Raw genomic sequence first — 1153433 nt, forward strand, 5'->3', positions numbered from 1 at the left:
AAAAATTTTTATCAGTAAAGTTCGATACGTTAGTTAACGTCAAAATTTATTATATGTTGAGATGGACCAATCAGAAGCAAGTAGGAGAAGACAGGCACGAAACTGTAGTTAAGCGTCTGCAGGAGCCGCAATCGGGACTGAAAGGCGAAAAGAAGTGTGTCGTAAGTGATAGGATACTGAGTGACACTGTAATGTTTCGTGCGATATTACCGGCAGATATATAAACTAAATCTTAAAGCATACTGCGTGTGTTGAGACTGTTATACCTGGTGTTCAGGAAGCATTTCAAGTTTCAAAATTTGTCACTGGCTCTGTGCGTCGGCAGTCCGTTCACGGCAATTTCTGAATGAATCTGGAGAGCCATTAGTGGCATCCTTAACCAGTGCCTGCTCCTTTATTGCGGCTGGGTCGTAATTTGGAATGTTATTTTGCCCCACTGTTCGTCCTTGCACCATTCAATATAGGAGCAACGAGCTCGTGAACTGCTGAGAATCCGAAAAGAAGAACGCAGTGGAGACGTTACTATCTGCAAACAGCATCCACGAGACATCCATAGAAGACGCCAGATGAGCTAAATATAACACCTCCTGCTAATCAGTCAAGAAACAGGACGCAAATTCAGAACAGGGTTAGAGATTTTAATTTCATAGAAACCGTCAAAACGATGAAATTCCGTGACGGCTGATGTAATGTGTCGAAGTGGAAGGCTGCTTACTAATTTTCGGCAGTATTTTGTAGGCACCGAACATACGCCTTGGAAATCACCGTTGAGTTGATAAAACGGCTTAATAATCTGTAGTGCACATCGCTTTGCACAGTTTTGTTTTCATTTCGCTATGTTTAATCGTATTTTTCTTATAAGGTCCGCAGTAATATGACTGTGTGGTAGTGTATACGAAAAATAACGTATATTCAAGGCAGGACAAGGCGCACTTGATTCAGATAATGGTGTTAGCGCGTTTCAAGAATGTTCGATGCTATTTACAGGATGTGCATGTTAGTGACCTACTACGTTACTTACATCTAACTGAGGGCGAAAGAGATTTCAGTAATTTCAAGGAAACAATGGATGGTTGCACAACTTAAAACTGTGCTATAGAATTGGAAGACGTAGGATAACGAAATTTCCAACGAAGTAACAACTTGAAGATACTCAACAAACTGCGGAACCAGCCCCAAAATTTGTCGATGAGGTAAACAAACTATCCAGTTGTTTAGTAAGGAACTGGTTTTCAGTTCCGACCTATCGGGAAATCAAGAGGAAACGCATGTGAAAGGAACCCTGGATATTAGAGGTACATAGAGAGTTATATTAAGATCAAATGATATCAATGTTTTAACTCATTCATACAGAATGACTGTTAATGTGGATGGTAAATTGGCTGTACAGTTATTTATTGTCCTGCGAGAAGTTGGAGGTGCTCTGCCCAATACGATTCTTTCTCGTGAGCGTGATCCTTAAGACTGTAAGCAATATTTACGTCACAGCAAGAAAAAGTGGGAAAATGAGCGTAAGAAAACTACAACTAGGATATGATCGCTGCTTTTGGCCAATGGCTGCTTCTGTTTCATTCCTGGTCTGCACATAAAAATCATACTCCCTTAAAGCAAACTACCCCACCTATAAAGTGAGTGACATTGCATTTCATACGATCTGTAACCACTGGAGAAATTCAGCCTCTGGACGTTTGTTTTCTCCGTACCTACAAAATAAATTACCGCTCTATCTGCAGCTGTGGCTTAAAGGATGGCTAGTTTCACTATGACCTCCAAGACAGACTGTTTCGCTTTCGGTTGCATGGCAACATATTCCATCAGCTATCATGGCACAGTTTCAGCAATGTCATTCTGATAGCTGTTACCCACGGATGCGCTCGCTTATTACTAGTTTTGTCATGACGGGTGACGGTGGGTAATCAAGCTAGTAATTTATAGATATCTGTGTATATTGTGGGGTAGAGGCATATGTACTAAAAATATATCCAGTGCCGGTATTAGGTGCATAATGAAAGTGCTTCTGTGGTTTTAGAGTATGTCAAATCTGAAAGCATGCATTGCATTTTGAAATTATATTTAAAAGAGGCCTCAATGTATAGCATTCTTTCAGAAGTAGAGTTTTTAGCAGTTCCTCTGTCTCACCTAGTACTGGATGTGAGATTTTACAATCAGAGCAATACGTACCAAGGTTTTTTCCTTCCCTTTTAAGGCACTGTAGTACCTGAAACCCTCTAAGATGACAAATTTATGATTAACATAGTCAGTTAATAAACCAAAATCAAATTCAGCCTTAGCAAAAGCCTCCCATGTTCTACACGTAAAGGTACGAAGTCTCGATGTTTTTCGTACCGTCTTTAAATGCCTCCGTCATTGTGAGACTTCGTCTCGGAAGCTATATAAAAGGCGTGATACCCAGCGTCTAAAATGCGACGACTCTGTGATTGGTCTTCTGTCTCTGTAGCTGTTAAGGCCACCTGAGGTTCTGCATGCAAGTTGCGGGGGACCTGAGTTTGGTCCGGGCTATGTTGCATTCGAGCAACTTCCGCAGCTCGAGCTTTCTTAGAATCCTGTAATCGATAATTCAGACTTGGTTCGCGACGCTTTTTGTAAGTGTTTCACTGGCTTACCGTCGCTTTTTATTACTCCTCAAAAATTCTCAAGCTATGCCAGGTGATACATTAACTCAAAATCATAAACAGCTAGCACATTAACACTAGACTTGCGCTATCGTCTGCCTGCATTTACATATACTGTATTTACAAATGTTACAAATCAAAAAGATAATATTACTTTCTAAGGCAGCCTGTGGTATTCTTCAGGGTAACGGATAGAGGTACTTTCACATTTAATAATACTGGTATTAATATTGAAGTATGGATGAAACAAGTTGAGACTTGAATAAGCATTCCATCGATTACTTTGAATAATATTACGCTGAATACATAAATCAATAAATGTGTTTTCACAGATGTGATAAAGTTAAAAAGTTAAAGAATAAATAGCTGTTTGGAAGAGGAAATATTGTTTTTTTTTTAATTCACGTAATGTTCTTCAAACATAAACCTGTTGTACTACACACATTGTTAAGTAGTTTATTCCCTCCACTGAAGTCAAGCTATCTCATACCAAATTTTGTGGATATCGGTTCAGCGGTTTAATCGTGAAAACGTAACAGAGAGAGGTACTTTCGAATTTATAATATTAGTATAGAAGTAGGGACTGGTACGGTTCAAACATTTTCAGTATTGTATAAATATTGTATGCTAGCTACCTGTTACCCGCGGCTGCGTTCTCGTATCAGTAAAATGAAATGGAAATGTGGTTTAACTGTACTGGTCGTGGGGCTGCGGGCGGGATATTCGAAAGCTTCGTGCCAGTCCTATTATCTGATGCCATTTCGGTGACTTGCACTTCGATGAGGATAAAATAATGATAAGGCCAACGCACACATCCATTCGGGAGTGGGAAAAGTCCGAGCCACACGTGAATCGAACCTGTGATTCCAGGATCTAAAGTCTACACGTGACAGCTATCCGTTATCGTGAATCGGGCCGCGTTTTAGACGCTGTGACGGACCTCTGATGCTCTGCGGCTAAAATGCGACAGCTTTCTACCATATATTATTATGGAAGTATGGATTGAACGCGTAGAAGGTTGTAGAAGCATTGTATTCACTACATTTAATCGTATTGCATAGAACATGTAACATCCACGAGATAAATTTTAGCTACTGTGCGACGAGAGGAAATTATGCCTCTAACAGTTACAAACATTATCTATCCGACATATGGAAAAACAGTGAAATAAAACAAAACGATTATAAATATTAATATTTAATAAATATTGCAGACATAAATACCGAAGGTGATTAAAATGTGTAAAAATAAATGAGCACCGGTGGTCCCGTACTCATTGTAATGAAAATAATTCGAATAAGGAAAAGAGTGCTCATAGCACGATCCATATAACAAACTTTCTCTTGCTGATGTATGGAGTCGAAATTAATTACGCACGAGTTGCGAAGAATATTGTTTCAGGTAACATACGTCAGTGTTGCGCGCGGCTCATATTCGGTGGTTTTAATGACCATTTTTCTGAAGATAACTGTTTCCATCATAATCAATAGTTGTGTAGAATCGGTTGTAGGAACAGTGATTTAGTGACACACAACTTACAGACAACACTTCAACAGAATGTCAACTTGGATTTCTTTAGCAGCTTCACCAAATATTTTCCCGGGAGAAAAAATTATTTTTGTAATTACTCACTGTAATGAAATAACATTATCATTTTCACTTACAGATTAGTTAAATACCAGACCTCCGAATAACACAGCGAACGCCACAAACATATCAACCAATAAAAGCATTTTAAGAAATATGATAAAGTTCAAAAATTTAAGCGAAAATAGTTTTTTCGAAGGTTAATTATTGTTGTATATTTCTCGTTATGTTCTTCAAATGAATAAATAGGTTGTAATACACATTTTCTAAAGCAGCCTACGTTCTTGCCCGGCGTTATAGCTACCTTCATACGAAATTTCATCAAAATCGGCTTAGCGGTATAGTCGCGAACGTGCTATTATAATATTATGAACATGCATTATTTACCAATGGATAGCTAGCTGAACGTCCTAGACGGTTAGTAACTCACAAGGAGGTCGCATTGGATTTTGATGAGGCGCCCAATTTTTCATTCGGTGCGATTGTGCAAGTTAATGGTTTGTCTTGAACATTTCATGACTGTCGGCGATGTCCATTTGTTGAGGTGTAATAAATATATCCCATAGAAGATTCATCTCTGCGCTTCCCGGACACACATTTTCTGTCACCCTCCTGATGAACTTGGTGTGTTTTAAGCAGATAATATTTTTCCTGTCATAGCTATAAACGCAACACTTGCGACCTCGCATTCAAGTGGATCCTTGTCAGGATACACTGAGCGTGGAGAAAGGAAAATGTTTAACGCCTCGCCGACCCCGAGTCGGTTTAAATCGTAAGTTAGAAGTTAATCGACCATATCCGTTTCAAAGGAAGTATTGCGATATTTGCTAGAGCAATTATGGAAAACGAAGACTAGCTAAATCGTGGTAGTCCGGCTGGATTTTGACACGGGTCTTCTAATACCTTACATATTGTGCAGTTCCTCTCAGTGTATTTAAAAATGCTGCTGAGCTAACAAATCGGCATAGCAGCCGTCTGTTCATTGATTCGATTTGCGGTGTTGCGACTGAATTACTTTCTGAAATAGAGAAGGACGTTGACTACTACAGCCTAGTGAAGCACACGACTCTGAAGTCTTCAGCTCTACTGATGATCGGAAAGACTGTCGGCTTTACAATGGTGTAGATGCAAGGTACCAGTACTGTTAATTACAGGCAGCACCTGGGCAACCGTGTTTGAGTAAAACGATGTCCGAAGCCTGCCATCAGTTTTTTTTTTTCTTTTGCTACCGAGCTTTCGTGTCAGGTTTATTGATGCGAGTCGAGGCAAAGCACCACTACCAGAGTGAAATCTCATGGAAAACACTGTGCTGATGACAGGTCGCTGTCGCATTCATCGACCGTACTACGGAAAATAAGATGCAAGTTAAGGGTCGGTCGGGAATGTTCCTGAATCGTTTACTCGCTGACTACTTTGTACACCTTTGTTCGTAGCGCTTAAAATGTTACAGGGATTAAAATTATTTAAATATCTTTTTTTAGTATGACACATTTTTCAAACGGACTAAAGAATATAGAATAATTGCTGCTACCCGCATACAAATTCCTAGCCTCACACTGACGGTAGAGAAAATTGGTACTTTTGAATATTTAATAACTACGACATTACTTGTAAAATTTGAAACGAAAACCGCCGGGCACATGCAATGGATAATCGTTCCATTCTTAGTTGACCTAAGTCACTAACAATTTTATTACACTGCAAATGATAGGTACTTTTGTGTGATTTTTCTCAAAGGCAGCAACTCTACTGACTCCTTACTGTTATCTACTGCATGGGTCTTTCGTATTTTGTTTTTAAGTTTAAAAAGATTGTCGCAGCTACTATCATTTCACAAGCACAAATTCTTAGGACTCTTTGCATGGGGAGAGGAATCTGTAAGGGGCCAGCAGAAATTATTTTATACCTTTAGTCTGTTTTAAAAACGTGTAACAATAAAAAAAAGTTTCTTCTAAATAATTCTTTTCTCATTTTTAGGCTTCTGTGAACGAAATTACAACAGAATCATGTGGTAAATTTCAGAAGTCTTTTAATTTCTCTTCACCTTAGCCAACAAATATATAGCTTTCTCCTATGTGTATCTTGAGAAAAGACCGTGACGGTAAAATTTAAGAGATTGGAGCTGACACGTAACCTTACCAGCAATCGTTGTTACTGCGAAACATTGGCGATTGAAACAGGAAAAGGGAGAAGTAGTAGCGGTACGTAAACTACCCTTCGCCACACACTAGACAAGAAAGTGAATGAGCATTGCATTGCCATCTAGTTCTCAGCTATGATTAAAGTTTCAAGTCTCTAGCTCATCGGGAAGTTAGTTTAAAATCAACTGCGAAATTTGTACCGAACAGACAGACAATAAAGTGAACTAATAAAAACGTGTTAAGAAAACCAATGTAGAGCAACAATGGTACTCGAATCATGGAGAAAGCTCAGGAGGACTCATAATTAGCGGCTCTCTATGTTGTATGTTGATGGTACCTTCAGCTACAACAAAAATCGTACGAGGCACTTGCCCACTGGACCATCTACGTGCAGGGTAATTAATTACATTCGTGTCGGATGCTTATCAGTGATAAAATGATAGCTGTGTCACGTTTGCCACCATTTCATACAGAGCAGCGATATACCAACTAACAGATCGATCAGGAACGTCCTTACATTCTCCCATTAGATCCCCTACGGAGCCTGCAATTTCACCGAAACAATGAATTGTCACACAGTGATGACACAAAACATTATGGCCACTGTCCGCCTGGTTTTATTGCCGGAGCATAGCTGGCAAGGAAACTACATAAACGGAGCCGAGATGAATGTGGGGTCATTCTACCAAAGGTAATGCCCGTAAATGGGGAATTCCACTGAAGTAAGAGACTTTGACGAAAGGCGGATGTTACGACGCTGCCTCCGGGAAAGACCATCTTGGAAGCGGGGAGGCTGGACAGCACTTCGCGTGCTGCTGTTTTGAGCACCAATCGAAAGTGGATGAAGCACGGCGTAACTACAAATCGCCAACAAGGTGCTGGGCGTCCCTGCCTCGTCACAGATCGTGAACGTCGGCCACTTACCCGCTCTGTAACGCAGTATTAGGTGGCGATGTGTGCCACATCTGACTACAGAGTTCAGTGCTGTCGCACGCACAAGTGTTTCGGCGAACATTGTAGGACGGGGTGCCCCTTTTTTGCTCCCAGATTGACCCCACGACAGCATCAGTTATGATTTCAGTGTGTACTGGATCATCGAGAATGGATGGAAACGTGTCGCCTCGTCGGATAGTCACGTTTTTTTTTTTTTTTTCATGTCGACGGCCGTGTCCGGATACATAGTCAACCAGGCGTTTATGTAATTTTCTTATTTAGTGATTCATTATAGAGAGGATTACGTATCTGGTAAGAAGATATGAGGCGTTTTATAATCATTATTTTGATGTTTTTTCTTTCGACAGATTTTTAATTATATCTCGAGTTCGATTAGAATTTTATTAGGGTGAGGTGGTTTGGCTTTGGTTTCTTATTGTTTAGTTATTATCAGAATGCAGAGTCTTAAACTGCTGCTCGGAAATTGTACCACGCAACTAACGCAGGCCAGGGGGGCAGTATTGTGGTATGCAGGATGATCACCTGGTCTTACACGGGATCTATGGTAGTAATAGAGGGCACCGTGTCATCTGCCGACTGCGTGAAACTTACTGCGAACCACCTGGATCCCTTCATACGATATTTCCCGTAGAAGCACGATGTCAATGTCACAAGACCAGAATTGTGTTACAGTGTTTTGAGGACTCACCTTGATGTTCTGGGCACCAAATTCGCCTGACAGAATCCGACGGAACAGATTTGTGACGATATCGGGCACCAGCTCTGCATTCATAAACCACCGCCCCGCAACTTAAGAGAAGTCCGCGGGCTGTGCATAATCATCTAGTGTCACATACCTCTGGAAACCTCCCAAGCAATTGTCGAATTCATACCATACAGGATCTCATAATGTTGTTGGCTCAGTAGTGTATTTCTTCGACACTGTCTTAAATGATTTGAGGAGACACTATTGACCAATAGGTGCTTACTTGGCTTCGCCCCATCAAATCACCTAACTAATATTGAGCACATCTGAAATGCAGGGAACTAATGCTAAGTACATGTACATTTTTATCTACATTCGTAATAGGGAAACAATGGTAAAGAGAGTGGCAGGGGATTTTTCCCAGCCTATCGGCTATTAAGCATTCTTCCCGTTCTTCACCTGTGGAATGTAGATGTGAAATTGAGTAAATGCCCTTGTGCCCTTTTCTAATAGTCCGGTTTGTGTACGTAGGAGACTGGTAAATTCCTCGATTGTTCATTCCTCGATTCTTCATATAATACTGGTCGTCTAAAAGATTGTAAGTAGGCTTCAGGCGTCTGAACACCTCACGGTGTTCAGCATTTTTAATGCGAGCTTTGGTGAGTCAAACAATCCTGTAATCATTCATGCTGCCGTTATTTAAGTATGTTCTTCATCCTTGTCAGTCCTGTTCTATATAGGACTCAGAAGCTAGGGTTAAATTCTACAATGGATCACGTGATTGTTATGGATACTATCTTCCTGGTAAGCTGAATGCACTTTCTCCATTCTCCTAACAATGAAAAGGCCCATCATTTGCAGCCGGCCGGTGTGGCCGTGCGGTTCTAAGCGCTTCAGTTTAGAACAGTGTCACCGCTACGGTCGCAGGTTCGAATCCTGCCTCGGGCATGGATGTGTGTGATGTCATTAGGTTAGTTAGGTTTAAGTAGTTCTAAGTTCTAGGGGACTGATGATCTCAACTGTTAAGTCCCATAGTGCTCAGAGCCATTTGAACCACCCATCATTTGCTGTACCTATGACTGAGAGTGCATAATGTATCGCTACAAACTGTTTCATCCGTCTGTGTGAGTTGATGGAGGCCAATTGTGATTCTCTGGTACTTTAATTATAGAATACTGTATAATGAAGCGAATCGGAAAGTTAAGCATTCATGAATTTTAAAGAAAGTTGCCAATCTGTGGATCAGCTTGAAATCAGACGTGGACACTTGTGCAATTTTTAAGATACTTCATTATTGACAACAGGATCACCTGCAGTAAGTTGTTATTAATATTTTATGTCAGGTCACTAATATACAGTATGAAAAGTTAGGATCTCTGAAATGCATGCAGGTAATTTCTTGTAAAAATCACACACCAAAAAGTATTTAATGTAAGGTAATGAAAGCTCCAGAATGTATTTGTCTAGGTACCATATTTAATTGATTAAAATTTCAACATCGCAGCTTAGTGTAAGCACAAGATAAACCATTGCAAATGTGAAATGATGATACTTTAATAACTGGTGAATTCGCCAGAATGTTCACTTCAAGTATGCAAACGTGCATACAATGTATTGTACAGGTGCCAAATGTCAGTTTGTGGGGTGGATTTCCATCCCTGTGGCATTTGGTCGGTCAATACAGGCACGGTTAGTGCTGTTTATGGATGAAACTGGAGTTGTCATTCGATGGGATCCCATATGTGCTCTATTTGAAACAGATCTGGTGATCGAGCAGGGCAAGGTAACATGTCACCACTCTGCAGAGAATACTGATTTACAAAAGTGTTATATGGGCGAGCGTTATCCTGTTGGAACACATCCGCTGTAATGCAGTTCATTAGTGACAGTACAACAGGTCGAATCACGAGACTGACATAAAATCTGCAGTCAGGATACCTGGGATAAGCACGAGTGTTCTTGCTGTCATACGAAATCGCACTTAAGTTCATAACTTCAGGTTAAGGTCCATTGTGTCTGGCAAGCAGGTAGGTTGGTTGCAGACCATCATCTGGTCTGATTCTCACCAACACATGGCCATCAATGACACAGGGGCAGAACGAGTTTTCATCAGAGAACTCAACAGACCTCCACTCTGCCCTCTAATGAGCTCTCACTTGACGCCACTAAAGTCGCAAATGGTAGTGTTTTGGGATCAGTGGAATGCTGGCTCGGTGCTGTCCTGAATGTAACCTATTTGTAATAGCTCACTCTATCACTGCTCATATTGTTGCTGTTCATACTGCTGCTGCTCGTGTTGCTCCTGCAGATGCAATACCATATACCAGAGCCCTACCCCGAACACGATGGTCTTTCCTCTAGGGAGTGCCACGTGACCGTGCGGAGCCCGGTCTTCCTGCGACCGTACATTTTCATTCAAACTCAAGTCTTTGCTTCCTTAAAGGCATTCTTGACTACCGTCAACTCATCACGTCCATTCCCAAAGGTAACTAACATTCATGATTGTTACAGCGTATATTTAAAGCAAGCCTTATTTGCATCTTTATAGTGGCGCTACTAGCGGTACTCTTATGCGATTAACGTGAAATTTAGTGGAAATCATCATTCATACGTAGAAATGTGCCTGTCAACTTTCTCTTATGTTGCATAACACTTTCTTGTTCTTTCAATTTTTTCCATCAGCATGTGTGGACTGTATAAGTAACTGTTATCACCTGCATTTGCACGGGAACATTTCGAGCATCACACAACTTCGCGACTGCATTCTTATGCCACTTTGCCAGTGGTATACATGAATGTAGCAGTGTAGTAACCACTGTATACTTGTTTTACACTTTGCAGTTGAGGGCTTTCCACGGTTCACAACATTATTCTGCTGCATATCAAAGTGAGGGCCCTTTTCCAACTCATATTCAACATAGTATCTAAGAGGCACTCTTTCAGATCCTGTGGCTATACTCTGATGTAGAGATTTAACACCGTTTTTTAAAATTCGTTGTACAATTATACACTAAAGAGTCAAAAAAATGGTACATCAGCCTAATATTGTGTAGGATGCCCTCGAGCACGCAGAAGTGCCGCACCACGACGTGGCTTTGACTCGACTAATGTCTTAAGTAATTCTGGAGGGAACTGACACCATGAATCCTGCAGTGCTGTTCATAAATCCGTAAGAGTACAAGGGGATGGAGATCTCTTCTGAGAGGATATCTCTTCTGAGCAGCACGTGGAAAGGTATCCGAGATATGCTCAATAGTGTTCATGTTTGGGGAGTTGGGTGGCCAGAGCAAGTGATAAACTCAGAAGAGAGTTCCTGGAGCCACTCTGTAGCAATTATTGACGTGTGGGGTGTCACATTGTCCTGCTGGAATTGCCCAAGTCCGTCGGAATGCACAGTGGGCATGAATGGATGTGGGTGATCAGACAGGACGCTTAGTACGTGTCACCTATCACAGTCGTATCTGGACGTATCAGGTGTCCCAACTGCACGCGCCTCACACTATTACAGAGCCTCCACAAGCTTGAACAGTCCCCTGCTGACATGCAGTGTCCATGGATTCATGAGGTCGTCTCCATATCCGCACACGTCCATTAGCTCAATAGAATTTGAAACGAGACCCGTCCGGCCAGGCAACATTTTTCCAGTCATTAACAGTCCAATGTCGGTGTTGATGGGCCCAGGCGAGGCGTAAAGCTTTGTGTCGTGCAGTCATCAAGAGTACAGGAGTGGGCATTCGGCTCTGAAAGCCCATATTGACTATTCTTCGTAGAGTGGTTCCCAAGCTGACACTTATTGATGGCCCAGCATTGAAACCTGTAGCAATTTGCGGAAGGATTGCACTTCTGTCACGTTGAAAGATTCTCTTCAGTCGTCGTTGGTCCAGTTCTTGCAGGATCTTCCTGCGGCGGCAGCGATGTTGAAAATTTAATGTTCTGCCGGTTCTTTATATTTGCGGTACACTCGTTAAATGGTCGTATGGTAAAATATCCACTTCATTGCTATCTCGGAGATGCCGTGTCCCACCGCTCGTGCGGTGACTTCAATGTTGGTAACATAGCATTGCAGCAGCATTAATCGATCTAACAACTGCGCCAGACACTTGTCGTATTATAAAGGTGTTGCCGACCGGAGCGCCGTATTCTGCCTGTTTACATATCTCTGCATTTGAATACGCATACCTATACACATTTCGTTGGTGCTTCAGTGTATTTAGGTCCGTGATTTTTGTACCCACGTATTTGTATTTCTGCTTTCATTTTATTATCTACCGTTTCGATGCCATCGTGGTCAACGAGAAACCTTACTGACTAACATTTTTTTGGTCGGCCTAAATGGCCGAGCGGTTCTAGGCGCTTCAGTATGGAACTGCACGACCGCTACGGTCGCAGGTTCGAATCCTGCCTCGGGCATGGATGTGTGTAATGTCCTTAGGTTAGTTAGGTTTAAGTTGTTCTAAGTTCTAGGGGCCTGATAACCTCAGCCCATAGTTGCACTAAGTTTTGTTTATTTTAAACATTGACCATGGTTTCTACTATAATAATATAGCCTTCTTCAGAAGTCATACATTCTAATAAATGAAAAATGTCTTAGCCCAGCGGCTGCGTCAAGACCAATTAAATAACTTCAACAGACATAAGCCTGTTTCGAATATAAGTAAAATTTCATATGGCACCGTATGTCCTCCGCCACTACCACTGTTATACTGGCTAGTATCTGGATTGTGGTATCAAAGGGATGCGACACCTATTAGGCTTAATGTATCGGTTGTATGTCGTTGCCTTCATTAGTTGTCGGTGGAGCATTCCGACACTTATAACTCCTGGTTGTGGACATCTGCGTAGTAGAGACGTACGCCATGACTGAAGCATTATGCGAGCAGCGGTGGCTGACCGAACACCATCCAGGGGCGACATCCGGGCACATGTTACACCTGCTGTTTCGTCAGGGACCATTAGGAGCCGTCTGACTGCAGCAGGATTAGGACTCGTGTGCCTCTGAACAGGCTACCACTGTCACCTCGACACCGCTACGCATGCCTGCCCTGGTGTTTTGAGTAAGTTTACTGTAGAGTGGAACGTCGCTCATTTGTCCACGGTGGAAAAAGTAGGTTCTGTCCGCTTGCGAGAGATAGACGTACACATGTATAGTGTAGACCTGGTGACGACTATTCCTGATAGCTTTCGCCCACGACACACAAATCCCATCCCTGACTTTTAGGTGTAGGGGATTATCTGTTACAAATCGCTGTAATATTTCGTGCTCCTGAAGCGTAAAGTAACCAGTTCCCGCTACATGCGATAGGTTGTTATCCCCATGCTGCCAGCAGTTCTTCGACAAAAAGGTGATGTGATGTTTCAAAACACAATTGCATTGACGCAACTAGTTCTTCGTGGTGTACAACTGCCCTGGGCAGCAAGATCACCTGATATCTCGCCAATTGAACGTATATGGGACATGATGAAGTGGGAACTAATCGTTCTCCAGGATCTGCAGGAACCATAACAACAAATGGAACAAATGGAGCAAGAAGTGGGGAACAACACATCGCAGGATGCCATTTGGTATCTTTATGATTATTTACATTCATGGATACACGCATACATTGCCGTCAGAGGGGTGTGCGCTGAGTGTTGATACGACTGCTGGAGAACATTTTGCTGTGACATGTTTGTTTCACTGTGTGTTAATTTGCTATCGTATACTTCTACAATGGTGACATAACCTCAATTGTCAAAATAATGACATTTTCCTCGAGGGTGCTGAATTATTTTCCGTCACTGTACCTTGGGGTTCGAGTTTGTAGAGATAGGAAATGCAGATAGGAAACTTCTGCTAATTGCTAGCACACAACGGAAGTGCAGTCACTTTACAAAGACGACTGCTTGCAAAGCATTTGAACCTCACATCTCACATCTTAAATTGTTGCTAAAGTGTGAGCGGTCTACACCATAGTGAACTAACAGGGTACATAGAACACATGCAAACAAGGGCGGCACAACTTTTTTACACACACACACACACACACACACACACAGGAGAGCGTCAAAGGCAGACGTTTGAAAACAGACATCAATTACTCCATGAAAAGCCTCCTTACAAAATTGATAGAACCAGCATTAAATGAAGAACGTAAATATATTACTCACACCCTTACCTATAACTGTTGTAGGAAAGTGAAGAGAACATTAAACTACAGCGTATCCAGCAGCATTTGAGCAGTCATTCTTCTCGAGCTCTATACGCGACTTGGAGGGGAAGAATTCCTGATGTGTGATACCACGTTTTGTACGCCCTGCCGTGCACTTGTGCTTTGTGGAGTATGTATACTAACTGCAACAAAAGTATACGATTTCTACGTTAGGTGATATGTTAAAAGGACGATGCACAAGGCCCGGCTTAATCTTTGCTGCTAACTGAATCTGTGATAGGACTGTGATCCCAGACTGCTATCTCTGTGGCCACTTAGTCAAAGGCTTCTGATCTTGTTCGTTTATTGCAGGGTTAATGCGTTTTCACGGAACGTGGGCTGCTCCATCAGCTGCACTAAATTAATCCTCACCCTGTCGCCAGAGCCGTCGCCAGGTGGTCTCCCCGATGTGGCCTGTACCCGCCCCACACCATCACCATCCAAGGCAGAACAATTCAATTCACCCATTATATCCTTAATTATTAAACAAAGGCTAGCAGACGTCCTTATTTTCTGGAGGCAGACCTCAATTTTCATTATTTGTTAGTTTCTCTAAAACTCATTGAGAACAACGAATGTTCACTGTTTCTTATTATTGTTCCCAATTTTTGAAATTTCATGAAAGCATTGGAATACGAAGACTGTGCTGAACCTGTTAAACTAGAACTCAAGAGAATATAATAGTGAAACCAAATTCGGTATCAATTACTTTTTTTCTACTTAATTGCAAGGAAATGGACTATTAAAGGTATGGAACTACTTTCTGTTGCAAATGAATTTTTCCTTGAATTTATAAATTATGCTATATTGATGGACGATACTTAGAACCATCGAGCTCGGCCATCTGGATGATTGTGGTGTTATTTCGTATCTGTTTCGATTCAAATATTTTTAGAAAGAGGAATAAATCTCATCTATTTCTAACATCCACTTGCTTGTCATCAAATAAATGAATGAGGCCTTGCTTGTAATTTCTGTTGAGAGTTCCTAGGTGATTGTCTTCTGGCCGTTCGTCCGACATGAGTCAGTAGTCGAAACCCAGTGAGGCATGGAATTTGTGTTTGCCTAAAGGCACTGCCTCTATCCTTTTCCTGGAGTCAGCGTCCATAAATTAGGGACTGGAGGCTGATTACATGCTTACAGCCCATTGTGTGGCTTACGGTGATCGTTAAACCCAAAGCGAAAATTTCAGTAGCAGCCGCTTCAGTTTTGATGTATGAGGCGTGTTTCTTAAGTAAGTACCGTTTTGAAATTAAAAAAGACTTGCTAAGACATCACAATAATTCTATTTTTACATGAAAGCCTGTACCTTAATCTACTTTTCTACATAATTTCCGTCAATATTGAGGCACTTGTCATAACATTGTACCAGGTTTTTATACCCTCGTCGTAGAAGTCTGCCGCCTGACTAGTTAACCACTGCATCACCTCTGTTTCGACTTCGTCTGACCGCCCAGGTGTTTCTTCAAGTGCAAGAACAGATGGTAGCCACTAGGCGCAAGATCGGGCTGTACAGAGGATGATCTAGAGTTTCCCATAGAAAAGATGTGATGAGATCTTTGGTCTGATTCGCCACATGCGGACGGGCATTGTCTTACAGAAAAACGATGCGCTTGCTCAACTTCCATGGACTGTTGCTTTGATTCTGGTGTGACGTAAGCCACCCATGTTTCATCGCCCGTAACAATTTAGATTAAGAAATCATTACCGTTGTCGTGGTACTGCTCAAGGAAAGTCAATGCACTGTCTAAACGTTTGGTTTTGTGCACATCCGTCAACCTTTTCGGTACCCAACGTGTACACAATTTTCTGTAATTCAAGTGCTCCGTCACAAGGCCATATAAAACGCTACGAGAAACATTAGGAAAGTCATCCCGCAAAGAGGAAATCGTAAAGCGTCTGTTTTCTCTCACCATATTGTCCACTTCCTGCACCAACCTTTCATTAACGACCGAAGGACGCCCACTCCGTTGTTCATCATGCACATTTGTGCGGCCATCTTTAAATGTTCTCACCCACTTTCTTACCATTCCATCACTCATAATGTTTTTTCCGTAAACTGCACAGATTCCACGATGAATATCGATCGATTTTAGGCCTTTAGCACTAAGAAATCTTATAACAGCCCGTACTTCACAGTCGGCGGGACTCACGATTATCGGAAGCATCTTATACACTCAGTACACAACGTAAACAAGGAAAAATTAGACTGTAATGGCGTCAGGGCGTAGATTAAGGTACAAGCTTTCATATAAAAATAAAATTATTGAGATGTCTTAGCACGTCTTTTTTAATTTCAAAGCGGTACTTACTTATAAAACACGCCTCGTAGGTACAGACTATGTGTCTAATTTCGTCAGAATCAGTATATACTTATTAAGTAACAGTTAGATATGCTTTTTAAAACAGATCAGTGTTTTAATTTATCCTCACTTCTATTTTGCCTCTTTGCCTGCTCAAGGTTTCGGTGTTTGAGTCGAAATTAATTTTATTCTCCCTTTGCCACCCCTAAAATTTTGCAGTCCTAGGCCGCTGCCTAGTCTTGCTTAATGGTAGACAAGGATCTCCTTTCCGCTGTAGACGCCCACAGCCTCTATAAATACCATATGGTGAAATGACTGACATAATATACCAAACTACGTCATGGAAAATTTCAGTAGCGGTGATGTCGTAGATTATGCATATGAAACGGGCCTTTTTGTTGGTGACAGAAGGGATTAAGCTAAACACGCCAGCACGTTTCCTTGCTAACGTTCGCAGCCGGGGCCGGACCCATCTGGCGGGCGCGCGCAGCAAGTGTTGGCCGCCTCTCCTGGGGCCGGCGCCCGCCCGCCTCCACGGGATTAGCCGGGATCTGCGGCCGCAAACAGGGCTGCCCGCCGCCGCTTCACGGCCACTGCCCGCTTATACCAAGTGCTGCCGTTTCGGGCGTAATGCGAAAGTTGCGTCTGTTCCGTAGCCGTTTCGCTGGCAAGTGAGGGCTTTATGTTACAAGCTCACAAGTAAGTCTTTTGTGTTTTCTCACCCGCCAGGATAAAGAGCAATGAGAAGTCTTCAACAGATATAAAAGCTTTATCATATCGGAAGACCTTGTAGTGTTACTTTAAATTTACATGCATTGATACTCAGTTAATTTTTGTCTCTCCGATTTCTCAATTTATTTGAGTCTCGTACAGATTACCCTATGGAGGGCATAGTGATAAACGTCTCTGGGGTTGTAAAGCAGCTGAATAGGTTGAAAATAAATAACTCGCTAGGTCCTGATGGGATTCCAATTCGGTTTTACAGAGAGTACCCTGCTGCTTTGGCTCCTTACTTAGCTTGCATTTATCGCGAATCTCTTGCTCAGCGTAAAGTCCCGAGCGACTGGAAAAAAGCGCTGGTGACGCCCGTATATAAGAAGGGTAGAAGGATGGATCCTCAAAATTACAGACCAATATCCTTAACATAGGTTTATTGCTGCATTCTCGAACATATTCTCAGTTCGAATATAATGAATTTCCTTGAGACAGAGAAATTGCTGTCCATGTATCAGTGCGGCTTTAGAGAGTATCGCTCCTGCGAAACGCAACTCGCCCTTTTTTCACATGATATCTGCCAAACCATGGATGACGGGTATCAGACGGATGCCATATTCCTTGACTTCCGGAAAGCTTTTGACTCGGTGCCCCACTGCAGACTCCTAACGAAGGTACGTGCCTATGGGATTGGTTCTCAAATATGTGAGTGGCTCGAAGACTTCTTAAGTAATAGAACCCAGTACGTTGTCCTCGACGGTGAGTGTTCATCGGAGGTGAGGGTATCATCTGGAGTGCCCCAGGGAAGTGTGGTAGGTCCACTGTTGTCTTCTACCTACATAAATGATCTTTTGGATAGGGTGGATAGCAATGTGCGGCTGTTTGCTGATGATGCTGTGGTGTACAGGAAGGTGTTGTCGTTGAGTGACTGTAGGAGGATACAAGACGACTTGGACAGGAATTGTGATTGGTGTAAGGAATGGCAGCTAACTCAAAATATAGATAAATGTAAATTAATGCAGATGAATAGGAAAAAGAATCCTGTAATGTTTCAATACTGCATTGGTAGTGTAGCGCTTGACACAGTCACGTCGATTAAATATTTGGGCGTAACATTGCAGAGCGATATGAAGTGGGACAAGCATGTAATGCCAGTTGTGGGAAGGCAGACAGTCGTCTTTGGTTCATTGGTAGAATTTTGGAAAGATGTGGTTCATCTGCAAAGGAGACCGCTTATAAAACACTAATACGACCTATTTTTGAGTGCTGCTCGAGCTCTTGGGATCCCTATCAGGTCGGATTGAGGGAGGACATAGAGGCTAATCAGAGGCGGCCTGCTAGATTTGTTACTGGTAGGTTTGACCATCACGTGAGTGTTACGGAAATGCTTCAGGAACTCGGGTGGGAGTCTCTGTAAAAAAGGAGGCGTTCTTTTCGTGAATCGCTGCTGAGGAAATTTAGAGAACCAGCATTTGAGGCTGACTGCAGAACAGTTTTATTGCCGCCAACTTATATTTCGCGGGAAGACCACAAAGATAAGGTAAGAGAGGTTAGGGCTCGTACAGAGGCATATAGGCAGTCATTTTTCCCTCGTTCTGTTTGGGAGTGGAACAGGGAGAGAAGATGCTAGTTGTGGTACGAGGTACCCTCCGCCACGTACCGTATGGTGAATCGCGGAGTATGTATGTAGAAGTAGATACAGATGTATTATATAATTTCCTTCCAAATATCGCCATATATATGTTCAAATATCGCAATATATACTCTAGTGTGCTATAAATGTAACAACAAGATACGCTTATGATCGTGCGCAAATATTTCAAAAATTTTTATTGGCAGTACAAAACTATAATTTCATTTTTTTTGTTATCAATCCATGATACATTTTCAATTGTTTTATTAGAGATTTACACAATTTGCAGTTAGCACGATAAGTAGTAAAGGCGATAGTATTCATTAGTAAACATTTTGTTGACACTTGAGACAGAACTGCATTACGTAGATCAGACACAATTCGTTTTGGAAAAGGAGGCAGTCATTTATTGAGCGGTTGGCTTTCTGTAAACGACTGTGTGCGCAGTAATGGTGTCCAGCAGAAGAAATGATTAATGTTCAGTGGACTGAGAAAGCCGTTTAATAGCATGCAATATTAGCTAAGATAATAATGTGGGTGCTCTGCGAGACACAGGAAAATTCCTGTCCGTCACTAAAGGTATGGCATTTACTTCGACAATGTTTCCAGCAATACAGATAAGTGGTTCAAATCTGACAAATAACAGCTCTCGATATTTCGGAAATTTCCAAAATTTGTGATAGAATTTTACCCATCACCATAAAAATGTAACTGGACCAAAGGTTGTAGCAGTGATTAACACAAATAACTATGTCACTGACTTGAAAACGTAACAATAAATAGAATAATTTACATCCTTTAATTCTATTTGTCTCATATAATTTATTTTAAAAGGTTATACTGTTACTTTTCTAAATAGTTTGAGAGCATTACATATCGAAATATTATTGGAGTTGTTTCTTACCGCTGTACTAGTTACGCAGAACTTTCGGTTGTAAGTTGTTTTCGAAATCTGCTTAGTTTTTACTATGCATATTTAATAACAAAATAGTGTGCATGAGTGTGTGTGTGACAGGCTCTCTGTGGCTATGTTATTTTGTACAAAAATGTGATGTTGGGTGGCCGAGCGGTTCTAGGCGCTTCAGTCCGTAACCGCGCCGCTGCAAGGTAGCAGGTTCGCACCCTGCGTCGAGAATGGATGTGTATGATGTTATTAGGTTACTTAGGTTTAAGTAGTTCTCAGTCTAGGGGACTGATGACCTCAGTTGTAAAGTCCCATAGAGATTAGGGCCATTTGAACAATTTGCGATGTTGATAGTTCTTCTTACAAATCGTTAACTAAACCAAATAAGCCTTCTATCTTTTGTTTACTGTTCTTGGTAAATGAATATTTGTCCTCAGGAATACACCCTGAATGAATGCATCATGCCACATAAAGCTTTGACCCAATAAATGACTTCTAACGCAGTCTTACTCTATGATTACAGCTTTAATGTATGATTAAATGATGATGGCGTCCTCTTGGGTAAAATATTCCGGAGGTAAAATAGTCCCCCATTTGGATCTCCGGGAGGGGACTACCCAAGAGGACATCGTTATTAGGAGAAAGAAAACTGGCATTCTACTGATCGGAGCGTGGAATGTCAGATCCCTTAATCGGGTAGCAAGGTTAGTAAATTTAAAAAGGGAAATGGATAGGTTAAAGTTAGATATAGTGGGAATTAGAGAAGTTCGGTGGCAGAAGGAACAAGGCTTTTGATCAGGTGAGTACAGGGTTATAAGTACAAAATAAAATAGGGGTAATGCAGGAGTAGGTTCCATAATAAATAAGAAAATAAGGGTGCGGGTAAGCTACTACAAACAGCATAGTGAACGCATTATTGAGGCCAAGATAGACACGAAGGCCACGCCTACTACAGTAGTACAAGTTTATATGGCAACCAGCTCTGCAGATGATGAAGATGTTGATAAAATGTATGATGAGATGAAAGAAATTATTCAGGTAGTGAAGGGATATGAAAATTTAATAGTCATGGGTGACTGGAATTCGACAGTAGGAAAAGGAAGAGAAGGAATCGTAGTAGATGAATATGGATTGGGGCTAAGAAATGAAACAGGAGGCCGCCTTGTAGAATTTTGCACAGAGCATAACTTAATCATAGCTAACACTTGGTTCAAGAATCATGAAAGAAGGTTGTATACATGGAAGAACCCTGAAGATACTAAAAGGTTTCGGATAGGTCATATAATAGTAAGACAGAGATTTAGGAACCAGATTTTAAATTGTAAGACATTTCCTGGGGAAGATGTGGACTCTGACCACAATCTATTGGTTGTGAACTATAGATTAAAACCGAAGAAACTCCAAAAACGTGGGAATTTATGTAGGTGGGGCCTGGATAAACTGACTAGAGGTTGTACAGAGTTTCAGGGGGAGCATAAGATAACAATTGCCTGGAATGGGGGAAAGAAATACTTTAGAAGAAGAATTGGTGGCTTTGAGGGATGAAATAGTGAAGACAGCAGAGGATCAAGTAGGTAAAAAGACGAGGGATAGTGGAAATCCTTGGGTAACAGAAGTAATATTGAATTTAATTGATGAAAGGAGAAAATATAAAAATACAGTAAATGAAGCATGCAAAAAGGATTAGAAGCGTCTCAAAAATGAGATCGACAGCAAGTGCAAAATGGCAAAGCACGGATGGCTAGAGGACAAATGTAAGGATGTAGAGGTTTATCTCACTAGGGGTAAGATAGATACTGCCTACAGGAAAACTAAAGAGACGTTTGGATAAAAGAGAATCTCTTGCATGAACATCAAGAGCTCAGATGGAAACCCAGTTCTAAGCAAAGAAGGGAAAGCAGACAGGTGGAAGGAGAATATAGAGGGTCTATACAGGGGCGCTGTTCTTGAGGACAATATTATGGAAATGGAACAGGGGGTACATGAAGATTAAATTGGAGATATGATACTGCGTGAAGAGTTTGACAGAGCACTGAAAGACTTAATTCGAAACAAGGCCCCGGGAGTAGACAACATTCCATTAGAACTACTGACGGCTTTGGGAGAGCCAGTCCTGACAAAAACCCTACCATCTGGTGAGCAAGATGTATGAGACAGGCGAAATACCCTCAGACTTCAAGAAAAATATAATAATTCCAATCCCAAACAAAGAAGGTGTTGACAGATGTGAAAATTACCGAATTATCAGTTTAATAAGTCACAGCTGCAATAAACTAACGCAAATTCTTTACAGACGAATGGAAAAACTGGTAGAAGCGGACCTCGGGGAAGATCAGTTTGGGTTCCGTAGAAATGTGGGAACACGTGAGGCAATACTGACCCTATGACTTATCTTAGAAGAAAGATTCAGGAAAAGCAAACCTACGTTTCTAGCATTTGTAGACATAGAGAAAGCTTTTGACAATGTTGACTGGAATGCAATCTTTCAAATTCTGAAGGTGACAGGGGTAAATACAGGGAGCGAAAGGCTATTTACAATTTGTAGAGAAAACAGATGGCAGTTATAAGAGTCGAGGGACATGAAAGGGAAGCAGTGGTTGGGGAGGGAGTGAGACAGGGTTGTAGCCTCTCCCCGATGTTATTCAATCTGTATATTGAGCAAGCAGTAAAGGAAACGAAAGAAAAGTTCGGAGTAAGTATTAAAATCCATGGAGAAGAAATAAACATTGACATTGTAATTTTGTCAGAGACAGCAAAGGACTTGGAAGAGCAGTTGAACAGAATGGACTGTGTCTTAAAAGGAGGGTATTAGATGAACATCAACAAAAGCAAAACGAGGATAATGGAATGTAGTCGAATTAAGTCGGGTGATGCTGCAGGAATTATATTAGGAAACGAGACACTTTAAGTAGTAAAGGAGTTTTGCTATTTGGGGAGCAAAATAACTGATGATGCTCGAAGTAGAGAGGATATAAAATGTAGACTGGCGATGGCAAGGAAAGCGTTTTGTGAAGAAGAGAAATTTGTTAACATCGAGTATTGATTTAAGTGTCAGGAAGTCGTTTCTCAGAGTATTAGTATGGCGTGTAGCCATTTATGGAAGTGAAACATGGCCTATACATAGTTTAGAGAAGAAGAGAATAGAAGCTTTCGAAATGTGGTGCTACAGAAGAATCCTGAAGTTTAGATGGGAATTCACATAACTAATGAGGAGGTATTGAATAGAATTGGGTAGAAGAGGAGTTTGTGGCACAACTTGAGTAGAATAAGGGATCGGTTGATAGGACACGTTCTGAGGCATCAACGGATCACCAATTTAGTATTGGAGGGCAGCGTGGAGGGTAAAAATCGCAGAGGGAGACCAAGAGATGAATACTCTAAGCAGATTCAGAAGGATGTAGGCTGCAGTAGGAACTGGGAGATGAAGAGGCTTGCACAGGATAGAGTAGCATGGAGAGCGCCATCAAACCAGTCTCAGGACTGAAGACCACAACAACAACAACAACGGAGTCTTACTGTACAGAGTGTCTGCACCGAAATCCTATCTTTCTTTGAGCCAGTTTGAAAACAATAAATCTTCCTTCGTTTCAAAGTCTGCTTGTTCGTGGGGTGCAGAATCACCTAAAGATCCTGTATAATTTTTGACAATGTTAGGCTCCGCTTCACAGTTTCAATGTTGTCCGTCCAAGCGAAAATGGCGTAATTTCAAGCACAAACTGAGATTTGGTACGCACAGTTTAAAACCACTATTATGTGCAAAAGCTGTTTCGTTCTGTTTAAAGAAAGCAGCAGCGGATGAAAAGAGGATGAAAGCGGGGCATAGGCAGTATCGGGGCAGTGGCAACATTCTGAATAGGTACGCTGGTAGTCGGTGTTTCTCTGAAAAACACGTTAAGAATGTCCGCCATGTGTTTCAACGAATTCCACGCAAATCAGTTGATCAGCATTCACAGGAACTTCAGATGTCATCTGCAACTACACACAAGGTTCCCAAAAACCAGGTACGTCTGTATACAGATCGATGACAAGCATCAGCTACATGAATATGCATGTGAAATGCCTAAACTAGTCGATAATGAACCCACTCTCTTGCCAACGTAGTTTTCTGATGAGGCCACATTACATTTCACTGGATCTGTGAATAAACATGACGTTCGTATCGGCGCGTCACAGAATCAAAAAAATGGTTCAAATGGCTCTGAGCACTATGGGACTTAACTTCTAAGGTCATCTGTCACCTAGAACTTAGAACTACTTAAACCTAACTAACCTAAGGACATCACACACATACATGCCCGAGGCAGGATTCGAACCTGCGACCGTGGCGGTGCGCGGTTCCAGACTGTAGTGCCTAGAACCGCTCGGCCAAACCGGCCGGCAGGTTACAGAATCCTCACTGTAACAGGGCAAAGTTGCGAGATATCCCGAAAGTGAACGTTTGGTGTGGGCTCCTGTACGAGAAGGTAACTGGATCGTTCTTCTTTGCTGAGGAAATTCTCACAGCAACGAGATGCTTAGTGATTTTGACAGTATTTATTTTCTCCCTTGATTGAAGACCTGTAACCATACCTTTGGTTTCACCACGATGCTGCTCCACCTCACTAATAGTAGCGTGTTCGGACAGCTCAGAAACGAACATTCCCAGTGAGTTGAAGTGGGCGGGATTACTCATGAACTGCCTCCACGTTCTCCTGAAGTCACACATTTCGATTTTTTTCTCTGGGTCTACATGAAGGACGGGGTGCTCGCCACTGCAGTTCGGCACCGTGAAGACCTCCGTACGCTGATTGTGGTAGTCATCCGTACCATGCCTCCGGAGATGTTGCAGGGGACCTGGATGAAAACTGAATACAGACCAGATATTCTTCGTGACACCGTGGGGGCTCAAGTGAAAGTGTTTTGATTTGATGTATTTTTTTGAAACTTGACTTACAACTTATTTTTGAGAAGGAAATGAATTTGTTTTCTCTAATTCTGTATTGGGAGTAAATTGAGAATGTGACATTTCGGTGGAGATGCCTTGTGTTTCCTAATCAAATTCAAGAGTAGTTAGTGCTTACTTTGAGTACGAGAGAACTATGGGGATAAATTATTTGAATGCGCTTTAATGATATTAACTTCAAGCAACTTCATAATCTGATTAGAAGAACATACGTACGATCCCCCCTTAAAGGCAAAGCATATGCAATTAGCGTGTGTAGCGTTAGCATGTGTAGCGCCATTTGATAACCTAACACCTTTCTCTACAAAAACTGATAAATAAAGATCCAAAGCAATCAAATCAAATGTTATATTATATTTTCAGGAGCAAGTAGCCTCGGAATTTTTCCCCACTGGGTAAACACTAAAATAGTCATATTTCGTTACGCACTACACGAATATGCAATAAAAATGGGTGTTCCTATTTAAAAAAATATCCCTTTGACCTATGACAGCGCCATCTAGCGGGACAACCATAGCGCCATCTGGTTTCCCTTTGAAGCTAGACAAGTTTCGTTCTTTGTAGTTTTTTCCCAAGTAGAATGCCTCGGTAACATCTAACACGGATTACGAAAATTTCGGTCATGCAATAACCTGCTGCCGGCCGGAGTGACCGAGCGGTTATAGGCCCTTCAGTCTGCAACCGCGCTGCTGCTACGGTCGCAGGTTCAAATCCTGCCTCCGGCACGGATGTGTGTGATGTCCTTAGGTTTAAGTAGTTCTAAGTCTAGGGGACTGATGACCTCAGATGTTAAGTCCCATAGTGCTTATAGCCATTTGCACCATTTTGAACCAATAACCTGCTCTGGATTCTGTCACATATCCTGAGAACAATAGATCAAGAGAGAGAAATCGATCCGTATTATTGTTCTTCGGAAAGCATTTCATTCGTTGCACTACAATGTTTATTATGAAAAATACTATCATACGGGGTAGCGAATGAAATTTATGACTAGACTCAAAATTTCTTGGTAGGGAGGACGGAATATCTTGGATAGAGAGTCATCGAAAGATGTAGAAGTAACTTCCTGCCGGCTGTCCATGTTGTATAGCGCGACAGCCAAAATTAACAGTAATGTCAGACTTTTTCCTGGTGCTGTAGTTACCTATAACGAATTACTGTCTGAAAATAGCTGCTAAAATATTTATATTTTGACACCATTTCAACAACGCCCAGATATTGACGTCTAGCTTTAAATGTTCACAAATGTCAAAATGTGCACTTCACACAACCCCAGAGCATAGCATTCTATGTTTACTATACCGGTGAATCACAATATGATTCAGTCAAGTACCTGGTTATAGTACCTTCTCAGGCAAGGCAAGTGAATGACTTGGAACTATTAGCCGGATACTGAGGGAATTCAGTTAGTCTACAAAAGGGATTACCAACACAGTACCTGCGATCCCTGATTATGGCTCAAGTGTGTGGGAAACTTAAAAATGAGAACTCTCACAAGTTAGTACACGTGTACAGAGAGTCACAAAACGTAAGATCACATGTTTGTTTGACCTGTGGTGAAACCTCACAGAAATATGAAGAAAATTGGTGGAAATGGCTCTAAGTACTATGAGACTTAACATGTGAGGTCATCAGACCCTAGACATAGAACTAATTAAACGTAACTAACCTAAGGACATCACACACATCCGTACCCGAGGCAGGATTCGACCCTGCGATCGTAGCAGTAGCGCGGTTCCGGACTGAAGTGCCTAGAACCGCTCGGCCACAGAATACAGAAAAGCCTGAACTGATAGGTATCGAAAACAGTTGTCAAATATCACGCGAAGCAGGTTCTAACGTTTCAAGAATGAACATAAGGCGACTAATTGAGGAACATACCACAATCTCCTGTGAATTACACTCGTAGTGTCTGCGATCACCGAGTTAGACTAAATAAAACAAGCATAGAGGCATTTAAGCAATCATTTTTCCCTCACTTCATGTGTGAATGGAACTGATGGAAACCTGCAGTATGTGGTGCAGTGTAGTACCGTCCGCCACCCACTTCACAGTGGTTTGCTGAGTACATATTTAGATACAAAAATAAAGTTAAATGGATTTCTTAGCCGGAAGACGCCAAGGTCAGGTTCAACCACCTAATTGGAAAGACTTTAGATGCGTGTTTAAGTGTGTGTGTTAGGTGCAAGTGACTGTAATTGGTGCGTGTAGAGTGATGTTATGTATGTGTTGGATGATGATGACCGAAGGGGAAGAATGATACCTAGAGCCGGCGTATAGCTTACTCTTCTCGAACTACACCAAAGGGCCGCCGAGCTGAACGTCCACATCCGAGGAACGGATCACTAGCAACACATTACACACGCCTATCATTTCATGAGATACTGCAGAGGTTTGGAATTTTATCGAAGACATTTTCGTAAAGTCCGATGACCAGAAATTTTACGCCAGTAGCCGGTCGTTGTGGCCGAGCGGTCCTAGGCGCTTCCGTCGGTAACCGCGCTGCTGCTACGGTCGCAGTTTCGAATCCTGCCTCCGGCATAAATGTGTGTGATGTCCTTAGGTTATCTAGGTTTAAGTAGTTATAAGTCTAGGGGACTATTGACCTCAGATGGTTACTCCCATAGTGCTCAGACCCATTTGAACCATTTTTTACGCCAATACCCCTTCTCTGGTTTACTGTAGTGGCCAAGGGGAAGAATTACAATGAAATGAATACCCTTAGCTGCATACAGGCGCTGATATAAGTGAACGGGGACAGTTGAAAATGTGTGCCCGACCGGGACTCGAACCCGGGATTTCCCGCTTTCATGGCAGACGCTGTATCCATCTGAGCCACCAACGACACAGAGGATAGTGCGATTGCAGGGACTGAAAGGGAAAACAGTCAACAGCATGCGGCGTACTCGTGCGGTTACTCTTCTCGGTACCGACCACTCTCGATGTTGCTTAACTTCGGTGATCTGACGAGAACCGGTGTGTTGTATGGGAAAAGAGGCTGGAGGCGTTGATGTAGATGCAGAGAAAAGTTCATGAAATGATGAAAACAGAGTGTAAGCAACTAAAAAATAAGGAATATAAAGAAATTCAATACTTTATTGTCATTCACCGACTACCGTGCGTATTATTCAGCAATATGTGAACACAACGGTCGAGCTTTGGATTCCTCTCGCAGGTGAACCACCACAGGCCGTAAGCCATACTGCAGTCAGTACTCTTTGTAATATAAGTATAAATATAAAGTATTCTTTGTAATGTAAATACCGATATCTGGCAGACAGTCAACGAAGCTGGAATATTTTTTAATACCCAACGTATTTGTTGGATGGAAGTTCTTCACGTTCACCACCTCGACTATCTTGAGCTCTACTATATACTACCACTGTGTAGAATACGTATGTTTCATCAGCTATTTCATTTTCAACAGTCCCATGGATGAAAATCAAGAAGAACATACACTCCTGGAAATGGAAAAAAGAACACATTGACACCGGTGTGTCAGACCCACCATACTTGCTCCGGACACTGCGAGAGGGCTGTACAAGCAATGATCACACGCACGGCACAGCGGACACACCAGGAACCGCGGTGTTGGCCGTCGCATGACGCTAGCTGCGCAGCATTTGTGCACCGCCGCCGTCAGTGTCAGCCAGTTTGCCGTGGCATACGGAGCTCCATCGCAGTCTTTAACACTGGTAGCATGCCGCGACAGTGTGGACGTGAACCGTATGTGCAGTTGACGGACTTTGAGCGAGGGCGTTTAGTGGGCATGCGGGAGGCCGGGTGGACGTACCGCCGAATTGCTCAACACGTGGGGCGTGAGGTCTCCACAGTACATCGATGTTGTCGCCAGTGGTCGGCGGAAGGTGCATGTGCCCGTCGACCTGGGACCGGACCGCAGCGACGCACGGATGCACGACAAGACCGTAGGATCCTACGCAGTGCCGTAGGGGACCGCACCGCCACTTCCCAGCAAATTAGGGACACTGTTGCTCCTGGGGTATCGGCGAGGACCATTCGCAACCGTCTCCATGAAGCTGGGCTACGGTCCCGCACACCGTTAGGCCGTCTTCCGCTCACGCCCCAACATCGTGCAGCCCGCCTCCAGTGGTGTCGCGACAGGCGTGAATGGAGGGACGAATGGAGACGTGTCGTCTTCAGCGATGAGAGTCGCTTCTGCCTTGGTGCCAATGATGGTCGTATGCGTGTTTGGCGCCGTGCAGGTGAGCGCCACAATCAGGACTGCACACGACCGAGGCACACAGGGCCAACACCCGGCATCATGGTGTGGGGAGCGATCTCCTACACTGGCCGTACACCACTGGTGATCGTCGAGGGGACACTGAATAGTGCACGGTACATCCAAACCGTCATCGAACCCATCGTTCTACCATTCCTAGACCGGCAAGGGAACTTGCTGTTCCAACAGGACAATGCACGTCCGCATGTATCCCGTGCCACCCAACGTGCTCTAGAAGGTGTAAGTCAACTACCCTGGCCAGCAAGATCTCCGGATCTGTCCCCCATTGAGCATGTTTGGGACTGGATGAAGCGTCGTCTCACGCGGTCTGCACGTCCAGCACGAACGCTGGTCCAACTGAGGCGCCAGGTGGAAATGGCATGGCAAGCCGTTCCACAGGACTACATCCAGCATCTCTACGATCGTCTCCATGGGAGAATAGCAGCCTGCATTGCTGCGAAAGGTGGATATACACTGTACTAGTGCCGACATTGTGCATGCTCTGTGGCTTGTGTCTATGTGCCTGTGGTTCTGTCAGTGTGATCATGTGATGTATCTGACCCCAGGAATGTGTGAATAAAGTTTACCCTTCCTGGGACAATGAATTCACGGTGTTCTTATTTCAATTTCCAGGAGTGTATATTAGTTAGTGACATCAGCTTGTAAAAAGAAGTAAAATTTTCATACCGGAAAGTACAGATGAGACATCAGGTGTTAATAGACACTAATATATGTGGAAGAGGGGCTGTGGTAAAGTGCCATCATCGGACAATAAACAGTCACCCCCATGAGACATCATAATAATGCTGCGTGACACTGCCTCTTGCCTTGATATTGACCTAAAGCCGGTGATGAAGAGAGTCCGTAAGTTTCTTCAGGTGTACAGTATCTAGCTGAAGCCAGAGATGATGACAAACTGCTGATTAAATCCCTTGGCTCTACCACATTGCAGGGAATGTTTTAACTTCTGTTCTAAATAGCTCAAAACATTTTCTACAGAACTGAGATACAGTGGTGTAGCGGGTAAATATGTGCAATAAGTTGACTGACTGCCCATCAAACGAGAAAAGCTAGTTTGCAACCTTGTGAACACTGCTGTTGTCCTCTTCGAAGATGCGAGTGATCACAGCATACCTATAATGAAGAGCTAGAAGATACGATGACACTTGATTGCCTACAATGTTGAAATTAACACTCACGATCATGTGAATGAAGTAATGGTGCGACAAAGATCCTCCGAACTTCGCATAATCACACTCTTCTGAATTACGCTCTCAACCACTACGGGCTAGAAGCCTCTTGGACTGTCGGTTCATTTGACACGTTGATGATTCACAAAGAGACAGAATAAAGTCTCTAAACTCAACACTCTGGTCAACTAGGCTGCAATTAATGTGCTCTTTGGCTCAGTGATGAACTGCAGCTTTATGTACAGCCAGGAGCAAACGAGTTTTTCTAAGTAATTAACTTCATAGATCCATTGCATGCAGCTCCGTTCGTAGTGTTCGGCAGGAAACTGATTGAAATGAACATACGTCCTTTGACACGAGGAATTCCTGTAGTGTTTTAAACATATGATCAGTGTAGGATGACAAGATGTAGCGTCTGTCATCGATCTGACTACTGTTCTTGCAGCGTGTGATATGGATGATAGTGGTACCCTTATTGGGCAGTCTACGTCGATGCATCTGAGACGGTCAATGATCGATTGTGAAAGGCCTCGGGTGGCGCTCGAGTCCGCGCTACTCTGCCGCCTCTCTAGCAGGCGATAGAGTCGGGCGACTGTGCAAAATAAAGGAGCACGTACGGCCGTGCTAAGTGCGCTCCGTCCTGTCTGCGAGCAGTGTTGTACGTGACGCCGGACACATACCGTCCCCGGCGGCTAGCCTGTTGTTGTTGTTGCGGTTTGAGGGAAGATCGTGCGGGCGTTGTGCGATGGCAGTCTCACATCTAGATGTAGGTTGTTCAAATGGCTCTGAGCACTATGGGACTTAACTTCTGAGGTAGTCAGTCCCCTACAACTTTGAACTACTTAAACATAACTAACCTATGGATATCACACACATCCACGCCCGCGGCAGGATTAGAACCTGCGACCGTAGCGTTCGCGCGGTTCCAGACTGTAGTGCCTAGAACCGCTCGGCCACTCCGGCCGGCGTATGTTGTTCTTCCTTTGATTACGTAGTGCACATAGATGTGCAGTAACCAAGCTAACTATAGCGAATGGTTGCCATATATGGCCTATGAATGGTGGTTTTAAGAACAGAAGTTAAATTGTAAATTTTATTATGCGTTTGTTGACCCTGTACCTTTAAAACGTTCTTATTTTGCGGGTCCACTTATTTTAGTGCGTTGTTGATTCTTTAGTTCTGTTGAACTTTTTATGGTTATGATGCTGAAAGTGAGTCACTAAAGATTAAGGATAACTTGTACAGCACCGAGCGGGGTGGCGCAGTGGTTAGACACTGGACTCGCATTCGGGAGGACGACGGTTCAATCCCGCGTCCGGCCATCCTGATTTAGGTTTTCCGTGATTTCCCTAAATCACTCCAGGCAAATGCCGGGATGGTTCCTCTGAAAGGGCACGGTCGACTTCCTTCCCAATCCTTCTCTAATCCGATGAGACCGATGACCACGCTGTCTGGTCTCCTTCCCCAAACCAACCAACCAACCTTGTACAGCCTTGTGGCTCTCTGCTACGTGGTTCTACTGACCCTACATAGGTTTTACACAAGTTTCAACCGTTAAAATTGTGACTTAAATCGAAGTGTATTTTCTGTTAAAAATTTTCCTTGGCTCTCCTGGCAATAATCGTTTTAGCGAATGTTACTGTTACTTGAAATAATCAAATGTATAGTTTTTACCCCAAGTTAGGCTACTTAAGTTTCAAGATGGTTTCCTTTAATTATGTTGAATGATAACTTGCCAGTATATGATTTGAAATTTCTTAATATATGTGTATTTCAGATTTTGCCAGTACCTGACATGTGTTGATGTATTCTATAAATGCAGATGTCCATAGAGTCTGGAGGCTACGCCGTTAGTTGCGTACTATAGTCACTGTTATTTGAAAATTACTTTTAGCTATTCAAGTTGTTATTTTGTTGATAATTTATTGTTGAATTCATGTACATAATTTATGTGTGTTTCTCTGGGTTTCTATCCACAGATCTTCTACTACAGAATTGAGCCTGCTTACGTTTTAGTCCAGCAGTACTACTGGGACTGCTCTGAATTTAATTTAAGATGTGGTCGTGCACACATCCAAATACGTTAGCTCCTTTCTGCTACGTCGGCCAATCGTACTGAGCTGAATCCGTACAACCGACTGGTGCATGCACACTATCCCACTACCAGGTTTTACGCTAGCGGTGGAGGGCCTGGTGGCCTCCTGGTAAGAGCTGTGCACATTTACAGACCTCCAATTTGTCCAGTCTACTCATTTACAGGAGTGACTGATGTTTTCTGTTGAGCCTATAGTAGACAATTCTTTAACTGCAGGAGATGGACATAGATCAAATCGGACTGGTATGCGCTTCTTTGTATGTAGCGAAGACGAGCGTATTGTAGATGTCGAGTATTTCAAAATTTAAAATACTGAGTCCATAGATCGTCAACGCCATTTCGATTCTGGTTCTTCGATAAAATAAAAAATAAATTAATACAGCCTATCTATTAAAGACAAAAAATTTTCTCTGGACGAATCCGGTAAGTGAAAGAATCACTAACAGATTGCCGTTGTGAATACTAGAGAAGATTATGGAAAGGGAATTTGAAGATGTTCCGTCACAGCTTCACGCATTCGCCGCCATATTTTGGTTCCCAGTTGTCAATCCATCTTGAAAATTTTGCGTGATAAATGCCGACACATCTTCATCACAATGATCGACGTTAAACGAAAATTACTGTGAGGTGTTGAAAAGCATTGCCTATGTGAAAATAATTAAAGCTTTTTAAATAAAACAAACGTCGTTAGCATTCTGAATATTTATTCTTCGTGCGTGAATATTTGCAACCATGTGCCACTATCGGGCTCCGAATTGTAGCGTGTAACATGGGGATGTCTACCTCAGTACGGGAGAAAGAGCCTGTTGTAATAGAGTTTCGAATTCGAGGAGTTCGTCCCCACGTGGAGCACCCTCTCCTTCAGCGTGAGAGCGCCACACCACACACGAGAGCTGCAACATCTGCAACAGGCCGACGCCTTAGGTCCACGGTCTCGATCACTCCCGATTTTCCCCTACGCGACTTTCTTCCTTTCCAAAACTTAAGCAATTCCTTCAAGGACTTTACTTTGATAGTGATGAGGCTATGCAAGCAGAGATGTCAAAAAACTAAACGTTCTACGATGACGGCATCAACAAACTAGTCTGTCGGAAGAAACGTGTTCGTAACCAGGATGACTACGTTAACAAAGAGATGTATAGACATGAAGAATATAGAGGTATAATGTTAATAAAGTTTGTTTCATTAGAAAGCCTTAAGAGTTTTCTCATAAATTCGAATGCATTACTTTCTAGCATTTCGTGGTAGTCGCCTGTGGGTGGTGTATCATAAAGGACGTATAATTCACACCTGCTCAACGAGAAAGAAGTAACAATGCAAGGGATTAGGTGTCAGTTACGACACAGACAGATATTCAGCTCAAAATCAAAGCCAAACTCAAACTGACTACTAACCTGTGGTATTGAAACTTCGAATTAATGTAATGTTGAGAATGTCTTACCTAATTGTTAGTGCTTACTTATCGGAAGCACCCCCAAGTGCAGGGTTTATCTTGATCACCTAGTTTTGCAGGGTTTATCTTTATCACCTAGTTTAGATCCAAATTATGATAAATAAATCTTTTTCACAATGTCTGTATTGTTTCTTTGGTGTTCAGATTCACCAAAAATGTAACAAAATCTATCAGCAGAGTTTTCACAACCATGAGTAGACATTGTACTTAGCACATTTGCAGGAAACAGGAAAGTGAGTTTAGGTTGACAGTAAGCAAAACACCATCTGTTAATCGACATTTTCAGCCAGCAAATGTTTTTTAGCTGTGTTACCAACGTCATACACATTCATTACACCTCCTTTGTCAATTATTTTAACTACATAAAAGCTGTTAAATTATTTAAAATGTTGCTTAATTTAATAAATTTAACTGTAAAATGTGATGATGTGGTGGGTGATACAGTGTTTTAAGTATCACATTTGGATTCCCCACCCTAAAAACATACGAACAAGGTATTTTCAGCAAAAAAGTTTTTCCATCGTTAGCCTGTTTTATTAGCGAATGAAAGTGCCCTCTTAGTTCTTACCAAGTCTCGGCATTTTTGTACGTCAAATATATCTCCGGAAAACGTAATGTTCACTAATGGGCATGTAGCCTGTAATGTTTCAAAAATTTCTGTGTAATCTTCCGGATAAAAAATTATTCAGCTTTCACATACTGTGCCCTATCATTAAATAAAAGCAGTTAACTTAGCCTCGTGATGCCAATTCAGGAGCTACTCGACCGAATAGTAGCGGCTTCGGTCAAGAATACCATCTTACGACCGGGAGAGCGGTGTGCTGACCCCATGCCCCTCCTATCCGCATCCTCCTCCGAGGAAGACACGGCTGTCAGATGGTCCCGGTAGGCCACTCGTGGCCTGAAGACGGAATGCTTTTTTGAAATTATGAAACCAGAAAAACGTTCGTTGGTTTACACGTTAGATGTATAAAGGGAGAAAACGAAGAAACCGGCATTTCTTCCATCCTCACTTCCACTTAAACTTCTCATGGCTTTGTACGATACTTTGTAAGTGTTGAAACAGTTGGCCAATAGGTATACGTAGCGACGCTGCGTGCGGGACTTCTTGACATATTCCTTTGTGTGTGTTAGGCGGAAAAACTATGACCACTGTCCACGCCGACATACTGCACAGTGCCATGTGGCCGCGTTGCGGACACGTGACGCACTAAGAAAATTACGTAAGCAGAGCAGAGACGAATGGGGATTAATTCTAACTACAACACGAGTCGTAACCGGGGAAATCAACATCTGTGGGTGACTTCAAGAAAGGACTGTTTCTTAAGGCGTCTGAGAACGAGGATATCCGAACGGCGAAGATGGTCAGTTGGTAGCGTGCTACTTAAATGAGCAACTATGGAACGTGGTTGAGTCACGGTAAGATCAACAGCAGTTGACAAGGAATCGTCCGTACACGCCACGTAACAGACGGTGGAGGTCGAAGGCTTGGCTACGTTTAACACCGAAATAAGCGACGATCTGTGGCACATGAGGCTACACAGTACAATGCTGGTGCTGTTACATGTGTCATGGAACACGCCGTTCAGTGCACAAGACTGAATGTGGGGCTCTGCAGCAGACGTCCCCTGCGTGTTCCCCTATTGACCGAATAACATCTTCAATAATGACTGCAGTGGCACGAGAAAATCGAAATTCGACAGTATATAAAAGGAAATGTGACACCGGGTCAGATTTATGACGTTTGCTGTGACGCGAGGTCGATCAGCATGTCCAGATATGACGACATCCATGCGGATAGCTGCTCAAATATACACCACCCCATGGACGTAGGACGCTGGAGACAATAGTCTCCCTTCAAAGTCTGTGAACGTGTTAACTAGTCGTGCTGCACGGCTCCCCAAGATGCTGAGGACGTGTTTAATCACGGCCCCTGGATTTTTCCTGCAGCCTCTACAGTGCGCGGATGGGTTTAATGCAATATTTCGCTCAACAAAAAAGTTTTCAGTATCTATCATACAATGTATATGCCCCTATTTTTGCGCTGTCATTTGCAAAAGAACATGGTTTAAATATTTTGAGTCGTTTAAAAAATATAACGATTTTTATGATCACATGATTTGCAATGCACAGGGACGAAACTGAACACGATACGAGACTGTCCGTCGCATATGAAAACCAGTAAATCGAGAACGAAATAAGATATCGTTCTGCTGTCAACTTTACTTAAGACTTCTATATATTATCTACATTCCATACACGGCAATGTTTGAGCTAAAATCAAACGTACGCAAAGTCTACGCAATGCGTTTTTACCTCTGCAAACTCTTTAAATTGCCCTCAGTGTTTTACTTGATGAAGAAATTCAGTCCTTTATCGATCTAAGATACGAGATTGTCAAATTGGAAAAAAATCAGAATTTTTCACCTAATTGTTTCTCAGGAGCGGATGATAAATAATTGATTCAAATGGCTCTAAGCAGTATGGGACTTAACATCTGAGGTCATCAGTCCCCTACACCTAGAACTACTTAAACCTAACTAATCTAAGGACATCACACACATCCATGTACGAGGCAGGATTCGAACCTTCGACAGTAGCAGCAGCGCTGTTCCTGACTGAAGCGCCTAGCACAGCTCGGCCACAGCGCCCGGAGGCATGTATTTGATAGTGGCCAGAACGCCAGCTGTCAGTACCAGAAGCAGCATTTGGAGATCAGTACAGCCACAACAAAGCCACGCTCAGCACGGAATGTCTGTAGTTACGGAAGCGGTACGACAAGGTAGTGCTGCGCCTGGGCTGCCGGCGGTAGTAACCAAACGCACCATGACACCTGCGGACTACGTAAGCATTACTGCAGAACATCAACTTCCATTAACGCTTGATGTCTTCCCTGACGATGAAGACGACTTGCAGGAAGATAGCTGTCGGTGTCCCAACGAGAGAATCACGACATTGTGGGTCTGGGAACGTAATGATTTACTCATCACTGGCCTCTAATTTATGTGAACTTCGTAACCTGTGCTTGAACATGTGGTGCCTCAGATCTACAGAAATCAACTAGACATTGGCCACGATGAATCGCGTCTCAGGAGCTACTCTACGGTATAGAAAAGATTACGAAGATGCCACTTTACAGTTCTAAATTATTTCTGCTGCTTAGATAGATTATTAAGGAATTTTTTAACTATTGAACCTTTGTGTGTCAAATTTAGATTCACTAGAGGGAAGTGCGGAAGATCTAGCTTTCTTAAACAGCATTTTTCATGTACGATATCTTTCTATAGCCCTAAAACTGAAATGGGTTGTTGACAACATATCGCATTAGTGAATAAATAATTTGTAACAGTGTAATTAATGTTCCTCACAGATTCATTCCAATACTTCTTGATTTCTTACTGTATTGATTTTCATATGCTTCGCTACTACCAAGTTTCTATCTCCAAATCAAAGTATTAACTGTGTAGAGAACTGTATGTTGGGAGATACTTTTTGACAGGTAAAAACTTTTGAAACACCGGAAGCGACGTAAACGACGCCATGTCTCTAACTACTTCACTGTTGTGACTCATTAAAAATAACCTCAGTAACACAAGCGCTGGACAAAAATGCGCAATCACCAACAACATGCCGGCCGCTGTGGCCGTGCAATTCTAGGCGCCTCAGTCCGGAACCTCGTTGCTGCTACGGTCGCAAGTTGGAATCCTGCCTCGGGCATGGATGTGTGTGATGTTCTTCGGTTAGTTAGGTTTAAGTAGTTCTTAGTTCTAGGGGACTGATGTCCTCAGAAGTTAAGTTGGTTGGTTGGTTGGTTGGTTGGTTGGTTTGGGGAAGGAGACCAGACAAGATGGTCATCGGTCTCATCGGATTAGGGAAGGATTGGGAAGGAAGTCGGCCGTGCCCTTTCAGAGGAACCATCCCGGCATTTGCGTGGAGTGATCAGAAGTTAAGTCCCATAGTGCTCAGAGACATTTGAACTATTTTTGAACCAACAACATAACATTTTAACATGTCTAATACAGTTTAGGAAACCAGTTAGCATTCAAAAGATATTCCAGTAGCCTCGAAAAGACCAAATATAGGGTATCTTTTACCGTTCTTCTTGCAAAACAGTAGCAAGTTCTGATAACGATGATGGAGATGGATAGTGATCACGCACCCTTCTCTCCAAAGTAGACCAAAAAGGCTCATAATATTAAGATCTGGAGATCTGACGTCTATGGTGGCAAGGAAACACCCGACAAGTCATCCTCGTGCTCACAAAATCATTCCCGCAAGATGCGAGCTGCGAGAAAAGGGCCCTATCGGCTTTAAACACAGCATGACCGTAGAATGATCGTAATCAGCTAAAATGGTCACATAATCCTAGGTGGTAATGTGACCTTGCGGTGCAACAATGATTAGCATGGAATGCCACGACGTGGCTCCCCAAATCTTCAACGAAAACGCTCCATGTTTCACTCTTCGTATCAACTAGTCTGCATCGTAGGCTTGGAGCGAGTTACGTCAGGTGTAAACTACGCCAGAAGGCGAAAACAGTGTGAAGCAAGACTTATCTGACCGTATGAATTCCTTACATTGCTATGTGGTTCAAGTTGTATTGCGTCGACAACAAATTTTTCCGTGGCGGAAATTTTCATTGCTGATGTGTTGTTTTGGAATTCCAATTCACCCTACAGTTCCACGCTTATGGAGTTCCTTTCCTGTTGTTTTGCTCCACGACAGAGTTCACAAGGGTCAACTTTTTTCAGTAAATTATACTGCTTTCATCCTCTGATCTTTCGTCGCGATTCTCTATAATGACTGCGCGTTACAATCACTAAACATACGGTTCTGACCGCGTTGTGATAAAGCGAATTTTGCTTCTCCATTTGCCCTTCATGTGGTGTAAATCTCCGATACAATGGCTCTTGGAACACCAAATACATCGGCTGCGTTGGTTACCTAAGCGTCCACCATGCGAGCACCGTCAATTTGCCCACTTCGTTCAGTTCCTACATAATGCCCACACAATACTACACAGAAAACTATTCGGACCCCAACTGATGCTTGCGACGTACTGAGGGCTTTGCTCAGGTGCCGTTCGTGACCAAATACAACGTCTCAACTTTCTGGCTTGGACAGCATCTCCGTTTATAATCAACTACAAACTCCTCGCGGTTTTTACATATTTTTTGCCCAATCACTGTATGCTCCCCCTTCAGAACGATGTATATAATTAGCTCTTTAAATGTATCTGGTTGCTTCAGAAAAACTGCTCCATTGTGAGGCCTCTTTAAGACAAACTTCCATTAATCTGTTCATTCCATCCAAAACTTGCAGTACGTAAACGGTTGAATACGTGGGGACTTTAATTTTGCTATCCCAGTGGAGGCGGCATGGTTTGAGTAAGAGATGCAGACCATCAAAGAAAACTGTCACATAATCATACTACCGAAATTACCTGACGATGTTGCAGGTGGCTCTCGAGACGAAGGGTCGTAGCAAGCTGTGCAAGTACGAGTTAGTGCTGTTAGACAACGTCCCAGCTCATTGTCTAACGGAATAATTTTTTGTTCTGGATATAGAACGAAACCAACCTTTATACTCACTGTAACGAAGCAAAGATTTGCGGCCGCTGTGGGCGAGTGATTCTAGGGGCCTCAATCGGGAACCGCGATGCTGCTACGGTCGCAGGTTCGAAGCGTGCCTGGGGAATGTATGTGTGTGATGTCCTTAGGTCAGTTAGGTTTAAGTAGTTCTAAGTCTATAAGACTGATGACCTCAGATGTGAAGTCCCATGGTGCTTAGAGCCATTTGAAGCATTTTTGAAGCAAAGATCTCTTACCTGAGGGAGACTCGATCACGGAAGCGTTCGTCACTGGTGACTAGGAATAAGGGCATGAAATAGCGAAGATTTCAGCAGTATCAGTTGGCGAACCTGCACTTGAAAATTTTTATGAACTGTTTGGAATCCTGTCAAGACCCTTACCTTCTTGCTAATGAACCACGGGAATCGTTTAATGTAATTCCAAGTGACAAAGTTTGCACGAGTTGAAGCGTCATGATGTGCAAATTTTTGTGACAGGGCCTCGGACCCAGATTGTTAACTAAGTATAATGAAATATTATATATCGACCTTTTTCACCAGCAGCGAGATGTTTGATTTTGAAATGTGCATATAATCCTTTTGGCTGGTCAAGAATCGAACACGGCACCTGCTGTCGTTGTTTTCTATCCGTGAATCGTTTGCTGACCAGTGGTGAGATCTGTGCTCGTTAGAGCAGAAATAACGCTACCTATCGTTATTGCCGACAGCACTCCAAGAGACATTAAAATGGAAATTATTTATCATTAGTATTGCGGTGTGCATATGCTGGGGCATAAAATGAAACCATGAACATTTTTGCGCTGATCCTGGATATGGAACCAATATGTGAGTTCGAATCTTGGTCAGTGAAGCAAAAACCGCCGACCAAGACACATCAGCAATAGGGATGTCATTGATATTATGATGTTTTACGATTTCCTTACCAGGAGTGAACTTTGGTAGTTCAGTTTTTGGATTTCTGCTTGTTAATTTAATATTTAATTGACACTGTTGTCGTGGTTTCGTTTATTTCAGAAAGTAAATCGATTTTGTCACATACTACAAGTTCCTAATCAGAGCGGATTATATAGTCCCACCAGTGTGCTTTGTTAGTTTAATATCTGAATATCTGAGTGTTATTGATATTTATTACACATACGTCTTGCGTTCTCCTCAGTAGAAATCAGTAGCGCGTGTCGATAGTCCATTGTAGTGTAGTTTGGTATTGCTAGGGACCGTGATTGCTGTGTGCGTATGCGAGCCGAGTTAGTGACACTTCTCTCAGCTCCACGCTGTGATGGCTTCTATTACACAGCTCGAGGCGGCAGTGGGAGGGTATCACTGTTGCGGGCCTGCTGTAGGGATCCAACAGACGTCCAACACCACCCACGAGTCCACCAATACGTCCGCACCGGTGGGTAGTCCAGTTACTGCTCGCATTGTGGTTGACCCGTCACCCACAGTCGACTGGGAGGGCGCCTCGGGGCGTGGTAGGTTGCGAAAGAGTTGCCCAGGGACGAAAGTAAGGGCTTCCCAGTTAGTATGACCAACAGGTTTCAGGTGCTGCCTCTGGTTAACACTGTCCCTCAGCCAAATGCAGCCGCTTGTCCTGTCTCAGAGGAATCGTCTCCGGTCAGTCACAGATTATTGGTAGTTGAGAGTTCCAATGTTAGGCGCATTATGGGGCCTCTAAGGGACAAAGCTGTCCAGGAGGAGAAGGAAGGCAATGTGCCATCTGTGTGCATACCGGGTGGAGTCATTCCAGACGTGGAACTGATCTTTCTGGATGCCATGGAGAGCAATGGGTGCAGCCAACTGTAGATGTTGGTTTATGTCAGTACCAAGGATGTGTGTAACTTTGGGTCTGAAGAGACACTCTCTCGCTTCGAGTGGCTATCAGAACGATAAAGGCTGCCACTCTTGCTTGCGAAATAAAAGCAGAGCTCACCATTGGCAGAAAGGACCGCTTGCAGAAGACTAGTACAAGGCCTAGTGCTGGGTGCGAATCAGAGGCTCAGACAGTTGTGTGAGAGTGTAGGCTGAAAATTCCACGACTAGTGCTATAGGGTGGTGGGGCTTCAGGTTCCGATGAATAGGTCAGGAGTCAATTGTACGCAGCAGGCGACTACCCGTGTAGCGGTGGCTGTGTGGCGTGGACTGGACGGTTAGATGCTCTCGAGTAACCACAAAAAAACTCAGCCTCAAAGGGTGCAGGTCGAACTCAGGAAGAATACAGATCTAGGGACCATTGCTATAGCAGTTCTAAACTGTAGTGGCTGTGTTGGGAAAGAGCCAGTGCTCCAAGCGCTAGTACAAAGCACTGATGCACACATCGTCAGAGGCACTGAAATCTAGCTAAACCGGAGATAAGTTCAGCTGAAATTTTTGCAATGATACCAACGGTATTCAGAAAGGAGAGTCTAAATGCAGCTGGCGGTGGTGTGTGTTTGCTGCTGTTAGAACTAGTTTATCTTGTAGAGAAAATGGGGTAGATAATTCCCGTGAGATATTATGGGTAGAAGTCATTCTTGGGAACTGGAATAAAAAAATATTTGGATCCTTTAACAGACCTCCAAACTCAGATGATACAGTTGCTGAAAGGTTCAAAGAAAACTTTAAGGGCCGGCCGCGGTGGTCTAGCGGTTCTAGGCGCTCAGTCCGGAACCGCGCGACTGCTACGGTCGCAGGTTCGAATCCTGCCTCGGGCATGGATGTGTGTGATGTCCTTACGTTAGTTAGGTTTAAGTAGTTCTAAGTTCTAGGGGACTGATGACCACAGATGTTAAGTCCCATAGTGCTCAGAGCCATTTGAACCATTTGAAAACTTTAATTTCATTTACTCACCTCAAACAATTATAGTTCGTGGTGACTTGAATTTACCCTCCATATGTTGGCGAAAATACATGTTTAAATTCCGAGGTACGCGTAAAACATCATCTGAAAGTTTGCTAAACACGTTCTCTCAATATTATTTCGAGTAATTATTTCAAGAGCCCATGCGAATAGACAATGGATGTGAAAACCGACTTGAATCCTTGGCAACAAACAAGCCTGAGCTAATAATGAGCTTCAAAAAGGATACAAGGATTAGTGAAGACAGGTTTATCGTAGCGAGACCTAAATCCTCCAATAATAAATTAAAGAAATATATACCTAAAATCGGATATAAAAATTCACTTGACGCCTGCCTGAAAGACTATTTCCACTCCTTCCAAATTGGAAATGTAAATGTGAAGGAAATGTGGTTTGAATTCAGAGAAATATTATCGTCGGCAATTGAGAGATTTATGCCCAATAAATTAAAAAACAATGGAGCTAATCACGCAGGATACACAAAACAGGTCAGAACACTGTTGCAGAAACAACAAAAAAATCATGCCACATTTAAATGAACACAAAATCGCTAAGCCTGGCCATATTTTGCATAAGCCCAAAATGTAACGCGGAATTAAATTAGAGCTGCTTATAATAGTTCACACAACGAAACTTTAAAACTGCAGAAAATCCAAAGTGATTCTAGTCATATCTGAAGTATGCTAGCGGCAAGGCATAACCGGAGCCTTCTCTGTGCGACAGAAACAGATATACTCTACATAACTGTGCTGCTGAAGCAGATTTACTAAACAAAGTCTTCCGAAATTCCTCCACCAAAAAAGACGAAGTAAACATCCGAGAATTCGAATGAAGGACAGCGGTCAACATTAGTAACTTAAAAGTAAATGTCATTTAATGAAACCAAGTCTTCCGGTCCACATTATGTACCAGTTAGATTCCTTTTAGAGTATGCTGATGCAACAGCTCCATACGTCATCATATACAACCGAAACATCAGTACCGAAAGACTGGAAATTTGCACAGATCACAACAACATTTAAGAAAGGCTAAAGCAGTAACCCACTATATTACAGGCCCATATCATTAACGTCAATAAGCAGCAGGGTTTTCATCACATATTGTGTTCGGACATTAAGAATTGCCTCGAAGAGAACCGTCTATAGATTGTGAACGCGGATTTCAAAACATCATTCTTGCAAAGCACAACTAGCCGTTTATACTCACGCATGGTGTTGAGTGCTAGTGGCAAATGATTTTAAAGGATTCCGTGTTTCTGGACTTCCAGAACTCTTTTGACACTATACCTCACAAGCGGATTTAATCAACTTGTGTACATATGTAATATTATCTCAGTTTCGCGACTGGATTCTTGATTTCGTATCATAAAGGTATCAGTTCGTAGTACCTGACGGAAAGTCATCGAGTAAATCAGAAGTTACTTTTGGCGTTCCATAAGGTATTGTCATAGGCCCTCTACTGTTCCTCATCTGTATAAACGAAGTAGGAGGAAATATAAGTGGCAATCTTAGGTTGTTTGCAGATGATGGTGTCGTTTAATGTCTAGTAAAGGCATGAGAAGACCAAAAGCAACTGGAAAACGATTTAGAAATGACAGCTCTATGGTGAAAAAGTTGGCAATAGAGCCTAAATAATGAAAAATGTGATTTCATCCACATGGGTGTTACAATGAAACCATTAAATTTCGGTTTCACGATAAATCAATCAAATCTAAATACCTAGAAATTACAATTACGAACAAATTGATTATAAAGAACACGCACAAGATCTTGTGGGGAAGACGAACCAAAGACTGCGATTTGATGCCAGCACACTTAGAAGATGCAACAGATGTACTAAAGAGGGTGCCTACACTACGCTTGTCCGTTCACTGCGCTTGCCCGTCCTCTTTCTACGCATAGTGTAATAGGATTATCGGAGTACACCGAGAAAGTTCAAAGATAAGCAGCACGTTTTGTATTGCCGAGAAAATTGGGGGGGGGGGGGGGGGAGTGTGTCACGGACGTGATACAAGGTTTGGGCTGATATTAAAACAATGGCGTTCTCGTTGCGGCGGGAGCGTCTCACGAATTTCCAATCATCAGATTTCTCCTCAGAATGCGAAAATATGTTGTTGACGCCGATCTACGTAGGGAGAAATTATCATCATAATAAAATAAGAGAAATCAGAGTTCGGACGGGAAGATATAGGTGTTTGTTTCTTACACGCGCTTTTCGAGAGTGGAGTAAAACAGGATCATCAAGAAGGTGGTTCGATGACCCATCTGTTACCCACTTAAGTGCTATTTGCAGAGCATCCATGTAGACGTAGGTATGAGCCTTTCGAGGAGACCTGGAAGACATTGCAGTCTTGGGGAAAATAACGAAATGGTGGTACCGTATTTTTCTCTGTGGGTCAGATACCACGAAAGAGTAAATCTGAGTTCGAATCCCAGTCCATCATCAACTTTTTCTACGTCTGAAGTAGAGGTAAAACAAGAGCTATATGACCTAAAGTAACCATTGGCTCAATAAATAAAATAAAGTTTACAGCTTGTAACCTCCCCCTCACTTATCAACCTTAATGACAGTGAAAAATTAAACCGCCTGTACCTAATGGAAATTTGGGAAAAGCAATCGTCATCGAAGTCAATTTGTCAGTAAAGAGGGAGGAAAGGGTTACATCTAAATGAAAGGAAAAATGCAAACGAAACTGGTGGAAATTAATTTTGAAAAGGGGTAAAGTTAATAAAGAAAGTAAATGTGTGGCCGTTAGGTTAACAATTAACTAGCGGTAATTAGATATTTGAAATTTGGGGGAAATTACAGTCGCCAGTCCTAAGGACAATTACTATATTAACTGAAAAAGAAAGGTTATTACACATCTAATTAGCACTTGAAGCGTGGCAACTGAAGGTTGACACGTGCAGTGTGAAAACTGAAAGTTTGTCAGAAGTAATAAATTTCGCTACGCTCTGACTTAATTTAGCAAAAGAATTAATAAAACAGGAAAATCGGAAGTTAATTTAGTGACTGAAGTTAATAGTGAGCTTTCTTTCTGAAGCACATCGAAATTCAGAAAAATATGGTTAGTCTTGGGCTACCTCAACAATCATTTCAAAAGCTACTTGAATCTACGCAATTTAGAAATAAGAGATTTAACTTTGAACTTGAATTAAATGATTCTGAACAATTAACAATAGTAAAATTTAGTGTGTACCAAGCTGAGCTGCAGTCACAGGTAAGCTAAAGTATGGTAACAAAACTAGAACTCTTAATTTGTGCTTGTGTAATCTAAATATTGTAGCCAGCTATGAATACTTTAACTGAACTTTGAAATCTAAGCAGTGGAATGCTATAACATTACTTTAATGCTGGCGTTTGAATTTCAACGACACTCGGGTTCATTCCAGAAAAGGAAGGGACCCTGCTTGGTAATGCAATTGGGACAATGAGCAACAAATGTTCATACTAAGTTGCTGTAATTATAGTTACGAAATTGGTGCAGTTTCAAAAGCTGAGATCTGCCATACAGTTCTAAACTTTACGTGCTTCCAGTCTTCCTTGTTGGTTGATTGAAGGTTTGAAGCCGTCGATCGAGGAGGTGGCGACAGTCACTCATTGTCGGCCGTCGCTGTTGCAGAAGCTGGATGTTGGCGCGCCTTCTTCTCGACACGGTCACCAGGCGAAACGGGCTCTTGATGTGCGCCAGCTAATGCTTCCCGTCCGCGACACCATGTCAGAAACTATCATCGCAAGTCGAGCTCAATTACATGCTGCGAAATCCCGAAAGCGCGGCAACTCGCGGGAGCTTCACACAACACACTTGCTCCACTGCACCACTCCAGCCAGACTCTCTCTCTCTGCTCTGCCCACGCTCCACGCGGCAGAGTTCACACTACCAAAGATCCTAAACACTCTGGTTCTCCACACGACCTATCGACGTATTCGTTCGATAGCATAGCTTTCCCTAAGCAAGACCAGCGTAAAAATACTAATAATATTTACAAAACAACAAATTATACATCGACATAAATGCATAAATATAAATATATAAATATATATATATATATATATATATATATATATATATATATATATATATATATATATATATATATATATATATATATATATATATACAAACAGTAAAACAATTACAATATATAAAGAGACAGAAATGTCATATCTTGAGGTAACAAAACAAGGAAAAAAATTATAGTACAATACATGGAAATAGGAGGATATGCATTTCCGGCGTTACACGTGCCCCACATTGTCTGAGGGTGTTCGTGTAACGTAAACAGATTCAGAAAATGTCCCCAAAAAGAAACAGCGGAAATGCATATGCTCAAAACATCAACAAAATTTAGCATTCGTCTAATTAACCATAAATCAATTTTTAGACCATAATAATTGAGTGGAGACACTCCTAATCTTATTCCACTCTGTTATCTTGCACAAAATAAAACAGGTTGACAACATATTAAAATTCATAGAAAATATAGAAAATGGTTTAGCTATTCCAAAATCGTCAAAATTCGTAACATTATCAAGAAATGGAATACTATTTACAAAATTAATCAGAGTACATGGTCATAAAAAACAGGTATATCAAAATACGCAAATTAGTAATTAATTACATAGAATACACATTTTATATAACCTTTTCATAATTAATACTCTCGCCATGATAGTCCACTTAATGCTAAACAAGAAAATAATATACAGCAGATCGACAAAAACATAGATATTGACAGCAGAATTCTTTCACATCCGCTGTCCGGGAAGAGAAACAACTCCGCCTTCTGTACTCGCAAGTACAAAGAATGCCGACAGCGGCACAAGACCGACAGCGACACAAGAGCCGACAGCGGTTCCGCCTCGCCAGTATTGTTGCGCCAGCCCGTGCGGCACGCTTGATCTCACTCGCCTGTGTAACGGCATTTCCAGAACGTCCGTTTCACTGAATTCTTTAGGAAAAACTCACTCCCGAGTAATCTCAAGGATTCCCTTAATACTATCACAGTGGATAACTCAACACTGTCCATCATCACATGCATGTACTAGCCTGAAACTTAAAACAGCGTTTAAGTACATCGGCAATGACTAGTAAAACACACATTCATGAAATCTGACAGCTGGTTACAAAAGCATATTTACAATCCTTAATCTACTGTGACTCAGCTGAAAACTTAAACTAGCAGCTTGGATTTTTCAGATGATTACTAATCAGTTACTCTTAAATCATTTAGTCAAAATTAATTTCTTATTAACTACAACTTCTTTAATGTCCTCTTGGTCAGGCAAAAGCATGGAAATCTAGCAAATCGTGAAATATTACACTCTATATTTACATACTGTACAAATTTCTCATTCTGTGGTATTAATCAATCCTAGGTTGGCACAATTTCAGGTCTACAATGTTCCGTATACCTAATAGTTTTCCAGAGCTTGGATACTCTAAGCAATAAGCATTTGTGTGAGGTGTACCAATGACTTTATATGGTCCATTATAAACAAAATTAAATTTAGAGATTTCATGGTCTATCTCGCTCGATTTCTCATGAACTTTTACAAGTACTAAGTCTCTGATTGCAAACTTAGCAAAACGCGCTTTAGAGTCATGACGACGTATGCGAGCATCGGCTTTTAGCTTCATTACTTCTCGCAAACGATCTTTTTTCACAACAATACTAATGTCAATCCGTGGAGGGAATTTTATTATCTCTTCCACTTAACTTTTACTTTCTACACTATTGTCATTGCCGAGATTCCTCACATTACAGTAGTTCAAATTCATACCTACGTCAATACCATCCGGCCAGTTAACAATGTGTATAGGCTGGTATTGCCTATGCACACCGTCTCCTGCCTCGTCAAAGCTAACTACTATTGTTTTATCTTATGAGGTACATGTCAAAGTTTTGCTTTCGCAATTAATCACTGCATGGTACTTTAATAGCCAATCTAGCCCGATAATTACTTCCGTAGTCACGTCTGGCACGACGACCAACTCTTGTTCAAATCGTGCCCCACATATCTCGAAGTTGACAAATATCTGTTTTGTGACCGGTTTACTGGCCTTCCCAGTAGCACCGATAATTTTCACTCCTGTTACTGGCATAACTACTTCTGCCTTTCAGTAACTCAAATATTTTCCCAGATATAGCACTCCATTCTGCACCGGTGTCAATCAACACGTTTAGTTGTAGGTCGTGCATATTAACAGACACTACTATCTGTCTACACTTGTCCTCGACTGTTTCTTTATTTTCCCACAGTAAATCCTCATCTATATCCACGTCATTCCAGAAAAAACCATCCGGCTTTGATCTTAATCCTGCTTATCTGGCGGCTTTTTCAGCATCTGTTCACATACAGTTTTAATTTCAACACGTTTGTCCTGAGGCTTAGTCTGTAGCTTCGCCTCCAATACCGAAACCTTTTCCTGTAACTCGTCAACTAGTGAGTGTTGCTTTGCTATAAATTCACTAATTGTCACCTTTGTTGATTCCACTTTGGTCAGATTGATCTCATCTGCCAATCTACCTGGAGGAATGTGCCCAGTAGTATCTGCAATTACTTCCTCTGGATCTGCGCAACCCACACTGCCACCGTCTGACCGTATAACGTCAGCTCTAACCTCATACACGCTGTAATCTACGTGCTTTTCTACCAATCGTGTCCGGCTATCACTAAAATTTTCGTAATTTTTCTCATTAATACTCTCGCAATGTTTAAACTGGAGGTTTGCGTCGGATGGGTCGGCTACTTCTACCACTACAACTTTCGGTAAGGTCTGCCGATTAGGGCCAGAACTTTCCGTTACTACTTCAACATCTAACTCCTGAGGGACGAAACACGACGAATCTTGCTCGTGCTCCCCATTAACATCAACTGTTTCTGGTAAAGTCTGCCGGTTAGGGCCAGAACTTTCTATCATTTCACAAACACTATCTTCCTGCGGGACGAGAAGCGGCAAATCCTGCCCGCGCTCCCCATAAACGCTTCTCCCATACAGACCCCTATAATCTCTTAGTTCGTCGTATAAGCGACCGAACTGCCTTAACCAGACCTCATCCCTCTCTGCATCCCCTCGCTCGATTACGGACGTTTTATCCGACATCTGATCTTCTCTCAACACTTGCGAATCATTGTTAAACTCAATCTCCAGTTCCGCTGTGGGTATTACAGCTGCCACTTTATAATCGATTTCCGGAACACTACTTAAATTGTTCTCACTGACAGTGAATGTACTTCCTACTGCCGTGTATACAGCTGATCTACTTGTGGGCGCACTCCTTTCTTTTAACACTGGCACACTCTCCCGCCGTTGATTATTCCATACGGAATTTTCATAACGACGACACCTGGGTTTTCTACTGTTATTGGGCCGCCAAAATTTCTCCACGCCCGGTCGGCCCCTCATCGGCGCGGCTAATGGTTTCCCTGTCTCGCCCCAGCAGATAGGCTCCCCGGATGCTGCTGAGGCGGCTGATCACACCCTCTGGCGTTATTACTATTCTGCGAAGCCCGTATCACGCTAGTGTGATACTGGTTTTCGTCATTCCTATTATTATTTGCATTGTACCGATTGTCATTACGGCCCGAACCACTATTGTTATTGCTGCCAAGATTGCGGTATGCATTATTCCCATAGTTATCATTGTTGTGGTTGCTGTGGTACCCGTTGTTGTTACCACGGCCTCTACCACTGTCGCGATTATTGCGCCAATTGTCCTCGTCCTCAACTCTTTCCAGGAAATCATTGATTGTCCTGTGATTGCTTCCTACGTAGCGTTTTGTGTCATCTGGAAGCTTCATGTAGAGTTCCCAGACTATTTCGGATTCCGTGCGGCGATCACGCAAATATTCCAACTTGCGGATCCAGCCCTCACAAAACTCCTTCATCGGGCCGCGCGAACTCGCATCGAAAGGCCTCGATACGACAAATTCGCGCCAGACACTTTGCTGTTTTTGCTCTGACCAGTATACAGCCAGAAACAAATTTTTAAACTCGTCAAAAGTCAGGTTCATAATGTTGAGGTTTAAGCCCCAACGCTTGGCATCACCAGCCAGCACATCAATAACCGCATTAATTTTTCTCTCATTAGTCCATGATCTGGGTAAAACTCTTTCACAATTCTTAATGAAATCCCTCGCGTGTATACCGCCTTTTTTCAAGGGGTCGAACCGCTCCTCTTTCGTCAACAATTCCGAACTATGTGCATAGATTGGCACATAGCTCTGTTTTTCGTCAAGTTTCTTTTCTACTTCCGACACTCTCGTAATTACTTGGTAAGTGGTTGTCGCAAGCGTTTCTACTTGCCTTTTTTTCTCTTCGCAGGTATTAGCCTGCTTCGTCACTTTGGTATCTACTTCGGATACTAAAGCCTTCAAAGTTTCCACCTTCTTTTGATCCTCTTTTTTCACTAATTGAATTTGTTCCGTCACCTTATTCTCGATGATCGGAGCAACTGCTTCTCCTACACTTTTCTCGATTCTGCTAATTTCGGAATAAAAACAGTATTTATGCTCGCAATATCCGCCTGAACGCCTATCATTTCCTGTTTAAGATTACCGATTTCGGTATTAATTACAACAATATCTTCTTTGATTTTATCAACTTTTGTGTTAACAACTCCAACATTGTTGTTAACAACGTTACTAGCTTTGTTCTGATTGTCTAGCATCCGTTCAATTTTTTCAGATTGAGCTTCTTGCTTGGCAGCCTGAGCTTCTTGCTTGGCAGCCTAAGCTTCTTGCTTGGCAGCCTGAGCTTCTTGCTTGGCAACCTGATCTTCTTGCTTGGCCGATTGACTCTTGATTTCGTTAATCAAAACATTCAATAAATCAGTTAAATTCCCGGAAACTACCGGTTTCACTTCCGTAGCGGCTTCCTCTTTAATTGTCCATCAAGGGATTCAGATTTGATTTTCACTTCCGATTCCGAAACATTTGCTAAAGTTTGGAATTTCATTTCTGCTCTTTGTTGCGTTTCGGCGATCGCGTCTTTCATGCTAGCCGCCTGCCCCTGAACAATGGGTACCGCGGTGCGCTTTTCCCACTGTTCGACCGATTGTTCCGTATCCAAGTCTACCAAATTTTGGCAGTTGTTGCCTTCACTCATTTTAATAATTTTCAATATAAATGCCAAATCTCAAATATAATTAGGATTACTCCCACTACTTATTTTCGCTGACGTAACGGCCTGTACGTACCCAGTACTATGTTACGAGATTTGCACAATGCAAAATTAGTGTCCAGAACAACCTCAAATCTGAAGATGATCCTGTCACCAGGTCGCCACGTGTAACCTCCCCCTCACTTATCGACCTTAATGACAGTGAAAAATTAAACCGTGTGTACCTAATGGAAATTTGGGAAAAGCAATCGTCACCAAAGTCAATTTGTCGGTAAAGAGGGAGGAAAGGGTTACATCTAAATGAAAGGAAAAATGCAAACGAAACTGGTGGAAATTAATTTTGAAAAGGGATAAATTTAATAAAGAAAGTAAATGTGCGGCCATTTCGTTAACAATTAACTAGCGGTAATTAGATATTTGAGATTTGGGGGAAATTACGGTCGCCAGTCCTAAGGACAATTACTATATTAACTGAAAAAGAAAGGTTATTACACATCTAATTAGCACTAGAAGCGTGGCTACTGAAGGTTGACACGTGCAGTGTGAAAACTGAAAGTTTGACTTAATTTAGCAAAAGAATTAATAAAACAGGAAAATCGGAAGTTAATTTAGTGACTGAAGTTAATAGTGAGCTTTCTTTCTGAAGCACATCGAAATTCAGTGAAATACGGTTAGTCTTGGGCTACCTCAACAATCATTTCAAAAGCTACTTGAATCTACGCAATTTAGAAATAAGAGATTAAACTTTGAACTTGAATTAAATAATTCTGAACAATTAACAATAGTAAAATTTAGTGTGTACCAAGCTGAGCTGCAGTCACAGGTAAGCTAAAGAATGGTAATAAAACTAGCACTCTTAATTTGTGCTTGTGTAACCTAAATATTGTAGCCAGCTATGAATACTTTAACTGAACTTTGAAATCTAAGCAGTGGAATGCTATAACATTACTCTAATGCTGGCGTTTGAATTTCAACGACACTCGGGTTCATTCCGGAAAAGGAAGGGACCCTGCTTGTTAATGCAATTGGGACAATGAGCAACAAATGTTCATACTAAGTTGCTGCAATTATAGTTACGTAAATGGTGCAGTTTGAAAAGCTGAGGTCTGCCCTACAGTTCTAAACTTTACGTGCTTCCAGTCTTCCTTGTTGGTTGATTGAAGGTTTGAAGCCGTCGATCGAGGAGGTGGCGGCAGTCACCCATTGTCGGCCGTCGCTGTTGCAGAAGCTGGATGTTGGCACACCTTCTTCTCGACACAGTCACCAGGCGAAACGGGCTCTTGATGTGCGCCAGCTAATGCTTCCCGTCCGCGACACCATGTCAGAAACTATCATCGCAAGTCAAGCGCAATTACATGCTGCCAAACCCCGAAAGCGCGGCAACTCGCAGGAGCTTCACACAACACACCTGTTCCACTGCACCACTCCAGCCAGACTCTCTCTCTCTGCTCTGCCCGCGCTCCACGCGGCAGAGTTCACACTACCAAAGATCCTAAACACTCTGGTTCTCCACACGACCTATCGACGTATTCGTTCGATAGCATAGCTTTCCCTAGGCAAGACCCAGCGTAAAAATACTAATAACATTTACAAAACAACCAATTATACATCGACATAAATGCATAAATATATATATACAAACAGTAAAACAATTACAATATATAAAGAGACAGAAATGTCATATCTTGAGATAACAAAACAAGGAAAAAAATTATATTACAATAGGTGGAAATAGGAGGATATGAATTTCCGGCGTTACAAGCTCAATGACGACAGAGTGTCTGTTTGCCGCCGCTTTTGCTGCTGCTATGGTGCAACCTACGCCCCAGCTGGTAGCGAAGGTGTACGATATCTATAATGAGGATTCTGAACTACGGTGGAATCTGACGCTCTTTACTGGCTTTTAGAGGCGAGGAGATCTGTTCGTGCTGGTTTAAAACACATAAAGGAAGTAAGAATCGAACTCAGACGTAGCAGCCAAAAAAGTAGGATCAATCCACGAAACCACTTTTTCTTTCCTTTTGTTCGTTATTGTTCGTGGCGTTTCGTCGGGGTGGACGTCACATATGACCCGTTCAAGTTAGTCTTTGATCCTTTCACTAATATTGAGTCAGATTTTTGACCGAACACGCTGAGCTACCGTGCCAGCAATCTACAGTTGAAGCCCACACAGGCTACATTCATTATTGTGTCGTAGAGTATGAAGCGCTTATCTTACAAAGTCGACATGGTTTAAAAAAAATCAATTCTCTAGTAACTGATTAATAATCAGTAGGCTTGTGAAACCGAAATTATGGCAGTCTCGTGTCAGTGGGATACAAGCACGCTATTAGCCACTGTAGCCCAGATTCTCGATTCGAAACCAGTCAGAAATTTTGACTATTTCAAGAAATTTCTTAGATTGATAAATATCATTGCAGAATATGAACTCATCAAATTCTTTGATTATTACTGCCGTTATCACAATTAACTTCCTCAATCTGCTGCTGCATGAAGGAAGCAGTTATTTGTTGTTGTACAATTTTAGAAGCAGTTGCCCGAAAACCGATAATTTTGAGTTCGATACTAAGGGTTGCGCCGTTCTGTAACAGGTCGACCGTTACAAGTATTTATTTAGTTCTTTCCATGTCTAGGGAATACTTTTCAAGTCAATAATGGACATCTGCAATTATTCGTATATTACATTAAACGTAAATTAACTAATGAAGATGTTACCTTATTACAAATATTGCGTTGCACTGCTTCTTTTGCTTGCGCACAGAAACGACGCTTGCAGAATACCAAAAATGTCGGCAAACATCTCTTTCAAAGGATGTCAATCGCATCTGTTAAATGTCACGATCATTGTATCTAGATGACTTGGTCGACGTCACCTATTTCAAGTAAGAAAAGGAACAAAATATTCCGTTGCAATTAACACATTTTACGTAGTCCGAGTTCACATCTTCACGGAATTACTCTAACTGCTGTATCCCCTTCAACAATGTAGAAAAATATTTGAACGTTGCAAAACTTAGAACGGACTCAGAAGCCTTACACTAGTCATCAATCCGAAATCGTAACTCTGTGGGACAGCAGTTCTTCTAACTCTGTGGAACACCAGTTGCAGTAAACTGAGGTAGCGAATACTGTTTACCCCCGCTCTTTCTCACCGGATAATACGCCGGTGACTTACATTTCCTTATGACTATAATGCAACAGTAATTTCGTTGTGCAAGCAATGCATAGGAATTGCAGAATTTAGTAGTGCCGTGGCTTGCAGTTTGTATATTTCTCACCTAAACTGGATGTACGTCATTTCAAGACCCAGATACTGCAGCGTCATACTGATACCAACAGTGTGCTCGTACTGACAGCTTCGTTGTTCGTTTCACCTGATTTTGTAATCACTGAAATAAAAGTCGCATAACCTCCCAACATGAGAGGTTTCTTTTCATTTCTCCTTTCCTTCTGGGACATTAATTTTCTGGTCAGTAAACTTTTTCCCATCTAACCAGCGATATGCGGCAAAGTGCAGCCAGTAATCTCTTCACAAATCGCCATTGCTGTTAAGATTTGTTGCACGTAGTCATAGGTGAACGGTTCAAATGGCTCTGAGCACTATGGGACTCAACATCTTAGGTCATAAGTCCCCTAGAACTTAGAACTACTTAAACCTAACTAACCTAAGGACAGCACACACACCCATGCCCGAGGCAGGATTCGAACCTGCGACCGTAGCAGTCCCGCGGTTCCGGACTGCAGCGCCAGACCGCACGGCCACAGCGGCCGGCTCATAGGTGAACGAATTTGATCTTAAAACATCTTTAGTAAGAACGTTCACAAATTCAACATATAAGAAATTCTTACTGACCAGGCAGGATAAAGTTTAAAAACAAAGTCTGCACAGTCTGGGCCAAGTCGATGTTTTCGGTTGATAGCAATGGATTATAGTTTGCCTCAGAAGTACCACACGTGGCTGTGCAAACCGTGAGTTGAAATTGACATCTGAGGCTATGCTAGCGCAAAAAATATAAAACGACTAACAACCCTAGGCTGAGTTCATCCTCAAATTGACGTATTTATAATAGGGAAACCATGGGAGACCGTTTGTTCTCTCCATCCTCCAATGAGACGTGAAAGCCATGTACAGAAACGTTTACAATACAAGTATTTTGACCGTTACAATTGCCGTTGGCCTTCTACACTAACAATTCTTTGTTTACAGAGAACTAAAATTCGTATAAGTGGCAGAGCACGAACTCGATAACAAGAGATTACTATCTCACCGCTTTACTAGCTCCACTATCCTCCCACTTGTATGAAGCGCTGTTACTGACTTATGTGGTGTAATATGTGAGGTAACACAGTTGATCAAAAAACGAAAGCCGGAGCAGCAAGACATGCATCACAATGTGAATCTAAATTTTGTTTAGTCTCTGAAAACGGTGTCATTATTGTTACTACATATAATGTTTAGAGATGGAATACATTTACACGAATCTCTAAACAATACTCACAAAGAATTAATTTTATTACATATTTTTTCAAAACATGTAATCGGGAATGATTTTGGATTCTGAGGTGCAAGAAGTGCTCTCCGCCTTTTACCGCCCTTCGTTTCCTCCTGCATGGTCAATATGTCAACTTGAGAAATGTCACAGCTCAAGGAATTTCATAAAGGTGGCATTCTTGCACTTTATGAATACTCATACCGCACTAGCTCCTCTTACCATGCCCTAGCGCACAGACAATCTCCGAGACATCTCTAGGTCAAGGGGATGATGGAGGAAGGCCACGTCAAAAGTCGTCGTTTTCCTGGAAATCCACGGGCTACCACAGAGGACCAAGACAACCATAGTGATTGTACTGATGAAGACCGTTTCAGGTCTAGCGTAGAAGTTAGGATCATCCTCCAGGTAAATGTTAGCAGTTCGACCAACCGTCGTCGTCTCAACGAGAAAGTAAGATATGGACGAAAGTCAGTGGTTAAGGAAATGTCGAGGGAGCAACATAAGGCAGCCAGATTAAACCACTTACGTACGGGGAAAAGCTATATTTACGGGGGAGAAGGTGTTTTCTACTGCACCAAGTACTTCACTCCACGTACATCGATCAAGTGGAGGTAGATTCGACTGCAAATACGTCCCTCAGAGGCAAAGGCGTGGCCGAAATGTAGTCGCAGTTTGGGGATGGATATAGGCAAGAGGTTGCGGCCTTCTGTGGCAACTGGATCGTCCATTTTCTAGTCATTACTACTGCCAAACATGGATAACGTAATGTTTCCTTACATTCGTCTGAGATTTTTTAGTCAGAGTAACGTTCAAACATGACCGTTCTCCTATCCACACAGCGAAGCGTGTAAAACATTGCTTTCAAACCGAGATTTGACCATTGGGAACGACTGATCTCCAATGTCGCATGCTGAGTAATCTGCATTAGAAATATCGACTTAACAATAAAACTTGTACCATAGCAATGCCATGTTGGCTTAGCGGTGGCATGCTCGATTTCCATTGCGTTAGTTCACAATGAAAGTCGTTTCAGGTATCGCTGGAGAAATACTACAGTTTGGAATCTTTCGTTATTCCATCTGCAAACGGTCGGAACGAATTTCAGTGAGCAAATAATAAGACGAGCTCTGCATCATAAGAAGTCTCACTGTCTCCATTCGGTACATTGTTGGAGTGAGCAGAAGTGTCTATTTTGGATGTACTGAGTTACTTAACAAGCATGGCTTATTAAAGGCTCAACCAAAGGGACCGTTAATGACATTAATTTGCGCGTTGCTTGTCATTTAGGGAATCGCCATGCGGGACGAACGTTACAGAAGTAATTAACATACTGAGGCAAATCTGGAGGTGAAAGATGTATGGAATAGCAGAACTGCATGCTTTTTCATAACTTCCTTTTGGTATCTGCATCAGAAGAGATACATTTTCCTTGTAAATATACATTCTGATTTCTGTGTGATATACTTGAATCATTTCACAACTGTGATTGAAACATACAGTTTTCTTTCATTCGATCAAATTTTCGTAGTAGGATAGATATGACACGAAAACAATTCAACTGCATTTTCTGATACATTCCAGTCATGGTGATAGAGCACGAGCTACTGTCACATGAGCAACTTCGCTATCACTGTGCCGAAATTTTGTGACACTTGCGTTAACAGCTACTAAGTCCTCACACGCTCACTAACACAGCATCTCCAAAACAAGCAGATGTGATAAAACCTGGCAGTATACCTACGATTTCACTACAAACATTATTTTATTTAATGACCCAATCGTCACTTCAGATTGAGAAGTTGAAAAAATTGACGCTGTCCCGGCTTCGAATTCGGAACTACTCTCTTGCGATTCCTGACTCTCACAGAGCACTATAGTTCGATAATTTCTTTGTTTTCCCCAACAATGCTAACACTTGTATATCTCCACGAAAGGCGCATATGTGGTCCGAATCCAGATCCGGCAGAAAAATATGGATGGCTTCATTTGAAGCCGTAGCATATTCACACCGAATTGCTAGTGACAAAAAATTTTCATTTTCTGTGTCTCTTCGTGTATTGCCAATATCCACTTATTTGTAGTCAAACACGCACACATCTCACTTTGGCTGCACAAATAATCCTCGGGTGGAAACTAACGGCGGTAGGTCGTGGGTTCCATACCAGTCAGGAAAAAAAATTATATCCACATTTCATATAGAGACACGTCGTTGATGGTGAAAAACTTCGATCTCCAACATCTGATTTTTCTTAGTTATTAACCTGATATCATGCTGGTTTCGAGTACCCGTCACAAAACTTAACGTCTCAAGCCGCTTCGTTTTAAACACGTGCAAACTTAGTTACTTGAAATTACGTAAAAGGTTCTTCGTTGTTATTTAACTGGGAGTTAGGCAGAATTTCAGCAGGCAGAACACAAAAGATTTCAAGCTCACATTTGCTAACTGACACTGGTGAAAATTTCGATACTTCACGACTTATGACAAATCTCTCGTTTCAGGAAAGAGGTTTCATGGATATGGGAAAACCTTTTAAATGGAAAAAAAACACTTCAAATTGTCAAAGTCCACATAATGTCTCAAAATATCACTTTCATAAAAATGGTTAATTTTTCCTAAAGTTTTCTGGATTGACTTATATGTTGGAGTTAGTTAACTCAAATTCCAATACTTGTGGTCGTGATCTTGAAATGTCACTTACCGTAATAAAATTGAGTTTACAAGCGTTACGGACTGTCCCATCTCTGATGACATGTTTCCTAGTATTTGCAACTTCGTGTTTTGATTTACATCTTATTACCTTAAAAAAAAAGTGTGCTCTACTGATCCCTTGTGGTATTCATCTTGTACAGTCGAATGATATACTGCAAAGGGATTAGAGGTCCTGTAAAACAGCTAAGTTATGTGGGCTGCATGCAAATCAGGCGACATGCATTTCAGTTCTTTTGGATAATTTTGGGTATGTTGGTACGCATCTGTCATTACAAACTCAGTGAGAGAATTATAGAAATAGTAGTATTATATTTTTATTGGTGTCGGTAGTTTATTAATGTATAAAATTAGTACAATGTGTTTTCCTTTTGAGACATCAGTCTTACGACGGTTTGGTGCAGCCACGTACCCCTCTCCTGTGCCGCTCTTCAGAGTACCACTTGCAGCCTACGTCCTTAATTATTTGCTGGATGTATCTCAGTCTGTGTCGTCGTCTACAGTTTTTATCCTCTACAGCTCCCTCTGGCACCGTGAAAGTTATTACGTGATGTCTTACAGCTTTCCCACCATTTTGTCCCTTCTTCTTGTCTGTGTTTTCCGTATATTCCATTCACCTCAAGATTCTACGAAGGACTGCCTCATTCCATACGCTGTCATTCCACCTAATTTTCAACATCCTTCTTAAGTATTACATCTCAAATTCTTCTATTCTTTTCCGGTTTTCTCACAGTCAGTTTTTCACTAGCATATGGACCTGTGTCCCAGGGGTACATTCTCAGGAATTTCTTCCTCAAATTGAAGCTTATGTTTGACACTAGTAGACTTCTCTTGGCCAGGAATACCCTTTTTGTCAGTATCAATCTACTTTTCGTGTCCTAATTGCCCCACACGTCATGGGTTACTTTGGTGAAATTCCTTACCTGAATCCGCCTTGTGACCATCAATCATGATGTTAAGTTTCTCCTGATCTCTTTTCTGCTACTTTTCATTAAATTTCGTCTATATTCGATTTTCTCTAAATAAATATTCCGTATTTATTAGAGTGCTCATTCCATTTAGAAAAACCAATAAGTCTTCTTTGTTTTCACTGAGGATAGCAATTTCATCAGGGAATTTCATCACTGATATCCTTTCGCTATGAATTTTATTTCCACTCTCGAACCTTTTTTTATTTCTGTTATTGCTTCTTCGATACATAAGTTGAACACTATGTGCGAATACATCCCTGTCTTACGTCTTCTTTAATCCGAGAACTTCCTTCTAGGTTTCCCAGTCTTATTGTTCTCTCTTGGCTTTTGTACATACTGTATATTACTCGCCTTTCCCTAAGGCTTACCTCCATTTTTCTATGAATTTCGTACATCGTGGACGATTTGAGACTGTCGAACGGTTTCTCCAGGTCTACAGAACCCATGAGCGCGTCTTGATTTTTCTTTAATATTGCATCTGTTATCAACCGCAACCTCATAATTGCCTCTCCGGTGCCTTTACTTTCCCTTATGCCAACCTGATCTTCGTCTAATAGATCGTCTGTTTTCTTTTCCATTGTTATGTATATGATTCTTGTCAGCAACTTGAATGCATAAGCTGTTAAGCAGATTGTACGGTAATTATCGCACTTGTTGGCTGTTTTGACCTTCAGAATATATTGCCACACTCATTCATTCTGCTCACCATTCTGAATAGTTGCTTTATTGCCACTTCCGCCAATGTTTTTAGGAATGATGATTGTATGTTATCTATACCCACGGCCTTATTTGATCCTAAGGCTTCCAGAGCTCGTTTAAATTCTGATTCTAATACTGGATCCCCTATCTCTTCTATATGAAGAAGGCTTCTATGAGTGGGCAATGTGATAAATAATAGTAAATAATTCATTACATTTTACTTGCGTTTCAAATTCAATTATTAATAAAGGCTTAGGGATAATTTTTTGTGTTTACTATTTGAGGGGGGGGGGGGGTCGAGGAACTAATGAGGTAAACAATCGCGGCTTTAGTGTATGTCATTAAATTTAGTATCATCTCCCATAATTTACTGACATGGCAACAAGAGCGTTTTGCTGTTTCCTCGGATTAACATACAGCTGTATGGCGGAAAAAGCGAGCAAGCCTACCGCTAGTTTTCGAGGTGGGATGCACCCTGAACAATCAAAATGCAGCACTCTACAACGAAGGCTTGCGCCTCGCCATCCATGCTTGGGTGAAATATATCGTGTTCATGGATGAGGATGTGAAGAACCACTTACACCATGTTTCATGATTAACTTCATTTTGTTGCGGTGATAATTGAAACTCGTCATGCCGGCCGCAGTGGACGAATGGTTCTAGGCGCTTCAGTCCGAAACCACGCTGCTCCTACTGTCACAGGTTCGAATCCTCCCTCGGGTATGGATGTGTGTGATGTCCTTAGGTTAGTTAGATTTAAGTACTTCTAAGTCTATTAGACTGATGACCTCAGATGTTGTCCCATAGTGCTTAGAGCCATTTGAACCATTTGAAAACTCGTGATAAATAATCTCCATAGATTCCCCCTCAAAAGAATAGGGATGGAAAAATTCGACCGGTTAAAACTGCTACCGGTATTTTGGTTTTCCATGATCGGCATTTTTCGGTATTCGCTCTGTGTTATAATAGGTGTTTTTTTTTTATTTCTTACTAATAACCTCGTAAAAAACTGAAATATATTATCCACAGCAGCAGTGCAAAAATTTTTGCTTTTTAACTAAATCTTTCTTTTAAAAATGTGTAATTTTTTCATAAAATTTCCATTTCTTTGAAATATTACGTCATAATACGAAATTGGAAAAGCGCTCAGGGCTATTTTTATAACAATGCTGACAGAAGAACACATTGTGTAAGAATTAGTGCAATTCAGCTGAGATAATTATATCCCTGCTGCTGTGTTTCGTGGCCTAAGGTACGAGTGTAGGGCGATGTGCAAGACTTGCCCCTTACGGTCTATACGGCTGTGTCCCTCTGTCGTCTCCGGACACCCGTTGTATTGGGGAATGGTACCAACCGTAACCTGGAAGTATTTTTAGGAACTGACGTAGCAGTGTAGTACTTTGCTTCATCTGCTTTAGAGATTAAAGATTTTTCTGCCATTTCCATGAAATAATAAAAGAAGCGGGAAGTTACGGTCGCAGTAATACACTCAAAGCTAACAAAATTCATTCGTAATATAGAATAAAAATGGAAAGTAGCTGTCCTGCTGCAAGCGTCTACAAAATATACCATTATCTCCTCGTAACCCTTGAAAATGGGTAGTTTAGCACGAAAAATAGAATTATTCAACCTCACTTTTCGCACATTGGCACTGACTATTCGTAACGCCCAAATAGTGGTATGTTGCCCAATTTCAGTATTATTTTTAGTAGTTTCAAAATCATTGACTCCACAGAAGAAAACTGATGAGTGTTTTTGTGGTTTTCAACCACTTGTCGTTATTCGACAAAGGCAGAAAATGATGACTACGTTTTCTTTTATTGACCTATTTAATTTCATATTTTCATCTACATCTACATCCATATTCCGCAAGCCACCTGACGGTGTGTGGCGGAGGGTACATTGAGTACCAATATCGGTTCTCCCTTCTATTCCAGTCTCGTATTGTTCGTGGAAAGAAAGATTGTCGGTATGCCTCTGTGTGGGCTCTAATCTCTCTGATTTTATCCTCATGGTCTCTTCGCGAGATATACGTAGGAGGGAGCAATATACTGCTTGATTCCTCGGTGAAGGTATGTTCTCGAAACTTCAACAAAAGCCCATACCGAGCTACTGAGCGTCTCTCATGCAGAGTCTTCCACTGGAGTTTATTTATCATCTCCGTAAAGCTTTCGCGATTACTAAATGATCCTGTAATGAAGCGCGCTGCTCTCCGTTGGATCTTCTCTATCTCTTCTATCAACCATATCTAGTACGGATATCACAAGGGTGAGCAATATTCAAGCAGTGGGCGAACAAGTGTACTGTACCCTACTTCCTTTGTTTTCGGATTGCATTTCCTTAGGATTATTCCAATGAATCCCAGTCTGGCATCTGCTTTACCGACGATCAACTTCATATGATCATTCCATGTTGAATCACTCCTAATGCCTACTCCCAGACAATTTATGGAATTAACTGCTTCCAGTTGCTGACCTGCTATATTGTAGCTAAATGATAAAGGATCTTTCTTTCTATGTATTCGCAGCACATTACACTTGTCTACATTGAGACTCAGTTGCCATTCCCTGCACCGTCAATTCGTTACAGATCCTCCTGAATTTCAGTACAATTTGCCATTGTTACAACCTGTCGATATACTACAGCATCATCCGCAAAAAGCCTCAGTGAACTTCCGATGTTACCCACAAAGTCATTTATGTAAATTGTGAATAGAAACGGTCCTACGACATTCCCCTGCGGCACACCTGAAATCACTCTTATTTCGGAATACTTCTTTCAATTGAGAATGACATTCTACGTTGTTATTTAGGAACTCTTCAACCCAATCACACAATTGGTCTGATAGTCCATATGCTCTTACTTTGTTCATTAAACGACTATGGGGAACTCTATCGAACGCCTTGCGGAAGTCAAGAAACACGGCATCTACCTCGGAACCCAAGTGTCTATGGCCCTCTGAGTCTCGTGGAAGAAAAGCGCGAGCTGAGTTTCACACGATCGTCTTTTCCGAAACCCATGCTGATTCCTACAGAGTAGATTTCTAGTCTACAGTAAAGCCATTATACTCGAACATAATACGTCTTCCAAAATTCTACAACTGATCGACGTTAGAGATATAGGTCTATAGTTCTGCACATCTGTTCGACGTCCCTTCTTGAAAACGGGGATGACCTGTGCCCTTTTCCAATCTTTTGGAACGCTACGCTCTTCTAGAGACCTACGGTACACCGCTGCAACAAGGGGGGCAAGTTCCTTCGCGTACTCTGTGTCAGATCGAACTGGTATCGAATCAGGTCCAGCGGCCTTTCCTCTTTTGAGCGATTTTAATTGTTTCTCTAGCCCTCTGTCGTCTTTTTCGATATCTACCATTTTGTCATCTGTGCGACAATCTAGAGAAGGAATTACAGTGCAGTCTTCCTCTGTGAAACAGCTTTGGAAGAAGACATTTAGTATTTCGGCCTTTAGTCTGTCATCCTCTATTTCAGTACCATTTTTGTCACAGAGTGTCTGGACATTTTGTTTTGATCCACCTACCACTTTGATATAAGACAAAAATTTCTTACGATTTTCAGCCAAGTCAGTACGTAGAAATTTATTTTCGAATTCATTGAACGCCTCTCGCATAGCCCTCCTCGCACTACATTTCGCTTCACGTAATTTTTGTTTGTCTGCAAGGCTTTGGATATGCTTATGTTTCCTGTGAAGTTCCCTTTGCTTCCGCAGCACTTTTTTAACTCGTTTGTTGTACCACGGTGGCTATTTTCCATAATCTTGAAACTGAGTCAAATTTGTGAACCCTTCTCCGACTTCTACGTTTATTACCGGAAATAACTGGAATAAAAGCCGGAAATCGGCTATTTCTGAAATTGGATATTTTGAGCGGTGTTAACAATCAGGTTAAACTAGCGTGAGAGAAAACCGATATAATGAAAAACGGTTGTCTCAACGATAAGCGCCATCACTATTTCCGAACTATTAGCTCATCAAGTGTGAGCGCTTCATTCAGAAACACTGGTGCAGAGTATCGCCTCTCAGAGGATCTGCCTTACTTACTGGAACACTGCGTTCGTTTCGCCCAAAACGAGCAGTGAGACTCTTGAATAAGGAACCCCTGCGCTTTTGTAGCGCTTTTCGTTTGAAACCTCACCAGAAGGCTTTGTCCGATATTAGGAGCGCTGCGCATTCAGGAGTCGTAAAAGCCTTAAACGGCTTTCCCAGTGGAGGCGTAACGGTTTAAGTAAGAGATGCAGAACGCGAAAGCGGCGCCGCGCGCCGACGCCGGCAGGGAGGAACCAGGTGGCAGCAGCGTCGGCGTCGGGACGCGTCGGTGGACGGCGGGCGAACGGAGGCGGCGAACCGTGGCCACGGCGTCGCGACGCGCACCGCTGCTCTCAAAACACGCGCCGTCGCACGCGAGCACGACGCCCGTTCGCCGGGCCCGGCTGCAACAGCCGTCCTACTACTGGCACACCCACACACACGCACACCCACACACACACACACACACAACAGTCTATACAGTAGTCTACTGTTGCAGTGCCATCACCGCCGCCGCTATGCGTCGCTTCCGATACGGTTCAGCTACTACAAATGGTTTATTTTTGCTCATTGCCGCAATGTCGCACACAAAGCGGTAATTACACGCAGTTTAATTATGGTGAAATGTGCGCTGAATGTGAATCCGCGAGGGAGGCGCTCGCTTGCGCGAGTGCCGCCCCCACGTTGGAGTTGGTTGCGCTCGTGGTGGTGGTGATGATGGTGGTGGTGGCTGCGAAACGGCGGGTTTGTGGATTTATAATTTCGCGGCAACCGTAACTACCGCGCAATTTTTCATGACGGGCGGCGCCGCTGCTGTTAAAATTAAAGAAGCGGCTGGCCGCTTGCGCTACGTGATTATGCGTTATTTCATTTTAACGATGGGGCGGAATTCACGGATCATTTCCTCGAATGTTGAGGTTACTGGGCCGAGTGACGTCGTTTATTGGACAAAAAGTTTTGCAGTTTGCAGACCTCATAATTTCTAACATAAATTGATTTCCTTTTTAATGTTGACCTGAATAATACCTTGGCAGCATTGAGTCTACAGAGAGTAAGAGCTCTCAGAAATGACATAATTTTTCCAAAAATCTTTACATCACCTATACTACGTTATACCTATATCGCTGTAATGACATTATCATACGTAAGTTGTTAATCTTACTAATATTCTTCCTTATCGTCCTTACCATCCTTTACTAGTTACGTTAAGCGATGATGATGAAAATTATTCTGAATATCCTTACGCGATTATCTTGCGAAGTTACATGCAGTACTCTGATTCCAAGCCAATGCCAACGCATTTCATCCATTGCTTTTGAAATCAGATATAAAAGATTGTACTTACCTTTGTCCCACAGCCTAGTAGTGGAAGCTCTACAGCTTGCGGCATTAAGGCAACATATTTAATATTTTACACGATAAACATCTTCCAGCATTCAGCTTTCATGTGTAAACAGAAGTCTGACAGATTACCGTCATTGTTTCTAATGCATGCTTCAAAAACGCTGCTAATTTTAGTCCGGTTTGGCCAATATAGCAATTGTTGCTATCGCCGTACATGATTTTGTGAATTACAGAAGTGACATGTTCGGAAGTTTTGGTTGTTCTTGAACATAATGTCGTTATAAGATTGCTATCTGTATGGGAAGATAGTTGTATGTCTGTGGATTCGAATAGTGCATTTATCCTATTTGGTATTCGTCCTAGGTAAATTGTAGGTATAACATACACGTTACAAGAAAAACGTTAGCAAAATATGAAACAACTTACATACATATAATTATACTTATCATGACTTGACAACAAAAGTTGACTGTAGATGCAATACAGTTGTCATTACCAGCTAGACGTAAGTGCCAATGCAAATATAAACATAAAACAGCCAGAATTTTCGTTTATACAAACGTATCAATGATATTCGTATTTTCTCAGTTAACTTGATAATAGCAGTTAAGCCGAAGCAGGCCTGTCGTATAAAATATTAAATACATTACTTTATGCGGCTTGTTTTGGAGCTGTCATTTCCATTAATTTAAAATACGTATTTCTGCAAAAGAAAACCACATGTATCATAATGGAATTCCTAGCTGCTTGTGAGTATCTTACATTTGGCAGTACAGACATATAGTGTTTTCAGAAACAGCCTGATAAACTTGTAACGATGTTGTAGAGTAGGTTGTGCCGTTACGGAGGTAATTAGCATTGGAAGTAGCCAATCAGGCAGTAGAAATCGCAAATTCAAGCGGCCCGCTAGATACATTGAGTGTCAGCTATTGTCACAAGACAGATGATAGCGCACGAGAGAGATCGGCTTTTGGCTATCTTGTACTATCTTGTTTGGTTTTAGGAAACCGAAAAAAGAACACATCCGGTGACAGCGTCTCTGGCAGACTGATTGAATATGCGAGCGTGGCCGACTGTTGGCTAGCTTCAGTGCTAATTAAACCAGAAACAGCGCGACGCGTCGAAATGTTTTCTTGACACTTGTTTCTCAGCGCAATCTACTCTGAAGCACTCTTACAACTTTTTCAGAGTGTCTCTAACATCCTGCGCATCACTTCAAATAAATAATAGTTCTACCAGACAGCTATAGAATCATTATCCACCGGTGTTCCTGATTTGATGGATCGCAAGCCTACGACCATGTGGGCTCAACAGCAGCAACAAAAATCTGCTCCTGATGTTAGAAATCAAGACGCAGTGGAATGCAAGTAAGGCCAAGAGTAAGATTTTGTATGATGCGTTCCCCCTGTGTTATCTATAACGACACCAAACAGGGCCCGTGTTTGCTGTAACGATGTAAACGGTACAGGCTGACATTAAACGATGTATAACATTATTACAAGAGAACCGCTGATTAACAGGGACGACAGATGAAAGGCGAGTAATAGCTTCTGTCACGGGCATAATATCGTGTTACTTCTGACGAATAACACAATACGGCCAACACCATGTCACAGAGATAACATAACTGGGAAGTCCTGTTACTTAACAAAGGCCTACACATACTAGATATTACTTCGTGATCTGTCTACCACGCAATGCGGATCTACCGATCTTTGTGGAATATTAGAATTCATCTTCGCACACTGATCTTATTCTACAGCAGACACATTTTGAGGTTCTCAGTGACCGCAGCCCACTGTCCTGTCATACTTTCGGTTCAGGTCGAAGCTGACAAGAGCCGAAGAACTGAGGCTGCCTGCCATCACTATTACTGCGAAACTCTCATTTCTTCATGCGGTGAGACACCACACTGTTCTGTCCAGTTAGCACTTGTAAGGAATGCATGCAACTGCAAGGACCCACACAGGATGATCAAACTGGATTAACCTTCCACCGAGACAAATTTCTTGAGCTGTGCTGGACTATTGTTCAGTATATTCTCTTTTTAGTTCAAAATAGGATGCATTTTCTCCATAACAAAAAATTCCGTTCCAGTTGACAACATTCTTATTACTCAAGTCTCACACATTGCAGTTTCGGGGTCTCAGCTCCATCTTCGTGTGCAACTAAAATCAGTATAAAGTGTAAGTGTTGTCATATTTTGACAATTTAATGACTTGTCCATTGTTAAACTTAAGGCACTCCAAAATAAGAAATCCGAGACACAATGCAGACAGCAGGCAAAAGTGGTTAATTTAGATTACTAGGGTACTGAACTGCGGTATACGACGAATAGGCGAATAGCTGTTGGACGTCCACACCTAATCACAAAACGGAGGTCGTAGAATTATCTCTTCTATAAAGCAGGATAGATGACGATCTCTGGCCCGCATCTCGTGGTCGTGCGGTAGCGTTCTCGCTTCCCACGCCCGGGTTCCCGGGTTCGATTCCCGGCGGGGTCAGGGATTTTCTCTGCCTCGTGATGGCTGGGTGTTGTGTGCTGTCCTTAGGTTAGTTAGGTTTAAGTAGTTCTAAGTTCTAGGGGACTGATGACCATTGATGTTAAGTCCCATAGTGCTCAGAGCCATTTGAACCATGACGATCTCTGGCAGATTTGATGACAGAGTAAACGATGGTGCAAGTAAAAGTGTTCCGGAGCACATTGTTTCAATGCACATTGTAGAATATGGGGCTCGGCAGCTGACGACCTCTATGTGTTCCTATGTCGACTCAACGCCCTGGTCAGTTACAACTCCGCGGATACCGGATTGTGGAGATTGCATCCTGGATCAATAGGAATTGTGTGCTGTGAAATACTTGAAAATTACTGGGAAACACCTGGATCCCTTCATGCTTCATATCCCTTCCGAAGGCAATGGAGTTACCTATCAGCATAACTATGGGTGTCACCTTGGACTAGAGGAAACGTGTCACCTCGTCTTATAAATCACGTTCCTTGTTACAGCAGGTCGCTGGCCGTATCCAGATATGCCATCGTCCTGGAGAACGAGTGTTCGAATCATGTACCGTGTGCTCCTGGCTCGGTCAGAGGGGTAGTATTGTGCTATGGGGATATTCACAAGGGCTGTTATCCGATTTCGGTAGTAATCGAAGGCACCATGACTTCAATGAACTACGTGAAAATTATTGTGGGCCACATGCATCTCTTCACGTCTGATATTATTCCCGAAGGCTACAGCATCATCCAGTAGCATAACTGTCCGTGCACGTACGCTAGAATCATGGTGGAGTGGTTTGAAAAGTATTGTAGTGAATCCACATCGTTATTTAGGCCATCATACCGATCAAAATTGGATTCGATGGTAACTTATTTATGTAATTCCTTCACGTGTAAATGGGAGAACGGGACTGCGGTTGTTCGATGACTTGCACGAAATATATATCCAACAGCCGTAAATTTATGGAATGATTTTATTAAGCTACCAGTTTCGGTGCCTGATTGGTACCGTCTTCAGTCCTCTATACACGAATCGAGATATGCCTTCCAATCGTTTGTTATTAGAGAAGGAATCAGTCTGAAATAGTGGTTCCTTTAGTAAGCACGAACATATCCTCTTTTTGATTTGCAGCTCCTTGTATTGGCCGTGTTTGCAGTTAAAATTTTTTTTGGATTTGAGGTCCGCCGGTTATGCTAAACACCGTTTTTCTCAGTACCCAAACATGGTTCGGCACCACTGTGCCATCATAAGTGGGTTTTCGTTTTTGTTTATTCTGAAATGTTAACGTTTTTGTTAAATGATTATAAAATTATGTGCGTTTTTAGTTCATGTTTAGGTACTGAGAAAAACGGTGTTTTGCATAACTGGCGGACCTCGCATCCAAATAAGTTTTAATGACGAACAACTGGATGGCTTATCTCGATTCGTGTATGAGGCACCGAAACAGCGAAATAAAGTTATTGCACAAATTTACGGCTGTTTAATAAGTATTTTCTGCAAGCGATAAAACATGTCGGGCGCTACATGGTGCCAGCTCTGCCCCCGGAATACACAGGCCCATAATTTGTTTGATTCCATAACCTGTGTGTAGGTATCTGGTGCCATTTACCTCCGAAAAATCTTCCAAGAACTAGTCGAATATATGCCACACATAATCACTGCTCTATTTTGTTTAAAAGGTGGACCAACACACTGTTAAGTAAGTGCTCATAAGGTTTCAGATGATCAACGTATTCTACTTCATCAACAGTTAGTTGAAGATGGGAATCATGGACATAAACTTCTTTTGTCTGTGAATCGCGGAAGTGTTGTTCCTTGTTTTAACTCTTAATGGTTTATCTTTATTAGGTGGTGGCTAAAAACGTTCGAAGTTACACGTGACAAGTACAATACAGTAGCCAGTCGGTCGTGTGGATTGAGCCCGGCTTGAATCTCACAACGACATGTTCCAGACTATCATAAGGCGCACTGCGGTGTACAAGTGCCAAAGCTAGAATCGATCTGCACACAGAACCTGAGAGAGAGAATTATTGGTAGGAAACGAAGACGCTTAGTCTAGATGCCAGTCGCTGCACTTGATGCTAACACTTATTCGAGAGAGCTATGTACAACCTGTTGAAGTAGAATAGCAGAAAATGAAGTATAGCTGGTCACACAGTACGGCGGACGGTGACATTTTTTGGGAGGGTGTGGGGGGGGGGGAGGCAGAAGCTGTGATCGCAGGGGACTGGGGAGGGGGGGGGGGGCGTAGATTTAGGGGGCGCTCATTATCCACGCTACGAAATGTGTAACTGTACATAGATGAATACGGTTGCGCCCAGTAATGGCTCGTTCTTCTAGCCAAATTTTGCTTCTTACATTTAATGCTTACCAAACCAAATATGCGCAGAACCGAACTTCTTCAAAAGTTTAGCGTTGCTGAATATTTATCTTAGACTCCTATTACTTTGTTCATTTGTATGCTTGCAATTTCAGAAATATATATTTCTATTTGTACCATTCCATATGTATTCATAGCTTTTCATGCTAACACCCTGCCCCTTGCCTTACGTAAATTCTTTGTTAAAATAATATACAAATATATATATGTACAATATGTCTATGAGAGTTGCTGAGGTTAGCCTTCACATACATGCACACAAAAAAAAAAAAAAAAAAAACGCGGTGGGCGACTTATAATATCTGTCAACTACAATAAACATTCTTACATTTTTCTGAAATTTAAGTGTGTACTGTAGTAATTACTTTCGTTGTTGTCAATGATTATTGTAACGTTTGCTAGCTATACAAACAAATGGAAACATCTTTTCCAATAGCTCCAGTTGGTTTATATTTTCTTATACTCCGCAACTGATTTCCGCTCTGTGGTACGTGACAGGAATTCATTTCAGACTGTCGCTCTGTCGAGTAAGACAAAAGACAGAAAACCAAACACAAAAAGCAAAACACTGGCGCAATATCAGTTGTTCTGTGACTGATTAAGCTTAGAAAGGACTTTCAGTTAGCCGTTACTCTGAGAAAAAGTTGTAACATTGTCATATGAGTGACGACAGAAAACGTCAAAAAATTTTATTGTGTGAACAGCGACTTCCTTTGATACGGTAATATGATTTTAGCGAATCTCTCGACATGAATAAAGTAAATATACTCCAGCAGCGGATGCTTACCACTTGAAGAGTACTGGAAGCTCATGCTGGAACTCACCTCCGGAGACGAGGCAGGCCAGTCGAAGTTCGGAGCCCTCTTCGTACGGCCCGGCCACGTCCTTGATAGGTCCCCGCGGGTCGTGGATGACAGGCGGTTGCGGTGGAACTGCAACAGGTGCACACACATTCACTGTACTTAGCTCTCTGCAGACCTCGTATGCTTACAGCATGTTGTTATAGCTGCTCGATCATACACTGTGGCTCGTTCAAGACAACATCGCTTAGCTTCGATAATGTGAAGCGGTGCCGGCCGGGGTGACCGAGCGGCTCTAGGCGCTACAGTCTGGAACTGCGCGACCGCTACGGTCGCAGGTTTGAGTCCTGCCTCGGGCATGGATGTGTGTGATGTACTTAGGTTAGTTAGATTTAAGTAGTTCTAAGTTCTATGGGACTGATGACCTCAGAAGTTAAGTCCCGTAGTGCCCAGAGCCATTTTTTGTGCAGCGGTATTTAGACGAATTAATCACTTACAAATTTGGGATATGTTTGCGTATTTCCCACCCTACATCTCTATTTGTGACTATATTATTAATGATATGGCTGTAAGCTGTCACTGTCTTAAGAAATGATACAAAATACTAATTAATGTAAAACACTAGGTAAGTTAAAGAAAAATAGAGAACGATTTTATTGTAAACGGTAATTTTATTCTTATAATACGTCGAGGCAGTCCCCTTCCAAATGGTTGCCTTCACCAGTTAAACAGAGTCCGTGGTGATGCTTTCAGTCTTCGAAACTGTTCTAGAAGACTTTCAGCTCGTCTACCGGAATTTTACTTAAGTAAACAAATAGCTCTGTTTCAATGGTTCTTGAAATGCAGAAATAAGTCGCAGGGAGATCTCGCAACAGTATTACCATACAATGGAAGGATTAACTGCTTTTAAATCATGGAAATTAATACACACATCTCCATCAACGTAAGCCTAGTACTGAATGACCAGACACTGTTCCCTTACTCACCAGTTCTAACTGCAAATACTACTCATAATCCTATCTAGACCATGTAGTAAATTACCCCTCCTACTCACATGCTCCATTTGCTTTATTTCAGTGACTATAATTTCTATTGTGGTGTAAAAAAAAATTATTTTTTATAATCACGGCTGCATCACTCACCTGCTTAATAAAACAATTATATCTCATCTGTACTTTATGAATTGTTAAAGACAAGATTGTTTTGTTCAGCCATATCTTTGGAATATTTTACCAAAGCTCATTGTTCAGATATGTTCTTCTACCTACAACTGTTGTAATTTATTTATAGTTCATTAGGTTATGAGTCACACGTTTCATCGTAATTAAGTAATCTTACATCGCACTTATACTGAAGTTACCTTTCTTGTTTTACTCATATTCTAACGTTAACGTTTTCGTCTCTGGAAATGGAGATACTCTGTACATGTACTACACTCCTGGAAATGGAAAAAAGAACACATTGACACCGGTGTGTCAGACCCACCATACTTGCTCCGGACACTGCGAGAGGGCTGTACAAGCAATGATCACACGCACGGCACAGCGGACACACCAGGAACCGCGGTGTTGGCCGTCGAATGGCGCTAGCTGCGCAGCATTTGTGCACCGCCGCCGTCAGTGTCAGCCAGTTTGCCATGGCATACGGAGCTCCATCGCAGTCTTTAACACTGGTAGCATGCCGCGACAGCGTGGACGTGAACCGTATGTGCAGTTGACGGACTTTGAGCGAGGGCGTATAGCGGGCATGCGGGAGGCCGGGTGGACGTACCGCCGAATTGCTCAACACGTGGGGCGTGAGGTCTCCACAGTACATCGATGTTGTCGCCAGTGGTCGGCGGAAGGTGCACGTGCCCGTCGACCTGGGACCGGACCGCAGCGACGCACGGATGCACGCCAAGACCGTAGGATCCTACGCAGTGCCGTAGGGGACCGCACCGCCACTTCCCAGCAAATTAGGGACACTGTTGCTCCTGGGGTATCGGCGAGGACCATTCGCAACCGTCTCCATGAAGCTGGGCTACGGTCCCGCACACCGTTAGGCCGTCTACCGCTCACGTCCCAACATCGTGCAGCCCGCCTCCAGTGGTGTCGCGACAGGCGTGAATGGTGGGACGAATGGAGACGTGTCGTCTTCAGCGATGAGAGTCGCTTCTGCCTTGGTGCCAATGATGGTCGTATGCGTGTTTGGCGCCGTGCAGGTGAGCGCCACAATCAGGACTGCATACGACCGAGGCACACAGGGCCAACACCCGGCATCATGGTGTGGGGAGCGATCTCCTACACTGGCCGTACACCACTGGTGATCGTCGAGGGGACACTGAATAGTGCACGGTACATCCAAACCGTCATCGAACCCATCGTTCTACCATTCCTAGACCGGCAAGGGAACTTGCTGTTCCAACAGGACAATGCGCGTCCGCATGTATCCCGTGCCACCCAACGTGCTCTAGAAGGTGTAAGTCAACTACCCTGGCCAGCAAGATCTCCGGATCTGTCCCCCATTGAGCATGTTTGGGACTGGATGAAGCGTCGTCTCACGCGGTCTGCACGTCCAGCACGAACGCTGGTCCAACTGAGGCGACTGGGGGAAATGGCATGGCAAGCCGTTCCACAGGACTACATCAAGCATCTCTACGATCATCTCCATGGGCGAATAGCAGCCTGCATTGCTGCGAAAGGTGGATATACACTGTACTAGTGCCGACATTGTGCATGCTCTGTTGCCTGTGTCTATGTGCCTGTGGTTCTGTCAGTGTGATCATGTGATGTATCTGACCCCAGGAATGTGTCAATAAAGTTTCGCCTTCCTGGGACAATGAATTCACGGTGTTCTTATTTCAATTTCCAGGAGTGTATTTTAAAATCTTTGATCCAACAAAGGTTCGCTGCACCACAAACTTATCTTTGTACCTGATGATGGCGTAACAACAGGAAACTGGTTCGTGTAACGAGCAACACATATTGTAGAATATTAAACTAGTGCTGTCAGTGTTTCATTTATAAAGTATTACTTTCCACCAAAAACTCATTATCCGACTTTGCCGTATGGGGGAGATAGTTGTCATGGTGTGTGAACTGACTGGCCGCACGTTTGCCATACTTCTTCTAAGTTTTTCAAGGACTTTTCCGATAAAACGGTTCGTTAACAATTAGTCCAGGAACCATGAACAGCCCTCCCCCCCACCTTGCCGGCAGCTAAAAATATTATTTTGGATTTTCTCGTTCCTGCTTCGTTTGCAGTTTTCCGTTTCCTACTTCGGCATTTATGTCTCACTTATTTTTTTTTTTTTTTTTTGCTTTGAGGCTCTGGGGACATGATTTAAAAGATATAATAAGAGATATAACAAGAAGGGATTAATAACTGGCAGAACTGGCACAATTGAAGCTGTGAGGACGGGTCGTGAGTCATGCTTGGGTAGCACAGTGGACAGTTCTTGGGACACGACAGCGACCGGACGTGCCGCTACTTCCGCGTAGTCATAGCGCCGCAAGCCGTATTTATAGAAATTCTTAGACTGTGACCTGTGACATTATCAGTGCTTCTTCACTACCGTCATACACACGCTTATTAATTAACTCACAGCGGTCTCGGCCGCTCATATAGTACAGTTATGGCTCGGTGAGTACAGTTTCAATTACTAACGCTGACATCGAATATAAACAAGTGCGAGTGTTCAATTTGCCATCTGATGTTGAGAATTGTTTTCTTAGAGATGTCCTTGCCAAATACGGTGACATCCGACCGATTAGAAACGAAAAATGGTCGAGCAGTCACAAACTCGAATGTTATACTGGGGTTCGCTCAGTTGACATGGCCGTTAAAGTCAATATCCCATCCTAAATGATAGTTTCTGGTTATAAGGCTCATGTCATTTACGATGGACAAGTAGGTACTGGTTTTATCTTTAACACGAGTGGCCATTTACGAGATGATTGCCCACGGCGCGTTTTCTTACTTCGAAACAATCTGCAACAATGACAGAGATGAACATTGGCTGATGTCCTAACTCTAAATCAGGCGCTTTCTGTGATTGACTCCCAACCAAGTGCGTCTGCGTCAGAGGACAACGATCTCGATAAAGGCACCTTCTCACCCTCACCTCACAAAACCGTGGCGAGTCACGCCTTAAACGTCGGTGTTGCATTTTTTGTCGGTAACAAACGACGCCGTACTAGTGACGGTAGCAACTCCGGTGACCAAGTCGTAAAAAATCAAACCGATGACGCGGATTAACGGGCCTCCACACAGGACATGCATATGTCGGGCGGCTCAGTTACGACAGCCAAATTCACATTGAAACTACCGGCGCAGAATCTGTCAATACGAGTGCAGTCGAGTGTTTACAGCAATCCGTTGCGATACCGCTTCTCGATTCCCCACAGGTGGTCGACATACAAGAGGCGGAAGCCAGTCAACTGCTAAACGTAAACACAGAGGATGATACACGCGGTATAGAGATAACATAAACACCCGCCACCTGGGAATTACTCCGATGCATCGTGAGGAACCGGAAAGCTGTATACAAACAGCCAGTGAGGCTCCAATCAAACACATTGAGCCTACTGAAGACGCGTCTTCGTATTTGCCGTCACCCGTTCCGAAGCAAGGACTTTCACATACTGCTTACAGCCATGTCTCAACAACTCCGCCGTCTTCTGTGACACTTTGGACAACTGTACGACGGCAAAATAAAGTTAAAACATATGACTCCGTGGCTGGAAGTAAGACAAAAAGTAAATTCAGTGCAAAAACTGTTAGAAAACCTGCGGATGTATGTTCGAAGTCCGACGGTGAGATTAACTGGGCTTCCAACGCTTCTCAACACCCACATGTCTCTGACGATCATGAGTCAAGTTTATAAGTTTTTTTCCCTGAACATTAATAGAGTAAGGACAGATTTAAAATTAGCAGTGCTACGGCAGTTTATCTATGAGTCCAAAGCTGCTATAGTTCTGTTACAGGAAGTGTCTATCCTAAGTTTTCATATATCAGAATTTACAACAATCGTAAACACCGTGGCGGATGCGGGTACAGGTACAGACATTCTATCACGAGACGGAATCCCACTGAGAAATATCGAAATATTGGACTCCGGTACAGGCATAGCTTGCCAAATTCTTGACGTCACCGTCGTCAATATATACGCTCCATCTGGAACGACTCTCAAATCAGAAAGAGCTAACTTCTTCAAACAAGACATCATCTACTTCTTACGCCGCAACCCAACCCAGTTCATAATTAGTGGTGATTTTACCTGTATGATCCACAGGAAAGTTCAATCGGCAAACTTTAGTTACTGTAGGGAACTACATTATCTAGTGCGTCACCTGCAGCTGAAGAATGCGTGGGAATTAAAATTTCCTACCCTAGTAAAGTCCACGTACCTGACCTCCATTGCATGTAGGCGTCTAGACCGTTTGTACATCTCTGAGAACATTTGCCAACATGTTCTGGACACCGATGTCATTCCGGCTAGTTTCTCCGACCACTTCACCCTCTGTGTAACGATAAATCTGGCCAAACAGCATACTAAATGGCATAGGATTCTGTGGAGCCTAAACGTTTCTGTTCTCGGAGAAGCCGTGCTACGAGATGTCATCTCCATGGCATAGGCGGATTGTCTCAAGTAATGCTGCAGATATCCTAGGAATGTTGTGGTCAAACGGAAAATGCGATTATCCTTAAATATCTACAGTTGGCAACGGGCGCAAGATGTCAAACGCACGATTGATTTTTACCAGACAGTTCTGCGAGAGTTGTATGCGACTACGTCACCAACCAACGCGCAGCTGACGACCATCAAACAAATAAAGGCGAAGCTTATAGGCATAAAGCGAACGCATTTTGAAGGAGTGAAGATGAGATATAAAGCAAAATCGCTTCAAGAGGACGAACTTGCATCGTCGTATCACCTCATAAAAATCTTGCCAATCGCAAGCGAGCTTTTATCGGGCACCTGGACGCAGATGATGGACTCCGTTTGGCCCGACAGAGTGATATTCATACTGCATTCTACCGGTTCTTTACGGATCTGTACTCGCAATGTAATACATATGGTGTGACGGCGGCGAGATCGTGAGTGCTATGCCCCCGTAGTCACGCCTGCGGAGAACTCGGCGGCCGTACAAGATTTTGCTCAAGACGAACTTATTGAACTGATTCCTGGCTCCCCATGGAATAAATCCCCTGGCCAAAATGGATTGCCACGGGAATTTTATGTGCGCTTCTGGCCCAAAATCGGACACGCATTTACAGATGTTCTCAATAAAGTGATGCGAGGGAGTGACGTGCCGGCCGAAATGAAGGAAGGTCGCATTGTATTGATACAAATAAGCAAACACCGAAAAACCTTAGATACCTTCCGACCGACTACTTTACCCAATTTTGGTTACAAAACTGCACTAACAGCAGATTGCCTCCATTAATGAAGCAAGTGATTCACAACAATCATGCTGCCCTGGCCGCACTATTATGACGCCCCTCTTGGAATATAGAGATGTAATAGCCATAGCGTCAGGCACTAACGTGAATCTCGCATTGCTGTTTATCGAATTTTGCAAGGCATTTGATCGCATCCGCCACGAGTACCTCCTACAGCTACTGCAGCGGTGTGGTTTTGATCAACAGGTTAATAATGTCGTGCAACATTTCGTCACGGGCCTTACAAACAAAGTCAGCGTAAATGGACAGCTTACTCAGCCCATCGAGGTCCAAAGAGGGCTGCCGCAGTGGAGCCCTCTCTCCATGATACTGTTTGTTTTATCGCTGGAGCCAATCTTACGCTCCATGCATGACAAACATGCAGGTCTGTCGATCGCCGGGACGTCCTTCGTGGTTCGTGCTTACGCCGACGACGTTAGAGTGTTACTGCGCAACGGCGGAGACGTATCAACCCTCAAGACCGCGGTAGACGAGTACTGTCGGGCTTCCGGTGCAAAAATTAACACCCATAAATGCACCTTTGTCTGGGATACGACGCAGTTATTGTACCTTGGGCGAAGCGTGTCGAAGCCCACTACACTCTGAGGATGATTATCGACAAATTCCCGCTAAAAATGAATGTAAAAAATTTGATGCAGTGCACAAATAAAATGCAAGGTGCCATCTATGACAACAATTGGCTGTCCGTTGACATTCTCCAACGCATACGACTCCTCACCAGTTATATATTCAGTAAAGCGTACTATACGGTCCAATTATCTGGCAAGGGCATGTGTTTAAAGTGAAATACACCACGCTGACGTCTTCAGACGGGCCGGCGGACTCAACATGCCTGACATTAACCAAAAGTGAACGGCGTTTTACATTAAACGAACCACCCACTTGTTGGACAAGGAACCTCTGAGCATAACAAGTTGGCTCTTCGGAACCTTACAACCCACCGATATGCACCCACGCATTGATGTAGGTAAACAGTTCCATTGCTTCATTATTTTGTTTTCGTGCTTATGTTCTTTAGATGGTTGTTTAATAAAAAAATGTGGTAGAGCACTTGCCCGCGAAAGGCAAAGGTCCCGAGTTCGAGTCTCGGTCCGGCACACAGTTTTAATCTGCCAGGAAGTTTCATATCAGCGCACACTCCGCTGCAGAGTGAATATCTCAGTCTCCTAATCCATGATTGTGGACAATGATGACCATTGTTCTCTAAGTAGAAAATGTTCTCATTAATCCCTGCCTAGGATTTCGTGAGGCACAGTAGCGATTTCTCTAAGCTCCAGCCAGAGAAAATGGCACAGAATTACACATCCTTTTCTAGAGAATATAAGTAATCAACACAAGCTAAGACGCATTCTACGTATGTATAACACTTGCACCAAATATAAAATGGTAACGAGTAAACGTCACAATTCAATCCGACTGCCATATGGAGGAACATAAGATTTGTTGTTCGTTCATGCAAAGTGTGGCCAATCTCAATACTTGTCTTAACAACAAAACGAGGCTTTAGCGGCAGGTAGCTTCCCATACGTTCCATACAGTAAATATCACCAAAATAATTTAGCAATGGGGTTGTAGAAACAGCATCCGCTACCAGTCACAATAAAACTGTGACTGGTAGGGGATACTTTTTGTACAACCCCATAAAGAAACGGTCGCCGAGTTCGACAGCATCCACTATGGATAACATTCTTTTAATTTAGCAATGCAGAAAACCCTGTATTCACTTCAGCCATAGTGATGCTTTATCCTCTGATGTAGATGGATCAATGTTACAATTTATACCTAAGGTATTACTGTTGCAATCCTGACATGAATATGATATTTCGATACGTATTGCGTCAGACAAGCTGCGAACAAGCGAACAAAATCATTACCTTCTAGTACAGCCACGTTCTGAAACAAGAAATGAATCCATAGAAACATAATTAGATTAAAACAGAGAACCTGACGTTTTGTCTGCGAGATCCGCGATACAGTGAGGCAACGGTCCGAATCTACCTCGAGAGCGAAAGCCTACAGCTGCAGCGCCCCCGCAATCCAATCTACCCAGACAAGGTACGCGGTCAGATGTAAATCTGCGGGCTGCCGGGGTTAATAACTAGGTGGATGTACAATCACTGCCTGTAGTGCTTGTTACTGCAGATGAGAGTATTTAACTGAGCGAATATATGGACGTTGTGTTTGAAACGAGGTACATAACAATGACAACAGGTCCGTGCCTATTGCAGCTTACAGTTAATAAATTAAGAAACAAAAAGACATAATGAAGGTTAAATTACATTTGTAATTATTTTGATTTGAATAATTTCATTGTTGTAACATTGTAGGGAATTGTTTCCTGATCAGTGATGCTAAAGGCAGGGTACATCACAATAGCTGCAACATATAAAGGAAACATGTCTTTTGTTTTAACATTACCGTCTCTAAGTGAATACTGGTTTCGTACCCGAAACTGACTGCTGTACGTACAGATGCTACAGCAATGAGGTCAACGTTAAATGAATTCATCAACGGTATCGAGTGTTGATAAAATTAGAAAGTACTACACTTATCATGAGCCTGCCTAGACTCGTCAAATCTATTAACTAATAGAAAATATAACAGTTTTACATGTCCACAGTAAACCAGACGCACTTGTTTCTCATGTACGATGAAGCTACATACTTTAAACTTAATTTCTCAGTAATTTTGGTTAAATTTTGCGTTAGAACAATGAAATAATTTCTTTTAAATCGCTGTGGATTAATTATTGGCCTAATTATAATGATTATTACTATTATTACTGTATATATGATACCTTTATGTGCAACAGTCCATTGTTTCAGTACTTCCATCGATATTTTCACGTCACACGCTATTTTTCATTCACGTAGCAGAATGTTTTATCGTTCCTGTATGAAATGACATCTGCACGGGATTAGATGCTGAATTATTAATGATGTTTCTTTATTTTAATTCCTACAAATTTTTCCCATCCTGTGGACAGCATGATATTTCGTTATTATATTCGGGAATGCTTTGTTACGTTAAAAATGTGATGTATGCCTCAGGAAGTAATATTTTGCTTGAATCTTTCTGCGACGTACATTCACGGTATTATGACAGTAAACTTCATAAACTTCACTGTGATGCACAACGCCTCTCCCGTAACGTATGAAGATGACAGCTGCCTGTGACGCAAAGTATCGCGCTGCCCTTCTTTCGATACTCTCCATACCCTCTATCGCTCTAACAAGTTAAGCACGAGATTGTTCATCAACTGGTTGAATGAGGATTTTGCAATTTATTTCTTTCGTGGCTCAGTTACATTTTCTTAAGTTTCTTCCACAGAGTCTTTGTCTGACGCTCGAGCTATTTCTATTTTTATGTGATCGTTCCGTTATACATCACTTTGGATGCATACTCTTAGCAATAGATACAGAACGAAGCAGTCACTCAGGAAGCGTAATTACACTTCCTTTACGAAATCCCTCTTATTCTTTGAATTTAAGAATCTGTTGACTGCAATGTAATAGAAATATTTGACCAAAAGTATGTCAGAGTAGTCGACAACCAGTCAGTGATTCTATGAAAATCTTCAGGAAAACGTTCTTGTACACTATTTATGCAGTAATAGTTGGTTTGGCAATTGGTACACATAGTGAAACAAAACTGAAAGTAGCTTTGGATCCAGCTCTATTGCTTCAGAATTTCTAAATATTTAAAATGAGGATTCTAAGTTATATACGTAACCAAAATCTCGTATGACTAAAACGCATGTTACCATGGCTTGATGGCCAAGGAAGTTTGCCAGATCCGAACTTTACCAGCACGCTGGACTGATAGTTGGAATACGAATAATCACCGCACTAATGTTGCACGACTTAGAGATAAATGCCAAACAGTCTTCTCCTCCCTTAGGGCGACTGGCGCTCTTCAATTAAAATAGTTTCAGATTGGTACGACAGTAGATATGAAGGACATTAAGGAAGTCTCACTCATATGTTTCAGGATAACAGATTAGTAGAAGAGTGGCGTTGTTGTCAGTAAACCCGTTCGGAAATTTCAGAAAAAAAAAAATGAAATGGCTGCCTCCATCTTGTATCCTGCGACGAGACCATAAAAACGCATATATCATAACAACAAATGAGTATGCTTAGTGAGGCGTATAATATGATAATGTAGAACAGTATTAATGGAACGGTGAATCATCAAGAAAGTATTTCAGATTTCGGTGCTTCCTGGGCATTTTATATATGCCAAACGAGAATGAGCGACTTGAAGTCATAACACCGTGGAAAAACTGATGGCTTTATGTGGAGCGTATTCCTAGCACAACTAGACTTGCGCAGAAGTCTACCGACTCACACCGAGAGGCGTCTCTTGGGTTGAGCTACAGCAGCGCATATCATTTCGCCATTTTTATTACTCTACAAAAGCGGGTCACTACCTTCAGTAGTCCGTACTTTATCAACATATTATAAGGAAACTGTTGTTTTGGTTTCCGCGCCGTAAGACTTAATTAGGGCACAAAGAGAGATCAGCAGCCTTTCGTGTTTACAACAGTGAATTTGAACTTTATTTCTTTTCCCAGTGTATGGCATCACTTTCCTGACGTCCACAGGTCTGAACATGATCAAACAGGCCGGAACCGGTAATCTCGTAAATGACGTGCAACATTGACGGAAAATAAAAAATCAATCTTGGAGTGGAAAACTCTGTTAAACAAAGACTGCCGGACGACTAGAGAAAGTATAACTAATATTGTCTGTCCGACAAAAACTGTAGGTCGGTTTTGATCCTAGACACGTCTTTGTACACAAGAATAAAATAACGTTAGAGCGTGTTGCAGCCGGGTAGAGGTCTGTTTCTCCCACTTACCTCGTACTCAATACAATCAGTGTTACAGTACACAATAAATATCTGTTAATAGAACATAAAAAAATTAAAAAGGAAAGGTATAACTTCATCATCATTCAACAAAGTAATCATAAATTAGGAATCTACATGGTGTTATGAACTGAAGGTAACCCTTGTGTTCTGTTCTTTTGTTTGTGAACACGTTATTTAAGCTTTGACTTGCTATATTTGTGTACCATAGAATTAGCCACAGTGGTGGTGGCCTGTGACTCTCACTGGTACATGTTACTGTACAGTAGATGCAACCACGTCGGATTGGTACGATTGAAGAAACCAAACACTGTTTCTGAAGAGTGAAAGCGGGATTTTTTGTAGTTAACAAGGGCAACTGTTTATGTGCTCTTCTACGGTTAACCTCCGTGGCCGTGCTGTTTTGAAACTTCACCATGACTGAAGGAATTGGATTTTTAGAGGACATCCAGCTCTGCTTTATTCTTTAACGACGCTGGCAGCTTTCTCGATGAAATATGCACAGGTAAAATAGCTCCTCTTCCGATCTCTGAATGGGTGCAACTTCGAATGATGTCATTAGAAAGAAACTACCCGTGTAATGAAAGAGTAAACTGCAAACTGACAATATGAAAAACATATTTGGCGAACGGGAGCAATTGTTGACATCGAACAGACTTTTAGCTGCTGGGAAGCCTTTTGTGAAATTATTTGTCTCGACCGTAGCCTTATACGGAGAAACCTCGAAAAAACGTATAAGATAAGACGATAATTTAAGCTTTTGTAACCTGCTGCTACAGAAGAATGCTGAATGTCAGGTGGGTAGATCGAATAAGATGTAATGAAAAGCCGGCCGCGGTGGTCTAGCGGTTTTGGCGCTGCCGTCCGGAACCGCGGGACTGCTACGGTCGCAGGTTAGAATCCTGCCTCTAAGTTCTAGGGGACTTATGACCTAAGATGTTGAGTCCCATAGTACTCAGAGCCATTTGAACCATGTAATGAAAAGAAATTAACCATATCGGGTAAGAAGGAATTTGTGGGACAACTACTTAAAAAGGAGTGGTAGATTGACGGCTCATATCCTGAGATATCAAGTAATCATTGTTCGGAAAAATGGGATTGATACACAGGGGTTAAAAGTAGTAGGAGGCCGGCGCTTGTTCACAGAAGGCAGATTCACGCCTGTATGGGTTGCATTAGCTACCCATGATGAACTCATCAGATTAGCGTGAAGAGCTGCATGAAACCAGTGTTTGGACTGAACGCCCGTACTGGTTTACATATCCGAATCTGTCTCAAATACTTTTTGTCTGTTACACTCATATAATGAGAAATAAAGTGGACAAATATTCAAACTCAGAAAAGTATTACCATGAAATACAAATGCATAGCTTGAGTTTAGAACAGTACTTTCGAGCTTAGAAAATTTTTGTGTCTATGTTCTCATTTTGGTTATATGATATTTCAGAGCTACCCATCGACCTCATGATTACCATACTCAGTTGTATACAGTTCTGTAGCAGCATCCAGCTCTCTATGTATTATTAGTATTTTATGAAGAAAGGAAGACGGAACAAGTATGCAAATACTTCTATAGGACCTTTCTACCTTGAAAAAGCGATAAAATGCAATATTCACCCATAAGTTCGAAATCCTTTGGAACAGGGGTGTAAGCAATTGAGAAAGGCGAGTACTATACAAGATACAGAAGAAACAGTGGAAAGACAGCGAAGCAAGAGATTCTTCTTTGAAATGTTCATAAGTTGAGGGTACATACTTTTTCCTCCACTGTTAAACCTCTCTAATGCAGAATCAGTTATATTAATAGCATGCAATTCTCTAAGAGTTTTTGTGAGCTCATAAGGCTGTGCAGCAGGTGTTCGTGTGTGAACTTACGTTTACGTTTTCAAATGGTGGCCCACTAAATATGTTTATCAAGATACGATTATCCACAACGGTTTCTTTGGTAAGTAGACGCCGTAACCTCTATCGGTGCATAGCGGAATTTGAACGGCGGTCCGTCATTGCACGCTAATTGGAGCGGCTGTGTACTCTGGCGCAGACCAATGGCGGGGAACACTTCAGCCTATAACTTGCCGCAGTAATTACACAGTGTGGATTCCCAGCTATCAGCGCAGCCGACATACCTCTTCATTGGCGCAGTCGGGTTCTCCGTATCCAAATTGATTCCGCCATCCAGGCAAATCCAGCTTGATACCCTCCCACAGACATTAACGTGAGCTGACACTCGCTAAACCCATACGAGACGTGGGTTCGCTAATAGTTTCTCACTGCAGCAGCATTCAGCAGCGTGTGTAAAATCTGGCTGTCATTGGACTGAACTATGGGAGTATTTAAGTTAAATCATGGACAAGGCCCTAAAAACATAGTGCTAAATAATATGCGACTGTTAACAATTCTATGTTGTCTTTACACAAATAGCAGTGGATACAAATTCGCATACAATTAAATAAATTTATCTGCCTACATCTACATCACTAGTTGCCAATTTACAATTAAGTGTCTTGCAGAGGGTTCTTTAAATCATCTTCAGACTATTTCTCTACCGTTCCACTCTGTAACAGCACGTGGGAAAAATGAACACCTAAATCTTTCTATACGAGTTCTGATGTCCCTTATTTTATTACTGTGATCATTTCTGCCTATGTAGGTTACCAACAAAAGATTTTAAAATTCCAAGGAGAAAGTTGGTGATTAAAATTTCGTGAAAAGATTTCTGCGTGACGAGAAACGCCTTTGCTATAGTGACAGCAGCCCCGACTTGGTTATCATATCCATGACACTCGCTCCCCTATTTGGCGATAATACTAAACGAGCTGTCCTAATCTGGATTTTTTCGATGTCGTCCGTCAGTCCTCTCTGGTAAGTATCCCATCCCAATTTTGAGGAAATATGGTACCGAAAGAATGTGTACTGCATTCAGAATATGCTGATACCTTTATTCCCGCGAAAAAAATTTACAAGATGTATCCGTCACTCGGTAGTGGACTGCGCGCTGTTACGTGTTAGAGAAAAATGGTATGGCAGAGCGGAAATGGAACATTGGCTCTTATCTTAGTCCAGTGATGCTCTTACCAATAATTAATGAACCAACTAGACAACGTTTGCTGTTCCCCCCACAGCTTCCACCTACAGCTACGTCTCTCCTTCATTTCAGCTTTACGAGTACCTTTCGTACCTGGAGTACCTGGAGGAGGTCGTATAGAGTGTGTGGACAGCCTCGTTGATAAGAATCACAGTGGGTTTTCTAGACTGTGTGGAATTTTATTAACATAAATGCTAACATACAGAACAATTTTTCAGTTGTGTAACGCAATTATACACTCATATTCAGAAAAAAGAACAACTTGAGCGACTAGAGACAGGACGTTCATATTCACATGACATGCACATTAGTATGTTGCGCACAAATAATTGATGTTTGAACCATGTCGCCCCTCGGGTTCGAGGTCGGCGCCACCATCGCGATGCAGCGCAACTGCCAGTAAAGTGGGTCTGCTGTAACCTAAAGTTACAATAGTATTAGATTCGTTAATTTTATTCGTGTAGCTTAAACCATAATTCACAACCGACAAGTAATTTATATACCTGAAAGACTCCTTTGACTGCGACAGACAGATTATCTCTGACTCTTGATATAAAGGCTCTTTGGATATAATGCGGAAGATTACGTGTAGAATGGTCTGATTACCTCCAATTTAGAATCGCGGAGGATAGGATAGCCGTCGAATTGTAATTAGCGGCATTGTCGTAAGCTGCAGTTCTGAATTTCTGCATTTCACCTCATACAAGATGATAATGTATACTGGAATGTAGCTAAAAAGGTTATTTATGGAAAAATATAATTTCATGAATTGAAAAGGTACGTTCAATTCTTTTGTTATTTCAACTTCTCCCTCGTCTGCGGTTCGGAACATTATTTTGTGTGTCGTAACTCTTACCGAACTTCGTGACGTGGGAAATCAGTAGAGCCTGCACCACTGTCGTTTATGCTCTATTTTAGGAGAATAAATTCTGGACTTCATAGATATTGATACAAAACTTGGACACTGATTCCCATGCTGCAGAGTGAGTACGTCAAAACACCCAAGATGGCTTCACCATGACATACTAATGTGCCTCTGATTATATTATGGGTTTTCAGCGTCGATTCGAGAACGTGCGTCAGATAGAGTATGATTATGAACTGTAACTTCTATTTTGTTTTATAGACTTTAGAATTGAACTAATAATTAATTTTATACCAGGAAGTGTGGGAGATAATTGTGTAAAAGTATTGGAGAAGTGGCTTCTCTCGCCAAAAATTTCCATTAACGCAACTAGATAATGTTCAGCCATAATAATTTAATGTCAAATTTCAGTGCTGCAGAAGTTAAACTGGCGATCATTTATGCAAGGACTCTGTGTATAATAATTGTGTGTATCTCTTTCGTGCCACAACGGAACGAATACTACTGCGACGACATTGGGAGCAGACTACGTAGGTCCGTCACATGCGAATTTCAGACCAGAAACTGGACGGAGAAAACATATACAGGCAGGACTTCTTTATTTTTGGGGGGGGGGGGTCTTGTAGTGTGTGGAAGTGGCAAGGACTCTCTTGCTGTTCTATGTAATGGATGGTTTTCCATTTTCGCTATCATTCTGTAGACAAACTTCTGTGGCGGTAGTTTAGAAGTGAAGCGCTACGACGTTTTAATTGCGTTTGAAATAGTGCATTAATTTATTGCGTGTGTTAATCAGAAAATAGAGGTTACGGCATTGTTGTCAGAAGTCAACCGCACAGCAGCGGCGCAGCATATAGTTACGTTCTCAGCACCCGTGATTGATCCCTTCATCGTAACTACGCAAAAGCTTTCTTTGCTGTCTGATAATACCTGTCATAAAGTGCAAGCGCAGTCAACCACGGCACAACCGTAGTCAAACTTCAGACAACAGCAAGAAGATATAAAAATTCAAGTCAATCAGATGGCACATGCGTAGTCTTAAATCCAGACACAGGTTGACTTAATTCCTCTCATCGTGCCAAAACAAAACGAAATCCAAGAGACGATACCTGATCTTATCAGAAAGCAAGAAGCCTTGTCGAATGAGTTACAAGAATAGCGACTGGCTGACGACGACTTTTCCGATCGAGATTCCAGTCACTGTAACATTAGACACGGGAACTTCGGTTAATGTGACATCAAGCGCTTTGTTCCAAAAGTTATCTCTAAAAGCCAAACTACTAGTTTTGCCAGTGGAGAACTGAATAATTATAGGAGCACTAAGCACAAGATACACAAGTGTCAGGATGCAGACTCAATTAAAATTGAATTTGCGAACTGCAGCAATTACTTGCACATTTCTAATTGTTGAAAAATTGATCGTGTCTCATACACTGGGCATTAGTAACATACGAGAGAAGGACGGAGGTATCGACTTCTCAGGGGGGAAAGCAAAATTTTGGATCGACGATGCTTCAGTGAATGTTGATTTAATACAGAAAGGAGTACATGAGTGATATTGCCGTGCGGCCCTTATAAGCTTGATCATTACAAATAATAAACGCTGAACAAATTCTTCCAGGCACACAATGAAAATATCCGTATTTTCTAATCACGTAATTGAGAAACAAAAGGTATCTATGCACCTAACTGATGAACAGAAGTAGCACATATCAAACCTATTATCCTATTCCGTTGATTTTTAAAAAAACCTAGAGTCATCAAAGTATATGTGTATCATCTTGATATTATGCCACATACGACCTACCCCCCCCCCCCCTACCCCCAATAGCTTGTATCCGGTTCCCTGGTGTCTCAACAAACCTGTAGAAGACAAAATTATGTACAAATTTTATCACGCCTCAACCAAAATTACGCCTGCTGAACTGATGTTTAGAAGAAAGGAAAGAAATGAATAGGTAGATAAAATTCCGAAAACAGAAAGTACTGACATACCTTGGGATGAGAATATTGGACAACCTCTCGTTAAGCTCACCGAGAAGGCCAGGATCAGTAAAAGGGATTATAACAGTTGACTCAAATGGGTGCCGACATTTAGGATCTGCGAAAAGTAGTGCTGCGAGCACATACGCGAACCTCATTACTTTCCAAAAAGAATAGGAAACGTCTACTATTATACACTGCACCTTTCGTAATTGTGAAAACACCACCATGATGCGTATTTATTGGCGTATCCAGAAAGTTTACGAACCTAACGACTGTATCCCCGTCAAGATATTAAGAAATACCATCTGAAATTAACCGTATGAAAAGGACCGTGATGATTAAATTCATAGCGTTTACATAGGGAAGAGTGATGTACTGTGATTAAATTTTTATTAACTGTATTTGGTGCTAGACTATGATACACTCATAGTGAGATCGGAGCTACTAATAAGAGACTATGCAACACAAATTGAGTACTTTAGAGAAGTAATGATAGTGTGTCTAGTAAGTAACTAATTAATTATTTTAACTTAGGACCAGGATTATTCATTATTTTTTTATTTTTTGGAAGATTTGGTTGTATGCTTATCAATATTAATTATTGATAGTTTTTAAGTTTTGAATTAGGATGTGCCTGTGAAGTTTGTCCAATCATGTTCATGTATCGTAAGTTAGTCTTTAGTGTGAGAGAAAATGTACCTGAATTGACTGAACTTACCCGAAGGAGGTATTCTGATTTAAAATGGTGACATTTTAGGGACTTTCAGATATCATCGATAATGGAAAGTTTAATTTTGCAACATTTTTGCCACTTAGCGCAGTTGTAAATTGGTTGGTAAATAGGGTGTAGATTTAGATTGGTATGGTGTTTCCTGGATTGGTATGGTGTTTTCTGGTCCTAAGAAAATTTTGCTTTCGGGAAGATGAAATCCTTTATGTATGTTTGTATGATTTATTTTATTTCAAATTATCCTGAATGTAAGAGGAATTTATTTATCTATCTGCTCTAAAGTGAATTCAAATTGGCCTGAAAAGAAATTAAGGAGGTATAGCTGTTTAGGAGAGAAATTCATAATGAAAGCATAGAAGTGGTGCGAAGGCAAGGCGATTTATTGTCTTCGTCGGAAGCATTTCCCTGGTGATACATTCACTTTGGGTACACAATAAATTTTTATTGTCTTGCTATAAAGGATGATAATGTGATACCGAGGCACAGAGAGAAGGATTCCAGAAATGAAGGATGATCTTTCTTGAATATCGGCTCATACGAACAATTCTTATATCTCGAGCTATGTGGTATAAGTCAGAAAAAGTATTGCATGGTATGCCGACTTCGTATAATACAGGAAAACCTGAATGTATTAAATTGATTATGAGCAGTGATTTACTTTTGGAAGACTTACTTAAAGTAGATAAAATCGATTGCTATGCAGTGGACACTGCGGTGGATCATACCTCTTCCGAATCTACTGAATTCATGAAGGATCCGATGGAGAAATGTGCTACTAACCCCTTCTTTTGCATTGTGTGAAGTAAAGATCTCCAACTGATCCAATGTTTGGAATTGTTTCATGTCCTCTTCTTCCGGACTGGTGCCGTGAGGATCGAGATCATCCCATTCTCCTACAGCCTGGTTCCCCCTTCCAACAAGATTCGTTGTACGTCAAACTCCTGCAGTTCCAGTGAGCCTCCAGCATCCAGCCATCCATCTGTCAACCAGCTCCATGAACCTTTGTCGAATCCGTCTATTCAAGAAAAAAGATAGTTATCGTCGTTCACTGAACTGGTTTAAACACACAAATTGTCCTTTATTCCCTATTAGTAATCTGAAGATCCAACACGTTACCAGACGAACATGGTTAACGTTTAAAACATCCAAGCTGATTTGTACGTGATATTTTAGTTTTCTCTTTTCTGTGTGTAATTTTCAAAATTTTAATATCCATCTTATTATACACTCCTGGAAATGGAAAAAAGAACACATTGACACCGGTGTGTCAGACCCACCATACTTGCTCCGGACACTGCGAGAGGGCTGTACAAGCAATGATCACACGCACGGCACAGCGGACACACCAGGAACCGCGGTGTTGGCCGTCGAATGGCGCTAGCTGCGCAGCATTTGTGCACCGCCGCCGTCAGTGTCAGCCAGTTTGCCATGGCATACGGAGCTCCATCGCAGTCTTTAACACTGGTAGCATGCCGCGACAGCGTGGACGTGAACCGTATGTGCAGTTGACGGACTTTGAGCGAGGGCGTATAGCGGGCATGCGGGAGGCCGGGTGGACGTACCGCCGAATTGCTCAACACGTGGGGCGTGAGGTCTCCACAGTACATCGATGTTGTCGCCAGTGGTCGGCGGAAGGTGCACGTGCCCGTCGACCTGGGACCGGACCGCAGCGACGCACGGATGCACGCCAAGACCGTAGGATCCTACGCAGTGCCGTAGGGGACCGCACCGCCACTTCCCAGCAAATTAGGGACACTGTTGCTCCTGGGGTATCGGCGAGGACCATTCGCAACCGTCTCCATGAAGCTGGGCTACGGTCCCGCACACCGTTAGGCCGTCTTCCGCTCACGCCCCAACATCGTGCAGCCCGCCTCCAGTGGTGTCGCGACAGGCGTGAATGGAGGGACGAATGGAGACGTGTCGTCTTCAGCGATGAAAGTCGCTTCTGCCTTGGTGCCAGTGATGGTCGTATGCGTGTTTGGCGCCGTGCAGGTGAGCGCCACAATCAGGACTGCATACGACCGAGGCACACAGGGCCAACACCCGGCATCATGGTGTGGGGAGTGATCTCCTACACTGGCCGTACACCACTGGTGATCGTCGAGGGGACACTGAATAGCGCACGGTACATCCAAACCGTCATCGAACCCATCGTTCTACCATTCCTAGACCGGCAAGGGAACTTGCTGTTCCAACAGGACAATGCACGTCCGCATGTATCCCGTGCCACCCAACGTGCTCTAGAAGGTGTAAGTCAACTACCCTGGCCAGCAAGATCTCCGGGTCTGTCCCCCATTGATCATATTTGGGACTGGATGATGCGTCGTCTCACGCGGTCTGCACGTCCAGCACGAACGCTGGTCCGACTGAGGCGCCAGGTGCAAATGGCATGGCAAGCCGTTCCACAGGACTACATCCAGCATCTCTACGATCGTCTCCATGGGAGAATAGCAGCCTGCATTGCTGCGAAAGGTGGATATACACTGTGCTAGTGCCGACATTGTGCATGCTCTGTTGCCTGTGTCTATGTGCCTGTGGTTCTGTCAGTGTGATCATGTGATGTATCTGACCCCAGGAATGTGTCAATAAAGTTTCCCCTTCCTGGGACAATGAATTCACGGTGTTCTTATTTCAATTTCCAGGAGTGTATATCGTGAATAGATTAATGTTGCGGGTCTATATTCCGGAGTCTTACATAGTTTTCCTCTGGAACACCACTTTTTGATGTGTAGACCTGAATTTATTGTTATCTTCCACGGTTGTGTGGTAGAATGAGATGTACACCTCCCCACATATGAAAGTCAGAACCTTGTACGAAATGCGGTGGTTTTGTAAAACTATGTTAAGATAAATGGAATGGTTATAAATTTTATAAAAAAAATTTTAAGGTACCAAATATTAGTCTGTTTGCAAATAAGCATGATTAATAGTCATTCATTCTCAGTAAATTAACAATCTTTTATCAATTGGTAATAACAAAATTTAATTGGTATTTCAAGTTTATTGCTACCAACATGACATTTGTAGTATCATTAACGTTCTATTACATTCATTCATGTAATACAAACGCTTATGCTAAACTGAGCAAGTGATTTGTAGGCTCAAAGACTCCTTAGACTGCGAGATAATGATTATCTCTGACTCGTGATATAAAGACTCTGTTCATACAATGTGGAACATTACGTGTACAATAGTCAGCCGTACTTCTGATTTAGAATTGCGGAGAATAAGGCCTCAGTCGAATTGTAATTAGGGGCATTGTCGGAAGCTCCAGATTTAAATACTGAATGTAATTGTGATAACATTTTATCTAATACAAGAGGATGATGTATACTGGAATGTAGCTAGAAAGGTCACTTATGGAAAAATATAATGTCATGAATGGAAAAGGTATGTTCAGTTCTTTGGTTACTTCAGCTTCTCCCTTGTCTGCGGCTCGCAACATTATTTGGTGTGGCGAACTGGTAGGGAACTTTGTATCCTGAGAAATGAGCCTTCCCCACGGTCGTTTGTGCTCCATTTTAGGAGATTAAATTCTGGACTTCGTCGAACCTGATACAAGTAATTGATTCCCATTCAGCAGAGTGAGTATGTCATAGCACCCAAGATGGCTTCCCCATGGTGTACGAGTGTGCCTCTGATTACTTTAAGAATTTTCTGGGTCGACGATCGCCGGAATTCTGCAGAGCCACAGATACTTTCTTCCATGAGCTGCCTTCGAGAACGAGCGTCAGACAGAGTGTGATTACGAACTGGAACTTCTAAAAAAAAATGGCTCTGAGCACTATGCGACTTAACTTCTGAGGTCATCAGTCGCCTAGAACTTAGAACTAATTAAACCTAACTAACCTAAGGACATCACACACATCTATGCCCGAGGCAGGAGTCGAACCTGCAACCGTAGCGGTCGCCTGTCTCCAGACTGCAGCGCCTAGACCCGCACGGCCACTCCGGAACTTCTAACCATTTTGTTTTATAGACTTGAGAATTCAACTAATAATTCATTTTAAACCTGGAAGTGTGTGAGATGATGTGTGAAAATATTGGGAAGCGACTTCTCTCGCCATAAATTTTCCATTCAAGCAACTAGATATTGTTCAGTTACAATAATCTAACTTCAAATTTCAGGGGGAAAGAAGTTAAATGGAACAGTGAGAACTGAGTTGACGTGCAAGATGCCTCGAAGACGTATGCTAGAACCATACCGTCAAATCAGTGAGTTTCAAAGGTGGCGCAATAATGACGTGAGAGAATGTGTTGCATCCATCTGAGAAATTGCGGCTCGTGTGTGAAGAAGCGTTTCGGCAGTGGAACGAGTATGTGCAGACTGGTTAACGGGAGGCCGCAGAGCACGACGAGATGGACCGGGTCGCACCACGTATACCACCTCCCGAGAAGATCAACACCTCATCCGAATGGCACTACAGGACTGATCTACGTCTCTCTCTGTGTTGTCGTAACAGTGGAATAGATTATCAGGGGTGACAACCGGTCGCCGTTTATTACGGCATAGATTACGCGAGCATTTTCCATTTCTCTGCCTGTGTTTGATGAATGTGCAGAAACATCCTAGACGGCATTGGTATATGGAAGGATGTCAATGGGGCAGAAATGGAGTCAGGTAATGTTTTCGGTCGAAGGAGGCCTATGTTTTTTTGAAAACGATATCTATATTTTGGTTCGGTGCAGATGGGGGGAGCGGTATCACAGCGACTGCACTCGCGGAAGACATACAGCACCAACTCAAGGCCCTATGATGTGGGTTGCTATTGGATACAACCGCAACCACAAATCACAGTTGGTTCGTGTCCAGGTAACTGTGACCAGTATGACGTTTGTGAATGACACCCTGTGACCCGTAGCCATATCCTTTCTGCGCAAGACATTGCACAACCACATGTAGCTCCACGGACACGTGCGTTCTTGGTGTCAGTGGATGACGGGCGTTTGCCCTCATCCGCCAGATGACCATGGTGAAACGACGGGTGCAGCGCTGTGTCCCAGTGTCACCCAACATAGATGAACTTTGCAACCAGGTGAACGCGGCATGGATGGTTATACCACAGGACGCGATTCTAACCTTCTACACGTCGATATCATGACGCATGCAACAAGTTATCTCGGCCCATTGCGGACGCAGTGCCTACTCAGCAACAGGACACGTGCTACACCAAGGTGACTGAAGTACTAGCCGTTTCTGCAGAACATACTAATGTACACATCCTGTGAATCTGAACGTCCTATCTCTATACTGAGGACGGCGAATAGAGCCCGCATTGATTACAGATATACTAAATTAATTAGCCACGATTACTAGAATGCCACTCTACCCGTGAAAACAAACTAAATCTCTGGATAGTTTCCCGTGGGAAACAGTATCAGACAAGCAGAAATAGTTCCATCTGAGTTATTCATCTTCGCTCTGGAGGATATGTTGAAGTATCTATACTCTGAAAATAAAGGTGTCAAAAAGGACAACCTCTAGACCTGTTTAGTTTTTCAGATGACATCATCCGCTCTTTAGAGGTGATACAAACGAACGTCGAAAATTATCTGAGAACTCAAAGATGCTACCCAATCTGTAGGCCTCAGGATTAACCTTCAAAAGATGAAACTCATGACCTCTGTCAGTATTAAAGCGTCTATCGAAAGCCATGCTCTGGAAGAAATAAATGAATAAATTAACTAGAGGCATAAAATACAACTTGCGAGCGATAACTAGACATCAGAGGTCACCCGGTGATCTGGACTAACGAGGATGGAAATTGGGAAACTTGATTCCATTCACTGTAAGCCGTATATCCCCAAATTTATAAAAATGAGGGTTTACGACACACGCATCCTGCCAGCAACAACATACGGGCTCGAAACTATGACATTTCAACAAGTAGTGCAGATGTACTCTGTGTCTGTCAAAGAGCAATTAAGAGAGAAGTGCTAAAGGTGAGTTTGAAAGACAGTATCAAGACCTAAGAAATAGTGAGAAAAACGGGAGCTCTACAACATTGTCGAGTGGATAGCGAGAATAAATTTGTGTCGGGTAGGAGACGTGGCCAGTAACAAATTCTAATGGACCACAATACTGGTACAGTAGCGCCGGAGGAGTCAAGGAGATGTATCGGATGTAGTTTGACTATACGGAGTAATGACATGCAATGACAAGCAGAAAAAACTTTGACCCGGAAAACCTAGAAAAGATCGACATGGAAACCTTTGGAAGACGACGATGCCCAGCAGTGGGTACCTAGTGATTGAAGAAGTAAAAGAATGCCACGGCACACAGGGCCAGAAGGTTCTAGAATTTGCAGAGGCCCTCAAGAGAAGAATATAGATAAAAGACTAATAGTCCTGTAATTCTCGATGTTCGTATTGTCATTTTTTTTTTCACCGTGACTCTAGAAACTTCCTTCCTCGAGAAATTTATTTAGCAGAATTAGGAATGCTACCCTCAAGACTCACTTCTCTAATTTTAACCATCTTGCTCGTGATATGACCTTTCTTGGAGCTTCACAGTTCTTGAGTTGTTTTCAGAGATGTTTCCATTACATTTTTATTGATAGGTTCCAGTTCTTCACATCCCACTTTCATAAAGAACCTTCACGATTCGTTATGCAGGCTCTGATTTGATAATGATAGGCTGTAGAACTTTCGGTGAGAGTTCTCGAGAGTATTTTAATTTTCTCTCTTTCAGTAACATCATCTGCTCTGCCGTTCCGATTGTTGCCTTTTCATTTATTGGAAGGGATTTTGATGACCACCTCGATCCGCCTTGTGTTTTGCGTTCGCTGATTTCTTCTAATTTCCTTCTTTACATTTTCTTCAAGTTCTCTGTATTTAGGTGCGTCTCTGTCAGTGTTTCCCCATTCTTCTACAAGCTGGTCCCTTTCTAGGATGACCCTCGGATATGTCTGTGTCTTGAGTGCCCTGACTTTCGTTACCGCTTCATCAGTATCAGACAAAACAGCAAAGATATTCTTGCTTTTCTCTTATTCTGTAGTTTAATCTGATAAGTATTTCCTACACACCCTCCACCCTCCACATCACCCAGCTTCCCATCTTATCACCCAAATTTAAGAGACAGACTGGTGTTTTAGTGCAAGATTACTAGCCTCCAGCTCTACGTGGGTAGTGTGTGCTTGTTTTAAAGTTCGACGGAGCAGTTTGGGCCATATCTTTTCATTCTGATTCAATGTGGATCTAAAAGAAGTGAAGCGTTTGTACGCTTACTGACTGTGTTGGAAGCTGGAACTCAATGGTTCATGTTAGGATATACTGTCTTAATCTGTGTTTTTTACATAATTGAGACTCTTTATTTGGGATTACTCCAGTATATTTTTCTTTTTTTTTTTGCGTGATCTTTCTTGCGTCTGGTCTGATGCGGCCCGCCACGAATTCACCTCCTGTGCCAACCTTTTCATTTCAGAATAGCGCTAGCAACCTACGACTTCAGTTGTTCCCATCTCTGACTTCCTGTACAGTTTTTACCCTCTGCAGCTGCTAGTCGTTCCCTCATGACTTCACGCAAGCCCTATCAACCTGATTCTTCTTGTTGGTGTTTTCCGTGTGTACCTCTCCTCGCCCACTCTGCAGAGAACCTCCTCGTTCCTCATCTTAAGTCCACCTAATTTTCAACGAAGTTACGTAACACAACCTCTCAAATGCACCCATTTTCTCATCCGTTGATTCACTACCATACAATGCTATGCTCCAAACGAACATTCTCAAAATTTCTATGCTGAATGAAAGGATATATTTGTCACTAATAGAGTTCCCTTAGTCAGGAATGCCCTTTTTACAGGTGCTTTTTACATTCTGCTTGCTCCATTGATCATGGATATTTTACGGTCTGTGTGCAGAGTTCCCTAAGTCCAATTTCCGTGTTAAGTTTCTCGCTGTTCTCATTTCTGCTGCTTCTCATAATTATCATCTTACTTCGATTTAATCTGACAAGAGAACCTTCCAGTCTCGGAAATCCAATTCGGGAAGAGACTTGTAGATAGGTATTGCACCTCAAGTGTATCCATTCATAGAAGTCTTCAGCACACTATTCAGAAACTTCTGAGAAAAAGGACCCTGCAGCTTTACGCGGAGCTCATACGCACCTCATCTACGATAAGAAGTAGCAGTCTGGCATGTAGGTACAGTAGCTCAGTCAGTTGCTTGCTGCAATGCAATACGGCCGATCCGGGTCTGATCCTAGCCTACAGGCTCGATTTTATTCTGTTTTGTCACTTGTTTAAAAAATTATAGCAACTTTTAAATAAACTTAATAACCTAGAATATTGTCAGTTAAATTATAAATAACTTTATTTCATTTATGAAACGGCTGTCACAGACTACATAAAATGTGGGCTACACTTGTAATTATTTTCTTTTTAAAAAGTTGAATAATGTCAAATGCATTTTAATGGAGGTAAATTAAAGCGTTCATTACTGTTATTACAAAGTTTTGCGGTATTGTAAGCCGTGGAAAGGTTATAAATACTTGTTGGCTGGCCGCTGTGGCCGAGCGGTCTTAGGCGCTTCTGTGCGGATCCACGGGGCTGCTACGGCAGCTGGTTCGAATCCTGCCTCAGGCATGGATGTGTGTGATGTCCTTGGGTTAGTTAGATTTAAGCAGTTCTAAGTCTAGGGAACTGATGACCTCAGATGTTAAATCCCATTCTGCTTAGAGCCATTTGAACCACCCGAATATTCCTTGTAAATTCAACGAACCGGTGTCTTCCTGCAATACAGTGTATACAAACAGGCAGGTGGTCAGGAAGTGTGAAGGCCCACACGAAACTAATCGAACAATGGACCTTACCTGCTACAGTGCCAGTTTATTCCTGACTTCCACAAAGATTAAAGCCATCTGTACTGTAAAATATTATCGCAGTTTTTATATTATTGTGAATTAAAAACGTCTATGAAGACATCGCGAAAGTACAGAGAGCTCTTTTCGTTTGCTTGTGCCTTGTCCCGCATTTTTCGCAGGGGCGGCATTGTTACAATCGGATTTGGCACGGTTAATTTGTGGGGGTGCCCGGATGCCCTTCCTGCCACCACCCCTCACCCTTGGGACGGAATCAGCTTACCCCATCTGTCTGTGGCTAGTGTAAATCATGAAATAACGTGAACGTGTTTCAAATGTCTGCGAGTCGCGTAACTGGGGCGGGACGTGGGGACCAGACCAGTATTCACCTAGTGGGATGTAGAAAACCGCCTTAAAACCACATCTAGGCTAGCCGGCACACCGGCACTTTGCAGGGTGGATTCGATCCGGGGCCAGCACGCCTACCCAACTCGAGGAAGGAGCGCATTAGTGCTCTCAAATAACCGGGCGGGTGCAAAAGTATCAAGAGCTACAGATCCACTATACAGTGACGTGTCGAAGGTGATTTTAAAAGTTGTGGTTCTTTATTACGAAAGCTTGCTTGCTGAACATAATTTGATTGCATCAGAATCTTCAATCACAATTTGTCGTGAAACAATGTTGTCGGGGAAAGAAATTTCGCAAGTTCGAATCCTGCCTCGGGCATGGATGTGTGTGACGACCTTAGGTTAGTTAGGTTCAAGTAGTTCTAAGTCTAGGGGACTGATGACCTCAGATGTCATAGTGCTTAGAGGCATCTGAACTATTTTTATAAACACATTGGCTGAAAAAATATTTGTGACACGAAAATTAAAGCTGTGAGGTGAACCTTTCGAAATGAACGATGACCTCCGCTCATCGGATGAATATGAACAACAAGAAAAGGAGGCCAGAGAACCATACCGTCTGTCTTTGGATTACGAAATTAATGCTGTTAATATCGCAAAGGCTCACACAACGTGAAAACTACAGAAAAAAAAGAAGAAGAAGAAGTAGAAGAAGGATGCCACCGGTTAAGAAAGAAAGTATATTTATCTCAAAGAGAAGAGAAATAAAAATTCATGCAATGAATCTGATTGGTACGCAAGTATCAGTTCCTGGACATATGAACGTTTTGTTGAAGCCCGAGAAAATTATCAGCAAGTTACTACACGGAATTTGCGACAGCAGGCCTTACCAGGAGCACCACAGTTTAAAGATTTTGAATTTAAAGCTGCTGACAGCTGCGTTCATAGATTAAAGAATAAGCACGGAATTCGTCAGTGATAAGTGACAAGATTTGTTTTAAAAAAAAGGAAAAGCGACGATAGAAGGAAACTTGTCTGCTGCAGACACATTTCGAACCCAGACGCTAATATTGATATCTAATTTCAACAAAGATGTTGTTACCAACACTGACCTGACGGGTATTTACTGCACGGTATTTACGATTCTCTGGCAAAGTACTTCAATTTTCATTGTTTTTTCTTTCCTGTATGTCCGTATCAGTCGAAATACAACAGCGTTCTGGCCGTCTAAGGAACCAAGATTATTTTCGTCTAAAGAAACGACGTTAATACGTGACACATACATACACCACTCAATATTCACTCACTCTGTCTGGAAATATCCTACGTCAAGTGTTTGTTTGTTTACAAGAGGCAACCGGTAACTTTCGTCACCGAGGTAAAAAAAAAGAGGAAATGAATACGAGCAACATTATCAAAAATTTGTACTAACGTCTTCCAAACCTGTGCAGCTAAAGGCAGAAACGTATAATGGCTTTCTCAACCGGTGTGTAACGTCTTATGTAGGTCAAGAAGGGTTTCCGTTAATTATTGACTCTTGGGGTGGCCTAGCAGAGCCTGCCTGATTTATGCGGTGAAATCTTGCAGGATGACGAGAAATCACCAACATGTACAGTTAAAGTGATTCCTCCGAAATGTATTCCACTTGTTCAGCTATGTGACGTCTATTTTTAAAGACAAGGAAATATCTGATAAATCGAATACAAAATTGCTCTTATCTTATTGAAAAAATAAAGAAATAAGTTCTCGCGAATACTGTATAAAAATGCAATCAATAATCCAGCATCACCTGCCGTCGCCTATTTTTAAAGGAATGACCCGATATGCGTGGCATGCTTCCAGATTTTCTGATGAAAGAGAAGACTTCAGGAATGTCAACTGCGTATGTTTTACAACAGATCTTCTTGAGGGTACTAGTAATCTGCGAAGTCTCATCCCGAATTGAATTTCCGAGACATGAAGGTACCTTTGTTAGTCCATATTCCATTAGACTGTATATCCCACTCAAATGATTCTGTAATTCTTATTCACTTTCACTACAGACAACAATTTCATCAGCGAATCATTCAATTGATAGCCTTTCTTTTATATCCGTCATTGTTTCATCTATGTGCAGCTTAAACAGTAGAAGCGAAAGATTACATCCCTGTGTTACAGCCTTTTTAATTATAGCACGTCGTTCTGGGTCTTCCACTACTGTAGCTCCCTCCTTAATTCTTATACATATTGGGTGTCATCTGTGCCCTGTAGCTTACACGTATCTTCCTGAGAATGCGAATATCCTGCACCACTTGACAATGTTGAACGGTTTCTCCAGGTCGAAAAATCGTAAGATCGTGCCTTGATTTTTCTTCACCATTGCTTCCATTATCAACCGCAAAGTCAGAACTGCCTCTCTGGTGCCTTTACCTTTCCTAAAGTCCAAGGAAGTACAAAAATGTTCAGGGTAGCACAGGAATACAGAAATATAAGTCGTTGAGGAATGAAATACATAGGAAGTGCAGAGAAGCTAAGACGCAATGGCTGGAAGGAAAATGTGAAGACATCAAAAAGGGAATGACTGTCGGAAGGACAGACGCAGCACAGAGGAAAGTTAAAACAACCTCCGGTGACATTAAAAGCAAGGGTAGTAGCATTAAGAGTCCAACGGGAATTCCACTGTTAAAGGCAGAGGAGAGGACGAACAGGTGTAAAGAACACATTGGAAGAACTTCTGAGGGGAAAGATTTGTCTGATGTGATAGAAGAAGAAACGTGAGTCGATTTAGAAGGGATAGGGGATCCAGTATTAGAATCAGAATTTAAAATAGCTTTGGAGGACTTAAGGTCAATTAAGGCAGAAGGGATAGATAACATTCCATCAGAATTACTAAAATCGTTGGGGGATGTGGTAACAAAACGACTATTCACGTTGGTGTGTAGAATGTATGAGTCTGGCAACATACCATCTGACTTCCGGAAAAGCATCATCCACACAATTCCAAAGACGGCAAGAGCTGACAAGTACGAGAATTATCGCACAATCAGCTTAACAGCTCATGCATCCAAGTTGCTTACAAAAATAATATACATAAGAATGGAAAAGAAAATTGTGGATACGATAGATGACGATCAGTTTGGCTTTAGGAAACGTAAAGGCACGAGAGAGGCAATTTTGACATTGCGGTTAGTAATGTAAGCAAGATTAAGTAAAAAATGAAGATACTTTCATAAGATTTGTCGACCAGGAAAAAGCGTTCGACAATGTAAAATAGTGGAGGCTGCTCGAAATTTTGAGAAAAGTAGCGGTAAGCTATAGAGAGAGACAACAGCCAAGAGGGAATAGTAAGAGTGGACGACCAAGAATGAAGTGCTCGTATTAAAATGGGTGTAAGACAAGGATGTAGCCTTTCACCCCTACTGTTCAATCTGTATATCGAGGAAGCAATGATGGAAATAAAAGTTCAGGAGTGAAATTAAAATTCAAGGTGAAAGGATATCAGTGAAACGATCTGCAGATGACGTTGCTATCCTGCGTGGAGAAGAATTACATGATCTGCTGAACGGAATGAATAGTGTACTGAATACAGAGTATGGATTGAGAGTAAATCGATGAAAGACGAAGCTAATGAGTAGTAGTAGAAATGAGAACAGCGAGAAACTTAACATCAGGACTGATGGTCAGGAAGTAAATGAAATTAAGGAATTCTGCTACCTAGGCAGTAAAATAACAAATGACGAACGGGGCAATGAGTAAATCAAAATCAGACTACCTATGGCAAAAAAGGCATTTCTGCCCAAGTGGAGTCAACTTATTTCTAAAAATCGGCCTTAGTTTGAGGAAGAAATTTCTGAGAACTTGCGCCTGGAGTACAGCATTGCATGATAGTGAAAAGAATCGAAAGCATTTGAGATGTGGTGTTACAGACGGATATTGAAAATTAGGTGGACTGATAAGGTAAGGAATGGGGAAGCTCTACGCAAAGTCGGAGAGGAAAGGAATATGTGGAAACACTGATAAGTAGAAGGGACAGGATGATAGAACATATGTTAAGACGCGACGGAATGAGTTCCATGGTACTAGAGGAATCTGTAGAGGGCAAAAACTGTATAGGAAGACAGAGATTCGAATACAGCCAGTGACTTTGCATTAATTCTTTCAGCTGTCAGCCCTTGCAGTCTTCGGAACTTTGTGGATAACGTTATTAGGGAAGTATTTGGTGTATCGTCAGTCTCATACATTCTGCACACCAACGTGAATAGTCTTTTTGTTGCGACTTCATCCAATGATTTTAAAAATTACGGTAGAATGTTATCTATCTATTCTGTCGTATCTGATCTTAAGTATTCCAATACTCTTCCAATTTCTGATTCTAATACCTGATCCCCTATCTCATCTATATGGGGAAGGCGTCTATGAGGGGGCAGTGTGATAACATTAAATGCACTCGACCTCCTACCTGTTACCAATCGACTGCAGTTTCTTATTCTATAACTTCATCAGTCAAGTATTCCCCCTCATAGAGGGTTGCAATGTACTCCTCCCACCTATTCGCTCTTTCCTCAGGATTTAACAGAGGAATTCCTGCTACACTCTTGATGTTAGTGCTGTTGCTTTTAATTTCTCCGGAGACTGTTTCGATTTCTTTTGTGTGTCGATTCGGTGCTTGCGACAAACATCTCTCTTACGATTCTTTCTCATTTTTGATGTAGCCATTACAGCTTAGATTCCTTGCACTTCCCACTTTTTTCACTCGTAAGTGATTTATGTTTCTGTATTTCTGAATTTCCCCGAACCTTTTCATAATTCCTTCTATCATCAATCAAATCAATTAATTCTTCTGTTATCTGTGGTTTCTGCGGTGTTAACTTCCTAGTACATAGGTTTCACTTCCGATTTCTGTAATTGCCTTTTTTAGAGATGTCCGTTTCTCTTCAGCTGAACTGCTTTCAGATCTATTCCTTGTCGTAGTATCGTTAGCGCCTGAGAACTTCAAGAGAATCTCTGCATTCCTAAGTGCTTCCACATCTCATTTTTTTGCGCAATGATTTTTGCTGATTAGTCTCCTAAACTTGAGCCTACTGTTCATCATTACTAAATTTTGATTTAAATCTGTATCTGCTGCTGGGTACGCCTTACAAGCCAATATCTGATTTTGGGACATCTGCCTGATCATGACGTATTATAACTGAAGCATTACCGTATCTTGTGGCCTTTCCCAAGTATACCTCCTCCTCTAGCGATTCCTAAACAGAGTAATCGCTATTACTTGGTGAAATTAATTAATATCAATTTTAATGATATTTACGGTTTCTACGTGGAACTTGAAAGCTAATGAATTTAACAACGCAGCGGATACCGCAACTTGAGCCTCTAACCAGTACAGAGGGCGGTAACCGTTTGTGTCATTACAGGTAATGCAAATATGACAGTGATTCTATGAATGGTAATTACGTATGCACTAATGACAAGAGTTATGAATTTTACATTGTTATAACGACTACATTTATGAATTTTATGTTGGTTGGTCTCCCATATAGGAAAAGGGATCTCCCGTCACACAATAATACATTGTGTTTCCACGTAGCAGTATGCATCATCACAATCACACAAAAGCAATTAAAACTATAGATTAGAGTTAGGGTATGCATGTGGTAGATATTACGGCTACTTGAGCCACACTGCTTTGTATGAAAGCGAAACAAAACAGATTCCTGACGAGCTTCGTACACAAGTTATATTACACTACGGGTATAGTCATTGTATTTGATATAGTTTAGCAAAGTAAATTGGTGTGCATAGCAACAAAGTCCATCACAAAATTTGAAATTTGAGATAAATTAAAGAATCTAGCTTTTACAGTGTATTTTTAAATATCAAGGGATTGAAACAAAAGGCTTGCGCGGAGAAGGCGAACGAATTCACGGTGGTGGGAACACATGGAGTCCATTAGGTTTCGCAAAAGCAACTCATAGACATATACTAAATTATCATGTACGACATGGCTCATGGCCAACAGAATCATTATATCGTACTGCAGGAAATTAAATAAAATCTGAACCAACGTCAACATGTTAACATGTTAACTAACATGTTAACTAAAATGCACCCATGGCAAAATCTTATGCATGAAGAACAAGTTGAAATCGAAAATAAATTTACACAAAACTGGGTATCACACTTCACAGAATCGTTTTTGGAAAACATTAGTACATTTTAGCCGACTCCCAGAACTCAAGTGGTCTCAGAATAATTTCCACGCAACCACGCAACGAACACAGCAGCTGTATTACAAGTCACAAAGAAAACTGCCTAAAATTGATAAGTCAGTGAAAACACTGAGGCCTGGCTTCTGTTCTCTTCAGCAAGCATTTAAGGTACTTAAACACCCACGAAACCTTCGCTATCTAGTTGTTAATCTGCACTAACAAAATTGGAGTGAATGGGTGCTCTTGACCACATCACAAAGAAAACTAGTATAAAATGTAACTTTACCCCACAACAATTTACTACTTAAGCAATAACGTAACACATTCACTCAAATGAATTAATTTTACTCACAGTTATTTTACAAACAGACAGCACAGGTGTCGTGCAACACTTATACGTAACGCTCACTACCTCAATATAAAGTTACTTTATACCAGAAAATTTACAAATCGTCTTCTGACACTCCTCTGACTCGAAACTACGCATTACGTACGCTAACAACGATATTGTAACTCGTATTTGTACCTTTTACGCAACATCAGCAGGAGCTCCGAAACATCAGCATCTGCACTTGACGGGCGCCCATATGACAGTGTCCTAGCACAGCGGACTTCAGTAGACAATCTCTCCGTTCAGACCGCAGGTGAACCTCTCTCATTGGTTGTTGCCTTGTATTGTGACCAAGACCACTACACTATAAATCTCTATTGCTATTCCGTCACTTTTCGGTGGCCCATCACACACAAACTTCACACAGTTATACAGGGTGGTTCATTGATAGTGACCGGGCCAAATATCGCACGAAATAAGCATCAAACGAAAAAACTACAATGAACGAAACTCGTCTAGCTTGAAGGGGTAAACCAGATAGCCCTATGGCTGGCCCGCTCGATGGCGCTGCAATAGGTCAAACGGATATAACCTGCGTTTTTTAAATAAGAACCCCCATTTTTTATTACATATTAGTGTTGTACGTAAATAAACATGAATGTTTTAGTTGGACCACTTTTTTCGCTTTGTGGTAGATGGCGCTATAATAGTCACAAACGTATAAGTACGTGGTATCACGTAACATTCCGCCAGTGCGAACGGTATTTGCTTCGTGATACATTACCCGTGTTAAAATGGACCGTTTACCAATTGCGGAAAAGGTCGATATCGTGTTGATGTATGGCTATTGCGATCAAAATGCCCAACGGGCGTGAGCTATGTATGCTGCTCGGTATCCAGGACGACATCATCCAAGTGTCCGGACCGTTCGCCAGATAGTTACGTTTTTCTAAAGAAACAGGAAGTGTTCAGCCACATGTGAAACGTCAACCACGACCTGCAACAAATGATGATGCCCAAGTAGGTGTTTTAGCTGCTGCCGCGACTAATCCGAGCATCAGTAGTAGAAAAATTGCGGGAATCGGGAATCTCAAAAACGTCGGTGTTCAGAATGCTACATCAACATCGATTGCATCCGTTCCATATTTCTATGCACCAGGAATTGCATGACGACGACTTTGAACGTCGTGTACAGTTCTGCCACTGGGCACAAGAGAAATTACGGTATGATGACTGCTTTTTTGCACGCTTTCTATTTAGCGACGAAGCGTCATTCACTAGCGGCGGTAACGTAAATCGGTATAATAGGCGCTATTGGGCAACGGAAAATCCACGATGGCTGCGACAAGTGGAACATCAGTGACCTTCGCGGGTTAATGTATGGTGTGGCATTATGGGAGGAGGGATAATTGGACCCCATTTTATCGATGACAATCTAAATGATGCAATGTATGCTAATTTCCTACGTAATGTTCTACTGATGTTACTACAAGATGTTTCACTGCATGACAGAATGGCGATGTACTTCTAATATGATGGATGTCCGGCACATAGCTCGCGTGCGGTTGAAGCGCTATTGAATAGCGTATTTCATGACAAGTGGATTGGTCGTCGAAGCACCATACCATGGCCCGCACGTTCACTGGATCTGACGTCCCCGGATTTCTTTCTGTGGGGAAAGTTGAAGGATATTTGCTATCGTGATCCAACCATAACGCCTGACAACATCCACTGTCAATGCATGTGCGAAAATTACGGAAGGCGAACTACTCGCTGTCGAGAGGAATGTCGTTACACGTATTGCCAAATGCGTTGAGGTTGACGGACATCATTTTGAGAATTAATTGTATTCATGTGGTTTTTACAGGTAATAACGTTGTAACAGCATGCGTTCTCAGAAATGAGAAGTTCACAAAAGTACATGTATCACATTGGAACAACCGAAATAAAATGTTGAAATTTACCTACGTTCTGTATTTTAATTTAAAAACGTACCTGTTACCTACTGTTCGTCTAAAATTGTGATCCATATGTTTGTGACTATTACAGTGCCATCATCACAAAGCGAGAAAAGTGGTCCAACTAAAACACTCATATTTATTTACGTACTACACGAGTATGTAATAAAAATGGGGGTTCCTAATTTTAAAAACGCAGTTGATATCCGTTGACCTATGGCAGCGCCACCTAGCGGGTCAACCATACCACCATCTGGTTTCCCCCTTGAAGCTAGACAAGTTTCGTTCTTTGTAGTTTTTTCGTTTGACTCTTATTTCGTGAGATATTTGGCCCGGTCACGATCAATGGACCACCCTGTATACTCGTGAAGGGTTACCGATAGGAACTGGGATGAGTGACACATGAAAATAAAACACAGAATATTCCATGAGTATAAGACTGGAAAAAATTTGTTATGCCCTAGACTACCATGACAATCAATTTGGTGACGTTCTAACGTTATTGGTGTACAAATTGTTTACATGAAACGTACTAGCAGTACCATTTCATGTCTTATAGGGGGTTAAGAGGTATTTGGTTGGATAAGGGTGTTACGGCATGTTGCCTACAGGTACTGCAGGTGAATAGGGACAGGTGCTCCTATACGGCAGCGTTGTCACTCACTGAGATGATCCTGATCCCAACCTCTCGTCAGTGTGAATCACTTACTACCACAGCCATCGCACTGCAGTTCCATTATTCTCATATGAATATTGTGGCACCCTAAGGGAGTCGTACGTGTAAACCTTGGAAGAACAATATTTACAACACTTTGTGCAGACCGTGAAGTGCTACATAAAAAATTTGCCCACTCTCATCTTGGATCTGTCTGTTTTAAGTGTACTGTACGTGGAAGAGCTATTCAAAATAGAACATTTTCGACTTTATTGAATAAGCATAAGAGGCCGTATAATTTTAACAATTAGATGATTTTTCTCATGCTTTCAATATTTATATATTGAGTGACAGTTTTGGTTAAGGGTAGTTCTAGTCCCTACTGTCAGTGTCTGCATTTATTGTTCCAAGTTATGGTGACTGCTGCGTCTCCTTTCATATTAGCTGGTTTGATTTCCTCCGCTTTTCTTTGGGTCTTCATTTTTGCTCGCGGAGTATGGAACTCTGTGCAGCGTAACCTTGCTTGATATGAAACTTTACATTATTCCTAGATTAACAACTCTCTCTGTGGATGTTCATGTTTTGTAATTACACTTCGGTGTTGTCTGTTCTTTTGTGTTCCTAAGTTTTGGAGATTGTACAAATGACAATGTTCTTAAGAATAATATTTTGAAAGTTTAGCCGGTCGAACTGGCCGTGCGGTTCTAGGCGCTGCAGTCTGGAACCGCGAGACCGCTACGGTCGCAGGTTCGAATCCTGCCTTGGGCATGGATGTGTGTGGTGTCCTTAGGTTAGTTAGGTTTAACTAGTTCACAGTGCTAGGGGACTAATGACCTGAGAAGTTGAGTCCCATAGTGCTCAGAGCCATTTGAACCATTTGATTTGAAAGTTTATAATGATAAAAAAATGTGTGGTCCACTCCTAGTGTTTACACTATAACCACTGGAACGTTCCAAAATGGGAATCCTATATGGTGAATGAGCTTTTAAGTTTTTCATATACTTAAGACAGAAAAACATAAATAATCAAAACAGTTATTGATTTATGCTGTTTATTACGCATTCAGTGCATCTCACTGTTATTAGTGATAATGCTCTAGTCCCTAAATCAGGTTACAGCAATACAAATAAGACTAACTGATACATAATTCTAGTAATCTGATTCTCGACAGCTGCGTCTTTGGGACGTAAGGTGTAGTGACTTCCTGTTCCTTTCAACGAAGTCAACAGCTGCTGTTCTCCCCGGTAGTATTATAGCTGAATATTGGTAACAATGCAGAACATGATATGCCACTTTGTGATCAACTATTTACTTCCTGGTTACCCTGAACTAACCTGCTAATTTCGCCTGATTTGTTGTGCTTTTCCATTAAATAATCAGAGATATTTGCACTTAATGTACGACGTACGGTTCTCAAATTATGGTTTTAAGTCCAGGAGGGTCGTTCCCCACGTAAACTACATCTCATATCGTCTTTCACTTTGACTTTCGCCACAATTGCAGCGCTTTGCTAGTCATGACGTAACATGGTAGCCTGTAAAGTAAAGACTTCTGCGACAGGCAGTTCTGGACTCGTTAAGGCTAGATTTCCAGTCTGTCTGTGGCAAAGTTGCAAGCAGCTACATCGAAAATACATAAGGAAATCTTAAGAAATCTTCTTCGTCACAGGTAGTCTCCCTACATTCAGCACCACGTAGTGTGAGCTTAAAAAAACTCACAATACTTTAGAACTGATAATGCCTGTTTCCACGTCTGCCTACCTAATATTATGGTAACAGTAAAGGCAGTTTTATTTACTAAGTACCACATTTCCCATCTACTTGAGTATGACTTATGACAGCAAGTAAACATAGATCGTTTAGAAGTCTGTATTGCGTAACAGTTTGCAAATTTTTTGGCTATAGATGCGCTCATGTTACAAATACCTCATGTCTACTAATACATACTTTCGTCATGACGTTATCATTTTAAGATTTATTTCATTTATATTAATATAGTGTTTAATTTATGAGAGTTTTCCAACTGCAAATATCAGAGAGAAATTATCAATAGTAAAGGCTGTCATGTGAGGAATGGTCAGTAATCATGGCTGTGACGGGAACCATTATTCTAAAGGAAAGGCCTAGTTATCATGGGCTCTAAAATTGATACCATAAGACCAGTGAGCACATTTTCATCTTCGGTACTGCGAAACAAATCTCTTCTGCTGGAAGCTCTTTGCTTACATATTTTGGAATGTGATAGTGTGCATGAAAACCAGAAGAAAATGTCCACTAAACATGACCTCTAAAGTAAAAATGTTAGGAGCTTTGATCAGTTGTTTATCTTCTCTACTGTAGAACACTTATCTTCTATCTGTTTCTGTAGCTCTTAAGGTATGCATTTTAGAGCCCAATTTTACAATACCATTTTTTTCTAATTTTGGGCCATGCTACCTCCACTCAGAACATGGAAAGCAAAGAGCCTGGACTAGAAGAAGTTTGCTTCACACAGTTGAAGGTTAATTTGTGCTCATAGCCCTTAACCCTAGTTTACTAAACCCTCGTAAAATCTGCTATTGCAGGAGAGTATAAAACAAGATATTCTGTAATTAATTTGGTGTGTAAAATACCATTGCAGATTTAATAATTGTAATTAAATAATGCATTACTTCCAAATTATGATTTATTTTGAATAAAATGTTGAGTAGTAAAATTTACGGTGGTTTAGTAGTAAAATAAAATATTCGCGCCGCAGATGTTCTAGGATTTATGTATGCATGTTAGATCTCACGTTTATTAGACTTTTTAGCTGTGGTTGATCGTTCCTGACTTATTTCTAAATAGTAGCCATTCCTTGTGGTTCACCCTGTATATTTTTTTCACGTTATTTAGAACGTGTCTCACTGCTGAGGTGAAATTTTCATTCTTCTGGAGAGTGCGCCCAGTATGAAACTTCCTATCCGATTAATAATATGTATTGAACCGAGTCTCGAACTCGGGACCTTCGTCTTTTGTGGGCAGGTGCTCTACCGGCTGTGCTATTCAAGCACGACACACAACCAGTCCTCACAGCATTACACCCCCCGGTACCTCTTCTACATCTACATCTACATCCATACTCCGCAAGCCACCTGACGGTGTGTGGCGGAGGGTACCTTCAGTACCTCTATCGGTTCTCCCTTCTATTCCAGTCTCGTATTGTTCGTGGAAAGAAGGATTGTCGGTATGCCTCTGTGTGGGCTCTAATCTCTCTGATTTTATACTCATGGTCTCTTCGCGAAATATACGTAGGAGGGAGCAATATACTGCTTGATTCTTCGGTGAAGGTATGTTCTCGAAACTTTGACAAAAGCCCGTACCGAGCTACTGAGCGTCTCTCCTGCAGAGTCTTCCACTGGAGTTTATCTATCATCTCCGTAACGCTTTCGCGATTACTAAATGATCCTGTAACGAAGCGCGCTGCTCTCCGTTGGATCTTCCCTATGTCTTGTATCAACCCTATCTGGTACGGATCCCACACTGCTGAGCAGTATTCAAGCAGTGGGCGAACAAGCGTACTGTAACCTACTTCCTTTGTTTTCGGATTGCATTTCCTTAGGATTCTTCCAATGAATCTCAGTCTGGCATCTGCTTTACCGACTATCAACATTATGTGATCATTCCATTTTAAATCACTCCTAATGCGTACTCCCAGATAATTTATGGTATTAACTGCATCCAGTTGCTGACCTGCTATTTTGTAGCTAAATGATAAAGGATCTATCTTTCTGTGTATTCGCAGCACATTACACTTGTCTACATTGAGATTCAATTTGCCATTCCCTGCACCATGCGTCAATTCGCTGCAGATCCTCCTGCATTTCAGTACAATTTTCCATTGTTACAACCTCTCGATACACCACAGCATCATCTGCAAAAAGCCTCAGTGAACTTCCGATGTCATCCACCAGGTCATTTATGTATATTGTGAATAGCAACGGTCCTATGGCACTCCCCTGCGGCACACCCGAAATCACTCTTACTTCGGAAGACTTCTCTCCATTGAGAATAACATGCTGCGTCCTGTTATCTAGGAACTCTTGAATCCAATCACACAATTGGTCTGATAGTCCATATGCTCTTACTTTGTTTATTAAACGACTGTGGGGAACTGTATCGAACGCCTTGCGGAAGTCAAGAAACACGGCATCTACCTGTGAACCCGTGTCTATGGCCCTCTGAGTCTCGTGGACGAATAGCGCGAGCTGGGTTTCACATGACCGTCTTTTTCTAAACCCATGCTGATTCCTACAGATTAGATTTCTCGTCTCCAGAAAAGTCATTATACTCGAACACAATACGTGTTCCAAAATTCTACAACTGATCGACGTTAGAGATATAGGTCTATAGTTCTGCACATCTGTTCGACGTCCCTTCTTGAAAACGGGGATGACCTGTGCCCTTTTCCAATCTTTTGGAACGCTACGCTCTTCTAGAGACCTACGGTACACCGCTGCAAGAAGGCGGGCAAGTTCCTTCGCGTACTCTGTGTAAAATTGAACTGGTATCCCATCAGGTCCAGAGGCCTTTCCTCTTTTGAGGGATATTAATTGTTTCTCTATCCCTCTGTCGTCTATTTCGATATCTACCATTTTGTCATTTGTGCGACAATCTAGAGAAGGAACTACAGTGCAATCTTTCTGTGAAACAACTTTGGAAAAAGACATTTAGTATTTCGGCCTTTAGTGTGTCATCCTCTGTTTCAGTACCATTTTGGTCACAGAGTGTCTGGACATTTTGGTTTGCTCCACCTACCGCTTTGACATAAGACCAAAATTTCTTAGGATTTTCTGCCAGGTCAGTACATAGAACTTTACTTTGGAATTCACTGAACGCCTCTCGCATAGCCCTCCTCACACTACATTTCGCTTCGCGTAATTTTTGTTTGTCTGCAAGGCTTTGGCTATGATTATGTTTGCTGTGAAGTTCCCTTTGCTTCCGCAGCAGTTTTCTAACTCGGTTGTTGTACCACGGTGGCTCTTTTCCATCTCTTACGATCTTGCTCGGCACATACTCATCTAACGCATAATGTACGACTGTTTTGAACTTTGTCCACTGATCCTCAACACTATCTGTACTTGAGACAAAACTTTTGTGTTGAGCTAACAGGTACTCTGAAATCAGCTTTTTGTCACTTTTTCTGAACAGAAAAATCTTCCTACCCTTTTTAATATTCCTATTTACGGCTGAAATTATCGATGCCGTAACCGCTTTATGATCGCTGATTCCCTGTTCTGCGTTAACTTTTTCAAATAGTTCGGGTCTGTTTGTCACCAGAAGGTCTAATATGTTATCGCCACGAGTCGGTTATCTGTTTAACTGCTCAAGGTAGTTTTCAGATAAAGCACTTAAAAAAATTCACTGGATTCTTTGTCCCTGCCACCCGTTATGAACGTTTGTGTCTCCCAGTCTATATCCGGCAAATTAAAATCTCCACCCAGAACTATAACATGGTGGGGAAATCTACTCGAAATATTTTACAAATTATCCTTCAGGTGCTCAGCCACAACAGCTGCTGAGCCAGGGGGCCTATAGAGACATCCAATTACCATGTCTGAGCCTGCTTTAACCGCGACCTTCACCCAAATCATTTCACATTTCGGATCTCCGTCAATTTCCTTCGATAGTATTGCACTTCTGATCGCTATAAACACGCCTCCTCCTTCACTGTTCAGCCTGTCTCTGCGGTATACATTCCAATCTGAGTTTAGGATTTCATTACTGTTTACGTCTGGTTTCAGCCAACTTTCTGTCCCTAGGACTATATGGGCGTTGTGATCGTTTATTAATGAGAGCAGTTCTGGGACCTTTCTATAGACGCTCCTGCAGTTTACTATTAGCACATTAATATTGTTATTCCCTGTTGCATTTTGCCTACTCCTACCTTGCCACGTCTCAGGAGGCGTCTTGTCGGGCCTAAGGAGGGGTTTCTCTAACCTAAAAAAACCCCATGTGCACTCCACACGTACTCCGCTACCCTTGTAGCCGCTTCCGGCGTGTAGTGCACGCCTGACCTATTCCGGGGGACCCTACATTTCTCCACCCGATAGCGGAGGTCGAGAAATTTGCACCCCAGATCTCCGCAGAATCGTCTGAGCCTCTGGTTTAAGCCTTCCACTCGGCTCCAAACCAGAGGACCGCGATCGGTTCTGGGAACGATACTACAAATAGTTAGCTCTGATTCCACCCCGCGAGCGAGGCTTTCCGCCTTCACCAATTCCGCCTGTACGAACTGAGGATGACCTCTGAACCCAGACGGCATGAGTCATTGGTGCCGACATGAGCAACAATTTGCAATCGGGTGCACCCAGTGCTCTCTATCGCCGCCGGTAGGGCCTCCTCCACATCTCGGATGAGACCCCCCGGCAAGCAGACAGAGTGAACACTGGCCTTCTTCCCCGACCTTCCCGCTATTTCCCTAAGGGGCTCCATCACCCGCCTAACGTTGGAGCTCCCAATAACTAATAAACCCCTCCCCCCGTGTGCCTGCTCGGACCTTGCTGAAGGAGCAGCCACATGTCCACTCACAGGCGGAGCGGGCGATGCCACACGGCCAGCCTCCACATTGACCCTCCGCCTCGTGCGCCGCGAACGCCGCTGAACCCGCCACTCCCCTTGGGGAGAGGGTGGCCCAACCGCGCCCGGTACCCGCGAAGATGTCTCGACAGCAGGGACAGTGGGTGAAGCATGTAACACCTGGGGTGTACCCTGCGACGCACCAGACTCCCCACTGCCGCTACACTCCGAGGCAGCAGCCTGAAGACGGCTGACCGCGGCCATCAACACGCTCAGCTGTTCGCGAACAGTGGCCAGCTCCTCCTGCGTCCGTACACAGCAGTCACACATCCTATCCATCCTAAGGAATCAATTTACTGAAGAGAGTTAATCAACCTTTCACTAGACTGCTAATTCTCTAAAGGCGGCTGCTTACTCACTAAACTGTGGTTGCTAGCCACTTCTTGTAGAAAACAATGAAAATAGCACTACCTGTCTCTGGACTGTATTGAAAACAAACACTAGCACTACTGGCACTCTGGTTGACTACAGGGACTCTCTCTAACTGTATTCAAAACAAACACGAAATCTATGGAACAGTATTACTAGCACTCGAAAATTAATGATTCCTAAAAGCAAATTCACACGGAAGAAGAAGTGACAAGTAAGAAAAATACAGTTAATACTTAAATTAAGGTAGCTCGCTGCACAGCAGACGTGAAGCAGGCGGCAGTTACGACGACACTTGTAGCTTCTTGTAGCTTCGTAGGCGACGGTCCCAAGATCGAGTCTCGGTCTGGCACACATTTTCATTCTGTAACATCTTCTAGGCTATGGCCAAGCCGTGTCTCCGTAATCACCTTTCTTGAAAGAGCGCTAGTCTTGTTGCAAGTTTCGCAGTAGATATTCTGTGAGATTTGGAAAGTAGGAGACGAGCTACTGGGGGAAATAAATCTGCGAGGACGCGTCGTGAATTATGCTAGGGTGGATCAGTCATGCTGGCACGGTAGCTCAGCGTGTTTAGTGAGAGGGTTGGCTGCCTTCTATAACTAAAACACCAAGTGAATTAACCAAGCATGAACTTCAACGGGTCGTCAAGAGATGTCCATCCAGACCAGATGCCACGAACAATAAATAACAAAATGAAAAGTAAAAAACGAGTCGATAGAGCAATTGTTTGCGAAAGGCAAGGGTTCCGAGTTCGAGGTTCTGTTGGCACACAGTTTTAATCTACCAGGAGATTTCAATGCTGAGGGGGTTACCTATTCCACACCTGAACAAACCTATGGGTTCTGGGTTAAAATGTCGTATGTCTAGCCTTGGACTACATTTTCGTCTGAATGAAATTTTCTTGGAGGTTGTTCGACAAGGAACAGGAAAGGCAAAAGTTTGAGCGTTTAAGACCAAAAGATTTTCAAGAGTCGTAGAATGTTTATTCGTAACGTTACCAGAGTGCTTTATGTCTAGTAGGAACTTGTGATGCAGTTTTGTCAATCGTTTTTCTTACGCTGCAACCGAAAGGTGTTTCAGTTGTTGGAATCTAATACCATTTCTGATGGGCATAACCCTCGGGAACAGTTCACATGAAAAATATTATGTTCACACTTCCCTTTGCTCCGGTATACGTCTTTTGTTACTAATCAGCCGTTAGTTTCTTCGTAAGAAGTTAACATAAACGCACCAGAAACAATATTGCTTAGGGATGCCCAACGAGCGAACTGATTACGTTCAAGCAATGACTTCCTAACCTCTCTCAGTTTAACTCCAATGTCATGCTACGCGGAAAGTCAGATTCAAACTGGCACTCCGCAACTAGAGGAAGGGTTAACGAAAACACACTGTAAATGATTTGTGAAAAACGTACAGTACCTCGGCGTGCATTCAAAAGTGTTGTGAGCGTTTTGCATGTAACACCAGTAGTCAGGCTTTACTTTCTCCCCTTCGCCGAAGATACAGTCGATGTTCATTCCCTTGAGCCACGTAATCGCATGGTTTTTGAGACGGGGGTCGTAATAGTCATCCGGACAGAGGAGTATCCGAGACCAGTAACGTCAGGCGTGATGCGGACGTAACAAGCTAAGATCTTCCGTGTCAGTCGCCAAACGCCCGACGACGACACGCATGTGAAGCGTTGTTCATCGGGCCCAGGAGGTAACTGTTGGGGCAAAGAGGGAGTTAATTAATTCGACAGCTTGGAGCCGGTGTCTCGTCGAATATTTTTTATTCATAACTTCATACCACATTACGCGCGTGGTGGTGGTCTGAAAGTGATGGTGCATCGTTTCCCACACTTCTATCCAATGGACAGATGCGTACATGCTATGCAGAAAGGCTTGCAGAAGGGTGGTGTAAAAGTCTTTTTACCTTCAGCAGGCGTTTTGCAGGGAGATCTGAGACCGCCTAGCTGTATTTGGAAATAAATGTTGACACATGAGAGAGATATGTCGTGGCCTGCGCCACCGACACCGGCAGGACGTGAGGGACCGGCAGCATAACATTCAATTGATGACCCGTGAGGAAAGTCTGACGACTGGTCGATAGTTTCCACATGTTTTTGATGCAGAGGACAGCTGACCGTGGCAATGCGCTAACCAGTACCAGTCCTCCATCAAGCAGGTGGAGGATGAGAGTGCCGTAATATACTCGAATTTTAAATATGTGTCCTGTGGGCAGGTGTTAACCAAATATTGTCTGACGTTTGCGACATATCACCACTCGCACGGGGAAGATTTGTGCCACGTGACTCGGTTTTAACGTCACATGGAGCCTTGGGTATTCCATACATTTCAGCTGGTTCAAGTAACAGAGAAGATTCAGGAACACCATCATGCGTACACGCTATAGTAACTTTCGATGGTCTGCTGCTGCCGTTCCACGCACTTCTTTCCTAAACGTGAAAATGTATCAGTTCAGAAAGTGGCGGAAGGGGGGAGACAGCCACCTGCCCGAGACTGCATACGATATTCAATGTTGGCGATTTGTTGACGTTCAGAAGTCTGCATTGGTCCTGTCCGTATCGCTTTGAGTATGCTGTGGATTTTATTGATTGGAACGAACTAGAAGTAGTAGATCGTCAGCGTACGCCGTATAGCGGAAGATGATGTCGCGCTATGATCCCAGATATCATGTGGTGGCAAACACCCCGGGGTGGCTCGAGCGCGATGGCATAAAGGAAGGTAGAAAGGGACCATTTAATTGGTATTGGGCCCCCGTCAGTCCATTGACCTGGATTTGAGAGCTCGCTGCTGCCAAAAGCTGGCGCAGGATATCAATAAGGCTTGGCGGGAAATACCATATGGCCTATCACCTACTGGATGAAGTTATGGTGAAGTGTATCGAAGGCGATCGTTATTAAGTCCCTGCAGTCGACAGTCACCATTTATATGTTGGCATCTGCCCCCTGCGACCAATTCGCACCCTTGTCTGCAGGTATGAGAAATCCTTTGACAAAAGTAGGTGGTACAATACAGTCTGCGGACGTGAGATCGTGGAGCATTGTAACCCAGTGGAGCATCATGCAGTCATGTAAAGTTTCGTTAAACTCGACTGGTAACCCAACATGCTGGGGAGACTTATTGACTTCACCTGCCACATCCTAACGTGAGACTTCTTCCGTTACTGCCAGCGCTTTTGAAATGTCGATAGCCTACGTCACTGGCCGTAATGCGTCCCCAGTGGCCTCGTCATCTACAGTTCTTTCCTGTTATAGGTGACAAAACTGAGCCTCAATGGCTTTCCATACGGTGACTTGGGTTGTATAGGAGCAACTGTCTCACGTCGTAAGGCTTATAATTGATCGTCGGCATTGTCGGCACATGTATGTCACAATGTCGTATGTGGTGGGTACTTCTGTGGGCGTTTCGTCGTGTTGTCACGAGCGGACTACAGCTTCTTCTAATCGGCGCTTCGTCAACGATAGTCTGTGAACCCTCGAGCAGAGGGCGCGACGCTAATGTCTGCAGGGACACCAAGTATCACGTACGTTGCATAACCAAAAAAGACCAGGACTGTGTTCGTTGGTTCTTCTCGTACAAATGCGAAGTCGACTGCTGTGGCTCGTATTGTTTCTCTCAGGAGGCGGGTCTTGGCAGGAGAGCTAACCATGCTGTTATTCATCGTGAGCAAGCGGTAAGCCTGGTGGGCCGGTGGCTGGACCGTGTAATCCATTGCCATGGTCGGGAGCAGCAGACATAGCCCGTGACGTCATATCCCGCCGACCGCGACCCTCCCGTTGTTGTTGAGACCTCAGTGGGCCCTGGAAAGGGTATCGAAGTCCTCGGCTCATGACGTAAGGACAGAAGTCTGTTCATGTCCCTTAAGGTCGTAGTGATTGACAGGAAGGGATGGAGAGGCTTCACAGGCTGCTCTGGATCTTTCCTGCTGATCACTGTTAGCCGCAGAGTACTGGCAGAGGGACAATGTCTGTCCTGCCGTCTGTTCCGCAAGGTTGGTGTCGGTATCAATAGTGTCAGCCTCATGGCTGGTGTTCGGCAGGATGGTTCATCTTCCTCCAGCGAGTGGTGAACGCTTTTATCGTGTGTATCCTTCTGAGTAGGAGATACCAACTGTGCAGTTTGTGTGTTTAAACTGTGTAAGTAAACGCTGGAGGCACTCGAAACGTAGATCCTCTTTGCGCAATTAGGAGCCGTCATAAATAATTATGGCTTGGCGGCTTCCTGTCAGAAAGTATGATGATAAGTGTCGTCAGAGTTCAATGCACATTTGGAGTACTCCATTGGGGACTGGACACGTCTTAAATTTGGTCCAATTTCCTGACATGCGTTCTTGTACCGTGACTTAGGGCTGAAGTGCCGCAAGGGCGTGGGCTGCCAGGAGTTCAAGGGGTAGTTCGAATAAGCATATTTTCCATAGTCTCACTCCAACATGGTCAACGTCGACGTTGCCGACATTTCTGTCAGCGAGGTAGAAGTCCAGTCCTTGTTTCATCTCTCACAGAAGCTTGTCACACGTAGCATTCCAAATACACTACTGGCCATTAAAATTGCTACACCTAGAAGAAAAGCACATGGTAAACGGATATTCATTGGACAAATATATTATACTAGAAATGACATGTGACCACATTTTCACGCAATTTGGGTTCATAGATCCTGAGAAATCAGTACCCACAACAACCACCACTGGCCGTAATAGCGTCCTTGATACCACAGTTTATCAAGAGTAGTGACTGGCGTATTGTGACGACCAGTTGCTCGGCCACCATTGACCAGACGTTCTCAATTGGTGAGATATCTGGAGAATGTGCTGGCCAGGGCAGCAGTGGAACATTTTCTGTATCCTGAAATGCCCGTACAGGACCTGCAACATGCGGTCGTGTGTTATCCTGCTGAAAAGTAGGGTTTCGCAGGGACGAATGAAGGGTAGAGCCACGGGTCGTAACACATCTGAAACGTAAGGTCTGTTTAATGAGCAGTCAGTGTGAACAAGAGGTGACCGAGACGTGTAACCAATAGCACCCCATACCATCACGCCGGGTGATACGCCAGTATGGCGATGACGAATACGCCCTTCCAATGTGCGTTCACCGCGATGTCGCCAAACACGGATGCGACCATCACGCTGCTGTAAACGGAATCTGGATTCACCCGAAAAAATGACGTTTTGCCATTCGTGCACCCAGGGTCGTCGTCGAGTACACCATCGCAGGCGCGCGTGTCTGTGATGCAGCGTCAAGGGTAACTGCAGCCATGGTCTCCGAGCTGATAGTCCATGCTGCTGCAAACGTCGTCGAACTGTTCGTGCAGATGGTTGTTGTCTTGCAAACGTCCCTATCTGTTGACTCAGGGATCGAGCGTGGCTGCACGTTCCGTTACAGCCATGCGAATAAGATGTCTGTCATCTCGACTGCTAGTGATACGAGTCCGTTGGGATCCAACACGGAGTTCCATATTATCCTCCTCAACCCACCGATTCCATATTCTGCTAACGTGATGGTACGCATTTCTCTTCCTTGCATCACAACAATGTTTCACCAGGCAACGCCGGTCAACTGCTGTATGTGTATGAGAAATCGGTTGGAACCTTTCCTCATGTCAGCACGTTGTAGGTGTTGCCACCGGCGCCAACCTTGTGTGAATGCTCTGAAAAGCTAATCATTTGCATTCCACAGCATCGTCTTCCTGTCGGTTAAATTTCGCGTCTGTAGCACGTCATCTTCGTGATGTAGTAATTTTAATGGCCATTAGTGTAAGTTTCACATAGTTCGTACTACTTATGACTGAATAGTGGATACCCACAATGTTGGCCGCTGGAATCTTCGTCTTCTCTTTTAAAATGCGTTACACCTCGAGTGCTCTTGGCCTAGGGAAGCCGTATTACAGTGTTGATTTTCTACAGTGATGCGCCATATTCTTGTCGCACTACAGCGTCATGTTAGTGTCGGCAGGAGAAGTAAACGAACTGAGTGTGCTCTACGCATCTCCGCTTTGTACATCGGACTGTCACTAGACCACAAACTCGGAAAGCACATGATTAGCTCGAGAAGGAGACAACACTTCCTCCAGAAATTTCCGCATTTAATAATGTTGTCAAAACGTGCATATAGCTACATCTACATTTCTGAGCGTCGGTGCCTTAGGTGACAGACTTGAACTTGTCCCCGCCAACAGGAGAGGATGTACGAGTCACTCTAAGACTGTACCTTTGGACACTTTTCAGACTTTAGCCTCTAGCAAGCGCTGTAATAAAAGTTTAATAATTTTCATATTCTATTTTTTAATGATGTCATTAACGGTTTACTTGCCACAGTCTTATTCTCAAACTACAAAAGTACTTAAAACAGTACAACAGTCTTCCCTCTGACGCATGACAGGAACTAAATATTCATAGTAAGGAATGAAATAATTACATCCAAAACTTACAGCATCACTTTAATGTTAAACAGGAACGCTGCATTGTGATATACTGGAATCTGTCCAAAGATAGCTTTTCTTACATATGGGTTAAAGTTATATATTTCAGATGAAAATGTTCAACGTAAAATCCATATACAAACACTGTCCCATGAGTGTATTTGCAGACGAATTATTAACCAGTACATAAAGTAATAGAAAAATGGTTTCTAGCATATTCGTTTCTTTATGAAATCTTCTACAAAGTTTGATTCATTTGACTAAATATTGACTTTTATGAATATTCGGTTAGGCCTCCTTTCAGTGTATGGATTTAAAATAATATAAGTTCTTTAGAGTCTTTCTACATATTACTTGTGTATGTTATCGAATGATAAGAGATTCAAATATTATCAGAGGCTAAATAAATTTTAGTTTGGTTTGTCATAATGGCATACGTATAACTTCCACTTCACAGCCAACTCCATTTCTATGGCTGCTTGGGAGTTTTATTTCTGTCGTATATTTCAGATTGTAGCTCATGTATTACAAATCATTGTGCAATGTAATCCATGCTTTCCTCATTCTCCGCTCCATCCCGTGTTTTTCAATTTTCTTTACCCGCTACAGTGAAATCAATCTAGATTTTACGATGCTGAAACGTACCCAACCATTTACACTCATCTGTAGGTAGTGTGTTTTGTGTAGTTATTTTCTTAACTGATAAATTCAGTTTTAAAACATCAGTAACAGTTAGAAAAAAGCTTTTTCTTCTTGATCACAAAGAGGAAGACCTTGTTTTTACAGTACTCCCAATCACTTTTCTTAGAGAAGATCTAAAGCATGCGTACTCAGCTTCGTGAGGAAAGCTGAGGAAATACGTGAACGAGATGCAGAGGCGATGGCTCAAAAGTTGAAATTAATTGCGAACAAAGGAAGTTGCTAATTAAATTTGTGGTAGCTTGCAGTTAACCCACAGCATTTGTACACTAAATCTCTCGCTTCATCGACAGCTTTATATGTAACATGATGTGTTATGTAAAGGTGGGTGGTAGCATTAAAACCTAAAGACTGTACACTTCTTTTTTCCATGTGATTTTAATGTACGAGTGTTCTAATTCTGTAATCATTGACAGTTAAATAGTTCAAATGGCTCTGAGCACTATGGGACTTCTGGGGTCATCAGTCCCCTAGAACTTACAACTACTTAAACCTAACTAACCTAAGGATATCACACACATCCATGCCCGAGGCAGGATTCGAACCTGCGACCGTAGCGGTCACGCGATTCCAGACTGTAGTGCCTAGAGCCGCTCGGCCACCCAGGCCGGCCATTGACAGTTATTCAAAACCATATTAACGAGAAGAATTTTACTGTGAATCTCCAGGAAGGTATCTATACGTATTAATACAGTTCACGTTTTCGCATCGCATAATACGTGAGCTGAAGAAATTGAAAGACGACAAAATCTAAATGCTAGTAAAAATTATGAAAATAATGCATTATTGCTAATGATTTTAGTGCCGATGGCATTCTGTTTTATGCTTGGAAGTGGGATTCATCTTTCCGGATAATTTCTCTTTGCGCAACACTATTTTCCAATTTGTTATAGCATTAGTAAACGTCCGTGAAAATTAAGTGCTGTAAATATCAACCAGGTTTTACGCAGATGGCAAGAAATCGCACATCATCAGCTGTAAAGAAAGGACTTTCAATGTCACGCCCATACAGGCGAATTCATTCAAGGGAGTCGGGAGTCTAGCAACCCCAGGTGGCTACATAATCATGCCGTTAATGGGTTATTTCCGAAGGCATGTTTTAGCTGTTATTAAAAATTAATTTATATTCCGCTTCATAAGCAGCTTATCATGCGATTCAATCAAACACCCACCAATAAGGCCAGCCAAATTTTCGCTGGTAATTGCTGCTGATGATACATCTGAAATATTACGCTAACGATTTGTCTGCTTTTAAATTTTGATTTACAAAATTCCCTATCGCAGCACATTTAACGAGAGTCTTAATTGCCAAACTGCATTTTGCTTCCTCGTGTCTCTGTCTTTCTCTGTCCCACTCTTTTCTTTTTATTTATAACTCTAAATTTAAATATAAGTCATTTGGAAATTTGAAGAGTATCGACAAAGACGTTCCTTGGTGAACGTATTTTTCCCACATGAAAGAGAATCGTCTATTATACATAATTAGTAAATCAAAGGTATATTTGTGAAATTTCAGCACTTATTATGTTTCCTGTGGGATAAAACGCTACAAAAAACGTAAGATATGAAAAACAAAAGTCAGCCTTACTATAAACGAATCGCTACGTGCTAAAAGGGCCTTCGTAATTGTAACCTAGTTTCGAAATAACTAATAGAAACATAATTACATTTAAACAATTCTTCATATTCTACTGATTGTAACTTCAGTAGTGCATAATATTGCTGTGTTATCAGGGTTCGCTTCACAATGTGAAGAAATAAAAATTCTGCAAATAAAATAAATTTATACTATTAGCCTGTTGCGGGGTTTCCTATAAAAGTTACTGGTTTTTTCTCTTGATAAATGCATTTAACAATGGCTTTAATAATAAAAAATTATAGAAAATGTTCTACCACAGTAAATGTTAGACGTTAGCCGGAAACTATGATGCGCTCTGCTACTTCGTGATTGTATAGAAACTGTCATTCTTTCTAAGTTTTCTTCTGATTACGCTGGAATCCTTGCCAAAAGGCACGAAGAAATGTCAGTTGACAGGAATATAATGTTCAATTTGCTCCTACCGGTTAGAGCCGCTCAGTGCCAATAGCATTCTTGATATTATATGATTTTTGTTCTGTCCTCCACAATTATTGGAATTCAATTGTAACTCAAAGACTGATGAAGGAACGCTCAGCGGAAACTCGTAAAGCACAAAGCTTACTTCTCTGGGCACCTGTTTCCCATCTCCTTCAAGATATATCTCGGAGGCGCGTTCAATAAGTAATACAACACATGTTTCTCCAGGCCAGTATCAGTTGCGCAAGAGCGGAATCAGTTGTACGACATCGTGAAATAATTCCACTTTAGCTGGCACACACGTTCACCAGTTGGCGTTCTCAAAACTGTGCGCTCGTTTGGTTCCTCGGCGCTTAACAGAAGACCGTAAAGAGCAGTGAAGGACCTTCTCTCCGGAACTGCTTGTGTGCTACGAGACTGCTCTTAACAACACTTGTCGAATCCCGTCACAGGCGATGAAACAGGGGTTCATCACATTGAATCGGAAACAAACCGCCAATCCATGGAGTGGCGGCGCTCCTTCTCTCCTCCGAAAAAAAAAAAAAAAAAACGTTCAAAGCTGCACGCTCAGCCAGTAAGTCATTGCAACGGTCTTCTGGGACTCTGAAAGGATCGTTCTGTATGATGTCCTCCATCAAAGTGTGACGATCATCTTGGAAGTGTATTGTGCTATCCTTCGGAAACAGAAGAAGCTTCAGCGTGTACGTCGCAACAAAAACGCAAATGAACTTCTTCTTGCCCATGACAAGCAAGGCCTCATACAAGAATGTGCACACGAGAAGAGCACACAAAATTTCATTGGACTGTTCATTCCCATCCACCCTACAATCCGGATCTCGCACCTTCTGACTTTCATCTGTTTGGTCCAATGAAGGACGCACTCCGCGCGAAGCATTACGTGGATGACGTGGAGGTTATTGATGCAGCAGGACTTTGGCAACGACATCGACCATGCGAGCATAAGGGCCCTCCCAGTAAACTGGTAAGGCCGTCGCATTAAACGGGGAATACGTTGAAAAATTGAATTTTGTAGCCAAAAGAGTGGGAAATAAAGTGTGTAGGAATCCTGAAAAACTAACATGCTTTCATAAATAAAATTACTTATTGAAAGCCCCTGGCATATTATTTTTTTAATGTCATGATTACGAAATACATAAGGCCGACGATAAAATTTATCACGGTAAGGAATTGTGAGATTTGTACATTTTACATGTAGTTAAAAGTCGTGGTAAGTACTCGGGGTTCGTCTGATCTTTTAGCTTCTTCTGTAAGCTTTTGAGAAAATTTTTCCGTCCTTGTCCTGCGAACCAGTAGCTCCTCAGTTGCCCATCGTTTTGGAACGTCGTTAAGGAGAGTGCTTCTCACTTTCACCTTCATTTCTTCACATGTGCAGGTGCAGTCTGCTTCAAGGCATCCAAAAGTGCAAAATGTTACATAACATGACCCTCATCTTGGTATGTTTCTCCTTAAACAAATTACGCTTCATTAGAATGTTAGGTGTGATATCTAAATATTTTATATCTTTGCCAGCGTAATAACTTTCTATTAGTGGTGATCTTTCAATGTACTGTCGGGCGGCTTCTCCTGGTTTTGCCGGCGGTATTCCCGTGACGTGCTAGATGAACTTCTGTCAGTGGCTGAAGTCTTTATAGCACATAACATGGCCTCCTTAGCATATTCCCTCCCACGAACAAACATCTGATTCAGTGCCTCTGGCATTAAGAGATGCGGGTATCCTTCAGCAATGCACCAGTTTGGTTAACTGCATTTAGGACATTTCCTGACTGAGACCATTTTGGCATGTGGCTATTCAGTTATATTAGGAGTGATCAAAAATAAACGTGCCGGAGTCTGCAATGCGCAAACCGGTGACAGGAGGGTAATATAGTGGCGTGTGTAACGAGGTGTGGTTCCCACCAGAGCGTGGGAATTCACGTTCTGTCGCTAGAGGGCACGCGTGCAAGTCACGTGACTTTACAGAGCTAGCAGCAGCATGCATGAATCGTCCGACGGTGCCAGTCACATTGCAAACAGTGATATGGAGGCGTCAGCAGAAGACGAAGAGGGCCCCCTCCTGATACACTTCCTGCTGCACGAGACAACACTGAATGTCCAGCGTTACTCGAAAACCTAGACCACCCTTCGACAAGCAATCAAATCAAAACCACCAGGAAATCTCACCCGTGAGGTCATTTTTCCTCCACGACCATGCAAAGCCTCATACGGCCAACACAGTCGCGTCGCTCCTGCAGAAATTCAAATGGGATGTTCTCGGAGACCCTCCATACAGTACGGATCACTCTACCTCCAATTACACCATTTTTGGTCCCCTTAAAAAGGCTCTGAAGGGCAAATGATTCACCTCGGACAACGACGTCCAACTGTATGTGTGGAACTGGTTAACATCGCAGGCCCGGAAATTTTACCAGACAGCCATTCACCACCTTCTGTCACAGTGGAACTAGTGTCTTAACAGCCAGGGTCAATACTTCTAACGTACAGGTACTCGTTTCTGTAATTATGCCTCAGGCTCGTTTCTTTTTGAACTCCCCTTACACTAAATTCGGATGTGTTCTTCGCTCATGTTTGAACAGCTGGTGAAACCGACAGGTGGTACACCGCTGGATAAGTAATAAGTTTCATGATGTGGCGTGTAATATGTGGTTTAGCTCATCTTTCAATGTATAATCTTAGGAGTTCGACATTAAAACTCTTCCAGCATCCCATAATTAGTTGGGTAATTATCTTCTTCGCCCTCTCACGCTTAATGAAAAAACTGTGGCGAAGAATGCTGCACATTCATGCATCCTTCCTGTGTCCTTTAAGTAATCCTGTTTGCTTAAATTGACTCGCAATACTTAACAATAGGAACGACAACAGTTTGTACATGAATCAGAACGTTACGATCACAACGGACAGTTAGGACGTAGGTGGTTACTAATTCCACAGTGCTGCTTTCCAGATAGTAAGAAGGCAGTAAAGAACAAATTCTGTACAGAATGGAGTTCCCATGTATAAAAAAATTTCAGATGCTGGTTGCTTTATAAAGTAATTTGTAGTTTGTTGATAATAGCTAACTGTTCATAATGAAAAACTGGATGAATAAAGTCTGAGTAATAAGCGCTTCATTAAAGGTTGAAGTTGTTTTTTCGCGTATCTCAATGAATATTACGTCTTATATCCTAAAGCATGAGCTGTACAGTGATGTAACTTCCCCCTCCCCCCCCACCCAAACGAAAGTTTAGTAAGGCGTATTTGTTTTTCCTTTCATCATTTTGTTGGGGATGGCTGGATGAGCCAACGAGAAAATATTTTAAATATAGGATGAAGTTTGTTGGATTTCGCTAAATGTTCTCATACTCACGTACTGGATAAGTAAACTTCAGGTATCTGCACGGTATCAGTTATATTGCGTCAAGACAAACACAGTTTCTAACTGTAAATTTTTCTCGCTATGTTGAAGTTTTCACATAAGAGTATATCTATTACTAAGTAGATTTTGACAGCAATTTAAAATTTATAATTCGATAAATAGCAACGCGAAGTATTGAAAATCAAACTTTTGTTCTTTCTGGTAGCAATTAAATAGGCAATCTGCAACTATTACCAGATTCCGGGTTCCGAGATGGTAGTTTGGTAATATAAATGTGCCGCAGCCAGCCAATGCGCTTCTTGAAGACTCAGCTTATAGTAAGAAGCCCTCCAGACAAACATGCAATCAAGATTAATATTCATGAAGAAACCGTACCATCATTTCTAAATACTGATTAGTACTTACGATCGTACTGAATTGGAACGAGGAATTTGTAGACATGCACCATCAAGCAGTTCTGACTTCCGTGCGCTTCATGACATGTGTTTTTTCCATGACTGAGATGAAGGAACAGTTCAGTTCGAATATATATATTAGTAACCCGTAATCTGCTTTCGGAAGTGGTGGGTTTGCCGTTGTGGCCGAGCAGTTCTAGGCACTTCAGTCCGGAACCGCTCGACTACTGCGGTCGTAGGTTCCAACCCTGGCTCGGGCATGGATGTGTGTGATGTCCTTAGGTTAGTTAGGTTTAAATAGTTCTAAGTTATAGGGGACTGATGACCTCAGATGTTAAGTCCCATAGTGCTCAGAGCCATTTGAACCATTTTTGGGAAGGGGTAGGGTGAGCCGGTTTGTTTGCATCTCGCCTGTTGTGCTGCTTGCGAGCGAGCGCGCCTTTGTTTCTTTCCGGAATAGCAGCTTCTCTTTGTGTCACCGACCATCTTAACGTTTTCCTATCGTCAAGGCACTATTGAATTAACGTTTCATAAGGAACATGAAGGACTCCTTAGTACTACTGTGTACATAAAGCTGGCAAATGAAGAACTGTGCGCCATGCTGCTAACGATCTCAAATTCAGATACTCTGGTGCCCATGTAGTAGCAATAACGGTTGATTATTCTGGTTTTGGCCTCGGAATGTTACGGGTTTTCGTACTCCCGACTGAGCTGCCATAGGGTGCTGTGGTGGCCGCCGTAAGACCTTACGGCAACGTCATCAGTCGCGCTGGTGAAACATGGAAAAGTTCGAATCATACTGTGTCCTTAACAGTGTCTGGCAGATAAAACTTTAACTGAGGAGCACTTGCCTTCCTACTTGGTCATTGCCGGCTGCCGACCTGTCGTCATGTACGATGGCCAGCGGCGCACTTGTTCAGGTTGTGGCCAGACAAGCCATGTCCGTTCTGAACGTCTCCGACGCAGACTCGATTAGACGACGATCGGAGACGTCTCGCTCCCTGCGGCGATCACTGTGTTATCTTTATCTTATGCGTTCGCGGCGTGGCTGCCTGCTGTGCCCACTGTGAATCATATGGCACCGGCGTCGACACACCTCGACAACGTTCTGCCTGTCTCTTCTGTACTGCCGCCAGAGGCAGTACCCTCCACCCGACACGGAACCACATGTTAGGAACCAGTGGTTCAGAGGAAACGGAAGTGACTAGGCTGTGCCCCTTCTGATGACTGCCTCCACCGGATGTTAGCACAGGATGACGACCCTGCTACTGATAATGGTCGGTTCTCTGACGCCCTGGCATCCGACCACCGATGTCTTTCCCCGCCTCGGTGCCCAGTCAGCGTCCACCTCCGGACACCGACCTTCCCCCGCCTGCTCCTGATGTGGTGGCCCCTCTTTTCGTGTCTGACGCTATCTGTGGCTGCACCTCTAAAAGTATTCCACTGAACCGGCCTGAGACGTCTCCTGGGCGGACTACGTCGACGTTGATGATGAACGTTCCGGAACTGTACAGTGCGATGAACCCCTCTTGGTGGAATCGGTGCCCTCCTCATTACTGTGACGCGCCCTTCCACCGGGTCCTATCGTGGAACTCCCATGTTTTAATCGCCCGTACTCCTGTCCATGGCAGCCTTACAGACTTACCACATAGCTACAGTCAATGTGAATACCTTTCGCGTACAACTAAAAATGCGTTTACTCCATGACATGTAGCATACCCTCCTTCAGGAGGAGCACCTTGGAACCTTCTGTGATCCCACATCTCCATGAACATGTTCCAAATATACCACAAAAGTGAGGTGCTCTAGAATTGTCACTAGCGCCGCGCATTGAGTGTAGTTGCTCTTTGAGTGTCTGGATGCAGTTCAGCTGGCTTCCCATGATCAATGCATCCTGCGGACCCAGGAAAAGTGGCGTGACTGTCTCGAAGAAGAAGGTGAATCTTTCACCAGACGGCGCATGGACGTTGACGATCCAGACGCCATTAAAAGTGAGAGCCATACCTCTGGCATCAGGGAAACAGGCATTTGCGTCAGCAGGGAGACCTTCACGTGGGAGGATCGCCACCCCGCTGCCAGTAGGGGAAGCAAGGAATCTTGACACTGACGTCCAGTCTGAATGGCACCTTATTGTCAATGGGAAACAAGTACGCTGGTCCCACCTTCACTGGATTCACCTAGCAGACACCCCGTTCTGTGTCGCTTATGACGTTTTGGATACTGACGAGCATCGGGTGGTTTGCGGATCGGCAAGAGGTATCTGGTTCTTGGAGCGCCGGAAACTGGCCCGAATTATCCATACGACTCGTCATCAGATACGCATTCAACTGCTCCTCTTTCCAGGTGCGGAATACTTCCCTCAAGCGAAGACGAATCCTGTGAAGTGGATTTATGTACACCTGTTTTCTGATGGCGAGAAAAATATCCTTGACTTCCGGCACTTTCTTAATGAACGACATTGTGCAGATGTTCGCAGTCCCAAATACACATAATTTTTCTTCAGTTTCCTTTGCAGTATCTTCCTTAATTCACCCCAGAGCTGGGGTGTTCTTGACATGAGGAACTTATCCCCGCCTCTTCCACTCTTAGACCCGATATACAGTCTCTGGTCAGCGAACTGTTCTTCTCCGAAAAACTGAGAGTCAAGTATCTCACTGAGTTTGACGTCTTGCCGCGGAAGAGTTGCTATTCTGTCACGTTGAGCGATTCTCTTCAGTCGAAGTTAGTTCCGTTCTTGCAGAATCATTTTCCGGTCGCAGCGATGCCGGAGATTTGATGTTTTACTGGATTCCTGATATTCACGGTACACTTGTGAAATGGTCGATTGGGAATGTCCCCACTTTATCCTTACCCCGGAGATGCTCTGCCCCATAGCCTGTGCGCCGACTATAACATTACGTCCAGACTCACGTAAATCTTGATAACCTGTCATTGTAGCAGCAGTAACCGGTCTAACAACTGCGCCAAACGGTTGTTGTCTTACATATGCGTTGCCGACTGTAGCGCCGTATTCTGCCCGTTTACATACCTCTGTATTTGAATTCGCATACCCACACCAGTTTGTTTGGCGTGTCAATGTAGGTACAGTCATTTTGTTAATCATATACGATTGGATGAAAAACTGGTGTTGGCGTGAAACATAGAAGGTTAGGACTAGATGAAGTGGAAATATGGTATTTGTCATTAGATGCTATCGGATGAGCATTATTCCACCTTGGAGAGATTCAATGCGTTATGGAACTGAAGGTGCTCTGCTGAGGATTGATTGTGGACGTTCATATCGGCACAAGTAGTGTAACTGAATAAAGCTGAATGACCAATAAAACTCTAGAACTTTCATAACAACTATAAACATAAACTCATTAATAGACGCTATCAAGATGACATAACTGTCTACATGTCCAAAAAGAAAATTGTTATTAGCATTGCAAACATTGCTTTACAGATGAAAAAGTTTTTGCAACCGTTGGATATCACTTCGTTCAGAGCAAAGCGTGATAAAGAGCGACGAAGAAATTTCAGTTCGCGGTACAACCATTTCTGCCTGCAGCCAAATCCTTACGTCTGTCTCAAATTTTGAACCCATAAGCGACAAGATTCAGCTCTATGATAACGCCCTATAGAAACGTTTGTTAACGTCTATACCACAACAATTAATAAAAACCAGAAGGGCTTTGGAAGCACTGTTAAAATTCGGAGTACGGTGGATAGAACAATGGCGAATAGTCAGAAATACCACGTGAAAATCTTACTGGGCGATCTTAATTGACTCGTTGGGCGGGAAACAAAGTACAGGAATACTATTAAGCGTTACCTAGCACATGAGAAGATGTTCAGTAACGAAACACGACTCTTTAAGTTACATGAGAACGATGATTATCAATTAATATCTACACATTGTCGGCACCTGCCCAGGAAACAAAGAACATGGCGATAACTTGACATTGCAACTGGAGAATTCCAAATACATAATATACCTACACCTCGAAGTCGAGGTCCAAAATAATGAGTCCAACACTAGGAAAGCGTGTATATATAGACTCGGAACCCTACGCATAAATAAATAAATTTAAGGCCCAGACGTTCTGTCAGAAAGAACGATTCAAGTGCTTTGTCCTGATCCGACTACAAAGAACCAAAGGACAAAAAAAGATAGACAAATAGATTTCAAACACCAAGTTCGACCAATACAGACATACCACTGAAACACAAAAATATATTTGTTACATGCTGAAAAAGAAGCAGTGATCAAGATGAGAACAGATCAAGCTTGGAGGAACGATAAACGTGATCTGGAATTGAAGGATCGCTGAATTAGTTGCAGAGAATACCAAGCATACAAAATAGACGAACACTGGAGCATACATCAAACGCAACGAGAGCAAATAGTGAAATAGATGCGCAGTGAGAAGCGGAAGTATAAAAAGGAGTTACAGAAAAAGATAGAACAAATATAAAACATGAGTTCTGGGAATATTACTGAAATTTTCATGGGCTCACCCCCCCCCCCCCCCCAAACCCCTTTACCTCGTTTCTCAAAGAAAATACCGAACCCTAGCCAATGTCAAATAAAGAAAAATACTTGAAGAGTCTTCTGAGTTGTGAAAAAGCAATTAATCCAACCTCTAATTGCGCATTTTCCTGATCCAAACTGCATGAGATTAAATACACGATCTACAGACTAAAATACAACAAGACTGCTGTGGCACGTGACAGCAGAACTATGGAAAGGGGTTTCACGAAAATCCACAGCAAATATCAGATAAGCGGAAAAAAGAAGTGCTAAAATATCCCTGGGTGTTAGTCCTTATTCATCCATAAAGAAGGGGACACTACAGAAGTGAATTATTATCGTGACTTGTAATTACTCACCGTAAAGTGCAAAATACCGTACTGTCTAAAAGCGACCAGACCAACAGACGGAGAGAATATCAAGGGTGATACCTAGAAGGTCATTCACCAGTAGAACACATAACTTAAAAACAAATTAATGTTATGCTTAGAGGAGGGCAATATGCGAGTACTTTTGTGGACTATACAAGTAACAAAGTCATTTTGCTTTCACAACTAGTACTTTTGTGGACTATACAAGTAACAAAGTCATTTTGCTTTCACAAGCGGCCTCACAGAAACAGAAACTGATAAAAAAAGCTACAGATTGTATCAGACCCAAATAATATTCCAAGGAATTTTCTCTAAAGTATTTGGAACCATTGGAGACGTTCTTGTCTCAGTTGTTAAGTGGCTTGTCTGAAAAAAAATAATGTAAAAAATAACACCAGAAAATAAAACTTTGGAATCTGATCAATTATTGAAGGACTGGCAGTAAGAAGAACTCTATGTATATCTTTTATGGATGATATAACAATAATAACAAGATATTATGAATCAGTAACAAAACGTCGTGGGTAAGTAATGGGTTAAGTGAAGTGCATAGACTGACGAAATCAATGGCGATCATCCTAGCGACAATGCGGGCCGCAAATGGGATATCTATAGACGGAAGCGACTATGGCAAAGGGCAGTTTATTGTAGACTGACGTCTAGGAATGAGCATTTCGGAAACTGCTACTCTGGTGAGCTAATCGCGCCCTGCGGAAACTGATGTATGGGGCGAACCAAAATTCGCACTCTCGGATGACGCGGCTCGAGTCCTTGAGTATCAAGAATAAAAATATGTCTATAAAATATTTCGTCCTGTACATGATTCCAATGACGTAAAAGAAAGGCGATTTCACAACATTGCAATCATAGGTCCGACAAGTGTCTTCATTCAAAAAATACAACCAGCTTCTACAGCGAAAGCAGTGAGTAAGGTTTTCCTAGGTACGGTATTTTTATTTACCAACTTTTATCTACTCAATAATGCTGTAGTATACCATGCTTATTAAACGATGCGTGCCCTACGAATGATGCATTTTAGGGTTCCGTGCCTCAGACAGTAAAAACGGAACACCTAAAGAATCGCTTTGTTGTCTGTCTGTCCGTTCTCAAGAACCGATAGACGTACCTAGGTTTATAGTTCCTTGTCGGTGAAAAAATGGAAACTTCTGATTCAATGCAGTCAAAAGATGCGGCCATTTATGTCTCATATTTTAATGCTCGCAAACTCACTGATCACAATGTATATTATACTTCCCATTGGCCTTGAATCATGAAATTTGGTATAAAGGAAGTTTTCAAAGTTCAACCAACAAAAATCCAAAAACCAAAAATCTGTAATTATATCACACGATATTTTTTTGTCGTTTCTTGCCTGATTCTCTCGCTGTTAGTTCGTCTGCTAAGATAATTTTTTCTCACGAACGGATAGAGGTACCCAGATGAAATTTATGCCACATACTGGGGACTACTTGTATAGTTTCTTGGCGGTGTACGTAATTTAAGCTTCTAAGTCTATGTAGTCAAAAGATATGGCCATTTACGTCATATATTTTGATACTCGCAAACTCGCTCCTCAAAACCTCTATCTAAGGTCCCGTTGGCCTACAATCACGAAAATTTGCTAAAAAGGATGGTGCAACTAAAGAAAGAAAAACTGTAAATTTGTATTTATATTAGCCAACTTTTTTATTTCCTTTACGCTCTGTCTCTTGGTCCCTCTGGTAAGGCCACATTTTTCTTATAAAAGGGCACACGTATAAAGCTGAAACTTATTTCACATACCGAAGTGAATGGGCCCTTGCCGGTATATTACATATATTACAGGTTAGCTTCTAAGCTTCTAAGTCAATAGGTACGGCCATAAACGTCACATAAATTTACACTCACGAGCCTATAGAGTACTTCCTGTTGGTCTTCAATGATGAAAAATCTTGGCAGATTTAAGCTGTGTGCCGGACCGACACTCGAACACGGGACCTTTAGCCTTTCGCGGGCAAGTGCTCTACCAACTGAGCTATCCAAACATGACTCACGGCCCGTCCTCACAGCTGTACTTCGCCAGTAGCTGTCTCCTACCTTCCAAACGTCACAGAAGCTCTCCTGCAAACATTGAAGGACTGCCCGCGAAACGCAAAGGTTCCGAATTAAAGTCTCAGTCCGGCACACAGTTTCAATTTGCCATGAAGTTTCATATTAACGCACTCTCCTCTGCAGAGCGAAAATCTCATTCTGGGATGAAATTTGGCAAGAAGTAAAGTTTCACAGTACAAGTAAAAGAAAAAATCGGAAATCGTTAAATTATATCACACGAAGAAAATTTTTCTTTTGTGATTTGTTATCCGTCGTCAAACTTGAAATTAAAAAGATCATTAATTCTGCATTCCGGCTGACTGGGTCACAATGGTAAAAATCAAACTTAAGCCAAGCTCGCGTTTTGTAATTTTTCCATCGTCAGATACCCAGGAGCGATCATTGCATGTAGATATCGTGTTTCAAGGTGTAAGTGAAACAAACATTTACTTCTGGATATCTGAAAATGATGGATAAATTCCGTAAATCGTCATATGAGCACTAAAGTCATTCCTTGTTTGATGTATGGCCTTTACTAATGCAACAGAGTCAGCAATATCGATTATTATAGTAATAGTCGACTGATACTGCATGACTTTGTCACATTTATATTACTGATATTAAAACATTCTAGGAAATCAAGGAATCAATTGGACCGATATCCTGCCAGTATCGATATAGGTAACACGAAAAAATTGTTGAGATTCTCGAGGCATCCAGTGGATAAACTCTCAATATACGTAACCATCCGTTGCTCGCACGGATGACACTCGTCATCCACATGACTTCCCCGGTCAGTTTTGTCTGACAGGGCTGGACTGAGTTCGCGCCATTTTCAGTACCTTTCTGTTAACTCTCCGGCTGTTACCTCTAATCATTGTTGTCTTTCAGTTACGAAAGATACATTGTTTATGAAACATTATTGTAGTCTGGAGCGAGGTCTACTGCCACAATTTGAAACAAAGTAAGTCTGTGTTATTTTATTGCTTTCTTATATTCAATTGAACTTGCATGTGCGTAAATTTAGATGTATTGAAACTGGCTGCAGTTACCATTCGTGTTACCTAGTATTCTCTTCATTTTTAAATTGTGAAGGAAATGTCAAAGGACGGAGTTAACTAGAGATCCTAATGTATGGCTGGAATGGTTGAATGAGCTAAGTGATGAAGATGCTCACAGTGATAGCGCTGACTCAGAGACTAAGGATTCTGTTCATGAAAGCGGTCATGATTCAGGAACAGAAGAAGAAGTGTCAGAAAATGAAGAATATGAATCCAGGAAGAAGTAACTCAAGAGGATGCATTTTTAAGGGAAAGATGCAATAACTAAACGGAGGAAAAATAAATATCCAACCAAAAGCAGATCTTGTAATTTTATCACGCATTTGCCACGACCAAAAAACAAGCTCATATAAAAAAAGACAGAAATAGAAATTCTGAAGTTGTTCTTGGATGAAAACTTAATAAGCATTATCTCAACATGCACTAATATATACATAAATTAAGTTTGTGGTAACTTCTCTAGGGAAAGAGATGCTAAAGAAACAGATACGATAGAGATCAGAACTTTTATTGGTTTGTTACATCTGTGTGGATCTTTGAGATATTCTAGGAAGAGTATATCGAAATTGTTGGATAACGGACTTGAATTATGTTATTTATGCATAAGTAAAAACCGATTCAGGTTTTTGTTGAGATGTTGGAGATTTGATAATATCCGTGATAGAGGTGTTCGCAGAGAGATTGACAAGTTGGCTGTTACTATAGCTATCAGAGAGGTACTTGAACTATTCACGAAGAATTGCCGAAAATATTTCTCTCCTAGTGAATATCTTACTGTTGACGAACAGCTTCTGGCATCTAGAGGAAACTTCCCTTTCAGGCGATATATTCATAGCAAGCCAGCGACGTATGGGTTGAAAGTGTTTGCTTTGGTTGACGTAAAAACAGCACACACTTTGAATTTAGAACCGTACGTCGGTAAGCAACCAGAGGGACCATGTAACGTCAGTAATTCAGCTGAAGATATTGTTCTTCGAATGGTCACACTTTCTCAGACGTTAGAGTCAGAATATATTATACTGTGTACAAATATTAAGTATATTGTATTTAGATTTAATAAAAAATCATAAAACCAGTCATAAAGACCGTTCATTGTGTACACATGGGCCGCTTTCTTTGTGGATGACACCAGTCATCCGCGTGAGTGACGATGACACGAATTTTCGCGTGAGGAAGGGAGGGTTAAGGAATGTACAGAACCCACAGTGCGTGAGTCCTTCTCGCACCTGGCCAATTTTCTAAATTTCGAAAGCAAAACTTGTTTGTCTGACACGTCATAAATAAACACTAAGACTAATAATCACTTATAAATTAATTATCAGTTATATCTTTGAAATTATTATAGATCTTATTCCTTTGAAGATGTTATACGTTTTACATTGAGTAAGGCTTGCCAGATGTAATATTTTCAATAAATTTGTTTCAAAAAACATGGACATTCTTGAGAGCAGATTTTCACGTAGACTTCCTTGCAACTACAAATATTTAGCGACGCACTGAACCATGTTTCTCTGCACTCTTCGCTTAAAGGTGGAATACTGAAAACGACTGTACTCTCTGTGTTTGTACTAAACCAGTAAACACCGATTCCTTAATGAATCGTACATCAATGAATACAACAATCTCAAATGTCTGAGTACCTTACAAATTACATTCCGTGTCAAATATTTCGCTGAAAGTCTGTAAGGAAGGAAACGTTTAAAAAAAGTTTGAACTCATGTATACCGAAATTTTACTGCTTCAACAGCGAAAATATTGATGAAATTGAAGGTTTTCTTTTGTGCCATTTTGTGGGGGCGGGGTAGTCATCAAGAAAAAGTTTTACAAAGCCTCGAAATTATTTGTAAACTCAGTTGGGAATTGCTAAGTACTCTTATTCACAGCTGCTGAATGAATAAATGTCCGTGTGTCTGCGTACCGTTATCTCCGCTGCCTCAAGACAAACACTTCGCTTCTAACTACTATACTTGTTTTTATTCTACTCACTTTTAACATAAGACTCTACCTCCTAACGAGAAGATCTTGGGAGCATTTTAAAATCGGTCTATAATTACGCGAAGAATTTAAAATATAATATTTGCTGCCACTGGAAGAGATGACATAGGCACCACGCAACAGGTTGGTTGGTTGGTTTTGGGGAAGGAGACCAGACAGCGTGGTCATCGGTCTCATCGGATTAGGGAAGGATTGGAAAGGAAGTCGGCCGTGCCCATTCAGAGGAACCATCCCGGCATTTGCCTGGAGTGATTTAGGGAAATCACGGAAAACCTAAATCAGGAAGGCCGGACGCGGGATTGAACCGTCGTCCTCCCGAATGCGAGTCCAGTGTTTAACCACTGCGCCACCCCGCTCGGTGTCACGCAACAGGTATCGGGTTCCGCGATGGTGGTTTACTAATAGGGATAATCACACGTGTACAGAAAAAGTCCCACCACGGTACTTTCTGTACAACGATCAAGAAGCCAGATATCATATCAAGCACTGAAAGAGGAAGGAACTTGAATAAATTTCACCTAGGCGCGCAATCCATCTCGCGAACTCGAGTGTTTTAACGCAAACATCTAGCCAGTGTACTAACCGGGGAACATAGCTATACAAAATTGAATGATGATACTTGTAGCGTATATGATCACTGAGCTGCAAAACTGACGTTCATTCTCTACCAAAAATATACTTCTGAGGAAATGTGGTTAAAATTTTTTTTTCACTGTTGGTGTGCAAGTAATTGCTATGCGCAGTGGAAATGCACGAATCTTGGTTCATCCAGTATAGAACATTTAGCGCATGCAAAGACTGACGTTCCATGCGTATAAGAGTCTGAAGAAAACGTTTTTTAGCAGAGTAGATAACATTTAGAAGAGTTGGTAGACATTACAAATATGGTACTCATTCAAATCGAAAGGAATTCCAACGAGAAGTCTATAATTAATAAGGGTACCGAAACTTCGCAGCAAATGTTAGTGCTACAGCAAGACTTTAGACGTTAGAAACTGCAAACAGTGTTTAAATTTCAGTGAATACTGTGCCTTCAGTACGTATGCAGATCAATCCTTGAACCCTTCAACCTGTACCGTGAAGCTTTGAGGAGAAAGGAGGTAAGAAAGACAAGCTGAAAACAGTACGTTAAACGTATTCACAGTTACAAATATGGGCAACCTTCATCTGTGTGACGGAATGACGACAATGACATATTCGCAACTGCGAAAACGTGCCACGTATTTCATAACGGTTGTAGTCGCCGCGTTGCCTGTCCCTTCGGTCATTCACGCATGTGCGAAGAAACATTGCATCGTAGTTCCGAACAGCACACGCACTGCAGAACCGTAGATACCTCTACGGTTGGAGACACACAGCGTAGTCAGAAACAGCCTGAACGGCTTCAGAAAGTGAAAAGGTGTTGCAGGATAGGTTACGATGAAAAATAACTGTCAAGGAAGAAAGAAAAAAAAGAAAAAAATTCGATGCTGTGCGCCGTTTCCGAGTTAATAAGTATAGAAGTTAAACAATCAGGCCGTTGCACCCTCGAATTCAAGCGTACCGACAAATAATATTAGTGTCATTTTTGCTCATACTGTAGATTACAGCACACGAGACTTCGGCCTCTGGCTCGGGTTCGATCCTTACTACAGTACTACCTAAAATTTTTGTATCGCTCTTGTGTTTGGTTTTACGAAACCAAGCGCGGCGCGGGATTAGCCGAGCGGTGTAGGCGCTGCAGCACGGACTGTGCGGCTGGTCCCGGCGGAGGTTCAAATCCTCCCTCGGGCATGGGTGTGTGTGTTTGTCTTTAGGATAATTTAGGTTAAGTAATGTGTAAGCTTAGGGACTGATGACCTTAACAGTTTACTCCCATAAGATTTCACACACATTACATTACGAAGCTAGTTAGTACACTGTACCAGCTGAATAGAACTCACGTTTGGAAACACCGTGTGTGTAGGACCGCTCCCATTAGTCCCAGCAATAGCCTCAGTGCTTATTAACTCGGAAATGGCTCACTGTTTCGAATTGTTTTCTTAACAACTACACTCCTGGAAACTGAAATAAGAACACCGTGAATTCATTGTCCCAGGAAGGGGAAACTTTATTGACACATTCCTGGGGTCAGATACATCACATGATCACACTGACAGAACCACAGGCACATAGACACAGGCAACAGAGCATGCACAATGTCGGCACTAGTACAGTGTATATCCACCTTTCGCAGCAATGCAGGCTGCTATTCTCCCATGGAGACGATCGTAGAGATGCTGGATGTAGTCCTGTGGAACGGCTTGCCATGCCATTTCCACCTGGCGCCTCAGTTGGACCAGCGTTCGTGCTGGACGTGCAGACCGCGTGAGACGACGCTTCATCCAGTCCCAAACATGCTCAATGGGGGACAGATCCGGAGATCTTGCTGGCCAGGGTAGTTGACTTACACCTTCTAGAGCACGTTGGGTGGCACGGGATTCATGCGGACGTGCATTGTCCTGTTGGAACAGCAAGTTCCCTTGCCGGTCTAGGAATGGTAGAACGATGGGTTCGATGACGGTTTGGATGTACCGTGCACTATTCAGTGTCCCCTCGACGATCACCAGTGGTGTACGGCCAGTGTAGGAGATCGCTCCCCACACCATGATGCCGGGTGTTGGCCCTGTGTGCCTCGGTCGTATGCAGTCCTGATTGTGGCGCTCACCTGCACGGCGCCAAACACGCATACGTCCATCGTTGGCACCAAGGCAGAAGCGACTCTCATCGCTGAAGACGACACGTCTCCATTCGTCCCTCCATTCACGTCTGTCGCGACACCACTGGAGGCGGGCTGCACGATGTTGGGGCGTGAGCGGAAGACGGCCTAACGGTGTGCGGGACCGTAGCCCAGCTTCATGGAGACGGTTGCGAATGGTCCTCGCCGATACCCCAGGAGCAACAGTGTCCCTAATTTGCTGGGAAGTGGCGGTGCGGTCCCCTACGGCACTGCGTAGGATCCTACGGTCTTGGCGTGCATCCGTGCGTCGCTGCGGTCCGGTCCCAGGTCGACGGGCACGTGCACCTTCCGCCGACCACTGGCGACAACATCGATGTACTGTGGAGACCTCACGCCCCACGTGTTGAGCAATTCGGCGGTACGTCCACCCGGCCTCCCGCATGCCCACTATACGCCCTCGCTCAAAGTCCGTCAACTGCACATACGGTTCACGTCCACGCTGTCGCGGCATGCTACCAGTGTTAAAGACTGCGATGGAGCTCCGTATGCCACGGCAAACTGGCTGACACTGACGGCGGCGGTGCACAAATGCTGCGCAGCTAGCGCCATTCGACGGCCAACACCGCGGTTCCTGGTGTGTCCGCTTTGCCGTGCGTGTGATCATTGCTTGTACAGCCCTCTCGCAGTGTCCGGAGCAAGTATGGTGGGTCTGACACACCGGTGTCAATGTGTTCTTTTTTCCATTTCCAGGAGTGTATTTCTCCCCAGAACCTACCGAGAAACACCCTTACAAGTTTTTCGGGCAGTTTCTGAGCACCCTGTATATCGTAAACGTTGATATACAAGAGAAAAGGAATCAAGAAAAAGACAAAGAAAATCTAATTCAGGATGGCTTTCCTTTGTACAAGTACACTCAGCTCAGAATTCCAGTACGATAAAAAAAAAGGTTACTGGTTTTTTTATCTGTGGTCTTCCTGCAGCATAAAGATCAGGAACGTCTCCGTAAGCTAGTTAGTAGACCGTACGAGCTGAATAGAATTCAAATTTAGTATAAATGTATCGGGAGCGAACAGCAAGCAACAGAAAGCAAAATTTGAAAAGCTTAGAATTAACGAGCAAAACCAACAAACGAATTTAAGATGTTAAGGATGTGAGATTATGATGTTACAGCGTTATTATTATAGAAATGTCTTTTGGTATTTACAGTGGCTTTGAAAAGAAGACGTAGTTCTGAAATAATGCTCTTGAAGAGTGAATTTTCTGCAACACAAAATGTTCAAAAACTGCTAAGGTCATCAGTCCCTAAGCTTACACATTACTTAACCTAAATTATCCTAAGGACAAACACATACACCCATACCCGAGGGAGGACTTGAACCTCCGCCGTGACCAGCCGCTCTGCAACACAATATCTTTGTTTCCCGAAAGTAGTTTATCCATTACAACTGATTGTAATTCATGTGAAATGTGCATAAGTGCGTATCATCTGACATTACGTAATTAATCAACATCAAATGAGACCGAACGTAGCAGTTGTTGAGGTTAAAACACAAGATGTACTAGAAGTCATTTGCTCAGAGCGTCACTTTCAGGTCCTCGGCTAAATTCTATTACCTCTTTATCATTGAATCAGCCTTTATTAGAATATTTCTGCCGAACTTCGTACAAGTAAAGTTAACTCTGTTAAGGTTAGAGGGGTCGTTAATGGCGTGATCCTCTTCAAACCCAGTCCAGCAGTTTCGAAACGCCTTTCAGACGTCTAGTCGATAAGCGGGCCAGCCCTTTGCCTCTGAAACGGGAGAGCAACAGCAGGGAATATTCTACCGCTTGCATTAATACAGCTCGTTATACTGGTTAGTCTCCTCAGACGAGGGCAGCAGCGTTAACTGCATCTCTTCAGCTGTCTGTTCCACTCGCGGGTTGAATATCAGTTTGTTTGCTATTTCTCTTTACCAGTATGAGAAACAGATAGAGGACTCAAAATCACAGAGGGATATTAGAGGTTTTACTTTGTTATAATTGGTACATTGCGCAGCAGAAAATGACCGCACCCTATTTTCTCCGAATTTGATTAACGGGGGAGCATAACCATAAGATTGAACAATGCCTTGCCTGTTGTTCTTTGTTTAGAGATGTAATGATACTAGATTTCAAATTCCGCTCCACTCTTAATTTTATATAGCAATATCATTTATTAAGCGTCCGTGAAATAAAGAAATAATCTTTTGTACTGTTCACTGAAATAAAAATAAACAAACAGAATAATAAGTGAATAAAAGCCTCCATTTTTAACGTTAGTCAGCTAGCGTATTTACTCTCAATTATTATCCGGACAGTTTATAGCAATGGTTCAAATGGTTCAAATTGTTCTGAGCACTATGCGACTCAACATCTGAGGTCATCAGCCGCCTAGAACTTAGAACTAATTAAACCTAACTAACCTAAGGACATCACACACATCCATGCCCGAGGCAGGATTCGAACCTGCGACCGTAGCGGTCACGCGGTTCCAGACTGAAGCGCCTTTAACCGCACGGCCAGTTTATAGCAAGTTGCTTCTTTAGCTACCATACTTATCACTAATTGCTGTATAACGATGAAGTGGGCTAACGTCGTTTTGATTACGATAATGTTTAAAAATTCTGGGCAGGAAATATTTGACCTCCATAGCTGAATGGTTAGCGTTGTTGCCTCCGGTATGGTAGGACTAGGGTTCGATTCCTGGTACTTCCTCGAATATTTGGAAAGTTATAGAGACCTGGAACGGAATCCAGTCAGGCTCCAGAGGCCAAATGGGCAGCTGCTTCGATCAAAAAGCTGCAGCAATATCATAATTCATGTACTGGCAGTAGTCGCTGCAGAGATTGTCGGCACGCTGATCACATCTCCCGTGATTGTAGAGTCCTTCCCATTTGAGGGGACAGCCAAGCATTCGGCAAATGGGCAGTGCCCTCGCATTTGTGCTTTGCTCTCTTGCATGACCGCACGTTTCTCTCACCGCGATGCCAGGCTACCCGACATGGGAATGGGCCAGTCCGACATGGAGAAACATACACTGAAATTTTTCACGCGGGAAAAACACTCCGAAAGCAATTCTCTGCCGAAAGTTTAGCTGTTAAGGCGCACTGCACGTATTTAATAAAAACTGAAGGTACTCACTTTTGCTGCTCGAAGGACCGCACTTAAACCATAGAAAAATGTGGAATTCGTCAATTTTTTCAGTAATTTGCAGTTCGTATTTTTGACAGCTAAACCGCTCCAGATGTAATTGTTACACAAGTGACTATCTGGGGAAACTAAATCAAAGCAGTATGTTGTCACACATTACAGACGATATCCATCAATGCGGACACTAATCTGGACACATGAAATATTTATGAAACTGTCCGCCACAGAATACTGAATGAAAGTGAGTTAAAGGATCAACAACGAACTTGAACGGATGTCATGTGATGTCCGCAACGATCAAACGCAACGATCAGCAACGAGCAAAAAATAATTAAAAATACTGTTTTTGCTCAGGGACTGTGTGTTTGTGTCGCCCTAGTCATCATCATTGCATCCTCAACGACGCGAAAGTCGCCGGAGTGGCGTCACCTCAGATGACTTGCACCAGGCGTTCACGTCTATCCGACGGGAGGCCCTCGCCACACGACGTTTCATTTCATTTATGAAAATTCATGCACCGAGTTCTCATGATAATTTTACTAACAACGAAACAGTTCCTTGTTTATTGTATGTAGAGGTCACAAAATGGGAAGGCTATATTGGACGACGAAAATATTTTCCTTACACAAGGGACACATGATACAAAAAGTATTCAAGCAGTTCAAAATATTTACTAGGTGTATTTAGACAACATTGAAATGTTCTGCTTATTTTTCTGGATACCAGGCATACTTAATCACATTATCAAAACGTGCTGATGCAAAATGAGAATGCTAAATTGACGTAAGATTGGCAACACTGTTCCACTGATAAACTTGAAATGACAAATGCCTGTCGGAAATTATATTTTCTAAAACTTCCTGAAAAATGCTTTGCAGCGTCGAAAAATTTCTTTATTGAAGGGCTGAATGACATCGAAACATAGATTCAAGATGGAATCCGAATTATATTAAAAGTCTTTTGACCTTTCTCATTAAGACAACTGTGTCATTATGTCCATGCCAAGAATCCAACATAACAAAGATCAATTTTTGGCAAATAGTAAGTGGACGTTTTGGATATAGTGTTGAAAATAATTTTCTTCCATTTTTCCAGATGTTGCTACTTCTACTATAAGATTTTTGGCACTACATACTACTTCTTTAATAATGGGTCCTACTTTGCCTCGAAGTTTCTGAAGACAAGCAGGATCAGATACTTACCACTGATACTTACCACTGGCATTGTTGTATATGAAAATGTCGCAGGATTTATCGACTGCAAAAGCATTTTGTACACAGAGCTGCCACGAAACATGACCGGTTGGCTTTATACATAGCGTTACTCAGTATAACAAGAATGTACGAATTTCCCTATAGTACTGCCTATTAACGATGTCTCGTCTACTCGTTTACACGACAAACTTCGTAATTTGCTACTTCCTTTTGTGTATAATTTTGTGAACCTACTTAAGCAAGTCGAAAAAGACTAGAGATCAGTAACGTTCATCTCACTTGCACTTCAGAGATCCTATTGTGGTAGATATCGCTCATTAATGGTGCATTGACTCTCACGAGCACTTATATATCTTTGAAATACCTTTCTCTCCCACACACGCGAGTTTCATTTTGGTGCATATGTCGCACTGTGTGTAATTCTTTCTTCCATTTTCAAAACTCACGTTCAGATTTTACGAAATGAGACCAAGTTTGTAGTCACTTAACTGTAAGTGTTATCTTCCTCGTTCTTTTAACCAAAAAATTTACATCCTTTTCTTTGTCAGTAAGAGCTATTGCTCTCCACATTTGATTTTGGCTAGAAAGGTGCTGTATCTTTACCCTGGACTTTAATTAACACAACAATCATCGTTCGGATCATAATTCACGAACATGTCAGAGTTACTGTTATGATGACGACGAACGAGTCGTCGTTAATGTTGACAGGTGGCCAGTTCTAAATGGAAACACATAAATCACAGCAGGTTTGTCAGTAACTTCGATAAGGTGCTGGCTGTACGGTCTAGATCTGCAACGACTGAAATAATTAGAAGTCGTTGGTAAAAAATGTTATATATTGTACATAAGTGGTTGTACAGGATTCTTCTTGTCTTCATACATATAATAATGAACAGATAGCTATTGAGGCCTCTCTAAGGCCATACGTTGCTAAGTGCCTTGTTAGAGGTTGCTTCCTATCAGCTGAAGGCTATGCTACTTTACTACTTGACGTCACAAGCAAGCGTGGGCGAGAGCTCGCTAGAAACTTGATACAAGCCGCGGAGCGGCGCTGGTGGTGCTGGTCGCGACTTGCGGGTCCGGCGATACTTATACGGATCGCGATCGATAACTGCAACCCCTAACAAGTGTGGTATCGAACGTTGATACCACAGTTACTTCATCCGTCTTCTGATGTTTCCACAATTTTAACGAAATGTCGCATCATTCGAATCAATGTACGAGAAATCCATATATATTGTAAAAAAATGGGTGTATGCGAACTTGGTACACATATTCTTTACTGTCAACCAACACTTGCTGTCGGGATGAAAACGACGTACAATCACAGTTCAAGAGATACGACGTCATAAACAATGAGAAGCGCAAAAACCTGCTGCATAAATGAAGTTTTAATACATTTATTCTTTATTATTAAGACACTCATACAGCCGAGTCAGCTTAAGGAGCCCCTGACACCCGGCAGCGATTTAGACAGCTTTCAACTGCGAATTTCAAACGACTGTAGTCTCATAGAGACGTTTACAAAATCGCATTGCAGACAGCGTAAAGAAACTATACGAGGTATTTCACTAGACACAGTCTATTGTTTGTTTTAGTTTCTAATAGATAATTGGAAAAATGAATACATCTACATCTACATCCATACTCCGCAAGCCACCTGTCGGTGTGTGGCGGAGGTTACCTTGAGTACCTCTGTCGGTTCTCCCTTCTATTTTTCGTGGAAAGAACGATTGTCGGTATGCCTCTGCATGGGACCTAATCTCTCTGATTTTATCCTCATGGTCTCTTCGCGAGATATACGTAGGAGGGAGTAATATACTGTTTGACTCCTCGGTGAAGGTATGTTGTCGAAGCTGCAACAAAAGCCCGTACCGAGCTACTGAGCGTCTCTCTTGCAGAGTCTTCCACCGGAGTTTATCAACTCCGTAACGCTTTCGCCATTACTTAATGATCCTGTAACGAAGTGCGCTACTCTCCGTTGGTACGGATCTAACACCGGTGAGCAGTATTCAAGCAGTGGGCGAACACGTGTACTGTAACCTACTTCCTTTGTTTTCGGACTGCATTTCCTTAGGATTCTTCCAACCCGAGCAATACGGGGTTATTAGCACTTAACTGCCCGCTCCCGGTAGCTGAGTGGTCGGCGCGACAGAATGTCAATCCTAAGGGCCCGGGTTCGATTCCCGGCTGGGTCGGAGATTTTCTTCGCTCAGGGACTGGGTGTTGTGTTGTCCGTACCATCATCATTTCATCCCCATCGAACGCGCAAGTCTCCGAAGTGGCGTCAAATCGAAAGACTTGCACCCGGGGAACGGTCTACCCGACGGGAGGTCTTAGTCACACGACATTTACATTTAGCTTCTTAACTAATAAACAACACATATGTAGGTCTTCAGGAGAAGCAGGTGATGTCGATTAAATAAAGCGTTCTTCTTATTTTGTCTGAGCGAAGTTGGAAACATTAGCTAGATACCACATTACTGTGAAACTCTAAAATCTGTGCAAAGGTAGATGCTATTAGCAAACAAATGCACTTATCAGCCGGAATGTTATGACCATCTACCTAATAGCCGGCATGTCCAGTTTCTGCAAGGATAAAAGCGGCGACGCGTCGTGGAATACCTGTCATGAAGCCTTGATAGGTCGCTGGAGGTAGTTGTCAGCATGTCTGCACACACAGGTCACCTAATTCCCGTAAATTCCAGGGAGATGGGCAATGAGCTCTGACTTCATGTTCAATCAAAACCCTGGTTGTTCAATCGGGATCAGATCTAACGAGTTGGGAGGCCAGCACATCGATTGGAGCTCACCAGTGTTTTCCTTCAACCATCACTCTCCTGACCTTTTGACATGGCGCATTATCTTGCTAAAAAATTCCACTGCCTTCAGGAATTATGATCGTCTTGTAGAGGGTGTACGTTGTCTGCAACCAGTGTCCGATACTTCTTGGACGTCATGGTGCCTAGCACCAGCTAACTGGGTGCCCACGTGAATGTTTACCGGAGTATAGTGAAACTTCACCCGGCTGGTCTCCATCCCGCAGTACAGGTCTCAAGGAGCTGTTCCTGGGGAAGCCGAAGGATTCGCGCCCTTCCATCGGCATAATGAATAAGGCGACGGCATTCATCAGATCACCCAACACTCTGCCACTGCGCTAACGTCCAATGCCGAGGTCACGTGCTAATTTCAGTTTTAGTTGTCTAAGCCATGGCGTTAACATTGTCGCATGCATTACTCGTCGGCTGCGGAGACCTATCGTTAGGACTGTTTGGAACACTCTGTGTTCTGACACGCTTTTAGTCTGCTCAGCAATAAAGGCTGATGTTAGTTCCGTCACAATTAACCGCTTGTCCTGTTTTACGAGCCAGCCCAGTCTACGATTTAATGAGGTGTGGCTGCCCAACCCTTAGACGTCCGAACGCAGTTTCACCTAGGTATCGCCAAGTGTTTCAGACACTCACCACAGCGCTCCTCGACCACCTGACAAGTCATGCAGTTTCCGAAATGCTCGAGCCGAGCCTCCTGGCCATTACAAGCTGCCGTTGGTCAAACTCAGAACATGGCGCGCCTTCCTCATTTTGCACACGCATGATGACCGTGCTATCGCCTGGACGGGTTTATATCGATAGTAGTTCGGTGGTCATAATGTTCTGGCTGATCAGTGGACAAAGAAACGGCGAGGAACGTTAATTCCGTTTTATTTCCATTGTCGACACTTAGCGACAGCACAAAGGAAACTGTGAACACCTGCGTCGTTAAAAATATCAATAGACACTGAAATTCGCTGACTCGCCCCACGTAGATGGCAATGCAGTCGCACTGAATACTACTTGGTTTCATATTTTTCAACGACATCGGTAAGAAAAATAACGAATTTTCAGTATTATTTAATTGTTTTAATCAGCCTGATAACACTATTTTTATCTGGTACAAGTTGTTTGCATACGGGTTTTCGCACTCAGGTTGCCACGTAACCGTGGCAAATCGGAAAAAGCATTTCACACACGTAATTTCATCGAAATATTATATTACGTTTGCTACTTCATTCTGGAGACTTAGAAACTCTTCTGAAGGAAGATAATTTAAACGTTCTGGACTGTTTAACGAGGAAATATTTGTGCTTTACATAGGAATTACCATGCCGATCGATCATTCCTATCTGTACATGCACAGGGCGCTTTCAATTGAAATACCAGATGAGCTCGAAATACATTCGAAAAACTAATTAAGACTGGTAGTCTTTCAAAAGTTTACAAATCTATCCTTTCAGTTCTTTTAAGACGATGAATTCGTCAAAACTCTTGTCTTCTTTTACGCCATTAAACTTAGAGAAATAGATGGTGTTTTTCGTCAGAACTGTCCTGCCACAACTCTGTTTTTTAAATGCATCCCCATCAAATGAGAAGTGAGTGGTTGCTCACCTTTCAGTGTCTCATTGACGGCAGTGTGCAGCTAAGTCCACTTAGAATGCGAGATCTGCAATCCATTCAGGATGTCCCAATTTTCGTTCCTGCTCCCCCTTGTACCCCCATAATCTCAACAATAGCGGGATTTAAATCGATAAACCGTTCCAGTCATGTCCCTTGACTTAATCAAGATACTTTGCAATAGTATGTGAAGGCTTTCCGCAGTAGTATGTGAAGGCTTCCTATACTCGTTCATATCCTTTGAAAACTGTTGCATCGGACACTGTAAAACTGCGTGCGACTTCAGCAGATTTGCTATTCGTACCAGTTATTTCACCACGTGCCTCATTCTGCTAATGTACTGCAAATTTCTTGCTGATGCATCGAATAATGAGTGCCGTCTGTCGATGGCTGCAATTTTTAGCTCTTTCTTCGTCAACAAAATCTTTAAATTTCTTCTTCGAGGTGTTGTAAGGTTGTTGCACAGCAAATTTATCAGTACCCGTCGGTTATGTGGCTGACTAATTGGTACTAAGATTTATCAGCCCTCTCTTCTGTAATTTCCATTCATTTTTAAAGACTTGTGATGAAAAATCGCTGGACTGCCTTCTTTTTGTGCAAACAGGTCCAGAAACTGTCAACTCCCTTTATAGCAGGAAGAATTAGCGAAAGGTAAACAGAGCTGATATCATGATTCTGCAGAATTGGGGAAACGAAAATTGACGCACCGCAATGCTAAATGAACTGTGGCACTGTACCGAATGCTTCCGAGAAGGACCAAGCAAAGCCGAGAGAGGTCGGGCCTCCCTCCGCATGCTAGCAACACATAATGCTCGCGTGCAGTTTTTGCACGCTGTGGCCGACCTTGTCGTATAGCCTCGTAAGCGGCAGTTACCCAGTCGGAACATGCCTAAGGCTGTGTTCAAAATAGCACTGACAACGACCGGCAGACACAACCACCGGAGGCCGACCGATAGCTTTGGCCTACAAATTAGTGAGGCTGCGTCCGATTTCTTTTATCGGTTTTTCGAGGGATCAAGGAGGTTAGGTTTGATCAGATTAGGTTACAATCTTTTCCATCAAGTAGGTCGGAATCTACTTAAACTTCCTTTGGCGTGATGGATGCAACAACGCCACTGTGCAGCATGTGTGAGAAAGAAAATCATAAGTTTTAATTTCAGAATAATAAACATTGGACACGTAAAGCACCGACAAGTGGCAACACAGACACCAGACCGGTAAACCACTTCATATAAATCACCACCCTACTGGCATTTATGCACCAGTATGAAGTAATAATAAATCGTTGATAACTAATTCGTTTACCACAACCCAAAACAAATCAGCTACAGTAAGTTTAAGCACGAGATACGCCATCTTCTGACTTGATTTGTTCATCAGTTTTTTGAGGTTATAGTCTAAGCCTAAGATTTCCGATGAAGGTTTCCACTACTTGTGATTTCTAACTAAGCTGCGATTTCAGTTCACAAATTCCGAGCTACGTTCCTCTGGATACCACAAATACCTTCTTTCTGGACTTAGGAGTTTCTCACAGCCCACATTTTGCGTGTGGGAACGCCAATTGATTCGACAGAAGAAAACGAACTAATAAGAATTTCATCGATTGGCATCCGAAATCCGTAAGTTCCGACGAGAGATGGGTTGCATTATAGCGCGCGCGTACTGACATACTGATTTGAATACTCAGTCGCCGTCGGCCGACGTCGGTCATCGGTGGAATTCGCCGATGACGATGCAACTATTACCGCAGCCTGCGACCTAATCCGTTGGCTGTGTTTAGTTTAAGAGATATTCCTGTGATAGGACACAGCTTCATCTTGCGCCTAGTAATGAATTGCATGTGGGTAATACATTGAAAAACAAAATTCCTGTGTGAAAGACACACAGTTTTCCACAAGTGATCGGTAATCAGCCAGAGAAATTGTAACTGCGCGGGCAATGTCAAGGTTTGGTTTACCATTAAGAATAACAAAATACGTTACTCCCATATTCTACAACATAATGACATTACACAAATCATACACTTTAAAATAATGTAAACCACACTTCAAAAATTATCTATGAGTGCTTTTTAAATGTAGAAATTACAGAATGAAATAGTGCACGTTAACTTCCTCCCCTTGTTTAAATAACAAAATTGACGACTTTTAATTCATTTACTTCGTGATATCCGTTTTGTTATTACGGTATTAAATGAAACTACTAGGAATGTCACTGCATCCACTAACGATTCTGACAAGTTTGAGGAGATATTTTGGTTGTGCCTGAACATTTGACAACCGAATGAAGGATTATGAGAACTTTAATCTTTCGTTCTGGGATATGTATTGTCCTCGTAACTTGTGAGTGATTCAGTTCCAAGATAGCCAGTGAAACCTACCTTTTTCCGCACCCCGCTACACGGAGGCAAAAGTAACGTACGATCTTAGTTTCGTAAAATTATAAGCAAAAACATAGTGCCAGTTCAATGTTTCCTATAGAAAACGTTGTTCAAAATTAAACTACAATATGTTAGCGTTTAACATTAGTTATAGTTTCAAAATATAGAAGCCATTTCTCATCGTATCTGCTGATGCCTTCCACTTTGACAGTGTCGATATGAAAAATTCAAACAGTAAATAGCTACTTTTCAAAGATATTCCACGTCAGGTATTATACTTATCACATTGCACCTTTTTACTGAATAAAATGTCCCGAATATCACGTGCCTGACCGATCTGTGATGTATTGTACCCTTTCATCTCTGTCGTACTGGGATTTTGCCTATTATAAAACGTCGTGTGTAATGCTTTCACTCTTGTGTGAACAGGACATTATAAATAGCTGTCCAATATGAAGGCCGTTTCTCGAATGTATTACTTGAAAAATATTTATTAATGTATATTTTTAAATTGTACTTCTTCATTTTCTATAAATTTTTAACGTCTTTGTCCTTCTCCGTAGCTGAGTGCTCAGCGTAGATGGCTGCCACGCAGAGGACGTGGGTTCAAGGCCAGTACTGCCGATGACTTTTCCGCGGTGGGAGAACAGCTTGAAGAGACATTCAGCGTCGTGAACCCAGCTTAGTAGCTACTAGGCCTTGCAGTAGCGGCTCCACGGTCTGGAAAGTTTTCAAAACGGCGGGGAAAGCGGTGTGTTGACGATGTGCCTCTCCATACAACACACGCTTAACGCAGCAAGGCATAACACGACACCGCAGCCGGTAGACATCCCTTGGGCTTTCTAGACCTGGACTGAGAGAGCGTTTTATAATGTTTCAGATGATTTTATAATGTTTCTGATGACTTGAAGGGAACAGAAAACCGGATTTGGAAAGTCGCCAAATATTAAGCGCTTCTAAAAACTACTCTTCTTCACAGTTGCTACCTTGTGTCCACAGTTGTGTACGGTACTTAATGATGAATCGATTTCAGTGGTTCAGAACATAAAATATCAAGTTAGCTGCGCAAGAAGTTACATTTGGCACATGAACATGAACACCAGTGGTCTACTATTTGACTCTGGTGAGGGACGTGAACATGTTTGTTTCACTCATTCTCCATTTGTTCTATACAGGGTGACTACTAAAGTACTGATCATCGCGGATGGCATTTACATTAAAAATAAATTGATATTAAATTCCTACAAACGTTAGCTCTTTTGCTTTTATACACTACTGGCCATTAAAATTGCTACACCAAGAAGAAATGCAGATGATAAACGGGTATTCATTGGACAAACATATTATACTAGAAGTGACATGTGACTACATTTTCACGCAATTTGGGTGCATAGATCCTGGGAAATCACTACCCAGAACAACCACCTCTGGCCGTAATAACGGCCTTGATACGCCTGGGCATTGAGTCAAACAGAGCTTGGATGGCGCGCACAAGTACAGCTGCCCATGCAGCTTCAACACGATACCACAGTTCATCAAGAGTAGTGACTGGCGTATTGTCACAATCCAATTGCTCGGCCGACATTGACCAGACTTTTTCAGTTGGTGAGAGATCTGGAGAATTTGCTGGCCAGGGCACCAGTCGAACATTTTCTGTATCCAGAATGGCCCGTACAGGACCTGCAACGTGCGGTCGTGCATTAACCTGCTGACATGTAGCGTTTCGCAGGAATCGAATGAAGGGTAGAGCCACTGGTCGTAACACATCTGAAAAGTAACATCCACAGTTCAAAGTGCCGTCAATGTGAAGAAGAGGTGACCGAGACGTGTAACCAATGGCACCCCATACCATCACGCCGGGTGATACGCCAGTATGGTGATGACGCATACATGCTTCCAATGTGCATTCACCGCGATGTCGTCAAGCACGGATGCGACCATCATGATGCTGCAAACAGAACCTGGATTCATTCTAAAAAATGACATTTAGCCATTCGTGCACCCAGATTCGTCGTTGAGTATGCCAGCGCAGGCGCTCTTGTCTGTGATGCAGCGTCATAGGTAACCGCAGCCATGGTCTCCGAGGTGATAGCCCAAGCTGCTACAAACTGTTCGTGCAGATGGTGGTTGTCTTGCAAACGTCCCCATCTGTTGCCTCAGAGATCTAGACGTGGCGGCACGATCCGTTACAGCCTTGCGAATAAGATGTCTGGATCCGTTGGGATCCAGCGCGGCGTTCCGTATTACCCTCCTGAACCCACCGATTCCATATTCTGCTAACAGTCATTGGATATCGACCAACGCGACAGCAGTGTCGCGATACGATAAACCGCAATCGCTAAAGGCTACATTATGATCTTTATCAAAGTCGGAAACGTGCTGGTACGCATTTCTCCTCCTTGCACGAAGCATCACAACAGCGTTTCACCAGACAACGCGGGTCAATTGATGTTTGTGTATGAGAAATTGGTTGGAAATTTTCCTCACGTCAGCACGTTGTATACGTCGGCATCGGCGCCAACCATGTGTGAATGCTCTGAAAAGCTAATCACTTGCATATTACAGCATCTTCTTCCTGTCGGTTAAATTTGGCGTCTGTAGCACGTCATCTGCGTGGTGTAGCCATTTTAATGGCCAGAAGTGTAAAATGAGTGGTCGACGTGTCGTTCATCAACATGACAGCTGGACGGTATGGCAAAGTTGCAACGACTGTGCTTCATGTTCCAGCATCCCAGGAGGATGACACACAGATGAACCCATGGGAACGGCTCTATGAGAGTGTCCTGTAGGCTCATTTCTTTACTCCTAACACAAGAAGAAATCAGTTGCTTTATTTTCTGGTAACGGCTTAGGAACAGTACTACGAGGGGCGTTCAAATAACTAATGCAAAACTCTTTTCAGCTTCCTGAATGAGATTTTCACTCTGCAGCGGAGTGTACGCTGATATGAAACTTCCTGGCAGATTAAAACTGTGTGCCGGACCGAGACTCGAACTCAGGACCTTTGCCTTTCGCGGGGAAGTTCTCTACCAACTGAGCTACCCAAGCACGACTCACGCCCCGTCCTCACAGCTTTACTTCAGCCAGTACGTCGCCTCCCACCTTCCAAACTTTACAGAAGCTCTCCTGCAGGAGAGCTTCTGTAAAGTTTGGAAGGTGGAGACAAGATACTGGCGGAAGTAAAGCTGTGAGGACGGGGCGTGAGTCGTGCTTGGGTAGCTCAGTTGGTAGAGCACTTGCCCGCAAAAGGCAAAGTTCCCGAGTTCGAGTCTCGGTCCGGCACACAGTTTTAATCTGCCAGGAAGTTTCTTTTCAGCTTGTTTCGGTTTTTAAAAAAAGGTGGAACATGTTATGGGACATGGTGGAATAATCTCGCTTCATCCCACATGGTTTCATGAAGTTGCGATAGGTGCCGGGGCTATATGTAGCCTTCATAATGGCGTCTGTAACGGAGGTGCATTCTAAGTAGAGAGCTGTCAATGAAGTTCTTCTGGCGAAAAAATAGAGTATTGCACACAATTATAGGTGCTTTGAGTTCTGGGTTGTTTGCCACCCAACAGAACATCATAAAGAGCAACGAAGGACCATCAATGCAGAACTGCATGCGCTTTACGAGTCTGACTGTGAAAATTTTTTGGCGAACATCGACCTAGGCAGTAAAACATGAGTACAACGATTCGAACTGGAAACAAAACGGCAATCCATGGAGTGGCGCCACATTACCCCTACTCGAAAGAAAAAGGCCAAAGCCGCACCGTCAACAGGTAATCCCATAGCTACTGTCTCCTTGGACGCTGAGGGCGTTACTCTGTTTGATGCTCTCCCTCATGGTATAATGACCAACTCTGAGCTACACTCAAGAAACGACTTCAGCGTCTTTGTCGCAAGAAAAACGCAGATAAATTTTCCTTCTATATGTCAACACATGGCCTCACATAAGCCTGTGCATCCGAGAGGAGCTCACAAAATTGACTATTCATTCTCATCCACCCTTTAGCCCGAATATCGCACTTCCCGACTTTCATCTACAGGGAAGGATGCACTACTTGGGAAGAAATACATGGATGTTGAGGACGTTAGTTATGCAACCAGCAGTAGACTAGTACCATGCAATCATACATGCCCTCCCACTATAATGGCGTAAGACCGCTGCAGTGAACGTAGCTTATATTTAAAAAAATTTGTTTTAGTCAAAACGTTGGAGAGAAGTACGGTGTATTTGAATCCTGAATACAGGCCAACCTGCATTTAGAAAAAAAGGTGGTATTAGTTTTTGAATGTAACGCGTATAAATTTGTAGTTGCCTAAACTTCGTGTCCATTTGTTAAACAGATGTGCCTGTTTCCCTGTTCTATTAAAATCACATAACTGTAATATCTACACTATGTGATCAAAGAATTCGGACACCACCAAAAGCATACGTTTTTCATATTAGGTGAATTGTGCTGCCACCTACTGCCAGGCACTCCATATCACCGACCTCATTAGTCATTAGACATCGTGAGAGAGCTGAATGGGGCACTCCGCGGAACTCACGGACTTCGAACGTGGCCGGGTGATTGGGTGTCACTTGTCTCATACGTTTGTACGCGAGATTTCGACACTCCTAAACATCCCTAGGTCCACTGTTTCCGCTGTGATAGTGAAGTGGAAACGTGAAGGGACACGTACAGCACAAAACCGTACAGGCCGACCTCTTCTGGTGACTAATAGACACTGCCGACAGTTGAAGAGGGTCGTAATGTGTAATAGTCGGACATCTATCCAGACCATAACGAAGAAATTCCAAACTGCATCAGGATCCACTGCAAGTACTATGACAGTTAGGCGTGAGGTGACAAAACATGGATTTCATGGTCGAGCGCCTCCTCATAAACACCGGTAAATGCCAAACGACACCTCGATTGGTCTAAGGAGCGTAAACATTGGACGACTGTACAGTGGGACAACGTTGTTTGGAGTGATGAATCACGATACATAATGTACCGAGCCGATGGCAGGGTGTGGGTATCGCAAAAGCTTGGCGAACGTCATCTGCCAGCGTGTGTAGTGCCAAATGCGAAATCCGGAGGTGTTGATGTTATGGTGTGGTTCAAAAAAATGGCTCTGAGCACTATGGGACTTAACTACTGAGGTCATCAGTCCCCTAGAACTTAGAACTACTTAAACCTAACTAACCTAAGGACTATACACACATCCATGCCCGAGGCAGGATTCGAACCTGCGACCGTAGCGGTCACGCGGTTCCAAACTGACGCGCTTAGAGCCGCACGGCCACACCGGCCGGCCTGTTATGGTGTGGTCGCGTTTTTCATGGAGGGGGCCTGCACCCATAGTTGTTTTGCGTGGCACTATCACAGCACTGGCCTATATTGGTGTTTTAAGCACGTTCTTGCTTCCCACTGTTGAAGAGCAACTCGGGGATGGCGACTGCATCATTTAACACCATCGAGCACCTGTTCATAATGCACGGCTTGTGGCGGGGTAGTTACACGACAGTAACATCCCCGTAATTGACTGACCTGCACAGAGTCCTGACCTGAATCCTATTGAAGACCTGTAAGTAGGCTGTTTATATTTTCTTATTGGCAACGTTACGTAGCGCTCTGTATGAAAATCACTGGCTGTGTAGGCTGCTTATATTTTCTTATTGGCAACGTTACGTAGCGCTCTGTATGAAAATCACTGGCTGCGCTGTGTGCAGTCTGTGGCTAGTTAGCACTGTTGTCTGCCATTGTAGTGTTGGGCAGCTGGATGTTAACAGCGCGTAGCGTTGCGCAGTTGGAGGTGAGCCGCCAGCAGTGGTGGATGTGGGGAGAGAGATGGCGGAGTTTTGAAATTTGTAAGACTGGATGTCAATTATGAATATTAAGGTAAATACATTGTTTGTTCTCAATTAAAATCTTTCATTTGCTAACTATGCCTATCAGTAGTTAGTGCCTTCCGTAGTTTGAATCTGTTATTTAGCTGGCAGTAGTGGCGCTCGCTGTATTGCAGTAGTTCGAGTAACGAAGATTTTTGTGAGGTAAGTGATTTGTGAAAGGTAGAGGTTAATGTTAGTCAGGGCCATTGTTTTGTAGGGATTATTGAAAGTCAGATTGCGTTGCGCTAAAAAATATTGTCTGCCAGTTTAAGCACAGTCGTGTATAAATTTTTCAAAGGGGACGTTTCAGACCTTTGCGATGTTTTGGAACGCCGACTTCGTGCTAGGCCTCACCGATCGACTTCGATACCTCTCCTCAGTGCAGCACTCGTGAAGAATGGGCTGCCATTCCCCAAGAAACCTTCCAGCACGTGATTGAACGTATGCCTGTGAGAGTGGAAGCTAAGGGTGGGCCAATACCATACTGAATTCCAGCATTACCGATGGAGGGCGCTACGAAGTTGTAAGTCATTTACAGCCAGGTGTCCGGATACTTTTGATTACATAGTGTAACTGGAAGAGAGGAAGTACAATTCGACATTATTTGACAGTTATTTCCGTTCAGTTTACTGTCAGATGCTAGTAATCTGAAGGAAACTTTGACTTTAACGTACCATGGATATAGTTTCATTTATACACAGTTGTGTTTGTCTTAAGTGCTACACTGTCATAACATCGTGGTTATATTCTGAGATAACAGTAACAGATTAGCAAACACAATCCAACTCATGAGGACATTAACATTAATAACTTTAACACAGCTATATGGTGATGGAGGATGGAGGGGGGGGGGGGGGGGTGACTCACCTAATAAGCATCACACTGGAGTCCACCATTGCAGGTATCCTCAGTACACTGGGCTTCTGGGCTTCTATACACAGTAAACAGGAAAGCGGAAGATGTATTGACCTAAAGTGTGTGCACTAGTTATGAGGCAATTACTTAAGCAGAGTGACTGTCTTAGTTCGTAAAACAACCTGGAGTATTTTCTGGTTTTGTCTTGCTTCTTGATTTAACTGTTATTCCTGGGCTAACTAAGCACTTTCCTCCGTTTTTTTTTTTATGATGGCTGACTAAGTGTCCGTAACATATCTTTGCTGTCGGGAACTTTGCACGATATGGACTTGCGCATGACAGTCTCGAATTTCTGTCCTGCTACACCAGTAATTTTTCACCTGTTGTGAGTGAAAGGCATTTAATTTCACAGATACACGTGTGTCGCTTGTATTGATACGATTGGGGTCTCTCGTTTAACTACACTATGTACACCCTCTTACAATTCCTTTTGCAGGTATATGTGCACGCACACGCGCACCTTTAGGTTTGTGGGAAGTATAGTGTGTAACAGCTGATGTATAGCCTTTGATTTACTCTTCGTAGAGGCGGACACGTTGATGGCCCCAGAATCCCCGAAAAGGCAGCCACTCTCAACTCGCTCAGACTACACAGCTGTATCCTCTAGACTAATTCTTCCGCTTAAATTTTGCTGATGATTATGCTGGAACTGACTAGATTCAATCCAGAACCGTGCTTTAGATTTTTCATGATTTTTCTTGCTGCTGACTAATGCCCCATCAGGAAAGGGCTGAATCATGCGGCGCCACCATTGCAGTTTTCACTTTCCCTATTGGCAACTGTTCACTTCTGATCATTTCGTAGTTCGTCAAGTACCTGATACAGCATGCGTCCAGTCAGAACAGCAGCACATACACTGTCTCACATGTATGACATGGACGAATGTCTATGTACCGCCGTAGTAGTATTCAATGTCCGCGGGTTTGATATTGTATACACTTGCAATTTCCTGGGACGGACAGAACTGCCATCTGAAGGCATTAGCGTTGTTTGTGCCTGCTGTTGTCACGAGGCATTCTTCATGGAAGTAGAGATTTTAACTACGCTGTCACAATACATAATTAGATAATAATATTTCTCATTAAATTTTTAGAAGTATACTGCGGTCCGCACTTACAAAACTTGAGGGAACAATGACATTTATTGAAGAAACTCTTGTTTCAAAGTGTAGCTGCAAGACCAGAACGAGGATATAATGTATTTACTAATGTCAGCATTATTCAGGTATACATGCCCCGTAAACTGATTCGTTCCATAGCACTTCGATAAAAGAATCGTTCAAAAGATCCATCGAACGTAAAAAGAAATAACAAGCCTAGTAGGACATATAAGGAGCGTAAACAGCGTCAGATGTCGAGGAGGAGGACGACGAGATTAGTGTTTAAAAGCCCTCATAAACGATCAGTTATTTTGTCAAACGTAAATATGCTTGTCAAATATTTGACTGTTCACGGTGCTTTTGACGTGTTTGTCAAGCAAAGATCGCGTTTGACATGTTTGAGAGAAATATTGACTGACGGAAAATTTTACAAGATGGCGGACGTTCTTTGTGTCGACGTGTAGCCACATATATTAGTGAAGAACTGTCTTATTACAATATATCTCACTGTATTGTGAGTTTCCACTACTGTGAAAACTAAAATCGGGGATAAAAACAAAACAGCACTGACAAATAGTAAAAGGACAGAACTATCACATCCTTCTCAGTCACGTGTTACACATCACGAGGTTATAAAGACAATCAAAAATTTACGCATACAGTAACATACAAGCGGAGTGGAATGAAATAAAAGAGATCGAAGTTCTACGTTTCTTCCACGGACGATGTCGGCTGTACGCTCCCATGCTGTGGTATTTTAATGAACTGTAATTAGAGGACCAAATAGAAAAGAATAAATTTTCTTGTACATTTGTCTTCTTTCTCAATATGAGGGTGAAGTACCGCTAAACAAGCTATTAATAGTTTCAGTCGCCGTCTCCAGAAAGCTTATCTAATCATCGGTTTGTGAGTGTAACATTTTCATTAACGGGTCGTCAGTTCTACATTGCTCATTTTAAATTAATTTTCGATCGTTCCCTGGACCAGCGTCTTGTTTTCTTCTTCTTTAAAGACAGTGTCAGAGGCAATGTTAGAAATGCTTTATCTGCATTTGTAGCCATTCTCATTTGTGCCAAAATATAGCGTACACGAAAAGCGTCTGTTTAAAAAGTAAGGCCGGCCGAAGTGGCCGAGCGGTTCTAGGCGCTACAGTCTGGAACTGCGCGACCGATACGGTCGCAGGTTCGAATCCTGCCTCGGGCATGGATGTGTGTGATGTCCTAAGGTTAGTTAGGTTTAAGTAGTTCTAAGTTCTAGGGGACTGTTGACCTCAGAAGTTGTCCCATGGTGCTCAGAAACATTTGAACCATTTTTAAAAAGTAAGGTTAAACTGACAAGCTTCGTTGGTACGTGTATGGGCTTTTTTGACACAACCGTGGGTGGCTACATCAGAGTGAACTTTTAAGAAGGCCTTAATGAGTTTAAAATAATTTCAGAGTCTAAGCTGTTGTAATCACCAGGTTTTTAAAGTCGTACTTCCTTTAGCAGATTTTCATTGGCAAATCTCTCATTATAAGCCATTCTCTGTACCATGGTCTTGTTTTCTCTTCTTTCTTAAACACACTGCCAAAGTCAATGCCAGGTCTGTTTTAAACACACTGCCGAAGTCAATGCCAGGACTGTTTTGTCTGTATTTCTAGGTGTTCTCTCTGTCAAAATACATAAGAACATGAACAGCGTCTGCTTCAAAGTGAAGTTAAACTGACAAAATTTCCCTTTCGTGAAGCGGGAAGTCCTGGTTCCAGTCCCGGTCTGGCACAATACATTTCATATATTAGCAGGTAGGACTCGTAGAAGAGATAGAAAAGACATAATGAAGAGTGTCGCGCTTAGTCGGCCAGAGAGCGGTACAGAGATTCTCAACAACCTCCGATGGCAGACGTTACAAGAAAAGTGTTATGCTTCAGGGTTTAGTTTTGAAATTTCGATGAGCACTTTCCGGCAAGTTTCGGACAACACATTACTTCCACCCCCGATCATCTCACGAAAAGACCACGACGAGGAAATCCGAGAAATTAGAGCTACTACAGAGGCTTCAGGACAGTCATTCTTCCAATGCTATGCGCCATTCGGGTGTGAAACAGGGAAGCGAGTATCAGTTAGCGGCACCTGAAGTACCTTCCTCCATACACAGTTAGGCGGCTAGAGTTCGAGTCTTGGTCCAGCAAACAGTTTTAATCTGCCAGAAAGTTTCATATCAGCGCACACTCCGCTGCAAAGTGAAAATTTCATCCTGGAAACATCCGCTGTGCTGTGACTAAGCCATGTCTCCGCAATATCATTTCCTCCTGGAGTGCTTAGTTCTGCAGGTTCCCACTAGAGCTTCTGTGAAGTTCAAAAGGTAGTAGACGAGGTACTGGCAGTATTAAAGCTGTGAATAGCTCAGTCGGAGGAGCTTTAGTAGACGAGGTACTGGCAGTATTAAAGCTGTGAATAGCTCAGTCGGAGGAGCATTCCCCGTGAAGGCAAAAGTCTCCAGTTCGAGTCTCTATCCGGCACACAGTTTCAATCTGTCAGAAAGTTTGATATGATATATCTGTAGACGTAGGACGTAGGGCGATACTGATCAAGCGTTGGGAGGACGGCTACTTTCGTTAGGTATTTGCGGGAGATACTCACCGACGACGGTGAGGTGTAGGCGGGTGTTGCGCGACGGCGACAGCCGGAAGTCGACGCGGCAGCGGTAGACGCCCTGGTCGCGCTCGACGACGCGCCGGAAGGTGAGCGCCGCTGTGGCGCCGCCGCCCGCCGTCTCGAAGCTGGCGCGCTCGCCCAGCACGTGCCGCTGCTTCCAGTGCTCCGTCTCCTGCGAGAACTTGCCGCGCGCGTCGTAGCTGCAACAGGCAACAGCCGCCTGTCAGTTGCAGGAACTTACGGTGACGCAGCAGCGGTCGCTGGTGCTGTGCCCGGGCGGAGCTCCAGCGGCTCCGGCACTGATGGGGAAACCTCACTGTGCGACCAACATCCTTGCGATATAGCTGCTACTTTGGTGCTGTCTCATTGGCATCTATTGCAAGGGAAGCATACACACAACTTGTCATCGATTATGAACGCTTTTCACACAGCTGCAGTTCGATGTACTTCTCAAGCATTTCAGGAAAAAAGTCGAGGTTGAAAGTTTTACGAGCCTTTATTGAGTAGCATACGAGAATTATGCTCATACTGCGTCTGAGTGTCCTCCTCTTTAAGGTTGCGAACCTCAGTATATGAAATCGTTAGCCTTATAGGACAACTTTGTTGTCCTTCTGTCTGTCCGTCAATCTATCCAACAGTTAAGACCCTTTTTTCCTCAATAACGGGTACACATATCTTGTAAAAAATCAAAGATACTGTCATTTATATTACATATTTTGATACTCGCGAAATCACTCAGCAAACTCTATGGGGTAATTCCAGCTGACATAGACTCACGAAATTTGACAAGAAGCAAGATTTGACAGTACAAGTAAAATAAAAAATCGGAAAATTGTGAACTGGAATTACATCACATAAAAAATACTCTTTGGCCATTGACAGTCTGTGCCTAAGATACGTGCAACATTTGCAACATTCCGAAGAAAAGCAATACTGTGAACATATGAAGGATTGTACATCCATTGCTTGGGGTGAGGTTCCGATAGCACTTAAAATATAGATAGAAGTGCCATACAGAATAATTTGACATTTATAAATTTACGTAGAATAGCCCTAGGACTGTATGTACCGTTCCCATCTCTTGAGTTTTCCGTCAAACCTTACCAACAAACAAACCTTACCAATAATCGCAAGACGGAAAGGAGCACAATAATTCAAAGCATCTCCAATTGCCAGTTAGTATTACTTTTTAATATAACTCGAAAAGTAATAAAATATATGAAAAATTATAAATGACTGAATGTGAAATTACATAAAAATTTTAACCTAAAACATAAAATATTCTCGAAAGTTTTGGAATTCCCGACAGTGATGTTATGCCAGTACTTACATCGAGAACGGGCAAAAATCGTCCCTATTCTCGATTACCGGCATGGATGATCTACCTATACACATAATTAAGTTTGTACTTAACCGCGGTGGAAGAGTCCCACTCGCACTCATCCCGATTTTTTTGCTATAACCGGCCATCCAAAACCTGTATCGCTTCAATGAATAACAATTTTTTTTGTTTTGAAAAAAAACTACAATAGTAATACATGTGGCGCCTGGTCTTCCGCAGATATCCAAAAGCCTAGACAACATCCTAAATGGTTGAAATGGCTCTGAGCACTATGGGACTTAACTTCTGAGGTCATCAGTCCCCTAGAACTTAGGACTACTTAAACCTAACTAACCTAAGGACATCATACACATCCATGCCTGAGGCAGAATTCGAACCTGCGATCGTAGCGGTCACGCGATTCCAGACTGTAGCGCCTAGAACCATCCTCCATGAATTAAGATAAAAAGAAAATGTCTTCAATTCCTTTGTGCCTCAATATTAATGTGAATCATAGCGATACAACCAGCGTGGAATAATCGACATATAATCAAGGGAAAATGCTCATTTATTCTCCAGTGATGGTGACGTGTGACATGCTTGTCTTGAAGGTAAAGAGATTCATTGTTTGGAAATATGTGAAAAGCAAACCAATCCAGGAGCGAAAAAATTTATTTTATTCGGTGATCTGTTTCGATTACGCTCGTAATCGGATTTGTATGTTTCCTTGTATTTAATAAAAGGGGTAAATACATTTTTTTGGTCATAACTAGTTATCGCCACATACTATGAGAAAATGACAAAATCGTAAACAACGTTCGAGGAGATAGGTTACTCTAATAATGATCAAACGATGGGACCCGCTCATTGAATGAAAAAAATACATTCTAAAACCCCACACCGCGAAAGAACTATCCGTATGAGATGGACACCGGTAGATGTGATGTAAATGCACAAACAAACGAATGAATACAATTTCAAAAAAACTAAGTGATTTATTAAATGAAAAGAGATTCGGAAACTAAGCAAGTCAATAAATCTTTCGTCCACTTGTGGCCCTTATTCAACAAGTTATTCAGCTTGCCTTTGATTTATACAGTTGTTGTATGCCCTCCTGAGTTATATCGTGCCAAATTCTGTCAAACTGGGACGTTGGCTTGTGAAAATCGCTATATGGTTGGAGGTCGCTACCCGTAACGCTCCTAACGTTCTCAGTTAAGGAGAGATCCGGCGACCTTGCTGGCCAAAGGAGGGTTTGGTAGGCACGACGACAGTCAATAGAAACTCTCACAATTTGCACTGTAAGCTCAGGATTGCTTCCCATGAACGGCATCTACACAGGGCGCAGAATATCGTCGAGGAACCGCCGTGCTGTGAGGGTGACGCCGATGACAACCAAAGCGGACCTGCTATGAAAAAGAAATCGCACTCCAGACCATCATTCCCAGTTGTTGGGCCGTATGGTGGGCGACAGACAGGATACTACCCAGCTGCTGTCCAGTGCGTCTCGAGACACGTCTTCGGCCTGGAATCTCATTGAGGGGAAAAGAATTGTTTTCAGTAACGGTTCCCTCTTCGCACTGAGTCCCAAAGGATGCGAAAACGTGTCTGGATGCGCTCCAACAGTGGTGCGACACCAACTCGACCGACGTCCACCGTACGGCTCAACAACTAGGAATGATGGTTTGGGATGCTATTTCTTTTTATAAAATGGCCCCTGTGCTTTGAGCATTACGGGCAGGTCCCTCCAACCTGCTCCGCACTCTGACGATCTAACGTGCCAAACGGACAGGAGGACAACCAACAACTGCGTGAATCAATGTCCTGCAGAACAGCTGCTTGTATAAGGTGATGATGGTGATGATGTTTGGTTTGTGGGGCGCTCAACTGCGTGGTTATCAGCGCCCGTACAATTACCCAATCTTTGCTCAGTCCAATTTCGCCACTTTCCTGGATGATGATGAAATGATGAGGACAACACAAACACCCAGTCATCTCGAGGCAGGTGAAAATCCCTGACCCCGCCGGGAATCGAACCCGGGACCCCGTGCTCGGGAAGCGAGAACGCTACCGCGAGACCACGAGCGGCGGACGCTTGTATAAGGTCCAGAGGTGGGCCAACGCGTTACTGATTTGTTCAATTTCTGAAGTTTTTTCTCTCTCTCTTCAATAAACTACGACATATTTTAAGCAATTGTAATCATTTGTTTGTCTGGCCAAATGGCTCTGAGTATTATGGGACTTAACATCTGAGAACTTAGAACTATTTAAACCTAACTAACCTAAGGACATCGCCGGGTGGGGTGGCCGAGCGGTTCTAGGCGCTACAGTCTGGAACCGCGCGACTGCTACGGTCGCAGGTTCGAATCCTACCTCGGGCATGGGTGTGTGTAATGTCCTTAGGTTAGTTATATGTAAGTAGTTATAACTTGTAGGGGACTGATGACCTCAGAAGTTAAGTCCCATAGTGCTCAGAGCCACCTAAGGACATCACACACATCCATGCACGACGCAGGATTCGAACCTGCGACCGTAGCAGTTGCGCGGTTCCGGACTGAAGCGCATAGAACCGCTCGGCCACCGAGGCCGGCATTTTTTTTTTTGCACTTGCACAAACATCCATCGATTTCTGGTCCCATTCTGATGATTAATTATTGCTGCATATTTCTTACGATTTTCTGTCTAGGAGTGCATATGCGATAATAGGCTGCTTTGGTTTTTACATGTTTTTTGACAAGTTTATTCGCATATCGCTGTGAAGCCGTATCGAGCTACACTGTGCCTGTATTTTAAAACACACGTGAGTATATCGATAGAGTATTTATTTAGTCATAGTTCCTTGTTACTATAACGTAAACTGTATATGAATGTGTATCAGTGAGGTCATCTCTAGCTACACCTATTCTGACTAGTGTGTGCTTGTGAGCCACGTATTATGGCATCGGTAAATAATGGCAGACTTTATACATGCTGCCTTAGCTAGTCCCACTAACACCACTTCCGACACCATCCTACGGTATTCGATACAATCGTAATACTTTGAACCTTGGTTTCCCGAAAACGATTGAGAAGTGCGTTGTACTAGACCGCTGTTTGATACAGTTAAGCACGTATTCAAATTGCGTGAAGAATCACTGACCCAGTGAGTGTGTGTTTCCTTTGTTAGTGCATTAAATAACCGGCTTCAGAGCTGTAAATTAGACAATTTATCGAAGAAGGAAAGAATTTTATTGATGTACTGTGGATAGTAGTAATAATAACAGTGAAACATAGATTGCTGTATCTTTTATGATGCAGGTCGTGACGAGAAACAGCTATTCATAAATAAAATATCGGGGTGACCTACTGACTTGCAAAGGTGTTACCTTTCCCACGGAACAGGCCACCGCAATTTATTTTCGTAAACGCTGTTACTCAGTTTAAAATGATATATTACGTTTATTACTCATTTAATAACTATTCAATTTCATTCCCCTGTTCAACTCCCTGTTTCTGCAAGCTGAGTGCATACTAGTATCGTTTTTACGTGATGTTCTAATACGTATATGACTAGCGATCAATCATTGTTCCGACATTCGATGGTCGCGGCGGGAGAAGACCACAAATACACAAACGACACTACTATACGGTCCAGTGTTTGGCGTATGGGCAAATTATGGGTCCCGACTCACGGAGATGCACAGGGTTGCCTCAGCGGAGATCATCCCAGGGTGACCCTGAGAGCTGCAGCACAAAGAATCGCTGCTCGTCTTTTGGCAAGATCAATATGTAGTTTGTTTTTCAAGATCACAACTTCTTTGTGATAATACAAAGTCACATCACCTACAAAATTGTGCAAAAACAGACATAATGTCTTATGGGATAACAGCAATCAGTGATTTTATAATGTTACTTAAAATCCGTCTTGATTGCAATTTTTTTTTCAATCAAGACGGATTTTACGTAACATTATAACCTAGAAAATTTACACTTCTACATACAACATCACGTTTACACAATGCATGAAATGCCTCTAACTCGTCCACCTTACGATGACTGCGAGTCCTGACAAGACCCATACTAGAACCGAAATGAAGATGAACCATTATATCTATTATGCATCTCACTAATCTGAAAAATACGGCACTTAATAGCATAACGTCCATTAACACTTTACATACTGCCGATGCTTCCAGTAGTACCACAACGAACAATAGCTACGGTAATCCAACGACTGCCAACCTCAGCATCTCAGAGTAATCCAGCGTCCTCCCAGTCTCTATTTTATACTACCGTCCGTCTTGCACTATGTTTTTTTTTCCACTTTACAGCTCCCTCCAGCCCCATGGAAGTTACTCCTTTATATATTAACACAGGTCTTATCATCCTGTTCTCCCATCTTGTCAGTGTTCTCTATATGTTCTTCCCCTCACTGATTCTGCGGAAAATCTCACCATTTCTTATCTTACCTAATTTCCAGAATCGTTATATAGCACCACGTCTCAAATGGTCCCACTTCATTTTTGTACAGTACTCCCAAAGGCATGATTCACTACACAACCATAAAATGCTGTGCTCCAAACGTAGAATCTCAGAAATTTATCAAGATACGTAATCTTTCTAAAACTAAAGACTATGTCTGTTACAAATATACTTATTTTGGCCGGAAATGTAATTTTTGCCTGTGCTAGTACGCTTTTTATGTCCTCCATGCCCCGTCCATCACGGGATATATTGTTTCGAAGGCAGTATAATTCCGTCTAATTGTCTGCTTCGTCGTCGCCGACTCCGATGTCGAGCGTATCTCGATTCTCATTTTAGCCACTCATAAATTTCGTTTTTATTCGGGTTATTCACAATCCGTGGTGTATACTCATTAGACTGGTCTTTCCGATGAACAGGTTTTGCAGTTGCTATCGACTTTCACCACTTTCACTTGTCATTGATATCCTTTCAACAGCAATTTTAATAGAAATCCTGAACATTCCCGTTATTTTCACTGTTGCTTTTTCGATATATAGACTGAACAGCAGGAGAAAAAGTCTATTTCATTTCTTAGCTCATTAATTTACTGGTTTCGATGCAGCACACTAAACTGTTTACAAAAGAAGGAAGCAATTTTATTAGTGTACAGTAGATATAAACAGAGACTGTGCCGACTTACGGATTTTTATCTTTTAGGGGGCAGGTCATACACAAAAACTGTACCTAATAACTAAAAGTACGGAATCATGTTCACATTAACCTAGCAACGCCTCATTGTACTGCTCCATCATTTGTTTTCATTGTAGTAAAAATTCACCCAGAGAAACAACATTTTATAACGGATAGTTTGATTCTCCAAGTCAAAAAAAAATCTTCTTTTTGGGTCATCAATCTTCTGACTGGTTTGATGCGGCCCGCCATGACTTCCTTTCCTGTGCCAACCTCTTCATCTCACAGTACGACTTCCAACATACGTCCTCAATTATTTGCTGGATGTATTCAAATCTCTGTTTTCCTCTACAGTTCCTGCCCTCTACGTCTCTCTTTAATATCATGGAAGTCATTCCCTCAAGACTTAACAGATGTCCTACCATCCTGTACCTTCTCCTTATCAATGTTTTCCATATATTCCTTTCCTCTCTGATTATGCGCAGAACACCCTCATTCCTTACTTTATCAGTCCACCTAATTCTCAACATTAGTCAGCAGCATCACATCTCAAACGTTTGGATTCTCATATGTTCCGATTGTCTCACAGGCCATGTTTCACTATCATACAATGCTGTGCTTTGGGGCCTTAAGCTATCTTATTGCGTTCGTTTATTTCTTTCTGTGCGCCTTGTGGGCCATCAGCCCTGTTAACATCTTAAAACATTGTAGCGTTCTACCTCCAGTAATCAACATAGCATATCTGGAATTTTGAAGATATAATCCGGCAGCCTTCAGCCGCTCCGCATGCTCATCTCATAGATAAATACGATTTATCTTATTCGTAAATTTAACAGTGTGTCATGTCTTTTCAAAATTGAACATATTCTAAAGCATCTGTTTGGAGGCCTTCAGCGGCGAAGCAAATATAATTCTGTCAAAAGTTTATTTGTGAAATAAATGATAACAAATTACAATTGTGAAATGAATCCGGCAGCAACTCACTTGGCCCTTTCCACAATCCTAATTATGTTAGCCCTGCGCGATTTACCGGGCGTTTCAGATACATTCTACACACCATCGTGAATAATCGTTTTTTTTTTGCCACTTCTGCCAATGATGTTAGAAATTCTGGTGGAATGTTGTCCATCCCTTCTGCCTTACTTGATCTTAAGTCCTCGAAAGCTCTTTTAAATTCTGATTCAAATACTGGATGCCCTATCTCTTCTTAATCGACTATTGTTTCCTCTTTTTTCACATCAGACATATCTTGCCCCTCAGTCTTTCAATGTATATTTCCCACCTATCCGCCATCTCCTCTGCATTTAACAATGGAATTTCCGTTGCACTCTTAGTGTTACCCCCCCCCCCCCCCCACACACACACACACCCTCTTGCTTTTAATGTGATCGATGGTTGTTTGACTTTCCTGAATGCTGACTCTGTCCTTCCGACAATCATTTCTTTCCCGATCTCTTCACATTTTTCTAGTTTCCCTGCACTTCCTGTTTATTTTACTCCTCGGCGACTTGTAATTCAGTATTCCTGAGTTTCCCGGAACATTTTTATACTTCCTCCTGTCATCAGTCAACTAAAGCATTTCTTCTGTTACTCATGGTTACTTCGCAGTTTTCCTTTCCACCTTCTGTGATGGCCGTTTTTAGAGATGTCCATTCCTCTTCACCCGTACTATCTATTGAGTTATTGCTTATTGCTTTGTAGCCTTAGAGGTCTTCAAGCATATCTCGTCGTTCCTTAGTCCGTCGGTAGCCCAAATCTTTGCGTATTGACTCTTCCTTACTAATGTCTTAAACTTCGGCCTATTCTTCCTCACTACTACATTGTGATCTGAGTCTGTATCTGCTCTTGGGTACGCCTTAAAATACAGTATCTGATTTCGGAATCTCTGTCTGAATGTGATGTAATCCAACGGAAATCTTCCCTTATGACCCACCATTTTCCAAGTATACCTCCTCCTCTTGTGATTCTTCAACTAAGAGGAGGAGGAGGAGGAGGAGATTAGTGTTTAACGTCCCGTCGACAACGAGGTCATTAGAGACTGAGCGCAAGCTCGGGTGAAGAAAGGATGGGGAAGGAAATCGGCCGTGCCCTTTCACAGGAACCATCCCGGCATTTGCCTGAAGCGACTTAGGGAAATCACGGAAAACCTAAATCAGGATGGCCGGAGACGGGATTGAACCGTCATCCTCCCGAATGCGAGTCCAGTGTGTTCAACTAAGAGTTCGCTATTACCAGCTGAAGTATATTACAGAACTCATTTAGTCTCTCTACCCTCTCATTCCTTGTTTCTTATACTCCTTCCCCTGCAACTGCATTCCAGTCCCGCATGACTAATAAATTTTCATCTCCCTTTACGTATTCTATTACCCTTTCAATATCCTCATACACTTTCTGTATCTCTTCATTTTCAGCTTGCGACGTCGGCATTTATACCTGAACTATCGTTGTCGGTGCTAATTTGCTGCCGATTCTGATACGAACAGCGCTTTCAGTGAACTGTTCACCGTTCACTATCTGTCCTATATTCCTATTCATAGCGAATCCTACTCCCCGATATACCATTTTCTGCTGCTGCTGATATTACCCTATACTCATCTGACCAGAAATGCTGGTCTTCTTTCCATTAAACTTCACTGACCACTACTGTACGTACACTCCTGGAAATGGAAGAAAGAACACATTGACACCGGTGTGTCAGACCCACCATACTTGCTCTGGACACTGCGAGAGGGCTGTACAAGCAATGATCACACGCACGGCACAGCGGACACACCAGGAACCGCGGTGTTGGCCGTCGAATGGCGCTAGCTGCGCAGCATTTGTGCACCGCCGCCGTCAGTGTCAGCCAGTTTGCCGTGGCATACGGAGCTCCATCGCAGTCTTTAACACTGGTAGCATGCCGCGACAGCGTGGACGTGAACCGTATGTGCAGTTGACGGACTTTGAGCGAGGGCGTATAGTGGGCATGCGGGAGGCCGGGTGGACGTACCGCCAAATTGCTCAACACGTGGGGCGTGAGGTCTCCACAGTACATCGATGTTGTCGCCAGTGGTCGGCGGAAGGTGCACGTGCCCGTCGACCTGGGACCGGACCGCAGCGACGCACGGATGCACGCCAAGACCGTAGGATCCTACGCAGTGCCGTAGGGTACCGCACCGCCACTTCCCAGCAAATTAGGGACACTGTTGCTCCTGGGGTATCGGCGAGGACCATTCGCAACCGTCTCCATGAAGCTGGGCTACGGTCCCGCACACCGTTAGGCCGTCTTCCGCTCACGCCCCAACATCGTGCAGCCCGCCTCCAGTGGTGTCGCGACAGGCGTGAATGGAGGGACGAATGGAGATGTGTCGTCTTCAGCGATGAGAGTCGCTTCTGCGTTGGTGCCAATGATGGTCGTATGCGTGTTTGGCGCCGTGCAGGTGAGCGCCACAATCAGGACTGCATACGACCGAGGCACACAGGGCCAACACCCGGCATCATGGTGTGGGGAGCGATCTCCTACACTGGCCGTACACCACTGGTGATCGTCGAGGGGACACTGAATAGTGCACCGTACATCCAAACCGTCATCGAACCCTTCGTTCTACCATTCCTAGACCGGCAAGGGAACTTGCTGTTCCAACAGGACAATGCACGTCCGCATGTATCCCGTGCCACCCAACGTGCTCTAGAAGGTGTAAGTCAACTACCCTGGCCAGTAACATCTCCGGATCTGTCCCCCATTGAGCACGTTTGGGACTGGATGAAGCGTCGTCTCACGCGGTCTGCACGTCCAGCACGAACGCTGGTCCAACTGAGGCGCCAGGTGGAAATGGCATGGCAAGCCGTTCCACAGAACTACATCCAGCATCTCTACGGTCGTCTCCATGGGAGAATAGCAGCCTGCATTGCTGCGAAAGGTGGATATACACTGTACTAGTGCCGACATTGTGCATGCTCTGTTGCCTGTGTCTATGTGCCTGTGGTTCTGTCAGTGTGATCATGTGATGTATCTGACCCCAGGAATGTGTCAATAAAGTTTCCCCTTCCTGGGACAATGAATTCACGGTGTTCTTATTTCAATTTCCAGGAGTGTATATTGTACCTTTGGATTTCGCTTCACAGATTTTCTAGTTTCCCTACCACGTTCAAGCTTCAGACATTCCACGCCCCGACTGGTAGAACGTTATCCTTTCGTTGGGAGATCCGAATGGGGATTATTCCGGAAACTTTTGCCAATGGAGAGATCATCAGGACACTTTCTTCAATTACAGGCCACATGTCCTGTGGATACACGTAACTTGTCTTAAATTCAGTGGTTTCCTGCTGGCCAGTGGAATTCAAGATACGTCAAGTGCTAGTTCCAACTCATTTTCCTCGTGTTTCTATAGGTGTCTCAGTTACACCATGTGAGGAGTTCAACGTTTGGACAAGATTCGTAATATTTAATACCAGATTTCTTTGCAATTTTAGAGATATTAAACGATTGTGTACTTTATCCGTGGTCGAAGAAAACAAGCAACAATCGAATTAAAGGTTGATTGGGAGATAGATGCTTGCAAATTATAGCACTAGGACCTGGCAGTAACAGTGAAGTACACCAAACAAATTTGCGACGAGATGTGGAAATGACATGCACGTAAATCATTTTTACTTTTACTTCCGCATGTACTGCTTAGACTCTTGAAGCAAGGTTCCATTGCTGACGTCTCACATTATTGTATCTACACTGCTTCGCAGTTCATGTCTCTATGATAAGTAAGGATCAAGGACAAGACAGATCAGGGCGACTAAATTTCTGTTAAAATGTCTAATAAGTCTATGCATAAATCTATGCTTTACCTTCTATGTACATTCTTTCGTTCGAACGAAGCCCTGTCACGGATGGCTGTCGCATCATTTCGGTTCAAAGGTTGTGCTCTATCACTTGCGAAAACTAATGTTGTTCTGTGTTAATCTCATATCCCGTGGTCATGTTTTCGTCCTCACAGGAAATAGGGACTGTAGGGGGAAAGGAAGTGTTTTAGGAGCAATGGGAGAGCGGAGTCGTTTCCGATAAATATAATCATCTTTAAAATTTCTGCGCGTAGTACTAGGTGATGTTACATCCTGCAACATTTATTTAGTTTTTTTTACGGCAGATTCACATGAACACAAAACGATGCCGTGATTGGTTTCGATCAGCTAGTGGTCGTCTTTGAACTAAATTCACACGATCCAAGCTGTCTGCGTTGCGTAATCACTAGCGCACCAGAAACCGCTTGAAGTCACTGGTTGTGGAAGGAGATCACGACATTATAAAATACTGATGGTATTGCACCGTAAGTCAACTATATAAATACTATAGAAACATAATCAGTCCATCTTGTATCGTGAAGACAGCATACATTTTCTCTTAATTATTATTATTGTTCCCGTCTTTCTAGTAAATGAGACTTCGAGTCAATTTGACTTAGAGGGAAGTTTGACTTATCTACTCCTCATCTTCAGAGTCTCTGTGGCATGTGGTCTTGTAGGGTTACTGGGCTGCATCCTCCTGTAATGGGAGATGAATGCATGCACCACGAAAGCGCCTTTAGAAACACAAACTAAGATCCCTCTGGCATGATGCTGGAACTTTCTCCACTCAGTGACGTAACAAATTATGTAGTGGATAACTATTTTTATTTGTGCATATGGAACAACTTGTTTGTAGTTTTCCCGCAACGAAGTTGGTAAAAACAGGAAGATTACTAAGGTAAGTAACTCAGTAAGTAGTAATGAGAAGGTAGGCAAATAAATTCCTCAGTCGTCTTGGTTCAGTAACGAATAAAATTTTTAATCCTGGTCACTTCACAATGGCTAGTTCACCCATTCTGTTACATGTCCTCAATTTTCTTCCAGCAATAAAAAGTATGGTACATGATGAAAGAGAAATACTGACGTCAGCCGCATGAGAGCCCTGAAATAATTCAGTGGCGGCAACGGAAAATATGTGCTGAACCGTGACTCTATCACGGACTTCCCCTTTAACGCGAGCGGCTGTTAGTGCATGCGTCCCGTCCAGTCCAAATTTCCAACTTACAGCCTACTACTTCCGTATCACCCCTCCCCCTGCCGACACGACCGCGTCCAATAATAGTAATAAAAGTATGGTACGAGTTATACAAGTATAAAGATTCAAAGAAAATACACACACGCCATCAAGAAAATCTAATGATAGTAATATTCGCGCTAGTATAAGTACATCGTTCCTTCCGAAGTTTCGGTGGAAAACATACTTGGTTTACATTTTAAAATATTTCTTTTTCGTGAGTTAATGCTGATGAGCACATGCATACGACTAAACTGCCCGAAAATTCGGCGCTGAAAATTGATAATAAACTACGCTATGAATCGTTATCGCGTGACCGTACGATTTCATCTGGGTTTCCAGAAGCACGTTGCAATTTTTAAATCTCGAAATCAAGATTTTTGACCTGTCGGTAAAAATAAACGTCACATATCTCAGACAAGTTTGGTGGTATTACTTTTACTGTGCAACTCGATTGACGCTCATCTGCAAATATGCTGTCCTACATTGTGGTATTAGTTTGTCCACTACAGGAATCAAATATCAGAGAAAATTTGTTATTAGCAACATATGGCTTTAAAACGTTCTCAGGACATGTTTTGTAAATGAAATTCGTCAGTTTTGCGGGTTTGGAGTATTTTTAACTACTAGAACCAAAGTTTTCACTGGTTTCTTGTAGGCGTAAGATAACTTTCCGGATACTGTGATGGAATATTGCACGTGAACGACTGAGGTACTTTACATATAGGAGTAACTGCGACAACGCTTCATTTTTCTCCGTTATGTGATATCGTGCGCGTGGCCGGAGTGGTTCAAATGGCTCTGAGCACTATGGGACTCAACATCTTTGGTCATAAGTCCCCTAGAACTTAGAACTACTTAAACCTAACTCACCTAAGGACATCACACACATGCTCGAGGCAAGATTCGAACCTGCGACCGTATCAGTCCCGCGGTTCCCGACTGCAGCGCCAGAACCGCACGGCCACCGCGGCCGGAAGGCCGGAGTGGCCTACGGGTTCTAGGCGCTATAGTCTGAAACCGCGCGACCGCTACGGTTGCAGGTTTGAATCCTGCCTCGGGCATGGATACGTGTGTTGTCCATAGGTTAGTTAGGTTTAAGTAGTTCTAAGTTCTAGGGTACTGATGACCTCGGAAGGTAAGTCCCGAAGTGCTCAGAGCCATTTATTTTTTATAACTTGCCTCGAATATTCGTTCGACGCACATCGTGTCGGGTCGGTGCTGACCACCTAATCACGATCAGATCCCGTAGTAAGTGACGCCGGCTGAGTGATGCAAAACGGTTACAGTCACTATACATCGTCGATATTTTCTGCCTCCTGTCAGGCGTTATTCGTGAAGTACTGTTGATGAATTACATATTCCGATTTGAAATTGTTCGCCGAAGATAATGATGCAGCAAACATCAGTGCTTGTCTTATACTGAAGCGCCACACCTGCAGCCCATAGCTGCCGTATTTTCGTTGACACGTGCTCTTTATGTCGACGGAATTCGACAAATCGATCAAATGACCATTTATCTATCTGGTATTAGTATCTTGTCCTTACTGTGAAGATAACACTTTCACAAAATGTTAAATCCTTCTTCCTTTTCAGTGCTGTTGTTGCTCCATTCTATTCAAGTGTTGGTGCTTGTTGGCTATCGCTGCCGCTTTTAATTTTACTCAAGGGGTGTGGCTACGTAGATCGATCGGTTGGTGCCCGGTTCACTAGACTCATCCGGATGTGATAAAGTACTGTTTAAGTGCAATGTGGATATTGCCAAAATGGTATGACCAACTTCAGTATCAATAGTCTCTACACTTTCCACTGTATACCGCCGATGACTGGGTGTTGTGTGATGTCCTTAGGTTAGTTAGGTTTAAGTAGTTTTATGTTCTAGTGGACTGATGACCGTAGATGTTAAGTCCCATAGTGCTCAGAGCCATTTTTTTGTATACCGCCAGCTTCGTCCTCATGATAGAGAAGTTTCTGTGGCAAGCAAGAAAGTGTAGTATTCATTGCGGTGCTGGTCGAAGGCTACACTTCCTACGTTATGCAGATTGTGCAACTGAAAAATTATTGAACAAACTACTAGATAAATTTTAAACCTTTTCGTAAGTTTTTATGGGACCATACTGCTGAGGTCCCTAAGTTTACACTCTACTTAATCTAACTAACTCATGCTAAGCACGACACAGACTCCCATGCCCGAGGGAGGACTCGAACCTCCCATGGGGGGAACCGCGCGGACCGTGAGTGACAAGACGCCTCAGACCGCGCGGAAACTACAAGACAATACTACATAAACAAAAGGGTGACTTACTACGAACTAAATACCGTACAAATCATATATTATTTGCGAAAGATCACTGTATTATTTTTACAATAAGTGTTTTATTTAGCGGATGGAGGATAAAAATTCATTTTAAATACGCTCGGCGCTTGCAGCAGACTAATGGAGAAGAACCCGTTCCGACTGACATACGAGTGGCGTTTGGTAACTAACGCTGCACATTTTTCTGCTCGGACCATTTTGGTTGAAATGCGAGCTTTGTTGTGGGACATCGGGAATATTTCCTTTTCAGCCTCTGTAGTCTCCTGTAGCTCCGGCAGGTGACGTGCTTGAAAATGTGGTGTCTGTAACAGAGTGCTCTCGTTGAGTTCCTTTGGCGGAAAGGCAGAGCATCGCAGACATTCATAGGCGTTTGCAGAATGACTACGGAAACCCGGTAGCGCACAAACGTTCGGCGAGTCATTGGATGGGGCACTAAGCTGCCGTATCTTCAGCGTGCCAGCCGGCTGCATACAGCTGTGCGTCCTGCATTGCTGGACCACAGCTTGTTCGCCGCCACAAAATTCAAACGAACTTCTCCTTGTCCATGACAACGTAAGGCCTCACAACAGTGCGCAGATGAAAGGAGCTCACAAAACTACAGTGGACGCCCTCATCCGTCTTTCAGCCTGGATCTCGCTCGTTCCGACTTACTTCTCTTCGGACCAGTGAAGGACGCACTCTTTTGGATTCAGTACGTGGATGATGGAGAGCTTATTAATGCAGACAGACGTTAGCTTCGATACCGAGCAGTAGAGTCGTACCATGTAGGCAAACAGGCCCACCCAGTAAGGTGGCGTAACGCCGTCGCACTGAATGGAAAAATACGGTTTAGTAGCCCAAACGGTGGGGAACAATATGGTGCATTGGAATCCTGAATAAAACAACCTGCTTTCATATAGAAATGTATTGCATTACATATCGAACGCCCCTTGTATAGAAGCTTATCGGTGGAAATCCTCACACATTGAAATTCAGAACTACGCTATGACGAACGGGTAACGCCTGAAACCTGCATCGCTCCGTCGGCTTTCTGTAGTCCCTCGTGACGAATTCTCAGCGGGCTAACTCAGAATTGTTTTCATACAGCCAGGCGTAACATTTTAACTGTTTACTAACACGAGTCCTTTCAGTAATGTATTTACCTCCCAATTAATTATTTCTTAGTGACTTAATCACATTCCTACCAAATTCTATATAGAAGAAATAAAAAAAACTGTAAAATGAATTTTACCTTGGAGCATAAGTTCTCTGCTCATCATATTCACAAGCCTTGGTCCCTTCCCTAGCGGCGCTTTAGTTGAAAAGAATTTACCTTTTGGGTTGTAAGGAGTGAAAACCGAGGTATAATTAATATGTCTCCAAATGAGACTGATGCTGAATGCAAATGCAACGGTTTGATGGTAAATTAAGACACATTCGACGATTATGGATGGGTAACGTCAACTGAATTTAACGTGATATTTAAATATAAATATCGGTGTGGATTTCTTATGACATTGGTACTATTACTGGACGTAAAGGATAACTTAACAAGAGTGCCATCAAATCGTTATAGTTTAGCAAACACGAATATAGGAATGCATTACTTAGATATGGGAAAATTCATTCTCAAAAGCGTGACTTTAAACTGAAGTACGCGAGTTTTTCGCTTGCCCCTGGACCCTTTGTAGGTACACAGGCAGAAGTCTTAAAGCCTTGTTTCCCAGATTTCTGGGAGAATAAGAGTTTGCCGAAACCATTTACGGTGATGAAAAATGTTCAGTTTTCAATTAGTGTATAGATCCATCCCGTCAGTTGTAAGCTGATGTCACGTCATGAACATAAGGGGTGGTTATCTCAAAAGTGGGTGGGGGGAGGGGGGATTGGGGTTTAGCATGTACAAAAGCGACGTGCCATTTGTGATGATGATGATGTTTGGTTTGTGGGGCGCTAAACTGCGTGGTTATCAGCGCCCGTACAATTATCCAATCTTTGCTCTGTCCAATTTCGCCACTTTGCTGGATGATGATGAAATGATGAGGACAACACAAACACCCAGTCATCTCGAGGCAGGTGAAAATCCCTAACCCCGCCGGGAATCGAACCCGGGACCCCGTGCTCGGGAAGCGAGAACGCTACCGCGAGACCACGAGCGGCGGACATGTGCCATTTGTGAACCGAATCGATTCGTCACGTATGATGCCTTCCTCTTGTTACTAAATGGGCCCCTTCATACTAGTATGTACGCCATTGGTACTGTGTTTTGCAATTCCAGGTAGATGGAACTTGGCCTGAGGAAGATGAATAGGAAATTAGGCGAAAATTTGCCTCGTGCTGATGTTGCTGATCGGCTGGCAACCGAAATACATCTTGGTGAACCAGTTTCAACCAGAGCATCCTGTCTCACTCAGTCAACTACCATACTACAGTGAGAGATAAGTTTTCCGATTAAGATCAAATTACGCAAGGGAAATGTAGTTCTGTGAGAAGAATGTTACTCCTATGTTATTTGAATATGTTTTACCGAGGTGCTAACACTCTCTGCTTTTTCTGTGTTTCTTCTTCTCACAGAAGGCAGGAAATAACCTAATATCACAATGCATGAGCTCAGGTATCATAATGGGTGATTCAGCTGCCCCTACCGATCGGTTTTATGCAACCTGCAACACCTTCAAAAACCAAGCACTTGATTTTCATGTTCTCTCAGCCTCTATGCCCAAACCTCAGATCACAATGCATGAGCTCATGTATCGTAAAGGATGATTCAGCTGCTCCTACCGATCGGTTTTATGCCACCTGCAACACCTTCAAAAACCAACTACTTGATTTTCATGTTCTCTCACCCACTATGGACTGTTAGTCCTACAGAAAATATGAACAGGATCTTCTAGTAGGAAATTTTATCTAGGTAAATTTTGTGCTGGGATACGTTTTAGCTGGAGGCTGTGATTTCTGAGTTATTCAAGGAAATCGCATTTTTAAGGCCAGTTTTGTACGTTTTCCTTGAGTAATCCGAAAATTATGGCCACTATCTAAAACTTATCCCTGTTCATATTTTAACTACGTTAGATTTTCTATAGAAAGGTCCTGTTCATTTGTTCTGTAGGACTAGTAGTTTGGGTGTAGCGGGTGAGAGAATATCAAATTTTTCAATGTGGTGCTTGACGGTGATGCATGTTGCATAAAACCCACTAGTAGTTGGACAGCTGAGTCAGCCTTTAGGTACCTGATTCTGGATGTTTTCAGCAAATCCCTTAAGTTTATGGAACAATAAAAAGTTTTTTTTTTTCAGTTATATCCACTCTTAACGTAGCAAATGTTGTGATGTCCATAAAACGCTTAGACGTTTCAGGCATAACAAACACAGCACTGACCTTCTAGCTGTACTTCTCCTCAGTGAAGTCTCAGCCTGTTAATGGTTTGACCGAGGAGCAGTAACGATCCATAACTGCATCAGAGGCGGAAGTTCAATCGAAAGCGCCAGGAATTACATCGTTAAGTGAATTTAATGGTGTAGCGTGACGACGTACAGAGCGCTTTGGTCTGCTGATTGCGTGATCCCTCGCTTCATACGCCGCGAATGGTCATTTATACTCGAGGCCGTTGAAGTCTCGCATAAGAAACGAGTCAGCTGATTAAAAGGCGGGCCATAAGCGGTGAGCAGGAAGCGAGGCGTGCACCGGCTCCGCACACGGCGCCGCCTCGCCGCAGCAGCGGCACGTGGCCGCAGCTGCCGCGCAATCGCGGACGCTCCTGGCCGCGGGTCTGCTCGGCACGTGCACGCATCCATTTCCTGTCGGGCGTGGCGTGGGTTGCGCTCGCGCCGTTACACAGCCCGCAGTCCGCCCACAGCGCACGTTCTGTGGCGCTCCAGTGGCCACACACTATCCGCTGATTCTCACCACAGCCCTCTGTGCTCTACGTACTTAGGCGATTCGCTCACTACACTATTCTTGTTAAAAAGTTCCTGCAAGAAAAGTTTTAACGTAGCAGATTATTAAGTATTATTTTGACTTGCAGTACTGTACGCGATCTTACACAGAGTGTCTTGTCCTGTAGCCAGAAGGGAGCTTTGCTATTTTTTTTTGCAAAATAACTTCAAACATGTGTTATTAATTCTTATCCAATTTATTTCGTACATCCTAAACTGTCTTAAGTTGCTAATAAAATTGTAGCGTTAAAATTTCATGTCATTCTCTACGGTACTTACGGAAATAGAAAAGTTTACCTAAAAAAGACATAATAAGTAATCTAGTAATACGAACCAGAGTTACCGACTATAGTGCATCTATTTATGACTTAACCTGAAGTTACCGTTAAAATACAAATTTACAGAATTTGCTTGTATAGGACCTTATTTAGTTCTCACTATATTGTTGATGTAAAAGAAATTATTTCAAAATTTTTATGTAATTGAAGTCTGCTTTGTCAGCATGTTGGAAAGAGTAAGAGAATTTATGGAGAGCATACGTGAAGTGTAGATGTTTATTTTATTGTAAGTTATGTTAAGGTAAGCCCAGGAAAATTCTGTGTACCCATAAGGTACGTGTGTCTTGAGTCAATGCATTTTGTATAAATACAACCAGAATGTGTGTTAGAAGTGATGCTGAGGGAATTAGATTAGGAAATGAAACACTTAAAGTAGTAAATGAGTTTTGCTATTTGCGGAGCAAAATAACTAATGATGGTCGAAGTAGAGAGGATTTTAAATGTAGACTGGCAATGGCAACGAAAGCGTATCCGAAGAAGGGAATCTTGTTACCATAGAGTGTAGACGTAAGTGTCAGGAAGTCATTTCTGAAACTACACTCCTGGAAATGGAAACAAGAACACATTGACACCGGTGTGTCAGACCCACCATACTTGCTCCGGACACTGCGAGAGGGCTGTACAAGCAATGATCACACGCACGGCACAGCGGACACACCAGGAACCGCGGTGTTGGCCGTCGAATGGCGCTAGCTGCGCAGCATTTGTGCACCGCCGCCGTCAGTGTCAGCCAGTTTGCCGTGGCATACGGAGCTCCATCGCAGTCTCTAACACTGGTAGCATGCCGCGACAGCGTGGACGTGAACCGTATGTGCAGTTGACGGACTTTGAGCGAGGGCGTGTAGTGGACATGCGGGAGGCCGGGTGGACATACCGCCGAATTGTTCAACACGTGTGGCGTGAGGTCTCCACAGTACATCGATGTTGTCGCCAGTGGTCGGCGGAAGGTGCACGTGCCCGTCCATCTGGGACCGGACCGCAGTGACGCACGGATGTACGCCAAGACCGTAGGATCCTACGCAGTGCCGTAGGGGACCGCACCGCCACTTCCCAGCAAATTAGGGACACTGTTGCTCCTGGGGTATCGGCGAGGACCATTCGCAACCGTCTCCATGAAGCTGGGCTACGGTCATGCACACCGTTAGGCCTTCTTCCGCTCACGCCCCAACATCGTGCAGCCCGCCTCCAGTGGTGTCGCGACAGGCGTGAATGGAGGGACGAATGGAGACGTGTCGTCTTCAGCGATGAGAGTCGCTTCTGCCTTGGTGCCAATGATGGTCGTATGCGTGTTTGGCGCCGTGCAGGTGAGCGCCACAATCAGGACTGCATACGACCGAGGCACACAGGGCCAACACCCGGCATCATGGTGTGGGGAGCGATCTCCTACACTGGCCGTACACCACTGGTGATCGTCGAGGGGACACTGAATAGTGCACGGTACATCCAAACCGTCATCGAACCCATCGTTCTACCATTCCTAGACCGGCAAGGGAACTTGCTGTTCCAACAGGACAATGCACGTCCGCATGTATCCCGTGCCACCCAACGTGCTCTAGAAGGTGTAAGTCAACTACCCTGGCCAGCAAGATCTCCGGATCTGTCCCCCATTGAGCATGTTTGGGACTGGATGAAGCGTCGTCTCACGCGGTCTGCACGTCCAGCACGAACGCTGGTCCAACTGAGGCGCCAGGTGGAAATGGCATGGCAAGCCGTTCCACAGGACTACATCCAGCATCTCTACGATCGTCTCCATGGGAGAATAGCAGCCTGCATGCTCTGTTGCCTGTGTCTATGTGCCTGTGGTTCTGTCAGTGTGATCATTTGATGTATCTGACCCCAGGAATGTGTCAATAAAGTTTCCCCTTCCTGGGACAATGAATTCACGGTGTTCTTATTTCAATTTCCAGGAGTGTATTTGTATGAAGTGTAGCTATGTATGGAAGTGAAACATGGAAGATAAATAGTTTGGGCAAGAAGAGAATAGCTTTTGAAATGTGGTGCTACAGAAGAATGCTGAAGATTAGATGGGTACATCACATAACTAATGAGGAGGTATTGAATATAATATGGGAGAAGTTTGTGGTACAACTTGTCTAGAAGAAGGGATCGGTTGGTAGGACATGTTCTGAGACATCAAGAGATCACCAATTTGGAATTGGAAGGCAGCGTGGAGGGTAAAAATTGTAGAGGAGGACCAAGAGATGAATACGCTAAGTAGTTTCTGAAGGATGTAAGTTGCAGTGGGTACTGGGAGATGAAGAAGCTTGCACAGGATAGAGTAGCATGGGGAGCTCCATCAAACCAGTCTCCGGACTGAAGACCACAACAACAAAACATATATACAAGGTGAACATGAATAAAACCAATAAACTACAGAGACTGAGTCCTGACTGGCAAAGCTTGGAAAAGGGTCTTATTGACATGTGTCCGGAAATGGACGGTGTGCGTGCAACGACAACAAATCGTACCGGAACACAGTACAGAGCTGCATTGCATCCAGACCACAACAGATGTTCGAAGTGGCCCCCATGGGATTCCATGTGATAAGGATAATAGGGTTCGTCTGAGTATCCTGCAGAACCTCGTGCTTCAAACCAGGTGTACGCACAGACCGCCGCCTCCCTGTTGGGCGACGTTTTTGGTGTCTGTGAGGATACTTGTTCTGGTATAGCCAAGCTTCTCCACGATCAAACAGTCTCGTTGGCCCTAAACAAACACCATCTAGGTTAGTTCTCGACATGAAAACCGGACCGTTCTGCTGCTTACAGTCACACATTCTGAAACACGCAAGGAACGCATGGCACGTGGTCAGAGGAACTTTCATTCCTCAGAAACATCTACAATGGAAACGATGTGTTTCCGAAAACATGTTCATAGGACCTTTTTCTCATAAGTTACAGTCAGAAATTCGTCCGTACAGTTTGTTTCATAACCAAAGACTCTACAAGGTGAATGGATGGCTCTTTTGTAGAAAGGATTCTGGTAAATGGTGACGGGTTTGTGGGGCGCTAAACTGCGTGGTTATCAGACCCCGTACAAATTCCCAAACTTTGCTCGGGCCGGTTCCGCCACTTTTATGAATGATGATGAAATGATGAGGACAACACAAACACCCAGTCATCTCGAGGCAGGTGAAAATCCGGGAGCCCGCCGGGAATCGGACCCGGGGCCCCGTGCCTGGGAAGTGAGAACGCGACCGCGAGACCACGAGCTGCGGACGATTCTGGTAAAGCATAATATGTATTAGTGAAGGAAATCACATACAAGACGCTAATGCGATCAACTCTACAGTATTGTACTTTATAGTATTGTATTGTTTGGGGTCCTGGTTAAGTGTGGATGACAAAAGACATCACAGACAAGCTGCTAACATTGTTACAGGTCGGTTTAGCTCACCTGACCGTGATAAAGAAATTTTTTGTGCAAGTTCAATAAATAAGACGTTCCGAAGCTATTTGTTGAAATTAATAAAGAAGGTAGAGTACATCAACGCCTTAAAGGAGAAACAATTTTACCTATAGATCATGGTCAGCTTAGACATGAAGTCACCCTTTTACGAACGTGCCAGTAGGTGACTATATCCGCATCCTTCAGGAGCATGTCCCGCATATGCGACCTGTTCTGCCTGACTTCAACGTACTTCAAATGGCAAAGAAAATACTACGAGCAGACCGACGGCGTAGATGTGGGGTCTCCCCTATCTCCACTGGAAGCCGACATATTCATGGAAACTTTGAAGTAACGGCCCTTCGTTCAGCTCCTTTAGGCCCACGATGCTGTTTCAGATACGTCGACGACACGTTCGCTATGTGGCCTCAAGGTGAAACGGAGCTACAGAAGTTTCATGGGTATTTGAACAACATGCACGGGAAGATACACTTCACGCTCGAAGTACAAAAGAATGGTGCAATTCCATTTCTAGACGTCGAAGTATACATTACAACGGAGGTCACACTGGGGCACAGAGTATACCCAAAGCCTACACATATAGACAGGTATGTGCACGCCCAATCCTGTCACCACCCAGGGCAGAAGAACTCGATCATCCGTTCTCTGGCAATCCGTGAGCAACGCCTAATTGATGCTCAAAACATAGCACCTGAGCTTAAAAGGCTACGCACAACGTTTCTAGCAAATGGCTATAGCAATAAGTCGATCCACACAGCCTTGTCGACTAATACAAGTAAGCAGGAAAACCAAGAAATAGACAAATCGCAGCGAACATTACGCTTACCTTATGTGAAAAACGTTACTGACAGAATAGGCAAACACCTTCGCCTGGCTGGAGTGTAGCCTGTCTTCTGCAGTGGTCGCAGGATCCAGGACGTGCTAGGCTCTACTATGGTCAAGGTGGATGCATTACACACTGCAGGCGTGTACAAGGTGGAATGCGAATATGGAGAGGTATGCATCGGTGAGACTGGTAGGCCAATAGCAACGCGTATTCGGGAGCACGAGCGTTATATTCGTCTAGGGAAACACAACAAATATGCAGTGGTAGAACTTCAGCAAGATTGCTGAAAAGAAATAAAAATTCAGCGAAGCCTGTGTGTTGGCCAAGCATCCGGTTATGACGAAGAGCTATATCAGAGAAGCTATCGGAATACTTAAACACCCTAAGAACATGAATAGAGAGGAAGGACTCAGGTTTGCCCCATCTCGGCTGCCAGCAATCAGAGCCCAACAGACCGCAGTGTCAACACGAGGCACGAGCACTACCAGCAAGTAACTGCCGCTACGCGGTCGACGTCAAGCATTTGGTAAACAGCAGCCAACTTCAAATTCGACGGTGACCACAAATCATACCAAGTAATACAAGAGCCAGTAGGCAACTGAAATTACGCTCTCCCTCCATCGCAATAAACTTCTTCCTTGATTGACCAATAAAACGCTATAATTTTTAAATTATGATGTAGTGGCAAGTGCAGTGAACAGTAACAACAAGATATAAGGCACACAGCATGGCTATAACGGGCCAGTAGACCCAGAAGAAGGCCGCTGCAACCATGGCCGAAACTCTGTTTTTATTTTTTTTTCCCTCCAGCAGCAGTAGTTTTATATATTAGGACGCGGTACCATGCCCAGAAAACTTTTATGTCGACTGACTCTGGCCCTGGAAGCCTACACCATTACAAAACAAATGTATTTCGATAAGGAACATATGGTCTTTGATGTCAGCTTGTGATATTATGGAACATTTTTTGTGGTGTTGATGTGCGCTGTTTGGTCAGTATCGATGACTGGGAACGTGTACTGACATTCAGAACTTCTCTGTAGAGGAATTATTGACTCTGAGGTCTGCCTGGAAACAATGAGTGTATTTCCAGCTCGACGTGGTGCCATCCTATTTGAGCAATATTGTAAGGACTCTTGTGAGAGTCAACTGGGCAGCGATGTACCTGCCGAGGTATTCCTGTAGCCTGCCGCCGGCCGGAGTGGCCAAGCAGTTCTAGGCGCTACAGTATGGAGCCGCGCGACCGCTAAGGTTCCAGGTTCGAATCCTGCCTCGGGCATGGATGTCTGTGACGTCCTTAGGTTAGTTAGGTTTAAGTCATTCTAAGTTCTAGGGGACTGATGACCTCAGAAGTTAAGTCCCATAGTGCTCAGAGCCATTTGAACCATTTTTTGTAGCCTCCCCACTCATTCAATTGAATTAATGTGACTGTATTTCTTCCACTGTGGGCTTGTGAAGCAGCTGGTGTATGAAACCGTTGTGCAAATAGAAGAAGACCTCGTAGACAGAATTGTCGTTACTTGCTGGTACCACAGCGGACATGCTTGGAATCCGCGGAAGTAGACAGTCAATGCACCGATGATGTACTGTGTGAATATACGTCAGTGATCATGCATTTGAGTAGCGTCTGTGAATGGCAATGCCATCTTTGTAAATCATCCCTAGCATCAGAAATCGGCGCCCGGTGCCATATGTGCCGTAACTAAATGTTCTCCACGTCGTGCATTAATTTGAACGAATTCTGTCCGTTTACGTAGCACGTGTGATGTGTGTGTGTGTGTGTGTGTGTGTGTGTGTGTGTGTGTGTGTGCGTTCGCGTGCGTGGGCGCATCTACATCCATGTGGGCTCTAATCTCTCTGATTTTATCCTTATGGTCTCTTCACGAGACAGACGTAGGAGGAAGCAATATACTCCTTGACTGCTCGGTGAAGGTACGTTATCGAAACTTCAACAAAGGCCCGTACCGAGCTACTGAGCGTATCTCTTGCAGAGTCTTCCACTGGGGTTTATCTATCATCTCCGTAACGCTTTCGCGATTACTAAATGATCCTGTAGCGAAGCGTACTGCTCTCCGTTGGATCTTCTCAATCTCTTCTATCAACCTTACCTGGTACGGATCCCATACCGGTGTGCAGTATTCTAGCAGTGGGCGAACAAGTGTAATGTAACCTACTTCCTTTGTTTTCGGACTGCATTTCCTTAGGATGCTTCCAGTGAATCTTAGCCTGGCATCTGATTTACCGACGATTAATTTTATATGGTCATTCCATTTTAAATCACTCCTAATGTCTGCTCCAAGATAATTTATGGAATTAACTGCTTCCACTTGCTGACCTGCTGTATTGAGGGATCTTTCTTTCTATGTATTCGCGGCACATTACATTTATCTACATTGAGATTCAATTGCCATTCCCTGCACCATGCGTCAATTGGTTGCACATCCTTCTGCATTTCAGTACAATTTTCCATTGTTACAACCTCTCGATGTACTACAGCATCATCCGCAAAAAGCCTAAGTGAACTTCTGATAGTATCCACAAGGTCCTTTGTATATATTGTGAATAGCAACGGTTCTACGGCAAACCCCTGCGGCACACCTGAAATCACTCTTACTTCGGCAGACTTCTCTCCATTAAGATTAACATGCTGCGTTCTGTTATCTAGGAACTCTTCAATCCAATCACACAATTGGTCTGATAGTTCATATGCTCTTATTTTGTTCATTAAACGACTCTGGCGAACAGTATCGAACGCCTTGCGGAAGTCAAGTAACACGGCATCCACCTGTGAACCCGTGACTATGGCCCTCTGAATCTCGTGGACGAATAGCGCGAGCTGAGTTTCACACGATCGTCTTTTTTGAAACCCATGCTGATTCCTACAGATTAGATTTCTAGTTTCCAGAAAAGTCATTATACTAGTACATAATACGTGCTCCAAAATTCTAAACTGATCGACGTTAGAAATATAGGTCTATAGTTCTGCACATCTGTTCGACGTCCCTTCTTGAGAACGTCGATGACCTGTGCCCTTTACCAATCCTTTGGATCGCTACGCCCTTCTAGAGACCTACGGTACACCGCTGCAAGAAGGGAGGCTAGTACCTTCGCGTACTGTGTGTAAAATCGAAATTGTATGCCATCAAGTCCAGCGGCCTATCCTCTTTTGAGTGTTTATAATTGTTTTTCTCTCCCTCTGTCATCTATATCGATATCTCGCATTTTGTTATCTGTGCGTCATTCTAGAGAAGGAACTACAGGACAGTCTTCCTCCGTGAAACAGCTTTGGAAAAAGACATTTAGTATTTCGGTCTTTAGTCTGTCGTCCTCTGTTTCAGTACCATTTTGCTCACAGAGTCTCTGGACATTTTGTTTTGATCCACCTACCGCCTTGTCATAAAACCCAAAATTTCTTAGTATTTTCTGCCAAGTCAGTACATAGAACTTTACTTTCGAATTCATTGAACGCCTCTCGCATAGCCCTCCTCACACTACTTTTCGCTTCGTGTAATTTTTGTTTGTCTGCAACTCTTTGGCTGTGTTTACGTTTGCTGTGAAGTTCCCTTTGCTTCCGTAGCAGTTTTCTAGCTCGGTTGTTGTACCACAGTGGCTCTGTTCCATCTCTTACGACCATGCTTGGCACATACTAATCTAATGCATGTTGTACGATGGTCTTGAATTTTGTCCACTTATCCTGAACACTATCTGTACTTGACATAAAACGTTTGAGTTGAGCCGTCAAGTACTCCGGAATCTGCTTTTTGTCACTTTTGCTAAACAGAAAAATCTTGCTACCTATTTTATTGTTTCTATTTACAGCTGAAATCACCGATGCTGCAACCGCTTTATGGTCGCTGATTCCCTGTTCTGAGTTAACTGTCTCAAATAGTTCGGGTCTGTTTGTCACCAGAAGGTCTAATGAGTTATCGCCACAGTCGGTTCTCTGTTGAACTGCCCAAGGTAGATTACAGATAATGCCCTAAAATAAATTTAATTGGGTTCTTTGTCCCTGCCACCTGTTATAAACGTTTGAGTCTCCCAGTCTATATTTTGTATTTTAAAGTTTTCACCCAAAACTATAACATGGTCGGGAAATCTACTCCAAATGATTCCCAATTTTCCTTCAGGTTTTCTGCCACAACAGCTGCTGAGCCAGGGGGCCTATAGAGACATACAATTACCATGTTTAAGCCTAGTTTAACCGTGATCTTCACCCAAATTATTTCACATTTCGGATCTTCGTCAATTTCCTTCGATACTATTGCAGTTTTTATCGCTATAAACACGCCTTCCCTTTCACTGTCCAGCCTGTCTCTGCGGTATAATTCCAATCTGAGTTTAGAATTTCATTACTGTTTACATCTGGTTTCAGCCAACTTTCCGTCCCTAGTACTACGAGGGCATTGTGACCGTTTTTTAGTGAGAGTAGTTCTTGGACCTTTCTATAGACGCTCCTGCAGTTTACTATTACTCTGGTACCGTGCGCCGCGGAATTTGAATCCCCGCCAGACGTCATGGACGTCGAAAACCCCTAGAGGTCTGTGCACCTTCACGCCGTAAGCTGTGGCGGCGTATGCCTCTTGGCCCACTTTTAGTGTGAGGGCGCCACAGTGGAACACATGGTTCCAGCGGCCAATAGCGGCGCCCCCGGTAGACTACTTAAGCGCCTGCCTCTCACTTAGCCAGCTCACCATTGACCGTCACCTCACCTAGATCCCTCATCTCCGATCCATCCAATCCAAAGCCAACAACCGCCTCCGCCTCCTCAAACTCCTCTCTGGCCGGACACGGGGGTTGCACCCCTCTACCATCCTCCACACCTACAAATCCTTAATCCGTCCCATCCTCTGTTATGCCAGTCCTGCCTGGATACCTGCCCCCTCCCCCCAAATTCTATCAGTCCCTCCAGATCCTTGAGCGTCATGCACTCCGCCCCGCCTTCTGTATCCGCCTCCCGTCCCCCATGCGGATCCTCTATGATCTCATTCCTTTCCCCCATCTGCTCCTCTTCCTTGAACATATCCGCATCCTCTACACCTCCCGCCATCTTGAACTCCCTCACCCCCTGGTTGCTCCTCTCCTCTCCCATCCTCGCCCCCTGCCACGTCTTCATCGTTGTGTCCCCCCTACCCTCCATCTCTACACCCTCCATCTCCTTTCCCAAGGTGGCTTCCGTCAACTCCCCTTCCCGGATGATGCCCTCTCTCCCTCCATTTATCCTTCCTATCAACTCTGATCCTCCCTCCTCCTCCTTTCCTCTGTCCTTTCCCTGGGCTCCCCCTCCCCCCCCCTTCCGTCCTGTTTCCTCCCCACTACACCTCTCCCTACCTCCCTTCTCCCCCCCAGTCCTTTTGTATTCCCCTCCTCTGCCCACCCCCCTCCCTGTCGCGTCTGCCACCACCCCTCTTATGGGTCCTCATCCTCCATCAGCTCCTTTCCCGGTTCCCCTCCCCCCTTCGCTTTTACTCTCCTTTCCCCCTTTTTGTTTTCCCATCTTCTGTCCAGTTTCCCCCCACCTGCTCTCGACTGTGGTGTCACCTTTGCCGACTTTTTCGTGCAGTGTTCTAGTGACTATTCAGTGTTGTTTGTCTTTCACGTGTTGCGAACAGAAACCATGCTGTCGCTGGGTGTGAATTTTATATCCTTTGCGAACAGAATCCAGACTGTCGCCGTGTTTTTTAATTGTCTATTGTTTTCCCTGTCTGCTCCGTATGTATTTTTATTCGCTTCATCATCCCTCTGTTGTTTGTTTTAATTTCCCCGTTTTCTTTTCACCTTGTTACTCACTAAGTCCCCGATTTTATCGCCTGTTTTTTATTATTATTTATTCTCCTGCTCTTTGTCAGAAAATCTGTAGGCTGCAGAGCGGCGTCCTAAGCTGCTGCCAGCCCGCCCCCTTCGGGGGGAATTGAAATTCAATAAAGGAAAAAAAAAAACTTAGCCAACCAGTCTAATCTCGGGTACGTCTGTGGACACATCGCGTCACGTTGGGCAGCTTACTTACTTTCTTGTTTTGTGTACGAGTGGACGAGTTTGTTAGATTTCCTTGTGACTCCGTTGTTCCATCTTGCTGTTCGTTCTGTCGTTCTTCGTTGGTCGTGTCCGTCCTCTCCCGTTGTGTTGTTGTTCGCGGGCCTTTCCGCGGCTCCCACCAGCTTTCTATCATTTCAACCCCTCTACCGTCCCGGCCGCAGTTATAAGAATTACCACATTAATATTGTCATTCCCTGTAGCGTTTGGCCTAGTGCTACCTTGTTGCGTCTCAGGAGGCGTCTTGTCGGTCCTAGGGAGGGAATTTTCTAACCTAAAAATCACACATGAGCACTCCACACGTACTCCGCTATCCTTGTAGCCACTTCCTGCGTGTAGTGCACGCCTGACCTATTCAGGGGGACCCTACATTTCTTCACCGGATAGCGGAGGTCGAGAAATTAGCACCCCATATCTCCGCAGAATCGTCTGAGCCTCTGGTTTAAGCCTTCCACTCGGCTGCAAACCAGAGGACTGCTATCGGTTCTGGGAACGACACTACAAAACAAAAGTTAGCTCAAATTCCACCCCACGAGCAAGGCTTTCCGCCTTCACCAAGTCCGCCAACCACCAGCTGAGGATCACCTCTGAACCCAGACGGCAGGAGACACTGGTGCCGACATGAGCAACAATTTGCAGTCAGGTGCTGCGCTCTCTATCGCCGCCGCCGTCTTAGCCTCCTCCACATATCGGATGAGAGCCCCCGGCAAGCAGACAGAGTGAACACTGGCCTTCTTCCCTGACCTTTCCGCTATTTTCCTAAGGGGATCCGTTACCCGCCTAACATCGAGGCTCCCAAACTCTAATAAACCCGTCCCCCCGTGTGCCTACTCGGACCTTGCTGAAGGAGCCGCCACATGTTCACTCACATGCAGAACGGGAGATGCCACCCGGCCAGCCTCTACATTGATCCTCCACCTGGTGCAACGCGAACGCCGTTGAACCCGCCACTCCCCTTGTAAACATACACTGAAGAGCCAAAGAAACTGGTACACTTGCCTAATATCATGTAGGGCCCCTGCGAGCACGCAATGTGCTGCAGCACGACGTGGCATGGACTCGACTAATGTTTGAAGTAGTGCTGGAGAGAACTGACAACATGAATCCTGCAGTTCAGTCCATAAATCTGTAAGAGTACGATGAGGTGGAGATTTCTTCTGAACTGCATGTTGCAAAGCATTCCAGATATACCCTGTATTGTTCATGCCTGAGGAGTCTGGTTGCCAGTGAAAGTGTTTTAACTTAGAAGAGTGTTCATGGAGCCACTCTGGAACAAGTATGGATGTGTGGGGTGTTGCATTGTCCAGCAGGAATTGCCCAAGTTCGTCGGAATGCACAATGGACATGAATGGATGCAGGTGATCAGACAGAATGTTTACGTACGTTTCACCTGTCAGGGGTCCAATACCGCTCCAACTGCACAAGCCCCATGCCATTGTAGAGCCTCCACCAGTTTGAACAATCCGCTACTAACACGCAGGTTCCATGGATTCATGAGGTTGTCTCCATGCCTGTATACGTCCATTTGCTCGATCAATTTGAAACGAGACTCGACCGACCAGGCAACATGTTTCCAGCAATCAATAGTCTATTGTCGGTTTTTACGGGCCCAGTCGAGGCGTGAAGTTTTGTGACGTGCAGTAATCAAGGGTTACACTAGTGGGCCTTCGGCTCCGAAAGCCAGTATGGATGATGTGTCGTTGAATGGTCCTCACGCTGACACTTGTTGATGGCCCAGCTTTGAAATCTGTAGCAATTTGGGAAGTGCTGCACTTCTGTCACGTTGAACGATTTCTTCAGTCATCATTGGTCACGTTCTTGCACGATCTTTTTCCACCCGTAGCGACGTAGGAGATTTGATGTTGTACCGGCTTCCTGACATTCAAGATACATTCTTGAAATGGTCGTACAGGATGATCCCCACTTCATCGTTACCTCAAAGACGCTGTGTCTTGTTGTTCGCGCGCCTACGATAACACCACATTCAAACTCAATTAAATCTTGATAACTTGCCATTGTAGCTGCAGTAATCGATCTAACAACTGCGTCAAACACTTGTTGTCCTACGTAGGCGTTTCCGACTGCAGCGCCATATTCTACGGGTTTATATATCTGTATTTGAATATGCATTCGTATACTAGTTTCTCTGGCGTTTCAGTGTAAAAAGATGTATGTATACGAAACCCGGTAGTAAGTGGACCTTGAGATTGTGGAGGAGAAGTTTTACATATGGAGGGGAGAGGAGGAGACTGACAGAGGGAATGAGGAGGAGATAGCAAAGAGTGTGGAGGAAGTGATGTGTACACTATATGTGATATTCACGTACATGGAGTAAAGTCCACTTTTAGGACTAATTTATATTGTACTACTGCGATTGCTATGTCTTGAGTGTAAGAAAATCACTTTCACTGAATGTCACTAGACCATCATCAGACTACATATAAGGCAGTGTCGACTCTGGCTATGGTATCAGTCACTTGATGAGCCGATGTCCTAATGGTAATCCAAGGAAGAAATGTTCTCGCGAATCCTTCCTGAATATATTTATGGAGTCTCTGTTCGAAAAAGGCTTTAGGACAATTACGCAACTACCACCGTTTATTTGTCATAGGATGCATGACTGTGAAGACACATTAGGGCGTTTATAGATACAGCCTTTCATTCCTGTCACTACGTAAGAGAATGGAATGTCACAGAATGTTGATAATACTGCTACGAAGTTCCTTCTGCCATAAACAGAAAATAGCCGATTATCTACGTAGATGTAGATGAATACATTTCTCCAACCTACAATTTGGAAACACGGTTGCTCTGACTATTGCTGAATTGTAATTTTGCGGTCCAGACGTACTTGATGATAGATTATGATGAAAGCTGAAATTACGTGTGTGGATTCGGAGTCAAGTCCACTGTTACTACAATAACAAAAACGCCGACGGGGTCACTTGCTATGTTTTATTGGGAGAACAGATTTCGACTGGAAATACACCATTTCCACTTAACTGTTATTGTGAGACACATTTTGTAAGCAGGGCAAGGATACGCAGACAAATAATTCCTTGACCTATTGAGTAGACACTTTTTTTTATTTATTTTTTATTGGATGGAGCTTTTTAGGAACAGCCCCCTCTTTCAGCAGATTGTGCATGTCGAAACTGTCTTGAGCAATCGATTCGTGCAGTTAGCCATTAAAACAAAGACAGTTTATTGTAACCTCAGAGGTAATGACTACAGCAGCATTATCGTTATCTTCCATTAATACGGAAGTTATGGAAGCCTTGCCTCTGTTAAACTAATTTAGTGCTGGTGTAGCTTAACAGTCCAAAAATTTGTGGCTTCTTACATCCGCTGGTGTGTCGTGCAAAATGTTTCTAACGGATTTTTCCACTCCGTTGGTTAAGTCCACCGCTGGTGGCTGTCGTTGCGTCGCCCTCAAAGTTTAAACCTTCATTGAGCCGAAATGGCTCCCTCGTACAAAAGTTCGTCGGAGATGTTGATTACCCGTCCGCTGAGCCTCTGTTCTCGTAGCCATCCCATGTCGTCGGGTGAGGTGTCCAAACTTGTTTGCTTGCCTGGCCGTTACTTTACTTATGCAGCGTACTACCAGGCATAGAGTTTTATTTTTACTCTTTTGCAAAGAAATGGCTGCAGATTTGCTGACAAAGTATGACATTTGAATAAGCTACCTGCATTAACGTCGATATCTACCTGGCGTGTTAAATTCTGACGTGAACGGTATAGGTATATTTACAACAAAAAGTCCCAAATTTCATAAGTATATTTGAAATACTTTTTGAGCCACTGTAGCTTATCGTAAACGATTAAAGGTCTATAAAAGTCGTTTAAGAAAAGTTTTTCACGTCTTCCTTGCAGTCGTGACTCCTATGTCCGATGTATGTCTACAAATCATGCTGCTGTGATGGTTGATAGTTATTCTTTTTTGCAGTATTTTAAATAAACTTCACATTCTGTTACTATTTACGTACATGCCAATGCAGGTACTTAGAACACTGTAATGAACGCATATGAAACCTTTTGCCACAATGCTAACACTAGCTGCTCTAGATAGAGACACAAACATTATGAGCGAGTGTGGTAAGTATGCATAGCTTCGCTTATCATATAGTCATGTAAGAACTACTTGCAACTATGGGAAATCGCTATAAATTCAGTGACTTATAATGAAGAGCGGTTTGTCTTATATCATGCTATCCACGATAACCTAGCGAAAGTAATGTTTCACCGTTGTATACTAAGGATAATATCCGTGTCCCCACTGTACTGCAAAACGGCTACTTCGTTTAGCATATATGAATGTTTGATGCAAATTTAAATTGTCGAGCTCTGGTTGATATGTTGAATCCATAGAGAAACCTGGCTCGGTTTTTAAGTTTTTACGGCAAAAATGGTGCAGGTTGACTGCCCTACGTGATTTTTGCCGCATTTAAGTAAAACGTTCCGAACACTAGTACTTCTGAGATCAAATTTCACTATGCTTGGCATTTTGTAAGTTTCGTTAGTGGCGAAGTTCCATCTGGATGAGATGAGTGTCAAATTAACATGGCGTCACGGTAAGGAATTACATCAGCTTTCATGATAACGAGATATTTTCCCATATTTCAGCTTTCAGAAGCTTAACTTGTAGAAATTCGTTTCTCCGTCAGTGCATTTGACAGACTCAGTAGCTAGTAAACGAATGTCCTCAACAAGCAAAAGTTAATAACTTAATATTTTAAGAGACGGAATCTGTTCATAAGCAACTGTACATTGGAATTCTGCCACTGTTCGTGGTGACGTCACTCCACCTGTAATAAACCAGATCTCAACTATATAAGAAGCAGATTTAGTTTTCTTCACTCGGTTTAGCTGTTTTCAAGATGTGACCTGGCTGAACAGCAAAAGCATTTTGTACAGACACAACAACGTGCTTCATTACAAGACAATCAGTTCTTGCTGTGAGGGTAAGAGAACATTGGGGGATACCCAGCTACATCACACAGTGGATGAATTTAACATTTAATTGACCACCAGCAGTGGAAAACTCATGCTTGCATACAAGGCTGTCTCAAGCATCCTGCTCGTCGTATTTATGGCTAGACGCACCACATGGAACGACTTTAAAATTTACTTAAGAACGTATCGAAAGCTCCGAAGATGATCACCTTCAGTAGGCATTACAAACCAGCAATCCCAGTCTGCAGCCACGAAGAAAAGGTGCCTACGATGGTCGGCACAACGACATTGTTAATGCAGTGAGTTCAGCCAGTGGCGCATAACACAGCTTACCCTTAACAGACCGTAAGATTAAGATTTCTCGTGGTCTAACCCTTTTAGTGGTAGTTGTCTGCGCAGCACCTTCCCAATACAGACCGGGGTAAGTCCTGAAATTGAGAGGCTTGGCATATGTGGTGGAGACAGAGCAATAGACTGCAAAGATTCCATGGACTTAACCTATGGCTTTAAGGGATGGACCATATAAAGTGCAGGACAGTCGTAGGTGGAAGTAATCGGGTTAAATGCTCATCTGTGTTCAGTTACCAACGTTTGGGAATTATAGCCAAAATATTCGTCCCGAATAAGCAACTGTATTGATCTTTAAATCAATTCTCGTTTACTCTTCGGTCTCAGCTGCAGATTTTTAATTACATCCGTTTTTCGATCAGTCTGGATCTTCGCCAGAACTAAAAAACGTAAAGCGAAATATGTACCATCTAATATTTTACAGTAAGTGAAAAAAACTGTAGTGTAGAGTCTATCTAAGTTGGTAAACAAGCGGACAAGCCGAGTTACTGAGGCAACTACACAAATAACTTCTACATTTATGTGTATTTTTTCTACTTATTCTACAATATTAGATGGCACATATTTAGTTTCACTTTTGTTTAGATCTGAAGGTGATCCAGAGTGATCGTAACATGTCTTGCAATTAAAATAGTGAAACTGAGACGGAGAATAAAGGAGAATTGCTTTAGACTGTTTGATAAAATTGATTGTCCGTAAGTCTAAAGTATAGCCATTTCCAGGGTCGGTTATTGGGAACTTTTGGTAGGTGCAACACACCGAAATATTCATTAAGGAAACAGTATGTACGGCGATTGCTAGGCTGTTGTCAAAGAACATTTCATTTCAAATCTTTGACGTCATCTCTCTACTGCATACGAATAAGCGTCGTCCCTTGTTCTGGCCCTACGTTCATCTCTCCTGGATACTCCTACAACCCTTTGTAAGCTTCTAATAGGGCAGAGAATAATTTATTGTGAACAGAGATAGAATTTTTCTCCTCAGAATTGGCTGCAAACCAACACCGACAGTAATAATTCTGGCATAACTGCCGACGTTACAAGCTGGAGGTGAAGAGATAGGGAAAGTGCACTATGTGATCAAAAGTATCCGGACGCACCCAAAAACATACGTTTATCATATTTGGCCGACCTCAGGAGTCATTAGACATCGTGAAAGAGCTGAATGTGGCGCTCCGAGGAACTCACGGACTTCGAACGTGGTCATTTGATTGGATGTCACTTGTGCTATACGTCTGTACACGAGATTTTCACACTCCAAAATATCCCTAGGTCCACTGTTTCCGATGTGACAATGAAGTGGAAATGTCAATGGACACTTACAGCACAAAAGCCTACAGGCCGACCTCGTCTGTTGACTGACAGAGACCGCCGACAGTTGAGGAAGGTCGTAATGTGTAATAGCCAGACATCTATCCAGACACAGGAATTTCAAACCGCATCAGGATCCGCTGCAGGTACCATGACAGTTAGGCGGGAGGTGAGAAAACTAGGATTTCATGGTCGAGCGGCTGCCCAAAAACCACACATCACGCCAGTAAATGCCAAACGATGCCCAGCTTGGTGTAAGGAGCGTGAACATTGGACAATTGAAAAGTGGCAAAAAGTGACGAATCATGGTATACAGTGTGGCGACCTGATGGCAGGATGTGCGTGTGGTGAATGACGGGTGAATGTCATCTGCCAGCGTGTGGAGTACCAACAGTAAAATTCGGAAGTGTTATGGTGTGGTCGTGTTTTTCATGGAAAGGCACTATCATAGCACAGGCTTACATTGGTTGTTTAATCATTTTTTTGCTTCCTACTGTTGAAGAACAATTCGGGGATGGCGATTGCACTTTCGACACGATCGAGCACCTGTTCATAATGCGTGGCCCGTGGCGGAGTGGTTACGCAACAATAACATCCCGGTAATGGACTGGCCTGCACAGGGTCCTGACATGAATCCCACAGAACACATAAGGGATATTTTGGAACGCCGGCTTTGTGCCAGGCCTCACCGACCGACATTGATACCTCTCCTCGGTGCAGCACTATACAGTCACTCCCCCCAAGAAACCTTCCAGCTCCTGACTGAAAGTATTCCCGCGCGAGTGGAAGCTGTCATCAAGGCTAAGGGTGGGCGTACACCTAATTTAATTCCAGCATTATCAATGGAGGGCGCCACGAATATGTAAATCATTTTCAGCCAGGTGCCGGGATACTTTTGATCACTTACTGCATATGAGGTTATTGAAAGAATTACTCAGTACGAAAAAGGAGATGTTAATGTTATAATTCTGTCGAATTGGAATGAGGTTGTAGTGGAGCAGTAGAAGAACTACAGGCTGAGTAGCAGCGAATACATTATTCGACAAGCAGAAGAGGAGGAGGTATACTTGGATTCCAGCTGGATTACATCGTTATCAGACAGAGATTACGGTACCAGATGTTCCACTGTAATGTGTTCCAGGGAGGAGATATAAAGCCCCATCCAAATTTACTAATGATGAACAGTAGAGTGAAGTCAAGAGAATTGTCAGGAAGTATCAACCACAAATACGCAAGCTGTGGGACACCATAATACTCAAGAATGTTGAAATGCGTTTGCTGTTCTCTCTCTGAATCTCTAGATATTGTGATAATGAATACCACGACAGGGAGCTTAATTGAAGAGTAATGGACGTCTCAAAATAAGGATATTATAGATGTTGTACAGAGAATCATAGGTACAAGGAAGGTAATTGCGAAGAAACCGTGGGTATCAGAAGAAATACTTCAAACTGTTCAACGAAAGAAGTAGTACTAAGATATTCCGGGAAATTAAGGAATAGAAAAACGGAATTCACTTAAAAAATAAAGAGATGGGAAGTGCAGGGATGCCAATGTGAAATGACTAGAAGGAAACTGTGAAGAAATCGGAAAGAATATGTCGGCAGGTGGACTTATTCTGCATATAGGGTAATCCAAAGATGGTGTGTAGAGTCTGGAGCAATACCACCCAACTTTCGGGGAAAATATCAGCGGCACAGTCCCGATGAAAGCTAGTACAGATAAGTGCGAGAACTGTCGGACTGTCCATCTAACATTCCACAACTCCAATATGCAAACAAAAATAATATACAGAAGACTGGGAAAAAGTGGCGTTGTGTTACATGACGGTCAGTTTGGTTTCCACAAAAGTGAGGGCACCAGATTTAAAGTTATCAAGTTACTAACGATAACGGAAGCAAGATTTTATTGAAGTCCAAACACTTCAGTAGGATATGTCGACATGCAAAAAGCATTAGACACCACAATGATGCAAAAGTTTTCAGATGCTAAGAAAAACGGGAGTAAGCTATAGTGAAAGAATTGAAATATGCAAGACGTGCAAGTACTAAGAGGGAACGATAAGAATGGAAGACAGAACGAAGTGCAAGAAATAATAAGCGTTTATGACAGGGACGTAGTCTTTTGACTAAATTACTGTCTATTCTTTCAAGATGCAATGATGAAAATGCATTGTTCAAGAGCTGGACTGAACTTCATGGTGAAAAAAATATAACTCATAAAATATGTGATGATATAGCTGTCCTCAGTGAACGTGAAGGATAATTATAGGACATGTTAAGTTGAACGAAACAGAGCGTAGATTCAAAAAAAATAGCTCTGAGCACTATCCGACTTAAGTTCTGAGGTCATCAGTCGCCTAGAACTTAGAATTAATTAAACCTAACTAACCTAAGGACATCACACATATCCATGCCCGAGGCAGGATTCGAACCTGCGACCGGAGCGGTCGCTCGGCTCCGGACTGTAGCGCCTAGAACCGCACGGCCACTCCGGCCGCCAGAGCGTAGATTCAGAGTAAATCGAAGAAACACGAAAGTAACGGTGAATAGCAGATATGAGGCAGGCTATGAACTTAATACCAGAAATGGAGACAACGAAGCCGACAATTTAAGCTATTAGTCTAACATTGAAGCAGAATAACATATGAGTACAATGAATGGAGGACATCAAAAGCATCTTAACACATGCAAGAAGATGATTCCTTTCCAACAGGAGTCGGCTACTATTAATCGTCGGGCTTAGTCTAAGGAAGACGTTTCTGAGGATGCAGGTTTCGGAGCACATCATTCTGTGGTAGTCAATTATGGATTGTGAGGAAATAAGAAAAGAAGAGAATCTACGGGTTTGAGATATAGGAAGTATGTTGAAAATTAGGTGAAATGGTAACATTAGGAATACTTCTCCCCACTCCCCAGACATTCATTACTCTGAGAATACCATACTAACCTTAGAGCAATCAGTTTCTTCGTTCGATGTAGACACTGTATTCAGAGACATCGCATATCATTGCATGTGTCACGTATTCGCATTTGATATTCATGCTTTAGTAGGTCTCCTTTGTTTTCAGTGTCCAAACATCAGTTTTTGTAAGAAAGTTTGTGGCGCCTCACTTGTTTGTATTAGTTGGCTACATTCAATACTTGATCATTTATTAACCGTTACTTTTCGGAAATTTTTATTGATGTGTTGAAGGAACAGCTTAATTGGTTTATCTGCTTCTGCTCTCCATTTCTGTAGTTGTCTAACGATTTATGCTTCATTTATTTTAAACACTGGCAGACTATACAATATATAAATACGGTCTGCTGTTCACTACTTTGTTAAAAACCCAATATATTGTTGTTTTTCTAAAACTTAATGAATTATTCACATATTTTTAACTTCTTTCAAATGTTATATTGCGTCATTCTAGTTTTATTCAGCAACAAGAGAAAATAAAACAACGAGTTAAATTCACATAACATGTAAAGTGTGAAGCAACTTTCATTGCTTAAAATTTGTGTAAATTGTGGTAAGTGTTGAGGGAGTTTAACTATGTACTTTGTTAACACTGAATAGCATGCCGCTCAAAATGCCATATTAAGTGTTTTACAACATAACGAGTATCCATTAAGGTTTTGTACATTTAAGCCGCAGTCGCTTATGGTAATCCTAAGAAGCATGTACATCGTCAAAACGATGTTGTTACCCTCTTCTCCAAAGGCGACCATAGAACATATCTCGGACATCTCTTATGGGATCCTAAAACGTTTTGGACAACCTTTGGCTCTGAATATTATTATGGAACTATTTAAGAAAATAAGAACTCCACTAAGTGACAAGCTTAACTGTTCATAGTATTCAATAAGGTACTTTCTACGAAAAAGTATTTTAAAAGTTACGAATAGCTTAAATTATTGCCTAATTTAAAATATATACTTTAGAAGGCCCTCAGCTTTTTGAGAAGGGTATTTTAGGTACTATTTAGCGTGGTCTTCCCTGTAGCAACTAAGAAAAACCGTAATCATGTGTAAATTAAATTATTAGATTGACTTAGTACTGTATACCATGTTAGAAATATTAAAATACTTCCAGCTTTTTCTTCTGTTTTTACTGTAGGTCTAAGCGAAATGTATCTTTTCATCTGGAATTACTGTAATTCGCTGTAGATTATATAAGTTTCCTAAGAATCGTAAGTCCACTCTACTGCCAGTATCATTTACAAAACTAAGTGAAAAATAAAAAGTAGAAGATCAAAAAGAGTAGTAGTTGATAAGAATAAACAACTGTGGCTCCTTCCGCATATGATATACAACTCGAAGTGTAGGGTGGATAAAACAAAGTTTCAAGAAGTTAATAAGAGTAGTTTTTTTTATCCATTGACATAACACAATTTAATCATCTTTTAAGGCTAATGCATCTCAGTCTTTCAACGAAGTCAATAGGGAGGATAAGCTTGCCTCTTCATTATCAAATGTCGGTACAAGATTGGAAACAGCGACTCACGTCTCGTTCACCAAATTCACTCGATATCGACACTTCGAGATTAAAACTGAGAATGCTGAAAACCTACCTCACTTCAACTGGATGTTGCAAACGGTATCAAAACTCCTAAGGCCTTGTTACCTACTCACGCATACACCTGCTTCACGAACTTCCAGATATCAAGCGTGGTGAGGAAACAAACTTCTATTCAATCTTCAGTCTGAAGAAGTATCAATAAACTGATTTTGTTCTTCAGGTGTGTTGATGGAAGGTCTTTGAATCATTTGTGTTTATCATCTTTTTCTGGGAAACGCCTCAGAAAGTAATCACAGAATATAATTACATCACCCACAAACACAGAATTCAGTTCATAACAGAACATAATATCACTGTTTTCTAGAGCCGTGTGAAGGGCACACAAAACTATATGCATGTCTTTATCATCAAACTTTTTATTCGGCAATAGCAGTTTCTTCTTGAACGCTGAATTTTTTCTGACATTTACCCTGAAGGGATACATTCAATGAACTGCGTTTCAAATACGTCACAGAGGTACGATCGGTTCATAAGAAAGTCACGTTTTACCAACTTGTCGGAATTCAAACATATCTCTTGAAAAAGGTAAGAGTCAAGTTCATTAATGAGATCATACTCCGTTCTCAAAACATTCACACATGAAGAAAACTGAGAGTTACTATAATACTCGTAAATTTGGGAAATGTGCTCTGCCCTCATATCCACACAAATCTAAAACGATATCTCGACTTAAGCAGCCAACACCTAATGAAATCTACCACTTCGATCACTGAAGAACCTCATGAAGGTCGTGGTTCATGCTTTTTCATGCCAGTGTTGCTCGGTGAATAAAACAGTGCGCCCAAATAACATGAGGAACTTTTTTAAAGCTCTGAGCTTGCAATGCCACGTAACACCTGGCCATGCCACTACCTCCGTCTATAAACACTCCTATTAAGTGCCCCGAAACCATGTTTTTTCCTTCCACAAAAGCATGTATTTTTTCAAAGAGGGATGTTGCTTTTGCTGTTGTCCTGTAAAAAGGAAGTAGTTCATGACATTTGTTGTATGTAAACCACCGGCAACAAATTGGATGCGAAACCTTGTGGTTGTCTGTAGCTTCATGCAACTGCATTCCGAGATCACCATCATCTTCGAATTTTTCAACCAACTGATAATTAATGTTGTCAGCCATAGACAGTATTTGACGAGTAATAGTGTTGTCTGACAAATACACGCTTGTCAGATGTCGGGCAGAGGACTCACACACCGGTACCAAAAGAGATACCGTGTCCAGAGCAGGTGATAAAATAATGTGTTCTATTATGGTTTGAGGTTTCTTTCTCTTTGATAGACGGTAGATAACTTAGTAACACGAATAAAGTGCTTTTGTAGTAACTGTTGCTTCGTTAGTGAAGTTGTTCCTGTTTTTTTCATTTCTCTTGACCTGTGGGAAAAGTGTTTTCGTGGTTTGTTTACCAAACTACCGTGACTAGACATCAAGTGACATTTCATTTTAGTTGAAAACATGGATTTGGAATCAGGGATATAGTAGCAAATGACGTACTATTGTCTACTTCATTCTCAACAGTGGCAGAGATAAGACAGAAATTCAAAAAACCGTCGTCATAATTCCTGCAGTTTCGTCGGTTCATATGTTTAAAACTGCCTTACACGTTTGTAATATCACATTTTGTAGTTGCATTTAAAAATGTGTCCAAGTTAACAGTGTGACAAATCGCACAAAAGGAACATCAGTTAAAAACGATCTACATTCGCGAAAAATAGACCTCAAACTGATGAGTCACAAGATAAATCTCGACTGACATTTACAAAAGTGGCAGAGTAGCAACGCATAGTTGCCAGCCTGCTAGGTATTATCAGTGTGCACTTTGTTTCTTTACTCAAAGAGCGAATACATGAATACATGAAATTTTTTATTATTATTTTTACGGAACAACAGTAACATCAGTTCTGTAAAGGTGGAACCCATTGTCTTATAACCTCTGAAATAAGATAAAACGTAGTTTTATCTCCTCAGCTATCTGGTACATGTGTTGAAGAAGTATGAAAGGGGCAGAAAGGACACGGCAGAACAGAATTAAAGGGACAAAGTTTGGGGAAACTGAATCGTGGTGGTACCGGTCGTAAAGTCTGCAAGCGACGTAGACCGCCTAACCAAAAATAAGAAAGCATGCGACAACGAATTAAATAACTGTTCGATAAGGGAAAAATCTACCTAACATATGAACAAAGTGAGCGTTCAAGTTATAAAGAGTTGTATAAAAAGAATATCGCGTTGGTGAACATCAGTCTTGATGGGAGTTGGGGAAGATGTGACAAAATTGCCGTATCTGCGAAGCATTATTACGAAAAATAGCCAAATATGAAGTATTTCTACTGGATAGCGGTACAACGAGACAGTGATTATATAACAAAAAAGAATTTCACAAGTACCAACAACTGACAAAGTCTTTATTGAATGATGGGTGAAGGGAAAAGTTTCTGCAAACCTTAAAACAGAATCGCATCATTGTTTAGACACTCGCAAGATGTGATAAAATAAAGTTGAGGCGTTAAGGTCAAGGTAATAAAATGAAGTTATTACACATTTCGTGGTTTTTTAAATGATTGTCTGATAAGAAACACGAGTAGTTAGCAAACCCAAAGCATGGCTCTAGTATTCCAAACAGTTAGTGTACGAATATTAAAATTCTCTGTAAACCTAGAGCTATGATCTTATGCTAAATGTTTAACACAATACGTCGAGTACTGCGACAAAGAACCTTGTATATGTCTTGAGGCAGCGTAGCTACCGGCGTGCAAATTAGCCTGACTATATTCATCCAGTACTTGAAAGTAAGAGCACTTACCGTTGCAACAAGTTTCACACATAATTTCAAATATTTTCTAACTTTTACCTCTAACATCCCTCACAAAATAATGAAAACAGAAAGACTCGTCGCTTACATCATATTTGCTGTTCATGTAGTAAAACTTCTTTACCACAAACTGTAATTCTAACACACAATATTCACATGTACTCCTGATCTACCAGCTAAATTATATCACAGTGTGACACATAGCTCTGGAGATTGTACATAGTATTTAGATTGTTTAAAGGATTGGGGAGGTTACTTACTCGTGGAAAGTAGTGGAGTATGAAGTATTTGGTTTGAAAACATATGGTCGAAACTGCCGTAGAACAGTGATAAACTATGCAAGGATTGACGATAAAAACTGTACAGATTAGAGAAGATTAGTTTTTTGTTCCATAGATCCGTGCTGAGGAGATCCTCGTGGATGTGGATCATGTCAATATTTTTTTAAAGCTGAATAACAATACTGATAATATGAATATATACAATACATCATTTGTTTCTATTAAAAAATTCGTCAGTGGAGTAGAAGGAGTTGGCCACAAGTAATTCTTTCAGGCTCCTTTTAAACTGATCTTTATTTGTAACCAAATTATTTATGTTTGCTGGCAAATTATTGAAGGTGAGTGTTCCTGAGTAGTGGACCCCTTTTTGATCTGAAGTGCTTTTAATACCTTGTGCAGATCATTTTTGTTCCTGGTATTGTATGTATGAACTGAGCTATTTGTTGGAAAAAGAGATATATTATTTAGGACAAATTTCATTAAGGAGTAAATATACTGGGAGGCAATAGTTAGTATCCCAGTTCTTTGACGAGGTTTCTACAGGACGTCCGTGAATTTACTCCACAAATAATACGTATTACACGCTTTTGGACTCTGAAAACTTTCGTTTAACTTGAAGAGTTACCCCAAAATATTATACCATATGACATTATGGAATGAAAGTAGGCAAAGCTTTATCTTTTTTATGTCGCCTATGTGAGCTAAACTCGAATTGCAAATACAGATTTGTTAAGGCGTTTCTGCAGTACTGTGGTGTGCTCCTTCACGAATAATTAGTTAAAAAAAGAATTCAATATTTAATCGCAGCAGATTCTTAAAAAAAAACTGAACATTTAATCGAAGCAGACGAAATTCGTTCCTTCAAAAATCTGAGGTGTATTCTCCTGAAACCTAAATCATTTCCGAAGACAGAGCAGGTCATTAAAGCTGTACAGGAGGCATGGGAAATATGCTGCTCTTCGGGGCATTTAAAGAAGTATCCTCCACAGTCATAGTATGCCAGGAAACAAACAAAAGTTGAGGTACTGCCCTATTGTAGACATCTGGCTGTGACAGAAAGGAGGTGCTAAGTGTGGTTACCCCGCACTCCAGCACATTTTTCAATCCTTATTATCACATCACCACAAACTCGTACACTGAAAACAGAGAAATTAAGATCTAGGGACTGAAAAGATCTTGCTAATCATCGACCCATTCATTCGGGTGGTGTCCCGTCTACCACAAACCATATACATATGTTCTATCGTGCTTCTGGGCTAATGCTCACAATAACGTAGATAATTCGTCACGCTGATATTGGTGATAAACATCACCTGTTATGTAGTCCGATAAGCTGTATGGCACTATTACTCTGCCACCCACAATTTCTGTCCATTCACTGATATTAAAGCGAACCTGATATATTGCAGGCGGCAAATCTGGCGTAGTGGTATCTTGGTCTGAGATCTTTCACTCGTTGTGACTAGTACGAATAAAATAACAGAAGGGTAAATAATTTGTCGGGTAAGAGCACGATTTACGCATTCAGCATCTAAAGTTTTTCGCACATTTGTTCCAGTGTCATCTTCTATTCTTCAACATTCACTCATCAAAATACAGCGAGACCTTGTAAAAGTTATTGCGTCAGACTGCTTGAAATGGTTTAAGGATGAGCCCACTCTAAGAAGAAAAGATTCACAAATTTATGTAATACAAACGGTTGACATAAGGCACAGGATGGTGACATGAGTACAATTAATTAATCAGTCAAGCACTTGTAAAATAGTTATTAAATTGTTAGTAAGTGTCAATAATTAATTTAAACGTAACAAACATCAAGGCAGCTTGAAAGCATCAGTAATGTAACTTCAACAAAATTATTTAAAAGTGCTAGTGAACAGCCAGCAAGCATCAAACCAATTTAAGGTACCCGTAATATACACCAAAATTTTACTTCACAGCGACAGTCGAAAACAGTCGAATAGTTAAAGGCGCGGATGAGCAAGCAGTAAACTTAATAACTGATGAAGTTCGAGGAATAAGATTTAAATCGTAACACACAGTTTCCTTACAATACTAAAAGGCAAACCAGAAACAAACTAAGAGCGTCAAGACATTATCCCGAAAAACTTCTTCCGAAGCTGGTATGAACATATTTACCTTGGGCAAAGGACCCAAAAATCGGACCCATTGGATATAAGTGCAAAAAAAAAAAAGTTTTTAGAGCTCTAAAGATGGAAGAAAATCTCTATATTGTCACCCACACTATAACGTATTAGAACAATCGCATACAATTTAAAGGAAGGTACCAGTTTAGCACCATTCCCGCAATTTAACAGTAAAACAAGATTCATGAGATCTATGTTCCAGTTCTCAGTTTAATACGTGACCCTGTGGCCGAGTCGCACACACTGAAACCGAGTGCGAGCTCAGGTGGATTAACACCAAGCGGTTTACGGCAAGACACTGCCCGCTAGGTGCACTAGCTACATCATACACTACCTTTAAATATTAAATAAAAAGACCACAATAACCTGTCACTTTGTACTCCAGTGGTTGATACCCTATTTTTCAACAGTCAACATAGCGACAGAAATGTATGTGAAAGGGCAGTCTATCTCCCATGATCGCTATCAAGACTGGCTCATGTGGGTCCAATATTACATTAAAAAAATGTTCAAATGTGTGTAGAATCTTATGGGACTTAACTGCTAAGTTCATCAGTCCGTAAGCTTAACACTACTTAACCCAAATTATACTAAGGACAGGCCGGCCGTTTTTGCCGAGCGGTTCTAGGCGCCTCAGTCTGGAATCGCTTGACCGCTACGGTTGCAGATTCGAATCCTGCTTCAGGCATGGATGTGTGTGATGCCCTTAGTAGAAATTGCTAACGATTGGTTTTCTAATTCAGGTGTATACAAACTAACCTGTAATAACTGCCCCTCATATTATATTGGTCAAACAGGCAGAGCTGTTAAAACACGATATAAAGAAAGGTAAAAAAGGAGCTAATGTTCACAACTCTACTTTTTCTGAACACCTCTTGATAGCCGGCCATACGCCTAAACAGTTAGAAGACACGGTTATCCTACACAGACAAGTTAAAGGACGGAGACTAGATCTGTGGGAAGAGTTATTTATTTTTAAACATCTAGAGCTCAAAGACGGTAATATACTCAACGATCAGTTGAACCTTGCCTGTAGACAATTTTTTGAAGGCTTTAAACCCGTACTATTTAATTCATAACATTAATGTTGATAACTTCAGTAGTCTATTTCCTTAGGAAGCTATAATGCACTTTTATATCTCTAAGCCCACTACCTTTTATGCAATGTAATTACTCATGATGTATGGCTGCCACTACACCGGCCCTCATGTAATTCTCGCTTATCCTAAAACCTCGGATCCCAGTGAATGTATATTAACTAGATTGTGGACCAGGTTTCGTAATTTGTCTTAAGATGCCATTACTGTTTATTCTTAAAGTTCTGACTTATATACGTTCTACGTTCTATGTGCTTCACTAGTTTGGTAATTTAATTTTATTTTTGCTGTATATGCCACTGCATGTAACTCATGGCGTATGCGCCACCTACCTTTTTGATGTATGTTTCTACGTTATTGTTTCTAAGGCTCCCACATTGTCATAATGGGAATGTTAAATGCTTTCTTTTTATTTACTGTCACTCTATCTAAGGACGCAATTAATATTTATATTTTACATGTTGCTTCAGTACGCCAATCGGCACATAGTACGCGACCTGAGCGCCACCTGCCCTGGCCGCAGTGCTACCACGCAGGCCGATTTTACTCAGTTGCTTATGCGCTCTCCAACTTCCATGTACTTAATTTTATTTATCTGACAAACCCTACTCTTAGGGCTATATTTTATTTGGACTAATGGAGCCTTGGAGATGTTTGTAAAAATGGCAATGACGTATCACTCCATGTTAATGTAATACTGTAAGTACAAGAAATCCTTCTCATATTTTGTAACACAAGATGCTCTTAATATATGTTAAACTCTAATCTTGACTTATGTGTATACCTTTCATATAAATCACGATGTTCATTTTCCTCAGGCTGACTTCTGAAGAAGATAGGTTTAAACCTATCGAAACCTAGGTAAAGATTACTTTATCCTTTGCAACTGGTCGGCTGTTTTTAATCTAATTATGTTTTAGTAGTTCTAAGTTCTACGGGACTGATGACCTCAGATGTTAAGTCCAATAGTGCTCAGAGCCATTTGAGCCATTTTCCTAAGGACAAACACACACCCATGCCCGAGGGAGGACTAGAACTTCCGCCGGGATCAATACATTCCCTTGGCCCAACAAAACACCGATGAAATGTAGTACAACAGGCCTTAGCTCATCATTACGTTCCATTGTACGATGATAATAACTAACAATACGATATACGGCAGGTACACTTTGGAGAAGCACCTTCAGAGAAAGTAATATCCTGTATTTATCGCCGGTAAGGACTCCAAACCAGTTACCAGAATATCATGATCGACATTACACAGGATATTTCTAAAATGAATGTAAAAAGGCTGGAGCAACCGTTCATATCAAGCAACTTTCACAAAGCAAACCAGGCCTAGCTTTCGCCGCTAGGCGTCATTTAACATCGTCTCGCGCCACCGTGAAGTTAGGCATACAATCCGCCATCAGAGTGGAAATGGTAACAGGTATTCCGAGTCGGATAACACCATGGAGTTTCCTCTGTCATTTTGAGGGATGGAAACGTATTCTGTTTGGGAGTGCAAATGCCTGTGTGTTGTGATGTCGCACATACGGCGGCACCAGTGCACACAGCAGTGTCTGGTTCGTTCTGCGTCAATGTGCCAAGAAACGGAGATACTCGTGTGTTTGGTACCGTGAAGAACGGAAGGGAGGAAAAAGCAGACCTGCATAGTGCTTTTGGGACAGTGGGTGGAAATGCTCTCACTGGTCAGACAGATCTACGCACGTTAACCTCAATCCACAACTTCCTAAGTTCAAAAATGGTTCAAATGGCTCTGAGCACTATGGGACTCAACTTCTGAGGTCATTAGTCCCCTACAACTTAGAATTAGTTAAACCTAACTAACCTAAGGACATCACACACATCCATGCCCGAGGCTGGATTCGAACCTGCGACCGTAGCGGTTTCGCGGTTGCAGACTGCAGCGCCTAGAACCGCACGGCCACTTCGGCCGGCCACAACTTCCTAAGTAAAAAAGATGGTTTTTGTAGGAGTATATCTTTCAAGCCAAGTTCCCACACATTGTACTTTATAAGGATAATGCATGCTGTACAATGGATGTGTGTCCAACAGCCAAAACCAACACGTGTGAGCACAGGAAAATCCGCACGTCACCTTTGTTCGTGGTCCCCGAAAGCGCTTTCCCTTCAACATTTGAGCCGGTTTGGTAGGCGATAATCTAGGCCATACATACTTCCCCGACGATTGAACGCACTCTCAATTTCCTTAAGGGGTACACTCTCAGGGATTTTGTAACACGTCTCACTCAACGACAGCTCATGTGGTACCAACATGATGATGAATCTGGGCACATCGTTCATGCGGTGCGAAACCATTTGGATGATGCTTTTGATGAGAACCAGATACGGCGTTGTGGCCCGCTGGAATGGCCTGTATGTTCCCCCTTTATTCACGCCCGTCGACGTTTTTCCTCTGTGGACGCGTGAAATCCACTGTTTACGAAACACCTATCGAGATCGATGAAAAGCCAACAGCACAAATTATGACAGTCTCTAATGCAATCCCCAATTTGCCACCGGTGTTTGAAAGGGTGCGACAGTCACTCATGCGTCGGTGCACAGCAATCATTTTAGTACGAGGGCGTAATTTTCAGCAGGTTATGTAACTGTTTGTAAATAATGGTCATGAAACGTCAACCCCACCTCTCTTTACCTTGATGTCACAAGGAAGTGGAAAACGTTGCGCTGCAGATCTGCTACCACGTCGGCTCGGATGATGGGTTGTATGCTTACATTCCTCGCTGCTCGCGACACTGTTAAATGATGCGAAGCGCTGAACGCTAAGGGACGATGACATGGTTTCCTTGTTATGATGCACTTTTTGCATTCATTTTAGAAACCCCCTATATGTGGCTCCCCGCAACTTAGTCCACTACAAACAAGGAAACCTGCAAATTTTCCGAAGTTCCAGTCGTTAAGGTGTTCGGGAACCTTCATGTGCTCGCCATTCCTAGCAGAATGTACTGCCATGTACTGCTCACACCCTTCTGTCTGCACCGCGTTTGTTCATAGTCTAAAGCTAAACACTGGTGCATGCGGAAGTAGCGCCTCTCGTGGCATGCCGAAGAAATTCCAGAATCCCGAGGACAAGGCACCGCCGCTAGCTAACAAAAACATCGATACGAAAGTATCTGACGATACGTGCTTGATAACGTCATATACTAAAGCATATTAAAATACTATGTCATCCATGTCCTGCATGAAACGATAGGGCTCCATTTCACTGTTTATGTTGTTTGTAATCCACGGAGTCACTTATCTAGCTGACATGACACAATATCCACAGAACGGAACGTACGGAATAGCTGATGCAGGAGCAGTAGTAAGTTGTACGTTACAGTTACAGGACTAGGTAACACAAAAACGCAATCAAAAACAAGTTATCAATGAACGCCAACAGAAAGACAGCTTGACTGCGGATCGTCCTCGACGCCAGTAACGTATCACGTAGCTGAATAGCTCTTCCTTTCCAGAGATATTTTTATGATAAAAGTTTTCTATGTATTTTACCAGTAGAACCTCCTGTAAGAATATGAGACACTAATTTGAAGCACTTGGTACAGACAGAGCAGGTTATCGAGGTTAGTCTGGTAGTTTTAAACACACAGAACTAGGCAGTTACGTTTTGATCTAGGAAATACCAAGGCAGAATTAGGACTGCTACCACCAGCATTTTCTTTGATTTTTACCTCCTGGCCAAGAAGAGTATCCCACGAGAGCTTTATTAAAAATCGCGCAGTTTTATTCTTTTCCATGGAACTGTACCTTAATATAAAACTGTAACCTTAGTATAAAAGCATAAGGTCGCCATTCAGATTCGATTTTTTATTTGTTTTTAATTGAATTAACACTTCAATTTAAATTTTGATTGAAATATTTTTGTAAACGGTTTCTAACTTCTGACACGAACCATGCTCAGCACTATTCCAAAGCATATCTCTTTCTGCCCATTTCACACAACGAAAGTAAATGTCATGGAGTTCGATGTACTATGTTAGCACGGTACTTAGTGTTCGATATTATTCAACAGCTAGGAATCCTTTCCGAAGTGGTAAGCTGAAATTATATTCGCAAAAAGACCTAGCTGTAGATAAATTAAATGATATTTTATTTATTTTTAATGTAAATTCCAATTACTGATTCCTGTTTTACGAGAAAATAACATTGAGTAATCTTGTTTCTGAATGATAGGAAATATTTTCAGAATGTTTAGTAGACGTGAAATCGCCTCTAACTTGTTGTAGTACTAACCAAAGAAGGATTACAAGAACGTCCGCATACCTAAATAACAGTGATGCATCAGATAATATCTACATACATTATGTACGTCTCTACACTAACGTCCGTCAAAATTGAAATTACAAGCAATTAAATATCTTTTTTCTTTTTCAATCTGTTGCTAACGCTCCCGCCTACAACGCTAACCGCAGTAATCTACCATAATAGTTTTCTGTCTACAAATACATCGTCGGGGCAACGATAATTGCCAACTGAACCCCTATAACTTTGATAGAAGCGATTGCGTTTCATAAATGCGCGCGATTAGTGGTGGAATCCATCCGTCAATAACGTCGGCTCGCAAATTGAAACTAATAGGAACCCGTGCCCCGGCGTGACGGGTTCTGCATTTTTCATGAGCAGAGTCACAGACCCGCGTCACTGCAGTGGTAGAGAATTCGTTGTGGAAAAAAATATGTGCGAAGGAAATTATTTCTGTTGACCTAAATAGAGCAAACAGTAGTGTAGGCAACCTCTTTTGGATGCTGCGTGATGACTGGGTGTTGTGTGATGTCCTTAGGTTAGTTAGGTTTAAGTAGTTCTAAGCTCTAGGGGACTGATGCCCATAGATGTTAAGTCGCATAGTGCGCAGAGCCATTTGAACCATTTTTGATGCTGCGTGGTATACAGAAGCTTGAACTTTCTACTCTCACGTCCACCAAGCACTACAATTTCCATAAAATAACATTTAAAAAGATTCATAAAACACTGATGATTATTTTATGGGCAATGACACTTTTTTTACGCACGGTAGTTCTTACGTAATGATGCGTAGTTATCTCTCTCTCTCTCTCTCTCTCTCTCTCTCTCTCTGTGTGTGTGTGTGTGTGTGTGTGTGTGTGTGTGTGTGTGTTTGGAACTTAGTGGGCGCTCAACGGCGAAGTCATCAGCGCCCCTACACTTATTAAAAAAAGATGAAAGTGAAGAAACTCTAAAATCGTTACACATTCGTGTACTCGAAATGAACACAGAGTCACTCTATCTCACATGCGCTAAACCAAATTATAATGAAGAAAAGTAGCTATACATTTAATTCAAACACAGAGAAACCAAAGCACAGAAGAACTAAAAGTAAATCACATGGGAATGTGACTGGCTGACCACTTGCAAAAAATTTCGAAGAGGCAATCACCCTGTTGACACATTAAAAACATCTACATAAAATCTTGTTAAAAATGTTGGACAATACACAAAACTTTGGAACTCGAACCGCATTCGTTTGAGCGTTACTTAAAATAGAGTGCAGATACTTCGATAAATCCAACGCGGTCCGATGGTCGGAAAATAAAACATAGTCAAAAAATATGTAGCGCACAATTATCTGTACCACACATTGGTGCGTCCTCTCGCAGCAGTGAGAACCCACGCGTCATAACGGCTGTGGACTATGCGAAGACGAGTAAGAAGGACCGACGTCGCTGGAAGCAGGTACTCCACGGCCGAGTTGTGGGATTTACTGCTTATTCTAGCCACTCGTCCCCCATAACCGCAAGACTTTGAATCTCAACAGCGAGGGATAGCATGCAGGGGGGTTGGCACACTGAAATAACTTTCACAATAAGCCTCCTTGGCGCTAGAAATGCCCTTTCGTTCCGCGCTATACACAGGTGCTCTAATACGCAGCAGAAGGAAGCCTTCTTCTTCACTTGTAGTAGTTGGAGAATGGCATCCTGGATGTTCTGAAGACTTTATCTTCTGGATACAAAGGTTGGAAAGAGTGAAGGGCGCTCACAGAGTAGGAACACACAAGAAATTTAGGACTGGAAGAACATCCCATCTATACAGAAAAACGAAAGAGCAACGAATTTCTGACTGGCTGGATGCTGCTCGACACAGATTGCCTTCGTGTGCCAACCTCTTCATCTGAGCGTAACACTTCCAACCTATGTCCTCAGTTATTTCAATTACTTGCGATATGTATTCCATCCTCTGTCTTCCTCTACAGTTTTTGAAATCTACAGCTCCGTCTAGTACCTTGGAAGTCGTTCGATGTTGTTTTTACATATGCCCAATCATCCTGTCCCTTCTCCTTGTCATTGATTTCCACAGAATCCCTTCCTCTCTGACTATGCGCATAATCTCCTCATCCCTTACCGTATCAGTCCACCTCATTTCCAGCATTCCTCTGCAGCACCACATCTAAAATGCATCATTTCTCTTTTATTCTGATTTTCCCACAGTCCACGTTTCACTAATATACAATGCCGAGCTCCAAACGTACATTCTCAGAAATTTCTTCCTCAAATTAAGACCTACGTTTGATTCCAGTAGATTTCTCTTGGCCAGGAACGCTGTTTTTGCCAATGCTAGTCCGCTTTTGATGTCCTCGTCGCTCAGTCTTTGATTATTTTGCTGCCTAGCTAGCAGAATTCCTTACCTCTATCTACTTTGTGACCATCTACGCTAATGTTCTCATTTCCGCTAATCCTCATTGCTTTCGTCTTTATTCGGTTTACTCTCAATCCCTATTTTTTACCTATTACATTGTTCATTCCATTCAGCAGGTCATGTAATTCTTCTTCACTTTCACTCAGTATAGCAATATCTTCAGCGAATCGTTTCATTGTCTTTTCAGGTTGAATTTTAACTCCACTCCTGAACCTTTCTTTTATTTCCATCATTGCTTTTTTGATGTACAGACTGAACAGTAGAGGCGATCCCTGTCTTATACCCTTTATAATCTGGACACTTCGTTCTTGGTCTTCCACTCACATCATTCCGTCTTGGCCCTTGTACGTATTGTATATTATTCGTCTTTCCCGATAGCTTACTTCTGTTTTTCTAAGAATTATATTTCCAAAATTTTACATTATCGAACGCTTTTTCCAGATTGGCAGAACCTTCCCACGTGTCTTGATTTTTTTAGTCTTGTTTCCATTATCAACCACAACGTTAAAATTTCCTCTCTGGTGCCTTCACCACTGCTGGAACCAAACCGATCGTCATGCAACACATCTTCCATTTTTGTTTTCAATTCTTGTCAGCAACTTGCGTGCATGAACTGTGAAGCTGTTTGTGCGATAATTATCGCACTTGACAGCTCTTGCAGCCGTCGGAACTGTGTGGATGATATTTTTCCGAAACTCTGGTGGCATGTGGACAGTCTTTTACATTCGTTGCCAATACTCCAAATGATTTTATATATTCTGAGGGAATATTGTCTGTTCATCCTGCCTTATTTCATGTTAAGTCCTCCAAGGCTCTCTTAAATCCTGATTGTAATATTTATCTCCTTTAAATCGACTCTTGTTCCTTCTTCTATCACATCAGACAGATCTTCTCCTTCATAGAGTCCTTCAATGTACTCTTACAGAGATCAGCTCTCTCCGCATTAACTTGTTTATGATTTTATGGGAATATATTTAAAAAAATAGCGTCGTAGAAGCACACATTCTGACAATGAGTGAGAGTCCATTTCACGGAGCTCACTGGCGTTAAAGAAAGCGCGAGGTTTGAAGAATTCATTGTTGCCTTACAGCAATAGGTTTATGAATATTTTGAGGAAGCATTCAATCTTACATCTGTTTTTGAGAGGGTTTTCCGTTTCAGTTGAAAGTATCCCTGCGCATGCGAGATGTAACTGACTTGCAAGGTAATTCCAGTTTTAATTACTTTTTTTTACGTTAAAGCTGTCCAAGACGTTTGCATTGCTTTCTCAGGTAGATTTTCGAAGTCTCCATAATGAGGCTGCAATAATTTTCGTTCGACGTATTTCTGTGAAAGACCTTTTTTTTCTTTTATGAAACTAAATAATTCACGATTATGTGGTAGCTTGAACGTGAAACGCTGTGAAATTGTCTGCGTCTGTTCGTATACCGACAGTTTGTTCTAGATAAGAATTACATTATTTCTTCAGCGCGCCAAAAGTAATTAATTAATACTGAAAACATGTTATCTACACCGAGCGAGGTGGCGCAGTGGTTAGACACTGGACTCGCATTCGGGAGGACGACAGTTCAATCCCGCGTCCGGCCATCCTGATTTAGGTTTTCCGTGATTTCCCTAAATCGCTCCAGGCAAATGCCGGGATGGTTCCATTTAAAGGGCACGGCCGCCTTCCTTCCCCGTCCTTCCCTAATCCGATGAGACCGATGACCTCGCTATCTGGTCTCCTTCCCCAAAAACAACAACAACATGTTATCTTTATGATGTGTGCTCAAAATGGCTCAAATGGCTCTGAGCACTATGGGACTCAACTGCTGTGGTCATAAGTCCCCTAGAACTTAAAACTACTTAAACCTAACTAACCTAAGGACATCACACACATCCATGCCCGAGGCAGGATTCGAACCTGCGACCGTAGCGGTCGTGCGGTTCCAGACTGTAGCGCCCTTTAACCGCTCGGCCACTTCGGCCGGCTATGATGTGTGCTGTTGAGAAATGTAAAATATAAAATTAATTCTTATGCAGTACGACTGTAGTGCCATTTAAATTCAACGTGTTCGCTGTTTCCCCTTCTCCCCTTCCTCGCGCTCGGACAGCGGCATGTCGCGGTGGGGGAAATGTGAATCGAGTTGGTCGCTTTGTCAATCGGGCCCCGGCATCGACTGAGAGCCGAAAACTTGGCAACTCTTGCATCAGAATGTTCATTACATTCAGCGGATCTGGTAATTCTTCAATTTCACTGAGGATGGTAATGTCAACCTGGAATCTTTGAACTTCTGTTTCTGTGATTGCTTCTTGATTATGTAGATTGATCACTATGGGCCAAAGACTACACCACTGCCTTACAACCTTTGTAATCGTAGCTCTTCCTTCTTGGTTGTCAGTATTATTGTTCCCTCTTAGTTCTTGTATGTATTGTTTATCACTTGTCCATTCCTACAGCTAATCCTTGTCTTTCTCAGAATCTGGAACATCATGCACTATCTCACATTGTCGAACGCTTTTTCAACGTGCGTTAATCCTACTAGAGTTTCTTCCTTTGTCTTCAGTGTAGCTTTGATCATGAATCGCAACGTCAGAACTACGTTTTTGGGTCCTTTACCTTCGCTAAAGCCATACTGACGGTCATATAACACATTATTATTTTTCTTTTCCATTCTTGTGTTCATAATTCTTGTCACAGACTTGGATGCATAAGTTCTTAAGCTGAATGGGCGATAATTCTTGCACTTGTCGGCTCTGGCTATCTTTGGAAGTGGTTGGCTCACGGTTTTCCCGTATATGATAGTCTCATAGACTGTCCGCACCAACGTGAACTGTCGTTTTGTTTCCACTTACCCCAACGATTTTAGAAATTAATCTGAGTGGGCTTCACGCGTGGTCTAGGGGTAGCGACTTTGATTAGCAGTCAAAAACGTCATCGGTCCCGAAACCTGCCGCCGCTTTAACTTTGAATAAAAATCATCAGCAATGGCGGCTAAAGACTTGCGGCATAAGAAGTCACCATCATTCATCAAACGGAATTTTCAAAGAGGGTGGAGGATCTCTCTCGCCCTGGGGATGGGAAACTGCCCCTAAAGGTGGCAGGATCAACAGTGATCAAAGGCCTGACGATGCAGAAGGCAATGTAAACCAGTTCATTAAAGACACAAAACATGAACTGACAAGAGATGTGGCCGGTAACTGAAAAAGAGTGATGATGGTCTCACTATTGGCAAAAGATTCCGGAGCAGTTCCCCATTCGGATCTCAGGTAGGGGCCTGCCATAGGGGAGGTGACAATGGGAAAAATATAGAATATTCACGAAAGGATAGCTCTCTGTTAGTCGGGGTGATAGGTATGCTAGAAAATTTAAAAAGGGAAGTGCAAAGACCCGTTGCACAGTAAGACGGATGGCCCTCGCTCCACGTTCGCGCGCGCGGTTGTAGTCACGTATTCGAGTGGGGCGTCCTACAGTTGTGCGGACGTTCTGTACGCGGCGGAGCCGATCTCGCAGCTCTTCCGCGTCCCGGAACGTCCGCGTAAGTCAATACGTAGAAACAAGTTGGTGCGTGCACAGTCCTCACATACGAGATCCATCGCATGGGGGCCACAGGAGACAAGAAATGCGTTTGAAGGCTTTCAAGGTTTAATCGAGGCATATCACAATAAATCTCGTAAGTAGACAAGTAGAAATAACCGCAAATGTCATTCTTTAAGATAGGTGGCTTGTGTTAATGAATTTTTTATTCCTGCCAGTGCACGCTTCTGTATCTGCAAGATATTCCGTAATCTTATGTCTTCCTCGATCTACTTACAGGTGCAGTTTCTGCCACTTCTTGGAAACCGGTAACCTACGATGTGTCTTCAAAATTCAATCCATCTCTTACTCGAACATAATTATGCAAAATGCAACCATTCTGACAATACATGTTGGTACATGAAGACTGACATTCAGGGGTCATTGAGAAACCCTCCAGTTGTGACTTAACATTCCGAAAGTGGATTCAGTAAACCTCTGGGCGCGGGGACGCCGGCAATTGAAATCCTGCTTTTTGTGAGTCATATTTTTTCGCGCTTAGGTCTTCAAACAAGTTGTATTATGCGAAGCCTGCATCTCCCATAGGAAGATATTACACTAAGGAGTCTTGCGCAGTTCCTGGCAGTGGCTCTGAAACGGGTAGCGCTAATTCACCTGGTTCCATTTTCCCCCAACATACCCTGTTTTTAGATATATGTTAATCACAGTTCCTTCCATGTCCTCCGGAACCAATTAACGTGAAACAATAGTTAGAGTCACTGATGTGCATCAGAACAATGGAGAAATAATTCTTGCTACTCTAGAAGTGTGAAGAGTGACTCACTTTGATAGGTTTTACTGGAAGGATGTTTTCCATCAGGAGCTCCGATAGAATGAGGAAAACTGGCGACTTTTAGAAAACCATTGCTAATTTCGTTCCATTTGTCTGTTGAGAGCTCTGAACATGTACTGTTCTCTTACATATTCCAAACTGTGGCACACACTTGCTTTATAATTTGTCCATGTGATAATGCACCCATTAAATAATAGTAACGTGGACCCGTAATTGTGTTTTCGCTTCCAAATACCTGTAACTTATAAAACATATATGTGACACTTACGTGCATTCACAGAGGCAAGTAGAGTTCATTTTAGATGTTAAATCGGCATAACAGACATAAAACTTTAGATGCAGTCCTCCTTAAAATAGTTGACATGGGTGTCCTTAGTAATAAAAGTCTTACGGCTTTGTACTTGTTATTTCAGTTGACAAGGTCCAGTCGAGATGGTAAACTGCACGGATGCCTATTCTAAAGATAGTAGGAAATTATATCAAATTCAGTCCGGGTCAGCAGCAACTGAGATACCGAAATATATCTACCGTGATCAACCACATTTTCTTGATCATGACTGTGAAACACCAACAGAAAGTAACTTTGACTCACAATCGGTCGTGCAAGATAGAGGTTATAGCGACGATTAACCCGCAGAAAACTGTCTAATAAGACCTCTGAGGAAGAAATCAATAATGTCCGACCATTGTAAACAACGGTAAAATGTTCTTTAAGGGAAAGAGTCCTACCAAGAACACAATATCTGCAGATAATTTGCTTACTCTATTAAAAGATAGTAAGTGGAAAGGAGGAAGACGACGTCAAGCTTTCTTTGCGTCGCTGTTACCCTCTTTGAAGACCTTAAATGTAGAACAGAAGGTATTATTTCGTAGTCAGGCACTTCAACTGCTTATGTAGATTAAGCTCCATCCAGCAATTTACGTTATCCACTGACCACTTTCACCGACACTCCACCTTCTATGTACTAACAGAATCCTAATCAATCTACGCCGTATAACGAGAATCCGACCGTACCGAAAACGTTGCAATTCCCCATCCCTTATAACACGAAAGTGCCGTTAAACTCGCTAATGTTACCCTCTGCGATGATTTTGAAATTTTTCGGCTGATGTGTCTTATGGACAAGGGTATCGGACAATAATTTCGTTCTCGGTGAAATAACAGAAAAACGAAACGGGCTTTGATCTTGGGAGCTAACGAAAGTGATACAATCATAAATGAATGAAGAGAAACCAAACGAGCTATGATCTTGGCAGCTAACGAAAGTGATAAAATCATAAATGAATGAAGAAAAATGAACTGTCGCACCCCAGTTAGGCACATTAATTTGGAAATATATATTTAAGAATGTTGAATATTGGTTACTGGAGTTAATTTTGTAGAGATTTCTCTTTGAATAGTAAACATGATTCAAACTGACATGTGCACTTTGTACAGTGTGTAGCAGCAATTACCTGTAACACACACTCACACACCAGTAAATTATGGGGGACAAAGTTGCACCAAGCTCATACTAATGACAACCACTCTCGAGAGCATCACTTAATCAAATACTAAAATGCTATTGGATGTAGAGCCGAACTAAATTTGGACATGAAGGTGCGGGCTTACTAGCAAAGGATAAATGAAATGAAATGAAATGAGGGGTGGCGGCCCTCAAGTACGTAACCCCTGACTCAGAGGAGCAATATTATAAGTTTTGGCTGGTTTCGTTGTCTAGGGGCTGGAATACGTAGTTGCCGCTTTACTGGCCAAATACTGCTGAGTCTACAGTATACGATAGGAATACACACATGCATCGAATGGTCGAATGTTTCTGTCACTCGGCACTTGCGAATTATGAAAGAAACATGTAAATCTATAAATGAAAGATTGCAATTAAATAAAATCTGCAGGTACTACCTTAACGACTTTAAATGATGAGTATGATAGTAGAAGTACTTTTTAGAAGGCGGTATATTTCTGCAAAACGTTATTGGTGTCGATGGTCCAGCGGTTAAATAAAATAATGGTTGAATAACAGGGAAACAATAGATTCCTACTGCACGTAATTACACTACTGGCCATTAAAATTGCTACACCCAGAAGAAATGCCGATGATAAACGGGTATTCATTGGCCAAATATATTATACTAGAACTGACATGTGATTACATTTTCACGCAATTTGGATGCATAGATCCTGAGAAATCAGTACTGAGAACAACTACCTCTGTCCGTAATAACGGCCCTGATACGCCCGGGTATTGAGTCAAACAGAGCTTGAATGGCGTGTACAGGTACAGAATCTTCAACACGATACCACAGATCATCAGGAGTAGTGACTGGCGTATTGTGACGAGCCAGATGCTCGGCCACCATTGACCAGACGTTTTCAAATGGTGAGAGATCTGAAGACTGTGCTGGCCAGGGCAGTAGTCGAACATTTTCTGTATCCAGAATAGCACTACAGGACCTGCAACATGCGGTCATGGATTATCCTACTGAAATGTAGGGTTTTGCAGGGATCAAATGAAGGGTAGAGCCACGGGTCGTAACACATCTGGAATGTAACGTCCACTGTTCAAAGTACCGTCAATGCGAACAAGAGGTGACCGAGACGTGTAACCAATGGCACCCCATACCATCACGCCGGGTGATAAGCCAGTATGGCGATGACAAATACACGCTTCCAATGTGCGGCACCGCTATGTAGCCAAACACGGATGCGACCATCATGATGCTGTAAACAGAACCTGGATTCATCTGAAAAAATGACGTTTTGCCATTCGCGCACCCACGTTCGTCGTTGAGTACACCATCGTAGGCGCTCCAGTGATGCAGCGTAAAGGGTAACAGCAGACATGGTCTCCGAGCTTATAGTCCATGCTGCTGCAAACGTCGTCGAACTATTCGTGCAGATGGTTGTTGCCTTGCAAACGTCCCCATCTGTTGACTCAGGGATCGAGACGTAGCTGCACGATCCGTTATACCCACGCTGATAAGATGCCTGTCATCTCGACTGCTAGTGATATGAGTCCGTTGGGAACAAGCACGGCGTTCCGTGTTACCCTCCTGAACCCACCGATTCCATATTCTGCTAACAGTCATTGGACCTCGACCAACACCGAATGAGGTGGCGCAGTGGTAGCACACTGGACTCGCATTCGGGAGGACGACGGTTCAATCCCGCGTCCGGCCATCCTGATTAATGTTTTCCGTGATTTCCCTAAATCGCTCCAGGCACGGCCGACTTCCTTCCCCATCCTTCCCTAATCCGATGAGACCGATGACCTTGCTGTTTGGTCTCCTCCGCCAGACATCCCCCATCTCGACCAACGCGAGCAGCAATGTCGCGATACGATAAACCGCAATCGCGATAGGCTACAATCCGACTTTTATCAAAGTCAGAAACGTGACGGTACGCATTTCTCCTCCTTACACGAGGCATCACAACAACGTTTCACCAGGCAACACCGGTCAACTGCTGTTTGTGTTTGAGAAATCAGTTGGATACTTTCCTCATGTAAGCACGTTGTAGGTGTCGCCACCGGCGCCAACCTTGTGTGAATGCTCTGAAAATCTATTCATTTTCCTATCACAGCATCTTCTTTCCGTCGGTTAAATTTCGCGTCTGTAGCACGTCATCATCGTGGTGTAGCAATTTTAATATTCAGTAGTGTAATTAGTTATAAACAACGACATAGCTCGCGAGATATTCACTTCTAAACGCACACTACGTCTTCATTGTATAAACCTCGCAAGTCTGACGGGTTCACAAGTCCGCACTCCGAAGCATTTATGTCTCTCGCTACCAAGCGCAAACCGCACTACACTCCAAGTCTCTCTGGCGACCGTGCGTCCGCCGCGCCGCTGTGTCCTGTGCCGTACTCTCCTGAACTGCCGCAGTGCCAGAACTACCTCTTGTCCTCCCCGGAGGCGATCGCTATGATTGGCTAAAGCGCTCCCGCCCTGTCTTCTAGCCAGTGCCCACTTAGAAATATAGTGAAACATAATAAATACTGGAGGTAATTCAAATAACTTAAAATTAAATAAATATTTTTACGACTAGACCATAAACAAGCTCTAACACACATTACTAGATACATAAACAAATTAAATAAACATATATCAAAGGAATATCAAAAAGTATGCCAGCAATCTAATGTCTCTGTAAAATATTTAACCATTTTTTTCTTGAATAGTATATATCAGATGCCCGCCCGGTTGGCCGTGCGGTCTAACGCATGTCTTTCCGGGCGAGGAGCGCCTGGTCCCCGGCATGAATCCGCCCGGCAGACTTGTGTCGAGGTCCGGTGAGCCGGCCAATCTGTGGATGATTTTTAGGCGGTTTTCCATCTGCCACGGCGAATGCGGGCTGGTTCCCTTATTCCGCTTCAACAACACTACGTCGGCGATTGCTACGCAAACAAGTTCTCCACGTACGCGCACACCTCCATTACTCTACCACGCAAACATAGGGGTTACACTCGTCTGGTGTGAGACGTTCCCGGGGGAGGGGGGGGTCCACCGGGGGTCGAACCGCACAATAACCCTGGGTTCGGTGTGGGGCGGCGGAGAGGTGAAGTGGACAGCGGTAGTCGTCGTGGGGTTGTGGACCACTGCGCCTGCGGCGTGGACGGAGCTTCCCCGTCGTTTCTAGACCTCCGGTTAAAATACGATATAGTACAATATACACTCCTGGAAATGGAAAAAAGAACACATTGACACCGGTGTGTCAGACCCACCATACTTGCTCCGGACACTGCGAGAGGGCTGTACAAGCAATGATCACACGCACGGCACAGCGGACACACCAGGAACCGCGGTGTTGGCCGTCGAATGGCGCTAGCTGCGCAGCATTTGTGCACCGCCGCCGTCAGTGTCAGCCAGTTTGCCGTGGCATACGGAGCTCCATCGCAGTCTTTAACACTGGTAGCATGCCGCGACAGCGTGGACGTGAACCGTATGTGCAGTATACGGACTTTGAGCGAGGGCGTAGAGTGGGCATGCGGGAGGCCGGGTGGACGTACCGCCGAATTGCTCAACACGTGGGGCGTGAGGTCTCCACAGTACATCGATGTTGTTGCCAGTGGTCGGCGAAAGGTGCACGTGCCCGTCGACCTGGGACCGGACCGCAGCGACGCACGGATGCACGCCAAGACCGTAGGATCCTACGCAGTGCCGTAGGGGACCGCACCGCCACTTCCCATCAAATTAGGGACACTGTTGCTCCTGGGGTATCGGCGAGGACCATTCGCAACCGTCTCCATGAAGCTGGGCTACGGTCCCGCACACCGTTAGGCCGTCTTCCGCTCACGCCCCAACATCGTGCAGCCCGCCTCCAGTGGTGTCGCGACAGGCGTGAATGGAGGGACGAATGGAGACGTGTCGTCTTCAGCGATGAGAGTCGCTTCTGCCTTGGTGCCAATGATGGTCGTATGCGTGTTTGGCGCCGTGCAGGTGAGCGCCACAATCAGGACTGCATACGACCGAGGCACACAGGTCCAACACCCGGCATCATGGTGTGGGGAGCGATCTCCTACACTGGCCGTACACCACTGGTGATCGTCGAGGGGACACTGAATAGTGCACGGTACATCCAAACCGTCATCGAACCCATCGTTCTACCATTCCTAGACCGGCAAGGGAACTTGCTGTTCCAACAGGACAATGCACGTCCGCATGTATCCCGCGCCACCCAACGTGCTCTGGAAGGTGTAAGTCAACTACCCTGGCCAGCAAGATCTCCGGATCTGTCCCCCATTGAGCATGTTTGGGACTGGATGAAGCGTCGTCTCACGCGGTCTGCACGTCCAGCACGAACGCTGGTCCAACTGAGGCGCCAGGTGGAAATGGCATGGCAAGCCGTTCCACAGGACTAGATCCAGCATCTCTACGATCGTCTCCATGGGAGAATAGCAGCCTGCATTGCTGCGAAAGGTGGATATACACTGTGCTAGTGCCGACATTGTGCATGCTCTGTTGCCTGTGTCTATGTGCCTGTGGTTCTGTCAGTGTGATCATGTGATGTATCTGACCCCAGGAATGTGTCAATAAAGTTTCCCCTTCCTGGGACAATGAATTCACGGTGTTCTTATTTCAATTTCCAGGAGTGTATCATTTATAGAAAAAGACATAGATGAATAGGTATATTTATAAGCATACTGCTACCGCTTTTTCGTATAACTGTGGAGTACTTGTGGCCTGACGCAATCGATAGTGATCGGCCCTTTTTCATCTCCAATAAGTCATGTACTATTCAGTTTACATGCCTGTAATTTATACCAATTTAGGTTTACACTAACGGCTTTCTAAAGACACGTAGATCGACGAAATCGGATGTACCATGTAGATTTTCGTAATTCGTTGCTGGGTGATACTTATATAATTTATCGTCGGACACTAAACTTTAAACTAATAAAGATATTGGAAATCTGATTACACCATCAGAATCGTCGTGCAAATAATGGTAATACACATTTTTCTTTTTGAAATTTCTATACGAACTGTGAATTGTGTTCAATTAAGGTTTCATAAAATCCGCCATCTTTGGCACTCCCCGGCATAGACATCTCCTTCATCGTCACAAAGCAGCGTCCTCGTCACAGCGGAATTCCCAGCCACGCGCTCGATGGACCACGCACTGGGCTAACCCTCTCGTCCAGCTAACGTTCGCCACCACGTGTTTGCTGCCGGGCCCCGGCCGGCCGAGCGGCCTGTGCGGCCACGCCAGCTTACAATATTTTCAGGGCGCCACAATTCGCCCGTTACCTCACAAGGGTCTTCTATCTTGATTGTCTTAACAAACAAAGATAAAGATGAATAACATAATAAATGCGCTGTTTAAGATCTCATACATATAGCAGTTTTCCTTAGTAACAGACACAGAAACAAAATATGATGGGGACCCAAAAACTAGTATAAGTTCACTAGTCGAAGCTCTTTGATTATTACAGTAGTATAGATTAACTCTAAAAGCTAATCACTCACTTCACTTGGAGTAGTTCATAAATTACTTTGCAAAACAACGAAATAGAACATTTCGTTTAATTAACTTTAAAAAAGGAACCTTTCTTGATGGGTACCAAAATTACACCTTATTTAAAATTGTGGATAATATTTCTTCTAACAATACTACAGTAAATCTCTTCATTATAGATTTATATGTACTAGAACTTAATTACCTGTGAAGCAGGTATTTTTGCAACAATATTTACACAATCTAGTACAGTAATCCTGCAAAACTATATTTTATAATAAACTAAGGATAGCTTATCAAACGCCTATCCCACTTCACTTTTGTGGTTTTATCTTTTACTACTCCTTTTACTTTGGACAAAAAATCACTTTTATACACATGAACGCAAGAAGCTTTCATTTAAATCAAGATACTCGCTTTCAGTATCACTTAGGTGAGGACTCTGTATAGGTTTGTGATCAGGACTGAAAATATGGTTCCTGATACGCATTTATGTTTTAAGTGATTATTAATGAAACAACACACAAATTAACTGGTTCATGCCCATACACATTACTTAACTAAATGTATGAAATTTGTGAAGCAGTGACGAAGATAGGTGTCAGACGACATGGCGGCTAACTGTACTCACTGCTCTTGATGTAGGAAAGCTCTATGAAATCTCTTCTTGGCGTCGCATTTTCAACATATTAAAGCCATTCTACTATGCCGTGAATACCAAATAACAGCAGATCCACATCCGAGGCAAATCCCATATAATGCAGGTTCAAATCGCCTCTCTTAGCACCGTCGAAGTGAACCGTGCTAAGTCTAGCCACATACTGCGTGTCGTTCACACAAAGGAGCCGCTCATTTCGATCGCCAAACCCACTTTTTACATCGCGCTATACCACTTCCTTTGCGGAGGGACTTCCCTATAGCGTTTACATGTTACAGATACAAGTGCACTAAGCATGATTCACTTTTTAACAAACTTTTTCTTTTTATAAACATATTGATATTATAATAATTTACCATATCAACATATTATTTCCTTCTTTCATATATACATTACATAACTTTAAGTTTCTTGTCATAAATCAACGAGTTTAAACAACAGAGAATACGCGCTTCATAAATTGCACATGCACAGTTACATAATATAAACTAACTTCTAATCGATACAAGTGTTGCACCCTCTCCAGGCCAGTCAACGTCAGTATTATCTTGGATGACGTTATAACAACTATAGGAAATCAGATGTGATAGAGTACAAGTATAAAATTGTATACAGCCAAATGTAATACATAGCTATAGCAAATATTTCAATCATTAAAAATGTTATTTAAGTTGATCGTCTTCTGTACACTTAGTCATATACTTACCTTACGGTTACTGCCACTCGTTCTGTCGGGGTAATAGGTATCCTTTTGAGATTTTCAGGTGTCGGGCATTCTTTTATTCTGCGGACAGGCTCTTCAATGGAACGAGTAGACATGAATAGAAAGTATGTCTTCGTCGCCCGGCATATCGGGATTCAGTGTGACGAATGCTCCTTTCGTACATCTTTGCTCTATCACAAAAATGGTTCAGATGGCTCTGAGCACTATGGGACTTAACTGCTGTGGTCATCAATCCACTAGAACTTAGAACTACTTAAACCTAACCAACCTAAGGACATCACACACATCCATGCCCGAGGCAGGATTCGAACCTGCGACCGTAGCGGTCGCGCGGTTCCAGACTGTCGCGCCTAGAACCGCTCGGTTACTCTGGCCGGCGGTCTATCACAGGACGCATCCGAAACAGTCTCTCGTGTATACGGTTTCTCTTTCTGTAAACCCGATAGGGTGAAATGATTTTAAGTTTCACAGAGAGCTCCTCTCTATACACGTGATCCAACAGAACGATGAGCTGGAGTACAGATCACAGGGGCAGGGCACAAAGTTCGCGTTCGCTCGACTGTATAGAACCACGGGCATCCGCCCGTCTCTGTAGACCATCGACGCGAGTACGCCAACTGCGCGCAAATAAATACACAACAGGTCTAAGGATCAATATAATCGTAGTGGGTTTCAGAGAAGTGAAATGGAAAGAAGACAAAGCCTTCTCGTCAAATGAGCGTAGTGTAATGCCAACAGCAACAGATAATGGTTTAACGGTGTAATGTTGATGCATTAAGTTGTTCTTAAAGCAGTGCTGATATTCAAGACAATAAAAGCGGGTTAAAAGCCGTGAGCTATATGGGAAAGTTAAGCTTGCAATGCTGAGCAACTGTTTCATCAGGTATCCAGTCTAGCTTACCAAATTCCCAACCACACTAACATTAATTATAATCTTTTAATAGTCATCTTACGACAACCGGTGATACATACACACACACACACACACACACACACACTCACACACACACACACACACACACACACACACACACACACATATATATATATATATATATATATATATATATATATATATATATATATATATATATATAATTTACATAAAAGGAAATAAATCAGTTTATATTAGGACATTTATTTTAACACTGATCATTGTTTCGTTAAAATTTCGGCATATTAAACTTAATTCATAAAATAACTGGTGCCTTATTTAGGATTGTGAAAATGTGACCTTGTAATCTTGCGGAACACATCAAATATAGAGCCAAGATTGGGAGACTGCATACAACACTGCGTTCATAATATAACACAAGAAGAACGTTGAAACATATGCAAGAGGAAATTACTCACAACCAACCGATTCAATTTTCACCCAAAGAAGTTACTTTCGTAGAGCAATCCTGTCGTTCATGAAATTACCACACACTGAGTAACCTCCCCCTCACTTATCGACCTTAAGGCAGCGAAAAATTAAACTGCGTGTACCTAATGGAAATTTGGAAAAAGCAATCGTCACCAAAGTTAATCTGTCGGTAAAGACGGAGGAAAGGGTTACATCTAAATCAAAGGAAAAATGCAAATTAAATTGGTGGAAATTAATTTTGAGAAAAGGGTAAAATTAATAAAGAAAGTAAATGTGCGGTCGTTACGTTAGCAATTAATTAGATATTTGAGATTTGTGGAAAATTACGGTCACCAGTCCTATGGACAACTACTATAATAACTGAAAATGAACGATTAATGCACATATAATTAGCACTAAAAGCGTGGCAACTGAAAGTTGACGCGTGTTGTGTGAAAACTGAATATTTGTCAGAAGTAATAAATTTCGCTACACTGTGACTTAATTTAGCAAAAGAATGAATGAAACCGGAGAATTGAAAGTCAATTTAGTGACTGAAATTAACAGTGAACTTTGTTTCTGAAGCACTACGAAATTCAATAAAATAAGGTTAGTCTTGGTCTACCTCAACAATCATTTCAAAAGCTACTTGAATCTACGTAATTTAGAAATAAGAGATTTAACTTTTAACTTGAATTAAATGATTCTGAACAATTAACAATAGTAAAATTTACTACATACCAAGCTGAGCTGCAGTCATAGGTAAGCTAAAATATGATAACAAACCTAGCACTCTTAATTTGTGCTTGTGTGATCTAAATATTGTAGCCAGCTATGAATACCTTAACTGAACTTGAAATCAAAGCAGTGAAATGGAATGATATTACTTTAATGCTGGTGTTTGAATTTCAACGACACTCGGGATCATTTCGGAAAAGGAAGAACCCTGCTTGGTATTGCGGTTGGGACAATGAGCAACAAATGTTCATGCTAAGTTGCTGTAATTTAGTTATGCAAATGGAACAGTTTGAAAAGCTGAGGTCTGCCATACGGTTCTAAAACTTTACGTGCTTCCAGTCTTCCTTGTTGGTTGATTGAAGGTTTGAAGCCGTCGATCGAGGAGGTGGCGACAGTCACTCATTGTTGGCCGTCGCTGTTGCAGAAGCTGGATGTTGGCACGCCTTCTTCTCGACACGGTCACCAGGCGAAACGGGCTCCTGATGTGCGCCAGCTAATGCTTCCCGTCCGCGACACCGTGTCAGAGACTATCATAGCAAGTCGAGCGCAATTACATGCTGCCAAACCCCGAATGCGCGGTAACTCGCGGGAGCGTCACACAACACACCTGCTCCACCGCCCTACCATAGCCACTCCTTCTGCCCGCGCTCCATGCGGCAGAGTTAACACTACCAAAGATCCTAAACACTTTGGTTCTCCACACGACCTATCGATGTATTCGTTCGATAGCATAGTTTTCCCTAGGCAAGACTCAGCGTAAAACTATAAATACACTCCTGGAAATGGAAAAAAGAACACATTGACACCGGTGTGTCAGACCCACCATACTTGCTCCGGACACTGCGAGAGGGCTGTACAAGCAATGATCACACGCACGGCACAGCGGACACACCAGGAACCGCGGTGTTGGCCGTCGAATGGCGCTAGCTGCGCAGCATTTGTGCACCGCCGCCGTCAGTGTCAGCCAGTTTGCCGTGGCATACGGAGCTCCATCGCAGTCTTTAACACTGGTAGCATGCCGCGACAGCGTGGACGTGAACGGTATGTGCTGTTGACGGACTTTGAGCGAGGGCGTAGAGTGGGCATGCGGGAGGCCGGGTGGACGTACCGCCGAATTGCTCAACACGTGGGGCGTGAGGTCTCCACAGTACATCGATGTTGTCGCCAGTGGTCGGCGGAAGGTGCACGTGCCCGTCGACCTGGGACCGGACCGCAGCGACGCACGGATGCACGCCAAGACCGTAGGATCCTACGCAGTGCCGTAGGGGACCGCACCGCCACTTCCCAGCAAATTAGGGACACTGTTGCTCCTGGGGTATCGGCGAGGACCATTCGCAACCGTCTCCATGAAGCTGGGCTACGGTCCCGCACACCGTTAGGCCGTCTTCCGCTCACGCCCCAACATCGTGCAGCCCGCCTCCAGTGGTGTCGCGACAGGCGTGAATGGAGGGACGAATGGAGACGTGTCGTCCTCAGCGATGAGAGTCGCTTCTGCCTTGGTGCCAATGATGGTCGTATGCGTGTTTGGCGCTGTGCAGGTGAGCGCCACAATCAGGACTGCATACGACCGAGGCACACAGGACCAACACCCGGCTTCATGGTGTGGGGAGCGATCTCCTACACTGGCCGTACACCACTGGTGATCGTCGAGGGGACACTGAATAGTGCACGGTACATCCAAACCGTCATCGAACCCATCGTTCTACCATTCCTAGACCGGCAAGGGAACTTGCTGTTCCAACAGGACAATGCACGTCCGCATGTATCCCGTGCCACCCAACGTGCTCTAGAAGGTGTAAGTCAACTACCCTGGCCGGCAAGATCTTCGGATCTGTCCCCCATTGAGCATGTTTGGGACTGGATGAAGCGTCGTCTCACGCGGTCTGCACGTCCAGCACGAACGCTGGTCCAACTGAGGCGCCAGGTGGAAATGGCATGGCAAGCCGTTCCACAGGACTACATCCAGCATCTCTACGATCGTCTCCATGGGAGAATAGCAGCCTGCATTGCTGCGAAAGGTAGATATACACTGTACTAGTGCCGACATTGTGCATGCTCTGTTGCCTGTGTCTATGTGCCTGTGGTTCTGTCATTGTGATCATGTGATGTATGTGACCCCAGGAATGTGTCAATAAAGTTTCCCCTTCCTGGGACAATGAATTCACAGTGTTCTTATTTCAATTTCCAGGAGTGTAATATTTACAAAACAAACCAATTATATATCGACATAAATGCATAAATTTATATACTGAAGTAGTAAAACAATTACAATATATAAAGACACAGAAATGTCATATCATGAGGTAACAAAATAACGAAAAAAAATTATAGTACAGTAGATGGGAATAGGAGGATACTGCACTATAATTTTGATAATTAAAATGAAACACATCGAAACACAATTTACAAAAGAAAAACCTCGATCTGGTTACTATCGTCTTACTATTAACCTGATGGGTCGAACAATTGTATAAGCACGTGGTACTGGTCTCACAAAGTACACCCTACGTGGGTTGAACATAAAGAAAAGCTGCTATATTGAAAAATTTTGTCAAGACGAGACGTTATAATCTCACGCTCATTCGCATTTAAGATTGATGATCTTAGTTAGAGTTACGGACCCTCAACACGTTGTTCCACTTTGCTCACTAAGTAGTGACTAAGCAATAACTGGAAGACAATCTGAACTTCACACTCAAATTATACTGCGTTGCAATTTAAGATAACATATTTTAGATCTAAACCTGAAATAAAGGTGATTAAATTTTCAGTTAGGCTGAACTTAAGAAATGCATTGTCCTACAGACTTAGCAGAGACGCGCTTAGCAGGAGACCTTACCACTTCAGACGCTCGCTGCGGACCGACTGCCATGGGCCCCTACCGAGTGTGCTTCACAGATACAAATGGAAGTGACCAGAGAGGCAGCTTCCTATGCCAACATGACAAGGGATGGACAGGACCATAGTAACAATAGAAACATCTTTGCTTTTAGAAAGTGTACCTACCTGTTCCGACATTGGTCCTACTGTTCTCTAGCAGACACGCTTGTCTGGTACCATCAAGCATGCAACGAGAAATACATTTGCACATTCATCCTTTCACACAGAATGGAAGGGGGATGACAGTGTTATATCATATACAGTATACAAAAGAAAGTGGATGTGGGTTCCGTATGAGACTGTGTGACATGAATTACATATAAACTGTATTTTAAAGTGTAATAGTGCGACAGATTGTTCTTGTTTATGTGTAAAAGTAACATGTTCCACTGCTCAGTCTCCTCCCAGATAGTCAGAAACATCACAGTAAATTTAGAACTGGAATGTATGCCATAAATGACAGCAGTTTCAAGAAATTAACATGAAAGGAATCCAACAGAGAACTTTCAACGGGAGTAGGATTCGTTATGAATAGGAATGTAAGGAAGAGAGTGGTTTACTGTGAACAATTCACTAAAATTGTTGTTCTCACAATAATCGATAGCAAATTAACACTGACAACGATATTTCGATTATACCTGCCAACATAGGAAGCTGAAGACGAAGAACTAAAAAAATACTGAACAGGCAATTCAGGACAACGGCAGCTGTGACCGATCGGTTCTAGGCGCTTCAGTCTGGAACCGCATTGCTGCTATGGTCGCAGGTTCGAATCCTGCCTCGAGCATGGATGTGGGTGATTTCCTTAGGTTAGTTAGGTTTAAGTAATTATTAGTCTTGGGGATTGATGACCTCAGATGTTAAGTCCCATAGTGCTTCGAGCCATTTGAACCATTTTTGAGCAATTCAGGACATAAACGGAGATGGAAATGTAATAGTGATGAGGGATTTGATTGCGCTTGTAGGGGAAGGAGTAGAAGAAAGGGTTACAGGTGTACATGAGCTTGGAACTGGCAATGAGAGAGGTAAAAGACTGAGTCCTGCAATAAATTTCAGCTAGTAACAGCATCATAAGACGAGGTAACATATTTGGAAAAGGTCGGAAGATACAGGAAGAGTTCACTCATATTACATCACGGTCAGGCAGAGATTCCCAAACCAGATGTTGGTTTGTAAGGAATACCCAAGAGCAGATGTTCACCAAGATCACAACCGAGTAGTGATGAAAAGTAGGCTGAAGTTTAAGAGACTACCCAAGAAAAATAAGAACAAAGGCAGTTCAGTTGAAGAGGAATGGACAGCTTAGACAGGCTGTTACAGGAGTTGGAAAGAGAAATATAGGTAGAAAGAAGGTAGCTGCGAAGAAACTATGGGTAACACAATAAATACTTCGTTTGATAAATAGAAGAATAAAGAACAAGAATCTTTAGATAAATTCAGGAATGAAATAAATCCGAAGTGGAGGAAAGCTTAGGTGAAATGGCTGAACTAAAAATGTAAAGAAATCGAAAAATAAATGACTGTCGGAAGGACTGACTTAGCATACAGGAAAGTAAAAAGCTACCTTTCAGTGAAGTCAAACGTAAGAGTGGTGACATTAAGAGCGCAATGGCAATCCCACCGTTAAATACAGAGGATAGGAAAGAGTACATTGATGGCCACTAGTTAGGGGAAAACTTGTCTGATGAAGTGATATAAGAACAAACAGGAGAGATAACGATCAAGTATTACAATCAGAATTTGAAAGAACTGTGGAAGACTTAAAATCAAACAAGAAAGCAGGGATCCATAATATTACATCAGAATCTCTAAAATCATTGGGTCAAATGGCAACAAAAGGACTATTCACGTTTGTGTGTTGAATGTATGAATCTGACAGTATACCATCTGACATTCGGTATAACATGATTTATACAATTCCAAAGACTGCAAGAGCCGACAAGTGAGAGAATTATCACGCAGCCAGGGTAATAACTCATTCATCCAAGTTACTGACAAGAATAATATATAGGGGAATGGAAAAAGGAACCTGAGGATATGTTAGACGACGATTAGTTTGGCTTTGGGACAGGTAAAGGCGTCAGGGAGACAGTTCTGTCGTTGCGGTTTTAATGGAAGCAATTCTAAAGAAGGATATGTCGATCTGTAAAAAAGCGTATTACGATGTCAAATGACGCCAGACGTTCGAAATTTTAAGAAATATAGTGGTAAGCTACAAGGTTGAAGGGTAATATAATATATACAAGATCCAAGAGCCCGTATTAAGAATGGTCTATGATAGGAATGTTTTCTTTCACCCCTACTATGCAATTTGTACATCGAAGAAGCTGTGACGGAGATAAAAGTTGAAGAGTGGTGAAGTGATATCAATTAGAAGATTTGAAGATGACATTGTTATCCTCAGTGGAAGTGAAGAAGAATTACAGGTTTTTTTGAGTGGACTAACCGTCTAATGAGTTCAGAATATGGATTGAGTGTAAATGGAAGAAAGACTGAAGTAATGAGAAGTAGGAGAAATGAGAGCAGTGAGGAACTTAACGTCAGAATTGGTAATCACTAGGTAGATGAAGTGTAGGAATTCTGCTGCCTAGGCTGCAAAATTACCCAAGGCAGGTGGTGCAGGGAGGACATAAAAAGAAAGGTAGCCGTGTCAAAAAAGGCATTCTGGCCGAGAGAAGTCTACTAATATCAAAGATAGGCTTTAATATGAGAAAGAAATTGAATGGTCTCTGCTGGATTCCTTTCATGTTAATTTCTTAAATCTGTTGTCATATACAGCATAAATTCCTCGTCTACTTTACTGTGGCGTTTCTGACTATCTGGGTGGAGACTGAGTAGTGGAACATGTTACTTTAAACAAGAACGATCTGTCACACTACTACACTTTAAAACACAGTTTATATGTAATTCATGTCACACAGTCTCATACGGAACCTACATTCCCTTTCTTTTATATACTGTATATGATAAGATACTGTCATCCCCCTTCCCATCTGTGTGAGAGGATGAATGAGCAAATGTATTTCTAGTTGCATGCTTGAGGGTAGCAGACAAGCCTGTCTGCTAGAGAACAGTAGGACCAACGTCGGAACAGGTAGCTAAGCTTTCTAAAAGCAAAGAGGTTTATATCCTTAGTATGGTCCTGTCCATCCCTTGTCAAGTTGCTATAGAGGGCTGCCCTTCTGGCCACTTCCGTTTGTATTTGTGAGCCACTCTCAGGAAGGGACCAGGTCAGTCTGTCTGTGGCGAGCGTCTGAAGTTGTAAGATCTCCGGCTAAGCGCGTGTCTGCTAAGTTCGTAGGACAATGGATTTCTTAAGTTCAGCCTAACTGAAAATATAATCACCTTTATTTCAGGTTTAGCTCTAAAATATCTAATGTTATCTGAAATTGCAATGCAGTGTAATTCGCGTGTGAAGTTCAGTATATCTTCCGGTAGTTGCTTTGTCACTACTTTGTGACTAATGTGGAACCACGTGTTGGTCAGTAACTCTAACTAGCATCATCAATCTTCAGTGCAAATGTGCGTGAGATTATAACGTCTTGTCTTGACAATATTTTACAATATAGCAACTTTTCTTTATGTTCAACCCACGAGGGGTGTACTTTGAGAGACCAGTACCACATGCTTATACAATTGTTTGACCCATCCGGTTAATAGTAAGACAATAGTAACCAGTTCGAGGTTTTTCTTTTGTAAATTGCTTTTCGATCTAATTTATTTTAATTATCAAATTTATTGTGGAGTTACACTCTTCGTGTAAACAAATTTGACCATGTGAAGCATGTGGTGTAATCATGAAAGTAGCCCTCAGCTATTCTTTTTGGGAAGATTTCACAGAGAGTTAGTATGAATTTAGTATACCAGTGTGAGGTAATTACATGACGGGCAGGATTGTGCTACATACGTAATTTATTTGGGTGTAAATTAAATCGGTTGGTTGTGGTTAATGGCCTCTTGCATACGTTTCAACGTACTTCGTGTGTTATTTTATAAGTGCAGTGTTGTATGCAGTCTCCCAATCTTGGCTCCATATTTGATGTGTTCCGTGAGATTGCAATCTCACATTTACACAATCCTAAATAAGGCGCCAGCTTAGTTACGACTCAAGTTTAATATGCTGAAATTTCAATGATCAATGTTAAAATAAATTTCCAAATATAAACTGATTTATTTCTTTTTATTTAAGTTCTCTTTTATAAATATATAAATGTCACCGGTTGTTGTATGACTATTAAAAGATTATAATTAATGTTAGTCTGGTTGGGAATTTGGTAAGCTAGACTGGATACCTGGTGAAACAGTTGCGCAGTAATGCAAGGTTAACTTCCCCAGACAGCTCACAGCTTATAAAGTGCTTCTATTGTCTATCAGCACCGCTTTCATAACAAATTAAAGTAACAACGTTACACAAGGCGACCCTCTTCTGTGATTCCGCTAGACTCTTGAATCTCTGAAACGTTAGATTGCGAGCGTTGTATGATCTTAATTTTTTCTCCCTACAGCGCTCAAACAACTTCTGCGTTGTTTCTGAGCAGACTTTCAAAAGATTCACGGCGTTGTTGAGCGGCGTTGTGTTGTAGGTCTTGTTTTGTTTTCTATATTTGTTTGTTTTATATGTATGTGTTTTTTTTTCTCGCTTGTAAATTGCACTGACTTCGATGAAATATATAAATTTGTTTTGCGTGTGAAAAAGTGTGTACTAGGTTGTGTACCTTTCGTGTGGCTGTCGTAATTTTTGGGGGATGCGTTAATTCTGATTAGTGTGTTGCATACCTGGTATAAATTGAACTAATGCAGACACGTAACCAAGCTAAAAGTAGGCGGTCCAACAACTTAAGCAACATGGACCAAGGGGGTAATTTGATTTCGAATATTAACGCGTCAGACGGTTCCGAAAATTCATTGGGGAATACTTCAGAGAAAATGCAAAACAGGACGAACGGGCTCACATCAGAGCCAGAAATTAATTTGCCTCCAACTAACCAAGTTGATTTGCCAGAATTCATGAAAGCCTTATTGCAACAAAATAAAGAAAACGCAGAGAAGTCAGAAATCAAAAAGAATCATCCGAAAAATCGATCCGCGAGCTAGGCGAACAAATGACGGAGAAATCTGAAAAATCGATCCGCGAACTAGGTGAACAAATGACGCAGAAATCTGAAAAATCGATCCGCGAGCTAGGCGGACAAATAGACGAAAAACTAATCCAGCAGACAAATAAAGTCGACAAGTCGATGCAGAGTGTCCGATGATATCTCACAAAGAATAAAAAATCTGGCAAGTGAAATAAAAAGTTATATTATGAAAGAATTAGACCGTGAAAATATCGATGACCGTTTGCAAGCCTTAGAACAGGGCAAGCTGAGTCGCAATGCGGAATCTAAAGAGAGCGAAGAACAGCTACTTAGGAATTTCCAAGCGCTGCGAGAAGGATGCCAAGAGAACACCAGCAGGTACTCTCGAGGGTCCAAGATGCGGAAACGCATTGTCCCACGTCCGTTAACAACACAGTAGCGGACAACAGTCAAGCGATTCACGCACTCGAACAGCAAGTGGAACAATTGAAGCAGACTGGGGCGGAGGACAACAGACAAATACATGATAAGATTGCGGCATTAGCGGACATTGTAGGCATGATGAAGGTGACGGAGAGCGATAACAATACTACACAGGTAGCAGCCGCAGAGACCAAAGAAGTGCGTTCGCTCCTTAGATTTCAGAAGGGACAGTTTGAAGTGAACAGGTGGCACAAAGCTGTAACAGGCGAATTACAAGAACGCGTGGCGCATCTGGAAATCCGCATTGGGTGTGATTCTGAACTCACCAATAGCACTAAAAATAGCCAAACGAACAGTGCAGAGAGGGACTCCGGCCACGAGGGAGTTTTTGACGACAGGGAATAATGTATTTTCAGGGGCAGACATGAGAAAAATAGAAACATTCAAGGGCCTCGCCGGGAGGAAATGTGGGGATTTGATTTCAAACATTTCCTTACGGTGAGAAAGTTTGAGATATTTCGAAATTCGCAAAAAGGAATACATCCACGAGCATGGCTTGAGCAATTTGAATTTTGTCTTCCCCCCAACTGGGCAAGTTCACGTAAGATAGATTATATGTGTGGCTATTTGGAAGGCGAACCGGCGATTCGCATGAGGTCGGCAGCGTGTCACTGCAACTCCACTCGGGAGTTTCGACAAGCCTTTCTGTCCACCTATTGGTCGGAAGCGGCACAAGATAGGGTCAAGCATGGCATAATTATGCTGCTAAATTTGAAACCAGTCTGGTTTCCGCAGCCCAGCACGCCTATTCGACCACATGCTGCAGGCAAATCAATTTTTATACGACCCATATGGGCCTGCAGAACTAATTAGGATATGCATCACCAAATTGCCGATGCACTTGCGCCACGTCATTCTTGCGGGATGATGCAAAGAGGACGTGGAAACGTTTAAGAAACTTCTCCTAGAGTTGGAATACGTTACAGGAGAATGTCCGCCTAATCAGGCACAAGGTTATTACGGGGCACAGCAGTGCGATCGCAGTTGTGGCTGTAGTACCAATCAACGGCGTGACTGGTCGTCGCGACGCAAACGGAACAATAATCTGGACCGGCCATATAGAAACTGGGGTAACAGTCGCGAACACAGGTGGAACAACGGAAATCATCAAGGACGTGGACAAGATCATGAACGCTACAGGTACGGCAACCAGAATCGATACTACGATGAATACGGTGGGAATAGGACTGTAGGCGGAGCACCTCATGATGAAATTCGGCCGGCTAACCCTACACATAATACAGCAAATGGAAATGAACAAAACCGGCAATGAGAAACGATCAGCGCAGAAGGCGCCCAATCGGAACAAATGAGCGACATGGCAAATGAGTAGAAAGGACAGTGAGAAGTAGAGAGGACGGTGAGGAGAAAGAATTGATTAGTTTAAATTTGTGATGTATGCATTTTGAATAATATGTTGGTAAAAATAATGATAAAGATGTTTCTATGTGATTGATTGAAGTGATGTTTTTAAATTTTTTTTCTTTCCTTGTGCAATTTGGATTTAGGCTGGTTCAAAGGTGAAGATAAAAGGTTTCTTTGTGAACGAGTGAAATGCTGTTTATGTTTTTTCTTGTGTGTAAATTGAAACGAGTCGCTCCTGAGAGAAGCAACATCTGTGTTGAATTAATGCAAAACTCAGGGGAATATCCGATCTGTGGGTATTATGGGTCTGGCAAACCCAGGTCCCCAGCTGTTAGTAGCCTTGTTTCCGATTTTCTGCTTTCAGTGCTACTATCTATCTATTACTATTCTATATCTGTCAGTATAAATGAGGATCTCTTACTATAGTATGCGTGTTGTATAAATATTTTAAGATAGGAGAACTCTGAGAAAGGAATGAGTAAGTTTGGAATCTTGAAAACAGGATGCGATAATACGATTGTTTAACAAATGGCTTCCCAATATACGCTAATATGTTAATATTGATGATATATGTCGTTTTTGTTCTTTACAGCTAAGTATGTGAAGTGCTGTCTGTGGATTTCGTCAGTATATTGATTGCCTTCAAGGTGAAAGAAGAATTGTGGTTTGTGTAATTTACGTGGCCGTTTATTGTGGTAGTCAAATACGAGCAGTTTTTCAGCAAATGGAGAACAGAACAGAAATATGGATCCTTTTTGTAGTCTTGACTGATGTTGAGGCAGAGCCTGAAAAATTATTCTGCGTTAATACTTGTCCTAGAAAAGCGACGTTTATGTGTTTTGCTGATGCTGTGAGCATTACAGCTTACTGTTTTCGCTGGTGCGGGATACACTGCAGCCTATATGATTTGTACTGAGGAAATTTCCCTCTTCAAGGTAGAGGAAGATTAAATAATTTTGATTATGGGACCGAAGGAAAGCTTGGTTTAAGGTAATAAGGATGAAGCAAAACTTTTGTCATTTAAACTACAGGAGGATTCGGATCTTTTGTGTCTGTTGTAAGTTCAATATGTTAAGATGAAACTGTTTTATAGAATAGGGGTGACCACCATTTTGCCATTCATGAGAAATGAATCCTGAATAACCACCATAGGCGAAATAACTGACTTGGAAGCGAAAGGTAACTTAAAGAAGGAACGAAATCGCAACAAAATGGGTAAGAAAATGTAGTATAACCTGTATGATGCAGATATTTGTACCGTGCTCAGAGTCATCTGTGTGATTAATTCTTGTGATGTAATTTTAGATGAAATTGTCTTACTGTTTTATGTATAAACATATGAGTATGATAGATGTATAATTGCGAGTCTCTTACCAAGTGTGTCAACTGGCATAAATGTTTTGATTTGCAAATAACCATTGTCATTTCTACTATGTATGTTTAAGGAACGTTTCTGCATGTTTATCATGTGACAAGGCGTATGCCATGAGCGTCAAGAAGAGGACGAATTAGAACAATGTTGTAGTGGTATAAACACTGTGTTCAAGTAGCATTGAGTAGTTTGTTGGCTTAACAAGTAGTGGATTAAAGTAGAACTTTGAGTAATACATGTTTATGGGTAGTTAGTTTGTAGTATATACAACAGATGTGCATGTGTGTGTGTGTGTAAATAACATGTGAACCCTATGCTGTCCTCACCTATACTTCCACAAGGCATAATCCTATTCATTTTAGTGAATTAATTAGTAGCATTTGATTTATTAAAACAAAGAAAACCACACTAGTGATGTGGATTTAGGTATTATATTGTCAGTTCATTTAATTTTTATTTTTGTACTGTCAAGTCGTTTCACTTTTATTTTGTATATTGTCAAGTCATTTAACTTTTATTTTTATATTGTCGATTCCTCTAATTTTTTTTATTAAAAAAAATTAAGTCTCACTTTTGTTGTTAGAAATTGTGAAAGACAATACTAAGTGGTATTATGTATGACATTGTGTAATCACATAACTATGATGAACTATTTCTTTGAATACAGTTGAGAACGTGAAAGCGAACCGGCTAACTCTTATGAGACAGCGGGAGCAGCCGGGCTAGTTATAAACAGGTGGGTTTCCCAGCACTACACAGTGTCAACCGGGCCATTTCGGGAGCGCGGTCACAACAAAAGAAGGGTACGGGACAAACACTTTCCCTTGCGCGCGGAGCTAATGGCCGGCTGCACCAGTGCGACCCTTCATGGAGGCAATGACCTGGGGTGGCCAAGCGGTCCACCGCGTGGAAATCCATCTGCTGGCAACGCACCACATGCACGCGACCGTGACGAGACGGCTGCAATGAAACGACAAAAGACAGGGGATAAAGGGGCAGGGAGCCTTTTGACAGGTACTGTCCAGAGAAAATGGCAGACTTCAACGACGCCTATCAACATTTCCTGACGGATGCCCACTGTCAAGCGACAGTAAAGCATTGTTCGATGTTCTCTGCTCGCTAAGGGTGGCACGAAGAAGAGCCATTAAGTGTCATCCTTGGCCAGGAATATCAACCTGGCATGTCAATCGAGGATACCGCACGAATTTGGCAACACAAACATGGAACCAAATTGAGATGTACATGACACGGGCCACCAAGAGAAACTTCATGAGAGGGCAGAGACGGCGGGATTGCACGGAGGAGATGGACAAAAAGAATCCCTACTGACAGCTGCGGCGACGAACCCCCACCCCTCCCCTTATACTGTGCCTCGGAACAGTGGAACTACTGAGTGTTTCAGTGAACAGTGATTATGCGGTTCTTAGTTCAATGCATATACGTGTGTTTCTGTCAGAGAAACTTTGACTCGTGTGTTTTGCAGGGGTTCGATTTATTGGTGGTTTTAGGCTGATTCTTGTATTTTGCTGGTGTTCTATTTATTGTTTTTTTTTAGACTTTGACTCTTGTATTTTGCAGGTGTTTTATTTATTGGTGTCTTTTTATTTTAGATGTTGACTATTGTACTGTTTTATTGATCAATGTTTGTTCTTGTGTGATGTATTAGATTTGTGATATTTTGTTTCGTAAATTCATTCAAGTGGCATTACTTCGTTTATCAGTAAGATAGCTATTCATTCTCATTCGATTGTGATCGATTAGCCTTTGCATGGGGCATATTTATTGTGAGGAACCCCTTAAGGGTAACCATCACATAATTATTGTAGTTACAGTATAATGACACAGTGCTCATTATTTGCTAACTAATTGAAATATAGTAGAGTGAATAAATTAGTGCCACATAGTTATTTTAACACTACAAATTATTAGTTTTATAACTTATAGAAGATTTTTGTGATAACCACTTTGTAAAACATGTGGTTTTCTCTTATCACATTTTTTGCTTTTGCGGATTGTGCATTGTAATGTTCTGCTTCATAATACTGGGTGATTCAAAAAGAATACCACAACTTTAAAAATGTGTATTTGATGAAAGAAACATAATATAACCTTCTGTTATACATCATTACAAAGAGTATTTAAAAAGGTTTTTTTTTCACTCAAAAACAAGTTCAGAGATGTTCAATATGGCCCCCTCCAGACACTCGAGCAATATCAACCCGATACTCCAACTCGTTCCACACTCTCTGTAGCATATCAGGCGTAACAGTTTGGATAGCTGCTATTTTCTCGTTTCAAATCATCAATGGTGGCTGGGAGAGGTGGCTGAAACACCATATCCTTAACATACCCTCATAAGAAAAAATCGCAGGGGGTAAGATCAGGGCTTCTTGGAGGCCAGTGATGAAGTGCTCTGTCACGGGCTGCCTGGCGGCCGATCCATCGCCTCGGGTAGTTGACGTTCAGGTAGTTACGGACAGATAAGTGCCAATGTGGTGGCGCTCCATGCTGCTGAAATATGAATTGTTGTGCTTCTTGTTCGAGCTGAGGGAACAGCCAATTCTCTAACATCTCCAGATACTGTAGTCCAGTTACAGTAGCACCTTCGAAGAAAAAGGGACCAAAAACTGAAATGGCACAGGAAACGTTCACCTTAGACGAGTCACGTTCATACTGAGTTGTTTCCCGCGGATTCTCAGTGCCCCATATACAGACATTGTGACGGTTGACTTTCCCGTTAGTGTGGAAAGTTGCTTCATCGCTAAACACAATCTTTGAAATGAAAGATTCATCTGTTTCCATTTGAGCAAGGATAAAATCACAGAAATCGATTCTTTTAATCTTATCAGCTGCAGACAGTGCTTGAACCAATTTCAGACGATAAGGTTTCATAACTAACCTTTTTCGTAGGACTCTCCATACAGTTGATTGTGGAATTTGCAGCTCTCTGCTAGCTCTGTGAGTCGATTTTCCTGGGCTGCGAACAAATGCTTGCTGGATGCGTGCTACATTTTCATCACTCGTTCTCGGCCGTCCAGAACTTTTCCCTTTGCACAAACACCCATTCTCTGGAAACTGTTTATACCAACGTTTAATACACCACCTATCAGGAGGTTTAACACCATACTTTCTGTTGAGAGGTCGCCATCTTAGGATCAACTGACGCTGACGCCTAGTCAACAGCGCCTCAAGCGAACAAATGTACAACTAAATGAAACTTTATAGCTCCCTTAATTCGCTGACAGATAGCTCTGCCCTTTGTCGTTGCAGAGTTTTAAATTCCTAAAGTTGTGGTATTCTTTTTGAATCACCCTGTACTGATGTTATTTTCATGTTCTTTTTCAATTGCTGTGGAACCTTTGCTATTTTCATAAATTTTGCTTATTAATAAACAGTCATAAATTTTCCTGTGATCAGTTGGCTCTTGCAATGAGCAAATACTGGTGAACTCCATAAGGGTAACAACCAGAAATTATTTTCATATTAATGACACAGGGACCATTGTTTTTACTTGCTGACCGAATTAGGTCTACACGATCTTTTAAATAGGTGTCACAGATTGTGTTCTTTTTCTGTTTGAAATTCGTAGATTTTAAAGATTTGTTGAAATTATTGTGTTTTAGCAAGTAGCTGGTGACCTTTTGCCTTTTCTTTACACTTTTGGTTTAAGTAGGGTGTGAGAAGCCTGCTTGGGAATGTCCTAGCATGGCACAGTCTTTTCCCGGAGCATTGGGGTTATGAAAGGTCTCTGCTGGATTCCTTTCATGTTAATTTCTTAAATCTGTTGTCATTTACGGCATAAATTCCTCGTCTAATTTACTGTGGCGTTTCTGACTATCTGGGTGGAGACTGATTAGTGGAACATGTTACTTTAAACAAGAACGATCTGTCACACTACTACACTTTAAAACACAGTTTATATGTAATTCATGTCACACAGTCTCATACGGAACCTACATCCGCTTTCTTTTATATACTGTATGTGATAAGATACTGTCATCCCCCTTCCCTTCTGTGTGAGAGGATGAATGAGCAAATTTATTTCTAGTTGCGTGCTTGAGGGTAGCAGACAAGCCTGTCTGCTAGAGAACAGTAGGACCAACGTCGGAACAGGTAGCTAAGCTTTCTAAAAGCAAAGAGGTTTCTATCCTTAGTACGGTCCTGTCCGTACCTTCTCATGTTGGTATAGGAGGCTGCCCCTCTGGCCACTTCCGTTTGTATTTGTGAGCCACCCTCAGGCAGGGACCAGGTCAGTCTGTCCGTGGCGAGCGTCTGAAGTGGTAAGAACTCCGACTAAGCGTGTGTCTGCTGAGTCTGTAGGACAATGGATTTCTTAAGTTCAGCCTAACTGAAAATATAATCACCTTTATTTCAGGTTTAGCTCTAAAATATCTAATGTTATCTGAAATTGCAATGCAGTGTAATTCGCGTGTGAAGTTCAGAATATCTTCCGGCAGTTGCTTTGTCACTACTTTGTGAGTAAAGTGGAACCACGTGTTGGTCAGTAACTCTAACTAGCATCATCAATCTTCAGTGCGAATGTGCGTGAGATTATAACGTCTTGTCTTGACAATATTTTTCAATATAGCAACTTTTCTTTATGTTCAACCCACGTGGGGTGTACTTTGTGAGACTAGTACCACGTGCTTATACAATTGTTTGACCCATCCGGTTAATAGTAAGACGATAGTAACCAGTTCGAGGTTTTTCTTTTGTAAATTGCTTTTCGATCTAATTTATTTTAATTATCAATATTATTGTGGAGTTACACTCTTCGTGTAAACCAAGTTGACCACGTGAAGCATGTGGTGTAATTATCAAAGTACCCCCAGCTATTCTTTTTTGGGAAGATTTCATAGAGAGTTAGTATGAATTTAGTATACCAGTGTGTGGTAATTACGTGACGGACAGGATTGTGCTATGAACGTATTTTCTCTTGGTGAAAATTGAGTCGGTTGGTTGTGGTTAATGTCCTCTTGCATATGTTTCAACGTTCTTCGTGTGTTATTTTATGAATGCAGTGTTGTATGCAGTCTCCCAATCTTGGCTCCATATTTGATGTGTTCCGTCAGATTGCAATCTCACATTTACACAATCCTAAATAAGGCACCAGCTTAGTTACAACAACCGGTGATATATATATATATATATATATATATATATATATATATATATATATATATATATATATATATATCACTGGTTGTTGTATGACTATTAAAAGATTATAATTAATGTTAGTCTGGTTGGGAATTTGGTAAGCTAGACTGGATACCTGGTGAAACAGTTGCGCAGTAATGCAAGGTTAACTTCCCCAGACCGCTCACAGCTTATAAAGTGCTTCTATTGTCTATCAGCACCGCTTTCATAACAAATTAAAGTAACAACGTTACAAAATTTATGACAGTGCACGTTTGGGGCACACCATTGTGTAGTATTGTAAGTTGGAGTGTTGGAAAACTAAAACTTAAGACAGTCGAAGCATTTGAGAAGTAGTGTTAGTGAAGTACGAAGTCCTCCCACTCAACGAGGCCTTTTCAATGAATCCTTTCTAACTATTCACTCTCTCCTCTGCATTTCACAGTAGAATTCCCGTTGCGCTCGTTTTGTTAAGGCCCTTGCTTTAATTAAGCAAATGTTGTTTCGACTTCTGTGTATGTGCAGTCAGTCCTTGTGACACTCATTTCTTTTTCGATTGCTTCACGTTTTCCATGAGTCATTACACCGTAGAATCTCTATAATTCCTATGTACTTTATTCCTAAATGACTTGTATTTCTGTAAACATTAATTTCACTGAACATTTTCGTCTTTTTCTTTCGTCGATCAGTTGAAGTACATTTTCTGTTACCAATGGTTTCTTTGAAGTCACCTTCCTTGCACATTGTTTTCTCTTTCCAGCTGCTGTTCAAATGGTTCAAATGGCTCTGAGCACTATGGGACTTAACATCTATGGTCATCAGTCCCCTAGAACTCAGAACTACTTAAACCTAACTAACCTAAGGACATCACACAACACCTAGTCATCACGAGGCCCAGCTGCTGTCACTGCATTTTTTTTCAGAGATGCCCACTCTTCTTCAACGGGCCTACGGAACTGTGCAGCGGCTCGCGTTGATGCTGGTTGTAGATTTCCTCCCTCTGTTCGAGGCCAGACCGTATAGTTTAGCTCGCATGGTTGCGGTTGTTTGTCTTCTTCTCGTGTTGACAGGCGCCATTCGGTTTCGCAAGCGTTGCCCATCCGCTAGTGGCAGCAGCGGCTGTTATCGATATGTAGTAACTGTTGCCCTGTCTTTGAGGCGACTTCGTTGTTTTTCCAGGTCGTGTGAGTGGGCCAGTTTGGTTGGGGACTCATGTAGAGCCAGGTCCGCACAGTGCCAGAACACGCCGGGTTCGCTGGCGGCACGCATGGACTGCCGGATGGAAGGGTTGTGGTCACGAGGGTGCACGACCTCGTTGTAAACCGGATTCAGCAAGCTTTAAGATGAGTGTATTTCAGTCCAAGTAGAGAAACCTCCACCATTGTGATATCTCGCGATACTCGATTGGTTTGGTTTCGTGTTGCTGCTCGTACTGTCGCTGAGGCCAAGAGCAGCAAGGGGAGTGCTATCTACTCTGATGGCAGTGCTTCCTTTCTCGTTCCGGGCGCACTAAACACAGTATTCGGGAGACGTAGTGCAGACCGCCGGTTCCGGCTTTGTCGTATTGTACCATCGTAACGTCTGGTTTATCGGAAGTCAGGTAGCTTCAGCAAGATTATCGTTAGTCATTCGTTAGACTGCCACTAGCCTGAGTTATCATCTTGTGAAGTGAATGCAACTCTTTGCTGCCTATCTCATCGCTCGCGAAAGTGTTGCCGGGCCTTCTCAAAGGTCGATTCCTGGAGCACCGTCTGGATCAGTTGCTTGTTTTTCAATTTAATTTCGCTATTGTATTTGCTGTTCCACAGCAGGTTTGAAAATTTTTATATTATTGCCGTTCCTGGCGTGTAAGGCCTTCAGCCGTGATTGTGGACGCTTGCCTTAAATTTCTAATTTGGTGTTTGTATTTACGCAGTAAGCCTTTTAAAACCTTATTTACTGCCGTTCCTGGCGTCTGATGCCGCCTGCTGTGTTTGTGGCGACTTGCTTTTAATATTTCAGTTCCTATAATATGTGAGTTGCAGCGAGTTTTAAACAATTCGTAATTTATTACCATTCCTGGCTTGTAGAGCGTTCTGCCCAGATCAGAGTGGCATCCTTTTAAAACATTACCTGCTGTATCTGTATTCAATGGTGATTTGCTAAATTGTAACTCACTGAAAACACTATTATTTAGACTGTTGTTTATTCCTTCATTAATACCGTGTGGTATTTTTTTGTTTATTGTTGAGTCTGGAATTACTGATTTAAAATAAATTGTGTGTAACTGTAAAAAGGCAATCAATAGTATCTGATTACAGCCCCCCCCCCCCCACACAATCGTAACCTAATCCTGCCTTTCCTGGACTACGAGGTTTCAATTGTTCTCCAATGTTTTTGTCACAGTTAAAACTAATATCACAGACTAGATAACGAAAGCGGATTAATTGTTCTACAATTTTCTAATTTATTATTATTTTCGATCTCACTAGATTCTTTCCTTTGAAAGAAATTATCTTCGCCTTACTTGAAAATGTAGTTAAGTCGCAATGTATACAATTTTTTTTTAAATTTTCTTCTGTTTCCTGTATAATTATCGTATCATCAGCATAAAACAATGTATATACTGATACGCTAGATATTACTTTAATTCCTAAGTGTCTTTCATCTTTCCCCTTCAATACTAGGTCGTAATTATTACAATGGGTGACAGACTGTACTCTTTGCGAACACCTTGATTTATTAAAATTTCGTCTCAAATTTTCGAACCTAAATTTCCAATATTTTCCAAATACGGGTTCTTGTTGCCGTATCAAGAGCTTCCTGATAACCAATAAAAGCTAAATGTGAAAGTCTCTTCGGGTTTGCTGTTGGATCCTAAAATCAACTTGACTCGATATTTCGGCGATCCAACTGGTCGCCATCTTCAGGAAAATGCTCCTTTCGCTGATGAATCCCGCTGAGAACTGACGCCAGGTTGCAAATCGACGTCCTATAGATGCCACCGTTCAGTACACGGCGCATGCGCCGCCCATCACGGTTTCTGTCTTCCAAAACAGGGAGGTGGCGCCGCCCTTAGTGAAACACTGCTGGCAACGATATATCGCAATCATGGCCGCATCGAAGAACCTTCAGTTTTGATGCGACATAATACAGGATTCCACGTTTTGCTAAGAGGAAACCCATTGTCTCTGTTGATTAAATTATCAGCCAACCTAATTTCAATCTCCTCTTTATAGACACTGTTCCAAAAACCGGAAATGTTGGCAACCACGACAGTTTCCTCAAATTTCATTTTGTGTCCCTCATTTAGGCAGTGTTCTGCTACCGCTGATTTTTCTGGCTGTTGTAGCCTCGTATGACGGCGATGTTCCACACACCTGTCATGCACTGTGCGAATTGAACGGCCAACGTAAGCTTTCCCACAATGACACGGAATTTTATACACCCCGGCTTTCCTAAGCCCCAAATCATCCTTCACAGAGCCGAGCAGAGCCCTAATCTTAGAAGGTGGACGGAACACACTCTTAATGTTAAAACTCTTTAAAATTCTTCCAATCTTAAACGATATGCCTCCAGCATAAGGAAGAAAGGCCACAGATCTATGTTCCTCTTCGTACACATCCGAAGATGGTCCAAACTCCATAGCCCGACGGATCTGCTTCTCGGTGTATCCATTTTCCTTAAAAACAGTCATCAAATGCTCAAGTTCTTCGGTTAAGTTGTCTGCGCTGGAAATGGCGTATGCTCTCCGTACCAAAGTCCTAAGGACGCCACTACGTTGGTGTGGAGGATGACAACTCTTAGGATGCCGATACCAATGTGTGTGTCGGCTTTCGGTGAACACTGTGTCTCAAAGTTCCATCTGGTTTTTTTTTTTATAAACCATTACGTCTAAAAACGGAAGCATCGCATCATTTACAACCTCCATAGTAAATTTGATACGGGGATGAAGACAGTTGAAATGGTCCGAAAATGTGTTAAGAGCATCACGTCCATGCGGCCAGACGAAGACATATCTCCAGAAGCACGTTGGGTGGAAAGCTGAAGTCCTCAGTGCCGTGTCCTCGAAGTCCTCCATAAATAAATTGGCGACTATGGGTGACAAAGGACTACCCATAGCCACTCCGTCACTCTGTTCAAAAATGTTACCGTTAAAAAAAAATACGTGGAGGTCAGCACATGACGACAAAGATTCACCAGCTCATCATCCAGTTTTTCACTGATCAAACTAAGGGACTCTTCCACAGGAACTCGTGTAAATAGGGATACCACATCGAAACTCACTAACAGATCTGAAGAACTCCAAAGATCCCAATCGTCGAATAAAATATATGGTGTTCACACTTGCCAACAAATGGACTGAGAGCAGATGATAAATACTTTGCCAGGATGTAAGTGGGTGCATCCAAATTACTAACAATAGGGCGTAGAGGAACCCCTTCCTTATGCGACTTAGGCAGACCATACAACCTAGGCGGAACGGCAGCACCAGAATGAAGTTTCGTATGTAAATCATCTGACTACGAACTCTTTTTCAACAATAAAACTGTCTTACGTTTGGTCCTTTCTGTGGGGTCATTAGATAGACTACTGTACGCCGGGTCGTTGAGAAATAAATCCATTTTTAGGACATAATCATCCCGCGTCATTAGAACCGTGGCATTCCCCTTGTCAGCTGGTAAAACCACTAATTCATCATCATTCTTAAGGGAACGAATGGCTGCTCTCTCTGCGGAAGAGATGTTATCCCGCGGTGGTCGAGCCCGACGTAATGTGAGGGACACTTCTTGCCTTATTTCCTCTGCTTGATCCTCGGGTAGGCTGTGTACTGCTTGTTCTACAGAGCATATGAACTCTGTGACAGGAAGTCTCTTGGGAGTGGGCAAAAAATTTAAACCTTTCTCCAATACCGACACTGTGGGCCCATCCAACACCTTGTTGGAGAGATTAATCACAGTACGCCGACGTTTATCCGCTTTTGATGCTGTAGAACGAGAAAGAATCCTTTCAAATTTGGAGGATTATCTGGTAACGGCGCTCCTATGTGCCCAATCTGATAGCGCCCAGCGGGACTCATCAGCGGAAGCAGCATTTTCCTGAAGATGGCGACCAGTTGGATCGCCGAAATATCGAGTCAAGTTGATTTTAGGATCCAGCAGCAAACCCGAAGAGACTTTCATGACTTACTACGCCGGGAAAGCCTACGTAACCACATAAAAGCTAAATGTATTTATAACTCCAATTTCCGACATTTTCAATAATTTGTAGTGTTATAAATGTATTACTATTACATACACAATTTTCTTAATAAAGTAAGTCTCCTAACATAGTATAAAAATTATCTTCAGCACAGATTTCCACTTCACAAGTCTGCAGGAACAATTACGTCAATGTTTGGGTCTACATACTCGTGTGAGCAACATCTTTGCGCAGTAGAGAGAACGAAATCTACCCACAGAAGCAGACCCACAGACTGCTAGTTAACAGCTTATCTTCGAATTAGCTGAGCTCGTAAAGGGTCGCTGTACAGTGATGCCTTAGTGAAAAGTAAAATAAGCAGATTTCGTTGACACCCATTTTTTTATGTCTTACGGGTGAATAATATTTTGGCGTATTACAGTAAGACTAGCTCAGCAGGAGGTCGAGCGGGTACTACTGTTGTGGGTTGGCAGGAGAGCCAACACCGGTTCACTAGAGGAAGCCGGAAGGCACGCGTTTTAGCTCACGCAGGCTGACGTGAGTTCTGGAACAGGACAAGGAAATTAGACTTTAGAAAAACGGACGTAGATGGTGGAATACTTAACCTTAATCCATTAATGATGAGCGTCACTCTTGACGGTACATGATTGCAGTATCAATAGTAACTGGTACTGACGCCTTGCTAGGTCGTAGCAAATGACGTAGCTGAAGGGTATGCTAACTATCGTCTCGGCAAATGAGAGAGTATTTTGTCAGTGAACCATCGCTAGTAAAGTCGGTTGTACCACTGGGGCGAGTGCTAGGAAATCTCTCTAGACCTGCCATGTGGCGGCGCTCGGTCTGCAATCACTGATAGTGGCGACACGCGGGTCCGACGTATACTAACGGACCGCGGCCGATTTAAAGGCTGCCACCAAGCAAGTGTGGTGTCTGGCGGTGACACCCCAACTACAGTACACACACAAATTATTAGTAATATATTAAAACTTAAACATGATAAATACTTGACTTTGGAAACAAGTATGACATGAAAAAGATGCTATCTCTGGTAGTTATAACATTTAGCACCTCACCACAAGATAATAGTTTCACATCTGAGTTTAGTTCTTTAATTGGTAATATTTCGGAATAACTGCTCTGTCCGCACGCAGCCGGATATGTACTACAGCGATACTGTCGACGTAAGCGATGATGACAATTGATCGCTGATTACGTAAGAGTGTCAGGCTGAGCGGTACCGTGCTCGAACACAAGTAGCTCTCCAACCGCGGCATCGTAAAGAAGCACCTGGGTGCGTGTCTGCACCGACGTCTCCGATTCGTTACTACATACGGCAACGAATGTCGTTAGTTTTGATGCCATCTTGAGGTACCATCGTTTGCATTATAGAGCGTCCTGCGGACGTCACGACAAAAATAATCACGAAATACAAGTTGATGTCAAACTTCATCCGAAAACTACGTTTATCACAATGCAGGATCAGTCGTTTGGAATATCAAATTCCGTACTTAACAGCCTCATGTTCTTTGCCTCATTAATAGAAGGAAGCTTACAAGTTTCATTCCAATGTCTTTTCTCACACATGCAACAGCACATGCACACATGCAAATGCAAATCAATTTGCCCAGAAATGCCTTAATTAGCCGCAGCGAGGCGGTACATCTCCTCGGATCTCATTTTAGTGGCCTCAGAATAGACTCGTTGACAGTATTTTCTCAATCAGAGCCAACTCGTTCCAATTACTCTTCCTCTACCCTCCCTTCCCACCCTAAGACTCGTTGACAGTATTTTCTCAATCAGAGCCAACTCGTTCCAATTACTCTTCCTCTACCCTCCCTTCCCACCCTACCGCTTCCAAACACTCCCCACCATCACTCGCCTTAGGGTAGCCGCTTGGTGTCGGCCGGTGTGGCCGAGCGGTTCCAGGCGCTTCAGTCTGGAACCGAGCGACCGCTACGGTCGCAAAAATGGTTCAAATGGATCTGAGCACTATGGGACTTAAGTTCTGAGGTTATCAGTCCCCTAGAACTTAGAACTACTTAAACATAACTAACCTAAGGACATCATACTCATCCATGCCCGAGGCACAATTCGAACCTGCGACCGCAGCGGTAGTGCGGTTTCAGACTGTAGCGCCTAGAACCGCTCGTCCACACTGGCCGGCTGGTTCTAAGTCTAGGGGACTGATGACCTCATATTTTAAGTCCCATAGTGCTCGCAGCTATTTGAACCATTATTTAGCCGCTTGCTCACTGCCGAAACGTCCATGCGAGCCAGTTTGCATGAGCAGACCGATGAACAAGGCTGAATATTGCAACTGACCGACGTCAGCGATATTGGCCTGTAATTTTGAGCTTCCACAACATTACTTTATGAACAGTACTCTTTTCAAGTCATACTGAATTATGTGCTTCAGAAGGAATTCTCAAGAAATGGAATAATTTCACTGAGTATTCAATGTACCTATTAGAGTTTCGTCAATCCCTGGTGTCTCGTTTCCATTAAGTGGTCTTAATTTCATTTTCAATATTGGGGCGTGTTAATATCAATGTATCACATCTGTGAATATTTACACCGGTCAAAAACATTCCTACCAATACAGACCAGCCGGACCTCCGGAAAAGCAGTAGAAATTTGACCCTGATGGAACACAGAAAATACAGTTTTTATCGTTTTGGCTCCCAGTCCCAAATTCGCTGGTATTGGTTTATATGAGAACGGGTCGACATGAGCAGTGCAGGCCATGGGAAGCGGCCGACCGCACTCGGCCTGCGGCAAAAGTGTCGTCTTGGATCGCAACGCTACGCTGCGCCCGGTACCAATAACAGCCTCGTTCGGGCTCGCAGCAGTTACGGTAGGAGGTCGCCGGCGAATTCGACGCGGATGCCACAGCGGCGTCGTACGAGGAGCGAGACAGGGCAGATGGCACGCCAAGAGCTGGCGGTCGTAAACAGCGCTCGTTTAGAAGCTGGCGCAACTTGACGGCGCGTCACACCTCACAACTTTTCCACCCTGCTACCGTCTCTATCAAGTGAAAAGAGATCGCTACGGCTGCAGAGTCACCGCCGGTGGCGTACCGTCTGCAAGTCGCTGAAGGGTTTCAAACCGACACGACGCTACTCTCCTGCGTATTCAGCTCTATCTAACTCGATTCACCGGCCGGGGTGGCCGAGCGGTTCTAGACACTACAGTCTGGAACCGCGCGACCGCTACGGTCGCAGGTTCGAATCCTGCCTCGGCATGGATGTGTGTGATGTTGTTAGGTTAGTTAGGTTTAAGTAGTTCTAAGTTCTAGGGGAACTATGCCATCAGATGTTAAGTCCCATAGTGCTCATAGCCATTTTTTTGAACTCGATTCGGAGCTCCTGTTTTTCACTGCAGTGTCGGTAAAAAAAATCAAACCAACTTTGTTGGGGTTTGGTATTTTGATAGAATAACATAAACCAGGCAACTAACATCATTATATTTTAAATGAGATATCTGATTTTTCAGCCATACAGTCACCAGCGGAAAAATGCTCCTATGGATATACCATCCTATTTACTTAAAAGGCTCTGAAAAGTAGGGTACCAGCTGTCTAATTCTATCTTTTTTAATACCTCTAAAATTTTTCCCAAGAGTTTTGGTACGCGCACATATTCGTCGTTTTTACCATCCAACTCACCTCAAAGTCCCACAAGCTAACTGTAACTCCTTCACAACAACTGGTCGACTGCTTTAAGTCGCTCCTACTCATCCACTCCCATTTGCAATTTCTCACTCACCTATTCAGGCCAAATCATTGTCATTCCATGTCTCTCTGGCATTGTCTCCTGTGAAGCAGCCACAGTCCTCTTCATTCTTTCCCATTGCGACAGTCCCATCTCACTGTTACTGTCTGCCTCTTGCTCTCTCTTAGTGCTAATATCTCATTCCTTCCTTCTTATTGCTGCTGCTTCTTCTCTCTTTCACTATCTGTCTCTGTCTTCCTCGTTGTCATTGACATGTGCCTGACAATGCCTCCTTCAACATTTTCCTAGCACTGTTCTGTGATTGTCAACTATGTTCCCATGCCGTTGTTTCCCCTCTTTCTCTCCACACTGCCACTGTCTCCTTCACTCCTTGCTTTTTCCTCAACACACCCACTGTCTACTACCCTGCAATACTTTTTTCTTTTCCGTCTCTTTGCCACTGCTACTGTTTTCTTCTTTCTCAGCGTAAAAACGAGCGAATATCTTCGCATGCCTCAATTTTGGGAAAATTTTTAAAGATCTTGGTCAAGGTAGAATTTGGTAGTTCGTACCCCTCCTGTCGGTCAGAGTCTTTCTAAACACGAACATATCCGCATTTTTGTGGTCCGACAGGACCGTTTCTTCGGCTAGTTCTCCTCTTTCCCTGGTGCTGCAGGGCATGTAACTCATTGGGAAAGAAATGCATAGGTCAACAAAATGTAGATAGTTTACTGATGTGAACCTGAAATAGCTCAAAACTACACTCCTGGAAATGGAAAAAAGAACACATTGACACCGGTGTGTCAGACCCACCATACTTGCTCCGGACACTGCGAGAGGGCTGTACAAGCAATGATCACACGCACGGCACAGCGGACACACCAGGAACCGCGGTGTTGGCCGTCGAATGGCGCTAGCTGCGCAGCATTTGTGCACCGCCGCCGTCAGTGTCAGCCAGTTTGCCGTGGCATACGGAGCTCCATCGCAGTCTTTAACACTGGTAGCATGCCGCGACAGCGTGGACGTGAACCGTATGTGCAGTTGACGGACTTTGAGCGAGGGCGTATAGTGGGCATGCGGGAGGCCGGGTGGACGTACCGCCGAATTGCTCAACACGTGGGGCGTGAGGTCTCCACAGTACATTGATGTTGTCGCCAGTGGTCGGCGGAAGGTGCACGTGCCCGTCGACCTGGGACCGGACCGCAGCGACGCACGGATGCACGCCAAGACCGTAGGATCCTACGCAGTGCCGTAGGGGACCGCACCGCCACTTCCCAGCAAATTAGGGACACTGTTGCTCCTGGGGTATCGGCGAGGACCATTCGCAACCGTCTCCATGAAGCTGGGCTACGGTCCCGCACACCATTAGGCCGTCTTCCGCTCACGCCCCAACATCGTGCAGCCCGCCTCCAGTGGTGTCGCGACAGGCGTGAATGGAGGGACGAATGGAGACGTGTCGTCTTCAGCGATGAGAGTCGCTTCTGCCTTGGTGCCAATGATGGTCGTATGCGTGTTTGGCGCCGTGCAGGTGAGCGCCACAATCAGGACTGCATACGACCGAGGCACACAGGGCCAACACCCGGCATCATGGTGTGGGGAGCGATCTTCTACACTGGCCGTACACCACTGGTGATCGTCGAGGGGACACTGAATAGTGCACGGTACATCCAAACCGTCATCGAACCCATCGTTCTACCATTCCTAGACCGGCAAGGGAACTTGCTGTTCCAACAGGACAATGCACGTCCGCATGTATCCCGTGCCACCCAACGTGCTCTAGAAGGTGTAAGTCAACTACCCTGGCCAGCAAGATCTCCGGATCTGTCCCCCATTGAGCATGTTTGGGACTGGATGAAGCGTCGTCTCACGCGGTCTGCACGTCCAGCACGAACGCTGGTCCAACTGAGGCGCCAGGTGGAAATGGCATGGCAAGCCGTTCCACAGGACTACACCCAGCATCTCTACGATCGTCTCCATGGGAGAATAGCAGCCTGCATTGCTGGGAAAGGTGGATATACACTGTACTAGTGCCGACATTGTGCATGCTCTGTTGCCTGTGTCTATGTGCCTGTGGTTGTCAGTGTGATCATGTGATGTATCTGACCCCAGGAATGTGTCAATAAAGTTTCCCCTTCCTGGGACAATGAATTCACGGTGTTCTTATTTCAATTTCCAGGAGTGTATTTTTACAGCTCAGTCAGGATTTTACGTGCTAAAAATTCTGCATTTTCTTCAGTACTGAAACATGTGCTTCCCAGATGATAATTAAGACAGTGAACTTCGTATTTATTCGTGCTACATCACTGTATGTACTACTTTTTTGCCTCAAGTCGGATTTGATCTGCGTATTTTTCTTGTACGAGTGGGGTAAATTTGAACATCTCTACCTCGGAAACAGATAAAGATTTGAAGAGAAAGTATATTAAGAATATTTTTATGGTTTTCCGAGTAACCGCCGATGGAAATAATGGTGTTCCCATAAAATCTTCCACAGTGAAGGTTTTACCGTCAAGATAGACACGAAGCCCACGCCCATCAAAATAGTACAAGTTTACATGCCAACCAGCTCCGCAGATGAGGAGAGTAAGGAAAAGTGTGAAGACATTAAAGAAATTAGTCAGATAGTTAAAGAAAACGAAGATATAAATTAGATGGGGGGGGGGGGGAGTGGAAATGAATAGTAGGAAAAAGAAAAGAACGAAACATTGTACGTGAATATGGACTGGGGGAAAGGAATGAAAGAGGAAGCCGTCTGATAGAATTTTGCGCAGAGCATAATTGAATCACGTCTAACACTTGGTTTAAAAATCATGAATGAAGGTTCTATACGTGGGAGAGATCTGGAGACACCGGTAGCTTCCAGACTGATTATATATCGTTTACAGAGAGATCTACGAGCCAGATCTTAAACTGTAAAACACATCCAGGGCCAAATGTTGGCTCTGACCACAATTTATTGATTGTTAATTGTAGATTAAAACTGAAGAAACCTAAAAAATGTATTACATTAAGGAATGCGATTTAAACAAGTTGAAAGAAGCAGAGGTTGCTGAAAGTTTCAGAGGGAACGTTAGGCAGCGGTTGAGTAGAACAGGTGAAATGAATGCATTGGAAGACGAATGTGTAGGTCTAAGAGATAAAACGGAGAAGGCATCAAAGGATCAAATAGGTAAAAAGACAAAGCCTTGTGGAAATTCGTGGATAACACAAGTGATATGAAATTTAACTAACAAAATAAGAAAATTTAAAAACGCAGCAAATGAAGCAGGTGAAAGAGAATACATATGTTCGAGGTTGACAGAAAGTGCAAAACTGCTGAAGAGGAATGTCTCGGGGACAAATGTAAGGATTTAGAAGCATATTTCAGTAGGGGAAAGATAGATACTGCCTGCAGAAAGTTAAAGAGGCCTTTAGGGGAAGGCGAGGTAGCTGTACGACTAACAAGAGCACAGGATGAAGATGAGATGGGAGAGGAATTTGACAATGTTCTGAAAGGTCTTAGTCAAAACAAGCCCCAGGGGTGTACGAAATTCTGTCAGAAATACTGATCGCCTTGGGAGAACTAGCCACGACAAAACTCTTCCACCGGATGTTCAAGATGTTTGAGACAGACGAAAAACCCCTAACTTCAAGAAGACTGTAGTAATTCCATACTAGAAGGAAATCAGTTGCTGACAGAAATGAAAATTAACGACCTATCATTCTAATAAGTTATGGTGACAAAATACTAACAAGGATTCCTTACTGAACAACTTAATATCTGGTTGAAGCCGACCTCGTGATAGATCAGTTTGGATTCCGTATAAATGCAGGAACACGCGAGGCTATACTGACCTCACCCCTAAACACAAAAGATAGTTCAAGGAAAGGCGAACCCATATTTAAAGCATTTTGACAATGTTGATTGCAACGTTCTCTTAGAAATTCTGAAGGCAGCAGATGTGAAATACAGGGATCGACGAGCAATTTACAGTTTGTACAGAAACCAGACGACAGCTGTAAGAGTCGGGGTGCATGAAATGGAGGCAGTGGTTGAAAATGGGGTGAGGTCGGTTTGTTACCCATTCCCGTTGTTATTCAATATGTACATTTAGCAAGAAACTAAAGAAACCACCGAAAAATTTGGAACAGTAATTAAAATTCAGTGAGAAGCTATAAATACTTTAAAGTTTGCCGATGACATTGTGATTTTGCCAGAGACAGCAAGGGACTTGGAAGAGAAACTGAAAGGAATGGACAGTATCTTGACAAGACCATCCAAGAGGAACACCAACAAAAGCAAAACAAGGATAATGGAATGTAGTCCAATTAAATTAGAGCATGCCAAGAGAAACAGACTAGGAAACGAGGCTCTTAAAGTTTTTCTATTTGGGCAGCAAAGTAACTGATGGAGACTGCCAAAGTAGAGAGTGTATAAAATGTAGACCGGCAATGGCAAGAAAGTATTCCTGAGGAACAGAAATTTCTCATCATCGAATATAGATTAAACTGCTAGGAAGTCTTCCTGAAGGTATTTGTCTGGAATAATATCCATGTATGGAAATGAAACACGGAAGATAAACAATTTAGACAAAGAGACAATAGAATCTTTCGAAATATGATGCTGAGGAAGAATGTTAAAGATTATCTGGATCGATCACGTAACTAATGAGTAAGTATTCAACACAGTTGGGGAGACAAGAAACTAGTGTAGAAGAAGAGATCTGTCGGTAGGACATGCTCTGAGATAGTAACTGATCACTAGTTTTTCCATTGGAGGTAAATGTGGGTGGTAAAATTTGTAGAGGGAGACCGAGAGATAAATACAGTAAGCAGATTCAGAAAGATGTAGGTCACAGTAGTTACTCGGAGATAATGAGGCTCGTACAGGATAAACAAGTCTGTATTGTCTGTGAAACCATGAAATCTTTCAGCGGTGCGTGATAAGGCCTGAGAATAAACTGAGAGCAATGTCGAGGTGCACTGCAATCAATATTGCTATTCCTGTAGCTATTAATTGACGCAGCACCAGTCGTGTAGGTAACGAAGGCTAGCCAGGGACCGGTTTGGGAAAGCGGGCTGTCACTAAAAATACACACACACACACACACACGCTCTCTTCAATCCACTTCTCTTAAGGCACGAGCTGTATGGGAATATATTTCAGTGGCACTCAGTCCCTGACATTCATATTCAACAGGAAAAAATACAAATTCGACAGCATGGAAAGTGGCCTTCCCGTGAGTTACATAATCTCGTGTGAAATAATAAAGTTCTTCATCGTAGAAGGTTCCATTGTAGAGGAGTAACAGTAATAGGTTTTGAACAGCGGGTTATTTTGTTGCACGACACACATTTTCCTTACTTGTGTATTCCGTATGCGTTGTTCATATTACAGTCGAATCGATTTCGGAATCATTTAACCACATTCTTATGCGGTAGTCACTGGTGCTCTGGTCAATCGACTTCCGTAATTGCCTGTCATGGTCTGATAGGTTCTACTGTTGCTGATTGCGCAGACGTCCTCTTGCGAACCCTACTATCAACTGCATTCCGAGATCAATAAAGCAGTAACGGGCAGCGCATTTTCATACTATAAAATCTGTCATAACGCAGTTCACGTCTGTGTGGTTTATTACGTGAATGTACTGAGAAGTAAATTATTTGCAGCTAAGTAACACACTCAAGCTTGCAGTAACCAATCGCGAAACACAATGTGGGAAGTAGGACTAGACTGATATTTATTATCTTGGCCTTCTGTTCAGCTTTATTTCTTGGTGGTTACGCAGCACCAAGAGCACTGTATAAATGTGGTGCCCCGGCATTATTAGCGTCAAGCGTGGTTTATTGGATTCTACGTAACCAGACCGCAAAATTATTGTCATTTTTATGACTCACAAAGCGTCATATTTCTCAGCATCTACGTAATAAATGTGCTGTTAATTATACTAGTTAAAATTGATAACACCAATGTGGTTGGAAGTCGAATAGATGTGAACACTACAAGCCCTATACATCTAACTGATATGTTAATTCTAACGATTAGAGCTCGGAACAATCTTTAATTGTTCAGTGAAATGCGGTGTGAAATGAGACATTATTCCTGTTTTAAGCTGTGCGCCATAGTAGCACTCGTCCGTGAATTGTCACTTTCGGTGGAAAGGGAAAGAGGATGAAAGGAGCGGCCGCGGCAATCATAATACCGAGTTGTCTTGTGACAGCCAGAGCGAGAGCACCAGCAGCAGCGAGTACTGTTTGTATAAAGCGTTTATTTTGCATTTTGTTTACGACCTTCCACTAAGGAAGGGATTCTATTTGTGTTTATCTGCTCTGCATAGTAACTAACAGTTCTTGATAAAACTTTACGTAGTTTTCGTGTTAGATTTCTTAGTGTTTTCTTGATCGTTTAGAACAGAAAGCGCCCTAAAACCGTCTTTTGTTTGTTTCGCGGCCGTTAGCCACTAGTCACTTGAATCAGCAGTTGTCTTGTGACAGCCAGAGCGAGAGCACCAGCAGCAGCGAGTACTGTTTGTATAAAGCGTTTATTTTGCATTTTGTTTACGACCTTCCACTAAGGAAGGGATTCTATTTGTGTTTATCTGCTCTGCATAGTAACTAACAGTTCTTGATAAAACTTTACGTAGTTTTCGTGTTAGATTTCTTAGTGTTTTCTTGATCGTTTAGAACAGAAAGCGCCCTAAAACCGTCTTTTGTTTGTTTCGCGGCCGTTAGCCACTAGTCACTTGAATCAGCAGTTGTCTTGTGACAGCCAGAGCGAGAGCACCAGCAGCAGCGAGTACTGTTTGTATAAAGCGTTTATTTTGCATTTTGTTTACGACCTTCCACTAAGGAAGGGATTCTATTTGTGTTTATCTGCTCTGCATAGTAACTAACAGTTCTTGATAAAATTTTACGTAGTTTTCGTGTTAGATTTCTTAGTGTTTTCTTGATCGTTTAGAACAGAAAGCGCCCTAAAACCGTCTTTTGTTTGTTTCGCGGCCGTTAGCCACTAGTCACTTGAATCAGCAGTTGTCTTGTGACAGCCAGAGCGAGAGCACCAGCAGCAGCGAGTACTGTTCGTATAAAGCGTTTTTGAACTTATTTGCTGCGCTTAGCTTTTAAATAGTTTTTCTGGGAAAACCTAGCGTAGTTTTCGCGTCTCGTATTTCAGTGAGTGTTTCTTGATTATCAGAGTAGCTCATCAGAAGATTATCTTGGGAATTTGTCACCGTATAGGGTAGGGTAAACATGTGTAGGGACTGTGGTTGTTGTGAGCGGACGCAAGGAGAATAGGCCACTCTTCGGGGGCAGGTGGAGGCTTTGTCTGTTAGGCTCATCGAGCTCGAGGCGCAGGCGTCGGCTCGTACTGGCGTTGGGGCAACTGTGGTGAGACCTATGCCTACTTCGGTGGCCTTGGAATCACATGGAACCCCTGATGTCGCTGCGTCTTCCGGCAGTGAGCATATTACCGGTCAGCCATCACTCCAGGGTGAATGGCGGACAGTGGTGGGCTCGCGCGTGCCTGGCCGAAAGGCGAAGGTGGGATCTGGCCGCGTGGCAGCTGCCTTACCCCTTTCCAACAGGTACGGGGTGCTTCCTAGTGGTGATGACATCGTTTCCGAGCCACCACAGGATGCCTCGCCTGTTGGGCCAGTGGCCGATTCTCCGGCAAGGTCCCGACAGTCACAGAGGGCGGGCCTATTAGTTATAGGGAGCTCCAACGTTAGGCGGGTTATGGAGCCCCTCAGGAAAATAGCGGGTAGGTCGGGGAAGAATGACAGTGTGCACTCGGTGTGCTTGCCGGGGGGTCTCGTCCGAAATGTGGAGGAGGCCCTTCCGGCAGCTATTGAACGCACTGGGTGTGACCGGCTGCAGATAGTAGCACATGTCGGAACGAATGACGCCTGCCGCTTGGGTTCTGAGGCCATCCTTGGTTCCTTCCGGCGGCTGGCTGATTTGGTGAAGACAACCAGCATCGCACGCGGAGTGCAAGCTGAGCTTAATATCTGCAGCATAGTGCCCAGAGTCGATCGCGGTCCTCTGGTTTGGAGCCGTGTGGAGGGTCTAAACCAGAGGCTCAGACGACTCTGCGACTATAATGGTTGCAAATTCATCGACCTCCGTTATTGGGTGGAGAACTGTAGGGCCCCCCTAGACAGGTCAGGCGTGCACTACACACCGGAAGCAGCTACTAGGGTAGCAGAGTACGTGTGGCGTGCACACGGGGGTTTTTTAGGTTAGAGGGACCCCCCTTGGGCGAAACGATAAAATACCTGACGGCTTACCAGAGAGGACATTATCATCGTTGATAAAGAACGTCCGTCCTCAGAGACCAAAAACAGGAAAAGTTAACGTAATATTGGTAAACTGCAGGAGTATCCAGGTCAAGGTTCCTGAATTAGTATCTCTTATTGAAGGAAATAGTGCGCATATAGTATTAGGAACGGAAAGTTGGTTAAAACCGGAAGTGAACAGTAACGAAATCCTAGACACAGAATGGAATATATACCGCAAGGATAGGATAAACGCCAATGGTGGAGGAGTATTTATAGCAGTAAAGAATTCAATAATATCCAGTGAAGTTATTAGCGAATGCGAATGTGAAATAATCTGGGTTAAGCTAAGTATCAAAGGTGGGTCAGATATGATAGTCGGATGCTTCTATAGACCACCTGCATCAGCAACCGTAGTAGTTGAGCGCCTCAGAGAGAACCTGCAGAACGTCGTGAAGAAGTTTCGTGATCATACTATTGTAATAGGGGGAGACTTCAATCTACCAGGTATAGAATGGGATAGTCACACAATCAGAACTGGAGCCAGGGACAGAGACTCTTGTGACATTATCCTGACTGCCTTGTCCGAGAATTACTTCGAGCAGATAGTTAGAGAACCAACTCGTGAAGCTAACGTTTTAGACCTCATAGCAACAAATAGACCGGAACTTTTCGATTCCGTGAATGTAGAAGAGGGTATCAGTGATCATAAGTCAGTGGTTGCATCAATGACTACAAGTGTAATAAGAAATGCCAAGAAAGGAAGGAAAATATATTTGCTTAACAAGAGTGATAGGGCACAAATCGCAAAATATCTGAGTGACCACCATCAAACGTTCATTTCTGAGGAAGAGGATGTGGAACAAAAATGGAAAAAATTCAGAAACATCGTCCAGTACGCCTTAGATAAGTTCGTACCGACTAAGGTCCAAAGCGAGGGGAAAGATCCACCGTGGTATAACAATCATGTACGAAAGGTACTACAAAGAAAGCTTCATCATAGGTTTAAGAGTAGTCGAATCATAGCTGATAAGGAAAAGCTGAACGAAGCGAAAAAGAGCGTAAAGAGAGCAATGAGAGAAGCATTCAACGAATTCGAACATAAAACATTGGCAAACAATCTAAACAAGAACCCTAAAAAGTTTTGGTCATATGTAAAATCGGTAAGCGGATCTAAATCCCCTATTCAGTCACTCGTTGACCACGATGGCACCGAAACAGAGGACGACCGAAGAAAGGCAGAAATACTGAATTCAGTGTTCCGAAACTGTTTCACTGCGGAAAATCGTAACACGGTCCCTGACTTCAGCCGTCGCACGGACGCCAAAATGGAAAATTTTGAAATAAACGATATCGGAATTGAAAAACAACTGCTATCACTTAGTAGCGGAAAAGCATCCGGACCAGACGAGATACCCTTAAGATTCTACAGTGATTATGCTAAAGAACTTGCCCCCTTTCTATCAGCAATTTATCGTAGATCGCTGGAAGAATGTAAAGTACCTAGCGACTGGAAGAAAGCGCAGGTCGTTCCCATTTTCAAGAAGGGTCATAAATCAGATGCGAATAATTATAGGCCTATTTCGCTTACGTCAATCTGTTGTAGAATAATGGAACATGTTTTGTGTTCTCGTATTATGACGTTCTTAGATAATACAAATCTCCTTCATCATAACCAACATGGATTCCGCAAACAGAGATCATGTGAAACTCAGCTCGCCCTATTTGCCCACGAAATTCACAGTGCCGTAGACACTGGCGAGCAGATTGATGCCGTATTCCTGGACTTCAGGAAGGCATTTGATACGGTTCCGCACTTACGTTTAGTGAAAAAAATACGAGCTTACGGAATATCGGACCAGGTTTGTGATTGGATTCAGGATTTCCTAGAAGAAAGAACACAACATGTCATTCTTAACGGTTCAAAATCTGCAGATGTAGAGGTAATTTCGGGAGTACCGCAAGGAAGCGTGATAGGACCTTTATTGTTTACAATATACATAAATGACTTAGTTGACAACATCGGTAGCTCCGTGAGGCTATTTGCAGATGACATGGTTGTCTACAAGAAAGTAGCAACATCAGAAGACTCGTACGTACTCCAGGAAGACCTGCAGAGGATTAATGCATGGTGCGACAGCTGGCAGCTTTCCCTAAACGTAGATAAATGTAATATAATGCGCATACATAGGGGCAGAAATCCATTCCAGTACGATTATGCCATAGGTGGTAAATCATTGGAAGCGGTAACGACCGTAAAATACTTAGGAGTTACTATCCGGAGCGATCTGAAGTGGAATGATCACATAAAACAAATAGTGGGAAAAGCAGGCGCCAGGTTGAGATTCATAGGAAGAATTCTAAGAAAATGTGACTCATCGACGAAAGAAGTAGCTTACAAAACGCTTGTTCGTCCGATTCTTGAGTATTGCTCATCAGTATGGGACCCTTACCAGGTTGGATTAATAGAAGAGATAGACATGATCCAGCGAAAAGCAGCGCGATTCGTCATGGGGACATTTAGTCAGCGCGAGAGCGTTACGGAGATGCTGAACAAGCTCCAGTGGCGGACACTTCAAGAAAGGCGTTACGCAATACGGAGAGGTTTATTATCGAAATTACGAGATAGCACATTCCGGGAAGAGATGGGCAACATATTACTACCGCCCACATATATCTCGCGTAATGATCACAACGAAAAGATCCGAGAAATTAGAGCAAATACGGAGACTTACAAGCAGTCGTTCTTCCCACGCACAATTCGTGAATGGAACAGAGAAGGGGGGATCAGATAGTGGTACAATAAGTACCCTCCACCACACACCGTAAGGTGGCTCGCGGAGTATAGATGTAGATGTAGATGTAGCTGTACATGAGTGTCTCATGTCTCACCACAAACTTTCGATTTGTCAGTGCCTTCCTCCTACCTTCTAAACATCTAAAATCCGTAGATATTGTACAGTAATCTGCGACGGAACGGAGTCACTAACCAACAATTCATGGTGTTTAAAATGAAGGTATTGACAAACGAAGGATAAGCCGTACGTACACATGGCTTAGATTGTAACTACGTTGCCTCATAAATGCATGGGTGCTGCTTCGAGAGTCGATAAGGCACACAGTTTGAATCGTTTACAGACAAACTAAGAACATCTTGTTGGATAGGTACAGTTCATGCTAATAAGCGTCACATGTGATCAATCCTCCAGAACGAGTAATCCAGCTTAATTCTGTGAATAACTTCCAGTTCTATTATACTCAATTTAATGATGTTCAGAGTTTACGACTTTATCTTCCTTGTAACTGTGGATATGCTTCCTTCAGCATGCGACTATTTGCCGCCTGCTGTGTTCTATTTCTAAGTACAACACGTGGCCACTATAAACTGCACTCTCGTATCAGTAAGCACCAATGAAGTTAGCACCTGCTCTCGGCAGACAAATACGTGTTGAACCATATACACAAAAAACATCTCCTTTCCTTGGTAACGTTACCTTTAGAAGGCTGTACTGTAATTCAAGAAGTCGGTAACAATTTATCTGAATCATCGTTATTCATACCTGTATCTATAACAAATTTTAACTGTAATAGTCTGATTCTTGCACAGTTACAACACAGAGACTTTTTGAGAAGAGATAACGTATGTGGCGCTCTCACAACAGCTGTCCAGGCCAGTCCCTATCATAAGGGAAGTGGGCCGTAGAAAATTATTTTGTAACTGCAACCACAGATTCGCGTTGCTTACTGAATTTCAAGCTTATTTGCAATGAACTCAGACGGGACGGATCATTAACTGGAAAGCTGTAAAACTTAATCTGAAATTTGGACCTAGCCACCTGCTGTGGCGAGGCTGTACCAACGCCACTTTCATGCACAAGCGTTGCCTCCCACCATCCTGGGAGAGTCACGTCAAGGCGGTACCCGACTTTCCACACACATACATTTCTTAATAATTCTTTACAGGTATGTCATAGTTTTAGAGTTCTGTGTTCAAAATTTGAATAGTTTTGCAGAATTTTGCGAGGAAATAATAATCATTAGAAAAACTTTAATCGTGTACAAAACATTGACATATTTTGCGAAAAGATTTATAATCACAGTTCTGAATAGTTCCCGAACTGTTTTACAGAAAACCGAAACGACGTTTTTTCGTGCTGATAATAGTATATGAGATAATCGAAATTATGAGGGACCTATTTTCAAAGTCATATGAGGTTGACACCATAATTTCGAGATATCTACAGGTTTTTCATAGCTCTTGATACGTATGTTATAGTTGTGGCGCTCTCTTCCATCTCCAGGTTCTCCCCCCATCTCGGTCCATCACATCCTCCCCCTCTCCATCTCCTTCTACCCCTCTCTCTGTCCATCTGCTCCTCATTCTTCCCTCTCTCCCCATCTCTTTCTCTCCTCCTTCCTCTCTCTAATCTCGCACCTTGTTCTAAAACTGCAATGTGGCTTCTCTCTAAGTAATGCCTTAAGTTGAATTTGTTTACATAATATACGGAATTAAAATGGAACATAAGTGAAATCTACATCGAGCACAGATATTCGTTCGTCTCCATTAGTTACATTATTATTAACGTGGAATCAGTCCTAGTTTCTTTTTGAACAGGAAACACTTTCTTCAAAGTTTGTACTTTACGTTTCTATCGAGTGAGTAGCAACACCTGTTCTATAAAAACAGAAGTTGAGATTCCATGTATCTTCCATAACATATTACTTTTGTTTAAAATTTCTATAGCCCATTCTACTGCTACATTACAGGCAACTGGAAAAGCTTAGCAAATAGTCGCTGTTTATCAATACTGCTGACATCACCTAATTGGCACGATGTTCCCTCTATTTCAGTCGTGCTATATCACAAGACATATTTCCATAATATACTAATATTGAAGTAGGAAGTCTACAAGGCAAACATGATCTCATCTGCACCGTGAACTGCGGGTATCTTATGAGATGACCCTTTCCAGGGAAGTGTGTCGCTGCAAGTGCTGTTGTGGCTGAGGATTTTCTCTCGACAACGAGGAAGTGAACGCGTATCATCTGCAGGCACATGGTGGCGGAGTCAGGCAGCCGATAGACGAGGACGACGGAGGTGCAACCACCGTGCGTCGCGGGCAAACAGCAGAGCAGGGGCAGTTAGCAAGTTACGGCGTCCAGAGTGACTTTCTGTCTGTCTGTCCATCTGTCTCCTTCTCTCTCTCTCTCTCTCTCTCTCTCTCTCTCTCGTTCCCGCGTCGTTGGGTGACACATGTCACCTTCTCATAAGGCTTTTCTTGAAAGTGACGGTTACAACTTGCTTGTCAGCTGAGGTTGACAATAGAATTAGTCTGCAAAAATCGCGGAATAGAATCTATTTGCTTGCTGAAAGAGCTCCACAGTATTGGTACTACTGGCAAAGGCTGCTCGGTATGTTACCGCCTAGCGTTGCAGAGTGACTAGAAGGGTTATGTTATGTCTGATCGTCATTACGACACGCTTATTCTTTTATTCATCAAAAATTTGGTATCTTCATGGTGCAGGTTTCCTTAATTGGGTCCCAACTAGGACGATGCCATTGGTAGGTCTGGTATAAGGTGGCCTCTTAGAATAAAACAACGCAATTTCGAACTGTAGAGGTAGGAGGTTTGCGTTTAGTACAATTAAAGTGGCTTTCTGTACTTACTAAAAGTGAAGATTTCTCCTCGTGCTCTTTTGCTTGTAAATTAGTATTAAACCTACAAGGGGACTGCGCCTAATCGTGATCATGGGCAGAGCTTATCCAAAACTTAAAGTGACGGAAGTGGGAGCTCGATTTCTGGCGCAAGTCGGCTGAGGCATGAGCCATTTATTTGTTTATAGCTATCAGGTATACATATTGGCCTCACAAGCCGAAGGTGAAGAGATGGAGAAAGTATATGAGGATATTGAACGAATAATTCAGTAAGCGAAGGGAGATGAAAATCTAATAGCCATGGGGGACTGGAGTTCGGTTATAGGGGAGGCAGTAGTAGAAAGGGTTACTGGTTAATGTGGGCTTGGTAGTAGAAACGAGAGAAGAGACACACTAATTGAATTGTGTAATAAATATCTGTTAGCAACAGCAAATATTCTATTCAAGAATCACAGGAGGATGAGATATACTTGGAAACGGCTGAATGATGCTGGAAAGTTTCTGTTAGATTTCATCATGGGCAGGCAGAGGTTTGGAAATCAGATACAGGATCGAAAAGCGTACTCAGGAGTATATACAGACTCAAATCAGACTTTAGTAGTGATGAAGTTTAAGAGAATATTCAGGAAAAATAAATGCGGAAAGAAGTGGGATATCGAAGTATTAAAAAAAAAAAAGTCGTGTGACAAGGGCCTCCCATCGTGTAGACCGTTCGCCGGGTGCAAGTCTTTCGATTTGACTCCACTTTGGCGACTGGCGCGTCGATGGAGATGAAATGATGATCATTAGGACAACACAACACACAGTCCCTGAGCGGAGAAAATCGACGTCACAGCCGGAAATCGAACCAGAGCCCTTAGCATTGACCTTCAGTCGGCTTATAACACTCCTACGTGCTTGCTACTGTACCAAAACCTCTATGCCAAAAGCAGGTTGTAACATAAAACAATTTTGTAAAAGCAACTATGGCACAAAGAAACAGAGCAGTGTTACCCTCTGAGAGGAATTTTGTTAGTTTGACCGTGTTGTTCCTAACGGAGGTGGCTTATCGGAAATGAAAGTCAGAATTACGTAAATATTTGTATAGTACCAAACAAAATTTTGCCTAGCTATACTGTTTATAAAATAAGGGAAACGGTCGCCAGCCTAATTAGGCAAGAGAAAGATTAATGTTCTCGTTTATAAAAGTAGGTATAAGTAGCTATAATGGACAAACAACCTAGACTTAGCCACACGCGAGTGCAATGAACTCTGACACACATATGTTTTAAGATTGAAGCTAACAGTTAGAGCAGCAGGAACTATTTTCAAAATTATAACAGATACCGAAACACAATATTACTTTCAGGGTTTACACAAAGTGAATGGTCTTTATAACATTATTATTACTGTGCACTTCTAATACACAAGAGAGACAAACACTTGGCAAACACGAGAATGTAACGTTTCACAACTGCAGCTTTCTCACTTTTACTACAACGAAACACAATGTTGACAAAATTGCAAGAAACTGACTCTCCTTTTTAGAATTTACTACAGGCAACAATGTGTTCATTTACTTCATAAGCCTCAGTCAATCTTTTAAGTTTGAAGTTGGTAACAGCACTTTAAATAGCAGTTCAATAGGAAAATTATTATTGGACAAATAACATTTGCTTTAACTCACTCTGTTACCACATTAGCTTTAACTATCTTTTTAATAAGTTCAAGAGGCATTATTAAAAAAAAACTGAGTTTCAATGTACTTTCAGTAAGGACACTCGGTAATCACTTTACTTCAAACGGAGAGGACCCTGAGAGGTGTTATGATGAGGAGTAAAATCAAGGTAGGTACATAAATTCCGATATGAATTACCTTATATTTCAGCACACTAACACATCCATTAGGCTGATCCTTCACTGTACATCAATATAGTATTACGTTACAGTGATTGCGCAATGTGGTGGCAACTGCATGTTGGTAGGTGGAATTGCAGGTAGAATTGCTGGACTCTGTCATTTCTTGGTGGCGATGATAAATACAAATTCCAGAATAGTTCCAGCTATTTATCCACCCATCCGAGGCATTGGAAAGCAGCAGGAAAAGCCTCTCTCTGAATCAGCACGATATGCACCTTTACAATGGCAGAGCACGGACTGCTGGCTCGTCCCCGACTGACTGCTCGTCTCCGACTGACTATCAGTTCCACCTTTTCCACCTATGCCAACCACAATTTGCGCGCGCTACACATTTCCGTTCCAGAGGGGAACCACTACACCATTTACATACAAACTAACTAAGAACCCTAAGTGAGGATCAGCAATTTACATAACAGCAAACAAATACATTAAATAAAACAGAACATTTTCACATATTTACACTTCTACAAAAAATTATTCACACAAAATTACAATTACATACAATAAGTTCTGTTCCCTCCAAATGGGACAAAGAATATAAATTGCAGATACACTACTTTGCATAGAATCAAATCACGACATCAAAGTTTTTAACAAAGAAAAGAGTACACAATTTTATGTTATCGATTCAAACACATTCACAAACGATCAACAATGTAACAATAAATAAAGCAAAAAAAAATAAATTCATACAGCATAAGAGCTGTGGTGTTACACATGCCCCATGTTTCGTTGAAGTTTCCTGTAAGGGATACTTCAAGGAAACATCTATAACACCTAAGTGGTGCTGGCTATGAAAAAAAAATTATTCCATCCAACTTCAGTTGGGAATAAAAAACACACACACATTACAGGTATACAGTATATGCACTACGAAATTGCACACATTTTTTCCAAAAGATTTTCACAATAAGACATTTACAGAAATTTTCACATTCACACTGGTTTAAGGAAAATAATTTTGCATCATTACACAAGATATCTCAAGCATGTTCTTTCCATACACACACAGTTCAATTAATAGGCAATCAGTACAAAATTAATCTGCATATTAGTAGAATATGGTATAGCCTTCAAATAAAATAAAGAAAATACACATATACAACAACACAAAACATTTTAACTTAGCAAAACAGAAGTTTGACTCTCAATAATATTAAAGGAATGTAAAATTTCACAGACACACAAGCATATTTATGATCACGGTACATTTTACAAGGTTCAGCAGTTAATGAAATATTGAAAATATCAGTTTGCATCCACATATACAAAAAATTTACACAAACAGCTATGATTACCTTTTTCCAACTGACTCTTTAAATACCAAAGTAACTTTGCAAGGTTGTTTCAAAATAATTAACTTTAAAGCTGCTCTTCATTAATAGCAGTCCAAAATATTTGTTACACATAAACACACTAACATATTCAGAGCCTATCTTTAATCATCACTGCTGTGTTTTAAAACAAGGCAGTCCAAAACTTTAAGTTATCCAAGGAAACTTAGTCTCAAAAACATCTACATCCATTTAAATAAGTTGCATATATATTTTATAATAACTTTTCACTGACTTCAATAAGAATAGTCAGTTCATAACATATTGCTCAAAAAACCTAACTTAATTCACTGCTTGCCTCAGCACTAGCAGTCCATGTTACACATTCTACCCATTATTGGTTTAGCAGTCTTTTTACACACACATTTAGACACAAAACACAATTTAGATTAAGAACACACAAAAAACACATTTTTAAATTGACACACTGCCCCATCCTCTAGGTTTGGCAGTTCGTGACCACTTATCAACTTCTTGCCCCACAATGGCAAGTCCTTTGGCTACTGCTCTCATAGCATATTTTGTAGTCCTCAACTTCAGGACCACAGTATTTTTATTATTTTGTCTTGTTTTACTGCCCATCAACACATTTTTGAGCAGTTTATTGTCATCATTTCCAAGTTTTTCATCATTCTGTCACATTTTTGGTAAAATTTGCATTAATGGTATAAAACATAAAACCTGCAACTTTGAAACAGCAATTAGACACTGGTAACAAAACCATTTCTTTTCAAATGACAACATCAGGTAACATATACATTAATCGAGAAAAAATTAAATGTCATATTCAGGATCAATTTAGGATAAAGTATTTTTACTACTCATTTGTCATTGCTTTTCCACACACAGTTAGGTCATTACATACATCAAGATCAGGACAATAATTTCATATCCTATTGCAAGTGATTTCTGCCAACTCTTTTGCTGGCACTAGACACATACCTCACACACTTATTTCCCATACCTTAGTCAGGTTCATCTCCTCAGTGTTAAACACATATACAGTTTTTCAATACCATATTTGCCCCTTTCTTTTTCAAAAACATTTACATTTAATTATATTATAATATTAATTTACTTTTTCTTTTCAGTAAGCTATTCTTTTCTCATCTATATTTCTCTTTCCAATTACTTTCCCATTTCATTTTTCCTTTACAATACCCACTATACTTTCATTAATCTTGGTCATTTTCTAGTGTACCCATATTATTTATCCATTTACTTGTCCACAAACAATACATAATATCTTACATCATTGCTACACTATTCAATACACTCTGATAGAGAAGAAGGAAAGAAGACAGTAAAAGTTCTGAATGATGAAGAGGAAGGTTGGCAGCACGAAAAGAAATGGAAGTAGTGCTAGCAACAACTCGGGTCCCTGGTGCTCGTCAGGCACCTGACAATGCAAAGAGTGCATGTCCCCTGAGGGTTTAACAAACCTCATCTGAGGACATGTACCTTTAGATACTCAACATGGTGCAAACATAAGCCCTTTCTGGTCTTTAAGTATATTAGAAATTAATTATTGTCATTTGGAGTTCATTGCACTTATATAAAGTTACCACAAGCATCATTAGTCATAAAGTTCTCAGGTTTCTCACACTACATGGCCCTGCCTTTATAATTAGACTGGCAACAGTTAGTATTCAATTGAAAATAAACATTTCCTAAGCAAAGTCAAACAGTACACTATAGTAAATAAACAACAACCTGCCACAGGCCTCAAGATCAACAAAACAATAATCCACTTTCAGGTAACACTCAGATACAATAATAATAAAGTCATGCATTATATTAACCACATACATACATACAGCATCCTGCCCCCAGTCTCTTTATCAACAAGGCAGTCTTCTATGGTTCATAAAACAGTTACTAAAGTCTGGTGGCTTTTTAGGCCTCCTGTTTGCTACATCTTTCACTAACCCATTCAGATCTTGCCAACGTTTTGTTTCATCAGGTGGCTTTTTAGGTTTTGGAATTTCAAAGTCTTTAGCAAGGTACAACATTTCCTGTTCTGCTATCCTTTTATCAGGTGGTTCTTTTTGTTCCTGTACTTCACACTCCTTCAAAACATTTGTTAAAGCTTGCCCCAGTATAGTATCATCTGGAAGTTCCTGCAAATTATGCCCCTGTGTTACATTACTGAATAATTCATTCGGTTTTGGCTCAGTTCTACTTTCTGTATCTTGCCTTGGAAAAATGTCACTAATTTTCTCATACCCTCTTTCAGTAAAAGTATATTCACTTTCATTTACACCTGAGAATTCACCTTCACTGGAATCATTACTACTCTCTTCCTCACTATCAGATTCATTTAAGTACTCGACTTTTGAACAATAGGGAAAGTTATTATATTCATTCTTATCTTTATTCATATATCCTTCATCATCTGAACTATCACTGATTTCACTTTCGTCATCAGATTCGAGCAATAAGGGAACTTTTAAACAGTGAGGCAGATTATCACTAGATGTTTCAGTCACTTTGTTTCTCGACTCATTTTCTACACAAAGCACATCGTTTGGACAGTCAGGCACTTCTGTTATATTACTTTGAACGATTTCAGCCTTAACTTCATACTTAGTATAATCGTCACATACTTCGATAACTTTCATTTCATTTTCTTCCATGCTGTCATTTTCAGGTAATCGTGCGAAATTCTTACTAGACCTTTCTGCATTAAAACTATTAAACACCTTTCCATCAACAATAATTTCATCTGCACTGCTCATAATGTCATGATTACGAACGTCCTCCTCTACCTCTTTCTTACCTATTATTAATTGTGCACACGTCTTTTGCGTGGCATATTCTACCTCCCTTTCCTCTTTATTCATCACAACCTCCCCCACATCTACGTCTTTTAATTCATACACATCATTAACAGTACAAATATTCCCCTTTTCACTCGCCTTTTCTGTCTCCCTTTTATTCTTTAATAAAGTCTTTTCGCACGATTCCGATACCGAGTTATCTTTATCATATGACATATTAACTTTATTTCCATTTCTACATTCATCTGCTACTGAAACCGGCCATCGGAAGTATCCGATCCCGCCTCTTCTGTCTCTTTCTACGGCAGCCATCCTGTTCTGACGTTTGCTATTTGTGTCTGCTGCCAAGTGCAATGTATGCTGCTTCGGCAACAGCTGGCCCGAGCACGAACGGTCACGTGACTTCGCACTGGTAACGCCACTATGTATTACTCCGCGCCCGTCTGCTATAGGCGCGCCCTTAACCTTCCTGCCCCATAGTTTACATCTTTCCTTCTCGAACCTGATATTTGGCATCTTTTCTTTGGGCCCAAAACCGGTTTCCGCGTGAATCCGGCCCGCAACACACGCGGTTTTTAGTTTTCCATTTCGTTTCTAGTTTGGGAATTACGTGCTATGTATCCTCTGCCGCGCGTCGTATAATTTCCCCTGCCTCTCGCACGACCTCTTTGAATCGCGTTTACACGATATCTTTCATTTTCGTGTCGTTCAGCTTGATCATTACTTTCTCGCGAATAATTATTGTTATTATGGGGACGGTACTAGCGATTTCTTCGCCAGTGATCTTCATCCTCTACCCTTTCCAAGAACGCAGAAAAACTACTGTGGGTACTCCCAACATACCGTTTAGAATCCTCAGGCAGTTTCTGCCAAAGAACCCAAACGATCTCGGCTTCAGTCCTTCTTGCTTTTAAGTGTATTAGTTTTCTGTACCATGATTCGCAAAACTCTTTCATGGTTTGCCTACCTCTGACATCATACAGTCTGGCCATTAGAAATTCACGCCACAACTGGTCTTGTTTTTGTTCTGACCAGTATTGGTCAATAAATTTTTGTTTGAAGGTTTCAAAAGACATCTGGTTAGTATCAAGATTCAACCCCCACCTTTTTGCTTCTCCCGTTAATGCACTGATTACAACATTAATTTTTTCCTGGTCAGACAAATATTCAGGAAAATTTCTTTCGCAATTCTTTACAAAGTCTAGGGGGTGCCATCCGTTATGCCTCTTTGCTGGGTCGAATTTTTCCTCGCCCTCTAATATTTTACTGAAAGGCATTTTTTCAGTAAAATGTGTAGGTCCGGTTTGTATTTTTCTTTCTAAGTCATACATTTTGCCTTGGATTTGTGCAGTGTTATGTTCACACTTCTTTTCGCAAGTAAGAATCTGTTTGGTTAGAGCTCTGCTTGTTTCTGTTACAGATTGTTTAATCTGTGCAAATTCCGCGTTACATTCGGTTTGTATTTCGGATTTAATACCGAATACCTTTTCGTCAACCTTAGTACAGACTAAGGGTTCAATTTGATCTTGAATTTTAATTACTTCAGAGTTAAATCTTTCGTTAATGTCATCAATTTGTCCTTGTACATTGGCAATATTGCCATTGATGACAGTAATTTCGCTTTTAATACTTTTTATTTCATTACTCACTGTTCCTACCCTTGAGTTGACTTCTTCAATTTGTTTACTAAGTCTGGTACCCTGCATTTCGATTTGTTCATTAATATTGTCACTGTGTGCTGCAATTTGTGCCTTAATATTGTCATTGATATTGTCATTTTGTGCTGCAAATTGCGCAGACAGTATTCTAAGTAAATCAGTCAGATCTGGTGTCTTCTCACTTTTAGGTTCTGCTACATTTTTGCGTTCGAGTCCTACTTCCCTTTCAGTTTTTGGTGATTCAAACATATCCCTCGATTCATCAGCATAGCCACTGTCTTCGACAACATCGCCTACATTGTCTTGCTTAGTACGCGCTACACACATAGCTTCGATCTGTTTATTAACGTCTGCGTGATAACGTACGTAATTTAACTCGCGCGTTATGCCATCTGTTGGTGTGCTGCCTAAACTGCTCTCGGTTGCATTCTGCTCTCGCGCGTCTAAATTTATTTCTAATTTCCTGTCCATTTTAGCTATTATTAAGTACTAATACCTTTTATTTTTAATTTAAACTGAACTTTCACTACTAGTTCTGTCAAGTAATGTACAGGTTCGTGCCGCTGGACGTTTTATGTTCACTCAATGTTTGTAAAATGCTAACTACTTATAATTTTTTCCGTCTATGGGTTCAAATTGAACAACGTCCTGTCACGCGGCGCCACGTATAACACTCCTACGTGCTTGCTACTGTACCAAAACGTCTATGCTAAAAGCAGGTTGTAACATAAAACAACTTTGTAAAAGCAACTATGGCACAAAGAAACAGAGCAGTGTTACCCTCCGAGAGGAATTTTGTTAGTTTGACCGTGTTGTTCCTAACGGAGGTGGCTTATCGGAAATGAAAGTCAGAATTACGTAAATATTTGTATAGTACCAAACAAAATTTTGCCTAGCTATACTGTTTATAAAATAAGGGAAACGGTCGCCAGCCTAATTAGGCAAGAGAAAGATTAATGTTCTCGTTTATAAAAGTAGGTATAAGTAGCTATAATGGACAAACAACCTAGACTTAGCCACACGCGAGTGCAATGAACTCTGACACACATATGTTTTAAGATTGAAGCTAACAGTTAGAGCAGCAGGAACTATTTTCAAAATTATAACAGATACCGAAACACAATATTACTTTCAGGGTTTACACAAAGTGAATGGTCTTTATAACATTATTATTACTGTGCACTTCTAATACACAAGAGAGACAAACACTTGGCAAACACGAGAATGTAACGTTTCACAACTGCAGCTTTCTCACTTTTACTACAACGAAACACAATGTTGACAAAATTGCAAGAAACTGACTCTCCTTTTTAGAATTTACTACAGGCAACAATGTGTTCATTTACTTCATAAGCCTCTGTCAATCTTTTAAGTTTGAAGTTGGTAACAGCACTTTAAATAGCAGTTCAATAGGAAAATTATTATTGGACAAATAACATTTGCTTTAACTCACTCTGTTACCACATTAGCTTTAACTATCTTTTTAATAAGTTCAAGAGGCATTATTAAAAAATACTGAGTTTCAATGTACTTTCAGTAAGGACACTCGGTAATCACTTTACTTCAAACGGAGAGGACCCTGAGAGGTGTTATGATGAGGAGTAAAATCAAGGTAGGTACATAAATTCCGATATGAATTACCTTATATTTCAGCACACTAACACATCCATTAGGCTGATCCTTCACTGTACATCAATATAGTATTACGTTACAGTGATTGCGCAATGTGGTGGCAACTGCATGTTGGTAGGTGGAATTGCAGGTAGAATTGCTGGACTCTGTCATTTCTTGGTGGCGATGATAAATACAAATTCCAGAATAGTTCCAGCTATTTATCCACCCATCCGAGGCATTGGAAAGCAGCAGGAAAAGCCTCTCTCTGAATCAGCACGATATGCACCTTTACAATGGCAGAGCACGGACTGCTGGCTCGTCCCCGACTGACTGCTCGTCTCCGACTGACTATCAGTTCCACCTTTTCCACCTATGCCAACCACAATTTGCGCGCGCTACACATTTCCGTTCCAGAGGGGAACCACTACACCATTTACATACAAACTAACTAAGAACCCTAAGTGAGGATCAGCAATTTACATAACAGCAAACAAATACATTAAATAAAACAGAACATTTTCACATATTTACACTTCTACAAAAAATTATTCACACAAAATTACAATTACATACAATAAGTTCTGTTCCCTCCAAATGGGACAAAGAATATAAATTGCAGATACACTACTTTGCATAGAATCAAATCACGACATCAAAGTTTTTAACAAAGAAAAGAGTACACAATTTTATGTTATCGATTCAAACACATTCACAGACGATCAACAATGTAACAATAAATAAAGCAAAAAAAAAAAAAATCATACAGCATAAGAGCTGTGGTGTTACAGGCTGATCACTCTGTTACCGGGGGCGGGGACGGAAGTACTACGAAATTGAAGTTCTCTGAAAGTATAGACACTTCGGTGAAGAACAGTTCAGCAGACAGTACAGCTGAAGTGGAATGGACGTACCTATAGAGGGCAGTCATGGTAGTTGGAAGGAAAACCGTAAGCGAAAGGAAGGAAACAGCGAAGGAACCATGAATAAGAAATGAAGCATTTCAGATGATCGACGAAAGGAAGAGTTATTAAAATATGCAGGGAAATACAGGGATACAGAAATACAAGACACTTAGGAACGAAATAAATAGGAGGTTTAGGTAAGCTAAGGCAGAATGCTTGCATGAAAAATGTGAATATACTGAAAAAGAAATGATTGTTGGATAGACGAATTCATCATGTAGGAAAGTCAAAAGAACTTTCGGTGAATTTAAAACAAGGATGCTAACGTTACCAGTTCATTAGGAATTCCACTGTTACATGCAGAGGAGATTGCTGATAGGCGGAAAGAGTATGCTAAATGCCTCTTGTAGAGGAATGCCTATTCTGATGACTAGATAGAAGGAGAAACAAGAGTTGATAGGGACGAGTTAGATATCCAGTAATAGACTCAGAATTTAAGAGAGCTTAGGAAGACTTAAGATCAAGTAAGGCAGAAGGGTATAACATTCCGTCCGAATTTCTAAAATTGTTGGATGAGGTGGCAAGAATACGATATTTACGTTTGTGTGTGGAATGTAGGAGACTGACGATATACCGTCAGACTTTCGGAACAACATCTTCCACATAATTTAAAAGACAGCAAGAGCCGACAAGTGCAAGAATTATAGCACAATCAGCTGAAAAACACATGAAACAGAGTTACTGACAAGGATAATTTACAGATTAATGGTCAACTAAATTTAGGATGTGTCGGATGACGAGCATTTTGGCTTTAAGAAAGCTAAAGGCACCGGAGAGTCAACTCTGTGACGTTGCGGTTGATAATGGAAGCTAGATTGAAGAAAAATAAAGACACGTTTTGGATTTGTCGACTTGGATAAAGTGTTTGAAATATAAAAGATGTTCGAAATTCTGAGAAAAATAGGGGTAAGATGTAGAGAAAGACGGGTGATGTTGTGGTTGGCAGGAGAGCCAACACCGTGATACTAGAGGAGGCCGAAATGCACGCGTTTTAGCTCACGCAGGCTGGCGTGAGGTCTGGAACAGGACAAGGAAATTAGAATTTAGAAAAGCGGACGTAGCTGGTGGAATACTTAACTTTAATCCATTAATGATGAACGTCGGTTTTGACGGTACATGATTCACAATATCAATAGTAACTGATAATGGCGCCTTGCTAGGTCGTAGCAAATGACGTAGCTGAAGGCTATGACAAGCTATCGTCTCGGCAAATGAGAACGTAAGTAGGCAGTGAACCATCGCTAGCAAAGTCGGCTGTACGACTGGGGCGAGTGCTAGGAAGTCTCTCTAGACCTGCCGTGTGGCGGCGCTCGGTCTGCAATCACTGATAGTGGCGACACGCGGGTCCGACGTATACTAACGGACCGCGGCCGATATAAAGGCTACCACCTAGCAAGTGTGGTGTCTGGCGGTGACACCACAGGTGATCCAAATATATTGTAAATGTAAGTGTACAAGGTGGGTGCCATTAACACTCAGATAGGAGTCCCGGTATGATGAAGAGACATTTATGGTGTGGTAGAATTCTATCCCCCATTCATGAGGAAGCTTCCAGTTTTTACCTGAAAGGCGCGCTTTTGAAGAATTAACTGCTAGGAAGATTTGCTCACTAGAAATTTCTAGAATAATCCAGAATATTCTAGAGTACTGGAGAAGATTCCAGAACATTCGAGAGTATTCAAGAGCATTACACAAAATTCCTGAATTTCTCGGAATGTTTCACAATGATCGGAATGTTCTACAATGTTCGGGAATAGTCTGGAACATTCAGGAAGATTCCATAATTTTCGGGAACATTCCGCAATATCTCAGATCGTTGTTGGACATTCCTGAATACTCTGGAATGTCATGGAATATTCTGGAACATTGTGGACCATTCAAAGCCTTTTTGGCATATTCTGGAGTATACCACTGGTGGGGCTAACCATTGGTACGGATATATGAAGCAAGACGCGTCGTTGGTTCGAACGTCAGTTATCAGTGACGAAGGGTGGAACCGAAGCCGTAGTGCAGTGATTGAATAAAAACAAACAGTTAAGCTCGAGTAGCTGGAGTGATACTGAATATAAATCTAAAATGAAGTATGAAAACGGTGTAAAGTGTACTCTGTTGTATTTGTTAATACAACTTTGATTTGATTTATATTTTAGACAATGCCCAAACGAAAAGAATGATCTTACGAGTCTACACAAATGTAAAAAAGGCGATCTTGCCAGATCTAAAGCTAAACGGCGAAAACGAAAAGAACGGAGACAAAATTAAACAGACGAAAAGCGCGAAGCACGTCTAAGTTCCTAACGAACGACAGTAAGCCCAATTAGAAGCAGAGAAGGCGAAGAACGACGAAATGAACCGATTGAAGACTCAAGAACTGCAACACAGTCTTATTATTTATATATTATTAGTTTGATATAAGTCTCCGAACTAAAGCCAGCCATGAAAATGTCATCCTACGAGAAGCACGAACGAGAACATGTAAACAGTACAGCCTAACAAATGAAGTATTTCACTTAGATCCGGCGGAAGAATATAACAAACACGTCGCAATCGGAAATATGGATAATATATGCCAAACTTACATTGCGCGAAAATTCAATAGAGAAACACCAGCATTCTGTTGCATGAATGAAAGCAATCGATTACCACTAGTAGAAGCACCTCTGCAGGAATTTTTACTTTAAGTGACAGGGGAAACTCCAGAAGCAAAACACTTATCTTCTAAATATAAAAGTCTACAACGCCTGTTTGCAAATGACTCCTTTCTGTGTCACTTTGATCAACACCAACAGAGATGAAATCGATCATGTCTTTTCTATTTAAGGCCAAACCTATCACAACACGGGGTCATTACTACCACTGCCCAACGAAGACCATTTCTGCAAGAGTATTTCATAGTAAATGAAGATACAGAAACTGATCGACGATGCACAAATATTAGTGGACTGAAACGAGTATAGTCCAGGATGTACAGAGGATCTTCCACTGATACAATCAGTTGATGCACGAATTCAGAGCAGCACTAGATCGAATTATTTCTGATGACTATTAAGTTATAGTTCCAGCCCACAAAAGACCACCTGGAGAACACGAACGTAGATTTAATGCACCTCAGATAGACGAAGCTACCATCGTATTAGGGAGCAATGAAATGACAAACCGTGACACAATTGTACAACGGAGAAGAGAAGCACTACAACGCACTGCAAAGACACACCGTTCTTATGATGCCCTCCAGTATCCATTAATATTTCTGGACGGAGAGGAGGGATATCATTTTAGTATGAAACCTGCTATAGGCGCCGAAACAAAAAAGTCACCTCCCAGAAGCTCTACGCTTACTGCGTAACGATCAAACGCAATGAAACATAAAATTACTTTCTTAACACCCGCTGCTTATTCCAGCAATACATGGTAGATATGAATGCAAAAATAGTAAGACTGGATCAGAAGAAACTACGCAAGGAAGAATACATCCACCTTCGTGAGGCAGTCGCAAATGATGGAGACATTGACGACATTGGAACGGTGGTAACCTTACCCTCATCATACATAGGAAGTCCGAGACACGTGCACGAATACACTCAAGGTACCATACTACACTCTAGATGTCATACTACTCAGAAATCTGAATTCACCAAAAATAGTTTATGAAGCAAGAACGTCCGTCAAACCGCTATCTAAAAACAATATCGAAGCCGAACAAATGACTGGAAAGTACAACGGACACACAGTATTTATCCCTAGAATATCACTCATCAGAACTGCCGTTCCAATTTCAAAGACGGCAGTTTCCTACCAAATTAGCCTACAGTTTTACAATTAGTAAAGCGCAAAGATAAACGTTAGAATATTGCAGACGTAACCTGAATCCTGCCTCTCCGACGGTCAACCACACGCACATTGCTCTTGAGTAGGAAATTCGAATATTTGTACATCTATACCCCGGATAGCAAAATAAAACGTTGTTTACAAATAAGTATTGTAAACAGATAGAAATATATGTGAAGCAGTCTCCTCAGTCTGTGGTTTACTTTTCATCCCTAAAGTAGTAGTTTCAAAGCTTTTTCATAAAATTCTGTCCAGTGCAAGCCGTGAGCTGCTCCAAGATCAAGATAGAACTTGCACTTGCGAAACACGAGCTCTGTTACTCTTAGAATTAAACCCTTTTTCGATAGTTATTTGCAGAGTCCGCGCCGAGTTTGTGAGTACAATATTTTCTTGGAAATTTATTTGCACTCTCCAATTTTCCTTTGTCTTTATTTTAATTCCTTTTATGACAATACTCATAAATATGTTAAACTGAGCCCTTTTTGTAGAGTAAGCAACTTAACAACTGAAAATAAAAGAAATTTCTCTAGGATTACCGCTCTGTTCTTTCCCCACTTTTTTACCCAGGCCTGTACACGAGTAGATGCGGTCCACTTAAGGGTGTTCTTGTATTGGTTACATCTGTTGTTGCTTTGTGCCTTTTCGGTGGTCATGAAAAAGTGTAATATTTAATAAAAGCATTATTTATTTTAACTTTTTTTGAGTATTTAGTTTGATTTTGACGCTAATATTTATACTATTCTATTTAAGTTATTGCATTGAACTCATTTTAAATATTTAGTCCTTTACTAGGCCCTAGATATCATTATATGTACGACAGTGAGTCAAATGAAAACCTTAAATTTGTAATAACAAATCGAAATTTCGCCCCGTTATCCTTTAAGTTGGTAAGCGTGCTACAAATGGTGTGTTTAGAATGGCCTGTAGGTGGCAGCATAGTGCGGATGGACGCATACCGTCGCAGTATCAGTATAAAGATGGCCGCCCCACTTGCGACTTGCACCAGGGAGGAAGATCGTTCTGTTGTTCGTTTTTTGCGTAGTGAAGATGTGAAACCCATTGAAATTCATCGACGAATGAAGGTTCAGTACGGTGATGCGTGTTTGTCACAGCAGCAAGTCTAGGAATGGAGTAGGAAATTCGAAATGGTGTGACTTTAGTGGAAGATGCTCCTCGTCCAGGTCAGGCACAACGAGTTGTAACTCCACAGAACATTGCAGCAGTTGAAGCCATAGTGAAGGACAACCGCCGAGTGACACTGAATGACATTGCAGGATGTTTACAGATTAGTCATGCGTGAGCGCACCACATTCTGCATGATGTGCTCCAGTTTCACAAAGTGTCTGCTAGTTGGGTGCCACGGCAGTTGATTCCTGAAATGAGAGAACGACGTGTTGATGCTTGTAAGGAACCTCTTCGGCACTTTGAACGAGAAGGTGATGGCTTCCTTCCAAGAATGGTTACGGGGGACGAAACTTGGGGTCACTTCCACCGACTGGAAACGAAAAGAGCGAGCAAGGAATGGCGCCATTTCTCATCACCAAAACCAAAGAAGTTTCGAACAGAACCATCAGCAAGGAAGGTTGTGCTGACTGTCTTTGGGACGAAAAAGGCATCTTTTGCAGCATTACATGCCTAGACGGACCACTGTCACCAGTGCATCATACACAGATCTCCTAAAAAAAATCCTCTGAGGCCTGCAATCGAATCAAAGTGACGTGGGCTGCTGTCAGCAGGTGTCCTTTTGCAACATGACAATGCAAGGCCCCCCACTGCCCGTACAACAGTTGCAACCATCACAGACCTGCATTTTGAGTGTCATCCTAATCCACCATACTAACCAGACCTTGCCGCAAGTGATTTCCATATGTTTGGACCACTCAAATACGCAATGAGAGGAAAGAAGTTCCTTTCTATGAGGAGGTGCGCCATGCGGTGCATCAGTGGTTGCGCAACATAACAAAAGAATTTTTTTCTAAAGGAATTTATGCACTTTGGAAGCGCTGGAGGACTTGCATTGAGCTTGGGGGAGATTATGTTCAAAAGTGACATAGCTTTGTACCACTTCTACACAATAATAATATTTAAAAAATATTTAAGCTTTTCATTTGATGCACCCTCGTATATATATTAATTTATGGGCCTGAGGAGTTAGGTTGGAAACTTTGTTGGTAATGACTGGAATTAATTGCTGTTTATTTATAAATGCTCTTTTGTACTTTTGAAGATAAAGATTGATTTGTCTTGCCACTAATCTTACATAAATACAAAGCTGTGGCATTTTGGCAGACCATAATTTAATTCTTGCAGCGAAGTGTAGTTTCACGATTGTTCTCATTAACAAATTTGATTTGTTGTATCTCCATACTTAAAGCATGCTGCACTTCCCATGTCCTGTCTCCCTACCGATTCACTAATGACTATCATATCTAAGCATGAAGTAGAATTCAAGCCTGTTTGAGGTTTGTCGTATGTCGGTTTCACTATGCTGCAGTTTTAATGAAGAACAGCTTCATTACAACTCCGTGTTTCACGTAAGTTAAAAATCAAAATTTTTGAGTAGGTATGTGACTTTATGGGATATTAATGTAAAATTTTTCAAAAATGCACCATGAAAATTACACTTTTTATTTAATCGGAATCGTGGCGCCTACAACAGCAGCAGGTTTTTATTGCAAATGTAACCGAGCTGAAGCATCGAATTGCCACAATGAGATTTGTTTACTATGTGACTTCCCTAAACCATACGATGTTCTATAAACATAGAAATAAAAGCTTTCTATCCCATCTTTGGACCATTCTGAGCTAATTTACTGTCACTGTTCACGTCGACATCCACAGGAAGTGAAACATCAATTTATTTTTCCTAGAATTCGATTAAATCGTAAGTCATTCGGATAAACAAATAATGACATATGACGTGTGCGAGATGGGGCACAATTGTACATGTAAACTTGAAAGTTTGACCTTCGTATCTTTTTTGGTAAGTTAGCTGTTGATTCTGCGGCTGCGTGCATACACAAACTCTGAGTCTGAGATATTATTATCGCAAGTGGGAGCGAGCGAACAGTTGTCGGACGCAGCCTGGCGTAGAGGAAAGCCGTGCATCAGGAGAGGCCGCAACCTGTCCTGATCGTGCTAGTGGCACCAGGGAAGATTTTCTTTTGCATTAATCGAAGATTTTTGGTATTTTCCCTTTTTTCAGCGTGTAGTTGTTGCTTGCTTGCACACGAGAGGGATTTTGTCAGATTTGTGTATGCATACATTGAATGTAATACTCGTATCTTTGTTGTGACCATATACGTTATTGTTGATTACTGTCGAAGAATTAAGGGTTTTGATAATCAATCTGTCCAAGGTAAAGAAAGGTCTGAGTGGAGTTTCTCAGGGTGTAATCCTCAGTTTTCAGAACACAATAAATTAAAAGTTTTATAAATGCCTTACATTTTTACACCGCTTTTAAGGCTTATTGACTATTGTTGCTTAATTTCTGCAGAAAAGGAAAAGTGATGTAGTGGCATTAGCAGCTGCGATCATGAATTGCATTCTGCATGGATCGCAGTATTTCTTCTGAATTATTTTAACATGTTGCTGGATGCAGAATATTCACACAGTTGGAGGGCCAAGACGAGGTAAGTTGTCTGTTGCTTGCAGGAGCATTACAGTATAAGTGTTAGGAAATGTTACAGATTGTTTTAAAAATCGTAGTTAGACACAAGAAAACTGATTTTTCATTATTTGTAGGAAGAGTAATTAATTTCAGTTTCTTTGTTCTCCATCAGAATACTGACATGTCCAATAGTAGGAAGTTCCAGAAAATGTTTACTATTAACATGTCGTAATAAGAGTTTTCATAATAGAAGTATAGAGCTACATATCAGATTATATGATAACGATAGTAAAGTTTCACTAGCAGCCTAACATTCTTTTGCAGGAGGTAGAGCTTTTGACACTTCCGTACATCCTTTGCCATAATAATAATTTCTGATAGTAAAACTTCCACCAGTCTACTAATAGTAATAATTTTTGATAGTAAAAATTGACCACTCACGAGGCTGAATGCTAAAAATTATTAATTTAGAAGAGACGACAATAAGGTTATCCACACTGACCTGTTTGATATGAAGACGCCCATGACTTTCCAGAATATATGTTTGTTCACGTCTCTTAGAGTTTGTTACTTCCAATATACTTGTGTGTGTTTAGCTGCAGTTGATTATGCTAACAGGTAATAAAATATTCTCAGTGCATTACGTACGAATGTAAGAACTTTACTGAACGTAACCCTTTACATCCCCTTAATTGAATTATGGAGGTGTAATATCTACCGGTTTAGCACTTCGGCTCAGATGACATCCAATAGTTATCATCATCATCATCATCATCATCATCATCATCATTTAAGACTGATTATGCCTTTCAGCGTTCAGTCTGGAGCATAGCCCCCCTTATACAGTTCCTCCATGATCCCCTATTCAGTGCTAACATTGGTGCCTCTTCTGATGTTAAACCTATTACTTCAAAATCATTCTTAACCGAATCCAGGTACCTTCTCCTCGGTCTACCCCGACTCCTCCCACCCTCTACTGCTGAATCCATGAGTCTCTTGGGTAACCTTGCTTCTCCCATGCGTGTAACATGACCCCACCATCTAAGCCTGTTCGCCCTGACTGCTACATCTATAGAGTTCATTCCCAGTTTTTCTTTGATTTCCTCATTGTGTACACCCTCCTGCCATTGTTCCCATCTACTAGTACCTGCAATCATCCTAGCTACTTTCATATCCGTAACCTCAACCTTGTTGATAAGGTAACCTGAATCCACCCAGCTTTCGCTCCCATACAACAAAGTTGGCCGAAAGATCGAACGGTGCACAAATAACTTTGTCTTGGTACTGACTTCCTTCTTGCAGAAGAGAGTAGATCGTAGCTGAGCACTCACTGCATTAGTTTTGCTACACCTCGCTTCCAGTTCTTTCACTATGTTGCCATCCTGTGAGAATATGCATCCTAAGTACTTGAAACCATCCACCTGTTCTAACTTTGTTCCTCCTATTTGGCACTCAATCCATTTATATTTCTTTCCCACTGACATTACTTTCGTTTTGGAGATGCTAATCTTCATACCATAGTACTTACATTTCTGATCTAGCTCTGAAATATTACTTTGGAAACTTTCAATCGAATCTGCCATCACAACTAAGTCATCGGCATATGCAAGACTGCTTATTTTGTGTTCACATATCTTAATCTCACCCAGCCAGTCTATTGTTTTCAACATATGATCCATAAATAATATGAACAAAAGTGGAGACAGGTTGCAGCCTTGTCTTACCCCTGAAACTACTCTGAACCATGAACTCAATTTACCGTCAACTCTAACTGCTGCCTGACTATCCATGTAAAGACCTTTAATTGCTTGCAAAAGTTTGCCTCCTATTCCATAATCTTGTAGAACAGACAATAACTTCCTCCTAGGAACCCGGTCATATGCCTTTTCTAGATCTACACTCCTGGAAATGGAAAAAAGAACACATTGACACCGGTGTGTCAGACCCACCATACTTGCTCCGGACACTGCGAGAGGGCTGTACAAGCAATGATCACACGCACGGCACAGCGGACACACCAGGAACCGCGGTGTTGGCCGTCGAATGGCGCTAGCTGCGCAGCATTTGTGCACCGCCGCCGTCAGTGTCAGCCAGTTTGCCGTGGCATACGGAGCTCCATCGCAGTCTTTAACACTGGTAGCATGCCGCGACAGTGTGGACGTGAACCGTATGTGCAGTTGACGGACTTTGAGCGAGGGCGTATAGTGGGCATGCGGGAGGCCGGGTGGACGTACCGCCGAATTGCTCAACACGTGGGACGTGAGGTCTCCACAGTACATCGATGTTGTCGCCAGTGGTCGGCGGAAGGTGCACGTGCCCGTCGACCTGGGACCGGACCGCAGCGACGCACGGATGCACGCCAAGACCGTAGGATCCTACGCAGTGCCGTAGGGGACCGCACCGCCACTTCCCAGCAAATTAGGGACACTGTTGCTCCTGGGGTATCGGCGAGGACTATTCGCAACCGTCTCCATGAAGCTGGGCTGCGGTCCCGCACACCGTTAGGGCGTCTTCCGCTCACGCCCCAACATCGTGCAGCCCGCCTCCAGTGGTGTCGCGACAGGCGTGAATGGAGGGACGAATGGAGACGTGTCGTCTTCAGCGATGAGAGTCGCTTCTGCCTTGGTGCCAATGATGGTCGTATGCGTGTTTGGCGCCTTGCAGGTGAGCGTCACAATCAGGACTGCATACGACCGAGGCACACAGGGCCAACACCCGGCATCATGGTGTGGGGAGCGATCTCCTACACTGGCCGTACACCACTGGTGATCGTCGAGGGGACACTGAATAGTGCACGGTACATCCAAACCGTCATCGAACCCATCGTTCTACCATTCCTAGACCGGCAAGGGAACTTGCTGTTCCAACAGGACAATGCACGTCCGCATGTATCCCGTGCCACCCAACGTGCTCTACAAGGTGTAAGTCAACTACCCTGGCCAGCAAGATCTCCGGATCTGTCCCCCATTGAGCATGTTTGGGACTGGATGAAGCGTCGTCTCACGCGGTCTGCACGTCCAGCACGAACGCTGGTCCAACTGAGGCGCCAGGTGGAAATGGCATGGCAAGCCGTTCCACAGGACTACATCCAGCATCTCTACGATCGTCTCCATGGGAGAATAGCAGCCTGCATTGCTGCGAAAGGTGGATATACACTGTACTAGTGCCGACATTGTGCATGCTCTGTTGCCTGTGTCTATGTGCCTGTGGTTCTGTCAGTGTGATCATGTGATGTATCTGACCCCAGGAATGTGTCAATAAAGTTTACCCTTCCTGGGACAATGAATTCACGGTGTTCTTATTTCAATTTCCAGGAGTGTATAAAGCATAGATACAATTCCCTGTTCCACTCTTAACACTTCTCCATTATTTGCCGTAAGCTAATGATCTGGTCCTGACAACCTCTAAGAGGCCTAAACCCACACTGATTTTCATCCAATTGGTCCTCAACTAATACTCGCACTTTCCTTTCAACAATACCTGCGAAGATTTTACCCACAACGCTGATTAAAGAGATACCTTTGTAGTTGTTACAATCTTTTCTGTTTCCATGTTTAAAGATTGGTGTGATTACTGCTTTTGTCCAGTCTGATGGAACCTGTCCCGACTCCCAGGCCATTTCAGTTATCCTGTGTAGCCATTTAAGACCTGACATTCCACTGTATTTGATGAGTTCCGACTTAATTTCATCCACCCCAGCCGCTTTATTGCACTGCAATCTATTGACCATTTTTTCCACTTCCTCAAATGTGATCCTATTTCCATCATCATTCCTATCCCATTCTACCTCGAAATCTGACACATTACTGATCACATTTTCACCTACATTGAGCAACTCTTCAAAATATTCCCTCCATCTGACCAAGGCATCCACAGGATTCACCAGCAGTTTTCCTGACCTGTCCAAAATACTTGTCATTTCCTTCTTACCTCCCTTTCGAAGACTGCTAATTACACTCCAGAATGGTTTTCCAGCAGCTTGACCCATAGTCTCCAACCTGTTTCCAAAGTCTTCCAACGATTTCTTCTTGGATGCTGCAATTATCTGTTTGGCTTTGTTTCTTTCTTCAACATAACTTTCTCTGTCTACCTGGGTTCTGGTATGTAGCCATTTTTGATACGCCTTCTTTTTCCTTTTACAGGCTGCCTTGACTGTATCATTCCACCAAGCTGTTTACTTCATCCTACTTTTACACACTACTGTTCCAAGACATTCTTTAGCCACTTCTAGTACTGTGTCCCTGTACCTTGTCATTCCTTTTCCAATGACTGTAACTGACTACATGCAACTAACTGGTACCTGTCTGAGATCGCTGTTATGTACTTGTGCCTGATTTCCTTATCCTGAAGTTTCTCCACTCTTATCCTCCTACATATGGACCTGACCTCCTGCACTTTCGGCCTCACAATCCCAATGCCACTGCAGATTAAATAATGATCAGTGTCATCAAAGAATCCCCTGAATACACGTGTGTCCCTCACAGCCTTCCTGAATTCCTGATCTGTTGTTATATAGTCAATGACAGATCTGGTTCCCCCGCCCTCCCAAGTATACCGGTGAATGTTCTTATGTTTAAAAAAGGAGTTTGTGATTACTAAGCCCATACTGGCACAGAAATCCAAGAGTTGTTTCCCGTTCCTGTTGGCCTCCATATCCTCTCCAAATTTACCCATAACCTTTTCATACCCTTCTGTTCGATTTCCAATCCTGGCGTTAAAATCACCCATGAGTAGAACACTGTCCTTGTCCTTTACTCTAACAACTACATCACTGAGTTCCTCATAAAAACTATCCATCTTATCTTGATCTGTCCCTTCACAATGCGAATATACTGACACAATCCTAATTTTCTTGCTAGACACTGTCAAATCTATCCACATCAGTCGTTCGTTTACATACCTTATTGCAACTACGCTGGGTTCCATTTCTTTCCTGATGTAAAGCCCTACACCCCATTGTGCTATTCCTGCTTTGACGCCTGACAGGTAGACCTTGTATTCTCCCACTTCCTCTTCTTTCTCACCCCTTACCCGAATGTCACTAACAGCTAAAACGTCCAACCCCATCTTACTTGCAGCCTCTGCCAGCTCTACCTTCTTCCGAGAGTAGCCCCCATTGATATAATAGCTCCCCATCTCATTACCCTTTTGTTTGCCAAGTCGTATCTTAGGAGTCCCTGGTTTGTCAGTTAGAGATGGGACTCCGTCACCTCCAAAGGTCCGAGGCACTTTGCTCTGATTATTGCCAGCATCATATTTAGAGTACCAGGGAAGCAGGTTGCTAGCCTTACTTGCCCCGAGTCCCATTGGGTTTTACCCCTAACGGCTGAGGGACTAACCGGTGGATTTGGTAGTCTTTGCCGTATGAGCACAAAGGTGACCACGACTCAGAATATGTCCGAGATGCCCAGCCTTATTCCAAAGTAACTGGTATCCCGACTGTCGGGACCACTTACTTGACCACTCATACGTTGCCCGTGGTTCATGAACTAGGACATGACTACAGGAAACCACACCATGAACCACAATAGTTATTAGCCTGTTAAAGTGTTGGACCCACCGAAGAGGGACATCTTTAGCCACTGGTTGGTTGTAACAACACTGGCGATTAAAACATGATGGGAACCGCAAAAAGGTTATGTTTACAGAATATTTGCAGAATAAGTGTGAATGTATGGTCTATATTGAACGGATCTACGCACTGTGTTCTGAGTTTCTCAGCCAGTTTCCCCCGTTTAGTGAATCACCTCCGAAAATCCTCAAGCATTTCTTCGTCAACATAATACAAATGTGCAAAATTTTAACGTAATCACAAAACAATATCATATTTATGGACGTTTTTTATTTTTAATAGTTAGCGCCTTGATGTAAATTGTATCGTTTTACTCACTGGAATCAGCTCTTTAAGCGAAATCATTCACGTGTTCGTTCCTGACTTTTATTAAATAACTTAACATACACTCTTATCCCACAAATCCGCAGTCTTCACATACATTTTCGAACGGCACAAATCTGACATCTCTTCGCAAGCAAAAATTACGTGAAACCATTACCCACTAATGTTCGTAAGACGCAATGCAAAGCCTACTTAAGAACGTTATCGTTATGTTACCGCGGTAAATAAGAATTTCGATTATAGTATCAACCACAGGAGAGGAAAATCTGAAAATAAGGTAGATGTAACACAGGTGGATTTTGTTTCTAACGATAATCACAGTCATTGGCATAGACAAACCATTATGATATTTGTTGCAAAGCTACGAGTAAATTTATGCTAGCATCGAGACAGATAAACATATTAGTGTTGCAACTTGTATGGCTTAAACCACTAGCAGCACAGAATCAAATTCAGTGTAACTATGCAGGAGAGAATCAACATTTCTTGGTATTTTTCTGTGATTACAAATTCCGAATCAAAATTTATCGAGATTTTTCGGTGATTCTTTAAATAGCAGTTATTTTCTTGGACATCTAATATCGTCTTATTGCTTTAATCTCGAACAGTTTCTCCGCTTCATATGATAAACAAACTTTGAGACTTTTCCACTGTTAGGAAAGTGTTATCAAAATGGTCTCGTCTGCGAGACTAAAATCCGGTAGTGTGTCACGACTGTAATTTAAACTTCGCCTGAGTTGTTTCCATTCACGCCGGTGTTACAACCGGCGTAAAATGGCGTGATGGTTTTCATTTCGTTTGTTTTGGAAAAGTTTGTACCGTTACTGTAACATTGTCGAGCCAGTTTTCTGTTTACTGCAGGCTAAGAAAACTTCTCTCACAACAGTGGATATGAATACATGAGATAATTTCACCGAAAGAAGTGATCGGATCTTAGGTTTCATCGTAGCCATGAAGGTACCATTGTATTGTTTAATTACTGACCTGGAATGTAAAGTTAGATAAGGAACAGTTACAGTTTCTCTAGGCGTTTAACAAAAAGTCAGTACAGCATCTTAAGCCACTTTAACAACGAGTGACCCTTCAGGGAGCCGTCGGTGTTCTGTGAACAGACAAGTACTCCTATTAAAAAAAGAAATCGTGAACAATTCGGGAACCTTGAAACGTCCCCTTAGAACAATTATACATGACTGTGCTTAAACTGACACACAATATTTTTAGCGCAACGCAATCTGACTTTCAGAAATCCCTACAAAAGAATGGCCCTGTCTAACATTAACCTATGCGTTTCACAAATCGCTTACCTCAAATAAATCTTGGTTACTCGAACTACTGCAATACAGCGAGCGCCACTACTGCCAGCTAAATAAAAGATTCAAACAATGGAAGGCACTAACTACTAGTAGGCATAGTTAGCAAATGAAAGATTTTAATAGACAACAAACAATGTATTTACCTTAATAGAGTTGAAAAATCATAATATACATAGAAGTTCATAATATCCAGTATTACAAATTTCAAAACTCCGCCATCTCTCTCCCCACATCCACCACTACTGGCGGCTCACCTCCAACTGCGCAACGCTACCCGCTGTTCACATCCAGCTGCCCAACACTACTATGGCAAACAACAATGCAAACTAGCCACAGACTGCACACAGCACAACCAGTCATTTTCATACAGAGAGCGCTACGTGGCGTCGGCGTTACCAATATAAGAACCTAAACAGCCCACTCACATAGCCCCCGTGCTCCCCACAAAAAATTTTACAAATTGTTTTGGGCAGTGGCCAATAATGATTTGATAAAATGTTTCATAATTGCAATAACAAAGAAATCAAATGCACACACTTATTGATACAGTGTTGGTCAAAAGCTAAAATTTTCTCACAGTCCATAAAGACAGCCCTGATCGTTCATCACACTAAAATAGCTGTGTTTTTCTCAAAGTCTGAGCAGTAGAAGAAAATGCACACAGAAGTAGTGGATTTCCATGCAGTCTTGAAGAAGCAGTGTTGCCCTTTCAACGAAAAGACAGTGCTGACTTTTGACATGCAGACAGATAATGGGCTAAAACAGAGCAAACCCACCGCAGAGTCAGTCGAAGTTTTGAAGAATATTGGTAGGCAGGTCATCACAGAGCAGACCCACTGTAGTCCTCGTAGAGATTGTGGTATTGGTGGACCACCAGAGGTGCAGACCCACTGTAGTCCTTGTAGAGATAATGGTATTGGTGGGTCATCAAAGTTGCTGACCCACTGTAGTCCTTGTAGAGATGTGCAGCAGCCATCTGCTGCGACTGTGCAGGTGCACTATCACCATCGAAGAGTCTTGCGGATAATATAGCAAGTCCATGAACCACCACTTGTGCACTCAAAAAATTTTTCTTGAAATGTTCTTCGAACCAGCAATGCTGTTATCCAGTCCCTTGCTGAATTATTAACACACGTGCAAACACTATCAGTCCCTACTTCTCACATATTGTCCATATACTATGACCAACAGAAATGTGTGTTGTGAAATGTAACTTACAAGTTAATAATATGATGAACTGGTGTCAATTACAATTTTACAACGTAAGAATACAATTACAAAGGTACAAAATACATCATTAAAGAACATAACAATTCAGATAATTCTGTAGTAGTACAGGCTTTACAAAAGAATAGAAATAAACAGATACATCAGTGTTACAGGAATTATGACTTAAGTACATACATAAAAGATCAGAATAACTTTTGAAACATCAACTTCACACATGAGCAACAAAACAGAACAGAATTAATAATGTTTAACATCTTTACAAAGTAAATAACATATTATTAATGCAAATTATATTTGAGGATAACAGTATTCCTCATCATAGTTCATGTAGTTGAGTATTAAAAAATTCAACAACATAAGTCTTACCAGATAAACATATAAATACAGTAAAAACATAAATACGCAAGGGTACACAAACATATAGCGGAATAATACAAAAGGAAAGGATAGGGTTTGTTTTACTGCAGTATTTTGCAAACAAAACTTTCTTTGCTTCTTGGAGATCTCCCTTCATTCATCATTATTCCCGAAAAGTCCTATCTATACCTGCTTTCTGTATTCTATTCATATTTCTTTCAAAATAATTATTTCTCAGTGTACAATACTCATTTTGGCCCAAATCTTTTTCATATAACTTCTCAATGCAATCTTTCCCTATTGTCCATAGTCAGTTCCTTATATAGTCTACCACCTCTCAAGCTAACTTAAATCTACTGAGCTCAGATGCTAAACTAAGGGACGAGGCAATGCAGCAGCACAAAACAATTAACGCAAACAGCAATGAAAAAAATGCAGATTTGCGAAGCAAGCAGCATTATAGAAATTAGCAAAGCAGTTGCAATATTACAACTAATATAAGGCAATGTGTAGCAAACAAGAAAAATAAGTCAGTAGTAGACTGGCTTAGAAGAGTAACACAAAGTCAAATTAAGTAACACTATGCCTGGCAAACATCAGCAGCAAATGCAATAACTTATATCTAAACATGACAAAGCTCAAGCAGAAAAAAACATTACACTAAAGACAATAATGCAGACAAGGGAAATGTATATTCACATCTTAATGTCTATGTAATTAAAGTGGTGCACCACAAGAAGTTATTCAACAAAAAAAATTACCAAGTAGTTGAAAAGAAAATTCCGTATCCAATTCCTGTGAAGGGAAATGTCTTTGTGCTCCCCCATTTTTGGGATATATATTACAAAATTAGTATTTACTGGACTGGATCTCAATAGTGTTGAAAAATCATAATATACATAGAAGTTCATAATATCCAGTATTACAAATTTCAAAACTCCGCCATCTCTCTCCCCACATCCACCACTGCTGGCGGCTCACCTCCAACTGCGCAACGCTACGCGCTGTTCACATCCAGCTGCCCAACACTACAATGGCAAACAACAATGCAAACTAGCCACAGACTGCACACAGCACAGCGAGTCATTTACATACAGAGAGCGCTACGTGGCGGCGGCGTGACCAATATAAGAACCTAAACAGCCTACTTACAACCTGTGTAAGCAGTAATTAAACTTTTGATATGCCCTTTTACGACATGTTTCGAAAGTTGTCTAACATTTCTAGAGTTCCTTCGGTGAAATAATGAACTCTACCACGAAAAAAAGAAGTAAAACCAAGTCACCACGGAGGAATTATCCTAATGAGGTGGAAGTCCGTTTTTTATTCTCTCTCTCTTTCAACGAACATCGTAAATGCTACGCAAGAATTTTACGTTCTTGTACTACTGTGATGTTAACTGTCATAGCTTCCGATATTCGATACTCATAAATTCAATAAAATTACAATATTTTAAAGCCAACTATTTTTCAATCAAATGCAAGAGTTAGCCCATAGTCGATATACACTCCTGGAAATTGAAATAAGAACACCGTGAATTCATTGTCCCAGGAAGGGGAACCTTTATTGACACATTCCTGGGGTCAGATACATCACATGATCACACTGACAGACCACAGGCACATAGACACAGGCAACAGAGCATGCACAATGTCGGTACTAGTACAGTGTATATCCACCTTTCGCAGCAATGCAGGCTGCTATTCTCCCATGGAGACGATCGTAGAGATGCTGGATGTAGTCCTGTGGAACGGCTTGCCATGCCATTTCCACCTGGCGCCTCAGTTGGACCAGCGTTCGTGCTGGACGTGCAGACCGCGTGAGACGACGCTTCATCCAGTCCCAAACATGCTCAATGGGGGACAGATCCGGAGATCTTGCTCGCCAGGGTAGTTGACTTACACCTTCTAGAGCACGTTGGGTGGCACGAGATACATGCGGACGTGCATTGTCCTGTTGGAACAGCAAGTTCCCTTGCCGGTCTAGGAATGGTAGAACGATGGGTTCGATGACGGTTTGGATCTACCGTGCACTATTCAGTGTCCCCTCGACGATCACCAGTGGTGTACGGCCAGTGTAGGAGATCGCTCCCCACACCATGATGCCGGGTGTTTGCCCTGTGTGCCTCGGTCGTATGCAGTCCTGATTGTGGCGCTCACCTGCACGGCGCCAAACACGCATACGACCATCATTGGCACCAAGGCAGAAGCGACTCTCATCGCTGAAGACGACACGTCTCCATTCGTCCCTCCATTCACGCCTGTCGCGACGCCACTGGAGGCGGGCTGCACGATGGTGGGGCGTGAGCGGAAGACGGCCTAACGGTGTGCGGGACCGTAGCCCAGCTTCATGGAGACGGTTGCGATTGGTCCTCGCCGATACCCCAGGAGCAACAGTGTCCCTAATTTGCTGGGAAGTGGCGGTGCGGTCCCCTACGGCACTGCGTAGGATCCTACGGTCTTGGCGTGCATCCGTGCGTCGCTGCGGTCCGGTCCCAGGTCGACGGGCACGTGCACCTTCCGCCGACCACTTGCGACAACATCGATGTACTGTGGAGACCTCACGCCCCACGTGTTGAGCAATTCGGCGGTACGTCCACCCGGCCTCCCGCATGCCCACTATACGCCCTCGCTCAAAGTCCGTCAACTGCACATACGGTTCACGTCCACGCTGTCGCGGCATGCTACCAGTGTTAAAGACTGCGATGGAGCTCCGTATGCCACGGCAAACTGGCTGACACTGACGGCGGCGGTGCACAAATGCTGCGCAGCTAGCGCCATTCGACGGCCAACACCGCGGTTCCTGGTGTGTCCGCTGTGCCGTGCGTGTGATCATTGCTTGTACAGCCCTCTCGCAGTGTCCGGAGCAAGTATGGTGGGTCTGACACACCGGTGTCAATGTGTTCTTTTTTCCATTTCCAGGAGTGTAGAAATGCCTCTAACGCTACGGCTACTAATTCAGCTGACTCTGTACATAAAGTCTTCACCATCATTAGTACTCTACACAAATACTGGCTGCGATAATTTTCATATCCTCCTTTCCGTGAGTCCTCTTTCTGTAATTAATGTTTTGATTATTATTATCATACTGTTCGGTCACGGCCCATCTACATTCGGCGTTAATGTACAGTAATTGCTCACAGACGGCAGGTAGCAGCGCTAGGGGAGCAGTCTTTCACCCCTACTGTTCATTCTGTACATCGATTTAAGATGGGTTAGGGAAAGGCTATTGTTCGTTTATAACATCTGTATAATTGGAAAAAACCTTCGACAATGTTGACTGGAATAATCTCTTTGAAATTCCTAAGGCGGATAAGGCAAAATACAGAGGACGAAAGGCTATTGTCAACTTTTACAGACACCAGACGGCAGTTATAACTGTCAAGGGGTATTAAAGGATGACTGGTTGCGAATGCATTGACACAGTTATGTAGCCCATCCCAGATGTTATTCATCTGTACACCGAGCAAGCAGAGAAGGAAACCAAAGATAAATTTGCAGCAGGAAATAAAATTCAGAGAGCAGAAATAAAAGCGAGGTTTGCCAATGGCACTATACTTCTATCAGAGACAGCAGATGACTTTGAAGAGCATCTGAAAGAAATGGATAGTGTCTTCAAAGGAAGAAATGAAACATCAATAAAAGCAAAATATGGATAATTAAATTTAGTCGAATGAAATCAGGTGAGGCTAAGAGATTTAGGTTAGTAAACGAGACGTTTAAAATAGTAGGTGAGTTTTGCTGTTTCTGCAGCAAAATAACTAATGATGGCGTAAGGAGAGAGGATACAAAATGTACACAGGACATGGCAAGAAAAGGACTTTGTTAACATCAAATATAGATGTAAGTGTTAGTATGGGGTGTAGTGATGTGTGGAAGTGAAATATAGGCGATAAACAGTTTAGACAAGAACGGAATAGAAGATTTCAAAATATGGTGGTAAACAGGTACGCTGAAGATTAGATGTGTAGGTCGGGTAATTAATGAGGAGGCATTGAATATATTTGAGGGGAAAATTTAAGTCTGTTTGAAGGAGGGATATCCAGCCGTCAAATAATTGTCAAAATTCATACTGATCCTTCAGCTGTCTTTTATTTTGCACAATTAGCTTGGCTTTTAGTTTCGATGAAATGACGATTATCAAGTACAAGCTGGCATAAACGGCTGGTATATCTTTCCAGCCTTTTAAGCCAGCTTCTACTTGATAATGGTCATTTGGCCAAAGCTAGCAGCGAAGCGAATTGTGTAAAATAAAGGACACCATGAATTTTAATGAAACTAAATTTGTTGCAAAACTTGACTAACAGAATGTTGGTAGGACACATCAAGGGATCACGAAGTCAGCACTGGGCGGAGGTTTGAGGGGTAAAACCCGTAAAAGGAGACCAAGAGATGAATGCAGTCAGCAGATCCCTAAGGACATAGTAGTTACTCGGAAATGAAGCGCCTTCAACAGTATAGTGTAGCCTGGAGAGCTGCATCAAAACAGTTCTCCAACTGAACAAATTTCAGTTTTCCTTCATCGTGGCATTACAACTCGTAATATATCCTTGTATATACAACTAATAAAAGACATTTTCACGTTAACATAACTTTATAACCGTTTTCTTTTTCTTTCAACGAACAATGTTAATGTTACACAAGAATTTTATACTCCTATACTAGTTTAATGTTATCTGTGAGAGTTTCCGATATTCAACATTCACAAATTCAATAAAATTATAGTACTTATAAGGCAACTAATTGTCAATAACATACAAGAATTAATTCGTGCAGAAACTTCTCCAACGCTACGTCCACTAATTTAGCTGACTCTGGCCATGAAGTCATTATCACCATAAGTATGCCATCCAAAAACTGGCTATGGTCATTTCCCCACCTCCTTTCTCCGATTCCTCCTTCAGTAATTATTGTCATCAGTACTACTGTTACACCGTCCTGTCACAGCAGTGCGTCCACCACCTACCTTCTGCGTCAGTGTGCAACAACCGCTGACAGACGGAAGGTAACAGCTCTAGCAGTGAAAAGTCTGTAAAGCTAGTCGGGGAGATGGAGAAGGACGCGAAAATCTGTAGCCGTTCTGTGCGGCTGATCTCGGCGGAGGTTCGAGCCCTCCCTCGGGCATGGGTGTGTGTGTTTGTCCTTAGGATAATTTAGGTTAAGTAGCGTGTAACCTTGGGGACTGATGACCTTAGCAGTTAAGTCCCATACGATTTCACATACATTTCTTTTTTCTGTATCCGTTGTAATGTGGAAACGGAATGATATATATGATGTCCAGAAGATTGTGATCATGGGCTTTCGGGCCAAGGGAAGAAGCATTTTCGAAACGGCTAAGAATGTAAACTGTTCGCATGTCGTCGTGGTGAAGTATAGTTTGCACGGCAAAATAACGCTATTCAAAACCTGTGCTGTCGCAATTGTGGTGTACCACGGGCAATAGATCACACGAATGAACGACGGCTGTGCAGATGTGTAGGGGTTAACAGATGTGCAACTTTTAAGTAACTCACCACCCATATGAGCCTAGGAGCCTTCTTTCCTAGAAATAGGTCAAGGAGCCTTACCTACTAGAAAATTCATCTGGTTACAATGGACTTTCCTAGACTTTTAAGCTGAACCTATCTTAGAATGTCCGACTTATTATCTGTGAGGGGTTCCATGCCCTCTTTTGAATGTCTCCTCTCATTATCATCAATTTTATTAATGTTCTTTGTCTTGCACGGTAGTAACAGACCGAAAAATGTTATTGTAATGAGAGTATTTGTAATGTTAGCTCAAACAATACTTTTCACTTGATTCCTATACATGTTGGGTTACTCAACTGGGTGGCCTGTGCGAGGCAAGCATCGGAGGACGCGGCACACGGCATTTCCAGTTTGGGGCTGTACTTCCCTGAATTCTGGGGGGTTCGCACAATAGCCTTAAGGGCCTGGCAGAACAACTGACGTCGGTCGAGTTTCGTCTGTTGTATGCAGGGCGAAACGACCTGCAAGACGTCTGAGTGTCACCGCAGTTTGTGTGTTTACCATTCTGGCGCGTCCGGGACGAAGATTCCTGGCACCAACTGACTGCATTGTCCTCTTGATTCTGAGAATACTTGTAGACCGTGCCCTGCTGGGTACGACTGTCTGGCGTCGGATGGCTGGTGGTCTAGGCATGTTGTTTTCGTAGCTGGTCGAACGGCAAGTTCAGTGCCCTCAGCTGAATTGCAAAGGCATGATTGGTCAACTTAAACTGAGGATAGTTGACGTCATAAAGCCCTGCTCGAAATTGGGGGGAACGGTCGCTATTAGAGCGAATGATGTTCCGAGACAGTGTGGGGGAATTTTGGAATCCAAACTGACTGCTGATTCGCAGTTTTCGAGGACAGTAGGAAGTTGAACATCGCATCACAGATGGGATTCGGGATTTGATCTTCCTCGGATTAAGATGGTCTTGCGACTTGGTCGCTAGTTTTCGGAAGAACTCAGAATTCTAGGACAGCCTTCGCGGCCAGGGGTTCACACAGAGTTGCTGCACGACAGAAGTCGGCGCCTACATCACGAGGACGCTGCCTACCGACGACGCGCTGCAGATTTCAGTACTGGTACAGTATTTTGCAGCTCCGGAATTGTAGGACCTTATCAATTTTCTACTGTATCCCTCAGCAACACGCGCGATCGCTTTGCTACAAGTCCACCTTGCTTGTTTCTCCATGTGATCCCATTTGAGCCCTCACTACTAATTGAAATACTGCTATATAATCAGGTGACTCATATTTGATTCATTAGGACCTCCAGTCATTATCGTCAATCTATTGCTCAAAAAATGGTTCAAATGGCTCTGAGCCCTATGGGACTCAACATCTTAGGTCATAAATCCCCTAGAACTTAGAACTACTTAAACCTAACTAACCTAAGGACATCACACACACCCATGCCCGAGGCAGGATTCGAACCTGCGACCGTAGCAGTCCCACGGTTCCGGACTGCAGCGCCAGAACCGCTAGACCACCGCGGCTGGCCCAATCTATTGCATCACAGAGAGTAGAAGCCCCTTGTCCTCGAGCCAACTATTATTCTCACAATATTTCAGTATTACCGTATCCTTTAACCTACCGTTTGTGTCGATAACCATGTGCATTTATGTTCTGATGTATAATAAATCTCGCTGTAATATTTAATCCGCATATCATTTTGTAGATATATGCAGAATCCTATTTCCTGTTGTTTTTATGATAAAGTTCTCTTTTTTTCTGAGTAGATCACGATCTTTATTACATTATTGTGAGTGTGCACTCCTTATTTTACCACCTAACAGGGGCCACCATCATTTTCTTCCGTTACCGTTGTGTTCATAATTAATTAGCTGGTAGATAAGGAGGGGGTCGAGTGCACGTCTCGCTCTCATGGAAAATTCGTCTGAAAAAGAGGTACATAAATTTCTCCACCCCGGCACCTCGCATCTTTTCAGTCTATATGAATTCATACTGCTTTCCATTTCAGCTCTTTAACTCTAGATATAGTAAATATTAAACATATAGCTTTCTTTTTTGACACCTCTATTTATTTATCGTAAGTCAGTGTATCGAACTAATCGAGGATCTCACTATCGATATTAATTCGCTTCTTTATTTTCCACTCATTATCAAATGGCGCTATAGATAATATCTTTCCCTTTATGGCATCATTTTAAAATACATTGTTTGCTGCGTCATGTTTTCTTGCTACTCCAGTAGCAATTTCATTCGGATGTGTGCGGTATGAACAACAACTCTGCTAAAGGTAATTGGAAATAATGGCTTACGCTTGGGTTAAATTAGAAACTGATGAGACGATACGCTCTGTATTTTATTAAAGTTATATGGAGTAAGTGTGGTGTCACCGCCAGACATCACACTTGCTAGGTGGTAGCCTTTAAATCGGCCGCGGTCCGTTAGTATACGTCGGACCCGCGTGTCGCCACTATCAGTGATTGCAGACCGAGCGCCGCCACACGGCAGGTCTAGAGAGACGTCCTAGGACTCGCCCCAGTTGTACAGCCGACTTTGCCAGCGATGGTTCACTGACAAATTACGCTCTCATTTGCCGAGACGATAGTTAGCATAGCCTTCAGCTATGTCATTTGCTACGACCTAGCAAGGCGCCATTATCCTTTGCTATTTATCTTGTGATGCATGTAACGTCAGACCGATGTTCACCAATTATGGATTAAAGTTAAGTATTCCAAAAGCTACGTACCTTGTTTACTAGCCTCAACTACTATAACTGTTCCAGACCTCACGCTAGCCTGCGTGAGCTTAAACGCGTGCCTTTCGGCTACCAATCATAGTGGCTTGGCTGTCTTGCCAAGTCACAACAGTTTGGCGACGAGAATTTTGCGTTCGTATTGATTTTCCTGATTTACTTGTGTCATGGCTTCGCCACAATCTCCAGATGTACTGTCCGAATTTTATCGCTTGCAGAATCAGCAGACGCAGGCCTTATTGGATGCCCTTGGACAGCTCATCCAGGGTCAACGTGCACTGCAAAACCATAGGGCAGCCGCCGCTCCACCGCTCACGCAGTAACAACACGCAGTTGCACCAACTTTTCGTCCTTTTGATGCGGCACTGGAAAGCTGGACGGAGTGGTCACGCCAATTTGGATTCCATCTCGCCGGCTACAGAATTCAAGGTAATGAGCGGCATCCTTTTTTGTTAGCATCCGTAAGCGTCCTGACGTACTGTGTTATAGTAAAATTTTTCCCCGACGCGACGTAGCAACTCTGTCTTACGAAGAAATTTTTTCTGCATTAGATACATATTTCAAAGGATAATGGCGCCTTGCTAGGTCGTAGCAAATGACGTAGCTGAAGGCTATGCTAACTATCGTCTCGGCAAATGAGAGCGTAATTTGTCAGTGAACCATCGCTAGCAAAGTCGGATGTACAACTGAGGCGAGTGCTAGGACGTCTCTCTAGACCTGCCGTGTGGCGGCGCTCGGTCTGCAATCACTGATAGTGGCGACACGCAGGTCCGACGTATACTAGCAGACCGCGGCCGATTTAAAGGCTGCCACCTAGCAAGTGTGGTGTCTGGCGGTGATACCACAGTAAGGCTACTCGAAACACTTAGTACAGAGATCCGTATGATCAGTATGAAGCTCAGTACAATTACGTGGTATGAACATAAAAAGTTGTTGTTAGATAACACTATTGTATCAAGAGACCTTAATGTTTCCTCTATTTAGCATTAATGACATCTTACAGGAATTCAATACCGTTTCACGTTCAGTGAGTACTACTTTCACACCAGAGTCTGAAAAAGCGGCCACTGGAGGATGACCACGCCTGTTAACGGTCTCTGTTATGATCAAGCCTATTTCCACACGATCTAATAGTTTCATATAAACTAACCGACTGTCTGCGTATCGTGGATACGATGTAACTACTCTGCTTGGAACTAAAAGCAACATAACAATACAAAAACAGTGAGTCTTCTATTTACAAATGTCGGTGATTAGTACACGACGTAAATTTTCCACTCTTTCGTCAAATGTTTGAGTGGAGCGGGAAGGAGAACTCCCTAGAGAATAGACACTGGAATTTTTTTTCTAATTTGCATAGCAGAATGAAATGTTGGAAATGGCCAAATGGTCTACCAAACTGACCAACCTGAAGTTCAGGTTTCCAAATAAATTTGTAATTCCTTGAAACTAACCTGGGTAACTGATATAAACTAAGCTAGTGATCTGAGGTAAAACTGAAACAGCTACTGCCACCCATCTAAATGAAGCGTCAAAAATTTCCTATCCTTAACGCGTAGCTGATTTGCGCGTAAAAAATTACACTGATATAGAAAGTATGCAGTTCTTTCTTTCAGGCAGCGAAACTGAAAATCTTAGGCCTCTTGATCTATATACTCCTATTAATAACAGAATACTGATCGAATTTAAAAATATTACATTTCATGCATTCTGAACAATGCCTGACAATAAAGGATAGTAAGTAGAAAAAGACGGTAAAATGATTTGTGAAATTACATTTAGTTTAAAGCTAAGAGAGACTTTGAAGACACTGGACGTGCCTGATTTTCTGTACGTGTTTTCGAATATCATTCAAATGTGCGTGAAATGGATTTCTAGTCTGTTTCTTACTTTTAAACAAATCATTAGGCAAAACACGTGACAGTTTTCTTCTTCAAAATTTTTCATTATTTCTTAGTCATATTATAGAATAACTGTCCGACAGTCTAGTTAGTAGTGTGAAGGAACAGAAGTGATGTAACGGTAGTGTCGCCAAGTGGGCGTCACGGAAGTTGATCCTCCGATGTGTTCCATCGCCTGCTCATAATGACGCTTCGTTCAAAAATGCGCCGTAAATGAGCAACCTTGGACGTAGTGAACAACAGACAATTGTCTTTCCCCGCACGGCGTCTCGTCAGGCATAAACAGTGGAAATAATTAATCAAGCGAATAAATATTCTTCAGTTATAAATAAATTAGCACTTTCAGAAACCATGCTACGGAGTGTAATCTCACGCAATCCTTCGAATATCAGTTTCCGAAACCTTCAAGGCCTGACGCACGTAATTTGATTACCAGGTATGACTACGGGGTCTCAGTGGCCGTACCGAAATTTCGTGAGTTGTTGCCCGCGCGGTGGTGAATATTAGGAAACATTTAATCCACCGTAATTGAGGGTTCTCGGCGGCGGAGGCGCTCTGCCGGAGTTTAATAAGGATTCATCACGCAATGCGGCGCTTTACGGCTGGGCACTCGGCCCTGTGTCTGCTGCCGAGCGACGCTCGAATGAAAACCACCCGGGCGGAGGCGTTTCCTTTCTGCGCCCTTCAGAAATTGCCAGCAGCAGGGAAACCAATAAACGGAGGATTCGCGGATGGTGGCGAACGGGGGTGTGGTGCGTGTGTGGGGAGGGGGGGAGGGGGTGAGAGGAAGAGTGGGTGCCGGGACGGCACTGATCTGGCATCCCGAGCCGTGCTGCGTGCAGAAACAAAAGCGAGCCCGCCCGCAGGTGGCGGTAGGTGGGTGGTTGGTTGCACGTGCTGGTGTCTGTGTAGGCAGGCGGTCTGGCGCCGCGCCGGCTGCTTGCCGAGCGTTAAGAGCCGCCGCTGCCGCCGTATCGACCTGGCCCGCCGCCCCTCCGCGCCTCTGCCGGGATGAGCGCTTTAGCGTCTGTGCGGCTGACCTACATGATGTTTCGCCCGCGCGCTGACCCCGCCGGAGAGACACCCTCTCACACTCGTTCACGGCGCCGACTTGAGACTGCGACCTTCACTCGCCCTTAGCACTCTCTCTCTTTCTTCCCGACTGCCAACAGTTACGTAATTTGTAATGACAACGCAATAACAGAATTGAACCAGGAGGCTGCTGTAACTTATGTTTTGGTGCTGCAGATTATAGAGTCAATTCTAAAGAAAAATATATTTCCTTTGCATCACGTCTATGGTCACAAATTGTTTTAGTCATCAGACTACACGTTTCGGTCTACAACGACCATCTTCAGATCTGTTTGTTGAAAACATCTCCTAATATACTGGAGCCGTAATGGCATCGGCAAACGCTAAACACAAAATCAGTGCTATTTGCTTTGATCATGGTGCTGCTGACAAGATGGCTCTTGTATATACTATTAATTACAGTACTGGCCATTAAAATTGCTACACGGAGAAGAAATGCAGATGATAAACGGGTAATCATTGGACAAATATATTATACTAGAACGGACATGTAATTACATTTTCACGCAATTTCCGTGCATAGATCTTGAGAAATCACTACCCAGAACAACCACCTCTGGCCGTAATAACGGCATTGATACGCCTGGGCATTGAGTCAAACAGAGCTTGGATGCCGTGTACAGGTGCAGCTTCAACATGATACCACAGGTCATCAAGAGTAGTGACTGCCGTATTGTGACGAACCAGTTGCTCGACCACCCTTCAACAGACGTTTCCAAATGGTGAGAGATCTGGAGAATGTGCTGGCCATGGAGCAGTCGAACATTTTCTGTATCCAGAAAGGCCCGTACAGGACCTGCAACATGACGTCTTCCATTATCCTGCTGAAATGTAGGGTTTCGCAGGGATCGAATGAAGGGTAGAGCTACGGGTCGTAACACATCTGACATCTAACGTCCACTGTTCAGAGTGCTGTCAATGCGAACAAGAGGTGACCGAGACGTGTAACCAATGGCACTCCATACCATTACGCCGGGTGATACGCCAGGACAGCGATGACGAATACACGCTTCCAGTGTGCGTTCACCGTAATGTCGCCAAAAACGGATGCGACCATCATGATGCTGGAACTTGGATTCATCCAAAAAATTACGTTTTGCCATTTGTGCACCCAAGTTCGTCGCTGAGTGCACCATCGCATGCGCTCCTGCCTGTGACGCAGCGTCAAGGGTAACCGCAGCCCTGGTCTTCGAGCTGATAGTCCATGCTGCTGCAAACGTCGTCGGACTGTTCGTGCAGATGGTTGTTGTCTTGCAAACGCCCACATCTGTTAGGGATCGAGACGTGGCTGCTCGATCCGTTACAGCCATGCGGATAAGATGCCTGTCATCTCGAGTGCTAGTGGTACGAGGCCGTTGGAATCCAGCACGTCGTTTCGTATTACCATCCTGAACCCACCTACTCCATATTCTGCTAAAAGTCACTGGATCTCGATCAATGCGAGCAGCAATGTCGCGATACGATAAACCGCATCGCGATAGGCTACAATCCGACCTTTATCAAAGTCGGAGACGTGATGGTACGCATTTCTCCTCCTTGCGCGAGGCATCACAACAACGTTTCACCAGGCAACGCCGGTCAACTGCTGTTTGCGTATGAGAAATCGGTTGGAAACTTTCCTCATGTGAGCACGTTGTAAGTGTCACCACCGGCGCCAACCTAGTGATGCATATCACAGCATCTTCTTCCTGTCGGGTAAATTTCGCATCTGTAGCTCGTCATCTTGGTGGTGTAGCAATTTTAATGGTCAGCAGTGTGTGTAAGTTTGACGATGCTGGTGCTGATATTCTGTTTAGCATTTGATGATGCCACTGTAGCTTCAGTATATTAGGACATGTTTTTATAAAGAAGAACTGATTACGGTCATTGTATACCGAAACCGGTAGTCTGATAAAAAAATTGTGATAGTAGACGTGTAGTAATGGAAATTTATTCTACGTTCGGACACTGTTCAATTCGCGACAAAGTCACAGTTTGCGAAACTAAAGAGAATTGAAGACACGCTCATAGGATTTGGCCAACTGAAAAAAGCGTTGGATAATGTCAAATGGCGCAAAGTGTTGAAAACTCTGAGTAAAGTAGGGGTAAGCTATAGGTAAAGACAGATAAGACACACTGCAGGAAAGAGACAAGATAGAGGAAAAGAATGGAACGTCATGAACAAAGTGCTTGGATGAAAGTGTGTAAGACAGGGGTGTAGTTTTTCGCCCTTTCTCTTAAGTGCATACATCGAAGAAGCAATTACGGTATTAAAGGGAAGTTTCTAGAGTTGAACTAAAAATTCAAGCTGCAACAATGTTAATGATAAGATTCGCTGATGAAATTCCTATCCTCAGTGGAAGTGAAGAAGGGTTACAGGATCCGCTGAGTGGAACGAACAGCGTTATCAGTAGAGGTTACCAATTGAGAGTAAATCGAAGAAAAACGAATATACTGAGACGCAGCCGAAATGAGAATAGTAAGGAAATTAACATCGGGTTTGGTGATCAGGAAGTATATGAAGTTAAGTAATTCTCCAACCTAGGCAGCAAAATAAAACCACGACGCATGCAGCCAGGATATCAAAATCAGAACAGCACTGGCAAAAAGGGCATTCTAGTATCAAATATAGGCCTTAATTTCAGGAGGGAATATTTGAATACATTCGTCTGGAGCATAGCGCGGTATGGTGGTGAAACATCAACAGTGGGAAGATTAGAACAGAAGAGAATCGGGCATTTGATATGTAGCGCTATCGGTGAATGCTGAAAATTAGTTGGACTAATAAAGTAGAAAATGATGAGATTCTCTACAGAATCGGCGTGGAAAGGAAAATATAATAAAAACTGACAAGAAGAAGGGACACAGTTGAGTAATGCCATGGCACTAGAGAGATCTGTAGAGGGGAAACACTGTCGAGGAAGAGAGAGACTGGAATATCTCCAGCAAATAATTGAGGACGTAATTTGCAAGCACTGCTATGAAATGAAGAGGTTGGCACTGGAGAGAAATGTGTGGTATGTCTCTTCATGTTGAGGCTGTCTACAGGCAATTACGCTTTCTTAACAGTTGCAAAGTTATAACTAATAACAATTTTGATTGATTGTGTGTTGGTACTGGCAGCGGTATTGCTGTCGTGATGCTCTCTCTGTCTTATATTATTGCTGGAAAATAAACTTCAGTTAGAGTTTAATTTTGTTTGTTAATAATTTACTTTACTTATGAATTCTGTTTTTGAGAAATGTAAGGTTAGATTTTTAATCGACGTTATATACTATTGTAACTTTGACAGTTGCGACTTACAACAAATCCAGCGGTGCTTCATGGAAAAATATGTTTACTTATTTGTTTGTGTTCCGTAATCTTCTACGAAGCGGTAGTATATTTTTTGGTATCTTTTGATAGCGTGTATGTCTTTGATTTTTTGTTGTTTCAATTATCCGGAGTGGAGGTGTATGATTTAAGTATATTTATCTACAGAATTTTCAGGTTTCAAGTCCGTTTGTTCATTTAATGTTTCCCAGAATTTAGCTGTACCATTTCAATAAAGCTAACTATATAGCTTTTACATTTAATATGAGACGACAAACTGAATGTGTACATAAAAAGTGCACAGTTAACTTTGTCGAAATCATACAGTCCGATTCCAGGTAATCGAAACAAGATAAAACAAAAATGTTAGCGTATGAAAACCACAGACATACATTACCACACTCATAAAGGCGCGTCCTTTACCGAATCCTGACGTTTGGTGAGGTAAGGTGACAGCATCAGGAAGTTTGTGCATGGTACTACTACGCTCTTCTGAGAAGAAATAACGCTGTAAGGTGGTCTAAACAAACTTTTCAGTTCAGCAAATATTTGTTTACCGGTTGAGTTTAATCTATACATTATAGAGTCAAGTTATGAGAAGAACATCGAGTTACACATAAACACGTTTAAAGCAGTCTATTTTCCCTAAGAACAGTCGGCTCTACTTACAGGAGCGCCCTCATAATGAGCGCACTATTCGAAGTAAAGCCGACATTGATCAAAACTTGTTGGAAAAAATCATTAAGCTACGTCCATAGATAGTATATTTATTAAATCCCTTAAAATACCCCTAAACTGTCGGTATGTGAGATAAAACAAACTGTAATATGATTCTTTACACTTACATACAGTAAAAAATCAAAAATACGAAAGATGTTTCTAGTTACGTAAGCATTGAGAATGTTCCTTTCCTTGCATCCTCCATCTCTTGTACGAAAAATTATAGCGAAACACGACGCGTGTATTGACGATTATGTATAAAGTATAATGGTAACGTAGTTATATCAGTTTATCTCCGTTTCTTACGACCGCTTTATCAGTAAATAAAAACTGTTGATACGTCTCTTGCGCTCGCTGGCATATTGCGGTTCTAAAGTGCTGGCTTCGGTGACACCACTGCTACTGTATACGGTACTGCAAGCAAGTAATGTATGTCTGTGAAAACGTAACAAAGACTATACTACGTATACCACGCCATAGATCATTACGATGCATAGACAAATTGCAACCGTACATCAGCACTAGATCTGCTATCAGTCAGAGCTGTCAAACTGTATATACCATCGATAAAAGAACTAAGCTGACATCACAACAATAACAATCAGAAGTAAAGTAAAAGGTCAATAAATACAATTGGGCTGAAGTTATAGTGCCTTACGCAGCAATAAGATTACAAAAGAGCGACAGTGCAACCGTGCAATATGGACGCAATTATGAAACACAATCAAGCAAAATTGTTATTGGTTACAATTTTGTGACTGTTAAAAACTGCATTAACCTACAGATAGCCTGAAGATGGCTACAGAGCTCAAACAGGGCCATTGGTACCATATAATCAACAGGAATAAAACCAGTTGTAGCAGCATTCGTGTCAGTGGAAGAATAGGATATAACTCGTCGGCTTTGACCAATGACGTCATATTTCAGTCACAGATATTAGTTTATCTATTTTAGAGAGGTAGGTAATAAATCGGTTATCTTCTGTGGCGAAGCGCCAAAATCGTAAATAATAAATGAATGTATTATTAAGTGAGAGAAAAGGCGTTTGCTTTTTGCCGCGTGTGGAGTTTTAAATCATTTGTGTACACATTTTAAATTATATTATTATCTGGTAGTGAGTCGTTCCAATTGCTGTTTTCTCTGCAGTTGATTCGTATCGTGTACTAATTATGTCAATAGAAATAAAGGATACTAGTACTAGCGAAAGCAAAAAAAAGCGCCATAAATAACACAGGCATCCCGTAGCTCAGTTGTCCTACGAAGGTGGTATCCTATTCTTCAGTTGACCGATTTAGGTCAACTGGAGTACAAGATAAAAATTTTACGTTGGTCGCTTTTTTCATCTTCGCCAGTACTAGTATCCCATTCTTCGGCTGATCTATACAGATGAAGTAAAGAATAGTATACTAGGACATTCTACTGCGAAAAGAGCGATATATGTAATATCACGTTCGAAATATGCGTATACGCGGTATATGTCCACGATCTGTTTTCTCTGTATTACATGCCTTTGTTTGTTCGTCTACGTCTTTGCAACGCGTCATCTGTGGTAACTTGTAGTATCATTATTCACCGATGCCGACGGGTTGTATCCAATTCTTCAGTATTCACCAGCATTCTGGTTCAATATTATTATTACAATGTCGTCACAAGATATCGACCATGCTGCGGGTCGTAACTGTTGATGGAATTAAAATCCACTTCACTCGTAAGTAATTTGTCTTTATTGTTACACTATCTCTTTTGGAAGCTCAATCCTCCATCCTCAGGTTACAAGAACTATGTAGTTGGCATTCTAGAGTAGAAGATGAAGCTGTGAAAATTGAGATAGCTCACATAAATAAAAAAAAAAAAAACAGATATGTGTGGAGTTCGGGACCAGTCAATTAAGAGGAATCAAACTCACGCCAAACAAGGCGTTTGACTGAAATAAAGACACTAACATATTAGGATCTACAAATATTGTAGTTATCCTGTTACATTTCTCTGACACTGAAGCTTATTTTGTCCGCATACTTATCGCTCAGTTAATTTACATAGAAAATACCACATATTAGCACTGACGTCTTCTCGACTGTGATTTCGAAGAAAATTTGCCTTCGCGTCGATAAAAACTGCTTTGCAAGTTGTATCATAATAAACATCTCCCGTTTGCCTACGTTTTCCTTCCAGAATGCTCTTCAAATACTTATTTTTTAGCTGATGAGTTCTTATCCTTGGGAGAACATCGATTTTGCTACCTGACGCTATTAAATTCCTAGTCACAGAATCTCCAGTTATTAGAAATTCATAGTTGACAACTATTTTCTAAGTTCTGTGTGTACTACTGGGTGGTTATAATTAAAGTTCAGCTACTAATCGAGATCCAGGATAGCCTCTAATTCTCATATTGCAGTGAAATTTGATGCATTAATGCGGAACCGATTTATGCTGGGAAAGATTTATTTCCATTTTCGGTCACCAGATGCAAATCTGGCGCTGTACAGAATCTTGTTGATGTCTTCGGTGCTCACCCTGAACAGACTGTGCAAGCGATGATTAGTAATAAGGTCAACATTATGCATTTCTCACTTGTTTGACGATTCTGCCCACGTCCAATACTTAACTCATTCCAAATGCAAATTTTTCTATACGTCTTTCTCACATTGAAATCATCAGATTTGAACCTGGTGATCAAAATTGGCACAACATTTCTTGTTATCATCAGTCGGGTCCGTGTTAACGCGTTAGAACATCTACCAAGTTTCGCTGCCATACGGTAATTACAGTCCGCACTGGAACATTGTGAGTAGCGGCACTTTGTGATCACTCAGTATTCTTGTAATTTATGTTGGTCCATTTACATATGAATTTTGGTTTTGTACGTTGTGTATTGTTAGCAGTTTCGCCATTCACGCCAGTTCCAATCGTATTATTGAAGTCTAACACACAAGCGTTTTTTGGTGACTTTTCGCTGCTTATTTGTATTTCCATTGGTACAATAGTTTACTTCGTTTTTGCGCCTTACGTTTTGTTCTTGTAAGCAATGTATTCATCCTTTAAGAATTTCAGGGTCTGCTTTCAGCAACATCATAATTTCATTTTTAGAGCTCACTGTTCGTCAAGTTCACATGCGTGGCACCAACAAGAAAGCTTGTCATATGTAAATTTTAAGATAATTCTCGCGCCCTTCTCTAAAGACTGGATGGGGAACATTACATATAATACATCTTTTAATTTGCGTTTCTCACATACTTCTCATGCTAAATAACATTTTGTGAACATCGAAGTATCACTGTGAAATTATAGTGATTTGTATTTAATACATTTCTTGCTAGGAAAAATTAAGAGCGGTACCTAACGAGTTTAAAATAGGCAAATCACAAAAGTTTTGTATCACCCCGGTTCCGAGAGTTCCGGAACCCGTACAGAAAACTGGAATAGAGATCAACACAAACATAGTTTCCGCCCTTTTTATTACGTATGAAAACCACACATTGCATGTTGAACCACCATACAGCGAGACCTTCAAAGGTGGTGGTCCAGATTGTTGTACACACTAGTACCTCTAATACTCAGTACCACGTTCTCTTTCATTGATGCATCCCTGTAATCGTCGTGGCATACTATCCACAATTTCGTCAAGGCACTGTTGGTCCAGATTGTCCCTCTCCTCAACGGCGATTCGGCGTAGATCCCTCAGAGTGGTTGGTGGGTCACGTAGTCTCGTCCATAAACAGCCCTTTTCAGTCTATCCCAGGCATTTTCCATAGGGTTCATCTTTGGAGAACATGCTGGCCACTCTAGTCGAGCGATGTCATTATCCTGAAGGAAGTCACTCACAAGATGTGCACGATGTATTTGTATGAAGACGTCGGGGATACACTCATCTGGACGGGGAAAAAAGGACATCGTTACGTATAAGAAAGCACAATTATTGTTATCTCACATATCTTGCAGATAAATCTAAGAAATGAACTACCTTTTAACTACGGACCACTGTGTCAATAAACACTTTCGGCAAACAAAAGAAAATCTAAGGATAGCGCGGAACGGCCCACCATGGGCGCTGATTTTCCGTTATCGTAGTTGCATCCAAAGTCATTACAAGAGAAAAGAACTACGCCATTTGTCTGTCTTATTTGACTCAATCAAATAAGTAATAAGGAATGCGAACTTACATGGCCTGCACCCGTTTCTCGCAAGAACAACACGAGGTGCCGTACACTCGCTTCGGCGGACTTAATCGACAGCAACCAAACATAGCAGCAGCGGTCACGTCCCCTCCATCCATCAGCGCTCTGTATTCGCTCCTCCCTCGACATACTCTGCCCCACAACCACCCGCACAAGTCACGCCATTCCGCGGTCCTTTAGTGTGGGGGAAAGCAAAATGTGTTAAATTTTACCGTGACCTACCATACTTCCTCCCGCCTGTCATAACTTTGTAGCCTCGTCTCAATCTACCTCTTACATTTCTGCCTCCATGCTTTCGTGATTGTTGCTTTCGCTCTCAGTAGCAGTTAGAGTGAGATGCCCAATGGATTTTAAACACTCCATTTGTGGGCTGTGTATGGGTACGCGTCTTCTTGATGCATTTCTGTCCTGCACTACTCTCTCATGTCTCAAACATACCATCGCTGTCGAGTGGCCAGAAGAGGTTTACATTAAAATTCTAACAGAACAAGGTTTCTCTCTATTTGGGTTGGCGTTTTGCCAACTCCGTCACACAAGGACATCTTTCCCACTTCCAGAGTAACATTCTGTTTCAGGTATTGGGGTAAAGATCTTCGATAATATGTGCAATTTCCCACACGCAAGGCAAATCTCTGTCAGGCTTGAAGTAACGTTCCGTGCATTTTGTTATTCTGTTTCTCAGTATTATTATTGTTGTTATTAAAACAATTTCCATCATTAGCGATACTTATTTCTAATAACCTTGTTTTAAGACTTTAATCCTAATGTTGCATTATGTAAAAAATATCACACGGTATTAAAAACATAGGTAAACTGACAGTATTAGTAAACTTTCAAGGCAAGGAATAATTGTTGGGAGCCTCTAAAATCCCAACATTTTGTTGAGAATATCAAGCCATCGCTGTTTACCAGGCTGTAGAGAAATGAGGTACACCTGAAAAACTTTATCGAATTTGTTGTGATGTGACAGCAAGCAATACAGGTGGAGAAAATTGCACCTTCACGAATCTAGAAAAGCTGTTCATTTGTGACCTCTTATGCATCCCTCACGTCATTACTTTTTTGAACTGGTGTTTAGGACTTTCTCGACTCACTGACGGGGAAAATTTCTGTCCAGGACATGAATCATTTCAAGACGTTTAGAGTACGTTTGTCGAAATTCGACCAGGACACTTACGTAACCGGTAGTAGTGAAGTACCTGATGATTTACGATGTTCTTAAAATGGGATCTTAGAAAGCCATGTTTTTATGCTGAAACAATCTCGGAATGATTACTTAGAACTGCTAATGACGATCTTTCTTGGTGACTTCCTGAGAATGGGATATCATTTCCCTTCCCTAGAGCTGCAACTCGTTGTAGGTGAATGGCATTCTACTTAAACATGTTTCAATGTCAGTTTCACCTCTCTGATATGAAGAAGACCTCATTACCAGGCATATGTATTTTTCTTGCTTGCGTTTACGTCTTGACCTGGTTCCTGGCAACAGATGCAATTAAGGTACCTCCATGTTTTGCTATTCATAAGTCAACTGATAAATTATTTTGAATGTGGTCCGTTAAACAGTGAAGCTGCTACAGAATATATTCGAATTATGTCTGGTACTTACTTCCTGATACCGTGGCTTTAGCTTTATTTGAGGACAATGTTCCAACAAAGGCCAAGGCAAATATGATTCAAGTTATCTTAGATTTCGAGAAACTGAACAAGATGCAGAAGAAAAAAAATCAACTGAATTGGTACACTACAAACAAAGAGGTGTTTCTTCTTTTACGAATTCTGACTTTTCATCTTTTATAGTACTCGTTGGGAAAACTTGCACCACGAGTTTTTCTATCACTTCCGATTTACTCTACCAAGACCCTCCAACATGAATCCTGTTATATAAGTTCAATTCAAAACCTTGAGGAAATTGCTATTGTGAATGATGTTCTAGAATAAGGCGTCCGACTCATTCGTGACTACAGCAAAATTTTCATGCAAGACGGTACTGTTACTTCGGTACTTCGAATCAATTTGCTTTACAGTTTGTTGCCAGAGACTGTAAAAATTACCAAGATGCTACTCAATCTTCTCTAAGGAATATACAATGTACAGTGTTCAGTATATAAATTTATCTATTAGATTCTACAGAAATAAACTTGATATATCTCAAATATCTCTTGTTTTTTTAATGCCTCGAATGAAATTTCTAGTAATATGAGGTACAATGATTTTATGCAGTTGCACGACTTGCCTGAATGTGTTTGTAGTAATAACAGTAGCTTTTTCCATCCGCAGATCTCTACTCATGGCAAAGTATTCACAAGTTTTGGTTAACTTAAAATAAACTAATTCGTATACACATACATTTATAGATTTATTCCTTGTATACAAAACTTCTTTTACAAATAACTTATTAAATAATGTAATGCCACATTGTTCACTCATATCTCACTATCAGTCACGGCACACACTACACACACATTCTTTCATAACACTTCACTCACTACACACACAAACACACCTACTGGTGATCTTTTGGCAATTTTTTGTACCACAACTTCCCATTTGTATCCTGAAAAATTGTATCAGCGTCCCTCTATAATGAGTGGCATGTTGATCTCAAAAAGAGGAAGAGGTGTTAGTACTGTGCAATGCATAGTTTGGGGATAAGTTTTTCTAGAAAAGGAAAAAAATAAGGAAAAAAAACATTGTGTGAACGTGTTATATGGAATGTTTGATATTTTATAATAATAATTGTTATTATTATTTATATGTGTATCGTTTCTTTTTACCAAACCCCTACTCTGTTTTATATAAGTAACCCTTGAATGTATAAAATGTATTGCATAAGATCGACTTTTAGCTGCCTTTTCAAATAAGTTTATTTTGGCAATTTATTTAATCTCTTTTGGTAATTTATAGTACAGTTTTATTCCTTGGTAGAAAATGCTGTTTTGAGCTTTATGTTTATTTTTTTCTTGGTAAATGTAAGTTGAGTCTAGCTCTAGTTCTATGGTCATGGACAGAGCTCATTGTGCAGTAATTACCAATGTAATTTTTGACATGTTCAACTGACACAGAAGAGCTAAAATCCCAGTGTTTTGAACAGAAGTTTACAATGAGCTCGACTACTATTTGTGGTTATTATTCTTATGGCTCTTTTCTGGAGTTTGAAAATTGTGTTCATACATTGTTCATTCCCCCACCCCCCCACCCCCATAAAAAAATACGCCATAGCTACGAACTGAGTATACATGTGGATAGTATGTAACTAAAAGACACTGCATGTTACACACTGATGATAGAATTCTAAGGGCATAACATGCACGTGACATTCTGTTTACAAGTACCTTTGTGTGTTCACAACACTTCACTAGAAAATCAATATTCATTCCTAGCAATTTTGCATTTGTGACAGTGTATAAGGTGTCATGTACATTTAATTTAACATTGTCATTTTCCCTCTCCAAACTGAAAATCATACTATTGGTTTTGTTTATGTTCGTTGCCACTTTATTACTTCGTGACCAATCGTTAACTTTCTTCAGAGTTTCATTTGCTTTCTCTGCAAGGAGTTCTCTCAATTTCTCAGTCACTATAATGTTGCTGTCATCAGCGAAGAAGTTTATTTCAGTTTGAGTACTACTGCTGCCAAAGTCATTGATGTTTAGTAGGAATAGTGTTGGTACTAATATTCTTCGTTGTCGAACCCCTATATTAATATATTTGGTTTCTGATAAGTGTTTTACTAAATGTTAGGATCTATTTGAAGTATGTGTTATCTCTACCCTTTGCACCCTATTTACTAGGTATTGTAACATCCACATGATAAATTTTTGGCTACAGTGCGACGAGAGGAAATTATGCCTCTAACAGATATAAACATTATGTATTTGACAAATAAAAAAACAGTGAAAACATATAAATATTAATTATTTATATAATATTCTATGATGTAATTAGACATATCAATGTGTATCATACAAAGACAATGATAATTGTAAATTCCTTTTATGTCCTGCGTTTGTCTTCCTTTGTTTTTACCTTTTGTTGGTTGGCTTTTGTAAGTTGCGGATGCATATCAAACTGAGGTCTGTTAAGAAATTGTAATTATTTGTTAATTATTACTTGAAAATAGAGTTCATTATTATTATAAATATGAGCAAATAATTATTTGTAACTTTAATTCCTCTCTCAGTAAGCATTATCTGTTTAATCATTTCCTTCCACTGCAAGAAGCGCAGCCATTGATGATAGCGATTTGTATCACGTTTTTTGTCTGTGTTTTCCTTAGAAACTAATCAAATGTTTGCTTGATGAAGTCTAAATAGTGCACAATACGAAAGTAGAATTTCTGTAAAGTTTAATAAACATTAAAATACTTATTTGCTCTAACAATAGAAAGTCTTTATCAATTGTCTGCCGCCATCTTAACAATTGTCTCAGTGGCAAATTCAAATTACGCAGCTCTGGCGGCATAAATGCCGAATGTAATACAAATGTGTAAAAATAAATGTGCACCGATGGTCCCGAACTCATTTGAATGAAAATAATTCGAATCAGATTGGTTCTTTAAAAATAGTGCTCATAGCACGATCGTTATAACAAACTTTTCTAGCTGATGTATGGAGCCAAAATTATTTACGCACGAGTTGCGAAGAATATTGTTTCAGGTAACATACGTCAGTGTTATGCGCGGCTGATTTTGGTGGTTTTAATGATCATTTTGCTGAAGATAACTGCGTCCATTTTAATCAATAGTTGTATTCAATCTGTTGTACGAACTGTGATTTAGTGACACTTACACAACTCACAGACAACACTTTAACACGACGTTAACTTGGAGTTCTTTAGCAACTTGATCAAATCTTTAGCCGGGAGAAAATTTATTTAGTAATTACTCAATTTAATAAAATAAGATTTTAATTTTCATTTACAAATTAGTTAAATACCAAACCACTGAATAATCCAGCGAACGCCAGACTGGAGCCCAACGTAGGGTCACCAATGCACATTTATTCATTTTAATAATTGAAATTGTGATCTATTACAGGTACGGGGTACCAAAACAAACAATTAATCATTGTTTATTTATTTGTTTCATGAGCATTGACATCTTCCTACCAAACTGCTGTACGAATCTGTATCTGCACTGGTGCCAGACACACGAGTAACTTCACATTAGCAGTGCAGACCACAACTGTCAATCAATACAGTTACGAACAGATGTACATGTTCATAAAGTTAACAGCAGCACACCAACAACATTCGCTCTATGTGCAATTTAAAATTAAAATCAATACCTGCAGCTATAACTAGTAATAATGGAATATTCTGGCTGCGAGAATAATATTTTTGAGTGTTATTTGTGCATATGTGTTAGTTATAAGATCATTTTGTGTCTACTGGTACTTGTCAGTGATTTATATATTTGTTGTGCTATATTGGTGATAGAATGGTTAAACAAAAGAAAAATAAACCGAATGAGCATACTGATGCAGAGATGACATCAGAGTCTCAGGTAGAACACTCTACCCATATATCTGTCGAATTATTAGAAAATTTAGTTATGAATGATAATTTAGAAACTGATGTCCCGAGTGATAGTAAAACCGAGGAATTGCCAAAACAAACTGACACTCCTGCATTCAACCAGTTAGGAATTAATGACAATATTTGTTCTGAGCAAGGGTCAGAAGTTAGCAATGCTCAAACTATGTCGATACAGGATATGCTAACAGCATTTTTTGAAAAGTTTACTATTAAAGAGCAGGAGCCTGAAAGACAACGTCAGCAGGAAAAAGGAAAAACGTAGACAGGAAACGCTTATAGAAAAACAGCAACAGGAGCTCAGGGACCAAGAAAAGGAAAAGAAATTTATGGAAAATGTAAACAACATTTTTCTGGAAAGAGATAAAGAAATTGTCTGTAGGATGAATCAAGTGTTGGTCGATCGTGATAATGCTATTACTACCCATTTTAAGCAGGAGATCGATGCAGTAAAAACCACTATTGAACCGTTAACAAACATTCCAGTTCAGGTCAATAGTCTTCAAACTTAAGTAGATAGACCAGAGAACCAATTCAAAGCCTTGGCTACCGCTGTGGAAACAATGCAGGAGGACATTCCTTTGGAAATCCGAAAGCAAGTCCGAAATGAAGTAGCCAGGGCGCTGAGCTCTGAAAATCAAAACTTTTAAAATCTGACAGTATGCAGTAATGACAACACTGGTACTGACAGGGAAAAGATCGCAGATAATCTGACGGCAAATTTTAATGCACCAGAAGGAAGACCAAATTTTGGTAATCAGCCAATATTACCAGAGCAATATGTGACACCAAGGAACAATAATAGTGGAATAGAATGTACTTGCAATAAAGTAACCACACCACCTGCGAATGATAGCAATGCCATGCACTTAACTACTTTGATGCATGAAGAAAGCCTAATTAAGCACAGACAGTTTCAAATATTTAACGAAGAAAGCAAGAAAAACATACATCCAGTAGTTTTCATTCGAAACTTCAAAAGTGTTCTTCCAAAATCATGGTCGGAAGAACAGACAATACATTTTGTGGTTTCACATATTTCTGGTGATGCGTCTCTCTGGGCATTAAATGCAGCAGAAACTTGCAAGAGTTTCCACGACTTTGAGAAGGCGTTCCTTGAACAATTCTGGTCAGCGTCTAAACAAGAGCGAGTCCGTAAAATTGTCTACAATGCAGAAATGTACAATCCGAAGTCAGGTTCCTTAAGAAAGTACTTTGAAAAATATATTAACATGACTCGGTACTGGGATGAGCCAGTAACCACCAGAGACTTATTGCGAGTGTTAAAAGCTCCCATACATATTAGAGAAAAATTATTTAATGTTACAGACACCGATCTGAAAGAATTTCTGTCTGTACTTGATTCTCTGGGTCTAGTGCAACAAGACGTCAGAAAAATTCTGACGAGATCAGCAATAATAATAGTCCTAATAGAAAAAATTCGTGGAATGGAATTAATGGAAATAGGGGCGAATGTAGTCCAAAGAAAAATAAAAGTAAAGCTTATAGTAACGGAAAATGCAATAATAATAATAGAAGTAGGAATCCCCACAACCAAAATGTTGGTTATCCTAATAATAATAACAGTAATTATCAAAAGGCCGAAGAACACCAACAACCGAATGGTAATCAGAGGTCGTACCACAATGAAAACCCAAACAATACGTACCACAATGAAAACCCAAACAATAACAATAGCAACAAAAAGAGACGAAATGACAACAGGTCAGACAGTCCATATAAAGACAAGCCTAAAAATATGCGGGCTGACAGTGAATGTTGGCGACAGCTAGGGCCAAGTCATTGGCAGCCGCAGCAAAATTCTATCAATTCAGGTCAGCCAATAAATTATGTACAGGCTATACCAATACCAAGCAATCAATATCCACCGTGGTGGGATCCAAGCAGGCCTCCTCCGATTGAAAACTCACAAAAGTGTTAGAATAGTGGAGATACCTTCGAAAGCAAAACAAAACACCCAGAAACCGACAAACTATTTTCGGTTCCTATAGGCCTTCGCCAGGTGACCGAGGCCAACAATGAAGGCAATAAGTCGACAGAACAAAAAATAAACATGATACGGTATCAGGATGGCAACAGGATTGAAGATGAGCTATATCAGGAACCTGCTGTCTCTGATAAGCCACAAAGGGAAAATATCCAAGCAAGTGTCACCGGAGCTTTAAATGGTGTAACAACTACTATTCTGCTTGACGCAGGTGCGAATGTATCAGTTATGAACACGTAGTTTTTCAAGAAGGTATCGGAGATAAGGAGATTGCCGATTTTGCAGGTTGCAAATTGTAAGGTTATAGGGGCATTGGGAAAAAAGGCACAGAGTATGAAATACCAGACACAGGTGGAAGTTTCCTTGGGAAATGATCGCTTATTATGCACGTTCCTACTAATGGATAACTTGTCAGTACCGGTGCTTCTGGGTCTTGAGTTCCTTCGGGAAAGGGAAGCTGTAATTGATCTCGCCCGTGGGACAAGTGCACTTAAGTACCAACAGCGACCCATAACATTAATGCTGAATCGGGAGTTCGGTGCAAACCTTCCGCTGATGGGAAAAATGAATCTTTCTGTCAGCAAACAGAAGTTGTTAGTGTTGGATCATAAGCACCCACAGATGTGTCACAAAAATCGAAATAACGATGCACCCAGCAACGTGAGTGACATCGTCACAACAACAGAAGAGAAAGTACAGGAGGAAACTTGCATTAATGCTTCAGAGGCTAGACAATTAACAGAATTATCATAAGGATACCTCGAAATATTCACTGGACGCCCTGGAATCATTAAAGATTACCAGTATATTATGAAATTATATCCGCACAAGACCTATTGCAGAGCATCTTACTCGGTCCCCTGGACTAAGAAACACGAATTGATACAAAGGACCAATCAGAAGTGCAAGTCCACTGTCCCATAACTCCAAATGTAATGTTTATGGTAAAATAATTAGCAGTAATAATTTGATAATATTATGTATGTATTAGTTTATAAGCATTTATTTCAAGTATTACACTGTAATGTTGTTGAATTATTTGAACAAGGAGTAGAGAATCCCCATAATAAATATATTTTTACTCTAAAAGGGATAAATATCTTGATAAACACTTGAGTGTTATTGCATTAAATGTGAGGAATTTTACCTTTCTATACGTAGGATAGAAATGATTTAAATGCTTAAGTAATATATTTGTTCGTGTGTAAGAATGGATATAACAAAAATATTTTCATAAGATTGAGTCATGTACTACCACACACGTAGCGAGTGTTGGTGGTGTGAGCTGTGTGACTGAAAAAAAAAAATAGTTAAGCGAAATCTTAATGTGTACTGATTTACGTACACGGTTTCATTACAAAGTCATTTAAAATGCTCTTATGAGCAACATTCCGGTTAGATAAACCGAACATGGACATCTGTCCCAAAAACATGGTAAATAACAATCCCAATAAAAAAGTAAAAAATAGAAATATATAAACATATGTATCTGTAATAAAAATGGAAATGTACTGTTATCTGGACAGTTCACTAATGATCTCATGGACAAGAAATGTAGCAGATTCTGAAAGTTTTATATTGTGTCATGCTCATGTGACAGTTTAAAATTTTAAATTTTGTTATTCAGCCATAGTAATATGAAATTATGTGCAAGTGTACCAGACCTCATTACTTGAAAAGTGTCATTTGCATATAGATTGTCTGTTAAGTACTGTGGAAAACTACCGACAGCAATCAGAACAGTGAAACGTGTTTCGCAGGAACTAGTGGACGCGTGAAGAACTGTGATTTACATTGTAAATAATGATGAACAGTGATAAAAACTGTGATCACGTAACCTTATGAACGCTCTTGGAGTGTCAAAGTTAGCAGCAACGCTATGAACGTTGAGTACTGTTGACTGTATTAATAATTAATTTGAACTGATGACCTTCAGTAGTTTGATATGAAGCGTCTCCGCGTGCCAGATTTAATGTGACAGACTGTACAGCCAGCCGCGCGGCAAAAGAATAATGCAACGTTGGCTACGTAGCGCGTCGCGAATATATTTACATTCCGCTTAAGTAAACGATGCACACTACGGACAGTTGTATGATTAACGGTGCAGTGTTCAAAATCTGCATATTGTGATAAACTTACATTTGCATCACTACATTCTATTGAACAGTGTCAAAATACAGAACATACTCCAAAAACAGTCTAATTCCATCCGTGTGAATGCAAGTGAAATGGACACTAATAAACTTTTCCAGAGGATGAGAATAGTAATTACCTTGTCACTGATGCTTATATTTTGACATATCATGTACCCGTCTTAAACTGAGGGACGTGGGAAAGGAGAAACAAGACCTGCTGCAGCGCGACTTCTAGCCAGCAGCAGATCCAAACCACGATGCAGCCGACGGCAACCGACGCCCCACCGACTCGGCCGGGGGCGGTCCAGCAGCAGCCACTACCTGTATGCGGTCCAACGGCTCGACACGGGGGCGGTCTTCCGACGTCAGCAGCAAATACTTAGGACATTCGATAAATGAGTGACTTTGGAAATTTTGTGATATACCACCATGAGACAACATTCATTATCTCAGATGCTTATAACAGAGTCATAAATTTGCATTTTCCAGCACATTATTTTTTACATTCATGTCAAGCCTGACTGTTAAAAGTATGTGTCTGTATTTATTCCCGGTTTTCCGTGTCCAGTGAACCCAAATTGGGGGGGGGGGGGGTAGGGGGGAAGTTAATCCGAGAAGTATCCGCAGCAATTTCCGAGATAATACAGTCCCTCAAGTCATTTAAAGTACTCAATTCAACTATAATTTTATGTCTAAAACAACATAGAATCGAAACATTTGCATCTTGAGAGTAGCAAAACTACATGGATTACGTGGACTGATAAAAAAAATATACAATACATAAACTAATTTTTTTTCTCAGCCCAAGGAGCATTGTAACATCCATGTGATAAATGTTTGGCTACAGTGCGACGAGAGGAAATTATGCCTCTAACAGTTATAAACATTATGTATTCGACGTATAAAAAACAGTGAAAACTTATAAACATTAATTATTTATGTAATATTCTATGATGTAATTAGACATATCAATGTGTATCATACAAAGACAATGATAATTGTAAATTCCTTTTATGATCTGCGTTTGTCTTCCTTTGTTTTTACCTTCTGCTGGTTGGCTTTTGTAAGTAGCGGATGCATATCAAACTGAGGTCTGTTAAGAAATTGTAATTATTTGTTAATTATTACTTGAAAATAGAGTTCATTATTATTATAAATATGAGTGAATAATTATTTGTAACTTTAATTCCTCTCTCAGTAAGCATTATCTGTTCAATTATTTCTATCCGTTGCAAGGAGCGCAGCCATTGATGAGAGCGATTTGTATCACGTTTTTTGTCTGTGTTTTCCTTAGAAACAAATCAAATGTTTGCTTGATGAGGTCTAAATAGTGCACAATACGAAAGTAGAGTTTCTGTAAAGTTTAATAAACATTTAAAAAACTTATTTGCTCTAACAATAGAAAGTTTTTATCAATTGTCTGCCGCCATCTTAACAATTGTCTCAGCGGCAAATTCAAATTACGCAACTCTGCCGACATAAATGCCGAATGTAATACAAATGTGTATAAATAAATGTGCACCGGTGGTCCCAAACTCATTTGAATGAAAGTAATTCGAATCAGATTGGTTCTTTAAAATAGTGCTCATAGCACGATTGTTATAACAAACTTTTCTAGCTGATGTATGGAGCCGAAATTAATTACGCGCAAGTTGCGAAGAATATTGTTTCAGGTAACATACGTCAGTGTTGTGCGCGTCTGATATTCGGTGGTTATAATGATCATTTTGCTGAAGATAACTGCTTCTATCTTAATCAGTAGTTGTATTGAATCTGTTGTACGAACTGTGATTTAGTGACACTTACACAACTTACAGACAACACTTTAACGCGACGTTAACTTGGAGTTCTTTAGCAACTTGATCAAATCTTTAGCCGGGAGAAAATTTATTTAGTAATTACTCAATTTAATAAAATAATATTATCATTTTCATTTACAAATTAGTTAAATACCAGGCCACTAAATAACCCAGTGAACGCCACAGTATGATCTAAACCAGTCATTAGTTTACCCCTCTTATCCCTAATGCTATTAATTTATTTAATAGAATCTTCGAACTTTTTTAAAGGCCTTAGAAAGATCCAGAAGTATGCCTGCGACCCACCTATCACTGTCAAGAGCATCGAGTACAACTTTTGTGAATTCTACTGTGGCTGACTTCATAATTTTTGCCTCTTCGGAAACCAAAGTGTGATTTGCTTAAAAGAATGTATCCATTCAAGTAATTCATTAATATGTCTTTCATATTGCTCGTATTATTTTTGAGAATGGTAACAGCAGAAAAATGAGTAGGCAATTTTCTGTTTCTTCTGCATTACCTTCCTTAAGCAAAGGTACACCTCTTGCCTGTTTTAACTGCTCTGGAAATGTCATTGATGTCAAGGATTCATTTATCATATTTGTTAAGGGCCTTCTATAATCCCTATGCATTGTTTCAGTACACACATTGCTACTTCTTCTAAGCCTACTGACTTTTTACTTTTTAGTTTTTGAACAGTATTTTGCTGCATACATTTCTCTCAGAAAAGACAAGCAAACTGTCGAGATAATGATTAATACAATGCCTCTTGATGAAAAGAGGTGTTACAGATTCTATGTTCCGAATGCAGTGGGTTTTGAATGGAGCCTAGAATTTATTAGATTGTGATAAAACTTATCACAGGCTGTAGGAGGTGGGAAAAGCAAAATTCCTACTTTGTTAAAATTGCATATAGGTAAGGACCACCCTTATGGTGACCTTCAATAACAGACACTATGCAATACATAAGATAAGTTTAAACTTATGAAAATTTTGTATTTAATCTGCTGCATCATTCAATGACTATGATTAAAGATTAACCTTATTCACACATTTACTTGTCCAATGGGGAAATCGAATGGCTTAACACAATAATTTATCTCTGTGGCAAATAGTGTAATTAAATAGAGTACAATAGATAAGAACGCACATACAACTTAAACCTAATAAGTGGAGACAAAAGTATTTACAGAAAGCGTACCATCGTGATACTAAGAACAGCTGTAAATACCGTATCTGCGTCTGGGTTGCATAAATATTCCCCCGATAATTGAATAATGCAGTATTTGTTGCCAATTGAGTTACTCAAAATTTCTCATACAGTATGCAGGAAGCGCAGGTAAAGGAAACAATTCTTTATATAATAGTTTAATCGAGATGACGTGGAGGATAGATCGATGATCCACGAGAAACAAAAAGGTGTGTATGGGTGTACATCATTTAACATTTTCTTCAAAATTAAACTGCAGCCAGAGGGATTCTCCTACTATATTTAGTAATTAATATCGAAGCTTCACATCCATATGCTGGAGTATAGGCTGCTTTCACTTTGTAAAATTTCAGCAGTGTGTTCTCCCTTCACTTATTATTCAGTCTTCTGTAGATTGTCTCACATATCATTGTGCAGTCGGTTTCATATCCATAACTAAAATCGCAGCCAAAAAGTAAAATGTGCAACCTGTTCAACTGATTGCTGATCTAGTGTTACTTTCAAGAGAACTGGAAATCTGTATATGGTAATACTAACATATTCTGTTTCAGTGGAGCATTATTAACTGGTCACTGACATAATTATTAGGCCGTCGGCAAAGAGCAGAGTATTTGTGTGTGTGTGTGTGTGGTATTAATCTGACACCTTGTTAAGCTTACCGTTTTCATTGTGTTACCATATTGTCTAAATATCCAGTTAATATAGTAAGGCAGATGATAAATCTTTGTCACACTTTCTGATGCTCATTATTGATCCTGTCTTCACTGTTTATCATATCCTCGTTTTTCCATCACGTTTCCGAGCTTGCTTCTATTTATCTATCGAAAGGCTTTTCTTAATATATGAATTTGTTGTGAGTCTCCAGGTTGCGTTCTCGTCGATTTTCAATTAACTAGAAACATTGTCATTACAAGACGTCCCTTTCTAAGGGCATTTTTCCTCCTTTAGTAGGGCTTCAATCAACTTACTCATTACATTTCTAATAAGTCTTGCATAGGCCCAAAAGCAACATTTAGTAGGATTGTCCGTTGACATTCACAGAGACATTTCTTCCTCCATTTCTGTAGAACCGTCTTCCTCAAGTAAGGACCACCATTGTCTTTCAGCGTTTATTTTAAAGATGCATAAGCTGTAGTTGTAAATTTAATCCTTTGTATTCTGGGATTGCTACGCTGAATCCATGAGGCCTTACAACTTTGCTGTTTCCTCTCGGTTTCATTGCCTCCTCTATCTTAGTAACAGTAATGTTATCTACCTGATAAACAACTTGGTCCCCTTCATCATCAGAACTTTCTATCTGTTCCTCTTTCTCATCTTCTTCTTGCAGCAAATTTTGAAGATGACTACACGAACACATTTGCCTACATATCCCAAGCCTACAGCTATGCTCTAGACGCATTGGTGTCGCTTTTGTGGCCATATAATATCCGGTTTTTAAGCTTGATCAGAAACAGAAAGAATATTAAGAGGCTGCTGAAAGCGTTATAAGAACGTGTAAAGAATAATAACGATACATTTGTCATTCAAAAGTTTCCGGACGACCGTTAGAGAAGTTCAGAACGGAATTACAGTTGAAATCATTAGACGTTTGACTTGCTTGGTGCTGAGCCTCATCTTTTCTTAAATTTTGGTAATATCCTCATCTCTACGGAATTATCTCCTCGTTCATCCTGTATAACCCATTCTGAATATTCTTTATTTTCCCGCTTCAATTTATTTTCACACTTCTTCTGCTAAGCCGGCCGCGGTGGTCTCGCGGTTAAGACGCTCAGTCCGGAACCGTGCGACTGCTACGGTCGCAGGTTCGAATCCTGCCTCGGGCATGGATGTGTGTGATGTCCTTAGGTTAGTTAGGTTTAAGTAGCTCTAAGTTCTAGGGGACTGATGACCACAGAAGTTAAGTCCCATAGTGCTCAGAGCCATTTTTCTTCTGCTAAAGGTCTTCCACTCACTTCCCCTTTTGTGTAATCTTTCTCTCACTGTTCGTAGTTCTTCATTTTACATTTCATCCTCAGTTTTGTCTTCTCCAGACTTCCTTCTGAACTACCATATTTCATTATGTTGAGGTTATTATTGTAATAATTGTTTTAGTAGTATGACTTAATGATGTACTGCTATGTGATGTAGAGCTTTGTATGGCGTTTGGATCGAGTAAACAAGATAAGAAATTCGACTACGTATTTGTAAATACAATACCTATGAACTTTATCAATGAAATTAGATGCATTAGTAATTTGTCTTCTTAGTTTAAAACTTGGTTCTACTTGCAAGGAATATCAGGATAAGAAAAATACACTGAAATTTAATTTAATAGTAACTGCTTTTTATCACTACTGTTAATGGCAGAAAACTTTGTTTCGTTAAAAGTTTTTCGTGCCCAAATAGCTGGGCTTAGAGTTAATGAACCCACTCTTACGTAAGTAATACAGAGTACCATTACATCGAGTCTCGCATCGGAGAAAAGAATTGTACACAATGAAATGTGTTTTTGTCTGCTAGAGGCGGAAGAGGAGGGGTGGGTCGAAAGGGCGACGGATGGAGACAAACACGGCTCGGAAACTATGTCAAGTTTGCACACACTCAAAGGCCTCCAGCGTGCGTTCCTCAACTCACAGAAAGCGACAAGTAGGACACAAGCCCTGCAATATAAATTCAAATAAGACTTCACAGACGTCTGGCCGCGGCGAAATGAAAAACTCGGCACTAGACAAACGCTGCAGGGCGAGCTCCGGCATACGTCGTGAAGCTCGCTCACTGATTCAGGAACGGAACAGAGTGACACGTAAAAGTTTACGGGTTTCGTATACGGTGCGTCTGTATCGCGACAAAGCCAAGTATTGTAAAACGCAACTCTGATGGCATTCTCGTAGTAGTGCAAGCTGGAAAAAGCTTGTTCCGTTCAAATCGGAAATGAAGAAGCGAATCGAAACATATCCTAATTATTGTCGCAGTATTATAAACATTTAAATTTCACTCTAAAATAAGACTCTGTTGCGCAGTGTGCGCTGTGTTGGAGTTTTCTGGCAGATTAAAGAACTGTTTTCCGGACTGGGCCTCGAATCGGGAAACTCGCCGTTCACCGAAGATGGTCTTACCGACAGAGCTATCCGATCACGAACAACCACCCCGCCAAACATCTATATTTACGACAGTCCGTCTCTAATTATTAACAAGCTCTCCTAGGATGTGAATAAGCGATTTCTTCGCAATGTCCTTTACTCCCGGAGCTCTGTTCCATCAAGTTACCCACGGTAGCTTCTGTGGAGCTTGGAAGGTAGGTACCGGTGGAATAAAATCTGTGAGGGCGGGTCGTGAGACAGGCGTGGTACCGTGGTCAAGTCTCTGTCTAGCATATAGTTTCAATCTACCAGTAACACTTAAAATTCACTTTTTTGACAAAGAAAAGATGATCGTGCAAACCTTCTGTGAATCTGAGAAAACGTGCAAATAAGCAGGACCACGTACATGATTCGCACATTTTTTCGGTTTACCTATTACACAAGGCGTGCGGAGGGTAAGTGATTCTACCCACCCTGTTACCAACCGTGCATAGCTAAACAGTGCAGTTTACTGACTCCCTCTAACAGTCTTCCAACGCTGTTTAAGTAACAAACTATTTCTTCTGCACTGTTCGATAAATGGTCTCTCTGTTTGTCATGGTAAATTTTATTAAGAACTCGATAAAGGTTGGAGAACAGGTGCTTCTGCAGACTATGAAATGACAGTACGGGCAGTTCGACCATAAAGTGAGCTGTGTAAGGTCGAGCATTAAGTTGCTAAAATATACAATGCGCAACACAATTACAGGGTCACACTGTATTTGTGTGCCATTTAGACACGTAAGGTTGAAAATTGGTTAAAATGTGATTGTAACATTCCTCTGTAATGACGCAAAAGCTTGGCGGCCTGCGACGTCACCCTCGGGGTCGATGACGTTTCACAGAACAACGTGTCGACACGTGCGAGGAAAAGACCTTATCTGAGATGACCATGTGAGGTTTAAGGTACGTTAGCGATGTCACATTATCGTGAAAATTAACACCACTTCTGCGGACTGCAACCGTGGACGTATCGCATCATGGGAAGGTCGTCACATCCCTCTGACCCACACTCCATCTCTTCTTTGGCGCCTCTGCGATAGAAGTCAGAACTACTCCGATGTGCTCTGATATGACGCAGGTTTCATATTGGTGAATGATCAAACCATTTCGGACACACCGCCGCTCAGTATCGATAAGAAATTGGCTCAAGGGGTGGCAATGAAGCAACTCACTCTAGACAAGGGTATGGGAATACGGCTGATCAATATCCAATAAAACAATACCAATCGCCGTTACTTAGTTTTATTCCTACGCTACCAGTTTCTACGGTGCACAACGTCATCCTCAGGACTATACAGTGAAGGTTATAACAGAGCAATAAGTACGTATTAAAATACAGAGCATATTGTCTAAAAGTATATTTTAATAATATGCAGCACTGGCATCTTTCATACAATATGCTCTGTATTTTAATATGTACTTATTGCTCTGTTATGACCTTCACTGTATAGACCTGAAGATAACGTAGTGTGTCGTCGAAACTGGTAGCCTAGAAATAAACCTAAATAACGGCGACTGGTCTTGATTTATTGGGCACTTGGGCACTCTAGACACCTCATGCTCCCTCTTGCCCCCCCCCCCTCTCCTCCTCCACCCATCCTCGTCCAGACAATTAAACCATTCTTTAAGGATGTAAACCTAAGCTTCCGCGGCCCATTGTCACAGTCGATAAAATTCATATGGATTTGGCGCCGCATTGTAAACTACAAAATTCCAAAATTTTATAGCTGACAACGAGGCCCCAAACACAGAAGAATTTCATCGGCCATTATCTAAGGACATCGTGATCCTGCAACACCACTGAACGAGGTGTTTAGCGTGACCGCAGTTGTTGCTGGAAGTATGCAGAGTGGAACCTCTAGGAACCGTTCAAAACCAGTCGATGAAATTCGAATCTGATCGGAAACAGCAAACGGTGTTTAAGCCTTTTTCAGACCTCCCGTTTCGGGATCTCCGGTGGCGTGATTATGGCGGATGTGACGTTGACACACGCATGAATAAAACGGCAGAGGGATCCTCTAACACATCCCCACTTCCAGTTCAACAACATCCTCCGTCCTACACGTGCACCTCTGTTGAGCACTTCAAAATGTAGCTGTCAAGAGACAGCCACTTACTGATTACTAGGCTACGATGTGACAGCCAGTAATACCGGTGTCACTGAGGTGAGCGGCGCTACGTCGCTTAACCAGCGACTGCTGGCCTCATACGAAATCCAAGGGGTGTTGAAAGGGGTGCTAGTAACGGTGGTGGCGACTCATCAATGACTGGCTGTCTCTGTAATCGGACTTTCATCTCAGAATCGTCTAAATACGGGGTAAAATTTGACTAAGAGTGGAGGATTTATTACGCTTTCCATCGTGTGACGTCGAGGGCAACTGAGGTAAATATTGGTGCCAGTGAGATCATCAATGCACCTTATAGTTCACATGAACTTGTGAGCTGTGGCCTTCTTTTCTCATGTGCAGACACCTAGCCGATTGATTGGTCGTCGATCTTGTCGTTCGGCGGCAAGCTTTTGCATCATTACGCAGGATGGTTGTAGGCGCCTTTGAGCCAAATTTCTGGACTCTTATTCTGAAAGACGACGGTTCAAACCTGTCTCCGGCCATCCAGATTTAGGTTTTCAATGGTTTCCCTAAATCACTCCCGGCGGATAACCGAACGGTTCCTTTGAAAGGGTAAGGCCGATTTTCTTCCCCATCCTTGACACCATTCGAGCTTGCACTTCACCTCCAATGACGTCCATGTCGACGGTATGTTCAATCCAATCTTGCTTCCTTCAAACTTACATGTCGCACTGAGAGACAACTGCAGTTTTGCGAAAAAGTGACGCTTCAATTGCGTTGCGCAGTATGACTTTGAAACCATGAATGGAGAAACAGCTGCCTAACGAGTCAGTCTATCGATCGATCCGCTGTAGCCCTAATACGTTACTTACTCTTTGTGTGTCTTTACGGGGGACTATCACAGGAGTGTTACTAATCTGGAAAAGTCACACGCTCGATAAAAGAAACATAAAACGCCACGATAAATTAATTTACAAATATAAAGAACGAGTTCATAGTACTATATCTGCAAATACTATTCATCGTATTTGTTACGAAGATACACATAATGTGGAAATAAAACTTGACTATAACAGATACCACTAATATATAGGTGCAGTCTTCAGTTGCTCTTTCCAATCTCAGTCACTGAATACAACAAGAGAAGATCTTAATGTATGGTAAAACAAAATTGGCCATACACAATCCTCTACAGCGTACAATTGTGCATGTATGTTTTAGCAGCAGCTAGGTAGTGTTTTATCGTATTTTGAATTAACGTCAGAAGTAGCTGGCATCACAACTGGCGCCACTTACTTTATCTATATGGTGGTGATATAATTTCCTTCGCACGAGGTAGTCGTATTTATCACTGAAGCCTGCACTGCGGCCGTCAATGTTCCTTTCCCTATTACGAATTTTGATAGGGTTAATCGATTAATGTAGCAAACAAAAATAGAGGTGTCAGCGCAATTCCTGGTGGTGAGATGCCAGGTAACGTGACTTCCCGATATATGGTTTCTAGAATTCTCGAAGTATTGCAATTCAATTACAAAATTTATTATGGCACAGTAAAAAACTTTCCGACAGTAATTGCAGTATCCGACTGAGTTGCTATCCGATCCATCAACATTCAGTATAACAACACTCCAGCAGTAAAGGAACTTGCCGATTATGCTGCAGCCACTGTGCGGTGGCCATGAAATACGAACGTAAGATAGATATACGCTCTTAATGCAACCCTAAAATTCTGACCAACTCGAGCACATCTGGAGTGCACATATGGGTTTTCAGGTTAGAGAATTCTCTCCCTAGGCCCGACAAGACGCCTCCTGAGACGCGGCAAGGTAGGAGTAGGCAAAATGCAACAGGAATAACAATATTAATGTGCTAATAGTAAACTGCAGGAGCGTCATTAGAAAGGTCCCAGAACTGCTCTCATTTATAAGCGGTCACAATGCCCACATAGTACTACGAACAAATTGTTGGCAGAAACCAGATGTAAACAGTAATGAAATTCTAAACTCAAATTGGAATGTGTACCGCAGAGACAGGCTGGACAGTGAAGGGGTAGGCGTGTTTATAGCGATAAGAAATGTAATAGTATCGAAGGAAATTGACGGAGATCCGAAATGTGAAATAATTTGGGTGAAGGTCACGGTTAAAGCAGGCTTAGACATGGTAAATGGATCTAGAATGAAATCTAGGAGGCGAGGTACTTGCGGAATTGAAGCTGTGAAGACGGGGCGTGAGTCGTGCTTAGGTAGCTCAGTCGGTAGAGCACTTTCCCGCCAAAGGCAAAGGTCCCGAGTTCGAGTTTCGGTCTGGCACACAGTTTTAATCTGCCAGGAAGTTTCATGGTAATAGGATGTCTCTATAGGCCCCCTGGCTCAGCAGCAGTTGGGGCTGAGCACCTGAAGGATAATTGGAAAATATTTCTAGTGGATTTCCCCAACATGTTATAGCTCTGGGTTGAGATTTTAATTTGCCGGATATACACTGGGAGACGGAACGTTCATAACGGGTGAGCAGTTAATCAGAGAACCGACTCGTGGCGATAACATATGAGACCTTCTGGTGACAAACAACCCGAACTATTTGAAACAGTTAACACAGAACAGGGAATCAGCGATCATAAAGCGGTTACTGCATCGATGATTTCAGCCGTAAATAGAAATATTAAACAAGGTAGGAAGATTCTTCTGTTTAGCAAAAGTGACAAAAAGCAGATTACCGAGTACGTGACTGCTCAAAACAAAAGTTTTGTCTCAAGTACAGATAGTGTTGAGGATCAGTGGACAAAGTTCAAAACCATCGTACAATATGCGTTAGATGAATATGTGCCAAGCAAGATCGTAAGAGATGGAAAAGAGCCACCGTGGTACCACAACCGAGTAAGAAAACTGCTGCGGATGCAAAGGGAACTTCACAGCAAACATAAACATAGCCAAAGCCTTGCAGACAAAGAAAAATTAAGCGAAGCGAAATGTAGTTTTAGAGGGCTACGCGAGAGGTGTTCAATGAATTCGAAAGTTAAGTTCTATGTACTGACTTGGCAGAAAATCCTAAGAAAATATGGTTTTACGTCAAAGCGGTAGGTGGATCAAAACAAAATGTCCAGACGCTCTGTGACCAAAGTGGTACTGAGACAGAGGATGACAGACTAAAGGCCGAAATACTAAATCTCTTTTCCCAAAAGTGTTTCACAGAGGAAGACTGCACTGCAGTTCCTTCTTTAGATTCCCTCACAGATGACAAAATGGTAGATATCGAAATAGACGACAGATGGATAGAGAAACAATTAAAATCGCTCAAAAGAGGAAAGGCCGCTGGACCTGGTGGGATACCAGTTCGATTTTACACAGAGTACGCGAAGGAACTTGCCCCCCTTCTTGCAGCGGTGTACCGTAGGTCTCTAGAAGGGCGTAGCGTTCTAAAGGATTGGAAAAGGGCGCAGGTCATCCACGTTTTCGACAAGGGACGTCGAACAGATGTGCAGAACTATAGACCTATATCTCTACCGTCGATCAGTTGTAGAATTTTGGAACACGTATTATGTTAGAGTATAATGACTTTTCTGGAGACTAAAAATCGACTCTGTAGGAATCAGAATGGGTTTCGAAAAAGACGGTCGTGTGAAACCCAGCTCGCGCTATTCGTCCACGAGACTCAGAGGGCCATAGACACGGGTCCCAGGTAGATGCCGTGTTTCTTGACTTCCGCAAGCCGTTCGATACAATTCCCCACAGTCATTTAATGAACAAAGTAAGAGCATATGGACTATCAGACCAATTGTGTGATTGGATTGAACAGTTCCTAGATAACAGAACGCAGCATGTCATTCTCAATGGAGAGGAGTCTTCCGCAGTAAGAAGGATTTCAGGTGTGCCGCAGGGGAGTGTCGTAGGACCGTTGCTATTAGCGATATACATAAATGACCTTGTGGATGACACCGGAAGTTCACTGAGGATTTTTGCGCATGATGCTGTGGTATACCGTGAGGTTGTATCAATGGAAAATTGTACTGACATGCAGGAGGACCTGCAGCGAATTGACTCGTGGTGCAGGGAATGGCAATTGAATCTCAATGTAGACAAGTGTAATGTGCTGCGAATACATAGAGAAATCCCTTATCATTTAGCTACAATATAGCAGGACAGCAATTGGAAGCAGTTAATTCCATAAATTATCTGGGAGTACGCATTAGTAGTGATCTAAAATGGAATGATCATATAAAGTTGATCGTCGGTAAAGCAGATGCCTGACTGAGATTCATTGGAAGAATCCTAAGGATATGCAATCCGAAACAAAGGAAGGAGGTTACAGTACGCTTGTTCGCCCACTGTTTGAATATCATCAGCAGTGTGGGATCCGTACCAGATAGACTTGATATAAGACATAGAGAAGATCCAACGGAGAGTAGCGCGTTTCGTTACCGGATCACTTAGTAATCGCGAAAGCGTTACGGATAGATAAACTCCAGTGAAAGACAGCAGGAGAGACGCTGAGTAGCTCGGTACGGGCTATTGTTAAAGTTTCGAGAACATACCTTCAGCTAGGAGACAAGCAGTATATTGCTCGTTCCTACGTATATCTCGCGAAGAGACCATGAGGATAAAATCAGAGAGATTAGATCCCACACAGAGGCATACCGACAATCCTTCTTTCCACGAACAATACGGTATTGGAATACAAGGGCGAACCGATAGAGGTACTCAAGGTACCCTCCGCCACACACCGTCGGGTGGCTTACGGAGTATGGATGTAGATGTACATGTAGATTTACGAAATAGAATATTTCCTTGGTTTTTCTGCTGTATCACATAGCAGTTAGAATTTCAGCCCTTGAGCATTAAGTGAGCGCTTTGCACTGAAGACAGTGCTTTACTACGTGTATCACGGAATGAACCAAAAGTATGGACGCATCACTTGTTGTGAAGTGATTTTGAAGTATTAGTTGCAAGTAGTGGCTGGGTGCCTCACTATTAAGGCCTCATGCTCTGGCAACCTCTGTGTTATTTTTTTTTCACCTTACATTCCTAGTTTTTATATTAAATACTTACATGTGGGCAAAAATATGGACCAATTCTGGACCTGATTACTGAATAATGGAGATACAGTGTATCAGTTCATGCAGTTTGCACTACAGACGTGAAAGGTAACAAAAGAAATTGTTTCTTTAGCAAAGCAGAGCATTAATACTAATTTCGAAGGTGACATTCATTATTGATCTTTTGGATACTGTTTACACATTCACGACACAAATTTTCTTCAAGAAAATATTTTTCTTTTTGTGGTGGTAGTTTGTGGTCGAGTTAAGACTATTTCCTGAAGAGTTAATTATAGTTTATTAGGTATGTGAATAATAAGATAACCGTCTTTAACTGAAAAACTGAAAGTTATAAATAAATAAGACAGATTAAGTGCACGATGTGCAAGAAAATAATTAGTGTATTTTATCAAATTCCATGTGCACATACAGTTTAACTTTAGACCATTCCAGTTACCCTTGCAGAGCTACAATAATTTTCCGTTTACACTATATAAATAAAAAATAATGACGCCATTACATTAACGAAAACTCCCAATCCACAGTTTTTACCCTTTACAGCACTCTCTGTTACCATGGAAGTTATTCCCTGACGTGTTAACAGATGTCCTACCATCCTGTCGCTTCTTCTTGCCAGTATTTTCCATATATTCTATTCCTCGCTGATTCTGTGGAAAACTTCCTCATTCCTTGCCTTATCAGTCCACCTAATTTTCAACATTTTTCAGTAGCACCACACCTACAGCGCTTCGATACTTTTTCTGTTCCCGTCTTCCCACCACCCATGAATCACTACCATAGAGTGCTGTGCTCCTTATGTATGTTATCAGATGTTTATTCCGGAAACTGAGTCCTATGTTTGATACTAGCAGACTTCTCTTGGCCAGGAATAACCTCTTTGCTGTTTTAGACTTCTTCTTAAGTCCTCCTTCCTCCTTCCGTCATGAGTTATTTTCTTTGCAGGTAACAGAATTCCTTCGTGATCAACAATTCTGAATTTAAGTTACTCCGCCATTCTAGTTACTTTATCCTTTCTCCATCATACCCTCAATTCGTATTCTGTACTCATTGGACTCTTCATTCCATTGAACAGGTCCTGTAATGCTTCTTCAGTTTCACTGAGGGTAACAATGCAATCAGCGAAACTCGTTACTGAGAGAAGAAACAGGACATTGTCAGACATTCTGTGATGGGTTTGAAACAATGAGGGGCATTTATCAGAGGACGACTGATCTGTGTGAAGCAGCTGACCGCGAGCTCGAGTGGGCCATCGGGGCTTTCATTTGTGGTATGGACGAGGTAGACAATGTGTGTCACTCGGTTATGGCAACTGTTGAATGTTAACAGGCATCTACCTGTTACGACTTGCTGACGATCATTTCGATCGAAACGTAAGTTCATAGCCATCTCCAAGATGCAGCAGAGCGTTTCTCCTTAAGGCTTCCATCTAAATCTTACGATAAAGACCCACACTATATTCTATTCAAAGTTTATATGTGATTAACTGGTTAGAAGGAAGCAGTGGAACGAGGTTAATGAGAAAGGTAATCCAAAATATTTGTAGACAAACCAGCCATTCGGGTTTGCCAGACCTTCACCCCCACCATAACACTTGGACGTTACACTATGCTGCAGCATCACGTGGCTTGATGTCCTCTGGTTTTATTTCATCTGTTGCTACTATTTTTTGTGTGTTACGTGATACTGGGCATGGTCGGAGGCTAGTTTGGTTATATGACATCCATGACATCCGGTGAGAATGTTTAACGTCACTATCTAAGACAAGATGTTCCTGATACGTGCGTTAGGAGTCTACACCGCCAACAACTGTTCTCAATAACTTTCCCAACAATTTTTTAGTTGACAAGGCCGCTGTAATAGCAAACTCAAAGAAGGGGATGTTTGGCTTCATCATCGAAATGTCAAAGTTACTGACAAATTTCAAAACTGAAAATTAGGTGAACTGATAAGATGAGAAATGAAGTGGTTCTCCGCAGTATCGGAGAGTAAATTAATACAGGGTGTTCGGAAGTTGCCGTTACAAATTTCTAGGACCCGTAGAGTGGAGTGGAGTGACTTCATGATGCTTTAAACAGAGGGGGACGGGGGGGGGGCGGCGAGGGAGGAGGTTGTGCTTACGTCGAGTTGACTGATGTCGTTAGACGTCTATCGTACTTCTGTGACGTGGTTCGAGCCTCATGTCTGTGAGTGTTACAGCAACATGGACTCTTGATCCTTCTGTATGGCGAAGCCCACGGTAATGGAAGAGCTACTCTTCATCCTTATCAAAATCGTTAGGAACAACCGACTAAACCGCACACTCTTTTCGCAACAATTACGCTTCGGGAGAGGGAACTTTCACCGTCAGCAGGCGCGACTGTTGTGCTCCAAGCAGACGCAGCAGACTCAAACTGGAAGAGGCCGTACTGTATCATATTGAAGAGCACCCGTCAACAGGGGTACGAAACACTGCGCGTGAAATTAATGTTGCTCCCAGCATGTATGGTATATTGTGGATGACCAAAAACTACGTCCATACCGCCTCCAGCACTCCATAGCACCCCAGACGCGTGAATGAGGCTCGAACCAGGTGAGAGAGGTGGGATAGGCGTCTAATAACATCATCAAATCCGACATATGATGCTCCCACGATAACTACACTCTTTCTAACCCTCCTAGCAAACATGTTTTCAAACGGCTGCAGCATGGGAACGGTATATTTCCGGACAAGGGTTCCGATTCGGAATATTATGTACTCACTCCCCTATACAAGACTTAGAAGTTTGTAACGGGAATTTCCGAACGCCCTGTATTTAGAAACAACTGAGCAGAAGGTCAGGATGATAGGACATGTGTTAAGCCATCAGACAATAACTTCCATAGTACTAGAGGGAGTTACAGAGGGTATAAATATTCGAACGTAAGGGAAGACAGAGATCTTGTAGCCAGCAAATAATTTAGGACGTAGGTTACAATTGCTACTCTGAGAGGATAAGGCTGGCACAGAAGGTGACTTTGTGGCGGGCCGCATCAAAGGAGAGTTCATTATGATGTCATGTGTGCTTAACACTTTAATACAGTAAGTGATCGCGACGACACTTTCCTGAACAAAATGTCCTTGAAGGACAAAGCTCCACTGAGTCGGTTAAACACAGAATGCTTCTATCTGGGCCGTTGTGGCCGAGCGATTCTAGGCGCTTCAGTCCAGAACCGCGCGACCGCTACGGTTGCAGGTTCGAATCCTGCCTCAGGCGTCGATGTGTGTGATGTCCTTAGGTTAGTTATGTTAAAGTAGTTCTAAGTTGTAGGGGACTGATGACCTCAGATGTTAAGTCCCATGCTCAGAGCCATTTGAGATTCTGTCTGACGAAGTAAAGCACTGAAATCGTCTTATGCTATCCTCGTTTTGTACATTACTGAGGCAAGGAACGTACCACTGTCAAACAGTCACTCTTACCAAAAAAATACACAGATGCGCCTGACGATATGCTGTATAACGTTGACTACCGAAAATTTTGATCTTTGCTATTGTAAATGGATGAATCGACAAGTATCTCACGTTTTAAGTTTTTACTTCATTGTGCGTTGACAGGTGTGAGTTCCGCCGCTGGTATCTTATGATACAGATTTATGCGCTTGTCGTTTATTACTTGTTTCACGGTCTCAACAATCTCAGCAGGTGGCAGCCACGTTCAGTAGTACGGGTTTTGTACCGCAAAGACAAGTGGAACAACAAATGTAAATTAAACACCTTTATCAACTGTTATTACTTTGGATGTTTTTATACCTTGTTTTTAAAATGACTGCGAACTAGCGTGATATAAAATGCAGTGCTTGAAGGTGATATTACTGTTTTTAACGAACAGTTTTCTGCATGGTATCGCCTGTGACACTCCGCGACTGTAATACTGTGTCAATTGCTAGGTGCACACTGATCTATTTACGCCTAAATTCATGCCCTTCACATTCAATTTTTAAAAGCATTTCTTTCGTTCGTTGAAAAATCGCAAGACTGATTGTATATTCATATTCTAATTACCAGCAATCTTGTCAGAAAGTGACATTCTGGAGCTGTTACATCCAAATATCTCGGATGCAAAAGGGTATGAAGATGAAGACGATGCTGACTAAACCGTCCAGGCTGCAACTCCCAAAGCGGGTGAGATACAATGAACGGTGGGAATAATACATAGTTTTGTGGCCTCTATCATAGCTGCTCCACGGCTGGAATACATACAGGATGGCTCCCGAAATAAAAGGGCAAGAAATAATGTAATGTAGTATTACGCATATAAACCTGTAACTGCTCAAAATCTGGTCTACTACAAGAGGCCTTCTGAACAAACTGAGAGCAGCTCAGAAGAGCACAATAGACTGCAAGAGTCCAAAGACGATGGCACAGTTCTGTCTAGGCCATCAAACTTTTTACACTTCCCAGAGATCAGAAATTCCCAACGGAAGTGCAGATCCAAATGTAGATTACAGGATGTATGTGTCTTACCTTCATTCATTGTACAGAATGGAAGACATTTTTATACATCACAAGTGAACGCAACCGCTTCTTCAGGTTTCGCAGTATATAGTGAAAAAACTATGTTAGTTGAAATTGAAGTTTGAATTTTTTAAGTTCGAACATAATGCTTTTCTTCTGCTTTCATGTATATTATGTAAAAGCTGAGACCGTTGGTACAAAATAAGGAACGATCTGTAAAATTTTATTGAGACTAAGAATAAATTGTGCTAATTTATGCATGTAATAGCGTAGGAACAGACTGTTGTTAAAATAGGAACGTCTATGTGCCCTCAGGACGCAGGACGTTATAATATTGCAATCGAATGTAAATGCTAAATATTGACTCTTGTAAGTGCAAATTGCGTATTAATGTGAGAAGCCTAACCAGAGTCACGCAATGATAGTACAGAAAAACAGCAAGTACAAAGAACAACAATAGTACGTCTATATGAAATGTAAAAGCAAGGTTGCTGTCACTTAAAGGTGATTTTCTATGTGTTTCACGCCCAGTCCTATCTTTAGCTTCGTTTCACTAAGAAACACTCTCTTCTTCCATCTCGTTACTTGTCGCAAGTTATAATCACACTAGCCCACGTATGTTATAAATGCGAAAGTTCATGTGTGTGTTACACCTACACGCTGAAATGTCTGGATGGATTTGAAAGAAATGTGGAATGTAATTAACTCATACAGTAAATAAGGATGCAAGTGTGCAGTAGAAGATATTGATTGATAGAAGAATGTAAAGCAATGTGTGGAATAATAATTGCTTTAAGATGGCTCTAAGCACTATGGATCATAACATGTGAGGTCATCAGTCCCCTAGACTTAGAACTACTTAAACCTAACTTACATGAGTACAGAACACACATCCATGTCCGAGGTAGGATTCGAACCTGCGACCGTAGCAGCAGAACGGTTCCGCACTGAAGCACCTAGAACCGTTCAGCCACAACGGCCGGCTTGCTTTAAGAACAAGCTATTTACTTTGACTTTTGAACTTGTGGTGTCATTGCCAGACACCACACTTGCTAGGTGGTAGCATTTAAATCGGCCGCGGTCCGCTAGTATACGTCGGACCCGCGTGTCGCCACTGTCAGTGATTGCAGACCGAGCGCCGCCACACGGCAGGTCTAGAGAGACGTCCGAGCACTCGCCCCAGTTGTACAGCCGACTTTGCTAGTGAAGCTACACTGACAAATTACGCTCTCATTTGCCGAGACGATAGATACCATAGCCTTCAGCTACGTCATTTGCTACGACCTAGCAAGGCGCCATTTATCATTCGCTATTTATCATGTGATGCCTGTACCGTCAGACCGATGTACACCAATTGTGGATTAAAGTTAAGTATTCCAGAAGCTATGTACTATTTTTGGCTACTATAATTCCTTGTCATTTACCAGACCTCACGCCAGCATGGGTGAGCTTAAACGCGTGCCTTTCGGCTTTCTCCAAACTCCGTGAATTGGCTCCTGCCAATTCACAACAGAACTGTATCGTGTTTGTGAAAACACTATTATTGTTCAACGTTTCCTATGTAATACCACTCACTGTAATGAGTACAACGCTTATATAATAATTCAAGTGTTTACTTCATATTTCCATAAAAGTCAGTTGCATTTTAGACGCTGAGCGGCTGGCGTTCCTTGTAGCATCTGAGGTGCTTGAAGACTTACAACGACATCGTCACTTAGGTGCTGTTCAACACGGGACTGTTAAGTGCGTTCTATGCACGTAACGCCTGTATCGATGGCCGGAGAATTTACCTCGCGGGTCAGTGGGCTCTTTGGCTTAGCAAGGTCTTGAAAGGGAGCCATCGTGGTGTTGTAGAAGTAGTTTGGAGAGGAAGCTGGTGGAGCGATGCAGAGGACAGAGCGCACTGCCCGCAAAAATGCCGCGTGTGAGAAGCAGCAGTGGGTCTTGGTGTTTCGCCGCGGGCAAGGTGTGCGCACGGGCCGTGGTGGACTTCGGAGCGGGCGGTTGCTGCCGGGACCCTTTGCAGGAGCAGCACGTCGTACGGCGGAAGTGTGTTACGTCTGGGCAACTGTGCCACCTCACGGAATTGCTTGCAGTATTGAGTCCGTGTGAGCTGCTTTGCTGGCTGCTGGCCTTACTGGTGATCCGCTTTATTTGAATGCTAGTGGTTTGGTAGCTATTCTTCGGTTCACACCATTAGTGGTTACTGTTAACTCTTCTCACCATTAGTGGTTACAGTTAAAACTCCCCTTCTTGCGCTATACTGTTCCATCATGTGTTCTACGGAATTTCCAGTTTCTTAATTAACTGTTGGTAACTGTAATTCTGGAACTCTGCCCCTAAACTGAGGATTATCTGGAATACAAAAATCTCATCGTTTGAGAGTGGCTCTTTGTAAGCCTGCTGTTGTGAATTTTTTTAAAAGTTTCAGAAGATCTTCCTTCTTTTAAAGACTGCACAGTGTGAACCTGAATAATTTCTGTGGTGTCACCGCCAAACACCACACTTGCTAGGTGGTAGCCTTTAAATCGGCCTTGGTCCCTTAGTATACGTCTGACCCGCGTGTCGCCACTATCAGTGATTTCAGATCGAGCGCCGCCACACGACAGGTCTAGAGAGACTTCCTAGCATTCGCCTAGTTGTACAGCCGACTTTGCTAGCGATGGTTCACTGACAAATTAGGCTCTCTTTTGCCGAGACGATAGTTAGCATAGCCTTCAGCTACGTCATTTGCTACGACCTAGCAAGGCGCCATTATCAGTTACTACTGATGCTGTAAAACATGTACCGTCAAGAGCGATGTTCACCAATTATGGATTAAAGTTAAGTATTCCAGCAGCTACGTACGTTTTTTGTTAGTCTCACTTCCTTGACCTGTACCAGACCTCACGCCAGCCTGCGTGAGCTAAAACGCTTGCCTTTAGGCTTCCTCTCATAGTGGGTTGGCTGTCTTGCCAATCCACAACAATTTCAGATCGTGAACATTTGTGCAAGGGTTTAATTCTGCCTTGAATATTTGCCTAATCATTTGAGATATCGTTTTTAGTTCATCGTGGAAGGAACGCCGGGATAAACTTTTCGTATTTTTGTCTACCCTTGAAAGGTGATTTACAGCAATTTTTTCGTTGATTTTAAAATTTGGAGAACGATGTTATCCACCGTTTCAGAACACCTTAGTTTGAACTGTACTCTTGTATGGTTTAAAATAAACGTTAATGATTCTCTTATGGTCTTGTTAGTGGTTGTGGTGCGGTTCACTCAAAGTTGTTGATTACCATAATATGATGCATTTATTACCCTTTGTGTGTTTAGATTAGCTCAGGGTACTTGTATAACATTACTGAAGTTATTCCACGCGTAGCCGACGCCTACGTCAGTTAAGAGGACAAACAGGCGAGCACCATATACACTGTTCTTAACGTTCTAAGAAAATTTCTTTCTGTTTAATTGTAAGTAAAGTTATTGATCTTGCGTGCACGTCTATTTTCTGATATCTGAATTTTCTCAGTTTTATTTCATTGAAAATTTTTTCTAGTTTAAGATTTCAAGTCATAATTTGCTTTAATTAAAGCTTGTCTAGACATAAGTTTTGAGTGTTTACTATTTAGATTGTTTCTAGCATATCGAAAGTTTGTTTTTACATTGCTGTTATTCTTCTGGTTACATTTCGGTGATTCATAGTTTATTTAGTGATTTCGTTGTTTGTAGGTCCTCCATCGCTTGTTTCTGAGTTACATTTGTTACTTCTTTCCTTAGTTTAATTGGCAGTTTTTTGGGCTTATCGGCTATCTCCTGCGCCGTGAAGACCCACCCAAGTGTCGTTGCGGCGGCCGGTTGGCGGTGCCTCACATTCTGCTGCACTGTCCCACTTCAGCTGCCCTGCGACGGAATTTTCAGTTACCTGACTCGTTACCATTTGGTTTAGCTGACATCAGCTCATCGGCTGATTTAGTTTTACGTTTTAAGCATAAGGGGGAGGAGGACGTTATCATTCCATCTAAGTTTTAGCACATGTGTTCTTTCAATGCGTGTTCTCTACTCTAGCGCTTTTAGGCACGATGCTTTAATATGTTGCAGAATGACTGTCTTATCCCTATGTATTCTCGTGATCAGCGTGCCACGGTCATCTGATCTCTTGTTTTAATCCATTCTATCTGTTTTTTGGGTCTCTGTGGTTTTCTTGACTGATTTTATCCATTGTAGTGTTTTTAGCCCTCCTGTCGTTCTTGTGGTTCTTCTTTTCTCTAAGTTTCATGCAGTAAGTCGTTTTTGTTTCGTTTTTTCCCTCGTGTACTTATTTTATAGGAACAAAGGACCGATGGCCAAGTTGTTTGGTCCCACCAACCCCCTCCTCCCCGCTTCCTTAAACCAACCAACCGCTTGAATCAACCATTTCTTTTTATTGTTATTAATGTAGTTAGTTATTAGGTTAGATTGTATAGGTAGGATATCTTACGACATAATTTTCTCTATTTTAAGTATTACTGTCCAAATTTCTAATGATTAGCAAGCGCAAATCGAATTTTTCGTAGATCTCAAATTTGACTGGAGATGTGTAGGTACTGTTGATGATAATTCTTCCAGGTTACATGGCCGTGGTCCATGAAATTCTTCTATTCCTAACGTTTCGACCAATACTACGTAGGACATCTTCAGCGGTATGGTTGGTCCTACTGAGTCCTGCCAGCCATACCTCTGAGGATGTCCAACGTAGTACTGGACGAAACGTTAGGAATAGAAGAATTCCATGGACTATGGCCATATAGCCCGGAAGAATTATCAACAACAGTACCATCCGGTCGTGATAGCCTTCATTGGATGTGTAGGTAGCTAGGTAGCAACAATCGTTAATGATAAACAGCGGAGAACTGATAAGGGGATCGTTAGGCAAATGCTCTAGTTGCTGAAACGTGGGCGTCAGCTAACTGTCGACGTCAGTAACACGCTGAAGGCATTTCAGGTCGGCGTACAGATGAGACACCGGATCAGTTATGAGCCCGACGACAGTACGCAGCAGAATGATTGGCCTCTCAGCGCGCTGCTGAGACAGGCGGAGATGCGGCTTCTCGGCGTTAGAAGAACGCAGCACGCGTGGAGTACGTGCGTGCTTCTGATTCAGTCGAAGGGGCAAGGCGCGCGCCGACTCGCTGTTTCCCATTCACAAGTTGAACATCGGCAAATACATGCAATGAACACCTAAGGATTTTTTAAAAGGATGTGTCTTCGACTACGATCAAACTTTATATTACATTAACCACAGGCACTTCAAAATTTTATGCTTAATTTATGCAGATTTTGTGCATCATTGTAGTGGAAGGAGGAGAAAGCGGGAATGTGTCGCTTTGGTGGCAAGGTGACTGTTCATCCCACATTAGCAGAGCCAATCGATCCTTTAAAGGAATTATTATCATACAATACTGATGAATTACAGCGGATCCTAGACCATATAAAAAAATAATTCATGTTTCCATGTGACTACCTTTGTCGGAGGTAGATGCCTGAGTTTTCACCAACCTTTACGGTGCACAGGCAAGTGCACCATAAAATAGAATCCTTTTACCTCCTCCCATCACTCAATCGCAATTTCTGTTCACCTTAAGGAAGATGAGGAGGCCGAGACTGATAGAAGTTGTAGAATTATTCAGGGAGTTAACCAGGTGACTATGATGGAGCAGAAACTTCGGTATTTTCAGTACAACGTGTTTGAACATGTGTTTAAAACAGGTCCCAAAAACATGTCCGAAAAAAGCTACGATGTGGTGATTCACATGGACTGTATGCAGATTGGGCAGAATGTATGACTCTACATGTGCCAGCTATGGCAGAGGTCACAGATGTGGTCGCGAGCGTCAGCCCCAATACCCTGGGGAACATCGTCCTTCGCCAGCTCGACAACTCCCTTGCCAGGATTGGGGCCACATGTACCTAATACAACACTCTACAGTATCCATTACGTTTTAGATCGGGCTAGAATGATATCATTTTGATTTCGCTCAGACGAACCCGAACAAGGAAGTGACGTCATGGATTTCTAAGCGTTTCACCTGATGGTCCACGAACACGACTTAAATCTGCCGCTACTCGGTATGGTACTTCTGTTCCAGTTTTTGGTAGTCGTTTATGTGAAGATAGAACGTGAGTGTATAAGGTACAGTCGTGCTCAAAAGTATCCGAACGACCTGAATTGCATTTCACCTGATTCGAATGCAACCCACACAGCTGCCTAGCAGGACCTCTAATCGCCCCTCGGTACAGTCGTTTGACTATTGAAAATGGTTCCAACAGTCACCACTAGAAAATTCTGCTCTGTATCGCAATAACTCCAGATGTAAAGTAATACCAAGGTACTACAAATATCAGGGAACATCTTATCACAGATAAGACGGTTCTTCATTTATTGAAATAAATGACATACATGAAATGTTACCACTCTCATTATTACGTCAGATAGGTAATTCACGTAGTAAGTTCGTCGTATTCATTATTTCCTGTTCAAAATAACACACCGTACTTATTATTTAACACAAGATGACATTAAAAATTTAAGTTATTCACGAGCAGCTAGTTGAGAATATGTATGAACTTCAAATGACACGACGAACCGTCTCGTTCTGCATATGGATTCAAACGCAGGTCATGCAGACTAAGCAGAGACTTCGTGACTGACAGAAACTAACAGTCATTCCTGACTAGGCATACAGAGAGTGATATACCTCGATTTTAGACAGTATCAGTTAGCAAATATCAACTTTAAATTACATAATGTAAACATTGTTAACGGACGCGAATTCCTACCCAGAATCTATTGTCCTTGTTAACGAACTACGAGAGATGTTAAATATTGTTTCTTCACAAGTAACTTACTTGAAATGCCGTGAGGTAGAGCTTTGTGTTGGCCAGGGATTCGAACCCAGAATCTAATTGGATTGTCGTCGAAGCACAATCAACTGTGCCATATCGGATTTTCTCGGCAGTAGCTAGATGTTTTAAATGAAATGACGAGACGAAACATTAATTTTTTCTTTCACAGGACTACAACCTGGCTCCTATCGCTGTTATATTCTAGAGAAAACGAACATTAAAAATGGGTTTCTTACACCAGCAGCGACATGTATGTTTGAACTAGAAATAATATGACGAAGAGTTCAGTGCTGACTGCTGGGAATCGAGCCCCACACATATCGCTGTTGACTGCACACAGAGACGTCAGCTACCGAATTTTTCTCCACCAGCAGCTCAGAAAGACATGCTTGAATTTACAAGGATTTCGCGAAGAGTACTGTGTCTCACTAGGACTCAAAAAAGACAGATACCGTAAGTGTTGACAACGAATGAAAATACATTAAAAATCAAAATTATTACCCACCCTCAGATAGGGGTTCTCATACTAAAGTTTGATAATACATAATGAAAGCTTTAGTGCCGGGCCAGGATTCGAACCCTTTCACGTGCAATATGTGGAGATGTTGAGGAATCTGCAGTTTTGAACAAACAACAAATTGCAGGCGAGCTGTATTGTCACGAAGGGATCAAATTCCGCGTTAAGGGCGGTCTGATTTGCATTCCCAGATCAGAACCAATTTTATTAACTTACAGAAGCTCAAATAAAAGACGGAATAAGTGTCCTGTGACCCTACATAGCGTTTGTTTCGTCACTAGAAATAAATAACTAGTATGAGAAAGGTTACTGTTGATAGAGTTTCTACGTGTCGCGACTCCTGACTTTATTGTGGTTCAACATAACGTCTATTTGGTAGAGGAGGAATATCATGTTTAACATTAATGTCAGACCACAGTGCCAGTATACCTTCTTCACTTAGCGTAGCCAGAAGAGAACAGAATCTGTCTCTCCTTATCAAAAATCATCAGCAGAAGTTGGAATCGAAACCAGACCATAAGTATATGAATCTAGCATCAATCCAAGAGACCACCAAATTCTCTTCTCTGTCACTCATTTTTCTATCATAACAATGTTGCGCCACGCTGGATGAGATTTCTGACACACAGACTCCCTGTAGTGGTTTGCAGCATGTTCAGTACATTCATTTACTTGGTTGACCGAATCGCCATGAACTAGCTGCCTCGGATTTCCAGTGCATACATTCGACTCTGTTTTGTAATCACCGAAATAAAATCACGTAACCGACACCTACACAGAACTGCCAATGGTGTAGGATGCAGAAATTTAAACAGGAAGTATTCCTTTCGACTAGAGCTACTCTATTGCGCTATCTGTTTGTTAAAAACGTCGTTCAGTGCAAAAGAAAAGCTGTAACTGTCTGTCTCTCAGAAGTCTAGATCCGGCCATATGCATTATCTCACAGCACTGTGCAATGCGCAAGTTCTGGAGGAATTGTTGGTGAGTTCTGGAGGCGTTGTAGCTACGTGTCAGCTAGTAGCGTAAAGGTAAGCGTCACGCACTGTTGATAAGAGGTCGCGAGTTTGAGTACATTCACTACTACATTTTTTAAAACGCCATACTGCTGTCTGCTGAAGTTATCGATCTAATGGAACTTTAAACATAATTCCCTTCACTTCTCAACCCAAAATAGTCGCATGTGGAAAAAGGGCTAACTTCTGCTACATTTTGTTCTTTTCAGGTTTCATAGATGGCCAGGCTACAGATGCATCTCGAAACTTTTGTATTATGTATGGGGAGAGCGCATCGTGCCAAAATACGTCAGAAAAGTATTTTCTACATTAGCTGTCGTGTGGCAATGGCATTTTATTCTTCATAAAACCTTGTTTGACAGCTTTAACTCAGAACAAGTTTTCTACATGCATGTAATCAATAAACTGCATGTGCATTGTTAGACTGTTATAGATAACATCAGAGAATTCGCATATATCGTTGATGATTAATTTCTCTCTCATGTTAACTAATGTTTTAACAACACTAAAAGAAACCGTACGAAAATTGTGCACTATATTATAAGAAATGAAATAAAACTTCCCACGATAACCTTACGACGAAAGTCTGTTTCAATAAAAACTGAGTATCTGTACATAAGCGTGCCTCTATCGGCACGAATTAGTAAAATACTACTCACTTAGATTTCGATTGGGTCTGTGTTTGATTGGTATGCTGTGTCATACTCAAGTGGTATGCAAATGTGGAATTTCATAAATAAACTTATATATTCCTAGAAACCCAAAATTTGTTTGTCAGCAGCGGAAAGAGGCGTTACCTGTTGTGCAGCATTGTAGGTTTTTCACCATTGCACTATGAGCCGAAAGTATTTTCTTACGATTTCCTTATCGATGTGTGATCTGACTGCTTGTAGCTCTTTTACAGAAGGGATAAAAACATTACAGTCAGCATGACTGGAACCGCAAACCATAACAGACGCTTTCTCTGAGGTTAGCACGTTTCTACAGAGCTAGGGAAGAGGCTTACGTCTAGGTCTCCTCTTACGAGACCAGTAGTGGCTAGTACTCGTAAACCGCTATTTAAAGGACGAGATTTGATGCGATTTTCACGTGCAACGACTTTCCTGGGCTGAAAACCGTAAATTTACAATCTTTTGTTAAGCTCAAGCGTTAATAACAACTCAGATTATTCAATGAAAATGACAGGAAAAATCAAGTGAACTTTGAGGCTTAATTCCGTGCACACCAGGAAGTAACTCGTCGATCACAGAGTTGCCAAATATACCTTGCCTTGTTGCCAAATCTCAGTTACATTACCAGCAGGAAGAAGACGAATCGATGTGATCCTACAGTGGGCTGGGAAGTGACCATAGCTGACGTCTCAAAGACGCGGCTGCTGCGGCCTGGAATACGTAATCCGTCTGATTTACATTTCTGTAACTGGGTTTAGAGACTGGAGCGTAGTTACGAATAATACTCAGAACTGGCTGCAAACTAAGCTTCATAAATCAGTAACTCTCATAATTGTTTTTATATATTTTTCGTGAGTGTACTCAAAACTAACAAAATCATTGACGAACGTTTTCGTGCCTCGCCGATAGTCGAGCACAACAAACAAATAAAAATAAGAAAAGACTGTGTGCGTGTGCGTGCGTGTGCGTGTGCGTGTGTGTGTGTGTGTGTGTGTGTGTGTGTGTGTGTGTGAGAGAGAGAGAGAGAGAGAGAGAGAGAGAGAGAGTGAGTGAGTGTGTGAGTGAGTGAGGGAAAGAGAGAGAGTGAAAGAGAGAGAGAGTGAAAGAGAGAGAGAGTGAAAGAGAGAGAGAGTGAAAGAGAGAGAGAGAGAGAGAGAGTGAAAGAGAGAGAGAGAGAGAGAGAGAGTGAAAGAGAGAGAGAGTGAAAGAGAGAGAGAGTGAAAGAGAGAGAGAGTGAAAGAGAGAGAGAGTGAAAGAGAGAGAGAGTGAAAGAGAGAGAGAGTGAAAGAGAGAGAGAGTGAAAGAGAGAGAGAGTGAAAGAGAGAGAGAGTGAAAGAGAGAGAGAGTGAAAGAGAGAGAGAGAGAAAGGGAGAGAGAGTGAGGGGGAGAGATAAAAATAAATAAGAATGAGAGCGAGAGAGAGAGTAAAAAATTGTTGGAAAGAAACTGAATCATGGTATGTAAAGAAATCTTTCATTAAAATGACACGTTCTATATCATTACGGAATGTCGTATTCATGACCTATGGAACAAGTATTAATCTAATCCAATCTAATCTAATCATATTGCTGACTAGTCACGAAGAGGCACGAATTACAGAAATTTTCGCCAATATCAGTAACCAAATCTAAACTTAAAAAAAATACGACGGTTTTTGTAATAAGCCGGGACTCCTTTAAAGACTCTTTAGTCCATGTTAACTAACTACGAAAGATGTGTGATACACCTCGATTCAGAAGGAACACAGTGTTTATGCATTTAAAGATGAAGCGCATGATGTGAAATTCTGTGACGGAGATACGAACCAAGCACGCAATCAAATTTTTTACTAAGTAAAATCAAATGTTCTGCATCGGTTTTTGTTTTACCCGCTGCTAGGTGTTTGATCTAAAATAAGGATACAATCGATCTGCACACCTACCGTTCTTCTTTATGATCCACGGACATAGCTTAAGTAACACTTGCTTACTCACCAACAATAAGATGTGTGCGTGTTTGACCAGAAATAACGACACCTATTGCGATTGTTGGCAACACATGAACAGACATTAAAAACGCACGTTAATTTTCACTAGCAGACTGGTATGCACGTGATAGGGCTTGAATTGAAATTATGAATATTTTTGTACTGGATCAGAATTCGGACCCACATACTTACCTTTGGAGGAGACCTAGAGTAGATTGCAGTCTTGGGAAAAGGAACGAAATGATTGAACTATACTGTTACGAGAGAGTCAGATCCTCGAAAGATGAGATACGAATTCGAATCACAGTCCAGCATCAAATTTTTCGTCAAGTACAAGAAAAATAAGAGCCCTGTTCCTTTAAATGGCTATCGGTTCATCAAATAAAATAAAATTTTCTAGTGTAAGTAAGTTTACTGGAGACAGTATTTCTGTTTGCCATGACTTCCGCCTATGTAGACAGCTGCGCAATGTGGGTTGCATTCGAATTAGGCGAAATGCAAATCAGGTCATTCGGATACTTTTGAGCACGACTGTACATAGCGCTAAACCAAAGCAAACTGCTTGCGGAGAATTACGTCCACCAACATGTCATTGTGAACGATGGCAGTGTAAATTCGAACGACATCGGTCAGATAGGCTCTGTATGTCCATCTTTTTAGAGATGGTAGCGGGACTCGGCTGTACGGTAGAGGATGTCAAATTAAACACTTTTCAGCCGTCAAATTTCCTACCTTATTTTGTTTGGCATCCCGTTTCAGGGTCTTACTAAGACATCTTTAGGGTACTGACCGGCATGTAGGAGGAATCTACCTCGGCTGTGATCAAAACAGGTGTCAACAATACTGGTATTAGTAGGTATTTACTACAGTGATCACTTCAACCATCACCTTCCGACTGTAACTGTTATCACATCAGCAGAGCTCTTCGTCCCTTTAAAGGATCTTACGATATCGTTGAATCCGAGCGGATCCTAAACAATATAGCCATATAGAGGCGTAGTAAAACGCTGACATATAAAATAAGATTGGAAATTTTACGGTTGAAAGGTCAGATAGTCTCTACTCTGTCATCATTCATGAAGAGTCCCATGTACATCGACGAATTCACCCAGGATGCATTCTCCTATGACTAGGGCTATGATTGGCATGACTTATTCATTACCTTCACCATTCACCAGTGCCAAGCAAGTCTTCACCACGTCATGGGCCAGCGAACAGCTCACGCTCTCTGGGCAGCCATCTTCACCAGACCACCTCAGGGGGTTAAGACCACACCAGCGGAGTTGGAGTTGTGCTGCCAACGAGCCGTCTCCAGGCTCTACAGTAGCAGCCTGACTTCCCCCTTGGAGGACAAAGATTTGCGGCCAGGACTGTACGATCGCCATCTATCCGAACCAGTCCAAGGCTCTCTTCCGGCAGCGGTGAACCCTTAAGACAATCCGAACAGACGTTCGCATCGCTGGCACTTCTCACTCACGTCCACAGAGGTCTAAATACGTCATTCGCTGCGAAGTGAAGCAAACAGCACCAGCTAAACAGGACGCCGAAGTCACTTGTCCAGTACGCAGCCACGATCTTCTGCAGCTGGAGGGCAGCCAGCAGACAACGAGCCTACATGGTTGCGAGTCCGTGGGGTCGCAGCAGTTCCATCACTTTAGCACAAGACTGAATAATGTTTTAATAGCATCTCTATGTTTAGATGATGCTGGTTCCTTAACATTTGTTCAGTCAATGAAAATACGCACCACTTAGCCTCACCTGTCTGTTTTATGAAGCCCACACGAACGGTTTCGTCTTTTTTGTATTGCCTGACATTTCCTCTGTGCATAACAACTTTCAGTTACACTTGGTTATGAACTAATATAAAGGCCAAAACCAGTGGTTTGGACCTAATAAATCTCTAATTAAGTAACTAGAGCTGCTTTCCGTTTAAAGAGGTTTCATCTACCTTGCCAACAGTCGCACACACTACAGCCTCAACACCCCGAGAGTCCCCCACCTGCACACCATAGCGGTCCCATTCGCACCGGGTTGCTACAGAAAATTCGCTTTCTTTTCTATCTTATGTAATATGGTTTGTTGCTCGAACAAATCAAGACTATTTGGATTCTCATAAAGATGGCATCTTGTTCTAAATTTTTCTACATATCATCAGCTTTTTATCTTCCCAGCGCTTTGTGCTACGATCTTTAGATAATTCATTTAGTTTGTAATTCTTCTTCCCTTCTTTGGTCTTTCCCAGCTGCTATTCCTCTTCTGCAGTTCTCGAAACATTAGTAACTTACTGCACCAGTGGAGAAACAAACGTTTTCCAAAAGGTTCGGAGTTTCCCTAATCTGTCTTTCTAAATTACAGCATTGTCCGTTTCAGTACACTCTCCCTGAGGTCATCAAAACTTATTTTCCTGCCATCGCTGTTAAAACTGTTTTTTTCCAAGGAACCAATTAATTTCCCACAAATTTAATCCTCTCTGGCGCCAGACTACCTAAACCCTTTTGAGTCTCACAAGCACATAAACTGTCACTTCAGTACTCAGAATTTTTTACATTAGTAACACATTTCCTGCCGGCGAAGAGCTTACAAAATCTTAAGGAAAGAAAAAAACAGTTTTACAATAAATTCCCACGAAATATTCAGTTGGTGGGGAGGCTGTTGCATAATCTCTGAAGAGGCTGAAATATGCCCGCTACACACTGAACTAAGGACTGGATACAGATGTACGTTAGCGTTAATATTAATGCTATTCTGGGAAATTGCCAAATTTTCTGATTAACCTATTCAGCTTCTCGGCTACTACCACTGGCTAGACAATACTGGGGATACGTCTCCCATTACTTTGCATCGTACCTAGTTCTACTTTTACTTAATCACACATGGCGCTAGATACGGAAAGCGCTCTATAAAACTTAGACTCTGCTAATTTATTTGAAGATACATGGGTCTGTGACCTTTTTACACATCTAGTGTAGTTTCAGACAGTTCCTTATACCGCGCACGTAACGTGACATGTTCTTTTTATGGAATTATGGTTGAAACTAAATTCATTTGGTTTTGAATTTGGAAACAAAAAAGTGCAAAAGCGTCTATCTCAAAAATGTTAGTTGCCGTCCAAGAATTTACTCCCAGCAGAGTTAGTTGCTGATGTACATTGGTATTTTAGGCTAGACGATGATCATACTCCTGTCCTGTCTTGTCCACTGCACCTCACGACACGGTGCTGAGGATACCGCAGCTGTGGGGAGTCGATGCGCCGGTTCGTTCTACATTAATCAGAGACACGGCCGCGCCTGTGTCCAGCTAGAATACTGACGTAGCTCCATTAGTATCCAGTTGCTACACACGCTTCTGCATCCCGTCTCGTGCTTCTACCAGCACCAGCTAGATGGCGGCTGCCGTTGTTGTCCCCGGGATACGCATAAACTTGCTAGATACTCCGGTTTGTGGCATGTAAGGCATCTAACGTCACGGAAAGCTGTAGTGACGTCTTTAATGCCATACGCCATAATCTCGAAAGGTTTAGATTGCACTATATTTTCTGAGACTCTGTAGGCAATGACGAAACCTTCGAAAGATCGTTCGCTCGCTTCCGGACATCCCAAGCCAAATGAAGCTGTTCTGTATAGTGCGTATCTACCGACGAGTAGAAAGATGGATTCCTAACCAATCCTGTAACTACTGAATTCATCCTCGCACGGCTAACAGTCGGTTGGTTCCTCCATAAATCGGACGATGACGTTAACTGGTTGTAATCAGGTGATCTTATAACAGAACGGCGACTGCCAGTATGATGACCACCAGCACTTTCGCTAACATCACTCATTGATAGCTCCACATACGATTCGGTACACTGTTTACGGGAAAAGCCACATATACGTGTTAAGCCATTTAAGTCAGCTGCAGATGCTGCACAGGTTTACTTACATTGTGTAAAACATTAAAAAAAATGTGAGCCTAGTTTAGTGACCACAACAGTAGGGCAACAAAGTATAAAAAATAGGAAAGCTCTAACCACGGTTCTCCGTGAGGGGGAGTAGTTTTCACATCATTCGGTACAATTTATCAGTAGAAGACAGTAAAACACCACTCTGACGTTCAGGGTCACTTACTTGACATGGCTTGTAGTGAAGATCAGATGACATAAATCTGAATCTCTGTCCATTACTGGAAAAGTACCAAACATTGGCACTATCCTTGTGCAACATGCAATGTCGTTTGCTTGTTGAACAGAACGTATGATACTGCCTGTTGAATGTAATCCGTCTCCCTAGTTGAGGTCGCTAACGCGCTCCGGTGCAGGGGCTCTGGGTTCGGAGGTAACTAATTCGGATAATATGGAGCAAGAAATTTCCGCAGCCAGTATTTGCTGGCAAGTGGACGAGATTAATAATTAATAACTTTCGCACTACCTGCAAGACCTTTGGATGAACTTTGAGAAGAACAGGGAGAAAGGTAGCATGCATTAAACTGTATAAAATTATAGCTCTTCATCTTACTGTATACTGTTCCAGATCATGGGCAAAAACGAAACATCAGGTATAAATGGCAGCGCAGATCAAGTTTATGAGATATGTATGAGGCTACAATAAATTTGGTACAATAAGTAATGGAACAGTAACATTCAAAAATATTTTCAGTTAATGAAAAGATAGGAGAGAACAAAATGAAATACAAACAATAATTACAGGATGTGGATTCAGCATTTTTGTGAACACACTTTTTTTTCTTTTTACCCAAACATGTTTCAGCAGCCGGCCAGAGTGGCCGAGCGGTTGTAGGCGCTACAGTCTGGAACCGCGCTACCGCTACGCTCGCAGTTTCGAATCCTGCCGCGGGCATGGATGTGTGTGATGTCTTAGGTTAATTAGGTTCAAGTAGTTCTAAGTTATAGGAGACCGATGACCTCAGAAGTTAAGTCCCATAGTGCTCAGAGCCATGTTTCAGCACCTCTGTGCCATCGTTAATGCGTTTTAGCTTATTGTAACCTGCAAAATGAGAAAACATTTGAGGTTACAGCTGACTTAACGAAGTGACGCTTAAAGATAGTTTTTGTTCCTTTTGCTTCTTACAGTGATTTTCCGTTATGTGCTTTTGCAGGACCAACTGTATGGTGTCCTGCACTGGCAGATAACAATTTGCAAAACCGAACGATGTAAGTGTAAATTTCTTGACTTTTTAAAAGGAAAACGTGATTTTTTCGTGTCACAACGTTTTGAATAACTAATGGTTAGTACTTCCGTTCTGGTGTGACTGATCCTTCTTATTTTAAGTTGCAACGACTCCGCACACAGATATTAGTGTACTTTCTATAATGTCCTTATTTATGAAAGCCCTTTTTCTCCGCAAAAGATGGTGAGCACTATGTCGTGTTTTCTAACCCTGTAGGTGCTTATTTGCTCCTGAGAGAGTTTGGCGCAGAATTTGGAATTTGTTCACTTTTCTCTCACTTTCTGTGTGTGTGTGTGTGTGTGTGTGTGTGTGTGTGTGTGTGTCAGCTCCTTTACCTGGTTTTGTTGCCTTTGCTGTACAGTTCCCTTAATGTGTTCAATGATGTGCCTTCACAGACTGTAATGTTTCCACTCTCCACTCAGAACTTGTTTGCCGTCTGCTACTGCCTGCTGTATGTGGGAATACTCTTCCTTGTGTGGCTGTTCTGTATATGTATGTGGGGCGTATTATGTCATCGATGTATCGGTACCAGAATATAACATCGTATTTTCCGGGTCTTATTAGGTATGTGAAGGTCCTATTCTCTAGGTTTTCCATGAATATGTTGATGAGGAGGCCGCTAATTGTTGATCCCATTGGCATCCCTTGGTTTTTGGGAATAAAGTACTTTGTTGATCATAAAGTAATTTTGCACTGTTATTGTCTTGAGTGTGGTTGCTATTTCATTAATGTGTGAGATTGATGTGTTTCCTTGTCGTTTCAGTCTTTGTATGGTGATGTTGATTGCGTAAATTGATGTGACATTAAATGATATAAGGCTTTCTGTGTCTGGTATGTCTATGTTCTTCAATCTTCCTACTATCTACATTGATTCACTATGTTTCCGTTGTTTTCAAATGTGTTTATGTTCTTTAGTAATGAGAGTGTATGTCGGACTAGGTGGTATGATGCAGCGTTTCTGAAGTCCGTGACTGACCTTGAAGCGGTATGTTCGTTGTGCATGTTTCTTAGGAATGGTAGAGTGGGTGCCATCAGATTTCTCGTGTCATTTGTTTTATCTGGCCTTTTGAGAAGACCTTTTTGATGTATTTTAGTGTTTCGTGATTGTTTCTCTGATATCTTACTGTTGTGCCACTGATAATTTTGGTGATTCTTTGTCCTTCAGGACGACTTATGTTTTTCTTATGTATTCCTTTTCATTCATATCACAGCGGTGTTCCCTTTGTCTGCCCTTGTTAGTATGGCATTATTTTGTTTTATTTTTTTTCAGCTTGTTGGGTGGGGTTTCCGCTGGTTTGTTTTTATTAGAGATTATTATGGACATTTTTGTTCTGATTATCTGGGTTATTTCTGCGGCAACTAATTCTCTCGTTAAGTTTGTGTTAAGGTTTGGTGTACACAGTCCTTCCTGTTCTTTAATAATTTGTTCAAATTCTGTTATGCGAACTTCTGTTTTATTTAATGTGTTTGTCAGTGTTGTATTTTAGTCCTTTTTCCAGTAGGATTTTTTCTTGTTTAATGAGATTAATGTCAGTTAGATCGATGATTCTGTCATGCAAATGATGTTTTTGAGTGTGGTGGCTGTTAGAAGTTGGAGTGCTTGAGCTGTTTATAATTCTGTTTAGTTTGTTGTTTCTGTATTGTGTTTTTCTTTCATTATTTTCTTTATGTTTGCTGTTATCTCTGTTATTTCCTCCAACTGAGGTGAAATTGCAAATTTATTGTCCAGTTCTAAATGTGTTTTCTAACATTCGTAGTTGAGTAACAGTTTTTTAGCGTATAGTTCCCTGATTTCATGTTTTAGCCTTATAATCTCTGCCTTCCTTTTCACTTTACATGGTGCAGATGAGATGTTATTTACAGAGTTTACGTATATAACCCTCAATGTTTCGTTATGGTCTTCCTGTATTTATTGTAGAGCACGTTGGGAAATGCCACGCTGGGCGACGAAATATTTATCTTTTGAATCTGCAGCACTCGTCCTTTACCTCCTAATTTGAAGTTACAAGTATAGGAAATGGGATACGGCTTTTTGCGAACACCGTTTTTTCTTTTGACTGAAGCATGTTTAAGCACCTCTGTGCCATTATCGATGGGTTTTTGCTTATTTTAAACAGCAAAATTTGAAAATATTTTTAGGCTAAGACGCCAAAAGATTGTTTTCGTTCCTTTTGCTCCTTACAATGATTTTACTTTTCTCTCTATTTCTGTGTGTGTGTGTGTGTGTGTGTGTGTGTGTGTGTGTGTGTGTGTGTGTGTGTGTGTGTAAGCTCCTTTAGCTGTTTTTGTTGCCTTTGCTGTACAATTCCTTTAATGTGTTAAATAATGTGCGTTATAGAGTATAATGTTTCCATTCAGGACTTGGTTGCCTTCATCTTTTGGTTTGCAGGTGAGAAGGTATCAGCCCAGGACACCATACAATTGGTCCAGCAAAGCCTTATAGTGTAAAATCAGGGTAAGAAGAAAACGAAAATAATTTCTCTTCAGGCCTCACTTTGTTAAGGCAATTGTAACCTAAAATAATTTCACCTTTAACAGTTTGGAATAAACAAAAACATACTGATGATGTCGCAGAGCTGCTGAAACATGTTTGGGTAAAAAGAAAACTGTGTGCTCGCAAAAGTACTTAACCTGTGTTCTGTAATTTAACTTCAAATGCGGAAGCGAATGACAAGTATTGCAGGTTCAAAGGATGAATACTTTGTCACCCAACCAGGCATTCCCCAGCACACTCTAGAATAGATAAATGAACATCATAATTAAAATTCAGAATATAACCCTCTACATACAGTTTAATAAGAATTGCCTAACTCATAATGTAATTCACGACTGTGTAAATAAACTCTGTATATAGCATGTCATCTGGACCAAGTAAAGTGAAAAGGAAGGCAGAGATTAGATGGCTAAAACATGAAATTGGGAAACTATACGAACTTCACATCATCATCATCATTTAAGACTGATTATGCCTTTCAGCGTTCAGTCTGGAGCATAGCCCCCCTTATATAGTTCCTCCATGATCCCCTGTTCAGTGCTAACATTGGTGCCTCTTCTGATGTTAAACCTATTACTTCAAAATCATTCTGAACCGAATCCAGGTACCTTTTCCTCGGTCTGCCCCGACTCCTCCTACCCTCTACTGCTGAATCCATGAGTCTCTTGGGTAACCTTGCTTCTCCCATGCGTGTAACATGACCCCACCATCTAAGCCTGTTCGCCCTGACTGCTACATCTATAGAGTTCATTCCCAGCTTTTCTTTGATTTCCTCATTGTGAAACTTCACAAAACACTTTTATTTTTGGGCACTCAACGTCACCACACAAAGACTAAAACAACAAGGATACACACCAATCTGACACATTAATGAAACAGAAACCATACTCAAAACCATAACAGCACATAAGTACCTTATGTTCAACAAAGAACTTTATAACCAACAGGAAAGGCTGCCAATGGGATCACCCATTAGTGGCCTCCTAGCCAACATATTCATGAGCAACCTAGAGAATAGGCTCTTCACATCCACAATAAGACCAGACATATACGAAGTCATTTACTGGTATCGGAAGTCGGTGACATAATACGCCTGATAGATGAACAACACACACAAACCTACAGAACAGCTACACAAGGAAATAAAAAACGTACATCCAAAAATTCACTTTACGTTAGAAACAGAAACAGACTGCACACAAAATATCCTAGACCTCACCATACGGAAAACAAATTCATGATTTCAGAATATTCAGGAAACCGACAACCACAAGCACAAACATTAACAATCTGTCAAATTACTCATTGGCACGCAAGCAAACAAGCTTCTGATTCACGCTTCACACATGAAACAGAACACCCATAAGCAAACATAATTACACCCAGGAGCTAAACACAATACAACAGACAGGTATCTAGCGATCACAGGCCCTGCTGACCACGCACCGCTTCCACAAATTGCCTCCATTCCTTACTGTTTTGTGCCCGATTGCTCTAGGTGTTTTCAATTCCCAAGGTTACTAGGTCCTTCGCCAGGTCGTCCATCCAGCGCCGCCTTGGTGTGTTAAGACAGCATGGTCTTGTTCTGATCGAAACCGTGAACACACGGTGCCTTGGGTTTTCTGGAAACAAATGGTATTGTTATCTCACGTTTGTTTTTTCTGCGCAAGCCCAAAATAGTTACTTTGTAAGATGCAAGCATACGATTTGATATTATTGTTACACTCCTAAAGTAACTGTCTATGATTGGACATCGCTTTGTACCACGTATAGTTTCAGAAAATGCTTTTCCGCAATACTTCGGTAAAGATATATTTGTTACTTTCTATATTGAGACGCTGTACACTTCGGCATTTATCAAATAATAAGTCCTGGAATTAGTTATATTTACAGTTTTCATGGCATATATTTGGTTTTTCTAGAATATAGATCTCTAAGGGCAACGTCTCCTGAAATCAACAAGCTGCTCATCTGTAATACAGTAAGATTGTAGAAGATTCTTCTGACAATCTCTTACAACATATTCCGTCAGTAACGTATCATTTTTTAAGTGCCACTTTCACATAAATGTGCTTCACACTCAGCGACAGAACAATTACACAATGTGTACTCCAGGGTCACAGTGACCCTTCAAAATATATTTCTGTCAAATTAATTCTCACAACTTCGAACGTTCGTCCTCTATTAGGCCTTACTTAATACTGAATTTATATTGGTCGTCTCTGGCTGAGTATTTGCGGTGGCGGATGTGCAATAACAAACTAAAACTCTAGGGTCAGAGTGACTCTAGTGTTTACCTCTACGATTAACTGTAATAGTTTGTGATTCGTCATTAAATTCAGACCTATAAGTACATGGCTTGCATTCAGACAATAAATCTGAACGAAGACACCAGCTGTGCAAAGAAGTAATATTGTGCGGCCATTTGGAAGCTTGTAGCACGATTTAATTGTAACTTATCATTAATGGTGAAAGGTGATATTGCAGCTCTGGAATATGTTCCTGTCAGCTGCTAAAATTTATGTGTTCATTATCGGAATGTATACCTGCACATTCCTATAATAGTTTCACAGTGCCAAATCGTCGATGGAACCACGGTCGTGCATGATCTTCTGCGAGACGGACTCAACTTTAGAAGACGCAATGTAAGATACCAGTACTATGTCTGACGTAATTCATGTCCACCTGCAACTCTCAGGTAAATCGTTAGATTGTTAAAAACAGCCACACGTACGTCCGCAATTAAGTAGACGGATTGAAAAGTTTAGGCAAAGTGTTTAGAGATAATCTTCTTCTCTCTACGTATCGCTCACGTACAGCTCAGAAGCTGTGATCAGTGTCATCACAGCACGAACAAAATCAGATAAGCCGCCATTCTTCCCGCGCTGCACACGCTATTGAAACGGGAAGAACCTCTAAGATGTAGTACATAGCAATCATGTGCTCCACTGAGGTTTATTCAGTGCTTGGTTGGATGTAGGTAAATAGGTACGTAGTCTGAGGCACACAGTGCATGACGTACAGCTGTAAGGAGAAAAATATTGTAGATATACTGGAATATCTATACTACATGACATGGATGGACACAATGACAGTGTTTTAATTGTTATAGGTGGTACACAAAAAGCACTTTGAGGCTCCACGTACCTGTAGATTGGCGTGATTTCGTCCTTGAACCAGATGACGAGAGTCGCCGTGTCATTCGCGGTGGGAGGTGTGACGTCACACGGCAGCAGCGCCTTCTCTCCGACAAGCGCCTGCACCCTCACCTCCATCCCTGTGTGGCAAACAGGAGCGGTGGTCAGTCTCCGATTACGGATTGTTATGTTTGTCAACTTTCCTATTTCTATCACCACAGTTTCAACCATTCGTTTCTGTGTGTGTGTGTGTGTGTGTGTGTGTGTGTGTGTGCGTGTGTGTGTGTGTGTCTCCATGCGTGTGTATGTTTGGGTGGGAGTGTTAAATATATGACCAAAAATTTAATGAGGAAGATATTTCCGTTTTGAGATGAAATACGTAACCCTAATGAAACACCTACCGCATTCAATATTCAGTCACTTCAATCTGTTATTTCGACTGGCATGTATCAATCGAAACGAAAGACATTAGCTTACCTAAAATATGTCACCCCTAAAATCTATAACTCCATATTGTACTATTAAAGTGTACAGCATTCTTATTTATTATACCTGTTGTTACAAATCGAATGAACTGGAGATGAGAGAGCCGCTACTAAAACTGTAACAGATCATTGTAAACCACGGGATACTGTAACGTAACTTTGTTAGAGCTTAAATGGGTACCACGTGACATTCTTAACGTCAATTTTCTTTCCGTGAATTCAGGTACATCCTGTATATTCAGTGATACGAGTAATGCTTCTGCAGGTACTGTATACCTCACATACAGCCAAGACAGTAATACAAAATTTGTAGGCATTCGGGGGCATAGATCCATTTATCTTTCACTACTTACACCTGTTTAGTGTTTCAGTACTTTTGGAAATGATTTCCGCACCGATTCTTATGAAATGTGTTCCTGTACAATCGAGTTTCGGCTATTATTCCATTCTATAGTGACGACTGTTATAACAAAAAAGTGAAATTTAGGGATTTTTTTCAGTTTCCAAAAACTCAAAAATATATATACATGTTTTAAATTTTTTTCGCTTTTCTACGCAATTACGACCTAGTTTAACTTTTTTTATCAGTAGTTTATGTACATGCAACGTAGTTGAGAACAGCCGAAATAATGACACAGAGTGATGTTTTCCACTGTGTACGAACTCTGGGGATTGATTGATGAGAGAATACGGAGCAAAAACGGTTTAATGAAGTTATGTCCGGAAATGCATGGTTTCCTTGCTAGAGACCATTTATTAAATTACACATTGTTACAGAGGTTGCGGCGTAATAAGCGCTGTACCATGTTATAGTATGTGTTGAAAATGGTTTTCTTGTTCCTCAACGCATGCATGTACGCGGCGTAGCATGTTCTGTTTCACACTTTCACATCAGCCAGGTTGCAACCGAACAGTGTCAAAGGCAGCAGGAATTCGCTGCTCCAGTGTCTCCACATTTGCAATGGGCTCTGCCTACACGATACTCTTGAGATGGACCCATAACCAGAATCGCACGGGTTGAGATCCGGTGAACGAGGGCGTCATCCAATTAGACTCCCTCGTCCGATCCATCGACCAGGGAAGACACGACTGATATGCCTCATGCAGTTAACGGCGAAGTGGGTTGGAGCACCATCATGTAGACGCCACATAACACTTCGAACCATCAATGGCACTTCTTTCAGCAGTGGAGGCAAAGTCATCAGCAAGAAACGCCGATAGTACCGGCCTGTTAGGCGACATGGAAAGAAGACTGGTCCCAAAACACGGTCGCCAGTTTTCCCAACCCACACAATCCGGGTGCACCGATGCTGGTGATTTACTGTGAGCAATTCATGTGTGTTCTGCATACTGCCACACAGATGACTATTACGAAAGATGAAGATACCACTCCGCGTAAAGGTGACCCCATCTGTGAATAGGATGGATGAGACAGACCCCTTAATCGTGGTTGTCTGGTGAAGTAACCAAAGACAGAACTGCGCCCGATGTGAGAAGTCTGTTGCAAGTTATCCCTGTACACGCTGTAGCTGATAAATGTAATAACAAATGTCATGGAGAATGTTCCACACGGTCGTCTGGCTTATCACCTTACTGGCGAGCCTAATGCGTGGTACTGACACGGCGGTCGCCTTCCACAGAGTTAATCACATTTTCATACAAGACTGGTGTCCAAACATTTCGGGTACGTCCTTCATTATTTTCTGCTTCCTGAAACTACCGTATCTCAGACAAATGGTGAAACACTGTTGCAAACATTGAATGCTGTGGTTGTTGTCGGCCGGAATAAGTCTCCTGATACAACTTTGCTGCCGACCGGAGTGGCCGAGCGGTTCTAGGCGCTACAGTCTGCAACCGCGCGACCGCTACGGTCGCAGGTTCGAATCCTGCCGCGGGCATGGATGTGTGTGATGTCCTTAGGTTAGTTAGGTTAAAGTAGTTCTAAGTTCTAGGGGACTGATGACCACAGCAGTGAAGTCCCATAGTGCTCAGAGCCATTTGAACCATTTTGAACAACTTTGCTGCCCGCCAATTGTTGCCATTTGCCTTACGTCGGTAAACTCAGTGCTGTTAAGCTTAAGGAACTATTGTGTACAACGCTGTATATTACTACAAGAACAGTCAGCAAGAGAAGTGAAGCGGGCACAGTAATACCAGTTACTACGGCAGGAGAGAGCTCCAGGGCATGACATATGAGGAACAGTACCATCCTCTAGGAGGTAGCCATGTTTGCTGTAACTGTGCACGCACGGTACATCGCATGTTAGGCGACAGTCTCTGTAACAAAGTTCAATTGGATAAATGGTCTCTAACATGGAAACCATGCAATTCGGTCCATAAGTTTATTAGATCTTGAACGTTTCGTATCCTCTCATCAGTCAATCCCTAAAGTCTGTACACGGTAGAAACAATATACGCTGCATATATATAACGTTGGTAGAAGTGGCAAAAAATCGACTATTCACGTTGTTTTGTAGAATGTATCAGTCTGGCGACATACCATCTGATTTTGAGTAAAATATCGTCCAGTTTATTTCGAAGACTGCAAAGGTGAGAATCAGCATTCAATCAGCTTAACAGCTGATGCATCCACGATACTGACAAGAATAGCGTGCAGAAAAATAGGAAAGAAAATTGAGGAGGTGCTAGATGACGATCAGTTTGGCTTCTGGAAAGGTAAAGACACCAGTGAGACAATTCTGACGTTTCGGTTGATATGGAAGGAGTACTAAAGAAAAATCAAGATACGTTCATAGGATTTGTCGATGTAGAAAAAGCGTTCGACAATGTAAAATGGTGCAAGATGTTCGAAATTCTGAGAAAAATACTGGTAAACTGCAGGGAAAGACGGGTAATACACAATATGTACAAAAAGGAAGAGGGAACCATAAGACTGGACGACTAAGAACGAAGTACCCGGATTAAAATGGGTGTAAGACCTACTGTTAAATCTGCACGTCGCTGAAGCAAAGATGGATGGAAAAGGAAGGTTCAGGAGTGGAATTAAAATTCAAGGTGAAAGGATACCAATGATGCGATTCGTTGATGACATTGTATCCTGAGTGAAATTGAAGAATAATTACATGATCTGCTGAATGGGATGGACGGGCGATGCACGGTCTAATCAGTAAAATATATGGACTGAAAGTAAATCGAAGAAAGACTGGAGTAATGAGAAGTAGCAGATGGAACAAGAGTAACATCAAAAGCAGAGTAGCACTGGCAGAAAAGTCATTCCTTGCGAAGAGAAATCTACTAGCATCAGACATAGGCCTTAATTTGAGGAAGAAATATCTCAGACTGTACGTTTGGAGCACAGCATTGTATGGTGGTGAAACATGGACTGTGGGAAAACCGTTGCAGAAGAAAAGCATTTGAGATGTGGTGCTGCAGACTAATTTCGAAAATTAGATGGTCTGATAAGATAAGGAATTAGGTGGTTCTGCGCAGGATCACAGAGGAAAGGAATATGTGGAACTCACTGACAAGGAGAAGGAATATACGACAGGACATCTGTTAAATCAGCGAACGACTTCCTTGGTAATAGAGGGAGGTGTAGAGCATAAAACCTGTAGAGGAAGACAGGAAATTGGAATACATCCATCAAATAATTGAGGACGTAGGTTGTAAGTGCTACTCTGAGGTGAAGAAATTGGCACAGGAAAGGAATTCACGGAGGGCCGCATCGGACCAGTCAGAGGGCAGATGACTCAAAAAAAAAAAAAAAAAAAAAGGAAGAGGTTGACACAGGACAGGAATTCACGGTGGACCGCATCAGGGCAGTCAAAAGACTGATCACTCAAAAAAAATCAAGCTCCTGCCTTAATCGATTTGGGCTGGGCGATGATGAGTCGATCAATCAGGACACTGCCTTATTATAAGCACAGCAGCTTGAAATTTAAAGAAAATGTTGGCTTATACTGTAGATCTTTTTTCAAAATTCCACCTGCAAGAGGGTGAAATAGGGAATGAAAATTTTGTGAAAATATACTGCTATTCAGGCAGTTTTGAAGCTAGACGTATGGAAGCTGGTATTTGGTTTCTTCGTCAGGGATAAGAGAAACGTGTTTCAGCACTTCTGGAAACTTAACCCATATGGGAGTGAAATAGTGGGTGCTAGTTCTTTTTTTTTTAAATAAATCGTTATTAATGACTACAAAAGTGTTCTTAAAGCTACGTCTATGACAACTGGTATTTGGCGACTCTGTTACAGATAACGAAATGGTGTTTCACTGCCATTGGAAATTAAGATCCCAATATGATGAAATAGGGGTGACATGTTTCATGAAAATGTTGCATTATGAAAGCATTTTTAAAGATAAACCTATGAAACTTCGAATTTGTCTCTTGGTTAGACCAAATGTGTTTCTGTGTTTTTGGAAATTCAACCCCTTTTGAAGCGAAATAGAGGATGAATGTTTTTAAGTTGTTATTTCATTATGAAAGCATTTTTGAACCTAAACCTACGAAAATTTGTATTTCGCTTATCTCTAAAAAGATAAAAAATAATGTTTCAATGTTTGTGGAAATTGAATACTTAAAGGGGACGAAAAATTTTAAAAAAGTATTTCGTCACATTAAAAGACTTCTTTTATAACTAAATCTATAAAAATTGTTTCACTTCTCATTTGGATATAGAGAAATATATAGTGGGATTAGAATTTTTTTGCTAAAATAACACAGCAAGAAAGCAGATAGGTTTGATTAACAAAAACCTTTGTTTTCAGTTACCAGAATCACTTTTAGGTCAGAAGTTCATGCGGAAAAGACTACAATTCTATCACCTTAATTAGCGTGAAAAGATTAGGAGCTGTTGCAGTTTGTGATCGACATAATAATTCGATCAAAGAAAACAATAAAATACGTGCAGGCTTACAGTTTACGTGAGCTAAGCAGTGGGCATTAAGTTAGTGTTTCATAAAAGCTTAGGTGGTTGTTGCTTTTATTTCTAAAACACTCCTGGAATGTTTACGCAAGTAAAGAGAAAATAATCGCTTGACAGGGTGCCAAAATTGATAAAAAGTATACACGTCATGCGCACTAAAATTATTAGTGAAATCTACACGTTGATACTAAACAAAATAACGGATGTAAACAGGTTGCATAATCTCTAGAAGAACCTGATTCAGTTCCAAAACGAAGATACTAAATATGTAGCACTGAGTCTAGATAAAGATGTTATGTATAGATTTGGACTAGTACAATCCACTGAGTCTTGCTAATTTAGGCAATTGGACCTATGGTAATCTGGAGATATTTTATTTGATTCGACAGCCCGTACTCTACTCTGTCTCATTACTAGGTTTTTTTCACGTAGTATAGTGCGAAAATTTACTAGAGCCGGTGTATTTCTTCGACAGATACACTATCTGAAGGAAGATAATTGATAATTAGTAACATCGCATTGCGACCTTCACTTTAGAGGCTGTGAACATATTTGTAATGGTTTCCAAAGATTCACTGTATTACTACATCGTAATACGTATCATTTAAATGTGTCTAACGCCAGAAGAATTTTAACCTTCTACTACGAACTGATGAATAATATCACGTATTTTTTCTCCTCGGTAATACTGTTTCGCTATTCTATGATAACCTAGCATTACCCTCGCCACTGAAAGCAATGAAACAATCGCACACACCTACATTTAAAATAATGACTAGTTGTGATGTTGAAACGGTATTATTGCAAACAATGATTAACCATTAAGTGTTAAAAGAAAAATTTCTTTGTACTCCTACACGGGAATTCAGTGATTCAAAGTATTAGGCAGAAACATCTACTAAATATCTATGCCTAATACTTTTCATACATTCTCGTTTCTGTATGCGTGATACTTTTTCGAAGTGAATAACGTTCGTTCAGTAGTGAGTGCTACCGTAGGTATTTTTAGGCAAGTAATGCATTTCATACATTATGTAAGCAACAAATTACAGAAACAATGCAATATAGTTTTGTGGGTATTATTGTTATCAGACACAAATGATGTAAAAGTGAACTTGTTGTATATACATGTTCCGGAGTATCGTACTCTCACGTTGATAAGTTGCCTTTATATTGTGTTAGAACAGTCGCTGTTTTACTGTTAACACCTTTACATGTTTAATTCTCTTTCAGTGAAAGCATAAAGTCTGTTGTTGAACTTGGTTCTTTTCAGGGAAATCCTAAGAACATCAGCGGCATCTCGTGGTGGTGCGGTAGCGTTCTCGCTTCCCATGCCCGGGTTCCCCGGTTCAATTCCCGGCGGGGTCAGGGATTTTCTCTGCCTCGTGATGGCTGGGTGTTGTGTGCTGTCCTTAGGTTAGTTAAGTTTAAGTAGTTCTAAGTTCTAGGGGACTGATGACCATAGATGTTAAGTCCTATAGTGCTCAGAGCCATTTGAACCATTTTGAAGATCAGCGGTGGCAGGAGGTTCCCATTTGTCAATACTGTGGTGGAGATTGTGTTACGGCTTCAAGTCAAGCGCCGGCATGCCAGTCGGGAACGACAGGGAAGAGAAATCTGTGAGAAGTAGTCAGCCAATCGTTCGCTGACCAGACCTCTCTCCAGTACAACACGACAGCAGCGGCCCCCATAGAAGAGGACGCGGCAGACTGGTGACGACCCAGTTCGATAGCAGCTTCAAGATAAGCTACTTGGATAGCAGCGTCAACGTTAGGCGTTTCGACAGCAGTTCAGAAAAGTCTTTTGTCAGTTAGAGATCAGCAGTCACTGCAAAGACATTATTTCGTATGTCGTCATTTGCATGCGACACATCTGTGTAATTGCCCAAGTTTTGTACGTAATTTTCTTATTGTAACAAAATTCGTCAATACGATTTGTTTGATTGTTTGATGACGAGGCTGCAGGAAACTGATTATCTCTCTTCTGCTAGCATGAGGTAACGCCAGTAAAACTTTCTCGTGAGGTTTCTGGTATTTTTACTTTCTTCCCGGGACAATATTTATTACTGAACATAACAAAAGTTAAAATTGTAGAGGTCTGTGATTTATTTTGAAACACAGTGGGAGATATTCTCAGTAGGCACATTCCTTGTGTACTATGCAGCTGAGTGAATTTGTCTATGTCAATATCCCAACAAAGTAAAATGTAATTTGTGACTTACGTTGCAAAAATTTGTCAAGTATTGTAAAGTACTTGTGATATGCAATTTGTGGATGTCAATATCACTAATTACGCAACTGTGAGATTTCAGCGTCTGCGTTATCTCAGTGTAGTAACAAGTGCTTATAGGTGGTCAAAGCTTCTTTTTTCGCTCATCATAATTTACCCCAACCAGTTTTTGCGAGCAAGTCTGAGAAAACAATAGTACTAAAGATTTTGTTGCCAGATTTTGCGACAGTGTTTATGTTCATCTTGTACCTGGACTAGAGCCAACAAACGCAGTATTCTCGACAGCGTTGCATTCCACAAATTCCACTATTTCATCAAAGACATGAAAATATGTCTAGTGCACTAGGATTACACTATTCGATAGCATAATGACTTCAGAAATGAGATTATTTTAGCAATAAGACTTCATTTCTGAAATCCACTGGAAATGATGGCCTTTGCAGCAAATCTTCCATCGTGTAAAGAAGCAAGATCCAGAAGAAATTTCTGGTATATATTGAGACAGAGAGGAGAGGCAGAGAATATACGGCGAGAGAGAGAGAGAGAGAGAGAGAGAGAGAGAGAACTGAAAACATTTTAAAGCGACTCCTGATAAAGAGCTAAGGACAAAGTTTTGGAGGAATATCCTTGTCTCGATGAAACAACTATTTGTTACATTGTCATATTGGATAGGTGTTTCTGAACGCTGTTTTTGGAGATATAGTTGATCCCGACACTTTCCAGAGAGTCTATTCAAGGGTAGGTCACGCCGCTCGTAGTGGTAGCACGGTTTGAGGCGCCGTGTCGCGCCGGAGATTCGAGTCCTCCGTCGGTCATTAGTGTGTGTGTTGTTCTTAGCGTAAATTTGTTTCAGTAGTGTGTAAGATTAGGGACCGATGACCTCAGCAGTTTGGTTACTTAGGAATTCACACATACAATGTGAGGTCACCACTGTTCGATCATTCCACTTAACTCAAAACACCACACTAATATCTTGTTTAAGACAGAGAGACTTTCAGATAGTGATGTCTGTATCCTCAAGCTATTGTATAATTCAAGCTAATACATGACTTACTTGCAACCAGGTTCGACTGTCTCATTTATGCGAGCAAGACAGTAATTTTTCTTCAGGTAAGTGTCATATTATTTAACGATAAGTACATCCAAGGGACAATACGTAATAATATTTCCGTTAGAGCTTGGTTTTAAAAAATAAGTGTGCATCCGCTCAGAAGAAGAAGGTGTTGACAGAACTATATACTTATATGGATGTGGTGTCTGTTCTTTCGGACATTTCGGAAAGAACGAACACAATATCCATATAAGTATATTAGCCGAAAGTGTAAAACGTATAATTTGTTAAAAAAGCTGACATAAATGTCGAAGAGTCGCAACACTGAACGAAATCAGTTCATAATTAATACGGGACATGGTAAGAATGTTTTCCACGAGTAAAGAACGTATTGGGGTGGGACACTACGAATGTAGTGTGTGGACATACAAGGTGAGAAAGTGGGTCTCGCGGGAGGCGTGCGCGAGATAGTCCCTGCAGTCGCACTATCCTCTGTGCCCTCGGTAGTTCAGATGGATAGAGCGTCTGTCATATAAGCAGGAGATCCCGGGTTCGAGTCTCGGTCGGGGCACACATTTTCACCCGTCCCCGTTGATATATATCAACGCCTCTTAGCAGCTGAAGGTATTAATTTAATTCTAATTTCGTTTCTTCAGGCTAATGGTGTGAAGTTCTCAGAAGAAGAAGAGATGCGTAATGTGTAGTATGTAGGTTTGTAATAAATTTCGAGCTAACGATGTAGTTGCAGAAACTTTTTTCATGTTCGGAGGATATTCATAAAACTGAGGAGCGTAACAATATATTTGCTATAAACAACAAAGAGGAAGACAAAATTGCCATAGAAGCTGTCTAAATACAGATATATATCGATATAAAATGCACACAATCGAGGGCTAAACTTGCATTCGAACTTTAAATTGTGTAGGAATAGAAAACTGCCAAGAAGCGACTAAAACTTGCTACATAACTTCAATGACGCGATTTCTTCTGAGTGGCGTGCAGTAACTATGAGCTCTTATTTTCAGTGGGAACTACATCCCGCGTGACAAGCTGTATAACGGCAAGCATTTTAATACCAATTGCGCTACGCCTAAACGTATTGCGATTTCAATCTTCCGCAAATTTCACTCTATTCCGTCCAAACGCAATCAGTGAGTTGGCCTACTCAGAAAACACAACTGGTGGCGCATTTCCCGGAAAACGACGGTATTTGAATAATCATCAAACGAAAAGAGTAATTATCAGAATGTCGTCATCATAGCGTGTTCTACTGAGAAGCGTAGAGAAAATCACTTCATTTCTGTAAACTCAGGAGCAATCCAATCATTGTAGCTACTCTGTAGGTGGGAAAAATTCCTGACATGACATGTTGAAATATCACAACTTGTGAAATATGTGAGGCGACGTCAAACTTTGTAATGGGTGTGGAGTAATATTGGAATACAAGGTAGCAAGAGGCACGATAACTGTGTGTTTGATTACAGCCAGTTAGTGGATGCCCGACACATTTCACGCTTTTCAGTCCCATTTAATGGTAAGATCCAGTGATGGTAGTTCCTTGTGGTTAGCCGAGTCGTTTTAGAACACTTACAGCAAACTATATATTTTATCTGCCATGCTAGTTACACGTTTCGTCACCAGCAGTAGCCTTACACCACCACCTTTAGGTATGCCATACACTACCATTGCTTTTGACAATACCTGCCTGTTAGCAACGACGATGTGCATTCTGTTCCCTAGGGAGTCGGTTATTCCATATCCATCTCTTCATTCTCATTTACTAACGACAGAGAATACGTATTTATTCCACTGTCACTATCAGTTCTGTTGCTTTACTGGCACTTTTAATTACTCTCTTTCATGAATGCATCAAGATTATGATCGTTCCAGTATTCATCAAAATTTAGTAACGTAATGAGTGACTCATTATGCATGTTTCCCGTAACTCGGGTACCACAATTTCCCTATTTCCACATAACATCCCTGTACACCAAGCTAAATAATCTCTCCATGTTGGTATGCTTAAGGCGTAGAGCGGTTTGGAAATGTTGTGGCGATTGTATCCATAACATATCGCTTACTTCGTTGTGGAGTTAGCAATATTCATTCATGAGGTAACATCAGAAATGGTTCAAATGGCTCTAAGCACTGTGGGACTTAACATCTGCGGTCATCAGTCCCATAGACTTAGAACTACTTAATCCTAACTAACCTAAGGACATCAAACACATCCATGCCCGAGGCAGGATTCGAACCTGCGACCGTAGCAGCCGCGTGGTTCCGTACTGCGCAAGTGCCTAGAACCGCTCGACCACGGCGGCCGGCGAAGTAACATCATATTATCTTTTCATTGCTCAGTTTATCCAGGATAGAAGGAAGGGCAGCATAGGAAGTCAATTTAGTCTGTTCACCGCTGATCGATTTCAGCTACTGTGTATGTATCTTCGATACAATTATGCCCATTTCGTGATGACGCATCGTGAATAAAATCGCACCTGTTGTGTCATTGACATTAGACAGTAAACAGACAATAAACTGAAGACACGTACACAGCAGCTGAAATTGATCTGCAATAAACAGATTAAAAATTTACAACCGATGGCGTCCTTTCTCCTACGTTGGACCTCATTAATACGATCGTGGAACATGCTGCTCCTGATGGAAATAAACCCTAAGGAACATTATTTTTATACATTGATTTGAGGCTGCGATAATTTACGGCTTTTAGCAACTTTCTGAGATTTATGATATGCATTTCAAGATGGCTGCCGTGTGAGATCACAGGTATTTTCTTCGTCCGCTAGAAGAACTTATTTAAGAGGAAATAGTGTCAATTTTAAATTTTCTTTGTTTAGTATACTTGCCGTAGTGTCAGTTCTTGTCTCACAACTGAGTTTTAGAGTCGCAGCAGAGCTTGCTCTTGAAAAAACTTCGTGTTATCTGAAGTCCTGATAATCGCGACGTAACATGAAATTATGCTTGACATAAACACAAAAAATTCTATTCAGCTTTTCTTGAGAGTGCAAAATTCGTTACAAAAACACAGCTACTAGTATCATCAGTGTCTACTGCCGCAATATAAGTGCAATTAAACGTATTTAACTAACACATTTCGTACTGTTTATTAGTTACTTAGTCTCGATCCAGGCCTAAATTTTACAAGTTATAAATGTTTAAAAACTTGACCAAACACGCTTTGTATGTAAATTCTCTAAAATCAAAGTAATTACTAATTCATTCTTCTGTCATTGTATCTCTAAATCAGTAGAAAAGCAACAATAACCGCACATAAGACATTTGTGTCGTTTTTTGTTTACATACAGTCAATCTCGCGTCCTTGATAAATTTAAAACATTCATTAAACTTAATTCTTCTTTCGAAACTGACCACGAGTGAGAAATGTGGGAGCTGTTATTAGGTAGTAAGGAGAGGAATTTGTTGCCAATCTTGTGAGAAATATTTTCCCTGGGGTGGGGATGCAGTGTGGAGAATGTTGGGAGAACAGAAGAGGCTCTCTCCGGAACTGCAGAGTACGCAGTAGGAATATTTTGATTGAGGAACAAGAAAGGAAAATCTGTGCCCTTCAGGCATAGTTGGGGGAAGCAAGGAAGGAATTAATAAGGATCAAAAGAGATAGGGAGGAGGAGGGTGGTTGGGACTTGGCAGCTGGCAGGAAGATAGGAAGAGAGAGAACGTAATCTGACAGTTTTATCAACAACATCAAAAACAGGTATTTACCACAGCCAGCGATAAATGGAGAAGAGCCTCAGGTAGAACGCGAATCACAAAACGTGGTGCACACTTCACCTGAGGCCAAGAAGTGTACAAAGTGTTAGGAAGAAGAAAGTGCTGCTGCTAGGTAGTAGCCATGGGCGAGGTGTAGGGCCTCAGTTACAGGAAAGTTTAGGGCAGCGTACCAGGCCACCAGTATCTTCAAGCCAAATGCAGGACTAAGTCATGTGATAGACGACTTAGGGCCTTTATGTAAGGAGCTCCAAATAGACCTAAACATTTAGTAAAACACTTATCAGAACCAAAATACGTTAATATAGGAGTTCCGCAAGATAGCATATTACGGCCAATCCTATTCCTGATATACATCAATGTCATTCCCAGTAGTTCTTCTCATGGTGAAAAAGTTCTCTTCGCTGATGACGTTAATATTACAGTTACCGAGAAAACAAGAGAACTCCTTGCAGAGAAAGCAAATGAAGCTCTCAAGGAAGTTTACGATTGGTCAATAAGCAATAAAGTGACATTGAACATAAAGAAAACTAAAGCCATGATTTTCAGTTTGAAAGGGTAAAATGACAATGTTAAATTAAATGTAGATGGCACCTCTATAGACTGTGTAACAAACGCAAAAATTCTGGGAATGAATATTGATTCTCAGGTGAAGTGGTGCGAAGACACAAAGGTACTTGAAAAACAGAATGTCTTTAGCATGTTATGCCCTAAGAATCCTATCATCAGCGTGTAATGTGCAGTGTCTTTTAGTTATTCATATGTACACTCTGTTTTTTGTGGAAGAAATGCACAAATATGAACACAGATTTACAACTCGAGAAAAGACCCATAAGAATCATAACCAAAAACGGTAGCGGAGCTCATTGTAAAGAACTGTTCAAAACACGGGATTTTAACTGCTCCGTGTAAATACATTTATCAGTCAAAAATACACATCAAAAATATGTTGGTAATTATTGCAGTTCTGTCCATGACCATGGAACAAGAGCTACACTCAACATACATTTGCCAAGAAAAAATAAACACAAAACTCAAAACAGCATTTTCTATCAAGGAATAAAACTTTACAATAAATTACCACAAGAGATTAAAGGAATTTCATAAATACACGTATTTAAAAAGGCAGCTAAAAAGTATCTGATATGCAATACATTTTATACATTGATGGATTACATAGAAAAAACAGAGTAAGGGTTTGGCAAAAAAGTGATTCAAATAAATAATAATAATGATTATAAAACATCCAACATTACACATAACACCATCACAATATGTTTTTTTTTCTTTTTTCTTTTTCTAGAGAAACTTGCCCCCAAGCTATTCTGAGATCAACATGTCACTCATTATAGGGGGATGCTGACTCAGTTTTTCAGAATAGCAAATGGGAAATTGTGGTACAGAAAGTGGCCAAGAGATCACCAGTGTGTGTGTGTGTGTGTGTGTGTGTGTGTGTGTGTGTGTGTGTGTAATGAATGAAGTGTAATGAAACAATACGTGTATAGTGTATGCAGTGACTTATAGTGAGATATGAGTGAACAGTGTGGCACTACATTATTTAATAAGTTATTTGTAAAAGAATTATTGTATAGCAGGAGTAAATCTAATGACTGTCTCTAACTAGAAGTCTGTAAATGTATGTGTATAAGTATTAGCTTATTTTAAATAGGTCTAAACTTGTAAATACTTTGACATGTCCTATATCCTTGTAAAAAGAGTTCTATGGATGAAAAAAGCTACTGCTACTATGTTTCATTATCGCTTTATGAAAGAAGCAGTTTCGGTCATAAGCGAACGTTCCTTAGGTACAACGAGACATCAAAAGCAGTACTTGACAAACCATAACTATTAACCAGTACCATGCCATAAACCAACAAGTTAATTCAACAGTAAACCTTATATTTTTTAGGTAACGAACACATCTTCAGTAATAAGTTATTGTAATAATATCGTTATCACAATAAACTGGAACATGCAAAATTAACTGTTGCTAGTCATTGAAGACAATAATAAACAGATTTAAATGGAACTTAAGATGTTGACAAATGGTTTTTTATAAAATACGTAAGGGGATATGTATTTTTCTGCGCAGTTCACACTCAAAACATTATCTCCATGGATCTTTATAAATCATTTATTTTAACAGAATACTTCAGATCTCAGAACTGTAACTGACTGACCTTTATTTGAGTGTACTTCCAGGTGTAGAAATATTGAATGTTATGACCAGACTGCTTGGACAGTACATAGTGCTCTACTGCCATTTACTACTGCCTGATCAACCACTTTGACGCAACAACAGAGACAGCACCAAACTTCAAGCCATTCCCTGCATGCAAGAGATCAGCCATTATATGAAAAGTCGCGCCGCATTCCTCATGTGACACACCGAGTAATTACAGTTTCTAACATATCTATACGAATAACATGGAAACAATAAGAAATATAAGAAAGCACAAATAAATATTTATGGACTTAGTAATAATGGGATGAGACTTAGTCTTAGAAAACTGCGATGAATGTCAGCAAGCACGACGTCAACAAACTATTTAACAAACACGAAATCGACTGGCTCCTATCATCATCAAGAAGTAGTAACACGTTTTGTCAATGGCATCTGCAGCAGCCGGACGAACAAGGCTCTCTTACGAGGAGTGGGCCTACCAGGAATATATAGTCACATTTAACCTCCAACTACGGGTACCAGTAAAGGGCAAGAATTACGAATGTGGAAATTCTGCTCAGTGAACTCGAAATCCTCCTTTTGTGAACTACTGATTTTTTCTTTTGTTTTGTAATCTCTTTCATTATTCTTTTATACCATTACTTTGTGAAAATATATGCATTGTAAAAATTTTAAATGATTTATAACTATACAGTTAGTAAAGAAACAGTAACATTTTTGTTGGACCATGTGTAATTTGTTTTTAACATCCGTTTCATATTTATAACTGACACACGCCTCCAAGTTACATGAATAGCCCTAATATAGAAGCACTGATTACAATTTTCGTTCTAAGAGTATATTTATTTTTGATAGCCATTTTTTGTCTTACGTGTTGTTAATTTTATAATTATAATTCTCACATAACTTCTGTAATATATACACTGCACTTCCCAGCTCGTCTTCTGTTTTACTTACAATAATCTGACCATCAGCAAATAGCATCATCTGAAGCGTAGAACTTGATATGATACTTTCGCCTCAGTTAATTTTATACATCAGTTCTCTAATCGAATCGTCTACATAAATTGTAAACAAAGAAGAAACATGTTATATCCCTCCTTTACGCCTTGGTTTACCTATCTATTAAGCATTCCTTCCGTTTTCGAAATGTACTCTGGTCGTTGTATCTTCATATATACATTTTAGCACTTTAATTAGGTGATTCAGTTATCCTGTTTGAATCACGATTTCCCGTGATTCTTCCCCACTTACTCGGTCAGATACTTCTTCATACTCATACAGCTTTGAGTTTTTAGGTTATATTCTCTTATTTTTTATATTACATTCTTTACTGTGCAACTGCCATCTGTGCAGGGCACTCTTTCTGAAACCGGTTTATTCCTTCAGTAACAGCTACATCGTTGTTGATATCATGATGTAATCGACGTTACGGTGGAAACTTATAAGACCTGTGTTGATTGAATTCTGCACGCCCACTAACGTATCTTAGCGAGAGGGCTATTACAGACGTTTCAGTAGCAGGTGTATGGCACCCACAGTGGGAGTGCTATCGACGTCGGTCTGTTATTTGCAGCCAGCGGTGCCTGCGATGGCTTATACAGCGGCGTGGGCGGGGCATACAGCATCGCCTGCGGAGATTGAACCACTGGCTGGTGCAGCTCGACGGTGATTGGATGGCTGAGTGGTCGTGTTCTGCCCGGAATCGAGGGCTATCGCAGATCGACCAGCCGAAACGTTGTGTGTACCGTTAATGGCCGCCTGCCATTGCTAACCCCTACTAGCAGCTCTGCAGACGCTCAGAAGACGGAAGACAGCTTAGGAGCTCAGTCCGAAGACATGTTATGGCCTCTCACACGAGATGCCTTTGTTTCCCTAATGAAGTCATATGGAAAGAAATAAAAGTAGCTGCACAATCTAGCGCATTAGTCAATCCAATTATCCAAAATATCAGCATTTTGTCTTATTGTAACGTACTGCAAAACAGCAAAGTAATATATACATCGTTATGACGAACTGAGGCGCACAACGCATCTGCTAGGGTGCTTTGCAAGAACGACTTAAAAGTGAATTACATTAAGTACTTACCTCGGGTCGCATCTTCAGTGACACCTTCTGAAAATCTCTGAGGATGAACTCGAGGATAAGGACCAAAATTTGTTCATAGAGTATACACGTATAAGTTGAAATATTTTATGTACTTAAAATTACGAGACAATAGCCCTGGTATGCTGGCCATGCTACTACGCTTCGTCAGTCTTACTAATCGAATCCAAGATATGTTAATGTTGCCTTTAGGAAATAGACAGGCACAATTAAAAACACGGCGACAGTCTGCTTTATATTTGCAGCATTGCACAAAGGGGGCGCACAACACTGAACACTCAAGAAAAAGACAGCATAGAGTACGAAGGCATATGGATATAGGGGGAAGGGGGGGGGGAATGACTCGGACAGCTGGGAGGGTGATTAAAAATGGGGGAGCTGATGGTGGAAGAGGGCACAGAAAAAGGGAGGGGGGAGCAGGACGGACGCGAGAAAGGAGTGCGGGAGACAGTTGAGGGGAAAGAAAAAGGACTCAAGGGGAGGGAATGGAGTCAAGGAGTGGGTAGGTGGAGAAAAAACACAATGAACTTCGATTATATAGCAAGCACAAAACGAAACTTAAAATAAGCGAAAATTAATATTTCTCCCTAAGGGGGTATAGATATACGAGTGGCATTAAAGAAGTAATACAACACATTTTTTTCTCGACCACTTGCAGCTGAGAAAATGGGGACTGTGTTGTGGGACGTTATGGAATATTCCCGCTTCAGCCCTGTAGTTCCATGAAGGTCCGATATGTCGCCGCACTATACGTAGCCTTCGAAATGGAATCTGTAACGAGATGCGTTCCCAGCGGAGAACTGTCACTGAGCCTCTTTTGGCAGAATACCACAATATCGCACATATTCGCAGCAGCTTGCAGAATATCTACGGAAACCTGGCACTGAACAAGAGAACGGTGAGTTGTTGGCCGAGGCGTCTGTCATCACCGCAACAAGATTGCGCAAATGTAACCGTTTTTTTCTTTTTTTTTTTGCATGCTAGCCGGCCGCGCAAAGTTATGACTCCTGTAGTGTCCGGACGTGCGGGCACTCTCATTCGAAGTGACCGACGGATCACAATCAGACACCTCAGTGGACAACCAGACGTATGTGTTAGAAGTGCTGACACACTCGTCCGCCAGTTGAGATGCTCAAAAGTGTGTGCCTGCTGAGTCCTCGCCACCTAGCAGAACAACGTAAACAGCAAAGAAATACCATCTGTGCCGAATTACTTGCGCGTTACTAGGCTCATTGTGACAACGTTTTGACACAAGTAATCAAAGTTATATTCATCACTTCGAACAGGAAACAAAACGGAAATCTACGTAGTGGAGCCACACCACCTCTCCTCCGAAGGAAAAGTTGAACAAGGGAAGTGTCGTGGCGCCTCGGAGTGAACCAAAGCAATATTGTTCGGACATGGAGGAGATACAGAGGGACAGGAACTACCGATGACATGCCTCACTCAGGCCACCCTAGGGCTAGTGGATGACGGCTACCTACGGATTATGGCTCGGAAGAAACCTGACAGCAAGGCAACTATGTTGAATAATGCTTTTCGTGCATCCAAAGGACGTCGTGTTACGACTCAAACTATGAGCAGTAGGCTGCATGATGCGTAACATTACTCCCGAGGTCCATGGCGAGGTCCATCTTTGCAACCACGACACCATGCAGCGCGGTACAGATGGGCCCAACAACAAGCGGAATGGACCGCTCAGGATGGGCATCTCGTTCTCTTCACCGATGAATGTCACATGTGCCGTCAACCAGACAACCATTGGAGACATTTTTTGAGGCAAACGGTCTGGCTGGATGCCTTAGACACACTGTCCACCGACAGTAGCAAGGTGGAGGTACCCTACTGTTTTGGGTAGCATTATGTGGGGCTGACGAGCGCCACTGTACATGCCGCTGTACAATACATGAATGCCATTTTACATGTTAGCTATAGAACGTCGAAAATCTACATATGTAGTCATGAACATTAGATATGGCATACAAGAACTGATGGTGTAACATGTAAATATTACTGAACTGATGTTGGAAAACAGGTATCCAAGTGGTGCCTTAACGCATATTAGAGCACAACTTGTCCTTTTGTTTCCACAGTTTTACGCACAGTCATTAGAAAACGAGGGAGCATTCAACATTCAAAGCGTTGAATAGCTTTTAAATGTAACCCACATTCTCCAATCGATCTGTAAGTAACGTAACAGTAACTTAAAATGCAAAGTGTAATGATTTTTTTAATAAAGTCTTATCCTTTTACTTCGTTGATATTGACATTGTCAGCGTTTTAAAATGGTCATAGGCTGATTCTGGCCAGTAACGTAATACATGGCGTAACGCTCATCTGTGTATAGAATCTGACAGTCTACGATGGATTTTAAAGCAGTTTTAGCATTCAGAAATTACGTTGTAGTTGTTGATCCACGTATGAGGGAAGTAAAAGCGCTTGACGGTTATGGTGAGACCGTAAGATGCAGAAATGATGAGTTAAAAGGACTCGTAGATGGGTGTTTCTGTCTCGCGTTCTGCTAGTTAGTCTTTCAAATTACGTGAACTATTTCCGATTGTACGAAGAGAAAGTTTCCGCTTTTGTATAGACGTAGAAAGTTATAAACGAAAATGTTTCTGCGTCCGCGACGCTTATTAGCAGATAGAGTGGCTAAACGCTTTGAAAGTGACGAGGGCGGGCCACTGTTTGCCGGCCGGTGTTCCGCCGTCGCCGCCACTGCCACACCCTTCCGCAACACCGCCCGCTGTGTTGAGTGCCTGACAGCCAGGCAGCCCGCTGCGCACCGGCGCGACCTCTCTGGCGCGCTGCCCGGGGCGCAGGCGCCGCCACTGCCTCCGGAACTCGGCTAACGAGCAGCTTGCTGCTAGCGGCTGCTAGCTGCTTCTACTGCTGCTGCTGCTGCAGATGCAGCTGCTATTGCCGCGGCCTGTGCCGTGCGACTACCCTTGCCTTGGAGACGCACTGTTTTTGATGTGCTATTTACTATAAAGACGGCTGCGACGTATTCAGCTCGTTACTCATACTCTGCGCTGCCATTGCTGTCTGCCTTAACTTTTATTCACGCAATACAACCTTAATTGAAGTAAAATGCGACATTGTTTTTCTTTTTCATGCAGCGGGCGAGACTCAGATAACATTACTGGCAACTTCGACACTTGTTCGCGATGCCGTTTTGTCCACATTATGAAATAATTGCTTTAACCCTTTCGTGGGCAAAATTATTGAGCAGTTTTTTTTTAATGAATGGAGAGAAGATAGTAGTTAACAGATAGGTATATTTGTCATATAGAATATCAAATTTGCTCCAACTGTGAAGGTGAGGTCACACAACAAGGTGGTATTCTTCCCACTGCCCTTCCTTGGAGTTAAATGACAAAAACAACTTTTTCAATATATGTCATATTTATTTGATAAATTTACTTCTCTTATTACAATGATTGTTCACATTTACTTACCATGAAATTTTCTGAAACATGGGTCTATGCAAAGTGGTATTTCACAATATGTACAAACACAGCGAGTGCTCTTTTCCGCAGCTTCGGTACTACAATGACGGCACGTCCAGTAGGTTTCTTCTAAAATGCGTTGATGCTCCCCTACAGCCACATGACGAAAATCTCCAGGTACTTTATCCATTTTTGCCAGGAAGACAGGTTTTTGTCCACGCCTTTTTTGGGATGCGAAGCCCGCGATCAATTGTCTGGCTTGATGGATCCTGTATTTGAGCTGATCATGGTGTCCACTTTCTCTTTTCTTATTTTCCACAGGATAAAACTGTTCACTGCAGCAAAGTCCACCAAGAAATAAAAAATTCTGTGCCACCATTTTACAGAACGTCTTCCAATAGCATACCTTTCTCGTAATTGATCAAACGTATCGACACCACCCATTATTTTGTTGTATTTTGCCACAACTTCAGGACAAGAAATCTCTGTACTAGTACCATCCTTGTTTTTCCTTTTCACTGTGGCAGTTTCTCATGTTTCATTTATTGAGGTTAGGAAAGTGCCTGGACGGTGATCCATCCATTTTACTGCGGAAATGGCTACTTTTATTTCAACCTGGAATTCTCCTTGTTCCAATTTTACGTTTTCCTTCATAAATTTGGGTAAATCAAAAGCATTTACCTTATACCATAGCTTTGAGGAAATAATCAAAAAAAGTCACACAAACAGCACTGAAAGGCTCTTCTACAGAGCAACACTCAGCTATGCAATGCCTCTTCGCGAAGGTACAGCAAAAACGGCGGGAACTTCCGACTGGAAGTACTACCCTATACTGTTCACTAGGTTGTAGCGTTGAACAGAGGTGGGAACTGTGAATCCCACGAGACAAGGAGCGAGTTCATTGTAGTGGGAAGCATGTTTCCCACGGCTCACGAAAGGGTTAATATCTTAATACGAACCCGGGAACGTTTTACGATTGCTAAATGAATATGGCAACTGAATGTACATAATAAATTCCTTCTCTCACCTTTTTCTGTATATCCCCTATCAACCTCTCTCTCTCTCATCATGAGCCTTATCTACTGGTACTGCAATCGAAAAGTTGACTGGCAACTGAAGCCGATTAAAAAGAATAGATAAATAGCCTATGATCATATGCATACGAAAAATATCGCAACACTAAATGATAATTAATGTAATGTAAAAATTTCAGGAATACACTTGGCTAGGTAATTAAGCGCTTAACATTGCAAGACCAAAGGTTAAAGCAAACGCGAGGTAAGCAATTGTAAATACGGAATGCTGGTACAATAATGTTTGTAACCGCCGAAATGATAAAATCAAGCATGTGATTGAGCACGCTTTGTACTGAACAGGTGCAAAATGTCAGTTTGTGGGACTGTGTTTTCCAAGCTTGTTGCACTAAGTCGCTCAATACAAGGATAATTAATGCTGTTTGTGGCTGATAGTGGAGTAGTAATCCGATTTTGAACCCTACTTGCCCGACTGGAGACAAATCTGGTGACCAAACAGGCCACGGCAACGTGTAGACTCTCTGTAGAGGGTGTTGGGTTGCAACAGCTATATGTGGGCGAACATTATCGTTTTGGGAAACATCACCTCTAATGCTTTTCATGAATGTCAACACAACAAGTCGAATCACAAGACTGACGTAAAAATTGGCAATCAGGGTACGCTCAATAACCACGAGTGCACGTTCAGTGTACCTAGCACGCAGACAGGTCTGTTGCACGCTGTCAAGTGGTCTCCTTCTAACCACCACCTGCCATCACTGCCACCAAGGCAGAATCATCTTTCATCAGAAAATACAACAGCACTCCACCTTTCCCTTCAATAAGCTCCCGCTTCACATCACCGAATTATCAAATGGCGGTCGTCTGGAGGCGGTGGAATGCAGGCAACAGGGCCTCTGGCTCGAAGCTGTCGTTGAAGTAACAGTTTTGCCACAGTGGTGCCAACTGCTACTCAAATTACTACTGCAGATACATTACGATGGGCCAGAGGCATAAGCGATAGTGTTTCCTCTGTGCAATGCCCCGTGGCTGTCTGGAGCCCGGTCTTCTTGCGGCTGCACTTTCACGTGACCACCGCAGCCAGGAATCATGTATAGTAGCTTGATTTATATCAAGTCCTTCTGCAATATCGCAGAAGGAATATCCTGCTCCTTGTAGCCCTGTTACACGACCTCGTTTACACTCATTAAGATGTAGACACTGCCATCTTTGCATCTTTGTCGCCTTAAAGGCATTTGACTAACATTATCTCACTTTGCCCAATTTCGAAGTTAACCAACGCTCACGATCGTTACAGAATGTATTTAAACAATACATGATCAGCATCTTCATAGCGGCGCGAAATTTGAATACACATCATTCTTCCAGTGTAGAAACACGACTACCAACTTTCGTTTATATTGCGCAACTCCTTCTTGTTGTGATTTTTTTGTATTGGAGATGAGAGAGACCTCACCAGCTGCTGGTTCTGTGGGTACACTAGCTTCAGTGACAGTATTTGGCATTATGTTTATCTGTTAATGGGTAGGAGTACAAAGATTCGGATGACACAAATACCGTAGCAGTATAGCAATCGTAAGTCAATAAGCTTTAAATACGACATTCCTGTTTTCTGTCAATTCCGACTGCCAGGAAAAAAATCAAAACAGAAATTTCTGTATATACAGGTTTTATGTAAAGTTATATATGTATACGCAGAAGGAGTATGGAATTCGACAAACAATTTGTCTAATAGTTCACATGCTCTACTATCGTAATTCAAATTGACTGCAAGAAAGCAAGCTAAACTAAAAACTTTTCTTTCGCATAGCCGGTTTGAACAGAAAACTTCTACATTGCAGTCCATTAGAGATAAATATCCGATGTCCGAGATAATTTTGATAAGTATGTCAAGTAAAACTTTGAAATAAATCGGCCAAGAATTTTTCTAGATTTTTGTTAGTGGCATTTATAATGTTAAAAATTATGTAGTTGGTTCCTTTCTAAATGTTTACTAGGGTGTCGTGTAAAAGTATGAAGTACATCAGGCAAACGCATTAGAGATATTTGCTGACAATGTTTCCCTGTTACATCTTTTATTATTTACCTATTGGTATTATATACATTAAAAATAAATAGTCTTGGTACATCCAAACCTTTATTGGAGTGCTGCAATATATGAGGTAAATCTGGCATCAGCTTTAGGCAACATCGTTACACAATATCTTGTCTTTTATGAGTTACGCTGAAGAGCCAAAGAAACTGGTACACAAGCCCAATACGGCGTAGGGCCCCAGGGAACACGCAAAAGTGCCGCAACACCATGTGGCATGGACTCGACTAATGTCTGAAGTAATGCTGGATGGAACTGATACCATGAATGCTGCAGGGCTGTCCATAAATCCGAAAGACTACGAGTGGGTGTAGGTCTCTTCTGAACAGCACGTTGCAAGGCATTCCAGATATGCTGAGTAATGTTCATGTCAGGGGAGTTTGGTGGCCATCGGAAGTGTTTAAACCAAGAAGAGTGTTCCTGGAGTCACCTGCAACAATTCTGGACGTCTGGGGTGTCGCATTGTCCTGCTGGAATTACCCAAATCCGACAGAACGCCCAACGGACAGAATGGATGCAGGTGATCAGACAGGATACTTACCCACGTGTCACCTCAGAGTCGTATCTAGTATCAGGTGTCCCATATCACTCCAATTATACACGCTCCACACCATTACAGAGCCTCCACTAACTTGCAAAGTCCCCTTGTGACATGCATGGTCCATGGATTCATGAGGTTGTCTGCAAACCCATACACGTCCATCCGCTCGATACAATCTGAAACGAGACTCGTCCGAGCAGGCAACATGTTTCCAGTCATTAACAGTCCAATTTCGGTGCTGAAGGGCCAGGTGAGGCGTACAGCTTTGTGTCGTGCAGCCATCAAGGATACACTAGTAAGCCTTCGGCTCCGAAAGCCCATAACTATGAAATACCATTGAATGGTTTGCACGCTGACACGTGTTGATGGCCCAGCATTGAAATATGCAGCAATTTGAGGAAGGGTTGCACTTCTGTGTCATGTTGAACGATTTTGCTGTCGTCGTTGGTCCCGTTTATACGGGATCCTTTTCCGGCTGCAGCGATGTCGCAGATTTTATGTTTTACCGCATTCCTGACATTCACGGTACCCTCGTAAAGTGGTCATACAGTATAATCCCAACTCCATCGCTATCCCTGAGATGCTGTGTCCCATGGCTCGTGCGCCGACTATAACACCACGTTCAGCCTCATTTAAATCTTGATAACCTCCCGTTGTGGCAGCAGTAACTGATTAAAAAAACTGCGCGAGACACTTGTTGCTGACCGCAGTGCCGTATTCTGTCTGTTTACAAATCTCCCTATTTGAGTATGCATGCCTATACCAGTTTCTTTGCAGCTGTATTAAACATATATATTTATATTTATTAGGAATACCGAGTCTATGCCTCTCCAATTGTTTATTGCTATAATGTGTAAAAAACTGAAGTAAAACGATTAAGAACTATTCGAGTTACTGGAAATATAAAGAGGGAAATATATTTCCATTAATCTCGAATACGTCTGCATCGATTTACTTCAGTTTTTTACACGTTATACTAATAAACGTGTGAACAGACATAGGCAACCTGTTTTTTGATAAAAAAACATATATATCTAATTACAATGATTTACAAATAACAAAACAGTTTTTTAAAGATTTACCAAAAATGTCGAGAAGTTCTTGACCAATTCACTTGTTTTTTACTTGACACACCAACAAACATTTTCCGAACAGGCTTCGTCCAAATCACATCATCGGAAGTCCCAACGTTACCGATCGACCGCCATGTCATCCTTAGCCGAACGATGCCATAGGATGCGGAGTGCTCCCCGCTTACCAACAGCGCTTGGTAAATCTGGGCGGTGACCCATCTAAGTGACAGTCAAGCCCGAGAGTGCTTCGGTGATCTGACGGAAACCGGTGTTACCACTGCGGCACGGACGTTGACTTTTTTATGCATTACTTATATTACGCAAATATATGTTAAATAAATCATAGTCTATTTTCGTCGGAATGTTGATTACAGCATCGTGTAAAGCACTGAAGAGAATTATAAACTGTGGAGTAACACCAAGGCTCGAAAACAGTAAGAAGGTTGAAATGTAGATCGTAGTAGCTATTCAAAGATGAAAGGGCTGGAAGAGGAAATACTAGCCAGGAGAGCTGAAACAGGCCAATATCCGGGAAAAAGACCTCAACAATGACAAGGCGTGTTTCACTATAGGGCAAACAATAAACTGGGAACAATTGCTTAAACTAAACTTTTTATTGAGAAGAGAAACATTCAAAAGAGCTAGATCCTGCCCATTCGCTTAATATGGGGTACTTAGGTAGCTGTTTTTTCGGATAGCTAGGCAACGTACAAGAAAATCATATTAATGAAGTTTACTACAGTAATTGAAATTTACAATACCTAACTGGCTTCTATACCATGAAGTTTCGCAAGCAATTGGCGACATGCAAACAATCAATGTAGTTCGACGTATACAATTTCCATGCAAACAATTAATATAAGACACAAGTCTCAGCTAAACAGTTACGATGACTGCTCGAGTTGTTGGGCGGCCCTTCTAGTACGTCTTGTAGTGTGACTCTTGTACTGCAGCCGAGACTCGTTGGAGCGGCGCTTTTGGACAGAGGCCACTGTTGTCGTAGTGCGGTCCTAGTCAGCGTGCTATTGGCTGACGTCGTCTCACAGCCTTCTCTGCTCTTATCTTCCATGCTGACGTGCCGGCGCTTGATGTTACGCCGGAACACAAAGTAGCATCATTTTTCTATCAGATTGTAAAAGAGTTAATAGCAAACACCTACGCAGGTGAAGTTTTAAGATAATAGAAGCTAAAATATTCCAGTAAACAATAGTTCGCTAACGAGCAATTTGCCAAGTCACTGTAAACGTGTTGTTACTAGCCGTTTCTGAATTCAGTTGAAATATGTTTTTAATTAGAACAAATCTGCTGGATACGAAATTCTTTCGATTAATACCACATTTTAGTAACATTCCTCCGTTTGTGCTGGAAATTCCCGTAGTCCTTTGTTCTCGTGACTCTTGGGTATCAGTCCAGTAACGTTGTTGACATCTTTACATCACGGGCCAGTACAGAAGAAACAATATGACTGATAATGCGGTTTACATACGGTAAATATGATGAGCTTTTGCGAAAATGTTGCTGTAACAACAATACATCTTGGCTGTTCACTCTAGATTCGAACAGTTCCCTTTGAAGAGCACATTCTGAAAATTGTCGAACAGGTCCTGGCCAACAGCAACCAGCAAGGGGTGCAAGCGCTCGGCGCGTATCTTAAAAATTCATACAGAGCAGGCTGTGAGAATGTCAGCAAGTCCAGATAACAGTATTGCACCACGACTGGAACTTTTTGTGAGATGGTACTTAATGTACAGCATAATCCAGGTACAATTCCTTGCTTTGGTGATATTATCGATGAATGTACATCTAATCGTGAAAGCACAACATTACGACAGACATAAATCACTGTGTGCTAGAGTAAGAGGTAGTGGAGTATAAACGTATGTGCTAGCATAATTTCTAATCAGATTATTAAACTGTTTATAATACAAAACAGACTAAAACTGCATATTTACCTTGTATTGTGCAGAGATATTCTTTTTACCGAGTTACATGACGCGTCTCTGTGTGGATCTAAGACGAGGGAGCTGCAACTCATTTGGATTCAAATGTCCGACATCATCTGAACTCCATACGCCCAAATCGACGTTTTCCTAGAGGGGTACCTTCACTGTGTCCCCCATGGTCACCACGTCTTACACCTCTTTATTAGTCTCTGTAGGATACTACGCAAACTATGGTGTACTTGTATTCTACTCCTGTGACATCAGTGGAGAACCGTATCTCACGAATCCACACAAACGAAATATTGAATCCCCAGCTGCACTTATAATGTTGTACAAAACTTAAGAAGGAAAGTAACTTCTGCATCACTGGCAACAAAGATATATTTCAAAAATAAATATATAAGTCTCCGATAAAACAACGGAATGCAAGTATCAAAACTGACAACAGCAACGTTTAATTCACATATAGTTCGTATGTATTTCTCAGTCTGGTAGTCGTGCGGTACACTATCGCGGAAGTGATCGTAGCTCGCAACGCTCATATTTTCGTCCCTTAGCGTAATTTCATACGCGAGCTGGAAATTGCCCCGGACGAACTTCAAAACTCTCTGCATCAAATACTCGCGATTTCAGATATCCTCAAGAACGTAGGAGTCATGTAGTTGCATTGACCTTGTCCTTTATGTCCATACAGAAATAAACTGCATCAACAAGGTTTTCATGAGTTTTGTCTCGGACATATTTTTTCAATGCCCTCCAATGGTTATATGGTAACTGATGCATTTGCTAACATATCTGTAATCTTTCTTGATTCACATACGAATCAGTGGCAGAAATCTTACATATTTCCGTTCTCTGTGTGGTCGTTTCAGGGAAAAAGTTTTGTCACTGTGTTAGAAATATTATATATTACCATTCTCTGTGTGATCTTTCCAGTGGAAAAGTAAGAACTGTCACTGTTGCTGGTCCGAGACATGGTGGAAAGGTTTCCACAGAAAAATATCAGTACAGTTCTGCTAAACCAGTCACGGTCATAGTCATTTTTTGCACAACTTTGTAGCCCATCTTAATGAACAATGAATATTCGGTATAAATTAAGATTTTACGGATGACCCTTCAATTACATTGATGTTGAGCTACTCACACTATGCCTTCTATCATAACGTTGCACAAATATTGAAAGCGTGTGCCGCTCTGTTAACTTTAGTCATTCGTTAGTCAGATTTCGTTTATTAAAAAGATACTTGTGTCATTAATGGTGCTGTTACAAGGCACAGTTTAATCATAGCAGGGAAGTTGGGTTTCCTTGGCGCCAGATAAACCACAGTTAAAAATATCAGATGTTTCACTATCTCAACAGGATTTTTAATACTTTTGTAATTTGTTACACAACAATTTGCTCCTGTCGAGTTCTTGAAAGACACGTGCGAATCTCCTTTACCTCTATATTGGAACCCCTCTCCTTTACGTTACAAAGCGAGCAAATTATGCCTTTTCAAACATTTGCACCTCCTTTTAAATTGATTTCTTTCATTCACGCCTTACCAAGGAGCGACGGAAGTTTTCTTTGCACACATCAGTGTGCAATAAACGATACTCTCAAATTTCATGGGTTTGTAGAAGGTGTATTGAGGAAAAAGAGGTTGTATGTCCACAAACATCTTCCAGTAACACTGCCTAATGTATATCTTGCTCCTGATTGGGGCGTTGTGCAGCAGCCTGGAATTGCGTTCAACAGTGCGTTATGAAATGCAGACAAGAGCCTCACACAGTACAGTATATTGCAAAAGGCACTCAAAATTTTATGCAACAAATGAATTGAATACCACACATGCCAAAGGTAGGCACTACTGCATTTGATGGAACACACTGTTAAGGAAAGCTTAAAGATGAAAGTAACTTCCACAGGATGTTTCACTGCAAAGCACAGCTCGATGAAAATTGGGTCATACATAGGAAGCGTTGCCGTGCTGTGACACCCCTCGAACATTTTTGGGACACAATCGAGGCGTCAGTTCGTGCACAAATTCCTACACCGCCAACACTGCAATTATGGGTTTCACCGGCAACACTGCAATTATGGGTTTCAATAAAGGCAGCATTGCTCTTTATTTCTGTAGGGGACTTCCAACGTCTTGTTGAGTTGATGTCACGTGGAGTTGCTGCCGTACGCCGGGCAAAAGGAGATCCGTCACGATGTCAAGAGGTATCCCGTGAAGGAAGGGATGGTTTCATTGACTCCCTTCACGCTACCGCCTGACGCCTTTTCGTATCGATTCTGACAAGTGGTGTGGTTGAAATGTTTTCCTCGGCCATCAATAAGGAAACCGGACGATTTCAACGCTGGGCGACGCTGTTCTGATCATTAGTGCAGAGGCGTCAAGAGAAGGGTGAGGAGTGATTAATGGGAGACGTGGGGGGAGGCTGACCATCATCTTATCGAACGACACGTCCACAGAGGCGTGGGGAGAGTTGTGGTCAACTTTGTCTGCACTAACCCACCTTTGTTTTGTATGTGTCGACCCCTCGCTATTTGAAGCCTAGACGAGTCCGAGTTCCAACGCTTTTCCACCTTTAGAGGTGAAGTTTCTAGGTACGGTACCATGGACCCAATTTAAAACTTTTGAATCGCAATGGGGAAAGTGACTGCAATTCAAACGTTTAGTAAAAAAAGGCCACGCATGACAGTCTAAAACTCGTAGTATCCAGCCAAAGCATTTATACATAGGCAAAAATCATGCAAATATGTTCTATTGCAACAGATATGAAACCAAAATTGAAACGTACGAACCAAAAACAAGAGCGCGATCGCCTTTCGGTGAACTGCTGGAAAAATTTTTTTTCCACGCGTCGGGGAATGTGAATCAAGATTAACGTTGGTCGTATGGATCAACAACAATACGACGTCATCACTGGCGCACAATGAACACTCTGATAGTGACGACCAACGGCAAATGTACACTCCTGGAAATGGAAAAAAGAACACATTAACACCGGTGTGTCAGACCCACCATACTTGCTCCGGACACTGCGAGAGGGCTGTACAAGCAATGATCACACGCACGGCACAGCGGACACACCAGGAACCGCGGTGTTGGCCGTCGAATGGCGCTAGCTGCGCAGCATTTGTGCACCGCCGCCGTCAGTGTCAGCCAGTTTGCCGTGGCATACGGAGCTCCATCGCAGTCTTTAACACTGGTAGCATGCCGCGACAGCGTGGACGTGAACCGTATGTGCAGTTGACGGACTTTGAGCGAGGGCGTATAGTGGGCATGCGGGAGGCCGGGTGGACGTACCGCCGAATTGCTCAACACGTGGGGCGTGAGGTCTCCACAGTACATCGATGTTGTCGCCAGTGGTCGGCGGAAGGTGCACGTGCCCGTCGACCTGGGACCGGACCGCAGCGACGCACGGATGCACGCCAAGACCGTAGGATCCTACGCAGTGCCGTAGGGGACCGCACCGCCACTTCCCAGCAAATTAGGGACACTGTTGCTCCTGGGGTATCGGCGAGGACCATTCGCAACCGTCTCCATGAAGCTGGGCCACGGTCCCGCACACCGTTAGGGCGTCTTCCGCTCACGCCCCAACATCGTGCAGCCCGCCTCCAGTGGTGTCGCGACAGGCGTGAATGGAGGGACGAATGGAGACGTGTCGTCTTCAGCGATGAGAGTCGCTTCTGCCTTGGTGCCAATGATGGTCGTATGCGTGTTTGGCGCCGTGCAGGTGAGCGCCACAATCAGGACTGCATACGACCGAGGCACACAGGGCCAACACCCGGCACCATGGTGTGGGGAGCGATCTGCTACACTGGCCGTACACCACTGGTGATCGTCGAGGGGACACTGAATAGTGCACGGTACATCCAAACCGTCATCGAACCCATCGTTCTACCATTCCTAGACCGGCAAGGGAACTTGCTGTTCCAACAGGACAATGCACGTCCGCATGTATCCCGTGCCACCCAACGTGCTCTAGAAGGTGTAAGTCAACTACCCTGGCCAGCAAGATCTCCGGATCTGTCCCCCATTGAGCATGTTTGGGACTGGATGAAGCGTCGTCTCACGCGGTCTGCACGTCCAGCACGAACGCTGGTCCAACTGAGGCGCCAGGTAGAAATGGCATGGCAAGCCGTTCCACAGGACTACATCCAGCATCTCTACGATCGTCTCCAAGGGAGAATAGCAGCCTGCATTGCTGCGAAAGGTGGATATACACTGTACTAGTGCCGACATTGTGCATGCTCTGTTGTGTCTATGTGCCTGTGGTTCTGTCAGTGTGATCATGTGATGTATCTGACCCCAGGAATGTGTCAATAAAGTTTCCCCTTCCTGGGACAATGAATTCACGGTGTTCTTATTTCAATTTCCAGGAGTGTAGATTCAAATGTAGAGTTAAACAAATCTGGAAGATAATGGTTCAAATGGTTCAAATGGCTCTGAGCACTATGGGACTTAACTGCTGTGGTCATCAGTCCCCTAGAACTTAGAACTAATTAAACCTAACTAACCTAAGGACATCACACACATCCATACCCGAGGCAGGATTCGAACCTGCGACCGTAGCGGTCGCGCGGTTCGAGACTGTAGCGCCTTTAACCGCTCGGTCACTCCGGCCGGCGGAAGATAATGACTGCAGATGTATTGAACTGATTGCAACACAATGTACTCAGCTCCTTCTCTGTAGCTTCTGCGTATTGTGATGTAGACTACTGCAACGATTGAAGTTATTTACAGGCATTTTAGCGGAATTTCGCGGCATCTTTGTACTACTAAAATCGTACCACTGTCAGTTCACTAGTAAAACTCAGACAGTACTACAATATTACGTAACAAGATCAATAAAGGACAGAGAACAAAAATAATGTGCTTCTTTGACCTAGGGAAATTAGCTGATCAAAGGACGTAAATGAATATAGGAGGCAATTACAATCCATTTTCATTAGACTTTCCTCTCATTTAATAAACTTGCTCGCTATACGAGGAAATTATTACACAGTTCGTAGCGCCAGGAGCCATTAAAAGGGCTCCAGGTATAAGCTGCGCCCGTCTTAAGAGGGCCCACGGTTGTTACGCTAACTGAAATTAACTGACTTGTTTTGCAAATTACGGGTATTACAGAGGCGGCGACGACGACGGCAAAGACGATATTTTGCCGAACTGTTGAGAAGATACACAGCTCTCTCGCCCACTTACCTGTCTCGGGTGACAGAGGGGCGAACAGACTGTTGAAGGCGGCGTCGACACGAGGTGAAACCAAATCCCTTCCTCGCCGCCTCCTACTTGCCGCAGCCTGCGGTCTGCTGGTGGAGCGATAAATTCACAAACGTCGCGCGACAGGTGCAAGAGTAACTTTACGGAAATAAAGTCACATAATGAGGTGCGCGGGTCGCACGAGGTGCTGCAATGTCGGTTCGCCCGGGGTGAGCAGATTCCGACTAAGAGGGCAAGGAATTTTTACTTCTGTTACGTTACGTGCTACAGATATGTACTGGCTAATAGTCTGTTTTGGTTATGTAGAATTTAATCCTCCACAAATGCTGTAAATAGTGATATAAACGCAGGAAAATGTACGAGAATCATTCAATAATTAAAGAGATAAATCGGTCTTGTGAAAAAAAGCGTTTATTTTTAAAAAACAATAGTTTTTCTACTTCTCAGCATATTCCCCTTGAAGATTTATGCACTTGTTCCAAAGGGCAAAAGTTTTTTCATTCCGGCTGCGAAGAACTCTTTATCTTGATGTTTCAACCAATTTACCACAAACTTTTTCACGTCCTCGTCGTCCTACAACAACTTCCCACGTAATGCCTCCTTCAATGCACTAAACAAATGGAATTCAATAGGTGCTAAGTCAGGACTGTAAGGGGAGGGGGGGGGGTGAGGCAGTACATCCCAGCCCATTTTGTCGATGGTCTCGCGGGTTAGTGGGACAATATGAGGTCTTGCGCTGTCTTGCTCGAGGATCATACTTCCCCTCTGAGATCCACGACGTCTCTCTCTCATGGCTGGCTTCACATTGTTTAAAAACAAATCCGAGTAGTATTGGCTGTTCAGTGTACACTGTTCTTCGAGATAATCACAAAAACTGGACCTTTAGCATGGCAAAACACCGTCAAAATGACTTTTCCTCCTGATGCTTAGGTTTTGAATTTTTTATTGACAGGTGAGTTGGTGTGCTTTCACTCCATGCTTTGTCTTTTTGATTCTGGCTCATAATAGTGTACCCAAGTTTCATCACAAGTTAAAATTTTGTTGAGGAAGTGCTCACCTTTTCTTTCATAACGTGCCTTTAGCTCTGTGCACACTCTCAACCTTGGTTCCTTGTGTAGACGCGTAAACTCCTTTGGGACCCATTTTGTAATGTTTTGCGGTACTTCTGCTTGTTACAGATATTGTCAAGCACTGTACCAGTACTAACTTTAACTTTATCAACCATCATTTCCACAGTCACACGGCGTTCGGCACGAATAATATCATCAATTCGACTCTCAAGTGAGGAAGTTGAAACTGCAATTGGTCGGCCAAAACGGTGTTCGTCAGTCACTAAGTCGCTTCAGTTTTTAACTGCTCTACTCAGTTGTAAATATTTGCACCTTTCATAGAAACTACAAGATAAACTTTCGACATTCTACAGTATATATTCACTGGCTTCTCGCCTTCAGCAAGTAAAACAAATAACAGAACGCTGTTCAACTATAATGGACGTTTCAAGCGGACTCGCCATCTTTAAATGTATTTTTGAGGTTATAAGCAAAACAACGTTGATACAGCATCTGATCAGGGCTCGTCCCAATGATGTAACTTAAAGCCATAAAAGTGCCAAACTTGCCCTACCAACGGTTTTTTCCATAGGCCAATTTGTCTTTTTAATTTTTGAATGACCCTCGTGGTAATGGTATATTGAGCGAGGTATCGCAATGGTCGAAGTACTGGACACGAATTTGAGAGAACAAGCTTTTAAATCCCCTTCCGTCATCCAGACTGCTTAAGGCAAATGCTGGGATGAATCCCTTCAAAGTAAACGGATTCTATCCTCCCAATAACTTTTCATCCCTAGGATGTACGCTATAATTAACCATATCGCCGTTAACAGTACTATTTATTTTTCCTTCTTATGTTAAGTGCAACAACTCATAATCAATATAAATAAATCTGCTGTAAATCTCATAAAGCGACGAAAAGACAGCATTTGCGCTTTACGTCTAATATCAATTATTAAGAGATACGTAATGGGGTATGTAAATATCATAGCTCGAAAATTACCTGAATTGAATGGAGGGTAATCTGCAGACACTGAAATTATATCTAATGGGACCTAAGTGACAGTAATAGAACATTTCCTGTTGAAGTTACACGTCAATGACTGAAAAGATATCTGACAAAATATTAATGTTCTCTGAAGTTTGTTCAAATGACTCTGAGCAGTATGGAACTTAAAATTTGAGGTCATCAGTCCCCTACAACTTAGATCTACTTAAACCTAACCGACCTAAGGACTTGACACACCTCCATGCCCGAGGCAGGATTCCAACCTGCGACCGTAGCGGTCACGCGGTTCATGAGTGAGCGCCTAGAACCGGTCGGTTACAAAGGCCGGCCTGAAGTCTGTGTTCACTCAAAAGTGTGCATGGTGGCAGCCAGTCAAGGAAAATTTAATTGGTGTAAAAAAATTATTTCAAAAGACCAGTAAAAAACCTTACAAGTCTACTCCTAACCAACTTACGCTGTGCCTACGTGATACAAGTTCCAGCTAGTGAATTGACGCCATTGGTTTTAGCCAATAGCGTGAGTGGGATACAGGTCACGTATGTGGACACTGGAGTGTTCTGAGGTGCGGAACACAGTTGCCTCTCTCTCTTGTAGTGGCGCAGTGGTTAGCACACTGGACTCGCATTCGGGAGGACGACGGTTCAATCTCGTCTCCAACCATCCTGATTTAGGTTTTCCGTGATTTCCCTAATTCGTTTCAGGAAAATGCCTGGATGGTTCCTTTGAAAGGACACGGCCGATTTCCTTCCCAATCCTTCCCTAACCCGAGCTTGGGCTCCGTCTCTAATGACCTCGTTGTCGACGGGACGTTAAACACTAACCACCTACCTACCTCTCTTGTAGTCCAGACCTTGAGCAAAACAGAGGTCGTTTCGGACGACAGAGCCCCTTTTCACGACTTGCGACCAACGTAAGTTAATATGACTGCTTCCTCTTCTGTTGCTCATTTCAACTAATTGTTCGACCTCCTAGAGTGGCCTAAACCTAGTAAATTCAACCCTAGGCGCGCCCATTGTATGCCATACACTGAAATATATTCTCTTTATTGTACTTAATTGCCTGTTTTATTTAATGTCAGCCCTGTATGTTCACTCGCAAGTACTGACCACTTAACCTCCTGCACACTGTCTTCACGAGGCATATCTAACAACCTTTTCCCCCCTTTCCCTGATCATATACAGCACATTGGTGTCCGAATCGCGATTCGATCCTACCATAGGGTGGCCGTTTACTTTTGGTTCTTGTTTGACATTGTGTGGTCGGTCAGTATTCGCCACTGTTATTCCGCTGCGAGCCGAGCCAGGATGCTGCAGCGCATCGGCTACAGTACCGCTCCGAATGCTGCGTCCGCACATACAGGTCCCAGGGGAAGTCTACTGCCTGCCTCTCGCAGCACGCCGCACCAACACGTGAGCGTTGAGTACAGCGAGCTGCGCCTCACAGTCCTCATGCTTAGTTTGTGCGCTCCGGCCTCAGTTGACGGCCCAACCGGCCCAGCTTCTCCGTCACCGCCAGCTAACTCTGAGCTGGGCACGGAAGCACGAGAGGAAAACGCGAGGTGCGTCGTCGCCGGTGCCGTGGCTCGCTGAGGGCACGGTCGGCGCTGCTTCTCTGCCACTGCCGGCGCCCACCTGCCGCCTCACGTTGGCCGCCGGTCGGCTCCCCGCTGCCATCTTCGTTTGGGTCCTGGCATCAACGCCCGAGGCGCGTACTTTCAGCGCCATGCAGCCAGCAGCCCCGCCGCCCACGCTGCGGCTACGCTCGTGCCGCGTGTGTACGGCCCTTAGCTGCCGCCCCATTGGCGCTGCCGCTTCTGCACGTAGTGACGCAACGACTGTAATGTGAGTGTTGACATGTAGTGAGGCACTTGCAGCCATTTGTTGAGAGAAGATTTTGGTAAATTATAGGAAGCAGCTAAATTTTGCATCTTATGCAGTTAATGCCTGTTTTTTGGAGTTGTCTTCACCTAGGATGATTTGAACTTTGAATTTTTGTAAGTCTGATTACTATGAGATTTATTGAATGTCTATTTGTTCGTAGATAAGCACTTCACATGTTTGTTGATTGGAGCCGGCCGTTGTGGCCGAGTGGTTCTAGGCGGAACCACGCTGCTGCTACGGTCGCAGGTTCGAATCCTGCCTCTGGCATGAATGTGTGTGATGTCCTTGGGTTAAGTTAGGTTTAAGTAGTTCTAAGTCTAGGGGACTGATGACCTCAAAGTCCCATAGTGCTCAGAGCTATTTGAACCATTTTGTTGGTTGGATAGTTAAAAAGGTTCTTAAGATATTTTTTGAGAGCTTTTGATTAATCTCCAGGGATGTGCAGCTTGCACAATGTGTTTGCCAACCATAGAGTCTCCCTGCCGTTCGTGGCATTTTCTTCCGTTTCGTTTTCACGTCATGATCAACTATTTCTTCTTTCCTCTTTCCTATAAGCATCATTTCTCCGGTCTATGATGAAAGTAGGTTCCTCCTCCTTGCTCCACAGACGTGACCGCCTTAATGGCTCTGTGACGCCCTGTGCCGTCCTACCGCGTCTGCAAGGCTTCCGAAATCGCTGGCGTACTAAATCTTTTTATCTTGATGGAAGACTGTTTTCATTGCAAGACCAGGCACAGACAAGAAATCAGCATTTAGGGCTTGTAAGAAAACCGACAAACAACTGGATTCTGACGGTCCTCGTACTGCCCGTTGTTTACTGTAGGTACTATGCGGCTTTAGGCCCCAAGCGTACACACAGTAGTAATTACATAATTAACACTTGTGTTGTCAAAACCGATAGGACGATGTGTGATTGCATTCTCTTTATCGACCATTTATTCTTTTCCTGTCCATGCCTTCGATTTTTCGTCAGAGGTAGTTCCTTGATTGGGTAACTCACTGCACGAAGCTACGATGTATTACGTGATGTACCGTAACAAGAGTGATAATGATGAAAGAGAATTGATCTGTTCTATCCCCGTAAGCTGATAAGAGACGATAGATGACTTCCGGCTGTTATCCCCCAGGGAGTAGCGAAGTTTTGTTGATATGAAGATAAGTAATACGTTGCTTTATTGAGGTTATTTGTGAGCAGGCACGAGGTCCTGAGGTCATTTGGTTGAAGATAATTACATACAGGCAAGAGTTCCTGTGTGTTTTTTGTAGGTGATGTTAAATGGTCTGTTTTATGCTGCCACCCCAGAGGTCAGAACAGGACGTTTTACCATGCAGCGAGTTTCCAGTTGATACAAAATTTTGGAGTCGTCTAAATTGCATGTTATGTTACCAGTGAACACTAACTATCAGCAGAGCATGGTGCAAACACATGGACTGGCACATTTCTCGCCTTGCGATAAGCCAGTCACGCCCGCATATTCTACCACTTCTCTCCCTATTCTTCGTCTTGTCTGTCGTAATTAAGTGTAATTTTCATATGATTTATAAGTCATTTATTGTGTACGTTTTGAGTGACAATGTACGGAGAGTATTACATAGAGTATAAATGTTGAGTGGTTGTATGTAACAGTTCCTATTTTGTATGAGAAGGATGACCCAGGTGCACATCTACAGTATTTGTATTATGTGGGAAGTTTAGGTATTTTGAAGAATTGGAGGTGTCTAAAGGTACCCTCTCTCAACTACTGTACAGGTTTTTGTGATGCGGTGAATTAACTTACTTGTATTATTCAGCTCTGTAGCAGAATTATGGTGTTGTGCTGCATTTCACCTGCAGATCTCTTTTATTGACAAGGATTTTGTTTTGCCTTTCGAAAGAATGCATCAAGTTTACCTTTTACAAGTGTACGTCATTGAACGTTTCGTTTTGTTGTCAAACCTAGAATGTAGAGCTCCTTCTTGCGGTGTCTGTTCTGTTTGTCTGTTATTGTTCAATGGATTGTGATACTTGGAAGTTTGATCTAACTTTTGGAACTAATGTTCCACTGCTTTCTAGATGAACTAAGTCCATTTTCTGTTTAGAAGCGTTTATTTCCCTGTTTTCCTTCAAGCTTTCACTAAAAGTTAAAAATGATTACGCGAGCTTAACTCATGTCTGCCGAAATGACTGTTGCCCTTCAGTCTTTCTCTACAAAACTTTCCTGATCTGTGTCCAGTGAAATTAACATTTACTTTTTTCTTACGTACGTCTTGTGCACGATATATAAAGTACTGCAGTACTCTGTCATACGCTTCGACCGTTACGTATCAGAATTTTGGTCGACTTAAAGCGGCTCTTTTCTAGTCTTTATGCTGACTACAAATTCCAAAACGTATGTCAGCGTTTTATGAATTTTGTGTTTGCTGAAAATCAACACAGAGATGCACTCTGTCGTCCAATATCTGTTTAAGAATTAATGCATGTATTGTGCCAGCCGTTGTGGCAGATCGGTTCTAAGCGCTTCAGTCTGGAACCACGCGACTGCTACGGTCGCAGGTTCAAATCCTCCCTCAGGCTTGGATGTGTGTGCTGTCCTTAGGTTTAAGTAGTTCTAAGTTCTATGGGACTGATGACCTCAGATGTTAAGTCCCATAGTGCTCAGAGCCATTAGAACCAATTTATGGCAAGTATTGTACTAACGATCTTAACCGAGAGTCCTCAAACGTTGTTTACTGTGTCGCCATGCATTTGGTTTTGCCCTATAAAAGTTAGGATCTCTTCATGTAGAAATTTGGTGTAGCTCGGTGCGGATCATTACCGGTATTTGGCCGTCTGTTAGCCAGCATTGTCTTTCTCTGTTTTTACGCATACTTTGTATTATACCGCCGGTACACACAGCCAGCTGAGCTTCAAACCACGTTTCCTTCAAGACTGCCATTGCATGCACACCTGTGCTGTGCCGTGTGCTGAAAATGCTAATGCCACTTCCCCTTCGCCGCTCTCGCCCTTCCTCATCCCTTGTGCTTACCTGTACAGGTAGTTGGTATCTGTAGCAACTTTAACAATACCTATCACAAACAAATATCTTCACTGTAGGACCGGAACACGCTGTATGTGACCATTTCATGCTTCTTGAGCTTCGAAATCAGTTGTCTCCATTGTGATCATCTCAGTAGAGCCCTACACAACAGATGCACTCCGAGTCTTCATTGACGATGCTATATTAAATTTTATCAGACAGAGTCTGCTTTGGACTCTGATGAAGATGCAGTGATCCTCTATATCTCACCAATGGGTTTGCCACGTCCTGGTTTCCATAGATTCATCTGGAAATTTGTTTTCTGTAACATAGCGTTACAAAGTTGTTTGAGGACAAACGAAGATGTGTGATACTCTATAGTTCCTCATTTCTTTACTGCCCATAGCTATAACGGCAGCATTCGCCTCTTTGCGGTCCACCGTTTTCTAGGTTCGAATTACAAAAGATACTGACTGTTGTTATGGACTCTATCTCTGTTTCTATAAAAATTCTTTCTGTGGTATGCCATTCACTAAACGAAATGCAAACATATTGGGAGATATATTGTATCAATAGGACTACCTAAAATAAATTTTATAGAAAGGAAATACAATGAAACACACATACAGACGAATTTAAAGATACAACGAATTAATTTGGGATCCTTCTTTGGGAAGGCCCATATTAGAGATCCCAGGCTTCCCCAAACTGAGGCACATTCACGTGTTCCATAAGTGCACTTAGCAGTTCGCGAACAATGAGACTATTTCTGCCATTGCTGTTTTCAAATTGTGTAGATTTAATGTATGTGTTAAAAATTACTACACCAAGAAGAAAAGCACATGATAAACGGGTATTCATTGGAAAAATATATTATAGTAAACCTGACATGTGATTGCATTTTCACGCAGTTTGGGTGCATAGATCCAGAGAAATCAGTACCCAGAACAACCACCTCTGGCCGTAAGAACGGCCTTGATACGCCTGGGCATCGATTCAAACAGAGCTTGGATGCCGTGTACAGGTACAGCTGCCCACGCAGATTCAACACGATACCACAGTTCATCAAGAGTAGTGACTGGCTTATTGTGACGATCCAGTTGGTCGGCCACCACTGACCAGACGTTTTCAATTGGTGAGAGATCTGGAGAATGTGCTGGCCAGGGCAGCAGTCGAACATTTTCTCTATCCAGAATGGATCGTACAGGACCTGCAACATACGGTCGTGCATTATCCAGCTGATATTTAGGGTTTCGCAGGGATCGAATGAAGGGTAGAGCCACGGGTCGTAACACATCTGAAATGTAGCGTCCACTGTTCAAAGTGCCGTCAGTGCGAACAAGAGGTAACCGACACGTGTAGCCAATGGCACCACATACCATCACGCCGGGTGATACGCCAGTATGGCGATGACGGATAAACGCTTCCAATGTGCGTTCACCGCGATGTCGCCAAACACTGATGCGACCACCATGATCCTGTAAACAGAACCTGGATTCATCCGAAGTAATGTCGTTTTGCCGTTCGTGCACCCAGGTTCGTCGTTGAGCACACCGTCGCAGGCGCACCAGTTTGTGATACAGCGTCAAGGGTAACCACAGCCATGGTCTCCGAGCTGATAGTCCATGCTGCCGCAAACGTCGTCGAACTGTACGTGCAGATGGTTGTTGTCTTGCAAACGTCCCCATCTGTTGACTCAGGGATCTAGACGTGGCTGCACCATCCGTTACAGCAATGCGGATAAGATGCCTGTCATTTCGACTGCTAGTGATACGAGGCCGTTGGGATTCAGCACGGCTTTCCGTGTTACCCTCCTGATCCCACCGATTACATATTCTGCTAACAGTCATTGGATCTCGACCAAAGCGAGCAGCAATGTTGCGATATGATAAACCGCTAGGCTAGAATCCGACCTTTATCAAAGTCGGAAACGTGATGGTACGCATTTCTCCTCCTTAGACGAGGCATCACAACAACGTTTCACCAGGCAATGCCGGTCAACTGCTGTTTGTGTATGAGAGATCGGTTGGAAACTTTCCTCATGTCAGCACGTTGTAGGTGTCGCCACCGGCGCCAACCTTGTGTGAATGCTCTGAAAAGCTAATCAATTGTGTATCACCGCATCTTTCTCCCGTCAGTTAAATTTCGTGTCTGTAGCGCTTCACCTTCGTGGTGTAGCAATTTTAATGGCCAGTAGTGTAATATATTCCTGGCTTCCTAGCAACGAACGAAACCTTCAGGAACGTGAAAAATGCTGTCCTGCTTGTAACAACACAATAAATTCGCGCTCTATTAAAAACGTGGCCTTCCAAAGCCATCCATGCGCTTGTCCTCCAGTTCCAATGTTCATCGCATAATGGCACCACCTACTTGACAGAAATAAGTGAACTCTCTCAATAAAGAAACCTCCCCAAAATAGGAGTCTCCCTGTAAGTTCGTTAATTTCTTTATATGTTTTCTCCATTCATTGCGTTTAGATCCTTAAAGTTTTTCTAGACTTGTATCGAAAGAAAAAATTGAAAGGTTTAGAAAAGTGATTTTTGTAGGTAAAATTTCTTAATTGGATCGCAAATGGCTATAAAATTGTAATTGTCAGCAGCTCAGCGGGTCTGTCAAACAATCTACCTGCTTGATTTTTAATGAGACATTCTGCTTCGTGCAAACTCTTAGATTCAGTGGTCCGCATTCTGAAGTCTTCTTGTGTTTTCATAAATTCGTAGTAGCAGGTTTTACCAGCTTTCATTGTTTTGTTATTGAACCAATGCTGCATTTCGGTTACTATGTAATTTTCCACACTACATGCAGCAATTGATCCTCACTCAATGGCGTAAAATCGTTACCTAAATTTTTCTCATTACTGTACTGTATTGTTGCCTGTTCATCCCTGAATGTTCTCGGAAAAACTTATTGATTTCTAAAACAGTTTTCATGGCCAAAAAGCTCTTTGTATTCCCATAAAGGCTTACGTCTATCAATTAATTTACTTTATGGAACTCAATATTTCTCACTCGCTTCCCATCTCGTCATTTAAAGAAACTCAGACTTTTTCTACGGATCTTTGCACGTTATTTTTATCCCATTTATGTCCCGATTCCCCTGCTTTGTCTGTTAAAAAAATTTAGGGGTTTTGTGCTATTTGTTTCATCTGGTGCAACCAGAAATTGTTTGATCCGATGCAGCCCGGACGTAGCACGGCAGTAGTTTAACTATTCCATTTTTATTGCTTGAGCTAGACAGCCTACAATAAAAAGAATATCAGCTGTATCTAACGATACAGTAACGTCTTTACAAACAAAACGCAATACTCCCAAAGTTCATGCACCGGGAAGCTTACTAGGAGGAGATAACTGTCTGCACTTTTTCTCATTCAGAATCGCTTGATCGTCTTGTTCCTCCACAATTCATACCACACTGGCGCAACAGATGCTGTCGTTACCGCTAGAGTCTTCATCCGACGCGTTCCACTGTCCTGTACTACTCGACGTTGCCGTATTGCCAGTATTCGATATTCGCAGAACACGCAGCTACCTATGGGGAAATACTAACTTGTAAAACGTTCAGTAATTTCCAGTTCAGTACAAAATATTGTCCTCTTCTTCTTCAGAATTTGAAAGCGAATGCAGTATGCTTGTTCTTACTTCATATAATTAACTCCATCTCTTTCTCGGACGTCCTACATCTCTTCTTTCTGCAGATTTGGACCTGATTAAGACATAAATTCGGTCTTGAGCCATCTGGTTCAGATTGTCCCCATACTTCCTTGTATTCGTCAATCTTCTCAGTGCAATTATAAATTCTCATTTCTGCTTGGGAGTTGTTATTTTACCTGGTTTCCCCCCCCCCCCCCCCCACCATCGAGCAATCTTAATCTTTTATAGTTTTTTTTTAAAAAAACCTCTCTTCTGCTGACTGTATGTGATTTTCTCTCTTTTTCTTTCATTCTAGGATTCGTTCCCGTAAAGTGAACTTTCTAACCTTATTGTCTCAAGTTTTGTAAATACTTACACATATATGTTCAAATATGTTCTTTTTTTCTATGTTTTTCAGGACGATGTCTAAACAACTGAAATTGGAGACATGCTCAATTACCGAGTTTTCGATAACAGTCTTGTGTGAAACAGGGAATTTTCCGTTGAGGGTCATAGCTTTTGCTTTAGTAACAGACACTTTTAGATTGCAACGTTTTCTTCCCAATTCATACACATTGTACACGGGGTGAGTAGACGTACCTCTGTTTTTTGCAATGCTAGTGGGTCATCTGCATGCACAATAAACTTTAGATCGTAGCTTCTTCTCAGTTGTGTACGTACAGTATACGGACTTACTTCTTCCAGTTTCTTACGATGTTTTCAGTGCAGGTATTAGAAAGAGTGAGCGCGTGCGGCATCCTTGTGTGTCATCTTGAGTTACCTTATCTGCGCCTCTAGCTAAGTCTCTTTTTGGTGTCAGGCTTATCCTTCTTTCTCTCCTTTAAGGCTCATTTAGCCTACTGTTGGGTTTTTATTTCGACGCCAACGGTATTACTTTTCCATGTCCAAGGTATCTTCCATTTTCGTCTTCACTATCTAAAACAATTTTTGGAAATTTGTGGAAAGGACTGTGGGACCAAACTGCTGAGGTCATCAGTCCCTAGGCTTACGTACTACTTAATCTAACTTAGCTAACTTACGCTAAGGACAACATACACACCCATGCCCGAGGGAGGGCTTGAACCTCCGACGGGAGGAACCGAACGAACCGTGACAAGACGCCCGAGACCACACGGTTACCCCACGTGCCCTTCTTCACTCTCTAGCCTCTAATTAGGGACAGTAAAATTGACAGCAGTTTAAAAGCTGAGAGTAGGCAGTCACTCCATTAGACTTACCTGGTGACAGGTTGGTAACCTGTTCCAGGGAAAAAGCAACGCATCCGAATTCTTCACAGGCAAACATACGGACGGATCATGTTGGAAAACAAAATAACAAGTAACTTTTTCTTAATTTAGGAACAAGAACAGCAGTACACTTCACGATAACATAAAAGCAAGTTATCAGTGGACTACATGATTAAGGAAACATAACTGGAGTCAGTTAAGTTAAGCCGTCGCGTAACTTTGCAGAGACAGTGTCTGAGGTATAAATTGAAACGATCACATAGGCTCATCACGAGGTACACTACTGGCTACTAATCGTTGTAAGAGTATTGGGAAACTATAGTTGGTGTAAACACAGAACATTTGTGCGATCTAAATTTGATGATTGCTCAGTTCGGACTAGCAGGGACACTGAAAGCATAGAAACAGCGGGAAAAGGATGATATCTGGATTCCATAACTTGTGAGAAACCGAAATGAAAATGCTGAAAAATCTTAAATGGCAAATACTCTAACAGTGACGCCCAAGATCTCCCCAAAAGCAGCATAGGTAGCTCCAAGGATTACTATTCGGATCATAAACTACGAATATTGTATAACCCGTTATGTAATCCCATTAAGATTGAACGGATGCACTTAGGCAGTTCAAACAGCATTCCTCCCACGCTCAGTCAGAGAAAAACACTCAAGTATGTTACACTGAAACGTTACCTTTGCCACACATTTCACAGTGTGCTGTAAAGTGTAAGTATAGATGTACAAAGATATAGTTCGATTTCATAGTACGAATACAGTTACAAGTGGCGAATACTTAGAATAATAGGTCTGGATATACGTATGGCGGAGTAGTCACCTGTAACTAGCTGTAGGCAGTGAGGTTGCTATTCAGAATTTCACAACAGTATTAAGAAAGTTTAATTCACTAACCAAGGACATCAATTACCATACATTCTTTTGGCCAGTTCGTAAGTCTCTTCGACAGGCGGAAACCGAATGGCATTTAGGTGGGTTGCCTCACTCCTAGTAAGAGATCTATGGGTTACCCACTGAAAACTTTCCAGTTTCCACTGTAATGTTAAATATTGGCTATTGCTACGAAGGTGACCTCTACATCCATCTCTGTTCGCAGCGTGCTAAAATTTCACAGAAATATCCTGATTTACGAAGTTGAAAACCAGTTTCTAGCAGCAAATTTTGCTCATGAAAGTGTATCACCCTTGCAATAACTTGCGTGAAACAGCATATCGAATGTGTAGGGTATACAACATGGAGAGAAGATGAAAAGCGTAGAAAAAAACTGAAAGAAGAGAGAAAATTCTAATAAGATTTTGGAGAATCAGGCATTGGGTGAATACAAGATAAGACGTCGCCACCAATAATTCGTCTCTCAACTACGTCACTACATAAAGTGAATATATTGCGTAAAATGATTACAATATGAAAATACACTCCTGGAAATGGAAAAAAGAACACATTGACACCGGTGTGTCAGACCCACCATACTTGCTCCGGACACTGCGAGAGGGCTGTACAAGCAATGATCACACGCACGGCACAACGGACACACCAGGAACCGCGGTGTTGGCCGTCGAATGGCGCTAGCTGCGCAGCATTTGTGCACCGCCGCCGTCAGTGTCAGCCAGTTTGCCGTGGCATACGGAGCTCCATCGCAGTCTTTAACACTGGTAGCATGCCGCGACAGCGTGGACGTGAACCGTTTGTGCAGTTGACGGACTTTGAGCGAGGGCGTATAGTGGGCATGTGGGAGGCCGGGTGGACGTACCGCCGAATTGCTCAACACGTGGGGCGTGAGGTCTCCACAGTACATCGATGTTGTCGCCAGTGGTCGGCGGAAGGTGCACGTGCCCGTCGACCTGGGACCGGACCGCAGCGACGCACGGATGCACGCCAAGACCGTAGGATCCTACGCAGTGCCGTAGGGGACCGCACCGCCACTTCCCAGCAAATTAGGGACACTGTTGCTCCTGGGGTATCGTCGAGGACCATTCGCAACCGTCTCCATGAAGCTGGGCCACGGTCCCGCACACCGTTAGGCCGTCTTCCGCTCACGCCCCAACATCGTGCAGCCCGCCTCCAGTGGTGCCGACATTGTGCATGCTCTGTTGCCTGTGTCTATGTGCCTGTGGTTCTGTCAGTGTGATCATGTGATGTATCTGACCCCAGGAATGTGTCAATAAAGTTTCCCCTTCCTGGGACAATGAATTCACGGTGTTCTTATTTCAATTTCCAGGAGTGTATATTGCGTAGTCCACGTATCATACCGGGATGAAATATGATTCACTCTAAAGGAACTTCTTGGACCGAAAAACTAGTAGAATATATATATATTAGAATATTCTGCGACCAGTGAGTAGACAATAATGTTACTCGGATTCTTTTTAATTCAAACACACGTTTGCTGTGATGCGTGTTGTCCGATACCGTAACTCAGGTTCGTCACAGCAGCAATTAACCGTTCGGCCTCTTCTCTTTAATTGCTGCTCGCAGGTTTTGCGAGAGTTTTGTATCAGCCGTCACTGTTAACTGTCGCTGTCGACACTTGCAGTCGAAATTTATGCTTCACCAGATTTCCTCTGAAAAAGACTGAAGTTGCGTTATGTTTGTAGGGAGAGAAATAAAATGTTTCCACATCACGTAGTGCATTCATGAAAAACATAATTCTGCAAATATAATGACGGTCTTCTGATATTTCGTGTAGTCTGGTTATGGTAGGGGTATTCAATGGAGATTTCGATTGTCAGGTTTTTAATTGCAGTGACAGCATTTTCTGAACACGACGCGCGCGTGGTTTACACGCTTTCGGAGCACAGTAGATTTGAAGAGCAACTGCATCTGACACAAAAAAAAAATCAGTTTAGTAAAATTTATTTATATCATCTTCTAATTGTGCGCCAGAATCTACGTTCTTTCTCTTGCTAATCATAGTGTATGCTTCTTATTGGTGCTGTATAGCTGACACCCAACTCTTTTGTATTTCGAATACTGACACATTTACGTGATAAATGAATCACAAATACTGTAAGATTACACGAATACAGAACAATCACAGGAAGCAGTCACATCAGTGATAGGCCTAGGATGTGGTGTCACCGCCAGACACCACACTTGCTAGGTGGTAGCTTTTAAATCGGCCGCGGTCCGCTAGTATACGACGGACCCGCGTGTCGCCACTGTCAGTAATTGCAGACCGAGCGCCACCACACGGCAGGTCTAGTGAGAGATCCTAGCACTCGTCCCAGTTGTACAGCCGACGTTGCTAGCCATGGTTCACTGAGAATTACGCTCTCATTTGCCGAGACGATAGTTAGCATAGCCTTCAGATACATTTGCTACGACCTAGCAAGGCGCTATTACCAGTATAGATATTGAGATTCTATTAATGTATCATCAAGAGCGATGTTCTACAAATGTGGATTAAAGTGAAGTATTCCAGAAGCTACGTACTTTTCTTTATAGCATTCATTACGTATCCTGTTTCAATCCTCACGCCAGCCTGCGTGGGTTTAAGCGCGTGCCTTTCGGCTTCCTCGCATTGTGTCTAGGCTGTCTTGTCTAGACACAACATAGGAGAATGCTTACGGAGTGATTAAAAGTTGTACCATCACATAAAGTTAATAGGAAATAAGGCAGTGCAGTCCATTTACAAAGGAAGTACTTTACAAACTCCCGTTCGAGCGCTCACTGAATACTGCTTGTCAGTCTGTAATGTCTATCATACAGCAATGACAGAGGAAATAGAAAAGATCTGAAGAAGAACAGCTGCAGGTTCATTCAAAAAGTGCGAAAGCGTCAAGACGATGCCGAGCATACTCCAGTGGCAGACGCTAAATGAAAGGCGACTTGCATCGTCTTGTAATATACTTCTAAAATCCCGAGAGCGAACATTCCTAAGTTTCTTATTTCTAGCTTCAGTATACGAGGGCCATCCAGAAAGTAAGTTCCGATAGGTCGTCAAATGGAAACCACTGTCAAAATCCAATGAAGTTTTGCACAGATGTGTTGGTCAGTATCTCTAGTACGCCCATCGATCGCATCACCTCGTTCGTTTCAGTTCCGAGTGTACAGTGAGCACATAAACATGCTTAGGAAAGTGTGTCTCACGCCAAATGTGCGGATCCAGTGAGAAATTTCGCCTGATGGCATGCAGCCCACGTAACAGAACTGCCACGCCACGCCGTTCCTTCTCCATGACAATTCTCAGCTGCACTCTGCAGGGGCGATGAAGATCCTCCTATGGCTTTTTCAGTGGGAAGTGTTTGATCACCCACAATACAGACCGCAATTACCCCCTAAGTTTCATCTCTGCTCACATGAACCGCCGGCTAAGAGGGCAACATTTTATCACAAACAACGAGATAGAGACCAGCGAAGAGACTTGGCAGAAAGCACAGGCGGCAGCCTTCCATGATGAGGGTATTGGAAGGTTGGTACAATGCTACGATAAGTATCTAAGTCAGAGCGGCCATTATGTAGAGAAATTACTGGAAGATGTCACTCATGTTGCATATAAAACATTTTTTATTTTCACAGAGGTTTCCATTTCGTGACCGATCGGAACTTACTTTCTGGATAGCCCTCGTATTATGCGAAAAGATCACGAAAGTAAAATTAGAACGATTCACTTTTACTGGGAAGATTACCAAAAATGGTTCATCCCATTGACCCTCCCGATTGGAACTGCAAGGGATGGGGTGTAGAGGGGGGGCTGTTGAGGGGGGGGGGGGAGGAAGCGGCTTGAACGACGTAGTGTACTCACAGCCTTATGTTATTAAGTGGCTTGCGGACTATAGCTGTAGATTTAGATTACAATTCCTACACTCTTCTCGAAATCTGTATTGGGAAAATATATTTACCTCTAAACGGTAATGCAGTACATCAAATAAAAGTATTAAGGTGAACCTTTATTACATTCGTATAGCTAGTACAGTGCATTCATTTACTGGTGCCAGATGTCATACTCAAGTACAGTAGTTTGTCTCATTGGAAGTTTTGCATCAGCCCGGTTCCCAGAACTCCTTAAGATACGCGTTGACTGTGAACATTGTATCACAGACACAGTTCCTTTGACTGTTCAGAGATGTCACTAAACCCGCCCAAAGACTTAAATAACCATGCATGAGCTGCGTCTATTATACGGAGGGATCAGTTCCAGTCAAAAATGGTTCAAATTGCTCTGAGCACTATGGGACTTAACTTCTAAGGTCATCAGTCCCCTAGAACTTAGAACTACTTAAACCTAACTAACCTGAGGACATCACATACATCCATGCCCGAGGCAGGATTCGAACCTACGACCGTATCGGTCGCGCGGTTCCAGACTGTAGCGCCTAGAACCGCTCGGCCGCCCCGGCCGTCTATTCCAGTCATTCCATAAGGGAGGAGGTAAACGGCTCGTGTTTTCTGTAGTTCAACCATGCGTAGACGGTAAATACCGCGGTTCGATCGCGTCCACATTGAAAGAGGCTGTTTATGGACGACGTGACCCACCAATCACTCTGAGTGATCTACGCCGTATTGCCGTTGATGAGTGGGACAATCTGGACCAACAATGCCTTGATGAACTTGTGGATAGTATACTGCAAGGAATACAGGTATACATCAATGCAAGAGGACGTGCGACTGGGTATTAGAGGTACCGGTGTGTACAGAAGTCTGGACCACCATTTTTTTTTTATTTTGTGGTCATCAGTCTTCTGATTGCCTTGATGTGGCCCGCAACGAATTCCTCTACTGTGCTTGCTAACCTCTTCATCCCAGAGTAGCACTTGTAACCTACGTCCACAATTATTTTCTGGATGTATTCCAATTTCCCCCCCCCCCCCCCCCTCTCCCAAGAACCATGGACCTTGCCGTTGCTGGGGAGGCTTGCGTGCCTCAGCGATACTGATAGCCATACCGTAGGTGCAACCACAACGGAGGGGTATCTGTTGAGAGGCCAGACATACGTGTGGTTCCTGAAGAGGGGCAGCAGCCTTTTCAGTAGTTGCAGTGGCAACAGTCTGGATGATTGACTGGTCTCGCCTTGTAACAATAACCAAAACAGCCTTGCTGTGCTGGTACTGCGAACGGCTGAAAGCAAGGGGAAACTACGACCGTAATTTTTCCCGAGGGCACGAAGCTTTACTGTATGATTAAATGATGATGGCGTCCTCTTGGGTAAAATATGTCGGAGGTAAAATAGTCCCCCATTCGGATCTCCGGGCGGGGACTAGTCAGGAGGACGTCGTTATCGGGAGAAAGAAAACTGGCGTTCTACGAATCGGAGCGTGGAATGTCAGATCCCTTAATCGGGCAGGTAGGTTAGAAAATTTAGAAAGGAAAATGGATTGGTTACAGTTAGATATAGTGGGAGTTAGTGAAATTCGGTGGCAGGAGGAACAAGACTTCTGGTCAGGTGAATACAGAGGTATAAATACAAAATCAAATAGGGGTAATGCAGGAGTCGGTTTAATAATGGATAAAAAAATAGGCGTGCGGGTAAGCTACTACAAACAGCATAGTGAACGCATTATTGTGGCCAAGATAGACACTAAGCCCACACCTACTACAGTAGTACAAGTTTATATGCCAACTAGCTCTGCGGATGACGAAGAAATTGAAGAAATGTATGATGAAATAAAAGAAATTATTCAGATAGTGAAGGGAGACGAAAATTTAATAGTCGTGGGTGGCTGGAATTCTGAAGTAGGAAAAGGGACAGAAGGAAACGTAGTAGGTGAATATTGATTGGCGCTAAGAAGTGAAAGAGGAAGCCGCTTGATAGAATTTTGCACAGAGCACAACTTAATCATAGCTAACACTTGGTTTAAGAATCATGATAGAAGGTTGTATACATGGAAGAAGCCTGGAGATACTGACAGGTTTCAGATAGATTACATAATGGTAAGACAGAGATTTAGGAACCAGGTTTTAAATTGTAAGACATTTCCAGGGGCAGGTGTGGAATCTGACCACAATCTATATGTTATGAACTGTAGATTAAAACTGAAGGAACTGCAAAAAGGTGGGAATTTAAGGAGATGGAACCCGGATAAACTGAAAGAACCAGAGGTTGTACAGAGTTTCAGGGAGAGCAGAAGGGAACAATTGACGGGAATGGGGGAAAGAAATACAGTAGAAGAAGATGGGTAGCTCTGAGAGATGAAGTAGTGAAGGCAGCAGAGAACCTAGTTGGTAAAAATACGAGGGATAGTAGAAATCCTTGCGTAGCAGAAGTAATACTGAATTTAATTGAAGAAAGGAGAAAATATAAAAATGCAGTAAATGAAGCAGGCAAAAAGGAATACAAACCTCTCAAAAACGAGATCGACGGGAAGTGCAAAATGGCTAAGCAGGGATGTAGAGGGTTATCTCACTAGGGGTAAGATAGATACTGCCTACAGGAAAGTTAAAGAGACCTTTGGAGAAAAGAGAACGACTTGTATGAATATCAAGAGCTTAGATGGAAACCCTGTTGCAAGCAAAGAAGGGAAAGCAGGAAGGTGGCGGGAGTATATAGAGAGCTTATACAAGGGCAATGTACTTGAGGACAATATTATGGAAATGGAAGAGGATGTAGATGAAAGTGAAATGGGCGATACGGTACTGTGTGAACAGTTTGACAGAACACTGAAAGACCCGAGTCGAAACAAGGCCCCGGGAGTAGGCAACATTCCATTAGAACTACTGACGGCCTTTGGAGAGCCAGTCGTGACAAAACTCAACCATCTGGTGAGCAAGATGTATGAGACAGGCGAAATTCCCTCCGAGAAGAATATAATAATTCCGATCCCAAAGAAAGCAGGTGCTGACAGATGTGAAAATTACCGAACAATCAGTTTAATAAGTCACGGATGCAAAATGCAAACGCGTATTCTCTACAGACGAATGGAAAAACTGGTAGAAGATCAGTTTGGATTTCGTAGAAATATTTGAAACGTGAGGAAATACTGAACCTACGACTAATCTTAGAAGAAAGATTAAGGAAAGGCAAACCTACGTTTCTAGCATTTGTAGACTTAGAGAAAGCTTTTGACAATGTTGACTGGAATACTCTCTTTCAAATACTGAAGGTGGCAGGGGTAAAATACAGGGAGCATAAGGTTATTTATAATTTGTACAGAAACCAAATGGCTGTTATAAGAGTCGAGGGGCACGAAAGGGCAGCAGGGGTTGGGAAGGGAGTGAGACAGGGTTGTAGCCTATCCCCGATGTTATTCAATCTGTATATTGAGCAAGCAGTGAAGGAAACAAAAGAAAAATTTGGAGTAGGTATTAAAATCCATGGAGAAGAAATAAAAACTTTGAGGTTCGCCAATGACATTGTAATTCTGTCAGAGACCTGATGATGGTCGAAGTAGAGAGGATATAAAATGTAGACTGGCAATGGCAAGGAAAGCGTTTCTGAAGAAGAGAAATTTGTTAACATCGAGTATTGATTTAAGTGTCAGGAAGTCGTTTCTGAAAGTATTTGTATGGAGTGTAGCCGTGTATGGAAGTGAAACATGGACGATAACTAGTTTGGACAAGAAGAGAATAGAAGCTTTCGAAATGTTGTGCTACAGAAGAACGCTGAAGATTAGATGGGTAGATCATATATCTAAAAGGAGGTATTGAATAGGATTGGGGAAAAGAGCAATTTGTGGCACAACTTAACTAGACGAAGGGATCGGTTGGTAGGACATGTTCTGAGGCATCAAGGGATCACAAATTTAGTACTGGAGGGCAGCGTGGATGGTAAAAATCGTAGAGGGAGACCAAGAGATGAATACACTAAACAGATTCAGAAGGATGTAGGTTGCAGTAGGTACTGGAAGATGAAGAAGCTTGCACAGGGTAGAGCAGCATGGAGAAATGCATCAAACCAGTCTCAGGACTGAAGACCACAGCAACAACATTCCAATCTCTGTCTTCCTTTACAGTTTTTGCCCTCTACAGCTGCCTCTAGTACCATGGAAGTCATTCCCTTATATCTTAACAAATGTCGTATCACCTTGTCCCCTCTCATTATCAGTGTTTTCCACACATTCTTTTCCTCTCCGATTCTGCGCTGAACCTCGTCATTCCTTAACTTATGTGTCCACCTATTTATTAACATTCGCCTGTAGCACCACATCTCAAATGCTTCGATTCTCTTCTGGTCCGGTTTTCCCACAGCTCTTGTTTAACTACCGTACAATGCTGTACTCAAGGCGTACATTCTCAGAAATTTATACCTCAAATTAAGGCAGTTATTTCATATTAGTAGACTTCTCTTGGCCAGGATTGCCTTTTTCGCTGTAGCTAGTCTGCTTTTGATGTCCTTATTGCTCCGTGAGTCAGTGTTTGTTTTCCTTCCTAGGTTGCAGAATTCCTTAACTTCATTTAATTCGTGACCATCAATCCTGATGTTAAGTTTATCGCTGTTCTTATTTTTGCTACTTCCCATTACCTTCGTCTTTCTTCAATTTACTCTCGATCCATACTGTGTACCCATTAAACTGTTCATTTCGTTCAGCAGGTCATGTAATTATTCTTCACTTTCACCTAGAATTGCAATGTCATCAGCGAATCGTATCATTGATGTCCCTTCACCTTGAATTTTAATTCCACTCCTAAACTTTCCTTTTATTTCCATTACTGCTTCCTCGATGACAGATTGAACTGCAGGGGCGGAAGGCTACATTCTTGTCTTACATTATTTTTAATACAAGCACTTAGTTCTTGGTCGTCCACTCTTATTATTCCCTCTTGGCTGTTTGTACATATTGTATATGACCCTTCTCTCCCTATAGCTTACCCCTATTTTTCTCAGAATTTCGAACATGTGGCACCATTTTACATTGTCGAACGCTTTTTCCAGGTCGAGAAATCCTGTGAACATGTCTTTATTTTTCTTTAGTCTTGCTTCCATAATTAACCACAACGTCACAATTGCCTTTACCTTTCCAAAGCCAAAATTGTCGTATTCTAACGCATCCTCAGTTTTCTTTTCCATTCTTCCGTATTTTATTCTTGTAAGGACCTTGGATGCATGAGCTGTTAAGCTGATTGTGCAATAATTCTCACACTTGTCAGCTACATCTACATCTACATCTACATTTATACTCCGCAAACCACCCAACGGTGTGTGGCGGAGGGCACTTTACGTGCCACTGTCATTACCTCCCTTTCCTCTTCCAGTCGCTTATGGTTCGCGGGAAAAACGACTGTCTGAAAGCCTCCGTGCGCGCTCTAATCTCTCTAATTTTACATTCGTGATCTCCTCGGGAGGTATAAGTAGCGGGAAGCAATATATTCGATACCTCATCCAGAAACGCACCCTCTCGAAACCTGGCGAGCAAGCTACACCGCGATGCAGACCGCCTCTCTTGCAGAGTCTGCCATTTAAGTTTGTTAAACATCTCCGTAACGCCATCACGGTTACCAAATAACCCTGTGACGAAACGCGCAGCTCTTCTTTGGATCTTCTCTATCTCCTCCGTCAACCCGATCTGGTACGGATCCCACACTGATGAGCAATACTCAAGTATAGGTCGAACGAGTGTTTTGTAAGCCACCTCCTTTGCTGATGGACTACATTTTCTAAGGACTCTCCCAATGAATCTCAACCTGGTACCCGCCTTACCAACAATTAGTTTTATATGATCATTCCACTTCAAATCGTTCCGCACGCATACTCCCAGATATTTTATGGATGTAACTGCTACCAGTGTTTGTTCCGCTATCATATTATCATACAATAAAGGATCCTTCTTTCTATGTATTCGCAATACATTACATTTGTCTATGTTAAGGGTCAGTTGCCACTCCCTGCACCAAGTGCCTATCCGCTGCAGATCTTCCTGCATTTCGCTACAATTTTCTAATGCTGCAACTTCTCTGTATATTACAGCATCATCCGCGAAAAGCCGCATGGAACTTCCGACACTATCTACTAGGTCATTTATATATATTGTGAAAAGCAATGGTCCCATAACACTCCCCTGTGGCACGCCAGAGGTTACTTTAACGTCCGTAGACGTCTCTCCATTGATAACACCATGCTGTGTTCTGTTTGCTAAAAACTCTTCAATCCAGCCACACAGCTGGTCTGATATTCCGTAGGCTCTTACTTTGTTTATCAGGCGACAGTGCGGAACTGTATCGAACGCCTTCCGGAAGTCAAGAAAAATAGCATCTACCTGGGAGCCTGTATCTAATATTTTCTAGGTCTCATGAACAAATAAACGAGTTGGGTCTCACACGATCGCTGTTTCCGAAATCCATGTTGATCCCTACATAGTAGATTCTGGGTTTCCAAAAACGACATGATACTCGAGCAAAAAACATGTTCTAAAATTCTACAACAGATCGACGTCAGAGTTATAGGTCTATAGTTTTGCGCATCTGCTCGACGACCCTTCTTGAAGACTGTTACTACCAGCGCTCTTTTCCAATCATTTGGAACCTTCCGTTCCTCTAGAGACTTGCGGTACACGGCTGTTAGAAGGGGGGCAAGTTCTTTCGCTTACTCTGTGTAGAATCGAATTGGTATCCCGTCAGGTCCAGTGGACTTTCCTCTGTTGAGTGATTCCAGTTGCTTTTCTATTCCTTGGACACTTATTTCTATGCCAGCCATTTTTTTTCGTTTGTGCGAGGATTTAGAGAAGGAACTGCAGTGCGGTCCTCCTCTGTGAAACAGCTTTGGAAAAAGGTGGTTAGTATTTCAGCTTTACGCGTGTCATCCTCTGTTTCAATGCCTTCATCATCCCGGAGTGTCTGGATATGCTGTTTCGAGCCACTTACTGATTTAACGTAAGACCAGAACTTCCTAGGATTTTCTGTCAAGTCGGTACATAGAATTTTACTTTCGAATTCACTGAACGCTTCACGCATAGCCCTCCTTACGCTAACTTTGACATCGTTTAGCTTCTGTTTGTCTGAGAGGTTTTGGCTGCGTTTAAACTTGCAGTGAAGCTCTCTTTGCTTTTGCAGTAGTTTCCTAACTTTATTGTTGTACCACGGTGGGTTTTTCCCGTCCCTCACAGTTTTACTCGGCACGTTTCTGTCTAAAACGCATTTTACGATTGCCTTGAACTTTTTCCATAAACACTCAACATTGTCAGTGTCGGAACAGAAATTTTAGTTTTGATCTGTTAGGTAGTCTGAAATCTGCCTTCTATTACTCTTGCTAAACAGATAATCCTTCCTCCCTTTTTTTATATTCCTATTAACTTCCATATTCATGGATGCTGCAACGGCCTTATGATCACTGATTCCCTGTTCTGCACATACAGAGTCGAAAAGTTCGGGTCTGTTTGTTATCAGTAGGTCCAAGGTGTTATCTCCACGAGTCGGTTCTCTGTTTAATTGCTCGAGGAAATTTTCGGATAGTGCACTCAGTATAACGTCACTCGATGCTCTGTCCCTACCACCCGTTCTAAACATCTGAGTGTCCCGTTCTATATCTGGTAATTTTAAATCTCCACCTAAGACTATAACATGCTGAGAAAATTTATGTGAAATGTATTCCAAATTTTCTCTCAGTGGTTCTGCCACTAATGCTGCTGAGTCGGGAGGTCGGTAAAAGGAGCCAATTATTAACCTAGCTCGGTTGTTGAGTGTAACCTCCACCCATAATAATTCACAGGAACTATCCACTTCTACTTCACTACAGGATAAACTACAGCTAACAGCGACGAACACTCCACCACCGGTTGCATGCAATCTATCCTTTCTAAACACCGTCTGTGCTTTTGTAAAAATTTCAGCAGAATTTATCTCTGGTTTCAGCCAGCTTTCTGTACCTATAACAATTTCAGCTTCGGTGCTTTCTATCAGCGCTTGAAGTTCCGGTACTTTACCAACGAAGCTTCGACAGTTTACAATTACAATACCGATTGCTGCTTGGTCCCCGCATGTCCTGATTTTGCCCCGCACCCGTAGAGGCTGTTGCCCTTTCTGAACTTACCGTCTCCGTAATTTTGTGGGTGATGCTTTTCCGAAAGTCAAATGGTATGTCGCCAGACTTATACATTCTACATACCAACGCGAATATTCGTTTTGCAGCCACGTACCAACCCCCCCCCCCCCCGGCCCCCCGCAATGATTTTAGAAATTCTGATGGAATGTTATCTCTCCCTTCTGCTTTATTCGATCTTAATTCCTCCAGAGAATTCTGAGTCTAATACTGGATCCCCTATCTCTTTAGAATCGAATCCTTTTTCTTCTTCTATCACATCTGACAAATCTACCCCCTCATAAAGGCTTTCAATGTATTTTCTCCACCTACCCGCACACTCCTCTGCATTTAACGGTGGAATTCCCGTTCCTCTCTTAATGTTATCACTCTTGCTTTTAGTGTCACCGAAGGTTGTTTTGATTTTCCTGTATGCTGAGTCAGTCCTTCCGACAGTAATTTTTTTCCGATATCTTTCGATTTTCCTACAGCCATTTTGTCTTGGCTTCCCAGCCCTTCGTGTTTATTTCATTCCTTGGCGACTTGAATTGTATTCCTGAGTTTCCCGATACATTTTTGTGCTTCCTCCTTTCATCGATCAATTGAAGCATTTCTTCTGTTTCCCAAGGTTTCTTTGCAGTTACCCTCTTTGTATCTATGTTTTCCTCTCAACTTCTGTGATGGCCCTTTTTAGAGATTTCCACTCCTCTTCAACTGTACTGCCGACTGTGCTATACCTTATTGCTATATCTATAGCCTTAGAGAACTTCAAGCATATCTCGTTATTCCTTAGTACTTCCGTATCCCATTTCTTTGCGTATTCATTCTTCTTGACTAAACTCTTAAACGTCAGCCTACTCTTAATTACTACTATATTTCGATCTGCGTCTATATCTGCTCCTGGGTCCAACCTACAATTTCAGAATCTCTGTTCGACCATGATGTAATCTAACTGAAATCTTCCCCTATTACCAGGCCTTTCCCAAGTATACCTCCTCCTCTTGTGATTTTTGAACAGAGTATTCGCTTTTATTAGCTGAAACTTGTTGAAGAACTCAATTAGGCTTTCTCCTCTCTCATTCCTCCCAAGCCCATACTCTCCTGTAACCTTTTCTCCTACTCCTTCCCCTACAACTGCATTCCAGTCCCCCATGACTTTTAGATTTTCATCTCCCTTTACATACTGTATTACCATTTCAATATCTTCATACACTTTCTCTATCTCTTCATCTTCATCTTGCGACGTTGACGTGTATAACTGAACTATCGTTGTCGGTTTGCTGTCGATCCTGATGAGAACAACCGTGTCACTGGACAGTTCACAGTAACACACTCTCTGCCCTACCTTCTTATTCATAACGAATCGTACTGCAGTTGTACCATTTTCTGCTACAGTTGATATTACCCTATACTCATCTGACCAGAAATCCTTTTCTTCTTTCCAGTTCACTTTACTGACCCCCATTATACATAGACTGAGATTCTTCATTTCTAATATCAGATTATCTACGTTCCCAATCACTTACAGACTTCTGACATTCGACGCCCCTACTCGTAGAACGTTATCCTTTCATTGATTATTCGATCTTTTTCTCACGGTAACCTCCTCTTTGTCAGTCCCCTCCCGGAGATCCCAATGGTGGACATTTCCGGAGTCTGTTGCCAATGGAGAGATCATCATGACACTTCCTACATTACAAGCCACATGTCCTGTGGATGCACGTTACGTGTCAATGCAGTGATTTCCATTTCCTTCTGCTTCCTCGTTCACCCCTAGGACGAGAGAGTGCCCTGAACCTCTGTCCGCCCCTCCGTCCTCTTTGACAACGCCGTTGGCAGAATGAGGGTGACCTCTTATGCCGGAACTCTTCGGCCGCCAATGCTGATTATTAATTAAAATTTAAGCAGCGGCGGTGTTCAAACCTGGGACTGGAGACGTTCTGGATATGAATCAAAGACGGCACCCGTAGACCACGGGTCTGAACTCATGAGCAATAAAAATGGAGGAAATGATGTTAATTTAGATTTTCTGCATAGATTCCGGAACTCTCGGAACCGAGGTGATGCAAAACTTTTTTGGTGTTTGTACAAATATCAAGGGAATCTTACATCATCTTTTCTGCAAAATAGTGCCACGCTCTGGTAACGATACTGGAGGTGGATAGCGATCGTGTTCTTTCCTCGCTAACGAAGACCACTAAAGCTTAATAATATGTGACTGTGTTGTCCAGGAGAGATGCGTCAGTTCATTCTTCCGCTCACAAAACCAGTCCTGAATGACGCGATATGTATGAATAGGGGTTCTGTCATGTTCAAACAGCATCACAATTGGGGAACAAATACTGTACCACAGGATGGATCTTATCAGCCAGAACTGCCACGTGGTCCTCAGCAGTAATTCGACCTTGCAGGATAGCCAAGGGGCTCACGGAATACCACGATATGGTTGCCCAGTTCATCACCGAACCTCTACTATTTTCCACTCCTTGGACAAAGCTATCTACGTCGTAAGCTTAGGACCGCGTACACCAGATGTAAACTCGGGCAGGAATTGGAAACTTTGTGTGGCAAAACTCATCGACCAAATGACTTTCTCCCATTCCTACACAGTCCTACATTAATGGCTTCGGTACAACGTTCTCCTGTCACCGGCATTTTCTTCACTGTTGTGTGGTTTTAGAATACCAGCTCGCCCTCCCATTGCAAGCTTAGAGAATATCGTTCGGGTTATTTTGATGCTGACAGATTTCGCGAGTGCGACATTAAGTTCTCCAGTGACTTTTGCAGTTGCCGTCCTCTAATTTTTCGTCGCATTTGTCTTCAGTGACCATATGTTACGATTGCCCAAAACAAATTTTCGTTCGTATTGTGACTTAGCGGACAATGTAGCTTCTCCTGCATTCGGTAGAAATCTTCGATAAGATGCCTCTTGAAACACGAAACACTTAGGCGACCTTCGTTACGGGAGCACCCACCATAAGAGCGCCAACAATCTGCCCACTTTCGAATTCACTTAGTTCCAACATAATGCGCTCACAGCTACACACAACATTATACCGACCACGACTTACGCTTGAAACCTTTTGAACGTGTGGTTTCTTTCGCAGTCAAATGAAGCACCACTTACTGGGTTGGCTAACATCTCTATTAGTAGTAAATAAAATTTTTATGGTTCAGTGACCACATTGTCTATATGTAAAACTACCGACGTTTCGGTCACAGTTGCAAGTGACCTTCTTCAGGGTGTTTTTATATCTCTATTAATGTCCCGACATTAATTTCTTTTTGTGTTTCCCTATTTTTGGCCATCAGCTGTGTTTTCTCACATTTCATGTTATTTTTGTAATATATTACAGATTAAAAAATATTATGCTGGAAAGAAGAAAGTCTGAAATACAAATTTAAAAAACAAAAAACGCAGATTATTCAATTATAACAGCTTTTCATCAACGAAAATGTACTCCACACGCTGGCCGAAAATAAAAAATAATTTCATAACACAGAGCTGCGAGATGTACAACGGCTCCGTACACTAAATTGTATCCACTTGACCTTTGGCACAAGTACTGCCACGGCAGATGTAACAGACGAATGTGTTCTGACGTGCAGACAGAATGCACAGGTATTTCTGCAAATAAAATGCATGCTGTTTTAACTTCTATAAATTCTATAACAGCGCTGCCTTAGCTCAGAGCTGTGGCGACCATAAATGTCAGTTCCTTATTCTTAGATCACTCCTTTCTAATAAGGATTACTTCCGTAAATGGGTATAAAGATTTTGTTGAGGATTCTTGTTATTAACTTAGAGCTCTATTGCCTCATCAATACACATACATAACTATCCTCGCTGATGTCAGAGGTTCACATCGCTCACTGATAATATGATCAGTTGAGCAGCATATGTTACCTGCTTCATAGAATGAGGCTTTTAACTGTATACCCTATCACATGGTCGCACCCTGTTATTTTTGTGTTTCAATTGCATAAATAGTTATTAATTGTACAACAGATAGATTTGTGTGTCGCGTGTAGTTTGTGAATTTGTTACAGACGACAGAAAATAGGAAAAGCAACTGTAGTTCCATCGAGAACATGGTCAAAGGCCACTTAGGATAAGTTCTAAGTGAAATTAAAAGCAGTCCAGTGCTTTTCTGCGTAACAATTGAGATTTTGTCTTAAACGAGAAAGTAAAACGAACAAAAACCTAAATTTGGATCGGACAGGAGTACAGTCTCACTACTGAGAACTTGAGGTCCTTCTCTTAAGCATTGCTGGACAATCTCCCTCGCCTATGTATTCTAGATCTCGTAACGAGAATCTGTATGGTCTAACTTAAAATTGTTATGGAGATTCTTTATAGTCCTGATACATCTAGGATATTTTATATTTTATAGAGTATTCTCTACTACTACTGCGGCGGGGCGGTTTCCTTCGTTAATTACCTGTGAACTCGTTGCAGCAGATCGCCGGTATGGATACAGAGCAGAAATCTACCGTACTGCAACTCGCACCAGGCTGCATACAACGTAACTATTCTAAGAATCGGGAAAAAAAATTGTAATTTTGAATTAAAGGTGGAAGTACTAGCAAAACTTTGGTATATTCTGTACCTAGATATGTACATGTTCACCGCAAAGCTCGTGCTATTCTTTACACAGTCGTGCACGAACCCTTTCATTCATGTTAGCAAGTTTATAGAAACGTATTTCCCGAAATCTGAACAGCTAATAAGGACGGATTGTTCTTAAATGAAAATCCTCACCATACTATTAAGTTTATCGTCGTCTGATGCACTCAAGATTTTAGTCACTGATGTGCTCAGTATGCCACTCGGAATTACTGTCTTTCCTCATATACAAAATTACTTTAAAGGATCCGTACACAGGAGTAAATATGCCTTAACTTTAAAACACTTTTGAAATACGTAGCACAACTGAAACCAGCAAATTATAGCTTCCTTCGGAGCTCATACTACACACAACCGTACCATTGAAAGGCTGGGTTCCGATTCACTTACACCGCTGTAAGCATTCTGTTTCTCCAAGAGAAAAGAAGCGCGAAGAATACTCCGTTCTGATGAGTCAGTTTTGTTTAGGGCCAATAGAAAAAAACATTATTCTCCCTCGGTAGTCCGCGCATTTCGTGACTAACCAATCGACAAGTAACACACTTTCTAACTGTACTTTTTCCGAAATAAATATTTAAGATTTTTATATTTTGTTTATACTTTACGTTATTAAATATTTTAATTTGCACTAGAATTAGCTTTCGTTTTACCATAAACTTACTTAATATATTATGATACAAAATTCCCCGTCGTCTGCATTCACACTGTCATATTTACTTTACACCACATTCACGCATCATTCATAATACTAAAAGTATTTACAAAATTATACAAACGTAAATAAAAAAGTCTTCAAGAAATAAACAGAACAATTCATAAAAACATTCTCTTGACCTGCTTCTTGAATGTCTCGAAGTACTACCGGCCTCTTGTTGTCAAAATTCTTAACTGCATTATAATTCTTTCTGTTTAGTCCAGTCCGCTGCTGTCCTCTAGAAGATGACTAAACCCGCTTCAAACCATCTGTCACTGTGCGTGAGTTATTCTCCCGATACACATGCGCTAGACAGGAGCGATATAACGCTCCATAGATCAGTATGAATCATACCAGATATTTTTACGTTGAATGTTTATTAATTTATATACCTTGCCTCTTAAGCCATGTAGCATTTATTCATCTTTATTCCTCTTCATAAATGTATGACTCATGTATGCCTACCACCGTTTATTGGCATTTTAATGATTTAAAGTCCTTATAAGTTCACACAGCGTTCATGTGTTGTCATTATTCACTGTAAGAAATGTTCTGTCATACAGTTCCAGTTTCCGCTATTATTCAGAGCAGCAGTAGCCGAAAAATCCAATACGGTGGTAACAGGAAATTTTGATAGTGCGAGATGGTGGTGGTGAAAAATTTTAAAGAAGGAAGATGACAGAAGTAGCCTAGTTTTGCTTTGTGTCCCTCTCCTCTCCACCTCCCCCTGCAATCCTCCCTCTCCTCCCAGGCAACTAATCATGGCATCGTACTTTAGAAGGTATTAAAATGAGATAGCTAATCACAGTATAGCTATGAAATTACATAAGATACAATGATGCTACATTCTAATATATACAGTATTTCCCTACAGAAAAAATACGTAATCTTCACTTGAATTAGCAGCATGTTCAAATATATTATCTTCTGCATTAAACTCTCACACAAGAACTTGCGCTGTTGGGGACATTTTTAAGTGCTTTTAAATACCTCTTTAGATGAAGTAGTTTAAGTGTGTGGGATACTCTGCCTCAAACCCCTAGTTCAATATAATTCTGAACAAATGGTCCGATAAAGCAAAAGAGATGACCGGTAACAATGAGAGATGTTGAGACAAATTATTAACTTGGCCAGTTTCGTCGAATGCGACACCATTTGTGGTGAATTTAGTAGGTCACTTGACTCTCGACGTGTTATTAACGGCTCGATCCCGTGCTCGTTTTGCAAAACGATTCATCTAAATAATTTTTATGTTGGAATATTTAATTACTAAAACATCCACTGTTATTCAGGTTACTAATACTTACTCAGTGCAGGCTTCGGTTTCTTGGAGAGGAAAGAGCTGTTAAGTGGGGAAATGGTGGTGCTCCCAGTGCTTCATAAAATACTACAATAGGTTAATTATCCCTACAACAGTCAAGGCAGTTCGAAACCCAGACCAGATATTTCGGATATTAAAATAGTATGATTAACAATATTTAATTCTAAGTGATATCAATGATTTTACGTACACTCCTTACTGCTAACATACGAGGGCGTACTGAAAGTAATACCTCCGAATTCCTTATTCTATCCTCAACATCGGGTGTGGTATTACATGCCATGCATACAGCTCAGTCGACGTCCCCGCTTCGCTGACGGAAGTTGCATCCCTCTGCCACTGGAGGGCTCCGAACTGTAGTGTATAACATGGTGGCCTGTAACGTAGATGCATGAGAGACAGCGTGCTGTAATCGAGTTTCTAACCGCAGAAAATGTGTCTCCAATTATAATCCACAGAAGAATGAAAGCTGTGTACGGTGATGATTCCATCAACCTTTGGTTGTTTCTGCTTCTAATGAAGGAGACGATTGTGTGAAACGGTCAGCTTGTGCGACAGAGCAGGGAGTGTTTTCAGAACGTGGAGAACTCTTTCTGGTACTTCAAGTGGATAATTGTGAAGCGTTGCAAGTAGAAGTGAGGTTGTGGTTCCCCAACAAAGTCAACCATTCAACACGGACGGTATCACCTAACTAATTTCTCATTGGAAGGAGCTATGTTGAGTAAAAATACGTAGACATGAAGAATGAAGATGTATAATGTTCTAATAATAATGTACGAAGTTCCCCTTCACGTTGAGCCGGATGATGGTCAGTGTGAGTAGGTTCCCTGTAAACGGAATGTCCGTATGTACCACCAACATTGCTCCTGACCAACATTTTAAGGGAGTAAAGACAGCCGTCCTTTCCGCCTCCATCATGAAACAAATATTCTGGTGAAATGAATTCATTTGTTCTAAAAGTCGACCATATTCTCACTTCTATGAGGTCAAACAACGAAAGTATCGCCTCATCACAAGTCATAGTGCTCACTGCTGAGCGTCTTTACCCCACGAACCTAGCGTCCTAATTGCAGACAGTTATCAGCTTCTCTCAGAACCTGCTGAAGAGATAGAACAAACATCTTCTTGATTTGATCAATCCACCTATTTGCTACTCTTCCTCTCGGTGTCTTGTCCTCGATCTTCCCTTGCAATATTATTTTCTCCCGGCTTTGTCCATCTTTTCTCACAATATGGCTACAAATCTAGAGAATTTTTTGGTTGACACGAGAAGAAAGGGGCGTGGAAATACTAAGTTGCTCAATAATGGACACATTAGTTCCTCTTTCAGTCCATTTTATGCGCAGCATACTGCGCCAGCACTAAAGCTCAAATACATATAGTGTTTGTTTGTCTCATGGCTTTAAGGGTTCATGTCCCGCAACCATAAAGAAGACGGGAAACACGAGCGTTTCAACACGCTGCATTTTTGTGGTGTTCGTTATTGCTCCGTTCTGCCAGATCTTGACAAGCTTCTTTATAGCTACTCGCAACAGCGTGATTCGTTTTTTTATCCCATATTCCTAGCTTCTCAGTGACTGATGGTTGAAGTAAGACAGATGAAAGAGTGCACTAATTCTAGTTCCTTTAATGGACGTGTCATTTGCAACTGAACTCCTCGAGCAGTTACCATGTGTTAGGACATGCTAAGACTGAGGTTCAATCCGTGTGATAAACTAATGTCCTTTACTTTTTTAATACTAGCTGAGCAATAGTCATCGCTGCTGGCTGAAGGCACGGTGTCATTAGCAAATCGGTGGTTGTTAATAGTTCTACCACCAACTGAGGTGCCTATAGACGAACCATCACGAGCATTCCTAATGATATGTACCACGTAGACGTTGCACAGGTGCGGGAACAGAATACAACGCCGTCTGACATTTTTTGCCTCACTGAAGAAATCAGATGTTTCAGTACTTGTCTTTATAGCAGCGACGTGACTATTACGTAGACTTCTGATCGGTGCTGTTCAAGTGTCTTGAGACATCCAACTCTGCAAGCACCTGCCGCAACTTTTCCCATAAAGTACAGTCAACTTTCCTGTAGTCAAGGAAGCAGATGGAGATGGTAACTCAGAACTACCGCTATTTCTTGATTATTTTTCGTAAGCTGAGTTTATGTTCAAGAGTTCCATTTCATTAAACGAAGCCTGCTTGTGCTGTGGCTATGCGAAAATGAATGCATGGCTTCAAACGCTGGTTCGGGATGTAGAGCAAAATTTGGCTTGCATGGGACATGAGAGCAATGGTTCGGTAGTTTTAGTAGTTGATTATTGACGCTTTCTTGTGAAGTGGGGTGTAGAGAGACTTTGACCTGTCTTCTAGCCATTCCCTAGTTTTCCATATTCTTTTACGTATAGAATGTAGCACACCAAAACCTTCCCGCCCCATTTCTTTGATCATGTCACAGGATATACTGTGCAAATCGAGGGATTTATTGTTCTTTACATGTTAAATTGTATTTTCTGTTTCACTGCTTAAGGTTGTAGGTTCCATTCCAAGTTGGAGAACTGCGTGACTTTCTGTACTGTTGTTAAATCCGGAGTATAGATTTTCACCGTACAGTTTCTACCTTGTCTCCAGTAGTGTTGCATTTCTCATCGTCAGTCACCTAAGTATAAGGTGATGCTTTTGAGTTTCTTGAAGAGATAACTTACTTGGTTGTGATTGTGATGTTGTTCTATCTCACCACAGATACCGTTAATGAAGTGTGATATATCATTTCTGCTATCCCGTTGTTTCTCTGCACAGGCTCTTATAACTCTCTGGGTTCTGGGTGGTGTGAATACAAGTTTTCTTCAGACTGCATTGATGAGGAAACGACCTGCTTTACTTGATCTTAGTTTGTCACGCTGGTGCATCTTTATCAAGACTGATGTAATAGAGTTTTGGTCTTGCAAGCTGACCAAATCTCCAAACAGCTTCCTTTTTTGTGAGTTTAAGTTGTCTTTCTCCGCTCTTATTAGTGAATTGGAGCTTAAACCGCATTTTCCCATGGGCGGTTATTCTGATCAATTCAACAGTGAGCTCCAGGACATGTCTTACAGTCCATGACCGAAATCTTTTAACATCTTTGCACTAGGATGAAGTCAATCTGGTTTATAAATCTATCACCAGGTGATATTCAAGTGTACAGTCGTCTTGTGTGATGCTGGAACATAGCGTTACAGACAGTCATGTCATTACTAGAACAGAAATTTAGTAAGTACCTGCCTCGGTCATTTTTCTCACCGAAACCGTAATGTCAAACCACAGATTGTGTGTATCTTGGATAGTATGTCCTTGAATTATTGCCTGTTCTTCGTTGGTGATCTTGCTAAGCACTTATAGTTGTTTATAGAACTCCTCTATGTCATCTTCCGATACCACGGCAGTAAGGGCTTTGATCTGGATGATGTTGAGTTTACAGGGAGACGCATACAATTTTATGGAGGCACTTCTGTCATTAATTGGTTTATAAACTAGAACATATTTGTTTAGATTTCTAGGAACAACAACTGCAACATTATTTTTGCTTTGATCGCTACTCCATGAAATGTACACAGTGTTCCTTCCTTGAGTCATAAAATGAACACCAACTCTCCGTTGAGTCTCGCTAAGCCTGATAATATCCACGTTATTCGCACTCATTTCTCTTTCTACTGTAGCAAGTTTTCCCGTCCGAAGTAGCCCACGCCTATTCCAAATTGCAATCTTTATTACAATGCGCAAGCATAATTTGTGCTGTGGTATTATTCTAATGATATCTTTCAGTCGTGTCCTCTCTGGACCTTCAGGTTAGTTAGAATTGAACAAATCCGTAGGGTTCCCATGGGAAAATTTCAGTGGTTGTTTCAGGCTGCCTTCCACTGACGACCAAACCCTGCTGCTCACCGACTCATTTTACCACTGGGGTTGGTTACCTAATCTTCTGCTGAGTTACTCGGCTTAGCAGGGCACCACTTGTAGGTAGGAAGCTGGAGAATTGAGGTGACAGAGGCTAAGACTATTCATTTGCTGAGTTCTTGTAATCGCATATCACCTCCAATTTTTCTTGCCAGAGTCCCAATGGTTTCGCAGGGACACCTACACAACATATCTGACCAAAAAAGTAATAAGAAAATAAAAAATAGATAAACACGTACGTTACAAAGTCGCCGACTCCAAAGCACGTTCCTCGAAATCCTCCGTGAACAACCTGGCAATAATAGATGACAAGTGGCTTTCTATCACAACTCCGTCTGTCTGCTAGTAATAATGGCCATTGATTAACAGGTACGTGGAAGTCAACACATTTCGAAACAGATTCATTAATTCAGCACCAAAGCTAACCTCACCCAACCGTAACAGTTCAGACGGAGGAACACTAGTGAAGCCGGCCGGTGTGGTCGTGCAGTTCTAGGCGCTTCAGTCTGGAACCGCCTGACCGCTACGGTTGCAGTTTCGAATCCTGCCTCGGGCATGGCTGTGTGTGATGTCCTTAGGTTAGTTAGGTTTAAGTAGATCTAAGCTCTAGGGGACTGATGACCACAGATGTTAAGTCCCATAGTGATCAGAGCCATTTGAACACTAGTGAAAACAGAGATCACGTCAAAACTTACTAGAATATTACAGTCATTCAAACGCATTCCCTCTAATCGAGTTCTTAGTGTGGTACTCACACCGACCTACTATAGGGCTCAACAGAGTAGCAAGTGTTCTGCTACACCGTATTTTACTCACAATCGGACGAAAAGGATCCCCTCCCTTGTGGACCTCAGGAGGCCTTATAACCTAGGGGAATCTTTACAGTCTCCTGAGACTAGGAACATTTCTTCAGGAGTCCGTTGGTCCCTCTCTCATCACATTTTTGGGCTCACCACCGATCCTACCGTATGCTTAATAACAGAGTAAACAATGCGCCTCTTGAACGTAATCCTGCTTGTCCAAAACAACAGTAGCATTCCCCGTGTCCACAGATGAATCAACGATATCCAGATCGACTCTAATTGAACGTAAAGATGACCAGTCAGCAGCTGCGTTATTGCTTTTGAGAGGACGTGCCCCAGTCAACACACGATGTGCCTCCATCCTGGTCTCCTCTCCAATCTCCTCTCCAACATCATGAGGTAGTTTAAAAAGCCAGTTTAACAGTACTAATAAAATCTATCAGTGCAAACGCTTAGGATCTGGAGCAAAATCTAAACCTTTCCCTACCATGTTTAAGGCTGTGTCACCAAGAGCTTTCAACGTGAGGTGCATCACAGAACGTCGACATACAGTATCTAACTTCGCACCACGATAACTTTTAAACTTAGCCAAATGCCGAACAATTAGAGAATGAAATTCTGAGGCAGCCTGTGACCATGAAACACCGTCCCGCCAATCCCAATAAAAATCCGAAATTTTTGATTCAATCACTAAGTGAAGCCGAAACATTTCCTTCGAAAAAAAATGAAAATTAGGTAGGTCGGCTGGTTGCTTGATGCGATTGGCGGCAGTGGAAATAGTATGATGTAAACTTTGGCAAACACTGGAACAATATTTATATCACGATCCTCAGCAAAAATGACATTATACGCGCCCGGAGAGGCTCAGATCTCACAATGCCTACATCTACGTGGAGGAAATGTATCGATGCTGGCGAAGTTTAGGATGAATTTCGCAGCCGCAGAGTAAGATTCGAATGTGCGCTCGCTTACTGCAGTTATGCCTTGACAATGCGGGGGTGCGCTCCTGTTGAAAATCTACGGTTATCGACTACGATACCCAGCTGCGTTCCCATAAATTACTTGACCATTGCATATACCGGGAGAAACTGAGGTCTCACAAGGCGCAGAATGTCAATAAAGTTTGTTTTATTTGAAAAAAGCTTAAAGAATTTCCACATTACGAATTCGGAAGCACTACTGTGCGGCATGTCCTGGTAGATACGCTAATGAACAATTTAAAGTCCATACATGTCTCATAAAACGTTAATAAATGTATAAAAACAATGAGCAGTAAATGTAAATACTGGGAACCGAGTGTCCAAAATCCAACTGCTGTTCATAGCTATTCATTTCGTGTAAACTGTTTTACCTGCACCACACAACAACTTTCTAATTTAAACATTCACACGGAATTTACCGTGACCTCACAAGTTTACACATAGACAATGTGTATCAGTCTTTGAGGGTACGTAGTATTTCACTCATAGAAAGTACGAATGTCGCTGGAGAATAAAATCAACGAAGTAGACTCTTAATAGACTGTATTACAATTCGTATACTTTTCAAAAATGTAATATAATAGAAGGTTGGTGACCTCACGTCAATAATGTGGGAGGATGAGCACATTTTTTGTTCTATAGAGCGGCCAAAAACACTAATTTGGGTTCTTTCGTATCGAACAGGAATGGAAAACATACACGTAATCGCCCGGCATGATATTCGAATTTTTCAATGTCCGTGAGCCGATGAGACCGCGTATCGCGCGCTGTCCATATTTCGTGTCCTTTTAATTTTTTTTTTCCGAACGCATCCGGCCGTGGTTACGTCATACCGCCCCCCACCCCCAACCCACTTCCACACACACACACACACACACACACCACAGCCTTACGCGTCGACGCGCGCGCTGCGACGCACGCACCCGATCGGTCGGTCGGTCTGCGGCCGCCAGCCTCCTGGCATCGTCTTACGTGCGTGACCTCTCCGCCGCTGGCGGGTCATTCATATTCATGACTGTCGTGGACTGCCGTGGCAACATGCTTAACGCATTGTCACCTCCATCATTGTTTAGCTTGACAATACGCTGATGAATGGCGGTTACTGAACGTTTCCAGAATCAACCACTCGTCGTACATGGATGTTCGTAATTATATACGTCATCAGTACATTTTCCCGTACTATTTTCTTTGTGTGTTGCCCACACCACCTTTATGTGTTTTGCACTACGATAGAAGTACGTATATCGACTTACTTGCCGTACCCACACAATTACAGGGAGTTAAAAAGGTCCATCCTGTCTGAGGAGGCTGTAACTTAGACATGAATGAAGATAGAAACTTAGAGAATATTTTATCTTCATCTCTATCAAAACTAAAACTTTACCTTGTTGTTATTGTAAAGTGGCAGTTTAGGATGCTGTACAGCTAACCCGAATGCTAGTTCTTTGCTAATGTTTCTAATGGAGATGAAGATAACAACAGCTTTTTGCATGCTCAATTTGAACAGGTGTAACTCAGCCTCCTACGGCTTAAGGGCTGCTGACGTCGATGGTCGCCTGTTCTCAAGGAAGGGTGGTCTTTTTTTTTCGTGAGAATGTGTGAGACTCTGCCACTGTGCCTCCCTTTCAAACAACTCGGGGTGAATTGCGATGCTGCGTAATTTAAGAGCTGCTCACAAAAGTCTGAAACCAAATTGATTGTCGCCTTAAAGTTGGACGGGGTACACATGCAGGGTCCGCAGCTCGTGGTTTTGCGGTAGCGTTCTTGCTTCCCGAAAACGGGGTCTCGGGTTCGATTCTCGGCGGGGTCAGGGATTATCCCTGCCTTAAGATAACTAGGTGTTGTTGTGTCGTATTCTTCATCATCATTATTCATCCCATTACGTTCGAAGGAAGGCAATGGCAAACCTCTATGATCTTGCCTAGTCGGCGGTGCGGGTCTGCCGTATCGTCCCCTACGCTCCTCGGAGTATGGGTCCTCATCATCATCACATATGGAGGGCACATTGAACTTTTGCGACGGGTAAATATAAACTTTAACACTAGAAATAATTGGAAAAATTATCTGAAGATTGTATGTGCATCCATGTAAAAGATATTAAATGTTATATTCATTTAAAGTCAGATGTTTCTTTTGGAGAAAGGAGAAAGATGTATGTATTACTACACTGTTTAAAAGTACCCCAAGTCCCTATCCCAATTCATGCCGAAAATGTAGTCTTCTAAAAAATAGTAAATCTGGAGTCGCATGAAAAGGAAGGTGGATAAATTACTGAATGAGCAAATAGAGCTGAGTGGAAAGAAATTTGTAGACCTCTTTATAAACTACTGTTTGAGGACGTTACGTGTGCACCTGTGATCCAGAGCAGCGTCTTTGTATATTAATCAGAGCGCCCTCACATCATACAATGAAGTCATTCACGACCGGATGGTACTGTTGTTGATAATTCTTCCGGGTTATATGGCCGTGGTCCACGGAATTCTTCTATTCCTAACGTTTCGTCCAATACTACGTTGGACATCCTCAGAGGTATGCCTGGTCCAGCCATACCTCTGAGGGTGTCCAACGTAGTATGGGACGAAACGTTAGGTATAGAAGAATTCCATGGACCACGGCCATATAACCCGGAAGAATTATCTACAACGCCCTCACATCCCCGTTTGAACCTGACACCGCTTAAATTTTGAGTAATATACCCCAGCAATGGGGGCCGGAGACTTTCGACATAAGGAGTCCCCCTTGTTCGGCCAACAGCCTTGTGAAAGAGAGTGGATGACGGAAATATGGTTCAATGCAGTCTATTGCCATTAAGGTGGGAAATTTTGGTGATTTTTTTTACTGTTGAATGGTTGTCCCTTAGAAAGTTCTTAAGGACTTTTTTCGAGATTTCATCTGTTAACTTATTCAAGACATTGAAGGTGTTGTCGTGCCTTAGTAGGTGGTACGTAGTTATTCTGAAGCTGTTGTCGTAGGTCGTTGGCTACGTCATCAAAGAGGTGGCACTCATACACCACATGTTCTGGGGTGCCCTGCACAGCCCCACAGTCACACGCGGGTGTAGCCTGCTTCCCAAATCGACATAGATATCTTGGGTAGGGTCCATGTCCAGTAAGAAAGTGCAGCATTCCTCTCGTAGGCATGAAAAATTTAAGGTTTGCTCATTCCTCTATGTTCGGTAGCAGCTCACAGGTTCTGCGTCCCGTATCCTCGTTGTTCCACTGTTCCTGCCAAAGTTCGATCCCGCTCTTTTTAATCGCGTTTTTATCCCCTGCGTAAATCCCAAGTATCTCCCTGATCTTAACCCTGTTGTCCTTCTTCGCCCAGTACCAGGCGGCCTGCTCACGGATTTTAATGTCCAGTGGACAGCACTAGAAGCGCCCCTCCAGGTGTGTCCTGTATACCCCTGCTGAACGTAGGAGCATGTTCCGCTGCACTCTTCTTACGGCCATGGCGGGCATGACCCTCGAGAGTCTGTGTGCCCATACCACTGATCCGTATCCTACTATTGAAGTTAAGATACTATTGTGATATTATTTGATTAAATTGGGTGGAAGGTGAAAACGTTTGTGGCCTATTCCAATGAGGTTGTTTAGTAAAACCAAGGATTTTTGAGATACGGTATCAATATGTGATGCGAAGTTCCACCTCTTATCGATGACTACACCAAGATATCGGGCCTCGCGGTGCCGAAGAACTGGTGAGCCATTGATTCTTACTGTGGGATTTCTGACCAGTTGGCCTTTGAGTAACATATACGTTGATTTACAGGGCACGATCGTCATTTTTCTTTTGTGGCACCATGATGTAAGTATTGTAATGGCTCTCTCCACTTTAGGCTCTAAGGCATCGCGGCTACGGCCGCCGACCAGCAGGAAGAGGTTGTCTGCGTATGCTATGACTTCTAGCACATCGTCACTGCTCTTCAGGTCTTCCAGTAACGGCTCCATATTGATATCCCAAAAGAGAGGCCCTAGGACAGAGCCTTGAGGACATTCTTTGGTCACTGTCTTACTCACTTTGCCGCTAGGGGCCGATAGTCAGACCTCCCTGTCTGCTCAATAGCTCCTCAGACAGCCGTATAGTAGCCCTGGACAGTTCTTCTCCCGCAAGCAGGAAAAGAGTGAGTGCCACCACAAGTTGTCGAAGGCACCACTGATGTCCACCATGATGCCGACGACATACTTGTGCGGGGCGGAGTCACAGACCTCGGCAGCCAGGGCGATTGTGTCAGACGCAGAACGCCCAGACCGGAAACCGTATTGTCTGTCACTCATCCTGCACAGCATACGGTGGGCTGTCAGTCTGTTTGCCAGTAGCCTCTCAAAACGTTTTTCCAGTATGTCTAATAAGCAGATGGGTCTGTACGACTTGATTTCAGTGGGATCTTTATCTGGACCCTTTTTGATTATGATTGTTTGCCTTTTTCAAAATTGCTGGGAATTTCCCGAGTCTCAGGCAGTCGTTGTATAACTTAGTGAGAGGAGCTACCAGCTGGGGGGCAAGGAATTGCACCACCTCCGAAGTAATGCCATCTGGGCCAGGAGCCTTTCCCCTCTTGAGGGCCTTGATCTGGGCAGCAAATTCCTCTTCAGAGAAGTGGTAAGTTCAGGTGTTATTATCATATTCCCTTAGGTCTTCTCTTCTTATTCCTGTTCTTCTGTGTCATTTTCCTCGTCAGGTAACAGGACCCGAAGGAGGGCCTCGGCAGTTTCCTGCCATTAGCCCGTCATCCGGTCCCCGTCCCTGACGGTGGATAGCACCATAGGTGATCTTATTTTTTCCCGTACTAGTTTGTACGGGACTCCCCAAGGGTCTGTAGCAAATTGGCTTTTCACATAGTTTTCCCAACTTCTGATCCTTACTGCCCTAAACTCCTGCTGAAATTGCTCCTTACTTTCTCTGTAGATCTGCAACCATCTTTGTTTTTCTCCCCAGACGACACTCCGCTCGTAGTACCTCCTCGCCCTCCTTACAGCCTGGTGCATCTGTCCTAGTTCGACAGATCATGGTGTAGGGGTGGCCGCAACGGCTCTCCTCCTGGTTGGTACAGCTGCTCGTACCGCCCTGGTAATCGCTTGTACCAGTTCTTCGGCGTACTCCTCCACGTTTTCGTCACCCTCCAGCAATGTGGGGATGTCGCATTCTTCCGCGAGGCGGTCCCAGTCGGTCTTGTTGTAGTTGAGCTGTAGTTCCCACCCCATGTCCCAGTGGCACTCCCTTTCCCCTGTAGTGAAAGTGATTAAGTTGTAATCACTGGCGGTTTGCAGCATAGTTTTGTACGATAGTGCAACAAGGACTCAACCGGAACAAATAGTAATCGAAGCATTTGAGATGCGGTGATGCGGACGAATATTGAAAATTTAGTGGGCTGATATGGTAGATAATGAGGAGATTCTCCGCAGAAGAGGAAAGAAAATGAATGTATGTAAACACTGACAAGAAGAAGGGAAAGGACGATACGACATCCGTTACGTAATGAGGGAGTAACTTCCATGGCACTGAAGAGAGCTGTTCTGCGTTCATAGGTAGCACACCGCGCCTAGTAAACGTCCACCGCGGCGCTCGGGAGCCACAGCACAGCTACGAAACCTGAATACGGGCTTATAACAGACCGAAACCGGTTGTGGGATAGTAAAAGAAATTTGCAACTGAAGAGGTATTTTCAACCACTGGTAGAGCTGTAGAGGGTAAAAACAGAGCAAGTAACTGGGGACGGAGCTTGGTATTGCTGCTCCCAAGATAAAAAGGTTAGCACACGAGAGGAATTAGTTGCGGGCTGCACCAGACCAATCAGAAGGCGATGATTCAAATAAAAAAAAGGGGTGAAGACTTTGTATCCATAACTAGATTTTGAGTGGACATCGTTAGAACAGCTGCACCCAATAGGAACAGGCCGATTGCGGCCGTTGTTGGCAGACAGGTAGATGGTACGACACATACGATAGACTGGACTTTCAGCTTCGAAGGACCAACACGGCGACAAAACGTACATTTCAGTATGACGTCGGAACACTATAGTTGTGAATACAAGCATCCAGACGTCCCGGGATGGAGCTGTACAGGTATTGGATGTAGTCCAGTGGGTCCATGGTCCTCCACTTGCAGTTCCTGCAGATTGGTGGGCGCAGGTGGAGTCCACATAACGAGCTCCGTCGAATACCACACTTTCTCGGTCGGAGAGAGATCTGGCGATACCGGTGAGTTGTGGCACAGTTCCATAGTTGGAGTGCACGCTCGGGAATCAGCAGCGGACGAGTTTTCCGCTGTTGAAACAGGTCATGGGCGTAAGCGTTCCGAACGACAGAATAGGATGATACCCATCTACCAGGCTTTGGGTCAACGGAGCCTTTTAGGAACACGTTCATAGAGCCGACACCGTGGAATATCGCTCCTCACGCCATCATACCAGGGTAGCGATATGTTCATCCTTTCCTTCCTGTATCCGTTTCCGCCATCAGCAGATAATAGTGGTGCAGTGAGTAGAAAAGTGGGCAAATTGTTGGTTCTCGTGTGGTGGATGCTTCTGTAACCAAGGTAGCCGAAGTGTTTGGTGTTCGAAGAGGAACATATCGAAAATTAATACCACATACAAGAAAATCGGAAAATATCAGCGGCAAAGTCACAACGCGGACGAAAGTGTGTTTTGACTGATCCTGACAGAGGGCCAGTGATGACGCTTGTGACGAAGAATAAGAGGACAACTGCGGCAAAAATCACTGCAGCACTGAATGCTACGCTCGCGACCCCTATTAGCACCAAAACAGCAAGAAGGGAACTCAAAAGTCTGGGAACTGCAGGGTAAGTTCTAATTTCAAACCCGCTCACTAATGAAAACGTGTCACCGAAGGCATAAAATTCGGACTACAGGTCAATGGAACAAAGTCTTTTGGTTGGATGTATCTTGTTGCACACTGTTTGAAACTTATTTTACGTCCCAGTAGTGAGATATGGCGGGCATTCGGTAATTTGGGCAGCCATATAGTGGTATACCGTGGTCCCTGTGGCTACTCTGCAAAGTCATATTATTTCATCAGGTGCGTCCGATGCTAAAACGGTTGATCCTCAAAGGTGAAGCTGTTTTCCAAGACCTCAGGGCCCCTGTTCACAGAGCTCGCATTGTCCAGCACTTGTTTTACGGGCACAAAGATGAACTGTCACATCTGCCTTGGCCCCCAAATTCAACAGGTCTCAATATAATTGAGCTTTCGAGGTCTCTTTTGGAGAGAAGGGTGCGTCATCGCTATCCACCTCCATCAGTCTTAGCTGAACTTTGCAGCATGAATGGCATGAGATTTACTTGTAAGCAATGCAGTACCTGTGTGAGCCGTGTGCGGTTCGCATTCATGACGTTTGTTCTTTGGCATTTTGTCATATCGAGTGGCATCTTGTTTCTTCCTTACTTACTGGCGTAACGAAGTTGCTGGCTTGCCTCCCTGAGTGGCAGCAGCAGCGCTTATGGACAATAGTACTGTCGTACTATCTTTGGTGTGACTGGTACTATTTCTGGGTGGGGGTGGTGTGTGTGTGTGTGTGTGTGTGTGTGTGTGTGTGTGTGTGTGTGTGTGGTTGTGTGTGTGGTAGTCAGTCGGTTGGGACAGAGCAGCGAGGAAGTCGCCTTGGAGCGAGGCCAGGCTGGGACCGCTAGCGGCGTGCATGCACTGTCATATCACGCGCTAGCTGCAAGAGCCACAAAGTTCGATGCCCACCGAACCTGGAACTTTAACTATTGTGACATCTCTTCTCTTCATTCATTTGCGGGTCGTTGGTCCTAGGGCTGTTCGGGCTAGCAGCAATGTATGATGTGTTGGAGTTGGCGAAATCTTGCAGCCGTCTTCCTATATTGTGATTAATTATGAAATTGACTGTTACTTGCCAGTGAAGTGCACCAGCGGTATTTTCTGCCCTGTGGCGTTAACGCCCCAGTTACCTGCCCTCGTCGTTAGTGTAGTTTACTGGCAGTGTGCCTTTCCTCTTTGTGATGATGCTGTCCGGCACGGCGTGTACTTCGACAGCCATTAAGTTGTTTGATTCATATGTTGCTTAGAGTGGTTATTGTTCCCTTGACTGGTTTTAGACGCCAATTTCTGAAAACGTAGTGCTGTTCGTATCCTCGTCCTCGGCCGATATTTTCCGTCATTGTGCCGTTGGTCGGACAGAAGGGAATTGGTTAAATTGTTGGTCGGTCCTTGGGCCGTCCCTGGTTTTGTTTGCCATCCGATTACTTAACTTCAACTCTTGGCTGCCTGTCTCACCTCACCTTACGTTTCAGGTATCTTCTCAGCCCGACCCTGGGAACACTTCTGAACACCACTTGTCGTGTTTGTTTTATATTGTGATATTCATTTTAGTTTGAAGTATTGTTCGGAGCCTTCGGCCGTGTATTAATTCAGCTCTTTTTAAATTTTACATAAAGGCCTTCAGCTGTGTTACTGTCATTACCCATTTCGAGACGACTGGAAATTTTATTGACTGCCAACGATTTTCCGGCGTCGAATTACGCATGGTAATGTATTGTGTTTCTGCAGTTCTCATGTTTCTGTCCACCTCTTGAAGATCAGCTCTGTTTTCGTTGCTAACTTGATTGAGAGATGCGATAAAATGTCCTCCTCTGGAACACAATGAACCGAAACCAGTGAGAAATCCGTTACAAGATACTTCTGAGTTTCTTAGGCTAAAAGTGTCATAATTCAGGCTGTTCCTGCGTATATGAATGAAGTAGCCAATTTAATGGACGTTATCCATTTTAACTGATTAATAATGTAATCAACACTGACTGACTGCTAGTTGCATTAAAATATATACCAATATACCTTAGGTTCTATAGATCTTGTTCACTTTCTCAGCAGGTCAGAATGTACATAAACTTGCAAGAAAAATCTAGAATTATGTAATGTTAAAAAAGACACTGTGCTGGGAGTCCCACAACGAAGCAGAGTCACCGCGCCACACAGCACGTAGCGCCAATGCTGCAGGGGTATTTTAGCTGTGGGCGAGAGTGCGTAGGTATAATCTAAGGAGCCCACTGCTAGCAACCCCCGGTGTCAGCGAGCGCGCTACTAGGGCATTAAAGTCAACCTGGTCCCAACCACCGAGCGTTTCACGTTTCATTGGGGACAAGAGATGATGATGATGATGTTTGGTTTGTGGGGCGCTCAACTGCGAGGTTATCAGCGCCCGTACAATTTCCCAACCTTTGCTCAGTCCAATTTCGCAACTTTCCTGGATGATGATGAAATGATGAGGACAACACAAACACCCAGTCATCTCGAGGCAGGTGAAAATCCCTGACCCCGCCGGGAATCGAACCCGGGACCCCGTGCTCGGGAAGCGAGAACGCTACCGCGAGACCACGAGCGGCGGACGGGACAAGAGACGGTAAGGATTTAAAAACATTTAGATTGAGTCTTAAAATTTTAAAATAAAATATTAGTAAGTAATTTTTATTATATGAGAAACTGTTTTCTTCAGGCAGCAGCAGAAAAGATGTTTCATTAAAGTCATGAAAGCAAACTGCATCAGAGTTATTTAGTTTAAAAAACTGTTCTAACGATGCCTGTATTTTCTTACAAATTATTATTATGTGCTTTGGCTCAAATGGCTCTGAGCACTACGCGACTTAACTTCTGAGGTCATCAGTCGCCTAGAACTTAGAACTAACTAAACCTAACTAACCTAAGGACATGACACACATCCATGCCCGAGGCAGGATTCGAACCTGCGATCGTAGAGGTCGCTCGGCTCCAGACTGCAGCGCCTAAAACCGCACGGCCACTCCGGCCGGCTATTATGTGCTTTAACGTGCTTCATAAATTTTATGAAGTAAAGTTACTTCTCTACTTTACATAAACTATCATTACCGTGGAACTGGCTAGGGATTAGAAAATTATACTAGTAACAGAGATACAAAAGTGGAAGGTAGGTAAAAGAAAGTAGACTTCTCTTGTACTAGGGCGACCGGTGCCTGTCTGAGCGGGAGGATTGGGAGGAGGGAGTGGAACAGATGGTACACTTGGACCAAGGCCGAAGAAGACGCCTGCCAGCTGGCGTCTTATCGGCCCGACAGCAGCGTTGCCTGCCTGGAGGATGGGCCGGTCGATATTCTCCTGGAGCCTCTTAAATACGCGATTGGAGAGCACAGGTGGTGACTGCGCCTTTTGCTGTATGCCCCGGACACAGGACTTGACAGCTGAGCCTCTCATATTTGACATCTCTCTGATTTGTTGTTTTAGAGATTTAATTGCCTGAATATTGCACCTGGCAGCACATGTACCTTAATTCACGTATTGCACTGCATCTGTAGTGTAGTGTATGCCTGAAATATGTCCTGTGTGCATATCGAATTATTTTACTGCTATTGTCTCCGTACAGCATTACTTGTGTGTAAAACAATCTAGCTAGAGGTTTGTATCGTAGTATAATTGTCTTTACTAATAAAATTACAACTAAGGTAATTGAAGATATTTGTATTGATGATTGAGGACAGAGTATTGAACAGCATTACATCAGTATTTATGTCATTTCTGACTAGTAGTTTGTCTATTGCATGTTGTATACTTGTAAGTTAGTAGTACCTCAAAATAAAGGTGTCAAGAGCAACTGATCAATGCTCGTTTTCCTCTGGGCCGCAAATGAGATGTTGAGGTGTGGAAGCAGGGTACGTAAAATGGTTATTGCGTAGTGACAGGCGTAGTCCACTTAGTGGTGCAGCTAGAGCCGTGCAGGAAACATCAGGTAATTAATTACGTGGCGCGTTTGCGGGAAGACTGTTTGACACAGAGAAAAACATACTGATGTGTGAATAGGTACCACAAACAAAAATGTTAGCACTTACACGTGTTACGTTCTGCTTACTTACACCTGTACAACCCCGAGTAGTCGGCCTTAGTGACCAAGCGGTTCTAGGTGCTACAGTCTGGAACTCGCGACCGCTACGGTCGCAGGTTGAACCCTGCCTCGGGCATGGATGTGTGTGATGTCGTTAGGTTAGTTAGGTTTAAGTAGTTCTAAGTTCTAGGGGACTGACGACCTCAGAAGTTAAGTGCCATAGATCTCAGAGCCATTTGAACAGCTCCGAGTATGAGCCCAATACTCAGCCTATTCCTAATGCGAAATCTTGCGTATCATAAATTAATCAGATAGCTAATTATTAAAATATGTTTAACTGAACACAGGAAATCTAGCAATCTACATGTAAGTCTCTACGCTCAGCACATATTTTTCTAGTCAAAAATGGCTCTGAGCACTATGAGTCTTCGGGACTGCTACGGTCGCAGGTTCGAATCCTCCCTCGGGCATGGGTGTGTGTGATGTGCTTAGGTTAGTTAGGTTTAAGTAGTTCTAAGCTCTAGGGGACTTATGACCTAAGATGTTGAGTCCCATAGTGCTCAGAGCCATTTTTGAACTATGAGTCTTAACATATCAGGTCATCAGTCCCCTAGAACTTAGAACTACTTAAACCTAACTAACCTAAGTACATCACACATATCCATGCCCGAGGCCGGATTCGAACCTGCGACCGTAGCGGTCGCGCGGTTCCAGACTGTAGCGCCTAGAACCGATCGGCCACTCCGGCCGGCGCTGAATAATCGTTTAGCTTTGTCTGACTTAGTATTTCCCATAGAGTAATAGAAATTCTCTTAATCGCGGATAGGCAATCACTGCCGTGTCTCTTGGTCTACATATAGGTTGTACTGGCTGTCGAACACAGGGCTCCGGATTCGATTCCCGGTCGGATCGGGGTCTTCTCCTCTTGCGACTGTGTGTGTGTGTGTGTGTGTGTGTGTGTGTGTTTGTGTCTAGATTTCAATCAGCGACGCACAAGTCGCCAAAGTCGCATCAAATAAAAGGCTAGCACCAATCGGCCGAAGTTCTCAGAAGATACTCATGACCAAATATATATGCTCACTTCATATCATTCTCTGCTCCTTTAGTATATCGACATATTTTTCCCCTTACTTTAATGGAATACCACCCTTCGAAGAAAGAATGTGGTGCAGAACGAGTCAATCACAGCCAAAGTGTTTCCTGAATGAACCTGTTAAAATGTGGAAGCGTGTGAAATAAAATGGAAACTGACATCTGCTCAGAATTACACACACACGATTTTCCTGGGGGATGACACAAACTAAGAAAATGAGCGCCCCAATCATAGTGGCGTTACTCGGATACCGCCTCCACAAGAAATTAGAATTTGATTGCAGGTTTATTACGGTATGCATTCCTCTACAGAAAACGTAACCGTTTACTGTCTTTTGAGTTACGGCAAAAATATTTAGATGTGAGTAAAGTGCACAAAACATAACAGAACGATGCTTGACCATCGGGTAACAACTGCTCCGCCTTAAAATGAAGAATTTTGCTCCTGAACTTCGGGTCTTAGTTTGTGCAGCTTATCATAAATTACGCCGTCCGCGAACGAAGTATGGCTCAAATGGCTCTGAGCATTATTGGACTTCATTTCTGAGGTCATCAGTCCCCTAGAACTTAGATCTACTTAAACCTAACTAACCTAAGGACATCACAGACATCCATGCCCGAGGAAGGATTCGAACCTGCGACACTAGCGGACGCACAGTTCCAGACTGTAGCGCCTAGAGCCGCTTGGATACCTCGGCCGGCCGCACGAAGTATTAAAAGAACGAGTGGGAGTTAATACGTCACCAGAGATATTACAAGCGAAAAGGTCAAACACAGTGACGTCGATGGCTTATGTGTCTGCACCAATTCCGGCTCTGCGAGAATGATTTAAATTCTGTCCCTAATAATTTCCCTGCGCCGCTGATTCTTTAATGTGTCCGACCGTCGACACTCGACTCGTGTCGTGCAAGGGTTGGGGTCGTGGAGAGGGGTGAGGGGGTAGAGAGGGATGCGCTTATACGAGCGCGTGACGTAGGCCGACAGCACGCGAGCGCCAGCGCCGCCATTGAACGAGTCGTGACGTCAGGCGCAGTAGCGGCTAAAGGCCAGTGAGCCGGCTTGGGCGTTTAAAGCCGTCGCCGACACCGGATATAACGAGCGGGATTCTCGCTGTTTGCTGCGAAGCCGGTGTGCTCTGCCGCGGCTGCTGTGCGCGAAACGACAGCCGCGGTCGCCAGGTAACGCGTGCCTACGCTGACCCGCTACCATGACTCTCTTGGTTCCTGTTGACCCAACTAGAGAACTTCGTACATCCATAGTTGAAATGGAGGACAGTGGGACGTCAGCTGGTATAAATTTATATTAAAAATGAAGAAATTCCTCCACCTGTATTTAAGGTGTCAATTTTATTTTGGCAACAGGATTCAATGTTGTAACAACGTCATCTTCAGGCCCAACATTGTTGACGTCAGCTGTGTGCGGCTGATACTAGAACTCACTGGTGAGTTATGTACGTCCATATCTCACCATTGACTTCCAGTATCAGCCGCACGCAGTTGACGTCAACATGTGTGGGGCCTGAAGATGACGTTCTTACAACGTTGAAACTGTTGTTGTGGTCTTCAGTCCTGAGACTGGTTTGATGCAGCTCTCCATGCTACTCTATCCTGTGCAAGATTCTTCATCTCCCAGTACCTACTGCAACCTACATCCTTCTGAATCTGCTTAGTGTATTCATCTCTTGGTCTCCCCCTATGATTTTTACCCTCCACACTGCCCTCCAATACTAAATTGGTGATCCCTTGATGCCTCAGAACATGTCCTACCAACCGATCCCTTCTTCTGGTCAAATTGTGCCACAAACTTCTCTTCTCCCCAATCCTATTCAACACCTCCTCATTAGTTATGTGATCTACCCATCTAATCTTCAGCATTCTTCTGTAGCACCACATTTCAAAAGCTTCTATTCTCTTCTTGTCCAAACTATTTACCGTCCATGTTTCACTTCCATACATGGCTACACTCCATACAAATACTTTCAGAAATGACTTCCTGACACATAAATCTATACTCGATGTTAACAAATTTCTCTTCTTCAGAAACGCTTTCCTTGCCATTGCCAGTCTACATTTTATATCCTCTCTACTTCGTCCATCATCAGTTATTTTGCTCCCCAAATAGCAAAACTCCTTTACTACTTTAAGTGTCTCATTTCCTAATCTAATACCCTCAGCATCACCCGACTTAATTCGACTACATTCCATTATCCTCGTTTTGCTTTTGTTGATGTTCATCTTATATCCTCCCTTCAAGACACCACCCATTCCGTTCAACTGCTCTTCCAAGTCCTTTGCTGTCTCTGACAGAATTACAATGTCATCGGCGAACCTCAAAGTTTTTATTTCTTCTCCATGGATTTTAATACCTACTCCAAATTTTTCTTTTGTTTCCTTTACTGCTTGCTCAATATAGAGACTGAATAACATCGGGGAGAGGCTACAACTCTGTCTTACTCCCTTCCCAACCACTGCTTCCCTTTCATGTCCCTCTACTCTTATAACTGCCATCTGGTTTCTGTACAAGTTGTAAATAGCCTTTCGCTCCCTGTATTTTACCCCTGCCACCTTTAGAATTTGAAAGAGAGTATTCCAGTCAACATTGTAAAAAGCTTTCTCTAAGTCTACAAATGCTAGAAACGTAGATTTGCCTTTCCTTAATCTTTCTTCTAAGATAAGTCGTAAGGTCAGTATTGCCTCACGTGTTCCAGTATTTCTATGAAATCCAAACTGATCTTCCCCGAGGTCGGCTTCTACTAGTTTTTCCATTCGTCTGTAAAGAATTCGTGTTAGTACATTGCAGCTGTGGCTTATTAAACTGATTGTTCGGTAATTTTCACATCTGTCAACACCTGCTTTCTTTGGGATTGGAATTATTATATTCTTCTTGAAGTCTGAGGGTATTTCGCCTGTTTCATACATCTTGCTCACCAGGTGGTAGAGTTTTGTCAGGACTGGCTCTCCCAAGGCCGTCAGTAGTTCCAATGGAATGTTGTCTACTCCGGGGGCCTTGTTTCGACTCAGGTCTTTCAGTGCTCTGTCAAACTCTTCACGCAGTATCGTATCTCCCATTTCATCTTCATCTACACCCTCTTCCATTTCCATAATATTGTCCTCAAGTGCATCGCTCTTGTATCGACCCTCTATATACTCCTTCCACCTTTCTGCTTTCCCTTCTTTGTTAGAACTGGGTTTCCATCTGAGCTCTTGATGTTCATACATGTGGTTCTCTTATCTCCAAAGGTCTCTTTGATTTTCCTGTAGGCAGTATCTATCTTACCCCTAGTGAGATAAGCCTCTACATCCTTACATTTGTCCTCTAGCCATGTCTGCTTAGCCATTTTGCACTTCCTGTCGATCTCATTTTTGAGACGTTTGTATTCCTTTCTGCCTGCTTCATTTACTGCATTTTTATATTTTCTCCTTTCATCAATTAAATTCAATATTTCTTCTGTTACCCAAGGATTTCTACTAACCCTCTTCTTTTTACCTACTTGATCCTCTGCTGCCTTTACTACTTCATCCCTCAGAGCTACCCATTCTTCTTCTACTGTATTTCTTCCCCCCATTCCTTTCAATTGTTCCCTTATGCTCTCCCTGAAACTCTGTACAACCTCTGGTTCTTTCAGTTTATCCAGGTCCCATCTCCTTAAATTCCCACCTTTTTGCAGTTTCTTCAGTTTTAATCTACAGGTCATAACCAATAGATTGTGGTCAGAGTCCACATCTGCCCCTGGAAATGTCTTACACTTTAAAACCTGGTTCCTAAATCTCTGTCTTACCATTATATAATCTATCTGATACCTTTTAGTATCTACAGGGTTCTTCCAAGTATACAACCTTCTATCATGATTCTTAAACCAAGTGTTAGCTATGATTAAGTTGTGCTCTGTGCAAAATTCTATCAGGCGGCTTCCTCTTTCATTTCTTAGCCCCAATCCATATTCACCTACTACGTTTCCTTCTCTCCCTTTTCCTACACTCGAATTCCAGTCACCCATGACTATTAAATTTTCGTCTCCCTTCACTATCTGAATAATTTCTTTTATTTCATCATACATTTCTTCAATCTCTTCGTCATCTGCAGAGCTAGTTGGCATATAAACTTGTACTACTGTAGTAGGTGTGGGCTTCGTATCTATCTTGGCCACAATAATGCGTTCACTATGCTGTTTGTAGTAGCTTACCCGCATTCCTATTTTCCTATTCATTATTAAACCTACTCCTGCATTACCCCTATTTGACTTTGTGTTTATAACCCTGTAGTCACCTGACCAGATGTCTTGTTCCTCCTGCCACCGAACTTCACTAATTCCCACTATATCTAACTTTAACCTATCCATTTCCCTTTTTAAATTTTCTAACCTACCTGCCCGATTAAGGGATCTGACATTCCACGCTCCGATCCGTAGAACACCAGTTTTCTTTCTCCTGATAACGACATCCTCATGAGTAGTCCCCGCCCGGAGATCCGAATGGGGGACTATTTTACCTCCGGAATATTTTACCCAAGAGGACGCCATCATCATTTAATCATACAGTAAAGCTGCATGCCCTCAGGAAAAATTACGGCCGTAGTTTCCCCTTGCTTTCAGCCGTTCGCAGTACCAGCACAGCAAGGCCGTTTTGGTTATTGTTACAGGGCCAGATCAGTCAATCATCCAGACTGTTGCCCTTGCAACTACTGAAAAGGCTGCTGCCCCTCTTCAGGAACCACACGTTTGTCTGGCCTCTCAACAGATACCCCTCCGTTGTGGTTGTACCTACGGTACGGCTATCTGTATCGCTGAGGCACGCAAGCCTCCCCACCAACGGCAAGGTCCATGGTTCATGGGGGGGGGGGGGGGGGGACGTTGAAACTAGTTGCCAAAATAATATTGACACCTTAAATAGAGCTGAAGGGCCGGCCGCGGTGGTCTCGCGGTTCTAGGCGCTCAGTCCGGAACCGTGCGACTGCTACGGTCGCAGGTTCGAATCCTGCCTCGGGCATGGATGTGTGTGATGTCCTTAGGTTAGTTAGGTTTAAGTAGTTCTAAGGTCTAGGGGACTGATGACCTAAGATGTTCGGTCCCTTAGTGCTCAGAACCATTTGCACCATTTGAACAGCTGAAGGAATTTCTTCAATTTTAATATAGCTACAGAACAGTACCAGGGCGGCTCGCGATATACCTGTAGTTATGAATATGGTGGGAAATAAGTTAGAGGTAACGTGAGCTATGAGTGTAGCCTCACTCATGTACGTCTACATACACGTCTATGTATGTACTTCGCAAGCGGGTGCATTACGGAGGTTGTGTTATACCTCTACCAGCCATTTCCCTTCCTGATCCACTGGCAAATGGAGGCAGGAGCAGACGACAGTCTATACGCTTCCGGACAAGCCCTAATGTGTTCGTTGCGCTCAAGTGAAACATAAATTGGCAGCACTACAATTGTTCCACAGTCAGCAACTCAAGTCAGCTCTGTATATTTCCTCAATAGCGTTTCTCGAATAGATCGTCGTCTTCACTCCACTGATTGCAATTTGAGTTCTAGAAGCATCTTCGTAATGCTTGCGTTTTGATCGAAACAGACGAGGAGGAGGAAGAAGAGGAGATTAGTGTTTAACGTTCCGTCGACAACGAGGTCATTGAGGACGGATCAGAAACTGGGATTAGGGAAGGATGGGGAAGGAAAGCGGCAGCGCCCTTTCGAAGGAAGCATCCAGGCATTTGCATTAAGCGATTTATGGATATCACGGAAATCTGAATCAAGATGTTTGAACCGTCGTCATCTCGCATGCGAGTGCACTGTGCTAACAGTTGTGCCACACTGCTCATTTTGATCGAACCAACCGGAAACAAATCTAGCACGCCGTCTCTGAATTGCTTAGATATCTTCCTGTACTCCGACCTGATGCAGTTCTCATGAGTGAGTCACTCTAGTGTTCTACAGGCAGTGTCCTTCTGCAGATCAACCACGCTTTCCTAAAACATTCCCAATGAGGCGAAGTCGTCCAGTCGCCTTCCCCACTACAATCCCTATATGATCGCCTCATTGCTCATCATTTTGCAACGTAAGGTCTAGATATTTAAACGACCAGACTCTGTCAAGAAGCACACTAATAACGCTATATTCGAACATTAAGGGAGTGTTTCTGCAACTCATCTGCATTAAGTTAGAGTCTTCTAAATTTAGAGCATCCGCCGCTCCTTTACAGCTGAGTGATACGTCGATGATGTTCCATGCTCCGTTTTGTTGCTCTTCAGGGCACACTATCCTGCACTTACATTTCTGCAAGACAATACTCACCTGCACAAATCACGAGTTTCTACTGCTCGTTTTCATGCTCGGCAAACACTGCCTTGGCCAGCATTATGGGGAGGGCTCGGGATTTTGACGATCCAACTCGCCAATTGGACAGCATTTGGCACGCTATCCCTCAGGAGGGCTGCCGAGAACTCTGCCAATCAATGATAAGCCGAATAGCTGCTTGCGTAAGGGCCAGAGGCGTACCAGCACGTTGTTGACTTGCTAAATTTGTGAATCTCTTTATCTTTAGTAAAACATCCAATTAATTTGAAATTGTAATGCCTTGTTTTTCCGTACATGCAGATCATATCTAACGATTTCCGTCCCATCAGAATAATTTCTTCGTGTGCGTCGTATTTTTCTTTGTCTTATAGTGTGTATAAAAGAAAAATAGCGGTCGTATCACATTTCTCTGGGCACTCCCGAACGGGGTGGTGTCTTTCATAGACATTCGCATTCGAGGACAACGTACTGGGTCCTATTACTCAAGAAGTGTTTGAGCTACTCACATATCTGGAAGCCGGCCGGAGTGGCCGTGCGGTTCTAGGCGCTGCAGTCTGAAGCCGAGCAACCGCTTCGGTCGCAGGTTCGAATCCTGCCTCGGGCATGGATGTGTGTGATGTCCTTAGGTTGCTTAGGTTTAATTAGTTCTAAGTTCTAGGCGACTGATGACCTCAGAAGTTAAGTCGCATGGTGCTCAGAGCCATTTGAACCATATCTGGAAACCTAGTCCAGTTTCTCGTACCACTGTTGAGAATCTGCAATGAGGCACCGTGTCAAACGCTTTTTGAAACTGTAGGAATATGGAATCTGATGTTGCCCTTCATCCATAGTTCGCAGGAGATCATTTGAGAAAAGGCAAGCTGAGTTTCACGAGAGCGATGCTTTGTAAAACTACGTTGATTTGTGGACAGAAGCTTTCCCGTATCGAGTAACTTCATTTCTATTCCAAATGAGAATATGTTCAAGAATTCTACAGTAAGCCGATGTAAAGGACATTGGTCTCTCATGGTGGGAGTCAGACCTTTTTCTTCCATTACATAGTCGAGTCAGCTGGGCTTTATCCCAGTCGCTTGGGATTTTGCGCTGGCCGAGAGACTCGTGATAAACGCAAGGTAAATAAGGGACCATTGCCTTAGAGCACTCGTTGTAAGGCCGAAATAGGACTCCATTCGGACCCTGCAATTATTTGTTTTCAACTCTTCCAATCGCAGCTCATTCCATTATGCTCGTACCAGGAAACCGAGATGTCATAGGGTCGAAAACTGTTCAAATCACGGAATATTTAAGTCTGGCAGTACCGTAGCTTTTACCTCTCGATAACGTTAAGGTTCTGCAAGAACGACGCGTGATACGGATTACACATTAAACACTACATCTCCTTTCCCCAGTAGGATTACTGTAATTGTTAGAGTCATGGAAGTGGCGTCATATTGAAAGACTTGCGCCTAGGCATTGATCGAATAGCACTTTCAACACCATTGCAAAACACTCAAGGACGAAAATAACTTTCGCATGATGTATCATTGCCAAGAAACGTAGTTCAATGACTCTTGGATGATACATAGAAAAAACTGCTATATATACTATAGAAGGTAATTGAAAGAATGCAGTGAAGTTGCCACAATTTCTGATGGTTCCTTGGACATTTCAAGAAGCGGGTCATGTTTCTTAATAGTGTGTATCACCACGGGCAGAAATACCTGCTCTGCAACGTGCTCACTTCCTGGCCACAAGACTGGTAAGGAGTTCTCGTTGTGGGGCATTACGTTCCTCCATCAGGGCAGTTGACAACTGGTGTATGGTCGTTGGTGCATGTGACTTACTGATACACGTCTCCTCAATTCATCCTATTCGTTCTGAACGGAATTCAAGTCGTGGCCGGGGGGGGGGTGTAGCGAACAGGGGGAGTGGTGGGCGGGGGGGGGGGGGGGGAGGGCAGGCCAGCGCGTTCACAGAATATCACCTCGTTCCAAAAGTCCCTCCACTCTGCACTCTTAGATGTGGTCGCTCACTGTCATTTATGAAAATGAAGTCAGAGCAGAATTCACCAATGGGGAAGGAATACAGCATCACCGTAACTTTGAACGGTGACTGATCCGTGCTCAAGGATCTGAAGGTCAGTACGCCCATGCTCCGTAATTCCTGGGCCAAGAAAATGATCACGTTGGAAATGCTTCGGAGTTTATTACGTGTTTCCATCGCTCACCCTATGAGGGTGCTTCCCGAGTCTCGACTCAAACTGAATCTCCTCTGACTCGAGAACTCCACACGACCCAATTCCTAAGTCCCTATTCTTTTCGCACCATCGCGAATGGTTTCCCAGAGCGACGGGTGTCTTCAGAACGAAACTTATTGGTCATCGTGCAAAGAGGCCACGCTCATGGAGTCACCGTGTTACAGTGGAACGTGTTTGTCTCTCAGACTGGCGAAAATTCGTTGCAGTTGCATACGCTGTTTGACGTTGGTCCCTTCTTACCTGTGGCACAATGTAGCAGTTACCTCCTGCTGTGTTTTACCGTTGCCAATTACCTCCTCTCCTTCCGTCAGCAGTGCCTATAGTTCAGAACTCCCCATGCATGTATTTCATTGCTGTAAGGAGTGCCAAACTCCTGGGCTACACTCGTTGAACTTCACCCTTCTACCAGTTTCCCGAAAATTCTTCCCAGAGTGTAGTTAGCCAAATTTTGTCTGCGGACCATGTTGTAGTTAGGAAGAGCCCTCAGCGTACTGTAAACACTCGCTGTTTGATATACAACGTCTTTTCCCGTTCCTTCGACAGTCTATTGTTGTGGAGCCAGCCCCATCTGGCTCTATAGTCGCACTGACGTACAATTTTCTGCGCACAGCTGGGAGACGTCTAGCAAAATACCCCCGCACTTTTATTCATTTCCACAGCTTGGTTAATATGTACTGTTACTTTATATGTAGAGTAGTGAATCACTGTATACTAGTACAGAAAAATAATTCATTTCTAAATCACATCTTATGACACAGTTATTGTTTCAAAAACAGATAAAACTTTAAAACAAGTCAATCACAGTTACGTTAACCCACTTTTAGTTTTTTCGGGATTTCCTTTGCCACACAGAGTTAAGGCACCGATGGCCTGACAACATTTTCTCGGATACAGAATCCATAAATTGTTACCTCACATATGAAAATGAAATCTCGCTCTCAGTGTACTACTTATAACGTGTGGCAAATAAACTGTATATTCGCAATATTAATTTGTACCTGTCCAGATGGGCCTTGATCCTTCCGCTTTTCTTCAGCCTTTTTTATCGTTAACATCATTCTTTTGGATGAAATAATTTACTGATGGCCCACTAACCATTCTTATTACTGCTGACTCAGTTACACCTTTCGGGGATGCCTGTCGCAACGACGAGAATCAGGTATTTAATTTCAGGTCTAAAGAGTGTTATTTTCAGTTCTACCCTTCCACAATCCCTCCATTCACGAGAACTTAGAACTGAAACAGGGAGACTAATACGTCCGCATGACCATCGTGGGTGGTAGTGTGAATCCGTTAGAACAATAGCAAACAGTGCAACTCACCAGCCAGCAAAACATCCTGCAGGCAGCACAACACTCGCTACCCACAATAGAAATACAAGAAGTGGGACACTGGCCGCCATTTACACTCGTAGAAGTTAATTTCGTTGAAGCCGCTGCTAAAAATAGCTGTACTGACACACAAAACCTCCTCGTTCTCACCCACGGAGGCCTCTAGCGATGTCTGCGTTCGAGAGCCTAAACATTCCTTTCCCTTTGAAACTATTGATCTCTGTAATTACAGGCTGGATCAGTGGTTAAATAATGAGCTTAGTGTTAACAGCCAGAGGCTTTGCTGCGCAGTGTTATGTAATGCAAAGGACCGACCTACAACACAATACAGCTTAGAGTCGTCTTGTTAATGCCATTATTTATGCTCTTGTTTTACTGACAAAGTTATAGCTTGTATGACTTCTCTTATACCTAATCGAACATTATTAGAGTTTCTGTTTGCATTCAGCATTGTACGGAGCCTAGTTTATGAACTGCTCAATATGGCCAAGATAATATATATACTTACAGTATTTATCAAGGATGTTACCGTAATGTCAGACATGTTTTATGAATCTGCCTTATAATATCTACAGAATGGAATAACAGCGGCATCGAAACAATTATATATTGATAGAAAGTTGGGAGGTCCATAACGTAACGAAAAGTTGTAGGGCAAACTTAGAGAAAGAGAACGCAAGTAATACAAAAAGCTTGTAAAGCACCGATATTGTGAAAGAAGTACTGGTCATCTTTTGCGCAGGAGTGAAAAAGCTTTTATACGCCGGTAGGGAAGCTGTTTCGATGATAACATAAGTTATCTCCTTTGGAATGGTATAAAGTTATGTATTTACGGTTTAAGTGGAGTGGATATACAGACGATTCCATTTATGCCTATGTACAGTCACTATACTGAGCGTACCTAATGTTATAGCACAGTTATTTAATGATGACTGGCATTTTGTACTCAAGGAAAGCTATTTAACACATCCGTGATTAAGAATGATGAAGAAAACTGAGTGCGCGAAACGTCATTCCCCCTATCTGGTTGTATTCACCCGCCTTCAACAGCAAAAGGACTGACATGACAAAAATCTGAATACTACACACGTATCTAACGCAAGTTTCCATGGCTGGCTCAAATCTTCTGCAGTTTTCGCTGTTTCCACTCTGTTCAATTATGTCATGGTACTGTGTCTTTCAGGAGTATGAATACTGCATGTAAATAGTTCGGGAGTTTTAAATTTGTACCGCGCGGGATTAGCCGAGCAGTCTAAGGCGCTGCAGTCATGAACTGTGTGGCTGGTCCCGGCGGAGATTCGAGTCCTCCCTCGGGCATGGGTGTGTGTGTTTGTCATTAGGATAAATTAGGTTAAGTAGTGTGTAAGCTTAGGGACTGATGACCTTAGCAGTTAAGTCCCATAAGATTTCTCACACATTTGAAGAGGTTGAGGAATAGTCAATGTACTATACCCTGTTTGGAAAATGTACAAATATAACATCAATCACAGCAAAATTAACATTGTCTGTGATTAACGACTGCTAACTCAGGTGGAAAGATTTTTCTTCTTTTCTCTCTCTCTTCCTTCTTTTTTTATTTTATTTTATTTTTTTCTTTTGCCTGATTTATTCCACTGTCCTCTAGAGTTTTTACCTCCTACAGCTCCTTGTAGTACCATGAAAGTTATTCCATGTTGTTTTAACAGATGTCCTAACATCCTATCCCTTCCTCATGTCTATGTGTTGTCCACGTGTTCCTTTCGTCACCGATTCTGCAGAAAACTTCTTCATTCCCTACCTTATACCTAACTTTCAACATTCTTCTGTAGCACCACATCTCAGATGCTTCGATTCTCTTTCTTCCGGTTTTCCATGTTTCACTACCACACGATAATGTGCCCCAAACATAGAAATTTCATCAATACCGAGCGAGGTGGCAAAGCGGTTGGCACAGTGCACTCCCTGTGCGGAGGACTACGGTTCAAACCCGCGTCTGGGATCCTGCTTTAGGTGTTCCGTGATTTCCTTAATTCGCTTAAGGCAAATGCCGGGATGGTTCCTTGAAAAGGGTACGGCCGACTTCCTTCCGCTTCCTTCCCTAATGACGGATGACCTCGCTGTTTGGTCCCTTCCCACAAATCAACCAATCATTCTCAATTTGAGGCCTATCTTTGAGACCAGTGGACTTTCCTTGGCCGAGAATACCCTTTCTGACAGTGTTTGCCTGTTTATGTCCTCGTCCTGTAATCCTTTTTCACTTCCACTCAGGACAGCAATGTCATCAGTGAATCTTGTCACTGAAGTCTTTTGACGTTGAATTTTAATTTCAATCGTGAACTTTTCTCTTTCTTTCCGTGATTGCTTCTTCGAGACCTAGATTCAATTATTGAGGCGGAAGACCACATCCCTGTCTTACACGCTTTATAATAGGAGCACTTCATCCTTGATCGTCCACTCTTATTGCTTCCTCTTCAATTTTATACATATTGCATATTATTCATCTTTCCCTGCAGCTTACCAAAGTTTTCTCAGGATTTCGAACCTCATGCACCATTTATATTGTCGAACCCTTTTCCCAGATCGACGAATCCTATGAAGGTGTTTTTATTTTCCTTCAGTCTTGCTTGTACCATTAACCGCAACCTCAGAAAGACCTCTCCGATGCCTTTACCTTATATTGATAGTTATCTAAGATACCCTCAATTTTCTTTGCTATTCACCTTTATATTATTCTTCTCAGATACCTGGATGCATGACCTGTTAAGCTGATTGTGCGATAATTCTCGAATTTGTTGGTGTTTGCAATTTTCGGAATTCTAAGGATGATGTTTTCTGAAAGTCAGATGGTATATCGCCAGAGTCATACATTCTACACACCATCGTGAATAAGCGTTTGTTACCACTTTCACTAATAATTTTAGAAATTCAGGTGAAATCTCATCTATCACTTCTTCCTTACTTGATTTTAAATCTTGCAGAGCTCTTTTAAATTCTAATACTGTATCCCCTACATCTTCTACATCGACTCCGGGTTCTTCTTCTATCAAGTCATAAGACAAGCTTTCTCCCTAATTGAGGCCTTTGATGTACTCTTTCCGCCTATCGGCTCTCTCCTCCGTGTAACAGTGCAAATCCCGTTGCACTCTTAATGTTACCGGTCTTGCTTTCAATTACACCGAAGGTTGTTTTCACCTTCTATATGCTGAATCAGCCCCACCGACCGCCATTTCTTTTTCAATTTCTCCGCATTTTTAATGAAACTATTTAGGAATATTAAATTCATTAGGAAAAATTACAAATGCTGGTACATGCTTTGAAACTATAAATTAATTCTCAAGTGGCCGCCGATTACACAACTTTGTCTTCAACGTATAAGTAGTAGTAATAACATAATATTCTTCTCGGGTCTGTAACTGGATCATGAGCTCATCTTGACCTGTTCAGTTGAGTGTGTGCAACATCATACTTACCTGAAGATGGCGGCCAGGTGGTCTGCGAAAATATTATAACAAGATGACTTCATGATATAACTGAGGACCCGCGAAGAAAATTATAAGTATATTCACAAACTAAAATCTATTACCGCACCTTGGTAAACGAAGAGAAATACGTTCCTCGCCAGGCTGAGAGTAGATGACAATGGAATTTAACTTTTCTTGTGTCGGAAAGTGGTGTAAATCGAGTAACTTGATCTGCAGAAGGATTTAATTTGTACTGCTTTTGAAATTAAGTGTAAAGTGTTTAAGACTCATATGGATGAAACCGAATATTATGCCTTTAAGAATAAAATAAGGAAAAATGACGGTTTACTTACAAACAAAATTTATAAAAATTCGGTGAAGATTCATAATTAATCAGCAACTCTATCTCTAAAGTTAAGAAAGAGACAACAGTTTAGATGTGGGCATAACTTTTCTTTTTAAAAGTGTTACGAAATAGAAATCACAGAAGGAATCATCAAAAAATACAAAACGTGGAATTTACCAACCAGCGATTAAAGGTGTATAAGCGACAGAAATGTGTGAAAATGCGCAAGTATTCGAATATCGTTATAACCTCAAGGTTTGTCCGTGTTGGGTGTTTACCACAAAGTAGAAGCTTGAATGGTATTTGTGTAACGCAAAATGGATGCACAGATGCTTCTACTACTCTGTTAGGCGTAATAATAAATGAGTCAAATGTGGTTTTAAAGGTAACTATTGTTAAAGGCAGTAAACAGTTACGGCTGAAATAGATGCATTTTCTTTATTCCAAGCACGGTAGTTTAGGAATAACCTTATTTGATAATACAATTATAGAAATGAAATGAAACGAGCGTATGGCATTGCTGGCCGGGAGGCCCATCCGGGGGAGTTTGGCCGCCCATTGGGGAGCCTTATTTCATTCGGTGCCACATTGGACGACTTGCGTGCCGATGATGAGGATGAAATGATGATGAAAACAACACAGCACCCAGTCCATGAGCGAAGAAAATCTCCAACCAGCTCGCGAATCAAACCCGGGACCGCTGCGTGGGAGGCAAGCACGTTACCACTCAGCTAAGCAGGTGGACACAATTCTAGAGAAACGGTGCATCATGAATCGATACTACTACGTCCAGCACTAGGTTTCGAAACGTCAGTTGCAGTAGGTCAATATATAATGTTTACACATATGAGATCATTGAACTGCGATCAATGAATACCATGTGCTGCATAATAAATTGCTGAAACTCAGTTCTGAGTAACTGGATCATTAAAGCATTTTCAAGACGCACTACTTCGCAACCTTGTTGCTTACGATTCCCACGAACATACCGTAATATTGCCTTACTGCTAATCAAATTGATGTTTCAAATAACTTCCGGGAATTCAGCTAGGAAACACTTTCAGTGACCTCGTCAAAAAACAGAGGGACAGAGTCATTGCTACCCCACCTGAGAGTTCGTAGTCTCACTATCGATATCTCTGGTCATCTTTCGTGGCACTAGTGTTCAGTGTGTGTGCTATCTTTTCTGCATCAGTCGGAGAACCGAGGTTTTAAATTTGCATGTACGTCGCCTTTCCGATGCGTTTGCCTAGAAAATGGCGGGGTGTTCTCCTACCGAAATATCGGCGGTCGCTGAAAGTGTTATCTGGCTGAATTCCTGGAAGTTATTTGGAAGTTGTATACGCCAGGAGAAACTCAGGTCTCACAGGTTGAAGTTTTCTGTTGATTTTATAATATGTGTAATATACACGCTCCGATGACATTAATATGACAGTATGTCAAATACCTGAATAACGTTTTCTTACGCAGACGTGCCGGAAGAGCGTCAGTGAGATTTTAGAAGGTATGACAGGGAGGGAGGGCGATGCCGACTCCAGTGCCATACCAAGCTGAGCTAGATTTCGCATTTAAGTGTCCACGGTACGAACATTCCGATTGAGGGGTCCCACGTGTTCTCGACTGCGTTTAAATCCGGGGCGTTTGATGGCCAGAGCAGTACAGTAAATCATACAGGTGCTCTAGGAACCATGTACGAACACTGAAGACTGTGTGACACGTGGCATTATCCTGTCGGCAGATGGAGGAGGAGGAGGAGATTAGTGTTTAACGTCCCGTCGACAACGAGGTCATTAGAGACGGAGCGCAAGCTCGGGTAAGGAAAGGATGGGGAAGGAAATCGGCCGTGCCCTTTCAAAGGAACCATCCCGGCATTTGCCTGAAGCGATTTAGGGAAATCACGGAAAAGCTAAATCAGGATGGCCGGAGACGGGATTGAACCGTCGTCCTTCCGAATGCGAGGGCAGATGGAGGTACACATCAACAACCATCTGTCCGACGGAGCATAAAATTATCAGGAAAGCACCTATCGCCAGTTAGTGGACATCCAGTTGCGATACTGGCGTGTGAATTCCAGCCTTCGTCGCCGAACAACAGCGTCCAGCGTGGGTGTCTGACGCATGTCGCCTTTTGCGGAGGCCCGTACGCAGCAACATTCCCTGAAAGGTTGTTGAGAAGACACTGTTGGTCGCCCCTTTGTTCATCAGGACTGTCAGTTGCCCGACAGCTGTCATTCACCTCTGTTATCTAAGACTTATATGGATATCCATATATATCTGTAGTTCTGGCAATACTGGCAGTGACCTTCCTCTTCTGTGCAGATGCCCACATATTACCCGATCTCTTACGGTACTTGGTAAGAATGTCTTCCACGAGTAATGTGTGTGTTGGGTAGGGACACTACGAATGTAGTGTGTGTGGACATATAAGGTGAGAATGTGAGTCTCGCGGGAGGCATGCGCGATATAGTCTCTTCTGTGCCCTCGGTCCAACTGAATAGAGCGTCTGCCATGTAAGTACGAGATCCCAGATTCGAGTCCCGGTCGGGGCACACATTTTCATCTGTCCCCGTTGATATATGTCAACAACCGTCAGCAGCTGAAGGTATTAATATTTAATTCTAATTTAATTCTGTCATCCAAGGCCGGTGGTGCGCTATGGTTGCCTCGGCGCCTGTTTTGGATAGCTCAAAAATGGTTCAAATGGCTGTGAGCACTATGGGACTTAACTGCTGAGGTCATCAGTCCCCTAGAACTTAGAACTACTTAAACCTAACTAACCTAAGGTCATTACACACATCCATGCCCGAGGCAGGATTCGAACCTGCGACCGTAGCGGTCGCGCGGTTCCGTACTGTAGCGCCTAGAACCGCTCGGCCACTCCCGCCGACTGGATAGCTCCATTTTGTTAAGCATAGTATACTTTAACCACAGTGGCACCAGAACTTGTTTACACACTTATCAGTTTAGGGAATGCGTACATCCTTGGCCCGAAAACCAATGACCATGCACTACTGAACTTCAGATAAATCACGTCGTTACTGCCTTGCGACGACTACACTAAGTTTCCGCGTCCTCCGACACGCTTTTTATACCCTCCACTGCTATCGTGGCCATCTGTGAGTGGGTATTGCACGTTGACCTCGAACATAGTTGGTGGTCACATTAATGTGACTGGATCTTATACTGGGTGAAGATTAAATAAACCGACAAACTGCAGTTACGGATTCCTGTCTGGAAAAGGGGGAGGAAAGGTCCTATAATGCATAAATGCCACAGTAGATGGCGCTGACGAATGAAAGTTCATCTGACCATGCGCCATGTGTTTCTTGTGTATTGTAGGCGCGGCTTGCTGTAAGCAACAGAATGGTCCAGTGTTCATGTCCGGAACAAGCGGAGATGGTGTTTGTGTTCGACCAAGCTGATAGAAAAGGTAGAGAGGCAGCACGGGTATACCAAAGCAAGCACCGTCATAGACACCAACAACATCACACAAAATTTCAAGCCCTTTATCAACGTTCCTGTAATCATGGCTCCTTCCAGACAGACGAATGTGTAGGGAGGCGGCGGTTTGTGCGTACACCAGGCTTGGATGACCGGGTTCTGCCTCTCGATCGTGTGCGTCTGCTTGGCTGTTCACCTTGTAAATTAAAGTAACGAAAACAATCGTTTCGCAAAATGAGATTTTTACTCGGTAGCGGAGTGTGCGCTGATGTGAAACTTCCTGGCAGATTAAAGGTGTGCGCCGGACCGAGATTAGAACTCGGGACCTTTGCCTTTGGCGGGCAAGTGCTCCACTAACTGAGATACCCAAGCACGACTCACGCCCCGTCCTCACAGCTTTACGTCTGCCAGTACCTCGTCTCCTACCTTCCAAACTTAACAGAAGCTCTCCTGCGTACCTCACAGAACTAGGATATTGCGGAGACATGGCTTAGCCACAGCCTAGGGGATGTTTTCAGAATGAGATTTTCACTCTGCAGCGGAGTGTGCGCTGATATGAAACTTCCTGGCAGATTAAAACTGCCAGTACCTCGTCTCCTACCTTCCTTTCTTTCAGGAGTGCTAGTTCTGCAAGGTTCGCAGGAGAGCTTCTGTTAAGTATGGAAGGTAGGAGCCGAGGTACTGGCAGACGTAAAGCTGTGAGGACGGGGCGTGAGTCGTGCATGCGTAGCTCAGTTGGTGGAGCACTTGCCCGCGAAAGGCTAAGGTCCCGAGTTCGAGTCTCGGTCCGGCACATAGTTTTAATTGCCAGTAAGTTTCAATCGTTTCGCAACTTCGTCTTGTATTTATTTATTGATTTAATCTGAGACTTACAAAACGCATTTGCGACGTAAAGTTTTGCTACTGTCCAGGAAACTGAAGCCACCGGAATTAAAGTACCTTACCACTACCACAGCGAGCACGAACCAGAACAGATACAGCACTGCTGAAGTATCGCTCATATACAGCGATTTAATTAGAGAATTTGTGGTGGCGTGATATTGCGTCCGCAGCAATTACGAGGGGCAAAGCTAAATTCGTATCGGACATCCAACAGGCGTAATCTGTTAATGAAATATACGATAGCGATCTCGCATCAGTTACAGAAAGGGCAGTGGAATGAAGCAAAGCATTTAGATTTCTTCGAAAATAAACATTTCACGTTGCATTAGCGATAAATCTCTGCAGCCAAGATATATTTGTAGTACTATAGTGGAGGAAAGCATTGATTAAATGAACTATGTCTTTCCATAAACGTGCAATAATTGTACAGTCAGATCAGGAGAACTAATTATGATATTCAAATTATTTTTAATAATGAGAGTTTTATGTCGTAAGACGAAGATTAAATATCAGATATCACATATTTGTAGTACTACAGTGGAGGAAAGCATTGATTAGATGAACTATGTCTTTCTATAAACGTACAATAATTGTACAGTCAGATCAGGAGAACTAATTATGATATTCAAATTATTTTTAATAATGAGAGTTTTATGTCGTAAGACGAAGATTAAATATCAGATATCAGGTTCATATTGAACTAGATTTTAATGTTTCCAAAACAAAAAAAGATGTGTTTAGGGGAATTTCTGTTTATTGAGAATTTTGGAGTCGTCCAATTCGCAGCATTTTAAATTCACAATTTTCTCCCGTAGTCATTAGTTAATGTGTCACGAAATTCTAGTTCGTTTACGGTGAATTATGAGGAAATAAACGCGAAATTTGTTTTCATTTCACATGTGCTCTATCCTTATGCTGTGTTACAAGTATTCCCTGATATCCCCTTTCATCATCAGTGGAGTAGGAGCTTCATTTTGTCGAGCGTTTCACCTAATTTTTTCTTTATGATTCCTTCCAGACCCAAGAACTACAATATATCTGTTTTTGAGATCCATTAAACGTAAACCTTTTGGGAGCGAAAACCGGCAGCTCAGCAGTCATCGACGAGATTAGAGCAATATTGTCATTCCGATGTATGGAGAAAGTATTCTGTTCTCTTCAGCTGAAGATTCTGAATAGGTGAAATACGTCACTTCTAAACCACATGCCATGAGTAGATGCTATGTCTTAGTGGTAGATAGTTATCATCCTTTCTGACTCTCCTTGAAAAGAATTGCTTCGAGGATTCGTAGCTTAACCTCCGAAGAACATCATCAGGCAGAAGAAAACGTGTATCTTTCCTTTTCATTTGACCAGTGTTGTTACTGGTTTGATGCAGCCCGCCACGACTCCCGCGCCGATCTATTCTTCTCAAGTAGCACTTGCACTCAAGGTCCTCGATTATATGTTCTGTATATTCCATCGTCTGCCTTCCCTGCTGTGTGCTGCTCCCACTAGTACCACAGAAGTAACCGCTGATGTTTTAAGCAAATATTCAGTTATCCCATCGAATCTTCTAGTGTTTTCCACATATTATTTTCGTCACCGATTTTATTGAGAAGTTCCTCATCTTTTTAGCTTACAATGGGAGGCCACAACGTTCGGAACACGGGTGTACTTCAGATCTTGCACACTTTTAGCACTCCATTAGGACAACACAATATGCAAGTAGCAACGGGTACTATTTATGCGATTTCGAGAAAATCTCAAGAGAAGTTCTACGCGTCAGTAACGTACCGATGCGTTACAGTATTGAGCAAGAAATGACAGTGGTCGTATGGTTAGCGTTCAAGGTCAGCTCTGCTCATTGGTGAGACCCTAAGTTGAGAGATGCGTCGCTCCTGTAAGTGTTGCCACACCCGTCTGCTGTTTGGGAACTGATTTTATAAATGATCTCCGCGAATTTCAGGGTAATGTACGATTAATCGCCGGATGTGTTTTCAAACTGTTCCTCAGGAACAGTTTGAAAAATCTCCTTTTTTCCGATGATCCGGATCTAGACCATGCGAAAGGCAAAATTTTCGTACATATCGGTGCCGAAGATTGGCTTTGTTCCACTGCATGTTTTGTAATAGTATCTTCGCAAGAAGCAATTTCTCGTTCGTTGCCGATCAAATGTGAATAAGTTTGAAGGCGCTTGATAAAGTTCTTAAATTGAACATAGAAATAAAAATCGCGTAATATTCGTTGTAATAATAAAAAAATTGTAAATAACGAAATAATATAGGGAATTCAACGAAAGTTCATGCAGATAAGAGTCTTCTTACCGTGCATCTTTCGAATGTAATAAGTAGGAAATAGTATGACTAGTATTGAAAAAAAATTTAAGTAGAGAAAAACATGTGCAATTCTCGATGCGTGTTCTACCGCGTACGAAGCTTGAAAGATAACCACATGAACGCCGCCAACTACAGCATAGAGTCACACCGCATTGGTACATCTTTGACGAGTGAAACTCGTCTTGCGATTCTCTAGCAATCACCTAATTAATACGCCTTACTACTTACACATTATGTTTTCCTAATGGGTTACTAAAAATGTACTAAAAATAAAGTAAGACCGTGATCTGAACGTCAAGTCCTTCACTTGTTAGAAATTTTTTTTCCCAGCATTATCTGTAACAGCATATCTCAAAGACTTCGTAGCTATTCATTTCCTATTTTCTCACAGACCGTGTTACTCTTTCATACATTTTTTTCTCCAAACATACATGATACAACATTTCTTCCTCAAATTACGGGCTATATTTGGTACCGCAAGGCTTTATATCTTCCTTGTTTTGTTGGTCATGCGTTATTTAGTTTTCAGGGTAGCAGAATCCCTACACTTCAAACTCTATGCTGTCCGTTACGTTGACATTAAAAGTATTGATATCTCCTAATTACTTTCACCGTTCTTTGCTTTCTGTGCTCAATAGTCTGTTTGTTTCAACAACAGACTGTGCCTACTATTCCCACGATCACTGAAGATACACTATGTGATCAAAAGTATCCGGACACCTGGCTGAAAATGACTTACAAGTTCGTGGCAACAGCCCCCCCCCCCCCCCCCCAATCGGTAATCCTGGAATTCAGTATGGTGTGGGCCCACTCTTAGCCTTGATGACAGCTTCCATTCTCGCTGGCATACGTTCAATAAGGTGCTGGAAGGTTTATTGGGGAACGGCAGCCCATTCTTCCCGGAGTGCTGCCGTGAGGAGAGGTATCGATGTCGTCCGCGAGGCGTGGCACGAATTCGGCTTTCCAGAACATCCCAAAGTACTCTGTGGCTACCACTCCCTTACAGGGATGTTATTGTCGTGTAACCACTCCGCCACAGGCCGTGCATTATGAATAGGTGCTCGATCATGTTGAAAGATACAATCGCCATCCCCAGATTGCTCTTCAACAGTGGGAAGCAAGAAGGTGCTTAAAATGTCAATTTGGGCCTGTGCTGTGATAGTACCAAGCAAAACAACTAGGGGTGCAAACCCCATTCACGAAAAAGACGACCACACCATAACACCACAGCCTCCGAATTTTACTGTTGGCACTACACACGCTGGCTGAAGACATTCACCGGGCATTAGCCGTACCCATACACTGCATCCGCAAGCTGTGTACCATGATTCGTCACTCCATACTACGTTTTTCCACTGTTCAATCGTCAAATTTTTACGCTCCTTACACTAAGAGAGGTGTCTTGTGGCATTTACCGACGTGATGTGTGCCTTATGAGCAGCCGCTCGACCATTAGATCCAAATTTTCTCAACTCCCGCCTGACTGACATAGTACTTGTAGTAGATCCTGATGCAGTTTGGAAATCCTGCGTGATGGTCTGGACAGATATCTGCTGTTACACATTACGACCCTCTTCAACTATCGGCGGTCTGTGTCAGTCAACATACGAGGTCGGCCTGTAGGTTTTTGTGCTGTACGTGTCCCTTCACGTTACCACTTCACTATCACATCGGAAACAGTGGACCTAGGGATGTTTAAGAGTGTGGAAATCTCGCGTACAGACGTATTACACAAGTTACAATCAGCTGACCACGTTCGAAATCCGTGAGTTCGGCGAAGCGCCCCATTCTGCTCTCTCACGATATCTAATGATCACAGACGTCGCTGATATGGAGTACCTGGCAGTAGGTGGCAACTCAATGCACCTAATATGAAAAACGTATATTTGGTGGATGTCCGGATACTTCTGATCACATGGTGTAGCAATGTTATATCGTATCTTGCGACAGACAGTTTTTCAGTGCCTAATTTTAGTCCCGCGTGCGAATCAATCTGTTAGTCTTGATATTATTTTTAGATGTGCAGGCAGACCCATTGGTTCCTTCATTCATTATTTGAGACAGATTTTTTTAAAATCTGGAGCCTACCCCTCATCCCTTGGTGACGTTTACCTCGTAGTTGGGTGAAAATACGTGAAAATTAAATTTCTTTATTGGTTTTAATCACTGCTTGATACAGTATAATAAAAATGTTTCATTTATAAATTGTATTAAACAGTATTTGAATATATAATTAAAGATACTATTTTTTAACATTCCAACGCTGAGTAGTATTCAGACGGAGAAATAGTGACAGACGGACAAATACGTTTCACGAAAAAGTATTAGCCGTGTAGATGGATCCCTAAGAAATCGACCATTTATTGAATTATTATATACGTTAAATGTTATTGAACCCTTAATTACGTTGTAGGTGAAAGAAAAATTTTTCTACTTTCCTTTGGATCGTATGATAACGTAGCCTTACAATCTCTTGATTTATATGATCATTAACTGAATTCTGTTTGTGAGTTTTACCTTTTCTTCCCCCAACGAACGATTAACTTCTTGCTCGAACGTGTGCTTCGACTTGTTTCAGATCAGAAATTCCGAACGTGGACACGGTTAAAGCACTCAGTTCAATTCAGAGTGGCCATAAAGATTGGTAAGATCTTTAGTGACATCTTGGGTTGTCGGGTGTTCTGCCGGATATCAGCACGTACTTGCACGATATTTCGGTCACGTAGCTCGTAACCTTCATCAGGTGCGACCTGAGACTGCTCCTCGAGTGGACCTGGTCCAGTATTTATGCCTATGGCCTTCCCCCTCCACCAACGGCTGCAGGCGCTTCCTCTGTGGTCCGCGCCCATTCCCTGCGACCTGCTGGGGCGTTGCTGCTCTGTTTTCCGTCCGTTGCGGTTCTAGGTGTTCCCTCTGCGGTCCGCGCCCACCAAATCCGCTCCTGGGGATTTCATCTACGGTCTGGGGTACCAAGCGTTCCCCCTGCTGTCCGCGCCCGCTCACCACGACCTGTTCGAGCGTTGCCGCTCCGTTTTTCGTCCGCTGCGGCTCGGGATGTTCCCTCTGCGGTCCGCACCCAGCAGTCCCACTTCTGGGTGTTCCATCTTCGGTCTGGTGCGCCTGCCAGTCCGTCAGGGGCTCGTTTTCAATCTCCATGTCTCTGGTTCTTCTGTTTGTGTGGTGTTGCAGCTGGCCCCGTTGCTCCTTTAACAATTCCAGAGCCGGATCCCAGGCTCTGCTTAGCTGGTACCCTGTGTCACGGTTCATAAGATCGTCAGCCATTTTAATTTCTATCGATTCTCTTATAACACTGTCCCAAAATCTGGATGTTTGTGCTAGAATCTTGGTATCCTCATACTTCATGGCATTATCTAGTTCTAGACAGTGTTCAGCAATGGCTGACTTAGTCACCTGTCTTAATCTAGTGTGCCTCTGATGTTCTTCGCACCTGATCTCTACAGTTCTTGTCGTCTGGCCAATGTAGGACATGCCACATTGACAAGGTATATTTTAAATCCCTGGTTTTCGTAACCCCAGGTCGTCTTTGACACTCCCCAGTAGTCCCCCGATTTTGTTGAATGGACAGAAAACACACTTGATATTGTGTTTACGGAGGATCCTACTGTTTCTGGCAGAAATAGAGCCAGCATAGGGCAGATATGCCACCTTCTTGGCTTCATCTTGGTCTTCTTCAGGAACCTGTGGTATAGTGGTTGGTTGGAGTGCCCTCTCAATTTGTCTGTCCGTGTATCCATTCTTGGAGAAAACTGTTTTGAGACGTTCTATCTCTATAGGTAGATTCTCTTGGTCTGACAGGGCACGTGCTCTGTGGACCAAAGTCTTCAGAACCCCATTCTTCTGTGCATGGTGGTGACAGCTGCTGGCCTGCAGATATAAATCTGTTTGTGTTGGTTTTCGGTACACACTGTGGCCTATTGATCCATCTGCTTTCCTCTGGACTAGTACATCCATAAATGGCAGCTGGCCATTCTTCTCCAGTTCCATGGTGAACTTGATATTAGGGTGGCATGAGTTAAGATGTTCAAGAAACTCATTCTGTCCATCCCATGTGGCCAGATCACGAAGGTGTCATCCACATACCTAAAGAAGCATGTGGGTTTAAATGTGGCTTTCTCCAATGCCCTCTCCTCAAATCTCTCCATAAACATGTTGGCAACCACAGGGGACAGTGGGCTACCCATAGCTACACCTTCAGTTAGCTCGTAATATTGGTTTCTGTACAGGAAATACGTGGATGTCAATGTATGACTGAACAGGTCGAACAGAGCACCGTCAAATTTCTCTGCAATCAGTTCTACTGAGTCCTTCAGTGGGACCATGTTGAACAGCGATACCACATCAAAACTAACCATGATGTCCGAATCTGTGATGTGCAGTTGCTTGAGGCGTTGCAGGAAATATTCTGAGTTGCGGATGTGGCGAATACATTTCCCCACATATGGAGACAGGAGACCTTTCAAGTAATTGGCTGTTGTGTTTGTAGGTGCCCCAATATTACTGACAATTGGACGTAGGGGCACGCCCTCCTTGTGTATTTTAGGCAGACCATACAGTCTAGGTGGCACTGGCGCTTTTTCCCGTAGTTGTCTGATGATCTTATCGGGCATCCCTGTTTCCTTCAAGAAGGCACTAGTCTTCTTGGCCACCTTGTCCGTGGGGTCACACTCCAGAATTCTGTATGCAGGGTCATCCAGAAGTTGGCGTACTTTTCACGCCACGCCTGGACCCGTCTACACCGTCGTTGGACTGTTGATGACAGGAAACATATCGTCTGGTCTCGTTTCAGATTGTGTCGGGCTAATGTACGTGTATGTGTATGGAGACAATCTCATGAATCCATGGACCGTGTATGTCAGCAGGGGACTGTCAGTCTGGTGGAGGCTCTGTAATGGCGTGGGGCGTATGCTGTTGGAGTGATATGGGGCCCCTAATACGCCTACATACGGCTCTGACAGGTGGTACATAAGCATCCTGTCTGGTGACCTGCATCCATTCATGTCCATTCTGCATTTCGACGGACTTTGGCAATGCCAGCAGGACAATGCGACCCCCCACACGATCAGAATTGCTACGGAATGGCTCCACGAACACTCTCTGAGTATAAACACTTCCACGGCCACCAGACTCCCGGGACATGAACGTTATTGACGCCTTTCAACGTGCTGCTCAGAAGACATCTCCACCCCCTCGTATTCTTACTATGTTACGGTCAGCCCAGCACTACTTCAGTCATTAGTCGAGTCCAGGCCACGTCGTGTTGCAGCACTTCTGCGTGATCGCAGGGATCCTACACGATATTAGGTAGGTGCGCCAGTTTCTTTGGCTGTTCAGTGTAAATACTATTAGGCGTAGAGGAAAGGTTCAAGTTTTGATTTGAGCCTGGAAATTACGGGCTACATTTGGCTGGATTCTATGTTGGAACGAATACTCGTGACTGAGCCGAAGTGATTAGTAATTTTGTGTTTGTTGATGGGCACCTTTTGGCGGCGAGGAATTTGCATGATGTAAGTGAGCGCCGCAAGAGAAGCTCTCGAATGTAGGACACGATAATGTCAGGTTCGACATTCCGGTAGGACACGAGGGTGTCCAGAACAACTTGGCGTTGCAGCAAGACAGAAGCTGCCACATGTTGGAGTTCCGCAAAGATGCTCAGGACTCTGCCTTCTTGAAGGAAGCCAGTATGTCAGTAGCGCACAGCTTGGCGCAGCCCAGTTATCCTTTCAGTGAGCATAATTTACAACACCGGCAAAGTAGCTCAATTTGGTTTCACACTTTTGGAATCTAGGACGATCACCTGTGTCATGTCCTTCAGGACTGGTAATGAACGTGTGTCACGAAATTCTAGTCACTGTTACGATTGGGATTTGCAGGATTAAATAGTTGTCATCTATCGTGGAAATAGGGACGGAGTAAATTTTTAAGAGAGCAAGAAGTAATTCAGCTAACAGGTGACTGACAGAGTTATCCATTTAATCTTCTTGCAAATATGGATAGATTCAATTGTCATAGGTTTTTGATTGTTCATTTTCTAGGTTGATCCCATAATAAATGAGAGTATTTGATCATTGTTTCTGTTCGAATCCTTCACTTACTGTAAGTTGTAGGCTGCTAATCTGTGTCCAGGCAGACATCTGCAATCAGTTCAAAATCATAACCAACGTATTACTACAATCAGATAGCGTTAGTCATGGTGAGATATTTGTCTTTGAATTACCCCACATTACGAGCTACTCCTAGCGCTGTAGTTTTCCCGTTATCCACTTATCTTCGCGCATAAAAATTTAGAGGCTAGTTCTTGAAGATGTGACCTGATTTGCTTTCTGAGGGTTAAGGGAATTTCTACACCCCGGGGTTTTGTAGTGCATACCACAGAGCCGGCAGTGGCCTACTTGAACCGCCTGTTGATTGCCTTTGTGGAACGCAACGAGGCCGCTGTTGGGCATAGTGTATTCAGTGGAAAAAGCTGTGCGCAGTGCGTCCTAGTTTCGTTAGGAATGCTTGTGTGAAATTCCAAACTTCAAAGCTATCTCGTGGCGAGTTGCAGCGTAACGATCACTGAAGTTTCAAAAACTGGCGTGTAGAAAGTCAAAGCGCTAGGAATGCTACAGCAGGCGTCCTGTCCGCGAATGTAACAGTATATGTACACTTGTCGGCCAGTGGCTGTGGAGCACTGAAAAACATCACGTTTTTTGAGTCCTACAGTGTTTACGGACGAGAATTCGTTCCCGACTATCGGGAGGTATTTTCATGGTTTCTCCTCCGCGATCACGCCCCAGCCCACAAGTCAAAGATCGTGTATGAGTTTTTGGTCAGGAAAAGGATCATCATCATCATGGGTTACTCGCCGTATTCACCGGATTATTACCCACAGTATTAATCGGATTTGGCCCCCTCTGACTTCCAGTTCTTCGAAATTTTAAGTTGGTAATAAAATGGCGCCGGTATAACGCAATGAAGGACATCCAAAAAACCTGTATGCACTACTAAATAAAAGTCCAGGAAGGACTACAGGGACTGTTTCAAATCACTTTTAAAACTATTTCAGGTGTGTCTGAATCAGCGGGATACTTTTATATTTCGTAGCCACAGTCGTAAAGGAATTAGGATACATCGTGATTTTGTCTAATGTTTTCTATACCATCGACCTTGAAATTAATTGTTTTACTGTTCTTATGTTCTGTATACAGTACTCATATTATTCTTCTACTGAGCGTTGTTATTTCTGTATATTAATGCATGCTCCTTTTACTACAATGAATTAATTCAGAGGGTCTCTTTATTTATACTTGGTTATATTAGGTATTACTGTGTGGTTATTTTGTATTATTAATCTGTGGCCCGTTAATTGCCAAGTTTATTGATTCCACTAAGTCAGTTTAATTAAAAGTCAATTTAATTGTCTTGCATAAGTTCTTACGTGATCTCTCGTTTACCTGTCCGCAGCTCGTGGTCTCGTGGTCGCGTTCTCGCTTCCCGAGCACATGGTTCAGGATTCGATTCCCGGCGGGGTCAGGGATTTTCACCTGCCTGAGATGACTAGGTGTTGTGCTATCCTCGTAATTTCATCATCATTCATAAACGTGGCGAGTTTGGACTAAGAAAAGGTTGGGAATTTGTACGGGCGCCGATTACTGCACAGTTGAGCACCCCACAAACCAAATATTATCATCATCATTTCGTTACGTAAGTGCTGAGTTCGTTGATTGTTTCTTATTGTCTATACCTTCTGGGTTCTTTGTACGTATTAATAAACTGATATACATTTTTTTAAGAGTTTATGATAACACGAACCTCGTCCAGTTACCACTCCCACCAATTCCTGAACAACAATTCTAATATATTAGATAGGCTGTTGAATCGATAACTGCTTGATTTCGTGCTTGGCGGTCACTCACTGAGAACACTCAGTATACGAATCCCTAAGTATGGAACAACACGCACGAAACCGATTTAAAGGAAACGTTGCCATACTAGTAATCAAAAGCGTGCCCAGAGAGGGGCAGGGGTGGGTATTTGCTTCCTTCCACTCACAGGAAGAAACAGTATCTTCGTAGATCGAAATCGCACCCTGTCATGCCAGACACACAAACCTTTTAAACCAATATCAGCTAGAAGAGAGCCAGAATTCTTTTTGTAAATGGATATTATATACAAGTACTATGAAAGCCCGCTCATACGCTCCATTCCAGTCATGTGATGTCTTTGATGTTACTGAACAGCGTGCTGCACCAGCTGTCGCAAAGCGCATTCGCAGTGTTGTCTTGATTTGAAAATTACGTTTGGGAAAACAGGTCACAAATGGTGTGTCGTACCACTCTACACAATTACTTCTATAAGTGCTCCTGAAATATTGTTCTTGAGTTTTCCGAAGAAAGGGAATATGTGAGCAGCTCTGCCATAGAGATCCAAATTAGATGGTGGTCACTACGTGTGTTTATTTACTTGAGAGTCATTTTGATATGGGTAAATGCACCATATAAACGCGGTTCGGTTTGCAGCGTAGTAGGTCGGGTGCTTGGCTTCTAATGCAATGTTCTGAACATCGATCCTTATTTGAGGGAAGCTTTTTTTCTTTCTCCTTCCTGTTCTCTTCGCTTAGTAGTACTGCCTTATTAAATTTACTTTACTCGTAATATAGTAATGTAAGAGCTTTAAATCCTCCATCATATCACATTTAACAGCTATTTTCATTTACTAGCTTCATTTAATATCTAATCAATTTGAGATAAATGGCGGGGATGGTGTCAAGAAACTGTATCTTACACTTGATGTAGCTCTTGTTCTGAAAAAGCTGCCCACACTGTGGTAAAGCTGTATGAGTTTGACAAAGAGAAAAACTGAACATTGCTTGGAACCTAGAAGGATATGTAATAAGAACAGTCCATTACAATGAAAATGAAGTTGGCTTGCATAAGGACTTCTAACTCATTGTGTTTCAGCAGCAGTATGTAGTAGAGCAACAGATACAGCACTTTAAGGGTCTGCTGCTTCAACTGCATATTTTATAGACGAAATTTTCCCATTGTTTAAATTGATGACTTAAAGGTGTAGAAAAACTGCAGTGTGTAAAGTTGTCACACACAAACACGATGATCCTCTGCAGTTCCCACATTTGTTATTACGCAGAATGAGAATTTACAAACTGAGAGAACAGATAGCTGGAAAACCCTACCGGTTCTGGGAACAACCACAACATTTAACTTTCAGAGTTATCTTCTGGAAGAGAAAGTGTCCACTGCATTTTACTGTGAAGCGCTTGGAAAACGTTTTCAGCATGGTCCGAACAAAAGTTCAGTTCCAGATGCCCTCACATAAAAGGCAGCTCTGCGACTTATTACTGTGTCAAATTACTTTTGTCCCAGTCGCCACCTAATGTAGTTGTCACACTTCATGAATCCGGAGCATAAAAATATAGATTGTTTTTCAAGAACGATGATACCATAAACGCTTCAACATTTGCAAGGTATCCAAAAGTTGTAAATGCTATTTCCATCACTAAGAAAATATTCTGTTTGTAGAACAAGTATGGAAAACACTAGTGGCTTCGGCTACTCCTATAACACGGGTGCACCTTATTCTTACCTATGGCGCCACCAGAGATTCAGATTATAACAGAGCGTTTTCAATAACGTGAGTAAATCTTGAAATTTAAAGATTTTAATGCTTTAATTACTTGTAGATAAATGATATTTTGTGAGAATATTAACCGAAATGCTGTTTAAATGTAATAATCAAAATAATTTGTCATGAAAATTCAGAACTATGTAGCCTTGAAACGGAAAGTGCCAGATGGTTCGAGTTTCTAAAAGCTTCCATAGGTGTTATTCCCCGAGCGCAACACTTTTTTTCTTGTATTGCCAGATATTGTAAAACTCCATTAAAACATGAATATAGAAGCTTTTCGTATGTGAATTTTATCAACCTCATAGTAAAATAATATCTACTAATTCCACACAAACTATAGTATCTCAGTTAAATATGGACATTTGAAATGTAATATGAGTTGGTACTATTAGCATTTTTGGTGGTTAAAATGGCAATACGTCAGGGCATTTCAGTTTGTTTTGAAAGAGGTTGTCCTTCCAGCCTTCTACCTTCCATTATGCTAATGTGAGCCCCTCCGCCTTCTCCCCCTCCCCCATCATCTCCCACTCGCCATCCCTTAACCTCAGATCCTGAGTTTATTTGTACACTCGAATGTAACAAAGGCAGCTGCCTGTCTGAGATTCACTTGCAGAGTTGAGTTGTTGCATCACAACAGTGTAGACCCTACAAAACGTTGAAAGATGGGCAGGTGAGCTGCTCACAGAATCCTGTTGCTGGGTGCCAATATTATTACTGGCACAGTATGATGCAAGCACACCCGTCTAGCGTAATGGTGGGCTGAAATTCCACATTTAGGGGCACAACGCCGCACTTCTCTGGCCACTAACGTAACTCAAGGCAGGGCCGTGTCACAACATGTCGGGGCAATCTGGGCAGAGCGACTGTACACGCCGCAGTATCACCAACTACAGATGACACTGTCTCCATACCAAACGACTCTCCTAGTATGGTGAAGCAGCTTCTACATGGCCAGTGTCTTATTTGCATGTGGCCGCTGGATCGGATGGTTTTGGCCCTTGCGTCAGTGTCACCAATGGAAGAATTCTTCTAGTGGTGGGGCATGGGTTTAGTGCTGGGCATCTGTTGCCCTGGCTTGTTGTTTACGCCCATTGGGTAAGCCCGCTGGCCGCCAGATGCGCATGCCTTACATCAGCACAGCCCCCACGCCGACCACGTATCTTCACTGAAGGGTGCATCACTGTCTTGCGTCCTCACGCACTGCTGCCAGACGAACACGCAGCTGGGAGTTATGCTGTGGTAGCAACGGCTGCCTGGAGACCACACACGCCATCGAGAAGCTGCTCTGGGACAGAAGCGAAGTCCGCAGCTCGTGGTCGTGCGGTAGCGTTCTCGCTTCCCGGGTTCCCGGGTTCGAATCCCGGCGGGGTCAGGAATTTTCTCTATCTCGTGATGACTGGGTGTTGTGTGATGTCCTTAGGTTAATTAGGTTTAAGTAGTTCTAAAGTCTAGGGGACTGATGACCATAGATGTTAAGTCCCATAGTGCTCAGAGCCATTTGAACCATTTTTTGAACAGAACCGAGCATGCTATTTAATAATGTCCGAACCCCCAACACCATTACGCTTTTAACGAAATTTAATTCACCAACAAAAGAGTTACCTTATTGAAAATTACATTTCGAATTGAAATCCTTTACAAGTAGAAAACCCAGCAGTGTGTAATGTAACTGGTTCGTTTAAAGAGGGTGAGAACATTTTGAAGAAGGATGCATGAATGGATGGTTAGTGTGGTTTGAGCGCACAACACCTAGGCCTTTAGCACCCGGACGAAAGTAATAAGAGACAAGTAGAAAATAACAGTGAAGCTTAAAACTAAACAACATAGCAGGTGGCCGTGGCTAGTCAAAAAAAGTGATTCAAATGCCTCTGAGCACTATGGGACTCAACTGCTGTGGTCATCAGTCCCCTAGAACTTAGAACTACTTAAACCTAACTAACCTAAGGACATCACACACACCCATGCCCGAGGCAGGATTCGAACCTGCGACCGTAGCAGCAGCGCGGCTCCGGACTGGAGCGCCTAGAACCGCACGGCCACCGCGGCCGGCGTGGCTAGTCGGCCACAGGAAGAATCATCTACATCTACATCTACATCTACATCCATACTCCGCAAGCCACCTGACGGTGTGTGGCGGAGGGTACCTTCAGTACCTCTATCGGTTCTCCCTTCTATTCCAGTCTCGTATTATTCGTGGAAAGAAGGATTGTCGGTATGCCTCTGTGTGGGCTCTAATCTCTCTGATTTTATCCTCATGGTCTCTTCGCGAGATATACGTAGGAGGGAGCAATATACTGCTTGACTCTTCGGTGAAGGTATGTTCTCGAAACTTTGACAGAAGCCCGTACCGAGCTACTGAGCGTCTCTCCTGCAGAGTCTTCCACTGGAGTTTATCTATCATCTCCGTAACGCTTTCGCGATTACTAAATGATCCTGTAACGAAGCGCGCTGCTCTCCGTTGGATCTTCTCTATGTCTTGTATCAACCCTATCTGGTACTGATCCCACACTGCTGAGCAGTATTCAAGCACTGGGCGAAAAAGCGTACTGTAACCTACTTCCTTTGTTTTCGGATTGCATTTCCTTAGGAGTCTTCCAATGAATCTCAGTCTGGCATCTGCTTTACCGACAATCAACATTATATGATCATTCCATTTTAAATCACTCCTAATGCGTACTCCCAGATAATTTATGGTATTAACTACTTCCAGTTGCTGACCTGCTATTTTGTAGCTAAATGATAAAGGATCTATCTTTCTGTGTATTCGCAGCACATTACACTTGTCTACATTGAGATTCAGTTGCCATTCCCTGCACCATGCGTCAATTCGCTGCAGATACTCCTGCATTTTAGTACAATTTTCCATTGTTACAACCTCTCGATACATCACAGCATCATCTGCAAAAAGCCTCAGTGAACTTCCGATGTCATCCACCAGGTCATTTATGTATATTGTGAATAGCAACGGTCCTATGACACTCCCCTGCGGCACACCTGAAATTACTCTTACTTCGGAAGACTTCTCTCCATTGAGAATAACATGCTGCGTCCTGTTATCTAGGAACTGCTCAATCCAATCACACAATTGGTCTGATAGTCCATATGCTCTTACTTTGTTCATTAAACGACTGTGGGGAACTGTATCGAACGCCTTGCGGAAGTCAAGAAACACGGCATCTACCTGTGAACCCGTGTCTATGGCCCTCTGAGTCTCGTGGACGAATAGCGCGAGCTGGGTTTCACATGACCGTCTTTTTCGAAACCCATGCTGATTCCTACAGAGTAGATTTCTAGTTTCCAGAAAAGTCATTATACTCGAACACAATACGTGTTCCAAAATTCTACAACTGATCGACGTTAGAGATATAGGTCTATAGTTCTGCACATCTGTTCGACGTCCCTTCTTGAAAACGGGGATGACCTGTGCCCTTCTCCAATCCTTTGGAACGCTACGCTCTTCTAGAGACCTACGGTACACCGCTGCAAGAAGGGGGGCAAGTTCCTTCACGTACTCTGTGTAAAATTGAACTGGTATCCCATCAGGTCCAGAGGCCTTTCTTCTTTTGAGCGATTTTAATTGTTTCTCTAACCCTCTGTCGTCTATTTCGATATCTACCATTTTGTCATCTGTGCGACAATCTAGAGAAGGAACTACAGTGCAATCTTCCTCTGTGAAATAACTTTGGAAAAAGACATTTAGTATTTCGGCCTTTAGTCTGTCATCCTCTGTTTCAGTACCATTTTTGTCACAGAGTGTCTGGACATTTTGTTTTGATCCACCTACCGCTTTGACATAAGACCAAAATTTCTTAGGATTTTCTGCCAAGTCAGTACATAGAACTTTACTTTCGAATTCATTGAACGCCTCTCGCATAGCTCTCTTCACACTACATTTCGCTTCGCGTAATTTTTGTTTGTCTGCAAGGCTTTGGCTATGTTTATGTTTGCTGTGAAGTTCCCTTTTCTTCCGCAGCAGTTTTCTAACTCGGTTGTTGTACCACGGTGGCTCTTTTCCATCTCTTACGATCTTGCTTGGCACATACTCATCTAACGCATATTGTACGATGGTTTTGAACTTTGTCTACTGATCCTCAACACTATCAGTACTTGAGACAAAACTTTTGTGTTGAGCCAACAGGTACTCTTAAATCTGCTTTTTGTCACTTTTTCTAAACAGAAAAATCTTCCTACCCTTTTTAATATTCCTATTTACGGCTGAAATCATCGATGCCGTAACCGCTTTATGATCGCTGATTCCCTGTTCTGCGTTAACTTTTTCAAATAGTTCGGGTCTGTTTGTCACCAGAAGGTCTAATATGTTATCGCCACGAGTCGGTTCTCTGTTTAACTGCTCAAGGTAGTTTTCAGATAAAGCACTTAAAAAAATTTCACTGGATTCTTTGTCCCTGCCACCCGTTATGAACGTCTGAGTCTCCCAGTCTATATCCGGAAAATTAAAATCTCCACCCAGAACTATAACATGGTGGGGAAATCTACCCGAAATATTTTCCAAATTATCCTTCAGGTGCTCAGCCACAACAGCTGCTGAGCCAGGGGGCCTATAGAGACATCCAATTACCATGTCTGAGCCTGCTTTAACCGCGACCTTCACCCACATCATTTCACATTTCGGATCTCCGTCAATTTCCTTCGATACTATTGCACTTCTTATCGCTATAAACACGCCTCCCCCTTCACTGTTCAGCCTGTCTCTGCGGTATACATTCCAATCTGAGTTTAGGATTTCGTTACTGTTTACGTCTGGTTTCAGCCAACTTTCTGTCCCTAGTACTATATGGGCGTTGTGATCGTTTATTAATGAGAGCAGTTCTGGGACCTTTCTATAGACGCTCCTGCAGTTTACTATTAGCACATTAATATTGTTATTCCCTGTTGCATTTTGCCTACTCCTATCTTGCCGCGTCTCAGGAGGCGTCTTGTCGGGCCTAGGGAGGGGATTCTCTAACCTAAAAAACCCCCATGTGCACTCCACACGTACTCCGCTACCCTTGTAGCCGCTTCCGGCGTGTAGTGCACGCCTGACCTATTCAGGGGGACCCTACATTTCTCCACCCGATAGCGGAGGTCGAGAAATTTGCACCCCAGATCTCCGCAGAATCGTCTGAGCCTCTGGTTTAAGCCTTCCACTCGGCTCCAAACCAGAGGACCGCGATTGGTTCTGGGAACGATACTACAAATAGTTAGCTCTGATTCCACCCCGCGAGCGAGGCTTTCCGCCTTCACCAATTCCGCCAACCGCCTGTACGAACTGAGGATGACCTCTGAACCCAGACGGCAGGAGTCATTGGTGCCGACATGAGCAACAATTTGCAGTCGGGTGCACCTAGTGCTCTCTATCGCCGCCGGTAGGGCCTCCTCCACATCTCGGATGAGACCCCCGGGCAGGCAGACAGAGTGAACACTGGCCTTCTTCCCCGACCTTCTCGCTATTTCCCTAAGGGGCTCCATCACCCGCCTAACGTTGGAGCTCCCAATAACTAATAAACCCCTCCCCCCGTGTGCCTGCTCGGACCTTGCTGAAGGAGCAGCCACATGTCCCCTCACAGGCAGAGCGCGCGATGCCACACGGCCAGCCTCCACATTGACCTTCTGCCTCGTGCGCCGCGAACGCCGCTGAACCCGCCACTCCCCTTGGGGAGAGGGTGGCCCAACAGTGCCCGGTACCCGCGAAGATGTCTCGACAGCAGGGACAGTGGGTGAAGCATGTAACACCTGGGGTGTACCTTGCGACGCACCAGACTCCCCACTGCCGCTACACTCCGAGGCAGCAGCCTGAAGACGGCTGACCGCGGCCATCAACACGCTCAGCTGTTCGCGAACAGTGGCCAGCTCCTCCTGCGTCCGTACACAGCAGTCACACATCCTATCCATCCTAAGGAAACAATTTACTGAAGAGAGTTAATCAACCTTTAACTAGACTGCTAATTGACTAAAGGCGGCTGCTTATTCACTAAACTGTGGTTGCTAGCCACTTCTTGTAGAAAACAATGAAAATAGCACTACCTATCTCTGGACTGTATTGAAAACAAACACTAGCACTACTGAGTCAGAGTCAGCCACTCTGGAACACACTAAAATCTTCAGGCAGATATCTTAGGCCAGAGTCCAGACACATCACAAAACATTAACTTTAGACCACACTCGCTTCATCATCAACTAAATTAGACCTCAAATCCCATTTTGAAGATGATTATCCTACACTTGGCAGACGCTGCTAATAAGGTATCATGCTCCTCAGAGACGTCATTGTAGTATTTCCGACGGCGTTAGGGCAAGGAAGAGTCTAGCAGTACAGAGCAGTATACCACTTGCTGGCGTAAAAAAATGGTTCAAGTGGCTCTGAGCACTATGGGACTTAACATCTGAGGTCATCAGTCCCCTAGAACTTAGAAATACCTAAAGCTAACTAACCTAAGGACATTACACATATCCATGCCCGAGGCAGGATTCGAACCTGCGACCGTAGCGCTCGCGCTGTTCCAGACTGAAGCGCCTAGAACCGCTCGGCCACAACGGCCGGCACTTTCTGGCATATGGCACGAAATGAGTAAGACAGTAATATCTGAAAAATTTGATTTCATGTGGTGTTTTACAGCATTCCGTCTATCTACATAACATTCGGGGTGTTTGAAAAATACGCCGACTAACCTACAGTGGATGCAGAAAGTGCCTGTAGGAACTAAATAAGGATAGGAAACTGTGTCCGAAACGTCTTGAAGGACGCTACAGAGCGTCGAAGCTACAGACGCCGACGCCTGCCGCTATACTTATCCTCTGGCAGTAGGAGTGACTCAGTACGTGAACCGATCGCGGACTGAAAGTCTCGCAATGTACCTGACAGCAGTCTGAACGTTAAACGGCGCTCAACGCGGCCACGCCTGTCACACCAACACGGTAGAGACCGCTAACGGGGGCAGCGGCAGAGGGTGACTACAAGCATATGCAGCAATACACAGCGCTCGGTCTTACTTTGTCGTGTGCTAGTGTGCTGCATCACAGAGGCGTTCTCCGGGGCCGATCAGCGCTACTTGCATAATGCGTATGATGAGGCGACACGCAAAGTGCACGCAGCGTTACGCATCTACATGTAACGATATCCAAATTGGCTTCAGCCCCACCACTCCAAGTTTGTGACCACCCATCGGCGTCTGAACGAGTGGTTTCACAGAGCGTACGTACGCTTTTTTGGAGGACGAGCTACAGGGATTCGACTCAGATTGGTCGAAAAGCACCCGCGCTCTGGCACAAGCAATGAAGAACTCACACTCTGAGGTTTGGCGAGCACGCACTAAAATTGTATGTAATTCGTGAGTGGTGAAAACACTGTTCCTGGGTGTAACAGTGATACGACACACTAATTTAAACAAGTGAAGAAAACAGTCTATATCGCAATGCCGTATTTAATTTGTAACTTTCGTTTCACATGTTGTTTACTCTGTACAATGTATTTAATGTCTTGTCCCAACGGAGTAAGCGGTTATGTACGTTCCTTGGGCCGTAATCTCTGATGACTGCCATAGTGTATATATGTATGGTCCCTCCCCGTTTCCGTGCGTTCATACCTCCTGTTCTTTAAAGTCAATAAAGGCGCCGACGTCTCGGAATGTCTGTTATTCACATAATGCGGCCGATTGCCGCACACTCCTGAGTTGCAGAAGGCAATGGCTGTTGCATAGGCCACCGCTCGCTCTAGTAATCTCGATGCTGTCGTTGTTTGTCTGTTACATTATGAATACTATCCCGCAAAACATTGGAGGTTGTATAGAGGGTTATGGAAGACAATAAAATACGGAGAGAAGCTCGTGTCCGACAGCGTCAGTCACCACACCAGCAGAGCATCGTACTCGTACAAGACAAGGCTTGTCTATGCAACAGCTTGCTCAGTCTGCTACAGAGATGAATGTGGCAATCAATCGCGATCACCAAATATGAAAAATCATAAGTCTTGACTTGCCCTGGTCTCTCGTCGTACAACGTTTGCTGCCACGTCTGCTGCCGGAGGAAAGGCCTAGTGCCAGGCGCCAGCGCTTGTATCTTCGACAGTCTGTAGCGTCGTTGGGTGACGTTTCTGGACGCGGGTTCCTATCCCAATTTAGTTCCTCAAGGCACCTTCTATGTCCCCTCGACGTTTGTCGGTGTAATTTCTAAACACCCTGTATAGTTTAATTAGTAATAGTGTTGCTGAATATCATTCATGAAATATTTTTTTAATCACATAAAATCTTAACAGAAAATCAAAATCAAGAGGCTTGAACCCCTAGTTAACAATATGGTACAATATGTACACAGCTTATAGTCGCCTCAAAACACCACCATTAGAAGAAAATACAAAACAGAATGACGCCAGGAATCTACCAAGATTTGATTTTCCACATTAGCCACTTGCTAATGTTACAGTTCAAATGCCGGCCGGTGTGGCCGAGCGGTTCTAGGCGCTTCAGTTCGGAGCCGCGCGACCGCTATTATCGCAGGTTCGAATCCTACCTCGGGCATGGATATGTGTGATGTCCTTAGGTTAGTTAGGTTTAAGTAGTTCTAAGTTCTAGAGGACTGATGACCTCAACAGTTAAGTCGCATAGTGATCAGATCCATTTGAACCATTTTTTGAACAGTAAAACCCTAAAAATCTGAGATCTATGACACAGTTGCTTCTAAAAGATATTACGTAACTCGCGTTATGATTTGAATTTAACCTTAAGGAAACAATATTCACGAGAAGTTTTGAGAAGCATCCTACGGTCAAAATAGCGCCATTAAAACAATTGCTAGAAGGATGGCTACCCGCTATCGCAGACAGGCTTTGAAAGAAAACGCTTGTCATTCAAATGGCAACGTAGTTAACGTGTAATTTACGACTACTAGCCTCAATTGAATAGAAAATTTTCGTACAACTAACAAACACACTCACTTTAAATCTCTTCAAATGCGTAGTCTGTAGGATGTCAGTAACCGAGCGCCCGTAACACCCGACAAGTTTCTAGTGTGCTCGAACTGCAATATACTTGAATTACATTTCACACAATCGAGATCGAGCTAATAGCGACCCAAGATAATATACCACCGGGAAACCTTCTAGTTAAGTGCAATTTCTTGCCATTTAGAGGCACACTCAACCATGCAACACAAGCTATAAGGTGGCTTATGTACTACAGGAACCGTTCATTGACATTTTACAAACCTGTACTCATCCGGCCGCACACCTCATTTGGTGCCGTAGTTTCAAATAATGATTTATAATATACAAGTCGTTCCTCGAAAACTTACGTCGTTCCTAAGCTTATGACATCATCATCATCATTATGAGGTCATCAAAATCGCACTCTACTGGAAACACCAGAAAACGTTCGGGAGTTAATGTTGGCTTTGGATGGAGTCGTACAGTGTCAACGGGTGCAATGAAAAAAACCAGGGAATATATTCAGCCACGACTTACTTTCAAACCGCGAATTTTTTGAAGATAAATGAAAATTTTAAAAGTAACCACACAATTTAGTGTAGGCAATGCTGCTTAGAGATTTATTACTCGTACTCTTTGTATTAAACAGATTTTATTCAAGAGGCTAAGCATGTGTGACTGATAGTGAACATACAAAAAAAAAGCACAAAAGAATCTCTGTATAGACAAATATGATTATCTGGACTTAAAATGAGCTGCACATCCTCTATTTCGACCGTGCGCATTATTTCTTTCAAACGCGTTACCGCAGCGTTTTGTTTGGTGCTTCCCACTCATAAACTGATTCAGTTTGCATTTCCTCGAGCAATGTGCCGTAGTGTGAATAGTACCGGCGAGGAGAATGTGTAGAATTAGGTTTAGCTGCTGATTCCTCAAACACTACATGTTTCTTGTTTCATTTCCTTTAACCTAAGAAACTTCATAGCAGACATCAACACTGCTTTAATCACGGTTCCGTAACTGCTATAGTATTCGTGTCTATCTTTCTGAAAACTGACGTACACGTCTATGATGACGTATTCACGGTTGTGTTGTGGTGAAACAAGGCCATTTTATCTGAGGTAGAGCGCGAACACAGCAAAAGTTTGTCGAATCTGCGTACTTCATTCTTTATACATGCGCATTACCAGTTGTGTAATAAAGTGGAGATTATGAAGCAGGAAGACATATACAGAAGGCTTTCCACAAGTCCACTGGTGTATCGTTGTCTGGATCTCATAGACGAACAGAGTGAACTTTCTGCAGACCACTTTGCGGATTCAGCGTTGACTTTTATAGAGGATCTCCCTATATTAACCTATGCGAGTAGAACTTAACGTTCATGTATAGTATGGACAATAAAAATAAAACGCACGGAAAATATTTCATGCACCTTTAAGATAGGCAGCCCAACTGCCTTGGGTGGAGACTTCGTAAGTTGGGTTGCGCATCTTAAGGAGCGCGAGATTCTTCTCGGCCAGTTGTGTTATGCCCACCCTATATAACGACGTATACTAGGACGTGTCGCAGGGAGACGAAGCCATCTTGGCGCTGCCGTATCACTGACGGAGAATTAGCGCGGTGGGAGGGCGCTTTCATCACGTCAGGCAGCGGCGGGGCCGTCGCCTGCGGAGAGTGCTCGGGCCGCTGCTGCCCCGCGCCGCCGCTTCCCCCTTGCTCGGCCGCTCAGCGCTGAGTTACGCCCCATAGCCGCGCGGAAATACCGCGGCTAGGGGATCTCGCCGCCGCAGAAATGTAAATGCTCCTGTTGGAAGTCTATCCGCCGGGCTATATTCTCGCGAAATGCCCCGGGGGAGAATAAATCCCGGCGTCGTTCACGCGTGCACTGGTTATCTCGGAGACGCCGCGGATCCTCACGGCGAACGCTCCCCGCGAACAAAAGCACATTATCGCTAACCTCTCTGTTCCCCCTCCGTTTAACCGCAGCTTTCTCTTTCTCTCTCTCTCGCTCTTTCTCTTTCTCTCTCTGTCTGTCTTCGTCCTCTTCCGTCCGTCTTTAATCTCAATTGCTCACATGATGGTAGAGTTTTAGTCTCGGCAGTGGATACTTAGGTGTAAACGCTGACTGGAGCACTTTACTTACAGCCGAATCTGAGAGAAAGAAGAGAGAAAGAGGGGAATACAGACAGATTTGTAAGGAGATAATACCTCAGCGTTTCGAAGAAGAACAGAACATCATCCGGACATGTTTTATGGCGTTTTTCAGGATGAAACTCTCTTGAATATTTTTTGTCTAATCTTTTCATATGTACGTACTTACCTCTCACAACATGCTCCTTAATCAGTTTTGCATATATCACTCTTTCACTACTGCTTCAGATTATCCTCTTCACCATGTCATCCAACTTGAAATTAACTATTCTTGAATGCCATAGCAAAGATTCCAAAAAACCTACACCTTCTCCTCGACAAGTCCTCTAGCTCCTCTAGACCTTCTGTCTATCTCAGTTTTATCTAGCTGTTTTCACGTCGTTGATAACTATTTTCTCATGCAATATTTACAGTGACTGACACAATTTTTACACATCACTGACACTTGAAACTTGCAGAAAAATAAATTTCCCCCACTTTACGTCTATGGTCACAAATTTTTTGTCATCAGACTACCGGTTTCGGTCTGTAATTAACGTCTTTAGATCTGTTTTATAAAAACATGTCATAATGTACAGGAACCATAGTGGCATCTCAAATTGGTCATTATAGACCGAACCAGGTTTTGTGACCATAGACGTAAAGTAACGGAAATTTATTCTATATCGGGTCACTGTTTTATTCGCGAGCATGTCGCAGCTTGTGAAACTTGCAGTGGAATTGTTGTTGTGGTCTTCAGTCCTTAGACTGGTTTGATGCAGCTCTCCATGCTACTCTTTCCTGTGCAAGCTGTTTCGTCTCCCAGTACGTACTGCAGCCTACATCCTTCTGAATCTGCTTAGTGTATTCATCTCTTTGTCTCCCTCTACGATTTTACCCTCCATGCTACCCTCCAATACTAAATTGGTGATCCCTTGATGCCCCAGAATATGTCCTACCAACCGATCCCTTCTTCTAGTTCACTTGTGCCACAAACTCCTCGTCTCCCCAATTCTATTCAACACCTCATTAGTTATGTGACGTACCCATCTAATCTTCAGCAATCTTCTGTAGCACCACATTTCGAAAGCTTCTATTCTCTTCTTGTCCCAACTATTTATCGTCCACGTTTCACTTCCATACAGGTCTACACTCCATACAAATACCTTCAGAAACGACTTCCTGACACTTAAATCTATATTCAATGTTAACAAATTTCTCTTCTTCAGAAACGCTCCTTGCCATTGCCAATCTACGTTTTATATCCTCTCTACTTCTACCATCATCAGTTATTTTGCTCCCCAAATAGCAAAACACATTTACTACTTTAAGCGTCTCATTTCCTAATCTAATTCCCTCAGCATCACCAGATTTATTTCGACTACATTCCATTACCTTGCTTTTGTTGATGTTCGTCCTATATCCTCCTTTCGAGGCATTGTCCATTCCGTTCAACTGCTCTTCCAGCAGAAGTGTTTTTCATTAACTCATTTCCATAAATGTGAGAGCTATAATTTTAATGTTTCATATGAGTGCGTGGTATCTTGTTTTCTGGACATATCAAACGTATCTGAAAGAACAGGCACCTTTTGAATCCGCAGCTGTGGTACATAATACATAAATTGACGGTGGACGGAGGGGGGGGGGGGAGGAAATTTTTTGTCGGACCAGGACTCGAGGCCAGGTCTCCTGATTACTAGGCAGTTGCTTAACGATTGCACCATCTGGACACAGTGTTTATAGCAATTGCACTGAAAATCATGAAAAGCCTCCTGGCCGACCCACAATCGCACTGCGTGCCACGTACTCGCAACCATGCTCGTTACTTTGAGATTCTCGCAGGAGGTCGAACGTAATTCAGCATCCGCACTGAAGGCGGTGGACTGATGGCTCATCGAGGCGAATCAGTTACATGAATGCCTGGTGATTGTTCTCTTGAGTGTGACCGAAAGTGGTTAACTCAACCGCCTAGTGAACAGAAAATCTCGAGTTCGAATCTCGGTTCAGCCCACATTTTCACTCGTCACCGATGATTGTGCATAACTGCCAGATGCAGCTGACATCAATAATTCCTTCCCTTACTTTATCTTCTACCACTCCACCTTAAATTTACATAACTGTGATGTGACCACTGATACTTCAGAGTAATAATTCGACAATGAATTAAAAAGATATTTATAAATAATGAACATATCACAGTCTGAAAAAGTATCCAAAAATACTGGTTTATTATGGACAGACGGTAAAGTGAAACAACCTAACAATATGATGGAAAAAAGACACTTATCCAAGACAACCAAACCTCCATTTTTCTGTGATATAAGGACGAACGTCTAACAAATACTCTGGCTATATATAAATTCTTCGCTAATCATGATAATGACACGGGGGAAATTTGCCACAGGTTATAACTCACATGTAAGGATACTTACAAGAGAGAGCGTCGTTTAGAATACGCAGAACATTTCACTACGAGAAAACGTATATACAGGAGCTACAGATATTTTCCTTAATTAACAGCAGTAGGCGAATATTAACATTACAGGAGAATTATTTGATTCAGAGAGATTACATACGAAACTAGTACACTCAGTCAAGTCTTTCACTAATTTAGCACTCCGCTAAACAATGGCGGCACGTAGTTTAAATTTCCATTCCAGAATAACTGTTTGCCTTAATTGTTCATTACAGTCCTTTACCGCTGCGATAGCGGTGAAGCTTATTGCACTAAACCATCCGACTGACACCAATGCTGATCATGCAAAATGAGAATAATAAAATAAAAATAACGGAATTCCAATGCTATGTATTGAGTTGTATCCGAACTTCCCAACTTCAGGACATTCTGTTTGGTACAGGATCAATAATATTGACGACCTAAGAACATCACTATCACCACCGCCACCAGTATAATCATTGTTGTTGTTATTGTCGTCCTCGTCGTCGTCGTAGTCTATCACCGTAGAAACCCTTCCCTATTATCAGCCTCCTCATCCGAGACCATCATCACTCACTTTATTTCCACAGTTGTACAGTCTTCAGCAACGTCGATCAGTATTTTTCTTGCGTTTACCTACTTTCCTTCAAGACGTCGCCTCCGTGATTTCTCACATCGTCTTTATTCCGTTGTGAAACTTTCTCTTGTCTGCATGCACCACTCATATCTAACTAAGCTAGTTATTACAACTACTTCAATAAAATCTGTAGAAACACATCCTACTACATCAGACTACGCTTAGACCTTCGATACTGTTCTGCAGACTGTATATGTAAATATGATTGTTAGTTATTTGTCGAGAATTGTGGCTGGCGTCACTTTTATTACTTAGTCTTGTCTTCATTCTAATAAATCTTTATCGAAGCTTAATGATGTGTGTAGTGGATGACTTAAACTGGCAAAAAAAACTGCGTCTTATACTTGACAGTTTAATAGGTAATGGATAAAATAAAATATTTAGACGAATCATTATAAAGAATACTGTGTGCCTGACTGAGATTACTGTGATCTATGAACTTTAATCAGTTTAGTACCAGTTTTACTATCATAAATGCAAGAGCAGCTAGGCGGCAACTGAACCCTCCACCCCACCTCCCACTCAACATCATCCAACCCTCTCTTTTTCTCGGTTTCTGCCAGCTCGCACTCACCAAATTTTGCCTCTAACATAGGAACAACTGGTAACACAATTTCAGAGTTCGCTGGGTCTGTGCTGTTGTATGATATGCCTGCGTGGACCTGAGATGACTCGAACAGTCGACCTGTACAATGGCTTCGAAAATTCCTAACATTTAGGTCAAACCTCATAATTTTCCCGGATACATATAGTCCGTCGGAAATAAAGCCATGACGAGTTAAGAAATCATATTCAATATAAATGACAAAAACTTACGTAAAGCAATGTCCTGCAGTAACGAAATGATATGTTTGGGGCACAGACGTGTAGAGTCAAGCTTACGATTAGGCAAATGGTTTGCCTACGCACAACTGTCCGGCAGGCAAGGGGACGGTGCGGTTCATCCGATCGTCAGTTGTCAGCGGCTACTCTATGTTCTCAATAACAAAGTGTGGGAAATATGTGTATAGGGGAGCGTCTAACAGTATTAGCTGCTGGTTTTTCAGTGAAAAGCAAACGAAACTACCAATGCGTCAATCCCCAATCAGTGAATTTTAACGCAGATTTATTAATATCTGTTTATTTCCAACCAACCAAATTTGTAAAAGAAAAATTCGTCTCAGAACGCTATATGAAAAATTTCCTGGATATCCACGGACGCCATCAAAACTAGGGCACATCCGAGGAGACATGGATGTACGACAGCCCTATGTTTGAACAATATTTATAGGTGTACAGTAGAAAAGAAGAAAATAGAGCAATAAGTTGTTTTATCCTGCCTACTCGTCAAATATGGTGTGCCTTGGAAACCTGCTTTCTCATATCACTAGACAACAGTTAAAGCAAATCGCATTAATGAATTTATTACATATAATAAATGACAATATTTAACTTTGAGAAATAAAGATGTGTCACAAGCAAGGAGCGACATACAATAATCAATGTCCTTCAGCGTAACGATGACAAGTTGCGTTATACGGTGGATGCTTCTATCCAGATCGCTAGTCTTCCGCGGAACTGGTAGAAAGGAGCCGCGACAAGTCGGCTCTGCGCTTATGTTCTCACCGTATGTAAGTAGCTGCCGTCCCGTTGTCGTCCTAGAGAGGGGTCGGTCAGCGTGCTATTGGCTGACGTCTTCTTCACAGCCCTCTCCGCTCTAACGTTCCCGATTGTGGTGCCGCCGCTTCACTTAACGCCGAACATAAATACATGCATTTTATGAACACAGTGTGCTCACAATATTCTCTTTGATTTTACCCATGGAGTCAAAGAATGATGATGACTGGGGCATGGAGATTCCAAAACAGCAAAACCGTTGACAATAGTTCTCGAATAAAGTATGTCATTCTTAATCGAATAGGAAGTGTGTTACTTGAACTCACTTGAATTACATCCGTTTTACTGATTAAGTTCTATTTTTCTTCTACTTCCATTAATGGAAGAAAACTGTAGCGTAAGTATGAAAACAAATTTTTAACGATTGAAACAGTATACTATGAACCTACGGAAAAGGAAGCGGTACGAAGTAATAGTTGTGTCGTGGGTCACTTAATGTTTTCATATTTGCGACTACGAATTGTTGGATGGGGAAACACGAGCAAAAGTGTCCTTGAGTGCCTTTCGTAAATTAAGTGTAATTAGCCTAATTAAGTTGATAAAGTGATGATAATTCCTTGATCAATTACTTACTGAAATTATGAAACCACAGGGAACATGGTATTTGATAACTGGTTGCTCATGTTAGTGAACAGTAAGCCACAAATTATTTAAATCAATATCTAGGTTTTCATATTTTCTACTGTAACATGTATAATATATTACTCTCTTCGGTCTTACTACTGAAAAATCTGAACGGAATCTGTAAATGGGTTGATACTTAGTTTACTAGACCTGCTGGACGTGACGTAGAACGTTAAGGGACTTCGATTTTTTTCTTTGTTGTGCGCTACCTACAGTTCACGGATATTTGGAATGATAAAATCATCTGATTCGTCAGGCAGTATCATATTCCTCATAAGACTTATTCACTGCTCGACTTTTCGATCTCCTTGCCGGGATCTTCTTCTAGATTCCTCTCTTGTCCCAGCAACGCTGAACACTGCCAACAACGGTGTCGCTATAATCTGTACAGCCTGTTTTCCCGCGCATTTTCCTACTCGTGGAATAACGCTTAAAAATCTCCCGGCTGCGATTGGTCATCATTAGGTAAATACCGAAAGCAAATCTGTCAGAGAGGAGACACCAAAAACATTAATGTTGTGCTGCATCGGTTGTTTTCTTGTAGTTGTTTAAGTTTGTTGCTCGCCGTGACTTGGTGTTGACTTCCATGATAAGGGGTAGCTACGATACAAAGGCCTGTAGCAGTCATCTATTTTGAAATTGTACTCATTCTTCGATATTTCGGCCACTTCACTGGCTTTACTTCTTTAACATTACTTCTTCCAGTTATCACGCGTAATTTCTTAAAATCCATAACCTGCTCAAAATCTTCTTGGTCCTCCAATGCCGCTGATGTTACTACTTGTCTTCAACGCGTGTGGCGTTCCTGTTCCGTAAGGCGTTCTTTTGCTGCAATTACATTGTCTCCTAGATTTACGCTGACACATCGCTTCATACACTCCAAACGAATAGAAGCGGTCAGGCAATTCCGTTGCCCACTGAGGTGACGGAAGTCACGGAATAGCGACGAGCACATACGCAGATGGTGTTAGCATCGCGTACGTAAGGCATAAAAGAGCAGCGCATTATTGGAACTCTCACTTGTTCTCAAGTGATTCTTGTGAAAAGGTTTCCGACATGATAAAGGCCGCGCGACTGGAACTAAAAGACTCTGATCCCCGAATCGTAGTTGCAGCTAGACGCATTGGACATTCCATTTCGGAAACCGTTAGGGAATTCAATACTCCGAGATGCACAGTGTCAAAAGTGTTCCGAGAATACCAAATTTCAGGCATTACCTCTCACCACGGACAACGCAGTCGCCACTGACCTTCATTTTACGGAAGAGAGCAGGGATTTTTCGTAGAGTTGTCAGTGCTAACAACATGCAACACGGCGTGAAATAACCGCAGAAATCAGTGTGCGACGAGCGACGAACATATCCGCTAGGGCAGTGCCGCGAAATTTGGCGATAATGGGTTATGGCAGCAGACGACGGAGGCGTATGTCTTTGTTCACAGCACAACATCGCCTGCAGCGACTCTCCTGGGCTTATGAGCCTGCTGGTTGGCCCTAGAAGACTGGAAAATCACGGCCAGGTCAGATGAATTTCGATTTTAGTTGGTAGGAGCTGATGGTAAGGTTCTAGTGTGGCGCAAACCCCACAAAGCCAAGGAATCAAGCTGTAAAATTGTTGGCGGCTCCATAATGGTGTGGGCTGTGTTAAATGTAATGGACTGGGTCCTTTGTCAACTGAATCGATCATTAACTAGAAATGTTCCCAGACAACGGAGCGCCATGTCATCGAGCCACAACTGATCGTGACGGGCTTAATGAATATTGTGGACAATTCTAGCGATTGATTTGGCCACCCAGATGGCCCGACATGAGTCCCATCGAACATTATGTGCCGACCGGTATAGCCGAGCGGTTCTAGGCGCTTCAGTCTGGAACCGCGCGACCGCTACGGTCGCAGGTTCGAATCCTGCCTCGGGCATGGATGTTTGTGATGTCCTTAGGTTAGTTAGGGGACTGATGACCATAGTGCTCAGAACCATTTCAACATTATGGGATATAATCGATAGGTCAGTTTGTGAAGAAAATCCTACAGCAGGAATAGTTTCGGAATTGGAGACGGCTATGGAGACACCATGGTTCAATATTTCTGCAGGACACATCCAATGACTTGTTGAGTCCTGCACGATGCAAGGCGAAAGAAGGTCCGACACTATATTATAAGTTATCCCATGACTTTCTTCTCCTCAGTGTGTATGTTCTGTTCATCTGCAGGGGACCTGCAACAACTTGTTGATTCCACGTCCGGGTAAAGGGAGGTACCCCGTGCCTTTTGTCGCCTCATTGTAGGTCGAAGTCTTTTTTCTAGAGTTGGCTGAGGAACGTTCCTCAAACCGATCTTCCGAAGTATTCGGCCTATTCACTCTGTTACTCAAACCAGAAATGTTAACTTCAATGTGCAGGAAGTTTCTCGCTTCTCTTTTTTCCATAATCATTATTGTTACTATGATCACTGAATGTCCTGTTTATGGAAATGTTGGTCCTCAATGCTTCCCTAAGGAAATATAGCTCGGATAGCAACCTCTTACCATAATTATGCTGAATGCACACGACGGCAGAGAGCTGAGAGTAGCTTGCCACCTGCTCTTAGTCGGTTTCCTACAAATTCAGTTGCAGTAATAGTAGCAGCTTTATTCATCCGTAGATCTCTTTTTACAAGGATATAGAACATGTTAAAGTATTTACAAGTTTAAACCAATTTAAAATACGCTAATTCGTATACACATATATTTACAAACTTCTAATTAGACACGAACATTAGATTTAGTCCAGGTATACAATACTCTTTTACAAATAATTTATTAAATAATGTAATACCACACAGTTTACTCATATCTCACTATCAGTCACTGCAAACACTTTACACACATTGTTTCATAACACTTCACTCACTACACACACAAACACACACAAACACACACATACACACACACACACACACAAACACACACACTGATGATCTCTGGGCCATTTTCTGTACCGCAGCTTCCCATTTGCTATCCCGGGCCGGCCGAAGTGGCCGTGTGGTTCTAGGCTCTACATTCTGGAACCGAGCGACCGCTACGGTCGCTGGTTCGAATCTTGCCTGGGGCATGGATGTGTGTGATGTCCTTAGGTTAGTTAGGTTTAAGTAGTTCTAAGTTCTAGGGGACTGAGGACCACAGCAGTTAAGTTCCATAGTGCTCAGAGCCATTTGAACCATTTTGCTATCCTGAAAAACTGAGTCAGCATCCCTCCACAATGAGTGAGATGTTGAGCTCAGATAGAGGAAGAGGTTTTAGTATTGTGCTATTCATAGCTTGGGGGTAAGCATTTCTAGAAAGGAAAAAAGAAGGAAAAGAAGTGAAGGTGTTATGTGGAATGTTGGATGTTTTATAATCTTTATTATTATTATTTATTTGTACAAAATTTTTTAAACAAACGCCTACTCTGTTTTATCTAAGTAATCCTTCAATGTATTGCATAACAGGTACATTTTATCTGGCTTTTTAAATAAGTGTAGTTTTACAATTTCTTTAATCTGTTATGCTAATTTATTGTACGGTTTTATTCCTTGGTATAAAATTCTGTTTTGAGTTTTATATTTATTTTTTCTTGGTAAATGTAAGTTTAGTGTATCTCCTGTTGCATGGCCATGGACAGAGCTGTTTGTGCAGTAATTACCAATGTTATTTTTGATGTGTGTAAGTGACAGGTAAATGTGTTAACATGGTGCAGTTAAAATCTCCAGTGTTTTGAAGAGTTCTTTCCAACGATCTCGACTAGTATTTCTGGTTATTATTCTTATGGCTCTTTTCCGGAGTTTGAAAATTGTGTTCATATTTTGTGCGTTTGTTCCCCAAAACAGAATGCTATAGCTAAGAAATGAGTGTACAAATGAATAATATGTAATAAAAAGACACTGCATGTTACACACTTATGATAGGATTCTAAGGCTATAACATGCTGGTTACATTCTGTTTGCAGGTACCTTTGTGGGTTCACACCACTTCAACTGAGAATCAATATTCTTTCTTAGAAATTTTGCATTTGCTACTCAGTCTATAGAGGTTCCATCTAAATTTAATTTAACTAAGTCATTTTTCCTCTTCAAACTGAAATTCATGGCATTTTGTTTGTTTATGTTCAATGTCACTTTATTGCTTATTGACTAATCATAAACTTCCTTGAGAGTTTCATTTGTGTTCTCTTGCTTTCTCAGTGACTATAATATTGCTGTCATCAGCGAAGATAATGTTTCCACCATGAGTACTAGTTGCACTGTAGAACAACGCATCTAGAAACGGGAGGCAGACCCCTCCACCTCAATGATAAAGCTCATTTATGAATGAATGTTCTTAAAGAAAGCTTGGAGTTTACGTATCTCTTCCCTATTAAGGGTCCAAACAACAAACGTGTCTTCCATAGAGCAGAGTCAGCTCTGCGTTACCTAACATCTTTTATTCGATATGTTCCATTAAAATATCAACTGATTCAGGTAGCAAAGGTCAGCCCATAGCAATCCTGCTACATTATTCATAAAATTTCTACTTCTTTCCAAAATAACTAAATCACTAGCATAATTTGACCAATTCAAACATATCTGGTGCTACCTCAACTTAGTTATCTCCATAGTATCTGCTACTAGAATGTTAACAAATGAAGATTTCACATCGACACTCATGAGAACTTCAGTGGCGAATACTTATACTATGTATAATATTTCGAAACAATAATTTGAATATTTCACAAACGAGGCTGTTCAGGGATGTTTTCTCAGTATTTGGGTAGAAGGGACTCGTGGTCTCCGGTGACTAGTTACAGAGTAATTGGTTGTCGTTTGGGTTCTTACCGCACTATTTAACCATGTTACACAAAACTGCTACACCATGTGTTATCCCTGTTAATACATATCGATAACAGGAATGGCGGACGAAACTAATTCTATCGAATGGGCACCTAAAATCCCGATTTAAAGGTAATTTCTTTTGTAGTGGGAACAAACCTACGGATGCTGTTGACACTGGGCATCGTATGAGAGACATGACGAACAGAAATTCGTCTGGCTGATTCATCTACACAGTGAGAAAAACAAAATTATAAATATCTGCCTATACACCACAGAAAATGCGGATGACGTCTCTTAGGAGAGGCAACCATTATACATATAACCTACCTCTTCGGAAAAGCGAGGCAAATTCAACTGCTAATGCGTATTCATGCATGAAGCACGTTGCGGAGAAGAGAAACGGGATGCGTATGTCACGCTGGTGGAGCTCTTTGGTAACTAACGCACTAGGAGCCGCAAATCTGGCATACAGACGGCACGGCGGCGGGCGCGTTCGGTATAAATTTCGGCTAACGGGGCGGTGCCAGCGATCCACATAAGGGGCTCTCCAGCCGGCGTTCGAGGGCCGGTGTTGGCACGGAGCGGCGTCCTGCTGGAAATGCAAAGTGGCCGCTATGCAAATGCCGCCCGGCGTCCGGGTCGCGCCGGCGTCAGGTGGCGGAGGCGGCGGCGGCGGCAGCGGCGGCGGTGGCGTAGGTGAGAGGGGTAGGGTGGGGGCGGCTGAGAATTGCAGATTGCCGATATCAAGCGGCCTGCCCACGACTTGAATAATTTCACTCGAGGGCCCCTAATTGCGCGGAAGCCGCCGCGGCACTTGGCGCAGCTGTAGTCGCGGCACGCGCCGGGACCGATTGCCGCAGCCGCGCAGAACTTGCCAAGGAATTCCCCCATCCGCCAGTAGCCGACTGCAGTCGCTCGAACTAAACGCAACTAGAGTCCTGATAAATCAATACGTGGTTTCTGCCTCAGAATACTCAGCGACTACGAGACACCACGTGTTACAAGCCTTACTAGAACCATCCCATGCTGAGATGCATGAGTGGGCGAATGCACGAGACCAAAAACAAAGTCCGCAGCTCGTGGTCGTGCGGTAGCGGTCTCGCTTCCTGCGCCCGGGTTCCGGGGTTCCATTCCCGGCGGGGTCAGGGATTTTCTCTGCCTCGTGATGACTGGATGTTGTCTGCTGTCCTTAGGTTAGTTAGGTTTAAGTAGTTCTAAGTTCTAGGGGACTGATGACAATAGACGTTAAGTCCCATAGTGCTCAGAGCCATTTGAACCATTTGAACCAAAAACAAAATAACTGGTGACATGCGGTTGGGATCCACGCACTTAGGCTTCCGCAGAAACTTCATTATGTACACAAACAGTTTGTCCATTTCGCTAAGAGAGAATTTCGACAGTCATTGCTTGTTGTCGACGTTGATACTGGTAAGATATCAGTACCAGTGATTCCTACAGATTCGCTAACGTCTTACTATGAAGTCTGACGTTGGATAACAAATGATCAGAAAATATTTTTTGTATGATACACTTACATAATCACAACTTTCTGGTTTCTTTTCCTTTACCTGTACCGTGAAATCTTGCTTCTTCGTAATTTTCATGATTCTATGTCAACACTACAGGTTTTAAACAGTAACTTTGCGAGTGTCAATATAAGTGTCATAAATGGCCTTATCTGTTGATTCCATTGACTTACAAGCTAACATTTATTATGCCCCCAAGGGACTATATACCTTATAATATGACATAAATTTCGACTTGATACGGCTACGCATTTCTTAGAAAAAGCGACCTTAACAGGCGAACTGACAGAGGGAGAGTCAGATAACAATTGCAAATTATATTTTAGTGTGATATAATTACAAATTCACCATTATCCGATTTTGTTTCCATTACTCGTACAGTGAAAATTTTATTTTTAAAGACCATCGGGATGTATGCCACAGGTTTTGAGGAGTGAGTATGAGAGTATCAACATATGCCACATTAATGGCCGTATACGTTGATTGCACTGACTTAGACCACAGAACTTAGTATGCTACATACATTTCCAATTGGTATGACAATCCGGTACTTGGAAAAAGTGAGCTCAACAGACGGACAGACAGACAGTCAGATAATAAGTGACTAATTTTTATTTGTCTGATATTATCACAAAAACACAGTTTCACAAATTTTTCCTTTATTCGTACAGTGAAACCTATTTTCTTCTAAAATGTCATGATTCTGGAACAACGCGAAGTACTGTATAGGTTCTTATATGTGAGTTTCAGTATATCAAATTATGGGACATCAATGACCGTACCCTCTGACTACGCTGACTTAGAAGTTAATGTTTTCATACCGCCAAGAGATCATGGACCTAGTACTTAACCCAAATTTCAACTTTTTGCGTCTACCCGATCCTGAGAAAAAAAGACTCTTAACTGATGGAAATAGCAATTATCGAATTAATTCCTTTGGTTGTATTGTGAAATCTTGCTTCTTGCAAAATTTCAGGACACCATGCCAAAGGAAACTATGCTACAAGTTTTGATGAGTGAATTTGCGCCTGTCAAAATATGTGACATAAATGACCGCCCTTTTGATTGCATTGTGTTAGAATCTCCTATATTTTATAGCGCTAACGGACAAAAGACCTTAGTATGTGACATAAATTTCAACTAAATAGATTTACCTGCTCCTAAGGAAAAGGCTTTTATCAGTCGGACCCTGTAAGGGTTCCGTTTTTACCAACTGATGTACGGAACCCTAGAAAGAGTCCAAAAGCAACTAATGAGCAATCAGTCTGGTGCCAAATACAGGCCCTCCGGGAATAAACATTCCACCGATACATCCATATTTACGATTTGAATTTATTTCGGTTACCTGAAAATTCAGCCGGAAGAAAACTTCTCTGTAATGACTTATAACGTACAGATGAATCGTAATCTGATAGCAGAAAAGTTAACATTTTAATCTAACTGGCGGTCACCGTTAAAAGCTACTAAAATTTGAAACGGTTGTCTTCTTTGTCGTTGGAGGCGCAGTGACGTAGTGGAAACCACTTCTCCGACTATTGGGATTTCACCAGTATAGGATAAATCCTTGGGAAAAAGGAAGTGTGCATTTATTATGTCTCAGCAGGCAAATTTCAGGCCTCTGGCCTTCCACGTAATTGAAGACATTTTTACTTTTCTGCCTTCGGAAGACTATTGGAATCTGGCGCCCGCGGCGCTGTCGTCACCCCAAGCCCACTCAGTTTTAACTCCGAGACGGACCAGTAGTTGCAACCTTGTCACCGTTAGCGGACGCGAATTCCTTGAGCCGCGGTGACTCCTATCGATTCTATATCGTGCTCGGTGTTTTCTAGCTGTTCCACACGGCTAGGTGGCTCCAGACGGCAGCCAGAGTGTTGTGACGAGTACGGGCAGCGAGTAAGAAAGTGGACGTTAAGTGGAGAGAGACACGAAGTGTGGGGGGAAGTCGGACGCAGGGATGCGAGGGACGTCGAGCACGACCCACGTGTCCCCCGATCGATCCACTGCTGTGGCTGACCCGTGTACTGTCTATACTGAGGTTGACCCCTCACCCGTGGTCGAGTGGGAGATTTCCTTGGGGCCGATTGTAGGGCCTCAGCTGTTCGTTTGACGAACATGTTTCGGGCGCTATCTGTGGGTGACGAAGTCTCTGAGCCGGATGCAGTCGTCCACCCTGTTCCAGAGGAAACTTCTCTACCGACGATGTCTGGGCATTCACAGAGGTTGGGTTTGCTGGTATTTGGGAGCTCCAACGTGTGGCGTGTAATGGGGCCCCTTAGGAATATGGCTGCCAAGGACGGGAAGGAATCCAGTGTGCACTCCGGGTGTGGAAAGGGTGCTTCTGGATGCTATGAAGAGTACAGGGCGCAGCCAACTGCAGGTGGTGGCCCGTGTCGGTATCAATGACGTGTGTCGGTGTGGATCGGCGAAGATTCCTCTCTGGTTTCGGGTGGCTAGCGGAAATGGTAAAAAAAATGGTTCAAATGGCTCTGAGCACTATGGGACTTAACATCTATAGTCATCAGTCCCCTAGAACTTAGAACTACTTAAACCTAACTAACCTAAGGACATCACACAACACCCAGTCATGAAATGGTAAAAACTGCTAGTCTTGCTTCCGAGATTAAGGTGGAGCTCACCATCTGTAGCATCGCCGACAGAACCGACTGTGGTACTTTGGTGCAGAGCAGAGAGGAGGATCTGAATCAAAGTCTCAGGCGGTTCTGTGACCGTGTAGGCTGCAGATTCCTTGACTTGCGCCATGGAGTGGTGGGTTTCCGCGTTTCACTTAATAGCTAAGGAGTCCACTACACACAGGTAGTGCCTACACGAGTATCGGGGACTGTGTGGGGGGGAATGGGTGGTTTTTTAGGTGAGAGGGTCTCGGGAAACCACAGAAAGTGCGTCCGTTTAAAAGGGGGCAGGTAAAAGACAGTAAGGTAGTTGTAGAAACGATCGGTATTGTAGTTGCAAATTGTCCTAACTGTGCTGGGAAAGAACCAGAGCTCCTAGCCCTAATAGAAAGCACTGAAGCTGAAATAGTTATAGGTACAGAAAGCTGCCTGAAGCCGGTAATAAGTTCAGCCGAAATTTTCTCAAACGATCTAACAACGTTCAGAAAGGACAGATTCAATACAATTGGTGGTGGAGTATTTATTGCTGTCACAAGTAGGTTGCCTTGTAGTGAAGTTGAAGTAGATAGTTCCTGCCAAATGGTATTGGTAGAGGTTATACTTGACAGTCGGAATAAACTATTAATTGGATCGCTCTACTGAACCCCCGACTCAGAACAAACAGTTGCTGAGCGGTTCAAAGAAAACTTGAGTCTCATTTCAAATAGGTCTATAGTCGGTGGTGACTTCAGTCCACCCTCGATATGCTGAAAAATTATAAGTTTAAAGCCTTTGGCAGGAATAAACGTCATCCGAAATTGTACTGAATGCTTTTCCAGAAAATTATTAGGAACAATTAGTTAATGAGCCTACTCGAAGTGTAAATGGTTGCGAAAGCATACTTGACGTCTTAGCACCAAATAATCCTGGACAGATAGGGAGTATCACGACGAATACAGGGATTAGCGACCACAAGACAGTTGCTGCTAGGCTGAATACCGTAACACCCACAACCATCAAAAAGAAACGCGAAGTACTTCTATTTTTAAAAAAAACTGATAAAAATGCTCCTAACGCCTTTTTAAGAGACAGTCTCCACTTCTTCCGAACTGATCACGTAAGCGTAGAAAAGCTGAGGAACTATTTCAAACTGATTGTATCGACGGAAGTTGAGAGATATATACCACATAAATTAATAAGTAATGGTACTGATACCACATGGTACACAAAACGGGCCAGAACGCTTTTACAAAAGCAACGAAAAAACCATGCCAAATTTAAAAGAACGCAAAATCCTCAAGATGCGCGAAGTTTAGTAGAAGTTCGAAATAAGCGCGTGCTTTAATTCGAGAGGCTTTTAATAATGTACACAGCATAGCTCTGTCTTGGAATCAGGCAGAAAACCCAAAAAGATTCAGATCACATATAAAGCACACCAGTGGCAAGACGCAATCAATACCTTCACTCTGGCGATAGCAAAGGTGAAGTCACTGATGACAGTGCCACCAAAGCAAAGTTATTAATCACGGTTTTCCGAAACTTCTTCACCAAAGAAGATGAAGTAAATATTTCCGAATTCCAATCAAGAACAACTGCCAAAATGAGAAACATAGAAGTAGATATCCTCGGTGTAGCAAAGCAGCTTAAATCACTTAACAAATTCAAGCTTCCAGTCCAGATGGTATACCAGTCAGGTTCCTTTCAGAGTATGCAGATTCAATAGCTCCATATTTAGCAATTATATACAACTGCTTGCTCACAGGAAGTTCCGTACCTAAAGATTGGAAAGTTGCTGAAATCATACCAGTACCCAGAAAAAGAAATAGGAGTAATCCGCTGAATTACAGGCCCATATCACTAACGTCGATTTGCAGTAGGGTTTTGGAACATATACTGTGTTCGAACATTATGCAGTACCGCAAAGAAAACGATTTACGGACACAAAGTCGGCACGGATTCCGAAAATATCGTTCTTGCGGAACACGACTAGCTCTTTATACCCATGAAGTAATTAGTGAAATCAACAGGGGATGTCAAGTTCACTCAATATTTTTAGATTTTCAGAAGGATTTTGATAGCGTTTCTCACAAGCGTCTTCTAACCAAACTGTGCCTATGGAATATCACCTCACTTGTGCAACTGGATTCGTGATTTCCTGTCAGAAAGATCACAGTTCGTAGTAATAGACGGGAAGTCATTGAGTAAAACAGAAGTAATATCCGGCGTTCCCGAAGGAAGTTTTATAGGCCCTCTGTTGTCCCTGATCTGTATTAACGACGTCTTATACAATCTGAGTAGCCCTCTTAGATTATTTGCAGATGGTGCTGTCATTTACCGTCTTGTAAAGTCATGAGATGACCACAACGAACGGAAAAATCATTTTAATATCTGTGTGGTGCAAAAAGTGGCAATTGACCCCTAATAAAGAAAAGTGTGAAGTTATTCTCTTGAGTACTAAAATAAATCCACTAATTTTAGATTACGCGATAAGTCACACAAATCTGAACGCTGAAAATTCAACTAAATACTTAGGGATTACAATTACAAATAACCTAAATTCGAACGATCATATAGATAATATTGTGTTTAGAGCAAACCAAAGACTAAGATTCATTGGCAGAGCACTTAGAAAGTGCAACAGATCTACTAAAGAGACTGCTTACACTATACTTGTCCGCTATAATCTGGAGTATTGCTGTGCGGTGTGGGATTGGCATCAGATGGGACTGACGGATGATATTGAGAAAGTTCAAAGAATGGCGGCTCCCTTTGTATTATCCCGTAATAGGGGATATAGAGCCACAGACATGATACCACAGACGTGATACGTGAATTGGAGTGTCAATCAGTAAAACAAAGGCGTTTTCCGTTGCGACGGGATCTTGTCACGAAATTTCAGTCACCAGTTTTCTCCTCCGATTGCGAAAACATTCAGTTGGCACTCACATACGTAGGGAGAAATGCTCATCGCGATGAAATCAGAGAAATCAGGGCTCGCACAGAAAAATTTAAGGCCTCGTTTTTCGCGCGCGCCGTTCGAGAGTGGAGCAGTAGAGAGACAGCTTGAAGGAGGTTCATTGTACCCTTTGCCAGGCACTTAATTGTGAATAGCAGAACAGTGACATAGATGTAGAAGTAGGTGCAGATGAAGTGCCGGGCAGTTGGGTTTGGTACTTTCCTTGCCATAGTACGATGGACCGGCATCGTAGTGGTCCTGCTGTAGCGCCTTCTTCAGGGTGTCCCTGTTGTGCGATATGGTATGGTTCCACCTTCGCTTTCCTCAGTGACTTACTTCTTGGCTATCTGCAAAGTCAAATGTTTCGTATTGGGAAGGTGGTGGATAAAATGTTGCTTATAAGAGGGCAGTTCAATAAGTAATGGAAGACATTTTTTTTTTCTCGGCCAATTTTGGTTGAAAAAACCAGAAATTTCTTGTGGAATATTTTCAAACATTCCCGCTTCGTCTCGTGTAGTTTCATTGACTTCCGACAGGTGGCAGCGCTGTACGGAGCTGTTAAAATGGCGTCTGTAACGGATGTGCGTTGCAAACAACGGGCAGTGATAGAGTTTCTTTTGGCGGAAAACCAGGGCATCTCAGATATTCATAGGCGCTTGCAGAATGTCTACGGTGATTTGGCAGTGGACAAAAGCACGGTGAGTCGTTGGGCAAAGCGTGTGTCATCATCGCTCCAAGGTTAAGCAAGACTGTCTGATCTCCCGCGTGCTGGCCGGCCATGCACAGTTGTGACTCCTGCAATGGCGGAGCGTGCAAACACTCTCGTTCGAGATGATCGACGGATCACCATCAAACAACTCAGTGCTCAACTTGACATCTCTGTTGGTAGTGCTGTCACAATTGTTCACCAGTTGGGATATTCAAAGGTTTGTTCCCGCTGGGTCCCTCGTTGTCTAACCGAACACCATAAAGAGCAAAGGAGAACCATCTGTGCGGAATTGCTTGCTCGTCATGTGGCTGAGGGTGACAATTTCTTGTCAAAGATTGTTACAGGCGATGAAACATGGGTTCATCACTTCGAACCTGAAACAAAACGGCAATCAATGGAGTGGCGCCACACCCACTCCCCTACCAAGAAAAAGTTTAAAGCCATACCCTCAGCCGGTAAAGTCATGGTTACAGTCTTCTGGGACGCTGAAGGGGTTATTCTGTTCGATGTCCTTCCCCATGGTCAAACGATCAACTCTGGAGTGTATTGTGCTACTCTTCAGAAATAGAAGAAACGACTTCAGCGTGTTCGTAGGCACAAAAATCTGAACGAACTTCTCCTTCTTCATGACAACGCAACCTCACACAAGTCTTCGCACCCGAGAGGAGCTCACAAAACTTCAGTGGACTGTTCTTCCTCATGCACCCTACAGCCCCGATCTCGCACCGTCGGATTTCCATATGTTTGGCCCAATGAAGGACGCAATCCGTGGGAGGCACTACGCGGATGATGAAGAAATTATTGATGCAGTACGACGTTGGCTCCGACATCGACCAGTGGAATGGTACCATGCAGGCATACAGGCCCTCATTTCAAGGTGGCGTAAGGCCGTAGCATTGAATGGAGATTACGTTGAAAAATAGTGTTGTGTAGCTAAAAGATTGGGGAATAACCTGGTGTATTTCAATGCTGAATAAAACAACCCCTGTTTCAGAAAAAAATGTGTTGCATTACTTATTGAACTGCCCTCGTATATCCTTTCGAAACTCCGAGAGAGGATTGCCAACATGTTGGTGACCGTGAGAAAAACATTGAATAACCAATCAAACCGTAAGGTGGCGTGGGACGTCAGGAGTAGGGTACGTAGAAAATCTAAATGGAACTGCTAAGCCTCAGTCTAGATATAGTGGGGGTCACCGAAGTGAAATGGAAGGAAGACAATGATATCTGTTCAGATGAGTACAGGGTAACATCAACAGTAGCAGACTATAAGGGAGTAGCACTCGTTATGAACAGGAAGATACAACAGAGTGCGAACTACTGAGAACACCTCAGTGATAGGCTGTTCTCATCAGATTCGACCTCAGGGCAACACCGACTACCGAGCGAGGTGGCGCAGTAGTTAGTACACTAGACTAGCATTTGGGAGGACGACGGTTCAACCCCGAGCCCCTCCATCCTGATTTAGTTTTCCCATGAGTTTCCTAAATCGCTTTAGGCACATACCGGGGCCGATGACCTCGCTGTTTGGTCTGCTTCACCAAACCAACCAACCAACCAACACTTCAACGACGGTTCATGTAACATGCCGATCTCACAGCCCAAAGTATATGTGGAAATTCAACGAGTAATTTAGTACGTAAAGGGTTGTGAAAATCTGATAATCATGATAGATTGGAATGCAGTTGTAGGGGAAGGAGTACAAGAAAGGGTTATTGGAGAATATGAGCTTGGTACTGTTAATGAGAGAGGAGAAAGACTAATTGAGTTCCGCAATAGAGTTCAGCTGATAGCAGCGAATAGTTTCTGGAAGAATCAGAAGAGCAGGATGTACACTTGGAAGAGGCTAGGAGATAGGGTGAGATTTCAGCTAGATTATACCTTGGTCTGGCAGGGATCTAGAAATTAGGTACTGATTGTAAGGTACACACAGGAGCGGATATATACTCAGATCACAGTTTAGGAATTGTTAGACGGGAAGTTCGACCGCCGGGATGAAAGTTTTATTTCAGGTGACGCTACACTGGGCGACTTGCGTTTAGATGATGATGATGACAACACGACAACCAATCCACAGGGGGAGAAAACCTCCGACACAGCCAGGAATCGATCCCAGGCCCGCTGCGCGGTAGGCAGACACGTTACTACCAAGCTCAGCAAGCGGACAGTCAGGGAGAATCTGTGCGCAAAGAAGTGGGGTATGGCAGTACTAAGGAATGTTTGCTGAGGCTATACGTACTGCGATAATGAATACCTCAGCAGGCAGTTCTACAAATACTGTTCTGAGAAATCTGAGAAGAAATGTTTGTCGGAAGAGCTGACAGAAAAGTCAAGAACTACCTTCGGTGAAATTAAAAGCAAGGGTGTAACAAAGGAAAGTAGTCTTTCGCGCATACTGTTCAATCTCGTTATCGAAGAAACAATCAAGGGAAAAAAAGGAGGAGTTGAAAAGTGGAATTAAAATTCAGGATGAAAAGACTAGTGAGAAGATTCACTGATGAGATTGCCATCCTCAGTGAAAGTGAAGAAGAATTACAGGATCTGCTGAATGGAAGAACAGTATAATGAGTAGAGAATAGGGATTGAGACGTGTTGAATGGAATGAACAGACTGATACGTAAGGAATGTGGATTGAGAGTCGTCGTCTTTTCCTAGTGCCTTTGTCCAGCATGTTCGTAGGGTCAGCATGGTTAAGGTCGGATTTGGCATGGTTAATTTAAAGGGGGGGGGGGTTCGGATGCCTCTCCGGTCACCACCCCGTGTGATGAGATGATGAAGACAACAAAGCATCCAGTTCCTGAACGTCCGGGAATCGATCCCGGGCCCCGTTGGACGGCATTCCGTCGCGATTACCACTCAGCTATCGGGGTATATAACCTAACATTACCGCTGGATATATTTCGTAAACCACATCATATACTGACGAACGATTCCACAGACAGAACTTGAGGAAAGGGGCTAGTGTAATTGGTTAATGCAAACCATAAAAAAATGCACGGAAGCATGTTTTTTTAACACAAACCTACGTTTTTTTAAATGTAACCCCGTTAGTTTTGTAAGCACATCTGAACATATAAACAAATACGTAATCAGTGCCGTTTATTGCATTGTAAAATGTTAATTTCATCCGGAGATATTGTAATCTAAAGTTGACGCTATATACACACACACACACACACACACACACACACATATATATATATATATATATATATATATATATATATATATATATATATATAGTCACCTATCGTTACTGCTGGATATATTTCGTAAATCACATCAAATACTGACGAACCGAATTCCTTAACTTCATCACTTCGTGATCACCAATCCCGATTTAGCTTCTCGTCGTTCATCATATATACACTCCTGGAAATGGAAAAAAGAACACATTGACACCGGTGTGTCAGACCCACCATACTTGCTCCGGACACTGCGAGAGGGCTGTACAAGCAATGATCACACGCACGGCACAGCGGACACACCAGGAACCGCGGTGTTGGCCGTCGAATGGCGCTAGATGCGCAGCATTTGTGCACCGCCGCCGTCAGTGTCAGCCAGTTTGCCGTGGCATACGGAGCTCCATCGCAGTCTTTAACACTGGTAGCACGCCGCGACAGCGTGGACGTGAACCGTATGTGCAGTTGACGGACTTTGAGCGAGGGCGTATAGTGGGCATGCGGGAGGCCGGGTGGACGTACCGCCGAATTGCTCAACACGTGGTGCGTGAGTTCTCCACAGTACATCGATGTTGTCGCCAGTGGTCGGCGGAAGGTGCACGTGCCCGTCGACCTGGGACCGGACCGCAGCGACGCACAGATGCACGCCAAGACCGTAGGATCCTACGCTGTGCCGTAGGGGACCGCACCGCCACTTCCCAGCAAATTAGGGACACTGTTGCTCCTGGGGTATCGGCGAGGACCATTCGCAACCGTCTCCATGAAGCTGGGCTACGGTCCCGCACACCGTTAGGCCGTCTTCCGCTCACGCCCCAACATCGTGCAGCCCGCCTCCAGTGGTGTCGCGACAGGCGTGAATGGAGGGACGAATGGAAACGTGTCGTCTTCAGCGATGAGAGTCGCTTCTGCCTTGGTTCCAATGATGGTCGTATGCGTGTTTGGCGCCGTGCAGGTGAGCGCCACAATTAGGACTGCATACGACCGAGGCACACAGGGCCAACACCCGGCATCATGGTGTGGGGAGCGATCTCCTACACTGGCCGTACACCACTGGTGATCGTCGAGGGGACACTGAATAGTGCACGGTACATCCAAACCGTCATCGAACCCATCGTTCTACCATTCCTAGACCGGCAAGGGAACTTGCTGTTCCAACAGGACAATGCACGTCCGCATGTATCCCGTGCCACCCAACGTGTTCTAGAAGGTGTAAGTCAACTACCCTGGCCAGCAAGATCTCCGGATCTGTCCCCCATTGAGCATGTTTGGGACTGGATGAAGCGTCGTCTCACGCGGTCTGCACGTCCAGCACGAACGCTGGTCCAACTGAGGCGCCAGGTGGAAATGGCATGGCAAGCCGTTCCACAGGACTACATCCAGCATCTCTACGATCGTCTCCATGGGAGAATAGCAGCCTGCATTGCTGCGAAAGGTGGATATGCACTGTACTAGTGCCGACATTGTGCATGCTCTGTTGCCTGTGTCTATGTGCCTGTGGTTCTGTCAGTGTGATCATGTGATGTATCTGACCCCAGGAATGTGTCAATAAAGTTTCCCCTTCCTGGGACAATGAATTCACGGTGTTCTTATTTCAATTCCCAGGAGTATATATATATATATAGATATATATATATATATATATATATATATATATATGTGTGTGTGTGTGTGTGTGTGTGTGTGTGTGTGTGTGTGGAGCGAGAGTGAATCGAAGAATGACGTAAGTAATGAAAAGTAGCAGAAATGAGAACGACGAGAAGCTAAATCAGGATTGGTGATCACGAAGTGATGAGGTTAAGGAATTCTGCTTCCCTGGCAGCGAAATAACGCATAGCGGAGGGAGCGTAAGAAGCAAACTGGCACTGGGAAAAATGAGCACACCTGGCCCAGAGAATTATACTAGTATCATACATAGGTCTGGAATTCAGGAAGAAATTTCTGATGACGTACGCTTGGAGCAGTGTATTGTATGACTGACAGTCATAGACTGTGGGAGAACCGGAACGTAAGAGAATCGAAGCGTTTAAGTTGTATTGGTGCAGAAGAATGCTGAAAATTAGGTTGACTGATAATGCAAGAAAAGGAGAAGTCTTCCAAAAATTCGGCAAACAAAGGAACATTGGGAAAGAAGAAGGGACGGGATGGTAGAAAACCTGTTAAGATGTCACGGGATAGCTTCCGTGGAACTACATGGAACTCTAGGGGGCAAAAACTGTACAGGAAGACAGAGATTGGAATATATCCAGCAAATAATTGACGGTGTAGGTTGCATGTGCTACGCTAAGAAGAAGTAATTGGCACAGGAGAGGGATTGGTGGCGGGCCACGTCAATCCAGTCAGAAGACTGATGAAAGAAGAAAAAGAAAACCCCTTTCTATTCATGCTTTTGCTTTCCAGTTGCCTCTGCTTTTAGTAATTTAGTAATTGGCTTTTAAGCCGTTATATTAGATTCAAGCAGCGATATATTTTGTATGTTTCTCCCTTTTTTAAAAGAAGAAAAGGCAAAAATGTTGCTGCTGCTTTCTTGTGAGTTTTATTACGTTGCCTGTTGTGTTGGGGTAAACTTGATCTTGATAAGAAAGAAGCTCTTTCTATGACGCTGAGAGTAAACTGTGTGCTGGAATTTTCCTTTTCTCCGAATATTTAAGTCTTAGTGTGTTTTAGTTCTTTTCCTTCCAGCGCCGTTAAGAGCCGTTGCGTGCTAGGGCACGGTGCGATTGCGGCATCTAACGCTTTGGTACATGCTTCCTTGCACCAGACCGAGTACTGGGTGAAAGGGAAGCGGGGTGAAAACTGTATGCCTGGGCATATGCTGTATTCTGTTGCTGTTTGCTATTATTTAGAGACTCGCTTAAGGTTATACTGTTGGTGTGTTTTGGCCTGTCTTAAGACTGTATTCCGTTTTGCAGTCACGGCTGGCGTTCAGTGCCACCGGCCAGTTTAGACCAGCATCTTGGCAACTGGGCAAAGGTAGCAAACGTATTAGAAGGGTCAGCCATCATTTAATATAGCTTGGGCCACGTGTAGCCTGTAAATTAATATTTTATGGCTGCCCTGTTGTCACAACCAAAGAAGGCGTTAAGTGTTTTGCTAATTTTAAAACTCTTGCAATTTTACGTAATTTCTGTGCTTCGTTTATTTTTTTGAATCTTAAAGGCAACTTTTTCCATGGCTCCTAATTTGATTGTTTAATACTGTTAATTCATTTTACGGGGGCCCTTATAATGGGTACAGTTACTGTTTTATGTAATTTATAGTTGTTACGAATTTGAAGCCATCTGTTGCTTACTTGGACAGTTCAAAAAAATGGCTCTGAGCACTATGGGACTTAACTTCTGTGGTCATCAGTCCCCTAGAACTTAGAACTACTTAAACCTATCCAACCTAAGGACATCACACACATCCATGCCCGAGGCAGGATTCGAACCTGCGACCGTAGCAGTCCCGCGGTTCCGGACTGCGCGCCTAGAACCACTACACCACCGCGGCCGGCGCTTGGACAGATACGGTCTTGTTCACGTAACTTATAGCTGCTCAAATGTGAGTCCACTCACTGCTTTTGTGATCAATAAAGCGAAAACAACATTTTTAACTTGGTTGAAGTCTTTCTGAATTCTGAGTGTGAAACAAAAATGTTGTTCATTGTAATGGTGAATGATGTTTTGAATTGCCTCAAGTCCAGTCCTTTCATTCATCAACATTTTCTTACGCCAACGTAGGTGCAATTGCCAGGCTCATTCATTGTATTTACTGCCATGCGTTAATAGCCATTTAGCTTTTCATTACTGTTAACAGTAGAAATATTGCTGGATTTCGCTCAATTTTTCGATCGTTCGTTTGCTTGAGTGTCTCGCGCTAAGACAGCAAATCTGTGGTGCCAGCGATCTGGGAACATTCATCTAAATTTCCCCTTCTTAGAGTTCAGCGTTTCCTCTCCGATTTGATCGTAGCTCTGTGTACCTAGCTATGTTTTCATTGAAATTTCTCTGTGTCGTTTGTCATTTTGTAACGTCAGTGAAGGCTGCCCACACTTTAATGTTGTGTTTTGCTCAACTCCGATTTCACTATATTTCTATACTTTTGTTACTCCTTCTTTCTTTCTTATTAGTGTTGTGGTGTTCTGCCACCTTTAGTCAGTATTCAAACAAATCAGTGAACCCTACAAGCTTGAACGCTGACGACGCCTTACGCGGACGGTTACTGGATATTGAATCAATTTAAAAACACGGTGACCTTTTAATATCTACTGCATACGAAAACTGTGACAATATCTTTGCAGTTTCGCAACCTTGGGTTGGAATAGCTATGGAAGACAACTGAGTGCGATGACGCAAGTGTTACTCTCACTATGTCTTTTTTTCTAAAGACTGACTTGCATATTGTATCCAGTAAGAGAAGAACAAAGACATTGTGCTCCATGGGCTGGACGGGAATCCCGCAAAGCGTTGCTCGGATTCAAGGCCACAGGCAATAAACAGGAGACCTGCAAAGCGGTTCTCGGTATCTAGTCTTCAGCTACTGAAAGCTGCTGGATTAGCTGCATATCGCAAAAGCTGCGTTCTGAATTTGCATCTAGATAACGATGGAAGAAAGACACTTCAAGGAAGAGGTTACGAATCACCCGGTTCTTAACCACAGCAAACACAGTTAAGAGTGGAGACAGCAAAGACAGTTAAGAGCCGCCTAAACAGAAGTCCAATACACAATTAATGTACACAGCGAGACCAGTAAGGGGCAAGGTTCGTTCCGAACATATTCGTATGGCGGAGTGATCTGCTCTGATGTGCGCGACAACGTAGTCCATTTGACGCTAGAGGGTCTACCCATCATCCTAAGCAAAGGCCTCCAGCGCTTTCGGCAGCATCTGTGTGCACCTGCCTGCGAGAGACATGTCCCACGCTGCCCATATCGATATCCTCATCCGGCGGTAAATCAAACATCCCTACATTTTCCTTGTTGCCGGATGTGGATACTACAGTATCCACGCTCAGGTATGTATCTCAAGAAGGGATAGAAAACATTCCATTTTAGATTTGAAAATCACCGGAGCGAATTGGCAGGAAGCCGATATTCAAGTTAGTATGTAGAATCTACGAGACAGAAAATATAAGACTTTTGGAAAAATACCGTCCACACAGTCCCGCAGAGAGAAACGGCAGATAAGTGCGAGAAGTATCGCAAATCAACCTAATAATCAACCTAACACATCAAGCATTGAAGTTGCTGAAAAAAATAAAATGCAGACTAATGGAAAAACTATTCAAGAAATATTAGACGACGGTCAGTTTAGCTTCAGAAAGGTAAAGGCACCAGGTCGTCAGATATGGGGCTACGCTTCATGAAGGAATCAAGACAGGCTTTTAGGATTTGTGGACCAAGCTAAAACGTTCGGCAAAGTAAAATGGTAGAACATGTGCGAAACTCTGAAACCAGAATGGCAGCCATACTTTGCTACATGTGAAATACAGGTATGCGGATATACGCCCCTACTGTTCAATTTATACTTCAAAGAAGCAATGACGGCAATAAAAGATTCATAGAGTAGGATTCAAAATGGTTCAAATGGCTTTAAGCATTATGGGACTTAACATCAGAGGTCATCAGTCCCCTGGACTTAGAACTACTTAAACCTAACTAACCTAAGGACATCACACACATCCATGCCCGAAGCAGGATTCGAACCTGCGACCGTAGCGGTAGCACGGTTTCAGACTGTAGCGCCTAGAACCACTCGGCCACTCCGGCCGGCATTTTTGTACAAGCTGTAACAAAAAAAATTGTTTTATTAGTTGCTGGTGAAAACTAAGGTTGTGATGTCGTAGTCCAAGAAACTCTCCTGTTCCTGATGTTTCATCCAGGACTGCGCTGGACATCCTCAGAGGTAGTCCTCCGCTGAGTGTTGCCGGCTGACCGGTCGGAGAGAAGAAAATATGAAATCCAGTTAAGGTGTAATCAGGTTTTCTAAGGCCTACATTATGCTCTCTCTTCCTAAAGTGTCTCACCCAAGACATACTTCTTCCGTCTATCAATCTGAAATGCTTGAAACACTGAATAATTTGAATGCTGTAGCAAACGAAATCTTTTCTTTTCATAGAGCATCCAATGCCTTTTGTATAGCGTGATAATCCCATGATTGTTGCACTGATTTTCTAAAATAATTTGATGGAAAATTAACCAACTTATAATAAAAGAACATTCCATTCACCTGGTTGTAAATACACTAACGCCTATCTGTACATAAACATTCATGTCTTTTTGTCAATTTCGTTGTCTTGAAACAACGTAAATGCATCACAAAATGTGTGTACGGACTATGTGGCCCTGTCACGCGACTGAGCACTTTCCAGACTGGAAGCCGTTGTGCTAAATGCTCTCTCAATACGAAATTACGTTACCTAGACGACTCACAAACAGTTTTGAAGGGTAAAATATAACCTCCTACAATCACCGTAGCAATTAACTGTCACAATATATATTTTTTCATGCTTTAAAATGAATTTATCTCTTCCCTTACATTAGACATCGCGAAAGCAGAAAGTATTTCACTGCTGAGGAACGCCCGCAATTGTCGCCTCGAAACTCGCTGCCCAAAACAAAAGCAGTCCATTTGAACAATTTAAACGTTAACCACTTTGCTACAGCAGCAGAAGAAAACGAAGTGTGTACTTTATTCGCCTTACACGAAGGAAAGGTAAAAGTAATGAGGAGTAGCAGAAAGAATTGGGATAAGTTAACATCAAAATTGGCGACCTCGAAGTAGACAAAGATAAAGTTTTCTGCTATCTTAGAAGCAACACAACGCCTGTGCACAAAGTAGGGTGGATGTAAGACACACGGGACGTGCAATACCAGAAGAATACTGATATCAAACGCAGATCTTCGTTGGATGAGGAAATTCATGAGGCTGTACGTTTCGAGACTGTATGGGAGTGAATCGTGGACTGCGGGAAAACCGGAAGTGAGAACGGAACTGTATCTGATATGGTTCTATAGAAGGAACTATGTTCGTTGATGTCGAATGAAGGCGTTCTGCGTAGAATCGCCGAAGAAAAGAACGCTGACAAGACCTAAAGGAACGACTTCCCTGGTTCGAGAGGTGGCTGAAGCTAATGAAAACTGTAGGGTAAGACAGATTAGACTTCATCCAACAAGTAATTGAACACGTATGTTGCAAGTACGAGATTGCGAATTGGATGCTGGCACAAGAGATAAATTCTTGGCTGGCTGCATCAAGCCATTCAGAATGCCGACAACTTTAAAGAAAAAATCCTACAATAGACAGCATTGATCAAATTAAGGAAATAGAATAAGACGCGTGTGAGCAGAATTCAATGTTTAGTGAGATATGGACAATTTTACTTGTGATGTAGGCCGTCGTCTTGTTGACGTTTATTGGTAATGTACTATTCGTTACGTTTCTCTCTGCACTTAGTCATATGATGCTGTTATCTAATTCATTGAGGTAACAAAATTCATGGGGTAGTGATATGCCAACCTGACTTCGTTATTCCGAGATCCACAGTGTCAATACTACCCCGAGAACACCAAATTTTAGATATTACCTGTCAGCATGACAACGCAGAGGCCAGTGTCCTTCACTTAACGGCCGATAGCAGCGACGTCTGCATAGAGATGTCAGTGCTAATAGTCAGGCAGCACTGCTGATGTAACTGCAGAAATCAGTGTGGGACGCACGAAGACAGGACAGTGATGCGAAGTGTGGCGTTAATGGGCCATGGCAGCATACGACCGACCCGAGTGCCTTTGATAACAGAACGACGTCACTTGTAGCGCCTCTCCTGGGCTTATGGCCCTATCATTTGCACCCTAGATGAATGTGAAAGTGTGGCCTGGTCCAGTGGGTTCCGATTTCAGTTGGCAAGCGCTGATGGCAGGCGACTTCGAAAGACCTGTGCAGTCCAGGTCACGTCGAGTTGCTACACTACGTCCGCAGCTCGTGGTCGTGTGATAGCGTTCTCGCTTCCCGCGCCCGGGTTCCCGGGTCGATTCCCGGCGGGGTCAGGGATTTTCTCTGCCTCGTGATGACTGGTTGTTGTGTGAAGTCCTTAAGTTAGTTAGGTTTAGGTAGTTCTAAGTTCTATGGGACTGATGACCATAGACGTTAAGTCCCATAGTGCTCAGAGCCATTTGAACCGTCTTGTTGCTACACTACGCCTGAGTAAAAGGAGGTTCTACACGATACTAGAGGGTATCCCATGACTTTTGTCACCACAGTGTATATAATTTACAATTCCAGAATGAGATTTTCACTCTGTAGCGGAGTGTGCGCTGATATGAAACTTCCTGGCAGATTAAAACTGTGTGCCGGACCGAGACTCGAACTCTGGACCTTTGCTTTCGTGGGCAAGTGCTCTACCAACATTTTTTTTTTAATTTATTTATTTAATTTTAATGTCCCAAAAGAAAAATCATATACAAAAAAGAAGGAAAAGAAATATAGGACTGAAGTGACATCCTCGTCACTTCACTGGGAGTACATCCTATCCCTCGAAACAACGTAAACCTGGGACTCCCCACCGCTTCGGGGGGTTATGAAACATGCTGCCTACAAAGTTCGCAAAATTCGTTTTATATTTAGAGTGGCGTCGGATGATTTCGTGTTGTTCTAGTAGATAATGCCAATAGTCCATGCCCGATATCAATGTCCGCGAGAGCACGTAGTGCGATGCGTGTCCACCAATCCATCGGATTGCCAAAGTTTTTTGTGAGGGGAAAAATACAGCGTCAGGGAAAAATAAAGCGTCCGTCGTGATCGTTGATTCGTCGGTGCGTCTGAGGAGGGCCATGATGCGTTGCGTCAGCCGCCAAACATCCGTTGCCTCACCGCACTGCAGAGAATTTTCGTCGGTGTCCTGCATGCCACATATAAGGCAGAGCGGGGAATCTACCATGCGAATGTCGTACAATAGTTGGCGGTTGACTGTCTTGCGGTTGATTAGTGTATACCATGACGATCGCGCTGCTGTGGTGAGGAGAGGTGTATGGACAGCTCGCCAAATCTGTCGCCAGTTTCGTGTGGGGTATTTAAGTTCGACAACATTGCTGCCATGATGACGCCGCAAGTATCGATATATCTCACGGGTAGTGGGGAGTCTTGTAGAAGGTATCTGTAACTGAACATAACTAAAATCAACAAAAAATCGCGCGACGTGAGAAAAAGAGGGCGAGATTGTGCCTACCGCCACCGGTGGTTCAAAGGACGTGGGAAGAAGCACATCGAGAATGGCCGACGTGATGGCGTGTTGCCGTTGGTTCCAAGTGCGTAGCGTCGCTCGCAGGTATAGAGCTAGAGCCTTGTTCCGCACATCCGTGAGGTTAAGTCCTCCAGCATGGTGTGGGAGAGTTAAAGTCTTGTATTTGACCTTAAACAACATTCCTTGGCTGACATAGTATCCAAAGGCCGCCATTAATCTGTCAGCAATACCATGTGGCATTGGCAATACCTGTGCCAGGTGCGGCAGTCGCGAGGCCAGGTGAACATTAGTGTAGTCCACCCTTTGGAGCAGGTCGTGCGTTGGGAGTGAATTGTTGCGTATGTGCAGTCGGACGTTCTGGAGGAGACGTCGATAGCTCGCCGCCGCTGATTGCCGTAGCGATCGGGTGAACAATACACCTAAGCATCGCAAGATGTCCACCGTCGTAAACGGACTGTGCAGATCATCCAGCCCTCGACCGATGTGCTTGATCTTGGTTTTATTCATGTTGACCCTGCTTCCCGCAGCTACTCCGTACGTAGTAAGAAGGGTAACCACCTGATTTACTTCGTTCTCCGACCGGACGAGTATCATCAAGTCGTCGGCATATGCACGACACGTGAAGGAGCTCGCACGGAGTCGGACGCCTGTTAGGGTCCGTCTAAGAGTCTGCATCAATGGTTCGAGCGCTATTGTAAACAGTATCATCGACAAGGGACATCCTTGACTAACTGAGCTGCAAACAGGAATCGGTCCTACCTCCCTGCCATTGACTCTCACCGTCGAAGAAGCGCCGCGAAGGAGGCGCATGAGGACGGTAATAAAATCCTGTGGTATCGCCATCCGTCGCATGGTCGAGTCAAGGAAATCATGGTTGATCCTGTCAAAGGCACGATCAAAGTCCACCGATACGAACGCCGCTCGCATGCGACAAGCTTCCGTCAGGGAAATTACGTCACGGTATTCGCCGAGGATAGAATGTATGTTGCTCCGAACCCCTAGACAAGCCTGGTCTGGTGGTATTGTCTTGGATATTACAGTCTTGAGCCTTGCCGCCAACATTCGCGCAAAGATCTTATAATCAGTATTGAGCATCGTGAGCGGTCTAAATTGATGGACGCTGACACTCGCTGTCGATTTCGGTATTGGTATAAGCAGTCCCGCCATGAACTGCGACGGAACGTCCGTGTCAGGGCTCAATAACTCATTATACATCAATACCAACTGGGACATCATTAAATCCGCAAATGCGCGGTAAAATTCGAGTGTCAACCCATCTGGCCCAGGGGATTTATGCACCGCACCCTTCGCGAGTGCGCCCCGGATGTCATCTTCCGTTAGGGGTTCCAATAGCGCCTCTGCATCCGGACCATCCACCTCCGTTTGCATCTGTCGCAAAATTTCTTCTCCTGTCCGATTGTCCGTCGGCGTCCCAGTGAAAAGGGGGCGATAATGCTCCAGAAACTCAGCAGCAATGTCCTGTTGTGACGTCAAGGGCCGACCATCGTCATCATGGAGGACTGTGATTAGGGATCGGCGATTACGCGCATGTCCCTTGGACACATGATGCATGCCAATACGTTCTCCATCGACGTTGTCCAAGCACCGAGCACGGATCGAAAGTCCCTCCAGTCGACGTCTCGTGATCGATAAAATACAGGCCTGAATGCGATGGACTTCCGCTTGACGCTCGAGCGATGGGGCCATGGAGGACAGGTCGCGGAGCACCATGTAGAAATAATCAAGTGTATCTCGGAGCCATTTCGCTTTTTCCTTGCCATACGTGATGAGAGCTCTTCGTATCGCCGGTTCTGCACACTGCAGCCACCACGAAAGAACCGTACGGTGCAGCGGCAAACGGCGAGTGCAAGTCTGCCATGTTTCTTCGATCCGCTGGCGACATTCGAGATCCACCAATAAGGATGAATTGAGTTTCCAGGAACTACGACTCCGCCAGACCCTCTGCCGTGGGAGGGTTAACGTGCATAAATATGCAAGGTGGTCCGTAAAAGCTGTGGGCCAACGTTCAGCAGCCAACACGTGATCTCTTAATCCGTCAGAAACATAAATCCGATCCAGCCTGCTCGCCGAGTGGCTAGTAAAATACGTGTAGCCCTCTCGCTGCCCATGGATCTTTTCCCACGTGTCCATAAGGGCCATGTCCCGGCAGATCGTGTTCAATGCGTGGCATGAGCTGAAATTAGGAGTTTGATCCTTCGGGGCGAGTACACAGTTAAAATCCCCCCCTACCAAGATGTGGTCATACCTCCCATGGAATAGAGGGGCAATCTCCTCCGAGTAGAATCGTGCACGCGCCTGTCGATTGTCAGATCCGGAGGGGGCATAGATAATGCCGATACGAATGCCGTTCACGGTCATAGCCAAACCCCGAGCCGAAGGAAGGTAATCGAGGTCACACATCGGAATCCCTTCCCGGACTAGTATCGCTGTGCCACGTCCTCCATCTGGAGTCGGCGCTATGTAAGTGTTGTATCCGTGCACGTCGGGAAAAGCAGCATTGCAGGTTTCCTGCATCAGCAGAATATCAACGTCTGTGGCGTAAATCATGTCCCGGAGAAGTTGCATCTTTGCAAGCGAACGTGCGGTGTTAATGTTCACTGTGCCCACCTTATATGCTTGGTTCGTTGTCGTTGTCATGCTCGTGTCATGTCACTGAGAACTCCAAGGGCGTTAGTCCACTATTCGGGCTCAGAGGGGTGCCCGCCAACGGGCTGCCCTCCTTTGTTGTCGTTCCGTGGTGTGCATCCTGTAGGTGAGTGGTCATCATTAGGAGGTGGCAATTCCTGTATGTCCTCGACTGGTTCCGCCCAGTCGCAGTGGTCATCCATCCGAGAAACGTCCTCTGATGTATTTCGACGAGGCTGCTGGGACATTGGTATCCCTGACTACTTCGTCGGCAGCGCTGGGTCAGTCGGTGTCAATGAAGAGGGACCATCTGAAAGGCAGGACATCCGGTCTCCATCTGACGGAATCCTGTCAGCGTCCTCTAAAAGCACGTGTTCTGTGTCAGACAGTTCTTCGGCTAGGATACCTTCCGTGTCCCCTAGGCTAGGGGGGGACGTGTCATCCGAACTATGGCGACCCTTTTTGCGACGCTTCGGCGATCGCTGTTTGCGGGCCCTGCCCTCTGCTGCCTCACTGTGTTCGTCGATCGTTCGTTGGTCCGTGGCCGGTGCCACTGTCTCGACCTCTACTTCCACGTCGCGTGCTTCATGTGAGTTGTCGGAAGGTTCCTCCCTCAACCGACGTGACGTGGGCGTAGGGACATTCTCCGAGTCACCTCCATGCTCCCGTAACTCGGTCGGCTCTTGCATAAACACGTCCTTGTCACGCTCCGAACTGGGCAACACCTCCCGGCGAGCCACCGACACGTACGTCATCAGCAGTTGCGTGGGAACTTCTCGCTGTGACGCGTCTCCATGTGGCAGTTGCACGACGCGGCGTTGTATGCACTCCGAGCGGATATGTCCTTCTCCACCACAGCCAGAACAAGTGCGTGGCTGGCCATCGTAGATCACAATAGCTCGACACCCGCCAATGTATAAATAAGACGGGATATGTTTAGTAAGGACGATCCGCACCTGTCGCACGCCGTTTAGCACAGGATAGGTACTAAAACTTGCCCATCGTTCAGGCGTATGACTAAGTACCGTTCCATATGGTCGCAGCGATTCAGTAACCATCGACTCTGGCACCTCAAACGGCAATTCAAAGATCCGAATCATCCTCACTCCCAATCCTGAAGGAGCTACTGTTACATCGCTGATATGGCCATCAGAGTGTCGAAATTTAAATCCTCTTTGAGCAGCGGAGAGAGTTCTTTCACACGCAGCTTCATCGGTCATCTTTACGTACATTGTACTGCTTACAATGGACAGGTGTATTCCAATTATGTCTGTAGCAGGTAAACGAACTTCTTCCCTCAAAAAACGCTCTATTTCGAAAGCTTTGGGTCTGGCAAATTCGTTGTCGAACGTAAATTGGAGCGTAGTCTTTCGAAAATTGTGTGCCATGGCGATCGAGTCAGACAACAACACGCGCGAGTACCGACGGTGTAAACACTTCCTCGTCCACGCGCGCCCGCGGCCGGGACAGCAGGTCCGTGCCGCGCCACCGCCTAAAGCAGACTGTGCCAACTGAGCTATACCGTCCTCACAGCTCTACTCCCGCCAGTAACTCGTCTCCTACTTTCCAAACTTCACAGAATCTCTCCTGCGAACCTTGCAGAACTAGCACTCCTGGAAGAAAGGAGAGCTTCTGTGAAGTTTGGAAAGTAGGAGACGAGGTACTGGCGGAAGTACAGCTGTGAGGACGGTGGGTGAGTCGTGCTTTGGTAGCTCAGTTGGTAGAGCACTTGCTCGCGAAAAGCAAAGGTCCCGAGTTCGAGTCTCGGTCCGGCACACAGTTTTAATCTGCCAGGAAGTTTCATAATTTACAATTGTCTCTTACTTCAGCCAACCCGCAAGTACCGTTTTATCACCGGGAAATAGTGTCCCCTTATTTCATTCGAGAATTGACAGACACGATATTCTGTCATGTTCAGCCATCGCCGTTAACTGACAGAAACGTGACACGTACGCCGAAGGACATCGTTAACGTCCACATTTTGTATGAAAAAAATAGAAAAGAAACTGGCCCTGCACAGTTCATCCGGCGGATATGGCAAAGCGAATGTTGCAATGAGCAGAAGCTGATCAACAAACAGTCTGTGATGAACTACAGTAGCCGAAGGCTTACATCACGCTGTTTCTTGGAGGATCTTGCACAAGCAGTTACTTTATTACTTATAGCGTCAGCAGTGTTCGTGCGAGATCGTGGTTCACTGGGGAGTAAGGGTGAAGGGCGTATTGGAATGAGCGCAAGTCACATTGAGCACCTACTCCTGGACAAACTGAAGAAGGTTACCATAGAATAAAATGGTCCATATCTCAACAAATAATACTTTCCGGATTATGTTTAAGGCAGTTTTTTCTCGTTTTGACTAGTACTCTCTACTGTAAGATGAAGTGACATGTTTTCTAATTATGTGGCGTGACGAGATTATTTATTTGATAATGACGATAGAAATGAAAACTTTAGCTGTTTACAAACGGCGACTTTGTTCTTTATTAGTTCACCAAAACAAATTTATGTACCTCGGTGTCATCAACATTGGGACTTCATTTCCTATAGGAGAAGATGTATTTTAGTAGTAGTACAATATAATAAAAATGAGATATACCTTGCTTTCCGCCATTACTAATGCCATCTTAGCTTCTTTTACTATCGCTGCTACGTATTTACTGGTTTGCTTAGTTGAGTTGTCATCTGTACAGTCACATTGTTCACGAAGAATGTCACAGTTAGTGAAATCTTCTTATAGTCTGCGTGAAAATGGATGCAACAACACTTGTGTTTACTTCCACAAATCGACATGTAAAAAATTCAAAAAATTCTTTGGTGAGATCTCTTCAAGAAAAGTCTGGACGATAATTTTCTATTTTTCTTGGCAGTTTACACTCTTGTTCTTCTATCCTTACGATAATGTTTACAATATTTTTTCTTAAAAAGACACAAGAGGGGAAGTGCTTAACTTAAGACCTACGTGGTTCACCCAACTGTGCATTTGGCCCCAAAGACATGTTAATCCTTTCCCCATTAGGTATGTCGAAGATTAACAAGTAGTTACCGTTTATTGCCATAGAAAATACTCCCCCAATTAACTTCTTTGGAAATAAAATTTTTCGCTGCCATGGTGTGTAATTTGCTGTACGCCTATATCATTTTCTTTGCATTTTACTTCTTCAAATGATATCAATATAGATAGCTAACAAGTGTATCACTTGAGTTTCATACGTGCTTATGCAGTTATGTTTCTGAGCATCAACTTGGGCACGAATTAGTTGTAAAGGGAACGTCGTGAAAATGATGTGTTTTCGATGCTACGCTAAATTATGATAATGGCACTGAGAAGAGGGATGGAACGGGAATGTCAAACAACAAATACAGCAAGGGAAGCTACCATAGATATTGCAGATGCGCATGTGCAGTCATAGATAAAGTGCAGATCTATTAATGTAAAAAATACTTCAACAAAAATATTGCATTAAATAAATTCAGCAATGACAGTTTAAAAAGTAAATAAAAAAGAACAACGTATAGCAAAAAGGAGAAAAGATGCAGCCAGTGTCGCAATATATTCATCATTGCGTCTAATAAGAAAAGCGTAAGGCTGAGGCCTGAGTAAAATTAAAATAAATTTAAACCGGGATTAAATCTTATAATCAGAATCAGATCAGACGCGTCGTACACGATATATATTATATGCCGTATTTTAGGTAAATGTTCATGTGAGCACTCTTTGCTCAAAATGTACCTCACGTACAGAGTATTATATATTTTTATATTAGTTGTAGTTTCACTTGAGACTACTTTCATGAGCATTTTTTATTAGCAGTTAGTTTCTCCCTGCAGAGTAATTACTGCCTTACTGCAGAGTCCTAATGGATCATAGGAATGTTCTGACATAAAACGACAGCAAAGGACTCGCTGTACGAACGACAAGGTGGTTGAAGCCTCTTTGAAATGCAAGCAACGTCTAGTGCTTTCTGACATAATACGACGGGAACACTGCTTGTTCCGCATCCACATGAGTTGCTTGTTAAAGTGTATTTTACCTTTAGCAGGCGTGCTCTGTGTATTGCGACATACCACGTAGAAAGCAGCAGCCGGCGTGTGGTGAGACAGGTACCGTCCACGTAACGAATGAAGATAGAAACACCTGTACTGTCTTACTGCGTGGAAGGATTAAGGTGGAAGGAAACTGATATTTTTCAGCAGAAACCAACTGTCCTTAGCGTTATTACTACTTAAAGAAAATACTGTTATCGCCATTCTTTTAGGAAAGGAAACAACTTTGAAACAAGGAGTGTAATACCTCGAAATGAAAGATATTTAAATAAATATCTATATTTAATTACTCCACTAGAATTATATACTTCATAGAATAAAAACAACCAGGTTTTGAATGTATAATGTCACTGTATAGATAAAAAAATCTACTCACCAAGCGGCGGCAGGAGAACACACACATATAAGGGTATTAAAGTTGCCGAGAACTCCGGGTCAAGGGTGTCTTACCAGACGGGATGAGAAGGAAAGACATTGTTTTAAATCTCGTCCACTGCACTCCCCACAATCAGTCTTTCCTTCAGTCCGGTATGTCTTCCTTGTCCGGGTTTCTGGCCAATTTTTCCGAACTCTACCCATTTTCATGAACCTCAACAGTCATTTTCCTTCACCACTCTTCCTTCCCCCTCAACCTTTCTGCCAGAGGAAGGTGCCACTAGCTCCGAAAGCTTACAGACTTTAGTACGTTTATACCTGTGTTCTCCTGTAGTCGATTCGTGAATACTTTTTTATGAACTGCATATAAATTAATATCTGTATATTTCCGAATCGATTAGGCTGTCGGAACACGGAGAAATGTGATACTTTCATGCGGAGAGTCCCAGATGGTCGGTAGACGACAGAGTGAAATGAAGGAATTCATTTCCCCCTTTTGTAAGTCAAGTAGCTTCTGAAAACAGAATGGAAAAGTCTCAGGAAAGGGAGAAATCGAAGTGTTGGAAGGCAGGAAAATTTGGGAGTACGTGATGAGGAAATCTAAAGAAGAAATTATATTCAAAGTGAAAAATTATATTGCGCTCTCAAGGAAAGCAGAATTTCATTTTGTAGTTACCTGATTCGATCGAAACAAAAGGGACCGATTAAAAAATATATGATCATTAAAAGTAGTCCCAAAACGCCTATCCGATGGTTCAGGGAAGTGTAAAAGGATTTCGCGGAAACTGACCTTACTAGAGCAGAAATTCCAGAAAGGATACATTTTCGACATTGGATTATAGTGTTCTGATGTTTTCAGGGAAAGGGCAGAAAGTGCAGCACTGTACGTACAGATGAGAGAAGGGAAGAAAATAATTGGAAGAATGATGAAACACTGCAAACACAGAAAATAAGTAAAATAGACCACATCATGAGGAAGTTAGTTCGTTTGATCCATAGAAACAAAAGGAATTAGAAGAAAAGAGTATTACTATGCATACCGACATCAAAGTCCGTTGTCACGATGTAAACTTAAGGTTTCTTACTGTGTTTACTTTCTTGTCGCAGTGAAGTCAATATGCACAAAATAACAAATAGCAAAATAATTTTTTTTGTTAGTTTGTACGTAGTAAATCTGAAGATAGCGATTTGCGTTGAGTGCATTCCAACACTTCTGGTTGACTGAATTGACGATTTTCTACAAACTTCTGAATCACAGACTAACAAATTCGAAAAATTACTGCTTAAAAAATGAAACTATTTTTCGAGCCCTTTGCTGTGTTATTGTCATTAGGCCCATTATGGTACTACCAGTCCTGTTGAAAGTGCTTCTGGAATAACTTCGGAGAGTGTGTACTCTTTAGTGCACCATGTATTTCACACCATGTGTCAGGGGAATTAAAAATAAGGTAATGGTTGCATAGTAATTTAAGATAGCAGTTACTGAAAGTTCTAATCTATGACCTTCAACGGGCTGCTTTCCCGTGGGCAGTACCATCATAAATAACAGCTTCAACGAATGAGGCAATACACGATATTTAGTTTCGTTGTACTTCATCTCAGTTTCGTACTAAGCCTTAAAATAGTTTCATATTGCGTTTTTGTGGAGATTTTTCAATCCATTTTAAGTGGTTGAGGAAACGTAAGATGCTTAATTTTACATAATCCCATAGATGATCATATACTGTCCGTGTTGATCACATTTTTGATGTGTGGATTCCCTGTTACATCAACAGATACCTTTACTACTGACGAGTGGAGTTTTTCAGTATATTACATGCATGATAGTCTTTATTAGGAATTGCTTCTTATTAACTTCCGTCCTTCCTATGTATCGCAGGAGTGTTCTATACTGTTTAATGCTTTTTATGTTTGACGTCCACAACTTAGCGAAAAATTCCTGACTACGAACATTGAGTCATATCAATCTCTTTCTTTCGGTCGTAACATGGCTTGATTTTGTATGTTCATCCCGTATTTATTTTCATTTCAGTTATGCTTTCTTGCTTACATGAGTTTTTTTCTATCAGCTTGTACACACTGCACCCGATGACACAGCTAAAATGCTGCAAAGCCGGTCGTGTTTTAAGTATAGCAGTTAGAATGTAACCCAAACAAATATATTCAGTGTTAATCAAAGGCAAAATTTTACGTTCGAAGTTTATTTTCATAAATTACGCCTCGGAATTCTCTGCAGTTTCCAGTTATCTTGAGAACACCGCGTTTGCTCTCCTGAGGTTGTCTTGGCATAGTTGTGAGAAGAGTTCACTACCCATAATCGAAATGATCAAGTCTTCTCCTGTGTTAACTTCTCTGTTTTAGATTACGCCTTTCGAAAGGGGTAAGGTCAGGGCACCTCAGTGGCCAATTAACTCTACCATTCCCGCCTTTCGTTCTTCCGGGGAGAGTGTTGTGGCCCCAACATGCTGGAAGAAGATACACATCCATATTTCGGAATAAACACCACTCCAGCACCTCTGACAGCTCATTTTCAAGTAAGGATAGATAATGGGGCACTGTAAAACGATGTAGTGACACGACAGGCCAAAGAACTGATTACCATACAACACCAAACATTCACAGGTGCATTCTTGAAGACACATGCAGGTTTCCGTCGGACTACCAATGTGTTACTAGTATTACTGATACCGTCACGTAGCAAAATGACTTAATTAGTACACAATTGTAAAAGAATTTCTATGCGATTTGCAAGTACTCTGCAAAGTTACCCTAGTCTACCTTTATCTCCGTTCGTTGGTGCACGTTCCGCTGTAAATGATGGTGGTTGAAGTCGTGCATACGTAATGTTCGCCATGTTATTATATGTGGAACACAGACACTTGTGGCAATTTTGCGTCAGATTGCTGAATGACTATATTACACAAACTGAACAATACATAAATGAATCTCGGATGAGACGTCGCAGATGATTTAGAAAGCTAAACAATACTTCATCGGCTCAACTGATGGACATCTTCGCGTGAAACGAACACACTGCTGAGCTGTAACTGTAATCCATTGATGCCACTAATTAAGATAGTTATTTAAATAATAACCAATTCTTATATATGAGTTTTATAAATCAGATTGAAAAGTAATATTTCATGTCTCTAGCTCAATGGAAAATTAGTCTGAAATCAACCGAATTATTCGTACTGGACAGAGAGACACACAAGCCAAAGACGTAAAAAATGTGTTAAAAACGCGCAACTGCCACGGCACCAAATTCGGTTGTCAATACAAGTATTTGTTGATTGGTAGCGGGAGGGATAACCAACTGTCGGATGATGGACCAAGAGCAACAGTGCATGCACACATGCTGTCGTTTCTACTGTACGCTGTCGACAGCCATTTTAACACTCTCTGTCGTAACCATCCTCGTCATTTTCTTGTCGTGACGTGTCTATAAATCAATGGTTTGTGCCCAGTTACATACGTGGAGTGGTCTGTACAGAATCCCGATCTTATCCTAATGGAACGAGTTTTGGGGGCCTTAGAAAGTCGACTTCGCTCCAAACCTCTGTGTCTAACGTTAACACAGTGTCTAATTTCATCTGTTGAGAAATAGCGGGTGCCATTTCTACACAGACATTCAGAATCCTCTTTGAACGTGTTCCCAGAAGAGTTATAGCCAGCGCAAAGGTGAAGGGTGGACACAATCCAATGTTAAAATCCTCTAATCTGTGTCAGGATGCTTTTGGTCAGACATTATATACCGAACTATTGTTATCTAACACCCACGATATTTAGGTTTCGATGTTTCTCCACGTAGTGAATTTCCAACTCATTACCCTAATATACTCTTGTCACCTTCCCATCGCGTACTGAACCGTAGCTGACTGATTTGCTTTCGGTGTTGATCAACAAAGCTAAAACGTGAATTGCGACACACCATCTTAATATCCATTGATGAATCGCTGTGCTGCATTTGTATTTGGTACAAGCGATCCGAGAACACTACTATTTATAATTGAAGTGTGCGTTATTCGCATTTCTTTGCGAATTACTTGCTTGGATTTGCACGGGTTTACAAGAGTGAACGGATATGAAATGCTCGTTACACGAGAGGTGTTTGTCTAATGCGCTGGAGATGACAACAGTACACAGGCACTGTCAAATCCATATGCTTTCTTGCAGCAATATGCTAATAGGTGTATCCTGAGAGGGTGCTTATATCCAATTACTTGGCGCATAGCTCTCTATGACACAGTAGCTGTTAGGCGAAATGGCTGAAATTAAGTTTTAAATATGTGCTTGAGTGAGTATCAGAATAGTAAATACTGCATACTGAGCGTCTGGATGATATGCAATGCAGAATATAACGTATTTTTTAAATATATTGTGATGCGGAATGGCATTCGGTCCCTAATATCGTCATACAATCTAAAAAAAGAACATTTTTTTGGGGACTCCGAAATCTTATTTTCGATGTACTGTGAAACAAATACCGTCTCATCCGATGCACATATGATAACAATGATTTTATCTTGGAACTCTTCCATTTGGTTCGTGTTTGCATAGAAAAACAGTAATGTCAGAAAATTGAGTCCGCCTTGATGCAAAACACCTTGTTATTGGTTTATTTTTTTATTCTCCCAAACTAAGTTCGGCGACAAATATCACCATTATCAGTGGGTTTCTTTAAATCTAGAACATGCAGAAAATAGCATGGTTATACAAACACAGTAACACATTATTACATTTTTACTATTCTTTTTTGAAATATAGTTTCCTTTGGATACTTTTACACTACCTTATTTATTGTATGTTACAGCAAGTTTGAAGCAATTATTGTCGCTATCTGCGACATATTTTCTGTGCGCTTTTTTCTGTTGCCGTTTTTTTTTTACTTACCCAACATGATGGCATATGACATGATGCTCCGTAAGTTAGAAAAACGGCAACACAAGAAAAGCGCACAGAAAATATGTTGCAAAAAGCGACAATAATTGCTTGAAACATGCTGTAACATACAATAAATAAGGTAGTATAAAAGTGTCCATAGAAAACTGTATTTAAAAAACGAATAGTAAAAATGTAATCATGTGCTACTGTGTTGTATAACCAAGCTATTTTCTGCAAGTTTTATATTAAAAAATACCAATGATGATGGTGATATTTGTCACCGAAACTAGTTTGAGAGAATAAAAACAAAAACGTTTAACAAGGTGTTTTGCATCAAGGCTGACTCAATATTCTGATATTACTGCGCATATGATAAGACATACTCGAAGCTATCTATATCTGTGCCGTGACACGTCAGAGGAGTTGAATGCGACAATCCGTAGTAGTTAATGTACACTGACAAAAACTATAGACAAGGCACATCAGGCGGCTGGGTGTTACGTTTTCCTTTGACTGCCTGCCAGTGAGTTTCGACTCATCCGTCTCACGTAATTTCCTCTCGTTCGGCGAAGTGAAGCAATCATCAAATCAATTTTGTCTAAAACTGACATGGTGAGACCGTGGCTGTGTACAATTAATGTAGGTTGATTCTTACAAAGAATAAGACAGCAACCAGCCATTATTAATACTGCTATTTATTTAAGTCTTTTTCTTTATAAGTATCAACCTACAAGATTCATGAAATTGCTTCCACAGTGAGTGGCAAATTTCTACTACGTCGGTGTAGATCATGCTCTCACTGTGTAATAGGTCTATCAACAACACCAGAAAAGCAGTACGCAATGCACCTCTTACAGCAACCGATTATTCTGCCGATGTAGTTCTAATGCTCACGAAGTGGATCAAATATTAGAAATACATTGATGATTGTGATACCCATTAGTTATACTCAGCAACGAAATGTTTTCTTAAAATTGTGTAGTAATTTATAATACAAATATTTTAGAACTACTAAATATACCGACGGAAAAAAATCGGGACACCAAGATGGAGTTGTGCGACATAGACTAAAATTGCTAGTCGTGACTCTACATGTGAAAGATTATGTCTATTCACATTTCGCGTCAGTCCCATTAGATTGGCGCTAGTAGCACCACTAAGAGGACGCAAATCGGGTTTGCTTTAAGTAGTTGTAACGTTCGAGAGCGTTTTGAGATTGGGCTTGATGAGTTGAAATTAGTCAACAACGCCTTTAAGGCGACAGAGTGCAGTTATCAGCACCTTGCTGATACATGGGTACGAGAAGCTATATTTCCCTCCTGTGATAATGCAGAAAGACTTGGCAAGGATTTAGTTACATTAGACGAGGGTTCAAATGGCTGAGGTAATCAGTCCCCTGGCCTTAGAACTACTGAAACCTAACTAACCTGCCCGAGGCAGGATTCGAACCTGCGACCGTAGCATGCGCGTGGTTCCGGACTGAAGCGCCTAGAACCGCTCGGCCACAACGGCCAGAGCGGCCGGCCCGGTAAATGACTGGTGGTAGCGGTGCCCACGGCAAGGCACGGTCGCAAGAACACCGGGTTCCGGATGGCCACATAGTACTATGAAGGTTTAAGACCATCGTGTTCCGCGTATGACTCTGGCGCACCGTACTGCATCTGCAGCAGCAATTTCAGCAGTAGCTGGCACCATAGTGACACAACAAACCGCTTACTTCAAGGAGAGCTCTGAGCCGAAGATCCTGTAGCGTGAATTCCTCTGACAAGACAACACCGCCATTGCGTCTTCAGTGGTGTCAAGCGAGAACTCATTAGAGGGCAAGTTGGAGATCAGTTGTGTTTTCTGATGAAAGCTGGTTCTGCCTCGGTGCCAGTGCTGGTCATGTTTTGGTTACACGGTCTGTATGCCAGACATACTGCAACTATACCTAGAGTTTCGATCTGCGATGCGGTTTCGTATGACAGCAGGAGCATTCTATATGTTATCCCACGCACCCTCACTGTAAATTTATACGTCTAGTGATTCAAGTTGTTGCGCGGCCATTCATTAACAGAATTGCAGGACATGTATTCCAACAGGATAACGATTGCTCACGTTCAGCTGGTGTAACCCAGCATACTCTAAAGAGTGTCGATATGTTGCTTGTGTCTGCTAGATCACCAGATCTGTCGCCAGTCAGTCTCATACGAGCCATCATCGGGCGACAGATCAAGCGTCATCTGCAAACAGCATTAACCGTCCTTGTATTCACCGGCCAAGTGGAACAGGCGAGGAACTCCATTACACAAATGGACATCCGGCACCTGTACAACACAATTCATACACGTTTGCTTGCTAGCATTCAGTTTCATGCACCAGAAATTCACATTTTCAATAACTTTCCTCACGCTTACATTGGCCTGTGATCTTCACTACTCTGTATTAACCTCTTTCTAGTGCTGCATTTCTTTTCCGTCAGGGTTTGAAGAATTGCGCCGAACTACATGTAAATACAGCTGATTCTTGAAGGAATAGTAGGAGAGTTGTGATGAGGAGTAGTTAGAAAAGGGGACCTTAGAAAACTTGCACACAGTTGCACAGTCTGGACATGACTAAAATGGAGACGAATTAAAAATATGAAATACTGATCGGCAGCAGAGATGAAAGGTTTCTCTTCTTAGTAATTGGATTCATCATTTTTAATTTGGTTTTTCCCTGATGTTAATATTAATTAGTAGGAATTCTGATTGCTAAAAGTAAAGCTATTTATGAATTGCTGCTGGAAGAGTTATATTACTTAATATTTTTCTGCTATTATTGATGAAATATGTGTAATGGGAACTATGCCACATTAATCAACATGTCAGCAACACTCCTCTACCGAGAACATATCCTCTACTGTTTGGCAGCCTGATTATTAGCAACAGTTTCTATACAACTTGTACAGAAACCAGACAGTAGTTATAAGAGTTTGAGAACATGAAAGTGAAACTGTAGCTGAGAAGAGGCTGACACAGTGTGGTTGGCTATCCACGATGTCGATCCGCCATTACGTTGAGCAGGCTGTGAAAGACACAAAGTAGAAAGTTCAGAAAGGAAATAATTAAAATCTTGGAGTTTGCCAACAACATTGTGAATTTTGTGAGAACGTGGATTGACTTGGAAGAAAAGTTGAAACGAAATGGATAGTACCTGGAAAAGCAGGTACAAGATAACTATCAACAAAAGTAAAACAAAGGAAATGGACTGTAATCGAGTTTAGTCAGGCCATGCTGAGAAAATTAGATTAGGAATACAGGTTTGTCATTAGGCCAGTTGGACTGGTGACGATGGCAGAAGTTGAAAGGCTATGAAAAGCAGATTGACAACCGCAAATCCGAAAAAATATTGTTGGCAAAGAGTTTAATTTAAATAGTGGGAAGACGTTCTTGAAGATATTTGACTGCAGTGTAGCCTTGTCGGAAGTAAAACGTGGGCAATAAATGGTTCAGATAGAAAGAGAATTGAGATTTTTTAAATATGGTGCTTCAGATGCTGAAGATTAAATATTTGATCGAATGACTGATGAGGACGTACTGAATGGAATTGGGGAAAAAAGACGTTTATGTTTCAGTTTGTCAAAACGAAGGCATCTGATTATAGTAGACGCCCTCGGGGCGTCGAGGATTCTTATGTTTGGTAATGGAGGATTTCGGGTGGGAAGAACTGTAGAGGGAGACCATGGATACAATGTAGTAAGCAAGCTGAAATAAATGTAGGTGACAGTACTTACGCAGTGATAAAGATACTTGCACACGATACTCTAGTTTGTAAAACCGCATAAATAGTGTCTTTACACTTAATAATAACACACCAACAACAGTGATATCAGTGTATCAGGAAATGCCAAAGACTCCAGTTTCAGACTGCATCCTCGCAAGGTGCGTGGAAATGGAGCCTTTTGATTCGTAAATGGGCAGCACGTAATTTTGACCTCAATAAATACGCCCGAATTGAAAAATGAAAATCGGTAAGATACTTCTGAAAGATAGTTGTTTTTTATTTATGATTTCTTCGTTACTTCTTGATAGGAAACTTCCATATTTATAGTTGAATAACAATTACATTGCTGTTATTCTACTGGTATTTTTGTTTATTTCTGAACAGTTTTTGACTTATTGGGCTGTCTAAAGGAAACAGCTGACTAGCTTCTGCAAGGGACACTAGTTCTTATGTAGCCAAACATTATGAGCAAAGATAGAATCCACTTTCAGTGAAAGTTGAGCACCAAACTTGTTTTTCAACTTTGACACTATGCTTTACGAAATGCATAATATTGCCTCTCACAAACGCTAACCGTTATTTCCTGAAGATGGCCCAATAAGCGGAGAACTGGTTGTTAGTCCACCGCTATTTTTTTAAAGATTGAAGTAAATTAAAAGAAATGTGATGCTGGTCCCAGCTTCGCTGGTGCGTCAGAGGTCGACGTCACGTAATTTACACAACCAATTAAACAATATTCGAATATTCTCACGTAATAAATGGGGGACCGATCACAAGTTTTTTCTGTTTTCTACTGCCAGGGTGACATCCCCTTTTAGGAACTGCTCGTTATGGATATTTGTGGGCAGAAATACGCATCGGCTACCTTTCAGCCATTTACGTTTTGCTTCAATTATATGAAACTAGACCCAAATCAAAGGGGAAAAGTTTCGTGACCTGTGAAACACCTCTGACGTGAGTAGCGTTCACTTTGATTTGTGTGAACTAACAACTGGAAAAAGCGTACACCTGAAACAAAACACGTAAGGGCCCTATGCACGTGGCTGCAGGCCTGGCGGGGTTCGTGGATTTATTGCTGGCGACCGACTAGCTTTCCGAGTGGTGACACAGAGACACGAGTATCGTGAAACGGCATCCCCGGCATTTGCAAGTCAACCGCCTGAGCAAATATTTGCAGCACACGAAATTTCCACCGAGCGGTCACGCAGGCAAGTTCGCATTCAGCACGATGTGCTGAAAATGCACGCTTTTTACACCCCGAATTATGCAAACATTTTTTAAATTCTCACATTTTAATTTCGGAAGAGATTATAAGATTTATTCTGGAAGTGTTACTATTCATTCAGCATTAGCTCTCCCAATATATATTCAATTTGCTGATGAGTACGGTGTGTGGAAAATAACTGACCTCGTCCGTTTACAGCACCAAATGGTCAATACTTCATCTGCTTGTGATGGTAGCTATGCTGCTGCAAGATATCGGAGATACGGGGGTTTGAACTGGACGACCCATTCACGTAATTTCCACAACCAATTAAGCAACATTCGAATTTACTCAAATTATAATTGGGGGAACGATCACAAGTTTTTCCTGTAAGCTTACCACTCACCCAATACTGTCACAATATACGATGACTTGCGATATACACAAGTGTAAAGCGCGGGAAAATACAAGAACGGGTTTTTTTTCTTTTTTAAATTGAATTCCTTTTTTCTTCACCACCGTTTGTGTTTACTTGGATGAAAACTCGCTTTTATTTTGCAGTGTTCACTACTGTACAATTTAGGTTGGAAAGTGATTAGCGAACGCATTAGCGTTACAATGAAAAAGCTAGCCATACACAGTTAAGATGCGTTGTTTATGGCCGGCATTATAGGAAAGGACATGGCAGCATGTGTTTCTTGAAGATCTATGGACGTATTATTGCGTGGCAGATAAATAGTTGAGGTTGTGGAACCGTTGCAAACTATTAAATATATTTCTTTTTGTGCACGTTTTAATAAATTTCAAATTTCCTGGTCACAATCAGTTCTAGCTTTTCGGTTTTTTTTTAAATCAAGGAGATAACGAAAACTGTGTTAGTCTTTGAAGTGCAACGGTCTAGACCCATTATAGAGCTTGGATAGGCAATGTTAGTGGTTGCTATGGTTTTACTGCTGCTCTTGAAAAGCTGAGGAACAGATGATCGAATTAGACAATCAGTGCATGTCATGTACGCACAACGTTTATACCCCACATTATAAATTGGGTGCAGATTACAAGATTTAATTAGGAAGCGTCCTTATTTATGTAGCAGCTCTAGTATGTCTTCAATTAGTAGAAATATACTGTTGGTCGAAAATAGCTGACCTTGGTTATTTACAGCATACGTTTATTTTTCTACACCTGTTAGGCAGTATGAGATTTTCTGTTTTGCTTAAACAATGTAGATAATGAAAATCTTAGTTAATCTATGAACTGCGTTTTTCTGGAACAGTTGTAGAGCTTCTAGAGTACTTATTACTCACTGTGGTGGTATTAAAATGCTCTTCTAACCCCCAGGAAACACGTTTGAGTTTGACGGCATGTGAAAAACGTACTTTCGTTCTACTCAGTGTCACACAAGTTGTTTCTGTTTCTACTTTCAGAAGTGAAACTGTAATCAATTGACATGTCACGTTATTAGACATTTTAACCTTTTCCATTTGCTGCCTGTATGTTTTATCTCTGCACAGAATCAAGTTCTTGTCTCAGCCTTTCAGAGGCGCCAAAGCAAGCTTCTTCTGTGCCACTTAACTCCAAGAATGTTGGTGGTGTTGCACAATCGTGGGACACATTTTCTTGTGCATTACTTGGCTGTCAAGTGGAGGTAGTTACTGATCATTAGACACATCATCAATGTTTACGATACAATTTCGGAACTCTCGAAAGTGTGTCAAGATGATATGAGTCAGATACTGTTGACAGTAAGGAGAAGAATGGGATCCTCCATTACAGAAGAGTAGGGCATTTCGCGATTTTGACTATCACCCCTTCCTCTGTCAGCGAAGTCACTGTACTATACCACCACAAACTGCCATGAGTACAGATGAAATGTAAAGCACAGGACGTGTGGAAAGGATGTATGATATGACGAAACCAATTAGAATGGTGATTGGGAGTCATTTAATATGTGTATTTTCTTAAAATCCTTTAACTGTGTAAATATTTAAATTCATAGCATATTTTTTTGGATAGGTAAGACATTACGTCATTGGCTCTGTACAAAAGAGGTGTTTCATATGTTCTGTCCCTGCGAAAATAAATATTTAATTTTCCTTGCAGTGTCACATGTTGAGTCTATATTATGTGATAATTCTTTTGGTTGTGAACAGTCTGTGGATGGAGATGAGTTGGTGCCTCTCGAATCAAATGGCCGAATTTTGCGCATAGCTAGATTCATGTATGACTGCACGTACTAATTTGGTTCATGACACTGTAATAGAAATAGCTTTGTGGGTGACAAATTCAGTAGACTTATGAATGAAGATTTCAAGTTTAATTTCCCGCACCATTAAACGTTAATGTTCTGTTTGAACCGCCGTATCATTAATCCGTATTTAATTACATCAATACATCAATTATTTCTGAGGAATAGTATACGGCTCATACAGCTTTAGCTATTCATGGCGTTTATTCGGCATTACGTGAATTATCACACCCAGATATCGACGATACACGGGAGTACATTACAATGTGAGGCCGTATTTGTTATACAGTAGCCATATATCTCACATTACGTACTTCTCTTTACGAGTTTATGGACGGTGTTTGTTGTGACTAGGCGATGATGTAGAAGATTCAGTAGATGTATTCGTGGTAGTGATAGCCTCATTCAGTCCTGCACTACTGGAGCGATTATTTAATGCAAAAAACTCCCAATTCCTTGCGTAAAAACTGAGGCACAACAAATTTTTGCTTTGAATGAATGAAATTAAATATTTGGGTACGAGAAATGTTGCCTGACACAGCTACCGTAGCCGGTCACTGATCGTAGAATACTTATTTCTGTACACTGTAAAGACTGAAATCCGAAGTAGAAAAAAGTTTGAACAAATTCGACAATACAATTATATATCCACCTATCTGATACAAAACTTGGTACTCTTCTTTCTCACGTCAAGTTTTAAGCTCTTGTGACTCTTCTATCTTTACTAAAAGTCTTTACTAAAAAACTGCCACCTTTTCCTGGATCTATCAACGTCTGTTCTCTCTCTTCGCTGGTACAGCATTACCTGACGTGGGAGTCTCTTTGCACCTATTCTTTGTAGGTGGTGTTTCCATAATGCCTCATTTTCTTCAGTCTTTTCATTTATATTAAAAATATCTTGTTGAGTCCTAATTTCTTCATTTTTATGTGGTCTTCCCTGCTAACGCATCTAACTTCCGTGAAAAATATCATTTCTGCTGCTTGCAATTTACTTTTATCACGCCTTTTAGGGATCCAAGACTCATTTCCATACAGGTGTAGTTTGTTTTTAATAAAATATTAATTTTTCTTCCTTTCGTATTTAGTTCTGGAATGTTCTGTTTACCCTTCAACATACAGATTGATTTTTGTTAATTTTATTTTCTATATTCTTGCCCGTAAAACAGGTTACGTCGCATCCTAAAACTTAAAGCTGGAGACCTACTCAAGTTTTCAATTATATACAATAAGTTTTGAGCGGGTGGGTATTTCTCGTGAAGAGCTGCGATTTTAGGTTTCTTTGGTGATGTTAGTAGATTGTATTTCATTTTCTCTAACTGATGTAGCTTATACAATAATTTTCATAACTCATCTTCACATTCTACCAAACGTGCAACATAAGATACGCATATATAAGGATGATAACATATGTCTATCAGTCTGTATACTGGGATCTTAATCTGTGTACTGGGATTTACTACTAGTTTCCAGTTCTCAATCAAATAATATCTCGTATTGGTGACAGGCCTATTGGTTCTATTTTCTTTATTATTATTATTATTATTAGTATTATTATTACTGGCTACTTTTATTGTTATTTTTATGTCCCTCGAGTAGTTTTCTATAGCTTCAATAACATATCTCCGGTATCCAGCTTTAGTCATTGTTTCCCATAGTTAGTTTCTGTGCACCAATCAACAACCATTTCGAAGTCAATGAAAGCTAGCCTATATGTGTCCACAAGCTGACGTCTCGTGAAGTATACTTAAATTTCTTTTTTTGGTAAATAGAATATCACTGCATGAATGGCCTTAGCGGTATCCACTTTATTCTTCTAAGGGGAGATTATTAAATATTTTCAAACTGTTTTACAGACCGAGTTTGGGAGGCTAATTCCTTTATTATATTATTATATTCACAATTTCCTCTTTAACTTTTTTTGAAAAACTGATACTACCCCTAATACTTTCCAAGAGTTTAGCAAAAGTGTCATCCATTTAGCTACAAGTCTAACTGTTGCGATGACTATATAGCCATCAGGGTAGATACTGCTTACTTCGCGAACGTGTACAATTCTCAGTCAGATTACATCATTCTGCTTGTGATTATATTGCCTATTACAGGTATGTAACCCCTAGCGCTCCCTATAGTCTTACCCCGTATAGCCAGTTTGAAGGTTGCAAATTATCCTTATTTTAAATCAGTATACGGATCAAAGCTCTATGTCCTGAAACTCTATGACCATTAAGACGTCGTAACACAGTAGCAAAGAGAACGCTGAAATACTAAGCTCTCTATTTTTGCAGAACAATTTGACTGAGGAAGTTGTCACCCGAAAGTCTAAATGACAGAAATGGAAATAAGAAGCGGCGGAATAGAAAGTCAACCTAAATGACTCAAGAGTGTGAAGGCGACCGGACAGTGGGATACCTGAACGGTCCTACGTGGATTATAGGAAAGAACTGTTCCTCCTCTAGTAGTAGTGTACCTACCACATCTCGCCGGAGGAATGAAGCGTTCCCAGAATTTGAAAAAGGTACAGATCGTTCCCACTTTAACTAAGAATATTTGAAAATTCACGCAACTACAGGCCTGTAACGTTTACGTTAATCACTTGTAAGGTTCTGGAACATGTTTTTGTCTCGCGTATTATGACAGTTTTGGAGAACTTGAATCTGTGTTGGAGTCAATATGGTTTCCGCAATCTAACATCATGTGGAACCCAACTCACACTACCCATCGAAGAGATCCAGAATGCAATACATGCCGGCAACCAAATTGATACCTTGGGCTCGCGGAGTGGCCGCGTGGTTTGAGGCGTCATGTCACGGACTGCGTGGCCCCACCGTCTGGAGGTTAGAGTCCTCCTTCGGGCATGGGTTTTGTTCTTAGCATAAGTTAGTTTAAGTAGCGTGTAAGTCTGGGGACCGATGACCTCAGCAGTTTGGTACGTTAGGAACGCACACACATTTGAACATTTGATACCGTGTTCCCTGACTTCTGGAAAGCGTTCAGATTCAGTTATTAATTGTCACCTAGTGGAAACGTACGTAGGGTTCAGAATATCAGACTAGTTTTGTCACTATATTGCATAGCCCAAGAAACAAAACACAGGACGTTCTTCTTAAAAGAGAGAAATATTAAGACATGAAATTAATTTCGAGCATATTCGCGGGCAACGCTATACGACATTTACCAGTGACAACCTAGGCTATATACTGAACTTATGACCAAGCTGATAATGTCAGCAACTCCTTGAGACTGTTCGCCACTGATGCTACAGCATACAGTGAAGTCGAAGCACTGGAATACTGCAGTATAACACTGGAAGTGATGGAGGAAAATACTAGGTGCTGCTCGTTTCGTCATTGAATCATTTATTTGAGCCACAGAGATTCTCTTGCAATACCGGGGAGTAAAACTACAAGACAGGCAAAATCCATCACGACGCGACTTACGAGAAATCCCTTGAGTGTGAGGTCACAAGTTAAAGCTTTAGTAAGGCTCATTTGAAAGTTTTGTGTTAACAGTTTTGGCAGAAAAAATATTGGCTGCTAATGACTCACCGTGTGCAGAAGGAGAGAAACATAAAATGAGCTTCTTGTAGGTGCAGAGATCAAATTTATGTAGTTTGTATGTACTACACTTCACAAAATGGACGTCGCTGACATTCAAAAAATGTTCAAAACAAACTATAAACTTGCACCATTAACACCGGATGAAAAACGGAGCATTATAGTGATCACAAAGGTTCACACTTTCACTTTCAAGATCGAAGGCGAAATTCTTGGAAATTAGAAACCGTGCAAGACACTTATCAATGTATCCACTCTTAAACACTACATATAGAATCATCTTGGAGTAACTGGGTGGTGAGAACGAAGTAATGTGTTGGCATGCAACCGAATGCAAAAAAGTCTGTCATAGATATTATATTGAAACTTGCTCCTCTTAAAGCGTAACTGCGGTGTACGATAACATGTTTTATGGCTATGGAAAAAGCTCAATTTGCCCGGTGGTTCAAGGTAGTATGAACTGCAATGTCACACTCTTTTCAGGGGGAATAGTTTTCTCTGAAGGAGTACGATTTCTATACACAGGTCAGGAACCAAGATAAAGCAGTTATTTTAACTAGCTATTGGCCAAAGACAGCGCTCATACAGTGTTGTAGTTTCCTCACGCGTGGTTTCAAACTCTTGCTTGCTCCGACGTAAATATTCCCTACTGCCATTGCAATATGACGCACACGACACAGTATTGGAGGTGGCAGAGCACCTCCACATTCTCGCAGCATAATAAAGAACTTTCCAGCCACTCTACCATCCAGATTAACAGTCGGCATAATTGTATACGGATACTTTAAGGCACTGATGTTAGTTGATTTTCTTGGTACCTCTAATTTCCGAGATTCTTTTCATATGCATTTGCTCTTCCTAGGTCCTTCCCTGAAATACCTGGAAAGCTCGGCTTTTCATTTAGCGTTGCGGTGTGGCATTTTTCGGTCGGCACAGCTCTTTGATCTCGGCAGAATCGTGGTGTCAGTGCTGTTTTGCTATTTTGTAGTATGAAGGCCGTTCACAGGTACAGGGACCGTCTGCTCGAAAAGACGCAGTCAGGGCTACTGTCGTCACAATCATTTGAAATGAATGAAAATGACAGAAGGGAGTTGTGAGAATTCTCAATTCACATGAGAGACGGGTACTGATTATTTGATATGGAACGACATTACAGTACCATACAGAGAATTTAAACATTTAGATGACTATGAAAGAGCAAAAGATTACAGCGATGGACAAACGGGGTTCATTGTTCATCAGGATGTACTTTGTGTTAAACCTGCAGGCATGGAGCACTTGAAGAAACTGGTTGTACGAATAGTAGAATTCCTGAACACACCCATTATTCCATTATAAAAAAAAGTGTGTGAAATCTTATGGGACTTAACTGCTGAGGTCATTAGTCACTAAGCTTACATACAACTTAACCTAAATTATCCCAAGGACAAACACACACATCTATGCCCGAGGGAGGACTCGAACCTCCGCCGGGACCAGCCGCACAGGCCATGACTGCAGCGCCTAAGACCGCTCGGCTAATCCCGCGCGGCATTCCATTATCAGTTGCAACAGTTTTCAGTGGAAATGAACGAAGATTATGGAGACTTCATATATTACATCAAAGTTCACTGGTTAAGTCAATGGGTACGCCAGGTACGATTTTTAGGTTTAAAACTTGCTGTTGTTGAATTTATGACGGAAAAATGTATGTAGGGACAAAAATACATTGCAGACATCACATTTTGAGGGGACCTGATTGCACACTGTCCACAGTAAGACATTGCAAGGTGAGAGAACTTATTTCAGATATGATGAGGATGCATTTAAAAAGATGTAGTGTCTACGAAGCCTGCATACTCGGTTCCACGACAATCAAAAAAATCGTATTAATGAGTTTTGTAACAAAAAGAAAATTACAATACTTAACTTTGACAGTTACACAGGTGTGTAGCAAGCAAAGGTTGGTTGGTGGTTGGTTTGTGAGATTGAAGGGAACAGACTGCAATGGTCATCGGTCAGCAAGCAAAGGGCGACATACGCAATAATCAAACTACTTCAGTATAGACAATCTCAAGTCTATGCCGCATAGAGAGTACAAACGAAGAGAGTAGTGTTGACGCTGTTAGCGAAGTCGCTAACGTTGAAGCTGCTGTTGAACTGGGCCGTCGCCAGTCGGTCGCGACGCTTATGTCCTCTTCATATAGGGGCGCTGCTGTCGTCCTGTCGTTCCGGAGGGGGGTCCGGTCAGCGTGCGATTGGCTGACCTCTTCTGACAGCCATCCTTTCTCTATCGGTCCCGATTGGCGTGCCGGCGCTTGACTACGCCATAATAAAAGAAAATGTAGCCTTGCAAGAAGTAAAAAGATATTTTTATAAGGGTTTTAAGGAAAATGTCAGTGTTATATCTACTTTCAAGCTGTTTTCGAAAGTATTTCCGGTTTCAGCTGAAAGCGCTCTGTGCATGCGGAGGTGTAACTGATTGACCTGCTAAGTAATTCCATAGTCAGTGATAAATCTTTATATTTAAAACTGTCCAGGATGTCTACATTGGTCTCCTCATGTAGATCTTCCAAGTCTTCGAAATGAGTTTTCAAAATTGCTACAATATTTCGAACAACATATTCCTATAAAAGACGTTTCTTCGATTATACAACTAAATAATTGACGAATACTTGAGTGCGAAATATGAAATTGTCTGCATCTGTCCGTATGCCATCAGTTTGTATCAGACGAAAATTACATTACGTCTTCAGCAAGCCAAAAATAATTAAGTAATACTGAAACTTGCTTTTTGTGATCTATATTGATGAGAAATGTGAAATAAAAAAGCAAGACGCATTCAGTCTGATTTCACTGCCATTTAAATGCGGCGCATTCGTTCTTTTCCCTCTTCTCGGACAGAACGGCCTGACATGAGCGCGGACGACCGTTAGTTGGTCGTTCGGTCTGTCGTCTCATCGAACCGCTTCTGGGTTTGTGTCGACTTGTGGTTAGTGCTTGTTGTTCTACAGTGACTGGTTTTAGCACTGTTTGAGTAGTTGGTGGAATTGTTTTCGCGGGTCCGTGTGTATCTAACGTGTTTGAATGAGCGGTTATTTTAAAGCTGTCTGCGTACTGCAATTTGTGGAGTGGATGCTTCTGCCTTTCGGTGTTTGATTCTGCAGACGCAGTGCTGTCTGTCACTTCACCGGCCGGTGTGGCCGAGCGGTTCTAGGCGCTTCAGTCTGGTGCTACGGTCGTAGGTTTGAATCCTGCCTCGGGCATTTATGTGTTTGATGTCCTTAGGTTAGTTAGGTTTAATTAGTTCTAAGTTCTAGGGGACGGATGACCTCAGAAGTTGAGTCCCATAGTGCTCAGAGCCATTTCAACCATTTTTTGCGAACTTCACAGAAGCTCTTCTGCGAGCCTTGCACAACTAGCGCTCCTGGAAGAAAGGATGTTGCGGAGACATGGCTTAGCCACATCCTGGGAGATGTCTGTCACTTCGCCCTCGCCTGAATTATCCCATCATTCTACTGGTTATCAAATGTTAGGTGGATTTGTTAAGAGGGTTGGTCGGCGTTTAAACTGTCCCTAGTTGGAAATGCCATCCCGCTACGTGAGCATAACTTTTGGCTCCCTGTCTGACGGCTTACGCAGCTTAGGCACTTTTCTCAGGTCGAACGTTATAGCACTGTCTGTGGATTACTCCCTTCTTTATTTGGCCTGATTGTGTCAGTTGTTTAATAACAATATTTTGTTTAAATTACTCCTATTGCTTGTGGGCTTCAGCTGACAAATAATTTGCATTCTTCTTATTAGGGCTTTCAGCCGTCAGTGTAGCTTGTGTTACAGTCAATTTTTAAAAAAATGACTGTTTATAAAAAATTATTTCCTGAAATAAAGTGTACGTGTTTACTGCGGGAACCAACGGTAACTGATTAGGCCTCTTCACACCCTTTCCTGCTTTCCTTAAGATCCATGCATCAATATTTTTCTACATATTTTCGTGTGATTCCCAAGCACAAAAATTTCCAACATTATTTCGCCCCCCTCTCTCGCGTTGGCAACTATCGCGAAGTCCACGGCTCCTCTGCGTGGCTCTCCACTCTCGGCAAACGAGGCCAGGCGGCCAGTGCGAGGCAGCGGCTGCAGACCGGCGCGCGCACCCCTTCGCGGACGGCGCCCGCCCTTAATTCCTCCCTCAAAGCAGCTCCACGCGCCGCTGCGCCGAGCGCTCTCCACTGCGGTCGCGCAAAGAACTTTACACAGAAGAGGCTTTCGTTTTAATTCCCTCCTCAGTGACGAAGGGTTTTCTGATGTCGGTCAGTGCATATCCACGAGGAGGGTGAATGCTTTCCACTTTCCCATCAGCCGCATCCAGGTCTTGCCTCGAAAATATGAAGTCCTTGCGGGAGGCAAGCAAGGATATCGATTGTACATTACCTGCCATGACTATCCAGGCGTACTCGGGTAGCAATATTGAAATTGTGCAGTTCTTGAAAATTGTAACCAAAAGCAGAGGTCACAACGCAGTTAGAGACGGTGGGGGTCTATACTTTTAACACAGCTGTGTGTTGCCCGTTGATGGTGTTAAAACAGAACATACAGGCCGTTTCAAAATGTTCTGATGATTTCAAATTTAAATAATACAACAATTAACTGCAAAATACAGTTGATTATTTTACATAAATTACGCCTTTTTTTTCAAGTTTATTATGAAATAATACGGTGAACAAATAACGACAATTAGCGGCTAGACAATACTCGATGCCTTTTAATCAGTTTTTTAACAAATGGACTCAAATGGCTCTGAGCACTATGGGACTTAACATCTGAGGTCGTCAGTCCCCTAGAACTTAGAACTATTCAAACCTAACTAACCTAAGGACATCATACACATCCATGCCCGAGGCAGGATTCGAACCTGCGACCGTAGCGGTTGCGCGGTTCCAGACTGTAGCGCGTGGAACCGCTTGGCCACCGCGGCCGGCAGTTTTTTAACACATATTTCGTAATTCATGAATTAATTCTAATAATTTTATCGTTAATTCAATGTTTTAACTGTTGCCAGTTTCTCGGTCGATGAGAATAAAAAAAAGGCTCTAAGCACTATGGGACTTAACATCTGAGGTCACTTGTCCCCTAGACTGAGAACTACGTAAACCTAATTAACCTAAGGATATCACACACATCCATACCCGAGGCAGGATTCGAACCTACGACCGTAGCTGCAGCGATGTTCTAGACTGAAGCGCCTAGAACCGCTCGGCCATCGCGGCCAGCAACGGAATCCACTATTCCCTTCAACTAATCCCATATATAAAACTCTGACACTATTAGGGCAGGCGAGTGAGGCGCCCAATCGAAAGAAGCACGTTGGGAAGTTATGCCGTTACCAAAAGCCTCACGTACAACTTGCAAGGTCTTGTTGTATGTGTGGCATGGAACGCCACCTTGTTGGAACTTCTTCGTAACGAACGACGAAGGCTCGCCTGTAAACTGCTACGCACATGTTCAATGTTCTCGGGATTTCGGAGGGTTTTCCAACAGCCGGATGACTTTCGCTTCGATGTACTGGCTGCTGCACGGAAGGCTTTTACCCATTTCGGTACTGTTCCACGAGCAGGAACTGGGTTCGTGGCTGAATCTTGAAATGATTACGAAAGGCTGTAAGTAGACTTTATAGGTTTTTTTATTGGTCACGCCACATAGCGCTCTGTATGAAAATCACTGGCTGTGCTGTGTGCAGTCTGTGGCTGGTTTGCATTGTTGTTGGCTATTGTAGTGTTGGGCAGCTGGATGCCAACAGCGCGTAGCGTTGCGCAGTTGGAGGTGAGCCGCCAGCAGTGGTGGATGTGAGGAGAGAGATGGAGTTTTGAAATTTGTAATACTGGATATCATGAACTGCTATATTCATTATGACTTTTGAACACTATTGAGGTAAATACATTGTTTGTTCTCTATTAAAATCTTTCGTTTGCTAACTATGCCTATCAGTATTTAGTGCCTTCCGTAGTTTGAATCTTTTATTTAGCTGGCAGTAGTGGCGCTCGCTGTATTGCAGTAGTTCGAGTAACGAAGATTTTTGTGAGGTAAGTGATTTGTGAAAGGTATAGGTTAATGTTAGTCAGGGCCATTCTTTCGTAGGGATTTTTGAAAGTCAGATTGCGTTGCGCTAAAAATATATTGTGTGTCAGTTTAAGCACAGTCATGTATAATTTTTCTAAGGGGACGTTTCAGCGGAAATAGCACTCCATCGCGAAGGCACGATGTTGCTTTGAGCAGTAAAACATGATTACAGAATTGCATGTGGGATGAAACCGGACACTCTGCACTACAAACAGACGGCACTACCGTCGTTGTATCTTATTTTTACTGCGCGGTACTCAAATCGGACAACGTCACAATATTGTGAATCACCCCGTACTGAGCTAAAAATTTCATAGCTGTATTTGGCAGTAATATGTGATCTATAAACGCTCAGTTTTACCAGTTGCATTAAGAATGCTGTAGAATACTTGCACTCGATTTTAGTTCACAGCCCCTTCCCGCAGTACAGCTTACGCAAGTGTCCTAAACTGAATACAGCTCTGAAAAGAGGAAAATGGAAAAATGAGGTAGGAGTATAGAGCCTCACGATCTGTTCTCAGTAGAAAACGGTGCATTCTGTGTAGTTGAGGTGTACTTTTCCGATTCAGGTCTGAGAAGTAGATCCACAGGCCTTACACTGGAGACTGAAATTGAAGTAACGTGGTACATTGTTGTCAACTGCCAATAGGAAAATACGCTAATGAGCCAAATTACCACCGACCAGCAAAAGACTGAATGCCGCTTGGTGGCTTTTCGAGCACATGACCCACTAACCTAACTAGGTAAGAGAAGCAGAGACTAAAAAGAATCATTCTAGTGCAGACAAGGGCTACACGTTTGGAAATCCAGTGAAATAATCGACTTGGACAAGGCAAGATTTACGATAGTGATAGAAGCTGAAAGAAATCTGTACTATTGATGGGACCTTAATCCAGGTCTTCTTACTTACTAGGCAGGAATGCTAGTCATTACACCCCCACAGCAGTGCAGGTGGCATTCCTACGCGACCCACCCTAGTTCATTGCCCTCCCTAACCCAAACCTCAATTCACGTCTTCACAACTTCAGCTGAAGATGGCGCTGTGGTGGTGTAGTGACTAGCATTCCTGCCTAGTAAGCAAATCAGGGCCATTTGCAAAAATTTCAATTCGTTTCTTGAGCTTCCATCATTACCGTAGATAAAGATGAGACTCAAATGTCTAGAGGAAAATTTAATGGCCAGATTGCTATGTCACAGCGCCTGGGAACGAGCATCTCCGAAACGAATAATCTGGCCGACTGTTTTCGTGCTACTGTCCTGAGCTTACACGGAAAGCTATTGAACGACGGTGAAACGGTGTTTAGGGGACAATATGAAGGACCTACACACCTTATCATAGATTGCGCATGTCAGAGCTTACCTCCTCCGCAAAGCAGGATATATGGTAGTCTATGGCAGATCTGACGACAGGATACAATGCTCGTCTTTCAGAAGAAACCATTGGCGTGCTTAGTTAAACACGTGGGCTCTTAGCAGACGACCAGCACGTACTCCCACGTTGTCCAACGACATAGTCAATTACTATTGCAGTTGGCACAGGATCTTTGACACTGGACGCTGGATCAATGGAAAGGTGTCGCCTGGTACGATGAATCGCGTTTCTTCATATGCTCGGTCGAAGGTCGTCTCGGGATACGCACTCAGGCAGGCAAACGGCTGCTCGAGAAACGCACTTTCACAGGTAGGCAGGCGCGAGGGGCTCAGCTGTGAAGGACATTCGCACAGACCCTGTGGTAGTAAAGGAAGCTGAGGATATTATTGCAGACAACCAGCATTCCTTGAGGTCTGAGGTGTCACAGGAGGGCTATACCGTCTTCCATGTCTCAATATCATAATATCACTAGAGAGGCTTAATGAGCCTAATAGTTATTTCATTTTGTCCTGGCCACCAAATTACGCCGATCAGAACGCTTTTTAACACATCTGGTACGTTATTGGGCTCCGTGACCAAACACCACCGACATATAGTCTACTTGAATAGGTGGCCTGTGGGTAGCCACCAGGTGCCACGTACTTCCAGAAACCTACCAAGGACTTGTCGCGAAATCGCTGCTAATTTCCGTGCCAAAGGTTGACCAACATGATATTAAAATTGTGGTCACAATATTTTCGCTCAACAGTATACTTTATACAGTCAATATAAGTTACTTAAACTGCTAATACAAGTTACTTAAAGTGACACTCGTTCTCTACTACTACAACAAAATTCCATATTTTCGTGACGAGGAACTCTGCATACTGGCGACAACTGACGGTAATCCTCGCATTAACAATAAAGCAAGTTTCTCGTTGTACTCATTTAGAGAGAGATATGCTGGCAGTCATAATGTGTTGTCTGGCTGTTATAGTGGTGCACATCCTCGAGACTTTCACAAGAAAACTCTCGTCATTCACTCATCCTTTCTTGTTTCATGTGAATCGAGATTGATAAATATTTTCGAAGCTCTCTAGTGCTTACTAATCGATCACGTGGCGTAAAGCGTCGCTCTTCATGGGATATCCTCCATCTCTTCTACAAATTCAACGTGCCAGTAGTCCTAGACAGCTGAGCAGTATTCAAGGTTGGGGCGGTGTTTGCAAGCCATTCCTTTCCTTGTGAAGCAAACTTCCTTAAAATTGTTTCAACGAGTTTACCAATAATGAATGGAGTACCCTTTCATCGTTGTAACAATCTTAAGTTATAATGTGTTCTTTGTAGGTGTGTACTAAGTCACCAAAAGTAAAATACTTCACGACAGGATCTACATGTGACTGATTAAATTATATGATGACAGTGACACCAGAGCCAGAAAACTCGAATCGTGTACTTGTGTTGGGTCTGTACCTACTATTTAATATTTTTATCCACAGCTGATAAAGTGACAACGTAGATAGATCTCTCCGAAAGCAAGCCGGACTAGTTCCTAAACGTATGAAACTAGTACACGAAATGGAAGGACAAAGTATGTGTCATCAGTAGTGTGTGTATGATTTACCGCTGCTGTAGCATCTAGGCTCGACTTGGACAGCGAGGCATCGACCGGGTCTGCACAAGTGTTTCCGTGCTGGAGGCGCCGTCAGTAGTAATATTGCAAGACCGTTGAGTGATGAGCCACGGTATTTGCTGGCTTGCTAGCTCGGGCGGCCTCTTGATCGGCGATAAAGCCGCAGCCGCAGAGGGTCTTGCTCACTTCTGTGACGGCCGTTTACACTCAAAGTTCGTATCTACTGTTACCGTATTACTAGTTCCAAATCTGTTAACAGAGCGTGACGATCAGTTGGTCATAGTAGGAAAGATAACAGCTTAAAGTGTAGTATTAACGGCGAAAATATATTAATGGTGTTGTTAAGACGTACACCTTCAGGTGGGACCTGACAAGCTCAAATAGTTATGTAAGGTAGTTGAAGTAAATTACATGTTTATGAAGGTGCTCCCTACTTTTATCGGCTGTCTAACATTGTAAAATGTGGCACCTGTAGTGAATGAGAGGACCCTTTAATAAAAAGACACATTAATGTAGCATACAGCAACGAGATAAAGCTACAAAGAGTGCCCAGATGTTCATTGAAGGTATTGTGTTGTTACAGAAAAGAGCTGTATAAAATTTGAGATCTTGGATATCATGTTACACAATATTAAATTTGAGACAAAATCAAAACGTTAAGGAGACTAATTAGAAAAACTGTGGGTACTGTGTGAATGAAGAGGATGATGTGATTAAGAATAATAACCAAAGTAATAGTCCATGACATCAAGTAAGTGGCCAACGTCTATAAAGATAATTTTCAAACAAAACAAAAAAATACAGTATGTGCTAAACAAAACGTATAGCAGAATATGCGAGAATGAGTACAATGCGGTCAATCGCTATGGTCATACTTAAGTCCTTCCAGAATAACTGGTAAAATAGCCAATAATCTTCAGAGTTTCAATTAGCATTCCGCTATTGACAAACCATGAAAAATATTAAAAGCACATTATTTTGATGTATTTTTCGTACATTTCAAAATATAAAATGAATCATATCCCTTGCGTATCTTCTTTCGAGTACACTAGGAAATACCGATGTCAAATAGGTGTTTACGTTAAGCAACACGCCAGTTACTAAATAATAATAATTCTTCTTCATCATGTTTCCTACTGAAAATATTTCGGCAACGAAGTATGTGAAATGATTGAGCATATTCAGTAATAGGAGTTTTGAGACAAGTTTTTGAAAGATATTAATGGTGTACACTGTGAATATAAAATAGGAAACTATATCAAATTTAAAGTGCATAAATAACACCTTCAGTTCATACATAGTCTTACATGATGTTCGTTCTTAGTCAGGAACAGAATAAAAGAAGTATTTACAAATGTAATATTTCGCTACCCAAAATTTGACTGGCGGGTGAACAATTTAGGCTCAGATTGCTCCTTGTCTTCTGTACGCTCCTACAGTGACTTTCTGCCCGAAGCAATAATTTACGCAGTCCATGTTTTGCGTAAAGAATGAATTATGTCAGCTGCGAACTGATGGAAATCAATTAGGATGGTTTGTTTAAACATACAGGTGATATATGGCGAACACTCACTGGAAGAGAATGCCCTACAAAGTAGAAGGAGAAAAGAAATTAGGAGAATCAGTAACTGCTCAGAGCAATCCTGTTTTGTCTCACTAATGGTACAAAACTGCTGAGCAGATGGGACAGAAAAGTAGAGAGCAAACAACTGAATAAGGCAGCACAAAAAAGATTTTTTTCCTTTAATGTCACTCGTCAATAACCCGCCTTCATTTTTGGCACACATTCTACAAGGATGTCTACAAACATCGTTTTCCATTTATGATGTCCACTAGATTCAGAGGCAAAATTGCAACACATCGTCACAGCCGCACAACTTACCTCGTTTACGATTCAGTGAACGTGTGATTGTAGCCCTGTGCTTGGGCCAACTAGCACGACGTGGGAAAGGATCGGATTGGAGGAAGTGGGATCCTCGTTTTCCACTAGAGCCAGTGACATATATATCACATGGACTCCAAGGGAACATTTTGTGATGTATATATCAAAACCAGCTGCTACATGATTCAAGCAACTTGCATATACTCTTTCTACCAGGTCGGAAGCTAAGAGATATACTGCGGAATGAGTTCAATTCTTTGTTTCAATTCAAATACGAAACGACAGTACTAAATCTTCAAAGAAATGGCACACAGAACTCATTTCTTGTATGTAAAATATATTGCTTTTTTGGTGCATCAATCTTCGCAATATTTGTTGTTTTATAATGTCCTAGCGTTATGATGAAATGGCTTTTCGTTTTCTATATTTTGCTACTGTAGCTCGTGGTGTGCTTACAGAAGATGTGGACACATCTTTTTTAGTCACGTTCAAAGATGGTCACCCCTGTTCTGACAGCTCCATCTACCAGCAATACGGACGTGACCGGCGTGTTGCAGTAGCTCTGGTTCCTACAGCGACGCAACGGTTTGTCGAAGGTGCTGCAGGAACACAGAACAGAACTGTTTGCTTCCTCTGATGAAGTGCCCGCTCTTACAACACGCAAATATTATTCCACCACAGGTATACATAAGTGGAAGTTCACCTTAGGACATGCAGTTCCATCCTCAGCCCTATCCATGGAGCTTCACTACAAAAGCCAGCCAGTCACCGAGCAGCCTGCCATTGCAACAGGAGCTCTTGAGTCCTCCGATCTTCTCCTACCTCTGCCTCACTCTGCCTCTGTGCTGCTGTACTGGTATATGGTGATTGCCTTGCATAAGCGTACTGTGACCTGTTCGTTTGGCTCTTGGCTGTTAACTGTCAGCAGTGACCGAAATGCATCCACAGCTGATGACGGCGAGGATTTAGCTGCTTCGAATTTAGAAAAATTCGCATTGCGGCTGGAGCGTACCAGCACATTGTTCAGAACTTTTGCACAAACTGGCCATTGTCTAAATATCACGTCCTCATTTCAGTGGGGTTGCATCCACTGCATCCGTGACCACCCATTTTCTTTGGAATTTCAATGCTCACAGCAGGCAGGGGAAGAGAGGTTGCAAAAAATTGCAAGCATCATCAAAACGTCGGAAGTGTCAAATCGCCCCTTATTGTTTTTCATCGTAGTAAAGGTTACCTGCCAGTGCTGCCACCATTCCCCGACACTGACGAGAAAGTGGCACATCTGTCAGCTGCATTGTGCGTCTTGAGCAGTATTTCATTGCCAATGAAATCACAGGTGCCGTCACTCTCTGTTGGGCACTAGTGTAGCAGCTTAGCTGCAGCAAATGAGGATCTCACAAGCAGACGGGTGGTGCCAAGGTGTCTTCATGGTAGTCGCTGCAACATGGCTGATTACGCATTGCAAGGCGAGCCAAGCCGAATACCACGTTTCTGACAATACATTGGGGAGATTGTTCTTTTGCAGGACAGACAGGTTGGTTTGTTACCTGTACCAAGTTGGAAGAACAACATCGACACAACAAATGATCTTATAACAAGTACCAATACCCATCACTTATAGCAGAGATATTCACAGTCTGTTAGCCCCTACGACGAAGAGAACACTGCACCAATAGCCACTACTCAGGACTATGAGTGTCCTAATATGAAATCTCTGTAAAGTGTTTGAATTCTTGATACAGACTTCATTAACAACCAAGGGCTTGGATTTTCACCAGGACCCACTTCCACCATCACTTGGGCCACAACACCATCAGCAGACCCTTTTACTACTATACTCTGGAGCTGATGTTTACAAGCTGCTCCAATAGTTAAATTCTCAGGGAAACTGTTTAGACTTTTTAGTTCCGTAGGACATAGATTCTTCAATTGTCACTACCGTGAAAACCGTTACCTGAAAACGCAGTCATGTGATCTTTCTCTGGTTGTAGATTCCAGTGTGTAAATGCTAAGTGTAAATAGCCTTATGGTCACTGTGTGAGCATTGTTCACTCACCAGATTAGACTTATTGAAGCTTAATGACCCCATGTTGGTAGCGTGTGTCCAGCTCAATCGAGCGTTAGAAAAACTTTGAATTCATCAGTGGTGCTACAGGACCCCTCTCAGCTTTCTTTCGTTCGCTACCATCGCAGGAACTATGCTCACGCCCGACGTTCTGTGAGTCTGGCTCCTCAGAACCATCACACGCCCTTAGGACACTACAGGTGGGTGTTCCTCCAGAAAGCTACCTCCATGTTCTAGTTATCTCCAGAACCGCGTTGCGAAATATTTCCCCATTTTAACGAGCGGAAGATTGGTCTTGCCAACTATGAGCCACTCATCATGTCGCGATCGTCTGCAGTGCCCAATTTTGGCAAAGTCAGGTATGTTCAATTTGCCTCAAGAGGCAAGTTACGAGCTCCAGTAGCTACAGGAAGAAGGCTTCCTTCTGTCAGCATCTAACATTCCAATCGTCTTGGTTTGAAAGTCAGACAGGTCCCTAAAAATCTTTATATCTAAGTAGACTGTGAACGACCAAGCAGTCATTGATACACCCGAAATCCCAGTATTGGAAGACATTATATCTCAAGTATCGGGTGGTTTCATTTTTCCGAAAATTGACCTCTATGAGGCTTACCTCCAATTACCGATAGAGGACGAGACCAGGCGCATCCCTGTGATGTACAATATATTTGGGCTATTACAGCACATCGCTTGCTGTTTAGCATTGCAAGGGCCCCTGCAATATTCCAGTGACACCTGGAACGGTTGACCTAGAAAGCACGATGAACAGCAAACTACTTCAATGACATTATAGTCAAGGGAAGAGTTTCAAGAGAACGCCATATCGAAAAATTTGGAGATACTTTTCCCTGTATCACGAAGAGAAAATCTCAGATGCAAAAAATGGAAATAGTATTTTTCTTCTTTGTTTGTCAAACAGCTCGAATACCTGGGACACGTATTTAGTGCTTAAGTGATCTACCCAACACCTCTACAAAAGCTTCCGGTACCCACTGCCACCAAACAGCTGTAGTCGGTCCTAGCAGTCCTTACTGGCAGCTATCATAGAAGCACTACACTACTTTCCGTGCAAAATTCTCAATTTCCATTGGTCATTTATTTGCCAATATGCCTTTCTAGAGTTGAAGCACTCTCCCCTATAAGTTACATGTCTGAAATCTTATAACCAACAGAATTGTCCCGTCCAGCCTACATGTCAGACAGTTGAGGATGCACAGAATTTGATCGTAATAGCGACAGACGCGTTAGTTTAAGGCTTGGAGTTGCTGTGTCCGCAGAGGTAATGCCATGGAAAGCCCTGTCGTCTTCCCAAGCAAATATTCTGACGCCAGCGCAACGAAATTACGGCCAAATTGGCGAAGAGTACCTGGGAATCATTTCATATTTAGGTCTACAGACAGTGGTTCACATTCTTCGATGACCAAAAGCAACTGGTGACACTTTTCAGTATCAACACAAGTATTCCTCAGAAAACAGCATGGCGCCTCGAATATTGAGACATGAAGAAACATACAATTACGACAATCAGCAACACTCCGCAATACACGAACACGAATGTATTCTTCCCTCTTCTGGTCAGGATGGAATTTTTGACACTGTGCCAGAGGTATACCTCCATAGGGACAGGGTCTGCAGAAGTAGTCACACAGTATTAGGGTTCATGCCACATCCATCACCCAGTTTCTTCTGAGAGACCTGCACAGTGCGTTGCATTATTTTCAAGATGGTTGGCTTATGGAGACATTACCGTCATAAACTCTCCATATTTAAGGGTGCCCATAAGGAACAACACATCCTTGACTTATTTCATGAAGGCCACTTACGCGTGATCTTGATGAAATGAATGGCCTGGAAATATGCGAATTCGCGAGATATCTGTAAGGATATTGAGCACACCATAACCTACTGCTGTGGTTACCTAAATAACGCATTTCCGGTGAGAAAGTACTTCCCATGACCTTAGCCTATGCAACCATGGTCAGAATCCATTTGGATCTGGAAGGTCTATTCATGGGTACATAGCCACCAACACCAGCCAAGAAATGACTGGATTATTTTCCATTGATGGTCTCTCAAATGCGATCTCCACAGACAATGGACTTCCATCCGTTTGGTGAGATCAGCAGTGTTCAAAATGTGTGAACAGTTCCTTTTAATCCTGCTTCTAATGACATGGCTAAACGTTTTGTTCGCATATTTCAAAGACAAATGGCAAATCTGCAACAGGAAAGCAATATTGACAAAGTGCTCACGCCATCCCTCGCTTTATACTGGATCACTCCTCAAGACGAAGCCAGCCCGGCAAAAAAATGCGCAGGCACACATCGGGAATCAAGTTATCAGTTGTGAAACCAGTTGGATGGATCCACTGCCAGTAATTCTTCCACATCTTTACAGGATCAATGAGGATGTTTGGGCGACAATATTTACAAGTGGAAAGCGTCAGTGGATCCCGACATGGATCGTTCGTCTCATCACTGAAAATACTGCTCCAAGACTAGTTTAGAATCTGATAACACAATTATCAACTTCGCCTCCCCCGCTCCACAGCGTCGCCTTCGATGATCCTTCCGTTTTGCTTTTCTGGAGAAGCAATATCCGGTTTCCTAGCTGGTACATCTGCTGACGCAATTGCAGGATCTTGAGCAGTTGGAGCCCCCCACCCGGTCAACAGGACGTGATCCCTAGTAAAGGTTTTCACCCGCAACAGATACCTCCATCTCGATGGGCGTCAGGCGCCACCACCAGCCGATAACAACAGCGTACTCTGAGTACCGGTCATCGAGGTGGATCAACCACATTTCCTCTAGGTGAGGTAGGAATGTTGTATTGGGGAACTCCATCTCGCAGAAATACAGGCACGACAGGTGAGATACCTCGGTAAAAATGCACGTTACAGCCGAAGACATAAAGCATTGTTTGTTTTTGGTTGAAACACGAGGAGATGCCACTTAAAAGGGCAGAGCCTGCTTCACTACAGGCGGCAAGTGTATCGCCAGAGAAGTCGTCACAGACACGGAGCTGCTTGCTTCCGCCGGTGGTATGGACACTCATACACCCTGAAAATATCATTCCCACTACGCCGTACTTAAGCAGCCGTCCGGTGAAGGAGCAGACAGTTCGAACTGCAGCAGGTTTACCACAGCAGACAGCCAATAGCAGCTAACAGTCGCAGCTGGAGTCTTCGCTTCTTCCAACTTTGCTTTTACTCTGTGATCCAGGACTGGTATAGGCCAGTTGACGTAGATACTGTGGTTTTGTCAATTAATTATCATCAGTGATAGACATCCGACCAAACTTATAATTGTATCAGTTAACTGTGACCGCTGACTGACGTCTGACGGGACTTAGGTAACTAGAAGTGGTGGTGTTCTACGTCCACGAACTGATCACATAGGGAATATTATTCGTATTTAAAACTCGAATCATGAAGATTCGCGGATACTGTTGTTTCTTATCGAAAAATTTACTCAAGACGATTATTCCTTATGATATTATCAGATTCACTTGCTTTGCATCCCTGAGTAAATATTTGAATCTTTTTGTGTGATGTTGGAATAAGGTTTTTTTTATTTTATCACTACTTTAAAATCATTTTTAACGTGTATGGACTCCCTTCACGGTCACCATAGTCTCTATAATCAGACAATTGGCGAATGTAAGGGTACTGGCTTAATATAATTTGTGCTTCTGCACCTTTAGAGAACTAGTTTTTTAAGTGTTGACGGAAAGGTCAATGTGAAATCGTGATAAATTCACTTAAGCTCGTATGCCAACAAATCATACCCCTCTGAGTTCGTAACTGTTTTATTTTAAATTCTTTACTTCGTGACAGAGGAAAGCAGGTGGAGAATCAAATGGCGAAAAACCGTAACTGTACAACACTTCAATGAAAGAATGAAAATCCAGGTCAAAAAGGAAGAACCTATCCACTTCATTGACTTTCACGAAATCAGCGTCTTCTCCAGTGTTTTCTTTTGGCATAAATCCCTAACGAAGTTCGGCAGATGGGAGTTTGAAGAAGCCAGAGCTCACCCTTGATATATGGAGATTGATTGTAATGTTTAGGCAGTGTATTTAGATCCAGGACATGGGTCTAGTCCTTCAGGGTATCGTAAGTCAGCGACCAAGTGTTTCACTTTCTTCTAACTTAGGGCATTCCAAACTTTTGCTCTTGACGACACCTTCCTAATACATACAGTTTCACTATCAATAAAACAAATTCCATTTCAACAAGTGATACGAGGCAGGGCTCAAAAGTGAAACCTCCGCATTTTCAATATGAATAAACCTAAAGCTTTTTAAATAAAACAATCGATATTAACATTCTACATTTTTATTCTTCGTGTCCACTATCTAGTTCTCAACGTAGTAACGTTGGTAACGAACACATTTCGTCCAACGGGAGACCAGTACGTTGATACCGTCGCTGTAGAATGATTCACTTTTCTTACATAACCACCAGAACCTCGCCTTCGCTGGCACCTCCTAACCACTATCAAAGCGAAGTTATCGGAGGTGTTCTTTAAGATCTGGAAACTTTTGAGAATCAGATAGCGCCAAGTCGAGACTGTATGGATGATGATCGGTGACACAGAACCCAAGGGGTTCGGATTTTCGCAAGTGTCGCAGCCCTCGTGTGTGGCCCGGTTTCCTCATGCTGAAGAAGAGGAAGCTCAATGTGTGGACGAAATCTTCTAATTCGAAACTCGATTACAGGATGCTGTCTTACACGTAGCTACGTAGTTACTTCATACAACGCAATTTACACGATATGATTCGGAGCTCTCTAGCAGCTGAGGAGTGCCAATATATAGAGATCAATAATTAAGATGTAGAATGTCAATAACGTTTTTGTTTCACGTAAAAAGCTCTCATGTCATCGCCTTTTTAAAGATACATTATCTTTACAGTTCTCTTCTGAGTACAATACACTGATACATTAAACGTTGGCTTCTTGAGCTTTACAATGTGTCTTATATTCGCTCGGTCGTAGGACAAATTCGCGCGCATGTCCTCATCTAACATTATCTGCAGCTAAATTGTGTAATGTATTTCTTGCAACAATCTCACCTATAAGATAACTATTTTATTGAGCTTCCTCAGAGCTTGTAATTTCTTAGCAATGAACCAACTCCGCTGGTTCTTCTTAGAATTTCTCTGAAGTTGTCAAATCCTTTGCTTGTAAATGTTTGTGATTTCTGAAATATTACACAGCAATTTAGTCAGTACCGTGCACTGCAAAACGTTTCTCCACGTATCGCACACTTCGGCGCAGGACATCTTCATATCCATACAATGTGTACTCCATTTTTAAGTATTCTTCATTGTAAATCCTGAACTATGTGTTCTTGCTGCTACAAGAAGGCGCGGAACAGAGAAAGGTTTGAGATGCACTGTTTCATTGTTGTTCTGTATCTACAGAAGGCTTTGTCACATTACTTGGTTGCTGGTCTGCATCCGATGTTTCACAAACTGCCGAAGGTCTCTTTCTGATAATAAATTCCTCTAGTTCTGATTTCTGTAAACTGTTATACTGCGAGAGAGATAAAGAATCAGACTGAAGAAAGAGCGTACAGTCTCTCACTATCGGCACTCAAAGAAAGACGTGAAGAGACAGAACAGGAACATCTAGTGTCCTCACTGCAAATTACATGCACAAATTAGTGGAATTCAAATACCAATCACTTGTTTAATACATGGCGTGTGGTTACACTGAACAAGTAGAAGGATGTTTTGTATCATTTTATGCTAGCTTCTGCCTGTTTTACATTATTAATTCGCTACTCGACACACCTGGGTGTCAGTGCAACCTGTTTGGAACACTCTGTTCTGTTTCTTTATGATGAACATGCTCTGGACATTCCCAAGGTAACAGTCATGAAGTTACGTTACTGGTCTACCTAGGGAGTGGACACTCTCAAGGTGACAGTCCTTACGTTACATTACTGGTCTACCTTGAATGCTCCTCTAAATCACACGATGCTGTTACCCTAGAACTTATCATGGAATACTAGCGAAAGTAGGTGAAACGTACCAGGTGCACATCCTCACAATCTGCTAGCTCCACTGGATCACAGAGTGGCTTCAGGCTGACACGACATACCCGCAGAAACTTGTGGACTTCACTACTTGCCAAATTGAGTCCATGAGGACGGAGCCTGTTTTACCGTGCCTCCTGTGAGTGACTAATATCTTGTCCGCAGCTCTTGCTTATAGTACTGTACTTTAGTTCGTTGCGGAACTTGTTCTTGCGCCATCATCTTGTAGGGTGGCGAACGGAAACACGTTTAGACAGCAGGCTTGTGTGCGAGCCAAAGTGAATGAAATAACCGAGACGTGCGGCCGTCCGTCGGCACCGCATGCCATCGATCCCGGCGCACCGCCCGGGGCCTCAGAAAATTGCGCCACGTGACCGGTGAGCCAACGTCCGCGCTTCTGATACCAGCAGACCGACGGCGCGCGCGCGCCCTCACTTGTTACCGCTGCCGGCGGCACACCGACCAACCACCCCTTAGCGGCAGTTATCTCGCGAATGAGCTGAGGTTCACCCTGCGGGGAGCGCACAAACCGACTACCGACACTCTCTGCGGGGCTACCCGTATGCTGCTTTTACCTACCGCAATGTTTTAATTACATGATAAATATAATGAACGTATGCATATGGTATTCTACTGAGATATATACAATCAAGGAGTTGGGAAGAGGGCAGAGAAAGAGTATTACTCCTCGCTACCCTCCATCTCGAAGCTACTGGTCGTCCGAAAAACGTTGGTTGACCATCTTTTTTTGAGTTATCAGCTGTCTGGTTGGTTTGATTGGTTTGACACGTCCCGCCCAGATTTTCTCTCCTCTGTCGACCCCTTCATCTAAGAGCAGCGCTCACAACCTCCATCCTCAGTTATTCGTTGGATCATTTTCAGTCTTTGTCTTCCCCTGTAGTTCGTACCCTCTATAGTCCCCTCTACATCTACGTTGTTACTCCGCAAGCTTTCTGACGGTGCGTGGCGAAGGGTATTTCTGTTACCACTAACTGACCACTCCTTGCCTGTTCCTCTTGCGAATGGTGCGTGAGAAGAGCGATTGTCGGTAAGCCTCTGCGTCAGGTCAAATTTCTTGAATTTTTTTGTCATGATGATTATGTATTGTGTTGTCCAGCTCTTCCTGGAAAGTACTCTTTCAACTTCTCAATAGTAAATCTCTCCATGATGCCCAAACAGTTCTCTCGTAGCGTCAGGCAATTCTTGTCGTGATGATTGTGTATGTGGGGAGGAAGTAATATGTTGTCCGGCTCTTTCCGGAAAGTGCTCTCTCAACTTTTCAATAGTAAACCTCTCCGTGATGCCCAATGCTTCTCTCATATCGTCAGGTAATTTGGATTTGATCCCAAGGGGTGGTTCCTCTTCCCTAAAAGACCCCCTTGCCCACGCAACAAGTCCTCCCTTACCCTACTTGTCGCCTCTTGCGTTTAGAGCACGCCTGACCTATTGCGGGGAATCCTACACTTCTCCACCAGGTATCATACGTCGATAAATTCGCATCCGATACTGTCAAAGAGTCGTCTGGACCTCTGGTTTAGACCAGAGGACTACGACCGACTCTGGTTCAAAAGATGGTTTAAATGGCTCTGAGCACTATGGGACTTAGCTTCTGAGGCCATCTGTCCCCTAGAACTTAGAACTACTTAAACCTAACTAACCTAAGGACATTAGACACATCAATGCCCGAGGCAGGATTCGAACCTGCGATCGTAGCGGTCGCGCGGTTCCAGACTGTAGCGCCTAGAACCGCTCGGCCACCCTGGCCGGCGACCAGGTCTGGAGTACAGAGTTTACATTCACTATTGTAATCTCATCGTGGATAATCGTTTCTCTGGTTGTGTTACCTATAAACTTTACTCTGGTGTCACAATACGTCTTGAAATAATGAACTCATTATTATCAAATTTTAGAGTCTTGCCCACATCCCCTTGATAAATTTCTGCGGACGCCAATGCGCAGCGCAAATTCTTAAACCGCTTCGATTTTTTACCGGCTTTCCCACGGTCCATGATTAACTACCATGCGATTCTCAGAAACATATTCCTCAAATTAAGGCCAATTTATGATATTAGTAGACTTATTTTTGCTTGAAATTCTCCGTTCGCTTATGCTATTCTCTTCAAAGGTAGCAGAATTCCTTAATGTCGTCTACTTTATTGTCACCAATTTGGAATGTAAAGTTCTTGCTAACCTAATTTCTACTACTCCTCATGACTTTTGTTATCCTTTAGTTATCTTTCAGCCCATATTCTAATTCTCATTACATAATTCATGCCATTTAGTCAGTCCTAAAACTCCGTGTTCACTTACACTGTGGACAGCAATTACATCAACGACATCGTTGATATCGCTGATACCGTCGATGTCTCTTCATCCCAGTTTTAATCACAGTCCTCAAACGTCCTTTTATTTCCATCATTGCTTTCTCGATGTGTGTCCAGCCACGTCGTTCTGTTCTTTCAATGTTCTCTCTTTGTTCTTACATATTGCATATGCCTTTCCCTACAGCTAACACCAATTTATCTGAGAACATCTTGCAAAATTTTACATTTTTGACGCTTTCATAGGTCGAACGATCCCAAGGAAACTTTCTCATTTTCCTTTTCTTGTTTCCATACTCATGCACATCACCATAAGTACCTCTGCTGCCTTTACTTTTCCGAAAGCCAAACATTGTAATCCAGCTGTTCCTCATGTTTCTGTTGCGTTATTCTATATACTCGTATTTTTCTCGTCGGTAGCCTGGATACTTTAAACTAATTGTGCTATAGTTCTCGGACTTACGTGGACTTGCTGTCTTAGAAGCAGTGCGGATTTTGTATTTTCAGACGTCTTAGTTGTGTATCTCCAGTCTCATAAATTATACACACAAACTTATGTATTTATATGGCTGCCATTTCCCCCATTGACTTTAGAATTCCGATAGAATGTTATCCATCACATCTACCTTATTTCTCTCAAGTCTTCCTTACCTTTGACGAATTGACTAAAACAGGACGCCCTATTCTTACTTATCGATTCTCACTTCGCCTTCTACCAGTCGACATATTCTTCCCGTGGTAGAGGTCTCAGTTGTACTCATCCGCTCCCACCTCTGCGGGAGCTCCCAATGCACTCTTGACCTCGCCGCCATTGACAATTTCAGTGAAGTACTTTTTTATGCATTGCAAATCGGTCCTTCCGATGACCGCACCTTTTTCGATTTCTCTACATTTTTTCTACAGTCATTTCGTCTTCGCTACCCTGTACTTCGTATTTATTTCATTCCAAAGTGAGTTGCATTGTTGTATTCCTGTATTTTCCAAACAATTTTCTGTTCCTCGTTTCGTCTATCAACTGAAGTATGTCTTCTCTTATCTCAGGTTTCATCGCACTTGACATCGTTCTATATATATTTGTTTATCCGATTCCTGTAATTGTTCAGTTTAGAGATGTCCATTCCTGGGGAAATAAACTGCCTACTGTGTACTAAAGCTCTCTGTCGGGCATGAAGATTTCCTGTGAGGTAAGTGACTTATATACGGGTTATTGTTAGGATTTCTTCTAATTCAGGGCCATTCATTTGTATTAATTATTTGAAGTCAGGTTATCATTTTTCGAGCAGTCAGATTGCGTTGCGGCGGAATATTGTGGGTAATTAATGAATTGGAAAAGTTTGAGTTCTGTTAGTCTGAGCAGATTTTGTAGGTCTGATATAAAATGATAAAGACTAGCAAATTGCTGAGTGAGATTCAGTGCAAACTGAATCTCACTCAGCAATTTAAGTAAAAAATTAAATTAAGAAGTTTCACATCAGTTATTGCAGTTTAAGCAATTTTTTTTATTAAAAAGATTCAGTTTCTACACGCACAGCAGATTTTCTGCTTAAAAAATATTCAGGTGTTCGTTTACTGTGTCTTGATTAACTTTTGTGTACTGCTATAGGATGACGTAGCTTAATGTTTATAAATAGAACATAGTCATGTACGGTAACATGAAAGCAAACCTGCAGCTAACAAATGTTCATTTAGGAGGAAACAGAAGTCAACTTACATTTCATGGTGGTAGAGAGAACCTTGTACCACTACTAATCATTGCCTTTTTCTGTTACACTCACAAATGCTGGAAGTGAAAAATGATAGTCTATATGCAACTGTATGAGCCTTAATTTCTCTGTCTTCGTGATTCTTGCGCGAAATGTATGACGGCGGCATTACATCTTTGTTTAGTCAGCCGTAAATACAAGTTCTCTAAATTTTCCTATTAGTGTTTAGCCGAAAGCGAAACTTCCCTCAGGGATTCGCATTTGAGTTCACTAAGCATCATCGTAATATTCGCGTATTGATCGAACTTACTTTTAAGAAATCTACGAGCGCGCGCCTAAATTGCTTAGATGTCTTCCTTTAATCTAATTTCTGTGGATTCCAAGCACTCGAACAATACTAAAGAACAGGTGGGACTTGTTTTGTAAGCAGTCACCTCTACAGGTGAACTACTTTCCTGCAACAATCGCAGAAAGCTTTAGTCGACCATTAACAATCCCCAATCCCAGCCATACTGTATTCGAATATTATGGTGTTGTTTTTGCTAGTTACTTGCACTAATTAACATTTTTCTATTTTTAGGGTAAGCTACCATTTACCACACCAAACTTAAATTCTGAGTCATCCTGCAACAACGTGGGTTTATTCATCGACGACCACATCTCGTATACTACAACCTTATCAGCAAACGGATTGCTGCTCACCATGTCCCCAAAGGAAATGCTCGTAAACATGGTACAGAAAGTAACTGTCTACTCTGTCATTGATTCACAATTTTGCCTCTCCCTATATCTACCCCAAACGCCACCCTAGAATTTGAAATTTCGGTCCCCTCATTTTTAGTAAGTGAACCGCTATAATATAATATAAAGTTAATTGCTTTATTTCTATTTGGAGGAACAGGTGAGACAAGTTTACAGAATAACAGAGCTCAGAATACTCGTGCAAACTTTGAGCTTCAATTCATGTATCCACACAACAGCCGAATGAAAATTCTCCAATGTGTCACGCCATTATTTGATTGACTTAAGTAGAAAACACTCAGTCATTCAGGTGCACACATACACATACACACACACACATGAATACACACACACAAATACACACGAACACACTCTCTCTCCCTCTCACACACACACACACGCACACACACACACACACACACACAAATAAAAACCCACACATACCAACACATTCACATTCGCACATTGTTATAGAAGCGCTAACATTCACACACTGCTGCAGGTGTTCTGTTACTCACATCAAAAATTTCCCAAATTGTCAATGTTGGCCTCGACACTCTCTGTCTGTTGATAATACGCAATTACTTCGAGGATTCGATAATGTTTCAGACCACTATTTCCTGGACCTACCGCTATTAAAGTAACTGTGGCAGAGAATGAGTGACAGACTTTTGCGCCGTCATACGACGAGAACGAGATACAGAACACCTGTTACAATTTGTCAGACGTATTGCACTGGCGGTAAGTAAGAATAACAAAGGACAACAGCAGGGACAAATGTCGTAATAGAACTGTGAATGAAGTTCTGCAATATTGTGAAGCTTCCACGTCACAATGGATCAGAGTTGGAGTAGCGTTGCCTTATTGAGTTCGCAGACTTATACCCTCGGAAATGGTACCTTGCTGGATAGCTCCGTGATAATCAGACGTAAACCGTCTTTGACGCTGGGATCCGCATTGTAGGAAATGTCAAAGCGGGCTCGGAGCACTGACGAAGCCTACCCGGGGCCAACTCACAGCGCAAGACGTGCCAACAGCCTTCAATCACGCGAACTTTGCTAATATCGCGCGGCTGGCACGGAATAAGGGCAGCCAACTGCTGCGGCCCCGTCTGCAATAGTATGAGGGTTTCTGCCTCGAATATTGGCGCTCGATAGCAGACCGGAATAAATGGAAGAAACGAGCAAAAGAAAATAAGAATGGTCTACATAAATCAAATACATTGTCGTCCTGAATTATAACGCGCGCTGCATGGCCTTCCTATATGGAGACAGTCACGTTTCGTTTGGAGCTCCAGTTTAGGTCAAGGCATTAACACACATTGATTGTCGACTACCGTACAATTTCCTCAAGAGTGGGCAATAAAAGCTGAGCACATATGCAGCAATGTGTCATAAAAATAAATTGCTCCAGGTAGCGTGTTACGGTCGTCCATCTACAGCAGAACTTTCTGTAATACCTGGAACCAGTTTCTCCTATAAAAGTAGAAGCTTATCAGCGTGTTCAAAGAATCTATATTCGAAATGATACGTCACGGATTGGTACGTCCCTGATAACTATACATAAGTTATACTGTGTAAAAGTAACTTCGAAAGTAAAAGAATTACATGGCAAACATTTACCGAAAATAAAAATATTACATGGCAAGAATTTATATAATAAGTAACTAGATCGTATTGCAATAGCTAAAACGACATAAAGCAGTACATAATGGCCATTAACAAAATCCTCTAAAACTTCCCTCCCCTCCCCCCTTCCCCCCGCCGACACAGAAGAAAGTTAATCTACAATTCCTTGGAGAAACATGAGTTTTTCATGTTATGAAGAAATTAGGGATCTGCACTAAAGATTCTTAGACAAATGACTAGAGCAGTTACTTAAACTACATCGTGAGGGTAGCACTTAATACACAGACAATACTGATCTAGTTAGCGAGATGATGAAATCGAAGTTCATTTGTCAAATCATCAGTCATCAGAATCTTAAGAAAACGCCTTACTGACATAGCCATCCTTCTCCATCTCTCGCTATTCTTGCAGTTCACGTCATTGGCAACGCCTTTCAGTAGGACTGTTCTGTACATAACCCATTGAATTTTTCCTGTTAAGATGTTATTTACGAACTAATTATATTGATGGAGAGAATCTTGTAGGTAGGACAACCACAGCTATGAGTATTCATCTTGGATATTAATAACCGCTTCAGCTATATTTAGTCCTTTATTATTGGACCACTAGTGGTTTCCTAGCTCTATAAGCCAAATCTTCAGGTGAATATCTATATAACAGCAAATCCAGAAGGAATAAGGACCCTGAGATGTGCGCTGGTTTGGTGAATTATCAAGATTTTAAATATTTTTAAAAATATTAAAAATTATTACATGAGAGCATCGAAATGTTAGTACTCATATTGAAACAACCCCTTAGAACAATTATACATGACTGTGCTTAAACTGACACACAATATTTTTTAGCGCAACGCAATCTGACTTTCAATAATCCCTACAAAAGAATGGCCCTGACTAACATTAACCTATACCTTTCACAAATCACATACATCACAAAAATCTTCGTTACTCGAACTAGTGCAATACAGCGAGCGCCACTACTGCCAGCTAAATAAAAGATTCAAACTATGGAAGGCACTAACTACTAATAGGTATAGTTAGCAAATGAAAGATTTTAATAGAGAACAAACAATGTATTTACCTTAATAGTCATCAAAAGTCATAATATATATAGCGGTTCATGCTATCCAGTATTACAAATTTCGAAACTCCGCCATCTCTCTCCCCACATCCACCACTGCTGGCGGCTCACCTCCAACTGCACATCGCTACGCACTGTTCACATCCAGCTGCCCAACACTACAATGGCAGACAACAATGCAAACTAGCCACAGACTGCACACAGCACAGCCAGTGATTTTCATAAGAGAGCTATGTAACGTTGCCAATAAGAAAACATAAACAGGCTACTTACATAGCCCCCATGCTCCCCACAAAAAATTTTACAAATTGTTTTGGGCACTGGCCAATACAGATTTGAAAAATTTTTTCATAATTACAGTAAGAAAGATATAAAATGCACACACTTATTAATACAATGTTGGTGAAAAGCTAAAATTTTCTCACAGTCCATAAAGAAAGTCCTGATCATTCACAAAGTCTCATTAGTAAAAGAAATTGCTCACAGAAGTAGTGGACTTCCATGCAGTCTTGAAGAAGTAGTGTTGTCCTTCCAACGGAAAGACAGTGCTGACTCTTGACATGCTGATAAGTAACGGGCCACAACAGAGCAAACCCACAGCAGAGTCATTCGAAGTTTTGAAGAATATTGGTAGGTAGGTCATCATAGAGCAGACCCACTGTAGTCCTGGTAGAGATTACGGTATTGGTGGGCCACCAGAGATAAAGACCCACTGCAGTCATTGTAGAGATAATGGTATTGGTGGGCCATCAAACGTGCAGATCCACTGTACTCCTTGTAGAGATAATGATATTGGTGGGCCATCAGAGATCCAGACCCACTGCAGTCCTTGTAGAGATGGCCAGCAGCCATCTGTTGTGACTGTGCAGGTGCACAATCACCAGTGAAGAGTCTTGCGAATAATAGAGCAAGTCAATAACCACCACTTGTGCACTCACAAAGTTTTTGGAATTGTCCTTAGAACAAGCAATGCTGTTATCCTGTCCCTTGCTGAATTATTAACACACGTGAAAACACTATCAGTCCCTACTTCTCACATATTGTCCATATACTATGACCAACAGAAACGTGTGTAGTGAAATGTAACTTACAAGTTACTTAATTTGATGAACTGGTGTCAATTACAATTTTATAACATAAAAATACAATAACAAAGGTACAAAATACATCATTAAAAACATAACAATACAGATAACATTTGTAGTACAGGCTTTACAAAAGAATCGAAATAACATATACATCAGTGTTACAGGAATTATGACATGAGTAAATACATAAAAGATCAGAATAACTTTTGAAACATCAACTTCACACATGAGCATTAAAATAAAACAGAATAAATAATGTCTAAGCATATTTACAAGGTAAATAACATATTATTAATGCCAATTATATTTGAGGATAACAGTATTTCTCATCATAGTGAATGTAGTTTAGTATTAGAAGAAAAAAAATTCTATGAAACTACACAGAGACAGGAAGAAAACAAATACACAAGGGTACACAAACACATAGTGGGATAACACAAAAGGAAAAGACAGCGTTTGTTTTCAGTGTAACATTTGGTACTGCAGTCCAACTCAAAACTTCATTCCATAGATCTTTCGTCTTATTTCAACATTTGTTTCCACCAAAAAAATCCTATTCAAGCATGCTTTCTGTATTTATATGTTCACATATTTCTTACCTCATTATTTATTTTCCATTATCTTACTTCATCATTTATTTCCAAGAAAATCTTACCTAAACCTGTTGTCCCTAAACCCTACTTTTTTGGTTCATATCCTCTTTCAAAATACTGTTTTGGCCAAACCATTTTCTTACAGCTTCTCAATGCATTTCCTCCAATCCATCATAGTTAGTTTCTTATATAGTCTACCCCCTCTTAAGCTAACTTAAATCTACTGAGCTCAGATGCGAAACTAAGGGATGAGGCAATGCAGCAGCACAAAATAATTAACACAAACATCAATGACAAAAAATTTAAATAGGCAAAGTAATTGCAATATTACAACTAATATAAGGCAATGCGCAGCAAGAAAAATAAATCAGTAGTAAAACTAGCTTAACAGAGTAATACAAAGTGAAATTTAGTAGCACTATACCTGGCAAACAGCCGTAGCTAATGTAATAACTTATATCTAAACATGACATAGCTCAAGCAAAAAAAAAACATTACACTAAAGACAAAAATGCAGACAAGGGAAATGTATATTCACATCTTAATGTCTATGTAAATTAAGTGGTGCACCACAACTGTTTCTACAAAAGAAATTACCAAGTACTAGAAAAGAAAATTATATCTGCAGTTACTGTTATTAGTCCCTTCTTATTGTTCTTTCCATTCCAAGAGCTCCTTTTTCGAAGAATGTGGGTCATAAAATAATTATTTAATAGATCTGTTGACAGAAAGTTTTCACATTAGCAAATGCATTAAATTTTATTTTATGAAACCAATGCTGCAGTGCAGCTAGAAACTAGATATTAAAAAAAATGAGCAAATCTTTTAACTAGAAAGAGAATAAATGTAAAATGTTTCTCATCATTTCATTAGGCATCTCAGTAAATATCATAAATTAAGAGCCCCACAGTGTAATCATATGTTTTCAAGTCTGAGTGTGTCGTATTGGCGATGCTTTCTACAAAAGAATGTCAACAGCGAGGATAATGGCCTCCCCCTTTTTTTTTACCTGTGCCTCTGAAAGGCACACATTAATGGCTTTTTTTTCGGGCATCTGTTGCACAGCTGGGTGCCCACGACGCATTACGTGAAGGTGGCTAATGGCTCTGAGCACTATGGGACTTAACTGCTGAGGTCATCAGTCCCCTTGAACTTAGAACTACTTAAACCTAACTAACCTAAGGACATCACACACACCCATGCCCGAGGTAGGACTCGAACCTACGACCGCAGCGGTCGCGCGGTTCCAAACTGTAGCGCCTAGAACCGCTCGGCCACACGGCCAGCACGTGATGGTGGTCACTTAACTTTCTTACCGAAATACACTCCTGGAAACTGAAATACGAACACCGTGAATTCATTGTCCCAGGAAGGGGAAACTTTATTGACACATTCCTGGGGTCAGATACATCACATGATCACACTGACAGAACCACAGGCACATAGACACAGGCAACAGAGCATGCACAATGTCGGCACTAGTACAGTGTATATCCACCTTTCGCAGCAATGCAGGCTGCTATTCTCCCATGGAGACGATCGTAGAGATGCTGGATGTAGTCCTGTGGAACGGCTTGCCATGCCATTTCCACCTGGCGCCTCAGTTGGACCAGCGTTCGTGCTGGACGTGCAGACCGCGTGAGACGATGCTTCATCCAGTCCCAAACATGCTCAATGGGGGACAGATCCGGAGATCTTGCTGGCCAGGGTAGTAGACTTACACCTTCTAGAGCACGTTGGGTGGCACGGGATACATGCGGACGTGCATTGTCCTGTTGGAACAGCAAGTTCCCTTGCCGGTCTAGGAATGGTAGAACGATGGGTTCGATGACGGTTTGGATGTACCGTCCACTATTCAGTGTCCCCTCGACGATCACCAGTGGTGTACGGCCAGTGTAGGAGATCGCTCCCCACACCATGATGCCGGGTGTTGGCCCTGTGTGCCTCGGTCGTATGCAGTCCTGATTGTGGCGCTCACCTGCACGGCGCCAAACACACATACGACCATCATTGGCACCAAGGCAGAAGCGACTCTCATCGCTGAAGACGACACGTCTCCATTCGTCCCTCCATTCACGCCTGTCGCGACACCACTGGAGGCGGGCTGCACGATGTTGGGGCGTGAGCGGAAGACGGCCTAACGGTGTGCGGGACCGTAGCCCAGCTTCATGGAGACGGTTGCGAATGGTCCTCGCCGATACCCCAGGAGCAACAGTGTCCCTAATTTGCTGGGAAGTGGCGGTGCGGTCCCCTACGGCACTGCGTAGGATCCTACGGTCTTGGCGTGCATCCGTGCGTCGCTGCGGTCCGGTCCCAGGTCGACGGGCACGTGCACCTTCCGCCGACCACTGGCGACAACATCGATGTACTGTGGAGACCTCACGCCCCACGTGTTGAGCAATTCGGCGGTACGTCCACCCGGCCTCCCGCATGCCCACTATACGCCCTCGCTCAAAGTCCGTCAACTGCACATACGGTTCACGTCCACGCTGTCGCGGCATGCTACCAGTGTTAAAGACCGCGATGGAGCTCAGTATGCCACGGCAAACTGGCTGACACTGACGGCGGCGGTGCAAAAATGCTGCGCAGCTAGCGCCATTCGACGGCCAACACCGCGGTTCCTGGTGTGTCCGCTGTGCCGTGCGTGTGATCATTGCTTGTACAGCCCTCTCGCAGTGTCCGGAGCAAGTATGGTGGGTCTGACACACCGGTGTCAATGTGTTCTTTTTTCCATTTCCAGGAGTGTATTTACTACAGCAGTTTCCGCTACAGTGACAGTCTCATATAAAAATATTTCACAGGTCAAGAATTTGCGTTACAAATCTGTGGAAATAAAATGCTGTTGATGTAACAGTGTCCAAAAAATTTTCGTCAGCATTGTAATACATTCACGTATTTACATACATTTCATAACTCTTAAAGTACGATTCTTGGTTTCCAACATCCTTTTTCACAAACCAGAGTCCCTAAACACTACTCATTATTCCTTACCTTATTCGTCGACACTTCTTCAATATTTCATCATAAGAAATACGTAGCATAATCAAATTCCTCATATAGTATCAGTCTATTAATCATAACCATACCTCAGCAGCATAATACACATTGTCGTCGTAATAATAACATCATAACACCTCAGTCAAATCTCAAAAACGTTGTAGCTTTCTGCAATAATTTCAAAACCTAAAGAAAATTCTCTGCTCATTTCAGTAGTGTCATCTACCTCAAATGTACTTTAAAAATGGTGATCCCATACCAAATATATCATTCAAAGCTCTCATAATATCACAATGGATCCGAAAAAATATGAACAGTTCAAAAAGTACAGACAAAATACAATTTCGTAAGTGTGAAGTTATCCAGCTGTGTAATTGCGTAAACATCTGTCACTGACGTAGTAAAAAAAAATGTTTGTCTCTCTCAGTTAAATGATCAGATAGCTGTGTAATTTATGTGTTAGAGAAATATGGTACCGATGTGTAAAGTTGTGTAAGCAAATACCATATTAGCTAGGGCTCCTTGTGCTTGCCAAACACATGATACACAAAGCAAGCGTGTACCCTCCTGAGGATTAATGTCACGAATAACGTAAATCTGGATGGCTTAACTCTGGTTTGAAGCGTCTTCAGCTTTCTATAAATAAGGTAAATATATATGGAGAGACAGGAGAACGCTACAGGTCCATTCTGTACTAGCCTCTTTCTTTAGTTCATTGATATCCGTCACAAATAATTGGTTTCAGTTTTGTTACATAGTCAGTAAATAAACAGCCGTGAATTTTCTAATTTCGGGAATCTATTAACACATAAGATAGCAAGGCAGTTCAAGGATGCCAATTGTGCATAGGTGACAAAAGATTTAATGTTTTCATACTTGAGTGAAGATTGAAATGGGTGAATCTGGTCCGTATCATGAATGTTAGGTGCCTTTCGCGTCCTAGCATAGTGCCAACGTTTATTTCAGTTGACATATCACTCTGCCGAAGCTACTCGTAGTCTCTGGAAGAAGGAGCTATTTTATTTGTTTATGGTCCCCTGCACAGCCAATTTAATATCCACTCTGTCATAAATATGCGTAAGTGATTGCGAGAATGAGAATGCTTATGCGAGAATGATGATGTTTCGAAGGTGTTCCCAGTACCTCCATAATTCATTGAGCGGTGGACTAGTATCATCTACGTAACATTGTAAATGGAAAGCACTGATACCAGAGAGGTTTGATAGCAGAGCGGGAACTTGGCTAGTACATGGTGGGTACGCGGTTGGTAATCTGCCGTTTTCTAATGGGACTATACCACTCCACTGAAAGCAAAGGCGACCATTCACATGATTGAATCTTCTGGAAGTTTTCCACTCGCTCTCTGTAAGTGTAGGACGATTGTATGGTAGCATGGACGAAACTATTAATTTCATTTTTCTCATTTGTGGGGGACAGGCAAATAACTCAAGAACCCCCTTTCCTCCGCAATTGAATGGGGTTATTTAAATTGTACATCTTAGGTCAATGAATACAGTGAATATCTACGCATTAATGGAATTTCTACTTGTTTTTTTAATTTTACAATTTTTACTGGTATTACAATTTTTCACGTTTGTCCCACGACGAACATTAAGGCTTCATGGAAAATTTCGGCACATGCTGTGGAATCAGCTTATAAGTGACAATTCTTTCCGCTTCTCAACTACGCTTCTAAAGCACGTCGTATTTATCCTAACGTATACTGACTGGTATCTTCTCCGTCTTTTGTTATTTCAAACGAGCGTTTCTTCTAAACTATATTTTATAATGCAGTCTTTTCTCAGTTTAGTAACAAGAATAAACGGCAACGAGTGTAGGTATAGGCTCAAAGGTCAAACATGCCCTTTCATTCTGGCTGATGCAGATAGTCAAGGTAGAATTAAGAAAAACAGAATATGTGGAGAGGCACTCTCGGCTTAAGACAGAGTTGTTATTTTATCATCAGCGCTTTCCAGCTTATGGTGAAACTGCAATGAAGAAGAGAAGTAATATTTTGATACAGAAAAAATGAAAAAAGAAACTCGCAGATAATGATTCTCAGATGTCTGTCTAACGAATTTATCTGAGTGCAGTGTTCTCCCACCGTATGATGGTGCGTTATGTTTAACGGTTTTTTAATTAATATGTTCGTGATATCAAGGCTGTGTGTTATTTCGGTTCGTTTATGAAAGGTAATAGAGATGTATTAGCTGCGCAGGGAATTTACAGTGCTAAAAGTCATTGAGCCGGTATTGCTTGCTATTTAATTTTTTTTTTTTTTTTTTTTTTTTTTGTTTCTTGAAACCACTCGCCTTCTCAGTACTCACCGAGTTCGAGTTGCCAGTATCGAGGTTGGATTGGAGTCTGGTCGCCGTATATCTTTGGCGAGTTGGCTTCCCGCGCGGCGCGAGGCTAACAGAACGAGGATAAAGGGGGTTGCAGAGTTATCTCTGGACTGAGCGTGAGGAGCGACGTCGGTATCGGAGGGCAAGGCCGCTTGGTCGGTGGACCCGCCAGAAGCAGTTGGTTGGGGACGGAACGCCGTGGACTCGAAGAACCCAGTGTAGAGGGCCGGTGTTGTCCCGATGGCGGTAATCGTGTGGTCATTCAAGGGCTGAAAAGTGATTTCTGGGTACTGCCCTTGGTTTCCGACGAAGAATTACCCGAGTCTGGTGTATGAAGTCAACATAAGAATTCTGATAAGGTGCACGTTGGTGGCGCGTATATCAGGCTTGTGAGTGGTGGAAGCTTTGCTTTGGTACTGCAGTCTCCAGTTAGAGCGCTGCTTTGGAGGAGAGCGCTGATATCGGCATTATCATCTATTTAGCTGCTTTAAAGTAAATTGCTGTTTTGGATCGAAGGTGGAACCAAGTGAGGGACCGAATCATTGCTTGTCTTATTAAGAAACCTAAGTCGGCCAAAGCGGGTTAAACTCTGTTCTACACTGTTATAACGAGTAATTGACACTCTGTTAGTGTCCACGGGTGACCTTTGGAGGTACTGTTAAGTGTTGGTAGTAAGGGAAAGATTGACTGTGGAGCTTTTCAGTCGGATGCTTACGAATCGTGTTAATTGCAGTTCACTTCTTATGGTATTTTACGGTTCTACTTGTCGTGGCGAAATCGCTGATAGTATTTTCATAATTTAGTTTGGGACGTCATTCTGTGGTTTGGTGTGGCCCTCCCAAGAGTTTCAAGTCCCAGATATTTTCTTACTGTCTTGCTGAGGTCGCTTTGCAACAGTTGTTGATATGTCTTCTGTCTACCCCAACGTACTGTTGTTTGGTGGGGTTTATGGTGTTAAGTGTTGAATAGGAAGGAAAATATTTTGTGCTACGGTGCGCATCGAAGAGGCTACGGGGTTTGAGTGTTACGTTAATAGTAATCAGATTTTATTGCATTTAAGTTGTTTTAATTAAAAATTTTGTGATCAATATTTTATTGGCTTCAGAGATCACAGGTCATACGTACGAAAGTTTTGGTATTGCCACATGGCGTTAGAATCTTGTATTTGACGTTGAATGATGCAATTTGTATTTTTTTCATTTGCTTAGAAAGGGGTTTTGAGTTTTAGGCTTTGTAAATTGATTCTGAGAGCTGTTCTTTGGTCTGTTACAATAATACATCACAAACTTCAATTAAGAACCTATATTGAGTTTCTTTTTGTTCATGATAACTAATGTTCACTTTCTGTTTTATAATCAAGTTAATAAAGTTGTAAGATTTTAATGGTAAAAAACAGGCATTTACTAGAGGAACGGTGCCTGCCCATACCCCCAACAACTTCCACGAATTCAAAGCATTGCCTTCGGGCGCTGTCTGATGTTTTCCCCGGTACATATCACAGCTAACACCTGCGGGGCCATGTCAGTCATACGTCGTCTCTGAGGACAACAAGATTTTGTTGCAGAGAAGTACGGCAAATTTCACGAACTGAAGTGAGTTTAGCACAGCTAAGCCGGCCGGAGTGGCCGAGCGGTTCTAGGCGCTACAGTCTGGAACCGCGCGACCGCTACTGTTGCAGGTTCGTATCCTGCTTCGGGCATGGATGTGTGTGATGTCCTTAAGTTAGTTAGGTTTAAGTAGTTCTAAGTTCTAGGGGACTGATGACCACAGTAGTTAAGTCCCATAGTACTCAGAGCCATTTGAACCATTTTTTAGCACAGCTACAAACGCCCACACATATACACGCATTTCTAGAGGCATAAATTTGGTTGTAAATGGGGCAACACTTTTTGCACCACTACAGTCCAATCTACGAACAATGGTGGTTCGCGCAACTCGAGACAAGGTCAGGAACTACATTGTTGTTGTTCCTAGTGACGGCTGCGGTAAGCTCATATACTTGCTCTTCGCTTGAAAAAAGTGTGTATACTACAACTTAAGTCTCTCCCTTGCTTGTGCACAATTTGTTGCTTGACACCACCATCAGTGACGACAACGCTCAACAAATTGAATAAAAGTTCAGTAAATTTCCCACTACGATCACTTTTAATGTTCACATTGACTACGACATTCAAAGCAGAGCGCTGAAAACAATACCTAAAGCAGATTGGTTGTCGGAGAATACGTGACGTAGATGCACAGAATAAGCCTAACTCGGCCGTGACTCAAACAATAATTTCGATGATTACAACGCACTGAAACACACACACACAATTATGAGGTCCTAATGAAATATTTTCGACAATAGTGCTTATTTACACGAATGATATACTCCTTTGAAACGAGTTCGAGAGTTCTCGAAAACGTTATAGTGACATGTTACAAAGATATTCGGGAAATTTTTATTAGTTGCAGAAGGCATTTAACGTCCCAATATCTGGTATGGCAACAGACCACGGAACATTTCCATCTTCTGAGAAACCACATCTCAAACCTACTAGTTGAAACTGGAAGAAGTTGTGATGTGAACCGTGGTTTAGGGTAACAGTCTTTGGTTCCCCCCATTACCATCAAGTTCATAAGTTCGAGTCCTCCCTCCGGCATGGGTGTGTGTGCTGTACTTACCGGAATTTTGTTTACGTTAGAGTGAGTAGTGTGTAAGCCTAGGGGCCGATTACCTCAGCAGTTGGGTCCCATAGGAAGTTACCACAAATTTCGCAACATTCTAAAGAGACAGCGGCGGACTTGAGTGGCGTGGGCTGTCGGTATTGAGAATTCATTTACACTTTGCAACACGGCGTACGTTGTTCTGTGAGAAACAGATGAGCTTGAAGAGTCACCATGTTAGGCCGTCAGAATCTCGAGAACATTGGAGGTCACTGCACATAATGCACCAAAGGTTCTTAACTGGGAAGACACTCGACGACCTGACTGGGCAAGGCATGGTTTGGCGTGCACGAAGACAAGAGGTAGAAGCACTGGCTGTGCGCTGGCGGACATTATATTGCTGAAGCGTAAGCCCAGGATGGCTTGGCATGCAGGGCAACAAAACGTGGTGTAGAATATCGTCGAAATACCGCTGTGCCGCGGATGACAACCAAAGGGGTCCTGCCATGAAATGAAATGTCACCCCAGGTTATTACTCTTGCTTGTCGGCAATACGGCGTGATACGGTCGGGTTGGTATAACACCGCCGTACGGGACACCTCTACACACGCCTTCGCCAGTCATCGAGGCTCATTTCGAGGCGAGAGGCATCACTAAACAACAATTCTATTACAGTCAACGAGATTTCATCTCGAATGCGCCCGTCACCGATGCAAATGGGCTTCCTGGTGTACAGTCCTCTCTCCGTGGCCGCCTACTAATGACCCTTGGGGTCACTGAAGCAATAGTTGCACTTCGGATTGGAGATAGTGAGGAATTCAGGACTGAGGGCCTCTATGACGATTGCTCGGTTCTCAAGCTCTATTTTCACTTTAGGTCGAGTGAATCCTTATTGAGGCTGCGTTCGGCAGGGCTCACCCAATCCTGCCAGAATCGCCAAGTGATAGCATCGCTACTATCCAAATATCGAGCCATTCGTCGATTCTTTGAGCCCAGCTATACGTCCACCCTCAATACTGACATCTGCAGACATCCTTCAATCGCCTGTCTACGAGACGTAACTTCTGTCCAGCTGAGAACACGGAATAAAATTAGCAAATACTTTATTCCCTGGTATCGACATGTCCCTTGATTACTATCCTGGCCAATTGCACGGTGAATTGCGCTGCAGCATCACACGTTCATCCATTGGCCGCCAATGTTTACAATTTTGCGTTTTCCGTCGATATATGCCTCTATATCAATTTGTGATTAATTAGCATAACTCCTTCGTGGTGAATCTTATATTCTCTTTCTCCTACTTAGAGTATAAAACAGTAGAAATAAGCAGCAAAGCCAAAATATAGAGTTACTAGGACTGTTTGATCCACATATTTTAAATCAAAAGCAACGTCGTACGTATTCTACTGCCGTACGAGGAATCAGGAAGGTTAACTTCCGAAATTGTATTAATACTTTAGGTTAGGGGGATAATTTATGTTTTGAAATATATGTAATCCAAAACATTAGTTGCATAACTATTATCTGTTCCGTCATCGCAACAAAGTTACCTTTATTTTAGGTATTACGAGGGACTAGTGAGTTGATAATTGGGCGTAAGGGTTTACTGCACGAATAGCCTAATAATTGACAGAGTGCAAATGTGCGAAGCCGATCACATGTTGATGTCTGCCCTTAGTACTGTACGAGTAATTTCTGTGAAGGTATAGTTCTGGTCTGTACGGTGTGAGCCCGTTGAGAGTAATAGACTTCCTCATATGTAAATATTAATGTAACCTACCCTATGATAATAAATAACGTCATCGAGTAATGGCAACATGTTACCACCTATTTGGTGTTTACAATGAGTTCTTTTAAACTATGGTACGTGCTGCAAAGAGTGCTTGATACCGCAGAGTGAAAGAGCTTTTGGTGACTGATGTTCATGTGACGACCCTCGTTCTCCTGTAGATGGTAACCTTACAACTTTCAGGCAATGAAAGTGGTTAAATATGAGTTCCACAATGAATTTTCACTCCGATTCCAAGAGTGCCCTGGCATGAAACAGCGTGGGAGGTTAAAAGTGTGTGCTGGGCCAGGACTCGAAATAGCGACCTTCGCCTTCCGCGGACAAGTGCTCTACCTAGTGAGCAGCATAATCACAACTTTACCTGTCCTCAGATTTACTTCCACCAGTAATTCAACTCCGCACGACCGCTACGGTCGCAGGTTCGAATCCTGCCTCGGGCATGGATGTGTGTGATGTCCTTAGGTTAGTTAGGTTTAAGTAGTTCTAAGTTCTAGGGGACTTATGACCACAGCAGTTGGGTCCCATAGTGCTCAGAGCCATTTGAACCATTTTTAGTAATTCAACTAATCTCCTTGCAAATTTCGCAGAAGCTTCCCTGCGTAACTGTGGCTTTGGCGGCAGCAAAGCTGTGAGGAGAGGGCGTGAGTCGTGCTTAGTTAGCTCTGTTGCTAGGGAATTTCGCGCGAAGGGTATAGGTTACAGTTTTGAGTGCTGGTCCGGCACACGGTTTAAATCTGCCAGGAAATTTCGTATCGGCATGACATTTGTAATATTACAATGGGGAAGGATTTCGATGGGACGCATCTGCAGTGTTGTACAACACATAAAATGTGAATAGACGTAAGGCAGAAAAAGCTGTTTACGAGTAGAAAACTATGTTATGCTTTATTGTATAACTGACGACGATGAATAACATAGTTGATCTCTACCATAGTGACTGGAACATACGGCATGATCTAATGACCTAGTAAAGAATTCGTGTGCTTAACAGTCGCCAGAGACTACTGTCCAAGACGTATACTGCAAGGCCTTGTATGCCTTAGCTCCAGATGACTGTCGTGGTTACAGGCATCGAATGGGTAAAGAAAGGTATTACAGTAAAAGTGTCTATGTGACCAGGCTAACATTTTCTTTCACATTTGGTCCCAGCCACAGGTATACTGTACAGTGAGTGTTATTATCTCAGTATTACGTTAGTTTTATCGTGTAACAACAGTCCGATGTGTTCATCTTCATCTTAACAGCTTTCTCACTACAACTCAGTGTCTCCCTTTCGGTAACCAGTGTACTGTGCCCGGATAGTTGTGTGACACAACAGCTGGTTTCTGTCAGATGGCAACAGTATTCGTCCGTCACACAGTCGGAGATTGCCATCCGAGCCACGTACAGGTTATGTTGTTAAACGAAACAAACATTGCTGTTAAAAGCAAGTGATATTGATGCTACATTACATATAACCGTCAGCCCTTCGCTCAAGATCCGTGATATATTTAAAATGTAATGGGTACTACTATACAGCAGAAGACTACACTGTATTTTTTCTGGTCCTGTTATTATATATTATATTTTCCCGGCCGGATTGGGGATGTTTCTCAGCTCGGGGACTGGGTGTTTTCTTTTTTTTTTTGTTCTCATCATTTCATCATAATCCTCATCATTCGTGACAGTGGCGAGATTGGACTGTGAAAAAAATTTGACTGTGAAAAAATTGGGACTTTTTACGGATACTGATGACCGCACAGTTGATCGCTCCACAAACAAAATATCATCATCATGTCATTATATTTGCGATACAGCGAATTTATTTGCACACCTACGTATCAGCTTTAGACATATTCATAAACCGGATGAGAAATTTTCTTCCTTCCTTGCAGTTCATTCATTAATTCGGAACGCTATCTTGCTTCATGTCGTGGATTGTAATTCCATACTGTTCTAGCAAATACAGCTTTGCGAAATGGAGGTTCATCTGCGATATTGCTGTGTAGGTGACTCGTTAAGTAGCAATGACAAGCAACTGCTAAATTTTATAATTTTTTAGGCCTTACAAGCAGTTATGGAGGCTTTCCCAGAATTAAAATTTTTCCTAGCAAAGTTCTTCTTTTGTCGTGGAGTTTTCTGGACGTTTCATCAGAATATTTGTCGTGAGTTACTAAGTGTCACATAAAGGTCGATCCCCATAGATTCGTTGCACTAGTTTCTTGACATGACCAGATAACTGCTACACCGCGTTTAAGACCTACCCTAACAACCATCTAGATAACAACTGTCTTAGGACTTTTTCTGTCTATTTGCTTGTCCAGCAGGAGCTCAGAAATGAACGTATACGACACGGAGATGAATCTCGTAGAAGACGAAAACGTCTGGGAGCGCTGCGCCATCCCGTGCTCCAGGCATTCCACATTTAATTAAGTTACTTTATAGCGCCAATATTGTCTCCAGGAATATCCCCATGGGCACGTGGAGGTAGGGTCATAATATTAGGTCTCGGCAGTAAATTTTTGAGTGGCTTTCTCCCGAAGGGCGTCACAATGTCGAGATTAGGGGAGCTAGGGCCAAACTGCACGCTCATCCAGTACGTTACCCCCAAGCCCGAGAAATCGCTTTCTTCGAAAATACTCCGATGTCCCTGTAGAATGTAAGGTGGGAGAAGAAAACGGCTCGTCACCGAAAGCACTAGAGGCTCGTAACGGAGGGAATCTTTTGTTATACGGTTCAATGAACTTTCAGTGTTCCTTTCTTCACTTAGCCGTAAAAGGTATATGATTTTACTGGCACTCACATCAAAGCTTGCTGGTAGCGAACGTTGATATTTTCGTCATCAAAATTTAGACGGTTTGCTTGGTTGCTTCGCCCAGTGTAAGCAGTTACAATATTAATATTCGTGCCACCATTAAGGCATCTTGATTCTGTCCAAAGTGAGTAATGACCCTTGTAAAATATTTAACAGATCCTTTAGAGGGTTACTTCTCTCTTTTTCAGTGTCGTTACTTTAAATGATGCTAATAGTATCTCAAAACTGAATGCTATATTCGCAGATTAAAATTATGTGAAAACAAGGGAAATATTTAAGTTCCATAAATAGACGCTCTGTTATTAACTTCCTGCTTCATAACATAAGGAACAAATGAAATGGTCGTGTGGCATTGTTGGCCAGGAGACCCCATCTGGGGAAGCTCGGCCGCCGAGATCCAGCCTCATTTCAGTTGGCGCCAAACTGGGCGACTTGCGTGCCGGTGATGTGGATCAAATGGTGGCGACGACAACACAAAACCCAGTCCACGAGCAGAGAAAATCTCCAAATCGGCCGGCAATCGAACCCCGGGCGCCGGCCGCGGTGGTCTAGCGGTTCTGGCGCTGCAGTCCGGAACCGCGGGACTGCTACGGTCGCAGGTTCGAATCCTGCCTCGGGCATGGGTGTGTGTGATGTCCTTAGGTTAGTTAGGTTTAAGTAGTTCTAAGTTCTAGGGGACTTATGACCTAAGATGTTGAGTCCCATAGTGCTCAGAGCCATTTGAACCATTTTTGAACCCCGGGCCCGCTGCATGGGAGGCAAGCACTTTACCACGCAGGGAAGCAGGCTGACACAATAAGGAGTATAAATATTAAAAAATATATGTTTGATTATAAAACTTAACTGAACACCAACAGCACCCCGCTGATCAGACACAGGAGTAAATGCTTTGCTTATTCCAACATTTATTATTCCGTTGTTTTTGTAATTCGTTTCACACTTGTTTCCTGTCATGTGAATTTGCTACAAAAAGTTCATTGTGCCAGTGAGCTGCGAGTTATCTAGGGCGAATAGGTAGCGCATCAATGCGAAACGAAATTAAATTGGCAATACATTGTTTCATTCAAGAAGTAGAATGGCCTTTAGATACGTGAACGGTGTGTGTCTAAGAGTTTCAGATAATTCCACCGGTTATGAAGACTTTCACTGGTGCATGTTAGAAAACATTGTTTCGCTTTTCTACTGTCTGTTAACTATTTTAAATCCTTAGATCATGTAAATTAATCAGTAACAGTAAAACCAGTAATATTCCATTAACTTTTGTCTCTTTGGTCGTGTATCGGATTTTCATTGAAATTCCTACCCGATATTCTACATTGTGTATTGCGCGTACTTGGTTTCTTTTGTTGTTTTTCATATTGCGAAGAGCATAACTTTTCAAAAATGGCCCACAAGCAAATCTCGGATGACGTTTTTCTGAAGGTGGATGAGAGTGATCTCACTGACTCAGAAGATGTCTTGAGCGAATGTGATGATGGTCTTATTCTGGAGCAAGATGCGTCAGAATCGAAAGATACTCTTGAAGAGATATAAGAAGAATGAGTCATAGCTGTCGAAAATTGACAGGGATTCCGCCGAAGGAGATGGCTCAAATGGCTCTGAGCACTATGGGACTTAACTTCTGAGGTCATCAGTCCCCTAGAACATAGAACTACGTAAACCTAACTAACCTAAGTGCATCACACACATCCATGCCCGAGGCTGGATTGGTACCTGCGACCGTTGCGGTCACGAGGTTCCAGACTGAAGCACCTAGAACCGAAGGAGATTATCTGACGTCATTATAACATTGTAAATGGATCTTCCCGGCCAGAAATGCTGCACACACTATGTCCGAAGTTTTCAACAGGTTCTTTGATGAACAAAATGTAAATACTATGTTACCTTCACCAATTCTGAAGCTGAAGCATCACACCTTGCTCAGTATTAAAATGCAAATGAAACACTGAACGGAATGATGATTTGGACATTCGCAGATTATGGCAATCTGAGAGCATTTTGTGGTATGCTACTGATTGATGGAGCTGTTCATTGCCGAAAGCAATCAGTTTTTAAAATGCGGACAATAGACGAAAACAATTGTCGTGCCGCTTTTACTGCTGCCATGGCACGGAATCGATTAGCACACATCCGTCAGTTTTTTATGTTTGAGTATAAAGAAACACACCAACAGTGTTTATTTAATATAAATGTACCTTTAGACTTCCAAAGAACTTAATCTGAGAAATCTTATAATTAATAGAGAAATTAAGAAAAACCAGTTGGTACCCTAAAGACCCCAGCTTAGTACGTTAAGGCTTAATTAGTTACGAATGCTTAACCCAGGAAATAGCCCACTGAGAAAGGGTTAACGTCGAGTGACAGTTGGTAGACGCGAAATTTAATAGTGGGCCATTCGTTTATACATTGCGTTATCAGCACTTTTAGGACCATAAGATATCATCGTTATATCCAGTCAGCTGTGTAACTAATATCTTCATTCTCGGTGCAGTTCTGAATACTGCGATGTATGTAAGACGGACAACGGGACAACGCGGCTTGTGATCCGTTCAGTGGCTCGAAGTGGCACTAGCGTACATTTTTTACGGCGCGAAGCATGTCGGCTGTCAGAACGGAACGTTGCCCGCCTACTCGTGGTCGCCCACGGTCTGAAACACCAGACGATGGCAACCACCGGCAACTTTTAGGAGTGTAGGAACCCCGTGCGGAAAGCAACGGGATAGTGGACTGCATTTTTGTAGGCGACTCATACATTACGCAACCGAACCAACACCTCAGCAATAATGCCTCCTGGCCATTTTACGAATAAAAATAAAGCGTTACATCGTAGTGAGCGAAAACGATGTACAAGAAAGCACATGGAATGGAGCCTCGATCAGTGGCATTGGTCTTTCCTCGCTACAATACTTACGTGGGATTTATCTGACTCCTGATGACGGTTGTACGAGGATAAGTCAATTGCTAACCTCAATTTAGTTATATTTTTGTTTATTTTGGTAGTAATGTCGTTTTACGTTGATGACGCATGCTTTGTTTATTTGATGTTATATCCCTGCAGTTTTCAAGTTGCTAGGTTGGTTTCGTTATCACTGCCGTGCTGTTAATCATGGCTGCTTCGTCGTCTATTTACACCAAAGAAGAGCAATGTTCAGTGATCCGTTTTTTGTGGTCGGAAGGCGTACCAGGGGCCGAAATTTATCGAAGACTTTCGGTTCAGTACGGAAACAGTGTTTTGCCACGACAGACGATTAACTATTGACGAAGTGGCACATCGTCTGCAAATTTGTCACGGTTCTGCCTACGAAATGAGACACAACAGACTTGGGTTTCATAAAGTTTGTGCAAGATGGATCACAGACCAATTCATACAGCTGCATAAACAAACGCGCTTGGATATTTTAATCGCTAGGGTAACGAAGGGGACAACATGGACAGGACCATTACTGGTGACGGAACATGGATCCATCATTACGAGCCGGAGAGTAGACGGCAGAGTAAGGAATGGAAGAATCCAAATTCGCCGTGCAAGAAAAAGTTCAAGACCCAACCGTCCGCAGGAAAACTGAGGCTTACGGGTTTTTAGGACACACAAGGTCCAGTACTGGAACATTATGGGGAAAAGGGCACAACAATAAACAGTGTACCGTACAGTGAGATGCTTAATGCCAGACTAAAGCCTGAAATTCAAAGCAATCGGTGAGGATTGCTGTCAAAATGTGTTGTGTTGTTGCAAGACAATGTCCTTCCGCATACTACTGCCCACACTGCTGAGACGCTCCAGAAACTCAAATTTGTAGTACTGGGTCATTCTACATATAGTTCCGATCTAGCCAGCCGGAGTGGCCGTGCGGGTCTAGGCGCTACAGTCTGGATCCGAGCGACCGCTACGGTCGCAGGTACGAATCCTGCCTCCGGCATGGATGTGTGTGATGTCCTTAGTTTGGTTAGGTTTAATTAGTTCTAAGTTCTAGGCGACTGATGACCTAAGAAGTTAAGTCGCATAGTGCTCAGATCCATTTTTAGTCCCGAACCTGCCCCTTCTGGCTATCAGTTGTCTGGTCCACTCAAATAGGCATTAAGGGGCCGTCGTTTTGCCTCGGACAAAGCAGTGAAAGAAGCAATGCATTCCTGGCTCGCAGCTCAACCGAGAACCTTCCTTTATGAGGGCATCAGGAAGCTTATACAACGATGGACCAAGTGCGTTGAAACGCAAGAAGACTATGTCAAATAATGTGTTCTTGTAAGTTTCCTATTTGAATACAACAAAATTTTATAGCTACTTTGCGGATAATAATTGGCTTACCCTCGTAGTAGAGTGGGACGCCTATAGGTACAACTGCCCGTCTCTGGAATATAGCTCTACGGGTTGAATCCGGTAGATGGTCAGTCGAGCTATACACTAGCATCATACACAGACGCCACACGCTCGTTATCGCTGTCAATGGTGATTGATGGCTGTGCATTATCGATAAAGGATGCTAAAACCATCTTGCCCTACACAGAACATTTTGGTGACGGATTACTCTTTCATAACGATAAGGCGTTGAAGGAATCGAGTGAAAGGGAGGGCCGTTGTGGCCGAGCGGTTCTAGGCGCTTCAGTTTGGAACCGCACGACCGCTACGGTCGCAGTTAGGTTTAAGTAGTTCTAAGTCTAGGGGACTTATGTCCTCAGATGTTAAGTCCAGTAGTGCTCAGAACCATTTGACCCATTTTGAAAGTGATGGCTTGCGGTTTCAGCTGAAAAGAATCTGATCATGGTCGGGTGCGAGACGGCAATTGTCGCGCATTGTCGCAGAAGTCATACTGCACGCTGACCTCGAAGGCTGTAACGTGCTAGAGCAATAATGTCCGGACCATGATTTGCACAGCGTGACATAACGGAACCTTACATGCAATAAGAATCTTAACCAACAGCGAACAACCTGGTTATTTTCCGTTATTAATTCACCAAATATTTTTAGTTTCATAAGACTTATTTTTCATTCTGTATTGTCTATAATGTCAGCCCACATTCGCAGGCATGTGCTGCTGATTTTCTGACGCTAGTGATTTGTACTTCTTTATTTATTTCCAAGTCAGTATTAACTTTGCATTATTCGCAAAAATCGCTATTATTACGATATGAATACTGCGCTTAAAGACCAAATATATTTGAGTATCGCTTATGAAGTCAGAAAAAACGTTACACAATAAAATTCGGCTGCCGTGTTCAAAATGTAGTCGATAAAATCTTTCTATGTACGATTATGTATACACCAGATGGAGGCGGCTGAAAGCCGAAAGTGTGTCTGTGCAAAAGAGAGCTTTACTGTAATCGGCTAGTTTCTGTATTTCTTCAAGTAATTTAAACCACAGCGTCGGACCTCAGACAACAACAACATCGGTAACTTAACCAACTAAACCTCACACTGCCAAGGGGGAGGGGGCAAGGTAATATTTTACGCTAACCTTTTGAAAATGTTGCCGTCAAGAAAATTACTTTACATTTTAATATTCTCCAAAAATATTTCTTGTTCTTAACTAGTTCTTCTACCTGACTGCATAATTTTTTTATTTAAACTTAACCCTAAACTTTAAGTCTCAGTAGTAGATGTCACTTTCCCAGTGAATGTCATACTCAGTACTTTCAGATTCAGTACCTTACGTACAAGCCAGTACCTCTTTAAAAAGTATGAAAGTGTGTTTTCAGTAAAGGTCAACAACAACTTAAGAAATCTATATTTATTATGGAGGGCATTACATAGTTTCCTCCCTCCTCTCCCCCCCCCCCCGTCCCCTCTGGTAGTACACGTTGTTGCAAGTGATTTAATTTTGGTAAGAGTGTGCTAAAGGATATTTTCTTTCTTTCAAATGATAGAGCACAGCAATCAGTCTTCTTTTCTTGTAGGTTTTATTAGGAAAATCTAGATTTCGTCAAGCGCCTAGCCGTTATCAATGCTAATTTTATCGTGTAAATGCATGTTCTAATTCATTAGTCCCCTGTTGATCGGGATTTTGTCACAGTTATTTCACTCTTGAAAAAACTGTGACAGAAGGTCGAAGAACAGGGGACTAATGTATTAGAATATATATTGACACGATCAAATGTGCACTGATAATGGTTAGGCGCTGTACCAATGTTCTTAATAGAAGCTAAACCGATGGATATTTTCATGTTCTAGAATCTATTACTCTTCCCCTTTAAAAAGTTGTGAGAGGTCCATGATTAAGCAATTTGTTGCTAGCGCACTCGAGCAGATGTAATTTCGATGGATTGCTCACGCGCTGCCTGCGATATGCAAGCTGTAAGAGAATCTCAGACCAGAGAGCAGTGTTGTATGCAGTAAGAGCAGTGTCTGTAGCAGTAGGAATAAGTTGCTAGCGAGCAGTCTGGTGTATCGTGTTGGCTGGGCCGGTCGTGGGGACCGATGGCGGTGCCTGAGCGTTCTAGTATAAGGTAAAAGCAGTCTCGCGCATATGTAGTACTGTTATATCAAGTCCTATGTAAATGTGTAAACAAATCTCTTAATAATAATCTTTCTTATAAAAAATTAACTTTTGACAATTATTCATCTCAATTTAAAGAATTTACTAATTTCTCCAATCCATGGTCGTCCTGATCATTGTAAAGAAAAATCAGTTATTTCTTTTTGTACATGACAAATCGGCCAGCATTGCACAGCGCTGTGCCAGAAAAGTTTAGTTTCATATAGGAGCTGATTATATGCGTTATCCGGCGACTTGACTGAGGTAAGAATTTTCAGTTTATTTAGTATGATCTTTCAGGGCCATGACGCAGCACTGCTGACGTCGAAAATTTACCAGTTGAAATTCACAGTTAATTATTGAAAGGTTATAAGTGAGCCACAATTTTTTATTGTGAGATTAGTCACTTTGTATTATTGGTAGGTTACGGAATTTAACTGTTGCTAGGTTACACTAAATGTCAATGCTATACAAATATTTTGTTGGGTAGCTACGCTAAATGTGAATATTATTCATATTATTTTATTGTGGGGAGGTTACACTTGGCGACAACCGGCCAGGATAGTATTTCTTTGTGAATTTCTGAGTAGTAGTCAGTTATATATCTGCTCTTATTTACCTAACGCTAAATGTAGCTTGCATCTGGCGCTTTTACTAATTTATCACTCCTTCTTTCACAGATCATTGCTCTTTGTTGATACTGTATTTGTTCCATTTTTGCTTTGTCTTTGTTTGATTTTGTGCCTAACTTTGATTTGTAAAAATGCCGCGAAAAACTGCTAACAGTACATCGCGATGTGCAATGAGTGAAAAAGCCGACTCGAGTAATTTGACCGATAATAGTAGCGACACTCAGTGTAATAGTGATAATCCTCTAATTACAGATAATCAGTGCGTACCGATCACTAGTAATGATTTTATTCCAAATGATGAACAAGCACATTTAGTTATGTCCACACTTAATTTAACGGCAGTTGATGAGGCGGCACGTTCCGTTACAATGAACGCTGTCCAGTTTGACACACAAGATTGGCAAAATTTACACAGTGAACAGACAGATATTTCTAACGAAAGTGAACAATGTACTCAAAATACGTCAGGTTTGTTTGATTCCTGTATAGTGACCAACAGTGCACATTCTATTAGCAAACGTTTTTGTGAATCAATGACCAAATGGTTACACAAAACGTGACACATTCAGATACATCATCACACAGCACGGAAAATAGAGTCGCAAATTTTGGCTCGGATCAAGTTATGGCATTATTGCTACAACTTAATGAAACTCTCAAACAGCGGACGAAATACTAGATAACCATTTCAAACAACTTAATGAATCGTACAAACAACGTAATGAAAATCTCAAACAGTTGAATGGTTCAAATGGCTCTGAGCACTGTGGGACTTAACATCTTAGGTCATCAGTCCCCTAGAACTTAAAACTACTTAAACCTAACTAACGTAAGGACATCACACACAGCCATGCCCGAGGCAGGATTCGAACCTGCGACCATAGCAGTCCCGCGGTTCCGGACTGAAGCGCCTAAAACCGCACGGACACCGCGGCCGGCACAGTTGAATGAAAAACACGACAACCATAATGAATCGAACAAAGAACTTAAGAAAATCTCAAACAGTCGAATGATAAACAAGACAACAATTTCAAACAACTTAGTGAACAGATTACAGCCGTTGCCGTGCAATGTCATGATACTAAAGAACAATTACGTGAGGAAATTAAAGTTTGTGCTAGGAACAGTAGTGAAGAAATTAGATCTGTGGCACAAGAATTAAGTAATACACACGCAGCCACAACTGAATTACTTAGAGATGAAATTAGTGCAGTCGCTAAACAATGTTCTGAAAACGCAACACAGTTACGTGACGAGTTTAACTTAATGTCATCAGAACTTTCACGCACACTGGATGCGAAAGTAGACACGAAATTTGACCAACAGAACAGTCAAATTGACGAACGTTTTAATCACCTCCTACAAAACAGTGAAATCGTTACCGTAAATTTATACAGGAACAGAATAAAGTAAAGAAACAAGTCATGGAAACAATTACGGCACAGAGACAGGTAGACAACCGTAAGTTATTTACGGAAGCAAAAACATACGTAGACACCAACATAGCGACAGTATCAGACGATATTAATACTATCAAACAATTGAACACTGAATTGCATGATGAAATCTCCACTCTTAAAACAAAAGCAGACACTCACACAGTAGACTTTCAGACAATGACCAGCAGACTTGAACAGTAGGAATTAATACAGGATCCCGGTGCTATTAAAGCAGACGTTAAGAAATTAAGCAAAACCACACGTAAAATCCAAAAACAAATTAATGCTTGTGACACTAAAAATGATGATCAGGTTAAAGCATTGACTGAAAAATTTGATGAACTGGCCAGTCGTATTGAGGTTATCGAAAATAACAATGACACTAAATCAGACGATACGTCACCAATTTCGTTCAATCAAACACCCGAATTCCAAAATTTGCTGCAGACAATCAGTGAGATGAATTCGTCCAATAATATACTGCGTAGAAAAGTGTCGTCTTTACAGCAAGAAGTGACAGAGATGAAAAATGTTTCAGCCTCTAACGCGGCACAGCATACGCCGCATTCCGAATATTTCTCACACTCGCACAGCCAGTATAATTTAGGTAATTTACAGAGTGTACGTGACTTAGATTCCGAACAGTCACAGACAAACAGGTTATCATACAATCCTGAAATTGTTCAGACATACAAAGACGATAATTTTTATTATAAGCATTTTCTGTCCGTGAGAAAATTTAAGATATTTAAAAATGACAGAACACAAATTCACCCCTTGGATTGGATACAACAATTTAGTTTTCCTTTTCCACCAACTTGGCCCGAGACACACAAACTTGAATTTATTTGCAGTTTTTCGGAAGACGAACCGGCAAGTCGTATGAGACCGATCGCGAGACAATGCTACTCGGTAGTAATATTTCAGAATGTTTTTCTGTCAGCGTATTGGTCGAAAACGAGACACAGCGCGGAATCAAGGATCAATTCATTAGCTTACAGAATTTGAGAACTCAAATTCTCCCACTGCCACGCAATTTTTTGAACACATGGTACAACAAAACGAATACTTAAGTGAGCCTCACAGTGAATCAGCACTTATCCATTTATGTATTAAATTTCGTTAAGAGTATCACTTTTATTAGGACAGCAGAAAGAAAATATTTCGGCATTTAGAGATCTGCTACTGCTTTTGGAAGTTCAGCAATCAGACTGTTCTTTAATAAACAAAAATTTTTCACATCATAACCAAGGCCAACAAGCATACAGTAATTACGACCAGCCACGCTATTATAATAGCAAAGGTGATAGGCGCTCCAGGAATGACAATCACCAGAACTTAAATAACAGACAAAATTTTAATTATCAGTATCATCAAAATTATCAGCAACAGCAACCATGTTTTGGCAACAATAGAGGGTTTTCACCACAACAGCAACAAAACCAGTCGGTTAGCATACCTAACCAACAATGTAATGTGCGAGGTCAACCAAGCTTTAATGTTTCGCCGCCTACACGTATAGCGTCGGCTCCACCAAGTAGTAACGCACAGCAACACGGAAATCACTATGTACAGAAGACATTTCAATTCCTATCGCAACGCGCCGTATAGTAATGACTTTCATGACAGACGTAAAAGTAATGATCACAGTTTTCAGCATAACGGTAGGCCTTACGAACAGCAGAATCATCCGCAACAACAGATTATCATGAATGAGCCAGACAGTCGGTATCAGCTCGAGCCAAATACATCAGGACGAAATAACAGAACAGTACAAATTATTGAAATGTCACAGCATCCTCCCACAAATAACAGCACGTCAGAAAGAATTTGACTAGATAACGGTACAGGTTGCGTCTTCCAGCAACGTAAGCAATACTTTTGACACACAGAATCCTGTTCTCGAAAATATTATTACTTCTGACGACATCTGAGACACACTTTTGCATGAAAAACCAGTTATTCAAAAAACCATTTCCCACCCTGTCATTGAAGTAAAGATTAGATCGTCCACATTTTCAGCAGTAATCGATTACGGATCACCTATGTCAGTTATAAATGAAGAAACATTCAACGAATGTAACAACGAGAACACCTACACTACGTTACCATTAGGCAAAACTAAAGTAAAAGGGGCAGTATCTTGTAAAGGAGCAGATGTAAAATTACAGACACACTTATGATTTTTGTATTGCAGATCATACGTTTCACTCAAATTTTTGGATTGTTCCCTTATTGACAACAGACGTTATTTTAGGTACGAATTTTCTGGTACAGCATGACGCAATTATTGACTTTAAAAATTCCTATTTAATGTTAAAGGATGAATATGTACAACTGGCATTAGAATTTCAGCACTCTTTATCTGCAGAAGAAGAAACAATTAATCGGACAGAGGTCATTTCTGCATCACGTAACATAAACTGTCATTCCACATTGTTCACACATACGTATGTTCACAACTACAATAAACCAGACGAAGCCGACTATGACGTTATGCAAATGATTTCTGATAAAGTTAAACAGAGCAGTGCAAATACAGTCGACGAACGTACAGAGCTACGCAAAATTCTTTTACAGCAAGCTCCAGTTTTTGACAAATTCCCTGGTACTATGTCCGGTTTTATGTATGAATTTCAAGTTAAACAGCACGACACGTTTAAAGCCGAACATTATCCCATTCCATATATTCACAGAGAACAAGTTAAGAAAGAATTGCAAGCTATGATTGACCAAGGAATTATTGAACCAGCAGTTAGTCCGTACATAAACCCGCTCCATATCGTTAAGAAAAAGGATGGCTCACTTCGGCTCGTACTTGATTCGCGTCACATCAGTGACATTGTTAATGAAACAGATCGCCCTCAAACACTAGAAGAACTTCTACAGAAATTTCATGGTTCTGCTGTTTATTCCACATTAGATTTGAAATCGGGATTTTGGCAAATTTAGCTCCAACCGAACTGCAGAAAGTACACAGCATATCTCTGTTTTGGTGACATCAATTTTGTAAATTACCGTTCGGTTTAACAATTTCTTCAGCTGCGTTTATTCGCGGTTTGAATACTATACTTCCGACAGAATTAAAAGACAGAATCACAACGTATATAGACGACATTCTTATTGCAGAAGCTAACTGGTCTGAACACAATCTGATTCTTGAACAACTCTTGCAAACTTTTCGTGCACAAGGACTCACCGTTAATCTTAGCAAATCGCACTTTGGCAAAACTTCCATAATATTTCTTGGACATGTAATTTCGGCAGAAGGTATTGCGCCTGACCCGGAAGAACTTCAAGCTTTACGTGACATTACTGTTCCAACGACGAAGAAACAACTACGCAGCTTTTTGGGATTAATTAACTTTTTCCGTAAATTTATTCATTAACCTGCTTTAGACACCCCTAGTTTATGCGAATTGACGGATAATAACTCTATTTGGTCCTGGGATAGCCGAGCACAGTCTGAATTAGTCAATCTGAAACAAGCTTTGTTGAACGCACCACTTTTATCACACCCAGATCCTACCAGAAATTTTTCCATTGCCTTCGAAAGTTCTAACACCGCTTTAGGCGTACACATTTTTCAGGGAATTGAAGAAGACGGTACTACAGTAATTAATAACATCGCTTTTGGAAGTCGCATTCTGTCACCAGCTGAACGCAATTTCTCTGTTACAGAGCTTGAAACATTATGTGTTGTATGAGCATTTACCAGATTAGGCATTTTCTTTATGAAAGACATACTACCGATTACACAGATCATAGAGCTATACAGTTTTTACTCTCCGCTAAATTTACACATGACAGATTAAGCAGGTGGAAACTTTATTTACAGGAATATAATTTTACAATTGTTCACATTCCCGGTACACAAAATATTATAGCGGACGCACTATCCCGCTCTCTCAGCAACAGTCTGAAAGACATCGCAACCAACTTCTGCCAAGCAAATTCTAGCGTCATGTATATTCAACAAGTTGCATTTGAAAATTTCATTTCGTCGTCATTACGAGACATAGCACAAGAGCAGAACAAATACAACGTATGGAAAGAAATTCAACACCTTTGGCAAGATATGAATAACGTTACCATTAGAAACAATTATACCGTACGCAATAACGTTCTGTTTCGCCGCTCTCACCCTGACTGCAACAACTGGTTGTAATGTATTCCTGACGAGCTTGTTAACAAATTAATTTGGTATACTCATTTAAGTTACGCACATTATGGAGCCAGAAAATGTTTTCTTATACTGAGACAGAACTGTTATTTTGCGAACATGGAGAAACGTATTCGACGAGTTTTAGCGTCATGTAAAATCTGCCAGAAAGCTAAATCAGACACGACTTCACATATTCCTTCGTTACATCCCATTGTACCCGTTAAATTGAGACACATGGCCGCTGTAGACATTTTTGGTCCGAGTCCCAGATCTAATAGAGGTTTTTGTTACATCTTTGTCGCTGTTGAACTCACTTCGAAATTTGTGACCTTCACTCAGTTACGCAAAGCTACTGCTAAATCGGTTTCGAATGCATATGTAAAACATTTTCTACTTCATATAGGGCATGTATCGAAAGTAATTTCTGACAATGGACCACAATTTCGATCTGCAATATGGACCCGTCTGTTACAACCTAGAAACATTTCTCCGATCTACATATCCAAGTATCATGCTTCTTCGAACCCTTGTGAACGACTGATGAAAGAAATTGGTAAACTATGTAGCATATACTGCCATAAAAACATATTGATTGGGACACACACATACTCTCATTCTAGGATGTCAATAACTCCATACCAAATGAATCTACTACGCTATCTCCGACTGTTATATTGAAAAATGTTGAACCACCTAACAAAATTAAAGAATTAGTATCTTTTCCTACATCTCGTCGAATACGTGACCATGAAATAATTGACATTGCGCTCAACAACATCAAATGTGCCGCAGAACGCCGGAGAAAACAGCAAAAACAGGTTTGTACACGCCGTGACTTTCACATAGGACAGAAGATATTAGTACGAACACACTATTTATCCAACAGAGGAAAGAGTAGATGCAGTAAATTAGAGTTTCTATACGCAGGTCCATACAGAATTCGCAGCATTCCTCACCCCAACACGTCGAAACTTTGAGAACCAGAAAAAGCAAAGGCAATCACCATGTCTCCAATATTAAACCTTTCATTGAATGAACGTACTTCATGATTTATCACACTGTAATGCCATTTTCTGATATTTATATGGCCACTTATGCAATTATATTTCTGTGACTACTTACTGATAATGATCGTCTTTTTTCTTGGCAAGTGCCCGCCAAGGTATGGTTAGCAGGTCGCTTTTCTTGTCGTTAGACATCAGACCGTGCACATTTTCCATTTTTTTGTGTATGTACGATTGATTTCCTACCGAAAGTAGAATTTTGTCTGTATGCACTATGAAATCTTTAAGCCGTAACAAGCACCAGTTGACTTTAACATTTTTGCTTTATGATATCTCAGTATCTTGACTATTCTACAGTTTTTGCTACTACATTGTGATACTGTGAGTACATTGTTTTGCACTTGAAAACTGTCTATATTTTGGACCTATTACGTTTTCTGTCATGCTATGCTGTATGCTTAGTTATATAACTGGAAACAAGTTTTTATTTAATGGGTATATGATTTAAATGCAAGATATTAATCCATATTTATCATTTTCAGAAATCAATAACGTGTAAAAGAAATAAATTGAACAACCACTGTGGTTTACTATGAAATGGAAATTTTTACCATCAGATTGAAAGAAAGAAAATGCAATATCTTGTCATGAAGAGTAAATGGATCAGAATTAACAAGCATTAACAAGAATATACTATACACATCGTGTGATAGCAGTCTTGACTAATTATTATTTTTTTTTCAGAATACGAGGCGATTGGTGCAGACTGCCAGACAGAACTACAGATGTTAATTTTAGTGATGATATATGCTAGAAGTAAGAAACTCTATTCTACATGAAGTAATGAATGATAATGAATAGTGTATGAAGTAAATAGTAATATTAATATGAATAATGAAGTGTCTATTTTTTTGCAGATGATAGTAAATGATGATGATAATATGAATAATGAAGTTTTTCTTTGCAGATGATGATAATGATGAAGTTATGGTAATATGAATAATGAAATTTTTTTTGCAGATGATGATAATGATGAAGTTTATATATTTTCTATTAGTTAACTAATTCTATGTAATAATTTAAGTATTTGTTGCTGTTCCTTTTGACAGTATGTCTTATGTCGCATAGTATAATGACTGAATGTTTTGGGAAAGACAGCTAGAGTACATACATATTGAGTATACGTTTCATTACCTGTAAATTCGAAGTTTGCTACTTTTCAGCATAATATAGATTTTTTTCTTTCAGGTTAATAATGCTTTTTGTATTTCTTCCAGGAGAAGCTTTTCATGAGATTAATATGCTATAAGCATTTAATTATGAAACCTGTTCTAATACTTGCATTTTTTTTTACCCAGTTGTGTGTATCATTCATGAATATGATCACATATACTCTACTTGTTTCATAACCTTGCTACAGCCGACTCTTGACGAATGACGTTACTAATCCTTATTTCCAGCAATAAGTGAAAAGCAAATATTTTCATGCCTTAGCAATTGACTGTCAATCCGAATGCAATGCATTGCTAGCACAAAAAGATTATTACCAGTAACAACTATTACCAGTATACAAGTATATAACGCTACCAGTTTAAGATATATTTCTAGTCCTAAATATAATGAAAATATCTCTGATGTATTGATTCGTTTATGTCTATGTGTTATTGGACTAAATATATGTCTTATGTCACTTGCATGATACCATATATAAACACTAACAATTTGATGCTACACACAATAACTCTTGTTTTGAATGTGACTTCTGAGTAATACTGAATGATGTTTTGTAATAATGCATAAATGCTATACCAATGATTACTGTTATAAGATGACTTATGCGTAAATGAAATGTCAATGATTACTATAATGAGATGACTTAGACATAACTGTTATGCCAATGATTACTGTAATGAGATGACTTATGAATGATGTTTTGTGACACTGCAAAATGAATGCCAATTATTACTGTAATATGATGATTTATGCATAAATGCTATGCAAATAATTAACTCTTGTTTGAATGATGACTTCTGAATAATGGATAAAAAATGCTTTGTAACTGGACAATGAATGCCAATGATTACCGTAATGAGATGACTTGTGCATAAATGCTATGTCAATAATTACTGCAATGATATGACTTCTTAATAATATTTTGTTATACTCTATAAATGAATGCAAATAATTACTGCAGTGAGATGAGATATTCATACTGTTTTGTAATACTCAATACTAACTACATGTTTAGAAACTAACCCATGAATGCCAATGATTACTGTAATGATATGACTTATGAATAATGTTCTGTAATACTCCACACACACACATATATATATATATATATATATATATATATATATATATATATATATATATATATATAGAGAGAGAGAGAGAGAGAGAGAGAGAGAGAGAGAGAGAGTAGTATATAAATATACTGCTTAAATGCTGTGTAAATAGCCCAATGAATGCCAATAATTACTCAAATCGGTTGATACACTAGTGTAATTCTGAATGATGACTAACATAATACTTAATGTCCTTCACCTTCTGAACTAATTACCACCAATAACTGCTGTATCTGTATGTCCTGTCCATCCTCATGATCATGGAGCACTATATTTGATTTGTGCACTAATTCTACGTTGATTTGAGAGAATGAATTCTACAAGAATGTGGTGTTGATGTATCAAGCTGTCCACCACCTTGAACAATGGAGATGTTATTATTATCCTACTGTTTGGTGTACCTAATGTACTACCAAAATGATAACATAGAATATTAATACAACATTTCATTGTCCTGGCTACACTGATAAATACTTCAGGGAAGAGAACTTCAGATTGTCTCACTTGGTGTTGGGTTTCTGTAGAAAGATATGGACTTTCAGTGCAGCTACGTGCAACCTACTGTGCTACATCCATGATGCTATCCTTCCCATTCCTTGTAAAAAAGAAGTGCTAAAGACTTACACAGTGCATGTGCACTTCATTTAATTTGTTAATATGATCAGTTGTCCTAAATATGCTAAAGACTTTTGCAGTGCATGTGCACTTTATTTCATTTTTAATGTATTCAGTTCTTGTAAAAAAAACGCTAAAGACTTATACAGTGCATGTGCACTTTATGTCATTTGTTAATATATCTTGTACTCATTGCGTATACATTTTGTCATTTCTTAATATGTTCTGTACTTATATTATTTATCAATAATGTTATGTATAAGTATATACTCTGTGACTGTAGACTTAGTAAACTACATAGATTATAGAAAAATATGTTGCTCATGGCAAGTCCAATTGGCTCACCATTGCTGCCAAAGTTTTGCCCCCCCCCCCCCCCCCCCCAGTGGAGGGTTATGTAAGAGGTCCATGATTAAGCAATTTGTTGCTAGTGCACTCGAGCAGATGTAATTTCGATGGATTGCTCACGCGCTGCCTGTGATATGAAGCTGTAAGAGAATCTCAGACCAGAGAGCAGTGTTGTACGCAGTAAGAGCAGTGTCAGTAGCAGTAGGAGTAAGTTGCTAGCGAGCAGTCTGGTGTATCGTGTTGGCTGGGCCTCTCTTGGGGCCCGATGGTGGAGCCTGAGCGTTGTAGTATAAGGTAAAAGCAGTCTCGCGCATATGTAGTATTGTTATATGAAGTCCTATGTAAATGTTTAAAAAAATCTCTTAATAATAATCTTTCTCATAAAAAGTAACTTTTGACAATCATTCATTTCAGTTTAAAGAATTTACTAATTTCTCCAATCCTTGGTCATCCCGACTATTGAAAGGAAAAATCAGTTGTTTCTTTTTATACATGGCAAATTTATCGGCCAGCATTGCACAGCGCTGCGTCAGAAAAATTTCTTATAGGAGCAGATATATACGCGTTATCCGGCGACCTAATTGAGATAAGATTTTTCAATTTATTCAGAATGAATTTTCAGGGCCATGACGCAGCAGTGCTGACGTCCAAAATTTACCAGTTTAAATTCACAGTAAATTATTGAAAGGTTATAAATGAGCCTCAGTTTTTTTGAGAGATTACTCACATTTTATTATTGTTAGTTTATGGAATTTATATATTGGGAGGTTACGGTATTTTTCTGTGGGGAGGTTACAAAGTGTGTTTTTAATGTTGGTCAACAACAGTTGACGAATTTAGATTTTTTTAACTTTTTGCGTGAGTGTATATCTCCCCCCCCCCCCTATGAAATTCGTTATGGAAAACGCCGTGGTATTGTTGCTATTAATGAAGTCATTGAAGGAGAATTCCATTTTCTATCCTTGTTGTTCTAGAATCACCGTTCTTTGCACCATGGTCAGCTAATTTCGTCATAAGGCGATGTTACCACCATGCATGCCCAGCTTAGTAGTTTCTGTAACGAATTCAAGTTTAAAATGCAAAATGAGACACACTAAACATCCTAGCTGTAAAATTATGAATCTTAGACAACAGTCGAACGGTAAGGATACCGCAGAAATGTCATAGTCCATAACAATTCGTGTCATTCAATCATGCACAAACTGTCCTCCTTTTTCCCCTTCTTGTGTCAAATTATGAATTCGATATCAGCGTCACTTGTTGAATTAGAAAGCTATGACGTAGATAAAGATTTGGGAATTCTGTGACAAGTCGCTAACAGCAATGGTTTCAAACCACAAATAATATGCTGTACACGGAGCCAACTGGCATGGAAATTACTCTGGCTTAAGAGGATGAAGTACTGAGGGAAATCATAAGCCTCAGTACCGCATATTGGAAAAATCACGAACAGAATAGCACCCTTTAAAAAAACGTAGAAAAAAGATTGTGAATATTCCTACTGAACACACATGGGATAGACTGACCTGCCACATAACCAAGTGGACTCCTTTATCACGGTCTGGAATATACAAAATTAACTGTGACGTTTTCTAGAAATTTCAGTGCCCAGTTCAACGTGTACAGTTTATTGATTGTGCACAATTATTACACAATAGCGACACATTTCAAAGGGACTGATCACGCTACTTCAGAGTCCATCGAAGTCCTACAAATTATAAATACAAGCAAGACAGATGAGTTACGGACGCACTTCAGAAAACAGAGATATACACGCATTCTAAGGCAGAGTGAGACAATATGCTGAAAGAACGAACAGAACTTCGTAGAACAATGTCCTCACAGAATTTTAACCGAGGTATTGGTGGAATGGAACGGCCGAAATACTGGAAATGGTGTTGAAAATAATGCCCAGGCAGTGGGCAATTACATGAAAATACCTTGTATTACAGCATACAACTGCGTCACACTTGTGAAAATCTTAAATTTCAGTGTTTGATAATGTTATTTTTTTCGGCTTTGACGTCATTTTATAGAATGACTTACCATATAATATGAAACATGCACGAAGAGATTCCTGAGTGTGAGGCGAAACACATATGTTACGATTATTATAAATAAACAATCCACTGCAGAATTATAAATGTTTTAAAGCCTTTCTTCAAAACCTTTCGGAGCTTTCAAAATTTTCCTTTACGTTGTTTCAATCGCATTTAACGTAACAAAATTATTTTTGAGGTGATGACCAGTTTCGGTAGCTGAACTATGACCTTCAGATCACATTCATTATTATAAATGCATTTGCAGTGTATCAGAACATTTCATTTCACCGTCCATAATATCCTTATTTTAAATCTCAGGTAAAATGCCTTAGATAGAGTGACTGCACGTAGCATATATTTTACCTGCAGATCGAGCAACTGAAACAAATAGCCTCTCATCGATAATGTGGTTGCACATACCACATTTTGCCTGGAGATTTAAAATAAGAATGTTATGGGCGATGCAACTGTCTTCTACACTGCGAGTCCAATTATAACACTGCATGTGATCTGATGACGGTAGTTAAGATACCGAAATTTGTCATCACTCTCTGTAAACAATGTTTCATGTTAAATGATACTGAGTCAATATATAGAAAGCTTCTGAAATTGTTAAAAAGTTTTATAGGCAGTTTTCAAAATTTTTATAATTTTGCAATTAATCATCAACTTACGATCGCTTTCTCCTATTCTGACAACGTCAGATATGTACAGTTCTAAACCGACTGACAAAGAATATATAATAGTAAAGCCCTGTGTTCCCGGCGATTATCGATAGGTGCAATCACCTGGACAGCAGTTTCTTTTTGTCGATATATCTTTAAACTATTGTCTACTGTAAACTAGACAGCGTGTAATCAACCTGGGCACGACAATGATTTGTATGAATAGTAAGATTAGTTTTATTTCTGTGTACTTATACCGCTAGGGCAGCAGTTATTTTAAAGCACTGACAAGTAAAGGACAATGTTCTCACCCGTTTTTTTTCTTAAGAATATAACAGTAAGCACTTAAAAACGTCCAATGGGTGAAATCTGATGGCCTCGGTGTAAATAACTGTGATTCCATAATATCCACTAGCCGGCCGAAGTGGCCGTGCGGTTCTAGGCGCTGCAGTCTGGAACCGCGAGACCGATACGGTCGCAGGTTCGAATCCTGCCTCGGGCATGGATGTGTGTGATGTTCTTAGGTTAGTTAGGTTTACCTAGCTCTAAGTTCTATGGGACTAATGACCACAGAAGTTGAGTCCCATAGTGTTCAGAGCAATTTGAACCATTTGAACCATAATATCCACGGCGGTAAACGGATTTGTCCTTCAATAAACTGGTAGCTGTGGTGCCCGAAAAGCAAATAAAACTTAATGAAGTCATCAATGTCGAGCCACTACAACAGTCATTAGCCAAATAGAGAAGGTAAACAAATTTCCGCACTCCCTCATATATAACTGTTCATTTTCCTGTCTCGTGTATGTAATCAAATATACATTCGTTAAATTATTTGGTGTGTGAAATGTGATCTACAGCACTTACGCGTGAAAAAGGAAAATTAAGTAATGGTAACTTAACACCGGTCCGAGGCTTATACGTCTTCTGGCGAGGTTGCGTGACCCGACGCAAAAAAAAATCCATTAGCAGTCAGCTTGCATTCGCGGTCACGTCGTCTGCAGTGCGCACACGCTCGACACACGTGATGGATCAGTAAGTCAACCCCGCAAGTTACAGCCACGCTGTCCACGACTCTAGAAAGAGGCCCACAAGCTGAATTAATCAAGTTTAGCATAGAGAAGTCACCCCAACCTGTTTTATTTTCGTATGGCTCCAGGTTTCAGTTCTTATCCAAAAACATTTTTCATATCCACGGATGACTTGCACTGTCGTTTGATCACTTACCGGAGGTCTACGAGGATTGTTCGGAAAGTAAGGAACGGTAGGTCGGGTAATGGAAACCACATGGATGATCCGATAAAGCTTCGTACAGATGTGTTGGGGCCGGCCAGTGTGGCCGAGCGGTTCTAGGCGCTTCAGTCTGGAACCGCGCGACCGCTACGGTCGCAGGTTCGAATCCTGCCTCGCGCATGGATGCGTGTGATGTCCTTAGGTTAGTTAGGTTTAAGTAGTTCTAAGTTCTAGGGGACTGACGACCTCAGATGTTAAGTCCTATAGTGCTCAGAGCCATTTGAACCATTTGAACAGATGTGTTGGGCAGCGTCTCTACTACGTCCGAAGACAGCATCAATTGGCACTTCTCAATTCTGAGCGCACAGTAAGCGTTTAAAGATGTCTAGAAAATAGTGTCTTTCGCGTATGGGTGCCTGCAGGAATATTTCACTAGTTTTCTCCGCATAACGTAACTGTCATGCAGTTCATTCTTCATGGTAGTTCTCAGCCGCGCATTGCAATTATATGAGGATCTTCTACTGCGTTTTCGATGGGAAGTGTTTGATCACCCACCACACAGCCCGGACCTGGCTCCCTCCGCTTTTCATCTCTACTCATATGAACCGCTGGCTACGAAGGCAACATTTTGGCACAGACAACGAGCTTCAGTGCAACATAGATAATTGGCGCAAAGCACAGGAGGCTGCGTCTATGATTTGTCTGTTGGAAAGTTGGAATAACGCTATGGCAGATGTGGAAGTCGGAGCGGCGACTACATAGAGAATTGTTGCAAATAAAACGATTTTCATTTTCACTGTGGTTTCCATTTTGCGCCCGATCGTTCCCTGCTTTCTAAATAGCCCACGTAGTTATTAGTGTAGCTTCGGCACGATAATTGAGCGTGAGTACCGGTGCCATATGATCTTTTCTGGAGGATTGTTCGCCGTTGGAAAGATGCGGTGGGGTAGATAGACATGCAGTCATTCGCCTCTACCGTTCAATCTATACTTTGAAAACGAAATGACGGAAATTAAAGAAATGTTCAACAATGGGATTAAAATTCTAGGTGAAAGATTATCAGTGTTAAGATCGCCTGATGTCTTTGCTATTCTTAGTGCCTGTATAGAAGAATTACAAGAGAGCTGAGTGACAGAGTATGGAATATGCACTGAGGGTACACAGAAACGTACGTTTTGAGCACAGTATTGTGTTCAAAAATGGTTCAAATGGCTCTGAGCACTATGCGACTTAACTTCTGAGGTCATCAGTCGCCTAGAACTTAGAACTAATTAAACCTAACTAACCTAAGGACATGACACACATCCATGCCCGAGGCAGGATTCGAACCTGCGACCGTAGCGGTCACACGGTTCCAGACTGAAGCGCCTTGAACCGCACGGCCACACCGGCCGGCACAGTATTGTGTGATGTTGGATCATGGAGTGCACGAAAACTGGAACATAAGATAATCAAAGTGTTTCAGCTGCAGTGGTACAGACGAATGTTGAAAATAAGGTTGACGGTTAAGGTAAGGAATGAGGAATTCAGAATCGGCGGAGAAAGAAATTCGTGCAGAACACTGACAAGAAGAAGGGACTGGATAATACCACATTTCGAGACATCAGGGAATAACATGTATGGTATTAGCAGGGACTATAGGGGATAAAAACTTTAAAGAAAGACAGAGATTTCAACATATCTGGCAAACAATTAAGGACTTTGGATGCAGGTACTATTATGAGATGGAGAGTGTGGCACAGAAGAGGAGTTCGTGGTGGGTCGCATGAAACCAGTTGGTAGCCTGATGACTAAAAAAGAAAAAAAGGAAGCTTGAATGTAATGTTGTAGATGGCCTACCTAGTCGCTGCTATCTGTGCAGAAATGTATAAACTACATGCGTGATGCTCCTCACCCAGCGACAATGGAAGAACTTCTTTATTGCTCGAATATTGCGAAAAGATCTTATTCTGACCAGCTACTTGACCTGTATAGCCCTTACCACGCTTCCTGAACTGCATCACTGTTAGCATACGCAGCAAGTCTTAACAGAAGTGACCACGAATGCGATCTGTGTGTTGCGTAGAGGCACATGCCCGTTATTTTATGTGTGTTTTACTATTGGCTCCAAAACAAATTAAGCTATACATCACGTAGCTGTAGAACTAAATGCATAGGCTGTGGGAACATTTGTGTAGAATACGGGATACAAGGAGATGGCATTTTGTTTACGTTTCTTGACTGCACTGTGTCGACTGGTTGTGTTATCTGACACAGAGACCGGACCTGTACGAATTGACAATGTAGAACATGATTACTTTGTTACAGCGAAGAGCAAGGGGTATATGTGTTGCAGTCCATTGCCCAAGGATAGGGAATTGTATTTAACAATTGGTGTGACTGCCAGGTGGTTTTTTCTATGCTGGAGGGTGCCTTAGCGAGATCGCAGTCTACGGCACCTCCATAGTTTTGCAGCCGGGTGGCAAAGTTGCTGAGCAACGACTGTTGCATGTAGCTATCAAAAAACCAACTTTTGTCACAAGTGTTCATTATGTCACTTGATTTCAGCAAAAGACCAGAATGTACGACATGCTGAGCTGTTTCCAGAATCTGAGGTAGTCATACGTTGAATTTACTGTGTGACTGCCAGGAGATGAACACACACCAAAAAAAGATTTGCATCACCCCAGATCCCCAGATCCCAGAACTCCTGAAGACAGACGTTGCCTGTGGATATGTATCACAAACAGTCCCTTTGACTATTCAGAGATGTCACTAAACCCTCCCAAAGACATTCACAACCATGCACGAGCAGCGTCTATTGGACGGAGGGGGTCCGACAGCCGATCATTCCAGCAGCTCGTGCTGTCGGTAGTTCAACCATGCCTAGACGGTGAATACCTCGGTTCGATCGCGTACGCAGTGTTACTTTGTGCCAGGAACGGCTCTCTACAAGGGAAGTGCCCAGACGTCTCTGAGTGAACCAAAGCGATGTTGTTAAGACGTGGAGGAGATAGAGAGGAATTGTCGATGACATGCCTCGCTCAGGCTACAGCAGTGGACGACCGCTACCTACGGATTATGGCTCGGTGAAACCATGACAGCAGCGCCACCATCTTTAATAATGCTTTTCGTGCAACCACAGCAATACATGATACGACTCAACCTGTGCCCAATAGGCTGCATGATGCGCAACTTCACTCCCGACGTCCATAACGAGGGCAATCTTTGCAACCAGAACACCATGCACCGCTGTACAGATGGGCCCAACAACATGCCGAATTGGCCGCTCATGATTGGCATCACGTTCTCTTCAGCGATAAGTGTCGAATGTGGCTTCAACCAGACAATCGTCGGAGACGTGTTTGGAGGCAACCCGGTCAGGCTGAACGCTTTAGACAAACTGTCCAGCGAGTGCAGCAAGGTGGAGGTTCCCTGTTGTTTTGGGATGGCACTATGTGTGGCCGACGTACGCCGCTGGTGATCATGGAAGGAGCCGTAACGGCTGCACGATACGTGAATGTCATCCTCCGACCGATAGTGCAACCATATCGGCAGCATATTGGCGATACATTCGTATTCATGGACGACAATTCGCTCCCCTATCGTAGACACCTTGTGAATGACTTCCTTCAGGACAACAACATCGCTCTACAAGAGTGGCCAGCATGTTCTCTAAAGTGAACCCTCTCGAAAATGTCTGGGATAGATTGAAAAAGGGCTATTCATGAACGACATGGCCCACCAATCACTCACAACCACTCTGAGGGATGTACGCCGAACCGCCGATGAGGAGTGGGACTATTTGTACCAACAGTGCCTTGATCAACTTGTGGATAGTATAAAAGTTTTGAAAACATAGTCAGCGATCATAAAATTTGTTAAAATTAATTTTTTTTAATGGAGTGAGTGACCGGTTTAGACTCTTTCGTAGAGTCATCTTCAGACTCCAGAGCGGTGGATGGACAATGCTGGACAAGTTCTGTCGTCTCTCGACGCTCGTGTAAATTTTTCTGACATTCTCCCGCTACAGAGTTTACCTTTTAAGTCTAAACGATAGAGAGTAAATTGTAAATCATTCTCCGACTCTTGTAAATATATTTGGTCTTCAGCAAAGAGTAAAGAATTTAAATTAGGATTTCTAGTAATTACTTTTATTCTTGGGTTAAATTCTTTGTTCCAGTGTCTTACAGTGTCGTCAATACACACTGAGGTGACAAAAGTTGTGGGAAAGTGATATATTCATATAGATATGGCGGCACTTCAGCGTACACAGCGTATAAAAGGGCAGTGCTTAACGAATCTGTCATTTGTACTCAGGTGATTCATCTGAAAAGGTTTCCGACGTGACTATGGCCGCTCGAAAGGAATTAGGAGATTTTGAACACGGAATGGTAGTTGGAGCTAGACGCATGGGACTTTCCATTTCGGAAAACGTTAGAGAATTCAATGTCCCGAGATCCACAGAGTCAAGAGTGTAACGAGAATACTGAAGTTCAGGTACTACCTTATACTATGTACTACGCCGTGACCGGCGGCCTTCATTTAACGCCTGACAGCAGTAGCAATTCGTTAGAGCTGTCATTGGTAACAGACAAGCAGAACTGTGTCAAACAAAAACAGAAATCAGTTTATGAAGTACGACGAAAATAGCCTTTTGGACAGTGAGGAAACAGTTGGTATCAGTCGCCACTGCCACACAACTGACGCGTGTGCCTTTGCCAACAGCACAACATCGCCTGCATAGCGCCTTTCCTGGGCTCATGACGATATCAGTTGTATCGTAGACAACTGAAAAATCGTGAGTCCCAATTTCAGATGGTAAGAGCTGATGGTAGGTTTCGAGTCCGGCGCAGACCCTACGAAGCCATGGACCCAAGTTGTTAACAAAGCAATGTGCAAGGTGGTGATGGCTTCATAATGGCGTGGGCTGTGTTTAAATGGCATGATGGAATGGACTGGATCCTGTGGTCCAAATGACCCGGTCATTGACTAGACATGGTTATCTTCGGCTACTTGGAGACCATTTGCTGCCATCCTACGATAGATTTTTGATGGATAGCTATGCACCATATCATCGTGCCACTACTGTTCGCGATTGGTTTGAAGAACATCCTTTACAAATCGAATAAATGATTTAGCCACCCATGTCGCTCTACATGAATCCCATCGGACATTTATGGGACATAATAAAGAGTTTATTTCGTGCGCACAGTCATGTACCGGCAACTCTTTGCCAATTGCGGAAGGCTGTAGAGAGATCATTGCTCGACATTTGTGGAGGACACTTCCAACCATTTGCTGAGTCCGGGCAAAAGGAGGTCCGACACGATGTTATGAGACATCCCATAAGTTAGGGTCCTAAGTGTGTATATTAAATAAATTTGAAGATACGCTGCATTCTCGATGTACTCCTCGGTTAACTGTTATTGCTCATATTCTCTCTTTGTCTGTATTGATTAAGATCTCGTTATTTAGATACAAAATTTTCATTACTTTCATTACATGTTTCGGACAACTTCGTCTTTTCATTATATTCCGTAGCATATACCTGTTGAGTCTGTCGAACGATTTTTTATAATCTCCAACGCAGTATGAGTCTGCAGTTAATGCTCTCTCCTCCTTTCAATTATCTGATGCGTTATTGTAATATTGTCATTGCATGATCGCCGTTTCCTAAAACGATTTTGTTCTTCCAATAAGAGGGCGTCAGCTATCTTCTTCAGTCTCTTAATAGCTATTTGTGCATATAACTTATAGCCAGTGTTCAACAGACTTATTCCTCTGTAGTTTTCACGAGCACCTCTAATTCCTTTTTTCGCCGCTCTCCAAGAATCAAGTATCATTTTAAATTTTCAACATCCATTTAATACATGCAACAGCCTCAGTTCCAGCATTAAATCTCCACGTTTCATAAGTTCTGCATTGATACTATCGGGTCCTGCTGCTTTCCTGTTCTTCATCTCCTTATGCCTCTTGTATCTCTTCCAATGTTGTTCGTTTTACTCGTCTAGTTTTGGTATACGTTTCCCTTGACGGGACATCCATCACTCTTATCGTCATCAGTGATAAAACCCGCTACAGTTGTAAAAATTATTTATTTCTGTAAAGAAAAGCACTCGCTACGGTTGTAAAAATTATTTATCTCTATAAGGAATGCAGTACTCATTTTCAGGACATATGTCACATCTTCAAGTGCAACTGCAAACTTTTCAATGAATAATAGCACCTAACTACATGATTAAGATAGTCAAAGCTAAACAAAACCAAAAGAAATTCTTAGTAATCTTTTAGAATTCTAAGAATTCCAGAATTTTTGTTGGTTCGGTACAGTTTTGGTTATCTCAATGGTATGTGTAGGTATTATTATTGATTTACAATTTAGCGTTTGCACTTGATGATGGGTCATATGTTCTGAAACCGAACAGTGCTTTCCCGGTTAGAAACAAATAATTTTTACTACTGTAGCGTATTACGTCACTGACTACTTTCGTTTACGCAATTTCGTCATTGTTTTGTCAATCCCTGACAGTATTTAACCTAGTTTCTTTGTCTGTTACATGAAACCCTGCATCTCCATTTGGTGAAGATTTTTCAGAAGTTTGTAAATCGTCTCCTCTTGTGCATCATATAGACCATTATCAATGTTTGATTCTTGATGAACTTCTCTCACTACTCACTACTACGTTTTTTTTATTTTTATTTTTTATTTTTTTTATTTTTTTTTTTTTACACTGCGCTTTCGTTTCTTCTGTATTGTATTTTTTACATCTTCATTCCATATTCTGACACCCTTTCTCCTTCTAAATTCCATTTTTTACGTGTTACTTCCGTCGTCGCTTGGATCGCACAGGCTTTTACGTTTCCCCATTCTGTATTTATACTGTCTTCTGTAGATTTATTTTGTAAATAAAACGTGAATCTCTGTTGAAATAGGTTTCTCATAGTGCCTTGTTGCAGAAGGTAGATTCTGAATACTTCGAGTTTCTTCTTTGTAATAGTTCGTTTCTTCCATCTAATAAACAGGTTTACGCTTGCTGACAACAGAAAATGATATGGTTCTACGTCACTACCTCTATGTACCCTTACATATTATACAAGTTCTCCGAGCAGTCTGTTCACTGACATAATCATTAAAAGATCTATAGTCTTTTGTAATCCATGTGAATTTATGAAATCTTCCTTTCCTAAGAAACTGTTGGTAATTTTCATTTCGTTATATGTTACAAAACGTAATAGGTGTACGATGTTAGTTGTGATCTGCTCTCTTATAGTTCCTTTCTTTGCAGGCGTCGCCAGATTCTCTACACGTGCATTAAGGTCTAAACTTATAATCAGACAATATTTCTCGTCTTGTTCTACTTGCTATTGAAGTTGTTAACAGAACATTTCATTTTTTTCTCTTTTTATTTATTCAGAGACGTCTACACCAATCATCGTGCTGTAGCCTCTCTGTATTTTCATAATTACTGACACAATACTTTCATTGATGAGGGTATAGCCGTCAATCTTGTTCTTACGTTTATTGTCAATTAAGGTCACTACTCCAAAACATTTCGCTCTAGTTGTTGGAGTCACTCGACTGTGAATCTTTACATAATCATCCAAGTCTCTTGTACATTATAGCTTCGTTTTCATTTCAGTTATTACTGCTATTTCCATGTTTCTAGCCTTCAACATGTTGTTTAGTTGTTTTTTGTTCCAGCCCCCGCACATTCCAAGTTCCTATTTTTATCCTGTCCCAGATTGCATATTGTTTGTCCTTGTAATGCTTTGGTTGTTTCCTCTGAGATACGTCCCGCTTTATTTTGGGAAGATTGCGAGTGTGTCCATGATTCCCCTATAACGGATGGTAACCTCTTGCTAGTGTAATCAGATGGAAGCGCTGCTAGTTTGAGGCCTGACTGCCTGTTTTATATCGGGGTTTACTCCTTCAGCCGAAGCTGTGTCCGTTCAAGAAAACTGTTCACTGGAGTCTAGTATCAAAATATACTCTTCGCATCGCATCCCTGAAATTCTCTATTTGAGGTAAATCAGGGGACGAGGTAGGACGGTCAAGAATCCCTACATTCCCAGGAGCGTTCTGGACTTAAGTGCAGTATTGTTTTGTCAGTTAAGGAAAACTATTTACTGGAGTCTAGTATGAGAAGACTTGTCTTCCCATTGCATCTCTGAAATTCTCTATTTGAGGTAAATCAGGGTACCAGGTAGAACGGTCAAGAATACCTACATACCTAAAGTTGTTCCGGAGTTAACTGCAGTATTCTCTTGAATTATCCTACAGAATACGCCACAAGGCATGCTGGACACATAAGCTATTCCTGACTTTTCGTAGTGATACTCCAGCTGTAACATACACTGACGCTGCAAAGAAAATGTTGTAGGCATGTGTATTCAAATACACAGGTATGTAAACAGGCAGAATACGGCGCTGCCGTCGGCAACGCCTGTGTAAGACAAGTGTCTGGCGGCTCTTGTTAGATCGGTTACTGGTGCTACAATGGCAGGTTATCAAGTTATAAGTGAGTTTGAACGTGGTGTTATAGTCGACGCACGTGCGATGGGACACAGCATCTCCGAGGTAGCGATGAAGTGAGGATTTTCCCGTGCGACCATTTCACGAGTGTACCGTAAATATCAGGAACCCGGTAAAACATCTAATCTCCGATATCGCTGCGGCCAGAAAAACAGCCTACAAGAACGGGACCAAAGACAACTGAAGAGAATCGTTCAACTTGACAGGAGTGCAACATGTTGCCTGGTCGGACGAGTCTCGTTTCAAATTTTATCGATCAGATGGACGTGTACGGGTATGGAGACAACCACATGAATCCATGGACCCCACACGTTAGCAAGGGAATGTTCAAGCTGGTGGAGGTTCTGTAATGGTGTGGGACGTGTGCAGTGGGATTGATATGGAAACCCTGATGCATCTACATACGACTTTGACATGTAACACGTACGTAAGCATTCTTTTTGATCACCTGCATCCATTACGTCCATTGTGCATTCCGACGGACTTCTAATTCCAGCAGGACAATGCGACACCCCACATGTCCAGAATTGCTATAGAGTGGTTCCAGGAACACTTTATCGTGTTTAAACACTTCCGTCGGCCACCAAATTCCCCAGACATGAACGTTATTGAGCTTATCTGGGATGTCATTGAACGTGATGCCCCCCCCCCCCCCCCCACTCGTACTCACGGATTTATGGACAGCCCTGCTGGATTCATCGTGTCACCTCCCTCCAGCACTATTTCAGACATTAGTAGAGTTCATGCCACGTTGTGTTGCAACACTACTGCGTTCTCATGGGGGCTGTACACGGTATTAGGCAGATGTACCAGTTTATTTGGTTCTTCAGTGTGTGCACGTGTTTCAGCCGTTGTCGTCCATCAATTCGCCAGAGCCATTAGTATAATCCGAAGGTATTTTCGTGGTGTAGTCCTGCTGGGAAGACCCCGACACTCGTCGGTCCTAAGTCAATCTCGTCACCAATCGTGTTGCGGTCCCCACACTCCGGCCACCAGCCTATGGGAGCAGTCATTTCATCCACTGCCAAATCAAAGGGGGGCGTTGGAGTCTTAAAAGGACTCGAGAAATTAGTGAGATTCTACATCTTCACAGTATTCCATCTTCCAATACACCGCTTATCGACATAAGCAGTTCACTTTTATAATGATAATATAAACTGAAAATACATGAAAGCTACCAGTATAGCAGTCTCAAGTCTTTGTCTAGTTGTCCTAATGAAGTTTACGCAATTTCCTTGAATAACATGTGGCAAATGCTGCGATGGTCAACATATTAGGCATTGACGGATTCCTTTGTGCGGTTATTTTTCTTTTGAGATAACGAATCGTCGCTGATAGAGGTAACAACATTTATGATAGGGGAACCTGGATCAGGACGATTGCGTTAACATTAAATTATAAAATTCAATCAAAACAGCAAAGAAAATGCTTAAAATATTCTTTGTGTCTTTTAACACATACTTTAAACAGTGAAACAAAGCTATCAGATGCAAAGACACTGAAAGAAATACTACACAAAAGTTACAAAAAGTCTGACAATTGGTTTGTTATCTCATAGCCCAGGGGTAGAACAGAAGCAGATTCAGAACTTTAGTGTAGTTTGAGGACCACCACTAATTAATATTTCCTCAAAAAATTAACTTTAAAAATCTAATCATTCTTCCCAAAATCTACAAAAACACAATAAGCATATGAGTCTGCAAGTACCAGAATGTTAGATGCCTCGAAAGAAACTGAGGCTGTCCAGTCTTCATCTGCCATTGTCAATTCTTTATTTATCATGTACTTCAGTTTGTTTTTCCCTGTGAACTGAAAAGCTAACACTCTCAACTCATTCAGTGTCAATAGAAACACTGTCCCTTAATTGTGTTTTAAATAATCGAGAATCTACGACTCTAGGTCACTCCAGAAAACACGACACAATTTTTTCTTTAACTTGTCGGCTTGAAAAGGTTCATTTTGAAGTATATTCTGAGCTGTTCTCTGAATAGTTGTCTTAGTATCACTGAACTTAGTGCTGGCTTTCCCAAATTCCATTTCCTCTTTCAGAACAGCTGTCGTAGTCTCTTCAGTGTTCCTGCTGATCAACTTCGACCAGCAGTTTTGCGTTTGTATCATCCAGTCACGTATGGACATTGAAGAACTGTCACTAGAAACAATATTAAAAAAACCTGAAAGTATGGCAATATACTTTAGAAGTGCTAGATAAAATATCAGCACTAAAAACTAAGCACTAGGAAAGAATGATCCTCCGCTTCGGGCAGTACGGAATCCCTTTCTGTTAACCCCCCACCCCCCCCCCCCCCACCCACCGCAATTTTGGTTTTACGTACAATTCAAAACGCACTAAAAGCTTTTGAAAAACACACATCCAGTAAAAGCACTAACATAAAGGGTCAAGCATATGTTTTGTGGCTTTAAGAAAGAGGAAACTAATAGCTAAATTGTTTCGGTCACACAACGATAAGCAATTATTAATATTAGAAAACCCACCCCAAAAACAAGACCAAACACTTTACTGACACTAGAATGTGACATAATTCTCTGTCGCTTGAATAATAGCTGCTGAAAGTGAAATTAAAGTGCAACCGTTATCAGACAAAATAAACCCTTCGTTCCTTTGTGTTCCGTGGTTTCGTCCTGCTCCGGCTTCCTTTACAATTTTTATCACGGGTGCGCATATAGCAAGCACGAATTTGCAAAACGACTGGCAAGATGAATGCTACAGAGTATTCTCCAGTGTGGTATAGGTCACGTTATAAATTATATGCACTTATAATTTATATCAGGAAGGACATTAGATAATCTGAGAAAGATACCGTAAATCCGATAGACTATTAGAGCGAAATCGTGCAGGGACCAGTGCAACTGTGATAATGAATTACGATTATCCTCCAAGTGTCAAATAGGAGACATAACTATATACCACAATTTATATTCTTTCCAGTTTTCAAATATATCTGCCATAAAGACGAGCAGAAAGTATCATTACAGGCAACACTATTGTGTTGCGTGTCAAGAGATCGCTATCGATGACTTCGATGGCAATTTCGGTACCATGGTGTAGCCTGATAGTCACACGTCAAGTTGATGTTCGCCGACAAATGTATCATAACTTTTCTGTTGATATGTAAGCAGCGCTAGGACAAATAAAATAGCAAAGTTAGAATAGTAAAACATTGTTCGTGCATAGTCCAGAACATTGACGCAACGGTAGTGCTGTATTTCAGACAGGCTTACTAAAGAAACATGTCTATCTCAGTCATCGGGAATGACATGTGCTTGCTTTGCTAACGTACCAACATACGTTTAGGAATACTTCTCAGTCACCCAGAAACTTTAATTTACTATAATTATACAACCGCTGAATAGAACAGCACTAAATCACTATTCTGACAGATCTGATGCGGACTGTGACGACTTGCTTTTCTATGCTCAACTCCTCATCTCAGGGTCACACTTAAACCCACCAACGGCCTCGTATTGACAGACAAGCCACAACGGAGACGATGTCCGCGTAATTACGTATACTGTTTGTCACACTAGTAGCTATCCTGGACGTAAATAGCCTTACTAGCGTCCGTTAATCACACTGTAGAATTCGAAGTTACAGTACCGTCAGGGAATCTACATAATTTCGATAATGCTGCAAATATGATGCAAGGATAAAACTATAAGTCAGTACGATTTTCATTTCTTTGTGCCTTATAATGAGGCACATAGGCGAGACTATATTGATCCTGGAGTTGTTATATACACTACTGGCCATTAAAATTGCTACACCGAGAAGAAATGCAGATGATAAACGGGTATTCATTGGACAAATATATTATACTAGAACTGACATGTGATTACGTTTCCACGCAATTTGGGTGCATAGATCCTGAGAAATCAGTACCCAGAACAACCACCTCCGGCTGTAATAACGGCCTTCATACGCCTGGGCATTGAGTCAAACAGAGCTTGGATTGCGTATACAGGTACAGCTGCCCATGCAGCTCCAATACGACACCACAGTTCATCAAAAGTAGTGACTGGCGTATTGTGACAAGCCAGTTGTTCGGCCACCATTGACCAGACGTTGTCAATTGGTGAGAGATCTGGAGAATGTGCTGGCCAGGGCAGCAGTCGAACATTTTCTGTATCCAGAAAGGCCCGTACATGACCTGCAACATGCGGTCGTGCATTATCCTGCTGAAATGTAGGGTTTCGCAGGGATCGAATGAATGGTAGAGCCACGGGTCATAACACATCAGAAATGTAACGTCCACTGCTCAAAGTGCCGTAAATGCGAACAAGAGGTGACCGAGACTTGTAACCAATGGCACATCACCCCGGGTGATACGCCAGTATGGCGATGACGAATACACGCTTCCAATGTTCGTTCATCATTTCGTCAAACTCGGATGCGACCATCATTATGCTGTGAACAGAACCTGGATTCATCCCAAAAAAAAAAAAGTTTGCCATTCGTGCACGCAGGTTCATCGTTGAGTACACCATTGCAGGCGCTCCTGTCTGTGATGCAACGTCAAGGGTAACCGTAGCCATGGTCTCCCAGCTGATAGTGCATGCTGCTGCAAACGTTGTCGAACTATTCGTGCAGGTGGTTGTTGTGTTGCAAACGTCCCCATCTGTTGACTCAGGCTGCACGATCCGTTCCAGCCATGCGGATAAGATGCCTCTCATCTCGACTGCTAGTGATATGCGGCCGTTGGAATCCACCACAGCGTTCCGTATTACCCTCCTGAACCCACCGATTTCATATTCTGCTAACTGTCATTGGATCTTGACCAACGCGAGCAGCAACGTCGAGATACGATAAACCACAATCGCGATAGGCTACAAAAAAATGGTTCAAATGGCTCTGAGCACTATGGGACTCAACTGCTGTGGTCATAAGTCCCCTAGAACTTAGAATTACTTAAACCTAACTAACCTAAGGACATCACACACATCCATGCCCGAGGCAGGATTCGAACCTGCGACCGTAGCGGTCATGCGGTTCCAGACTGTAGTGCATTTAACCGCTCGGCCACTCCGGCCGGCGATAGGCTGCAATCTGACCTTTATCAAAGTCGGAAACGTGATGGTACGCATTTCTCCTCTTTACACGAGGCATCACAACAACGTTTCACCAGGCAAGGCCGGTCAACTGCTGTTTGTGTATGAGAAATCGATTGGAAACTTTCCTCATGTCAGCACGTTGTAGGTGTCGCATCCGGCGCCGACCTTGATGATGATGATGATGCTTGGTTTGTGGGGCGCTCAACGGCGTGGTTATCAGCGCCCATACAATTACCCAATCTGTGCTCAGTCCAAGTTCGCCACTTTCCTGGATGATGATGAAATGATGAGGACAACACAAACACCCAGTCATCTCGAGGCAGGTGAAAATCCCTGACCCCGCCGGGAATCGAACCCGGGACCCCGTGCTCGGGAAGCGAAGGCGCCGACCTTGTGTGAATGCTTTGAAAAGCTAATAATTTGCATTTCACAACATCTTCTTCCTGTCGGTTAAATTTTGCGCCTGTAGCACTTCAACTTCGTGGTGTAGCATTTTTAATGGCCAGTAGTTTAAATAATAGTGAATAAATTTCTCACCCTACTACGAACGTTAATCAACTGGGTGGATTTATTGATGAGTAATTGAATATAAGGTAGTTTTTGTCTCAGTCCGTGATTTGTAATTACTGAAGATGAATGCTTCAGTTACATTGAACTGATGGTGTGATTGGCAGTCAAAGAGTAGAGAAGAGTAACTCCTTGGATTTATGATGTCAGAAAAATCTCTGTCTTTGTTATTACTCTCGAGTAATTGATCAGTCTAGTAGTACATATCTCAAGTCACTGGCGACATGACTCTACGCCTAAAATAAAATGCACCATCTCTACTGTACCACATACGACATTTTCCCATTTACTTTCTTCTTTTATTTCATATGTACCTAGAGTATAGTTAATGTTTTTTGTAGTGTAATAATAGGCAACTGTACTCTACTTTAGAATACCAGCACTGCTAGTCGCAGAAAATTCTCGGTTTCGCGAAATAGCTATAACGATTTAAAGTTTATTAAAACTGTTTAATACTAACTTTCTTGATGTTTTTTTTTTTTTTTTCAGGATGGTTGATCTTCTGTTCGTACTACCATTTCATGTTAACACAGATGGATACAGACCCAAATTACTGCAATTACCTTCACTGTTCCAGCAATACCTATTTGCGTCGAAAATGTACATCTAGTCTTGCAATAAATTATTCATAAATGTTTCCTACATATGCTCATCACAGCTGCTCTGTAATGTGCAGCAACCGGTAACTTACGTGTTGCGATAAACTGCTAAGGTGAATCCAGACTCAGATGTGACGAACGAGCGAGATGGCGCACTGGTTAGCACGCTGGACTCGATTTTAGGATGACGGCCGTTAAAGTACGCCTCCTCCTGTCCAGATTTAATTTTTCCATGATTTCCCAAAACCGCTTCAGGCAAATGCCTGGATGGTTCCTTTGAAAGGGTACGGTTGATTTCCTTCTCCAGCGCTGACACGATCCTAGCTTGTGCTCCGATGACCTTGACATTAAACCCAATCATCCTTCCTTCAGATGTGATGTGTCATCTGCCACTCAAGCAGACAGACTTATGACATAGATTTTTAAAATTTCTCTAAAATATAAAAGCAAATGTCAAATTTATTATATCACATGTCAGATAAAATTAACTCTCAACGGAAAATGGGAGTGTAACGGCCATTGCCGCATACAGAAATGAAGGGAGAATGCCTGTAAACTGGAATGGATTGAGCCGGCTGGAGTGGCCGTGCGGTTCTAGGCGCTACAGTCTAGAACCGAGCGACCGCTCCGGCCGCAGGTTCGAATCCTGTCTCGGGCAAGGATGTGTGTGATGTCCTTAGGTTAGATAGTTTTAATTAGTTCTAAGTTCTAGGCGACTGATGACCTCAGAAGTTAACTCCCATAGTGCTCAGAGCCATTTTTTTGCAATGGATTGCAAGCGATAGGTTCACATAATAAGCCGCTGCTTTGTTGTATGAAACCGTCAGGCCAACCGCGGTAACGCAAATAACGGTACCTGGCCTAAGTACAAGACCTGTTTCTTAGTTAGGTCACCTCGCTCAAATGGTTGAAATGACTATGAGCACTATGGGACTAAACTTCTGAGGTCATCAGTCGCCTAGAACTTAGAACTAATTAAAACTATCTAACCTAAGGACATCACACACATCCTTGCCCGAGACAACCTAACTAACCTAAGGACACCACACACATTCATGCCCGAGGCAGGATTCGAAGCTGCGACCGTAGCAGTCGCGCGGTTCCAGACTGTAGCGCCTAGAACCGCTTGGCCACCCGGCCGGCTCACCTCGCTCACCATACACAAGAATGCACTTAAAATGAATTTCTCTTGGCATTTCCATCTTGCTCAGTACATACAAGAATGCAACGGAAACAAATTTGTCTTGGTGTTGTAATCTCCCACAGTATACACAAGAACGTACTTGAAACTAATTTGTCTTGACGCTGTAATCTGGCTCTGTATACACAAGAATGTAACTAAAACAAATTTTTCCTCTCATTGTGAGTTGAGAATGTTGCTTCATTGTTTACTACAAGCCAAGAAGTGTAAGTAAACTAAGCTAATGACTTTGAACCACTGTGTACAGTGATAATGAAACAAAAATATTATAGCGAATTATTGTAATTATATCTATTACATTTCCATTTCTGTGAACATCAATACTGAAAATACATGCATTGGTGTAAATACATTTTTGTGCACGTGAACACTATAGTTCTATGGAAACACCTGAAATTCAGAGTGCACTCGTTGCCATAGCAAGTTCTTCACTTTGAAACATATGAATTCAGATTGTTGCACATATGTAACAGACATTTCATGAGACAATTACCAGAGGCCTTGCCAATGCTCTCCTTAACGTATCTCGGCGTGTGAGTCGTTTAAAGATAGCAGCACAGGTTTGATACAGTAAATTAAGAACCAAATCCGTGCTGACATAGCAAGACAACCATCTCATGAAGTGATACAGGGTGCCTCAAAAGAAAGTTTATGTATGATGCGTCAGTACAAAATATAGACTCAAGTCAATTGGCAGGATCTTTATTTATTATTGAAATATACAGTTTAGGAATTTATTTTCTAACGATCATGTAATTTAAATGCAATTCAGCACGCCTACGGCACTCGTTTAAACAATGAACCAAATTTTTCATGACGGCTCGGTATGTGCGTACTGGGGTGGCTGCCACATCAATACTGATGTTTTATTTTATTTGCTCCAGACAAATCGGATTACCGAGATTCGGTTTCGTTTGACCTACTCCATAAGAAAGGCGTTTTTCGTTGCGACGGAATCTTCTCACGAATTTCCAGTCACCAACTTTCTCCTCCGAATGCGAAAATATTTTGTTGACACCGACCTACATTAGGAGGAACGATCACCACGATAAAACAAAGGAAATCAAGGCCGTACGGAAAGATATAGGTTTTCATTATTTCCGCGTGTTATACGAGATAGGAGTAATAGAGAATTGTGAAGGTGCTTCGATGAACCCTCTGCCAGGCACTTAAAAGTGATTTGCAGAGTATCCATGTAGATGTAGATGTAGATCTAGATAAGAGAAAGTCCATGGGACGCTAATCTGGCTCCGTAGTGGCTAAATTATGTCACCCTTCTTGGGGATTAATTTGCCAGTGATAATTTCACGATCTCGCAATATAGACGCTTTGGATGCGTGTGTTGTTGCTCCCTCTAGCTGAAATCATGTTCTTTGGTTATAACCAGGAACGTTTTGCAGTTCAGGCACTAAAAAGAGAGATAGCATCGTCACATAACGTTCCGAACTTACTATCGGTGCACGACCGCTCTCGTAGTCGAAAAAGTATGGACCAAATTATTCCTCCAACCGACAACGCAGCACATATAGTGACTTTTGGCAATTGAAAGTATTTCTCACGTTTGTGTTTAGGATTCGTTGGACTCCAGTAGCGGCAATATTGCTTTCTGGCGTAATATTCAGGCGAAAATGAGCTTCGTCAGGAAACAAGATGTTGTTAAACGATTCATTAACGAACTATAGCCTACGTCTGGCATCCTAAAGCTTTAATTTTCCAACAACTGGATTTTTAGGGTCTTTTTCAGAATTTGCAGCATTGATCATTTACGTACAATTACGTAAGTTGCACGCATAAGGACGGAGAGTTTAGCATCATCAGGAACAGACCGATTTACACTCTCCACGGATTCGCCCGTTCTTGCGGACCTTGATCGCCCCGATTTCAGTTTCGCCAGTGCTGAATCGGTCTCCTCGAACACCTTTATCCATTTCCGTATAAGGGGAACACTTGGAGCATCATACTATGTAGTCCACGATAATAGCAAAATTTTCTCCGTGCTGCAGTCGCCGAATCACCGTATTTGTGAATTTCTCGCACACAGAACGTGCCGTCAGCTCCCTATAAGTGTAGCATATTGACGGAATTCCCAAACGCCAAGCAAGCGATGAACGTATCCCCATCTATCCACTGATTTGCTGTTCATGCACTAAGAGGCCTTCAAAGACGAATTCCTATTGAGGAAATGGGAGTCAGTTTGGCCTAGAGAATACAGTACCAGAGTTAGAATTGAAAAGATCTATGGAAGACTTGAAACGAAAGCAGGCAAAAGGCGTACACAGCATATCATCGGTATTTCTAAAATCATTGGTCAAAATGACACCACAATGACTATTCAAGTTGCTGCTTAGAATCTACGAGACTGGTTGGTTGGCGTGGAGCAGCGAGGAAGTCTCCGGGGCGCGTGTCTGGCCTAGCCGCTGGCGGCGTCCACGCGAGGTCGGAGTGTGGGGGACTGTTCCCGCACACGAAAATTGAGTCTTGACTTAATCTACCCGCCAGCCTCAACTGTTCACGTTGTGTGGTTTGAACTTCGTAGTGGGCTGTTGGGACATTTCCGCGAGCAACAACATGTGTTTTCAAATTGGCGATAGTCTAGCCGCCCTTCTGTGGAGTTTAACTTAAGTTTATTATTTTGGAATTGAAGTGCACCAGTGGAATCTTCTGCCTTGTGGCCGTTAACGTTCCTGTTACCTGCCCTGGCCGTTGACGTAAATTCAGGCAGTGTATTTTCCTAGTCGTGTTGCGGCTGTCCAGCACGGCGTGTACTTTGCCAACCGATTGTGTAATTCATTGCGGGTGCCGATACCTTCTGCGTCGTTCCATTGAACTCCCTGTTGTGTGCTGGTCGGGTGGAGCGGAAGTTATCCTGTCGCTTGGTCCACTGACAGTCTGTCGGTTGGGTTGCCGTCGGATTGAGAACTGTTGGACCGACTGCCTGTCTCACCTAAGCGAGCGTTAGTCTTTCAATTCCAGGCCGACCCTTGGAAACTTCTGAGCGCCGTTTGATGTGCTGCCTTTTCTTGTTTGTCCTTGTTGTTTGTTTACGTATGGCTTCTAGCCGATTTTAAGTTAAAGTTGTTTTGCCCTTAAGGCGTGAGATCGTTTGGGCCTTCAGCCTGATTTAAAGAAATTTTAGGATAAGGCCTTCTGCCTTTTAAAATTCAAATTCCAGTTTTTGAGTCTTAAGTGATTGGCCTTCAGTCGGTTTTAAATTAAAGTTTGTTTGTCCCTGAGGCGTGAGACAGATTGGCGCATTTAACCGGGAATTGTGTTCTAAAATTAATGTTTGGCTTGCTCTGTTTTTAATGTTTCCTTTACTCTTGTAATGTTTGCCAAATGAATAAAGTAGTATGTTCGGGTGCTACTGACAGCCACTCATTTCGGCCCCTTTCCACAAAGGAAACTGTCCTGTCTTGCGGGTAAAGTAGGTGATCTCAATATCCCTTCATTGTCTCTGATATGGAGTTTCCTATGTCACGAGGACACACACTCAGTCGCGATCAAATGTGCTGATAAGATGCCTCTTGCCCATCCTGCGCCTTTTTTCTCATGCCGACGGTCGTCAGACAGTATCCAAGGAAACTGACACCCCAATTCGTCACTTTTGAGGTGACAACAGGAGAATTGTGTAGCGAAACTGGTATATCTAGTTAAATTGCACTTGTTGGTAAATGTTCCATGTGAGCAGAAGTGACAGCATTTCTTACCATATTGTCCTGCAGTCGGACTCGGAATTTTCGCTTATCTACATAATCTCTCTCACATACACATTGCTAACTGTCGACGCTGGCAGACACCGGCTGATGATATGTTCTACGCCACAAGTTCGTATGATGAAACAGAAATACATCCCAGAAAACCACAGCTGGCAATGCTATTGACAGCAACACAGAGCATGACCGGTACTGTAGTGCGGCTCTATATTCGTTTACCATTATCGTAGAAACGATAAAAACATTTTGTTAATGGGACTAATTTCTTGTATTTTCTTGTATTTTCTTTCATCCATCCTCCATACGGATAATGAGGCACAGTCGCACAGCGTCTCATTTTCGAAAACGGATGGCAGTATGCGTTCCGCATTTCTTTCATACTAGAGGAACGATAATCTCGTTGCATAAACGCTGGTTGTATTCATTTTGACATGCTACATGAAAGACGTCTGTTTAGGCGATTTATGTCAATGGGCGAACTACCTTGTTAATTATTTTGGTGTCCTCTGATCCTAGTCATATTGTGAGTTTTCGGTTACCAGTTGACTGATCACCTTATCCATTATATTTAAACAGTTGGATTTTACTCCTGTTGTATTATACAACTGTAATTTCCTGATGGCCTTGAAAGGCCGTCTTACATTCCCTTTTCATTTCCTGTGGAAATTACCAAGTTACTCACATCTCGATTGATAGTCTTTTGTAACTGGCATGTACCTTAGTCTAGTGAGTTTAGCGATGACAAATTCTCCACCACATCGCTTACGAAAAACAACAGTGCCAAAGTTTTAACAGAGCTCACAGCAATATTTCTAGAGTGTTTGGAGAATGGGTTACGCAGCTTACTTATTACGTCCTATGGACGACCTTCTCAGTACTTAATAGCCAAAAAAGCGTCACATTTCTTCCACTCCACAGTGAAGTGTTACAGTTACAAGAACAACTGAATGTTTCAGGGGACCTGGACGTCAAAATCTTTAATAGACCGTCAAATCACACTTTAACGAACTAATCACTATAGTGTGACCTCCATAGAAAAGCGATTTAGTGCAGTGAATATTAACTTTTATCTTATGTACTGAATTACGTGTATTTTTTTGTTTTAGGTACACTGTACTTCCATCGTAAAGAAAGTAAGAGATCAAAGCAAAATTTATTCTTTTAACTATCAACTTTTTGAAACAGTAATCCAGCAGTATTTAACGATTTGTTGTTTTGGGTCTTTTTAAATATGTTTTTCGGGGGTCAGTTTTTTTGGAATAATTTAAGTGCATGGGACATTATACACCTTAAAATCTGTAATACATTGTTGGACAAGATTGTTCACGTGTAGCAAAGCGCTAGATTATTATTCATGCCAAATTTTATTTTTGTACCTTAAGTACTGGAGGAGATAACGATACCTGTGAGTGCAAAAACGATTACAGGAAACTGAAACTAAAGATTTGCATGTAGTTTTATGCTAAACGGCAACAAGTGAAACAGTCCATCTCCATACTCTTGTTGATTATGAGTGACCTTTGCATCTTCTTTAGTTTTCTTCGTTTTCATTGCTAATCTGACCTCCATTGTCACGCTTTCAGCAGCTCTTACTGCTTCATCGAGATGTTGCTTGTCCACTGGTAGCAGCCAACTTTTTATGCTGGCCTCCGGTTTGATGCGTAGTCTGCTCATGGTTTGTAGTCTTCCTTTTACTCCATCATTAAAACATACTGTGATGTCCATCACACCAATCTGAAAAGATGACATGACAACAGAAACAGTTCTTGGCAAGCATTCTGAAATGCATCTATTGACGCTCTCATTGGGATTCTGTGTTTTCATATGTAAACTCATTTCTAGAAGTTTATGACATCAAAGATATCTGTAGATATAGTGGCTTTACTTCTATCATAACAGTTTCTGACATGGGGTGCGCATTAGTATGTTTCTTTTCAGTTTGATTCACACCATTTATAGTTGCACCATGAACTGTTTCCTTTTGGGCAGGATGCTCATCGATGGATATTCTGTGAAACAGAGTTGCCCAAGTTGCTTTCCGTATCTCGGCGACGTTTTCGATGTTTCTCCTGATGGCTAGACCATAATATTCTGTGAAGGTTTCTATTTCTGACTTGATTGGTCTGCCATGTCCACCAACTGCTTTGCATTACTTCGAAGTGTAATCATATCGACATATAAAGATCGACGGCAATAAATTCCTGATCACAGTACAGTCGATACGTTTTTCGCGGATATTACACAACTGAGTTTCTATGGAAACAGTGGCGCCAAAATTAAATAACGAGACATTGCAGGCAAGGTTTTGTGTTTCACAGTAGTGTGATAGCTAGGCATTCGCCCGCCGTCTATGCTTTCGAAAGGCATTTAAGTACGAAAATGATGAGCTGCTATACATAAAGAATATATTTTTGAAACAGGAAGAATAAAAGAATTTTTTAAAATTAAAAAATTCAATTTTTTGGGCCCTCATGACGTCAAGATCCCCTTAAGATACCCGATAAAGCCTAAAGAAATATCGAATTCTCTGATAAGCCACGTACCCTAAGGAGTTCTGTCTAAAAATTAATTATGATCTATGGAATTTCTCGTTTTCCACTGTTGTTTCGCTACGTACTGACTTAAGAGTCAGTGTCGAAGGTACTTTACAACTTAAGTACTCGTAATAATGCTGACCACATTAACCACCTCGTAAGTGCCTGTCTAACGAATGGAGATTTATTACAATGTAACGCAGATTTTTCTGTATGAATCATGTTAGTTATTCTGCCATTTCTCAAGTACTTGCTATTTTCTAAATAAATATATGATACCCATAATGATTCAGACAATATGCAGGGTGTTTCACAATTCATACTACACACTTCTAGGGGCTGTAGATACAGTTTTACGTAGGAATCCATGCTGGAAAACACAACCTAACGACGGAACAGAGTGTGAAAGATACAGGCGCCAGCGCCTGTAGATTTATGTACGTACATGATGATTTCATGATGATATTACAAATTTACTAGGATGATAGAGGAGGATAAATGCATCAGTTTGAGGCAAGAGCCCCTGTATCGTAAGCGAATGAGTGGAAAGTTATAAGCGAAAACCTTTCTGATGCTTCTGACAATGGAATACATGTACTGTTGTTGCTAAGATTGTAGGGTAGGCTAATTTCAGATGTGGTAGTACGGAACAAACAAGAACAAAATGTCCAGTGAACATGGGTTCTAAAATGCATACCTGAGAAGCTATAAGTACTTGTTCATCTTCGTTACTGTGAAACACATCTCCTCTATTGAAAAGTTGCTCGTAGCTATTAAGGTATTCCCATGTTTACTAGATTTTTTTTACTTATTTTTTGGTCTGTTTTTCTCATTTTGGTCTCTGAAAGTTATCTATCCTACAATCTTAACCACAACAGTACAAGTACATGTGTTCCCCTATCAGATATATTAGATTTTCGCTTGTAACTTTCGACCTGTTCGTTTCTGGTATATACTTAACATGCTATACTTCAAAGATCTGTAGAGCTCAATGAAATGTATAAATCTACATTTCAGTTTGCTCACAGCACCACAGTTATCTTTCATAAAAACTGTAGGTGTTCTCTGCGAAAAAGAAAGTGAAAGAGGGAAAGGGGAAACTAATTAATTCCCCGTTTCTTTCAGCTCCTTGTTGTCGAAACTCCCCTTGAGGAACTGAGCCCTTCAGGACAGAGCTTAATGAGATAGCTTTTTTTTAAGGACTGATGAGAGATTGCGCTCATTACCGCTGCGAAGAAGAGTCGTCACTAATCCCGAGGTGTTCCTACGGGACACGAGATACCCACAAAGCCCCTGAGGGTGGCGTATCGCAGTACCACATTACAAATATTTCCTCAGAAAAACAGAAGTTTAAGACTCAAAAAACGATCTAAATGTGGATTCAAAGCTGCTCAACACGTTAACTTCTATTGCAGTTGGGGAATTCTCTCACAAAACAGATTTAAATATCTCCGAAAAAGTACTGGTTAAGGAAATGAGAATATTGAGTTTAACTAGGCAGCATATGTGACGTTCATACAAATGTAATTTATTGAACAACACGTATCTTAACACCCACTATTTCACGTAACGTAACGGTGTTAACACAAATCATCCTAAATCAATTACACTTATACATACAATCAGCACACAATGAACCACGACTCAATGGCAGAGCGGCCAATACAATAATAGTTGAGCAGTAACTCTAGAATACGTATTACCAAGCGTCGTTGCAAAGTTAAAACATACGAGTAGCTGCACTGCGAGTGAGCTGGTGATTTCCTGTGTGCCTTACGCTTATGTTGTAGCCAAGATTCAAGACGGGAGTATCTATGCAAACACGGTACCGCGATACACTGGGCTAAACCTATGTTAAATAGTTTTATTTGAGTTATCAACACCTGGCTTGCGTATTTGAAGTTAGTTTACAGTATTTTGATATAGCTGTCTGAAAGCAACGAGAAATAAAATATTTAATTTCTTCAACTAATATTAGTACCCAATATTTGACAAAGATGCATTAGTATTTTAAGTACAGTGCACTGCTCGTGTAGTTTACATATCAGCATAAAGAATACACCAAATATAGTACAATAACTAGTGCAGATTCGATACTGGAAAAAAGTGATTAAAAGCTTAGTATCCGTGTAGCGTCCGTGTCTTCCTTGTAGCATACTGCGCCTCACATGTTTTGATGGAACTGAATTAGATTGAAATTGTGATATAAACTTTAGACGTGTGTCGTTCGTTTGTCAGCATATGGTATGCTGATGTGCCACTGTGAATCCCGTTTAACTCATTAGGAAATGAATCAAAAGGTATCCCACAGAAACTGTATCTACCGGATCATTTGCTCGACATTTTAAATATGTGACAGTTTATACTTAGCAGGTAATGAGCGGTGTGCTGTGTTTTCTTATGAGAAAACCTGTAGAATTATACATTCCTTTGAATATGTGCATCATATGTTTAGAAATATGACCGCAGCCAGAGAGACAGCCTCTTACCAAATATAACTGATTCACTGTTGATCGACATCATGGATGCAGTACTCTCCAGCCAATCTGCATGGTATCTGAATTCATCTAAAAATATTACATTAGACGCTAATACCTACAGGTGGATAAAAGAAAATATGGAAGCTAAGGGTTTTGTACTGAATGTTAGGATATCCTAAAGGAATTGCAAGGTAGAGTACAGTTAAACTTCCTGTCAATGAATGGGTCATTCGAGACGGAGAACGCGGGAACGTTCATGTACACTGGGTAAAATATGGAATAAATATCTTCTTTGCTGGATTCTTAGCGATGAACAACTACGTACTTGGAAAGGTGGACGATGGAAGTATTGAATTTATAAGTAGGTTGAATAACCGCCAATGAGCAAAACGTAATGTGGTAATACGTGAAACATCACGGAAAGGCCTGTATCCACCGGCAGATAAGTGATCACAATAAACCGAGCTTAACGCATACTGCATTTTGTTTACATTCCTACGTAATGGTTAGGTACCGAATTCCTATGGAATACTGATAGCGTCTTGTTTATTTATCGATGTTGATGGTCTTGAAATTGCTGAGGAATTGTATGAACCTAAAAATCTTATAAGTGGAAGAATTTAGGCGACTTTAATTTAATAGGAATATATAGGACAAACGACTAGTACAGTAGGTTAAATCTCATCTTTCTTGCACTTTAACTATTATTGTTTTGGTTCTCAATTTGAAGAATGGTTTGATGCAGCTCTCCACGCTACTCTATCCTGTGTAAACATCTTCATCTCCGAATGACTACTGCAACTCACTTCTTTTCGAATCCGCTAACTATATTCATATCTTCGTCTGTTTCTACAATTTTTACCCCTCACACTTCTCTCCAGAACTGGACTGCTGGTCCCTTGATGTCTGAAAATCTATCCTATCAACCAATCCCTTCTTTTAGTAAACTTATGCGACCAATTGCTTTTCTTCCGAATTTTGTTCCGTATCTCCACACAGCTTACGTGATCTACCTCTCTAATCATCACCATTCTTCTGCAGCCCCATACTTAAAAAGCTTATATTCTATTCATGTCTTAACTGTTTACCGTCCATGTTTTACTTTCGTACAAAGTTACATTCCAAATACCTTCAAAAAAGACATCCTAACACTTAAACTTATGTTCGACGTTAACACATTTCTCGTCTGCTAAAACGCTTTTCTTGTCAATGCTGGTCAACATTTTATACACTCTCCTCTTCGGCCAACAACGATTACTTTCCTGCTTGAATATCAGAGCTCATGTATTAATTTTAGTGTCTCGTTCCCTCCTATAATTCTCTCAATTTCGAACGATTTTAACTATAAACAGGAGAATGTTATTGTAGTATGTCTAACAGAATGACAGCTGAAGAGGTTCTTAAATAAAAAATAAGCACACCTTTTGAGATCACTCTTAACTTACAGCAAGCTTGAAGCGTAAGAAGAGTAATATTGGCATCTAATAGCAACTGCAAAAGACGGTCATGCGAACAAGCATAGTATTTTTAATTTTTTATCTTTTGATTTAGCATCACCAGACTGAGCACATAGGCACTCTCTCACATTGACCACGAACTATATATTTCAAGAACTATTACAAGATATTCCCAGTGTCTTTGCGTATTTGAGATTCAGTCATTTTCATCTGAGAGAATATCACGAGAATAACCGTAAATATCAATTAAAATAAAGATAATGAACAAAAATAGTCTACTTGCAATACCAGCTTCAGCGTGAATAATATCTTCAGCGTGTCTATAGCGGATATTACGTACCATATCATCACGAAAACATGACTGACATTTTGTGACTTTATGGATAATCTGAGAGTATTAAAGTAAGGACCACGTGCTGTGTCACAATAGTGAGCATTCGTCTTACGTTCCTCATCATAATAAAGGAATGAAAGACCTTACATTAGTGTATTCGATACGTTCATGTGAATTATCCACCCCCTATAAACAGATTTTCGTTACTTCAACATAGACGAAAAGCTTACCTCACTTTAATTCCTTGAGTTCGTGTAATTTTCATACCCACCACGAATGAAGGAATCACAAGGCTAGTGCAGAGTGGAGTTTCCCGTTTACTGATTTAAACCTATGATAAAAATGTATGAGGCCCGACTTAAATACAACCGATGCAGTTACGAAATAGAGCCGAATATTAAAACGTTGACAATGATTTATATGGTAAGTTTTAACATTCGATCAATTAGTAAATTAATGTAGACTATAATAACTGAGATATCATAAAACATCTGGAACAAGTTGTGACTCTCACAAGAAATACACGCCCTCAGGAGGAGGGCAATTTAGGCGGAGTCTCCCTGGCGTGCATGGGTTGTACTTTTATTATGACAGAAACTTTCATACCGCTTCGGGTGGGGAGAAATTCCTTCTCGGACCGACCCCTCGTCTCAGCAGACTAATAAACCAGCTGTGCCTTCAGGAAATGTCGAGCCACGCCGCAGAGTGCATCTGAATTTCGTTGTCGTCGGCGAACTCCGGTGGCTTTTTCTTCTTTTTTTTTTCGCTTTGAATGCCACTGATGAAGAAAGAAACTTTCTCGGTAACCGCTACATCATCGCCCTTTCGTGCCCAGGAGGCGTGAGCGATGTTTTATTCATGTCACGTTTGCCGAAAAATATCTCCGGTCCAAATATTCAACGGAGGGAGGGGGAACTGTTGTTTGTTTTGTGAGAAACACAGCTAAGGGATTCAGCAGGTCGGGGATAACTTACAGCGCTGCAGTGCAGGGGCGATCGTGTGTGACAAAGGTAACAATTCTCTATCAGCCGAGGGCCCCTGAGCACTCCCACGTCCCTGCGTCGCATTCCACTGAACCGTATTTCAGTGCGTGCGTTTAAATATTTTCCAATTTTACATGCCGCAGAATTTATCCCTTAAGGGTACCGATACATGCATTCCAATTCAATTACTTTCGGAAATTGCCTCCGGTTAATTCTAGAAAAATTCTACAAATCAGTATCGGATTCTTCTCAGTAAAAAAATAACGCAGATAGTAGTCCGTGGTTCAGTTTCGGTCAGCTTCAAATTCTAGTCATTAAAATTGACCGGTATTATACAATTTTTCGATAATCGTTACTTCTTCGTCACTGTGTTTGAGAGACCCGGAATCAAAAGCGGTATTCTACGTTATTAGTTCAATAGTTTTAGTGCGTCCGGCTGGAGTGAATGACAGAAAATAATACACCTCTCCTTAAATTCGTGAGGTACTAAAACGCAATCAATGTTTGCCTGACTAAACACGTGAGATCACAAGTGAGAGAATATATCCCTTACAGGACACAAAGCGCGTTGTGCAGGGAACAGTGACAGACGTAGCTGTTTCCTTCTTTAAAGCTGAGATTTCAAACAATAACTGTTTCCTCTATTTCATATCATCTCAAAACGCATTTAAATGACTTACTTTTATGTTATATAAAATGAAATAAGCAGTGAGGTAAATTCAATTATTACTAAATACGTCAACCTTTAGCGTTGAGGATAAAATCGCTTCGAAATGTAATTAAGATACCGTTTTTGACTAATACACCTAACACTACATCTTATCTAAAGATAAGATCGAATTTACTGAATATGTTGACTAGGGAAGCAGGAAGATCATGTTAACACAACGCCCTCTGTGCTGAAGACATTGTCTTCTCTTTAACGCTCTGTAGCACATGTGAGTAAACTGGAAAGTTTTAGGGCATTAATTTAGTACAAATATTCGGCTAGGGCAGAGAAAACCAGATATCAGGGAGTTATATTCCTAAACATCTGGTGATTTCTGTGGACTCTTGCTATCTGGTATTATAAAGATTGTCTTTCAAATTTTTATGCAAGCAACTAAAGATGAATGTTTTCATTCAGATCGTTTGTCTCTCGGCATATTTCCCTTTTAAATGTTCACACTTCTGCTTCATTTCGAAACATCTCTAAAACCATTTTCCTACTCTAGTGGTACACTACATACGTGGTATCGGAAGGACTGAAGAGTTGACTAGGTTAATGAAAGCCAGTTTCCACGTACTTTTGTTTGACGTAAAGGGAAAGAAAAAGAGGTTAATGCGACCAAAGAGATATTAATTCCAGGTTTTTCAACGTAAAATAATCCAATGTGACAGCTGACACCGAAAAAATTAGTACTTATGAGAGATATTTGGTTGCTTCTGTTTTCTTTAGTGACATCTTCAAAAACGTTTGAAAAAGGATTCACCACTAACCTGTCTTCCATTCTCTAAAGCAATGGTATCGACATGTTCATTGTAACCATAGAAACAAATGAAGTGGTTTGTCAATGAAAGTCTTTTACTGATTTATTTGTGCGCATCGAAAAAGTTGAGTGCTGTTTAGTCCTACGTATTTATACACATTTAATTTCCTTTTACTATGCTGCATATGGATTCTGAGTTCCATCGCTCGATTTTGAGCGATTTGACACGAGCACGTTTCTGATGTTTTACACACTGAAAGCTTCATGGAAAACCAAATGTACTGAATCTTTGAAAGGCCTAAGCATAGCTTTGCGACACAGAATGCTACTTGACGATTATCTTCAATTTTGAAAATTTCCTCGACGTTCTTCATACAACAACCGATTGTGATCGTCCTTCACGCAACTCGTCGCTGACGGTAGCGCTATTAAGAATTAATACTTTTTAAAAATTGATATGATTAACTACAAATGTTGAACGAAAAATTTTGTATTGTTGTTGAGTTTGGAGTGAGCGAAAATCTTAGAAAATCTACCACTGAAATACATTAGATGATACTTAGTATTTTCACCACACTGTTTCCATAAATGTGCATTATTAACAAACTAATCGGCTAGTTTTGCGCCACCATTGTGTTAACAACAACTAATAAGATACTGTGAGGCAACAGTAATGTTGCACCTCAGTGGGGCCATCAAGAGGTGGTTTGAAGTACTTTGAAGGTGACTCCGGTCAACTGATACAACTTGGATGTCATTTCGCAATTAATGCTGTGTCAAAACATTTCCTGAGTACAGTACTTTTGCGACTCTCATGATATGTGTTCCATAACATTTGGAAAATGGAACAAAGAACTTGTAGCAGGCGTTGCCCTGAGGTCCTAAAGTGTAGCCTCAAACTATTCTATAATTTACAGTTCACGTATGTTCCAGCACTAGGGTGTAACCGGAATGGCCCTAATAGCTACGAGAGTAACTTGAACCATAAGTCTCCTCGGTCGCAATTACGTAGTTGTACAAACAGAATGCACTGTAATTCACATCTAATGCTGTTTCAAAAGTGATTCCACGGCCTGAGCATTCTCAGCAAATATTTCATTAACCTACTCTCGTCAACTTTCGGAACATAAAATTCAGAAGAGGCGTCGTGCTTTTAAAGAATAACATCCAAAATACTTGTCATCAGCATATATCGCTGGTTAGAGTACACTCTCTTGAATTTAGGGAACAATTTTTTTTTCAGAAGGCTCTAGCTATCTGTGCATAAATTTTTTGAAATTTACTAGCTTTGTAATTGTGGAATGTCTTTCTGAAGAATAAATATATCGTCTATACGTATATATGAGTCACATCAATGCCGACCATGTACGAGATATATCGATCTTTCGGATATATTCAATTTTCCATGTATGTAAACGACCAATTGTTACATAAAAAGTTGTTATTTTTAATACAAGAATAAGTTATTACTTAATTTATCCCCATCTAAGATCTATGATTATTAATATGTAACCAAATTATTTCAGGAAATTTGTTTATTATAGATAAAATATTTGTAGTTGGAAAAGGTGTACGAACAATAATCAGAAACTGTCTTCTATACGCTTATTATTTCCCCGTACCTGAGACAGATACACACAAGAGTTCGCAAGTGAATGGTTGTTTCTGCGGACCCAAACTTCGCAGTACAGGGCAAAGGTGTCTTCATTTTCTTGGCTATGTTAAGTGCGCCAGCTTGTGGTTTGATCACGTTCAGTGTACCAGAAAATTTTGTTCCTGTTTCCATCGCAGCCTCTGACTCTAATAAGACAAGAACGGGCACAAAACTCAAGCACGGCCTATTCAGGGAAGCCATAACTGCACTGACTGGTGTTCCCACAAACCCCGGAAAGTGCAGGACGGTGTCTTTAACCACGTTCGGTACTTTTCAACGGTAATGTAAAGGTAATTGATGTACTTTGTAATATTAATCAGTTTCTAATAGTTTCAAAATCAGTATAGGGAAAAGATTCTTTAGACCACAGGATAAGAGACCTCATGTAACAGCCTATAGCGCATTAAAAAAGACTTTCACTAGGAAATTTAGTGTATCTAATCCACCAACTAAACTCGTTTGCTTGCATCATATGCGTATAAGCTCTTTGACGCCTAATGATATTTCTGTAACGAACGGCCTGCATCTACATTATTTAACTTTTTTACATGTGGATATAAGTGAAACTAGATACAAATATACATCCGCATCCTATGGTCCATGAACGGTAATTACAACGTATTTACAGTAACTGGTGACTGCAACGAGCCCATTAACTAATTAATTACCGAAATTATAGTGCATGCAAATGACATCTGCAAGTTGTATTAATAAATAGTAGCTATTTTCGTCGTTTGGTCAAAGAAGTGAGTCTTCATTAGCACAGACATGTTTGTATGTGTAATGAAGGCGATATACGCAGGCTTATAGAGAGTCGTTTTTCCCTCGCTTTATTTGCGAGTGGAACATAAGAGGGAATTACCAGTAGTGGTTTGTGGTACCCTCCTCCATGAACGGTGTGGTGGCTTGCGTTGCATGCGTTTAGATGTAGATATCTGGTAGGCGAATATGACCGAAGTTGTCAAAGAAAACGTCGGATCAACGTTCAGATGCAGATTAGTGGCATCTGCATTTTGCAAAACATTCATTTTCCTGACTGTTCAGTTTCAACGAATGCGAAAAGTTGTATTCAGACAAGATTGGTGTAAGTCATCAGTATACTAATACAAGTTTCTTACATCAGTGTGTGCACCAACTCGTTTGTAACCGAGACGAGCTGACGAGATACGTCACATTGATTTGTCCTGAGACGGGTCGATAGCGGTAGGTGACGACTTTGGGGACAAAGTTATCATATACTCAAACGATAATAAGTGCAATATTTGAGATGGGGTTTAGAATCATAGCCTTACGTTGCAACAAACGGATTCACCGGAAAAATCTTGTGAAACAGTGTGTGTAAGAAGACAAACTGCTGACCTGCTAAAACGTTAATATCATCTTGCGGCAGGAGGTATAAATAATTCTTAACCAGTTTTAACAAGTCAGCTGGGAAACTTATTTCTCTTTCCACGACTGCCACATGGCAAAGGATACGCCGGGTGTAACTACCATTAGTAAGCACCCTGTAAATCGAAAGGATAGGTAGTTGTAAGATTCAGCTTAGTGTGACCAGATTTTTAAATGGCAGCTGTAATAAAAAACTATGGTCACTATGAAGTGCGCGCAGGGGTGCATACCCTTGGCCGAATAATTAATAAAAGGAAATCTATTCAACTTAAAATTCTTTGAGGGTATAGAAAAAAAACGATGAGAGCGGCAATAGTGTGAGGCGTTGACTGTCGTAACGAACGTCGTGCTCATCAACAACAATTTGAATTTGTGATGCTATAGTTCAGGCTCTGGACTGCTGTTCAAATACCTGTCCAACCATCCTTATGTGTATTTTCTGTAACTTCCTTAAATCGCTTCATGCGAATTCCGGGATGGTTCATTTGAAAAGTACTAGGCCGATTTCTCTTCATATCACTCCAGAATCTTAGAACATAGTTGCCAACAACACGGTCGATACTAACGTATCTCCCTTCTCTCTTTACAGATCCGTTTCCTCCCGCTTCACGAATAGTTTTTGAGTAGATGTTAACGGACTGATTAGGCACCATTAGGTTTTAAACTAACTGGTTGCCGAAAATTTCTTTCTGATGACAACACGACTAATAAAAAAGTAACTGTTCACAAACTGTATCTTCGTTACGTAGGTTAAGACGATCAGTTTTTACTGTCGGTAAGCATCAGGTGACGGCTCACAGGTTCTGTTTGTTAAAGTCAAACTCATACAGTGGACCGAGAAGTGGGCTCTTACATGTCTTGTAAAACTAGGAGAAGATTTCTTCTAAGAATGGTAGGATCGCTGTCTCTTTTTTTGTACTATCTTGAGTGTCTCCCATTAACGTACTTCCACTGCCCTTACCTGGTACTTAGCGACTGTTACAATGCGTATAACAGTAGCTACCGTCACAGCGTTTCGGAAACAGAGCATTGCTTCAAGGCACTGTGAAATATCTGTGCATAGGGGTAAATGATTTCAAGGGGCATGGTAAAGAGAAGGTCCTATTCGACTGTGTACATTGGGACGTACATTAAGACTGCAACTTTAATAAATAAACATGAAAATTTCGTTTATTATGTTAGCATTTAGTTAATAGCAAAACGCGAATGATATGGAGCATTGGTAAAACATTGCACTCGCATTCTGGGGCCGGTGGCCTAGATCCGTGGTCGGACATCCAGATTTAGGTTTTCTGCAGATTTCCTAAATCGCAAAACCCAAATCCTTGTACGGTTCCTTTGAAAAAACTCCGTGGAGTCTTTCCGCTTCGTCACTCATGACCTCGTTATAGACACTACCTTAGATCCCAATCTTATTTTCTTTAATAGCAAAATAGAAAACGCAGGAAGTTGAAAAGGATTCAACGGAATACTTCAAGTAGAGTGGAGAGTATGTAGTGTAGCGCACTCCATGGAGTAACGATGACTGGTCTGCATTAGGAGAACATTTAAATTTTGATGTAACTAATTTAAGGGAGAAAATTCTTCCATATATAAAGCCGGACAGCACACAGGGTCAAACGCACGACCATGCTTCACGGATTCCAACAGTCTGAATGCCGTTACCTGTAGAGGTTATTATCTCAACAGGTTTTGTCGAAGAAAATTATTTGCTAAGTATCCTAGATTTATTCACAAAAAACCGTTTCCACGCTAAATCAACATTTTTACAATTGTAGAAAGCCGTAGCCCGACCCAGAACAAGAGTAATGTTATAAGTAACTATTATCACTGGATAACAATCAAATATAACCCAACATCCACTAGTAATGCAACATTCGAATGTTTTTACATATTGTTATTGCTTATTGCAACTATCTCACAGTTCAAAAAAAAAAAAAAAAAACTCTAAGGTTGCGTCCTTGTGTTAATACTATTTCATGTCATTAAGTTTCAGCTTATGACAAATTAATACTTTCGCATTGGGTCATTATATTTGATACGTTAAATCCCCACGCATGCTGGTTGGATACAATAGGACATTGATTTTAGCATTCTGTCAGCTGCGATCGTGCCTCTTTAGCCCTATGCTGTACCACGCCTTTTTACTGTGATGACCGATGAAAATTATACTGGTCATCCACCGCCATCAAGATATGACTGTAAGTAGAGGTACACTATGTGATCAAAAGCATGCGGACACCGCCAAAAACATACGTTTTCCATATTAAGTGCATTGTGTTGCCACCTACTGCCATGTGCTCCATATCAGCGACGTCAGTGGTCATTAGATATCGTGAGAGAGCAGAATGGGCCGCTCCGCTGAACTCACGGACTTCGAACGTGGTCAGGCGATTGGGTGTCACATGTGTCATACGTCTTTACGCGAGATTTCCACACTCCTAAACATCCATAGGTCCACTGTTTCCGATGTGATAGTCAAGTAGAAATGTGAAGGGACACGTAAAGCACAGGAGCATACAGGCCGACCTCGTCTGTTGATTGACAGAGACCGCCAACAGTTGAAGAGGGTCGTAGTGTGTAATAAGCAGACATCTATCCTGACCATGACACAGGAATTCCAAACTGCATCAGGATCCACTGTAAGTACTATGACAGATATCATGGTCGAGGATGTGGTTATAAGCCACACATCACGCAGGTAAATGCCAAACGACGCCTCGCTTGGTGTAAGTAACGTAAACATTAGACGACTGAACAGTGGAAAAACGGTGTGTGGAGTGACGAATCACAGCACACAATGTGGCAGTCCGATGGCACGGTGTATGTATGGCGAATGCCCAGTTAACATTATCTCCCAGCGTGTGTAGTGCCAACAGTAAAATTCAGAGGCGCTGGTGTTATGGTGTGGTCGTGTTTTTCATCGATGGGCCTGCTTCCCTTGATTTGCGTGGCACTATCACAGCACAGACCTATACTGATGTTTCAAGCATCTTCTTGCTTCCCACTGTTGAAGAACAATTCGGGTATGGCGATTGCGTCTTTCAACATGATCGAGCACCTGTTCTAGTGCATGGCCTGTGGCGGGTGGTTACACGACAATAAGATCCTTGTAATGGACTGGCGTGCACAGAGCTCTGACTGAACCCTATAGAACACCTTTGGCATGATTCGGGACGACGGTTTCGTGGCAGGCTTCACCGACTCACATTGATACCTCTCCACAGTGCAGCACTCTGTGAAGAATGGGCTGCCATTTCCCGAGAAACCTTCCAGCACCTGTTTAAACGTATTCCTGTGAGAGTGGAAGCTGTCACCAAGGCTAACGTTTGGCCAACAACATTCTGAATTCCAGCATTACCGATGGAGGGCGCCACGAACTTGTAAATAGTTTTCAGCCAGGTGTCCGGATACCTTTGATCACGTAGTGTAGCTGCGAAGAATTGTTAATCACAGACATTTATGCCGATACCCCGGATTCTACAGCAAATATAACTGCAGTCTTTCATGGAGTGAGAGTGTCTGACACTGTCGATGGTAATCCATATGTCGAAAGGGAGCACTATGCCCGACAGCCTCCTTAGTGCTCTTCGAGAGGTGTAGAGTTTGGGTCGTTACCGAATTCCTTCTCTATAATCATTATTATTGTCATTTCGTACATAAACTTGGCAGTATTTCTGCATTTTACACTCAAAAATGACAGTCACCTTCAGGAAACATTGTCAGTTAAAAAAGATACATGAAAGCGGCACAATCTGCCTCCAACACAAAGACGTCATGAGGTAGACGAGTGAACATAAGCAACAAGTTGCGTTGTATACTATAGTGATGCGTCCTAAATTTTTACCACTGTCTTGTGGCCTACACAAAATCCCTTAATGTCGAAGTGGAGTTCATGCTACAGTGTCATTACTTCTTGACCTCAGCTTTCTCCTCCCGTCTGGTCACGTGGCTTTCACGTGGTTTTACGATTACGCTGCATCTCAATTTTACGCACTCTATTGCTAGATGAAATTTTCATAATTATGCGAAAAGGCGTTTCTATACTTCGTTGAACCGTTCCAGGATATGCATGAAAGTTATGGGTGCGCCATTTCTTTTTGCGTGTTAACCGCCGTACACAAGAGAAATCCAGAATTATACCCACATGGAAGTACGAAATCTTGAAACAACACGTTTGTTGTTGCTTTCGTGTTGTGTTTATCGACTGTGACACTGGAAATCCAGACAGCCGGACGGGCCTCCACAGAGTTTGCAATTTCAGGAGAGGTACCGTACAAAATCAAAGCTTTGTGTCCACCCCCGCAGCACGTTCTCGTATTATTCAGACGCGTTGCTCTGTGTACGGGGACCTCAGAGAAGCTTTCAAATGTACGCCCATCGCACAGTTCACGGCTGTTGCGCAGTGAGCTGCTTTATTTCAGAATATGGCAGCAATAATTCCCCTAAATTTTGAAAGTTTAATGCAGTTACTTTTTTCCCCTCAGTGACTGAACGTACTTTATTACATTCAACGAAATATTATTTGGGTATTTTGGAACCGCTTGAGGGATAGCGTAAAATGAAAAGAAGAAAGGAAAACCGAACATCGTGACTCAAGGAAGAAACTCCCTATAGAGGTAAGCGAACTGGTAGTGATATTCAGATATAATCTAACCGCAAATATTTTGTGTCATATTCGTGATGCGTTTCGCAATGACCCATCATTAGAGCTGTCGTAATAAATCTGTAAATGAGCTATTCACTAAATATACACCAAAAATCAAGCAAGAATAACCGACCTGCAGTGTTATACTTCCAAATATAATATCTCTCCGCTTAAAAGTACAACAGCTTAGTCATATTATCAGAGTTTCAAAATAGCTGAACTGTACAGAATCCATTTGTTAACATGCCGGCAGTGCCATGTTGTTTGCACATGTGCTTCATGTAACTGCAAACATAAAAAGTATAGGCAAGAGTTTTTAGTTTTTGCGTAACGTATTAAAAAATCGCTGGGACTCACACGTCAAGAATACATCTGCAAACAAAATTCCAAACAAAAATACATGGTTGTAAACGATGACAGTGCACAGTGGTGCGCGGGAGATCAGGAAAAACAATTTGATGCAAAAGACAGCTGTGTGCTATCAATCCGGGAACAACCTCATGTTGTCCAACAAATGCTCCCTAAGCTACAGCACTTGCGCGACACGTGAGATTTTTAATAGCCTCTCGCCCTCTTACGACAGTGGCTTGGTCGTGCACTTAAAAAGTGTTGAAGTGGTAAACTGACGTCTGTGTAAATTAGACCTCACAGCTTCGTGTATTTTAACAGTGTAAAATTAGTAATTAAACCTTCTGTTCCTTGGCGTTCTTACAACGAGACTACTATACCAGTGACGACTGTTATCACACGTTCTTAAATGTTTGCAGAGACATGACGGTAAGTGGTAATAACGTTTGATTTTACTGCAAAGACATTTTACTTTGCAGTGGATATTGGTCTGTTCTGAAAGATCCTGGCGGATTGAAACTCTCCAGGATAGAGACTCAAATCTAGATCTTTGTCTCTCGTGGGCTATCCTCTTACTAACTGAGCTACCCAGGCACGCATGACGACCGTTTATTACATCTTAATTTCCGCGAGTACCTCTCTTCTACTATGTCTACAGGCAAGATTCTTCAGCTCGAGTCCCAGGCCTACATATAGTTTTATCTGTAACGAAGTTCCATTCTTCTGGTTTTTTTTTTTTGGTGAATGATGTTACGCCAGTCATGTTTTGAGACATATCTGCAGATATGGGCAACAAAGGCTTCTCCTTGGTTACAATGAAGACCAGTACTAAAAGAAAAGTTAAGTGACCGTTGCTTACTGTTTGTAGTACTGAGAGATCAGCTGCTTGCTAAATCCTGGTGAGCTAAGCAAGGAGCAAACAAACCAAGAGCAGCGTGAGAGCAAAACACGTGCGAACAAACGAACAGAGACAGAAGGTGTTCTACACACCAGGTTAGGCCACGCAAACACAGTCACTGCCTGCAGAGCGTCACAGTTACTGACGAGTACGCCCCCGCGCGCTCCACGGGAGCGTCAGTGTGTGTGTGTGTGTGTGTGTGTGTGTGTGTGTGTGTGTGTGCGGGTGCGCGAGGCGTCACAGCCTACAATGCATAGCTGTGATTTAACAGTGAAATTCACGAGCACGGACGAAAGAAGTTATACAATTTATTCTATGTTCTCTATTGTCATTGACTTATTACGACCCCGATAGCCGAGAATTTTTAAGCGTCTTTTTCGGGTCGGGGACGTGCTCTGGCCCCGGATCGAATTCGCCCAGTGGTTTAATGGCGAGGATTGAAGTCCTCGTCAGCCTGGATGTAGTATTTAGGCTGTTTTCCATATCGCACCACGTGTATATCTTGTTGGTACACAAGTCCCACGTCACTTATACCATTGGCTAACATTTAGAAAATTTTCACTCACATTAACTTGAATAACACTACCGCAGACGGTTGATGCACACACGCACACACACACACACACACACACACACACACACAAACACACACACACCCTATGTCATAATCGACGCACCATGAAGGAACTATCCGAATGGGACGGAAATCAGTAGATGTGATGTAGTTGTACAAACAAGTGATTACAATTTCAGAAAAATCTGAAGATTTATTCGAGAGAAATCAAGAGAAAAAATTTCACAAATTGAGCAAGTCAACACCGCGTTGGTCCGTCTCTGCCCCTTATGCAAGCAGTTATTCAGCTTGACACTGGAATAGTTTTTGACTGTCCCCCTGAGGGATATCGTGCCAAACTCTGTCTGGGGCGTTAGGTCGAAAAATAGCGAGCCAGTCGGAGGACTCTGCCCGCAAGACTCCAAATGTTCTCAATTGGGGAGACAGCCGACGATCTTGCTGGCCAAGATACGATTTGTCAAGCTCGAGGACAAGCATTAGAAACTTGCCGTGTGTGGGCGGGCATTATCTTGCTGAAATGTAAGCCCAGGACGGCTTGCCACGAACGCCAACAAACAGGGCGTGGAATACTGACGACGTAGCGATGTTGTGTAAGGAAACTGCGGATGACAAACTTTTTCTTTTGGGTCCAGTCTTCTAATTGGTTTGATGCGGCTCATCACGAATTCCTCTTCCGTGCCAACCTGTTCTTCTCAGAGTAGCAATTACACCCTCGGCCAGAAACTATATCCTGTATGTACTCTGTACAGTTTCTACACTCTCCAGCTCCCTCTAGTACCATGGAAGTTATCCTCTGAAATGTTAAGAGATATCCTAACATACTGTCTCTTCTTCCTGTTACTGTTTTCCATATGTACCTTTCCTCAATCTTCATTTTAACCACCCACCTAACCCTCAACGTTATTCTGTAGCACCACATCTCAAAGGCTTCGATTGTGCTCAGTTCTTGTTCTCCCACAGTATAAGTCTCACTACCATACAATGCTGTTCTCTAAACGTACATTGTCAGACATTTCTTCGTCAAATTAAGACACATGTTTGATACTAGCAGCCTTCTTTTGGCCAGGAATGCATTTTCCTATTGCTAGTCTGCTTTTTATGTCCTTGCTACGTCCGTCGTAAGTTATTCTGCTGCTTAGAGAGCAGACTCCATGAAATTCGTATACTTGGTGAGCCCCAGTTGTATTGTCACCCTTCTTGCTGTTCTCATTTCCGCTACTTCTTCTTACTTTGGTCTCTCTTCGATGTACTCTCTATCTATGTTCTGTACGCATTAGACTGTTTATTCCATTCAACACGTCCTGAAAATCTTCCTCACTTCCACTGAGGATAGCAATTCTGAAAAGCGAACCTGGATATGGATATCCTTTCTCCTTGACATTTAATCCAACTGTTGAATCCCCCGTTTATTTCTGTCATTGCTTCCTCAATGAACATTAGGGAAGGACGACTACATCCCTGTCCTACACCCCGTTTAATCGACGCATTTCGTTCTTGGTCTTCCACCCGTATTCCTCCCTCTTGCTGAATATTATTTTTATGAGAATTTCGAACATCTTCCACCATTTGACATTGTCGAACGCTTCTTTCAGGTCGACAGATACTATGAACGGTTCTTGATTTTCCTTGTCTTGCTTCCATTACTAATTACAACGTCAGAATTACCTCTATGGTGCCTTAACCTTTCCTAAAGCAAAACTGATAGCCATCTAACAGCTACTCAATTTTCTGTTCTTCTGTCTTTTATTCTTGTCAGCAACTTGGATGCCTGATCTGTTAAGCTGATTGTGGGGGAACTGTCGTACTTGCCGACTCTTACTCTCTTCGGAATAGTGTGGACGAGGTTTTTCCGAAAGTCTGAGAGTATATCACTAGTCTCATACATTCTACATACCAACATGAATAGTCATTTTCTTACCACTTCTCTCAATGAATTTAGAAATTATGATGGAATGTTATCTATCTTTTCTGCTTTATTTGATTTTAAGTCTTACAAAGCTCTTCTAAGGTCTGATTCTAATCCTGGATCTTCTATCTCTTGACTATTGTTTCTTATTCTATCACGTCAGCAGATAACTCGTCTCCCTTATAGAGGCCCTTAGTTTACTCTTCCCACCTATTCGCTGTGTTCTCTGCATTTAGCAGTGCAATTTCCACCGCTCTCTTATTGTTGCCGCCCTTGCTTTTAATTTCACCAAAGGTTCTCGGAATGAAATTTTCACTCTGCAGCGGAGTGCGCTAATATCAAACTACCTGGCAGATTAAAACTGTGTGCCAGACCGAGACTCGAACTCGGGACCATTTGCCTTTCACGGACAAGTGCTCTACCAACTGAGCTACCCAAGACCGACTCAGGGCGCGTCCTCACAGCGTTACTTCCGGCAGTACCTCGTCTCCTACCTTCCAAACTGTGATGTCACCGCCAGACACCACACTTGCTAGGTGGTAGCTTTTAAATCGACCGCGGTCCATTAGTGTACGTCGGACCCGCGTGTCGCCACTGTCAGTAATTGCAGACCGAGCGCCGCCACACGGCAGGTCTAGAGACAGATCCTAGCACACGTACCAGTTGTACAGCCGACGTTGCTATCCTTGGTTCACTGAGAATTACGATCTCATTTGCCGAGACGAAAGTTAGCCTAGCCTTCAGCTACATTTGCTACGACCTAGCAAGGCGCCGTATTCAAGTGATATTGGGATTCTATTAATGTATCATAAAGAGCGATGTTCTACAAATGTGGATTAAAGTTAAGTATTCCAGAAACTACGTACTTTTCTTTATAGCATTCATTACGTATCCTGTTTCAGACCTCACGCCAGCCTGCGTGAGTTCAAGCGCGTGCCTTTCGGCTTCCTCTCATTGTGTCTAGGCTGTCTTGTCTAGACACAATACAAACTTCACAGGAGCTCTTCTCACAGCCTTACTTCGGCCTATACCTCGTCTTCTACCTTCCAAACTTCACAGAAGCTCTCTTCCGAATGAGACAAGGTACTGACGGAAGTAAGGCTGCGAGGAGGGGTCGTGAGTTGTGTTTGGGTAGCTCAATTGGTAGAATACTTATCCGCGAAAGGCAGAAGGTCCCCAGTTCGACTCTCGGTCGGCCACACAGTTCTAATCTGCCAGGAAGTTTCACCAAAAGTTGTTTCGACTTTCCTATATGCTGAGTCAGTTCGTCCGACAACTAAATCTTTTTCGATTTCCTCTCATTTTTCATGTAGCCGTTCCCCCTTAGCTTCCCTACACTTCCTGTTTATATCATTTCTACGGGATTTCCATATCTGTGCTCTCGATATGAAATGATAGCTCAGACTATTACTCCCAGATATCGGGTCGTGTGGCGGTCGAGACTTAGTTGGTGTCGCACCGCTTTCCAGGGTGTCTCCAGACATGCCTTCCCACTGACATCTCATTCACTGGAAAAGAACTGTGTTTATTGATGACTCCGCTTCAAATTGAGCCCCGATGAGAAGGGAAGATGAGTTTGGAGACATCCCGGACATCTTTTCTACCATTACATTCTTGCACCTCCTTAACGCTTTAACTTTGTCTTTCCCTAACACTTACTAAACTCTCTCCACATTTCACATATTATACTATTTCTTATTAATTCTTTTTGTCATCATTTCTCGCAAGTGCGTAGACTTACAGTCATTTGCTATAACACAACATGAGCAATACGATTTCCCTCCCTGTCTTTATTTTATGTGCTTTCTTTTGATACATGTTTCAAAAGTTTTTTTCATTTCTCAACGACTTTCATGCTTTCACAAATGCAAATACTCGCTGAGAACTGCCTTAGGATTTTCACCACATCAAATGCAGTTTACCGAAATATATCAAGGAAAATACTTATAACAAATAAATTTTGACAACATAGTTTACGGAGAGCAGCGATCTGATTCTATATTTAAAAATGAGCAGCCGAAATCTCAATAATATGTTTTACTAACCGGTTTCGGCTTATCTACAAGCCATCTTCAGAATTTTCTGTCCCCTATGGCTGGTGCCGGCGGCTCCTCGGACTTTTCGTCATACCATGTGCATTATCGTGGTATCACGAGAAATCCGAGGAGCCGCCAACCCCAGCCATATGGGGCCAAAAAATTCAGATGATGGCTTCTAGATAAGCCGAAACCGGTTAGTAAAGAAATATTATTGGGATCTCTACTGCTCATTTTAAAAAAATCTTATGACAACGCTGCAACAAGATATTAGAGAAACAACTACGATTCGTGAAACTTGCATGGTATTGTATACTCCACTACCACTGAATTCCAGCAGCAGTATGCGTACACAGTAGCATGGTGCCCAACTGTTTGAATTGTCAGCGACACATCATTGCAGGCACACTGAAATTAATTAAAGCATTGTCAGCCACTCAGATAATCGGCATTAACATGTGAAACTTCTCTCCTGTGCTTTCTGTTCATAAGCGGTCTAACAGGAGCGAATTTCAGAAGAAAACACGATCTGTTGCTAATCTTCACGTAGCTCGTAGGACATTTCTTACGACTGGTGTTAATGGTGTGAAAAATCAATACGTTTGCGAAACATTGTGCAGCAAATGTTGAGAAGTTAATGTACCAATGGGATACCTCGACCAGTGTCGCAGATGGGCAGCCTGTCACACAGTTCTGACATCCCCATTATCAGCACAGTGGTGGTTCAAAAATAGTTCAACTGGCTCTGAGCACTATGGGACTTAACTGCTGAGGTCATCAGTCCCCTAGAACTTAGAACTACTTAAACCTAACTAACCTAAGGGCATCACACGCATCCATGCCCGAGGCAGGATTCGAACCTGCGACCGTAGCGGTCGCGCGGTTCCAGACTGTAGCGCCTAGAACCGCTGGCCACCATGGCCGGCAGTATTGTTTCCTGCAGCACACGCCTTTCACTGTCGGAACGTAGGCGGAAAAGACAAGAATCACTATTTATACAATTGTAGTGTCGTATTCTGGAAACATGTATTCTTAAATGCATTACTAAGGGAAATATTGGTGATGGTGAATTCACAGTTTAGCTTAACACCGTGTAAATTTTGATGTGGTAAAAATTTAGAGATTTAGTTCCTCTTATAGCTCAAAAATCAATACCAGTAGACCATTCTATTAAAAAGGTAATTTACCAATTTTCGAAGATTACTTTTAAAGTGATGTAGTTCTTTGAAGCGCAATTTCTTGTAACTTTTATAAAGCGATGAACTCACTGTTGTAAGTAAACATTATAATAAAAATATTTTCTTCTTTTTCTGTCGTGTCTTACGATTTGGTGGGCCTATTACAGTTAATTTTAGTTCTTTCGTGTATGTAGTGGTCTTTCTACTCGTTGTGGAACAAATTCTCAAAACATATTGTGGTAATCTTGTCTTCCCGCAACTGCAACAGAAACGATATAGATTTTTGAGTTCTTTCTTCACTCTGGATTTACGTGAAATAATTTAAAATTGTTCCTGGTATCTACATTTCTTTTATAATAAACACATAAAAAAGGTTAGCATCACCGCGGTTCCCATAACTCCTGAACATAGACGATGACTGTGGATATTGTATCACAGACACAGTCCCTTTGACTGTTCAGAGAGGTCACTAACCCACCCAAAACGTAAATAGCCATGCATGAAAAGCGCCTATTAGACAGAGGGGGTGTGACAGCCGATCAGTTCCAGTCATTCCACCAGGAAGGAGATACACGGCTCGTGTTGTCTGTAGTTTAACCATGTCGAGACAGTCAATACTGCGGTTCGATATGGTCCGCTTTGTTACTTTTTGCCAGGAAGGGCTCTCGACAAGGGAAATGTGCAGGCGTCTTGGAGTGAACCAAAGCGATGTTGTTCGGAAATGGAGGAGATACTGAGAGACAAGAACTGTCGATGACATGCCTCCCTCAGGTCAGCCGATGGCTATTACTGCAGTGGATGACCGCTACCTATGGATTATGACTCGAAGGAACCCTGACAGCGAAGCCACCATGTTGAATAATGCTTTTCATGCAGCCACAGGAGGTCGTGTTGCGACTCAAACTGTGCGCAATAGACTGAATGATGCGCAACTTCACTCCCGACGTCCATGGCGAGGTCCATCTTTGCAACCACGACACCATGCAGCGTGGTACAGATTGGCCCAACAAAATGCCGAATGGTCTCCTTAGGACTGGCATCACGTTCTCTTCACCGATAAGTGTCGTATATGCCTTCAACCAGACAATCGTCGGAGACTTACTTGGAGGCTATACATTCAGGTTGAACACCTTAGACTCAGTGTCCAACGAGTGCAGCACGGAGGAGGTTCCCTGCTATTTTTGGGTGGCATTATGTGGAGCCGACGTACGCCGCTGGTGGTCACGGAAGGCGCCGTAACGGCTCTACGATACGTGAATGCCTTCCTTTGACTGATAGTGCAACCATATCGGCAGCATATTGGCGAGGCATTCGTCTTCATGGACGACAGTTCGCGCCCCCATCGTGCACATCCTGTAAATGACTTCCTTCAAGATGACGACATCAGTCAACTGGAGTGGCCAGCACGTTCTCCAACATGAAGCCTATCGAACATGCCTGAGATAGCTTGAAAAGGGTTGTTTATGGACGACGTGACACACCAACCACTTTGAAGGGTCAACGCCGAATCGCCATTGAGGAGTGGGACAATATAAACCAACTGTGCCTTGATGAACTTGTAGATAGTACGCCATGACGAATACGGGAATGCATCAATGCAAGAGGTCGTGCTACTAGATATTAGAAGTACCGCTGTGTACAGCAATTTTGACCACCACCTCTGAAAGTCTCGTTTATTGTGGCACAACATGCAATGTGTGGTTTTCATGAGCAATAAAAAGGGCGGAAATGATGTTTTTGTTGATCTCTATTAGAATTATCTGTACAGGTTCAGGAACTTTCGGAACCGAGGTGATGGCCAAAATTTTTTGATGTGCATATAGTTTCATGTGCTCTGCTATGTTGCTGAGGAATTTCGTTTCATTTTTTCTCATTATTCTGAAGTCCGTAGTTCGTGGTCTAGTGGTTACCGTTGCTGCCTCAGGATCATGTGGTCCCGGGTTCGTTTCCCGACTGGGTCAGGCATTTTGTTTGCCCGGGGCCTGGGTGTTTGTGTTGCTCTTATAATTTAATCATCATCATCATCATTCGTGACAGTGGCTAGATTGGACTGTGTAAAACATTGGACTGTGTACAAATTGGGACCCTGTACGGGCGCTGATGACCGCGCAGTTGGACGCCCCACAAACCAATCATCATTATCAGTTCAATATCCAAAATTCACTCACATACACGGATGTCAGTACCAGCTTAACGTTACAAAAATTGGAATAAGTTTCTGTTCTTATTTTATTTTATAGTTATGTTCTATGGTACAGTTAAGGGAACTGAACTTCTTGACTTTGTCTTTTCAGTCTAGGTCTCGTCTGCACTTTTAACATGCTCGTTAAAAATGTAAATTACCTATTTGCCCTTTGATATTTTTTCTGTTACCCTTTTTGTCCTTTTCCCATAGAAAGTCAGGGATTTCGGTTTTTCTGTTAATAGTGACAACTTACGTATTTGACATATTTCGTGTGGTTCATAGGTAGCTCTCCGTAGTCTATCTTCAGTATTCGAGATTAAAACCTGATAATGTGCAGATAGTTTCGTCATTATGTAGTCTACTTAGTTATAACTGATTGGCTAATTCTTTGGTTTCTTTTTCGCCGTGCAGTTTCGTCACTATCTGTATTAAAGAGCGATGGCAATTTGTCGAACTGCTAAGTTAATATCCTCTATTTTATATGATTATCCCCACTTATTGCTATTCTTGTAGTACTATAGATCTCCCGAATTACCTGTGTGACAGAGCGGTCTATTTACTTTATCGATGGCCTTCGTGTTTCTTTATTGTATTCCTTGTGTTTGTCTACAATTTATGGTAGTACAGATGTAAGGTCTGTATAAGTTCTTCCCTTCTGAATCCATTTTGTTCCTCTGATGGTATACCTTTTGTTAAGGGAATATATGTAACGATATGTAATTTTCGGGATTTGGTCGATTGTCGTTCTTTAATGCAGGTTTTATAAGGAATACCGTTATTTACCTTGATATTTCCCTTTTTATCTAGAAAAGATTATTGGTATGATTGTGATAATCGTAGGCGTCTGCGACCACTGAAAGCAATGATGCCTAGTTAGACTGAGGAGCAGCCCTGACTTCCGACCCTCCATCTCTCTCCCCACCCACCTGAGAATTGCCGATATAGGACCACCGCGACGTTGAATGAATACCAAGTATCAAATAAATTCAGTGGTCATGATACTAATCGTTACATAACGATTGTAACAATTTCGGAAAACACATTGCCAGTTTTCTTGACGGTACTGAGTAAAAGTGGTGCTTACATCCAGGAAAGGTAAAGTTGTGAAGTCCAGTATTTCTCATTTCACAAGTGGAGCTCGAGTGGTGCTGTGCTTTCGTGTGATGAATGCGGGAGCAACGCTGTCGCGACAAGGTTAACCCCATTGACTGCGGCGCATTAAATCTGTGAAGCGGCCTTAGGTGCCCTCTGCGCAAGATTTCTTTTTCAATTACACGTCCACGCGCGGCTTTGTTTCTGCTAATTAGTGCAGGTCAGCTGCGGAAGCCCGGCGGCATAATTAAAACGCAGCACCGGGTCCCGGGCAGACGCGAGGGCGCCGCGCTGCGTGGGTGGCGCGTGGGGTCACCACCCGGGCCCATCTGTCTCCGGCAGGGCAGCGTCTGGAGGGTGCGCAGGTCGGGCCTCGCCAGGGAATATGAGAGGAAAAAGCACCTCCGATTCACAGCAGGACCAACAACAGCTAGCCAACTACATCCCCCCTCCCCCGTCCTCCCCCACACACCCTGCAGACAGTTATGAACAGTGTTGCCAACTTTCAGAGGTTTCATGTATGTGTTGCGAGAAACGTTGCCAGTGGTGTGTGCTTTGGAATGTGGGGGCGTAAATGCCTATCAAGTTTAATAACATATTTCAGTAAGTCAGAGTGCTAGAGTACAACATCTACATCTACATCCATACTCCGCGAGCCACCTCACGGTGTGTGGCGGAGGGTACCTTCAGTATCTCTATCGGTTCTCCCTTCTATTCCAGTCTCGTATTGTTCGTGGAAAGAAAGATTGTCGGTATGCCTCTGTGTGGGCTCTAATCTCTCTGATTTTATCCTCATGGTCTCATCGCGAAGTATACGTAGGAGGGAGCAATATACTGCTTGACTCCTCGGTGAAGGTATGATCTCGAAACTTCAACAAAAGACCGTACCGAGCTACTGAGCGTCTCTCCTGCAGAGTGTACAACTGGAGTTTGTCTATCATCTCCGTAACGCTTTCGCAAAACTAAATGATCCTGTAACGAAGCGCGCTGCTCCCCGTTGGATCTTCTGTATCTCTTGTATGAACCCTATCTGGCACGGAGCCCATACAGGTGAGCAATGTTCGAGCAGTGGGCGATCAAGTGTACTGTAACCTACTTCCTTTGTTTTCGGATTGCATTTCCTTAGCATTCTCCCAGTTAATCTCAGTCTGGCATCTGCTTTACCGACATCAACTTTATATGATCATTCCATTTTAAATCACTCCTAATGAATACTCCCAGATAATTTATGGAATTAACTGCTTCCAGTTGCTGACCTGCTATATTGTTGCTAAATGATAAGGGATCTTTCTTTCTATGTATTCGCAGCACATTACACTTGTCTACATTGAGATTCAATTGCCATTCCCTGCACCATGCGTCTATTCGCTGCATATCCTCCTTCATTTCAGTACAATTTTCCATTGTTACTTGCGTTCAGATACAACGGATACAATTATCATACATAAAAATGTCAATCAGGAAAAATTACTTGACGTTAAGATAAATATAAATCAACAAGAACAGGAGATCACAAGGTACATCAGCGAGGCTGTATCTAATTAACTGTACCTCCTGGAAGAAACAATAATGGAATAGAGTAGCTGTATGTAACTTCAGGATTCTCTTCAGAGAAAAAATAGAAATCAGAACTGCACACGGAAACATCTCTAGCCTTTATTAATTCCTACAACTTAATAAAGTGAAAAGTTGACGGTTTAAGAAACACAGAAAAGGGCCTGCATTATGAGGGAATATAGACAGGACAGACGGGTTATAGCTCTTCCTCTCTGAGAGAGAATAAGAGTTACATTGCTAAAGGTTTTTATTTGAGATTGAAGATATGTGTGGTCAATAGCCGCCGGGATAAAAGGCTCATAATTTATAATTTGCGACAACGTGAATATTCGTTAATACAAGCTCACGAATTTTATTCGTCCTTGGTCATCGGACTTCTTGGGGAAATAATAATTGCAGGCTCTGAAAATAGTATGCTACCTTAAGTAGCTTCCTGCATGTGGTGCAGAAAGCGGTTGATAACTGTTCATTGGCAAGTCGTTATTCCGGAAAGCATTTCAAGTACTAGCGGAAACCGGAAGCTCCGTTTTCTCAGCTATGGAATTGGTGATTATTATTCTGAAAATAAAAACCTACACAGTTTCAGTTAATGCAATTACTGTTAACTAAGAATTACAAATGCTTTTTAAGCAATGATCAAGGAAGGAGAGAGTAGGCTAGCTGAAGCAGGAAAAAATAATATCAGAACAAGTGATGAACAACCTGCAAAATTCCATAAATAAAATGCTAGTACTTATGTATATTAAGTTCGTATTCTCTGGCAATGTTCGTAAAAGATCATTAAATTATAGTTTCTAATAGTATTTGTAATGGAAAATGTATACAGGTTTATGGATCATTTGACATATCATTCAAGGGTCCAGCAGAAACAACTAGACCAACCCATTAGATGTAAGGTCACCTACTGAAAACATTAGCTATCGAGGAGCTGGGAATGGTTAAGTGACAGCCCATGAAAAACGTAACATGTCACCCAAAATGTATAAACAGAGTTTAGTTAAGAAGTTGTGTTATTACAATTCTTTTTGACATGTGAAAACTCACAAAATTAAGTGAATGAAATTATTGACAACAATCGAAGCAAATCAGCAATAAACATTTAGTATTTCACATTTGATCACTATTAATATGAAATTCCAAATTCTGCTATTGTGCAGAGCTTGTTTCCACTCAGATGATTACGTCTCAAAATTAAAAAAAGAACAGTATGAATTCAGGTGCTACCAGAACAAAAAAGAAATAAGTATATTAACAGTTTTTTCAAACTACCACATCACGTTACATCAGCCCTTAGTTAACGCATCAGTTAACACCTGTAACCGCTCCAAATCTCAATAGGCAATAAGCAGCTATTAAAGTATTGTGAAATATAGCCCTTACGTAAATCGGAGGAACGTTTTTTGAACTTTTAGAAATAAGCAGTGGTTGTCTCATTAAGGACCCTGAACTTAGAAACAAACAGCCAAATGTGAAATAATATAGAAAACATTTCCTAGCCAAAAGGGGATGTACCAATGTACACTGCTTGATTTTAAGTTGTGGAAACGCAGGCAAGTTTTAAAAAGCGGTGGACAAATAAAATTTAAACAACACCCACATGGCTCAGACTAAAACAGCACGTGATAAAATTATACGTACGTCAACCATAAGTATAAATACATTACGTATGACCAGCACATATATTACTGATACATTACCAACAGGACTCAATCTCATCGGACATGAACTAGCGTCCCCGTCGTTAATACCTGTCGCAAACAAACAATTTTAGCCATGTAAATTAGCCACGTTAAAACTGGTACACTCTTTAAATAATCCAGGGGTTAATCCTCACCTAAAACAATAAAACAGTTTAAAGAACACTACATCACGCCAGATAGCTCCGAATAACTATATGTGCAGTCTATACATTGAGATGCTCACCGGGTAAGCCGAAAACACACCTATGACTACAGCTGACTATTCAAACTTAGTCTCAGAATTCTGTAGACTAAACAGCAAACAAAATTTGAAAGTCATCTTCTACAATATCCCGGCGACGTGATCCTCGGGCACATAAGTTGGTGGAATAGACAATAACACATATGCTCTGAGTCACGTTAAACTTCGGCAAATGCGCAGAGCATCCCCGGGCCTCATGTGTGACAGCACTTATCGCTGGTTGACCATCCTGCAGTTATCGCCGGTAAACGACAGAAAATGGTTCAAATGGCTCTGAGCACTATGGGACTTAACTTCTGAGGTCATCAGCCACCTAGAAGCTAGAACTACTTAAACCTAACTAACCTAAGGACATCACATCCATGCCCGAGGCAGGATTCGAACCTGTGACCCTAGCCGCCACGCGGTTCCAGGCTGAAGCGCCTAGAATCGCTCTTTCACACCGGCCGGCGGTAAACGACAGAGAGAGTGGGCTCGTACACAACGCCATTGTCTAAGCGACGGAGAGTACACATTTCACCTGGCGTCACGCGAAAGGAGTGGTGCTCATCTGATTGTACTGACTGTAACTGCAAAGAGAGTATACCACGCTTTCGAGTGCATGGCGAAGTATCGCATAGGTCACCCCTTGAAACACAACGTCATAACAACAGAGGAGGACAGCCAATAGAGACAAATTCATACAAATCTTCAGCGACTTTGACGTATTTACCCGAACTCACTTTTGCTTTGTGAGGGCTCTCCGTTGATACCATAGTAAAGACGAAAAAACTGAACCCTGTAACTACTAGTACAGCTTGTAGGTGTATCACAATCAGAATGCTACCGATGCACAACCGGTGGCGCCGCTCGAGAGAGCACATCACGGGCAGTATCCGATTGTGTATCGTCAGCACCGCTTCCCCTGGAGCTAAGACGCTGCTCACTTGGAACAGGGACTGATATTAGAGTGTCGATAAAAGTTCCGTCAGCTGTTCGCTCAGGCCCGGATCACACTTTTCCCCACAGAAACTTCCAGCTCTGTCCGTACACCTCACACGAGTCATTGTTGCTCCTTTGTTTTCCTTTCTCGGTAACTCTATACGGGCCTACCTACGTTCCCAGCTCTCAACCGCTCCAGGGTGACGGCACGTTAAAATCACGCCACGATGCAGGTGAGCACAGGGTGACCAGCAGCGCTCACCGTGATGGACGCGAATTCAAAGTGCCGTAATTCACGGTACATACGTGAAATCATCAAGCAGCATCTTCATAACAACGAGGAGACCGATGGCACAGAGGAAGAAAAATTTGACAGTGGTAAGACACTAGCATTTAAAGTATTTCAACAGGAAAGAACTATACTTATGAACAATTACGAAAGAAAACATTAGACTCCGCTCGCCATTAAAAGGGCAGTGGCACATTGAAAGGTTGGACAAAAACATGGGAAGACCTTTAGAAATTTAGGCTTGAACATAAATGCAGCTGTTAGCCAAGCCTGGAGATTGCGCTGTTGTATTTAACCACGGATGACTATGTCCTGAACTTGATGCGTGATCTGAGGTTTTCCCGGCGTACAGAAATCTTGAAAATTTATCGGGTATTCAGTCCCAGAAGTCGGCTTGCCGAAATATAGCGCCTTTTTGACGACGCTACCCGGCTGAATACCCGAGAAATTTTCAAGATGTCCTGAACATGTTGTAAGCGACATTCGAGGTATGCACAATATTCTTAGTTGTCAGAGCATGATCTCCAAGCTAAGTGTGTTCTTCTGTAACCAAGTAAGCCAAAGTGTTTGACATTTCGAGATGCACCGTTCGACGATTTACAACGCATACGTTTCGACGATTTATAACTTATTCGTATCGACGATTTATAAAGCATATAAGGAAAGCGGAGAAACGCTACCTGCCACGTGATCGAGACAGTCAATCACCGAAGAAGATTTTGGAGAGGAATAAGAGACCAACAGCTGCAAAAATCACTGGAGAACTGAATGTTGCTCTCGCTAAACGTATAAGCACCAAAACAATACGAATGGTGCTCCATTTACTGGGAAATGCAGGGCGAGCTGCAATTCCAAAGTCACACATCAGTGATTCTTACAGAGAAACGTTGGGCCGAAGCCATAGAATATGGAGTATGGAGCTGCAATTATGGCTGAATTTACGTCCTCAGAGGTAAACATCACGAGGCTTCGGTGATGATTTCGGCAGCTATATTATGGTATTCGATGGGCCCCATGGGTACTCATCAAGGCTGCATCTACTGACAAGGATTATGTGAACATTCTCGCTGATCGGTTCCACCCTATCGTACAATGTTTGTTCCAAGACCACATGGTCTCTGTTAGTATACTATCTTTAAACACCGCTCTTCAGAGGAGGAGGATGAGTTGCAGGACCTCTCTTGGCTACGATAGTCACCACGTCTCAGTATTAATGAGCCTTTTTAGTGTAGGGTGCGTAATCGCTATTCACCTGCATCTTCGTTACCAGAATGTGCCACTGTGCCCATGTGCCACTATGTCACTTGCGACTACCGTAGAAGATTGTCTTGAATACCATACAGGACATGTATTTATCCACACTGAGAGGACTGCAAGACCTTTTATAGAGCCAATGGTTTTCCCATTCCATATGAGACATGGTAACGTCTTGGGCTTCTATTTTTTCCATTTTTTGTCCAACCACTGTAGGTGCCATACAGCAAATAGCAAAGTTGCATGAAGGATAGTATACACTTTGACATACAAAGCTTCAGTATTTCAACGCCACCACGCTAAGTCGTCATTATCATCATCATTTAAGACTGATTGTGCCTTTCAGCGTTCAGTCTGCAGCATAGTCCCCCTTATAAAATTCTTCCATGATCCCCTATTCAGTGCTAACATTGGTGCCTCTTCTGATGGTAAGCCTATTACTTCAAAATCATTCTTAACCGAATCCAGGTACCTTCTTCTTGGTCTACCACGACTCCTCCTACCCTCTACTGCTGAACCCTTGAGTCTCTTGGGTAACCTCGCTTCTCCCATGCGTATAACATGACCCCACCATCTAAGCCTGTTCGTCCTGACTGCTACATCTATAGAGTTCATTCCCAGTTTTTCTTCGATTTCCTCATTGTGGACACCCTCCTGCCGTTCCCATCCACTAGTACCTGCAATCATCCTAGCTACTTTCATATCCGTAACCTCAACCTTAGTGATAAGGTATCCTGAATCCACCCAGCTTTCGCTCCCATACAACAAAGTTGGTCAAATGATTGAACGGTGCACAGATAACTTAGTCTTGGTACTGACTTCCTTCTTGCAGAAGAGAGTTGATCGTAGCTGAGCGCTCACTGCATTAGCTTTGCTACATCTCGCCCTTTACGTTGCAAACCTTCAATCGAATCTTCCATCACAACTAAGTCATCCGCATATGCGAGACTGCTTATTGTGTGTTCACATATCTTAATCTCACCCAACCAGTCTATTGTTTTCAACATATGACCCATAAATAATATGAACAACAGTGGATAGAGGTTGCAGCCTTGTCTTACCCCTGAAACTACTCTGAACCATGAACTCCATTTACTGTCAACTCTAACTGCTGCCTCACTATCTACGTAAAGACCGTTAATTGCTTTCAAAAGTTTGCCTCCTATTCCATAATCTAGTAGAACAGACAATAGCTTCCTCTAGGAACCCGGTCATATGACTTTTCTAGATCTATAAAGCATAGATACAAATCCCTGTTCCACTCGTAACATTTCTCCATTATTTGCCGAAAGCTAAAGATCTTGTCCTGACAACGTCTAAGAGGCCTAAACCCACACTGATTTTCATCCAATCTGTCCCCAACTAATACTCGCACTTTCCTTTCAACAATACCTGAGAAGATTTTATCCAAAACGCTGATTAAAGAGATGCCTCTGTAGTTGTTACAATCTTTTCTGTTTCCCTGTTTAAAGATTGGTGTGATTACTGCTTTCGTCCAGTCTGATGGAACTTGTTCCGACTCCCAAGCCATTTCAATTATCCTGTGTAGCCATTTAAGACCTGACATTCCACTGTATTTGATGAGTTACGACTTCATTTCATCCACCCCCGCCGCTTTATTGCACTGCAATCTATTGACCATTTTCTCCACTTCCTCAAATGTGATCCTATTTCCATCATCATTCCTATCCCATTATACATCGAAATCTGAAACATTACTGATGGTATTTTCCCCTACATTGAGCAACTCTTCAAAATATTCCCTCCATCTGCCCAAGGCATCAACAGGATTCAGTAGCATTTTTCCTGACCTCTCCAAAACCAAAGTACTTGTCATTTCCTTCTTACCTCCCTTTCGAAGACTACTAATCACACTCCAAAATGGTTTTCCGGCAACTTGACCCAAAGTCTCCAACCTGTTTCCAAAGTCTTCCCAAGATTTCTTCTTGGTTGCTGCAATTATCTGTTTGGCTTTGTTTCTTTCTTCAACATAACTTTCTCTGTCTATTGGAGTTCTAGTATGTAGCCATTTGTGATACGCCTTCTTCTTCCTTTGACAGGCTGCCTTGACTGTGTCATTCCCCCAAGCTGTTTGCTTCATCCTACCTTTACATACTACTGTTCCAAGACATTCTTTAGCCACTTCTAGTACTGTGTCCCTGTACCTTGTTCATTACTTGTCCAATGACTGTAACTGACTACATTCAACTAACTGGTACCTTTCTGAATTCACTGTTATGTACTTGTGCCTGATTTTCTTATCCTGAAGTTTCTCCACTCTTATCCTCCTACATATGGACCTGACCTCCTGTACTTTCGGCCTCACAATACCAATTTCACTGCAGATTAAATGGTGATCAGTGTCATCAAAGAATCCCCTGAATACATGTGTCCCTCACAGCCTTCCTGAAATCCTGATCTGTTATTATATTGTCAATGACAGATCTGGTTCCCTGCCTTCCCAACTATACCAGTGAATGTTCTTATGTTTAAAAAAAGGAGTTTGTGATTTCTAAGCCCATACTGGCACAGAAATCCACGAGTTGTTTCCAGTTCCTGTTGGCCTCCGTATCCTCTCCAAATTTACTAATAACCTTTTCATACCCTTCTGTTCGATTTCCAATCCTGGCACTGAAATCACCCATGAGCAGAAGACTGTCCTTGTCCTTTACTCTAACAACTACATCCCTGAGTGCGTCATAAAAACTATCCATCTTATCTTGATCTGTCCCTTCACAATGCGAATGTACTGACACGATCCTAATTTTCTTGCTAGACACTGTCAAATCTATCTACATCAGTCGTTCATTTACATACCTTATTGCAACTACGCTGGGTTCCATTTCCTTCCCGATGTAAAGCCCTACACCCCATTGTGCTATTCCTGCTTTGAATCCTGACAGGTAGACCTTGTATTCTCCCACTTCCTCTTCTTTGTCACCCCTTACCGAATGTCACTAACAGCTAAAACGTCCAACCCCATCTTACTTGCAGCCTCTACCAGCTCTACCTTCATCCCATAGTAGCCCCCATTGATATTAATAGCTCCCCATCTCGTTACCATTCGTTTACCGAGTGGTATCTCAGGAGTACCGGGTTTGTCAATTAGGGGCGGGACTCCGTCACCTCCAAAGGTGCGAGGCATTTTGCTCTGATTGTTGCTAGCATCATATTTAAAGTACCAGGGAAGCAGCTTGCTAGCCTAACTTGCCCCGGGTCCCATTGAGTTTTACCCCTAACGGTTGAGGGACTAACCGGTGGATTTGGTAGTCTTTGCCGTCTGAGCACAAAGGTGACCACGACTCAGAATATGTCCGAGATGCCCAACCTCATTCCAAAGTAACTGGTATCCCGACTATCAGGACCACTTACTTGGCCACTTATACGTTGCCCGTGGTTCGTGAACTAGGACATGACATCAGTAATCCACACCATGAACCACCACGCTAAGTGCGTAGGCGAAATACCATCTAAATCTGTGCAGTGAGTTTCTCATTCAGAAATAGCAACTGAATATTGTTTGTTTGTGAGGATATTGTGTTAAGCTTCTAGTTACTTGGAGGAACATCTTCCACAAAGCGCAGGAACGCCGCAGCGGCAGGGTCGTGGACTACCGAGACTGCAGTGTTAAGTTCGGCGAAACTGCTGGCGTGTTCGTAGGAGTCACATGACTATCAAACGAATAAAGTACAGGGAGGACACATACGACGCCGGGCAGTATATCAATAGCACCACTTACCTAGCGCGATCAGATTATTCTCACGGTCGTGCAGTAACGTATAGTAACGCCATGGCCTCTTTCCAGAAAGAGAGGTATACACACGGACAGTGAGATGATGTATGGAGCACTACGGACGATCAGCATGGGTACCATCGTTGCGACTTCCCTTGACGTATCAGTTGAGAGAATCGTGTCAACAGCAGAGCGTGTGACGACGACATTTGACACAGGAGTGATGCCACGCAATGTTTTAAGTCGGGACATGGTTCTGCAGACAATCGGGATGGACGAGCGTAAAAGTTTCTGAGACAACGAACGATGCTTTCTTGCATTCCTTATCGTCTTAGGGTTCAAAAAAATGGCTCTGAGCACTATGGGACTTAACATCTGAGGTCATCAGTCCCATAGAACTTAGAACTACTTAAACCTAACTAACCTAAGGACATCACACACATCCATGCCCGAGGCAGGATTCGAATCTGCGACTGCAGCGGTCGCGCGGTTCCACACTGAAGTGTCTAGAACCGCTCGGCCACACCGGCTGGCTGTCGTCTTAGGGGTTGCAACAGAAGCCATGATCCTGCAGGTTTTAGATTTACATCGCCTCTCTGTCTTTCTCTTTCATTTATTTATTTATTTATTCAGTCATCACTCTTCTGACTGGTCGGGTGAGGTGTGGTGTCAACCACTTCACCTCACTTACAACCTACGTCCTTAGTTACGAGGCGTTTTTCGAAAGTAAGGTCCGATAGGTCGCGAAATGGAAACTACAGCGAAAATCAAAAGGGCTTTATTTGCAATAATTAGCCACACTTTCCAGCAACGTGTCAACATAGTCGCCGCTCCGTCTGTGACATTTGTCATAGCGTTGTGCCAGGTTTCCAATACCCTCGTAGTAGAAGGCAGCCGACTGAACTTTTCGCCGATTCTCTATGATGATCTGCAGTTAGTTGTCGGTACAAAAACGTTGACTTCATAGTCAGCGGTTCATGTCAGCAGAGACGAAAATCTGAATGAGCAAAGTCCGGGCTGTATGGAGGGCTATCAAACACCTCCCATCGAAAACGCTGCAGGGGCGTACTCACTGCCCCTGCAGAATGCGGCCGAACTGTCACAAATAAGGAAAAGCATGACAGTTATGTTCTGTGGGCTGCATCAAATCAGGCAACAGCTCTCACGGGCACTCATACATGGCGGAAGACACTGTTTTCTCAGCATCTTTATGTGCTCACTGTGCGCTCAGAACTGAAAAGACAGACGTGGCGCGACCAAGGGGCATACTAGAGACACTGTCCAACACACCTATACAAATCTTTATAGGATTTTCACTGTGGTCTCCATTTCGCGACCGATCGGATCTTACTTTCCGAATACGTCTTGCATTTCCTGGATGTATCCCAATATCTGTCTTCCTCTAACGCCTTTACAGCATACAGCTCCGACTAGTAGCATGGAAGAGATTTGCTATCATCCTGACCCTCCTCCTTGTCAGTGTGTTGCATACACTCATTTTTCTCACCGATTTGAAGGAGAACCTCCTCATTCCTTACAGTAACAGCCCATCCAGTTTTCAACATCCGTCTGTAGCACCACATCACAAACACTTCGATCATCTTCTGTTCTGCTTTTTCCACAGAATAGGCTTCAGTACGATACAATTCTGTACTCCAAATGTACATTCTCAGAAAATTCATTGATGAAAATGAGGCGCCGCTTGATATTAGCTGACTTCAATTGGCCTGGAATGTCCTCTTCGACAGTGCTACTTTGCTTTCTATTTCCATCCTCCGTCCTTCATGGGTACCTTTGCTGCCTAGGTAGCACAATCACTTAAATTGTATTTCGTGACGCCCAATTCTCATGTTTAGTGCCTACCTGTTCTGATTTCTGACACTTCTCATTACTTATACCTTTCTTTGATTTTCTCTCAGCCCACATCTGTACTCATTACATTATTCATTCTGTTCTACAGATCCTGTAATTCTTCTTCACTTTCACTGAAGATAGCAATGTCATTAGAGAATTTTATCACTGAAATTCTTTTACCTTCAATGTTAATTCCACTATTTTACCTTTCTTTTATTTTCGTCATTGCACTTTTGATGTGTAGATTGAACAGTACTGACGAGGGACTAGATCCCTATCCGACACCCGTCCCAAGTACTTCCGTTATTAGTCTATCAGCCTTATTGTTCCCTCAAGACTCTTGTACAATTTATGTATCAATCGTTCTACCGTGTAGCTTAACACTACTCTACTCAGAAATTTCAAACATTTTACCGTCATTTTACATTATTTTACACTTTTCCCAAGTTGTGAAATACTGTGAACAAGCCCTGATTTTTCTTCATTGTTGTTTCCGTTCTCCGCTACGTTAGAACTGCCTCCTTTGTACATTTACCGCTTCTAAAGCCAGACTGATTCTCATCTATCAAATCCCAGATTTCTTTTGCAACTCTTCTATATATTATTCTTGTTAACAGCATGGATACATAAGCTGTTAAACCGATTGTGTGGTAATCATCGCACTTGTCGGCTCTTGCTACCTTCAGAATTGTGTGGACGATGTTTTTCCGAAAGTCTGACGGTATATCGCCAGTCTCATACTTCCTACACACCGAGATGAATTTCCATTTTGTTGCCACTTCCTACAATGATTTTGGAAATTCCGATGGAATGTTATCTATCCCTTCTGCCTTGTTTGATCCAATTCGTCCAGAGATCTTTCAGATACTGATTCTAATACTCGATCCCCATCTGTTCCTTGTCGACTTCTGTTTCTTCCTCCAACACGTCATCAGACAAGTCCTCTCCCTCATAAAGGCCTCCATGTACTCTTTCCATCCAGATCCTCTCTCCTCTGCATTTAACAATGGCATTACAACTGCACTTTTCACGCTACCGCCCTTGCTTCTAATTTCATAGAAAGTGTTTCTAACTTCTTTGTATGCTGAGTTATTCTTCTGACAGTTACTATCTTTTCGATTTATTCACATTTATCTTGCAGCCATTTCGCCTTTGCATCCTTTCACTTCCTATTTATTTCATTCCTAAGGGACTTGTATTTCTGTATTTGCCTGAACATTTTTGCACTTCCTTCTTACATCGATCAACTTGAGTGTTTCTTCTGTTATGCATGGTTTCTTTACAGATACCTCCTTTGTGCCAATGTTTTTCTTTGCAACTTCTGTGATTTCCTTTTTCAGAGAAGTCCATTCCTTTTTATTGAACTGTCAGTTGAGCTATTTATTATCACAATTACTGTAGCCTTAGTGAACGTCAATCATATCTCTTCATTCCTTAGGACTTCCATACTACTTTGTGCATTGGTTCCTCATAATTAGTGTTTTTAATGTCAGGCTACTCTTCATCATTACTAAATTTAGATCTCAGTCTATATAAGCTCACTGGTAAGCAAAAAAAATTCTGTTCTCCATATAGTCAGTATTCAAGACAGAAGCTGTTACATTGGCAATAGCTGTGCTCTATTTCTGAAGTCTCCGAGACGCTCTCATTGAAAGAAGCTAAGGCGGTAGGGAGCTCGGGGTTTCGAAAGTGAAATTTTCTGGTTGCTCTTACAGACATATTAGAGATAAAAATAGTTTATTATTTTATAGGCAAGCGAAAGACTGAATTTCGCTTTGATAAGCAGTTTAACAATCGGTAACGTACAAGAGGGCTGGAATTAGAAACTGCCTGAGTTCAGGAATTTAATCTCTACTTCAAGTCCTGATCAAAGTAAATTACAAGTATCAGAAAATCATAACAGCCTTAACAACAAAAGTTTTAGAAAAATAGGTCTTCAATAACACCCAAGGTATACGATTAAATAAAAGTTTTAACAACCAACGCTTTACAAAGGTAAGCCTTTTAAAAGCACTAAATTTAAAGTCGCAATGTATGGAGACAGATTAAGTAACCATTCTTTCAGGACGTACCAACATCAACAATTAAATTAAGGGTTCAATGAAATATAACAGTTTCCGCTCTCAGCGTTGCTAGAAACACAAACCTTAACTTAAAAAATAAAGGGATCGATATATTGCAATATCTTGCACAAATCACTACTCTTACAACTAAACTAAAGATCGATGCTTTGTGTTCCTGATGACTTGTTTCAACGGTTAAGAAGGTCATCTTCTGATTAGAAAAAAAAAGAACTTGTAGTTACACGTCTGTACCATTATGACTATCACATACGTCATGTTGTCAATATAGCGGATAGTATGTAGTTTCAGGAAAAGAAAAACAGGTTTGTGCCAAATAAAAACAATACAGTTAAAAGGCACCTATTGTAACTAGTGATGCCCACACACATATCATTCTATTAATGTTTGATAGATGCTGTAGTGCGTAACAGTGCACAACAGGTGCTTTTAACCTTACTGTTTACTGACAAAAATGTATTTATTTTTAACAAACATGTGTGGAATGTTCTACATACTCTCCACTACACTGGCTGTTAAAAGTTCTTCTAAGTAAATTAAAGATACAGTCAGTTCCATAAGAAGTGTACGCCGCTATCGGTATGAAATAAGACACTCATATAACTGTATGTGTGCATGAAAATATATGTCATTAATTGCAGTATTACCAAATAGTTAATCCTATCTCCGTCATTATCGATTATAGCTTGGTAGCTTAGCCCTCTCTCCGGTATATCATCTACGATTCGAACCTCTAAATATCGTCTGACACACTTCACAACGAATGTCTTTGACTTTCTCAAATTTTAGCAGCTTCATATGAAAGCCTTGGTCCCTTTGGATTTCCGAGGAACACTGTCTCGTGACGCTTCAGGTATTTTGAACTCATTTTAAACTGCAACCAACAAAACAAAACATTCAACTCTCACACTGTTTATCTATACACTGTTCACAAGCGCATTTATTACAGATTCGAGACCACCAGAAGAGATGTTGCTGCAATTGTTACGTTTAAAGGTATGACGTACAATTTCTTGTGGAACTGACTGTCCATTCAATTATACACATTTCTTCTTTTTACCATCGGCTTTTCCTTAGGAGTAACTACTCTGTTACAGAAAAAATGTATTGGCAATTTCAAATACGATTAATCTTCACCTACAGAATTTAATGGTGCAGTGTGAAAATCTGCATGTCTGAAGGATATTATGTACTTCACTGTACAAATCAGACACTGCATAATAGTATTACATGCCAAGACAGGCCGAGACGGTAATACGTAAGTCTCGCTGTGCGGGTATCATAGAAACTGTGCGAGTACAGGACGTGGACGCTGAGTGACGTATTGAGGTTTGAGTTGGTCCGGGATGCGTGCTCGGATAGCCGAAGTGACTAAGGTGACCGATCACCTAAACGGATAATTCGATTTCGAGTTCCGGTCCAGAAAGTATTTTCATACGTCACCAATAAATCGTCAAGGAATATACATTTCTTCCCTTTGACACAGAGCCTGCTCCTTCATAAAGACATGCATCTCTTGAGGGAATTACATAGTTCACTGTAAAACATCGACACTGAAAAATAGCACATTGTTACACACTGAGAGGCTACCACTTGCCATACAAACGTGGTACTAATGGTCTGAGAGCAACAGATAAACAACCACCAAATCCGTAATGAGAGAGCCGGCCGCGGTGGCCGTGCGGTTCTGGCGCTTCTGTCCGGAACTGCGGGAGTGCTACGGTCGCAGGTTCGAATCCTGCCTCGGGCATGGGTGTGTGTGATGTCCTTAGGTTAGTTAGGTTTAAGTAGTTCTAAGTTCTAGGGGACTTATGACCTAAGATGTTGAGTCCCATAGTGCTCAGAGCCATTTGAACCATTTTTCGTAATGAGAGAACGTTGCCTAAAACCACGAACAGCCATAGTTCAAATGGTTCAAATGGCTCTAAGCACTATGGGACTTAACATCTCATCAGTACCCTAGAATTAGAACTCCTTAAACCTAACTAACCTACGGATATCACACACATTCATGACCAAGGCAGGATTCGAACCAGTGACTGTAGCAGCAGAACGGTTGCGGACTGAAGCGCCTACAACCGCTCGGTCACAAACGGCCGGCCAGCCATAGTACAACCAACCAATTAAATCCATGCGATGACACTATCTTTGCCCGGGTATTGAGAAAACACCGATGGCCAGGCGTTACTCGTAACGGAACAACACAAAAACTCCGGCAAACTCCGCCTGTTGAGCAGACTCCAGCTCCCTCGGTACTCGTGGCTATTTATTTGCTTGATACTACAGCCGGCAGTGCACAATCAGGTTGCCATCACTCGAATAAATGGCTTCAGTACATATGGTGCCAGCAACTTCCACGGCTACACAAACCGCAGTACATAACAGAATGAGGTGGGGGGGGGGGGGGGAGCTGCACTTGTCAGGCCTCACTTGCCAAATGCTCAGCACCGTTAGTACCGGCTCTTGCTCGCTACCACTTTGTCATTCGGCCAACAAGAATTGAGCGCTGCTCTCTTCTGCCGTTTCTTCTCAGACGTACCGTTCTCTCGCATCCGTCGCCAAAGATGTTACTTCAGCAACAACTACAGTTGCAGCTCTACTCCCGGGTCTGTACAACTAGAATTGTCTAAAAGATAATGAAACTAATTTCATGCGGCTCAACAACCGGGTGCTAATCTCTTAATTGGACGCCACTATAGCTACTTCATTGTTCCGATCCACCCCAGTTATCCAAACAAGGGAGGAATCCACAGTTTATCGTTAAATTTGAATAACGTGACGCTCCTACCTACTGTTTGCTTCGTTGACAGGCGAGGGCTAGAATAAAGGCAAAATCTTCGTGTCTTTACCAGGACCTCTCGGTATTGAGGCAAGCTCTTTACCACTGGACCACCAAGCCCTACGATTACGAAGAGAATATAAAAGCTTACGTGGCCCGTACTGACCCGATGAACCTCAGTGCAGGGGGTGTTCTACTATTGCCCAGGCAAGCACTTTTTACATATCTCTCACCTACAGAAAAACACGGGTCATTGGAGGCTCACCAGCCGCTACGATCGATCCGATATGACACAGAGGTGAAGCAGTACGGAATGACGTAGCCAAATATGTCACCCAAGTTCAATTCGACTATACGTCCAACAGGGTAGGGACATGGTTGCCTCTATATGACAACTCTATGTTCCATATTTCGCACCCTATATACCCTCCCCCACCCCATGAATACATTTTCTATCTGATGAATTAGCCCAGAAAATTATTCTATTCATATTATTGAGGGAAGATTTTTAAAAATGATAAGAGGCCGATTAGCGTTCTGTTGGGTAATATATTCCGGCCCTAAAATAGTCCACCATTCGGATCTCCGGCCTGGGTCTACTAAGGAGGACGACGTTGTCAGGAGAAACAAAACTGGCGTTCTACGAATCGGAGCGTGGAATGTCAGATACCTTAATCGGGCAGGTAGGTTAGAAAATTTAAAAAGGAAATTGATAGTTTAAAGCTAGATATACTGGGTTTTAGTGATGTTCTATGGCACGAGGAACAGCACTTCTGGTCAGGTGAAAACTGCCTTATAAATTGAAAATCAAATGGAGGTAATGCAGGAGTAAGTTTAATAATGAGTAAAAATGTAGGAATGGAGATAAGCTACCATGAAGTACATATTGAAAGCACTGTTGTAGCCAAGGCAGACGCGTAGTCCACACTCACCGCAGTAGTACAAATTTATATGCCAATTACTTACACGGATGAGGAGGAGATTGAGGAAATGTATGATGAGCTAAAGCAAATTATTCAGATAGTTAAGGAAGCCGAAAATTTGATAGTCATTGGGGACTGGATTTCGATAGCAGGACAAGGAAGCGAAGGAAAAGCAGTAAGTGAATATGGACTGGGGCAAAGGAATGAAAGGGGAAGACGCCTGGTAGAATTTTGCAGAGAGCATAATTTAATCGTAGGTAACACTTGGTTTGAGAATCATTAGAGAAGGTTGTGTTTGTGGAAGAGACCTGGAGACACCGGCATGTTTCAGATTGGTTATATAATGGTTAGACATTTTAAAGTGTAAAACCTTTTAGGAGCAGATGTGGACTCTGACTACTCCTTTTTAAAACTGAAGAAACTGAAAAGAGGCAGGTACTTAAGGAGATGGGATCTGAATAAACTGAAACAGCCAGAGCTTGTAGAGGGTTTGAGAGAAAGTATTAGGGAATTACTGGCAAGAACAGGAAAAAAATACAGTAGAGGAAAAATGAGTAAATTTAAGAGATGAAATAGTGAAGGCAGCTGAGGTTCAGGTGGGTAAAAAGACGAGAGATAGAAGAAATCCTTAGGTAGCACAAGATACATTGAATTTAATCGATGAAAAGAGAAAATATAAAAATGCAATGAATGAAGCAGGTGAAAGGGAATACAAATGTCTAAAAAATGATATCGACACGAAATGCTAAATGACAAAGCAGGAATGTCTAGAGGACAAATGTAAGGATGTAGAAGCAAACAGGGTGAAAAGTATTTAAACCGACACACTCTGGGAGGTTGTTGGGGGCATCAAAACAAATATTTTTCCCTAATGGCATTTTTTCCTATGACGATTATTTAAAACGGTGGAGGGAGATTTCTCTAGCGGCAAATTAATTAAACCAACAAACACTTTTCCATTTTTCTATGACCAAGAGACAACACATTAACACAACCCAATTTCAATTACAGTAGATTTTTAAAAGTTCCTCCAAGGACACATAAACAAAGGTTACACCGTCGGATCATGTTCTGTCTGGCACGGCTAAAATCTCCAGGAGTATTCTGAATTGTTCCTGCTGCTGCTACTGTCCAGGCAACCAGATCCTCTTCTGATGAAACAGGAGTTGCGTAAACAAGGTTGCGCATCTCTTCCCACACAAAAAAGTCCAGACAGGACATATCTGGGGATCGAGCAGGCCGAGGTATAGGACCACCTCCGACAATCCACGTTTCTGGGAACTGTCGGTCCAGAAATCGCACATACGACGACTGAAATGTGCTGGCGCCTCGTCATGTTGGAACCACATGCGTTGTCTTGTAGGGAGCGTGACATCTTCCATCAATTTTGTCAATGCTCTGGCGAGATAATTCTAATAGTGCCTGCCATTTCATGGCCTAGGTAACCCGTGGTCCAGGGGTAGCATCTTTGATTCATAATCAAAACGTCTTCGGTCCCGGGTTCGATCCCCGCCACTGCCTACATTTTCATAAATAATCAGCATTGGTGGCCGAAGACTTCCGGAATAAGAAGTCAGCCTCATTCTGCCAACGGCCTTGTCAAAGAGGGCGGAGGAGCAGATAGAGGTTCAGGGCACTCTCTTGTCCTAGGGGTGGGAAATGGCCCCTAAAGGCGGAAGAATCAGCAATGATCAACGACATGAGGATGCAGAATACAATGGAAACCACTGCATTAAAGCACGTAACGTGTATCCACAGGACATGTGGCCTGTATTTGAAGAAGTGTCATGATGATCTCTCCATTGGCAAAAGATTCCGGAATAGTCCCCCATTTGGACTCCGGGAGGGGACTGCCAAGGGGGAGGTTACCATGAGAAAAAGATTGAATAATCAACGAAAGGATAACGTTCTACGAGTCGGGGCGTGGAATGTCAGAAGCTTGAACTTGGTAGGGAAACTAGAAAATCTGAAGAGGGAAATGCAAAGGCTCAATCTAGATATAGTAGGGGTCAGTGAAGTGAAGTGGAAGGAAGACAAGGACTTCTGGTCAGATGAGTATCGGGTAATATCAACAGCAGCAGAAAATGGTATAACAGGCGTAGGATTCGTTATGAATAGGAAGGTAGGGCAGAGGGTGTGTTACTGTGAACAGTTCAGTGACCGGGTTGTTCTAATCAGAATCGACAGCAGACCAACACCGACAACGATAGTTCAGGTATACATGCCGACGTCGCAAGCTGAAGATGAACCGATAGAGAAAGTGTTTGAGGATATTGAAAGGGTAATGCAGTATGTAAAGGGGGTCGAAAATCTAATAGTCATGGGCGACTGGAATGCAATTGTAGGGGAAGGAGTAGAAGAAAAGGTTACAGGAGAATATGGGCTTGGGACAAGGAATGAAAGAGGAGAAAGAATAATTTAGTTCTGTAACAAGTTTCAGCTAGTAATAGCGAATACCCTGTTCAAGAATCACAAGAGGAGGAGGTACACTTGCAAAAGGCCGGGAGATACGGGAAGATTTCAATTAGATTACATTATGGCCAGACAGAGATTCCGAAATCAGATACTGGATTGTAAGGCATACCCAGGAGCAGATATAGACTCAGATCACAATATAATAGTGATGAAGAGTAGTCTGAAGTTCAAGACATTAGTCAGGAAGAATCAATACGCAAAGAAGTGGGATACGGAAGTACTAAGGAATGACGAGATACGTTTGAAGTTCTCTAACGCTATAGATACAGCAATAAGGAATAGCGCAGTAGGCAGTACAGTTGAAGAGGAATGGACATCTCTAAAAAGGGCCATCACAGAAGTTGGGAAGGAAAACATAGGTACAAAGAAGGTAGCTGCGAAGAAACCATGGGTAACAGAAGAAATACTTCAGTTGATTGATGAAAGGAGGAAGTACAAACATGTTCCGGAAAAATCAGGAATACAGAAATACAAGTCGCTGAGGAATGAAATAAATAGGAAGTGCAGGAAAGCTACGACGAAATGGCTGCAGGAAAAATGTGAAGACATCGAAAATGATATGATTGTCGGAAGGACAGACTCAGCACGCAGGAAAGTCAAAACAACCTTTGGTGACATTAAAAGCAACGGTGGTAACATTAAGAGTGCAACGGGAATTCCACTGTTAAATGCAGAGGAGAGAGCAGATAGGTGGAAAGTATACATTGAAAGCCTCTATGAGGGTGAAGATTTGTCTGGTGTGATAGAAGAAGAAACAGGAGTCAATTTAGAAGAGATAGGGGATCCAGTATTAGAATCGGAATTTAAAAGAGCTTTGGAGGACTTACGGTCAAATAAGGCAGAAGGGATAGATAACATTCCATCAGAATTTCTAAAATCATTGGGGGAAGTGGCAACAAAACGACTATTCACGTTGGTGTGTAGAATATATGAGTCTGGCGATATACCATCTGACTTTCGGAAAAGCATCATCCACACAATTCCGAAGACGGCAAGAGCTGACAAGTGCGAGAATTATCGCACAATCAGCTTAACAGCTCTTGCATCGAAGCTGCTTACAAGAATAATGTACAGATGAATGGAAAAGGAAATTGAGAATGCGCTAGGTGACGATCAGTTTGGCTTTAGGAAAGTAAAGGGACGAGAGAGGCAATTCTGACGTGCTATAGACGAATGTTGAAAATTAGGTGGACTGATAAGGTAAGGAATAAGGTGGTTCTACGCAGAATCGGAGAGGAAAGGAATATGTGGAAAACACTGATAAGGAGAAGGGACAGGATGATAGGACATCTGCTAAGACATGAGGGAATGACTTCCATGGTACTAGAGGGAGCTGTAGAGGGCATAAACTGTAGAGGAAGACAGAGATTGGAGTACGTCAAGCAAATAATTGAGGACGTTAGTTGCAAGTGCTACACTGAGATGAAGAGGTTAGCACAGGAAAGGAATTCGTGGCGTGCCGCATCAAACCAGTCAGTAGACTGATGACAAAAAAAAAAAGCAGATACGGCCCAATAAAACAGTCCCCAACAACACCGACCCACACATTACCGAAGAACCGCACTTGATGAGCGCTAGTAACTGTGGCATGTGGGCTATCCTCACTCCAAACATGCGAATTGTGCATGTTGAAGATTCCATCATGTCCGAACGTTGTTTCATCGGTAAGAAACAGAGAGTATGGAAATGAAGGATGCATTTCACACTGTTCCTGGTACCACTGCGAAAACTGTGCTCTGGACGGATAATCAACTGGTTCCAGGTTGTGGACACGCTGTAAGTGAAATGGACGTAACAATTGCTCTCGAAGGACTGTTCTTACACTCGTCTGATTCGTCCCCATGTTACGTGCAATTGCACGAGTGCTGATAGAATGATCCCGCTCCACATGCTGCAAGACAGCTTCCTCAAATCGCAGCCCTCTTACCGTGAGACGGCGTCCATATCCAGGTAATCTGCTAAATGACCCGGTCTCAAGCAGACGTTGGTACACTGCAGCAAAGGTCGTATGATGCTGTATACGGCGATTAGGATATTGTTGTTCATAAACCCGCTGTGCAGCTCGTCCGTTGTGGTGCGCTACATAGTACGCACCAACCATACCAGTGTACTCACTCCAGGTGTATCGCTCCATTAGTAAACAGAGACAAAGCACTACTACACTGGTGGACAGCAGTTGCCTGCAACTGAAGAGCGTAATACGCCCTCTAACAACTGAAGCTCGTAATACGGCGTCCACCGGTTTAAATAATCCTCATAGAAAAATATGACAATAGGGAAAAGTATTTGTTTAGATATCCCTTACAACCTCCCAGGGTTTGTCGGTTGAAACACTTTTCATCCTGTATATCACTAGGGATAAGATAGATACTGCCTTCAGGAAAATTAAAGTGACCTTTAGTGAAAGGAGAACCATCTGTATGAATATCAAGAGCTCAGCTGGAGAACAAGTACTAAGCAAAGAAGGGAAAGGAGAAAGGTGGAACGAGTGTATAGAGGGTCTTTTACAAGGGAGATGCACTTGAGGGCAATATTATGGAAAGGGAAGAGGACGTAGAGGAAGACGAGAAAGGAGATATGGTACTACGTGAAGAATTTGACAAAGCACTGAAAGACTTAAGTCGAAACAAGATATCGGGTGTAGGCAACATACTATTAGAGCTGCTGATAGCCTTGGGAGAGCCGGCCATAACAAAACTCTTCCATCTTGTGAGCAAGATGTATGAGACAAGTGACATATCGTCAGACTTCAAAAAGAATGTAATAATCCCAATTCTAAGAAAGCAGTTCAGTAAATCACGGCTGCAAAATACTACCGCAAATCCTTTACAGAAGAATGGAGAAACTGGTTGAGGCCGACCGTGAGTACGATTAGCTTGGATACCGGAGAAATGCACCAACACGCGAGGAAGTACTGATCATACCATTCCTCATAGAAGACAGGTTAAGGAAAGGCAGATCTACGTTTATAGCATTTGTAGACTTAGAGAAAGCTTTTGACAATGTTAACAGGAATACTCTCTTTCAAATTCTAAACGTGGAGTGGTAAAATGCAGGGAGTGAAAGGCTATTTACAATTTATACAGAAACCAGATGGCTGTTATAAGAGTCGAGGAGTACGAAAGCGAAGCAGTGGCTGAGAAGGGAGTGAGACAGGTTTGTAGCCTATCCCGAAGGGAGCGAGACAGGTTTGTAACCTATCCCCGATGTTATTCAATCTGTATATTGAGCAAGCAGTGAAGGAAACAAAAGAGAAATTCGAAATAAGAATTAAAATTCATGGAGAAGAAATATAAACTTTTAGGTTTGCCCATGACGTTGTATTTCTGTCAGAGAAGCAAAGGACTTGGAAGAGCAGTTGAACGGAATGGACAGTATCCATGAAAGGGGGATATAAGAAGAACAAAACAAAAATAAAACGAGGTTAATGGAACGTAGTTGAATTAAATAAGGTGATGCTGTGGGAATTAGATTAGAAAATGAGACACTGAAAGTAGTAAATGAATTTTGCTGTTTGGGAAGCAAAATAATAGAAGATGATCGAAGTACGGAGGATATAAAATGTAGACTGGCAATGGAAAATTGTTAACGTCGAACGTAGATCAAGTGTTAGGCAGTCCATTTTGAAAGTATTTGTATGGAGTGTATCAATGTATGGAGGTGAAACATGGGCGGTAAACAGTTTAGCCAAGGAGAAAATAGACGCTTTTGGAATTTGGTGCTATAGAAAAATACTGAATATGAGATGGGCAGATCGTAGATCACGTAACTAATAGGGAGGCACTGAATAGAATTGGGGATAAGAGAAATTCGTGGTAAAAACTGACTAAAATAAGGGATCGGTTGGTAGGACTCATTCTGAGGCATCGACAGGTCACCAATTTAATACCAGATGGAAGCCTGGGGTAAAAATCGTAGAGGAAGACCCAGAAATGAAAACAGTAAGCAGATTCAGAGGGATGTAGGTTGCAGTAGTTACACGGAGGTGAAGAGGCTTTCACAGGATAGAATTGCATGGAGAGCTGCCCTTTGGATTGAAGACCTCAACAACAACAACAACAACAACAACAAATACTATTACTTCTACTATACAAAGATCAAAAAAAGCTTAACTTAACACACTGAGGATAGAACAGTATGGACAGCTACCCTTTTGACTGAAGACAACAACAACATAAACTACTACTACTACTACTACTACTAATACTATAAAAAGATCAAAAATAGCTTAACTTTATATACTGATGTGAGAAGTCAATAGGTAGCGATATGCACGTATACAGATGGCGGTAGTACCGCATACATAATGTATAAAAGGCAGTGCAGTGGAATGGTAGTTTCACCTAGACGCATGAGGCATTTCATTTCGATAATCATTAGGGAATTCGACAGTGTGAGATCCACAGTGTTAAAGGTTTGCCGAGAATACCAATTTTCAGGCATTACTTCTCACCATGGATAAGGCAGTGGCCGACGGCCTTCATTTAACGACAGAGATCTGAGGGGTTGGTGTAGAGCTGTCAGTGACAGCATACAAGCAACACTGCGTGAAATAACCGCATGAATCCATGTGAAACGTATCTGTTAGGACAGTGCAGCGAAATTAGGCGTTAACAAGCTGTGACAGCAGACGAACAACGCGGTGCCTTGGCTAATAGCAGGATAACACCTGCAGTACTTTTCCTGGGTTCGTCACTTTATCGCTTACACCTTACATGTCTTGAAAACAGTGGGCTGGCCAGATAAATCCAGATTTCGGTTGGTGGAAGTCGATGGTAGCGTTCGAGGCTGGCCCAGATCCCACGAAGCCAAGGACCCGATTTGGCAAAAAAGTAAACTGGGGTGGCTCCATAATTGTTTGGGCTTTGTTTACATTTAATAGAATGGGTTGTCTGGTCCAACTGAATTGACCATTGATTGGAAATGGCTACGTTCGGGTACTTTGAGACCATTTGCAGACATTCATGAACTTCATGTTACCAAACAACGATGTAAATTTTGTGGATGAAAATGCGCCTTGTAACCGAGCCACAGTTGTTCGCAATTGGTCTGAAGAACTTTTTGGACAATCCGAGTGAACGATTTGCCCACCCACATTGCCCGACATGAATCCCATCGAACACTTATGAGACATTATCGAGAGGTCAGCGCTTGCACAAAATCCTGTGACACTTTCGGAGTTATGGGCAGTTGTAGAGGCAACATGACAGTATTTTGTCACGGGACTTCCAACGACATGTTGTGTCAATGTCATGTCCAACTGCTGCGCTATGGTAAGTAAAAAGAGGTTCGACACGATATTACAAGGCATTACATGACTTTAGTCACCTCGCTGTAGTTTCAGAAGCACATTGATATGAATTTTCCGGTTCAAGTATTACCGCTGTATCGCAGTAAAACTTAGTGTTTTATGCTACGTGTTAAATAATTTATCTTTTGTAAGTGTAGCTGTATGCAGTAAATCTCAAAGTTCTCGCTCCCACCAGCACCCCCCCCCCCCCCAACCCCGCCCCCTCCCACACACACAAAGAAATTCCGTCATTTATAACACAAGCCCATTTCCTCAAGAAATAGGTTCAACAAAATTGCATTGATACAATAATACATATTTCACAGTTGTGTATTGACTTCAATGTTAATGGATAGTCACACTCTCAATTTTCCTCGTCTTGACAGTGGTTTCTTTCGTTCGGAGTTCTCTATGAGGTGTCACATCCTTTCTGTTTGCTAGAGAGCGAGGAACATTTTGAACCATGTAATTGTACAAATTATCAGCATTACAGAAAAGAATTGCAACAGGTTGTAGCAACCATATGTCATTAGCAGCAAAAATAAAGTGGTTTCTTGTCTCAGCGATTTGACCACTTACACAATAAATCTAACAATAAAACACTATTTGAAATTATCTGTTTAATATTTAGTTTATTTTGCCTTTGAAAGGTTCTTCTTTGTTTGTTTTCTACTGGAGGTAATACTTCAGGGACTAATATGTCGTTCATCCCGGCAATTTATAATCAAATTTCACATCTCTTAAGGTGTCGCGTAAACCTGAACTGAAAGAATGATGCACTATTATATTTCTTTAAATGGATGTACAGTTAAAGAGATCCGTCAGAAACATAGGTAGTAGACAATGAAATTAAAGATATCCTGATAGTATAGCTACACGAAACGTTTAGAGCAGACTGAGGTACCAAGAAAGGAAAACCTTACGGAAATTTCGGTGTTTCAATAGAAACGACTCAAGGTTACTGCAAAAGTATTTACAGCACGCTTGGGGAAGAAGATTCCTCAAAACTGGTATTTTTTATGCAGCGTGAAAAATATCATATAAACTAATTTTGAATGGTTCTACAGTAGCGCTGTGGACTGTTGAATTTACAATGGTGAACACGTGTCGCTACGCCATCCACGTGGCAGGATCCATGAGACCGTGCATCGTGTGTCCCAGAGAGATGTCGCAGTGATTATAGAGTAGGAGTATCATATACTACCTGTTCAAAACTGTCCGAACCACTACTGATGCGAAGGTGGCCACTAGATGTCACAGATGCAGACCCGCCTGTATGAAATAATGATGCTGTCGGCAGAGAAGCAGTAATAGCAGACTGTGTCAGCCTGGAGAGCTCAGTGACTGCGAACCTTTACTAGCTATTAGGCGTCACCTCAGTAAAGAATCCGTCACGGATATTTCAGACCTTCTAAAGCTGCGTAGGTCGACAGATGGTGATGTGATTCCCTCCGCTGTCACTGAGACACCTCATCCAAACTGTTGCCTGCAGGGTTCAAGACCGCATAAAGGCGATAGGTGGAAACACATCATATTAGTGTCTACTAATAGATACTAGAATCAAACTGCTGAGGTCGGAACTGGCGACCAGTTGACAGAAGCACCAAAAATCTGTAGAGGAGGTAGGCAAGGCAGTGTACTCTCACCAGTCCTCTTTAACCTGTACTCAGAACATATATTCCAGGTGGCGCTTGAAGATTGTGACATAGGTATACAAATAAATGGGGTGTGGATTAACAACATAAGATACGCAGATAACACAGCCTTAATGGCGGATAACATGAACGATCTGCAAGACCTTATGACTAGAGCGTAAGAACACAGCAGGAATATGGGTCTCAATATCAACACCAAAAAGACCAAATTTGCGAAAGTCACTCGCAGTTCACATGAGTATCAAAATGCAGAATTTATGCATAATAATCAATCCATCGACAGGGTGAATAGATTTAATTACTTGGGGACGTGGTTGTGCGAAAGCTGGTCATCGGACATGGAAGTCAGGTACAGAATAGAAAACGCCCGCAGTGCATTCATGAAATTTAACAAAGTATTCACTACCACTGGCTTTGATATTAACCTCAGAGTTAAATTTATGAAGAAATTTGTGTGGTCAGTGCTTTTGCATGCCGTGGAAAGTTGGATGTTGAAAGTGAATACCGTGAACAAGTTGGAAGGAAAGATGTGCTTACATAAAAAACTACTTAAAATTCCCTGGACAGCAAGGAAGACTACTGAAGATACCTTCAGAATAGTAAAGAGAGTCCGCGAACTATCCACAATCGAACGTAAGAAAACCAGTCATGTGATACGAAATAAAAAGTATCACCTTCTGAAACTGATAATCGAGGGGAAGATTGAAGGCAAAAGAGGAATTGGCGGGAGAAAAACGTCATGGCTCCGGAACATCAGTTCGTGGACAGGAATAAGAAACGCCGGTGACTTAATCCGTGCTGGAAGACATATAGAAGACTGCGCAAATGTGATCGCAAACATCCATTAGTGGATATGCCGCAGCAGAAGAAGAAGAAGAAGAATAGATTCCTGGATACTTTTGATCAATTATGTGTAAGGAGCACGAGTGAAGATACGCTCTTCTGGAAGTTATGAATTAGACATGCCCTGCAAAAATTTTTGTTGAGTGAGGTCGTAATGAACTTGTCATGGTGAGATACCTCCCTGTTTCTGAATACCAGGAATCCAGTGGAAGCAGCTTTGATTTTTCCACTTCCTGATGGCAGTCCGCTGTCCTTTGCATTAACGGGCTTCCACTGCGCACTAGATGTAACAATTTATGTTTCCGCACTGACGAAAAGCGATTACCTGGTTCACGAGCAGAGTAGTAGTATTGATCTCTACTGCCAGTACCTGGGAGGCGTAAGTATTTATCGAACCTAGTCTATCTGATGTTACGTTCCACATATGTCACTACAGGTAATTACTTATCGACTTCTATCGACACTACATTTATGCAGTAACTTCGTATGTCGGACAGTTCATTAATTGAAGAAAGAATTCTCGGATAAGCAGTGGAAAGATACGTAACGGACACATTCGATTTGAATTCTTAAATACATTATTTAGAGCTCTTTATTTTTTTAGTTTGCTCATCCTTATGTATAAGTAAATAGCACATATAACTCTCTTTGTAAACCTCATAATCTGAGGTGTTGTAGTTTATATGCGACTTCCGCCAACAGAACGTATCGCATCAAACTTGACTGCAGCACAATGGAATTTCGTTTTGAAATACTAACGAAATCAAAGTAAAAACACGTTCAGTGAAAAAGTCGTCCTACTACCATTCTTTCCGATGCCAGATAAAGAAAATAACTAGGCAGCCTGACACTCCACTGTCTCAACTGAATGACAAGAAATTAGTTTTAACTTCCACGCGTAGATCGTAGCTGCCTGTCCAACATGATTGTGAAATAATGGTTCTGGTGGTTGTTTAAATGCCTATAGAAGACAAATCTGCTGCGTATTTCTCTGGCTGTTACTTGCTATTATATGCAACGGCGCCAAACGGTATATACAAATCAAAAACAGTTTTGCATCACCTCGGTTCCGAGAGTTCCGGAACATGTACAGAAATTTGGAATAGACATCAAGATAAACATAATTTCTGCCCTATTTATTGCTCATGAAAACCACACATTGCATGTTTTACCACCATACAGCGAGACTTTCAGAGGTGGTGGCCCAGATTGCTGTACACACCGGTACCTATAATACCCAATAACACGTCCTCTTGCATTGATGCATACCTATATAGTCGTGGCATACTATCCAGAAGTTCATTAAGGCAATATTATATTAGATTATCCCACTCCTCAACGGTGATTCGGTGTAGATCCCTCAGAGTGGTTGGTGGGTCACAACATCCATAAACAGTTCTTTTCAATCTATCCGAGGCATGTTCGATAGGGTTCATGTCTGGAGAACATGCTTGCCACTCTAGTCGACCGAAGTTGCTATCCTGAAGGAAGTCATATACAAGATGTGCACGATGGTGGTGCGAATTGTCGTCCATGAGGACGAATGCCTTGCCAACATGCGGCCGATATGGTTCCACTATCGGTCGGTGGATGGCATTTATTTATTGTACAGCCATTACGGCGCTTTCCATGACCACCAGCGGCGTACGACGGTCCCACATAAGCAACCAGAAAACAGCAGGTTACCTCCACCATATTGCGGTCGCTGGAAAGTGTGTCTAAGGCGTTCAAACTGACCGGGTTGCCTCCAAACACGTCTCCGACGATTGTCTGGTTGAAGGCATGTGCGACTTATTGGTGAAGAGAGCGTGATGCCAATCCTGAGCGCCCCATTCGGCATGTTGTTGGGCCCATCTGTACAGCGGTGCATGGTGTCGTGGTTGCAAAGATGGACCTCACCATGGACGTAAGGAGTGAAGTTGCGCATCATGGAGCCTATTTCGCGCAGTTTGAGTCGTAATATGACGTCCTGTGGCTGCACGAAAAGCATTATTCAGCAAGGTGGCGTTGCTATCAGGGTTCCTCCGAGCCATAATACTTAGCGGTCATCCACTGCAGTAGTAGCCCTTGGGTGGCCTGAGAGTGGCATGTCGCACATTTGCTGTCTCTCTGAATCTCTTCTATGTCCGAAAAAACATCGCTTTGGTTTACTGCGAGACGTCTGGGCACTTCCCTTGTTGAAAGCCGTTCCTAGCACAAATGAACAATGCGGACGGTAGCGATCATAGGTATTGACCGTCTAGGCATGGTTGAACTACAGACAACACGAGCCATGTGCCTCCTTCCTGGTGGAATGACTGGGAGTGATCGGCTGTCGGACCCAATTTGTCCAACTGGCGCTGCTCATACATCGTTGTTTACATGTGTGGGCGGGTTTAGTGACATCTCGGAACAATCAAAGAGACTGTGTCTGTGATAACAGTATCCATAGTCGACGTCTGTCTTCAGGAGTTCTGGAAACCAGGGTGATTCAGAGCTGTCTTTGATACATAGATATTCCAGCGGTATGAGCAGAAGTCTACATAGCCCTTACTAGTTACATCGGAAACAGTAAGAAGAGGGATCTCTTTTTGATTTTTAATTTATGGCTATGCTTAAAATTATTTAATGAATTGCCATTAACAGGAAGATAGTTGCAATAGAAATCTGACATACCTTGCATTTAACGGCTTGTAGGCAGTTAATTATCCATTAGGCATAATGTTCCTTTGTGGTAGGTCCCCTATTTTGTGATTTTACAGTTATTTCAGTTTATTGGCCGGATGCTATTTCTGTCACCACACTCGCTCGAAATCGTGTTCCTGTGAAAAGTGAATTCGTTATTCTGTGATACCTCATTTTAACTGAGTGACTCACTAGGTCGGAGATGGCAACAGGTAACAATTAATTCAGATGGAGAAACAACTGAATGTACGTAAGGGAGCAGATGAATTATACCTACCTAGTAAAAGAACAGATTGTCAATTATGAAGTTCCGTTTGTTAATGCGGCAAGACGTAAGGAAAATCGAGATACCCTCATACGGACTGTCGGTCCGGGAAAAACTTACGACATCGTAAACTGTTGCAAAAATTGTTTATAATTCGAAAAGTCAGGTGTAACCTATATAAAAGAATCGAGAGTAAGGCAGAGAATTTTTCCGGTAAGAGGATGCAGTTTCTCTCACCTGTTGTTTAACCTGCACATTGAAGACGTAATAACGGAAATAATTCCAAGAAAAGGCAAGATAAGTAAACTTCTGGGTTGAAGTACATCAATGATAAGATTCACTGATAACTTCTCTGTTCCCATTGAATGAGAGATATAAGTACAGCGCATGCAGATGGCATAGGCAGTCTACTGAGCACGGGTTATAGATTTAGAACTACTTGGAGAAAGACAAAAATTATGTGGAATAGTAGAAATGAGATCACTGGTAAAGTGAACACAAAGACTTGGCGACCTCCATGTAGAACTTAAGGAAATCAGCTACCTTGGAAACAAAATTACAGATGACAGACGAAGCAAGGATACTGAAGGGATATCAGCACATGCAAAAATGGGCGTTCCTGACAAGACTACTAGTATCAAGCGTAGGTCGTAATCCGAATCTATGGCTATACTCCGTAAGCCACTTTGCTATGTGTGGCGGAGGGTACTTTGTATACCAATAGCAATTCCCCCTCTCGTATTCCAGTCGCGCATATGTTGCGGGAAGAACGGTTGGCGACAAGTCTCCGTGTGGACTCGAATCCCTCTAAACTTATCTTCATGGTGTTTTCGCGAGATATACACAGGAGAAAGCAATATATTTGTTGACTCTTGTGGGGAAGTTGGCTCTCGGAACTTAACAGTAAAGCACAATGTTATGTAGAACGCCTCTCTTGCAGTGTCTGTCACTCTAGTTGGTTGCTCATTTCAGTGACTGTTTCGTACAAACTAAATGAAGCTGTAACGAAACGCTCTTTTGTTCTTTGGATCTTCTCTATTAGTCCTACGTGGGATGGATCTCACACTTACGAGGAGTGTTTTGTAACTAAATTCCTTTGGTGGTGGACTTCATCTATCGAAGATTCTAGCAATGAATCTGTCTGTCTTGTATTGTATTGCTTTGTATGGAACTGGGGACCTAGAAACGACGGTGAGGCTTCGTCCCCGACGTAGCCCTCAGTGGTTCGCAGTCCCACGACGGGCCACAACAGTCCACTCACCCCACCGCCGCCCCACACCGAACCCAGAGTTATGGCAGTTGCCTTAATAGCAATTAATTTTATTTTGGTCGTTCCATTCAAATCATTCCATAAGCATACTCCTTCATTTTTTATGGTAGTAACAGCTTGCAGTGAGTTTTCTGTATTTGTGTGAACATGAAATGAAAGGTGTTTATGTACACGCAATCTGTTACATTTGTTTATGGTGACGGTGAGTAGCCACTACCTGCACCAACTGTCAATACTCTGCAGGTCTTTTCGAATTTCGTTCTAAGTTCCTAGCGTTACGACTTCTCTGTGCATAACAGAATCATCCACGAAAATCCCCATAGAACTTCAGACATTATCTACTAAGTCATTTAGTTAGATATATATATTGTCCTACAACACTCCCCTGGGGTACACCGAAATTACTTTATCGTCTGTAGACTTCCTTCCTTTCAGGATGATATGCCAGAAATGTATCGCTTGTCTTCTGGAAGTCAAAGGACATGACATTTCCTGGAGGGTTGCTCTGAAGGTTTCTTGGTCTCGTGTACGCACAGAGCGCTCTGCGTTTCATACGATTGTTGTTTTCGGAACCCATGTTGGTTCCTATGGAGATTTCCGTTCTCCACTTAATATCGTAACATGCGAGCATTTTTGAACATGTGTAGAAGAGACAGTTTTCACAGTAGCGAAGGCGCTCATGCCTCAAAATGTATACAGTATAGAGCTTGTATTTACTGGACTTTTTTCTTGCTTTGGTCCCAAGTATCTCCCCCAAACCGAGCGAGGTGGCGCAGTGGTTAGCACACTGGACTCGCATTCGGGAGGACGACGGTTCAATCCCGTCTCCAGCCATCCTGATTTAGGTTTCCTGTGATTTCCCTAAATCGTTTCAGGCAAATGGCGGGATGGTTTCTTTGAAAGGGCACGGCCGATTTCCTTCCCCATCCTTCCCTAACCCGAGCTTGCGGTCCGTCTCTAATGACCTCGTTGTCGACGGGACGTTAAACACCACTAACCTAACCTAACCTAACCTAACCTAACCTAACCTATCTCCTCCAAGAATACAGAAACCAAAGAGCTCGCACTAGACGACATGTGTTTAATAGTATCGAAAAGCCGTAATGTAGTCAAGGAACACAATATGATGACGATCATAACGATCACAGTGGCTATTGAATAAATCAAGTACGCGATCACAATAGGTCTGTATGAGGCGTGGGAAGTGCCTGATGACATGACAGAAGAAATGACAGTCGATGTGGAACCGAACACCAATTCAAGTTGGTGTGTAGAAATTGTGGAAACATAACATCAGACTTCAGGAAAAATGTCATCCTAAGAATCCGAAGTATAGAAAAATCATTGTAAAAATCAGCTAAGTTCATGCATCATTGTGACTCACAACAATAATTATCTTTTTAAACGAAGTAAGTTTTCTGCATCACATATTTTCAATTACATATTATTTCTGAATGAACACGCTGCCATTTGACTGTATTGTTATTCATTTAATTACTACCAAGGTTTCGGCCTTTTATGCCATTCTCAAGTGATGGCTAAAAGCAAAAATTGCATACAGTAATACCATTTAAAATTTCAAAAATTGTAAAATGTCCAAACAATACATCTAAATTAGTTTACAAATACGAAATATGAGCTTTCAGTTTATGCCATTGACTTATATTGCAGGACATCAAGCTAAAAACTGGCCATAAATTAAGAAAAATATTCACTCCTCACGAAATGCTCATATACCTACTGTCATTTTATACAGGCCCCCATCCCTATCCCCTACATATACCCAGCTCTCCAGAATCCATTTACACCTTAACACCCCTCCCCCACCCCCACTCCCATCGCAGTTTTAACTCCTATTGTTAACTTTCGTATTTTTATTATCAGTGACACTTATTAACTTGTGATTATCTTCGAATTTTAGACTTTAGTTCCACATCCAACTTAATGTAGGTTAACGTACAGTTGTTGAAGATTGCTTGTGTAAATGTTTAATAATTATATTTGTTTTTGAAGATATTTACCGTCATTAGTCATACGTCTTTGACATTTGTTATTTTAGTATTCAGTGGTTCTATTATCCATATTCTTTGAATTCACTATCATTACGACTCAAGGACATGTGTTCATCTTTTAAATACCAAAGTAAACCTCTTTTTACTAAACGTCACGTGCAACGACTATTATTTACTGATCTTTTTACGAGATGCTGATTTTACATCTGGTATTTCGTGGGGAGCAAATGCTTTTCCTAATTTATGGTTAGTTTTGAGCTTGATGTACTGCAATATACGTTAATGACATATTTCGTATTTGTACTCTAATTTATATTCATTGTTTAAGACATTTTACATCTTTTAAAATTTTACGTGGTCTTACTGTATGCAATTTTTGCTTTTAGCAGTCACTTGGAAATGGCATAAAAGGCCGAAACCTGGGTCGTAATTAAATAAATAACAATACAGTGAAATGATAGTGTGTTCATTTAGAAACATTGCATGACTGTTCCACAGAAACATAAAAAACTATATCTTATTTCTGTTGTCTATTACCACGTTCTGGCTTTGTCAACATTCACAAGCAGACATTAGGTGGACGAATGGAAAAGAAACTCAAAGATCTGTTAGATGACGATCAGTTGGGAACGGTTAAGCCACCAGTGAGTCAGCTCTGAGTATGCCCCTGATAATCGAAGCAAGATTGAAAGATTCGCTCATAGGACCAGTCGATATACACAAAGCGTTACACCTGGAAATACGGTGCTAGATATTTGAAATTCTCAGAATAACAGGTGTAAGCTAAAGGGAAAGACGAGTGATATACAATATGTGTAAAAAGCAAGAAGCGGCAACATGGATGTGTGTGTGTGTGTGTGTGTGTGTGTGTGTGTGTGTGTGTGTGTGTATTTTTGTGTGTGTGTGAAGCTGTAAAGGACCCAACTGCTGAGGTCATTGGTCGAGACAATATGAACGGAAAACCAGGAACTGACAACTGGATTATAACGGGTGTAAGACATATGTGTGCTCAAAATGTGTGTGAAACCTTATGGGACTTAACTGCTAAGGTTATCAGTCCCTAAGCTTACACACTACGTAACATAAATTATCCTAAGGACAAACACACACACCCATGCCCGAGGAACGACTCGAACCTCCGCCGTGACCAGCCGCACAGTCCATGACTGCAGCGCCTTTAGACCGCTCGCCTAATCCCGCGCGGCGGTATAAAACTGAACGCAGACTACCTTCTTTACTGGTCAGTCTGTACATCGAAGAAACAAAATTACAGAAATAAAAGATGGGTTCAACAGTAGGATTAAAATGAAGCGGAGAGAATATAAACGGTAAGCATCGCGAACAACATTTTTGTGCTCAGGGAAGCTGAAAAAATCACAGGACATCCTGTACGAAATGTACAGTCTACTAAGCATAGAATATGTAAGAGTAAGTCGAAGAAAGACGAAATACTGAAGAGTAGCAGAAATGATAGTGACAAAATTGTCAAAATTGGGAACGACAAGGTAGTCGAAGTGAAGGAAGGCAAAAAGGGCATTCCTGGCCCAAAGAAGGCTACTAGTATCCTAAATTAGCCTTAATTTGAGGAATAAATTTCTAATAATGAGTGCCCCGAGCGCAGCATTATAGTGTGGATTGTGGGAGAACCTGAGTAGCATTTCAGGTACGACGCTACAGAAGCATATTGAAAAGAGTAAGTGATGTTCTTAGCACAATCGTTGAGGTTAGACATTCGAGGGAAACATTGAAATGAAGGAGGCACACAAATATAGGACACGTGTTAAGTCACCAGGGAATAACTTCCATGGTACGAGAGAGTGCTGTAAAGGACAAAAACTGTCGAGGAAAAAAGAGGTAGGAATACATCCAACAAATAATTTAGCGCATTGGGCATAAGGCTGCTCTGAGGAAGGCCTTGACACAGAATAGGAAGTCGTGACGGGTCGCATCAAACAAGGGAAATGAGTGATGACCAAAATTAATAAATGAAACTTGTAATAACAGAGGTAAATATATTTCAGGATATTCGTATAAAATGTGGCATTTTAGTTAATGTTGTCGAATAATGCTACAGTTTACTATGCAGCATCTAATGAACATTTTCATGTCTCTAAAGTGCCATAGATTATTACAAAAATACTTAAGTCTGTCTGTGCTGACAACGTTACAAATTGTTCCTACGTATGAAAAATTTAAACATTTCTAACATACTGCTTGCCACATCCAGAAAGCTGAGTTGTGGCTGATTATGGTGTTTATTCGAGCACAAAGCTAGGTCAATCACAATTAAATCTTGGGAACGTTACTCCTATAACCCGTTTTCCTATATGTTGAGATGCTATTCGCATACACATGGAGAGCCTCTACAATGCTGTTCGAGCTTATGGGGAACAGAAGGTGGGTTGAAATGTGAATGGGAATTTGGATTGAGGGGGGTTGCATGATAGGGTCGTTCATGTTATGAAAATACACCGTGAGGTGGTGGTGTAATGGTTACCGCATTTGCCTTGTGAGCAGGAGGCCCGCGTACATACCCTAGTCCTGCTACAAATTTTCATTCGTAGTTTTAGTGTGTGTGTATAAATCATAAATGTTTGAGAGTTGACAACTTCTTTTGATCCATGTACTCGCATTTGATTGAAGCATCTATGGCTGTATCTCAGTTAGGACCTCCTGTTTAGTATAACGCTGAGGTGCTATATCAGTAGGGTTGGAGATCCTCTATAATGACATTGGAGTTTAGGGGGATACCAGGTGGGCTGAGAATTTGTATTTGGGAGGCAGTCATGCTAGGGTCGTCCACGCAGCTGTACAAAGCCACACTCCCTGGGTTGTGTAGTGGTTAACGTATCCACCTAGTGAGCAGGACACCGATTTTAGAGTCCCGGCCTTGGTATAGATTTGCAGTCCTCCTTTAAGCCTGCATATAGAGGCGTTTGAAAAGTCCGTGCAAAAATAAAAACTACTTACGAGTTTGGGGTAAACCTTTTTTACTTTTCCTTATTGTCTCATTTTACACACTTCGTCCAACGCTGTTCTATTTTGTTGATCCCTTCCGAATGATAGGAATTGAATAAAACCATTGTCCCACCAACCATTTCTTCTAATTGGGGAACAAACAGTAGACCGAGGCAGCCACGTCTGGAGAATAGGGGGGATGTGAAACGAGTTGGAATCCTTCTTCCATAAATTTTGCGACCACAACTGTTGAGGTGTGTGCTGGTGCATTGTCGTGATGGAAAATGACTTTTTGTGGTCCAATCGCCGGCGTTTTTCTTGCAGCTCATTTCCAAACGGTCCAATAACGATAAATTATATGCACCTGTAATAATTTTACTCTTTTCCAGATGGTCGATGAGGATTATCCCTTGCGAATCCCAAAAGACAGTCGCCATAACCTTTCTGGCAGAAGGAATGGTCTTCGCCTTTTTTGGAGCAGATTCTTCCTTGATAACCCATTGTTTACATTGTTCTTTGGTCTCAGGAGTATAGTAATGTATCCATGTTTCATCCACAGTGACGAAACGACGCTTAAAGTCCTGCGGATTCTTCCTGAACAGCTGCAAACCGTCCTTGCAACACTTCACACGATTCCGTTCTTCGTCAAGCGTGAGCGATCGTGAAACCCATTTCGCGGATAGCTTTCTCATGCTCAAATGTTTATTCAAAATATTATGTACCTGTTCATTCGAGATGCCCACAGCACTAGCAATCTCACGCGCCTTAACTCTTCTGTCATCCCTCACCATATCACGGATTTTATCAATGATTTCTGGAGTCGTAACCTCCGCAGGGCGTCCAAAACGTTCAGCATCACTTGTGCCCATATGGCCACTCCGAATATTTTGAAACCACTTATAAACTGTTCTGATCGGAGGTGCGGAGGCACTGTAATGTTTATCTAGCTTCTCTTTAGTCTCCTGCGGCGTTTTGCCTTTCATAAAGTAATGTTTAATGATCACACGAAATTCTTTTTCGTCCATTTTTTGACAATCACTCGACGTCCGTGATTCACACGAATGCCAAACAAAGAAATAGACCAATGTGGCTGAAACTTGGTGTGCGTTCTTTCCAAACATGCTAATAACTAAACTTGGCCTCGATACGTGCCGGTGGTGCCATCTCTCGGAATTTGCATGGACTTTTCAAGCGCCCCTTGTACTTCATAGATGTTTCAGACTAGGAAAGATCCTCGGAACCACATAATCCCATTTGAGTAAAGCACCTATGCCTGCGTTTCAGGCAGGATATCGCGTTTAGCTCATTGCTCAAATTCTGTTGTGCAAAGCCACTGTTTCAGGGTGGCGTAGTGGTTAGCGCATTTACGTAGTGAGTGGGGTACCCGAATTCGAAACACGGGCATGGTACAAATTTTCACTTGTCGCTTTAGTATGCATATTTATATTTCTTCTTTAAAAAAAAAATGCTCAAATGTATGTGAAATCTTATGGGACTTAACTGCTAAGGTCATCAGTCCCTAAGCTTACACACTACTAAATTATCCTAAGGACAAACACACACACCCATGCCCCGGGGGAGGACTCGAACCTCCGCCGGGATCAGCCGCACAGTCCATGACTGCAGCGTCTTAGACCGCTCGGCTAATCCCCCGCGGCTTTCCGCTTTTTTCCCAGCCATTTTCTGTTGTCTGTTCAACTGTCTGAGATTACATTCTCGACGAAGCTGGGAGTGAATGATTTGCACTATTGGTTGCGTAGTAGTCAACAGAAGATCGGCGCTGTGATAGAGGACTGAGAAGGAAGAATGGGGTGGCTCGGTAGATAGTGGACGCCCCTAGTCTCGTCCACGGAAGGCGTTCACCTGCCTGCCGAGGGCTAGTTTGTGCGCCGAGTGTTATTTGCACACATTTACGTAATTCGATAGCAGTGACGGCCGGCCAGCACCGGAGAACGAGCTCGGAGTAACCAGCGCTAAATATAGGCGGCTCCTTCCCGCCGGCGGGGCGTTGCATGTTCCTCACCGGTCCCTCTTTCTCTCTCTCATTCTCTCCCACTCTAGCCCCGGCATGTTCGTTGGGAAATTTACTGCCTGTCATTATAACGAGATATCGAACGGCCGGGTGGAGAATGTGAGGTTCGCACACAGCGGCAGAGAGCCGGAGCCGCAGAGCGATGCACGATAGAAAGCGGGATGACCTCGTTGTTGGCTGTACGCATGCGCCTTTAGTGCTGCTAATGGAGTGCGGTCAGCGTGGTAGGAGCGCTGCTAGATTATACAGGGTCAATCGTTTGTAACTGGAAGCCCCTTTGGCTCCATACGTGGTGCTTTACTAAGTGCCTGGAGCAATGTTTGGCGTAACCGATACCACCAGAAAAGGCCACAGCGCGTCGCCATGATCGTCCATGTGAGTGTGTATCACAGCTGCTGAATTTGTGGATGTTGGTCGTACAGTTAAGCGTGAAACATCGAGGTACTGGTCACTGTTTGCACTCGTGTAACAGCTTCTATTTTATTATATGTCCGGTCTCTTAAGTTATTAGCGTGGGTTAACTAGTGAATTATTTTAGTTGGGAAGGGACATCGCACAAATATTTTAAAAACCGTTAAACCGCACTCAGCTCGAAACTACAAGCTGCCACAGATATTTAGGATTACAATTATTCAGCTGGTGCAGATTCGTAAATTTCATTATTATGATGTAAGGGACTCAAGAATTCATTGGTTCTGTTCGAGAATCTTGCTTTCAAAAGGTCACTTATGGCTGAGCACTTCCCGAATCTTAAGCTTCACATGATATACTGAACCTACCACACATTCCAAGACCTCTATCCCAACCATCACATTCATCTCCATGAAGTGCTGCCAAAAGAAATCTCATGACATATTACTATAATTTTCCTTGCTGCTTCTAGTAATACATTTATAAACTTTCATATCTAAGTAATGTGCGTAATGCTACGGATTTTATAAATTCCAATGTAACACAATAATTTAACATGTTTGGTGCTTGGTACGAGTGATGAACGCTGGATTTAACATTTACCACTTAATATCAAGACCAAAGTTTATTATTGTCTTTCTACTTCTTTTTCTCTCCGCACTCGTGTATCTGGTGAGCGCGGTAGTACAGCCTGCGAAAGAAGACAGCTGACTTCAGCGGTCTTGGCGCGGATATTTCGCGATCTATCTCAACAAACCACGTAACGTGATTTTGTACTCGTTTCTATTGTGACACTTCGGTGTTGTTGTGACGCTAAAGACGACTAATAACTACCGTTTTTGCCTATAACGTTTTGCGCTTCGCTGTTGGAAGCTGGCAATTGCGCTACCGGCTTACTGGAATCTTCTCTTGCCGCCTATACTGTATTTAGTTTGCTGACGGTGGCCCAGTACGCCGATACAAGTTTGGAAATAAACTCATACTGGCAGAATAAAAGCATTGTGTATGTTTTGTAAGCCTGAAATGTGAAAGTGATCTACCAAGAAGAGACGTTGAAATCTGTAGATTCCATTAGTTGTTTTCTCTGCAAGAAGTATATCAAGAGAAATGGTGTGACGGTTCTGATTACTGATTCCTACATGGAAGACGCACTGATTTGCCATAGAGATACTGGAATCGCTGTCAGAAGATGCGGACATAAAATACCTGTCAAAGCAACTATTTCTGATCATATGTTGATTCCCTGAACTACGCAAGCCGAATGTCTCTGTCTCAAGAAGCTATAGCCAAATATTAAGACCACCCTTGGCCAATCAGATATTTTGCTCTATATTTGATGATATTTCACTACTGGCCATTAAAATTGCTACACCAAGAAGAAATGCAGATGATAAACACGTATTCATTGGACAAATATATAATACTAGGACTGACATGTGATTGCATTTTCACGCATTTGAGTGCATAGATCCTGAGAAATCAGTACCCAGAACAACCACGTCTAGCCGTAATAACCGCCTTGATACGATTGGGCATTGAGTCAAACAGAGCTTGGATGGCGTGCACAGGTACAGCTCCCAAGCAGCTTCAACACGATACCACAGTTCATCAGCAGTAGTGACTGTCGTATTGTGACGAGACAGTTGTTGAGCCACCATTGTCCAGACGCTTTCCACTGGTGAGAGATCTGGAGAATGTGCAGGCCACGGCAGCAGTCGAACATTTTCTGTATCCAGAAAGGCCCGTACAGCACCTGCAACATGCGGTCGTGCATTATCCTGCTGAAATGAAGGGGTTCACAGGGATCGAATGAAGGGTAGAGCCACAGGTCGTAAAGCATCTGAAATGTAGCGTCCAATGTTCAAAGTGCCGTCAGTGGGAAGAAGAGGTGACCGACACGTGTAACCAATGGCACACCATACCATCACGCCGGGTGATACGCCAGTATGGCGATGACGAATACACGCTTCCGCGATGTCGCCAAACACGGATGCGACCATCATGATGCTGTAAACAGAACCTGGACTCATCCGAAAAAATGCCATTCACCCACGTTCGTCGATGAGTAAACCATCGCTGGCACTCTTGTCTATGAAGCGTCGTCAAGGGTAACCGCTGCCATGGTCTCCGATCTGATAGTCGATGCTGCTGCAAACTTCGTCGAACTGTTCGTGCAGATGGTTGTTGTCATGCAAACGTCCCCATCTATTGACTCAGGGATCGAGACGTGGCTGCACAATCTGTTACAGCCATGCGGATAAGATGCCTGTCATCTCGACTGCTAGTGATACGAGGCCGTTGGGAACCAGCACGGCGTTCCGTATTACCCTCCGGAACCTACCGATTCCATATTCTGCTAACAGTCATTGTATCTCGACCAACGCGAGCAGCAATGTCCTGATACGATAAACCGCAATCGCGATAGGCTACAATCCGACCTCTGTCAAAGTCGGAAACGTAATGGAACGCATTTCTCCTCCTTACACGAGGCATCACAACAAAGTTTCACCAGGCAACGATGATGAACTGCTGTTTGTGTATGAGAAATCGATTGGAAACATTCCTCATGTCAACATGTTATATGTGTCGCCACCGGCGCCAACCTTGTGTGAATGCTCTGAAGAGCTAATCATTTGCATATCACAGCATCTTATTCCTGTCGGTTAAATTTCACCTCTGTAGCACGTCACCTTCGTGGTGTAGCAATTTTAATGGCCAGTAGAGTATAATCCATCTTCTATCATTCAGACGGATCTGGCACTTACTTATACTGTCGCCTTGATTACAGGTTTGGCTTCTCTTGGCCATACGTCCGCGAGCAACCAGTTACATGTTTTTTTTTTTTTCGAACTATGTGATGAAGCGGCTACGGCACTGGACTCTCATTCAGATGGACGCTGAATGGAGTTCCCGTCGATTCACTCAATTGTTTTTTTCGTGACCTCCCTAAGTTGATTAAGTGAAATACCGCAGTCAGTCATTGGAACACATAACACATGATAAAAATTACACGGGAGTACTGCCGGTCTGCAGTGACCAACGGACACAATATTTCGGCGATCATACATGTCGCCATCTTCAGGTGAACTGACGGACTGAGCTCCTGTGAACATGCCGGCACGGAAATCCGTACGCTATGGCTAATCAGAGGGAACTGGGTTCAGTCGCGGCGGCGGCCGATTTAAATACCCTCCGGCGGCGGCGCGTTCCCTCCGATGTCCCCGCTCCCCCGCAACGGTCAAGCAGTGGAACAGATTGCGACGGCGTCTGAGATGACGTCGGAGTGATGGCTCTGTCCGCCGTGGTCGTCAGAACTATACGTTTGCTCGATTTACTCTTGATTAACCCAATCGCTGGTTCCCAAGCCTTGCTAAGATTATAGCCAGTCACGGTATATGAGGTCATCATTGGTGCGACTTTCGATGGCCTCTCTAACAACGCTGCCCCAGTATGTCGACTTGTGTACCAGAATCCTCGTGCGTTCATACTCCATAGCCTGATTTTCCGACAAACAATGTTCAGCGACCGCCGTCTTGCTCGGATACATCAGTCGAGTGTGCCTCTGGTGTTCACGGCATCGATCCTCGACGCTACGCATCGTCTGACCAATATGCGACTTGCCGCATTGACACGAAATCTGGTACACGCCGGCCTTCCTCAAACCGAGGTCATCTTTGGCGCTCCCCACCAGTGTACGAGTTTTATTCGGAGGACAAAACACACTTCCGACGCGGTGTTTCCTCAAAATGCGGCCGATTTTCCCCGAGAGTGCGCCTGTATATGGAATAAACGCAGTGTCTACCTCCTCCCTCGTGATTTCATCCATCTCCACAGGTTGTGCTGTAGTGGTTGGGCGGAGAGCACGTTGAATCTGCCACTCTGAGTACCCACTTTGTCGAAATACAGTTCTCAGGTGTTCCAATTCCTGGGGTAGACTCTCTGCGTCAGAAATATTGCGCGCCCGATGTACTAGAGATTTAAGTTCCCCATTCCACTGTGAAGTGTGGTGGCAGCTGTCTGCGTGCAAATACAGATCAGTGTGTGTTGTCTTCCGATACACCCCATGACCTAGCGTGCCGTCAGCCCTTCTCTTGACCACGACGTCAGGGAAAGGTAATTTACCCTCCGTTTCAGTCTTCATAGTGAATTTGATGTTGGGGTGTATGGAGTTTAGATGTGTAAGGAAGTCAAGGAGTTGGTCCATACCATGTGGCCAGATGACGAACGTGTCGCCCACGTAACGGAAAAAGCAAGTAGGTTTCCATTCGGATGACGACAGGGCTTCCTCCTCGAAGTTCTCCATGTACAAATTCGCTACCCCCGGTGAGAGTGGGCTACCCATAGCGACTCCCTCCGTTTGTTTGTAGTATTCTGCATTAAAAAGAAAATACGTGGAAGTCGGGATATGCCTAAAAGGTTCAGTGGTCTTCTCGTCAAACTTCTGACTAATCAATTCTAGTGACTCTCGCAGGGGTACCCTCGTAAACAAGGAATCGACGTCAAAACTCACCATGATATCTGACTCATCCAACTTGAAGCTATCAAGGCGTTTAACGAAATCCACGGAATTACGGATGTGATGAGGGCATTTACCCACATAAGGACTTAATATTCCCGTCAGGTATTTGGCCAACAAATATGTAGGTGCCCTGATGTTGCAGACAATTGGGCGTACTGGTACCCCTCTTTGTGAACCTTCGGGAGTCCATATAGTCTAGGCGGTACCGGACCTTGGGATAACAATTTCTTATCGTCACCCTCAGGTAAATCTGCGTCCTTGAGAAGCGACCTCGTCTTGTTCTCCACCTTCCTTGTAGGGTCAACGCTAATCTTCCGGTAGGAATCGTCGTTTAGCAGGCTCTGCATCTTATCAGTGTAGTCCTTATGGGAGACAACAACTGTAGCATTGCCGGTAAGACAACAATTTCAGATCGCTTCCTCAGATCACGAATGGCCGCCCTCTCTTTACTGGTGATATTTGACTTTCATCGGCTTGGGTTTCGTCAACGCACGACACGCTTCACGACGTATTTCCTCAGCTGATTCGAGCGTAAATCGAGTTTGAGGAAGGCCGGCGTGTACCAGATTTCGTGTCAATGCGGCAAGTCGTATATTGGTCAGACGATGCGTACCGTCGAGGATCGATGCCGTGAACACAAGAGGCACGCTCGACTGATGTATCCGAGCTAGACGGCGGTCGCTGAACATTGTTTGTCGGAAAATCAGGCTATGGAGTATGAACGCACGAGGATTCTGGTACAGACGTCGATATACTGGGGCAGCGTTGCTAGAGAGGCTATCGAAATTCGCACCAATGATGACCTCATATACCGTGACTGTGGCTGTAATCTTAGCAAGGCTTCGGAACCAGCGATTGGGTTAATCAAGAGTAAATCGAGCAAACGTATAGTTGTAACGATCACGGCGGACAGCGTCATCACTCCGACGTCATCTCAGACGCCGTCGCAATCTGTTCCACTGCGCGACCGTGGCGGGGGGCGCGGACAGCGGAGGGACCGCGCCGCGGACGGAGGGTATTAAAAGCGGCCGCCGCTGCGACCGAACAAAGTTCCCTCTGATTAGCCATAGCGTACGGATTTCCATGCCTGCACGTTCACTGGAGCTCAGTCCGTCAGTTCACCTGAAGATGGCGACATGTATGATCGCCGAAATATTGTGCCCGTTGGACACTGTAGACCGGCAGTACTCCCGTGGATATTTTGATCGTGTGTTATGTGTTCCAATGACTGACTGACTGTAGACCGTCAGTATACCGGTGGATATTTTGATCATCAAATACGCCGGGAGAAACTGAAGAATCACATTACACATGGTTTCCTTCGGCTTCATTCCCAAGGTAGAGCCAGTGCACCGATTCTGATGACCAGTTGCTGAAAGCCGAATTTAACACAGATCTTCCTTTCTGTCTTCCCCTCTTTCTATTGTACTTTCTAGCTCTCCTTCTACAATCAGACCTCCAGGAAAGAGAGTCACTAGTGCGGGCTATCGCCCAGAAACAGCTCAAAATTAGTTTTATATTTGAATGTGAAGGCAGGCGCCAGTCATGTCACCACTATCGACAGCCAAGCTAAACGTGGAAAGTCATGTACTCCATCAGCCTTTGAAGTTTGTAATCTTATTTGTTGCATATTTGTTTTTCAGTATTTATGAAGAGAAACGAGGCCGTAGTTTGCATAGATGGGTGTTCAACTTACAATGGGCATTTAATATGCGTGGGTTCTTTACGCTTCGGTCACATATTCGGGAATTAGACGATACGAACAGCTTTAACCAATTATACCTGCTTGTCCTCTGTGTTGCGTAATGCAGTAACTCAGATACGCAAACTCCAACTGTTTGTACTACAAAGCTATTTGCGTAATTCATATTTTCTTTAGGCTCTGTTGTGTTTTCACTAAGTTACGTAACGAAATGGTTCAAAAGGCTCAGAGCACTATGGGGCTTAACATCTATGGTCATCAGTCCCCTAGAACTTAGAACTACTTAAACCTAACTAACCTAAGGACAGCACACAACACCCAGCCATCACGACATAACGAAATGTAGACCTATAATTATCTCTTTTCGATTAAAGGCGTGTGTACTGAACCGGGGACCTAGAAAAGATGGAGGGGCTTCGTCCCGCCGTAGCGTTCAGTGGTTCACAACCTTCAACATGTCATAGCAGTCGACCCACCTCACCGCCGCCCCATGCCGAACCCAGGGTTGTGCGGTTCGGTCCCCAGTGGCCTCCCCCCCCCTCCCCTTCCCCCCTACCCATTGGGAATGTTTCATACCAGACGAGTCTATCCCCAAATGTTTGCATGGTAGAGTAATTATGGTGTACGCGTACGTGGAGACAGTGTTTGCGCGGCTAGCCGTGCGGGCACGAGTTTCGGTACTAAAACTAATTACAGTTGAGAAGAATCTCAGTTTCATTGTGATGCATTTTTAATGAAAGGTGAACATATTATTTTGCACCACATTAATCGTTTTTATTGAAATATTCACACTGTTAATTCATAAAAAGTTTTAACAAAGCCAGTGATATAATTTCTGTATGAAATTTTGTTTAAATGTATAACAAATGAGACGTATTTGCGCTACAATAGCATTTCAAGTGTGATACCTATCGGTGACATACATTTGACGGTCTCGATATTTATTTTATGGTGTAAGCATATCTGAGCACACAGGACCAAACTGTAACCAGGAGACATCACGCTTAAACCACCTGACATTATCTCTAACTTTGATGAGGTCCCAGTTCATCGAGGAATAGCATATCGTTCCACAGGAATGCCATATCTTGCTGAAGTCAGTCATTAATGACTCCAAGTCCGTTACTGGTAGCTGAGTGGTCAGGGCGTCGGAATGACAAACCTAACGGCCCGGTTCGATTCCAGCTGGGTAGGAGATATTCTCCGCTCAGGGATTGGGTTTTGTGTTGTGCTCATCATTATTTCATCCACATCGATACCCAAGTAGCCGAAGTGGCATCAACTCGAAAGACTTCCACCAGGCGAACGGTATACCCGACGGGAAGACCTATCCATACGGCATTTACTTTTAATGATTCCGTTGTGGGAACGTTGAGTGTTACGTTTCACCAGCCGTTCTGAATAGCCTCACACACTTTCCATGGCATTAAGATGGGGTGATTTAGCATTCCAGTCACAGTGTGCTAATACGACTGGGTGTTTGTCAAACAAATAACTTATGTGTGCATACCTGTGATCATTGATGTTATCTTCCGCAACGAGAGTTTTCGCTGCATAGTCCTCAAGAAGATGCAGAAAGAAGATAATGCTTGCTCGACGAGAAAATTAAAATAGACATCTTGATCCGTGTTCAAACCTACCTGGATGAGTGGATGCCAGTCATCATAGGAAAAACATCCTGGAAATATCGCAGAGCCACCAAGGGCTTTAATGATAAGCCCCTCACAATATGGATTCAACACATCATTGGGCCTTACATCGTTAGAAAAGATCTCAAAACATTGATGCACAGATTCTGTGTAGTTTTGTACAGAGAAGTGTACTTTATACGCTGTTGAGAACGACTGTTTTTGGAAAGTGCCTGACGAGAAATGTCCACTGCGTGCAGTTCCTTTCATATAGTTCACTCGAGAAAATGGTTAAGATTGACTTGTCGGGTTTGAAACCCACTGTAATTGACAATGCTTCACACTTGGGCCGTGGTGGCTTTATTTTTGGCAGCATGCCAGTCCGCTAGCGCCATTAACTACTTTGATTGCCGACATCGAACTGATGATATGTCGCGAGCTAGGGTCTTTGACCGAGGTATGTGTTGTGGTTTTGGCTTGCCCTGTTACAGTCATTTGGCTGGAGGGCATGTGGCGGACCATTTGTTGGTTTTTGGTAGCTTCCGACTGTCCGGTACGGGCCTCTAGAGGCCGGCAGAGGTCAAATCGGTCGGAAGCAAGCCTTTCCGGCTCGCTTAAGGATTGGCACCGGCGAGTTGCGGGAAGAGCAGCAACCTAGTCAGTGGGTTTCCGGCCTACTCAGCAAACTTACATTTTACGGCATCTCAAACATCACCTGCACGGATTGGAGGCAAGAACATCCCAAACTGGAATCGTGAAGCCCACTGCTCTTTCACATCTTAGTGGAATTAAGTGTGTTTTTTTCTTATTTTTTCGGTATTTGATGCTGCAAAACCACGTCTCTGTTAATGTGAAATTCGTACTCTTATACTAACGCGCCTTCGAGTGATTGTGTGTATCATCATCGGTCAGCGTAAGTGATCGCAGTTTGTTGTTTAGGTCATACTCCATGCAATTAAATTTGTAACGTAATCCATGTCGGAAGCACTTAATCATTGCATGAGCAGGTGCTACTATTTCGTTTTCTAACTTAAAAGTAATTTTAAGGAGTCTTAAGCTTGTAACTTATATGAGTAGTAGCTTTCGCTATAAGCTGAGATTTCCTATATCTTACTTATTCTGGTCTGTAGCCTTAGTTGCACAGATTACTGTTCCCTTCTGATGTGTATTGGCTGGGTAGCTTTGGCAGCAGACGACGCGTTCCTGTTCCCTGATCCGGCAGCAGAGACACGTTTGCTTTCTTCTTCGGTGGCACTTACGTCGTCGGACGATGTCTGGGTTCGCCGCAGTCTGGTACCTTTACCAGTTAAGTAATGTTGGTCGTTCGACACGTGCTACAGGTGAGTATCGCCGATTAATCTGGAACCATAAATCTGTCCTATTTGGTGAATTCAGTAACTTCCTGAGATGTGAAGTGTGTTTCACAAGCTCGAAATTCCTCCTCGCTATGCCTGCTTTTTAAGTACTTTTTTAAACTTTTCCTTCGTTCCACACTCGTTAGTTAATTTCACTAACCTGATTTTTTCTTGTTGGCTGTTGTAGCTGTCTGCTGTATTTCTCAGCTTACCTTGTATTTTGGGCAATTGTAATTTTATTAAGGATCGTTGTCAACATTGCTGCTGGTGTGTACCACTTAGGAGTCACATTTAAATTACATGTCATCCCAGATTATCTTGCAATTTGGTCAGCTGTATATTTATAAAGGACATTGTCAACGTTTCTGCCGGTATTTATCAGGTGAAAATCACATTTAAGTTATGTGCCTTCCCAGCCTTGTCTGTATTTTGGGGAATTGGGTATTTTGTTCCTAAAGGGATTTTTATTAATCCTTACACGCTGTTAAGTGCTTTCCAACAGCCGCAGTCAGTAGCGTGACGTGTTACCATTTCTGTTCCTTGTGTGGGTGCTATCTACTTGTTTAACGTGTTACTAAAGCTTGGAAATCATTAGTAAATTTCGTGGCTGTCATTGTATTTCCTTTTTTTGTTGGTGTGACTTTTTCCTTGTATTTGGGAACAGTATATTTCTGGTTTCAAGGCCTGCACTTAATTGTATAAATGGTTAAAATTCGTTGTTAATGAACTGAGCCTGTTCAAGATTTTCAAATGATTGTGATTAACAAGGTTTTTGTAATTACAATATTTTTGTCAAGCAATAAGGTGTATTCCGTGAAACAACAAATGGCGAAATATGTGGGTCCTCCTTCCATGTGTTTTTCGTTAAAATTGTACCAATCCTAGTTGTGATGTATCATGATTCACGTCAGGTCCATCAATATTTTGTGCAGAGTGCTTACTTTAGAAGCTACAGAAAAAGGCATTGTTGAAGACTGCGTTTTTAAGCTTCTTGCTTTAATAGTTTATGATTTGACTGTAAACAATTTGCCAGTATGAAGAGCTTTATGTAAGACCGAATAATTATACATTGCAGATTTAAAGGAATCATTATCTCATAGCACGCAAAGGTTATTTGAATTGATGCAACAGATCGGTGGGTCAGAGGTATGGCCGGCATAGTAGTTAAGCATGTTCGGTCCAGAAATGGAATGAAGTACCCATCACGGCAATGTGGATTATGACACGCAATATCCACACGGAACCCGCCTGTGAAAACGACGAAGAAACAGATCGAAAGAGAAGCAGGGGAAAAAGTTTATCTAAATTCAAGAGTACAAATCCATATGTCTAGTGATCGATTTTCGGTTTTTCCCAGTATATCAGTGTATCGATCATCGTATCTTGCAATGTCTGTTGATGTGTAGTGCCGTGGATCGGAATCCACGCTAAACTGTAGATCCACACATTAAACTGTGGGTAAGCCAGTTTAAGATTTGGAGGGAAGCAACGGCGTACCACTTCAAACAGGGCCACGCCTAATAAGGCACAGTAGTTTTCAAGTCAATCTTCAGATCTATGAGTGCTTTAACATTTTACTTTTACAACAGAATAGGTTTCGCTCCTACATTGTGTGATCAAACGGATCCTGACAGTCCTACGTAACAGAACACGCCACTAAAGGTCGTCCCGTCGGTATAAAACGAGACTGGATGTGTTGTCTTGTCAACGAAGCAGTAGTAACCGCAGAATGCGACGATCAGGAGAGCTTAGTGACTTGGAACGTGCAGTAGACGTAGCACGCCACCGGAATGAAAAACATACCAGGGACATTTGAACCCTTCTAACACTGTGAAAGTAAGCTATTAGCAATAAGATCTGAAATGGAAATGTGAAGCAACATCAACGGAAACAGCAAGACCAAATATGTCGAGCATTGCGGAAGATCGTTGTAAGAAATTGCATGAAATCAGAGGAATGAATGATTCGTGAGTTCCTGAACATAATGAATGTGTTTGTAGGGAGTTAAAGACAATGCAGTACAATACTATATAAGATCTACATAAATCACGCATTTCTGTAGTCAGTGCTAAGCGACGCCACTGGAAAGCGGATGACTAGAAACTACTGACTTGGAGAGATGTATTACGTTATAGCGTTCTGCAATACAATGAAAGACTTTCTTTGGCGTATGCCTGGATAAGTTTGCCTCCAATCAAGTGCGGTGCCAAAAGTCAAGTACAGAGGAGGCGATGTTGCAGTATGGGAACCCATTTCGTGGTTAGCGTGTTGCCCCTTGCTGCGCTCAAGAAAACACTAAACGAGGAGTGGCGTGAACACATATTACAGCATTGTGTACTGCATACAGTGGAGGAATAGTTCGGAGAAGATGACTGCTGCTGACAAAACCCTGCGACGGAGCAGCATCTGTGAGCCAAACGTTTCCTGAAAATAACAATCAAAAATGGACTGACCTGCCCCAAGTCCAAATCTGAGCTCGATTTAACACTTTTGGGATGAGTTATAAAGTCGAATTCGCTCCAGACGGCAGCGTCTAACATAACTATCTTCTCCGATTTCAGCTCTTCAGGGAGAATAGACTTCCATTCATTCACATTGATTGGGACTTCTCATTCTCATTCTCTGCAGAGTTTAAGCCTTCATAAAGACGAAGGATGGGCACATCACACATTAGTGGCCATTAATAAGTGTTCGGGTATTAATGAAACTTTTTTCAGCGCTAAGCATTCTGTAAAATATGACAGAACGTATAAACACAAAAATCAACATTTCGACCGAATTGAGGTATTCTCATCAGGATGAGGATTCATTTGCTACAGTACCTCAAACAGCAGTTTCCCGTTCAATCAACTAACTCATTATAGGCATCTTGATTCTGGTTCAAAATGGTTCAAATGGCTAGAACTAATGAAACCTAACTAACCTTAGGACATCACACACAAACATACCCGAGGCAGGATTCGAACCTGAGACCGTAGTGATTGCGCAGTTCCAGACTCAAGCGCCTAGAACCGCTCGGCCACCCCGGCCGGCTCTTGATTCTGGCGTTGAATTTTTTACGATAACCGAAAATCATGATGTCTGTGGAAAATATATCCATCAGAAGTCGAAAAATGCTGCCCTTAAAAGTACAGCAACAAAACTATCAAAACTACAGCGTTTATTGTAAGGGTCTTACCTTGTTTTAGTTAATGATTCGGTATAGCGCCGAAAAGAATTTATTTCGAGCTAATACTGAGTAACTGTTGTATTCCAGTTGCATAATGTACATCATTTATATAGGGTGTTCAGAAATCTCCGTCACCAACTTCCAGGACTTCTCAAGGGGAGTAATAACGCAATGTTTTTGAGTAGGAACTTATATCTGGAAACGTACCGTTTCGCTTCTACGACGGTTTCAGTGCAGATCCACTCTGAGGAACTGATATAAGCATGACACAGTACAGTTATTGGGTAACAACTCGATAGAAAACTTAACGAAAAATCAATTTATCACTTAAACACATTTTTTGTATTAAAACTTAAACATCTTTAAATGATTCGAAATCAAACAGTATACTGCATACTGTACGTACAGAACAATACTGAGACATTACAACAGCGGCTCGATTTGGCGGCTAACAAAGTTGTTACAGACGTTGCACTTATGAAGTATGTTCTGGCGCACACTCCCCATCCCACGTGGTCTCTCTTCAGTTTATAGCGCAGCTGCGAGAGCTCGTGCCAGCAGATCTTCCTCTGTCTCTACAGGAGTCTAGAAAATCAAACTCCGCATACGACGTCAAGTGACATCAGGTTACCGACTGACGTAGTACACGTCATCCTGTCTACCTTATTGCATACCAGAACAAGCAACTCTGAAATTTTTTTCCTTCCCTCAGCAGACGTAGACGCGCTACACATCTGAACTGAAACGTCGTAGTACTGGAACTGTGCGTTTCCAGTTCAAAAATTTATGTACTCCTTCCCTAGAAGTTTATAATGGGATTTTCCGAACACACTGCGTATCTCCGTTTTAATAAACAGACATGCGAAATATCTTTACACTGCTGTAACCGTCGGTAGAGCTCAGTGCTTCCTAGTAGGGTAATTTATGACCTAAACATTAAGACTGAGGCCAGTTGCTTTCAGTCCGTTGTCCCCTGCTGTGTCAGTCTGTGGCTTGGCCTTGTATATGGATGATGGTTGTATTAACTACACACAGAGATCACCCATTTCCAAACATCCACACGCGATGTTCATACAGATTTAACATGACAGTAGACGCTAGGGATAAGTGCAGAAGGTATGCCCTACTGCAGGCGTGCCAGACTGGATGTTAACACGATGTGCAGCTCTCCCGCGGACCGAGGCGTGACCTGTGTCAGCTGTACTCGGCCGTTCTCGGAAGTACCCGATACAGAGCAACAAATCATTTAGCACAATGAAGCAGCATTTGTTGGACGCCACAACTTTCCTAAATACGCTATAATCGTGGCAACAGCGTTGTTGACGTGTCGCTTTTCGTTTGTGGTATGAAGAAGGGTCAGAATTCAAGTTGCTATTTGCACAAATAGAGGCATTCTAGTGATCTACCGTCACAAGCGTTTAAAAATGATTACGAATGAAATGGAAAATGGAAAAGAATTCTTAATTCGCGCAGTTCATATACTGTCGCGTAATCGACATGTAACGCAAATCAGCGGTGGAACAACATTACAAAATCACGTAGGATGAGTTTCAGGATTTTGTTGACGATGAAAGAGCAAAGGATTACAACGATAGATAGACAGGATTTTTCTTACAGTACATTAAGAAGCGCTTTATGTTACATTTGCGGGCTTGGAGAACAAGATATAATTTTTGGTAAGAATTTTATGAAGCCTTCCGCATTATTGCATTGCGAGTGGCAAGCGTTTTCAATGATGTTGAACTATGAGAATGAAAATTTCATGTTACTGAAAAGTACATTGATTAAGTCAATTCGAATGAAACGATTTTTCTATGTAAAAACCATTATTGTTGAAGTATGAAGGAAAAATGAGAGCAGAGACAAAAATTAGAACTTCCGGAATGGATTGGAGGTGCCGTTATTTAAGTCGACTTGGTCGCACCCTGCCCACATTAAGAAACTGAAAAGTTGAGAAACAATTTCTTTCCGATTTTATGAGGATGCATTTAAAAAGAAAATCGCGTTTTGAAAGGGACGGGAATAAATACGCCAATTTCTCTAAGTTCACTGGTATGAATGAGAAAGAGAGGTTAGAGCAATTCATTTTTGCTATGAAACAATTACTACGACAGTTTTCTAAACTTTTTGGGACGCTGCCAGTCTTACGTTACGTCAGTTTTCACGACTTTTTGCCGTTTCAGTTGAACGTGCTCCTGCATATGTGTAGATACAACTGATTGATCTGCACTGTAATTCCCGTTCAAATGACGAATTCTATTACGTTACAGCTGTCCAGGAGGCCTACGTTGTTTTCCCTGGGAAGATTTCCAGCGTCTCCACAATGAAGATACAAATGTGAAAAAATATTTCTACCAATGTATTTCTGATAAAGTTTTTTCCATTATGAAACTAAATAAGACACGATTACGTGCAACCTGAGTGCGAAAATATGTGAAATTATATGCGTCTGTTCATACGCCGACAGCTATTATCAGATTAAAAATAAACTATGTTAGAAATAATTAAGTAATACTGAAAATCCGCTTACTTTGTGATGTTGTTGAGAAATATGAAATACGAAATCAAGTCGTATACTGTGCTCCAACATTGCTATTTAAATTTGGCGTTTCGCAATTTTTCCCCTCTTCGCCCTCCTAAGGCCCGGCGTAGCATGCCGATGGAGAAATGTGGAACCATTATAGCCCAAGTCTGCTATTGGACCTCTTGTGAAATGAGGATCAGTCATGAAGTTCAGGTAGTTCACATGTGACTGTAGCTTTCAAAGAGACTTTAATAGCGATGAGTACTAGTAGCAATGCAGCACATACGGTAAAGTTGGCTACATGTTAATGAAATTCTATTGTTTATAAATAAATAAATAAATCTTCTGCTACCAGTCACGATTTTCCTTTATTTTACTTTTCGCACGACGCGTTTCGAGAAATAATTCCCAGTTTCAAGTGCGTTTTTTGTTTCAATTAAGCCATTTCTTTTGATGTTGTCACTGTGTGCGAGTTTGCTTCATTTAGTTACTGCAATACATAAGAAACACTCGATTTTTTAGTTGGGTATCAATTCTTTTTGTGAAGTTAGTGGCGAAATTCAGAAGAATATGTTCTTACAGTTTTCTAATGGTCAATTTGTGCAGAGTCTCACATACACTAAACATCCAACTTGTTGTATACTTTACACATCGAAAATATCTTATATAAACAAAAATCAGTTACAAAGATCTTCTTACAGGGAGTCCACAGAGATAACATTATAGGCGTTCCACAGATTATGATATGCTTTGGTACAGACGTTATTTATGTTAACAATTTGGCTTAAAAATTACTTATATTGATTTTCCTTTTGTGCTTCTTTCTATGTTTTACTATTTTAATTTAATTATATTATCGAAACATCTGAATAAATTCACTGATTCACTTTCAAGTTTTCATTTAATATTTTATCTTCATACTTCCTGTAATGTGAACATATCTCCATTTCTTCAAGCAAATCCATTTTATGTCTTTTATTCAGTCGGTGGAGTACTTTGACATTTTGCTCTATTTTTCCAAATGGGTGTCCTGCATTATGTATGTGTGTTGCTATTGATGATGTGTGTTTGTTGTTTGTGTATGCTCTAATGTGCTCTGTGTACCTGGTGTTGAAATTTCGGCCTCTTTCTCCTAGGTAGAACTTGGAGCATTCCTGGCATGTTACCTTGAATATTCCAGAGTCTCAATATGGATCATGATTACACTTTAGATTATGTATTAGTTTTTGCTGTAGCTTATTAGATGTAGAAAACCCAATTGTTACTCTGTGGTTTTCGAAAATATTTGCAATCTTCTGTGAAACATTGCCCATGTAAGGAATACTAGATATACGTTGGTTTTTCTTCTGTGGTGCAGCTTGTACCTGGGTTTCCTTCACTTTGTCTAAGATTGTCTAAGATTGTGTCAACTGTGAAAGCATTGTAACCATTGGAAACGGCAATCTTTTTCACTGTGTTTATTTCTTGTGGCATATTTTATTGGTTCGATAGTAATTTTGTTGCCCTATGCAGCATTGGCCTGTATGCTGCTTTTTTTATGGATATTTGGATGCCATGAGGTTGCAGGAATTGTGGTGTCAGTTATTGTGTTTTTCGTATAAATTCTGAATGTGCATGTGTAGTTGTGTCTTGAAATATTTAGGTCCAGAAAGTTATGCTTTTATTTTGCTCATGTTCCGCTGTAAATCTGATTTTCTCATTAGGTTACTGAAATGATTTAGAATGTCTGTGATGGCTTTGGTATCCCATTTCACTAACAGTAGTGTGTCATCTACATATCTCCTATAAAATTCTATTTTCTTTAGGCAAGTTTCTTGGCTGTCAAATAATTTTTGTTCTAAGCGATTTATGTATATGTCAGCTATGGTACCGGATTCACATGATCCCATCGCTAGGCCATCTTGTTGTTTATAAATGTTGTCATTAATAATACAGTAGTTGTAAGCTAGGGTTAGCTGAAGGAGTTCCATATATTCGACAATCTCTTTGTAGGAAATTCTCTTGTGTTGTATAATGTTCTTTTGTATTACTGTTAAAGCTTCTTGTATGGGTATGTTTGAATAAAGGTTGGTGATGTCAGGTGATATAAACTGTGCATCTTGGGGGAGCTTTCTGGTTCTTAGTTCTTTAGCTAGAATCATACTGTTTTTTTATGGAATATATGGTTTCATATGTATAGTATTTCATCAGTATGTAATTCAGTTTTTGTGACAGTTTGTATGCTTGGCTATTTATAGAGTTGAGCATGGGACGAATCGGGTTTCCATATTTGTGTATTTTTGGCTGTGCTGTTAGGTGTGGTGCTTTTGGTTTCATGCATGTAATGTATTTTTGTTTTTCAGTTTCTGCCAACAGGAAATGTGTGTTCTTTAATTGTTCCTTAATTTTACTTTGAAATTGTTTGGTTGGGTCTTTTTCATTGTGTTGGGGATAGGTGAACAAACATTTTTCAGTGTGCATAGTGGTGCACAAGATATGATGTGAAGATTACATTACACTCCATGGAATATTCATTTTCCGTGTTTGTTGATGGGGCAACGTAATATAATTTGGAAGTAAAATGTGTTAATATGTGTTGTGTGAATAAAGCATAAGTTTATTTTGTCCCTTAAATAGTTGTTACCTGTCATTAATCTGCGTAAACTACAATTAGCAGCAAAAATTCATTTGTTTTGTCTATGTATTCTTTTCCTTTCATCACAACAAATGTATTGCTTTTGTCTGACGTTAAATCTATGGATTGCTTGTTTTTCAGTTTATTATTTATAGATTTTAAAGTTTTTGTATCATTTATTGTATATTTAGATTTAAACTTACCTTTATTCATCTCTTTCTCAAGAAACTTGCTTACTTTTGACCTATTGCTGCTTTTGTATATGAATTTAATTTTGCAGCATCTGCTGCACTTTTAGTTGCAGCTATAAACTGTTTCAGTGTATGGCTGTTGATGTTAGATTTTACACTGTATATTAGTTCTTTTTGGAGTAGAACTTTTTCTCTTTGATTGAACTTTATGTCTGTGTTGTTCACCACTCTACTGTAAAATGTGTGTGTGCATTTGTATCTTGTTTGGATGTCACGTCTGTAGTTTCTTGTTAAATGTGTTGCAAATGGTCAAGTACTCCTTGTAGACTATGTCTTGGATGTGCCTGCAAATGCTGTCATAAACTGTGGGTTCCATGTTGCTTCCTGCTTCTATCTGCATGTTGAGTAACTTTCTGCGTAGTAAGTCCTTCTTCTTGCGTAACTGCCTACTTTCAGTTTTCAGCCAGACTTTTTCTGCTTTGTGCTTTATAAGTTTTGCTATGCTGTTGCTAGAACATATTTCCACTTTTATATATTTCGGAATTATGCCTAGTTGTTGACAGTGCTTGTTGAATCTCATAGGTGCAACTATTTTTAGTTCTTTCACTTTGAGGTTTTTGTATTCATATATAGCTTTCATTGCCTGGCTTGGCACTAAAAAATTATAATAGATCAAATCAGAAATTATATTCTATTATATGTTGAAGTCTCACTATTTTTAACTAATGCATATCGTTGACTACTTAGTTGCTAAGATCTTTCGCATGCTGATCATGTAAGAAGAGATTCTCTCAGTCACAGTACATAATGTTCAGCTGTTCCAGTAGTAAAAATTGGGAAATAAAGTCTAGCTGTAGATCGTGAGGTAAAAATTAGCCTGAAGGAAAGACAAGCCAGTGGGTTCAACGCTGTCAGTGGATCGGTTAATGCATAAACGTAGCAAATTTTTAATATTTCCACGACACTATACGTGTTACAGCCCTCCATAACATTTGTACGGCTGAGACAACTGGTAGATGTTTCTATACATGAAATTTTTGAATCATTCCACCTTATTCACTGAATACAACACTACAGGGACGGTTTCTTCCTGTTTCTGACCTGGAAGAAAGAAACTCCAAAAACGTAATCGAAACCTATTGTTATATTAGTCTCTCCGGAACTGTTATGAAACTATGATCGTCCGAAATGTAATTAAAGTAAAGGATTTCAGCAGTAGGCTTGTCTTGGGACACCTGTGCCCAACATGTATTTCGAAATAAAGATTTTAGTACGTGCTCGTGACGGTAGTCGGCGGAGTAACTGCTGCTTAATGCTCGTTAATTTCATTTTATGTCTTAGCGCTAAAGTAGGGTAGAGCGAGGATTGTTGTTTAATGTTCGCAAGAATTCGGTCCCCACCATCCCGGCTAATGGCTCGGGAGACAAATTTTGCTAACAAGAAAATTAATGCCTGCAGGAATTGTCTGAGCCCAAGGGTTCACAAACAGTTAAATTTTCGTTAAGCCTGGTACATTACGCAGAGATAATCACACGGTGCTTTGTTGAGTGTCCAAAAGTTAATAGCGCTAAATCAAAGAGGTAGCTAGTTAAAGAAAAAAAATGTAACTAGAGAATAAAGAAAGACTACTGGCACTTATTTACTTTCAGCGAGTAATATCTGAATGTTTTGCAGTGACTGAATCAAGTGGAAGTCTAGTCTTTCAAGATGTTGGTAAACGTGGCGAATGTATAGAAGGGGATAAGTTCTCTTTTAACTAGATTCTTTATGAAGCTCTGCCCACTGGTGACATACAAATTGCATTATCAAGGAAGAGCCGAATACAGATTTTCTGGTAATAGTGAGACATGATACACTGCACACATCCTCAACATACGACGATGCTACGAAATATTACGGCTGCTACATTCATCAGTCAGCACATATCAGGGGTTAAGAACACGTACGGTCTTTTTCCAATTTTATCATCGTAATAATCTTAACACGTTTTTTTAGAAAACATCTAGAAGTTTCAGAGGCGTCACGATGCCATGACTGAAATTTGGGTCAATGTTTTAAAAAATATCTGCTCAACCACTTGTTTATAGTGTAAAACACTAAGATTGACGCGTTTCGGAAGTCAAGCTTCTATCATCAGAATAACAAAAAGTAAAAGAACCTGTTAAAACTCGCTAAAATGGAACATGCGCCAGGCACAATAAAATTGATGATAAAATTTAAACATCGTGGCTACTTCCCTTGTTGCAGTCGTGTCTTCCAAGGTGCACCTCCCCATAGTCGTCAAAATATAAAAAGCTCTAAAATGGTGTCGCCTATGGTGTTCAACATCTAACCACATGGCTCTCTCCTCTATCGTCGTAAACCGCCCGTGCGTCTTCGTTGATACCACACACCACGTAGCCAAACACGACATTGAAACGCGAGTGAGCTCACGCGCAAGTAAACAAGGAAGTCACAGAGATGTCTATACAAACAGTTAACGTATACATGTTCCAAGGGTCTCATGAAATGATGGTATCCTGCCAATTGCTAAAAGTATAGTTACTAAAAGAAACCAGTGAAATGTTTGAAAAGTTATTTGTATCACCAGTTAGCTGTTCATTCAGTGTGTTCTCATTATCCACGCTATATATCGTAATTTCCAGCTGTTCTAGTAGATCCAGCTTTTTGCCTTTGTAGTGTCAATGTAAAATAACGAGATCCTGATCTATCCCCAACATGGGGTGTCCCGTTTCCCTAATATGCGTGGCTACACCTGACTTTTCGAAATTATTAAGCCGGAAAGCATCGCTATGTTCTTTGTAACGTACTTTAAAGGACCTACCAGTCTGGACTACATAGCTTGCTTTGCACGTGTTACACTGAATTTTATAGACCCCAACTCTCTAATATTTATCGCTTTCCTGCTGTAGCCGTTGCATTTGTTAGTAAATATACTTCAAGACTGTCTCAGTAATTAGTGGGATGTAATAGAATCTTCAGACGGTCAAATAATCTTGCATTCCCTATTTTTCTATACAATCAGGACCAGTACAGCAAATAGAAATTATGAGGACGGTTGTCACATTTACAGTAACAAGCGAGGCATACGAGAAAGTGAGGTTCACATTTTCCATGGTTTTCATAAATCCTTTAAAGAATAGCTCCTTCAAAAAAGGCATGGCCTACATGCTCTTAGTGCTGTCGCAATCTTTCAGTGAACATACTGTCACACATATATCTCCAAAACGTTTAGACAGAACCATTATAAAATAGACGACATACAGAGCATTGTTCGAGTATCTACAACGAGTTTCACAATTTACATAATTTACATTTCATAGTCAGTAGGCTATTACACAGAAATTTATAACAACGGACTTGTGCAGCATTCAGAAGTAGTCACAAATACTGTAATGTAGACATCAAAACGTTTTTCCTGTATCTGTAAAGAGTTTCAAATTTTACATGCTTCCAAATATTTCATTTTCAATATGCTATTACATAGAAATTTATAATAGTTGAAGCATGTAACATTCACAAGCAGAATAATTATTTTCTACAGCTATTATGTATATATAAAAAATCATATGTCACACAACCACAGTAGCACAAGAAATTTATAAACACAAGTTCATCAGTCTCCTGTTTCCACTGATTCTGTTTACTTTCTTAGTTTTACGCTTGTATTTCTTTCGCAAAAAATTTCTTTTTGCTATAAATGTATCATGCTTGATATACAACAGTAGAATGTTATGACTGATGTACAATGTGAAGGAAATGCAAATTTCAGTGACAGAGTGCAGTATAAATACTGCTCCACTTGTGCTGCAATTATTCTAAAATATTCACCAGTTAGTCCCTCAACCGTTAGGGGTAAAACAAAATGGGACTCGGGGCAAGTAAGGCTAGCAACCTGCTTCTCTGGTACTTTAAATATGATGCTGGTAACAATCAGAGAAAAATGCCTCGGACCTTTGGAGGTGACCGAGTCCCACCTCTAACTGACAAACCAGGGACTCCTGGCAAACAAATGGTAATGAGATTGGGAGCTATTAATATCAATGGGGGCTACTCTGGGAAGAAGGTAGAGCTGGCAGAGGCTGCAAGTAAGATGGGGCTGGACGTTTTAGCTGTTAGTGACATTCGGGTAAGGGGTGAGAAAGATGAGGAAGTGAGAGAATACAAGGTCTACCTGTCAGGAGTCAAAGCAGGAATAGCACAATGGGGTGTAGGGCTTTACATCAGGAAAGAAATGGAACCCAGCGTAGTTGCAATAAGGTATGTAAACGAACGACTGATGTGGATAGATTTGACAGTGTCTAGAAAGAAAATTAGGATTGTGTCAGTATATTCGCATTGTGAAGGGACAGATCAAGATAGGATGGATAGTTTTTATGAGGCACTCAGTGATGTAGTTGTTAGAGTGAAGGACAAGGACAGTGTTCTGCTCAAGGGTGATTTTAACGCCAGGATTGGAAATCGAACAGAAGGGTATGAAAAGGTTATGGGTAAATTTGGAGAGGATATGGAGGCCAACGGGAACGGGAAACAACTCTTGGATTTCTGTGCGAGTATGGGCTTAGTAATGACAAACTCCTTTTTTAAACATAAGAACATTCACCGGTATACTTGCGAAGTCAGGGAAACCAGATCTGTCATTGACTATATAATAACAGATAAGGAATTCAGGAAGGCTGTGAGGGACACACGTGTATTCAGGGGATTCTTTGATGACACTGACCATTGTTTAATCTGCAGTGAAATTGGGATTGTGAGGCCGAAAGTGCAGGAGGTCAGGTCCATATGTTGGAGGATAAGAGTGGAGAAACTTCAGGATAAGGAAATCAGGCACAAGTACATAACAGCGATTTCAGAAAGGTACCAGTTAGTTGAATGTAGTCAATTACAGTCATTGGAAAAGGAATGGACAAGGTACAGGGACACAGTACTAGAAGTGGCTAAAGAATGTCTTGGAACAATAGTGTGTAAAAGTAGGATGAAGTAAACAGCTTGGTGGAATGATACAGTCAAGGCAGCCTGTAAAAGGAAAAAGAAGGCGTATCAAAAATGGCTACATACCAGAACCCAGGTAGACAGAGAAAGTTATGTTGAAGAAAGAAACAAAGCCAAACAGATAATTGCAGCATCCAAGAAGAAATCGTGGGAAGACTTTGGAAACAGGTTGGAAACTATGGGTCAAGCTGCTGGAAAACCATTCTGGAGTGTAATTAGCAGTCTTCGAAAGAGAGATAAGAAGGAAAAGACAAGTATTTTGGACAGGTCAGGAAAACCGATGGTGAATCCTGTGGATGCCTTGGGCAGATGGAGGGAATATTTTGAAGAGTTGCTCAATGTAGGTGAAAATGCGATCAGTTATGTTTCCGATTTCGAGGTAGAATGGGATAGCAATGATGATGGAAATAGGATCACATTTGAGGAAGTGGAAAAATTGGTCAATAGATTGCAGTGCAATAAAGCGGCAGGGGTGGATGGAATTAAGTCGTAACTCATCAGATACAGTTGAATGTCAGGTCTTAAACGGCTACACAGGATAATTGAAATGGCCTGGGAGTCGGGACAGGTTCCGTCAGACTGGACAAAAGCAGTAATCACACCAATCTTTAAACATGGAAACAGAAAAGATTGTAACAACTACAGAGGTATCTCTTAAATCAGCGTTGTGGGTGAAATCTTCTCAGGTATTGTTGAAAGGAAAGTGCGAGTATTAGTTGAGGACCAATTGGATGAAAATCAGTGTGGGTTTAGGCCTCTTAGAGGTTGTCAGGACCAGATCTTTAGCTTACGGCAAATAATGGAGAAGTGTTATGAGTGGAACAGGGAATTGTATCTATGCTTTATAGATCTAGAAAAGGCATATGACCGGGTTCCTAGGAGGAAGTTATTGTCTGTTCTACAAGATTATGGAATAGGAGGCAAACTTTTGCAAGCAATTAAAGGTCTTTACATGGATAGTCAGGCAGCAGTTAGAGTTGACGGTAAATTGAGTTCATGGTTCAGAGTAGTTTCAGGGGTAAGACAAGGCTGCAACCTGTCTACGCTGTTGTTCATATTATTTATGGATCATATGTTGAAAACAATAGACTGGCTGGGTGAGATTAAGATATGTGAACACAAAATAAGCAGTCTTGCATATGCGGATGACTTAGTTGTGATGGCAGATTCGATTGAAAGTTTGCAAAGTAATATTTCAGAGCTAGATTAGAAATGTAAGGACTATGGTATGAAGATTAGCATCTCCAAAACGAAAGTAATGTCAATGGGAAAGAAATATAAACGGATTGAGTGCCAAATAGGAGGAACAAAGTTAGAACTGGTGGACGGTTCCAAGTACTTAGGATGCATATTCTCACAGGATGGCAACATAGTGAAAGAACTGGAAGCGAGGCGTAGCAAAGCTAATGCAGTGAGCGCTCAGCTACGATCAACTCTCTTCTGCAAGAAGGAAGTCAGTACCAAGACTAAGTTATCTGTGCACCGTTCAATCTTTCGACCAACTTTGTTGTATGGGAGCGAAAGCTGGGTAGATTCAGGTTACCTTATCAACAAGGTTGAGGTTACGGATATGAAAGTAGCTAGGATGATTGCAGGTACTAGTGGATGGGAACAACGGCAGGAGGGTGTCCACAATGAGGAAATCAAAGAAAAACTGGGAATGAACTCTATAGATGTAGCAATCAGGGCGAACAGGCTTAGATGGTGGGGTCATGTTACACGCATGGGAGAAGCAAGGTTACCCAACAGACTCATGGATTCAGCAGTAGAGGGTAGGAGGAGTCGGGGCAGACCGAGGAGAAGGTACCAGGATTCGGTTAAGAATGATTTTGAAGTAATAGGTTTAAAATCAGAAGAGGCACCAATGTTAGCACTGACTAGGGGATCATGGAGGAATTTTATAAGGGGGACTATGCTCCAGACTGAACGCTGAAAGGCATAATCAGTCTTAAATGATGATGATGATGACGATGATGATGATGATGATTCAAAATATGTTACATTACATCTGTAATGTGTGATTGACGATAGTTGCAGCATTGTGGGTCGATCAATATATTTGATTTCCTCGGAATTAGTAAAGTAGGCTCATGAACACTTCGCCTTCACCTCAAATGAGATCCGTCTAGGCTGTTTAATTAACTTTACTTACGTAATATTGGGATTGTAAAGTATATGTCTACTATGAAGATATTTTTCGTGAGTGTAGCAATGTACAGAAACGAAATGTAGAAGCTCCAACCCATTAAAGTTTGTGTTGACTATTTTCTTCACAATGTTAAATGGTCAAAATCGGTCAATATAAAATTGTGTAACTGAAAGTTCCATGTTAATTTGTAAACATCCTCGAACGTGCTTGATTCGAAAAGGTACTGAAGTAAAAAATTTCTATCATACTAGGCGAGACAGACTTTCGTTCTATCCATCAAGAAGCTTTTTTATGATTATGGCTCATCTATCGTTATGTGATTATAGTGATTTCTGAAGCCATATGCTATGGTTTTTGTGTATGTTTATCAATGCAATAAGAGCGCGTAATGCGTTTCTGTGAGCAAACTCATTCTGGATGGTGGTTTCCAGGTGATGTAATATAACTGCGTGGTGTGATCTGGCCGCGTTGTTAATCAGTGTCAGACAACTGTACACAATGATTTGTTATTTGTGTTTGTTGTATCTCGAGCCCAAGATTCGTTTTTAACTATTTCTCATCTAGTACACATATGTTTCGATTTCAAGTCCTCTCGAAGAGTCATGTAATACCGTCAGTAATTAACCAGAAACTGTTAAAAATGAATAATGTTCCCACTTAGAGGTGGGATTAACTCTAGTGATAAGCCTGAACTGCATAATTTATTTTGTAACCATGGTATCAGTGGTGACGGCGAATTCGAGGAGGGTTGTGCATAGTGTCTTAAAGTTACACATTATGATACGAAGCCAAAATGACACATTTCGTACCTTATGTTGGTTGGCTGATCGTTTCGGGGAAGGAGACCAGACAGCGAGGTCATCGGTCTCATCGGATTAGGGAAGGACGGGGAAGGAAGTCGGCCATGCCCTTTGAAAGGAACCATCCCGGCATTTGCCTGGAGCGATTTAGGGAAATCACGGAAAACCTAAATCAGGATGGCCGGACGCGGGACTGAACCGTCGTTCTCCCGAATGCGAGTCCAGTGTCTAACCACTGCGCCACCTCGCTCGGTGTACCTTATGTGCTAACTATTCGTAAATCAGAGTAGTTAATGTAATGGATTTATAGCAAACAGGTCGTTGATATGGATCCAAAAATGATGAAGGATATTCGAGGCGACGGTGGGACAGTCATCATTTTAGTTTCATACTAATGTTAGTTCTGCGTATGTAATGATGGTTTATTTGGAGGTGTGAATCAAATCTGCTGTGTTATTTTATGTGGCCACTCTGAAAGTATCAACTCAACTGGAGAAGAGAGGTTTCAATTATCCGTCCAACAGTTCCCACCCCACACGTTTACCTTCATGTTAGTAAATCAAAAATGTTCAAATGTGTGTGAGTTGTTAAGGGACCAAACTGCAAAGGTCATCGGTCCCTAGACTTACACACTACTTAAAGTAACCTATGTTAAGAGCAACACACACACCCATACCCGAGGGAGGATTCGAACTTCCGGCGGGAGGGGCCGGGCAGTCATTACACGGCGCCCCTAACCGTGCGGCCACTCCGCGCTGTGTAAGTAAATCACTTCAGGCCAATGTGAAACTAGTTCCACCACAGTCGCCGCTGCTTTTCTTCCCATTCTTGGCTCACTGTGCCTAAGATTCATGCCTTACGATTTCATATCAGCAGTAGGTAAAACACAGTTTGTTCTACGAGATACTCCTTCATCTTTTGATCGGCAGCATAACGCTTCTCGCAATGTTTTCACAACTTTACCGGGCATGCTTCTATCCGAACTAAGTTCGACCGTATAAGAGAACTGGGAAATCATCTACGGTCGCCTAATTTGGGATTAGGCCGAATTTTTGGCCGGGAACTCGACCGATTTCAAGATATTGCGTTATCAGTGCGATTAAGAAGTTAGCGGAGTTACCTGATAGTCACTATGATATCATATCATTATATGTGCGGCTAAGAAAGCCCCAGCGAAGTGCGGTCCTGCGAGATAGTAGCACACGAGCAGACAGCACACCCGACAGCGCCTATGCAACATGTCCCAAAAACGACTAACTTTAGGGGCACGTTCCTTACACCAAAACCAGAAAAAAAAGATTCTATAAATGATGCATGATGATTAATTAAGATATAAAGTGGAATATTCTAACTTCTTACGTGTTTCTGTTCACAGGAATGTGAACTGAAAGTCACATGACACAGACATTTTCAAACGTCTAAGCACAGCCACATTTGCCTTACGGATAATATCAGATTTCTTAGATGAAAGTGTCAAAAATATTAGATATGATTCCTATAAAGCCAATCTTTATTCACGTATGTGTTGCAGCATCGTAACGCGCCGTCAAGGAATTGCCAAATATGTCTTTAGACACTTGACCACAGTGACTATTGGGTCGCAGTACGTTGGTCCCTTATGAAATTGGTGACAAACGATCAATTATGGTTTGAAATCAACAGAAACACTAGAAAATGGAATACTGAAAAGAGAAGCGATTTTGATTATCCATCACTGAGACTTTGGGTGTTGTGAAGCATTCGGCCATAACACTGTTCCTCAATCTATCGAGTAATACAAATAATTTTGTCTATAATAAAATTAACTTCAAAGATAAGCTGAAGTCACATCTGCTTGACACCTCATTTTAATCTGTACAAGAACTAAGTTTTGTAGCTGTTTTTATGTGTGAGTGTGCATTATTAAAAGAGGGGGAGAGAGACATTGACGTTCGTCACTGTGTGCACGTAACCTAAAATCTCACGTAAACGGTCAGCGTGCTGCCATATTTTCCGGTGAGATGTACTACAACTGTAAAACTGACTTGTCCCATATAAGAGCGACGTGTTGTCCACAGAACACCCAGATAAATATCTAACTAGGTTTTAACGCGATTAAGACACTTATTAAGACAAAAGAACTCCCAAGGTTATGCTACCTGTGCTATGGGAATGAATTCCTGTAACTGAATCCCCGAACGCGGAAGAGAGAGTGAAGGAAAACTGTAATCTCTTACAATCTTTTAATTGCCTTCTTCTCTAAAATAGAAAAATAAAAGAAACTTCGAATCTGCATATTGACTACCAGCTTTGCATTTAAATTTCTTTTGCGTTTATGAACCTTTCCATAACTCAGTTATTGCGACCTATTTACGAACTTTTGTTTCAGTTAAAGAATTTAAAGATATTTACAAGGGTCAGAATTATTGTTATTTTCCCGTAGCAGTCAATGGCATTTTGTGATACTTCATGGTTTCATTTCTTTACTGTTATCTGACCTCGTATAAATTAATAAGTAGTCTTGTTAGCAACCAGTACGTGAAGTTTGCTATTTTCCACATATCTCACATACACAAATTTTCTTTGCTCGGACACAAACACACACACACACACACACACACACACACACACATACTACACACAGTGACAGAGAGAGAGAGAGAGAGAGAGAGAGAGAGAGGGAGTGTTTGTATTTCCCAAGGGAACGATGCTGTTTCGAGATAATATCTTCACGTCTTCCCATTATTTGTCTGTACTAAGCTAGACGTTCAAAGTTGTACCAATACCGGTACTCTCTTCTAAGGACTTGCACAGAACCAGCACTGCATGGCCATCAGTCACGCCCTGCATTATGAGTTAGAGTAATTACTTTAGTGGGCTATATGTACACATTTATTTTAGAGTGATTAGTCCCCTCCTGTAGCTAATTATACAGAGTACAACTCTTTATCAGTAGCGTATTACCCTAAGCCATAGCTTTACATAGTTCTTTACTCCTTGAAAACGGGCTACGATGCTATTTTTCTTCCTCCCTTTATACCAAAAGCAAGGATACTTTTTCGTTTTGTGCGTTTCTCATTTACACAGTACAATACAATTTGTAGCATGGTAGAAAAGAACATAAAATACAATTGCTTGGAAGAAAATCTCATTATTGTTAGAGTTGGTGCACGTACCTCTGAATAGAGAACATTAATTGCAGAATTACAGTTTATTACTCTGCCCCGCTTCCAGAAGAAAAGAATTCGTTGCAAGAAGAACACAGTTACGCTTCCGAGTAACACATTCAGGAACAAATGTAAACACAGTACATACTTATGTATATCCGAATAATAAGTTTAGTTTCATAAAATATCATCGTAGTTTAAAATTCATCGAGAATGCTGCGCATCAGCCACGCATGTGACAGAAAAATAATGTAGGAATCTCTCAAGGCAGAATATTTCCACATGCAACCACTATACGACTTAAGCAGAAAGAAGGAATTTTTGTGGAGTGATCACACAATCTGCGCTGTGGATTACCGGTGACCGAAATGGAGGTCTAAGCAGCAGAAGTTCCCCTATTCTTGATCAGTTTAGGTATTTATCTATTGATATATTTCTGATAGGAAGAAATGATCCTGTGAAGACGAAAACCCGTTTACATTCATTGGAATGGAGTTTGAGATTCCGTCGTCTACGACGGCAGAACGGCCACTAGCATGGACAATAATACCCTCAAAGTAAATGTAGTTTATGGTTCTGTGATTTTTTCAGTACATACGAGTAGAAAGTTGTTAGTGATAAAGATTCACTGTCAAATGAAACAGAATGAGCAAATACTAACAAGAGAGAATATTGGCTGAAAGCAGCAATATGCAACAATGTCTGCCACGATTTCGATTAAAAGATCATTTTATTTCATCTTTTTTATGGGTCTGAAATACGCAACAGATGTAACACAATTAAATTCAAGTATAAAACAACCATTAGCAATGGACAGAAATAAAATGCACAGCTTGAAAAAAAAGTAGTACACCTGGAAAGACGACGTCGATTAGTACACTATTTAATACAATAAGAAAAGAGAAAAATGATACAACTATTTATAATTCTGCATCATTTATTTCGGAAGAACATTCGCTCTCGTGACCTACGGAGGAAATGGGAAGTTATACATGCGTTTGTATTATTTATTACAGTGTATTACGTAAAACTGAACAGTGATATTGACGTTAGCAGAATTCATTGCTTTTGTAACAAATTCTCATTGCGACACCATCATTAAATTCTGTGTCAAGGTAGATGTAAATATGTTATGGTGTGTTGGAAATGATGAGGGATCATGTGATGGTACTTCGAAGGGTGGCATGGGGAAGGGTTCAGGATGATTTATCCTTCTGGGAGATTTTTCTGTGCATGTCAAATCAATTCACGTAAGGAGAATGATTATATAATTTATTCTTTTAACAGGAAACTCGCAATTCCTAGCCGACTTGGAGGAGTGTTTCGAGTCCTGTTATTTTATGATAGTAGACTTCCTATATTTTACAATGACTTGTAAGGGATAAGGTATCTCCTTCCTGCTACCGTCAGTCTACACAATGAACAGTTACATTTAGCACAGAAAAGTAAAAACGAGAGTTAGCTGATCCCTTTTTCACTAAAAATGTAGCTGAAACCAAGTTGACTACATTGAAGTTAGCAAACGGTGCTTTGAAATTAAACGTAAAAATACAATGGAGCACAATCGCACGAGATGTATGACAAAAGTAAAGAGATGGTCAACGACGGGAGCTATCTGGCAACGCTGTGCTGTTCTGCTTGTGTATTCTGGTTTGTTCATGACTTTCACATGCTCAGTTTCAGCTCCGTACAGCCATCACGCCTTTTATGAGAGCGCCATCAGTGAAGTTATGTGTAAGGAAAATGGTCCATTGGAATTTAGGTCAAAGTTATGTCACCAAGTTTTTTGATAAACTTGGGGAATTCGCAAATGTGACCTTTGGAAACTCTAAACAGGCCTATTGAGAACAATCCTTATGAAGAGCATCAAGAGAGTAAATCATTTAGGCCGAGGAAATGTGTGAATCCAGAGGGACTTGGCGTTGCAGACAAGTGCATGCTCCATTACAACAACGTCCCATGCCACACGGCCACTTCCATCACGGAATGGTTGACCTCATATTTTCTTCTGGTTGTTCCGCAGACCCCTATGGGCCTCTGGAGAACGTTCAAGAGATTGTCACCGACATGTTAAAGGCCCTACTAGTTGAATCCTTTCAGCGCTGATACCATGACTGGGAAGAACGACCCCGCCGTTGTGTAGTTGCTGAAGGGGACTACTTTGTAGGGGACAAAATTGTTGTTCGAAAAAAAATTAAAACTTTGGTAGCTAAAATATCAGCACAAGGAGTGTTTCAACGAAAGCCTTAGCAGTGTGGAAAGGGTGGAGAACACAGCAAGGAAAAGTACCAGCACAGAAGTTCATTTCATGTGCAACCTGCTCACATGTAGGAGCGGCGGCGCTACATATTGAAAATGACTCAGTAACTCAGCTTCTAACAACGCCACGCAGGCGGCTTGGTAGCTACGCTGTTCATCTTTGCTTGTTGAGTGCTTGCCCCACTAAGTAAAAGAGAACACCAAGCTTAAAGAACCAACCTCGACTGTTACCTTGCCCAAGCAAGCAGTTATCACCTCACAGTTGGCAAGATGTGGCCATTTGGTGCTGAAAGTAGCGGAGAGATGTGCGGTACCCTTTGGCACCAGAGAGGTCAGTGAGATGTTAATTTACATCTATTACTTTTGATTGGCCTATTAAAGTTTGGTACTGCAAGTCGTTTGTAGTTAATTACTGTATACGAATAAACACGTTAAACGCCACCCATTCATTTCTCCAGTTGGCTATAACGTCTTTTTAAACAGAAGAATGTAAGAGTATTTGGTACCCCTCTTGGAAACCCAGTGATTCAATGTCCTTCCTATGAACACCGCATACACGCTAAAAAATTCGTCCTTTCCCTTCATTTTGTGCGGTTCTAGGCGCTGCAGTCTGGAACCGCGAGACCACTACGGTCGCAGGTTCGAATCCTGCCTCGGGCATGGGTGTGTGTGATGTCCTTAGGTTAGTTAGGTTTAACTAGTTCTAAGTTCTAGGGGACTAATGACCTCAGCAATTCAGTCCCATAGTGCTCAGAGCCATTTTTGAACGTTCATTTTAATACTACAATCAAGTTCACACATTAATAAAGGAAACGTATATGTGTAAGACACACACTGCCTATCGTGCCGCTCAATTTCTTTGTTTGAATAGATAGTCTCGAGGTGTTGGTCAACTTAGCCCAGCATACTATTATGTTTGCAAGTAGAATGTTACGTGACAGATGTTCAAAGCCGCGTTCCTCTTAGAATTGCTGGTCTCGATACACTGCTCTGCCGAGCGCAGAAAACTATTGTATCTGCAAGTGGTATGTTATGTTACAGATGTTCAGAGCATTATTTAGTGTCATGTTATTTATACTAAAGTGCGGTAATGTAGTGAAGTATTTCAACACGTCGTGTTGTTCCCTACACCATGCAGACCGGTTTTTAATTATGCTTCAATTTTACTGTAAAACAGGCCACCCAACTGCATTTTAAAGGTATTTGTCTGACGTAATTTCTTACTGTAAACCAAGTATGTCCGTTCGAAATGTTGCTTCTTGTAAGTTCCCTTTTTTTCGTCCTAGGATGGGACAACTAAAGACCAGCTGTCTATTGCAATTCCATTCAGACCATTTATTTATCATTATTTTCCCTCTCCTTCCTTAGACTCCTTCCGTATTCAAAAAATTTCCCTGAACACTTGTTCAGTTGCTCTTTCAGCTTTTATATTATTTTTTATAACTAATTTTTAAATCATGGATCCAACTTGTTGTTCACGTCTTATCCCACACGTATTTGAAAATATTCTTGGCTTATGCACTGTCTTACATTCAACATAAATGTCTCGATAAATTTCATCCATACTCAAATTCTAAAATAAGTCGTAGGGTCATGGCTGTAAAGTGAGCGGTATGGGGATGGATGTGATATATTGCCTGATTCTTCTAAGAACGTGCGTTCTCGGGGTGTTATTAAGTTAGGCCGACGCTGCACTGTAAGGAAGTGAGATCTGTTCAGGATACAAATCGAACCAATGACGCAACGCGGTGCTTTTGTCGTGTCTTCTTTCTCCCCTATAAATCTCAGGTGGCGAGTATTCTGACTGTGTTGCGTAGATGTTTAATAAGCTTCGTTTCCTCCGCCGGATGGAGGAATATAGTTTGATTCCAAGTCAGTCTGCAGCCACCAGCTGCCAACCATCGAGTCATATGGGCCAATCAGAAGTCTGTGGGACACACACGCCCCTTTTGAATCAGCGAAGTTATTTGACTTCGACCTCTTGTTGTCGGGTAGGTTGTATGGACTATGTATGATTATACACTATGTGATCAAAACTATCCGGTCACCCCCCAAAAACATACTTTTTTCATATTAGGTGCATTGTGCTGCCACCTACTTCCAGGTACTCCATAACAGCAACCTCAGTAGTCGTTAGACATCGGGAGAAAGCAGAATCGGGCGCTCCGCGGAACTCACGGACTTCGAAAGTGGTCAGGTGACTGGGTGTCACTTGTGTCATCCGTCAATATGCGAGATTTCCACACTCCTAAACATCCATAGATGTTACTGTGAAGTGGAACCGTGAAGGAACACGTATAGCACAATAGCGTACAGGGCGACCTTGTCTGTTGACTGACAGTTGATGAGGGTCGTAATGTGTAATAGGCAGACGTCTATCCAGACCATCATACAGGAATTCCAAACTGCATCAGGATCCATTGCAAGTACTATGACAGTTAGGTGGGAGGTGAGAGACTTTGATTTCATGACCGAGCGGCTGCTAATAAGCAACACATCACGCCGGTAAATGCCAAACGACGCCTCGCTTGGTGTAAGGAGCTTAAACATTGGACGATTGAACAGTGGAAAAACGTTGTGTAGAGTGACGAATCACGGTACACAATGTGGCGATCCGGTGGCATGGTGTGGATATGGCGAATGCCCGGTGACCGTCACCTACCAGCTTATGTAGTGCCAACAGTAATATTCGGAGACGGTGGTGTTATGGTGGTCGTGTTTTTCGTGGAGGGGGCTTATACACCTTGTTGTTTTGCGTGGCGCTATCATTGCACATGGCCTACATTGATGTTTTAAGCACTTTCTTTCTTCCCACTGTTTAAGAGTAATTCGGGGATGGCGATTACATCTTTCAACACGATCGAGCACCTGTTCATTATGCACAGCCTGTGAATGAGTGGCTACACGACAATAACATCGCTGTAATGGACTGGCATGCGCAGAGTCCTGACCAGAATCCTACAGAACACCTTTGGGATATTTTGGAACGCCGACCTCTTGCCACGCCTCACCGACCGACATCGATACCTCTCCTCAGTGCAGCACTCTGTGAAGAATGGGCTGTCATTCCCCAAGAAACCTTCCAGCACCTGATTGAACGTATGCCTGTGAAAGTGGAAGCTGTCGTAAAGGCTAAGCGTGGGCCAACACCATACTGAAGTCCTCCATTACCGATGGAGGGCGCTACGAGCTTGTTGAGTCATTTTCAGCTCGGTGTCCCAATACTTTTCATCACATAGTATTTGTGATTCTCTTGTTGACGAATCTAAGCAAATGCTATAGTGACGCATTACGTGCGTGAACTGTTCGATTGCCAATGATTGAGAGATACACAGGTGAACATACATGCCTCACTTCACTGGTGCTTGCCTGCTTTGATTAATAAATAGGTACGTGATATACAACGATGGGACACTACAAGTGATTACTTGCATGTTCTATACACGAAAGGATATTGTGTCAGTATAGAGACAGAAGTTAGCAACAGGATTCTTTCCCTGTTTTGAAAAGAGATCATGACAGTGAAAATGTGTTATTTTGGCAAAGATGGAGGGATAAGGTAGTTCTCTGTATACTCACTGTCACAGGAGGGGAAGCATAGATATGACCCCTTTTTTTCTTTTTCTTCATTTTATTTATTTATTTACCTTTTACATTGTGCTGCCAATGAACTGTAGTCTACCACCTGCCATGTCTACGACTGAGGTTATTCTATTTCATATCTCAACACAGTATTACATACAGGAGTTTCTATGGCATGACTGACTCATTTATGTTGTAGGAGAAAACTTTTCTAAGTTTTGTTAACTATGTAATTTTAAATATCTGTCCACATAAAGCAATTGGCAATCTTCGACCCAAGAACGTACTTTATAATCGTATAACTTTTTGTCAGACTGTGAATTACATGATAAAGTTTGTGGTTACTATTAATATTATTTAACAGGACGATAACACACAATAACAACATCAAGAGTCCCAACACCGTTCCATGTGTCAAGCCAGTAATGAATTCCTTTACATGGGTTATATAGAGCGTAGAACCTTCATGTGATGGTGATTATTCTGCGACATATAATTGGCTACTTTTAAAATGTATGAAACACTTTACCTAAAAGTTTGGACAAGAGAGAGAGAGAGAAATAAGTATTGAATAGTAAGTCTTTTACGTGGGCTACACAGCGTGTACAGAGTGTAAAACCTTCACGTAATGATGGTTATTCTGTGGTATATGATTGGCTACAAAAGAGAGAGAAAAAGAGAGAGAGAGAGAAAGAGGCAGGGCCAAAGCAGAGGGAGGATTTCCGAATATCTTATTACAAGTTCGGCGAGTTAGCATCAAGCGCGTGAGAAAAGGCTTAAGACAAACAGGTTAGTATTTCGAAAGGACACATTAAGGAACATAAGCGTGACATTCAGTAATTAAAGAGATGCAGTAGAAATGAAACAGTGTGTGGAAGGAGTTTTGTATTTTCCTGTCTTTAGGTTGGCATCACCGATATGAGCAGGGAATAGCTGATGGATGAAGACTGTTTTGTTTATAATCTCAATATTGCGATCAAATATGGGTTTCCGCTTGAGGCTTACACATCAGTTTCATAACTTTCGGTGATACGTTTTTTCCTTCATCAAGGTAAAATACCGGCTAAAATGTTTTCTCGCGTGATTTTACTGTATGGTGAAAGCTATATGAACTTCTGATATTCTTGTAAATGAGTAGAAAAGTTCAAAACCGGTCGACCCTTAGTGAATGACGAGGAATGTCCTGGTTGGCCAGTTTCGCTTGAAACCCACATTAACGTCTTTATTCGTGAATAGTGACGCGGTACATTTGAACACATAATGAAAATTACGGTAAGTTGCAATTTGTATGAAAATGCTATGAGACGAATCGACCTTTTGGATGTACTTTAATAACTTTCAAATGTCTTCACTACTCTTCTCATTATTTCCAAAAGCGCCTTACAATTTTCGATATTCCTTCATTTTCAAAGGCTACAAAGTAAAATTCAGAACGGGTATCAAACAATACGAAAATACGTTAAATTTCACCAGTATAATGATTAGAATATCGGTTTGTAGCTTACCAATGTTATGTCATTGATCTAAAACTGTTAAATATATAGATTGTACCTCGTCATCATTCTCAGTCACGAGCGAAGATAAAACAGCCAACAACGGCCAAACTAGAAATTAAATGGACCAAACCGCTAGGCAGCCCTGGACACGTCTTACACGTTGCCTTTGTTCGTTTACACCACATTTTCATCTTAACAGCGTATAAAAGCATTTTATCAGTAAGAAATTCATGGAAATCATTTTACAGTGTTTTACAAAAGGTTACGTCCTCACAACATATTGCGTAACAGACCTTCTGAATGGTTGATAAAAACACATTGTAAGTGTCACTGTGTGACGCTATAGTACATGATGCAAAACGTCTGTTACCGAATAACGTTTCAAAACTTACAGCTTGTAAGTTACTGGTATTAATACAATTTTATAATAATTTACGAATTATAGAAATATCAGCTGAGTCACGTAGCGTTCAGTTATGAAGAGCAGGTGGCATACATGCATTGCCAATTGCGCCAATGAGGGCAAATGCACAAGCGTGATACTGGAATTTCGAACAATTTCAGAGGGCGCAATCTTCGAACGCCATACATCACTTTCATCAATAGTAAGTGGCAACCATCCAGGACTGCCTTATCGAATTAAAACTTCTTAACCCCTAACATCATTTTAAGTAAAACTCCATCCAAAATAGAATGATGTAAAATCCAGTGCTTTGCACTGCTAAAAGAGGTATATTGGAAATTGTGCTACCTTACATGACTTGCTCCCTTTTACTTATGTTATATGTCACAATTTTTTTTAGGTATCAGAGATAATTCTTACAGAAATAGGTATATATGTATAACAAACCATAAGCTGTAATTGTATGCATGACAATGGGTAAAAAAATTAATAAAAATTTAAAGTTGTAGATGTTAGAATAGGTTCGGAAGAGAACAGGTTTAGAACCGGCTCACTTAAAATAAGAAAACCAAGTTCTCTGTGATTTTATAGCCATAAAATTGTTCTCTGCAGATGACAAGCACTATAAAAGGCCATGAAGCAATTAAAACAGAGGGATGAAGGGGTAAAGAAGATTAAGCTTGCCGTATTGAAAAAGATTTGAATATTTTTAGCGTGGTGCAGCAGAGTCAGCAACTGTAAAATGTAATTAATTTCAGCCACCAGTGGCATTAGTAAAGAAACTTTACCTAAGTTTCGGCTATACTAATGAAGCCTTTTTCAGAAATGTCAAATACAAAATTGAAATTAAAACATGTTAGATATTGACTTTGGCAAACTGAAAATGTTAGTACTACAGTACATAGTAATAAGACTTCGTCACTTCTACTAATGTTTTGCCGATAGGCCACACAAACGGGCCGCGGACACTAAGTCGTAAATTTAGGTTTGACAAGGCCAATATCTGGAATGTTTTAATTTTAATTTTGTATTGTGACATTTTTGAAGAAGGCTACATTATTATAGCCGAAACCTAGGTAAAGTTTCTTTGCTTATGCAAATGGAGGCTGAACTTTAATATAATTATTGAAAGAGGATTTAAATCTGTTTGTAAGCCTATGCCAACTTTAAATAAATAGGGCGAAAGTCACAGGCCGATGGAGTATTTATAAGATGTTACTCAAGGCTTGATGCTGCGCGGTACAAATTGAAAACCCTCTACAACAGCGCTAATATAGCTGTTCGACAGTGGTTTTGCGTACAGCAAAATAAGTGGAAGGTGGGTCCCGAAAGATTTAACGCAATAACACAGGAAAACAAGGGCCAGGGTGTGTACCGGATTGAAAGAACGCTACGAAAGGGAACGTGACCCTTTTCTAAACACGAGGTTCCAAAAGATAAAGCATGGAATTGAAGAATTTTTGGGAAAGTGGCTCTTCCAACAATACTAACACATCTCTGGATGATGTATAAAAAAAGTTCACCGCCGGGGCAGGTGCACGATTATTAGTGGGGATTATGTTGAGAAGCAGGAAAATGCTCATTTTGTAAAAATATGCGGTTTTTTCTACATCAATCTGTCCATTTAATTATTCAGTAAACAGAGATACCGGTGATTTCACTGTAGTTCGGATGAGTGGGAGTCGGGTGTGAGAACCAGGATATTAGGGTCGCTTAGCGGCGGATGCGAAACTTCATAAGGGGGCTCAGTGCTACACATTAGCCTCGGGCCCGGCGGGCTGTGGCTGGTGCTGTTTACGGCGCCTGTCCGTCGCTCTTCCTTTGATGTTTACCGCGCTGTGTGGGCTGTCCTAACTGCACTGGACCAAACAAGCCGCCACTGTCAGCTTTTGACACGGCTAACAGGACATTTAATCTTCCGTAAATGCCTCCGGGAGAGGGCTCGGAAGACCACACCGGCGTATGGAACTAGGGCTCTGTCTAAAAAAATTGCTACGATGAGTATTATCAACTCTACCACATTCTTCATTACAATTCATATTTACCATGACGTTATATTGTGTCTATAATCTACGTATGCTGAAACTTCATCAAACCTGTAAGCATGTACACTGACCGAAAAGAGGGTTGGTTGGTTTGTGGGGTTGAACTGACCAGACTGCAAAGGACATCGCTCCCTTGACGGAAAAGAAATTGAAACACCAAGAAGTAGCTGTGCGGCATAAGCGAAAGTTTGTTAGCTTGATGCTACGTCTACAAGATGAGACCCGCGCCAGTAACATTACGAGTGGCGCCAGTAGCGCCACTATGAGGATGCAAATCAGGTTTGCTTTAAATACACGTTGTGACGGTCGTGAGCGTCAGTTACCTTAGACCCTGGAATTGGTGAGTTGAAGTTATTCAAGAATAGCTTTAAGGAGACAAATATTGTTAACACTACAGTGAGTTCGAATGGCATTGTTATCAGGGCTGCGAGAAGACGGATGTCCCTTCTGCGGTAATGCAGAGAGACTTCGCACTACTGTAGCCAGTGTGCATGTTTGCTGGCAGCGGTGGCCATGCGAATGTACTATCGCAAGAGGACAGGGCTCCTGGTGGTCACTAATGAGAGGAGAAAAAATGGTTCAGATAGCTCTAAGCACTATGGGACTTAACATCTGAGGCAATTAGTCTGCTAGACTTAGATCTACTTTAACCTAACTAATCTAAGGACATCACACCCATTCATGCCCGAGGCAGGATTCGAACCTACGACCGTAGCATCAGCGCGGTCCTGGACTGAAGCGCCTAGAACCGCTCGGCTACAGAGGCCGGCTACTGAGAGGGGAGTCCATCGTGTTCGCCATATGGCTCTGGCGAGTACTACTACACTTTCAGCAGAGATCTGAGCAGCAGTTAGCACCACAGTGACACAACGAACTGTTAGAAATCGGTTACTTCAAGGAGAGTTACGAGCCTGACGCCATCTAGTGTGTATATTCCACTGACTCCAAGCCACCACCATTTGCGATTTCAAAAAAAATTGTTCAAATGGCTCTGAGCACTATGGGACTTAACATCTGAGGTCATCAATCCCCTAGAACTTAGAACTACTTAAGCCTAACTAACCTAAGGACATCACACACATCCATGCCCGAGGCAGGATTCGAACCTGCGACCGTAGCGGTCGCTCGGTTCCAGACTGAAGTACCTAGAACAGCTCGGCCACACCGGCTCGCTTTGCGATTTCAGTGGCATCAAGCGAAAGCTCATCGGAGGGCAGAGTTGAGGTCTGTTTTGTTTTCTCATGAAAGCTGGTTCTGCGTCCGTGTCAGTGATGGCCGTGTATTGGGTACATTGAATCCAGTTGAGAAAATTCAGCTAACCTGAGTGAGTGCTTAGTCACATTGGACTTATAACGTGGACTTAAGTTTGGACTGCGGTATGGTATGACAGCAGCACCAGTCTCGTGATTATAGCACTCGTTCTGACTGCAAAACTGTATGTCTGTTGGGTGATTGGGCTAGTTAAGCTGCCATTCACGAACAGTATTCCTGCTGATGTTTTCCAAAACGATACCGCTTGCCTACATACCGGTGTTGTAACGCAGCGTGTTCTACAGAGTGTCGAAATGTTGCCTTGGCCTGCTTGATCACGAGATCTATTTCCAACGCAGTACATAGGGACATCATCGGATGCCAGCTCCAGCGACATCCACAAACAGCATTAGCCGTCCCAGTACTGACTGAACAAGTGCAGTGAGCATGGAAATCCATCCCACAAAATGACACCCGCCGCTTTACAACACAATGCATGCACGTTTGCAGGATTGCATTCAACATTCTGGCGGTTACACTGGTTATCAGTGTTCCAACCTTTCGTACTTGGAATGGTTTATATCGCACCTATATTAACCTCTCATGTAGCAATGTTAATTAGTTACATGTATTATCTAGGGAAATGGAGTCTCGCAATTTCATTACTCTGCAGTAATTATTTTTTGCTGGTGGGATTTTTTCCGTCAATGTATTTGCGGAACATAGACGGATATCTACGCCCAAGTACTGATCAATAGTCGCTTAGACTATCATATAACGCAGATTCTTACATTCCGATACTGCAAGAAATGCAAAGATTGTGTTTCGATGATACTGTGATCACAAGATCAAAGACCTCATACGTAACGATTTATAATTATCATGAAACTTCCTGGCAGATTAAAACTGTGTGCCCAACCGAGACCCGAACTCGGGACCTTTGCCTTTCGCGGGCAAGTGCTCTACCATCTGAGCTACCGAAGCACGACTCACGACCGGTCCTCACAGCTTTACTTCTGCCAGTATCTCGTCTCCCACCTTCCAAACTTTACAGGCGCTATCCTACGAATCTTGCAGAACTAGCACTCCTGAAAGAAAGAATACTGAGGAGACATGGCTTAGCCACAGCCTGGGGGATGTTTCCAGAATGAGATTTTCACTCTGCAGCGGAGTTCGAGTTCGAGTGTCGGTCGGGCACACAGTTTTAATCTGCCAGGAAGTTTCGTATCAGCGTACACTCCGCTGCAGAGTAAAAATCTCATTCTGGAAACATCCCCCAGGCTGTGGCTAAGTTATGTCACCGCAGCATCCTTTCTTTCAGGAGTGCTAGTTCTGCAAGGTTCGTAGGAGAGCTTTTGTAAAGTTTGGAAGGTAGGAGACGAGGTACTGGCAGAAGAAAAGCTGTAAGGACCGGGCGTGAGTCGTGCTTCGGTAGCTCAGATGGTAGTCGGCTCGCAGCCGTGCTAGCGTGCGGAGCTGCTCCGCGCGCCGTGTGACGCTCCGCTCTTGGCGGTGTTTACTTCCGCGTCGCGGTGTTTGTGTCTATCGAGTCCAGTACTAACGTACACCATGGCGCACTCGTACCGCCGTGCAACGATCAAAGTAACGTTTCAGGCCGAACATCCACGACCCAGAGCTTTCGAAGTCGAACAGTTCATACGTGAGGATCTACGTTTGAACCCCCAGGACGTAATCGGCATACATTTTTCCATCACTGGAAGTGTTGTCTACATCAAGATGTCGACGGAGGAAATTTGCAATGACATAATTCACCGTCATGCCACCGGACTGAAATTTAAACACTCTGATGGACATATGGGTGCTGTGACAGTCGCCCATGCTGGTTTCGGTCTCCGGACATTGCGGGTGTTTGAACTCCCGTTCGAGGTGTCTCAGGATGTGGTCATTGCCGCTTTCCAACCACATGGCACCGTCTTGGGTCACGTCGCGGAGAAGTGGCAAACATTTACGACCTACCCCGTATTAAATGGCGTCAGGCAAATAAAAATTGCCGGCCGAAGTGGCCGTGCGGTTAAAGGCGCTGCAGTCTGAAACCGCAAGACCGCTACGGTCGCAGGTTCGAATCCTGCCTCGGGCATGGATGTTTGTGATGTCCTTAGGTTAGTCAGGTTTAACTAGTTCTAAGTTCTAGGGGACTAATGACCTCAGCAGTTGAGTCCCATAGTGCGCAGAGCCATTTGAACCAAATAAAAATTGAGCTGACGAAACATGTCCCATCGTACCTGCTGATTGGCGGTGTGAGGGCCATCGTCATGTATGATGGACAGCCACGAACGTGCGCAGGATGTGGCCAGGAGGGACATGTACGTTCCGAATGCTTACACCGCCGTTTAATACAGACGCCGTTACGTGAAGAGACCCAGGCTTCGACGGTCACGTCCTTACACATCACCTACGCCAAGGTTGCACAGGACCCCGTCGTACCAATCTCGATTGCGCCAGCAGCATCGTCAATGCCACCCGCCGCAGCACAACGCGCCGAGGACACAAGCACGGCGTCACCTCCAGTGCTCACTTCAGGACCGTCCGGTTTGCAGACCGAAACCGATGTTCCTGTTGGAACCATGGACGTCGACCTCGGTGTCGTGCCGACGTCTGCCTTTGTCCAGACGGGTTCGGCGTCAGACGACGGGCGACCACATTCTGATTCAGAAGGCCACATCAGAAAACAGCGGTCGCCTCGCAAACACAGGAAACGACGACGAACGCCTTCCGATGACGCCCTTTCTCAGACGGCCCCACGAGATGTCGACCTGATGTCTGACGGTGATCTCCCACATTGCGTCCAGTCACGCGATGTGGCAGCAACAGGAGCCCCTCCTGTGACGCCTACTCTCCCAGCCAGGGATGTGTCCTCGCCGTTGTCAACGAATGATGACGGCGGTCCCCCTGCCACTCATGTTGCGGTATCCACAACACCCGTTCCGGAAGTACGTGACCGTCACATGACCACGTCGTCAGCTTCCTGGGCCGATGACGTTGAAGAAGAAGCGGAACAGACTGCCAGCGTGTCTGCACAGGAGTCCACCTCGGCGACACTGGGGCTGGCGCCCCGCCAGTAATTATCACCACTGCGGGACCACCGGCGGGCCTCCACCTGCCGGCTACTTCTACCGCACGTTCTGCAAATACTGAGGATGGCCGCACACAGCACTATCGTATCGCCACGATGAATCTTGCCACCATTCGTGCCCCCCATAAACTGGCCATGTTCAGAGACACTATTTACTCTGCGGATGTGGATATAGCACTCTTACAAGAGGTGTTTGTGGCTGACTTCCTAGTTCCCACCGGATACAACGCCTATGTTTCCCCCGCATCCGATACCGGTAGCGGCGTCGCCATCCTGCTACGCGACGGACTCCCTGCAGAGGACGTCATCTACCTCCCCACTGCGCGAGGTATGGCCCTCACACTGTTCGGCGTGCGTATTATTAATATCTACGCTCCGTCCGGCACTGGCCGCCGTCATGACCGACAAACTTTTTTTGCCGAAAGCGTCACACCCCTCTTCACCGGTCCGCAGGACGATTTGGTACTCGGTGGGGATTTTAACTCGACACAAGAGCCCGCGGACCAACTCCCGCGACATTCCCCTTGTGCATCTCTCTCAGTGGTCATCGACCGTCTCCGACTTGTTGACACATGGAAGAAGCTCCACGGAATTCAACCGGGCTATACATTCTACACCTCTCACTCGTCCAGCCGCATAGATCGCATCTACGTTACCCGCTCCCTTGCTGATGGCACACGTCATGCGGAAGTCTGGCCCTTGGCCTTTTCAGACCATGATGCATACCTCTGTGACGTCACTCTCGCCCGACAGCAAGTGTGGCATAGTCGTGGTCTGTGGAAACTCAATGTCGCTCACCTGACCTCCTCAGACTGTCGCCGTATGGTCGAAGAAGCGTGGGCACGCTGCCACCATCGTCGAGAAGCCTATGACTCCACCTTATCATGGTGGCTCTCCTGTGCAAAGCCGACACTCAGGAAGACTCTGATGAGTTTTGGGAAGGAATTAAAGGCGTGGCAAACTAATACCCTGCACTTCTACTACACCATTCTACGTGACTGTGCGACGATGCCTTTCTCGCCAGCCCGGCAGTCGATGGTCCATCGCACGAAGGCGCAGATCTCCTTGATCATGCGGCGTAACTTGGAAGGCACTGTAGTCCGTTCTCGAGCTTCTAATCGAATCCCTCAAGAACGTCCGTCGATGTACCACCTCCTTCAGGAAAGACAACGACGACGACGAGCTCTGATCCAAGTCCTCACTGATGTGGAAGGGCGCCGGCACGACACCCAACAAAGCATCGGTCGTGCTCTCCATGCTCATTTTGCCGGGCTATACGCAGCCGTACCGCATTCTGCAGCACTGATCACAGAAGTCGCTCAGCTCACTACGAACACTCTTCCGGAGGATGCAGTGCATGACCTCCAAGACGACGTAACCACAGATGAAGTGGTCGATGCTATCAAGGCGGGTTCCGATAACAGGTCTCCTGGACCTGACGGTATACCCATCGAATTTTATAAAAGTTTTCAGTATTTGTTGGCTTCCACATAGACGGCAATCGCACAAGAGCTGATGTCACCGAGGACAGTGGTCCCGAGCGCCTTTCTAGAAGGAATTATTATCCCCGTACATAAACCGCGCGGGTTATCGAGGGTCCAGGACTATCGACCAATTGTTTTGCTCAACAGCGACATGAAAATATTCACACGGCTACTGGCATCGCGACTCAAGAAGGTGGCACGTTACGTCACATCCTGCGACCAGACTTCCCTCGGAGGAGACAACAACATCCGTACGGCCCTTTGCCGTTACAGAGACATGATAGCATTAGCGCATCATCAGCGTCTCCCTGGCGCCTAGGCTTCACTGGACTTTAGCCAGGCTTTCGACCGTGTTGACCACTTTTATTTACGGACAGTTCTTCAGCATATGGGTTTTCCTGGCGGTTTTGTAACAGTGGTTATGCGCCTGTTGAGTAGTGCAACCTCTAAAATCATGTACAATGGTCGTCTTACACCGTCCCTGGTCATCGCACGATCTGTACGGCAAGGATGGCCTCTTTCCACGATTTTGTATGCTTTCGCCTTGGAACCCCTGCTCCAGGGCATGCGCCAACGTTTGGAAGGCATGGCTGTGCAAGGCCACCGTTTTTGTTGTACAGCCTACGCAGACGACATAGTACTATATCTGCGCAGTGAAGATGAAGTACGAGCAGCACTGACATGGGTGGCGACTTACGGCGAAGCGTCGGGGAGCTGCCTCAACGTGTCAAAATCCAAGGTCCTGCTCATTGGTGAGGGCTTGCCGGAGAGATGCGCTGCCGCCCTTAGTGTCGCCGCCAGCATACGGTGTCTTGGACTTGATTTCACAGCAGACCTGCGCCGCTCGGCGGCTATCAATGGTAGACGCTTGCTACAGACAATCAGGGCAAATCTCGCCGATCACCGGCTACGAGCTCTCGACGTTATCCAACGCGCGCAATACGTGAACATGTATCATGCTTCCCGTATACCACACGTGGCTCAAGTACTACCAGTCCCAAATCTCCTGGCGTGACGACTGTTGATGGCTTTCGGCTCCTTCGTCAGCTCGGGGATGTTATTCAAGGTGCAGTATGAATCCCTTGCACTGCCACGAGATCGTGGCGGGGTGGGACTCATCCACGTGCCGACTCGTGTCAAGGCACTATACGTCAGCTCCCAACTCAAACTTTGGCATCGTTGCCCGCAGAGCCTTACTAGCCTCCTGCTTCACAACTTTGCACCGGCCTCCTTGTCCGCCCCAGTACAGATATCGACCATTCCAACCCCCTTTTATTACATCCAACGATTTTTCCTGGAGTTCAGTTATATCTACCGGTCCTTACCACTTACACGTTTGTACCTAGCGAAAACAGTCTCCGAATTGTTACAACAGTGCCGCCCGTCCAACCCCATCGAACGTAAGTATCCACAGTACGTGTGGCGACACATATGGAAGGCGATCCATGCGCGTTTTCTCGAATCAGACGTTCAATCAGCGTGGTACATCACCGTGAATGGCAAACAAGTTAACCGAGATCGTCTGCACCGCATCCATCTCGCCGATTCATCCGTCTGCACCCACTGTGGCGTGGATGACACGGATGTCCACCGGTTCCACTGTGCCACAGCGCTAGACGTCTGGACACTTGCGCGGCGAATTTTGGCGTTTCTTACTCGCCAGACACCGGCTCAGATCGACGTCCACATGCTTTTGTACCCCGATAAGACTTTCTACCCCTCTGCCAAAACTAACTCTGTGAATTGGATCTGTGGCCACACGATCCGCTATCTTTTTACTTCAGGCGACAAGTCTACACTAGGATATTGGACTTATCTCAACGAACGACACTGCGTCCTGATACGCAACCCACGCTATAAACAATATTTTTCTAATTTCTTACGGAGCACTTTCGATGACCCACCTAGTAGCTGGAACGTCCAAGCCCTGAGAAGCTGAAAACTCTATAAAACGAACCAAACTGAATAGATCTGCCACCCAGAACTCACGCCTACGCCATGAGAAGACACGTTTGGATGAGCTGGCATGCTGTAGGAGGACACTACAGGAGCTCCTAAAAGAACTGGACTTTAACTACAAGTCGCATGACGACTTAAAAAGCTTTTCCTTATTTCTTCCTCATAGTTTGTTCTTAAAGGAAAAAGAACTTTGATTTTGACTTTGAGAAACTTTTTTTTGTTCCAAAGGATTGCTTCTTCGCCAACTAGACGAAGGAGACTCATTTTTGTTTACTGGAAGGAGAAACCAGTATAATCGGAGTCTTTGTTTTCTTTCCAAAATAAAAAATAAAAAAACAGCGGTTAAAAATAAACAAAAAAAAGATGGTAGAGCACTTGCCCGCGAAAGACAAAGGTGCCGAGTTCGAGTCTCGGTCGGGCACACAGTTTTAATCTGACAGGAAGTTTCATATCAGCGCACACTTCGCTTCAGAGTGAAAATCTCATTCTGGAATAATTATAATGGTATCAGAAGCGTTTCGAAATTTTTTAAAAGAGTTTAACGGAAGTTACAGCAAAAAAAATCATTTTATCCTAATTTAAGTCGATGTAAAATTTGTTCACAAATGCTATCAAATTCTACACATGTGGATGTACTGTTGAAACAGTAAAAGATACATACTAGTATCGTGCTAAAAAATACATAACTAACACAGAGTGCGCCTGAAAAGTATCTCTAATGACTCAGGGTATAGTTGTCACCTGCATCAACCACATTGAATGATCACTAATAAGTGAAATTATTTCATTAATCGTATGAGAATGATTTGTTACGTCATAGTCACTGCAAGTAACCATTGTGATCTGAACAAGCAGAGAGCTAGAAAACTGTTTATGTATTTTAATATTTGTGTTTTGAATTTTGCTTACTAGTGTACTTTTGACGCTTGTAATGCTTTGGAAATGAAGAAATACATTCGAAGTCAGTCACCACTGACTCAAATGTCAAGATAAGTAGACGATAATAATGATGCTGTGGTAACATTTATTTCATGAACGCGTCTACTGGGAACAATTTCTCGCTGCTCTAAAAAATAAGGCTAAACATGAGCGTGAAGCGAAGCTTGCTGAGGTTTTTGAGTGGGCGGTAATGCTTAAGTAACGACCTGGTTCTTCTGTTAAGTACATTGGCGGAAAAAAAAGGGCAGCCCTGACGTCGAGAACTGCTATTTTTCTTCGGTAAATGGCACCCTCTGGCCAAGCTCGCAGCGAAATGGTTTCGCTTTAAACAGGCGAAAATGTGCAAGAAGCGCCTTGTCTCAAGTAAAAAGATTGCAGTACCTATTGTGTGTTTCCAAATACTCACAACTGTGTTAAGCTCACGCTATTTCATTTGTAAGAAGTAAGCAGCGTTGAACTGGAATTAAACTTAGGAAATTATTTTCAGTGAAAACTATAAAGGAGTTACCAATAATGGTGTTATTTAATGAAAACTGACTAAAGAACCATATTCTAATAGTATTGCACCCACTCTGACATTACTGAACACGTTACACGTTTATTGTGTGATTTGGTAACTTTGTGTTTGACTACAGAAACGCAACATTACGCAGTAAACTGAAATATTGTTCTTCAGAGGCCAGCTATTCAAATGTATAGTCCATATCATACACAAATCAGTAGTGTTTAGTGTTAATAAAATGTTTAGAATTAATGAAGAGGTACACTGACGATAAAAGTTTTGGCTCAAAGTCTTTTAGTCTACATATGCGTACGTGTAGATGTGGCTGAAAAATATGTGTAGACGAACTACAGAGTTGATCAGTGACAACAAGTGTGAAAACAACAGAGCTAACTGGCGTGCCCGAAAACACTGGGGTGAAATAGGCAGGATATGGAGTATGCTCACGTATTTTAGTTACGCTTATCCCAAGAAATGGAAAAGTGAAGAGATAAGTCAATGAAAACCATCAAGTTCGACGACATGTGAGAATGGCTTCAGCCTTTGGTTTAATCTAGGTGTAGTAGAAAATGGGGATCCTTCAGATATTGGTCCGACGAGCAACGTTTTCTATGATGAACCCTGATAAATGCCAGTGAAATACAAAGGAGGATTACCTTACGTAATGTCTGTCGCAGAGTAATCAGAAGTTGAAAGCCTTGACGGATTTCACAGATTTCTTGAGCCGAATAAATTTCCTGAGAAAATAGCTGTCTTGAGTTCTGTGTGAGTTTTGTATCGCATTTCTGCCCGTATGAAACGGAAAAGAGTCGAGAAACAATCTATCGGCGTAGAGCTTTTGGTGTTTCGATTTGTCTCCGAGATCAAAGACTTTACAAACCATTGGACCGCAAGACTCTTTGGAGGAGGAGAGCTGGGGTTTAACGTAACATTAATAGCAAGGTAATTGTTGAAGGAAGACGTTGGAGAAGTTTCGGATTTTGGCAAAGGATATTTTTGGTCTAGCGATGAAGAGGTGGACCCTATCGTGTTTACCCAGACCGAACGAGGTAGCGCAGTGGTTAGCACATTAGACTTACATTCGGAGGACTAAGATCCAAACATGCGTCCGCCCTTCCTGAAAGGTTTCCTGTGATTTCCCTAATTTGCCTAAGGCAAATGCCTGGTTGGTTCCTTCGAAAGGTCAAGTCTGCTTTCCATTTCCATTCTTCCGTAACCAAAGCTGGTGCTCCGTTTTTCATGATCTCTGGTCGGCGGAACGTTAACCACTAATTACCCTCTCTCCCTCCAGCGTCCCAGTCTCTACCCAACTCTTTAGTCGACATCTTTTACGAAACACGACAATCCGAAAACATACGTATGAGTGTAGCCTCATCGGTAACGCATATGTTAGCGTCAACCCAGTTTGTAGCTGGTTTAAGCGACTGCTTGAAAACTGAGACATGAAGGAATTACATTTCAAAGGGCAAAGATGACGAATAGGTCCGGACAACTGATGTCGAGTCCTTTGGTGAGCTCCAACAGCAACGCAAGGGTAAAAGGTAAGGGTCGGAAAAGTTTGAATAAAGTACGTTAACCAATCTATTGCTTGTAGCAGAAACAGCGTATTAAGGTGACTGAATTGGTATATGTGCTACTCATATTAATAATTGCAATGATATTAATGAGATGAGTCAATCAAAACAGATTACACTAATTTCACCAGCTGTAATATGTTCCTCATTTCTGTGGCTCAAACATGTTTCATTCTGAGTTTTATCAGTCTTACAAACATTGTCTTCTGGAAATTAGAGTTTGTTATTGCTTCAAAGTACATTTGCACGTCATTGCATTTATATGTTTGAAGAGACCTATAGTGGCTATCATCAACTTCCTTTTATCCTCATCCATTGTCTCAAACATCTGTCCGAAATTGTCCGAGTTTCGTCTGTGTCTTATAAAAGATTTATTTGTTTAAGCAATTGGCAAGCCATCAGAATCATCTACTTATGTGTCAGAACTGAATACGCTCTCCTAACGACGCTAGGAAGTGATGGGGATATACCTGTATAAAATATTGATACGTTTGCCCCAGTAGTATAACCGTCATTAACTATTCCCACACTTAGCCGTATCCGTCACTATATGGTTAAAGTTTTAAAATGTACGACCTGTTATAAAATGACTGATTACAGGTCTTAAGTTATGCTAAAATTGAATAGGTTTTCATACCGATTTACTCCGAACTGTGCAGGCGGTAAACAAACAATCCAGATGCTACGCTGTGCCGGCCAAAATCATACTGTCTGTGGTATAATGGAACAGAACTTGCACTAACCTCTAAATACGTTGATCGAAAGTGAAACAACGTTGTAAATTCCTAGATCTATAAAATTAAAACTCATGAATCATGGAAAATGGCACATAATATTACTTTCTGAAGCTCAGCGTAGCAACAGAAAGCCCGTTACACTATTATGTATATAAATATTCTGAAGTTGGAATAACAACTACCGCTGTTTGGAGACAGAAACAAAAGAACACATAATTGTTTCGCGTTGAATGGAATGCAGTCACTTGCCGCGCTGATTGCAGTGAGCGAAACTTTTCGCATAGTTTTGTTATGGCTAAAAAAAAAGTAATGTTTCCCTAACGACTTCGTGACTTCAATTGTGTTCTCATTTACTCGCTGTTAAGTAATGCTGGCAATCAAATTTTGTCTCTGTCGATGCATGTGTGACCACAGAAATCTTCTCTGCAAGCAGAGAAATTTGCAACGGCGTCGACCAAAGACATCATGCATATCACAGGTACACTCGAATACATTAATACATGGTTTTGAATACAAATTGAAACTTTTTTATTTAAATGTGTGAGTCTGTACCTAAATTGCATAATGACTGAGAAGATGAAGCTTCTACGTTATTAGATTCTGAAACAGTTAAGTGAAACTCAACGTACTGAGCCTAGTTTCTCTTTACTTATTCTTATCCTGTCGATAATGACCCATAATATTCTAGCGCAACGCAATCTGACTGTTCAAAAAAATTACAACCTAACTTGAAATAATAATTTCAACAGAATGGGCTAGACTAAAAAAAGAAATCTTAACAGTAACCTACATATTTCATTAAGCACTTCACTACGCGAACTACTGCAATATTGCGAACGTCAATACTGCTAGCTAAAAAAAAGATTCTACCTACTAAAGTCACTAACTACTAATAGGCATGTGGTTGGCAAAGGAAAAATTTTGTTGCAAACCATATAATGTATTTTTTACCTTAATAATCCAGTATAAAGATATAATTCATGAATAATTTTCAATATACAAGCCGGATATTTCCAGATCGTTAGTCTACGCTAACGCTTCACACCTCTAGCCTCCATCAATGCTAACTTCTCACATTTAACATCCATCACTGCTGGCTGTTCACCTTTAACTGCCCAACAGTTCATCCATCACTGCTGGCGACTAACTTCCAACTGCCCAACACTACTAGCGATTAACTTCCAAACAACGAGTCTATCCAGCCACAGTCTCTTACAAAGAAAGCGCAGTCAGAGATCCAATGCAAAGCGCTACACAGCGCAGCCAACAGAGAAGCAGCCCACTTACAAGTTACATCATGATGACAGTTAAGAGAGCAAACCTTTTCATTTACGATTTCTTTAAATAATTACTCTGACGGCGATTGATTAAGTGCAGCATTTTTTAACAGTTCACCAAAAATTTTAAATTATGTTCACCCAGTAATGAAACGACGTGCTACTTGAGTCATTCGTACCAGTATTTGACCTGTTCTAATGTTCATAGAAACTGCATTTCTTCTTAGATGTCTAATTTTAACTATTCCATTGCGTAACCTGAAAAATGCTTGAACATGGGCTCAGTAACTATGATCTAACTAGCTCCAGTCGTGTTCTGTACAACTGTTGTTTGTCTCACTAGCTTATAAAACTTTGTAAACCACATCAAATGCGTCGGGTTTGACCAGAGTCACAATATTATTTAACATTAGCCAACGTAGTGCGCTCTGTAACTAAGAACTAATTGATTTACTCAGTACCGCAATCTCAAAATTCCTTCACTACTGTGTGATGAAGTCACAATTTGAACCTCAATAACCAGGCAGCTGTAGCCGAGCGGTTCTAGGCGCTTCCGTCCGAAACCACGTCTGCTACGGTCGCAGGTTCGAATCCCACCTCGGGCATAGATGTGTGTGCTATCCTTAGGTTAGTTAGGTTTAAGTAGTTCTACGTCCAGGGGACTGATGACCTCAGATGTTAAGTCCCATAGTGCTCAGAGCCATTTGAACCATTTTTTTTTTTTTTTGAACCTCAATAACGATCACATTCATTTACATGATTATTAAAACAATGTTTACCAGAAATTAGACAAATTTTACATCTACATCTACATCTACGTCCATACTCCGCAAGCCACCTGACGGTGTGTGGCGGAGGGTACCTTCAGTACCTCTATCGGTTCTCCCTTCTATTCCAGTCTCGTATTGTTCGTGGAAAGAAGGATTGTCGGTATGCCTCTGTGTGGGCTCTAATCTCTCTGATTTTATCCTCATGGTCTCTTCGCGAGATATACGTAGGAGGGAGCAATATACTGCTTGACTCTTCGGTGAAGGTATGTTCTCGAAACTTCAATAAAAGTCCGTACCGAGCTACTGAGCGTCTCTCCTGCAGAGTCTTCCACTGGAGTTTATCTATCATCTCCGTAACGCTTTCGCGATTAGTAAATGATTCTGTAACGAAGCGCGCTGCCCTCCGTTGGATCTTCTCTATGTCTTGTATCAACCCTATCTGGTACGGATCCCACACTGCTGAGCAGTATTCAAGCAGTGGGCGAACAAGCGTACTGTAACCTACTTCCTTTGTTTTCGGATTGTATTTCCTTAGGATTCTTCCAATGAATCTCAGTCTGGCATCTGCTTTACCGACGATCAACATTATATGATCATTCCATTTTAAATCACTCCTAATGCGTACTCCCAGATAATTTATGGTATTAACTGCTTCCAGTTGCTGACCTGCTATTTTGTAGCTAAATGATAAAGGATCTATCTTTCTGTATATTCGCAGCACATTCCACTTGTCTACATTGAGATTCAATTGCCATTCCCTGCACCATGCGTCAATTCGCTGCAGATCCTCCTGCATTTCAGTACAATTTTCCATTGTTACGACCTGTCGGTACACCACAGCATCATCTGCAAAAAGCCTCAGTGAACTTCCGATGTCATCCACCAGGTCATTTATGTATATTGTGAATAGCAACGGTCCTATGACACTCCCCTGCGGCACACCTGAAATCACTCTTACTTCGGAAGACTTCTCTCCATTGAGAATAACATGCTGCGTCCTGTTATCTAGGAACTCCTCAATCCAATCACACAATTGGTCTGATAGTCCATATGCTCTTACTTTGTTCATTAAACGACTGTGGGGAACTGTATCGAACGCCTTGCGGAAGTCAAGAAACACGGCATCTACCTGTGAACCCGTGTCTATGGCCCTCTGAGTCTCGTGGACGAATAGCGCGAGCTGGGTTTCACATGACCGTCTTTTTAGAAACCCATGCTGATTCCTACAGAGTAGATTTCCAGTCTCCAGAAAAGTCATTATACTCGAACACAATACGTGTTCCAAAATTCTGCAACTGATTGACGTTAGAGATATAGGTCTATAGTTCTGCACATCTGTTCGACGTCCCTTCTTGAAAACGGGGATGACCTGTGCCCTTTTCCAATCCTTTGGAACGCTACGCTCTTCTAGAGACCTACGGTACACCGCTGCAAGAAGGGGGGCAAGTTCCTTCGCGTACTCTGTGTAAAATTGAACTGGTATCCCATCAGGTCCAGAGGCCTTTCCTCTTTCGAGCGATTTTAATTATTTCTCTATCCCTCTGTCGTCTATTTCGATATCTACCATTTTGTCATCTGTGCGACAATCTAGAGAAGGAACTACAGTGCAATCTTCCTCTGTGAAACAACTTTGGTAAAAGACATTTAGTATTTCGGCCTTTAGTCTGTCATCCTCTGTTTCAGTACCATTTTGGTCACAGAGTGCCTGGACATTTTGTTTTGATCCACCTACCGCTTTGACATAAGACCAAAATTTCTTAGGATTTTCTGCCAAGTCAGTACATAGAACTTTACTTTCGAAGTCATTGAACGCCTCTCGCATAGCCCTCCTCACACTACATTTCGCTTCGCGTAATTTTTGTTTGTCTGCAAGGCTTTGGCTATGTTTATGTTTGCTGTGAAGTTCCCTTTGCTTCCGCAGCAGTTTTCTAACTCGGTTGTTGTACCACGGTGGCTCTTTTCTATCTCTTACGATCTTGCTTGGCACATACTCATCTAACGCATAATGTACGACGGTTTTGAACTTTGTCCACTGATCCTCAACACTATCTGTACTTGAGAGAAAACTTTTGTGTTGAGCCAACAGGTACTCTGAAATCTGCTTTTTGTCACTTTTTCTAAACAGAAAAATCTTCCTACCCTTTTTAATATTCCTATTTACGGCTGAAATCATCGGTGCCGTAACCGCTTTATGATCGCTGATTCCCTGTTCTGCGTTAACTTTTTCAAATAGTTCGGGTCTGTTTGTCACCAGAAGGTCTAATATGTTATCCCCACGAGTCGGTTCTCTGTTTAACTGCTCAAGGTAGTTTTCAGATAAAGCACTTAAAAAAATTTCACAGGATTCTTTGTCCCTGCCACCCGTTATGAACGTTTGAGTCTCCCAGTCTAAATTTGGCAAATTAAAATCTCCACCCAGAACTATAACATGGTGGGGAAATCTACTCGAAATATTTTCCAAATTATCCTTCAGGTGCTCAGCCACAACAGCTGTTGAGCCAGGGGGCCTATAGAGACATCCAATTACCATGTCTGAGCCTGCTTTAACCATGACCTTCACCCAAATCATTTCACATTTCGGATCTCCGTCAATTTCCTTCGATACTATTGCACTTCTTATCGCTATAAACACGCCTCCCCCTTCACTGTTCAGCCTGTCTCTACGGTATACATTCCAATCTGAGTTCAGGATTTCATTACTGTTTACGTCTGGTTTCAGCCAACTTTCTGTCCCTAGTACTATATGGGCATTGTGACCGTTTATTAATGAGAGCAGTTCTGGGACCTTTCTATAGACGCTCCTGCAGTTTACTACTAGCACATAAATATTGTTATTCCCTGTTGCATTTTGCCTACTCCTACCTTGCCGCGTCTCAGGAGGCGTCTTGTCGGGCCTAGGGAGGGCATTCTCTAACCTAAAATATAACCGTTAAATAATGCTATTGAATCCGTTGTAAATTAGACATATTACATTATAGGTAACAATAACGTTATTTGATGAAAGTATAACAACTGCACGAAAATTTCAATGCCCCATTAGTACCACCTTTTGTCTTTGAAGTGAACTAACCCCTGTTAATATGTTATGGTTTAACTGGGAGAGTTAACTCTTAATTCCTCAAAACTGAATGTTAGTAGGACTGTGCTTCGTTCATAAAACTTTTGGAATTGGGCAGTGAGTCAGGTAAGATAATGACAAACTTCATTCTGTTAAAAATTAAAATGTGATGGTTTCTTTATTTGAAAATTCCGACACAGAATTTTTACTACAAGAAGTCGGACACAAAAATACGGCATATACTTGTCGATGTAAACGGAGATCTAAGAAAATGGCGGCATCATGGAGAATTAGCGTTGCGCCTTGCGTGTGATCTGTTCCAAATTTACCGTCTCTACCAGCGATGTGAGTTAATACTCAGAGTTCCTAAGTCACTCATTTAACGCATACAGGAAACTGTCTCAATCGATCCATTATTATGGTTCCCCTAAATTTGTAATTCCAGTCTGTACTATGATTCATTCATACTATAGATTGTTACTGTCAAAATAACAGACTTCGGGACATATTTACTACCTCCCTATGCAGGGTGGTCCATTGATCGTGACCGGGCAAAATATCTCATGAAATAAACGTCAAACGAAAAAACTACAAAGAACGAAACTTCTCTAGCTTTAAGGGGGAAATCAGATTGCGCTGTGGTTGGCCCGCTAGATGTCGCTGCCGTAGGTCAAACGGATAACAACTACGTTTTTATAAATATGAACCCCGTTTTCTTACTACATATACGTGTAGTACTTAAAGATATATGAATGTTTTAGTGATAGATGGCGCTGTAATAGTTACAAACGTGTTGCTCACAATTTTAGACGAACAGTTGGTAACAGGTAGGTTTCTTGAATTAAAATACAGAACGTAGGTACGTTTGAACATTTTATTTCGGTTGTTCCAATGTGATACATGTACCTTTGTGAACTTATCAATTCTGAGAAAGCATGCTGTTAACAACGTGATTACCTGTAAATACCACATTAATGCAAAAATGCTCAAAATCATGTCCGTCAACCTCAGTGCATTTGGCAATACGTGTAACGACATTCCTCTCAACAGTGAGTAGTTTGCCTTCCGTAATGTTCGCACATGCAATGACAATGCGCTGACGCATGTTGTCAGACGTTGTCGGTGGATCACGATGGCAAATATCCTTCAACTTTACCCACAGAAAGAAATCCGGGGAGGTCAGATCCGGTGAACGTGCGGGCCATAGTATCGTGCTTCGACGACCAATCCACCTGTCATGAAATATGTTATTCAATACCGCTTCAACCGCACGCCAGCCATGTGCCGGTCATCCATCATGTTGGAAGTACATCGACATTCTGTCATGCAGTGAAACATCTGGTAGTAACATAGGTAGAACATTACTTAGGAAATCAGCATACATTGCACCATTTAGATTTCCATCGATAAAATGGGGGCCAATTATCCTTCCTCCTATAATGCCGCACCACACGTAACCCGCCAGGGTCGCTGATGTTCCACTTGTCGCAGCCATCGTGGATTTTCCGTTGCCCAATAGTGCGTATTATGCCGGTTTACGTTATCGCTGTTGGTGAATGATGCTTCGTCGCCAAAAAGAAGGCGCGCAAAAAATCTGTCAATGTCCGGTAATTTCTCTTGAGCCCATTGGCAGAACTGTACATGCCGTTAAAAGTCGTCGCCATGCATGGTGCATAGAAATACGGTACGGGTGCAATCGATGTTAATGTAGCACTCTCAACACCGACGTTTTTGAGATTCCCGATTGTCGCGCAATTTGTTTGCTACTGATGTGTGGATTAGCCGTGACAGCAGCTAAAACACCTACTTGGGCTTCATCATTTGTTGCAAGTCGTGGTTGACGTTTCACATGTGGCTGAACACTTCCTGTTCCCTTAAATAACGTAACTATGCGGCGAATGGTCCGGGCACTTGGATGGTGTCGTCCAGGATACTGAGAAGCATACATAACACTCGCCCGTTGGGCATTTTGATCACAATAGCGATACATCAACAGGATACCGACCTTTTCCGCAATTGGTAAACGGTCCATTTTGACGCAAGTAATGTATCACGAAGCAAATACCGTCCGCACTGGCGGAATATTACGTGATACCACGTACTTATACGTTTGTGACTATCAAAGCGACATCTATCACAAAGCGAAAAAAGTGGTCCAACTAAAACATTTCTATTTCTTTACGTACAACACGAATATGTAATAAAAATGGGGATTAATAATTAAAAAAACGCAGTTCATATCCGTTTGACCTATGGCAGCGCCATCTAGCGAGCCAACCATAGCGCCATCTGGTTTCCCCCTTCAGGCTTGACGAGTTTCGTTCTTTGTAGTTTCTTCGTTAGATGCCTATTTCGTGAGGTATTTGGCCCGGTCACTATCAAAGGACCACCCTGTATATTTATGGTAGTTGCGACATGCGATTTCATTCCAGAGTATAATATTCATTTACTTGTTTGTAATTTATGTATACATAATTTTCCTTCAATAAGTAGTAATTTAAGAACACAGTTCCACAGAAATCTTGTGCATAAAAACTTATTAACAAGGCTCCAAAACACAGTCGGTAAAAACTCATACAGGATCACTTTTGTGTCCGTCTGTCTGGCCGTCTGTTAACAAAACCCTTCCTCAGGAATGCGTAGCGATATCAAGCTAAAATTTATGTCACGCACAAATGTATACGGTCCTTTGCCGGTGTAAAATAATTTACATTCTCTGTCAATGTATTCAAAAGATACGGCCGATTATATCACATATCTTGATACTTGCATACTCACTCATCATAACCTACACATGAACTTTCTCCGCACATAATTAAGTTTATATTGAACTCCCAAAGCGCGAGTCCTGCTCGTGCTTCCATATATTTTGAAAGTAAACCTCAGCGACATAAAGCAATAGACAAACACGAATTTTAGGTTGGGGATTTACACCACAATCTCTCAGGCCTACGGAATTTAATTTATTTCTAGGTGTAATAGAGATTTATTCCTGCAGCTCCACCTCGTCACCTGTGCTCGAGATTATTCCCAGTTATGACCTTTAAGTATACAAACCAGCTGTACATAAACGAATACAAATAGCTGCGCTCAGTGCTCACCTATGATCCAATTATGTCTTTCGTGATCACTGCTGGTGAAGAACATGCATACAATATGCCTCTCTTTGATTAAACTCGTTCAGTTGCTAGATGCTGGACATTGCGTTAACTACAATTTCGTGAAATAAATACAATTATAATAATGACTAACAGTATAAGGATGAATAACATAGTAAGAATAATGATAAGTGAATCAAACATTGAAGGACTGATCAGTAGTATGTAAGAAATTTTAAGTCTGTAATAATGCTCAGCAAGAATTGTCCGTATTTAGAAAGATAAATATTCATCACTTTATTGAAATACTTGTATGCTTGAACTTGATGGGTACAGAAGGTATGAATGTGAAATGACAGGCGGAAGAGGGAGTTTCAGTTTTCGGTATTGGTCTTCAGAATGTTAGCGGAAGCTTTGGGTCAGCCTGAGTATGCAAATCAAACGAGTAAGCCGGAGCAAGTCGACCACTTCAGCAAGCAAACAAGTGAGTAAATTGCAGAAGTAAATAAATAAACGCAGGGCGCATTGCGGTTCCGTAGTTCCTGTGAGGAAAGGCGCAAGTTGGCGCTTCTCTGGGAACTGCTAACTTCATCATGGGCGGTCAAGAGAAGTGAATTAAAGGACGGAGGGGAATTGCAGCGGAAGAGAACTTTGAATGGAAGGAGATACCCACGATTTCAATCGTTAGGGCGTCTTCAAAGACAAACATGGCTCTTTGGAAGGTCGTTATATAAGAATATCGGCTATTACGTGTTCTTGGCAGCTTTCATATACAGAAAACTTTCCTCAGAGAGGGCAAGGCTGTGCAAGTAAGTTCCAAAGAAGTAAAATAAATTAATTTTGTTATGTGCCATTTTTATTGACTTTCACCATGAAGCACGCTGTACTAATACGTCATATTTTTAAGAAAACAAGATGCATTGTGACTGAACAGATATTACTCTCCATGAAGCACGACATTAATCTGTTTCTCGATATTGAGCGTAGTCTCTCGAGCCCTTTCTGTCGTGTTGCCTCCAGATTTAGAATACACTGTTCACAGCCGATTAGGAGTCCTACCGAGTACTTAAACTGTTGCAGCTGTCATTTCCTTGTACATAGCAATCCATCATCAAGCAACTGAAAGTACCCGTTACAATCCCCATTTAACTAGGTGTATCGAGCCAGACACTTTTAATGAGGGTCCAACTTACGAATATCGTTGACTGTAAGGTACATAAAAACACATATTCCCGGGAAGTGCAGTACAGAAGTATGTTTAATGCACGTGGAGGACCCCTTATATAACTACTGTACTACACTGAAGCGCCAAAGAAACGGGTATAGACATGCGTGTTCAAATACAGACATACGTAAACAGGCAGAATACGGCGCTGCGGTCGGCTAGATCGCTTATGGCAGCTACAATGGCAGGTTATCAAGAATTAAGTGAGTTTGAATGTGGTGTTATAGTCTGTGCATGAGCGATGAGACTCAGCATCTCCGAGATAGCCATTAACTGGGCATTTTCCCTTAAGACCATTCCACGAGTGTACCGCGAATGTCAGGCATCCGATAAAGCAATAAGTCTCCACCATCGCTGGTTCCGGAAAAAGATGAAGTAAGAACGGGACCAACGGCGACTGAAAAGAATCGTTCAACGTGACAGAAATGCAACCTTTCCGCAGATTTATGCAGAATTCAATGTTGGGTCATCAACAAGTGTCAGCGTGCGAACCATTCAACGAAACATCATCGATATGGGCTTTCGGAGCCGAAGGCCGCCTTGTGTACCCTTGATAACTACACGACACTAGGTTTTGCGCCTCGCCTAAGCCCGTCAACACCGACATTGGACTGTTGATGACTGGGAACATGTTGCCTGGACGGATGAGTCCAGTTTCAAATTGTATCGAGCGAATAGACGTGTACGGATATGGAGACAACCTCATGAATCCATGGACTCTTCATATCAGTGGGGGGACTGTTCAGGCTGGTGGAGGTTCTGTAATAGTGTGGGGCGTTTGCAGTTGTTGTGGTAGGGGACCCATGATGATACGTCTAGATACGATTCTGACAGGTGAAACGTACTTAACCATCCTGTCTGGTCACCTGCATCCATTCATGTCGATTGTGAATTCCGATGAACTTGGGCATTTCCAGCAGGACAGTGCGACACCCCATACGTCCAGAATTTCTAGAGTTGCTCCTGGAAGACTCTTTTGAGTTTAAACAATTCCGCTGGCCACCAAACTCTCCCAGATATGAACGTTATTTAGCATATCTGGGATGCCTTGCAACGTGCTGTTCACAAGAGATCTTCATCCCCTCGAACTTTTACGGATTTAGGTACAGCCCTGAAGGTTTCATAGTGTCAGTTCTACTTGAGACATTATTCTAGTCCATGCCACGTCATGTTGCGGCACTTCTGCGTGCTCGTGGGGGCCCTACACGATATTGGGCAGATGTACCAGTTTCTTTGGCTCTTCAGTAAGAAGTAGGAGAAGAAACAGGGATTCACGATGAAATAGTTTACTCTGGACGATATTGGTACGCCAGCGTAAGGTGTACCTGACGGCCGTGTAGAACATTCTTTTCCCGTATCACTTTCGACATGTGCATTTATACTACCTTCGGATTTGCCTCGGCGCTGACGTCTTAGTTGGTACTTCCTAGCTCAGACCACCACAACCCTGGAATTTCATCATCCGTCCTAGTCACAAATGACGCTAAGTTCGTGAAGGCGGAATAGCCACTTTCACAAATCCCTCCTGTAGTCTACCGAGAGTTCTCACGGTAGGGAACCAACAGCGACGATCCCAACATAAAGCATGGGCGGTGAATTTTGGAAATCGCCCCCTGTGACCAGTCATCCTAACGGTTCACTGGCGCGGCAAAGTTGCATTACCTATAGGAAGTCGTAGTACGAAGGAAAGTGTGGCTTTCTCCAGCTCACTACCATCTAAAGAGTGGATCTGAACCACTAGTACTAACACTGCCACTTGTCATGTGTGTTCTCAAGCGTACTTTCAATCATTGAAAGATAAACTTGAAAAATCTTTCACCTGCAGCTTCAGATGGGCGTACCAAACTTGGAATTCACATCCTACCGTATGTCCATATGACTTTTCTTGCTCCTTAACAGGTCAGGTATGGTTTCTCCAAGTCTTAACCCTTTTAGCAATTTCACCCGGAATAAATCAGGAAGTTGTGCAGAAAATGTTTTCGACAGCAAGACTTCCAAAGAAAGAGTCGTGTTTGCAACATGAGTGGGTGGGGAGGGGAGGAGGAGTAATATTGATAAACCACATAACTTCCACTGCGGGTTTTCCGGTGTTTATCAGAGTGCAGAAAAAGATGCAAAGGGATGATGTAGTTTCATTGAATTTTCAGTGGTCATTTGTACGAGAATGCAAACTAATAGAATTTCTTACGTGTCCCTGAACTGCATAAATATTTCCGTTTGGAAGATTGTGACACTTTCCAATTTATGTTTGACTCTGGTCAATTAGAATGTCTCGAATTCGTATAGTTCTTTATTTCGATCCGTGTCATGTTATATCCGTAATTCATAATTACTTCATATTTCCTCACGATTGCCATGTCAGACAGCAGCATAATGCGTGAGGTCCTGAAATTAGGTGAACATTTACAAGACCTTCACTACGTGTATCACGTTCATAACAATAACACAATCTCATTTTGTCAAGCAGAAGTAAATGAATGGTCTATAGGAAGTGCTGAAATGCTGTGCCCATATTCTCAAATGTATCAGCAACTGCTGCCACACGCCTGCTCAATAGCTGCTCACAGCACACGAGCAAATGTTGCCAGTAACTGTGAATGCAGGAAATCAAACCATTCTTAAAATCATGCAGTTTTGTCATATGATGACATGGTTACAGACTGTGGCTGTTATTTGAAGACAAAAGTTGATGGTGTTTGGATAGCAGACAGCCACAAATTTACTTTCAGTTCCTTTATTCAAAGGGTACCGTTACCGGTTTCGAATCTTTATGACTCATCTTTAGACGGTTTACATGCCTTAACTACAATTAGATGAATCAGAACGATTCGAAACCAGTAACGGTACCCTTTGAATAAAGGAACTGAAAGTAAATTTGTGGCTGGTTGCTGTCCCAACACCATCAATATTTGTTATTCTTAAAATCATCTACTCTACAAAGAAATACTGTATTGATTTACTTAGCTTCCTCCACTATAGTTCAATTCTTTTATCTTGGCGGTTCGCGCATGCCCGCCCAGACGCGGGAGATTACTGCGTTGCCAGTTGTACGCGCCAAGAGAAGCAGCGCCATAGTATAATTCCCAAACTTAACGTTTAGGGGGGAGCGCGCAGTTCATGAAGTAAAGCCACAACGGCCGCATTAACCCTTTCGCTGCTTCAGAGACGTGCTCCCCGCGTTCCGCGCTGTGCGCGATTTTGTCATCATTGCACTGCTAGCCTGTGCAGACACATGGTGTTTCGACTTCTTTGTCATACTTTATCATACGCTTTCACAAAAACTATTTGGCACAAAAATTTGATTTTTACATATCTTCTTGTCTGATACCTTCCCCCCATAAATGACTTAATTTTATTTCGATGTTCAACGCAGTTATTGTGTAGCATTATGTATAGTAAACCATTGCACGAAATTTTGAAGAGTTTGCAGAGGCAAAAGTCCATAGCGTATACCTTCCGTATGGTCGATTTTAGTTGCTACTAGAAATTTAAAAAAAAATACATTCAAACGAATAAAATTCATTAAGTAAGACACTTCGATATTGTTTTTAAATAAAGAAAATAATAACCACCAAACAAGGTTTGAACTCAGAACCTTTCACTTTACAGCCACACACTTTAACCATTACGCTAACGCAGCTCATCATGTAGTAGAACTCCCAAAGAAGTTTTAAATGTCACGCAAAACACCGACAAACACTGTTGGTATGACTATGAATTACTCACGTTTCGTCGAAGTACAATAGAAAATAAACAATTACCGCTGTTCTTTATTGCTAAAAAGCGGTTAGTGAGAATGATACAAACACCTTTCCTTGCTATCGTCTGATTTAGGAGGCTTATTGCTTGTTTGCTTTAATTAATTAATAGAATATGAAGCATTTGGTATAAAGAATCCTTTTTCTAAAATTGCTATAAAACAAAGTCTGCTATCAAGACATTGCTTTTGTTCAATTAGTTTATTTATGACTGAACGTTTCTAAAACTGAAGACACTCGTCCATGCTCTGCACTGCGGTCGAGCTCTGGCAACGTCGGTCTCTGTCCATTGGCTGACTGTGTTTTGTGATATCAGATGCGCAGAACGAACCTAAACTCGGCCGTCGTCATAAATGACACGCACTTTAGTGACCACTGTATGCTTCTTGATTCCAATTGCGACTTACCTTTTCTCACAGTAAACTAAGTACACAACTTTGTCCTTTGCCAACTATCTATTCTCAATTATCAGTTAGACATTTTTCTTCAGTAATTCGCCCATTAATCGCTTACAGGTGATCGTTGTTGTAACGCACATAAAATTTAAATATCAGAGAAACTATGGCATCGCGGAGCAGAGTACCTTTTAGCTAATAATGTATACTATCACTCGTTTTTCGTGCAGTTACCGAAAATGTTACTGGTGCGCATTAGATTACTATAAACTTTCTCATTTAACCCGTATATATTTTCCCGTCAATGTTTGAGTCCTGTAGCATTTCCAATTGAATGAAACGAATTTTATGTATCTAAGCAGATGCTCCGGGAGAGGGAATTTGCATGAGCGGAAAAAATCGAGAAGACACCAATTCCATTAGAAACAGGAGACGCCTTCCTTCCTGTTTCTATCTCGATACCTTAACATGTTGTGACATAACTCTTTCCGTTTTATTTTATTGTTGTTTTTAGTATAAATATTGTTTCGTGAATGGAGCAACATGCAAGCGGTACCATTACACTATATGGTAAGAAGGAAGGAAAAAATGTGTAGGCGTCTGTGAGTCGATTAAATTTTATAGCCTGTTTTCTCATATTTATACTTGTGTTCAGTTCGGCAAGTTCCGATGATGTATGTGCCTTGCATTCGTTCAGCTGAGGGTGAGATCATCCCAGCTTGATTGTCATAACTGATTTGTTGTGGTTAAGCCAGTGCTGATGCTTAGTTCGAGCCGTTTGAAATTCCACAGTTCACTGTATGAGCTTCGCGAAACGAAGCAGCCTGGAACTGAAAAACAACTGCCAAATTCACATAGGCTGTGCATCCCAATGAAATATCTCTTGCACAATAGCTGAAATACGGATGGAAAAGTCTGGCATGGCTATTAACGTCTCTCATTCGAGAGTGTGGTGATACGTTTGCTAGTTATCATAAGGGCTGCGCTAGAGAGATTGTCACTACACTCCAAAACGTCAAGATGATAATTTATCCTTTAGAGGAAGCATAATTATCAAATGCTCTTCATCATATGGAGAAAAGTGTAGTTTCGATACTACTGGAAGTGGCTCCCCTCTGATAATTATGTAGTTCATACGCCGGTAACAGCGGGATTCACTCTTAATAAAAGCACCTTTAACACTGGCTGGTTGCTTTTTATACTTTTTTGTAAAGTTAATCTGTCTTGTTACAGTACAATATTTCTGAAAAAAACTGCGTCCAACAGACTGATTACATTTTACCACCTAAGTAAATTTTAACTACCAATGAATGAACTATCGGAAGGATTTCCAATCGTTCTCCCTGCTTTACAATGTGATCAGCGTATAAAGTCCTTTCAATCACTCCTCCAGTTTAACACTTTCAGGACACCAGTACGGATCCAATCAAAACATAATTTTTTTCTGTCTTCCCCGCCACTCTCCTTCCACAGGCTCCTTTTCTATCAAAGTTTCATAGCAAGTACCCGCCTCTGGAATGCTTCACAGTATCCGTCTGAATCACGCCTCAACTTAAAAAAAATTCGGCTAAGCTATAGGCAGAACTTTTCTTCTTTTCCTTGTACGCAGGGTTTTTCTTCATTGGAACTGTTCAGTTTGCTTTGACACGAAACCTTCTACACTCCTGGAAATTGAAATAAGAACACCGTGAATTCATTGTCCCAGGAAGGGGAAACTTTATTGACACATTCCTGGGGTCAGATACATCACATGATCACACTGACAGAACCACAGGCACATAGACACATGCAACAGAGCATGCACAATGTCGGCACTAGTACAGTGTATATCCACCTTTCGCAGCAATGCAGGCTGCTATTCTCCCATGGAGACGATCGTAGAGATGCTGGATGTAGTCCTGTGGAACGGCTTGCCATGCCATTTCCACCTGGCGCCTCAGTTGGACCAGCGTTCGTGCTGGACGTGCAGACCGCGTGAGACGACGCTTCATCCAGTCCCAAACATGCTCAATGGGGCACAGATCCGGAGATCTTGCTGGCCAGGGTAGTTGACTTACACCTTCTAGAGCACGTTGGGTGGCACGGGATACATGCGGACGTGCATTGTCCTGTTGGAACAGCAAGTTCCCTTTCCGGTCTAGGAATGGTAGAACGATGGGTTCGATGACGGTTTGGATGTACCGTGCACTATTCAGTGTCCCCTCGACGATCACCAGTGGTGTACGGCCAGTGTAGGAGATCGCTCCCCACACCATGATGCCGGGTGTTGGCCTTGTGTGCCTCGGTCGTATGCAGTCCTGATTGTGGCGCTCACCTGCACGGCGCCAAACACGCATACGACCATCATTGGCACCAAGGCACAAGCGACTCTCATCGCTGAAGACGACACGTCTCCATTCGTCCCTCCATTCACGCCTGTCGCGACACCACTTTAGGCGGGCTGCACGATGTTGGGGCGTGAGCGGAAGACGGCCTAACGGTGTGCGGGACCGTAGCCCAGCTTCATGGAGACGTTGCGAATGGTCCTCGCCGATACCCCAGGAGCAACAGTGTCCCTAATTTGCTGGGAAGTGGCGGTGCGGTCCCCTACGGCACTGCGTAGGATCCTACGGTCTTGGCGTGCATCCGTGCGTCGCTGCGGTCCGGTCCCAGGTCGACGGGCACGTGCACCTTCCGCCGACCACTGGCGACAACATCGATGTACTGTGGAGTCCTCACGCCCCACGTGTTGAGCAATTCGGCGGTACGTCCACCCGGCCTCCCGCATGCCCACTATACGCCCTCGCTCAAAGTCCGTCAACTGCACATACGGTTCACGTCCACGCTGTCGCGGCATGCTACCAGTGTTAAAGACTGCGATGGAGCTCCGTATGCCACGGCAAACTGGCTGACACTGACGGCGGCGGTGCACAAATGCTGCGCAGCTAGCGCCATTCGACGGCCAACACCGCGGTTCCTGGTGTGTCCGCTGTGCCGTGCGTGTGATCATTGCTTGTACAGCCCTCTCGCAGTGTCCGGAGCAAGTATGGTGGGTCTGACACACCGGTGTCAATGTGTTCTTTTTCCATTTCCAGGAGTGTATTTCTGCAAAGCTCCAAGATTAAACAATATATCTTGATCAGAAGACCCGTGTGACACAAAAAAAATGGCTCTGGGCACTATGCGACTTAACTACTGAGGTCATCAGTCGCCTAGAACTCAGAAGTAATTAAACCTAACTAACCTGGGCACATCACACACATCCATGCCCGAGGCAGGACTCCAACCTGCGACCGTAGCGATCGCGAGGTTCCAGACTGTAGCGCCTAGAACCGCTCGGCCACTCCGGCCGGCCCCGTGTGAAACTTCCGCGCCTTTACAGTTTTATATAATGGCAGTATTTGAAGTAAGCGTGATCGTCAGGCTAAGGATAGTTGTGGAATCGAAGGGAAAATGCTTTTAAAAGTGAACGAACGACTTGAAATAAAATTGTGGAATTATGACACATTCTTCTATCTATAAATCCACGTGTTGAAAAATACGTTTTGGATTCGGAACATTTGCCCCGCCAGAGACGGACAGAGATTAGGGATCACATAACCTACAACTTTAACTCGAATAAAATTTTCAATTACAGTAATCACATTAGTTCTAGTAGCAATAAATAAATTACAATTCAAGACGGTAGTGGCAATTAAATATGCCGTTTTGGAAAGTACGTGCGATTAGAAACGTCAACTAGTAAGACGTGCACAGATAATGGAATACCGCAATGTTCACGATTATTATACATGACAGTGATGGGTACAAATTATCCAGTTACGTGCTTTAAAATGAACAAAATTCTATTTATGATAAGATAATATGGAAAGGCAGTATCTTATTCGTGATTAATTTGTTAACTTTGTAGAATATAGGTATTAAGCCGGGCATCTGTGATGCCGTTTCGCCTATGGCAGTTAAAAGTCTCTTTTATGTCAAAATTTTCCACAAATAGAAAGTTTTTGCGCTAAACCAGTATATAGGCTGGTTAAAAATCCTTTGTATCGATATATCATTCACTCCTGTACGACCACTATGGGTTGAAAAAAGGGATGTTGCCTTGAGAAATAATTTATACATTATTGATCCTCCGTGGAGGAATAATAATTTTACTTTTGTTTATTTTTCAGTGGCTATTTTAGAATTTCCCACAATTATTGTAAATATTTCGTAGCGTACATTATTCTGGGTAACACTAACTGTTGGACTAACTGTAAATTACAGAAATACATAAATTTATGCAAAAATCACTTGTCCTTTGCAAGTAGGCTGTTTAGGTTTGTATGTTGGTAACACCACGTAGCGCTCTGTATGAAAATCATTGACTGTGCTGTGTGCAGTCTGTGGCTGGTTGCGTTTGTTGAAATACACTCCTGGAAATGGAAAAAAGAACACATTGACACCGGTGTGTCAGACCGAGTCGCTTCTGCCTTGGTGCCAATGATGGTCGTATGCGTGTTTGGCGCCGTGCAGGTGAGCGCCACAATCAGGACTGCATACGACCGAGGCGCACAAGGCCAACACCCGGCATCATGGTGTGGGGAGCGATCTCCTACACTGGCCGTACACCACTGGTGATCGTCGAGGGGACACTGAATAGTGCACGGTACATCCAAACCGTCATCGAACCCATCGTTCTACCATTCCTAGACCGGAAAGGGAACTTGCTGTTCCAACAGGACAATGCACGTCCGCATGTATCCCGTGCCACCCAATGTGCTCTAGAAGGTGTAAGTCAACTACCCTGGCCAGCAAGATCTCCGGATCTGTCCCCCATTGAGCATGTTTGGGACTGGATGAAGCGTCGTCTCACGCGGTCTGCACGTCCAGCACGAACGCTGGTCCAACTGAGGCGCCAGGTGGAAATGGCATGGCAAGCCGTTCCACAGGACTACATCCAGCATCTCTACGATCGTCTCCATGGGAGAATAGCAGCCTGCATTGCTGCGAAAGGTGGATATACACTGTACTAGTGCCGACATTGTGCATGCTCTGTTGCATGTGTCTATGTGCCTGTGGTTCTGTCAGTGTGATCATGTGATGTATCTGACCCCAGGAATGTGTCAATAAAGTTTCCCCTTCCTGGGACAATGAATTCACGGTGTTCTTATTTCAATTTGCTATTGCAGTGCTGGGCAGTTGGATGTGAACAGCGCGTAGTGTTGCGTAGTTGGAGGTGAGCCGCCAACAGTGGTGGTTGTGGGGAGAGAGATGGCAGAATTTTAACGATCTGGACGTGTGTCCGCCAGAAATAGTAAATTTGTAATACTTGATATTATATATATAATGGATTTTGAACATTATTAGGGTTAATACATTGTTTGTTCTCTATCAAAATTTTCATTTGCTAACCATGCCTATCAGTAGTTAGTGCCTTCAGTAGTTAGAATCTTTTATTTAGCTGGCAGTAGTGGCACTCGCTGTATTGCAGTAGTTCGAGTAACGAAGATTTTTGTGAGGTAAGTGATTCATGAAAGGTATAGGTTATTGTTAGTCAGGGCCATTCTTTTGTAGAGATTTTTGAAAGTCAGATTGCGTTGCGCTAAAAATATTGTGTGTCAGTTCAGTGATGATCAGAATAAGTAAAGAGAGTAATGTCTGAGTACGTTCAGTTTTGCTCAGCTGTTTGAAAATATAATAACGTAAAGGTTTATCAGCACAGTAATTCATTAATTTTTCTAAGGGGACGTTTCACCTTATTCTTTTATTACTATTATCATTGGTAATAGAGGAGAGTTTCAATATGGAATGGAACTGATAAGAGACGTTGTAAGCATCTTACATTAAATAAATAAAAGATGTTTCTGGTACACGTACAGGGTGTGGCAAGCAAAAGTGGCCCGGACATGCGGATAAGATCGGACGTGAATGTGTGCATATAACAACACCCCTTAACTTGTACACGAGGTGTTTGCCCTCCAACTGATTTACGTCGTTTCAGAACGTAGTTCGGTCTGTGACAGTGTGAGTGAAGCAGTGCAAGGATGACGATGGTACTCCCAGTGGAGCATCGGGTATTCGTTGTGGAAAATTACCTAACAACAAAGTGGTAAAAACGGTGTGGTCAGCAGTTTGCTGAGAAGTTTAAAGGTGTGAAAGTGCCAGCAAAGAGTGCCATCCAAAGCTTAGTCCGAAAATGTCGTCAGGTAGGATCTGTTTTGGAGAAGTCAAAAAAACATTCCGCAACGTGTCCGCACACCAGGAAATGTGGCTGCAGTTCACCAAAATATGCTTCAGATTCCTACCAAACCATAGAGACGCCTGTCGCTGGAGACCGGAATATCATGTTGATCATGAGGAAGAATAATAATCCACCTGGACCTTCACATGCATCCCCTACCGAGTGTCTGTTGTTCACACATTAAAAACAGCATATGCTCCTCAACGAATCGGTTGTTGTTCCCTGACATAACAGTGAATGGTGGACATGGATCTGTTCTTTACGTCTGATGAAGCCTTGTTACACCTCAGTAGCTATGTGAACTCACAGAATCACATATTTTCGGTCGCGAAGAATCCGCATAACTTCCTCGAAACACCACAGCATGATCAGAAGGTTGAGGTCTGGTGTCAGGGTCTGAACGCCGCATTATTGTCCCATCTTCTTTCATCAGACACTGACTTCTGAACGTTACATTTCCAAAATTTTGAAATAATTTTTGGCAGCATTAACGGAGGAAGAAATGATCTACAGGTACTTCCAACAGGATGGAGCATATGGACATAAAGCCGGCCGAACATTGGAGTACATTTACACAATCTTCGCGCCTGAGAGAGTTGTTAGCAGAGGCAAGTCAGGTCGTGTTTCTGGCTGGCCACCCAGTTCAGCTGACCCGACAGTGTGCGATTACCTTTTGTGTGGAGCCCTCAAATCTAAGTAGCATCGCAAGAGCTCTCATAGTCTTCAAGAACTGCAGCAGAGCATTTCAGACGAGACTGCAGCCGTTCCAGCACTCCAGCTTCGATCAGCCTTCAGCAGCTTGCTGACAAGGACTCAAAAGTGCTACGAGATGAATGGTGGTAAGTTTCAACACCTGCAATAGTCATGATTGTACTGTACTTCCTTTCCACTGCAGTGTTTCTTTTCATCCTGGAACTCTGTTGTATGGGCCGCTATTACTTGACCCACCTGTATTTCTGCACTTGACTGGAATACCTTTATGAAAATTTATTGAGTACCTCATTATAAACAAGGAACATTTCCCTACGTTTCTTTGGTATGGAATTCCAAATCTTTCAGAAACTTGTACAAAATTCATAATAATTCACGCCAATATACAGGATAACAACTCCTAAATGCTTCGAAAACTTGTATTATATTCACAATATCTCGTGCCAATGTACTGAAAAACAACCTCCACACTGACGTGTATCACCATCTCAGCTATTTATACCGAACAGATATTTTGTACTAGTTCTCTGTACATCCCAGATTAGCTTTCTTGGTAGGAGGACGTCTGAAATTCAGAGTATTGGAAAGCAGCGACTCGTGGAGGCGAGCTACGGGGCTCCGCTCTCTGATGCTGCAGAACGTGACGTATGGCGACGTGGGCGGATCAGCTATGCATAAAACCACCGGTGTGGATGGAGTGCACTCTCACAAACCCAACCCGCGGAGAACGGCAACACGCGCCCTGCGGTCCAGCACGCACGTACAGCAGGAAAGCTGCTTCATTTAAACCTTCGTAACGACTTTTGACTCGAGTCAGGCCAGGGAAAGGTGTTTCACTTATTCATCACCATGTTTTATCCGACAACAGACAAATTTGTTCGTCACTTTGAGATAACATGAGATAATGTAATATTTCGTACTCCCATCGTAGTGGATTGGAAGATACGCAGTCCAATGATTATTTCTAATTACAAAATTGTTTCACAATTGTGAAATATGTAGTAGGGTTGAATATAAGATCTAAAATCCTTCTCTCTACTCCCTCTGTACGTCTTGTTCTCCCTGCTATTTTGGTCCATCTCCTCCTCCTCCTTGCCACAGTCCATCACCTCCTCTTTTTCTCCCTCTCCTCCTCACCCATTTATCTCTGTCAATCTCCTTCTTCATCCTATGCCAGTTAACCTCCCCCCCTCTCATTCCGCGATACTGTCCATCTCCTCTCCCCCTATCTTTCTGACCTTGATACTGGTTTACTGTTATTTCAAACAAAATCTTGATTATGAACTGAAGTCGCTTAAAACGAGTGGGTAAATTGGTTGGAATCATTGGTGTACACAGAGTATGAGGAAGACCTCCCCATCTGCTGGATCTGCAAAGATAGTAGCTTCAACGACAGTATTTCAAAAAATTTTATTCTGCGAACGGTTAGGAGAGTTTTAGATTCCGTAGTGGTGTTCTAATCTTGTTTGGTTTCTGTGAACTGTTGTTTAAAAGGATGTACGTAGCCTGTGTCCCTCCGAAAGTTTATTAGAGTATTGGATAAGAATCTGAAATGGATCGACCAAGAACTTAACGAGATATGTGGCACGGTCTCTTCCTTTTCATATTATTTATATATTTGTATGTTATACATGTTAAAAGTATATACCCTGTGTTCATCTGATTCTTTATTAAAGCATCGTGTATAAATTTTAAGTAAATCGGTTAAGAACTTTCCGTGATATTTGGACACAGCGTCGTTATATAGCAGAATACAGTACAGATTAGCTTCTGGCTTGAGGAATACTTGTTAATTTTTTTATTACATTACATGGGACTGCCAGACTGATCTTCAGTTGCAACTGCTACAAAACAGGATTTTCCAAAATTTAGACTGCAGCAAAACATATAATAATACTTTCAATTAATCTCTGACTTAAACTCAGAAATGTTGTCCAATCTCATGGCTGGTAGAAGTTTGGCAACTTGTAACAGTATACGAGTAATGTTGATATCTTATATACCGGGTGATCAAAAAGTCAGTATAAATTTGAAAACTGAATAAATCACGGAATAATGTAGATAGAGAGGTACAAAGTGACACACATGCTAGGAATGACATGGGGTTTATTAGAACAAAAAAAAAACAAATGTTCTAAAAATGTCCGACAGATGGCGCTTCATCTGATCAGAATAGCAATAATTAGCATAACAAAGCAAGATAAAGCACAGATGATGTTCCTTACAGGAAATGCTCAATATGTCCACCATCATCCCTCAACAATAGCTGTAGTCGAGGAATAATGTTGTGAACAGCACTGCAAAACATGTCCGGAGTTATGGTGAGCCATTGGCGTCGGATGTTGTCTTTCAGCTTCCCTGGAGATGTCGGTCGATCACGATACACTTGCGACTTCAGGTAACCCCAAAGCCAATAATCGCCCGGACTGTGGTCTGGGGACATGGGAGGCCAAGCATGACGGAAGTGGTGGCTGAGAACACGATCATCACCAAACGACGCGCGCAAGAGATCTTTCACGCGTCTAGCAATATGGGGTGGAGCGCCATCCTGCATAAACATCGTACGTTCCAGCAGGTGTTTGTCAGCCAGGCTGGGGATGATGCGATTCTGTAACATATCGGCGTACCTCTCACCCAACAAGGTAGTAGTTTTGCTGTCCTGCGCCATCTGTCGGACGTTTTGTGAACTTTGTTTTTTTTGTTATAATAAAACCTCATGTCATTCCAAGAGTGTGTGCCTATTTTTACCTCTCTATCTACATTATTCTGTGGTTTATTAAGTTTTCAAATTTATACTGACTTCTTGATCACCCGATATTTGGAAAATTTTGGTATGTGAACAGGTGCATACGATGATAGGATTGGTAGTAGCAAACCGATTATGCAATAAAGAATATAAAAACGTTCTTACCGCCAGAGGATAATTTATTTGTGATCGTAAAATCAGTATGTAAAATTCTGCTTCAGCTGCAAGCTTTTTATTGCAGCAGAACCGAGGTACACAGTCTTTATACACAGGGTCTCAGGTAAAATGGTCAATATTCAGGGATAGGACAGCAATCAGTATTCGAAGCAAAAGCTTCCAGTAAACATAGCCTGTAAAATTCATATCGCCAGAGGTACGAGCTCTTCTCAATCTTCACTACTCTGAAACATATGCTCACAGTCCTTAATATCTGCATTTAAAAGCCCAAGATCACTGCGCAGGTTCTTCTTACTTTGATTCATATTACCTCTTTACAAAATATGAAAAACAAAGAGTTTGCAGGAGAAGAGATTGCTCTCACAGTATGGAAGATAAAGAGGTTCCCATAGCTCTTAACACATACAGTTTAGAGATTTGTTTACTAGTCTTTTTTTTGCTTCGAATGATCGATCCTGTCACATCCCTGAGTATTAACCATTCCTCCTGGGACACAATGTGTATTTACAGCATGCTTTCGAGAATTGTTACTCAGGATTATACCTTGCATCCATTGTCATGAACAAATAAATGTTTACCGACATGAATAAAGGACTGTTTGCAGTTATATTCGAATTCCGGTTTCTTTTTATTTACAGGTTGTTTCATGAAGATTCCTCCGATTTCACAGTTTATGAAAGAAAGAAAATAGAAACTTGGAATTGTTATTAACTTGTGAGTAGAACCATAAAGTTTTTATTCTTAAAAGAACTTTTCACAAATGTTCAAAAGCCCTTCACCTTACGATGGGAAATATCCAGGCAATATTTGAAGAACATTATTATACTTCGCCGCGAGCTGCTGATAAAATTTCTTTGCTGAACAGCCACTTTTAGTGCATGGACCATCATCTTGTTCTCGTATACCAACTGAAAGATCACATAAAAAGTAATACAAGATTAAAGTGTCACAATTCTGTTAAATGATGTATTTGTTAACTAAAGAAAAACATAGGTAATGAAATGTCGTATGGTGATACAGTCTAGGCGACATGAAAGTACAGCCGTCATGAAGTAAAAGCCATGTATTATTCTCTAGAAATAAACTTACGACAGGTAGACTAATGTAAATAAGTATGAGCAAAACATATGAAAAAATACATCGTATTTATACTGAGTTACCTGTTGTCACATATTAATAAAAATTACATCCTCAATCATAAAGTGTGACAAACATCGCACTCCTTCGGGGTATACGAACAAGTGGGTATTATCACTACGAACGGCGGTATTCTACATACTGCTCTCAGCATCGATGTCCATTGTATAGCCATTAAATCGAAGATGATCTAGAGATCTGCATGCATCGATAGTTCCAGTATGATTCTGTATGATTCCAGTTACTGGTGTCTTAGTATATTGCAAGGAATGTTACGGTGAGAGAAGCAAAATGCATAAACCTAACTAATCACATAAAATCAAATGTGTCCTTGTGAAACAAGCTACAACTACATTCAATATTAACTCTGCTTTCGTCCAACAGTGACTTTTAGGGCCAAGCCATGCATCACTCGAAAGCAAGTGAGGCAACAAGAAAGCAGATTTGAAGTATGGGATCTTCCAGTAACTTATAGGAAATAGTAATACAATGAAAATATGCAAAACAGGATAAGAGTGAGTACGGACTTAGGAAGATTACGAGTATGTTACATCTAGCGTAAATCAATACACAAACCGATAGCTGAAATAAACTACGTTTTGAATGATTAGAAGAACAGTTGCTTAATGTGCGTGACTAATATGACATGATTCAATGTTTCATACAAGTAAATAAACCCGCTAAGTCAAAAAATAGATAAATGCAATATATACCTAAAAGAACAGTTTACTCTCGTGATGTTTCTTATAAATTCCTTCAGTTGGTATAGAAGAACATGATGATATGATGATAATCCGTCGACCGAAACAAGTTGATCAATACAGAAATTTTATCAGCAGCTCTTCGCGGTAAACAACGACCTTCTTCATATATGTACGAGCTATGGGGCACTACATTCTGGAAAGAGGGTGCGTGTGTGAAGACCTGTGTAATGTAATATACACTGTACGCACACACACGTTGCGTAAACCACTGATGCATTTGCTTCGACGGGCCAAAAAGACGATGACAAAAATTTGTGACTCCCTGTACGGGAATCACAAAATTCGAGAACAGGGGAAATGGACAAACACGACATGTGGAAGTTTGGGTCGTGGCAGGAGGCGTGTACAAATAGCCGAAGTAGTAAGGCGACTGCTCACAATGAGCGGATAATTCGGGTTCGAGTCCTCACCCGGCACAAATTTTCATGTCTATTAATAAAATCTACGACTTACGTCAACACGTATTTGCAATTTGCGAATGCATTTAGTAGTATTTACAGCAGTTGGGAATCGTCAGATCAATGTCTGTTCCTTTAGACATACACGCACATTGTAATGTAATATACTGACACTGTATAGACACAGTTATTGAGTAAAACATTGGTCTGGAAGCTTGACGACGTGTGCCTGTCCTCAAGTTACCATACAGGCCAACATCTCTGAATGCCCCATGGGTCTGGATATTGCATGATTCGACACGACAGCGGTGTCATTCAGAGTGACCACTCAACATCAAACGCCGTTAACGCTCCTTATGTACGCTACCAGAGATGGTTACAGCTCTAAAGAACAATAACGTACTTTATTCGACGTTCTGTCACTTACAACTGTGACTCTAGACATTTCCGTTCTAGGCGCTTCAATCCGGAACCGCGCTGCTGCTACGGTCGCAGGTTCGAATCCTGCCTCGGGCATAGATGTGTGTGATGTCACTAGGTTAGTTAGGTTTAAGTAGTTCTAAGTCTAGAGGTCTGATGACCTCAGATGTTAACTCCCATAGTGCTTAGAGCCATTTGAACTCTAGACATTTACATACCTTCTGACAGTGTGTACGCGAGAAAATTTCATTGACATCTGACCATACCTTCTGGTTACTTAAGTTTATTGTCAGGCACTGCACATAGCTCTGATCCAGAAACTGTGTAAGGCTAACTAAGAAAACTAACTGTTTGATGAAATTAGATCTGCAGCATTTTGACAACTGAAAATAAGTAAGTGACTATCTGAAAAGACAAAAGATCTGTGTAGGTAGCTCACATTCCTTGTGTGTACCCAATTTCCTCAGTATTCTGATTTGCACATTCTAATGTTAATCTGTCGCTATTGCTTTCCCTAAATTCTTACAGCACAGATTTTACTAAGTTTGGACGCCGCAGCTGATGTCTCTGTACTCTGAAACTTCGTCTGTTAAGTATTTGTCATAAACTTCTGTCCTCACCTGCTATTTAAGTAGTCCTTCAGTTTGTCTGCTTGATTATTTACCATTCTGCGATGGCATTATACTTCCAGTTCCTACACTTTCTCCTTCTGACGCCCAATAAGGTAAGTTCACTTCCATACAATTCTCTGCTACAGATGCGCAGCTTAAAGTATCTTTTCGTCCTTTCCATACCAAAGTAAGATACCAGTGGAGCGCCTTTAAGGAAGAAAGTTTTCCTCGTCTGTGCGAAAGTTCCTCTGAAGCAGTCCTTGTATCAAACATCTCTTGTATTCATACGCGCTAGATCGACGAATTCTGCAAAGTTTAGCATAGCCATTCACTATTCTACTACTTCTCGTTAATTCCTGCTTTCCCTTCGTTTGGTTCAAATGGCTCTGAGAACTATGGGGCTTAACATCTGAGGTCATCAGTCCCCTACACTTATAACTACTTAAACCTAACTAACCAAAGGACAATACACATATCCATGTCCGAAGCAGGATTTGAACCTACGACCGTAGCAGCAGCATGGTTCCGGACTGAAGCGCCTACAACCGCTCGGCCACAACGGCCGGCTCCCTTCGGTTATCCACATTCCATATTCCTTACTGTGTTGTCGATTCTTTTAAACAATTATCTTCCTTACATTCGGACGTTCACATTGTTCTTTTAGTATTCATTTTCATTGCTTATTGAACGTAAAAGTTAATTGACATTGAAAGTTGAGCTTCAGTTTTGCCTCCCTCTTTTATAAAACGGCCTGTTTACATTTTCCAGTTACGTTATTCACACTTCAATACAGAAAAAAAGCACGAAGTAAGCTTGAGAGAGCCGAATGTTGATGTGCAATTCGTGTGGTCTCCTGTCGAGAGGAAAGCACTCCATGCTAGTCTACTCTGTGCCAGTTCGTACAACAGTACAGTGCATCGCTAGCTATCTGCATTTTAAAATCCATCCTCTCTTTGAAAGATTTAGCCTCCGTCTATCCAAACCCAACATATAATTTATCCCTATAATATTGTAGTGTATACATGCACGAAAGAACAGGCATTGCTGCGACTACAGCTGTTTTGAAATACACGAAATGTATTCCCATTTACTTTATCCCAGTTTCGAATACGGATAATCTTCAGCTGTGTAACGAATTGACGACACAGAAAATTTTTTTTAATTCGAGGCATGGTGCCATGAGATCGTCGATCCGCAACTGTTCATTACCGCGGGAAATGGATATTATTTTTTTTTTTTTAATTTCGCCCGTCTCATTTGCACTGATATGCAATTTTTGTTGCAGTGGTTACCGATTTTGGGCTGAAATGCCCATTCTCTAAAGACGCACCTGGTTACTAACCATAACTGGTTGTACAATATGATGCCAATGGCATGAATAGCTTCTGTATGGAAAGTTAATCTGTGGGCAACAAGGGATTTGACAACGTTCATGTCCGCCCGAAACTAATGACAACTGCAGGATAAATTGTATGTCAATGCAAGTGAAACGGACCAAATAAATAAATTAACCAATCTCTTCAGCACTGAAAATTTGTATCGGAGCAGGACTCGAACCTTAAATTCCTGTTTCTTGTGAGCAGTTGACCTAACCACTTCGGCTGTCCGAGAATGCTCACGGCCAGACCTAAACTTCCATACGCCGTCGCCCATGTGGCTAAAGCCTGCACGCATATATTCAATACGAATACTTTCGTAAACGTGGAAGACCACATACGTAACTTTCGTTCTGGCCGTGAAGCGTAATCGAATAGCCGAAGTATTTAAGGCAAGTATTCGCGATTAGCGGTAATTCTTTTCATTGTAGTCAGTCCATCATACAGCTGAAGGTAGCCCGTATTAGCTACTGCGAATACTGCGAATTTATTTCACAAATTTTTATCTTTATGCCCCGAGATGTGTCGTCTGTAATTCAATCTTTCAGTAAATTTGTTCTTTTAATCAATTTTTAGTGTACGTTTCCTGTATCCTGCATTAAATTCATTAGGTCTATGCTAGTCATCTGATTTACACATATAATCCGGGGAAACACTTCGTGTACGTATTCATAACTCTTTTATGGAGTTAATAGAGATATGTCCTTGAGGTACTAAGTTTATCCACTGGTGTTTTTGACAGCTGAAATACTGTGACCGGCGTGAATGGAGTCGGTAGATGTATAGAATTACAGTCCAGCAAAATTTTCTGACGAAATCAAAAAGAAGGCGTACAGCGGCGCAGAGCAGTATCCTTTCGGTTGCGACGGCAAATATCAACGTTACGTTGACCTCGACCACTTGTGAGCCCTCATATGAACTGTTATCGCGAGAGCCCGTGCCGGTATAAAACATAGACATCAAAGGACAGAATGTCATGTGGCGATTTTGTTTGTTTGTGTCGGGGGGTGGGTTTGTGGTGCTGTGATATTTCGCAGGTGCAGGTCTTGCTGCTATGACTGCGATGCGCGTGTGGTAGCGGTAGATAGCGGAGAGTCGGTCGTTGTCAGTGTGGGCATGACGCCGGTCACATAGCAGGGTGAGAGCGCCCTCTTGTCTGCGCGGCCTTAACGGGCCCTAAAGCCACGTCCGCATTGTTGACTCGACACCGCAGTGCCGCAATGTGTGGCAAGCACGCCATTGCTTCGGCTTCCATTGTCCTGAAACCGCAAACGCCTCAGATTGCACTGGGCACGTTAAAGCTATCACTGCCTAAATGTAGCATTTCGTTTGAATACTTTTATGGGGGACTCACAGTTAATGATAAATCGGGGGAACGAAATTGTTTCCCAAACAATACTATAAATAGGACACCCACAGCCATAGTAAAAGGATTACTGAAAGCAATTGAAACATATTAAGATGTTGAATTGCTGGTAAATTTAATTGAGTCCAGTTTTATCTTTAGCTGTTTAATTTTTGTCGCTCAGACACTGATACAATCGGTTTCGTATCATGCAGGTACATCCTCAGGTGTATTTGAGTCAAATGTCCCATGTTACCTAAATGGCTTAATGCATGTTACAAAGTGGAATGAGGAGCAGTAACTAACACAATCCTCAGCGGTAGTCAAACTTAATAATGGCAGCAGTCGCTGATAATTTACGTTTCGGAGAGTGTCATACACCCATGTGGTAAGGTGGAATCGTCTACACTGTTGAACATTTGAATTTTGAGACTACGGCGACAAATACACCTGTATCTACGGCTCCCAGTTTGTTTCCACTATGCTGCTGTTCTTCAGTGAGGTGGTAATTTACGTTTCGGAGAGTGTCATACGCCCATGTGGTAAGGTGGAATTGTTTTGACTGTTGAACATCTGAAGTTGGAGACTACAGCGACAAATACACCTGTATCTACGGCCCCCAGTTTGTTTCCACTATGCTGCTGTTTTTCAATGAGCATTAATTGTTAGTTTGTAGCGTACATATAAACGTAACACACCGGAATTAAATGGGAGTCAAAACATGAAAGCCTCTTTACAATAGTACTAGATTAATGTTTCCTAAAAAACATATTGTGATTACTTGCGAAGGATGTACAAATATCAGACTTGTAAGCAGGGCAGAAAGAAACCATATGTCATCCATAGTCACGCAATTAGTCGTCAGTTTTAGTTTTTCTTTGTTAACTCTCTAGGTAGAGTGGGTTGTTACAGAAACGACTTACAGAATAGTCAATGAATTATCCAGACACCCTGAGAGCTTTTAGGAGCGGAGAGCCAATATATGGAAGGAGTACACCGTGTTAGGAATTCCCTCATAACCAAGGGGAACCCCTCAAAATCCTTGATCAGATTCGATGGAGCTGAACTCATATTCATTTATAACTAGGAAGTCCAGACAAAAAGTATCAAAACTTAGGGCACATGAAACTATGTTCATGTGTTTGCACAGTGCAAAATAGATGAATGTGTAAGGTGCAAGGTCAAATAAACATCATATGCACTGAGTAACAGTAGGTGTGACACCAGTAATAAACTAAATTTAAAAAAAAAAGAAATTTTACATAGCAACACACAAACGCCATAATAGGTGTAAACGAACAAGCCAAACAACGTCAAAGATCATATTTCGTTATACACTAATAACTGTACATTGCGATACCATGATTATACAAATTTTCAGTATAATAGGGAAGGGTAAATGTATAAATTTGAGGTATGGGATCCCAGACCTGAAATGGCCGATCCTAAACGTATAAGCAAAAACATACTCAAGTTCGACCTTAGCTTCTAACACCGCACAAACTTTGGCCCTCAACTCCTGAACCCTGAACATGATGTTAAAAAGAAAAATGTTCAAATGTGTGTGAAATCTTATGGGACTTATCTGCTAAGGTCATGTCCCTAAGCTTACACACTACTTAACCTAAGTTATCCTAAGGACAAACACACACCTATGTCTGAGGGAGGGCTCGAACCTCCGCCGGGACCAGCCGCACAGTCCATGACTGAACATGATGTACAGAATTCCTGCTGAGTTACCCCGACACCATCAGATAGTTTCCCCTGCTGCCTCACTAGTTACGGCGGACATGACCCTATGTCAGAGAGACCGAAAATCCTGTCTACAGTACAGTAATAATGAATTTTATTTACCTGCACAAGTTGCAAGAACTACTACATTTACAGCAGTTTTTCACAACGGTGTCTCCAGTGACAGTGCAGGCCATGGCAACGTCGCACAAAATATAATATAGTATCCATTCAAAGTGTGCAGTCTTAAAGCATCGACCAGCGCAGCGCCGCGAAACTACACCACGAAGCTGCTCACACACGCGCCAGTGGAAAGAGCGGGCAGAGCCACACCTCCAGGAAGACACGAGTTCAGCGCCCCCTGTCAACGCTGACGTAACCAGCCGTCCATCGCTGGTCGACTGCAGTTCGGTCGCACACTACGGGAGTGTCAGTTCTGAGTAATAGCCACTGTTCTACAGGCAGTAATAGTGTGTAAAAAGTCATTCCACGTAGGAGGCACAGGAAGAACATCAAGCCACCTCATAATATGAAGTTATGTTTTTTTCCTTTTTAGAAATGAAGTGTTTTTTAATCTACAAGTGTTATCTGTACATCATTTTCGATTCCTGCCACTAGACATCGCAACTTTTTCTCTTCCTTGTTTGTGTCGATGCTGACTCCCACAGTAGCCAACAGAACATAAATATCCCCAGTTCCGTTTGAACAGTGTCACAAGCAATGGAAGTTCTTGCCAGGCGATCCTCTTCAATTTCGACAGACGTATCGAACACCAGGCTATTCACATGGCTCGCCATGAAAAAAATCACGTGGGGTAAGAGCAAGTGAACATACTGGCCACGAAACAGGACCTCCTCCACTTTTCCGGTTTCCAGGGTAAGTCTGGTCCGGGTATGCATGAACCTTCAGTCAAAAGTAAAGTAAGCTCCAAGGTGATGAAACCACGTTCGTTGACGAATAACAACTGGGATATCTCTGACAAACAGTGCAATGATGAATTTAAATGGAGGGGAAGAAGAAACAGGCGTAGTACATAATGACTTGCTACACATGCCCGCACGTTGACGGCACATAGACTAATAGTTGATGGCTCTTCGCAGCTGTAACGTGGGTACAGCCACACTGCTGTCTTAGTAACAATAGTCTCTACACATGAATTCAACTGTCAGATATATCAGAAATATTTTCGCTTATAACTTCCGTCTTGGTCGTTCCGCACCATGGTGCCTTACCTCAAATTTATACATTTCGCCTTCTCCAGCATCTGTGAAAGTTTGAAACGTCATCAGGGAATCATAGTGTATACGAGAAGGAGAATGCATAACATAAATATTGATAAAGGTGTGTCACACATACGCACTGTTTGTTACAAACATCAAAAATTGCAAAATATAAATTGACGGCAAACAGCAACAGAACTGATGAGTACGCAGTACTGGAACTTGAAATATTCCACTGCTTTAGAAGCAAAGTAACACATGACGGACGGAGCAAAGTGCATATCATAATTTAACTACTCTGGTCGAGAAATCTGATCGAAAAAAGTCTACTAGTAGTGAACGTGTGGATTTATTTGAGGAATAATCTTTTGAGAGTGTGTTCTAGAAATACATCATTGTATTGATAGCGAGTATGGAATCAGGGGGGAAGTGGCAAAGGAGAGGATCGAAACGATTATGGGTGGTGTTACTGAATGATGCTTGAAATTAATTGAAGGGATAAGAATTGGAGAGGTTGCATATAGAATCAGCAAAGAAAGGATTACGTGGTAAGCAGGAACTGTAGGACGGAATAGGATGGTGAGACGTGTGACTTTTCGGAATAACATCAGACACAAAATGGTGTACAGGGTGACCCAAAGCTCCATTAACAAGAAATGGTTCAAGTGGCTCTGAGCACTATGGCACTTAACTTCTAAGGTCATCAGTCCCCTAGAACTTAGAAATACTTAAACCTAACTAACCTAAGGACATCACACACATCGATGCCCGAGGCAGGATTCGAACCGGCGACCGTAGCGGACGCGCGGTTCCACACCTCCATTAACACCTAAAAAACCCACACTTCACGGAATAACATAGGTAGCGTGGTGACAACAGTCACACGTTCTTGGAAAGACACAGCGTTTTAATGAAACAAAACAAAAACTGCACAATATGAAGAACAGATAATGCTCCTAATGAAACAAAAGCGATAATTAATACAACAATTGGTTTTTAACAAGGACGATGTTCTTTATAACAAATTCGCAACATGTCAACCGTGATTTATCAACAATATCTATAGTCGAGGAATAATGTCGTGAAGAGCACAGTACAGCATGTCAGTAGATTTGGTGGCAAAATGTTATGCAGCACCACTGATCAGGTCAAACGATCGCGGTAGACCTGGGACTTCAGGTAACCCCACAACCAAGAATCACGTGGCTTCAGGTCTGAGGACCTCGGAGGCCAGCATGTCCGCAAGAGATTTTTCACGCGTGTAGCAGTATGGGGTACAGCGTTATCCTGCGCAAGATGCAAAACTTCCAGCAGTTATTTATCACCCACTCTAGGGACGATGCGATTGTGTATCATACCGGCGCACCTCGCCCCGTCACAGTTCCCGAGGGCGTGTGACATGTTGCTGCCCAGGCACATATGTTGGCCGTTTCCTACACTCGTTTTATTTATTTGTTTTTTCAATGAAATCTCATGTCATTTGCGATATGTGTGTCACCTCTCTGTCAACTTTATTCCGTGAATTAGTGGATTTTCACATGTCAACGAACTTTCGGGTCGTCTTTCACACTGAAGAGCCAAAAAACCTGGTACAATTGCCTAATATAATGTAAGGCCCCGTTAAAAGTTAGAATGTCGTGTGATCGGGGCCTCCCGTAGGGTAGACCGTTCGCCGTGTGCAAGTCTTTCGATTTGACGCCACTTCGGCGACTTGCGCGTCGATGGGGATGAAATGATGATGATTAGGATAACACAACATCCAGTCCCTGAGCGGAGAAAATCTCCGACTCAGCCGGGAATCGAACCCGGGGCCATAGGTTTGACATTCTGTCGCGCTGACCACTCAGCTACTCAGAAGTGCCGCAACACGGTGTAGCAAGGACTCGACTAATCTCTGAAGTAGTGCTGGAGGGAACTGACACCATGAATCCTGCAGAGCTGCCTACAAATCCGTGAGAGTGCGAGGGGGTGGAGATCTCTTCTAAGGAGCATTTTGCAAGGCATCCCAGATATGGTCGGTAATGATTATGTCTGGGAAGTTTGGTGGTCATACGAAGGGCTTGAACTCAGAAGACTGCTCCTCGAGCAACTCTGTAGCAATTCTGGACGTATGGGGTGCCGCATTGTCCTACTGGAAGTCCTTCTGAATGCGCAATGGAAGTGAATGGATGTAACTGAAATGACAGGATTGTAACGTAAGTGTCACCTGTCAGAGCCGTTTCTAGACGTATCGGGGCTTTCCATGTCGCTCCAATGTCCACGCCCTACACCAAAATAGAAACTCCGTCAGCTCCAACAATCCTCTGCTGACACGCAGCGTCCATGGAATCAAGAGGTTGTCTCCGTCAACGGCCTCATCCGCAAACTCAGCGACGCGGTATTCCCCGACGGGCTGCTGCGTCTAATACACTCATACCTCACAGACAGGAGTTTCAACACTGACGTGCAGGGAAAACAGTCAACACGACATGGTATACACGCGGGAGTACCCCAGGGAAGCATCCTAGGGCCCCTACTGTTTAACCTCTACATAAACGATCTCCCAACCACACACAACACAATGATGGCAATCTACGCGGATGACACAGCCATCCTTGCGCAAGATTGGAAACCATCAAATATTACGTCACGCCTACAGACTGCACTCAGAGTGGCTGAGCCTTGGTTGGAGAAATGGCGTGTTAGAGTAAACGTCGACAAGTGCGAAGCCGTTCTGTTCACGAGAAGACCGAAGCAACTGCGCAAACACCGCTACTGCAGACCAATAACTCTACATGCACGCCCAATACGTTTCCGCGAGAAAGTCAAATACTTCGGTGTCTGGCTGGACCGGAAATTACTCTGGGGGGACCACATACAACACATGACCAACCGAGCTAGCGCGAGGCTCAAACAGCTTTATCCTATGCTCAACAGGCGTAGCACACTGAACAGAAGGGTGTCGAGGTCCATGTACATGACACTTATCCGACCCCTGATGACGTACGCAGCTCCCGTCTGGGGATACGCTGCGCCTACACGCCTGCGCCGTCTGCAGCTCATACAAAACAAGGTACTCAAAATCATAAGCAATGCTCCACGATACACACGCATCGCGGACCTTCACCGGGAATACCGACTTGAGACTCTCACGGAGGTAATCCACAAACTCACCACAAGACTATACAGAAACTCCAGACATTCGCAGAACCCGTTTATTCTGAATCTGGGGAACTACGACCACAACCATAGATGGAAACATAAAAGACCAAAAGACATACTTGCAAGGACATAACATCTATGGCCAAGCTTACGCAAACATAACGGCACATGCGAGCCCCTGTTAATCAGACGCATTTACTGGATATCCAGCTGAAATACACTGCCGAATAACTGGCACCATACAGGGAAGCCGTACCGTACACTGCATGCAAACAAGCCCCACACATCCCCCACACAGTGAGATGATCTATGGCCGATCTCCTACTACTGTATAACGATATTGATTGTTCCAGGAAAGTAGCAGTCGCAGCAACTGGGACACATCGCCATCGCCTGTCACGGTAATGATGCATGATACCTATACTAACAAATCCAACCTTGCATGAACTATCGCAGCTAGTAAGCCACTACTGCTCTTACTACCCATCCCACTGTCGCAGAGGTTTTTTTCCCACGGCACGAGCCATGGCACTTTTTTCCCTCTGCTCTTCAAATCGCTACCCTCACTCGCGTTTCGTCCACTATCTATCACCTGATGGACCGTGTTAATGCGTAGCCTTACCCAGACGCACGGACAACATCACAGCCCAGCATCCTGTGATCCACCCACTAGATAACTAACATGTTTACGGAGGTGACAGTAGAACTTTTGGTTTGGTCACCACGTTGGTGCGGGCGTGGAGGGGCCCCATCTCTTTTTTTCTCCGTACCCGTGCAAGTCAATCTGCTCGATTAAATTTGACACGAGACTCGTCCGACCAGGCAACTTATGCCAAGTCATCAGCAATCCAATTTCGGCGTTGATGGACCCGGACGAGGCGCAAAGCTTTGTGTCGTGCAGTCATCATGGGCAAACGAGTGGGCTTTCGGCTCGGAAAGCCCATATTGCTACATAGTTGCTCGAGGAACAGTCTTCTGAGTTCAAGCCCTTCGTATGACCACCAAACTTCCCAGACATAATCATTACCCCGTGTTTCGTTGAATGGTTCGCACACTGACACTTGTTTATGGCTCAGCTTTCAAATCTGCAGCAGCTTGTGGAAGAATTGCAGTTCTGTTACACTGAACGACTCTCTTCAGTCATCGTTGGTCGCGTTGTTGGAGGCTCTTTTTCGGGGCCACAGCGAAGTCGGAGGTTTGATGTTTTACCGGATTCCTGATATTCACGGTAAATTCGTGAAGTGGTCGTACGGGAAAACCCCACTTCATTGGTACCTCAGAGATGCTGTGTCCCATCGCTCATGCGCCGACTATAACACGACGTCCAAACTCGCTTAAATCTTGATAACTTGGCATTGTAGCAGCAGTAACCGATCTAACCACTGCTGCAGATACTTTCTGTCTTATGTAGGCGTTTCCGACCGCAGCGCCGTATTCTACCTTTTTACATATCTCTGAATTTGAATACGCATGCCTATACCAGTTTCTTTGGAGATTCAGTGTACATGCACCATTAGTGGAGGATATAGAGGGTAGGTTCTACTCCGAAGTGAAGAAACTGACAGAAGAGTGAATATCGGTGTATATTGCATCATATTAGACCAATCATAAGACAGGTGACAGCCTCACACCCTCCGAAAAAAAAAATTTATCTGTGTTTTTTCTTGATTACCTGCCAAGACATTTACAGAATCTTATTGCAGAACTTGGTCTTCTCACATCCCTTGTTTGTCGAGGTATTAATTCATGTAGCGTTCTCTAATCTCATGTATTTAATCAAAGAAAAAAGTTTATCTAGTTCACATAAACCCATCCAGGAGCCGTAATGTTCACCAACAATGTGACTTCCAATCTTTAAAGAAAAGAAAAAAAGAGCACCGATGCGAGAGTTAATGTCAGAGCATTTATTGTGCTGTCTAACTAGTGCATAGTTTCATGTAGCAAATATTACTGTCGACAAAATGTTATTCTCGCAGGTACAAGTGTAGCACCTTGTAAAAAGCATTTCGTAACGTCGTTATACGAGTATATGAACATTGTATTAAGAGTACATATATTTAGAATGAATTACTAATTAATTCAACGCCAGCAGAAAATGGATGCGGTACTAATACTCCAGTACCTTACTAGTTTAAGTGGCGTTTTGGGTGGGAAAACCATCAAAATACAGGAATCGAGATAAGAAAATGGTTAACAACAATAATATCTAAGAGAGCCGTATATTCGAATAAGCAGTGTAGTTTCGCGGACGTCATACTGGTTCCCAACAAAATAAGGAGGTGAGACTTTGGAGGCAACCACTGATTGGACTTCTGTTTCGAAGTCAGTCAGTGCATGTATCGGAAGAGGACATAAATACCTCCCACATGAACGCCCGTTAAATGATTTGGTGTTCTATAGAGCGAAATACAAAAATACTAGGGTAGCTGCAGCGAAAGCGAGTCTACCGTTAGTGTTATTTAAAAGAGAAAATCGACGTCAGCAATATCAAGCACACACCTGAAAAGAAACAACGCCAACGTAGTCGATATGTATCTGTCGATGGCTTCGGCTGAGATCGTCGATCAATTAATTAATTCGGTTACTGTGACGTAGTGTTGTTCTAAAGCAAATCTTTATTTATTATAGACTTCGTACTTCGTAAGTGGATCTCTAATAACGTCATCAAGAGCTTTTAATACTGCGGCTAAAATGCTGTTAGGCTTTTACTTGCGTAGAGATTTGCAGTTATCATTCGTGATCGTAAGTTCGCACAGACATTGCCAGTCTTGATAAAATTCTTGTTTTGTTAGGCTGCGTCGTTATTATTTTATAATGACGTGATCTAACACCTAAAATTATTTTATTGAAAAGGTATTTCAAATACACCAATAGAAAGAAATAAATTAAAAATATATTTGTTACTTTAGTCTATGACTGACGTTTTTAAAGAAGCTTGCCGATGTAAATTCACTATTTGCATGTTGTAACAATAACGAATTTGTCACGCACTGCTGTGGTTGTGATCACTGTTAACTAACGCAACACGAGAGATGTCTGCCAGCACGGACTTTAGAAACAGTAACGAGGCTTGAGTTCGCTTTTCCGTGGCGAAGTTGTCATCCACACGGCTACAGATTTGGACTCGTTGCATACAACACAGCAGCCAAGCCTGGTTTTGATAATGCGCGCATTTCACCTACTCTGTCCGCGGCATATTGTGCTCTTCGTGAAGTACAGCTAACCGCTGTCGCTACAGTCATCTGTATGCAGATCCTCGCTTATTCATCACTGGGTGTGACTCGCAGTCAGTTGTGAAACAGAAGGTCTTTTCAATCGGATTGAACACAGTCCGTGGTGTGCACCTTTCATAGGGTGCCGGCCGACTAATTTCCAAATATCTAACTTCTATTCATTGCTTACATTTCTATTCATTGCTTACGTCCTATAACTTGATTTTGGAACGTACCTTTCATAGGGAGGAATCATGGAGTTCGTGTTTTAAGTTATGACTGACATGTTATGTCTATTAGCCTCTTGAATTCGATGCATATCTTCCATACGGCAATTTTAATTCAATCTTAATGCAAGGTAGTCCTAAATTCGTCGTCCAGCAGATGGATGAGATTTCCTTCGTCGATATCTGCCCTGTTTCGCTCCTTCCTTCTGGAGTCAACCACATTTGCTACATCTGCTTCACCCCTGACTACAGCAGTCAATGTAAGCACTTACCTGGATGTCAGACGTTATGGGGGCTAAGACTGTCTAACGTATAATTAAACTCCAGCACTCAGTTTCCTATGCTATATACCCCAGCAGGCCTATGTTGCGTAATACGTCTTCTATATAAGAACTTGTAAGACTTCTGGGCAGGCAGGAAACCGTTTTACCCTAGAAATACGAAGGCATTTTCCACAATGCGTGCTACCGAGGGGAAGGGTACTTTATGCCAAACCGAAAAAAATAAATAAAAAACATCGATACTTCTTCTTCAGTTGCATTAACAACATACGTTTTGATCAGGTGGGGGTCAAAAACTTGAAAATACCTTTTAGCACACAATTAGTAATATCAACATTTTTTCAGTAACATGTATTACCGACTTCATGAGTGCAACAAAAAAATTTAAGAACTACATATCTCGTTCATTGTTGGCCACTTTTACGTTCAACATACCTTTTAAACAGAAACTGATTTGTACGTTAGACACTTAAAGTCGAAATAATGAACACGACGCTCAATGGAGAAAGTGACATCAGCTACTATGACTAACATTTTTGGGTTAAGTTTAACTGAGAGATCTAAAAAGTACAAACATGGAATCTGAGAATTCATTAACAATAAATATATTTTTCAAAATTTTAAGCTATGAAGTAACTGATTAAATTACAGTATCTTCAATAGGTGGCCATCTCTGTGCCTCCTCCCTCCCCCCCCCCTCTCCCGCCTCCCTCATGAATTGGTATTACGAGGGTAAGGCAGATTTGTGGGCCCTCAGGCGCAACGGTATGAACTGTGGGAGTGAGAGAGAATAGACTGTCATTTGAGAAAGCGAAGTAAGCAATATGACACCAGTAACAAGTTCCACCATTACAGGGTAAATATCATAACTTTGTCCAAGGGCACTACCAAGCGGAGGTTTGTGTCTCTAGATTTGGAAACGAGAAGTTAGGATAGAAACAAGGCACCTCATAGCTTATGTCGTATAGTTTGTTCTTAGGTGTTTGAAACGCCCGCATTCATCTTCTTCCACTAATGGTCCTCCCTCGGCTACTAATCTGCCGTACATAAGCAGACCTTTCTTGTCACGTTTATTGCTCTGCGGGTCTATGTACCCAGCGCAATGGTCACCACGTCTGGCAATGTGGACCTGCGGTAGTCTAAATGGCAGCTCTCTTGTCGCTGGCTATGAAAAGGAAGACAGAAGGAAGATCAACGTGTAACGTCCCGTCGGCTCGGGACGGATAAGGATGGAGAAACGAAATAGGCAGTGATCAAAGGAACTATACCGGCAATCACCTGAAAGATTTGGGTAAGTCACGAGAGTAGTCAAACACTGGATGACCAGATGAGTATTCGCGCCTCAGTCCTGTCTAGCGCTTGATTTAAATAATGAAAACTGCACCAGTTACCTATGTTTTGATGTTAAGAACAACGCATTTCGTGAATTTATTCTCATTTTTAAATGCATTTGAGTATTTCTTACGTCTTACCCACCCGGCATACAGCTAAGCGCAAGCTGCCAAAGCCCAGCTGTAGTTTCAATGTAAAGTTAAAGCGGAGGTAGTCACGCCTGTAATGTTACAGGAATTTAAAACGACAACCGCAAAAGTTCATAATGTCGGAAAAGAGGTCACTCAATCTGACAGATCCGTGTCAAACTATAAGCTTCGCATCGTGACCCAGCAGGCAGTTGCGCAGTCGGCCTTACCCTAAAGTAATTCTTTAATGAGAATCTAGTCGTCGCTCAATCTTGCCGTAAACGTGTGATAGGTAGATATGACAAAAAAGCGGGTAGCCGCAAATTTGTTTGAAGTAACGTAGTCTTAAGAGTATTAGTGTTTTACATGCAACTTGAGAGGAGAAATGACGCTTTTAGGATGAGTTTTCTTCGTGATTATGTTACCGCTCTCTTTCGGCTTTGGTTAATGAAAAGATTCACTGAGTCTTTTTGAATGAGTGGACAACGCAATAGTGATGGAAATAATAAGATCCGTCCATGGAACCGCATAGATGTGAACAGTTTCTTTACGTCGACTAACGGCATCTTTCCTTACAGCTGTTGCAGTAACGAAGTGCAAAGTTTTGTATAAAGATGAGTAACATTATCTGGAATTAATGTAAAGACCAAATAGCATCTGCATATTGTTAAAAGGAATTTTAGTGTATACAGGGTGAGTCACCTAACATTACCGCTGGATATATTTCGTAAACCACATCAAATACTGAAGAATCGATTCCATAGACCGAAAGTGAAGAGAGGGGCTAGTGTAATTGTTTAATACAAACCACACAGAAATGAATGGAAGTATGTTTTTTAACACAAACCTACGTTTTTTAAAATGGAACCACGTTAGTTTTGTTAGCTTATCTGAACATATAAACAAATACGTAATTAGTGCCGTTTGTTGCATTGGAAAATGTTAACTACATCCGGAGATATTATAACCTAAAGTTGACGCTTGAAACCTCCGACGTTCAGGGCCCAAACAGCTGCAACATACATCGCGTTTCTACAGAATGATCTGCCAACGTTGCTCGAAAATGTCCCACTGGAAACGCGTCGACGTATGTGGTATCAGCATGATGGTGCACCTGCACATTCAGCAATTAACACTAGGCTGACCCTTGACAGGATGTTCGACGGGCGTTTCATAGGACGTGGAGGACGCATAAATTGGCCAGCCCGTTCTCCTGATCTTACACCTCTGGACTTCTTTCTGTCGGTACGTTAAAGGAGAATGTGTACAGTGATGTGCCTACAACCCCAGAGGATATGAAACAACGTATTGTGGGAGCTTGCGGCGACATTACACCAGATGTACTGCGGCTTGTACGACATTCATTACGCCAGAGATTGCAATCGTGTACAGCAAATGATGGCCACCACGTTGAACATCTATTGGCCTGACATGTCGGGACACACTCTATTCCACTCCGTAATTGAAAACGGAAACCACGTGTGTACGTGTACCTCACCCTTCATGGTAATGTACATGTGCGTCACTGAAAAAACCAATAAAAATGTGTTAGCATGTGGACGTAATGTGTTGTTCCAGTCTCTTCTGTACCTAAGGTCCATCACCGTTCCCTTTGGTTCCCTACGTAATTAGGTTCTCTCTGATACACACGATCGAACAACAGAGGAGTGGTACCCAAGCGTCAACTTTAGGTTACAATATCTCCGGATGTAATTAACTTTTTACAATGCAACAAACGGCACTGATTACGTATTTGTTTATATGTTCAGATGTCCTAACAAAACTAACGGGGTTCCATTTAAAAAAACGTATGTTTGTGTTAAAAAACATACTTCCGTGCATTTTTTTATGGTTTGTATTAACCAATTACACTAGCCCCTCTCCTCACGTTCGGTCTGTGGAATCGATTCGTCAGTATTTGATGTGGTTTACGATATATATCCAGCGGTAACGTTAGGTGACTCACCCTGTATAGTTTATTTTATAATGTCTCTTCCGTCAAATTTGCATGCATATCGGATGCATCAGACATTGAAAATAGAAATACGTAATACGTATCTAGACGGGCAAAACGGCGATAACAACAACATTGGGAACATATAGTCTCATTCTCCCTATTGCGGGATTGCAATAAATGATAGAAGAATTAGGGGATATAGACAGTGTGGCATATGGAGGTATGGATCGGTCAGGGATCGTGCACGTATAGCCAGAACTATTGAAGCGACACAGCTCGCGATATTTGGGAAAACATAGCTCGAGTCCCGTTCAGGCATTTTTTGCTGATAAGTATTATATCAATACCTGATCCACCTTATGTTGAATAATTCGCAATCAGTTATTAAATTACGTAATAGTTAAAGCATATGTCACATTGATTACTGAGTGTGTTCTTTCCTCAGTTACACTTTATCTGAAAATACGATAAATTAATATTTAAGATTGATCAAATATTTGAGAATGATGACATGTTAGTCACGGTCTATTTCAGATTGTTGCAAATGACAGGAGAGTTCTAGTTATGTCCCGGTACGGAATAAACAGTGCATGAGTGCAAAATGGAAACTACACTCCTGGAAATTGAAATAAGAACACCGTGAATTCATTGTACCAGGAAGGGGAAACTTTATTGACACATTCCTGGGGTCAGATACATCACATGATCACACTGACAGAACCACAGGCACATAGACACAGGCAACAGAGCATGCACAATGTCGGCACTAGTACAGTGTATATCCACCTTTCGCAGCAATGCAGGCTGCTATTCTCCCATGGAGACGATCGTAGAGATGCTGGATGTAGTCCGGTGGAACGGCTTGCCATGCCATTTCCACCTGGCGTCTCAGTTGGACCAGCGTTCGTGCTGGACGTGCAGACCGCGTGAGACGACGCTTCATCCAGTCCCAAACATGCTCAATGGGGGACAGATCCGGAGATCTTGCTGCCCAGGGTAGTTGACTTACACCTTCTAGAGCACGTTGGGTGGCACGGGATACATGCGGACGTGCATTATCCTGTTGGAACAGCAAGTTCCCTTGCCGGTCTAGGAATGGTAGAACGATGGGTTCGATGACGGTTTGGATGTACCGTGCACTATTCAGTGTCCCCTCGACGATCACCAGTGGTGTACGGCCAGTGTAGGAGATCGCTCCCCACATCATGATGCCGGCTGTTGGCCCTGTGTGCCTCGGTCGTATGCAGTCCTGATTGTGGCGCTCACCTGCACGGCGCCAAACACGCATACGACCATCATTGGCACCAAGGCAGAAGCGACTCTCATCGCTGAAGACGACACGTCTCCATTCGTCCCTCCATTCACGCCTGTCGCGACACCACTGGAGGCGGGCTGCACGATGTTGGGGCGTGTGCGGAAGACGGCCTAACGGTGTGCGGGACCGTAGCCCAGCTTCATGGAGACGGTTGCGAATGGTCCTCGCCGATACCCCAGGAGCAACAGTGTCCCTAATTTGCTGGGAAGTGTCGGTGCGGTCCCCTACGGCACTGCGTAGGATCCTACGGTCTTGGCGTGCATCCGTGCGTCGCTGCGGTCCGGTCCCAGGTCGACGGGCACGTGCACCTTCCGCCGACCACTGGCGACAACATCGATGTACTGTGGAGACCTCACGCCCCACGTGTTGAGCAATTTGGCGGTACGTCCACCCGGCCTCCCGCATGGCCACTATACGCCCTCGCTGAAAGTCCGTCAACTGCACATACGGTTCACGTCCACGCTGTCGCGGCATGCTACCAGTGTTAAAGACTGCGATGGAGCTCCGTATGCCACGGCAAACTGGCTGACACTGACGGCGGCGGTGCACAAATGCTGCGCAGCTAGCGCCATTCGACGGCCAACACCGCGGTTCCTGGTGTGTCCGCTGTACCGTGCGTGTGATCATTGCTTGTACAGCCCTCTCGCAGTGTCCGGAGCAAGTATGGTGGGTCTGACACACAGGTGTCAATGTGTTCTTTTTTTCCATTTCCAGGAGTGTAGTACATACTCTCTGTTTGAGATTCGTCAAACCAATTCCTAGTAACACTGTTATTTGTCTCTTCAGTTTCTTTCCGAATGGGATACAAAATTAAAGATTAGATGCATTCGGTTTCGTGGCACGGGACAGTCTGCGTGCTACTTGTTGACTCCTATCAATACTCATTTTACCTGTACGCAAAACATCTCGATAGCGTCATGTAAGTTACATGTGTTCTCTTGGTACCTAACGGCCATCCCAAACAAGCACTCCCCCTACGCGACATACTTCTCCTGCGGCGTTCTACTAGTTATCGTTGGCAGCTTGAGTTCTAAATGGACAAGCTTTCTTTCGCGTTCTGTGACAACAACACAGTTTCTCAGAACCGCGGTCTGAAGACATTAATGTCTGAAGACATTAAGCTCGTATCGAAAAAGAGAAATATGGACGCTTATAGACGGAGATACAGTGACAGAATTCTCAGAAATGGATCTCCGTCATTTAGTTCAAAAGAAAGTCTGAGTGTCATCATATGTCATACTGTCCACCCTCCCCTCCAGACTATTTTCTGTTTCTAATGTTGACAATACGTTTCAACCGTTCAATATTTAAGCATATCCCTATGCATGCCTTTCCCATAAGACGCCGTGAAAGCAGTGCATAAAGGCAGTTGTGCAGATCCACCACTTTTTGACTTTTTAGGACCACACCAAAATATCTTAAAGAAAGTAAAGTCACGTGTGGTACGGTAATAAAATAAATTTTTAACTCGATTCATTTGTAATGAGGACGCAGCTTGGTATCTTGGATGAAGGTCATCAATGCACAAGTACTGGGAGGCGTACGACAGGGAGGTGTTCTCATCTACGTCTACATCCACATTCCGCAACCAACCTCGCGGTGTGTGGCGGACGTATGGTACTTTGTGCAGCAATGTGACTTCTCCTTTTCCTTTTTCAGTCTAGAAAAATTCGTGGAAACAACAATTGCTAGTGTCTCTGTGGACTTGAATCTCAATCTCTATGATTTTATATTCACTGTCTTTCCAGAGATATGCGTAGGAGGAAGCAACATGTCGCTTAACTCTTTCAGAAATGTAAGCTCTCGGATTAAAGAGTAAACCACACCGTGCTTCAGAACGCCTCTCTTGTAACGTTTGACACTGAAGTCATCTGAGCATCTGCGTCACGGTTTCACGTTCCCTCCTCAACCTGTAACGAAATGTGCTTCTCTTCTTTGTATCCTCTGTTCCCTGCATCAGTCCTATCTGGTATGGATCCCATACTGACGAGCGATATTCAAGCAGTGGCCTCACGATTGATTTGTAAGTTAGCTGTTTTATTGACCGACTACATTTCCTGAGGGTTCCGCCAATGAATGCTTTACCCGCCTTTAATTTTATGTGGTCGTTTCCCTTTAAATTGCTCCGTATGCATACTCTTAGATATTTTATGAAAGTAACTGATTGCACTTGTTTCTTCCACAATCATCATAAATTAACAGACCTTTCTGTCTACGTGTGATAAATACGTTACATTTGTTTATCCAGAGATCCAATTGCCACTCCCTGCGTCAAATGCAAATGAATTTCGCTAAAGTTTTCTAGCGTGCGCAAGAAGCCGTATGGAACATCCGATCTTAAGCAGTACGTCATTTATATGTATATGTATAATGCGGAAACTAATGGTCTTGTAGTACTCCCTTGGGGTACACTTTAAGTTATTTTTACGTCTGAAGACTTCTCTCTGTTGAGAATGACATGCTCTGTTTTGTTTGCTATAAACTCTTCATTGTAGTCACACACTTGGTCTGACATTACATACGTACGTGCTTTGCTAATTAGTCGACAGTGTGGAAGTGTGTCGAACGTATTAAGAATTTGAGGGACAAGGCGTCAGTCTGCGCGTCTCTACGTACTGCTCCATGAGGCTCGTGGACGAACATAGCGAATTCGGTTTTACGCGACGGTTGTTTTCGAACCCCATATTTATTCAGTTTCAGAAAAGTCACAATAATCGAGCATTAAACATGTTCCAACAACAGGCCAAAGTCAGAGATACGAACCATCTCGATATCAGGAATGACCTGCTCCTTTTTTTATATAGTTTTGTTGCCGATATCTGTTTAATGACCTGGGAGACTGTGCTACCCCAGATGTTATTCACTAACAGCAATACCGTACCTGTATTGACCGACCAATTGCAACAGGCATGGAACCCCATCTCATTCTAGCATTCAACATTCTGGTGGTTACACCGCTGAATTAAAGTACCAACATTTAACGTTTTGCAATGGTTTATCTCGGGCTTACATTATCCCGCTACCTTGCAATGTTAATGACTCCATAGCGGCAACCACTGTTTGCGGTTTCCCTTGACGTGACTGCAGAGAAAGGGTCGTCGGCAGTGGTGTGCCCAACGACCACGATGGTTTAAGCTATGATACCACATCTATTCATAGAAGTCACAATTCAGTGTAAAGTATCACAACAACGTGTGGTACGTGGTACCATGTGATACAGAATGATCACTATTTCGTTAATTTGGACAGCATCCGTTAAATTTATGGCGTATTTAGACGCTGACTATCCCCTATCTTCAAGGTCTCCGTGAAATTATGTTTCAGCATAATAACGCAAGACAGTACGTTGCCTGTGTTGTTCCAAACAACTTCGATACAGAGGATGTACGACAGTACGGTCTTCAGATCCGCCATCCAAATAAAACATCTGGTCGTCGTTTGCAAACAGAAGTGTTTATCATGTCATTAAGACGAAGTAGCGTGGAATCACGTACCCGCTATTCACATTCGAACGGAGGTTGACTCGATGCGCATGGGGTTAGAGCACTTGCTATGACAGCTGTGACAGATGTCTGTACTAAATTTCGCATTCAGCACACCCCCACATCACAAATTGCAGCATGTAGTTGTCTTTCCACATGCTATACATGCAACACACTGACGTGACAAAAGTCATTGGACACCTCCTAAGATCGCGTTCGACCTCCTTTTGTCCTGCGTAGTGCATCAGCTGGACGTGACATGGACTCAACAAGACGTTGGAAGTCTCCTGCAAAGATACTGAGCCATAGCCGTACATAACTGCGAAATTGATGCCGGCATAAGACGCGCTCGTACTGACCTCTCGATTATGTCCCATTAATGTGTGATGGGATCTAGGTAGCTAAATCATTCGCTCGATTCGTCCCTAACGTTTTTCAAATAAATCGAGAGCCATTGTGGCCTGGTGACATGACATTGTTGTTTGGGTACGTGAACTGCATGAGTAGCTGCCAGTCGTCTCCAAGTAAGCAAACACAACCAATTCCCGTCAATGAACGGATCAGGTGGACCAGAGGACCCAATCCATTCCATGTAAAACACCTCACACTACTGTAGACCATCACCAGCTTGCACAGTGCTTTGCAGACAGCTTGGGTCCATGGCTTCGTGAGATATGCTCCACACTCAAACCACACCGTCAGCTCTTACAACTAAAATCGGAACTTACCAGATCAGGCCACGTTTTCCAATCTCTAAGGTCCAATTGATATGGTCACGATTCCAGGAGAGACGCTGCAGGCGATGTCGTCCGGTTATCAAAGCCATTAGCGTCGGTAGCCTGCTGCCATAGCCCAAAAACGTCAAATTTCGCCGTAGTGTCCGAACAGAGACGTTAGTCGTAAGTTCCACGTTGATTTCAGGTTGTGTTTCAAGCAGTGTTGCTTGTCTGTTAGCACTGAAAACTCTACGCAAACGCCGCTGATTCCGGTCGTTAAGTGAAGGCCGTCTGCCTCTGCTTTGTTCATGGTGAGAAGTAATGGCTGAAACTTGGTATTCTGGGCAAGTTCTTGAGACTTTCGATCTCGGAATAGAATTTCCCAACGATATCTAATGGAATGTCCCATGCGTCTAGTTCCAACTACCATTCCGCGTTCAACGTCTGTTCATTCCGGTAGTGCAAGTATAATCACTTTGGAAACTTTTCGCATGAATTACCTGCGTAGAACCGACAGCTCCGCCAATGTGCTGTTTTAAGCTTTGCTTACATGACGCTACCGTCCTCCGCATATATGCATGTCGCTATCCCATGACTTCTGTCAGTGCATGCTTCCACTATTCTTTCTGGTGTTGTAATTTTAATTTCTAGCATTGTTTTCATAAACCCAGACTATAAGAAATTTGTTTGCTGTTCACCGAAAGCATAATCAGATCTTTCTGGCAGATTAAAACTGTGTTTCGGATCATAATTCGAAACCGGGACCTTGCCTTCCTCTAGCAAGTTTTCTGCCAACTGAGCTAACCAATCATAACTCATGACCTGTCCTCACATCTTTATTTCGACCAGTATCATCTCTTACCTTCCAAACCTCCTGCTGCGGCAAAGAATTTTAATCCGCCAGGAAGTTTCGCATCACTGCACACTCTGCTGCGAAGATGAAAATTCATTCGGGGAATGTAAACGTAGGTCAGTACCTTCGGTATAGTTATATGTATAACTCGAAGGACCGTCCGATATTTCGCTGTTCCCCCACTACATTTGGCATGCCTAAGGCGGAAGTGTTAGACCGCGGTCATGCCCCAGTGTGGCCACACCGCCTCAGGCGGCGTACGGCTCGGTGCTTAGAGCGCACCAGCCGCTGTTGTACAGTGCTGGCGACGCCCTTGGCAGCCGCTACTCCGCTCAGCTCCGCGCGACCGGCCGACCACCCTTTAACCTTTCGCACTGCCTACTCGTCTGTGGCGACCGCAACGACTATCTCAGATCCCGACCGCACTGTGGGTGGATAAATCACTACTCACCTAACGTGACTGATGGATCTTCACACCAGCTCTGGTGTGAACTTGGAGCTATAATCGTATAGTGTGCTTAGCGTAAAGAAAGTGAAAGAGAAAATCGATGAAATATTAGATTGTTACACAAGTCGGCTGAGCAGGCTATGGAGGGTGTTTCGGGAGAATGGTAAATATTTTAGGATTTGGTGCTGGTACAGATTAGCTAAAATAAAACATTCCATATACCATGATTTCCACTTTTATTGGTTACAATACTTCTCCTTGTTTACAGAGGTGCAGTTCGTTAAAGACATAATTATTCAGTTCAGAAGTTGATACTTCAGTTGCTATGGGTTTATTTTTTATTGATTGTCGTTTCTGTTTTAATATTCTACTTGACTTTAGATGATTGAATGTTTCATCTGTGCAACTGATTGTGACGTGTAGACCAATAGCACTGTGCCGTGCGAGTCCTTCTTATCTAGACTCGTTTGAAAAAGAGCTACCAGCATTATTGGAAGAGATTTCTTTGCCTACAATCATGGCTCTGTTCCTATATCAAGACGGAGCACTTGCAAATTCTAGTCGTCTGGCGACACATCATCTAAACTAATCATTCCTCAAAAGGTAGATCGGCAGGATTGATAGCGTTTCTTGGCCACCAGGGTCTCCGGACGTTACCCTCTTGGATTACTGCCAACGTGAATGGTTCAAAGGCAACGGTGCAAAGTAAAAATAAGCACAAGCATCGAATTATCATTCGGATTGTGAATTGGCCTTCGCTCATAAAATAACGCTCAGGCGTACTCAAGAGAGATACATGCGGTATCTTAAAAAGAGTGCAACATTACATTTACGTCAGAGACATGTGTAGGAAGCTGAATCTTGAAATAAAGCAGTTCCCTTTACTTAACACCTGTGAGCTTTTTGGGAGGGACCGGGTGGGGGGGTTACATGATATGATCTGTATCCGTGTAAGCAATGAAAGCTAAAAATGTTACGGAATGTTTTATTCTGATTAGTTCTTACTGCCGCATCCTAAAATATTTCCTGTTGCTCTTGAAGCAACCGGTATATTACGGTGAGCCCTCTAAGTGAACTAATAGTTGGATTAAAAAAAAAAAAAAGCCTAAGTGACGGAATGATTTATCCATGACGCTGCAGCACATATATGATTTAATTCTCCAGAATTCGCTTGCTGACTGAGTAATGGTATAAACATTTGGGTTACGCTTAGAAACGCACTGTGCGAAAGCTGCATAACCCTGACGTTAATATTTCAGCGAAATTTATGCAAAAACACGAAAGAATATCCATTACCAAAACAAGACATTACTAAATGAAGCAATAATGAGTGACAAAGGAAGTTTTAATCGCTCTAGTGCTTAAAACTCATGTAATTCATTAGTGTTACATTGAACAACAAAGTTTATCAAGGAAAAAATTACTAACACCGAGACAGCCGAAATGTTTCGTTCTTCAAGAGCACATATGTGCGCCGTGAGAAAAACAGAAGTAGTTTTTTTTTTTTTTTTGCTGCAATGAAGTCTTGGTTGCGACACTATATCATTATATACATGGAAATTGTAAAAATGCTGCACTCTCGGAGGTTCTATAAAAACTTAAGCACAAAGTGAGTACAAACCACACTATCGCACCTGGGAGGAATTATTTCAATGAAGAATCCATTTTGGAACTCTGATCCCCAGAAATGAGTAGCAATTGATCTACAGAGTTCGACTGTTTGGACAATACTACCCATAAGAAAATATTTGCAGTAATTATGTTCTATACTACAGAAGATTGGTTGAAATGAGGGAATGATTGTTGCAGTAGTTACAAAGACAGTACCATTGTAGCATTTTGGGGCTACCTGTAGTACCAGCACAACTTTGTGAAGAGACAGTGTAAGTAAAATGTGACGAACAATAATCATCATTGGTAAACTGTCACTGATTTGTACGCTTTATGCACATCACTGATGCTAGAGCGCATAAAGCTACAGGAAAAAAAAATCATCCATCAAATAAGATGTTAAGATGATTGGACACACCCTAAACTGGTAATATCGAAATCTGATTTTATGTGACTCTGTTGAGCAATAAACTATTTTTAAAATAGTAGTACACAAATGCGACAATCTAATTTTAAATTTGCTTAAAGCCTTACTGTGTTGTTAAACCGCAGACATACACGCTGATTATTCGTATAGTGGGTTTCTGGTGCCAGGAGTAATGACCCTTTCGCCTCTATGATGAACTCTAGGATCTGCTTATATTGTGTCTAGAAACACAGTGCTAAACGTGAAGGTGTGTACGGTAAGAAACATGTTTGAAAGTAATTGCTACTAGTTTGCTGCTTTGTCTTAGATAAGCTTCGAAGAGCTGATAAATTCGTAATTCCGCTTTCACTCAGTTCAACTAAAGTCATTCGTAAACATTTATTGTCTTATTTCAAAACAGTATTTTGTTAATTATAGAACTGATAGACCGAGCACTAATACTCATACTCGGAAATTCCACAAATGTCGTGAAATATGTTGTTTCTTATTAGTTAAATCTACGCCTATTTGTACAGTATACAGATATCTTTTGTCTTATTCAATTCGTTTGTAATGATCACAACAAAGAGCAGCCGATGGTCACTAAAAGTCACGTCACCTTGGCCTCCTCTTTGGACGGAAGTCGTAGAGACCATTGATGCTGAGCACAGTTTGTCTGCGAAACCGATATCGATAAAGTGCTTTCTGTTGATGTATACAAGTATGAGAACCTCTTGGAATACTTATTAATACTCACCTAGTCAAAAAGTCGTTTTTTCTCATAGAGTAGATCTATGAATCTCTGGATTACCATAGTGCTTCGGAAGCAAGAGATCAAACCAATTCATCTGAAAAATTACAGTTTCATTTATATGGATTTTAATACCACGCTAAGTCCGTCTGTAACGTGATGTTTACGCTGGAGATTATGTCGACTATTATCTTTTGAGAGATACCAGTCAGTTCTGTGTAAGTGATCCGGTTTCTTGTTTACCTAAAATACGAGGCGTATTCGGAGAGTAAGGTCCAGTTATGTGCGAAATGGAAACCACCGTGAAAATGCGGTGGAACTTTATGCAGATGTGTTGGACAGTGTTTTTAGTATGCCTGTAAATCACTTCACGTCGTCCTTTTCAGTTCAGAGCGCTACGTGATCACGTAGAAATTCCTAAAAAAAGAAACAGTATCCCCCGTCAGGTGTGTGGATCTGGTGGCCTGAAGCTATGCAGCCTACACAACATAAATTTCATGCGTTTCTTTCTGCAAGTTAATTTTTAACCGCATTCTGCAGGAGCAGAAGACGCTCATGCAGCGTTTTTGAAGGGAAGTGTTCGATCAACCACGACACAACTCTTAATTGGTTCCCTCCGTTGTTCAGCTCTGCTCATATGAACTGATGGCTACGAAGACAACATTTTGGCACAAACAACGAATGGCAACCAGCGTAGAGAATTGACGAAAAGCACAGGCGGCTGCTCTCTGTGACGAGCGTACTGGAAACTTTGTACAAAGCCACGACAAATGTCCTCGTCGTAGAGGCAGCTAATTAGAGAGGTAGGTGGAAGGTGTGGCTAATTGTTAAAAATTAAATACAAAATTAATTTTCACTGTGTTTTTCATTTCGCGACCGATGGGACCTTACTTTCCGAACAGCCCTCGTACTTGCGACTAGAGCTGATATCATTATAGACTGAAATCTCAAATATTACATTCTGAAGAATTAGTAGGCAGACTCATAAAAGGTTTATGCATCTCAGTTCAAATCTCATCAAAATACCATACCGTCTTCGTGAAAAGCTACATTTGCATATGAAGGCCCTCATCCTCTCATGCTGTGTAAAAGGGTTTTGGTGTAAACCAACTAAACTGGTATAGTGGTTTATATGTTCAAAAATAATGTGATGTTTCATGAAGAATCACATTTTCTATGTTGAGAATAACATCTCACTGTTTCTTGAAATTACTACGTACTGACGTGATGTGAAGGCCTTGAGCACACCAAATCAACTGCAATCTCTTCTAATTCTAGTAGGTTTGGAGCAGGAGTTCTTTCTGGAGACTCATTCGTCATCTATAGGACGGAAAGTAGATTTATCTCATAAGAGCGCAGAGACCTTGTAAACTCAGGTGCTGGGTCACTCGACATTTCAGACGGGATAGTTCGTGTGTACTAAGAAAGGTTAGATGCTCTCACAACTGTTACATTATGTGTTGGATAAAATTTCGACGTTTCGAAGAAAATTTCTGCCCCAATTTTCTGGAGGTTGATAATAAGCAATATAAGATGGAATTTGACCCATCTTCATACTTCAGTAGCATACTACATGTTGATTAGAACCGAAATGTGCCACCTTTTCATTACAATAACTTTTATTTTTGAAAGTAATAGGTGACATTTTGCACTGTAAAATTTTCGTTGTCTTCTGGCGATTCGATCGTCGCCAGGCTCTGGTGATAACGTCAGATAACTGGGACAAACGGGGATTCAGAGAAGATATGCTCCTGTTTTTACAGCGGCAGTTGATGATGCCCTGAGAATGTGTAATTGGAGAGCTACTCTCGCTTATCAGTTCGAGCAACATGTCACATTCCACGAATAAAACTGGGGTGTATAGACTGTGTTGTTCAGCTTTTAGGTGGTGCAAAATCGCCAGCCGACTCATTTGTGCATGGGGTGGTGCTCTTACCTTGAGCGTCGTTTCGACGTGCCTGGAGAGCGAGCACCGTCAGGAAGAAGAGCAGCAGCGGCGGCGGAGGCAGCAGGTGCGTCCGGCCGCGCATCTCGGGGCTCACGGCGCGCAGCGGCAGCGGCAGCGGCAGCGGGGCCCCTGGCTGTGCCTCATCTCCGGGAGCCGTCTCCGGCAAAGGCCGGACTCAGGCGCCGCGCTCATCCGTGGCGGAAGCGTCGAAATGACTCTACATCCGCCCAATCACGGTCCTCTCTGGAGACGGTAGCGCTATTTAGGTTCTCGCCAAACACTAGCCTGAAAGATCCGTCCGTATAATGGGCACGAATGTTGAGGGCTTTTCCAATTGACGGGGTCACACAGGATCTGTACCAGGTGTCACAAAGAGTTTATACCAGATAGGAAATATATCGCCGTAAAAATCTAAAGCTGATGCCACTGTTCAGGTTGTAAACCACATCTCTCTTCGGTAGTCTCGTTTTGCAATCTCTTCGGAGAATAGGGGAAATTGCTATTCTTCCTTTCTTTTCTCAAAGGTTAGATTATAATGAAAACGCACTTGAAAAAATATAGGTAATATATAGCAGTTGCATCCATGATAGTTTGAGTTCTTTGGACCAGTATGTAGCTTGGCGTAATGATGTCAATGAAATTCAGCCTGCGTAAGCCGAGGATGTCCATGCACGGCTCGAAGTGATCAAAAGTGATTGAAAATTCTGTTAAGATTCAGTGTTCATCCATATAAAGAGTGCAGTAAGTAGGCGGGACGACACAGGCATCGAGTATCACCGGCACTATCGGCATTCAGGCTGCTAGAGTCTGCCTGTAATCGTGAGTAGTTCATCCGTTAAGTAACGAGAAACGCCTCCAGCTACGCGTGAGTGAACAAGAGGGAACACTGTGGCCGGCGCCGATGTCTGGCCGCTGGCTGCGAGACACAGGTGCGCGGAGTCGCTCGCCTTCGAAGCGAAGCGAAGCGTCGGCCGTCGCGCGCCCGACTGGTCGGGACGCTTGCGCAGCGCAGCGCCGCCTGGCTGCCTATCTGCGCAGGCGCAGGTACCCGTTCGCTGGCGCGGCAGCGGCGGCCGCTTTCGGTGCTGCTGCTACTGCTGCCGCTGGCCGCCCGGCAGGTAGCCGGCTGCGAGGTGTCCGCCACTGGTTCGCCCCTCTTTTCAGCCGCTCGATATTTAAAAAGTGGCTGTGCCACCACCTTGTAATGACGCGAAACCAAACACGGAGCGGAGTTGTTTTCCTTGCGCCTCATTATACCTCAAACCCAAAAAATGTTTCACATCTACAGCGTTTGCAAAAAGTTTGCGGAATGGTCTAAATTTCGCTGAATCCACACATGTCCCTAAAATAACAGAATTTCTGTAAATGTTTTATTTGATGTTATTTGACATTTGAATTACTGGTTTTCAGTTAAAATTTCACTGCTTCAGCTCTAGTACTTTCAGAATATTTGGTGTTTTACCTTTGTGCAAACGTAGCAAAAAAATCCAGATTTTTCCGACCAAAATGTTTTCTTTTTATAAAACTGCTAATCGTACACCTATGGCAGTTTTACTGCTGTTTTATTACTGCATGAAAATCATAAAAATAGCAATACAACCTGGAAAAATCTCTACCTGCTCATATGGTCGTCTTTTTTGTACACTGTATTCGATGGCAGTACTGGGGAGCTTTGTTCCGCGATAATGCTTTGGCCTATTCTGACTAAGGATCCATCCCAACAGAAAAATAAACAGCTGCGCAGTTACAGTTGCTCCAAGTGTTGACAATCGAGAATATCCGGAATGAATGTGACCAATTTTGCAATCGAATTAACCGGATTAAATAGTTCGTGTGATTGGCGACCTAATGAGAGAGAATCTATTTTCCAGGACGTATTACTACTTTTATCATTACTACGCTGTAGTAAAACTGCTGTAAAAGTTACATATCTCTAGTATTAGTAGTCTTCGAGAGAAAACATTGTTAGCGAAATGGAAGAAGTTAAATCTCCGAGAGTAATCGAGCTAGAGCAATGAATCTTTAACTGTAAACTTGTAGTCCTGATGTCTAATAACATCAAGCAAAACACTGAAGCGTTGTTGCTTTAGAGACAACCTGTTCCTGAATTTTCACCAAGCATTCAACATCTAAATTTAAAAGCTTTAGTATTTTACTTATTTAAGTATTTAACATGCTCCATTACGTTGTAAAATTAAATTTGTCAAGCTCAACTTAAAAAGGTTTCTGTAGAAGTTTACATTATAAAAGATAGTACAAAACGTGTAGATACATCTGGGCTACGTTTTTCCAAATGCAAAATTTGAATATACAAGACTTAACAATTTACTGCAATGCCACATTCATATCTATATGCGCAGATTCTCATCGTGAACTATGATTACAAATCTGATAGCCTTCTACCACACATTCAGGTTTTTTCGAGCATATGTAAAATGATAGTTAACACCAAAGTACTGTCATACAACTGAGGATTTTACAGAATTAGACAAATTTTGATTTTATGTAATTACTTTCTTAACTAAAATATTGCTGTTGCTTCGTTGAATGTGCTCTTGCCTTTGTACTTTTTTGCATTTTGTTTTCATTATGTCACATTGTTGGATGACGCTCAAAGAACAGAACAGTTCGGAATAAATACGAATTTATAATACAGCTCTATGTCAAACATTTGCTACGATATATTTCTGTTGTTGATCGCCGCGTAAAACAAGAATTTATAAGTTCTTTAGTATTATCCGTCTTATTGTGGCTCATCCACATAATTTGATGTCCATTCTAATTTCTTATTACTTTTTTGCTGTGATAGCTCTTCACAATTCACGATGAAAGGGAATGTAAGAAAGAGTAAAATATCTGAGAGGGAGTTCATATTTCATACTGCTGATAGGAAGACTAATGTACAGAAGTCGTTCAAGGAATACAAGTAACTAATTATAACAGTGACAAAATATGCTTTTATCCGTTTTTGCAGCGAAGGTAGACTTCCATCACATAATAAATGGGGTTCTGTAACTGGGTGGTGTCAAAACAAGACACTCGGTATAGACCGCATTCCCTCAGAATTACTGAGATCCTTCGGGTTAGCCACTACATATCTTTTCGACATGGAACGTTTGATATGTAAGGAATGTGAAATATCCCCATACTGTAAGAAAAATATCTAATAAAAACAAATGCAAGGAATGCTGCTATTGATAGGTATGAATAATATTGAACTATCAGTTTAACAAGTGATACTTGCCAAATATACACTCCTGGAAATTGAAATAAGAACACCGTGAATTCATGGTCCCAGGAAGGGGAAACTTTATTGACACATTCCTGGGGTCAGATACATCACATGATCACACTGACAGACCCACAGGCACATAGACACAGGCAACAGAGCATGCACAACGTCGGCACTAGTACAGTGTATATCCACCTTTCGCAGCAATGCAGGCTGCTATTCTCCCATGGAGACGATCGTACAGATGCTGGATGTAGTCCTGTGGAACGGCTTGCCATGCCATTTCCACCTGGCGCCTCAGTTGGACCAGCGTTCGTGCTATACGTGCAGACCGCGTGAGACGACGCTTCATGTAGTCCCAAACATGCTCAATGGGGGACAGATCCGGAGATCTTGCTGGCCGGGTAGTTGACTTACACCTTCTAGAGCACGTTGGGTGGCACGGGATACATGCGGACGTGCATTGTCCTGTTGGAACAGCAAGTTCCCTTGGCGGTCTAGGAATGGTAGAACGATGGGTTCGATGACGGTTTGGATGTACCGTGCACTATTCAGTGTCCCCTCGACGATCACCAGTGGTGTACGGCCAGTGTAGGAGATCGTTCCCCACACCATCATGCCGGGTGTTGGCCCTGTGTGCCTCGGCCGTATGCAGTCCTGATTGTGGCGCTCACCTGCACGGCGCCAAACACGCATACGACCATCATTGGCACCAAGGCAGAAGCGACTCTCATCGCTGAAGACGACACGTCTCCATTCGTCCCTCCATTCACGCCTGTCGCGACACCACTGGAGGCGGGCTGCACGATGTTGGGGCGTGAGCGGAAGACGGCCTAACGGTGTGAGGGACCGTAGCCCAGCTTCATGGAGACGGTTGCGAATGGTCCTCGCTGATACCCCAGGAGCAACAGTGTCCCTAATTTGCTGGGAAGTGGCGGTGCGGTCCCCTACGGCACTGCGTAGGATCCTACGGTCTTGGCGTGCATCCGTGCGTCGCTGCGGTCCGGTCCCAGGTCGACGGGCACGTGCACCTTCCGCCGACCACTGGCGACAACATCGATGTACTGTGGAGACCTCACGCCCCACGTGTTGAGCAATTCGGCGGTACGTCCACCCGGCCTCCCGCAAGCCCAGTATACGCCCTCGCTCAAAGTCCGTCAACTGCACATACGGTTCACGTCCACGCTGTCGCGGCATGCTACCAGTGTTAAAGACTGCGATGGAGCTCCGTATGCCACGGCAAACTGGCTGACACTGACGGCGGCGGTGCACAAATGCTGCGCAGCTAGCGCCATTCGACGGCCAACACCGCGGTTCCTGGTGTGTCCGCTGTGCCGTGCGTGTGATCATTGCTTGTACAGCACTCTCGCAGTGTCCGGAGCAAGTATGGTGGGTCTGACACACCGGTGTCAATGTGTTCTTTTTTCCATTTCCAGGAGTGTAATTAGCAATGGCGTCGGAAGACTTTCGGCATAAAAGGCCACCCTCTTTCAGCCAACGGCCATGTAAAGGATGGCGGAGGAGCGGACAGAGGTTCAGGGCACTCTCTTGTCCTAGGGGTGCGGAACTGCCCCTAAAGGCGGAAGAATCAGCAATGATTAACAGCATGAGGATGCAGAAATTAGTGGAAACTACTGCATTAAAGACACGTAACATGTATCCACAGAACATGTGGCCTTTAGTTGAGGAAGGGCCATAGTGATCTCTCCATTGACAAATGATTCTGGAATAGTCCCCCATTCGGATCTCCGAGTGGGGACTGCCAAGGGAGGTTACCATGAGAGAAAGAGTGAATAATCAACGGAATTATAACGTTCCACAAGTCGGGGCGTGGAATGTCAGAAGCTTGAACGTGGTAGGGAAACTAGAAAATCTGAAAAGGGAAATGAAAGGCCTCAATCTAGATATAGTAGGTGTCAGTGAAGTGAAGGGGAAAGAAGACAAGGATTTCAGGTCATTTGAGTCTAGGGTAATATCAACAGCAGAAGTAAATGGTTCAACAGAATTACTGTGTGTTACTGTGAACAGTTCAGTGACAGGGTTGTTCTTATCAGAACCGACGGCAAACCAACTCATACAACGATAGTTCAGGTATACATGCCGACGTCGCAAGCTGAAGATGAAGAGAAAGAGCAAGTGTATGAGGATATTGAAAGGGTAAAACAAAATGTAAAGGGGAATGAAAATCTAATTGTCATGGGGGACTGGAATACAGTTGTAGGGGAAAGAGTACAAGCAATGGTTACAGGGGGATAAGGGTTTGGGACAAGGAATGAGAGAGGAGGAAGACTAACTGATTTCTGTACAAATTTCAGCTAGTAAAAGCGAATATTCTGTTCAAGAATTACAAGAGGAGGAGGTATACCTTGAAAAGGCACGATGAGCAGGCAGTACAGTTAAAGATGAATTTACATCCCTAAAAAGGGCCATCACAGAAGCTGGGAACGAAAGCATACGTATGAAGAAGAAATACATCAGTTGATTGATGAAAGGAGGAAGTATAAAATTGTTCCGGGAAACTAAGGAATACCGAAATACAAGTCGCTGAGAAATGAAATATATAGATATTGCAGGGAAGCTAACACGAAAAGGCTGCAGGAAAAATGTGAAGACATCGAAAAAGAAATGATTGTTGGAAGGACAGACTTCCCATACAGGTATGTCGAAACAACCTATGGTGACATTAAAAGTAAGGGTAGTAACATTAAGACTGCAACGGGAATTCCACTGTTAAATGCAGAGGAGAGAGCGGATAGGTGAAAAAAATACAATGAAAGCCTCTATGAGGGGCAAGATATGTCTGACGTGATAGAAGAAGAAACAGAAGTCGATTTAGAAGAGATGGGGGATCTAGTATTAGAATTATAATTTAAAAAAACTTTGGAGGACTTAAGGTCAAATAAGGCAGAAGGGATAGATAGCATTCCATCACAATTTTTAAAATCATTGTGAGAAGTGGCAACAAAACGACTAGTTATGTTGGTGTGTAGAATTTATGAGTCTGGCTATGTATCATCTGACTTTCGTAAAAACATCATCCACACAATTCCGAAGACGGCAAAAGGTGTCATGTGAGAGAGTTACCGCACAATCAGCTTAGCATCTCATGCATCCAAGTTGCTTACAAAAATAATATACAAAAGAAAAGAAAAGAAAATTGGGGATGCACTACATGATGATCAGTTTGGCTTTAGGATAAGTTAAGGTACGAGAGAGGCAATTCTGACGTTGCGGTAAATAATGGAAGCCAGACTAAAGAAAAACCAATACACGTTCATAGGATTTATCTACCTGTAAAAAGCGTTCGACAATGAAAAATGGTGCAAGATCTTTGAAATTCTCAAAAAATTTGGGGTAAGCTGCAGGGAGAGATGGCTCATATACAGTATGTACAACAAAATGGTTCAAATGGCTATGAGCACCATGGGACTTAACTACTGAGGTCATCAGTCCCCTAGAACTTAGAACTACTTAAACCCAACTAACCTAAGGACATCACACACATCCATGCCCGAGGCAGGATTCGAACCTGCGACCGTAGCGGTCACGCGGTTCCAAACTGAAGCGCTTAGAACCGCACGGCCACACCGGCCGACTGTAGTATGTACAACAGCCAGGAGGGAATAATCAGAGTGGACGACCAGGAACGAAGTGCCCGTATTAGCCTTTCGCCCCAACTGTTCAATCTGTACATCGAGGAAACTATGATGGAAATAAAAGAAAGGTTCAAGAGTGGAGCCGGCCGGAGTGGCCGAGCGGTTAAAGGCGCTACAGTCAGGAACCGCACGACCGGTACGGTCGCAGGTTCGAATCCTGCCTCGGGCATGGATGTGTGTGATGTCCATAGGTTAGTTAGGTTTAATTAGTTCTAAGTTCTAGGCGACTGATGACCTCAGAAGTTAAGTCGCATAGTGCTCAGAACCATTTGAACCATTTTTTTTTCAAGAGTGGAATTAAAATTCTAAGTGAAAGGATATCAGTGATATGATTCGCTGATGGTATTTCTATACAAAGTGAAAGTCAAGAAGAATTACACAATCTTGTGGACGAATTGGTCTAATGAGTACACAGTATGGATCGAGAGTAAATCGAAGAAAGGCGAAGGTAATTACAGGTTGTAGAAATAACAGCGAGATACTTAATATCAGGATTGATGGTCACGGAGTAGATGAAGTTACAGAGTTCTGCTATCTAGGAAGTAAAATAACCAGTGACGGACGGAGCAAGAGTGACATCAATAGAAGACTAGCTATGGAAAAAGAGGCATTCCTGGCCAGGAGAACTCTTCTAATACCAAATATCGGCCTTAATTTGAGGAACAAATTTCTGGGAATTTACGTCTTGAGTACAGCATTGTATGATTGTGAAACATGGGCTGCGGGAAAACAGGAACAGAAGAGAATCGAAGCAATTGAGATGTGGTGCTCTAGACGAACGTTGAAAATTAGGTGGACTGATAAGGTAATGAATGACGAGGTTCTACACATAATCGGGGAGGAAAGGAATTTGTGGGAAACACTGATAAGAAGAAGGGACAAGTTGATAAGACATGTTTTAAGATATGAGGGAATTACTTCCATGGTACTACACGGAGCTGTAGAGGGCAAAAACTGTAGAGGAAGACAGAGACTGGAATATATCCTGCAAATAATTGAGGACGTAGGTTGCAAGTGCTACTCTGAGATGAAGAGGTTAGGACAGGAGAGGAATTCGTGGTGGGCTGCATCAAACCAGTCAGACGAATGATAACAAAAACAAAAAAAATGCTGCAGGCCTCAGCGCCATCTTACCTTTACGTCACTAGCTACATGTTTACCTTCTGCTCACAGCCACTTCCCTGGTAGTTTGTAGGATCGAGTCTGGGCGACCTAGGTGCCCCGCCGAATCATCGCTAACTAGCGGTGCAGTGTAGCTGTCAAATACCCAGTGCGGGCGCCGCCGTCCTCTTTAAACACGCTGCAAGCAGCAGGCTAGCAACACCTGAACCGGTGTGTTGCACGCCGCAGCTACTTGAGCGGCCAAGCAGCCAGGGCTATATTCTGCCGCCCATCACCAACAGTCCACCATTTTACGTCAGCTCTCATCAGCCATATTGACACCAGTACTCGGCGTCCCAGCTTGTACGCCTTCCTGGTGGTTGCCGCTGCCGTGCTGCGTTAGCTCTCTGCAGCTATATTGACACCAGAACCCTCCGTCCCAGCTTGTGGGACTTCCTGGAGTTTGCCGCTGACGCCGGCATGCTCCAGCGACCATATCCGACGATGTCACCTACAATACTGAGCTCCTCTCCAGATTACGATTCCTTCTCTGTAACTTTCATGAATAGAGGATTGTCTTAACAAGGGAGGTTTCACTAGCGATTTTCTGTTCTGTTCCCCACCATCACTTCACCCACGTCCAGGAGGGGTAAACGGCACACCATACTGACACACCACTAGCCGGATCTACCATCGTACGGGTCACACGCCGAGCTTTAAAAGAGCCAATAGATTATTGGAAGAAAATCATTTCTAAAGCAGGTGAATTTGCCAACATCAAATATGACTTCAAGTTTTATTAAATGTTTCCAACATAACTGTCTGAGAGTAACCTTATAGAGAAGTGAAACAATGACAATAAGCACTTTGAACAATATGAGAATAATTGTTTTTGAAACGTAGTGCTGCGGAGGAATGCTGGACATTAGATCCGTCCATCGAGTAGCTCATGAAGTTCAGAATCGGAACGGAGAAAGAAGAAATTTATGGTATGACTGAAAGAAGAGATCAGCTTATAGAAGAAGTTTAAAAGGATAACTGAATGGTAGGAGAGAGAAGCGACAGTGAAAAAGCAGTATAGGAGACCAAAGAGTGAATGCAAGAAGCAGTGTCATATAGATGACAATTGCAGTAGTTATTCGAAGACGAAGAGCCTAGCGCAAGGGAGACATGCATTGAGAGCTGCTTCAATACTGTCTGGATCGAAGACCAAAACAACGGATGGTTGTGGATGGTACGCTTACATCAGGAGCCTGAGCAGTGGAAATACTACCAGCGGTATGATTAATTAAACAATAAGGAGCAATATCAATTTATTTGAATATTTCGTTAGTCTTGTTTCTTGTTCAACCTGGTAGAAAAACTTTCCAATTTCATGGAAACTTCAGTGACACCAGTTTGACGAACACATTCAACGGAAAGCATCACATACTTGTAGAGAGAGTTCACTATTTTGGTGTACGATTACTCACAGTAATCTTTCCCGTGCGCTTTTCCTAACTCTCATATTTCAGAGAAGAGTCATCATGAGCTGCCAGACCTTTGAATGACTATATTCTACATCTACATCTAAATGGACACTCTGCAAATCATATTTAAGATCCTGGCAGAGGGTTCATCGAAAAACCTTCACAATAATTCTCTATTATTTCAGTGTGCGGAGGCAAGTAACCGCAGTGTCTTTCCGTGCGAGCTCTAATTTCCCTTATTTTATTATGATGATCGATTCTCACTATGTAGGTCGGCCTCAACAAAATATTTTCGCATTCGGAGGAGACTGTTGGTGTTTCAAATTTCGCGAGATACCGCCGAAACGAAATGCGCCTTAGTTTTAATTATGTCAAACCCAAATTCTGTATCATTTCATATACGTATACTCCCTCACCTCTTTCGTGATAACACAAAACATGCTGCCCTTCTTTAATTTTTCTCGATGTACTCCGTCAGTCCTATCTGGTAATGACCCCACACCACGCAGCATTACACTAAATGAGGACCGGCAAGCATAGTGTAGGCAGCCCGTTTAGTAGATCTTTTACATTTTCCTGCCAATAAACTGTAGTTCTTGGTTAGCCTTCCCTACAACATTTTCTATATGTTCCCTCCAGTTTAAGTTGCTCCTAATTGTAATTCCTAGGTATTTGGTTGAATTTACGGCCTTTATGTTTGACTGATGTATCGTGTAATCGACGTTTAAAGGATTCCTTTTTGCACTCATATTGATGATATTCCACTTTTCGTTATTTAAGGTCAACTGCCAATTGTTTTTTCTAAATCGTTTGGCAATTTGTTTTGACCTTTTGATAAATTTATAGTCGATAAACGACAGCATCATCTGCAAACAACCTTAGATGGTTGATCAGATTGTCTCCTAAATCGTTTATATAGAGAAGTAACAGCAAAGGGTCTATAGCACTACCTTGGGGAACGTCAGAAATCACTTCTGTTTTACTCTATGACATTCCGCCAAGTTCTACGAACTGTGTCCTCTCTGACAGGAAATCACGAATCCAGTCGCACGCAATTTCATTACAAGCTGCTTTTGTGGTGCACTGTCAAAAGCCTTCTGGAAATCTAAAAATACGGAATCAATTTGAAATCTCTTGTCAACAGCAATGAACCCTTCGTGTGATTAAAGAGCTAGTTGTTTTTCACACGAACGATGTTTTATCATTCAATAGACTGTTCTCTCTGAAGTAACGCATAATGTTCGAATAACATATATGTTTGAAAATCCTGCATATCGGCGTTAATGATACGGTCCTGTAATTTTGTAGATTACTACTACTATTTTTCTTCAATACTGGTTTGACCTGTGCAAATTTTAAGTCTCTGAGTACGGATCTTCCGACTAGCGAACGTTTCTATATGATTGTTCAGTATGGAGCTATTGTATCAGCATACTGTGAAAGGAACTTAATTGGTATACAGCCTGGACTTGAAGTCTTGCTTTTATTAAATGATTTAATGTGCTTCACTTTTCCGAGGGTATCTGTTTCTACATTGGTAATATTTGCAGCTGTTCTTCATTCTAAATCTGGAATATTTCCTTCGTCTTCTAGGGTCAAGGAATTTTGGAAAATTGTGTTTAGTAACTCGGCTTTGGCAGCACTGTCTTCGATAGTATCTCCACTGCTATCGCGCAGAGAAGGCATTGATTATTTCTTGCTACTAACATACTTCAAATACGATCAGAATCTCTTTGGATTTTCCGCCAGGTTTCGAGACAAAGTTTCTTTGTGGAAACTATTATAAGCGTCTCGCATTGGAGTCCGGCGCTAAATTTTGAGCTTCTTTTAAAGATCGCCAAACTTGGAGATTTTGCATGTGTTTGATTTTTGCATGTTTTTTCGTTGTTTCTGCAACAGTGTTCTGACCCGTTTTGTGGACCAAGTTTGGTAAATTTTTTGGTATAAATCTCTCAATTCCTGTCGATAATGAATTCAAGCTACTTGTGATCTACACTTACATCGTTATTTTGGAGGGAATGGAGATTGCTCTCAGGAAGGCATCAAGTGAATTTTTATCTGATTTTTTTAATATTTTTCGTTTATTTTTGGAGAATTTGTGGGCTACAATATTCAGTCTCGCTACAGCAAACCTGTGTTCACTAATCGCTGTATCGGTTTGAGGCTTGTTATTAGCTCAGGATTATTTGTTGCTAAGAGGTCAAGTGTGTTTACACAACCGCTTACTATTCCCGTAGGCTCATGAACTAACTGCTCAAAATTATTTTCCGGGAATGCATTTAGCACAATTTCGCACAATGTTTTATGAATACCTCCGGATTTAAATATGTGTTATCGCTAACATATCACCAACTGTAATTATGTGAGTGGGGTAAGTGTTTAAAATTAAACTCAGCTTTTCTTTCAACTTCTCAGTAATTGTATGATCTGCATGGAGAGGTCGGTAAAAGGATCCAGTAATTATTTTATTCCGTTTGTCAAGAAAGACCTCTGCCCATACCAACTGAAAGGAATTATCTACTTCAATTTCGCGACAAGTGAAACTACTTCTAACAGCAACAAAGAAGCCACCGCCAACTGTGTTTGGCCTATCCTTTCGGAATACCGTTAGGTTATTCGCAAAAATTTCGGCTGAATTTATCACCGGCTTTAACTAGCTCTGAGTGCCTACAACAATTTGAGTATCATTTCTTTCCATTAGTGCTTGGAGTTCTGGTACTTTTCCGAGTCCCTCTAACCTAAAAAACCGCCCAGTCTTCGCCACACGGCCGCTGACACCTGTGTAGTCACCTTCTGCGTGTAGTGGACTCCTTATTTCTTTGGTGGAATCCGAAACTCAACCACCCTATGCTCAAGTCGGGGAATCTGCAGGCTACACAATCACAGAACCGTCTGAGCGTTTGGTTCAGAATTTCCACATGGGTCTCTACCACAGATCCACAAACGGTCCTATCGACTGTGCTCCAAATGGTGAGTTCTGTTTTCATATTGCAAGCAAGATTATCAACCTTTACCAATTTTCCTGGTTGCTCGAAACTAGAGAGAATCTCTTCCGACCCAAGGCGACGCACATCATTATTACTGACGTGATGCACCACCTCCGGTTGGAAGCACTCTATTCGCGGCATCCCGAATGGCCTGTTCCACGTCTCGATGACACCACATGGTATGCAAACGGAGCTCACATTGGCTTTCTTCCCCTTCTTCGCAGCCATGTCTCTATCGGGCTTAACATTCGATCTCGCAACTACCACACCTTATGTGATTGGCCGTATCTTTACGGCTGAGAGGTTTCCTCTGAAAAAGGACAGGCGACTGCATCTGGCTGAACGACGGTGTCGGCCACAGACAGCGCTTGGAACTTGTCAGACTAATCGTGGAGGGCTTACGAGCTGCCTCCTAGGAAGTCTTTCGCCACCTGCCACGCCCTGAGGTGACCTCCCACTCCACCACACGTGAATGGTCAACTTCTTTGCGAGCAGTAATTGGGCTGGCGACTGATGAGGATCGATGGGAGGAATCGGACGTGCTGGAGGTCCGTTGGATCCCTGCGGTCGGCCCACAGCCGTAGTCCCCATCCATTGCAGCTTCAAGCTGTGTAATCGAAGCCATCACAGCCTGGAGCTGAGAATGACGTGCACCAACTCGGCTTGCATGCGCACACAACAGTCACGAGACCATGGGAAACTACACTGCGGTGACGGACTATAGACACATGCTGTGGGACTCTGCTGTAGAGCCTGACAAAGACCCTAGAACTAAGTCTAATAAATTGGATTAATACACAGATATTCAAATCTGGAAGTACCAAAGCACTTGCATGAGGCTTAATGATTCGTCCCTGATTGGTAACTTGTAATATGTCACAAAATCGGTTTACTATTTGACGCAAAAGAAAACGCGAGAACTGTATTGTAATAAAGAACGCACTTGGTCTACCTCCATTAGCAGGGCTGCGAATCGCCACTTATCATGTAGCCATTCCAAGAAGGAACATCTTTAGAAAAACAATTAAACTTCTGTTTGTAGCATACTCTGAAGGATATATCGTACTGCATAGTGCCACTGAAACGGTGAACTGTAAGCATTCGTTAATTTACGTTTTCTCTATACTATGGTATGTTGATAATAATGGAGTTCTTTTTGAAAACCATAGGCTTTCATGTTTCTTACATAGTCGAAGTTAATTTACAGTACGAGTTTCTTTCCGTGGGGATAAATTAAAATTTAGGGCCATAGTAAGGACCATTGTTCTCAGTCTTTCAGATATGCATTTACATCTTCAAAACTCTTTAATTAAAATACGAGTAAATATTTTTGCGTAAACCTTATTACTGTGAAAGTAAAAACTAAAGTAAGAAATGGTGTCAAACAGGATAAAAAGGTATTTTTCGAAGCCTCGGGATGATTATAGTATCGTTCTAATTCATAATAAGAAGCGTAATATGATCATATGTATACGTTGGTTTCATTAAACTCGTTGTAAAGTACTTTCCTACGGCATAAGCCACTTAAAGTGAACTGCTCCTAGTTCATACGAGGCATCGTAATGAGAAATATAATAACGATAATAATTTAAAATCTCGCTCGCTAGAATACGATGAGGAGTATTATCGGAAAGGACAGACAATTATTTCCACTTTCCAACAGCGGCCTGTATGGCGTTTTCATAAAGGGTGTATTAATTTTTTATTACATTCGCCATCACGAACACAAAAGCAAACAGAAATTACTAGGACGCTGACAAGTCGAGTCCCAGCGGAATCACTCTACTGGCGCTATGTGGTGTTGCTTTCTTCGCACTTAATCTGCGGTTCTAGACGGTAGATAGCGGAGGTATTTCGAGTTCTCAGAAGCGGTATGGGTTTCTCGTGAGTTAGTTATGCTGTCATTTCACTAGATTCGAATGAGGCAGAGATTGTCCTTTTGCGCAATTATAATTCACGAATGGCTCCTTTCCCCTTCTTTACAGCCATGTCCCTGAAGGGCCCCATAGCGCGTTTAACATTCATAATCCACCTCCTACATCGTGCATCTGATTATGTTTACGTTTCAGTTTGTGACGCGAGTTTTGATGACAACGTTGGCTAGAAAAAGTTGAATATTATCTCCAGAAAGTCTGTGAATAGCTGAGACAGTGCTTGTGAGCGCTTGTCCGTCCATGTTGGGCCCGTGTCCCAACCTAATCCTTGCTGAATGCTTGTGCGACATAAACATAAGTTGGGAGAAGTGTCCTTGCATCTGAAAGATGATGTCCTTTCAAATTTCGTACCTGTCGCCTAAGAGAATGCAAATCACGTTCGCCTTAAATACAGTCTATGAGGGTCGTGAGCGTTAGTTGACATTGAGGTTGAACTTGTTGAATTGATGGTAGTGAAGAATGCCTTTAATTTGACAAAGACACCATTATCAACAGCTCTCTTAATTTTAACGAGGTCGTGTAATAGAACTAAGTGAAGATGGATGTTAGTTCTGTGATCCTGGAGAAAGACTTGACAGGAATGTAGCCACTGTACATGATTTCTGGCAGCGGTGATCACAAGAATGTACGGCCGCTAGAGAATCGGGCTCGTAACGGCCACGTGGCACTACCGAGACGCTTCGTATTGCACCTGTAGCAGCAATGTGAGGAGCACTTGCCACCACAGTGACACAACAAACTGCTAAAGATCGGTTACTTGTACGATGACTCCAAGCCAGACGCCCTGTCGCATGCATCCCACTGACCCCAGGCCACAGCTATTTGCGACATCGTTAGTGTGAAGGTAGAGTTCATTGGAGGGCAATGTGGGGGCCTGTTGTGTTTTCTGATGAAAGCTGGTTCTGTCTTGGTGCTTCTGATGTCTGTGTGTTGGTTACGAAGAGGCCAATTGAACGTCTACAACCAACCCGTCTGCGTGCTAGATACAATGGACCTAAACCTGGAGTTACGGTCTGGGGTGCGACTGCGTATGACAGGTGGAGCACAATCGTGGTTAACTTACGCACCCTGACTACAAAGGTGAACGTCAATCTGGTGATCCGACTTGTGGTGCCACTAACTAACAGCATTTCATGGGAAGTTTTCCAACAGGACAACGCACTCCTACATAGCGCTGTTGTAACACAACGTGCTCTACAGTATGTCAGCATGTTGCCATAGCCTGCTCGATCACCACCTAATCGAGCACATTTGGGACATTACTGGACGACAACTACAGCGTCATCCACAAAGGCCATTAACAGTCCCTGTATTGAGCGTCCACGTGCATCAGGCATCGAACTTCATTATACATACGGACATTTGGCAATTGTCATCACATTTAGTGCACATTAGCATGCTTGGATTCAACAATCTACTGACTACTACTGACTATGCTGTTTTTAATGTACCAGCATGTCGCATTTGTAATGGCCTTTCTAGAGCTTATATTAACTTGTGGTCTTGCACTGTTAATCACTTAAACATATTACCCGAAATTCTACGTAATTGGTTTCTGGTATCGCGCTACTTTTTCCGGCAGTGTACATGTCTTTTAAGCTCAGAAGAATGCTCCCCTTTGTAAATAAATGTGTTCTATTCATAAATTTAGTTCGTTAAACGTTTTCTCAACAGCAAAGCAGCACATCATCCCTCATCCTGTGATCAATTTCGTCATGCTCGCTGTAAGAAAAAATTACAAGGAAACTCTTACTAAAATTCAGTACCTGACCAGCAGCTCTGACGAGCAGTTGTAAAATTCTTTGTGTTAAAAGCTAGGGCTAAGTACACTATAGCTGGGACTAAAGACGTTTTGTCCTTCAGGACAAGGCAGGGAATGTTAGGCACTGTAACTTTTAAATAGGAAGTTCATGCGTACGAAACGTTCTTGTTATTGGGCGAAAAGTGGTCCCATCGAAGAATCAAATGACAGTATTTAGGCATTTTGTGAAGTCAACAGACAGTGGACGTCTAACAGATTGAATGAAAATATGCACGATGATACGATTTGCCACAAGTCGCCACTCCCGTAAATTAGTCATTTTTTGCCATGGGTCACTGGTTTGATGTTGGCCTGCAAATTCTTGAAGTATTTCTTCTGTTACTGGTAATTTCTTTCCAGTTACTTTTCTTGTACAAGTAATGATCCACACCTCAGAATAATTCTATGAGATTTTTAGATTCAAGACCACATCCTGCCTTTTGGCCTCTACTGGTGCTACTTTTGAAAATGCGACGCAAAACACTTTCCCCTTTGCAGAACTCCCTTAATCCTTGAGGGGGTGTTTGTAGTCTTCTTACGTTAACTGTCGCTTCGCATACTTTGTACTCCATCCATCAAATATCCACCACTTCAGTGGAAACGCGTTTACGAAATCCCCGCTAAATTAATATTTCGAACTCGTATATCAAACTGTTTAACTGACAATCTTTCCTAAAAACGGCAACTTCTAATATAGTAACATGTAGGCGTCCTTAACATACATCTATAAAAGTCTGCTAATTTTATGAGATAACGCATCTTTGTTTACTTATTTAAACTGACTGATTTATTTGGTTAACTGATAACAGACGGGAGAGCGGTGTGCTGATCGCATGCCCTCCATACCCGTATCAAGTGCCAGCTATCGTCTGAGGATGGCCTGGCGGACGGTCGTTATCGTTAGACCTTCCGAGTCCTGCTCCGATGGAGTTTAGTTTTCTTTTGTTAAGCTTCAAACTTTCTTACTTTCTTTTAGTAACAAATATGTTTTCACTATTTTTTTGTTCCTTCTCATTTGGTTCATCAGAACCACCCCCATTCGCGTCCGAATATTCTATGTCATACTCGGAATTTGTGTGGGGTAACTCATAACGTTTGTCATTTGTGGCGTTTTTATACCAGATGAACAAGCAAAAAATATCTTTAGTAGTTTGTGGGTGTAATGGCACTTCCTCGGACGAGAAATAGAAATCAAAAATTAGCTCCCAATACCCCAAAGATTTCCCCCCCCCCTCCCCCCAAGTCCCAAATTCCGAGAAAAGTGAATAAGCGAACGAAGTTCCATTTATCACCATTATTAGGACAATAACAAGTAATTAAATGAAGAATATAAGACTTGACAATTTAGCAATCTACGAATGAAAGATTAAATTTCAGTAAAATTAAAATCAAAATCATAACAAATCGCAAAATTAGCATAAATTAACATTCGAAAAGTAGAACCAACCATCCCAAAGAATACTCCGTGTGAGTACTCTTTGGGAATAGTGAGTAATGATTAAGTATAATTCAATGCATTGTCACTACGTTACGAGAGTTAGCCGAAGCAGATCATATATTTGAATGCTCGTACATGTAGGCACGCTTAGATTGTTTTTGAGATTGAATAATTGCGATCTATTATGACGCAGTAATACGATCTTCTGACTTCAAATATCATGGCATTAGAATTCGAACGGAGGACTTTTACTTACTAGAATAAAGAGAACTTTTAACTAGATAATTGAACTAAACATTACTTAGACAGTGATTTAGGCAACGAACACTGATAGACAATTTTCATTCATAATAGCCAGTGGTTTATGGAATTTCAGTGATAGGTCCGAAGCATATAATTTAAATCCCCCCAACACCTGGGAAAGTCTTCTTCTCAAGGCTCGGTTAGGAAGTGACTGATATTCTGCAATAAAACACCCTCTCGTGCCAAGTCGTGCATTTGTGATTTAAAATTCTGTCAAATTATTGACATGAAAATCCCGAGTAATAATTACGCGCAGCGATAATATTTGACAGTAGCGCTCGGCGCTTGTGTAGAATCTTTGACTCAAATAACAAGCCCACTGTTACGATTTCTTAGATACTTGAAACTATTACCAGCCTGTAGGGAATTTGTTGTGGATGTGGCTGTATTGGTTTTATCATTAATATTTCATCATTAATCAGTTAAACATCGATTACCAACAATTAATTACGATTTTTGGTGAAGTAAATATCTCACGCACGTCGACATTTCGGTTCAGCACTGTTATTTTGTGTAACGTCGTCTTCGTAACTTGATAACGATCTCAACACTCTACCGACTGTGGCCAGGTACAAATCAAACCAAATCATCAAGGAGAAGAGGCGTTATATGGGCCAATTGCATTCCATACCAGATGCAAGATAGCAGCTGTATTAGTGAAAGTGAAAAGGCTACACAAGGAAAATTTTGGTTACACGACCAGGCGCCTGGTGTATTTTGTACTACAAACGCGGCCTATTCAGTTTTAAAGCTCTGCCTGCAGGTGTCCGACAACGGACAAAACCTGTCAACACGATAGCGGAAGCAATAATGATGGGAAAAGCTATTTCCCCTAACTCAACAAAGCGTCTTAAATCGCTAAAAAGTAATCTTAATTTGCATTTTGGCGTTGTTTACACTCCAGCGCTCCCGCTGGAGGTTTAAACACAAGATATCCGGAACCGCTCTATCTTTTGCTCGTTCATCTGCAAAGCTTTTCTTTTCATAGAGGTGAATGCACTGTGCTCATTTCGAAAGTAAACCGTCAACTTCTCCAGCAGTCATGGGTGAACTGCAGTCTTCGGCAAAAAATTGCAGCTCCCGAAAAAAGGCTCACAATCTAAATCCTTTTTCATATAACGTCATGCCTAGCAGAAGCACTCCGTATGTTCTGATATACTGCATAAAGTACATTGATGGTTAATGTATGTCACTTAATGGTGCGCTTGTAACACTAAAACGCTTTTGTTGGCTATTATATTATCTAACACTAATTTCTCTAGGCGCTACAGTACGGAACCGCGCTACTGCTATGGTCGCAGGTTCGAATCCTGCCTCGGGCATGGATGTGTGTGACGTCCTTAGGTTAGTTAGGTTTACGTAGGTCTAAGTTCTAGTGGACTGATGTCTTCAGAAGTTAAGTCCCCTAGTGCTCAGAGCAATTTGAACCAACTAATATCTCTCCATTCTTTATGTTAACAGTATGTGAACAGTATCGTCGTGTTTAAGATGTATTGTTGCAGAAAAGTGTCCAAATTTAATTGGACTGATGAGATAAGAGGTAGATGTAAGTGCTACAGTAAATGAAGAGAAGAGGGGATGTGATGGGCTGCATCCACCAGTTAGCGTAATCACCAAAAAATTGCTTTTTCAGCATATTTATAATTACACCTTGGGTTGACGGGAAACCCTCAAGAATTACATATTTATAATTACCATTCAATCAATATTGTACAATACTTGTTACACATTGCCGGAGCTTAAAATAGGAAAATATGGTTACTTTAGAAATTCGTCTCAGTTTCAGGAAGTGGAATAAAATAGTATTAAAAAATAGTCTTCAAGAGGTTGTAAAGGGGCTTAGTAGATAATGTTTTGGTGAGGAACCCATGGGCGAAAAAGTATCGGCTGGGTATAAAATAAGTTTGTACATCGGGTCAACTGCAAATTTCCCGCTCGATGGTACGCACACAAACTGAAAAGGGGGCGCCATCGTCGGCCACTGTTGTAAATTATGTTACACACCTGATTCGTCGGCGTACAATAACGGCTGAGAGAAAATAGTGTTTCGCATCTAGGAGAGTTGGCTGTGGTGTTCCGTGGTTCCGCCGCACTCTCGACTTTGCAGAGGGGTCCTTCGCCCTGTAGAAGGCAATCCTTCCCTGTAGTTAGATCAGGGCTCACTGTGTTCGTACTGTGAATTTGATAGTGATCTGATTTTCTAATTTATCTTAGGTTTAAGCGATGCATGCCGGACATGCGTATTTAGCCAAAACTTTATATACTACCACCTTCTACAACAGTTAGCAGCCTATAATAGGGATAGTGAGGCTCGCTGTGTATTTTTCTCTGCCTCTAATATGAATTTTCGCTCTGCAGCAGAGTGTGCGAGGACCTGAAACTTTGTGATAATTTAAAACTGCGTGCCGTACCGGGACTCGAATCAGGAAGCCTAGCGTTCGCGGTCAGATTACCGACTGAGATACCCAATCGTAACACACGACTCGCTACGCATAATAAATTCTCCCAGCGCCTCACCCCAAATTTCTGTGCTTGTTTATACTGCTGTCCAAACGCAATTATTTTCTCTCTTTGCAGCTTTTGCAACACGCTGTTTACAAACATACATGTTTGGCATTTTAAAAAAGTGTCACATATCATGAAAGCCATCTGGTATAGGCGTCTTTCATAGGTCTGCTATGTGTTCATACGTATCAAGATAAATAATTGCCTGTGTCAAAGAAAACAAGGTGTTCAGGCTCTTGAAGTGGCATCATCCCAAAGTGATGTCTTAAGCACACTATCTGAATTCTTGTCTAGCCAGCCAATAATATTTCTTGGATCGGAGATTGGTTAGCGAGACTCCAAGTAGCCTGAGGACAAAGGCACTTTCTCATTTCCGGGTGCTGCCATGAACGAACTCTGCTTTACTGCTAGTTGGATGTACCGAAATATTTAGCGTAAGACATTTGCCAAATGATACTGACATCGCACAAAAGCGAAATAAGGATAAAGGATTTAAATCAGGTGATGGTGAAGAACTTAGTTAGGAGACGAGACGATTAAAATAGCAGATGAGTTTTACTTTTTTGGGAGCAACAAAGAGGATATAAAATGTAGCCTGGCAATGGCAAGAAAAGTATTTCTGAAGAAGAGAAATTTGTTACATCAAATAAAGATTTAAGTGTTACCAAATCTTTTCTGATGTTATTTGTCTGGACTGTAACCATGCACAGAAGTGAAACATGGACTATAAACAATTCAGACAGGAAGAGAATACAAACTTTTGAAGTATGGTGACACAGAAGAATTCTAATGATTAGGTGGGTAGATCACCTGACCAATGGTGAGGTACTGAAGAGAATTGGTGAGAAAAGCTATTTGTGGCACAACATGACTAAATGAAGGGATCAGCTAATAGGAGACATGCTGAGACATCAAAGGACACCAATTTACTACTGCATGGATGTGTCTTCATCTGAGCAATGTTAGCTCTTTGTTCGTTTTCAAAACTTGGTTGCAACACGAAGGATTCGATATCCAGTTGCCATTCATACAATTCCCATTCGTTCATCAGTTCTCATTCGTTAATTGAGTACATAGAGAAATTTCGAAGAAGCGCAGCACGTTTTTTAATATCGAGAAATAGGGAAGACAGTGTCACTGACATGATACAGGATTTGGTATGAACATCATTAAAACAAAGGCGGTTGTTCGTTGCGACGGAATCTTCTCCAGAAATTTCAATCCTCAGCTTAGTCCTTCGATAAATGCCGTACGATCATTTCATTTCCTGCGAATGCGGAAATATTTTGTCGAAGCCGGTGTACATAGGAACTATCACCATAATACTCGTAAAGTAAAAGAAATGTCAGCTGACACGGATATGTGTTGGTGTTCTTATTGTCCACGCGCTCTTCCATACTGTAATAATAGAGAATTACTGTGAAGGTAGTTCTATGAGCCCTCTGCCAGGCACTTAAGTGTTATTTGCAGAGTATCCGTGTAAATGTAGAGCCTGCACTGCACTCTTTCCCACATCATTATTTACGCTTAACACACGGTCTGTCCTTCTTCCCTACGTCTTCCATCGCACGGTGTATTACGTCTTGTACACCCATATTATGACGTCACTTTGGGTAAGATTTGTGGTGTATCAACTGTATTGGTAGTTAATAGACTAGAAGTTCGGCGGCCGGGTGGCTCTCCACCGAGCAACGACCTAGATTATAAAACGTTAGATGGTCGAAATCTCCATTTATATATCTCAGTCTCATACTGGCTCTATTCTTGCTAATTATCCAAACAGTTGTTCTGCGCTAATGTGCGCACCCTGTGATGCTATTAGACTGTCAAGCGAAATATGTATGGTGAAATCAACGGTAGCTCTCAGGTAGATTAGATATTTTGCTGGCACGCTTTTGAGACTATTATCGGTCGACAGCGACATATGCGACATATTAGTCATTGTTACTGTCACTGGCAGCGGAAAAGTCTGCCCCGCGAAGCCAGATAGAGTCCTGTTTAACTGTAGCACCATACTCCATAAATACAATCTCCCTTTTTTCCCTTGATCAAGAGGGCGATGACAAGTAAATTATCCAGTAAGATTATGCTACACCACACATTACCCGTTTGTTTACCTTATTTCTATGCGATAACTGTGGGAAGAAATAGTTTCAGTTTGTAGATTCTCGTAAGAACTCTGTGTGTGCAAGATACGCTATCTCAATTCTGGTTAATGAGAGATAATGTAATACACTATGAAATCCCACGCAGTGGACACTGACAAAAAAGGAATTACTTAAATAACTTAATGCCATCAACTATCATAATACATCGGAGAAACTAAATAAATTATAATAACATAGATACATTATAGGGAAACCAACTTCCTCCTTACTGTATATCTACTGCCATCCATTTATATCTTAAATTCTTAATTCTTTAATGATTCGCCATAAGTGTGTACCAAATTACTTACAGAAACACAAGAGAGCTGTAGTCAACGTCTTTGTTCAATTCTTCGAAGAGGATGATCCTGTTACCAAAGGTATGAAATTCACAAGTAAAGGAGTAGGGCACGGAGCATGTATTTTTAGTAATAAGGCTTTCTACAACACATTTGCTTTAATGTTTTCATTTTGTGTGACTGTACCAAAGTAGAGATATCAAATTTAAGCATGGATAACGCACATAACAAATATATTTAAATAACCATTATGTATTATTTTACAACAAATTTCCCATGGGGATTGCTAAACCAAACTTATTTGAAACAGCTTTATAAAAGTGGCTTTTGTTTCGTACACTATGTATAACGAGGAGTTACTTATACATTGAGAGAAAGAAAATAGCAACACCAAAAAATACTTCACGTAGAGTAATGAAATTTGGGGACTACATTTGCCTAGGTACCATGTTTACGTGAGTAACATTGCAAGATCACAGGGTCATGGAAGAACGAGATAAGCCATTGCGAATGTGAAATTCTAGTATATTAATAACTGGCGTAGCCACTAGAATGCTGAATACAAGTTGCAAACGTGCCTGCACTATATTCTACCGGTTGCGTATTTTAGTTTGTGGGATGGAGTTCCATGCTTGTTGCACTTCGTCGATCAATACATGGACGGTTTACGCTTATTATGGATGACGATGGAGGTGTCGCCTGATGGTCTCCCATACTGGCTCAATTGGAGAACAGGCCTTTGCAACACGCCAGCACTCTGTAGAGCATGTTGGGTTAGAACAGAGTTACGTGGGCGAGCGTTATCCTGTTGGAAAATACCCCCTGGAATGATGTTCCTGAATGGTATCACTACAGGTCGAATCACCAGACTGAAGTACACATTCACGGTCAGGGTGCGTAAGGTAATCACGAGAGGGCTCTTGCTATCATACGAAATCTCACACAAGACCATAACTTCAGTTGTAGTTCCACCGAGTTTAACACACAGGTTGGGTGCAAGCCCTCAGCTGGTCTCCTCCTAACGAACACACAGCCATCACTACGGCGGATGCCGAACCAGTTTTCATCACAAACCACAAGAGTTATCCACCCTGTCCTCCAATGAGCTCTTGCTTGACACCACTGAAGTCGCAAATGGTAGTGGTTTGGGGTCATTGGAATGCATGTTACAGGAAGTCTGCCTTGGGGCTGTCCTTGAAGTAACCTATTTGCTGCAGTTCGTTGTGTCACTGTGGTGCCATCAGCTGCTCAAATTGCTGCTGCAAATGCAGTACGATGCGCCAGAGCTATATGCGTAATACGATGGTCTTCGCTCTCTGTAGGGCCACGTGGCAGCCTGTAACCCGGTGTTCATGTGACCATACATTCCCGTAATCATTGTTGTCAGCAATGGCGTACATTCCTGCACAGTCTTTCTGCAATATAGGAGACGGGACATCCAGATTCTCATTGCTCTTTAACACGAACTCGCTCACATTGAGGTGCTGATAATGGAGAGTTTGTCGCTTTAAAGATATTCTTGACTAACACCAATCCACCATGTCCAATCTCAATCATTAACGCTCAAGACCTTAAAGCAAACCCGATTTGCATCCTTACTGGGGGTGGGGAGGGGTGGGGGGTGATAGAGCCACTCTTATGTGACCATCACGAAATAGAAATCTTTCAAATGTGGAACGTGAAACTTTGGTTTATATCACACTACTCTTTCTTGGTGTTGCGATTTTTTTTCCACCGGTGTATATAAAGTGCGATCAAGAACTTTTGGCTCGAAGATTGTACTGTAAAGAACCAACCGTTATGCCAGTGTGGCAAAATCGCCACAAGCATTGGACCAATCATCCTACTAACCCGGCAGGTTGAAGATAGCCGTTTGGTAAAACAGCATGTCCTGCTGCGTGAAGAAGACCATAACTGTCTTCTGCACACCGTCCTCCGACTGGAAACTTCGAGCCTTCAAGGGTTTTTTAAGGGACCGAAGACGTGAGAGTGCCATAGCAAAAGATCAGGACAATATCACAGATACTTACGTGTCTCCCACTTAAGACTGAGAGATTTATGGTTATGACATTTGCGCTATGGGTCCGCGAGTTATCATGAAGCAGCATCATGCCTTGCGGCAGTTTCCCCGGGTATTTTACCTTAACTGCACACCTTAATTTCTCTAATATTGTGCACCACCGTTCTCCAGTGATGCAGGCATCTGATTCCTTGCAGTCAATAAGCAATGTGTCCCATTAACAACAGAATAGTTTGAGCATCACCTTTCCAGCTGATGCCTGGCTCATAAACTGAATGGGACGAGGTGACTATGGATGAAATCACTGCATCGTCGACTCCGGTTCCCAGAGCTAACACCAGCCTCTGTCGCTTGCAACAATAAGCTCAAGGAATGTGCTCCCATCAATACTAACCCGTGGACTGTGTGTTTGTGTTGTCCTTATCATATCATCATCATTCGGGAAGTGGCAAGATTGGAACCAAACAGCCACCAAAATTAATAATTGTCAGGCATTCAGTATCCACGGTATCCACTAGCTGTAAACCAGTAGCCTTACTGCTTCAGGATTATGTCTTGCACTCTATCGAATCTGATATCGAGATCCTTAGCTAGTGGACAATGGTAATGCACCCATGCTTTACCAAAGGAGTCTAATAGGGGATGAGAATTTTTAAGACAATATTTTTTATATTAAAACATTTCAAAGCCAATTGTGTGGCTTCTACGTAGGAAACTGAGAAATGTGTTTGGGGATGAAAGTTTCTACGGAAATACCACCACAACAACGCAAAAGGCAGAATTATTAAAAGCTTCCAACTCCAGTAACCAGAATCCATTGTTCGTCACAAGTACATTCAGAAAAGACCATGCGTCTTCGGTATTAATTAAAGTGAATATTTAGAAGCTGAGGCAACTTGTGAACAACAAAAATTCCATTCAATACAAACAAACAAAAGAATCTTTTCAGATCAGACATTCTACGTTAACGATGCAGCATGCGCTGAGCTAGTGTGTTACAAACAACCAAGGCAACCTTAAACCACTGTACAATCGTTTCCAGAGGACAATGCTGTCCTTGCAGGATTCATAGACATCAGAGAAGCTTGTGAATGTGCTAAATATGAGACTGTTGTCGTCAGGAGTAGGCCCTTAGAGAATTGCTATCCATACACTCACCTCACGTCTTTTCTCTTGGTAGTGACCATCATCAAATATCCTTTGAGGACAATAAATTGTCATTGCGAAAAATTTTTCTCCCCTATTCCTGTTTTCCGATTCATATCGTTCACAAAGTACTGTTCTGGCTGACACACTGAAACAACAACATACGAAATTAATATTTTCGTTATTTTAATTAACACTAATAACCAATATATGGATCACTACATATAATAAGTACTGCTTACATAAAAGAAACGACGCAGATAAGAAAAAGTTGGACGTTTAGATTCCACCCACGTCGTTGTCAGACATAATTATAACCATTTGTACAAAATAAATTGGATCAACAGTAAAATGAAGCCCCAATGAGAAATATCATTTCAGAGATGAGAGAATAAACATTTCCTAACATTATAAAAACCAAGACTACTAATGATAAAATAACTTACTTGAAAAATATGTAGGTATATTTTTTACGTGAGGTAAAGATACAGTAGATCAATTTGCAAACAAATTGAGTAATTTGCATTCCGGAATTAATTTGCAGGTAGAACACGAAGGAAGCAGACCCATTAATTTGCTGGATATTATAATTCCGTGACTGCACAACAAACAAATGTGTGTTTATGATATTCAGGACATTACTTCCACACATACTAATAGAAAAATTAAAATTTCGTCCATAGAAAACTAAATACAGACACTTTAATCGCGTGTTATACAGCTTTCTGAAATATCCTTAAATGTAGGAATAAAAACGAAAATAGTTACATACCTCAATAATTTTTCTTTAGGTAATAGTCAAAATACTTAGGTATCTGGTATTTTTTATCATTAAACTACAGAAAAAAGAAAAGTAAAAGGAGACTTGAAATGGTGTCCGTATGTTGGTGCGACAGTAATAAAACAGAAGACGATGAACGCGTTGTTTTACATCACCAGAATGGAGATCAGCATCGTTACCTGTAACTATCTTCAACATGTGTGTTGAAAGAGGAAGGACAGTAGTATATTAGGAAATTCTAGATGCCAAAGGCAAATATACGACTAACAGGGGGGAACTGTTTAAGACACTTTGCATGACATACTGAAGCAATCGAAGCACGAGATCAGGAACCAGAAATTTTCTCTCATCTGAATGGATATATAATGGGGAAACAGTATTAAGAATGTACAAACCCCTCACATAAGGTAAGCCATTTAATGAATCGTTAAGAACAGAATTCAGCAATGGGGTGAAGAAGGGTTACTGAAAATACGAGACGAATAGTGGAAAATAACGGGAGAAAATTTGTGTGACGTATTTGACGAAGCATTTTTAATGCAACCTTCTGCAGTTATAAATAATTTTAATCTTGTAGGTCTCCTCACTTACTTTCTGTTAGGTGAATTACATTATTTTTCATATTCGTGCCAAAGAGAAGGGAAGGAGTAAACGATATGAAATTTCCAAGTTTCAGAGGGAATGCGATGTTATTTCGATGATTACAAACTCGAGTCAAACTTACGAAGAACTTAACAGCATGATCTAGTGCCACTTCTGGTCTGAATGCATGCACCGATTGGTTGGGGAGGTTGTCGTGAAGCCCTTGCACCCTCTCCCTGGGAAAACTGGACCACAGCTATCGTAACTGGTTCTCGATATCCTGGGTACTAGTGTGGGACGGAATTTATATCCGAGCTGATCTCGTCATGCTGTGTCGGGGGACAGACCTGAGAATCTTGCTGGTCACCGGAGTACCTGACATCACGCAGACAATTCATATAAGTACGTGTCATATGTGAACGAGCATTTTGTTGTTGAAAAGTGGCACCATGATAATGTTGCGTAAAAGGTAACTTATTAGGATGCAGTATGACCGTGATGCAGCGTTGTGCCGTCAGATATCCGTAAGTCACTACCAGTCGTGGCATGAAGCCATATTCGATGACTCCCTGTAACACGACGCCAACACTAACACTTCAGTACTCTCCAAAACATTTTAAGATTGAATTAGATTTTATCATTATCGCAGAGTCACTGCAATGAACTACTAACATCTACTGACAGGGTAAAGGATATTCTTTCGTACTCTAATCACGTGGAATATGACAATCAATTTAGAAGAAAACCTGATGTACTTTACGATTATTTCGAACCATATTACATCAGTTTCGAAACATAACAAAAATTAGTTGAAGCTGAGTCGAATTGGCGTGATATCTGAGGAAAGTGGATAATTTTTTTTTCGTCCGTCTCAGATGCATTGATATCAAATTAAGTGTAGTGGTTACCTGTTTGAAGCCGACACGCCCATTCACAAACCGCACACTTTGCTATTAACTGTAATTATTCGATCAGTATGGTGTTGACTGGCACAACCAAACTCAATCAGTTGTAACAGCTGTTGCCCATTGTATACTTTGCTGTACAGTAGCTGTTCGTGCCTTTTGAACCATGCTGAATAAATAATTACGGTTAATACCAAGGCGTTTTTTGAGAATGAGCGTGTCAGCGCGACACCACTATATCAGTGAAAACGAGACGGTTGAAATAAAAATCATCCAGTTTCTTCAGTGCTCAGCAACTGCAGACATACAATCCAGTGGCAGCATGTCTCGAATAAGACGAAAAAACAAATGATTTCTTTAATTTTGGGGGCAGCCTAAGAAAACCAACAGAAACTCAGAAGGCCAGAAAAAACAATAGTAAATCAGAAGGCCAGTTGATACGATACCCACTGTAATTCAAGACCGATGGCGTATACTGCGTTATCACGAACAGTACGCATGTATCATACTCTTAATACCTCACAGTGGTCACTTTAAAACACAGTAGATGGTTTGGCGGGCAGGTGAGCCAACTCCGTTCACTTAAGTTATGGCAGTTAAGTGGGGCGTGCATTCAAGTTATTTGGAATCAACGCCGTAAGCTGGGTTAACGTGGACACAAAACAGAGTAACAGGAAGAAGCTGCGATGTTAGGATGTGCCCAAGCCCACACTATGATTGAAGCTACCAACGTCAACCAACTACAGAGTGAACGATGGCGTGGAAACTGCGAGCCAAACTCATTTGGAGTCAGTTCATTCATCGCAGCGGCACATTGAACTGACTATTATCAGTGTCCCACATAATGCAAATATGGACAATAGGTGACTGGAGGCGCTAACTGCGGTACACAAAGTTGCGGGTTAGTCTCGTTTCCAGTTATGTAAGGCGACGAGACAACCTATGCTCTAATGAGGCGTTTAACTCTCATAATCTGGAGGTGGCTCAGTGATGTACACGAATGTTTCTTGAAGCACATGTTTTGCCCACTCAGTCAGGGCACCTTGAACGTGAAACAGGATGTTTTAAATCGAATTTCTCGGGAGACAAGTTTTTCTCCCTGCTGACTATGCTACCTCCCAAGATAACAATAGTAGCATTCACATTGCTGTACGCTGGCGTTTCTACGTTGGCGACCACTCAGATATTGTATCGCACGTTGACTAGCCTTGTAGAGCATCCGACTTTATTCCGATATAAACTGTCTGGAACTATTTAGAGCAACTGGTGAAGCGCAACTGACATTATCACCGCTCTTTTAATACGAGGGCTGTACAGAAAGTAAGTTACGATTGATCGCGAAATGAAAATCACAGTGAAAATCAGAAATGTTTCATTTGTAACAGTTAGCTACACCTTTCAGCTACTTCTCTACGTAGTCGCCGTTCTGACTCAGACATTCGTCGTAGCGTTGTACCAACTTTCCAATACCCTCATCATAGAAGGCAGCCGCCAGTGCATTCCGCCAATTCTCTACGCTGGCCTTAAGCTCGTTGTCTGTGCCAAAATGTTGTCTTCATAGCCAGCGGTTCGTTTGAGCAGAGATGAAACTCAATGGGAGACAATTATGGGCTGTATTGTGGGTAACCAAACATTTCCAATTGAAACTATGCAGGAACATCTTCATTGCCCCTGCAGAATGAGGCTGAGAATTGTCTTGAAGAAGAAACCGCACGACAGTTATGTAATGTTGGTTGCATAGCTTCAGGGGAAAATTCTCACCCTCGTACTTGGCGGGAGACACTATTTTCTATAACACCTTTACGCACTCACTAAGAGCTCAGGAATGAAAAGAGCGACATAATTCTACCTAGAGTCATACTTGAGACACTGCCCAACACATCTTTTCAAAGCTTTATGGGATTTTCATAGTCGTTTACATTTCGCGACCGATCGTAACTTACTTTCTGGACAGCCCTCGTAGCTGTACGTGTACTAGTCTTCACTGATTGCCCCACGTGGATATGACTGAGACCTGGTACCAAGGAAGGCAGGATTGGGTTGCGATTGTGGACGGGGCCGTAATCAATTACTGTCGGTTAGTTTATTTTTTTAATCACGTACAATTTATTTGAAAACACCAACAAATAAAAGGTGACAATAAATTAAGGCTGGAGGCCTTAATGAAAACAAATTCAAACTGTTTCTCGGCTCAAGGCTCCAATGGTAATAATTTAAAACTGTTTCACGGCTGAAGGACTGCCTAGCAATCCTTTTAAGAACCAGTTAAACATCTTCCAACTTGAAATTACAGTCATTAATGTATATCTTTTCTAAAAACAATCATCAAATGTGACCAAACCAAGGAGGAAGGGTGGGGGGGGGGGGGGGACGCGGTCGCAGACGATTCTCCACGGGTCGACCTGGTAAAGTCTTTCAAAACTTTTCAAACTATGAGACAGGCAGCCAAGAGTACCATTCACTTCACGACATGGTGACTCAGACTAGTGTCAGTTTAAACACATGACCAATAATCATTTGCCGAATGTACGTAACGTGCGATGACCAATGCAACGACGGAATAACACAACCAAGGTGGAACCGGCAGGCAGCACTATATCTTCAGGGAACCACTACTACCAGAGTAGGAAAAAAAAAAAAAACACCACCCGGCCCATAAATCAAGTAAGCTGTCGCACTACACGCCTTACCGGACAGCAGCGGCAAGGCGAGAAAAAGTACACTGCTATAACATACACTAAGCTCCGGGCAGATAACTGGGGCGTTAGCAGCCAAACACAGGAGAAATACCACTGGATGAACATGACAAATAATAACATATAGAATGCAACAATTAATTATTAAAAGTGGAGGAAGGCTAATTAGGTGCACCTTCCCCAAACGCTCCATTCGCTGCTCTTCATCTCGGCAACACTGCGAGCAGCAACAGGCAAGCAAATGGCGAGATCTCACAATGGTGGACGTGTCACTACTTGAATTAAGGTCCACTCAACTGACAATGAGGTTGTACCCCTCGCACCTACAGCCCCTCCATCCGGCAGTGCATGCGTGCCACCTGTGGTCCTGGCGTGTTCTGGCGCTGCGCGGACCTGGCTGCTCGTCCGTCCCCAACCAAACTGCCGACTCACACGACACAGAAACACCACAACGTCGCCCCGAAGACAGTACCACCGTTACTAGATATCGACAACAGTCGTTGCTGCAACTAGCGGACAGACAAAGCTTGCAAAAGGAGTGGCGCCGATGAACACAAGAAGAAGACGACAACCGTAACTATACCAACTAAACGATGCGAACCTAGCAATGGCACCAACGCGAGCCGCAGAACGTCTCAATGACATACCGGAAAATAAAATGAAGAAAAAAAACAAGGCTGAAAAATAACTAACGTACAGTAATGAAATTTCATGAATACGTTTGTCTAAGTGACTCATACAAGTTATTAATATTTCAAAATCACAGGTTAATCTAAGTGCGATATAAGAAATCTCAAATGTGAAATACTGGTACATTAATAACCGGTGTAGTCTCCAGAATGCAAACATCCAAGTATTGTGTTGCACAGCTACCAGATGCCAGTTTGTGGGATGGAATTCCACCCCAGTAGCACTTCGTTGGTGAATACACGAACGATTAATGCTGAATGTGGATGACGCTGGAGTTTTCGTCCGATGGTGTCCCATATGTGCTTGATTGGTGACGGATCAGGTGATCGGGCAGGCCAAGACAACTTATCGACAACGTGCAGAGCATTATTATGTGGACTGGCGTTTGAAAACCCGACTGGAATGCTGTTCATGAACGGCAGCAAAACAGGTGTAATCATAAGATTGACGTATAAATTTGCAACCAGGGAACGTAAGATAACCACGAGAGTGTTCCTGCTGTCATACGGAATCGCATCATAGCGTAACACCAGATGTAGGTCGAGTGTGTCTAGCACGCAGACGTGTTGATCACAGACTCTCAACTGGCTTCCTTCTAATGAACCGCGGCCATCACCGGCCCCGACGCAGGTCCAGGTTTCACCAGAAAACACAACAGACCTCCGTCCTGCCTTCCGATGAGCTCTCGCTTGACATCACTGAAGTTGCAAATGACGTTGGTTTGAAGTCAGTGGAATGCAAGCTAGAGGGAGTCTGGTTGGAGTTAATTTTGATATAACCGATATGTAACAGTTCGTTATTTCATTGTGGTCTCAACTGCTGCTCAGTTTGCTACTGGAGGTGCAGTACGATAAGCAGATCCATACGCCAACGTGATGGTCTTGACTCTCGGTCGTCGTCCGGAGCCCGGTCTTCTTACGAACGTATATTCTCGTGACCACCTCTACCAGCAGTCAAGTACAGTAGTTACGTTCTTGCCAAGGCTTTCCTCAGTATCGCAGAAGGAACATCGAGCTTCTTGTAGCCCTATAACACGAACTTGTCAAAACTCACTGAGATGTTGGTAATGGGGTCTTTGTCGCCCGCAAAACATTCGTGACAAAAATCAACTCACCACGTCCAACCTCAAAGAAAACTGACGCTCACGACCGTTACGGGGTGTATTGAAAGTGAAGCCTCATAGTAACGCTTCTAACACCACTCTTAAGCGACTGACACTAAATCTGAATAGATATCATTTTTCTGGTGCAGAAACTTGCCTAAATTTTTTTAATATCGCACTCAAGCAATTATTAAGGCTATAGGAAGTGCTACGCTGTATTAGCGTGCGATCTGGAGAGGTTGACTATTTGTTTGGCCACCGTGGTTTTCAAACGTCGTATCGATAGAAAGGAAACTATAATCAAAAATCAGATTCTACCAAGGCATTGGTACTGGTTTGTAAATTTATTGACTGAGCGAGAGTTTCCTACTACGATATATTATTTGAAGATGATCACCTGAAACTCCAAAAAAGGAGCGCATCTTGCAACGGAGAATTTAAAGTATGACATTGCAACGACAAGAAGAGAAGGAGAGTTAAACGAGGGCAACTGATATTGTCGGATTCTCGACATAATTAAAATCATTCTCGTTCTGTCACATTCGTGATACGTCAGCAGCCAATCCCTCACCGTAAAAAGTATTTGCGACAAATTTTGCTGTATTTTGTTGAAGATTATAGACTGAAATTGCCATCTTGTCTATTACTTGTTTGAAGCTATCAGTAACTCTGATGGTTTTTGGTCACTAGGACAGGATGGAATCCAATTTACTTTTACGGAGAGTACTACACGACATAGGACCCTTAGATAGCTTGCGTTTATTGCAAGCTTCTCGCCAAGCGTTAAGCCCCAAGCCACTGGAAGGAGGGGTAGATGAATCCTGTACGTACGAAGGATAAAATAACGGAATCGCAAAACTATGGACCAATATCCTTTACATCGGATTGCTGGCGAATTCTTGAACCTATTCTCAGTAGAAATACAACAAATTCCCTTGAGAACGAAAAGCTTCTGTCCACAAATCTGCACTCATTTGGAAAGCATCTCTCGTGCGAAACACGGCTTGTCCTTTTATCGCACGATAGACTGCAAACCATGGATGAAGGGCAACAGGCAGACTCTGTGTTACAAATTTCCCGGAAACCGTTAGACACTGCGAGCCACTGGAGGCTGTTAACGAAGGTAAGAGTATACGGAATATGTCACCTGATATGCGCGTTGGCCGAATACTTCTAAAGTAAGACAAGCCAGCGTTCATCTACACAAGGGTAGCGCCGGAAGTGCCCCAAGGAAGTCTCCAACACACGAGCATTACGGAGGCGCTTCGTGAAAAATGGTAATCCTTGGAAGGAGGACGGCGTTATTTTGCGAAACGTTAGCGGAAAACTCAAGAGGACCGGCACCTGAAGCTGACTGCAGAACGATTCCACTGACGCCAGCGTAAATGTCACCTAACGATCAAGTAAATAAGTGAAATTAAGTTCTTACGGAGCCATTATACAGGGTGTTACAAAAAGGTAGGGCCAAACTATCAGGAAACATTCCTCACACACAAAGATAGAAAATATGTTATGTGGACATGTGTCCGGAAACGATTACTTTCCATGTTAGAGCTAATTTTATTACTTCTCTTCAAATCACATTAATCATGGAATGGAAACACACAGCAACAGAACGTACCAGCGTGACTTCAAACACTTTGTTACACGAAATGTTCAAAATGTCCTCCGTTAGCTAGGATACATGCATCCATCCTCCGTCGCATGGAATCGCTGATGCGCTGATGCAGCCCTGGAGAATGGCGTATTGTATCACAGCCGTCCACAATACGAGCACGAAGAGTCTCTACATTTGGCACCGGGGTTGCGTAGACAAGAGCTTTCAAATGCCCCCATAAATGAAAGTCAAGAGGGTGGAGGCCATGGAATTGGTTCGCCTCTACCAATCCATCGGTCACCGAATCAGCTGTTGAGAAGCGTACGAACACTTCGACTGAAATGTGCAGGAGCTCCATCGTGCATGTACCACATGTTGTGTCGTACTTGTAAAGGTACATGTTCTAGCAGCACAGGTAGAGAATCCCGTATGAAATCATGATAACGTGCTCTATTGAGCGTAGGTGGAAGAACATGGGGCCCAATGAAGACATCACCAACGATGCCTGCCCAAACGTTCACAGAAAATCTGTATTGTTGACGTGATTGCACAATTGCGTGATTGCACACATGTTGATTGTGAAAATTTACAATTTGATCACGTTGGAATGAAGCCTCATCCGTAAAGAGAACATTTGCATTGAAATGAGGATTGGCACATTGTTGGATGAACCACTCGCAGAAGTGTACCCGTGGAGGCCACTCAGCTGCTAACAGTGCCTTCACACCCTGTACATGGTACGGAAACAACTGGTTCTCCCGTAGCACTCTCCATACAGCGACGTGGTCAACGTTCCCTTGTACAGCAGCAACTTCTCTGACGCTGACATTAGGATTATCGTCAACTGCACGAAGAATTGCCTCGTCCATTGCAGGTGTCCTCGTCGTTCTAGGTCTTCCCCAGACGCGAGTCATAGGCTGGAATATTCCGTGCTCCTCAAGACGCCGATCAATTGTTCGAACGTCTTCCTGTCGGGACACCTTCGTTCTGGATATCTGTCGCGATACAAACGTACCGCGCCACGGCTATTGCCCCGTGCTAATCCATACACCAAATGGGCATCTGCCTACTCCGCATTTGTAAACATTGCACCGACTGCAAAACCACGTTCATGATGAACACTAACCTGTCGATGCTACGTACTGATGTGCTTGATGCCAGTACTGTAGAGAAATAAGTCGCATGTCAATACAAGCTCCGAAGTCAACATTACATTCCTTCAATTGGGCCAACTGGCGGTGAATCGAGGAAGTACAGTACATACTGACGAAACTAAAATGAGCTCTAACATGGAAATTAAGCGTTTCCAGACACATGTCCACTTAATATCCTTTCTTTATTTGTGTGTGAGGAATGTTTACTGAAAGTTTGGCCGTACCTTTTTGTAACACCCTATAGACAGCGCGTAGTGGAATACCTATCAGACCGTTTGTGTCAACCGTGTGCACTTTGGTGTTTACATTCGTCGTATACGTATAACTACACGTTCGTGATTCGTAGCAGTTACACGGACCAGATAATTCCACAAAGCTGTATCCAGTCGCTGAAAATAACTTTTAAGATTGCTCTGTATCGATTATTTCTCCTATATCTAACCCGAAAACACGTATTTACGCAGCAGCATGCAAGCCTTCAGCCCTTGAGCACAACAGTTTCTAGCTTTACTCGACAAATTTTAACAGTGCAGATCTTGTATTTCACAGATCAGGGGCACAAACCAATCTAATACCATCAATAAGGAATGTTCCATTGGTAGCTTATGTGAGTGTTACGTCATATAACTTCAATATTTTCGATTGCTGCGCTGTCCATAGACGCTGTACAAGATGTCAAAATCGGTCAAGATCGCCACTGCTATTGCAAACTCCCTGTTTAATACGTAGCTTAGAATAACTTTCCAACAAATTTCATATGAACTGGGAGAATACTTATAAGTAATATTTTTCGCCAAGTAGTTTAAAGATTCTGTCTCAAAAATCAGAAACAACGTAATATTGCATTAAACTTTCTATCGCCTTAGCTATTATTTTCAGAGGTATTTCGCTATAATATACTTCAGTCGAAGTACCGTTCATGCGTCTATTTCCGGTAATATGTCTCCGCAGGACGATTCGACACTGTCATTAATATAGAAATCATTGAAATAAATCCCAACACAGTTCTGTACTTTTTCAATCACAGCACATCCGTATACTTCATTGCTTATCAGACTATGCAATTATATTTTACTAATATGAACTGAACTTTGATAAACCGTACATAAATTATTTTCGTTAAATAAAGAGAACGCCAGTTTGTATTTGAATAATAGTGGCTGGAGGCGACTACAATGCCGATGGCTTCTTCCGCTCGCTGTGAGGTTGTCAGTTGCGTGACAATAATAACCAACTTCTCAGCTTGCAGCACCTGAAACAGGCGTTACATTGTCTTAATACTAACATCACTTACTATGTATAGTAGTGTGCTTAAGTCAGGGCGTGTTGACAACCTGAATAAGTATCAGCACAACAATCTTTTCTCCTCGCTCTAACTGCATGGTGGCTTGTGGAGTGTCTAGATGTACATGCAGACGTGCCCTAACCTTCTCTGTGCTAATAAATGCACTCGTTTGGCCTGGAGCCATATTTGTAAGAGAAAGAAACATTTTCACAGAATTTTATGACTAATATACGGTGGCACCATACCTTGCCAATAAATATGGAATTTCAGATAAAGACAATTTCCTTTACTCCCCTTTCCCAAGAGTGTTTGAAGGCACCGGTAAGACTCTCATCTCTTGCTTCGTAAAGTTATAAATCGAGCTGAGTTCCTTGTTTTACTCATGACAGTTCTTTTTATGTTATTAGACCTTCCATGAGCTCCGTTATGGTTTCCTCTTATTTCCATCTCAAGGGAGAACTCACACCAAAATCCCACAACAATTTTTTATCTCTTTCTCCCTTTGTCCCTCACTCTCTTTGTTCTCCATGTCTTCTTCTAGCACCATGGAAAAGCCTTCACACCTGTCCCAGCACCTCTTCTAGTTTTCTCTAATAATCCTTACCTTGCCGAATTTGTGCAGAAACAACTGTACAACGTTGTATCAGATCCGAAAGCAGTCGCCATGAAGAATGATTAAATGCATTTCATATACAAAATTATTTAGTAACACCACATCTCAAACATTGCTATTCTCTGTTTATCAGTTTACCAGTTGTATACAATTGACACCATATTCCGAGACCTCACCCTTGCTCTTCAGAATACCGAACTATCTCATGAACTTCATCTTAGCTGGTTTTCTGTCTTCTCAGGATAAACCTTGCAAAACACCCAGCTTGTGTTATCATGACTAACCTACCCAGTGATCTAACGCATTAAAGTACATTTGTGTATCTGTGCACTATAAACTAAATTGGTGGTGTTTCTGCGAACTGTAAATTAAAATGGAACCCAAGCTACTTCCAATAAAGCACAGAGTACAAGACCGGCTAAAAGAACTAACAAGCGTTGTTTTAACATTCTCCACATTTAGAATCCATGGATGCGACGCCGAATATCACACGCTGATGTCATCTCGATTTGCACCCCTTCATCCAAAATAAAGGAAATCGGTTAAGTTTTGAACACATGCAGATGGACATAAGGGTAAGGTACTAAATTTACTGTATTTCTCTTAGAAAGTGTACGTAAAATATGATCGCATTATGACATTTTTGCTTAAAATTGAAAGCTACTGTACAACCTTGCATCAGATCCGAAAGCATCATCAAGAAGAATGACTAAATGCCAAAACATCACTTCCGAAAACCATTACGCGTACGGAACTTTATTGTCAGCGACAGGAACAGAAAACTTTATACCGTTAAAACGTGTCGCATGAATTATTTCACAACCTGCGTGAAATAGCCTAGTGGAAGTGGAGATTGCATTTCATTTCGTTGCACGTTGTGTCGCGGCAACTACGAGCGCGGCCACAAACACTGTAGATTTAATGCGGCGTAAAGTTACTAAAATGCTAATTAATATTGCGAGTGTGGCCGCGGACGGCGCGGGTGTTGTATGCTAATGAGCAGCGGCCCGCAGTCCGGTGGCATATCAGCTCCGACTAGTGCGGCCGCCACACACGCGCACACTAACGCACTTACACGCGCAATCACCCTTCAATCTATCGAACTGCGCTGTCTCCAGTGTTGATGATCTCTGCCTGCGAAAGTATGCTCGCGAGCTCGGTTACAACGCTCGTCGTGACTGACTGTGTGATAACGTAGACGTTGACAGCACGAAGGAGGGTAGATCAGAATTTAACGTTCTGACGACGTACACCGGAGTAGAGACAGTGACAAAGCACAAAGATTTTCCCATTTGATACGCTTTTATACATCCATAAAGTACCAATTTCTTTGCTTACTTTTATCTCATTTTCAGTACATTTAACTATTGGCATGTAACACTTACATAAAAATCTCAAGATATTATTTAGACTTAATCACACTTCAGTTTATTATTTAGGTTACCATTACGGGTGTTCTATATAATTTGATGTAACTTGGTTTCAATGGAGCACTCATAAGCTGAAAATACAATTAACTGCTAGTGGTACTGCAGTTCACAACATGCAAAACCCTGTGACTTAACGAGCATATTTCAGGAAGGTGACCCACACCAACGGAATGTCTGCCAGCCCCATTTTCCTATAATTTCTCTGAAATTACAATAATTAGCAACAAACATCCAGATTATTAACGTTAGTAATTGTTTTTTTGCCCTAATTACTGTTAGAAACCGAACTCCGACTACATTTTTTTACTACTTCAATTTTTCTGCACAAAATGGCTTATAGCATTGGTTAATTAACTGACTAATAAATAATTTCATGTAATCTGCTCTAATTTGCAATAGGATGCCTAACTTAACCCGGGTATTATTAAGATAATATTTGTTACATGTGCTACCAACGCGGGCGGATGGGAGGGTTCTGTGTTTGGGTGAGGAGGGAATTCCTCAGAGGTACAGAAAGAGAATGACACTTTAATTTGTCATAATTCGAGTTTATTTACTTCTCATACGACTGAGAACACTAAGAACTGATTAGAAACAACTTTTGTATAATTGATAAGAAAAAATTAAATTATGACAGGAACAAAATCAACAAATCATAAAATACACTTTGTATAATTTTTTTTCCAGTAACCTTCACAGTTTTGCTCTCTCATGAAACACAACTATCTAATTTCAGTCCGCAACGTGAAACAAACAGCATTGTCTCATTCTGAAACAGATTTTTTACGCAACACTGTCTTCTTGCAGTGTTTTCCATAGTCGTATTTGTGGCACTGAGATTGGGTAACAGCTGATTTTCCCAACTTGTTGTACTTGATCTTTTTGGATGCAGCTTCTTGGCAGCTAAAGAGGCGCCGTTCACGTGTTCCTGGCCCTGCTATTGATGGTGAAACTTTCATAGAGCGGCTAAGCTTCCGTTGTGTGATGCTTTCCGTTGTAATTATTACTGGCTCCTCAAGCCTGCACAAATTTCGAGCTCGCTTATCTATATCAGGCCTTGTTCGTTCAGAACCTTAAGTCAATGAGAAAAACACTTCTATGATTTAGCAAATTCCTTTTCCTATGTGAAAAGTTGGGAAGGAAAACTAAATATGCATTTATTGCTGCTATATTGTAATTCTATCAGAGACAGCAAAGGACTTGGAAGAGCTGTTGAACGGAATGGAAGTGTTTTAAAGAGAGGAATAATAAAATCAAAACGAGTATAATGGAATGTAGTCGAATAAATTATGGTGATGCTGAGGGAATTAGATTAGGAAATGAGACACTTCGACTAGTAATGGAGTTTTGCTATTTGGGGAGCAAAATAACTGATGATCGTCGAAGTAGGGAGGATATAAAATGTTGACTGCCAATGGCAAGGAAAGCGTTTCTGAAGAAGAGAAATTTGTTAACATCGAGTATAGATTTAAGTGTCAGGAAGTCATTTCTGAAAGTATTTGTATGGAGTGTAGCCATGTATGGAAGTGAAACATGGACGATAAATAGTTTGAACAAGAAGAGAATAGAAGCTTTCGAAATGTGGTGCTACAGAATAATGCTGAAGATTAGATGGGTAGATCACATAATACATGAGGAAATATTGAATAGAACTGGAGTGAAGACAAGTTTGTAGCACAACGTGACTAGAAGAAGGGGTCGGTTGGTAGGACATGTTCTGAAGCATCAAGGGATCACCAACGTAGTATTGGAGGGCAGCGTGGAGGGTAAAAATCGTAGAGGGACACCAAGAGACGAATACACTAAGTAGATTCAGAAGGATGTAGGTTGCGGTAGGTTCTGGGAGATGAAGAAGCATGCACAGGATAGAGTAGCATGGAGAGCTGCATCAAACCAGTCTCAGGACTGAAGACCACAATAACAACAACAACAACAACAATATCAGTGGGTGAGTGGAAGAGCGATGTAGGCCATTTTCTTGTTCCTCTCTTCGTGCTGTAATGTCTTGTCATATAGTCTATTGTGTCCCCACCTCCCTTTGTAGAATTATAAAAAATACTTATGTTAGTCTTTTTTGAGTGTAATCACCCTTCCTGAATGATAAGTCGAAAGCATCAAGAGCAGTTGCCTTGCTTTCTTGAGCACCAAAGCTGATGCGAGAGTAACTGCTGGCCTCCGTGTCTGAGGGTTAGTACATGCAAAGATGAATGAGCGTACACTGCAAGCAATTGTAGTCTTCACCTCTTTAGGTGTGTGTCGTCTGCTCGACCAAGAGTGCTAACAAGTGTGAGCTGAGAATCATTCCGTAGAGTCTCAGCAAATTCCACATATGTGTAGTACCGATGCGTGGTAACAATGACGCCTGGTTTCTCAATGGGTTTTATTAGTGTCTTTACAGCATCCATTTAGATGATGTGCATTTCCAGACTTTCCTGAATGGACGTCCATGCTGATCACATACCTAGTCGCACAATGTAACAGCATTCTTAATTAGAATGCCATATTTTCCAGGTTTTTCTTTTCGAAATACAATGAATGGTGAGCGACCACTCAACGAAGACATCATCTCATGCACTGTAGTGTGTAGGCCAGGAAAGAAATACAATGGAATTCAAGCTTTCAAACATTTTCCTCACTGGAGCAAATCTGTCAGTCTGTGGACGAATTTCTCTTGTATTCTTATCATCAAATCTCAATATTTTAGCCAATTCCAAAAATCGGGTCCGACCCATTGATACATAGTACACTTTGCGGCATTGAAGCATAGACCATAAATCTGGGACAGGTATCTTATTCTCATTATTTGACCCCATGATTAGTAAGAGTCCTATATAAAGAAATAACTCATCTTCATCGGTGTGTTGAATACCTAGTCTAGAAGCATCTTCATTTGAGTGTAGTTTATTAGATTCATAACATGTGGTGCAAAAAAGAGCTCTATAGACTTTTCCTCAGGCTCAGGTTTTCGCTGGTGTCTTAGCCCCGTTCTTTCATGCACTACATTTTTTTCAGAACGCCGGTATTCTCGAGATGGCTCTGTAACTTACTCGCGTCAACTTTTGGCAATGAATCTGTCATAGTTGGTACCATTAGCATTTGGTGGGACGGGCTGAATGTCATCTCATCTTCATCCTCGGACGGTGAATCACTTCCTGTTTCTCCAGTATCATCATCCACTTCACAGTTATCTAAATCAGTTTCGTTCAAGAGTTCTTTAAGCACTCTTTCAATAGAACTACCACGTAAACACCTATCCATGTTACTTGTTCAACAGCAGGACAAACAACGAAAATAAAAACGGTCAGCTTCATAAAAATATGTTCCAAGATAACGACGCGAAGGTTCATTTCGTTTTAACTATTTAAAACCAAAATCTCAACCACTTGAAATATATCCTTGGTATTACAGCCATAGGTGGGGAAGGGGGCGCTGGGGGCGGGGGGGTTCCCAAGTCCCAAGGAGAATAAAATCAAATAAATAATTGTTAATTAGTTTTAATTGACAAATTCTATAATCAGTCCATTGTAAATTCAATAATGAACTGTTAGCTTCGATTTCAAGTTCATAAATCAAAGGATAAAGATACCCCCTGTTGCAAATGCTATGGATAAGTTGTAGCAATTTACGTAGAATATCACAGTTTGGATTCCAGAAAGATTGTTCGACTGGGAACGCTATTTATACGTTCTCTCGTCAAACGGTATAAGCCCTAATTAATAATACACTCCTGGAAATGGAAAAAAGAACACATTGACACCGGTGTGTCAGACCCACCATACTTGCTCCGGACACTGCGAGAGGGCTGTACAAGCAATGATCACACGCACGGCACAGCGGACACACCAGGAACCGCGGTGTTGGCCGTCGAATGGCGCTAGCTGCGCAGCATTTGTGCACCGTGGCCGTCAGTGTCAGCCAGTTTGCCGTGGCATACGGAGCTCCATCGCAGTCTTTAACACTGGTAGCATGCCGCGACAGCGTGGACGTGAACCATATGTGCAGTTGACGGACTTTGAGCGAGGGCGTATAGTGGGCATGCGGGAGGCCGGGTGGACGTACCGCCGAATTGCTCAACACGTGGGGCGTGAGGTCTCCACAGTACATCGATGTTGTCGCCAGTGGTCGGCGGAAGGTGCACCTGCCCGTCGACCTGGGACCGGACCGCAGCGACGCACGGATGCACGCCAAGACCGTAGGATCCTACGCAGTTCTGTAGGGGACCGCACCGCCACTTCCCAGCAAATTAGGGACACTGTTGCTCCTGGGGTATCGGCGAGGACCATTCGCAACCGTCTCCATGAAGCTGGGCTACGGTCCCGCACACCGTTAGGCCGTCTTCCGCTCACGCCCCAACATCGTGCAGCCCGCCTCCAGTGGTGTCGCGACAGGCGTGAATGGAGGGACGAATGGAGACGTGTCGTCTTCAGCGATGAGAGTCGCTTCTGCCTTGGTGCCAATGATGGTCGTATGCGTGTTTGGCGCCGTGCAGGTGAGCGCCACAATCGGGACTGCATACGACCCAGGCACACAGGGCCAACACCCGGCATCATGGTGTGGGGAGCGATCTCCTACACTGGCCGTACACCACTGGTGATCGTCGAGGGGACACTGAATAGTGCACGGTACATCCAAACCGTCATCGAACCCATCGTTCTACCATTCCTAGACCGGCAAGGGAACTTGCTGTTCCAACAGGACAATGCACGTCCGCATGTATCCCGTGCCACCCAACGTGCTCTAGAAGGTGTAAGTCAACTACCCTGGCCAGCAAGATCTCCGGATCTGTCCCCCATCGAGCATGTTTGGGACTCGATGAAGCGTCGTCTCACGCGGTCTGCACGTCCAACACGAACGCTGGTCCAACTGAGGCGCCAGGTGGAAATGGCATGGCAAGCCGTTCCACAGGACTACATCCAGCATCTCTACGATCGTCTCCATGTGAGAATAGCAGCCTGCATTGCTGCGAAAGGTGGATATACACCGTACTAGTGGTGACATTGTGCATGCTCTGTTGCCTGTGTCTATGTGCCTGTGGTTCTGTCAGTGTGATGATGTGATGTATCTGACCCCAGGAATGTGTCAATAAAGTTTCCCCTTCCTGGGACAATGAATTCACGGTGTTCTTATTTCAATTTCCAGGAGTGTATATCACCAATGGTATTTTTTGGAACGGATGGCTTTTCACAAAACGGGTTTCAGTTATTCTTGACAAACAGAATGCAAAAGGTTCCACTGAATAATTCAGATAATGTAGGAAGGATAGAAAATTTTTGCGAGTGAGCTATAACTGCAGAGGGAGAAACACAGGTTCAAATTTTGGGACCACTACTATTCTAATGTATATGAATGACCTTTCACCTAACATTCAACAAGTAAAACTGGTACATTTGCAGAGGATGTTAGTATTATTGGAAATTCCATTAGACAAAAGCAACAGAAGAGATAGTAAATGATATTTTCCGAAGTATTATTGATTCTCAGGAAATGTAACCTCAGTAAATTTTGAAGAAACACTCTACATTCAGTTCCGTACAACAAATAGTCATACCAAAAAGTAATGTAGCACATGAGCAGGTGTCAGTAAGTTGGTCAGAGCGCTCCAACTGTAAGAAGTGTAATACTGAGCGTAGCAATTGAGTTCAGCTACTTTTGCTCTTCGTATAATTACTAATCTTGAAAACAAACATATCTAGCACATTTTCAATCATTACTGTCATAGGAAATAATTTTCTGGTGTAGCTCACTTAGAAAGAAAGTAGGTACCTTTTCAAGAAGCTAGGCCTTTAGATTGCGTCGTCAAAATACATATTTTAGCTAGTAAAATTCGTCAGAAATGAGCCATCACCACTTGAGAAGAATACTGATGCACGTACCCGCAACATGCAACAATAAAAAATTTTAATCACTTGCGCAGTAACATGAGTTTTAAAGTTTTAAAATCATTTCTCCTGGGCATCTCTTCTATTCTACTGACGAATGTCTACATTAGAACTGGTAGCCAGTAAAAAACAAGAAACCCTTGTTTTTAAGTTTAGTTGCATGAGTAGGATTAAAATATCTCCTATAGTAAACTAATTCGCTCTAGATATAAACGTAGGCTTCTGCAGCATTGTCACAGCCAATAAAAATTTTCTGGGTTCGTGACCGCATTGTCAACGTGTAAAACAACCGACGTTTCGGTCACTGTTGCAAATGACCTTCTTCAGGGTGTCTCTGTTTGCTGTTCAAATGTGTGTGAAATCTTATGGGACTTAACTGCTAAGGTCAACAGTCCCTAAGCTTACACACTACTTAACGTAAATTATCCTAAGGACGAACACACACACCCATGCCCGAGGGAGGACTCGAACGTCCGCCGGGACCAGACACTGCTGCTGAATGAGAAAACTTTGTTTCTTATATACCTGAAGACGTGGCTCTTATCCGAACCGCTGCGAAAAATTCTCCGCCGGGCAGGCAGCAAGCTAATTTTCCGTTGCAGCAACAAAATAAAAGATGTTCTTCGCACAACGAAAGATGCAGTTGAAAAACTCGACGCTGCTGGAGTTTAGTGTATGTAGGCGAGACGGGGCGACCATCAGCACACGAATATCTGAACGCGAAAGATATGTCCTACTTCTGTGGCGGAACTCCAATATGAGTGCGGCAGAGTGATTTTGGTGAAACAGCGTCTTACTTTCAGGACGAAGATTAGAGAGGCAATAGAAGTAGCCAAGCGACCGGCCAACATGAACAGAGAAGGCGGGTACCTTTTCCGACGTCTTGGCTGCCAGCAATAACAGCGTTACGGGACGCCGGCTTACGCGAAACAACGCACACGGGCGCCCAAGAGACCGCAGCGGCCGCAGGCACATGGAGTTCTGGTGCGCCTCAGCCGGCCTTAGAAAGCAGGGAAACAGCGCCACGTCACAACTGCCGCCTGGTTTTCCATTCGCCGATTTACCAACCACAAGCAGTAATGCAAACACCAATCAAAACTTCGGGTTTCCACCAATGAAAAGAAATCATAAATACACCCATAAAGACACCAATCAAAACTTCGGGTTTCCTCCAATGAAAAGAAATCATAATAACACCCATAAATAACTTCTAACATCCCGCTCCTCCATCCTTAACTGCCTATCAGAATTAGATAACAACCACGTCTGCAGGTATATAATCATTTCCCCCCCTACACCAGGTGGCAGCCCCGTCGAACCTCCCCCCCCCCCCCCCCCCCCCGAGCCCACATCTCGTCAAGTGTGTTCAGTGTTTTCTGTGCCGAAGATCGTCACCTGCGGTTAGTGCAATGGTGTTTTCTTCGTTTCTGTACGTGTTCTCTTCGGTGTGCTCCTTCGTTCGAGTGTAAAACTGATTACCTTCGTTTGTGTGCACTGTGGACCTTGTTTCTAAAACCAGTGCCTTCTGACGAACGCCTCCATTACTATTCTTGTGTGTGTCTTCTGTTTTTACCATTCACGTATTTCTGTTTGTATGTCTCCATGTTCGCTATATGTTTTTTTTTTATGTTGGCCGAAGAGCGGTTCCTGTACGTCGCTGCCAGCCCACCTTTGTATAATGGGAAAATACAATAAAAAAAACTTAATCACCACTAAACAAAAACACCCTGAAAAAGGTCACTTGCAACAGTGATCGAAACGTGGGTAGTTTTACATATTGACAATGCGGTTACAAACTCAGAAAAACCTGTTCTATATCGTTTCGATTAAAGAACCGTTCAGATTATCTGCGGAAGCTGTAACTGACCAACATCCCAGCACGGAAGAATAATAGTGCCAGGTGTTTTTCTAAATTTCTCACCAACAACGTTATCTATGAGCCAAAGACAGAATAGTTCTGGTAGTTCATCCAAAACAGTAAAATCCAACCTGACTGATTATCCAAGCATAATACACTTTATGAAATAACAGTTTATTCTTACGTCCGGCTTTAAACAGTCGGACGTCTCCCGTATTTGGCAGTTAGCCGTTTGAAAGCTCGCGAGTACGAGCTATGTCGGCACCGCTCCCACCCTCATGTAATGCCATTATCCACGAAACTCAGTAACAGTAATGTTTCAAAATAATACTGTGATTTCTATATATCAGATGAAAGTACATTTTAAATGAACTGTGTTGTAATAACAAGATGTATGGTGTCATTTCCGCTGGAGTGAGCTGCTGATAGAGATGCTTTTCATTTTGAACGGAATTAATAACTACAACAGTGTACTTTTCTCTGCTGTACAACTACAGGATATTACTAAGTGTGAACTGAGAGTTTTTTGTGGAAACTTGAACGTCTTTGTGCCCAAAATAACACAGCGAACTTCACCGCTCAATTTTTTACAGGAAAATGTCTATGCTGATTTTGTTCTATGTGGCCATAGTTTTTCATATTAGATAAACTGGTAATCGTTACCAGTAATGAAACTTTACAAAGAATAAATATGTTTGTTAGCGCAGTTCAGATATGGTGTCGTTTACGATTCTGAGCAAACGCTAAACTGATTTATACTTTCAGCGCCGGCCGCAGTGGCCGAGCGGTTCTAGGCACTTCAGTCTGCAACCGCGCGACCGCTACGGTCGCAGGTTCGAATCCTCCCTCGAGTATGGATGTGTGTGATGTCCTTAGGTTAGTTAGGTTTAAGTAGTTATAAGTTCTAAGGGACTGATGACCTCAGATGTTAAGTCCCATAGTGCTCAGAGCCATTCGAACCATTTTATACTTTCAGCTACTTTCAGCTTCGAGGCGACCTGACATTTATGCTACCGAGGAGAGACTGCAAAAAGACACACTGAAAATTTCAATCAGGAAACATCTCCCAGAATGTGGCTAAGCCATGTGTCCGCAACATCCTTTCTTCCAGGAGCGCTAGTTCTGCAAGGCTCGCAGAAGAGCTTCTGTGAAGTTTGGAAAGTAGGAGACGAAGTACTGGCAGAATTGAAGGTGTGAGGCGGGATCGTGAGTCATGCTTGGGTAACCCAACTGATGGAGCACTTGCCCGCGAAAGGCGAAGGTCCCGAGCTCGAGTCTCGGTCCGGCATACAGTTTTAAACTGCCAGGAAGTTTCATATCAGCGCACGCTCCACTGCAGAGTGAATATTTCATTCTAAAAAAATCAGGTCACTGAGGCTTCAAGATGAAACACTACCACATTTAATGAACGACTGAGAAGGAAGTGGCCTATTTTCGTTTCTATGAGCATCCTGTTTTTCACCCAAGGTGATGCAAGGGAATGCGGTCCAATGCTTTATTACTAGGCTACATCATTTGGCATGCAAGCTGTAAACGAAAGTCTTTACGTAATTTTGATGACTGTAGGGCAAATATACTTTAAAAAATGGAGCTGAATTCACATGATTATATGCTTTACGTTAAAGAAGACAGATATTTGAAGCGGATTTCAACTAAACGGTCGAATCGAAAATGTGACAGAGGTGGAAACTGTAAGCTGTCGGTTCATCTGGTTGCCGACACTGGACTACCTGCTCGCTCGTTCGTTGCACAGTGTGCGTCAAATCTGGATGGCGACAACACAACAAAGAATCACGTTTCGCGTTCTCCTTTTCAGTAGTTACAATGCACTTACAACTGTGCCCCTGATTTTCGTCGAGACTACGGCAGAGCATCTTCCACAGGAAGGGGCTGTCCGTATCCCCCGTTGCGTTATTAGCTTCCATTGCCGCCTGCTCTTACAGTATGTTGGTTTTGTTCTTGAGAAATATTCCATGTATGTGGCCCTCCATCCATCAATCTTACGTGGCTTATGACGCGGCATAGGACAGTAGCGAATGCAGCAACTACCGACATGCTCGTAAAACTGTCGCAATACTTCGACTATCGTCTAGATATTTGTCGTGCATACTGAGGAGCGGACACTGAATATTTCTGTGTGTTAAATGAAGACATTGTTCCTAAACAAAATTGTAAATATTATCCCAGAGCGGTATCTCCATTCGTATAATGGACATACCATTTAAAAATGGGATATTAAAGTTCAAATTTTCTCCGCGTTTCTGTCTCCACGCAATTAAAAGAAGAGCTTCTATAATTACTCTGCAATTGATGAGTGACGTACCAGGACGGCGGAAACGCTGTAGTATTTTTGACTACAAAGACCCGTCTTTTATATCAAGGTAATTCATTTACACTATAATCATATTACGCCAGAATTTAATGTAGTGTATGACACGTAGCCTCGTTGTCTTCATTAACAAATTTGTGGTGTTCATGAAATTGAAAAATAGCATATTAGCATTACCAATGGCGCTATAGAACTTGCAAATCTCGCTAAAAGTTATGAGAGCATTTCCAGAAGCGGTAGGAAAACAAGAAATTCGACATTACAGGAACAAATACTAAATTGTAAAAGTATAACACGATTGCCAACTAGATAAAATACTCCATGGAATACAATGAACAGCCGCATGGTCGCTTAGGGCCAAGAGCGGAATAACACAGCCGCTACCATAACAGTACCAATCTGACGGTAGCGGCTGCGTTTAGCCGCTTTTGGCCCTAAGGAACAACGCGGCTGTTCGTTGTATTCCATGGATTATCTTATCTAGCTGGCAATCATGTTATTCTTTTACATTTTAGTTTTGTTATTACATGTATTCCATGTAATTCTTTATTCTGATAAGGATTGCCCAAGTGAATTCGAAACCATGGTCAACTGACAAAAAAAAATCTGTGCAACCGATGTGGTTGTATATATACATCCTGCAATTAAATGGAGTACGGTTGCTGGATCACAGCCAATCAAAATGTTTAACATTTTTAATTTACTGGATTTTCCGACATACTTGTAAACAGAGACGCTTTAAATGGTCCTCTGTTACAAATTCTGCACGAGCTCTTCAAATTAATGTTGTAAAACATTTTGTAATTCCTACGAGGTAGTAAACAAAACGGCGGGCTCAGAAGTTTTTCATAGTGCTGTTTTCCTGCGATTTCTAAGGCGGACGCGACTGTTGCAAGTTGCTTGGATAGAAGGAACAGTAACAGGTTGTATGGTGGCTTAGTTGCATTCAGAGTTGATAGCAACACATTGTTGAAGGAGAGACTGCATATAAAGCTAAGGGCACCGGCGTAACATCACACCGAAGTGGTCACGTCGCAGAGAGTAATAAAAGTGAAGTAACAAATGTCACTAAACTTATTAAAAATTTAGACACTGGCTCGCTCTAGGAAAAATAGTAGAAAATTTCCTGAGCGGTAATTTCCTTCACAGAGTCGCTTTATTCCGCGACCTCATTCCCTCATTGTACAGTGGCGCGGTGCACATATATTTTCTTGGCAAGTCTTGATGTTATGAGCGAGAAATTTTAACATTTGTGAACAACCATGGAGCACGTATTAATCTAGGCGCTTGGACTTAATTCAATTTGTAACATGTAGAACGGAGCTTGATTTATGTTTCGGTCAAGTGCGAAGTAGCTACACAACATAGAATTGAATTTTAAATGCGTCCTGCACTTTATTAAAGCGACTTCATTTCCGACGTTGTGGTTATTTTGTTTCGCACTACAGCCACGGAAATAAGCTGAACTCGTCGTGTGTGTTCGTTTAGAAACCACAGTCATCCTATGTGATAGATATGTACTAGCCTTGATGTTATAGTGATATGGAAAACTAAATTACACTAACCATGATAAATTATTAACGCTATCTGACATGGAATGATATTTTAAGAGTGAACACACAACGTCCACATACATATGATTAGGCGCAACGCAAAATAAACAAGTCATCACATCTGAGTAGAGAATATAACAGGTAAATAAACGGATCGAGATAAGTAAAATAAGTAACTGTCTCATGTCAGCATGTAGCGATCCTCACTGAAAAATGTATATGTTTTCCCACATATTCAATGCAATAGTTAAAATTTGAATGAAGTCACTCAATAACACTTCCACATTCATCCCACTTAAAATGAATGTGACTCAACAATGCAGATCGTGGACAGTATACAACAATAAATTCTTTACGGTTATTCATAAAACTATCCTCAGATCATTCGTGGTACAGACATCGTGTCAACATATACAGTAAGGCTGGAACGCATCATTAAGATATTCCCGAACTTATTGCTTTTATCTGACCGGTATAGCCAGCACATCGTTGTAAGTCTCTCCAATGTGAAAATGTACATGATTGTTACGACTTCTGCACCACTTGTTAGCAACAGACACAGTGGCTGCGCCAAAGACAGACGGCGTGGAGATTTACAATTATTTATTGAACTTTCTTTACAATTGCTCCCTCGTCGTTGCTGCCCAGCCCTGCGGATCCCTCCGTCTGGCTGTTGCTGCGTAGATCCTGCGACAATGCGCGCAACGCGCGCCGCTGATCGCACTCGGGAGCCTCAGGCCACCAGTGCTCCGGTGAAGCCAGGATGCCCTGTGGTTGAGATGAACTCGTCGCTGCTTGGCGCCCCAGTACGGCACGCCCACGGAGCCGCGTCGCCGTGAGGTCAGCTGCCGACGCCTGCTGCACCAGCGGCTGGGAAGCCGTCAGTCGCGATGTCCGTGAGGTCCCGTCATGGACAGACCACGCGCTGGGGCTGAGTTGCCGTAAAGTCCGGGCGTCAGTACCCGGCGGCGCCTGTGACCAAGACCGTGCTCCAGCCGGTCCTGCTGGAAGTTCTCGCTGTTGTTAGTCAGCCATGGTGCCGATTGAACTCGGGACGACCTCCAGATCTGAAATTGACATCTGGCGGCGAACGGATGACTCCTGCGAGCTGTAAAAGACATCCGGAATCGTCTCCTACCAAGATTGAACATTCGGACACGGACCACCTCCGTCCTCAGATCCGAACTGCTTCCTAATGGCTTCTGTCTGTTGGTGCCTGCGCTCCACTGTTTATATCCGGCAGGCGGACGTTTTTTACCCTCGGTGGTAGCTTTTTGTTATTACTCCCGCAGTATATTGCAGCGTAACTTAGCGTGATGGCCTCATTTCCCCTTACACAGAACTCTTCAGGCTTTGCTCGGCGCTTGGTCTGTGGGCATCCATGCGTCAGCCTGTTGGTAGACTGCTGCTGTCAGCAAAGCTATCTGTGCATGCTTACTTTGGAATGCCTCAGTCGCCGGCGTGCCTCTGTTTTGCCATTCTCCACTGCGTGAAGCAACGCTTACTACATGTGACCGCAACATGATATTCAGAAAATGCAGTCTAGCCTTGTTGTATATGTTGACAACACATGTGTACCATGACTTATCTGAGGACGGTTGTACTAACAATAAAACCTAGTTACCAAATTTATTGCTATATAATGATTGCAATCTAGACAGTAAAAATATTTCAGTTCGTTTTAATTTCTTTGATAAAAAATTTGTATTAAATATGCTATCCCTAGTGCTGTCTTTACGCCGTCCTGTCTATTATGGCTTGGTTCAAATGGCTTTGAGCACTATGCGACTTAACTTCTAAGGTCATCAGTCGACTAGAACTTAGAACTAATTAAACCTGACTAACCTAAGGACATCACACACATCCATGCCCGAGGCAGGATTCGAACCTGCGAACGTAGCGGTCGCGCGGTCCCAGACTGAAGCGCCTAGAACCGCACGGCCACTCCGGCCGGCAATGTCTATCATGGGGGACTGTGTAAGGTTTCAGGCAGCATGAGGTACATAAAAGAGGCTTAGTATTAACGAGTATGTGGACGTTCTGATAGTGAGCTAAATGCAAAAATTCTATTATTACCGAAAATGGGGTAAGGTACTGTTGCTGTTACATAGTACTAATGAGTCTGTACAAGGGTTTCAGGTGCCTGAACAACAATGATTAATAAAATGTAAAGGAATGTATCCTATGGCTGACTGGATGGTATCTGTCATTTAAAAGATAAGCGCAATTTAGTAGTTATATACTATGTGATCAAAAGTATCCGGGCACCTGGCTGAAAATGACTTACAAGTTCGTGGTGCCCTCCATCGGTATGCTTGAATATGATGTTGACCCACCCTTAGCCTTGATTACAGCTTCCACTCTAAAAATGGTGAATACCTTCGTTTAGAATAACTAGAAATACATAAAGTATTAAAAGTGGATCCGCAAGGTACTAAGAAACACAGTGAAAAAGAGACGTTATTTCCAGAGACAGTGACTGAATAGATTTTGAATGATGTGGCAGAAATAACTGTGTTAACGAGACATTAGACAGACCCTGTAATTAATGCGTGCACTAGGCGAGTTGACGAGCGCGTTAGTGGTAACTCGGAATTCACTGTAACAAACGTTGTATCCTGAAATGAGAAAAACTAGAAACCAAAAATGAAAATACTCAGGGTTACGGATGTGAAATATCTCTTATTCGGTCGCAAGGATCCTAGACTTCACACTATGGTGATCTCAGTTCTCCGTAGCGAGAATACTACTGAAGCTGCCATCTCAGACCTGAAAGATTACCAACAGCTTTTCATTGATTCTGAACCTGAAATCAGCTGTTCTCCACCACTTTCCGAAACAGATATTTTCATTCTACCGCTCTCTAAAACCGAATGCCATTTGTGCAGCTGTTCGAAACCACATGTCCTCTGTCCTTTCTCGTTTCTCTCTGTCTGGCATCTCAGCAATAATAATTCAGCCAAAAAATCGCACCAGCCAAACAGGGCTCATATTTGTTTATTTCACCTGTCGGTAGAGAGAAAATTTTCAACACAACTCCCCTCCTCTCGTCATATAAATCTCAGAAAAATTCATGTCACATATTAGCGGCCAATGAGAGCTCTTCCTTTTGAGTTAGCATATGAGACTTGCGCAAATGTTCGTTTCTCCCCCTAACATCCTGAATTTTTTTCGAAGGCGTCATAACTGTTGTCAAACGTTTGGTAAACACCTTAGGCGTAGGTACGTCGGTCTGGAGCATAACTTCCTACTTAATCAAGAGACAGTTTCCTCAGTCAATCAGTTACATGACCTCCCCTGTTCATTCCGCCGAGAACGGGCAATGATGGACTTCTACCATGCATGTGAATCGGCTACCCTTAGCAGAGCCTCCTCTGGATGCCTTACGCGAAGGTTCTGCGTTGTCTGAGGGAAAAAACGACGGCAACCTTGCTGGAAATGGTGCGTTACCCGTGTGTGAAACTCGACCATCACAACTTTATCTCCTATGTACGAAAAACTATCATCTCATTAAGATCTCACTTTGTTTTACCTAAGCTGGAAAGAGAAGCATTAAATTGTCTGTCTAGGTTATGGTGAAACTAGCTAATTACGAGAGTGCTCCATGATATTTCGGGCGTGCAGCCGCATACAGTCAGCTTCTTTCTATTATCCAACCATCTTCAGAGTGAGCTGAAGCGATTAAAGCTTCAGCACCTGCTCCGTCCTTTTAAGGCGCCTTGTGCATCCTTGGTCGCATACGCGGTGGTTCGGTCCTCGGGTATAAAAGGACGGAGAAAGTGCTGGAGCGTTAGTCACCTCGGCTCACGCTGAAGATGAGTGTTGATCTGGACGGTACTCAGCCGAAATATTAGAAAAAGAAGCGGAATTTATGCGGCTGCTTGCCCGAAATTTCATGGAACAGTCTTTGCACCGCGAAAATATAAAGATGCACAACGACTACGAGGGTGGTTGCAATTGATTATGCTCTCTTCATAGTGAATTTACTGGTGGAAACCATTCTCAAACAAATGGTTTAAATGGCTCTAAGCACTATGGGACTTAACATCTGAGGTTATCAGTCCTCTAGAGTTAGAACTACTTAAACCTAACTAACCTAAGGACATCAGACACATCCACGCCCGAGGCAGGATTCTAACCTGCGACCGTAGCAGCAGCGCAGTTCCGGACTGAAGCGCCTAGAACCGCTCGGCCATAGCGGCCGGCAAAACATTCTCAACCAACTTAAAACCAGAGTAGGTAGATGACTAACTCGTAAATGGAAGTAGTGGGACCCATGTCAGCACCTTGTCATGTTCTTCTTTGTTGTTTGCTATCAGACATATTAGTTGGATTAGGAAAGAAGGGAGGAGTGCAGACCAAGTTTATTAGTTAGTAAGCACGTTAAACTGAAGAAAACAATCGGACACCTCTTTCCGAGAGGTTGTTTACTATAACTACCATTTAGCAAGTGGAAAGAGTGAATGATAAATGTAGGGAAGCAAAAAGATATGGGAGATACGTGAGACATCCGTCTCACCATTTGATATCGTTTCTTCGTACTCACTCTAAATACTTATATCAACATATTCAACATAGTTTACGCGTAAACTACTATTTAGCTCTGCCTCTTTGCCACAGGCATTACGTAACATTAATCCACAATTAAAGACACCTACCATCCATTACACGAAGTTTTCCTACGATGATACTTCCCTGTACACGACAGATCAGCGCTGCTGAATACAAAAGACGACAGGTAACAATGACAAAGATAGAACCTCTGTTGCTATGTCTTGATAGAACCAGAGGATGGTTACGTGAAATCATTTTTCTCCATTGTCCAGATATGACAACCGCGGATAGTAAAATGCTACACATAAAGACCTCATATAGGAGTGAGATGAGTATGTCGGTGTCGTATTGCTTAGGAATATGATATAGGACCCACAAGATAAACGCTACATTGTACAAAATCTGGTGACTTTACAGTAATAGTTGTCTGACTTTAGTTCACGTGTAGGTCCTACTACTACAACATTATTCAAACAGTTACATGGTCAGTATATTTACACTGTCATATAGCAAACGTACCTACTAGATGAAGATGAGTCACTAAATTCTCCTACCGTGACATTTTCACTATAGGAGCCATTGATGAAGACCTAGTTGTTGTGAGCCCAAACAATGGGATCATCGACATACCGTTTTCTCACTTCCTAGCCGCCTCTTTCTACATACTTTGGACAGACTTCCTGTTTCTTACAGGCGTCGAAAAATTGTAGAAAATATTCTCTAATGTATCATGTTATGATACATAAGCTTGCAGATATGTAGGTGTCACTTACCACTGATCTTTGATTACTAGGCGTTCGCCGCAGGATGTGGGTTTCCTTCACCTGCGACCTGATTTTCGTAGAGCGCCTTTCGGAGGCTTCAGAAACATATATTTCTTGCAGAAGTACCCCTCCTGCTCGAGATATTTCCGGTGCTAGTAGCAGTTTTTCCAGAAGAAAGGCCTCATCATCCTAAGGAGTGCAAACTGGGGAAGTCACTTGAGGTGTCAGGATATATATGTTGTGGGTATCACTAGCTTCCAAGTTCACAATTAAGCCTTTGGGGCAGACTACGTAGATATTCGCGTCATAAGTAATAAATCGTGCAATTGTCAATCCCTTACTTCTGGATGACTGATGAAACTGCCCGCAGGTATATTCGAGCGAGAAACGTGACTAAGATGTTCACTTCTGCAGTCAATGTTTTGCGATGCTCAAAGTTATACTCAAAGCCATCTGCCACACCTCTTACGTGTGAAGACGGTCAATGGGAGTTGCTTCGCTGGTTGAGATGGCGTATCGCGAGTAACAAACTGACTTGTACCAAATAGCTTTCCTGAAAAATACAAATAAATTCGGAGCAGTATATGAATAAATGTCCTCTGGGACTATTTACTCTCAGCAGTCAATTATTAAATCTTGATCGCACAACTGTAGTGGCACGATGCTGTATTAAATAGAAAAGACACATAAAGTACTTACATGTGCTACGTTTGTACTTAATATTTAGTAATCAATCAGTTCCCAATGTGATTCAGTAAGAAATCCCATTCCTGAATCGCTTATAGCTCACACATGAGTTATTCACGTTCATAAATTGCATGCAGAATGTCAACAACTGTGATCACTTGGAATCACACATTATTTGGTTCAGAATTATACTTCTTTTCAACTGTTATTCTTTGAGTTATTCAAAATTCTCTTTTACAAACATTCAATGTCCAAAAAAATCTCACGTCAGTCCTATTTCTTTCTTCGCCTACTCTCCTTCAATTGTCTGTTCCTATGATTTCTCTGAGCACAACAGTCATACAAAAAAAAAGGTACAGATTTATATTTAAGAATACATGAATGGTATAACATAGAAGGAATGATTAAAAAAAATAAATAACTAACATAAGATAGCTCCGTAATATTAATCTTTTACCTACAAAACATCAGTATTACGGCCAACGCTGACCTTCCTATTAATTTAACATATATGGTCGTTGTGCCCGCAGCACTCCATGGAGTCGCCAATCAATAAAGAAAGCTCCGCCACAACGGGTCCAGGGTGTCCGCTTTGCCTAGAACCAAAGTCAACGGGATCCTACTAATTAACACAAAAATCATTTTTGAAAATAGATATGCTACTCTATCAGAGAGCATGAGGAGTATAACAATCTAACACAAAGATAATAACTGGAGACAAAGAAAGACTGCGGACTATAAACACAAGTAAGAGAAACGAGGTGCCAGATGATAAAATATAGCTCTTTCATTTGAACTTCTTGTGACGGGCACAAAATTGGAATTATATGAAATCAGGTTATAGTCCCTCGTCCCATTATATTAAGACGCCCAGTGAGCTTGGCTTCGTGAAAGAGAGAAAAGCTGAAGACATTATTTTGGTCACAGATAATATTTGTATCGAGCTTAGTTGTGTAAAATGTTGCTCACTAAACTGATTAGAATACTAACTACAGGATAGAAGCCACTGATCATAACTTAGCATTGAAGCAGTCGGTAACTGACCCCTACAGTGGTGATGGAACACCATCTCGCCGCCTAGACGTGGGATGTGTGTGTGGTGGTGACGAATCGTGTGGCGGACTGTCAGTATTAAATCCCTAGTTTTTTATTCATGTCAGTTACACGGATGGAGCTGTAGTCAGTGACGTGGTTATTGGCGTAGGTGACGCAGGTGGGCGTGGTCGTAGGCCGCGTCAGCGTCAGTGTTGAACTCTCATCCCCCCTCCCCTACCTCACCCTACCCGGTAGGCAGCGCATCTAGGATGCCGTGTAGCTGCTGACGCCCGTGCAGCAGGAGAAGCCTGAGACAGGCGTCGTGCCACTGGCGAAGAACGACCGTGGCAGCTCGTCATAGCTCGGTTGGTCCATACCGAAAGTGACGAGACGCCTGGGACGTAAGTTCGGAGCGCTTTCCCATGAGTTTAATAAACACCACAGATAAATACACTTAAGGGAGAGACTAGCCATCAATAACATATCCTCCTTCATTATTTACAACAGTCTGCCTATGTAGAGATAGCTCTTCCATTCCGCGATTTTGGTGCGAAAAACTCATCGAGCCATGTTCGAGGCGCATATTCATCATGAAAGGAAGTTCCTTGAAGCTTGTTCGATAGAGATCGGCAAAGATGAAGATCCGATGGCGCAAGATCAGCTGCGTAATGACGTCCTAACCAAACACCTCTATATACTTTTCTGTCAGTCTACTGGCATGTGTGAAGTAGCATCACTTCACACAGGCTCCTTGGTCGTTGTTCTTGGATTTCACCTTTAAGACGTCTCAGTTGTTGAGAATAAATGCCAGCAGTACAGGCTACAAGTTGGGAAAGCAATTTTTAGTAAACCACACCGTCGCAGTTCCACCAGATATATAACATTATTTTTTGTGGATGCGACCAGATCTTTCTTACGGGAAGTTGCTGATTTGTTTGGGCTCAACCATTCCTTTCTTTTCCTTATGGTAGCAATGAGACACCATTTGTCATCACCAGTAACGATATAGCATAGGAATGGTCGGTATTGTCCACAAGCCGAGACGATGACAAGAAAGGCGAGAGGCATAAATGGTCACCCACAGATTTCTTTTTTTATTTTGGCGGGCATGGGGTACCCAAACTCTCGATTTTTGAACCTCGTCCACTACATGCAAACGTCGCACAAACTTGTAATTCTCACAGTTCATCATATTTGCCAGTTCTCGTGTACATTGACGTCGATCATTGTGGATTAATGCGTTTAATATATTTTCATCAAACCCCAAAGGTCTTCCTGATCGTGGAGATCCAGTAATGTCAAACCATCCCCCTTAAAACGATAAAACAATTATCGTGCCGTGCTCTGTCTAATGGCCTCCGCTGCTGTCACCTCTCTACTGAATTTACACGGGAGAAAATATGTCGGAAATATTCCCATCTCTCCAATTGGCACTCTGTTTCTTAGAACTCACAGTTCCACTCGCTATCTCCAAACGACAAACTAACAGCATGTAAACAAAAATAGCAACAGTGAACTACAAATAAAAAATGAAAATCGGTAAATAAACTCACAGAAACCGAAAAACCAACATGCAAAACAAAAATTCTATGAATTTACGCATCAGCGCAATTGATGGTTCAAATAAATGGTTGTTGCTCCGTCATAAGTTGCACTGAGAAGTATATTTTTTCTTGAATGAGATTTTCACTCTGCAGCGGAGTGTGCGCTGATATGAAACTTCTTGGCAGATCAAAACTGTTTCACGGACCGAGACTCGAACACGGGACCATTGCCTTTCGCGGGCAAGTCCCGAGTTCGAGTATCGGTCCGGCACTTAGTTTTAATCTGCCCGGAAGTTTCATCTTTTTTCTTATTTCTTGATGGGTATTGGTTTTGGGCACTTGTTTCCATTCTCAAATTAAGAAAATCGTGAGTGTAACAATACAGGCCATAGCCAATGCACAAAAACTGCCTTGCAGTCATAATAAAAGAGGCATACAACAAATTCATTAATAGACGGTGTTTAAACCGTGATACCCAACATGACCAAAGATGAAAGTGTGACCTGCCCTGAGCGATGGTGTCAGCAGCAGTGTGCACTTGTAGAGACTGTACACCAGTAACAGTGTATCTGGGCAGCAAGTTGGTTCACGCTTCAATTCGTTGTCCACCAGACATGGTCACGAACAGCAGAGTCACCCAGCAGAGCAGACTCACCAGGTTGACTGCATCAGATCGTAGCTTGAGTAGGAGCAGATGGATGGGAAATGGCTGCATCAACCTGTGCCGAAAATGGCCCCCATCTCGTAGCCCTAAGCAATCACAGTCTTTCATAAATCTAGGCTGCATGGGTCAAAAATGGCTCTGAGCACTACGAGACTTAACAAATAAGGTCATCAGTCCCCTAGAACTTAGAATTACTTAAACCTAACTAACCTAAGGATATCACATACATCCATGCCCGAGGCAGGATTCGAACCTGCGACCGTAGCAGTCGCGTGGTTCCGGACTCAATGGCCTAGAACCGCACGGCCACTACGGCCGGCTAGGCTACATGGCCCGTGGAGCGCTGCGATCTGCTGCTATACTTTGGTTAAAACAACAGTGAAGATCGCGATAACATCTGTTTCTTATGATTGGGGTTACAGCCGTCCTCCCCCTATCTACGGTGCTGGCGGCTCATAAGTTTTTCATGTGATACCACGACCGTACATGTGAAAAACTGTGGAGCCGCCAGTACCAGCCTTAGGGGGCCCAAAAATTCTGAGCATCGCTGTAACATAGAGCGAAACCACTCATAATAAACAGATGTTACTGCAATCTTGGCTGTAGTTCTAACCAAAGTATGGCACAAACTTTATTGCTAAGTGTAGCTTATGTAACCTGGATTCTGCTCGTTGTGGCAAACATGTGAATATAAGGGTATAATTTGGAGGAGAGTGTTGTGTTATAAAATTTGTTGTGTTATAAGATTTATATGAGCTGGCTTGTTAGTATTTCTTCAATGGCAGCACTCCGATCCTGGAAGTCATAGCAGTCTGGAGCACCAGGTGGTCGCAAATGGGCAGCAGAGACTTAATTTTTTTTTAGTTTCCTTGTTTAGTCAGCTCCTCATAAAATCTTCTTAACTTAGGCTATCAGAGATGCTGGCTGGTGCCTTCCGCTATGTTAGGGGCCTGAATGAGTGCTCTGGCAACTATGAACATGCCTTCTTACTCTATGGTTCTTGGAGTTTAGTTTGATGACTGATTCCCTCTTTATGACATCATTCTGCTAATCAGTACACAAACACTTCATTGCCCAACCGAGTGTTGGTACAAAAACATGCTGGCCACTCAATTAACAGAAAAGATACACTGTTCTATTTTAATTATGTTTCACTAAAGGTAAAAATTCTGCCATAGCCGGTCCCAAGCCCAGATGAAAAAGGAGAAGGAGGAGGAACAACACCTTACTAAAAAACCTTGGTGATGATAGTATCTCATGAGAGCCCCTTGCCACGCTTGGGTGAAGACTCAGCAACAATGCTGAGATGGAGACCATCAGAGAGGTGGAACTGACAGATGAAGCAACAGCGAAATGACTGGAGGCGTAACCTCTTTTTTCAGTTCTAAACGGTCGTAGAGGTGAATGAGGTCATGCTGGCCATACTGAAAGTGAAGGAGCAACTCAGCGGCACTTCGAGTCCGTGGCAGTCCATTGCAGTCACGATACTAGAGCCTGCATGGCTCATTTCATCTGAGCCTCAGATTATAGTCCCAACGTCATAGTGTTTAGGGTCACTTAATTGCATCCTGAGATCCATCATCAACCGAATTTAATTCGTGGGTCTTTTTCCTGCTGTCACACCTTCAGCTGAAGTACAACAGCAATTGATAAGAATGGAGGGACGTTTTCTGGTGAAACTGGACGCCTCTAGTTTAGACCTACACATTGGCAGCAGATGTATGGTGATCATCTTTCTGAAACATGTCACTACTCAGGAATTTGGTCCTGCATCTGTTTTTGGGCAGATATCTTCAAGATCAGCACTGCCCACCCTGAATGGGAATTGCCCTAGAAAATTTGAGCTAAACAGTGGTAGTCAAACTCTCGGTTGGCTGGGACGCTGCATCCAGCAGATCACCTTTCAAGTGGACAAAAAACGAAGATTATCAAAACGGTGATGATAGGAACCTGTAATGTTCAAACCTTACTTGAATGAAAGACAATAACAGGCCTGAGAGAAGAACAGCACTTGCCACCTGGAGGCTTGATCAGATGAATGCTGATATTGTTGCCTGAAATGAATTCAGATTTTCCAGTGAAGGTAAAATTGTAAGAGTTCATTCCAGGTTAAAGTATTTTCTGGAAGGCAAAAGGTGAAGGAGAATGCTGTATTCATGGTGATGGATTCACTGTGGACACCACACTGACAGCTGATTATCAGCTAACTCCAGTTGGTGTCAGTGAAAGAATTATGTCTCTCCAAATCCCACTGTCTGGAAGTAAATTTATGACACCCATCTTTGGATGTGCTCCAACCTTGGATGCTGATGTAGACACTAAAGATCAGTTTTATAACCCGATGAGCAGAAACATAATTAAAGTGTCACCTCAAGACAAGCTCTTATTACTTGGTGATTTCAGTGCCAGAGTTGGTAAACGTCAACAGCTATGGAGCAAGGTGATGGGTAAATAAGGACTTGGCAGCTGCAGTGCTAATGGCCTATTGCTCCCTTGTTTATGTGTCTCAACATGAACTTTTTATTATCAACACCTACTTCTACATACCTAAATGCTGCAGGACCACTTCAGTGTATCCTTGCTTCAAGCTCTGACGTACTCTTGACTATGTCATCACCAGGCAAGGTGATAAAAAGGATGTTGCTGTCACCAGAACCGCAAGAAGTTTTTATTGCTGCTGGGTAGATATTATCTTTTTTTCTCTTGATTGAGGATCTCAGACTTTCACAAACTAAAACCATCTGTCCACAATCTTACCAGATGGAGATTTGACACTTCTAACCTTGAAAATACGCACGTCAAAACATTTTGCATCACCTCTGTTCCTAGAGTTACGGAAACTGTACAGAAAGTTAGAACTGGAATAGAGATCAACATAAACATCATTTCCGCCCTTTTTATTGCTCATCAGAACCACACATTGCATATGGTAACACCATAGAGCGAGACCTTCAGAGGTGATGGTTCGGATTGCTGTACACACCGGTTGCTCTAATACCCAGTAGCACGACCTCTGGCGTTGATGTATTCGTCGTGGCATATTATCCACAAGTTCATCAAGGCACTGTTGGTCCAGATTGTCCCACTCCTCAACGGCAATTCGGCGTAGATCCCTCAGAGCGTTTGGTAGGTCACGTCGTCCACAAACAGCCCTTATCAATATATTTCAGGCATGTTCGATAGGGTTCATCTCTGGAGAACGTGCTGGCCACTCTAGTCGAGCGATGTCGTTATCCTGATGGAAGTCATTAACAAGATGTACACGATGAGGTTGCGAATTGTCGTCCATGAAGATGAATGCCTCGCCAATATATTGCCGATATGGTTGCAATATCGGTCGAAGGATGGCATTCCCGTATCGTACAGTCGTTAGGGCACCTTCCATGACCACCAGCGGCATATTTCAGCCCCACATAATGCCTCCCCTCCCAAAAAAACATCAGGGAACCTCCACCTTACTCCACTCGCTGTACAGTGTGTCTAAGGCGTTCAGCCTGACCGGGTTGCCTCCTTCCCGGTGGAATGACTGGAACTGATCGGTTATCGGACCCACTCCATCTAATAGGCGCTGCTCATGCAGGGTTGTCTACATCTTTGGGCGGGCTTAGCGGCATCTCAGAACAGTCAAAGGCTCTGTATCTGCGATACAATATCCAGAGTCTACGCCTGGTAGAAAGCATTTGTGACACTCATCGGTGAAGAGAACGTAATGCTAATCCTGAGCCGTCCATTCGGCATGTTATTGGGACCATGTGTAATGCGCTACATGGTGTGGTGGTTGCAAAGATCGACCTTGCCATGGACGACGGGAGTTAAGTTGCGCATAACTGGTGGCAAGAAAAACCTGAAGAGCTGCAGAGGTTGTCTGATGCTTGTGACCCGCAAAACCTTTATGGGAGCATAAAGGAGATATACACTCTAATTCAGTCCTCTTCAGAAACAGTGAAGGCAGCTGTCAATTCCATCACTTCAACTGAGAATGAAAAAAAACTTAGTGGATTGCAAGGAACATTTCTCTGTGCTTCTAAATCTTTCAGTCAAAGTTGCTGTGGAGTTTCTATATAACGTCCCTGTCGGGCGCGATAGCAGCGTGGTATCAGATGCCTTGCCAAGGTCCACGTGGCTCTTTCCGTCGGAGATTCGAGTCCTTCCTCAGGCATGGGTGTGTGAGTTGTCCTTCGCGTAAGATTAGGTTACATTAAGTAGTGTGTAAGCCTATGGACCAATGACATGAGCAGTTTGGTTCCATAGAAAATTGGGACAAATTAAATTATAACGTCTGCCAGCAACCCCAATAACCATGGTTGGCACTTCCGCCCACATACGGAGATTTTGTCAATGCACTGGCTACAAATGTCAGTCAACTGCTTTAAAACTGCATATGATCACTTTGGTCTTACTATCCCGCCCCAGGTATAGCTTTTCCTGAGTTCAGTATCTCTATCATAGAAACAGCACTGGAGTAGTGTGAGCTCTTTTCATATCTCCGAGCATCTTGTGTAAAGTGTAGCTGCAAAAAATATGCTGATAGAAGTATTGAGGCTACCCACGCAGCATTCGGGCAATTAACACCGCTGTTGCAATTCTGTTCTCCTGTATGGCTGTGAAAGTTGAAACTCTATTGCCCTTGGTATCAAGAAACATGAAGGCTTCCACCAACAAAAGGTCAGATATATCTTGAACAGTAAGGGCAAGAACCCAGTGATCCACACTGCAGTTCTCGAGAACACGCATCTAAGCAGCTGTGATAACAAACAGACCCGAACATTTCGACTCTGTAAGAGCAGAACTGGGAATCAGTGATCATAAGGCCGTTGCAGCATCCCTGAATATGGAAGTTAATAGGAATATAAAAAAAGGGAGGAAGGTTTATCTGTTTAGCAAGAGTAATAGAAGGCAGATTTCAGACTACCTAACAGATCAAAACGAAAATTTCTGTTCAGACACTGACAATGTTGAGTGTTTATGGAAAAAGTTCAAGGCAATCGTAAAATGCGTTTTAGACAGGTACGTGCCGAGCAAAACTGTGAGGGACGGGAAAAACCCACCGTGGTACAACAACAAAGTTAGGAAACTACTGCGAAAGCAAAGAGAGCTTCACTGCAAGTTTAAACGCAGCCAAAACCTCTCAGACAAACAGAAGCTAAACGATGTCAAAGTTAGCGTAAGGAGGGCTATGCGTGAAGCGTTCAGTGAATTCGAAAGTAAAATACTAGGTACCGACTTGACAGAAAATCCTAGGAAGTTCTGGTCTTACGTTAAATCAGTAAGTGGCTCGAAACATCATGTCCAGACACTCCGGGATGATGATGGCATTGAAACAGAGGATGACAAGCGTAAAGCTGAAATACTAAACACCTTTTTCCAAAGCTGTTTCACAGAGGAAGACCGCACTGCAGTTCCTTCTCTAAATCCTCGCACCAACGAAAAAATGGCTGACATTGAAATAAGTGTCCAAGGAATAGAAAAGCAACTGGAATCACTCAACAGAGGAAAGTCCACTGGACGTGACGGGATACCAATTCGATTCTACACAGAGTACGCGAAAGAACTTGCCCCCCTTCTAACAGCCGTGTACCGCAAGCCTCTAGAGGAACGGAAGGTTCCAAATGATTGGAAAAGAGCACAGGTAGTCCCAGTCTTCAAGAAGGGTCGTCGAGCAGATGCGCAAAACTATAGACCTATCTCTCTGACGTCGATCTGTTGTAGAATTTTAGAACATGTCTTTTGCTCGAGTATCATGTCGTTTTTGGAAACTCAGAATCTACTATGTAGGAATCAACATGGATTCCGGAAACAGCGATCGTGTGAAACCCAACTCGCTTTATTTGTTCATGAGACCCAGAAAATATTAGATACAGGCTCCCAGGTAGATGCCATTTTCCTTGACTTCCGGAAGGCGTTCGATACAGTTCCACACTGTCGCCTGATAAACAAAGTAAGAGCCTACGGAATATCAGACCAGCTGTGTGGCTGGATTGAAGAGTTTTTAGCAAACAGAACACAGCATGTTGTTCTCAATGGAGAGACATCTACAGACGTTAAAGTAACCTCTGGCGTGCCACAGGGGAGTGTTATGGGACCATTGCTTTTCACAATATATATAAATGACCTAGTAGATAGTGTCGGAATTTCCATGCGGCTTTTCGCGGATGATGCTGTAGTATACAGAGAAGTTGCAGCATTAGAAAATTGTAGCGAAATGCAGGAAGATCTGCAGCGGATAGGCACTTGGTGCAGGGAGTGGCAACTGACCCTTAACATAGACAAATGTAATGTATTGCGAATACATAGAAAGAAGGATCCTTTATTGTATGATTATATGATAGCGGAACAAACACTGGTAGCAGTTACTTCTGTAAAATATCTGGGAGTATGCGTGCGGAACGATTTGAAGTGGAATGATCATATAAAATTAATTGTTGGTAAGGCGGGTACCAGGTTGAGATTCATTGGGAGAGTCCTTAGAAAATGTAGTCCATCAACAAAGGAGGTGGCTTACAAAACACTCGTTCGACCTATACTTGAGTATTGCTCATCAGTGTGGGATCCGTACCAGATCGGGTTGACGGAGGAGATAGAGAAGATCCAAAGAAGAGCGGCGCGTTTCGTCACAGGGTTATTTGGTAACCGTGATAGCGTTACGGACATGTTTAGCAAACTCAAGTGGCAGACTCTGCAAGAGAGGCGCTCTGCATCGCGGTGTAGCTTGCTCGCCAGGTTTCGAGAGGGTGCGTTTCTGGATGAGGTATCGAATATATTGCTTCCCCCTACTTATACCTCCCGAGGAGATCACGAATGTAAAATTAGAGAGATTAGAGCGCGCACAGAGGCTTTCAGACAGTCGTTCTTCCCGCGAACCATACGCGACTGGAACAGGAAAGGGAGATAATGACAGTGGCACGTAAAGTGCCCTCCGCCACACACCGTTGGGTGGCTTGCGGAGTATAAATGTAGATGTAGATGTAGATGAGGCAGCCATCATCACTCTTCAGCTGAGATGGTTAAGCCATGTTCATAGAGTAAGTGGCACAAGGCTTCCCCGCCAAACTCTTTACGGTGAACTCTGCTCTGGCAGTAGACCGCATGGAGCCCCTCTCAAACGCTTTAAGGACCAGACAAAACACATCATGAAGACAACTGGCATAAACACACAAACATGGGAAGAATATGATGTGGACTGCTTACTGTGGAGGAACACTACATCCACCTCTGTCAGCTTCTTGGAGGAGAGATCCGCAGACACGAAGAGGCCAAGAGACATGCAAGGAAGCTTTGTCAGTTACAAGCATGCCCTCTTCCAGTCATTCAGTGCAATGTATGTGGTAGCATGTTTAATGCCAGGATGGGTTGGGTCTGTTCAGCCACTGGAAACACATCCATAATTTGAATCGAAATGCTCATAATATGCAGGAAAAAGCTGTGCATGGGTAGAAGCGAGTTGCAGTCAACGACTATAAGAAAATTATAGAGATTTTTATCGATAATTGAATGATTTAAGTGTGATCGTTTCCGTTAACGATGTATTGTCGCATACCGAATTAGTCAGCCATCAGTAGAATGTTTGATCCTACTAGCATTAAGAAAGATTGTTTTTCAAACACCATACCTGTAAAATGTTAACAGAGAATAGGTGAAGGAGTCACTCTGGTAAATCTGCGAATGTGGTTAAAGAGCAGTTCGTCATTGGCAGTCGGAGAGAGTTACTAGGACTAGGTTTTGGTGCGTGAAGGGCCGATATGATTCAAGAATTGTAAATATTCCATTGTGAAACTAGTGTTGCTAGAGCATAGTAGCGAAGGACCGCTACGCCACTATTCGGACAAACAACGAAAGATGTAGAAACGTGGGAAAACGCTGTCGTTCTACATGTGCATGGCCGTCAGGCCACACCAGTGACTTCTGTCGTTCTGTCGGAACCCGTCAAGACAAAATACAAGACCGCGCTCACATGTGGCCACCCTCATAGCTGTTAGCTGAATATTTATGCCAAGTCCGAAGTGTCATCATAGTTACCTTTGATGTCACTGTGAAATTAATACTAATAGCGCTGGGTTCCTTGCTATACTAATTTGGAAACCCATACCTCAGTCCTGATATTCTATAAACAACCACTTTCCGTGGACTGTTTATACTGTAGTTTCGTGGGATCTGATCTCAACCACTGTGACTGTACAACGATTCCTGAATATTTAATAATCTTTTATGATCCAGTGGTTTTGCACTGACTGGAAATGTTGAGTACACAGAAGATTTAAGTCAAAAACCTTGCATCGGTGTACGTAACTTATAAGTTGAAACCACATGCAACTAATTACATATATCGTGTTTTAGAGGTGGAATATTTCTGAAGAAATGGTTGGTCTTAATAAGAAAATTTTGCAAAACCTGTAGACGGCAGCCTACACTCACTGAGCTCGTCTCCTTAACTGAGTGCTAAGCACGTCGGACTGCTATGCAACGGGTCTGGGTTCGATTCCCGGCGGGGTCGAGAGTTTCTCCGCTCAGGGACGGCATCATCATCATTTCATCATCATCGACGACATGCTTGTCACCCAGTTTCGATTCACCTGAAGACACATGCAACACGGAAGCCAAACATTCCCAGGTGGGAACCGTAGGCCATCAGCGCGATACAATCATCATCGTCAGTATCCACTGTAAGGGTGCTTCGGTGCCATCTACTTGCGTTTTTCCTCTCCACCCTCACCCTTCCAGAAGGTTCTCACTCCTCCAAGTGTCCAAAAGCGCTGCCTTAATTTGTGATAGTATGCCATTTACAGCCCTGGTTTTCAGTCTGCACGTGAATTCCTCCAAGGCCATATTTTTTTATTATTATTTAATTTCGTTCATCGTAACTGATGTTTTTAAAACTAAAACTGTGCTATTTACGATCTACGTAACAAAACACATAACAAGTTATAGTTTCTTGATAAATAGCAAGAGGCCTTTCGAGAATTTACTCTCATTACCAAGTGTAAATACTTTCATCGGTATTGTATGTGGTGTTCTCGCGTGTGTTGTTTGGCCTCCCTTGCCCTGCAGTGGCCTTTTTGTGATTTCACTCCTACCGGAGAAAATAAAGCTCGGCATTTTTTACTTGCTGATGTTCGAAACTATTAATATTTGTCTGTCTACTCACAGCTATTGTGCCTTCTTCGATGTACAGATGAAGCAGGCACCTCAAGGTATTACGGTCTAAAGAGACCGTAATTTACCAATCGTCTTCCACAAGCGATAACAAAAGATCATAACAAAGGTTACTGATAATATAACAAACTTCACCACTACTGTAGAGAAGAAGCAGTCTCCTGGAACGTAGAATTACTTAAACCTAACTAACCTAAGGACTTCACACACATCCATTCCCGAGGCATGATTCGAACCTGCGACCGTAGCAGTCGCGCCGTTCCAGACTGAAGCACCTAGAACCGCTCGGCCACACCGGTCGGTCACTAAGTACATCTAAACCATGTGTAACAAATACTAAAGAATGTAAATTATTATAATCAAAACTCACAAATATCGATAGGATTAACAAAGAACAGTTTTTTGTGTAATCTCTGTGTAACATAGGCCTTGAAGATCAGAGACAATGATTTGATTGAAATCTCAATCCTGTTTTGGTTTCGTCTAGCGGTCGGCTACCATTCTAGTGCTGTCTGATAAGTAATGTAAGTTTTTTCTGTATTGTACGAAAATATAACAGAAATTGTTATTAGAAAGTGTGCATTATTGACTTAGTTGTCACCTGTAATGGTCGCAAATATTAATTATAATTAGCCAAGCTTTTTTCTAAAGTTCGAGTCGCGGGGAACTCTTGTTCCCAAGCACCATTTGGTCAGCCATTACGCTGACGATCTACTATAATTATTAATTCATGTTACAATATTAAATGTAAATGCGACAGACTTCTCAATTTTGATCATTCATTAATTTCAAAGTTAAAGAGTATAGTGATAGATTTCATTTACTAAAATTCACAGCACTGAATGAGTACAGGATGTTTCATTTTGTCCGCTTAACGGCAGATGAGATTCTCTCCAGTTTTGCCTTGCAAATAATGAACAAGTAATATTGAAAATCATTCCATTCAATAAGCTCCGCCAATCTCAGTTAATCTTTGTGAAATTTTGTACATATATAACCAGTAGCCCCTGAGACCCATATTAATAACTACAGTTTGGGTAAGAATACTCATTTTTTATTTTCTATATAGCAGCGCTCACGAAAACTGTTTATTAGAAGGCGGTGAGTCGCGCGTTGTGTTTTAAAATATTATATCGTACGTACTGCGGGACAGCCGTTGTCCGTACGAGTGTTATCGCAGTATAAGTTAATTAAAAGTCTCATCTAGCCCACGATATTTAAAGACATCCCAGTCAATAAATCATAAATAATAATATATACAATATATAATACATTCACAGTAAATATGTTATACCGTGATAAGTTTGGCCCAAGAATGCGGGACTCAAATTTGTATGTACCAACATCATATACAGAAATATTGAGTACATAAAATTAACTGAGGTACAGTAGTATTTACCAGAAAATTTTACAAAAATATTAGTAAAGTATTCGTATATGTATGTAATGTTGTGTATGATGCTAGACCTAATACCATATAAGTAACATTCTTCCATGTACCCAAAATAATAACTTACTCATATACGAGATAGGCAGCGAAAATTTATGGACCTGAAGCAGACTCAATACATACAATTGTCTCAACTGAGATATAGTCAGCAGCAAGCAATACTAAATACTAAAGGTAAGGGTGTAAGTGCATGTGACTATGAGCTGGAACCGAGAAGAAGAAGGAATCCGGGGGCCATGCACTGTGCTGACTGTCTGAGTACAAATTTGTCATAACTGTGTAGATAAAGTGAATCATATTCTTTTGCCACAGTGAAAAATTGGTCAGATTCATTTACAATAACTTGGTACTAGTGAGTAAATCAGTGCTAGAATTTGCTAGACAGCGAATAGTACTAGAAATAGAGGTCACACAATCAGCTGTGTGAATTTCACATAAATTCAAGTGCAATTAACGATAGGTTCACTTGTGTGTGTGCAACAATAAGCGTTGTAAAGGATTACATCATAAAGTGAGTGTAAAAGGATAGGTGAAGCTTCATTTGTTATAATTAGTAAGATTTCATTAGAGTACTTCAGTATTTTTGTGTGTGTGTTTTGTATATTTTGTGTATTTATTTTGTGTGTGACATCTTGTGAGAAGCAGATTTCATTTTATATTTGTGTCCAGTTAGTGAGAGTAAATTTATGCAAACATGGTTAAGACACGGAAGGAAAAACTAGTAGAGAGCGAGAATATGTCTGGGTATGATACGGATAATGTAAAGGAATTTCCAGTAAAGAATCCACCCGAAATGTCAGACTCTCAAATTCCTAGACAGGAAGGTGAGCAGCCTGTGACAAATAAGGTATCAGGCAATGCTGAGGATCAATCTCAGATGATCAGAGAAGTTTACTCAGCTGCTGCGACAGGGAATCATGATGCTACTGCATCAACCGCTAATGTTGTGCAAGTACCTGCACCAACAGCTGATTTCTTGACTGTACTTATGGCACAATTAGATCTAAGAGAGAAGCAACGTTGAGAGAAATAAAGGCGAGAACGCCTGGAGCATGAAGAAAAAGAAAGGCAAGAGCGCGTGATTTGCGAGCAAACATTAATTTCTCAAGTCTAAGATGTTTGAGCGGTATATCGAACGGAACGTGAGGAAAACGAAAGACAGAAACGCCTTGAACGCAAACGCAGGGAACAGCAGCGTGACACTCAGTTCCTGGCAATAATGAATGTAACGTTTGAACAACGTGACAGGGTGCTAGTGTCATATTTGTCACAGGAAATCGATGTGGTAAAACAACAAGTCGCATAATTGGTTGAACAAAACACAGACATTCCGCAAGGGGTAACACAATTAGACGAACGCGTAGATCAATTACACAAGGCGCAGAATATCAGGTGAAAAAAAGTTGTTACAGCAGTACACTGAATTTCAAGCAACTTAGAACATAAGTTTGATGACCCTATTACGCAACCTGTGTCTCGATTTGAGCTTGAGTGGCAGTCATTAGTATCCAAAACATCAAATACAAATTATAAGTCGGAAATGTACCAGGTAATAAATGCGGGTTAGAAAAATCAGATTGCGAGAGAATGCAACCGCTCTCGCCAATGAACAGGTATTGTCACAGCAAACGAGGCCGGAATGCTACCAACCGTACCACAAGTAAAACATGACACCGGCAATTTCAAACATTTAACGATGAAAAGAAAGGCGTATATCCCGTGATTTTCGTAAAAGGTTTCCGAAACGTGTTACCTGTGTCATGGCTGAACACAAAAAAAATCAGTTCGTGATTTCATTTATTACAGAAGACGCGGCACTGTTGGCGATGGAGATCGCGGAACAGTGTTCGACGTTCTCGGAATTTTAAAGCAAAGTCCTAGCCAGGCAAAGGTCTAGATCTGTAGGGGAACTCGGGGCGGAACGGGATACTTAATGTTTAACAATTTCTATACAATAAGGGAACACAAGGAAACACTTCTTAAAGCGATAAAAAAACACCTTGTAGTGTAACCTAATGTACCTTACTTTAAAATCACTTAAAACAATACATTTTGTATTTTTTACAATTTTTCAAAGAAAGTCTGGCATATTTCCCGTTCCGCCCCACCCACGGGGCGGAATGGGATAAGGGTATTTTGTGTTAAATTATTGCATAAACGTAGAATTAGAATTACAAACATCGTATTAAACTATGAGCTGCCGTTGAAATTCACCAAACGTTAGGACAACGCAAGCGGTAACGTGACGGACAACAATTCACTTAGATCTCGCACTTCAAAATAAATCAGAATGGTTGCCCTCACTTCACTTCAATTCGGAGCAATAGTTACATGCTCATACAACAGGTTGCAACACTGTCCAGTCTAGAAAAGAGAAATTTCCCATTGTGCCCCGCTATCACGTTCAGTCCCGAGTTCCCCTACAGGAGAGGTTACGTAAACAGGTGTACAACCCTGAACCCTTTTATCCCTCGCTGTGGTAATCTAAGGAAATACTCTGAACGATACTTGAACAAGACGAGGTACTGGGATGAACCCATGCCCGCGAGAGATGTTTTACGAGTACAAAAAGGTAAATTACTGATAGCGATTAGGGAAAAATTAGTGCGCGTACCTGGTACCGACCTGGAACTGTTCACGGCAACAATAGATTATTTGGACTTAATACATGAGGACGCCCGGCAGAATGAGCAAGGGAACTCAAATAACGGCTCAGGTAATAATAAAGCAAGAAGTCAGGTTAATGACAGCCGTCGTAAGAATGGTTATGGCAAAAACACCGAATATTCGCATGGAGAGAACCTCCATAAGAAGGCGAACTCATTGAATAATTATTACGTATATGGAAAAAGGGTAATCATATTTTGCAACCACCAGGCGCTCAGCTATGTGCTTACTTGCCGTTTACTGCACAGGCGTCTGACAAGATGGATTTTTGCTTTGCTGGATTACAGCTTCCTAATCAGACACGTAAAGGAAACGGACGATTGGTTGCAGACGCATTCTCTAGATTACCTAAAGGATTACCCTAGTTTGCGGGCTTAATAGAACAGTCTACGGAATTTAAAATCTTGTTACTTAAAGATCTCACCAGACGGAACAAATATGCACGTATGTGCCGGGAGATCGTACCTATGCAGCGTGACGATCCGCTTTGGTGCGGGATAATTGATTCACTACCTGCCAATGCAAATGAAGAATTTTGCGAGCTATATAAGACAGAAAATGACATTTTGTATCACAGAATGACAGAAACTTCGGAAAACTGGTGTGTTTCTATACCGACCCAGTCAGTGAACAGTCTGATACGGTACACTCACAATTGTCGGGGACATTTCGGTGGCAAGAAATGCACCGATCTGTTGATTAGGTACTTTTATTTTTCGAAGTTGCACCGTAAGGTCAAAACACTGGTGAGATCTTGCATCATATGTCAAAAAACAAAACCATATACTCGCAGTACGAAGAATGAACTACACCCCATAGTTCCGATAGCTCCGTAACAGATCGTTGCTGTAGATGTTACCGGACCCTTGCCGATAGCAAGAGGCGTGGTAAAGTGTGTGGTAGCTGTGTTTGATATTTTCTCAGAAATTGTACCTGAAGACCACTTATTACAAATGTACTAAATAGAGACCAGAAGCTACAACAAATCCTGCTCGCTATGCAACATCATGCAGCAATGGGAAAGGAAAAATATAATAGGACGCAAAATAGACTATACAGTTACAACAGAGGAGACTTGGTGATGTTAAAAAACCATCCCAAGTCTTCGAGTATTAAAAAGGACAACAAAAAGTTTCAACTCCTATACTCAGGGCCACACAGAATCTTGGAGTACCTCATGACGGGTGTTACTTTCTGGCACACGCTGAGACAGGAATAATAAGGCGATTGTATCCTCACAAGGATGTAAAGACACTCATACCCATGGTTGCACCAGTGGATGTTTGAATAAACAGAGGACTCATATGGGTAGTATGTAAAGATTAGGTATAAAGTGTAAATATATAGCTAGTTAAGATTTATTTCATGTATGTTTAATTTTGTATACACTCCTGGAAAGAACACATTGACACCGGTGTGTCAGACCCACCATACTTGCTCCGGACACTGCGAGAGGGCTGTACAAGCAATGATCACACGCACGGCACAGCGGACACACCAGGAATCGCGGTGTTGGCCGTCGAATGGCGCTAGCTGCGCAGCATTTGTGCACCGCCGCCGTCAGTGTCAGCCAGTTTGCCGTGGCATACGGAGCTCCATCGCAGTCTTTAACACAGGTAGCATGCCGCGACAGCGTGGACGTGAACCGTATGTGCAGTTGACGGAATTTGAGCGAGGGCGTATAGTGGGCATGCGGGAGGCCGGGTGGACGTACCGCCGAATTGCTCAACACGTGGGTCGTGAGGTCTCCACAGTACATCGATGTTGTCGCCAGTGGTCGGCGGAAGGTGCACGTGCCCGTCGACCTGGGACCGGACAGCAGCGACGCACGGATGCACCCTAAGACCGTAGGATCCTACGCAGTGCTGTAGGGGACCGCACCGCCACTTCCCAGCAAATTAGGGACACTGTTGCTCCTGGGGTATCGGCGAGGACCATTCGCAACCGTCTCCATGAAGCTGGGCTACGGTCCGGCACACCGTTAGGCCGTCTTCCGCTCACGCCCCAACATCGTGCAGCCCGCTTCCAGTGGTGTCGCGACAGGCGTGAATGGAGGGACGAAAGGAGACGTGTCGTCTTCAGCGATGAGAGTCGCTTCTGCCTTGGGGCCAATGATGGTCGTATGCGTGTTTGGCGCCGTGCAGGTGAGCGCCACAATCAGGACTGCATACGACCGAGGCACACAGGGCCAACATCCGGCATCATGGTGTGGGGAGCGATCTCCTACACTGGCCGTACACCACTGGTGATCGTCGAGGGGACACTGAATAGTACACGGTACATCCAAACCGTCATCGAATCCATCGTTCTACCATTCCTAGACCGGCAAGGGAACTTGCTGTTCCAACAGGACAATGCACGTCCACATGTATCCCGTGCTACCCAACGTGCTCTAGAAGGTGTAAGTCAACTACCCTGGCCAGCAAGATCTCCGGATCTGTCCCCCATTGAGCATGTTTGGGACTGGATGAAGCGTCGTCTCACGCGGTCTGCACGTCCAGCACGAACGCTGGTCCAACTGAGGCGCCAGGTGGAAATGGCATGGCAAGCCGTTCCACAGGACTACATCCAGCATCTCTACGATCGTCTCCATGGGAGAATAGCAGCCTGCATTGCTGCGAAAGGTGGATACACACTGTACTAGTGCCGACATTGTGCATGCTCTGTTGCCTGTGTCTATGTGCCTGTGGTTCTGTCAGTGTGATCATGTGATGTATCTGACCCCAGGAATGTGTCAATAAAGTTTCCCCTTCCTGGGACAATGAATTCACGGTGTTCTTATTTCAATTTCCAGGAGTGTATTTGATTATTATATAAGTGATAGTTTTTAAGTATATGTGTGAGTGAGTTGCTTGTGAATAAAATTCATGCAAAATTCATGTGTGCAATCAAACAAAGTATTAGTAAATGAATCCGCGTAATGGCACTTTGCACACAAGTGGAAATGAGAGAGGGTCATTGTGCATGTTTGGCGGAAACGCGTACTAGCAGCGGATCATTGACCGAATGCGAGAAATAGGTTGGTTTATACTCTAAGCAGGATAATACCTGAAATTATGACGGATAATTAACATCTGCACAGACTCCAGCTTGGAGGCGCTTGCAGTTACACCCGTAGAAGTAAGGCAACTGCAAACGCAGCAACAGTGATGAATCAGTGATGAATGAATATAAAGAACATATATAAAAATCCTACTGAACTCACTAGTTCAGAAAGACCAATTGGTACATACTTTAAATAAGAAGTGCCAACTAGATCAGTAACTTAGTATAGAGTGATAAGACGTATCTAGAAGGAACTCTGATTTGTATAACGTGTAAAATATTATTATGTAAAGTAAGATCCATATCTCTTATGTAACTCAAATAATAGGTGCTAAAATATGTTACAATTTGCAAGTGAGACTATCCGGACGCTTAGATAGTGCAATACGGATAAACTGAATCACTAACTGGAATGTGATGGAAAAAGTGAACAGTAAACCGTGTGATAACACAATGAGCGTTGACTGTATTTAGCAGCGCATAACTGTTGTTTAAGTACAGTGGGCAAAGACCAATAGAATTAACAGCATACAAGGTTGAGCCTTCCGCAAGAAAAAATTTAATATACGCCAAATAATACATTCATAGTGTGAAAAAATGTGTCTGTGAACAAGATAGCCTTCCTATGAACGGAACATCCCCAGTGGACTGTGAAGGGATGCTACGGGTAGCGCACAGCGAACTGCGGATTCCGGGGCCTACAAACGCACGCTAGAAGCGACGCAGGCCAAACGTAGTGAAGCGGCTCAGATGGATCTGAGCACTATGGGACTTAACATAAGAGGGCATCAGTCGCCCTGGACTTAGAACTACTTAAACCTAACTAACCTAAGGACATCACACACCCGTGCCCGAGGCATAATTCGAACCTGCAACCGTAGCGGTTGCGCGGTTCTGGACTGAAGCGCCTAGAACCGCTCGGCCACTCTGGTCGGCATAGAGAAGTGAAAAGTGTCACAGCAAGGTACTCGCATGAACACTCTACACAGTGACAGTGCTGAGTAGTGAACTCTTAGCAAAGAACAATGATAAAATCCGAGTAGTGAAATGTTTGGGTTTTACGTTCGACTGTAATACCAGTGCATACAAAAAAAGTTAACACGAATGACTGTAGAGTGCTTGAAAACTAATAAGATTTCTTTCAGCACTTGCGATATGTGTATTTGTCTCTTTTTGCTGATGAACTGATACTCCGTTGAATATTTGCATGTCACGCGAGGCGAGCGGCCGGCATGTGTTCCTGACTCCACAGCTGATGCGCCGCGCCTGTCGACTGATCGTCAGCTGTCTGCGCGGTCGTCACAGCGCAGGTCAACGAACTGTGGCATGCTGCCGCACACGCTTCTGTCGGCGCCAACATCGATTCGCCGACAGCTCAACAATACACTAGCGTCGACGACTCATACTTCGATAAATTTCGAAATGTATTTACGGTTCACGACGAATTAATAAACACCGACGACAATGTAAATTTGTAGCAGACATACTGTGGAAAGGGCACAGAAATTGAAAAACTGATTGCATATGTCAAACCAAACGTACTGTATATGTAATAACAGTGACTATATGTTTCTTATTGTGATGTATATGTGTACGTGATAAAAAAATGTGTGCTAAGACAATTACAAATAATGCAGGCACAGACGAATATTATGTACTGTGTACGTAATCTCAAATAACATCATACAGGGTGTTACAAAGAGGTACGCGAAACTTTCAGGAAACTTTACTCACACACAAATAAAGATAAGATGTTATGTGGACACGTGTCTGGAAACGCTTAATTTCCACGTTAGAGCTCATTTTAGTTTCGTCAGTATGTACTGTACTCCCTCGATTCACCGCCAGTTGGACCAATTGAACGAAGGTAATGTTGACTTCGATGCTTGTGTTGACATGCGGAATTGTTGGTGATGTCTTGATTGGGCCCCAAGTTCTTCCACCTATGCTCAATGGAGCACGTTATCATGATTTAATACGGCATACTCTACCTGTGCTGCTAGAACATGTACCGTTACAAGTACGACACAAAATGTGGTTTATGCACGATAGAGCTCCTGCACATTTCAGTTGAAGTGTTCGTACGCTTCTCGACAACAGATTCGGTGACCGATGGATTAGTAGTGGCGGACCAACTCCATGGCCTCCACGCTGTCCTGCCCTCAAACCTCTTGACTCTCATTTATGGGGAATTTGAAAGCTCTTGTCTACGCAACCCCGGTATCAAATGTAGAGACTCTTCGTGCTCGTATTGTGGACGGCTGTGATACAATACGCCATTCTCCAGGGCTGCATCAGCGCATCAGGGATTCCATGCGACGGTGGGTGGATGCATGTATCCTCGCTAACGGAGGACATTTTGAACATTTCTTATCAAAAAGTGAAGTCTCGCTGGTACGTTCTGTTGCTGTGTGTTTCCATGATTAATGTGATTTGAAGAGAAGTAATAAAATGAGCTCTAATATGGAAAGTAAGCGTTTCCGGACACATAACATATTTTCTTTTTCTTTCTTTGTGTGTGAGGAATGTTTCCTGAAAGTTTGGCCGTACCTATATGTGTGTGTGTGTGTGTGTGTGTGTGTGTGTGTATCTTTCATGATATATATATCCTTGTTGATTATTTCAATGAAGAGAGATTGAATGTCAACAATCCGAAGGCCCAGGGCAAGGTTTTCGATCCGTTTTTCCTTACGCCTGTAACCAAAACGGGGGAGCGTAAGCAAATTCGTACCGGGTCTGTAGGACTCCGGATTGTTCACATTCCTGATACAAAATACAAACCCGAAAGAATGAGATCTAAACATATCTAAAACACCCGAACCATACAGTACGAATATAACCATACATGTAACAGTGACTTGAACACAAATGTACCTACCTTAATCATGTAAACATGAACACTTAAATAATGATGTAAGACGGTAGAGAGTCTGTACATAAAGTAGTAAACCACAGTACGTACACCCTCACTAGGGGGACCATGTGACGGTACGTCACACAGAACTAAATGGACATTTGGAGAAAGGGACAAGAAGTTTTGTTTTGAGACGTGTGAACCATAAATTATCTAGACTAAGTACGTCTGCGCCATATATAACAAATAGTAAAGAATGTAAATTATTATTATTATCAAAACTCACAAATCTCGATTTAAATCACAAAGAACAGTTTTTTGTACAATCTCTGTGTAACATAGGCCACGAAAATCAGAGACAATGCTTTGACTGAACTCTCTCTCCTGTTTTTGTTTCGTCTAGCGGTCGGCCGCCATTGCAGTACTGACTGATAATTAATGTAAGTTTTTTCTGTATTTTAGCAAAATAAAATAGAAATTGTTATTAGAAAGTGTGCGTTATTGACTTAGTTGTCACCTCTAATGGTCGCAAATATTAATTAAAATTAACCAAGCTTTTTTCAAAAGTTCGAGTAGCGAGGAACTCTTCTTCCCAAGCACCATTTGGTCAGCCATTACGCTGACGATCTACTATAATTAATAATTCATGTTATAATATTAAATGTAAATGCGACAGACTTCTCAATTTTGATCTTTCATTAAATTCAGAGTTAAAGAGAGTAGTGATAGATTTCATTTACTAAAATTCACAGCACTGAATGAGTTCAGAATGTTTCATGTAGGCCACTTAACGGCAGATGAGTTTCTCTCCAGTTTTGCCTTGCAAATAATGAACGAGGAATATTGAAAATCGTTCCATTCAATAACCTCCGCAATATCTTGGTTAATCTTTGTGAAATTTGGTACATAAATAATAATTAGCCCCAGAGACCCATATTAATAATTACAGTTTGCGCAAGAATACGCATATTTTCTTTTCTAAATAGCACCGCTAACGCAAACTGTTTATTAGATGGCGTTGAGTCCCGCGTTGTACTTAAAAATATTATATCGTACGTACTGCGGGACAGCCGTTGTCCGTACGAGTGTTATCGCAGTATAATTAATTAAAAGACTCATGCTAGCCCACGATATTTAAAGACACCCCAGCCTATTAATCATAAATAATAATATATACAATACGTAATACAATCACTGTAAATATATTATACCGTGATACAGCCGGCCCGAGTGGCCGAGCGGGTCTAGGAGCTACAGTCTGGAACCGCGCGACCACAACGGTCGCAGGTTCGAATCCTGCCTCGGGCATGGATGTGTGTGATGTCCTTAGGTTAGTTTGGTTTAAATAGTTCTAAGTTCTAAGGGACTAATGACCTCAGAAGTTAAGTCCCATAGTGCTCAGAGCCATTCGAACCATTTGAGGAGATACATATTCCAAGTTTCCATCGAATGATCGAACATTCGTAACGAAGATACTGCCAAGGCTTGTGTATATTACAGTGGTGTTTGTGCTGTTTGCATGATATCTCTCACTCGCCTTTCCCCTTCAGCAGACACCTGTGCTGTTTCTGTGGTAACTCAAATCATGACATTGCAGCTTTGATGCACTAATAACACGTAAAGGTTTCAGTTTCTGGCTGACACTTTCATGTCACAGCCTGTTGCAAACTTGGTTAGTTAAGAGTAAGGGTGGTAACCAAGACTTGTGCTACATTGATGACCGTTAACATAACCGAGCGAACGTTACTTTATGACTGCAAGTAACTTGAGCCAAAGCCTGTATCAGTGAACAAACCTTGATCCATGTTAAACAACAATTCAAAGAATCATAATTCCAAAATCAAAATCTATGTCCGGTAACCGGGGTTTCTGTTGAATACGTATATCACCGTAGTTTCTGCTTTAATGGTGAGACTAGAACCGACTACGTCGTCCTTTGTATGGAATTTATTTCCTACAGAGAGCCAGTTGCCATAAGACCCAGGGGGGGGGGGGTTAGGTATGGAATGCTGCTTGTGTCGGACGTGATGAAGTAATACCTTACCCCTTCCTCTGCATGTAGGCAACGCATTAATAAAAGATCAAAATAGATCCAGAATGTCTCTTGCTTTGATCCCATATTCCAAAAAGTACTTCACTTTCCTCTGCAGATATTAACCAAAGAGTATCCTACTCATCACTGAAACCTATAGTGGCGAAAGAACAATTTGTTGAGCTACTCATCACAAAAGATATTTCTTGAAAGTTTCATTTCAAGCACCTTTTGATAGAGATCTTAAGTCTTTCTAGTACTATATAGGTTTAACAGTGTGTCTCAACAGGGATAAAAAAATCGAACAATAACGAGAAATCTAGCAGGCAACGTGTTACACTGCTTCATGGCAGTTGCAAATAGTATAGCGCTGGACAGAACACGAGAGATGGGACGTCAGATGTGCCAAGCATTGCTGAAATATTTTTACCTATATGAAAATAGTCGAAGTGCATATTGTTGCACAGAATATATCACTGGAGTAATTTCGGATACCACATTATAACTGAACATAAAAAACACTTTGTAACTAATGAAAAAACATACTATCCGATGTCGCTAGACTGTCATGATGATAAAATATAATCTTCTTCTCATATAAGTTTCATTTTCCCAGATTGCATTAGTTACATGTATGGACTATTAGTTTCAGCAAATTTTAATTGCAGTCCTCAGACAGAAAAAAATTTTTACAACAAAACGTGTACATTACTTTTCTATGGTTTAACATTCGAAACATATAATGAAGGTATTGTATTCAAAATACGTCCATTACATACCACCTAAACACATCAGACATTCTTCCACGCTATGTAGTGCACTATCATCTAGTCATTAACGTATTGCAGCTCAACCATTATGTAGATAAAAGCAATTATGGAAAACCCAACGTCAAAATTATAATAAAAAATGCCAGACGTACACATAAATCGCCAGATTAGATGCTCCAGTGTAGCTTCATACATCAAGTACAAAACAGTAATTGTGATAACCGCTCCCAAAGTTACCGATAAAATAGATTTGGTAGGTATGGTGTTACTTGCTTTGTCGAACAATAGTCAGAAGGACTGTATAGTATAACAGAGTATCACCTGATGGCAGCAGTTTCCTACATGATGACTCAAGAACATCTTACATGTTTTGTGTGTTTGTATAACACGTACAGTGATGACAGTTATGGGAAATTACGAAACTTTTATATAAAACTGAAAGCAATTTCAATACAGTTTCTTATAAAGAGATCGGAATTGACAACAGCAAGCGGCTGCAACTGACAAAGTTTAAAAGCAGACAATCCACATCACACAAAGTTTGTCTAAACATGAAAAGGCACTTCAGAAGATTCCATGAAAACTCAAGGAATGAAGTGGAATACACAGGTGACAGCAAGGAGCTTTTATGTAGATGGTTCGCTTCTGTTCTCGCAAGAAGACCTTTTACGTTTACATAACAGTTCACAGTGTTTGAACGTAGATAACGGTCTGGCAGAAAATTACAGACAGGTTTTATGCTTGTTGATAGGTACCGTCACAGAAGTGTAATCCGCACCTGTCACTCAAGAGCTACAGATTTACAAATGATTCGTCTATATTATTTAACTTCGTCTGCGACATACTGTCACAATCGGCACGACATTGTTTATAAGTTGAAGATCTACAGTTTGCTCATAATAGAGTGTCTATGTTCTCTGTAGGACGGTCAGGCAGTATACGTCACTGAAGTACAAATGAGGGTGGGCGTGTGGGCGGGGGCATCAGAAGAGGGCAACGGGGAACAGAAAGGGAGGGGTTAGGTGGATAGGGAGGGGCAATACGGATATAATCAAGGACCGTGCTGTGAGATAGCTCACCTCAGGCGTAGATGATTGTGGCCAAGGAACATACAGTATAGCATGTAGTAATAATTCATGAAGATCGTTATTCAAGTTATGTATGTAGCAACGTTCTTTCCATCAGCAATGTGAAGATCTAAGGCTCAATATTACCAGATGATTACTAAATAACAGGACCTTGAACGTTATGTGCATATATTATTTTGTTTAACATGACCATAACCAAATCTGCACCTTGTGTGAAGTGTAGACGCAGGCCTACATTACAACGCTTTTATCAAAGGACGACTCCTAGGCAAAGGCCTAGGTCGTGATGAGAAACACAAGTCATGATGAGAACTGTATGCCGATACAGTATTAATGCAGATTTACAGATTCTGATTCTACATTACGGTTGCTAGATCGCACGTAATGTGGTTCCAACAAGGATAACATGAGAAGCATGCCAAGGGTCTCATCAATAAACATTTCTAACTCTAGTGTATGAGCTCCTTTAAAGAAAAATGAAGATAAGCACAAACATGGTAACGTGGCACACAACACGGTGTAATAATGTGATATTAATGATCCCAAGCGTAACACCCTTGCGTCCGTTATCGTAGGATATACCAGATCAACTCTCCGTTATTAATATATATATATATATATATATATATTTCATAATGTATCTTAGTAAATAACAACCAGTTAGAAATTGTTATACTAACGTGAAGCGTTTTGTTATCTCATGCAGTGTACTAGCACTGCCTAGTGGTCTCTAAATGGCATTTTGCTCATGGTTTAGATAATTATGTAACATTATATTGGAAGCCCAGGTTCACGGTTTCTGTCATAATGCACACTGCGTATACCTAACTGCGTGTTCGTCGTAGCGGAGGAAGCAACATGTATAAGTCATGGAAGATAAAATTCAGTTCAATAATACATAGTATTATACAGTTGTACTGAGTCGATTCCAACGCAGTTTAAAGCCTTGCTCGATGTCTACGTTATAATAGTTGTCATTACTGCCGTTAATTGAATGTTGGTGCATAAATAAGAGCCTAACGCTGATCGTGTCATACGGCAATGTTCTGTAGAGAGATTTTCTACTGCGTAATGCTAGGTTTTAGCTGGACATAGGCTCACGCAAGGTGATCTACATGATAAGATTAGTAAGTATCCGTGAGTAAATTCAGTATCCATTTACCTAACTTTGGCGTAGTAAAACCACATAAACCTTATGATAACAAGGTTATACACTCCTGGAAATTGAAATAAGAACACTGTGAATGCATTGTCCCAGGAAGGGGAAACTTTATTGACACATTCCTGGGGTCAGATACATCACATGATCACACTGACAGAACCACAGGCACATAGACACAGGCAACAGAGCATGCACAATGTTGGCACTAGTACAGTGTATATCCACCTTTCGCAGCAATGCAGGCTGCTATTCTCCCATGGAGACGATCGTATAGATGCTGGATGTAGTCCTGTGGAACGGCTTGCCATGCCATTTCCACCTGGCGCCTCAGTTGGACCAGCGTTCGTGCTGGACGTGCAGACCGCGTGAGACGACGCTTCATCCAGTCCCAAACATGCTCAATGGGGGACAGATCCGGAGATCTTGCTGGCCAGGGTAGTTGACTTACACCTTCTAGAGCACGTTGGGTGGCACGGGATACATGCGGACGTGCATTGTCCTGTTGGAACAGCAAGTTCCCTTGCCGGTCTAGGAATGGTAGAACGATGGGTTCGATGACGGTTTGGATGTACCGTGCACTATTCAGTGTCCCCTCGACGATCACCAGTGGTGTACGGCCAGTGTAGGAGATCGCTCCCCACACCATGATGCCGGGTGTTGGCCCTGTGTGCCTCGGTCGTATGCAGTCCTGATTGTGGCGCTCACATGCACGGCGCCAAACACGCATACGAACATCATTGGCACCAAGGCAGAAGCGACTCTCATCGCTGAAGACGACACGTCTCCATTCGTCCCTCCATTCACGCCTGTCGCGACACCACTGGAAGCGGGCTGCACGATGTTGGGGCGTCAGCGGAAGACGGCCTAACGGTGTGCGGGACCGTAGGAACGAAAGGAGAACTAGAATTTCTGAAGCAAATAGCAAACGCAAATGGATGCAGCGAAGACACAGTAAATCCAACTTATAATAAATTAAAAAAGCGACTTTCACGGAGTAATGTTGGTAGACATGCGACATATAAGAAAACTACGAAAACGATGTATGGAGTGAAGACAGTCTTTTGGTCGTCCTCCTGAAGACATAGGTGTCATTATCTCCAGGTTCTGAGTCCAACGAAAAAGAAGTAATCAATTATTTTGTGCAAATGGTAAAAAGATATTTCAGACCTAACACTGAAAATTGTTCACTCCAATTTTTCCAGATTTTCCTATATATTTTACAAGAGTTTTCAAGTAAACAGTAGTTTTCTGAATCTTTGGTCTTAATTTCCTTGACATTCCTGAATACAAATGTAAAGCTGCGAAAAACAGCAATCCACCGATAGTAGTAACTGGAACTATTCTGTACGAACGTGTCACATCATTCATTGACTGCACGAATGACTCTGTCTATTTTTCGCTCGAAATGATAAAATGTGATTTGCATGCAGCTGTTGCGCGGAACGTGACTGAGTGGTATTATACGCAGCATTTTAGAGGACCAGAAGAAGCTTCGTTTTTACCTTAGCTGCGAATTCCCCTGTAGTATTATCTGTTAATGAAACTTCGTCTACAGGTTTACTGGGCGGAAACTTCATGATTATGCGACGTACACGAGGTATAAAAGGGCAGTGCATTGGCGGAGCTGTCATTTCCACTCAAGTTATTCATGTGGAAAGGTTTTCGATGCTGTTATGGCCGCACAGCCGAGATTGCCAGAGTCTGAACGTGGAATGGAAGCTGAAGCTAGACGCATTAGACATCGCTACAGATATCAGTATTCGGCGATCCACAGTGTAAGAGTGCGCCGAGGATACGAAACTTTCACGCACTACCTCTCACCCCGAAGAATACAATGGCTGATGGCGTTTGCTTACTGACAGAGAGAAGGGCGTTTGCGTAAAGTTGTCAGCGCTAATAGAGAGGCAGCACGGCGTGAAATAACCGTAGAAATAAATTTGAGGCGTATGACGAATATGTCCGTTAGGACAGTATTGTAAAATTTAGTGTTAATGGGATATGGCAGCAGACGACCGAGGCGAGTGACTTTGCTAACATCACAACATCTCGTGCAGGGCCTCTCTTGGGCTCGTGACTATGTCGGTTGGACTCTAGACGACTGGAAAACCATGGCCTTGGGTGAGTCCCGGTTTGAGTTGGTACGAGCTATCGGAAGGGTTCGAGAATGGCACAGACCCCTCGAAGCCGTAGACCCAAGTAGTCAACAAGGCATAATGCAAGCTGGTGGTTGCTCTACAACGGTGAGGACTGTGTTTACATCGAATGGACTCTGTCCTCTCGTCCAACTGAACACATCAGTCGACTGAAAACAGTTATGTCTGGATACATGGAGACCATTTGCACTCATGGACTTCATATTCCCTAAAAACAGTGTCACCGGGCCATAATTGTTCGTGAGGTTTGAGGAATATTTTGGACAATTTGAGCGAATTATTTGGCCACGCAAATCGCCCGCCCAAACTCCCATCGATCATTTATAGAACATAGTCGATAGGTCAGTTCTTGCACAACGATCTTCGCTGGCAACAGTCTGTCAAGTATGGACGGCTATAGAGGCAGCATGGCTCATTATTTCTGCAGTGAACTTCCATCGACTTGTTGTGTTCCTGGCACATCGAATTGCTTCTTTATCGCGAGCGAAAGGAGGTTCGACACGATATTAGCAGATCCCCTATGGCTTTTGTCACGTCAGTGTCTATATGTTTATTTAAAGCTTGTAACCATGGTCTCATCTCGTTCTTTACCAGTAAGTGACGATAACTCTCACTCACTATTGCATAGAGTGAAGGGAGGACTGCGGGGCAGATACGGACGTTGACCTACCACCACAGGACTGGACCCGGAGGACTTCTGGACCCTTTTGGTGGGAATTTCAATCGCCACCGACCCCCAACCACGGTATTTTTTCTATCTCCAGCTTTTTATTTACTTTCCATGTTGTTTCACCATCTCAAGCTTCTCGAACTAGGGCTTCTGTATCAACCAGAAAAATAACGGTTGGATGTAACTGTTGGTTTTCCGCCGTACACTAGACTGGGGGAGGCGGGGCAAGGGGCGTTCCTTGACTGCTGCAGACCGACACATTTCTCCAGCACCACTGCAATTCAATGTACTTTGCGAAGGAGGTGCCCCCAGTTTATACATTTTAAACAGACGTCCTAGCTCACCGCCGGGAATTGAAATAAACTATCTGATCAATAGTATCTGGATACATGTTGGTCGGAATTAACACGGGGCGTGTGCACCGTTGGCCTTTATGACGGCTGGAACTGGCAGGTAAAATTCCAAATAGGTTTCAGCTCATTCAACCTGAAGATCCGTAAAGAGAGTAAGCAGTGTTGCTGGGCACTGGGGCTTGGAGTGAAGGCGACGTTCTAATTCAACCCAAAGCCGTTCCATGAGGTTCTGATCTTGACCTTGTGCAGGGCAGTCCATTTCAGAAATGTTATTATCCAAAAACCGAAATTTCACAGATTCTGCAGTAAGACAATTTGCATTGTGATGCTGATACGAACAGTTATCGTTTGTGAACTGTTCCTATATATCAGGCACTTCCTAATGTTGTGAAATGTGTGCATTTTCTTCCGCGTTTTGCATTTCTTAAGCGAATCAGGGGAGCCATACTCTGACAATGAAAAACACCGCTATATGGTAACAACATCTCCTCCTTGCTGCACTTTTGGCAATGCACACAATGGAAGGTAACGTTCTCTAGGCATTCACCGAACATAGACCCTTCCATCAGAATGCCACAGAGTATAGTGTGATTCATCACTCCAAATCACTCGTTCCTTTCGCTGATTTCACTCGATTTTGCACAGCCGATTTCTGTTATGCTCAACCCCACCTGTCTGTCAGTATATGAGATCTGCCTGGTCTTTGTTTGCTGTGGCTGTTCGTTCGCGTTTCCGTTTCACAGTCACATCACCAGATGCCGAATTAGGCGATTTTAGAAGAGCTGAAATGTCCTTCACGTATTTGTTACTCAGATGATGGCTAACGACTACCCCACATTCAGTGTCACTATGTTCTTCGGACGACCCATTCCGCTTTTTCTGCTTCCCTTCTGGTAACACATTACTCACCGCCTCCTTTTATACTGGCAGCTCCGCCATCCTGGCATGTAGTGGTGAATTCCGCATTTTATAAAGGATGCAGGTACTTTAGGTAGCTTGCTTCTTCATTGTCACAGTTCACCAGTTTCGGTCATCAGACCATCAGTATCTACCATAAGATATTTTAGCTGGTTTAATGTCTTACGGCAGATGATAATGGTCTTCGTCCGCTGTCTGGCTGAAACTCTGCCTGAAACAATGCCGGGAAGATCAAATTGACGCTCCATAAAGACAGTGTTGGTTAATAAATTATCTAATTTCAACGACCCGTTAGCCAGTTACATTTTCACATTCTGATGTGCTGATTGTGCAATAGTAACTGGCTACGTAATTACACCATCTGATGCTCTAGAAAGGAGAAACGCATCAGTGAAATAGTACTAAATAGCCCTTGGTCTCCTGCTGTTAGTAAGGCAGTCTGGTCGCGGTGGGTGGAAGTCGGTGAACCTGGATTGCAAATATCGTTTTCTCACTCACTGTGTTTATGAATAGCGTCTAAAATATTTTGAGTGGCATTTCATATCTCTATAAGCGACTGTGATGTGTTTCCTACAAGGTATCATTTGGACCGGAGATTTTAAGAAAGTTTCAAAAGCTTTTTAGATTTTTGTGACTGAAATTTATGTAACGTTATTGTCAACAATTACAACAAGTAGAAGACAAACTTCAAACGAAATTCCTTCAGTTGCCGAAAATGAATGAATACGCATGCTGTAGAACATCGAAATCGAATATACGAAATTTCTATCGTCGATGTCTGTCACATTTTATCGCGAGAGAATCAAAGACAAAAACACCACAAAGCAAAAAATTTGCGATCAAATGGTGATGTGGTGTTGAAAAGAAATATTTTCGATATTCAAACGGTTAAGTGAATTCGAAAAAGAAGTACTTTGTTCTTTTTCTATTTCTGTTCATTTGTTTTATATATAAGGAAGTGAAATATATTATTGAAAGCTGTGGTTACAAATAAAATATCGAAGTGTTTTGTAAATGAAATGTCGTGTGGCGAGGTCCTCCAGTCGGGTAGACAGGTCGTCTGGTGCAAGTGTTCTTAGTTGACGCCACTTAGGTAACTTGCGCGTCGATGTGGTTCATATGATAATGATGAAGACAACACAACAGCCAGAGCGGAGGAATGCTCCGACCAAGAGGAAAGCTCCGACCAAGCCCGGAACAGAACCCGGGTCCCTTTGCACAACATTACGGCGCACTGACCACTGAGCTATCGAGGAGGACAATCTTATGTAAATTCTCAAAGAGGAAAAGCAGCACGTAGAAACGAAAGAGAAGAAGAAAGGGAAAGACAACTTAGCAATATTCGAGGAGGAGTGCAAAAAATGGGAGGAGGGCGAACCAAACATAACACAGCGACACAAATTACAGTAAATTCAACCAGAAATTGTAGTTCAAAATGGTTCAAATAGCTCTGAGCACTATGGGACATAATATCTGAGGTCATCAGTCGCCTGGAACTTAGAACTACTTAAACCTATCCAACCTAAGGACATCACACACATCCATGCCCGAGGCACGATTCGGTTCTGCGACCGTAGCGGTCGCACGGTTCCAGACTGAAGCGCCTAGAGCCGCTCGGCCACAACGGCCGGCCCAGAAATTGTGAATCAGCTAATCAACGTCCAATGGGAAGTAAACAAAGAAATAATAACCACTCTAGGCTAAAGTCAAGGAGCTGCACTAAGTAGAAAATACATGGTAATACCATGCTAATTGAAACACCAAAAGTCCTACACATATATTTAGTTGGTGATGAAGAAAGATCAGCGTTGTACTTACAGTCATGGACTACAATGAGAAATTGTTCAGGAGGTACAATGTCTAATCATGCTATCAACCGGGCAACGCTAGGTATCGCAGTTAATATTAGATAAACGCAGCTGATGATTTCGATGTTTAGTCCCTTTAGATCGCCTCAAAAATTCATTCATTCATTTTCATTTGTGTTATGTGTTTGTGTTTGTTGCCGACAAATGCCAGTATGCTGAACTTCGAGCGAGAAAAGATACGAAAATCCGTAATTAGAGTTGTACGAACGATCTGCGGCAGTGTTTAAAATTTTCACCAGGAGGCAGGTTGGACGTCAGCGCCGAGCAACGGCCGTCGACGGGCTCCCTGCAATCAGCGCGCGGCTCTCGAGCTGTAATGCGGAATTATGCATCGCGGCTGGTTAAGCACGCTGCCCTATCTCGACGACCGGCCGCTTAAAAGCCCAGTTCTTCAGATCCTGTGAGATGCACGCCAGCACGGCGCGCTCGCCGCATGCAAACGCGGCACGCTACTGTACAGCTTTTCACTTGAGCGCACTGGAGTGTCACGTGACTAGCTCATTGCACTCCTTGCGTTCCTCGTTTAATTACAACGGTGAAATTGTTTTATAAAATCTGAAACCCTTGTGTTGCTTGAGGCTTTCCCAACGGATTGGTTGCAGAGATATAACTCTTGGACGAAAAATCGGAAGACGTTGTGAATGCCATACAATATATCAGTGGCCCAAGTGACAGACATATTCACGTGCGAAGAACGCTCCAGTGAGCTGCCGCCATAGTCATGTGTTTTCAGAGAGTTCGCTTAGCTCTCCGACCACTTCTGCAGTTCGAAGAAAGTAAACGACTTTTCTCCTTGTCTGGCGTATGTCAGCAACGATCATCTTGTTGTTCAACCAGTTCGTCTTGAAGCTGTAGCACCTGCCTTGGCAACTAGTAATTGTACCCACAGAATTTTTTGGTGTAGCCCTTGAGTCATTATGTTAGCCCCGTTTTCTTGTAGAAGGTGAAGGCAGACACTTTTAAGCGGTACCTTAGACGTGGAACCTCAGCCATCTGGTGTCGCTGAGATCTCGAAACGGTTCTTGGTAGATGCAGAGTTAACCGCAGTGGCCGGCCGGAGTGGCCGAGCGGTTCTAGGCGCTACAGCCTGGAACCGCGCGACCGGTACTGTCGCAGGTTCGAATCCTGCCTCGGGCATGGATGCGTGTGATGTCCTTAGGTTAGTTAGGTTTAAGTAGTTCTAAGTTCTAGGGGACTGATGACCTCAGCAGTTGAGTCCCATAGTGCTCAGAGCCATTTGAACCATTTAGTTAACCGCAGTGTGTGAGTCTGCACTATCTGCAGTCTCTGAATGTGCATTTCTGCGGCTTGACTCTGAATTATCCGGGGTAAGGTATGTGAACGTTGCGATACCAGGTAGTGGCAGAAGGTCAAAAAGGAATTCTGCAATGGTTCCACCACGCTGAGTCGATCGTTCACTTATCCCTTGTCGTCTGGTACAACTTTAAACAACAGTCTAGCGAGACACACTATATCGCGTAGTGTTACGTCATGAAACATGACTTGCCTGCGATGTTCATAGGTTGAAATGCTGCAAGGATGATGTAACTACCAAGGAGTGCATCTTGATAGCACTGAATGTGAGGCACCGTTAATCAGCCCAGTTGAGAAGGATGTCAGAAGTGACCTGCTGTCAACGTTTGACACTACTGGCACTCACGTTGGGGCTGACGTAGACGAAATCCAATCGGGGAATTGTCAGCGTACAGAGTGAGCTGCAAGCGATCGATTTTAGGTGCGTCAGCGATGTATAGCGTCTGGAGAGTCGATGAAAGCCTCATGGCACTCCACTGGACAGTCTGTCTCGCACCTGGAAGGTCCTGCAGGAGAGACAAGAGTGAATGAGCCGTAGATATGACGTCCAAGCAACCTTAGTTCCATCTAATTTGAACACAAAGCTGTCATGTGGCAGTGTTGAATGCTATGGAGATTTTGAAGAGCAACGCCCTGACGTACTCGAAATGCTGCATAGTTTTGATCTTCATAAGTCGCAGCAGTTGATGCTCGGTTGAACTACTGAGCTGGAACATTAGCAAGTATGAGTGGGAAAGGCGAGGGTGTTGACGGTGCCATATTCGGTGCCCACCAGTGAGAAATTCGTGATCGCTAGCGGGAAGTTCCGTCACTCCAAATTGCGACCGTAGAACCAAGGACTTTGTAACATTCCGCGTGGTGTCTGTTGTTCTATATCGTGTCTCCCTACCACTTTCGCGCAACGACGCTCTGAGCGTGTTTTTTAGGGAATTGACTAGTTTGAACCTGCGACCTGTTGCTGGTAAGGAGACGTCAGACCACACATGACATGTAGAGTTCAGAAGAGTTCAGTGAGACTAGCGATGATATAACCAAATACCTAATGATTTCAGCGTCAGCTCCACTGCACTCCCTGTAAAAGAATCTTAATACTAACTAAATTTAGTGGAAGGGGTTCAAGGCTTTCCTATTTTTAGTTAGCTGGTAAAATAACGTCGAAAAAGCTGTTAAGTTTACCACTGGAAATTTTATTCTACTCACAAAACATTGTTTATAAATTGCACTATTGATGAAAGGAAATGTTTTAATACACGATGGTAAAAACCAACTGCGTTCAAGAAAAATGTGAACGAATATTCCCTGAATGGGTTTCCAAGTTCTACAATGGATCGAAGGATGACCTATGCCATATCACATTTATAATCTAGGTTCAAATTAAGTTTCACAAAAGAGAAAACTATCAAAATGGTCTATAGTGACCCTCAATTATCTTTAATTACTTATCTAACTTGTCGTAAATTACAGTGGCTGATGTGGCTTCTCAATAACTATATATCAGAAAAATCATCGCGTTTCAGATTCTTACTTCAAGTGGCAAATGTGAACACCATCAGCTCTAATTGACGATCGACACTAGTATTACGCAAAAAGGGGGTGTAACAGATGAGACTTCTGCAGTTCTGACTGAAGCTTTATGCGCTGTTATGCGGCATCGCGTGCGTTCATTACCTTGTCGGTGTTCGTCAGGGGGCGTGGGGCCAACACAGTTCCGCTCACCTCGCCGTCTCGGAAGCAACTCTCTCCTAACTTCTCCTTACTACAATTTACCGAAGTTGGTTTAAAATTCTGTCTATCCAATGAGAAACGTTATACTTTTCGTGGTGGGGCAATGTTTTTAAAGTTTGCAATGTAACAGAGATGCGAAAAAGTCTCACGCTAAAACTTGCAGCGGGTGTGGTCCTTTTAGTGTTATCGTAAGATCTATACTGTTCTTCTGGAGGGCTCTATCTTTTAACATGGGCTGGGGGGTGGTCCTGACGTAACAGAGACGCGAAAAAGTCTCACGCTAAAACTTGCGGCTGGGGTGGCCCTATTAGTGTTATCGTAAGATCTATACTGTTCTTCTGGAGGGCTCTAGCTTTTAACATGGGCTGGGGGTGGTTCTAGCGGTTAGCTGGTGACGTGTGTGTCCGTCCCTTATCGTAGGGGCTTCTAGCTTAACACGGTTCTGCTCTCGGCTTCTGTTCTCGTTTCTCCCCTCGGAACTGCGTCTGTCTCACGGTGGGAAGGTATGACATGCATTTAGGCATTCTTGTGTTAGTCTGTGGTATTCCATTTGCTCACTCGTTACTCGTATTACTTTGGTTAATTTAATGTCACGATTTATTCGGAGCTACGTGATATTCTACTGGATTTGCTTATCATGTCAGGGTTTTCATGGAAGGTGTTGGATTTGCCTGACACCTTACAACTTCGGAGCACGTGCAAAGACTGGCTTCCCAACTGTGCACTGCAGCCAGGTCACCCCAGCGACTTCTACAGGAAGCCGTCAAGGTAAAATATGCGACCACTCCGGCGTGTGGCGGTCCCGACCTCCCGCTGTTTTCCGAATATTTAAGTTCCCATCGAAGCGTCAAACTTTGCGTGACCAGTAACTTCCCTTTGTGTTCTTCGTGACATTAATATTGCTAGAGTCGGATCTCGCGCTGTACAAAGGTGAAAACCGGTATGTCTGTTAACTTATTGAGCAGCGAATTTCGACCGCTTCTTTAGTTATGATGTTCCAGCACGTGACAACGTTCGGCTACTGCAGATATTTTTGGTTGGTCCAGACACATATGCCATCCGTGCCTGAATCACTTGCCTTCCGCGGAGCAACACGTCTATCCGATTTATGGCTTCCGACAGATATAAGGAATCTTATAAATGGCAGGCCCTCTCGAAATTTGTCTTTAGCTGGTCATGATATAGATATTGAAGATCATTTGAATAACTGAATATTTGACTTAAAGAATGGAAATGCCAGAAAGGAAAAGTACCATAGTTAACCTTACACATCGAAAACTGGAACTGATAAGTAATTCACCAGCGGACGGAAAATAATGGTATCAAATAATATCACTAGTTGGTGTTTGAGCATAGATTGGTTATGAGTATTATCGAGACAGCAAAATTCTTCCTCGTTTCGAAAATTTCTGTGTTTCAGAAACTTTATTGCACTATCGTTAACATTTATGAAAAACTAATTGTTGCCCGCATTACGGGGGGTTATGTGGGGTCACTTTGTTACCGCATTATGCATGAAAGAAGCAAAGCAAATCTTTCACCTTCATAAACTGACCCTGAGAAGAAGAAGATTCCAACAAAGAACTCGACTAACCGGTAAACACTAAAGACAATCATTTGAGGTTATGTAGATTTCCTACTCCTTTCATGCATCCATCATCTTGAAAATGACGAGCAACAGCCGTAATAATCTGTATTATATGTAACATTGACGGAAGAATGATTTAAAACATTGCCATTATGTAAAATTATTGAAAACGTAGTTCATAGCATAGTTCCCTTTGCGTCGTTGGCGTGTCTAATAAACGGGACAATAGAAATCGGCCTCACACATTTCCATTGTTGATCATTGTGGAAGCGATCGCTTTAGTAAATTTTCATGGATACTGTGTAATTCGGACAGCGCTAACAATGAAACCTATACAGCACTTCATTTTTTGTAGAGAGAAAAAAATTGAATCATGAACCGAATACCTGTGTGCTCTGAAACAAATCCGAAATACCTGTAGAAAAACCACAGAAAATAAAATCTGTTCTTCACTGTTATTTTTGATGTGTTAATACATGTCTTTATGCGTGAGTCATCAAGTGCTGCGGCCGTAAGAGATTGCAGTTTTCAACGAACGAACAGACTATCGTTAGTTAAATTTATCTTCGACATGCTTCATCTCATAGGAAAACTAGCCCTACCATTTGTCCCCTTTGGAAGTCAAGGAAAGAGATGCTCGTGATATAAGGTATCTCGGCTCTGATAGTACAAAAGCCAGACAGAGAGGACGCACAAAAATATGGAAACACCACGGCAGAATCACTGAGGTCCAACATAATGCACCTGCTATTTCGTAGAACACTATTCTGATCACGACAACACTTACAACTTATCGATGTCACTACGTACGTGCCATTCGCTGTCTAATACCACATCGCACCCTGAAGGCCTGCAAGGATCTGAATTCATATACAAGCATGCGTTTCCCGCGGTATTTCCATATTTTGATCCAACCCCTGTACATTGTACATTGTTTTAGACAGTGCATGGTACATATAAGCCGGCCTGTGTGGCCGAGCGTTTCTAGGCGCTACAGTCTGGAACCACAGGGCCGCTACGGTCGCAGATTCGAATCCTGCCTCGGGCATGGATGTGTGTGATGTCCTTAGGTTTAAGTAGTTCTAAGTTCTAGGAGACTGATGACCTCAAAAGTTAAGTACCATAGTGCTCCGAGCCATTTGAACCCATACATATAAAATCAGAGTGGTCATCGGTAATTTGTGAAAAGTAGGGACAAATATCGCTTTGCATGGCTCATAGTGCTATTCCTACTCCAAGATGCAGCGGAACAGCACGCAAGCTCTAACACAGGAGCAGACTTTTTTGTGTCATCATTTGGTCCCGGCAGAGGTTCGAATCCTCCCTCGGGCGTGGGTGTGTGTGTTTGTCCTTAGGATAATTTAGGTTAAGTAGTATGTAAACTTAGGGACTGATGACCTTACCAATTAAGTCCCATAAGATTTCACACACATTTGACCATTTTTTTGTTTCATGATTAGTGTCATTTCTAGCAATCCCAACCAAGTTCTGCTACTAAAACCTTATTCTCACCGTTACTTATTCGGTTTTCACATGGACTGTTGGTGCTTGCAGCAGTTCTGTCCACCCGTGACTGATGCATAACCATAGCTCGTGGGCGAGGAAGACTTAACGCTAACACAAGAACTGGTCTGATCCTGACATGTGGAATAATCGGGTCTACTGGCCGATGTTTTTTGTGTCTTTCTAGCACAATATTTCGGCCATGTAACTCGTTGCCTTCTTCAGGTGCTACCTAAGACTGCCGTATTGGAGGATCTTGCCCAGTACTTATGCCCAGAGGGCGCTGGGTGCTCTCTCTGCCGTCCGAGCCCGCCTGGCGCTGCCTGTATCGTGTTGTCTCTTCCCCGGTGCTCCCTCGGACGTCCACGCCCGACTTGGTCGCCATCTGTGGCATCTGTCTGAGGCCCGTCCTCTGTCGGGCGTTCCGTTCGCGGTCCGCGCCCGCCTGGTGCTGGTCCAGAGGTACGGCAGTCTCAGGTAGCACCTGAAGAAGGCAACGAGTTACGTGGCCGAAATATTGTGCCAGAGCGACACAAACATCCGGCAGTAGACCCGATTATCCCACATGTCAAGATCTGAGGTTGGTTTGATCCTTTTGTCGTGGTATCGTTTTACACATCTAAAATTACAAAAAATATCTATATCTTCTCTCCTGATAATTGTTTATTACTGTTATGTGGCTCAATACGACTGAAACAGTGGAAGGGCTAAAGGAATCGAGATATTTATGAATGCTTGCGTATAATCTGTGTACAACATGGGTTTCATTGATCACATCAGTTCTTCCTGTATATTGAATGCTACCGGATAAACGACGTGCTTTGCCTACATAATTGGTATTTTAAACGGTGGTGTCCTCATTATATCTCCTCACATATCAGATACGTACACTGCGGTGACAAAACTCACAGATACCTCCTCTTGTAGTGCCGAAGCTTTCTTAGGCCTGCGTAATGCAGCATCTCGACATGGCGTGGGCTCAATCAGTCGTTGGAGGTCCCCTGCAGAAAAACGGAGCCATACTGCCTCTGTTGACGTCCATTACTGCTATAAGTGTTGCCGGTGCAGGATTTAGTGCAGGAACTGACCTCTCGATTATGGCCCGTAAATTTTCTATTGGATACACGTCGGGCGATCCGCGTGGCCAAATCATTCGCTCGAGCGGACCAGATTTCTTCAAACCAGTCACCAATAACTGTGGCCCGGCAACACGGCGCATTGTCATCGATAAATATTCCATCATTGTTTAGGAACACGAATTCCATGAGTGGCTGCAAATGGTCTCCCAAGTAGCCGAACATAAACATTTCCTGTCAATGATTGCTTAAGTTGAACCATAGGACCCAGTTCATTCCATGTAAACACAGTCCACACTGTTATGGAGCCACCACCAGCTTTCAATGTGTCTTGTTGATAACGTAGGTCTATGCTTTCATGGAGTTCGCACCACTCGCGAACCATACCGATAAGGTTACGATCGTAGTAGAGGCCCTGCAGGCAATGCTGTACCGTCTCCAAAATTCACTCACGTCGGGCGTCTGGTACCATAGCGGTTTAACGCCACATTTCGCCACACACTGTGCTAAGGGGTGCGTTCGTCGTAAGCCCCACCTTCATTTCTGTGTTTATATCACTTTTTGTCGCTTGTCAACTGACGCTAACTATCCAATGCAAACGCCAGTCCTCTCGGTCGTTAATTGAAGGGCGTCGACAACTGTGTTGTCCTTGATGAGAGTTAACGCCTGAAATTTGGTATTCTGGGCACACTCTTGACACTGTAGATCTCGGAATACTGAATTTCCTAACGATTCCCGAAATGGAATATTCCTTTGCATCTAGCTCCAACTACCATCCCGACTCTATTAACTCCCGTCGTGCCCCCATAATCACGTCTGAATCCTACTGACATTCGTCACCTGAGTGCAAATGACAGCGCTGCCATATATGCTGCCCTTTTACATGTTGTGCAGGCTTTTCAACCGCCATCCGTGTATGTGTATATCGCTATCACTAACTTTTTTCACCTCAGTGTATTTCATTCAATGACTGCAGTACTACATCGGACATATCTAGAGTACTGGCTGTACATATGTGTAACACTCAATCTTTCACGATACTAATTTTAGTAGCACAACTGTGGGCCAAACTACGGTTTAATCTGCAGCTTCTCCGAAACCACTCCGCATTCTAGAGTGAATTAAAGTTTTAACTGCTATCATCGGAGCACTTTCGGCATATCCTAGCTGTTTCTACAGTGCAGAATATGCCACTAGACGTCACGAAAAGTGGGCCTGCCCGTATGAATTGAGGCGGTCTGTATTGTGTCAACAACACAGAAGCCGTAACTGCAGAATGGCACGGCAGTGACTTCGAACGAAGACTGGTCATTGGGTGTCACCTGAGTAAGATCCATCATTGGCATGTCAACGCTTCTAAAGCTGTGCGGTTCCACTGTTGTTGATACAACTGTTAGGTGAAAACATTAGGTGGAAACATTAGGTGGAAACAAGGAATACCCGCAGCCGGCCGTAGTGGCGGTGCGGTTATAGGCGCTACAGTCTGGAACTGAGCGTCCGCTACGGTCGGAGGTTCGAATCCTGCCTCGGGCATGGATGTGTGTGATGTCCTTAGGTTAGCTAGGTTTAATAAGTTCTGAGTTCTAGGCGACTGATGATATCAGAAGTTAAGTCGCATAGTGCTCAGAGCCATTTCAGCCAATTAATGAATAAATGCAGCTAAACAAAGCAGACCTCTCATGCTGAAGGAAGGGGAACGTAGATCAATGGAGAGAGTAATTGAGCAATGCACACTAAACCAGCGAAAGTAATCACTTGTGAGCTCTCAATGGTTTTCGAGGTTAGCGTGTGGTGTCTTTATTGCGCCTTTTTTCCTTTTGTTCACTCATCAGTCTTCTGACAGGTCTGATGCCGCCCTGTGGCAACCTCTTCATTTCGGAGTAGCACTTGCACTCTACGTTCTCAATTATCTGCTGGATGTATTCCCATGTCTTGCTCTACAGTTTTTGCCCTCTACCATGGAAATCAGTCTCTCATGTCTCAACAGGTGTCCTGCCGTCCTGTCCCTTCTCGTTGTCAATTTTTCTACATATTCTTTTCATCTCTGATTCTGCACAGAACCTCCTTATTCCTTACGTTATCAGTCCACCTAGTTTTCAACATTAGTCTGTAGATCTCAAATGCATTGATTCTCTTCTATTCCCGTTTTCCCGCGGTCCATGTTTCACTACCGTACAACATTGTGCTCCAAACGTATATTCTGTGAAATTTCTTCCTCAAATTAAGGCTTATGTTTGATACTAGTAGACTCCTCTTGGCTAGGAATGCCCTTTTTGCCAGGGGTCTGCATTTGGTGTCCTCCTGGCTCTGTTCGTCATTGGTTATTTTGTCGCCTAGGTAGCAGAATTCCTTATCTTCCTCTACTTCGTGACTGATGTTAAATTTATCGCTGTTCTCATTTCTACTACTTTTCATTACTTTCGTCATTCTTCGATTTACTCCTAGTCTATATTCTGTACTCATTAGATTGTTTATTCCATTCAGCAGATCATGTAATTCTTCGCCGGCCGGTGTGGCTGAGCGGTTCTAGGCGCTTCACTCTGGAACCGCGCTACCGCTACGGTAGCAGGTTCGAATCCTGCCTCGGGCATGGATGTGTGTGATGCCCTTAGGTTAGTTAGGTTTAAGTAGTTCCAAGTTCTATGGGACTGATGACCTCAGCTGTTAAGTTCCATAGTACTCAGAGCCATTTCAAACATTTTTCGTAATTCTTCTTCACATTCACTCAGGATAGGAATGTCATAGAATCGTACCAGCGTTACCCTTTTACCTGGAATATTCTTTCCACTCTTGAGCTTTTCTTTCATCTCCAACATTGCTTCTTCGATGTACAGAGTGAACAGTAGGATCGAAAGACTACTTCCTTGTCTTACACCCTTTTTAATACGAGTAATTCGTTCTTGGACGTCCGCTCTTTTTATTCCCTTTTGGTTCTTGTACTTATTGTATGTTACTTGTACATCCCTATAGTTTAACCCTATTTTTCTCAGAATTTCAAACACCTTGCACCATTTTACATTGTCGAGCTCTTTTTCTGGGTTGACAGGTCCTATGGTGGTGCCGTGATTTTTCTTTAGTCTTGCTTCCGTTATCAACCACGACGTCAGAGTTGCTTCTCTGGTACCTTTACCTTTCCTAAATGCAAACTGATCGTCATCTAACATATCGTGAATCTTCATTTCTAATATTGTGTATAGTAGTATCCTCAGCAAGTTGGATGCATTAGCTGTTAAGCTGATTTTGTGGTAATTCTCGCTTTTGTCACCTCTTGCATTCTTCAGAATTGCGTGAATGATATTTCTCCGGAAGTTAGACTATATATTGTCATACTCATACAGTCTACACACCAACGTGAAAAGTCGTTTTGTTGCCACTTCCCCTAATGATTTTAGAAATTAATAAAAAGATAAATACAAGAGGATATAATCACATTTTACAGCACTCTGTACTGTGTACAGTAGAGAAGCTATGAGGCTTTGATTATATCAGCATGACAGCGCACTCCGTCATAATGAAAAACGTTAAGCCATTCCTAGCCTGACACTTTTCATTTCTGTGATACGAAAATCACATCTGCTACCAACTGAGACTCATTGTTTTTACTCAAATTATGCGGATTACGAGAAAGGTAGTGTAGGTGAATACTTTTTTATCATTTCTCTCCTACCCGTTACAGGGGATAGGTACTTAAAAGCTGAGGCCATCAACAGCCAGCGTTAACAGCACGCGAGGGGCAGTGACCAGCACTCCATACATGCTGCTCCATGGGGACCCGTGGCGACACCTATCTTGAAAGGCACGACATAGACGGAGGGCAGAGGCGCTCCTGACCGCCCAAGGAAAGTCTTGGCGCCGCGTTGGCGGACACAACAGTGTTCTTCCGAAAAGTTTCGTAAGCAAGGAACTATGTATGAATCCAGCGAATACACTAAAAAGTTAGGCTGTGGTGACTCGTCGCTTAAAGGGCATTGTGTGTTGACTGGCGTATTTGAGAAAGGCAAAAGATTGAGCGCAAACTTTTGCATCCCACAGTCAAATGGTTCAAATGGCTCTGAGCACTATGGGGCTTAACATCTGTGGTCATCAGTCCCCTAGAACTTAGAACTACTTAAACCTAACTAAGCTAAGGACATCACACACATCCATGCCCGAGGCAGGATTCGAACCTGCGACCGTAGCGGCCACGCGGTTCCAGACTGAAGCGCCTAGAACCGCACGGCCACACCGGCCGGCTCATCCCACAGTGGTGAAAGTTACTATGTTTACATGAAACCCATCTTCCGTAAGACAAAAACCGAATTTCTGAAACCGTTTTTCACTCTGGAGTTTATATTTTAAGGTCTGAAGCGGATTTGGTATCCCAATTAAACATGGCGTCCGGAAAACAGCTGATCCAGATTCTGAATCAGTCAACATAATCATTATTTCTCTTTACATAAATATTTCAGTTAGAAAGCTTCACGATCAGTCTAATATTTCTGCTTCACCACAGCACAGTGAATCCATATTAACCGAGTGTTCTGAAAACAAACGTAACTTCACAACCGAAGCACGTTTCGCAACCGGTTGCGTTTAATGGGAGTGAAAATCGATTGCGAAACTGGAAATCCAGGAACTAGAAGCAGATTTCCAGAATCGGTTTTGAAGTGTTTACATGACCACTCAGAAGCGGTATTGGAAAATCGGTTTACGATTCTGGTTTTGGAAACCCCATGAGATATTCTGAGAAAACGCACCTAAGAAATGAAGGTGACTGACTGAACCTTACAACTTTTTCGAAAGCAGACCGCGGTTTGGTAGTAAACGACTCGAGTATCTGACGTAGACCTGCTTCGCTGTGATTACCGGTACTTTTGAGCAGCAGAACGTATGATTGTAAGACGGTATTTAGACAGTCTTTAGTGGAAGAACTTCACGACATAAAAAATTTGTGTACTCATTGGTGGACGATGTTTTTAACGAAATAGAGCAAGCACAGCAGATGGGTGCTTCATTCTCTCGTGCGAGAAAGTCTAGTAGCAGGAAATCGTTCTCTTCGCAACTCTCTCCAGTGGCTGACATCTCACGTCGCAGAACCCAGACAACATTTGGCAGACATATGTAGTAGCAGTCTTAGAAGTTGACAGACCTAGTTCGCTTGTGGAGCAGACTGGGCCGAGAAATCGATCTGCAACGGTCACTGTACTCGTCTACACATACGTCATGGTGAGAATATCTAGCGGCACGGATGGTTAGGGCGGAGCAGAGTTTAATGCTGGTTTCAATCAATTCACGAAAGAATTCTTATAACTAGACAGACAGACTCACTTGCATGTAATCTCATGTTCTCTTTACAACCATGCAAATACACGCTTCTTTTCACCGCGATGTTGGGCGCTATTAGCACGTCAGGAAAGTGAATGATTGAAGCCCGTTTCTCTGTTATATTATCTTCGCCAACCGTACCATTGCCCATTATAAGCTTACCAGACAAAAAGGTGGTCACACCAGTGCGCATGCTCAAACGAATCGGTATACCGTTACAGTTTGCTCCACCGTAAGTGGACGAACTGTACGTGAGCAAAAGGGAACAGCTATCAGTGATACATTTATGTTTCAAGTTGAAATTGTACACAGACGTTGGTAAATCTAAGGACGTGATAGGCTGGCAAGCTGAGGCAATCGTGTTCCTCTGTGCGTATTACCATTTGGTGTGTGCGGATATTAGATTTGTTGGTGTTTCGCGGCGGACGTGATTACATGCAGTGGTGTAACACGAATTCTGAATCGTGGTCGGAGAAATAAGCTGACTGAGAGAGACCGGAAACAGGTTTAACGGCTTCTCAATGTAAATCGCTTCTAAACCCGACAGAAATTGCTCCAGGCAAGAATGAAGATCCACTCCAACTTGGTAGTGAACGAACCTTGAGAGGGAACTGCATGCAATGAATATTTGTTGCCAGCCACTTCGCAAGAAGCCACTGCTCATACAGGTGCATAAAGACTACAACAGGAACGTTCATCTCGCTGGAAGAATATGTGACTACATTCAATGTATTCGCAGTTGTGAAAATGGAAAAACCATCAGCTGTTGAATGGAATGACGACATTGAAAATTTGTGCTGGACCGGGACTGGATCCAGGGTGTTTTGCGTATCACAAGCGGTTACCATTTATCTCTTTATATTTTGACTAAAGTTCAGTCTTGATCACTCATGTATGTTTTAATGATATAGGTAACCGGTTTCGGTTCTTTCTACAGAACCATCATCAGACCTGTGGATAAATTTTAAGAAATACTAGATACCAATCTTAAAATAAAATGAAAGTGTCTAATGATGTCAAAATTTAACAAGATAAGATAAAATTAATTATACCCATGGCTCCCTTAGGATGGTAGGCGGAGCTCTCCTCGCTGCTACGCAGTCAACTGATGGTTTGAGTGCTGAGCACGAGCTTAAATATGCAGAGGCTCCGCCTACTTCCTGTCACACTACTTCACAACTGCCAATCAGCGTTCATAATATGACGCCATCGTCAAAGTATAAAAGTAGGAAATACACTACTAACATAAAATTTATTCATTTAAATGTCTGATTAAAAGATAGTTAGTATGTCTACAGCTTATTTATATTTTGGATAAATACAGTGAACTACGATGTGTAATAGTTGTGCCCTCTATGGGCAGCCTTAGCACTATTACAGTGCCGGTTACATCAAAGATGGGAAAGTCTTTGGCGTTGTGGTATATATCGATTATACCGAGTCGCCTGCATCATAATTGCATCTTTGTTGGATGCTGCATAATCGTCTTACTTTAACTGCAGTTTTTATAGCAATATTCTTTATAGTTGTAGGGTAGCAGCCAAGAGTACATTCCACATTATGTATATCTGAATAACTGATGAGACTGCTGATTAAATTTTTTAATCATCGATCTAAAAGTTCTTATAATAATCAATGTCAATTTAATATTTTTTTAATGTTGTGCTGTATATTTTACATACATTGCTTTTGCCATGGGTATAACTAGTCTTATATTTTATAAAAAACAAAAGAGTAGATGCTTTTACTATAAAATTTCGTCAAAAAGGTCGTAATAATATTTTTCGCGAAAATCTAATTGTTCATTGAGCAGCACTGATGATTTGATTTTCAAATGAGCATATATCTCGATTTCTTCTAGGATATTCATAAGTAAGCCTTTATTTGCATAATGCAGAACTTGTAAATTCTGTTCTACTGTCCCCTCAGCATGATTATTGAATGCTATATGATGGCCAAATACAGACTTTGTTCGTGAGGTACCCGACGTATGTTCTTTGTACCTTACTGCAAAATTTCGACCTGTTTGGCCGATATATATTTTCTCACAGTCTCTACATTGGATCTTGTACACTTCTGATCTGGTAGATTTTCCATTGTCTCTACTTATTGTATGTCTTAATTTTTGTTGTAAAGTATTGTCAGTTGTAAATGCTATTGTTATTCCAGAATTTTTGAATAACTTAGCAACTCTATCTGATATGTTTCCCATATATGTCATCTTCATATGTTTTGGATTACCTATTAGTGGAGTGCTTTGTGATTGTTGTACTTCATTAAAAATAATATATCTACCTGTCGTGTGTCAAAAGAGTTGGTTTTTGCAATTTGTTTTAAGATGATCATTTCCTTTTTGATTTCATTAGCTTCTAGTGGTAATTTTAGTATTCGGTGTATCATAGACTTAAAAATGCTTTTTTATACTTGTCAGGATGACATGATGTGGCATTAATAATAACATCAGTGGTTGTAGGTTTCCTGTATATGGCAAATAAATGTTTCCCATTGTTATTAGTTATAGTGAGATCTAGGTAGTTGATAGATTTACGATTTTCATGCTCAACTGTAAATTGTAACTTCGGATGCATAGAGTTTAATTTTATAGTAAGTTTCTCAATTTCATCTTTTGAGCCATTATAAAGCAATAGTGTATCGTCTACATATCACTTGTAATATATGATTTTATTTGCGATATCAGGGTTATTTTTCAGGAATTGCGTCTCAATGTGGTTCACGAAAATGTCTGCAACTGTCCCAGCTAAAGAATTTCCCATTGCTAAGCCATCTTTCTGACAATAGATTTTAGTATTAAAAGAGAAATAATTGTAATCTAAAGTGCATTCAAGCAGTTCTATAAATTCGATTATTTCGTCTTTAGTCATATTTTTGTATTGTATTAAGTTATCCCTAATTATATTAATTGTCTCATTAATGGGTATATTTGTATATAAATTTTTAATATCTAATGAGGCGAAACTTGCACTAGTTTTAATGTCTATATTGTGGATTTGTTGTGCTAGTTCATAACTGTTTTTGATACTGAAATTGCTGTCATATGTATAGAATGCTTTCAAAATTTTATTAAGTTTCATATTTAGTTTATATGAAGGACTGCTTTTGTAGTTGACAATAGGTCATATAGATTTCTCTTTTTTATGCAGTTTAATCTGTGATCTTAATTTAGGTATTTGGGGATTCATATTTTTCATCATATTCTTTTCTTCAGGGGTCAAGAGGTGATTATTTTCATCGACTAATTTCTTGATCTTTAACTGGAACTTTGGAGTGGGGTCTTTAGTTACTTCTTTAATCCCATTTTCATTAAAAAATTAGAGTGTTTTAAATATATAATCGTCTTCTTTAATAATAACAAGGGTATTTTCTTTTTCGGCCTTTACCACAATTGCTTTCTCTGCTAGTAGTTTATTATTGATATTTTTAAGTGTTTTATCTTCAGTTTTTCTATGCAGTTTATTTTTCTCTTTTAAAATTAAATCCTTAGTTTTTAGGGCTATCTTACATGCTTCGGGTTTATTTATTATCGATATTTTGCTTGTTGCTATAACATCAGCAATTATGTGTTTAACATTTGTATTATTTAGTGGAGGAGTTAAGTTATATTTTAAGCCTTTGTCAAGTAGCGACCTTTCGGACTTTGTGAACTGAATATCTGTAAGATTCATTGTCCTTGGATAAAATTGATGTATATTGTTGACCTTTTCTAAAAGCTTATTTTGTTGTTTAGCTATGAGTAAACCAATTTTTCTCTGATGTCTTTGGGTAATCGCTTTACGTAAAAAGTCTATTTTCTCATCAATGCTGCTTAGTAAAATAGAAAAAATCAAAGGTGAGAGTTCATTACTTAACAATAAATGCAGACTATACATTTCGACATATGATATATCATTAAAACATACATGAGTGATCAAGACTGAACTTTAGTCAAAATATAACAATTAATTGATCACTGCTTTCCAAAAATGTTTACCAAAATTGTGCAAAGTTTGTCTAGTCAGGCAATTGGAAATTACAAAAGGTTTAGAAATATTAGAACCAAAATTATGAAACTTGGTATGAAAATTAAATTTAATAAAACTTCCCTCATGGAACATATCATACCAAATCTAGTACTGTAACATATGTATAACAAAAGAGTAGTATTTTATGGATTAAATCTGAAATTAGAGAAGCTTTTAAGATAAAAGATCTTTTAAATGTCGAAATGTATAGTCTGCATTTATTGTTAAGTAATGAACTCTCACCTTTGATTTTTTCTATTTTACTAAGCAGCATTGTTGAGAAAATAGACTTTTTACGTAAAGCGATTACCCAAAGACATCAGAGAAAAATTGATTTACTCATAGCTAAACAACAAAATAAGCTTTTAGAAAAGGTCAACCATATACATCAATTTTATCCAAGGACAATGAATCTTACAGATATTCAGTTCACAAAGTCCGAAATGTCGCTACTTGACAAAGGCTTAAAATATAACTTAACTCCCCCACTAAATAATACAAATGTTAAACACATAATTGCTGATGTTATAGCAACAAGCAAAATATCGAAAATAAATAAACCCGAAGCATGTAAGATAGCCCTAAAAACGAAGGATTTAATTTTAAAAGAGAAAAATAAACTGCATAGAAAAACTGAAGATAAAACACTTAAAAATATCAATAATAAACTACTAGCAGAGAAAGCAATTGTGGTAAAGGCCGATAAAGGAAATACCCTTGTTATTATTAAAGAAGACGATTATATATTTAAAACAATCTAATTTTTTAATGAAAATGGGATTAAAGAAGTAACTTAAGACCCCACTCCAAAGTTCCAGTTAAAGATCAAGAAATTAGTCGATGAAAATAATCATGTCTTGATCCCTGAAGAAAAGAATATGATGAAAAATATGAATCCCCAAATACCTAAATTAAGATCACAGATTAAACTGCATAAAAAAGAGAAATCTATATGACCTATTGTCAACTACAAAAGCAGTCCTTCATATAAGCTAAATATGAAACTTAATAAAATTTTGAAAGCATTCTATACATATGACAGCAATTTCAGTATCAAAAACAGTTATGAACTAGCACAACAAATCCACAATATAGACATTCCAACTAGTGCAAGTTTCGCCTCATTAGATATTAAAAATTTATATACAAATATACCCATTAATGAGACAATTAATATAATTAGGGATAACTTAATACAATACAAAAATATGACTAAAGACGAAATAATCGAATTTATAGAACTGCTTGAATGCACTTTAGATTACAATTATTTCTCTTTTAATACTAAAATCTATTGTCAGAAAGATGGCTTAGCAATGGGAAATTCTTTAGCTGGGACAGTTGCAGACATTTTCGTGAACCACATTGAGACGCAATTCCTGAAAAATAACCCTGATATCGCAAATAAAATCATATATTACAAGTGATATGTAGACGATACACTATTGCTTTATAATGGCTCAAAAGATGAAATTGAGAAACTTACTATAAAATTAAACTCTACGCATCCGAAGTTACAATTTACAGTTGAGCATGAAAATCGTAAATCTATCAACTACCTAGATCTCACTATAACTAATAACAATGGGAAACATTTATTTGCCATATACAGGAAACCTACAACCACTGATGTTATTATTAATGCCACATCATGTCATCCTGACAAGTATAAAAAAGCATTTTTTAAGTCTATGATACACCGAATACTAAAATTACCACTAGAAGCTAATGAAATCAAAAAGGAAATGATCATCTTAAAACAAATTGCAAAAACCAACTCTTTCGACACACGACAGGCAGATATCATTTTTAATAAAGTACAACAATCACAAAGCACTCCACTAATAGGTAATCCAAAATATATGAAGATGACATATATGGGAAACATATCAGATAGAATTGCTAATTTATTCAAAAATTCTGGAATAACAATAGCATTTACAACTGACAATACTTTACAACAAAAATTAAGACATACAGTAAGTAAAGACAATGGAAAATCTACCAGATCAGAAGTGTACAAGATCCAATGTAGAGACTGTGAGAAAATATATATCGGCCAAACAGGTCGAAATTTTGCAGTAAGGTACAAAGAACATACGTCGGGTACCTCACGAACAAAGTCTGTATTTGGCCATCATATAGCATTCAATAATCATGCTGAGGGGACAGTAGAACAGAATTTACAAGTTCTGCATTATGCAAATAAAGGCTTACTTATGAATATCCTAGAAGAAATCGAGATATATGCTCATTTGAAAATCAAATCATCAGTGCTGCTCAATGAACAATTAGATTTTCGCGAAAAATATTATTACGACCTTTTTGACGAAATTTTATAGTAAAAGCATCTACTCTTTTGTTTTTTATAAAATATAAGACTAGTTATACCCATGGCAAAAGCAATGTATGTAAAATATACAGCACAACATAAAAAAATATTAAATTGACATTGATTATTATAAGAACTTTTAGATCGATGATTAAAAAATATAATCAGCAGTCTCGTCAGTTATTCAGATATACATAATGTGGAATGTACTCTTGGCTGCTACCCTACAACTATAAAGAATATTGCTATAAAAACTGCAGTTAAAGTAAGACGATTATGCAGCATCCAACAAAGATGCAATTATGATGCAGGTGGCTCGGTATAATCGATATATACCACAACGCCAAAGACTTTCACATCTTTGATATAACCGGCACTGTAATAGTAGTAAGGTTGCCCATAGAGGACACAACTATTACTCATCGTAGTTCACTGTTTTTATACATAATATAAATAAGCTGTAGACATACTAACTATCTTTTAATCAGACATTTAAATGAATAAATTTTATGTTAGTAGTGTATTTCCTACTTTTATACTTTGACGATGGCGTCATATTATGAACGCTGATTGGCAGTTGTGAAGTAGTATGACAGGAAGTAGGCGGAGCCTCTGCATATTTAAGCTCGTGCTCAGCACTCAAACCATCAGTTGACTGCGTAGCAGCGAGGAGAGCTTCCCCTACCATCCTAAGGGAGTCATGGGTATAATTAATTTTATCTTATCTTATTAAATTTTGACATCATTAGACACTTTTATTTTATTTAAAGATTGGTATCTACTATTTCTTAAAATTTATCCACAGGTCTGATGATGGTTCTGTAGAAAGAACCGAAACAGGTTACCTATATCATTAAAACATACATGAGTGATCTAGACTGAACTTTAGTCAAAATATAACAATTAATTGATCACGGCTTTCCAAAAATGTTTACCAAAATTTATCTCTTTCTTTGTTTTAATCTCCTGCATACCTTTTTTATTTAAATAGTAGAGGAAGGCTGGGAGGTCAGAGTAAGCAGGAGTCGCAATACGATGCCTGGCCACAGTGTCCCCCTCGCCCGTCAAGGTATGAGGGATAATGAGGGGAAATCCATAGTGGGATTATTTATTTTAATTTATTTTTATTTCTGATATTTTTTATTTTATTTCTTATATTCTTGTTATTTTGTATTTTCTTTGCCCCACATCGAAAATAAATTACCCTAGCACCGCATCGTGCACTGAGTAAACAAACTAAATGAGCGAATATACACTGGAAACGAAAAATGTGTTTCGTACACGATGCAGAAAAGTGAGTCGCTACTCTCCTTACGCTTCATCATACGGGTACGTCTTTACGCATGTCGTGTGTTAGTCTAGCGATAATCGGACATGTTCTTGTCAGCTCAGTCAATGGTTATCTTCTCCTACCTGTTGATGATCCAGCTGCGTGTAGAGTCGCGTAGGGCATTCCCTAAGTAATTAGAAAAATACTATCCATATTTGGGGTTCCGTAAAATCTTGCAATGACGTTCTTGTAGGCAGTTTCAAAAGTCCAGAACATCTTTAGGTCCATCGTGAAATAAATAATGTACCGCATGCCCACGGACCCACGTGACTGCTTTGGTTTTGGTGCGCGGGAAATACTGTTCATCTGGAAATAGTAGAAGCCGAGGTGTGACAGGGTTCGGAGTCAGTCGTAGAAAATACGACACCAAGCACCATACGTCTTCTGCCGCGCCACATGTGAGATGATGCTCGTCTGTTTTCGGTACTCCGCAGTCTGCACATAGAGGCGAGTCCGCCATGTTTATCTTGTGGAGGCGTGATAGAGTGATCTGTTTACCGTTGACTGTAATGTACGATGTGGATCGCGCGCCTGCTTCCAGTGTAGGCGCAAGTATCGTCCGCTAAACCACCTTCCAACTAACATGAGGGTTTCTGGCATCCATGATGTTTGGTGGGTGCCTCTGTTGTAGCACGCGATATACACGTCGGTCCATTGATCGTGACCGGGCCAAATATCTCACGAAATAAGCGTCAAACGAGAAAACTACAAAGAACGAAACTTGTCTAGCTTGAAGGGGGAAACCATATGGCGCTATGGTAGGCCCGCTAGATAGTTCTGCCATAGGTCAAACGGATATCAACAGCGTTATTTAAATAGGCACCCCCACTTTTATTACATATTCATGTAGTACGTACAGAATGTTTTAGTTGGACCCCTTTTTTCGCTTTTTGATAGATGGCGCTGTAATAGTCACAAACATATGGCTCACAATTTTAGACGAACAGCTGGTAACAGGTAGGTTTTTTAAATTAAAATACAGAACGTAGGTACGTCTGAAAATTTTATTTCGGTTATTCCAATGTGATACATGTACCTTTGTGAACTTATCATTTCTGAGAACGCATGCTGTTACAGCGTGGTTACCTGTAAATACCACATTAATGCAATAAATGCTCAAAATGATGACCGTCAACCTCAATGCATTTGACAATACGTGTAACAACATTACTCTCAACAGCGAGTAGTTCGCCTTCCGCAATGTTCGCACATGCATTGACAATGCGCTGACGCATGTTGTCAGGCGTTGTCGGTGGATCACGATAGCAAATATCCTTCAACTTTCCCCACAGAAAGATATCCGGAGACGTCAGATCCGGTGAACGTGTGGGTGCTCCGACGACCAATCCACCTATCATGAAATATGCTATTCAATACCGCTTCAACCGCACGCGAGCCATGTGCCGGACATCCATTATGTTGGAAGTACATCGCCATTCTGTCATGTAGTGAAACATCTTGTAGCAACATCGGTAGAACATTACATTAGAAATCAGCATACATTACAACATTTAGATTTCCATCGATAAAATTGGGGCCAATTATCCTTCCTGCCGTAATGCCGCACCATACATTAATCCGCCAAGGTCACTGATGTTCCACTTGTGGCAGCCATCGTGGATTTTCCGTTGCCCAATAGTGCATATTATGCCGGTTTACGTTACCGCTGTTGGTGAATGACGCTTCGTCGCTAAATAGAATGCGTGCAAAAAAATCTGTCATCGTCCCGTAATTTCTCTTGTGCACAGTGGCAGATCTGTACATGACGTTCAAATTCGTCGCCATGCAATTGCTGGTGCATAGAAATATGGTATGGGTGCAACCGATGTTGATGCAGCATTCTCAACACCGACGTTTTGGAGATTCCCGATTCTCGCGCAGTTTCTCTGCTACTGATGTGCGGATTAGCCGCGACAGAAGCTAAAAGATCTACTTGGGCATCATCATTTGTGGCAGGTCGTGGTTGACGTTTCACATATAGCTGAACACTTCCTGTTTACTTAAATAACGTAACTATTCGGCGAACGGTCCGAACACTTGGATAATGTCGTCCAGGATACCGAGCAGCATACACAGCACATGCCCGTTGGGCATTTTGATCACAATAGCCATACATCAACACGATATCGAACTTTTTCGCAGTTGCTAAATGGTCCATTTTAACACCGGTATTGTATCACGACGCAAATACCGTCCGCACTGACGGAATGTTACGTGATACCACGTACTTATACGTTTGTGACTATTACAGCGCCATCTATCACAAAGCGAAAAAAATGGTCCAACTTATACATTCGTATTTCTTTACGTACTACACGAATAAGTAAAAAAAATGAGGGTTCCTATTTGAAAAAAAGCAGTTGATATCGGTTTGACCTATGACAGTGCATCTAGCGGCCCAACCATAGCACCATCTGGTTTCCCCCTTCAAGCTAGACGAGTTTCGATCTCTGTAGTTTTTTCGTTTGATGCTTATTTTGTGAGATAGTTGGCCCGGTCACTATCAATGGACCACCCAGTATACACTCTGCCGTCGCCTGTTTCATCGGTGGTATTACGATACAGATATAACTGTGTTCAATGTAAAAGTGCCCGAAGTAGTAGAAGGGTGGGGGTATGCCTTTCGTGGTCAGTGGAGACATACAGGAGCACGGATCTAAGGACTCCAGCAGCAAACCAGTGGAACTTTCCGACTGGTGGTACCACCGCTTGATGTGCGAGATGTCAGATAAGGCCACCGCTCTGTCGAGGACGTGGACTAGGCCAAGACTTTCCTATTTTGGGGAAAAGGTCAGCGAATCATAATTGACATTGAAGAGCATGCCTGACATAGTCTCCGAATGCCACTAATCGACGGCGTGCCATCAGTAACGGTCTTGGAAGGACACGCGACAGGTGTAGAAGGCGCGATGCGAGGTAAACATTGACAAAGTGTGTCCTTTGAAGAACATTTACGGTCCGCAGACGAGGGTTGGAGATCTGGACCCGAATATTTTGTAATAATCGGCGCTAAGAAAAGAACGCAATGCGCCGAACGTCGTCGTGAAACTCTACTCCGAGACATTTGATAGTGCCACTAAGCTGTAGGCGTCGACACACGCTGGTGTCAACCAGTTTCCTACGGCCATGGCGACCGATTTGGTGACGTGCCTGGAGCCACACCGCATGTGATAATCCATTCTAGTGCGCTGGTTACATCGTCGCGATTGCGGAACACGAGAACCAGGTCGTCTGCATATGCTGTATAATGAAACGCGATGTCATGCACGGTGAGTCCGGTGAGGAGTTAACGGAGGCCACAAAGGAGCGGTTCCGTTGCCAGAGTGTAGAGCAAGGTCGACAGGGGGCAGCCTTGACGTACCGATCTCAAAATGTAGAAGGACTTCCTTAGACGCCCGTAGGAGGAGGCACATCACGACGTCTGTGAACTGCAGTGGGAACTGTACGTGTTGCAGAACGGACGTTAGGTACGCGTGATTCACTCGATCGAAAGCTATGCTTAAATATAGTGATGTCAGCGCTCCCGGAATGCGGCGTGCTGTGTGGATGTTATTGATACCCTCTAGGGAAGCCTGATTTGGTGAGATGACCTGAGGCAGTCCTCTACGATTTGCTAATTTTCTGGTGAATATCTTCATGTCACAGATGACGTGTGTCAGTGGGCGGTAATCATGTATTCGTACCCCAACTTAATGTTTTTGAATCGGTATAATCATTCCTTCTACGAAGGTCGCGGGGAGCGACACCGCGAGGGACGTAAGATCCTGACAGATGACTGTCAATTTTGGAGCCAGTAAATACTCCACAGGGAGCCCGTCGGGTCCAGGAGACTTGTTCTGCGCTCCTTTATCTATGGCGTCGATAATTTCGTTTTCCGTTCAATTATTCAGTTTGTAATTCCTGTGGAACAATGCCATAAACCAGTCGTGTTTTTCCTGTCACTGTCGTCGAATCGGAACGTTGAGCAGGATAAAGTCGTGAGTAATGGTCGTAGAAGGCTGCACCTGTTTCGCTTTGTGCGTTGTGGCGACGGCCGTCCGAAGTGGTGATGGCGTGTATCAGCGCCCGTCTCCGCAGTTTACGTTCTCCAATGAGGCGGTACATGGTAGTTCGTTCCGTTGCGAGTATGTCATGTGTTCGCGCTCGGACGACCGTCCCTGCGAGGTGTCGGTGCATATACGATCTGTGTCTTCGCACGCTGCACTGTCATCTGTCGTTCCGGTGTGATGGCAAGGAGGAAAAATCGCAAAGGACAGTGAAATAAAAATCGAGGGTCTGCCGCCTTCATACAGCGGTATCACGACCATACGTAATCCAGGTTATCCGTAGGGCCAGCTTAGCGCTGTTTAACCACCAACTCATCAATGTATAGGGTGACAGCCCATGCATAGGCCTCTTGATCAGAAAAGGCTAGTGGCCACACCTCAACGTCGCTCACTGTTGCTGCGAGAGAAGGGGAGACATATATCCTATCAATACGACTAGACGAGTGACTCGTGAAATGAGTGTGTCCCGGTCGATTACGTTCGATATGTTCCCATGTATCCACCAGATGGAGATGACTGATGAGGGTCCCAAGTTCGCGGAGTGGTGAATGGTGTGGAAGCTGATGTTTAGGTGCTTGGGTGCCTTTGAAATCGCCCCCTAATACCAAGTCATCGTACCTGCTCTGAAAAAGCGGTGCTATTCCTTCCGCGAAGAAGAGCGATAGGTCGCGACGGCGATTCGATCTTCGTTCTGTATGGGGCGTACACATTGATAAACTAGACGCCTAGCACCATTTCGGCCATGCCTCTAGCGTCGGGGAGATATCGTACTTCGTCTATTTCGAGGACCATCCTGAGGAGAATCCACTGTTACTTGGCGAGGCGTGGGGCACGTGAGCCCTATAACCATACATACCCGGGCAACCGGCAAGAAGACTTCTTGGAGAAAGACAATGTCAATGTCTGCTGCAATGAGCATATATTGGAGCAGCGACAACTTCATACGTGTCCGAATGAAGCTGATAGTCGCTAAGCATAGGTCTGTTGATCGTCTCCTGCAATGGGGGCCGCCGTCAGGGTCGCCACAGATGTTGGGGCCTGTAATCTGCAGGTCGTGTCTGCGCCGTCATCTGTTGCTACTCGGAAGGGGCCGAAGTGTGGTAGGAGAGACCCCTCTCCTGATCCACCACACCGGGCGTAGAATCATCGCCCAAGGTCCGTAAGCCAACCGTGGCTGCCGCAGGACACTTGTGAGTTGAGTGACCAAGGGTGAATCTACAGTTGTTTGTTGTTGTGCACCTGTGACGGGCGTTGCGCCTGTGACCTGTTTGCCCGAGAGAGACGAAGCGGGTGTGGCGAAATCAAGGAAAGTGACTGGTGAGGGCGAGCTTGTGTCATCTGTTTTCCTCGCCTCGTCGGCCGTTTCGCCGTCAACTGGAGAAGACGTACGGTGGAGGCAATCGTATGAGTGAGTGTGACGTCGCTTTTGATGTTTCCTCGGTGACCTTTGTTAACGGACTTCGGTTTCTGTGCCCGAAAGAGTGTGTGGTTCCCGCATCTGATCCCCCTCAGGCAGAAAATGGAGAGGTCGATAAAACCCTAGAGTCGAGTTCCATTCTTTCGTCCGAATCGTCTTGTGGAGTCGATGAGCGGCTTTCTGAAATCTCTGTGGACTCCGTAAAGGTGTTGGTCAACCCAAGATTTTCGACGGGTGTGAATGCTAACGCTTCCTGTGTTCCAAGTGGTCTTTCGGCTGCCAGGACGGTCGATCGTTTCACCCCTGCGCAATGGAGGGATAGGGGCGTGAGTGTAGGAGGTGGTACTGCGTCATCTAATAGGTTTTGTGTAACCCGACGTTGAATACACGCTGAGCGTACATGACTCTCCTGGCCGCAACCAGAACAAGTACGAGGCTGTCCATCGTACATTACGATTGTTCGTCATCCACCTTGACTAAGTAGGATGGCACGTTTTTCTTTAATTCAGTTTTGATTTGTCGGACCTCTTTCAGGACGTCTAGAAGGTGTTCCAATTTTCGGCCACGTGGCTAATTACCGTCCCAAGCTGCGATAACTACGTTCGGTGACACTTCCAACGGGAGATCGAAGTCTCTTAGTGCGAGTAATCCTAGTGCTGCATGGTTAACGGCAACTGCCCCGATGTGACCATCGGAGTGTTTGAACCTGAGACTGGTCGCGCATCTGCTCATAACAGCGTGATATAGCTCGTCATTGACCATCTTGACTTAGACGACGCTACTTGTGATGGACAGGTGGATACCGATGACGTGCTGTGGTTGTATTTGAACTTCGTCACGGATGAATCGTTCGATTTCAGTGGATCATGGTCTGGCATGGTCGGGCTGGAAGCTAATCTTGATGGAAGATTTTCTGTAGGAATGGGGCTTAGCGACTCAGTATCAACGGACGCGAGTACTAGCTGCGGCGTGGAAGTAAACAAACTACGCGCCTTCGCGACACTGCTGACTGGACTCAGACTAGACGTCCTCTCCCCTCACCTGCCGAAAACAGGCTGCCATTCGGTTACAAGTGCACAACTCACGACCAAATCCGAATATGTGGATGTCGTCAACCACACACTCGTGACAAGCGGAAAGCCTGGGTCCGACTCCCCGTGCGGCACAAATTTTCACTCTCATAATTTCATTCTACAGCAGATAGTTGCCCATATTCGCAATGCCTGTTCCTTTTGATATGCATGCATGTCCAACGAACTTCTTATTGTAATTCGGAGTAATGTAGGTGCAGCAATATCGAATATGTAACTGCTTTTCTGCTCACTGTCCGACAGTGTTACATATCTAATGGCCTGCAAAATCACTGGACTTGAACGCCATACAAAATGTGTGGAACATGCAGGCATGACGCCGACATCAGCATCACAATACTTTCGTGGAATTACTCGATCATATCCTCAACAAGTGGTTAACCTGGAAGCGACATACCTGCAGAACCTTGTGGACTTACGTCGCAACCGAATTCAGGCGATTATGAAGTCTAGGGGCGGATTTACACGATAATAAATGATGCTGGTAATATTTTCTCTAGGGGTGAGTAATCTTTTCTCTGGTGAGCTTGTCTTAGTTTCTGTCTCCCTTTGACATTTATGATGTGTGCTTCTCTAGAAATGTTGTCTATTTTCATTTTATACACACGACAAATTTGTAAAATATTTTGTGATTTACTTGGTGCAAGGTATTGAATTGTAATCAGTAAATCTTTTCCCTGAAGTTAGTTAACAATATTATGGAAATACTGATACCTGGAATTAATAGCGTGAACACTGTTTTTGTTTTTTTTAGTTTTTTGTTTTTTTGTTTTTTCATTAACTGCATTGGCTAAATGTGTTGCGTAACTTTTATGAAGCATTTGAGGTTCGGGTAGCGATGTACCTCACAGCAGGCTCACTGATATATATCAAGCATATTATTCCCGAAACAGGCTGGCCTGCTCAGAGTACCCACACGAATCCACTGGAACAGTTCTGGAATGAGTTAGAGCAGCAATATCTCTCCACACTGCAGCCTCCAACGATACTATCTTCTCTGATCTCGGTTCTTGAGGATGAAGGTACTACCATTTGTTCAGATACGCCTCATTGAAAGTGTCTTCAGGAGATTCAAATCTTCATAAATGCAAAGGGTGGGTGCACGTCATATTAAAGTCCGCTAATAGGTTTGCGAATACTTTAGATCAGATAGTACGTGCCACACTGTAAACTATCTACATTCATCTCGCGCTTTTTTATTTCTTCCTACCACCTCATCTGTTAAATTTACAATATTACGCCTTGCTTTTCCTCTAACCACACAACTACTTCTCGTCATGGATTCTTTCTTATTTTGCCAAACGTTTCTGTTAGATATCACTACTCGTATTCCACGAGAAAAAAAAATGGCTCTTGAGCACTATGGGACTTAACATCTACGGTCATCAGTCCCCTAGAACTTAGAACTACTTAAACCTAACTAACCTAAGGACAGCACACAACACCCAGCCATCACGAGGCAGAGAAAATCCCTGACCCCGCCGGGAATCGAACCCGGGAACCCGTGCGTGGGAAGCGAGAACTCCACGAGAAAGTAATCAAATAATTGGTTAATATAAAGAAGACTGGAATGTTTCAATATATTCATTACTGTTCACATTGCGATTAATGTCATTATCATTACAATTAGACATTGTTAATGTATCAGCCAAATTGCACTTATCACTCATTTGTCATATCTGGTTAGAAGGAAGAGAATATTTGAAGGCTCGAATCTCGCAAAGTGGAATAAACTCAAAATAAATAAATCCTGGGCTCTATGTTTGGGCAGAGGAAATGTGAGTCGCTAGAGAATAGCTCCAGAGAATAACACCCCCTTATTGAAGAAACATTTCGGTGGCAAGGAACACTTTGGAATTCCTATCACAAACTGAATCAGGGGGAATTCGTTTGGCGAGTACAGAAAGCGGCACTAAGGGGACTTAATGGATTTCCCGAGTCTGATAACGTTACACCAAAGTGACTGCAAAACATACAACGGAGGAACTATTGACTTTTGTTTTTGTTGAGTAGTCAGTCATCGTCTGACTGGTTTTATGCGGCCCGCCACGAATTCCTCTTCTGTGCCAACCTCCTCACTTGCACTTGCAACCTTCTTTCTCAGTCATTGGTTGGTTGTATTCAAATCTGTTTTCTCCTATAGTTTTTACACTCTATAGCTCCTTCTTGTACCATGAACGTTCTTCCTTGATGTCTTAACAAATGCTCTACCAGCCCGTCCTTTCTTCTTGTCCGTGTTTTCCGTATATTCCTTTCTTCTTCGATTCTGCGGAGAACCTCCTCATTCCCCATCTTATCCGACCACATGATTTTCATCACTCTTTCTACAGCACCACACCTCCACTGCTTCCATTGTCTTCTGTTCCGGTTTTCTCACAGTCCATGTTTCACTACCATACAATGCTATGCTCCAAAGGTACTTTCTCAGATATTTCTTTCCGTAATTAAGGTCTGCGTTGGATATTAGCAAACATGTCCTGACAAGAAATGCCATTTTTTCCAGCGCCAGTCTGCTCTAGGTGACCTTGCTCCGTCCGTCTAGGGCCACTTTGCTGCCTAGGTAGCAGTATACCCTAATTTTAACTGCTTTGTGATCACGAATCCTGATGTAAAGTTTCTCTCTATTCTTAACTCTCTCATATCTCATTACTTTCGTCTTTCTCCGATCTACTCTCAGCCCATATTCTGTACTCATTAGACTGTTTATTCCATTCAGCAGATCCTGTAATTCTTCTTCACTTTCATTGAGGACAGCAATGTGATCAACGAAATTTGTCACTGCTAGCAAGCCGCGGAAGAATAAGACCCATGGTGGCGGGAAATATTTTGCGACTCTGTCCTGCTCTGTTTCTCTCTGACAGAAGTACAGTTAGACACGGACTTCTGCTGAGCCGGAAGCAGATGCCTCAGTAACCACTGCTGCTTTAGATGGTATCCTTGCTACTGTCTTCCAGTGTCGCCTATGAGAGACGCTGCTGGTGACACCGTCGTGGGTTTCAGGATGGTCCGAGCTTTCCTGTGCCGTTCCATCACGCCGTTCATGTAACGCCGTAACTGATTCGTCGAACGCCCAGCTCTCACCTCTTCCTCACGAGGTAGGTCGATCTGATCCCGGAAAGCTGTAATCCTCTGCTCTCCGTAAGCCTCTTCCCTCCCGTAGTCCACAACTTGTAATCCCTCGTAACGTGTATCTCTAGTGTTTCCCTAGTAAAACGCCCAGTGCGAATCTCGCCCTCTTAGTATCCAGTCGATTTTATTGAGCTCACTATCTACTCTTTCACAGAATTGTACGCACAATGTAGCAAGTTTTAAATGGATGTAGCAAAAATAACATTTTGCCCTTTTTGTGTCTCAACAGCTGAATATCGTAAATGTTAATAAATGTTAATGAAAACCACTGCAGCTGTATTTCAATTACATTTGTTACATTACAACCTGTTGCGTCCTTTGTGAACCTGCAGTTTAACAAGATACAGATTAGGCTAAAATGCACTAAAACGTACACGTAACATATGAAATGTAACTCACATTGAAAAATTCTCTGAAGGTGGTTCTCACAACGTGACAAAAATGTGTAGGTATCGTGAGTCAAAGATATGTAACCGCTAATAAGCGCTTTCTCTGGAACACAACACTGAAACACTTCGCAAGCAGCCTGTCATAAGAACAGCCACCATTAATTGTAGGGAATGTTAGAATTTTCAGTGCGCTGCTGGAAGGCCAGGCAAGGACACTAAGGGGAAGAACACGTAAACACACTGCTTGGCAACTATCGAATTAATATATTGATTGTAGAATCGTTTCTAACACAGATAATAATCGTAAGTCCTTCTTGAGGAAGGTCTGCTCATATGGATTACATTCCCAGGTATGTGAACGTCTCGACGACTTTTTAAGTAACAGAACCCAGAATAATGTCATCAGGGCCGGCCGAAGTGGCCGTGCGGTTAAAGGCGCTGCAGTCTGGAACCGCAAGACCACTACGGTCGCAGGTTCGAATCCTGCCTCGGGCATGGATGTTTGTGATGTCCTTAGGTTAGTTAGGTTTAACTAGTTCTAAGTTCTAGGGGACTAATGACCTCAGCAGTTGAGTCCCATAGTGCTCAGAGCCATTTGAACCATTTTTTAATGTCATCAGGGCAAGGGTATCGTCATAAGTGTACCATGGAAGTTTGACAGGAAATCCCTTATTCTCTATATACATAAATCATCTGGCCGCAGAGGTGAACAGTAACTACCGGCAGTTTACTAATGATCCTGTCGTGTACCGCAAGGTATCGACCTTGAATGACTGTAGGGGACTGCAACATGACTTAGACAGAATTACTAGTTTGTGTGGTGTAAAATATGTAACTTAATGCGGACGAGTAGGAAAAACGCTCCTTTATCGTTCGAATACAGCGTTAATTACGTGCTGTTTTACATAGTCATGTCGGTTAAATACACTCCTGGAAATGGAAAAAAGAACACATTGACAGCGGTGTGTCAGACCCACCATACTTGCTCCGGACACTGCGAGAGGGCTGTACAAGCAATGATCACACGCACGGCACAGCGGACACACCAGGAACCGCGGTGTTGGCCGTCGAATGGCGCTAGCTGCGCAGCATTTGTGCACTGCCGCCGTCAGTGTCAGCCAGTTTGCCGTGGCATACGGAGCTCCATCGCAGTCTTTAACACTGGTAGCATGCCGCGACAGCGTGGACGTGAACCGTATGTGCAGTTGACGGACTTTGAGCGAGGGCGTATAGTGGGCATGCGGGAGGCCGGGTGGATGTACCGCCGAATTGCTCAACACGTGGGGCGTGAGGTCTCCACAGTACATCGATGTTGTCGCCAGTGGTCGGCGGAAGGTGCACGTGCCCGTCGACCTGGGACCGGACCGCAGCGACGCACGGATGCACGCCAAGACCGTAGGATCCTACGCAGTGCCGTAGGGGACCGCACCGCCACTTCCCAGCAAATTAGGGACACTGTTGCTCCTGGGGTATCGGCGAGGACCATTCGCAACCGTCTCCATGAAGCTGGGCTGCGGTCCCGCACACCGTTAGGCCGTCTTCCGCTCACGCCCCAACATCGTGCAGCCCGCCTCCAGTGGTGTCGCGACAGGCGTGAATGGAGGGACGAATGGAGACGTGTCGTCTTCAGCGATGAGAGTCGCTTCTGCCTTGGTGCCAATGATGGTCGTATGCGTGTTTGGCGCCGTGCAGGTGAGCGCCACAATCAGGACTGCATACGACCGAGGCACACAGGGCCAACACCCGGCATCATGGTGTGGGGAGCGATCTCCTACACTGGCCGTACACCACTGGTGATCGTCGAGGGGACACTGAATAGTGCACGGTACACCCAAACCGTCATCGAACCCATCGTTCTACCATTCCTAGACCGGCAAGGGAACTTGCTGTTCCAACAGGACAATGCACGTCCGCATGTATCCCGTGCCACCCAACGTGCTCTAGAGGGTGTAAGTCAACTACCCTGGCCAGCAAGATCTCCGGATCTGTCCCCCATTGAGCATGTTTGGGACTGGATGAAGCGTCGTCTCACGCGGTCTGCACGTCCAGCACGAACGCTGGTCCAACTGAGGCGCCAGGTGGAAATGGCATGGCAAGCCGTTCCACAGGACTACATCCAGTATCTCTAGGATCGTCTCCATGGGAGAATAGCAGCCTCCATTGCTGCGAAAGGTGGATATACACTGTACTAGTGCCGACATTGTGCATGCTCTGTTGCCTGTGTCTATGTGCCTGTGGTTCTGTCAGTGTGATCATGTGATGCATCTGACCCCAGGAATGTTTCAATAAAGTTTCCCCTTCCTGGGACCATGAATTCACGGTGTTCTTATTTCAATTTCCAGGAGTGTATATAGGTGTAATGTTGCAAAGCAATATGAAATGGAATGAGCACGTCATGCTGGCGAATGCTCTACTTCACTTTATTAGGATAGTTTGGGGAAGTGTAGCTCATCTGTAAAGTAGACGGCGTACAGAACGTTAATGTGACCCATTCCTGAGTACTACTCGAGTGTTTGGGATCCCTACCGTGTCTGATCAAGGGAAGACATCGAAGCAGTTCGGAAGAGTGCTGCAAAATTTGTTACTAGTAGGTTCTGACAGTACGCAAATATCACAGACATGGTTCATGAACTCAAATGGGCATCCCTGGAGGGAAGACGATCTTTTCGCGAGGCACTATTGCGGGGATTCAGAGGATCGACATTTGAGGCCGACTGCCGATCGAGTCTACTGCCGGCAACGTGTAGATACCACGAAGATAAGATCTGAGAGATTAGGGCTTTACGGAGGCTTGTAGATAGTTGTTTTGTCCCTCGCTCTGTTTGCGAGTGGGACTAGAAAAAAAATAACTAGCAGAGGTACGAAGTGTCCTCCGTCATGGACCGTACGGTGGTTTGTGGAGTATGTTTGTAGATGTAGATGTAGAAGTCCGAAAGCGTAACCTAATACTTACAGATAGGAGTTCACCTTAAAAGTAAAATATAATTTTATTTAATTTATTTACTACACTGTTTGCGCCATGAATTCGTAAATGATATTTTAGAAACGTTTGGTAACTAAAAAGTAGAATTACATTCTACTTCCACGATCTGCTTATATCTACAGGTATTTATTAGGTTATAATTTTCCACTTTCTTTGAAACGATTATGATACCCTACAATCAACATACCTCACTCAGAGGCCGAACAAGCTGTTTACATGGATAACTATTTCCTTGTTCGACCCTGCCATACCAGTCTAGTATAGCGCAGTAGGTTGTTATATTCCCTACAACTAATGATGGCTGTGCTTGTGTTACGCGTTCGGCGAAGTGCTTCAGCGTCCTGTTCCGGAATGTGCCTTTTAGCGTTATATATGCATGTTCAACTTTTTTGACTAGTGGCACTTGGGCCGCCAATGACTTTTTTAATGATACATATTATATATTATGTGCCTGTCTCAGTGTCATTCTGCTTAATTTTTGTCTTACTGAACTACAAATTGTCTAAATACGTTCATTTAGATAGAAACCTTCTGTGCAGCAGGAGGTGTACTTGAAATACTGTTGTGGTGGTTTTCACTAACATTTATAGTAATTAGCATCAACCTTTGAGTGAGGTATAACAACTCGTTAATGTCGTCCAAGGAAAACGTTTCGCATGTATAAACAATACAATATAGAAACTTTGATCCTACACCCATCTCATTGTTACAAAATATTTCTCTATTTCTTTGTTATTCTTTGCATCGGTATTCATCATTTTGCTTTCTTAAATGAATCACCTGCTTTGACCCCAGTGTCCGCATTGAATTTCCAGACTAACCGTTACAACTGCCAATTTATCACGTGTGTTGAAGCTAAAGTGCACAAGACTCATGTTATTCCTCATTGGCATCTTTATAAATGTCATAATGAAAGCAAAATTTAAGTTCTTTCATAGAAGAGCATTTACAGTATAAAAGAATATAATGCACTCACTAATACTCTTCAAGTTGCAAAGGCAACCACATATCTTTATTAGAACGGGTGCAACGTTCGCAAATAAAATACTTCATTTTATATACGACTTTAGTAGTTTTATTATTTTTTAGGCAATCGTGTAATTATACAACAGAGGTAGTCATAAACATGTGCAAAATATATCAAATTTGTACTGACTGTCACAGATTAAGTTACATAATATTATGCAATTACGTAAGCTTGCTGCTCGTAGCGGTTGAAAGAGAAACTTGGCATTATTAGCTACTCACAAAGTCCACAACAGTTGCTGTAATGCGATATTCACGACGCCTTGGGTTCTTACGTTTCTTGCTACATTTTTCTTGTTCTATTCTTTCTTTTGTTTGATTGAGCATACAAAACAGTCACCAATAACTTTCAGCCGTCCAGAAGCAGCTCGTTTTGACCGAGCCTCCACTCATATAGGAACCAGAACTAGAGGTCCCCCTATTATGAACACAATATCCCACATTACGGATAATTTTCCCAAACAATTAGGATTTGATGATCTACAGATTATGGAAGACGTTGACAAATGTTTTCCCAGATCCAGTAGAAACAATATGTGTCTATGAGTCACATTTTCGTTTCAGGGATATTTTATGTGTAAATAATGTATGTCACTGAACAAGCAATATACAGAATGTTGTAAAAAATACTTGGGTGCACTCTTTGCTCTCCTTTCAACACTGTAATAAGGATATAACTTGTCCATATTATCTACTCCCCATTTGTTCTGTTATAGTAATGTATAATATGTGGCTTTGAACGAGGGCCAGAAGCGGATGCATCGTAATATAAAGTGGACAGCATTACACCTGCTTCTTTCTTCTTTGGGTCATGTGGATAGAGAGAAACGTTATCTTCGTTGAAGTCAAATATAGACGAAAGTTCCCGGCGTGAAGAGGAAGGTTGCATTTCTAGGGGTAAATAGGACTCCTTTCTTTCCACAGTACCAACTATGAAAAAATCCTAAGTTTTCAACAGCCTTACTAATGAGAGTTGTGAGTAATAAGTCAGTGATTACATTTCTGTCAGTACCTTTGCAACGGTAACATAAATCTTTTACTATCCAATCCCCTTGATTAGTTTCTCTTCAAGATGCACATTTACCTGTATCAATTAGGCCAGTTATTGAATAAAAATTTCTCGAATTACAAATCCACAAAACCGTCAAGCAATGTTTAACTGACTTTTGGGGCATGTCTTGAGTAAACTTAATCAATCCTGTGTAGAGGAAAACTTGCTCATTAAGAGTGAGGCAATCAGTAGGGACTTAGTATTTTTGAAGATTTGCATTCATCGTTTCAGGTAAGTTAGATACTCTAGCAGCTTTGTCACTTTTCAGACGATCAGCATCAGTGTACACAATGTCAAAACTTAAAAATCTGCTTATCGGCCTTAACCTGTTGGGGGATAAGCCTACACTATAAAAAGGAATGCGTTTTTTTTTTCATATTTCATTTGTGTGTTCCACTGTTACAAAATCGTACCCGAGCTGTAATCAATGTCCAAGGTTTACAGCAAATTCCTCACTTGTAAAAGGCTTCCTGACTTCCACTGCTCCTTCTTAATCGTGTTATAATTTTTGAATAGCTGATTTGCCACGCTGTCTGCTTCACATTCTCACTGCTCCTTCTTAATCGTGTTATAATTTTTGAATAGCTGATTTGCCACCCTGTCTGCTTCACATTCTATTATATCTCACGTTTCAGCTGTAAGTATAATCTAGAAGGCATCTTTTATAGAAACAAATTTTTGCTACACATGTCGGCCCAGCCCTTTCCCCAAAACTCTTATGCCTCTGCTACTTTCCTGTCCCAGGTGGTTCCTTATACAATAGAGTTTCATCATCACCATGTCAAATGCCTGGAGAAGACAGATTTGCTCCATTGTTTTCGTCAGCTCTATATTTTACGTCCCTAATATCACCCGTCTCCCTTCCAACTTCAGTTCCATTACAAGCATCAATAGCATCTTCAATATCTGAAGCAGCAGCATGTTTCTAACCAGGAATTTTCTTCACTTATGCCTGTAGCTTCTTTCTCGTCTGGATCAGTAGTAGACAATGACTTCCTAATATAACCTTTTTTTTTCTTTATAGCTTAAACTGCTGTATTCAGATTTAGGGTGTTCTCGTATATCGTCCATGAGAATCCAGAGTTGAGGTTCAAATGGTTCAAATGTCCCTGAGCACTATGGGACTTAACTTCTGAGGTCATCAGTCTCCTAGATCTTAAAAATACTTAAACCTAATTAACCTAAGGACATCACACACATTCATGTCCGAGGCAGGATTCGAACCTGCGACCGTAGCGGTCGTGCGGTTCCAGACTGTAGCACCTAGAACCGCTCGGCCACTCCGGCCGGCCCAGAGTTGAGGTTCACTGTACAATAATGAATAGTTCATAATTGTGTGCAACAGTAGCCAGCAGCAATTAGAGTGCACTGTTGTAACGATTTTGTATATACCCAGAGCTGAGTAGTGGGTAAGCACGGCAACCTGGTTACAGACTAAAATGTATAATTTTCGTGTGTGGATACAAGGGTTGATGACGACATCAAGATAAATGAAATATTTCAGTTTCGCCATAAGAGAGTAGTCTACGATTGTATTTCTCTTGTGGTCATTTTTGCTGTGTGAATGTTTAATGGCCTTCGTATTTCAGTTAATGTTTTCTTCCTACGCAGAGCGAGAAAGAAATATCGAACGACTTATTGATGACTTTGTGCGTGTATATGAGTAAAACGGTATCAAATCAGACTCAAGTGCAGTATAGGTTCAAGCCATTCACTCGGAAACTGTTTGTCTTGCATTCACAGCTCAGTTGCTACACAAAATCAATGAACTAATTAGATGAAAACAGAGCGCATGTCTTTGTGAGATTCAATCTAATTGCTAATAATTTCCGCTAGAGTACTATGTGTCTTGTGACATCAACAATTGTCTGCAAGGAAATCTTTTGTGGGGAGGAAGGAGAGGCGCGTAACAGGGATTTTATGGTGGACGACAGACACACATTGCTGGTTAGTAACGTATGGAAATAAATTTTCGTTGTTACATACTTCGGCACATAGCCAAAACCTCACCCGTCACTTGTTTTTCATGTAATCGAGTACCATTTAGCCTTTGTTGTTACTAGCACTACCGGTATATGACTACAGCGGAAGCCTAATGCATTTCCTCCTCAAAACTAATAACCAAATTCCAATGTGATTCTCACTTACCCCTTTCCGGTTGTCATTGAAATTAACAATACGTGTCCCCTCTAGGCTCAACGTTTTATAGTAGCCGATCTGCAATGCTAGGGATTCAATGTCATGGAGTAGAATTGTTGGTTTTAGGTTGCTAAATGCGGTATGAGTCAAAAGTAGCAGTACACCCTGTTATGTCAAAACCCGCCGGGAATGGGAAAACCTGAAAATTTCAATAAGGTATGAGTGAGATAATCTAGCTTTTACGGTATGTACCAAACATGGGCGCCACCTTGAAATCCACGATCTTGAATCTAAGTCAATTTTTATTAAATGGAATGGGGTCGTGTGATACTCAAATAACATTAGTATTAGCTGATGTGATTTACGAAGTACCTGTTATGGTTCTAAAGTTAAAACACATTTCAGATTGGAATTACAGGCTCGACTACTCTCCATAAAGAAGAGTTATTTAATGTAATCAGCAAGGTGACCGTCTCCGTCAATGCACATCTGCAGACGCTGAATCCGGTCGCCATGCACTCGCAGAAGGATTTCCGCAGAAATGCTGGCGCGTGCTTCTTCAGTTCGTTGCCCGACATGGTGTCTGTTCCTAATTTTCTCTGCGTATTCGAGTTGGTTTAAGCGACCCCAAAGATAAAAGTCAAGTGGTGTGAGATCAGGTGATGTGGGTGGCCACTTCACAGAACCACATCGACCCATCCAATAACAAAAATTGACCATCTAACCGCTGACTAACAATTATTCAGTGGCGTGGAGGAACGCCATCCTGTTGAAAGTAAGAAGCAAAGCTTCCGTCGCCATTCAGTTTCCAGGTAGCGTTGAGTATTTAGGTTCTCAATGAAAATGGGTCCATTTACACGGGTACTCGATATTCCACACCACACAGTAACCTTTACGTCACCATCTCTCTTGGAAGGTTCCATCCAGTGTGGCTTCTGATCACTCCAGCATCTGTAATTGTGACGGTTCACTTTAGCACTGACAAAAATGTTTGTCCCATCACTAAACATTATACCTTGTGCAAAAGACAGATCTTGTTGAATTTTCTCTAGGACTCACGTGCTGAAATGCATACATCTGTCTGAATCATCCTCTGCTAGGTGCTGGGTTAGCTGAAACTTGAATGGATGTCATTAATAAGGATAAAGGTGTTGTAACGGCGACCAGAACAGTCTTGGGTTTGAAGTGACGGAAAACGCGGGGGGTCCCGCGGAGCGGCCCGCGAACAAAAACACAACGGGAAAGAACGGACACTACCAACGAAGGACCTTACGACAACGACAAGAACGAAACAACAGAGTCAAGGAAACCTAACTAGACAACCACGTCCACTCGTAAACAAAACACGAAAGTAAATACGCTTTCTAAGGCGAGGCGATATGTCCTGAGACGAACGCAAGGTTAGATTGGCAGGCTGAGCTTTTTTTTTCCTGTATTGTATTTCGATTCCCCCACTGAAGGTGGCAGGCTGGCAGCAGCTTATTACGCTGCTCTGCAGCCTACAGACATTAACAGGCTGAGCTTTTTTTTTCTTTATTGTTATTTTTGGCACCTTATACAAGGTGGGCTGTCAGCAGCAGAGTACGCCGCTCTTCAGCCTTGAGTTTCACAATAAGTAAGACATAGAGGGGGCACAGAGAATACTAACAAAACGGCTGGCAAAACAATGTAGACACTAAAAAACAAAACAAAAAACATGGAGCCGTTCACGCTGGACGAGAAAACATCACTGACACTAGTGGACACGGCGCACAGAACACGGATGACGGCGACGGTACACGTGAACAGTGGCGGCGTAACGGCGAACAAACACTAAACACAAACGAAGGCACACACACGATACACTGATGGCGATGACCTCCGGCGCGCGAATGTTCACTGTGCGTGTACGAGTCCGGGGACCTGCCAAGAGAGGAGGAGGAGGAAGGGGAGTGGGAGAGCGAGAAGGGAGAGCAGAGATGCCACGGGCATGGGAGATAGGGGGAGGGAGGAAGGGGGAGGGGGAGCCCGGGGGAAGAGGGGTGGAGGGAGGGGACGGGGGACAAGGAAAGAGAAGGGAAGGGAAGAGAAAGGAGGGAGGGTGCCGAAGGGAAAGGACACAGGAAGTGGGGGGAGGATCAAAGTTGGTAGGAGGGGTAGATGGAGGGGAGGAGGACATCATCAGGGAGGTGGAGCTGGCGGAAGCCACCTTGGGAGAGGGTAAGGAGGGTGGAGAGATGGAGACCGGGTGGGACGTGGGAATACAGGCGCGGCAGCGGGCGGAGGTGGGAGAGGATCGGGGAGACGAGCGGATGAGGAGGATCGAGTTTACGGGGGGTGTACAGGATCCATATCCTTTCAAGGAAAAGGAGGAGGTGGGGGAAGGGGATGAGATCGTACAGGATCCGCGTGGGGGAGGTGAGACGGATGCGATAGGCGAGACAGAGAGCATGACGTTCAAGGATTTGGAGGAATTTGTAAAAGGTGGGGGGGCGGAGATCCAAGCTGGATGGGCATAACAAAGGATAGGGCGGATGAGGGATTTATAGGTGTGGAGGATGGTGGAGGGGTCCAGACCCCACGTACGGCTGGAGAGGAGCTTGAGGAGACTGAGTCGGGAGCGTGCCTTGGCTTGGATTGTCCGGAGGTGGGGAGTCCAGGAGAGGCGACGGTCGAGGGTGACGCCAAGGTACTTAAGGATGAGGGCGAGGGCGATAGGACGGCCATAGATGGTGAGATAGAAATCAAGGAGGCGGAAGGAAGGGGTGGTTTTGCCTACAATGATCGCCTGGGTTTTGGAGGGATTGACCTTGAGCAACCACTGGTTGCACCAAGCGGTGAACCGGTCTAGGCTGAGCGAGAGGCAGGCGCTTAAGTACGCTATCGGGGACGCCGCTATTGGCCGCTGCAACCACGTGTTCCACTGTGGCGCCCTCACTCTAAATGAGGGTCAGGTGGCGCGCGCCGCCACAGCTTACAGCGCGATGGTGCAGAGACATCTATGGGTCTTCGACGTCCATGACGTCTGGCGGGGATTCAAATTCCGCGGCGCGCGGTACCAGAGAAGGATTCGTACAATCGATGACTGGTTGATTCCACATTCTGCTGACAAGTGTCAAATGCAACGGTATGGGCTCTTCACGAAGAACGCCAAAACCATTGTTGAGGTTGTCTCGTTAGTAGCACCTTTTCAACGTCCTTGTCAGCCACAGTATCAGTTTCTAGGACTTCGGAAATTAAGTATCTGACAGTGTTGTGCGAAATTCAAGGCCTTTCTTGGTGTCGGTTGTCAAAATCTTCTGCTACGACACGGAAACTTTCTGTTCTCTTGCCATCAAAAGTCCTCATTTCTCTCCTCCTTCGACAAAACTATCTCCGGTTATCCGCAACAAAAAAGTGATGTAACTTTTTAAACATAGTAGTTTTTTCGAATCTGTTTACAGGAATGCACTTGTCAGAGAATGCTGATGTTATTTGATAAATCACTCAACACGCTTTCCATTAACAAAAATGTATTCAGATTTGAGATGGCTGATTCCAAGATGGCGCCCGTGTTCGCTACGTACCGTAAAAGATCAATGGAATACTCAGGTTTCCCTATTCCTGCTGGGTTTGTAACATCACAGGGTGTACTGCCACTTTTGACTCATCCTGTATGTTCTCATGCGGCAGATTAAACCGTTTTCTCCGTTATGCAGTCGCTTTTATTCGTGATCCCACGAACAGCTGAACGCACCTACACAGAATTCAACATGTGGCTCCCTCAGCTGATCTCGTAGTCCTTATTTTCACATTAATCAGCATTGATCTTGCTTAAGTTACCTAGCTTAAAGACCCGAGCATAATGGGTACATACATACATGTGGAATTTTTGTTTCTGTGTTTCTGATTTTACTGCACTATGACAAACCCATGGCCGTTAGTCAATCATGTGGACCTTACTTAAAGTTTATTGAATGGCAGAACTAAAAGACGTTGATTAATGAGTACTCATATGTATTGCGGAAATTTTATTTGTTTCGTGGATTTTGTACACTCCTGGAAATGGAAAAAAGAACACATTGACACCGGTGTGTCAGACCCACCATACTTGCTCCGGACACTGCGAGAGGGCTGTACAAGCAATGATCACACGCACGGCACAGCGGACACACCAGGAACCGCGGTGTTGGCCGTCGAATGGCGCTAGCTGCGCAGCATTTGTGCACTGCCGCCGTCAGTGTCAGCCAGTTTGCCGTGGCATACGGAGCTCCATCGCAGTCTTTAACACTGGTAGCATGCCGCGACAGCGTGGACGTGAACCGTATGTGCAGTTGACGGACTTTGAGCGAGGGCGTATAGTGGGCATGCGGGAGGCCGGGTGGATGTACCGCCGAATTGCTCAACACGTGGGGCGTGAGGTCTCCACAGTACATCGATGTTGTCGCCAGTGGTCGGCGGAAGGTGCACGTGCCCGTCGACCTGGGACCGGACCGCAGCGACGCACGGATGCACGCCAAGACCGTAGGATCCTACGCAGTGCCGTAGGGGACCGCACCGCCACTTCCCAGCAAATTAGGGACACTGTTGCTCCTGGGGTATCGGCGAGGACCATTCGCAACCGTCTCCATGAAGCTGGGCTGCGGTCCCGCACACCGTTAGGCCGTCTTCCGCTCACGCCCCAACATCGTGCAGCCCGCCTCCAGTGGTGTCGCGACAGGCGTGAATGGAGGGACGAATGGAGACGTGTCGTCTTCAGCGATGAGAGTCGCTTCTGCCTTGGTGCCAATGATGGTCGTATGCGTGTTTGGCGCCGTGCAGGTGAGCGCCACAATCAGGACTGCATACGACCGAGGCACACAGGGCCAACACCCGGCATCATGGTGTGGGGAGCGATCTCCTACACTGGCCGTACACCACTGGTGATCGTCGAGGGGACACTGAATAGTGCACGGTACACCCAAACCGTCATCGAACCCATCGTTCTACCATTCCTAGACCGGCAAGGGAACTTGCTGTTCCAACAGGACAATGCACGTCCGCATGTATCCCGTGCCACCCAACGTGCTCTAGAGGGTGTAAGTCAACTACCCTGGCCAGCAAGATCTCCGGATCTGTCCCCCATTGAGCATGTTTGGGACTGGATGAAGCGTCGTCTCACGCGGTCTGCACGTCCAGCACGAACGCTGGTCCAACTGAGGCGCCAGGTGGAAATGGCATGGCAAGCCGTTCCACAGGACTACATCCAGTATCTCTAGGATCGTCTCCATGGGAGAATAGCAGCCTCCATTGCTGCGAAAGGTGGATATACACTGTACTAGTGCCGACATTGTGCATGCTCTGTTGCCTGTGTCTATGTGCCTGTGGTTCTGTCAGTGTGATCATGTGATGCATCTGACCCCAGGAATGTTTCAATAAAGTTTCCCCTTCCTGGGACCATGAATTCACGGTGTTCTTATTTCAATTTCCAGGAGTGTATATAGGTGTAATGTTGCAAAGCAATATGAAATGGAATGAGCACGTCATGCTGGCGAATGCTCTACTTCACTTTATTAGGATAGTTTGGGGAAGTGTAGCTCATCTGTAAAGTAGACGGCGTACAGAACGTTAATGTGACCCATTCCTGAGTACTACTCGAGTGTTTGGGATCCCTACCGTGTCTGATCAAGGGAAGACATCGAAGCAGTTCGGAAGAGTGCTGCAAAATTTGTTACTAGTAGGTTCTGACAGTACGCAAATATCACAGACATGGTTCATGAACTCAAATGGGCATCCCTGGAGGGAAGACGATCTTTTCGCGAGGCACTATTGCGGGGATTCAGAGGATCGACATTTGAGGCCGACTGCCGATCGAGTCTACTGCCGGCAACGTGTAGATACCACGAAGATAAGATCTGAGAGATTAGGGCTTTACGGAGGCTTGTAGATAGTTGTTTTGTCCCTCGCTCTGTTTGCGAGTGGGACTAGAAAAAAAATAACTAGCAGAGGTACGAAGTGTCCTCCGTCATGGACCGTACGGTGGTTTGTGGAGTATGTTTGTAGATGTAGATGTAGAAGTCCGAAAGCGTAACCTAATACTTACAGATAGGAGTTCACCTTAAAAGTAAAATATAATTTTATTTAATTTATTTACTACACTGTTTGCGCCATGAATTCGTAAATGATATTTTAGAAACGTTTGGTAACTAAAAAGTAGAATTACATTCTACTTCCACGATCTGCTTATATCTACAGGTATTTATTAGGTTATAATTTTCCACTTTCTTTGAAACGATTATGATACCCTACAATCAACATACCTCACTCAGAGGCCGAACAAGCTGTTTACATGGATAACTATTTCCTTGTTCGACCCTGCCATACCAGTCTAGTATAGCGCAGTAGGTTGTTATATTCCCTACAACTAATGATGGCTGTGCTTGTGTTACGCGTTCGGCGAAGTGCTTCAGCGTCCTGTTCCGGAATGTGCCTTTTAGCGTTATATATGCATGTTCAACTTTTTTGACTAGTGGCACTTGGGCCGCCAATGACTTTTTTAATGATACATATTATATATTATGTGCCTGTCTCAGTGTCATTCTGCTTAATTTTTGTCTTACTGAACTACAAATTGTCTAAATACGTTCATTTAGATAGAAACCTTCTGTGCAGCAGGAGGTGTACTTGAAATACTGTTGTGGTGGTTTTCACTAACATTTATAGTAATTAGCATCAACCTTTGAGTGAGGTATAACAACTCGTTAATGTCGTCCAAGGAAAACGTTTCGCATGTATAAACAATACAATATAGAAACTTTGATCCTACACCCATCTCATTGTTACAAAATATTTCTCTATTTCTTTGTTATTCTTTGCATCGGTATTCATCATTTTGCTTTCTTAAATGAATCACCTGCTTTGACCCCAGTGTCCGCATTGAATTTCCAGACTAACCGTTACAACTGCCAATTTATCACGTGTGTTGAAGCTAAAGTGCACAAGACTCATGTTATTCCTCATTGGCATCTTTATAAATGTCATAATGAAAGCAAAATTTAAGTTCTTTCATAGAAGAGCATTTACAGTATAAAAGAATATAATGCACTCACTAATACTCTTCAAGTTGCAAAGGCAACCACATATCTTTATTAGAACGGGTGCAACGTTCGCAAATAAAATACTTCATTTTATATACGACTTTAGTAGTTTTATTATTTTTTAGGCAATCGTGTAATTATACAACAGAGGTAGTCATAAACATGTGCAAAATATATCAAATTTGTACTGACTGTCACAGATTAAGTTACATAATATTATGCAATTACGTAAGCTTGCTGCTCGTAGCGGTTGAAAGAGAAACTTGGCATTATTAGCTACTCACAAAGTCCACAACAGTTGCTGTAATGCGATATTCACGACGCCTTGGGTTCTTACGTTTCTTGCTACATTTTTCTTGTTCTATTCTTTCTTTTGTTTGATTGAGCATACAAAACAGTCACCAATAACTTTCAGCCGTCCAGAAGCAGCTCGTTTTGACCGAGCCTCCACTCATATAGGAACCAGAACTAGAGGTCCCCCTATTATGAACACAATATCCCACATTACGGATAATTTTCCCAAACAATTAGGATTTGATGATCTACAGATTATGGAAGACGTTGACAAATGTTTTCCCAGATCCAGTAGAAACAATATGTGTCTATGAGTCACATTTTCGTTTCAGGGATATTTTATATGTAAATAATGTATGTCACTGAACAAGCAATATACAGAATGTTGTAAAAAATACTTGGGTGCACTCTTTGCTCTCCTTTCAACACTGTAATAAGGATATAACTTGTCCATATTATCTACTCCCCATTTGTTCTGTTATAGTAATGTATAATATGTGGCTTTGAACGAGGGCCAGAAGCGGATGCATCGTAATATAAAGTGGACAGCATTACACCTGCTTCTTTCTTCTTTGGGTCATGTGGATAGAGAGAAACGTTATCTTCGTTGAAGTCAAATATAGACGAAAGTTCCCGGCGTGAAGAGGAAGGTTGCATTTCTAGGGGTAAATAGGACTCCTTTCTTTCCACAGTACCAACTATGAAAAAATCCTAAGTTTTCAACAGCCTTACTAATGAGAGTTGTGAGTAATAAGTCAGTGATTACATTTCTGTCAGTACCTTTGCAACGGTAACATAAATCTTTTACTATCCAATCCCCTTGATTAGTTTCTCTTCAAGATGCACATTTACCTGTATCAATTAGGCCAGTTATTGAATAAAAATTTCTCGAATTACAAATCCACAAAACCGTCAAGCAACGTTTAACTGACTTTTGGGGCATGTCTTGAGTAAACTTAATCAATCCTGTGTAGAGGAAAACTTGCTCATTAAGAGTGAGGCAATCAGTAGGGACTTAGTATTTTTGAAGATTTGCATTCATCGTTTCAGGTAAGTTAGATACTCTAGCAGCTTTGTCACTTTTCAGACGATCAGCATCAGTGTACACAATGTCAAAACTTAAAAATCTGCTTATCGGCCTTAACCTGTTGGGGGATAAGCCTACACTATAAAAAGGAATGCGTTTTTTTTTTCATATTTCATTTGTGTGTTCCACTGTTACAAAATCGTACCCGAGCTGTAATCAATGTCCAAGGTTTACAGCAAATTCCTCACTTGTAAAAGGCTTCCTGACTTCCACTGCTCCTTCTTAATCGTGTTATAATTTTTGAATAGCTGATTTGCCACGCTGTCTGCTTCACATTCTCACTGCTCCTTCTTAATCGTGTTATAATTTTTGAATAGCTGATTTGCCACCCTGTCTGCTTCACATTCTATTATATCTCACGTTTCAGCTGTAAGTATAATCTAGAAGGCATCTTTTATAGAAACAAATTTTTGCTACACATGTCGGCCCAGCCCTTTCCCCAAAACTCTTATGCCTCTGCTACTTTCCTGTCCCAGGTGGTTCCTTATACAATAGAGTTTCATCATCACCATGTCAAATGCCTGGAGAAGACAGATTTGCTCCATTGTTTTCGTCAGCTCTATATTTTACGTCCCTAATATCACCCGTCTCCCTTCCAACTTCAGTTCCATTACAAGCATCAATAGCATCTTCAATATCTGAAGCAGCAGCATGTTTCTAACCAGGAATTTTCTTCACTTATGCCTGTAGCTTCTTTCTCGTCTGGATCAGTAGTAGACAATGACTTCCTAATATAACCTTTTTTTTTCTTTATAGCTTAAACTGCTGTATTCAGATTTAGGGTGTTCTCGTATATCGTCCATGAGAATCCAGAGTTGAGGTTCAAATGGTTCAAATGTCCCTGAGCACTATGGGACTTAACTTCTGAGGTCATCAGTCTCCTAGATCTTAAAAATACTTAAACCTAATTAACCTAAGGACATCACACACATTCATGTCCGAGGCAGGATTCGAACCTGCGACCGTAGCGGTCGTGCGGTTCCAGACTGTAGCACCTAGAACCGCTCGGCCACTCCGGCCGGCCCAGAGTTGAGGTTCACTGTACAATAATGAATAGTTCATAATTGTGTGCAACAGTAGCCAGCAGCAATTAGAGTGCACTGTTGTAACGATTTTGTATATACCCAGAGCTGAGTAGTGGGTAAGCACGGCAACCTGGTTACAGACTAAAATGTATAATTTTCGTGTGTGGATACAAGGGTTGATGACGACATCAAGATAAATGAAATATTTCAGTTTCGCCATAAGAGAGTAGTCTACGATTGTATTTCTCTTGTGGTCATTTTTGCTGTGTGAATGTTTAATGGCCTTCGTATTTCAGTTAATGTTTTCTTCCTACGCAGAGCGAGAAAGAAATATCGAACGACTTATTGATGACTTTGTGCGTGTATATGAGTAAAACGGTATCAAATCAGACTCAAGTGCAGTATAGGTTCAAGCCATTCACTCGGAAACTGTTTGTCTTGCATTCACAGCTCAGTTGCTACACAAAATCAATGAACTAATTAGATGAAAACAGAGCGCATGTCTTTGTGAGATTCAATCTAATTGCTAATAATTTCCGCTAGAGTACTATGTGTCTTGTGACATCAACAATTGTCTGCAAGGAAATCTTTTGTGGGGAGGAAGGAGAGGCGCGTAACAGGGATTTTATGGTGGACGACAGACACACATTGCTGGTTAGTAACGTATGGAAATAAATTTTCGTTGTTACATACTTCGGCACATAGCCAAAACCTCACCCGTCACTTGTTTTTCATGTAATCGAGTACCATTTAGCCTTTGTTGTTACTAGCACTACCGGTATATGACTACAGCGGAAGCCTAATGCATTTCCTCCTCAAAACTAATAACCAAATTCCAATGTGATTCTCACTTACCCCTTTCCGGTTGTCATTGAAATTAACAATACGTGTCCCCTCTAGGCTCAACGTTTTATAGTAGCCGATCTGCAATGCTAGGGATTCAATGTCATGGAGTAGAATTGTTGGTTTTAGGTTGCTAAATGCGGTATGAGTCAAAAGTAGCAGTACACCCTGTTATGTCAAAACCCGCCGGGAATGGGAAAACCTGAAAATTTCAATAAGGTATGAGTGAGATAATCTAGCTTTTACGGTATGTACCAAACATGGGCGCCACCTTGAAATCCACGATCTTGAATCTAAGTCAATTTTTATTAAATGGAATGGGGTCGTGTGATACTCAAATAACATTAGTATTAGCTGATGTGATTTACGAAGTACCTGTTATGGTTCTAAAGTTAAAACACATTTCAGATTGGAATTACAGGCTCGACTACTCTCCATAAAGAAGAGTTATTTAATGTAATCAGCAAGGTGACCGTCTCCGTCAATGCACATCTGCAGACGCTGAATCCGGTCGCCATGCACTCGCAGAAGGATTTCCGCAGAAATGCTGGCGCGTGCTTCTTCAGTTCGTTGCCCGACATGGTGTCTGTTCCTAATTTTCTCTGCGTATTCGAGTTGGTTTAAGCGACCCCAAAGATAAAAGTCAAGTGGTGTGAGATCAGGTGATGTGGGTGGCCACTTCACAGAACCACATCGACCCATCCAATAACAAAAATTGACCATCTAACCGCTGACTAACAATTATTCAGTGGCGTGGAGGAACGCCATCCTGTTGAAAGTAAGAAGCAAAGCTTCCGTCGCCATTCAGTTTCCAGGTAGCGTTGAGTATTTAGGTTCTCAATGAAAATGGGTCCATTTACACGGGTACTCGATATTCCACACCACACAGTAACCTTTACGTCACCATCTCTCTTGGAAGGTTCCATCCAGTGTGGCTTCTGATCACTCCAGCATCTGTAATTGTGACGGTTCACTTTAGCACTGACAAAAATGTTTGTCCCATCACTAAACATTATACCTTGTGCAAAAGACAGATCTTGTTGAATTTTCTCTAGGACTCACGTGCTGAAATGCATACATCTGTCTGAATCATCCTCTGCTAGGTGCTGGGTTAGCTGAAACTTGAATGGATGTCATTAATAAGGATAAAGGTGTTGTAACGGCGACCAGAACAGTCTTGGGTTTGAAGTGACGGAAAACGCGGGGGGTCCCGCGGAGCGGCCCGCGAACAAAAACACAACGGGAAAGAACGGACACTACCAACGAAGGACCTTACGACAACGACAAGAACGAAACAACAGAGTCAAGGAAACCTAACTAGACAACCACGTCCACTCGTAAACAAAACACGAAAGTAAATACGCTTTCTAAGGCGAGGCGATATGTCCTGAGACGAACGCAAGGTTAGATTGGCAGGCTGAGCTTTTTTTTTCCTGTATTGTATTTCGATTCCCCCACTGAAGGTGGCAGGCTGGCAGCAGCTTATTACGCTGCTCTGCAGCCTACAGACATTAACAGGCTGAGCTTTTTTTTTCTTTATTGTTATTTTTGGCACCTTATACAAGGCGGGCTGTCAGCAGCAGAGTACGCCGCTCTTCAGCCTTGAGTTTCACAATAAGTAAGACATAGAGGGGGCACAGAGAATACTAACAAAACGGCTGGCAAAACAATGTAGACACTAAAAAACAAAACAAAAAACATGGAGCCGTTCACGCTGGACGAGAAAACATCACTGACACTAGTGGACACGGCGCACAGAACACGGATGACGGCGACGGTACACGTGAACAGTGGCGGCGTAACGGCGAACAAACACTAAACACAAACGAAGGCACACACACGATACACTGATGGCGATGACCTCCGGCGCGCGAATGTTCACTGTGCGTGTACGAGTCCGGGGACCTGCCAAGAGAGGAGGAGGAGGAAGGGGAGTGGGAGAGCGAGAAGGGAGAGCAGAGATGCCACGGGCATGGGAGATAGGGGGAGGGAGGAAGGGGGAGGGGGAGCCCGGGGGAAGAGGGGTGGAGGGAGGGGACGGGGGACAAGGAAAGAGAAGGGAAGGGAAGAGAAAGGAGGGAGGGTGCCGAAGGGAAAGGACACAGGAAGTGGGGGGAGGATCAAAGTTGGTAGGAGGGGTAGATGGAGGGGAGGAGGACATCATCAGGGAGGTGGAGCTGGCGGAAGCCACCTTGGGAGAGGGTAAGGAGGGTGGAGAGATGGAGACCGGGTGGGACGTGGGAATACAGGCGCGGCAGCGGGCGGAGGTGGGAGAGGATCGGGGAGACGAGCGGATGAGGAGGATCGAGTTTACGGGAGGTGTACAGGATCCATATCCTTTCAAGGAAAAGGAGGAGGTGGGGGAAGGGGATGAGATCGTACAGGATCCGCGTGGGGGAGGTGAGACGGATGCGATAGGCGAGACAGAGAGCATGACGTTCAAGGATTTGGAGGAATTTGTAAAAGGTGGGGGGGCGGAGATCCAAGCTGGATGGGCATAACAAAGGATAGGGCGGATGAGGGATTTATAGGTGTGGAGGATGGTGGAGGGGTCCAGACCCCACGTACGGCTGGAGAGGAGCTTGAGGAGACTGAGTCGGGAGCGTGCCTTGGCTTGGATTGTCCGGAGGTGGGGAGTCCAGGAGAGGCGACGGTCGAGGGTGACGCCAAGGTACTTAAGGATGAGGGCGAGGGCGATAGGACGGCCATAGATGGTGAGATAGAAATCAAGGAGGCGGAAGGAAGGGGTGGTTTTGCCTACAATGATCGCCTGGGTTTTGGAGGGATTGACCTTGAGCAACCACTGGTTGCACCAAGCGGTGAACCGGTCTAGGCTGAGCGAGAGGCAGGCGCTTAAGTACGCTATCGGGGACGCCGCTATTGGCCGCTGCAACCACGTGTTCCACTGTGGCGCCCTCACTCTAAATGAGGGTCAGGTGGCGCGCGCCGCCACAGCTTACAGCGCGATGGTGCAGAGACATCTATGGGTCTTCGACGTCCATGACGTCTGGCGGGGATTCAAATTCCGCGGCGCGCGGTACCAGAGAAGGATTCGTACAATCGATGACTGGTTGATTCCACATTCTGCTGACAAGTGTCAAATGCAACGGTATGGGCTCTTCACGAAGAACGCCAAAACCATTGTTGAGGTTGTCTCGTTAGTAGCACCTTTTCAACGTCCTTGTCAGCCACAGTATCAGTTTCTAGGACTTCGGAAATTAAGTATCTGACAGTGTTGTGCGAAATTCAAGGCCTTTCTTGGTGTCGGTTGTCAAAATCTTCTGCTACGACACGGAAACTTTCTGTTCTCTTGCCATCAAAAGTCCTCATTTCTCTCCTCCTTCGACAAAACTATCTCCGGTTATCCGCAACAAAAAAGTGATGTAACTTTTTAAACATAGTAGTTTTTTCGAATCTGTTTACAGGAATGCACTTGTCAGAGAATGCTGATGTTATTTGATAAATCACTCAACACGCTTTCCATTAACAAAAATGTATTCAGATTTGAGATGGCTGATTCCAAGATGGCGCCCGTGTTCGCTACGTACCGTAAAAGATCAATGGAATACTCAGGTTTCCCTATTCCTGCTGGGTTTGTAACATCACAGGGTGTACTGCCACTTTTGACTCATCCTGTATGTTCTCATGCGGCAGATTAAACCGTTTTCTCCGTTATGCAGTCGCTTTTATTCGTGATCCCACGAACAGCTGAACGCACCTACACAGAATTCAACATGTGGCTCCCTCAGCTGATCTCGTAGTCCTTATTTTCACATTAATCAGCATTGATCTTGCTTAAGTTACCTAGCTTAAAGACCCGAGCATAATGGGTACATACATACATGTGGAATTTTTGTTTCTGTGTTTCTGATTTTACTGCACTATGACAAACCCATGGCCGTTAGTCAATCATGTGGACCTTACTTAAAGTTTATTGAATGGCAGAACTAAAAGACGTTGATTAATGAGTACTCATATGTATTGCGGAAATTTTATTTGTTTCGTGGATTTTGTACACTCCTGGAAATGGAAAAAAGAACACATTGACACCGGTGTGTCAGACCCACCATACTTGCTCCGGACACTGCGAGAGGGCTGTACAAGCAATGATCACACGCACGGCACAGCGGACACACCAGGAACCGCGGTGTTGGCCGTCGAATGGCGCTAGCTGCGCAGCATTTGTGCACTGCCGCCGTCAGTGTCAGCCAGTTTGCCGTGGCATACGGAGCTCCATCGCAGTCTTTAACACTGGTAGCATGCCGCGACAGCGTGGACGTGAACCGTATGTGCAGTTGACGGACTTTGAGCGAGGGCGTATAGTGGGCATGCGGGAGGCCGGGTGGACGTACCGCCGAATTGCTCAACACGTGGGGCGTGAGGTCTCCACAGTACATCGATGTAGTCGCAGGTGGTCGGCGGAAGGTGCACGTGCCCGTCGACCTGGGACCGGACCGCAGCGACGCACGGATGCGCGCCAAGACCGTAGGATCCTACGCAGTGCCGTAGGGGACCGCACCGCCACTTCCCAGCAAATTAGGGACACTGTTGCTCCTGGGGTATCGGCGAGGACCATTCGCAACCGTCTCCATGAAGCTGGGCTACGGTCCCGCACACCGTTAGGCCGTCTTCCGCTCACGCCCCAACATCGTGCAGCCCGCCTCCAGTGGTGTTGCGACAGGCGTGAATGGAGGGACGAATGGAGACGTGTCGTCTCCAGCGATGAGAGTCGCTTCTGCCTTGGTGCCAATGATGGTCGTATGCGTGTTTGGCGCCGTGCAGGTGAGCGCCACAATCAGGACTGCATACGACCGAGGCACACAGGGCCAACACCCGGCATCATGGTGTGGGGAGCGATCTCCTACACTGGCCGTACACCACTGGTGATCGTCGAGGGGACACTGAATAGTGCACGGCACATCCAAACCGTCATCGAACCCATCGTTCTACCATTCCTAGACCGGCAAGGGAACTTGCTGTTCCAACAGGACAATGCACGTCCGCATGTATCCCGTGCCACCCAACGTGCTCTAGAAGGTGTAAGGCAACTACCCTGGCCAGCAAGATCTCCGGATCTGTCCCCCATTGAGCATGTTTGGGACTGGATGAAGCGTCGTCTCACGCGGTCTGCACGCCCAGCACGAACGCTGGTCCAACTGAGGCGCCAGGTGGAAATGGCATGGCAAGCCGTTCCACAGGACTACATCCAGCATCTCTACGATCGTCTCCATGAGAGAATAGCAGCCTGCATTGCTGCGAAAGGTGGATATACACTGTACTAGTGCCGACATTGTGCATGCTCTGTTGCCTGTGTCTATGTGCCTGTGGTACTGTCAGTGTGATCATGTGATGTATCTGACCCCAGGAATGTGTCAATAAAGTTTCCCCTTCCTGGGACAATGAATTCACGGTGTTCTTATTTCAATTTCCAGGAGTGTATTTACTGGACTTTCTCTCGGTTCTGCCACTCACCTCATTACGAGACCTTTACTTAAATTCTATTGATCACTAGTATTGCTTAAACAACGGAACTCAAATCCAACAGTGTAACTAATACCGACATGTATAACAAATTTCTATTTATTTTTCGGTTTGTGTGTTTATTGGAGGTAACTTAAAATTATGATTTCAGCCGAACTTGTGCGTTATGATTGGTCACTGCTGATGTCAAATGCGAATAGCGTTTTTACGCTGATTAATTGTGAATGCGATGCCTACCTGTACATGTTATCCATACCGCATAGAATAACGTTAACGACATCTTACTTATTGCGGAAGATACAGTGTTCCAATGTAATCAGTCCGCTGGGCACAAACATGTATGAGCGACATCTGAGTGATTTCTGGTGGCCCTGAATCACGCTAAACAGGACACTCATGATTTATACATTTATTTTCACATTTTATGATTATAGTTTCCCAGGTAATCTATACTAGAAACGCCATGATTCCTAATGCCATTGTTCTTCGAATGTAAAAATAACGAAATAATTCCGTAAAAAGTATTTATTTACAGTCTTGCAGAGGTAGTGGCAGGCGTTACGACCTTATTAAGTTGTATGCTAACGAGCGACGGTAGCAGAATCGTTACTAACTGGCATTACGCAAAAATAATTCAAAATCAGTATCAAATAATGTCAAAAACTAAAATGACTCACTTAAAAATATTTATATTCCATACGGTGCAGTAAGAATTCCATCATAACTCCAGTGGGGGTGCTCACAGTTAGAAACATATCCAAAAGTAGGGTATAAGGCTGCCTCCAAGTGATGGTAGGTTGAAACACAACATGGCCTTATTGCCAGATTTCTTTTTCCTTCGGCTTTGGAACTGATTGAATTAGCCAATTTAACATGAACTCTGAACGATAATGCGACTTGTAGTTTCCATATTAATAGTTAACCGAAAACATAGCCTATTCAGAAACAGGTAAGAAACAAGATATTTCATTGTTTGTAGGCCCACATATCACAATTAATAAAATCTAAAAACGTTTCTTTATTCAGTAACAAAACTCTTAACTTGGATATACAATGACACATTGCTAAGCACAAAATTCATGTGATGTGAGAGATATAACGTCGAGTACATGTCAGTGCTAAAGTGACGTAAATAATGTACAAATAACTATGCATTAACTACAAAACAACGTGATTGGGCTAACAGCGTTCCAGCCACGTATGCGAACAATTTACGGTATACAAAACAGACAAACAGCGCAATATCACCAACGCGATTAAGTTTTTTAAGGTAGGAAAAACCTACTTGCAAGATATCAGCTCCAGCAATCGACTCAGCGCGAAAATTAGGTTCATTATTCTCATAGTTCGTAGTTATGATCTTCTGTAAGCACAGCTTTTACACACGCCCGCATCGCTTGTTTGTCACTCGCTCCACCGCACTGCGCCTACTTAATGCTCGAGTGCAAAGTACTGTGCGGAACAGATTAACATATGAAACGAGCTGCCAACTTTTGAGAAAGTGGAAAGCACGCGAATCTTTCAAGACTGTCAAAACGAACTTTTAATTATTAAAACAAAAACGAGATCTGAACATCTGGAGTTCGCGTCAGCAAAAGATTTCTAAGGTCAACACAGTCCGTCAAAATAAATTTAAGAACTCACACGGCAGAGAGGTGACGATTTATGACGTTAATATACAGCAGAGTGTCGTTCAAGCCGCAATGGAGGCTGCACTAAAATTTTTGGACACATCTGTTAGATGGATGTAGGCTTTCAAGAAGAAACGTGGTATTATACCAAGAAAAATAGCTCATGTAACTACTAAAAGGTTAGGTACGAGACAGCCTTCCTTATTGCATGTGAAGAGTTTGTCGCTGAAACCTGAGGTGATGTCGAAACGGTCAGTAGACAGAATATGTATAACTTGTTTGTAACATGTAGCTGATGTCAGAGATGTCATTGTTTTGATCACTTTTATGCTGCGATTTAGAAATGCACCTAAATGAATAAGATAAATGAAAGTGTCATTAAAACACAGCGTAGTGATACTTAATAACTGATGCGGCTATTGTGAGCACGGACTCTCGTATGATCTTTACCGTGTGTTTTCAAGCCTCACCACTGCGTTTGCACTACTGTGGCACTATCAAGTAGCTCGGTTCAGCAAAATACTGTCTTGCAAAGTCTTTTCGATTAAATTCCATTGCCGGTATTCATGGTCGCTATGCCGCAAAAACTTGAATTTCAATGCTTTTGAATGCATCAGAAAACCAGCGGTACTTCTACTCGCTACAACACCACAATTCGTTACGCAGTTACAGAAACGTCTGGGGCACAGCTACAGAGCAGTTAGCACTTTACAGACAACCATTTCAGGAACTAAAGTATTCTTGATGTAACGTCTCTATACTCTATTTTTAATCCTATAAGTATTAAAGTCATATTTTATACCATGATGAGAAGTCGTAGAAGAGGCTTTGTGCTGTATTTGAACTTAAGGACCGTTATTAGCATAAACGTCGCGATTGAGAGTTAAAAATGAAATTTTACTCCAGACTAGAGGGTCAGATATGCATCGTAATGTGGAAAACAAGTCCTCTTCATAATCAAAACTAAAGAGAATACGGTGTATAAGTCATTTTTCACTAATTGTCTTTACACTCTTCTTCCGTTCTTTTAGCTTTCTGTCCGAAAAGTAGTTTCTTCACATTATTCCTATTCAGTGATCTATAGATGTTACATTCGTCGGTGTAGCACTATAAACAGGCTTCTTCCTCACTTTGGCCATGTAATTTGCTATAGGTTAGTTTTATTTCTTACATTCATAAAACCTTCATGCCAAAGTGTTTGAACCACTTTTGAGTAGCGTAGCGTGTTAATGGTGTTCAAAATCATGGTAAAATCTTCGTCGTTCACATACCTCCATCTTTAGCAAGCACGGCGGCCCCCAGTATTTTAATCACCATGTAATACAAGATACGATTTCTTTTTCACGCCCTCAGCTTTTTCTATCTATGTTTCATTCTTATAAAAAGAAACGCTGTAGATGAAAAGCTTAATAAGTTGTTTCCTTCATCCATTGTACGTTAGCCTGATTCATTCCTTCAGAGATCTACTGGTGCACTGATTCCTGGGAGGTAGGTAACATATTACATATTTTCTGTAATTAGTTCACACAACAACGATCTTTTTCCTTCCATGACTGGTTCCTAGGTAGATCCAGTGATTCATTACATTTAACAATATTCTTAGTTGTACTTCATTTCCGTCGAGGCAGGAATGTAATCCACAAGAAGACGTTTATCTTTCTCTCACTATTGCTAAGTTTCTAAATCTCCAAGAGGCCTCTTGCGACAGACCAATGACCGCTAAGAAGGGGATGGCGGGGGTGGGGAAGGGGGAGGGGCAAGAGGATGCTGAGAGCATAACATCATAAACATCTTACAAGCGCACAAACCAGCCTTTTTTAGCACTAGGACTGTTCGTGGGATGCCTTTCGCAGATGCGGGCTACCGGTCGCGCAAGTTCTCACGCCAAACGTCAGGACGTACTCCCGACAAACGATATAAAAATGTATCTGGATGGGTTAACTGTAGACGAAGGAAGGATTCACAGTTCGTTCTTGAAGTGTCTCCTGAATTGAGTAAGAGCAGAAAATGGTTGCTGGTAGCCTCAGGAGGAGTAGAGTGGGAGGTATTCCAAATGTAACGGGCGCAGTGATTGGCAAGGAGAGTTAACGCTAATGAGGTGGGGTTTGCTGTAAAACTGGTTCCTTCACGGTGAGGGTATACTCTCTGGCAGGTGTCGATAGGAGGCAGTGTCGATAGGAGGCACTTCAATGGGTAGCGTTTTGAGACATTTGCTGGCAAAGGCATTAGTGAATAGCCTCAGCATCAGATTAGAAACTTCTAATTTTTCCAATAGGAACGCATTCATTCGTCCCTCTGTCCTCTTTGTGGAGGCGGAAGCATTGCGAAGTGCTTCTTTGCACTTCAGTTAAGTCTCTGCTCCTGGCATATGAGTACGGAGAATTCTTGATTCTACTCCGGCATCGTACACAAGTAGTTTCGATGTACGAGTTTGAGGACTCTGTATCAGGTCCTCTTCGCAGTCAGAATTTTCAGCTACGCAAGTGGTTTCGTCTGCACGACCGCCGGCAACAGTGAACAGATCACCACTGCAGAATTGCTCTTCACACGGCTCTTTAACAGCAAATCTGATAAGTTCACTTAATTTCAACACAGAGCCCTCTACTTCGAGTGCCAGTTAGGATGAGGCCTTCTTAAATTCGATTGTAATCATTATCAATCTCTTAGTGTATCCATCGTGTCAGCCGGAGCACAATTTAGAGTCACGTCAGAGAGGTTTTGCTAATCTAAAATTTAGATTAATTATTAAGAGTTAACGTTTTCTGTCTATACTTGTCCACTTTGCATATATTTCTTTGAGAGTTGTTTTTATAATAAACATATTATCCATACACATTTTTTCTACCCTTCCTAAGAATAGGCTTCAAGTACGGATCCCCATCAAGCTAGAGTGGGTTATTCTCACAAATTGGGGAATGAACCCACACCTTATTCCCTATTGTAAGTTGTCAGTGGCAGGGGTAATTTAATTAACTTTTTAGGGATAGGACATACACTGCGAACACGATGTTGACAGCCACTACACATAAATTCAGGTCATTAGAAGGGTAGTGTTTAAATGTAGCGAATCATTATGTTAAATTATGTATACCTGTACTTCAAATGTACCTTAAATGGATCGATCGCAGCTAATGAAAATAAGCAAACAAATACACATCAAAAAAAGTCTTCCATTACAACTGCTCCCAAACCTCCTGAAGATATACTTGGACTGTGGGTATTTTATGACAGACACAGTCTCCTACACTGTTCAGAGATGTGACTAAAGCAGCCGAAAGATGTAAACAACCATGCATGAACCTATTAGACGGAGTGTTCGACAGCCGATCAGTGAACGGAAGCCATGTTGTTCGGACATGGAGCAGATACACAGAGACAGGAACTGTCGATGACATACTTCGCTCAGGTCGCCCAAGGGCTATTGCTGCATTGGATGACCGCTGCCTACGGATTATGACTGGGAGGAACCCTGACAGCAACGTCACCATGTTGAATAATGTTTCTCGTGCGGCCACAGTACGTCATGTTGCGACTCAAACCGTGCGCAATAGGCTGCATTATGCGCAACTTCACTCCCGACGTCCATGGTGAGGTCCATTTTGCACCCACGCCACCGTGCAGCGCGGCACAGATGGGCCCAACAATATGCCGAATGGACCGCTCAGGATTGGCATCACGTTCTATTTATCGATGAGTCTAGCGTATACTTTCAACCAGACAATCGTCGGAGACATGTTTGGAGGCAACCCCGTCAGGCAGAACGCTTTAGGCACATTGTCCAGCGAGTGCAGCAAGGTGGAGGTTCCCTGCTGTTTTGGGGTGGCATTATGTGGGGCCGACGTACGCCGCTAGTGGTCATGGAAGACGCCGTAACGGTTGTACGATACGTGAATGCCATCTTCCGACCGATAGTGCAACCATATCGGCAGCGTATTGGCGAGGCATTCGTCCTCATGGACGACAATTCGCGCCCCTATCGTGCACATCTTGTGAATGTCTTCCTTGAGGATAACGACATCGCTCGGCTAGAGTGGCCAGAATCTTCTCTACATATGAACCCTATCTAACATACCTGGGATAGACTGAAAAGAGCTGTTTATGGACGATGAGACGTAACAACCACTCTGAGGAATCTACGCCGAATCGTCGTTGAGGAGTAGGACAACCTGTGCCAACAGTTCAGTGATGAACTTGTAGCTAGTGTGCCTCGACGAATACACCCATGCATCATCGCAAGAGGACGTGGTACTGAATATTTAAGGTACTGGTGTGTGTAGCAATCTGGACCACTGCCTCTGAAGGTCTCTCTGTATGGTGGTACAACGTGCAATGTGTGGTATTCATGAGCAATAGAAAGGGCGGAAATGATGTTTATGTTGATCTCTATTCCTATTTTCTGTACAGGTTCTGGAACAGTCGGAATCGAAGTGATACAAAACTGTTTTTCGTGTATGTAATTTGTTTAATGCACAGTTCAGATATATACATAAATAATACTCATATTAAGCTTTATACAATCTAGGACAAAAACAAGACGCAGGAAGAAGGAATCAACCGAATGGGACGGCAGGCGGTAGATGTGAGGTGCACGTACAGACAAAGGAATGATTACAATTCCAGGAAAACTGAAAGATTCGTTCAGGAGAAAGGGCTGCACAAATTGAGCAAGTCAGCAACGCGTTGGTGTGCAACTGGCCATTACGCTAGCAGTTGGGCGCTCCTCAGTCTCTCTCTAGTGGCGGCTTGCTTTAAATCAGTCAGAGGACTGATGAACCAAAAGTTAAAATGCAAGAGTAACCTCCACACTCGACGGTATCTATTATCCATGTTCAGTGCATGATTGTTAAAAATGCAAACTATCGCGACAATCAATTTATGACAGAATGCCGTCATGTCGCTTTAGTATGTACCCCCCCCCCCCCCCCCCCAACAAGTACGGTTCAGCTCAACAGATTAAGATGATAAGTAACGCACTGTGGCTGATGCCCAAGGAATTAAATAATAATTTATATTTGATCTGAAGATGGCTAATCAATGAGTTGAAACTATTTACAATTTCTGCGGTCCTGGCTGAGATCTTTTGTCCATATACTTAATTCTTTTGTTTCTTACCACATGTCTTGTCAACGTGTGTGTGTTCCTCTTGTCTGTTTTCCACAAGGTCTTCGCCTCGCCGCTTCTGCAGAGAATCTCCGAATTTATTGTCTTATCAGTCCACCTATATTTAAACAGCCTTGTGTAGCAACGCATTTCTAAGTCTCTGATTTCTTTCTTTTCCACTATTCCTACAATCAACGATTCTCTTCCGTACAATGGAAGCTCCACACATACGTCCTCATAATTTTCTCTCCCAAATCAAGGTCAATTTTCGTTGATAGTAGACTTATCTTGGTGAAGAATGCCCTCTTGGCCTGTGCTAGCCTGCTTTTTATGTTATCCTTGCTTCTTCAGTCATACGCTATTTTGATTCCGAGGTAGCAGAAATGCTTCACTTAGCCTACTTCTTGGTCTACAGTTTTGATGGTTAGCTCCTCGTTGATCTAATTTCTCTACTTATTATTAATTTCATCCTTGTTTCACTTACTCTGTGCCCGTTAGACTTATCATTTAACTCAAGAGATCCTACAATTCTTCACCACTGAGTAAGGCAACGTCATCGGCCAATCTCATCACTGACATCCTTAAACACTGAATTTTAATCGCACTTCAAAATCATTCTTTTATCTCTGTCATTTATTCCTCTATGTATAGACTGAAAAGCAGAGACGAAAGACTGTACGAGGTGCATTCAAGTTCTAAGGCCTCCGATTTTTTTCTAATTAACTACTCACCCGACATCGATAAAACTGGCGTTACTTCTCGACGTAATCGCCCTGCAGACGTACACATTTTTCACAACGCTGACGCCATGATTCCATGGCAGCGGCGAAGGCTTCTTTAGGAGTCTGCTTTGACCACTGGAAAATCGCTGAGGCAATAGCAGCACGGCTGGTGAATGTGCGGCCACGGAGAGTGTCTTTCATTGTTGGAAAAAGCCAAAAGTCACTAAGATCCAGTTCAGGTGAGTAGGGAGCATGAGGAATCACTTCAAAGTTGTTATCACGGAGAAACTGTTGCGTAACGTTAGCTCGATGTGCGGGTGCGTTGTCTTGGTGAAACAGCACACGCGCAGCCCTTCCCGGACGTATTTGTTGCAGTGCAGGAAGCAATTTGTTCTTCAAAACATTTTCGTAGGATGCACCTCTTACCGTAGTGCCCTTTGGAACGCAATGGGTAAGGATTATCCCCTCGCTGTCCCAGAACATGGACACCATCATTCTTATCAGCACTGGCGGTTACCCGAAAATTTTTTGGTGGCGGTGAATCTGTGTGCTTCCATTGAGCTGACTGGCGCTTTGTTTCTGGAATGAAAAATGGCATCCACGTCTCATCCATTGTCACAACCGATGAAAAGAAAGTCCCATTCATGCTGTCGTTGCGCGTCAACATTGCTTGGCAACACGCCACACGGGCAGCCACGTGGTCGTCCGTCAGCATTCGTGGCACCCACCTGGATGCCACTTTTCGCATTTTCAGGTCGTCATGCAGGATTGTATGCACAGAACCCACAGAAATGCCAACTCTGGAGGCGATCTGTTCAACCGTCATTCGGCGATCCTCCAAAACATTTCTCTCCACTTTCTCGATCATGTCGTCAGACCGGCTTGTGCGAGACCGAGGTTGTTTCGGTTTGTTGTCACACAATGTTCTACCTTCATTAAACTGTCGCACCCACGAACGCACTTTTGACACATCCATAAGTCCATCACCACATGTCTCCTTCAACTGTCGATGAATTTCAATTGGTTTCACACCACGCAAATTCAGAAACCGAATGGTTGCATGCTGTTCAAGTAAGGAAAACGTCACCATTTTAAGTATTTAAAACAGTTCTCAATCTCGCCACTGGCGGTAAAATTCCATCTGCCATACGGTGCAGCCATCTCTGGGACGTATTGATAACAAACGCGGCCTCATTTTAAAACAATGCGCATGTTTCTATCTCTTTCCAGTCGGGAGAAAAAAAATCGGAGGCCTTAAAACTTGAATGCACCTCACACATCCATCTTATATCCGGCCATTCAAATCAGAGCACTTTGTTTCTAATCTTCCATTCTTATGGTTCCTTCTTGGTTCTTATATGTATTGAATTGTACCTGTCTTTTACTAAAGCATTCACCTACATTCCTAAGAGTTTAAAACATCTTGAATCATTTTATGTTGGATAACGCTTTCTCCGGGTAGAGAAGTCCTACAAAAGCCTTTTGCCGAAGTTTCTTTATTTTCCTTGTTTCCATTTCCAAGTGCAGAGTTAACATTCGCCTGTCTAGTGCCTATACATTCCCGGAAGCCTAAATGATCGTTATCGAGGAGATCCTGAAATATCTTTTGAACCAGATAGTACGTAGACATCTTTGTCACCTGAGGGAATCTGAAAAAAATGTGTCGTACAAGAAGGGAGGCCAGCGGCCGCGGCGGACAACATGAAAGAGAAGAGGAGTAACACGCCAATAAGTGACTTCCTCAAATTCTTCTGTTTCAACCTCTTTTGCTTAATTTGCACCCAATGAGGTAAATAGATTAACTTGTTGGAATAGCCTTTAAAGAACTTATACGCTCCCAATTCCGTAAGTGTAGTATATCCGCAGTAATTCACATCTGATGTTCAGAACCTGCGCTAGCGATTTAGAGTTATAAATCTTGGCGGTAAATCTCGAACCCGCATTACTAATCTTTAGCCTTAATGGACGATAATTTAGAGAGCGCAAACACGTGCAGGAGTTACGCTCCCACGGGAGGTGAAGTAATTAAGAAGAAGAAAAGTGAATCTAATCAGTCGGATTGCTGTCTCTCCCGCTCCTTGCCGGCGAAAGTTGTTAAAGGGCCCCCGAAGGCACCCAGCCGACCAGCTCATCCCCCCCTAAGGCCGGCGGCGAGTAATGGATTCCGTTGTATCTGCTGAAGAGGTAATAACTGTGTAATGAAGCCGCCACCCCTGGCGCCCTCTACGGGATATTATAATGCGGGGCGGCTGGGGTGGCCCGGCGCAAATCCCGGCGTAGCACAGGGCTGCCACCATTCCCCGTGCATATTCCTCGCAGCGCGGACCGCGAGCTCGTACCGCCCCTGACAAAAGATACGTAGCCGGCCACCCTTTGTAGTCATTTCTGCGGACGACTGCTGTTCCAGATTCCGCGCTTAGCCCCGTTCTCTGCGCTTGCCTTAAAATGAGAATTCCCGGCTTAATTTGGTTTGGTAGGAGAAGCAATTATCTACTGCGACATACCGTTTCGTGTGGTTAGATGGAGGAGTTAGAGAAAGGTTGTTTTATTCCTTACAACTTGATTTCCTGACTTACAGTAAGATCATAGCTGATCCGTTTCTCAAAGTTATTGATCCGAATTTAAACGCTTATTTTTAATAGACGCAAAGAGCTTTAATATCCATGAGAATCATTTCATTTTACGAGGGAATTACTTTTACATGCATGAACATACCAGATTCTGTTACGTCTTAATATATGACGAAAATTGTTATTTACGTTTCAAAAATGTTCAGTGCCCCCTCTGCCAAACGCATCTCAAACATTCCAGACGTGAGTCAATTCCCACGACTATACTAATTCAATACTGTTCCTACGCCGCATAGCAATTTATCCAAAACTGTAGCATGGAGAGGCACACAACGAGGGTTTTCAATAACCCTTTTAAAAAAATGAACCATATACTGTGAGATCAGGCGATATTGCAGGCCAGTAGTGCAATATGAGATTCCTACGACCCTCATTAGCTATCCACCTTTGAGGCAGCATGATCTTTAGCAATTCCAATGCATCTTACGTACCCAGTTCCACAAGAAAGTGTACGCCATAATTTTTGATGTAACATCCGCAGCGACATCTGTGGTAGTGGTCTGGAATCTGTAGTCAGTGCGCTTTGGCACAGTGTGTAGGTAAACAGGGTGAGAGTTGAATGTCTTGTTTTGTAGGTTCCAGTTTAAAATGAGTGCCAAATACCTAAAGCGTTACGAAGCAATTTTCCTTGCATATCATCCGAAGGGACCAGGGCTTTCATATGGAGCTGCTGCGAAAATTCTTAAGAAGTCAGAGACTTTCATTGCGAAGCAGATCAAACGATATTTAGAAGTTCGAAACGTGGATGATTTCCCGGAGAGAGGGCCAAGGTGCGAAGCTACAATCGATAATTGCCGCGATTGGATTAACTATTAGGAAATTGTGCAGTTAGTAATAAAATATTTCCACTTAAACATATATTTGTAATAATTCTTTTATTTAATACAGATAAAGACGTACACTTTCTTTTGGAACTGACTGTAATGCACATATATAAAAAAGTGAAACTCGTTAATTGTTATCGACTTATAGTGTATTAACACCATACTTTCTAAAGGGCAAAAAGGGTTACTGATATGTAAGTAGGGTCCAGAACCTTAAAGTAACATTTAGCACACACGCAACGTGAAGTAACTTTGCATGACGAGTACTACCAAATGGGCTATGACCACCGCAAAAATAATTTTGAAATGCTAATTTCATAATTTTTTGTTGACTGTTACACATACATTTTAAAGAAGTACTGATGTGTAAGTAAATTCCTGAACCAGAATATATAGAACATGACATTCATTGAGAAACGTAACGTCTACTACTTAGACTTAAGTTCCTGGTCAAGCTTAACAGAAATATTTCAAACCCTATGGCATATGATGGAAGAAATCATTAAACACAATAAACAAGTTTCCCCAAATTTTAAAATATAAAAAAACTGAATAGATTGTAATATTTTCAAGTATTCCTCACCATCCTTTTCGTACTGCGTGGGTTAAATTCACAGTAATATTAATTTGTGCATTACACATAACGAAAAAACATTGTATCACATAACTACTACGTCAATGATTCTCAATGAAATCGGTAACTGTGTGCAAAAAAGGTACAAGAGAATGACAAGGAATGATTACATAGCCACAGTGAGGAACTCCGGTTCATTTGGAGGATACTGAGAGATTGTAGTCAGTCTGAAAAGTAGACTGCATAAAGTAACTTGTACATCTCAGAATATTGTGCAAGTACATGAGAAGCTTTCCAAATAGGACCAAACGTATGGCAAACAACCCGTACCAGATAGGACTAACTAACGGGAGAGCAGCAATAATTGTAATAAATACGCCAACCTCACTAGAGAGTGCCACGAAAATACCGAAAAATCGCAATTGTCAGGCTCCTGGAGAATTATGCCACAAAACCTAACTTGCAATACTTCAAAACTTGGTATTAAACGAAGAATGTAGATATTCTTCACTACCACGTGTATCATTCCCCCCATATGGCCACCGAAGACTAATTTAGACTCGTCGTGACATGTACAGATGTATTTAAGCAGTCACTCTTTACGCATTTCACACCATAAGAAGATGAAAGAAATTATAACATGAGGTATCAAACTTATTACCCACTACCGTGCAATTCACAGTGGATTTCAGAGTATATAAGTTCACATAAATACAGAAAAAATGCCATTTCGTGCAGAAGTCAGTACGCCTGTTCACTTTCCTTGCTCTGAATTAAATTTTAGGCATGTTCACGCAGTTTAGGGAAAGACAGAGCTGAATTATGTCCAGATACATGATTGCTTAAATTGTTTCTTCCCGAAAAAGGAATGAGCCAGAATACTTATCATTGGATTCTGTGCAAAACCTATGATATTATGGAGAGCTTCGCAGCTGCTGCTGAATTCGCCATTTTATTACATCGTGGACGTTCACTTTGCCACTTAAAAGCAACATGAGACGAAATTATCATCATATACCTCCATGTGCAGGATAAAGTAACAAAACACTTCACGTTAATGTTCATGACCATCAAGCAGGGGAACGACGAGCAGAATTCTGGGGACTACCTGCAAAAATCTGTGAAGTGTCGAGTAGTTGTAATGCCTACCCCTCCTCCTCTCATCCCGCCCCCCTACTCGCCCACCCTTCCCAACCTATGTACGAAAGTGTGCCCGTTCGATAAAAATAGTAGTTACAGATAAACCTGTCTGATAACTGTAATAGTTAAAGTCAAACCAATAAATAAATCGCCGTTATTATGTATCCATCAAAGAGTTATTCGTCATAGAACCTCGGATCTCTCATGCATTTCAGTCAAAATGCAAGAGAAAGTCCTTGTTAGTCGATATTAGACCCATTTTAGGAATACAGGTGCCAATGGTAGTTAATGACCACATGCAGCTTAATGGAAGTTGACGTTATGGGTCTAGTAATATTGTTGGTGTGAGGCCCGCCAGTTATGGAGAACACCGGTTTTCTCAGTACCCATATCTGGCGGACCTCACATCCAATAATTTTAACTGCAAACACGGCCAATACAAGGAGCAAAAAAATGGTACAAATGGCTCTGAGCACTATGGGACTTAACATCTATGGTCATCAGTCCCCTAGAACTTAGAACTACTTAAACCTAACTAACCTAAGGACATCACACAACACCCAGTCATCACGAGGCTGAGAAAATCCCTGACCCTGCCGGGAATTGAACCCAGGAACCCGGGCGTGGGAAGCGAGAACGCTACCGCACGACCACGAGCTGCGGACAACGAGCAAAAAATCCAAAATTATGAATACTGGTAATGTTACTAAGTTTCATACTGCCCAATAAAGAATCAAATGTAAATTGTGTGTAAATAAGTAATACAGAGAAAACTAAAGAATACACACTTTAGAACAGTATCGCTAGGTGTTGTGATATGATGAGCAAATTTTTAAGTACCCCTGCTTTACACTGGCTTGTGTCGTCGGTCACTCGTGGTCGTGCGGTAGCGTTCTCGCTTCCCACGCCCGGGTTCCCGGGTTCGATTCCCGGCGGGGTCGGGGATTTTCTCTGCCTCGTGGTGACTGGGTGTTGTGTGATGTCCTTAGGTTAGGTAGGTTTAGGTAGTTCTAAGTTCTAGGGGACTGATGACCATAGATGTTAAGTCCCATAGTGCTCAGAGCCATTTCGTCGGTCACGCCGCTCGGGATTAGCCGAGCGGTCTAGGCGCTGCAGTCATGGACGGTGCGGCTGGCCGCGGCGGAGGTTCGAGTCCTCCCTCGGGCATGGGTGTGTGTGTTTGTCCTTAGGATAATTTTGGTTAAGTAGTGTGTGAGCTTAGGGACTGACCTTAGCAGTTAAGTCCCATAAGATTTCACACACACATTTCATCGGTCATCCACACTTCTGCCGATTAAATAAACTTCTAACGCAGTTACTAAATCTCGTAACGTAGTCTAACAGTGTATCTAGCAATCTACAAATATAAACATTTTACCACATGGGGTAAATATGACTTTAATACAAGGAAACAATTCCCTCTTCACCGCATGGTCATTTACGTACTAAATTGCTCATAATTTACACTTAGCGTAGAACACTCACGGTGTAACACTTAACAAGATGAGTGTGTGTAAGTACATGAGTTAATCATCAGCAGTATCCGTAAACTTGAAGCAGACTGAAAGACTTTCCAACCTAATTTACTCGCACACCCTTTGGAAACCAGTGTCACATCACCTTTGCTTGCACCGAAGCATAATCGATTCTATACTTATTTTTTGCTGTTTCGTTGTCTCATCAAGGCTTTCCTTCGTCTATTATTTTTAAATTCGAATGATATGACTTATAAAGATAATCTTGAAACGAATTCAGTATGACAAATAAACCATCGATGTCTGATCACTAGAGAGAGAGATCACAAACAACTATACAAACAATGCTCAACAAATGTTTGGAATACTATCGTGAAATGTAGTCTACCATGCCTTACGTTATCCAGGTAGAGTCCATGTACTGGGCGGTCTTTACTAATGGCAAGCTCTGCGACAGTTTCACTGCCACGTAGAAACACAGTAATTTGATAGAGTGAAGATAGCGGCCTTACTTCCAGCAAGTCACATAAAGCAAAATGTTGTCAATGGGTTACATGTCGCTCGGAGTGGTGAACCTAAGATGTGCAGACAGTACACAGAGAGACGGGAAATGTGAACGAGAGACTTCGCAGTAGTCGTCCTCGTATGACATGGAAATCACTTCTCACGGAGAACATGGATTCGCATCTCAGACCGAACAAAGCGTAGACGATTGCAACAGCTCGTATTCATTCGAGGAGACCAACGATAAGTTTTGCACTGAACCAACTGAACCGATGCTGTCGAAGGACGTGGGCTCTTGCATATCATCATTGGACCATTGAAGAAAGAAGCAAAGTCTCGTTTGCTGACGAGACCAGGATTGGTTTTCGACTGGACACTAGAAGTGTTAAGGGTTAGAGAACAGCTAGACGTCATCAGGAACGCCGATCGTTTAGGATGTCCATCCATATCCAGGTTGAAGTGACATTTTCGGGGCGGAAATAATAATGGGATGGCGGACTCCTCTAATTCCTATCTATGGCAGTTTCACTGATCCCCGATACCTCCAAGAGGGCCTAAAAACGACTTTAAGTCCCTACAGACGTGAAGTCGGTGACAGCTTCATCCTAGCCTTTGAGAATGCAAGACCATATCGTACTCTAGCAGCGACTCGGTATCTTCAAAGGTGCTACATCCATCGAAAGCGTTGACCAGCATAGACCCCAGACATGACTGCAATCAAGCATGCTTGGGACATGTCGAAGGCGTCCATCGCACACTTTCGAATCCACCTGGGAAACCTCAGGACCTCAGTGCAGCTGCCATTGAGGAGGGGGACCCCATAGCCTAAGATAAACTTATTGTTCTCATCCAGAGCATGGCTCTGTGAGTGGAAGAACTCATCGTTGTGCGGGGAGGACATACTCACTTCTAGAGACTGATAACTATCATTATGAGATAAAGATGTACACAATTTTTGTTTTCAGAATGTGCACTTATTAGAGAGCCTGCATCGCCGTGCAATGATTTTTTGTAACAAACGAAAATTTTTGTTTTCAGAAGGAATTGTGTTAATTTGTTAATAAGGTAGCGTACAAAGTTCAATGGGTTTACTATACGAAGTAAACTCTATGATATTCCAAACTGAGAGAGGGAGAGAGAGAGAGAGAGAGAGAAAGGGACTCGTTACGTATATTTATAGAGCATGTCATTTTCACGATCTAGTGCACATCTGAATTCTTCTTTCTCTGAATTAATGCTGAACATAGCGCCGTATCTCCAAAAATGCAACCTATCACTATTCAGTTATTACATGAATTATGGCTACATTTATACCTTCGTTTAGCTGTATCATGCTTTTACCAAATTATATCCATTATATTTCATTTAGCCACTTATTGGACACTCATAATAACCGGTAAAAGCATTTTATACATTACTTCATTATTTGACCACAAATTCTTCTAATCGCCCATATTTCATGGTACTCCAATGTTCTTTCACAGCTATTCGCGGCAACAGCTATAATATTTCTCTGCACTGGACGCTTTTCCCAATCCATCTGCAAAAACTAAAAAGGCTTTAAACTGTTGTTTCTCTCTCTCTCTTTCTGTCCAAGAACAGTTTACAAACAGAAATACAAGGCTAACATTTGTACATTGAAATTTGGTATTTATTTTCACAAAACGTGAAACACTTATTTTTGTACACAGTTACATAATACTCATGCCTGGAAAACGATAAATTAATTTTGTGTTTCTGCTTGGCGGATGCTGGGGTCTGTTAGTCACATATTTGATTTAGATGACTCTTTCGCGCCGATACTACTTCATTTATACTTTGGCATCTTGATATATTAAGTCTTGAACAAGAACACGGGGCCGGCCAGCGGATATCTGCTGACAGAAAGAAATAATTAGCATCTTGTAACTGGTGGTGGTAATATCGTCGAATTCTTTGACCTGTAGCAGATATAGAGGCATATCTCAACGAAAGTCACGCTACACAGAGCTAGCAGCACTGCACTTGTTGAAAATCGGTACGTGAAATGCTTTTTTTTTTTTTTTTTTTTTTTTTTTTGCTGCGTTATAGCCATTTTGACGTGAAGCAGTCGAATTAACTACACTTATGAGCCCCGGACTGGTGCCATAGTAACCTTCTATTTTTGACGAGTAAGTCAAAGTTCTCTCTAGGTTTGTCTGTTCATGCTAGAGAAGATATAATGATGGGCTAAAACACTGTCGCCATCTGCTTATTGGCGTGTTAATCCACCTTTGGAATTATATGCAACCGTAATTCCATGTCGTACAAATACGATACGTTCACAGAGCTACACAGAAGGACAATGACACCAGATGTCTAAGTACAAGTCACGCAATTCCGGTAAATTACTGTACTGCTGGTCTTGGGTTTGTGTTTCTGGAGACGGATAGCGTCCCAGACAGAGCCGATCATTTTAGTCTTCAACCACTCTTATAGGCTCAGAACCACGAAGTCCATTCGTGCAGGAGCCGGCGAAGACACCTGTCGCTATGAGCTTACAAGATCCAGCTGCTCGAGACTCAATGACACTCGGGTGCCGTTTCTCACAATACTAGTAGGTGTCAGTGAAATGAAATGGAAAGAAGGATTTCTGGTCAGGTGAGTAAGGGGAAATACCAACAGCCGCAGAAAATAGTGTCCTCTTCTTGTTACTGTCAGTGTACTGAACCTTTAATCCATTAGGTAGTTATTGTTGCTCACGAATATGGTTTAATTTATTTAGTGGTCTGCTACTACAGTAATCTGTTGGCCCAACAAACACTCTCAGGAATTTTTGGTTAGCTTGCTTCATTTTGACTAAGAGCTCTCTCACTCTCTCTCTCTGTGTGTGTGTGTGTGTGTGTGTGTGTGTGTGTGTGTGTGTGTGAGAGAGAGAGAGAGAGAGAGACAGACAGACACAGAGGGGGGGGGGGGGGGAGAAGGCGAGGAGGGTGAGTTGCTGTTCTGCTATGATTGTGGCAGGTTTTATAGTGATTAATTTCATGAAATGGGGCAATTTTAATTTATCTGGTTCGTAGCTTAAAATAGTAAGTAATAAAGGTGAGAATCTCATAAATGTAATATACATCTTAAATACGAATTAGCAAAAAGTAACATAAAAGATGGTCTTACATTGAACATCTTGTATGAAATAAAAGACTGTGTAGCAGAAAAGTTCCTCTCCAACTAAGACCAAGTAAAATGAGATTTTATCTGTCATTTCTCTCCGAACTTTCGTCTGTAATTACGTTATAATTATAAGCTATTTTAAAGTGTTATTCATTTCTAAATCTATCTTCGTACAAATTAAGGGATGCTAGTAGAAGATGCAGTTCGTAAACGTGTATTAATAGACGGTAACAAAATGTGGACTCAGCCAGAAATGCATTCTGTCTTGAAGAAGGTTCGTAGGTCTCGTAGCTAAGGGGCACTGGCGCAGTTCTGTACTCGGGCTTTCCTGGTCATGTGACAGTCAGCGAACGACGTATGCCGCGCGGCCTGTCTTTCTCGTTGGCCCCAACGGAAGCATTGCTTTTCATGTGATTATGATGACGTCACAGACAAGGAGGGCCCCGTTTGTGACATTATTCCCGTACATGTAGATAACCAGCGAGACTTCTCTCGGGCGTAAAACGCTTGGCAAGTATTTTGAAATCAGAATTTTATTCCTGCTAAAGTATTTGAACAAGTCAATGACAATCCTACAGCCGACAATAGTGATCTTAAAGAGATTCTTCAGCTTTAAAGAAGCTACTTACAAAAAAAAATGGTTCAAATGGGTCTGAGCACTAAGGGACTTAACTTCTAAGGTCATCAGTCCCCTAGAACTTAGAACTACTGAAACATAACTAACCTAAGGACATCACACACATCCATGCCCGAAGCAGGATTCGAACCTGCGACCGTAGCGGTCGCGCGGTTCCAGACTGAGGCGCCTAGAACCGCTCGGCCACACTGGCCGGCAAACTAGTTACAATGCATGGGGTACAAGCCTAATATAGCAACCTCTCCATGCAACTCGATACCAGTGAAATCTTGAAAGGGCGTTATAATTTCAGTATATGTCACATATTGATTTGTAAAGATTCATTTCAATTATATTGTTTATGCACTGGAATAAATCGTAGCTGGTCTCGATGGCCGAGCGGTTCTAGGCGCTTCAGTCCGGAACCGCACGACTGCTACGGTCGCAGGTTCGAATCCTGCCTCGGGCATGGATGTGTGTACTGTCCTTAGGTTAGTTAGATTTAAGTAGTTCTAAGTTCTAGGGGACTGGTGACCTCCGTTGTTAAGTCCACTAGTGCTTAGAGCCATTTGAACCATTTTAATTACTCTTCTCTCTAAGTTGACGTCACTGAAAAGATGAAAGTGAGAAGGTCTTAATCATTAAATTCGTGTTACTTTATGGTTAACTGCACTCTATTTGTACTAGTGCGTGATAGCAGATTCAAGTAGTATTTATGTACCACTGTGACATCCTACACTGGCCTTACCTGAAACATGCTTAGGAAAGTTTTTAATGGTAATTGAAGGTGTCGTTCCATCATGACAACTAATATCAGTTCTGTGTCAATAACCGTAGCTTTTAAATTGTGGTTGATCTATGTGATCACCACCTACAGCTTTTAGGAACTAATTTTACACATGCAACCTTATTTATCGTTTATACAGAACTCTCATACTTTTAAGTCTTTACTTATATTGGGTTGTGGTCAACCAGTTCAAAGTTCAATGGTAATGCAAGTTGGCTTTTTATCTGGGCTGCGTGTACCTCACTGTATCCTCCATTAACCAACCAAATTTTTTATCGGAATTTCGTTCCTGAACGAACGTGACGCACTTTCCAGGTCATTACACGCGATCCACATTTCATCACATCACGTCCGCTTCACAGGACACATATTTTTATATAAACAACACGATAATTACAGGATGTGCTGAATATTGATCACTGCTAAGTTATCGAACACCAATGTGTTGCATAATCTCACACAATTATCATACAGTGTTTTACAAATTGTATAGGAAAAAATATCATGAAAAAAATTGAATATGTTATGATTTAAACTTTAATAATGAAAAAAAAGGTTGAGTACTGCCTATATGGATTACAAAAACTAATTGGAAAAGTAAGTAGAATGCTATCTAAGTGACTGAAATTGAACCTGCCTTGTCTGTCTTCTTTTTGGACATGAAACGTCGCAAAAACGTTATACCTTAATGAACTGATTTATATACACATATCAAAAAAAATGTTTTCCAATACCCCAGTTCCCATAACTCCTGAAGATAGACGTTGATTGTGGATATTATATCACAGACACAGTCCCTTTCACTGTTCACAGATGTCACTAAACCTGCCCAAAGATGTAAACAATCTTGTATGAGCAGCACCTATTAGACGAAGGGGGTCCGACTGCCAATCAGTTCCAGACTTTCCAAAAGGAAGGAGGTACACGGCTCCTGTTGTCTGTAGTTCAACCATGCCTATACGGTCAATACCGCGGTTCGATCGCTTCCGCATTGTAACCTTGTGCCAGAAAGGGTTCCCAACAAGGGAAGTGCCCAGGTGTCTCGGAGTGAAGCAAAGCGATGTTGTTCGGACATGGAGGAGATACAAAGAAACAGAAACTGTCGATGACATGCTTCGCTCAGGACGCCCAAGGGCTACTACTGCAGTGGATGACCGCTACCTACGGATTATGGCTCTGAAGAACCCTGATAGCAACGCCAACATGTTTAATAATGGTTTTCTTGCAGCCACAGGACGTCGTGTTACGACTCAAACTGTGCACAATAGGCTGCATAATACGAAACTTCACTCCCGATGTAAATGGCGAGGTTCATCTTTGAAACCACTACACCATGCAGCGCGGTGCAGATGGGCCCAACAACATGCCGAATGGACTGCTCAGCATTGGCATCATAAATTCTCTTCACCGATGAGTGGCGCATATGCCTTCAACCTGACAATCGTCATAGACGCGTTTGGAGGCAACCCGGCCAGCCTGAACGCCTTGGACACACTGTCCAGCGAGTGCAACAAATTAAAGGTTCCCTGACCTTTTGGGGTGACATTATGTGGGGTCAACGAACGGCGATGTGGTCGTGGAAGGCGCATTAGCGGCTGTACGATAAGTGAATGCCATCCTTCGACCGATAGTGCAACCATATCGGTAACATATTGGCGAGGCATACTTCTTCATTGACGACAATTCGCGCCCCCATCGTGCACATCGTGTGAATGACTTCCTTCAGGATCACGACAACGCTTGGCTAGAGTGATCAGACTGTTCTCAAGAGATGAAGCATATCGAACATGCCTGGGATAGATTGAAAAGCGCTGTTTATGGACGACGTGACCCACCAACCACTCTGAGGGATCTACGCCGAATGGCCGTTGTGTAGTAGGACAATCTGGGCCAACAGTGTCTTGATGAACTTGTGGATAGTATGCCATGTGTCAATGCAAGAGGACGTGCGACTGGGTATTAGAAGTACCTGTGTGTACAGCAATCAAGACCACCACCTCTGAAGGTCTAGCTGTATCGTGGTACAACATGCAATGTGTGGTTTTTATGAGCAATAAAAAGGGCAGAAATGATGTTTATGTTGATCTCTGTTCCAATTTTCTGTACAGGTTCTGGAACACTCGGAACCGAGGTGATGGAAAACTTTTTTTGGGACCGATGACCGTAGCAGTCTGGTCCCTTTAATCCCCCAAACCAACCAATCAGAAAAAATCGTTCGTAAAATATCGCACCTGCGAATGGAAGAAGTATCAGGTACGTGCTAGAATTGGAACATCTTAACACAGGAATCGTTATTGTGGTGTTTCTCACAAGGCTTCTACGATTAAATCATTCATCGTTTAACGCTACTGAACACATCTTAACTGTTTGTACACTCTTGTATTCATTGTAGCATCACGTGACATATTGACCACATTCACAGTTAACGGTTCATAGAAAGATAACTACTGCTTACTTTGAACTGAGGACGATGCTGGGATAGTTAGACTTATTCAGTTTGTGGTATACAGAATTAAAATTCTGAAGCTTATCAATAGGACATTCGGAAATATACGCAACGATACTATAAAAAATGATGACGAGCTTTAACACACACTTTTTGAAATTCTAGGTTACAGGAAAGGCCTCTTTAAATTTAAAGAAAATACGGCAACGATACTATAAAACAAATTATGACGAGCTTTAACACATACTTTTTGAGATTCTAGGATACAGGAAAGGCTTCTTTAAATTTATAGAGAACCTGCAGCAGAGAAGAATAGAATATCAAGAACGAAGTGTTCGAATTAGGAGGGGTAGGAGACCAGGATCTAGATCTACGATCCTGCTATTCAATCTATCGCTATCTACATCTTCCATATATAATTTGAACGATTGTTTTATCGACGTTATGTGGACTGAGTTAGTTTATAGGATATGGGTACTTCTTTTAGTTTTAGTATTAATGAATGCCCTTTTTCTAATTTTACTCGCGGAACTACGTTCAAAAACAAGTCTTTTTTTTAACTGCTAATAGGTTTTAAACATCAATTCATCAGTGGAGTAGACGTATTTGTCCGGGAGAAATGATGTTGATTTGGATATGAAACATACTTTGCTACCTGTCTGACCTTTTACAATGGAAAGAGTTAGTTTATAGGATATGAGTACTTCTTTTAGTTTTAATAGTCAGGAATGCACTTTTTCTAATTTTACTCACGGAACTACGTTCAAAATCAAGCCTTTTTTCTAACTGCTACCAATTTTTAAACAGAAATTAATCAGTGGAATAGACGGAGTTGTCCAGGAGAAATGATCTTAATTAGGATATAAAACATACTTTGCTACTTGTCAGACCTTTTATTGTATCAATAGAAAATTGTTTTTGCTGGATACTGAACCCATGTCTAAACCACTGACCTCCTGTGTTGTAGGTATACACTGTTCTATCGGAGAGGCAATAACGAAAATAGCAAAAACGTTCTGAAGTGGTATTAAAATTCAAGGTTAAGTGATATAATAAGTGATAAGGCCATTTATATCATTAGTATCTTGAGTGGAAGTGGGGAAGAACTGCAGACTCAGTTCGATAAAATCAACAGTATAAAGGTGCTTCTACACCTGTGTGCTTTGTGCTTAGTCGTCGTGTGCCTTCACTTGCTCGGTTATTTTGTCATTTGGAGATAGTGAGTGGAACTGTGAATTCTAGGAAATAGAGTGCCAATTGGAGAGATTAAATCGTTTCCGTCATATTCTCCTGCTTGAGTTCAGTAGAGAGACAACAGCAGCAGAAGCAGCGAGAAACATTTGAGTGAAGTGTGCTGGTAATACCAGAGGATTGAGGGCGTGAAGAAAATGGTTTTCTGGTTTTAAGGAGGATCGTATTGACATCAGTGACTCTCCATAATCCGGAACACCTGGGGTTTGATGAAGATAGTTTAAACGCAATAAACCAAATGATCCACGTCAGTGTATTCGATAAATTGCAGATGTGATGAACTGTAATCATTGCATCAACGTGCGACATTTGCATGCAGTAAGGAAAGTTCAAACATCAGATGCTTGAGTTCCGCATACACTAAGCCAAAATCACAAAAATCAGCAGGTGGTCATATGCGCATCTCTGCTTGCTCGTAATCAATTGACTCGTGAACATTCCTATCATGTATCCCTAATGATGACGAGAAATGCTGTCTTTATGCTGACGTAAGGAAAAGAAAGGAATGTTTCAGCCCAAGCAAAGCAGCAACTCCCCATACAAACACCTGCACTTAATGCATCTGGTGGAACAGCGACGGTGTGGTGTACTACGAATTACTTCCTCGAGGTGTTATCGTCACTTCTAACAGTTATTGTCAACAACTGAGACGTTTTTCAGAGACAGTATAAGATCAAATCCCAGCAAGACTGCTTGACGTGACGCTACTCCACGATAAACCCCGCTCACATTCTGCTACACTGAAGGAAAACATACTTCGCACCCACCTCATCCATCTGATATTCGGTCCTCAGATTTTCACCTCTTCCACCCTCTATCGAACAACCTTTAGGGAACTTCCTTTCCAAATGAAAATCCGCTCCGAACATTGCTCGACGAATTCTTTGCTCAAAACCATGTGATTTCTACTGTTACCGAATCGAAACGCTACCCCAGCATTGCTAGATTGTTGTAAATAGTTAAGGAGATATTATTATATATATATATATATATATACATACATATATATATATATATATATATATATATATATATATATATATATATATATATATATATTGTATTGCAAATATGTATTTTTTTCTTTAGGAAAGCACGTTTTGAAATTTGTATCAGCCTTAATAAAATTGAAATCGCATTGCACTGTATCTTGTCCATTACCTGTATACAGTATGAATAATATATTCTTAATGTAACAATCAGAGCTTTTATTATTCTGAAACAGGAACAATTCAGTGTAATAAAAACATTCATAGTCATCATACCCTTCAACAATACCTAAGTTTTCAGAATATGCAATGCCTCCGGCCCCCCCCCCCCCCTCCCAGCACCACTTTAAATTGTATTATTTTCGCATTCACGTCTGAAAAAAGCGTTTAGATCGTAACCAAAACCAATGACCTTGAATGTGGGATCTAAACCGTCTTGTGAATTGAAAAATCAGCCGTACCAGTCCTCTGTTAGGGGGCAAACATTAATATTTCCTATAGCTCCACTGCATGACGTTCTGTGAATACGGGCTGACATATTTAAACATACAGTTCTCTTCAAGTCAAATACGTTAGTTCGTATCATTATTTCCGAAATCAACTGTGGTCATGTTGCACAATCTTCCACGATACGTTATGAACATGGTGGTACCGTTGACAAAGTCAAATTCAACGTCATTACAGTCGAGAATCTAAACTGTGCATATATTTTGCACTCCTTCCGATAAATCAGGTATGCACCTCCAAAATTGCTGCTGACGCTTCACGCACTCTATACTCTTTCTTCCCCAGGACCGTTAGAAGTTTAGTGCATATTGCACTTCCGCTCTAGGAGCAGAGACTTCAAGCTCAGCAACTTGCAAGCTGAACAATCTCTGATTTCTTGTACTATTAGTAACTGATAAGCAAACCAGAAATTTGGTAAGTAGAAGAAGCATTTAGTGCATGCCACACTTACATTTTGAGTGCAGAAAAGATGTTGAACAATGATGGTTAATATGACGACCACCACTCTGACGAGGTGTCTTACGGTTCAGTAACATTTACAAGCTAATAGCAGAGGGGCGTCTGCTTTCGTAATTCGCCACTATCTATAACCAACAAGCTACAACTTGTTCCAACAGGCAAAAAATTCAAGTCAAAGAATCAGCCAGCTTCAATTAGAAAGTTTTTTTTTGTCGACACAAGCAGTATATCTCACGTCTCAGATTTGAAGGAACATAATCTCGGCGGTATGCGTCCTTCAAGATATACGTAGCTCAGAAAATCTCAGTCTCCAAATCAATTTTTGTGTACAGACAGTACACGGATAAGGAAACAGATAGGCATATCCAAGAAACTCAACCGCTTCTTCATGCCGTGCTGCACCGATTACATTGTCTGTTAACAGTCACAAGTTTTGCAGTAATACTAACTACTGCAGTTAAAGTTGTGCGCTGTCAGTTAAGTCATCACATCTTACAAGTCAAAAAAAGCTGCGAGAAGGCACTGGTCTCCTCGTGAGAACAGCGAGATAAGATAGTCACACTGCTTAGTACCTTACACGGCCGATTAAGTTAAGCCTGCTGGCGAGTACGTAATACTGTCTCTACAGTTCGGTGTATGTTTTAAATCATCCTCTGAAATGTGTTTCTAATAACCAATACGCGCTCTTCAGTACGCGAAATCCCACACGAAAATTGTGTGGACTGTTTCTAAATCCATAAAATGCACTTTCTACACGGGTATTTTAATTCTAGGATTGTTCTCATACGTAACCTCCCAAATCCTATTCAGTCTTTCACTTTATAATCATATGAATTATTGTGTGCCACGTTTTATTGAACGTTATAAGGCGGGGTGTGCTCGTCCGTTGTCTTTATGTGGGATTGACCTCTGCTGGAGTAATTTTAACGGGGTGCCTGAGTTTCTGTGGAGGAATGACAGCCCACACTTCCTCAAGAGCCGAAACTTCGTAAGTTAGTGATGGTAGATGCTGTAGTTCAGAGTCAATCGTTCTAACTAACCTAACAGGTGTCCCACTTGGTTCACTCTCTGTTGGTCAGCCTATTTCAAGAATGTCATATTCCATAAATTATTGGCAATCGGATGCTGCTTTATACAGGGTCCATTGTTTTAATGGTATCATAATTTATGAACTGCTCCTCTACTGTATGCAGTGCACTATGCTGTAAAATATGTTGAGGTCCTTCTTCACTTAGCTCTTTTTTATGTGCAATAAGGGGACCGCGTTCTGACAGTGAGTAGTATTCACATACCATAACACTACCTTCTGCGCTGTACTTCAGTATTCACAGGCACAGTGCTCCAACGTAAATCCGCAGAGTATGTCACGATTCATCAGTCTCTTATGCCGTCATGTACTGTCTAGTGAGTTTGGTCTTTACACCATCTCATGGGCTGCTTGATAATAACTACAGATATTTGTGGCTTATGAGGAGCTGCTGGAATATTGCACCGCCTTCCTACCCAATCCTTGTGTTAACTAGAGTTCTGGTAAGACCTTGGAATTGATGAACGATTTCTCTTGCTAATTTCAAGCGTTTCTTTACAGTCATTTTTCCAATTGCAGATTGTTCTTCTCCATCAGTACATTAGTTCTGCTTGGCCCTGGTGCAGCTGTGGCTGTTCCTTCATGTTTCCATTTCACATCACCAACAGTCGATCTTGGCGGGTTTAGAAGGTTTGAAATGTCTGTTATGGATTTGTTACTCTGTTGGCATCCAGTAACAGGACAGTGATTAACATGACTGAGCTGTCCTTACCGAGCGTTTTGTGGTTACTGCTTCTGTAGTGATGGCACAATACGCGCCGCCTCCTTTTATACTGATGAGTTCATCACGAATTCCCATTCACACAAAATATTTAAAAAATTCCACAGTGCATGCATTGCGACAAACAGTCAGAAAATGGAATGGCTAAGAATGTCAAACGATTTGGCAAAATCCACTTGGTTGACACAGACGTCAAAATTTCTCAGAGAGATAGTTCTATGTTCATGTTTATATTGTATTGCAGCCCTCAATCATATGTCAGTGAAAGATTTTATGTTTTCATGGCACAGTGTGATTTGTCTGTAATACACTTTCTGTAGCAAATAAATACGCTGTTAATGCTTGGATGTAATCCTCTTTTTAGCTGTTAGTTTTCTAACAAGGCTTTACCCAGTTCCACATAATTTCATCTCAGTTAGTTTTCTGAACCATAAAGTTTACTGTATACAGCACGCGCGACACTGTTTCTGACGGCTCTCTGACAAAGGCAGCGGTGGATGCCCGATGGCTAACAGCAACCTGACGAACGACTGGCGTGATAAAATACTGTTATCATAGCTTCTAAATCTATATCATGCGTTATTAATGTTAGACACTCAGGAAGTTAATTTCGATGCAAAAGCTATAATTATTGCCAATAAAAACCAGCCATTGTAGCTCCGCAGCACAGACGTGCAGAAAGGTAACACTTACATTTGGGTATCTGTTTCCTTCAGCTTGAAATGTGGAAGCTGAATTCGATGATAACCAATAGTAGGAGTTACTATGGACATCTTGAATCATGACCTTTGAAGTTATGTTCCTTCATATGTGGATGATAAATAGGTTGAGATGACAGCTGGAACATGCTGGGATACGTCTATAACTGGTGAAAAATTATCACATGAGTTAAGAAATTCCGTATGCGTATTCTTTCCACCTCATCACTTCCTGATTCAGCTAGAGTGGTCAAAGTACATTACATACACATTTTTAAAAGTACTAATTCATACAGACGGCAGAGAATTACATCCGGCTCATATCATGTGTCATAATTAATGTCTGGGTCACAGAGTGTCACTGTTACAGAGGGCAGAACGCCACACCGTGCCGAGTTGCAATCAAGGTGTGCAAATGGCGCAGTATCAGTGCATCTAAAATACCATTGTGTGAGCCTTACAATACCGAGATATAACGTGTAGCGTCCCAGCTCAACCATAACCGGTCCCGTCAAGTTCATGTGGGGTGTCTTCCCGATAGAGTACACAGAGATTTGTAAACAGGCAGAATACGGCGCTTCGGTCAGAAAGCCTATAGAAGACAACAAGTGTCTGGCCCATGTGTTAGGTCGGTTACTGCTCCTATAATGGCGTGTTACCAAGATTTAAGTAAGCGTGAACGTGATATTGTAGTCGTCACACGAGCGATGGGGCACACCATCTCCGAGGTAGTTATGAGATGGGGATTTTCCCGTACGACCTTTTCACGAGCGTACCGTGAATATCAGGAATCTGGTAAAACATCAAATCCCCGACATCGCTGCAACCGGGAAAACATCCTGCAAGAATGGGATCAACGACGGTTGAAGAGAGTCTATCGAAGTGACAGAAGCAACCCATCCGCAAATTACTGTAGATTTCAATGCTGGACCATCGTTTTACATTTTATCGAGCGGATGGACGTGTACGGGTATGGACACTACTTCTTGAATCCATGGACACGGCATGTCAGCAGGGGACTGTCCATGGTGCTAGAGGCTCTGTAATGGTGTGGGGTAGGTGTAGTTGGAGTGATGTAGGACCCCCCCCCCCCCCCCCCCCCACATCTCGATACGACTCTGAAAGATGAGACGTGCATCTTGCCTGACTACCTTTATCCATTCAAGTCCATTGTGCACTCCGAAGGACTTGGGCGGTTTCAGTAGGACATTGCGACACTCCACACGTCCAGAGTTGCAACAGAATGTGGCTCCAGGAACACTCATCGGAGTTTAAACACTACATCATCACGTTCAGACCTGCCACTGTACCAGCAGTAACTGATCTAACAAGTGCGCCAGACATTTGTTGTCTTATTGCCTTATATATACACTCCTGGAAATGGAAAAAAGAACACATTGACACCGGTGTGTCAGACCCACCATACTTGCTCCGGACACTGCGAGAGGGCTGTACAAGCAATGATCACACGCACGGCACAGCGGACACACCAGGAACCGCGGTGTTGGCCGTCGAATGGCGCTAGCTGCGCAGCATTTGTGCACCGCCGCCGTCAGTGTCAGCCAGTTTGCCGTGGCATACGGAGCTCCATCGCAGTCTTTAACACTGGTAGCATGCCGCGACAGCGTGGACGTGAACCGTATGTGCAGTTGACGGACTTTGAGCGAGGGCGTATAGTGGGCATGCGGGAGGCCGGGTGGACGTACCGCCGAATTGCTCAACACGTGGGGCGTGAGGTCTCCACAGTACATCGATGTTGTCGCCAGTGGTCGGCGGAAGGTGCACGTGCCCGTCGACCTGGGACCGGACCGCAGCGACGCACGGATGCACGCCAAGACCGTAGGATCCTACGCAGTGCCGTAGGGGACCGCACCGCCACTTCCCAGCAAATTAGGGACACTGTTGCTCCTGGGGTATCGGCGAGGACCATTCGCAACCGTCTCCATGAAGCTGGGCTACGGTCCCGCACACCGTTAGGCCGTCTTCCGCTCACGCCCCAACATCGTGCAGCCCGCCTCCAGTGGTGTCGCGACAGGCGTGAATGGAGGGACGAACGGAGACGTGTCGTCTTCAGCGATGAGAGTCGCTTCTGCCTTGGTGCCAATGATGGTCGTATGCGTGTTTGGCGCCGTGCAGGTGAGCGCCACAATCAGGACTGCATACGACCGAGGCACACAGGGCCAACACCCGGCATCATGGTGTGGGGAGCGATCTCCTACACTGGCCGTACACCACTGGTGATCGTCGAGGGGACACTGAATAGTGCACGGTACATCCAAACCGTCATCGAACCCATCGTTCTACCATTCCTAGACCGGCAAGGGAACTTGCTGTTCCAACAGGACAATGCACGTCCGCATGTATCCCGTGCCACCCAACGTGCTCTAGAAGGTGTAAGTCAACTACCCTGGCCAGCAAGATCTCCGGATCTGTCCCCCATTGAGCATGTTTGGGACTGGATGAAGCGTCGTCTCACGCGGTCTGCACGTCCAGCACGAACGCTGGTCCAACTGAGGCGCCAGGTGGAAATGGCATGGCAAGCCGTTCCACAGGACTACATCCAGCATCTCTACGATCGTCTCCATGGAAGAATAGCAGCCTGCATTGCTGCGAAAGGTGGATATACACTGTACTAGTGCCGACATTGTGCATGCTCTGTTGCCTGTGTCTATGTGCCTGTGGTTCTGTCAGTGTGATCATGTGATGTATCTGACCCCAGGAATGTGTCAATAAAGTTTCCCCTTCCTGGGACAATGAATTCACGGTGTTCTTATTTCAATTTCCAGGAGTGTATGTTGCCGACCGCAGCGCAGTAGTCTCCCCGTTTATATATCTCTGCATTCGAATACGCATGCCTATACCAGTTTCTTTGGCACTTCTGTGTATGTATGTAGGGTGTACGTTTGAACTGAAGTATCTCGAAACCGACACATCGGATCAAAAAAAAAAAAGATATAATTCCAATTTTCTTGGCTCAGAGGAGGACATACAATGATACCACACTCTACTTCCCACGGCGGGGGAAATGTGGCGGGGGTAACTGAAATCTTAGATGGGGACCGCGGTTTTTATTGCATATAACGACTCTACTGCAAAATTTGCATACATTTTGCCGGAAGCATTTTCTTCACAGATGGTGCTGTAAACAGTGAGGCAGAGGTAGATACACAATCGTAGTTTACAACATGGTACTCAATGGCCCTTGTATAACCAACGGCACGTGGGATCGAACATTTATGGTACCGGGGTAGGACCGGCCAGTATTACACAACTTCTAATTGGAAGCCTCATTCGCAACGTTGTACTCCTCATATATGTGTAACAGGTGACTGCTTGACAAGCCACTGTTGCTGTGCCTTGAGGTGAACGCTGCTCTACCTTCCAAACACGTCAATAGACTGAGTGATCCGCTTTCGAAATGACAAAACACGCAAGAAAAGCATATCTGCGCAAATGTCAACACAGACATTTCTGATACGGTCGACCATGTCTTCACGGCCTCACCTTTTAAATACCCCACAGAAAGAAATCCAGACATGTCAAATTCGACGACCTAGGGGGCCAATTAATAGGGCCACCTCGGCTCATCCAACGACCAGAGTAAATATGGTCTAATACCTCCCGTGCTCCATTTGTGTAATGCATTGCGAAACCGTCATGCTGATACCACATACGTTGTCGCATGTCCAGGGCAACATCTTGCAGTAGTACCGGTGGTTCCTGTTCCAAAGTGGCTCTCTCCGTCGGAGGTTCGAGTTCTCACTCGGACATGGGTGTGTGTTTGTCGTCCTTAGCTAAGTTAGTTTAAGTTAGATTAAATTAGGTGTAAGCTTAGGGATCGATGACCTCCACAGTTTGGTCCCATAAGTCCTTACCACAAATTTCCACGTTTTTCCTGTTCCAAAAACCTTCGACATTTGCGTCTATTCAACGTACCGTCGATAAAATACGGACCGATGAGTTTGTTCCCTACAATGCCACACCGTACACTCTACACTCCAATATTGCATGTTACGCTGGTTAACGCTACCGTGGCTGTAGACTCATCGGAAAATAGTACCTCGGCGAAGAATGTGGAGGGTTGTTTGCATTTGTTGACTTGATTATTCACAAAACACTACGCTGTTACGGAAATCGGCACCAACAACTTCTTGACGCAGTGACACGGGATACGGATCACACTTATGACGATGCAGTATTGTCGCAATACTACCTCCAGGCATACCGGAATCGCAGCCTAATTGCCCTGTGCGTATCTATGGCTTGTGGTACACAGCCGCTAGAACAGCCCTTTCATTAGCTTCTCCCGTAACACCTATGCTTTGTTTCCTTTTGCCGGTCTGTATGCTGCCATCAGACATAAAGGAGTTCAGATTGTAAAAGACCGAACTAGAGCAAGATTTCTCAGGAAAACACTCGCTTACAAGACAACAGCAGCCTCAACATTTCTTCTACATTCCCCGTAAATCAGGATCATCTCCATTTTTTCTTCTGCGTTTTCAACATTCATCGTTCGCTTGCACGTTTTTTCTCCAAATTATACGTAGGTGTGCATGTAATAAACACTGCGCAAGCATTGTAATGTTTAGGGCCGTTGTGTGTTCTACGTCTGCACGATATGTGAGCTCCGGTCGCAGTGTACTACCTGTTATGAGACGTCGTAGTTCGCTACACGGCCACGGCGACGCGTCGAGTAGTCCCCTGTTCGATATGTTGGAGGAATGCAACTTTGCCAACGTTGTTTCCTTTTAGATTGTTATGATATACTTAGCTGTCCTAGCCTCACAGCATGGAGGTGGGGTCCCACGTGGTATTGTATATTCAAAAGCCACTGCGTAGCTTGCCGTAAACTACGATTGTGTATCCATTTCTATTCCTCCGATTACAGCGCCATCTCTGGCGAAACGAGGAAATTGCTTCAGACAAAACCTATGTATATTTTTGCCCTGTAATCGTAAGCTGCAAACACGCACGGGGTGGGGGAGACGGGTCATACATGGTATCGCTTGATATCGCCCTCCGAGAAAGTCACATTGTATTTATAACGTTTTTTCAATCCGATGTGTGGTATTTGTGATATTTCATTGTCTTCAGTTAAACTAAACACGAATATATTTTTCATTGCAAAGTTGCAGATATATTAATATGCATTTTAGCTTAGCTACTTGTCGTAATTGTTCACTTCTCTTACGCTTTGATTGTATGTAATAAATTATTTAATCTCTGTAGAGTGTGTTCCATTATGTCATACAACTGTGACTGACCAAATATGCTTTTCCTGAAACGAAACAAAATTATGAATTGCCGAGTATCAAATGAGGCGGAGTCGTTTCTGTTTCCACAATAATCAAGTACATTACATACAATATGGTAAGTATAAAGCGACTCCTCATTCTTTCCGAATGTACAACAGCTGCATAAGAGCCGTACTATGGCCGTGCTAGTGCTTGCATAGCCCAGTAATTACCTGATAATAATACTTTTCTATATGATGGGACCTTTGGGAAGTGAGATTTGTGTTTCTTGGACCAATCACCATTGGATTTAGGAGGCATTTGAGCACTCATGACCCGGAATGGTTCCTCAACACCTTGGATTTCGCTCGGAGTCAATGCACAACATTTCGCCGCCGTCATCAGAGTGTCTATACGCTGAAACATAGACAGGGACTATATATTTTTCTGAGAACCAGCCTCACTAAGGAAAGATAAGGACAAATGTTTTTTGAAAGGTGATGCAATTGTGGCAACGATTACAATGTTAGCTGAGTACCTGGTAACGTTACCCTGGTTTGTATTTCAATTCTATTAGTCCACCATCTGTCTCTCCTTCTTTCGGTCAATCTCCTCTGCCCCCTCTCTGCCCATCTCCTACCACTCCTTCTCTCTGTCCAACACCTCCAGCCTCCGCTCTCTGTCTCCTCCTGCCTTTCTATATACCCATCTGCTATTCTCCTCCTCCCCTTGTCTCTGTTGTTCATCTCTTCCTTTTCCCTCTCTCTTTTCATCTTCTCATCCCCCTCTCTATGTTCCGTACTTCCTTTCCTTACGACTACTGAGTTAGGTTTCGTCCTACAATACAATTTTGCCGGTGCATTCAGCAGTATGTGTGGGTACAGCCTGCTCATTGCGTTGTGAATAGTGCAAGTAGCAAGAAGCAATAAATGTAAAAACCATGGGATACTGCCCCATACGGCAGTATTACTACATGAACAGCGAATATGTAGTAAGTGATAAGCCTCTTCCCTTTCATCATTTTTAAATTTGTAAAGGTTTGAAATTATCCGTAAAGTTTGTTCCAAGTCACTAAGTACTCTCGTTCTCAAGTAGAATCAGGGTATTCGAGCGTTGTGGCCAAAACTTTTCATCACCCCAACAGCGTTTCTTTCCCGACAGTAAGTGATATGTGTACCATGTTTGGTTGAAACAGGTCCAGTCGTTTCGGAGAAGATGTGGAATATGCATACATACTAATATACGTGTGTATACACTTTTATAATATGCATGAATATCTTTTTTTCTTCCGTGATCAGATTTTGATGGATTATGGCCTATACGGTGCGCCTAGATGCCATGAATTACCGGCGAAAATCCCATAAAAATCGTCTAGTAGTTTTTGAGGTCAGCGTTTTCAGAGGAACAAATAAGGAACATTTTTCCAAAATTTAAACCAAGATTTGGTGGCCTAAACTGCGCTTCAGTTACTTACGAGATGCCACGAAAATTCGTCTAGTAGTTTTGATAACTAGCGTGTTTACAAATAAACAGACAGACATGACGATTTTACAAATTTATTATAAGTAGAGACATAGATTTAGAGCTTACAAAAACGTTACAATAGTTGGATGTCGATACGTTCATTTTCTGGGCAGTTTTCGAATCTTAACCAACTTTCCGCCTTCACTTTAGTCAAATAGAAAAGTTTAAATAATAATAGCTGAACTGGCTTGTTGTCTGCAATTTAGTTAACATGCGTCTCTATCTGCAGCAGTGTCGAGGCAGGAGGATATGATATTCTACACATTCCAATTTTCTTCAAACGTATTCATTAGACATCAAACGAAAAGAAAATCCTTTCAGGTAAGACTACACTGCTTTGCTTCCTAAAAAACGACGTGAAATTAATTCTTGGAGGAGTCATAACGATATGGTTCTCGGCAATCTCATCCAGCTAATGAGACCTAATCTCCGCCGAGGAAGCATGAGGCAAGTACTTTATTTCCGCTCTAACAGCAGACGGCTATCATTTATAAAACACAATGTCATTAGAAATTATACTAATTGGAATTTAATTTTTTCATTTCTGTTGCCATAGTGTCCGTAGTAGCTTTATAATTCTTGAGGATATGTCAGTTCTGTCTTTCCAACTACAAAAATGCGTGACATTTTCACCACACACATTTTTCTTCATTGAGGTAAAGCATCATCAGTGGTCTGTAATTAAGTTATTTACTTTCTGACTTGCTTTTAGATCGAAAAACAGTTCGTTATGAATAAATTGATTTGTACTTTTTTAGATGTTTGCAGCACAATGCATTTCTTACGTTTTTCACAACACACTTTTATGCACACCACTGTATTCAGTTTGTTTTTGTTTTTATGTATTTCAGTGCGGTACAAATCATTCAACATTTGCGGATCATCTAAAACAAGCACACCATAGACCAAGCAGTATTGAAAAAGATACGTAAAGACAGACACCTCCTCCGTTTCCAAGAAAATTTCCATATACAAAAAGCATTAACACAAAATAAACAGTTGCTCAATGACCCAATAAATATTGGAAACCAGACTCTGTATAGAGTAACTGATGAAACTACATGAAAAAGAAAAAAGCCGTTTCCATCCTTCACAACCTCCAACTCCTCCACCCCCCACCCCCACCCGCCGCTCACAGTTTCTTTTCATTTCTCGCTTCTCCTTTAACTCGCACTCCAACACCCTGCTATATACTTATGTCGAGTAATCATGATTTCCGCCTCCACTAAAGAAAAATCCGTCCATCGCTATTACTTCTCTACTCTTACTCAGTACATAAATTCACAGAAACATAATTAATAGAGTAACACACTTGCAATAATCAAATTTAAAAACGAAATGTCGTGGTCAAAGACAAAGTAGGTTGGTAACACTAGAAAACACCGACCAAAACACATACTTGAAGTACATATACAAACAGAATATAGTGGTGTGCATAAAAGTGTGTTGTGAAAAACATAAGAAATGCATAGTGTTGCGGAACATCTAAAAACTGGACCAAAATTATAAGTGTCTAACACAGAAAATAAGCGATGTGGTAGCAGACGGCATTTCCCGATGTAAGCGAGAAATCAACCGAAAATCACCGTAGGTACAAATCAATTTATTCTTACCGAACTGTTTTTCGATCTGAAAGCAAATCAGAATGTAAATAACTTAATTACAGACCAATGATAATGCTTTACCTCAATAAAGCGAAATGCATCTGGTGAAAAAAAAAACACGCATAATTGGAATTTGAATAAACGTCGTATTATAAGAAACTATCGTGACCTGTTAAGAAAGGATATTCTAAAATTAAGTCTTTTATAAAAAAAATATTAACGATGTAACTCTTAACTGATTCATGTACTTCGAGACATCGTGTTAACACCGCATTAGACTCTTATCGATTAGATTCAACGACAACAGGAGGTGAATAGTTTTCTTTTATAGACAGTTTACAGCTTTCAGACCGTATTCAGCTGCAAAAAGAGCACTACTGACAAAACTTAGCTACAAGTAAATCGTTGTGTGAATAAGACTAAACTGTGATAATATTTTTGGCTTGAAGTGGGCCTGAAAGAGGAAACCGTTTGCAAAATAAAAATTAATTCAAAAAAAATGTCGGTGTGTGCAAACGAGTTTCAAATAGAGTTTATGTGATGGATTCCATACAGCAAAAATATATCGCTAATATCTTTATTATTGTATTAGGCAACATCACAGGAAATGCTGTAAGTTTTGCTAGAGTAAGACCTCGCCAATTATTTGTGCATTATTTAATGTCAAAAATATGTACTCTCCGTCCTGTTATGAAAGATTAAAATTTTCATTTAAAAGTGACTGATTAATCTCTTCGATTATATGGTCAAACTCGTCCTGTGTGCTATTCTTGGCCTGCTTCAGATGCATTGGCAAATACACAAATCAACTAAGTTTTATATATATATGAATCGCCTTTGGAACGAGCGTTATTTTTCGATTGGGCAACTACTCAATACAGCGCCGATAATTTCCTTTGCCATTCACATAAAAGGTAATTTTAGTTGTGTAATTAATGTATAACAAGATAACAGTACAAACATAGGAAACTAAGGATGAGATTTTTAAAATATCTTTTCTTATGCTTTGAGTCCATACACCAATCTTCATAACGGGACGGGCATCCGGCCACCCATACGAATTTAACCATGCGAAATCCGTTAATAACCTTGCAGACCCTACGTCTATGCGCAACTAAGGCAATAGAAAAAGAAGTCGATACATTAACCACACAGCTGAATCATTTACACATGAATACAAAATTAAAAATTTTGTTTCTCGCTTATAGCTATTAATGTGTCACGTGAATAAAGATATTGCTTTTTATCGATAGAGTAATTATTAATCAAGACAGACAATAACAATCAAAAAAGTAAAATATGGCGACACAGTGGACATGAAGTGAATAACTGCAAATTGGATCATGCAGAGTTAGCATGCAGAGTTCACATCAAGGAGAAACGCATTCATTGTACACTACACGATATTGATAGTCCCATTAATCTTGACTCCGGAAATTTCTTTTTGTCCAGAAGCAAAATAGAAAGGGTATAAAGGAATTGTTACTTTCCTGTAGAGAAGCACGTTAGCCAGCATAATTGCTTGTCTGGTTTCTTCACTCGTTGCGAATATATGAACAGCAACATGTCTTTTTTAAATAGCCCCACATATTTTTATATTTGGTAACTCAATTCCTTTCTTCAAGACATTCTTAAAAACGTATCAACATCCACGGAAACGTAGTAATGAACTTAATAAGGAACAAGAACTGGGCTGTTTAGTACCGCTTTGTAGTACTGAACACCACTGCGGGTGGAAAAATGGGGTACAACATGCAAATTTGCTTAAAGTGGTAACCATGGACAGTGATCGGTTGATCCACGTCCAATGAAGGAATTCACCATTGATTCCAGCTTTGCCTGCTAAGGTGTACATGGTAATGATAGTACTGGTAACGTGTTACAGCGCGATGTGTACTGGTTTTAGGAATGCCAATCTCTTGTTCAAGCTATTGTGTGTTCAGGTGCTTATTCATTGCAACTGAAGTGACAAGAGGAACTCTGACGTCTTCGTCCATGTGAGTTCTGTGGCAACTGTGTTTTCTTCGGTTGTAACATTCCGTTTCCTGAAGTATAACAACAGGACGTGAAAACATCTCCCAGGACGGTGTAACCTTGTCAGGATATTAATGTGCATAAAATTCCTCTCCCTGAGAATATTATTCCTTTCTTCGACCATAATAACAAAAAATAATAATAATACAATTTTTATTCAAGGACTGCATTTGCTGCTCACCTCGTTTAAAATAATACACTACTGCATTGCATGTAAATGTATTGTAAATAGGAAAACACTAATGCAATTACTTGTGTGGTAACTTGCATTCTCCATATATGAGAACTATTTCTACCATACCATCGCTGGTTTGCGTTATATTCACACAAACAATCAGCTGAAGAAGTTTGATTGATTCAACGGTGTGAAATATCCTTGAGGTTCCACTGGTTTACTTTCAATTCCAAGAAGTGGTCGAGTTTACTCAGTGTACCTGCACCGTGAGGAAATACAGTAGAGGCGAGGTTTTGGGTTATGTTTCTAAAAACGTCATGTTGACGTGAATGGTACATTGTGATACATTTTTGAACAGATCCTTAGGCGAGGCAGCGGATTACTTTATTTAAAAAATAATGAAGGCGTACTGCTGTCCTCATATTCGTAAAGAACACATATGCAATTAAGGTAAACCTATTGGTTAATTACCCAGCGGTAGAAATGGGTATCAGAAGAAATACTTCAGTTGATTGATGAAAGGAGGAAGTACAAACATGTTCCGGGAAAATCAGGAATACAGAAATACAAGTCGCTGAGGAATGAAATAAATAGGAAGTGCAGGGAAGCTAAGACGAAATGGCTGCAGGAAAAATGTGAAGGCATCGAAAAAGATATGATTGTCGGATGGACAGACTCAGCGTACAGGAAAGTCAAAACAACCTTTTGTAACATTAAAAGCAACGGTGGTAACATTAAGAGTACAACGGGAATTCCACTGTTAAATGCAGAGGAGAGAGCAGATAGGTGGAAAGAATACATTGAAAGCCTCTATGAGGGTGATGATTTGTCTGATGTGATAGAAGAAGAAACAGGAGTCGATTTACAAGAGATAGGGGATCCAGTATTAGAATCGAAATTTAAAAGAGCTTTGGAGGACTTACGGTCAAATAAGGCAGAAGGGATAGATAACATTCCATCAGAATTTCTAAAATCATTGGGGAAGTGGCAACAAAACGACTATTCACGTCGGTGTGTAGAATATTTGAGTCTGGCGATATACCATCTGACTTTCGGAAAAGCATCATTCACACAATTCCGAAGACGGCAAGAGCTGACAAGTGCGAGAATTATCGCACAATCAGCTTAACAGCTCATGCATGGAAGCTGCTTACAAGGATAATACACAGAAGAATGGAAAAGAAAATTGAGAATGCGCTAGGTGACGATCAGTTTGGCTTTAGGAAAAGTAAAGGGACGAGAGAGGCATTTCTGACGTTACGGCTAATAATGGAAGCAAGGCTAAAGAAAAACCAAGACACTTTCATAGGATTTGTCGACCCGGAAAAAGCGTTCGACAATACAAAATGGTGCAAGCTGTTCGAGATTCTGAAAAAAGTAGGGGTAAGCTATAGGGAGAGACGGGTCATATACAATATGTACAACAACCAAGAGGGAATAATAAGAGTGGACGATCAAGAACGAAGTGCTCGTATTAAGAAGGGTGTAAGACAAGGCTGTAGCCTTTCGCCCCTACTCTTCAATCTGTACATCTGTACATCTGTACATGATGGAAATAAAAGAAAGGTTCAGGAGTGGAATTAAAATAGAAGGTGAAAGGATATCAATGATACGATTCGCTGATGACATTGCTATCCTGAGTGAAAGTGAAGAAGAATTAAATGATCTGCTGAACGGAATGAACAGTCTAATGAGTACACAGTATGGTTTGAGAGTAAATCGGAGAAAGACGAAGGTAATGAGAAGTAGTAGAAATGAGAACAGCGAGAAACTTAACATCAGGATTGATGGTCACGAAGTCAATGAAGTTAAAGAATTCGGCTACCTAGGCAGTAAAATAACCAATGACGGTCGGAGCAAGGAGGACATCAAAAGCAGCCTCGCTATGTCAAAAGCATATTGTATATTGGGCATCGAAGCTGCTTACAAGGATAATACACAGAAGAATGGAAAAGAAATTTGAGAATGCGCTAGGTGACGATCAGGTTGGCTTTAGGAAAAGTAAATGGACGAGAGAGGCATTTCTGACGTTACGGCTAATAATGGAAGCAAGGCTAAAGAAAACCAAGACACTTTCATAGGATTTGTCGACCCGGAAAAAGCGTTCGACAATACAAAATGGTGCAAGCTGTTCGAGATTCTGAAAAAAGTAGGGGTAAGCCAAGATAAGTCTACTAATATCAAATACCGGCCTTAATTTGAAGAAGAAATTTCTGAGGATGTACGTCTGGAGTACACCATTGTATGGTAGTGAAACATGGACTGTGGGAAAACCGGAACAGAAGAGAGTCGAAGCATTTGAGATGTGGTGCTATAGACGAATGTTGAAAATTAGGTGGACTGATAAGGTAAGGAATGAGGAGGTTCTACGCAGAATCGGAGAGGAAAGGAATATGAGGAAAACACTCATAAGGCGAAAGGACAGGATGAAAGGACATCTGCTAAGACATGAGGGAATGACTTCCATGGTACTAGAGGGAGCTGTAGAGGGCAAAAACTGTAGAGGAAGACAGAGATTGGAATACGTCAAGCAAATAATTGAGGACGTAGGTTGCAAGTGCTCAAATGGTTCAAATGGCTCTGAGCACTATGGGACTCAACATCTTAGGTCATAAGTCCCCTAGAACTTAGAACTACTTAAACCTAACTAACCTAAGGATATCACACACACCCATGCCCGAGGCAGGATTCGAACCTGCGACCGTAGCAGTCCCGCGGTTCCGGACTGCAGCGCTAGAACCGCTAGACCACCGCGGCCGGCTGCAAGTGCTACTCTGAGATGAAGAGGTTAGCAAAGGAAAGGAATTCGTGGCGGGCCGCATCAAACCAGTCAGCAGACTGATGACCAAAAAGAAAAGAGATTGATTGCAGCCGGCCGGTGTGGCCGTGCGATTCTAGGCGCTTCAGTCTGGAACCGCGTGACCGCAACGGTCACAGGTTCGAATCCTGCCTCGGGCATGGATGTGTGTGATGTCCTTAGGTTAGTTAGGTTTAAGTTGTTCTAAGTTCTAGGGGACTGATGACAATAGATGTTAAGTCCCACAGTGCTCAAAGCCAATTTGAACCAAGATTAACTGCACACCATTTAAATAATTTATTCTTGTTAAAAATTTATTTTGGGTGATCAAGGTAAATGGCACAAGCCGTGTACGCGTGTGAGGGCATTATTTGTGTAGTTGAAGTAAAGAAAGACCTTAGCATTCTTACTTGTGACGAAACGATCGGAACTTTGTTGCAGAAACTAGAGACCGACACGGCAGTTTGCTGCTTTCGGCGACCCCGAGACGCGGTACGATGACACAAGCCTCGAAATTGCCGTGGCTGCCATACGAATTACCAGAGTCGGTTCCGAACATCTCCCGGAGAAATATATTTCGCGCAGGCCACCGGAATAGAATTCGGCACGGTCGGCGTGCCGCATCCCTCGCGATCGAAATATTACTTTGTTACGCGCGAGGGGCGTGCGGCGGCGGCGGCGTCTTATGAATATATGCATGGCGGTATCGGCGGGCCGCTGTGCACGTGCGGCCGATTCGTCAGGTCGCCGCGTCCCGCCTAGACAAGTCGGCTGGCCGGGTACTCGCCGCGACCACGGCAGCTGCAGCGTGGCAGGCGGGCAGCCTACTACAAGGCGCCTGCAGGGTTACCACTAGCGTTGTACAACTACCGTAGGGTTCTGCAGGCTAACACAGGGAAGAGTGCCCTACGGTAGTTTTCCTAGTAGCTTTGGTCCCTATCGTTCCCGCGTTTCCTTTACGTTGGATGTGCTGCGTGCCAGTCTGGCGTCAGTTGATAACGATCGCTTTCTTTACGTATGCGATCAGTGACTTACTAGATTCCCTTAAAAGCAGGAAGCGATGAACCATCTAGAAACTGGATTAGGATGTACAAGGGGGAGGGTAACATACGGAATATTTTGTTCTACTTAGATATCTTCTTGTCTGTTACTTAAAAACGAACAGTTTTCATAGCAAAACTGAAATTGTCAATGTTTAAGTTTTACTCGAAAATTGTTAATTTGTAACGTGGAACTGAGGGATTTTGTAGGAAAAATAAAAGAAAGCAATACAGATTTTTCATACTCTTGTAAGGAGTGTGTCAAAACTCACCATTACAATGAGTAATATTACATTGAATATCGAAAACAATATAGCCAACTTAGGGCTGTTCTTTGCTTTGTGTAAGATTAGAAATAAATAAGCACTCAGATATCAACAGTAACAATCTGAGGCCGAAACATCGGAGAGCGATTCTAAGAATTTTTGTGAGAGGTATCGATAGTGTTGGGCGAGAGCTCAGAGACAGAAGACGTGTGACGCTGCGCGCACGTCTGTGATGATAGATCTTACCACATTCATGGCATAGCCTTAAGTTGGCTATATTGTTTTCGATACTCAGTGTAATAATTAATCAATGTAATGGCGAGTTCTGACACACTGGCTATATTGTTTTCGATACTCAATGTAATATTTCATCAATGTAATTGAGAGCTCTGACGCAGTCCTTACGCAGTACTACTTACATTCTCCATATATGGAAACTATTTCTACCTTATCTTTGTTGGTTTACGTTATACTCACACAAACCTTCGGCTGAAGATGGTTGATTAAATGAATGGTGTCCGATATCCTTGTGTTTCCGTTTGTTTACTGTCAATTACAAGAAGTGGTCGATTTTACACCATCTACCTGTACTATGTGCAAATCGGAGAGCGGAAGTCAGTTTTGGGTTATGTTTCTAGAAACGTTATGTTAACGTTTTAGAATACGTCCTTAGGCGAGGAAGTAGATTAGCCAATTAAAAAATATATTGGGTGATATGTAATAAAGAGGTACCGCTGTTCTCATATTCGTAAAGAACACAAATGCATGAAAGGTAATCATGTTGGTTAATAACCCAGAGATAGATCAACTTCACACTAAAATATATCAGACATCACTTCAATACTTCGTCTAGATTATATTAAATATACAGGGTTATTACAAATGATTGAAGAGATTTCACAGCTCTACAATAACTTTATTATTTGAGATATTTTCACAATGCTTTGCACACACATACAAAAACTCAAAAATTTTTTTAGGCATTCACAAATGTTCGATATGTGCCCCTTTAGTGATTCGGCAGACATCAAGCCGATAATCAAGTTCTTCCCACACTCGGCGCAGCATGTCCCCATCAATGAGTTCGAAAGCATCGTTGATGCGAGCTCGCAGTTCTGGCATGTTTCTTGGTAGAGGAGGTTTAAACACTGAATCTTTCACATAACCCCACAGAAAGAAATCGCATGGGGTTAAGTCGGGAGAGCGTGGAGGTCTTGACATGAATCATGATCTCCACCACGACCGATCCATCGGTTTTCCAATCTCCTGTTTAAGAAATGCCGAACATCATGATGGAAGTGCGGTGGAGCACCATCCAGTTGACCGTCGGCTGTGGTGCGTTTAGCTCCCTGCTTGCTTTATTCATCGACTTCCGTAGGCTACGCGTGAAACTTGCCCGCACGCGTTCAACCGTTTCTCCGCTCACTGCAGGCCGACCCGTTGATTTCCCCTTACAGATGCATCCAGAAGCTTTAAACTGCGCATACCATCGCCGAATGGACTTAGCAGTTGGTGGGTCTTTGTTGAACTTCGTCCTGAAGTGTCGTTGCACTGTTATGACTGACTGATGTGAGTGCATTTCAACCACGACATACGCTTTCTCCGCTCCTGTCGCCATTTCGTCTCACTGCGCTCTCGAGCGCTGTGGCGGTAGAAACCTGAAGTGCGGCTTTAGCCGAACAAAACTTTATGAGTTTTTCTACGTATCTGTAGTGTGTCGTGACCATATGTCAATGAATGGAGCTACAGTGAATTTATGAAATCGCTTCAATCATTTGTAATAGCCGTGTATTTTTGTTATTCATATATAACTTTCACATTTGCGTATATTAAGGTATTAATAAAACAAAAACAATAGTCATACAGATCATTCTGTTTTTCTGAATGTAGGTTGTGTAACAAAGAGAATGCATATAAAACACCTTCTGCACCATCCAAAATTTTTCGGCTTTTAATATCCGTTGATAACTTGTACTGTACTTCTCATTCTGAATATACAAGCATTATTACAGAAACTATAGTTAATATGTAATGGATGTAATAGTGTGTTTGTTTCTGACCGTATATAATTGACTGTAATTATAATTTAAATGTTGTAAATTGCTCGGTAATAGCCGAGAGACTTTATTTTAATGCATCGACAGGCCGTAGCTGTGCCGTTGTTTATCTTTGCGTATGGAGAGTATCTGTTGCGCTGCGAGCAGAGAGAAAAGCAGTGCAGCTTTAGCGACGAAAGAGTGCGGGAGCGTTTGATGGGCGCGCCCGCAGACGCGGTGTGCAGCTGAGACCGTGCCAGTGTCTGCTCACCTAATTCGTTAATCCGCGAGTATTGCCAGCACGGTTGTAGTGGACAGGCGGAGGAAGCCGCAGTTCTAACTGTTGGCCGTCCCACAAATATTCGTGGCCCTGGAGACGACTCGTGCTTCTCAACCAGCAGCAGCAGCTCAGCACTGTAGTCGGCTCGGCTACATTCTTCATCCTCCGCAGAGCTACAACATTGTAGGACTGTTAAGTGGAAAAAAGGTAAACAACCTTATAATAATCTTATGGACGAATTATCCAGTGGGATATCTCTCACAAAGCCGTATAACTTGAATAATAACTTGCAATAGTTAAAATCTCTGTTGCCATTGTCCTCAGACATTATATCCAAGCAGGGTCCTTTCCCTTCTCATATAGCCACCGAGTGTTATAAAAATATGAAAATTGATTAACTATTTACTGCCAGCTCTAAATTTTCTGCCTCAGTAACTTTTCATTCTTATATAGCTTAACAGAGGCTTAACTAATTTTCAGTTTTGAGTATTAACTTCGTTCACTTAAAGTAACGTAAGATTTCACTGGCGAAACTAGTAACTAAAGATACAGCACAATTTAAGAGTGTGCATCTTCATTTACATTGTACTTACCTTCGTGAGTAACTTCTGGTGGGTTGATATGTATTTTATTGTTGTAGCCTATATTAAAAGTAAAATCAATTGCTCATATGCTTGAAGTAAATTCAGTTCAGTCTCTCAGTAATCAAAAGTGAATTACTACCCTTTTTCCAAATTTTGCATTGCGTAATGCTGAGGTCACTGAAAGTCATATTTTTTAAATAACAAAATTTAGTTAGATTTATCGAACCAGTAACTTCATTTAACTTTGCTGTCAAAATTCAGTATTTCGGAATAAGTAATGGAAACTCATTGCTTTCTTATTCTTTTTTTTTCTCTTGAACTGTTGTGTTGTTGAAAGGAGTAACAAACTTCTGTTGCCACGCTAGTGCTTATTTTCTTAAATTTCTTTGCCATTACCTTTCTTAAGATTCTGGAGATTCGTTGCCCTAGTGGGCTGTCGATCGTTTGATTATCCCCTGTTTAGCTAATCATTATTTATTCGTAGTCTCAGTATTTTTTGTTTCAAATATTACGTGGTACCCATTCCCTCCTGTGTGGTTCATGAGTGATTGCACTGCTTTCCACTCATTTCCATATTATCGTCAACATGTAGATTAAGTTTAGAATAGGTTCTTTCTTCAGAAGGGTCTGTTGTACACTTTCCTCCTGTTTTATTTTCCTTCGGTAACGAGAACTTTACTCATCGTAAAATTTCGTTAGGCAGAAGCGATCATAGTTAATTATATCGCTGTTTAGAAAGCGGATTAGGACGGGGAAGTTACAGCTGTATTTGCGTCAAAAGTAATTGCTTCGATGACATAAAAACGCAGATGTTGCGCGATCGCGAAAGTTTTATTACCTGTACAATGCAGGCCGGCCGCGGTGGTCTAGCGGTTCTGGCGCTGCAGTCTGGAACCGCGGGACTGCTACGGTCGCAGGTTCGAATCCTGCCTCGGGCATGGGTGTGTGTGATGTCCTTAGGTTAGTTAGCTTTAAGTAGTTCTAAGTTCTAGGGGACTTATGACCTAAGATGTTGAGTCCCATAGTGCTCAGAGCCATTTGAACCATTTTTTTTGTACAATACAATTTCTATTCTTTAAGGGCGTAAAATACACAGTGGACTAACACTGAATGAAGTGCGGTTCTAATTATGTGCAAAACAAACAACCAAACAAACTTAAAAACAAAGAGAAGTCGTTGGCTCCTTGGTCCTGTCTTAAATATTCAATTTCATTCCGTTCCTCACCAGTGCCACCAATACTACCGGTAATCCTACCGTTTACTGCGTCATTTACCTACTGCACCAGTACTATCGAACAGTAGCGTTGGTACAGCGCTAATCCAGCTACAACTAAAGTTCCGGGGCGCTTACATGACCGACAGACGATCCTTGTTAAAACGTCGAAGGCGTGGTGATTGATGATTCTCCCGCTCCATACAGTTATTTCTGCGGTTTAATTGAAAACGAAGATTCAGATTCCAACAACAGACCACTCCTAAAGCCACAAACGGTAGCAACACAACTCCAACGCTCATATAGAGAAAAGAGTTTTTAGAATAGGATTTGGGTGGAGTGAGGTCCGGGCTGCGGGTTGTACGGACGAAGGAATCAATTTCACAATTAATCTATTAAACATACAATACTCTTAGATAACCAGATATTAATACAATGATAGTGTAATTTCTTAAGCAGGACTCAAACAACAAACACATCTATTATGAAATATCTTCCGTATAATAAAGAAAATTAGAATAAGTATTTGGTCCAGCTTACATAACAGGGGTAAAATAGTGACAGTTACAACATATAACCCTCAGTCATTGAAAGTATATGTAACAGATACAACTTCTGCAATGAAACAAGATGTCAAAAGCATTCTCAGACTTAATATCATGTATGAAGGTCAGTCAAATGGAATAGAGGCGGATTGAGAAAAGTAAGTAAACTGTTTAGTGTTTCCAAAGCAATTGCCATAACTGCTAATACATTTATCCTACTGTGAGACAATATGGTCATTGCCTTCATGGAACTATTTTTGTGGTTGGCTACGGAGTCATGAACGGCCACAGGTATGCGCCTCTTCATCCGAAGCAAATCGGCGACCACGAATGCCTCTCTTCAGGGCTCCAAAAATATGGAAATTGCATGGAGAGGGATCGAGACTGTATGGAGGATGTTGATGCGCCCGAAGTTGACACTTTTCTTTGCAACACACTGCATAAGTTTCCCTGGAAAGCCCTGAGCCATCCTCCATACACTCCCGGTCTCTCCCTATGGGATTTCAATACTTTTGGAGCTCTGAAGAAAGACATTCGTAGCCGTCGTTTTGATTCGGATGAAAAGGTGATCGCTTGGGTTCCGAAGGCAACAGCAAAAATTTTCACACGAATATACTGACAATACAGTGGGACAAATTTGTTTCCAGTTATGGCGTATACTTTTGGAATAATAAACAATATGTATGCTGTTTTCCATCCGCCACGTTCTATTGACTGCACCTTATACATAGCACATAACAGCATATTGGTCTATACTACCGCAACCACCAAGTACGAGGAAGTGTTTAAAAGTAACACCTCCAAATTTTTTATGTGAAAACTCTCAAGCTATTTAAATAAAAACCCTGTTATTAACATTCTACATCTGTATACGTGAAGTCTACATATTTGCTGCCTTCAGCCACAAGAAGGTTCCGAATTTCAGAGCGTGACATGGTGATGTGTAACATACAGGGTGTTTCAAAAATGACTGGTATATTTGAAACGGCAATAAAAACTAAACGAGCAGCGATAGAAATACACCGTTTGTTGCAATATGCTTGGGACAACAGTACATTTTCAGGCGGACAAACTTTCGAAATTACAGTAGTTACGATTTTCAACAACAGATGGCGCTGCAAGTGATGTGAAAGATATAGAAGACAACGCAGTCTGTGGGTGCGCCATTCTGTACGTCGTCTTTCTGCTGTAAGCGTGTGCTGTTCACAACGTGCAAGTGTGCTGTAGACAACATGGTTTATTCCTTAGAACAGAAGATTTTTCTGGTGTTGGAATTCCACCGCCTAGAACACAGTGTTGTTGCAACAAGACGAAGTTTTCAACGGAGGTTTAATGTAACCAAAGGACCGAAAAGCGCTACAATAAAGGATCTGTTTGAAAAATTTCAACGGACTGGGAACGTGACGGACGAACGTGCTGGAAAGGTAGGGCGACCGCGTACGGCAACCACAGAGGGCAACGCGCAGCTAGTGCAGCAGGTGATCCAACAGCGGCCTCGGGTTTCCGTTCGCCGTGTTGCAGCTGCGGTCCAAATGACGCCAACGTCCACGTATCGTCTCATGCGCCAGAGTTTACACCTCTATCCATACAAAATTCAAACACGGCAACCCCTCAACGCCGCTACCATTGCTGCACGAGAGACATTCGCTAACGATATAGTGCACAGGATTGATGACGGCGATATGCATGTGGGCAGCAATTGGTTTACTGACGAAGCTTATTTTTACCTGGACGGCTTCGTCAATAAACAGAACTGGCGCATATGGGGAACCGAAAAGCCCCATGTTGCAGTCCCATCGTCCCTGCATCCTCAAAAAGTACTGATCTGGGCCGCCATTTCTTCCAAAGGAATCATTGGCCCATTTTTCAGATCCGTAACGATTACTGCATCATGCTATCTGGACATTCTTCGTGAATTTGTGGCGGTACAAACTGCCTTAGGCGACACTGCGAACACCTTGTGGTTTATGCAAGATGTTGCCCGGCCACATCGCACGGCCGACGTCTTTAATTTCCTCAATGAATATTTCGATGATCGTGTGATTGCTTTGGGCTATCCGAAACATACAGGAGGTGGCGTGGATTGGCCTCCCTATTCGCCAGACATGAACCCCTGTGATTTCTTTCTGTGGGGACACTTGAAAGACCAGGTATACCGCCAGAATCCAGAAACAATTGAACAGCTGAAGCAGTACATCTCATCTGCATGTGAAGCCATTCCGCCAGACACGTTGTCAAAGGTTTCGGGTAATTTCATTCAGAGACTACGCCATATTATTGCTACGCATGGTGGATATGTGGAAAATATCGTACTATAGAGTTTCCCAGACCGCAGCGCCACCTGTTGTTGAAAATTGTAACTACTGTAATTTCGAAAATTCGTCTGCCTGAAAATGTACTGTTGTCCCAAGCATATTGCAACAAACGGTGTATTTCTATCGCTGCTCGTTTAGTTTTTATTGCCGTTTCAAATATACCGGTCATTTTTGAAACACCCTGTATCTATCTCGGCGCGTTAGAAACAGTGTACTGTAATCGAGATTCGTACTCTATGAGTTCGTCAACGTACGGAGCATCCTCTCCTTCAGCATGCCAATGCCAGGGTACACACAGACTCTGCGATATCTGCAACAGTCCGACGTCTTGGGTTCACTGTCATCGATCGTACTCCATACAGTGCCCACTTGACCACTTCCAATTTTCGCCTCCTTCCAAAACTTAAAGAACACATTCGACGACATTCACTTTGATAGTGATGAAACCGTGCAATCAGAGGTGAGGCTGTGTCTCCGTCAACCAAGTCAGACATCCTATAGTGATTGTATCAACAACGTGACCCATCATTGGGAGAAATGTGTTACTTGCCAAGATGACTACGTTGAAAAATAAATATATAGAAGTAAAGAATAAACATCGTGAATTCAAAACGTTTGAATTATTTAAAAATATTTAAGAGTTTTTGGCCAAATAGTCACAGGCATTACCATTACTTCCCAGCATATCCTAGTAACCGCTACAACAACTTACCATCATCATTGCTTCACCAAACTACTTACGGAATAACTCCTACACAATAAGATGGCCAGATTGATTCCTAACACAGAACGAATAACAAGGTGATATTACTATTAGAAATAACGTCAATACATCAGTTACGAAAACAATGTAGTTCAAACTAAATCAATTCATGTATAAAGCAAATTAACAAGCTGCCGACGTATAATTTAACAAGTAAAATGGTTCTCTCTCGTGGAGAACACGCCACTACACCCACTGTGCCATCAGTCAACAGCCACACATTTTCATGGGACACCTACGGACTTCAATGCGTATTGTTGTTTGCCAGTCAGTACACCCAGAGCACCACTCAAGCCCAAAATACTGCACTATATCATCAAGGTGCAACCATAAGCTACCAAAGTACGGACGTAGTGCTGCTCTTGACACACAGAAGACTGTTTCCCCACCTCCACAGGAATAAAAGACACCAACCGCACCACCAGGCTGTTTTTAGCCATAGCGATCACACCCGCGCTAACCGTTACTGAGGTCCAGTCGACAGCACCGCAGCCTACTACAATGCTGGGGCTTTCGCTCGTGGCAAGAAGAAGAAAAAGAAAAAGGTTCGTTTCTCTCCATCTAACAACTGAGATCCATACTGTCTCTTCTGGTTCGTGGGTTGTCCAATCTCAGATTATTCATTATTTGGAAACCTAATGAACAACGAGCTGTTGCAGTAGACCTGAAACTCGTCCAGATGCTGCTCCAGGTTGCATTTCTGTAATCGCTGAAAAAGACGCTGATCCATGAGTTACAAAATTTAATAGACGCCCCCTCTTTTTTCGAGATTTAGCTCCAAGCGCAGTCCGAGCCGACAACTGCAGCTGTCCGCACTGTGCGCTGATTTGTAGCGGCAAGCCGAGTGTTATTTGAGCGTGGTCACGGCCCTTGCTTCCAAAGATATACTGCGTTCGAAACGGAGTTGAAGTCAGATGAATGTGAGTGACTTTGACGGTGAAGAAGTAGCCCGGTTTCTAGCATGTCTGGAACTCTGGGCGGTAAACCAGAAGAGCTGTATGTGACAAATTCATACCACAAACTGAATGTTTTACACAATCCACAAAGAAGTTCAATTCTAACTCACAGAGGCGCTCATCTTCGTTGTAGGAATATGGCTACACTAAAGAAAATATCTTTTTCCGCATTGCATTGAACAAAATTAGAGTCCATTATCAATGTGCAACATAAATTTCAAAAAATGTTCAAATGTGTGGAAATGTTCTGGGACTGCTAAGGTCATCAGTCCCTAAGCTTACACACTAATTAACCTAAATTATCCTAAGGACAAACACACACATCCACGCCCGAGGGCCTCCGCCGTGACCAGCCGCACAGTCGATGACTGCAGCGCCTGAGACCGATCGGCTAATCCCCCGCGGCAAACGTGAATTTATCCAACAATTTTACAAAGGTGCTCCTTGTCATAAGCAAATTTGTGACTGGCACCGAATATTCACTGAAGATGGTTGTATCTGCAAATAGAAAATGACGGATCGTTCACGAGCGTCGGTGAGAGTGGCTAGCGCATCCTAGTAACTTATGAAAGGAGTTCCAGCAAAACACACAACACGGGCAGACATTGAACTTAGATTCCTCCACTAAAAGTATGAGGCTTTCTGAAGCACAACATCAGAAACCGTAACGTCTGTAAGGTCTGACGACCACGTTAGTTCTAGAGGACACGGATTTTTCAGTTTTAATTTAATGAGATGTATCCACATTTCATCTTTCTTGAACGTTTAATCGGCATTATACAGTGAAGGGTGATTGATGTAGAGTAATGAAATTTCGGGATAACATTTGTCTAGGTAACAATGGAAGATCACAGCTCCATATAAGCATGAGATAAGCGAGTGAAAATGCGAAACGCTGATAGATTAATGAACGGTGTAATCGCTAAAATGAATGCCAGCATACAAATGTGTGTGCATTCTGCTGTACACGTGTCGAATGTCACTTTTTGGGAGGGAGCTCCATACCTGTTTCACCTGGTCAGTCAATACAGGGACGGTTAATGTTGTATGTGGATGACACTCAGCAGCTATCCGACGATGTCTCAGGTGTGCTCCATTGAAGCCAGACCAGGTGATCGAGCAGAGCAAGGCAACATGTCGACACTCTGTAGAGCGTATTTGGCTACAACAGCGGAATGTGGGTGAGCGTTGTTCTGTTGGGAAGCATCCCTTGGAAAGCTGTTCATAAATGGCCTCACAACACGTCGAATCACCGAACAGACGTACACATTTACAGTCAGGGTACATGGGGTAACCACTAGAGCGCTCCTGCTGTCGTACCCAATCCCATCCCACATCATAACTCCAGGCGTAAGTGCAGAGTGTCTAGCACACAGACAGATTGGTTGCAGCTCCTCAAGTGACCTTCTTCGAACAAACACACGGACATCTTTGGCACCAAGGCAGAACCAGCTTTCATCAGAAAACACAACAGGCTTTAACCCTACCATCCAATGAGCTCTCGTTCGAAAGCACTGAAGCTGCAAATGGCGGTGGTTTGTGGTCAGTGGAACGCACGATTGAAGGCGTCTGGTTCGAATCTGTCCTTCAAGTAACCGATATCCTACTGTTCGTTGCGTCATTGCGGTTACAACCGCTGATCAAATTGCTGTTGCGGATGCATCAGAGCAATACTCGGAACACGATGGTTATCCCTCTCGGTAGTGTCACGTGGCCGTCCATAGCCCGGTGTTCTTGCGCCCTTGTATTCTCGTGACCACTGCTGTCAGTAATCATATATAGTGGCTACATTCTTGCCAAGTCATTCAGGGACATCGCAAAAGGAACATGCACCTGCTCGTAACCCAATCACATTACCTCGTTCAAACTCTGTGAGTTGTTCATAAAGGCGTCATTGTCGCCTTAAAGGCATCCTTGACTAACATCAACTCACTACGTCAAATCTCAAAGGTACATAACCCTCAAGACACTGAAGCCAGCCTTGTCTCGCGTCGTGAAAGTTGATTATTAATCGTCTTATAGATGTAGAAACGCGGCTACCAATTTTCGTTTACGTTACACAACTCAGTCTTGGTGTTGCGATTACTTTTCCCATCAGTTTAATTGATTTTAGGCTGTTGAAAATCCTATGTTATTTTGTGAACAAGCATGTGACTAACCGAAGGTTAACGATCTCTGCGTCCCTTCCGTAACCACAGTTTATGGAAGAAAAATTGCTTTGATGAGAACTCTGTTAAAGGAGTCTCGTAGCCAGACATGCTAGAAACCTGGCTATTTCCCCACCATAAAAGTGACTTTATCTTCATATCAGATGGCACCCAGTTTCATTTATTGGGCCACGTCCGACATTTCTTGAAAAACACCGGTCCAGGTTGTTGCTATGAGGAGGTGGAGCAGAAAATCAGTTTCATTGCCGTTGGTGTTCCAGTTCACCAGACCTTACCTCCTGCGATTATTATCTGTAGGTCTCATATGAAACTGAGGTTCTGCCACACATGCCTGCTACTCTCTAAGATCTGCGACGCTGTATTTTTGAAATTATGTATTGGAAAAATAGAGACCTGCTGATTCGTGTGTGACAAGGAACCACATACTGTTTTAATGTTTTTCGCATAACACTTCCTGCTCACCTAGTGTTCATAATCGTTTGAATCTTGAAATATAAACTTTTTCTCTCCCTCCAGTAACAATGAAATTGTGGTTCTACCCTTTGTAGTTTGTGGGAAATAATTTTTTGGAGTTTACTCCTTCTATTTGAATAATCCTGTAGGAGCAAATCTGCGATCCGAAATGGACTTGACTTTGTAAATACCAAGGCCCTGCACTTTTCCGACAGTTCCTATTATTCTCTGAAGCTTTAGAAACACGCTGTTGACATCAGAGTGAGTAGCCTTTCACATGTTTCCAGTTTTAGTCGTTATCGCTTCCTGAACTCTTTTGCACGCGCTTACGACGACTCCCGCTATGCTATGGACTTGGCTAACCGTCAAGTCCACTATCACTGATCACAAGAGTCGCTTGTTTGTTCCACTGGTCTCAGCATCACAGCCAGTTGGCAGGTTATTTAAGATAAATAAATTCAATATATACATGCAAAGGTAACTTTATTACAGCACTGCCTATTTGAGTATACACCTTCCTAACACTGTCTTTTTTTTTCTTTTTGTCATGAGTCTTCTGACTGGTTTGATGCGGCCCGAGACGAATTCCTCTCCTGTGCTAACCCCTTTATCTCAGAGTAGCACTTACAAAATCAAATGGCTCTGAGCACTATGGGACTTAACTTCTGAGGTCATCAGGCCCCTAGAACTTAGAACTACTTAAAACTAACTAACCTAAGGACATTTTCTTCACTTTCACTTAGGACAGCAATGTCATCAGCGAATCTTATCATTGATATCCTTTCACCTAGAATTTTAATTCCACTCCTGAAACTTTCTTTTATTTCCTACACTGCATCCTCCATGCACAGACTGAACAGTAGGGGCGAGAGACTACATCCGTGTCTTACTCCCTTTTTAATACGAGTACTTCGTTCTTGGTCGTCCACTCATATTATTCCCTCTTAGCTGTTGTACATATTTTATGTAACCCGTCTCTCCGTATAGCTTAACCCAAATTTTCTCAGATTTTCGAACATTTTCACCATTTTATATTGTCGAACGCTTTTTCCAGGTCGAAAAATCCTCTGAACGTGTCTTGATTTTTCTTTAATCATGCTTCCATCTCTTTCCTAAAGCCAAACTAATCGTCATCCAGCACTTCCCCAATTTTCTTTTCCGTTATTCTGTATATTATTCTTGTAACAACTTGTAATCATGAGTTGTAAGCTGATTGTGTGGTAATTCTCGCACTTGTCAGCTCTTTCCGTCTTCGAAATTGTGTGGATGATGCTTTTCCGAAAGTCAAATGATATGTCACTGGAATCATACATTCTACACACCAACGTGGATAATCGTTTTGTTGCCACTTGCCCCAATGATTTTATATATTCTGATGAAATGTTGCCTATCCATTCTGCTTTATTTGATCTTAAGTCCTCCAAAGCTCTCATAAATTCTAATTCTAATACTGTGTGCCCTGTCTCTTCTAAATCGACTCCTGTTTCTATCACATCAGACAAATCTTCCCCCTCATAGAGGCTCTTAATGTAATCTTTCCACCTATCCGCTCTCTCCTCAGCATTTAACAGTGGAATTCCCTTTGCGCTCTTAATGTTCTCACCTTCGCTTTTCATGTCACCGAAGGATGTTTTGACTTTCCTGTATGCTGAGCGTGTCCTTCCGACAATCTTTACTTTTTCGAAGTCTTCACAATTTCATGCAGCCATTTCGTCTTAGCTTCCCTGCACTTCCAATTTGTATCATACCTCAGCGACTTGTATTTCTATAGTCCTGAGTTTCCCGGAAGATTTTTGTACATCCTCCATTCATCGACCAGTTGAAGTATTTCTTCTGTTACCCATGGTATCCTCGCAGTTACTTTCTTTGTACCTATGTTTTCCTTCACAACTTCTGTGATGTCCCTTTTTAGATTTGTACATTCTTCTTCAACTGTACTGCCCATTGCGATGTTCCTTATTGCTGTATCTATAGCCCTAGTACTTCCGTATCCCACTTCTTTGCGTGTATTTTCTTCCTGGCTAATCACAATCCAGTATCTGATTTAGCAATCTCTGTCTGACCATGATGTAAACTAAATGAAATCTTCCCGTATCACACGGCCTTTTCCAAGTGTATAGCTCCTCCTCTAGTCATTCTTGAACAGAGTATTCACTATTACTAACTGAAACTTGCTGCAGAACACAACTGTTCTTCTCCTCTCTCATTCCTAGTCCCAAGGTCATGTTCTCCTGTAATCTTTCCTTCTTCCCCCACAACTTCATTCCAGTCTCCCATGACTATTAGATTTTCATATCCCTTTACATACTATATTACCCTTGCAGTATCCTCGCACACTTTCTCTACTTCTCCATCTTCATCCTGCGACGTCGTCATGTATACCTGAACTATCGTGGTCGCTGCTGGTTTGCTGTCGAGTCTGATAAGAGCAACCCTATCACTGAACTGTTCACAGTAACATACTTTCTACCCTACCTTCCTTTTCATAATGAATCCTACTTCCGTTATAATATTTTCTGCTGCTCTTGATATTACCCTATACTCATCTGACAAAAAATCCTTGTCTTCTCTCCACTTCACTCCACTGACCCATACTATATCTAGATTGATCCTTTGCATTTCCCTTTTCAGATTTTCTAGTTTCCTTACCACCCTCAAGCCTCTGACATGCCACGCCCCGACTCGTGGAACGTTATCCATCCGTTGATTATTCAATCTTTTTCTCATGGTAAGTCCCCCTTGGCAGTCCCATCCCGGGGGGACTATTCCGGAATCTTTTGCCAATGGAGAGATCATCATGACGCTTTCAATTACAAGCAACATATAGTATGGATACACGTTACGTGTCTTTAATTCAGTGGTTTCCATTGCCTTCTGCATCCTCATGCCGTTTGATCACTGCTGATTCTTCCACCTTTAGGGGCAGTTTCCCACCTCTAGGATAAGAGAGTGCTCTGAACCTCTGTCCGCTCCTCCGCCCTTTTTAACAATTCCGTTAGCAGAATGAGGGGTGACTTCTTATGCCGGAAGTCTTCGGCCGCCAATGCTGACTATTAATCAAAATTTAAGCAGCCGCGGGATTCGAATCCGGGAGAAGTTCTGATTGTGAATCTAAACCCCTAGACCACAGAACACTGTAATATACACTGAAGTGCCAAACAAACTCGTATAGGCACGCGTATTCAAATACAGAGATATGTAAAACGGCAGAATAGCCGCTGCTTTCGGAAACGCCTACATAACACAACAAGTGTCCGGCGCAGTTGTCAGATCGGTTCCTGCTGCTACAATGACAGATTATCAAGATTTAAGTGAGTTTCGACGTGGTATTACAATTAGCGCACGAGCGAAGGGACACAGCATCTCCGAGGTGGTGATGAATTGGGCACTTTCCCGTACGACCATTTCACGTGTGTTCCATGAATATCAGCAATTGGCTGAACATAAAATGTCCGACATCTCTGCAGCCGGAAAAAGATCCTGTAAGAACGGGACGAATGGCAACTCAAGAGAATCGTTCAACGTGACAGAAGTATAAACCTTCCTCAGTTTTCAGCAGATTTCACTGCTGAGCCATCAACAAGTGTCAGTGTGCTAACCATTGAACGAAACATCATCCATATAGGCTTTCGGAGTACAGGGCCCTCTCGTGTACCCTTCACGACTGCACCCACACAGGGCTTTACGCCTCGCCTGAGCCCGTCAACACCGATATTACACTGTTGCCTGGTAGGACGAGTCTCGTTTCAAATTGTATCGATCGGATGGACGTGTATGGCTATGGAGACAACCTCATGAAACCGAGGACCCTACATGTCAGCAGGGGACAAATCTGGTGGAGGCTGTGTAATGGTGGGGGGAATATGCTGTTGGAGTGATATGGGACCTCTGATACGTCTAGATACGACTCTGATAGGTGACACGCACCAAAGAATCCTGTCTGATCACCTGCAGCCTTTCATGTGAAATGTGCATTCCGATTGACTTGGGCGATTCCAGCAGGACAATGCGACACCCCAGACGTGTAGAATCGCTACAATGTTGCTCCAGGAACACTCTCCTGAGTTTAAACACTTCCCACATATGAACATAATTGGGCATCTCTGTGGTGCCTTGCAACGTGCTGTTCAGAAGAGATCTCCACCCACTCGTACTCTTACGGATTTATGGACAGCCCTGCACGATTCATGGTGTCATTTCCCACCAACGCTACTTTAGATTAGTCGAGTCCATGCCACGTCGTGCTGCGGCACTTCTGCGTGCTCGCGGGGCCCTACATGATTTTAGGCAGGGTTACCAGTATCTTTGGCTGTTCAGTGTACGCACTAATGTTGATTTGGGAAGTATAATTACTAATAAATATTAATTTCGCATTCCGCTAGTGAAATTACTTAGACGATCGATTGTCTTTACTTCAATCTCCACCAGCGGCACAACAATTATCAGTTACATAATATGTATCACAGCTGCGCATTCCGTGTGGTATCTGTTCTTTTGGACATGCGGACAGGTGATGGAAGGTGGGAGTGTGGGTCAGCTGGGTAGCGTACCTAGGTAGTCCGCGCATTTGCGATAAACACAGTACCGGAAAGCGCAGTGGTTGCTGCAACTGCGTAGTAAGCAGATCATTCCGCGTTCGAGTCCCAGTCCGGCTCACATTTTCACTTGCCGTCGCTGATTCCCTTAACTTTCCTTTCTTCCCTCTCTACCTTCAACATTATATCGTGTATCACGGCTGCGGATCCCGCGTTGATTCATATGACACAACCATGATTCTTACAGTCTAGGGAAACCAAAACTTCTTCCAGTCGTCCTCCGTTTTGGTAAATAGAAGTGATGTATGGTTTTCAAGGGACTCATACCATCCAATATACTAGCAAGTTCAAGTGACCATGGTAGAAACGGTTAACGATCACGCACCGATCTTCTCGAATAGACCACAAAGTATCGATAAGAGTGAGATCTTGTGGCCATGGGAGATGCGGAAATTCTTCCTCCACCTCTCAAACCCAGTCCTGGATGATGTGTATCGTGTGAACAATGGCACCATCGCCTTGGAACACAGCATCACCAATGTGGAACAAATGCTGTACCATGGAATGGATCCGGCCAGCCGTAATGATCAGTAATACTTGGCAATAATGCGACGTTGGACACTAGCCATGAAGCCTTTGGAATATCACTATATTACTGGGCAATTCATTACGGAACCCCAGCCTAAATTAGGCCAGAAGTTGAAAACAATGTGAACCTAGACTCGGCGACCAAATGACTTTCTTACATCGATTCATAGCCTAGATTTTATGATTTCGGCGCCACGTTTTCCTGCTAGGAGCATTTGCATCACTGATCTGTTGTTTTGGTGTTTACATGTTTCGCACGTGCAACGTTCAGTTATGTAGTAACGTTTGCAACTATCATTCTCTTATTTTCCGTCACAGTCATCATTAATGACCCTTGGTCAGATCACTTAACACGTTTTGGCCCGTGTTATGATTTAGCGGATGATTTTTTTCCGCATCACCTCTATGCAGTATAGATCTCCGATATGGTGCCTCTCGAGTCAACAAAAATTCCGTATCCCACCATACGATCATCAAGAATTTGCCCACGTTCGAAAATAATTAGTTTTAACTACGGAAGTCACTGCACAGAAGACAGTTCTGACTACAACAAACACTTGCAACGTATTAAGGACACAGAACAGGTGTCGTTCGCGGTCAAAGAGAACAGCGCAGCCAGCAAGGCGTGGTTAGTATCTCCATTTATCAACGAATTTAGAATTTTTGTAAATTGTTTACTAGCTAAAATTGCATATAGAAAACGTGATAACTACACACATCATAAAAAGTATTGTATCTCCCCGGTTCCCAGAACTCCGGAAGATACACGTTGATTGAGGATTTTGTATCACAGACACAACCCCTTTGACTGTTCAGAGTTGTCACTAAATCCGCCCAAGATGTAAAAAGCCATGCATGAGCAGCGCCTATTAGACGGAGGGGATCCGACAGCCGATCAGTTCCAGTCATTCCACCAGGAAGGAGGTACATGGCTCGTGTTGTCTGTAGTTCAACCACGCCTCGACGGTCATTACCGCTGCTCGACCGCGTCCGCATTGTTACTTTGTGCCAGGAAGGGCTCTCAACAGGGAGGTGTCCAGGCTTCTCGGAATGAACAAAAAAGATGTTGTTCGGACATGGTGGAGATACTGTGGAACTGTCGATGACATGCCTCGCACAGGCCGCCCAAGGGTTCAAATGGTTCAAATGGCTCTGAGCACTATGCGACTTAACTTCTGAGGTCATCAGTCGCCTAGAACTTAGAACTAATGAAACCTAACTAACCTAAGGACATCACACACATCCATGCCCTAGGCAGGATTCGAACCTGCGACCGTAGCGGTCGCTCGGCTCCTGACTGTAGCGCCTAGAACCGCACGGCCACCGCGGCCGGCCGCCCAAGGGCTACTACTTCAGTTTATGACCGCTACCTGCGGAATATGGCTCGGAAAAACCCTGTCAGCAACGCTGCCATGTTGAATAATGCTTTCCTTGTAGTGACAGGACGTCATGTTACGACTGCAACTGTGCGCAATATGCAGCAACGTCACTCCCGACGCCCATGGGGAGGTCCACCTTTGAAATCACGACACCATGCAGCGCGGTATAGATGGGCCCAAAATATAACGAATGGACCGATCGGGATTGTCTTCACGTTCTCTTCACCGACGAGTGACGTATATGCCTTCAACCAGATAATCGTCGGAGACGTGTTTGGAGGCAACCCGGTCAGGTTGAACGCCTTAGACACACTGTCCATCGAGTGCAGCAAGGTGGAGGTTTCCTGCTGTTTAGGGGTGGCATTATGTGGGGCCGATGTACGCTGCTGGTGGTCATCCAAGGCGCCGTAACGGCTGTACGATACGTGAATGCCATCCTCCTACCGATAGTGCAACCAAATCGGCAGCATATTGGCGAGGCATTCGTCTTCATGGACGAAAACTTGCATCCCCATGGTGATCATTTTGTGAATAACTTCTTTCAGGATAACGACATCGTTGTACTGGAGTGGCCAGCATGTTCTCCTGACATGAACCCCATCGAACATGCTTGGGATATATTGAAAAGGGACGTGAGCCACCAATCACTGTGATTTACGCCGAATCTCCGTTGAGGAGTGGGGCAATCTGGACCAACAGTGCCTTGATGAATGTGTGGATATTATGTCACGACGAATACAGGCATGAAACAATGCGAGAGGACGTGCTACTAGGTATTAGAGGTACCGGTGCGTTCAGCAACCTGGACCACCACCTCTGAAGTTCTAACTGCATGGTGGTACAAAATGCAATGTGTGGTTTTAATGAGCAATAAAAAGGGCGGAAACGATCTTTATGTTGATCTCTATTCCAATTATATGTACAGGTTCCTGTACTCTCGGAACCGAGGGGATGCAAAACTTTTTTTTATGTGTGTAGTTTCGACCGTTACCGATCACTTCAGATATGGAAGACACTGAAGGGAAAGCTAAGATCAGAACATTACCGGTATTTGCTATCTCACGAACATTTTACAGATGTATCAAAACTCATCGAAGTAATGAATCGTTTCTGCATACTCACAATGTCAGATATCTACATTTGCATGTATAATCGAGCATGAATTTCTCGCAGTGTTTACATATTTTTGTTCAGTTCCTTTATTGACACTGAGTTGTATGTTCACGTCAGATGTTTTACTAAATATTTAAAATTTCATAACAGGAACTAGCCAGTAGACACTGTGAACCTGGAAGGAAATGAGCTTAATTAAGCTTCAAATGAGTGTTGTCTGTAGGATTACAAACATAACTGCGTCAATTTATTCACATTCTGTGGGGAGATAATCTACACAATATTTGGTGTATGGGAGCTTGTTACAGCTCTAACCGTCCTTTGCTTCCCACTTACGGCGCTGCTGCGTATTATTGTTTGGTTAGTTTACGTTGTGTCCATAATATTAACCAGTCTGCAATGAGGTATACCTAAGTGTTGCAGATTATCTGCTCGTCCACTTGAGACAAACTACCAGCTAGTTTCCCCATGCCGTAGTGGTGTAAATTCCACGCCACAGATTTGGTAGCGGAAGTTTTCAATACCAATCAGGCTATTTTCGGAGCGCCAATGCAAAAAAAAGAAAAAACTATCACTCCGAAGCATCACTGAAAAACTTTCGATGGTCACTCGCCTCCATTCTTTTAGTATTATAATCACCTATTCGAAAGCGTAAGCTATTATTTGAGCAAGAAATGTTTTATGCACTGAACGATGGAAACCACACTAAGTGAGACTCCATTCTACCCAGAAAACAAACCTGTGTCCCACGCGGGCAATATCGATTATTGATAATATGGTGAACATCGTACTTCACAGGTATATCAAACTTTTTAATAAACTATCGAACTATCGAATAGAGAACAACTCCTTGCCGGAAAAGTATAGAGAACTAACGACGCATAACACCACACTATGCCATTGCAATACGCTTTGTTCTGACTATTAGAGAAACAAATCAACTATAACAAATGGTCGTAAGCAAGTGAGACCTGAGACAGTTATTGATAACAGCATAAATAAATAGAATAAACATTTAAAAGCTCTGATTTACCATTGCCATTGACAGCAAAATAGTGAATCAGATGTGTATGAAGTGTAATAAATAGGAACCTGTAAGCCAAGTAACAGAAATATATGAATACCGTTAAAAATTTGGCAGCTCTGTTCATGACAGTTAGATGCAACAATATGGGTGATTGGATGGACAGAGAGAATAAAATTACTGGTGGCGGAAACTGAGATCCTACCACCGGTTAAGGGCTGCGTGATACAGACTAGATCAGAAAATCAATTCAGAGATGGGAAACTACAAACACAACGATTAATTAAGAGTATACTTGAATTGATACAAGACTCTTGTTCTAATATCATACACATGGAGGGGTTCAGCATCCCAAGACGTTACGTGTGTCAGCCAGGCAAGAGGCCAGCCGAGGAAGTGATCGGCAATTAGTCAGCAACAGGAAGATGACATTCACAATAACGAGGAAACTTGCTATGTGAACTTGGTTATTGCTGAGAGAGTGATCATTATTACACATCTGAAAAAGGTTAATCAAAATTACGAGGCCAGTAAAATTACATATCTGACATAACGGATGAAATAACAGCACAGTGTAATAAATACAGTTACGACACTCCTGTTGGGTTTCGTTGTATACCGAGATAGCGTCATGCCAAGTGGCAAACAAGATAAACTGATAACTGCAGCACCTTGTAAATGCATTTCGTATTCTTTATTCTGCTATTTGTTAAGAGCTTCATTTTTACAAACATGAGTGCGTGTAACGCAGTAATTACACAACCAGGAAGAAAATTTTGTTGGTCACATATAGGTTTTATAAGAGTCCTCAGAGGACACCTAGTCTTAGAAGACTCATAGCAAACAGTGGTAAACAAAAATTACCGGCAGACCTCGATCAGTGCATAAGCGTGGAAGCTGAAAGATGTTAGTGGATATGATCAGCCACAGATTCTGTTGCATGGTTCTCCTCATTTATCAACATAGGCTAACATTTTTCATTACGTTCGATATGACATATGCCCTTCGAAAATAAACACTGGGGTAAGCCAAGATGATAGCCTACCCCAATTCTCTTTAGTTGTGTTGCAGGAAAGCAGTGAGAATTTTTAATTAAAAGTGAATGAATATAAGATTTCACTAATTAAAAGTGAATGAATATAAGATTTCACCAAAACGTTGAAGAAGAAGAGACGAGAAGAGTGGAATGAAATGTCTCGCATTTCCTGATAGTTTTGCTATACTTTTTGAAAATATATGTTATAATACGAGTAAATCTTTCTGAAGAAACAGGGATTAGTACTGGTTTAGCAATTTATGCAGAAAAAATCAAAATTTTAACAAACCTTGAAAATGCACCGAAAATTCTGGAAACAGATGTTCGGTAGATAGAAAACGTTAGAAAATTCAGTACCTTGGGGAAACAACCCAAGGCAATGACTTGGAAAGAACTGCTATAGAAGAAATGATATATGCAACACGAAGGACATATGGTACAACTAAAGACCATTTAAATAAAGAAATGCCTGTCTTAATGAAAACGTAAAACATTAAAATACAGGAGTAAAGCCAGAATGTCTATGTGCAAGCGAATGTCTTGCGTTAAAGTATGGTTTATTCAAACTAAAAACAGAAGATAAACGGTTCATGAAAATATTAGGATCACGGATTTCTAAGGAACATTGGAAATTACGAAGTAACGATGAAGTTTACTGACAGAGGAAAAACATACCGGGAGTAATGAGAAAAATAAGACGTATTTTTTTTATATTGATTTCGAATCCAAGAATGAAGATTAATGAAAAAAAATCTTCAAATATACGAGAGATAAGTAGTCAAAAACAAATTGGATTCATGAACTAGAAAGGATTTAGAAAAAAAATACGTATAAGAAACGACTGAGAGAGGTGTGTGTAAGGAAAAGTATTGAACGTGGAATGATTCCAAGGCAGGAGAGTGCATAAGATTTGTTTGAAGTGGCGAGAAGGCTGCGAACGAACAGATGAACGAGTACTGGAAGGAAAGAAGGGAACAACGAATCAGAAACCTGAAATGAACTAACTTACGGATAATAATTCATCCGGTGTAACGGTAATACTAAGGTATTATTTACTGCATTTTGTTGTAGGGTTGGTACAATGTATATTTGTTTATTTAGAGTATGGCGCACTACATTAAGTGAATTAATGGAATATAAATAGTCTAATACATATACATTAAATATGCATACAAAGCGTACAGATCATATAAAAGAACGAAAGGAACAAAAATAATAATTTATAAAACGACCAAATTTACGGAAAGACTACAGCCGAATGTCCATTTTGCTGATATATTCTATCACCTGTCCGTAAGCATGCAGGAATTAACAGCTGCAACCGATGTTTAATGTCAATGAGCAATTTTCGACTATTTGTTTAACTGTGTGCCTGCCCTAGCAGTCCCATAATCGCGTTGGGGTGAAACTATGTAGCTATTGTATAATACGTTCCCAGTTAGTCGTGAATAACGAATACTCACAATTACAGTTGCAAAATAAATTAGTTAGGATAGCTTGAAATGGTTATCATCACGTGTGATAACTTTTCGTAGTAATGCTTTTGTCTAAATCGAAAATTTTAATATTATTGTTATAATCTCCTGTTGGCGTTCTCACCGACTTCGGGCGCTGAAAAATTCTCATCGAAAGGAGACAGTGTAAGCACTGTTACACACAATAAGAATTCGAATATAAGTATTCATGTTACCATGTATACTCCTTAATATCAATCTTTGGTCACTTCGCGACTTCACTAACTGCAGTTCTGTGCCCGGGGAATGTATTTCTATTGCCCCCAAAAGTCAATTTCTGCATTTCTCTGATGGAGGGAGGAAGATTAGGTTTAACGTCCTGTCGACATCAAGGCCATTACAGATGGAGCGCACGCTCGGAACGTGGTAAGTTTGGGGAAGAAAATCGGCCGTGACCTCACAAAGATGCCATCCTGGCATTTGCTTGGAACGAATAAGGGACATGACGGGAAACCCAAAACTGGATGGCCGGACGCGGGTTGAACCGTCGTCCCTCAGAATGTGAGTCCTGTGTGCTCCACTGTGCCACTTCGCTCTGTAGTCTTGCCCCCCTTCTTGCTGCGGTGTACCGTATGTCTCTAGAAGAGCGTAGCATTTCAAAGGATAGGAAAAGGGCACAGGTCATCCCCGTTTTCAAGAAGGGACGTCGAACAGATGTGCAGAACTATAGACCTATATCTCTAACGTCGATCAGTTGTAGAATTTTGGAACACGTATTATGTTCGAGTATAATGACTTTTCTGTAGACTAGAAATCTACTCTGTAGGAATTAGAATGGGTTTCGAAAAAGACGATCGTGTGAAACCCAGCTCGCGCTATTCGTCCGCGAGACTCAGAGGGCCATAGAAACGGGTTCCCCGGTAGATGCTGTGTTTATTCACTTCCGCTACACGTTCGATACATTTCCCCACAGTCGTTGAATGAACAAAGTAAGAGCATATGGACTATCAGACCAATTGTGGGTGGTCCCGGCGGAGGTTCGAGTCCCCCTCGGGCATGGGTGCGTGTGTTTGTCCTTAGACTAATTTAGGTTAAGTAGTGTGTAAGCTTAGGGACTGATGACCTTCGCAGTTAAGTCCCATAAGATTTCACACACATTTGAACATTTCTTTTTTGAACCAATTGTGTGATTGGTTTGAGGAGTTCCTAGATAACAGAACGCCGCTTATCATTCTCAATGGAGAGAAGTCTTACGAAGTAAGAGTGATTTCAGGTGTGCCGCAGGGGCGTGTCGTAGGACCGTTGCTATTCACAAAATACATAAATGGCCTTGCGTATAACATCGGAAGTTCACTGAGGTTTTTTGTGGATGATGCTGTGGTATATCGAGAGGTTGTAACAATGGAAAATTGTACTGAAAAGCAGGAGGATCTGCAGCGAATTGACGCATGGTGTAGGTAATGGCAATTGAATCTCAGTTAGACAAGTGTAGAGTGCTGCGAACACATAGAAAGAAAGATCCTTAATCATTTAGCTACAGTATAGCAGGTCAGCAACCGGAAGCAGTTAATTCCATAAATTATCTGGGAGTAGGCATTAGAAGTGATCTAAAATGGAATGACCATATGAAATTAATCGCCGGTAATGCAGATGCCAGACTGAGATTCATTGGAAAAATCCTAAGAAAATGCAGACCGAAAACAAAGGAAGTCGGCTACAGTACACTTGTTCGCCCACTGCTTGAATACTGCTCACCCGTGTGGGATCCGTACCAGATAGGGTTGATAGAAGAGATTGAGAAGATAGAACGGAGAGCAGCGCGCTTCGTTACATGATCATCTAGTAATTGCGAAAGCGTTATGGAGATGATAGATAGATTCCAGTGGAAGACTATGCAAGAGAGACGCTCAGTAGTTCGGTTCGGGCTGTTGTTGAAGTTTCGAGAACGTACATTCACCGAGGAGTCAAGCAGTATATTGCTCCCTCCTGCGTATATCTCGCGTAGAGACCATGAGGATAAAATCAGAGAGATTAGAGCCCACACAGAGGCATACCGACAATCTTTCATTCCACGAACCATACGAGACTGGAATAGAAGAGAGAACTGATAGAGGTACTCAAGGTACCCTCCGCCACACGCCGTCGGGGGGCTTGCGAGGTATGGATGTAGATGTAGATGTAAATGGTCAACACTTACTTTCACTTGGGACGTTAATTACTGATTGCACTACATCTGTTAAATGTGAGTTTCGGTAACAAAAAATTGATGGGGTTGTGTCGTTCTCCATGTCAGATTCACTGCTGAAGATTCTGTCGTAATGAGTCCGCATAGGGGAACTGTAATGTCACCACAGAATTATGAGAATGTCTATGTGTGCTACAAATTTCTATCGTTAATATGAGATATCTAATACCGTGCTGAATAATACTAAGAATTAAAGTGTGTTGGTCTCCTACCGATTTGAAAGCAGAATGGAACGACAAATGTGATACGGTTCATTTTTATACTCTTAAGTAAATTCCTAACTTATTTATAAAATGCGTCTATATTGCCTTCTTTCCTGTGAATCAAAATTACATTCAATTTCCCAAGTCATTGTTCGTGAATACGTTGCAGCTAATACCGTATCATTGACAAGATTTAGCTTTTTTTACGGACGTGCTGCTATCACCTACGTTTCATAACATTAGATTGCCACTTTTGAGCCCAAAATATATTAACTGTTTAGAAATATAACAGCAAAAGTATGAAATACAAACATAGCTCTTACGGCAGGTATGTAGTTCATCGACGGCCTAATTTCTCACCGCTTGGACTGCAGATTTCGCTTCAACTGTCAAATTTCGCAGCAGTAAATGTCGTGAGCATATTATGTAAGACTGCGATAACAGATTATAAGACCAGTACATTCTTTTCACTGGTTATAGGAAGACAAAGTTCGCTTTAAAGATCTCTGCTTTCCTCATAATTTTTAGCTGGCAGTGTAAGTGCTGTAGCTTGTTTTATCTGCCGTAAATAGTTAGTGTAATTCTTTATAGTGGTATACGGAACAAATGTGATACGACGTTTCAGGCAAGGAAGGTCTTGAGGCTAATGTTCTGTGTTTTGACGAGAACATTCAGTTCCGGGATACCTGAAACTTGAGAGCATTCTTCCACCATTTCCGCTCTCTTCAGATGCGAGCGTGCTCCAAGGCCGGAGCGTTTTTACTGGACGATTTGCGGAAGACGGAACAGGAGAAATGTCCTACATGACAAATCCCTGATATAGAACGCACGTTAAGTATCTCAGTAATTGGAGAGATGCAATTTTGAGCGAGGCGAATGGCTGGCATTGTCCTCGAAGTTTAACAGCACCGCCTATATGTGTGCTACTTCCAGTCGGATTTAGAAAAGCCGTAGGCTCTCTTCTTCTTTCCTATACGACTTAAGAAATATACTTCTACGTCAATGAATGTAGACTTCAAGTGGCTAGTTTCACCTGCACTTTTATAAGTTCCTAGGCTTACAATGGGAAATTAATACATTAAACGATGAAACTGAAACTCTGACATAAGCCACTATCAAGCAATGAAATAAAATTCAATGGAGACAATTGAAAATTATGGCCGGATCGGTACGTGAACCCGGATATCCCACTTTACACAGGCAGCCACCTTAACAGCTTCGCCTGTCCGAGCAAAATTCCCAACTTGCCACACACTACTTACTAGCTTCCACTTCCCATTACAAATGCTCCTACCCGCTGAGTAAAACGTCATATGAAGTAAACAGCACAAGTGACTTCTGCTGCCAGTCGTATACCACAGTAAAGGTATTGTAGCTATGATGATTCTAAGTTCACGAATCGTTTAATTTCTCGCTACCCAGTGGTATTTGACAAAACCAACACCGTGAACGGAACTGATAGTGACAATCGAGGTTTCCTGGAAGCTGTACAAATTGTCAGAACATTGGAGTGATTACACGTAGAAGCTGTTAGTTGCAGTTACTCACGTTTGTAGACTTATTTCTGCAGTGTAATATCCTCCGCTATGTCACCGACCTGGATTTGTTGCAAGTACGATACAGGTACAATTGTTTCCCATTGAGACCGTAACCCGTACAATCATTCACAATGGAGCTATTTTGGGATCTGATATGGCATCACCTCTGATGTGCCTCAGATGTATCAACTAAAGTTTAGTTGCTTCCACTATCACTAGGTTCTTGAGGGCTGTATAATCCTTTGCGGTCAGCTTCAAATGTCGGTTCTCAATAGTGTTCCTCGAAAAGATCATCGTCTTCCCTCCACGGATTCCCATTTGACCTACCTGGTGAGTATAATCTGGCTGAATAAATCTCCCCATGCAAACTGCCTCTCATGATCAATTTAATTACTTAGCCTATCAAATTGATATCAATGAAGTGCCGCCTGGTATGTGGAGGAGATGCCTAGGGGACCACGGAATGATTCTTGACAAGGAATTTTTTTAAATTTTTTTTTATTTTTGCACTGTGGCAAAATATTTTAATGAAATTTGTATCTCACACTTACACTGCGAGAGACAGGCTCTCACGATTTGTTTTGTAAATGCTGGTATGATATAGCATCGTATTGGTAAAAGGGGATCTATCATAGTATACTAAACAGCTACTTTCTCTTGAATTATAGATTGTTGTTTCGAACGTAATATGAAAGTGTTTCTTACGACATGTGAATTAATGGTGTAAAAGATTGTCTGAAATGATTGTGATACACACGTGCATGGTTGTTTATTTACAGACATTGTACGTGTGAGACACTCTCAGGACGTGTAATTTGTTCCTGAAAGAAATTGCTTAATATAGATTATTATTTTGTTCTTTGGAGTTTAAATTCTCGCTTTTTCTTTACCATGATAACGGTTACGAAATAATGAAGATTTTTCCTGTTTTCAAACAGGGTAACATGTCTCTGCTGATCATTGGTGATCGGTGCAATGCACGTCACTGGAAATCACAATATGATATGCGAATTCTATCTTGCAATCAAACGTAGAAATTATACCGAATTTGTTCATAAAACTAAAAGAAAATGGACTTTGAATATTTTCGTTTGCCGCGCAGGATTAGAAGAGCGGTCTCAGGCGATGCAGTCATGGACTGTGCGGCTGGTCCCGGCGGAGGTTCGAGTCCTCCCTCGGGCATGGGTGTGTCTGTTGGTACTTAGGATAATTTAGGTTAAGTAGTGTGTAATCTGAGGGACTGATGACCTTAGCAGTTAAGTCCCATAAGATTTCACGCACACACAATATTTTCGTGGAAATGGTACATTTATTATCGTCGCGATCGACTTTCCTTTTTTATTAATTTGCTTTATTAAAGGAGTCTCGTTGATGTTAAATAGTCCAGCGTAGAACTGAGTGGTGAGAGTTCCATGAGACCAAAACCCGTGGTCATTTATCAGAGTTTTGTTTTGAGCGATGTCATCATCGCACTATGTTCGGAAGATAGTGCAGTGTGAGGTTGCACTCACTTTAGGCGGAAGGGGCTTCCTATTCTGCAAGTAGCCGACTTTTGAAAAAGCCATCTGGAGTGTTCTCCAGATGGACGGGGTTGTGCTACTAATTTCCCCTTTTGTTTTGTCTAGGACCGTCGCCTCAAGGCATGCCATGTAGTGCGAGTCACCGCAGAGAGCCTGGTGAGTCCTGCGGCCATAGAGGTGTTGGCAGTTGAGCCCCAAAGAAACTGCAGCCTGCACGTGCTGCGAGGGGGTCGGTGAAGCAGGTTGCTATTTGAAAAAGCATGTGTCTTTCCCATAAGTGGACGGAGGGCTGGAGGCAGGGGAGAGGGCCTCGGTTTTCGGCAGTTTGTGATTGTACATCAAGGAGGACGCACCTTCAATTACAGACCCTCATGCTGTCATTTAGGGTGATGATTTTCCTCAGTACATATGCTGCATTATGACCTGCTCATTACGAGTGCTGGTTCTTTCATGACAGTTTCGAAGTGCAATTAGAATTCTGAGGCATTTTTTTCCATTAGTTGTGATAGCGTGTATTGGCTTCGATTACCTGAGCTGTAGGGCGGTTTTTCAGCAAGTAAATGTAGCGAACTCTAACGTCAAACAGCGATAGATACTGTGTGCTTAGCCGGCCGCGGTGGACTAGCGGTTCTAGGCGCTCAGTCCGGAACCGCGGTACTGCTACGGTCGCAGGTTCGAATCCTGCCTCGGGCATGGATGTGTGTGATGTCCTTAGGTTAGTTAGGTTTAAGTAGGTCTAAGTTCTAGGGGACTGATGACCACAGATGTTAAGTCCCATAGTGCTCAGAGCCACTGTGTGCTTACAGATAATACATTTTTTAAACTCGTTTCTGTTCAACACCAGCATCTCGTCAGTTGAACGTATTTCCCACCAAAATGAATAAAGGTGTACCTTACACCCCTGCCTTTCTCCCACCTGCTTGTAGGTGAAGGGTAGAATCTGAGTGTGTCTGTCAGTAGTTTCCAGTGGTATTGCGAAATTTTTTTTCTTAGCAGGATAAAACCAGTCATGTGGTATCGTCAATTTTTGAGCTATATTGCAGTTTTACGCCATCCTTGTGTAGCAATAAGCATATGGATGTGTAATTAGGCCCAGTCTTTTCGTTTAATTATGTAAGTCGTATCGAAGTTTGCGTTAGTTTCCTAACAAAAATAAAAAAATATGCAAACCTATCGTTTCTCTCCTGCATTTGGGCAGTTTCGATGTGCTGGGGGGTACATTGGGCTTCCCATCCAGCAGAATCAGCGTTCAAGTCCTGGAAAGAGCACTGCCGTTTTTAATTTCCCATCAATTCCAAAACAATGTTCAAATGTGTGAGAAACCTTATGGGACTTAACTGCGAAGGTCATCAGTCCCTAAGTTTACACACTACTTAACCTAAATTATCCTAAGGACAAACACGCACACCCATGCCCGAGGGAGGACTCGAACCTCCGCCGGGACCAGCCGCTCAGTCCATGACTGCTGCGCCCGAGACTGCTCAGCTAATCCCGCGCGGCCCATCAATTCAAACCACCTCTGGTAGTGTAATAGCGTTAGAAAAGTGCACTTGGGCTTTCGATCCAGGGGACCAGGATTCGATTCGCAGAAATGGTACCACCAATTTTAATTTCCCGCCAGTTCCTGGGGGGGGGGGGGGGGGACATCAGCACGGCACAGCTCTGGGACATAGGAATTCCCACCACAATTCGACATTCCCAGCAAAATTCGAAATTCTCACCAAAATTCGACATTTGCAGCAATAGGGTAGGTTGGTGGAGGGGGAAGATGAAGAGGGGGAGGGGTCTGGGGCCCATGTGCAGGCTGAGAAGACATGTGACGTCATCTGGTGGGCGTGGGTGGGCGTAGTCAGGGGCTGGGATGACCGCGAGCGATGTGGCTGTCTGCGGGAGTTGATTAATTGATTAATTGAAAGATGGCGGTGCCTTCTGATCAGGCCACTGCTGTGATAAAACCCATCAGGTACCTCCCCTTTACAGTTTTGGCGATTACCATACAACTTCTTTTCCCAGATTGATGTTAATCTAATGGTCAGTTGGGGTCAATGTAAATATCTGATTGATCTCACAGTACTTCCATGACTTGAGTAGCAATAATAAAACTCTGCTAGAGACAGAATTTTGGACGCAGGAGTTTACCATAGGATTAGGGCAGCTTTAGAACTTTCCCAGAGCAGCAAGCCAGTCCGCAGATTCCTTCGGAGTCTCCGGAACGGGCCGTGGGCATGGCAGGGCAGTGGTTTAAGGGGCCGCCATTCTTGTCAAATGGGACTGAGCACTACGGGACTTAACATCTGAGGTCGTCAGTCTCCTAGAACTTAGAACTAATTAAACCTAACTAACCGAAGGACATCACACACATCCATGATCTAGGCAGGATTCGAACCTGCGACCGTAGCGGTCTTGCGGTTCAAGACTCAAGCGCCTAGAACCGCTCGGCCACACCTGCCGGCCGGCCATTCTGGCGGCCGGCCTTGTTCCGCTAGTGGCTAAGCAAGAGGATGGCGACGCCGCGGCTACATGCGAAATGACGCTTCTATAGAAACTGGTGGCGCCGAGTATCCTGGCGCTTGCCTAACTGCTTTATTAGCGAGTGGACATGGTGTTGGAGCCTGGTCTCCTTGCCCCATGTGCAGATCCAGGTAAAGCAAAGTCGTGCTGCTGCCCTGCCAATGTGTTTATTACATTGTGAGATGGGACAACGAATTTCTCCGGATGTCGCGTTTCTTAGACGCCCCTACGTCCCACCAAAACGGCACCCACTAAATTGTTTCGTGGACGAGATGGAGCTTCTTTTCATTAGGAAGTTGCCCTCGCGTTGTGAAATGCGCCGGGCTCTTAGCAGTGTGTGCCGTTCTTTTGGAGAACAGAGCGTCTACTGCACTGCAGTGATTCGTTGATAAAGTTCGTGCCTCCTTGCTAGAAAACATGATTGCGTAATTGGCACGGCAACCACTGCTGGGCCATGATAGGTTTAATCGAGAACAGTGGGGGGGGGGGGGGGGGAGGGAGCTGTTTTTCTGAAGGCAAAAGGGAGAGTTAGGACTTGCTTCTCGACCGTCACGGTGTAGAGTCACTAGAGCTCTTCCGTTTACACGGAGACAGCCGTTAGTTGTAAAGACGTCCGGACACCCGGGCGAAACTTTATATTTTCACGAACGTGAGACAGTCAACGCAGACGTGGTGTCATCTCCTGCGGTAGGACACCTCAGGAGCGCCCGGATGCAGACGACAGCATGTCGTCTTTCACCAGCTATATCGTTAACGTTGTGCAGCTTTGGCAAATTCAGAAGCCTGACAAACGTGCTAACGACCATCTTTCTTCATAGCAGCCTTGTACTCGTAGTAATCACTCGCAGTGTCCATTGCCTGCTTAATTGTACTTTGACGTGAGAGACCAATGAGTGGAACAATACAGCAGAGTGTGCTTGCCTAGACTGGCATCCTTCGACACACAGTAGCAAGTCTCCTTTTACACGTATATTCCACTTAGGTTCCCCAAGACTATTGACGACCAACCTGAGTTCGTGGTAATGAAATGTTACACTGTCGATGTTTCTGTTTATATGTTTGTTTTCTCTTGACCTTGATATTAGTTAATAAACCTCTTTGTAATACCGTGGGTAATGGCTTTGCCGCAGTGGGTACACCGGTTATCGTGAGATCACCGAAGTTAAGGGCTGTCGGGCGTGGTCGGCACTTGGATGAGTGACCATCCGACCGCCATGCGCTGTTGCCATTTTTCGGGGTGCACTCAGCCTCGTGATGCCAATTGAGGAGCTACACGACCGTATAGTAGCGGCTCCGGTCAAAGAAAACCATCGTAACTACCAGGAGAGCGGTGTGCTGACCGCACACCCCTCCTATCCGCATCCTCAACTGAGGATGACACGGCGGTTGGATGGTCCCGATGGGCCACTTGTGGCCTGAAGACGGAGTGCTTTGTGATACCGTAGGTCTTGTTATTAATTTTTCAACGGCACCCATTCTCTTTCCCTATGATGTCACTTATTTTGTTCTGGTGTTGAACTAATTAAATTAAATTTATGTCTAGTTATGCAACTTTGGCGTGATCCACAGAGAGGCCACTGTTTAATGTCAGATTTCCTTGCGCTGTCGACTTTTTAGTCGATTGTTCGACGGAGAACTGCTGCCACCATAGGCTAGCTTGCAAAATTTCGTTAATTTGCATATCAGTTTGATATCAAAATTGTACCCATGCCACCAACTGCCTACAACTACAGTTATTATTGTGAGAAAAAGTGTATAAGCGATATGGTGGGCTTATAAGAGCAAATTACTTTTGTTCAGATTTATGGCTTAACTTTCCTGCCTTTTATGCCAGCAAGTGAAATATTATTTAACCTTCTATTTTCCTGTAAACTGTGTAATCTCTAATGGTTTGACTTATTACTTTTAGCCTAAGGTTGACAATGATCATTGACCGAAAATAGTATCGAATTGTGTAAAATAAATAACAGCTGAAGGTTTGACCGTGAATTTTAACTATTATTTGGTGGCTTAATATCCCCACCTGCAAACATAGATGGACTTGCTTTCGGCACGCTGGTTGGTGATCACCCCCTTGATTTATGGGTCCCGGCGCTTTGCAAGGCGAAGGAGTACGAAGAGAGTGTGCGTGGGACATTGCAAGGGAACAGTGGGCGCCCGGCGTGCTGCTGGTTTTTTCACTGCTGCGCCGGTGGCTGTTGGCCATCGGAGCTGCAGTGTAGCTGCAGTGACCAGTAAACACAGGCTCCGTTCAAGAGTCGTTCCACCTTTACGCTGTAAGGAGACCCCCGGAGTTTGGCCTGGTTTGTAAATCTAAAGCAGCTCTCTGGATTAATATTCTAACGGTCAGCTATTTGTCTGGTGAATGGTTTGAAAACGTTCCGTGTGGCCACCCTGTTAGTTCGAGAGGTGTTCTCCTGAATCACTCGAGTATTGAGTTTGTATGACCGTTAATGGCTAGTGAAGGTAACTGACCTGTGCGCCGATTGATTTTTCTGTCAGTTAGTGATTCCTTTCAGTTGTGGCCGATATTCGGCTAATTTGTTTGCTATCTGAGTGAATTGCTACTTTCACAATTTAACAATGAATTCCTCGCCTGCGTGTTAAAGGTTAACACGTTGAAAACATCAGGCCTGCGGGTGGTTTTAGCTTGTTGAAAAGGGCGGTATCCTTAGTATTTAAAACAGTTTGCATCTTTTCGTTCATTCAGGATGTCTTAACCGCAAAATGAACGTAAACTAAAGCTGCAGTTTATTACGCAATATCGAATATAAGAAGCTTTCAGCCGAATCTTATCTCCTTTTGTATTCTGCCTTGATGCTCGTGTATTTTACCGTTGTCGTGATTTGTTTAAGAGAATAGTCGCGATGCTTGTTTTGTGTGTGTTAGAGAAGCTGTTGTCAGTGTATAGCTGGTTGTTGTTTCCGGTCAGGATTCGCGCACGATATTTAGACGCGCGGCTGATGTTGAACGGCAACCGTCAGTAATGTGCTATATTGTGTTTATCAGGCTACGGCATTACGTAATGATCACCGAACATTGCTTATCTCTCTAAGATGTAGATTCTTTGGTTATTAATCAGGATGCTCAGCCCGCATCTCGTGGTCGTGCGGTAGCGTTCTCGCTTCCCACGCCCGGGTTCCCGGGTTCGATTCCCGGCGGGGTCAGGGATTTTTTCTGCCTCGTGAAGGCTGGGTATTGTGTGCTGTCCTTAGGTTAGTTAGGTTTAAGTAGTTCTAAGTTCTAGGGGACTGATGACCATAGCTGTTAAGTCCCATAGTGCTCAGAGCCAGGTTGCTCAACTCTGATAGAGACTTTTGCTGTTAAGACAATTCACATTTCAATAGTTTGAAACCTTCTAGATTGCTTTATACTTTGTTACCGTACTGACAGCTGTAACGGACTATCATTGTGCCGTGGTAAAAGTTCGTTCATTCAACTTACATCAGTACTTAAATTTGTTTATTTTCATTGTTCAGTTAATTCCGTGTAGCAGTAATACTGTGTTATTGATGTTTTGGGCCATAAAGCAGTTTATCTTGCACGTATTTAAGAACTGATTGCTCAAGTCGATGGTAATTTTTTTTTAAATTTTGTTTTAATTAATTCTGTATGCATCAGTGTACCACCGGTTGCTTAGGATAGTGTTATTCTGTAGCTGTGTTGTTACGAGTGTTTTCCTCTTCGTTTTGTCAGTTAAATATATTTTTTTTTACTGTATCCTCAAATTGTGGCTCAACATTGCACTCCAGCAGCATTCTGCCATGCTCCCTACCTTACCACTCGTACGTTTTTCAAGAGAGCCTCTGTGAATTCTGGAGGGAAGGAAAGGATCTTGAGTTGGAAGTACAGCTGTGAGGACGAGTCGTGAGTCGTGCTTGGGTAGCTCAGTCGATGGAGTACTAGCCCACGAAAGGCAAAGCCCGGAGTTAACATCGGTCTGGCCCACAGCATTTGTCTGCCAGGGAGTTTCATATAAGCGCATACCCCACTGCAGAGCAAAATTTTCATACTGGTTATTGAACCGTTTATTTGCAAATTGAAATAACAGGAGGTACCACCTGAAACATTCAATCAGCAGCACATCCGTAGGCCCATGATGTTCGCTTGAAAAAAAAAAAAAAAAAAAAAAAAAAAAAAAAAAAAAAAAAAAAAAAAAAAAACGTTGCCCATAAAGACCATGCTTGGCGAGCTATTGAAGATTATTCAGACGATAGTGGCGAGACTTGAATGTAGGCAAATCTGATAGTCGGGAAGCAACCGCATCTCTTTCAAGCATCTTGACTACCCTAAGTTTCTACCGTGACTTCGTATCTTACAATTTGTGCTAGAAAATGTTTGTTGTTGACTCATTCCTTCACAGACTGGAAATGAGAGATCAGTGCACGGCTTTTGGAGAGTGTTCTTAGTCCATGGTCATATTCTGCTGAGGCTGCACCACATTGCCGCCGTTCTACCAGCACTTCGTACGACAGGTTTATGACTGCTCGCAGCCACATCAAGGCACACATCTTTTTCGTGGTCCCTTTCCCATCTAAGCTACTCCTTGTATCAAAAGCTGCTTGGGTACTAGTATCCCATATTACTCTATAGAGCGTCACACCGCCAGCACTCAAGTTAGTTTCGTCGAACGTGACCGAATTATGAAATATTTTGTTCATCATTTGTAACGGCACTCCACTCGATCTCGGCTTGGGTATTAACATCCAAAATTACTTTACAGAGTGTCATGCCGACAGCACACAAGTTACTATCGTCGAATGTGACAGAATTATGAAATAATTTCTTCATCATTTCTAACGGCACTCCACTCGATCTTCGCAGGGCAGCGCCTACTCATTTCTAGGTCGCTATTCTCTTTTCAGATTTGATGTGCATAGATGAGAAATGGCTAAAGCAATCATTCGACATATGCACTAACAGAAAAAAAATCGCAACAGCAACAAGTAGTGGAGTGACATAAACGAAAGTTGGTAGGCGTGTTTCTTCATCTGAAAGATAATGTCTGCTCAAATTTCGAATCTGACACAAGTCAGTGGCGCCAATGTGCCACTATGAGAATGCAAATTAGGCTGGCCTTCAATATACGCTAACTGCTTTGAGATTTTACGTGGTGAGCTGGTGTTAGCGAAGAACGTCTTTAGGCGACGAAGACGGTATTATCTGCGTGTCTCTGAGCTACAACAAGGTCATGTAATAGGGTTACGAGAAGGTGGATGTTCGTTCTGCGATAGTGAAAATTCAGAAAGACATAAATGGAACTTACCCACTGTACATGATTGCTGGCAGCGGTGGTCACAACAATGTGCGGTTGCAAGATAACTGGGCTATGGACGGCCACGTCGTATTACCGACCATCGTGTTCCGCGCATAGCGCTGTCACATCGTATTGCATCCGCAACAGCAATCTGAGCTGTAGTTGACACCACAGAGACACAACTAACTGTTGCAAATCGATTATTACAAGGATAGCCCCAATCCAGACGCAATGCAGAGCGCATTTTACTGGCCACAAACCGCCGCCTCTTTGACATTTGTGGTATCAAGCGAGAGCTCGTTGGAGGGTAGAGTGGACTTCTGTTATGTTTTATGATGAAAGCTGGTTCTATCACGGTGTCAGTGACGACGGTGTGTTGGTTAAAAGTTGGCCAGCTGAGGGCTTGCTTCCAACCTGTCTGCGTGCTACACAAAAGGGACCTACAACTGGGTCTACGGTGCGAATTTTTATGACAGCAGGAGCGCAACCTGACTGAAAATTTTTACGCCTGCCTGGTGATTCGACCTATTATGCTGCCATTTAGGAACAGCAATCTGGGAAGTATTTTTCAACAGGATAATGCACACCCACATACCGCTTTTGTAAGACAGCATGTTCTACAGCGTTTCCATATGTTGTTATGGTCTGCTCGATTACCGGATGAGTCTCCAATCGAGCACATGAGGAACATAATGAGGCGACAACTCTAGCGTCATCCACATCCAGCATTAACCGTCCCTGTATTTACCGACCAAGTGCAACAGACATGGAACTCAGTCTCACTAACTGACAACCGGCGCCTGTACAACAAAGTGCATGCACGTTTGAATGTTTGCATTCAACATTAAGGCGGTTTTAACTGTTATTGCTCTATCAACATTTCACGTTTCCAATGATTTTTCTCGCGCTTACATTAACCTGTAATCTTGCAGTATCAATCACTTACATATGTTACCGAGGCTAATGTAATCCAGAAACTTCATTAGTCTACAACATGTATTTTATGGTGCTGCGATTTTTTTCCAGTTTTGTGTTTCCCTCGACCTGATTAAATATGTGCTGCATTTTTCAGATACACCGCGTTGTCCGACCCACAATCGGTCTTCGTTCTGAGACACCGTTCATTGTAGCATTATACTAACGTTCGTATCCGCCATTAGTAATGGAGAAGTTTACTCAAGAGAGATTGAAATGCGTTATCAACAGGAGGAGTGGTATAGCCCCAGGTCCCTAAAAACTGAACACTTCATCATCAAAAGATAAATTTATTTAAGTAAAATTTTTCTGAATTAAGTGCTTTTGTATACCTTTCTCCTCTCTCATTCGCATTTCCTCTCCTGTAATAATTGACTCCAATTCTCTTTCATCTGTGATCATATTGGTTTTGGGGAGTTTCGTGAAGAAATCCAAAGGATCGTCATTAGGAAGGTGGTCCTAAAAAGGAAGAAAATATAAATAGTGGGTAAGTCTCAGACGGAAGTCTGACGTTCAATCTTCAGTTGATCACAAATATTTTCTGTCACTTACCGCTTATGTCATCTCTTAGAATCGTGGATATACAATTGTTGCACCGTGGCTGAAAGTCAACTTTAAACTGTAATCTGCTGTGCGAGTAATGTCAATCGTCAAAAGCAAGGGCATGCTGTCTTCAGGAGACTCAGGTTAACTGTTCAAATTAGCATTAGAGTGGATGAGAACTTTACCTTTACCTTACCTTGAGCTCGCCGTAACTGAAGTTACTCTTCAAAACTACAACAGAGTAGCCCACAGACAACTGGAAAAGACTTTCCACCAATGCAGCTACTCGATTTTCGCATCAAATGCGATGTGAACACGTTGAGAGCAAGCTTTCAACATGTTGTAGAGAGTACATTGGACAGGTCTTTCGAGTGTATATTCGCTTATTCAGCGGCAGGGCAGATGTACCCAGTTATCAAAACTGTGACTGTGACACATGAACACTGATGTTTTAAATGACGTCATTGTCGAGTGACTGTAAAATTCATTTACTTATAAAACTCAATATTGCAATAAATCAATTACTTTACGGTGCAGAACATGAATCCATTTAATACCTTTTCCCTCCCTGTGAACACCAGATACGAGAAGCTAATGAACACTGATGTTTGGCTCTATAAGAGAATATTAGGGCAACTGAGCTGGCTCTATAAGTGAATATTAGGGCAACTGAGCTCACTCCATCAGAAATCAAATTGCTGCTGCGGTAGAAGATAGGGACTGGTACTAGTAGCACATTTCGATAAAGTTTATATAGCAGGGAACGGTCATTAGACACGTTATAACAGTGCAGGACCACCTAGCGGAATGATAATGGAACACACTAATAACGCCGCGAGAGAAGTCAATACGTCATGATCTGCAGAATAAATTTAAACATTGAAAGAGAGTACAATCGTATTTTAGCAGTTCTTAGTTATACTACTCAGAGGAGATCATTAATAAAGAGTGAGAGTAATTTCTAGAAATATACCAGTAGTGTGTTGTAGGACTGATAAACGAGGTTTTTCGTGCTTCTCAAGCCCACGACACGTTAGTAAGGTAATAGACACAAAACAGGTGATCTCCAGATGGGTTTGCACTTCAGTGTCTGACGCCTAAATGATTTCCAACACATTCAGTTCGTCGTAGACACAGGTCACTAACAAGAGAGGAATAGAGTAGTTCTCCTTTTATAAAATAGTTTATCAAAGCTTGTTTTCCAAAACATTGGGTCATATTTGGGTCTGAAAAATTATTACATTTAATGAGCCATGGTACTAAAATGCACAGAAAAATATACCCCCTCAGTAAGTGCATACATATGGAAGTACAGCGAACTATTTAAAGGTTCAGATGAAGCACCACGATTATTCCCTTCACTGGCTGCTCTTCATTGGGACAGACGCCCTGTAATAATCGTTACACATTAGTCCACTGCAAAGGAAGACGTTTCTAATATTTAACATGCTATGATTCAGTCTGTATTCGTGTTAACCACCTACTGCATCATTACTGAAATTATTAGACACGTGAGTGCTTTGAGTTTATTGCTTATTTAACGTAGCGGCACATACAACTAGTTTATCTTTCATGAGACACACTGATTTCCGCACGTTACGCCACGTAATGCTGTAGGAAATTCTGTCTGGCAGCAAGCTTTTTATTTTGCTGTGACTGATCTGTTGCTCGATTAACACGCTGAGCTCATCTGTCTGAAACACACGCAGAACAGATTAAACGAATTGTGTTGCGGGTATTGTGCAGATGCTAATAGCTGTATACCCGCAAGCTACGTTCGAGGTTTGTTTCCTCACGTAGCGTTTCACAGAGTCGCATCAATATCAATGACAATGTATCTGTGAGTGTCCGTCTCACATAAATCATATAATGACACTGATGATTAAATGTTAGTATATCCATTATAGTCAGAGAAGGTAATATTCGTTGGCTCCTATGTAATAGAGGGTCCGGTTGCATTTTGTAGGTTGTAATTAATATGTGTCACTCACACCAGCTTCCCTTCAATTTATCTATACAGGATTTCTTTTCATTCGATGTATTATCTTTGGTTGGCCATCTTCATTTTCTTATAGACGTTAGATATCATATACCTAAAAATCGTAGTTTAGCATAGTGTGTGTACTAATACGCACTAGCAAAATAAAAGTAATACAGGCACATTACTAAAATCTGGAAAGATTGAGAAGGAAGGGAAACCAATTTATACTACATAAATGTTCGTAAGAGATGAAATAATAGAATAAACTAATGGCTTCGCGTCCCTAGGATATGAAAAGAGACAAACATATCTCGAATGATACGCCTGTACACCTGAAGAACTAACTTATTTAGACCTCTTTAAAATAAGAGCTGTTTTAATGAGATTATGTTGAACCGAATAATGCCTTGCAACAAATGACGATGGTTCCACACTGATAAATCAAACGTGACACAAGGAATTTCAGTCAGCATTTGGATGTTAATCACTAGTCATAAAGTATACTCCCTAATTAATATATGCCAAGAATATGAAGACGTTTGTAGTATCACATTTCTTTTCATAATGGGTACCAAACCAAGAAATTTATTAATGGGAAGTGTAATTTTAACTTCAGCCCTATGCATTTTGTTGGTACTAGGTCCCATCTTTCAGGCCACTTACTAGTGATCTTCTGCAGAAGTATAACGACTCACCCATTAAAAGGCATGCTTTTGAAACTGCGTAATCTATTTATTTTGGATCATAGATATGCTGTCTTATTGCATAACGGTTTAGATAAGACAAATGATGGTGTAAACATTGCAAATTGATCTTAATAATGAAAAGTGAGATGTCATTCACATGAGTACTGAAAGGAATGCGTTAACCTTCGGTTATACGATACATCAGTCAAATTGAAAGGCCGTAAATTCAAATAAATATCTAGGAATAACAATTAAGCACAACTTAAGTGGGAAAGAAATCTTAGGAAATGCTGTGGGGAAGGCGATCCAAAGACTTCCATTTATTGTCAGATTTGAAGATGTAACAGATCAACTAAAGAGACAGCCTACACCACGCTTGACCGTCCTTTTTTGGAATACTGCTGCGCACTGTGGGACCTTTTGCAGATAGGATAAACGGAGTACATAGAGAAAGTTCAAAGAAGGGCAGCACGTTGTCTACTATCAAGAAACAGGAGAGAGAGTGTCACGAAGATGATACAGTATTTGGGGTGTGGATATCACTGAAACAAAAGCGTTTCTCGTGGCCGCAGAATATTTTCACGAAATTTCAATCACCAACACTCTCCTCCGAATGCGAAAATATTTTGTTGACACTGACCTACATAGAGACAAACAACAGCCATAATAAAATAAGGAAAATCAGAGTCGCACGGGAAGGTATTGGCGTTGGTTCTCTCCGAGCGCTGTTCGAGAGAGGAATAACAGAGGATTTTTTGAGCAAATGGTTCGACGAACGCTTTGACACTCATTTAAGTGTGATTTACAGCTTAGCCATGTAGATGTAGACGTAGACGGATGCCGTATGGTACCCAAGTGGTAGATACAACATTGTAGGAGAAAACTGCAATGGAATAGATTTGAAAATTTAAAGGTACTTGTATTCTGTATGCTAAACGTTACATCACCTCAATCTAACACTGGGGAGGTGTTTGGTAATTTAAATTATATTCATAGGTTCGACTGGCAATGCAAAATAATTGGTGTGAAACCAATACAATGTGACGATGGACACTACTTAAAAATGGAATCCATTTGCCTTCAAAGTATAAGTAAAGCAGTATATTCACATTGAAAATCAACCCTGAACGGTTCGTGTGGAAACCAAGAAACATCGATGCTGTGTGTGTTGTTTATGATAATAGCTGTAATGTACATTCGAATTTTTCAACACACTATCGTCTGGAATGAAACGATTGTACATTGTTCTGATAGAGCAGTACTTGTAAAATTAATTCATTTGTAACAGTGAAGTATTGTATTGCTTTCATGGGGGACTATTGGCGGTAAGCTATGTGGACGTCTTCGCAGGGTGACTTAAATGAAAGAGTTCTATTATGATGTGGGAACGAATTTAAAGTGGTCAATTATTAACAGCCCGCATCTCGTGGTCGTGCGGTAGCGTTCTCGCTTCCCACGCCCGGGTTCCCGGGTTCGATTCCCGGCGGGGTCAGGGATTTTCTCTGCCTCGTGATGGCTGGGTGTTGTGTGCTGTCCTTAGGTTAGTTAGGTTTAAGTAGTTCTAAGTTCTAGGGGACTGATGACCATAGCTGTTAAGTCCCATAGCGCTCAGAGCCATTTGAACCATTTGAGCCAATTATTAACATGTGGATAATAAACTGGCAGGGTGAGCTAAATGAATCCTGAGTGTCAGTACGGTGGTGGATGGGGGACCACTCGAGCCGTTGCTGTTTGATTTCTGTAATTTTTAAGTTCAAGAGTCGCTAGATGTATGAACATGACAGATTAAAACAAAAATGAAGTAATATTTCCCACGTCCCGTAGGCTGGTTGCAAGCTGTAATTTTAGAAGAAAATTATAACCATTTAATTGTCATAGGAAATCAGGTGCTTCACTTGTATGTATCACGATGGCCTTGGATAATCTATATTTAAATGAGGTTGGATGAATTAATCGTGGAAGTGGTATTCGGAGAAATTGGATTAATACACTTTTTTTTTACACATGACTCCACACATGGGACACACTGAACATGGCGAATATCTACGTCCAAAGTTACGTGAAATATAATCAAATTTCATATTACTTCAATTACAATTAATTCACATGATATTGGGACCGCAAGTCACCGGGAAGCACTGTGTATAAGAGGAGTTATTTTCGTAGTTCTCCGGTGAATATGCCTTGATTTGGCAGTATTGATCATGACATTAAGGTGAGGTTACATGCACCAGAATTAATACATGTCCTGAATGATGACACGGTTTAATTAAAGGTTAAAAATCATTACTTCGACTGTGAGACCACTCTAACCACGGGGTTTCTAAATTTCTCACGAAGTTAAATCCGATTAAATTCCTTACAGAGCAATGACAACACTCACCATCTTTGGTTGCCGTCTCGGATCTCAAACAATTACCGACCGCTCCCCTACACTATCCCTCTTCAGAGCAGCATCGGCCTTACTCAACAACATTCTCCTTACCATACGACTCTCCAAAACAGAAGGTCTTCCTAACTGTTCGCTTCTCTATGTCCTTATGTCCTGCAATTCCAGAACTCGTACTAGCCAAGCAGGTCTTGTAGAAAGAGAGGATTTTACCCAAGAATCCCCTTCTCTTGTCCCACAAGATTCAGAACGAATTATCGTCACATTTTAGTGTCATATGAGAGCTCTATTGTTGGAGTTAGCCTATGAGACATGACCAAATTTTCGTTCTCCTCCACCATCTGAATTTCTAAAGCATCTTAACTCTTCCCACGTTTCAAGTAAATACGTCTGGTTCCAGTATCTCTGCTGGGGACGTCACTTTCTTCTTAATCAGCAAGGTGTCAGCTCTTCTCTTGCGCCAATGTGTTGTATGGGGTCGTGAAATGGTTTTCAGAGCTGTCAGGAGCTGGACCCACGAAGTCCACATAGGCGTGTAAAGAAAATTAATTTTTTCTTATTAGTAAATGTGTAGACAATTATTCGACTCTGACACCAAAGATTCATTTGAAAACTACTGATACACAAAAGAAGATTTACGCTCTTCGTTTATTAGTTTCAGAAATAGTTACTTTTCGTTGTTCTCATGTCCTGGTGATAAGACGTGTTGTGTAATTTTAAAGAGGAGTGGTGTTATACAATGAAAGCAATTTATGAAACCGAGCAACTTTCTCGGTTACAATACCATGGATCCCAATCCTGTAACTCTGGGAAGATTATTATTATTATTTTTTTTTATTTTGTATAGAGATTTCAGATGGAGGTGACGATCTTCACGATGGGGCTGCTCAGCAGTAGAGGTCCGAGAATGTGTTCTTCTCTTTCCCTTCGTGGCCGCCAATGTCAGTTTCAATATTTAGGCCATAGGACTATTTGCCGCGACATTTAGAATATGCAGTCTTCCTTTTCATTTAAGTAGGAAATCCGATAATTTTCTTTCTTAGATGAGTAAATTCATTTTAATCACAGTTCTTTTTACGTAGGTCATGGGGAATGACAGTACTACAACGTACGTGCCTCTATCCCGATCGTACGTTCCCATACAACTGAGCGAGTACTGACGTAATTATGCTTATGACCCTTTTTCTTACAGTATTAATTCTTATTTTGAAAACCGAGCGGGATGGCGCAGTGGTTAGACACTGGACTCGCATTCGGGAGGACGACGGTTCAATCCCACGTCCGGCCATCCTGATTTAGGTTTTCCCGTGATTTCCCTAAATCGCTCCAGGCAAATGCCGGTATGGTTCCTCTGAAAGGGCACGGCCGACTTCCTTCCCAATCCTTCCCTAATCCGATGAGACCGATGACCACGCTGTCTGGTCTCCTTCCCCAAACCAACCAACCAACCAACCAATCTTATTTTGAACCACTCACTCGCAAACGTACGTGCTCTAGTCAGTCGGGGGTATTCTTTAATAACGTTACTTATCATATTCCGTGGCTTAGTTTCGACAATTGACCTTTGCCTGTGTCACAACAGTGCTTCACGCGAAATACTTATTATGCGACATTCATAATAACTCTCATTTCAAAATTACGACACCGGCTGTCTAGGCTTCTAACATTTTAACAGGGCGGTTACAGGAATAGTCAGCGCCTTTAATCAAAGATATGTCGTCCCCAATGCGTACGGCGTTCAAGATGGTGTGATAAACTTCTGCCGATGCGGAAATGCGACGTGCAAACCACCAGTTCTGCTGAGTTCTTCAATTAAGGCATCATTGTCGACAACGAACCCACAGTGCTGCTTTGCTGCAAGGGCTACAGGGTATGGGTGTGATATTTCGGGCATCGGAATATTACCTTTTAAGAAATAAAAATATTATTTCACTTAGATGTGACTTGTTTATCTCTTCATCTGGTACTACGAGTACCAACTGTCTGACTAGAAGTAACAGAGACATGTAATCACGATCGTGATTGCCATTGTTTCTGGTCTGTTCACAGTGGTTACGGGTGGAAAACAATCTTAGTTGACTTTTAATCACTATAAATCAGTCTTAACCGATTTTTAGCCGCAGCAGGTGGGTGATTCAGTCAAACTATATTTATTAATTTACCACCTTCTCATCAGACTGTTTTCACATATTCGTGGGATCTGGATAGAAATAAGGAGTGTGGGCCCAGATTAACATTTATAAAAGGTTTTAAAACCTAAAAAAACTGTAGTACACACTTATTTCCAAGAGGTTCGTAATGTTTGCATATAATTAACCCGTGGCAAAAGCCAGTGAATAATTCAGAAAATCAAAGGATACGAGGGAGATCGTAGAGATCTCTCTCGGAACAGAGAAACCTCACAATGAGAGCTTCACTTCGTCACTGTGCTGTAAACGTGTGTACTTTAGCAGTTCTTTTGGAAACCCCACAAACAAGGCTGAAAGAACAAAGAAGTCTCACGTTCGACACCTGATATCTTTATACTGACATGCCACACATACAAACCTCTTAAATGTTTCTTCACTTCTCACAACATCCAGTAAACAACACAAGGTAGGGCACCAGGAGCAGAAACATGGTAGATACACACATAAAAATGTTTCTTTATGTATCACCAACTATAAGCCTAAGTGATCTTCTACTTTGACATGGTTAACCAGGAGATGAAGATCCTTTTAGGAATGGTACGTGGATGTGACTTTACTCTCATCCTCTTACGTTTTGTTTAATGGCAGTCAGGCCAACCGCATAAGCCAAGATGATGCTCCACTTATCAGAATGTACTGATGAAGAGTGGTACCTCAAACACCATTTTAAGCGACGGTACATAGTTGTAAATTTTATAAAATATAACGGTAGGTATCTGCATTTCTTTCTCTCTGTAGCGGAGATCAAAAATAAGATTTATTTAAAGAATCATAAAGTATTTGATGCCGTTTAACGATAATACATTCCTTTGTCGTGCTGCTTTATAGGCTAAGGTTACAGTTTCCGAAAAATGCAAGAACATAGTCGTTTACAAGTTACATTATTGCATCAGAAAACAGGAATTACTGATAACATCACAGAACTTTCGTGAGATGAAATTAGTGGCCATCCAAGTGACTCTCTTTTATTGGTGAATGAAAACATTACAATGGAAGTCTAGGAGTTAATAACGCACTTTCTATAGCAAAATTACTGAAGATGGAACAACATTTCCTATTACGTATAAATGGGGGAAGAAACGTTAAATACACTCCTCGAAATTGAAATAAGAACACCGTGAATTCATTGTCCCAGGAAGGGGAAACTTTATTGACACATTCCTGGGGTCACATACATCACATGATCACACTGACAGAACCACAGGCACATAGACACAGGCAACAGAGCATGCACAATGTCGGCACTAGTACAGTGTATATCCACCTTTCGCAGCAATGCGGGCTGCTATTCTCCCATGGAGACGATCGTAGAGATGCTGGATGTAGTCCTGTGTAACGGCTTGCCATGCCATTTCCACCTGGCGCCTCAGTTGGACCAGCGTTCGTGCTGGACGTGCAGACCGCGTGAGACGACGCTTCATCCAGTCCCAAACATGCTCAATGGGGGACAGATCCGGAGATCTTGCTGGCCAGAGCAGTTGACTTACACCTTCTAGAGCACGTTGGGTGGCACGGGATACATGCGGACGTGCATTGTCCTGTTGGAACAGCAAGTTCCCTTGCCGATCTAGGAATGGTAGAACGATGGGTTCGATGACGGTTTGGATGTACCGTGCACTATTCAGTGTCCCCTCGACGATTACCAGTGGTGTACGGCCAGTGTTGGAGATCGCTCCCCACACCATGATGCCGGGTGTTGGCCCTGTGTGCCTCGGTCGTATGCAGTCCTGCTTGTGGCACTCACCCGCACGGCGCCAAACACGCATACGACCATCATTGGCACCAAGGCAGAAGCGACTCTCATCGCTGAAGACGACACGTCTCCATTCGTCCCTCCATTCACGCCTGTCGCGACACCACTGGCGGCGGGCTGCACGATGTTGGGGCGTGAGCGGAAGACGGCCTAACGGTGTGCGGGACCGTAGCCCAGCTTCATGGAGACGGTTGCGAATGGTCCTCGCCGATACCCTAGGAGCAACAGTGTCCCTAATTTGCTGGGAAGTGGCGGTGCGGTCCCCTACGGCACTGCGTAAGATCCTGCGGTCTTGGCGTGCATCCGTGCGTCGCTGCGGTCCGGTCCCAGGTCGACGGGCACGTGCACCTTCCGCCGACCACTGGCGACAACATCGATGTACTGTGGAGACCTCACGCCCCACGTGTTGAGCAATTTGGCGGTACGTCCACCCGGCCTCCTGCATGCCCACTATACGCCCTCGCTCAAAGTCCGTCAACTGCACATACGGTTCACGTCCACGCTGTCGCGGCATGCTACCAGTGTTAAAGACTGCGATGGAGCTCCGTATGCCACGGCAAACTGGCTGACACTGACGGCGGCGGTGCACAAATGCTGCGCAGCTAGCGCCATTCGACGGCCAACACCGCGGTTCCTGGTGTGTCCGCTGTGCCGTGCGTGTGATCATTGCTTGTACAGCCCTCTCGCAGTGTCCGGAGCAAGTATGGTGGGTCTGGCACACCGGTGTCAATGTGTTCTTTTTTCCATTTCCAGGAGTGTAGTATTTCGTCGCTCCCTTCCACCGTGGTAATTTTGCTAATCCTGGCATCTGTCAAACACTATACATTCCATCGTGGTAAGTTTACTAGACCTGACATTTTTGAAACACCATATGTGCCACTATGGTAGCTGTACCAATCCTGCCATTTGTGAGGCACAATATTGAAGGACCAGGCTGTACAGACGTTCGAACCTGGCTGCCCAGTGCAAAGGAGTCCAACGTCTTAGGTATTGTAGACTTCTCTTATTATGTCGATGACAAGGAGGTTTGTGTTATCTTCGTTATGCATTGTGCAACGTATTCTTTTTGCTACATTGAAGGTGTAGGTGAGGCTACAGGGGAAATACCGCTGATTCATGGTATGGGTAAGTTGTTGAAGCATTGTTTCTAGAACCATCTGTTAAATATAACTTTTGAGGACAAACGTGACTTAACAAGTGACAGGAAACGAGTCAATGGTACACATCGGTTGTAAAATGTGACTGAAGACGAAATGAAATTCTTCCTTATACTGATTTCCGAAAATTCAAAAGTATTTATATCTGTTGTAAAATTAAACATATGGTGGCTAATTCTTCATAGATATCAAAGGACAGAAGATGAATTATTACTCGGACTGCTTATGCAGATGGCAGGGGCGAAGGCTAAACATAGGTCTTGATCTGATTGTGGGAAAAGTTATGAAATTGACAGACCGTGTGAACATGTGATTAGTATGAGGTATTCGTTATCTATTTATACAATTATACTGTCACATTTTCTGTGTAAAGAAGCACCCGTGATCTGGGATTAGTGTCTTTTATTCAAAATCAAAAACACCGTCGATCCTTGGTTCGAACGTCGCCACTGCTTAAAATTTTAAGAAAAATCAATGGTGGCCGAAGACTTTTGACATAAGCAGCCAACTTGGTTCTGCGAACGGCCATGTCAGAGAGGGCGGAGTAGCGGAATGAGTTTCGGTGCATTCTTCTGCCTTTGGGTTGAGAAACTACCCCTAAAAGGTGAAAGAATCGCCAGTGATCAACGGCAGACATTGCTGAAGGCAATGTAAATCACTGCATTAAGGACACATAATGGTAATCCACAGAACACGTGGCCTGTAATGTTGAAAAGTTGTCACGATAGACTCTCCATTGGCAATGTTTGCGAACTACACCCCTACTCGGATCTCCGGGAGAGGACTGTCAAGGGGGAGGTAACAATGAGAAACGGGCTAAATAACCAACGAAAGGATAACGGTCTACGCCGGGAAGTGCAATTTCAGAAGTTTGAACGTGATAGGAAAGCGAAAACATCTGAAAACTGAATATCAGAGGCTCAGTCTAAATATAGAGGGAGTCAGCGAAGTGAAATTGAAAGTAGACGAGGATTTCTGCTCAGACAAGTAAGAGTCAATATCAGCAGTAGCAGAAAATTGTATAAAGGGAGTAGGATACGTTATCAGCAAGAAGGTAGGGCAGAGAACAAGTTACCGTCAACACTCAAGTGACAGGGTTTTTCTCATCAGAATCGACCGAAAACTAACATCGATAGCAATAGTTCAGGTACACATCCCGAGGTCGCTAGCAGTGGATGAACACACAGAGAAAGTAGATGAGAAACTGAACGGGTATTTAAGTACAAAAAGGAGAGAAAGATGTAACAGCCATGGGGTTTGGAATGCAGTTGTAGGGGAGAGAGTAGAAGAGAGAGTTATAAAGGAATATGTGCTTCGTAGTAGGAATGACAGAGAGAGAGAGAGAGAGAGAGAAGCTAATTGAGTTCTGCAGCGAACATCAGTTAGATACACGAATTCTCTCTTCAAGAATCACACGATAAGAGGATATACTTACAAAAGACAGTGAGACGCGGAGAGATACAAATTAGATTACATCACGGTCATGCAGAGATTCCGAAATTAGGTATAGGATTATAAGGATTACCCAGGAGCTGATACAGACTCAGATCACAATTTAGTAATATTGAATAGTAGGCTTAAGTTTAAGAGACTAGTCAGGAAGAACCAATTCACAAAGAAGTGGGATACGAAAATACCAAGGAATGAAGGGTTATGATTGAATTTCTCTGAGGCTATAGATACTGCGACAATGAGCAGCTTAGTAGGTAAATCAGTTGAAGATATATGCACACTTCTAAAAAGGACAGTCGCAGAACTTTGAAAGAAATACACAGGAACGAGGAAGGCAATTACTGTGAATCCATGGATAACAGACAAAACACGTCAGTTGATCGACGAAAGAAGGAATACAAAAAAGGTTCAGGTAAATTCAGGAATAAAGAAATACAAGTTACTTAGGAATGATATAAACTGCAGGGGATCTAAGGCGAAATAGACGCATGAAAAATGTGAAGAAATCGAAACAGAAATGATTATCGAAAAACAGACTCAGCATATAGAAAAGTCAAAATGACCTTTGGTGAAATTAAAGTCAAGAGCGATAACATTAAGATTTCAATGAGATTCCTATTGTTAAACACAGAGGAGCGAGCACATAGGTGGAAAGAGAACACTGGAAACCTCCATTATGAGGAGGATTTGTTTGATGACATGATAGACGAAGAACAGGATTCGATATAGAAGAGAAAGAGGACCCAGTGTTACAATGAGAATTTGAAAGAGCTGTGGAAGACTTAAGAATGTATAAGGCAGAGAGGATGTATGGCATTCCATTGGAGTTTATAAAATCCCAGGGGGGAAGTGGCAATAAAACTGCTATTCACCTTGGCGTGTAAAATGTATGGGACGTTCGATATAGCATCTGAATTTACGAAAAACGTCATCCACACAGTTGATAATGGAAGCAAGACTGAAGAAAAATCAAGACACGTTCATAGGATTTGTCGACCTGGGAAAAGCGTTATAAAGTGAAATGGTAGAAGTTATTCGAAATTCTGAGAAAATCACATTTATGTTACATGGAAAGGTGGGTAACAAACAATATGTAAAAGTATCTAGAGGGAACAATAGGAGTGGAAGATGAAGAACAATGACCTCAGATCGAGAAGGGTGTAAGACAGAGGTGTAGTCTTTCGTCCCTACTGTTCAATCTATACGTCGAAGAAGCAATGAGGGAACTAATAGAAAAGGTCGTGAGTGTAACTGAAATTCAAGGTGGGAGGGTACCAATCGTAAAATTCGCTGATTACATTGCTATCCTCAGTGAATGTGCAGAAGAATAACAGGAGCTGTCGAATGGAATGAGCAGAATAATGAGGCTCCATCTCGGCGGCCAGTTGTTTATCTTTTTCTCTGTTTTACTCGTAGTATATCTGAAAAATTTCGTGCGTGTTTCTCTATTTAAGAAGTTAAATGCCTCGCTTTTGTGAGAGTGATTTCATTCAGTCTGTAGAACAGTAGTTATTCACTGATCAGCCAGCTACGCAGCTCATTTACTCACCAGTGTCCACTGGTGACACATCAGAGAGCAGCACGTTTCATGATCAGCATTCTGTCTGGTTTTATTGTTTGCTTCTTCGGTTTGTTTTTCTAGGTTGATTAAGGTGTTGCATGCTGTGTGTGGGTGCAGGAGGAGCTGGCTGCATTTTGCGAACAGCTGAATGCGGTTTAGGCTGCGGTCAATCATATTCAGGCTGCTGCCTTGGCGTGTAGTCATGGCTACATGGGACATCTAAGGTGTTGCTTGTTTTGCCCATGAGCCTCTGCTTCCAAGGCACATTCTAGTGAACCCGACGCCGTGCATCCACACTGAGCGCAGGCTGAGTGGCGGATGGCAACGGTTTCGACTCAGCCAATGACCCTACATCTACATCTACATCTACATTTATACTCCGCAAGCCACCCAACGGTGTGTGGCGGAGGGCACTTTACGTGCCACTGTCATTACCTCCCTTCTCTGTTCCAGTCGCGTATGGTTCGCGGGAAGAACTACTGTCTGAAAGCCTCCGTGCGCGCTCGAATCACTCTAATTTTACATTCGTGATCTCCTCGGGAGGTATAAGTAGGGGATATACTCGATACCTCATCCAGAAACGCACCCTCTCGAAACCTGGCGAGCAAGCTACACCGCGATGCAGAGCGCCTCTCTTGCAGAGTCTGCCACTTGAGTTTGCTAAACATCTCCGTAACGCTTTCACGGTTACCAAATAACCCTGTGACGAAACGCGCCCCTCTTCTTTGGATCTTCTCTATCTCCCCCGTCAACCCGATCTGGTACGGATCCCACACTGATGAGCAATACTCAAGTATGGGTCGAACGAGTGTTTTGTAAGCCACCTCCTTTGCTGATGGACTACATTTTCTAAGGACTCTCCCAATGAGAACCTGGTACCCGCCTTACCAACCATTAATTTTATATAATCATTCCACTTCAAATCGTTCCACACGCATACTCCCAGATATTTTACAGAAGTAACTGCTACCAGTGTTTGTTCCGCTGTCATGTAATCATAAAATAATGGATCCTTCTTTCTATGTATTCGCAATACATTACAATTGTCTATGTTAAGGGTCAGTTGCCACACCCTGCACCAAGTGCCTATCCGCTGCAGATCTTCCTGCATTTCGCTACAATTTTTTAATGCTGCAACGTCTCTGTATACTACAGCATCATCCGCGAAAAGACGCATGGAACTTCCGACACTATCTACTAGGTCATTTATATGTATCGTGAAAAGTAATGGTCCCATAACACTCCCCTGTGGCACGCCAGAGGTTACTTTAAAGTCTGTAGACGTCTCTCCATTGATACCGACATGCTGTGTTCTGTTTGCTAAAAATTCTTCAATCCAGCCACACAGCTGGTCTGTTATTCCGTGGGCTCTTACTTTGTTTATCAGGCGACAGTGCGGAACTGTATCGAACGCCTTCCGGAAGTCAAGGAAAATAGCATCTACCTGGGAGCCGGTGTCTAATATTTTCTGGGTCTCATGAACAAATAAAGCGAGTTGGTTATCACACGATCGCTGTTTCCGGAATCCATGTTGATTCCTACAGAGTAGATTCCGGGTTTCCAAAAACGACATGATACTCGAGCAAAAAACATGTTCCAAAATTCTACAACAGATCGATGTCAGAGATATAGGTCTATAGTTTTGCGCATCTGCTCGACGACCCTTCTTGAAGACTGGGACTACCTGTGCTCTTTTCCAATCATTTGGAACCTTACGCTCCTCTAGAGACTTGCGGTACACGGCTGTTAGAAGGGGGGCAAGTTCTTTCGCGTACTCTGTGTAGAATCGAATTGGTATCTCGTCAGGTCCTGTGGACTTTCCTCTGTTGAGTGATTCCAGTAGCTTTTGTATTCCTTGGACACTTATTTCGATGTCAGCCATTTTTTCGTTTGTGCGAGGATTTAGAGAAGGAACTGCAGTGCGGTCGTCCTCCGTGAAACAGCTTTGGAAAAAGGTGTTTAGTATTTCAGCTTTACGCTTGTCATCCTCTGTTTCAATGCCATCATCATCCTGGAGTGTCTGGATATGCTGTTTCGAGCCACTTACTGATTTAACGTAAGACCAGAACTTCCTAGGATTTTCTGTCAAGTCGGTACATAGAATTTTACTTTCGAATTCACTGAACGCTTCACGCTAACTTTGACATCGTTTAGCTTCTGTTTGTCTGAGAGGTTCTGGCTGCGATTAAACTTGCAGTGAAGCTCTCTTTGTTTTCGCAGTAGTTTCCTAACTTTGTTGATGAACCACGGTGGGTTTTTCCCGTCCCTCACAGTTTTACTCGGCACGTACCTGTCTAAAACGCATTTTACGATTGCCTTGAACTTTTTCCATAAACACTCAACATTGTCAGTGTCGGAACAGAAATTTTCGTTTTGATCTGTTAGGTAGCCTGAAATCTGCCTTCTATTACTCTTGCTAAACAGATAAACCTTCCTCCCTTTTTGTATACTCCTATTAACTTCCATATTCAGAGATGCTGCAACGGCCTTATGATCACTGATTCCCTGTTCTGCGCTTACAGAGTCGAAAAGTTCGGGTCTGTTTGTTATCAGTAGGACCAAGAAGTTATCTCCACGAGTCGGTTCTCTGTTTATTTGCTCGAGGTAATTTTCGGATAGTGCACTCAGTATAATGGCACTCGATGCTCTGTCCCTACCACCCGTCCTAAACATCTGAGTGACCCAGTCTATATCTGGTAAATTGAAATCTCCACCTAAGACTATAACATTCTGAGAAAATTTATATGAAATGAATTCCAAATTTTCTCTCAGCTGTTCTGCCACTAATGCTGCTGAGTCGGGAGGTCGGTAAAAGGAGCCAATTATTAACCTAGCTCGGTTGTTGAGTGTAACCTCTACCCATAATAATTCACAGGAACTATCCGCTTCTACCTCACTACAGGATAAACTACTACTAACAGTGACAAACACGCCATCACTGGTCGCATGCAATCTATCTTTTCTAAACAGCGCCTGTTCCTTTGTAAAAATTTCGGCAGAATTTATCTCTGGCTTCACCCAGCTTTCTGTACCTGTAACGATTTCAGCTTCGGTGCTTTCTATCAGCGCTTGAAGTTCCGGTACTTTACCAATGCAGCTTCGACTGTTTACAATTACAATACCGACTGCTGCTTGGTCCCCGCATTTCCTGACTTCGCCCGGCACCCTTTGAGGCTGTTGCCTTTTCTGTACTTGCCCGAGGCCATCTAACCTAAAAAACCGCCCAGTCCAAGGCACACAACCCCTGCTACCCGTGTAGCCGCTTGCTGCGTGTAGTGGACTCCTGACCTATCCAGCGGAACCCGAAACCCCACCACCCTATGGCGCAAGTCGAGGAATCTGCAGCGCACACAGTCGCAGAATCGTCTCAGTCTCTGATTCAGACCCTCCACTCTGTACCAAAGGTCCGCAGTCAGTCCTGTCGACGATGCTGCAGATGGTGAGCTCTGCTTTCATCCCGCTAGCGAGACTGGCAGTCTTCACCAAATCAGATAGCCGCCGGAAGCCAGAGAGGATTTCTTCCGATCCATAGCGACACACATCATTGGTGCCGACATGAGCAACCACCTGAAGATGGGTGCACCCTGTACCCTTCATGGCATCCGGAAGGACCCTTTCCACATCTGGAATGACTCCCCTCGATATGCAAACGGAGTGCACATTGGTTTTCTTCCCCTCTCTTGCTGCCATATCCTTAAGGGGCCCCATTACACGCCTGACGTTGGAGCTCCCAACTACCAGTAAGCCCAGCCTCTGCGACCGCCCGGATCTTGCAGACTGAGGGGCAACCTCTGGAACAGGACAAGCAGCCACTTCCGGCCGAAGATCAGTATCATCCCGAGACAGCGCCTGAAACCGGTTCGTCAGACAAACTGGAGAGGCCTTCCGTTCAGCCCTCCGGAATGTCTTTCGCCCCCTGCCACACCTCGAGACGACCTCCAACTCTACCACAGGTGGGGGATCAGCCTCAATGTGGGCAGTGTCCCGGGCAGCCACAGTCGTAGCCCGATCGGGGGATGCGTGGGACGAGCTCGCCGTCCCCGACAAACCCCCATCCGGACCCCCACAGTGATGCCCATTGGCAACAGCCTCAAGCTGTGTGACCGAAGCCAACACTGCCTGAAGCTGGGAGCGAAGGGATGCCAACTCAGCCTGCATCCGAACACAGTAGTTGCAGTCCCTATCCATGCTAAGAACTTTTGTGCAAAGAACGTCTGAACTAATGTACATAGAGCACAAACAAATCGACACAAAATTTAAACGGTTATTGATGCCTAGTATATGCAGTATATGCAGTAATACTGCTACCCTATGATTAGACAGGTGACCGCACTTTTAGCAAGGTCACAGTAGGCACACGGGGAGAGGGGTTTACTATTTATCGGGAGATTCAACGTTAGGCGCTTTGTGGAGGTCCTTAGGCAGATAGCGCTCAGGGCTAGAAGGAAGCTGCTATCGAGCGTGCAGTGTGCAGCGTCTGTAAGATGTGGCTCACGTCGATACCAGCGACTCCTGTGGTGTCACCGCCAGACACCACACTTGCTAGGTGGTAGCCTTTAAATCGGCCGCGGTCCGCTAGTATACGTCGGACCCGCGTGTCTCCACTGTCAGTGATTGCAGACCGAGCGCCGCCACACGGCAAGTCTAGAGAGACGTCCTAGAACTCGCTCCAGTTGTACAGCCGATTTTGCTAGCGATGCTACACTGACAAATACGCTCTCATTTGCCGAGACGATAGTTAGCATAGCCTTCAGCTACGTCAATTGCTACGACCTAGCAAGGCGCCATTACCAGTTTATATTGAGTTTGTAAAGTCTGTACCGTCAGACCGATGTACAACAATTATGGATTAAAGTTAAGTATTCCAGAAGCTATGCACTATTTTTGGCTACTATAATTCCTTGTCATTTTCCAGACCTCACGCCAGGCTGCGTGAGCTTTAACGCGTGCATTTCGGCCTCCTCTAGCTATACGGTGTTGGCTCTTCTGCCAACACATCAACTCCTATCACGTTGGCTGGGATGCCATCCTCAGTTCATAAACGAAGCTGGTGGAGGTCGTGAAGACTGCTAGCCTCGTGCGCGGGGTGAATACGGAGCTCTAATTTGTAGCACTGTTCCGAGAGCTGACCGGGGTGCTTTGGTTTCGAGCCGAGCGGAGGATAACTAAAGGCTCTGCGACGAACTTGGCTGCAGATTTGTAGACCTGCGTTATCGTGTGGGGACTTGTAGGACTCTCCTTCATAGGTCAAGGGAGCACTACGCAAAGGAAACAGATGCTCGTGGAGTGCACATGAGGATCTTTTAGGCTAGACGGTAGTTTGTGCTCCGATAAGAACTCGCCAGTCGACAGGCAACAAAAGAAGTCAGATGGCGTCCAGAATAAAGACACTCGACTGGCGAAATTTTATCAGTAAACAGTATTCGTAATAAACTTCCAGAATTTATTGCCTTCGAGGAAAGTTCTCACGTTCTAAAAACGGTTCAAATGGCTCTGAGCACTATGGGACTTCTAAGGTCATCAGTCCCCTAGAACTTAGAACTACTTAAACCTAACTAACCTAAGGACATCACACGCGTCCATGCCCGAGGCAGGATTCGAACCTGCGACCATAGCGGTCGCGCGGTTCCAGACGGCAGCGCCTAGAACCGCTCGGCCACTCTGGCCGGCTCTCACGTTCAAATTATCCTTGGGACCGAGAGCGGGCTGAAACCCGAAGAGGACCGTAAATTGGAAGAACAAATTAGAGGAAATAGGAGAGGGAGTGTACATTGCAGTTCCCAAAGAATATTGTCTTATTGACGTCGACGTTGAGTGTGACAGTGAAGTCATGTGGTCACGTATAAGATGAGTAAGTGAAACCAAGTTAACTGTACGATGCTTTTACCGGCCATCCGATTCCGCTGTGACAGTTCTAGACTCATCCACAGAAGGTCTACGATTAGTAGCGAATAAAGACCCAGATCATGCAACACTAGTTGGAGGGGATTTTAACCTACCGAATATAGACTGGAATGTCTATCGGTCGTTTGCGAGCGGTACAGACAGAAGTCATGCAAATTACTTTTGAATACAGTTTTCCGAAAACTGTCGTGAACAGCTACCTCGGCAGCCCAGACGCAATGGAAATATCTTACACCTTTTAGCTACACCCAGCCGCAGTGGCCCAGCGGCTCTAGGCGCTTCAGTCCGGAACCGCGCTACTGCTGCGGTCGCAGGTTCGAATTCTGCCTCGGGCATGGATGTTTGTGGTGTCCTTAGGTCAGTTAGGTTTAAGTAGTTCTAAGTTCTAGGGGACTGATGACCTCAGATGTTAAGTCCCATAGTGCTCAGAGCCATTTGAACCTTTTTTTTAGCTACAAATAGGAAGACCTTATCAAAAGTGTCAATATAGAAACGGGGATCAGCGATCATGATGTCATTATAGCACTAAGATTACGGAAGTTAATAAATCAGTCAAGAAGGCTACGAGAGAGTTTCAACTAGGTAGAGGAGATAAGCAGTTGTTAGCATCTCACTTGGGCGGTAAACTGACATCACTTACTTCTAGTAAGATGAAAGTAGAGGATTATGGGAAAAGTTTAAGCAGATATCGTGGTTGGAGAATTATGTGCCTAGTATGTGGGTAAAGGATGGAAACGACCCACATGGTTTAATAAAGAAATTCGGAAAATGCTGAGGAAGTAGAGTCTGCTGCTCTCTCGGTTCAAAATGGAAGGTACAGATGGCGACAAACAAGTATTAATACAGATTCGTGCTTTTGTGAAAAGGTAATGCGGGTCTAAGGCTTCCATCCGGTCCCTTGTTGACATGTCTATTTGAGGTAATTGAAGATAGCAAAACGTATGCTGAAGACTTAAATTTCACTTTCAAGAAATTTCACACTGGAGAATCGTACAAACATACCGTCATTTAACCTACATACAGAATATCATATCGGTAACATAGTAATACGCATCCGTGGCGTAGAGAACAACTGAAAGATTTGAATACAAATAAATCATGACGTCTGGATGGAACCCCAATCTGCTTTACAAAGGATTCTCCCTCATTGTCCCCTAATCTCGCCTGCATTTATAGTAAGTGTCTCGCCCAGCACAACGTACCAAGTGACAGAAAAAAAGCGCAGATCACACCAGAATATAAGAAGGTTAGAAGAACTGATCCGAAAAATTACATACCAATATCCCTAAATTCGATTTCCTGCAGATTCCTTGAACATATCTTCAGTTCGAATCTAATAAAGGTTCTTGAGACTGAGAAGCTTATGTAGACGAACCAGCATGGTTTTAGAAAGCAGCGCTCATTCGAAACTCAGCTTGCCCTTTTCTGGTACGATTTCCTGCGGACTATGGATGAAGGGCGACAGGCAGATGGCTAATTTCTAGATTTCTGGAAGGCCCATTGCAGGCTATCAACGAAGGTACGAATATATGGAGTAAGTCCTCACATACGTGAGTGGCTCGAAGAATTTTTAAGTAATAGAACCCAGTATGTTGTGATCGTTCGTCTCGCGGTTCTAGGCGCGCAGTCCGGAACCGCGCGACTGCTAAGGTCGCAGGTTCGTATCCTGCCTCGGGCATGGATGTGTGTGATGTCCTTAGGTTAGTTAGTTTTAATTAGTTCTAAGTTCTAGGCGACTGATGACCTCAAAAGTTAAGTCGCATAGTGCTCAGAGCCATTTGAACCATTTGATCGTTCATCAGAGACAAGGGTTTCGGCAGGAGTACCCCAGGGAAGTGTAGCAATACCGCTGTTGTTCTCTATATGCGTAAATGATTTGGCACATAGGGTCGTCAGATATCTGTGGTTGTTTGATGACGATGCTGTGGCGTGCGGTAAGGTCTCAAATTTAGTGACTATAGGAAGATACAAGACGACTTAGACAAAATTTCTAGTTGGTGTGATTAACGTCAAATGTGGAAAAATGTAAGTTAATGCGGCTGGGTAGTATAAACAAACCCGTAATGTTCTGTAACTGTATTATTGGTGTCCAGCTTGACGCTGTCAAACCTTTTAAATATCTGAGTGTAGCGTTGCAAAGCGATATGAAATGGAACCATCACGTGAGAACTATAAAAGTTTGTTGGGAGAACTGTAGAAAAATATGATTCATCTGTAAAGGAGACCGCAGACAGGACGCTAGTGCGACCTATAGTCTACAACTGCTCGTGTTTTTGGGATCTGTACCGGGTCAGATTGAAGGAAGACAGAAGCAATTCAGAAGCGGGTTGCTAGATTTGTTACAGGTAGGTTCGAACAACACGTAACTGGTATGGAGATGTTTCGGAAACTCAAATGGGAATCTCTGGAGGGAAGTTGACTTCCTTTTGGAGAAACACTATTGAGAAAATTTAGAGAACCGGCATCTAAAGCTGACTGTTGAACGATTCTACTGCCGTCATTATACATAGCGCGTAAGGACTACGAAGATCAGATACGGGAAATTAAGGCTAAGAAGGAATATAGACAATCGTTTTCCCTGATCTATATTTGCGACTGGAGCAGGAAAGTAAATGACTAGCAGTGGCACAGGGAATCCTTCGCCTCACACCGTCTGATGGCTTGCGGATTTTCTGTGTAGATCTAGTTGCAGATGTACAGGATGTGGATTGAGATCAATCGCTGAAAGACGAAAGTAATGAGTACCACGAATGAGGATGGCAAGAAACATTACATTAGAATCGAGAATCACCCAGAAGAAAAAGTTAAGCAAATCTGCTACCTACGAGAAAAATAACCCATGACGGTCGGAGGAACGAGGACATAAAAAGCAGACTAGCCTTGCAAAATGGGCATCCTTGCCAAGAAAAGTCTCATAGTATCAAACGTAGGCCTTAATGTGAGGATGAAAATTCTGAGAATGTTCGTTTGTAGCACAGAATTTCTTGGTACGGAAAGGTGGAGTGTGGAATAACCACAACGGAAGAGACTCGAAGCACTTGAGGTGGATGCCATATAAGAATGTTAAAAATTAGGCGGACTGGTAAGAGGGTTCCCCGCAAATTTGACGAGGAATATATGGCAAACATGACAGGGTTGGACAGAATGATAGGACATCCTTTAAGACATTAGGGATTAACTTACATGGTACTCGAAGTTGCTGTGGAACATAAAAATTGTACAGGAAGACCGAGTTTAGGATACATCCAGCAAGTAAATGAGGACGTAGGTTACAAGTACTATTCTGAGATGAAACGGTTGGTGTAGGAGAGTAATGGGTGAGTGGCTGGGGGCAGATGATTTTTGGTTTAAGTAAAAAAATTCTTTTCGGTTGAAGCAAAAAAAATTTTAAAATCCTCCCCTACTTTGATTAGAACAAGATACGGTACAAAACAAGATTCCAAGAGTCGATCCTTTAGTTGTCATATGTGGATCTAAACTGCATATTAGGGATTGATTGATGCATATTAATGTGAATTCGTATATAAGCCTCTGATTATGTGAATCAGTGTGTTCTATATTGAAAGCAAACCACAGACAGTCGGAAATTCTGCGCAGCAGTAGAAATGAGCTTGACTACGAACTAATCAAGGTTGTGGTCCAAGTTGTAGAAGAAGTTAAATAGTATTGTGCAGGATCATCCTTTGGCCAGCCTAGATTAATCGAGCAAAACACTTTAGATTATATCTTTTGCCACTGTTGAAGCAAGCAGTATCTTTGAAGTGCTGCTGCGTCCTTCATCCAATGAAAAACATTCGTATTTAAATGGCCACGAGGCCAAATAAATTCGAATGGACTTTCGGCATCCTGTTTCCTGCTTTCTGCGTGAGGCACTCCGTTCCTTGCTTCATTGTTGCGGAGCAGTTCCGAGTCCTTGCAATGTTGGAGATTTTGCATGCCGTGGTCATTAATTGGCAACGTGCAGGTCATTTCAGGTGGAAATACCTCAGCACCGTTATTTTGCTATCATTAAGCCGTGAATTATAACGTGAAGTGGTATCCTTCCGATTGATGACACTGAGCCTCGTAGATATCCTATGTGATGAAAAGTATCCGAACATCTGCTTGAAAATGACTTACAAGTTCGTGGTACCCTCCATCGGTAATGCAGGAATTCAGTATGGTTTTAGAGCACCCTTAGCCTTGACGACAGCATTCACTCTTGCAGGCATACGTTCAATCAGGTGCTGGAAGTTTTCTTGGGGAATGGCAGCCCGTTTTTCGAAGTGGTGCACTGAGGAGAGGTATCGATGTCGTTAGGTGAGACGTGGCACGAAGTCGGCCTTCCAAAACATCCTAATAGTGTTCTATACAATTCAGGTCAGCACTCTGTGCAGGCAAGTCCATTACAAGGATGTTATTGTCGTGTAAGCACTCCGCCCACAGGCCGTGCATTATGAACAAATGCTCGATCGTGTTGAAAGATGCAATCGCCATCCCCGAATTTTTCAACAGTGGGAAGCTAGAAGGTGCTTAAAACATCAATGTAGGCCTGTGCTGTGATAGTGCCACGCAAACAAACAAGGGGTGGAAGCCTCCTCCGTGAAAAACACGACGACACCATAACACCACCGCCTCCGAGTTTTACTCTTGGCACTACACACGCTGGCAGATGACGTTCACCGGGCATTCGCCATACCCACACCCTGCCACCGGATCGCTACATTATGTACCGTGATTTGTCACTCCACACTACATTTTACCAATGTTCAATCGTCCAATGTTTACGCTCCTTACACCAAGCGAGGCGTCGCTTGTCGTTTCCCGACGTGATTTGTAGATTATGAGCCGCTCGACCATGAAATCCTAGTTTTCTCACCTCCCGCCTAACTGTCATAGTACTTGCAGTGGATCTGATGCCTTTTGAAATTCCTGTGTGATGGTCTGGTAGATGTCTGCCTGTTACACATCACGACCCTCTTCAACTGTCGGCGGTCTCTGTCAGTCAAGAGACGAGGTCGGCCTGTACTCTTTTGTACTGTACGCGTCCTTTCACGTTTCCACTTCACTATCACATCGGGAACAGTGGACCTAGGGATGTTCAAGAGTGTGGAAATCGCGCGTACAGACGTATGACATAAGTGACACCCAATCACCTGATCACGTTCGAAGTCAGTGAGTTCCGCGGAGAGACCCGTTCCACTCTCTCACGATGTAAAATGACTACTGAGGTCCCTGATGTGGAGTACCTGGCATAAACGTATGTTTTCGGGGGATCGGATACATAGTGTAGTTCGTCTTTGGTACAACTGAAGCCGATTTCTGCGGTCGAGTTAATGTACGTAGTGTGTAACATCAAAAATCCAATCTTATCATCTTCTTTTGCATTATAAATACCGTTGATGGAAGAAATATCTCAAAAATATGGGGTTTTGTGGCTTTTTTCTATAAATTAATTTCATGTTACGAATACGAGGACCTATGTGACCTTTGCGATCTGTCTCTACAAGTATGAGAACAATATTTAATGTGTCTGTGATATTTTTGTTATTTATTTCCTTCATTACAATATTCACTTTATTTCATTCATCAGTTACATTGGTTGGACAGAAACAGGGGAACAATAGGAGAAACGCATGACTGAACATAAATGAAGATACTGGCGACGTTTGAAAGTGGCGCTACTGCATTTGACTACGAACGACACCTGTACAGTGCCCTCATCACGTTTCAGTGTCAGATGTGAGTAGAGTAGTGTTTTATACTGCCGCGAATGCATTCTTATGTGAATTCTAACATGGGAAATTGTTGGTGCTCGTATGGCAGGTGCTTCCATCAACAAGGTAGCCGAAGTTTTTGGTGTTTCTAGAGGCACCGTATTGAAGACTTATACAGCATACAGGTGAAGCAGAACTACGTCATCCACTAATACGGACGATAGAAAGTGTTGAGTGATCGTGAAATACGGTCATTGAAGAGAATTGTGGCGAAAAACGAGGGGACGACTGCTGGAAAAGTCACTGCCGTAGTGACTGTCGCATTCGCCAACCCTGTCAGCACCAGAAGATCACTAAGGAAGCGCCATAGGCAGGAACTGCAGGCGACTTGGAATTCAAAAGCGACACAGCAATCATAGTAATCTACAAATTAGAAAGTTGGTCCTGAAGCCATAAAACTCGGATGTGGAGCAATGGGAGGTGTGATTTGGTCGGATGAGTGGTGTTTCTTACTGTTATCAACTTCTGGCCGCGTTTATGTCTGGCGTACGCCACCCAAGTCTAACATGCAAACTACTTGCTGCGAAGAGTGAAACAAGGCACGGATGCCTGGTGGATTGGGGAGCCATATCGCAGTATTCCATGGACCCCATGGTTACTATGCCAAGGATTACGTGACCATTTTGGTTGATGAAGTCAAGCCAAAAGTACAGTACTTGTTCCCCACTAGTGATGTATTCTAAGAGGACAGGGCCATTGTTAACACAGATCGCATCATGCAGGATTGATTTCGAGAGCTCGACGATGACTTGTTGCACACCCCTAACTGCCATTGTCAGCAACCCTCAACATTGTTGAGCCTTGCTCTGGATGAAAGTGCGCATGATCGCTCTCCACCTCCATCACCGTTACCTAAACTTGCCACTATTTTCCAGGACTATTGGTTCAAAATGGTTCAAATGGCTCTGAGCACTATGGGACTTAACATCTGAGGTCATCAGTCCCCTAGGACTTAGAACTACTTAAATCTAACTAACCTCAGGACATCACACACATCCATGCCTGAGGCAGGATTCGAACCTGCGACCGTAGCGACCGCGCGGTTCCAGACTGCAGCGCCTAGAACCACTCGGCCACACCGGCCGGCAGGTCTATTGGTATGGTTCCCATACAGGAATAGCATTTGTCCCTTCTGCAACGACTCGAAGTTGCTTTGACGGCAATGGCTTCCTTACAGTGTGTTAGGCATGGTGAAGTATTGTGTTTTTGGTGTTTCCATACTTTTGTCCACACCCTGTGCATGTTAGCAGGCCGCCAACTTGTCAACACCTCAACACCTCATTGTATCAGTAGCCAATAAGTGCGGGAATAAGCATGTTAGTAGGCCGCCAACTTGTCAACACCTCAACACCTCATTGTATCAGTAGCCAATAAGTGCGGGAATAAGCAAATATTTGAGTCGTACACAGCTATTTCAGTCCATTAAAAACAAATAACACGTACATCAACATGAGTGACCTTCATAAGTAGAAATTTTGGGTCATTAGATGTGATTTTGTAATGCGGATGACAGTGGGAGACTATGCACAGAGCTTTGGGTATAATAGAGTAGTAATTTATTTCGAGGAACATTTGACTTTGGGGCGTTCCTTGTTTTCAGCAAAATGTGCAGATTTTCTTTTTAAATAACGTCAACATCCCGCTGGTTTAATTAAACATTTCAGTAATCGATCATCTGGAGTCTAAATTCAGTGATTACAGAAGAGAACATACTAACGCCACCACTTTCGGCTGCGAGTTGAAAGCAAACTCATCATACAACTTTTGCATAGTATTTGATAAGTGATTACTTTCTAATGTGTGTTCGAGTACATAGGTAATCATATTGGTTCCCATGGCGCATTTATTAAGCAAGTGTTTGAGTTCTCTGGTAATTTCTTCAATAATTTGCGTTGAGATTACGCTTCAAATTCTATACGTGGGTACAAACATTATGCAGAGAATTGCTTAATTGATCAGTGCTTCAGGACACTCACGGTAGTAGCTTGAACTGCATCCAGGAATAGTCATTTAGCAGATAGATGGAGCAGCAGAGACAACGACAGGTTAACTCACACTTGAATATTCTAACACGCTATAGAGGATTTGGTGTGTAATAGCTGTGTGTGGATGAAAAGACTAGCACATGGTAGGAGATGGTGGAAAACAGCTTTAGTTCCAGTGGAAATGTAAGATTTCTGGCTTCAAAATAGGTTTTAATTTATTTATGGTGATACTGTAAGATAACTCAGGTTTCTACATAGTCTGCGTTCAATGCTAGTAATCCCTTCGTATCACAAGAGCATGCTTTTCTCGTTTCCTGATACAGTGAAAAGTCAGTTGCTGAACCAGTTAATTATAGCTCTCAAACTGCAAGATTAATATTACTGCAACTGAAACAACCGAAGTCCCATTTATAAGTAACCTACTTCATTTGTGGCCGACTATGTTTCCGCCGCTGTCTCACTGATTGCCGCATAAAGAGCACCGACAATGAATTCGAACGCGAGTTATGTGCCACTCCTCGATCAGGCGTCCTTCGCAGGTAGTCCCACATAAGATAAATAATGATTCGCGGACTAGAAGTTAATCGATATCATATTTCAGTTGATAATAATTTTCAAAAGCAAGAGTCTTATACTCTGATTTTAATTAGCCGATATCATTCTTGATTGACTCAAAAATCGATGTTTTAAATGGAATAGTGTTATTTTTTTAACATATCATTGACCTTAAATAGAGCTACAGACTAAATAATCTTCGTTCACATCTTTAGTGACAAAATTGCAGGTGTTACGAAGATAAACGAAATGTTGCTGGCATTCTTATGTTTCACCCTTATTGCCATGTAAAAGTTTTCCCTATGAGTGTCGTAAGTTACGGAAAATGTCAAACTGAGACAGTACTCTAGGTTCCTACTTAATGGAAATGGACAATAGTCTCTCGAAAAGATTCAGATATATATAATATCACGTTGTTACGTAGAAATATCACAATTTTGAGAGTAGAGACTAGTGTTGTCAGCTCCATGATATCAGTTTTTGTGTCGAAGGTCAATGAAGTGATTGAAGAGTTTCTATTGACTGAAAGACTTCTTATTGAAAAGTTTCGTAATTAATCTTAGCTGCAGGAGATTTATTTCTACCTGCAGCTGTATACATCTCTTTAGTTACTTATTATAGATGGTATTATGTATCTTACGAAAAAAGATTTAAGATTATTGTCTTGATATATATTGTTCCAGAAAGTTCTTACTGTTAGTTAAAATTCCATTTTACAGTTGATATATCTTGACATTAGTTTCCCATTACTTAGCTGTTTAATACCATAATTTGAGTCTTTACAGTGCAGGAATAACAATTCTTTTTTGTCTATTCATATTGGTGATGTTATTTCAGTTAATTTTTGCTTGAGTATTAAATGCTGGTAGATAAAATTATATCTACAATTATAATATCATTTTTAACCGACACAACTGAAGGAAACTTTTAAAAACACGTGTATAAGAGCTTTACTGATGTGAAATATTCATAAGAAAACGGGAAAGAAGTTCGTGGAGCAACATGTTGTTTTTGTGGTTTGATACAGCTCTCCATGCTACTCTATCCTGTGCGAGCCTCTTAATTCCCGAACAACTTCTGCAGCCTACGTCCTTCTGAACTGGCTAGCTGTGTTTACCTTTGGTCCTCCTCTACACTATTTACCGCGCACACCTTCTTCCAGCACTAAACTAGTACCCCTTTTGGCGTCCTACAATGTGTCCTACCAACAGATCCCTTCTTCTAGTCAGATCGTGCTGCAAATTTCTTTTCTGTCTCATTCTGTTCAGTACTTCCTCATTACTTTCTTGATCTACCCATCCAAATATTCAGCATCCTTCTGTAACCCCACATTTCAAAAGCTTCTATTCCCTTTTTGTGTGAACCCTTTATCATCCAGGTTTCACATCCATGGATGGCTATATTTCATACAAATACTTTCAGAAAATCCATCCTAACACTTAAATTTGTATTCAATCTTAACAAATTCTTTTCTTCAGAAACGCCTGTCTTGCCATTGCCAGTCTACATTTTATATCCTCTCTACTTCGGCCATTATCTATTGCTTTAATGCCATCTCATCTGCTACCTTCCCTCGTTTTTTCATCTAATTCCCCCAGTGTCCTAGATGTCCTATCATCCTGTCCTTTCTCCTTTTCCACATATTCCTTTCCTCTCATATTCCGCGCAGAACCTCCTCATTGCTTATCTTATCAGTCTCCTTAATTTTCATTACTTGTCGGTATGCCTCTGTGTGGGCTCTAATCTCTCTGATTTTATCCTCATGGTCTCTTAGCGAGATATACGTAGGAGGGAGCAACATACTGCTTGACTCTTCGGTGAAGGTATGTTCTCGAAACTTTGACAAAAGCCTATACCGAGCTACTGAGCGTCTCTCCTGCAGAGTCTTCCACTGGAGTTTATCTATCATCTCCGTAACGCTTTCGCGATTACTAAATGATCCTGTAACGAAGCGCGCTGCTCTCCGTTGAATCTTCTCTATGTCTTGTATCAACCCTACCTGGTACGGATCCCACACTGCTGAGCAGTATTCAAGCAGTGGGCGAACAAGCGTACTGTAACCTACTTCCTTTGTTTTCGGACTGCATTTCCTTAGGATGCTTCCAATGAATCTCAGTCTGGCATCTGCTTTACCGACGATCAACATTATATGATCATTCCATTTTAAATCACTCCTAATGCGTACTCCCAGATAATTTATGGTATTAACTGCTTCCAGTTGCTCACCTGCTATTTTGTAGCTAAATGGTAAGGGATCTATCTTTCTGTCTATTCGCAGCACATTACACTTGTCTACATTGAGATTCAATTGCCATTCCCTGCACCATGCGTCAATTCGCTGCAGATCCTCCTGCATTTCAGTACAATTTTCCACTGTTACAACCTCTCGATACACCACAGCATCATCTGCAAAAAGCCTCAGTGAACTTCCGATGTCATCCACCAGGTCATTTATGTATATTGTGAATAGCAACGGTCCTATGACACTCCCCTGCGGCACACCTGAAATCACTCTTACTTCGGAAGACTTCTCTCCATTGAGAATAACATGCTGCGTCCTGTTATCTAGGAATTCCTCATTCCAATCACACAATTGGTCTGATAGTCCATATGCTCTTACTTTGTTCATTAAACGACTGTGGGGAACTGTATCGAACGCCTTGCGGAAGTCAAGAAACACGGCATCTACCTGTGAACCCGTGTCTATGGCCCTCTGAGTCTCGTGGACGAATAGCGCGAGCTGGGTTTCACATGACCGTCTTTTTCGAAACCCATGCTGATTCCTACAGAGTAGATTTCTAGTCTCCAGAAAAGTCATTATACTCGAACACAATACGTGTTCCAAAATTCTACAACTGATCGACGTTAGAGATATAGGTCTATAGTTCTGCACATCTGTTCGACATCCGTTCTTGAAAACGGGGATGACCTGTGCCCTTTTCCAATCCTTTGGAACGCTACGCTCTTCTAGAGACCTACGGTACACCGCTGCAAGAAGGGGGGCAAGTTCCTTCGCGTACTCTGTGTAAAATTGAACTGGTATCCCATCAGGTCCAGAGGCCTTTCCTCTTTTGAGCGATTTTAATTGTTTCTCTATCCCTCTGTCGTCTATTTCGATATCTACCATTTTGTCATTTGTGCGACAATCTAGAGAAGGAACTACAGTGCAATCTTACTCTGTGAAACAACTTTGGAAAAAGACAATTAGTATTTCGGCCTTTAGTCTGTCATCCTCTGTTTCAGTACCATTTTGGTCACAGAGTGTATGGACATTTTGTTTTGATCCACCTACCGCTTTGACATAAGACCAAAATTTCTTAGGATTTTCTGCCAAGTCAGTACATAGAACTTTACTTTCGAATTCATTGAACGCCTCTCGCATAGCCCTCCTCACACTACATTTCGCTTCGCGTAATTTTTGTTTGTCTGCAAGGCTTTGGCTATGTTTATGTTTGCTGGCCGACCGAAGTGGCCGTGCGGTTAAAGGCGCTCCAGTCTGGAACCGAAAGGCCGCTACGGTCGCAGGTTCGAATCCTGCCTCGGGCATGGATGTTTGTGATGTCCTTAGGTTAGTTAGGTTTAACTAGTTCTAAGTTCTAGGGGACTAATGACCTCAGCAGTTGAGTCCCGTAGTGCTCAGAGCCATTTATGTTTGCTGTGAAGTTCCCTTTGCTTCCGCAGCAGTTTTCTAACTCGGTTGTTGTACCACGGTGGCTCTTTTCCATCTCTTACGATCATGCTTGGCACATACGCATCTAACGCATAATGTACGACGGTTTTGAACTTTGTCCACTGATCCTCAGCACTATCCGTACTTGAGACAAAACTTTTGTGTTGAGCCAAAAGGTACCCTGAAATCTGCTTTTTGTCACTTTTTCTAAACAGAAAAATCTTCCTACCCTTTTTAATATTCCTATTTACGGCTGAAATCAACGATGCCGTAACCGCTTTATGATCGCTGATTCTCTGTTCTGCGTTAACTTTTTCAAATAGTTCGGGTCTGTTCGTCACCAGAAGTTCTAATATGTTATCGCCACGAGTCGGTTCTCTGTTTAACTGCTCATGGTAGTTTTCAGATAAAGCACTTAACAAAATTTCACTGGATTCTTTGCCCCTGCCACCCGTTATGAACGTTTGAGTCTCCCAGTCTATATCCGGCAAATTAAAATCTCCACCCAGAACTATATCATGGTGGGGAAATCTACTCTAAATATTTTCCAAATTATCCTTCAGGTGCTCAGCCACAACAGCTGCTGAGCCAGGGGGCCTATGGAGACATCCAATTACCATGTCTGAGCCTGCTTTAACCGTGACCTTCATCCAAATCATTTCACATTTCGGATCTCCGTCAATTTCCTTCGATACTATTGCACTTCTTATCGCTATAAACACGCCTCCCCCTTCACTGTTCAGCCTGTCTCTGCGGTATACATTCCAATCTGAGTTTAGGATTTCATTACTGTTTACGTCTGGTTTCAGCCAACTTTCTGTCCCTAGTACTATATGGGCGTTGTGACCGTTCATTAATGAGAGCAGTTCTGCGACCTTTCTATAGACGCTCCTGCAGTTTACTATTAGCACATTAATATCTTCCAAGTCCTTTGCTGTCTATTGATGAATTACAACGTCATCTACAAACCCCAAAGTTTTTATTTCTTGTCCCTGAACTTTAGGTCCTACTCCTAATTTTTCTTTTGTTTCCTTAACTTCTTGTTCATTGTACAAATAACATACGTGACCAGCTACAAGTCTGTCTGAATGCCGCCAAAACCATTACTTCACATTCATACCCCTCGACTGCTATAACTGCCGTCTGGAAACTGTTAACTGTAAATAGCCTCTTGCTTCCTGTGTCTTACCCCTACTACCTCGAAAATTTCAAAGAGATTATTGCAGTGAACACTGTCAAAAATGTTTCTAAGTCTTTTTTTGTGTGTGTTTCATCAGTCTCCAGACTGATATGATGCAGCCCACAATGAATTCCTCTTCTGTGCCAACCTCTTCATCTCAGAGTGGGACTTGGAACCTACTTTCTCAATTATTTGTTGGATGTATTCTAATCTCCGTCTTCCTGTATAGTTTTTGCCCTCTATAGGTCCCTCTAGTATCATGGAAGTCGTTCTTAACAGATGTCCTATCGTTCTGTCCTTTCTCCTTTTCCACGTATTCCTTTCGTCTCAGATTCGACACACAACCTCCTCATTCCTTATATTATCTGTCCATCAGATTTTCAACATTCGTCTGTAGCACCACATCTCAGATGCGTCGATTCCCTTCTGTTCCGATTTTCCCTCAGTATATCGATTACATTCTATTACCCTGTGTGGTCACGGGCGAGTCGTCGGGCCCAGAAAATATTCTAAGTTTGGAGGGAGCAGTGGCCCCACGGGCCGCTCGGCCAACCGAGGCCCGGCAACAAATAAGTGGTGGCGAACATTAGCCGGACGAGAGGGGTAACCCCAGCGCGTGGTCCATCGAGCACGTGGCTGTGAATTCCTTGGTGACGCTGTGCGCTGGGAGGGCCAAAGATAGCGGACTTTGTGAAACATTTCACACTTTGTAAAGAAATTAATAGTAGCCAGATGAATCATGATACCTCAAAAAGAAACATGTATATTTCTATTATTTGCATGACGGTTCTGATGATGTAATCAGATTTTTAATATCTTTGTTAGTTTAAAGTTTAGTATCTGAGAGTAAATTATACAAGTAACACCCACCAACTGGTTGCCAAAATATGAACGCTTCATCCGATTTTGTCGATCTTCCTGTCTTTAGAAAGCTATTAGTGTAAAACTAAATTGGTATGAATTACAGGCATGTAACTTGAATAGTTCATGAGTTATTGGAGGTAAAAGTGGCCGATTACTATCGATTGCGTCAGGCGATAAGTACTCCACAGCTACGCCAAAAAAACGGTAGCAGCATGCTTATAAATATATTTATTTATTTATGGCTTTGTTTCATGAAGAAATGGGTAAAATATTTTCTGTGTTTTAGGAAGCACAGAGACATTAGGCTAATATCCTACCTTTTGTTCTATTCCTTTGATATATGTTTATTTAATTTGCTTATGTATCTAATAACGTGTGTTCGAGAGTTTTTATGGTGCAGCCGTAGGAATATTTATTTAATTTCGAGCATGTAAATGTAAATCCAGTATTTCGAATGTGTTTCATTATGTTTGTGTGGGTGCGTTGGCATGAAGACATGGCGCGAGCGCTCTAGCCGATTACAGCGCTCGTGAATGGGGAGACTGGATGGAAGCGAGTTCGGGTGAGGAGTGCTAGTAGGACACGACAGGACACGGGAAGTGCTGGACGCGACGGCGCGACGGACGCACAGTCGCGGGAAGGACTTGGAGAGTGGAGCGGTTTGTCGTGGTCGCGGCAGATAGAAATACTTCGGAGTGCCGACCTGTGCACTTGTGGGATTTCCGTGGCTTCTACAGTGAAGACGTAGTGTGCGTTTAGAAGTGAATATCTCGCGAGGTATGTTGTTGTTCATAGCTAATTACGTGCAGTAGGAATCTATTTTTTCATTGTTATTGAACTTGTATTTTATTTAATTGCTGGACCATCAACACCAATAAGTGTTTTGCAGAAATATACCGCATTCTTAAAAGTACTTCTGATATCGTACTCATCATTTAAAGTCGTTAAGATAGTCCCAGCAGATTTTATTTAATTCCAATCTTTCATTTATAACTTTATATATTACTTTCATAATTCGCAACTGCCGAGTGACAGAAACCTTTTACCATTCGATTCATGTGTGTATTCTTATCGTATACTGTAGAGTCAGCAGTATTTGGCCTGTAATGCGGCAACTACATATCCCAGCCCCTGGACAACGAAACCAGCCAAAACTTTTAATACACTCCTGGAAATTGAAATAAGAACACCATGAATTCATTGTCCCAGGAAGGGGAAACTTTATTGACACATTCCTGGGGTCAGATACATCACATGATCACACTGACACAACCACAGGCACATAGACACAGGCAACCGAGCATGCACAATGTCGGCACTAGTACAGTGTATATCCACCTTTCGCAGCAATGCAGGCTGCTATTCTCCCATGGAGACGATCGTAGAGATGCTGGATGTAGTCCTGTGGAACGGCTTGCCATGCCATTTCCACCTGGCGCCTCAGTTGGACCAGCGTTCGTGCTGGACGTGCAGACCGCGTGAGACGACGCTTCATCCAGTCCCAAACATGCTCAATGGGGGACAGATCCGGAGATCTTGCTGGCCAGGGTAGTTGACTTACACCTTCTAGAGCACGTTGGGTGGCACGGGATACATGCGGACGTGCATTGTCCTGTTGGAACAGCAAGTTCCCTTGCCGGTCTAGGAATGGTAGAACGATGGGTTCGATGACGGTTTGGATGTACCGTGCACTATTCAGTGTCCCCTCGACGATCACCAGTGGTGTACGGCCAGTGTAGGAGATCGCTCCCCACACCATGATGCCGGGTGTTGGCCCTGTGTGCCTCGGTCGTATGCAGTCCTGATTGTGGCGCTCACCTGCACGGCGCCAAACACGCATACGACCATCATTGGCACCAAGGCAGAGGCGACTCTCATCGCTGAAGACGACACGTCTCCATTCGTCCCTCCATTCACGCCTGTCGCGACACCACTGGAGGCTGGCTGCACGATGTTGGGGCGTGAGCGGAAGACGGCCTAACGGTGTGCGGGACCGTAGCCCAGCTTCATGGAGACGGTTGCGAATGGTCCTCGCCGATACCCCAGGAGCAACAGTGTCCCTAATTTGCTGGGAAGTGGCGGTGCGGTCCCCTACGGCACTGCGTAGGATCCTACGGTCTTGGCGTGCATCCGTGCGTCGCTGCGGTCCGGTCCCAGGTCGACGGGCACGTGCACCTTCCGCCGACCACTGGCGACAACATCGAAGTACTGTGGAGACCTCACGCCCCACGTGTTGAGCAATTCGGCGGTACGTCCACCCGGCCTCCTGCATGCCCACTATACGCCCTCGCTCAAAGTCCGTCAACTGCACATACGGTTCACGTCCACGCTGTCGCGGCATGTTACCAGTGTTAAAGACTGCGATGGATCTCCGTATGCCACGGCAAACTGGCTGACACTGACGGCGGCGGTGCACAAATGCTGCGCAGCTAGCGCCATTCGACGGCCAACACCGCGGTTCCTGGTGTGTCCGCTGTGCCGTGCGTGTGATCATTGCTTGTACAGCCCTCTCGCAGTGTCCGGAGCAAGTATGGTGGGTCTGACACACCGGTGTCAATGTGTTCTTTTTTCCATTTCCAGGAGTGTATTTCAACTCTGAGTCGGAGGGTGCGTAGTTATTTGAAAGCCCACAATTGGGCGCTCGTCCGGGATTTGTCTCCTGCAGAGTGGTAATTCCTTAGCTCTCTGTTATTCAGCGTACTATGCAAACTGTAAGAACCTTTACAAAAACAGTAGAGATTTCTGTAGAGTGAACCTCTCACAAAACACAGTTTGAGATCGGTTTTTTCTTCCGCAAGTAGGTCTCTGGAAATAGTGAAGTTACGCAATAACTATCACAACTATCACATGCAATCGATATAGGTCCTAATCTATCACGTTAAAGGCAATTTGCGTGGGGGCTCAAAGTCTAAATATGTTGAGTGCGGGCAACAGTAGCAGTTAGCGCGTTTAACGGGACAGCGGTCTTGGAGATGGTTGGAACACGCGGTAACAGACAGCAACTACAGTACCATCAGGCGATTTCTCCAAGAGGCGATGCAGAGCCAACAGCAGTGCGACGGTAGCGTCTCGGAGTACTCCAGAGCAGTCTTCAATGTCACTATAACCGACGGCATCGCCATGGCAGAGAGGACCATCCCAAATCAGATAAGTGCCTGCGCAAATAGAGAGATAGTGTTTGTTTCTGAAGTTCCACTTGCATATCTCGCGAATATAAAACAGTCACCTATTATGTGTAATTCTGAAAACGGAATGAGCCGGTTAGTCCGAAATCAGAGCGCGAAAGTGTAACTATTAGGAATTCAGGCAAGGGGAATTAATTTGGGGGAGATATGATGTCTCAGCTAACGCAAATGATCCAGGGGTTGGGTAATAATATGAATACAATGGCAAATAATATCACTACAACTCAAACAGTTACGGATACATTTCGGAGTGATATAGATAGAATGGGAACTTGAAAAATTTTTGGGTAACCTTAAAAAAGCAATTGATGATAAATTAAAATGTGTACGAGTGGATATGTCGAAACTTACAGACGAAGTTGTAATAGTAAAATCTAGAATCAGTGGAAATAGATCTTGGGGAAAAATTGATAAGATACAGACAAAACTTGGGGACAGGGAAAGCGACTGCATAAAAGCGCAAGATGCTCATAAAAGCGATATAAATTTGGCAATTAGTGACATTGCCAATCATGTACCTGAAGGGGAGAAACAAGTGAGCAAGATTAAAGATAACATGGTGTCCTGTATCACTAGTAAAAATGAATTTAAAGAACAAATGCAACAGATAAAAAGTTATTTTAATTCGTTAGCCTCCCAACAGGACACAGCGGTTATAAATATCCCTCGAGAAAATATCGGATCTGTGAAATGTTACAGAGGTGACGGAAGATATCACCCAGAAAATTTCTTGGCTGCGAGTAGGCACGCTTTTGTTCATGGCATGTCGTACGAAACGAAAATAAAGTACGTTAAACGACATTTAGGGGAAGACCCACAGTCTTGGGCAAATGTTAAATGTAGCTCGTGCGAATCGTAGGAAAGTGATTTTCTCCGCTCAGGGACTGGGTGTTGTGTGGTCTTCATCATCATTTCATGCCCATCCGGCGCGCTGGTCGCCCAATGTGGCGTCGAATGTAATAAGAACTGTACCAAGGCGGCCGGACCTGCCCCACAAGGGGCCTCCCAGCCAATGACGCCAAACGCTCATTTCCATTCCCATCTGATTTCTTCCAATTCTTCATCATCTGTGGAGCTGGTTGGCATATAAGCTTTCAGTGGAATGGTGGGAGGTGACTTCGTGCCTGTCTTGATTACAACAATGCATTCACTATGCTTTTCATAGTATTTTACCTGCATTTCTGTTTTCTTATTCATTATCAAAGGCCGGCCGCGGTGGCCGTGCGGTTCTAGGCGCTTCAGTCCGGAACCGCAGGACTGCTACGGTCGCAGGTTCGAATCCTGCCTCGGGCATGGATGTGTGTGATGTCCTTAGATTAGTTAGGTTTATGTAGTTCTAAGTTCTAGGGGACTGATGACCTAAGATGTTAAGTACCATAGTGCTTAGAGCCTTTTGAACCATTTTTGAACCATTATCAGAGCTACTCCTGCATTACCCGAATTTCATTTCGCATTTATATCTATTTATCAGTCCGCCCCTAGTAGCTGAGTGGTCAGCGAGACAGAATGTCAATCCGAAGGGCCCGGGTTCGATTCCCTGCTGGGTAGGAGATTTTCTCCCCTCAGGAACTGGATGTTGTGTTGTCATAATCATCATTTCATCCACATCGACGCGGAAGTCACCGAAATGGCGTCAAATTGAAAGACGTGCATCCGGCGAACATTACACTCGACAGGAGGCCCTAGTCACACGACATTTATTTTTATCTCTGTATCCACGTGACCAGAAGTCCGTTTCCTCCTGCCAGCTAACTTCAGTAATTCCCACATCTGTCTTCAACGTATCCATTTCCCTTTTAACTTTGCGACGCTCCGATCAGTAGAATACCAGTTTCGTTTCTCCCAATAACGACAACCTCCTTATTAGTCCCCATCTTATTTTCCTCTTGATTTCAACTGTTATCAGATTAGCAAGCCGGTTTGGGTTGATCTTACAACGCCAGATAAGGCAATCACTCAGACTGTTATCCCTAAAACTACTGAAAAGGCTGCTACACCTCTTCAGGAACCACACGTTGGTCTGGCCTCTCAACAGATACTTCCACATTGTGGTTGCATCGATCATACAGGAAACTGTAATACTGACGCATGTAAGCCATCCAACAAACGGTAAGGTAAGTGGTTAATGGAGGATGGCTGTAGCAGCTTATGTATTGGAATATGTACCAATGGAAAAGCAGAAAAACAAATACTTGAGAATTTGAAACATGGTGCCTCTGGGAAAAAGTTTCAAAGTCATGTGGATAGACGAAGAAGCACTAAAACAATACATCAGAGTGAGATAGTGGGAGGACACATGCCAGAAGTAGGGTCAGGTTAGTCGAACATTTACCTACATCACTGAGGGATAGGTAACATACCTCTGGAAGAGGTAGTAGAAACGAAAAAAAAAAAAGCTTCAAATGTCTCTGAGCACTATGGGATTTAACTTCTGAGGTCATCATTTCCCTAGAACTTAGAACTACTTAAACCTAACTAACTTAAGGACATCACACACATCCATGCCCGAGGCAGGATTCGAACCTGCTACCGTAGCGGTCACGCGGTTCCAGACTGTAGCGCCTACAACCGCTCGGCTACCCCGGTCGGCAGAAAAGAACAAAAGTGGGGTCAACGTAGGCTAGAATGAGGCTAACAGGTTATATGTTGGGTATAGTAGCCACCTAGAGATAAAAAGTTTGTCAAAAGGTAATAAAACTTGAAGTATAGCTTCAACCAGTCGGAAGACTAGTAAGAAATTGAAGAAGGTCCCTTAATTTCTTCATAAATTTGCTTTCTAGTGGAGTAGACAGTTTACTATCGTTCTCATTATTCACTCAGTTGTGTTATGACGCTGTTTCGAAATAGATTACAAAGCTTCATCTGAAGATTGTCATATTCTAAAGGTACCAAATACATCTTGTAGCTGTACAACAGCAACCTTTTATCTAGTGAATATAAGATTGACAGGTCCAGCTAAAATGCCAAGTTGTTGCAACGATATTCTTGCTAGTGTATTTAAAGTTTATATCTGTGTCTCCGTAGTTAAGGTGAATCGACTTCAAATGAACTAAACAGCAAACACAGCTGAGTGAAAAGGTACGTCAGATATAGTTGTATGCTCCTGTTTACAGCTAATGTTACCATAATCACACGGAATGGAAGCCACTAAATTGGAAGGTGGGAGCAGAGGTAACGGAGAGAGAGGGAAGCTGTGGGGGGAGGGATCTTAAGTCATGTCCGAACAGCTCAATCGGTAACGGACTAGCCAGCGAAACCGATGCTCTCAAGTTCAAGATACGGACTGACATCATTTTTTGATCTGCAAGAAGTTTCAACACGAGTAAAATTTTTTAACTGCGACAACAGTACGCGGCTTTACAAGAAGGCGCGGAGCGATGCACAGCGGGTTGCCGCCCTACCGGAGGAGCGCAGTCCGGGGCGCAGCTGTGGGCGCCGGCCGCAGGCGGCTCGCAGCGACCGCACAGTGTCCGGGCGCGGCTGCGCGCCGCTGTGGGCCGTGTCCGCCGGGCCGGCGCCACCTGCTACCGCCGGGGCTGCCCTGCACTGCCCCGCTGGCCTGCCGCGCGGCGCTCCACTATATTGGCGTCCCTTCCGCCCCGGCCGCCCCAACCCGGGCCAGCACGGCCGCCGCTGTTGCGGGATGTAATTTGAGGGCGCGGACGTGTTCAGAATGCCACCGGCGACCACTTGCCAGCCTGGTTAACCGGCAAGCTGCGGACTGCGTGCTGTCCACGACCGAAGGAGCGGCCACTGTTGTAACGGCTGTGATGTCACGTAGGGATTTTTTCTCGTCTACGGTACCAAGTTTTTGCGAAATGGTTGCGTGTAGTAGGAAAGGAGATAACACTTCAACGTCCCGTCGGGAGAGAGTAACCATCATTGGATTCTTAAAGGAATGAGGTATTGAACTCTTAATGAGTTCTAAGAAAAGTCTTACGGTGAAATGGTGGCAACTTTGTATACTAAATGAAATGGAAATGAAGTCCCATGCTTCTTTACAGAGCGTAGGGGAACGATGCGGGAGACCCGCACCGCCTTACTAGGTCCTAATGGAGGTGGTTTGCCGTTGCCTTCCTCAGACCGTAATGGGGATGAATGATGATGATGAAGACGACACAACAACACCCAGTCATCTCGAGGCAGGAAAAATCCCTGACCCCGCCGGGAATCGAACCCGGGACCCCATGCTCGGGAACCCGAGAACGCTACCGCGAGACCACGAGGGCGGACTTGTATACTAAAAGTATCATTTAAATAAAAGCCCATGAAATGCAATCTTATATAAGGTTTGCCAAACAATAGTTAAGATGCTCTACAGTACACAGATACCGCCTCTCAAGATCATAGGCAATAATATCAAAGTTTCCAAAGATCAAAAAACATTCAGGGATTAGGCCGTTACACTCCAAGCAATAACACACCAAATCCGATAAACATGACACAGGCAGCTACTAACGTACGGTAGATTGATAGGGAGATTACCGAATAGCCCGAACCGCAGGTTGCTCTAACCCGCCCCTACTCCACAAGGGAAACACGGACCATCCAATTTATAAACGGGGCAAACGGAGAAGAATGGTGGGACGACCCAAAAGCAAAACGGCTGGTGACCTCACCAAGAAAACAAGTAGAATTTAACGAGAGTAAATCAAACAAGATATCACCAATCACTTAACTTCTAATAAACTGCGATTTCTCGATAAGACCTGGCGCACCACCCCCAAATCGCTCCGTCCGCTGCCAGCCGCTTCAACGGGCGCACGAAGGCGCGCCGATCTCCCTTCTGAAGGCGTCGCAGCTTGCACCGGCCAGACCGATGTCGCGGGTTGACTCCTGTTGTTCTCGTGTCGACCGCTAAGTCACTAACCCCCCCCCCCCCCCCCTTTACGCCTCGGCCCTCTGGACTCACGTGGCCACCTCACATGCCGACGCTCAAGACGGACACGTCATCTTGTGTCTCCGTGCACGACCGACCAACCGATCGATCCAACCGCCAACGACCATTGCCTGAGCAAACTCGACCAGACTGGCGGCCTAACGCGCAGACTCAGATGCAGGAACTAAGCCCTGACCGGGCGACCACTCGCTGAGTTCTCTTACTGGCGCAGTGGAAAGACTCTCATTTCGCCGGCTTTAAAAGTTGATCCGAACGACAGACATACTAGCACTCCGAACGACAGACAGACACTAACTGCCTAACAAGTGCGGACGAGAGACAGACTAGCAAGCTGTGGACGAGAAACTGACCCAGACTGACCCACTGGTGAGCTCATAGCGCCCCTTAAATGCACGTGAACAGGCGACCTTTCCCCTTTCCCACCAGAGGGAGACACCAAAGCTGCGATTTCCACAGCGGCGCCACCGCCACGAAACGGAGGGCGACTGATTCACAGTACGCGCTGCGGCGCACTCTTCAAAACAGCAATTTTTAAAACGGCTCAGAAACTATTCCAACATTCACTGGAATGAAATCGATGGAAAATACTGAAGCATCATGGATGACCAAGACACACTGCGAACATGTATTCACATAATACAGGTTAGGGTGTAACATTCAACAGATTTACGAAGCAATGGAATTCATAAATCGTTTTCAGAGTGCAGGCATTGTCCTCGTGAAAGCAGTAATTGAGCAGTCTAAAAGACTCGGTGAACCGGTACTATTCTCGATATGCGTAAGTAATCTATCAGGTAACGTCACAGCTCTAGTTGCCAGTTTGTGGACGGATATATATATATATATATATATATATATATATATATATATATATATATATATATATATATATATATACAAAAAGACCTGATGTAGATTGGAGGTCGAATAACTATATCAAAATCGACATTTAAAGTGTGCTCCACAATTCACAAAGTCAAGAGAGAGCTATAACTGTGTTTCAGAGTTTATCTCCACAATTTTTATTCGTTGAACTATGCTGAATTTTCTCATGGTCGTCTTTCCTCCGTGAGAATCTGAAACAAAAGAAAGCAGAAAAGCATAATAAAAAGTTATTCACAGTTACAACCCCTTCGTTATGTGTGGCACACCCAGTCTGTCTCTCTCAGTACATATACATACTCTCCAAGTTACTGCACAGGTGAAGGTGGAAGTTACAGTCAAACCATTGTTATAAATTACTTTTGAAATGATTCTTACAGGACATTCGAAGAGCATTTTGTTGTTAATTTAAATGTGTAGTCATTATTTTGAATTGAACTGGGAGTACACCAACACTGTACCAACACTGCTTTATAAGGAGACGAAGTACTGGCAGAACTGAAGCTGTGAGGAGGGGTCGTTTGTCGTTCTTGGGTAGCTCATATGGCAGTCACCTTCCGGCATGCTAGCGGCACGGACGTCTTGTTTACGTCGTCGCCGCGCAGCTCACTCGCAGAGTTGTTTACGTGATTCTGCCGTCTCAGCGCGCTATATTTCCTTCGAAAGAAAATGGTTATAACCAACAGAAAATCGACGCTGAAGATTAGCTCTGCACCTGAACATGCCCGACCAAAAGCACATGAAATCGAAGAGTTTATCAGAGATGAAGTCAAGACTGGTTGCAACGATATTTTCGGCATCCACCTGTCTACAGTGAACAGTGTGGTGGACGTGAAATTGGTTAACGAAGACATATGTAACAAAATTCTAACTTCAACTCGAAGTAGTCTTAGGGTCCGTCACTCTGATGGACACATCGATGACGTAACTGTGGAACATGCGCCACTTGGACTGCGGAAGATATGTGGATTTGAACTCCATTTTGAGGTGCCATCAGAGATAGTGGTGTCTGCATCCCGACCATATGGAAAGGTGATTAGTCATACAGCTGAAAAAAATGGTTCAAATGGCTCTGAGCACTATGGGACTTAACATCTGAGGTCATCAGTCCCCTAGAACTTAGAACTACTTAAACCTAACTAACCTAAGGACATCCCACACATCCATGCCCGAGGCAGGATTCGAACCTGCGACCGTAGCGATCGCGCGGTTCCAGACTGAAGCGCCTAGAACCGCTCGGCCACCAGCGGCCGGCGCAGCTGAAAAGTGGATTCAGTTCACTACACACCCGGTTCTCAATGGAGTACGACCCAAGTGCATAGAGCTAACCAAATATGTGCCGTCCTACTTATATATTGATGGCTGCCATGCGATTATAATTTATGATAGCCAGCCGTAGAAATGCTCCGGATGTGGCAAAGAAGGACACCTCCGTTCCAGCTGTCTACAACGCAGAATCACACAGTTACCGCTTGGGGACCTGCCGGCCGCGACCGCTTCGACGACGATACCGCTGACTTGTCGAAACTATCCATCACGATCCCCGATCGCGATCACCACTGGCTCCTACTACTGCAACATCATCGTCTCCGGTAATGCCTCAGGCTGTTGCGGACGGACCGACGCCCTTGCCTCCTCCTCCCGACATGTGCAGTGGCGAGCAATTACTAGAGCAGGGGATGGACCTTGACTCCATGGTTTGCCTACCGATACTTTTGTGCCTGACCATCCTGATCCTCGGCTGACATCGGGCGATGAGATCACGTGCGCAAGCAACGGTCACCGAAGAGACGTCGGAAACGGCGGGATGCAGTCTCAAGGATCGTAAATATCAAGATGTTCTCACGATGGACGATTCCGTGGTGGAAGCACCAGTCTGCTCCCCGTCAGAGGTACAACTATCTTTGCATACCTATGGACGTTGAACAGCAGCAGAGCCAGCACCATTCTTCCACCGCCGACTTGCCGCCGCCTTCGAACTCCATAGGTATTCCACTGGACGCACGCCATCTACGCACCTTTGGGTGGTCTGACGATGTAGACGACGAAACACCCACGGTTGAGACAGCAGTGGGTGCTGATGCTCCAACCCGCGACTGCTAATCGACAGGGTTACTGGATGCGGATGTGCAGCTTACTGGGACAACGTTCTAGTTCACTGCTGCTCTTCGTGCATCCATGAGCGTCGAAGTAGTCCCAATTTCACGACAAGCTTACAAGATTGACTCTATCAATGTCAGTACCATTAGCACCCGAGTCAAACTACAATTGCTCCGTGAAATATTGAGGGCGTCGGACCTCGATGTTGCCCTTCTGCAAGAAGTTCTCCTGGCGACGTTTCCGAATGTCTGCGGCTTTGTTTCCTACCTCACGCAGTGTGCTGACGGCGCCAGTGGGACTGCTATTCCTTTCAACGAAGGCATTGAGGTAGACGACGTTATTTACCTGCCATCGGCTAGAGGTCTTGCTGTGACCTTCCACGGTGTCGGATCATCAATGTTTACACTTCCTCAGGCACGGCCAAGCGACGGGAAAGGTCGCTCTTCTATTCAGATCAGGCCGCTCCTTTGTTTGTAGGCCGCTACGACCATATTATTCTTGGCGGCGACTTCAATTGTGTGTTAACCCAGGCTTTATAGATCACTGCAATCAGTTCTATGCAGCAGAGGACCAGAACATGGCGGTAACGACTGATGTCCTCCGTACCCTTGAAGGGGCTGCTGCGGAGATTCTCACACCGACTATTACGCCTGATGACGTCGCTGATGCTCTTCATAAGGGTGTGGCGAACAAAGCCCTAGGTCCCTACTGGTTTCCGCTGGAGTTTTACCGCACATTCCACGACATCATGGGCTCACTGTGGACTGCGATGTGTGAAGAACTGATGAACGCTGACCCTCCCCTCCCTCCGGAATTCGTAGAATTCTTCCTTATCCCGGTCCCCAAGCCATCGGCAGGTCCGGAAGTTGCACATTATCGGCTGTTGACAATGTTAAATTGGGACTTCAAAATTTTTACCAGAATTCTTGCCGTTCCGCTTCGGTGCGTCATACCTCAAGTCATTTCTCTGGATCAAACAGGCTTTGGTGGTGACAGTAACATTCAGGCGGCACTCAGCGATTACCGTCACCTGCCTTACTGACAGTGCACTTCGACCATTCCTTTGATAGAGTGAGTCACCAGTTTCTAGAAAATGTACTCCGACGGATGGTCTTTCCCCACAGGTTTATACACATCGTCTTACAGCTCCTCCGAGGTGCCACGTTGCGAGTACTGGTCAATGGCCGCGTGGCGGGCCCTATCAATGTCAAGGATGTCCGCTGTCGATGCCGCTTTTCGCCATCGCACTTCAGCCACTGTTACACTGTTTGAGGAGGTGGCTGACAGGGATAAGAATGAGGGGCCATGCTTTCATCTGCCTCGACTCTGCAGTTGATTTGGTGTTCTTGGTTCTATCGGAGGATGACGTGCGAGAGGCACTGGCATGTGTCAACCACTACGGGACTGCTTAGGGCAGCCGTGTGAACCTGACGAAATATAGTACTACATCCATCGGTGGAGCCCTTCCAGCAGAGAATGTGGCTCCATTGCCATTAGTGGACAAGCTCAAATGTTTGGGGATAGCCTTCAAGCGTGATATACAGCGTACGATCTCATTTAACTATAAAGTCCTGCTTCAAACTATCCGCAGGAACGTTCGTGGCAATTTCCTTAGAGCAACGGACATGTTACAAAGTGTGGATTTTGCTAACACTCATCTAGTCGCGCAACTACCCTATTTAGCACAGATTTTACCGATGCCAAAGGCAAAGGCACATAGACTTCAAGCTGCGTTCGGCTACTTTGTAACCGCTGGTCGTATCTTCAAAGTCCGCTAAGACACGCTGATATTTCCTCTTCGAGATGGCGGCCTCAGCCTTGTCAACGTCCTAGCGAGAGCAGCTGTTCTTTGATGGTATGATGATTAAATCGTGGACCCGCCGCCGAACCGGTTTATCGGGAAGCCTGATTGACGAAATCGTGTCACCCGTTAAAGTAGCCCATATTTCTTCCTCTCTCTCACATGTCAGGACCTTTTCATCGAATACAGTTATCTCCATGCCAACTTGCCTAGAACCAGTAACTCTTCGTCACGTGATGTTTACCGCCTAATGATGAGAAACCATACTCGGAATGTTATGGAAAGCCGATATCCTATGATCGATTGGCCCGTGGATTGGCGTTCTGTGCACCATGTCCTCCTGGACACGAGTGCTCGTGCGACCTGGTATCTGGTCGTTAATGAAAATACACGACATAACTTCGTCTACACGCCATAAAAGTGCCAGATCCGCCGCTGTGTCCTCGTTGTGACACACTTGATACGGACGAACATCGACTGATGCGTGGATGTTCTGCAGAGGCGTGGCAGCCGATTCAGAAGATGCTTGCCTTTCTTCTACGTACGGCTCCCCATGCCATTACACCGGAATGGTTTCTGTTCCCAAATGAGACGTATTTCCCACGTAAGAAGACCAACGCTGGGATCAGGATACAAGGCCTTTAGATCTGTTATTTGTTCCATGAAGGTGATAAGTGTGTTCTTGATTGTTGGACGCTCCTGCAAGATAGCTTTACTTTCCTCGTGCACCATGCGCGATACCGTCAGTACTATGCCAAATTTTTGGGTAGTGCCTTCTTCGATTCCCTCTGCAGCATGGGTGTCCCACGTATGAGAAGGCGATTTCAGTGAGATTATGAAATACCAGGACTCGATCCAATGTGCCGGAAAAATGCAATATTCATCGTGAAGACGTGTCTGGAACGTGCCTGACTGCCTTGGGATTCAGAGTGCGTCCACCTACAGGTTGGCGGGACGCGGTTGCCGTTTGTTTGTTCTGCCAGGATGGCGTTTCCTTTCATTTCCTTAATTCCCGTTATATTCTGTTTGTTACTGATGGTAATTACAAATCATTATTTTTCGCCTGGAAGGCGTCCTATGTGATCTCAACAAATAAAAAGATAAAAATAAAAATAAGTTAGTATGATAAATGAACTGAAAAAAGCCTGTTATCGATAAAGTATACTTATTTAGATATTCAAGAAATATTTTTTTATTTAATGAAGAAGACCGTCATTTATTTTAGAACACCAGAGATGTTTATTTGCTTTGTCATTATCTAAGAAATTTTAAAAAATCCTTTTAACACTTGTTAATCTATTTTTTCATCACTGGTCTCATTATTTAATTTACATGACAGAAAAAATTTTAAAAATGGTAGAGCACTTGCCCGCGAAAGGCTGAGGTCCCGAGTACGAGTCTCGGTCCGGCGCACAGTTTTAATCTGCCATTAAGTTTCACCGTTTTATAATTTATTATTTTGTTAACAGTGCGATTTTATAATATACTACCGGTGAGTATCCTGTGTTTTATTTTCGTCGTGTTCACTCGTTTTCGTATACTCTGATTGTAAATCTTATGTTACGTCGAATCAGTTATGCCTTAATCCTATGCTACAGCGTGCCAGAATATGACTTAAATTACATAAAACATGAATAGTTAAAACCGATTGTAATATGACATTTCCTGTAGTTCTCTGGCTGAATCGGCAATTTCCGGAAGCGAATAAATTTTTAAAAAATATTACAAATTTTCTGTTCTGTTTCACTCGTGTTCTGAGCAATGGAAACCCGACTACATGCCAGTGTACGTGCTCCAATCCCGCTTATCGTGTTATAATTAACCCTTCGCATGTTATGACAGTGACAACGTAATTATAGTACAGTGTTTGCAGATCCCAGTTCTGTCTAGCTGATAATTACTCCGAACACAGGGGTAATAGTACTGGTCGGACTAGCGTCTTCGATGCATGCGATTTCCGTTACAGACGTATTCCATTTCCCCCGAACCCCTGCCAGAAATAGGCGTCTTCCCTTTGCCTAGCTAATATTGATTTTGACTGTCCCATTTTAAGTCGCTTTTCACTATTACTCTTAAAAAGTAAAACGATGCCCCGAGGTCGAGACGTTCGCCATTGATATTCTAATCATATAATGTTGATTCTTTTCTTCGTTGTAGGCTTTGTGTATTGGCAGCACCCTTCTTTGATGCCTTAGGTCAGGGAATCAAACCTCGCCACTGCGTACATTTTGAACAAAAATCATCAGCAACTGCGACCGAAGACTTCCAGGCATCATAAATCAATTACATGCGGATGCAGAAAGCTATGGGAAACACTACGTTAAAGACACACAATATATATCCAAAGGATATGTGATCTGTCATCCGAACAGTGTCATGATCTTCCTTTCATTGCCAAAAGACTACGAAGCAGTCCCCATTCGGATCTCCGGGACGTGAATTCCAAGGGAGAGGTGATTATAAAAAAAGTATTCAAAAACCACCGAAAGGGTAATATTACGAGTCAAGGCGTGGAATGTCAGTAGTTATAACGTGGTAAGGAAGAAATAATATCTAAAAAAAAGGCAATTCTAAGAATCAATCAAGATATGCTGGGGATCAGTGAAGTAGAATGGAGAAAGAACGAGAGTAGGGTAACATTGCCTGAATCAGGAAATAGTACAACGGAAGTAGGTTTCGTTATCAATAGGAAAGTAGGGCAGAATATGCGGTACTGTGAGCAGTTCAGTGACAGGATTGTTCTCATCAGAATCGATAGTAAACCAACGCTGACAACGTCAGTACTGACATATGCTGCTGGCAGAAGACATAGAGATAAGATTATAGAACGATATTGAACGGATAGTTCAGAGCATAAAGAGCACGTAAAGAGAGCTGCAATAAATTTCTGCTAGTAATAAAGATTTCTCTATTCAAGAATCCCAAGAGGAGCAGGTACACTTGGAAAAAGGAAGGAGATATGAGAAGGTTCCAGTTAGATTACATCATGGTCAGGCACAGATTCCGATATCAGATTTTGGATTTCAAGGCGTATCCAGAAGCAGCTATAGACTCAGATCACTATTTAGTAATGATGAATAGTAAGCTGTAGTTTAAGAGACCGGTCAGGAAGAATCAGTGTGCAATTAAGTGCTATGAAAATAATAAGAAATGAAGAGATTTGCTTGAAGTTCTCTGGCCTAAAGATATTGCGATTATAAATAGTTCAGTACTCATTTCAGTTTAAGAGGAATGGACACCTCTAGAAAAGGCAACGACAACAGTTGGAAAGAAAACATAGATACAAGGAAGGTAACTGCGAAGAATCCATATGTAACAGAAGAAATACTTCTGTTGATCGACGAATGAAAGAAGCACAAGAATGCCTAGGGAAATTCAGGAATACCGAATTATGAGTGACTTAGAAACAAAATGTATAGGAAGTCAGGAAGGCCAAGGCGAAACGGCTGCACGAAAAATGTGAAAAAATAAAAACAGAAAGGTCTATCGGAAGGACTGACACAGAAGACAAAAAAGCTAAAACTGCCTTCGGTGAAATTAAAAGCAAAGACGGTAACGTTAAGAGTGCAGTGGTAATTCCCCTATCACATGGAGAGGAGAATGCGAATTGCTGGAAAGATTACATTGCAGGCCTCGATGAGGAGGAGGACTTGTATCATGACTTAAAAGAATACGAGCCAGTAGTCGACAGGGAAGAGATAGGAAATCCAGTATTACAATCGGAATTTAAAAGAGCTTCGGACGACTTAAAATCAATTAAGCCCGATCACATAGATAACACTCTACTGAAATTTTTAAACGAATTAGGTGGAATGGCAACAAAACGACTATTTACGTTTCTGTGTAGAATGGATGAGGCTGGTGACATTCTATCACACATTCACAAAAACATCATTCACATAATTACGAAGATAGTAAGAGGAGACAGATGCGAGAATTATCGCACAATAGGCTTAATAACTCATACATACAAGATGCTGATAAGAATAATATATAGAAGAATGGAAAAGAAAATTGAGGATCTGTTAGATGACAGTCAGTTTGGCCATAGTGAAAGTAAAGACACCAAAGAGGCAATTCTGTCGTGGTTGATAATGGAAGCAAGGCTAAGAAAAAATCAAGACGTCTTGATAGGATCCGTTGCCCTGGAAAAGGCGATGGACAATACAAGATGGTGAAAAGCATTCTGAATTCTAAAAAAAGTAGGGGTTAGCTGTACGGAAAGAAGGGTAATATACAAACGGCAAAACATGAAGAAGGAACAATGAGACTAGAAAAGCAAGAACGAAGTGCACAGATTAGAAAGGTAGTAAGGCACGGATGTAGTTTCCCCCCAGCTACTCAGTTTACACATCGACGAAGCAATGTCGGTAAATTAATTTTCAAGGATTAGATTAAAATTTAGGATGATGGGAAAAATAAGATTCAAGAGTGAGATTAAAATTTCGGCTGAAGGAATTTTGTGATAAGATTCGATGATGAAATTTATGCCTTAATGATAAAGTTTAATTACAGTATCTTCTAAATGGAATGAAGAGTCTAATAAGAACAGAATAAGAATTGAGAGTAAATCGGCGAAAAAGGAAATTAATGAGAATTAACAGAAAGGAGATCATGAAGCATTGGGAATCACGAAGTAGACGAAGTTCAGGAATTCTGTTAGTTTTGGTGCAGAATAATCGCTGACCGACGGAGGATGGAAGACGTAATAGGCAGTTAGCACTGCCAAAAAGGGCATTCCTGATCAAGAGAGGTCTACTGGTACCAAACATAAGCCTTCATTTGAGGAAGAAATTTCTGAGGTTGTACGTTTAGGGCACAGCGTTGTATGGTAGCGTAGGGAAACCAATACAGAAGAGAATGGAAAGGTTTGGGATGATATGATGAAGAAGAATATTGAAAATTAGATGGACTGACAACATAAGGAATGAGGAGGTCCCGGAGAATTGGCGAGGAAAGGAATATATGAAAAGCAGTGGCAAGAAGAAGGGAACAAGATGGTAGGACATCTGTTACGATAGCAGAGAATAACTTCCATGAGAATTATGAGAGTTGTAGAGGGTAAAAACTCTATACGAAAACAGAGATTGCAATACAGTTACCAAATAATTGAGGACGTAAGCTGTAAGTACTACTTTGAGATGGCGGGGTGCATCAGAGCAGTCTTCTGCCAGAGAGAAAGAGAGAGATATTGAGAGAGAAGGCATTACCTTACCTCAAATTTCACCAAATTTGACATAAGCGTCCATTCTTTACACCAGATAGGATCTTCGGCCAAGTCATTATGCAACATTATAAGATCGCCCAATGACGGTAATTTCCTCTACTGACAGTGAAGTGCAAACAGTCTTACAATGTTGTTGATCGTATATGATAAATCGTTGGTGCATATTGTAAAGATTGGAGTTCGTATTTCGCCATCTAGCGGCACACCTGGTTCTGTTTTCGCTTCTGTGCTAGATTTGCAGTCCCATGTAACGTTCTGGATTTTATTTGTGAAGTACTCGTCGCGTATTTGCGTAGATACTTAGTATGATCGTATTTTAGTTGTCGAATTCGTGTTGCAGTGCCGAACGCGTTACGGAAATCTAGGAAGATGTAATCAACCTGTTGAGCAACACCAATTGTTTGCAATTGATGCTTCGGCAGGGCGTGTTTTGTTCGTAACTGGGTCCGCAGCATCAAACACTGGCTAACTGAACATATGTTTCCGCTGAGGCTGAATTTTCACGTAATATTCAAAGTTTGAACCTTATGGGAGACATGGCTTCATTTAAAAGGAAATGCGTGTTTTACACGAATTTTGTCTCTTTGGTAGAAGCAGGTTTTCCTCCTGTAAGGTCGTAGTATTCAAGGGGTCAACAGACTGACGTAGGTGATATTGGACTGTAATTCTGTGCATTGATCCTTTAGTCGTTTTGTAAACAGGAGTAGTCTGTAACATTTCCCAGCCATACGGAACTGCTCGCTGTACAATAGACCCTAGATAAATAGGAGCTAGAAGTACAGCAGATTTTGTGGAATTTTCAATGTAAAATCCAACTGGAATTCCTTCAGAACCTACTGCCAACTTCGTTTTTTGTTAGTTTTCATTGTTTCTAATTAGTGGGGATACTAATATTGATGGCGATCAAACGTTGGTATAGTGTAAGCGGAGATCAAAAATTTTGGTTTGAGGGTTTTGCTACAGCACTTGTGCTACGTAGCGAAAGTCCGATGCGAGTACATAGACACTGACATGTACGCAATGGATTAATGTGGCATTCCTGTCCCTCCGACGTGCGTGCTTGAGTGCCCAAACGTGAACTTAGGAGACGTTATTAGCAAATGCGTCCCCTCAGCATAAATGTGCTGTTATTCTTTTCTTGGCTGTCGAAGGACAAACACCAGTAGTCAACCATCGGAGAATGATGAATATGCGTGATCCAGCAAGTCTCTCCACAACCACCGTTGTGGAATGGTGCGCCAAGGGGTCCTGCTGCTTCATGAGAACGCTCATCTCCACATCGCTAATGTCGCATCATGGAAGTTACGGCAACAGAAGTAGGAGAGACTCGAGCGCCAACCATTCCCTCCCCACCCCCCTATAGCCCCGACGTCTCCCCTGCGAATTATGATGATTTTGGTCCATTAATAGAGGCCTTAAGTGATTGACGATTCCTGTCGTACGAGGACGTACAGCAGTCAGTTACGGGCTTCTTCACGTAGCAGGCACGGTGCTTTACCAAACAGGTATCCCCAACCTGGTGCGTCGCTACAATGGCTGCCTCAACCCTAGCGGTGATTTCGATTGATCGACCCTGGACTGAAGGGCTATCAGACGGAAAGCATATGATCGCCCCTTCTAGTTACCTCATCCGTAAATACAATTTTAAAAGCAGAGTTTATTATAATTTATCTTTCTGTCTACATTCTTCAGTTTTAGCACCATATGAACCCACATTAATATTGTTACATCATTTAATTTTTTTAGAAATCTATATGATCTACAGTAGTTAGACATGAGCAGTTTTCTATAATATAGGTTACAGACAAAAAATATTTGCTGGGGGAATCCTACACCACGTGCATTTAGCAAGTATAGGAAACAAGTAGCTTCATGAACAGGAAAAAAAGAGTGTAAGTAGGGAAAAAACACACAAATATATTAGACAGTAGAAACAGATAAACGAAGTTGAAGTCAATCGCTCCAAATCTTTCATGAAAATATAATTAAATAATGTTATATGTATGATAGACCACTGTAGATGACTGACATGAACAGAGGAGATGTTTCTTGTACTCAGGTTTAAATTTCAGTTACAAAACACGGAAGTTTCCTCATTTTTATTATACCACATAATTGTAGTTATTGTCAGCAACTGAGTTAAATAAGTGCAAATATGAACAATAATATGATACTCGGTTAGAGTATCTACGTGCAACCTACGAGTTTTTTGAGGCCTGACTAGTTCGTCAGGAACTGTTTTGTTAAACTGTTCATTTAATTAAATACGACACATCTTGGAGTATAATTTGCCAACAGATGAATCTTAGAGAGCTGCATCACATGCAGATGTATAGATCACAAAGGTGGGTTCGATTAGGGAAATGGGTTTGATAGGAAAACAGACCCGAAGGTCATGTGGTAGGATGAGCTAGGACCGCACTGCGACATGTTAGGTTTCGTCGGGAACGTGCAGCCGCCAGCGCGCCACCACCGCTGCCGCCGCAAGAGCCGCACTTTGTGTTCGTTAGCCGCCTCCGCAGCAACTGTTTAGGGACAATGTACCCGTCACGCTTGCGGATTCGCCAGCGAGCGGAAACCTACGCAGTTGTTCACGCTACAGAATCCATCGCCAACATGCCACGCAGTGGTCGTCTATGCGCAAGTTTACAGTTGCAGACCAGGCAAAGGTGGTCACCAATAAAAATTGGCAGCAGTGTTGTGTACAACTTCGTACGCAAGAAACAGATGAATTACTGAAATTGTATTTCTCTAAGCGTATGAAGACTCATTACAAATAATTCAGAAATAAATAGTGTCCAACTATCAACATCAACGAGGAACAGGCTGTACTAAGCACGAACGGCGGCCGCAGTGGCCGAGAGGTTCTAGGCGCTTCAGTCTGGAACCGCGCGACGGTCGCAGGTTCAAATCCTGCCTCGGGCATGAATGTGTGTGATGTCCTTAGGTCAGTCAGGTTTAAGTAGTTCTACGTTCTAGGGGCTGATGACCTCAGATGTTAAGTCCCATAGTGCTCGGAGCCTTTTCAACCATTTTAAGCACGAACGATGGTTTTGTAGCGAAGAGGCTCGAAGTGGGCTGAGTGTCTGCCCCGAGCCGTCCTTTATCGTGGGGGTAGTGAGCGGTCGTAGTCTAGAGACGCTGGAGGCGTGGCTCAGCGGGCTTGCACCAGATCCCTCACTACCGCTATCGGCGCCTGACAGGAACGTGCAATTTCGTGCCAACAATGACGCCTGTGGGGTGGTGTCAACACGTCATAACACAAGCATAGTTTGATTTTTTTCGTCGTTGCAAGTTGATAGTCATGGTTAATGTGATCAACCAGACAGCGAGCGAGATTTGATTTACCAAGATAGGGCAATTCCAAGTAGGCCTGGGTGAGAAACCAATGATTTCTGTAAATGGAAGTTTTCAAGCGTAAACAAGTTTAATCATACAAAAACTGTGGATGTGAGACAATCAGTTTGAGGGAATCAGTAATCAAAAAGAAAATGAAACAGAGAAAACACACAATATCTATAAGGGGATTAAAGAAAAAGTGAATGAGGTAGAGAAGGAACTGGTAGACCAAAATAGTGTGGTGCAGCAAAATTTGGGAGAGAGAATCGAAGCTGCGCTAATGTGAAGCGAAAGCAAGGCTGAGAGACGGAATCTGCGCTGAAAACAATGCCTGAGAGTGGAGGTTGTAGAAAGAGCAAAAGATATTGCATCTGTTAGGGCCCCTGTAGATAGTTTTGTAATAAATCATGGTGCACTAGGGGTCACTCAAATTACACACATCAAAAACGCTTTGCGTCACCTCGATTCCGAGAGTTCCGGAACCTGTACAGAAAACTGGAATAGAGATCAACATGAACACCATTTTCCGCCCTTTTTATTGCTCACGAGAACGACACACTGCATGTTGTTCCACCATACGCCGAGACCTTCAGAAGTGGTGGTCCAGATTGCTTTACACATCGGTACCTTTAACACCCAGTAGCACGTCCTCTTGCATTGATGTGTGCCTGTATTCGTCGTGGCGTACTGTCCGCAAGTTCATCAAGGCACTGTTGATCCAGATTGTCCCAATCCTCAACAGAGATTAAGCGTAGTTCCCTCAGAGTGGTTGGCGGGTCACGTCGTCCATAAATAGCCCTTTTCAATGTACCCTAGGCATGGTACATACAGTTCATGTTTGGAGAACATGCTAGCCTCTCTAGTCGAGAGATATCGTTGTTCTGAAGGAAGTCATTCACAAGATGTGCACGATAGGGACGCGAATTGCCGTCCATGAAGACGAATGCCTCGCCAATATGCTGCCGATATGGCTGCACTATTGGTAGGAGGATGGCATTCACGTATCGTACAGCCGTTACGGCGCCTAACATGACCACCAGCGGCCTACGTCGGCCCCACATCATGCCACCCCAAAACAGCAGGGAACCTCCACGTTGCTGCACTCGCTGGACAGTGCGTCTAAGACGTTCAACCTAACCAGGATGCCACCAAACACGTCTCCGACGATTCTTAGGTTGAAGGCATATGCGAAACTCATCGGTGAAGAGAACGTGATGCTAATCCTGAATGGTCCATTCGGCATGTTGTTGGGACCATCAGTACCGCGCTGCATGGTGTCGTGGATGCAAAGGTGGATCTCGCCATGGTCGTTGGGAATGAAGTTGCGTTTCATGCAGACCACTGCGCACACTTTGAGTCGTAGCACGATGTTCTGTCGCTACACGAAAAGCATTACTCAACATGGTGGCGTTGCTGACAGGGTTCCTCCGAGCCATAATCCGTAAGTAACGGTCATCCACTGCAGTTGTTGCCCTTGGACGGCCTGAGCGAGTCATGTCATCGACAGTTCCTGCCTGCATCTCCTCTTTGTCCGAACAACATCGCTTTGGTTCACTCCGAGACGCCTGGACACTTCCCTTGTTGAGAGTGCTCCCTGGCATAAAGTAACAATGCGGACGCGATCGAACCGTCTAGGCATGGTAGAACTACAGACGACATGAGGCGTGTACCTCCTTCCTGGTGGAATGGTTGGAGCTGATAGGCTGTCGGACCCCTCTGTCTAATAGGCGCTGATCATGTATGGTTGTTTACATCTTTGGGCGGGTTTCAGTGACATCTTCAGAATTTCTGGGAACCGGGGTGATGCAAAACTTTTTTCCTTGTGAGTATGTTGAGCCCAAAGCTTAAGTATTCAATGGGGAGGGTGCAGTACAACCAAACTGGGGTATGAAATAGGATGCATTATTGTTTATGACATAAGCGGCAGCTTGCCGGAAACTCTCAGACGTGGACAAACCAAAATGCAGCAGCATTTTGCGACTGCATCACGTTTGAGGCACTTCTGCTCTACAAATACTGAGGTGTTGGAAAGCAAACACAATTGCAGAATACCTTTCTGAACTACAGTAACGGACGGGACTTTACACGTAGTATTTACGCAGCCGAATTGCAGAAGTTAGTTCACCTTGGTATCTCAATGGTCACTTTTATGGAGATTCCCACCTTTAAGAGACGGCTTCTTGAATATTTGCGGAAGTATTTGGTACACAGTCCCATGGAAGCAACTGACGGTTTTCTTGATTTAGCTTGTGCTACCATATTAAGGACGCTGGTAGTCAGGGATATTGCGCAAATGTTGTGGGAGAAAGGTACTGGTGGGAGGTGCAAAACACAGGTCGGAATCACTTCTAGCGAGATGTGAATAACGATCAGTACACTGTGCACAGTCGTGGAAGTCGGCTGAAGAGCGATAGGCAAGATAATGGTAGACAAGGCGAAAATGGCAAGTCGAATGGGAATCAGAAGGTGCAAAAGTCAGGAAACTATGCTCGCGGTCCGCGAAGGGAGGGTGCAGTACAACCAAAATGTAACAATATATTATTGAAACTTCCTGGAAGATTAAAACTGTGTGCCGGACTGCGACTCGAACTCGGGACCTTTACCTGTCGGGGGCAAGTGCTCTACCATCTGAGCAACCCAAGCACGATTCACGCCCCATCGTCAGAGCATTACTTATGCCAGTACCTCGTATCAAACTTCCCAAACTTTACAGAAGCTCTCCTGCGAGTCTCGGTCAGGCACACAGTTTTAATCTGCCAGGAAGTTTCATATCAGTGCACACTCCGCTGCCGAGTGAAAATCCCATACCAGAATCCATTATTGTTTATAACATAAGGGAAGCTGAGTGATCGAGATGAAGGCAGTGTAGGTCAATGAAGAAATATGGGGTAGGTGAACGCAGCATGAAAGAAGTTTTAAGAAACATCTAACGCATCTTAGTTCATCGATACATGTTCATTAAAATTATTTGTTCACCTTGAAGAGTTAGAGGAGGATATGTGCGTGGCCGGCAGAAGTGGCCGAGCGGTTCTAGGCACTACAGTCTCGAACCGCGCGACCGCTACGGTTCTAAGTTCTAGGGGACTGATGAACTCAGCAGTTAAGTCCCATAGTGCTCAGAGCCATTTGATGAGTGAGCTGCTAACGGCGAAAGTAATCTTAACTTTCGTGTGAAACGCGCTAAAGCAGTTATAGACATAGTTTAAGCGGCTATCGTGAAGGAAATGCAAGCAGACCGCTGATTTAAAGGTCAGGTCAGACACGCAGGTAGTATTGAGTGTGATGATAAATGGTTCACTGACCAGCTGGAAGCTGCCATGTACGTTATTGCAGGCACAGTCAGTGGCACAGTGAGGTCTGAACGATTTGATGATTTTGTAGACATAGGAAATACCCAGGATGAGGAGAGGACGTTCTTTGTTGTAAATCATAAAGATCATATGGCTGTTGATTATTTAGACTCTAAGTGGATCAGTAAAGAGGAGAGTGAATTCAAATTGGATGATCATGTTGCGCAAGCCAGGTTCAAAAGTGAGTTGTTGACAAAAATGTGAGCAAGTGAAAAATCTAACACGGTCAGGAATCTCTGTAGCTGACTTGATAGCCAGCCTATATTTCGAACCCTTTTCACTAGCGTTATCAGTGAAGACGTGATTTTGAATCACCAGGAGACATACGTATATGTACTTGGTGCTTGATTTCTTTAAGGAAATAGAAAAAAATTGTTGGCAGAAACTTAAGTGCTGAAAGAATTTGTAGAGAAATGCAGCCAATAATAAATGTACATGATACTAATGTTGACTGCCTTGTCGAATCAGGGAGCTATTTAAGTTGCGTCCCTGAATCGCTCTTTTAATAATGTGAAGCTTAAGGACACTGCTATGTGTATTCACCGTCAAGTGTAATGGTTAAAACGGCTACTTGGAGTTGTAGAAGACTAATGGTCAGTTTGAGGAAGAGGGTGTTTATTTATTTGTGTGTTGTATGTATCTTCATTGAGTGATTTTGTTGAGGCAGTTAATTCTGGCAATTAATTTTGGTTTATGGAAGTGGTGCTTGATTTTATAAAATTAAGTACTGAGATCGTGTAATAGGGCTAGAAGAAGCTGGACTTCTTTTCTGCGATACTGCAAGAAGACTTGGCAGGAATGTAGCAACTATGCATGATGCCAGCAGTAGTCACGAGAACGTACAGTCTCAAGAAAATACGCCTCCTGACGGCCACGTGGCACTACCGAAATGGACGATCGCCCTGTTCGGCGTATAGCTCTGGCGCATAGTAGTGTATCTGCAGCAACAATTTGAGCAGCTGTTGACAACACAGTGGCACAATGAACTGTTAAAAAATCGGTTACTCCAAGGACAGCTCAGAGCCAGACACCCTGCTGTGTGTATTCCACTGAATCCGAACCACTGCCATTCGCGACTTCAGTGGTGTCAACAGAAAGCTTGTTGGAAGTAGGGTGGAGGTTTGTCGCGTTTTCTGGTGAAAGCTGGTTGTCTCGGTGTCAGTGATGGTAGTGTGTTGATTATAATGATGCCAGTTCAGGGCCTACGACCAAACTGCCTGGGTGCTAGTCACACTGGAACTACACCTGGATTTATGGTCTGTAGTGGTTATCTCACACACTCCGAATGCAAATTAGTATGTCAATCTGGTGATTCGACCTGTAGTGCTTTCACTTATGAAGAGCGTTTTCGAGGGAGTTGCCGGCCGGAGTGGCCGACCGGTTAAAGGCGCTACATTCTGGAACCGCACGACCGCTGCGGTCGCAGGTTCGAATCCTGCCTCGGGCATGGATGTGTGGGATGTCCTTAGGTTAGTTAGGTTTAAGTAGTTCTAAGTTCTAGGGGACTTATGACCACAGCAGTTGAGTCCCATAGTGCTCAGAGCCATTTGAACCATTCGAGGGAGTTTTCCAACGGGATAACGCTCCCCCACACAACGCTGCAGTAACCAAAGTCCTGAGCAAAATGTTGCCATGTTGCCTTGGCCTGCTCGATCACCAAATCTGCCTCAAATCGAGCACATATGGAACATCATTAGACATCAACTCCCGCGTCATCAACAAATAGCATTAACCGTCCCTGTATTTATCGACCTAGTGCGGCAAGCATGGAACTCAATCCCACACACTGACATCCCGCACCTGTACAACACAACACATGCACGTTTGGACTCTTGGATTCAACATTCTGGTAGTTACACCGGTTATTAATGTACCATCATTTCACGTTTGCAACAGCTCATCGCGTGTTTACATTAACATGTGATCCTGCAATGTTAATTACTGAAATATATTATCTAGACAAATTTATTCCTGAAACTTCATTACTACCGTGAATTATTTTGTGGTGTTGCCCCAAGTCGGCGCGTTTGACGACCTACCCCCTTATGTGCTAACCATTTTCGAGGCTGAGCCTACACTGTATACTAAATGAATTTTTAGCGTACTGTCTTCGTGGTCTTGCAGAGTCAGCGGCCCACAGTGTATATGCACATAAAGTCGATAACAGCTGATGCGGCAACATGGATCTGCTGCAATTTTGCTCCAGTAGAATATCCGAATCCATAATCAGATCGTGCTCAGGCTTACCTCACAATGTACCCATTCATTTGGATCTCTACTACTTGTGGCCAGCCGCGCGGGATTAGCCGTGCGGTCTAGGGCGCTGCAGTCATGGGCTGTGCGGCTGGTCCCGGCGGAGGTTCGAGTCCTCCCTCGGGCATGGGTGTGTGTGTTTGTCCTTAGGATAATTTAGGTTAATAAGTGTGTAAGCCTAGGGACTAATGGCCTTAGCACTTAAGTTCCATAAGATTTCACACACGTTTATTGAACTGGTGGCCAAATAATGTATAAGCGGCAAAACAAAACTGTTTGCTGTTCTTCATAAGCTCAGTTACCTTCTGTCACATAATGATTGTGTCAGCGGTAAAGTAACACACTCTGGCAACAGCAACGACCACATGTAATATACATGTAGCAGTGATCTTTTCTCACTGTAACGATTTTACTCACAGATTTTCTTGATTTTGTGAAAGCGTATACGGCGTGACAAGCACTTTTATTTTTTTGAAACGCCAAGGTGCTTCTACATTGAATAAACAGTAAATCTGTATGGTATTTTCTTTTAACTTGTAGGTATCCTGCAAGCGTAACACGAATACAGCCGAGGTATGTCGAACATGACAACACAGCGCACCCCAAATGGGTATTTCACAAACAGTCATTAACAGCGGCAGCATACGCAGCCCATGAGTGATAGCGTCATGACACTCATCCAGTGTGATGGTTTCAGTGCGCATGAAGCGGCAGCTAAGTGTGGCGTACAATCTCGCTGTGCCCAGGAGAACATAAAGCATGGTAAGAGAGGGACTATTAGCTGTCTTCAGGATCGGGTTTGAGAAAGTCGTCGACGCTCATCTAGACAGTGTGTTACTTAACATCTGTATGGAACATACATTTATCACCGATTCACGAATGAGACCAATTCCATGGATTCTCCAAACCGTTAAGCGATGTTAACGTTAGAGCCCGTAGGGCTTGTAAATGAGGCCATCTCCAACGATGGCAAACTTTATAGGCTTGTCGTTTCTGGACTGTATGTAGACCGCGATTAGCACCACGTCATCTTCTAAGATGAGTCAATTATGATCTCAGTGAATGAGGTTCCTGTGTGGATTACAAGCAACGGGGAATAGGTGAAGACCAACAGTATGTGGCACAACATTCGCGTTTGGACCGCACTACAGTCTCGTGCTGGAGGTGGATCTCATCAAATTGTGCATGGATACTTCTTCGTAGTGCTGCACCACGAATAACTACAGTCTTGGATTTCGGGACCTCTTGCAAATTTCGTGCGACTATGGCTTGAAGGCACTACTTGAGGGACCGATTGGCACATCGAAGCTGGCTGAGGAAAGCTTACGTTATTTCCTAAAACTTATTAATTATACAATTTAGCCCACTACCTTATGTGATTACTGGGCCGAAATAGTGATACAATAGTTTTAGTAGCAGCTATTCTAATTTATATTTTAGTAACTAGTTAGTATGTGAGCTATGGGATAAATGCAATGGGCAAATTAGTGTGTTAATTAACTACTAGGCAGGTAACCTAACTATAGACTAGTTACTAAGGCCTACAGCGTTACATATGTGTCAGTCGTAATATAAACCTACTATAGAACCTTGCTCATTGAGCTAACCCCAATGAGCGTGCCCCTGACATTGGGCAGGCCAAGATGATCACTGCAGGTTTCTAGAGATAGTGTCTAAAAACTAAGTTCTACAACCAAACTTATCCTAGGGTCAAATCAGGTGCGTTGTCCAGATCGTTGAGGTTGCACCCCACTCCCCGTGAGTCCCGAGGCGCGGCGGTTTCCAGACTGAGGAAGTCGGCCTTTCCGCGCCCAGGCGGTTTGGGAATAGGGTGCCTGACTCTATCGGCGTTTCGGTAAGTCTCTCATTAATGCTAGTTTCATTCTCTCAGGTAACCCTTTAAGACTGATATCATGTTAGCCAGTTTATTAATGGTCTGAAAGGTGTCGTGTTGTCTGAGCAGTCTGTTTGTGTCATAGTGTGGTAGTTGGTCGTATAACCCTGAAGCCACGTCATTGAAAAGGGGGCACTCGTAGACTACATGGTCAGGAGTACCCTCCAGAGCACCACAGTCACACGCAGGTGTCGCCTTTTTCCCGAATCGACATAAGTATGTTACGTTATGATTATCAAAGAGCTTTCCACTTGTCCTCTCCAAAGGAACTACGTCAGAGGTGTAGGGAAAAGAGGTGCAAATAAGCGACCCCGGCGGTCGGCTGCTACCCTTCGGCGCTCTACATGGGGTCCACGGGTCGCACTGGAGGGAGCAGTCAGCCGCGTTCCGGGCTATCAGGCGCAACTAACGCACGCGGCGGCCACTTGGCTCAGGCATGTCTAGGAGCGCTACGTCCGAAAGGCTGGGCAACCGGACTCCGACGCTGCAGATTCCGGCATTTCAAGTTGGTGCTGGCCCACGCACGCTGCGCGGTGCCATCGCCAAGTTCAGCAGAAGGTCCGCTGTGTCTCTTCGATGTAATACGAGGTGCATTCAAGTTCTAAGGCCTCCGCTTTCTTTTTCTCCGGACTGGAAAGAGATAGAGACATGCGCATTATTTTATAATGAGGCCGCGTTCATTGTCAATACGTCCAGAGATGGCAGCACCGGCAGATGGAATTTTACCTCCAGCGGCGAGAATGAGAACTGTTTTAAATACTTAAAATGGCGACGTTTTCCTTACTTGAACAGCGTGCAGTCATTCGTTTCTGCATTTGCGTGGTGTGAAACCAATTGAAATTCATCGACAGTTGAAGGAGACATGTGGTGATGGAGTTATGGATGTGTCGAATGTGCGCTCGTGGGTGCGACAGTTTAACGAAGGCAGAACATCGTGTGACAACAAACCGAAACAACCTCCGTCTCGCACAAGCCAGTCTGACGACATGATCGAGAAAGTGGAGTGAATTGTTTTGGGGGATCGCCAAATGACTGTTGAACAGATCGCCTCCAGAGTTGGCATTTCTGTGCACACAATCCTGCATGAAGACCTGAAAATGTGAAAAGTGTCATCCAGGTGGGTGCCACGAATGCTGACGGCCGACCACATGGCTGCCCGTGTGGCATGTTGTCAAGTAATGTTGACACGCAACGACAGCATGACTGGGACTTTCTTTTCGTCGGTTGTGGCAATGGATGAGACGTGGATGCCATTTTTCAATCCAGAAACAAAGCGCCATTCAGCTCAATGGAAGCACACAGATTCACCACCACCAAAAAATTTGGGGTAACCGCCAGTGCTGAAAAAATGATGGTGTCCATGTTCTGGGACAGCGAGGGCGTAATCCTTACCCATTGCGTTCCAAAGGGCGCTACAGTGACAGGTGCATCCTACGAAAATGTTTTGAAGAACAAATTCCTTCCTGCACTGCAACAAAAACGTCCGGGAAGGGCGGCGCGTGTGCTGTTTCACCAAGACAACGCACCCGCACATCGAGCTAACGTTACGCAACAGTTTTTTCGTGATAACAACTTTGAAGTGATTCCTCATGCTCCCTTCTGACCTAACCTGGCTCCTAGAGACTTTTGGCTTTTTCCAACAATGAAAGACACTCTCCGTGGCCGCACATTCACCAGCTGTGCTGCTATTGCCTCAGCGATTTTCCAGTGGTCAAAACAGACTCCTAAAGAAGCCTTCGCTGCTGCCATGGAATCATGGCGTCAGCGTTGTGAAAAATGTGTACGTCTGCAGGGCGATTACCTCGAGAAGTAATGCCAGTTTCATCGACTTCGGGTGAGTAGTTAATTAGAAAAAAAAAATCGGAGGCCTTAGAACTTGAATGCACCTCGTAAAGTCAACGACACACTTACCTTCGTTTCTCTGCACGCTTCGGCGTGAGCCATCCCTCTCTTCCGAACCATACCTCTTGGTCGTTCTGACATATTACAACTCCGGAGCTGGAGAAGGAGGGGGGGGGGCAGTAGCGGTAGTTACTTTCATCTCGCCACATAACAGTACTCCGACAAGTCAAAACATTATGACCACAACGGGATTTAGTTCCACTTTTCAAACACAGTACAACAGAGATTCTGTTTGGCGTGGATTTTACAAGTCTTTGACAGGATTCCAGGAAGTATGTGGCACCAGATGTTTACTCACAGGTCAACATTCACGCAAACTACGGAATGGTGGTTTACGGGCACGCAGCCGGCGCCAGGTATGTGTTCCATCGGATACCAATCAGGCGATTTTGCCGGCCAAAACATCAACGTTGTTAGCGTACTGTCATAGCGCTGGCTAGGTTGCGGAGTATCTTTGCGGGCAGCGCGTTTGCAGAGTCCAGCGCGGGACACGGAAATGTTATGTTGTGTCGTGGGTAGCTCTGCATGTGACAGGCATTCTTACTATGGAAATTGAAGTGTTGCTGCAAGTGCTATTACAGTAAGGTGATGAAATACGGAAGTGGTCAGAGGAAAGTGCGTAATGATGTAATTCAAATCGAGCCGTGCCGCCGATAACGTATTTGTGTATCCTCTCGTTGCGTGTCGCATAGCATCAATCATCAGCGCCGTGTTCGGTCTCAGAATGAACTGATGTGAAACAGTAAAATATTAGTTACCATAAAAGAGTGCAATCAAGTGCCAGTGTCTTGTAGCGAGCGTGAGAACATGCGTTCGGTCATCCCGTTTCTGCATCATCAACAATCTACCACGCGCCAACGGTTACGCACAGGCTCGTACAACTGAGAACTGTGCACTGTAAATTAACTTTATGAGCAGTGTTATATTATTACTAGTGTCAAGGAGGACTGGCACCAGATATCTGTGTGTGTGACGAGCGTAACAACTTCCGTTCGATCATGCGGTTTCCGCATCATCAACAATGACCGGCCTCGTGTCGATTACGCGTACGCTCGTCCAAGTGACACTGTGGACATATATTCACCTAGAAGTTGGCGTAAAAACTCATGATTTCGAATGTAAGCAATGCAACCTGTGACTTCTTATCTTCTCAGAATATATATGTTCATACCAGACGTAGGACAGTGTTGTGCTTGACGTTGAGTGGCTCCCCTAAACCCGCTTGCATAGGTACATTCATAATTTCAGGCAAGCCAGCAGCAGTGTGGAGCAGAACAGTACGACCGTCGCGGGAGTGTGATGTACGTGGTGTTGACAGAGCGCACGGTCAGGAAAAGCGGAAACGAGAAGCCATTTAAAACGACCCCCCCCCCCCCCCCATTTGTACCCCCGGGCGTGTTACAAAGTGAGTTCACCATAATGCCCTTTTAAATCACTATATATCAGTACCTAATCAGCATTGGCGACCGAAGACTTCCGGCATAAGAAGTCAGCCTCATTCTGCCAACGGCCTTGTCAAAGAGGGCGGAGGAGCGGATAGAGGTTCAGGGCACTCTCTTGTCCTAGGGGTGAGAAAACTCAGTTCTGACCTTTCAACTCGGACAGCTATCCATTTGGAAGATGTCATCGCCGTTAGGGGAGACTTAAAGCGTGAAGCGCTGCAGTTGTTCTGCAATAATGTTCATATAGCTCTCTGGTGTCACGATGCTCTCGATTACAACAGCACATCCCATGGACACCCAGCTCAATGTACCCCATATCACAAGTCTGCCCCCACCGGCGTGCATCTGCGGCGCGATGTATGTTTTTGCAGTAATGCTGTTCCTACTGGAATCATAACTGACGAATCAAAGCAAGAGCACGTAGGGGTTTTGTGATGCGGAGCCCCGTGTTAACAGTGGTCTTTGAACTGTGTGCTCCGAACCATTTGTGTCTGCACCAGCGCTGTACTCTTTTGCCACATCTTCCCCACAGATCGCTGCATATCCTGGATTACACAGTGGGGGATCCTCCGACCCCTACATTTTGTGATGAGACTTGCTCGTCCAATACTTCAACCACTTTCCATAGGTACTCACTATAGTAGTTCGCCAAGAGGCAATCAGCTTCTTCACTTCAGAGTTTTCCGTTTCCAGGCGCGGGGCCACATGTATGCGCCCTTTGTCAAAACCTCTTATATCAATGGATTTCCACATTTGCGGCTCGTATCTTCACTATAACGATGCTCCTAAGTATTTCCTCCGTTTACATCCTTTCCATTCTGCGTCACGTGCCCTTAACACCTCCAGGAGGCTCTCAGCTTTGCTGTGAGCAGTGGCCATAATGTTTTGGCTCGTCAGTCTATGTGCACATCGTGAAGCGTACTAGGGGAGTGAGTATGAGGATGCGCTGTCAACATGGGGTGACCCAGTTCCTGCGACACAACTCACTGGTTGGACTAGCCGACTCGTTGAGCAATGGTTCCCACAGCGTGCTGATTTCGACCTGATCGACTGGCCTCATCCAGCAACCGGAGTGCCACTGAAAGTTTGTGGATCGAGCATATGCGTCACATGAACCCCGGAACTCTGAGAAATATCCAGAGGCTGACCTTCTCATGCCTTGTGGGATGAAACAGGCAGTCGATGAAAACGATGGGTAAACTTTCCTCGTCTCGCATTACTTCACTTTATATTACAATATGGGATGTAATTGTACGTTCGTTAACGGGAAATCCATACGAAACCACTTTCATTCCAACTTCATTTACTAAATTAGTGCTACTCGATACTTAAAACATCCAAATTTTAAAAAAGCACGAACAAGTGATTATGAATAGAAAGAGGAACGATGTCCTAATAAGAGACAACAGCAGAAAATATCGACCACTAGACGAACATGTATACCCTAAAATATTGATATTCTCTTCGTTAGAGCCTCTCCAAGATTTATTGATTTTATTGTGCTAAAGAAGTGCATTCGGTGCACACGAACGCTCTTTTCAAGCTAACACTCTTTGGGAGCCCTAGGTAGCTTTCCATGCGCAGTGTACAATTCTTTATGTTATTCTTCAGATAAATGACCACTGCATGGTATCCATTCGGTGTGTTCTTTCTGATTCCACACCTGAAGCATCGCCCTCATTTACATTTTTATCAGACTGCTAATTACTGAAGAGTATGTTTCCTGTTTTTCTCTCGTTTTCTTTTTGAAGAACGGAACATACGTTTGTCTCCTTTGATTCTGCTACGGATTTCTTTTCAATGAATTATTGCAAATGTTTCCTCTGTCTAGACGATGTTAGGTACTTAACAGATTAAGAACATGTTAAATTTACTAAAGCTGGTGACTCTTGATGGGGTTTGCAGATTTTAGGAGCTGGTTGGATAACATTTGGATTCACATTTATTCCGTTGTCTTCATCTTGGATGTTAAACTCGAGATGTATTGCAAATTCATTGTTTCTCAGTATGCATTTGCTCCATGGAAATAGTACAGTTTTCCAGAGGCCGTTTATATCATATTCCACTGTTAATGCTCTAAAGTTGGCTGCTATGAATAACCTCATAACCAAAAGTGAGGTTACTACTTTACCTGGGTTATTTGCCCTCCCAGTTTCCATTTATATAATTCGATTTAAACGTTCCTATCATTTGACAGAAGAGCCTGCATTTTATCCGTGTATTGGAGTGATAAGTAGATGATGTGGACACAATTTCATTCTGCTTTGTCTAGCACACAATTGTGGTATATAGTCCTTCACCACATGGTATCTCAAAATTCACAAAAGAATCACATCACGTAATAAAAACATACGTCACAGCCAAGCTATCAGGGTAGTCAGCTGAAGTTTTGACTGTTGTTGCAACAGTTACTCTACTTTAGGTATAAAGACCTACAAGGATAAACACTCAAAATACTAGAAATTCAACACTTAAGTGCTGATGCTTCAGAACAGAGCGGAACATTAACTCTAGTCAGAATCTAGCTGTCTCAATTTAGCGAACTCTCCCGCAATAGGCATCTTTCCTCTACATTGAAAATCATTTTTAGTAATAATAGTATAGTTTGCTTAAATTAAAAATAATGCCAAATCAGAACGTAAATGCTAAATTCTAAAAAAAATTATATTCTAATTTCTGTGAAGCAAAACGTAGTGCATTTTGTCATCTGACGTCTATAATTTCGTGTCCGCAGACCACTAGAATTATTGTGTCCCATTTTCAATTAAAATGAGAGGAGAAACGAAGCATAATTTGCGTTGGGAAACGATGTTTTACTCTCGCCCTGTCAGTTGGAAGGTTGTGGAATTTCCCACCTGCTTGTCTCTTGCGAATCATTATAAACGTCCAATAGAATTTTAACAAATATTGTGGGACAAAATTTGTACGTGGTACTCAGACCCATTACGATGAATAGTTGAACTTATTTTTACCAGAATATACGTAATTTTACGTCGAGATCAAAATTTGTGAGCTCATCGTGAACATTCATCCTCTCTTACTCATTTTCATCGTGATTAATTTTTTCTCCTGCATCTGCTTTCCCTTTCTGCCAGCTACTTCTATCCTCCCGCTTACATTTGAGTGCACAAATTGAAAAGAAATGTACATCGCTACCCGTTTAATTCGTGTCAAAGAACTAAATAATAATTATTCGATTAGCTACTGTCTACTGCATTTGAAATACGAGTTTCGTAGAAGATAAAGTTTTGCTACTAATGTGATCGATTTAAAATCTTGTACCCCTCAAAAACATTACATTCCCTCGCGGCTACAAAACGAATGCCTACAAAACAACTGGGATGAATTTTGTTTAAAATTTTGCGAGTTATTTGATATAGTTTTTTAGTTCTTAAAGGCTACAAGTAATACGCACCAGTGTTCTATTCATCGAGGCAAGAGAAAAGGTCGTAGAAAGGCCGTTGACACCTACCAAGTCGGAGTCATAAAATATAGGTAACAATGCGGAAAGAACTCCGATTAAGCTAGTGACGACCTGGCACACTGACCGTAAACACTTCGGCCCAAATACAGCATTGCAGGCCAAATCATTACGTATTTCCCGATCGCAGTTGATATTCTATAATCCCATGTACAATGTTTAATTAAAGTTAATTTCAAATGTTATGAAAACTACGTTTCGATGGAACGACAATATGTTGTCGCTATAACCAAACCTCGGCATTAACGAGGCAGAAGTTTCGCCACTGTTTGTGACTTGACTGTCCACACCGAGAATGCCTGACAGGTACTTGGCCGTTTTCCTTGTGAAAAGTTTTGTTTTGTAGACTGGACAATGTAGTAAATAGCCCGTCGACCGAGGTTAGTGGAGGAAGCTCCCTAAACAAACAGCTACTAGTCGGGCCATTGATCATCAGTAGTGTATACACAGTCCAGTCAGATTAATGGGACTGCCCCTATGTTAGACGTCAACATGCAATAACCACCCACAGACGGTAGGTAGCAGCACTAGTACTGGAGACTATATAAGGAGAGTCAGAGGTATGTGGCAAACAGTGGAGTCGTCGTTATAATGGGGAAATGGAGCGATTTCCCTGACGTCCAAAAAGGCCACAATCATTGGCTTTCGGGAGAAGGGTGGAAGCATTTTCGAAACGGATAACTGCGTAAACTGTTCGCATGCTGCCGTGGTTAAAGTATATTCGGCAGGGCAAAATGGCGCTATCCAGAACCGGTGCCGATCCAACGGTGGTGAACAGCAATATAGATGTCAACAGGCGAAAAGATGTGAAACTGCTGAGCATCTGACTGCTTGCATGAACTTACGGCCTACCAACACTGTCTCTCAAGGATTGCTCAGCATATGTTGCTGTGTATGGGAGTCCACAGCTGGCACCTGGTTCAAGCATCGATGCATCCTTGCTGGCTGCTGTTATTGGTGACAAAGGCTGCAGGCTGCACGGCTATAAAGCAACTGGACGTCCACTGAGTGCCGACAGGTGGCATTTTCAGAATAACAATGTTTTACGCACCATCGGACAGATGTCCGCTTGCGTGTACAGTCGTGCAACAATCGTCGGAAGGTTCCTAGTCGGAGAAGGGTGCGTTATGGTCTGGGAAATGTTTTCGTTCCATTCCCTGGGTGATCCCGTCTTCTTGGGATGCACAGTGGATCAAAGCAAGTACGCATCTATCCCTGGCGACCATGACCACTCCTATATGAAGTTTATTTTTCTTTGGCACAATGGCTCTAACAGCAGGACAAAGTAACGCGTCGCTCAACTAGCAGTCACGTTCGTGGTTTGAAAAGCACCAGGATGAGCTTGCCGCATTCCCCTGACCACCAAACTCCCAGGATCTAACCCCAATCGAGAATCTGTGGGACCACCTCGATAGGGCTGGATCTTCAGGCGAGAAACTTAGCACAGCTGGCCACAGCACTGTAATCGGCATGGCTCCACAGCGCTGTCGTTGCATTCCACATTCACATTGACTCTCTCCCCACACGTTCATGCTGCAAAAAATTGTTACTCAGGCTTTTGATAGGTGGTCACATTAATGTGACTAGAATGTCTACATTCATTATGTCCTGTCCTGATCAGTACGTCAGAGTACCTGTCCGTTAGTGGTGGTAGTGGGCATCTCTAGGAGTAAAAGTTGACAGAGAACTCATACGACTGAAATTACATCTGATGAGATGCCTCGATATTCTGTCGAAGTGTTTCCTTCAGATGTCAAAGAAACGTAACTCCTTAAGGCTACATGATTTTGTGCCATTCACTTGCACTCCATCATTACTGAGAGAAGCTCGCTAGATTCCTTTCCGATATATTGCTCTCAATAAAAACACAAAAATTATAGCAATGTCAAAACCTGGAAAAGAAGGTAGTAGTCATAAAAGCTATCTTCGCATTGCCCTGCTCAGCGTAATCCACAAACGTTAGAAAGAATCGCCCTCAGCATGATAAGATACAAAATTAGGAATCAAATCTACCTAAACAATCCGCATTCTGACCAGGCAGAAGCAGCGTACCTGGCTCTCTGTTTTTATTTATACTGAAGGTGTATTTGAAAGGCAGCTGAAATGAGCTATGGTACTTTTCGATTTAATGGTAGCACATGACACTGTAAGGAGATAAGGAATAATATGTCAGTTCCTACGTATTATTATCTGTCTTTTTATTGCAAGGTTCCTAGGAAACTCGCTTGGGAGCAGAACGTTCCAAGCGATTATAGAAAGTACATGGAGCGAGCTATGCCTAGAGTAACATGACTAAAACTTGAATGCGCTAACCAGAGTATACTAGGTACATAACACAAGCAACTTACGAAATAAAATAATATCCTAACAAATGACTTACTTGGAGTGGGTAATAATTTACGCAAATGGAGGCTCCAGCGCAGCTGAAGATAAAAGGACGTGTCATGTTTTCACCTGAACAATAAACTTAGCCAATAGGGCACTTACAGTTCCTAAGAATTATAGAGTTACTTGAGACAGAATATTTAGCCTAGCAGAAACAGCTGCAATACACAGTTCAGAAACCATCGTACTGAAGCTGTATGTAACCACATAAGGCTCTTCCGCGCCATACGACAACACATTTAGCTACGGTTTATTCAGTATCAGAAATCCGCTGCCCCATCTCACTTCACAGTCCCCACCCCAGCAAAACAGACATTGAATGAAACGTCTGGCTACCAGTCGTAAATCCATGTAACTTTTTGACAACTACGAAACAATCACTCCACTTCAGTTGCTCCTGAGTATATACACTATGTGGTCAAAAGTATCCGGCCCCCTGACTGAAACTGACTTTAAAGTTCGTGGCACTCCCTATCGGTAATCCTGGAATTCAGTATGGTGTTGGCCCATCCTTAGCCTTCATGACATATTCCACTGTCGCAGGCATGCGTTCAGTCAGGTGCTGAAGGGTTTCTTGGGGTATGGCAGCCCGTTCTTCGCGGACTGCTGCACTGAGGAGAGGTACTGATGTCAGTCGGTGAGGCCTGGCACCAAGTCGGCGTTTCAAAACATGCCAAACGTGTTCTATATGCATCAGGTCAGGACTCTGTGCCGGTCAGTCCCTTACAGGGATGTTACTGTCGTGTAACCACTCCGCCACAGGCCGCGCATTGTGAAGAGGTGCTTGATCATGTTGAAAGATGCAGTCGCCATCCCAGAACTGCTCTTCTACAGCGGGAAGCAAGAAGGTGCTTGAAACATCAATGTAGGACTGTGCTGTGATAGTGCCACGCAGAACAACAAGGGTTTGAAGCCCCCTCGGTGCAAAACACGACCACACACGAACACAAGCGCTTCCAAATTTTACTGTTGGGACTACACACGCTGGCAGATGACGTTCACCGGGCATTCGCCATATCCACACCATGCCATCGGATCGCCTTATTGTGTACCATAACTCGCCACTGCACACGTTTTTCCACTTTTCTATCGTCCAATGTTTACGCTCCGTACACCAAACAAACCGGCCTCTGTGGCCGAGTGGTTATAGGCGCTTCAGTCCAGAACCGCGCTCCTGCTACGGTCGCAGGTTCGAATCTTGCCTCAGGAATGGATGTGTGTGATGTTCTTTGGCTAGTTAGCTTTAAGTAGTTCTAAGTCTAGGGGACTAAGACCTCAGATGTTAAATCCCATTGTTCCTAGAGACATTTGAACCATTTTGAACACCAAGCGAGGCGTTGGTTAATATTTAGCGGCGTTATGTGTAGCTTAAGAGCAGCCGCTCGACCATGAAATCCAAGTTTTCGCACCTGCCGCCTAACTGTCATAGTACTTGCAGTGGATCATGATGCAGTTTGGAATTCCTGTGTGACATTACGACTCTCATCAACAGTCGGCGGTCTCTGTCAGTCAACAGACGAGGTCGGCCTGTACGCTTTTGTGCTGTACATGTCCTTCCACGTTTCTACTTCACTACCACGTCGGAAACAGTGGACCTAGGTATTTTTAGGAGTGTGGAAATCTCGCGCACAGACGTCTGACACAAGTGACACCCAATCACCAAACCACTTTCGAAGTCCGTGAGTTCCGCGGAGCGCCCTTTTTTGCTCTCTCACGACGTCTAACGACTGCTGAGGTCACTGGTATGGAGTACCTGACAGTATATGGCAGTGCAATGCACCTAATATGAAAACTGTAGACTATGTTTTTGGGGGTGTCCGGATACTTTTGATCACATAGTGTAAAAATATTAAAGCTTCAGAAATACATATCAAAACTTCAGAAATAAATATTAAAATTCTATAAAAGCACTGTTTGCGAAACTAACGGTTAAAAAATTGCAACTTTGATATTGTGGAACGTAAAGAGAAAATCTGGTAAGATAACGTAGCTGCTGCTATAAAGAATTCCGATGTATCTCTAAGAAACCCATTGGCTTTGGCCTCCCAAAGAAATGCTGAATAATTGAAACGGGATTATAACTGACCGTGTCACATATGCGGACTCATAGTACAACTGAAAACTAAGTGCATCTCTAAAAGTGAGACTGAGGAGTAGAAAGGCACAAAATCCAGCATATGGAGCGCACTTGTTCACTAACAACCTTCACAGGGCAATTACAATACTTGTGAACATGACTGATAGTTCAATTATCTGTAACTGTGACACTGACGTTTCTATATGAGTGTTATTCGTACCTATGTTCATTTATCGGATTCGGAATAATGGCGTACGATAAATAAATACACTGCTCTGCAAAGCTTAAAGACTAGATAAATAAAGTAACATAACATATTAATGATAGTGCGGAGGCAGGTTTCTATAGGTCTTCCGATCCTGCACAGAAAGGAAGACGACAAATGGCATGATATCGGCGTGACTGTAGCGGCAAATGTGTTTGGCTTCACAACACGAAGCAGTTAAAGGAACGGAAAAAGACAGTGTGTGTGAGTCATGGAGCACTGTTATGTTCTTCATTACAGCATGACCCGAAGACATTCGGATGACGTGCGGACACGCGAAAGAAACACCGGTTAACCGAAGAAGGGCGAGGTGTGACGTGTGTAGCCCAGGAATATGGTACTGCTCGCAGAACTTTCTCACAGGCATCTGGAGCGCTTCGAGCCACAGGAACAGCCGCTCGAGGTAGAGGACGTAGTTGAACGCGGTAATCTACTGTACCAAATGATCACTGCACTATGCAACAGACAGAAATGGACCACAGGCAAACAGCGGGTGTAGTCGCAAACATGTTCAATGGGACTCTCAGGCACGCAAATTCACGCTCCACAGAGGCACGGCGATTTCATGGAGGTGACCTCTTTGCCGACGAATAGTACTCTGTATTCCCTTGACAAACGCATACCAGTGGCGCCGTTCCTGATAGTACCAAGAGGACAGAAATACGTGCTCTTCCAGCGTGACGCAAGACTAATTCTGAGTAGTGATTTTGGACATACCGTCATATGGGGATAGGTGTGAACACTAATGCACCCAGGAAAATTGTTGGCCACGATTGTTGTGATGGATAAGATGGGGAGGCATCATGTTTCAGGGGTGTACTGGTCTCCAAATCATTGAATACGGAACACTCGCCTGTCGATTTTATTGTGACACTGTAATCCTTCCCCATGCGCGTTCATTCAGTGGTGCTTTCGTACCATACTCCAGTTTTATAGAAGAAGTACCACCGCATCGAACAAGATAGGGCCTCTTGAAGCGAGAAGACATGCGTCTAATGAACTGGCCTGACCGTTTCCCCGACTTACATCCCGTCGAGCACACTTGGGGAGACTTACTGCATTATGTCCACACGCACTATGGACCATCCAGTAATTGACAACCACTCTGTTGGAGGAGTGGAATGTCATACCACAAGGACCTCATACCAACCTTGTGGCCAGTATTAGAACTGCAGAGCAAGCACTGCCGTCCATGGTGTTCACACACTCTGCTGAGAACCGTTGTAACACCGGAAATGCATATCCTCCTATTTCCATCTATTGTACTATTATTTTTTCCTTGCTTTGTTACCTCAAGATATGACATTTCTGTCTCTTTGTATATTGTAATTGTTTTACTGTTTGTATATATAGATTTATACATTTATGTCGATGTATAATTGGTTTGTTTCGTAAATATTATTTGTATTTTTACGCTGGGTCTTGCCTAGGGAAAACTGCTATCGAACGATTACATCGATAGGTCGTGTGAAGAATCAAAGTGTGTAGGATCTTTGGTAGTGTTAACTCTGCCGCGTGGAGCGCGGGCTGAGCAGAAGGAGTCTGGCTGGAGTAGCGAGTGGAGCAGGTGTGTTGTGTGAAGCTCCCGCGAGTTGCCGCGCTTTCGGGGTTTGGCAGCATGTAATTGCGCTCGACTCGCGATGATAGTTTCTGACATGGTGTCGCGGACGGGAAGCATTAGCTGGCGCACATCAAGAGCCCGTTTCGCCTGGTGACCGTGTCGAGAAGAAGGTGCGCCAACATCCAGCTTCTGCAACAGCAACGGCCGACAATGAGTGACTGTCGCCACCTCCTCGAACGACGGCTTCAAACCTTCAATCAACCGACGAGGAAGACTGGACGCACGTAAAGTTTTAGAACTGTATGGCAGACCTCAGCTTTTCAAACTGTTCCATTTTCGTCACTATAATTACAGCAACTTAGCATGAACGTTTGTTGCTCATTGTCCCAATTGCATTACCAAGCAGAGTCCCTTCCTTTTCCGAAATGAACCCGAGTGTCGTTGAAATTCAAACGCCAGCATTAAAGTAATATAGCTAACTCGTTTTCACTGCTTTAATTTCAAAATTCGGTTAAAGTATTTATAGCTGGCTACAATATTCAGATTACACAAGCACGAATTAAGAGTGCGAGCTTTGTTACCGTATTTTAGCTTACCTGTGACTGCAGCTCAGCTTGGTACGTACTAAATTTTACTATTGTTAATTGTTCAGAATCATTTAATTCAAGTTCAAAGTTAAATCTCTTATTTCTAAATTGCGTAGATTCAAGTAGTTTTTGAAATGATTGTTGAGGTAGTCCAAGACTAACCGTATTTTACTGAATTTCGATGTGCTTTAGAAAGAAAGCTCACTATTAACTTCAGTCACTAAATGAACTTTCGATTTTCCGGTTTTATTAATTCTTTTGCTAAATTAAGTCAGGGTGTAGCGAAATTTATTACTTCTGACAAACTTTCAGTTTTCACACTACACGTGTCAACCTTCAGTTGCCACGCTTCTAGTGCTAATTATATGTGTAATAACCTTTCTTTTTCAGTTACTATAGAAATTGTCCTTACGACTGGCGACCGTGATTTCCCCCAAATCTCAAATACCTAATTACCGCTAGTTAATTGTTAACGTAACGGCTGCACATTTACTTTCTTTATTAACTTTACCGCTTTTCAAAATTAATTTCCACCAGTTTCATTAGCACTTTTCCTTTCATTTAGATGTAACCCTTTCCTCCCTCTTTACCGACAGATTAACTTTGGTGACGATTGCTTTTCCAAAACTCCCATTAGGTACACGCGGTTTCATTTTTCACTGTCATTAAGGTCGGTGAGTGAGGGGGAGGTTACACCGTGTCCAGCCGTTTATAATGTTCAGGGCACCATCACGATTCGCGGTGACCTCAGTGTACTTATTATCTTTGAATAAAAGTGTCAGTTCTCTTCGTGTTATCCCATTTTTTCTTTCCGTTAGCTTCTGTTCTATACTGTAGTAGTTCGTTGAATGTATAGTCCAAGTTCCATCGAGCTACGTTACTTGGGAGAGACAGATGATGAAAAATTATCGTCCTTACGCTTTGCGCTCCTTGACGTTAATGCCTGATTTAAATACGTAATCTTCCGCGGCCAGAGTCAGTTGACGTAAACGTTTTCTAAGTATCATACGGCATCATCGCGTAAAAAACGATACTGGAGAAAACAAAGTTTCGGCCGTGGTTACAGTGAACTTCTCGTGGGTGTACTGATGAATTATTGACCCAGAAGAAGACCCCTGGCACAGAAGTAGGCCACCGTTGTTTTGTACATTGTTATTGTTGTTTATATTGTGGTCTTCAGTCCGAGAGTGGTTTGATGGAGCTCTGCATGCTACTCTATCCCTTATAATCCTCTTAATCTCCGAATAACTGCTGCAACTTGTATACTTCTGAAACTGCTTAATGGCTTCATCTTTTTGTTTTCCTCTACCATCTTTACCCCTTATACTTACCTCAAATACAGCACTGGTGATCCCTTGATGTCTCAGTATGTGTTCTATGAACCTGTCTCTGCTTCTAGACAGCTTGTGCCGCAAGTTTCTTTTCCTACAATTATACTCAGTACCTCCTCAATAGTTAAATGACCTGCCCACTTTATCCTCAGCATTCTTCTGTAGCATCACATTTCAAAATCTTGTATTCTCTTCTTGTTTCAACTGTTTAGTGCCCATATTCCACTTCCATATATGATTACACTCCATACAAATACTTTCAGGAAAGGATTGCTGACACTTAAACCTATACTCGACGTTAACATATTACTTTTCTTCAAAGAAACTTTTCTTGTCATTGTCAGTCTACATTTTGTATCCTCTCTACTTGTCCATCATCAGTTATTGTGCTCCGCATGTAACACAACTTAATCCAATTCCTTTCGCATTACATGATTTAATTCGACTACTTTCCATTATCGCCGGCCGCGGTGGTCTAGTGGTTCTAGGCGCTCAGTCCGCAACCGCGTGACTGCTACGGTCGCAGGTTCGAATCCTGCCTCGGGCATGGATGTGTGTGATGTCCTTAGGTTAGTTAGGTTTAAGTAGTTCTAAGTTCTAGGGGACTGATGACCACAGATGATAAGTCCCATATTGCTCAGAGCCATTTTCAACTTTCCATTATCGTTGTTTTTCTTTTGTTGGTATTCCTCTTACTTACTCCTTTCAAGACACCGTCCATTCCATCCAACTGCTCTTGCAAGTCCTTTGTTCTTTCTGGCGGAATTACAATGTCATCGGCGAACCTCAAAGTTTCCTTTCCTGTCCTACTCCAAATTTGTCTTTGGTTTCCCTTACTGCTTGCGCCATGTACAAAATCAATAACATCGGTGATAACCTACATTTCTGTTTCACTCCCTTCTCAACCTTTGCTTCCCTTTTATGCCCATCGACTCTTGGAACTGCCGTCTGGTTCCTATACAGAGTGTACATAGCCTTTCACTCCCTATATTTTATCCCTGACACCACCAGAATTTTATGATTATATTCCAGTGAACAATGTTACACTTTCTCTGAATGTACAGGTGCTGTAAACGTAGGTTTCCCTTTCTTTGACCTATCTTCTAAGATAACTCATAGGATCAGTACTGCCTCGCGTATTCCAACATTTCTCCAGAATCCAAACTGATCTTCACCGAGGAGAGCTTCTACCAGCTTCCCATTCTTCTTTAAAGAATTCGAGTCAATACTTTGCCGCCGGACTTATTAAAATGATAGTTCAGCCATATTCACACCTGGCAGCAACTACTTTATTTGGAATTGGAATTCTTACATTCTTTTTGAAGTCTGGGGATATTTCGCGTGTCTCACAGTTCTGATGGAATGTCGTCTATTTCCGGGGCCTTGTTTCGCCTTAGGTCTTTCAGAGCTCTGTCAAATTCTTCTATCAGTTTCATAGCTCCCATCTCATCTTCATCTACGTCGTCTTCTATTTCTATAATTTTGCCTTCATTTCCCTTGTACAGATCCTCTATATTCCCTCCACCTTTCAGCTTTCCCTTCTTTGCTTAGGACAGGTTTTCCATCTGAGTTCTGGATACTGATACAGTGACTACTCTTTTCTCCAAAGGTCACTTTAATTCCGCTGTAGGCGGTGTCTATCTTTGGCCTAGTGAAATATACTTGTAAATCTTCACATTTGTCCTCTAGCCTTTTCTGCTTAGTCATTTTGTACTTCCTGTCAGTCTCATGTTTTAGACATTTGTATTCTCTTTTGCGTTCTTCATGTGCTACATTTCTCCCTTCACCAGCTAAATTCAATATCTCCTATTTTATCCAGGGATTTCAACTAGACCTTGTCCTTTTTCCTATTTCATCCTCTGATGTCTTCACTGTTTCCTCTGACTTTTTCATCTTCCCTATAACCTTTTCCCCATTCCAATCAATCGTTGCCTACCGCTCTCTCTTTAACACTCATCGCACTGTGGTGCTTTCAAATTATCCAGGTCCCAGAGGTCCCACCACTTTCATTTTCTACCTCTTTGCAATTTCTTTAGTTTTATTCTACAGTTCATAACGAATAAATTGATGTAAGATTTCGCATCTGCCCCTTGAAATATTTTAAAATTTTAGATCTGGTTCTTAAATTTCTGTCTTATCATTATACAACCAGTCTGGAACCCTCTGCTCTCTCCAGGCCTCTTCCACGTGTACAGCCTTCTTTCATAAGTCTCAAACCAAGTGTTAACGATGATTAAATTATGCTCGTTGCAAAATTCTACCAAGCGGCCTTCTCTTTCATTCCTCTCCTGCACTCCATATTCACCTACAGTTTTTCCTTCTCTTCATTTTCCCGCTATCGAATGCCTGTACGCCATCACAGTTAAATTTTCGTCTGCGTAAAAATTTTTACATTAAGATGCGTAATAAATTATACTGGAGAAAGCAACGTGTCTGCCACGGGTACAGTGGCGTTCTTTTTGATCTACTCGTGATCAACAGACCCAGAAAGAGGCCGCTGCAATCATGGCTGAAACTGTGGTTTCTCGTGTATGGCTTTGTTTTTACATTATGATGCTGCACGGTACTTAGAAAACTCTGTCAGTTATTGCCTGATATTTCAAAAACGTCTATAGGCAGCTTGTGAGTAAGGCTCACGAGTGTAAGAGTACCCTTTTCCTGTCCGCCTAGATATGAATATTGCTTCAGCAGAACTAGGTTACCACTTTAGAAGCCATACACGCAGACGGTCTATATATACAGCTGCTTTAGGTAACACAGCTATTTCGGGCCCAATTATCTCGATCCTTCCGGAGAGAATGGTAGGACAGCCTTGAAGGGCGGCGACCCGGGGTGGGCCTCGGCGTGCCTGCACTGCGTGGGAAGCTCCCAGGCTGCGACAGGGCTGTCTGCCGCGGATTTGGCGGCGAACGGCGACGGCGAAGTCGTCACGCGGCTCGCGGGCCAATTTTCCTGCGCATTACGCGACGCAGCCGGAAGCAGGCGCGTCACGGGCTCCCTCCCCTGACAGCCAATTACTAGCCGACAGCCGCCACTGTCTATCGTGAGTTATGACTCGGCTCCACACGTCGCCGGCTCCCCGACTGTATCACCGCCGTGAGTTGTTTTCCAAATCAAGCTCCGTAGCCTGAAGAGTGCCCTACGAGATCATGCTACGCCTTATACAGGGTGAAAAGTATTTAAGCCGACAAACTCTTGGAGGTTGTAGGGGACATCGAAACAAACACTTTTCCCTAATGTCATAATTTCCTATGAGGATTATTTAAACCGGTGGAGGCCGTATTACGTTCTTCTGTTGTTATAGGGCGTATTACGCTCTTCATTTGTAGGAAACTGCTGTCAACCAGCGTAGAAGTGCATTGTCTGTTTACTAATGGAGCGATACACCTGGAGTGAGTACACTGATATGGTTGGTGCTGACTACGTAGCGCACCACTATGCACGAGCTGCACAGTGGGTTTATCAACAACAATATCCTAATCGCCGTATCCCGCATCATACGACCTTTGCACCTGTGTACCATTGTCTGCGTGATACCGGATCAATTGGCAGATTACCTGGACAGGGACGCCGTCGCACGGTAAGAACGCTACAATTTGAGGAACCTGTCTTGCAGCATGTCGAGCGGGATCCTTCAGTCAGCACTCGTGCAATTGCACGTAAAATGGGAACGAATCAGACGAGTGTAAGAACAGTCCTTCGAGAGCAATTGTTACGTCCATTTCACTTACAGCGTGTCCACAACCTGGAACCAGTTGATTATCCATCCAGAGCACAGTTTTCGCAGTGGTACCTGGAACAGTGTGAAATGCATCCTACATTTCCATCCCCTGTGTTTTTTACCGATGAAACAATGTTCGGACGTGATGGAATCTTCAACATGCACAATTCGCATGTTTGGAGTGAGGATAACCCGCATGCCACAGTTACTAGCGCTCATCTAGTGTGGTTTTTAGTTAATGTGTGGGTCGGTATTGTTGGGGACTGTTTAATCAAGCTGTATCTGCTACATAGGCCATTAAATGGCGGGACCTATTACAATTTTCTCGCTAGAGCATTGCCAGAATTGCTGGAAGACGTCCCGCTCCCTACAAGACAACGCATGTAGTTCCAGCATGACGGGGCGTCGGCACATTTCAGTCGTCGTGTGCGTCGATTCCTGGACCGACGGTTCGCACAAACGTGGATTGGCAGAGGTGGTCCTGTACCATGGCCTGCTCGATCCCCACCTTTTTTGTGTGGAACAATCCAAGACACTCCTGATATTTTTGCCCGTGTCAGACAGAACATGATCCGACAGTGTAACCTTTGTTTACGTGTCAATAGAGACGTTTTTGAAAATCTACTGTAATTGAAATTGGTTTGTGTTAATGTGTTGTCCCTTGGTCATAAAAAATGGAAAAGTGTTTGTTGGTTTAATTAATTTGCCTCCACAGGAATCTTCCTCTACCGGTTTAAATACTCCCCATAGGAAAAAATGACATTAGGGGAAAATATTTGTTTTGATGTCCCCTACAACCTCCCAGAGTTTGTCTGTTTAAATACTTTTCACCCTGTATAGTAACAAATGTTTTTAATTGGCCTCCATTGCTCATTCCAAAACATGGACTACGTCAACAGAGATAGAGAACACCTGTGGAGCAAATCATCGAAGTTGCTCTGCATATAACAAAGTCTCGTTGCTGGACTGTCCAATTTTGCGGTGTGTGACATGTCTTAGATTTTAATTTAAAACAGTTCGGTTTACAGGAAGGTTTTCTGGCTGTAATAAATAGCCCTACAACCAGTTCACCTATTATCGGACTGTGAAGTTGCCAGACTGCAAAGAAACTGGTCTAGTACTCTGTTTTCACCACAGACCAGAACATACGCTACTCACAAACAATCGGAGTACTCGATACACACGAATCTCGGAGTACCCGACATGCTCTGACAATCACATTAAACAGTACACGAACATAGTTCCGTTAGCATATAAATCATGATTAAATAAATTATAGACAATTATTTTACTTAAGTTCGACTATACTAAAATGTATAATCAGAAAATATTTCAAATTTGAAACATTCTTTCACTTCAATTTTGAGAGAACCTTGTGGAATGAGTGAAATCGATTTTATTACTAGTAAATCGGGTTTACTTTAGCCTAGGTATTAAGTGCCATTTTATGTGTGGAAATAAATGAAAATATAGTGTCTGAGGGGAAATTCAAAATACATTTTCCTACACTTATCAAAAGTTTGTGTCCTCAGGTAAAAGGACATTGAACAATGTACATCACATCTGTAGCTGTGGTACCATAAAAAATATGGGCTAATGTTACCTGCACTAGGGGGAGGGCTACTTACTTTGGCCCAGTCGCTCCTTTCTCCATAAAAACGTGGTAATATAATGTTGGGGAGAAACGCAACGAAGTAGCTATAACGAAGCACAGGGAACAATTAAAACACTAAATTTTTAAGGTCTTACCTGAACTTACGTGAATTTTATTCAGATAGTGCTACAGTGAATATGGAAGTGTACGATTTTTCAGCATTTTGTAGTTTCATGATACTCTATGGTCACTATTTGCGGAGGAAGTATATCATATGTTAATATACCATATCTTAAGGATACTGTGTAGTATGTACAAGAGCCTTATTACGCAATTAAAGGAAGCTCTTTCACTTGAAAATGGACTGATAATTCTTATCAAATCTTTCCTAACATAAAACAGATTATCTTTTCGTTATGGCCATTTGCAGTAAGGCTTTGTCTTTAGCATACATAGCACTTTAGCACCATCATCAGTAATCACACTTCCCGAATTTTCTTCTCTGTAGCATAAAACACAGCATTCATGTATGTATCAACATTGGTTACTGCTGGACATCATGTTGCACATCAAGGAAGATTCCAAAATCGCCATCAGATTCCAGCACTATTTCATCCTTAATTTGGGGCTAGTTTTTTCTCGGCTAAATCTCAATTTAGAAAAATGTCCACCATGTTACAAAAGTGTTAAATACATTATCTAAATTGTACTTCGCATTAACGACAATTTCTCACTGTATAACGTAATACTGACAGAATGCAAAATTACGCTCACTTATTTTCAGCTTAACTGGACTGACGTAACAGCTGTCGGCGTCAACTTCCAGCCCAGTGGTGTTAACACAATGTTAATGTGTGCTACTCACATCCTTCTGATCATTCGTTGCAGACTGTGAATGCAAACTACCTTTCTTACTCCGCTCTAACGGCACAAATTTCACCGCAAAAAAAGGCTTCAAACTTTTTCGGAACAGTGGCTCAAAACTACCCACAAAGTGTCGAAGTAACCCCAGCTGACGGCAATTAAAAGAATATTACTTACTAATTTGAGAAAATTATTGGGTTTAAATGTCATGAAATACGACTGACTTAAGAATTTTATTTTTCAATGTAAACAATCGCTATGAAATTGTAGCATCTTTGAGTTGAGGCACGACATGAGCACCGCTATTCAGTTTGTATGTGCGTTGATTTTGGCGTATGTTAATGATGATCAGTAAATCTGGATTTTGTCGTGTTCTGTTGAAAGAGGTAGCACGTTCTGTTTTCTTTTTTTTTGTGAATGAAGATTGGAAGGAAACGTGTGTGGAATTCTGCTAGTTATAATACAAATATTAATATGTAGCAAAAATAGGAATGTGTTCATCCTACTGTAGCCAACTACATGCAGCTATTTCTCTTAGAACATCGAGCCTAGGTGAAGAACAAATAGTTAGGTCATGGCCCACTGTTATTTACGTACCAAGGGCGGGCGCACTCGGAAGGCTTTTTTGTCACGTAACTGTCTAGTCTGTCTCATATGTAAGAGCGCACACGGAGCGACGAAACAGCGACACAACTCTTCAGTTGCTCTGGCCGCCAACAGAAGAAGTCTCCGTCCCGCCTCCCCTCCCACAGGTTGTTTGCAAGCGCGGACACGGGCGACAGTGTAGTTGCCGTCTCTATTGTCTGCAGTTGGAAACTTTGAAGTTTGTAAAATAGCTGTTGTGAGGGATGAAGACACCGAAAGCGAAATGCTCATACATGATGTAGAAAAGAAGCCTGTATTGTTCAATAAAACTTTAAAAGATTAGTCTGACGCTAATTTTAAAAACAAACTATGGGAAGAAGTGTGTGTAAATGTGTGAAGTACGATCTGAGGACAACTCTCTACAGAACACAGAAAAAAGGAGGTAAGTTCTTATTTCACAAAGCTGCTTTTATTGACACATTTTTAACATTGTTATCATATTATACTTCTTAATAATGTTATTTTTTTGTTACAACAAGTAAGTTTTTCAATGTTGTTGAGTCGTAGTGCACTCAGAGGCCATCGCACTGCCACGGAGCAGATCCTCCAGGGGACGTAAAATAGGTTGCAATATAGTTGCGTACATTGACAGCAGATATAGTTCTAGCCTGGTGCTCAATGTTTATACTCTGCAGTGGACATTCATACTCCATATCTGTAAAGTTGATTCCATCTCTTATCGCACATAATTATGGAGCACACAACAAGTTTTGATTACTGTAATGCAGAAATCAATGATAACATCAACAGGTCTATGCAAAATGTGATGTTTGTTTGCCAGTATGCCAAATGTGCATTCAGCCATAAGATGGGTGGTTGTATGCCAATGGTTGACAATTTTCCTTAATGGGGTTATCGTTGTTTTAGCAAATTGGCGAAAAATGTGCCTCGATAAACCAAAATCTTCATCAGCAACCAAACAAAAATGCATTGGTTTGCCTTCTGGATCGTTAGGCAATGTTCGGTCGTTCGGTATGTTCAGAAGGTTACGCTGCAGCTTTTTCCTCTTATTCGAATTATTAAAAACGGAGGAACCACCTGTTGCTCCATTTGCACCTACATCTATGAAGACAAATTGATATTCAGCATCGACCCGTGGCATCAGCATGACAAAAAATTTTACAACTGAAAAATTCTGAGCCAGAACTTTGCGGTTGGATTATTCGAATACGTTTTCCGTCTATAGCACCTATGATATTGGGGAATTGCATTTTTATAGAACTGATCAGCAATGTGCAACAGCTCTTCTTCACATTTCTCTGGCATAACCATAGGTTGCAAAACATTCCATATTTCATTGCATGCTGCTTTCCCTATTTTGTGGATTGTGCTAGCACCAAGCAAATAGTTGTATGAAAGATCGATGAAACTTGATCCAGTTGCTAGATACCTGAAAAGAGGTTATAATAATTTACGAAGTTTCGTAAATGATTTAAACTAATTGAATTGTATTAGTTTTAATTTATTTCATTAAAATAAATTATTGTCTTTGTTTCCTAGGAACGCTGGTATAACGAAGATCGAAAAATCTAAGGACATGCTTTGCAAGAGAACTGTGTGAGCAAAAGTGGACCAAGTCATGACAACAACTTTTATTCCTTCTACCAACCGTACAGATCCGTGAAAATAATGGAAATGATGAAGCAGTAGTATGCGATGAGGAACCTGAGTAAACAGAGAACATTCAAAGACCATCCGTTGTTAGTTCCCCACATATCTTCTACAATCGCAAGAAGACGAAGAAGATGGAGATTTATGAAGAACCTTTATTCGATATTCTTCGAGAGAAGAAAGAAACTACTTCATCAATGGATGACCCTGCAATACTTGTACCTATGCTGAAAGCCATAGCCACATGCAGAGTGATTGATGCAGAAACTGAGATTCTTCGGGTAATAAGACGTTTCCAGAAGACGTGTCTACCAAATGACACACTTGATAGCAGCAGTGGTGGCGTTCGGTATTCTAGCTTCTCCACCCCTGCGGAAGTGTTTACTCCAAAATCTATGTCTCACAATCAACCTAAAGCTGGATATAGCTCTTACAACGACCTTCAAAATGGTTCAAATGGCTCTGAGCACTATGGGACTTAACATCTGTGGTCATCAGTCCCCTAGAACTTAGAACTTCTTAAACCTAACTAACCTAAGGACATTACACACATCCATGCTCGAGGCAGGATTCGAACCTGCTACCGTAGCAGTCGCGCGGTTCCGGACTGCGCGCCTAGAACCGCTAGACCACCGCGGCCAGCCAACGACCTTACTTCTCCTCATGATTGCGACAGTGTAAACTCATGCCTGACTAATTTTTCTGTGCCTTCAGATGGATGAGAAACTATGTACGATGTCACTACACGCAACAGTGTTTAAACTTCACCTTCACTCATTTTCTGCCGTTTCAGTCAGTAACTTTGGACATATTTTATACAAAATGTAACTAGTACTGTTATTAACCGGTTTTCTCGAAGAATAAACAATATCAAACTCAATAAAAAATGTCTAATTTCATGCAACTTACCTTAAAGTAACACCGAACCTCTCTTCTGGTGGAATCACCAGTCACATATCTGTATTCTGGTAAGTGATAGCGGGTCCCATAATTGTGAATACATCGTCTAATGACTTACCTCATGCGGAAATGACTGAAGAATTTCTCTGGGTAACATCTTAGCTCTTGAAATATTAAAGAGATTTTCCATTGATTTTGTCTTTCAGACGTGAGCGGGTGAATCCAATACTTATTTTCCGTTGTTTTGTCCTTTGTCGAATGATAAGAGCACAAACCACCGCAGTCTCAAAATATGCCATCTCTGTACAATGATCAACGGCTGTACAAAAAGCCTTTGAAATGGGTCCCATGTCAGGAAACAGTTGCTCATCGTGTGCGAGCTCTGAAAAACCAAAGCAACAGGATAGCAACAAAGACGAAATAAATTGCGCGACAGTAAGACTCCCGTGTGCGCCCGTCCTAATGTTCCCCCTTTAACGCCCCAGTTGTTTACAATACTGCAGAATTACAGAGCAAACCAACTCATCGCTGAGTAGCAGCTTACGACTTCATTTTTATAAAGAAATGAACTTTAATAGCAGTACATATGGGAACCATTAGAAGACTCATTACTCGAAAACCCCGCATTTGTTTCAGAGGCAGGGAATGAAAAGTGTTATGAAAACTACCTGGTATCACAGTGTATGTCGGTCTTCCCACTTTCGTCATCGTCACATAAAACCTGTAGGGTATTCCCGTAAGATATTTTCTGTAAACAGTACTGCCGATAAAAACTGCTGTATGGGGCTCATTACTATTCACTAGCGCACTTGAGCAGATGCAATTTCGATGGATTGCTCACGCGCTGCCTGCGATATGGATTGGCAGTAAGTCGAGTTTAGTAGCTCGCAGAGAGCAGTTGTGTTTTGTACCTTGCACAGAGCACGTGAGTTATGGAGTTCGGACAGGGCAGTGCAGCGGTTGACATGTGTTCCGGCGGTCGAACAGAACGATGGCGGTGCCTGAGCGACGTGGTAAAAAAATTATTGTTCGTTGTTGCCGCCCACGTATGTTAATTGCCACAACAGATTTAACAACAATTGTAATGTTAAAGTCCCATTTAATTCCTTGCAGAAATGTTTCAATAATAACTTTTGTCCTGAAGAAATTTTTGCCAGTCATTTAGCTGAGTTTGCCCGCATCTCGTGGTCGTGCGGTAGCGTTCTCGCTTCCCACGCCCGGGTTCCCGGGTTCGATTCCCGGCGGGGTCAGGGATTTTCTCTGCCTCGTGATGGCTGGGTGTTGTGTGCTGTCCTTAGGTTAGTTAGGTTTAAGTAGTTCTAAGTTCTAGGGGACTTATGACCACAGCAGTTGAGTCCCATAGTGCTCAGAGCCATTTAGCTGAGTTTAACGATTTCACGAATTTTTGCTGTGCATACTCATGTTGATTAAGGAAAAGAAAATAAGTTGTTTTCCTGCAAATGAAAATCTAGTGGCCAGCTATGCACCGGGCTGTGCCAAACATTTCTTATAGGAGCAGTTGTATAGATGCGCTACCCGGCGACATCATTGTGAGGTAAGACTTTTTCAGTTTATTCAGCATGATTTTTTACAGGGCCATGACGCAGCACTGCTCACGTCAAAACTTATTAATCTCGATATGCAGTCAGTGTGTAATGGAAGGTCACATTAAAACTTGAAATTTTATTATTGGAAAGAAATTTTTCTATTGGGAACTTAAACGAGATTTTTCTGTAGGGAGGTTACACTAAATGTGAATATTATAGTTGCTTTTCTGTTGGGAGGTTACACTTGTCGACATCCGGCAAGGATTGCATTTTGAGACTTTTCTGAGAATCAGTTAGCTATATAAATCTGTTCTTATTTATCTAGTGTTAAATGTAGTCTGCGTTTGGCGCAACGCATTTATTGTCACTCCTTTTTCACAGATCATCGGCAATTATTGCTCTTTGTTGTCATATTGATTCCTGTTTGTATCCATTTTGTCTAGGTTTGATTTTGTGTCCATCTTTAATTTATGAAAAATGCCATGAAAAACTGCAAAAGGTACATCGCGAAGTGTAACGAATGAAAACACCGACCTGAACAGTTTGACTGACAATATTAGAGATACCCAGTGTCATAATTGTAATCTCGCAACTTTAGACAATCAGTGTGTGGCAACCACCAGTAACAATGCAAACTTAAATGATGAGAAAACAAATTTAATTATGTCCACTGTAAATGTAACAATTGTTGACGCTGCGCGCTCCACCAAAACGAACGCTGCCCAGTTTGACACATCAGATGTCCAAAATTTACACAGGGAGCAGATAAATGTTAATAATGAAGATGAACAAGTTACCCAAAATTTGTCAGATTTATTTAATACTGATGTAGTGACCAACAGTGCACAACCAATCAGCAAACCATTTCACCAATCAGACAATGACCAAATGGTTACAGAACACGTAGATGTAGATGTAGATGTAGATCAAATACAGATACACTATCTCACAGCACAGGAAACAGAGCCGCTAAATTTGACGTTGATCAAATTATGGCAATATTGCTTAATGAATCAAACAAATAACTTAATGAAAATTTCAAACAGTCGAATGAAAAACACGACAGATCGATCAAACAACCTAATGAAAACTTGAAACAGATTAATGAACAGAGTACAGCCATTGCCGTGCAATGTAATGAAACTAAAGAACAATTACGTGAGGAAATTAAGGCTGGTGCCAGGAACAGTAGTGAGGAAGCTAGATCGGTTGCACAAGAGATACGCAATACACACGAAGCCATAAGAAAATTACTTACAGATGAAATCAGCGCAGTCGCTAAACAATGTTCAGAAAACACAACACGGTTACACGATGAGCTTAAAGCAGTAGCAGCAGAACTTCCACGCACCATGGATGCGAAAGTTGACGAAAAATTTGAACAACGGAACACCCGAACTGACGAACGTTTTAATCACCACCTACAAGACAACGAAACGCGTTACCGCACATTCATACAGGAACAGAATAAAATAAAGAAACAAGTCATGGAAACAATTACTACGCAGAGACAGGAAGACAATCGTTAATTGTTCGCGAAAGTAAAAACATATGTACACACAAACATTGCTACAATATCAGATGAAATTAACGCAGTCAAGTAATCGAACACAATACTACAGAATGAACTTACCGATCTGAAAACAGAAACAGACACTAGTATTCAGACCTTGGAAAATAAATACTTAGAAGACTTTCAGACAATTAGCAACAGACTTGAACAATTGGAATTAGTACAGGATACCAACACCATTAGAGCAGATGTAAAGACATTAAACAAAACCACACGTAAAATGCAAAAACATATTGATGCTTGTGACACCAAAAATGACGATCATGTAAAAGTACTGACTGAAAAATTTGATGAATTGGTCAGTCGAATTCTTACCGAAAACAATAATGAGACTAAATCAGTCGATGCGTCACTGGTTTCCTTCAATGAGACACCCGAATTCCAAAATACACAGCAAACAATCGGTGAGCTAGGCACATCAAATAATACACTATGGGTACGTTAAAAAATGTCATCTTTACAGCATGAAGTGACAGAAATAAGAAATGTTTCAGTCTGTAACACGTCACGGCATACGCCACATGCTGAACATTTGTCACACTCCCACAGTCAATACAACTTAGGCAAATTACAGAGAGTACTTGACTTCGATTCAGAACAGACACAGACAAACAGATTCTTATACAATCATGATATTGGTCAGACATTTAGAGACGATAATTTTGATTAGAAGCACTTTCTGCACATGAGGAAATTTAAGGTATTTAAGAATGACATAACACAGATTCATCCTTTGGACTAGATAGAACAATTTACTTTTGCATTTCCACCAACTTGGCCTGTAACACATAAATTAGAATTTATTTGCAGTTATTTGGAATTCGAACCGGCAATTCCGTACGAGATCGATCGCGAGACAATGTTACTCGGTAGAAGAATTTCATAATGCTTTTCTGTCAGCGTATTGGTCGAAGTCGACACAGAGCGTAATTGAACATCAGTTAATTAGCCTACCAAATTATGAAAACTCGAATTTGTCCACTACCGCGCAATTTTTGAACATATGGTACAGCATAACCAATATTTATGCGAACCATACAGTGAGTCAACATTAATCCAACTATGTATTTCAAAATTACCACGATCAAGAGTTTCGCCCTTAACTCGACAACAGAGAGAAAACACATCGGCTTTTAGAGATTTATTACAGCTTTTGGATGTCCAGCAGTCAGATTATTAATCCATCACTAAAATTTTTTCACAACGTAACTAAGGTCAACAGGTATAGGGCAACTACGACCAGCCCCGCTATTTTAATAGCAAAGGAGATAGACGCTCCAGAAATGACAACTATCACAACTTTAATAATAAACAAAATTTTAATCATCAGTATCCTTAAAATTATCAGCAACCACAAACACATTTTGGCAACAATCGAGGCTTTTCCCCACAACATCAACAAAACCAGTCATTTGGCATACCTATCCGACAATGTGGTTTACAATGTCACGCAAGCTTTAATGTTTCGCCGCCTGCTCGTACAGCATCGGCTCCCCCAAGTAAAAACGCTTACCAACAAGGAAGCCAGTAGGTACAGAAAAAATATTATTTCAATTGTCATCGCAACGGTTCGTATAGTAGCGACGATCATGACAGACGTAAAAGCAATGGGCACAGTTTTAAGCGCACGTTTAATAACAGTAGGTGTCATCAGCAGCAGAATCATCCACAACCACAGTTTATTATGAATGAACCGTACAGTCGGTATCATCCTCTGCCAAATACTTCAGGACGAAGTAACAGAACAGTACAAATAGTCGTAATGCCACAGCATCCTCCTGCAAATAACAGAAGAAACCTGATTAGGCATACAACAGGTTACATCTTCCAGCAACATAGACAATACTTTTGGCACACAGGAGTTCGTTCACGAAAATGTTATTACTTTTGACGATATCCGAGACACGCTTTTACATGTATGACCAGTTATACAAAAAGAGTTTGCCCACCCTGTTATTGAAGTAAAAATTCGATCATCCACATTTTCAGAAGTAATCGATTCTGGATCATCTATGTCACTAATAAATGAAGAGACTTTCAACAAATGTAACAAAGAGAATACTTATGCTACATTACCACTAGGCAAAACTAAAGTAAGAGGAGCAGTACCTGGTAAGGGAGTAGATGTCAAATTATAGACATCCTCATCATTTTTTATTGTAGGTCATATGTTTCACACAAATTTTTGGATTGTTCCTTTACTGACAATAGACGTTATTTTAGGTTCGAATTTTATGGTGCAACATGGCGCATTTATTTACTTTCAAAGTTCCTATTTGATGTTAAAGGATGAAAAGGAACAACTGGCACTGGAATTTCAGCACCCATTATCAGCAGAAGAACATGCAATTAATCGAACAGAGGTCGTTTTTATATTCCGTATGTTCACAGTTACATATGTACATAATTACAATAGGCTTACACCAGATGAAGCCGACTGCGATGTTATGCAAATGATTTCTGATAAAGTAAAACAGAGCGACGCATATACAGATGATGAACGTACAGAGCTACGCAAAATTCTTTTACAGCAAGCCCCAGTTTTTGGCAACATTCCTGGTGCTATATCCAGTTACATATGTACATAATTACAATAGGCTTACACCAGATGAAGCCGACTGCGATGTTATGCAAATGATTTCTGATAAAGTAAAACAGAGCGACGCATATACAGATGATGAACGTACAGAGCTACGCAAAATTCTTTTACAGCAAGCCCCAGTTTTTGGCAACATTCCTGGTGCTATATCCAGTTTTGTGAATGAATTTCAAGTTAAACAACACGACACGTTTAAGGCCAAACATTATCCTATTCCTTCTATCCACAGAGAACAGGTTAAGAAAAAATTACAAGCTATTCTAGACCAATGGATTATTCAACCGGCAGTTAGTCGGTATATAAAGCCGCTCCATATTGTTACGAAAAAAGATGGCTCATTTCGCCTCGTACTTGACTGCTGTCAGACGTTATTATTAGTGAAACTGATAGCCCACAGATACCAGAGGAACTTCTACAGAAATGTCGTGGTACTGCTATTTATTCCACCTTAGATTTAAAATATGGATTCTGGCAGATTCAGCTCTATCCGAACTGCAGAAAGTACACAGCTTTTCTCTATTTTGGTGATTGTTATCAAATTTGCAAATTACCGTTTGGCCTAACAATTTATTTAGCAGCATTTATTCGTGGTCTGAATTCAATACCTCCGACAGAACTTAAAGATAGAATCACACGCACGAACATGACATCCTTATCGCAGAAGCTAACTGGTCTCAATGTTATTTGAATCTTGAACAGCTCTTACAAAGTTTTCGTGCACAAGGACTCACAGTTAATCTTTGCAAGTCGCACTTTGGCAGAACCTGCATAAAATTTCTTGGTCATCTAATATCAGCAAAAGGCATTGCATCTGACTCGGAAAAACTTCAAGCGTTACGTGACATTATTGTTCCAATGGCCAAGAAACAACTACGCAGCTTTCTAGGACTGATTAACTGTTTTCGTAAATTTATTCATTACTCTGCCTTACACGCCCTTAGATTATGCTAGTTGACTGTCAAAAACACTATTTTGTCCTGGGATAGCCAAGCAGAGTCTGAATTTGTTAATCTGAAACATGCCTTGTTGAACGCACCAATTTTATAACACCCACATCCCACCAGAAATTTTTCTGCTGCCACTGGCAGTTCTAACACTGCTCTACGCGTACATATTTTTCAGGATATTGAAGAAGAGGGTAATACAATAATTAAAAAACATCGCCTTTGCAAGTCGCATTCTGTCACACGCTGAACGCAGTCATTCTGTTACAGAGCTTGAAACATTATGTGTTGCATGTGCATTTACCAGATTTCGTCATTTTCTTATGGGAGACATACTACCTTTTACACAGGTCATAGTACTATGCAGTTTTTACTTTCCGCTAAATTTACACATGACAGCTTAGGCAGATGGAAACTTTATTTACGGGAATTTAATTTTACAATTGTTCACATTCCGGGTACACAAAATATTATAGAAGACGCACTATCCCGTTCTCTCAGCAACAATCAGCAAGACGTTGCAACCGACTTCTGCAAAACAAATTTGAGCCTTATGTATATTCAACGAGTTCAATTTGAAAATTTTATTTCGTCGGCATTACGAGATACAGCGATAGAACAGAGCAAAGACAACGTGTGGAAAGAAATTAAATACCTTTGGCATGGTAGGAATAATGTCACCATTAGAAACAATTATACTGTAAGCAACAACATTCTCTTTCACCGCTCTCGCAATTACACCAACAACCGGTTACTCTCCATTCCTGAAGAACTGGGTAACAAATTAATTTGGTATACTCATTTGAGCTACGCACGTAATGGAGCCAGAAAATGTTTTCTTATCCTACGACAGAACTGTTATTTTGCCAACATGGAGGAACGTATTCGACGAGTTTTAGCGTCACATAAAATCTGCCAGAAAGTTAAATCATACAGAACTTCACATATGCCACCGTTATATCCTATTGTACCCATTAAATTAAGACATATGGACGCTGTAGAGATTTTTGGACCGATTCCCAGTTCTAATAAAAGTTTTTGTTAGATCTTTGTCGCTGTTGAACTCACTTCGAAATTTGTTACCTTCACTCTGCTACCCAAAGCTACTCCTAAATCTATTTCAAATGCATTTGTAAAACCTTTTTACCCCTTGTAGGTCATGTATTAAAAGTAATTTCCGACAATGACCATAATTTCGATCTGTGACTAGGACAGGTATGTTACCAGCTAGAAACATTTCTCCGATCTATATATCCTAATCCTACTGTCACGCTTCTTCGAATCCTTCTGTTCGACTGATGAAAGTAACTGGTAAACTATGTAGAATACACTACCATAAAAGACACATTGATCGGGACACACACATATTCTCATTCCTGGATATAATGAATTCTATACCAAATGAATCAACTATATTATCTCCTACTGTTATGTTGAAAAACGTTGAACCACCCAACAAAATTAAAGAATTGATATCTTTCCCTACATCTCGTCGACTACGCCACCATGAAATAATTGACATTGCGCTCAACAATATTAAGAGTGCCCCATAGCGCCGCAGAAAACAGCAAAAACAGGTTTGTAAAAGCCGTGAATTTCACAGAGGACAGAAGATATTAGTACGCACACACTATTTATCCAACATAGGAAAGAGTAGAAGCAGTAAGTTTGTGCTTCTATAGTCTGGTCCATATAGAATTCACAGCATTCCTCATCCCAATGTAGTACGTATTGAAACTTTAAGAACCAGCAAATCATAGGTCAACCACCACATTTCAAATATTAAACCCTTTATAGAATGAACATATTTTATGATTTATGGCATTTTCTACAGATACATTTAAAAGACCACTTACTATTGATGCTCGTATTTTTCTTGGCAAGTGCCCAGCAAGGTAAGGTTAGCAGGTCAGACTGTGCACATTTTCTACTGGACACAATTTTCTTGGGAAGTCCCAATAATTTGAACTTAGCAAATCAATCCACGTACTATAATCACATACCTGAGACATTTTCCGCTTTATAATGTATATATGATAGTTTTCCTATAGAAAGTAGAACATTCCCTGTATGGATTATGTAGTCATTAAGCTATAACAAACACCAGTTGACCTTGACATTTTGCCTTATTATATCCCACTATCTTAACTGTTCTACATTTTTATGCTACTACATTATGATGTTGTGTATACACATCTGCGGTTGAAAATGTTTTTGTCCATGGGTTTGACCTAATACATTTTCTGCCGTGATTTGCTTCGTTATATCAAGAGAAACATGAGTTCCTTCTATGAGAATATAACATAAATTCAAGATAATAATTCTTATTCGTCATTTTCAGAAAGCAATATCCTGTAAAAGATATAAATTAAACAACCACAGTATTTACTGTAAAATGACGTGGATATTTTACCATCAGAATGAAAGAAAGAAGATGCAATACTTTGCCATGAAAAGTAAATGGATCGGAATTAACAAGCACTAAAAACAATATACTATACACACCGTATGATAGCCATCTTGACTAATTATTTTTCTTTCAGAATATGACGCGATTGTAGCAGGCTGTCTGACAAAACTACACATGTTAATTTTAGTGATTAAATATGCTAGAAGTAAAAAACTGTATAATATATGAAATAATGAATGATGATGAATAGTTGTATGAAGAAAATGGTAATATGAATAATGAAGTGTCTATTTTTTTCAAATGATAATAAATGATGATGAATAGTTACATGAAGAATATGGTAATTTGAATAATGAACATTTTCTTTGCAGATGATGATAATAATAAAGTTTATATATTTTCTATTACTTAACAGATGCTGTGTAGTAATTTAAGTATTTGTTACAGTTCTTTTTGACAGTATGTCATATGTCACGTAGTATAATGACTGAATGTTTTGGGAAAGGCAGCTAGAGTACATACATATTAAGTACACGTTTCATTACCTGTTAATTCGAAGTTTACTACTTTTCAGCATAAGATTAATACATTTCTTCTTTCAGCTCAAGAACCCACTTTGTATTTTTTCCAAGAGAATCTTTACATGATATTAAGATCATTTCTGAAATATGTCCTTGTCTTATATGCTACAGGCACTTAGTTATTAAACATGTTCCAGTGCTTTCATTTTACCCAGTTGTTTCTATGACTCATGAATGTGATCGCATATATACTCTACTTGTCTGCTAACCTTGCTGCAGCTGACTCATGACCAATTACCACAACTTTCATTACTTTATTTCCAGCAGTACATAAAAGGCAAATATTTTGATGCCCTAGCAATTAAATATTAATCCCTACGCAATGCATTGCTAGTGCACAAAAATTATTTTAGACCCAACTATTACCAGTACACAAATAAATAATGTTACCAGTCTAAAACATATTGCTACTCCAAAATATAATGCATCATTCCATGCTGTCTGATGTGTTGATTCCATTATCTGTATGTATTATTAGGCTAACCACCTTGAGTACTAGGTCAAATGTGTTACATTTTAAATATATCTTATGTCACTTGCATAATATCATATGTACTCACTAGCAGCTTATTGCTAGATGCAATAACTCCTGGTTTTGAAGAATGACTTCTACATCATTTGTAATACATAATAAAACAACAGGCCACTTTGTGCCAACAATTATTTAATTAAGATGATATACCAATTGGTACTTCTCAATGATGCTTTGTAATGCACAATGAATGCCTTGTAATATGTAGTGAAACAACAGGTCACTGAGTGCTAACACTTATTTAATTAAGATGATATACCAATATGTACTTATGAATGATGCTTTGTCATGCTTAATGAATGCTTGTAATACATAATGAAACGACAGGCCACTGTTATTCAGCTGAGATGATATACTAATATGTACTTCTGAATGATGATTAGTATAAGACTCAAGGGATCCTTCACCTTCTGATCTAATTACCACCATTTACTGAGGCATCCCTTTATCCTGACCATCCTCATGGTCATGGAGCACTCTATTTGGTTTTTGCACTAATTCTACATTGATGTAAGAGTATGGACTCTACAAGAATGTGGTGTTGACATATCAAGCTGTCCACCACCTTCAACGATGGAGATGTTGTTATTGACCTACTGTCTGGTGTACCTAATGTACTACCCAAATTATAACATACAATATTAATACAATATTTCAGTGTCTTGGTTACACTGATAAATACTTCAGGGAAGAGAACTTCAGAGAGTCTCACTTGGAGTTGTGCTTCTGTAAAAAGATATGGACTTTTAGTGCAGCTACGTGCAACCCACTGTGCTACAACAATGATGCAAGCATTCCCATTACTATCTTAGTTCTTGTAAAAACGCTAAAGACTGATACAGAGCGTGTGCACTTTATTTCATTTGTCAATGTGTTCAGTTCTTGTAAAAATGCTTAAGACTTTTACAGTTCATGTGCAGTTCAATTCATTTTTCAATGTGTTCAGATCTTCTAAATGCTAAAGACTTTTACAGTGCTCGTCTTTAGCATGTTTACAAGAACTGAACACATTACGAAGTGAAATGAAATGCACTGCACTGGGCTGTGCCAAAAATTTCTTATAGGAGCAGATATATAGACTGCGCTATCCGGCGAAATCGTTGTGAGATAAGAATATTTCTGTTTATTCAGGATGATTTCACAGGGCCATGACGCAGCACTGCTGACGTCAAAACTTATTAATCTGGATATGCAGTCAGTCCTTAATGGAAGGTCACATTAATACTTGAAATTTAATTATTGGAAAGAAATTTTTCTATTGGGAACTTAAACGTGATTTTTCTGTTGGGAGGTTACACTAAATGTGAATATTGTAATTATTTTTCTGCTGGGAGGTTGCAATGTGCTTGATAAAATGGGATCACCGACAGCTCATGTGATATTTATTTATTAGTTGACGAGAAGCCTAGCCACTATCAATTGAGGAATTAGCAGTGTATAAGGTTAAAGAAACTTTCTTTTCTGTTAAATACATACCTGCGTTCAGTTGTAGGATGTGACACACACACTCTCTCTCTCTCTCTCTCTCTCTCTCTCTCTCTCTCTCTCTCACACACACACACACACACACACACACACACACACAGACCACAGGTGCACCTATTATTTTATCCTAATGACTTATGAAAAATGTATAAGATAACACACGCATGTATATGTATGATGGATATAATTCTCATCTCAATGACTGAATCTAATAGAAGATGCATTTATATGTGACACATTGTGCAGCTGTACATAGTTACGTATTTGACGCCAGTCAATTGTACTTTAATGTGATGTAATGTTAATCTGTAGCTCGAAGATGGTCGTTTCAGCGAAACTTGATGCCAGTGAATGAATATATCTTACAGCAGTTTTTTTGTGTTCCCACGGTACTGTTATTTGTTCCCACAAGATCAAAGAATATACTTTAATCTTCAAAGATCTCAAAAGTGCAATTAGCGTAGTTGTTCGATTTAATAAGGTAGACTGTGCTCCCAGACACCAGTATTAAGGTCCTTATTAGGTCACCTAAACTGATGAAAATTTCTACTGAACAGCTGAAGAGCCAGCCAGTGAGGCTGAGCTGTTCTTGGCACTTCAGTCTGAAACCGAGCGACCGCTATGGTCGCAGGTTTGAATCCTGCCTCTTGCTTGGATGTGTGTGATGTCCTTAGGTTATTTAGGTTTACGTTGTTCTGATGACCTCAGATGTTAAGTCCCATAATGCTCAGAGCCATTTGAAGCATTTTTTGAACAGCTGAAGAAATACTATTTTCTTCCTGATGACGGTGCACATGAGGTTCCGCATTTCGCAGATGCCATTGCGTGACACCTAATGTGATGGGGCAGTGTTATGTGGACATGTAAAGCTAGAAATTATGACTAAAACCAACATATTTTTCACGCAGTTCATAATAACATGTTCGTCAGTATATTCACAAAAGTATAGGGAGGTGCTCTGCCTTTCTTAGCCTCTACCTTTTGTATTTACCACAACAACAAAATGTAAGTAGAACATGGCAAATAAAATTCTACTAAAAACAAGCATTGCTAAGATTAATTTCATTTAGAACAAACAGATCTCTAAATGTAAGCTAGAAACCAGATAAATACGCATATTTATGTCTAAGCAATACGTCAGTTTAGTTTATAAAGAACTACGTTCCCCGTACCTTGCTGCAATACAGAAACAATATTTCACATAGGACACGCATGAGGCACGTGCTTTTAATCAAAAATGTAGTATACTGTGAACGACCATGCTGTACCAGAATATCCCATGTCAACAATAGTCAAATATCAGTGCGAATCACAAATTTCTTGTAGATAAACTGAGATTTTATGGACTTGATAGTAGCCAGTCAATGGATAATGTCACATCTAAGGAAACGAATGCAGAAAATAATACCGAATAAATCAAAGCATGTAAGCAGATAAATTCTTATCACTGGCGAGGTATCATTGGGATTGCAGAAGGCAAAATCTTAGGTCCACTATTGTTTGTGATAAACGTAAATGATCTTCCAATTTACAAGCAAAGTTAGTTCATGTTGCAGGTGACACTAATATTGTAATAAACTGAAACATACGTACAGTGATGGTGGAAATAATGACTAGTTGTCAACAAATGGTTTAAAGAAGGAAACACATATATAGAAGCGTAATACATGAAGAGGGAATTATAATTACGATGGCAGCTTCTTCACTTTTAAGTGTCCATATAGATGAGAATTTAAAGTGAAAAACACATATGAATTCTTAAAACTCATATTTCGTCTTCGAATCATTCCAAAATATGGGGGAGATGCAAATCTGTATGTTGACTATATCTGCTGATTTTCATTCACTCATGTATATTGGAATAATGTTCTGGAGTAACTCATAAATTTCGGCATATTATAGTATTTGAGAGTTGTAGCATCGCGTTTTAGTACCTGAATAGTGTAAATTCGCGTAGTCTCCTTCCGCCGCCGAGCAGTGTGTCAGCAGTGCACAAGTGGCAGCATTACTGCATTTACTAGGCAATCTCGTATTTTAATAACCGTTTAAATTTTGTGTCGATTTGTTTGCGCTCTCTGTAGATTAGTTCAGACGTTCTTTGCACAACAGTTTTTAGCATGGATAGGGACTGCAACTGCTGTGTTCGGATGCAGGCTGAGTTGGCATCCCTTCGCTCCCAGCTTCAGGCAGTGATGGCTTCGGTCACACAGCTTGAGGCTGTTGCCAATGGGCATCACTGTGAGGGTCCGGATGGGGGTTTGTCGGGGACGGCCAGCTCGTCCCACGCATCCCCCGATCGGGCTACAACTGTGGTTGCCCGGGATACTGCCCGCATTGAGGCTGATCCCTCACCTGTGGTAGAGTGGGAGGTCGTCTCAAGGTGTGGCGGGGGGCGAAAGACATTCCGGACGGCTGAACGGAAGGCCTCTCCAGTTTGTCTGACGAACCGGTTTCAGGCTCTGTCTCAGGCTGATACTGATCTTCGGCCTGACATGGCTGCCTGTCCTGTTCCAGAGGTTGCCCCTCAGTCTGCAAGATCCGGGCAGTTGCAGAGGGTGGGCTTACTGGTAGTTGGGAGCTCCAACATCAGGCGTGTAATGGGGCCCCTTAAGGATATGGCAGCAAGAGAGGGGAAGAAAACCAATGTGCACTCCGTGTGCATATCGAGGGGAGTCATTCCAGATGTGGAAAGGGTCCTTCCGGATGCCATGAAGGGTACAGGATGCAGTCACCTTCAGGTGGTTGCTCATGTCGGCACCAATGATGTGTGTCGCTATGGATAGGAGGAAATCCTCTCTGGCTTCCGGCGGCTATCTGATTTGGTGAAGACTGCCAGTCTCGCTAGTCGCTAGCGGGATGAAAGCAGAGCTCACCATCTGCAGCGTCGTCGACAGGACTGACTGCGGACCTTTGGTACAAAGCCGAGTGGAGGGTCTGAATCAGAGGCTGAGACGGTTCTTCGACCTTGTGGGCTGCAGATTCCTCAACTTGCGCCATAGGGTGGTAGGGTTTCGGGTTCCGCTGGATAGGTCAGGAGTCCACTACACGCAACAAGCGGCTACACGGGTAGCAGGGGTTGTGTGGCGTGGGCTGGGCGGTTTTTTAGGGTAGATGGCCTCGGGCAAGTACAGAAAGGGCAGCAGCCTCAACGGGTGCGGGGCAAAGTCAGAACATGCGGGGACCAAGCAGCAATCGGTATTGTAATTGTAAACTGTCGAAGCTGCGTTGGTAAAGTACCGGAACTTCAATGCTGATAGAAAGCACTGAAGATGAAATCGTTATAAGTACAGAAAGCTGGCTGAAGCCAGAGATAAATTCTGCCGAAATTTTTACAAAGGTACAGACGGTGTTTAGAAAGGATAGATTGCATGCAACCGGTGGTGGAGTGTTCGTCGCTGTTAGTAGTAGTTTATCCTGTAGTGAAGTAGAAGTGGATAGTTCCTGTGAATTATTATGGGTGGAGGTTACACTCAACAACCGAGCTAGGTTAATAATTGGCTCCTTTTACCGACCCCCCGACTCAGCAACATTAGTGGCAGATCAACTGAGAGAAAATTTGGAATACATTTCACATAAATTTTCTCAGCATGTTATAGTCTTAGGTGGAGATTTCAATTTACCAGATATAGACTGGGAAACTCAGATGTTTAGGACGGGTGGTAGGGACAGAGCATCGAGTGACATTATACTGAGTGCACTATCCGAAAATTACCTCGAGCAATTAAACAGAGAACCGACTCGTGGAGATAACATTTTGGACCTACTGGTAACAAACAGACCCGAACTTTTCGACTCTGTAAGTGCAGAACAGGGAATCAGTGATCATAAGGCCGTTGCAGCATCCCTGAATTTGGAAGTTAATAGGAATATAAAAAAAGGGCGGAAGGTTTATCTGTTTAGCAAGAGTAATAGAAGGCAGATTTCAGACTACCTAACAGATCAAAACGAAAATTTCTGTTCCGACACTGACAATGTTGAGTGTTTATGGAAAAAGTTCAAGGCAATCGTAAAATGCGTTTTAGACAGGTACGTGCCGAGTAAAACTGTGAGGGACGGGAAAAACCCACCGTGGTACAACAACAAAGTTAGGAAACTACTGCGAAAGCAGAGAGAGCTTCACTGCAAGTTTAAACGCAGCCAAAACCTCTCAGACAAACAGAAGCTAAACGATGTCAAAGTTAGCGTAAGGAGGGCTATGCGTGAAGCGTTCAGTGAATTCGAAAGTAAAATTCTATGTACCGACTTGACAGAAAATCCTAGGAAGTTCTGGTCTTACGTTAAATCAGTAAGTGGCTCGAAACAGCATATCCAGACACTCCGGGATGATGATGGCATTGATACAGAGGATGACAAGCGTAAAGCTGAAATACTAAACACCTTTTTCCAAAGCTGTTTCACAGACGAAGACCGCACTGCAGTTCCTTCTCTAAATCCTCGCACAAACGAAAAAATGGCTGACATCGAAATAAGTGTCCAAGGAATAGAAAAGCAACTGGAATCACTCAACAGAGGAAAGTCCACTGGACCTGACGGGATACCAATTCGATTCTACACAGAGTACGCGAAAGAACTTGCCCCCCTTCTAACAGCCGTGTACCGCAAGTCTCTAGAGGAACGGAAGGTTCCAAATGATTGGAAAAGAGCATTGGTTGTCCCAGTCTTGAAGAAGGGTCGTCGAGCAGATGCGCAAAACTATAGACCTATATCTCTGACGTCGATTTGTTGTAGAATTTTAGAACATGTATTTTTCTCGAATATCATGTCGTTTTTGGAAACTCAGAATCTACTATGTAGGAATCAACATGGATTCCGGAAACAGCGATCGTGTGAGACCCAACTCGCTTTATTTGTTCATGAGACCCAGAAAATATTAGATACAGGCTCCCAGGTAGATGCTATTTTTCTTGACTTCCGGAAGGCGTTCGATACAGTTCCGCACAAAGTAAGAGCCTACGGAAAACAGACCAGCTGTGCGGCTGGATTGAAGAGTTTTTAGCAAACAGAACACAGCATGTTGTTATCAACGGAGAGACGTCTACAGACGTTAAAGTAACCTCTGGTGTGCCACAGGGGAGTGTTATGTGACCATTGCTTTTCACAATATATATAAATGACCTAGTAGATAGTGTCGGAAGTTCCATGCGGCTTTTCGCGGATGATGCTGTAGTATACAGAGAAGTTGCAGCATTAGAAAATTGTAGCGAAATGCTGTAAGATCTGCAGCGGATAGGCACTTGGTGCAGGGAGTGGCAACTGACCCTTAACATAGACAAATGTAATGTATTGCGAATTCATAGAAAGAAGGATCCTTTATTGTATGATTATATGATATCGGAACAAACACTGGTAGCAGTTAGTTCTGTAAAATATCTGGGAGTATGCGTACGGAACGATTTGAAGTGGAATGATCATATAAAATTAATTGTTGGTAAGGCGGATACCAGGTTGAGATTCATTGGGAGATTCCTTAGAAAATGTAGTCCATCAACAAAGGAGGTGGCTTACAAAACACTCGTTCGACCTATACTTGAGTATTGCTCATCAGTGTGGGATCCGTACCAGATCGGGTTGACGGAGGAGATAGAGAAGATTCAAAGAAGAGCGGCGCGTTTCGTCACAGGGTTATTTGGTAACCGTGATAGCGTTACGGAGATGTTTAACAAACTCAAGTGGCGGACTCTGCAAGGGAGGCGCTCTGCATCGCGGTGTAGCTTGCTCGCCAGGTTTCGAGAGGGTGCGTTTCTGGATGAGGTATCGAATATATTGCTTCCCCCTACTTATACCTCCCGAGGAGATCACGAATGTAAAATTAGAGAGATTAGAGCGCGCACAGAGGCTTTCAGACAGTCGTTCTTCCCGCGAACCATACGCGACTGGAACAGGAAAGGGAGGTAATGACAGTGGCACGTAAAGTGCCCTCCGCCACACGCCGTTGGGTGGCTTGCGGAGTATAAATGTAGATGTAGATGTAGATCTTTAAGGAATAATGTCTTGATTTCCAGAATGAGAATACTGGCAGAAGTAAAGCTGTGAGACCGGGCGTGAGTCGTGCTTCGGTAGCTCAGATGGTAGAGCACTTGCCCGCGAAAGGCAAAGGTCCCGAGTTCGAGTCTCGGTCGGGCACACAGTTTTAATCTGCCAGGAAGTTTAATGTCTTGATTGCTCAAATCTTACTGTAACTATAATATTTGGTGTTCATCCACCTTCATCTTCATCACAACTGTATAAATAGTTTGTCCTCGTGACTACTCCTTCACAATATGTTTATTCCCTTGCTATGTCTGTTATAAATAACTTACTGTAGTTTAAATGAAACAAGAATTAACATAATTACAATATTGGAAATAAAAACAACATTCATTAATCCATGCTCCTTTTGTTCGTATGAGAATTTCTATTTCGGTAATGTGTAAAATGTGCTGGGTAGGAATTATTAACTCACATCTATACTTAAAAAAAATTAAAAATCAGATAAATACTATGTAGCCACATTTACATACGAATATGTAATGTGAGTGAAAAAAGACTCATTAAACGTGATTACGATCAGTCGTAGTGACAATCCATGGAACATGAAACTAACTATCTAACTGAACATCGGCAGCTGTGATAATCTTTATAACTGCGACCATTTCAGATTGTTGAATATCACCATCAGGCAGAAGAAATCTTTCAAATATTGAAATTTAGACTTATACAATGTCCAACACCGCACCAATAACGTAGCATCACAGCGTAAGACCTCTGGATATACATACATTCTTGTAACATCATCAAAGATGTCTGAACCACAAGTCATTGCACAATTAAATGCACACTGTATTGGTGTCCAAAATTAAAGCAAAACATTTTGCAAGATTGCGTTTATTTTCCCACAAAACTGTATACACAGGCGATAGCGAAGTAGAAACAATGTAAACAATACAGAATGTAAACAACTGCAACATACACAATAGTAGACGACAAGTGGTTAACGTGCTCACTATGGGGTGTGACCACCTCTGGCAGCAATACAGGTGTGACAACGACAGAGCACGCAGTGAATAGCGTCATGAATGTCATGTTGAGGCAATAACGCCCATTACTCATGCGGAGATGCTTGCCAGTCTTGAAGAGCGTCGGTGGATGCTTATGTGATGCAACCCGTCTCCCTAGTACATCGAAAACATGCGCTATGGGATTCAAATCGGGAGAGCGAGAAGGTCACGCTATGAGTGTGGTATCATCCGTTTCCAAGAAAATATGAACCACTCTTGTTGTATGACTTCGAACATTATCGTCCATCAATGCGAAGTGCAAGCGCACAGCAGGTCGCAACAACCGTACTTGAGGTCCCAAGACTTCGTCACGATAACTAACTGCAATCATACCTTTCTGATTCACCTACACAATTTGATGAAGGACTGTTCGAGTGGTCAACATAATCCCTGCCCACACCAGTAGCGATCCTCCTCGATATCGGTCTCTTTCCACAATGTTAGGGTCTCAAAATCGTGTTCCACATTCTCTTGAGATGCAAAATCCGTCGAGAATCAATCTCCAGACCAGTTCGGGTCTCATTTGGGAAAAGAACATTGGTCCACTGTTCGACCGTCCAGGAGACATGTTGGCAACTCCACTCTAGATGGCCGGCCGTTTGAGGCCGAGCGGTTCTAGGCGCTTCAGTCTGGAACCGCGCGACCGCTACGGTCGCAGGTTCGAATCTGCCTCGGACATGAATGTGTGTGATGTCCTTAGGTTTAAGTAGTTCTAAGTTCTAGGGGACTGATGACCTCAGATGTTAAGACCCATAGTGCTCAGAGCCATTTTTTTTTCCACTATAGATGTTCCCTTCTGTGAAAATGCGTCTGAGGCACACACGCAGCAGGTCTTCGACAATAAAGACCATTCAGTCGAAACCTTCTCTACACAGTTTGCCTCGATACAACACATCCAGTGGATGCTGTGAGGTCACATGCCATTTGTAGCGCAGTACTAAGGCGGTACGGTCGTAGTCTTACAGCCAAATAACTGTCCTCTCTTTCTGACATGACAAGTGGTCGCCCCAGCCCTGGTCTTCAGGATACTGTTTCGGTCACTACAAACTATCACTACATCCGAGAACCAACAGAACGATGACGTTACGCCATCGAGCCACATGAGTTTGCGACTGTCCTGTTTCCATTCTTCTCATGACCCTTCACCACAGACCGTCTGGCAGACGTTATCTCTGTGTCATATTGCACCGTCAGTGTCTGTGTACATGGCGATTGTAGATGTGGGACTACCGAGCAAACACTGCTCCATTTGATAGGTGCTCTGACGTCATCGTTGGCGTGGTTTTCCGTTGACCGAAATGCCATCTCCCGTCCAGAACACGATCGTACCGTCATCTGTTGATAGTGTGTATGATTACATCGTGAATTAGACACAGGACGGGGAAATAGCGGTTTGTTGCCTTAATTTTGGACAACAGTGTAGATATGCTGATCGACGTTTTTAACGTGAACTGTCGATTTATGAAATATAGTTCGCGGTTTTAACCTGATATAGAGGGAGACATAAACGTCTTATATGCACACACACACACACAAACACAGTATATGACTACAAACGTCTTTTACCTGACTCTTCATAATGATGATTAACAATGCAATGGTAGAAAAAATTGTGGCAGAAAAAAATTTTCGCCATGTACTTGCAATCTGCAGGAGCTACTGAAAAATCTACTCTGTTATTAAAATTGCGAATATTATTTGTGATTATGGTCATAATTAGACTACCGCATAAATTATCATGGAAATTGAGTATTCATTTGGCACTTTGCTTTCTTCCCATTATTTTTGATTTAGTAGATCGGGAAAGCTATTTTCGCAACACTTTACTAATATCTCCCACACTCAGCTTCGACTGATCCAAATAGCTTCAGCTTAAAATGAAAATCTCGTATCTAAAACAAAATGAACAAAAAGAACGATTTCTGTTGCATTGTCATGTATAAAACCTCGTTTCTCAGCTGTTAGTAGGCAAATGAGAGGTAATAACGTATGTGGTGCGCTCTAGTGAGGAGAAAAAGAAAGCACATATATTGTTAGGCAACCAAGTTAAGTGAGAAAGCCACGTACATCTTTTCTGAGATACGAGGTATTCACTATAGGCCCTCGATACGCTGTCAGAGCAACCTCTTTGCAGGAGGACTGGGGAGATGCTGCATCTTTTGGGAGTCAGTTTGTCTCTTGGTCAATGGTAAGCCTTCTCGGGCCATAAGATACGAAGTTGTCTTCGTTTAAAATAGCATTTACCATTTAGTATTCTGACGTCGATAATTCTATAACGGCAGTCAAATCAAAACAGAACACTCTCAACAGTGGAGCTAAGTAATGGTTCCATATAAGTGTAATCAGTACATATATTAAGAACTTTATCCCACTGGGAGACACTCAGTGCCTCCTGCGCAGAATGCGGTCGACAGCTGAGGGATCTACAACCGCACCCGCACTTGCTTTTCTTCGTCCGACTGAACCGACGTCCACCGTATGTCTTCCTTCCGGTCATCGAGCATGCAGAAATCACACGGTGAAAGGTTTGGGCTGTGCGGGCGTGTTGCAATATTTCCCAACCAAATAGCTGCGGCGTAAAGTTTGTTTGATTGACAGTGTGGGGATGAGCGTTTTAGTGCAGCTTACCGGAATATTTTGAACGGCTTTCGATTTCTTTGGCGGGGAATATGTGGGACGTTTCCACTGCTGGAGCTGGCTTTTGCCCTCTGGCTCGAAATTGTGGCACCATGTAAGACCATGATGACCTTCTTCTTCCACTACAGTGGTCCTCTGCTCGTGGGGTTCCACAATCAATACACAGCGCTATGAAGACACTTCACAGGAACTGTGATGTGCCATAAATTTGAAATGCCCAGGAATGCTGTGGAACTGAATCACCATATTGCACGGTAATGGCTACCTCCAAACTACCAATTGAACGAATGCTACGCCAGGGCGATTTGATTGGGAAATACTGCAAAATCCTCGGTACTGCAGGATCTTTCACCGTGTGATTTTTACGTCTTTGGCGTCCTGCAGAAAGACAGGCGTGGATGTCGATTTCAGTTGGACGAGGAAGTGTAAGAGTGGGTGCGGATGTGGAACCGTCAGCGGCTAAAAAAAAAAAAAATGGTTTAAATGGCTCTGAGCACTATGGGACTTAACTTCTGAGGTCATCAGTCCGCTAGAACTTAGAACTACTTAAACCTAACTAACCTAAGGACATCACACACAACCATGGCCGAGGCAAGATTCAAACCTGCGACCGTTGCGGTCGCGCGTTTCCAGACTGTAGCGCCTAGAACCGCTCGGCCACCCCGGCCGGCTCAGCGGCTGGCTGCGTTCTACGAAACAGCAGTTGATCGTCTCATGACGAATGTCTTTACGCGTGTGGTGATTACATTTGAACGTAACCATTCAGTGGTCCCGTTGTGACAAGTGTTTGGTTTTCGTTTGAGTGCTTCTCATAATTCCTGTGGCATATTTGGAGGAGTTCTGTTCGGTTTTCCACTTAGAAGGAAGATCTGTTTTTTCTGCAGTCAAGATTCTAAAATGATTACAGGATTGTGTGAGATCATTTCAACTATCTGGTTCTCATTGCACGATATCGGGTTGCTTTTGCAGACAAGGTTGATAGATGAACGCAGCTTAGATACTCGCTATTTCTTATATGTGTTGCGAGGTGATCTCGCATATTACTGTGATATTATGAGGTGATCATATTGAAACGTCTCCTTAGGAATATTATACATGACTGTGTTTAAACTGACACACAATATTTTTAGCGCAACGCAATCTGACTTTCAAAAATCTCTACAAAAGAATGGCCCTGACTAACATTAACCTATACCTTTCACAAATCACTTACCTCACCAAAAATCTTCGTTACTCGAACTACTGCAATACGGCGAGCGCCACTACTGCCAGCTAAATAAAAGATTCAAACTACTGAAGGCACTAACTACTGATAGGCATAGTTAGCAAATGAAAGATTTTCATAGATACCAAACAATGGATTTACCTTAATAGTGTTCAAAAGTCATAATATATATAGCAGTTCATGACATCCAGTGTTACAAATTTCAAAACTCCGCCATTTCTCTCCCCACATCCACCACTGCTGGCGGCTCACCTCCAACTGCGCAACGCTACGCGCTGTTAACATCCAGCTGCCCAACACTACAATGGCAGACAACAATGCAAACTAGCCACAGCCTGCACACAGCACAGGCAGTGATTTTCATACAGAGCGCTACGTGGCGTTACCAATATAAAAACCTAAATAGCCTACTTACAATATCAATGAATAGTATATTGATTCTGATAGCTCACTTATTCCTTTGAATTTCAGTTTAACGATTCCAGAACTGAGGAACTATCCTCGTTATTACAGACGGGACGCTTTAAGCAGAGAGCTAACACTTCATCAAGTATTAATCACTTCCTCATAAATCATTTATCACTGTCTAGTGTGCTTTTAATAGCTTTTCAAGTCAATTCTTCAGCTGCGCTGGATTATTAAAGATGGAGAGAGGGAGAGAGAGAGAGAGAGAGAAAGAGAAAGAGTGTGTGTGTGTGTGTGTTTGTGCGTGTGTCGGACTACGTTTCCAAATTGTTTCTGGGGATGAGAATTATACTTATGGCATAGGTTAAAGTATCAGAGTATAAGTATGACTACTAATGGAGGTATTTCACCATTTTCATCCCAACACACAACTTTTGGGGACGTGTAAAATAAAGTCACTACCTTATGCAACCTATCTAGCTTTGATACCAACAGCTGCGTAATGCATCAGTGCAAACTCGTTTTGGATTGAGGAATAATAACTAGTGGAATCAACTAACTGTGTTCAGAGTACATTAAAAAAAAGGAAAAAGGGAAAAAAATTAGAGTGAAACGAGCGCAATAAGCAGACGCATAGATGTTACTTCGGATGTCACTACAACATGTGAATGTCAAGACTCTGGCAGCTTGGTAACCTCTCGTTTTACAGTTTTGAAGTAATTGGTTTGATCGATACGACGACGAATACTTTCCTTCCATCATGAGTTAAGTGTCATCCACAAAATTTTGTCAGCGACATGTATTGCTGCTAACTCACAACGTCTTGGTGCTAGCTCACAATGTCTTTCCTTAGAGTATCTCCTTGATAAAGAATGAAGTGACTAATTTGTAAGAATAAAATGATTATATTTCAGTGAGTTTTAGACCGTCAGATCATTTAGTACGTCTCTGTGCCTAAAACCGTACTCTCCCTAATATCTTACTGGAGGCAGTAAAACTGATAAAATAGATTTAACTTAATCGAGCAGTAGTTCTTCTGCACAATACGCAAAAGACTTTAAACGGAATAACGATGATACAAAAGTAATGATGAAAATTGTGAGTTGTGATGAAGCCTATGAAATGAAAGTTTCCTCAAAGTCAAGAGAAAAAGTGAACGCAATATCATAATTACGAAGCCATACAAGCGAGACCGAGCAACACCCTTAAATTAATACAATATGAAAACGTGGGCATTTAATATCATAATTTGCGATACGCTGTAAGTGTATGTGTAACATCTGGCCGTTACCACCTGTGCTGAATTGGCGGAAGAACGCATTGTACTTGAGTAGTTTTGGTTTTAGTACGAGAGGGCAGTATTCAAATGTTAGTACGTAGATTCCCAGCTGGTTATCAGTGACGCTTACTTGTTGACGTACTTTGATAGAGAAATCACTTCGTAAGTTCCAATACTACAGACATGGTTAAATTCTATCCGTTTACAAACAGAAGATTTTAATCCAGAATGAGATTTTCACTCTGCAGCGGAGTGTGCGCTGATAAGAAACTTCCTGGCAGATTAAAACTGTGTGCCCGACCGAGACTCGAACTCGGGACATTTGCCTTTCGCGGGCAAGTGCTCTACCAACAGAGCTACCGAAGCACGACTCACGCCCGGTACTCACAGCTTTACTTCTGCCAGTATCTCGTCTCCTACCTTCCAAACTTTACAGAAGCTCTCCTGCGAACCTTGCAGAACTAGCACTCCTGAAAGAAAGGATATTGCGGAGACATGGCTTAGCCACAGCCTTGGGGATGTTTCCAGAATGTGATTTTCACTCTGCAGCGGAGTGTGCGCTGATAAGAAACTCCCTGGCAGTTTAAAACTGTGTGCCCGACCGAGACTCGAACTCGGGACCTTTGCCTTTCGCGGGCAAGTGCTCTACCAACAGAGCTACCGAAGCACGACTCACGCCCGGTACTCACAGCTTTACTTCTGCCAGTATCTCGTCTCCTACCTTCCAAACTTTACAGGAGCTCTCCTGCGAACCTTGCAGAACTAGCACTCCTGAAAGAAAGGATATTGCGGAGACATGGCTTAGCCACAGCCTTGGGGATGTTTCCAGAATGAGATTTTCACTCTGCAGCGAAGTGTGCTCTTATAAGAAACTTCCTGGCAGATTAAAACTGTGTGCCCGACCGAGACTCGAACTCGGGACCTTTGCCTGTCGCGGGCAAGGAGATTTTAATCCTTCAAATTTATTATCAGAGTTAGTTATATCGAACAATATTCTAGTTCCCAACTACTTCCGTTAACGCTTTGGAAGTCGTAGGGTTTGAACGCAATCTTTTTGTAAGTGAGAAGTGACATTCGTGTTGATACCTAATGATTTACACTAGCTTGTATGTTCGTGGAACGGAGATCATTTGTTTTTCATGATATCTACAATAGTATAAAACTTTAGCAGTGCAGATATTTTGTTTGGAGACGTCTCTCTTAGTGATTGCATTCTGTAGCGGCAATAAACGAAGTTTATCGGAAACATGTGGTAACACAACCGGTCCGCTATAATTGAAGTAGACAGAACTTCGGATTACTTGTCGAGGCGTCACCGAACGAAGTTCAACGTGTCTTTCAAAGCTAATCACAAAGTTATAGAAACGTGTTAAGGGTGAAATTTAAAAGTACAATTTGTCATCCATTCACAGATTTTAATGTATTCTCGATAGCTCGGTAACTTTTTTTCTAGGTGATCGCATTCAAGAAATTTTCTAAACAGGTGCAATGCTTTTATGAGGCATTACAGCAGTGAGCTCCTAGCTATTTTTCTGCAGCGTTACTCAGAAAATAGCTACTCGCTGCAGACAATGTAGAGATCTGCCAGATAATGAGATCCCATCCCACGCTAGGGAGATCGTTTACAGTTATCCATTCCGTGGTCCGCTGTGTGAAAATCTATTACTCAAATCAAGTGCCTGTTAACTACTAATTATTAAAATAGAATTGAACGGGAGAAAAGTATCCAATGTATGACCTTGTGACGGATCGCCTACAAGGACACTCAGTACTTCATTTAATCCTCAAGTTTATCACCATGGCAGGTGATTTTTAACGACCTGTACTGCGGAACGACCAAGCGAACTACAAATGAGTGAATTTGTACTAATACTCGTATTTGTAGCAAACATGTTGCAGACTGATATTTACTCTAAAGCCAGGCAGTGTGCAGAGGACATGGAGGAGATGAAAGTATCCAGCCAAATCTGCGTGAATGGCTAAGTCTTGCCTTCATACGAGGTGTGTATTTTAAGTACGTAAGTAACGTTTTGAAATTAAAAAAAGAAGTGCTAAGATAACTTAGTAATTTCATTTTTACATGAAAGCCTGTACCTTACTTTACTTTTCTACATAATTTCCGTCAATATTGAGGCACTTGTCATAACGTTGTACCAGTTTCTGAATACCCTCCTCAAAGTAGTCTGCCGCCTGACTTGTTAACCACTGCATCATAACTGTTTCGACTTCGTCATCGTCATTAAGACGCTGACCGCCCAGGTGTTTTTTCAAGTGTGGGAACAGATGGTAGTCACTGGGGGCAAGATCGGGGCTGTATGGAAGATGATCTAGAGTTTCCCATCGAAAAGATGTGATGAGATCTTTGGACTGATTCGCCACATGCTGACCGGCATTGTCCTGCAGCAAAACGATGCCCTTGCTCAGCTTGCCACGTCTTTTGTTCTGAATTGAACGGCGCAGATTGTGCAATGTCTTACAGTAAGCTGCTGCATTTATTGTCTCATTACGAAGCAGAAATTCCACAAGCAATACTCCTTTTCTGTCCCAAAAAACTGTGCACATTATATTCCGGGCGGAATCTGAATGCCGCCATTCCATGGACTGTTGCTTTGATTCTGGTGTGACGTAGACCAGCCATGTTTCATCGCCCATAACAATTTGGCTGAAGAAATCATCACCGTCGTTGTGGTAACGCTCAAAGAAAGTCAATGCACTGTCCAAACGTTTGGTTTTGTGCACATCCGTCAACATTTTCGGTGCCCAACTTACGTACAATTTACGGTAATTCAAGTGCTCAGTCACAATGCCATACAAAACACTACAAGAAACTTTAGGAAAGTCATTCCGCAAGGAGGAAATCGTAAAGCGTCTGTTTTCTCTCACCTTATTGTCCACTTCCTGCACCAAACTTTCATTAACGACTGAAGGACGCCCACTCTGTTGTTCATCGTGCACATTTGTGTGGCCATATTTAAATGCACTCACCAACTTTCTTACCATTCCATCACTCATAATGTTTTCTCCGTAAATTGCACAGATCTCACGATGAATATCGATCGCTTTTAGGCCTTTAGCACTAAGAAATCTTATAACAGCCAGTACTTCACAGTCGGCAGGACTCACGATTGTCGGAGGCATCTTAAACACTCAGTACAAAACGTAAACAAGGAAGAATCAAACTGTAATGGCGTCAGTTCGTAACAACAGATGTAGGTACCCAATGCGCATGCGCACGACGCCGACCACAGCACTGCGGCCGCGGTGTGGCAAACCGGTACTTGCTTAAAAAACACGCCTCGTAATTTAAGCAGGCATGTATTGATAAGGGCCAGTGCTGCAATATGAAGCGTTTGATATGATGATTATGATACACTGGTCTTTCTTTACAATGCATACTTACGGACTGATATGACTACATCTGGTCCTCATACGACCTGTAATTTGCTTGGTATTCATTGACAGAATTATGGAAGGTCCTCTTGAGGGATATCGTGCAAAATTCTGTCCAATTAACGCTCTAGATCGTCAAAATACCAGACTGATTTTAGTCTACCAAACATTCCTGGCTTACATTTCAACAAGATAGTGCCCGCACCCACAAGGCGAGAATTTTCCCTGCTTTTATTCGTGCTTGCCAAACCCAACCTGAGCCAACAACTTTGCCGTATCTCTCCCTAATTGAGGACGTTAGGGGCGTTACGGGCTGAGCCCTCTCGTGATTTTGACGATCGCGCCAATTGGATGGAGTCTAGCAATATACGCCTCAAGAAGACGTCCAAAAACTTTATCAGTCAGTGCTAAGCCGAGTAACTGCTTGCTTTATTGTCTTGTCTACTCTAATAAAGCTCTTTCTTTTGAAAAAATGATAAAATTTTTGTGAAATTGTAATCTTTTACTTGACAGTACACGCACATTTTATCTACCAATCTCCATCACATTTGGAAATACCTTCGTGTTGTGTTGTCTCTCTCTCTCTCTCTCTCTCTCTCTCTCTCTCGTTAGCTAGGGAAAGTTGAGGCGCGGTTAATGAAATTGTGAGTAGGCTATTTAGGTATTTATGTTGGTCACGCCACGTAGTGCTCTGTATGAAAATCGCTGACTGCGTTGAGTGCAGTCTGTGGCTGGTTGGATTCATTGTTGGAATATTCGCTAGTGTAGTGTTGGGCAGTTGAATGTAAACAGCACGTAGCGTTGGGCAGTTGGAGGTGAGCATTTGCTAACTACACCTATCAGTAATTAGTGCCTTCAGTAGTTAGAATCTGTAATTTAACTGGCAGTATGGGAGCTCGCTGTGTTGCAGTACGAGTAACGAAGATATCTCTGAGGTAAGTGATTCTTGAAAGGTATAGGTTACTGTCAGTCAGGGCCTTTCTTTTGTAGGGATTATTGAAAGTCAGATTGCGTTGCGCTAAAAAAAATATTGTGTGTCAGTTTAGTGATTATCAGAATAAGTACAAGGAGAACTGTCTAAGTACGTTGAGTTTTACTCAGCTGTTTCTGTATCAAATAACGTAGACGGTTACCTGGAGACGTTTCAAAATATGTGTTTTCGGACTATACCAGCCCGATTTACAACATTTATGCTCTTGCGGCAGACAGTTTTATTCGCGTTTCACCTCTCGCCATGATATGTCATTTAAGGGTACGCAATTCACACACGAAAATTGGACTAATTATTTTGTCTGTCCGGATATTAAGGTGACGGGAGGCATCTTGTTGCATGGACGAAGTGACCTCAAAAATCTTTAGACGCCGTACACTCGGCAGTCAACTTACCTTGTGACGCTGTACTCCTTCCACATATGCGGCTTTTCAGGGATGAATTCAGAAGTAACTTCAGTTTCATGGATGACAATGCGGGACTGCACCGAACCGCGCGGACGGAGGAGCTGTCAGATCGAAAGGACATTCGGCGAATGGATTGGTCAGGACATTTGTAAATTTACATCACATCGATCATTTGGGTAACGCGTTGGGCAAACGTACTGCAGCGCTTCCACATACATCGATCCCTATCTGGTAATTGTCAACTGCGCTGTCGGAGGAACAGAAGGGCCTTCCACGAGAAGTTACCAACCTTGAAGCAAGCATGGGATCACGGTGCGAAGTACGCAGTGCCGTCCGTGGTGACTAAGCACCCTATTGAGAACCTTGTGTCACCTTTTATAATGTTCTGGGAACCATCATAGATCGCGGCTATTTTGAATAAAAGTGTCATCTCCGTTCGTCTCTTGGCGTATTTCTTACAGTTGCCTTCTACAACACAATGTAGCAGTTCTTCCTATGTTTCATCGCACTATGTTACTTCGCAGTCACGCGAAACTTAGTTTCGACCTTAATACTTGCACACCAGTGCACAGTCCGACAGAGGAAACAAACTTTGAACGGATCATTTCCAAAAAATGGCTCTGAGCACTATGGGACTTAACATCTGTGGTCATCAGTCCCCTAGAACATAGAACTACTTAAACCTAACTAACCTAAGGACATCACACACATCCATGCCCGAGGCAGGATTCGAACCTGCGACCGTAGCAGTCGCGCGGTTCCGGACTGAGCGCCTACAACCGCTCGGCTACCGCTGCCGGCGATCATTTCCACTCATTCTTCTTTCGCACGATGGTGATACATGCGTAGATCGAAAGAAATGATCCACTAGTGCTACGTTCATTTCAATAGTTTATGAGGTGTCGTGTCTCAGTTTCTCAATTTCACGAGCCTGTTGGGTACCAAACAGTCACCAACGGCGTTATCGCAAACGACTAACGCCGCTGACTAGTAGTCTGCACGAGCTGTTTTCGTCTATTCTTTATTTAATAATCTTCCACCAGACACCTTAGTGGCGATTGTTTAATTTCCGTTGAGGTTCCTGGTAATGGTTCCAGTTAAAATACCCAGTAAAAGCGTCTTTCCAGTGTATAGTGCTGAAGGTGCATCCATTACGATTACTAACTAACATCTCGATAATTTCTGATATCGAACTGAAGATATTAGTCCAGTCAAATAGCAGATATACCTTGCAAAAGGTGGGGTAGAAGAGTTTATTTTTTCAACTCGTTCATATGGTTGGAAAGATTAGAAAACCGTCTTTTGCCAACAAAATTTCGCTTGGGAAAACTTTCTGCAGTCAAAAAACTTGGAAACTTTCGGCCTTTTTTCATTTTTTTCAAAACATCTCCTTTTTTTGCTCCTATCGCTTTACGTCTATTTCCTTTTTTAAAGGGCACAAAATTCTCTACAAATTTGATTCTTGCCATTTTTTTCTACCCCCAATATCTAAGGCGCTACAGCGCCTCAAAAAATACCAATTTTTCAAACTTTGAGCATGGTGGCAAGATACCTTATTTTTGAACACTACTTTTTCAGTTTCTGTTTGTGTAGTATGAATACATTATACATCATGTTATACGTTGGAATTTACCACCTCACTTTCAGGTGTTCAATTTCTCTGTATGCAACATGCGGATTGCTGGGCACCCAACAATTGTAATTCTTACATCACTACCTGAAGTTCACTATGGGCCATCTCAGCCCTGGTATTTGTAAAACTATAAATATAAAAATACATCATTAAGAGACACACACACACACACACACACACACACACACACACACAAAATAAGTTTTCTCAGGAAACTGAACTATTATTAGCTGCAGTAGGCAACCTAATTAGGTACGTAATTATTCTTGTGTATGGAAGCCAAACAATTGACATTAAAAGTAAGTAGCTTTATTACAGTTAAAATGCATTGTCAATTACTAAAAAATGTTGACAGTTCTGGATGTGTAATACTTGTAATATCGCTCTTTAGCGCACGTGAGACAGATATGATCATCGCTTCCAACGTTTTGATGGGCCTGGTTCCTCAGTGCCACCTGAAATACCTTGAGTTACGGATTCAGGGTCTGTACATGGAGTTGATCCCAGATTGACATCTTCTTTAAACAGCGAGTCAGCCTCGGTAAGTTCGTTGGTTTCGTCAGCGGTATCCTCAACATCCTCCGTAACATCTTCTGCGCTGTCTTCATATAAAAGTTTTGGCACGTTTTCACAGTTGACCCCAATACATTTCTTGCAAATTGAAGAACATTTCAAACCCGCTTTTCTGCAGGAGCGCACTCGCTCCACTTCAGTTCAGCTTGCATGAGCATGAAACAATGTGAAGAAGTGCTTCAGGAGCTGGATCTTGGCTCATTATAACGGGTATTGGACCGTAGTCACTGTGATTCCAGCCCCATTTCTCAGGAGGTTTCCAGTTTCCCATCCAACTTTGGACTTGTTGGTAAGTCCGCAACGAATGGTGTTGTGCAGCATCTTGTGTAGGTGGCAACCGTGGAAGTTTGCTTTTTGTGGCAGACTTGGCGAATAGCAAATGGTCTAGTGTGTGGGAACTGGCTGGCTCTGAGCACTATGGGACTTAACATCTATGGTCATCAGTCCCCTATAACTTAGAACTACTTAAACCTAACTAACCTAAGAACATCACACAACACCCAGTCATCACGAGGCAGAGAAAGTGTGGGAACTGCTGACACTTCCACTATACAAAACGATAGTAGCCTGTTCTCCTGCTGTTATTATTTCTTCACGGGTAGCATGTGGTTTATTGAACGTGCAAAGAGCTGAGGTTAGGTGTTCATTTTTCGCAACAATATTGCAGCACTTAATTTTTCCTTGACCAAAAAATCGAATGTTGTACCACATCCACTAAAGGCGTGAGTGAACATAATATATTCACTGTCAAAGTTGTAAGATGTAGTGGAAAACCACTTGTCTACTGCATTTCCTCTTCCTGGCTTTAAGAAAAATAAGTTTTCAATGCCTTGCTCCAAACCGGTCATGAGCACAACAGTTCAACATCTTCTCCTACAATGACAACACTTTCAAAATCTTTGGCTCATGTTACAATCATAAGGTCAGCATCTTCTTGTGCCTGGTGTACTTCAATGCTACACTTCAGAAATTCCTTTTTAAGAAGTGTGATCAAACGCATCTTGTTTCGTTCATTGTAGAAGAACTTGTCCTGAGGGACTTGATTCACCATCTCTGATTCAACCACAACGTCAACCGAAGAATGTTTTTTGGACGTTGCACGTAAGAAACATAGGTTTGGGCTATTGACTTGAAGCAAACATTTCGAGTCCAAGTCACTTTGTGGATAAGGTACCCTCCATCAATGACAAAAAATTCACTCGGTCCACCTGACTTCACATCTTCCACTGGAACGAAGGCATTGTAGAATAAAGATTTTGTTCCTTTTCACATGCCTTTTTCTGACAATAGGGACATTGGGTAAGGAGCAAGTTCATATTTCAGATAAGCTTTTAACTCTTCTTCACTTTGCTTCATTAAACAAATCCTTTGGCAAAGAGTTAAAGTATCAACAGGAGTAATTTTAGTGCTCCCAGCTTTTACAGAATTGAACGCAGAAAGGAGAGTCACAACTTTATCTTTTCTACGGAACTTTACATCGTGAAAATTATCACCAACTATTCTTTTCATGCCTTTGCCCCCTTTTCGTGACACATATGACAATTAACATCCTCCGTTCCGACAACACCACTGCTGATAGACATTATAAAATCACTTTCAGGGAAGGCAAGGTGCACTGAAAACCAATCACGCAGCTTGCGCAAGTCTATTCCATCTCGTTCGATGCGACAACTTCTTGCATCTACATGCTGTTCTGATGTTACTGCGCTCACTTCGCAATATGACTCAGTTTCTTCACAAATGTTCTGCATGTGAATCATACCCAATGTCCATCTGGTTAATACACTATCCGTAATTCCTCAGCCAAAAGTAAGTCCTCCATAACTCTTCATGGTTCTCATCAATGTTTGTTCTACAGTCATGTCAGAAGGAACCCCTGACCAATACATTCTGATCGCCGGCACCTGCATGCAATCGTATTACATATTGTAACACAAATAAACTTCACGCAATACGACGTGAATGTGTTCGTAGTTACTGAATATGATGCTGTTTGTCCTGGCCCTGCAGCAGAGTGAGATGGTAAATTCCAATGAATAACATGATGAGCAATATGTTTATACTACACAAATACAAACTGAAATAACAGTGTTCAAAAATTAGGTAATTTACCATTTTGCTCGAAATTTCAAAAATTGGAATTTTTTGAAGCGCTGTAGCGCCTTAGATACTGGGAGTAGAAAAAAATGGTATGAATCACATTTGTAGAGAATTTTGTGATCTTTAAAAAAAGAAAATAGACGTCAAAGCGATAGAAGCAAATGAAACTGAGATATTTTGAAAAAACTGAAAAAGGTTCGAAATTTTCGAAGTTTTCTGACTACAGAAAGTTTTTCCCAAGAGAAATTTTTTGGGCAAAACTGTGTTTTCTAGCCTTTCCAACAATATGAACGAGTTAAAAAAATAAAATCTTCTACCCCACCTTTTGCAAGGTACAGGCTTTTTTTCTGGCAGTTTCACTGAACTATATGTACAACATCGCAGACAAGATAGTACGCAAACTTGGACCATTTCACGAGTAGAAAGCATACCTGTTTTTATGCTCCAAAAGCGATTAAAATAAAGTGTACATTATTCTTGGCAGACATATTGAGGTACGACTTCACTGCGATACGTGCATGAATGTAACAATAAGTACAGTGGTGGACAAAAATATGGACATGCCAAGAAAACAACACAATATCAGGCCTGAAGCAGTGCAGGAATCCCGTTGGAATTCAAAACTGTTTGCAGTCATTTCTTAATGGATAAAGACAGGTAGTGCAAGGATTTCAATGGAATATGATATAGTTCTCCCTGAAAAGTAGCGGCAAGTTCAGATAATGATGGTGGAGATAGATAGCGGTAACACACAGTTCTCTCCGTAGAATAATTAAGGCTCAGGGGAGACATTACAGTTCATAACACTGCACACGAATCCAGTCCTGGATGACGCGAGCTGTGTGAACAGGGATCTGGTCGTCTTGAAAGACAGCATCCCTATTGGGGGAGCAAACATTGTATTTTGGACCAGATCAACCAAAATGGTCGTATAATCTTTAGCAGTAATTCGATATTGACGGGAACCAAGATACGGAGTTTCCCTCTTTAAACGTAAACTCAGGGGAAACGGTGTGAAACATATGCTCCTAATGAATAACTTTTTTCTAGTGCATCATAGCTCAGTTTTTATGAATTCGGTTTGGTGTCGACGGAACTCACGAGCGGGGGGGGCGGCGCATTCTGCTTTGCAGTCACTTTTACAGTTGTCGTCTCCTTACGTTCTGTCGCAATCCTCTTCAACGATCACCTGTTACGATCACTCAACATTCTGACTTAGTGGATACTGTTTTTCTGCTTTCCTTGAGTGCTATATATATATATATATATATATATATATATATATATATATATATATATATATATATATATCCGATTAAGTACTTCTTGAAACTAATTTGGTTGTGGCGTTAGGTGTAACATCAGATAAGTGGGTTATGTTCTCACTGAGAGTACTTGTTTTTCACAATTGGACTTTCTGTACAAAAGGATTCCGTGCCTTTTTGCATAATGTTGTATGACTAACTACGGTTAATAACAAGCCGCGTGGTTTGAGGATCGGTGTGTCAGCCCGGAGACTGATAACGACTGCAGCAAAACACTGCACATTCATGCAACTGAGACGTACAAAATAAACAAAATTATCAAACTTCCTCAATAGTGTACAGACGCGTGCCAGCTAACCTGAAGCAGCGTGTCTCGAATCAGGAAATTTGCATTTGTGTTCAGGCATTCATTGCTAGCGGTGTTCCCACTTTTTGCCCAACCCTCATAAGCGCATATTTAATCACGATTCTGTACTAAAAATTGCTACCCTGCTGCCTTAGCCCTTTGCGCTGAAGCCGCAGCGCGAAGATTGGTGCTCTCGTACTTTATTCAAATGGCTCGTAGAACTTCGAACCTCTATGTCCAGGAAATGCTTGAGAGGAGCTTCGCTACATCTAGACATGTTATACAATAGTGCGACAGATGAGCAACATCGGAAAGGTGTTGGCGCTATGCTGCCACTGTGAAGTACTGCTTAAGCCATGGTCACTAGTGTTACAAGAGGCTAAAGCAAAATACTACTGTACCCACAGAAAAGAACTGGTTTGCATGTTGAAGATTTGTTGCACGAGCGACACTTCCCCCCTTTTTTCCAGTAGCCTACGTTGCATCCTTTGCTGCTTCTCCCTTGCGCCGACACCACGTTTTATAGTGCTATTTTGTGAGGAGATTGTCACCGACCAGCCTTACACCCACACTCCCGGCCAAACCGCGTGCTGCATTATTCATGGCACTCCCTGGAAACGCCGACACTCCGGCCGCGTGCCACCCGCACGCCCCGAATTCTTTACCCCAGACAGCCCTGTTGCTCATCGGAACAGCTAATCTGCGAATTGCGAATTGCGGCCCCGTGCCCGGCGTACGCCACTTGAAGGGTTGCTGCAATTTTCGCCGGACAGAACCGGCGGCGTTGCGTCCGTCACCGTTTCACCTCTCCCTCCCGCATAACGTACCGGCGTCGGATTGCCATTCCCGTCTGCACTGCGTTACGACGGCGCAGCTCCGTTCATCTGAATAATCGAATAAGCCTCTAGTTATTGATAGTCGGGTGTCGGCAGCCCTCGCCTCCGACGCCGCCCCTGCGCCAACTACCGCCGGCAATCAGTGTACGGGAATGCTGCCGAGCACTAACTACCACCAGCAACTTCTCGCCGCCGCTGCGCTGCTGTAGCTGCTGCGTCAGGCAAGTTTCTTTGTAGTTGCCGTGGGCGAAGGCCGGTCGGATGTGCAGCACAATTCAAATCATAATTTAATCAGTCGTTATCTTGGCGGTGATCATTACTTGTTCTCATTACATTTGATGAGAACGTAACCGAGTTACGATCTTTTGTAATTTACCGGTAATTAAATATAATGCACAAATTTTCAGCTCTTGGAGTATATATTACTCGCTCTGGACGCGGAAGGGGCTCGTCTTGAATGTTTCACCCAGCTATGTCGAATAAAACAAATGCTTCAGATCAAAATCCTTCAGTGGCAACTAACTATTCTCCTTACCTACGCACACGAGTTAGTATGTTACGTGGTTATCTTAAGTCATACCAGACACATACTCACAACAATAGTAATAACACAAATAACTACACCATGTCAGAAATGCAGAAACGGAATGTCTTAGAAGACCATACGACCACTCAAGAAGTGAACACATGAAAACCAATATTTGGTACGAGTACGTACAAAAAATGGCCAATAAATTACTTTCCAAACTTACCTTACCTTACAACCTGGTGGGAGGAAGAGGTGTTGGAAGACCTAAGAAGAGTTGGACGGACAATTTTGTTCCCATTTCGCAATCCGTGAAGAGGGAACAGGCTCAAAGCATAATGCACGAAGTGCAGAACAAGAAGATGATTACTATTACTTTTCTTTTATTTGTGGTGGTATTTAATAATAAGTTTCAGTATTACATTCCAAATTTAAAGTGGTGACATAAGAAACAGTATTTAGATAAATAAAAGTACGTAATTTGGAACTTGAATATAACATCTTAGCCACAATAAATTCTGGAGATTTCAAACTCACTCAATCTGTTAACCAACGCTCTGTTGCTGTCTAAATACGCTCAGAAACTGTTTGATAATTTTTAAACTAAATGTGGTTAGCTCTGAATTTTTCATTCATATTATTAATGTATGTAGTCATTTTGGCTCAAAAATACAGCGGGGCTACATTAGCAAATTTTCATTTTATTATTGCTGAATCAGGATTAAACTCTGCAGAGAAATCACTCACTACGATCTGACAGTGCTTGCAGGATTTCTTGACCGCACAAATAAATACAGATGGAAGGTTCTTATATTATGACCATCTCGCAGTGTGCAGCTGTTACAGTTACAGGGTGGAACATCTGCGATGGAAGGAAGATGAACCATCTTGCAATAACGGAAACTGATAAATATGTAATCATTTCCCCAAACTTGTTATTGAACTATGACAGTTCCTTATGTACCGCTTCCAAGCGCACATATTTCTTAGTAAATCCCTCTAGAGAACTTTGTAAATTACCTCTCCTGCTTGTATGCCCCACATTTTACTTTATTTCAAGTACTGTGATTTCACTTGCCTAGTAATTTTACTTTTTATGATTACGATTGTTTCACTTACCTGTTAAGCTTGTCGTGTGTCTCACATATAAAATGATTGCTTCCTGAAGACGGTATTATACTGCTCAGTCATGACCTTGAACCATAAGTTTACTATGTTTTTCTCAATTTATTTATTATTCTTTCGTTAGTTAATTTGTCCTGAAATTCATTAACTCAATGTGTCATATTTTATGTAATGGCATTTCCACAGTATTTCTTCAAATTTTATGGAAATAATTTTTATTTCACTTTAGGCTTATATCAAAGTTTAATAATTGTTATCTGTAAGAGCAAATAGGGAGTGTCTTTGTTTGTATCTACTTTATAGCCTATGATTTCATAAATTTCTCTACCACACATATTTATCTTTGTTTTTTATGATATGATAGACTTACAGCCTAAAAATGGTTAGATGAATATTGCAGAATATTACACATGGGTTTTCCATTCATACAACAGACACCAAAACATGGAAAGACCCAGAAAATCTGCTGGACTATTCGCACATTTTCTACATTTTTGTTATTATTTGTCCCTTGTCATTGCCATTGAGAAGAGTGAATTATATCATCAGTTTTTGTTTTATGCTTTAGCAGCGACAGCATTGCCGTCTCCCATTACGACTAGAATTCATTAACGCGATGATAAATTTCTTCGCTTTCACAGTCTTCCGTAACTGTGGTCTGCTCCTGTACTTCTTATGATTACCAAGGCTGTAGAAAATACTTTCAATTCCAGCAAAAAAATGGTACGTTTTGATGCAGATAGCAAGTTTTCTCAGTATGCAAATTTGTTATGTGCTTTTATTCCGTATACTACTATCTCATTCCAGGGTTACTCATGAATAATCCTGTTATGAGCACTCCAAAAATCCCCCTCTTCTTCCCATCACGTATTAGTGATTGTTAAACTAACCCGTCTCTTTTTCGATCTCAAAATTTTCCGGTTTCTCAACAGCGTTCTAACAACTTAATTGGCATTCCCTTAATTGGCCACAAGATCCGAATGAGAACTATTTAGTTCCTCGTATTTTTTATCCAGTGGAGGCTATCATGTTCTGCACTACATATTGTTGGGAAAGACAAAGTGCTTTCAGATCTGTTGGTTGATTTGAGGGACGGGACCAGTAGGCAAGGTCATCGGTCCCAACGACTTAAGGAACGTTGAGGAAGGAAGTCATCCGTGCTCTTTCAGGGGAACCATCCTGGCATTTGCCTGGTTTAGGTAAATCACGGAAAATCTACATCAGGATGGTCAGACGCGCGTGTGAACCGTCGTCCTCCCTCATGCGAGTCTATTGTGTTAATCACTGCACCACCTCGCTCGGTTTTCACATGGAATTCCAAGTCGCAACATTGTAATTGCTGAAGTGTTCGTTAAAGGCATCAGGTAGTATCACAGTTGGCAAATAATCTTGACTTCTGACATTTGCGTGACTACTGGAGGAATTGCTGCCTTAATCATGAATGAATCTTCTTCGTTTAACAACCCCTACTGAGAGGGCTGTGCCTCCCGATATGTGTATCATATTGCAAATTTCGTTTTCACATGCAACGTGTATCATAATTAACAGCGAAGTCGAACTCGGGAGGGAAAATACAATAAGCGAACCGAAACTATTAGAATTACGTGCGTCGTCACACAAGCTGTTTTCGAGATAACTACAGATGTCTGAAAACTGACCGCCATTGACTTAAGTATGAAATACTGCCCCATTTACTACAGAGTGGCTCACGAAATACCGACCCCCAGTCCTATACTGGTCATAGACATCTATCAGTTGTCATCTATTGTTCCTAACCTGTTGCAGCTACGTTTTGTATTGCCAGTACGGAACCCGTTGCGACTTCCCTAAGGCGTCTGCAGTAAATATCTCAACGAGATGTATCCTTCTGAAGAAAGATAAACAATAGTGGAGGCATAGGTATCTACCGGTTCATGTAACGAAACGCGGGACATTTTTGTGAGGAAGTTTCCTGTCGTTTCCATACCAGCAAAAAGCAGTACATAGGATTTGATTTGGTGACCAAGTGATGTAGTACAGGATCAACTGCAAACACAAAAAGATTCGAGTTCCGTTCGTTCGCACACCTTAAATGATCGCCGATAGTCGAGCACGAATGATCTTTTGTCCAAAGAAGTCGAACGTAAATTGTAGCAAGAAGGGGACGTTTCATTAGGTGTTGTCAACTTGTTTTATACTATACAGCAATGAAGGCTTTCAGAATGCATTGTGTCCAAGAACTTAAGAAGGATAAGCCAAAACCTGTGAATTATTGTAAGTGGGTATGACAAAGAACTGAGAGTCGAATGTTTGATCCGCGGATGTACTTCATTTGATGAAGCCTGCTTTCGTGTGACGTGACACTGAACTTCCTGAACACTGGATACTGCTCAGCAAACAATCCACATACGATTAAGGAGGAACCTCTTCACAGTAAAAATTTCGGACAGTGGTGTGCAGTGTCAGCAAGATGGATTGTGAGTCTCTTATTTTTTTTAAACAACTGTAAACACTGTCGTGTATATCCAAATCTTTGAGGAGTTTTACGCACAGTCTTGCAACAGGAAAAGCAACATGTCCCATTTCATTTACTCAGTCTCAAGAGTTTGTAAAAGATTCACAGAACAGGACTGTCAACAAAGGGTATCTCGAATTTGAATTCAATATAGCGCTCAGCCCTGCAGAGAGTTTCGAATTCTTTTTAAGGTTCCCCCGCATGATATCCTAAAGCTTCGTAATACGTTACAGTTCACTGTTCCAGTTCTCAACGTTGTTAGCAGGAAAATTGTATACTGCACGTTTTTAAGTTACCCAAGATAGGACAGTCTAGACGAGTGTGGTTAGGTCAGGTCCTGCTTGACCTGCCCATCTTACCTGTTAAACCATGCTGGTGAGCTGCATCTAGTGCTACAGCGACAGCAATATGTGGCGGTTCCTCAGCGCGCATGTACTACACTCCACAACTATTTACCATGGGTGAAAGTTAAACCGACTGAGATGGGAACTTTAACAAAAACTACACATATCAAGTACATCTGCACTACCTAGAATAAATCTGAAGTAGCCATCCATTAGCAATTAGTTCACAAATGAATCGCTCGCGGATCCACTTTGCCTGAAACGGTTTTGCTTATGTTATTGTGTAACTTCACCCATAACTTCTTAGGAACATATCACTTCAGTCGTTGGCTGTCCAGAAGATAAGAAGAGATCGTTTCACGATTATTTTACAAGTTCTTATTACTTGCAAGATCATTTACGTTTGGCGACCTGTTACACTGTTAGCACTTATGAAGACCCCTTTTCCAGCTTTAATTAAATTTCTATTCACTTTATATCAACAGTATGTATTTTTTTCCTATGTATTTGTTCGTTTAGTACCTAAGAAATCATGGAAAGAAGAGCCTTTCAGAATTGAATTTGAAAATTAGTGATTGTCTTTGACGAAAATGTGGCAATAGTCATCTAATTATGGGATGAAGAGATTCTCAGATTCTTCACTAGCCAGTAAAGAAATATTCTTTAGTAACATTTCACGATTTACTTCACGTTTAGCTTGTCAGATACAGTGAAGGTTAACATACAGTTGAGAAGCTAACTGTTGGCGCACATATTCTCATAACTACGAACATACTACGCGCGATGCGTCACGTACAACTGCTTAAAAATAGGCCACACCGAACCATTTGAGGCTTATTTAATACCTCTAGAGGTTTCATTATCAAATTAAATATTATAACTACATGCGGTATCTGTAACATTAAAGGTCTAAGGAAAAACATATCTTGTTATAGTTACAAAAATCTGAGAATCAAAAGAGTAACAAAAGATTTTCATATAGATATTCAATATTTCATATGCAAAGTTTCGCTTGCAATAAGATTTTGAAGCAACAGAAATAGTTTATCGTGAAATAAATTACGTTTTTTGAATACACTGAACACTATTCAGCTAAGGAAAAACAAATTATTGTTTCTTATGGTTCATAGAAAATCTGGAATTTTGATGAGGATATATGTCCTTTGTTATGAACTGTATAAAGGAAATGGAGGTTAGTTATAACTTATGAAAAAATCTATAATTTCTTAGATTACTTTTTGAAATGAAAGACGCAGGAAGAAGATTTCCCGAAATTTCACTTTTTCACTTTATTTCTCATGAAAATGATTCGTTACAGGCAAATTTGAAAAACATGCATTTTCGAAAGTACTTCAGTGTATAGGATACTTATGTAAAAGTCATGAATACCACAATATACAACCGACATCGGAATAAAAGTTGATCAAATGGAAGTGAAATTGTAACAAACAATTGACCCCGGGTGGTATCGTACGATGCATGTGATACAGTTATCCCCAAATTTGGATTTCTTATATACACAGGTTCCTGTAATTCGGGCAGTAGATGGCACAACTTTTTGCCGGACAGAGACTCGAACTCAAGACCTTTGTGTACAGCACTTGCCCATGTGAGGCTAAGGTTGTAAGTAGGCTGTTTATGTTTTCTTATTGGCAACGTTACGTAGCGCTCTGTATGAAAATCACTGGCTGTGATGTGTGCAGTCTGTGGCTAGTTTGCATTGTTGTCTGCCATTGTAGTGTTGGGCAGCGGCAGCTGGATGTGAACAGCGCATAGCGTTGCGCAGTTGGAGGTGAGCCGCCAGCAGTGGTGGATGTGGGGAGACAGATGGCGGAGTTTTGAAATTTGTAATACTGGATGGCATGAACTGCTATATATATTATGACTATTAAGGTAAATACATTGTTTGTTCTCTATTAAAATCTTTCATTTGCTAACTATGCCTATCAGTAGTTAGTTCTTTCCGTAGTTTGAATCTTTTATTTAGCTGGCAATAGTGGCGCTCGCTGTATTGCAGTAGTTCGAGTAATGAAGATTTTTGTGAGGTAAGTGATTTGTGAAAGGTATAGGTTAATGTTAGTCAGGGCCATTCTTTTGTAGGGATTTTTGGAAGTCAGATTGCGTTGCGCTAGAAATATTGTGTGTCAGTTTAAGCACAGTCATGTATAATTTTTCAAAGGGGACGTTTCAAGGTCCCGAATTAGAGTCTCGGTAGGGCACAAAGTTTTAATCTACCTGTAAATTTCATATCAGGGTTCACTTCGCTGCAGAGTGAAAATTTCATTCTGGCAACATCCCGTAGGCCGAGGTTAAACCACGTCTCCTCAATGGGTGCTAGTATTGCATGTTTCGCTGGAGATCTTTTGTAAAGTTCGGAAGGTAGGAAACGAGGTAGTGGTGGAATTAAAGGTATGAGGACGATTCCTCAGTCGTGTTTGGGTAGCTCAATCGGTAGAGGACTTAGCCCATAGAAAGCAAAAGTCTCAAGTCTCGGTGAGGAACAAAGTTTTAATCTGTCAGCAAGTTTCATATTAGCGCACACTCCACTGCAGAGTGAAAGTTTCGTTCAGAAGAAAACCTGTCCTCACAAAATAACATGCAAACTTAGAGAAAATGACAGAACATACAGATTAGTCACAATACAATATTTTCACCAATTATGCTAAATGCTTCACCACACTTCCTGTATTCCTAACAAAAGTGATGGGTGGACTCACGTAAAGAAAGTGTCATATGTTGGAGTACCCACCAGACTGCTGCAAGTGTAGGTTAGCCTTCTTGCATTGGTGGCTCTCGGCCTGTTGGTTTCGACCCATATTTTGATGTAATCCTCAGAGTTCCAGTGATGTAGCGGAGGACCCACAATTTAAATAAACATGAAGGATGAGAGATGGCAAACAGAACGCGAATTCACAGAGTTTTCATAACTACGTTCATTGTGCTAAAGGGTCTTTCACAGTCTCATTTGCTCATAGGCATTGTATCAACACAAACAAAAGCTGGTTTCACGCTTTCAGGATGTTCTCTCCACGTTGTCTATATAGTCTCTGAAAACCTGTCTTACATTTGGATAAAGAAGACGAAAACCGCCGACATTTTTCTTATATTTTCTTCCCCCCTTCTAGTCATGGGCTCACAATGCCATAGGGCCATTTTTTACTGTCCAAAATATCGATCTCTTCCATGACAGATTTAAATTCTTCACTGTCATTCGAAATTAGCCTTTCCCTCAAATTGTCGCTAATACTCTGTCAGAACTTTTTCCTATTGATGTGGGTAGTCATCCTGTTTGATTCTTTTCTGGGAACAAGTTAAATGTTTTTGAACCCCCCTTCAGAAATAGCATTCTCTGCTCCCTTCAGGCAAACACCTGTCATTTCCTTCAATTGCCGTATTTGATGAGGGAATATTAACATTGTCCTTTTGGAGGCCCTGTGAGAGGATACCAGTATCTTCAAGATCATCTGAAAATTGGAAATTTGCGGTAAGGTCTTATGGGACCAAACTGCTGAGGTCATCGGCCCCTAAGATTACGCACTACGTAATCAAACTTAAACTAACTTACACTAAGGGCAACACACACAACCATGCCCGCAAGAAGATCTGAAAACAATGCAATGCTGCTCTCGAACTCTGGTCTGATTTTCTAGTCATGTCAATCAAGCATCTATTGAAATGAGCAGTCAGAGAATGGTAGCACCTCCATAGAGCTTTCACTGCTCTAAAGCTTGAGGCTTCCCTACACCAAGGATATTTTAGATATCGTCTTCAGTTCTGCCCTAATTCTTGTGCAACAGGTGACAGTTCATGCCGATTCTTTGGAGACTGATGATACACCGCATACAGCTTGTTAAAAAAAAATGATAATGTGATTCACACAGCGAACCTCTTCGATTGTATCATCAACCCCCAATTCAATTCGATGGTATAAGCAATGCCATTCGAATAGTTTATTGTACTTATTCTTAAGTCGTTCTAAACAGCCTGAATTTCCACCTGTCACTCCACTATTACTATCACTCCACGCTTTTATCAAATTATCATTCAAATAACTTGAATTAAATTATGCTCCGAGAGACATTTTAGAAATTATGCTTCTCTTGCTTCTACATCTGTTGTTCTACGTCCAATAACATCCAAGAAAAAGGTATTTACACAACCATAATTGATTTCACACCTTAAATACACCAATAAAACTAATTATGAAGAAACGGATGTAGACTTACCAGACCTTGGAATTCCGCGATATTATGGATGAACAGAGCTTCTTCTTCTTCATCGTGTCTGCAAATCTGGCTATGATGCTGACACAACTGATCTGGTTTACTTCCACAAACTGAATCCACTGAAATACTACTCCCTGTGATTTAGTCACTCCAATATTCTGCACATCTTTACACACAGAACAACCCAACTTGCTTCCTCTACACTCTAACTACTCATATTTCGTCTTAAATTTCTCTCCGTGTACTGTCGTTCCAACAAACAGCATAAGTAGATATGTTTTGCGACTCCAAATAACAAGGAAATACTTCACATGATTGTCTTTTATTTCCAACAACACCTCTTATTCGTTTATGAAGTAGATAGATCATTGTCAGCTTCATGTTTTTTTTAAACAATACCGACCATCTTCTGTAGTTGAAGGCCCGGAATTAAATTTACTGAAATTTCCTACTATACTGCGTTTCATACTGAAAAATTACGCCTGTCAATTTGTAGCACCGTTTATACACTTTTCACTTAAAAATCTAGTGTACCAGGATTTAAAAAGCAAAGTAATGTGTAGGACCGAAGGAGTCAGAAGAGCTTGAACTGCCTATAGCTCCACTGAAAAGAAAACTGTACAACCGTACTCACGTCGGCCGTGCAGTGGCTAACGATGAATGCTGTTAACAATCATACTGTAAACACATAAACGAAAGGCACGACAGTGCCTCGAAACAATAAAGAGGTGTACTGTAATAGTACCATAGCAGAAGGTCAAATCAAGAGCCGACATTCGATGTTGTGGTTTGATCACTGAAGATTGCAAATCAGCATAAGGAAGGGGGAAATGATTTTATTTTATTAATACCTTATCTTACAGATTAAGTTACAGATAGGAGTCAGGTTTTGTTGTACAATTAAATAAGGCCACATCAGCGGGCCGAAGAAGGGAATTAAATGTTTTCAGATATTATTATTATTATTATGTTACACTATGTGGACATCTAAAGGCGAGTCGACATCGGATGTGCAACGCCGCGTAGCACCGCTCAGGCCGGCGCAGAGCAGCCCAGAACTGACAAGAATGGAGCGGCGTCTTTGCAGGTGCCCAGCAATGGTCCAGTGTGTGGGCGAATGTGTGTCAGTAATAATGGAGAGAAAGAAATGCCTTCCAGACAGAGTTCGAATTTCCTTAGATGTTCCGACACTTCACAGAACTTTGCATTGTTGTGCAGAGAGGCGTTGCTTGACCTCCACACCGGCCGCTTTGCGCATAACGTGCTTCTTGGCTTTGCCCACCCGCCTAATGTTCACTGTTCTTTTCTTATTCCGTTGTTTGTGTGGGCCATTTATCAATGCTCAGCTGACTTCACAGCTAATTTATTCTGTGAGTTATAATTCAGAACTGACGATAATTAAATTTGGAGAGACGATGGAAGAGAATTAGTGTAATAAGAAAATATTCTCCACGATGCGCCCTTCGGAAAAGAAATTGTGGGGAAGGCTTCCACTTGCGTTCCCCTCCAGTAAGGCCCTGTTCACCCCAGTTATTAACTGAAATACGGCATCTTAACCTGACCATCACTTTCGAAACGTGGGTGCTACAGTGTGTCTACCTTCACGCAAGAAACTGCTAGTCACAAAATACAAGGAGAGGAGAGGATTCAGAGGTCTTTTATGACTCCCTAGCCAACCGAATAACTGCGTGCATCATGACTAGAAGGGGTACAACGTCGTACTGCAACATTCTTTGTAAATATAACTTGTTTTTGTAACCACTGAAAGATAGCAACTATCACTCCCAACCAGTGAATTCTTACTCCGTTTTCTTCTCTCCTTCTGCGAAACTCACTACTTCCTCACGCAGTTTATTCATATTATTGGACCAGTTCATATACGTGCTGTTGGTTGTTTATAAAACTTCCACAAAAGCTTGAGACAATCGACTGTGGATCCTTAATCCGCTTAAGCTATCACTATAGGTTCTATCACCATATAGTCTCCTGTCACAACTATATTGATTACAGAGATATCGGTATCTAATACTTTTTTTCCAAGCCTCAAGCTTCGTAACCTGGAGTTAAGCTAGCCAGGTCACAGCCTTGAACCGTGTAGCGTGTGGAAACGATTGACACCAAGTCGATCGCCGAAAATACAGTACAGGCCGAACGTTACGACTCCCTGTAGCGCGAGCCCGATTCTCTAGCGATGCACGTAGGTGTGAATCTTCATACATTACATACTCACCAACATTGTTCCAAAATTAAAATCCAGGCCTAGAAAAAGAGATAAAAGGTGCATTCCTTAGCAGAGTAATCGTGGGTGCAAAAACAAAATGCGAATTGCCCGATCTGCTTGCGTGTAGGGTCTTTCAAATAGTCAAATGTGTGTGAAATCCTATGGGACCAAACTTCAAAACGGTTCAAATGGCTCTGAGTACTATGCGGCTTAACTTGTGAGGTCATCAGTCGCCTAGAACTTAGAACTAATTAAACCTAACTAACCTAAGGACAGCACACACATCCATGCCCGAGGCAGGATTCGAACCTGAGACCGTAGCGGGGTCCAAACTGCTGACGTCATCACTCCCTATTCGTACACACTACTTAAACTAGCTTATACTAAGAACAAAACACACACACACACACACACACACACACACACACACACACACTCACACACACATCCATGCCCGTGGGAGGACTCGAACCTCCGGCGGGAGCGGCCGCGAAATCCGTGACATGGCGCCTCAAACCGCACGGCCACTCCACGCGGCTAGGGTCTTCGTTTATGAGGACTATCAACGTGCAGTGGGACCCGACTTGGTTTCCGTGATTCCTAGAGTTGTGGTTATCGAAGACCAAACCATGAATCAAACATAATCACCGCCCTCTCCGTCATCGTATAGATGGAATGATTTGGCACTAGATATCTTTAGTAAATTCTTGAGGTCTTATACAGGAATTCAGCCACATTTCAGTGTTTGAAAGCGGGACAAAAAATGGTTCAAATGGCTCTGAGCACTACGGTACTCAACTGCTGTGGTCATCAGTCCCCTAGAACTTAGAACTACTTAAACCTAACTAACCTAAGGACATCACATACACCCATGCCCGAGGCAGGATTCGAACCTGCGACCGTAGCAACAGCGCGGCTCCGGACTGGAGCTCCTAGAACCGCACGGCCACCGCGGCCGGCGAAAGCGGTACAATTGCAATATTTAGAAGTTAGGATACATCAAACATCACATGGGTGTATGCGGCCGGCCGTTGTGGCCGAACGGTTCTAGGCGCTTCAGTCCGGAACCGTACGACTGCTACGGTCGCAGGATCGAATCCTGCCTTGACCATGGATGTGGGACTGATGACCGCAGACAGCCACTTTTGAGCCTACTGCAGTAAAATACATCTACATGGCGATGAATCCTCTTGGGTAACACAGGTACATTTCATTCTTCCCAGCTATCCACGAATTGCTCGTGGGAGTAACAACTACCGTTAAACCTTACGGTAAGCTCCGATTTCTCTCATTTCACTTTCAAGGTATTTTCGCGAAATATCTGTACAAAGAAACTGTGAGTCGTTGACTCATAATGGGCAGCACACCCTCGTAATTTTAACAGGAAATCATACCACGAAGCACACTTCCTGTCTTGAGCGACTGCTATCGCGCTCGATTAGCATTCATCTGATAAATTCGTGCCTACTAAGTCAAACCGTGAGGAAACGCACTGCTCTTCTTTAGATCTTCTCTATGTCTTCTGTCAGTCCTACGAGGCAAGAGTCCCAGAATACGGAGGAGTAACCCTCTTGTAGAGCATCGCTGGGCCGCATCGGATACCTACCGGACAGCTTTAATGGAGGACACTGGAAAAGTGCAGGAAAGATTAACCCGTTCTATATTACCGCGAAATATGGAGGAGAGTGTCGCAATGTTGGGTGACAATCATTAAAACAAAGACGTTTCTCTTTGCGTCAAGATATTTGCACGAAATTTGGTTTACCAACTTTCTCCTCCGAATGTGAAAATATTTTCGTGATCCCATATGCATTGGGAATAATGACTATCATGATAAGATAAATCAGAGCCCACAGAAAAAAATACATGTTTCCCACTTACTATTCGAGAGTGTAACTGTCGAGCAATAGTTTGAAAGTGGTTGTGTAAACCCTATGCTATGCACTTCCGACTAGATGACTATGGGAGTGCTACCTATGAGCCGCCACAGTTACACGATTCGCAAACATGGGGTAACGCTGGACGCAAACAGTTGGCGTACACAGTTCCTGTCCACGAGGATGGGTGGTAGTTGCGGGTGGAGGGAGGGGGGGATATGCCAGGACGTGCATCCGATCATTCTATGCCACTAATATTGTCAAATGCCAATTAACATTCAGACCCTGTGAAGATGTGAGATTTAGACCAAGAAAAAGAAAATATTTTTATTAAAGATAACACTTTTCTAATCACATATCTTCATTATTACTACCAATTCATGTAATATTTCGTTTTTGAGGATGATAGCTGCTAAAATCGGAACTGGTTCAAAATAAAGATGTATACTTGCAGCTGGTGGCTCAAAATGCTTTTCTTCAAATATTTGACAGCAGTAAATAGTTACCAACAAATAATTTTAATTTTCGTGTTTGATTGATGGTTTTCCTTCAGAAATTGAAATGTGCCAGATTTTTTTTAATGTTTAGTGATAGTTTGAAAGTTGGATGCTATGATTGTCAACTTCCTAGTTATGTTTTTCTCTTGTGTTACTCGCGAGCTGTGGTCACTGTGATACCTGTGCCGATTACTGGATATCTGTGTAGTCACTAGTGTCTCAGATACGGTTGTTTGTCTTGAATACGCACTGTGCCAATCTTGAAACGACGTCAAATTGTTTTTATTGTCTCCAAGGTTGTATGATATGTTAGCTGCAATGATAAGATGTCTACAACAATGTGTTTTACGTATTTCGCCACAGTCTGGTATTAATTCAACAGCCGATTTTGTAAACGACTGAAGTGATTATTGATCTTGTATTCTCACACAACCGTGAACATTTCCTGTTAGGTAGAGCAAAAGTTTCCTCTATGGTTATTTTCCAAACTGCATCGGCGGTTTTGTTTTGTGTTTTCCTACAACAATAAGAATTTTTTGGGTAATAGAAAAGAATTATCGTCAAAGAATAGTTGATACAGTGAGAAATGTAATGAGGTGATGTAGGAAAAATAAAGGCCTTAGTGTGGTGAAAGGCACCTTTTTTGCAGAGTCTGTTTGTTTAAAATCTGGAACAACTAGTGAATTAGTTGTATTTAACATGTGGTATGTACAAAAATATGTTAATGTTATAGAAATCTGTATTGGAGAATGTCAATAGTAACAAACAAAAATTGCTGCATATGTCATAGTGTAACATATTGTGATAAGATAAATATAACTGTTGACAAATGATCCAATGAACTAGTTTCCTCGTGTGTAGTATGAGGGACGCCATATTGGAGATGATATAACATTTGTGCCAATACGTTTTGTAACCTATCACCCGCTCCTTTCTTTACTGTTGGTCCGGTATCTGAGCAGGTACATTGTTCATTGGCAGGATGGACCCGGTTCATATCTTGTTTCCCTCTACACCCCCCCCCTTCCCCTCTTCACTGGAAAGCAGAAAGCGGTCTCTTTTCATCCGACGTGGGTCTCGGTCTCGGTCTCTGTCTCTTGTATGAACAGATGTCCTTCGGAAACTCTGAAGACAGAGGAAAGTACTTACTGTACTTGATGTGTAATATTAAATCGTCTTCATTTCAGCCCTTTGGATTTCATGGGCAACAAGTTAGTTATATTGGTTAGAGCAGTACTTCAAAGGTGCATTTAACATTATTTCTGTTCTTTTTGTAGGGAACTCTTTATGTGTGCATAACGTGGTCACCATGTACGGTGTGTTACGAAAAAACTTCGTTCTCACGTTTCGTCAGCAGAGTGGAACTATTTTCAGTGCGAAAGTAAATTCACGGAATGCAGTTGCGAGAATTTTGGGGTTTAATGATTTTTCATGAGTTCCTTCTGATCATTGGTGGACAGTAGATGGCTTTGATTCAGATAGTGCCACATATGCAGTTGTAGGATCTGAGCCTACTCCTTCGTTAATTTCCAGTAAACGCTCGTACGTTCACTTTTTAAGAGGTGCAGGTGTACGCTTTCTACTTTAAGATGATATTCTCTGGATCCATGGTGTGCTGGACCACATATCTCTCAAAGTAGATCGAAACCCAATTCACTGTTATGCATTGTCTAGGTATAAATTGCAGAAGAGAATCAATATTTCCAGGGGTGTACAATTTTATGTCATTTGTGAGTTGTGTTATTTGAAGGAGATTTCCTAGTTTTGCGACTTGCTCAGATTAATGCTTTGATTTACTAGTTCTTTGGTAAGATGTGTGCATCTTCAATGGGCGCCTGATGTATTTGTAGTTTTCCTTTTTTAAGCTGAATTACTTTGGGGAAGAGAAGGACATTTCGTGGTAGGCATAACACTGTTCAACCAACTGGTACCCAAAAGTACTTCAGAAGTCAGTTCCTTGCTGATCATTGGTTACATGTAAATTCGCAAAACAGAATAAATATCTCATGTGTGGATTAATTTTCTTCAGTTTTTCGTTGAGAAATTTAATACATTTTCTTCATAGTTTGGCAGTTGCACAAAGCTAAGTCTTCTCTATCAAGTACTAAGCAGTGTCCAATAGCAAAAATCCACGTCCATGCCTATTCCTTGCTACATGAACGAGTGTGTGATTGCGTTTGTCCTTTCGTAACCACACAACGGCTTCTCCTTATGATTACTGAGTGTCGATATGCACCTAAATTTTATTTACCTATCCTATGAAGCAAGGACCATACCTTTACAGTACATTCGTAAGTACATTTTCATTGTGTTTATTTGATCCGTACCTAACTTACTCGATCAATAAATCATTCGAAATTCTTGTTATAATGAGAAATATGAAAATGTATGTGTTCTTTAAGAAAAAGGCAAGAATAGCAACGTCATCAGCGAATCTTGATATTGATATCCTTTGAATATGAATTTTAATTCCACTCTTGATTCTTTCTTGTGTTTTCCTCAATGGTTCTTTGGTGTACAGAGTTTTTTTAGGAGCGAAAGACTGCACCCCTGCCTTACAGCCCCTTTAATCTCAGCACATCGTTCTTGGTCTTCCAGTCATACTGTTTCCTCTTGGTTCTGGCACATGTATATCAACTACATTTCCCTATATACCTCAATTTTTCTCAGAATTTGAACATTTTGCTGCATTTCAAATTGTCGAGTACTTTTTCCAGGTCGACAAATCCTATGAAAGTGCCTTTATTTTTCTCCATCCCTGTTTCCATTATCAACCGTAAAGTCAGAACTGCCTCTCTGCCTATGCTATTGCGTTTCCTAAAGCCAAACTGATCGTCATCTAACTTTCTTTTCCATCTTCCTGAACACTACTCTTGTCAGGTACCTGGATTTATGAGCTTTTAAGCTGATTGTTCGATAATTCTCGCACTTGTTGGCTATTTTTGTCTTGGGAATTGTGTAGATGATGTTCTTCCAAAAGTCTGTTGATAAATCGATTGTCATATGTATTGTATGCACCTACGTGAATAAACATCTTGTTGTCACTTCTCTCAATTATTTTAGCAATTCCAATGGAATGTTATCCATCCCTTACGTCTCATTTGATTTTAAGTCTTCCAGTGCCCTTCTGTATTCTGATTCGGTTACTGCATCTCCTATCCCTCCCCTATCGATCCATATTTCTTCTTATATCACCTCATAAGTCTACCTCATCATAGATGCCCTCAATGTATTTTTTCACTTATCCACTCTCTTCTCTGCATTTAACTGTGGAATTCCCATTGCTCTTTTAATGTTATAGCCTTTGTTTTTATTTTCACTGAAGATTCTTTTGACTTTTCTATATGCCGTTTGAGTCCTTCCGGAAATCTTTTCCTTTTCGAGCTCTTTATGTTTTTCACATTTTCAATGTAGCGCTTTCGCCTTACTTTCTCTGCACTTCCCGTTTATTTCACTTCTCAATGACTTATATTTCTATATTAGCGGATCATTTTTATACGTCAATCAGCTGAAGTACACTCCTGGAAATTGAAATAAGAACACCATGAATTCATTGTCCCAGGAAGGGGAAACTTTATTGACACATTCCTGGGGTCAGATACATCACATGATCATACTGACAGAACCACAGGCACATAGACACAGGCAACAGAGCATGCACAATGTCGGCACTAGTACAGTGTATATCCACCTTTCGCAGCAATGCAGGGTGCTATTCTCCCATGGAGACGATCGTAGAGATGCTGGATGTAGTCCTGTGGAACGGCTTGCCATGCCATTTCCACCTGGCGCCTCAGTTGGACCAGCGTTCGTGCTGGACGTACAGACCGCGTGAGACGACGTTTCATCCAGTCCCAAACATGCTCAATGGGGGACAGATCCGGAGATCTTGCTGCCCAGGGTAGTTGACTTACACCTTCTACATCACGTTGGGTGGCACGGGATACATGCGGACGTGCGTTGTCCTGTTGGAACAGAAAGTTCCCTTGCCGGTCTAGGAATGGTAGAACGATGGGTTCGATGACGGTTTGGATGTACCGTGCACTATTCAGTGTCCCCTCGACGATCACCAGTGGTGTACGGCCAGTGTAGGAGATCGCTCCCCACACCATGATGCCGGGTGTTGGCCCTGTGTGCCTCGGTCTATGCAGTCCTGACTGTGGCGCTCACCTGCACGGCGCCAAACACGCATACGACCATCATTGGCACCAAGGCAGAAGCGACTCTCATCGC

At 42.4% G+C, this 1153433-nt stretch overlaps 1 protein-coding gene across 1 annotated transcript; it reads right to left on the reverse strand.

Moving 5' to 3' along the window:
• Positions 1 to 71130: 71130 nt before the first annotated feature.
• On the reverse strand, positions 71131 to 791464 carry LOC126188597 (uncharacterized). The gene is made up of 4 exons (XM_049930199.1): positions 791361 to 791464; positions 364215 to 364344; positions 161703 to 161917; positions 71131 to 71279 (listed from the first exon to the last, which is right to left on the reverse strand). Exons 1-4 carry the CDS (start codon positions 791452 to 791454, stop codon positions 71131 to 71133), a joined length of 588 nt encoding a protein of 195 aa, XP_049786156.1. The 5' UTR covers positions 791455 to 791464.
• Between the last annotated feature and the right edge of the window lie 361969 nt (positions 791465 to 1153433).

Source organism: Schistocerca cancellata, chromosome 5 (genome assembly GCF_023864275.1).
Source record: "Schistocerca cancellata isolate TAMUIC-IGC-003103 chromosome 5, iqSchCanc2.1, whole genome shotgun sequence".
Lineage (NCBI taxonomy): Eukaryota > Metazoa > Arthropoda > Insecta > Orthoptera > Acrididae > Schistocerca > Schistocerca cancellata.

Excerpts from the sequence above, each read along its gene's own strand:
- LOC126188597 (XM_049930199.1), bottom strand. The coding sequence starts at position 791,454 with ATGCGCGGCCGGACGCACCTGCTGCCTCCGCCGCCGCTGCTGCTCTTC. Across the intron at positions 364,345-791,360 it reads ACGTCGAAACGACGCTCAAG|GGATGGAGGTGAGGGTGCAG; the intron begins GTAAGAGCACCA and ends TTTGCCACACAG. Across the intron at positions 71,280-161,702 it reads CCTACACCTCACCGTCGTCG|TTCCACCGCAACCGCCTGTC; the intron begins GTGAGTATCTCC and ends CACCTGTTGCAG.